This window comes from Microcaecilia unicolor, chromosome 13, assembly GCF_901765095.1.
Source record: "Microcaecilia unicolor chromosome 13, aMicUni1.1, whole genome shotgun sequence".
In the NCBI taxonomy this organism is placed as follows: domain Eukaryota; kingdom Metazoa; phylum Chordata; class Amphibia; order Gymnophiona; family Siphonopidae; genus Microcaecilia; species Microcaecilia unicolor.
Genome location: NC_044043.1, coordinates 25,034,010 through 25,926,818, shown reverse-complemented (window position 1 = coordinate 25,926,818; position 892,809 = coordinate 25,034,010). Strand labels below are relative to the sequence as shown.

Sequence of the window (892,809 nt, the reverse complement as noted above, 5' to 3'; positions counted from 1 at the left end):
TCACAGGTGTCATAGATACCCCTGGACAGGAACTTTCTACACGCCTTCAGCTGCCTGACCACCTCCTGAAAAGGCCTGGACTGCTCCGGCGGGAGCTTATCAACCAGATCCGCCAGTTGCTTCACATTATTCCGCATGTGGATGCTCGTGTAGAGCTGGTAAGACTGGATGCGGGTCAAGAGCATGGAAGATTGGTAGGCCTTCCTCCCAAACGAGTCCAGAGTGCGAGACTCTCGCCCCGGGGGCGCCGAAGCGGTATCCCTCGAACTCTGTGCTCTCTTGAGAGCAGAATCCACGACCGCCGAGTCATGAGGCAGTTGGGGCCGCATTAACTCTGGGTCCGAGTGGATTCTGTATTGGGACTCTGCTTTCTTGGGGATGGTGGGATTAGATAATGGTCTCAACCAGTTCCGAAGCAGTGTCTCTTTGAGGACATTATGCAACGGCACCATGGAGGACTCTCTAGGTGGTGATGGATAATCGAGGACCTCGAGCATCTCAGCCCTCGGCTCATCCACAGAGACCACGGGGAAGGGAATGCATATAGACATGTCCCTGACGAAGGAGGCAAAGGAGAGGCTCTCAGGTGGCGAGAGCTTTCTCTCTGGTGAAGGCGTGGGGTCGGAGGGAAGGCCCACAGACTCCTCTGAGGAGAAATATCTGGGGTCCTCCTCCTCCCCCCACGAGGCCTCTTCCTCGGTGTCAGACATGAGATCTTGCAGCTCAGTCCTCAACCGGGCCCGGCTCGACGTCGAGGCACAGAGGCCTCGGTGGCGTCGTCGAGCGGTGGACTCCCGCACCGGCGGGGATGAAGCTCCCTCCATCAACGTCGACGGGGACTCCACCTACGTGGCGGTCGAGACCGGCGCCGCAAGCAGCGTTGGCGTCGAAGGCCTCGGCACCGGGCTAGAGCACGCTGGCGCCGCCATCAACGGCGCCGAGGGCGCAAGCACCCCCGGCGCCGGCACAGTCTGGCGCATCAGCCCTTCCAGGATCCCCGGAAGGATGGCTCGGAGGCACTCGTCCAGGCCCGCTGTCGGGAAAGGCGAGGGGGCCGGTAGAGGTGTTGGTGCCGGAAGCTGTTCGGGTCCAGGAGACTGCACCGAAGTGCTGGCACCCTGCCGTGGCGGTACCTCTACTACAGAGGGGGACCTCTCCTCTCGACGCTGGCGCTTCCTCGGCGTCGACTCCTCTCTGACGCCGGGAGCCGGGTGCGTCATGGGCGACCGATGACGGTGCTTCTTCGCCTTTTTGCGGTGCCCGTCATCGGCGCTCGGTGGGACTGACGAGGAAGAAGTAGATCCCCCTCTGCCTCGAGGAATCGGGTCCGACAGGGTTCGGTCCCGAGGGTCCTGGGTAGAGGGAGTGACCGGAGCCGATTGCCCGCGCGGCCTCTCACCCCTCCCGTCTCCGGAGGACCGGCGGGCCGACGGGACCTGTGCTCCTGGGGTCGATGCCATCGGTGCCGATTTCGTGGACATCGGTACCGGTACCGAAGATCCGGCCGTCGAAGTCGAGGGGCCGGCGCAAGTTCCAAAAAGCCGGTCCCGAAGAACTTGACTCGCTACTTGTGTCCGTTTCCGGAGACCGAGACACAAGGTACACGACTTGGTATCGTGCTCCGGCCCGAGGCACTGGAGGCACCAAGCGTGAGTGTCGGTCTGCGAGATATGCCGGCCGCACCGACCACACTTTTTAAATCCACTCGGGACCTTCGAGGACATCGACGGAAAAATCGTGTTGGCGAAGTCAAAGTCGTCGATGGTGGCGGTAAAAATCACACCTCGAAAATAAATCGACCAACGCGACGCCCCCGCTAAAAGACGAGGGAAACAAAGTTCAGCGCGTTTTTTTTTTTTTTAAAGAAAAAAGAAAAACGCGAACCAAGAACGAAAAGAAGAAAAAATTAGCGCGAAAACGCGATCCGGTTTCCGGGGCTGACAGAGAGAGAGACGAACGCGGCTCTCTCCAGCGCGGAAAAGAAAGAAGTGAGCGGGAACGGTCATGCACGGGCGGGAAGACGGCCGCGCATGCGCGGTGGGCGTGCCTTGCGTGCGGGACCACCCGCGAAGTTTTGTTCCGGTTGGTGGGGGCTGCCGTGGACGTCAACCCAGGTGTGAGAACAAGCAGCCTGCTTGTCCTCGGAGAAATATATATATACTAGTAAAAAAGGCCCGTTTCCGTAACAAATGAAACGGGCGCTAGCATGTGGTTTGGGGTTTTTTTTTTTTTTCCCCTGTTTGATATTAAGGGATATAAGTGTTTTCAAAAAAGAGCTTTACTATAAAAACATGTTCGTCAGGTTTAGGTAAAAATCCTTACCAGTCACATAGTTTCAAACAACCTTTGGAGAGTGTGTGTTGAGATGGTCTGTGTGAGAGAGAGTGAATGTGCGTTTGTCTGTGTGTCACACAGAGAGACAGAGACTGGTTGCCAGCATGTGTGAGAATGAGAGTATGTGGCAGGGTCCCCCCTCCCTCCCTCCCAGTTCCCTGGTCTTTATGTCAGTTGCAGGGATTTCCCCCTCCCCCTCCCCAGTCAAGGCAGCGGCTGTGTACAGCACGTTCAAGTAATTTGGAGAGGAAGGGTAGATGAGAGATGGGGTGGTAGTTGGAGGGACAGGTGGGGTCAAGTGATGGTTTTTTGAGAAGTGGTGTGACTACAGCGTGCTTGAAGGTGTCAGGGACAGTAGCAGTGGAGAGATAGAGGTTGAGGATGTGACAGATTGAGGGGTTAACTGTAGGAGAGATGTTGGTGAGCAGATTGGTGGGAATGGGATCAGAGGAACAGGTGGTGCACTTAGAGGAAGAAAGAAGGCGAGCAGTTTCCTCTTCGGTGATCTGAGGGAAGGAGGAGAAGGAGGCCAGGTGAGGTTGGTTGAGGGAGTGGGTTAAGAAGCCACAGGGAGGAGAAGGCTTGGAAGTGAATTCAAGGTTTATCTTCTGTACTTTATCGCGGAAGTAGTCAGCTAGTGTTTGAGGAGAGAGTGAGGGGGGGTGGGAGCGGAGGGTACTTTAAGTAGGGAGTTGAGAGTGGCGAAGAGGCGACGAGGGTTGGAGCCAAACATTTGCATAGAAATTTAAGAAAAAAAAGTTGCTCCCATATTTATCATTTCTTGCTTTTTTTGAAGAAATTTTTCCATCGAACCTGTGTCTCCCTCGAGACATTGGGATAAATAGATATCTTTAACCCCTTAAATAGTTTATCACGATTTTTATAAAACATTTTCAATATCCATATCTTATCTGACATCAACGCTACTGTCGCTACCAAAGTAGCTGGTATTATTGAGTCAGTATCTCATGTTTCTAGTATTGCCGTAACATCCAAAGGTTGAGTTTCTTGTATTTGTAAATTCCTAGGTGGTAAATAAAAGACTTGAGCAAAGGGGGGGATATTCTCCTCCCCAATCTGGATAATATCTTTGAAGTAGAGTTTTAGCATCTCTCGTGGAGACACTAAAGAAGAGTAAGGAAAATTTATGAAACGCAGATTATTACTTCTAGAATAGTTTTCCAGGTTCTCAGTCTTTCGTCTTAAATTTGTTAAATCTTTAAGCATTGTATTTTGTATTGTTGTGGAATGAGGCCTGCCAACATTGAGACATTTTCTTCCTCCGTTGCTGTTTCAACCGCCATGGGTAACGCTGCTTCTACTTGTTCTTGTGTCGCCTCTTGCCTTCCGATTCCTAGAACCACTTCAGGATTCAGGTTCGGAAGCACCGTCTTTGGAGAGCTAGCTCCACGTGGCTGGGGAGGGAGGGGCGATGCTCTACTGTCAGGGCTCAGAGAAACTTCCAGCCCAAGACTCTCCTGCAGGCCTTCAACTGCCGCGGAGACCTTCAGCGGGCCGCTCACTGACACACTGGGATCAGGAGTTCTCCGCAAAAAAGTATCTATCGGACCAACTAGAGTAGGAGGATTTAGCCGCTGAGAGGCTGGGGCAGCGGCTTTTCCCCTTCTCTTAGGCATGGCAAAAGATTTCAGGAAAATTTGCGAGAGCTCAAACGCACGTCTGCTTCACTCGGTGGCCATTTTGAACTCCCGTCTGTTGGAGTATATAGTTTAAGTAGGAGGTGAGGTCTGTTAAAAAACGCTGAGGAGCAGATTTTATTAGGTAACTAGGACATGGGTCCAATTTGCAATGGTACTTGGCGAATTTGTTAATCAATTGAGTAACTGTATTCTCCGTCAATAAGTCAAAGTTTGTCCAGATTCGGTCTGCTAGATATTCGTCGGTGGTTGGATCCAAGCAATTAATGAATTTTTCGTAGTCAGTAGGGTTGAGTGGCAAGGTAAAATGTAGTTTAATAATTTTCTCGTTGAAGTATGTAGCCAGATCATCTGCTGATGGGGTGTCTGTTTAAGTTGTGATAACCGGTGAAGTGTCAATCAGTTTTTGTACAAGTTGGAATAATTTACTTGTGTCTTTATAATCTGGTCCTATTTTGGATTTAAAGTATGTCCTTTTGGTTTGTCTGATTGTATATTTATATTTTCTTTGCATTTGTTTCCATGCATTAAATGTGCGTTCATCTTTCGATTTATTTCATGCTCGTTCAAGTCTTGAGTTTTTAGTTTTTTCAGTACTTCATTAAACCATGATAATGAACTATCCAGCTTATTTTCAAAAGAGAAAGATGCCCATATTTTGACCCAAATCGGGAGATGGGCGTTTTTCTCCCGTGGGCACCCAAATCGGTATAATTGAAAGCCGATTCTGGGCGTCCCCAACTGCAATCTGTCGCGGGAATGGACAAAGTTGACGGGGGCATGTCGGAGGCGTGGTGAAGGCGGGACTGGGGCGTGTTTATCAGCTGAGGAGAGATGGGCGCGCTCAGCCGATAATGGAAAAAAGGAAGGGCACCAGAAGCAAGAATTTGGGTCACTTTTTCTGGACTCTTTTTTTTTTTTTTTCACGAACAAGTCCCCCAAAAGTGCCCCAACTGCCCAGATAACCACCGGAGGGAATCAGGGATGACCTCCCATGACTCCCCCAGTGGTCACTAACCCCCTCCCACCCAAAAAAAAAAGAACTTTAAAAACTTTTTTTCCAGCCTGTATACCAGCCTCAAATGTCATACCCGAAAACGAATCCTCAACAACCCCGAAGCAGGAAGAGACGGCGACACCTCTTTTGAAGGACCCACAAGACCCGAGTGCCCAGACCGGCTTCCCACTCGCCGATTACCCTCCGAAGAAAAAACTACAGACTCAGGCGAGAGCTGAGCGACCCAGACTCCTCACGGACCAGCTGCTGACGAGGATCAAGGAAACCCAGGGGACTGAGAACTGGAGAGCTGAGCACGGGGTCTCCTGTGACTTGGACCAGAACAGACTGTGAGTTGGACCACCAGACTACCTTATTAGCATATTTTAGTAGTATTAAATGTAATTATTTATCTACCTTTTAGTCACTATACCATCTTTCAATTGTATGTATGCTGATATATTGTTATGTTTGTCCCACCATACACATCCACCCCCATCCAACCTAAATATTTCACCAGCATGATCACCTTGCTAGTAACATTCACCATCCACTCAATCAATATGTCCCGTTGGTGGCCGTGCCACCCTTCAGACTTACCCTGTTTCTGGGAGTCAGTGTCTGTGCTGGCTCCTGCTTGTCTCTGTGTCTGTGTCTGTCTTAGGTTCTCTCTGGCTCTGTGTGCTGATTGCCCTACTGAACCTCACCTGTGTGGGCTTTGCCTCTTCCAAGATGGCTGCCGCCTCTTCGTCTCTGCCAGTATCCAAGATGGCTCCCGCTGTTACTTTCTATGGGATGCCTGCTCTGAGTGTCAAGCCTCTGTTTGGTTGCAAGGTGATTGCTGCACCTGTGGCTCTGGTGTTGATGGGCTTTATTAGTCACCTGAAGACTAGAGCCTTTGCCTTTGTATCTAACCTCTACTCACCTCATCTAATCTCATGCAAAGGTCCTGGAGTATAGAGTGCTGTACCCGGTGTCAGTGTTTGCTCTGTGTGAGTGTTCTATGTTTGTTTGACTAGCTAGCTTAGGCACCGTGTAGCTTATAGCCTGTGTATAGCTTTGCTAGTGTTCTATGTTTGTTTGACTAGCTAGCTTAGGCACCGTGTAGCTTATAGCCTGTGTATAGCTTTGCTAGTGTTCTATGTTTGTTTGACTAGCTAGCTTAGGCACCGTGTAGCTTATAGCCTGTGTATAGCTTTGCTAGTGTTCTATGTTTGTTTGACTAGCTAGCTTAGGCACCGTGTAGCTTATAGCCTGTGTATAGCTTTGCTAGTGTTTTATGTTTGTTTGACTAGATAGCTTAGGCACCGTCTGGCTTGTTGCCTGTGCCTAGCTCTTCTAGTTCTCTGTGTTTGTTTCCAAGGTATGACTAGTTAGCTAAGGCACCGTCTGGCTTGTTGCCTGTGCATAGCTCTACTAGTTCTCTATGTTTGTTTCCAAGGTAGGACTAGTTAGCTTAGGCACCGTCTGGCTGGTTGCCTGTGCTTAGCTCCACTAGTTCTCTATGTTTGTTTCCAAGGTTTGACTAGTTAGCTTAGGCACCGTCTGGCTTGTTGCCTGTGCATAGCTCTGCTAGTTCCCCGTGATTGTTCCCCATGCCAGCTAGCTGTCCGGTTAGCTATTTCCAAGACTATGTTTGTTCCTCGTGTCAGCTAGCCGTCCTGCTAAGCTATTTCCAAGACCATGTTTGTTCCTCGTGTCAGCTAGCCGTCCTGCTAGCCCTTTCCAAGTCTGTGTTTGTTTCTAGTGTTAGACTAGCCGCCTTGCTAGCCACTATTCCAAGATTGTGTTTGTTCCTAGAGTGAGCCTAGCCGCCCTTGCTAGCCACGATTCCAAGACTGTGTTTGTTCTTAGTGTAGACTAGCCAGCTTAGGCCCCGCTGGCTTGTAGCCTGTGTCAAGCCTTGCTAGTCTTCTGCGTTTGGGTCCAGGGCATGACTTGTTAGCTGGGGCACAGCTTAGCTGTTAGCTGGTGTATAGCCTTCCAAGTCTCCTGAGTTTGCTCTGTGTATGTTCCTGTGTATGACTGGGTTGCCCGGGTACAGGGTCCCTATGAGCCTGGGTCCAGCTTACTAGTCATTGTGTTGATTCCTGCTGACTGCCAGAACCCGGATAGTTCCTGCTTGGCTGCCTTGCCTTCGCCTAGGTGCCCGGGGGCACCCCTGGATCTTCATTCCTGCTGCTCCTGTAAGTCCTACCGGCTGCCAGAACCTGAAGGCCCAACCCGAGGGGGTAGGCAGTCAAGTGTAGGTGAAGACTAGGTCCAGAGGGTTCCAGTTCTGTGTGTTCCGCTCCAGTGTGTGTTCCAGCCCAGCGGGTTTCACTCTTGTATGTTCCAGTCCAGTGGGGCCACTCCAGCGTGTCCAGGCCAGTGGGCCCCACTCCAGTGCGCACCCGTCCGGTGCGTTCCAGTTCCGAGGGTTCCGGTGTACAACTCCAGTCCGGAGTTCCGGTCCAGTCTTTTCTCTTTTCTACCTGGAAGGTGATTTTGCCTTAAGGACTCACAAACCCCGCGCTCCCGGGGAAGAAGCCTGAAGGTATGCCAAGGTCCTCGAGAGCGCGGCGAGCGCGTGAGGCGCGACAGAATACAAAGGCCATGAGTTCGGCGAGATCATCAGTCCAGGTGGGCTTCATGCCCATAAGTTCATGCCCCACGGACAACCCGGGGGGAACTTCTGAAAATTTTTTTGATTCCCAAGACAGTCCAGTTTCTACTTTGGATCCCGATTTAAGCCTGGAGGAATACCGAGAGGAACTTCTGTTGAATCCAGCCCTTACGGATACTCCTGAAGCAGCAGCGGAGAAAAGGCGTATCTACCGGAGTCTGGGCCACTATCACCCAGTTTTTGGCCACTGACCCAGTTTCTGACATGAATTCAGCCATCACGCTCCGTGAGTACCGCCTCAGACTTCGGGAAGACCCTGCTCTGCGGCATACTCCGGAGTCTGAGATCGAAAGAGGACGCCGGGAATGTTCTCCACCCGGGTCTTTTCAACCACCGAGGCCGAGTAGCCGGTGGTACCCTGGTAGAGTAACTCCGGATTCTTACGATGACCTTGACAACCCAGTTTCTAGTTTGGATATGATGATGACTCTCCAGGAATACCGGGTAAAACTGTTGTCTGATCCAGCCCTGGAACATACTCCTGAGGCAGCCCTGGAGAGAGAGCGTGTTTCAGAGCGACGGTCTGTTGAAGACCCAGTTTCTGCTATGGATCCCTCCACCAGGCTCTTCTTTTACCGCTCCCAACTTTGCGGGAGGCCAGCTCTGCGGTATACTCCTGAGGCTAGGGCCGAAAGAAGGCGCCGTGGGATGCCTCCGCCCGAGGCTCTGCAGCAGCCTCACAGGTCAGGCCAAGTGAGGCATCGGACTAAGCCTCTGACTCCAGTTCCAGTAGTGACGCCACCTAGGAGCCTGAGTCCAGTTCAGGGGATGCTTCATACTGAACCTCCCATTCCAGTCCAAGTAACGAGGAAGTTTAAGGCTCCGAGGCCAGTCCAAGGAAGGTATTCGATGGAGCCTCAGGTTCCTGTGCAAGTGGCGCTCCAGGTCGAGCCTCCAGTCCTCCTTCAGATGGCACGCCCTTTGAAGTCTCCGAGTCCAGTCCAAGGAAGGTTTTCGATGGAGCCTCAGGTCCCTGTACAAGTGGCGCTCCAGGTCGAGCCTCCAGTCCTCCGTCAAATGGCACGCCCTTTGAAGTCTCCGAGTCCAGTCCAAGGAAGGTTTTCGATGGAGCCTCAGGTCCCTGTACAAGTGGCGCTCCAGGTCGAGCCTCCAGTCTTCATTCAAGTGGCACGCCCTTGGAAGCTTCCGAGTCCAGTCCGAGGGAAGCCTTCGATGGAGCCTCAGATTCCTGTGCAAGTGGCGCTTCAGGTCAAGTCTCCGGTTCTTGTTCAAGTGACCCGTCCAGTCAAGCCACTGAGTCCAGTTCGAGGGGGGCTTCTAACCAAGCCTCCGGTGCCAGTCCACAGGGTGGTTCAGGTGGCACCACCGCTTCCAGTCTTGAGGGCACCTCCAAGCAAGCTCCGAAGCCCAGTTCGAGGGGCGCTTCGGATCGAGCGACCGATCCCTGTCCTAAGGGTGTGTTCGGCCAAGCCGCAGTTAAAGTTTCGTCCCTGCCAGGAGGCAGAGGGCGCCTCGAGTTGCAAGTCCAGTCAAGATGCTGAGTCTGGATCGAGTTGCAAGTCCAGTCAAGATGCTGAATCTGCACCGAGTGCAGAGGTCAGCCAGGAAATTGAGTCTGCTCTTGAGGACGAGATGACGTTCCAAGAGAACTATGAGAGACCTTGTTTTGATTCAGCCGGGGAGAAGACCTCCGAAGCAATAGCTGAGAGAAGGGGTGTTCAACGGCTTGGGGCCCGGAGAACCCCATTTTCTGCATTTCAGCCTGCTAGCATGCCCTGGGGATACCAGGGCCGTCTCCTCTTGAACCCTGCTCGGCAGACGCCGCCTGAAGCTAAGGTGAGAGAGACGTCCCAGTCCGGCCAGAGAGGGGCGTCCAGCCCTGCAGCTGAATCTCTTCCAAGTTCCAGTTCTAACCATGATGCTAAGCCTGTTCCGAGTTCTAGTTCCAGCCAGGAGGCTGAGTCCATGTCTAGTTCCAAGTCCGACCAAGATGTTGAGGTCGTCCTAAGTTCCAGTGTCCGGCAGGAGGCTGACTTTCTGTTGAGTTCCCGTTCCAGTCAAGCCCCTGAATGCAGTTCCAGTCAAGGGCTTGAGGCCAACCCAGGTGCTAGGTTCAGATTCATTTCTGTTCAGACTTCTAGCTCCTGCCAAGATGGGAATGCCACCTTGAGCCTCAGCCCAGCTTCTGATGTCAGCTGGGGTAGTGACTCCAGTCCTGTTCCTGTCATTTCATGGATTTGCCAAGAGGGTCAGGACATTGTGGGTTCCCTCAGGGGAGGGTTACTTTTGAATTGTGTTCCTTTTGATGTATCCATGTTCCTGAGGTTGCCCCATGGTGACTCGAAGGAGCTTCCTGGTCCCAAGTTCTATTTTTGTTTGCCAGTTTTGATCTTCCTTGTGACTTCCAGCCCAGTGATCTATGTCTGGCTTTTGAGACCTATCAGGAAGTTTCATCATAGTTACCCCTGGATACCCGACCACCTCCGGGAGACCGAGAAGGGGGTCTTGAGGAAGGGATACTGTCCCGTTGGTGGCCGTGCCACCCTTCAGACTTACCCTGTTTCTGGGAGTCAGTGTCTGTGCTGGCTCCTGCTTGTCTCTGTGTCTGTGTCTGTCTTAGGTTCTCTCTGGCTCTGTGTGCTGATTGCCCTACTGAACCTCACCTGTGTGGGCTTTGCCTCTTCCAAGATGGCTGCCGCCTCTTCGTCTCTGCCAGTATCCAAGATGGCTCCCGCTGTTACTTTCTATGGATGCCTGCTCTGAGTGTCAAGCCTCTGTTTGGTTGCAAGGTGATTGCTGCACCTGTGGCTCTGGTGTTGATGGGCTTTATTAGTCACCTGAAGACTAGAGCCTTTGCCTTTGTATCTAACCTCTACTCACCTCATCTAATCTCATGCAAAGGTCCTGGAGTATAGAGTGCTGTACCCGGTGTCAGTGTTTGCTCTGTGTGAGTGTTCTATGTTTGTTTGACTAGCTAGCTTAGGCACCGTGTAGCTTATAGCCTGTGTATAGCTTTGCTAGTGTTCTATGTTTGTTTGACTAGCTAGCTTAGGCACCGTGTAGCTTATAGCCTGTGTATAGCTTTGCTAGTGTTCTATGTTTGTTTGACTAGCTAGCTTAGGCACCGTGTAGCTTATAGCCTGTGTATAGCTTTGCTAGTGTTTTATGTTTGTTTGACTAGATAGCTTAGGCACCGTCTGGCTTGTTGCCTGTGCCTAGCTCTTCTAGTTCTCTGTGTTTGTTTCCAAGGTATGACTAGTTAGCTAAGGCACCGTCTGGCTTGTTGCCTGTGCATAGCTCTACTAGTTCTCTATGTTTGTTTCCAAGGTAGGACTAGTTAGCTTAGGCACCGTCTGGCTGGTTGCCTGTGCTTAGCTCCACTAGTTCTCTATGTTTGTTTCCAAGGTTTGACTAGTTAGCTTAGGCACCGTCTGGCTTGTTGCCTGTGCATAGCTCTGCTAGTTCCCCGTGATTGTTCCCCATGCCAGCTAGCTGTCCGGTTAGCTATTTCCAAGACTATGTTTGTTCCTCGTGTCAGCTAGCCGTCTTGCTAAGCTATTTCCAAGACCATGTTTGTTCCTCGTGTCAGCTAGCCGTCCTGCTAGCCCTTTCCAAGTCTGTGTTTGTTTCTAGTGTTAGACTAGCCGCCTTGCTAGCCACTATTCCAAGATTGTGTTTGTTCCTAGAGTGAGCCTAGCCGCCCTTGCTAGCCACGATTCCAAGACTGTGTTTGTTCTTAGTGTAGACTAGCCAGCTTAGGCCCCGCTGGCTTGTAGCCTGTGTCAAGCCTTGCTAGTCTTCTGCGTTTGGGTCCAGGGCATGACTTGTTAGCTGGGGCACAGCTTAGCTGTTAGCTGGTGTATAGCCTTCCAAGTCTCCTGAGTTTGCTCTGTGTATGTTCCTGTGTATGACTGGGTTGCCCGGGTACAGGGTCCCTATGAGCCTGGGTCCAGCTTACTAGTCATTGTGTTGATTCCTGCTGACTGCCAGAACCCGGATAGTTCCTGCTTGGCTGCCTTGCCTTCGCCTAGGTGCCCGGGGGCACCCCTGGATCTTCATTCCTGCTGCTCCTGTAAGTCCTACCGGCTGCCAGAACCTGAAGGCCCAACCCGAGGGGGTAGGCAGTCAAGTGTAGGTGAAGACTAGGTCCAGAGGGTTCCAGTTCTGTGTGTTCCGCTCCAGTGTGTGTTCCAGCCCAGCGGGTTTCACTCTTGTATGTTCCAGTCCAGTGGGGCCACTCCAGCGTGTCCAGGCCAGTGGGCCCCACTCCAGTGCGCACCCGTCCGGTGCGTTCCAGTTCCGAGGGTTCCGGTGTACAACTCCAGTCCGGAGTTCCGGTCCAGTCTTTTCTCTTTTCTACCTGGAAGGTGATTTTGCCTTAAGGACTCACAAACCCCGCGCTCCCGGGGAAGAAGCCTGAAGGTATGCCAAGGTCCTCGAGAGCGCGGCGAGCGCGTGAGGCGCGACAGAATACAAAGGCCATGAGTTCGGCGAGATCATCAGTCCAGGTGGGCTTCATGCCCATAAGTTCATGCCCCACGGACAACCCGGGGGGAACTTCTGAAAATTTTTTTGATTCCCAAGACAGTCCAGTTTCTACTTTGGATCCCGATTTAAGCCTGGAGGAATACCGAGAGGAACTTCTGTTGAATCCAGCCCTTACGGATACTCCTGAAGCAGCAGCGGAGAAAAGGCGTATCTACCGGAGTCTGGGCCACTATCACCCAGTTTTTGGCCACTCTGACCCAGTTTCTGACATGAATTCAGCCATCACGCTCCGTGAGTACCGCCTCAGACTTCGGGAAGACCCTGCTCTGCGGCATACTCCGGAGTCTGAGATCGAAAGAGGACGCCGGGAATGTTCTCCACCCGGGTCTTTTCAACCACCGAGGCCGAGTAGCCGGTGGTACCCTGGTAGAGTAACTCCGGATTCTTACGATGACCTTGACAACCCAGTTTCTAGTTTGGATATGATGATGACTCTCCAGGAATACCGGGTAAAACTGTTGTCTGATCCAGCCCTGGAACATACTCCTGAGGCAGCCCTGGAGAGAGAGCGTGTTTCAGAGCGACGGTCTGTTGAAGACCCAGTTTCTGCTATGGATCCCTCCACCAGGCTCTTCTTTTACCGCTCCCAACTTTGCGGGAGGCCAGCTCTGCGGTATACTCCTGAGGCTAGGGCCGAAAGAAGGCGCCGTGGGATGCCTCCGCCCGAGGCTCTGCAGCAGCCTCACAGGTCAGGCCAAGTGAGGCATCGGACTAAGCCTCTGACTCCAGTTCCAGTAGTGACGCCACCTAGGAGCCTGAGTCCAGTTCAGGGGATGCTTCATACTGAACCTCCCATTCCAGTCCAAGTAACGAGGAAGTTTAAGGCTCCGAGGCCAGTCCAAGGAAGGTATTCGATGGAGCCTCAGGTTCCTGTGCAAGTGGCGCTCCAGGTCGAGCCTCCAGTCCTCCTTCAGATGGCACGCCCTTTGAAGTCTCCGAGTCCAGTCCAAGGAAGGTTTTCGATGGAGCCTCAGGTCCCTGTACAAGTGGCGCTCCAGGTCGAGCCTCCAGTCCTCCGTCAAATGGCACGCCCTTTGAAGTCTCCGAGTCCAGTCCAAGGAAGGTTTTCGATGGAGCCTCAGGTCCCTGTACAAGTGGCGCTCCAGGTCGAGCCTCCAGTCTTCATTCAAGTGGCACGCCCTTGGAAGCTTCCGAGTCCAGTCCGAGGGAAGCCTTCGATGGAGCCTCAGATTCCTGTGCAAGTGGCGCTTCAGGTCAAGTCTCCGGTTCTTGTTCAAGTGACCCGTCCAGTCAAGCCACTGAGTCCAGTTCGAGGGGGGCTTCTAACCAAGCCTCCGGTGCCAGTCCACAGGGTGGTTTCAGGTGGCACCACCGCTTCCAGTCTTGAGGGCACCTCCAAGCAAGCTCCGAAGCCCAGTTCGAGGGGCGCTTCGGATCGAGCGACCGATCCCTGTCCTAAGGGTGTGTTCGGCCAAGCCGCAGTTAAAGTTTCGTCCCTGCCAGGAGGCAGAGGGCGCCTCGAGTTGCAAGTCCAGTCAAGATGCTGAGTCTGGATCGAGTTGCAAGTCCAGTCAAGATGCTGAATCTGCACCGAGTGCAGAGGTCAGCCAGGAAATTGAGTCTGCTCTTGAGGACGAGATGACGTTCCAAGAGAACTATGAGAGACCTTGTTTTGATTCAGCCGGGGAGAAGACCTCCGAAGCAATAGCTGAGAGAAGGGGTGTTCAACGGCTTGGGGCCCGGAGAACCCCATTTTCTGCATTTCAGCCTGCTAGCATGCCCTGGGGATACCAGGGCCGTCTCCTCTTGAACCCTGCTCGGCAGACGCCGCCTGAAGCTAAGGTGAGAGAGACGTCCCAGTCCGGCCAGAGAGGGGCGTCCAGCCCTGCAGCTGAATCTCTTCCAAGTTCCAGTTCTAACCATGATGCTAAGCCTGTTCTGAGTTCTAGTTCCAGCCAGGAGGCTGAGTCCATGTCTAGTTCCAAGTCCGACCAAGATGTTGAGGTCGTCCTAAGTTCCAGTGTCCGGCAGGAGGCTGACTTTCTGTTGAGTTCCCGTTCCAGTCAAGCCCCTGAATGCAGTTCCAGTCAAGGGCTTGAGGCCAACCCAGGTGCTAGGTTCAGATTCATTTCTGTTCAGACTTCTAGCTCCTGCCAAGATGGGAATGCCACCTTGAGCCTCAGCCCAGCTTCTGATGTCAGCTGGGGTAGTGACTCCAGTCCTGTTCCTGTCATTTCATGGATTTGCCAAGAGGGTCAGGACATTGTGGGTTCCCTCAGGGGAGGGTTACTTTTGAATTGTGTTCCTTTGATGTATCCATGTTCCTGAGGTTGCCCCATGGTGACTCGAAGGAGCTTCCTGGTCCCAAGTTCTATTTTTGTTTGCCAGTTTTGATCTTCCTTGTGACTTCCAGCCCAGTGATCTATGTCTGGCTTTTGAGACCTATCAGGAAGTTTCATCATAGTTACCCCTGGATACCCGACCACCTCCGGGAGACCGAGAAGGGGGTCTTGAGGAAGGGATACTGTCCCGTTGGTGGCCGTGCCACCCTTCAGACTTACCCTGTTTCTGGGAGTCAGTGTCTGTGCTGGCTCCTGCTTGTCTCTGTGTCTGTGTCTGTCTTAGGTTCTCTCTGGCTCTGTGTGCTGATTGCCCTACTGAACCTCACCTGTGTGGGCTTTGCCTCTTCCAAGATGGCTGCCGCCTCTTCGTCTCTGCCAGTATCCAAGATGGCTCCCGCTGTTACTTTCTATGGGATGCCTGCTCTGAGTGTCAAGCCTCTGTTTGGTTGCAAGGTGATTGCTGCACCTGTGGCTCTGGTGTTGATGGGCTTTATTAGTCACCTGAAGACTAGAGCCTTTGCCTTTGTATCTAACCTCTACTCACCTCATCTAATCTCATGCAAAGGTCCTGGAGTATAGAGTGCTGTACCCGGTGTCAGTGTTTGCTCTGTGTGAGTGTTCTATGTTTGTTTGACTAGCTAGCTTAGGCACCGTGTAGCTTATAGCCTGTGTATAGCTTTGCTAGTGTTCTATGTTTGTTTGACTAGCTAGCTTAGGCACCGTGTAGCTTATAGCCTGTGTATAGCTTTGCTAGTGTTCTATGTTTGTTTGACTAGCTAGCTTAGGCACCGTGTAGCTTATAGCCTGTGTATAGCTTTGCTAGTGTTTTATGTTTGTTTGACTAGATAGCTTAGGCACCGTCTGGCTTGTTGCCTGTGCCTAGCTCTTCTAGTTCTCTGTGTTTGTTTCCAAGGTATGACTAGTTAGCTAAGGCACCGTCTGGCTTGTTGCCTGTGCATAGCTCTACTAGTTCTCTATGTTTGTTTCCAAGGTAGGACTAGTTAGCTTAGGCACCGTCTGGCTGGTTGCCTGTGCTTAGCTCCACTAGTTCTCTATGTTTGTTTCCAAGGTTTGACTAGTTAGCTTAGGCACCGTCTGGCTTGTTGCCTGTGCATAGCTCTGCTAGTTCCCCGTGATTGTTCCCCATGCCAGCTAGCTGTCCGGTTAGCTATTTCCAAGACTATGTTTGTTCCTCGTGTCAGCTAGCCGTCCTGCTAAGCTATTTCCAAGACCATGTTTGTTCCTCGTGTCAGCTAGCCGTCCTGCTAGCCCTTTCCAAGTCTGTGTTTGTTTCTAGTGTTAGACTAGCCGCCTTGCTAGCCACTATTCCAAGATTGTGTTTGTTCCTAGAGTGAGCCTAGCCGCCCTTGCTAGCCACGATTCCAAGACTGTGTTTGTTCTTAGTGTAGACTAGCCAGCTTAGGCCCCGCTGGCTTGTAGCCTGTGTCAAGCCTTGCTAGTCTTCTGCGTTTGGGTCCAGGGCATGACTTGTTAGCTGGGGCACAGCTTAGCTGTTAGCTGGTGTATAGCCTTCCAAGTCTCCTGAGTTTGCTCTGTGTATGTTCCTGTGTATGACTGGGTTGCCCGGGTACAGGGTCCCTATGAGCCTGGGTCCAGCTTACTAGTCATTGTGTTGATTCCTGCTGACTGCCAGAACCCGGATAGTTCCTGCTTGGCTGCCTTGCCTTCGCCTAGGTGCCCGGGGGCACCCCTGGATCTTCATTCCTGCTGCTCCTGTAAGTCCTACCGGCTGCCAGAACCTGAAGGCCCAACCCGAGGGGGTAGGCAGTCAAGTGTAGGTGAAGACTAGGTCCAGAGGGTTCCAGTTCTGTGTGTTCCGCTCCAGTGTGTGTTCCAGCCCAGCGGGTTTCACTCTTGTATGTTCCAGTCCAGTGGGGCCACTCCAGCGTGTCCAGGCCAGTGGGCCCCACTCCAGTGCGCACCCGTCCGGTGCGTTCCAGTTCCGAGGGTTCCGGTGTACAACTCCAGTCCGGAGTTCCGGTCCAGTCTTTTCTCTTTTCTACCTGGAAGGTGATTTTGCCTTAAGGACTCACAAACCCCGCGCTCCCGGGGAAGAAGCCTGAAGGTATGCCAAGGTCCTCGAGAGCGCGGCGAGCGCGTGAGGCGCGACACAATACATCGCATACAACCCTCACAAACCCTTCAACTGAATTTACCATGACACCATCCCTCCAATACTACCCAAACATCCACACAACACCCACTCCCTTAGCAACCAACATCCTCAGAAACCTTCCAACGTCTATACCACCCTCAAAAACAGAAAAAAAAACCCCACAACACCAAAACACAAAAAACAAGACAACTTATCAAAATCCGCCCATCCCCCCATACCACCGATCCACTTCACTCTGTCCAAATAGGATATATTAATGCAAGAGCAGTGGTAAATAAAAGCGAAATCATCACAGACTGGATCACATCAGAGAACCTTGATCTACTTTTCATCACAGAAACCTGGATACGTCAACCAGACGACCCTATCATAAACGATATATATCCCCCGGGCTACAAAATATCACACTGGCCTAGGAAAGACAAAAGAGGAGGAGGAATCGCACTCATCTACAGATCTCACTTCTCCACAGAACCTACCTCAGAGTCCATCTCATCTGAACTTGAAATTGTCTCTATAAAACTATACAACCCCATGCTATATGAACATTTAACCTGAGTACTGTTCTACAGACCTCCCAATAACTGGAACCACAACCAAACCATATTCATGGACTTTGCATCAAATGCATGCATCAACAACTCCAATATATTACTACTTGGGGAACTAAATCTCCATTTAGAAGACTCTACCTCTGCCCACACCTGGGATTGTATAGACTTCCTCCAACTATGTGATTTCAACCTTCCTCCAATAGTACCAACCCACAATAAAGGCCACTCACTCGATATCATCACACATAAACGGAAGAGAGTGTGTATGAACAACTTGGAAAGCTAAAGGTGGACAAAGCCATGGGGCCGGATGGGATCCACCCCAGAATACTGAGGGAGCTCAGAGAGGTTCTGGCGGGTCCTCTTAAAGACTTGTTTAATAAATCCTTGGAGACGGGAGAGGTTCCGAGGGATTGGAGAACGGCGGAGGTGGTCCCTCTTCACAAAAGTGGTGATAGGGAAGAAGCTGGAAACTACAGGCCGGTAAGCCTCACTTCGGTCATTGGAAAAGTAATGGAAGCGATGCTGAAGGAAAGGATAGTGAATTTCCTGGAAGCCAATAAGTTGCAAGATCCGAGACAACATGGTTTCACCAAAGGGAAATCGTGCCAAACGAATCTCATTGAATTCTTTGACTGGGTGACAGGAGAATTAAATCAAGGACGTGCTATGGACGTCATCTACTTAGATTTCAGCAAGGCTTTTGACACGGTTCCCCACAGGAGGCTCTTGAATAAACTAGACGGGCTGAAGATAGGACCCGAAGTGGTGAACTGGATTAGGAACTGGTTGACGGGCAGACGCCAGAGGGTGGTGGTAAATGGAGTTCGCTCGGAGGAGGGAAAGGTGAGTAGTGGAGTGCCTCAGGGATCGGTTCTGGGGCCCATTCTGTTCAATATATTTGTGAGTGACATTGCCGAAGGGTTACAAGGTAAAGTTTGCCTTTTTGCGGATGACACCAAGATTTGCAACAGAGTGGACACCCTGGAGAGAGTGGAAAACATGAAAAAAGATCTGAAGAAGCTGGAAGAATGGTCTAACATTTGGCAATTAAAATTCAATGCGAAGAAATGCAAAGTGATGCACTTAGGGAGTAGAAATCCAAGGGAGGCGTATGTGTTAGGCGGGGAGAGCCTGATAGACACGGACGGGGAGAGGGATCTTGGGGTGATAGTATCTGAGGACCGGAAGGCGATGAAACAGTGCGACAAGGCGGTGGCTGTAGCGAGAAGGTTGCTAGGCTGTATAGAGAGAGGTGTGACCAGCAGAAGAAAGGAGGTTTTAATGCCCCTGTATAAGACGTTGGTGAGGCCCCACCTTGAGTATTGTGTTCAGTTTTGGAGGCCGTACCTTGCAAAGGATGTTAAAAAAATGGAAGCGGTGCAAAGAAAAGCTACGAGGATGGTATGGGAGTTGCGTTCCAAGACGTACGAAGAGAGACTTGCTGACCTGAACATGTATACTCTGGAGGAAAGGAGGAACAGGGGTGATATGATACAGACGTTCAAATATTTGAAAGGTATTAATCCGCAAACGAATCTTTTCCGGAGATGGGAAGGCGGTAGAACGAGAGGACATGAAATGAGATTGAAGGGGGGCAGACTCAGGAAAGATGTCAGGAAGTATTTCTTCACAGAGAGGGTGGTGAACGCTTGGAATGCCCTCCCGCGGGAGGTGGTGGAGATGAAAACGGTAACGGAATTCAAACATGCGTGGGATAGGCATAAAGGAATCCTGTGCAGAAGGAATGGATCCACAGAAGCTTAGCTGAAATTGGGTGGCGGGGGGGAAGAGGGGTTGGTGGTTGAGAGGCTAGGATAGGGGAGGGCAGACTTATACGGGGTCTGTGCCAGAGCCGGTGATGGGAGGCGGGACTGGTGGTTGGGAGGCAGGAAATACTGCTGGACAGACTTATATGGTCTGTGCCCTGGAAAAGACAGGTACAAATCAAGGTAAGGTATACACATATGAGTTTATCTTGGGCAGACTAGATGGACCGTGCAGGTCTTTTTCTGCCGTCATCTACTATGTTACTATATAAACACTCTACAGACCAAAACTTCCTATTATCTAACATCCACTGGGCCGCCTCTCCCTGGTCCGACCACTACAAAACAACCCTATCTGTACATTGGCGAAAAAAAGATCAACCCAAACCACCGGAACCGACAATTAAAACCAGAGGACGGGTCAAAAAAGACACCTTCTGGCAACTTATCTACGACAATTGGTCGATAGACCCAAACTCAAACCACTTCCTTACAGATTGGGACCACGGATGCAAACTCATTCTAGATGAAATTGCTCCATTACACCCCAAAACCCTGAACTCAAAGAAAAAAACCCTCGCCGTGGTTCAACGAGGAACTAAAACAAACTAAAGAAAGAAACCAGGAAATTAGAAAGGCTTGGAGCAAATCAAAAGATGACATCACCCTTAATGCGTGGAAACAAATACAAAAGAAATACAAGAATGACATTAAACAAGCCAAAAGAGCATATTACACAAAACAAATCACAGCCACCGTTACAGACATAAAGAAACAATATACAATCATAAAGAATCTTCTCAACACGAACCCAGTAACAACTTCACCCTCAAATTATCCAACTGCCGACCAGATGGCCAAATACTTCAACGATAAAATCACTAATCTATGCAATACAATTCCACACGACGACACCAACATTGACACTTTCCTTGACGAACTGGACCCTGACTCTGAAGAGATTCCAGCAGATCGCTACTGGACAAATTTCGCTCCCCTCAGCACCAAGGAAATCTCCTCAGCACTATCCAAACTCTCCAAGTCTCACTGCCACCTGGATCCATGCCCCAATTACCTGATGAAAAATGCCCCAGAACGATTCATAACAAAACTCACCACCCACCTAAACTTCCTACTTCAACAAGGCTCCTTCCCCTCTGAACACGGCAATATTCTACTCACACCAATTCCGAAACCCCCCAAAAAACCAGCAAATGACATCACCAACTATCGACCTGTGGCCTCCATCCCTCTTCTAACCAAACTGATGGAAAATAGAGTGACCTCCCAACTTAACGAATTAATACAAAAATTCTCCATACTACATGAATCACAATCGGGTTTTCGACCTGCGCATAGCATAGAAACAGTACTACTCACCCTGGTATCCAAGTTCAAACATTAAATTTCAATCGGCAACAAAATACTTCTTCTGCAGTTCGACCTGTCCAGCACATTTGACATGGTAGACCATGACATCCTCACAAAATTACTGGACAAACTAGGGATCGGCGGAAACATCATTAACTGGATAAAAAGCTTTATCACCACCAGATCTTATCAGGTCAAATCAACCTCATCAATATCGCCCGCATGGTCCTCAAAATGCGGAGTCCCCCAAGGTTCACCCCTATCCCTGATCCTCTTCAACCTCATGATGATTTCTCTGGCCAAATCCCTATCCAAATCTGGCCTAAATCCCTTCATCTACGCTGATGACGTCACAATATTCATCCCTTTCAAATCCACTCTTACAGAAATCGCGGAGAAAATAATCACTGCCATGAACACCCTAGCATCCTGGGCCAACGCTTTCAAGATGAAACTGAATAAAGAAAAAACTCAATGCCTAATCCTTTCATCACAACATGCTACTCAGCTCCCAACCACCCTGACCACCCCCGACGTTACATTTTAAATATCTGACAATCTAAAAATCCTAGGAGAAACATTAGACAAATGTCAGGATTCCTGGAAGTCAAAATTATTGCTGGACATACTTATATTAATATTAAACCAGCTTCTGACCTCTGAGAACTCTCCCCCCTCCCTCAGGAATCAGAGGATAGCAAAATGGTTCCCAGGGCCTGCTAGCCCTGTTTTCTTAATTGCTCCTGATTAACATACCTTTTGACCAGAGCTCTGAGAACAAAGGAAGCCAGACAGTGAGGCTCCATGACCAGTAACTTCAAACAGGACAACCTGTGAAAGTTGTCACCTTTCCTGACTTCAGAAAGTATCTAAAGTTCTGTAAAGGAAATAACTGGGAAGGAGAGAAGTTTTTGATCTCTCTCTGCTCCTGTTCCCGCGCTCTGTTCTTAGTAGGTATAAAGCAGAGCACAGGGGGTCACTTCTCGCTTGGTCTCTGAGCCCACAGGGCCCAGGCCTCTGTTGGGCTGCCTTTGTTTCTCCTTCTTCTTTCTCTGCACACCTCCATCTTTAGCCACCAGATCACAGAGCTCTGGTGGCTGGCAGCTTCTCTCTCTTCCTTTCCCTCTACACACATATATACCTCTTGCAGCACAACCCCAAGGCTTCTCCCTTCCTCTGAACGAACACCCTATCCTTTCTTTCTCTCCCTAAACACACACAGATACAGCCCTGTACCAGTTACCTGTACTAAGTGCTGTGAGCCAATACATATATGCAAATATAATATACTTTATATATCCAAAGCCGTGTGGATTGCGTATTCTTTGGCCACGACGAAGAAGATGTTCAACATGATGTGGGTACTGAAAAGAGTGAAGCCATACCTTCCACAAAAAAATTTCCGAAATCTAGTACAATCCACAGTGCTCACCCATGCCGACTACTGCAACAGCATCTTCATTGGATGCCAAGCCCAAATCATGAAAAAACTCCAAACTGCCCAAAACACAGCAGCTAGACTCATTTTTGGCAAATCACAATTCGAAAGCATAACACCACTTCATGAAAAACTTCACTGGCTCCCAATCAAGGAACGTATAAACTTCAAAGCTCACACAATGATCCACAAGATCCTCAATGGCGAATCTCCAAGCTACATGTCCAACTTGATCGATCTTCCAGCCAGGAACTGGACCAGAACATCTAGAACATATCTCAATCTTCATCTTCCTAACTGCAAAGGCCTCAAATACAAAACCTACTACGCATCCAACTTCTCTGTCATAGGCAGCCAACTCTAGAAAGGCATACCTCGATACATCCGAAAAACCACTGAACACCTACCCTTCCGAAAACTGCTAAAGACTTAACGCTTCAAACAAGCCCACCCAAAAGACCCGTCCTAAGTCTCAAACATAATTCCACACCATTAGTATTATCCACACTCCAATCTCTTCCCCACATCTCTTATTATTGTCCTACTCTATGTAATTATGTCATCTCTGCGACACTCTGTTTCATACTTTGTATCATCTCTGTGATACTTTGTACCATACTTTATATCATCTCTGTGATACTTTGTACCATACTTTGTAAGATGAACTGAACCCACTCTATGTAATTATGTTATCTCTGTGATACATTGTTTCCATACCTGTATTATCTCCATACTTTGTAAGCCGCACTGAACCTGCTATCGAGCGAGGTATAAATGCCACAAATAAATAAATAAATAAATAAATAAATAAATACTCAGCTCCATCACAGCAGTATGCAGGTCCCTGGAGTAGCTGTTAGTGGGTGCAGTGGACTTCAGCCAGGTGGACCCAGGCCCATCCCCCCCTACCTGTTACACTTGTGCTGGTAAATGGAAGTGCCCCCCTTCACCCATAAGTGCTATGATAATGGTGTAGAGTTGTGGGCAGTGGGTTTTGGGGGGATTTGGGGGGCTCAGCACTCAAGAGAAGGAAGGGAGCTATGGACTTGGGAGGTATTTTAATTTTTTTGTTACAACTACTACTACTACTTAGCATTTCTATAGCGCTGCCAGGGTTACGCAGCGCTGTACAAGTTTAGACAAGGGGAAGGACAGTCCCTGCTCAAGAGAGCTTACAATCTAAAGGTAATAAGCTATGTAGTCAGTGTAGATATCAGGAATGGGGAAGGTGGTTAGGCTCCAAAAGCAAGGGAGAAGAGATGGGCCTTGAGTAAGGACTTGAAAATGGGCAGGGAGGGTGCACGGCGTATGGGCTCAGGAAGTCTGTTCCAGGCATAAGGTGAAGCGAGGCAGAAGGGGCAGAGTCTGGAGTTAGCGGTGGTGGAGAAGGGTACAGATAGGAGTGATTTGTCCTGAGAGCGGAGGTTACGGGTGGGAACATACGGGGAGAGGAGGGTAGAGAGGTAATGGGGGGCTGCAGATTGAGTGCACTTGAAAGTCAATAGGAGAAGCTTGAATTGTATACGGTAGCGGATCGGGAGCCAGTGAAGCGACTTGAGGAGAGGGGTGATATGAGAGTATCGGTTCACACGGTGGATAAGACGTGCGGCGGAGTTTTGGACAGATTGAAGGGGGGATAGGTGGCTAAGCGGGAGGCCAGCGAGGAGAAGGTTGCAATAGTCAAGACGAGAGGTAACGAGCGAGTGGACAAGGGTTCGGGTGGTCTGTTCAGAAAGGAATGGGCGAATTTTGCTAATATTATAGAGGAAGAAGCGACAGGTCTTAGCTGTCTGCTGGATATGGGCAGAGAAGGAGAGGGAGGAGTCGAAAATGACTCCGAGATTGCGGGCTGAAGAGACGGGGAGGATGAGGGCATTGTCAACAGAGACGGAAAGTGGGGGAAGAGGAGAAGAGGGTTTGGGTGGAAAGACGAGGAGCTCAGTCTTAGCCATGTTCAGTTTCAGATGCCGGTTAGACATCCAGGCAGCGATGTCGGAAAAGCAGGCCGAAACTTTGGCCTGGGTTTCGACTGTGATGTCGGGAGTGGAGAGGTAAAGCTGGGTGTCATCAGCATAGAGATGGTACTGGAATCCATGTGATGAGATCAACGAGCCCAGGGAAGAGGTGTATATCGAGAAAAGAAGCGGTCCAAGGACAGATCCTTGAGGGACCCCGACAGAGAGCGGGACGGGGGTGGAAGAAGATCCATTAGAAAATACTCTGAAGGTGCGTTGGGAAAGATACGAGGAGAACCAGGAAAGGACAGAGCCCTGGAATCCAAATGAGGACAGTGTGTCGAGAAGTAACTTATGATTGACGGTGTCAAAGGCGGCAGATAGGTCGAGGAGGATGAGGATGGAATAGTGACCTTTGGATTTGGCAAGGAACAGGTCATTGCAGACTTTAGAGAGTGCTGTTTCTGTTGAGTGTAGTGGGCGAAAGCCGGATTGAAGCGGGTCGAGGACGGCCTGAGAGGAGAGGAAGTCAAGGCAGCGGCTGTGTACAGCACGTTCAAGTAATTTGGAGAGGAAGGGTAGATGAGAGATGGGGCGGTAGTTGGAGGGACAGGTGGGGTCAAGTGATGGTTTTTTGAGAAGTGGTGTGACTACAGCGTGCTTGAAGGTGTCAGGGACAGTAGCAGTGGAGAGATAGAGGTTGAGGATGTGACAGATTGAGGGGTTAACTGTAGGAGAGATGTTGTTGAGCAGATTGGTGGGAATGGGATCAGAGGAACAGGTGGTGCACTTAGAGGAAGAAAGAAGGCGAGCAGTTTCCTCTTCGGTGATCTGAGGGAAGGAGGAGAAGGAGGCCAGGTGAGGTTGGTTGAGGGAGTGGGTTAAGAAGCCACAGGGAGGAGAAGGCTTGGAAGTGAATTCAAGGTTTATCTTCTGTACTTTATCGCGGAAGTAGTCAGCTAGTGTTTGAGGAGAGAGTGAGGGGGGGTGGGAGCGGAGGGTACTTTAAGTAGGGAGTTGAGAGTGGCGAAGAGGCGACGAGGGTTGGAGCCAAGAGAATTGGTTAATTGAGAATAATATTCCTGTTTGGCAAGGAATAGGGAGGACTGGAAGGAGGATAGCATGAATTTGTAATGGGTGAAATCTGACAGGGTGTGAGATTTTCTCCAGAGTCGTTCAGCAGATCGGGTGCAGGAGCGGAGGTAACGGATGCAAGGGGTTAACCAGGGCTGAGGATTAATGCGCTTGGTGGGGCGAGAGACAGATGGTGCTAGAGTATCCAGAGCAGTGGAGAGAATTTCATTGTAGGTAGAGACAGCCGTGTCGACAGATTCAGAAGACGAGATGGAAGGGAAGAGAGTGGAGGTGTGAGAGGGGTAGGGGGGGGGGGGTCGACAGCTTGGAGATTCCTGAAGGCAGTGGTTATAGTTGGGCGAGGTTGAGGGGGAGGGTGATGAAGTGTGAGGGTGATTAGGTGATGATCTGAGATAGGAAGGACTGAGGTGCAGAAATTGGAAGGTGAGCAGGAAGAGAAGAGAACGAGGTCGAGACAATGGCCATCACGGTGAGTAGGGGTGGTACAGCATAGTCGGAGGTTAAAGGAGGATATCAGAGTAAGGAATTTAAAAGCGTAGGAGTTAGATGGGTTGTCAACGTGAATGTTAAAATCACCAAGAATGAGGGATGGAGATGCGGGATCAAGAAAGACGGTGAGCCAAGCGTCGAAATCAGTAAGGAATGAAGAGATGAGCTTATCAGGGGGGGCGGTAGATGACTGCAACTCTGAGTGGTAATGGGTAGAATAGCCGGATGGAGTGAGCTTCAAAGGACGAGAAGCAGTGAGATTGCGGTAGGAGGAGGGGTTGGAAACTACAGGAGGGCGAGAGAAGTAACCCGACGCCTCCACCGCAGCTATCTGGGCGGGGAGTGTGGGAGAAGAGATAACCTCCATGACAAAGGGCCGCGACTGAGGCAGAGTCGTCAGGGGAGAGCCAGGTTTTGGTTAGGGCGACCAGTTGGAGGGAACGAGAGATGAAGAGATCGTGGGTGAAGGGCAGTTTGTTGCAGATCGAGTGGGCATTCCACAAGGCGCATGAGAAGGGGAGGGAAGAGGGGGGGAGGAGGGTAATAGAGACGAGGTTGGAGACATCACGGAATCGTTTGCATGGATAGGAGGAGGACAGGTGAGGGGGGCCAGGATTAGGATTAATGTCTCCCGCGGAGAGCAGGAGGAGGAGTAAGAGAATGCGGAGGAGGGTGGGGGAGGTCGGGCAACGAAGACGGGGTGCACTTAGGAGGAATGGTAAAGGGTTGATGGCAGGAAGGAGGTGTTGGAGATTAAGGGCTAGGAAGGAGGAGGGGGATAAGAGAGATGGAGAGGTGATGAGGGATGGGGGTAAATAGGGTATTGCCGTAGCAGGCAGGACGGGAGGGAACACAGGTGGGCAATGAGTTCCAGCGGTAGACAGGGGTAAGGGGAGGGGAAAAAGATTAGGAAGGGACAGGGCAAGGAAGAGGATGTGGACAGGGGCCATAAGTAGTGATTGCGATGTGACAGGTGTAAGTGTAGTGACTGAGGTGAGAAGCAGGTAGATAGAGCGAAGAGCCGGAAGCTTGGAATTGGAGGGATTGATGGACTGGAGAGTGGGTAAGTCAGCGGCTGGCAGGTTAGCAGGCAGGCAAGTCAGGCAGTGGCTGCCAAGCTTGCAGGCGGGGTGGAGCAGGCAGGTGCGGATGGACAGGAACGAGCAAGGGAGAGGCAGGGGGGCAGATAAGTCAATGGCTGTCAAGTTGGCAGGTAAATAAACGGGTGACAAACTAGCAGGCGGTTTGGGGCATGATGGAGCTGATGGACAAGAACGAGCAGGGAGATGCTGGAGAGGAGGTAAGTATTGGGCTGACAAGTTAGCAGGCAGGCAAGTAAGTCAATGGCTGACAAGCTAGCAGGTGGGCTGGAACAAGCTGGTGCAGATGAACAGGAACGAGCAGGGAGAAGCTGGAGCAAGCAGGCTGGAGCAGATGGACTGAAACAAGCAGGGAGAAGCAGGTTCAGGTGGATTGGAAATGCTGGAGCAGATGTGCTGGTTCAGGCACACTGGAGCAGGTACTGAAGTAAGCAGGGAGAAGCTGGTTCAGGCACACTGGAGCAGGTGTACTGGAACAAGCAGGGAGGAGCTGGATCAGGCGGACTGGAACATGCTGGAGCAGAAGTACTGGAGTAGGTAGGCTGGAGCAGGTGTGCCGGAGCAAGTAGGCTGGAGCAGATGGGCTGGAACAAGCAGGGAGAAGCTGGAACAGTTGGACTGGAACATTGGAGCAAGCAGGGGAAGCTGGATCGGTGGACTGGAACAAGCTGGGATCGGGCGAACTGGAACAAGATGGGATCATGCAGACTGGAACGAGCTGGAACAGGCGGACTGGAACATACTAGAGCATTTGGACTGGAACAAACAGGCTGGAGCTGATGGACTGGAACCAACAGGCTGGAGCAGATGGACTGGAACAAGCAAGGGGGGGAAGCAGGATCGGCGGACTGGAACAAGATGGGCTCAGGCGGACTGGAACAGACTGGGATCAGGTGGGCTTGAACAAGCTGGGATAGGCGGACCGGATCAAGCTGGGAACAGGCGGACCGGAACAAGCCAAGCTGGGATCAGGCGGACAGGAACACGCTAGGGCAGCTGGACTGGAACAAGCAGGGGGGAACCTGGATCAGCGGGCTGGAACAAGATGGAACCGTCGGACTGTAGCAGGCAAGCAGAGAAGCTGGCACGGGTGGACCAGGGAACGTGGAGCAGCTGGGCTGCAGTGGTGCGGTGGGTCCCCCAGATCGTTGGGCCGGCAGGTCCGAACACCTATTGAAGAGGGGCGCCCACCACCCGCGCACCGCACCGCCCGGACTGGCTCACGCCACGAGGTCGGGTCCGCACTACAGGCTGCAGGCGATCTCCCTCCGACTCACAGCCGACACGGTCCCGGGCAGTTCCTGCCGGGGAGCGCGACGGGCGAGGGTGAGCTCACGGAGGCTTCCCTCATGCTGCCTCTGGTTCTCTGGTTATGCACTTTGGCTGCAGCCCTTTTTGTGTGTAATCCTGCAGGGGATTACAAGTGCCCCCTGGGGTGCCCGGTTGGTGTCCTGGCATGTGAGGGGGACCAGTGCACTACGAATCCTGGCCCCTCCCACGACCAAATGCCTTGGATTTGTTCATTTTTGAGCTGGGCGCCTTCAGTTTCCATTATCGCTGAAAAACGATACCGCCCAGCTCAAATCCGCCCAAATCCGATGCATTTGTCCGGCACAAACCATATTATCAAAACAAAAGATGGACGCCTATCTTTTTTGAAAATACGGTCTGTCCCGCCCCTTCACGTACCCATCCTCCGAGATAGATGCCCATGGAGATGGGCGTTTGCGTTCGATTATGCCCCGCCATGTCTCCGCGAGGTTCTAGTTTGTAGTGGTGCTATTGTATCAAGTGTGTTTTTGCATCTATTGTCCCAAGATGTGCGGTAATGTTTGGAATCCGTTTGTATTGACCAATCGTCCAAGTAGAGCTGTTGCCAGAATAGGGCCGGATCGATCTGGCCTCTTGTAGTATAAGTTGTATGTTCATGTTTTTGGACAGAGTTTTTATTCCTTCATTGAAGGGAAATATTTAATTTATAATGGTCTGACCATGGGATATCTGACCATTCTATATCAGTTAGTATAAGGGTATGATCTGAAGAGAATTTATATGCAAAGAAGTCAAGAGTATGTCCTTTGGCATGAGTTGCTGTATCAGTCCAAGTAAGTTCCCATGACTGAAGAAAATCCATACATTCTCTTTTATGTTTTTTTAACGATGTGAATGCATCTTGAATATCATTGATTAATGACCATTTGAATTTTTCTTTTAGATAACCCATTCATTATATAGCAAACGCTGCATTTTTAATTGTTTTTTTTTTTTTTTTAATTTCTTAATTTGTTTAAATAATATATGGGAGCTCATGCATTCAATCTATTGGTTGATCTTATTTTTGGATAGCCCATTATGGGCATTTAAAAATTCCGTTACCATTTTCATTTCTACCACCTCCCGCGGCAGGGCATTTCAGTTATCTACCACCCTCACCATGAAAAAGTACTTCCTGACATTATTCCTAAGTCAGCCCCCATGTCCTCTAGTTCTACCACCTTCCCATCTCTGCAAAAAGGTTTGCTTGTAGATTAATACCTTTCAAATATTTGAATGTCTGTATCATATCACCCCTATCTCTCCTTTCCTACAGGGTATACATGTTCAGGTCCTCAAGACTCTTCTCATACACCTTGCAATGCAAATCCCATACCATTTTCATTGCGTTTCTCTAAACCGCTTCAAGTCTTTTTATGTCCTTAGCAAAACTGAACACAATAATCCAAGTGGGACCTCACCAATGACTTATACAGGGGCATCACATCTCCTTTTTTTTGACTAGTTATATCCCTCTCTAGGCAGCCTAGCATCCTTCTGGCAGTGGCTACCGCCTTGTCACATTGTTTCATCACCTTGAGATCCTCAGACACCATCACCCCAAGGTCCCTCTCCTGAGCTGTACTTATCAGTCTCTCTCCTCCTATCTGGAACATCTCATTCTCAAAGCCTCATTTGTTAAAGATTCAGCGCATTTGATTCAAATTTTAGAAGAGGTAGAAATAAAGAATATATTAGTTATATTAGCAATGTTAGATGTAGTCTCTCTGTATGCTAAGATTCCACAAAATGAGGCTTTGAGAATGATGGATGCACATTTGGAACAGTTAAATGTATCCAAGGAGAAAGTGAATCTTTTGAATCAGTAAGCAAAAATAGTTATAACACAAATTATTTTCAGTTTGAACATGATTATTATTTGCAAACACATGGAAATTCCACGCATCTGTGGAATGCACTGCCAATTGACCTGAAAACAATTTACGACCTAATCAACTTTTGTAAATCACTGAAGACTTATCTCTTCAACAAGGCATACCACAATGATCCATAATATGAACTGGAACAAATACTGGAACAAAATACTGGAACAAATACTGAAGAAACTTCAAACAGCCCAGAATACAGCAGCCAGACTCATCTTCGGAAAACCAAAATACGAAAGTGCAAAACCCTTACGGGAGAAACTACACTGGCTACCACTCAAGGAACGCATCACTTTTAAAGTATGCACCTTAGTCCACAAAATCATTCACGGTGAAGCCCCTGCATACATGTCCGACCTGATCGACCTGCCACCCAGAAACGCTAAAAGATCGTCCCGAACCTTCCTCAATCTCCATTTCCCTAAATGCAAAGGCATAAAATACAAAGCACTGCATGGATCGACATTTACATACATGAGCACACAATACTGGAATACACTACCCCGCAGCCTGAAAATTACCTACAAACTGACCGACTTCCGCAAACTACTAAAGACTTATCTCTTCGAGAAAATCTACGGCAAGGATCAAAACACATAAAGCCCACACAATCTCATAGACACGCACCAATACACTCTCTGAACCTCTACTCCCGCGCTCTCACCACTCTTAAACCCTACCCACTGACAAAATTGTCAGACCTCCCTGTTCCCTCGATTATGTTTTGCCCCCCTCTCAACTCACCCTGGTATTTCCACTGTCCGATCCCCTAAGAATATCCTGAGCTTACTCTGTCTTATATAATTCTTCACAATGTAATCCATAACTGTACTGCAACCAACTGCACTTCCATCTTTTACAATGTATTGTAAGCCACACTGAGCCCGCAAATAGGTGGGAAAATGTGGGATACAAATGCAAATAAATAAATAACGCATCATTAATTACTTGATATTTTGACTGTTTTCTTTCTATAACTGACTGCTTAATACTATTTCGTCATCCATGTTCTTTATGTTATACCAATTGTAACTTTTATTCTGGAATGGTGAATGCCATGACGGAACATTGTAAGCCACATTGAGCCTGCAAATGGGTGGGACATGTGGGATACAAATGTAACAAATAAATAAATAAATGGAATAGCCATGGGGGCCACGGTAGCACCAACTGTGGTGTGAAGACAGGTATTTATTTAACACACTTATATCCCACATTTTCCCACTTAGAGGCAGGCTCGGTGTGGCTTACACAATACCGGAGAGTCAGGGTCCGGTTCGATAAAATACAAATACACAATATATTAAACAACTTGAAAGAAACATAAGTATAGAGCAACAAAGAAATAAAGAGGGGGTGGTGATAGAAGTACAATATGGTCCATAGTTTTTCTGTGTCACAGGAAGTAGAAAGTTAATTTGGGTCAGGGGGACAGGCCTTCTTAAACAGGTTGGTTTTCAGTAATTTCCTGAAGTTAAGATTATGATGAATAGATCTTAAGGTTTTGGGCAGAGCGTTCCACAGGTGTGTACTTATGTAGGAAAAGCTGGATGCATAACTTGATTTGTATCTAAGACCACTGCAGTCTGGATAATGCAAATTTAAGTAAGTACGGGATAGACTGGTACTGTTTCTGGGTGGTAGATTTATAAGGTTTAACATATATCCAGGAACCTCGCCGTAAATAATCCTGTGTACCAGAATGCAAACTTTGAAGGCAATACGTTCCTTGATGGGAAGCCAGTGCAGTCTTTCACGAAGGGGTTTTGCACTTTCAAATTTTGATTTTCCAAATATTAGTCTAGCTGCTGTATTCTGTGCAGTCTGAAGTTTCTTAGTTACATAAGTATTGCCATACTGGGAAAGACCAAAGGTCCATCGAGCCCAGCATCCTGTTTCCAACAGTGGCCAATCCAGGTCACAAATACCCGGCAAGATCCCAAAAATGTACAAAACATTTTATACTGCTTATCCAAGAAATAGTGGATTTTCCCCAGTCCATTTAATAACTGTCTATGGACTTTTCCTTTAGGAAGCCGTCCAAACCTTTTTAAAACTCTGCTAAGCTAACCGCCTTTACCACATTCTCTGGCAACGAATTCCAGAGTTTAATTACACGCTGAGTGAAGAAAAAGTTTCTCTGATTCGTTTTAAATTTACTACATTGTAGCTTCATTGCATGCCCCCTAGTCCTAGTATTTTTGGAAAGCGTGAACAGACGCTTCACATCCTTACAACCTGCAGTAATCTAAATGGCATAATACAATTGATTGTATTAAGTTGAGAAATACAACACGTGGAAAAAAAGGTTTTATTTATTTAAGTTTCCACAAGGAATGGAACATTTTCTTTGTAATGGAATTTACTTGGTTTTCAAGAGTCAGATTACGGTCAATTATGACGCCAAGTAGTTTTAGGCTATCTGAGATAGGGAAGGAGTGGTTTGGGATGTTAAAGGTTGTAGGATTATATTGTGTTGAGATGAAAGGATAAGACAATGAGTCTTTTCAGTATTTAGTTTCAGTTTGAATGAGTTTGCCCAAGCATCCATTGTGTTTAGACCGATATTGATTGTATTGGTAATTTGTGTCAGATCGTGTCTGAAAGGTATATAAATTGTAACATCATCAGCAATATATAAATGGGTTAAGGCCTAAATTGGATAAGGATTTAGCCAATGGAGTCATCATTATGTTGAAGAGTGTTGGCGATAATGGTGAACCCTAAGGGACTCCACAAACTGCTTTCCATGAGGATGATATGTTTAATTTTGATTTTACTTGGTATGATCTAGAGGATAAGAAACCTTTAATCCATCTGAGTATTTTTCTGCCAATCCCAAAGTAGTTTAGGAGTTGTATGTATATGTTTCACAGTTTAGACCTTATATTCGCCTATGGAAGTAGTTTATTGATGATATTTTGATATGAGGGGAAACTGAGGATTTAGTACAACAATTATTTTAGTTATTTAAATACTTGTTAATATACAGTTTGAAACTAGTATTTTGGGATCTAGAATTATTTAGACATACATATTTATGTCAGGGATGGCAGATTTCACACTACAGTTTTAGTAAACCAGCAGGCACCAATACTTTATTACATTACGAAGTTTCCTCCCCAAATCAAATGGACAATTTCTCAGGCTGAATAAGTTATGTGGTAATCAGGATAGTTTAGAATTCCACTCTAGAGATCTTCAAGATAGATTTTTAAAGGGGATACCCTAGGAAAACAGTGAAGTCAGCATATGAGAGAGCAACCAGTGCATTTTGGCATTAGCTCTAGGACCAGGGAGAATGAAGACTGAATGACCTGTGTTTTACCTTATTCCTCTCAATCAACACACATTAAGATTATTATTAAAAAACATTGGCCCCTTTTTACCATTATATGGGTTTAATATATTGTAAGCAGGTGCCTCTAGGTGCAGCCAAGGATAGAACAATCTCCTTTAGCCACAGGGTCCTGGTACAGTCAAGAAAACAAATGTCCACCAGCAACTTCAATTTTAAGGCTTTTATTCCATGCAGGTTTCTAGTAGACCTGATACACGGTTCCAACAGCAGCATTCACCTTTAATCTTAAGCACATGTAAGCCACCTGAAAGTGTGTGGCAAATAATCCCCTTTAAGCAGTAGGCTACCAGCACACACCAGGATTCAATACAGGCTCAGCTCCAGTCTGGGCTCTTTATCCAGTGCACAATAAACAGTAGTTCAAGTCCAAATAGAAGCAGTTCTTTCAATTCATCATCACAGTTAAATCACAAAGCAGCAGTTTCTACCTTCTACTCTCTTTACCTTCAGGAGATTTCAATACTTTAGGGACTCCTCATGCTCAAGGGATTTCACCCTGCATCAGCTTCACTGGTAAATTCAATACTTTGGGGACCTCGTTTACCCCAGGATTTCCAGCCTGCAAATACTTTTGGGACTTCCTCACACCCAAGGGATTTCAGCCTGCTTCAGTACTTTAGGGACTTCTCTTACCCAAGGGTTGTCAGCCTGCAACTACTTCTCTCTTCTGGGACTCCTTCCCACCTGCATAATCAAACCCTGGCTTCTGCTACCACAACCAATCATTCTCCTCTCATTAGCTTCCCCCCACACCCATACCAGCTGAGTTAAGCATTGGACTAATGATGCTCCTGCACACAGGGTTTCCTATCTCTCTTTCCCCCTAGTGGCAGTCAATCTACACACCCTGCCAGCTTACCCCCATGTCTTCTCCCATTGCAGCTAGGAGTCCAGTCCGGGTTCCTCATCTCACCCCCTGGCTCCTTGCCTGCAATGCCTTCTGGGACTTGTATTTCAGACTGAAACTGCCTTACCCCAACTATCCTAGCTGTGACTTTATCACAATATCCCCTCAGTTTGTGTTTACTAGAACAAGTAATTTGGGAGAGTTGTTTTCGAGAAATAAGGGTAAAGAAGCATGTACAATTAGTAGTGAGAGAGGACATACTTACCTGCTGCAGCTGTGAATACTGTAAGCATGAATGGGTTACAAAGCATCCAATTATAGGGCCCAAGTTCCAGCTAAATTCATACACAGACTGCAATACATCACAGGTAGTATATGGAATAATATGTCCATGTACAAAATGGTATATAGGACATACCAAGGACCACTGCAGCTCCTTGTGACTCTGGCCAAGTCACTTAACCCTCCGTTGCCCCAGGTACAAATAAGTACCTGTATATACTATGTAAACTGTCTTGACTGTAGTTGCAAAAACCACTGAAAGGCAATATCAAGTCCCATTTCCCCTCTTTCCCTGATGCAGAAACCCGATACCTCTGCTCTGCCACTCAAGCCAACTAAACACTACTGAATTTGCAACATCATATTAAACAAACAACAAACACAGTATGATAGCCAAATACTTTAAAACCGTTGGCATACTCACCAAAAGTAAGTTGCCAGAAACAACCCTGCTAATCGACTCCTTAAGGGAAAGAGGGCAGCAAGTGCCCTCTCCAACTGCAACTACATAGGAACATCCGAATCATCCTGATCAGAAAACCAGACAGTGGTGGCAAACCCCCAATTCATAATGCATAGAATGTCCTGAATAAAAGAGTATTCAACTGATTACACAATGAGTTATAATTGTTTTCAGTTTTTATATTTGAAAGTAAGGCGTTCAAAAATTTAGTCATTTGAAAGCGAAAAGATGATGTAAGAGTTGATTTATATTTAAATGTTTAGGATTGACGGAAAGATCAGAGTTATCAATCGAGCAAATTACTTTGTTTGTGGAATAGACTACCCGAGCCTGTACGTCTAGCCCCGTCTTTGGCCGTTTTCAAGTCCAAACTTAAAGCCTATCTCTTTACCACTGCTTTTGACTCCTAACCACTACTCACTTGCCCTGTCCTTTTATCCTCACCTCTTTATTCCCTTACCCTTATTGTTCTGTTTACCTGTCTTATCTAGATTGTAAGCAGGGACTGTCTTTTTGTGTATGGTGTACAGCGCTGCGTATGCCTTGTAGCGCTATAGAAATGATAAGTAGTAGTAGTAGTGAACATCTCAGCAATCTGCGAGTTAATAAACAAGAAAGCTCCCTTGGTTAGCCATTGCCACCAATATCATCATGCAGAACAGGACTTGCTGTTTTAAAATGAGAAGATAATGTTTCAGCGGAAAACAGTGACCCTTAGGGGTCCGAATAAAGAAATTGATTGGCTGATATCAATATAAATTTCCCGCCATCAGCAGCAGGTAGAAGGGATCAGTAAAACACTAGGGTGCTCCATTTATCTCCTGGGAAGTATGGTAGACCAGTCTACTAAAAATGCTCGCCCCTCCTATATCCCAATGGCTTGATTTTCTATATTTTTCACCAGGACGTTTTTCTTTTTTTTTTTTTTTTGAAAATGGACCAAAAAAACAAAACGTCCAAAGCACAAAACATTGTTAGAAACAATATTTTCAAAAACAAAAAAAAGATAGACGTTTTTCTTTTTGGAAAATGAACTTCTTATTCAGATTTTGGACGTTTTTTACAAAACGTCTAAAGTCGGACTTAGACATCGTATCGAAAATGCCCCTCAATATCACGTGGCAGGTTACCACGTGCTGGGCTGAAAGTCCGATGTGCTCTATACAAGATAGTGTCTGGACAGTCAGATAGATGCATCTTTCCGGAGCATCAGGGAGCAGATTTTGCACACAATCTACATTCAATTTTGATCTAGATCCATTTCAGGCACCCCACACAGGTGGACTCTATTTTTCAAATCAAGCTTCTTGCTGAAAGCATCCAACAAAGTAGAATGGTCTTTAATTCGAGTATCTAAATCCTGCCATTTTCCATAATGAGTCTCTGGTTGTTGCTCTGCTTCCTCCACATGGCCCCGCCCCCAGATCTTCTAGGCCCACACAGCAGTGGCGTAGCCAGAAGGCAATTTTTGGGTGGGCCAAAGGGTTGGATGGGTGGGCACTACAACCCCCCACACACACACACACGTCTGCCCAGCACAAGTTATCGGCGCTGCCTCCACTCACCCCCACCGTGGCGCTGCCTCCTCTCCTGCACTTCATGGTCTCCGACTCCCACCCCCGCGGCAGCGCTTGCAATTTGCTATCGGCGTTGCCTGCCTGACAGCTGATAGATGCGGCGCGACGATGTCCTGCTCCAGAACCTTCCCTCTGCCGCATGCATTCCGCCCTGCGTAAACAGGAAGTTGAATCAATGCGGCAGAGGGAAGGACCCCGGTGCAGGAGGACGTCACGCTGCATCTGTAAGCTGTCAGGCAGGAGGCGCCGATAGCAAATTGCAAGCGCTGCCGCGAGGGTGGGAGACAGAGACTGTGAAGTGCAGGAAAGGAGGCAGCGCTATGGCGGGGGTGGGAGAAGGTGAGGATGGGCCTGAGACAAAACTGGGTGGGCCTGGGCCTATCCAGGCCCACCCGTAGCTACGCCACTGCCACATGGAGGTCCTGCATGAGTGTTTTAATCCCTGAAATGTGCTTGTTGGAGATCAAGTTTTAGCTCCTGCAGCAAGACCTGGAGATCCTGTTTTGTCAATGGAGCATGATTATACACAGGCCTCTCAGAACCACAGAATGCTCCAAATCAGGCGAGTCATACAAAGCTGTCACGGTATCTACCGGGCCATGCAGTCCCCCAAGGTTGTCGAAATCACGCACCTGGAAGTACTGCATAATCTCCCCTGGTTTCTTATGGGATATCACTGGCTACAAATAAGCAATTTCCAATGCAATAGGGTTGTAGCGCAAAAAAAAAGTTAAAAGCCAAAATTTTACCTTTGAAGGGATCAGACAGAGCTTCAGACTGAGGCTGCCATCAGAATGATGACATCACCAGAAGACATCACAAAAATATTAAACAGAACTGGCCCCAGTACCGACGCCTGAGGCACTCCACTACTCACCTTCCTTTCCTCCAATCAGATTCCATTTACCACCACCCTCTGTCTCCTTTCGGTCAACCAGCTTCCAATCCCGTTCACCACTTTGGGTCTTAAGTTCAGCCCTCTCAGCTTATTCAAAAGTTTTCTGTGAGGAACCGTATCGAAGGCTTTGCTGAAATCCAAGTAGATTACAGTTAGCGCATGTCCTTTTTCCATTTCTTTGGTCACCCAGTCAAAGAAATCAGATTCGTTGACAGGATTTTCCTTTGGTAAAATCCAATGTCAAAATGGCTGACTTTGCACTACATTTGGAGTGACAGCTGATATCATATCTCCACAGAGAGGTTAAATCCTAAGGAGCTTATCATCCCAAATTTGGACTTAAAATTCAAAGAGTAGCTCCCCCCTGCCTACTATTTTACAATTCCTGGTAGTCTAGTGGTGTAGTCAGGGCAGGAGTGATCTCCGGTTGCTCTTGCCATGTTAGCTCAAAATGGCTGCCGTGACTTCTTATGGCAACCTTGTAAGATTGCTACTAGAGGTTATGGCAGCCATTTTTGAGAGCAGAGCCAGTATGGGCAGGAGTAATTGGGGATCACTCCTGCCCTGACTATACTCCTAGACTGCTAGGGACTGTAAGATAGGCCCGAGGTGGGCATCTGCAAGTGGATGGGTGGGAGGGAAGTGGCAACTCCTGTTCGGAGGGGAGGGAGGGAAACAAATAGGACAAAGCACAACTTTTTGGCTTCTTCCGAAAACACGCAGTTTCAGACGAAGCCAAAGCTGAAACCAGGCAGAAAAAGGATTTTGGGCCAGTTTTGGCACCGAAACTAAAACTGAAATTTGTTTCTGGGGTAGGTTCCCCAATAAAGAGAGATAAAATTTAAGCAGCTCTAAAACATTGGACAATACTAAGCATGAAAAACTGAAGAGAGATTGGTGGGAGAGGTCATTTATGCATCCTCAGGGGAGCTGAGGGCAGTATTGTAGTATTGCTTGGGAAGGCTATGCATTATCAGGTACAGAAAACAAGTTTATCCTGGGATAGATATATTTTACTGCTTTTGAAGTGGCAACATCAGCACCTTAATGTTTATTACTCTAATGTCAAGGATTTTTGCTAGGTATCTTACAACGTTGGCAATTTCCGCATGATTCCAATGGGCTATGGACCCGCACTTAGATAAAACCTCGTCTGCATCTGAGGCTCCTACATCTCAAGCTAGGGGTTTGCAGCACTCTTTTTTTTTTTTAAATTTATACATTTTAATATTACATTCATATAACAAACATAAATGCTTGGTAATGTCTGCATTACAAAAAAAAAAAAGGAAAATAAAATTAACCTAATAGGAAATTATCCATCAACTTTGCCCACAAATATTTAAATCCAGATACAAGGAAAAAAAAAAAAAAAAAAAGGAATACCTCATAATCAATGGAGCAGTGGAGAGCAACCAATTTATACAGCATATTCTTAACTAGTAACTGTCTCGTCTGTCTGTATTATTTAGATTGTAAGCTCTTTTGAGCAGGGACTGTCTCTCTTTATGTCAGGTGTTCAGCGCTGCGTGCGTCTGGTAGCTAGTGGGAGCAATCAAGGAACCATCTCTTTCACCTTGTTTAGAATTAGTAAATTCCTGCAATTTCTTTGGGTCAAAGAAAACATAATTAGTCGAATTTAGAGACACTAAGCATCTACAGGCAAATTTTAATACAAAAGATCCACCTAAGTTGAGAACTTTCGGTTTTAAGGCCAAAATTTCTCGCCTTCTTTTTGCGTGTCCCTGGCTAAATCCGAGAAAACTTGGACCTTAGATCCCCAAAAAACAGCATTTATATGATGAAAATAAGAACAAAATGCATTATTTCTGTCTGGTTCTAAAGCAAAAGTCACCAGAAGGATAGTCCGCTCCATTATAACTTCTAAAGAGCTTTCCAAAAATTCAGTCAGATTTAAATCAGGTTGAGGTTGCACAGATGAAGATCTCGAGAAACCTGTGATATATTGGGCTCTGACTATGGGCGGGTAACCCTCAGTCGGAATTCAGCGAATGCTACATACCTGTAGAAGGTATTCTCCGAGGACAGCAGGCTGATTGTTCTCACTGATGGGTGACGTCCACAGCAGCCCCTCCAATCGGAAACTTTACTAGCAAAGGCCTTTGCTAGTCCTCGCGCGCCCATGCGCACCGCGCATGCGCGGCCGTCTTCCCGCCCGAACCGGCTCGTGTTCGTCAGTCCCGTATGTAGCAAGACAAAGACAAGGGAAGACACAACTCCAAAGGGGAGGCGGGCGGGTTTGTAAGAACAATCAGCCTGCTGTCCTCGGAGAATACCTTCTACAGGTATGTAGCATTCGCTTTCTCCGAGGACAAGCAGGCTGCTTGTTCTCACTGATGGGGTATCCCTAGCCCCCAGGCTCACTCAAAACAACAACCATGGTCAATTGGGCCTCGCAACGGCGAGGACATAACTGAGATTGACCTAAAAAATTTACCAACTAACTGAGAGTGCAGCCTGGAACAGAACAAACAGGGCCCTCGGGAGGTGGAGTTGGATCCTAAAGCCCAAACAGGTTCTGAAGAACTGACTGCCCGAACCGACTGTCGCGTCGGGTATCCTGCTGCAGGCAGTAATGAGATGTGAATGTGTGGATAGATGACCACGTCGCAGCTTTGCAAATTTCTTCAATAGAGGCTGACTTCAAGTGGGCTACCGACGCAGCCATGGCTCTAACATTATGAGCCGTGACATGACCCTCAAGAGCCAGCCCCGCCTGGGCGTAAGTGAAGGAAATGCAATCTGCTAGCCAATTGGAAATGGTGCGTTTCCCCACAGCCACTCCCCTCCTATTGGGATCAAAAGAAACAAACAATTGGGCGGACTGTCTGTTGGGCTGTGTCCGCTCCAGATAGAAGGCCAATGCTCTCTTGCAGTCCAATGTGTGCAGCTGACGTTCAGCAGGGCAGGAATGAGGACGGGGAAAGAATGTTGGCAAGACAATTGACTGGTTCAGATGGAACTCCGACACAACCTTTGGCAAGAACTTAGGGTGAGTGCGGAGGACTACTCTGTTATGATGAAATTTGGTGTAAGGGGCCTGGGCTACCAGGGCCTGAAGCTCACTGACTCTACGAGCTGAAGTAACTGCCACCAAGAAAATGACCTTCCAGGTCAAGTACTTCAGATGGCAGGAATTCAGTGGCTCAAAAGGAGGTTTCATCAGCTGGGTGAGAACGACATTGAGATCCCATGACACTGTAGGAGGCTTGACAGGGGGCTTTGACAAAAGCAAACCTCTCATGAAGCAAACAACTAAAGGCTGTCCTGAGATCGGCTTACCTTCCACACGGTAATGGTATGCACTGATTGCACTAAGGTGAACCCTTACAGAGTTGGTCTTGAGACCAGACTCAGACAAGTGCAGAAGATATTCAAGCAGGGTCTGTGTAGGACAAGAGCGAGGATCTAGGGCCTTGCTGTCACACCAGACGGCAAACCTCCTCCATAGAAAGAAGTAACTCCTCTTAGTGGAATCTTTTCTGGAAGCAAGCAAGACGCGGGAGCCACCATCTGATAAACCCAAAGAGGCAAAGTCTACGCTCTCAACATCCAGGCCATGAGAGCCAGGGACCGGAGGCTGGGATGCAGAAGCGCCCCTTCGTCCTGTGTGATGAGGGTCGGAAAACACTCCAATCTCCACGGTTCTTCGGAGGACAACTCCAGAAGAAGAGGGAACCAGATCTGACGCGGCCAAAAGGAGCAATCAGAATCATGGTGCCTCGGTCTTGCTTGAGTTTCAACAAAGTCTTCCCCACCAGAGGTATGGGAGGATAAGCATACAGCAGACCCTCCCCCCAATCCAGGAGGAAGGCATCCGATGCCAGTCTGCCGTGAGCCTGAAGCCTGGAACAGAACTGAGGGACTTTGTGGTTGGCTCGAGATGCGAAGAGATCCACCAAGGGGGTGCCCCACGCTTGGAAGATCTGGCGCACCACTTGGGAGTTGAGCGACCACTCGTGAGGTTGCATAATCCTGCTCAGTCTGTCGGCCAGACTGTTGTTTACGCCTGCCAGATATGTGGCTTGGAGCACCATGCCGTGATGGCGAGCCCAGAGCCACATGCTGACGGCTTCCTGACACAGGGGGCGAGATACGGTGCCCCCCTGCTTGTTGACGTAATACATGGCAACCTGGTTGTCTGTCTGAATTTGGATAATTTGGTGGGACAGCCGATCTCTGAAAGCCTTCAGAGCGTTCCAGATCGCTCGTAACTCCAGAAGATTGATCTGCAGATCTCGTTCCTGGAGGGACCAGCTTCCTTGGGTGTGAAGCCCATCGACATGAGCTCCACATCCCAGGAGAGACGCATCCGTGGTCAGCACTTTTTGTGGCTGAGGAATTTGGAAAGGACGTCCCAGAGTCAAATTGGACCAAATCGTCCACCAATACAGGGATTCGAGAAAACTCGTGGACAGGTGGATCACGTCGTCTAGATCCCCAGCAGCCTGAAACCACTGGGAAGCTAGGGTCCATTGAGCAGATCTCATGTGAAGGCGGGCCATGGGAGTCACATGAACTGTGGAGGCCATGTGGCCCAGCAATCTCAACATCTGCCGAGCTGTGATCTGCTGTGACGCTCGCACCCGCGAGACGAGGGACAACAAGTTGTTTGCTCTCGCCTCTGGGAGATAGGCGCGAGCCGTCCGGGAATCCAGCAGAGCTCCTATGAACTCGAGTTTCTGCACTGGGAGAAGATGGGACTTTGGATAATTTATCACAAACCCCAGTAGCTCCAGGAGGCGAATAGTCATCTGCATGGACTGCAGGGCTCCTGCCTCGGAAGTGTTCTTCACCAGCCAATCGTCGAGATATGGGAACACGTGCACCCCCAGCCTGCGAAGTGCTGCTGCTACTACAGCCAAGCACTTTGTGAACACCCTGGGCGCAGAGGCGAGCCCAAAGGGTAGCACACAGTACTGGAAGTGACGTGTGCCCAGCTGAAATCGCAGATACTGTCTGTGAGCTGGCAGTATCGGGATGTGTGTGTAGGCATCCTTCAAGTCCAGAGAGCATAGCCAGTCGTTTTCCTGAATCATGGGAAGAAGGGTGCCCAGGGAAAGCATCCTGAACTTTTCTTTGACCAGATATTTGTTCAGGGCCCTTAGGTCTAGGATGGGACGCATCCCCCGTTTTCTTTTCCACAAGGAAGTACCTGGAATAGAATCCCAGCCCTTCCTGCCCGGATGGCACGGGCTCGACCGCATTAGCGCTGAGAAGGGCGGAGAGTTCCTCTGCAAGTACCTGCTTGTGCTGGAAGCTGTAAGACTGAGCTCCCGGTGGACAATTTGGAGGTTTTGAGGCCAAATTGAGGGTGTATCCTTGCCGGACTATTTGAAGAACCCACTGATCGGAGGTTATGAGAGGCCACCTTTGGTGAAAAGCTTTCAACCTCCCTCCGACTGGCAGGTCGCCCGGCACTGACACTTGGATGTCGGCTATGCTCTGCTGGAGCCAGTCAAAAGCTCGTCCCTTGCTTTTGCTGGAGAGCCGAGGGGCCTGGCTGAGGCGCACGCTGCTGACGAGAGCGAGCGCACTGGGGCTTAACCTGGGCCGCAGGCTGTCGAGAAGGAGGATTGTACCTACGCTTACCAGAAGAGTAGGGAACAGTCTTCCTTCCCCCCAAAAATCTTCTACCTGTAGAGGTAGAGGCTGAAGGCTGCCAGCGGGAGAACTTGTCGAATGCGGTGTCCCGCTGGTGGAGCTGCTCTACCACCTGTTCGACTTTCTCTCCAAAAATATTATCCGCACGGCAAGGCGAGTCCGCAATCTGCTGCTGGATTCTATTCTCCAAGTCGGAGGCACGCAGCCATGAGAGTCTGCGCATCACCACACCTTGAGCAGCGGCCCTGGACGCAACATCAAAGGTGTCATACACCCCTCTGGCCAGGAATTTTCTGCACGCCTTCAGCTGCCTGACCACCTCCTGAAAAGGCTTGGCTTGCTCAGGGGGGAGCGCATCAACCAAGCCCGCCAACTGCCGCACATTGTTCCGCATGTGTATGCTCGTGTAGAGCTGGTAGGACTGAATTTTGGCCACGAGCATAGAAGAATGTTAGGCCTTCATCCCAAAGGAGTCTAAGGCTCTAGAGTCCTTGCCCGGGGGCGCCGAAGCATGCTCCCTAGAACTCTTAGCCTTCTTTAGGGCCAGATCCACAACTCCAGAATCATGAGGCAACTGAGTGCGCATCAGTTCTGGGTCCCCATGGATCCGGTACTGGGACTCGATCTTCTTGGGGATGTGGGGATTAGTTAAAGGCTTGGTCCAGTTCGCCAGCAATGTCTTTTTTAGGACATGGTGCATGGGTACAGTGGACGCTTCCTTAGGTGGAGAAGGATAGTCCAGGAGCTCAAACATTTCAGCCCTGGGCTCGTCCTCCACAACCACCGGGAAGGGGATGGCTGTAGACATCTCCCGGACAAAGGAAGCAAAAGACAGACTCTCGGGAGGAGAAAGCTGTCTCTCAGGAGAGGGAGTGGGATCGGACGGAAGACCTTCAGACTCCTCGTCGGAGAAATATCTGGGGTCTTCCTCCTCTTCCCACGAGGTCTCACCCTCGGTGTCAGACACAAGTTCACGGACCTGTGTCTGCAACCGCGCCCGACTCGACTCTGTGGAGCCACATCCACGATGGGGGCGTCGAGAGGTGGACTCCCTCGCCCGCATCGGCGAAGCTCCCTCCGCCGACGTAGTCGGGGAGCCCACCTGGGAGGCGGCGGCAGCCGGTACCGCACGCGGCACCGACGCCGGAGACCTCACCTCGGGCGATGGGCCAGCCGGCGCCACGCTCGACGGTACCGGTGGCGCAAGCACCGCCGGTACCGGAGGGTTAGGGCGCAACAGCTCTCCCAGAATCTCTGGGAGAACGGCCCGGAGGCTCTCGTTCAGAGCGGTTGCAGAGAAAGGCATGGAGGTCAATGCAGGCGTCAACGACAGAACCTGTTCCGGGCGTGGAGGCTGTTCCGGGCTGTCCAGAGTGGAGTGCATCGACACCTCCTGAACAGAGGGTGAGCGGTCCTCTCGGTGCCGATGCCTGCTGGGTGCCGACTCCCTCGGCGACCCAGAGCTCTTGGTGCCGACACGGGAAGGAGACCGATGACGATGCTTCTTCGACTTCTTGGAACGAAGCATGTCACCGGAGCTTCCCGGCACCGACGAGGAGGACGTAGAATCCAGCCGTCGCTTCCTCGGGGCCGAGGCCAAAGGAGGTCGGTCTCGGGGGGGCTGTACCGCAGGAGCCCTCAGGGTAGGGGGAGACCCACCCGAAGGCTCCCCGCCACCAGCAGGGGAATGGACAGCCCTCACCTGCACTCCAGACGAAGCACCACCGTCCGACGACATCAGCCGATGAGGTCCCGGTACCACCGACGTCGATGCAGCTGTCCAATGTCTCAGCGCCGATGCAGAGGGCCGATGCCTCGATGCACTGGCGGCCGAGGATGAAGTTCTGGACGCTGAAGACGTCGATGCACTCGATACCCCCGGTGCCGATGCCGACGAAGAGCCCGAGAACAAAACGTTCCACTGGGCCAATCTCGCTACCTGAGTCCGCTTTTGCAAAAGGGAACACAGACTACAGGCCTGCGGGCGGTGCCCAGCCCCCAAGCACTGAAGACACGACGCGTGCCTGTCAGTGAGCGAGATGACCCGGGCGCACTGGGTGCACTTCTTGAAGCCGCTGGGAGACTTCGATGTCATGGGCGGAAAAATCACGCCGGCGAGATCAAAAGTCGAAATGGCGGAAAGGGCACCCGAAAAACAAGGGGAAGAAAACTTTGACCCGAGGCCTAAAAGCGGCCTACCCCGACGACGAAAGAAAACTTACCAGGGCGAAAAAGCTGAAAATAGCGGGGGGAAAAAAGACCAAAGAGTCTTACCCCACATAGAATGGATTTTTTTTTTTTTTGAAACAACACGACGAACGCGCGAGGTCGACTTTGCGGGGCCCGACACGGCGAAAACACGACCGTACCGAGCGCGGACAAAAGAAGACTGACGAACACGAGCCGGTTCGGGCGGGAAGACGGCCGCGCGAGGACTAGCAAAGGCCTTTGCTAGTAAAGTTTCTGATTGGAGGGGCTGCCGTGGACGTCACCCATCAGTGAGAACAAGCAGCCTGCTTGTCCTCGGAGAACCAATATTTCACAAAAGTATTTTTTCAACATATCCAGGGGTGGAATTAGCGGTCATTTAGGAAAATTTAGAAATCTCAAATTATTCCTTCTTCCGTGATTATCTAAATATTCAAGCTTACCAGCTTGAATATCTCTCTCCCTATTGACTGTTGAGGCAAAGTTCTGTAATTGTTTAATTTCACCTTCTAATGAATCAATTTTATTTGCTTGCAGTTCAGTTTTTCCATACAGAACCTGATAGGATTGTTTTAACTCTATAATCTCTCCCCTAAAGGAGTTAGATACCTGAAGAAGGGAAGAGTTCAAACCTTGAATTGCATCCCACAAGGACTCCATGGTCACCACAGCTGGTTTCTTCAATCCTCCATTCCCTCTGGAAACAGCTCCCTGGTTAAAAGAGGAAGAAGACTAAATAGCATGCATGTTCTCCGATGTTGAAATCCCAGGGGACGAAGTAGCGACGGGTCCTCCTCTTGCAGCAAGGGAAACCAGCTCCACTTCGGGTGTGTCACCAATCTGCTTCTGGGTCGTGGAAGAGCTGCGCTGGAGGGAGGACTAAGTGAGACTCCCTCTATGCTGCGGTCCTTGAAAAGATCTGCGGAACCAATTGAAGCAGGTGTCGCCTCTCCCAATGTTTGAATGCCTAATCTCTCTAGAGTGGCCTGGTGTAAGGTAGGATTTTCTTCTGGGCTCCAGGAGGGAAAAGCCTTGGTTTTCCCTTTTATTTTCCCCGTGTCCAGCACGGAGAAAGACTCCAAATGTCTGGCACGATCACGGAGACTCAGGAGCTCAAAAGACGCCTGCCTGCTCCAAACGCCATCTTGGATTTCCTAGCTCTTGCTTGAATGTGGTGGATGTCTGGTGGGTACTTTATTCAATGGAGCAGGAGTATATACATGTTGCTAGAACCCATGATTCAACTTCCTGAATTGACTATATTTTTGTATTGTGCAGTTGGTTTAGCAGATTAGTAGACACTGAAATTGATCCAATTACAATCTCAGATCATGCACTTGTGTATGTACAGATAGAGAGAGTTAGGATGCCCCATTGGACTTTTCCTAAATACCTTTATGGTGACCCTCATTTTATTCCTTATCTGATTAAATGGTGGGAGGATTATTGTGCTCATAATTAGCAATTTATTGATTCTCTTTTATTTTGGCATGCCATGATAGCAGTGTTCACTGTCTAAATAATACCTGGGAAGTACAGGAAATGTAACTGCTCACAGATTACAGAATATAACTGCTTACAGGGTCTCAGTAAAGAGTCTTTTCCTTCCAAGCTGAGACGGGAGAAAAAGCCAGTACATCCTAGCTGAACTTTGAGCTCCTGGGCCAATCAGAGCCCAGAACAACAAGTTTTAAAAATAGCTGGGCACATTACTGCAGGTTACCTCTTATCTGTGTTAACTAAAGAGGGAATAGTCAGTTCTCTGTAACAGCTTTAAACACAAACATGCACCACCTGCTGGCCAAACTAGAAAAAGACTTCAAGAAATAATACAGTCTACAGGCTTGAAACCCACTGTTTTGTCACACGCAGCCTTTGGCGAAACATGGCCACGTCAGGCATAAGTATTTCTGGTAGAATTAAAAGTTTTTGCTACTACTTTCAATGTGTGTTGGTCTGCTGTTTGTTCAGGGGTCAACAGTACATCTGTATTGGTATGTTCAAAGAGTACTGTGCTAGAATAGTCCATAACTGCAAAAATAAACTTCAAAGTGTGGTACCACACGGGTTAGAGCTATGCGCCAAAACACACCAATACAACTTGGGTCATACAGTTACAATAGATGTAAAGTTGACCCCTGATGCAGGTGAGTAGGCCCAAACATGGTCCGTGTTGGGTCTTGTGGTATTTTAATAATGCTTGATGACTGCACAGCACACCCTTGTGCCTGGACCTGCTTTGGTTCTCCATTTTTCTCTCTAAATTGAAGACTTCAACAACCACCCACATTGACATAATGGTGCAATTTTATGTATACTGTGATGGTTATGAAGCACTATAGAGTTGGACGTGCTCAGCCATGGAGATGGCAGAAATTTCAACAGATCTGGGAATGTGTTTGGACTTCTGTGTCACCTAGAGCACATAGCAGGCTTCTGAATTACTGGGTTGTGTTGAGATTTGGATGTTCTTGGGGTGGTGGATATTGGTTATAGCCTTTTGGGCCCTGAAACTGTAGTGCTATTGATTGAAGACTGGGTGCCTTCTTTCCTGCAGGGGGTGGGGGGTTATGGAGGGGTGTTTTCATATCTAAAACTAAAATTCTAATGCCCAACTAGTTGACACTAGAACTGCAGAAAAGTGCTAGAAATAATCCAGTTGATATTCAGCCCGTGGTGATCAGTGTTTTTTTAAATGCTGATTGCCACAGGCAGAATTAGTTCCAGATATCCAGTACCAGACTATATCCATGGTTAGTTGTTTAGGTGTTGGCCACTGGGTCCCAACCAATATTCAGCCAGGACCCACATAAGATTATCTGCCCATGTCCTGACCCCCCCTTTCTGATCCTCCCTCCCACTCTCACTCTTGAAGAAAATATATGTATTTATTATTTGTTACATTTGTACTCCACATTTTCCCACCTATTTGCAGGCTCAATGTGGCTTACATAGTACCCTAATGACATTCGCCAATTCGGTTGATAACAAATACAGGTTATATTGTGGTCTAATGAGGTAGGTGTGTATCAGGCCCCATGAGGGTCGTATATTGTCCAGTACGATCACTGGTTATGCTGTGTTGCTGGGTGTGAGGATTTACGGTGGATCGGTGGGGTAAGCCTTTTTGAAGAGGTTGGTTTTTAGTGATTTCCTAAGTAGAGGAGTGTGGTAGCCGTGTTAGTCCACTCTTAAGGTTATCAATAGAAATCAAACAAAATAAAACATGGAAAAGAAAATAACATCCAAGAAGAAAAACAATACATTGCTATCTGCAAAAAAGAAATAAAGCTGAATTCTCTCCTGCAAAATCACAGAGAGAGAAACTGCTTATCCTTGAATAGCTACAGCTCTGCAGAACCAACATCCCCAGACACCTTGGAGACACTTGGATACACATCTGAGGCATGTGAAAATCAGAGCCCAAACAAACCAGGGAATACTGATCACACCTTTACAGATGCAAACCAAATGGGGATAATAAACCTCTCGGACCATCAATTATCACAGCATGAGGTCTCTGTGCTCTCCAAAGGGCTCTCATTTTGCCCATCCAGCAAACTAGATGAAATCCAACTATATTCAGACCTAGAAGAATTCTTTAGAAAAATGCGCCTTAAAACACATTTCTATAATAAAGGGACACCAAACAGACCGGAATACAGTCAAACAAAAGAACATTTATTTCACCCCACAGGAGGGACAAAACTACAAGCTGGATAATTACATAGAAAGTTTCAGACATAAGGTGAAATCCCAACTTTCCAACAAACAAAAGAGAATCCTGTACAATCTTACCCTACCAGAAAGAGCGGCCATAAGAACCCTACAAACTAACGCATTATCATCAAACCCGCAGACAAAGGAGGCGCAGTGGTAATTATGGACATACAAAAATACATTGAAGAGGGGCACAGACAGCTCTCAGACAATAAATACTACAGGAAACTAACTGAGGACCCCACACAGGATTACACAAAACAGCTGAAAGACCTTATCAAAACATTTCCTACACAAGCACAACCTCACCTGAAGAAACTCATACCAAACCAGCCTTCTGTGGGCACATTCTACATGCTACCCAAGATCCACAAACCGGGAAACCCTGGCAGACCAATCATATCAGGTATTGGCACACTCACGGAAGAAATATCTGGATTCATAGAGGGAATTCTGAAACCTCTCGTACACAAAACTAACAGCTTCATACAAGACACCACAGACTTTCTGAATAAATTGAAAAATATCAAGCAACTACCACCTAACACCCTTCTGGTCACGATGGATGTAGAATCACTATACAGCAACATTCCACATGCGGATGGCATAGCTGCATGTGGAAGACTCCTAAAAAAAATCCACACTGGACCATCAATACTCACCAGAAACTATTACAAAATTAATCAAATTCATTTTAACTCACAACTACTTCCGCTTTAACAATGATATCTATCTACAAATAATGGGCACTGCGATAGGCACCAGGACAGCACCCCAATATGCCAACCTTTTTATGGCTGAGCTGGAAGAGACATTTCTGAATACACATCAGACCAAACCTCTAAAATACTACTGGTACATCGATGACATTTTTATGATATGGACGGAGGGTGAAGAAACTCTGAAACAATTTTATTCTTCCTTCAATACATACCATCCTACAATCAGATTCAAAATTGACTACTCCCCAGAAAAAGTCAATTTTTTGGACACCACGGTCTCAATCAGTGATGGCTGTATACAAACATCTATATACAAGAAACCCACAGGCAAATGCAGCTACCTCCACAACTCCAGCTTCCATCCTTCACATACAAAAAGATCCATCATTTACAGCCAAGCCACAAGATACCACCGTATCTGCTCTGACCCAGGGGACAGAGACAGACACCTTAAAAGCCTGACTGCATCCTTCAAACAGAAAGGTTACAACCCCAAAATAATCTCCAAGAATATTGCCTCCTCCCTCAAAACACCCAGGGAGAATCTGCTACAGTACAAGGAGAAAAAAGCCACAGACAGAATCCCCCTTGTAGTGACATACAATCCAGAGCTGGAAAAACTGAGGAAAATCATAAGAGATCTACAACCTATACTCCAGGAGGATGAATTACTGAAAGAGATATTCCCATCCCCACCAGTACTGGCCTTCCGACAGCCACCCAACTTAAAACACAAGCTAATCAGAAGTAAACTTCCATCACAGACTGAAAAGGAACAGAAGGGCACACTTCCCTTTAATTTATCCAGTTGCAAACTATGCCAAAACATTTCACAGGACCCCACAGTCATCCACAAAGGAAAGATATTCAACATAAAGGAATCTTTCACTTGCTCATCTTCCAATGTGGTATATATCATTCAGTGTAAAAAATGTAACGAAGGATGCTATATTGGAGAAACAGGCCAGATGCTCAAGACAAGATTCAATTTACATAGACATCACATGAACAATACTGGTGCCAGTAGGGCTCCCACCCCTGTTGGTCAGCATTTTACAGGACCAGGACACTGTACCAGTGATTTCACAGTGAGAATCCTGAAAGGTAACTTTAAAACCATACAAGAACGTAAGACCTTTGAAGTCAGAATGATTGAATATTTTAACACCCAACAGAAAGGACTTAACAAGGATCTGGGGTTCCTAGCCCATTATAAACCATAAAGCTGTATTTCTCTGTTGATCACCCTCCTCTCACCTATCCACACCTATCCTGTTAGAATATCAATGATATGCTTTGATGTCCCCATGCATACCTCCGACCCACCTCCATCCTCCCACCCTGTCAGACTGTCATAGTAATGCTTGAATGTTTTCACTTATATACACTCAGGCATATTTTCAAAGCACTTTGGGAGGCTAAGTTCCATAGGTTTCTATGGAACTTTGGGAGGCTAAGTGCTTTGAAAATATGCCTGACTGTCAGCTAGCACATTTGCTTATTTCCGATCTGACGAAGAAGGGCAACCTTCAAAAGATAATCAAGAAATGTATTAAGTTATGTCCAATAAAAAAGGTATCATCTTATTTTCTTTTCCATGTTCTATTTTGTTTGATTTCTATTGATAACCTAGTGATTTCCTTAAATTTAGATGTCAACACCTACAGAAGGTGATCCCTCCAAAGGAGAAACAAAAGTACACACGAACACACAGTGGATCCAAAAAGAGTCCTCTCACGAGTGGTGTTTTCCTAGACAAGGTCTTTTATTTTGGGTTTAGTTGTTTTTATTGATTCAAAATAAAAGACCTTGTTTAGGAAAACACCACTCATGAGAGGACTCTTTTTGGATTTAGTTCGTGTGTACTTAAATTTAGATGGTCATGGATTGTTTTCACAGCTTTTGGGAGTCCATTCCATAATTGTTCGCTTATGTAGGAGAAGCAGGATGCGTAAGTTGTTTTGTATTTAAATCCTTTACAATTTGGGTAATGTATGGATGCCCAAGTCCTGTGACTCTCATGGTTCTAACTTTGGGGTCCCTGGTGGTCTGGGGGAAAAAGGCAGGAGTGATGCCCACTTGCTCCTGGCCCGGCACGGCCTGCTCTTGAAAATGGCTGTCATGACTTCGCTGGTACTTCAAGTATAGCGGTACCTTGAAGTACTGTGAGGCTGCGGCAGCCATTTTTAAGAGCACGCCATGCCAACCAGGAGCTAGTGGGCATCATTCCTGCCCATTTCTCCCTAGAACATCAGAAACCAGCAAAGGTGGGGAGGGGTGCCTACAGGATTTGTGGGACTCAGGCTCTCAGGGGGGTGGGAGGAAGAAGGGGGACCCGCAGGAACACATATGCCGCTACCTGGAGGTTAACCATGCACCAGCCAATATTAAGACCAGTGCCAACTAAGTTCACCACATAAAGTTAGGGCAGCCTTTTTGCTGTCCTAATATTATGCAGTTACCTGGCCTATTAACGGAGTGGAGGAGTGGCATAGTGGTTAGGGTGGTGGACTTTGAAGATCATCTGGAATATTTTATGTGACTGCATGTGCAATAATGACTCTAGGGGAGTGGTATAATCCCTTGCTCCTGAGAAGCTGTCTGTAGGACATGGTGTGATTCCTTGCCTCCGAGAGACTGTCTGTAGGGAGTGCTGTGATCTCTTGCCCTTGAGAGGCTGTGTATGGGATGCGGTGTGATTCCTTGTCCCTGAAAAGCTATTTATAGAGGGGAGTGTAATTCCTTGCTTCTGAGAGGCTGTGAATTGGCAGTGGTGTCATTCTTTGACGTTGGAGCTCATGGAAGGCATTCAGCATAAGGAAATGGTATCCATCACAGAGAATAACAGAGATTTTTGGCACTCTGAAGAACCCCTGAGCCTGGGAGCTGCAGCCACAGGAGCCACAAAAAGGATATAAAGACCTTTTACATCTGTAGGACAACTAAGGTAATACGATTATGAGAGCTCAGGTCATGTGCTGTCTCTGCATGCATTAACTACGTAATGGGATAATTGGGCATTATTATCATGTAACAGTATAAAGTTTCACCCACCACCTGGTAGTTATGACCGCTTTTGAAACTTTACGCCCAGTTACCATTAGATTTGGCCAGCTGACATTACTGCTTCAGGGCTGTTATGTCATCTAGCTGCTCTCACAGGAGATGCTGGTAGTGTTTGTTGTTTTCCCTCACAGCATTCCCTCATGTCTACTTCATACATCTTGCCTCAGAAGAATCAGTGAATCCAGACTGCCCCAATTTGACTGCCCCTATCGGACCGACCGTTCACTTGTCTATTAGATTGTAAGCTCTTTGAGCAGGGACTGTCTCTCTTTGTTAAATTGTACAGCGCTGCGTAACCCTAGTAGCGCTCTAGAAATGTTAAGTAGTAGTAGTAGTAGTAGTAGAAGAGACAGATTAAACTTCAAGGTCTCTTAAGGGTCCTTTTACCAAGCTGCCGAAAAAGGGCCTTGCACTAGTGGTGAGGGCCATTTTTCCCATGTACCAGGGCTGTTTTTTCCACAACCGGTAAAAGCTCCCCCAAAAATGGCCATGCGGTGATATAACTCTTATCACCTGGCTCTGCTGGTTCCCTGCTCCCTCTGCCCCAGAACAGTTACTTCCTGTTGTGGGGCAGAGGGAGCAGGGAGCCAACGGAGCCGAAAGCTGCGCGGCTGCTCCTAGCAGCCAAGAATGCACCCGGGGGGGGGGGGTTGATGTGCTGGGGGGGGGGGGGGGGGGGGTCTTGGGCAGGCAGCAGACAGTTCACAGCTGTTCACAGCCGCTGCCTTGATTTTCTCTCCTCTCATGCCATCCTCGATCCGCTTCAATCCGGCTTTTGCCCCCTACACTCGACAGAACCGGCACTATCTAAAGTCTGCAATGACCTGTTCCTCGCCAAATCCAAAGGTCACTACTCCATCCTCATCCTCCTCGACCTATCCGCCGCTTTTGACACTGTCAATCACAACCTACTTCTTGACACACTGTCCTCTTTGGGGTTCCAGAGCTCTGTCCTCTCCTGGTTCTCCTCTTATCTCTCCCATCGTACCTTCAGAGTACACTCACATGGTTCGTCCTCCACCCCTATCCCGCTCTCTGTTGGAGTTCCTCAGGGATCTGTCCTTGGACCCCTTCTTTTTTCAATCTACACCTCTCCCCTGGGCTCCCTGATCTCGTCTCATGGTTTCCACTATCATCTTTATGCTGACGACACCCAGCTTTCTCTCTCCACACCAGACATCACTGCGGAAACCCAGGCCAAAGTATCGGCCTGCTTATCCGACATTGCTGCCTGGATGTCCAACCGCCACCTGAAACTGAACATGGCCAAGACTGAACTTATTGTCTTCCCACCCAAGCCCACTTCTCCTCTCCCTTCACTCTCTATCTCAGTTGATAACACCCTCATCGTCCCCGTCTCATCTGCGCACAACCTCGGTGTCATCTTCGACTCCTCCCTCTCCTTCTCTGCCCATATCCAGCAGATAGCCAAGACCTGTCGCTTCGTCCTCTATAACATTAGCAAAATTCACCCCTTCCTCTCTGAGCACACCACCCGAACTCTCATCCACTCTCTCATTACCACTCGCCTTGACTACTGCAACCTACTCCTCACTGGCCTCCCACTTAGCCATCTATCCCCCCTTCAGTCCGTTCAGAACTCTGCTGCACGTCTTATCTTCCACCTTGACCGATATACTCATATCACCCCTCTCCTCAAGTCACTTCACTGGCTTCCGATCAGATACCGCATACAGTTCAAGCTTCTCCTACTAACCTACAAATGCAGAGAAGGAGAGGGAGGAGTCGAAGATGATTCTGAGGTTGCGGGCAGATGAGACGGGGAGGATGAGGGTGTTATCGACCTAAATAGTGGAGGGAGAGGAGAAGTGGGTTTGGGTGAAAAGACAATGAGCTCGGTCTTGGCCATGTTCACATCAATGTGGAATAATGAATTAGACGAGTAATATCTGGGTATAATCAGGTTAATACCACGTTTGTTTTTTCTGTTTACTGTTTAATTGATCTCCTTGTCTTGTTTCACTCTCCCCTATTTAGTGGTCTAAGGAAGAGAATAGAATTACCTGACTGAAATAATTCCTATATATTACTTTCTCTGTATTTCCGGCAAGTTGTTTTATCGCTTGTAAAAATTTAAATGGTTATAAATAATAAAAAATTTAAAAAAAGTAAATATTGGACCATAACTTGCCAGGAACTTACTCTCTGGAGACAAGGATTGATCACTTTAGGTTCACAAGAAAATTTAAAATTATTGGCTTCTTTTTTAGGCAGACAGCTAATATTTTAGATAAATGTCCATAACAAAAAATGATTCAAAGTGGTTACCATCAGGTCCAAGGTATCGTATAATGTATACATTTGAGTGAACTAAACAAAATAGAAAAAAAAAAAAAAAAAAGAGTATTAAAATATATTACACATTGACTAAGAAAGAACAAAGATACACGGGATTTGAGGGCTTTCAACACGATTTAGAATAATAATTTGATCATAAAAAGGCAATTCTGTAAATTGGTGCCTACCGAAAGGTGCCAATTGTGCATGTAAGTTATAGAATTATACATTTGCACGTGTGATTAGCATCACTTATTGACAGTAACCTGCTTAAGTGCTAGGTCATGCGAAAATCACTTAGGGCTCCTTTTACAAAGCTGCGCTACAATGAGTGGCGCACTGAATGTGACGAAGCGCATGGGAATAGAATGAGCTTCTTCGCATTTAGAGGCCTTTACTAAGCTGTGCTAAAAAGGGCCATTTTTTGCTGCATGCTCAGGCCCTTTTATACTGCAGCAGGTAAAAAGGCCAAAAAAAAAAAGAAAAGAAAAAAAAGAAATGGCCATGCGGTAAGACTGCACATACCACGTGGCCAGGCGGAGGGAAGCACTGCCACTCATTGAGGTGGCGGTAATGGCTCCCATGCTAACTGGCGGTAACCAGGCAATGAATGCATGGTGTTGCCCGATTACCACAAGGTACATAAGTACATAAGCATCACCATGCTGGGACAGACCAAGGGTCCATCGAGCCCAGCACCCTGTCTCCGATTGCGGCCAAAAGAACAATTTGTCCCGCCCATCCCAGAAGTAGTGGATTTTTCCCACATCCATTCAATAACATTCTATGGCCTTTTCCTCCAGGAAGCCGTCCAACTCAGGTAACTGCTGCTGTAAAAAAAAAAAAGGAATTATTTTCCCTAGCATCGGAAATGCTGCATACTGGGGGCCAGCAGTAGTTCAGAGTGCCGTGGGGTAATCCCGTGGGTCATGGACATCTCCAGGTTACGCACGTAATTTATAGAATGCTGTAAGTTATGTGTATTTCAAGGAACAATTGATGTAACTGTTGATGCCTAACTTGAGACGTGCCAATGCCAACTTATGCTAGTAATAATGGAATCTTGGCACCAATTTATAGAATTTTATTGTTAATTTGATTGTATTCTCGCCCTTCCTCTTCATTGTCTTCCTGCCACCCTGCCAACTATTCATAAGATACCTAGTTAGATATTTTTCGTTTTTTTTCTTGAACTTTGTATGGTCACCTATCTAGACCTTTGAGACATTCTTTCCATTTGTAAATGTTTGATACCTTCTTATAGAAACATGATGGCAGATAAAGGCCATATGACCCATCCAGTCTGCCCATCCTCTGTAACCCCTAATTCTTGTTTTCATTCAGTGATATCTTAGGTTTCGCTCTGGCCCTGCAGTTCCGATTTCCAGGAAGGTTGAATTTCAGATCAAGTTGGATAAAAGCTTGGGAAAAAAACAACTTTATACAAAAGAAAATATTTGGATCATGAATCTGTTGTTTCCAGAGCAAAACTGGGCGCAGAGTCTCTAAAATGGTTGTGTGGGGTTTTAAACAAAATCTTTTTATACAACATTCAGTCACCACTTTCCGCTGCAATGGTTAATAAAACGAATTGGTCATTAAAAGGGCAATTCTTACCAGGACCTGCATAAGCTCCAGTGGCCAGCATATGACATGGTCCAGCACTGAGGGGTCCTTTTATCAAGAAAGGGTCCTGCGCCAGTAGCAGGGGCTGTTTTTTCCCCATGCGCCAGGGCCCTTTTTAGTGGGTAAAACCCCCCCAGACACATGGTCATGCGGTAAGAGAACATAGCAATGCGGCGGGGAGCCCTTACCGCCACCACTGAGCTGGCAATAAGGGCTCCTGTGCTAACCCAGTGGTAACCGGGTAGTGCGTGGCGATGCCCGATTAGCGCCAGATTATTGCCACGCAAGCCATTTCTAGGAGTTTTCTTTTTCCCCAGAAATGGCGTATGCTCGGGGTGGGTGCCCGCGTTGGGCTTACCTTTGCTCTGTAAAAGGGCCCCTGAATATCCAGTGTTAATTCTGCCCACAGCAGTCAGTATTTAAAAATAAATGAATGGGGGATGGGGTAAATACTGAGACATTTCTTATAAGCCCTTGATAATGTAACCACTGCTTATCATGATCAATGAATCTACCTTAAAGAATTTAAAAGTTAAGGGCTCTCACTAGTTAGTGCTATTTAACAGACATTAACAATTGCAAGCCCATCATTCTCAATGGGTCTTTTTATTAAAGGAGTATTTTAATTTTATTTATTTATTGGGATTTATTAACCGCCTTTTCATTCACCCAAGGCAGTGTACAGCAGGTACAGTTTAACATAAAACTTTTGTTAACAGCATAATAACAGTAAAATAACTAAGAATAAACATAAATACAATAAATGAGGTAAACGTGAAAACAGTAAATTGAAGCCTAATAATAGAACTATCGTGAAACAGTATCAAAAATATACACATTTAACAGCACTGGAATTCAAGTACCAGAGATATAATACAATGTTAGCATAATACAAATGATACACCTAATAAGCATGCTTTAGTACATTCAACTAACATACATATGATGCTAAAGTTTTTGTACAATATGGTTTACCATATAGCTGAGGGACCAAGAGCAGATATATGATGGGAACAAGATGCATGGTACAGAGTCAGTATGTAACTCAAATTAATGTGCATTAATATGTACAATGCATGTTAGTAATAGGGGTGGCCAACCAAAAAAAAAAAAAAGAGATTAATGCACAGGTCCCCATTAGGAAGAAAAATTCCCCAAGACTACAGGACCCAGAAGCCCTGTTGAGACAGGGGTAAGAAAGGTGAGCCCAAAGACCAGAAGTGGTGTCCTAGCAAAGGGATTGGGGAAAGGAGCTCAGGGAAAGGTTTGCCATTTTCCACAGCCCCCACTAGAGGGAGTATAAGGGTCGAAGCTCAGTACCCTTGGCTATCTGATTCCTCCTGGGTGTGGTAAGCAGAGGGAGGAATTCCTGAGGGCTCTTGAGGAAGTGGAAGTTGAGAAAGAAGGTTCTGGAGGAGCAGAATCCATGGAGTATTTGGAGGAGGACGAGGCCCTACCTATGGAATTGGCAGAGGATCCAGCTGTAATTATTACTGCTGAATTGATGAACTTAATAAGATAAACTGTTTGAACTAAGGAACTTAGCAAAATAATCTCTTTGCCTTGATCAGAAAGAGGAAAGGGGTGTAAAATTGGGCAAGGACCCAAAAGATTTTACTACTGGTGGGTGGCCTGTGGGGCTCATAAACTGTTGTGAAGAAGTACTCCCTAAAATTATTAGTTCTTGGAGAAAGCCTTGAAACCAGACCCCAGGGCTGAAATTTAACTCCTGGGGAAGCCGCTACTGGACCATTAGGGATTTTTGAACTGAACGGAACTGTGTGTTTGGCGAGGATACAGACATTCAGAGGGGGGATCAGCTGCTACTGCATCTTAACCAGGGTGGGACCAGGCTGCTGGCATCAGCATTCAAAAAAGAGATAGAGCAGCTTTTAAACTAGATATGGGGGAAAGGCCGACAGTCGCACAACAGCGCATGGTTCGGGATAAGGTATCTTGCAAGGATACCTCACAAACAGGGAAGGTAGGGTTTCTGGATAGTGAGGTTGCACAACAGACCGTGGTAGGCCAGGTGCCTTTAAATACAGCTAAAGATCAGACAAAAGATGGCAAATCTGTAGTGTCCAGTACTAAGCATCATGCAAATAGGAACAACAATCATACTTTGAAATGTCTATATGTAAATGCTAGGAGTCTAAGAAATAAGATGGGAGAGTTGGAATATATTGCATTAAATGAAAAATTGGATATAATAGGCATTACTGAGACCTGGTGGAAGGAGGATAACCAGTGGGACACTGTCATACCAGGGTACAAAGTATATCGTAGTGATAGGGTGGACCGGACTGGTGGAGGGGTAGCATTGTATATTAACGAGAGCCTTGACTCAGATAGATTACAAATTCATCAGGACACAAATCACACCCTTGAATCATTGTGGGTTGAAATTCCATGTATAAAAGGGAAAAGGACGGTGATAGGAGTGTACTACTGTCCGCCTCGCCAGGATAAGCAGGTAGACGCAGAAATGATAAAAGAAATCAGAGACGCAAACAAAATGGGCAATGTGATAATAATGGGTGACTTGAATTATCCAAATATAGACTGGGTAAATGTAACATCGGGACACGCTACAGAGGTACAATTCCTTGATTAAATCAAGGACAGCTTAATGGAGCAGCTGGTGCAGGAGCCGACAAAAGAAGGAAAAAATTCTAGACTTGGTCCTTAGTGCAGCGCATGATCTGGTGGGGAACGTTATGGTACTGGGGCCGCTTGATAACAGTGATCATAATATGATCGTTTTTTATATCAACCTTGAACTAACTATACATAGAAAGTCAAATACGTTAGAGTTTAACTTTAAAAAAAGGAGACTACGATAAAATGAGAACAACGGTTAAGAAAAAACTTAGAGGGGCAACTGAGAGGGTAAAAACTGTACAACAAGCGTGGATGCTATTCAAAAATACCATGCTGGAGGCCCAGGCCAAACATATTCCGCGAATTAGAAAAGAAAGACGGAAGTCAAAAAGACAGCCGGCGTGGTTAAAAAGTGAGGTGAAGGAAGCTATTAGGGCTAAAAGAAATGCCTTCAGAAAATGGAAGAAGGAACCATCTGAAAATAACAAGAAGCAGCATAAAGAGTGTCAAAGCAAATGCAAGGCGCAGATAAAGAAGGCCAAGAGGGATAAGAAAAAAAGATAGCAGTAGATGCAAAAAAAACATAGTAAAACTTTTTTTTGGTATATTAAAAGCAGGAAGCCGGCAAAAGAATCAGTTGGGCCGCTGGATGACCGAGGGGTAAAAGGGGCGATCAAAGAAGAGAAAGAAGTAGCGGAGAGATTAAATGAATTCTTTGCTTCGGTCTTCACCGAAGAAGATTTGGGTGGGATACCGGCAGTGGTGTGCTGAACCAGGCTCTCACAGGCTCGCAAGAGCCGGTTGTTAAGTTTTTAAGAATTTTGGGAGCCGGCTGTTAAAGTACAGCCCTCCATGGCTACTTTAACAACTGGCTCCCAAAATGTGGTCTTGGGCCCCCTGCCAGCCAAGTAAATAGACTACTGCTGCTCCCTGCTCCTTGTTTCCAGCTCTGGGCAGCAGGCTGGGACTTCTTGAACATGTGAGAGACGTTCTAGCATGCTGCTCAGAGCAAGACGTTGGGAGTGGTGGCAGTCCATTTATTGGCTGCCAGCAAAGGTATGCCTAGCGTGCCCGCACGAAGGGAGGGAGGAGAGAGCCCCCCCCCCCCCCGGCCCTTCCAACTGCAGATCTGGCTACGTCCGGAGAAAGAGCCTGTTAAAAATTTACCAGCACACCCCTGGATACCGGTGTCGGAAATGGTATTTCAAGCGGACAAGTCAGAGAAACCTACTGAATTCACGGTAAACTTGGAGGATGTAATGGGGCAGTTCAGCAAACTGAAGAGTAGCAAATCTCCTGGACCGGATGGTATTCATCCTAGAGTACTGATAGAACTGAAAAATGAACTTGCGGAGCTACTGTTAGTGATATGCAATTTATCCTTAAAATCGAGCGTGGTACCGGAAGATTGAAGGGTGGCCAATGTAACTCCGATATTTAAAAAAGGTTCCAGGGGATATCCGGGAAATTATAGACCGGTGAGTCTGATGTCGGTGCTGGGGAAAATGGTAGAGACTATTAACAAAATTACAGAGCACATCCAAGGACACAGATTACCGAGACCAAATCAGCACGGCTTTTGTGTAGGGAAATCTTGCCTGACCAATTTACTTCAATTCCTTGAAGGAGTAAACAAACATGTGGACAAAGGGGAGCCGGTTGATATTGTGTATCTGGATTTTCAAAAGGCGTTTGACAAGGTACCTCATGAAAGGCTACAGAGGAAATTGGAGGGCCATGGGATAGGAGGAAATGTCCTATTGTGGATTAAAAACTGGTTGAAGGACAGGAAACAGAGAGTGGGGTTAATTGGGCAGTATTCACAATGGAGAAGGGTTTGTAAGCTCTTTGAGCAGGAACTGTCTTTCTTCTATGTTTGTGCAGCGCTGCGTATGCCCTGTAGCGCTATAGAAATGCTAAATAGTAGTAGTAGTAGGTAGTGAGTGGGGTTTCTCATGGGTCTGTGCTAGGACAGCTGCTTTTTAATATATTTAAAAATGATTTAGAGATGGGAGTAATTAGCGAGGTAATTAAATTTGCTGATGACACAAAGTTATTTAAAGTCGTAAATTCGCGAGAGGATTGTGAAAAATTACAGAATGACCTTACGAGACTGGGCGGCTAAATGGCACATGACGTTTAATGTGAGCAAGTGTAAGGTGATGCATGTGGGGAAAAAAGAACCCGAATTATAGCTACGTCATGCAAGGTTCCACGTTAGGAGTTACGGACCAAGAAAGGGATCTGGGTGTCGTCGTTGATAATACACTGAAACCTTCTGCTCAGTGTGCTGCTGTGGCTAGGAAAGCGAATAGAATATTGGGTATTATTAGGAAAGGTATAGAAAACAGGTGTGAGGATGTTATAATGCTGTTGTATCGTTCCATGGTGCGACCGCACCTTGAGTATTGTGTCCAATTCTGGTTGCCGCATCTCAAGAAAGATATAGTGGAATTGGAAAAGGTGCAGCGAAGGGTGACGAAAATGATAGCGGGGATGGGACGACTTCCCTATGAAGAAAGGCTAAGGAGGCTAGGGCTTTTCAGCTTGGAGAAGAGACAGCTGAGGGGAGACATGATAGAGGTATATAAAATAATGAGTGTAGTGGAACAGGTGGATGTGAAGCATCTGTTCACGCTTTTCAAAAATAGTAGGACTAGGGGGCACGCGATGAAACTACAGTGTAGTACATTTAAAACAAATAGGAGAAAAAATTTCTTCACCCAACACGTAATTAAACTCTGGAATTCGTTGCCGGAGAATGTGGTGAAGGTGGTTAGCTTGGCAGAGTTTAAAAAGGGTTTGGACGGTTTCCTAAAGGACAAGTCCATAGACCGCTACTAAATGAACTTGGAAAAATCCACAATTTCAGGAATAACATGTATAGAATGTTTGTACATTTGGAAAGCTGCCAGGTGCCCTTGACCTGGATTGGCCACTGTCGGGGACGGGATGCTGGGCTTGATGGGCCTTTGGTCTTTTCCCAGTATGGCATTACTTATGTACTTACTTATGTACTCCTGGAGATAATGGCAGAGGCCTTGAGGGATTACAACCCTCAAAAAGGAAGAAAGGAACATTTATCTTCCTTTTATATTAGAAATATGGAATGGCAGTTTAGAAAGGATGTCCAACTCAGAATAAGCTAAAAATTATGTGAGGAAGAAAATCAAAATCTTCAAACCGAAATCATAAATCAACGGTATTTTCTATAAGGTGCAAAGTGAGTGGTGAATACAATTTACTCAACTCAGAATACATACCTGTAGCAGATTTTCTCCGAAGACAGCAGGCTGAATGTTCTCACAAACCCGCCCTCCTCCCCTTTGCAGTTGTTCCTTCTTTTCATCTTTGCTTTTTGATCTGATGTCCCCGCACAATGGGCCCAGTATCCGATTGTGCTGCTATCTGTCCTCTTAACTCCGTTTCCAGGGCTTCCTTTCCATTTATTTCTTTACTTTCCGCCTTTCATCTTCATTTCTTGCCCTACATCCGTAAGTAAAAGCTGGGTCCTCTGCAGACTTGACTGTCCAGTGAATCCAGCTTCTGCCTATTCTCTTCATCCATGTGCAGTTTTTCTCCTCTCTTCCTTTTCTCTCATCTCATCTCCTTCCTCACTCTTCCCTCCCCTCCATCCATGTCCAGCATTTCGTTTCTACTACTACTACTATTTAGCCCTTGAGTGGAGGAGTGGTCTAGTGGTTAGGGTGGTGGACATTGGTCCTGAGGAACTGAGTTTGATTCCCACTTCAGGCACAGGCAGCTCCTTGTGACTCTGGGCAAATCACTTAACCCTCCATTGCCCCATGTAAGCCGCATTGAGCCTGCCATGAGTGGGAAAGCGCGGGGTACAAAGCGTACGCAGCACTGCACAAACATAGAAGAAAGACTCAAAGAGCTTACAATCTAATAGACAAAAATAAAGCAAACAAATCAATTAATGTGTAGAGGAAAGAGGAGAGGAGGGTAGGTAGAAGTGAGAGGTTACAGGTGGTTACGAGTCCTAGTATTTTTGGAAAGCATGAACAGACGCTTCACAGGATGAAGGTGTTATCGACTGAAATAGAGAGTGGAGGGAGAGGAGAAGTGGGTTTGGGTGGAAAGACAATGAGCTCGGTCTTGGCCATGTTCAGTGTCAGGTGGCGGTTGGACATCCAGGCAGCAATGTCGGATAAGCAGGCCGATACTTTGGCTGCAGGGGCTTGCCTGGGCGCACGCTGTTGACGCGAACGAGCATGCTGGGGCTGAGCCTGAGAAGGCTGTCGGGAAGGTGGAGTGTACCTACACTTATTGTAATAGGGAGCACTCCTCCTTCCCCGGAAAAAAACGTCTACCAGTTGAGATAGATGCTGAAGACGCTCGGTGGGAGAAATTATCGAGGGTGGTTACCCGCTGGTTGAGCTGTTCTACAACCTGCTCGACCTTCTCGCCAAAAATGTTATGCCCCCAGCAAGTAACATCGACAAGCCGCTGCTGGGTCCTACTGTCCAGGTCAGAGGCACGCAGCCATGAGAGTCTGCGCAGCACTATACCTTGAGCAGCGGACCTGGATGCAACATTAAAAGTGTCATAAGCACCCCTGGACAGGAATTTACGACACACCTTCAAGCTGCCTGACCACCTCGTGAAAAGGCCTGGCTTGCTCCACAGGGAGCTTATCTACCAGGTCCGCCAGTTGCTTCACATTGTTATCGGCACCTAACCACCATACCTCTATTGAGGAAATCTAGACTGCCCCAGCTTGACATTTTGCCATTAGATTGTAAGCTCATTTGAGCAGGGACTGTCATTTTTGTTAAACTGTACAGCGCTGCGTAACCCTAGTAGCATTCTAAAAATGTTAAGTAGTAGTAGTTCTGCATATGGATGCTCGTGTAGAGCTGGTACGACTGCATCTTGGACATGAGCATAGAGGACTGGTAGGCCTTCCTCCCAAAAGAATCGAGAGTTCTAGATTCCCGCCCCAGGGGCGCCGAAGCAAAATCTCTAGAACTCTTGGCTCTCTTGAGAGCGGAATCCACAACCATAGTCGTGAGGTAACTGGGTCCTCATCAACTCAGGTTCTCCGTGGACCCGATATTGGGACTCAACCTTCTTAGGGATGGTGGGATTAGTTAAGGGTTTCGTCCAGTTCCTAAGCAATGTCTCCTTCAGGACATTATGCAAAGGAACACTGGACAACTCCTTAGGTGGCGAAGGATAGTCAAAGACCTCGAGCATCTCAGTCCTAGGCTCATCCTCAGTAACCACCGGGAAGGGAATGCCCACAGACATTTCTCGGACAAAGGAAGACCACAAGACTCCTCGGATGAGAAATACCTGGGATCCTCTTACTCCTCCCACGAGTCCTCCTGCTCGGTATCGGACAAAAGCACTCGAACAGCAGTCTGTAACCGGGCCCACCTCGACTGCGAGGAACCATGTCCCCGACGGGGTCGTCGAGAGGCCGACTCCCTTGGCGGCAGCGATGAAGCTCCCTCCAACAATGTCGACGGGGAGTCGACCTGGGTGGCTGCCAAAGCCGATGTCGCAAGCGGTACCGGTGCCGGAGACCTCACCACAGGCAAGGAGCCAGCCAGCGCTTCTGTCAACGGCACCGAGGGCGCAAGCACCCCCGGTACCGGTACAGACTGGCGCCACAGCCCTTCCAGGAAACCTGGGAGAATGGCTCAGAGGCGCTCGTCCAGTTTCTACCGGGAAAGGCAGGGGAGCCGGTACAGGAGACGGAGGCAGAACCTGCAAAGGACGAGGAGGCGGTACCGGGCTGTCCACGGATGGACGCATCAACACCTCCTGGATAGAGGGAGAGCGGTCCTCCCAGCGTCGATGCTTCTCAGGTGCCAATTCTCCGAACCCCCCGGAGCTCCCGGTACCGTGTGTAGAAGGAGACCGATGCCGATGCTTCTTGACCTTCGTCCAAGACACAGTATTGATACTCCTCTGTACCAACGAGGAGGACGTCGAATCCACACGTCTCCTCGGGGTCGGGTCCGAAGAAGGTCGGTCCCGATGGGCCTGCAAAGCAGGAGCCTTCGAGACAGGTGGAGACCCGCTTGATGGCTCACTACTCCCAGCGTGCAGTGGTCTGCGGACAGCCATTACCGAGCCCTTGTGCCCCGACTGAGCACAGCGAAGATGGAGTAACACCGCACTCAGTCAGGCAGCCAGACAACCCTTAGCTTCACCTGGGCAACGAACGCTGTTCCCCGGGAGTTGAGCCCCCAGGTGCAGGCAGCCATGAGGACTTCTGGAACTGACGGGGGTTGAGCAGCCACTGACCAGACAGGTGGAAGAGCAGACACAGTCCAGGAACCCGGGAAACAGCGACTCAGAGAGAAGTCGAGGAAACAGACCAGGGTCGAGGCAGGCAGCAAAACAGCGAGGAGTCAAAGTCCAATCCAAGGGTCGATACACAGGAAACCAGGAGATAGCCATCTATGGACACAGACAAGAACTGGGACCTCTTGACACTAGAAGCCGAAGCAATGAGTGCGGGGAACTACTGGCCTCAAGTAGTCCTTGCATCAGTGGTAACCGGGGCCAGCTGTAGGAACTTCCAGAAAGGTCTACCCGCACCGGAAACCAGCCAGCTTCTGGAACGCTGACCGGCCGTGTGGTCGGCCATCGCTGAATGGCCGGCCAAATCAACAGCTGATCCGCGCCCGCGGCTGGAGCGGCATAGCCGGCCAACGGAGCCAGACTATGCTCGCCTGCTGCCGACAGACCGCATGGTCGGCCATCACCGCCGGACCGAGACTTGATGGCGAATCGGCCGCACGGACCGGGATTCAGGTGAGGGACATAACACCCGCTGAGCTTGTCTCGCCGCTTGTGTCCACTTCTTGAGACTGAGACACAATTTACAGGCGGCTGGGCGATGTTCGGGCCCAAGGCACTGAATGCACCATGCGTGTGGATCAGAACCCGAGATTGCCCGGCTGCACCGATCGCACTTCTTGAAGCCGCTGGAAATCCTCAATGTCATGGACGGAAAAATAGCGGCGGCAAAATCAAAATCGGCAATGGTGCCAAAAAGAAGGCACAAAAGGGGAGAAACCCAAACAGCGGCATAAGTGGGCCGCAATGGCGGCGAAACAAAACTTATGCCAGCCAAAACTAAAAGTCTAAGGGAAAAAAACTTTTTTTTTTTTAAACAACAGCTCAACGGAGCCTAAAGGAAGAAAGAAAAGAGAGAAAAAGACGCGAAAATCACATGAAGAAAACCGAAGGCTTTTCAGGACATGCTGAGAGGGACCAAAACACAGTCTCTCTCAACCGCAGACAAAAAGAAACTGATGTCCCCGCGCGATGGGCGGGAAGATGGCCGTGCATGCGCGGTGCGTATGTCCACACGCGACCGAAGGCTCTAGCAAACTTTTGTTGCTAGGAAGATTTCCGGACCTCAGGGCTGCCGTGGGTGTCACCCATCAGTGAGAACAAGCAGCCTGCTTGTCCTCGGAGAAACAAAGTCACCAGACAACAAAGGTAGAAAAAAATCATTTTATTTTCATTATAGTGTTTGGAATATATCCACTTTGAGAATCAGGTGCTCAACATTAAAAGTTTATATTTATTTACTTATTTATGGCATTTTATCCCACATTAAACATGAATTAGATTGGAACCTGGGATCATTTAATTTTTTTTTCCTGGAGTAATGCATTGCCCCCCCCCCCCCCACAGGCTCTCTCCCCGGCTATAGCCAGCTCTGCAATTTGGGGGGGGGGGGGACACAGAGGTGTACGGGGGGCGCAGAGGTGGACCGGGGAGAGAGCCTGTTAAACAGTTACCAGCACACCACTGCATACACCCCAGGATAATGAAAGAACAAACACGAAATTGCTGATCTGTTATTGATCTGTAACATGTGGATAAAGGTGAGCCAGTTGATATTCTGTATCTTGATTCTCAAAAGGTATTTTACAAGCTACCTCATGAAAGACTCCTGAGGAAGTTAGAGAGTCATGGGATAGGACCTAATGTTCTATTGTGGGTTAAAAACTGGTTAAAAGATAGAAAACAGAGTATGGTTAAATGGTTAGTATTCACAATGGAGAAGGGTAGATAGTGGGGTTCCCCAGAGGTCTGAGCTAGGACCGCTGCTTTTTAAACATATTTATAAATGATCTAGAGTTGGGAGTAACTAGTGAGGTAATTACATTTACAGATGACACAAAATTATTCAAATTTGTTAAATAGCAAGTGGATTGTGAAAAATTTCAATCCCAGAGGAACTAGTAAAACATAGTAAACTGACTCCACTTCACAGTCAATCCGTTTCCTCTGCTACCATAGGGAACACACTATCAATGCTTACAGAATACAGGATAATATTCCTTATGATAAGTGGAAGGAGAACAGAGAAGAATATCATGGCCTACTCTGGGACTGGGTTATGATCAGGGGAGGACCATATTATGGCCCTCTCCAAGACTTCACTATAAACCGGACCTTACAAGACTGGGAGACTGGGCACACAAATAGCAGATGGTGTTTAATGTGAGCAAGTGCAAAGTGATGCATGTGGGAAAGAGGAACCCAAACTATAGCTACGTGATGCAGGGTTCCACATTAGAAGTCACTGACCAGGAAAAAGATCTAGGTGACATTTTGAATCCCTCTGCTCAGTGTGTAGTGGCGGCTAAGAAAGCAAATAAAATGTTAGGTATTATTATGAAAGGAATGGAAAGCAAAAAATGAGACTTGTCATTGTATCGCTCCATGGTGTGACCACACCTCGAATACTGTGTGCAATTCTGGTCATCCTATCTCAAAAAAGATATAGTGCAATTTGAAAAGATACAGAGAAGGGCGATGAAAATTATAAATGGGATTGGATGACATCCCTATGAGGACAGGCTAAAGTGGCTAGGGCTGTTCAGGATGGCTGAGGGGAGATATGATAGAGGTCTATAAAATAATGAGTGGAATGGAATGGGTGGATGTGAATTGTTTGTTCTTTCCAAAAATACTAGGTCTAGGGGCAGGGCTGGTCTTAGGTCGAGGCGACCGAGACGGCCGCATAGGGCCTCGTGCTTAAGGGGGCGGCGCGCCTCAACTCTGCCTCCTCCGCTCCATCCCGCTCCGGCGCTCACAGTCCCATAGGTGCCGCCGCCGTCATCCACCCCCCACTGAGCCCACCCTCAGCTCCCTGACAGCCCTCCGTCCTTTCCGTTCCTGCCGCCGTGCCCGCCCAGTGTTTAAACTTTTTTATTTTAAGTTAGGGCGACGGCTGACCTCCAGCCTTTCACTTCCCGCTCAATGTCCCGAATTCCTCTGATGAGGTATTTCCTGTTTCCGCAAGGGCGGGAGTCACTGAGCGAGAAGGGAAAAGCTGGAGGTGAGCTGTCGCTGCGACTTAAAATAAAAAGGTTTAAACGCTGAGCGGCCACAGCAGAAATGGAGAGGAGGGCTGTTGGGGAGCTGAGGGTGGGCAGGTGGGGGCAGCACCTCAAACTCGGGGGCTGGGTCAAGTCGACATGGATAGCAGGGGTGGACAAGGAGGCAAAGGAGAATCAGACATGGATGGGAGCGGAGGGCAGGGAAGACTACTACTACTACTATTTAACATTTCTAAAGTGCTACCAGAGAAATCGCTGGACATGGAGGGGAGGGCAGGGCAGAGAAGAAATCACTGGACATGGTGGGGAGGGCAGGGCAGGGGAGAGGAGAATTGCTGGATTTGGATGGCTAGAGGGGAGAGATTTGCTAGATATGGATGGAGGAGAGGGCAGGGGAGAGAGGAGTGTTAGGTTTTCAAGGCAGAAACTAGGTTCATGAGCCCTTGGGCCACTGCCGTGGAGCAGCAGTGGCAGGCAAAACCACCCCACACCAGAGACAAGGCAGAACTCTGAAAGAAACAGCTAGACTTCACCTGCACTTGACCGCCGTTCCTCAGGAGTTGAGCCCCTGGGTGCAGGCGGCCGGCAGGACTTACCGGACAGGGCAGGAACTGGATTACCCACTAGGCTGAACAGGGACTGAGGGTCAGAGAGAAAGGGAATATACATGGGCAGCAAGGCAGGAAACTGGGCTAGGACTCGCAGACAGACAATACAACACAAGGCAGGAAATGGACAAGCTAGAGGACAGGAACTGAAAGCTGCCAAGCAGCCACTGAAAAACACTGACAGACAAGAGTCAGGACTGAAAGCTGTAGAGCAGCCACTAAGCAAAAACACAGACAAACAGAAACTAGACAAGGAATACAGACCAGAAACAAGACTAGGGAATTAAGCAATAAACCTAAGCTAACCTACACACAGACTAACTAGAACCGGACAAGAAACTCAAACAAGAAACCAGACTAGGCAGAAGTGCAACAAAGCACCAACAAACCAGGGACCTTAGACGATGCAAAGGCAAACACAGAAGTTTCCAGGTGATTAATAAAGCCCATCAGCTGCTGTTCAGCTGCAGGAATCACAAGGCAGCTACGGGTGCTGTTCAGGACCGGAGTGGGTTGAAATCTGGAACGTGTGATAGTCCATAGCAGCCACCAGTTCTGGCCACCAGAGGGCGAGATGAGCACAGACAAGGAAACAGTCACCTGTGTGACAAGGAGAGTTGCTGGACATGGATGGATGGATGGATGGATGGATGGAGGGGAGGACAGGGGAGAGAGGAGAGTTGCTGGACATGGATGGATGGAGGGGAGGGAAGACTGGAAGGCGATGCACATGGATGGAGGGGAGAGAAGAGAGGAGAAATCTGGACATAGATGGAGTGGAGGGCAGGGAAGAGAGGAGAAATGTTGGGCAGGAATGGAGGGAAGGAAAGACAAAGGAAGGAGATGCACATGGATGGAGGGGAAGGGAGAGAGGAGAAATGCTGGACATGGATGTAGGGGAGTGAGGAGAAATGCTGGATATGGATGGAGGGGAAATTGCTGAATTTAAGGGCTGGATCGGAACACTTTGAAGGCAGATACTGAAACTGGAGAAAGGATAGGGACAGGGCTACAGATGGTAGACAGGACACATATGGACACAGGAGGATGGTGGACATGGCGACAGAAAAAATATCAAATGGAAAGAAGACACTGCATAAAACAGAAGACACTGGGACCAAAGTGAATAGAAAAACTAAATGATCAGACAACAAAAGTAGAAAAAAGTCAGCTTTTGGAAATGTGCATCTGTGATATTTTGCATGTAAGTTTCAATTTTTCTAGTATTTGCAGCCCTTCTTGAGGTAACTTTCCAGTTCAGTATTTTGCCTTCATATCTGTTGTGTCATGTGTTTTTCATGTGTGATCAAGGTGCAGTATTCTGCTAGCGTGTTGTATTTGCAGCCCTTTTTGAATTGAATAATCTTATCAATGGGGTGGAGCTAGGGTGGGAGTGGGGTGGGGCTAGGATGGGGCCCCACCAAATTGGTCTGCACAGGGCCCCACATTTGCTAAGACCGGCCCTGTCTAGGGGGCATGCAGTGAAGTAGTAAATTTAAAACAAATTGGAGAAAATTTAAAAAAAAAAATTAAACAATGGCAAGGAAAACCTGCTAGCCACGGTCACCATCAACAGAAAGAAACGAAAGGACGTAACAAATCTACACATCAAGAAGACAGCTGATAAAAATTAACACCACCGCAAACTCAACTGAACACCACCACCAACAAATATAAATAGGATACATCAATGCCAGATCGGCAGTCAATAAAACCACGATACTAACTGACTGGATCACAACTGACCATCTCGACTTCCTACTTATCAGCGAAACTTGGATCCATGACCCCAAAGATCCAATAATACTAGAGCTCTGCCCTTCAGGATACAAAATTACCCACTGGACAAGAGAAGGAAAAAGAGGAGGAGGAATAGCAATAATCTATAAATCTCAATTCACAGTCACAACAGCAGCAGAATCTATACTTCCCCAACTCGAAATAGCCTCAGTCAGAATCAACCACTCCAACCTACGTGATCACCTAAACCTAATCTTATTCTACAGACCCCCGGGCAATTGGCAAGACTCACAAATGCACTTTCTGGACTTGATATCAAACACCTGTGTTACCACCCAGAACCTCCTCGTAGCAGGAGACATCAATCTTCACCTTGAAGATAATAACTCAAGCAATGTACGCGAATGCAAAGACTTCCTGCAACTATGGGAACTCTACTGGCCAAACACACAACCTACCCGTAACAAAGGACACACACTAGACATCATCACCCACAAATTCTCACCAGAACCAAATATCACACTAATAGACACAAAATGGACAGCCAGGCCATGGTCCGACCACTACAGTGCAAACCTCTCCCTCCACTGGAGAACAAAAAAGACACAACAAAAACAAAAACAACAAACATACTACGAGAGGCAAAACAGACCCACTAACATTCTGGCAACAATTCTACACTGACGAATGGACAATACCTACAGACTCACCCCAATTTCTCCAAGAATGGGGATAACAGATGCAGAATAACACTAGACAACATAGCACCACTTCAAACCAGAACCTCACATAGAAAAAACTCAATACCATGGTTCAACGAAGAATTGAAAGAACTAAAAACACAAGTCAGAAGACTGGAAAGAGCATGGAGCAAAAAAAAAAAAGATGAAAACACACACAAAGACTGGAAACAACTAGAAAGAAAATACAAATACACAATCAGACAAACTAAAAGGACTTACTACAAAAGCAAAATAGGACCAAACTACAAGGATACACACAAACTCTTCTCACTCGTAAACAATCTTCTAAATACTACCAAAGTCACCTCCAACAATGTAGATACCCCATCAGCAACCAACCTTGCGAACTACTTCAATGAAAAAAATCATAAAACTCCGACTCATGATACCCACTAACACAACAAACTACACAAATATCCTTGAATGTCTAGACCCAAATCCCGGAGAATACCCAGCAGATCGATCATGGACCGACTTTGACACGCTCTCATCAAAAGAAATCTCATACTGGCTAGGAAAATATGCCAAATTGAAATGCAAATTAGACATCTGCCCTAACAGTCTAATAAGATCCGCACTCAAACAATTCAAAACAGACCTCACGAACTACATAAATTACAGGCTTCAAAATGGACTCTTTCCCACGGATAAAGGAAACATCCTTCTCACTCCGTTACCGAAAGATGCTAAAAAAAGCACAATGGACCTAACCAACTATCAACCAGTAGCATCTATTCCACTCATGACCAAACTCATGGAAGGCATAGTGACGAAACAACTTACTGAATACCTAAATAAACACTCAATTCTGCACGAGTCCCAATCAGGATTTCGGACGAATCACAGCACCGAAACTGTACTAGTATCAGCAATGAACTCATTCAAACAAGCAATTGCGACTGGTAACAACATCCTCCTCCTGCAATTCGACATGTCCAACCATGATATTCTAATACATATACTAGAATACTTCGGATTAGGAGGCACTGTTCTCAAATGGTTCAAAGGATTCCTGACCACAAGATCATACCAAGTAACAATGAACGCGGACAGATCACCACCATGGATACCTGAGTGTGGAGTCCCCCAGGGATCCCCTGTCTCACCAACATTATTCAACCTAATGATACCTCTAGCCAAGCTACTAGCCAATCAAAACCTCAACCCCTACATTTATGCAGATGACGTCACAATTTACATCCCATTCAAACATGATCTAAATGAAATCACCAACGAGATCAACCGAAGCCTCCAAACAATGCACACCTGGCAGATGCATTCCAACTAAAACTTAATGCAGAAAAAACACAATGTCTTGTACTCACCTCACAACATAACACAAAAAACGTCAACACCATAATCACACCATACTGTTCCCTTCCGGTCTCACAAAACTTGAAAATTCTTGGAGTCACCATTGACCGAAACCTCACTCTTGACACCCACGTGAAAAACACGACGAAAAAGATGTTCTACACCATGTGGAAACTTAAAAGAGTAAAACCTTTCTTCCCGAGATACATCTTCCATACCCTAGTAGAGTCAATGGTAATAAGTCTACTGCAATGCACTGTACACCGGGTGCAAAGAACAGACAATCAAAAAAACTCCAAACCGCCCAGAATACAGCCGCCAGACTCATATTTGGAGAAACTAAATATGAAAGTGCAAAACCACTAAGAGAGAAACTTCGCTGGCTCCCACTTAAGGAGCGCATTGCGTTTAAGATCTGCACGATTGTACACAAAATCATTCATGCAGACGCCCCAATCTACATGCAAAACCTCGTGGACCTACCTCCCAGAAACGCCACAAGATCATCTCGCAAATGTCTCAAACTGCACTACCCCAGCTGCAAAGGACTGAAGTACAAACTGATGCATGCCACTATCTTCTCGTACATGAGCACGCATTTATGGAATGCATTAACCACAGACTTGAAAGCAATCAACGAAACAACTATCTTTCGAAAATCTCTGAAAACATTCTTCTTCAACAAGGCCTATAATGAGAACCTATAACCTCACTAAGTCACCTCACCAACCCACTCAATTATGAAAGCCCACCTTCTATAACTAACCTAATCACTCTTCCTTCTTCCATCTTCCCTTCCTTGATCGCTACACATTACTAACTGTATCTGATATCCTGATATGACAATGTTAACAAATCTATGTAAGCCACATTGAGCCTGCAAATAGTTGGGGGAATGTGGGATACAAATGCAATAAATAATAATAATAATAATAAAATATTTCTTCACTCAAAGTATAATTAAACTTTGAAATTCACTGCCAGATAATGTGGTAAAAGCAGTTAGCTTAACAGGGTTTTAAAAAGGTTTGGATAACTATGTAAAGGAAAGGGTCCAAAAGCCATTTTTAAGATGGACTTGGGGAAAATCCACTGTTTATTTTTAGGACAATCTGTCCTGTTTCTAGTGGTGAGCCCTTAGGTTCCCTAAGGCCCCGCAAGACCTCAGAGGACAGCCATGCACCCCGAATCTTCACCCGCGGCGGCCGCCGTTCACCAAGGGTTGAGCCCCCAGCTGCAGGCGGCCAGCAGGACTGCTGGAACCGCGGGGTGACGGCTGACCTGGCGGGTAGTCAGCAACGCAGTCTCTAAAGGGTAGCTAGCAAGGGCGGCTAGCACTCCGGGAGGACAAGTAGCACAATCTTTGAAAGGTGGCTAGCAAGGGCGGCTAGCCCTCCGAGAGGACAAGTAGCACAGTCTTTGAAAGGTGGCTAGCAAGGGCGGCTAGCACTCCGAGAGGACAAGTAGCACAGTCTTTGAAAGGTGGCTAGCAAGGGCGGCTAGCACTCCGAGAGGACAAGTAGCACAGTCTATGAAAGGTGGCTAGCAAGGGCGGCTAGCACTCCGAGAGGACAAGTAGCACACTCTTTGAAAGGTGGCTAGCAAGGGCGGCTAGCACCCCAACAAACCCACTGTGCCGGCTTCAGCATACACGAAACGGAAGCACTTGAGTCCTCCAGTCCTCCTGTTTAAATCTCGCGCCGCCCCGCCCCCTCCCCGGGAGAGAAACCAACCCGACCCTGAAAGGCGATGGAGCCTCCGGATTGGCCGGCCCGCCCTCCAGGCGGAGTTTTAGCCCCGGGACGCCAATCCAGCGTGAGGTAGGTGGAGCCTCCGCGCTGGTCCGCCCCGGGAGGCATCGGCGCCGCCATCTTGGCCGGCGCAACGCTCCGCTCTCCGAGGCCGGCGCAACGCTCCAGCGGGTCGCCGGTCTCGGCCCGACCCGCGGCAGCGCCGGCCTCTCCGGAGGTCCCTCCTCGCAGCCCCGGACGCCGCGAGGGCCGCCGACCATCGCCCCCAGGAGCGCAGGTAGGAACGTGGAACGGGACAGTATCCTCCCCGGATGCCCCCTCTCCCCCGGGGCCGGGTTTAGAAGGAAACCGGGCGTGGAAGGCTCTGATCAGATCCGGCGCATGTACGTTCGCCGCGGGTTCCCAGGAGTTGTCTTCGGGACCAAAATGCTTCCAGGACAATAAATAATATAGCCTTCCCCGCCGCTTCTTTGAATCTAGCACATCCTCCACTTCATACTCCGGATCAGGGGTGGCTTCGAGAGCTTCATCCTCTTGCTGTTGGGGGTGCCATCGGGACCCACGAAACCTCTTCAACAGGGAAATGTGGAAGGCGTTGTGCACCCGTAGGTTACTCGGTAACCGCAACCGGTACGTCACTGCTCCAATTCGTGATTGGATTGCAAACGGTCCAATGTACCGGGGTCCCAACCTCCGGGAGGGCACCCGGAGTCTTAGGTATCTTGTGCTTAACCATACCTTCTGCCCCGGCTGTAATACTGGAGCGGGTCGCCGGTGGCGATCTGCAAAGACCTTATATTTGGCAGCTGTTTTCTGCAATTGCTTCTGGGCCATTTCCCAGACCCTCTGCAGATCCGCCAGAATTTGATTACTCACGGGGGTTGGAGCTGTAGAAGGGAACGGTGCTGGAAGCCGAGGATGTCGTCCATATACCAAGAAGAACGGAGAGTTTCCTGAGGACGAGTGGTCACTCTGGTTATATGCAAACTCGGCCCATGGAAGCAAAGCGGCCCAGTTATCTTGACGTTTGTTGACAAATGCCCGCAAGAATCCCTTCAATGTTTGATTAATCCTTTCGACCATGCCATTGGTTTGGGGATGGTAGGCTGATGAAAAGTGGGTTTCCACCCCCAAAGCTGTGCACAAGGCTCTCCAGAAACGTGAAGTGAATTGGGGACCTCGGTCACTAATGATCCGAATGGGCAGCCCATGCAACCGAAAAATGTGTTGAATGAAGTACTGGGCTAAGGAGGCTGCCGATGGAAGGCCCGGCAATGGGACAAAATGGGCCATCCTGGAAAAACGGTCCACCACCACCCAAATCACCGTGTGACCCCGGGAGTTGGGGAGGTCAGTGATGAAATCCATGGATAACTCCGTCCAGGGGGCTGTCGGAACGGACAGCGGTTGCAAGTCCCCTACGGGAGGCCCAACTACTGGCTTAGTCCGGGCGCACACAGGGCAGGTGGTGACGAATTGGAGAATGTCACGCCTCATATGAGGCCACTGATACTGTCTTGCAATGAACCGGAGGGTCTTTTGATACCCGAAATGCCCGGCCCATCTGGACGAATGTCCCCATTGCATTACTTTTTCTCGATCGGCGGCCGGCACTAACTCCTTTGTCGGAGCGACTCCCCCTGCGGCCGCACTGACACATGCCGGATCCAACATGGGGTGGATCTCCTTGGACTCCTCTGGGACTTCAAATGCTCGGGAGAGAGAGTCCGCAGGGGTATTCTGAGCAGCCGCCCGAAACACTAGCTGAAAATGAAATCTGGCAAAAAACAATGACCATCGGGCCTGTCGGGGATTTAGCCGTTGGGCCTCTTGAAGATACAGAAGATTCTTGTGGTCAGTGATCACCGTAAATCGGTGTTCGGCTCCCTCCAGCAGATGCCTCCATTCCTGCAGGGCTAATTTTAATGCCAAGAGTTCTCTATCCCCTACCGTATAGTTGCGTTCCGCCGGGGAGAACTTACGAGAGAAGAAAGAGCAAGGTTGTCGCCGGCCTTTGGGGTTGACTTGAGAGAGGACTGCCCCGGCCCCCAAGGCAGATGCGTCCACTTCCACAAAAAAGGGTTTCTCTGGATCTGGAGCCAACAAGATGGACGCTGAGTTGAACGCCTCTTTTACCTGGCGGAAGGCCGCTTGTGCCTCTGGCGGCCAATCCCGGACTTTCGCGTTTTTCTTGGTGAGCGCCGTCAGCGGCGCAGTCTGTTGTGAATACTGAGGAATAAACTGGTGATAGTAGTTCGCGAATCCCAGGAAACGTTGTAGCGCTTTCAATCCCAGCGGTTGAGGCCATTCCCGAATCGCGCGGAGTTTGTCCGGCTCCATCTGCAGCCCCCCGGGTAACAGAATGTGTCCCAAAAAAGGCAGAGACCGCTGATGAAAAGCGCACTTACTGAGCTTAGCGAATAGGCGGGATTGCCGTAAACGTTGCAGCACAGCGCGAACGTGACTTACATGCTCGGCGGGGTCCTTGGAGAAAATCAAGATGTCGTCCAGGTATACAATCACCGTGGAGTTCAACAAATCCTCAAGCACAAAATTAATACGTCGTTGGAACACCGCAGGAGCATTGCATAGGCCAAATGGCATCACCCGATACTCGAAATGTCCCTTGTGCGTGTTAAATGCCGTCTTCCATTCGTCCCCCTGCCGGATTCGAACTAAATTGTAGGCCCCCCGCAAGTCCAGCTTAGTAAACGTTTGGGCTCCTTGCAGCCTGTCAAAGAGTTCCGGAATGAGCGGTAGGGGAAAACGATCCTTTACCGTGATGGCATTTAACCCTCGATAATCAATACAGGGCCTCAAGGAGCCATCCTTCTTGGTAACAAAAAAGAATCCGGCCCCGGCAGGGGACGTAGAGGGCCGGATGAACCCTCTCCGTAGATTCTCCCGGATATACTCTTGCATCACCTTGTATTCTTCCCGGGACAAGGTATACAGTCGGCCCCGGGGCGGCATGGTATCTGCCATCAGGTTAATGGCACAGTCGAAAGACCGATGAGGCGGTAGGACCTCCACCTCCACTGGACTGAACACATCTGCGAAGTCTCTATAGTCCATAGGCAGGGAGCCCAGCTCCGCCCGTGCCCCCCCCGGGCACAATAGCTAATGCGGGGCAACTGCCAGTCCGGCCCTTACAACAGTTCTCCCGACAGGAGCTACCCCAAGACTGGATATTTCCCCCGGTCCAGTCAATAACAGGACTATGACATCGTAGCCATGGCAAGCCTAGGACCACTGGATGAATGGTCCGGGATAGTACCAGGAATTGAACTTCTTCCTGGTGATCCTCCCCCACCTGCAATCCCAAAAAGGGGGTGATCTCCGTGACCGGCTGCGGTAATGTAGTTCCCTGAATGGAGGTTACTTGCAGCGCCGGTCGCCGAGGAAGCGTAGGCCAGCCAATTTGTTGCAGCAGTTCGTGGCCGATGAAGTTGCCCCCCGACCCAGAGTCCACCAGGGCCCGGGTCTGGATCATGGTCTTGTGCCAACGTAGTATTACTGGCAGTGTTACCAAGGAATCCGGTAGGGGAGCGGAGTGCCCCAAGACCCCTCCCCTCAAGGTGCCTTGGGGGAGACGTTTCCCGCCCAAGCGGGACAGGCTCGGATGAAATGCCCGGCCTCCCCACAATAGAGGCACAGTCCGTCCCACAAGCGTTTCTTCCCGTCTGAGGGGGCCAGCCGTTGCCGGCCAATCACCATCGGCTCCTCCCCATTCTCCTTGGAGTCCCGGTTCCCACGGCGAGGGGACGGGCCCTTACCGGTCCGGGACGTTCCCCGCGCCCACTTTTGCCGTTCGGCCCGGGCTCTAGCTCGCTCCTGGAACCGGGTATCTACTCGTATACAGAGCGAAATCAGGGCATCCAATTGGCCTGGGATCTCTCGTCCTGCCAATTCGTCCTTGATCCGCTCTTGCAATCCTTCCATAAAAATTGCCATCAAGGACTCCGGGTTCCAACGCAGCTCCGTGGCTAAAGTCCGAAAACGAATGGCATAATCGGCCACCGTCCCCTCACCCTGTTGAATCCGCAGCAGTTCCGACGCCACGGAGGATGGTCTGCCAGGGAGGTCGAACACCATGCGGAAACGGCGCTGAAATTCACCATAGTCATCCAGGATGGGGTCCTGTTGTTCGTTTAGTGGGGACACCCAGGCCAGGGCCTTCCCTTCGCATAGGCCCATGATATATCCCACTTTACTTTGGTCTGAGGAAAATGCCTCCGGTTGCATCCGGAAGGCCAGGTTGCACTGATTGAGGAACCCCCGGCAACCTCCGGGGGCCCCATCATATCGTGCCGGTTCAGGGAACCGAGGTCCCGTGCGGAACCCTCCCGAACGGGGAGCCGCTGCGGCCCCCTGGACCACAGCGGCCTGGTTCTGTACCTGAAGCGTTGAAAGTTGAGAGCATACGTTCTGGAGCGCCCCTGACAGGGCGTTCAGCTGCTCCTGCTGAAGTACCTTGGCCAGGTCCCGTAAATCAGGCTGCATAGGCGAGCTCATGGCTTCCGTTTCCTGTCCTGTTTCTAGTGGTGAGCCCTTAGGTTCCCTAAGGCCCCGCAAGACCTCAGAGGACAGCCGTGCACCCCGAATCTTCACCCGCGGCGGCCGCCGTTCACCAAGGGTTGAGCCCCCAGCTGCAGGCGGCCAGCAGGACTGCTGGAACCGCGGGGTGACGGCTGACCTGACGGGTAGTCAGCAACGCAGTCTCTAAAGGGTAGCTAGCAAGGGCGGCTAGCACTCCGGGAGGACAAGTAGCACAATCTTTGAAAGGTGGCTAGCAAGGGCGGCTAGCCCTCCGAGAGGACAAGTAGCACAGTCTTTGAAAGGTGGCTAGCAAGGGCGGCTAGCACTCCGAGAGGACAAGTAGCACAGTCTTTGAAAGGTGGCTAGCAAGGGCGGCTAGCACTCCGAGAGGACAAGTAGCACAGTCTTTGAAAGGTGGCTAGCAAGGGCGGCTAGCACTCCAACAAACCCACTGTGCCGGCTTCAGCATACACGAAACGGAAGCACTTGAGTCCTCCAGTCCTCCTGTTTAAATCTCGCACCGCCCCGCCCCCTCCCCGGGAGAGAAACCAACCAACCCAACCCTGGAAGGCGATGGAGCCTCCGGATTGGCCGGCCGGCCCGCCCTCCAGGCGGAGTTTTAGCCCCGGGACGCCAATCCGACGTGAGGTAGGTGGAGCCTCCGCGCTGGTCCGCCCCGGGAGGCGTCGGCGCCGCCATCTTGGCTGGCGCAACGCTCCACTCTCCGAGGCCGGCGCTCGCTCCAGCGGGTCGCCGGTCTCAGCCCGACCCGCGGCAGCGCCGGCCTCTCCGGAGGTCCCTCCTCGCAGCCCCGGACGCCGCGAGGGCCGCCGACCATCGCCCCCAGGAGCGCAGGTAGGAACGTGGAACAGGACACAATCAGCATAAAATCTATTTTACTGTTTTGGGATCTTGCCAGGTATCTGTAAGCTGGATTTGCCACAGTTGGAAACAGGATACTGGGCTTGATTATGTTCTTATATCGTTAAAATTATCCATAGTACTTGAAGATTGGAGGGTAACCAAATAACGCCGATTTTTAAAAAGGGTTCCAGGGGTGATCTGGGAAATTACAGACCGGTAAGCTTGACTTCTGTGCTGGGGAAAATAATGGAAACTATTATAAAGTATAAAGAATAAAATGACAGAACACAGAGAGGGGCATAATCGAACGCGAACGCCCATCTCCATGGGCGTCTATCTCCGAGGACGGGTACGTGAAGGGGCGGGCCAGACCGTATTTTCAAAAAAGATGGGCGTCCATATTTTTTTTCGATAATACGGTTTGTGCCGGGCAAATGCAACGAATTTGGGCGGATTTGAGCTGGACGGTTTCGTTTTTCAGAGATAATGGAAACTGAAGGCGCCCAGCTCAAAACCAAACAAATCCAAGGCATTTGGTCGTGGGAGGGGCCAGGATTCGTAGTGCACTGGTCCCCCTCACATGCCAGGACATCAACCGGGCACTTGTAACAATTAAAAAAAAAAAGTTAAAATACCTCCCAAATCCATAGCTCCCTTCCCTTGTGTGCTGAGCCCCCCAAATCCCCCCCAAAACCCACTCCCCACAACTCTACACCATTAACATAGCACGTATGGGTGAAGGGGGGCACCTGGATGTGGGTACAGTGGGGTTTGGGGGCGGTTTGGAGGGCTCCCATTTACCAGCACAAGTGTAACAGGTAGGGGGGGATGGGCCTGGGTCCACCTGCCTGAAGTCCACTGCACCCACTAAGAACTGCTCCAGGGACCTGCATACTGCTGTGATGGAGCTGGCATACAGGTTGGCAAAAAAAAGTTTTTAAAGTTCTTTTTTTTTTGGTGGGAGGGGGTTAGTGACCACTGGGGGAGTCAGGGGAGGTCATCCCCGATTCCCTCCGGTGGTCGTCTGGGCAGTTGGGGCACTTTTTGGGGACTTGTTCGTGAGAAAAAAAGGTCTAGAAAAAGTGACCCAAATTCTCGCTTCTGGCGCCCTTCTTTTTTCCATTATCAGCCGAGCACGCCCATCTCTCCTCAGGCGATAAACACGCCCCAGTCCCGCCTTCACCACGCCTCCGACACGCCGTCAACTTTGTCCGTTTCCGCGACAGATTGCGGTTGCAGATGCCCATGTACCTATGTTATCCCCATCTCCCATTATTCCCCCTCCCCTTATATTCCCTCCCATCCCATCCCTCCCCTCTTCTCTCCCCTCTGCTCCCTTATAGTTTACATAGACATGGAGTTCAGTATCATGCTACAAGCTCTTCCCGACAGTGATTGGATATAAGGTTTCCATATTGCCCAAAATGTTTTCTTTCGATTAATTGTACAACGGGCATCTCGTGCTTCAACAACCCATGAAATGCATTCCTCCAATTCCAAAAGGAAGGTGCAACCTCTTGTGTCCAATGTTGCAGGATGCACTGCTTCCCTATGATTGTAGCTTTATATATGAGCGAGTATTCTGCCCTTCTGACCCCCGCCATTCCCAATATTATATCTTTGGACGTTAAGCGAAGCTCTTTACTTAATATGTTCCCACAGTATCTCAGTATCTTATTCCAGAAATCTTTTATATATGGGCATGTCCAAAGCATGTGGAGCAGTGACACATCCATATCTTCACATTTATAGCATTTAGACTCCTCCAGGCATCCGGCATAATATGCCTGTTTGGGGGAAAAGTATGCTCTAGTAATAATTCGAATCTTTGCCTTGCGCTATATATGTGTATATCTTTCTCAAATTTTGTATTATGTCTCCCTCCTGAATTTCCACCCCCAACTCTTCCGTCCACCTCCGCCCTATATCTCCATAATTCCTATGTGGATTCATCACACTTATAGCTCTATACAGCATCGAGACTGTGATTTGCGCTTTCTTCGATGGTAAAAAGAACTGCTCCAGCAATTTGTACACTCCCCTAGAGCAATAATCCCTTTTGACTTGGGTTATATATTTATGAACCTGTAAATACGAATACCAATCCACCTTGCCCCTCTCCACTATATTCCCCATATTCTCTCTAGTTCTGATCTCTCCCGATTCCTGCAACATATCTGCTACATACACTATCCCACTCTTCGTCCATTCTACCACTCTCCCCTGTACTAAACCCGGACCAAATTTCAGATCAATGGTAACGTAACGGTATAATTTGGATTTTTCCCCAATATCGATAGTAAATATTGCCAAGTACGTCTCATGGCCTGCAACAGTATATGTTTTTTCCACTAAGGCATGTGTCTATATGACACATGGAGCAGGAAGTGTGGATGCAGAGGTTGGAACAGTTCTCTCTCCAGATCCCAGGGTGTAAACTCCTCCATACCCAATCTGCCAAATGTCTTAACAAGCAAGCCCAGTTGTACCATCTTATATTAGGTAGTCCTAATCCTCCCAATTTCCATCCTCCATAAAGTCTCTCTAATTTAAGCTTAGATTTTTTTTACCCCCCCCCCCCCCCCCCGCAAAATCGTGGACAAACATGCTTTAATGGGACAGAGCATAGGTTCAGCCAAGGGAAATCTTGCCTCGCCAGTTTGCTTAATTTATTTTAAGGTGTGGATAAAGGTAAGCCAGTGATGTAATGTATCTGAATTTTCAGAAAACGTTTGACAAAGTTCCTCATGAGAGACTCCTGAAAAAAATTAAGGGCCCCTTTTACTAAGCCAGTAGGCGCCTATGAATGGCAAATTGCAGTTACTGCCTGGTTGCTGTGTGGCTCTTGCGGTAATTTCAAATTTGGTGCGTGACCGCTACATGCATCTGAAAAATATTTTGTATTTTCTGATGCACAGGTCAATGGATACGCACAGGTCATTACCGTCCAGATTCTTTACTGCTAGGTCTATGGCTGGCGGTAAGGTCTCAGACACAAAATGGACTGTTTTTTTTACAGGTGCACTGAAAAATGGATCAGTTTGCACCCAAAACCCGCGCCTACACTACCGCAAGCCATTTTCCAGCACGACTTTGTAAAAGGACCCCTAAATCATGGGATAGGAGGCAATGTCCTGTGGATTAAGAATTGGTTATTGGAAAGAAAGCAGAGGGTAGGGCTAAATGGCCATTTGTCTCAATGGAGGGGGGATTAATAGTGGAGTGCCACAGGGATTTGTACTAGGACTGGTGCTGTTTAACATATTTATAAATGATATGGAAATTGAAACGACAAGTGACATGATTACATTTGCAGATGACATAAAACTATTCAAAATTGTTAAAACACATGTGGACTGTGAAACATTGCAGGAAGACTGGGCATCCAAATAGCAGATGAAATTTAATGTGGACAGCTACAATACTACTTTATTCTAAAGCAAATAAATAAATTTTTTTTCTACCTTTGTTGTCTCTGGTTTATGCTTTCCTCGTCTTCTCTTCACTCTCTCCCTTCCTTCCATCATCTGCTCTCTTTCTCTCTCCCTTTCATTCAGTGTCTGACTGCTTTATCTGCCCCTTCCATCCACTGCCTGCCTTTTCTTTCCCTTCTGCCTGTGTCTCCCTCTCTTCTTTTTACATATGCATTCCAGTATCTCCCGTCCCCCCCTCCATCTTTATTTCTCCTCTGTTTCCCATCCATATCCATATTCTGCTTACCTCCTATTGACTTTTTTCTCTCCATGTCTACTGTTATTCCCTCTGACTCACTATCTCTCCTATCCATAACCTCCCCTGTCCCCTCTGTGTTCCCATCCCCGTTCCCCCCCCCCATGTTCAGCATTTGCTCTCTGTGTTCCCATCCCTGTTCTCCCCATGTTCAGCATCTGCCCTCTGTGTCCCCCTTCCCATGTTTCTCACCCTTCTTTCTCCCTCTCTCCTGCACTCCCACCAGTCTCTCTCCATCCTCTTCTCTCCACCCCTCTTTCCCTTTGGTCTGGCTGGAATCACTCTCCCTCCGTCCTCCCCCCCCGCCCCGATTAGTGCGGTATTGCGCTCCCCCTCCTCACTCCACGCCTGCTCCACTCCTGCATGCCTCCAAACTTCCAGGCCCACCAGCAGCATCTTAGCAATGAATGTGCTGCCTTCTGCCTGCCCCAGAAGCCTCCTCTATACAACTTCCTGCGTAGACGGGACGCTGTACAGCGAATGCTTCCGGGGCTGGCCAAAGGCAGCGCTCACATTGCTGATGCTGCTGGGAGGCCTCGAAGTTTAAAGACCAGCAGAGTGGGGTGAGCGAGGAGGTGGGAGAGTGATACCGTACTAGTCGGGGGGGAGATGCCGGGACACCGCACACATCACATCGCATCAGTTGGGGGAGAGGGAAAATGTCAATGGATGGCAGCACCCCCTAACGAGTTGCACCTGGGGTGGATTGCCCCCACCGCCTCGCCCTCAGTACGCCACTGTAAAGGGGATAGAATTTAGGGCTGTTCAGCTTGGAAAACAGATGGCTGTGTGTGTGGGGGGGGGGGGGGGGGGGAATATGATTGAGGTCTATAAAATCCTGAGTGGTGTAGAACGAGTAGAAGTGAATCCATATTTCACTCTTTCAAAAAGTACAAATACCAGGGGACACAATGAAATTACGTGGAAATTTTTTAAAAAACAAATAGGAGGAAATATTTTTTCGCTCAAAGAATAGTTAAGCTCTGGAATTCACTGCCAGAGGATGTGGTAACAGTGGTTAGCGTATCTGGGTTTAAAGAAGGTTTTGACAAGTTCCTGGAGGAAAAGACCATAGTCTGTTATTGAAATGGACATGGGGAAGCCACTACTTCCTCTGGGATTGGTAGCATGGAATGTCATTACTAATTGGATTTCTGCCAGGTACTTGTGACCTGGATTGATCACTGTTGGAAGCAGAATACTTGGCTAGATGGACCATTTCTCTGACCTGGTATGGCTATTCTTATGCTCTTCCTGGGTCCGTTTGAAACCATAAAAACACTTGCTGTGACAGCCTGTCTTATAAACTGAGACCATGTAAATATGCATTAATAGTTGTTAAAAAAACAAAATGAGGACAAAAACAAGTTCTGATCCCTGAGAACACACAGGATTGCTATCAGGAGGAAGTGGTGCTCAAGACTAAAGACAGTGGTAAAAATGTTTGCCAATCTATAATGACCAAAATCAATGAAAAAAAGTTGGAAAAAGATCATCGGAACAGCTTAAAACTTTTTAAAATGTTCATCAATGCGTTCCAACCACGGAAGAAGCCTCCGCAACTTAAAACTGCCTTAAAACATAAGAAAACCAGCGGGGAACATCTCAGAATCATAAACTAATGTCAGCACCTCTATAAAATGCCATAAAATGAGTGTAAAAATCTTGATGTAAAAATCAGGCAAGCCATCTCTTAAAACCAAAACAAGGGTTTCCTGTACCAAGCCTCGATTTTTGAGGGTATCTGGTATTGTTAACCACACAGTAAAACCTACGCTAACTGCTTAATTCAGGTAAAGGATCCCCTTAGTTTTCTGGATTGTTGTGAGTTTCCCTTTTAGTATCTCGATGCAGAGGTGTAAGCCCAAACAGTGTTTCCACAAGAAGTTTTGCCCTGCTCTGCTTTCTTGGTGTGACCCCATGTCTGCCGTTTATCCTTGTCTTCATTTCTGGCTGCTTCACCAATCTAGTATCCTTCTCTGCTATTTTCTGCATTGAAGTCAAGTGAGAGCAAGAGAAGGCAAATGGGAGACTTAGCTGGGTCTAACAGTCTTTAGTTGCCATCATGTTCTAGAATAAAATATTTTTTAAAAATACTTTGGAGAACAAAAAAAATGTAATCAAATGTTTTGCTTCATTGCTCAACAGTACCATCTGGCGGGCAGATTTATGGCTATATTTAACAAGTCACTTTTCCCACAGACAACAGAGGAGTTAAATATCATAACAGGACACCTATGTGAAGTGCCAAGAAAAGCTGAATAGGAAAAGGAATGAGAGAACATCCTTTGTTGTTGTGAGAAAGCAAACAAAAGAGAATAAAGGGAACATTGGCAACTGGATCAGACTTTGCTATGCCTTACTGAATTACATGAAGGACATTTTAATAAAGTAGAACCTTCACAGGTATGGATTTATTGAAAATAAGTATACAGATTAAGATCTTCCCTTCAGTGATTTAAAACCGACCTTAAGATGCTTTTGTCTAATCCTGTCCACTTTACTTGTATGAGAGCTTGACCACTGACCTGAACTACACAGTCCCCTCCCAACTATCCTATTAATCAATGCATTTCATTCCCACCTTCCTCACAGTCCGTCACTCTGTTTCTCACCTCTCTCTGATTGCTCTTCATTGTAAGCCACCTAGAAATTGTTTTGATGGGTGGGATATAAACCCTTCATAAACTTACATTAAACAGCTAAAATGGGAGTATAAATATAATTCACATCAAGCAAGAGAGGCTCCTGCCCGGGTAAATTGTGCTGAATGGATCTGAAGAGGCTATTCAGTAACACTTAACAGGACAACGCTGCTCAGTATCACTTACTGGTTAGATGTTTGTGCAGCGCTGCGTATGCTTTGTAGCGCTATATAAATGCTAAATAGTAGTAGTAGTGCTGGGGTAGTCTTGGTACCAGTACTGGCCCACATAGCTAACCAGTCTAACCTGCGCAATTTCTGGGTATCACCAAAGACCTGGATATTCTGTGCTGATGCCTTGCACTAAATCACCAGGTCTAATTATAAAACTACATAGTAAGTGTAGGAAGAAAGACAAAGACATTCTAAATAAATAATATAAAAATATATTAAAACAGTGATTATATAAAGATTGCTGCTAGGTACAAAAATTATTCCAACCCCTCTCCCTACCGCAGTCTCACTGCTTCTCATCCTTTGAAGCCCACTCCATCCGGCTATTCTACCCGCTGCCACTCAGAGTCGCAGTCATCTACCGCCCCCCCTGATAAATCCGTCTCTTCCTTCCTCACCGACTTTGATGCCTGGCTGTCCGTCTTTCTTGAACCCTCATCTCCGTCCCTCATTCTCGGAGACTTTAACATACACGTTGATGACCCATCTGACCTTAATGCTTCTAAGTTCCTCACCCTAACATCCTCCTTCAACCTCCAGCTGTGCTCCACCACCCCCACTCACCATGACGGCCACTGTCTTGACCTAGTCCTCTCCTCCTCCGGCTCACCCTCCAACTTCCACGCTTCTGCTCTCCCTCGCTCCGATCACCACCTGATCACATTCACACTTCTTCACCACCCCCCTCTGCCCCGTCCAACTTTAACCACCTCCTCCAGGAATCTCCACGCTATTGACCCCCCCCCCCCACTTTATCCTCTAGTATCTCTAATCTCCTCCGAGACTGTAGACAAAGCGGTCTCCGCTTACAATGCCGTTCTTTCCTCTGCTTTGGACACCCTCGCTCCATCCACCTCCCGTCCCACAAAGCGTACTAATCCCCAGCCCTGGCTGACCCCTTGCATCCGTTACCTTCGCTCCTGCACCCGATCCGCTGAACACCTCTGGAGGAAATCTCATACCCATTCAGACTTCCTTCACTACAAATTCATGCTATTGTCAGGTTCTCAGGTTCAGAGCCTGCGGGGCCGGGCTCTGGAGCAAACGTGAGCCCTTGGGCTGCTGATGAGGAGCGACAGCAGCAGGCAAAACCCACCAACCAACGCTGGGCAAGCACACCGACACCGGCAGGGACTGCAGGCACCGCCCAGCGAGCCGGAACACACGGACTGGAGGGCACAGGACTGGAACCCCGGACCGGAACACTGGACTGGAATTCCCCGGACTGGAGGACACAGGACTGGAATTCCCCGGACTGGAGGACTGGACTGGAGCACACCGGACTGGTCCACACAGCTTCACCTGCACTTAGCTACTAAGCCCCCCAGGAGTTGAGCTCCTGGGTTCGAGTAGCCGGCAGGACTTACTGGACGACACAAGGACAAGGACTAGAACAAGCTGTAACTGAAGTGCGCCTAACTCCTAAACTGACCAAAAGTGTTCCTAAGCCCGGCCCCAACAGAAAAGCTCCTAAGCCCTCCACTAACAGCAGTGCTCCTAACAGAAACTAACAGGGGTGCCCCTACGCCCTACACTAACAGAAGTGCAGGGAAGCCACAAGGGAAAAGGAAGGGAAGACAAGACAAACGCCAGACCTAACACTGGTGCTTCCTAAGCACCAAGCTGCAGCAGCTAAACACGGGTTCTCACCCCGGTGCTTCCTAAGCACCAAGCTACAGTAGCTAAACACAGGTCACGAGGAAAAGCGGGGAAAGCACAAGGAAACAAGCAGGAAAGCCAAATACCCAAACAACAAAGGGTGCTTCCTAAACAGTTACTAACAAGGGTGCTCCCAGCACCAAACTCCAGCACTGCACTAACAGCAGTGCTACACACCGTAGCAAAAGGGAAAGCAGAGGAGCCAAAGGGAAAAACAGGGAAGTCAAACACACAAGTCACAAGTGCACACTGACTGCACTAAACTAACCTGGACCTAAAGCAAGTAGCCAGAAGCAAACGTTGCGAAGGCCCTGAAGGAAAGAACACCACTTCCTTATCAAGGCCCTCCCTGATGATGTCACACTCCCTAGACCCAGGCAACAGCACACTGACCCAGAGAGCACACTGAAACCCATAGAGGCCCAACCCACACCAATGCAACACCGTGAAGCACTTGAAGCCAGTACACCCAAAGAGAGTTAGAACAACTCAGACTACACCCACAGCTGCAGTGAAGTGAGACAATTAGCCCCATGTTGGCAGCAGCCGGCACAGAGAGAGAGAGAGAGAGCTAGCTCAAACAGGACAGAAAAACAGAACAGAAGCCAGCTAAAAAGCTGACCCCCAGGCAAAAGGTAAGTTTGAGAGGGGTTCTGACCACGATCATAACAGCTATCCTCCTTCCATTCCTCCCTATTCCTTGCAAAACAGGACTATTACACCCAATTGACCAACTCTCTCAGCTCCAACCCTCGTCGTCTCTTCACCACCCTTAACTCCCTCCTCAAAGTGCCCCCCGCTCCCACTCCCCCTTCACTCTCTCCTCAATCGCTGGCTGACTACTTCCGTGACAAGGTACAAAAGATCAACCTTGAGTTCACTACCAAGTTACCACCTCCTCTTCAGCCTGTAGCCCTATCCAATAACCAACCAACCAACCATGGCCTCATTCTCGTCCTTTCCTGAGATCACAGAGGATGAAACCTCCCGCCTTCTTTCCTCCTCGAAATGCACCACCTGTTCCTCCAATCCCATCCCCACCAACCTACTTAACACCATCTCCCATACTGTTACCCCCTCCATCTGTCGCATCCTTAACCTTTCCCTCTCCACTGCAACTGTCCCTGACACCTTCAAGCACGCCGTAGTCACACCTCTCCTAAAAAAAACATCATTTGACCCTACCTGCCCCTCCAACTACCGCCCCATCTATCTCCTCCCCTTCCTCTCCAAAATACTTGAGTGCGCCGTTCACAGTCGCTGCCTTGATTTTCTCTCCTCTCATGCCATCCTAGATCCACTTCAATCTGGTTTTCGCCCTCTACACTCGACAGAAACAGCACTCTCTAAAGTCTGCAACGACCTGCTCCTCGCCAAATCCAGAGGCCACTATTCTATCCTCATCCTCCTCGATCTATCCGCCGCTTTTGACACTGTCAATCATGATTTACTTCTAGCCACACTGTCCTCTTTTGGGTTCCAAGGCTCTGTCCTTTCCTGGTTTTCCTCTTATCTCTCCCACCGCACCTTCAGAGTACACTCTCATGGATCTTCCTCCACTCCCATCCCACTATCTGTTGGAGTTCCCCAGGGATCTGTCCTTGGATCCCTTCTCTTCTCAATCTACACCTCTTCCCTAGGCTCACTGATCTCATCTCAAGGTTTTCAGTATCATCTTTATGCTGATGACACCCAGCTATATCTCTCCACACCAGACATCACCGCGGAGACCCAGGCCAAGGTTTCGGCCTGCTTATCCGACATTGCTGCCTGGATGTCCAACCGCCACCTGAAGCTGAACATGTCCAAAACCGAGCTCCTCGTCTTTCCACCTAAACCCACTTCTCCTCTTCCTCCACTCTATCTCAGTTGATAACACCCTCATCCACCCCGTCCCATCTGCCCGCAACCTTGGAGTCATCTTCGATTCCTCCCTCTCCTTCTCTGCGCATATCCAACAGACTGCCAAGACCTGTCGCTGCTTCCTCTTCAACATCAGCAAAATTCACCCTTTCCTATCTGAGCACACCACACAAACTCTCGTCCAAGCTCTCATTACCGCTCGCCTTAACTACTGCAACTTTCTCCTCACCGGCCTCCCACTTAGCCATCTATCCCCCCTTCAATCTGTTCAGAACGCTGCCGCACGTCTTATATGCCGCCAGAACCGATATACTCATATTACCCCTCTCCTCAAGTCACTTCACTGGCTTCCGATCAGATACCGCATACAATTCAAGATTCTCCTCCTTACCTACAAATGCACCCGGTCTGCGGCTCCTCACTACCTCTCTACCCTCATCTCCCCCTATGTTCCCGCCCGCAACCTCCGCTCACAGGACAAATCCCTCCTTTCAGTTCCCTTCTCCACCACTGCCAACTCCAGGCTCCGCTCATTCTGCCTTGCCTCATCCTATGCTTGGAACAATCTTCCTCAACCCCTACGCCAAGCCCCCTCCCTACCCATCTTCAAATCTCTGCTTAAAACTCACCTCTTCAATGCTGCTTTCGGCACCTAACCTTTCGTGAAATATAGTATGCCCTATCAGACGGACTCTACACTTGTCTTTAGATTTGTCAGGTTCTCAAGTTCAGAGCCCGCGGGGCCGGGCTCTGGAGCAAACGTGAGCCCTTGGGCTGCTGCCGAGGAGCGACAGCAGCAGGCAAAACCCACCAACCAACACTGGGTAAGCACACCGGCAGGGACTGCAGGCACTGCCCAGCGAACCGGAACACCTGGACTGGAATCCCCCAGACTGGAGGACACAGGACTGGAACACTGGACTGCAATCCCCCGGACTGGAACACACACCGAACTGGAGCACACCAGACTGGAACACACTGGACTGGAGCACCCTGGACTGGTCCCCCGGACTGGAGGACACAGGACTGGGACACGGGACTGGAGCACACTGGACTGGTCCACACAGCTTCACCTGCACTTAGCTACTAAGCCCCCCAGAAGTTGAGCTCCTGGGTTCGAGTAGCCGACAGGACTTACTGGATACCGGATGACATAGGGACCAGGACTGGAAACAGAAGTGCTCCTAAACCTAAACTGATCTACTTGCTCCCAAGCCCTAAACCAGCAGGAGTGTTCCTAACAGTAAACTGACAAAAGGACTTCCTAAGCCCTACACTAAACAGGAGCTCCTAATCCCTGCTCAAGAAAGGGACTTCCTAAGCCCTAAACTAACAGAGCAGGGAACTAAACACAAAGCTAACACAGGTGCTACTAAGCACCAAGCTACAAGCAGAGCTTTACACTAATAAGCTAAACACAGAACTAACCAGCTACCTAAGCACTGCTCTAGCAAGCTAGAAACAACTAACAAGGTGCTTCCTAAGCACTACTCTGGCAAGCAACCAGAAGAGCTCCTAGCACTAAAAGGGAAGACAGGGGAGCCACAAGGAAAAAGAAGGGAAGCTAACACATAAGCCAAAAGTGATTCTAAATCACTAAACACCAACAGCAAAGACTGCAATGCTCCCAATAGCACAAACACCAGAAGTACTTCTAACAGCAAACTCTGCAGTGTTCCTAACAACACCAAACCCTGAAGTACTTCTATCAGCAACAGAGCTTCCAAAGCCCTACACATAGCAATGCTTCCAAAACCAAGAGGGAAAAGCAGGGGAACCATAAGGGAAAAGCAGGAAAGCTAAACACACAGTCACCAGTGCACACTGCACTAACACTAACCTGGACCTAAGCAAAAGCAAGCAGGGAAACTAGACACAGAGTCAGAAGTGCACACTGCACCACCCTACCTAAAACAAACACCACTGATGCAAAGGCCCTGAAGGAAACAAGACCACTTCCTTATCAAGGCCCTCCCTGATGATGTCACACTCCCTAGACCTAGGCAAAAGCACACTGACCCAGAGAGGCCCAACCCACACCAATGCAAAACCGTGAAACCCTTGAAGCCAGTACACCCAAAGAGAGTTAGAGCAACTCAGGCAACACACAGCTGTAGTAAAGTAAAACAATTAACCCCATGCTGCTGGAAGCTGCCAGCACAGAGAGACAGAGCCAGCTCAGAAAGGACAGAGAAAAGAAACAGAAGCCAGCTAAGAAGCTGACCCCCAGGAAAGAGGTAAGTTTGAGAGGGGTTCAGACCCCAATCATAACAGCACCTCCCCCTCAAGGCTCCCGTGTCCCCACGGGAGCTCCAGGTCTCAAAAGACAATTTAGGTCTCCATGGGTAGCTGTGATGAAATCTCCCAATGGGTTGCACAACATAAATCTGGGCGGCTGGGCAGGACGTGACAAGTACATCTGGAACTAGGAAACCAGAATGGCTTTGGCCACCACGAGGCTCTTTAGAACGGCTGCTAGGCAGGATCAGAGTCTTGGATGCAACAAGCGGAGTTCTATTCAACAGGAACCATCTCCTGAAGGAGTCCACAACTTCCTTGACTTCCTGGCACTCCACTGTAGCAGCCAGAACTGGGCTAGAGCCCACACCCATCCTGGAATCTGAAGCCAGACAGGAACTCGAACTGGACTTCAGACTAGATATTGCCCCTTGGCTGGAGCTGGCACTCAGGAGTTCAACATCTTGGCTGAAATGGGAACTCGGAGTAGACTCAGCATCTTGCCTGAGACTGCAACCTGGTCCAGCCTCAGCATCTTGGCCGGAACTGCCACTCAACTCGGACTCAGCGTCTTGGCTGGACTTGGTACTCAGCATAGACTCAGCATCTCGGCTGGCACTGGAACTCGCTCCGGACTCAGCATCTTGGCCGGAACTGCAACTTGACCCGGACTCAGCCTCTTGACCGGGACTGCAACTTGACCCAGACTCAGCATCTTGCCTGGGACTGGAACTCCAACTTGACCCAGACTCAGCATCTTGCCTGGGACTGGAAATCCAACTTGACCCGGACTCAGCATCTTGGCTGGGACTGCAACTTGACCCAGACTCAGCATCTTGCCTGGAACTGGAACTCCAACTTTCACCGGACTCAACATCTTGACCGGAGTTGCAACTTGACCCGGACTCAGCATCTTGCCTGGAACTGGAACTCCAACTTGGCCCGGACTCGGCATCTTGCCTGGGACTGGAACTCCAACTTGACCCGGACTCAGCATCTTGGCCGGGACGGCAACTCTCACCGGACTCAGCATCTTGGCCGGGACGGCAACTCTCACCGGACTCAGCATCTTGGCCAGGACTGTACTCAGTGCAGACCCAGCATCTTGACTGGAACCGCAACTCGATCCAGACTGAGCATCTTGACTGGAACCGCAACTCGATCCAGACTCAGCATCTTGACTGGAACCGCAACTCGATCCAGACTCAGCATCTTGACTGGAACCGTAACTCGATCCAGACTCAGCATCTTGACTGGAACCGCAACTCGATCCAGACTCAGCATCTTGACTGGAACCGCAACTCGATCCAGACTCAGCATCTTGACTGGAACTACCACTCGATCCAGACTCCGCATCTTGACTGGAACTGCAACTCGATCCAGACTCAGCATCTTGACTGGAACTGCAACTCGCTCCAGATTCAGCATCTTGCCTGGGACTGGAACTCCAACTTGACCCGGACTCAGCATCTTGGCAGACAAAGCCCTTCAGGCTGGACTCAGAAGTTTGTCGGGAAAAATCAGGAAGCCACCTTCTTTCAGCTTGGGCTTCAGGAGTATCCCGTAGGGTTGGCTCCGAGAGGAATTGGAAGCGGTAAAAGAACAGCTTGGTAGAGGGATCAATAGCAGAAACTGGGTTTTCTTCGAACCCAAGCCAGGAGACACGCCTTCTTTCCGCTGCAGCTTCAGGAGTATTCTTCAGGGCTGGATCAGACAACAGTTTGACACGGTAATCATGGAGCGTCAGAAACGGATCCAGCTCAAAAATGGGGTTGGAACTGTGATCCAAACTGGTACTAGAAGGCTCAGTAGACAGCGCCACTTGAACTGGATGCAGAGACTTGGCTTGAAGCACTGCTTGGACTGGAATCGGAGACTCAGTCAGAAGCATCCCTCGGACTGGACTCAGAGGCTTGAGTGGAAGCGCCACTTGAACTGGAGTCGGCGACTCGGTTAGGAGCGTACCTTGGACTAAGCTCCGAGGCTTGGCTAGACACGCTGCTCGGACTGGATTCAGAGGCGTGGCTGGGCGCACTGCTTGACCTGGATTCAGAGGTTTGGCTGGGCGCGCTGCTGGGACTGGACTGGACTCCAGCTGAGTCCATAGCGTAGAATTTCCCAGACGTCTCCTCTCAGCGACAGCTTCAGGAGTATCCCACAAAGCTGGATTCAAGACAAGGCTGCGGCGATACTCTGAGAGCGTGATAAAAGGGTCCATATCTGAAACTGGGTTTTCAGCGATTCCAAGCCACCGGACACGTTTTCTCTCAGCTGCCGCTTCAGGGGTCTTCTTCAAAACAGGATGAGACAAAAGTTTCCCACGATACTGATGAAGAGTCATAGAAGGATCAAGCACAATGATGGAGCTGGACCCCAGCTGGGTCAGCTGGGCGGGGGTTCTTGCCGGGCTCATGGCCTTTGCAATCTGTCAGGTTCTCAAGTTCAGAGCCCGCGGGGCCGGGCTCTGGAGCAAACGTGAGCCCTTGGGCTGCTGCCGAGGAGCGACAGCAGCAGGCAAAACCCACCAACCAACACTGGGTAAGCACACCGGCAGGGACTGCAGGCACTGCCCAGCGAACCGGAACACCTGGACTGGAATCCCCCAGACTGGAGGACACAGGACTGGAACACTGGACTGCAATCCCCCGGACTGGAACACACACCGGACTGGAGCACACCAGACTGGAACACACTGGACTGGAGCACCCTGGACTGGAGCACCCTGGACTGGAGGACACAGGACTGGGACACGGGACTGGAGCACACTGGACTGGTCCACACAGCTTCACCTGCACTTAGCTACTAAGCCCCCCAGAAGTTGAGCTCCTGGGTTCGAGTAGCCGACAGGACTTACTGGATACCGGATGACATAGGGACCAGGACTGGAAACAGAAGTGCTCCTAAACCTAAACTGATCTACTTGCTCCCAAGCCCTAAACCAGCAGGAGTGTTCCTAACAGTAAACTGACAAAAGGACTTCCTAAGCCCTACACTAAACAGGAGCTCCTAATCCCTGCTCAAGAAAGGGACTTCCTAAGCCCTAAACTAACAGAGCAGGGAACTAACACAAAGCTAACACAGGTGCTACTAAGCACCAAGCTACAAGCAGAGCTTTACACTAATAAGCTAAACACAGAACTAACCAGCTACCTAAGCACTGCTCTAGCAAGCTAGAAACAACTAACAAGGTGCTTCCTAAGCACTACTCTGGCAAGCAACCAGAAGAGCTCCTAGCACTAAAAGGGAAGACAGGGGAGCCACAAGGAAAAAGAAGGGAAGCTAACACATAAGCCAAAAGTGATTCTAAATCACCAAACACCAACAGCAAAGACTGCAATGCTCCCAATAGCACAAACACCAGAAGTACTTCTAACAGCAAACTCTGCAGTGTTCCTAACACCACCAAACCCTGAAGTACTTCTATCAGCAACAGAGCTTCCAAAGCCCTACACATAGCAATGCTTCCAAAACCAAGAGGGAAAAGCAGGGGAACCATAAGGGAAAAGCAGGAAAGCTAAACACACAGTCACCAGTGCACACTGCACTAACACTAACCTGGACCTAAGCAAAAGCAAGCAGGGAAACTAGACACAGAGTCAGAAGTGCACACTGCACCACCCTACCTAAAACAAACACCACTGATGCAAAGGCCCTAAAGGAAACAAGACCACTTCCTTATCAAGGCCCTCCCTGATGATGTCACACTCCCTAGACCTAGGCAAAAGCACACTGACCCAGAGAGGCCCAACCCACACCAATGCAAAACCCTTGAAGCCAGTACACCCAAAGAGAGTTAGAGCAACTCAGGCAACACACAGCTGTAGTAAAGTAAAACAATTAACCCCATGCTGCTGGAAGCTGCCAGCACAGAGAGACAGAGCCAGCTCAGAAAGGACAGAGAAAAGAAACAGAAGCCAGCTAAGAAGCTGACCCCCAGGAAAGAGGTAAGTTTGAGAGGGGTTCAGACCCCAATCATAACAAGATTGTTTAGATTGTCTTTAGATTGTACACCTGTCTTTTAGATTGTAACCTCCTTGAGCAAGGACTGTCCTTCCATGTTAAATTGTACAGCACTGCGTAACCCTAGTGGCGCTTTAGAAATGTTAAGTAGTAGTAGTAGTAGTACTTAAAAAAATGTATAAAATAATAGCCATAAAATCCAAATAATTGATAAATTATCTATATAGAAAAAGCTGTTCTGCAAAGCTTTGATCATGCATAAAGTGAACTATTTATTTATTGGGAATTATTAACTGCCTTTATAAAGACATTCACCCAAGGCAGGTACAGTTTAACATACAATTTTGTTAACAACCAAGAATGAACATAAATACAATAATGGGTCCTTTTACTAAGCCACGGTAAAAAGCGGCCTGCGATAGTGGCAGCGCGTCTTTTGGGTGTACAATGGGCCATTTGTTTTACTGCAACTAAGAAAAAGGGCCTTTTTAAGGGGCAAGAAAATGGACATGTACTAAAATTGAAACCAGTGTGCGTCCATTTTCGGCCTAAGACCTTACTACCACTCATTGACCTAGCAGTAAGGTCTCACGCTACCCATGCGGTAATTTGGAATTACTGCCCAGCTAAAATGGGAGTATAAATATAATTCACATCAAGCAAGAGAGACTCCTGCCCGGGTTTTGTTGGAGAGCATAGCTAACAGGAAAGTAATCCATTCAGGTTCAAAGCAGAAGCACACACAGAGCTCAAGGCTGTGTCCTGAGGCACAGCTAACAAGATGACATCAGAATCAAACACAGTTTCAACTATAACAAGAAAAGGGAAATAGACTTGTTGCAAAGGCAACCCAGGAAAGTTTCCCGGGTCCTTATAAAGGAGATGGCTGATGATGTCACATTGGGCAATGAAGCTTGGAAGCAGAGAGACCAAAGCGAGGCTTGGCTAGCAGGAACATCAACAGCAGGGAAAGAGTCTGGAGAGGTCACAGAGCCAGATACAGAGAATCAGAAGGTCTGGACATAAAGGCATGGCCACAGCCATGACACAGTCTCAAAAGGTCCTCTTCCAATTTTTCACAATCCTCTTGCGATTTAACAACTTTGAATAATTTTGTGTCATCAGCAGATTAAATTACCTCACTAGTTATTCCTATTTCTAGATAATTTATAAATATGTTAAAAAGCAGCAGTCCCAGCACAGACCCCTGGGGAACCCCACTATCTACCCTTCTACTGAGAAGACTGACCATTTAACCCTACTCTCTGTTTTCTATCAATATTGACCGGCTCACCTTTATCCACATGCTTATTCACCCCTTCAAAGAAATATAGTAGATTGTTGAGAATTGTTCTGGAAGCAGGTGAAAGCTTGGCTCTTCAACCAGGCCTTTAATGGAAGAAGGGACAAGGAGTGACACAGGCTGCAGAACCTGCAGCAGGACATGTTTTATCCACTCAACTTTCTTTAAATTAGTCACCTTACTTTCTAAATCTTCTTACTCTTACCTATCTATATGTTCCATCTTTGCATATGCCCTTCACTGTCAATTAAAATGTTCTATTACTTATTGTGTTGACATTGTAAGTAATATACTATGCCATACTTTGTACTGTTAGCTGAATATTTTTACTGCTGTAATTGCCTATTGCTCATGTTTGATCTATTCTTACTATACACCACCTTGAGTGAATTCCTTCAAAAAGGTGGTAAATAAATCCTAATAAATAAATAAGATTTCCCTTCACTAAATCCATGTTGGCTTTGCCTCATTAATCCATTCTTATGTATATGCTCTGTAATTGTGTTCTTTATAATAATCTCTACCATTTTGCTCGGCACCAACATTGGGCTCACTGGTCTATAATTTCCCAGATCTCCTTTTTAAAAATTGGTGTTACATTGGCCACCCTTCAATCTTCCGGTACCATGCTTGATTTTAAAGATAAATTATATATTACTAACAATAGCTCTGTAATTTCATTTTTCAATTATATCAGTAATCTGGGATGTATACCATCTGGTCCAGGTGATTTGCTACTCTTCAATTTGTCAAATTGCTCTATTACATCTTCCATGTTTACAGAGATTTGATTCAGTTTCTCTGACTTGTCAGCTTTGAATACCATTTTTGGCACTGGTATCTCTCCTATATGTGGAGGAGTAGCCTAGTGGTTAGTGCAGTGGACTTTGATCCTGGGGAACTGAGTTCAATTCCCACTGCAGCTCCTTGTGACTCTAGGTAAGTCACTTAACTCTCCATTGCCCCTGGTACAAAATAAGTACCTGAATATATGTAAACTGCTTTGAATGTAGTTGCAAAAACCTCAGAAAGGCGGTATATCAAGTCCCATTTCCCTTTCCCTTATATCACAATATCAGAAGTGAGCCAAGTATCGGGCAATCACGTCATTGTGACATCCCCCTTTCCCATCACAATATCAGAAGTGAGTCAAGTATCAGGCAATCAAGCCATTGTGACATCACTGATGAGGTTGGCTCTTATTGGTGGAATGAGTGGAGGAGTAGCCTAGTGGTTAGTGCAGTAAACTTTGATCTTGGGGAACTGAGTTCAATTCCCACTGCAACTCCTTGTGACTCTGGGTAAGTCACTTAACCCTACATTGCCCCTGGTACAAAAAAGTACCTGAATATATGTAAACCGCTTTGAATGTAGTTGCAAAAACCTCAGAAAGGTGGTATATCAAGTCCCATTTCCCTTTCCCCCTTTCCCTTATGACATCACAATATCAGAAGTGAGCCAAGTATCGGGCAATCAAGCCATTGTGACATCACTGATGAGGTTGGCTCTTATTGGTGGAATGAGTAGCCTAGTGGTTAGTGCAGTGGACTTTGATCCTGGGGAACTGAGTTCAATTCCCACTGCAGCTCCTTGTGACTCTGGGTAAGTCACTTAGAGGCATATTTTCAAAGCACTTAGCCTTCCAAAGTTCCATAGAAACCTAAGGAACTTTGGAAGGCTAAATGCTATGAAAATGAGGCCCTTAACCCTCCATTGCCCCTGGTACAAAATAAGTACCTGAATATATGTAAACCGCTTTGAATGTAGTTGCAAAAAATTCAGGCAGTATATCAAGTCCCATTTCCTTTTTGAAGACCGAAGCAAAGAATTCATTTAATCTCTCTGCTATGGCCTTGTCTTCCCTGTTTGCTCTTTTTATCCCTTGGTGGTCCAACTGATTTCTTTTGCCAGCATCCTGCTTCTAATATACCTAAAAAAGTTATTGTTCTGTGTTTTTGCCTTCAACGCAATCTTCTTTTCAAATCTCTCTTTGCCTTCCTTATCAGCACTCTACATTTGATTTGCCAATCCTCATGTTGTTTCCTATTCATTTTAGTTGGATCCTTTTTCCATTTTCTGAAGGATTTTATTATTATTAGCATTTGTATAGCGCTACCAGACGCACGCAGCGCTGAACAACTGACACAGAGAGATAGTCCCTGCTCAAAAGAGCTTACAATGTAAAAATACAGACAGACAAGACAATTAAGGGTAAGGGAAGTACTGGGTGAGAAGGAACAAGGGGAGGGCAATTGAGTAGTGGATAGGAGCCAAAAGCAGTGGTGAAAAGGTGGGTTTTCAGCATAGATTTGAAAACAGGTAGAGATGGAGCTAGACGTACAGGCTCAGGAAGTCTATTCCAGGCATAAGGTGCCGCGAGGGAAAAGGAACAAAGTCTGGAGTTAGCAGTGGAGAAGGGGGATGACAAGAGAGATTTGTCCAGTGAGCAAGGTTCACAGGGAGGAATGTAGGGAGAGATGAGAGTGGAGAGGTAACAGGGGGCTGCAGAATGGATGCATTTAAAGGTCAGTAAGAGAAATTTGAACTGTATGCGGAAGCGGACAGGGAGACAGTGAAGTGACTTGAGGAGTGGGCTAGTGTGGGTATAACGATTTTGGCGGAAAATAAGTCTTGCTGTAGAATTTTGGACAGACTGGAGAGGAGAGAGATGGCTGAGTGGAAGACCATTGAGAAGCAAATTGAAATAATCCAAGCGAGAGGTGACAAGGGTTTGGATAAGGGTTCTGGTAGCATATTCAGAAAGGAAGGGGCGAACTTTGCTAATGTTGTAGATAAAGAAACGACAGGTTTTGGTGATCTGTTGAATATGTGCAGAGAAGGAGAGAGAGGAATCAAAGATGACTCCAAGGTTATGAGCCAAGGAGACAGGAAGGATGAGAGAGCCATTAACAGAGATAGAGAATGGGGAAAGAGGGGAGGTGGGTTTAGGGGGAAAAATGAGAAGTTCCGTTTTAGTCATGTTTAGCTTCAGATGGCGTTGAGAAATCCAAGCAGCAATGTCAGACAAGCAGGATGAAATTTTGTCCTGGATTATGGTTGAGATTTCAGGGGTGGAGATGTAGATCTGAGAGTCATCCGCATAAAGATGGTATTGAAAACCATGGGATGAAATCAGGGTACCAAGAGAAGAGGTAAAGATGGAGAAAAGGAGAGGTCCAAGGACAGAATCCTGGGGGACACCAACTGAAAGCGGGATGAAGAGGAACCGCCAGAGTGAACACTGAAAGAGCAAAGTGAGAGGTAGGAGGAGAACCAGGAAAGAACAGAGCCCTGGAATCCAATCGAGGATAGTGTATGGTGTGGTCAACAGTGTCGAAAGCAGCAGATAGGTCAAGAAGGATAAGGATAGAACAGAGACCTCTGGATTTAGCCAGCAGCAGGTCATTAGAGACTTTGGTAAGTGCAGTTTCAGTAGAGTGAAGAGGGCGGAAACCAGATTGGAGTGGGTCAAGAATAGGTTGAGAAGAAAGGAAGTCAAGACAACGGCGGTGAACGACGCGTTCAAGTAATTTGGAGAAGAAAAGAAGAAGGGAGATGGGGCGATAGTTGGAGGGACAGGTAGGGTCAAGTGAGGGTTTTTTAAGGAGTGGAGTGACAACAGCATGTTTGAAGGCCGTAGGAACAGTTGCTGTGGAGAGTGAGAGATTAAGGATGTGACAGATGACAGGGATGATAGTAGGAGAGATAGTGTTAAGTGGATAGGTGGGGATGGGATCAGATGAACAGGTAGTACATTTAGAGGAGGAAAGAAGAAGAGCAGGTTCCTCAGTAGAAACTTCAGAGAAGGAGGAAAAAGAAAGAGAGGAAGGAGAGTAGGGAGTGTGGACTAAGGGAGAGAGAGGTGGGGAAGGTTTGGATGAAAATTCAAGGTTAATCTTACGGATTTTATCGTGGAAGTGCTCAGCTAGGGTCTGAGGAGAAAGAGAAGGGGGAATTGGGGATGGAGGCACAAATTCCCTTGGCTCTAACCCTCAACTTCTCTTCGCCACACTGAACTCTCTTCTCAGTTAGAGGCAAGGGAATTTGTCAATTGGGTGAAATAATCCTGTTTGGTCCATGAAAGGGCAGACTGGAAGGAGCTAAGCATGAATTTGAAATGAATTAAATCAGCGAGGGTGCGGGATTACACGTGAAGGATATTAGAATTATTATTATACAGGATTCCTCCAACACTTTAACAAAAATAAACTATTATTTTTCTTACATTGACCACAATAGTTGGGCAAGATAGTAGGAAAATATTTAAAGAAATTAATCATCTTAAATTAAGTTGAGAGGAAAAGACACAAAAACCAACTAGCTGATATTACTAGCATATTATTCTGTGTAGAGATTCAAGTGAGACCAACACCGCCACCCTCCTTTTTGGAAATTACAAATTTCTGCATTTTCTCAGGATCAAGAAATTACCAGCTTTAATCGGTTCTGGGGTTGAGTTAGCAGCAGGGCCTCCTCCAGCCGCACGAGGATTCACCGCTTCGGAAGACTTCTCTTGCAGCGTCTCTGCCAATAGCATGCTGCTTCCGGGTCGAGGGGGAGCTGTAGCTTGAGGTGGGCTTAACGAAGCCGCCTCTGCTTTGGTCCAACTTACCTACATCGGGTCCCATCAGCATTGGCGTTTGCGCTTTCAGCGCCTGAACTCCGAATTGTTCCAGCGTCTTTTGCTGGGAAACCGGTTTCACAGGGTTGGAGGAGGTTGAAGCCCCGGTCTTTCCCTTCCTTTTCCCCATAATTAACAGGGGAAAAGTGCTGCTTTGCAGGTATGTCAGCTGGGTATCGGGCGCTCACAAGCGCATGACCTCTCTAGGCACCATCTTGTCCAGCCCTCGTGTGTGATCCCTTTTTTATTCGAGGGAAGCATGGAACAGACCATACCACTTTTCTAGAATGCATGCAAGGAAGCAGTCATGGCAATCTCTAGCATCATTTATCTGGGGTTATGCAATTTTGAAAAGAATAGTGAAACTTTGGCCAGGGAAAATCCTACAACAATAATCTGTAAACAGTTCAAATAACATTTTAATGTTCTGTGTGCAAAGTACAGTAGCTTTTGTATCAATGAAAATCTTACAAATGATAAAACAGGTCCAAAAAAAATGGGGTGGCTATAAACAATTTAACTGGGCAGGCACAGCTCCAAGTTGGCCAGACTTTGATCAGTGCCAGTGCTGCTGTCGTGACATTATTTAGTTAGTGCTGGGGTAGTCCAACTTCACAGAGCCAGGAGTTACTCAGGTCAGGGCAATATTCAGCAGCAATACCCAGTAACTTTGGATAGAACAAAAATGCTGGGTACCACTGTTTTCCCCCCCCCCCCCCCCCCCCCCCCCCCCAAGGCTCTTTCTGGGGTGGAGAGGAAGTGGAGTTACAATGTCCATGCATCGAGTATACGCAGCACGCTTTGGAGCAGTTCTAAATCTGTGCAAGAGAATGTGTGTGTCACAGGGTGCCAATTTTATAAAAGGCCTTTATGAAACAGGCACCTTTTTCCAGGTTTCACATTTTATAAATCATTTGCACAGCTCATGCCCATGATGTTATTTTGCATACTGGAGCTTCAAAAAATGCAAGTCCTCACTTTGCTGCAATCTGAAATCAATGGAAGAGGGTTAGGATGCTGAAATGCAGAGAAATTAGGACTCCATTTTCTGGGGAGGGGAGAGACCTCCAATCCCAGCTGTGGTTTGGTACCCTAACCTGGGTCCAATCACATCTTGTGACAAGAGCCAGCTTCATATTCCTCAACAGATTTTGTTTCAGTAGGTAAGAAAGAGTGAATGAGATAGCAGCACAGAAAATGGTTATCCGGGAGGAACCTCTGCAAAAGTGAAGCAGATTCTAGCTGGCACATGGGTTCTGTCTCCCTTATGTAAACGTTCCTATTTTTTGTAACAATGTGCTTCTCTGCTCCCCATTACTAACATTCTCAGCAACAGAACGTAAGAAATGCTGCTCATTGGTCCGCCGAAGCAGGTTATTGACAGAAGTGTCTGCCCCGGCTGTTTCTTCATACAATGTAAGAACCTCCAGAGACAGGAAGTAAAGTGGTTCACAGCTGTCATCCGGCATCATTGCAATTATATGAAGCAGGTGGCAGAACACTTGGGTGTAAACAAACAAAGCTTCTTGTATGCAGTCACTCTCTTGCTTTCTATGTTCTTGAACATCCTGATCAGATGTCCTGCTTTTCACCGATTCAAGTATCTCTACAATGCTACTGCAGTACAGTCTTGCAACATGCTTCCATCCTTCCAGTGGCAGCCAGTTGGAACAGCTTGGACTGCAAAGTAGCTGAAAGCCTCGCAATAGGAGCACAGAAAACTGAAGATCGTAAGTGAAAGGCTTAAGGTTAAGCAGAGGCATGAACTGAACATACTCCAAGCTGTAGGGCACGTGCAGAAATTTTTTCTGTAAAAGACTTTTTACCACACCAGCAAGAAATTTCCATTCACCTGGACTGCACCATGGAAGGACTTGGATTAGAGCCACCAGAAACCCTTTACTGAAAAGGTTGATTACCTCAGGACTTCCTGTATCAACAGCAAGGAATGACAGCATTTGATCTTTCATCGACCAAGATATGCAACAGCATTCCAACCATGCCATAAGTCCTGTGCCTTGTCCATATTCTCTAAGCTGAAGAGGCGTCCACTCATCCTCTGAAAGTCTGCTGACTTCAAACAAGGGTGCAGGAACCTCATTTTTAAAGTGATCCCCAAAGAGAGTCTTCAGCCTGAGGCATACAGTCCAATCAAGATGCTCCATCTTTCTGTGAAGCCAAAACAGCGATTTGGTCCATGATTCAGGAAAAGCTTGTGATTCAAGAATTACCACATCACAGAGCTGCATGAGAATGTCAACGAGCAAGTCTTTGGACTCCATAGTAAGATGGGGTGGTGCTTCTGAATGCTGCCAGTACTTTGTATACCCATTGATAAGCTTACAAAGAGAAAGGATGAGAGGGAATGGGGAACAGGACAGGACCCAATGGTTCCCTTTTCCATTTACACATTTCTGTATGTTGAGAGCCCTATGAAGAATCTGCAGGCTTAACTGAATGTTGACAAAGTTATCCACCAAATAAGGAAGAACAAATACCCTAGTTACATCTGCTGGCAGAAGAAGGGGAGCAGATGAATGCTGATGTTCTGATGTTTCAAAGGATTCCATGAAAGAAGTCAGGAAGGCTAGAAACTGTCTCTCTTCCCTAGCAGAGGACAATTTTCCCCAACACACCACCTTCAAACAGTCTATTAGTAAAGTTGTTGTTCCCTCCACATTTTGTGTATCCTTAAAGCTCAGGGCTGGAAGGGAACTCAATATCTGTGCTAGGAATCTGTGTGCACCGATGTTTAATACAGCAAAATGACAAGCTTTCTTTAGCGTTGCCTCTGGGTTCAGCAAAGCAAGTCTAGCCACATTCGATGCAGCCTTAGTCAAGCCTTGATCAGACACGCTTTGTGCGATTTGGTTGAAAGCTGTGTTAAGTTCCTCTTGGAATCCAGCTGTGAACATCTTTAGCCTTTGGGAAAGGCCTTTTCTACCCACAGTAGACAGCACTCCAGAAAGTACTCTGTTCTTATCAGGTAACGAAAGCTCATTGAAACAGTTCAAGATTATTTCTGCAGTTCTCTTTATTTCTGACATATCATCTGGGAAAGTGCTAGACATAATCGTTTCCAGTAATTTAAAAACTAACTCTGGTTCCTGAAAGAGAACTCTGTTTTCATCAAGACAATCAACCCAGTCAGTGGAAAAGGCCCAGCTGCGTTGCGAAGCAAAGAGGGAACACATTTCTTTGTATCTGACCATTCTATCCTTGATAATTATCACAGCAATAGAAGCCACAATGTCATGCCTGCCTTTCAAATTAAGTTTCATGATCTTCTCCAAGATGCTTAGGATGCTGTGTCTTAAATCCTCTACAGTTTCCCTCTCATCCCCACACAAGCTAATAGTCTCCCTGAAACAGTTCAAATGTTGAACTAAGAATGCCAAGCTTTCTCTCATTCGGTAGCTTTCATAGCAGACCTCTTCATCGCTGGTTGTCACAAGCGCACATTTATCACCCCAAAGAAGTAGCAAATCCTTAAGAATTTGAAAGCCCAGGCACCTGGATTCGTGTGAGAGTTTCAAATCTGAGGCGACAGTTGCAGCACATACATTTCTCTCTGCTTCTTTCACTTTAGCAGCTAAACTGTTTTGGTGACACTGGGTTTTCTTATCAGACTGCCAAACAAAAATCACTGTTGCCAGTTTCTCTAAATATATCTCAATGGGTAACAAGTCAGAGTCCTTGTCTAGTAAAGCACATACTGATAGCGATTCTGCCAGGTTAGCCAAAGCAAAACACTTCAGCTTTGATGATGCAATGTTACCTTTCATTCGATTTAAGCCATCAAGCAAAGCCATGACGATACCAGCACCAGGCACAAAGGTTTGCAAACAATCAGGATCATACTTGAATCGTTTTGGTGACAGGCAAAAATCATCAGAAGAGGCAGATATATACTGATTTACAACAACACTAAATATATTTGCTGTTTCATCTTTTTGCTCATTGTGTTTCATGATTGCCCACCACGTGTCCAAAAAAGTGTTTATATCTTCAACAGAGGTCTCACTAGCGACATAGTCAACAAACAATGTAAGTTCCTCACAACAGAGAGTTGCTGGCAATGCCAACAGCAGCTCAACAAATACCTTCGATACCTTCAGTGTTTTGAGTAGTTCAAACAGAACAACATGGTTAATACTTGGAATCATTCTTCCTACTGAAAAGAAAATATCTTCCTTCCATTTTTTCTCAATTTCAGTAGCATCTATTTTGGATCTAGAAATTAGAATTTTTGCCCAAATAATGGCTAATGCTCTCTTAGTCCAGTCCTCACTCTGTGGCCGAGGTGCTTGTGAATCCCAAACTGTGTTAATTTCCTTCAGTGCAACAGTGATAGGCTGTCCAACAAGGGCCCAGTCAGGCTTCTTTATTTCCTTTAAGATTTTAGGATGACACAATTTCTCAGCCAGCAGAAATCCACCCTGCAGGACAGTCATCTGCCCACAGACATTCCAGGGTCCTGCTAAAAGAAAAAAAAAAAACACATTTAAAAACAAGAAGCTCCATGTGGCCTACCTTCTGGAATGCAGCTATGCATGAATCCCAAAACTATATACACCCATCAGGATCCCTTGGACAGAAAATCCACAGCATATTTTGAGTACACATTTCACCAATCAGCCCAAAGCTGCACTCACTGCAACCCTCCCAACCCTCTACAAGGACTCAAGGCCTGGATTGACAGCGTTTCTAAAAGATTGAGTAAAGCGAAGATATTTACCTGTAGCAGGTATTCTCCGAGGATAGCAGGCTTCTCACTAGTGGGTAGATGCTGATCCACGTCGCACAAGTGCCTTCCCACCTGCCGCGTAAATGCAACTACCTCAGTTTAATACTAAAGCAAAAGAAAAATATATGTAAGGTGGGCAGGATTGTGAGAATAAGAAGCCTGCTGTCTTCGGAGAATACCTGCTACATGTAATTATCTTCCCTTTCTCCAAGGACAAGCAGGCTTACTCATTTTCACAAGTGGGGAATCCCTAGCATCCAGGCCCACCCAAAACAACAAACTGTGGTCAATTGAGCCTCGCTACGTCGAGGACATAACACAGATAAACCTGAAACTATATACAATCTAAATGTGAGTGTAGCCTGGAACAGAATAAAATGGGCCTAGGAGGGTGGAGTTGGATTCTAGACCCCAAATAGATTCTGCAACACTGACTGCCCAAACCGACCGTAACGTCGGGTATCCTGCTCAAGACAGTAGTGAGATGTGAATGTGTGGACTGAAGACCACGTCACAGCCTTGCAAACCTCTTCAATGGAGGCTGACTTCAAGTGGGCTACAGACGCAGTCATGGCTCTCACACTATGAGCAGTGATATGACCCCTCCAAGGTCAGCCCAGCCTAGGCATAAGCGAAGGAAATGCAATCTATTAGCCAATTGGATATGGTGCGTTTCCAGATGGCGACCCTCATCCTGTTGGGATGAAAAGAAACAAAAAGCTGGGCAGACTGTCTGTAGGGCTTCATCCACTCCATGTAAAAGGCCAATGCTCTCTTGCAGTCTAAGGTGTGCAAGCTGCATGTATTCCTAATAGGCAACCCAAGAAGGAAAGGGAAACTTCAGCCTGCCTTCCTTCCTTCCAATCAAGTCCTTTGGCACACAGCTTGTTTAAATCCATTTTTTCAGTATAACTGGAAACTTCTCAGTGACTTTAGAAGTTCACTTCCACCACCACACAGCTTAGAGCAGAGTCCAATCTCCAGGGCACACACCACCAGTAGCCACAGCCTTACTATGGCTTATCAAATAAAGTTCATTTCTCAGTTCAATTTTTTTTTTTAAATTACATTTGTACCCCGCGCTTTCCCACTCATGCCAGGCTCAATGCGGCTTACATGGGGCAATGGAGGGTTAAGTGACTTGCCCAGAGTCACAAGGAGCTGCCTGTGCCTGAAGTGGGAATTGAACTCAGTTCCTCAGTTCCCCAGGACCAAAGTCCACCACCCTAACCACTAGGCCACTCCTTCACTCCAATCCTCAATTCACAGTTCAAACCATCTAGCAATAGTTAACAGTTTTCCACACTGCTTTGCTGACAGCCCCAGTGTAGTTTCAGCCAAGGGTTGTCCGCTACCTCCCACTTTACCAGGGAAACTGGCTCCGGTCCTCCGACAGGGACTGTGTGAAGAGAACAAACAACAACTGCAGATTTTGTCCACCACTGAAGCTCCCTGCAGCTGGATTCCTTCACTCCTCCAGTGCTGGTGCTACCTCCATCTGCTCCTCCTCTTCAGGAATTGTTATCTCTGGGGTGGCTTGAGACAGTCCCTGATCAGCCCATTCTATCTCTGTCTCTGCATGTCCTCACAAGATATAACGTCTTAGAGATTTTAACTTGTGTCCACTCTATTGATAACCAATGTAAATCACACAACACTGGGGACACATGATGTCGCAACATGGCCCAAGTCGGGTCTTCAATAAAGCTTTCTTTCAACACCCCTTCTTGTGGCCCTCGATATACAACGAAGATACTTACCTGTAGCAGGTATTCACCGAGGACAGCAGGTATTCACCGAGGACAGCAGATTGATTATTCTCACACATGGGTTGATCCGCATTGGCCCAGGAATTGGCATAAAAACATAGCAAAAAATAAAAATTTGCTACAGCCTTCTGGTGCACTTGCAGCACCATTCTGAGCATGCGCGGACTGACTTCCCACCCGTCGCGTGACCGCGCTACTCAGTTAAGTCACAAAGCGTAAAAAAATAAACAACTGATTGTGAGAATAATCAGCCTGCTGTCCTCGGAGAATACCTACTATAGGTAATTATCATCTCTTTCTCCGAGGACAAGCAGGCTGAACTATTCTCACACATGGGGTATCCCTAGCATCCAGGCTCACCGAAAACAATAAACATTGGTTAATTGGGCCTCGCAACAGCAAGGACAAAACATAGATTAACCTGAAACTATATACAACTAGCTGAGAGTGCAGCCTGGAACAGAATAAAACGGGTCTAGGTGGGTGGAGTAGGATTCTATACCCCAAACAGATTCTGCAGCACTGACTGCCCAAACCGAGTGTCGAGTCGGGTATCCTGCTCAAGGCAGTAGTGTGATGTGAATGTGTGCACTGAAGACCACATTGCAGCCATGGCTCTGACATAATGAGCCGTGACATGGCCCTTCAGAGTCAGCCCAGCTTGGGCATAAGTGAAGGATATGCAATCTGCTAGCCAACTGGAGATTGTGTTTTTTCCAATGGCGACTCCTCTTCTATTGGGATCAAAAGCAACAAACAACTGGGCGGACTGTCTGAAGGGCTTCGTCCGCTCCACGTAAAAAGCCAATGCTCTCTTGCAGTCCAAGGTGTGCAAGCTGCTTTCGCCAGGGTGGGCATGAGAACGGGGAAAAAATGTTGGCAAGATGAAACTCAGACACCACCTTCAGCAGAAACTTAGGGTATGTGCGGAGGACTACTCTGTTGTGATGAAGCTTAGTATAAGGTGCATCCACTACTAAGGCCTGAAGCTCACTGAAGTAACCGCCACCAAGGAAACGACCTTCTAGGTCAAATACTTCAGATGGCAGGAATTCAGTGGCTCAAAAGGAGCTTTCATCAGCTGGGTGAGAATGATGTTGAGATCCCATGACACTGGTGAAGGTCTGACGGGGCTTTGATAAAAGCAAACCTCTCATGAAGATAGGTTTACCTTCTACACGCTGATGATACGCACTAATTGCACTAAGGTGAACCCTTATGGAGTTGGTCTTGAGACTCTGATAAGTGTAGAAGGTATTCAAGCAGGGTCTGTGTAGGACAAGAAAAAGGATCTACGGCCTTGCTGTCACACCAGACGGCAAACCTCCTCCATTTGAAAGAGTAACACCTCTTAGTGGAATCTTTCCTGGAAGCAAGAAAGACTCGGAAGACACCCTCCAAAAGACCTAAGGAAACGAATTCTAGGCTCTCAACATCCAGGCCAGGAATACGGGAATTTTGCGGGATTTCGGCTTAACTTAGACAAATCGGAAGCCTTGCCATCGGCGGCACAGGTGAAGGCTCAGTGGGGTTCGGAATTCCTGCTGCGGTGGGCATCGGGTAATTTTAAGTACCTGGGAATTTACCTGACTATGAAGATTGGGGATTTATATAGATTGAATATAAGGACATTAATGGAAGCAACTAAGAAGCAATTCCACAGTTGGAGGGACCTTCCAATATCATTGTTGGGAAGAGTGGGGTTAAAACAGATGGTAATATTTCCTAGATGGTTATACGCACTCCAGAGTCTGCCGTTGAGATTAACTCAAACAGACCTGAAGAAAGTATACAGATTATTCAGTAAATTCTGTTGGCGGGGAAAAAGACAAAACTTAGAGTGGAAAGGCTGAGATTGTAAGCTCCTTTGAGCAGGGACTGTCCTTCTTTGTTAATTGTACAGCGCTGCGCAACCCTGGTAGCGCTTTAGAAATGTTAAATAGTAGTAGTAGTGGATCGTGGAGTCAAGGGTGGGGGGGGGGGGGGGGGCTGCCAGATTTAAGATCGTACAACTGGACCTGTTTACTGAGACATCTGGGAGATTGGTTTGGGCACACGCAATAGAGTTATAGAGTTGGAAAAGGCATTATATGCTCCACACAACTTTTTTCCATTGTTACATTTAGGGAGGGCAAAAACACCGAAGATATTTAAAGATGGAATAATGCTGCACCCCATGCAGGAAGCATGAAGTTAGGGGGCAATGTAGAAGTGTCAGATTAGCTGACATTGAGGGGAAATATAGCTTTTCCGCCAGGCAACGAAAATCCCATCTTCCGTTCATGGGAACAGAAAGTTATTGTCGAAAGAGGGACAAATGATAAACTTCACGCAGCTTCAGGACCGGGTGGGAGAAACATGGGTCAACAGATTTGCAAATGCACAAATCAGACACTACTTGATGGCCCTGGATCAGCTGAGCCTCCGGCTCGCCTTGGGCTCTAGAGTCCGAGACTTTTTTTTAAAGACATTTCAAATCGAGGATTATCAGCTTCAAATATATATAAGGGTTTGTTGCAGGGAGAGCCAAGGCGGGACTTTTCTTATTTGAAAACTAAATGGGCAGAGGATCTGGGAGTGACATTGGGGACCTGGGATGTGGCTGTCACCATCCGGGGCATCCTGGTGTTGACTAAGGATGCTAGATTAAGGGAATGTGAGCTTCGAGTGGTGCTTAGAGCATATATGGATGGAGCCCAATTGGCGCATGTGGGGGAAAGAGGAGTACACAATTTATTTTAGTTACATTTGTACCCCGCGCTTTCCCACTCATGGTAGGCTCAATGCGGCGGGCAATGGAGGGTTAAGTGACTTGCCCAGAGTCACAAGGAGCTGCCTGTGCCGGGAATCGAACTCAGTTCCTCAGGACCAAAGTCCACCACCCTAACCACTAGGCCACTCCTCCACAATTGCGCTAAATGTGTGCAATCGGTCCATATACTCGCGTTGCTCTGTGGGGATGTCCGCAAGTGCAATCCTTTTGGGGAAAAATAACAAATTTTATGGGTCAGATATTGGCTCGAACTATAAAAGGTTCGGAGGAGCAATTGTTGTTGGATAACCCCCAAACATATAAAAATATGCCTATACCAGCTGCGTTATTATGTCGCAAATTGGCCCTAGTGGGGAGAAAAACTATAATGCAATATTGGACAGCGGTAGGAGCACCAGTTTATTGACATTGGAGAAATCAAGTCCACATATTGGCGGCATGGGAAGCGAGGGATGCTAGAGGGTCACCGAAGAGGTGCAAGGCCTATTTGGAAACGTGGAACCCCTACCACCAAATTTTAAGTCCCCGGGGATGTAGTCTTATCCTCAATAACATGCGGTAAGGAGAAGAAAGCTATCTCCTGTACTAGGCTTGTGGTGCATTGGGGCTCAACAGTTTCTGATAGGGGGGGAGTGGGGTGGTAGGTGGGGGAGGGGGAGTAGGAGGGGAGCGTGGGAGGACTGATGATGGAGGAGGAGGAGGGGAGGGTTAAGGTGGATTTAGGGGGATAGAAGGAATAGCAGGGTTAAGGAGTAGAGGTCTATTGGATATGCAAAATGCAAAGAGAAACCTCTACCATTTGCTAAAGGTAATAAGAAATGTTTTACCCCTGGGAACACAATGTTATTTAAGGTTTCCATAATGATCAACTATAATAAGGGAAACTGGCTGGGCTGTGTCTAGCATATTGTAGAATCTGGAGTATAAATGATAATACTTGGGAGGAGTAGCCTAAGTGAGTAGTAAAATAAGATGTCGTGACATTGGACTTTTGAAGAGGACCTTGAGGTGGGGGGTAAGGGAAGAAGGTCCTTCAACAGGGGTTTATCCATAGTAGGAGTTAGTTCGCCCTCGTAGTTGTTGTAAGAGAGTTAAGGAGGTTGGGGGCTATTAATGGTTGCCCTGTTGGACTAGATACGGTCTGTGCCCTGAAAAAGACAGGTACAAATCAAGGTAAGGTATACACATGAGTTTATCTTGTTGGGCAGACTGGATGGACCCTGCGGGTCTTTTTCTGCCGTCATCTACTATGTTACTATGATACATGATTATAATGCATATATAGATATAGGACAGGGGTGGTTTATGGGAGGTAGGAGTTTGGGGAGGGGGGGGGGAGTGTAGTAGAGTTGAAGGTGGAATGGGCATAATATTTGTGGGTTCTTTTCCGCTCTGTTAGAAATGTTTAGTGTATGTATATTGACCTGCAGATTGTTTGGTATGTTGGTTTTAATATAACACCAATAAAAATTGTTGAAACATAAATGGACTTGGGAAAATCCACTATTTCTGGGATAAGCAGTATAAAATGTTTTCTACATTTTTGGGATCTTGCCAGGTATTTGTGACCTGGGATTGGCCACTGTTGGAAACAGGATGCTGGGCTCGATGGACCTTTGGTCTTTCCCAGTATGGCAATACTTATGTAAGAACCCACCGGTCGGAGGTTATGAGTGGTGAAAAAACACCAACCTCCCCCCAACCGGCAAGTCATCCGACACGGACACTTTTACTTTTGCTTTCCTAGAGCATGAAAAGCCCGTCCCTTGCTTTTGCTGGTGAGCAGCAGGCACCTTAGGCGAACGCTGTTGATGGGAACAAGCGCACTGGGGTTGAGCCTGAGTAGCAGTGGCATAGCTTGGTGGGGTCATGGTGGCCTGGCCCCCCCCCCCCCCCCAAATTTCATCTGGGCCCCTGGTTTTGCTGGCAGGGGTCCCCAAACCTCGCCAGACTAAGCCTTCTTCAGCACCGGTTTCCGGCCCTCTTTCTTCCTCCTGACGTCCTGCATGCTCAGTTTCATGTAAAGGAGCGTGCAGAGCAAGGAGAAAGAGCAGGGCAGCAAATGTTGCTGCACCGGAGACCTGTGTTGAAGAAGGCTTCGGCTGGCAGGGGTTGGGGACTCCCGCCAGCAAAGGTATTTGCTTTTTCGGGGGGAGCGTGAGGCGGTGGGGCAGCAGACTAAAATGTGCCTCCCACCGCAAGGTGTGGCTACGTCCCTGCTGAGTAGGCTGGCAAGACGCAGGAGTGTACCTACTCCTGAAATAGGGAGCACTCTGTGGCCCACCAAAAAACCTCCTAGTTGAGGAGGTTGTAGCAGAAGGTGCCCGGCGGGAGAGAGAAGCCAATCAAAAAGCACACAGATGCTATGGCTTCTCTCTCCCGCCGGGCACCTTCTGCTACAACCTCCTCAACTAGGAGGTTTTTTAGTGTTCCCATGAACGGAAGATGGGATTTTCGTTGCCCGGCGGAAAAGCTATATTTCCCCTCAATGTCAGCTAATCTGACACTTCTACATTGCCCCCTAACTTCTTAAATAACACCCTCCAAGCTTCCTGCATGGGGTGCAGCATTATCCCATCTTTAAATATCTTCGGTGTTTGTGCCCTCCCTAAATGTAACAATGCAAAAAAGTTGTGTGGAGCATATAATGCCTTTTCCAACTCTATTGCGTGTAGATCCTCTACCTTTTCTCCAAAAAGGTTATCCCTCAGCAAGGAACATTCGCAATCCGCTGCTGGACCGAATGGTCTAAGTCAGAGACACGCAGCCATAAGAGTCTGCGCATCGCTATACCTTGAGCAGAGATTCTGGATATTCCCAGCACCATGCATCGAGGGGGAACAGTGTCGGTGCTTCTTAGCTTTCGCTTGAGGCTCCTCGGTGCCGAGGACGTCCAATTCCCACATTGCTTCGGGGTCGGGTCTGACGGTGGACGGTCCCAGGGGGGTCTGTACAGCAGGAGGCCTCGAGGCAGGTGGAGACCCACTCGATGCCTCACTGCTCACAGCGTGATATGGCCTCTCAGCAGCCATATCTATCTCCACTCCCGACGACCTCAATGCCGACATTGGAGGACCAGACCGAGCCCCTAAAAAAAGTTTCTCTCTCTGGGCTTCTCAAGCAAGTTGTAACCTTTTCTTCATACGAAGACAAAGAGCCCAAGGCACTGGATACACCAGGAATGGGTATCTGTACCTGAGATGGTTCGGCTGAACCGAGTACAACGTTTGAAGCCACTGGGAGTCTTCGAAGACATGGAAGGGAAGACCACAGCGGTGAAATCAAATGGCTCGACTGTGCAGAGAAAAAAGGCACAAAAAGGGAGACACCCGACCGTGTGGCCTAAAAAATGGCCACTACGAAAAAGAAAGGAAACTTTAATAGGGAAACCAAACTAAGAAAAAATAAAGGGAAAACTTTTTTTAACAGAATTAAATGAAAACAAAAACCGAATGAGTAATGAGTAAAATTGAAGAAGGCTCTTTCCCGGGAGTGAAGAGAGGAGGCATAGAAAAAGATGATGCTCACTGCACGGAAGAAAAGAAACAGAGTGGATTAAAAACTGGTTGAAGGATAGGAAACAGAGAATGGGGTTAAATGGGCAGTATTCACAATGGAGAAGGGTAGTTAGTGGGGTTCCTCAGGGGTCTGTGCCAGGACCGCTGCTTTTTAACACATTTATAAATGATTTAGAGATGGGAGTAACTAGCGAGGTAATTAAATTTGCTGATGACACAAAGTTATTCAAAGTCGTTAACTCGCGACAGGATTGTGAAAAATTATAGAAGGACCTTACGAGACTGGGAGACTGGGCGGCTAAATGGCAGACGACGTTTAATGTGAGCAAGTGTAAGGTGATGCATGTGGGGAAAAAAGAACCTGAATTATATAGCAAGGTTCCACATTAGGAGTTACGGACCAAGAAAGGGATCTGGGTGTAGTCGTTTATAATACACTGAAACCTTCTGCTCAGTGTGCTGCTGCGGCTAGGAAAGCGAATAGAATGTTGGGTATTATTAGGAAAGGTATGGAAAACAGGTGTGAGGATGTTATAATGCCGTTGTATCGCTCCATGGTGTGACCGCACCTTGAGTATTGTGTTCACTTCTGGTCGCCGCATCTCAAGAAAGATATAGTAGAATTGGAAAAGGTGCAGCGAAGGGCGACTAAAATGATAGTGGGGATGGGACGACTTCCCTACGAAGAAAGACTAAGGAGGCTAGGGCTTTTCAGCTTGGAGAACAGACGGCTGAGGGGAGACACGATAAGAGGTATATAAAATATTGAGTGGAGTGGAACAGGTGGATGTGAAGCATCTGTTCACGCTTTCCAAAAATACTAGGACTAGGGGGCATGCGATGAAACTACAGTGTAGTAAATTTAAAACAAATCGGAGAAAATATTTCTTCACCCAATGCATAATTAAACTCAAAGTCGTTGCCGGAGAACGTGGTGAAGGCGGTTAGCTTAGCAGAGTTTAAAAAGGGGTTAGACGGTTTCCTAAAGGACAAGTCCACTACTAAATGGACTTAGGAAAAATCCACAATTCCAGGAACAACATGTATAGAACGTTTGTACGTTTGGGAAGCTTGCCAGGTGCCCTTGGCCTGGATTGGCCGCTGTCGTGGACAGAATGCTGGGCTCGATGGACCTTTGGTCTTTTCCCAGTGTGGCATTACTTATGTACTTAGGAGTAGCACGGTTGCGCGACAGGTGAGAAGTCAGTCCGCGCAGTGCAGCATTGCACGCACACCAGAAGGCTCTAGCAAATTTTTATTTTTTGCCATTTTTATGATGATTTCCGGGCCGACGTTGTTCATCGACCCATGTGTATGAATAATTCAGTCTGCTTGTCCTTGGAGAATTAAACAGTTCAAAGGAAAACAGAATAACCAAACTCCACACTTCTCAATGCTGCACTGGAAACAGTGGAGATGACTAACTGAAGAACAAACCACCAGTGGTGTAACTTTAATTCAGCTTCTATTGGATTCTTCTAAAGCATGCTGTCTTCTTCCCTGATGGCAATGAAGTCTTCTGGTTCAAAAAATTGCATCTTTCCCTAAATTGCCATGTTCCTCTTTTCTCTTCTAAACTTCTTTCTGAAAAGCTTTCAAAAGCTGCTATGAATATGGTATGATAAGATATCTTCAGTCAGTTCAGGCTAGAAGCTGTGCACGCCATGAAAAATAATAGCAACACAGCCTACAAATCTCATTAAAACCCAGCTTGTTTCAGTTGTCTTTTCCTAATGCACACTCACAGTTGTCAAATCATACTCCCTGATACAATGTGTGATCCAGGAAGTAAATGTGGTCAAACCAGGTGGGCCCTATGATTTTATTTATTTCACTTTTTGCAGTCACAGTTTGTGTTTCCTTGCAGAGAGAAAGGAAGGCACTGTCTCCTCTGTTACAGACATGGGCAAAGGTGAATCAGCTAAGATGAACAGAGAAAAAAATCCAACATACCTAAATCCATTGCTGTGTACTTCCTCTGGCCAACACTGAAGTGCATGGATATTTATCCTGAAAGAAACAAACAGATGCTGTACAGTCATCAGTACAGGAAAAAAAAAAAAAAAAAAGATACATGGATACAGCATTGTACCAATGCATTCTGTTTCTCAGACCTTGGGCATAGGGTTTTAAAGTGAATGCTTAGCCAATTTATTCTGAATATCCCAGCCATAGAAACACCCTTTCACAAACATGGGTGCTACAGTCAACTTAAATCATCTACGCTAGTGGGTCCCAAACTTTTTCAGCTCAAGGCACCCTTATTTTATTTTTTATTTATTGCATTTGTACCCCACATTATCCCACCTTTTTGCAGGCTCAATGTGGCTTACAGAGTGAGGTTATGTTAAAATCAATACATGTTTTAAATACAGTTGATCATAGGCTAATGTAAAAGGTTATGATCAAGTCAATACATGATTTAAATACAGTTGATCCTAAGCTGATGTAAAAGAGGTAGTAGATGGGCGGATGTTGGGTACTTATCAGAGACATTTTTTGCGGCCCTCCCCCCACACATCATATCCAGTATTTCTTCCTCTCTCCCCCGTGCATCATCTCTCCCTTCCCTCCGCTCCCTATGTCAACTCTCCCCTCTCCATGCAGCATCTCACCCTCCCCTCGACCCCCATATACAAGATTTCACCCCTTCCTCCCCCTCCCACTCATGCCCCTCACTCCTCCTGCATATCTCCTTCCCTCCACCACCCCACCCATAATTATCCCTCTGTTTGAACGGGTCCCCCGCAGCAATTTCCATATGGTGCCTGTCGCTAACCCAGAAGCGTGGTTTCGTGATTTTTTAAACTTGCTGTTCTTACAGGGTCAGGATTAATTGTGTTTACCTTTATTTGTTTATTGCACTTGTATCCCACATTTTCCCACCTATTTGCAGTCTCAATGTGGCTTACATAGTATTGTTAACATGGTTATTCCAGTATGTTAGGTACAATTAGTATTGTGTAGGGATTAGTTAAGGGAAGACAGGAGAAGGGAAAATTAGGTTCTTACCCTGATAATTTTCTTTCCTTTAGTCATAGCAGATGAAGCCATTACGTATGGGTTGTGTCCATCAACCAGCATGGGGAGATAGAGAACACTCAACTTTTCACAGTGCCTCATGGCCAGCCAGCTCCACTGCCTCTTCAGTATACTCAAAAAAGGAGGGAATGAACTCATCCTCCTGGAGGGAATAAACTCATCCTCCACTTTGTATAAACGGAGGGAATACTTGCATCCTCCTGGAGGGAATAAACTCATCCTCCCAAAACATGAACTGGAGGGAATGAACTCATCCTCCTATAACTGTAACAAGAATCCTGAAGACTGTTTTCCGACTACCCAAGGAAGGAATATAACTTCAGGAAACAACAGCAGCACCTAAAATCAGAATCACTGCAATACAGACAATCATACAGGGAGGGCTCATGGCTTCATCTGCTATGACTAAAGGAAAGAAAATTATCATGGTAAGAACCTAATTTTCCCTTCCTTGTCATCAAGCAGATGAAGCCATTACGTATGGGATGTAACAAAGCAATCCCTAAATAGGGTGGGAACAAGCCACACCACGCGCTAGCACCTGTGCTCCAAAACGCGCATCCCTCCTGGCAGCCACATCCAGCCTGTAATGCTGGGCGAAAGAGAGCTTAGAAGCCCATGTTGCAGCACTGCAAATCTCATGAAGAGATAGTGCTCCAGTTTCTGCCCAGGAAGAGGAAATCGCTCTTGTGGAATGAGCCTTATAGGCTTCAGGCGGAGCCCGGCCAGACAGCAGATATGCTGAAAAGATAGCTTCTTTGAGCCAACGGGCAATAGTGGCTTCAGACGCTGAAGACCCTCTGCGAGGACCTGCAAACAGCAGGAGTGGCCTAGTGGTTAGGGTGGTGGACTTTGGTCGTGAGGAACTGAGTTCGATTCCCACTTCAGGCACAGGCAGCTCCTTGTGACTCTGGGCAAGTCACTTAACCCTCCATTGCCCCATGTAAGCCGCATTGAGCCTGCCATGAGTGGGAAAGCGCAGGGTACAAATGTAACAAAAAAAAAAAAAAGATGATCAGAGGTCCTGAAAGAATTTGTAATTCGCAGATACTGCAACAGAGTCCTGCGCACATCCAAAAGGTGCAACTGCCCAAATGAACCTGGAAACTCCTCCTCAACAAAGGAGGGAAGAAAAACAGGCTGGTTTAGGTGATGAAGGAAGGCACGGTCCGAACCATGACCCCTGACTCTGAGAATTGCAGAAAAGGGTCTCTACAGGACCTGGACCTGGAGCTCTGACACCCGTCTCGCCGAGGTAATGGCCACTAAAAAGACGGCCTTCAGTGTCAAATCTTTCTCTGAAGCACGCCGAAGCAGTTCAAAGGAAGCACCCTGAAGGGCCTTCAATACTAACCCCAGGTTCCAAGCTGGACAAGGTGCCCACATGGGAGGACGGAGCCGAAGCACCCCTCTAAGAAACCGTGCCACATCTGGATGAGCAGCTAAGGACACGCCTTCAACCTTGCCACGCAGGGAGGCCAATGCTGTCACTTGCACCCGCAGGGAATTATAGGCCAAGCCTTTGTGTACACCATCCTGCAAGAAGTCTAGAATCGGCAAGACAGGAGCCCGCAACGGAGAAAGCGCTCTTGAAACACACCAGACTTCAAACTGGCGCCAAATCCTGGCATAAGCCACGGAAGTGGAGCGCTTACGGGCCTGCAGGAGAGTGGAAATTACCTTATTTGAGTAGCCTTTATCGCTCAATTGCGCCCTCTCAATCGCCATGCCATAAGACCAAAGCGGCAGGCGTCCTCCATGGCTACCGGACCCTGTGACAACAGGTGCGGAACCAGAGGTAACGGAAAGGGAGCCTCCAACAGCATCTGTCAGAGGTCCGCATACCAAGGCCTCCTGGGCCAATTCGGAGCGATGAGCACCACTTCTCCTGGATGCAGCCGAATCCGCAGGAGCACTCGCCCTATCAAGGGCCACGGAAGGAACACATACAGCAAGCCCAGGGGCCAGGGTTGAGCCAAGGCATCCAACCCGGCAGCGCGAGGATCCCTCCCGTCTGCTGAAGAAGCACGGGACTTTGGCATTGGAACTGGTCACCATAAGATCCATCACTGGCTTGCCCCATTTGGCACATATCTGCAGGAATACATTGTCTGCTAGTTCCCACTCCGCTGGATCGATCTGATGCCTGCTTAGATAGTCGGCTTGCACGTTGCTCTGACCTGCAATGTGAGCTGCTGACAGGGACTGTAGATACAGCTCGGCCCAGTGGTAAATTTGTTCGGCCTGCGCGGCTAGAGCTCTGCACTGAGTGCCGCCTTGTCGATTTATGTAGGCCACTGTTGTCGTGTTGTCCGACATCACTCGGACAGCCAATCCTTCCAGGGTCACTTGAAAGGCTAGAAGAGCCAGAAACACCGCTTTCAACTCCAGGCGGTTGATAGACCACTCCGATTCATCGGGCGTCCACAGACCCTGGGCATGCTTCCCCTGGCAATGTGCGCCCCAGCCCTTCAGGCTGGCATCTGTCACCACTAGACACCAATCGGGGAGCGCCAGCGGCATTCCCCGCCGCAACATGTTGTCCGAGAGCCACCACTCCATACTGAGGCGGGCCGCAGGGAGCCAAGAAAATCTGCACTGATAATCCTGAGATACTGGAGACCATCGTTGAAGTAGAGAATACTGTAGAGGTCTCAGGTGCGCTCTCACCCATGGCACCACTTCCAAGGTGGCCGTCATTGATCCCAACAGCTGGACAATGTCCCAAGCTCGCGGGCGGGGCATCCTCAGGAGCAGACGGACCTGATTCTGAAGCTTGCACCGCCTTTGTTTGGGAAGAAACACATAGCCCGAGGCTGTGTCGAACCTGGCCCCCAAATATTCTAGAGATTGTGAGGGGGTCAGGAACTTTTGGCCATATTGACGACCCAGCCCAGAGATTGAAGGACTGAAACCACTCTGGCTGTAGCTAGATGACTCTCTTTTTCTGAGTCTGCTCTGATGAGCCAGTCATCTAGGTATGGGTGAACCCGGATACCCTCTCGCCTGAGAAAGGCAGCTACTACCACCATTACCTTGGAGAAGGTTCGGGGAGCTGTGGCGAGGCCAAAAGGCAAGGCCCGAAACTGGAAATGTTTTCCCAACACCGCAAACTGCAGAAACTTCTGGTGCGGGGGCCAAATTGGAATGTGCAAGTAAGCTTTTTTCAGGTCCAGAGACGTGAGAAACTCTCCTGGCTGTACCGCCGCAATGACGGAGCGCAGAGTTTCCATGTGAAAATGCCGCACTCTTAAGGACTTGTTTAGCTCTTTTAAGTACAGGATCGGGCGAAAAGACCCGCCTTTTCGTGGCACCACAAAGTAAATGGAGTAGCGGCCTAGACCTTGTTCGGCAGGAGGCACTGGGGTCACAGCCCCTATCTGGCACAGTCTCCTCTACCGCCGCCCGTTTGGCGGCAGAACCGCATCGGGACTCCACAAACACGTCTCTCACCGGGGCATTGAATTCCAATCTATAGCCATTTCTGATCAGGTTCAAAACCCACTGATCTGAGGTAATCTTGACCCATTCCTCGAGAAAGAGGGAAAGTCTTCCTCCGATGACAGGAAACGAGGAGAGGGCCGGCACACCATCATTGAGAGGGTCGCCCCTGAACTCAACGCCTTGAACCGGCAGCTGCAGAACGTTTGTCCGAGCGAAAGGAGTTTCTCTGCTGAAAACGGGCACGCAAAGTGAACCCAGCAGCATGCCCCGGGCGGTACCTTCTAGCTTCACGGAAGCGAGGTCTGTAAGAGGAGCGGACCGCCTGACCCTTAGAGGAAGGCTTCGGCCTATCTTCGGGCAAGCGCTGAGGTTTGGAATCCCCCAGGCCTTTAACAATGTTTTCCAGCTCCTCACCAAACAGGAGAAGGCCTTGAAAGGGCAACTTCACCAACCTTTGCTTAGAGGCCATGTCCGCCGCCCAATGTCGTAGCCAAAGAGTGCGGCGAGCTGCCACTGCTACAGCCATTTGCTTAGCCAAAGCTCTGACCATATCATAAAGGGCATCAGCCAAAAAGGACAAGGTCGACTCCATCCGCGGAGCCACTTCAGATAAGGTCTCCGCTCCATCATCGGGCTGTTCCACTGCCTGCTGTAACCAAGCCAGGCAGGCTCTAGCAGCATAACAACTGCATGCAGACGCCCGAACAGTGAGACCTGCCAAATCAAAGGACCGCTTCAGAGCTGAATCAAGCCTGCGGTCTTGAATATCCTTCAGGGCAACACCTCCTTCAAAAGGGAGGGTAGTTCTCTTTGTCACAGCCCTGACCAGGGCATCCACTTTAGGAATTGCAAAGCGAGCCAAATGTTCCTCACTCAGAGAGTATAATTGCCCCATAGCCCTGGCAACCTTCAAAGGTCCCTCGGGGTCAGCCCATTGAGCCGAAATAAGCTCTTGGATGGAGTTAGGATCTTCAATCGAGAGGGCTTATAAGGATTCTGAAATAAGTGCTGGCAGCTCCTCACGGTGGAAAATCCTCACCGCAGACGGATCATCCAGCTCCTGTGGCAATTCTGCACTCGACTCTGGCTCCTCAGCCCAAGAAGTTCTGCCAGACCCCTCAGAATCCTCATAGCCTGACCACGGGGGGGGGGGGGGGGGGGGGGGGGGGGGGAAGGGGGGTGCACCACACTCAGAAGGGGAATTAGCCCTTCTGCGTTTAACAGGAGGATAAGAAACAGGCAAAGCCAACTCCAAAGGCCAGGATCCACCGGGGGGGGGGGGGGGGGGGGGGGGGGCGCAGGCAGAGGTTCTGAAGATCCCTGTGGAAGAGCTCTTTTAAGCATGTATGCCCTATGCAGCATTAAAACAAAATCAGGGGAGAAAACCGCTCCCTGACCGCCCGGATCCTGCCCAGGGCTATCAGCTCTATTATTAGCCTCACTCAGAGGACCCCCCCCCCCCCCCCGACCGGATTCAGGGCTCTCCGTTGCAATGGAGGCTGCGCCGTGTGGAAAATCCAAAATGGCGTCCGCTGCCAGCTCAGAGCGCGAAAGATCGCTGCTCGCCATGCTCGGGCCGGCTCTACCGTCTGTACAGCACGAATTACAGAGCCCCGCTGCTGATTTGCACTTGCCACATTTAGAACAGCGTTTTACAGTCTCCGCAGCCATCGCCGAAAACTACGGTAAAATTTAAAAATGGCGGTTCGCGCCAAAAACGTCCCAATCGCGGCCCCACGCCAGAGGAGTCAGAAAACACACCTCACTGGACCGAGTATCACAGCTCCGGTCCTGCAGAAGAATCTCAAGAAAAAAAACCTCTTTTCCAAGATCGCTGCGCTAAAGCGCGACGCGACCTTTTCTTTTTTTTTAACGCTGTGAGGAAAGCAGAGGTAAATAAAAACACTCCGGAGGCTCAGATGAGTGGGAAAGGACAGGGAAAAGCAAGCTAATATGTCCACATCCATGGGGGCATGGGTAAGGCAGGGAAAGGCCTGACCTATGTGCCTTCAAAGTGAAGCTGCTATAGCCTCTAACACCCCGGCTAACAACTGGCAAGCCAGGAGCCACCCCCAGGCAGATTTTGATGGAGCTCGAAGAAGCTGCAGCCACCCTGCTTGGGGAGATAGAGAATACTGAAGAAGCAGTGCAGCTAGCTGGCCATGAGGCACTGAGAAAAGTTGAGTGCTATCTCCCCCTGCTGGTTGATGGACACAACCCATACGTAATGGCTTCATCTGCTTGATGACAAGGAATGGAACTCGCTGGTCACTTCCAAATAGTATAGGAGTATATGGTGAACATCCAAGAAGCGGGAAGAGAAAAAGGTGGAAAGGGATGAAAGGCAGAAACCACCGTATGCAGAAAAGACAGTACTGTGCGCCCGTCACCAGTAGAAATCCAGAGGATCTCAAACGGATGAAGTCTGGAGTTCCGAGAACCTACCTGGACTGGATTGCTAAAGAAAACTAGGCTGCCCAGGACGATAGCCCTGATGTCATAGAGGTAAGGGTGAGCCTGACCCAACCGAAAAGAACTTGTAGACATGTCCTCAGGAAGACGCTGAGTCTATAAGTCACTCAGGTCTTCCACCAACTTCATGGAGTCCTCGAACAATAGTTGCCCTGAAAAGTGAGCTGAACCAGCCATCATTAGAAGCTGCATTCATCACCCAGCAGCGCACCCACATCAAATAGCAGGTTGTGACTGCCACAAATGTCTGTTTATTTAACACCCGAAACAAATCATAGAAGAAAACTGGCAAATAAGCCTGCCTTGACTACATCTGGCAAGTGAGGAGGCAGTTGACTGTCTGCCTTCTGGAAAGGATCTGAAATCTGTTGCCGCCAGTTACAGCACAGCCTAGCAGCCTACAAGCTGCAGATAGCCACCTTCAGGGAGACAGAACTGAAATATCAGCAGAAAGCTGTGTTGAAATCATCCATTGAGACTAAGTTGGCTTGAAGGGAACCATAGAGATGGGGACCAAAGCAGAGAAGGAACCCCTGAAGTGGTCTGATACGAATCAGGCCCATGGGGGACTGTCCAAAAAAAAAAAAAAAAAAAAAAAAAGAGAACCTTGTGCCCATAACTTGAACCTATTCCCATATCCTGGATTTGGTAGAGAAAGTAAAACCTGACTTGGGTTGGCACCTGTTCCTGAGGAGTAAAAGAAAGAAAGGACTTCCCAAGCCTATATGGAACAGCACTCCCCGATAATCCAAGATTTGTAAGGGAAACAACTGACTCTTGGTGACACTGATTACCAATCCTAAGGACTAAAGACGAGTAGGTATCTTGGATGAAGTTTGCAGAGTCTCTTGATAGAGAGAGCCGCAAATCAGCCAGTCACGAGGTATGGCTGAACCTGCAATCCATCCTCACAAAGGAAAGCTGCCACCATGACCTTGCAAAAATGTCCTCGGCAACATGGAAAGGCTGAATGACATGGTCATAAATCGTTAAGATCCCTTTGCAGCAAGGAGCACTGGGAATATGAAACTAAGTTTCCTTGAGGTCCAGGGAGGCTAGAAACTCTCCCCACCAGACAGAACCATTACACACTGCAAGGTTCCCATTGTGAAAAGCTGAACCGTAAACACCCTAGACTCTTATGGTGTCCAAACTCAGCTGGAAGGAAGCTCCCTGGTTAGAACTACAAAGCAAAGGGAACAACTTCCCATTCCCCATTTGCAACTGGGGACAGACTCGACTGTGCCTACAGGAAGAAATGCTGGTAAGGTGGCAAGAACTGCCTGACAGCATTTGAGCTTGCATGTAGACTCCAAGAAAAATCTGTAGTGAAGTCCAGGTTGCAACTGTGCAATAGACTTTGGTCCTGGGGAACTGAGGAACTGAGTTTGATTCCCGCCACAGGCAGCTCCTTGTGACTCTGGGCAAGTCACTTAACCCTCCATTGCCCACCGCATAGAGCCTGCCATGAGTGGGAAAGTGCGGGGTACAAATGTAACAAACAAGACACATCTGAGCTGAGGTAATCTTGGTCCACTCCTCCTGAAACCAGTACAGTCCTGCCTGAGGAGTGAACTGAGACTCCATCATTGGAAGATGCAGCAGGCATAGGTTGACCTGGAGTTCAAACAGAGCTCATTCTATCAGCAGCGAGGTGGCTTGTCGTAGTGGAAGTGGAAACCCAGAAAGTGGTTTTCTTGGCCCCACAAAACCTACGACAAAAGCAAGCGGATTAAAAATCATCCTTAAACTCGTCCCCTGGCAATCTCCGAGACTTGGAAGTCCCCAACTGCCCTAGATCTTCTCCAGTCCCAAGATTACTTCCAAAAGGCAGGTAGTCAAATGTGACTTGGAACAAGCCACATCAGTGGTCTGATGCCTAAGCCAGCGCTAATTTCTTACAGATAGAGACGAGAATTGGCTGGTGTGACTGTGCACTATAACTGCTGCGCATTGGAGCTAACAAGTGCAGCTGAGAACCAGAGACAGATGGTGTAGCAGAATATGGCTGTTGCACCATTGCGCACTACAGACAGCAAGCTGCAGTGGGTCGTGAAGCAGTACCCCTAGAGCTCTGTGCTTACTCTCAGCTGATTGCAACTACTATTAAGCTACCTCTACACTGAAGTAACTCCTGGATGACTCCTCATGAAATTTAGGTACCCCATACCATGAAAGCAATTAGAGGTACTACTACTACTACTACTATTTAGCATTTCTATAGCGCTACAAGGCATATGCAGCACAGCACAAACATAGAAGAAAGACAGTCCCTGCTCAAAGAGCTTACAATCTAATAGACAAAAAATAAATAAAGTAAGCAAATCAAATCAATTAATGTGAATGGGAAGGAAGAGAGGAGGGTAGGTTGAGGCGAGTGGTTACGAGTCAAAAGCAATGTTAAAGAGGTGGGCTTTCAGTCTAGATTTAAAGGTGGCCAAGGATGGGGCAAGACGTAGGGGCTCAGGAAGTTTATTCCAGGCGTAGGGTGCAGCGAGACAGAAGGCGCGAAGTCTGGAGTTGGCAGTAGTGGAGAAGGGAACAGATAAGAAGGATTTATCCATGGAGCGGAGTGCACGGGAAGGGGTGTAGGGAAGGACGAGTGTGGAGAGATACTGGGGAGCAGCAGAGTGAGTACATTTATAGGTTAGTAGAAGAAGTTTGAACAGGATACGAAAATGGATAGGGAGCCAGTGAAGGGTCTTGAGGAGAGGGGTAGTATGAGTAAAGCGACCCTGGCGGAAGACGAGACGGGCAGCAGAGTTTTGAACCGACTGGAGGGGGGAGAGGTGACTAAGTGGGAGGCCAGCAAGAAGCAGATTGCAGTAGTCTAAACGAGAGGTGACAAAGGTGTGGATGAGGGTTTTGGTAGAGTGCTCGGAAAGAAAGGGGCGGATTTTACAGATGTTGTAAAGAAAGAAACGACAGGTCTTGGCAATCTGCTGGATATGAGCAGAGAAGGAGAGAGAAGAGTCAAAGATGACCCCAAGGTTTCGAGCTGAGGAGACAGGGAGAATGAGAGAGCCATCAGCAGAAAACGGGGGGAGCGGGGAGGTGGGTTTGGGGGGGGAAATGAGAAGCTCGGTTTTGGTCATATTAATTTCAGGTGGCGTTGAGACATCCAGACAGCAATGTCAGACAAGCACGCTGAAACTTTGGTTTGGATGCAAGGTGAGATATCAGGGGTAGAAAGGTAGATTTGGGAGTCATCAGCATAGAGATGGTAGGAAAAGCCATGGGATGAGATTAATGAACCAAGGGAAGAAAAGAGGAGGGGACCGAGAACAGAACCCTGAGGTACGCCGACAGGCAGAGGGATAGAAGTAGAAGAGGATCCACCAGAGTGAACACTAAAGGTGCGGAGGGAGAGGTAGGAAGACAACCAGGAAAGGACAGAGCCCTGGAATCCAAGTGAGGACCAGGGTATCGAGAAGTATGCTGTAATCGACAGTGTCAAAAGCAGCGGAAAGATCAAGAAGAATGAGGATGGAATATGGACCTCTGGATTTAGCCAGTAATAGGTCATTGGAGACTTTAGTAAGCGCAGTTTCGGTTGAGTGGAGAGGGCGAAAACCAGATTGTAGTGGGTCAAGAATAGCATGTGAGGAGAGAAAATCAAGGCAGAGCGGCGGTGAACAGCACGCTCAAGTAATTTGGAGAGAAAAGGAAGGAGGGAGATGGGTCGGTAGGGACAAGTAGGGTCGAGTGAAGGCTCTTAAGGAGAGGTGTGACCACAGCATGTTTAAAGGCGGTAGGGGACAGTTGCAGTGGAAAGTGAGAGGTTGAGAATGTGACAGATAAAGGAATAAGAGCAGGAGAGATGGCATTAAGAAGGTGGGTGGGAATGGGATCAGAGGAACAGGTGGTACATTTTGAGGAGAAAGGAGAAATGTAGTTTTCCTCAATAGTAACTTCAGGAAAGGAGGAAAGGGAATGAGGGGAAGGAGAGAGAGGGGAACGGACTAGTGGAGGGAGAGGTGGTGAGGTAGAGAAAGGTACCGGGTACACTGCAGATACCAGGGTAGCTGAGGCTAGTATGCAAAGGAGCGGCCAGTATCAGTGTGCAGAGAGAGAGAGAGAGAGAGGCAATCTTTAGTACTGTAGAGTTCTAATAACTGTTCCAGTCATGTAAGAAGTCATGTAAGAACTACTTGGCCAGGCAAGCAATAAGAGAATGAAATAAAATATGCCCCACTGGAAATCTAGCCGCGCCCACAGTTTCTAATAGGATGGATAAAACCAGCCTTTAACCTGTAACCTTCAGGCTGAAAGGCCAGCCACTCTCCTGAATAAAACTAGTTTGATATAAACAGTACACACACAGCAAATGCCACCAGAGCAGCACAGAGGGTGCAGGATTACCATGGAAACTCAGAGAAACCCAAGAAGCCTGCACTAGCCTCAGAATGTAACATGTCTCACAGAAACATGGAGTCAACAGCCCTAAGCCTGACTACTAAACAAACTGTACTGCCATGCTCTGAGAAAGGGGAAGAGGGAAAGAGTGAAAAACCTACAGTAGGATCTCTAATCCTGATCCATTTCTCCCTTCCATTAATGATGTACACACACCCTGAACCTCATTAAGGAGGGTCCAGAAATATTCTTAGTGAAAATCACCAAGTGAAGCACAGGCATCTCTACCAGAAGACAATCATAGTCAGTACTTTCCAAGCTGCAGCTTAAGGCTCTCGCTGCCACAGAACAGCTAGAGGACTAATGGGTCTCCGACCTTGCCCCTGGAAAGCTGTGGGAGACCCGAGGACTCCCACAGGAGTCTGCAAACAGCCCCAGGCCTCCTTTCTTAGAAACCCTTAAATAACCAATATGAAGAAACTGGGAGTGATCCACACCAGTTCCCCAGTCACATTTCTGAAAAGCCTACATATAAAACTGCCTGAATCACAAGCAGATCAGGCCCTAGGGGAGAGCTGGGGCTTCAGCATTGCCATGTGGCGTGACAAGAAAGATGGAGCCATTAAGCGCACACACACACCCAAGAAAACAAGTGCCCTGCGCCCACCAAAGTGAGCTGGGATGAAAGGAGCACACTGCTCCACAAAGTTGGGCTGTACAATGGAATTCCAGCACGGGAAACTGCAGCAGCCCAGTGGCTCCCACACTGGGAGCCACTTTTGCTCTGCCCACTGGCACAGATAGGATGACTACTCACCCTTTCAGGAATCACTGTCACATGCCAAGTCGGTGCTCACACCATTCAGCTGGTACTGCAAACCGGCATGAGCTTGCCGTGCTGGACAAATCTCAGACTGAGATTTTTTTTTTTTTTAACAGTGCTCAAACGGCATTTATTTATTTATTTTAAGGCAGGAGAGGACGCCGGAGCAAAAGAAACTCTGACTCCTTTTAAAGTCAGGAGAGTGAGAACCACAAACCCCAGTCAGGCAGAGAAGAGGGGTTGAAGGGGGAGGAAGGGACGGACCTGGCATCACCAGGTGTGCACCCAAGTCCCAGGCCACCTCAGACCCCAGAAGCTCAACCCAGGGAACCATGCCAAGAGCCAATCAATCCAGAGCTGCACAGATATGACCATCCACCTGCTAGATAGAGAGAATACAGAAGTAAAGGTGACTGCACATGACCACATATAGTAAACCTCTGAAGTTCTCTCTATCTCCGCCTGCTGGTAGAGGGACATAACCCACAAGTCTCTGGATTGATCTGTGGGACGCTATGGAAAACTGGCTTGCGAGTAATCAATTGAAATTAAATCCCAAGAAAACTACATTTTTATGGCTGGGTCCAGCAGAATCAGTGGAGCACAGAGATCGTGGATGCCTGTCAAAGTGCTCTGCTCAGACACGTGGTGAGGAAACCCATGAGAGAAGGGTCAACACTGGATCTAATGCTCAGAAATGGAAGTGTTTCAAATGTCCAGGTGGATCATCACACAATATGGTTTGATATAAAAGCGAAAGCAGATGCAAAGAAATCAGAAGTACTGGATTTCAGGTGTGTTGATTTTGGTAAAACTAGGGGAATACCTGAAGAAGGAGCTGACAGCATGGGTAGGCATAGAAGTGGAAGCGCAGTGGTCCAAAACAAAAAAAAAAAAGCAGCTATAAATATGGCAACAGATTTATACAAAAAAGTAAACAAAAACAAGAGAAAACAGGAAGCTACTACTACTACTATAAATCATTTCTATAGCGCTACCAGTCATACGCAGCGCTTCACAACTGTATAGTTCTCTAAACAAGTGGCCAAAAAAAGGGCAAGAGAGGCTGCGTTCACAAAATACAGAAGAATGCAACAGGAGGACCATGGAAAAATTATCAGATTAAACTCAAAGAAGCAGAGAGGGAAATATGGCTAGCGAACTGCAGGAAGAAGAAAAAAAATGCCTAAAGATGTAAAGTGAGGTGGACGAGACCTTTTTCAGATAAATTGAGGAAAGGAGAAAAGTTAGGAATGAAATTGAAAGACTAAAAGATGCTGAGAATAGCTATATGGAGAGTGAGGAAGATACATGCACACAACTACGGAATGAATTGCCGACCACCTTGAGAACAACACATGACCTGTTGATCTTCCGGAAGTTACTAAATACTTACTTGTTCAAAAAGACGTACAAAAAGGATCCCCCATAAGAAACCTAAGCTTCACCAGATACATTTATAAAGTACCTTTCTAATTTGCTTAATTTAACTTACACCCTAATTACTGATTATATCTGTATATCAATCTGTTCAGAACTCTGCTGCACGTCTCATATTCCGCCAGAACCGATATACTCATATCACCCCTCTCCTCAGGTCACTTCACTGGCTTCCGATCAGATACCGCATTCAATTCAAGGTTCTCCTTCTTACCTACAAATGCACTCAGTCTGCTGCCCCTCACTATCTTTCTACCCTCATCTCCCCTTACGTTCCCGCCCGTAAACTCCGTTCACAGGATAAATCCCTCCACTCAGTACCCTTCTCCACCACCGCCAACTCCAGGCTCCGCTCATTCTGCCTCGCCTCACCCTATGCTTGGAACAACTACTACTACTTAGCATTTCTATAGCGCTGCCATGGTTCCTGAGCCCTTACGCCAAGCCCCCTCCCTGCCCGTCTTCAAGTCTTTGCTTAAAGTCCACCTCTTCAATGCTGCGTTCGGCACCTAACCCTTACCGTTCAGTGAATCCAGACTGCCCCAATTTGACTGCCCCTATCGGACCGACCGTTCACTTATCTATTAGATTGTAAGCTCTTTGAGCAGGGACTGTCTCTCTTTGTTAAATTGTACAGCGCTGCGTAACCCTAGTAGCGCTCTAGAAATGTTAAGTAGTAGTAGTATTATATCTTGTCCTGTTATTATTATGTTAGGTTTTTTACTCATTTATCCACTTCTTATTGGAGGAGTGGCCTAGTGGTTAGGGTGGTGGACTTGGTCCTGGGGACTGAGGAACTGAGTTCGATTCCCACTTCAGGCACAGGCAGCTCCTTGTGACTCTGGGCAAGTCACTTAACCCTACATTGCCCCAGGTAAGCCGCATTGAGCCTGCCATGAGTGGGAACACGCGGGGTACAAATGTAACAAAACCAAACAATTTTTTTTATGCACCATATCTGCAACAATGCTGAAATTCATACTCCGTTAATATGGTTGCCATGATATATTTTTGCACCTTATCTGATGTTCTGATCTGATTGTTGTTGTATTATATTGTAAGCCACATTGAGCCTGCAAATGGGTGGGAAAATGTGGGATATAAATGAGGCTAAATAAATAAAGCAAATGTGCTAAACAAATATTTCTCTTCGGTGTTCATGGAAGAAAACCTTGGACAAGGGCCGCGTTCGGCTGAGAATGGAGTGGATACTGCACTATTCACGGAAGAAAGTTTTTAAGAACAGCTTGAAAATCTGAAAGTGGACAAAGTTATGGGGCCAAATGGGATACATCCCAGGATACAGAGGGAGCTCAAAGAAATCCTGGCAGGACCTCTTAAGGATTTAATACATCTTAAGAGACGGGAGAGGTTCTGTGGGACTGGCGTCGAGCGGCTGTGGTCCCTCTTCATAAAAGCAGGAACAGGGAATAAGTGGGAAACGACAGGCCAGTAAGCTTCACAGTGGTAGGAAAAATAATGGAGTTGCTGCTAAGGAAAAGATAATTAACTTCCTAGAATCCAACCGGTTTGCAGGATCCGAAGCAACACAGCTTTACCAAATGAAAAGCCTACCAAACTAATCTGATTGATTTCTTTCACTGGGTGACCAAGGAACTAGATGAAGGGCTTGCGCTAGTTGTAATCTACTTGAATTTCAGCAAAGCCTTTGATACAGTTCCTCACAGACTCCTAAACAAACTGAAAGGGCTGAACCTAGGACCCCCAGTGGTGAATTGGACTGGAAACTGGTTGACTGACAAGCAACAGAGGATGGTGGTAAATGGAACCCACTTGGAGGGTATTGGGGCCAATTCAGTTTAATATATTTGTGGGTGAAGGAGGAAAAAGTTTGCCTTTTTGCAGATGACATGAAAATACCCAATAGAGTTGATAAAGTGGAGGGAATAGAAACCATGAGAAGAGATCTCCAAAAATTAGAAGAATGATCGCTTTGGCAGTTACAAAGTAATTAAAATACAATCATGGGGACTATATAAGAAAATACTGGAGTAAAATATCGTGAAAATATTCACAAGTCAATACTCCAGATAAATGTAGAAGCTATATCAAACTAATTTAGTTAATACACATAATCTCCCTCATAGCACTCAATCATACTACTGACAACCAGGTATAATTGTTGCTAAAAATAAAAGTATAAACATACAACCACAAAGGTCCAAAAAAGATAACACTTTCAAAGAAAGGATCACCGTATCTTCACAGTCATAAAGCAGTATTGTCAATTTTTCATAGTGGTGATGTACACTGAGTTCTCCCTTTCACTTCAGGTTCTTCGGATACATCAAAATGGACAAAGGCAAAAATGTCCCAATAATTCAGAAGCTGTAACAGGAAGGTGGTAGAACTAGGGGACATGAATTGAGGTTGCAGGTGGGCCGACTCAGGCATAATATAAGGAAGTACTTTTTCATGGAGAGTGGTAGATACCTGGTATGCCCTCCCATGGGAGGTGGTAGAGATGAAAACTGTAACGGAATTCAAAAATGCATGGGACAAGCACAAAGGAATCTTATATAGAAGACATGGAACCAAACAAGCTTAGCGGTGATCAGATGGCAACACCAGTGATTGGGAACCAAAGCCAGTGCTGGGCAGACTTCTACGGTCTGTGCCTTGATCGTGGCTGGAGTGGGGCTTTGACAAGTTAAGAAGTTGGGGATTAAGGCCAATGATGTAAACTCTATGGTCTGTGCCCTGAAAATTGCAAGGAGAAATTCTCTGAGTTTATTTTGTTCGACATACTGGATGGACTGCACAGATATTTTATCTACCGTCAACTACTATGTTACTACAAATAAGGTGGGTATAAGAAGAGGAGAAGAAAGAGGGCCTGAGATCCAGCAGGCTACTGTTTTTTTTCTGGGTTTAGGATGAGATTATGATCTAATAGCCATGTTGCTACTGCATGTAGACAATTCTGAAGAGGTAGCAAAAATAGGTCAATATAGAAAATAAGTAGAAAATCAGCAGCATATGAGTAGGGGAAAGGGAAATGGGACTTGATATACCGCCTTTCTGAGGTTTTTTGCAACTACATTCAAAGTGGTTTACATATATTCAGGTACTTATTTTGTACCAGGGTAGGAACTAATCCCATATGACTGAATTAATAAAACCAAAGGACTAACAAACACTAAAGAGTAGTGGAAATAGAACAGAACGTTGTGGCATTCTGCATGACAAAGTGATTGAGGAGGGCATAGGAGACAGTGTATGAATACTGATAAAGAAAAAGAGGTAAATTAATTCAAGACTGTTTCTGAGATGACTGAGGAAGCTAGGCATTGAAGTAGAAAATCATGATTATGTGAAAGGACAAAAGAAACTCAGAGAGATCAGACCTGTTTCCAAATAGCTGTAGAGTTCATTAAGTGCAGCACTAACAATTTCTGTGCTAAAAGCTGCCTGTTGTGGGTGTAAGGCATTCATCGATTCAACACGAGAGATTCTAGGATCTTGGAAAGATAGAGTAAGTTAGAAACTGGACTACAATTTTGTCTGCAAAGGGTCAAGAACCCATCTTTTGAGAACTGGTCTGACAAGGGCTGTTTTAAGTGCCTGAGGTAATATCTCGGTAGTTAAACTGGTGGCCAAGATGGAATGTAAACATGGAACCAATTGGAGAGACAGCAATTTTAAAGGGTCTAGAGGACAAAAAATGTGACGAGGTTTCAGAAAGAGATTTAACAGAAGGAATCTTGAAAGATGGCCAATCGGATAACTGAATCTGTGGTATCGGGAAATCAAGGAACATATTTGCCAATGGTGGAAACGTAGCTTGGAACGCCTTAATCTTAGATTTAAAAAACATAATTTTGACCAAAATATCAGAGATAAGGTGTTTGAATGACAGTTACAAGCTGCTATTCCTCCCCCCTCCCCCCCCCCCAAAAAAGGAACATTGATAGAAAACCTTGAGAAGAGCGCACAGAGAGAAACACAAACAAATCAATCTGCATACAGCAAAGATATTGCAAGTGATAAAACCATGATAGTAACATAGTAGATGACGGCAGAAAAAGACCTGCACGGTCCATCCAGTCTGCCCAACAAGATAACTCATATTTACTACTTTTTGTGTATACCCTACTTTGATTTGTACCTGTCCTCTTCAGGGCACAGACCGTATAAGTCTGCCCAGCACTATCCCCGCCTCCCAACCACCAGCCCTGCTGGATATACTGGATACTGCTTCCTTTAAAGCTATTAAAATATTGTTGTTTTTAATACCAAGTTGCAGAGCTTATTTGAAAAGAAGTCATTAGGCTGCCCCGCCCCCTCTTCTGCTTTCCTTCCTCTACTTATTCCTCCTCCTCCAGTCAAACTCATACCTGAAGTTGCCACCGACAACCCCGCAACGTTCCTTCGCCACTGTCCGTCCCCTATGATAGGACTTTGGTTGTCGGCTCTTCCCGCTTCCAGCAGCCCTGCTTGACCCTTGCCGGAAACAGGAAGTAACGTCATCGCGTCAGGCGGGACTGCAGCGCGTACGAGCCTCTCGCGAACACCTACGTACCCGGGATTCTCTCAGTACGCAGCCGCACTCTCTTCCCGGGACGATACTGCAAATCTTACCCTGGCATGACGTCAAACATTTGAAGCCGGCTCCACCATCCCCGTAGCCGCCATATTGCCCGGAACAAAACAATTGCTATCGCTGTTAAAAACAATAGCAAACGTGTGACCCCCTCGCAGTATTTTCTCAGGGGGGGGGGGGGGGGGGCATTGGAGCCGACTCTGTGAGTGCTTTATTTTCATTTGTTTAGCACCCCCAATAATTTTGAAAAGTTGGCGCCTATTTATTTGTTACATTTTTTTTTTTTATTTATTCATTTCAAAATATATTCAAGCATAATATCTTGATTACAGATAAAGACGATTTAGTATCTTGATAAATTCTTAAAGATACATCTAAAAGAAAGAAAGAAAAAACAAAATTTTTATAACAAGATCATTACTCGTCTATAGTCCACTATATAGGGGAGAATATCACAATTTTCAGGTAAATATTCCAATTTTGAAGACAACTTCAAATTTTAACAAATGGAGGCTGATATAAGATTACCGAGCAATATACAATTTTTATGGAGTTGAAGTTATTATTGTTCCTGATAATGGAGGATGTAAGTCTCTCAACTTTGTCTCAAGAAAAGAGTTTAATTGATTAGCCTCAAAAAATACATATTTAATTGAATTAAGTTTTATCACGCACTTGCAGGGAAAGTTCAGCCAAAATAAGGCTCCAAGTTGTATTGTTGCAGGAATTGATGCATGAATTTATGATACTTCAGGAGTCAGACAGCACACCAGAATGAGAGAGAAATCTTCTTTATTTGCCAGCAAACAAAGTAGAACATCAGCATTAAGTCTCTTCTTCTCTTTCTCAGCTCTCTGTGTCTTTGTGGCTTCTGTCTCAGCTGCTTCTCTTCTTATGCTGTCTTCTCCTTCTTCTGTCTGTTCCTTCTGTCCTTCTCTTTCTTCTGAGCTCCTTCTGACGTAAACTGCTTCTTCTCCCACTTAAATACAATTCTATCTAGCCTAGCCTAGCCCCCTTACTCTCCAATTGGTTAAGGAATAGATTGATTACCTTGCCTCAACCAATCAGCTCTATACAAATATCAGTTACATAGGTTCCAGACATCCTAAACTGACCTATGACCTGGGGGCCCCTCAAGCTAGACATTTGGGCTCCAGAACTCCTACATGTTATTATGATTGATTTCTCATCTATAGCTTAACCTGGGTTCACTTAGAGGATAATGGATATTCTTACATTTATTATTCTCATATTCCTAGTACTAACTGCTAACTAAACTCTGGCATTCATTAAAGGGGTCAAGGGCCAATCTTACTTAATGGCATACATATCAGTTATTACTTTCAAGACCATTTCTACATTTTACCTATAATTAATCAAGGAGAGGAGAGCTGACTAGTCCTGACCTCTTTTCACCTATCAGCTCCATACATTGAACCAGCCAGAACTGCAGAATAACTTAAAACACATGTTGGCCTCTTCACTGCAGTCTAATCTTACTTAGAATGTCAGACAAAGAATGATACAGAATTTAAAAAGGTTTCCTACATATCAACTACACAGAATACATATTCTAAAATAAGCATAATCAAATTCCCTATAAAACAAATCTAAACATCAGGAATATCTACATATTAAGCACTTCTAAATAGTATTTCAGCCTATTCCTTAAACTACAATATGTCATATGTCTGGCTCATGCCTGCTTGCAAAACTATTCAATATGCCTAATAGTATACAAATGTTGAGCTAGCCTTCATCATTCACAAGGGACAGAGTTTCATTTCTCACTGACCTTTCTAACCTTTGGCTTAGCCAAGCTAGACATTGAAAATAATCTGAACCATCTGGCATTCCTTCACTTTAGTTGCAAGGTAAAAAATTGAACTTTTTAAACACCAGACTTTTAATATCATTTCTTTGTCCACTGCCTCAGTATTGCTTTTGGTCTCAGCTTCAGAAATTCCTGTCTTTTCTTCTGAGTGTTTCTAGAAACATCCGGGTAGATTCTTATCTTGCAATTTAGGAAATCAGGTCTCTTATTTAGAAAAAATTGTTTAAGAATCCAGTCTCTATCCGGTTGGAGTATGAAAATCACTTTAAGTGTTGCTGTTGTTAGACCCTCATTGTCTCCTTCAATAATCTGAGTCAAATTTAAATCCAATGATTGGATTTTAACTTCCTCCCTTTGTAAAGAATCTTTGTTGCGAAATGGTTCTATGTAGAAAATCTTTGAGATGGGTGGATGTGATTTTTCTGGAATTTTTAAAGCGTCTGTTAAATATTGCTTGAAGGTTATCAATGGGGAAATAGCAATTTGTTTTGGAAAATTTATCAATCTGAGGGCATTTGAACGCTGGTAGTTCTCTAGTACTTCAATCCTATTTTGAAGATACATATTCTCTTTTATTAAATTTATTTGTATTTGTTGAGAATTTTTAATTGCAGAGGAATTAGTTTCAACTTCCTTGCCCACAGATTTTAACATCATGTCCATTTCAGAAATCTTTTCATTGTCTAACGTGAATTTCTGATTTAACTGAGTAAATTGTTGGGTAAATGAGGCTTCTAAACCTACAAGCGCTTCCCATATATTATCCAAAGTTATTTGTTGGGGCTTTTCAGGTAGAAACGACTTACTTGATAAATCAATTGTTGAAATTGTAGGCAAAGTTGATTGACCTCCTACTGCTCCAAGCTCTTCCACAGGAACAATCTCTCCTCTCTTCACCTCTGTGTTCTCCACAGAAGGAATCCTCGGCTTCTCAGGCGCCGACTCAGGGCCCGTGCCAGGAAGCCCCGTCGCGACTTGCGCACCAAGGGGTCTCTGGTCCAAGTTCGACGTCGTAGCCGGCATAGGAGGAGGAAGCCTCGTCTCGGGGCTAAAAGATATCTCGTGTTCAAGCTGGGGGAACGGGAGACCTCTCCCTAATCCCTCCAGCAGCGAAACAGTCCCCGACGATGTGCCCGGTAGAAGGAAGTGCTCCATCGTTCCAGCTCTAGGTAAGGAGGGAGTAACGGGGCTTGCTCTCGCCCTACCTCTCCTTTTAGGCATATTTTTTTTTAAAGGTTTCAAACTAGACTAGGCAAAAATGTTACAGGAGTAGAGCGGCAAACAGCGGAGCTATCTTCACGACGTCTTACTCAGCCGCCATCTTGGAGTTTCTCCCCCCTTTTATTTGTTACATTTATATTCCACACAGGGCCGGTCTTAGCAAGTGCGGGGTCCTATGCAGACCAATTTGGTGGGGCCCCACCCACCCTAGCTTCACCCCATTGAAAAGATTATTCCATTTTTAGAAATTTTTTTATTTATGAAATTTCAAATAAAGACAAATGAAGCTAAACTTGTACAAAAAAAAAACTGATGGACTGCTCATGCCACAGGGGACCCCAAATTTGCCTGAATTAGCAAGGTAGGTGCCCTGGGTCCAAGAATGTCTAACACCAGCCTGTCCCAAAGAGGGATATAGGGAGAGAGAAGTGAGGAGAGGTAATGAGTCACAGACTTAAAGATGTTGTAGGTGAGTAAGAAAAGTTTGAAGTGTATCCAGAAATGTGAACAAGCCACTGAAGTGACTTGAGAAGGAGAATTATGTTAATATAGGGAGACTAGTGGAAGATGAGTTGCACAACTGAATTTTGAATAGATGGAAGTAGAGAGAGATGGTTCAGTAGGAGAGCTGTGAACAGCATGTTGCAATAGTCTAGTGCTATTGATCCTGGACTGGGAATATTAGTGTTTCCTCCACAAACCTCTTTTATGCACTTTTTCTCTCACTTCTAAGTTGGTTTGTCCATATTTTGGATTATTAAACTGAAAGCAGCGTGCTATATAACTGTATATTAATATCATTAGGTCCCTAGCCCCCCTGACCTCAGAGCCCCCTACTTTTGACCCCTCTATGCTACCTGTTGGTACTCCTGCCACTTTTTAGCAGAACAAGGTGAATACAATTCAGTCCTCCTTAATTAGCTCTTCTCCCCTTTCTCATCCCCCCCACTCAACTTCATTCATCCCCCTCTCTCCCCCTCGAGAGAGCGCTGCCCAACTTCAGTCTTCCTGGTGCTCTTTCAGTGCTATCGTCCTCTTCTCCCTCAAAACTCTACTCCAGGACATGAACCCCTTTGACTCTCCTCTTGATCCCTGGCACACTCACTTATTCAAGCATCTAGCACCTCATGTGTTCCCCTTATTTTTACCCATCCTTCAAATCTCTTTAACCAACAGCAGTGTTCCAAGTGCCTGGAAGCATGCTCTAGTCTTGAAACCCACCCTTGACTCCTCTGACCCCGCAAACCTCTGACCCATCTCAAACCTTCCATTCATTGCCAAAATTGTTCACTACCAACTTTGTGACTTCTTGGACAAGACCTTTGTTTTACACCCCTACCAGACCGGTTTTAGGAAGAATGATAGCCTAGAGCATCTAGAGCACAAACTTGCTCCAGCTCCTCCACTTGACTTTATTTTAAGTCACACAGCACTTGCAATAGCGATGGCTCACCTGCACAAATGAAACACCAGATCATCAAATGGTTGAGTTCCATTTGCAAATCAACAAGAGCACTTTGGTTCCTTTATAAGAAAAGCTATCATCATTCATACCTTGCCTTTGAATGGCACTGGCAGTGGCACAAACTTGCTCCAGGCGCTCCACTTGACTTTATTTTTTAAGTTGCACTGGCACTGGCACCAGCGAATCGATGGCTCACCTCTGACCATGCTCCTACTTCTTTCCCCTTCCCGCTCAATGACTCCCGCCCGCCCTCGTGGAAACAGGAAATACCTCATCAGAAGGAGGCGGGACATTGAGCGGGAAGGCGGAAGGGAAAAGCTGGGGTGAGCCGTCGTGCCTGCAACTGTCTGTCGGGGCTGGGCCGTCGCTGCAACTGTCGTTGTCCTGGGACTGGGAGGCGCCGGGAGCTGACAGCGGGGGCTCAGCGAGGGGGGGACACACCGGTGGCGGGAGCGGAGCGATCATGATGCGGTCCGGAGCGAGCGGGATCATGATGATGATGCAGTCCGAGCGAGTGGGGGTCAGAGGGAGAGGCAGAGTTGAGGCACGCTGCGCGGGGCCCCCTTAAGCGCGGGGCCCTATGCGGCCGCCTTGGTCGCCTCTGCCTAAGACCGGCCCTGATTCCACATTTTCTCACCTATTTGCTGGCTCAACATGGTACAAAACACCCAAATAGGCATTTTCAAAACCTGTTTTGCAGATATCTATTTATATATTTCGCAGAGCTGCCAAGTTACCCATTCCAGGAGGAGGGAGACTTTTTGTCGGTCCTGGTTTTAAACTTATATCCCAAAGCAGTGTGGGAGTTGTAATTCATGATTCTATCCATTGAAATCAGTGCTGCAGGCCCCATAATGCACAAGGATGAGGTTGGCAGAAATCCAGGACTGGCCAAAACGTCTCCCTCCTGGAATGGGTAACTTGACAGCTTTGCATTTCGTCTACAATGCATCCAAATTACAAGGAGGCATATATATATATATATTCCAAATTACAAGGAGGCATATATATATATATATATATATATATATATATGTGGGGGGGGGGGTTCAAAGGCAGGATTGGGGGGGGGGACTCTGTTATTTGCGATGCTGTATTGTGCATTTCAGTGCTGCGCTATATGTCATCATAAGAAAAAAAAAATAAAGCATATAGCGCAGCACTGAAATACACACACACACTTGATTCCCATAACATGATGTCTGTTTTAGAAGCCCATTACCAGGAGAGGAAAAAAACCCCCATCTCTGCACCAATAAAAGGTTTAAATGTCATAACTAAGTAACTAAATAGATAGATAGAAACTCTGAATGTTGAGCACCTGATCCTTATAATATGACATCTGTTTTAATGGCCCTTTACCAGGAGCGAGAAAAAAAAGAACTGTGCACAAATATAATACATGCTGGGGAACTATAACCAGCCCCTCTAAATGACACACTGATTATGATTTATAACAAATTACTACTCTATGAAAAGTTATTCCATTACTGAAGCACTGACCATGTATATCTATTCTGTATGCTGCAAAAGCTGGCATGTTCGAAAACATATGAGCCGACTCTGTGGGTGCTTAAGCACCCCCAATATTGAAAAAAATTCCTTGTATGTGTCCAGGGAGGGGTTATTTCCACTGGGTTTAGCACCCCCGATAATTTAAAAAAGTTGGCTATGTTTGAAAATATGAGTGAGATTGAATTAAAATGCTACCAACAATAAATAACAACAACATGGATGCAGCATTTGATTCTTATAACATGTCTGTTTTAATGACCCTTTACCAAGAGAAAAAAAAATCTCTGCACAAATATAACACGTGCAAGAGGGTGTCCCTATAACCAACCCCTCCAACTGATACACTGAGTACAATTTATAAGAAATTAGTACTACCTCTATGTACATCCATATGCTGCACAAACTGCCATGTTTGAAAATATAAGTGAAAATGCTAGTGATACAGAAAGAAATAATTTATAACATAAATAATAGTAACAGTAAACTTCATTTATAAAGTCAAAGACAGTGCCATGTTCTGTTGGTGGTAGTTATTGTTCCTGCTCAGATTATAGCTCTGGCCTGGTGACAGAATCCAACATATTTTATCGCTGTAGGCGCTGTTCCTCCAGTTTCCTGTAGGATTAAGGATTTAGGACTCCTTTTACAAAGTGGCACTATTGATTAACTGCAAGAAGCCCATTCAATCCTCGTGGGCTTCTTTACATTCAGCGCATGTTACACACTGCTTTGTAAAAGGATCATTTAGTTTTCTGGTACTTCATTCTGGTACCAATGTGCTCTCTTAATTTTTCTTCCATTTTTCTCTTTTTAATTTTCTTTCTTTTTATATGTGATCTGCCTTGCTTGCATGAATATTTCTATATTCATTTATTTGTAGCATTTATACCCCACTCTTTCCCGCTTGATAGCAGGTTCAGTGCGGCTTACAAGGTATGATACAAAGTATCACAGAGATAACCCAGTTATATGGAGTTGGACAGGAGAGACGTGGGGAGAGGATTGGAATATGGGTGGCTCTAGTGGTGTGGATTAGGTTCACGAATTAAGTTGTGTTGTTGTAGTGAAAAATGCAGTCAATTAGAGTGAATACAAACTAAATATGTGGTTCAAAGTAATCCAAAATTATTCGCAGGGAGAATTTGTCATGGTTAAGGAAGGTGAGCCCTTCTACTGAGGCGAGGCTGGTTCTACTGGTCCTCACCAACAGTTGCTGACAGACAGCAACACCTAGCAGAATCCGGGAGGCTGGAGAAGGCAGGACTTGGTTCAGCCTGGCTGGAAGGCAGGAGTTGGGCAGTGCCTAACACTGATTGACGAACACGACTGAAACAGTCCAGTTGTTCTCTCTTAATAGAGCTCTTGGGGTTGGCCCTTGAGAGCCTTTGGGTAGAAGGAGGACAAGATAGGACAAGACAAGGGCAGTTAGTAACATAGTAAATGACAGCAGAAAAAGATCTGCATGGTCCATCCAGTCTGCCCAACAAGATAAACTCATATGTGCTACTTTTTGTGTATACTTTACCTTGATTTGTACCTGTCCTTTTCAAGGCACAGACCTTATAAGTCTGCCCAGCACTATCCCCGCCTCCCGCCCCCCCCCCCCCCCCCGCCACCCAATCTTGGCTAAGCTCCTTAGGATCCATTTCTTCTGAACAGGATTCCTTTATGTTTATCCCACGCGTGCTTGAATTCTGTTACCGTTTTCATTTCCACCACCTCCCGCGGGAGGGCATTCCAAGCATCCACCACTCTCTCCGTGAAAAAATACTTCCTGACATTTTTCTTGAGTCTGCCCCCCTTCAATCTCATTTCATGTCCTCTCGTTCTACCTCCTTTGCATCTCTGGAAAAGGTTCGTTTGCGGATCAATACTTTTCAAATAATTGAACGTCTGTATCATATCACCCCTGTTTCTCCTTTCTTCCAGAGTATACTACTACTACTATTAAACATTTCTATAGCGCTACTAGACTTACGCAGCGCTGTACAAATGAACATGAAAAGACAGTCCCTGCTCAACAGAGCTTACAATCTAAATTGGACAGATGAACAGACAGCTAGGGGTGGGAAATTGCAGTGGTAGGGGTGATAAGTGAGGGTGTTGAGTAAGAGAATCATGGTTAGGAGTTGAAAGCAGTAGCAAAGAGGTGGGCTTTAAGCCTAGACTTGAAGACAGCCAGAGACTGAGCCTGATGTACTGGCTCAGGGAGTCTATTCCAGGCATAGGGAGCAGCGAGATAGAAGGAACGGAGCCGGGAGTTAGCAGTGGGGGAGAAGGAGGACAACAGGAGACATTTACCCAGCGAACGGAGTTCACGGGGAGGAGTGTAGGGAGAGATGAGAACGGAAAGGTACTGAGGAACTGCGGAGTGGATGCACTTGTAGGTCAAAAGGAGAAGTTTGAACCGTATGCGGAAGCGGATAGGGAGCCAGTGAAGCGACTTGAGGAGAGGGCTAATGTGAGTATAGCGACTCTGGCGGAATATAAGACGCGCAGCAGAGTTTTGGACAGATTGAAGAGGAGATAGATGGCTGAGCGGGAGACCAGCGAGAAGCAAATTGCAGTAGTCTAGGCGAGAGGTGATAAGGGTGTGGGTTTTGGTAGCGTCCTCAGAGAGGAAAGGGCGAATTTTATTAATATTATAGAGAAAGAAACGACAGGTTTTGGCAATCTGCTGAATATGAGCAGAGAAGGAGAGAGAGGAGTCAAAGATGACTCCAAGGTTGCGCGCAGACAGGACAGGGAGGATGAGAGTGTTATCTACCGAAATAGAGAACGGGGTGAGAGGAGAGGCAGGTTTAGGGGGAAAGAGGAGAAGCTCGGTTTTGGTCATGTTTAGTTTCAGGTGGCAGCGAGACATCCAGGCAGCGATGTCAGACAGGCAGGCCGATACTTTGGTCTGAATTTCAGCTGAGATATCCGGTGCGGAGAGGTAGATCTGGGTATCATCAGCGTAAAGGTGGTATTGAAAGCCATGGGATGAGATCAGAGCACCAAGGGAAGAGGTATAGATGGAGAAGAGGAGAGGACCTAGGACAGATCCTTGGGGTACACCGACTGTTAGCAGGATAGATGTGGAGGAGGAACCACCAGAGTATATGCTAAGAGTACGTTGGGAGAGATAGGAAGAGAACCAGGAAAGAACAGGGCCCCGGAATCCAAGAGAGGATAATGTATCAAGGAGTAAGGTGTGATCAACAGTATCAAAAGCAGCAGAGAGGTCGAGGAGGATGAGAATAGAGACCTTTAGATTTGGCCAGTAACAGGTCATTGGAGACTTTGGCAAGTGCCGTTTCAGTCGAGTGAAGAGAGCGAAAGCCAGATTGGAGCGGGTCAAGAATAGCTCGAGATGAAAGGAAGTCGAGGCAGCGGCGGTGAACAGCACGTTCAAGTATTTTGGAGAGGAAAGGGAGGAGGGAGATGGGCCGATAGCTAGAGGGGCAGGTAGGGTCCAGTAAAGGTTTTTTAAGGAGCGGTGTGACTACAGCATGTTTGAAGGCCTCAGGAACAATCGCAGTGGAAAGCGAAAGATTGAGGATATGACGGATAATTGAATTGTAACAAAATGTATTTCCATCATTCACTATGTATTGTAAGCCACACTGAGCCTGCAAATAGGTGGGAAAATGTGGGATAGTAACATAGTAAAATAGTAGATGACGGCAGAAAAAGACCTGCACGGTCCATCCAGTCTGCCCAACAAGATAACTCATATGTGCTAATTTTGTGTATACCCTACTTTGATTTGTACCTGTGTTCTTCAGGGCACAGACCGTATAAGTCTGCCCAGCAATATCCCCGCCTCCCAACCACCAGCCCTGCCTCCTAACCACCGGCTCTGGCACAGACCGTATAAGTCTGCCCAGCACTATCCCTGCCTCCCAACCACCAGTCCCACTTCCCACCACTGGCACTGGCACAGACCGTATAAGTCTGCCCAGCACTATCCCCGCCTCCCAACCACCAGCCCCGCCTCCCGATCTTGACTAAGCTCCTGAGGATCCATTCCTTCTGCACAGGATTCCTTTATGCTTATCCCACGCATGTTTGAATTCCGTTACCATTTTCATTTCCACCACCTCCCGCGGGAGAGCATTCCAAGCATCCACTACTCTCTCCGTGAAAAAATACTTCCTAACATTTTTCTTGAGTCTAGGTATTGAGTAGAAGGTATTCAAGCAGAGTCTGTGTAGGACAAGAAAGGGGATCTAGGGCCTTGCTGTTACATCAGAAGGCAAACCTCCTCCATTTAAAAGAATAGGATAAATTAGGCCTTACCTGCTAATTTGCTTTCCTTTAGTCCCTCCGGATCGGCCCAGAACGTGACCGATGGGTTGTGCACGCCCTCCAGCAGGTGGAGACCGAGAAAAGAAAACTGATTCCAGCGAGCCAATACGAGCCCCTGCCAGCCAGAGAATACAAATGCAATAAATAAATAAATAAAATAAAAGGGATGACAGTGGGGGTGATAGCGTTACGTAGGTGAGTGGGAATGGGATCAGAGGGGCAGGTGGTACGTTTGGACGAGGAAAGAAGATGTGCAGTTTCCTCATCAGTGACATCAGAGAAGGTGGAAAAGGAGGAAAGGGTTGGAGGGTTGGGGGAATGGACTAGGGGAGGAGAGGGCGGAGATGGTTTGATTGAGAATTAAAGGTTAATCTTTTGAACCTTGTCATGAAAGTACTCAGCTAGAGTCTGAGGAGAAAGCGAAGGGGGAGTAGGGGGCGAACGCAAATCCCTTACCATTCTCGTAGCTTTTCTTTGCACCGCTTCAATTCTTTTTACATCCTTCGCAAGGTACGGCCTCCAAAACTGAACACAATACTCTAGGTGGGGCCTCACCAACGACTTATACAGGGGCATCAACACCCCCTTTCGTCTGCTGGTTGCTATCAGACTCTCCCCGCATAACACATACGTCTCCCGAGGATTTCTATTCCCTAAGTGCATCACTTTGCATTTCTTGGCATTGAATTTTAATTGCCAAACCTTAGACCATTCTTCTAGCTTCCTCAGATCCTTTTTCATGTTTTCCACTCCCTCCCAGGTGTCCACTCTGTTACAAATCTTAGTATCGTCCGCAAATAGGCAAACTTTACCTTCTAACACTTCGGCAATGTCACTCACAAATATATTGAACAGAATTGGTCCCAGCACCGATCCTTGAGGCACACCACTACTCACCTTTCCCTCCTCCAAGCGAATTCCATTCACCACCACCCTCTGGCTTCTGTCTGTCAACCAGTTCCTAATCCAGTTCACCACTTCGGGTCCTATCTTCAGCCCATCCAGTTTATTTAAGAGCCTCCTGTGGGGAACCGTGTCAAAAGCTTTGCTGAAATCTAAGTAGATTACGTCTATAGCTCGTCCCTGATTGTTTTGTTTTGGTTACATTTGTACCCCGCGCTTTCCCACTCATGGCAGGCTCAATGCGGCTTACATGGGGCAATGGAGGGTTAAGTAACTTGTCCAGAGTCACAAAGAGCTGCCTGTGCCTGAAGTGGGAATCGAACTCAGTTCCTCAGTTCCCCAGGACCAAAGTCTACCAACTTAACCACTAGGCCACTCCTCCACTCTCTCCTTTCACCCAGTCAAAGAATTCAATGAGATTTGTTTGGCACGATTTCCCTTTGGTAAAACCATGTTGTCTCGGATCTTGCAACTTATTGGCTTCCAGGAAATTCACTATCCTTTCCTTCAGCATCGCTTCCATTACTTTCCAATAATCGAAGTGAGGCTTACTGGCCTGTAGTTTCCAGCTTCTTCCCTATCAACACTCTTGTGAAGAGGGACCACCTCCACCGTTCTCCAATCCCTCGGAACCTCTCCCGTCTGCAAGGATATATTAAACAAATCTTTAAGAGGACCCGCCAGAATCTCTCTGAGCTCCCTCAATATCCTGGGGTGGATCCCATCCGGTCCCATGGCTTTGTCCACCTTTAGCTTTTCAAGCTGTTCATACACACTCTCTTCCGTGAACGGTGCTCTATCCACTTCAATCTCATTTGTACTTTTTGCAGTCCATTGCGGTCCTTCTCCAGGATTTTCTTCTGTGAAAACAGAACAAAAGTATCTATTTAGCAAATTTGCTTTTTCTTCATCATTATCCACATAGCGGTTCGCAGTATCTTTTAATCTCACAATTCTCTTTTTAGTCATTTTCCTTTCACTTATATACCTGAAGCAATTTTTGTCACCCCTCCTTACATTTCTAGCCATTTGTTCTTCCGCTTGCGCTTTCACCAGACGTATCTCTCTCTTGGCTTCTTTCAGTTTCATCCGGTATTCCTCCTCGTGTTCCTTTTCTTGAGTTTTTGTGTATTTCTGGAACGCCAACTCTTTAGCCTTTATTTTCTGCAGTAGTGCAGCAGAACACTAACTAACCTGAACTGGCCTAAAGGCATAACACCATGCAAAAGCCCTGAATGCCAGCACAGCACTTCCTTATCAAGGGTCTCCCTGATGATGTCATCCATTGCAGGACAGGAGCAGGGAACACACTGCTACCAGAGAGAGGCTTGGAGCACATAGGAAAGACAGACAGGAGCCATCTTGGAAGCTGGCCAGGCAGGAAAGCATACAGAGATAGAGCTAGAGCTAACTCAGGCAACACCCACAGGTGCAGTGTAGTGAAGCAATTAGAGCTATGCTGGAAGCAGCCAGCATACAGAGGCAGAGCTAGGACAGACAGGAGCCAGTTCAGAAGCTGACCCCCAGAAACAAGGTAAGGCTGAGGGTGGTCACGGCCACAGACGTGACACAAACTCATTCAAGATGGTAGGAAGAACTGAAACAACCCAATTTTCAGCACCAAAGTCATCAGCGTCTTGTTTTTCACCATGCTGTTTCTTGAATTTTTTGCTGTTCCTCTCCTTCCAAGTTTCCAACCATCCAACAGTGGCTTTGAATTAAGTTAATCCAAGACTTTCAGCTAGCTGGTTAGCTTTCTCCATAAGCAGTGGACCACTGACAGGAAACTGTCTGTTCCTGATTTGAGAAAACCACCGAAGAAGAGCATCTTCTACCTCCTCAACTTTTCCCGCCCGTTTTCGTTTCCGTTATGGATTTGTATTGTTTTGCCAGTCTTCCAGAAGCTGGTCTTTCTGCTTCAAGATATGTGAAGTTTGAGTGGGATTGACACCATATTCTTTAGCAATAGATGCTTGACTTTGGTTTCTAATTTTTTAAGAACTTCTATTTGTTCAGCCAGTGTTAGTCTTACAGTTTGACGACGACGACGACTCCAGTGTACACTCTAACAAAATTCTTTCGCTTATTCTGCCTGTGGCAGTTAAAGGGGCAGTAAATTTGAAATCTCGTTGGTTGTCATGCGCCAATCGGCTTCCGTATTCCGTGTATCCTTTATCCTGCTGTCTTCCTTAAACACACCTTGGTTTCAACATTGTTGAAACCTCTCTGAATGTCCTGTTTGCATAGTATCTTTCAAGGTTATTCAACCACTCCTAGGCGACTATCGGCTTGAAGATGCAAGGAAAAAAACACATGACTGTTTTAGCTGACACCACCTACCGCGGAAGGATTTCTGAAGGGAGACATCAAACCATCGCTGGTTCTAGCAGTCCATGTCAATCATGTGTGGCCTTGACAGATGTAAATGGAGGAAAAATGCCTGGGTAGGAGAGAACAATGGCTGATGGTACTCTAATGCCAGCTGAGGGATCCAAAAATGATTTTATACATAATTTTTTAAAATGAATTTTTGAAAGGGGAACAAGTATTGAAAAGTAATCAGAACCTCACAAAAGCACTGACAATATAATTTTTATTAATATGGTACATTTTGAGCAACACAGGAAAAATATTCTAAAAAAAAAAAAGCCTTATACAGTATTCATCAAATACATCTTTCTAGGACATTGCACAGTGAACTCTTTGTATCATTGGCAGCTTTATTAGTATATTCCATAAAAATAGTGCTGAATTTCTTACCTCAGTAAGAATCTTGGAATGCTTTCTTATTGATCTGGTCTTATTTTTCTAGTTTTTCATACATTTTTGGTAATTGACAATGTCAGATGTTTTGAAATGCAACATACAACATAATACTTTCATAAGGCCATATATGTTACCTATACAGAACCCCTGATGCAGTCTTCATAAGTGACTCATGGCCACATTGGGCTTGTTTTACTAATATTTGGTTTTGTTTATTTATATGGATTTTGCTCATACCTTTTTCAGTAGTAGCTCTGGATGTTTCTGTGTCCCCTGGAGGGCTCACAAGGTGTGTTAGCATTTTTAATGTGCCTGTAAATTTAAGGCTCATTAAACGCTAACGCACCGCGTTAGCGTTAAACGAACGTAAATGGTTTACATGTGATTGAAAACACCTCTGCCTTAAAGGCTCTTAAGATAAACTCTGGTGGGATTAAGGAGAATTTTAAACAATTTGTGTTTATCAATAGAAATCAAACAAAATAAAACATGGAAAAGAAAATATGATGATACCTTTTTATTGGACATAACTTAATACATTTCTTGATTAGCTTTCGAAGGTTGCCCTTCTTCTTCAGATCGGAAATAAGCAAATGTGGTAGCAGATAGTATATAAGAGAAAATCAAAGCATTACTTTGACAGTCTGACAGAGTGGGAGGGTGGGGGTATTCATGGGGACATCAAAGCATTTCACTGAAATTCTAATAGGATGGGTGTGAAAAAAAGAAAAAACAATTTGTGAAAATTATTTTTTCTAATATTAGAAATGTGTATTTTAAAGGACAATAAACTAAACTCTGCCATTTCAACTTCTTGAATTCTTCCAGTGGTCCTGTTTCAGACAACCAGCTTAAATGAGATTGTTTCTACTTAGTTATATTGGGTAACACCATAGAAATGGCTCTGAACCTCCTGTATCTTAAACCTAGAGATTCGGAAGAGGTGCCCTCATGGAGGTGGAGGAGAATGGATTGGCACAGGATTACAGACCCTTTTGCTCACAAGTGATGAATCCGAGTGGCCTAGTGGTTAGGGTGGTGTACTTTGGTCCTGAGGAACTGAGTTCGATTCCTGGCACAGGCAGCTCCTTGTGACTCTGGGCAAGTCACTTAACCCTCCATTGCCTGCCGCATAGAGCCTGCCATGAGTGGGAAAGCGCGGGGTACAAATGTAACAAAAATAAAATAAAATCCTGTGTTTAACCCTTCTATTCTTTATGCCAAGGCGTACACCATGATTCAACTGACTGGCAGGGGAGGGGATAAGACATGCTATTCCAAATTTGGTGGCAGTCTTGGGTCTCCACAATCCTAGCAGTTCTGGGTTAAATTGCAGTATTTTTACATTTTTAAAAACTGTTTCTCCTCAAAAACTGTTTAAAAATTGAGAGAATATCCCAGGAGTGTTTTTGACTATTTATTTATTTATTTGTACCCCACATTTTCCCACCTATTTGCAGGCTCAAATATACTATGGTATTTTTTTTCCCATGGGAAGTTGTTCTAGGATTTTTAAGCTTTTAAAGGGGTTAGTTTTAAAAAGATGCTTGAGTAAGCTTTCTCTTACAAGACAGTTGTAATTTTTATTATTTTGACTTATGAAAACCACTTGTCCTGAAACATGCTCTAAACAGACTAATCCATTTGTGAAGATGTGATTCCATGTACCCCAATGAAAGGAGAGTTTAATTGTATTTCCAGTCTTTATAACATCAGGCTTCCCAAGGCAGATTACAAGAACAATTCTTCTGTTCTGAATTTTTTCACCTCCTCCCTGCACCCACCTCCCCTCCAGCTGAGGCGGCTTGAAGTCTTGGCAGCCATTCTAAACAAGCGGTGGCAGGAAAGAGGGGGGATCTTTTCTGCCCCGAAGCAAGCCGCTAGACCACCAGGATGACTTCAGGTATGTGCGGGGAGGGAAAGCACATGTGGGTTCAATTGTGTGGTTCCGCAAGATTCCCACCTGTTTGAGTTACATTTAGGTACAGTTGGTATTTTCTTGTCCCTTACAATCATGGATCAGCAGTGGGATTTGAACCTTGGCTTCCCCGTTTCTCAGCCTCCTGTTCTAACCATTAGGCACAGATGATACATATGCCAAACATATTTAGTAGCTCAACGATAAACTAAAGGCTAGCAGAGCTGCGTTATCTAGGTTTAAAAAAGGTTTGGACAAGGGGAAGCCACTTCTTGCCTTGGGATTGGTAATTGTAGACTAAATGGGGGGGGGGGGAGGGAGGTATTTTTAATTAGCATGTTAAATTGTGTAGGTAGAAAACTGATAGGATTTATTTTTAAGCCTCTCTGATGGAAATTACGAGTCAGACTTGTTTGTGTAGCTCTGGAACAGATGAGCTCATATTTTTTTAGGAATTTGCAGAGAACATGTCAGGTTGACTCTGATAAGGATCTGGTGCATCATCTGTGTTTTCTCCACAGAAGTGAAAAACAATTGTTTTCCTATACTGCACGGGTCAGGTGCCTTGCAGGACAAGGACAGCTGTTGAAGGAGAGCAGGGATGGGTACCCAGATGGAAGCTAAGGCAGTACGTGAGATCTGATCTCTATCTAGAAGTAGGGACCAGGTTTGATTGGTTCCTCTTTGTAGTGTAGCTGGAAAGAATCGGGTAGATCCTACTATTCTGATGCCTAGGAATAGGGAGCAGAGTTGGCAGTTCCCTTGTGCTTTTCCTACAGACTCAATATTGCATGAATCACAGTCAGGTTTCCGCTCCCTCCACAGCACTGAAATAGTTCTAATCACTCTCCTAGCCAAATTCAAACAGGAAATAGCAAAAACATCCTTCTCCTCCAATTCGATATTTCCAGTGCATTCGACATGGTAAACCTTAATATATTACTGAGATTACTAGATAAATTTGGGATTGGTGGAAACATACTTAGCTGAATCAAGGGTTTCCTAACCACAAGAACATACCAAGTAAACTCAAACATACCACCATCGTCTCCACTTTGACTCAGCGGCTTTTGTGTGAAGCAAATATGGAAGAGACAATCTTACCAGTAATTCGAAGGAAATCCAAGGAAAGATAAGTGATTAATATTGTTAAGTGCCTCGTGAGCATAAGAACTATAAAAGAATCATAAACGAGTTAATACAGATGTACTTAGTGAGAGTGAGTGGAACTAGGGGTATGAGATTGACGAGCACAATTGACATTGATTTTGCACTTTAGATAGCACTATAGTGGTTTTCGCGAAGGAAGCACATCAACAAAAAATTTTCAAAAAAACCACGGAGAGGCTCTATGATTGAGAAGCTCAACCACCCCTTGAGATTTACAAATGCATGTGTAATTTCTCGTATTTGGGTGAGTTAAAACTCTGAGAGCCCTCCAATACATATTATATATGATATAGCGAATTACATCAGTAAGGGTCAGATGTGCAGCCAACCTTCTAATTGAACCCCAGTATCCATGTTTTTAGCTTTTGGTTCATTTTGTAGTTAGTAGATTATCACCAGAGCATTTATTTTGGGATTAATTTTGTTTGGTACCCACCTCCATGACAGCAGAATGTGTTCTATCCTGTGACAGCCTTTCCCTGGTTCTGATGTGTCTCTCGGGTGAGTGTGACACCTTTTCTGTTATGCGCACTGCAGAGTCACATCAGCAATGCATTGTGGTGGATGTAGGGTAGTGGGCTCCGTGATTCCACTAGCTTGTGGTAAATGCTCACGATGTTGGTAGTTGGTAGGCTGTACTCCCATGGTGCTTTTCTGGTAGTCCATGAGGTAGTGGCCATTTTTGTAAACCACTTTTAGATCCCTTTCATGTGTTAGCCACGTTAGAGAACTTAGTTATTACCTTGAATGTTGCTGAAAGAGGGCATTGTACAGCATTCTGCCAGCTCTGACTTACTGCTAATCTCAGTACCAGGGAGACTCTTTGCCAGTGGGCCACAACCTCTGATCTGCAGTTAACTGTGAGTAAATGTGCTTATTCCAATAACGGACATTTTCGGAGAGATTAGTCTTCAGGTGTCAACTGGTGTGCCAATGTTATACAGCAGCAACAAGTCCTAGAGGACTGCGTGTATGCAGGTCCCTGGAGCACTTTTAGTGGGTACCGCAGTGCACTTCAGGCAGGTGGACCCAGGCCCACCCCCCCCTACCTGTAACACTTGTGCTGGTAAATGGGAGGCATCCAAAACCCACTGTACCCACATGTAGGTGCCCCCCTTCACCTTTAAGTGCTATGGTAATGGTGTAGAGTTGTGGGCAGTGGGTTTTGGGGGGCTCAGCACCCAAGGGAAGGGAGCTATGCACCTGGGAGGTAATTTAATGTTTATTTCTATTTTTTACAATTGCCCCCTAGGGTGCCCAGTTGCTGTCCTGGCATGTGAGGGGGACCAGTGCACTACGAATCCTGGCCCCTCCCACAACCCAAAGCCTTGGATTTGTTTGTTTTTGAGCTGGGCCGCTTCGGTTTCGATTATCGCAGAAAAACGAAAACGCCCAGCTCAAAAAACGCCCACATCCAATGCATTTGCCGGGCACAAACCGTATTTTCGAAACTAAAGATAGACATCCATCTTTTTTGAAAATACGGTTCAGTCTGCCCCTTCACGGACCCGTTCTCGGAGATAAACGCCCATGGAGATAGGCGTTTGCGTTCGATTATGCCCCTCCACGTGTCCTGTCTGTCTGTCCTGATTTATATTGTAAGCTCTTTTGAGCAGGGACTGTCTTTTCTTCATGTTCAATTGTGAAGCGCTGCGTACAACTGGTAGCGCTGTGGAAATGATTTGCAGTAGTAGTAATCCCTGCAACACAACAAAAGTACGTAATGGACAAAACTCAACTCTTCCGTTGTACGTTTCCCTAATGAGGCTATGCCACATGAACTTTATCTTACCACTACATCATTTTGTATTTGTTCTCACCGGAGTCTGCAAACGCCTCTCCGGTACTATGTAAGCCACATTGAGCGTACAAATAGGTGGGAAAATGTGGGATACAAATGTAACAAATAAATAAATAAAAGACAGAGAAGGAAATCAAATATAGAATGTCAACATTCCTACGTAAAAGGTAATGCTATGTAATACTATAATAAGATTTCACTTACCGCATGGCCATATGGGGAAGAGCACTTACTACCATCCACTGAGGCACTGCCCGATTACTGCTGGTTAACTGCTATTTTCCCTAGCACTGGAAATGCCATGTGCTGGGGCTGGAACTACCGCCATCATCTGTGTTGGGCTGGCGGCAGTTCTGGCTTACTTAAAAGGGCTCCTGGAATGTTGCTACTAATTGGGTTCCTGCCAGTGACCTGGATTGGCCACTGTTGGAAACAGGATACTGGGCTACACCTAAAACACTGATCATTTTATATTTGCCAGGGTTTTTGTTACAGTACAGTTTACATAACCAACAGCAAAAGTACCTGCAAATATTTGCAGAATATTGCAAATATGTTTAATACATTGTATTATTTCAGTGTGCATTACTTTTTGGTACATAATTCCTGGAGTGTATTCAGTATGCAGACCATCAGAAACAGAGGTACTAGGGTCCTTTTGTCCCTTTACCACATAGGAGTCTCCCCCTAAGGATTTTAACTTGACCCAGCCCAACCCAAACCGCCCTAGCCTCCCCAAACATATTTTAAGGATATATCCACAGAGATTTGCACAGCACGTCGCTTGGATGGGAGATGGTTAACAGAAGCCATCTTTGATGGACCAGGGTGGAACCTGAAACCGCCTACAAAATTTGGAAAAGTGTAAATTTCTTTTTTGTCTTGTTTGTTTTCCTAAGTTAATAACAGAGGGAAGCTACAGTTTCAGACTGCCAAGATACTGTGGAATGGCCATGTCATCACTCATCATGAGAGCTGTAGGGGTCCTTTTACTGGTGCTGGCGCTGGTGTAGACACATGTATTAGCAATACAATGCTGATTAGCGTTCCGGGGGCGCATAGTGGGCGCGGGTAGAAAATGAAATTACTGCCTGGGCCAAGCGGTAGCCGGGCTGCAGTTCAAAATTGATGCACCTTAGTAAAGGGCCCCTTAGCTGGAGACTTCTAAGCCAATATTAAAGCAAATAGAACTGGCTGACCTTTCAATGGAGTTTAGAGCACACCTCAACCATGACTGCCAGGCAGAGAGGAAGGACAATTTAACACAAGTCCTTTTCTCTTCTACACTTCCAAGCACACCATACTTCTCACTTCCTGAGATTTGGCTTGGTGAATCTTTTGGTCTGAGTCAGTTTTGCAGATATGAGCCGAGATTGGGTGGCAGAGCCGGGGGGGGGGGGGGGGGGGGGGGGGGGGGAGGCGGGGATGGTGGTTGGGAGGCGGGGCTAGTGCTGGGCAAGACTTCTACGGTCTGTGCCCTGAAAATGGTAAGGTATACACAAAGTAGCACATATGAGTTTATCTTGTTGGGCAGACTGGATGGACTGTGCAGGTCGTTTCCTGCCGTCATCTACTATGTTTCAATGGTGCTCCAGCAAATAAAAGCTTAGGATCTCAAAATCTTGGAACCAAAGAAAAAAAAATCTTGAATTGAAATAAAAGGTTAAAGGATTGTTATTATTCTTCTACCACTTGCCCCACATATTTTAGGATATCTCCAGTCAGCAGGCTGGAGGATCCTAGAATACTGGATGGATAAATTATTAACAAACACTGCCTTGAGACTTATACATTCACAGAGGTACAACATTCAACCACAAAATTAAGGTCCGGCTGGGGCAGCTGGTACAGGAGCGGACAAGAGAAGGAAAAATTCTAGACCTAGTCCTAAGTGGAGCGCATGATCTGGAGCGGGATGTAATAGTGATGGGGCCATTTGATAACAGTGCTACTTGTTTGGCATGGGAACTTTCAGAAAACCCCGGATTTATTCTTTTATTTTAGGAGACTTCCCAGCTCACACCATGCCTTTATAACTTTAAGGATGTTTTGGCAAACCTGGGGCTATAAGTATTCCTTTTTCACAGTGCTTCCCACATTTCCATAACATCAAGAAGCAGCTCTTCCACAGCATATGTTTATTGGGTCTCTTGCACTGGAACAGATATCGCATTGTGTAGTATTTGTATGTAAATTGCTCTGGGGGTAGTACTTTGTGCTCTCATGTGTTTGCAAGCCTGTGATTTTTTCCATTAGAAGAACACCTGCCACCTCCTTAGGTGGATCTTTTACAAAGGCACACTAGTGTTTTCAGTGTACCCTAAGTTAACTAAGATGTCACCTCAAAAGCTCCTGTGCTTGATCAGTTTTCTTACATTCTTTTTTATATCATTTTATATCAAACAGGACCACTGAAATCAAACTTTCTTCCACCTTTACAGTGGCAAAGGAAAGAAAAAAAGGGCAGCAGGGTTTCTGAAATGTTTCTGAACACAGATCAATTTCAGAGCTGGGTTTGGGACATAGCGATGTGTTATACAGGTAGTCAATTATTGGTGGTTTTTGTCTTATATCATTTAATCCTTTTCTCCAATATGTCCTTAGACACTATGCTTTAATGGATATTTTATGTAACCCAGTGCTTGATGCTGTACAGTGGAAGCAAAGAGCACAAGTAGTTGGAAAATTTGACAGAAGATAAATCTTTTGTTACTTCTCAATGCAATTTAATTTTTCTTTGAAATGTTAAATTCTGCCTTACCCTTACCAGCAGGAAGACGTTTTTAGCTCAAGCACTGAAGATGGAAGGAAAGGGGGAAGCGAGTAAAAGGATGATTGCACCCTGTCTATTCAATTCAAGGCCCTCTACCAATTCGATCCACCCTGTCACTACAATATAATTTGTATCCTGGTATGACAGTCTCCCACTCTCCGTCAGCATTTAAAAAGGAACTAGAACAGCTTTTAAACTAGAAGCGGGCGGAAGGCCGACAGTCGCTCAAAAGCGCATGGTTCAGGATGAGGTATCTATTGAGGATATCATCCAGACATGGAAGAATAGCTTCCTTGTAAGTAAGGATGCCAAAGAAACCGTAGTGGATCATCTGGCCTTAAGTAAAATTAATAATAACCAGACAGAAAATAACATATTAACAATGCCATGTATTAAACGTGATATAAAACTGAGCGACAAGCATGCATTGAAATGTCTATACGCAAATGCAAGGAGCCTGAGACATAAGATGGGAGAACTGGAATATATTGCACATAATGAAAAATTGGATATTATAGGCATCTCTGAGACCTGGTGGAAGGAAGATAACCAGAGGGACACAGTCATACTGGGCTACAAATTATATCATACTGATAGGGTAGATAGGATTGGAGGAGGGGTAGCACTGTATATTAATGAGAACCTTGACTCAGATAGGCTGCAAATATTGCAGGATACAAAACCCCTATTGGAATCTTTGTGGTTTGAAATTCCACGTGAAAAGGGGAAAAAATGGTGATAGGACTGTACTACCGTCCGCCTTGCCAGGACGAGCAGACGGACGCAGCAATGTCAAAGGAAATTAGGGAAGCAAATAAAATGGGAAATGTACTAATAATTGGTGATTTCAATTATCCGGATATAGACTGGGTTAATGTAATATCGGTACACGCTAGGGAGATAAAATTTATTGATGAAATCAAGGACAGCTTCATGGAACAGCTGGTTCAGGAGCCGACAAGAGAAGGAAAAATACTAGACTTAGTCATTACTGGAGCTCATGATCTGGTGCGGGGGGTAACGGTGCGAGGGCCGCTTGATAACAGTGATCATAATATGATCAGTTTTGATATTGGCATTGAAGTAAGTGAACTTAGGACATCAAATACACTAGCGTTTAACTTTAGAAAAGGTGATTATGACAAAATGAGAAAAACAGCAATGTCAAAGGAAATTAGGGAAGCGAATAAAATGGGCAATATAATAATGGGTGATTTCAATTACCCGGATATAGACTGGGTTAATGTAACATGAAATCAAGGACAGTTTCATGGAACAGCTGGATCAGGAGCCGACTTTGGAGCCCATGATCTGGTGCGGGGGGTAACGGTGCGAGAGCCGCTTGATAACAGTGATCATAATATGATCAGTTTTGATATTGGCTTTGAAGTAAGTGATCTTAGGAAATCAAATACACTAGCGTTTAACTTTAGAAAAGGTGATTACGACAAAATGAGAAAAACGGTGAAAAAAAAGTCTGAAAGGAGCAGCTCACAGGGTAAAAAATTTGCATCAGGGGTGGATGCTGTTCAACACCATCCTAGAGGTACAGGACAAATATATTCCGCACATTAGAAAAAGAGGAAAAAAGACCAAACGTCAGCCGACGTGGCTAAACAGTAAGGTAAAGGAAGCCATTAGAGCTAAAAAAAACAATCCTTCAGAAAATGGAGAAGAGAACCGACTGAAAATAATAAGATAAAACATAAGGAATGCCAAGCCAAATGCAAAGCGGAGATAAGGAGGGAAAAAAAGGACTTTGAATAAAGTTAGCGTTAGAAGCGAAAACACATAGTAAAAAATTTTTTAGATTCATCAAAAGCAGGAAGCCGGCCTAAGAATCGGTTGGGCCGGTGGACGACGGTGGTGTTAAAGGGGCGATCAGGGAAGACAAAGCCGTAGCGGAGAAGTTAAATGAATTCTTTGCTTCGGTCTTAACTGAGGAGGATTTGGGAGGGACACCGGTGTCGGAATGGGTATTTGAAGTGGGCGAGTCAGAGAAACTAAACAAATTCTCTGTAAACTTGGAGGATGTAATGGGTCAATTCTGCAAACTGAAGAGTAGTAAATCACCAGGACCGGATGGTATTCATCCAAAAGTATTAATAGAAGTGAAAAATGAACTTGTAGAGCCACTGTTTACTATGCAACCTATCCCTAAAATCAGGTGAGGTACCGGAAGACTGGAGGGTGGCCAATGTAACCCCAATTTTTAAAAAAGGTTCCAGAGGAGATCTGGGAAATTATAGATCGGTGAGTCTGACGTCGGTGCTGGGCAAAACGGTAGAGGCTATTATTAAGAATAAGATTACAGAGCACATACAACAACATGGGCTCATGAGATATGGAGGGGCATTTTCGAATGGGGATGCCCATCTCTAAGGGCACCCATCTCCGAGGACAGCGCTGCAAAGGGGCGGGACAGACCGTATTATCAAAAAAGATGGGCGTCCATCTTTTGTTTCAATAGTATGGTTGGTGCCGGCCAAATGCATAGGATTTGTTCGGATTTGAGATGGTCAGCATCGGTTTTCAGCGATAATGGAAACCAAAGCTGGCCATCTCAAAAACGAACAACTCCAAGGCATTTGGTCATGGGAGGGGCCAGGATTTGTAGTACACTGGTCCCCCTCACATACCAGAACACCAATCCTAGGGGGCACTTTTTTTTTTTTTTTTTTTAAAGAAGTTTTTATTAAATAAAGATCAAACATACAAATGTAACTGCAAGTATTCAGTCGGATACTTTCCAGGTTAATAGTGTAACATCGTCAACATAGCTTTAACCAACTGTTTATATCCCCCTTTCCCCCCATCCCCCACCCCTCCCTCCCTCTTATTGAAGTACCAAGGTAGAGTCCGGTTGTGCCAACCACTCCGTGTATGGATCCCAAACTCGATGATAGGGTAGCAGGCGACCCAGTCGCATAGCAGTCAGCTTAGACATCAGCTGAATATTGTACAATTTCCGCAGAATCGTCTTTAGTCCCGGTAGAGTCTGTTGCTTCCATGCCGCTGCCAGCACTAATTTGCTGGCCACCAATATCTGAGTGGCCAATTCATGCGCGTACTTTTTGCTGCCCTGAAGTCTTATATGTAGCAAGCAATGGTCCATTTTCATGGGAAAAGCAATTTTTGTTATACTAGCAATCAGTTTCAGAACCCTCGTCCAATACTGTTGAGCCTGTGGGCAAGCCCACCAGATATGGACCATGTCTCCCTCCATACCACATTGACGCCAGCAGAGAGCAGACCCCCCATCTTAGCTAGTCTCTGTGGTGTGTAATACCAACAATATAGTATTTTATAGCCATTTTCTACTAAAGCATTAGAGACTGATACTTTAAGTAAAGATGTAAAGACCCTTTCCCACATATGATATTCATATGATACCCCCAGTATTTTTTCCCACTTTCGTGTAAAGTGCAGGATGGGCTGTGACTGTAGTAGGAGTGTTTTATATAACCTAGATATCCCGCCTCTTCCTCCTCCTCCAGCCAATGCCCGCTCCAATTGCTAGGGAGCACTTTTAAAATTTAAAAAGAAAAATTAAAATATCTTGGGTGCTAAGCCCCCCAAATCCCCCCCAAACCCACTCCCCACAACTCTACACCATTACCATAGCACTTTTGGGTGAAGGGGGTAACCTAGATGTGGGTGCAGTGGGTTTTTTTTTTTTGGGGGGGGGGGGTTGGAGGGCTCCCATTTACCACCACAAGTGGAACAGGTAGGGGGGGGGGATGGGCCTGGGTCCACCTGCCTGAAGTGCACTGCACCCACTAAAAACTACTCCAGGGACCTGCATACTGCTGTGATGGAGCTGGGTATGACATTTGAGGCTGGCAAAAAAAGTTTTTAAAGTTCTTTTTTTTGGTGGGAGGGGGTTAGTGACCATTGGGGGAGTCAGGGGAGGTCATCCCAGATTCCCTCCGGTGGTCATCTGGGCAGTTGGGGCACTTTTTTGGGACTTGGACCTAAAAAAAAAAGGGTCCAAAAAAAGCGGACTAAATTCTCGCTAGGGCCGCCCTTCTTTTTTTCCATTATGGCCTGAAGCCGGCCATCTGTTAACCCATGCCCGCCCCTGTCCCGCCTTCGCTACTGTGCCGACAACGCCCCCGGGACCTTTCGCCGTCTCCACAACGGAGTGCAGTTGGGGCCGGCCAAAATCGGCTTTCGATTATACCGATTTGGCCAGATTTGAGAGATCGCCGGCCATCTCCCGATTTGTGTCGGAAGATGGGCAGCAATCTCTTTCGAAAATCAGCTGGAAAGTCAGCATGGATTTAGTGATGGGAAATCTTGCCTCACCAATCTACTGCATTTTTTTGAGGGGGTGAACAAATGTGGACAATAGGGAGCCGGTGGATATTGTGTATCTGGATTTACAGAAGGCGTTTGACAAAATGCCTCTTGAAAGACTCCAGAGGAGTCTTGGGATCGGAGGTAGGGTATTATTGTGGATTAAAGAGCTGGTTGAAAGATAGGAAGCAGAGAGTAGGGTTGAATGGTCAGAGAAGAATAGCAGAGAAAGGTAGTTAATGGGGTCCCTCAGGGGTCTGTGCTGGGACAGCTGCTTTTTAATATATTTATAAATGACCTAGAGCAACTAGTGAGGTAATTAAATTTGCAGATGACACAAAGTTATTCAGGGCCGTCAAGTCGCAGGAGGACCTCGCGAGACTAGGAGATTGGGCATCCAAATGGCAGATGAAGTTCAACGTTGACAAGTGCAAAGTGATGCAAAGTGGGAGAGAGGAACCCGAATTACAGCTATGTCATGCAAGGTTCCGCGTTAGGAGTTACAGACCTAGAAAGGGATCTGGGAGTTGAAAATGTCTGCTCAGTGTGCTGTGGTGGCTAAGAAAGCCCACAGAATGTTGAGTATTATTAGGAAAGGGATGGAAAACAAACACGAGAATGTTATAATGCTGTTATGCCATGGTGAGGCCACATCTTGAGTATTGTGTTCAGTTCTGGTCGCTGCACCTCAAAAAAAGATATAAAGGCATTGGAGAAGGTGCAGAGAAGGGCGACGAAAATGGTAAAAGGGATGGGAGGACTTCCCTATGAGGAAAGGCTAAGACAGTTAGGGCTCTTCAGCTTGGAGAAGAGGCGGCTGAGGGGTGATATGATAGAAGTCTACAAGATAATGAGTGGAATGGAGCAGACAGACATGAAGCGTTTGTTTACACTTTCTAACAATAATAGAGCCAGGGGACATAAGATGAAGCTAGAATGTGGTAGATTTAAAACAGATAAGAGAAAGTTTTTCTTTACTCTGGAACTCGTTGCTGGAGAATGTAGTGACAGCAGCTGGCCTTGCTGAGTTTAAAGGGGGTTTGGACAGATTCCTGAAGGAAAAGTCCATTGAACATTATTAATTTAAATTTTTGTTTTGTTTTGGGTTTTTTGCAGGGCTCTTGAGGCCTGGATTGGCCACTGTCGGAGACAGGATGCTGGGCTCGATGGACCCTTGATGGAACATGGCGGTGCTTATGTTCTTATGTACTTCCACCAGGTCTCACAGATGCATATTACATCTAATTTTTCATTTACTACAATATATTCTAACTCTCTCATCTTATTTCTTAGGTTTCTGACCTTTGCATATTGACACTTCAAACTGTTGTTTTGTACATCTTGCTCAGCATTTGACAGTGCTTTCTAAGCATTTCTAAGTGCTTTGAAAATGAGCCCCCTGGTCTACTATGGTCTCTATTGTAAAATCACTATTGGGATACCCTATTTTCATTGTCTTCCTTGTTTAGGTGACTGTCATATTTTGACTGGTTATTATTTAACACTTGCATCTCTCATGGACAACAGCCCACTTCAGCACCTTCTTTTTGAATACCTTGCAACTAAGAGGCAGATTCATAGCTAAAGAAAACCCAGATCTAATAAATACTAAATGGGAGATGTGATCACTTGGAATTTTATTAACAAATCCAAACAGGTGTTGTAACACTCAAGAGAGATGCGTTATGGAGAAAAGATATGAATTCAGCACTTTAATGGGGAGTTAGATTAAGCAACATTTATAAGAAGGGGAGTCAAACAACAGTAGGGTAGTGCTACAGGGCTGATGGATTGGCTGGGGCAATGCACGTGCTGTGCCCCTCTTCAGACGGAGATCATGTTATTCAGCTTTAGGTTTTTGACTCCTAATGGATCAAGCTTGGAAAATTTGGAGAGTTTTCCAGTAAACATTGAAAAATAGGTGGTCTTAAGTTTTTAGGTCCCTCACACATGAAAATGTAACTTCAGGTAAGCCACAGCCTTCTCTATCTCACACAGATATCCACACACAGACAACTGCAAAGAGTAGGTACAGTGCCAGCAAGTCAGAGAACAGAGGAAGGGATCATCCAACACATAACCTCATGCCCTGGTGGAAAATTCAAGGATATTTTTTCTCTCTTAAAAGTCTTACAAATCATGAGAATATTTACTACATTACATGGAAAATGTCTTAAGAAAACATCGCTTCGAAGTGACTGTTCAAGAAAATGTTTCATCCACAGGGTGCAAGCAAGCATACTCCTTTCCAAGCTGACACAGCTGGATCACTTATTGTCAATCAGCATCTGCACTTTGGAGACTAGCTCCCTGGCTATCCGCAGGATGAGCTGGGCATCGTGGTGTTCGGCCATCTCTGGATTTGAACAGAGGAGAGAGAGAGAGAAAAAAAAAAGAATCCAGAGACCATAAGAAATTCTATTGTGCTGAACAGTGGGCTTCATTGATGCACCATGAACAACTGCAGATGTGTGGCATGGCATTCTGCAAAATGCTCATTGCATGACTTTCTCTCCCTCTACCCTATCAGGAATGTGCAGATTCACTGTTGAACTATATGAAAAACTTGCAAGTTCAAAAGTTATGAACCAGTGCTGGGTTTGTCCAGTTGTAACTGTGGATTTGTAATTCTTGCTTTGCTTTAAGAAACTGGATTTACAAGTTCATAGATGCAATGGGGGCAAAACAAAGCCTATTTCTGATGAGCTTGAGCTATCAAAATTAAAGAGCAAGATCTAGATTCCCAGGCTTCCAACACTTGTCCTGGTGCCCCCATAGTCCTATTGACCTACAAGTGAATCCACTCCGCAGCTCCTCAATACCTTTCCGCTCTCATCTCTCCCTACACTCCTCCCCGTGAACTCCGTTCGCTGGGTAAATATCTCCTGTCATCCCCCTTCTCCCCCACTGCTAACTCCAGGCTCCGTTCCTTCTATCTCGCTGCTCCCTATGCCTGGAATAGACTCCCTGAGCCGGTAGGTCAGGCTCAGTCTCTGGCTGTCTTCAAATCCAGGCTTAAAGCCCACCTCTTTGCTACTGCTTTCGACTCCTAACCATGACTCTCTTACTCAATACCCTCACTTATCACCCCCACCACTGCAATTTCCTCACCCCTAGCTGTCTGTTCGTCTGTCCAATTTAGATTGTAAGCTCTGTTGAGCAGGGACTGTCTCTTCGTGCTCATTTGTACAGCGCTGCGTAAATCTAGTAGCGGTATAGGAATGTTTAGTAGTAGTAGTAGTAAATGGTCAGGTGATCAGTGCGCATTTTTATTGTGGGTCTTCTGAAAACCTGATTGGCTATGGGGACAGCAGAACAGGTTTGGGAAGCCCTGGTCTAGAAGGTGTGTGGCACTGGTATTCTCAAGACACTGCTTTGTTGACTTTCTTTTGAGTATATGTCTCTTACCATTAAAGAATTTGATGATGTCCGTGAAGTCCATGTTATTGTCGCGTATAATCTCTCGGTATACTTCCACCAGCGCTAAGGCAATGAAGAGGACAAAGTGCGCTGAGGAGATGTGTCGCGCTGCCCAGATCACCTCCCACACAGCAAATACATCCTCATATAGAAGCTCTGAAAGAAAAAAAAAATTACCAAAACACTGGTGTAACTTCGAAAGATGGTAAGGGATTTGGGGTAAAAAATTTTAAAAACCTAGGACATAATGCCACTTCTGGGTTAGAAATAAAGTACTCAATAAAACAATGATGCTGTACTGGTCTACAAGATTTATTGGCCAACGACGACGACTTGACACAGCTGTGTTTCAGCCCACTGGCATAAAAACTGCTAAAGTAAAAATAATATAGTACATAAAGAAGTAAAAGAGTTAGATAACATTGAGCATATAAATAACAAAATGATATAAAAACATATACCGGATAAAACAATATGTACAATGACACAGTAAAAACTTGATGATTGACTTTTTGAGCAAAGCCATAATTAAATTTGCAATACTGTCGTCATTATAAACAGAACAGCATAATGGTATAATAATGAACAGAATGCCCAGAATTAAAAACATTGATGTACCTTCTTATGTTGTGTGGCTACGTCTATCTGTATCAGTTGTACGTCACAAGTATGTCAAATTTTATCTACAAACAAAAGTACATGGAGTGTAATTTCAATATTGATCGAGTTGAAAAATATATAAATGTTAGTTAAATATCATGTTTTTACTGTATCATTGTACATACTGTTTTATCCAATTTATACATTTTTATATCATGTTATTTATATGGTCAATGTTGTCACAGACCAAGAAAGGGATCTAGGTGTCGTCGTCGTTGATGATACGTTGAAACCTTCTGCTCAGTGTGCTGCTGCGGCTAAGAAAGCAAGTAGAATGTTAGGTATTATTAGGAAAGGAATGGAAAACAAAAATGAGAATGTTATAATGCCTTTGTATCGCTCCATGGTGCGACTGCACCTCGAATATTGTGTTCAATTCTGATCGCCGTATCTCAAAAAAGATATAGTGGAATTAGAAAAGGTGCAGAGAAGGGCAACAAAAATGATAAAGGGGATGGGACGACTTTCCTATGAGGAAAGGTTGAAGCGGCTAGGGCTCTTCAGCTTGGAGAAAAGGCGGCTGAGGTCTATAAAATAATGAGTGGAGTTGAACGGGTAGATGTGAAGTTTCTGTTCACACTTTCTAAAAATAGGGGCATGCGATGAAGCTACAATGTAGTAAATTTAAAACAAATCGGAGAAAATTTTTCTTCACTCAACGTGTAATTAAACTCTGGAATTCGTTGCCAGAGAATGTGGTAAAGGCGGTTAGCTTAGAGGAGTTTAAAAGTTTGGACAGCTTCCTAAAGGAAACGTCCATAGACCGTTATTAAATGGACTTGGGGAAAATCCACTATTTCTGGGATAAGCAGTATAAAATGTTTTGTACTTTTTGGGGATCTTGCCAGGTATTTGTGATCTGGATTGGCTACTGTTGGAAACAGGATGCTGGGCTTGATGGGCTGTGATCTCACCTGAGCTGGTCTTGGTTCATACAAGCCTAATGCATCCTGTTACAAATAAGATGGCTGCTACAACCTCTGACCTGAACATCTCTGTGTCAGCAAGATCCAGTTTTCAGCTTGTGGGATTCTGTGTTACAACCACCCTGTTATCACCCTGAGAAGCAGAGAAAGGGGAGAAAGGCTGAATGCAGACCAGAAAGTTTTGTGTTTTCAAGGTCACAAAACAAAGGACTCTTCTTGCCCATGCAGTGAGCTGGACAAGAAGAAGACTGGGTCCCTGATGTCACCTGATGGTGACTAAGAAAGCGGGAACAGAAGAAAGTCAGTCAGAGACCATCAGAGAGTTTGGACTGACAAGAGAAGGGAGAAGACCTGAAACACCTGTGAACTGCATATCTGGTGAAAACACTCATTGGCTCAGCTTTACCAGCCCTGAAGGATGGCACGGAGTGACTGAGACCTGCTTTCTGCAGAGAGAGACCCTGCACTAAGTCTGAGACTGACTCGCTGTGGAGGCAGCTTGAGTCTAAGAAGAAATCCACCCCCATTCTCATCGAGAGGCTGCCTTGAGAGACAGTGTGGTGAAATACTGTGGTTTACTTTCTATAGTCTTGGATTAGTGATTGGTGTTTATCTAAGAAAGATTGGTTACGTCATAACTTGTGGTCAGGAGATAAAGCTGCTAACAATCGTATTTTGCATAAGAAGTATCAGTTTCAGTAATAAAAATCAGGTTTCTGTAATTACCTAGTACTGTAGTCCAGAAAGAAGCATTCTGTATAATTTCTATTCAGTAGCAATATAGTTCTGTTTTTATGTTTACCAGCAAGTTCTATTTTTGTATTTTGCTAAACCTTGCTACAGAGTGATTCTACATTTGTACATCTTCTTATCTATAATAAATCTAATATATATCAGTTTTGGCTTTGGTTCCACTTCTCTATAACGGCAAATTTGGCTAGGTGCCAAAAGCAAGGTCCTAAGTACCCCTAGACAAGAATCCAGAATATTTGCTTGGGCAGAGTTCTGCATCATCGGACCCTGGCGTAAATAATAATCTGTTGGGAGTTGCTTTTCCTATAGGAATTATTTATGAGTTATTATACCTACAGGATATTTGGTCTTTCCCAGTATGGCAATACTTATAGTACATAAATAAGTACATAAGTATTGCCATACTGGGAAAGACCAAAGATCCTGTAGGTATAATAACTCATAAATTATTATATTATTTTTACTTTAGTAGTTAACTATTTTAAATGTTTTTATGCATAGACTCCTGAGACAGGCCAGTGGGCTGAAACATGGCCGTGCTGAGTCGTCATTGTTGACCAATAAATCTTCGAGACCAGTACAGCATTCATTGTTTTATTGAATCACCTTCATTGTCTCCCTAGTGTTATTATCTCTGTGAGGTTCTTTTGTTCTTCTGTATTTCTGTTAGAAATAAGGTCAGACCAATTATGTAAAAACCTAAAAGTGTGGTTTGGGGAGCCCAGATATCCGTTTGAAAAATTCAGATGTGAACATTAATGTGTCTCAAAGTTCTATCTTCAGTAACACTTTTGAAAAATGCACAGGTTGCTCAACACTGTTTAATGGCAAACCTTATCTTAAGTGCTTAATTTTCCGCTTTGATAACAAGACAGCTCATCCATTCCCTAAGAGATCCCCCGTGCCTGTTCCACACTTTCTTGAATTCAGACACAGTCTGTTTCCATCACCTCCACCGGGAGGCTATTCCATGCACCCTTTCCATAAAAAAGTATTTCTTAAAGATTACTCCAAAGCCTATAACTTCTTAACTTCATGCTACGCCTTCATTTTTCCTTCATTTGAAAAAGGCTCACCTCCTGTACATTGGTGCCACAGAGATATTTTAACATCTCTATCATATCATATGAAAGAAAAACTATACTAGGTCAGAACAAAGGTCCATCTTGGCCAATCCAGGTCACAAATAGTAGCAACATTCCATGCTACTGATCCCAGGGCTATATCCCCTCTCTTCCGCTTTTCTTCCAGAGTATACATTTATTTATTTATTTATTGCATTTGTATCCCACATTTTCCCACCTTTTTGCAGGCTCAATGTGGCTTACAATACATCATGAATAGTGGAAGTATGTAAGAAAATATACATTTAGTATAACAGAAGGGTCTTGGGTATCATATATATATAGTAATGATAAAACATGAACCCACAGACAACACAACCACAGCTCACCAGACCAAAAGAACAACCACCAACCAAAAGGAAAAACAAATACATACGGAAATAACCAACAGAAAGGGAAGAAAAGACACAACAAAACCAGATACCAAGAAAACAGGCAACAAATAAAAATCAACATATCTGTGTTCCGAACCGAACCCTATCATTCAATCCAAATAGGATACGTAAAAGCCAGATCAGTAGTAAATAAAACAGAGACTATCACAGACTGGATCACTACAGATAATCTTGACCTCCTATTCATCACTGAAACTTATGCCCACCAGGATACAAAATTACCCATTGGACAAGAAATGGAAAAAGAGGAGGAGGAATAGCCATAATATACAAATCTGAATTCACTATCACAACCACAGTTGAATCCATTCTGCCGCAACTCGAAATTGCCTCGATAAGAATCAATCACCCAAAACTGCAGGAACACCTTAACGCAGTCATACTTTACAGACCACCAGGCAACTGGCAAGACTCCCAAACACACTTCATGGACTTTATCTCGAACACCTGTGTCTCTGCCTCAAACCTCATCATAATAGGAGATATCAACCTGCACCTTGAAGACCTCACCACAACAAGCACCCAAGAATGCAAAGAGTTCCTACAACTGTGGGAACTTCACGAACCAAACACGCAACCAACTCACATTAAAGGACACACATTAGACATCATCACACACAAATTCGATCATGACTCAAACCTTATATTAACAGATACTAAATTGACACCTACACCATGGTCAGACCACTATAAAGCATACATCTCCCTCCAATGGAGAACGAAAGAATCACCTAACAAACAAACACGAAAAACCTACACCACGAGAGGAAAAATAGACTGGGTTATATTCTGGCAACAGATCTACCACAACGGATGGACAATAAAAGCAGACACAACCCAATTCCTCTTAGAATGGGATAATAGATGCAAATCAATACTAGACAATATTGCCCCAACTCAAACCTCACACAGAAAGAACTCAATACCATGGTTCAACGAAGAACTGAAAAAAATCAAAACACAAGTTAGAAGATTAGAACGGAAGTGGAATAAAAAGAAAGACGATCCAATACTTAACGCTTGGAAACAACTTCGAAGAAAATATAAATATACCATAAGACAAACTAAAAGACTATATTACAAAACTGAAATTGGACCAAACTACAAAGACACACACAAACTCTTCCAACTCGTGAACAAACTACTAGACACCACACCAGTCACAAACAACAGTAAAGACACACCAGGAGCCGACAACCTCGCTAAGTACTTCAAGGAGAAAATCGTACAATTGCGACTTAAAATACCTGTCAGCCCCATCAAATACGCTGTACTAGACTCAGAACCTGGAGCATACCCAGCAGACAGAACTTGGACCGAATTCGAGATACTATCGGAGGATCTCATCTCCCAAACGCTTAAAAGATTCACCAAATCGCATTGCAAACTAGACATATGCCCAAACAACCTTATGAAATCGGCCCCTCGACAATTTATAACAAACCTAACGAACCACGTGAACTTTATGCTACAGAATGGACTCTTCCCAAAGGAGAAAGGAAACATTCTACTCACCCCCATACCCAAAGATGCAAAGAAAAATGCTAATGAACTAACCAACTATAGGCCAGTAGCATTCACTCCCTTAATAACCAAAATAACAGAAGGGATGGTGACCAAACAACTCACAGACTATTTAAATAAGTTCTCTATACTACACGACTCCCAGTCAGGATTTCGTTCTAATCACAGTACTGAAACAGTACTAGTTACGCTCATGACTAAATTCAAACAAATGATTGCAACCGGCAAGAACGTACTACTTCTACAATTCGACATGTCCAGCGCCTTCAACATGGTTGATCATGGAATTCTATTACACATCCTCGAATACTTCGGTATTGGAGGCAACGTTCTCAATTGGTTTAAGGGGTTCCTAACCACACGCTCATATCAAGTGACATCAAATTCGATCACATCAACCACATGGACACCTTAATGCGGAGTTCCACAGGGATCCCCCCTCTCACCGACATTATTCAACCTAATGATGATACCCTTTGCCAAACTACTATCAAACCAAAACCTCAACCCATACATATACGCTGATGATGTAACGATCTACATCCCATTTAAACAAGATCTAAAAGAAATTTCCAACAACATCAACCAAAGTCTACATATCATGCATTCCTGGGCAGATGCATTTCAGCTGAAACTTAATGCAGAAAAAACCCAATGCCTAATACTTACCTCTCAACACAACACGAACAAATTTATCACCATCAACACACCAAAATTAAATTTGCCAATTTCGGACACCCTAAAAATTCTTGAAGTTACCATAGATCGGCACCTAACACTTGAGAGTCACGCGAAAAACACAACCAACAAGATGTTCCACTCAACGTGGAAATTAAAAAAAAAGAGTACGACCATTCTTCCCAAGGACCATCTTCCGCAATCTGGTACAATCATTGGTACTCAGTCATCTAGACTATTGCAACTCACTCTACGCTGGCTGCAAGGAACAAATACTCAAAAAACTCCAGACAGCCCAGAATACTGCAGCCAGACTCATATTCGGAAAATCAAAATATGAAAGTGCAAAACCCCTATGTGAGAAGCTACACTGGCTCCCACTCAAAGAACGCATCACGTTCAAAATATGTACTCTAGTTCACAAAATCATCCATGGCGATGCCCCAGCCTACATGTCAGACCTGATAGACTTACCACCCAGGAATGCTAAAAAATCATCTCGCACATTCCTTAATCTTCATTTCCCCAACTGCAAAGGTCTACAATACAAATTAACGCATGCATCAACCTTTTCCTATATGAGCACACAAATATGGAACGCGCTGCAGCGCAACCTAAAAATTATCTATGAACTAACCAACTTCCGCAAACTACTGAAGACCCATCTCTTTAACAAGACATATCACAAAGATCAACACATGTGAATTCCCCACATGTATCCTGAACTGTCTTATAATGTTTTTCTGTTATATCACAATCATGTTTCTTTCATTGTCATGTAACCCAAAATCCTTCTGTAATACCAAATGTCCTTTCTCTTCTTATTTCCACTTTTCATGATGTATTATAAGCCACATTGAGCCTGCAAAGAGGTGGGAAAATGTGGGATACAAATGCAATAAATAAATAAATAAATAAATAAAATAGTAGTTTAACAAGCAAATATTGTAAGGCAGATAATGATGAAGCATAATAAAGCATGATAATCCATAAACAGTAAGATAAAGGAAATCATTAGAGCCAAAAAACAATCCTTCAGAAAGTGGAGAAGAGAACCAACTGAAAGTAACAGGATAGATCATAAGGAATGCCAAGCCAAATGCAAAGCGGAGATAAGGAGGGCAAAAAAGGACTTTGAGAAGAAATTAGCGTTGGAAGCAAAAATACATAGTAAAAATTTTTTTAGATACATTAAAAGCAGGAAACCGGCCAAAGAGTCGGTTGGGCCGCTGGACGAAAATGGTGTTAAAGGGGCGATCAAGGAGGACAAAGCCGTAGCGGAGAAATTAAATGAATTCTTTGCTTCGGTCTTCACCGAGGAGGATTTGGGGGGGACACCGGTGCCGGAAAGAATATTTGAAGCGGGGGAGTCGGAGAAACTAAACAAATTCTCTGTAACCTTGGAGGATGTAATGGGTCAGTTCAGCAAGCTGAAGAGTAGTAAATCACCGGGACCTGATGGTATTCATCCCAGAGTATTAATAGAACTAAAAAATGAACTTGCGGAGCTACTGTTAGAAATATGCAATCTGTCCCTAAAATCGAGTGTAGTACCGGAAGACTGGAGGGTAGCCAATGTTACTCCGATTTTTAAGAAGGGTTCCAGAGGAGATCCGGGAAATTATAGACCGGTGAGTCTGACGTCGGTGCCGGGCAAGATGGTGGAGGCTATTATTAAGAATAAAATTGCAGAGCATATACAAAAACATGGACTGATGAGACAAAGTCAGCACGGATTTAGTGAAGGGAAGTCTTGCCTCACCAATCTAATGCATTTTTTGAGGGGGTAAGCAAACATGTGGACAATGGGGAGCCGGTTGATATTGTATATCTGGATTTTCAGAAGGCGTTTGACAAAGTGCCGCACGAAAGACTCCTGAAGAAATTGCAGAGTCATGGAATCGGAGGTAGGGTATTATTATGGATTAAGAACTGGTTGAAAGATAGGAAGCAGAGAGTAGGATTGCGTGGCCAGTATTCTCAGTGGAGGAGGGTAGTTAGTGGGGTCCCGCAGGGGTCTGTGCTGGGTCCGTTGCTTTTTAATGTATTTATAAATGACCTAGAGATGGGAATAACTAGTGAGGTAATTAAATTCGCCGATGACACAAAATTATTCAGGGTCGTCAAGTCGCAGGAGGAATGTGAACGATTACAGGAGGACCTTGCGAGACTGGGAGAATGGGCGTGCAAGTGGCAGATGAAGTTCAATGTTGACAAGTGCAAAGTGATGCATGTGGGTAAGAGGAACCCGAATTATAGCTACGTCTTGCAAGGTTCCGCGTTAGGAGTTACGGATCAAGAAAGGGATCTGGGTGTCGTCGTCGATGATACGCTGAAACCTTCTGCTCAGTGTGCTGCTGCGGCTAGGAAAGCGAATAGAATGTTGGGTGTTATTAGGAAGGGTATGGAGTCCAGGTGTGCGGATGTTATAATGCCGTTGTATCGCTCCATGGTGCGACCGCACCTGGAGTATTGTGTTCAGTACTGGTCTCCGTATCTCAAAAAAGATATAGTAGAATTGGAAAAGGTACAGCGAAGGGCGACGAAAATGATAGTGGGGATGGGACGACTTTCCTATGAAGAGAGGCTGAGAAGGCTAGGGCTTTTCAGCTTGGAGAAGAGACGGCTGAGGGGAGATATGATAGAAGTGTATAAAATAATGAGTGGAATGGATCAGGTGGATGTGAAGCGACTGTTCACGCTATCCAAAAATACTAGGACTAGAGGGCATGAGTTGAAGCTACAGTGTGGTAAATTTAAAACGAATCGGAGAAAATTTTTCTTCACCCAACGTGTAATTAGACTCTGGAATTCGTTGCCACAGAACGTGGTACGGGCGGTTAGCTTGACGGAGTTTAAAAAGGGGTTAGATAGATTCCTAAAGGACAAGTCCATAGACCGCTATTAAATGGACTTGGAAAAATTCCGCATTTTTAGGTATAACTTGTCTGGTATGTTTTTACGTTTGGGGAGCGTGCCAGGTGCCCTTGACCTGGATTGGCCACTGTCGGTGACAGGATGCTGGGCTAGATGGACCTTTGGTCTTTCCCAGTATGGCACTACTTATGTACTTATATCGAGGTCTATAGGTCTGTCCCCCTAAGCTTTATGAAAGACACCATTGACCAATTTTGTAGCCACCCTCTGGATTGACTCCATCTTTTTGAAGGTGCAGTCTCTAGAATTGGGGCCTCAGCAGAGACTTATACAAGGGCATTATCACTCTATGCACTCAAGCATCCTTCTGGCTTTGACCACTGCCTTTTCTACCTGTTTGGAGACCTTAAGGTCATCAGACACAATCATTCCCAAGTCCCGCTCGTCTTTTGTGCACAGAAACACTTCACCATCGTTGCCTTGAATTTTTGCAGTGCATTAAATCTTAGTTGTCAATTTCTAGACCATTCTTCAAGCTTCACTAGTCATGCTATCCAGACCAGGCAGTCCTTCCACAATATCCTCAATATCACTCACAAAGATGTTAAAAATTGCTGGCCAGTGTGGCATGAATGTGGTATTTGGTCAGTATCTCAAATCATCTCCAATAATGAGGTTTTATCTATTCAAAATTTGAAACATCTTTTTGGTTTACCTATGCACCAATCTGTATAATGGCTTCAATTTAAAAAAATTGCTTGCTAAATAACCATAAGGTTACTTCAGCCTCTCAAACCCCCTTGGATTTCTCTTTTGTCACATTATGTGCTCTGGCAACAAGAAAGCCTCGTAAGTACATAAGTATTGCCATACTGGGAAAGACCAAAAGCCCATCAAGCCCAGCATCCTGTTTCCAACAGTGGCCAATCTAGATCACAAATACCTGGCAAGATCCCAAAAAAGTACAAAACATTTTATACTGCTTATCCCAGAAATAGTGGATTTTCCCCAAGTCCACTTTTACTTTAGGAAGTCGTCCAAACCTTTTTAAAATTCTGCTAAGCTAACCGCCTTTACCACATTCTCTGGCAACGAATTCCAGAGTTTAATTACACGTTTTAAATTTACTACATTGTAGCTTCATCGCATACTAGTCCTAGTATTTTTGGAAAGCGTAAACAGAGAATTCATTAAGTTTCTCCGACTCGTCAGCTTCGAATACCATTTCTGGCACCGGTAACCCACCCAAATCTTCCTCGGTGAAAACCAAAGCAAAGAATTCATTTAATCTCTCCGCTAAGGCTTTGTCGTCCGATCGCCCCTTTTACTCGGTCATCTAGCGGTCCAACTGATTCTTTTGCCGGCTTCCTGCTTTTAATATACCTAAAAAAATTTTACTATGTGTTTTGGCCTCCAACGCAATCTTTTTTTCAAAGTCCCTTTGCATCTGACTTGACATTCCTCAACAATTTACAAAATATTACATGAATATTTACCTAACCCTTGTACAAAAGTGGAAAAAGACTGGGAAAAAAATTTTGTTTTGTAATCAGAGTTTTAACTGGCAAACATTCTGGGCTAAAGTTAACCGTCCATCACTGTTTGCCGGTATTACGCAAGGATAGGCAAGGTTCTGGTGTGGATTAGGAATTGGTTATTGGATCGAAAACAGAGGGTAGGGTTAAATGGTCATTTCTCTCAATGGAGGAGAGTGCAGCACTTATCAATGATAAGGACATCAGAACGACGAGTGAGGTGATCAAATTTGCAGATGATACACAACTATTCAAGGTTGTTAAAACGTCCGCGGACTGTGAAATATTGCAGGAAGACCTTAGGAAATTGGAAAACTGGGCAACGAAATGGCAGATAAAATTTAATGTGGTCAAATGCAAGGTGATGCACACTGGAGAAAATAATCCAAATCATAGTTACCTGATGTAGATATGCTGAAATCTTCTGCTCAGTGTGTGGTGGTGTCCAAAAAAATAAACAGGCAGCTAGGAATTATTAGTAAAGGGATGGTGAATAAGACCGAAAATAATATAATGCCTTTGTATCTTTCCATAGTGTGTCTGCACCTGGAGTCTTGTGTTCAGTTCTGGTCACCGTATCTCAAAAAAGATATAGTGGAATTAGAAAATGTTCAAAGAAGAGAGACCAGAATGATAAAGGGGATGGAACTCCTCTCGTATGAGGAAAGGCTAAAGAGGTTAGGGTTTTTCAGCTGGGAAAACAGACGAATGAGGGGATTGAGGTCTACAAAATCCTGAGTGATGTAGAAGTAAATTGATTTTTTACTTATTCCAAAATTACAAAGACAAGGGGACACTTTTTGTAATCCGCTTTGAAGCAGCTACATTACCATCATCGTCATCAGATGTTCTGGATGCCAACCAAGACTTGGCAGCTGCTGATTGATAATGTTTTTCTCCACCAGTTTTCCAGAAAGATAGGGGATCGGGGAGGAATGATGCTTGCTTTTAAACAGGACTTAAGCACTTCTCTTGTGATTTATGTTGCTTCCTGCAGTTTTGAGGCACTGGTTCTTAAAGTTCAAGCATTTCTGAACTCCCAGTTTTCAAGTTTTTGAAGAATTTATATTAGATCAGAGAGAGATTTAAATTAACACAATACCTTTTTTATTTTAGTTTTCAGCTTCCTTGGGTTACGATGTCATGTAATCCTAATTCTGTTGAGAATTTCAAATCGTATGTTTCAATAAATGCCCAAATGAACAGAAACTACAAGCTGTAATGCACAATTACTATTTGCAGTTTTTTAAAATCAGATTTGAAAATAATAAAGTTTGGACACCCTTTCAGCTGATTCACTGCTACTTCAATATTTTTTTAAAGTTATTACTAAAGCCTGTGAGGGTCTCTGATGTCGCACAGGGAACATGATTTCTATAATGCCATTATAGAAAACTAGCATAACCCGAGCTTTAAAGTGCATATATGCAAGTGGAAGAGATGCCCATGTGCCTCCCACATGTTCCTACTTTGAATCTGCGCACTTTAGCACTTATACACTAGTGCACATAAGTCCTAGTTTTTGGCACATGTATGTGTGCAAGCGACACCTAGTTAAAGAACTGCCCTTCTTAGGTCTTCAGGCTCTCTCCCCGGTCCACCTCTGCGCCCCCCCCCCCCCAAATTGCAGAGCTGGCTATATCTGGGGAGAGAGCCGGGGGGAGGGGCAATGCATTACTCCAGGAAAAAAAATATTTTATGATCCCAGGTTCCAATCTAATTCATGTTTAATGTGGGATAAAATGCCATAAATAAGTAAATAAATATAAACTTTTAATGTTGAGCACCTGATTCTCAAAGTGAACATATTCCAAACACTATAATGAAAATAAAATGATCTTTTCTACCTTTGTTGTCTGGTGACTGTTTTTCTGATCATGCTGGCCCAGTATCCGATTCTGCTGCTATCTGTCCTCTTAACTCCGTTTCCAGGGCTTCCTTTCCGCCTTTCTTCTTCATTTCTTGCCCTACATCCGTAAGTAAAAGCTGGGTCCTCTACAGACTTGACTGTCCAGTCGATCCAGCTTCTGCCTATTTTCTTCATCCATGTGCAGTTTTTCTCCTCTCATCTCCTTCCTCTCTCTTCCCTCCCCTCCCTCCTCCCATGTCCACCAACCCTCCTCTCCCCCATATCCATGTCCAGCAACCCTCCTCTCCCCCCTGTCCTCTCCCCTCCCTTCCCTCCACCCATGTCCAGCAACCCTCCTCTCCCCCCTGCCCTCCCCTCTATCCACCCATATCCAGCAACCCTCCTCTCCCCCCTGCCCGCCCCTCCATCCACCCATATCCAGCAGCCCTCCTCTCCCCCCTGCCCTCCCCTCCATCCACCCACATCCAGCAACCCTCTTCTCCCCCCTGCCCTCCCCTCCATCCACCCATATCCAGCAACCCTCCTCTCCCCCTGCCCTCCCCACCATCCACCCATATCCAGCAGCCCTCCTCTCCCCCCTGCCCTCCCCGCCATCCACCCATATCCAGCAACCCTCTTCTCCCCCCATGTCCAGCAACCCTCCTCTCCCCCCTGCCCTCCCCTCCATCCACCCATGTCCAGCAACCCTTCTCTCCCCTGCCCTCCCCACCATCCACCCATATCCAGCAACCCTCCTCTCCCCCCTGCCATCCCCTCCCTCCACCCATGTCCAGCAACCCTCCCCTCCCTCCACCCATGTCCAGCAATCCTCCCCTCCCCCCATCCACCCATGCCCAGCAGCAACCCTCCTCTCCCCCTGCCCTCCCCTCTATCCACCCATGTCCAGCAGCAACCCTCCTCTCCCCCTCCCCTCCCCAACCCAGGTTGTCCAGTGGATGCTTCGGGGCAGGCAGGAAAGATCCCCAGTCTTTCCTGCCCGCTGCCAGCGCTGACTCTCCCGTGGCGCTGCCAGATCGCTCTCCAACACTTCAGCAGAAGTCTCAGTGGCCATTTTTAAAGAGCGATCCGGCAGCAGGGGAGGGTCAGCGCCGGCAGTGGGCAGGCAAGACTGGGGATCTTTCCTGCCTGCCCCAAAGCATCCATTGGACAACCAGTTGCCTTCTTCAGGTGTAGGGGACCGTGTAGCGGGCGGGCAAGCGGGAGGGAGGAGAGCCGGCTCGCACTGAATTAACAACCGGATCGCAAAATTGTAAAAAATTTAACAACCGGCTCCAGTAGGGGGGTGGTATGCAATAACAAAGCTAAATACATGTTTCCTTTAAACTAAGTTCACCTCAAGCCTTATGTTGAATATAATCCTTAATTTACCTAACTTGAGGAATTAATCCATAGTCTTCTTGAAAGTCTGTAAAAGGTTTCCCCCTCATCCCAAATCTGTCCCTGGGTATGTAAGCCATTTGTTCATACACCAAATCTCGTAATCCTGGACAAAAAGAGGGAGCATACTGCACATACTGTCTATCTGGAAAAAAATTGACTTCACAACAGATACCAAGATACACACTGCCAAGGACTACCACTAACCACATCCTCTCCAAAAGACATTACACGATGTGATACCCGCAAGCAAGCCCCTCACACTCTGGAATGCACTGCCATGACTATCTCTACTTTCAGGAAGTGAGGGGCTGCTGATTGAGTGCATTTGTAGGTTAGTAGGAGAAGCTTGAACTGTATGCGGTACCTGATCGGAAGCCAGTGAAGTGACTTGAGGAGAGGGGTGATATGAGCATATCGGTCTAGGCGGAAGATAAGACCGGCAGCAGAGTTCTGAACGGACTGAAAGGGGGATAGATGGCTAAGTGGGAGGCCAGTGAGGAGTAGATTGCAGTAGTCAAGGCAAGAGGTAATGAGAGAGTGGATGAGGGTTCGGGTGGTATGCTCAGAGAGGAAAGGGCGAATTTTGCTAATGTTATAGAGAAAGAAGCGACAGGTCTTGGCTATCTGCTGGATATGCGCAGAGAAGGAGAGGGAGGAGTAAAAGATGACTCTGAGGTTGCGGGCAGATGAGACGGGGAGGATGAGGGTGTTATCGACTGGGGAGAACACTGGGATGATGGAGGGAGAAGAAGCAAGAAAGCTCTCAGCCACTGGCTCCCAAGTGTTGGGGCTGGCTCCTAGATTTAATTAAATATTTTGTTGAGGCCTCGTAAGCAAAAGAAAACCTGAATAAGCCTTAAAGTTTCTGGAACAAAGTGCTTTGGACTGATGTGCTAAAAACTGACCTGTGCAGCCACAAGCGCACAATACATTTTGAGAAAAAGGATAAAGAGCAATGACGTAACCACGGGGGGACTTGAGGGCCTGGGCCTCCCCACTTTAGCCCTTTCCAAAACTGCAGCACCTTTGAATGACTGATGGGAATGCCCTAGCTCTGTCAGCTGAAGACATCTGCTGCCTGAACACCATCCCCTCACCTGGTGCTGCCTTAGCTTTCCAGCCACCGCCGGCATTTGTCACATATGGGCAAAACTGAGCATATGCAAGAAACGCTGACATCGACGGCTAGAAAGCATGCTGCCGACTTCCTTGCTGCTGAGGTAGCCCCAAGCGGGGCTTGGGCACTAGATCTCTTTGGTGCCAGCATCCCCACCAGCAAAGGAGAAGAGGAAATGCATGGCCCCCCAGTCTACCTCTGCCTCCCCTCCCCAAAATGGGCTGCTGGCTACAACCCTGGTAAAGAGCACCTGACCAACCATTAAGGACGGGTGAATCTATTATGCTGTTGGGTTGCACATCAAATATTGTACTGGTAGAAGGAAAAGGAATTGGCCTTTTCTGTGGTTACAATCAAAGCGGTTTATATTCAGGTACTTATGATGTGCCCAGAGTTGCAAGGAGCTGCAGTGGGAATTGAACCCAGTTCCCCAGGCTGCTGCACTAACCACTAGGCTAATCCCTTATCTTAGAGGCTAGTCAGTCAGTGACAAGAGGAAAATGAATATTTTTATCAAGAAAACAATCTGAAGCATACATCTAAATCAGCGACGAAGCACCTACAGGAAAAGAAAGATGAAAGTTTAGTCCTATGGGGAGATCTCAAACAGGCAAGGAAACCTAAGAATATTTCTGAATTAAGAGAGTTGATTCCTATTGCGGTTTCATGATTTTATCCTGTGATGTTTTTTAATCCGAACTTGCACACAGACTCCTGATGCAGGCCCTCCGGCCGAAACACAGCGTTGTGTTGAGTCGTTTTTGATTTTATTAATAAACTTAGTTTTAAGCAAGATATTGTGTGCTCCAGTTTCTGGAATCCGTGGTTTCCTGTTCCCACTTTTCTTCTCTTTTTGAGTTACTCCATGGGACCTTTTGAGTTCTCCACATATGTGGATTCTCCTTGGACTTTTCACATTGAACCTGAACTTGTTTGGTATAATGCAGGGTACAAATGCCATAAATAAACAAACAAGCAAGCAAACTGCAAAGAGTAATTATGCATTAAAATTTGTGATCTTTAATTTTGTACCATGTAGAGGTTGTGCTCACCTAGAAATTCATCAAAACACAAAGGGGTCTTTTTATTAAGATGCACTAACGTATTTATCACACACTAAATGCCGTGCAGCCCATTGGCTGCATGCTACTTAACGCACTCTAATCCATTAGCGCACCTAAGTGAAAGGACCCCATGGGTGCCTAAACATTTCTATATAGCTCAAGCAAGAACTGGCTTAGTCCCAAACATAAATAATTTGAAGACATTTCAGCAGAGGTAGGATTCAGGTTAGGGAGGCTCAGGCGCTGTTGGTCTGAGTTTAATATCATCAACGGGTTTTCCAAGGAATTTTCGTACAAATATCATTTTCCTTGTGATCTTTAGTTTTTATGTAGACAGCGGAGATACTATTTACTAGATAAAGTGTTAATTCAGTAATTGCATGTATTTACCCCTTTTAAAATCTAGCAGAAACCAGCGGTAACAGAAGTAGAAGTGTGTGTAGTCTCCATTCTGCTGCATCAACTCAAACAGCTCAGAGTCTAGAATCTGGAAACAAAAAGACAGATGTAAAACACAGTGAATAATCAGAAAGAAATAAGCGGTTGCCCAGAAATTAAACTAAAAAAGTACAAGGAGCTTTCAAATGTGGGGGCATCAACTCAGTATTTTATTAATCAAACCAGACACGGGCTGTGCTTTGGTGAAACCACCTGTGTCAAAGGTTCTAAACATGAAACATTAAAAATATAAATAAACCTGTGTCACAGAATCAAAAATCAAATGTTTAAAAACACATAAAAAGTTAAAATGATATCAATTTGCATAATACAAATGTAAATATCCATGCATAAAAATAGAAAAATAAATATGTAAACTGAATCAACAAAAGACCAACTTCAAAATTATTAAATAATGTACACATGGTGCATGAAAAAATGACAGTGTATTTACTGCAAGACAAATTTGTAAGTGTAACGGAGGAGGAAGAGAGGAAATATTCAAGTGCATCTAAAGATGTGCAGACAGTAAATAATATTGATAGCTATGAAGAAACGAAAGTGCCTAAGATGAGTGAAATAAACATAATCGAAGTGAACTGTGTGTGTCTGATGTCAGTTCCAAAAGCGAGGATGTTTAAAAAAAGGGGCAGATGAAATTAAAGTATTAAGGATATGAGAATGCAGACTCCCTTTTTACAATGTACTGTTCTAAAGCTCTTTTATATAGTGGATTTAATTTGGAGAGCAAATATGAATGAAAACAGAATCAGAAAACTGTAAAAACGCCTTCATTGTGTTTGAACAGAGGAGTGTGGTAGCCGTGTTAGTCCACTCTTAAGGTTATCAATAGAAATCAAACAAAATAAAACATGGAAAAGAAAATAAGATGATACCTTTTTTATTGGACATAACTTAATACATTTCTTGATTAGCTTTCGAAGGTTGCCCTTCTTCGTCAGATCGGAAATAAGCAAATGTGCTAGCTGACAGTGTATATAAGTGAAAACATTCAATCATTACTATGACAGTCTGACAGGGTGGGAGGATGGGGGTGGGTAGGAGGTATGCATAGGGACATCAAAGCATATCATTGATATTCTAACAGGATAGGTGTGGATAGGTGAGGGGAGGGTGATCAACAGAGAAATACAGCTTTATGGTTTATAATGGGCTAGGAACCCCAGATCCTTGTTAAGTCCTTTCTGTTGGGTGTTAAAATATTCAATCATTCTGACTTCAAAGGTCTTAAGTTCTTGTATGGTTTTAAAGTTACCTTTCAGGATTCTCACTGTGAAATCACTGGTACAGTGTCCTGGTCCTGTAAAATGCTGACCAACAGGGGTGGGAGCCCTACTGGCACCAGTATTGTTCATGTGATGTCTATGTAAATTGAATCTTGTCTTAAGCATCTGGCCTGTTTCTCCAATATAGCATCCTTCGTTACATTTTTTACACTGAATGATATATACCAGAGAACAGAGAAACTAATTCATAACAAAAATAATTATAATAAATACATTAAAACATGAAAGCAATAAGTCAGTGCGCCATAAACTACCCCATCCCACCACTTCATAGCAGAGCTTACATCCCACTTAAACTACATGCTTCAACAAGGTCCCTTCCCTAAGGAAAATGGCAACATCCTACTCACCCCAATACCAAAAGATCCCAAGAACAAAATCAAACGAAATCACTAACTACCCCCCAGTAGCATCAATCCCACTGGTGGTCAAATTGGTGGAAAGCATGGTAACCAAACACTTACTGATTATATAAACAAATTTACAATATTACATGAATCACAATCAGGATTTTGCCCCCTCCATAGCACTGAAATAGAACTAATTACCCTCCTAGCCAAATTCAAGCAGGAAATAGCAAAAGGCAAAAAGCATACTTCTCCTCCAATTCGACATGTCCAGTGCATTCGACATGGTAAACCATAAAATACTACTAAGACTCCTAGATTACTTCGGGATTGGCGGACACATACTTAGTTGGATCGAGGGTTTCCTAACCACCAGAACATATCAAGTGAAATCAAGCTCAAACATATCACCACCTCAAGGATCACCACAATCACCGATCCTTTTCAACCTGATGACCTTACTAGCCAAATCCTTATCCAACCAAGGCCTTGACCCTTTCATCTATGCAGACGATGTCACAATATACATTCCTTACAAATGTGATCTGACAGAAATCACCAAGCTCAGCTTGAATATCATGGAATCATGGGCAAACGCATTTCAACTAAAACTCAACACAGAAAAACACACTCTCATCCTCTCATCCCAATACAATACGAACAAACCCACAAACATAAACACCCTCCCTATCTCAGACGGCCTGAAAATTCTTGGTGTTACAATTGACCATAACCTCACACTAGAGAACCAATTGAAACCTACAACAACAAAAAATGTTCCACTCAATGTGAAACCATTCTTCCCGAGGGAAACATTTCGCAACTTGATACAATCAATGGTACTAAGCCATGTAGACTACTGCAACAGAATTTATGTGGGATGCAAAGAACAAATTATAAACTTCAGAACGCTCAAAACACGGCATTCAGGCTTATATTTGGAAAAATGCGATTCAAAAGCGCCAATCCCCTCCGAGAAAAACTGCACTGGCTCCCAATCAAAGAACGTATTGCTTTCAAAATCTGCACTCCAGTTCATAAAATTATCTACGGCGAAGCCCCGGGATACATGACAGATTTCATAGACCTACCAACCAGAAACACAACAGGATCAACGCGAACATACCTAAATCTCCACTACCCAAGCTGCAAAGGACTCAAATACAAATCAACCTATGCATCCAGCTTTTCCTACATAAGCACAGAACTACAGAACGCATTACCACCTTATGATCACCTAAACTTCAGGAAATCATTAAAAACTAACCTGTTCAAAAAGGCATACCCTACCGACCCAACTTAAATGCCTGTTGGCAACACAACGAAACTAAAGCTCGTAATGGACATAACTCTTCCTCTCTATGATTCCCTAATGTGTCTGTACACACGAACCTTATTCTACTACAACATTACTGTATTTGTTCATACTGGAATTGGCGAACGCCACATTGAGCCTGCAAATAGGTGGGAAAATGTGGGATACAAATGTAACAAATAAATAAATAAAATACATAGGAGCCCTGCAGGCTTGGGCTTCTTCCACAAGCAAGAGAAGAGACTATCAGCACTCGCCTCGCAAGTCGAAAGCAGCAAACAGATCACAGCTCGGCAAATGTTGAGATTGAACAATGCAGGTCATGCCCATGGCACGTCTCCACTTGAGAGAAGCCCGGTGGTATGGGCAAAGTAAAACACTTCCCAGTGGTTTCAGGCGGCTGGTGGATACCATTCAGAATTGACTCACCCTTCTCTGGTGGACAATTCAGATGAATTCCACCTCCTCAGAAGATGCTAACAACCTAGGATGGGGACTTGGTCTGCTCAGGAAACAGATCTCCATATCGATCTCCTTGAGCTCAGGGCCATTTGGAATGCTCTAAAGGCTTTCAGAGATCTGCTGCAAAGCCAAATTATTCTTATCCAAATTGACAACCAGGTTACAATGTTTTAGGTAAACAGCAGGGGGTATGGGTCAGGAAGCAGTGGAGAAGTCCTTCATGGGATGGACCTCTGAGCCACATACCTCCCAGGAAAAGACAACTGTCTGGCAGACAGACTGAGCAGGGTTTTGCATGAATGGTCTCTCAACATGGACGTAGCCCCCAAGATCTTCTATGAGTGGGGCACCCAGCAGACTAGTGTCAGATACCTTTCTCCTACATTCTGTATACTGTGAGGAACCCCTGAGGGTCAGGGAAGAAGGGATCTGGGAGAGAAGCAAGATATCCGGGATTCCAACTACAAGTCCCAGGATCCTAGGGGCTGGGAAGCCACACCCCCACGGAGGCATACGTTTCCCAAGAGCCGGAGAAGGGAGGAGGACTACCGTTCCCAAGAACCCCTGCAAAGCCCTGGGGGCAAGCAAAGGGAGCAGCAAGGGAACTACAAGTCCCAGGATCCCGAGGGAGAGGAAGGGGATTGGCAGAGAAGGAATAATCAGGAGGGAGAGGACCAGCTGGGGACCATAAAGGGAGAGGAGCCCTTGGAATGGGAGGTGGAGAAAGAGGTCGGAGAGGAGATCCAAGCCCAGGATGACTGGGGAAGTGAGCCCATGGAGATTGCTGCTCTAGGTACAAGGGAAAAGTTGAAAGACTTCATAAGAAACCTTCTTCAAGGCTGGGGAAAGCTTGGAGGAAAAATTAAGCAGCTGTTCCACTCAAGGGGGAGAGAGGTGCCGTGCTGTAAAGCAGTGAATGATTTCAGCTGTGGCCAGAGGTCAGACCCGGCTGGAAAAACAGGTATTGACTTGAACTGTGAACAAGAACCTGGCCATGCTGGGGAAGCAGTGAGTGATTTGAACTTTGTCCAGAAGACATGCCATGCTGGGGAAGCAGCAGTGGTGTGCTGGAGCTGGCTCGCACCGGCTCGCAAGAGCCAGTTGTTAAATTTTTAAAGCTCTCGCGAGCCAGTTGTTCTGGCAGGCGAGCTGGCTCCCAGGGGCAGCGCAACCCGGCGGTAAGTGAGGTAAGCATGGCAGGAGGGCGCCACAAGCCATGCTTACCTCACCTCCCATCACTCTGGGGAGTTTAAATCTTACCTCCGTCGCAGCAGCAGCCGCAGTGAAATCCCATCTCTAGTCTTCCCTTCATTCCCATCAGTGTCCTGCCTTCTTCTGATGCCATTTCCTCTTTCCGCGAGGGCGGGACACTGACAGAAAACGAAGGGAAGGCTAGAGACAGGCTTTCACTGCGGCTGCTGCGATGGAGGTAAATCAAAGATTTAAACCCCCCCAGGACGGCAGGAGCAAAAAGAGGGATGTTGGGGGGAGAAGAGGGTGGGCAGGTGGACATGGGAGTGGGAGGGCAGGGGAGAGAGGAGCATCAAAGCCATCGATGGATATGGATGGAAAGGCAGGGCCCAGAGAGGAGAAATTGCTGGACATGGAGGGGAGGGGAGGGCAGGGCAGGGGAGAGAGGACAGCTACTGGAAATGAATGGATGGAGGGGGCAGGGGAGAGAGGAGAATTGCTGGACATGGGTGGACGGAGGGGAGAGGAGAGTCTCAGGACATGGAGAGGAGGGCAGGAGAAATTCTGGACATGGATGGAGGGGAGGCAAGACAGGAAGGAGATGCATATGGATGGAGGAGAAGGGAGAGAGAGAAGAAATGCTGGACATGGATGGAGGGGAGGGAAGAGGGAGGAAGTGAGATGAACATGAATGGAGGGGAGAAAGGAGAAATGCTGGGCATGGACAGCGGAGAGGGAAGGGAGAGAGAAGAAATGCTGGACAACGTTAAAAGTTAATATTTATTTACTTATTTATGGCATTTTATCCCACATTAAACATGAATTAGATTGGAACCTGGGAGCATTTAATTTTTTTTTCCTGGCGAGAGTAATGCTTTGCCCCCCCCAGGCTCTCTCCCCGGCTATAGCCAGCTCTGCGATTTTGGGGGGGGTGGGGCGCAGAGGTGGATTGGGGAGAGAGCCTGTTAAACATTTACCAGCACACCACTGGGAAGCAGTGAGTGATTTAAACTGTGTCCAGAAGACATGCCATGCTGGGAAGCAGTGAGTAATTTAAACTGTATCCAGAAGTGGTGTCATGGTGGGGAAACAGTGAGTGACTTGAACTGTGGTCAGAACACTGCTGTGCTGGTGAAACAGTGATTTAAAACTGTGTCCAGGAATCAGGCCATGCTGGGAAAGCAGTGAATGATTTAAACTGTATCCAGAAGCTGTGGCCGTCGGGGGTAGAAGGAACAAGGGGTGATATGTGCTGTAACCTAGGACCGTGTCTGGAAGAGGAAATGTCTTGGCCTTGCTGATGGAATAAAGCGGTTTTAAGCATATTTTTGGAGTCTGCTTCTGGGAGTGCTGTGTCCAAGGAGGGGCCCTTCCAGGGTCAGCCGAGTTCATACCTGCAGGAAGGCCTGAAGGTGGTGGCCTGCTGACATATTTTGGTGGCCTGTTGAACTACCAGGTGCAGGAGACTCGGGGACGGAGGTCAGGAGGCTGCAAGGGTTCCAGCAGCCCATCCAAGGGGCCGATGCAGCTAAAGGCGAAATACTCTCCTGTTTCTGGTAAGCGTGTAAGGAAGCAGTTGAGGATTCTCAGGTGTTTACCTGGGCTTGAAAAAAGAAAAAAGGAAACATTTTTTTATCTGGACGGCCGCACTTGGTGTGTTTCTTGTGTTTCCTTTTCAGGGGCCACTGGAAGGTGGTCATTATGGATCCTAAGGAGCTGTCCGCCTTCATAACTCATCAGTTCCAGAAGCAACAGGAGCTGGCCCAGAGGTTGATGGAAGAGTCCTTGGCAGCCACGCGGGTGCAGCAGCAGCCCTTATTGGACTTATTCCAAGACTTCTTGAGAGGAGGAGGGGCTGCCCAGGCGGCGAGTCTGACCTCAGCCCCGATGAGTTTAGGGAAAGGGAAATGGGACTTGATATACCGCCTTTCTGAGGTTTTTGCAACATGCTCATCTTCCAATATGGTATATATCCAATGTGGTATATATCATTCAGTGTAAAAAATGTAACGAAGGATGTTCTATTGGAAAAACAGGCCAGATGCTTAAGACAAGATTCAATTTACATAGACACAACATGAAGAAAGCTGGTGCCAGTCAGATTCCCACCCCTGTGGGCATAGGCGTAGACTGGGGGGGGCGAGGGGGGGCAATGCCCCCCCAAACGACGCGAGGCGCCGCCGCGCCATTAGTTTAAAAAAAAACAAAACACATGCAGGCACGGCTCCTCTCCATCCGCTTGGCTTCCCTGCCCTCTCTATCTGCGTCCCGCCTTCCTCTGACGTCATTTCCTTTCGGGCGGGACGCAGACAGAGAGGGCAGGGAAGCCAAGCGGACCGAGAGGAGCGTGTCCGTCTACCTCTCTCTCTTCCTCCCTCCCTCCGGCGCAGGCAGCAGTCTTTTCCAGCGTTCCTGGCAGCGGTAGCGTTGTACACGCTGCCTTCGGCTCTGCCCCAAAGCCTTCTCTTCAAGTTCCTGTTCCCGCATAGGTGGGAACAGGAACTTGAAGAGAAGGCTTCCGGGGCAGACCGAAGGCAGCGTGTACATCGCTACTCACTGCCAGGAACGCTGAAAAAGCTGAAGACTGTTGCCTGCACCGGAGGAAGGGAGGGAGGAAGAGAGGGGGTAAACGGAGTCACCATCTTGGACCTCGGGGGGGGGGGGGGGGAGCAGAGGGAAGATGGATGGGACTGGGAGGGGTGGGAAGCAGAGGGAAGGAGCAGGAGATGAATGGGACTGGGAGGGGTGGGAAGCAGAGGGAAGGAGCAAGAGATGGATGGGACTGCGAGGGGTGGGGAGCAGAGGGATGGACCAGGAGATGGATGGGATTGGGAGAGGTCAGGCACAGCAGAGGGAAGGAGCAGAAGATGGATGGGACGGAGGGATGGTGAGCAGAGGGAAGGAACAGAAGATGGATGGAACTGGGAGGGTTGGGGAGCAGAGGGAAGGAGCAAGAGATGGATGGGACTGGGAGGGTGGGGAGCAGAGGGAAGCCTACTGGAAAGAAGACACTGCATAAAACAGAAGACACTGGGATCAAAGCGAATAGAAAAACTAAATGATCAGACAACAAAGGTAAATAAAAGTATTTTATTCATAATTTATTAATTGAAATGTGTCAGCTTTTTGAAATGTGCATCTGTGATATTTTGCCTGTAAATTTCATTTCCTTCCTCCATATTAGCTTATTCATTTGCATATTTATATATGCAAATGATATGCTAATATGCCCCGCCCATTCTTTGCCCCCCCAAATGAAACAGTCAAACTACGCCTATGCCTGTGGGCCAACACTTTACAGGACCATGACACTGCACCAGTGATTTCACAGTAAGAATCTTGAAAGGTAACTTTAAAACAATACAGGAATGTAAGACCTTTGGAGTCAGAATGATTGAATATTTTGACACCCAACAGACAGGACTTAACAAGGATCTGGGTTTTCTAGCCCATTATAAACCATAAAGTTGTATTTCTCTGTTTATCACTCTCCTCTCAACTACCCACACCCATCCTGTTAGACTATCAATGAAATAAAATGCTTTGATGTACCCATGCATACCTCCTACCCACCCCCACCTTGCTAGACTGTCATTGAAATGCTTTGAAGCTTCACTTATATATATATACTATCAACTAACACATTTGCTTATTTCCAATCTGACGAAGAAGGGCAACCTTCGAAAGCTAATCAAGAAATGTATTAAGTTATCTCTCTATATAAAAGGCACCACCAACGTTCTATGAAGCCTCCAGCCGGAAGTGTGAAGGGGGAGAGATATCCGGTTTCCCCATGAGTGTCTGCCCCGCCCTCGCTCTCTCTGTAACACAAACAGTGAAGGAAAACACAGCAAATCGCTCTCTCTGTAACAGTGAAGGACACAGAGGGGGGAGGGGAGAGAGGGCAGAGGGCAGGGACACACACACTCCCACATGCACACAGAAGAAAACCTTGCTAGCCCCCGTTTCATTTGCATCAGAAACGGGGCTTTTTTACTAGTGTCCAATAAAAAGGTATCATCTTATTTTCTTTTCCATGTTTTATTTTGTTTGATTTCTATTGATAACCTGCAACTGCATTCAAAGCGGTTTACATATATTCAGATACTTATTTTGTACCAGGGGCAATGGAGGGTTAAGTGACTTGCCCAGAGTCACAAGGAGCTGCAGTGGGAATTGAACTCAGTTCCCCAGGATCAAAGTCCACTGCACTAACCACTAGGCTACTCCTCCATTCATTCCACCAATAAGAGCCAACCTCATCAGTGATGTCACAATGGCTGATTGCCCGATACTTGGCTGACTTCTGATATTGTGATGTCATAAGGGAAAGGGGGAAATGGGACTTGATATACCGCCTTTCTGAGGTTTTTGCAACTACATTCAAAGCGGTTTACATATGTTCAGGTACTTATTTTTTTACCAGGGGTCACAAGGAGCTGCAGTGGGAATCAAACTCAGTTCCCCAGGATCAAAGTCCACTGCACTAGATTTCCACTGCACTAACCACTAGGCTACTCCTCCACTTAGAGGGACCTTCTGCGGCGGTAGGACCTTTAAATATTAACTGGCTCTCATGGGGCAAGCTTTCGGACAATGATGATATAGAGGACTATTTGGGTGCTTTGAAAGGGTGGCCATGGCTGCAGGGTTGCCCCTGGAGTAGTGGGCCATTCACTTAGCCCCTTCCTTGTCAGGGGAGGCTCTAGCAGCTTTCCAGTGCCTTCCCTCATTAGAGGTAAGGATTATGCTAAGTTAAAAGGGGCAATCCTGGACCGATATGGGCTGAGCAGGCAAACCTATAGGAGGAAATTTAGGGCGGCGGGGAGAAACCTTGGCCTTGGCCCAGAAATTAGGGGATCTGGCAGGGAAGTGGTTAGAGCCAGAGAGGAAAACGATTCCCCAGATAATGTAGGAATTAATCCTGGAACAGTACTTAGAGGCCCTATCTACCGGATTAAGGGTGGATCTGGTGTGGAGGGGCTGTAAAACTTTAGAAGAGACTATAGGAAGTATGGAATGCTATCTGGAATCTCGGCACCATGGGAAGGTGGGGGACTTCAAGGAGCTGAGCGTAGCCGGAGCTCCCAGGCGGTGCCGTTGGGAGGTAGGGGAGAGGGAGAGGGAAAAGCTTTGTTACAGGTGCGGGAAGAAGGGGCATTGGCATAAGGACTGTCATGGGAGGGTGGGCCTCACCTCTCACACCAGTCAGCAGGGTAGAGGTGGAGGGGATCGCCGTGGAGGTTCTGACGATCCAGCCCCCCTAGTGGGCGACCAACCAACCCCCTCCCCCTAGTGACGGGGGGCTGGAATTCCACTGATCCTCTGGTCCCCCCCCCCCCGACAATCCCCCCAGGTTCAGGGAGGGCTGGAGATCCAGTGGGTCTCCAGCCCCCCTAGTGCCCCAGCAAGGGGTCCCTGGTGGTCCAGTCCCCCCTACCTTGTGTGTTGAAGGAGGGAGAGTAGCCTGCCTCCCTCCTCTTCCTGCAACGCCGCAAAATGGTGCTGGGGGGAGGGGTTGGTTGGTCAGGGACCTTTTGCTGGGGGAGTTGGGGGGGGGCTGCAGACCCACCGGATCTCCAGCCCTCCCTGAACCTGGGGGGATTGTCGGGGGGGGGGGGGGGAGTTGGTTGCCCACTAGGGGGGCTGGATCGTCGGGGGGACCGGACAGTGGACCCTCCAGTCCCCCTGTCGCTGGCGGGGGGGAGGATTGGTTGGCCAGGGACCTTTTGCTGGGGGAGTTAGGGGGGGCTGGAGACCCACCGGATCTCCAGCCCCCTGTCGCTGGCAGGTTTGCTGTTGGGGGGAAATACATGCTGGACAGGGCTCACCATTCCTCCCCAATGATCAGAGCTGGCGTAGGGTTTGCCACGGCCAGCGACCCAATCTTTGGCGCACTGGCCGCTGATCATTGGGGATGAATATGTTTAGCCCTGATTAGCATGCATTTGCATGCTAGTTACGTTTGGGGCATTAGCAAACGCCGGCACTAGTATGGCGCTTACAGCCTGCAAGATCCAAAGCAGCAGCAATTGGGGTGTGTCAGTGTGAAAGCAGCACAGTGGTGCTGCCTCAGATTAATTTCCAACCTTTCTGTGTTTCTGTCTGTGGTTATATCTGTGTTGGCTCTGTGTGTGTTTGTGACCAGAAAAGAATAGAGAGAGATAGAAAGGAAGAATTCCCTAACAGCTATATTTCAGCAAATCTCTCTCATGAATAATCATTGTGGATATCCTGAAAACCTGACCGGCTGGGATGCCTCCAGGACTAGGTTTGGGAACCACTGCTCTACCCCAGAGAAATACATTAGGCCGTTTTGGGGGGACTTTATTGCTCTGGAACTCCAGGTTTCATCTGGCCCATTTTCAAACATGATGTATTTTTTTTTCTTTACTGTCATGAAAAATTTGGTCCGTTTCCGTTTTCAGAGAATTATTTTTGTCCTGGCGAGTATGAGTGTGTGTGTGTAGCTGGGTTGTCTCTAAGTGTGTCAGACTTTTTGGACAGAGGGGAGGGGTCAGCAGCTTCAACAATGCATTATCCAAACATTCTGTTGGTTTGGAAAATATAATAAAATTAAAACAGGTATGACAGTCATTGAGCAGATTTCAAAGGATGAATTTTACACTGTGTCCGGAAAAAACGGGATTCCTTACATAGTTGTAAAATACTTTGCAATTGATTAAACATTTAGTATAACCTTTGAAATTACATTAGTATAATGGGTATTTTTCCTTAGTTAATTCTTAATTTGTGTTCAAAATGTCCTCCTTCAACCTTGACACATTCACAAAGTCTTCGACACCACTGAGCTGTTGGCTCAATTAAGTCTGAGGTTTCATTAATTAAGAGCTCAATGTGCTGGAATTTGAATTTCAGACAGAGATTTCTGCTGCAGTAAGATGGATTTGGGTTATTTAGAAAAATGTTGAGGGTCCTGCTTTTTCCGGACAACGTGCACTTTGGGCTGCTACCAGTGGACTTTGATTCTGGGGAACTGAATTCGATTCCCACTGCAGCTCCTTGTGACTCTGGGCAAGTCACTTAACCCTCCATTGCCCCTGGTACAAAATAAGTACCTGAATATATGTAAACCGCTTTGAATGTAGTTGCAAAAACCTCAGAAAGGCCCATTTCCCCTTCCCTTCCCTTTCAATGACCTCTTCCCAACTGAGTCTCATTCATTCTTTCTATATCCTTATTCCCCCAGCATCTGCCCTCACTTCATTATTCCAGACGTAGCATAGGGAAAACGGCTATCCACCATGCAGGGGCGTAGCTACAGGTGGGCCTGGGTGGGCCCAGGCCCACCCAAGTTCAGCTCAGGCCCGCCCACCCAAGCGCACACACACTGTGCAGCAGCCTAGCCTAGCGACCACGGCAGAAACGAGAAACGGCACGTCGGCACCCACTCGCTCGCTCTGGCTCAGCTGAGCTGATCTCTCCATGCTCCCTCAGGCCCGCCCACCCAAGCGCACATACACTGCGAACCACGTCGCGGTCAGGGCCAGCTCAGCTGATCTCTCCTCAGCCCGCCTACCTTCGGCTTGGCGGCGGCACTGAAAAATGCACTTGCAGCAGCAGGTCCCATCCCATCATGGCCGCGCAGTGCGTCGTAGTTCCCTCCATCCGTCCTACGCGGTAGCGGTACCATATGATGATGTGGCTCTGGGTGTCTTCCACCATGCCAGCAGTAGCTGGAGGAGTTACTGGGCCCTCCCAGGCTCGCTTAATCAGCTTTGAGTTGAGCCCCCTCCCCCCAGGCCTCAGCCCTCTCCTGCACAGGTCAAGCATAGGAGCTAGCAGCACACAGAGCACAATCTACAGTGCTCTGAGTCATCTGTCACCATGTGCACACAAGTGTATGGTATGTATAAGAATTTGGAAAACTGAAGCCCAGCTGCCCAGGTAAAATATATATATATATTTATTTATATTATATACAATGTAATGCTTGTAGTGGGCTTCTGGGTGGGGGTGACTCTTCGCTGCCTATGGAAAAAAAGTATAATCATTAAATATACTTTTTTTCCCTCAGTGACGGGCCCACCTTCACCCAGAAACCCACCAACAATAAATTTTAATAAAGGCGAGTTTCTGGTGGGGGTGGGCTCTACAGTGCCCAGGTTAAAATAAGTTTTGTATTTAATGTAGGCAGGTTTCTAGGTGGGGGTGGACTCTACAGTGCAAAGGACATTAAAAAAACCAAAATGTTTTATATTTAATGCTGGTGTGCTTCAGGGTGGGGGAGGGTGAGAATGGGAAGGGCAGGGGATGGGTAGTAGGATAGGGCTGATGCCTAGCTACGGGAAGAATGGTGAGGAAGGGAAAGGCTGATGCTGGGCTATGTGGATGGATGGGGAGAGTAGGGGAGGGCTGATGCTGGGTCACTGGGATGGATGGGAGGGGGGTAGGGAAAGGAAGGACTACAGGACAATTTTAAATTTTTGGTCCTTTATTTTGTAATAGATAAGGTTGGTCTGTGTTCTACCTGTGACCGAGCAGGTGAAAGATTCTGCTGGCATGTGGTTTGTGTGAGGATCTATGACTTGTTTGGCTATTCCAATGGGATGTGTATTGCTGTTGTATTCACTGCCACCTTTTTAAAGGTACTGTTACTGGCAATCCTATTCAGAATTGGTGTTAAGGTTTGCAGCATAGGCTCTAAGAAGCTTCTTTGCAGGATATAGTGTTACTTCACAAAGTACCTGGCAGTGAAGGGATTTTGTGTTGCTATTATTGAAGTGCTATCAGAATTTGAATACATTTTTCCTATGGAAAGCTGTTAGAGGAAACATTCTAGCTATGTTCTGTATGTATCCCAAGAAAGGCTACTCATAACCTATATACATAGTGCCCACCCATGTTAGCTCTGGGCCCACCCAAAATGTCAGGTCTGGCTACGCCACTACCACCATGTCAATCCAGCCACTTACCCCAAGTGCTCTCCTTGTGGGAAGGCGTTTCCATCACTTGGGACTACAATTCTGCTAAGTCACTCAGTGATTATAGCTAACAAGTCAAAATTTCCTGTATAGTTTTCCCATTTTGGAAGAACCTCTCCTTTCTCAGTCATAAGGCCAAGAGCTATATATATATATATATATATATATATATATATTTTTTAACGAAGCCTGCAAATTTGCTATTGATCAGGGTGAGAATCAGTCTTCTCAGAGGATGCATTCCTGAAGAATTAGACTCCCCAGCATATTCACCATGATATCTCTCTCAGCTTTCAAGTTGTATTGCTATTTGTGTGTGTAGTAAAAGGAAAGCATGTCTTACCCCCAAGCAGCTATTCCTAAAAGGAATGTTTCACTGTATTAAAGTTTTTATGCTGCAGAAGCTGGAACTGTTTGTTCCACAGAAACACACTCGGCCATTTTTTTGTGGAGGTTCTCTCTCTGGAACCCCTGGTCTGACCTGGCCCATTTTCAATCTCACTGTGTCTTTTTACCGGTTTCCTCCATGCCAAATTTGGTTCTGTTACATTCTTGACCCTTTATGTACAATTCTTTTCAACACATTTAGTTCGAAAAATAAACAGATTGTATTTTCTAAACAAAATCAGGCAAGAAAAAAGTTGCTCTAAGAAACTCTTCAAGATAGTTCAAAAATTGTAGCTCCTTCCTGTAGCCACTAAGGGTCACAGAGCAAGGTAAATAAGGAATTTAATTTATTAAAACGTAATTGTCTTTCTTCAATATGATAGCAAAGTGATGTACAGTATCAAAATAAGAAAAAAATAGTGCTAAAAGAACACCATTATTCAATAAGATAGAGAAAATAAATAAAATAGAAAATAAATAAAATAAAAATAAAGAAAATAAAGAAAATAGAAAAGAAAATAAAGAAAATAAAAATAAAGAAAATAAAGAAAATAGAAAAGAAGAGATAAGCAGGAAAAGGAAAGAGACCGGGAGACTAGTGGATTCCGCAAGAGCCGCCCGAGACCAGGCAAACGGAAAAAGCCTTTTCATAAAGGTGAGTTTTTAAAAGTGACTTAAACTTGGGTTGGGAGCACTGCAAATGAAGGATGGGTGGGAGAAAGTTCCCTAGCGAAGGGGCAAGGAAGGAGGCGGCATGAGAATGGGTGAATTCGTGACAGGCTTCTGTTAAGACAGAAAAGAACCCCGGGGGAGGGGGCTTAGGGAGTGTGTGTAGGGAATAAAGCAGGGGAACCTGAAATAATGGACCTTGTGGGCGAGAGTAAGACTTCTGTAGTGGATGGGCAAAGACATAGCTAATTGCGGAAAGTATGTACAGCACTAGCCATGGAATTCTTTCCAACCCCTCTTTGTATGTATGCGTGTGTGTGCATGCATGTGTGGGGGGCTCTGCTGTCTTCAAGTTCATGCTATAAATGTCTTGTACAGAACATCTTCCCTGTGATAACTTACCTGGATCAATGATCGCATGTTTGCAAAGTGTATATCCATCGCACCTCCACTGGGGAAGTTCTGGCTCATTCTCTTCATTAGCTGCGTGAAACAGCTGTATGCCAACTGATCTACAGAGAAAGACCATGTGTTAGACTAGTAATTACATGAACTGCTTCATATGTAAGCTCAGGGCAGATATGAAGGTAGGTACTGTATGTGTCCTGGGAAGGGGACACAAACAAGGTATTACAAAAATCAACCCTTTACCACTTTATTGAAATCATCCAAATCATCCATAGAGGTCAGTAGTTTTGGGGAGTGAAAGCAGTTTGTGGGTGTTATTTTTTGGGGGGGGGGTTGATGCGTGTGGCACTTGCCCTTCCACTATCCTCAACTTTTTATTTATTTATTTTAGGGCTGCATTCTAATCACAGTTAACCACGATAACCCCCTCGCCCCCCCCCAGTTGTATTTCAACATCACCCATCCCTGCACCAGTCTACCTTAAAGGTGATCTTCTGTTGATCCTTGCCAGCAGCAACCTTACACATATGTTGCCTGCAATATGGTCCAAAGCTTTCCCTCTGACCCATCCCACCCATGCAGAAAAAAAAGAAATTAAGGAAACAGGACAGACCAGAGGGAAAGCTTTGGGGGAGGCCACAGGCAGCATATGTGCAATGCTGCCACTTCCAGGGACTAACAGAAGACCACCTTCATGATAGACTGGCAGAGGGGATTGAGCAGGGGAGAAGATGAGAACCCGGAGTGGGGGGGGGGGGGGGGGGGGGGGGGAGAAGAGCATGGTGCTGCTCACCACCAAGTTTGTGTCATTGCTCATAGAGGTGGAGGGGAGGGATGGAGGGAGAGTGCGGAAGAGAGAGAGAGAATGAACCCCAGGAAAGAAAACAGGAGAGGGAGGGAAGGAAGAGAAAGAGAGAGATGTTGGATATAGGAGTGGGAGAGAGGGAGCTTATCTGACCTTTAGGGAAGGGAAGGGGGATGGGATTTGATATCCCGCATTTCTGTGATTGCAGTCAAAGCAGTTTACATATTATATACAGGTACTTATTTTGTAACTGGGGCTATTGGGGAGGGGGTTAAGTGACTTGCCCTGAGTCACAAGGAGCTGCAGTGAGAATAAAAGCCCTTTGCGCAATCAATCACGATTAAAATGTTTTTAATCGCGTGATTGTGATTAAAAACTTTCAGGAAATGCCTGCCCTAATTTAGTTAACAAATTTCTAGCCCACATTATCTAAAAAGTCTAAGTAGTTAATAAGGTAACATATAATTTATTTTATTTATTTGGATTTTGCTTACACCTTTTCAGTAGTAGCTCAAGGTGAGTTACATTCAGGTACACTGGGTATTTCCGTGTCTCTGGAGGGCTCACAATCTAATCTTGTATCTGAGGCAATGGAGGATTAAGTGATTTGCCCAACAGCACAAGGACCAACAGTGGGATTTGAACCGGCCACCTCTGGATGTCAAGACCGGTGCTCTAACCAGTGGTTCCAAAACCTGGTCTTTAGGATTTCCACAATGAATATTCATGAAAGAAATTTGCATCCTGTGGAAGCAGTGCATGAAAATCTCTGTCATAAATATTCATTGTGGATATAGTGAAAACCTGACTGACTGGGGTGCCTCCAGAACCAGGTTTGGGAACCACTGCACTAGGTCACATAATTAAAATCATGAATGGAGGAGGAGCCTAACGGCTAGAGCAGTTGGCTGAGAACCAAGGGAGTCTGGTTCAAAAATCTCACTGCAGCTCCTTGTAATCTATATATAAAATTCTCACCTCCAACGTTCTGTCCTGCCTGGGACCGTGGCTCCTGTGGTCTGCTAGGCACCATCATGACGTGTGCCCCTCACGCCCCTCCCACTGAGTTCCAGACTCCACCATCCCTCCGATTTCAACACCCCCCCCTCCACGTTACGGACCCCTGGACCCCCCTGCCGTGACCCCCTCGACCCCCCTTCCAGACGAAAACACTCCCGCCGCCGTCGCATAACTGTGCTGACGGGGGACCCAACCCCCGACAGCCGAAGTTCTCTTCTCGGCTGTGTTGGGGCGTTGCTTCATGAATGATCAGCTGTTCAAGTTTCTGTGCGTGCGTCTAACATCAGACGCACGCACAGAAACTTCAACAGATGATCATTCAGCAAGCAACACGCCGGCACAAACAAAACCAGAACTTCGGTTGTCGAGGGTTCTATTGTGGATTAAAAACTGGTTAAAAGATAGAAAACATGCACGACTCTCCAATTTGATTGTGGGGGTGTGTTGGATGAGGGAGGGGAAGGGGCGGGAGGTGGAGGGGGAAAAAATGTAAAACTATTAGAAGACATTGTTAGCACAGTTAAAAGGTTGTGTGTTCTGTTTGCTTTTATTTGCATAGCTGTACAAGTGATGTTATCACCAATAAAAATGATTTAAAATAACTAAAAAAAAAAAAAAAAGATAGAAAACAGAGAGTAGGGTTCCCCAGGGGTCTGTTCTGGGACTGCTGCTGTTTAACATATTTATAAATGACCTAGAGATGGGAGTAACTAGTGAGGTAATTAAATTTGCTGACAACATAAAGTTATTCAAAGTCAAATTGCGGGAGAATTGTGAAAAATTACAAGAGGACCTTACGAAACTGGGAGTCTAAATGGCAGATGACGTTTAATGTGAGCAAGTGCAAAGTGATGCTTATACGGCCTGTGCCCTGAAAAAGACAGGTACAAATCAAGGTAAGGTATACACATATGAGTTTATCTTGGGCAGACTGGATGGACCGTGTAGGTCTTTTTCTGCCGTCATCTACTATGTACACTATGTACTATGTACATGTAAGGTTCCACGTTAGGAGTCACCGACCAAGAAAGGGATCTAGGTGTCGTCATTGATGATACGTTGAAACCTTTTGCTCAGTGTGCTGTGGCGGCTAAGAAAGCAAATAGAATGTTAGGTATTATTAGGAAAGGAATGGAAAACAAAAATGAAGACGTTATAATGCCTTTGTATTGCTCCATGGTGCGACCGCATCTCGAATATTGTGTTCAATTCTGGTTGCCGCATCTCAAAAAAGTGGAATTAGAAAAGGTGCAGAGAAGGGCAACAAAATGATAAAGGGGATGGGACGACTTCCCTATGAGGAAAGGCTAAAGCGGCTAGGGCTCTTCAGCTTGGAGAAAAGGCGGCTGAGGGGAGATATGATAGAGGTCTATAAAATAATGAGTGGAGCTGAACTGGTAGATGTGAAGCATCTGTTTACGCTTTCCAAAAATACTAGGACTAGGGGGTATGTGATGAAGCTACAATGTAGTAAATTTAAAATGAATCTGAGAAAATGTTTCTTCACTCAACGTGTAATTAAACTCTGGAATTTGTTGCCAGAGAATGTGGTAAAGGCAGTTACCTTAGCGGAGTTTTAAAAAGGTTTGGATGGCTTCCTAAAGGAAAAGTCCATAGACCATTATTAAATTGGACTTGGAGAAAATCCACTAATTCTGGGATAAGCAGTATAAAATGTTTTGTACTTTTTTGGGATCTTGCCAGGTATTTGTGACCTGGATTGGCCACTGTTGGAAACAAGATGCTGGGCTTGATGGACCTTTGGTCTGTCCCAATATGCAATACTTATGTATTTATGACTTATATATATCACCTCCACTACCCAAGCAGCAAAGGACTCAAATACAAATCCACCTATGCAACCAGCTTTTCGTACCTAAGCGCACAACTATGGAACGCATTGCCAAAAGCAGTAAAAACTACGCTCGACTACCTAAATTTTTGGAAAGCACCTGTTCAGAAGAGCATACCCCACCGACCCAACATAAAAATACCTGGTCACTTGCGACACAATGTAACCAAAGACCGTAACGGACATTATCTGACTCTTCTTCCCCCTTTCCCTCTCTAAGTTCCCCCCAATTGTACCTACCATACATGTACCTTATTCTACTACAATATCACTTTGTATTCATTCATACATGGGTATTTGTTCAGATCGTAATCGGCTAACACCGTTAACGGTTATATGTAAGCCACATTGAGCCTGCAAAAGGTGGGAAAATGTGGGATACAAATGTAACAAATAATAAATAATAATAATAATTGTAAATATAACATGTTCCTTAAGATAATTTAATCATTCAATCACACCCATGCATGCATCCCATATTCACATATCTCACACATTTCACTCCATTCATGGTTAAATCACATTCTGCTCCCCGAAGAATTACAAAATTTCTTGTACATTGATTAACACAGAGTGATTTGAGCAATTGAATTTGTCCATTCTTATTTCTATGTACATTCAGTGGTCACTCATACGGTACCATCAGGTACTGAAAAGCATCATCAGGTGCTTACAACGCTAAGCAGATGAACAAATGAAACCCTTAGTTTGATGTCACAGAGCTTAGATGATCCATTGCTCCCGTGATATTTACCATCAATTAGCCCTTTTTCCTTATAACTTGAAGTGGTGAGAGTATTCCACAATCCTTCAGGACTAACACACCCCTGGTCCTTCAAAAAAGACCAAGAGATGAATTTCAACTCCGTTCATCAATTCAAGTAATAACACGATCCAAATTCGATAGGACACAGAGATCGATTTAAACATAGATCACCAGTTGGTCCATATCATTTGAGCTTCTTCTTTAAAATAAGCATTCAAACATCTGAATTGCTCTCCTTGTTCTCCTATATGGGACCGTATTTCGGTATCTTCTTCAGGAACAACAACACATCTTTCTACAAATAACGACACATATTTAACACCACCACCCCACACCCACTATCAAAAACTAACTATACTCAATAATAAGTCGTTGGCTGCTTACCGAAGGGATCACGTCCTGCCCCCTTCAGTTCCGGTATCACGATCCTTTATTACAAATTTTAATTGCTACCTGTTCACCAAATTACCATTCAGTCTCCAAATTTAGTCCATGGGGAGCTATGAGGGTAATTAAATGAGGGCTGATTGACAGTAAATGTCACGGGAGCAATGGATCATCTAAGCTCTTTGACATCAAACTAAGAGTTTCATTTGTTCATCTGCTTAGCGTTGTAAGAATCTTTTCAGTACCTGGTGGTGCCGTATGAGTGACCACTGAACGTACATAGAAATAAGAATGGACAAACTCAATTGCTCAAATCACTCTGCGTTAATCAATGTTGTCACGATAGTGGCTGTTTCCTTGTCTGTGCTCACCTTGCCCTCTGGTGGCCAGAACCGGTGGCTGCTATGGACTGTCACACGTTCCAGACTTCAGCCCAGTCCGGTCCTGATCTTCCGGGCTACCAGACTTGCTTCTCTTGTTTGTGCCTGAATAGCACCCGTAGCTGTCTTGTTATTCCTGCAGCTGAACTTCAGCTGCTGATGGGCCTTATTAACCACCTGGAAACTTCTGTGTTTGCCTTTGCATCGTCTAAGGCAGGGGTAGGCAACTCCGGTCCTTGAGAGCTGCAGGCAGGTCAGGTTTTCAGGATATCCACAATGAATATGCAGGAGATAGATTTGCATACCATGGAGGCAGTGCTTGCAAATCTATCTCCTGCATATTCATTGTGGATAACCTGAAAACCTGACCTGCCTGCGGCTCTCGAGGACCGGAGTTGCCTACCCCTGGTCTAAGGTTCCTGGTATGTGGGTGTGCTCTGTGCACTTCTGCTAGTCCAGTTCTAGTCTGAGTTCCTTGTCTGGTTCTAGTTTGTTTGTGTGTAGTTAGCTTTGGTTTTATTGCTTAGTTCCTAGTCTTGTTTCTGGTCTGCATTTCCTTGTCTTGTGTCTGTGTTTCTTTCTTAGTGGCTGCCTGGCAGCTTTTAGTCTTGACTCTTTTGTGTGTTTCCTGTTGGTATCCAGTTTCTGCCCTGTCCTGTAAGTCCTGCCGGCCGCCTGCATCCAGGCTCAACTCCTGGGGAATGGCGGTCAAGCGCAGGTGAAGTCTAGCTGTTCCTGTTCTGCCTGTTTCAGCTTCTTTGCCTCTGCTGCAACTCCAGTCCGGGGTTCAAGTCCTGTTCTGCCTTGTCTCTGGTTTGGGGGTGGTTTTCTCTGCCACTGCCGCTCCACGGCAGTGGTCCAAGGGCTCACAAACCCAGTGTTTCCGTGAGAAGCCTAACAAATGTATAAGAAAGTCTGTAATTTTTCGGGGAGCAGGATGTGATTTAACCATGAATGGAGTGAAATGTGTGAGATATGTGAATGTTGGATGCATGTATGGGTGTGATTTTTTTTTGTTACATTTGTACCCCGCGCTTTCCCACTCATGGCAGGCTCAATGCGGCTTACATATACAGGTACTTATTTGTACCTGGGGCAATGGAGGGTTAAGTGACTTGCCCAGATTGAATGATTAAAGTATCTTAAGGAACATGTTATATTCACAATGATGTTGAATAAAGTTAAAATAATTGATAAATATAAGTCCTCTGGAGAAGTATTGTTAAGTATTATATTAGAGTAGCTCTTGAGTTAGAAACGGTGTCCCCTATTCACAGCAATTACCATTATAGTAAGCCAACTTTTTTCTTGTTGAATGTGCTGTCCTCTGAATTTCAAAACATAAGTTTATTAAACATGCATTAGAATCATTAATACGTGCGAGAAAAGTGGTGAAAGCATGTGGAGCAGAACTGCTGGAATTATTTTTAACCCCACTATGGGTAAATGGCACTGAAAGAAATGATGAATGCCCATTATAGTGTTGATTTAAAAAGTCTGCTGAAATTCCCAGAGCACATCCCCGATACTCTAACACTGAGTGCAAATGTAAGGAATGCCCCTGATCTGCCTGTGAACCCGCCATGGCCACACCTCCTTTTGAAGTGCAATGTTATGGACTAGCGCATAGCAAGATGTGCACAAATACAAGCTGGTGCCAGTTAGTGCCAATTAGCACCCAATTATTGCCACTAATTGGTTTGTGAGCCAGTTCAGTTGGGCGCACATCTTAGATCGGCGCACAATTTTGGGCACTATATATAAAATCCAGGGTATATGTATGGGTGGGTTTATGTACGGATATGGGTGGGTTTATGTAAGGGTGTGGGTGGGTGTATGTGAGGGTGTGGGTGGGTGCAAGTGAGGGTGTGGGTGGATGTATGTGAGGGTGTGGGTGGGTGTATGTGCAGGTGTAGATTTATGTGCGGATGTACGTGTGTGCGGGCAAGTGAGGGTGTGGGTGAATATGTAGGTGTATGTGGAAGTATGTGTGTATTTGTTTGACTGTACGCATGTGTTGCTTCTGAATTTGGCTTGTTTATGTGTGGAGGGGGGTCATTTTGAGGATAGGGCAGTCTGCAGTTTTGAGGCAGTTGTTGGGGAGTTAGGAATGAAGTTTTGTAAGAACATTTTGGGATAACAGGGGCAATCACAGCCTAACAGTTAAGATGGAAGTCAGGGGAAACGTTTTTCTCTCTAAAATGGCTGACAAGATCTTACAGGCCTGTGTACGATGCAGCATTAGCTGTTTCTCTGCAACTCACCTTTGGATGTTATGTTCAAGTTACAATGTTTAAACTGGACCTAAAATAAGCTCACATGTTCAAGAACCAGGGCATGTCTTGGCGAGCTGACATGTGTCCCAGAGTACACAGTGTAAGGAGGTTGGAGGGTCTAAAGCAGGTCAGGAGGAGGTATGGGGCCAGACTACATTCCCCACAAGGCCCTGAGAGAAGGGATCGGGGTGGTAGGTCCCAAAACCCGGTATGGCCCCCATGTGGAAGGGAGGGGGAAAAGGACTGGAAAGAGCTGCTGCTATGGCAGGCGAGGGCCAGAAGGGGGAGCAGGGATGACAAAGCTCAATTCCCTTGGGTTAGAAATCAGTACAAGATTCCTTCCACCTGGGAGGAGGAGGAGGTCTCCAACCAACAGCCTAGCAGAGAAGCAGAGTTAATGGAGTGCTTGGAGGAAGGAGAGTCTGGAGGGACCAGCACCCCAGGTTTGGAGGAGCCAGTTGACATGGACTGTAATTGTACTTTGGGGCAGAGTTGCAGGGACTGAAGGCAGTGGGTGGTCACAGGAGTCAATTAGCTGTGTTGTGGGCAGTGTACTGCCATTCTGCAACCACCCAAGCGGAAAGACTTTTAAAACTGAAACCCAGGCTGTTGAACTGGGGGGAGAACTTGGATTTAAAGGGAAGTTTTTTTCTTGTTGCTTTGTTTTGGAAACTGAATGGGACTTTAACCCCCTTGAACTGAGATTTGTGGAGGAGGGGAAATAAACTGTTTGGAACTAAAAGCTGTGTTGTCTGGAAGGACTTTGTTTGGGGACTGCTGAAGGGAGCCTACCACCCCCTGAAGGTTTGCTACCGGGATACAGTTATTACAACAGGTAACGGAGGATAAATGGCTCACAGTAATCTAGTCAGGTTAATGAACTGTGATAAGGTAGACCAATGAACTGTACAGAGTACAGCTGTATGATGGAAATGCCAAGGTGCCTATCAGGCTTATTTTTGAAAGAGAAGGGTGCCCATCTTTTGACACAAATTTGGAGATGGGCGTCCTTCTCTCAGAGTCGCCCAAATCGGCATAATCGAAAGCCGATTTTGGGTGCCCTCAACTGCTTTCCATTGCGGGGATGACCAAATTTCACGGGGGTGTGTCGGCAGCGTAGCGAAGGTGGCACTGGGGCATGCTTAACAGATGGGCATCCTCGGCCGATAATGGAAAAAAGAAGGGTGTCCTTGACGAGCATTTGGCCGATTTTACTTGGTCCATTTTTTCTTGCGACCAAGCCTCAAAAAGGTGCCCGAACTGACCAGATGACCACTGGAGGGAATTGGGGATCACCTCCCCTTACTCCCCCAGTGGTCACCAACCCCCTCCCACCAAAAAACTTAATTTTTTTTCCCAGCCTCAAATATCATACCCAGCTTCATGACAGCAGTATGCAGGTCCCTGGAGCAGTTTTAGTGGGTGCAGTGCACTTCAGGTAGGAGGACCCAGGCCCACCCCCCCTACCTGTTACACTTGTGGTGGTAAATGTGAGCCCTTCAAAACCCACCAGAAACCCACTGTACCCACATGTAGGTGCCCCCCTTCATCCCTTAGAGCTATGATAGTGGTGTACAGTTGTGGGGAGTGGGTTTTGGGGGGCTCAGCATACAAGGTAAGGGAGCTATGCACCTGGAAGCAATTGCTGAAGTCCACTGCAGTGCCCCCTAGGGTGCCTGGTTGGTGTCCTGGCATGTGAGGGGGACCAGTGCACTACAAATGCTGGCTCCTCCCACGACCAAATGCATTGGATTTGGTAGTTTTTGAGATGGGCGTCCTCGGTTTCCATTATCGCAGAAAACCGGGGACGACCATGTCTAAGGACGACCATCTTTAAGGTCGACCTAAATGTTGAGATTTGGGCGTCCCCGACCGTATTATCGAAACGAAAGATGGACACCCATCTTGTTTCGATAATACGGGTTTCCCCGCCCCTTCACGGAGCCGTCCTGCGAGGACGGCCCCAGGAAAACTTGGGCGCCCTGTTCGATTACGCCCCTCCACATGTTCTCAACCCCCTGATGCATCCTAGGACACATGGAACAGGGAATGAGCATTTTCCATTTGGGTCCATTATGTGGATTTAATATAAATAAACATGGTTCAGAGATAGATTGAAGGAGAATATTTTTTATTTTTTTATTTAGATTTTGCTCACACCTTTTTCAGTAGTAGCTCAAGGTGAGTTACATTCAGGTACTCTGGATATTTCTCTGTCCCAGGAGGGCTCACAATCTAAGTTTGTACCTGAGGCAATGGAGGGTTAAGTGACTTGCCCAAGATCACAAGGAGCAGCAGTGGGATTTGAACAAGCCACCTCTGGATTGCAAGACTGGTGCTCTAACCACTAGGCCACTCCTAGTTATTCAGTTTACCCTTACATGGTGGACAGCAGAGCAACCTGATTACACAGCCTCAGCCAATTCCATATCATAGAGGAAGAGAAACATTTATTTCTACTGTTGATTTAACTTTAAAAAGTACATAAGCCTGGGGAAGTTGCTGCATCTCTTGGTGACAGAAGGTAAAATTATGTATCATACCTGATACTTTTCTTTCCATTAATCATAGCTGATCAATCCATAGACTGGTGGGTTGTGTCCATCTACCAGCAGGTGGAGATAGAGAGCAATCCTTTTGCCTCCCTATATGTGGTCATGTGCTGCCGGAAACTCCTCGGTATGTCGATATCAAAGCTCCATCCGCAGGACTCAGCACTTAGAGAATTACACCCACAAAGGGACACTCTGCCCAGCTCAACACCGCCGAAACGGGGGAGGGGAATTAACCCAGCTCATCCCCACACAAGTGGGGGAGGGGAATCCGTCCAGCTCATCCCCGCGGAGCGGGGGAGGGACACCACACCCGCCGATGCGGGGGGATCTGGCTTATCCTGCAACCGCGGGAGGAGTTGACTGACCCTAACACCGCTGAAGCGGGAGGGGTACAAAGCTGCCCTACAGCCGCACGAAGCGGGAGGGAGCGCCGGCAGAATTTAGGTCTCAATCCAGCCCCGTAAAACGGAGGGGAGAGGAATGCAGCAGCTCACTGTAACACAAAATCGTCTCAACTCCTGAAGAATCCAATTGAAAAAACTTGAACACGAAGTCCTCCTGAACAGGAACTGAAGACTAAACTTGAACCTGAAATGCAACCAGAATATAAACAGTACAGATATCTGGGAGGGGCTATGGATTGATCAGCTATGATTAATGGAAAGAAAATTATCAGGTATGATACATAATTTTACCTTCCATATCATCATGCTGATCAATCCATAGACTGGTGGGATGTACCGAAGCAGTACTCACCCAGGGCGGGACACAGAAATCCCTGACCGCAACACTGAAGCTCCAAACCAGGCCTCCGCCCGAGCAGCCACAGTCAAGCGGTAATGTCTGGAGAAGGTATGAGCCGATGCCCAAGTTGCTGCCCTACAAATCTCTTCCAAGGAGACGGACTCGGCCTCTGCCATCGCGGCCGCCTGTGCTCTAGAGGAGTGAGCCTTCAGCTGGATAGGCGGCACCTTCCCTGCGGCCACATAAGCCGCTGCAATGGGTTCCTTGACCCATCGTGCCACTGTAGGCTTGGCAGCCTGCAGACCCTTACGAGGACCTGCGAACAGCACAGATGATCCGACTTCCGGAATCATTGGTCACTTCCAAGTATCTGATGATGACTCGTCTCACATCTAAATATTTGAGAGCAGAGTACTCCTCTGGGTAGTCCTCCCTACGAAAGGAGGGTAGACAGAGCTGCTGATTCACATGGAAGCGAGGACCAATCTTGGGCAGGAAGGAAGGCACTGTGCGAATAGACACTCCTGCCTCAGAGAACTGCAGAAAGGGCTCTCGACATGATAGCGCCTGGAGCTCGGAAACTCTTCTGGCTGAATTGATAGCCACCAACAGACTGCTTTCAACGTCAATCCTTTCAGAGATGCCCTCGACAAGGGTTCACAAGGTGGCTTCTGCAAGGCTCTTAGCACCAGTTTGAGAGTCCACGCAGGTACCACTGCGTGCAGAGGGGGGCGCAGGAGAATAACTCTTTTGAGAAAGCACACCACATCTGGCTGAAATGCCAGGGAAACACCCTTCAGGTGACCCCTGAAGCAAGCAAGAGCCGCTACCTGGACCTTAAGGGAACTGAGCGACAGGCCTTTCTCCAGACCTTCTTGCAGGAACGCCAACACTGATGAAATCGGAGCAGTGAAGGGAGAAAGTGAGCCTGCCTCACACCACGATGCAAAGGTACGCCAAACCCTGGCATAATCAGTAGAAGTAGATCGCTTCCTCGCTCTCAGCATAGTGGCGATGACCTTGTCTGAGCAGCTCTGCTTGCTCCGACGCTGCCGCTCAATAGCCAGGCCGTAAGACCAAAGGGGGAGGGATCCTCCATCACCACGGGACCGTAATGCAACAGGCCCCGCTCCGCTGGCATCTGCAGAGGTCCGTCCACTGAGAGCCTGATCAAGTCCGCATACCAGGGACGTCTGGGCCAATCCGGACTCACCAGGATTATCCGGCTCGGATGCTTTGCCATCCGGCCTAGCACCCTGTCTAACATGGGCCAAGGCGGGAACACAAAGAGGAACTCCTGTGTCGGCCACTGTGGGAGAAGAGCATCTACTCCCAGAGATCGAGGGTCCTGTCCTCTGCTGAAAAAGCGCGGCACTTGACAATTGGCTGAAGAAGCCATCAGATCTAGGCTTGGCTGGCCCCAGCGCTTCGTGATGTCCAAGAACGCCTGAGCAATATTCATGACTCCCGCAATGTGGGCCGCCGACAGCTGTTCCAGGTTTGCTTCCGCCCACAGGCATAGCTTCATGGCCTCCTTGGCTAGAGGGGCGCTCCTGGTACCTCCCTGGCGATTGACATAGGCCACAGCCGTGGCATTGTCCGACAGGACCCATACTGGCTTCAGCGCCAGGCCCGGGAGAAACTCCAAAGGCGCCAACCGAATGGCTCTGAGTTCCGGGAGGTTGATAGACCACTCTGCCTCCGCAGGGGACCAAAGCCCCTGCGCTGTCCTTCCCAAGCAGTGGGCTCCCCAGACCCACAAAGAGGCGTCCGCCGTGACGAAAACCTACTCCGGCGTCACAAGAGGCATGCCTGCGGACGGCTTGTCTGACCTCAGCCACCAGCTCAGCGCCTTGCGCACCGCTGGATCCAAGGGAAGGCGCACAGCGTAATCCTCCGAAGCTGGAGTCCATCGCTGCAGCAGAGAGAGCTGTATAGGTCTCATATGGGCCCTGACCCAGGGCACTACTTCCATAGTGGCCGTCAAAGAGCCCAACAGCTGCCCATAGTCCCGAGCCCGAAGAGAAGAGGCTGCTAGGAACTTGTCCACCTGAGCCTGAAGCTTGACAATCTGATGGTCTGGCAGGAACACTCTGCCCACTTGGGGGTCGAATCGAACTCCCAGATACTCCAGGGACTGAGTCGGGCGCAGCTGGCTTTTCTCCCAGTTGATCCACCTCAGGGAGCTCAAAAGAGCAATCACCCGGTCTGAAGCCCTGCCGCACTCTGTATAAGAGGGGCCTCGGATCAACCAGTTGTCCAGATAAGGATGGACTTGTACTCCTTTCTTGCGTAGGAAGGCCGCGATGACCACCATAACTTGGAGAAGGTCCGCGGAGCAGTAGCCAACCCGAAAGGGAGGGCTCTGAACTGGGAGATATGTGACTGTAATATTGACTCGATATTAGCAAGTTATGTTTTTGGCATCTCTGATTCAGCTGTTTTTTTCAAACCAGATCAATTCTTCATACACTGTTTAATAGGACATTTCACATGCACCTTATATTTGGTAGCAAAGGACTCTTATATAGCCCCTGAAGCAGCCCAGTTGGGCGAAACACGGCCTGTGTCGGGCTGTCTATATTTATATAAATACCAGTATATTGTTTGAAATAAACTATATTTATCTTTTTACACGATCTGTTTTTTTTATCTTCCACCTTGGAGTTTGCAGACCGTCTGCCTTTGTGCTAACTTAAAGCAGCCGCCTCGAAGGACGACTTTAAAGCCGTCTCCAAACTCCTGTCTTGGGCGTCCTTTAGGGCCGTGCCACCTTCCACCGGCAACGCCGTTTTCTTAGTCACCGCAGTGAATAAAGAATCCACGGTAGGCCCAAGAAAGGCCTCCCGTTCACCTTCAGGCACAGGATAGAGGCGGGACATAGCCCTAGCCACTTTAAGGCTCGCTTCTGGGAAATCCCATTGAGCCGAAATCAAGGTGTGCATTCATGCACGGAAGGTTCTAGGCAGGCGCTTAGTCCCCCGCATAATGGCAGAGCCAACAGCGGCTGAGGGAGAGACGTCCTCCGGAAAGGAACTCTTCAAAATGCTCATGGCCTGCACTAACAGGTTGGGCAAATCCTCTGAGCGAAAGATCCGTGCTGCAGAGGGGTCATCCGCTCCAACCGAGTGGTAATCCGTCTCCTCCAAGAAATCCCCAAAGGACCGTTGGGAGAACTCAGATACGCTGCCCTCATCTACATCAGAGGAGACCGAGTCCTCTAGGGCCCGGAAGTCCACCCGAGGGCGTTTGCTTCCGGAGGCCTCAGCCCCTTGATCAGAGGGGAGAGCCGGGGCAGCGTTTATCATACGAAAAGCCTGATGCAGCAGCAAAATGAACTCAGGGGAGAAGCCCCCTAGACTGTGCACTTCTGCCGCCTGGGCCAGGGCCCTAGACGCGCCCTCAACCGGCGCTCGCAAGAGCGGGGGAGGAACATGCTACGCATCCAAAATGGCGTCCGGCGCGAAACTCCGAGGAGCCGCGCGGGAAGAAGGGCGACCATAGCATTAACGTCTCCAAGCTCGAGGGCGGCCCAAGAAGAAGCCGTCCGAGCAGAGTGGCCGGTCAACATGGAGTGGGCAAGCAGCGGGGGATGGACACTTATGGCGGGAAAAACCGCCGCACCGGAGGAAGAACCGGGACACTGACCGGACTCCAAACTGATGCCCAACAAAGGCGATTCAGGCTTTGAAAACCCCCGCATCCCCGCTAGACGCACAAACGCGGTCCGGGGAGCGAATCTTCGCGCCCTCGCCCTCCGACGCCATAAGCCACGTGGAGACCGAACGGGGAACCCCCTGCTCGCTATAAAAAGGTAAAATTACCTGCTTCTCCCTCCGAGTTGTAACGAACTGGTGTCCCAGTGAGCAGCTGCAATAAACGCTGATATCAACGTTGAAATAAACGCCCTTAAAGACGTCCAAAAATTTTTTTTTTTTAGCGGAGCCAGCGGGAGGAGGGAGAAAAGGAGGGACCTGGCACCACCAGGTTTGCACTTGCTCAAGAAGAGCCCTCAACCCCAGGTACTCAACAAAACCTAAAAATTAGGCTTGGAGACCTAGCCAGAGCTGCTGCTGTGTGTGACCACCACCTGCTGAGATAGAGAACATACTGAGGAGTTTCCGGCAGCACATGACCACATATAGGGAGGCAAAAGGATTGCTCTCTATCTCCACCTGCTGGTAGATGGACACAACCCACCAGTCTATGGATTGATCAGCATGATGATATGGAATTCAAGTTTGAACTAGGAATCTTATATAATAAAACTCACCGTCAACATTCTGAAGACACTGACGTCACTTCCGTCAAGACGGGTTCAAAGGGTTTGTGGTGGTGAAGCCACCGAAATTGCCAAGTCAAGGGGCCCCGCCCTCGCATCAAACGTGATGACATCGAGGGCGGAGCAATGGCGTCACACACCGAGGGCGGAGCAATGGCGCACGGTGCATTCAGGCGGTGCAGAGCAATGGCGTCAGAATGACGAAGGGGTCGGTAGGTAGGTAGGGAGGGAGGGAGAAGGGGGGGGGGGGTGTTGGGGAGGAAAACCTTGCTAGCGCCCGTTTCATTTGCTCCAGAAACGGGCCTCTTTTACTAGTAGTGTAAGACAATGTGTTCAAACATGGAGCGGATGCCTAGTGGTCTTGACATTCAGAAGTGGCCGGTGAAATCCTGCCGTTGCTCCTTGTGATCTTGGGCAAGTCACTTAACCCTCCATTACCTCAGGTACAAAATTTTATTTTTATTGCATTTGTACCCCACATTCCCCCACCTATTTGAAGGCTCAATGTGGCTTACATAGATTTATTAGATTGTGAGTCTGACAGGAAAATACCTGAACGTTACTCACCTTCAGCTACTACTTAAAAAGGTGTGGCCACAATCCACATAAATAAATTACTTCAAGTCTCTTTTCTCTCTCTTTGTGCATAATTTTCTACAATTAATTATTTTATTATAATTCACTTCAATTTGATGCCTTAAATAAAGTCTTTAATTTTCCAAAGTGAATTTTTCTTTATAATGGCATTGCCTATTGGGTTAAAGCATATTGTAACATATATTACAATTTCCATAACTGGGGTAGTTCTGGGAGGTAGGAGCAGACTGGAAATGATAGGGCAATTGCACAAGGTTAGTTTTAGGGGGTATTTTAAGAGGGTGGTGCAGTTTGGGGGTGTTGGGTACTTGCTGAGGTAGTTTGGGGGGGGGGGTTAGGGCATTATAGAGGGATCAGGGCATTGTTGCAGGCAGTAGTTTTTGGAGGTGGGGACAATTTTAGGGTTGGGGAGAGCTGAAAATAGGGGAGAGGTAATTTGAAAGGAGGAATTCTCTGCTATGTTTCCACTGAATTTACTTTCTGTACAGCAGAAGTTGGAACTGCTTCTCCCATTGAAATGCACTGGGTCATTTTTTCAGGGGGCTTATTTCTCTGAAGCTCCCAATTTGACCTTGAACATTTTCAAACTTGATGCGACTTTTTATAATTTTCCCTTCATACCAAGTTTCATCCATTTAATTCTTGGAGAGTTATTTTACTCCCAGACATCTGGTGGGATGGAAAGCATAAAAAGCTTGAGCATGCTTTCAAGCAAGAGTTTCAAAATTAAGGCAACCTACCATTGTCAAGAACAACCATCAGTGGTGCCAGAAGGTCACACATTCCTTGGACGTAGCCAATGTCCAAATGCTCCCAAACATAGCTGCACAACAGGAAGAAAATAAAGAGGAACATTCAGTGTTTTCATGCCGCACCTTCAGCAGGCAGGATGACCGTCAACACATCTATACACTATCGTATTTAAAAAGCCAGTCTTAGTCTGTGCAAATGTTCTCCTTTCCCTGTTTTCTGATGATGGAGGCAGAGATCTGCTACAGGGACCAGCAGAACATGCTCACCACCTTCCTGCTCTACTGGCTTACCACTTCTCTTTCTGTACTATTTCTGCAGAACTTACATAAGCCATGTTGAGTCACACCAAGGTCAATTGAACCCAGCATCTTTCTGATAGTATCAAGTCCAATTCACAGTTCTCAACAAATCCCCAAAAGACTATCTCGCATAGATCATTTCCAGGGAGCACCAATGACTCTCCCAAGTCTACCTTAATATCAGGTTATGGGCTGTCTCTCCCGGGACAAACTCCACTATGTTAATCATCTTGACCACATCCTCTGGCAACACCATGAAAATATTTCTCTCTACATAATTTGTTTTCAGTCTGTTGGTTGTTAAGTTTCATGGACAGTCCCTCTTGTTTTAGTGTTGTTTTAAAGTTCAACACCTGTTTCCTATTTAACTGTTTTACCTCACTCTATCATACCCCATTTCTAAGCTAAAGAGCCCTTTCCATGAGAGGGAATTGGGGGGAGGGGGTTAGGGAGTCAGAAAAGAGCAGAAAGGAGGATGATAATTAGACCGGGGTAAGAAACAGGAGGATGAGGATGTTTCATCATACTATCTGACCCGCCCTGAGACTGTTAATATAGTGAATACGGGTTTTTAGCAAATGTTTAGACAAAGTTAGTCATGAGAGAGACTTCTAAGGAAATGAAAAAGTCACAGGACAGAAAGCAGTGCTCCATTGTGGACTGGAAATTGGTTAAGCCATAGAAAACAATTTGGGGCTAAATGGTAATTTTTCTTAATGGAGAATGGTAAATGGCAGCGTGCTCCAGGGATCTATACTGGAACGTGTGTGTTTAACACGGTTATAAATTATCTGGAAATGGAAACAATGATTGATGTGGTCAAATTTGCAGATGACACTGTGAGAAACTGTAGGAGAACCTTACAAGATTGAGAGACTGGGCATCTAGATGGAAAATTAAATATAATGCGGACAAGTATATAATAGGGCTGCACGATTAAAACTGTTAACCACATGCGTTACCAAAAGTCTTGAAAACTACGTACGATCACCTAAACTTCCAGAAAACACTAAAAACTAACCTGTTTAAAAAGGCATACTCTACCGATCCAACATAAATGCCTGATCTCTGCAACACAACAAAACTAAAGTACGTAATGGACATAACACAACTCTTCCGTTATATGATGCCCTAATGTGGCTGTGCCACATGAACTTTCTTACCACAACATCACTTTGTATTTGTTCACACCAGAATCTGCAAACACCTCTCCGGTACTATGTAAGCCACATTGAGCCTACAAATAGGTGGGAAAATGTGGGATACAAATGTAACAAAAATGAATAAATAAAATGCGTCCCCCCCCTCAGATTTCCTCACAACCAACATGTTTCAATTACTCACCTGAAAATCTTTTTTCTTACCTTTGTTGTCTGGTGATTTTATTTTCTAATCATCTGCTTCCCTCTCTCTGTGCTCTGAACTCTGTTTCCAGAGCCTCCTGTCTCTTTCTTCTGTCCTATATCTATCATGTTCAACTTTCTTCCATTTTTCTGCCTCCTTCTCAAATCTATCTAGTTTCCATTTCCTTCTGTGCAGTCACATCTCCTCCCTGCCATCTCTTCCTTTCTCCTACCCTCAGTTCATGTCCCTGCACCTGCCTTTTGCTTTCTGCCGCTACAACTGTGGTGAAGAAGAGAGAAGCAGAGGATCAGCACAGGAGCATCAGACCATCTAAAATGAGTAAGCCAGCAGGAGGGGGAGAAGACAGGTAGACAATATGAGGCAAAGCTGGATACAGGGGATGGGGGAAGAGATGGGACAATGCAGGGATATGGGGATGGGGAGAGACAGGGCAACGAAGGATACGGGGGTGAGGAGAGACATAGCAGTGCAGACTATGGGTGGAGGGTGAGGAGAGACAGAGCCATTGAGGACTATGGAGAGGGGAAAAGATGGGGCAATGCAAGATACAGGGAGAGCAGGGCCGTGCCTAGGGTCCCTGGCGCCCCCCTGCAGCCTATCAGTTGGCGCCCCCCCCCCCTGCAGACTATCAGTTGGCGGCGGCGGCGGGACCCCCCCCCCGTGAAAATGATCGCTCACCACTTGCCACACTGACAGGAATTGTCAGCAATATTCTTAGAAAGAAATTGCTATACATTGCAAAATAAGATAGCAGATGTAAATTCTCAAAGTGGACATATTCCAAACACTAAAATGAAAATAAAATGATTTTTTTTCTACCTTTGTTGTCTGGTGACTTTCTTTTTCTGATCATGCTGGCCCAGTATCTGATTCTGCTGCTATCTGTCCTCTTAACTCCGTTTCCAGGGCTTCCTTTCCTTTCCTCCTTTCTTCTTCATTTCTGGTCCTCAGCTTCTGCCTATTTTCTTCATCCATGTGCAGTTTTTCTCCTCTCTTCCTTTTCCCTCATTTCATCTCCTTCATCTCTCTTCCCTCCCCTCTATGTCCAGCAATTTCTCCTCTCTCCCTGAGCCCTGCCCTCCCAATCCATGCCCATCCATGCTCCTCTGTCACCTGCCCCCTCCATTCATCCCTATCCAGCAATTCCCCTCTCTCCCTGAGCCCTGCCCTGCAATCCATATCCATCCATGCCCATCTGTCCCCTCCATTCATCCCTATCCAGCAATTCCCCTCTCTCCCTGAGCCCTGCCCTCCCAATCCATGCCCATCCATGCTCCTCTGTCCCCTGCCCCCTCCATTCATCCCTTTCCAGCAATTCCCCTCTCTCCCTGAGCCCTGCCCTCCCAATCCATGCCCATCCATGCTCCTCTGTCCCCTGCCCCCTCCATTCATCCCTTTCCAGCAATTCCCTCTCTCCCTGAGCCCTGCCCTCCCAATCCATGCCCATCCATGCTCCTCTGTCCCCTGCCCCCTCCATTCATCCTTTTCCAGCAATTCCCCTCTCTCCCTTCCATGACCCCCCCCTCGCATCCATGCTCCTCTCTCTCCCATGTCCCAGCCTGGCCCGCCCTCTTCTCCCCCCCCTTCGCATCCATGGCCCCCCCTTCGCATCCATGCTAAGTAGTAGTAATCGTTTCTCCCCTGCCCTCCCGCTCCCATTGTTCAACTGCGGCTGCCCACCCTCTTCTCTCCCCCCCAACATCCCTTTTCTTTTTTTTTTTCTTTTTAAATTTACCTCCGTGGCGGTTCCGGCAGAACAGCATCAGGGAAGGAGGCGGCGCTCCCGACGTCTAGCCTTCCCTTCGCTGTGTTCCGCCTTCTTCTGACGTCATCCTTGACGTCAGAAGAAGGCGGAACACAGCGAAGGGAAGGCTAGAGACGTTGGGAGCGCCGCCTCCTTCCCTGACGCTGCGCTGCCGGAACCGCCACCACGGAGGTAAATTTAAAAAGAAAAAAAAAGAAAAGTGAGGGCGAGCGAGGTGAGCATGGTGCGGCGGCGCCCCCCCGAGGGAAGCGCCCCCCTGCCATGCTTACCTCTCTTACCGGGTCAGCACGGCCCTGAGGGAGAGACAAGGCAATAATAGATGGTTGGTGAAGACAGAGGTGGGGCAATGAGAGATGATGGTTTTGTTTTTTTGTAGTGGTGGTGGGAAGAGGAGGAGAGATGGAGCGATGGTAGATGGTTAGGGAGCGGGACCGAGAGACAGGGCAATGTTGAATGGTGATGGTGTGTGAGAGGGAAGAGAGGGGCGATACTGAATGTTGGGAGGAGAGACAGACAAAGAGGTGATGCTGGATGGGGAGGGGAAAGAGGGAGAGAAAGGGGTGATGTTGGATGGCAGAAAGAAAAAAGGAAAGAAGGGGCACCCCCCATAGCAAAGGTAGGACTCAACTCTGTTGGGGAGGGGGGAGACCTGAGAAGAAATGTGTAGCCTAAGGACGCCGTGACCCGAGAAAGTTTTGAAACTACTGGACTAGGGAACATGCTATGGAGTAATATATGTTTAAATCATTTTTATTCAAATAAACACACTAAAGAACAGTAGAAACACCTTTACAAAACATCCATTTTCACCAAACAATCTTCCACCACTTCCCGCACCCCCCCCCCCCCTCAACTCTTCTCTTCCCTCCCAAACCCACAGAACCTTGCTTAGAGACCTAAAAGTTCAGCAAGTGGCTCCGGGCTGAAGGCGATAAAGTATTCCAGAAAGGGATCCAACTCCGTTGTAAATTGTCCCCAGCTTTGGAATTGAAATCTGTAATTCCCATTCTTTCAATACGCAGTAAATATAGCATATGTGCGTGCCACTGTTGCAGCGAAGGATATTCATGTGTCAGCCACTCTGCCAAAATGACCTGTTTAGCTACAATAATGTAAATCCACGCGGAGTCAGATGCCCCAATTTAAGCTGTCCAAATAAAAGTGTGGGGTCACAGTGCCAACTTGTCCTCCACAAGCTAGATGTATAAAGCACAATTTCTTTCCAAAACCTTATAACTCCTTTACAGGACCAAAACATATGTCCTAATGTCGCACCACTGGCTCCACACTTCAAGCACGACCTCCAAGGAGAGAGTCCCATGTAAAATGCTCTTCTCGGAGATATATACAAGCGGAGGACAAACTTGTACTGCAGTTCCCAGTGTAGTGCCAATGAGGACATGCATCGAATCGAGAGGATGTATGACTTAAGTTGTGCTACTGTTACTGATATTTGTAAATCCTGTCGCCACAATGACTCCAGTCTAGAGTAGTCCAACTCCGGTATCGAGTCCCTTATGTGCCTATGATGGAAAGAAAGAGGCACCTTCTGTTGCACTTCTAAAGAAAAAGCAGATGAAAGTTCTTCTTTGACGTCTTCCGCCAACGACTTCCAAGGTAATGACGACACATAATGCCGCAATTGAGCATAGTGAAACTCGTCGGTATGCGGCAGTGCAAATTCCACCTGTAAATCTGAGAAATTCTTTATACGCCCTTCTTCAGAGACCACCTGCAATACGTATACAATAACCTTTTTCTTCCATCTGCAAAAAACTGAGTACAATTGTCCTGGTGCAAATGCCACATTATCACAAATTGACAAATATAAGTACATAAGTAATGCCATACTGGGAAAAGACCAAGGGTCCATCGAGCCCAGCATCTTGTCCACGACAGCGGCCAATCCAGGCCAAGGGCACCTGGCAAGCTTCCCAAACGTACAAACATTCTATACATGTTATTCCTGGGATTTTGGATTTTTCCAAGTCCGTTTAGTAGCTGTTTATGGACTTGTCCTTTAGGAAACCGTCCAACCCCTTTTTAAACTCTGCTAAGCTAACCGCCTTCACCACATTTTCCGGCAATGAATTCCAGAGTTTAATTACACGTTGGGTGAAGAAAAATTTTCTCCGATTTGTTTTAAATTTACTACACTGTAGTTTAATCGCATGCCCCCTAGTCCTAGTATTTTTGGAAAGCGTGAACAGACGCTTCACATCCACCTGTTCCACTCCACTCATTATTTTATATACCTCTATCATGTCTCCCCTCAGCCATCTCTTCTCCAAGCTGAATAGCTCTAGCCTCCTTAGTCTTTCTTCATAGGGAAGTCCTCCCATCCCCGCTATCATTTTAGTCGCCCTTCGCTGCACCTTTTCCAATTCTACTATATCTTTCTTGAGATGCGGCAACCAGAATTGAACACAATACTCAAGGTGCGGTCGCACCATGGAGTGATACAACGGCATTATAACATCCTCACACCTTTCCTAATAATACCCAACATTCTATTCGCTTTCTTAGCTGCAGCAGCACACTGAGCAGAAGGTTTCAGTGTGTTATCGACGACGACACCCAGATCCCTTTCTTGGTCCGTAACTCCTAACGTGGATCCTTGCATGATGTAGGTATAATTCGGGTTCTTTTTTCCCACATGCATCACCTTGCACTTGCTCACATTAAACGTCATCTGCCATTTAGCCGCCCAGTCTCCCAGTCTCGTAAGGTCCTCTTGTAATTTTTCACAATCCTGTCGCGAGTTAACGACTTTGAATAACTTTGTGTCATCAGCAAATTTAATTACCTCGCTAGTTACTCCCATCTCTAAATCATTTATAAATATATTAAAAAGCAGCGGTCCTAGCACAGACCCCTGAGGAACCCCACTAACTACCCTTCTCCATTGTGAATACTGCCCATTTAACCCCACTCTCTGTTTCCTATCCTTCAACCAGTTTTTAATCCACAATAGGACATTTCCTCCTATCCCATGACCCTCCAATTTCCTCTGTAGCCTTTCATGAGGTACCTTGTCAAACGCCTTTTGAAAATCCAGATACACAATATCAACCGACTCCCCTTTGTCCACATGTTTGTTCACTCCTTCAAAGAATTGAAGTAAATTGGTCAGGCAAGATTTCCCCACACAAAAGCCGTGCTGACTCAGTCTCAGTAATCCATGTCCTCGGATGTGCTCTGTAATTTTGTTTTTAATAATAGCCTCTACCATTTTCCCCGGCACCAACGTCAGACTCACCGGTCTATAATTTCCCAGATCTCCCCTGGAGCCTTTTTAAAAAATGGGCGTTACATTGGCCACCCTCCAATCTTCCGGTACCACGCTCGATTTTAAGGATAAGTTGCATATCACTAGCAGTAGCTCCGCAAGCTCATTTTTCAGTTCTATCAGTACTCTAGGATGAATACCATCCGGTCCAGGAGATTTGCTACTCTTCAGTTTGCCGAACTGCCCCATTACGTCCTCCAGGTTTACCGTGAAGTCAGTAAGTTTTTCCGACTCGTCCGCTTGAAATACCATTTCCGACACCGGTATCCCACCCAAATCTTCCTCGGTGAAGACCGAAGCAAAGAATTCATTCAATCTCTCCGCTACGTCTTTGTCTTCCTTGATCGCCCCTTTTACCCCTCGGTCATCCAGCGGCCCAACCGATTCTTTTGCCGGCTTCCTGCTTTTAATATACCGAAAAAAATTTTTACTATGTTTTTTTGCCTCTAATGCTATGGTGTTACTTTTGTGGAGAAATGGTGCAAACCATTTCCATACTGCTCTAACAGACTGCATAACCTGAGAGTGCTTTAACACATGTGGTATGGACACACCGGTTGCGTGTAAATAATTACTAAAATGTACCCCCGGAGATAATTGTAACTCCAAAGTAGTATTAGAGTAATCTTGAGTTGCTCTAAACCAGTCGTTAATATGTCTCATCCTGCTGGCAATATTAAGAAAACGTATACTAAGCAACACCAGCCCCCCATATTCTACAGGTATCTATAAAGTTGATATGGGGAGATGTGCTCTTTTCTCTCGTCAAAGAAAACACTGAATCAAAGAGTTCAATTTCTTCTCATCTCCCCATCTCAAGTATAAAGGTAGGGTCTGAAAGACGTTAAGTCATCTAGGGACAATCATCATATTAAATATTGCTATACGACCTAACAATGAAATAGGCTAGGGGCCCCAAGTCTGCAACCTCAATTTTATTTCCTTTCATAACCTCTGAATATTTTGTTCATATAACATATTTAAGTCTGTCGGAATATAGACTCCCAAATATTTAATTTTGCCCTGTGACCAATTAAGGGGGAACTGTCCCTTCCAACTGAATTGCCTACCCGTTAACACAGGAAGGGCAAAGGATTTAGTTAAATTCAATTTGAACCCAGAAACTTGCCCAAACTGTCCCACACTTGTAAGGAGCAACTCCAGTGACTGTGATGGATTTGTCAATATCAGTAACAAATCATCAGCATATGCCAGAACATTAACACATTGACCTGCCATTGTAAGCAAAAGCGTGCGGAGCAAAGGCTCCAAAGAAATTACAAAAAGTAACGGGGAGAGGGGACATCCCTGTCTAGTACCCCTGCCTATAAGAAATTCTTTTTTCTAATACCATTAATGAACACGGATGCTTGTGGATGACAATAAAGAGCCTTAACCGCTTGTAAAAACTGTTGGATTATTTGTAGTAAATAATTAACAGATTTTAGTACACACAGCTTCAGCTTTAGAAATGTTAATTTCTTTCTTCATCTCTCTCTCATTCACCCCTGAATAATTCACTGCTGAGTCACTTTAAAGTTGAAGTAACAAAACATCTGTTTACTCACAGTTTGTAGTTAGATTATAATCAGACAGGCTTATATATACATATTACTATACATTTGTATTATCAGCTCCTTCCATGTGCTTAGATGGTAATGGATGCTCACACCACCATAGATCCTCTCAGGTTAGGAGAGATCATGAGCTCCATGTGCTCCATGTGCTGCATCTGCTGTGTCTAACCCCCACAGGAAGTTGCATAGCTGTGTGACCTCTCTAAGTAATTCACATCAGAGGTCACAGAGTAATCACAGAGAAATAATAGGTGACAGGCAATGCATGTAAAATACAATTACATTCCAACAAACCCCTTCTCATGCATAACTGTCATGCAATTATTTATTCATACAAAGTCCAAGCTTTATACGCAGATTCACAAAATGTTCTCTGGGTAACGGTTTGGTCATGATGTCAGCTGTCATCTCACTGGTGTGACAATAGTGTAGACTGATGACCCCTTCTTTCGCCAACTCTCGCACGTTGTGGTATTTCGTTGCGATGTGCTTGGTGCGTGACTGAACCTTGTCATTCTGTGACAGTCGGATGCAGCTCTGATTATCTTCCATTATCTGGATTGGTCTCTTTTCAGCTATTCCGAAATCCAGCAAAAGTTTTTCAATCCACATCAGTTCTCTGCACGCTTCCGATACGGCCACGTATTCAGCTTCTATGGCTGATCTATATTGGATGTTATCTGGTAAAGGTTCTCTTACTGTTTCATCCTTCAGAAAATCAGTGATCATGGGAGTGCTTACAACTTGGGCATCTTGCATACCTAAACTTTCAATAAGCTCATTTATTTTCTGCTTCTGGCTTAGAAGATAAGAACCATCATTTTGTTTCTCAATTTCTATACCAAGATAGTATGACACATTACCAAGTTCTTTTATCTCAACATTGTGGTTTAAGCACTTTACAATGTCCTTGTACTCTTGCTCACTTTTGCTTGCAATGAGCAGATCATCAACAAAAGCTAAAATGTATGCATATTGTCCATTTGTGCACCTAGTGTACAAGCATTTATCTGCTTCACCTTGCTTAAATCCTAAATTTGTCAATATTTCATGCAATTTTTCATTCCAACATTCTGCACTTTGCTTTAATCCATAAAGACCTTTGTTTAATTTACACACTAGCTGTCTTTGTTTTGTATTTATGAAACCTGTTGGCTGTTCCATGTACAAGTCTTCAGTTATATCTCCGTGAAGAAACGCTGTTTTCACATCAATGTGTTTGACTTGCATGCCTTTTGAGACTGCAATGCTCAGAAGTGTTCTTATTGTCGTGTGTTTCACTACAGGTGCAAACACTTCATCAAAATCTTCTCCATATTTTGAAGATATCCCTTTGCCACTAATCTGGCTTTATACCTTTCCACTTTTCCTTGTGCATTCCTTTTTAACTTGAATACCCATTTGCATCCTATAGCTTTCTTGCCAGGAGGTAATTTTGTAAGAATCCAAGTATTATTTTTATCCAATGCATCAATTTCTTCTTGTGCAGCTTTATGCCATTCAGCAGCTTCTTCTGCTGACATTTTCTCAATCTCATCCCATGTTAAGGGCTCTTGAGCTTCTGCTGACTTTGTTAGGTAAGACAGTCTTGGGGGTGGAACACCTTTGTTTTCCCTGGATGAGCGTCCGACAACAGGTTGGTCTGACCTTTCCGCATCCTCTAAATCTGAGAGTCCTTCTCCAATTGATTCCCCTTCTCCAACTGTACTGTCTTCTTCAATGATCCTTTCTGTGTCTGTTTCCTCTGCCTGTTCCTCGTTAGATACAGATGAGTTGCTTTCAGACATCTGCCTTGGTATGGCATTTATATACACTGGCATGTCTATTATGGTTCTAGTTTCATATTCTGGATGATAAGGCTCATCTGGGATAATCCAGCCTTTATCAACCCTTTTGTTTTCATCAAAATATGTAACATGTCTTATGCCAACAATGCCAGTTTTCAGATTCAAAATTCTATATCCTTTGTGTCCTGGAGCATAGCCAACTAAAATGCCCCTTTCTGTTGTGGAATCCAGCTTATGCCTTCTTTGCTTTGGTACATGAGCATATGCTGTACTTCCAAATGTTCTTATGTGTGACAGGTTTGGCTTCCTACCATGCCATGTCTCATGTGGTGTGCGCTCAGCGCCTTTAGTTGGCATTCTGTTTTGTAGGTACACTGCTGTGAGAATGGCTTCCCCCCATAGTCTTTTAGGGAGATTGCTATCTGACAGCATACATCTGGTCATTTCCACAAGTGACCTAAATTTTCTCTCTGCAACAGAATTTGCTCTGGTGTATAAGCTACTGTTGTGATATGTTGAATGCCTTCTTGTTCTAGAAATGTGCGCATGCTTTGTGAAGTGAACTCACCACCATTGTCGGTCTGAAGAACCTTTGGTTTTCTTTCAAATTTATTGCTCACCATGGCTACGTATTTCTTCAGCATGTCTGTGACTTGACTTTTTTCTTTCAGCAAATAGGCCACACAATATCTAGAGAAATCATCCAAGAATATTATCACAAATCTGTTATTTCCCAATGATGGGATATTAAACGGTCCACATAAGTCACTGTGTATTAAGTCCAGCACTTTATTACTCCTATTTCCTGTGTATGCAGGAAATGAGGGTCTCACACCTTTTTGAGTAACACAGTCTATGCATTTCTCCATTTTACCAGCATCTGCACTTATCTGAATGCCGGTGGCCAGTTGCTTACTGTAAAGATCCTGGATCACCTTAGAATCACGATGTCCCAGGCGGCGATGCCAGATTTCCAGACTACATTTACCATCATTCTTCCTTACTTGCGCCATATGTGAGGCTTCACCTGAAATGTTCAGCTTATAAACATCATTATGCATAAAAGCTTCAGCATACACTTCATCATTTTTAGAGATTGTGCACTTACTGTTTTCAAAATGAATCACAAATCCCTTCTTATCTAATGTAGATACACTAAGCATATTGCAAACTGCTTGGGGAATATACAAAACATCACTTACAGGAATTTCTTTAACTTCATTAGACACTTTGCATTTTAAGAATCCAATACCTTTTGCTTGGATCTTAGCAGTCCCTGCGTTTGCAGTTTTAAGAATACCTTCCTCTGGACACATTTCCTGAAAGAAATCCTTACAATTGGTTAAATGGCATGTGCTCCCCGAATCCAAAATCCAAGTACTTTCATTGAATTATTATTTACCATAGTCAAAGATTTTTCTGCCATTAGAAAACCCTTGTGTTTATCTTTGTCCTTCATACATTTCCTGGTTTGAAAATTCTTTAGTTCCATTGGCTTAGGTGAGCTAGAGGGAGTGTTTGTGTTTCCTTACACCATTTAGATACATGTCCCTCCTTTCCACATGAGTAGCAAATCAGCTTGCCCTTGGGTGGAGTTTTCCCATAGCTCCGCCTTCCTCTGTTCTTTGCCAAGAAATTTGTTTCATTTCTCTCTGACTTGCTTTGAGAACACATCTCCTCAGAATCATTTATTATGCATTCCTGCCTTAGTTTTGATGTTGCCTGTTCAAAAGATTGCCCTTCAATGGCCTCATTTACAGACCTAAAAACATCAAACTTCTTTGATAGTGAGGTAAAAAGAAATGCTCTTTTCAATGCATCACACATGGGAATTCCAGAAAGTTCTAGCTTTTGAAATGAAGACATAAGATGCATAATGTGATCATTACATTTACTTTTATCCCTTAATTTGGTTTCATTCAACTCTGCCAACCAAATTGGTTGCTGCTTTGCATATGTAGTTGCATACATAGTTCTCAGTTTATATAAAATGTCCTTTGGTGTATCTTTTCCCTCCACTAATATGGCTTGTTTTTCAGAGAGAGCTTCCAAAAGCATGCACTTCACATAATAGTTTGCATTGTCCCATTCAGCCATATTTTCAGCTGTTCTGTCTTGGTCTAAGCATATATTTAATCTTTTTGCTCGAAGGAGACATATGAATCTTAATTCCCACTGCTGATAATTAAACTCAGTTAATTTAGGCACCTTGAGAGAATAGAAAAATGGTGAATTTCTTCCCTCAGCCATTTTCTTAGCCTTCTGTCTGCTGTGTGGGGGGGAGAGAGAGACAGACTGAATCTTTCCTTTAAACTTAAGAGAAAAAATGTGGCCTTTTTTTCTGCCTGGTAATATTTCTCTTCTTTTTCAATTCCTGGACCCTGGGCCCGTAACCCTTTTGTTGGATTATTTGTAGTAAATAATTAACAGATTTTAGTACACACAGCTTCAGCTTTAGAAATGTTAATTTCTTTCTTCATCTCTCTCTCATTCACCCCTGAATAATTCACTGCTGAGTCACTTTAAAGTTGAAGTAACAAAACATCTGTTTACTCACAGTTTGTAGTTAGATTATAATCAGACAGGCTTATATATACATATTACTATACATTTGTATTATCAGCTCCTTCCATGTGCTTAGATGGTAATGGATGCTCACACCACCATAGATCCTCTCAGGTTAGGAGAGATCATGAGCTCCATGTGCTCCATGTGCTGCATCTGCTGTGTCTAACCCCCACAGGAAGTTGCATAGCTGTGTGACCTCTCTAAGTAATTCACATCAGAGGTCACAGAGTAATCACAGAGAAATAATAGGTGACAGGCAATGCATGTAAAATACAATTACATTCCAACAAAAACCAACCATGAATTCCCATAATAGCCATAGTCTGGAACAAGTAGTCCCATCTCACCTGGTCAAAAGCCTTTTCTGCATCTGGGCGGGACGGGACATCCCTATCCCTGCAAGGCACCATTGCTAGCAGTAATTGCCTGACATTATGTGTCGCCTGACGGTGACACACAAATCCCACCTGCTCAGGTCCTATCAATTTTGGTAAACATTGCGCCAGCCTTTCAGCCAACACTTTAGCCAGTAACTTTATATCTAAATTTAAAAGTGATATCGGCCTATAAGAGTCTGCCTGCTCCGGCGGTTTACCGGGTTTTGGAATTAAAGTTATTAACGCAGTGTTTGAATAAATGGGAAATCTACCACTTTCTACCACCTTCTCATAGTACTCTAATAAGGAGGCCAAGGCCGCCGGAGGTGCCTTATAATATTCTCCTGTGAATCCATCAGGACCCAGAGCAGAATAAAGCTTTAGTGACTTCACTGCCCTTTGCAACTCGGATAACGTTAGAGGGGCATTTAAGCAATCCAATCTTCCTGGACAGCATGGGCAAACCCGAGCGCTTTAAATAAGCCAACTAATTCTGCTCATGGGGCGCGCGCATCTCTGCTGTATACAGGGAAGAAAAGTATTTCCCCGTGATCAGTTGTAAGCACTCCCTGCTTGTCCCGCAGGGCCGCCACTGTCCTAGACCCTCCCCAATTCTTAACTACTCGCGCAACGAGACGGCTCGGTCTATTACCAAATCTTTGCAGTTTATATTTATAATATAATGATGATTGAGTCTCCTGTTCATGTACTAGGGTATTAAGAGCTACTTGCGTAGCCTTTACATTCTCCAGAGTAGTCGGTGTAGGCCTTTGCACATAAGCTCGTTTAGCCTTCTGTAAATGTTTCTCTAAATGTAGGATACCCGCTGCTCTACGCTTCCTCCTTAAACTGCAAAACGCAATAATATCTCCCCGTATGACCGCCTTAGAGGCGGACCAAAATAATATTGGTTGAGCCTGGGCATGTTCCCCATTATTAGCCGCATAATCCACCCACCTACTATTTATGTATTGCTGAAATTGATGATCTGTATGAAGGTAAGTCGGATATCTCCATCCTCATCCACCCATGCTGTCAACAGACATTCCAAGGTCTCCTTCAATTCTTTGAAGGAGTAAACAAACATGTGGACAAAGGGGAGCTGGTTGATATTGTGTATCTGGATTTTCAAAAGGCGTTTGACAAGGTACCTCATGAAAGGCTACAGAGGAAATCGGAGGGTCATGGGATAGGAGGAAAAGTCCTATTGTGGATTAAAAACTGGTTGAAGGATAGGAAACAGAGAGTGGGGTTAATGGTCAGTATTCACAATGGAGAAGGGTAGTTAGTGGGGTTCCTCAGGGGTCTGTGCTAGGACCACTGCTTTTTTTTTTTTTTTTTACTTTAAAGTTTTTATTGAGAGCTTAACAAGCATAACACCTCAAAATACTGAACACATGTTACATTCCTCGTAGAACAATATACCTCCAAAGTTAAACATTTACATGTATAAGTGCATAGTTCTCTTTTCGACCTACCCACTCTCCATTTTTATCCCCCCCTCCTCCCTTCCTTGAATCTATTTATTCCCCTTCCCCCTCCCTCCCTTTCCCACCCAAACTAACTCCCTTCCCTTCCCCTATACATAGTAACTTAAACTTCACATTTCACCCAGTATATTATCCAAATGTACCCACTCCTCAGCATCTAATTTTAATCGCCCCAGTCTGCGATCTGTTAGTTTCTCCATCTCGGCCACTATTTTAATTTTTGCTGCCCATTGCTGTCCGGTCGGTCCCAATTTCGATTTCCAATGAAAAGCTATAAGGGACTTCGCTGCCGCCAGACTTATGCGTTTTACGCGTCTATGCCATTTCATACCCCTTCTATTCCCTCCCCCCAGAAGGCACCATTTAGGATCACAGGGGAACTCAACCTTCAGTGCTTTAGTGAGAGAGCTTGCAACATCTGACCAAAAAGTTTGCAGAACAGTACATGACCACCATATATGCCAATACGTTCCCACTGCTTTTCCACAACGCCAACACTGATCATCAGCGTCAGGATACATCTTTTTCACACGGTCAGGTGTGTAGTACCATCTGCTTAATACTTTGTATGCATTTTCTTTAATCAATACACATATTGACGCCTTATTCACCTCCCTGCATATAGATTTCCACTCAGTCACATTCAGCTCACTCCCTAAATCTCGCTCCCCACTCCTTCATATATGGAAATTTAATGAATTCCTCCCCCCGGAGATGGCGATAAAACAGAGTTATACCTTTCCCCCTTTTGCTCACAAAACTCCATGTGTCTTCAAAGGTCTCCGCCTTCTCCATTGCAGGACTACCCCATCCCTGCTTACCAACAAAGTGTTTAACTTGCAAGTAGGCAAATATATCTGTCTGTGTCAGTCTGTATGTTTCCTGTAATTCCTCAAAGGGTCTAATTTCCCCTGAATCTAGTAAATCACTAAATTTGACCAATCCCCTGCGTGCCCACCCTACAAATCCCCTACCCTGTCTTCCCGCCGGAAAGCTGGGTTCCTGAGTAATTAATGCATTGGTGGATAATATTCTCGTTCCTCTTAATTTATCCCTTTGTGACCCCCATATCATTAACAAGTGCATGATAAATGGATTCCTCGTTATAAGTTTATAAGTTTTAGTGGATATGGAAGCCCATAATACTCCCTTTAGAGAATATCCCTTCACAAAATGCTGTTCCAACCTTGTTAATGCTGTCTCATCCCCCCTATTCCACTCCGTCATAAATTTTAATTGGGCCGCCCCGTAATACCATTGTAAATTGGGAATACCTCTACCCCCTAGATCCACTGCTCTCCACATAATCTTCCTGGAAAGTCTGGCCCCCTTCCCTCCCCAAATGAACCGGAATATTTCAGATTGTAATCTAGATATCTCTCCCTTAGGGACTGAGATTGGCAAGGTTTGAAAGAAGAATAAAAGCCGAGGGAGCAGATTCATTTTTATTGCTGCTATCCTGCCCCACCATGACAGCCAGCCATGCCTCCATTTACTTAGATCTCTCCTTAATTCTCTAAACAGTGGGATATAATTTAATAAGTATAATTGAGATAAATCCCTCGGAATCTGAATTCCCAAATACCGAAAATGCCCTGCCGCTTTTTTAAATGAGTAGGACTCCAGCAATCTATTTACCTCGCTGTCTGAGAGAGTCACCCCCATCAATTCAGATTTATCGTAATTGACTTTAAAGCCAGACATCCCCCCATATCTATCCAGTTCCCGTTTAATAATAGGCAATGTCAATAGTGGATACCCAACATAAAACAAGACATCGTCTGCAAATAAAGCTATTTTATGCTCTGTGTCCCCTATCCTCGCCCCTTTAATATCTGTTAGGATTCGCACCCGCTGTGCCAGGGGTTCGATGGAGATCGCAAACAATAATGGGGAGAGAGGGCAACCTTGCCGTGTCCCCCTTTGAATCGTGAACTGTCCTGTGTAACCCCCATTCACTTTTATTCTGGCTACCGGTGATTTATATAGGCACTGTAACCATCCCACAAATCTCTCCCCAAATCCCATTTCACTCATCACCTCCCATAAATAGTTCCACTCCACCCTGTCGAATGCCTTCTCGGCATCCGTTGTCAAAAAAGCCAGCGGCTCTTCGCTTTGTTGAGTACCCCATAGGATATGTAATGATCTCCTTATATTATCTACCACCTGTCTCTTGGGCACGAAACCAGATTGATCTTCATTTATCAAATACGGCAGCACTATCCCCAGCCTATTGGCCATTATCTTGGCTAAGATCTTAATATCCACGTTTATCAGGGATATCGGTCTATATGAACCACACACTCCTGGATCACGCCCCGGCTTTAACAGAACCGATATCCCCGCCTCATGCATACTAGGTGGGAAAGATCCGCCTGTCAAACCACTGTTACCCACTCTACATAGGACAGGCACCAGTTCCTTGGAAAAGACCTTATAAAATTTGGCCGTGTACCCATCGAGTCCCGGAGCCTTCCCCCCTTTTAAATTTTTAATTACTTCAAACACTTCTTTATGGTTTATGGGTTGCTTTAACATCTCCCTTTGTGATCCTGATAACTGCTGGAGTCCCAACTCCTGCAAATATTGTTGTATTTCCCCTCTGGAAACCTCCGCCCCTCTCGCATATAAAGTAGTGTAGTATTGCACAAATTGGTCACGTATAGCCCCATCACTGTACAAAGGAATCCCTCCCTGTCCCTTAATCATCGATATTGTACTATTGACCTGACGTTGCTTAAGAAAGCGGGCTAGCATAGTACTCGATTTATTACTAAATTCAAAGAATTTCTGTTGCATGAGATGCCTTTGAAATTCCATTTTTTCCACCTGCAGTTTTTGTAACTCAGCCCTACATTCTAATAAACTTTGCAAGACCTCTAGATTCCTTCCCTCCTGATGTTCCGCCTCTAGTTGTGCTAATCTTTCTCTAATCTCCAATTCCCTAGATTCACGCTCCCGCTTCCGGATCGCTCCATTTTTGATAAGGCGTCCCCTTATAACCACTTTAAGAGCATCCCACAAGCTCCCATCAGACACCTCACCCGTATCATTAAATTCCATATATTCTTTTATGGCCCCCCGGATCTCTGTACAGATCTTATCATCCCCTATTAATGATTCATTCAACCTCCAATAGGTAGATTTCCTTTCTTGCCCTAGATCCGAGAACGTGATCCAAACCGGGGCATGGTCAGAAGCATGAATGCTCTCTACTTCTGTTTCTCCCACCCTTTCCCATAGGGAGCGGCTAACCCAGATCACATCAATTCTTGTGTATGTCTGTTGTGCGTGCGAGTAGAATGAAAATGTTCGTTGCCTAGGATGTTGCAGCCTCCAGACATCAAGGAGATCCAACTCCTTGACTAAAGCCTTTAGTTTACTTCTATGTGGTTTGAGATTACCTCCTTCACCCTTGGAATGATCCAGCCCTGCCCAGGTCATATTAAAATCTCCCCCCATTATTACCCTGCCTGCTGCGAACTGTGCTAATTCTTCTCGAAGAGATTCAAAAAATTGTCCCTGCCCTGTGTTGGGAGCATATAGATTTATAATTGTTACAGTCTGATTATATAGTTTCCCTTTTATCGCAATGCATCTCCCCTGTGCCTCTGTGTACATATCTTCCTTGTGAAATGGAACTCCCTCCCTAATGTATGTAGCCAGGCCCCCCATTTGCCTCCCCGTGGGTCTGCCAGTGCATAATAGTTTCCAAAATTCTTATGTTGCAGCAACCTTTGATCTTTCTTTTGTATGTGTGTTTCCTGGAGCATAATAATGTCCCACTTTAAATGCCTGAGTTCATTAAAAATAATACTTCTTTTCCCTGGGTTGTTTAAGCCATTAACATTCCATGAACCCATCCTAACCCCCTCCCCCCTCCCCCCCTTCCCTGTCTTCAACCGGTCTCCCTCCCTTCCTGCCAGTTAGTTCTTGAAGGAAGTGTGTCAACTACCGGGTGCCACTGTGTACCCTCTTATCCCATTCAATCTCACCCATCCATACATCCACCCTTCATGCGCTCACCCTTTCCACAACATTTCCTATATTTGAGCCCTAACAGTCCCTTAACCACTTCAACAGCTCATTCCCACCACCATTTTGTCCATTACAGTCAAGTTTGATCTCCTTGCGCTGGGCTAGCTGTGCTGGGTAGTGATGTTCATCTCCTGCCTCTTCTAACTGTTGTCCAACCCGATTGCGACCTGATCCCGGAGCCCGAAGTCTCTCCTTTCGGCCTCTGTCCCTCTGCCGGAAGATCTTTACACCCCAGGTCCAGCAATGCTTTCCACGCTCCCTCCGTGGTCTGACATTTTTTGGATTGATTGCCCATTGTGAATTGCAGGCCAAATGGATAAAGCCATTTGTACCTTAAACCCTTCTGCTGCAGATAGGTTGTCACCATTTTGAAGTCTCTTCTTCTTGTCAAAGTCGCCTGCGCCAAATCTTGAAAAACAACACTACAGTTCTTCCATGCTATGTCCCCCATGCTTCTTGCTTTTTTCCAAATCAATTCCTTTGCTTGAAACTCGTGAAAACAGACTATGATGTCTCTGGGTGCATCTCCTCTCCGAGGACCAAGACTCCTGTGCGCCCTATCAAGCTGCACAGTATCCATTCTATGCTCTGATTGGGAGTTCTCCCCCGAAGTTGAGATGAATGCACACAATTCCTGAATTACTTTCACACAGTCCCCAAATTGATCCTCCTCAGGGATCCCTTTGAATCTCAAATTACCTCTCCGCGATCTGTTCTCAAGATCTTCCATCTTCAGTTCCAACTCCATTCTGATTCGTTTTTCCTCTTTAAGGGTGGCTTGCACAGTTTGTAGCTCCTCTCCCATTGCCTCTATATTTTCCTCATTTAGGGCCACTCTGTTTCCTATCTCTTGAATTTCTCCACGCAATTCTGCAACAGCAGCTTGAATTTCTTTTTTTGAAGTTACAACCTCCGTCTTCAATTCCTGAAACCATTTGGCAACATCCCTCTTAGTGAGCTCCATTTCGCTCTCCGAGCGCTCTTCATGCTCCAGCTCCGAGTCCGAGACATCAGCCGCCATTTTGGCTCCGCGCTTCCCCGCTGTCTTCTCTAGCGCCGCTTCCGCCTCTGTTTTGTCCGCTTTGAAGTGGTATTTCTCCAGCTTTTTTCGGGTCGTCATGCTGTCGGACCTTAGCTGGAGCTTCGGTAGCGCGATTTTCCTCAATTTCTCAGGTGAGATCTTATTTTAATATCGAAGCACCTCCGGAGCTTCTCTTTCATGCGACCATCTCCCAGTGATGACGTCACTTCCTCGGACCACTGCTTTTTAATATATTTATAAATGATTTAGAGATGGGAATAACTAGCGAGGTAATTAAATTTGCTGATGACACAAAGTTATTCAAAGTCATTAACTCGCGACAGAATTATGAAAAATTACAGAAGGACCTTACGAGACTGGGAGACTGGGCGGCTAGATGGCAGATGACTTTTAATGTGAGCAAGTGGAAGGTGATGCATGTGGGAAAAAAGAACCCGAATTATAGCTACGTCATGCAAGGTTCCACGTTAGGAGTTACGGACCAAGAAAGGGATCTGGGTGTCGTCGTCGATAATACAATGAAACCTTCTGCTCAGTGTGCTGCTGTGGCTAGGAAAGCGAATAGAATGTTGGGTATTATTAGGAAAGGTATGGAAAACAGGTGTGAGGATGTTATAATGCCGTTGTATCGCTCCATGGTGCGACCGCACCTTGAGTATTGTGTTCAATACTGGTCGCAGCATCTCAAGAAAGATATAGGAGAATTGGAAAAGGTGCAGCGAAGGGCAACTAAAATGATAGCGGGGATGGGAGGACTTCCCTATGAAGAAATAAGGAGGCTAGGGCTTTTCAGCTTGGAGAAGAGATGGCTGAGGGGAGACATGCTAGAGGTATATAAAATAACTAGTAAAAATGGCCCGTTTCTGGCGGCGACGAAACGGCGCTAGCGGGCAGGGGACTCCCTTCCCCTCCCCTTACGCGTGTCTCCCTGGTGGTCTAGAGGTACCTGTTCGGTGGGGGCAGGAAAGAATGAGCCCCCTCTTTCCTGGCCGTAGCGGTGGTGGTAGCTTCCTTGCTGCATCGTGTGGGAGTCCGGCTCTCGGCGTTTCAAAATGGCCGCAGAGAGTTGAAGTCTCGCGATGCAGCTTGAACTCTCGGCGGCCATTTTGAAACGCCAAGAGCCGGACTCCCACACGATGCAGCAAGGAAGCTACCACCACCGCTACAAGCAGGAAAGAGGGGGCTCTTTCTTTCCTGCCCCGACCGAACAGGTAGCTCTAGACCACCAGGGAGACACGAGTAAGGGAAGGGGAGGGGAGCGGGGAGGTGACAGGGGGGGAGGGACGTTGCTGAGGGTGAGTGTGGTACTGTGGGCGGGGCGGTAACTTCTAAGGGGCGGGGCTATGTGGCAAAAGGGGCCGGGTTGATGTGGACGTCGTGGGCGGCTGGGATTTTTTGGAAGGGGAGGAGTAGGGAAACACGCTCCCTACTGCTCCCCGTGCGTTAATTAGCCTTGTTTTCGTGTTCCGCCCTCGACGTCATCACGTGTGACGTAAGGGCGGGGCATGAAGATGTTGTGGTGGCTTCACCTCCAAGAAACCACGAACCGGTGTGTGAGTGACTTCAGTGACGTCAGTGTCCTCAGAACGTTGAGGGTGCGTTTTATTATAATAGATGAGTGGAGTGGAACAGGTGGATGTGAAGCGTCTGTTCACGCTTTCCAAAAATACTAGGACTAGGGGGCATGCGATGAAACTACGGTGTAGTAAATTTAAAACAAATCAGAGAAAATGTTTCTTCACCCAACGCATTATTATACTCTGGAATTCGTTGCCGGAGAACATGGTGAAGGTGGTTAGCTTGGCAGAGTTTAAAAAGGGGTTAGACGGTTTCCTAAAGGACAAGCCCATAAACCACTACTAAATGGACTTGGGAAAAATCCACAATTCCAGGAATAACATGTATAGAATGTTTGTACGTTTGGGAAGCTTGCCAGGTGCCCTTGGCCTGGATTGGCCGCTGTTGTGGACAGGATGCTGGGCTCGATGGACCTTTGGTCTTTTCCCAGTGTGTCATTACTTATGTACTTATGTACCCAAACTAGAGTGTGATCTGAAATTTCTTCAGGCCCAATGGTTGCTGCTTGTACCACAGGGAACAAGGACCGTTCTAACAAAATATAATCCAAACGGGCTTGTGTTCCATGCGCCCTGGATCTGTGAGTATAATCTCGCTCGCCTGGATGTCCTCCAAACAACAACTAAGTTGAGCGATTTTGAAAATATAGCGAACTCTCTGGTCCTTTGCCCAGAATAATGCAAAGAATTCGGGTTGGAACAATCAACGGCCAGGTCTGAAACTAAGTTAAAAGCACCACCAATCTTGAGGTCTTATATTGTAAACAGCATCCGGCCAACGATTTGAAAAAAACTGGGTCATAAACACTGGGGCTGTACAACCCCACTAATAAAAAATCTAAGCCTTGTAACCATACATGTAAAATTATATAAATTCCCCTGTGTCCCTTTAGCCACCAAGGCGACCCTCAGGGGGAGGAATGCTGGCTTCGGCCTAACCCCTGGTAAGCCTTTTCCTCAGCTGAGAGGTGCCCAGCTCTACCACTGGCTGCCTTTCAGGTGCTGTGGAGGACTTGCAGCTCATCTGCACATCATTTACAGCCTTCTCCGGGGTGACTCCCAGGTCCACTCCGATGCACTCAGGGCCTCCGCTCTAGGTGCGGCGCGCGCAGGGCACTTTTCTCTTTACATCTACTTTTCTCTCAGTTACTACTTATGGCTCCAGTACACTTTTTCTTCTTGGCACTGTCCCTTCCTAATTTGCTTCTCCATCTTAAAAAACTGTACACTACAGGAACACATTACATAGTAACATAGTAGATGACGGCAGAAAAAGACCTGCATGGTCCATCCAGTCTGCCCAACAAGATAAACTCATATATGTATACCTTACCTTGATTTGTACCTGCCTTTTTCAGGGCACAGACCGTACAAATCTGCCCAGCAGTATTTCCCACCTCCCAACCACCAGTCCCGCCTCCCATCTCCGGCTCTGGCACAGACCGTATAAGTCTGCCCTCCACTATCCTCGCCTCCCAACTACCAACATCTCTTCCCCCACCTGCTCCGCCACTCAATTTTGGCTAAGCTTCTGAGGATCCATTCCTACTGCACAGGATTCCTTTATGCACATCCCACGCATGTTTGAATTCCGTTACCGTTTTCATCTCCACCACCTCCCGCGGAATTCATTGTCCACCATCTGTATTCATCATCTCACCATCTCTTTTTTCCTCTTCCTTTTTCTCAGCTCTCAACCTTAAACACTTCCTTCCTTCTATTCATCCATCTCCTTTCTATCTGAGTACATCTCGCCTTCGTCGCTGTCGTCGTACCTCTCCTACTCTTCTCCGTACTCTCTTACTCCTTCTCCTGCTCTCCGCTGGGGACATTAATCGCAATCCTGGTCCTCGACATCAGCTCTCGTCCTACCCATGCAAACACCTGTCCTTGTCCTATCCATGCAAACGATTCCGAGATGTCTCCAATCTTATCTCTATTCCCCTCCTCCCCCCTTCTTGTGTGCCCTGTGGAATGCCCGCTCGGTCTGCAACAAACTTCCCTTCACCCATGATCTCTTCATCTCCCGTTCCCTTCAACTGCTCGCCCTAACTGAAACCAGGCTCACCCCCGACGACTCTGCCTCAGTCGCGGCCCCTATGCCATGGAGGTTATCTTTTCTCCCACACTCCCCGCCCAGTTGGCCGTGGAGGAGGCGTCGGGTTTCTACTTTCGCCCTCCTGTAGTTTTCAACCCCTCCTCCTACCGCAGTCTCACTGCTTCTCATCCTTTGAAGTTCACTCCATCCTACCCGCTGCCACTCAGAGTTGCAGTCATTTACCGTCTCCCTGAGAAGTCCCCCTCTTCCTTCCTTACTGACTTCGATGCCTGGCTCTCCGTTTTCTTGAACCCTCATCTCCGTCCCTCATTCTTGGAGACTTTAACATACACGCTGACGACCCATCCGACTCTTACGCTTCTCAGTTCCTCACTCTGACATCCTCCTTCAACCTCCAACTGAGCTCCACCACCCCTACTCACCAAACTGGCCATTGTCTTGACCTCATCCTCTCCTCTACCTGCTCACCCTCCAATTTCTGCGCCTCTGCTCTTCCTCTCTCAGATCATCACCTGATCACCTTCACACTTCATCACCCACCCCCCTCAGTCCCGCCCAACACTAACCACTACTTTCAAGAATCTCCAGGCTGTTGACCCTCCCACCTTTAGCTGAATCAGCTAAAAGAGCCTGTTCAAAAGAGGCCCCTTAGATTCAAAAGTATATAAAGAGGAAAGGTCCCACTGAACTTTCTGAGAAGTTCTGAGAGAAGAGGACATTTCTCTGGTAAGTGAATGCTACTTTGCTTGTGCTTTGGGAACTTAAAGATTGGGGTTTAAAGGAGGAATTGTAGGTTAGTGTTAGGCAAAATTAAAAAGCAATTTTTAACAGCTAATCTCCATAGTCTTTTCCACTTAGTTTTAAAAGCTTTGGACCAGAGTAGCAGACTTGGTGGAGCTGAGGGAGACAGAGAGGTACATAGAGGAGACCTACAGGGATGTTGTAGAGAAGTCCCACCTCCAGTCTAGTAGCCCTTGTGCTACCTTGGAGGAGGGAGGTCTCCTAGAAGGAGAGCATCACCCTGGTGAAGTAGGAAGTACTCCTGTAGCCAGGACCTGCCCACCAGGGGATGTACTATCCTCTTGCACCGAGGATATGTCTCCAAGTGCTGCCCGGGAGGGAAAGGTTAGGACAGCTGTTGTAGTTGGTGATTCGATCATTAGGCATATAGATAGCTGGGTGGCTGGTGGACGTGAGGTGACTTGCCTGCCTGGTGCGAAGGTGGCGGACCTCACGCGTCACCTAGATAGGATTCTAGATAGTGCTGGGGAGGAGTCCGCTGTTTTGGTACGTGTGGGTACCAATGACATAGGAAAATGTGGGAGAGAGGTTCTGGAAGTCAAATTTAGGCTCTTAGGTAGAAAGATCAAATCCAGATCCTCAAGGGTAGCATTTTCTGAAATGCTACCTGTTCCATGCGCAGGGCCCAAGAGACAGGCAGAGCTCCGGAGTCTCAATGCGTGGATGAGACGATGGTGCAGGGAGGACGGTTTTAGATTTGTTAGGAACTGGGCAACATTCTGGGGAAGGGGGAGCCTATTCCGAAAGGATGGGCTCCACCTTAACCAGGGTGGGACCAGGCTGCTGGCGTCGGCATTTAAAAAAGAGATAGAGCAGCTTTTAAACTAGAAATGGGGGGAAGGCCGACAGTTGCTCAAAAGTGCATGGTTCGGGAAAAGGTTTCTTGCAAAGATACCTCACAAACAGGGAAGATAGGGTTTCTGGATAGTGAGGTTGCACAACAGACCGTAGGCCAGGTGCCCTTAAATACAACTAAAGATCAGACAAAAGATGGCAAATCAATAGTGTCAGGTACTAAGCATCATGCAAATAGGAACAACAAACATACTCTGAAATGTCTATATGCAAATGCTAGGAGTCTAAGAAATAAGATGGGAGAGGTTTTTTTTTTTTGTTACATTTGTACCCCGCGCTTTCCCACTCATGGCAGGCTCAATGCGGCTTACATGGGGCAATAGAGGGTTAAGTGACTTGCCCAGAATCACAAGGAGCTGCCAGAATCACGAGTTGGAATATATTGCACTAAATGAAAAACTGAATATAATAGGCATTACTGAGACCTGGTGGAAGGAGGATAACCAGTGGGACACTGTCATACTGGGGTACAAAGTATATCGTAGTGATAGGGTGGACCGGACTGGTGGAGGGGTAGCATTGTATATTAACGAGAGCCTTGACTCAGATAGAGTACAAATTCAGCAGGACACAAATCACACCTTTGAATCATTGTGGGTTGAAAGTCCATGTATAAAAGGGAGTGTACTACCGTCCGCCTCGCCAGGATGAGCAGGTAGACGCAGAAATGATAAAAGAAATCAGAGACGCGAACAAAATGGGCAATGTGATAATAATGGGTGACTTCAATTATCCAAATATAGACTGGGTAAATGTAACATCGGGACACGCTACAGAGGTACAATTCCTTGATGAAATCAAGGACAGCTTTATGGAGCAGCTGGTGCAGGAGCCGAGGAGAGAAGGAAAAATTCTAGACTTGGTCCTTAGTGGAGCGCATGATCTGGTGAGGAACGTTATGGTACTGGGGCCGCTTGATAACAGTGATCATAATATGATCAGTTTTGATATCGACCTTGAAGTAACTGTACACAAAGTCAAATACGTTAGCGTTTAACTTTAAAAAAGGAGAGTATGATAAAATGAGAACGGTAAAAAAAAAAAACTTAGGGGGGCAACTGAGAAAGTAAAAACTGTACAACAGGCGTGGATGCTGTTCAAAAATACCATCCTGGAGGCCCAGGCCATACATATTCCGCGAATTAGAAAAGAAAGACGGAACTCCAAAAGACAGCCGGCCTGGTTGAAAAGTGAGGTGAAGGAAGCTATTAGGACTAAAAGAAACGCCTTCAGAAAATGGAAGAAGGAACCGTCTGAAAATAACAAGCAGCAGCATAAGGAGTGTCAAAGCAAATGCAAGGCGCAGATAAAGAAGACCAAGAGGGATTACGAAAAAAAGATAGCATTAGAGGCAAAAAAACATAGTAAAAATTTTTTTCGGTATATTAAAAGCAGGAAGCCGGCAAACGAATCAGTTGGGCCGCTGGATGACCGAGGGGTAAAAGGGGCGATCAAGGAAGACAAAGACGTAGCGGAGAGACTGAATGAATTCTTTGCTTCGGTCTTCACCGAGGAAGATTTGGGTGGGATACCGGTGTCGGAAATGGTATTTCAAGCAGACGAGTCGGAGAAACTTACTGACTTCACGGTAAACCTGGAGGACGTAATGGGGCAGTTCAGCAAACTGAAGAGTAGCAAATCTCCTGGACCGGATGGTATTCATCCTAGAGTACTGATAGAACTGAAAAATGAGCTTGCGGAGCTACTGCTAGTGATATGCAATTTATCCTTAAAATCGAGCGTGGTGCCGGAGGATTGGAGGGTGGCCACTGATTTTTTAAAAAGGCTCCAGGGGAGATCCGGGAAATTATAGACCGGTGAGTCTGACGTCAGTGCCGGGGAAAATGGTAGAGGCTATTATTAAAAACAAAATTACGGAGGGTCACGTGATGCCTGCTTCCTGAGAGGACATGAACCTGGGCAGCTCCCCTCAGGCCAGCTCAAAATCTGCTAAATTACCACAGATCCCGAATCGTTTGACATAGCAAACCTGATAAAGAAAGGAGAAGAGACTCTTGGGCCACTCAGGGGTCGCGTTTGGAGCAGCTGGACGTTCGCGTTATGCCCACAAGAGCACAGCGAAAAGTGAAAGCTTCGCTGAAAACGGGCCCCGGCAAGATGGCGGACTCCCAGCAGCAACAGAACCCGGGAGAGACTCAGCCTCAGGCCACGACGATCATGCCGACGACGGAGTGGGTGCAGGAGATTACAAGATCGGTCTCGGCGGCATTGGCTGATCGACTAAATAAACTCCAATCGGCAGTAGAAGAGATTCATGAAAAATTTGACTCGCACTCCCAAAGGCTCCAGGACATGGAACAGCGCATTTCGTCGGGGGAGGAAGAAGCGCGGGCTACGGCGACCCTGATTGCTGCTTTGCAAAAAGAGGCAGGTGAACTTAGAGAGAGAGTTGAAGAGCAGGAAAACCGGAGCCGCCAAAACAATGTGAGAATAATAGGCTTACCGGAGAAAGTGCTGGGCGATGATTTGTATCGGTTCTTTGACACGTGGCTGCCTAATGCGTTGGGACTGGAGGAGTCTCGTGGCACAATTTGCTGTGACAGAGCCCATAGGATGGGAGTGAAGGGAGATACCAACTCTAAGCCGCGCACGGCTATTGCCCATTACACTAATTGGTTCTCTAAACAGCGGATCATGAAAGCCTTTCGAGCAAAAGGAAGTGTAGAATATGAAAATCATCGGGTGCTTCTATTTAATGATTACTCTGCTAGAGTTGCAGCGCAGAGGAGAGCGATGGCACCCGTATGCTCTGAGCTCCATCGGAAGGGAGTTCGCTTTGCGCTATTGCATCCCGCAAAGCTGCGTGTCTGGCACGGTGGCCAGGCACTCAGGGCCGTGCCTAGGGTCTCTGGCGCCCCCCTGCAGACTATCAATTGGCGCCCCCCCCCCCGTGAAAATGATCACGCCCCCCCCCCCCCCATGAAAATGATCGCTCACCACTTGCCACACTGAAAGGAATTGTCAGCAATATTCTTAGAAACAAATTGGTATACATTGCAAAATAAGATAGCAGATGTAAATTCTCAAAGTGGACATATTCCAAATGCTAAAATGAAAATAAAATGATTTTTTTTCTACCTTTGTTGTCTGGTGACTTTCTTTTTTCAATCATGCTGGTCCAGTATCTGATTCTGCTGCTATCTGTCCTCTTAACTCCATTTCCAGGGCTTCCTTTCCATTTATTTCTTTACTTTTCTCCTTTCTTCTTCATTTCTTGCTCTATATCCATTTCCAGCAATTTCTCCTCTCTCCCTGGGTCCTGCCCTCCCATCCATGTCCATTCTTGTCCCTCTCTGCCCTTCCCTCCTCCATCCATAGCCAGCAATCCTCCTCTCTCCCCTCCCCTCCATTTCCAGCAATTTGTCCTCTCCCTGGGCCCCCATGTCCATCCTTGTCCCTCTCTGCCCTTCCCTCCTCCATCCATAGCCAGCAATCCTCTCTCCCCTCCCCTTCCAGCAATTTGTCCTCTCCCTGGGCCCTGCCCTCCCATCGATGCCTCTCTGCCCTCCCATCCATGCCTCTCTGCCCTTCCCTCCGCGCCCTGGGGCCTTTAAATCTTTTACTTCTGGTCGCAGCAGCGTCAGTGAAAGCGGAGCGCTGCCGACATCTCCCTTCCCTTTGCGCTCTTGGTTCCCTCAGTGTCCGCCTTCTTCTGACGTCAGAAGAAGGCGGGACACTGAGGGAACCAACGAGTGCAAGGGAAGGGAGACGTCGGCAGCAGTGGCGTAGCTAGGGTAGTTGACACCCGGGGCCGGTCATTTTTTTTAACACCCCCCCCCCCCCAAATCCAGTACTAGGCATACCGAGAATACAAAACACGACCTATAGAGCAATTTTACCATACCATAAGCAGTCGTTTCTATGAGTCACACAAGGAAAAGGAAAGCATCTTAAGCACTACAGTGAGCACTAGAACATCAATTCACCTATTGTAAAACGAAACCAGACAGAATAGTACAGATCGTCGATCCTGCACAGTCAATGCCAACTGAAAGCCATGTCTTTTTCACAAACACAGATATACCCTAATCCACTATAGAGTAAGTAATCATAAACTTTCTATTTAGACAAAAATTAAACTGAACCCCCAATGCCAGACTCTGCATACAATGCAACGCCACAGAAACAGAAAATGTCTCCTAGTACTGTGCAAAATATAAAGACAGCAGATGTAAATTTGAAAAAACTAACAAATACCAATCACCACTTTACAAATTAACAAATAGAAATAAAACAAATACAGAAAATAAAATAATACCATTTTATTGGACTAATACATTTAACTTCCAGAGGCCAAAATCTCCTTCCTCAGGTCAATACAGTATAGTGCTGTTACAGTATCCTATCCTGATCTGAGGAAGGGGGTTTTGTTCTCTGAAAGTTAAGTCAAAATGTATTAAAATTAGTCCAATAAAAAGATTACCTTATTTACATGTTCTATTTATAAACATTTATTAACACAGCTAAAATACTATATCCTAAAGCAAAATAATAAAAATATATATTTACAGTTTGTTGTCTTTGGTTTCTGCTTTCCTCATCTTCTTTTCACCGTCTTCCTTCCATCCAGCATCTGTCTTCGCTCTCTCTCTGCCATCCAGTGTCTGCCCTCTCTAATGTGCCTTCCATCCACATCTGCCCTCTATTTCTGCCCCTTCCATCCACCATCTGCCCCAGTCTGCCATCTCTCTCTCCCCCTTCCATCCACCATCTGCCCTCTCTCTCTCCTTTCCCTCCAGCATTTGCCCTCTATCTCTGCCCCTTCCATCCACTGTCTGCTCTTTCACTCCCTTCTATCCACTGTCTGCCCTTTCTCTCTGCTCCTTCGATTCACCATTTGCCCTCTCTCTTTCCCCCTCCCATCCATTCAGGGTCTGCCCTCCCTCTCACTCCCCATTCCATCCAGGATCTATCCCCCTCTCTCAATGCCCCCTCTTTTCGGCTCCCAGTTCCCACCTGCGGCTGCCCCTAGTTCCAGATCCATTGATTCTCCCATCCACCCCTGCCCCAGGCATGACCCCATTCTCCCTCCTGCTCACTTTTCAGACCCCAGTTCCAGATCCATGCCCCTTCTCCCATCTGTCTCCCACCCAGTCCCTTCTGCTATCCAAGTGCCCCCACCCTCACCCCATCTGTCTCCCACCCAGTCCCTTCTGCCCATCCGAGTCCCCCTCACCCCATCTGTCTCCCACCCAGTCCCTTCTGCCCATCTGAGTCCCCCTCACCCCATCTGTCTCCCACCCAGTCCCTTCTGCTATCCAAGTGCCCCCACCCTCACCCCATTTGTCTCCCACCCAGTCCCTTCTGCTATCCATGTGCCCCCCCACCCTCACCCCATCTGTCTCCCACCCAGTCCCTTCTGCCCATCCGAGTCCCCCTCACCCCATCTGGCTCCCACCCAGTCCCTTCTGCTATCCAAGTGCCCCCCACCCTCACCCTGTCTCCCACCCAGTCCCTTCTGCCCATCCGAGTCCCCCTCACCTCATCTGTCTCCCACCCAGTCCCTTCTGCTATCCAAATGCCCCCCACCCTCACCCCATCTGTCTCCCACCCAGTCCCTTCTGCCCATCCGAGTCCCCCTCACCCCATCTGGCTCCCACCCAGTCCCTTCTGCTATCCAAGTGCCCCCCACCCTCACCCCATCTGTCTCCCACCCAGTCCCTTCTGCCCATCCGAGTCCCCCTCACCCCATCTGTCTCCCACCCAGTCCCTTCTGCTATCCGAGTCCCCCCCACCTTCACCCCATCTGTCCCCCACCCTCACCCTGCCTCGTCTTCTCCCTGCCACCCGGTCTTTAAAAATAAATTGCCGACGCGATAGGGAGCGCAGCACCTCGTGTGCAAGTAAAAGAAGCGGATCCGATCATCTCATTGGGCCTTCCTTCACTGTCCCGCCCTAGAGGAAATAGGAAGTTGCGTCAGAGGAGGGCGGGACAGTGAGGGAAGGCCCAATGAGATGATCGGATCCGCTTCTTTTACTTGCACATGAGGTGCTGCGCTCGCTATTCGCGTTGGCAATTTATTTTTAAAGGGCTGGTGCGGGGGAGGGGCTGCCAGGAAGAAGAGCAGCGGCACCCCCCTTTCTGATGACACTCGGGGCGGACCGCCCCCACCGCCCCGCCCTTGCTGGTCGGCAGCGCTTTCACTGACGCTGCTGCGACCCAGGTAAAATATTTAAAGGCCTTTGCGGCACGGGGCGAGGGTAAGCACCGCGGCGGCGCCCTCCAGAGGTGGGCGCCCCCCTGCGGCGCTTACCTCGCTTACCGCATCGACACGGCCCTGCAGGCACTTATCATGCAGGAGGTGATGGAAGCCCAGGCCTTTTTACATCGAATCGCAGCTAATGATCAAGAGGGATGACGGGGTTGGCTGAGAGAGCCGGTGCGGCAGAAAGGAATGCAGTAGATGAGCCATGAAGACGTCTTTGAAGATGTGGAGCAAAGAGGGACTTGAGTATAAACTGTTGTTGAATTTAAGTGTTCTTCTGTTTGTGGTTAAAAGCATAGTTAAAGGTGGCAGTGGAGGAGGGGGTACTGCAGAGTTCTCACATTTAGTTGGGTGGAGGTATCCTTAAGGTTGATGGTTAAAGGGATTCAGCAATGTAATCTTTGGTTGTGGAAAAAAAAAAAAAAAAAAAAGGGGATTTAAAGATTAATAATCTGAAATGGGCTGGAGGTGGGGGGAGAGGCTGAGGGCTGTCCTTGGGAAGGTGAAGGATGAGGAAGATGAGGGTGGGAAGGGGAAGAAGAGGGGGAGGAGAACTGCAAGAATTGTATACGGGGGGGGCAGAGGGTGGAGGGTGGGAAGGGAGGGGGAAGGTATGTGTCTTGGTGTGTGTGGTGTATGGCTGTGTGTATGCTGGGAGGGGGGGAGGGGGAGCTAAAAGGACCAGGTCAAGGATTTGAGACAAAGGTTTGGAAACGAGGAAGAAAGCGAGGAATGCTGAGGAGGTGGGAACGGTCTTTAGAGTGCCTTGATGTAGGAATTCGCTGGTCCAGCTGGGAGGCCGGCGAATTTGGTGCAGGAGTGGCTGCTGCGGGTACTTTTCACTGTGATTTGAATGGCTAATTTAAAAGTAGTCACTCTCAACGTCGATGGGTTACATTCCCCTGTCAAAAGAGCCAAGATGCTCAACTGGCTTAAAAAAGAGAGGTCCGATATCGCATTCATACAGGAGACACACCTAACCGCAACAGAACACCTAAAACTCCGGAGGGGGTGGGTGGGAGAAGTAGAATATGCCTCCTATAATTCAAGACAAAGGGGGGTGGCTATTTTAATACATAAGCAACTGCCATTTACCACCCATAAAGTGGTACCGGATAAAGAGGGAAGATATGTGCTTGTACTGGGGGACCTGTGGGGACAGAGCATATTATTGTGTAATGTATATGGACCCAACATCTACTCCCAAAAGTTCTTTTCGGAGTTGATAGCTAAAGTGGCTCCTTTTTCAGATTATCATATAGTGATGGGGGGCGATTTTAATTTTGTCGCTGACCAGACGGTTGATTGCAAACCCAGGAGGTTGAGGGGAGGGAATTGGGATGGGAGAGGAGTCAATTTCTTGTCTTCCCAACTGGGGCTGATTGATATCTGGCGTCTATTGCACCCACATGACAGTGAGTTTACCTTCTATTCCCATCCCCATGATTCGTACTCCCGACTGGATTATTTGCTTATTACACCATCTTTGCTGTCTAGATCCTCTCACGTTCACATAGTGGATTGTGCCATTAGTGACCATTCGGCAGTTACCATGATGGTGTCCTTCGCCGCAGGGCAGGGAGAGAGGGTGTGGAAATTTCCACTCTCACTGTACCACGACAAAGAATTCAGGGAATATTTACGAAATCAATGGTTAGATTATCAAATGCATAACCAGACAGCGGATGTGAGCGCGGGTACCTATTGGGAGGCTTCAAAGGCAGTGATGAGGGGCCACATACTAGCTTACACTGCAGGGAGGAGGAAGAGAAGAGAGGCGGATCTCATGCGCTTGTCCAGGGAGTTCCAACATTTGAGGAGGGCATATATGCGGTCCATGGATGCCGGAGATAGATCTCGATTGGCGGAGGTTAGACATCAGATAGACGAAATCTTGACACAGAGGGCACAACAGGATATCTATTTTCAGCGTTTTAAATTATTCAAATGGGGAAACAAAGCTGGGAAACTACTCGCTACGTTGGTTAGGCCCCATCGTAAACGGCAACTTATCACCAGCATCAGGGATGCTGCTGGGAGGGAGTACACATCCGAGCAGCATATTTCTCAACAATTTGTCAAATTTTATAGATCTCTTTATGGGGCTAGGGAATTTGATATTGACGCCTGTGAGGCTTTTTTTCATGATGTTCATCTTCCCCAGCTCACGTTGGAACAATTGCAGGCTCTTAATGGCCCTATTGATGAGCAGGAGATCAGGCAGACTATTAAATCTTTAAAATTGACTAAGGCGCCGGGACCTGATGGATTTGGTCCAGAGTATTATCGAATCCTGGCGGATTTGGTGGCGGCGCCTTTGGGTGAGTGGTTTAATGGGATCATAGATCAGGGGCTGTCCATACAAAATAACATGGCCCACATCGTACTTCTCCCGAAGCCTGGTAAGGACCATAAACAGGTGGATTCTTATCGCCCCATTTCCCTGTTGAATCAGGATGTGAAAATACTGGCTGCTACACTAGCACGGCGTCTAAATGGGGTGATTTCTTGTTTGGTTCATGAAGACCAGGTGGGCTTTGTCCCGGGAAGGCACGCCTCTATGAATATTATGAGAGCTCTTCTTGCTATACACGAACATAGAGGCAAAGGGGGTCTTGCGATAATCGCGGGGCTGGATATGGAAAAAGCTTTTGATAGCATCTCGTGGCAATTCTTGTTTTGGTCCTTGGAGCGTTTTGGTATCACAGGTGCATGCGCATCCTGGATTAAGGCGTTATACACACTCCCAGTGGCTAGATTATTAATCAATGGTAAACTGACGGAGAGCTTCCCTTTACAATGCGGCACTCGGCAAGGTTGCCCCCTATCACCACTGCTTTTTCTGCTGGCCATAGAGCCGTTAGCTGTCAGCATAAGGGAGAGTGGGAACATTAGGGGGGTTCGAGTGGGGAAGCGGGAGTATAGATTAAATCTATTTGCAGACGATATCTTATTATACCTGGAAAATGGACCCAGGGATCTGCCTTGGGTGTTGGCACTGGTGGAAGACTTTGGGGCCCTGTCTGGATTGAGGGTAAACTGTGCTAAGTCGGAACTGCTCCCGTTGTCGGGACGCCCTTCGGATTTGGGCTCAGCGGGATTGTCAATACCACTTGCTAAGGGAGCTATGAGGTACCTGGGAATTTTCCTCAGTGCTAACGCCTTAATATTTTATTTAAAAAATGTGGTGGATCCGTTGGAGAATATTCGAAAGCTCTGCGATAGGTGGAAGCATCTACCACTTTCCCTGATAGGTAGGATAGCTTTGGTTAAAATGATTTTGCTCCCAAAGTTGTTGTACCCATTACAAGCAGCTCCTATATGGTTATTGAGGAGGGATGAACGATTGTTTCGATCCATAATACGAGCTTTTGTTTGGCGGGGGAGGGGGGCGCGGATAGGGCACCAGAAGCTTTCACTAAATCGGGAGGCGGGAGGATTGGCCATGCCTGAACTCCGTCTGTATAATGTAGCGGCGCTATTGCGATTAATCTTTGAGGGGTTGACGGGTCACTACCGATTTCTGCCTAGCGGAGTATTGGACAGTTGGAGTGCTCCTTGGTCTTTTATAAATTTACTTCACATGAAACCCAGTGCTGTATATGACACAGCAGGGAGGCTGACTTTTTTGCAGCCTATGCGGAGGGCCTGGGCTTGGTGGAGGGGGCACCAGAATCGAGCGCCGGAGGTATCCCCTTTCCTATGTATGGTGGGTAATGCGGACTTCCCGGCAGGCCTGGGATACTCTGTGTTCGATAAATGGAGGGAGCAGGGATGTGTGATATTGGGCCACCTATTGGTACAGGGAGAGGAGAATCTGGACTCTTTTGATAATCTGAAGGAACGGTGGAATATTCCAAATAAACATTTACTGCAATATTTACAGGTGAGGCACTACTGCTCTTCCTTGCAAAGGGACTATGGGGAGAGGTGGCACTGGGGACCCTGGGATAAGATCTTATTGCGCACACCATTCATAGCAAATAGTCTCTCCACATGGTATAAAATTTTAAACATGCACATGCCCCTAGAGGGGATGGAACGACTGATGAGCCATTGGAACAGGGAGCTGAATACACACTATACTATTAAGCAGTTCAGTAAGCTTTTTCCCATTATCTATGACATGGTTAAGACAGCAGACCTGCAGGAAACCCAGTACAAGATATTACATCGCACATATATTACAAAAGATAAAGGGGCAGTTATGGGTCTTTGGGGGGATGGCCAATGTATTAAATGTAGGCAGGGACGGGGGACATTTGTTCATTCTTTCTTAGAGTGTCCGTCACTGTCCCTGTGGAATCGGGCATTTCAGGTGCTCACTGAAGTCCTACAGAGACGGATAGAGTGGGATTACGCAACTTTACTCTTGGGGGACCAAACCCTATTAGTTACTCAGGGCCTCTCTAAGCCACAAAGGAGATTTATATATACCTCACTTTTATTGGTAAAGAAATCTATACTGCAATTCTGGACCTCTTCGGAGAGTATCCCGGTTGACGTGTGGTATGCCAAGATGCGAATAGTTGGTGAGAATGAGTGCCGAGTCTACTCTACCTCAGCAAAAATTGTCCACAGGCAATACCGTAGCTTATGGATCAATTGTCTCAAAATGTTACCTGCGCCAGGGAATTGAGGGGGGTGAGGGTTGGAGAATGGAGTGTGAATGTTGAGGAGAGGAATGGGTTAAGTGGGATGAGAGGTGAATGGATGGTGAGGAAGGATATGAGGGGGGGGTAAAAGTATAAAATGCAGTGTACAGTGTGAGCTAGATAAGCAAATATTGTTCAGCTAGTCACACTACTTTCTCTTGTAATGGACCTTATTTAACTTCGTTATCTTAGATGTGTTGGACATTTTGGAGCAAGCATTGTTGTACTGTATTTATAAAAATAAAATTAAAAAAAAAAAAAAAATTACAGAGCACATCCGAGGACATGGATTACTGAGACCGAGTCAGCATGGCTTTTGTGTGGGGAAATCTTGCCTGACCAATTTAGTTCAATTCTTTGAAGGAGTAAACAAACATGTGGACAAAGGGGAGCCGGTTGATATTGTGTATCTGGATTTTCAAAAGGCGTTTGACAAGGTACCTAATGAAAGGCTACAGAGGAAATTGGAGGGTCATGGGATAGGAGGAAATGTCCTATTGTGGATTAAAAACTGGTTGAAGGATAGGAAACAGAGAGTGGGGTTAAATGGGCAGTATTCACAATGGAGAAGGGTAGTTAGTGGGGTTCCTCAGGGGTCTGTGCTAGGACCGCTGCTTTTTAATATATTTATAAATGATTTAGAGATGGGAGTAACTAGCGAGGTAATTAAATTTGCTGATGATACAAAGTTATTCAAAGTTGTTAAATCGCGACAGGATTGTGAAAAATTACAAGAGGACCTTACGAGACTGGGAGACTGGGCGGCTAAATGGCAGATGACGTTTAATGTGAGCAAGTGGAAGGTGATGCATGTGGGGAAAAAAGAACCCGAATTATAGCCACGTCATGCAAGGTTCCACGTTAGGAGTTACGGACCAAGAAAGGGATCTGGGTGTCATCGTCGATAATACGCTGAAACCTTCTGCTCAGTGTGCTGCTGCGACTAGGAAAGCGAATAGAATGTTGGGTATTATTTTATCTATTTATTTATTTATGGCACTTATATCCCACATTATTCCCGCCCATGGACAGGCTCAATGTGGCGAACAATAGTCTATTAAACAACATTAATACAAAATACAGGAATTAGCGTCAGAGAAGGGAAAGAGGAACAACAGGAGGGAGAGGGAGAGAGGGGAAGGTGACAATTTGTTGATGTGGCTGCTGTGGCTCAGAGGGATGTAACACCAGGAGGACCCACAGCATATGCTCTACCGAAAAGGAAGGTCTTGAGCCGCTTCTTAAAGGTCGGGTGATCTGGGGTGAATTTGACCACTTGGGGCAGTCCGTTCCAGGATTGAGTGCTAAGATAAGAAAAAGAGGAAGCATAGACAGTCTTATATTTGAGGCTACTAAGAGCTGGATAGTGGAGATTGAGATATGTGTGAGCTGACTTGCGGAAGTTCCTGGGCGGCAAGTTAATGAGAGTGTCCCTGTAAGCAGGAGCATCTCCATAGATGATTTTGTGCACCAATGCGCAGATCTTGAAAACGATACGGTCTTTCACAGGAAGCCAATGCAACCTCTCACGTAATGGGCTTAAACTTTCAAATCTTGATTTGCCGAAGATGAGTCGAGCTGCTGTGTTCTGAGCAGTTTGCAATTTCTTTAGTAGCATGGATGTGCATCCCCCATAGGTACTGTTGCAGTAATCGAGACGACTTATAACTAGGGACTGAACTAGGTAGCGGAATACCTCTCTAGGGAAATAAGGCTGGATACGCTTAAGTTTCCAAAGAGTGAAGAACACTTGCTGCTCCAATGTCAAAGATCTATCAATTATGACTCCCAAGATTTTTAGGGACTCCGAAATTGGCAGGACGAGCTCAGGAGTGATTAGTGTAGGAGGTCTGAGTTTGTTAAAACAAGAGGTGAGGACCAAACAATGTGTTTTCTCGGCATTGATTTTGAGTCAAAATGAGTTGGCCCAGTCAAGCATGGTGTTAAAGCCTTGTCGGATCTTACTAGTTATTTCATTTAAGTCTTTCTCAAAAGGGATGAAGATAGTGATATCGTCGGCATAGATAAATGGGTTTAGCCTCAGTTTGGAAAGAGCCGCTGCCAAGGGAATCAACATCATGTTGAAGAGGGTTGGCGATAATGGGGAACCCTGCGGCACTCCACAGACTGCTTTCCAATGAGATGATAAGGTAGAGTTAGCTTACACTTGGTAAGTTCTTGATGTAAGAAAGCTTCTCAGCCAGGCCAGCACGTTACCACAGGCACCAAAATAATCTAGAAGCCGTAGCAGGATGCCATGATGCACCATGTCGAAGGTACTAGACATGTCAAACTGTAAGAGCAAAATACTCTTCCCTACTGCTATTTCCCTCTTGAAGTTGGACAGAAGAGTGATAAGCACAGTCTCAGTACTGTGGAGCGGCCGGAAGCCCGATTGCGAGGCATGCAGAATATTGAACTTGTCCAAGTGCTCACTAAGTTGTTTATTCACCATGCTCTCCATAAGCTTCACAAAAAGGGGAATGGAAGCTATTGGTCGGTAGTTGGACAGATCACTACTCTTTTTCTTGGTATCTTTGGGCACTGGGGTTAGTAAGATGTTACCATAATTTACTGGGAACTTGCCATTACCAAGCATATAGTTGAGGTGCAGCATCAGGTCGTCCAGGAAACAGGCAGGGGCGCATTGGAGCAAATAATTGGGACCCACATCCAGCCTGCAGTATTTCCTGACAAATCTTCGAAGCTCCAGTTTGACAGAATCTACAGATAGAGGTGAAAAGCTGGAGAACAGACGATCTACTGGTTGCTCATCAGGCCCCGGATCCAAGCCACTAATAAAATCACTAATGCCGGGTTTGTTCAATGGAAGGGAACTCTGCAGCTTGATGATTTTATCTTGAAAGAATTTGGCTAGATCTGCTGCTGGAGGAATGCCTTCACCAGTTGCGGTAAGCACAGTGGTGTCCATTAATTTGTGCACAAAAAAGAAGAGCTTTTTGGCATCATTGTAGTCCGGGCCAATCTTGGTTTTGAAGTAACGTTTTTTCGCCTGCTTAATTGCATAATTGTACTGTCTGTGAGACTGCTTCCAAGCAGTGAGATGTTGAGTATCCTGCTGCTTTCTCCAGGCCCTTTCGAGTCTTCTGGTTTTGGTTTTGAGAGTTGTAAGGTCATCGTTAAACCACGGGGCAGCGAGTTTCCTTTTTGCTGAGCATACTTTGAGTGGAGCTATGGCGTCTAAGATATTTCTACAACGGTTATCCCAATTGAGGAAGAAGCTGTCTGAGTCGACAGGGTCCAGCCAGTCAGACTCATAAGCAGACCGCCAGAATGCCGCTGGGTCGACATACCCTCTTGTCGCGAACGACGTAATGGGATGCGCGCGCTGTGGTCCTATTATCTGCCACAAAATTGAGCAATTGAGGAAAGGTATGGAAAACAGGTGTGAGGATGTTATAATGCCGTTGTATCGCTCCATGGTGCGACCGCACCTTGAGTATTGTGTTCAATTTTGGTCGCCGCATCTTAAGAAAGATATAGTAGAATTGGAAAAGGTGCAGCAAAGGGCGACTAAAATGATAGCGGGGATGGGACGACTTCCCTATGAAGAAAGATTAAGGAGGCTAGGGCTATTCAGCTTGGAGAAGAGACGGCTGAGGGGAGACATGATAGAGGTATATAAAATAATGAGTGGAGTGGAACAGGTGGATGTGAAGCATCTGTTCACGCTTTCCAAAAATACTAGGACTAGGGGCCATGCGATGAAACTACAGTGTAGTAAATTTAAAACAAATCGTAGAAAATTTTTCTTCACCCAACGTATAATTAAACTCTGGAATTCGTTGCCGGAGAAAGAGGTGAAGGCGGTTAGCTTAGCAGAGTTTAAAAAGGGGTTGGACAGTTTCCTAAAGGACAAGTCCATAAACCACTACTAAATGGACTTGGGAAAAATCCACAATTCCAGGAATAACATGTATAGAATGTTTGTACGTTTGGGAAGCTTGCCAGGTGCCCTTGGCCTGGATTGGCCGCTGTCGTGGACAGGATGCTGGGCTCGATGGACCCTTGGTCTTTTCCCAGTGTGGCATTACTTATGTACTTATCCTCTAATATCTCTAATCTCCTCCTGTCCATCACGTCCTCCGAGTCTGTTTTCAAGGCTGTCTCTACTTACAATGCCACTCTCTCCTCTGCTCTGGACACCCTTGCACCATCCATCTCTCGTCCCACAAGGCGTACTAAACCCCAGCCCTGGCTGACCCCTTGCATCCGATACCTTCACTCCTGCGCCTGATCTGCTGAACGCCTCTGGAGGAAGTCTCGCACCCATAGCGACTTCATTCATTACAAATTCATGCTATCCTCCTTCCAGTCCTCCCTATTCCTTGCCAAACAGGACTATTACACCCAATTGACTAATTCTTTCAGCTCCAACCCTCGTCATCTGTTCGCCACCCTTAACTCCCTCCTCAAAGTGCCCTCCGCTTCCACCATCCCACCTCACTCTCTCCTCAATCACTGGCTGACTACTTCTGCGACAAGGTGCAGAAGATCAACCTTGAATTCACTACCAAGCCACCTCTTCCTCTTCACCCTTTAACCCACTCCCTCAACCAACCAACCCAGGCCTCCTTCTCTTTTCCTGATATCACCGAGGAGGAAACCGCCCACCTTCTTTCCTCCTCGAAATGCACCACCTGTCCCCCTCTGATCCCATCCCCACTAACTAACTAAACACCATCTCTCCTACTGTCACCCCCCCATCTGTCAGAAACGGCACTCACTAAAGTCTGTAATGACCTGTTCCTTGCCAAATCCAAAGGTCACTACTCCATCCTCATCCTGCTTGACCTATCCGCCGCTTTTGACACTGTCAATCATAATTTACTTCTTACTACACTATCCTCATTTGGGTTCCAGGGCTCTGTCCTCTCCTGGTTCTCCTCTTATCTCTCCCACCGTACCTTCAGAGTACATTCTCATGGATCTTCCTCCACCCCCATCCCGCTCTCTGTTGGAGTTACTTAGGGATTGTCCTTGGACCCCTTCTTTTTTCAATCTACACCTCTTCCCTGGGCTCGCTGATCTCATCTCATGGTTTCCAATATCATCTTTATGCTGACGACACCCAGCTTTATCTCTCCACACCAGACATCACTGCGGAAACCCAGGCCAAAGTATCGGCCTGCTTATCCGACATTGCTGACTGGATGTCCAACCGCCACCTGAAACTGAACATGGCCAAGACTGAGCTCATTGTCTTTCCACGCAAACCCACTTCTCCTCTCCCTCCACACTCTATTTCAGTCGATAACACGCTCATCCTCCCCATCTCATCTGCCTGCAACCTTGGAGTCATCTTCGACTCCTCCCTCTCCTTCTCTGCCCATATCCAGCAGACAGCCAAGACCTGTCGCTTCTTTCTCTATAACATCAGCAAAATTCGCCCTTTCCTCTCTGAGCACACCATCCGAACTCTCATCCACTCTCTCATTATCTCTCGCCTTGACTACTGCAACCTACTCCTCACTGGCCTCCCACTTAACCATCTATCCCCCCTTCAATCCGTTCAGAACTCTGCTGCGCGTCTTATCTTCCGCCTAGACCGATATGCTCATATCACCCCTCTCCTCAGTCACTTCACTGGCTTCCGATCAGGTACCGCATACAGTTCAAGCTTCTCCTACTAACCTACAAATGCACTCAATCTGCAGCCCCTCACTACCTCTCTACCCTCAACTCCCCTTATGCTCCTACCCGTAACCTCCGCTCACAGGACAAATCCCTCCTCTCAGTACCCTTCTCCATCACCGCCAACTCCTGACTCCGCCCTTTCTGCCTCGCCTCACCCTATGCGTGGAATAAACTCCCTGAACCCATTCACCAAGCCCCCTCCCTACCCATCTTCAAATCCTTGCTCAAAGCCCACCTCTTCAATGTCGCTTTCAGCACCTAATCATTGTACCTCTATCCAGGAAATCTAGACTGCCTCAATCTTGATTGACTGCACTTTTTGTCCTTTAGATTGTAAGCTCCTTTGAGCAGGGACTGTCCTTCTTTGTTAATTGTACAGCGCTGCACAACCCTGGTAGCGCTTTAGAAATGTTAAATAGTAGTAGTAGTAGTAATACCTTTCAAGTATTTAAACGTCTGTATCATAGCTCCCTATCCCTCCTCTCTACATATTCAGATCTTCCAGTCTCTTCTCATATGTCCTTTGATGCAAGTCCCATATCATTCTTGTTTTCTTCCTCTGAACTGCTTCAAGTCTTCATACATCTTTAGCAAGATACAGCCTCCAAAACTGAACACCAACGACTTGTATAGACGTATCAACATCTCCTTTCTTCTGCTGGTTACACCTCTCCCTATATAGCCTTGCATCCTTCTGGCTACAGCCACCATCCTGTTTTGTCACCTTCAGATCCTCAGATACTATCACCCCAAGAACCCTCTCCCTGTCTGTGCATATCAGCCTCTCACCGCCTAGCATACATGTCTCCCTCAGATTTCTACTCCTTAAGTGCATCACTTTGCACTTCTTAGCACTGAATTTTAATAGCCAAACATTACACCATTCTTCTGCAGATCCTTTTTCACGTTTTCCACTTCCTCCAGAATGTCCACTCTTTTACAAATCTTGGTTTCATCTGCAAAAAGGGAGACACCTTCTAAACCTTCAGCAATGTTGCTCACAAATATATTGAATAGAATTGGCCCCAGCACTGATCCTTGAGGCACTCCACTGCTCACCTTTCCTTCCTCTGAGTGAATTCCATTGATCAACACCCTTTGGTGTCTGTCTGTCAACCAGTTCCTAATCCAGTTCACCACTTTGGGTCCTAACTTCAGCCTGTCGTTTATTCAAGAGCCTCCTATGAGGAACTGTGTCAAAAGCTTTGCTGAAATCTAAGTAGATAACATCTAGCGCACATCCTCAATCCAATTCACTGGTTACCTAGTCAAAGAATTCAATCAGATTAGTTTTGCATGATTTATCTTTGGTAAAACCATGTTGCCTTGGATCTTGTAACTTATTGGATTCCAGGAAATTCACTATCCTTTCCTTCAGCATCGCTTCCATTACTTTTCCAATAACTGAAGTGAGGCTTACCGGCCTGTAGTTTGTATAATTATGGTACAGCCAGAGACCCCCCCCCCCCCCCCCCACTGGAATGGTGGTGGGCCCAGTCATAGAGCTCAGGCCATTACAGACCTTGGCTGAGTCAGAATATATAAGCTTATTTTTAGCTATCCCTCTGAATGTGAATCTTGATATGCTGTCATGATTTAGGGCCCAAATTGTGAAAGCATAGAAAGGATCAGTTTAAAATTTAATATAATTCTTATTTTCCAAAATTGGCTTTGAACTATTACAGAGGACTATAGGTTTTTGTCCTTCTCATTTGACCTATTTAAACCCTGTAAAGGTCACGTGAGGAGGCCTCATAGAAATATATAGTTTTTACATTTCTGATATTGGCTTTTCTCTATCTCTCTACATATCATATTAAAGGCTGTTGTATTTTCCTGAAGCAGACTCTGACCGCAGTGTTTCCTCAGACTCTGCTGACTTCCTGTGCCAGCAAAATTTAACCTACGGGGGAGGGAAAAAAAAAAAAAAATTGTTTTGTACTTGTACTTGTGATTTTATATATTGAGACTATGCTCCACCTATTGGTACCCCAAGGAACTGACAATGCATTCTTTGACTTTTCTTTCTAATGATCCTGTGCTAAGATTTAAATACTAGGCATTACTCGTATGTCATCTCTATTTATTCAGTACTGTAGGTTGACTGAAGACTGCTGATCCAAATCCTGATCTACCGCCTCTATTCCAGTTTGGTACTTCTGCTACAACTGACCTCTGGCATGAAAAAAAGCGCCAACTTCAACAATGAGAATTTTCTTTTGTCCAAATGATGTCATTAATTTAGCCCTTCTTGGTTATGCTCTTAAATATTCTGTTGTATTGAATATTTTTGCTGCCTGCTCATCTTTTTCAGAACCTACATGGCACTTTACGTATGAGCTCTCTATTACAACAGACAGCGACCGTGATTCCAGAAAATACTTCCATCACCTGGACTAGTTATGAGTTTTAAATTTCTGCACACTAGTCTTCTGCTTTGACTATGACTATTTCCTAACCTACCCTTCTTTTTGAATCATCTAACTCGTAAGTCCTGCTGGCCTCCTGCAGCTGCACCAACCCTTGGTGAATGTTAGTCATCGCAGGTGAAGATTCCATACCTACTGGCGATAGATTGCAACGCATTGCCCGTGCCTTTTGACTATTTTTGTGCACCATATTCCTGACCCTCCATACCTCAATAACTTGAACAATCAACATCATTTCTTAATTTTTAATTTTTATTGTTTTTTTGGTACCCTTTTCTTTTGTTCCATGTACTTAACTATTGTTATTTGATCATCTCTTAGTAGTAATTACCAATCTGTCTTGCACATTATGCAAGCCAGAAGTGGGGATACATTCTGCAAATGCCAATTCCTAGTATTAACACTGTCACTTCTACTGATTCCTTGCCCAAGTTGCTGTGAAAATCCAGCCCTGTTAGATCTTCCAGATCTCCGTCCAGATTCTTCAGCGCTTCCACCGCCTCAACCATGATCAAAGAAAGAGAATTCAGAACCAACTGATACTTCATTTGAGATTTACAGTTGCTGTTTATGGACATTACAGACTTATATTTTGTTTTATTTCCAGTTTAACAATAATCCTGATTGAAAAGTTCAATTTTATTTTGTTTTTTTTGTTATTCCCTTTCTAACTAATGACACACTCTCTATTATGAATGGACAGTCAGAATTGGACTATAATTGTCTTTATTTTCTCTTGTTGTATTGGTTTTGAAACTCTTTTCTGCCATTTCTGTTTATGTAATTTAAATTGAAGTTGATATTGCTCAGATACAAGGGTAACATCAAACCCTAATACTGGCTAAGATATCATAGTGTAGGTGTAAACTCTGTTAGTATCAACCAGTTATGCAATTGTTTAACTTTGGTGTAGGCTTACTTAAGCTGCATGTCTTTCTGTAGGTTTGACTAAGCTCCAAGTGGGGTAACAGATATATAAAATGCTTCCCATACTTCCAGGTCATTATGCATATGTCAAAATCCATGCATGTCCTTTGTTAATATAAATTTTCCTAGGATTGACCCTTTTTGCAGTATTAGGCAACCTCATACTTGCTATCCACTTTTTAGTGCTCATGATTGGATGCCAATGATGAGTAATAGTAAGGTCCAAGAATTCTGACCTGTTTAGGGATTCTGAATGCCTACAACCTAAAACAGCCTGCAGACAGAGTACTAACCATATATTTGTTGAGCCACCATAACAATGCTTAATCGAAACCACTGTTCCTTCCCAAGACCACTGAGATACATACATTAGATTATCTCCCCATGCACTATGCAGCAGATACAATAGAAGCCATAGAAAGACCGGAAAGTGTTTATTAGTATGATCCACCTGAAATTGCTATTACCCACATACCGATACTTCATGAGATTTTGTAGATGAACTCATGGATTTGTCCCATTCATAAAACCTCCCTCACTACAGGTTTGAGTAAGTCTCAAGAGAGATGACATCAGGATTAAGGATTAAGGCCCAAGGGATTGGGTAATATAAAGGGAATTCCATATGCCCAAATAATATATCACCTGAGAATGAAGTTTCCTGTCTTGCACCATACCTTCTAGCAATTTGTAAGACCAAGACTCTCCCTCTCGTTTGATAGCTTGCCACCCTCTGGAATGGATGATGACAAGCTTGACGAGCTTTGTGTCACCCCTCTCCAGAGGGGGTGACAAGTGGGGAATGTATAATTATGGTACAGCCAGAGACCCCCCCCCCCCCCCCCCCCCCACTGGAATGGTGGTGGGCCCAGTCATAGAGCTCAGGCCATTACAGACCTTGGCTGAGTCAGAAATCTGATGGCTGACATAACTGGGAGCTTACTGGAAAAGTATGGCCTAGTTTGTAGCCCGGATTGAGGCCTAAAAGTTAAGTTAATAGATATGGAAACAAAGTTAGAAAAACAAGTTGAGCAATGAGTGAGTCATAGCAGGTGCAAAGAAAATAGGGAACTAGCTGTCCAAGAGAGGAGGGAGACTTTCCTGTGAGCAGGATCTTGCTTAAGAAGCGAGCTAAAGATACAACCTTGTTAGCAAGATAGAAGCTACTCATTAGCATGAGCCAATCAGTGACAACCATGACATTAGCATAGATCCAATCAGGTATATCTACTGTCATATTACCCATATCCTGAGGGCACATATAAAAATCAGGGTATTTCCTGGTTTGAGTTAGAGAGAATAGGGTTGCCACTCTCTCTCCAAGGGAAACCAATGTGTCCAGCAGAATTGACAAATTACCTAATTGCTTTCCCTTGTAAAACCTCTAATTGGTAAAATAAATTATAAAAGATTAGCAAATAATTGACACCTGTTTGCAGCTTATCATATTCCTATAATTAATTGATTGTACAATGCCTGTTGTCCATCACTGATTTGACTTATACCTTAGCAAATAAACTCCTCATTCCAAATGATGATTTGTGGGCTTCACTTAATGATGAAAGGCTGTAAGTATAAATGCTTTTGCTACATCAGGCTATCATTCGCTGCATTGTATAACCTGTAGCCTAAATCCAGTTTGTCATAAGGCTGGTATCCTTTCCTTAGACCTAACGTCTCCCTTAGAGGCAATAACTCCTTGATTACCCCGTTACTAGTGTTATTTAGAGATGGAGTCAGATTAAGGTCACTCTAGCCTTCTTGGGGGGGCTCGGGACCCCCCAATTCTCAACAAGTTTCCAGCTTTTTCTCTGTCACCACTTTTGTGAAGAGAGACCAAATCCGTTCTTCTCCAATCCCAAGGAACTTCCCCCGCCTTCATGGATTTATTAAACAAAATTTTTTTTTGTTTAAATCTTTTTTATTCAAAACAAAAGTGACAATTGCAAATACAAGTCACAGGTAAAGTTGACAACTTAACATGTCTGCAATCCAACTCCAATAAACATATAATGTGGAAAAGCATGTTTCAAACTCCCCCCCCTCCCTTCCCTCCCTATTCCCCCCCCCCCCCCCAAGACATTCAGACAGTGCATCAGAAAGGTGTGGCACATTCAACACTATTTTACAGAGGCATTAACTATTAAGGAGACTGCTCCTGGCTGCGGGCTGTAGTGTGTCCCAGAAACGACTCCACACCAACCGCAAACGTCTGCCCTCCGGTGACTCAAAATTCTTGATTCCCCGTCTCTCCAGTTTTAGTCTCTCAATCATTTGCACCCTCCAATGCGCCACCGCTGGGGCGGTCGACTCCCTCCAGTTCAGTAGTAACACTCTCTTTCCCTGCAGCACAGATCTCCTCAGGAAGTCTTTCAAACCCGATACGTGAAGATTTCCTAGTTTAAAGTCCTCAAATAAAAGCAGAGGCTGCATGGGCACTGAGTTGTTCCAATATTTCCGGATAGCTGCTAGTATCTCTGTCCAGAAGTTTGCCACTAATGGGCAAGTCCAAAACATATGGCCCAAAGTAGCTGGGTTCCTGCCACACTTTGGACACGCCCCTGTAGATCCAAAACGCGCCTTGAATGCTCTGTTAGGCGCAATATATAGTCTTAGCGCAAACCTGTATTGCAGCTCCCAGTCTCGGGAAAAGGTGGCCTGTCTCAGGATGCTTCTGAGAAATTCTGTAAACAAACTCTCCGAGACGTCCACCGCTAAGTCCGCTGCCCACTTCGCCGCATAGTCCAGATCTTCTGTTGTGTCCAACAAATTCCGATGGAAAAATCTTAATGGTACTGCATTTTGGGAGCCCAAGGTAAGAGCCGAGCTTAAAATATCTTGAACATCCTCACATAGGTTCTCCCAGCCGAGGGATGCTGCATAATGCCGCACCTGGTAATAAGCATAGAAGTCCTGAGCTGGTAATTTACACTCCTGCTGCAGTTCTGTAAAGTCTTTAATCTTCCCCTCCTCATTCAGCAGCTGATATATATAGTGGATCCCGCACTTCTGCCAGGCGAGGAGAGTCTTTGAAGATGTGCCCGCTGGGAAGTCTGGGTTGTTTCTCAACGGCAAAAATGGTGTTGCTGCAGGCGAAAAGTTGTGGCGCCTGCACAGCCACCTCCAGGCTGCTCTTGCAGAACTAATAAACGGATTTTTCCGAATCTCCAGCTGTGGTTTTCTGCCTGTTGTGTGTATCAGCCATCCCAGATGCTCTTCAGGGGCCAACGATGTTTCTATTGCAGTCGGTGTGAAGTCCTGGGTCCCCGCCAGCCAGTCTCGAACATGCCTCAAAACACAGGAAACTACCAAGTACCTAATATTCAGCAATCCCATTCCCCCATGAGACTTTGGCTTTTGTATCACTGCCATCGGCAGTCTAGGGCGCCGATCCCTCCACAAAAAGCCTTGCACCATGCGATGTAATATCCGCTCTTCTCTGCGCCACAAATACAGCGGCAACATTTGAAATAAGTAGAGCCACTTAGGCGCTATCATCATGTTAAAAAGTGCTATACGGCCAGCAAGGGAAATGGGATAGGCGCCCCAGAGTTGTAGCAATCGACGGGTTTCTGCCAGCAGTGGGAACACATTCACTCTATATAGCTTAGCTAGATCGGTCGGGACCATAACCCCCAGGTATTTTATTTTCTCAATCGCCCATCCTAAAGGGAACCGGTCTCCCCAGCCAACTCTCACCTCCTCTCCTAGGGGCAGGCCCTGTGACTTTAGTAGGTTTAGCTTAAAGCCTGACATCGCCCCGTACCCCTTCAGAACTTCTAACAGGCAATGGAGTGTCGAGTGGGCCGGGTCTAGAATTAGTAAGAGATCATCGGCATATGCAAGTATTTTGGGAACTGCCCCCTGATTTTGTGTGCCCCATATCCGCTCCGCCGCCCGAATCTCACATAAGAGAGGCTCTAAGGAGAGCACAAATAGCAGAGGAGACAGGGGGCATCCCTGTCGTGTCCCACATCGAATCTCCATCTCTTCTGTTCTAATCCCATTTACTATCAGCATAGCTTTTGGGGATGTGTAAAGTGCTCTTATAGCCTGCAAGTGCCATCCCGTGATCCCCACCCATTGTAGCACTTCAAACATAAAGGGCCAAAACACTCTGTCGAAGGCGCGTTTCGCATCTAGGCTAACTATCAACCCCGATGTGCCTCCCACTGTATTATGTATGACTGCTGCTAGTAATTTGCGCACATTGAGGACTGACTGGCGACCTCTCACAAAGCCTACCTGATTCTCCTGAATTAACTGGGGCAACAAAGGGGCCAGTCGGTCTGCCAGGACTCGTGATAGAATCTTCACATCAACGTTTATTAATGAAATCGGCCGATATGAGCCAGGGTCCAATAAATCCCTCCCACTTTTTGGCAGAAGGCTGACTAACGCCATATTTGCCTGAGGAGGAAACGCCTCGTGCTCTATGATTTCTGTATAGTATTCCCATAATGGTCCCAGTAGCTGGGGGCCTAGCATTTTGTAAAACTCGCCCGAAAAGCCGTCAGGCCCCGGCGCCGAATGTAACTTTAGGGCCTTGATGGCTCTCTGAACTTCTTTAGCCGTTAATGGCACATTAAGCCCCTCCACTGCTTCAGCCGGGAGCTGCGGCATGCCTGACTGAGCTAAGTAGTCCCTTACTCCTTTTCGCTCCCCAGGTTCTCCTTGGTATAACCCAGAGAAGTGCCTCCAGAAGGTCTCCGCCACCTCCTCCGCTCTAGACACTCTCTGTCCTGCACTGTTTCTCAGGACCGGTATATAGTGTGACCTGCGCGCTCCTTTCACCAGGCGAGCTAGCTGCCCTCCCGCTTTGTCTCCATACTTGTAAAGTTTAAACTTTCTGTAAATAAGGGAACGGGTCGTTCTCTCGTACAAGAGTTCATTTAACGCAACCCGCGCTGCCCTCAATGAATCATAATTTTCTGCTACTGGGTCTTTAATGTATTGTCTCTTTGCCTGTCTAAACTGGCGCTCTCGAGTTAGGATCCCCTTTGCGATCTGACGATTTCTCTGGCTCACATAGGCTATTATGTCTCCTCTTAGCACAGCTTTGGCAGCTGCCCAGAAAAGAACTGGGTCTTCCGCATGCTGGGCATTAAAGGTGCTATATTCCTCCCATTTTTTAAGAAGATATTTCTGAAATTCCGGGGAGGAATATAGATAGGCCGGGAAGCGCCAGTGTCTCGCTGTTTGATAGAATGGCTGTGCTTCCAGGTCTATCCAGACCATAGCATGATCTGACAGCTCCTCGGGCCCTATCCTTGCTGCCTGGACCTGCGAGAACAATTCTTGGGAAAGTAGTATGTAATCTAGTCTGGATTGTGTACGGTGGACTCTTGATGTATGAGTATAATCGTTCTCGTCCATGTTCAGCAGCCGCCATGGATCAACTAACCCTGCAGCTTGACAAAAGGATTCTAGCAGTGTGGGCCCATCAAGCTCCCCTCTTCTCCTTGGTCCCGTACGATCCAGCCCCCAGTCAAATACCTGGTTCATGTCCCCTGCTATCATTTTGGGCAGATCTGGGTACTGTTGGCATTTGCTTAATAACTGTGAGTAAAACTGTTTGTTCATCCCAGTTGGTGCGTAGACAGCCACCAAAAGTCTATCTCTGCCCTGCAGGTGTATCTTTACTCCAACATATCTCCCCTCACTATCTTTGAATAAGGGCGTTACTTGACAGGCCAAAGCTTTATGTATTAAAATTGCTACCCCTCCTTTTCTGCCTACCGCTGGGGAACAGTACATCTCCCCCACCCACTGTTTTTTTAGCTTTTCATGCTCCTCTTGGGAGAGTCTCGTCTCTTGAACGCAGGCTATCTGGGCCCCATGACGCTTCAAAGCCTCCAATATCTTTGTTCTTTTTATTGGGGTCGTGATCCCACAAACGTTCCAGGAGATCACACAAACCTCACTCCCCCGTGGCTTGCTCAAAACTCTTGTCTGGTGTTGCAGTCATAGTATCCTCTCTGCATTCCCAGGAGAGCCCAGCCTCCCTCCCAGGGAATCTTCCTGTTAAGTTCTTAAGGTCGCTGTCCTTACACTTTCTCTCCTGCCCCCGCCCTTTCTTTATCAAGTGTTCTTTACTACAAGTGCCCCACCTTTCGCTGCCCCAATTGCACACAAAACTGGTTCTGCTACCCCCCCAACTACCCCTTCCCATGCCCTCCCTCTTCTTCTTCTGACCCCTACCTCCCCCCATGGCTCCCCTCTGTCGTCCCACGCCTCCCCCGTTCCTTTTCCTTCCCTTTATTGTCCCTCCCATCTCTGTGGCCCAACCCATCTCTCTCTGGATGGGTAATCGGGGTTTCCGCGCCTCCGGGCCCCAACTCTAGCATAATCATGGCAGCCCCTCCATAACCAATCTTAGGCATCGATCCCTGAATCCCTGTGTGGGTTCTCTACTATATTGTTACTAACACTCCAACATAGCAATAAACATATAATACATTACATTAGGTAAATTATTTCTCTTTCTCTCCTCTGTCAGGCCTGTTTTTCTTGTCTTCCAAGTCCTCCACGTGGTGTTGTGCTGCAGAGACTGTGCTGCAAAACTTCCATTTGCCTTCACTCTTGACTTTAAGTACCGCAGGGTATATTAGCATAAATGGTACTTGCATTTCATGAAGTCGCTGACACCATGGAGTAAATTTTTTCCTCTGCTCCTGCAGTGCTGCCGAATAGTCCTGGTAAATTCGGACTTGGTGTCCATTGTATTTAAGTTCCTGGCGTTTTTGTCTATAGCCTTGCAAGATTTCTACTTTGTGCACGTAGTTGTGCACTTTGACTATAACTGTTCTCGGGTTTTTCTTTCCCTCTTGATATCTTCCCACCCGGTGGGCCCGTTCCAAACAAATCTTGCCCGCGTGGTCAGATAGCGCGAATTCTTCTGCTAGCCACTTTTCCAACACGGACGCTAGCGCTTGGTCTGGGACCGCTTCTGGGAGGCCCACCAGCCGCAAATTTCCCCGTCGCGATCTGTTCTCTAGGTCATCCAGTTGAACCTTCAGCCGCTCCACGTTTGCTGTAAGGTCTGTTACTTGGCGCGCGGTGGGGCCCGACGCATCTTCGACGTCCGAGACTCGCTTTTCAAGCTCCCCCGTTCTCTGCACAGTGTCCGTGAGGAGCGACTCTAAGTTCGCGGTGCGCACACATAGTTGGTCTAGTTTTTGCGCCATCACCTCTTCCATCACGTCTCTGAGCTGTTTTAACTGCTTCTCTGTGAACGCGGCGTTCCCGCTCAGCGCCGGGCCTTCCTCCGCACCACCCGCTACCTTGGGTTTGTCTTTTTCTTTTTTTGTGCTTCTGCTGGTCATCGCTCTTGCTGGAGTGCTCAGAAACTTTTCCATAAAGGTTCTCCGCTATGTTTTAATGTTTTAAGGGCTCTTGCCTTATAATATAATCGTTTAAATTTCAGATTTCAGAGGTCAGGGCCTCGGAGCTCACGAAACCACGTCTGCCTCCTTTCAGAGCATCACGTGACCCCTATTAAACAAATTTTAAGAGTTCCCGCCAGAAACTCTCTGAGCTCCAATATTATCCTGAGATAGATCCTGTCTAGACCCATGCTTTGTCCACCTTCAGTTTTTCAAGTTGTACATAAACATTTTCTTGTGTGAATGGTGCCGTATCCACTCCATTCTCAATTGTACCTTTGCCAGTCAATTGTGGTCCTTCTCTAGGATTTTCTTCCTTGTACACAGAAGTATTTGTTAGCACGTCTGCTTTTAACTCATCATTCTCCACAATCTCACAGCATCTTTCAGTCTCACAATTCAATTTTTAGTCTTACTCCTTTCACTAATATAACTGAAAAATTCTTGCTGCCCCCACCTTACATTTCTAGCCATTTGTTCTTCCATTTGCGCTTTTGCCAGACGTATCACTTTCTTGCATTCTCTCAGTTTTATCCATGTTCCTCTTCTTGAGTTTTTCTGTATTTCATTAGTAGCCATATTTATAGCTCCTTTCAGCCTGGACCACTGCCTTTCCATTTGTCCTCCCAGCCAGTCAGCTCTTTCTTCAGGTATTCCCCCATTTTGCTAAAGTCAGCATGTTTGAAATCCAGGACTGAGTGGCTGCCCTCCACTTTAGATGTTATAGCAAACCAAACTGTTTGATGATCATGTCAGACCTTATAGATTTACCTACTAGGAATGCCAAAAGGTCATCACGCACATTCCTCAATCTACATTATCCTAAATGCAAAGGACTAAAATATAAATCCATATACGTGACCAGCTTCTCATACGTCTGCACGCAGCTATGGAACACACTACCGAAGGCCATAAAAACAACGCAAGACCTAACCATCTTCCGAAGGCTACTGAAAACAGATCTTTTCAAGAAGGCATACCATAAGCATCCATCTTAATACTAAATAACGAAACTATACATGATCTAGACAAAACCGAACTCTTAACACATGACTGATTAACCTCTCTGATATTAATGATCAGCAATACCACTTTAAACCTTATGCTGAATAGGGTCTATCTATAGCCGCTGACCTAATGTATGTTACTATCCAATCAACTACTCAGGAGTCTTCATGCACTATCATAATTTATTCTTCTTTAACATGTATGTATGCACATGTTGTATATATATATATACATATACCATGATCTATTCCATACATGTTATGCTCCATATGTTACCATGTATGTATGCACCTTAACACAATATCATTTGTAATTCTGCTACCCGGAAATGGCAATCGCCATTACAGCAAATGTTAGCCACATTGAGCCTGCAAATTGGTGGGAAAATGTGGGATACAAATACTACAAATAATAATCATTGCTGCCCAAGTGGGAACCCACCTGGACATTAGCCCACTTTCCCCATTTGTAAGCACCAGTTCCAGCGTCACTCCTTCCCTTGTGGTTTCTGTCACCATTTATCTAAGCAGAGCACTTTGTAAGGCATCCGCGATATCTCTACTTTTCTGATTCCACAGATGGAACTTTCCAATCCGCATCCGGCAGGTTGAAATCTACCAGCATCAGAACCTCTCTTTTCTTTCCCAACTTTTGGATATCTGTGACCAGATCTTTATCTAGCTCCTCTGATTGTGTTGGAGGTCTGTGGACAACACCTCTTGTGGACAGATGTCCCATCATTTCTTTTCAAGGTGATCCAAATCTCTTCTTCCTTTACCCAGGCCCCATGCATTTCAGTCGCTGTGATATCATTTCTCACATACAGAGCTGCTACTCCACCTTTTCAACCATCTCTATCCTTCCTAAATAGATTATAGCCTGGTATGTTTGCATCCCATTCATGGGACTCAATGAACCACGTCTCCATGATAGCAACAATGTCTAAGTCTGCCTCTAACATCAGGGCTTGCAGATCATGAACTTTGTTTCTTAGACTACCAGCATCTGTACTCATCACTTTCCAGCTGAATTTCAGTGGGTCTCATTTTCTGTTTATTTTTTCTTCAGTCTCACTTCCTGCTGTGTTGATAAGAAGTGATTTGCTATGGTTGTTGCTTTCACTGGTTTCTTTACTACTGTCACATCTTGTCTTTAGCTGCACTGGAAGTGACCTTCCATATGCCACCCTGGCCTTCTAGTTTAAACGCCTTGCAATGGAAGTGAATTTTGAAGATTGTTTTTCAACCCTGTCTTGAATGACCAGTGTATTGTTGATTAGAAGTAATTCTGTTTAAAAATGATTGTTTAAGTGTTACCTTAAAGGATTGCTTTTCAACCCTGCTTTTGTCCGATAATACACTCTGAAATCTTGTCTTTGACCGAAAGTAACATTTCATGTAAACAAGTTGGAATGCAGAAGATAAGACATAGCTCTAACTAATTTGGTATGCAAAGGGGAGGATGGCACTTATTTCCCAGGCCCAGCTTGGCCACCTGGACTTGGGAAAGCATATGACCATGTTAAGCATTCTGTAATTTTCCATAGAAGCTTTCTGTAACTTTTCTTAGCTCTGAACATGAGGTCAGAGCCTAATAAAAGGGGCCCCCCTTGCAGTGAAGCTCTGTGGGCAGACGTGTCATGCAGAAGGCGTGTTCCTGGTTAATGAGACTCATGAGCTTTCGCCGCAACGGACCTCCCGGCTGATGAGATAAGAGCCTGAGCTTTCTGACCAGTGATGTAAGTGTATATGTATCTGTTTATAGCTTTCTTTTAATTAGATGGTTTAATTAGTGTGCATATCTCTTAATTTGACTCAGTCAGCATGTATATTTCTTAATCATTCTATAGACTGAAGCAATAATGATTTATACACTCTCCATTTGAATAAAGAGTTTCATTTACCCAATACGAATCCAAAAAGAATCTGTAGTATTTTATTTGGTGAACAGTCTGTGGTGATTAAGTGAGTAGGCTGCAATATCAAGGCAAGACACGCCTAGATACATATCATCTGAATTTCTCTCCAAGGATTGTTTTTTTCCTATCACAGTGAGATGCTGCCCATATGTCTTTTGTTTCTCCATGAATTGCCCCATCCTCCTATGTACCTAAAACTTTCTTGATGACACCGGGCTTTGAGCCACCTATTGAAATTCGCGGTATTTTATAAACTTTTCTCTCCCTTTCCAAAAGTAGGTAGTATTTCAGAAAAAGCTACCATTTGTACCAAAGTTTTTAATCTATCCCCCAGCTCCAGAAAAGCTCTCTGTGCTGCAAGTGGGGTATTATCGTCCTGATCATTTGTTTCCAGGAGGATAACATCATCAGTGTTAGACTCCTTAGTTTCTTCTCTGATTATAGTCAGTATTTGCCTCTGATAATAAGAATCCCCTAGCAGCAACAATTTTCTGGTATAAGATTTTTTTTATTAGTGCTTTGGGGATGTATTTTCTCTTGGGACACCTTCCTTACTTTTTGTTTCATCTCAGTTCTATTTTCTGAATCATCATAGAGCTGTAATGGTGAAAAATTGGTATGATTCTGTCCAGTGATAGAAGCTGCTTTAATTCAATCCAATTCCTGCTTTAGTTTGCTGAGCTCCTGTTTTATACTAGCAAGCTGAAGATAGATAGGAGAAACTAAGCCTCCAGATGGTGTGCCTTGGAACTAAAGCACCACAATAATTAAACAGAATAAAAGTCATCTTGATTGGTTAGAATAGGTATGAACAGGTGTACTATGATATGGTTAACAGTCTGTAAGATTGCCTATGTATGACTGAGGAGTAACATTAATTATTTTTGGGTTGTCTATATACGAGTAGAAAATCCAGGGGTGGGTGGATGGAACTGTAAGTAGCAGTGAGTCAGCCAAGTTCCCTATCAAAGTTCTTGGGAAAGTAATGATACACAGCTTGCTAAAATAGTCAAATTCAGCTTGATACAACAGTCAAATCCAGCTAGAAACCAACTTCTCTCCTGTAAATCTAAATATTCCCAATAATTATAGCAGTCTCTGTAATGTAAATGCAAATTAAGCCAGTAGTAAGACTAAAGCTGCTTTTTTTTTTTTTTTTAACCTAGGACAAGCAATGGCAAATAAACCTGGCAGAACTTGTTCACAGTATAGTAGCCAACGTTAGAAAGAGTTTGAAAAGCCTAGGCTCACTACTATCAGAGCTAGGCAGAAAGGGAGAGAAGTTTTTTTGTTTTGTTTTTGTCTTTTTTGGGATCTGGGTTAGTGGAGGAGTGGCCTAGTGGTTAGGGTGGTGGACTTTGGTCCTGTGGAACTGAGGAACTGAGTTCAATTCCCACTTCAGGCACAGGCAGCTCCTTGTGACTCTGGGCAAGTCACTTAACCCTCCATTGCCCCAGGTACTAATAAGTACCTGTATACAATATGTAAGCCGCATTGAGCCTGCCATGAGTGGGAAAGCACGGGGTACAAATGTAACAAAACAAACAAAAAAAAAAAAGTACACCACAATACAGATTCATAGCACAAATTAATTAAGCAACAAGCAATAAAGTCCAGAGAATAGATATATCAGGTAGCTAAACCTGTAGCCAGAAAGTTGAGAAATTAAGACTAAAAATATCAGAACACTTAGCAGTATTATGGTTCAGGTCCAGCACATGGAATGTGCTTCAAATAAGTCTGTGTTTCTCTATGTGAGCCCTTCCCCTCCTGCTATGCAGTAAATATCTCCCAGTGGGTCAGCCTAGTTCTCTATCAAAAAGCAAGCAATGACACACAGTTTGCTAAAATAATCAAATTCAGCTTGATACAACAGATAAGAGACTTCTGGGAAAATTAAAAAGTCATGGCAATGTCCTTCTGTGGAATAGGAATTGGTTATTTGACTGATTAGGGTAGCGTTAAATGGCCCTTTTTCTCAATGGAGCAAGGTGGATAGTGGAGTGCTGCAGGGACCGGTGCTAAATGATCCTCAGGAGCTTAGCCGAGATTGGATAACAGAGCCGGTAGTGGGAGGCGGGGCTGGTGGTTGGGAGGCGGGGATAGTGCCGGGCACACTTATACGGTCTGTGCCAGAGCCAATGATGGGAGGCGGGGATAGTGCTGGGCAGACTTGTACGGTCTGTGCCCTGAAAAAGACAGGTACCAATCAAGGTAAGGTATACACAAAAAAGTGGCACATTACTTGGGCAGACTGGATGGACTGTGCAGGTCTTTTTCTGCCATCATCTACTATGTTACCATCTGCAAATCGGGACGATGAGTGAGGTGCTTAAGTTTGCAGATGACAGAAAACTAATCAAAGTTGTCAGAACACATGCGGATTGTGAAAAATAGCAGGAAGAGCTTAGGAATAATACTCTGAAATCTTCTGCCCAGTATGCAGGAGTGGCCAAAAAAGCAGGATGCTAGGAATTATTAGGAAAGGGATAAAAAAAATAATAAGATTACAATGCCTCTACGGTTCCATGGTGCGACCGCACCTTGAGTATTGCGTTCAATTCTGGTTGCTGTATCTCAAAAAAGATATGGTGGAATTGGAAGAGCAAGATGGAACTCCTCCCATATGAGAAAAGGCTAAAGAAGTTAGGGCTCTTCAGCTTGGAAAAGAGACAGCTGAGGGCAGGGGTGTGCTGGTAAATTTTTAACAACAGGCTCTTTCTCCGAACGTAGCCAGCTCTGCAGTTGGAAGGGCTAGGGGTGGCCGGGGTGGGGGGGGGGGGGAGCAACACTTGCCTCTCTCTCCTCCCTCCCTTCGTGCGGGCACGCTAGGCATACCTTTGCTGGCAGCAAATAAATGGACTGCCACCACTTCCAACGTCTTGCTCTGAGCAGCATGCTGAAACTTCTCACACTTGCTGGAGAAGTCCCAGCCTGCTGCTCAGAGCTGGAAACAAGGAGTGGGGAGCAGCAGCAGTCTATTTACTTGGCTGGCAGGGCTCAGCATCCCCACCAGCAAAGTAAAAGAGAATTCAGCAGGGGGCCCAAGCCCACATTTTGGAAGCCAGTTGTTAAAGTAGCCATGGAGGGCCCTACTTTTAACAACCGGCTCCGAAAATTCTTAAAAACTTAACAACCGGCTCTTGCGAGCCTGTAAGAGCCTGCTCCAGCACACCACTGGCTGAGGGGGGTTATGATTGACGTCTACAAAATCCTATGTGGTGTAAAACAAGTAGAAGTAAATCGATTTTTTACTCTTTCCAAAAGTATAAATACTAGAGGACACACAAGGAAGTTACACGTAAATACTTTTAAAACAAATAGGAGGAGATATTTTTTCACTCACGCTCTGGAACTTGTTGCTGGAGGATGTGGTAACAGCAGTTAGCATATCTGGTTTTAAAAAATGGTTTGGACAAGTTCCTGGAGGAAAAGTCCAAAGTTTGCTATTGAAGCAGACATGGGGAGGCATCTGCTTGCCCCAGGATTGGTAGCATGGAACGTTGTTGCTAACTGAGTGTCTGCTAGGTACTTCAGGCCACAAGTACTTGGATTGGCCACTGTTGGAAGCAGGATGTTAGGCTAGATGGACCTGTGGATGTTAGGCTAGTCATGTTCTTATTTACATTAATCAGTTTGTGTTTATTTCTATAATACACATTTTTTATATGTGTACTTTTAAACTAGTGATTCATTTTTATTATTTGTGGAGTAACGTAGCCATCTATCCCCCCTTCAATCCGTTCAGAACTCTGCTGCACGTCTTATCTTCCGTCAGGACCGATATGCCCATATCACCCCTCTCCTCAAGTCACTTCACTGGCTTCTGATCAGGTACCGCATACAGTTCAAGCTTCTCCTACTAACCTTCAAATGCACTCGATCTGCAGCCCCTCATTACCTCTCTACCCTCATCTCCCCTTACGCTCCTACCCGTAACCTCCGCTCACAGGACAAATCCCTCCTCTCAGTACCAGGGGCATAGCTACGGGTGGGCCCAGGCCCACCCAGTTTTGCCTCAGGCCCGCCCCACCCAGAAGCAGAGTCTGTCAGCTCCCGGACCCCAAACAGTTTGCCACCGCCTATCGCGATTCCGACTCCACCCCTCTCTTCCTCCTTCCCTCGGCGCTGCAGTAATGTACCTGGGATCCCGGCAGCATTAGCGATGTATCCACGCTGCCTTCGTACTGCCCCGGAAGCCTTAAAGCTTCCGGGGCAGTGCGAAGGCAGCGTGGATACATCGCTAATGCTGCCGGGATACCAGGTACATTACTGCAGCGCCAAGGGAGGGAGGAAGAGAGGGGTAGAGTCGGAATCGCGCGATTCTGGACCTCGCGGGCGGGCACCTTTGCACTGCCCCGGAAGCCTTCTCTTAAAGAGAGGGCTTCCGGGGCAGTGCGAAGGCAGCGTGGATACATAGCTAATGCTGCCAGGATCCCAGGTAGAAGCGCCGGAGGGAGGAAGAGAGGGGTAGACGGTCACGAATCGGCGAACCTGGACCTCGCGGGCGGGCGGGGCGTAACTTGATCTGGGAGAAGTGGGGCACAGCAGAGGGAGGGGTGGTGAGCAGAGTGAGGGAAGGAGCAGGAGATGGATGGGACTGGGAGGGGTGGTGAGCAGAGGGAAGGATGGGACTGGGAGGGGTGATGAGTAGAGGGTGGATAGGACTGGGAGAAATGGGGCACAGCAGAGGGAAGGAGCAGGAGATGGATGGGAGGGCAGGGCCCAGGGAGAGAGGAGAAATTGCTGGACATGGAGGGAAGGATAGGGGAGAGAGAATTGCTGGGTATAGATGAATGGAGGGAAGGGCAGGGGAGAGAGGAGAATTGCTGGGTATGGATGAATGGAGGGGGGCAGGGGAGAGAAGAGAATTGCTGGGTATGGATGGATGGAGGGGGCAGGGGAGAGAAGAGAATTGCTGGGTATGGATGGATGGAGGGGACGGGAGGGAAGAGAATTGCTGGGTATGGATGGAGGGAAGAGGAGAGTTGCTGGACATGGGTGGATGGAGCGGAGGGAAGAGGAGAGAGGAAGGTTGCTGGACATGGGTGGATGGTGGGGAGGGCAGGGGAGAAGAGGGTTGCTGGACATGGATGGAGGGAAGGGCAGGAGAGAGGAGGGTTGCTGGACATGGATGGAGGAGAGGGAAGGGAGAGAGAAGAAATGCTGGACATGGATGGAGGGGATGGAAGAGTGAGGAAGGAGATGAGATGAGGGAAAAGGAAGAGAGGAGAAAAACTGCACATGGATGAAGAAAATAGGCAGAAGCTGGATCCACTGGACAGTCAAGTCTGCGGAGGACCCAGCTTTTACTTACGGATATAGAGCAAGAAATGAAGAAGAAAGGCGGAAAGTAAAGAAATAAATGGAAATGAAGCCCTGGAAATGGAGTTAAGAGGACAGATAGCAGCAGAATCGGATAATGGGCCAGCATGATCAGAAAAACAAAGTCACCAGACAACAAAGGTAGAAAAAAATCATTTTATTTTCATTATAGTGTTTGGAATATGTCCACTTTGAGAATCAGGTGCTCAACATAGTAACATAGTAACATAGTAGATGACGGCAGAAAAAGACCTGCATGGTCCATCCAGTCTGCCCATGACAAACTCATATGTGTATACCTTACCTTGAATTTGTACCTGTCCTTTTCAGGGCACAGACCATATAAGTCTGCCCAGCAGTATTTCCCGCCTCCCAACCACCAGTCCCGCCTCCCATCACCGGCTCTGTTACAGACCGTATAAGTCTGCCCTCCCCTATCCTCGCCTCCCAACCACCACCCCCTCTTCCCCCCAACTGCTCCGCCACCCAATTTCAGCTAAGCTTCTGAGGATCCATTCCTTCTGCACAGGATTCCTCTATGCATATCCCACACATGTTTGAACTCCGTTACCGTTTTCATCTCCACCACCTCCCGCGGGAGGGCATTCCAAGCGTCCATCACCCTCTCCGTGAAAAAATACTTCCTGACATCTTTCCTGAGTCTGCCCCCCTTCAATCTCATTTCATGTCCTCTCGTTCTACCGCCTTCCCATCTCCGGAAAAGATTCGTTTGCGGATTAATACCTTTCAAATATTTGAACGTCTGTATCATATCACCCCTGTTCCTCCTTTCCTCCAGGGTGTACATGTTCAGGTCAGCAAGCCTCTTTTCATACGTCTTGGAACGTAAATCCCATACCATCCTCGTAGCTTTTCTTTGCACCGCATCCATTTTTTTTTAACATCCTTCGCAAGATACGGCCTCCAAAATTGAACACAATACTCCAGGTGGGGCCTCACCAACATCTTATACAGGGGCATTAAAACCTCCTTTCTTCTGCTGGTCACTCCTCTCTCTATACAGCCTAGCAATCTTCTAGCTACTGCCACCGCCTTGTCGCACTGTTTCGTCGCCTTCAGGTCCTCAGATACTATCACCCCAAGATCCCTCTCCCCGTCCGTGCCTATCAGACTCTTCCCGCCTAACACATATGTCTCCCTTGGATTTCTACTCCCTAAGTGCATCACTTTGTATTTCTTCGCATTGAATTTTAATTGCCAAACGTTAGACCATTCTTCTAGCTTCTTCAGATCTTTTTTCATGTTTTCCACACCCTCCGGAGTGTCCACTCTGTTGGAAATCTTGGTGTCATCCGCAAAAAGGCAAACTTTACCTTGTAACCCTTCGGCAATGTCACTCACAAATATATTGAACAGAATCGGCCCCAGCACCGATCCCTGAGGCACTCCACTACTCACCTTTCCCTCCTCTGAGCGAACTCCATTCACCACCACCCTCTGGCGTCTGTCCGTCAACCAGTTCCTAATCCAGTTCACCACTTTGGGTCCTATTTTCAGGCCGTCTAGTTTATTTAAGAGCCTCCTGTGGGGAACTGTGTCGAAAGCCTTGCTGAAATCTAAGTAGATGACGTCCATAGCACGTCCTTGATTTAATTCTCCCGTTACCCAGTCAAAGAATTCAATGAGATTCGTTTGGCACGATTTCCCTTTGGTGAAACCATGTTGTCTCGGATCTTGCAACTTATTGGCTTCCAGGAAATTCACTATCCTTTCCTTCAGCATTGCTTCCATTACTTTTCCAATAACCGAAGTGAGGCTTACCGGCCTGTAGTTTCCAGCTTCTTCCCTATCCCCACTTTTGTGTAGAGGGACCACCTCTGCCGTTCTCCAATCCCTCGGAACCTCTCCCGTCTCCAAGGATTTATTAAACAAATCTTTAAGAGGACCCGCCAGAACCTCTCTGAGCTCCCTCAGTATTCTGGGGTGGATCCCGTCCGGCCCCATGGCTTTGTCCACCTTTAGCTTTCCAAGTTGTTGATACACACTCTCTTCCGTGAACGGCGCTCTATCCACCTCATTTTCAGGTGTACTTTTGCCAGTCTGTCTCGGTCCTTCCCCAGGGTTTTCTTCAGTGAAAACAGAACAAAAGTATCTATTTAGCAAATAGATACTTTTGTTCTGTTTTCACTGAAGAAAACCCTGGTGCTCAACATTAAAAGTTTATATTTATTTACTTATTTATTGCATTTTATCCCACATTAAACATGAATTAGATTGGAACCTGGGATCATTTAATGTTTTTTTCCTGGAGAGAGTAATGCATTGCCTCCCCTCCCCCAGGCTCTCTCCCCGGCTATAGCCAGCTCTGCAATTTTGAGGGGGGGGGGGGGGGGGCGCAGAGGTTGGCCGGGGAGAGAGCCTGTTGTTAAACATTTACCAGCACACCACTGTCTAGTGCCCACCCATCCAACCTGTTGGCCCACCCAAAAATTGACTTCTGGCTACGCCACTGCTCAGTACCCTTCTCCACCACTACCAACTCCAGACTCCGCCCTTTCTGCCTCGCCTCACCCTATGCGTGGAATAAACTCCATGAGCCCATACGCCAAGCCCCCTCGCTGTCCATCTTCAAATCCTTACTCAAAGCCCACCTCTTCAATGTCGCCTTCGGCACTTAACCATTATACCTCCATTCAGGATATCTAGATTGCCCCAACTTTACATTTCGTCCTTTAGATTGTAAGCTCCTTTGAGCAGGGACTATCCTTCTTTGTTAAACTGTACAGTGCTGGGTAACCCTAGTAGCGCTTTAGAAATGTTAAGTAGTAGTAGTAGTAACACATGTTTTTTTTTTTTTTTGTTACATTTGTACCCCGCGCTTTCCCACTCATGGCAGGCTCAATGCGGCTTACATGGGGCAATGGAGGGTTAAGTGACTTGCCCAGAGTCACAAGGAGCTGCCTGAGGTGGGAATTGAACTCAGTTTCTCAGTTCCCCAGGACCAAAGTCCACCACCCTAATTATATTTGAGACGTGTATGATTTAAATTTTTTAATATGTTTTCATTATATAGTTTAAATCCCTGACGCAGCCTCTAGAAAGGCAAAACGTGGCCATGTTGGGCATTATACATTTCAGAGTGAATGAAAAAGATTTTTTGACCCACTGCAGGCACAGGCAGCTCCTTGTGACTTTGGGCAGGTCACTTAACACTCCATTGCCCCAGGTACAAATAAGTACCTAATCCGCATTGAGCCTGCCATGAGTGGGAAAGCGCGGGGTAAAAAAAAAACAAAAAAACACACATCAGAAGACATATTCTGCTTTTTATTCTATGTGGGACATTTGAAAATCAGTTACATTTCTTTTTTGTCACTTATAGCCAGATTGAACAATCGCAGAATTGAAATACTGTTCCAAAACTTGTTATACACATTTTTTTCAAAACTCAAATTCATACTGGAAACAGACTGCCTTCATATAGGGCAAGATTCAGTAAATGGCGCTGAAAAATTGATGCATAATGCTACTCAGAGTTGAGGACACGTTATAGAATAGTGCTGAATGCCAAAACATACACGTCCTAAAACCAGGTGTAATTCCCGGCATCAAATTGGGCACATACCCCTGGTATTCTATAACACTGTCTGCACATTTTAGGAATGACCCTGATCCACCTGTGTACCTCCTATGGCCCCATTCTGTTTTGAAAGACGCAATTATAGAACAGCGCATAAGAAGATGTCTGCGCAAATCCAAATTAGTGCCAGTTAGCACCCAATTATTGCCACTAATTGGCTTATGGGCCGATTTAGTTGGGCGCACATCTTAGATTGGTGCCCAAATATAGGCAACCACAGCGAAGGAACCAAATAAATATAGATGGATGATATTGTAATGCCCAATACTCACCATGGTGAGTCAATGGATACAGCAGAAAAGACAAGAGAGAGAGAGAGAGATACTGTGAAAGAGATGGGAAGAAATGGAGAATGGCCCTTGGGAGAGTGGAGTACCATAGTATCCTATGCGTGGGATAAACATAAAGGAATCCTGTTCAGAAGGAATGGATCCTCAGAAGCTTAGCCGAGATTGGGTGGCAGAGCTGGTGGTGGAAGACGGGGCTGGTGGTTGGGAGGTGGAGCTAGTGCTGGGCAGACTTCTATAGTCTGTACCATGAAAATGGCAGATACAAATCAAGGTCAGGTATACACAAAAAGTAGCACATATGAGTTATATTGTTGGGCAGACTGGATGGACCATGCAGGTCTTTTTCTGCCGTCATCTACTATGTTACTATGTTAGTAGCGGTTTCAGTGCTATAAGTGATACTTTAGTGGTTTCAGCATGTCTACTCTGTTCAGTAAACTCCTGATGCAGGCCTTTGGCCAAAACCCAGGCCCATGTTGAGTCAGTGGATGCAATAAAGTATTTGACATCACAGTATTGACTATTTGGTTCCTTCATTGTGATTGTGTACCTGTGCTGTTTACGAGGGTTGTTTCTTCTGTGCTTTTTGTGCCCAAATATAGGCGAAATCTACAAAATCTAGTGGATGTGTGAAATTTGCAACAAGAGGCATTTCTTCATAAGGTGTATATATATTCAGTGAAAACAAATTATTATCTTGACTAGAATTCTTGAACATAAAAAAGTTCACTAATCCACTTAACAGGCTTTGGAATTAAGTTCTTCAATTGCTTCCTCTCTTCTTTCTCGACTATCCGTTTGACTTAGTGTAATGACTGGGCCCTGGTGATACCTGCTCCTGAACTCCTTCCCCATCTTGATCTGACAATATCCACACCTACTTTCCAGCAATGCTCGTACAAGCCTCACCCATCATATTTACCAACATACACACCTGCACATGATGTTTCGAAGTTTTTCCAGGTTGGCCGCAGTAAAATACCAATAATTCCGATCACATCTCTGGACGTCTTTATCAATCCTATGTAAATTTAAGGCAACAGTATCCAGTAATTCTATCTAGAAAAGAAAAGATCATTCAAGGACACAGTTCAGGGTAGAGGAGAGGAGAAGAGGGATAATTCTACAAAGGGTGCTAAAAGTTAGGCATCTGGGCACCCAGTTCTGTTACAGAATAGAACATAAGTCAGTATTTGCACTATCACAGAATATAAAAGGCAGGTGTAAATGTTATTTTAAAACTTTCATGCATGTGTGTCTCATCTGTGCCCCAATTGCTAAAGCACTTACACTAGTGTTTCACAAACCTGGTCCTGGAGGCATTCTAGCCAGTCAGGTTTTCAAGATATCCACAATGAATATTCATGAGAGAGATGTGGCTGCAGTGGATATCCTGAGAACCAGACTGGCTGGAATGCCTCCAGGACCAGGTTTGGAAAGCACTGACTTAGCCACTTCCTTACAGAATAGCACCTAAGTGCAGTTACGTGTCTAAGTGAGGTTTACTCCTGTTTTGCTGCTTAACTTTCATTTTACTGTCAAAAGGTATGTTCCGAATTGGTGCCCAATTTTCAGACACTATGGGGCTCATTTTCAAAGCACTTAGACTTACATACTTCCATATAAGCACATAAGCACCGCCATACTGGGAAAAGACCAAGGGTCCAGCAAGCCCAGCATCCTGTCTCCGACAGTGGCCAATCCAGGCTTCAAGAACCTGGCAAAACCAATTAAAAAAATATATATTAATTTTTAATAATGTTCAATGGACTTTTACCTCAGGAATCTGTCCAAACCCCCTTTAAACTCCGTAAGGCCAGCTGCTGTCACTACATTTTCCGGCACCGAGTTCCAGAGTCCAACTACATGCTGAGTAAAGAAAAACTTTCTCCTATTTATTTTAAATCTACCATATTCTAGCTTCATCTTGTGTCCCCCTGGTTCTATTGTTGTTTGAAAGTGTAAACAAACACGTCACATCTGTCCGCTCTACTCCGCTCATTATCTTGTAGACTTCTATCATATCACCCCTCAGCCGCCTTTTCTCCAAGCTGTAGAGCCCTAACCTTTCTCAGCCTTTCCTCATAGGGAAGTCGTTCCATTCCTTTTATCATTTTTGTCGCCCTTCTCTGCACCTTCTCCAATTCTTTTATATCTTTTTTGAGATGCGGCGACCAGAATTGCACACAATATTCGAGGTGCAGTCGCACCATGGAGCGATATAACAGCATTATAACATCCTTGTGTTTGTTTTCCATCCCTTTCCTAATAATACCCAACATTCTGTGTGCTTTCTTAGCCGCTGCAGCACACTGAGCAGAAGTTTTTAACGTCTTATCAACGATGACTCCCAGATCCCTTTCTAGGTCTGTGACTCCTAACATGGAACCTTGCATGACATAGCTGTAATTCGGGTTCCTCTTACCCACATGCATTTTTTATTTTTATTTATTTATTTGTAGCATTTGTATCCCACATTTTCCCACCTATTTGCAGGCTCAATGTGGCTTACATTTGCCGTAATGGCGATTGCCATTTCCGGTCTACATAGTTGCACATGGTTTTACATTCAGTGCGTACATACATGGTATAAGAATACACTGTGATCTTGCGTAGGTGTCAACATTATGTTGTTGCTCAGGTATTGACATTAGGGTAAAAGTGACAGTGTTTGGCAGTGAGGTTAGTCAGCATTGTGGACGGTTGTTTGTGGTATGCTTTCTTGAATAAATCAGTTTTCACTTTGCACTTGTCAACATTAAACTTCATCTGCCACTTGGACGCCCAATCCCCCAGTCTCACGAGCTCCTCCTGCAATCTTTCACATTCCTCCTGCGACTTGACGACCCTGAATAATTTTGTGTCATCTGCGAATTTAATTACCTCACTAGTTACTCCCATCTCTATATTTATAAATATGTTAAAAAGCAGCGGTCCCAGCACAGACCCCTGAGGGACCCCACTAACTACTACTACTTAACATTTCTAAAGCGCTACCAGGGTTATGCAGCGCTGTACAATTTAAACGAGGAAGGACAGTCCCTGCTCAAAAGAGCTTACAATCTAAAACACAAGTATGCAATCAATCAAATGCGGCAGTGAAGGTAAGTGGTTATGTGCCGAAAGCTACAGTGAAGAGGTGGGCTTTGAGTAAGGATTTGAAGATGGGCAGGGAGGGCGCATGGCGTATGGGCTCGGGAAGTTTATTCCAAGCATAGGGTGAGGCGAGGCAGAAGGGGCGGAGTCTGGAGTTGGCGGTGGCGGAAAAGGGTACTGATAGGAGGGATTTATCCTGTGAGCGGAGGTTACGGGTAGGAACGTACGGGAAAATGAGGGTAGAGAGGTAATGAGGGGCTGCAGAACGAGTGCATTTGTAGGTTAATAGGAGAAGCTTGAACTGTATATAGTATCTGATCGGGAGCCAGTGAAGTGATTTGAGGAGAGGGGTGATGTGAGTATATCGGTTCGTGTGGAAGATAAGATGCGTGGCAGAATTCTGGACGGATTGAAGGGGGGATAGCTGGTTAAGTGGGAGGCCGGTGAGTAGTAGGTTGCAATAGTCAAGGCGAGAGGTAACGAGGTACCCTTCTCCATTGAGAATACTGACCATTCAATCCTACTCTCTGCTTCCTATCTTTCAACCAGTTCTTAATCCATAGTAATACCCTACCTCCGATCACGTGGCTCTCCAGTTTCCTCTGGAGTCTTTCATGAGGCACTTTGTCAAACACTTTTTGAAAATCCAGATACACAATATCCACCGGCTCCCCATTGTCCACATGTTTGTTCACCCCCTCAAAAAAATGCAGTAGATTGGTTAGGCAAGACTTCCCTTCACTAAATCCGTGCTGACTTTGTCTCATCAGCCCATGTTTTTGTATTTGATCTGTAATTTTATTCTTAATAATAGTCTCTACCATTTTGCCCGGTACCGACGTCAGACTCACCAGTCTATAATTTCCTGGATCTCCTTTGGAACCTATTTAAAAAATCGGCATAACAATGGCTATCCTACAGTCTTCCGGTACCACACTTGATTTTAGGGATAAATTGCATATTACTAACAGTAGCTCCACAAGTTCATTTTTTAGTTCTATTAATACTCTGGGATTTACTACTCTTCAGTTTGTAGAACTGACCCATTACATCCTCCGAGTTTAGTGAATTTGTTTAGTTTCTCTGACTCGCCTGTTTCAAATACCCTTTCCGGCACCGGTGTCCCACCCAAATCCTCGGTAAAGACCGAAGCAAAGAATTCATTTAATTTCTCCGCTGTGGCTTTGTCTTCCCTGATCGCCCCTTTGACACCACTTTCGTCCAACGGCCTAACCGATTCTTTAGCTGGCTTCCTGCTTTTAATGTATCTAAAAACCTTTTTACTATGTATTTTCGCTTCTAACGCTAACTTTTTTCAAAGTCCTTTTTAGCCCTCCTTATCTCCGCTTTGCATTTGGCTTGGCATTCCTTATGTTTTATCTTGTTATTTTCAGTTGGTTCTCATCTCCAAGGGAAGATATGATTTCACTCGTTTCAAAGTCCACATTATGTTGAACATCCTTTTATTGATGAATTTAGCACGGTCTAAAGTGGATCTCATCATAAAAAAGCTTAATAAATCTTAAATAAATATGTATCACAGAGGGATCAATATATTTACTCTGCATTAGAGCCATGCAGTAAAGTTCGGTGCAGTTTCTGATGCAAACATTTTGCTACCCAGTGCTGTAAGCAGGGCAAAAAGACAGCAGCAACATGGGTCTGTGCACAAAAATCTGTACTGGTATTCAGACTGCATGCACACGCACCTAGGCATATTATGCACTCCTAAATACCATGATTTAGGCACAGAATAGAATTCTAGCATATGTGCCGCTGTATGCACATGCAGTTTGTGAGTGCTAATATCCATGTGTCAACAGTCATAAGTACATAAGTAATGCCACACTGGGAAAAGACCAAGGGTCCATCGAGCTCAGCATCCTGTCCACGACAGCAGCCAATCCAGGCCAAGGGCACCTGGCAAGCTTCCCAAACGTACAAACATTCTATACATGTTATTCCTGGAATTGTGGATTTTTCCCAAGTCCATTTAGTAGCGGTTTATGGACTTATCCTTTAGGAAACCGTCTAACCACTTTTTAAACTCTGCCAAGCTAACCGCCTTCACCACGTTCTCCGGCAACGAATTCCAGAGTTAAATTACGCGTTGGGTGAAGAAAAAGTTTCTCTGATTTGTTTTAAATGTACTACACTATAGTTTCATCGCATGCCCTCTAGTCCTAGTATTTTTGGAAAGCGTGAACAGACGCTTCACATCCACCCGTTCCACTCCACTCATTATTTTATATACCTCTATCATGTCTCCCCTCAGCCGTCTCTTCTCCAAGCTGAAAAGCCCTAGCCTCCTTAGTCTTTCTTCATAGGGAAATCGTCCCATCCCCGCTATCATTTTAGTCGCCCTTCGCTGCACCTTTTCCAATTCCACTATATCTTTCTTGAGATGCGGCGACCAGAATTGAACACAATACTCAAGGTGCGGTCGCACCATGGAGCGATATAATGGCATTATAACATCCTCACACCTGTTTTCTATACCTTTCCTAATACCCAACATTCTATTCACTTTCCGAGCCGCAGCAGCACACTGAGCAGAAGGTTTCAGTGTATTATCGACAACGACACCCTGATCCCTTTCTTGGTCCGTAACTCCTAACGTGGAACCTTGCATGACGTGGCTATAATTTGGGTTCTTTTTTCCCACATGCATCACCTTGCACCTGCTCACATTAAACGTCATCTGCCATTTAGCCTCCCAGTCTCGTAAGGTCCTTATGTAGTTTTTCACAATCCTCTTGCGAGTTAACGACTTTGAATAACTTTGTGTCATCAGCAAATTTAATTACCTCGCTAGTTACTCCCATCTCTAAATCATTTATAAATATATTAAAAAGCAGTGGTCCTAGCACAGACCCCTGAGGAACCCCACTAACTACCCTTCTCCATTGTGAATACTGCCCATTTAACCCCACTCTCTGTTTCCTATCCTTCAACCAGTTTTTAATCCACAATAGGACATTTCTTCCTATCCCATGACCCTCCAATTTCCTCTGTAGCCTTTCATGAGGTACCTTGTCAAACGCCTTTTGAAAGTCCAACACTTTATTCTTTGTTTGGCACACCTCCCATCAACAATTTATTTTTAACCCATGCTCTTCATGAAAGCAAGAAAAAAAAGATGTAGCTGGCAGTGAAGGAAAAATACTCATGATGACTGCAGAACGAGCTGACCTCAGAGCGGGTGTTGCATTCAGCCTTCTAGTCTTCTGCCTAGAATAGCTAATAGCTTTGCTATTATTGCACTAATGTCTATCTGAGGCCTTATGCACGAAACTCTTTTCTACATAGGGTGCACACAGAACCGTACACCAAAAGCCAAACTGTACTGTGCAGAAAGCCTAACGCACTTTGCTGCATCAGCCCCAGAGTGTGGAAGATATATGGAGGAATGTGTACATTGCTGAGATAGAACTAATGCTGCCCCGAGGGAAATTCTGAAAGGGGCCTTCAAACACTTATTTATCTACAAAGATTCCTTCTGAAAACTGCCCCATACACAGTGGTGTGCTGAAGCCGGCTCGCACCGGCTCGCAAGAGCCGCTTGTTAAATTTTGATAGCTCTTGCGAGCCAGTTGTTGTTCGGGGCGAGCCAGCTCCATTGCACGAGGTAAGCATGGCAGGAGGGCGCCATGCTTACCTCTCCTCCCATCCATGTCTAGCGATGTCCTTCGCCTCCACCCTCCCCTGCCGCTTCCATCCAGCTGCCTTCCCTGCTTGCTTCTGAGGAGTTCACGCCCTTAGTCCCGCCTTCTGACGTCGTGAACTCCTCAGAAGCAAGCAGGGAAGGCAGCTGGAGACGGGCAGCAGGGCCTTAAATAATGCGGCGCTTCGAGGGAGGTAATTGAAACTGACGGATGGGAGCGGGAGGGGAGGGTGGGGCGAAGGACATCGCTAGACATGGATGGGGGAGGGAGGCAGGGGAGAGAATTGCTGGGCATGGATGGGCAGAGGGAGGCGGGGGAGAGAATTGCTGGGCATGGATGGGTAGAGGGGGCAGGGGAGAGAAGAGAATTGCTGGGCATGGATGGGTAGAGGGGGCAGGGGAGAGAAGAGAATTGCTGGGCATGGATGGGTAGAGGAGGGCAGGGGAGAGAAGAGAATTGCTGGGCATGGATGGGTAGAGGCGGGCAGGGGAGAGAAAGTTTCAGGACATGTATGGAGGGGAGGGCAAGAGAAATTCTGGACATGGATGGAGGGGAGGGAATGGAGAGAGAAGAAATGCTGGACATGGAGGGAAGACACAGGAAGGAGATTAGATGTGGGAAAAAGAAGTGAGAAGAGAAACTGCACATGGATGGAGAAAATAGGCAGAAGCTGGATCCACTGTACAGTCAACTCTGCGGAGGACCAGAAATGAAGAAGAAAGGAGGAAAGAAAAGAAATAAATGGAAAGGAAGCCCTGGAAACGGAGTCAAGGGAACAGATAGAGAGCAGCAGAATCAGATACTGGCCAGCATGATCAGAGAAACAAAGTCACCAGACAACAAAGGTAGAAAAAATAATTTTATTTTCATTATAGTGTTTGGAATATGTCCACGTTGAGAATCAGGTGCTGAACGTTAAAAGTTTATGTTTATTTATTTACTTATTTATGGCATTTTATCCCATATTAAACATGAATTAGATTGGAACCTGGGATCATTTAATTTTTTTTTTCTTGGAGAGAGTAATGCATTGCCCCCCCCCCCCCGGCTATAGCCAGCTCTGCAATTTTTTTTGGGGGGGGGCGCAGAGGTGGATGGGGGGGGGGGCACAGTGGTGGATGGGGGGGTGCCTAGGTGGACCGGGGAGAGAGCCTGTTGTTAAAAATTTACCAGCACACCACTGCCCATACACCTCAGCTGGAAATGGAGTAACTAACCCTTGGGCACATCACTGCATCCTCCATTGCCTCAGGTACTAATGGGCATTTAATGCACATTATTGATTTATTTATTAGGATTTATTTACTGCCTTCTTGAAAGAATTCACTCAAGGCGGTGTACAGTAAGAATAGATCAAACATGAGCAATAGGCAATTACAGCAGTAAAATTAAATAATGCAAGGGGCTATACACTAACTACTGGGTCAACATTCAAATGCCATCATCACCATTTATTTTAAATGCTAGTCATGGCACTTAAATTATCTGCAGGAGTAGCACTAAACATATGTATTCAGTATTGACCGGCACTAAACCCTAGATTCCTATACAGCACGCCTAGTGTTCCCTGCAGCTACTTGTGATCTTGGGCAAGTCACTTAACCCTCTCTCTATTGTCTCAGGTACAAACTTAGATTGTGATCCCTACAGGGATAGAGAAATACCCAGTTCAATTCTGGTCGCTGCATCTCAAAAAAGATATAGCGCAGAGAAGGACGACAAAAATGATAAAGGGGATGGGATGACTTCCCTATGAGGAAAGGCTAAAGCGGCTAGGGCTCTTCAGCTTGGAGAAAAGGTGACTGAGGGGAGATATGATAGAGGTCTATAAAATAATGAGTGGTGTTGAATGGGTAGATGTGAAGCATCTGTTTACGCTTTCCAAAAATACTAGGACTAGGGGGCATGCGATGAAGCTACAATGTAGTAAATTTAAAACGAATCGGAGAAACGTTTTCTTCACTCAATGTGTAATTAAACTCTGGAATTCGCTGCCAGAGAATGTGGTATAGGCGGTTAGCTTAGCAGAGTTTAAAAAAGGTTTGGATGGCTATCTAAAGGAAAAGTCCATAGACCATTATTAAATTGGACTTGGGGAAAATCCACTATTTCTGGGATAAGCAGTATAAAATGTTTTGTACTTTTTTGGGACCTTGCCAGGTATTTGTGACCTGGATTGGCCACTGTTGGAAATAGGATGCTGGGCTTGATGGACCTTTGGTCTGTCCCAGTATGGTACAGTGTACCTGAATATAACTCGCCTTGAGCTACTACTGAAAAGGTGTGAGCAAAATCTAAATAAATAAATACACCTCCAACAGATGTCCAGATGATTTGCAATCTTAACTGCAATTTAACCCAGATTACTAACTGGCCACAGCAAAATAAAGCTAATTCTCAATCCAGATACATTGAAATACATTCTCTTTTCTAACTTGCCGAATGGAATCCTTGCACAACCCATCATTCTCAACACTACTACTGTCTCTCAAGCACAAAACACAAAAATACTAGGGGTCATTCTTGATGAAACACTTTCTAGTCACCTTCAGATTTCTAGCGTTATCACGAGCTGTTACTACAAACTTAAGACAAATTTGCTCATTTCTTGATCTCCCGGGACTAAACATTCTCACACACTCTTTCATAATAAGCAAATTAGATTACTGTAACTCACTATACTTGGGCCTGAAATCCACAGACTGCAAGTAGTACAAAACACAGCTATCAAACTTAGCACTGGTAAAAAGAAATTTGATCACTTTACTCCACTGCTAAAAGTAACTCAATGGCTTCCCCCATCCCACCACATCATTTATAAGACATTACTACTGGTCTACAAAACCCATTCATCCCGAGAACCTTTCTATCTATCGCGTTTGTTGATCCCTTATTCCAATCATCGAACCCTTAGATCCTCTTCTCAGAATCTGTTGGTCACACCATCCTTTTGGGAAATTAGGCATGAAGACACTAGGAAAGCAATCTTCTCAGTTCAAGGCCCCGAAAACTGCCACAGTCACTTCGCAATCACATGTTTTTCACATAACTCAAGACCTTCCTTTTCACAGATCCATATTCCTTATTTCTCGTTCTTTCTCCACAGAGGCTAGACTGAATTAGCAGCACAGTTATGAAGCATTCCCTTTCCCTTTTCCCCCCACCCTCCTGTCCTATTTACATTGTAGTTCTCCCTTCTTCCCTTATAGTCGTGTTTTGTCATTGTCCAAATCTACGTTATACTATTACTTGTGTACTTTTAGCATGGAAGTCGCCCAGACACCCATCTGATGGGCGGGATAGAAAGTTCTAAATAAACTTGAAACTATCAGGATAGTTTGGACAGACGTTTTGCTGACTTAGCTTTATCTGCATAGCAGCTGAATATTGCTGATTATCCATAGAGATAGGCAGAACACTCATACCCCCACACCTGCTCCGTCTCTAAGAAAATTCATGGATAGGGGCTGGACAGTGCACCTTAGTGCTTCAGAATACTGGGCTATGTGCTTAACTCAAATTAAGGTGTAAATCTTCTACAGCAGAGAAACACCCGATTGAAACTTGCCTGGAGCTTGGATTGGGAAAAACAAACAAGTCTAAAATCCAAAGCAAACCTACTGTATAAGAGGTGGGACATATGGAAAAGATGTCTTCCTCGGTTCTTAAACAGTCCATCTGACAGCACAGCTGCTCCTCTGTAAATGTGTCCTGAGTCTTAGTCCTGCTCTGAGTTTTACGAGAGAGGCCTATTGAGAGCTCTGTCCTTTCCGATTCTGTGCTGGAACCTAGCTCCACCCCATCATCAAAGCAAACACTCTGCCCCTCGTCAATGCTGGACAGCATGCAGGAGGTCACAGAGTAATTCCTGGAGGAGGGAAGGCCAGAATCTGGGGAGTCAAATTCCACAGACTGCTGCTGCTGTTCCACAGCTGCCACCACCAACGGTGGTGTCCCACCGCCTAGGACAGTCAACACTGGGTCACCTTGACCTTTCATATCTCGATCGCTGGAGTCCATTTCATCTGAAGACATAAAAACCTGCATGAAATAAATGCACAGTTATTGTCAAAGAATAAAAGGGTTATTGCAGCAAACAAGGATTCAACATAAAAATATTGCAAGGATAAAGGGTTACAGTTACTCTAAAAAAAATGCAATAACCTTTAAATGTAAAAACCTGGCAAGGGGAATACCTTCAGGGTTGTTGTTTTTTATGGCTATTCAGGCAATCTGTGATTATGGTAACATTTTATAGCTCTTGGTGGGGTGAGGGGTGTATAATGGAAAAAAAAAATCTGGTGGCTTCAATAGAAGCACTGAAAGTAGTTCTCGCACAACCCGTCTACACTTGACTCTTACATGAAAGCCCGCAGAGGAGAAAACAGCTGGCTACAATGTCATCTTCTCGGCTTGTGAGACAGTTTCTCAGGCTTTATAAATCAATTTTTGGGCTGAAGTAGGAAGTGTTTTAAAGCAGTGTTTCCCAAGTCCAGTCCTAGAGTACCTCTAGACACTCAGGATATCCACAATGAATATGCATTAACTTGATTTGCATATACTATCTCCATTATGACTAAATGTCTATTTTCTTATTCATTTCCACCATTCATGATGTATTGTAAGCCACATTGAGTCTGCAAAGAGGTGGGAAAATGTGGGATACAAATGCAATAAATAAATAAATAAATAAATAAATAAATAAATAAATAAATAAATTATATGCAAATCTCTTTTATGCATATTCATTGTGGATATCCTGAAAACCTGACTGGCAAGGGGAGAGGTGGTGGAGAGGAAAACAGTAATGGAATTCAAACACAAAGGAATCCAGTTTAGAAGGAATGGATCTACGGAATCTTAGCGGAGATTGGGTGGTGACGCCGGTAATTTGGAAGCGAAACCGGTGCTGGGTAGACTTCTATGGTCTACGCCCTGATTGTGACTGAATAGATATGGATGGGCTTGAGTGTAAATTTTAAGGGGCTTCGACGTTAGCTTCAGAACTTTTAGTACAAGAAGAGTGCTGGGCAGACTTCTACGGTCTGTGCCCTGAGAATGGAAAGGACAAATCAAACTCGGGTATAAAGTATCACATACCATGTAAAATTAATTTATCTTGTTGGGCAGAATGGATGGACTGTACAGGTCTTTATCTGTCATCATTTACTATGTTACTTGGACTTGGAAAACAGTGTTTTAAAGAATGGAGGAGCAAGTCACTTCACCCTCTATTGCCTCAGGGACAAAATAGGACAGGGAAATAACTCATGTATCTGAATCTAACTCTCTTTGACCTCCGATTTGGAAATGGCATGAAATAAATCTAAAAATCCAAATCCACTGAGGGCTCTTACATCATTGCTGATTGTGGAGTCCTGGTGGATCAGGTGCTGGACGTGGCTGTCGATGCTGCTGCCTGAGGAGAACTTGACCAAGATGGCAGAGTGTGACGCCTTCTCTCTCCGCTTCACAATGACCTCGCAGGCCTTCCACTCTGCCATCACCCTCTGATACTTGGATGCGATGACTTCATCCACCTACAGACAAGGAAAACAAAAGCTTATTTTTTCTTCCACTAGAATTTAATATGGAAATGGCAATGTTATGAAGCCATTTACCTGGACAAATTGCTATTGAAAATTGCTTACTCCTTACCCAGGTATATGCATAGGCACCGACTCCGTGGGTGCTCGAGCACCCCCAATATTTCCCCCATCGGAAGTTCGTTCCCTCCCCCCCTCCGAGTTCCAGGGTCGTCGTTCCTCCCTCCCTCCCTCTGAGTTCCAGGGTCATCATCCCTCCCTTCGAGTTCCAGGCCCCCTCCCTCCGAATTTTAAAAGTCATCTTGACTTACCTTGTCGGGGTTATGGCGGCTGGCAGCAGCGATAAAAAGCGTGCAGGCGTGGAGGAGTGGCCTAGTGGTTAGGGTGGTGGACTTTGGTCCTGGGGAACTGAGGAACTGAGTTTGATTCCCACTTCAGGCACAGGCAGCTCCTTGTGACTCTGGGCAAGTCACTTAACCCTCCACTGCCCCATGTAAGCCACATTGAGCCTGCCATGAGTGGGAAAGCGCGGGGTACAAATGTAACAAAAACAAAACAAACACTTACTTCAGTTCTCCCTTCTCTTTCTCTCAGCTCTGGTCCCGCCCTTGTGAAACAAGAAATGAGGGCGGGACCAGAGCTGAGAGAGAGAGAGAAGGGAGAACTGAAGTAAATGCCGAGCCTGCATGCTTTTTATCGCTGCTGCCGGCCGCCTTAACCCTGACATGGTAAGTCAAGATGACTTTTAAAATTCGGAGGGAGGGGGCCTGGAACTCGAAGGGAGGGAGGGAGGGACGACGACCCTGGAACTCGGAGGGGACGACGACCCTGGAACTCTGAGGGAGGGAGGGAGGGGGACCCTGTGGAACTCTGAGGGAGGGAGGAAGGGAACTGGGAAGGAGGGAGACGGGGGGGTACCCTGGAAGTCGGAGAGAGGGGGACCCTGGAACTCAGAGGGAGGGAGGGGGGCCTGGAACACGGAGGGAGGTGGAGGGGGGACGAGGGAGAGGGAGAGGGAGAGGGGGGAATGCACCACCTGTAAAAAAAAAAAATTCAGCACCCCCAATCATTTTGAAAAGTTGGCTCCAATGGGTATATGCATGGGTGGGGTTTTGGAGGGGGAGGGAAAAGGGGGAATTTACCTCGATCTTCAAGTTTCCTAGCTGCTTTGGCTCTGGCCTTGGTGGCTTACCCCATTCCACTGCCTACGAGTTTATTTAATTCAGAGGAGTGACGTTAATACATATAGACTGTAGTTTCAAATCTATATTACTGGTTACTGTATATATTATTTTCTACAGAAAACATAGGTGCAAATCTCTGTGGAAACATTTTCAGAGGAAAAAGCATGTTCCCTTTTTCAAAACTGGTGTAAAGCCCACGGATACCTGGGGCTTTTCTGCATCTGTGTGGATAGTTCTCTAAATTGCTTTCTTCTTTACTACTTCTATTGACTATTTAGGCAGATCTGTTGGGTCTCTTGTTACAACTGTCTCAATTTATCAATGCCTACCTTATACTCTTGTGTTAGACATGCTGGGGACCAGGGCACAAACTAGCACAGTAAAGGATGTCAAATAAAAAAAACAGTATGGTCCAGTAAGTCTGCCCAGTAAGGTGGCAAGAATTGTACTTGCCACTCTGTTTGTGCAGACTTTTGTTTAGGGTTGTTATCTGCTGCTCCCCTCTATATCTTTCAATCTGTCCCAGTATGGCAACACTTATGTTCTTATGATGTGTGTCCAGGGGTGACCAAAGATGTAACATAGTAACATAGTAAATGACGGCAGAAAAAGACCTGCACGGTCCATCCAGTCTGCCCAACAAGATAACTCATATGTGCTACTTTTTGTGTATACCCTACTTTGATTTGTACCTGTGCTCTTCAGGGCACAGACCGTATAAGTCTGCCCAGCACTATCCCCGCCTCCCAACCACCAGCCCCGCCTCCCACCACCGGCTCTGGCACAGACCGTATAAGTCTGCCCAGCACTATCCCCGCCTCCCAACTACCAGCCCCGCCTCCCACCACCAGCTCTAGCACAGACCGTATAAGTCTGCCCAGCACTATCCCCGCCTCCCACCACCGGCTCTGGCACAGACCGTTTAAGTCTGCCCAGCACTACCCCTGCCTCCCACCACTGGCTCTGGCACAGACCGTATAAGTCTGCCCAGCACTATCCCCGCCGCCCAACCACCAGCCCCGCCTCCCGATCTCAACTAAGCTCCTGAGGATCCATTCCTTCTGCACAGGATTCCTTTATGCTTATCCCACGCATGTTTGACTTCCGTTACCGTTTTCATTTCCACCAGCTCCTGCGGGAGGGCATTCCAAGCATCCATTACTCTCTCCTTGAAGGTTATCAATAGAAATCAAACAAAATAAAACATGGAAAAGAAAACAAGATGGTGCTAACAGTCAACCTATCGGGCAGGAAGAGAGTGCCGAGAGTGATACGTGAAGAACCAGAGAGAAATAAAGAGTACAGGGGTGCACATGTTGAGTCATAACAATAAAGTATTTTCCTTTTGCTTGCAAACCCTGTGTGTTTGACTGTGTTTGTGACAGATCCAAGCCACACCCTCAATCGAATTACCACAAATGGCAGCAACACTGGGATCTCAGCTGACTACACTTACCTCCAGGGATTGGGGCCTCAGTACAGCTGGGGTGAGGGAAAAGGTTTTGCAAAGGCTAAAGAGATTAGTGCTGCCTTAGAAAGCTTAGGGAAATAAAAGAGATAGGAAGGCTGAACAAGCAGGATTTGGTTTCTCAGGGGTTCTGAAGAGTGGAGGAGTGGCCTAGTGGTTAGAGCACCGGTCTTGCAATCCAGAGGTGGCCGGTTCAAATCCCACTGCTGCTCCTTGTGATCTTGGGCAAGTCACTTAACCCTCCATTGCCTCAGGTACAAACTTAGATTGTGAGCCCTCCTGGGGCAGAGAAATATCTAGTGTACCTGAATTTAACTCAGCTTGAGCTACTACTGTAGTGCAGCAAGTAAAGTCTGGCTTGGAGTGAGCAGGAAGACTGGCCAGGAGAACAAAAGACAAAGGTATGTGTTGTTGCTTCAGACTGAGCTAAACAGCCAAGTTCTGACAAGCCTTCACATACGAAGGGTTTGCAAGCAAAAACGTGCACCATTTTACTGTTTCTCTCTGGTTATTCACCTATCACTGTCAGCTTTCTCTCCCAGCTGAATACAGTGACAGAATACTGTCTTGGGTCCCCTCTGGACATAAGAACATAAGCGTTGTCATACTGAGACAGATTGAAAATCCATAAAGTCCAGTACCCTGTTTTCCAGGTCACAAGTACCTGGCAAGTTTCCAGAACAGTAAAACAGATTTTATGCTGCTTATCCTAGAAGTACGCAGTGGATTTTCCCAAGCCCATCTTAATAATGGCTTATAGACTTTTCGTTTAGGAAATTATCCAAACCTTTTAAAACCCCTGCTAAGCTAACTGCTTTTACCATATGATCTGGCAACAAATTCCAGAGTTTAATTGCACATTGAGTGAAGAAATATTTTCTCCGGTTTTAAGTTTACAGTGTAGTAGCTTCATTGTATGCCCCCTAGTCCTAGCATTTTTGGAAAGTGAGTCAAATCTACCCATTCCACTACACTCAGTATTTTATAGACCTCTATCATATCCAAGCTTAAGAGCCCTAGCCTTTCCTCACAGGGAAGTCATCCCATCCCTTTTATAATTTTCTTTTCACTTCATCAAAAGCAAGTACTTTCTGAATACAATTCATACCTTTATCTCATTCGTATTCACAAAGAGCCTAATGGTTAGTGCAGTGGGTTTGCTCCTGGCAACCTGGGTTTGATTCCCACTGCAGCTCCTTGTGACCTTGAGCACGTCACTTAACCCTCCATTGCCCCAGGTACAAAAACTTAGATTGTGAGCCCCCTAGGGACAGAGAAAGTACCTGTATATGTGTACAGCGCAGCGCTGCGTACGTCAAGTAGCGCTATAGCTCAGCTTAGAAAGGAGTCCTCTTCCTTAGGGATCTCCCTCCAGAAAGCTTTTACACTCGAGTCTCCTCCGCTCTACATTGTCTCAAGGTATTTAATTCAGGCCTGGTCTGAGCCCCACCTCTCTGACTTAGCCTTGGAGAACTACTTCCACCTGCTGTAATGTGGCTTAACTGCACCATCGGTGAGGGAGTGCTCTTCATTATACAACTCACTCCCTCATATCATAGTTGCTCATTGTTATTGTTTTCTATCTGTAATTTATAAACAACAGTTGCATAGCACATTGTTCTTTTTTATAGTTTAATAAAAAGATTTAAATATAAAATCATAAGTGTTTACGGTTTCTGCAGATGAGGACAGAGCTCATGGGGATGGGGCAGGGACGGAGACAGAACCCACAGAGACAGGGAAGGGACAAACTTTGGCCCTGTGTCATTCACTATTCTGTGGCATAAAAAAGTAAAACCTTACGTATTATAATTATGCTCCTGAGTGAGGAATCCTGTGCAGAAGGAAGGGATCCTCAGGAGCTTAGCCTAGAATGGGTGGCAGAGCTGGTGGTTGGGAGGCGGGGCTAGTGCTGGGCAGACTTATACGGTCTGTGCCGGGGCTGGTGGTTGGGCGGCAGGGATAGTGCTGGGCAGACTTATACGGTCTGTGCCGGGGCTGGTGGTTGGGCGGCAGGGATAGTGCTGGGCAGACTTATACGGTCTGTGCCAGAGCCGGTGGTGGGAGGCAGGGATAGTGCTGGGCAGACTTATACGGTCTGTGCCAGAGCTGGTGGTGGGAGGCGGGACTGGTAGTTGGGAGGCGAGGATAGTGCTGGGCAGACTTATACAGTCTGTGCCAGAGCTGGTGTTGGAGGGGGGGTTGGTGGTTGGGAGGCGAGGCTAGTGCTGGGCAGACTTATATGGTCTGTGCCGGGGCTGGTGGTTGGGAGGCAGGCATAGTGCTGGGCAGACTTATACAGTCTGTGCCAGAGCTGGTGGTGGGAGGTGGGGATAGGGCTGGCCAGACTTATACGGTCTGTGCCCTGAAGAGGACAGTACAAATAAAAAAGTAGCACATATGAATTTATCTTCTTGGACAAACAGGACTGGATGGACCGTGCAGGTCTTTTTCTGCCGTCATCTACTATGTTACTATGTTACTATGAGTGGAAAGGGGAAAGTTTGCAGATAGTAATTGTCTTCCTGAAGGAGGCAGTATGGGGAAAACATTAAATGGAAAGCTTTATAGCATGTGTACAGTCTGGTTCTTTGTTAAAGGGGAAGGAGTCCTTAGGAGAGTTGGGGGCTCAGTTTCAAAAGAGAAAAATGTACAAAAAGTGGCATAAATCTGCATTTGGACATTTTTTTCACAAAAACATCCAAATTGGTATTTTCAAAACCAATTTTTAGACATTTTTCTATGAAGTCCATCAGAAGTGTGTTCAAATCACCAGGGGGTGTTCCAGGGGCATGATAAGGGCATTCCTAACACCTGGACACTTTTCTGCCATAACGGAACAAAACAAAAACATCCAGGGTTATAAGTTGGTTATTTTGGTGTCAAGATGGCGCCGTGAGCGGACGTGTTGGAGCGAGCTCCTGCCTTCTACTTGCTTGAATTGAATTATTTACCTGCAATATTTCCAAATGCCGCACACCAAACGTAAGGGAACGACCCGAGGGATTACCCTTCATCCCACGACGTCTACCCCGGCAAGTGGAGGACTAGAACGCTTCTTCCCCGCATTATCCCGTAGAAGCGGAGCGGAATTCTTAGCGGGTGGAACCGGTGAAGCGAGTCCCCGCAGGAAATTGAAATATCTTTATCCCCGCCTTCCTCTACGACGCCTCCATGCCCTGCAACTGCTCTGAGCACGACGGGGTTTCTTTCGGAGCCCGTAAAGGGTTATTCCGAAGAGCCCAGAAGGGAGTCTAACTCAGCAAAGACAACTGCAGCTGCAGAAGAGACGGAGGTGAGCCTGGGCAAGATTTGGTTGAAATTGTTGGAAATAGAGACAACTTTGAGACAGTCCTCGGAAGAGGTAAAGATATTAAATGTAAATGTACAGGAGGTGAAGAGCTCCCTAGATTTGGCAAAACAAGAATTTTCCTCAAAAATTGAAGCCCTAGAGAGAGAGTCAAAGCAAACTGAGGACTTCAAGATGGCTGTGATAAAAGATAATATGGAACTTAGGAAAAAACTGGAACAGGTAGAAAACTTTAATAGGAGATTAAATCTCCGAATATTGAATTTTCCAAGAATATTGGGAGAATCCCCAAGAGATATATTCCAGAGATATTTGAAAGAAAATTTAAATTTTCCCCAAGAAGCTTTCCCACCTATGAATAAGATTTATTATATTCCTAGCACGATGAAAAAAGTTGGAACAGCGAATATTTCAGATCTGCAAAATGTAACAGCCATTTTGGAGCAAACAATTGAGGATTCACCTGAAAGAGGGACGTTGATAATTTCCTTTGTATTTCAGCAGGATTTAAATGCTGTAATGCGCCTTTATTTTAAATCAACCAATCGTATCTTCGCCGGCCAAAAGATCTGGCTGTATCCAGATGTGACTAAATCTACACAAGAAAAACGGAAAAAATTTCTCTCAATGAGGCCGAAAGTATTGGAAATGGGAGGTTCTTTCCTCCTGGCTTACCCCTGTAAATGTGTTATTAAGTTAAACCAAGTTAAATATATTTTTTATATGCCTGATCAGCTTCAGACTCTACTAGACAACAAACAACGATAGAGAGTTGTGATATAATGGGATTCACGGAACCATAAAAATTTTCCTTTATATGTTATCTTAATGTATATCTTCACTATATTCCTACCCCCCCTTTCTAAAATAGGGGTCTAAGGAAGCCAATATTATTTGTATTTTGCTTGTTTAAATTCTTCTAGTTCTTTATTGAACGGCTGTATTACACTTTGCAGTTAGATAAATTTCTGTAATAGTATATAAAACTCAATAAAAATTATTCAAAATAAGTTGGTTATTTTGGTCTAGACCTGTTTTATTAATGAATAATGAAAGTGCCCCAAATGACCAGATGACTACTACAGGAATAAAGGAATGACTCCCTCTTACTCCTTCTGTGGTCACTAACCCCTTCCCACCCTGCAAAGATATTAATGAAACGGTTCTACTACTACTTATCATTTCTGTAGTGCTACTAGACGTACGCAGCGCTGTACACTTGAACATAAAGGGACAGTCCCTGCTCGACAGACTAATTAGGACAAACAGGACAAATAAGAGAGAAGGGAATTACAAAGGTGGGGATGATAAAATAAGGGTACTGAACAACAACACTGGTGGAATATAAGTTGTGCAGCAGAATTTTAAACAGATTGAAGAGGAGAGAGATGGCTAAGTGGGAGACCTGTGAGAAGCAAGTTGCAATAGTCCAAGCGAGAGGTGATAAGAGTGTGGATAAGGGTTCTGGTAGTGTGCTCAGAAAGGAAAGGGCGAATTTTGGTGATATTATAGAGAAAGAAACGATAGGTTTTAGCAGTCTGCTGAATATGTGCAGAGAAGGAGAGAGAAGAGTCAAAGATGACTCCCAAGGTTACGAGCTGATGAGACAGGAAGGATGAGAGTGTTATCCACAGAAATAGAGAATGGGGGACGAGGAGAGGTCGGTTTAGGGGGAAAGATAAGAAGCTCAGTCTTGGTCATGTTTAGTTTGTGAGACATCCAGGCAGCAATGTCAGACAGGCAGGCTGATACTTTGGCCTGGATTCCTGCTGAAATTTCTGGTGTGGAGAGGTAGATCTGGGAGTCATCAGCATAAAGATGATACTGAAAACCATGGCATGAGATCAGAGTACCAAGAGAAGAAGTATAGATGGAGAAAAGAAGAGGTCCCAGGACATATCCCTGAGGAACACTAACTGACAGTGGGATAGAAGTGGAGGAGGATCCACCAGAGTATACACTAAAAGTAAGACGGGAGAGATAAGAAGAAAACCAGGAAAGAACAGAGCCCTGAAATCCAAGTGAGGACAGTGTTATCAAGGAGTAGACTGTGATCAACAGTGTCAAAAGCAGCAGATAGATCGAGAAGTATGAGAATAGAATAGAGACCTTGGGATCTGGCCAGGAATAGGTCATTGGAGACTTCAGCAAGGGCTGTTTCAGTTGAATGAAGGGGGCAAAAGCCAGATTGAAGTGGATCAAGAATAGCTTGAGATGAAAGAAAGTCAAGGCAACGGCGGTGAACAGCACGTTCAAGTATCTTGGATAGGAAAGGGAAGAGGGAGATGGGGCGATAGTTGGAAGGACAGGTAGGGTCCAATTAAGGTTTTTTAAGGAGTGGTGTGACAGGTAGGGTCCAATGAAGGTTTTTTTAAGGAGTGGTGTGACTACGGCACGTTTGAAGGCATCAGGAACAGTTGAAATGGAAAGTGAAAGATTGAGGATATGACAGATAAAAGGGATGATAGTGATAGTGTTAAGTAGATGGGTGGGAATAGGATCAGAGAAACAGGTAGTTAGTTTCGAGGAGGAAAGAAGATGTGCAGTTTCCTCGTCAGTGATTTCAGAAAAGGAAGAAAAGGAGGCAGGGGTTGGGGGTACATACCAGCCTCTATGACAGCTTGAGATGTTATGGCCAGTCCTCTTACAGTAGCCTAGTGGTCAATGCAGTGTACTGTAGAGAAGGTGACCCAGACACAAACTCAACTCTAACTATTACACTTGTGGTGGAAAGTGTCAGACCCCCAAAACCTAGTGTACCCACATATACTGTAGATGACACCTGCTGCCATATGGATTATTGTAGTGGTATATAGTTGGGTACAGTAGATGTTTTGTGGGTTTTGAATGGCTCACCATTGGGAGCCCCACTGTTCTGCTGGGATGCCTGTGTGGCCAGTCTACTAGGAAAGCTGGCTCTTCCTTTGTTCCAATGGTTTGATTTTGTGTTTTTCACTTGGACTTTTTTTTTTAATGGTCCAAAAAAAATAGAGGTACTAAGTATAACAACATCTAGGAAATGGTCATTTTAAAAGAAAAAAGATAGATGTTTTTCTGTTTTGAAAATGGTCATTTTCACTACTTGATTTTTGGATGTTTTCAGCAAAATGTCCAAAGTTGGATTTAGATATCATATTGAAAATGCCCCTCTTGGTGGCTTAAGCATGAAGAAGGGGGAGGGAAGGGGGAAGAGGGCCAGGTAGACAGAGCACCCACTTTTAGAGCCATATTATTTCCAAATTGTGCTAAGTTCCCAGAGGCAAACTCTGGACGGGCGGGTGACTGAGCCTGGGCAGGGGAGTCCAGGGATTGACTGTAGTCATGCTCGCATCCCCCGACAACAGTATAAGCATCCCTAAAAAGGATACTTTTCAATACATTCTTAAAATCTATCAAATCGATCAACATCCTTAAATCGGCAAGCAAAGAATTCCAAAGCCTCGGACTTACATTTGACCAAGCATGATTTCTTATGTATGTTTGTTTGACACATCGTAAGGAAGGGATCGTAAGGACAGCAAATGGAAGTAGCTATGCAAGATGTAGTGTTATGAATATCGAGAACAATATTTTAAATTTCACCTAGGCAACTGCTGGAAAGTAAGGACATTAACCTTGAAGTAAAGTGCTCTTGAAATGGTATCCCCAAGAAGAGCCTTGTAGCAGCATGCTGTACCACCTGAGCTCTGATCATAGTTAAGGTCATCCAAGGTACAGAGCACTGTAATAATAATTATTGTAATGTGATCTATGCACATCTCCCCACAGCACAGATTAAAAGACTTCAACACTACAGAACTGTGTAGCCAAGAGATTTGATCATGTGTCTTCTGTGCTTTCTGATTAAATTTCACATGTCCCTTAAAATCCTTGCAGTCTTAATTAGGGAAAGGGACTTGATATACTGCCTTCTGCTGTGGTTTTTGCAGCTACAATCAAGGTGGTTTACATAGTATATACAGGTACTTATGTATATCTGGGGCAATGGAGGGTTAAGTAACTTGTCCAGAATCAGAAGGAGCTGCAGTGAGAATTGAACCCAGTTCCCCGGGATCAAAGTCTGCTGCACTAACCACTAGGCTTCTCCTCCACTAGCAACATTCCATGTAGAATCTCAAATAAGGAAAGGGAAAGGGGACTCAAATCAGCTCTTTTGCCAAGCCCAGGACTAATGCATTACAAATTCACTTGTCAATCGCCCTTTTTAAAAAAAAAAAAATTGGTCCCTATGCTCTGGAACAACCTATCGAGTCATCTGTGTAATGAAGAATATTTTCCTAAATTTAAAACCCTCCTTAGAACTCACTGTTTTCATCAGGCTTTTGGCTAAACAGATCCATTCCTCTCTTGGCCGGCCCCTGGAGTACAGTAACTATTATTCACTCTACGCCGGCTGTAAAGAGCAAATACTCAAAAACCTCCAGACAGCTCAAAACACGGCAGCCAGACTAATATTCGGCAAATCAAAATACGAAAGTGCAAAACCCTTACGAGAAAAACTACACTGGCTCCCACTCAAAGAACGCATCACGTTTAAACTCTGTACTTTAGTCCATAAAATCATCCATGGTTACGCCCCAGCCTACATGTCAGACCTAATAGAACTTCCACCCAGGAACGCAAAAAAATCTTCTCGCACTTTCCTCAACCTTCACCCACCAAACTGCAAAGGCCTGAAATACAAATTAATGCACGCATCTACCTTCTCCTATATGAGCACGCAGCTCTGGAACGCGTTGCCACGCAACTTGAGAACTGTCTAAGAACCGACAAACTTCAGCAAACAATTGAAAACCTCTCTTTTCGACAAGATATACAACAAAGAGCAACACATGTAACTGTATAACCTCTGACTTATCCAGAAATGTTTTATACTATCTTTTTCTTTATTACTATCATTTAATCCAAAACTCTCTGTTAATAATAAATGTATGTTCCCCTCTATTTCCCACATCCACGCTGAATTGTAAGCCACATTGACTCCGCAAAAAGTTGGAATAATGTGGGATACAAATGCAATAAATAAATAAATTATTTATTTATTTATTGCGTTTGTATCCCACATTTTCCGACCTATTTGCAGGCTCAATGTGGCTTACAGAGTTTGGTTATGACATAATCATTCCATGATATCAGATACAATTAGTAATGTTCAAAGATTAGGTAAGGGAAGAGAGAAGGAAGGACTGTAATAACTGTGTGGATTTATTTTAGTACTCCTGGTATGAATGTACGTATTCTGTTCTGTCAATATTGGCCTTCCTTTTCTGATTTATGTTTTGACTACTCCGCTTAGACCTTTCTGTAATGAAATATGGTATAAAGCGAAAGCTACATACCTGTAGAAGGTATTCTCCGAGGACAGCAGGCTGATTGTTCTCACTGATGGGTGACGTCCACGGCAGCCCCCTCCAATCGGAAAGTTCACTAGCAAAGGCCTTTGCTAGCCCTCGTGCGCCCATGCGCACCGCGCATGCGCGACCGTCTTCCCGCCCGAACCGGCTTGTGTTCGTCAGTCCCGTATGTAGCAAGACAAAGACAAGGGAAGACACAACTCCAAAGGGGAGGCGGGCGGGTTTGTGAGAACAATCAGCCTGCTGTCCTCGGAGAGTACCTTCTACAGGTATGTAGCATTCGCTTTCTCTGAGGACAAGCAGGCTGCTTGTTCTCACTGATGGGGTATCCCTAGCCCCCAGGCTCACTCAAAACAACAAACATGGTTAATTGGGCCTCGCAACGGCGAGGACATAACTGAGATTGACCTAACAACTTATCCAACTAACTGAGAGTGTAGCCTGGAACAGAATAAAAAATGGGCCTAGGGGGGTGGAGTTGGATTCTAAACCCCGAACAGATTCTGAAGCACTGACTGCCCGAACCAACTGTCGCGTCGGGTATCCTGCTGCAGGCAGTAATGAGATGTGAATGTGTGGACAGATGACCACGTCGCAGCTTTGCAAATCTCTTCAATAGTGGCTGACTTCAAGTGGGCCACTGACGCTGCCATGGCTCTAACACTATGAGCCGTGACATGACCTTCAACAGTCAGCCCAGCCTGGGCGTAAGTGAAGGAAATGCAATCTGCTAGCCAATTTGAAATGGTGCGTTTCCCCACAGCCACTCCCCTCCTGTTGGGATCAAAAGAAACAAACAATTGGGCGGACTGTCTGTTGGGCTGTGTCCACTCCAGATAGAAGGCCAATGCTCTTTTGCAGTCCAATGTGTGCAGCTGATGTTCAGCAGGGCAGGAATGCGGACGGGGAAAGAATGTTGGCAAGACAATTGACTGGTTCAGATGGAACTCCGACACTACCTTCGGCAAGAACTTAGGGTGAGTGCGGAGGACTACTCTATTATGATGAAATCTGATGTAAGGGGCCTGGGCTACCAGGGCCTGAAGCTCACTGACTCTATGAGCTGAAGTAACTGCCACCAAGAAAATGACCTTCCAGGTCAAGTACTTCAGATGGCAGGAGTTCAGTGGCTCAAAAGGAGGTTTCATCAGCTGGGTGAGAACGACATTGAAATCCCATGACACTGTAGGAGGTTTGACGGGGGGCTTTGACAAAAGCAAACCTCTCATGAAGCGAACAACTAAAGGCTGTCCTGAGATCGGCTTACCTTCCACACGGTAATGGTATGCACTGATAGCGCTAAGGTGAACCCTTACAGAGTTGGTCTTGAGACCAGACTCAGACAGGTGCAGAAGGTATTCAAGCAGGGTCTGTGTAGGACAGGAGCGAGGATCTAAGGCCTTGCTGTCACACCAGACGGCAAACGTCCTCCACAAAAAGAAGTAACTCCTCTTAGTGGAATCTTTTCTGGAAGCAAGCAAGACACGGGAGACACCCTCCGACAGACCCAAAGAGGCAAAGTCTACGCTCTCAACATCCAGGCCGTGAGAGCCAGAGACTGGAGGTTGGGATGCAGAAGCGCCCCTTCGTCCTGTGTGATGAGGGTCGGAAAACACTCCAATCTCCACGGTTCTTCGAAGGACAACTCCAGAAGGAGAGGGAACCAGATCTGACGCAGCCAAAAAGGAGCAATCAGAATCATGGTGCCTCGGTCTTGCTTGAGTTTCAACAAAGTCTTCCCCACCAGAGGTATGGGAGGATAAGCATACAGTAGGCCTTCCCCCCAATCCAGGAGGAAGGCATCCGATGCCAGTCGGCCGTGGGCCTGAAGTCTGGAACAGAACTGAGGGACCTTGTGGTTGGCTCGAGATGCAAAGAGATCTACCAAGGGGGTGCCCCACACTTGGAAGATCCGGCGCACTACTCTGGAGTTGAGCGACCACTCGTGAGGTTGCATAATCCTGTTCAACCTGTCGGCCAGACTGTTGTTTACGCCTGCCAGATATGTGGCTTGGAGCAACATGCCGTAACAGCGAGCCCACAGCCACATGCTGACGGCTTCCTGACACAGGGGGCGAGATCCGGTGCCCCCCTGCTTGTTGATGTAATACATGGCAACCTGGTTGTCTGTCTGAATTTGGATAATTTGGTGGGACAGCCGATCTCTGAAAGCCTTCAGAGCGTTCCAGACTGCTCGTAACTCCAGGAGATTGATCTGCAGATCGCGTTCCTGGGGGGACCAGCTTCCCTGGGTGTGAAGCCCATCGACATGAGCTCCCCACCCCAGGAGAGACGCATCCGTAGTCAGCACCTTTTGTGGCTGAGGAATTTGGAAAGGGCATCCCAGAGTCAAATTGGACCAAATCGTCCACCAGTACAGGGATTTGAGAAAACTCGTGGACAGGTGGATCACGTCCTCTAGATCCCCAGCAGCCTGAAACCACTGGGAAGCTAGGGTCCATTGAGCAGATCGCATGTGAAGACGAGCCATGGGAGTCACATGAACTGTGGAGGCCATGTGGCCAAGTAATCTCAACACCTGCCGAGCTGTGATCTGCTGGGACGCTCGTACCCTGGAGACGAGGGACAGCAGATTGTTGGCCCTTGTCTCCGGAAGATAGGCACGAGCCATCCGAGAATCCAGCAGAGCTCCTATGAATTCGAGTCTCTGTACCGGGAGAAGATGGGACTTTGGGTAATTTATCACAAACCCCAGTAACTCCAGGAGTCGAATAGTCATCTGCATGGACTGTAGAGCTCCTGCCTCGGAATTGTTCTTCATCAGCCAATCGTCGAGATAAGGGAACACGTGCACTCCCAGCCTGTGAAGCGCTGCTGCTACTACAGCCAGGCACTTCGTGAACACTCTGGGCGCAGAGGCGAGCCCAAAGGGTAGCACACAGTACTGGAAGTGACGTGTGCCCAGACAAAATCGCAGATACTGCCTGTGAGCTGGCAATATCGGGATGTGTGTGTAGGCGTCCTTCAAGTCCAGAGAGCATAGCCAATCGTTTTCCTGAATCATGGGAAGAAGGGTGCCCAGGGAAAGCATCCTGAACTTCTCCTTGACCAGGTATTTGTTCAGGGCCCTTAGGTCTAGGATGGGACGCATCCCCCCTGTTTTCTTTTCCACAAGGAAGTACCTGGAATAGAATCCCAGCCCTTCTTGCCCGGATGGCACGGGCTCGACCGCATTGGCGCTGAGAAGGGCGGAGAGTTCCTCTGCAAGTACCTGCTTGTGCTGGAAGCTGTAGGACTGAGCTCCCGGTGGGCAATTTGGAGGCTTCAAGGCCAAATTGAGGGTGTACCCTTGCCGGACTATTTGATGAACCCAATGGTCGGAGGTTATAAGAGGCCACCTTTGGTGAAAAACTTTCAACCTCCCCCCGACCGGCAGATCGCCCGGCACGGGCACGTTGATGTCGGCTATGCTCTGCTGGAGCCAGTCAAAAGCTCGCCCCCTGCTTTTGCTGGGGAGCCGTGGGGCCTTGCTGAGGCGCACGCTGCTGACGAGAGCGAGCGCGCTGGGGCTTAGCCTGGGCCGCAGGCTGGCGAGAGGGAGGATTGTACCTACGCTTACCAGAAGAGTAGGGAACAGCCCTCCGTCCCCCTTAAAAACGTCTACCTGATGAGGTAGATGCTGAAGGCTGCCGGGGGGGAGAATTTGTCAAAAGCGTTATCCCGCTGGTGGAGCTGTTCTACCACCTGTTCGACCTTTTCTCCAAAAATGTTGTCCGCTCGGCAAGGGGAGTCCGCAATCCACTGCTGGATCCTATTCTCCAGGTCAGAGGCACGCAGCCATGAGAGTCTGCGCATCACCACACCTTGAGCAGCGGCCCTGGACGCAACATCAAAGGTATCATATACCCCTCTGGCCAGGAATTTTCTGCACGCCTTCAGCTGCCTGATCACCTCCTGAAACGGCTTGGCTTGCTCAGAAGGGAGCTTGTCCACCAAGCCCGCCAACTGTTGCACATTATAATGGAGGAGAAGGGCGCAACAGCTCTCCCAGAATCTCTGGAAGAACGGCCCGGAGACTCTCGTGCAGAGCGGCTGTGGAGAAAGACTGAGAAGCCGATGCAGGCGTCGAGGTCAGAGTCTGTTCCGGGCTTGGAGGCGGTTCCGGGCTGTCCAAGGGGGAGCGCATCGACACCTCCTGAATAGAGGGTGAGCGGTCCTCCCAGTGCCGATGCCTACTGGGTGCCGACTCCCTCGGCGACCCAGAGCTCTCAGTACCGAGACGGGAAGGAGACCGGTGTCGATGCTTCTTGGACTTCTTCAAGCGAAGCATGTCACCGGAGCTTCCCGGTACCGACGAGGACGTAGAATCCAACCGTCGATTCCTCGGGGCCGAGGCCGAAGAAGGTCGGTCTCGGGGGGGCTGTACCGCAGGAGCCCTCAAGGCAGGAGGAGACCCACCCGAAGGCTCACCGCCACCAGCAGGGGAATGGACAGCCCTCACCTGCACTCCAGACGAAGCACCACTGTCCGATGACATAAGCAATAGCGGAGGTCCCGGTACCACCGACGTCGACGCAGCCTTTCGATGTCTCGGTACCGACGATGCAGGAGGTAGAAGCCTCGATGCAGTCGATGCCGATGCAGAGGTCGAAGACTTCGATGCTGTCGACGTCGATGCACTCGACGAGTCCTGTGCTGTTGTCGTCGAAGAACCCGAGAACAACGCGTTCCACTGGGCCAATCTCGCTACCTGAGTCCTCTTTTTCAAAAGAGCACAAAGACTGTAGGCCTGCGGGCGGTGCCCAGCCCCCAGACACTGAAGACACGAAGCGTGCCTATCAGTGAGCGAGATTACCCGGGCACACACTGGGTGCACTTCTTGAAGCTGCTGGAAGACTTCGATGACATGGGCAAAAAAATCACGCCGGCGAAATCAAAATTCGCGATGATGACGAAAGGCACCAAAAAGAAGGGAGAAAAAACCTGTACCGAGGCCAAATAGGCCGGTCCCGAAAGCGAAAGAAAACTTACGCGGGGAAAAAGCTGGAAACATGGGAAAGGGGTAAAGACCGGAAAGGTCTTTTTTTTTTTTTTTTTAGCGAAAATCGCGAAGACACGCGAGGTCAACTTGAGGGGCACGAAACGGCGCAAAACACGACCGTCCCAAGCGCGGACAAAAGAAGACTGACGAACACGAGCCGGTTCGGGCGAGAAGACGGTCGCGCATGCGCGGTGTGCATGGGCGCGCGAGGGCTAGCAAAGGCCTTTGCTAGTGAAGTTTCCGATTGGAGGGGGCTGCCGTGGACGTCACCCATCAGTGAGAACAAGCAGCCTGCTTGTCCTCTGAGAATCACTGTTCACCCTGGTTGAAAATTGACAAGCAGGAAAAGCAATAAATGCAATTACAGATGTTCTTAGCATGAAGGAATTGTTACCATCTTGAATGACCTGCTATCGTGGAAAATGAACAGAGCAGATGGTTAAAAGACAAACGTAATTTATTGTTAAGAACCAATTAAAAAAAATATATATACACATAAACAGCCCGACACAGGCCGTGTTTCGCCCAACAGGGCTGCTTCAGGGGCTACAAAAGAGATAATAAAATAATGTAAATAAAATAGACATATATATTGTTTGTCATATAGATATGCATCTGATTTAAAATAATATTATCAAACAATCACATATAAACATGTATGTGTACATATCATGCAGAGATTTCAACATAAAATATGAAATAACATTAATATAAAATCCATGAGAGATAAAATATATTGTAATATAACACCAATATCCCAAACAAAAAGCTATGATATTAAAATAAAATAATAGATATCTGTACTGGACTGAAAACATATAGAAAGCATATAAAATATAATATAATGCAAAAGAGAAACCATAGCAAATATATCATTATTAAAAAAACATTAACATAATATGTACATATACATGTTTATATGTGATTGTTTGATAATATTATTTTAAATCAGATGCATATCTATATGAGAAACAATATATATGTCTATTTTATTTACATTATTTTATTATCTCTTTTGTAGCCCCTGAAGCAGCCCTGTTGGGCGAAACACGGCCTGTGTCGGGCTGTTTATGTGTATATATATATATATTTTTTTAATTGGTTCTTAACAATAAATTACGTTTGTCTTTTAACCATCTGCTCTGTTCATTTTCCATCTTGGAGTTTGCAGACCTTTGTGCTTTCTTGGACATTACCTGTTATCGTTCATTTGGAAAAGATCTGATTCCAAAGGTTTACTCAAGTACCCTCATAGTAAAAAGCCATTAAAATGCAGCTCTACCTTTATTCTCTCTATAGAGTTCACAGAGGGGACCGAGAACATGAAAACAGGAACGGACCACAAGGACTTACCCGATCCATCTCTTTCTTGGTAGATCCAAACTTGTAGTGTCCCAGTAAGAATGGCCAGACTTCTTTTCGGATGTCGTGGCTCACACCACCATAATAAACTAGTCTTAATAACTCCAATTCTTTGTAGTTCTAAGAGGGCAGAAGAATGGAAGCATATGAAGCTTGTTGAATATGCTTGCTGGTACATTCCAATATCACCAGGTGCTGGAGTGTTTCTTAAACTATAATTAGCTATGACGGTAAAAGTTATAATTTACTCATCTGAAAAATCTTTTTTTTTTTTTATTACACCAAAAAAAAAAACGACCAAAGGAATGAAATTGAACTAGATCATGAAGCTTGCCCAGAAATAGAAGAATTCTGCAATTTCTTACTGATTTTTACACAGTCCACTGTTAAACATGTGCAAAGGGATCAAAAACATACAGAATTTTTCCCACAGGGAAAGCAGCTTGGCTTAGAGGCTGGAGGCAAGAGAGCAACAATATGTATAGCCTTGTATTTTCAAAGTTATGGAAGAGGTTTTCCAGGGAAATAAAATGCAGGTGCAAATTTCTACAGGTATCCTTTCCCTAACAATTTTCAAAGAGACGCAGGAGGAACGAAGCTGCAGTCAGGTCACCTTTGGATAACATCAGCGTATCTATTTCAGAGATGTGGTTCCTGAGGTGTCACACCAAAGGAGTGTACCAAAGGAACCCATTCTGCCCCTTTGTGTGCCCCTTCATTAGCGCCTCAGGCGTTAGCTTTGATCATAGTGCTGGATGTAGTGGACCACTGGACGTTAGGATATTATGGTGTTTTCTGATGGTGTTATATTATTTAACAGGGGCTTAACTTGCTTATAGGATTGTTTGGCCTATTGTACTGTCTTATAGATAAGTACATAAGTATTACCATACTGGGAAAGACCAAAGGTCCATCAAGCCTAGCATCCTGTTTCCAATAGTGGCCAAGCCAGGTCACAAATACCTGGCAAGATCCCAAAAAAGTACAAAACATTTTATACTGCTTACCCCAGAAATAGTGGATTTTCCCCAAGTCCAATTTAATAATGGTCTATGGACTTTTCCTTAAGAAAGCCGTCCAAACCTTTTAAAAACTCTGCTAAGCTAACCGCCTTTATCACATTCTCTGGCAACGAATTCCAGAGTTTAATTACACATTGAGTGAAGAAAAATTTTCTCCGATTCATTTTAAATTTACTACATTGTAGCTTCATCACATGCCCCCTAGTCCTAGTAACATAGTAACATAGTAGATGATGGCAGAAAAAGACCTGCATGGTCCATCCAGTCTGCCCAACAAGATAAACTCATATGTGCTACTTTTTGGGTATACCTTACCTTGATTTGTACCTGTCCTTTTCAGGGCACAGACCGTGTAAGTCTGCCCAGCACTATCCCCGCCTCCCACCACCAGCTCTGGCAGAGTATTTTTGGAAAGCGTAAACAGAGGCTTCACATCTATCCGTTCAACTCCACTCATTATTTTATAGATCTCTATCATATCTCCTCTCAGTCGCCTTTTCTTCAGGCCCTAGCCGCTTTAGCCTTTCCTAATAGGGAAGTTGTCCCATCCCCTTTATCATTTTCGTCACCCTTCTCTGTGAGTCATGGTTTGTCCATTTGGTTATAAAAGTATCAAATTGTCAAGGGAAAAGAAGAAAGGAGGAGGTATAGCTCTTCTTTATAAGAATGCGTTTGAAGTAAAATTGTTAGATTATGTTCATTACATATGATTTGGAAATATTTGCTGTACAGCTGAAGGATGAGTTGTTGGTAGATCCTATTACTTGATTCTTGTTCTACTGTCACCCTGATTGTTGGTCATAATTGACGGATAAAGTTTTTTTTACTTTGTATTGAGAAACTTGGTTCATTCTATTAACAATCTAGTCCTAGGGGACGAGCTTCGGCAGTAGATTTGACAGCATTTGCATATGTGGGCCCAGCACCGAGCATGAACGCGTCAGCCCCCGAGGATCGCTCGCCTGACCACCGAGCGCCACACCCATCGCAACTCTCGCCACCTCTATTTACATCAGGAGAGGGGCAGGTGCAAGAGGAGACCCATCTGCATAAAATTCGCTCCTGGCTGCAAGAAATAAAAGCTGATATAAAAGCAGTATGTGCAGACATTACCGCGCTGGGGGCGGATTTGAGAGTAGAAATTGGTGTGCTGGGTGGTCGGGTAGCGGAGGCAGAGGAGTGACTGGACGATCACGCAGAGACAATTCAGGCTTTGGACACGCAGGTCCAGGAGACTAGGCAGGAAACGCAGCAGCTGTGGGACAAGATAGAAGATCTTGAGAACAGGAGTCGGCACTGCAATGTGAGGTTTCGCGGCCTCCCAGATACGCTGACGGTACAAAAAATTGCGAGTGCTCTACTTCTGGAAGTGCAGATTACCAAAGACCCATCAGAAATCCAATTGGTATGGGCTCATCGGGCCCTGGGCATTACAAAAACAAACCGCCCAAAAGATATAATTGCTTGCTTTAGTGACTTTAAGTTGAAGGAGAAGATCATGCAGGCCTCTCGAATAGCGCCAGGTTTCAAGTGGGACTCATACCCCATTGAATGCTACCAAGACCTGGCGGCGGCCACGCTAAAGAGAAGGGCGGAGCTCAGGCCCTTCACGAAATTTCTGCATGATAAGGGCATAAGATATAGATGGGGGTACCCATTTGTGCTGAAATTTTACAAAGAGGAGAAGCTGTGTCAAGTTCGTGATATAGCAGAGGTGACGGAGATCTTCCCAGAAGGAGGTCTGGCCAGGGAACCTAGCTCAGCAGGACATCGCACAGCACCGACAGGGGACAAACCACGATGGCAAAGAGCTACCTCGGGGAAGGGCCGCTTACAACGCCAGCAAATCCGATTCACAGCTGAGGAGACCAGAGGGCACTACTAAGAAGAGGGTGCAGAGACCGCTTGGAAGTGACTTATATTTCAAGAACTTTAATGGTTGAAGCTTACAAAGTGTTTGGTAACTATATGTTAAGTAGTTGTATGTTAATAATGTTATACCGGCTAAAGGCATATTATATGAAGCGGTGATCCAGCCAATAATAGATAATATATAAGGGGTGAGGTCATTTCCTTCTTGGGCAACCTCATGATGTTTGTACAGGGGTGCCACAAGGGAGGGAGGGTAGGGGAGTTAAAGGTTGGGGGGACGAGTTAAAGTCATGAAGCAACGGATGATTGGTGAAATGGATTCACACGAGGTTAAGATACAGAGACAGGAGGTAAATAGGGGGCTGGGGGACTTGGTTTTGAGTACAGGATGAGTACTGTAAAATATATGACCCTCAATGTAAAAGGGCTAAATTCCCCGGTGAAGCGCCAGCTTATGTTTAAAGAGATCCAGCGCCTAAAGGTGGACATATCCTTTATACAAGAGACCCACTTGATCCAGACAGGTGAACGACTATGCCATTCCAATAAGTATTCACAGATCTACTTTGCATCTAGTTATACAGAAAGAAAAAAGAAAGGAGTCATGATTGTTTTATTGCGTAGATATCCTTGGCAGGTATGGCGTGTGGTGCAAGATAGGGGGGGGTCGGTACCTGCTGATGGTATTACAAGTGGGGGTGGAGGTGCTGTCACTCTTAAATATCTATGCACCCAACGACTATCAGGGTGCCTTTCATTTGGAACTATCAGCGCTCCTCTCTAAGCACATTGAGGGTACCCTGTTAATCGTCGGAGATTTTAACCTTACACTGCAACCTGCATTAGATAACACCGCCCAGGGGGTTCGATATTCACAGGCTGATCGGTCCTAACTGTGCAAATTTTATGAACCAATGGCAGTTAAAGATCTGTAGAGACATATAAGCCCACGGACCAGGGGCTACTCATATTATTCGGCTGTTCACAACTCGCAGTACCGTATAGACCTTTGGGTGGGACCCTCGTCCCTATTGAATAGCATAGGAGACATACAAATCCACCCCCGAACGTGGTTGGACCATGCACCGGTCATGATGGAGATAGAGCTTGATGTAATGGCTCCACCGGCGCCCCAATGGAGATTTAATGATGGACTATTGGCCGACTCCTTAGTAGTCTCTCACCTGGAAGCAGATATTAAAGAATATATTAACCTCAATGATAATCGAGAGGTATCCTCAGGGGTACTTTGGGAGGGCTTTAAAGCAGTGATTAGGGGAAAGGTAATATCCCTGCAGGTACATATTAGATGGCAGACAAGAGCACGGGCCCAGCAAACACATACAGAGTTATCGACGCTTAATGAGCAAGCCACCCAATGAGGGGGATCTCATCACATCCAACATCATATGCATGCGCTACAGATGGAGCTTCGGGAGCTCCAATTGGCAGAGATAGCAGAACAGTTACAACGGGTTAGACAGACTCACTTCGAGTTTGGGAATAAGGCCTCAAGACTCATTGCGCATAAGTTGAAAAAATGGTCCACTAGTGCCCATATTCACTCTATTCTAGACACAGAGGGAAATAGCTGTTAAAACTAGAAGACATTAAGTCGGTCTTCTTAAAGTTTTATAAGACTTTATATCGGGCAGAGTATGTAGCGAATCCACAGGAGTCTCAGGATTATCTCGAGCATGCAGCGCTCCCTAAGATCTCTTGAGCAGAAAGCGAAGCGATCTCTACCCCAATCACGTCGGATGAGGTGGCGTGGGCTATAGGAGACCTGCCTAATGCCAAAACCCCAGTACCAGATGGGTTTACAAACAAATTTTATAAATGCTATAGTAAATTATTAGTGCCACTACTGGTCATGACCTTTAATGAGACTGAGTTCGAGGCTGAGCTTCCTTATGCCTGGAGGCTGGCGAATATTGTAGTCTTGTTAAAACCAGGGAAAGATCCGCAACAATGCGGCTCTTATCGACCAATATCGCTTTTGGGGTCAGATTATAAAATATTCACCAAAATCCTAGCTAAGAGGTTACAGAAATTGATGCCGAAATTGGTGCACGTAGACCAAGTGGGCTTTATCACGGGAAGACAAACATTCGATAATATAAGAAGGGCACTCCACTTGATCCGTGAAGCAGAAGACACCCGACAGCCCACGCTACTTCTCTCCCTGGATGCAGAAAAGGCGTTTGATCGGGTGGACTGGGATTTTATGTTTTCAGTCTTGGGCCATATGGGTTTTACAGGCCGGTTTGTGTCGTGGCTCAGACTCTTGTATGCCCAGCCACTGGCTGTTTTGCGGATCAACGGGACTAGCTCAGACCTGATGACATTGGGGAGAGGGACGCATCAGGGATGTGCGCTATCACCGTTACTATTCACGTTGACAATGGAACCGTTGGCCCAGTCTATACGACTGCACCCACACATACAGGGACTTACCCTAGGAGTCACTACCCATAAGATTATGTTATTTGCTGACGATGTCCTTCTTACACTAACTAACCCCCAAGAGTCTTTGCCGCAGGTAGTGCAGGGCCTGCATCAGTATGGGCAGCTTTCCGGGTTCAGGGTGAATATGGACAAATCAGAGGTCTTGGGCCTCGGGTTGTTGAAAGTGGAGGAGACCTCCCTTCGCCAACAGTTTCCTATTAAGTGGGCCATCCGATTCCTCAGATATCTAGGTATTCACCTTACAGCCAAACTAGCCGATCTATATCAGGCTAATTTCCCTTCCAAAATTTGAGAACTTTTCCTAGAGCTGGACAGGTGGAAGGGATTAGAACTCTCATGGTTGGGAAGGGTGGCTGCCATAAAAATTATGCTATTACCAAAGCTCCTGTATTTGTTTTTAGCGTTACCATTGCTACTGCCCAAACAATTTTTCCGCCAGCTTAACCGAAAAGCCTTTTATATGGCAGCACAAGCCTCCAAGGGTATGAGCAGCTATTATGTGTCAATCTAAGAAACAAGGGGGCATGGGAGTTCCGAATTTCATTCTATATCATCAAGTGGCGCAATTATGTGTGCTAACAGAGTGGAGCACTGGTAGTACAAAGCCTTGGCTTCAAATAGAGCAGTACTGGATGGGGACGGCAAGCTTAAACTCTATACTATGGATGCCCAAAGACCGACTTCAAGTATATTATTAGACAAGCCCTGCTGGCAGTGCAATACCCCCTACAAACCTGGTCTGCTATAAGTCGGAGGTTTTTTCCCAAAAGAGAATATTCAGTTGAACTTTGTGTCTGGTTATCAGGGAAGGGAAGGGTGGGGGGAGGTTTGGGAAAGTTTGTTAATTCTTAAACCTCGCAATAATTGTATATTGTACATTGGCTGTTTAAACTCAAAACTTCAATAAACATATTTGGGGAAAAAAAAAAGAAAACACAGTCTATATGTTTGGGAATTATTCTTTTTTTTTATTAGCTTTGAATTATAAGATTTCTAGCTCCTATCCAGCTCATTTTTGAAGGAGATCACCAGCTATTTTCTGACACAAATCGGGAGATGGCCGGCCATCTCCTGAACCCGGCCAAATCGGTATAATGGAAAGCCGATTTTGGCCAGCTTCAACTGCATTCCTTTGCGGGGCCGGCGAAAGTTCAAGGGGACGTGTCGGCAGGGTAGCGAAGGCGGGATGGGGGTGTGGTAAGCAGATGGCCGGCTTCACCCGATAATAGAAAAAAGATGGCCAGCCCTGACGAGCATTTCGCTGGTTTGACTTGGTCCATTTATTTTTAGGACCAAGTCAGAAAAAGGTGTCCCAAATGACCAGATGACCACTGGAGGGAATCGGGGATGACCTCTCCGTACTCCCCCAGTTGTCACCCACCCCCTCCCACACACAAAAAAAAAGTAAAACTTTTTTTGCCAGCCTCAAATGTCATACCCAGCTCCATGACAGCAGTATGCAGGTCCCTGGAGCAGTTTTAGTGGGTGCAGTGCACCTCAGGCAGGTGGACCCAGGCCCATCCCCCCTACCTGTTACACTTGTGGTGGTAAATGTTGAGCTCTCCAACCCACCCCCCAAACCTACTGTACCCACATGTAGGTGCCCCCCTTCATCCCTAAGGGCTATGGTAGTGGTGTTCAGTTGTGGGGAGTGGGTTTTTTTTTTTGGGGGGGGGGGGGGTTGGGGGCTCAGCACACAAGGTAAGGGAGCTATGCACCTGGGATCAATTTGTGAATTTCACTGCAGTGCCCCCTAGGGTGCCCGGTTGGTGTCCTGGCATGTGAGAGGGACCAGTGCACTACAAATGCTGGCCCCTCCCACGACCAAGTGGCTTGGATTTGGCTGGGTCTGATATGGTCGTCTTCGGTTTCCATTATGGGAGAAAACCGAAGCCGGCCATCTCAAACCTGGCGATTTCAATATTTATGTTGAGATTTGGCTGGCCCCAACCGTATTCTCGAAAAAAAAGATGGCCGGCCATCTTTTTCGAAAATGCAGTTGGCTCTGCCCATTTGCGGAGCTGGCCCCGGAGATGGCCGGCGCCGTTCGATTATGCCCCTCCATGTTACTCATGATAAAGGGCATAAATTTATCTACTGATATAATATCAGGAATGGAGTGGTCTCAGTCATTATGGTCTGATCATTTTTACGTAGTCTTAACATAAATTGGAAGCAGTTTATAAAAAAAAGAAGGAGGCATGTAGAATTGAGCATAAGTCTAAAGGAAAGATTCATCAGAATCTATTCTGGAATCAGCTCGATTCAAGATAGGCTGGTGATGATCCATCAACTTTTTTGGATGATTCGTCTAACCTTAGTAAGAAAGTTCGTAATAAATGGTTTACACAAGAATTACTAATGCTAAAGAAAATCTGCAGAAAATTAGAATGTAACTGGCAGAAAGATAATTTTACTCCGAATAAGCTAAATTGGAGGTTGGCTATTCACAAATATAAAAATGTTTTAAGTAGTAGATGGAAAGAATATTATTCAGAGTTTATTTATTTATTTATTTATTATCTCATTTGTACCCCACAGTTTCCCAACAATATCAGGCTCAATGTGGCTTACAATGCACCACAGAGGCAGGCGCCAATGTAGTAAAATGAAACTAATACAGCAAATCTACAAGAGATTATGGGGAAGAATAGGAATGGATGGAGGCCAAACTGGGAGGGAAGAGGGAAGGGGGATATGTCCAAAAGTCTTTAGATCGGTGTGCTTCCTGCAGTTGAGTCACTGGGAGAGCTCGCAGGGTAGGCATTTCTGAATAACATGGTCTTCAGTGATTTCCGGAATGCTAGATGATCTGTAGTGGTTTTGATGGACCTTGGTAAAGAGTTCCAAAACTGAGTCCCAATGAAAGAGAAGGAGGTAGCGTAAGCAGTCTTGTACTTGATTCCAGAGCACTTCGGATAGTGAAGGGTGAGATACGAGCGGGAGAGCCGGGACGCATTCCTTAGCGGTAGGGAGATGAGATCTATCATATATAGCCAGGTACTTCGCCGTGAAGGATTTGGTGGACTATAGAGCAAAGTTTAAAGGTGATAAGTTCTGTGACAGGGAGCCAATGCAACTTCTTTCGAAGGGGCGTGGCAGACTCGAACTTAGAATTACCACAAACCAATCTTGCCACTGCGTTTTGGGCAGTCTGCAGTTTCTTAAGCAGTTGCCATTTACATCCAGCATATACTCCGTTACAGGTGTAATCCAGGTGGCATAGGACGATGGATTGTATGAGGCTTCTGAAGACTTCTCGAGGGAAAAACGGTTTTATTCTTTTTAGTTTCCACAGGGAGAAAAACATCTTCTTTGTGGTGGCGTTAACATGTTGCTCGAGTGACAGTGAGCGGTCAAGGGTGACTCCTAAAATTTTGAGGCTATCCAATATGGGGAGGTATAAGGTGGAGGTAACTAATGTGGGAGGCCTATACTTGCTGTGTTGAGAAAAGAATAGTAGGCAGTGGGTTTTGTCAGTATTCAGTTTGAGTTTGAAAGAAGATGCCCAAAAGTACATTGTAGCTAAACAGTTGATTTATAAAGAGATATTTAACGCCAGATTTTGTTTTTCAAATGGCCAATGATTTAACTTATGTTCAGCAATATTGTTCTACTTTTGCCTTTGAATTAGCAGACTATTTTAAAAATAAAATTGTTAATATATACTCGCAATTTTGGGAGGCTTCTTCTATTGAGGAAATAAGCTACCTGAATTGGATGAGGTAATACCATCAAATAGTTTGGTCTGAGATTTGTCCCCTTAGTTGCCAGAAATGGTATTCAAAGCTGCAAGATGTAATGGCACAATTTGACAAGTTGAAGAGTAGCAAACCACCTGGACCAGATGGTATTCATCCCAGAATACTGATAGAACTGTAAAATGAACATACAGAACTATTGTTAATATGTAATTTATCTTTAAAATCAAGCATGGTACCGGAAGATTGGAAGGTGGCCAATGTAACGCCGATTTTTAAAAAAGGTTCTAGAGGTGATCTGGGAAATTATAGACTGGTGAGCCTGACATCGGTGGTGAGCAAAATGGTAGAGACTATTATAAAGAACAAAATTACAGAGCATATCCAAAAGCATGGATTAATGAGACAAAGCCAACATGGATTTAGTGAAGGGAAATCTTGCCTCACCAATCTATTACATTTCTTTGAAGGGGTGAACAAACATGTGGATAAAGGCAAGCCGGTTAATATTATGTATCTGGATTTTCAAAAGGCATTTGACAAAATACCTCATGAAAAACTCCAGAGGAAATTGGAAGTCATGGGATAGGAGGTACTGCTCTATTGTGGATTAAAAACTGTAAAAGATAGAAAACAGAGTAAGGGAAAGGGAATGGGACTTGATATACCGCCTTTCTATGGTTTTTACAACTATGTTCAAAGTGGTTTACATAGTATATACAGGTACTTATTTCTACCTGGTGCAATGGAGGGTTAAGTGACTTGCCCAGAGTCACAAGGAGCTGCAGTTGGAATCAAACCCAGCTCCCCAGGATAGTAGAGTATGGTTAAATGATAAGTATTCTCAATGGGGAAGGGTAGATAGTGGGGTTCACCAGGGGTCTATGCTGGGACCACTGCTTTTTAACATATTTATAAATGATCTAGAGATGAGAGTAACTAGTGAGGTAATTAAATTTGCTAACACCACAAAGTTATTCAAAGTTAAATCGCAAACGGATTGTGAAAAATTACAAGAGGACCTTACAAGACTGGGCATGGCAGATAGCATTTAATGTGCGCAAGTACAAAGTGATGCATGTGGGAAAGAGGAACCTGAACTATAGCTACGTGATACAAGGTTCCACATTAGGAGTCACTGTTAAGGAAAGGGATCTTGGCGTCGTTGTTGATGATACGTTGAAATACTCTGCTCAGTGTGTGGCGGTGGCCAAGAAAGCAAATAGAATGTTAGGAAACGAAAAGGAAAACAAAAATGAGGATGTTATAATGCCTTTGTATCGCTCCATGGTGCGACCGCACCTTGAATATTGTGTGTAATTCTGGTCACCGCATCTCATAAAAGATATAGTGGAATTAGAAAACGTATAGAGAAGTGTGATGAAAATGATTAAGGGGATGGGACAACTTCCCTATGAGGAAAGGCTAAAGTAGGTAGGGCTCTTCAGTTTGGAGAAAAGATGGCTGAGGGGAGATATGATAGCAATCTATAAAATAATGAGTGGCGTGGAATGGGTAGACGTGAATCTAGGACTGGGGGCCATGTAATGAAGCTACAAAGTAGTAAATTTAAAATGAACAAATATTTCTTCATGGACCAGCAGACAGAACCTGGACCGAATTTGAACTACTGTCAGAAGACCTCATCTCGAAAACTCTCAAAAGATATGCCAAATCCAACTGCAAACTAGACATATGTCCAAATAGCCTCATGGAATCTGCTCCTCAACAATTCATAATAGACCTAACAAACCATATAAACCACATGCTACAAAATGGACTCTTCCCAAAAGAAAAAGGAAAAATCCTACTCACCCCAATTCCTAAAGATACAAAGAAAAACACGAGCGAAATAACCAACTACAGGCCAATAGCATCCATACCACTAATAACCAAGATAACTGAAGGTATGGTAACTAAACAACTCACAAACTATCTAGACAAACATTCAATACTCTATGATGCCCAATCAGGATTCCGTTCGAATCACAGCACAGAAACAGTATTAGTCACCCTTATGACCAAATTCAAACAAATAATTGCAACTGGCAACAATATACTCCTCCTACAATTTGACATGTCAAGCGCCTTCGACATGGTTGACCATGGAATCCTACTACACATACTTGAATACTTTGGCATAGGAGGAAATGTCCTGAACTGGTTCAAGGGGTTCCTAACCCTGCGTTCGTATCAAGTCACATCAAATTCAACCACGTCCAAGGCATGGACACCTGAATGTGGAGTCCCACAAGGATCACCTCTCTCACCAACTACATTCAACCTAATGATGATCCCTTTAGCAAAACTCCTATCAAACCATAACCTCAACCCATATATATACGCCGATGATGTGACAATATACATCCCATTCAAACAAGACACCAAAGAAATCTCCAACGAAATCAAAGTCTACACATCATGAACACATGGGCAGATGCATTCCGCCTGAAATTAAACGCAGAAAAAACCCAATGCCTGATACTCACCTCCCAATACAACACAAATGAATTCAACGCGATAAACACACCAACCCTAAACCTCCCAGTCTCAGAAACGCTAAAAATCCTTGGAGTCACTATCGACCGCCACCTAACACTCGAAACCCACGCAAACAACACAACCAAGAAGATGCTCTACTGCATGTGGAAATTGAAAAGGATAAGACCATTCTTCCCAAGATTCGTCTTCCGCAGCCTAGTGCAATCCCTCGTCCTCAGCCACCTGGATTACTGCAACTCACTATACTGAGGAAACTTCAAACAGCCCAAAACACAGCAGCCAGGCTCATCTTCGGAAAACCAAGATATGAAAGGGCAAAACCACTACGAGAGAAATTACATTGGCTTCCACTTAAGGTACGCGTTACTTTTAAAGTTTGCACACTAGTCCATAAGATCATTTACAGCGAAGCCCCAGCGTACATGTCTGATTTAACAGACCTACCACCCAGAAACGCTAAAAGATCATCCCGAACACACATCAACCTCCACTTCCCCACTTGCAAGGGCCTGAAATACAAGACGCTACACGCGTCAACCTTTTCCCACATGAGCACGCAGGCTTGGAATACACTACCGCGCAACCTAAGAGTGATTAACGAACAAGCCTCCTTCCGTAAACTACTGAAGACTCACCTGTTTGAACAAACTTACGGAAAGAGCCAAAACACATAGATTCCATACTCACTGTTCATCAATGCAATATACACCCACTTCTGATCCCTCATCCCGCAATCCAGTCAATCATACACTTATTCACGGAACTATGTACACCATCCAGCTTATAATTGAAAAAGAAAAACGCCTATATTGCGACCCAAATCGGGAGATAGACGTTTATCTCACAAAAACGATTAAAGCGGTATAATCGAAAGCCGAATTTGGACGTTTTCAACTGCACTCCGTCGTGGATGCGGACAAAGTTGATGGGGGCGTGTCAAAGGCGTGGAGAAGGCGGAACTGGGGCGTGGTTATCGGGCGATCAGAGATGGGCGCCTTTCGCCGATAATGGAAGAAAAATATGCATTTTTAGCGAGAATTAGGGCACTTTTCCTGGACCCTGTTTTTCCACGAATAAGGCCCCAAAAAGTGCCCTAAATGACCAGATGACCACTGGAGGGAATCGGGGATGACCTCCCCTGACTCCCCCAGTGGTCACAAACCCCCTCCCACCACAAAATATGCCGTTTCACAACTTTTTATTTTCACCCTCAAATGTCATACCCACCTCCCTGGCAGCAGTATGCAGGTCACTGGAGCAGTTATTAGAGGGTGCAGTGGACTTCAGGCAAGGTGGACCCAGGCCCATCCCCCCCCCCCACCTGTTACACTTGTGCTGGTAAATGGGAGCCCTCCAAACCGCCCCCCAAACCCACTGTACCCACATGTAGGTGCCCCCCTTCACCCCTTAGGGCTATAGTAATGGTGTAGACTTGTGGGCAGTGGGTTTTGAGGGGGATTTGGGGGGCTCAACACCCAAGGGAAGGGTGCTATGCACCTGGGAGCTCTTTTACCTTTTTTTTTGTTTTTGTAAAAGTGCCCCCTAGGGTGCCCGGTTGGTGTCCTGGCATGTGAGGGGGACCAGTGCACTACGACTCCTGGCCCCTCCCACGAACAAATGCCTTGGATTTATTCGTTTTTGAGCTGGGCGCTTTCATTTTCCATTATCACTGAAAAACAAAAACGCCCAGCTCACAAATTATCGAATAAAACATGGACGTCTATTTTTTTCGAAAATACGGTTCGGTCCGCCCCTTCACTGACCCGTTCTCGGAGATAAACGCCCATGGAGATAGACGTTTTCGTTCAATTATGCCCCTCCATATGTCTTTGTCTAACATTGCCCTTTAGCTTCCCATTGTCTCCTTCCAATGTTTCTATGTTGATGTCCCATTGTCATATTCCTAATTGATATTCGAATGTCTCGCATAACTCTGCACAATGTAATCCATAACCAAGTTGTAACAAATGTATTTCTATTATTCATATCCTATTGTAAGCCACACTGAGCCCGCAAAAAGGTGGGAAAATGTGGGATACAAATGCAATAAATAAATAAATAAACCCAGTATGGCACACCTATGTTATGTTCTTACAATTTCTCATTCTCTTGATGTCTTTTCTAACTGGTTGGCATAAATATGAGCCATCACCTGTGATTAGAATTTTGGGAGTACTCACTGATCAATCTTTAGTTTTTGATTCACAGATAAACAATCTAAGTTATTTTGGTTTGAGAAAAGACATATACAAAAATTCTTTATAGTGGAGCACTTTAGATTGTTATTCCAATCATTATTACTCTCTCAACTTGACTAATGCAATGTGGTTTATCTAGGATGTTGCAATCTATACAAACAAGTGCAGTTCATTTGCTGTTTTCAGTTAAGAAATATGACCAATTTTATATATGTTTACAATGGCTCCCTATTGAGGTCAGATTACAGTTGAATTTTGTCTAAAATTATCTGGCTCTGCCCCACTCTATATGTATAAGCATATTACGTTTACGAGATCTGTCAGAATGCGCAGATTTAGTACCTATAATCCTTTCGGTTATCCTTCAATCCAAGAAAGAAAGGTGGTCTTTTCCTAAAGCTTAGCTCGAGTTATCTACAGCAGGGCCCATTTAACTCGAGCTAAGCTTTAGTAAAAGACCCCCAAAGAGAACGAAGGTCATGGAATCAATTTTGTCCTTTAAAGCAGCAAGGCTGGAAAAGCTTATGGATTTCATCTAACTATATAGAATTTAGGAGAAATGTGTGGTTTATCGTTGGCAAATTCTTTTTTCTTTTCCTTTTTGTTGTATTTCCTTTACAAACTTGTGATATTTCCTTTTTGTCATGATTTTTGTGATTGACATTATGTGAACATTAATAAATATTGAAAGTTTAAAAAAAGTAAGTTCTGTGCTGTCATATTGGGATTGGAATGTCCAGGTTGGTGCTAAGTTTGTGTTTTTTTAAACAAAGATTAGCTTATTTTGTATTTTACTGTATGGTGTCAATTGCTAATGTAACTCCCAGGTTTTGTTTTTCTGATCCACTTAGAACTGAATAGGTACTAGCAGAATATAAACTTTGGAGATATATGATATGTTTTATGATATTTTATGTGTTTTTATTATGTTAACTCCTTATACAGCCCATAGCAGTCAGCAGTGGGTAGCTGTAAGTCTGAATTACTCAATGCTGGGTCAGGTACTAGCCCTGAAGTTATATGGGTGTCGAACAATCATCCGTGCCAGCACCTTCTTACCTAAGCAGGCAAAGATAGGACCTCAGAAAAAGCAGGATCAGCACTGAATACAGCCTGGTGCCTGTATAACTACCAGCTTCTCCTCGACTCCACCCATGGACTACGATGGTCAGATGAGAGATTCCGCAGTACTATGGGTTTTAAGCGACAGCAGCCTCTTTTGTCCACTTAAACTCCATTGAATATCAACCTCTTAATTACCCTTGGAAAACTTGTGTGTCTGTGGGTAAAAGTGTCCACAAAGTCTGGCAAATACCTGCATTGTTTATAAAAAAAACTATCCCACACGCTTTTACTGAAATCTGAACTGCCCTTTCCGACAACAGTCTGGCCTCTTTTCTTGAAAAAGCATTCTTCCTAGTCTCTAGCTATGGTGAAACAGTTTTGGTAATGAAGAATTCATTCACAATGGTGTACAAGACTCGCATTCAATAAAGCCTTGGAGCACCTCTTTGACTCCAAGCTCCAGATCATTATAGACTAAAGTTCATTTCCTCTCGGAGAGAGCACTCAGTATTCCAACTATCTGACTTAACAGTTAAGTGGCAACAAAACATAATTGGAGGCTCTGAGCATTTGTGCCAACTCTGAAAGTCTTTTGTACCTTCATATCCTTTTGATATTTACTCCAAACCTCTTTTGTCAGCCCTCCAGATGCATCCAAGGGTTTGTCTGGAGGGATAATGGAATGATTCACAAGAGCCGACAAGTGCGTTCGTACTGTGGATAAGTGGCGGCAGTAGGCGATCCCTGGATACAACAACAAAGAGGAACATGTCAACTTTTAGCACCATCACCCCGGAGGAAACAGACACATAAAATAACACCCCAGGATCACTTGAGAGTCCTTACTGGAGTGGGGAAACAGTGCTCATCAGATTCTGAGAATATGGAAGGTTTATGGTGAGGGGCACAAAGCAGGGATGGCATTGGGTGGGAGGAGGGCAAACAGGGCAGCTGCCCTGGGCCCCACAACTCCAGGGGGGCCCCATGTGGGCCAGCATGTATTCCCTTCTCTCCATGGTATAGGGGGTCGCTGGTGCAGCTGCAATTCTGAAATGTTGCTTGCGGACACCTTAGTGCTTTCCCTCTGCTGCAGTCCACCCCACCCCCTCCGATGCAACTTTCTGTTTCCACCTGGGCGGACCATGGCAAAGAAAAATGCATTTTAAACGTAGACCAGGATGATGAGGGAGATGTCAGAAGTGGAAGACATGCATGGCCACAGGAGGCCCCTGGAGTAGCTGTTTTAAAAGTAGACTGGGGGTTTAAAGAGAGGGGGAAATGATGGACCAGGGGTGGAGGAGGTGAAGGGGAACAAATGATGGGCCCGGAAACAGAGGAGAGTGAGAGAGAGGATGGATAATGGGATGGAGAGAAGAAAGAGAACGGGAGAGAAGTTGGACTTGGGGATGGTGGAGTGGGGGATGAGAGAGATACTGGGAGGGCAGTTGGGAAGTGAAAAGGGGAGAGATGGTGGACACGGGATGGTGGGGAGCAAGGAAGAGATGGGATGGGAGGGCAGATGGGATGAGAAAAGGAGAGATGATGGATCTGAGGGTGGTGGGGAAAGAGGGGGAGATAGGGGATGGGAGAACAGTTAGAAAGAGAAAAGGAGAGATGGTGGACCTGAAGGTGGTGGGGAGGGAGAGATAGGGGATGGGAGGGCAGTTGGGAAGAGAGAAGGAGAGATGGTGGACCTGAGGGTGGTGGGGAGGGAGGGAGACATATGGAATGGGAGGGCATTTGGAAAGAGAAAAGGAGAGATAGTGGAGCGGAGGGTGGTGGACAGAGGGAGAGATATGGAAGGGAAGAGAAAAGGAGAGATAGTAGTGAGCAGGGAGGGAGAGATGATAGATGGGAGAGCAGTCTGGAAGAAAAAGAGAAGTTGGACTCAGGGATGGAAGGGAAGGAGAAAGGAAAGAGGGAGAAATGTTGGGTCTGGGGGTGGAAAGGAGGGACAGATTTGAACAATGGGATGCATCAAGGTAAGAAGGAAGAACAGAAAAGAGAGGGAGTAATGTTGGACCATGGGGGGTAGGGATAGAGAGGAGGATAGATGGATTCATGGGGTGGGGGGCAGGAGGGAAGAGACATGGAACAGAACTTGGAAAAGCTCAGAGGTGGAGGGAAAGGGATAGGGAGATATCAGGCAATGAGAGTGGGGTGGGCTACAACAAGAGAAAGGGAGAGGAGATTCTGGAAATGGTGGAACCATGTGGGAGAGGTAAAAGGGGGGGGGGGGTGGCAAGAAGATGAGTGAGAGAACAGTGAGTACAGAGGTAGAAATGTGGTAATGGAGGGAAATAGGAGGCTGGGAATGAGATGGGAACATAGCCATACTAGGTCAGACCAATGGTCCATCCAGCCCAGTATCCTGTTTACAACAGTGGTCAATCCAGGTCACAAGTACCTGGCAGAAACCCAGTTAGTAGCAACGTTCCATGCTACCAATCCAGGGGCAAGCAGTTGCTTCTCCCATGTCCATCTCAATAAAAGACAATGGACTTTTCCTCCAGAAACTTGTCCAAACTTTATTTAAACCCAGATATGCTAACTGCTGTTAACACATCCTCTGGCTGTGAGTTCCAGAGCTTTACTTGTAATTCTTCGAGTGAAAAATATATCCTCCTATTTGTTTTAAATGTTTTTCCATGTAATTTCATAGAGTGTCCCCTAGTCTTTGTACTTTTTCAAAGAGTGAAAACTTGATTCACTTTTACCCATTCTACACCACTCAGGATTTTATAGACCTAAATCAAATTCCCCCTCAGCCGTCTCTTTTCCAAGGTGAAGAGCTCAAACCTCTGTAGCCTTTCCTCATACAGGAGGAGTTCCATCCCCACTGTCATTTTTGTCACTCTTCTTTGAACCTTTTCTAATTCCGCTATAACTTTTGTTTGAGATAAGGCGACCAGAGCTGAACGCAATACTCAAGGTGAGGTCACACCATGGAGTGTTACAGAGGCATTATAATATTTTGTATCCCTTTCCTAATTCCTAGCATACTGTTTGCTTTTTTGGCTGCTACACACTGGGCAGCATATTTCAGCATATTTTTTTACAATGACACCTATTATTATTATTATTATTAAAAAACAAAAAAAAACTTACTATACCACCCAAAGTGACTCACAGTGGTTTACAATCTTGCAATTTCCTAAGGTCTTCCTGCAATTTTTCACAATCTGCAAGCATTTTGACATCTTTGAACAGTTTTGTGTCATCTGCAAATGTAATCGCCTCACTCGTCATTCTGATTTCCAGATCATTTATAAATAGCACCTGTCCCAGTACAGATCTCTGTGGCACTCCACTGTTCAGCCTCATCCATTGAGCAGAATGGCTATTTAATCCTACCCCCTGTTTTCTGTCCAATAACCAATTCCTAATCCACAGAAAGATATTGCCTCCTATCCCATGATTTCTACATTTCTCAGAAGTCTCATGAGGAGCTTTCTGAAAATCTAATGCACTACGTCAACCAGCTCACCTTTATCCACACCTTCAAAAAAAATAAAAAACCCCAAAGAAAATTGGTGAGGCAAGACTTCTCTTGGCTGAACCCATGCTGACCGGATGGGATCCACCCCAGGATATTGAGGGAGCTCAGAGAGGTTCTGCCACTTATTTATTTGTTATTTGGATTTATTTCACTTTTTTGGTAGAAACTCAGGTACAGCAGAAAGGCGCGCTGAAAAATGGCTTGCGGTAGTGTAGGTGCGGGTTTGGAGTGCGTGCCGATCCATTTTTTTAGCGTGCCTGTAAAAAAGGACTTTTAAAAATTTTGGAAGAAAATGGATGTGCATCCATTTTGGGTCTGAGACCTTACCACCAGCCATTGGCCTAGAGGTAAAGACTCACGCGGTAATGACCTACGTGCGCCAAATGCCACTTGGTGTGCGTCCGAAAATAAAAAATATTCTTCAGACGAGCGTATCGGACGCCTGACAACAATGAAATTACCGCAAGAGCCACACAGTATTCGGGCGGTAACTCCATTTTGGCGTGTGTTGGATGCGCACGTGGCTTAGTAAAACGGCCCCTCTGTATTTACTTCTTATCATCCTCCTCCATAGTTAAGGGAAGTCCCATTGTCCAAGTAGGGTTGGTTTATGGGGGGGGGGGGGGGGGGGGGTTGAGGGAGAGGGTTTGAGTGAAAAGACTCCTGAGTGATATCACTGATGCAGGGCACTGGCTGAACCCACTCAGACAATTTAGCTTAAGGCAGAAACAACCATCAGCAATGTGCTGAAACAGCTGTCTTAAAAAAAAATATATGACAGTACTATATCAAAAACCCTTATGTGACAAAATGAAGATCTCTAGTGATTAGAGATAGAAATCATAGCAGAAAAGATCTGGTTTTAGCCAGGATATTTCTTGCAGCACAATCACATCATGTCCAAGGCTTGTAACAATACCTAATATCACCATCTAAGAGGTCAATAATTGAGTTTTATCATCAAAAATAAACATGAAAACAAAGCAATAACTTACATCCATAAAAAGCCCGTGAAACAATCTGTCTCTTCATGTTTTCACACAGCATTTTCAGTGGTGTTCTGCAAAACATGGGTTGTTTAATCAGTAATGTCTGTGTATTTTATGCCGTACCCCATAAAAGCTTTAGTAAAGAAAATTGGTAAGAACACATTTATTAACAAGGCTACAATTCTGCAAATACCACCTGTTTAACAAAATGAGTTCCTTATCTAGAATTAATGTGGTGCTTTGAAAAGAGGATCATGCTTTCTAGGGAATGAAGGAGCAGCAAAGCCTCACAGGTGAGCAACAACAGTCACAATAAAATGAAGACTGCAAGATACAAAATAATGTAGCTTATTAAGAGGCTTCAGAAGACTCGACATGGCTGTGTTCCGGCGGTCATGCCTGCATCAGGAGTCTGAATCAGTCCACAAAAATACAATGTGTTAATACACATAAAATAAATTGTTTGAAAAAAGGTTATGCAATTTTAAGAACATATGACCGATACAAACAAACGATTGCAACTGGTAAGAACATATTACTTCTACAATTCAACATGTCAAGTGCCTTCGACATGGTTGATCATGGAATCCTACTACACATCCTTGAATACTTCGGCATTGGAGGCAATGTCCTCAGCTGGTTTAAAGGATTCCTAACTACACGCTCATATCAAGTGACATCAAATTCAACAACATCAGCCACATGGACACCTGAATGTGGAGTTCCACAGGGATCCCCCCTCTCACCGACTATATTCAACCTAATGATGATACCCTTGGCCAAACTATTATCAAAACAAAACCTCAACCCATATATTTATGCTGATGATGTGACGATCTACATCCCATTCAAACAGGACCTAAAAGAAATTTCCAATGAAATCAACCAAAGTCTACATATCATGCACTCATGGGCAGACGCCTTTCAATTAAAACTCAATGCAGAAAAAACCCAATGCCTAGTACTCACCTCTCAGCACAATACGAGCAAATTTACCACTATCTACACCCCAAAACTAAATCTACCAATTTCAGAAACCCTGAAAATCCTAGGAGTCACCATCGACTGACACCTGACACTAGAGAATCATGCGAAAATCATAACCAAAAAGATGTTCCACTCAATGTGGAAATTAAAAAGAATAAAACCATACTTCCCTAGAACCGTTTTCCGGAATTTGGTACAATCACTGGTACTCAGTCACTTAGACTTCTGCAACTCACTCTACGCCGGCTGCAAAGAGCAAATTCTCAAAAAACTCCAGACAGCCCAGAACACAGCAGCTAGACTCATATTTGGAAAACCAAAATACGAAAGCACAAAACCCCTACGAGAGAAGCTACATTGGTTACCACTCAAAGAACGAACCACGTTCAAGATATGCACCCTAGTGCACAAAATCATCCACGGCGAGGCCCCAGCCTACATGGCGGACCTGATCGGCCTACCACCCAGGAATGCTAAAAGATCATCTCGCACATTCCTTAATCTTCATTTCCCTAACTGCAAAGGCCTCAAATATAAACTAATGCACGCACCAACCTTTTCCTATATGAGCACGTAATTCTGGAATGCATTGCCACGGAACCTAAAAGCGACCTATGAACTGACCAACTTCCGCAAACAACTGAAGACACATCTCTTCGACAAGATATACCACAAAAACCAAAACTTGTGAAACCCCACACATATCTAGCAATGTAAGAATGCCTTATGTCATGTTATTATCTTGTTTTCCATTACCATGCTACCCAAACTACTTCTGTAACACCATATGTCAAATCCATGATTTATTGTAAGCCACATTGAGCCTGCAAAGAGGTGGGATACAAATGCAATAAATAAATAAATACAGTAAATACACCAACACGCCTCATTTAAAATAGCTAATATATTATGGTGAACAGAGTAGCAGAGCACAATATGAGACCTGTATAGTTTATATTCTTACTTGAAGATAAGTAGCAGATAAAAGTAAGGGGCAGTTGTGTCTGCTGTGTTAGAAAGTCATACCTGGAAATTAAACCATGAAGTGTAACAGATTCCTCATCTGGATGTATCAGAAAGGTACGTAACAAGCATTCTATAAGTTTGCATAAACAAACAAGAAACACTACAAAATATGTGATCAATCATTAAGCGTAATAGACTGAGCAAAAACGGACATTTAAAATAGCCAATTTATTAAAAGATTATACTGGAAGAACCAGGAAAGAAAAGCGGCTGTGAAGACTGAGTAAAAATCAATTTAAAAAGATCAATAAATAATACACAAAGATACTGCAAATTGTGTGAAAAATCTGGAAATACTCACAAAATGTCAAGTTGTGGCACATGCTCAGGAGTAAATTTAAAGATGATCTTTGTGGCAATTTTGATTGACAGGAGCTGCCATGAATGAAATGTGAAATGTTTAAAAATGTTTTTCTTTGATGATACACCTGAGTGATGAAGATCTGAGCTAATAGACATTGCTTGGTAAAGCTGATATGACTAAAAATTAAAAATAAGGGATAAAGAATAAAAATAATTGCCACATTAACAAAAATACAATGCCAGATAAGAACTGTCAAAAATGTTATAAACCAGGCTAAAAATTAAAACTGTCTGGTTATTATCTGCCCCCCCCCCACCCCCCCCCAAAAAAAAAAGTTAAGAAAACCCTTAAATGGCTGGCTTAATTAAAAATCAAAAGTTAAAATTAGTGTTTGGAAGAATCAATATGGTATGATCGAAGGTATGAGGATGGTATTTACATGACTGTGAACAGGGCACATAATCTATGTCTACGTTGAGTCCATGTGGATGTATTCAGTTGAAAAATATGCCTTTGTTCTGCTCTTGTCAATATGGCATCTACATAGAGCGGCATAATCGAACGCGAACACCCATCTCCATGGCGTCTATCTCCGAGGACGGATAAGTGAAGGGGCGGGACACACCGTATTTTCTGGTGCCGGGCAAATGCATCGGATTTGGGCGGATTTGAGCTGGGCGGAATCGTTTTTCAGCGAAGGCGCCCAGCTCAAAAACGAATAACTCCAAGGCATTTGGTCGTGGGAGGGGCCAGGATTCGTAGTGCACTGGTCCCACTAACTGAATGGAAAAAGCCCTTCCCTTACTAATCTGGAAAGGAACGGGCATGCATGAAGGAAATTGAATGCAAATGAGCTGCTCGCTGCTAGCTCATTTGCACACGATTTCCTTCCTAAGAGGTGCCCGAACTGCCCAGATGACCACCGGAGGGAATCGGGGATGACCTCCCCTGACTTCTCCAGTGGTGATTAACCACCTCGAAAAAAACGTTTCAAACTTTTTTTTTTAGAATATGTCCTTTGCTATGCCTCCGTCCCTGTTACGGCAGTTGACGACGTACTTCCCTGCAACGGCAGTTGGGAACATCCAAAATGCTTCCAACACCCTCTTTATTTATTTGGATTTTGGGTCACAAGTAGCAGCAGTGGGATTTGAACCAGCCACCTCTTGATTGCAAGACCAGTGTTCTAACCACTAGGCCAGTCTGCCACTCCTCCAATCCACTTCCTTGAAATTTGGCTATCCCTGTAGGGGGGCAGTTCAGGATGTCCAAAATGTTTGAACGAAGGACGTCCATGCCTTTGTTATGCCTCTGCTGACACACACATACCTCCCCCCCCCCCCCCACAGTGATGGCCAAATTTCAAGGAAGTGGAGTGGAGGAGTGACAGACTGGCATTTATCCCAGGGCTTCGCCGTAGATGATTTTATGAACCAGGGTGCAGATTTTGAAAGCAATATGTTCTTTGATTGGGAGCCAGTGCAGTTTTTCTTGGAGGGGTTTGATGCTTTCGAATCGCATTTTTCCAAATATGAGCCTAGCTGCCATGTTTTGAGTGGTCTGAAGTTTCTTTATGATTTGTTCTTTACATCCCGCACACATAGATACGTGACAGAGGCATAGCGAAGGATATACTCTTAAAAAAAATGTCTGTAAAGTTGCTTTTTTCGGGGTGGAAGGTGGTTAATCACCACTGGGGAAGTCATCCCCGATTCCCTCCGGTGGTCATCTGGGCAGCTGGGGCACTTTTTGGGGACTTGTTCGTGAGAAAAAAAGGGTCCACAAAAAGCGGCCCAAATTCTCGCTTCTGCCGCCCTTCTTTTTTCCATTATCGGCCGAGGGCGCCCATCTCTCCTCAGCCAATAAACATGCCCCAGTCCCGCCTTCACCATGCCTCCGACATGCCCCCGTCAACTTTGTCCGTTCCCGCGACAGATTGCAGTTGGAGACGCCCAAAATCGGCTTTCGATTATACCGATTTGGGCGCCCACAGGAGAAAGACGCCCATCTCCCGATTAAGCTGGATAGTAACATAGTAGGTGACGGCAGAAAAAAGACCTGTACGGTCCATCCAGTCTGCCCAACAAGATCAACTCATATGCGCTAGTTTATATGTATACCTGACCTTGATTTGTAGCTACCATTTTCAGGGCACAGACCGTAGAAATCTACCCAGTACTAGCTCCACCTCCCAACCACGAGCCCCGCCTCCCAACCACCGGTGCTGACGCATTTTTGAATTCCGTTACTGTTTTCATCTCCACCACCTCCCGCGGGAGGAGGCATCTGTATCGCCTCCTCTCCGTCTTCCCTATTTACAACAGGTTGAATGGACACATTTTGAGGAAAACCTTTTGAAGCATCACCCATTCACTAATGAGATCCTATAAGTGTTATCTTGACAACATTTTTCTACTAGGAAAGGCAGAATAGACTGACTCCAGACATTTTTTGCCTGGCTAAGTACACAGGATAAGAACCTGCAATATGATACAGGCATTATCTCATTTCCGGACATTTTGATTTAAAAGACCAGATATTATTTTGCTACCTTCATTTATAGAAAACCAACTAATAAAAAATGTGTACCTATATTATCACTGTTTTCATCAAAACGTAACTGGAGGAGTGGCCTATTGATTAGTGCAGTGGGTTGAGATGCTGGGGAGCCAGGTTCAATTCCCTCTGCAGCTCCGTGTGACTCTGGACAAGTCACTTAACCCTCTACTGCCCCAGTAATACAATGTACTACTTAGACTGAGCCCACTAGGGACAGACCCAGTACATGTAAAATGAAAAACTGTATACCACTTAGGTGTAAGCAGTATATAAATACTTAAATAAAGGAATGAATGTTTTGAGAATAGAGGTTATCTAGAGATGCCTATCAAGGAAGCGTACATTAAGGCATTGCTACCAAACGGAGAATCGTTACCATCCCGACAAACAAGACAATGCCTAAACCAGGGGCTTAGCCACGGGTGGGCCCAGGCCCACCCATTTCCACCCAAGGCCCACCTAAAAATAGTGGATCGCAATCGGGCATCATGGTGGCTAAGAAGTTTCTTTTCTCTCTCTCACCCCCACCGTGAAGTGTCTTGTTTAAATTAAGGGTGCCAGCTGGCAGCAATTCACAGAGAACCACTCCAGAGCCTTCCCTCTGCAACGATCCGCCCTCTCGGAAACAGAAGTCGCGGCAGAGGGAAAGCCCTGGAGTAGGTCTCCGTCTGTGAATCGCTGTCGGCTGGTGCCCTTAATTTAAACTAGAAGCAGCGCAGTGAGAATGAGGAAGAAAAAAGGACGAAGTAATGCTGACCTGCGGGGCGGGCTGGGAGTGAGTGGCTGTACCTGCAGAGTGGGAGAGGGGCGGGCTGGGAGACAGTGGCTGCACCTGGGGGGGGGGGGGGGGGGGGGTTGGAGGCCGAAGTGAAGGGAGAGAGGTTCAGGACCTGTAAGGGGGGGGGGAGGATAACTGGCTGGAGGGAAGGGGGAGAGGTTTGGAACCTGCAAAGGAGGGGGGGGTGGCTGGCTGGCTGGAGGGAGGGAAGGGATAGGGTTTTGGACCTGCAAAAGTGTGTGTGTGTGTTGGGGGGGGGGGGGTGGCTGGCTGGAGGGAAGGAAGAGATTCTGGACCTGCAAAAAGGGGGGGGGGAGTAGCTGACTGGAGGCAAGGGACAGAGATGCTGGACTTATGGGGGGAGAGATTAGAGAGAAGGGAGAGAGATGATGGGTCAAGGGGATGAAGAAAGAGGGACACAAATTTTAATTCACAGTGGAAGAGCCAAAAGTTGGAAGGAGAGAAGCTGGATAGGTGGGATCGCAGAAGAGAGAGAGACATTGGTGTGGGTGAGGGAGAAAGGGGAAATACAGAAACAGACGTGAGATGCTATATGGGGATGACAATGCCTGATTGGGGGGGGGGGAGGAATTTGGGAATAGAGAGGCTATGCTGGACACTGGGAGGGAGGGGTATATGGACACAGGGGAGAGATACTAGACATAGGGAAAATAAGAATAGGAACTCAGAAGGGAGGTACTGGACATGGGAGGGCATAGGGAACAAGGGATGATGCTGGGCACGGGTAGGGGGAAAATGGTGATGGATGCTGGAATTTGAACATAGTGGAGATACTGAACAAGGAACCATGGGGACACAGAGATGGGAGATGGATGGTGGACATGGAGAAAGAAGACTTGACAAATAGACAGGAGACTCTGGTGAGTGAGTTAAGATAGAGGAAAGAAGAAACCAGAGACAAGGACCAAGCTGATTTGAAAAGTAAAATAGCCACACAACAAAAGGTAGAAAAATAATTGTATTTTCTATTTTCTGATTAGAATATGTCAGATTTGGAATGTACATCTTGCCAGAGCTGGTGTTAGACATGGCTGAAGCCCAGGCCATAAATCTGGGAAGGAACCCCAAAGCCCATCACCAGACAGCACTGCCTTCAGCTTCCATCATGCTTGTGGTTCTCTCTGGCCAGGGGACCACCAGCAATTGCTCCAGTTGCACTCCTCTAATACCATCCCTGTCACGTACTATCTTTATATTTTGCACAGGAGGAAATGCATTTCTTTCTGGTTTTCTGGTATTGTATTGCATGCAAGGTCTGGCTTCCTGGGGTTTTGGTTATTTCTATCATTTGTAGCCAATTATTCTATATTTAGCATTTTTGTTCAATGTGTGTGATCGAAGTATTCTGTTAGCATGAATTTTCTATGTAGACTTCTGTAGTAAGTTTGGTTTGTTCAGTTTTCCCAATAGATGTGTTGATATTTTAGGGCCCCCCTTTTTCATAGGTAGGATCCTTGTTTGGAAGTTAGTACTGGCATCGTAGATTTGCTCTAGGTTAACATATTGTTTTAAAGATTGTCTTATTTACTATACAGTGGCTGTTGAGATTATGGTGAGTTTTATGGGGACATGTCCTAACTCTGCTCTGCACCCATTGGGGGAAAGCCAGGGGGTTCTGTGGATGCAGAATTTAATACTAGACTATACTTTCTGGCATCATTTCTACAGCGTGTAACTGGAGAGATATGCTGAAAAGTGTTTGGTCTTGCTATACAGGCTAAGTATATGTGTGTTAGGGGACCGAGGCTGAAGAGTGCAATCTCTTGTACTTCCCCCTAGCCCTCAATGTGGCCCGCAGTCACTGAAGCCTGCACTGCTACCCTCATTGAAGTTATTGGGAGTGGGATAGAGGTGGAGCATGGGGTGGGGCATCAGGTGGCAAGTTTTTGAACTTCAAAAAGTTGGCAACCCTGGTGCCCACCCATCTGAACTGTTGGCCCACCCAAAAATTGCCTTCTGGCTACGCCACTGGCCTAAACTGATCTGCACACTGAGATATTCGCATTTAGCAAGCCGTATGAAAAGAATCATTAAACACTAGAATATACAGGAAAATCACAACTGTTTCAGACAAAATTGTGACAATAGCTTACACAAGGAATAAAAACCTGAAGGAGATCTTGATATCTTCAGCTTTGTCAGACTATACAATTCCAACAGTGACCGACTCTGAACACAAGGCATGTGGCAGGTGTTCCATATGCACGCACTTGGAAGGAGTTCAGTAACATAGTAGATGATGGCTGATAAAGACCTATATGGTCCATCGAGTCTGCCCAACAAGATAAACTCATATGTGATACTTTGTATGTATACCTAACCTTGATTTCTCCGTGCCATTTTCAGGGCACAGACTATAGAAGTCTGCCCAGCACTGGCTTTGCTTCCCAATTATTGGTGTTGCCACCCAATCTTCGCTAAGCTTCTGTGGATCCATTCCTTCTGAAGAAGAATCCTTTGTGTTTATCCCACGCATTTTTGAATTCTGTTACTGTTTCATCTCCACCACCTACAGCGGGAGGGGATTCCAAGTATCTACTACCCTCTCTGTGAAAAAATACTTTCTGACATTTTCCTGAGCCCCCCTTCAACCTCAATTCACGTCCTCTAGTTCTACCATCTTCCCGTCTCCAGAAAAGGTTTGTTTGCGGATTAATACCTTTCAAATATTTGAACGTCTGTATCACATCACCCTCGTCTCTCCTTTTCTCCAGGGTATACATGCACAAGTCAGTAAGTCTCTCCTCATACGTCTTGTAACACAAATCCCATACCAATTTTGTAGCTTTTCTTTGCATCTCCAAAATTGGACACAATACTCCAGATGGGGCCTCACCAATGACTTGCAAAGGGTGTCACATTTACAAAGCTGGAACTGGGTTTGTGAGCCCTTGGGCCACTGCCGAGGAGCAGCAGTGGCAGGCAAAACCACCCCACACTAGAGACAGGGCAGATCTCTGACAAACAGTTAGGCTTCACCTGCACCTGACCGCTTTTCACCAGAAGTTGAGCTCCTGGCTTCAGGTCGCCGGAAGGACTTACTGGACAGGGCCGGGACTGGATATCAACTAGGCAGCACAGGGACTGAGGGTCAGAGGGAAAAGGAATAAACAGGGACAGCAAGGCAGGGAAAGGATAGGCTAAAGGACAGGACTGAAAGCTGCGAGCAGCCACTGCAACAGGGAACCAACACAGAAAAACCCAGAACTAGGCAAAGGCATATAAACAAGACACTAGACTGGGAAACAAGCAATGCAGTAAACAAGCAATACCCTAAACTAAACATAGACTAACTAGAACAGGCAAGACTTCAGGCAAGAACAAGAGCAAGGAAACAAACTCAGGCTGAAGTGCAAAAGCACCAACATACCAGGGCCTTGGACGCAATGCAAAGGCCAAGCAGAGAGTTTCCAAATGGCTAATAAGCCCACCAGCAGTTGAGATTCAGCTGCAACAATCACCAGGCAGCTACGGGTGCTGATCAGGGACAAACAAGAGTAAGTCTGGCAGTCTGGAAGATCCGGACCAGCCTGACCTGAAGTCTGGATCGGGTAGGAACAGCAAGACAGTCTATAGCAGTTCATAGCAGCCACCGGTTCTGGCCACCAGAGGGCGAGGTGAGCACAGACGTAACACAGGGGGATCTCTATGCAGCCATGGCCACCTCCTTGTCACACAGTTTCAAGGCTGTGATCCCCAAACGGGGAGACGTTTCAGTTTAAAACACTCATCCAAATGCAATATGTCCCAAGTGATCTACATCATCCTCTGCCCATGAATGATTAAAACTCATATAATCGAAAATAGGAGTTGCATTAACTGCAATATTCGGATTGCACCCTTGGTTGAAAATTGGCTGACTGCAGACCATTCCATCGCCGATTGAAAATTTCTTGTGATCAAAACACATTCTTACCAGATGAACAGGAGGCAATATAGATGCCATATTGACAAGAGAAGCACAAAGACTAATTTTTCAACTGAATACAGTACATCCAGAAGAGGTTTGTGAGGACTTCCAGAGCAGGACAAATCTTCATTGCTAAGTTAATGGATAGCTCAGGTTAATAGGCACAAATCAGTCCCATTGTAGAGAAGGGTGAAAGAAAAGTCTCAGGTCCAGAGGACCCAACGGGGTGAAGAGATTGATGCCTAATTCAATAGCCCCTTTCCCTATGTGTCCTTCTGTCTGTCCTACCCTTATCCCTTATTGGTCCTGTCTGTCCTGATTTAGATTGTAAGCTCTTTTGAGCAGGGACTATCTTTTCTTCATGTTCAATTGTGAAGCGCTGATTTATAGTAGTAGTAGTAGTAGTATTAGCTGGGAAATTGCTTTTAAACTTGGGAAAGGCAGACAGAGTTAGTTAAGTTATCTCAGTGTCTTTATTTCTAAGTTACTCTGCTTCTTTAGCAAAGACAGTTTAAAGAATAGGGTTTTCTTTGTTTAGCATTTAAAGTGTATTACAGTTCCACAGGCCAGAAGTTAAGGGACTATTCTAGAGTTTACCATAGCATCAGTGTAGAGCACAGTTAATAATCATAGGAAACTCCAGTATAGAGTTTTAAGTTTAGTTTGCAGCACAGCTTTTTTCCCTCCATACTATCAAATCCTTTTCCCTATAGTTTTAAAACGTAAACTTTCTGCCACAGCCTACAACATTAACAGATAGCCTGTAGAAGGCACAGCAAGGCATAATTCTAAAGGCTCTTTTATATTAGTCTAATATCCTTAGTACTTTATCACGTTATATATTATTAAACTCAATAATACTAAGATGCAGATAGAGGTCCAGCAGCGAGAGGGGTGCTATCCAGTCTTTTGAATTGAGTGTCAAATGTATGATTATCTCCCATTTGGTGAGAGGTTATATGTATATGCCTGATGCAAAGAGCTCCTAGTTCTCAGAGAATGAATTCGTTCTCTTGAGACTAGAGTAGCAGACTTGGAGGAGCTGAGGGAAACAGAGAGCTATTTCTGTTGATGGCTCTCTCATTCTCCCTGTCTCCTCAGCTCGAAACCTTGGGGTCATCTTTGACTCTTCTCTCTCCTTCTCTGCTCATATCCAGCAGATCGCCAAGACCTGTCGTTTCTTTCTTTACAACATCCATAAAATCCGCCCCTTTCTTTCCGAGCACTCTACCAAAACTCTCATCCACACCTCTCGTTTAGACTACTGCAATCTGCTTCTTGCTGGCCTCCCACTTAGTCACCTCTCCCCTCTCCAATCGGTTCAAAACTCTGCTGCCCGTCTCGTCTTCCGCCAGGGTCGCTTTACTCATACTACCCCTCTCCTCAAGTCGCTTCACTGGCTCCCTATCCGTTTTCGCATCCTGTTCAAACTTCTTCTACTAACCTATAAATGTACTCACTCTGCTGCTCCCCAGTATCTCTCCACACTCGTCCTTCCCTACACCCCTTCCCGTGCACTCCGCTCCATGGATAAATCCTTCTTATCTGTTACCTTCTCCACTACTGCCAACTCCAGACTTCGCGCCTTCTGTCTCGCTGCACCCTACACCTGGAATAAACTTCCTGAGCCCCTACGTCTTGTCCCATCCTTGGCCACCTTTAAATCTAGACTGAAAGCCCACCTCTTTAACATTGCTTTTGACTCGTAACCACTCGCCTCCACCTACCCTCCTCTCCTCCTTCCTGTACACATTAATCGATTTGATTACTTTATTTTTTGTCTATTAGATTGTAAGCTCTTTGAGCAGGGACTGTCTTTCTTCTATGTTTGTGCAGCACTGCGTACACCTTGTAGCGCTATAGAAATGCTAAATAGTAGTAGTAGTAGCTACATAGAGGACGCCTACAGGGACTCTGTAGAGAAGTCCCACCTCCAGTCTGGCAGCCCCTGTGCTGCCTTGGAAAAGGGAGGTCTCCTAAAAGAAGAGGATCACCCTGGTGATGTAGGAAGTACTTCTGCAGCCAGGACCTGCACACCAGGGGATGCAAAATCCTCTTCCACTGAGGATATGTCTCCGAGAAATTCCATCCAGGAAGGAAGGGTTAGAAAAGATACTGAAGTTGGTGATTCAATAATTAGGCATGTAGATAGTTGGGTGGCTGGTAGATGTGTGGATCATCTGGTCACTTGCCTGCCTAGTGCAAAAGTGGTGGACCTCACGCTTCACCTAGATAGGATTTTAGATAGTGCTGGGGAGGAGCTGGTTGTTTTTGTACATGTGGGTACCAATGACACAGGAAAATGTGGGAGGAAGGTTCTGAAATCCAAATTTAAGTTCTTAGGTAGAAAGCTGAAATCCAGATCCTAGAGGGTTGCATTTTCAAAAATGCTCCCCAATCCACACGAAGGAGACAGGCGGAGCTCTGAAGTCTCAATGTGTGGTTGAGACAATGGTGCAAGGATGAGTTATTTAGATTTGTTAGGAACTGGAACACATTCTAGGAAACGGGGAGCCTGTTCTGAACGGTTGGACTTCACCTTACCCAGGAAGGAACCAGGCTGCTGGCACTAACATATATAAGACAGAGCAGTTTTTAAACTAAAAAGGTGTTTGGGGGGGGGGGGGGGGGGGTGGAGCTGACAGTCAACCAGGAGCTCATGGTTTCGATGTGGAGTATCCTTGAAGTATACTACTGCAGCAGGTCATTTAGGGAATCCCAAAGGAGAGGTTTCAACAATGGTGAAAAAAAGCGAGTTGTGTTTAAGGAGAGATCAGGGTAAATGATACACATTATCCCCATCAACTTCTAAGCAAATTGTAGATGCAAGGAAAAAAACAAAATTTGAAGAGCCTGTATACAAATGCTAGAAGCCTACAAAATAAGATGGGAGCGTTATGGTATATATAGACATCTCAGAGACTTGGTGGAAGGAGGACTATCAATGGGACACTGTGTTAGAGTACAAATTATATCACAATGATAGAGGGGATCAAATTGAAGGGGTGTGCATATGTTAAAGAGGAAACTGAGTCAAACAAAATAAACATTCTACATGAAACAGCAGCGTAAAATCATTATGGATAGAAATTCCATGTGTGAAAGGTAGCAGTATTCTTGTAGGGCTGTACTACTATCTGCCAGGACAAAGTAACAAAAGGGAGGGTAAAACAGTACACAAAAGCAAGTAATCAAAGAAAAAAGCACAGCTGGGTCTTCAAGACTGAGTCCTTTTATTCTGAAAGACCCGACATGGGCAATGTTTCGGCGTAAAGATACCTGCCTCAGGGGTCCAAGGTCACAATATTCTTAGAGGCACAGAAAAAAAGGAACACTATAAAAAAAACACATTCCTTGCCATAATATTGTCTCTGCACAGGCATCACTGGCGTGTCCTTTTCCAGACCAGGCTGGGTAATAATCCTGTGGCAACCTCCCTCCACTCCCCTGGTATCACCACATTCCCTTCCTCAGCCAACAAGATGATTCTGCAGCAACCTCCCCCTCTGTCAGCTTCCTCCAGAGGCCAGAACAAACAGACAGATGAAGAAATGTTTACAGAAATTAGAAAAGCTAGCATATTGGGCAACAGTATAATAACTGGTGATTTCAATTACATCAATATTAACTGGATAAATGTTACATAAGGGAGCAACTGGTCCAGGAAACCACAATAGGGGGAGCTATTTTAGATCTAGTCCTTGGCGGAATGCAGGTCATAGTACGAGAGATAATGGGTCCCCTGGGAAACAGAGATCATAACATGGTCAAGTTTCAGTTACTATCTGGAATGAAACTACAAAAGTACATAAGTACATAAGCACTGCCACGCTGGGAAAAGACCAAAGGTCCATCAAGCCCAGCACTCCGTCTCCGACAGCGGCCAATCCAGGCCCCAAGAACCTGGCAAAAACTCAAAATTTAATAACGATCGATGGACTTTTCCTTCAGGAATCTGTCCAGACCCCCTTTAAACTCAGCAAGGCCAGCTGCCGTCACTACCTTCTCCGGCAATGAGTTCCAGAGTCTAACCACGCGCTGAGTAAAGAAAAACTTTCTCCAATTTGTTTTAAACCTGCCACATTCTAATTTCATCTTGTGTCCCCTAGTTCTATTATTGTTAGAAAGAAATCTAATGTAGCAGCATTTAAGTTTTGAAAGGTGATTATGATAAAATAAGGAAAATAGTTTAAAAGGAGCTAAAGGATCAGCTGCAAAGGTTAGGACATTAAATCAAACATGGATGTTGTTTAAAAATACCAACTTGGATGTCCAGACCAGATGCATTCCACATATTTACAAAAGGGGAAAGAAGAGAAAACAACAGGAAGCATGGTTAAAAGGTGAAGTGAAAGAGGTTATTAGAGTCAAAAGAACGTCCTTGAAAGAATGGAAAAGGACCCAAATAAAGAAAATAAGAAGCAACATAAGCACTGGCAAGTTATATGGACAGCATTGATAAAGAAGGCTAAAATAGAATATGAAGAGAAACTTGCCGCAGAGGCAAAAATTCACAACAACAGTCTTTTCAGGTACATCAGAAGCAGAAAGTCTTGCAAGGAAATCTGTGGGACCATTAGATCATGAAGGAGCAAAAGGGGCACTCAGCGGAGAGACTGAATGAATTCTTTGCTTCGGTCTTTATGGATGAAAATGTAAGAGATATACCTGCATCAGAAATGGTTTTCAAGGGTGATGATTTGGAGGAACTGAAAAATCTAGGTGAATCTTGAGGATCTACTGAGCCAAATCGGCAAAAGAGTAGTAAATCTCCTGGACCGGATGGCATACATCCAAGGGTACTGAAAGAACTAACAGGAAATTCATGATCTGTTCTGTAACATGTCATTAAAATCATCCATAGTACCTGAAGATTGCCCAACATAACGCCAATGTTTTAAAAAAAAGGTTCCAGGGCTGATCTGGGAAATAACAAAAAGGTAAACCTGACATTGGTGCCGGGTAAAATAGTGGAAACTATTATAAAGAATAAAATTACAGAACACATAAATATCATGCTACCCAAGAACCTCTGTAACACTAAATGTATAGTCTCTTATATATTTTCACTATTCATGACGTATTGTAAGCCACATTGAGCCTGCAAAGAGGTGGGAAAATGTGGGATACAAATGCAATAAAATAAATAAATAAACATGGTTTAAAGGGACAGAGTCAGCATGGTTGCAGCCAAGGGAAGCTCTGCCTCACCAATTTGCTTCATTTCTTTGAAGGCATGAATAAACATGTGGATAAAGGTGAGCTCGTTGATGTAGTATATCTAGATTTTCAGAAATCTTTTGACAAAGTTCCTTAAGAGAGACTCCTAAGAAAATCAAAGAGACATGGGATAGGAGGCATTGTTCTTTTGTGCATTACGAAAAGAGAGTAGGGTTAAATGGCCACTACTCTCAATAGTGGAGTGCCGCAGGGATCTGTACTGGGACTGGTGCTATTTAACTTATTTATAAATAAGGAGGAGTGGCCTAGTGGTTAGGGTGGTGGACTTTGGTCCTGGGGAACTGAGGAACTGGCAGCTCCTTGTGACTCTGGGCAAGTCACTTAACCCTCCATTGCCCCATGTAAGCCGCATTGAGCCTGCCATGAGTGGGAAAGCGCGGGGTACAAATGTAACAAAAAAATAAAAAATAAAATAATCTAGAAATCAGAACGAGAAGTGAGGTGATTAAATTTGCAGATGACACAAAACTATTCAAGGCTGTTAAAGACATATAGACTGTGAAAAATTGCAGGAAGACCTTAGGAAATTGGAAGACTGGGCACCCAAATGGCAGATTAAATTTAATGTGAAGAAACGCAAAGTGATGCACAATGGGAAGAATAATCCAAATCACAGTTACCTGATGCTAGGGTCCACGTTGGGGATCAGCACCCAAGAAAAAAATCCAGGTGTCGTTGTAATCTTCTGCCCTGTGTGTGACGGTAGCTAAAAAAGCAAACAGGATGCTAGGAATATTAGGAAAGGGATAGTAAATAAGACCAAGAATACGATAATGCCTCTGTATGACTCTAGGTATGACCTCAGTTCTGGTTGCAGCATCGCAAAAAAAGATGTAGCGGAATTAGAAAAGGTTCAAAGAAGAGTGAGCAAAATGATAAAAGGGATGGAACTCCTCTCGTATGAGGTAATGCTAAAGAGGTTAGGGCTCTTCAGCTTGGAAAAGATACAGTTGAAGGGCGATATGATTGAGGTCTACGAAATCCTGAGTGGTATAGAACAAGAAGAAGTGAATACATTTTATTTACTCTTTCAAAAAGGGCCAATTAATGAAGTTACATGGAAACACTTTTAAAACAAATAGGAGAAAATATTTTTTCACTCAATGAATAGTTAAGCTCTGAAACTCTTTACTGAAAGATGTAGTAACAGCCGTGATCGTATCTGTGTTTTAAAAAGGTTTGGACAAGGTCCCGGAGGAAAAGTTCATAGTCTACAATTGAGACAGACATAGGGAAGCCACTGCTTGCCCTGGGATTGGTAGCATGGAATGTTGCTACTCTTTGGGTTTCTGTCAGGTACTTGTGACCTGGATTGGAAGCAGGATGCTAGGCTAAATGGACTGAATTTATAGTGCTTTTCTATTAATGCCCTGTTCACGTTCATGTAAGTATTCCTCCCAATCTACACCTCTTACTGCCTATTATACCATACTGATTTACTTATTCATTTAACTTATTTATTTCTAGACACTTGATAAACCACTCAAAAGCCTACACATAGCTAAATGTATATGTGTATTTAAGATTATGTGTAATCTTAAAAAGAAAGCAATAGAGATGAAATATAGGAGAGGATTCTTGCATACACTAATCTTAACTTTTGATTTTTAATTAAACTGGCCATTTGAAGGTTTACTTAACTATTGACATATCATAACTGGACACTTTAATTTTAGCCTGTCTTTTAAAATTTTTGACAGTTCTTATCCATCACTGTATCTCTGGTAATGAGGCAATTTTTATCTTTCATTCCTTATGCCTTATTTTTCATTTTTAAGCAAATTGGCTTTGCCAAGGAATGTCCATTAGGTCATATCGCTATCACTCAGGTGCATCATGAAAGAAAAGCATTTTTAAACATTTTTCACATTTCAATTCTTGGCAGCACCTGTCAATCAAAATTGGTGTAAACGTCACTTTTAAAGTTACTCTTGAGCGTGGGCCATGTTCATTAACTTTGCTGTTCAAAGTATCTTACCTGCCTGGTTTGAACCTACTTGCTAGAACGATATACTGTGAGTATTTCCTACTTTTTCAGGCAATTTGCAGTATCTTTGTGCGTTATTTATTGATTTTTAAAAATTGAGTTTTACTACGGTTCTTCACAGCTGGGTTTTCAGCTAGCCGGTTTTCTTCACCGTTTTTACTTTTTCAGCTCAATATTTTAATTCAAGGTTTGTGAGGTATAAAAGCAGTTAACATGTGAACAGATGTAACACAGTAAAACAAATTCACATGGGAATATGAGGTATAACCCCACATTGCACAAGAAATATACATAAACATCAAGAACTAACATAGTCTAGAAAATATGAAGTAGAAAAAAGTCAAGTAATGTTAAGAGTAATGTGAGAATTCCGCTCAAGGAGCCCCGGACATTTTCATATGATTGTAACACTCATGAGCGTTCCGTCACCATTCTTTCATATTTAGCCGTTAGAAATGACTTCCACCACATAAGTTAATCAATCTTGGACAAACCTTTCCAACAACGGCACACTGTAACGTGGAGGGGCATAATTGAACGGGGCCAGCCATCTATAAGGGCGGCCATCTTTAAGGCCGGCCCCGTAAAGCAGCGTCCCGACTGTATTATCGAAACAAGATAGCCGGCCATCTTTTGTTTCGATAATATGGTTAGAGCCAGCCAAATCTCAACATTTGGGCTGGATTTAGAGATGGCCGGCATGGGTTTTCCGCGATAATGCAAACTCATGGCGGCCATCTCAAACCCGGCCAATCCAAGGCATTTGGTCATGGGAGGAGCCAGCATTTTTAGTGCACTGGTCCCCCTCACATGCCAGGACACCAACCAGGCACCCTAGGGGGCACTGCAGTGGACTTCACAAATTGCTCTCAGGTGCATAGCTCCCTTACCTTGGGTGCTGAGCCCCCCAAATACCACTCCCCACAACTCTACACCACTACCATAGCCCTTAGGGATGAAGGGGGGCACCTACATGTGGGTACAGTGGGTTTTGGGGCGTTTTTGGAGGGCTCCCATTTACCACCACAAGTGTAACAGGTGGGGGGGGGGGATGGGCCTGGGTTCACCTGTCTAAAGTGCACTGCACCCACTAAAAACTGCTCCAGGGACCTGCATACTGCTGTCATGGAGCTGGGTATGACATTTGAGGCTGGCATACAGGCTGGCAAAAAAATGTTTTTGTTTTTTTGGGGGGGTGGGAGGGGGTTGGTGACCACTGGGGGACTAAGGGGAGGTCATCCCCTATTCCCTCCGGTGGTCATCTGGTCAGTTGAGGCTTGGTTGTGAATAAAAAGGGACCAAGTCAGCTAAATGCTCGTCAGGGCCAGCTTTCTTTTTTCCATTATCGGGCGAAGCTGGCCATCTCGTAACCACGCCCCCATCCCGCCTTCAGTACACTGTCAACACGCCCCCTTGAAGTTTGGCCGGCTCCGCGATGGAAAGCAGTTGAAACCAGCCAAAATCGGCTTTCGATTATACCGATTTGGCCGGGTTTAGGAGATGGCTGGCCATCTCCCGATTTGTGTCGGAAGATGGCTGGCCTTCTCCTTCCAAAATAAGCAGGATAGCCACATAGTAGATGACGGCAGAGAAAGACCTGCACGGTCCATCCAGTCTGCCCAACAAGATAACTCATATGTGCTACTTTTTGTGTATACCTGACCTTGATTAGTGTCTTAATAGCAATGTATAAAAGGATCCTAAGCAGTTTGGCTTTGAATCTGTTGATAGGCCGAAACAAGCCATCAGGGCCTAGAATTTAAATTTTAAACGAGAAAGGTTCATGACAATCCACAAGTTGAGATATCGTTTTCCATACAGACATCCAGTGAGGACATAAATAATGTGTTCAAGATACCAATGCTGTTTTTTGCAGGATCAACATTTGTCGTCAGAAACAAAAAAAAGGCAAAGATCTGCCACAGAAATGGCAAATCAAAAGAAAAAAAGCAGATCAAAAAAGACAAAAAAATAGAACAGGAGGGTAACAGAAGAAGTGGTTTATTACAAGTTACCCGACGTGGCAACGTTTCGCCCTCAGGCTGCGTCGGGGTAAAAAAACTAATAGGGGTATAAAAAGCAAAGTGAACCCCTAAAAGTAGTCATACAACCACCTTACATAAGTGCTTCCCAAGCTTACTCAGCAAACTTCACAATGCTATGTTGACTGGCAGCATTCAGATTGAGATATAGCAGCAGAGCGGGTAGCATTAGTTAATGCAATCCAAAAATCCTGCCATTGTGTGGTTGATAGCTTAGTATTCAGATCTTTTTCCCATACTGATTCAGAACCAGTGGCGCTGATGAACTTCCATTGCTGTATAAGTTTATACCATTTAGATGCAGCACCAGGAACATTGGCAAGCAATGAGCATAGCTGCCTGTAACTAGGTGTATCTGAAGTACATTTGCTTCTCCACTACTGCCAACTCCAGACTTCGCGCCTTCTGTCTCGCTGCACCCTACGCCTGGAATAAACTTCCTGAGCCCCTACGTCTTGCCCCATCCTTGGCCACCTTTAAATCTAGACTGAAAGCCCACCTCTTTAACATTGCTTTTGACTCGTAACCACTTGTAACCACTCGCCTCCACCTACCCTCCTCTCCTCCTTCCTGTACACATTAATTGATTTGATTTGCTTACTTTATTTCTTGTCTATTAGATTGTAAGCTCTTTGAGCAGGGACTGTCTTTCTTCTATGTTTGTGCAGCGCTGCGTGCGCCTTGTAGCGCTATAGAAATGCTAAATAGTAGTAGTAGTAGGAAATACGATGCTTGAGCTGTAAGCACTGAAAATAGCAATTGGGATTCACGTTAAACTGTATATACACTCTTAAAAGGAAGCGAGCATTATTCAACAGCTAGTTCAAGCAGCTTGCCATGCCGACCAATTAATACACACATTATTAATGTTAAAGAGAGAATTATTCCATATGTGGATGTTAGTAGAATTTAAGAGTGGATGTTGAGCATACTTATCAATTTCTGCAAAAACTGCCTGAGTGCTCAGAATGATAGGGTTCGATTTTGATTTTTCTATATATGCCCAAGGTAAGAATCGTAACAGAGTATGAGAGAATCTATCTGCTTCAATTTAGGAGATCTAGATAAAACAGCAGCAGTTATCCAGGATGAATGTTGACATAGTAAGAAAGCCATGTGATGCTGGGGAAATTTACCTTCCTCTATTTTTAGTGGATTTCAAACTTTTTCAGGCAAAGTGAGGAGGTTTGTTCGCCCATAGGAATGTAGACAAAATAGTCTCAATGACTTTATATGTGCTATGCTGTAGAAGGAAAGGCAGCATACAGAGTACGTAGTTCACCTTTGGAACGATCGTCAATTTTATTGTGTCCAAGTGCCCCCACCAGGTTAACGCAGAGGAGACCATTTCTGTGTCAGATCTTTAGTGATCTTCAAAATATAAGCAGTGTTCAGTCATATGGGGTCAGATTCTACATAAGGTGCCTAAAAAAATCCACACAAACACTTCCGACTAAGCATATTCTATAAACGGCGCCTCCATTTACTACTACTACTTGGTGGTTGGGAGGCGAGGATAGTGCTGGGTAGACTTATACGGTCTGTGCCAGAGCCGGTGGTTGGGAGGCGGGGCTGGTGGTTGGGAGGCGGGGATAGTGCTGGGCAGACCTATACGGTCTGTGCCAGAGCTGGTGGTGGGAGGCGGGGATAGTGCTGGGCAGACTTATACGGTCTGTGCCAGAGCTGGTGGTGGGAGGCGGGGATAGTGCTGGGTAGACTTATACGGTCTGTGCCGGAGCCAGTGGTTGGGAGGCGGGGATAGTGCTGGGCAGACTTATACAGTCTGCCCTGAAGAGCACAGGTACAAATCAAAGTAGGGTATACACAAAAAGTAGCACATATGAGTTGTCGTGTTGGGCAGACTGGATGGACCGTACAGGTCTTTTTCTGCCGTCATCTACTATGTTACTTATTTCTATAGTGCTTTAGGTGCGGTATATAGAATACACTTAGAGGCATATTTTCAAAGCACTTTGGGAGGCTAAGTTCCATAGGTTTCTATGGAACTTTGGGAGGCTAAGTGCTTTGAAAATGAGCTTGTTAGTTGATATCTCAGTGCCTAAAACTAAAAGTGGAGTAAATCCCTGCATGTAGATTTATGTGCACTGGGCCATATTTTAGCTACGTGTGTAAATTTTCCCCGCCTGTAGCCATGCCCCTTTTGAACTGCGTGCATTAGAATTTAGGTGCAGTCCATTATAGAATATGCTTAGTGAGTTATGCGCGTAAATTCTAATTATTGCCAATTAGTGCTCATTAAGCTCTTATCATTGCTGATTAGCTTGTTAAACCAATTAAGTTACACACATTGTCATATAGTATGTCTGGATTTCAGCACGAATCTCTAGGCACGCTATACAGAACCTGGCAGATGGTGTCTTCAATAGATGGACCAAAGCGTATGCCTAAATACTTCATAGACTCTGAGGCCCAAATGAATTTATAGGGAGTTATCTCATGTTTGCTAGTTGAGAAATTAATGGGCATCAGTTCAGTCTTAGTGGCATTCAATTTATAACCTGATAAAGCACAGTATTTGGAAATTATATCCAAAATTATAGGTATAGGTGAGGGGGTAGTATAAGGGGAAAGGAAAAGGGAAATGGGACTTGATATACAGCCTTTCTGAAGTGGGTTTTTTTTTTTTTTTGCAACTACATTCAAAGCGGTTTACATATATTCAGATACTTATTTTGTACCAGGGGCAATGGAGGGTTAAGTGACTTGCCCAGAGTCACAAGGAGCTGCAGTGGGAATCGAACTCGGTTCCCCAGGATCAAAGTCTACTGCACTAACCACTAGGCTACTCCATATGCTGACCAAAAGGAACACCCTGTACATTTGGGGATTGCCGAATAGCAAGGAAAAAATGTTCCAGAGTCAAATTAAATAATAAAGGCGATAATGGGCAGCCTTGGTGAAAGAAGTCTGAGACAATGTTATTGAATTGGATTCTAGCATATAGTGTTGTGACCACAATTGATACATTCTGGAGAAAAAGCAAACCATTGTAAAACATAAAACATGAAGGCACAGTGGAAAAATCTCAGGTAGTATTTGTAGGCCATAAAATTAGTCAGCGTGGGAGAAGTTTGCTAGTTTGGACAAACTACCTCACTACTGGAGTTGCCACACTCAGTGGATGTAAAATCCCTAACATCTAGGTTGGGAGCATTTGGGTTCATTTGTTCACACATAAATGATTATACAGAGACTAGCCGTTGAGCCCGTTAAAACGGGCTGGTATTGGGGTTTTCGGAGGTCGACGCTGCCCCCCCCCCCGCGTGGTCGCCGACGCTGGCCCCCCCTGTGTGGTCGCCAACACTCCCCCCCCCCCGCGAGGTCGCCGCTATCGTTCCCCCCCATCCACCCCCGGAGTCGCTGCCGCCAGCCCTCCACCCGGCCCAGGCCCTCTCTCTGCTACTGAACTTACATCCATTCGACGGAACGCAGCAGGGCAGATCAGCTGAGCTGCCGTCGGCCTTCCTTCTCTGCCTGTGTCCCGCCCTCGTGTGACGTAACGTCAGCGAGGGCGGGGCACAGGCAGGGAAGGAAGGCGGACGGCAGCTCAGCTGATGTGCGTGCTGCGTTCCGGCAAATGGATGTAAGTTCAGTAGCGGAGAGAGGGCCTGGGCCGGGTGGAAGGCTGGCGGCGGCGACACCGGGTGGGGGGGAGCGGTAGCGATCTCGGAAGCTTTGCGCAGTTTCCCTCTCTGTCCCACCCTCGTCATCACGTATTGACGTGGGGGCGGGACAGAGAGGGAAGTCTCTACTGCGCATTTGCGAGTGAGTCGGTCACTCGCCGTTTATATGTTTGATTGCTAAACCAATGATAGCACTGACTAAGAATGAGTTTGACTGGACAGAGGGATGTCAGGCTGCATTTGACACATGAAGGGAAGCAGTTTTGCGTGCCCCAGTGTTAAAGGCACTTGACCCTACTCAGCCATTCATTTTGAGACCTAGATGTACAATTAATGCTTTTTCATATAGTCTGTGGCAAGAAAAGCCACCAGGAACAAAATTATTGGCATTAGTGGGAATGGGATCAAGATTACAGGATCAGACTAAGTCGGTGGCATCTGTGTGAACAGATAATCACCACATTTTCCCTGTACGATGTTTGCTGACGGGGTACTTAATTCTGCAACTATTTCTGAGTAGAGTGATGTGGTAGCCATGTTAGTCCACTTTTAAAGGTAATCAATAGAAATAAAATAAAACCTAGAAAAGAAAATAACATTTGCTTATTTGTGATCTAATGAAGAAGGGTTATCTTCGAAATATTGTGTAAGTGTACAACAGTTTACAAAACTATTGAAAACTCATTGCTTTGTTAAACCTTTTTCTTAGAAAAGTGAGCTGTTCTTATGAGCTTACTGTTTTTGCTTGTGCCTTTCTGAACAACTGTTTTGGGGTTTTGGGGTGTAATTGTATTAGGTTTGTTATTTGTTTATACTGTTTATGTATGTGTATTTGTAACCCACCTTATTACATTCTGTCCATTCACCAACACAGTATTTTTAGAGTTGGAAAGAGGTGGCAGAGATATTAAGAGTACAATCTAGTGTTATGCATGTGTCAGTCAGCACACATTAACATAAGATCTGTGATACATGACTTAGGGGCCCAACGCAGGCTTACCGCTCGTTAAAGGGAAGTAGCCAGGTGTTCATACCCCCACTGCAAGCTATTTCCGTGTGTACCTGGCAATAATCGGGCAGTGCCCTCCACTGCCTGGTTACTGCCAGGGTAGCGCGGGAGCCCTTACCGTCACCTCAATGGCTGGTGGTAAGTGCTCCCACCCAAAATGGGTGCGGTGAAGTGCTTCACTTGCTGCATGTCCATTTCTTTTTTTAAAAAATGGCTTTTTACCCACTGCGGTAAAAGGGGGCCTCAGAGAATGTCAAAAACAGGCCCCTTTTTGCCATAGCTTAGTAAAAAGAACCCTTAAATAGGAAGGTAGGGAGGCAGGATTCTAATGAACAGACACTTAAGGTAGAGAGTGACTTAATGTTACAGTGGGAATTGATAAGAACATAAGATCATAAGAATAGCCATACTGGGTCAGATAAATGTTCCATCCAGCCCAGTATCCCGTTTCCAACAGTGGCCAATCCAGGACACAAGTGCGTGGCAGAAACCCAAATAGTAGCAACATTCCATTGCTACCAATTCCAGGGCAAACCGTGGCTTCCCCAAGTCTGTCTCAGTAACAGACTATGAACTTTTCCTCCAGGAACTTACCTAAACCTTTTTTAAGCCTAGATACACTAACCACTGTTACCACATCCTTTGGCAATTCATTCTAGAGCTTAACAATTCGCTGAGTGAAAAAATATTTCCTCCTATTTCCATGTAACTTCATTGAGTGTCCCAGTCACAGAGATAACCAGGAATTAAAGGAACATTAGACAACTCACCATTAACCCCTTATATTGTATGGTGAACCCTTCAAAACCCATGAAAACCTACTGTACCCAACTATACTATGACCGATATACTCATATCACCCCTCTCCTCAAGTCACTTCACTGGCTTCCAATCAGATACCGCATACAGTTCAAGCTTCTCCTACTCACCTACAAATGCACTCGATCTGCAGCCCCTCCTTACCTCTCTACCCTCATCTCCCCTTACGTCCCTACCCGTAACCTCTGTTCTCAAGACAAATCCCTCCTTTCAGTACCCTTCTCCACCACCGCCAACTCTAGGCTCCGCCCTTTCTGCCTCGCCTCACCCCATGCTTGGAACAAACTCCCTGAGCCCATACGCCAGGCCCCCTCCCTACCCATCTTCAAATCATTGCTCAAAGCCCACCTCTTCAATGTCGCCTTCAGCACCTAATCACCATACCTCTACTCAGGAAGTCTAGACTACTCCAACTTGACATTTCGTCCTTTAGATTGTAAGCTCTTCTGAGCAGGGACCGTCCTTAGTTATTAATTTGTACAGCGCTGCGTAACCCTAGTAGCGCTCTAGAAATGTTAAGTAGTAGTAGACACCACTACAACAGCCCTTATGGCTGCAGGTCTCACCTATAAGTGCCTACAGTGTGTGTGTGTGTGGGGGGGGGGGGGTGACATATTCCACCACCACTACTACTACTACTTAGCATTTCTATAGCACTACTAGGGTTACGCAGCGCTGTACAAGTTTAACAAGGGGAAGGACAGTCCCTGCTCAAGAGAGCTTACAATCTAAAGGTAACAAACTATGTAGTCAGTGTAGGTATCATGAATGGGAAAGGTAGTTAGGCGCCAAAAGCAAGGGAGAAGAGATGGGCTTTGAGTAAGGACTTGAAAATGGGCAGGGAGGGCGCATGGCGTATGGGCTCGGGAAGTCTGTTCCAGGCATAAAGTGATGCGAGGCAGAACGGGCGGAGTCTGGAGTTAGCGGTGGTGGAGAAGGGTACAGATAGGAGTAATTTGCCCTGAGAGCGGAGGTTACGGGTGGGAACATAGGGGGATAGGAGGGTAGAGAGGTAATGGGGGACTGCAGATTGAGTGCATTTGAAGGTCAATAAGAGAAGCTTGAACTGTATACGATAGCGGATCGGGAGCCAGTGAAGCGACTTGAGGAGAGGGATGATATGAGAGTATCGGTTCACGCGGTAATAGTTACAGTGGATTATGGGCCTGGGTCACCTTCTCTACAGTGCACTGTACCCACCACTAGGCTATTCCAGGAACCTTTTTGCTGCTCTAATAGGACTGGTCATAACATCTGAAGCTGTCGTACAGGCTGGTATGTACTGTTTCATTGTGGGGTGAGAAAGGACACTGAAGGTGTAAGGAGGTGTCATTCCTTTATTCCTGCAGTGGCCATCTTGTCATTTAGGGCACCTTTTTTTGTGTGGCTTATTCGTTATTAAAACTGGTCTAGACCAAAATGTCCACCTTACAGCCCTGAATGTTTTTGTTTTGTTCCATTATAACAGAAAAACATCCAAGTGTTAAGAACGCCCAGATCCCACCCTTAACACACCCCTGATGAGAATTTTGAGATGGCAGCCTGAGAGCGCTGCTCCCCTCTCCCCGAGACCAAATCGCCAAAAATCACAGTCATCCAAATTACAAAGGCATGTCCCCGTGGGGCAAGGGGTCTCTCGGCACTTACAATTTTGATTCTGACGGCGTCTAAGGTAAAAAGCATGGATTTCACCCGTTTCTCTTACTCGGCGGCTTTGCAGGCTCTGCGGGAAGAGCAGGGCAAGATGGCGGATCAGCACCGCTTGGGAGACGCAATTACAACAGAGACTGAGGGAACATCAGTGACCTCGGGGCCGATCCCGGGAGAGGTCTTCTCGGCAGGAGAGATTCGGGAGTGGCTGTTGGAGATTAAAACTGATATTAAAGCACTGCATGAAGCCCTGGCGACTCTGGGGAGTGGCCTCAGGAGTGATATTGCTGAGCTTGGCAAATGAATAGAGGAGTCAGAGCACATTCTGGAAGAACACTCTGAGCCTCCCACTACTCTAGACAACGCATTGAGGATTTAATGACCATTAATAATGATCTGTCTCTGAAATTAGAGGACCTAGAAAATAGGTCTCAAAGATGTAATATAAGAGGACTGCCAAAGACCCCAGAATATCTGAACTGTGAAGCGGTGGTGCAGAGTATAGCCAGTTTCCTGCTCTCAGAAGGTGGAGAAAAAATCCCTGAGGAACGCATTGAAATAGTGTAGGCTCATTGGTGCCTGGGAAAGGCTAGAAACAATCAAGTGAGGGATACTGTGGCCTGTTTACAAAGTTTTAAAGTGAAAGAAGCTGTTTTAAAGGCTGCAAGAAGGATGCCTGTGTGTGGAATACTTATAATTTATCAGTATCAGGATACTGCAACCCTGAGGCGGCGAGGGGAATAGAAAAGCTGCGCTCCGATGGGGTGAGGTACAGATGGCAATTCTCCTTTGTGCTGGTCTTCTCTTGTGATGGGCAACTTCACAGAATTCGATCTAAGGAAGAGGCGCTGCAGCTTTGACCGCAGTTGGTGAAGGAGCCGACACCACGCCGGGAAAAGTTCCAGTCCTGCCCTAAATGGCAAAGAATTACCACCAGTAAAAACTGCTGCTTGCAGTGCTGGAATTTGCACCCTGGACTGCCATATCACACTGAATCATGGTAACCAGAGGTGGTCTGGTTGCTTTAACAGCTGGTTTCGGAGATGATCATCCCAGAGTATGTGTGGGGTGTAAGAAGTGGACTTTTTGATGTACATTTATATTCAGTTCCCCCCAGTACTCAGTATTGGAGAGACAATGGTGATAACCGTGCACTCACCATTATACTTCTATTCAGGAAATCTAGACTGCCCCAATTTGATTGACTGCACTTTTTGTCCTTTAGATTGTAAGCTCCTTTGAGCAGGGACTGTCCTCTGTGTTAAACTGTACAGCGCTGCGTAACCCTGGTAGCGCTTTAGAAGTGTTAAGTAGTAGTAGTAGTGCATTATGGTGCATTGCCCTGTAATGTAGTATAATATCTTGTTATTATATCCTTAGCCTACACACCTAGGCTATTAAGATGGAGCAATGCCAGCAAAGATTGGGAGGGTGTGTGAATTGCACTGTGAAGTTTTGCATGAACTGATTATGTGTGTAGGAAGGGCATGCTTGCATGCTAAGAGTAATGGCAGTTGGGGGGTGGGGGTGTCCTCACTTCCTTTCACAGGTTTTTCAGTATACCAGTTATGAGAGGAGGAAATAGTATGAGGGGAAATGAAGAGGACAAGGGGGAGGTGAGTGGGGAGGATGGGAGGTGGGGGTTTGAAGAGGGGGGAGAGTTGGGGAGGGTAGATTTGGGAAGTTTACAAGGGGAAATGTCTAGGGAATTATGCATGCAGAGAATCTGGGACGGGGATATGAGATACCATGCTTTTGAACACCTGTTGGCTGTATGGGTGAACTAAAAATAGTGTCCCTGAATGTTTGGGGGCTAAACTCACCTTACAATAGGCAATCTATTTTTAAAGAGCTGTCGAGATTATCAGCCTCTGTTGCAAGAGACTCATCTATTGAAGCATCGTCAGCATCTGTTGGGCCATAGGGGGTACCTGCTGCAATTCTCGCCTCCCATCCTTTGTTGAAAAACCGGGAGGTGAGTATTCTAATATCTAGTTCAACCAGTAATACAACAGGTTCAAAGTGACCCTCAGGGCCAATTTTTGGCTGTGCAGATGGCCATTCAGGAAACAACTTATAATTTAGTCTCCATTTATGCTCCAAATGAAACACAATCATCCTTTTATGTGGAGCACACTCTGATGCAATGGACAAATGGGATGTGGATTTTGGGAGGGGATTTTAATGTGACCTTGCGTCCCAAATTAGACTTGTCAGCTCAACTACTGTATAAGTAGTCTGATAGGAAAGCCTTGCAGGCAATGGTGGAGTGCATGGGTCTTGTTGACGCATAGCAGTACTTTCATAAATCTAGCAGAATTTTTACTTATTACTCTGCAACAAACACCACCTTTTCGAGTGTTGACTATTTTTTTTTTTTTTTATAAAACTTTTCTTGCTAAGGTGGAACAAGTGGAAATAGATGCCATAGTGTGGTCGGACCATGCTCCCATTTGGTTCAAGAATAAAGGACCATGTGTAGATCGGACACTATGTTTCTGGAGGTTGAATGAAGTCCTGCTAGATGAGGATTGCGTGGAAATGCCCCTTTTGGAGAAAAAGGCAATATGGAATCAGAAGTATCCTTGCAGAGCTATTGTTAGTAATATGTCATTTATCTTTAAAATCGAGCGTGGTACCGTAAGATTGGAGGGTGGCCAATGTAACACCAATTTTTAAAAAAGGTTCCAGAGGAGATCCAGGAAATTATAGACCGGTGAGAGTCTGACGTCAGAGCCGGGCAAAATGGTAGAGACTATTATTAAGAACAAGATTACAGAGCATATTGAAAAGCATGGATTAATAAGACAAAGAGGGGCATAATCGAACATGAACGCCCATGTGCAAAAACGTCCATCTCCGGAGACGGCTCTGCGAAGAGGAGGAGCGAACCGTAAAATTGAAACGAGATGGCCGTCCATCTTCGGTTTCGATTATACGGTTCGGCCCGCTGAAATCCCATCATTTGTGTCGACTCTAGAGATAGACGACACAAATGGTGAGATCGCTGGACCTAGAGATGGCCGTCCGCGGTTTTCAGCGATAATCAAAACCGCTGCCGGCCATCTCAAAAACGGACCTAATTCAAGCCATTTGGTCGTGGGAGGGGCCAGCATTCATAGTGCACTGGTCCCCCTGAGATGCCTCTATGCCAGCCTCAAATATTATACCTAGCTCCATGACAGCAGTATGCAGGTCCCCGGAGCAATTTTAGTTTAGTTGGTGCTGCGCGGGACCCATGCAGAGAGCAAAAAGCGGAAGAGAAAAAAAACATGCAAGTGCAGTCAGGGACGTCCAAAAAAAAAACAAAACAAAAAACATGCAAGTGCAGTCAGGGACATCCAAATTAAAACAATAGTAATAGTGGGATTTGAACCAGCCACCTTCTGATTACAAGACCTGTGCTCTAACCACTGCACCACTTATTCAGCTGCCTAGACCTCCTTCCCCAGGGCCGTGCTAACCCGGTAAGCGGGGTAAGCACGGCAGGGGGGCGCCGCATGTTCAAGGGCGCCGCCACCGCCTGCCGAGTCAGTGCTGTGTTTAATAAAATTAAAAAACACATTACAAACCTCTCTCGCGTTGGCGCCTATATGCGCATGCGCTGCTGGCTCGCTCTGGCTTCTGCCTTCCCGTGCGCTGCGTCGTTCATCTGTTTAGGCTGTTAGCACCGCCCCAGCGTGACGCACGGCGTGACGTCATCGCGCCTGGAGCCTCGCAGGCAGTCCGACTCCGAAGGACGACGACGACGCGTTGAGTGCACTGACTGCTGAGAGAGGAGAGCCGGCGCCACTGCTGATCACTGGATGATTAGCTGCTGCCTGCTCCTGCAGCGCTCCGCAAGTCTGCCACATCGGCATTCATTTTGTTTTGTTTTTTTAGAGAGAGTGGTGGACAAGGTCAGGACATCATTGGCATTGGTAAGGACGGTTTCGCCTTAACGTTTCATTATGGCGGGCTGGCCTACACTTGTTGTTAATTGTAATATTGATATATTTAAACGATTTTTATTAGATTTGCAACAAATATAATCAAAGCCATACAAGGCTCTGCAGTTAACCTTTAACATATCTCAAACTGATTATACAACCATTTGTCAATAAACTTATGGCATTTATACATGTTATGATACAGCCTTTATTTTATTGCTCTTATCCCATTTATCCTTCCCCTCCCTCTCCCTCCCTTCCTCCCACCCCCCTCACGACCTGGGAGTTATTCATTGTAATCTATGGATTATCCTTCATTTAAGAGCAAACTTCGACCTCTCTGGCTTAGATTTTTCAGATAAGGCCCCCAAACAGCCAAGAACGTGACTCTCTTGTTCTTTGAGAGCCGGGCTTCCCTAGTCTCCCAAGAAGCCATCTGGTGCAATTGATTCCTCCAGTGCCAATATGCTGGAGGATCTTTGCTTGTCCAGGACTGTAAAATACATTTCCTGGCTAGTAAACTCATCTTTCTGAGCAATATTGTTTCAAATTTATTTTGCCCTCTGAAGGCCCCAGGGATGTCCAAAATCAACTGCTCCGCTGTCCCCAAAATCCAAAGCCCCAGTCGCTCCTTCCAAAACCTTCGGACCTGTGCCCAAAATCTTTTTAAGGTGGGGCATCTCCAAAACATATGCAACATTGTGCCAAGGTCTTTTCCACATTTAAGACACATTGGTCTCCGATTCTCTCCCATATGGGCTAATTGGACTGCAGTTATATATCCCCTGTGAATACAACGATAGGCACATTCTCTTAAGCGAGCATCAGCTACTAGCAAAGGTATTCTTGCTATTGATTTAGTAATGTCCCATGAAACTACTCTAGTCCCTAGTTCTTTTTCCCATGCGCTCTTCAAATTGCTATAATCTCTGGGGGGTCGCCATCCTGATATTGTTTTATGGAGCAGGGATATCGTTGGTTCATTTTCACCCAAAGAGTGAAAAAAATTTATTACCCTATCCCCCATCCGAGTTCTCAATGGGTCTCCCGGGAGAGAGGCCACATAATGTCGCACCTGTCTTAAGGCAAATTTATTACCCCAGGAATCCCCCACTTTCTCCAGTATTTCTTCTTCTGTAAGGGGCTGCCCACCTCCATCCGCCAGATGTGCCAGATTGGAAATCCCCTTCTTTGCCCAAGCTACAAAGTATCGGCTCGACAAGCCTGGTAAGAATTCACAGTTTCCACGTATGGTTAATAGATCTGTTACTTTAGGGTCTCCCCCTAGGTGTCGTATAAGTACTTTCCACATCTCCCTGAGCGGTCGCAACAGCACACACTTACTGAGCCCTTCTGGTAAATCCCCTGCTTTGTGATGTAAGAGTGAGAATAATTGATAAGGTTCCCAGAGTGCCGCCTCCAGCACAGTGGGGGTGTATCGTTGTGTGTCCAAGCACCAATCTCCCAGATAGCGCAATTGGCATGCCTGGTTATATAGTTCTAGATCTGGCATACCCACCCCTCCTCGACTCCAAGTACCTACTAAGGTCGCGAAGCGAATTCTTGTTTTTTTGCCCCTCCAGCAAAACTTTGATGCTAATTTATAGAAATTCTGTAAGTCTTTTCTTCTAAGCCACATCGGGATGGTTTGCATTACGTAAAGCCACCTAGGAAATAACACCATTTTAATCAAATTCACTCTACCTAGCATTGATAGTGGTAGATCCAGCCATCCTTGTAACACCTTCTGAGTTTCCTGCAGCAGCCTATTGATGTTAAGGTCATACAGCCTTGCTGGATTTATGGGCATCAGTATTCCTAAATATTTGAAAAAAGTTTGTGCTTTCCTCAAGGGAAACTCGCCTCTCCACTGTTGCCATACTTCCTCCGAAGAGGCCAGAGCCTCTGACTTCTCTAAATTTAAACTAAGGCCCGCATAATCTCCATATTCAGAGAAGATCTCCAGCAAAGCCTCCAGAGAGTTCTGGGGATCTGATAAGTGAACCAAAATATCATCGGCAAATGCTGCCGCCTTAAAGACCTCTCCCCCTATTGATATCCCCGCTACCGCCTGTTGCTCCTCAATGTCTCTCAGCAAAGGGTCCAAAGTTAAGACAAATAATAGAGGCGATAGAGGGCAACCTTGCCTAGTTCCCCGATTTATTTCAAAATCTCTAGTTGTTATTCCATTGACTGATATTCTGGCCTTCGGTTCTGCATATAAAGCTTTTATCCCTGACAAAAATCTATCCGTGATTCCATATTTCTGAAGAACCGCGTATAGAAACTTCCATTTTACTTTGTCAAAGGCTTTTTCAGCATCAAAGCTTATTAACAAAGACTGTTTCTTTCCTCGATTTCTGGCCTCTAATGATGCCAGGACTTTGCGGACATTCCTCGTAATTTTCCGTCCCCTCACAAACCCCACTTGGGAGTCATGTATAAGTTTCGGCAAGAATCTTGCTAATCGGTTTGCTAAAATCTTAGCCATCAATTTCACTTCATAATTCAGGAGCGAAATAGGTCTATATGACTCAGCTAGCTCCGGATCCTTCCCTTTTTTTGGAATTACTATAATACAAGCTGTATTTAGATCCGGAGGCATCCTTTCCTTCTCTATTAGAGTGTTAAACATTGCGGCCAAGGGTTCTGTTATTTCTTCTCCCATGATTTTATAAAATTCCGCTCGGTACCCATCTACTCCCGGCGCTTTAAGTAGTTCACTTGGTTAATCGCCAGATACACCTCATCTGGCGTGATAAGTGTGTTAAGCCATTGCCCTTCTTGGGGAGATAATTTTGGCAATCTGATCTGATCTAGATATGAACCACCCTCTAGGCCATCATCAGGTGGGGCCTCATATAGCCGTTTGTAATATTGGTAGAAATTCTCACTTATTTCCTTATCCGTATGAATTTGTTCTCCCTGTCCCTTCTTCATAGTCAAGATCCTAGCTTTGCCCTGTTTAGCTGAAATCAAGCGCGCCATTAAACGACCGCACTTGTTTCCATGCTTATATAACTGATATTTGTAATATGTTTGCGATTTCGCAGCTTTATAATGAAGTATTTCATTTAATTTCGTCTGTAAAAGCATTAAGTGCTGTCTATTCTCGGTGGAGGCCTGTTGACCATACCTCCTCCGAGCTTTACACACCAGCTTTCCGCTGCTTTTGACACTGTCGATCACAGCATACTTCTCGATACCCTGTCCTCACTTGGATTCCAGGGCTCTGTCCTTTCCTGGTTCTCTTCCTACCTCTCCCTCCGCACCTTTAGTGTTCACTCTGGTGGATCCTCTTCTACTTCTATCCCTCTGCCTGTCGGCGTACCCCAGGGTTCTGTTCTTGGTCCCCTCCTCTTTTCTATCTACACTTCTTCCCTTGGTTCATTAATCTCATCCCATGGCTTTTCCTACCACCTCTATGCTGATGACTCCCAAATCTACCTTTCTACCCCTGATATCTCACCTTGCATCCAAACCAAAGTTTCAGCGTGCTTGTCTGACATTGCTGCCTGGATGTCTCAACGCCACCTGAAATTAAATATGACCAAAACCGAGCTTCTCATTTTCCCCCCCAAACCCACCTCCCCGCTCCCCCCATTTTCTATTTCTGTTGATGGCTCTCTCATTCTCCCTGTCTCCTCAGCTCGAAACCTTGGGGTCATCTTTGACTCTTCTCTCTCCTTCTCTGCTCATATCCAGCAGACCGCCAAGACCTGTCGTTTCTTTCTTTACAACATCCGTAAAATCCGCCCCTTTCTTTCCGAGCACTCTACCAAAACCCTCATCCACACCCTTGTCACCTCTCGTTTAGACTACTGCAATCTGCTTCTTGCTGGCCTCCCACTTAGTCACCTCTCCCCTCTCCAGTCAGTTCAAAACTCTGCTGCCCGTCTCATCTTCCGCCAGGGTCGCTTTACTCATACTACCCCTCTCCTCAAGACCCTTCACTGGCTCCCTATCCGTTTTCGCATCCTGTTCAAACTTCTTCTACTAACCTATAAATGTACTCACTCTGCTGCTCCCCAGTATCTCTCCACACTCGTCCTTCCCTACACCCCTTCCCGTGCACTCCGCTCCATGGATAAATCCTTCTTATCTGTTCCCTTCTCCACTACTGCCAACTCCAGACTTCGCGCCTTCTGTCTCGCTGCACCCTACGCCTGGAATAAACTTCCTGAGCCCCTACGTCTTGCCCCATCCTTGGCCACCTTTAAATCTAGACTGAAAACCCACCTCTTTGACATTGCTTTTGACTCGTAACCACTTGTAACCACTCGCCTCCACCTACCCCCTCCTCTCTTCCTTCCCGTTCACATTAATTGATTTGATTTGCTTACTTCATTTATTTTTTGTCTATTAGATTGTAAGCTCTTTGAGCAGGGACTGTCTTTCTTCTATGTTTGTACAGCGCTGCGTATGCCTTGTAGCGCTATAGAAATGCTAAATAGTAGTAGTAGTAGTAGTAGTAATTGACTTAGTCTCAATATCTCTCTATTCTGAGTTTTGTGTTTATGTGCTGTGTAGCTGATAATCTCTCCTCGAAATACTGCCTTAGCCGCCTCCCAATACAAAACTGGATTTTCCGCATGTATGACATTATGTTGTTTATAGTCTTGCCAACTCTGCTGTATAACAGCCTTAAAACTCTGATCTCGGTATAGCTCTGCAGGAAAAACCCATCTCTTTTCCCCTCCCTTCTCCTCTTTGGGCGCCCAAATCATCTCCACCCAGGCGTGATCAGATATCACAGCTGCTCCTATAACCGACTTCGTCACTGAACTAAACATCTGTTCTGAGATCAACAGATAATCAATTCGTGCCTGTGTGCTGTGCGCCCGCGAAAGGTGTGTGTAGTCTTTCCCCTGTGGATTTAATATCCTCCATACATCTACCAGTCCCACCTGTCGGCAAAGATTAGGCAGCCCTCTGGATGTCTGATTAAGCTCTTGTCTCCTTATTCCCGTACAATCCATCAATGGGTCCATTACCATATTAAAATCCCCCCCTGTTATTATAGGTAACGAATTATTTGTTAATAATTTCGAGGTGATCATCTTGTAGAACTTCCTCTCATATTGGTTCGGGGCATATACATTACCAAACAGCACCATCTGGCGTTGGATATGAGCCTCACATAGTATGAATCTACCCCCAGGATCAGTAAATTGCACTTTAACTTTGTCTGCTATTCCCTTTCGGAACAAGATAGCGACCCCTCCTTTCTTCCCCTGTGCTGCTGCTGATACACATTCCCCCACCCACCAAGTTCGAAGTTTGGCATGTTCCTCTGTCGATAAGTGGGTTTCTTGTAGCATGGCTATATCAACTTTGTGTCTTTGCAAGTGTTGCAGGATTTTAGAGCGTTTTATAGGGGACGAGATCCCTCCCACATTCCATGTAACTACTTTTAGAGGTCCCATAACATATGTGTTCCCTGTTTCTGATATGTATACCACTTATTCAAGGATAAGGGGTGTCCCAGCCCCCACCCCTCCTCCCTTTCCATCCTAAGCCATATGTAATCCTTATTAGGTCTAATTAATCGTCTCTCCCAGGTCTCCCTTCCTCCCCGTCCCCTATTCCCTCCCGCTGCTCCCCTTCTACATTCCTCTACCCCCTTTAATCCCAACTTCCCTTCTACGGAGTCTAGGTCTCGACATAAGACCATCACGTATAACGCCTCCTACCCTCTCCCTCTTACAATCTAGGAGGCATGTATATACTCTTCCTTCCCCCCTCCTCCCTCCAGTATATCTTTCTCATATATGCGCTTAACATATCAACTTAATTCTGTTAACATCAGTAACAACTTCAAATAGAAACGAGAGAAAGAGGAAAGAAAGGAGAAAAGAAAAGAAAACTCTCATTTCAAAGTTTCCAGATGTCCCTCCAAACTAGAAGCTGGCTCCTCTGCGCCTCTCCTTAATGACACTTCTGGGTCTTTCTCCAGCCTTGTTACATTGCGATCATCCAGGGCTTTCTAGCAGATTATCCCAGTTCTACAATATAACTTTGTTGCAGGTCTCTTGTACATTTATCTCAATCCTCAATAGCATTTTGTTCAATTATTCCGGCCTATCTTTCAAAATGCAATCCAACATAAAGTCTGGAGGGTTTGGTTATTCTTCGTGTTCTCCTAAGATTTTTCTCCAGATTTTGCCTCTCTTGCCAATCCAACAATTCTAAATCCTCATTCTGGATTCTGAGATCCTTCAGATTCACTTAAATCTTTATAATCCAACGCCTGTTGTGATTTACCTTCTTCTATCCGTCTTCCATAATATATCTATAGTTCCTGCATATGGCCTCCCAGTTATCGAAGTTCAACAGAGTTCAAAAATGCTTGCGCTTGCTCAACTGTATTATACACATGCGTGGCCGCCTGGTAAGTGACTCTTAATTTGGCTGGATACTGGAGTGCAAATCGAATTTTCTTTTCATAGAGTTTTGAGCATATGGGAGAAAATTTCCTTCTCTGCATCGCCACTGATGCAGAATAGTCTTGAAAGCATAAAATCTTCTTATTCCCATAGTGCAGTTCTTGTTCTTTCCGCAAAGCTTGTAGTATTGCTTCTTTGTGTGCAAAATTTAAGATGCGGCAAATTACCACTCTCGGGCGTGTTGCTTCTGCACTTTTAGGCCCTACTCGATGCGCTCTCTCTACCTGAAGGGCTCCAAGGCCTTCTGGGAGTTGTAGTTGTTCTGACAGCCATTTTTCTAAAAACACTCGCAAATTTGTTGTTTCTAATGCTTCAGGCAGTCCCACAAATCTTAAGTTATTTCTGCGGGAACGGTTCTCAAGATCTTCAAGCTTCTCTTCATAGCCTTCCACCATGGTTCTGAGCTTCGTGTTTTCCTCCTCCATCTTGAGTACCTTGTCTTCCAGGGCCCCATGCCGTTGTTGATATTCCATCAGTTCTTTGGTTAGCTGCCCTAGATTTTCTTGTACTGCCATTATTTTGTTATCTATTGGCCCTAATCGTCGCTCAAGTAAGGGTTCCATAGCGGCTGTCACCTCCGCCGCCACTTCCGCCACCCACACTGAGCTCATGGCAGTCGCAGTCGGGCTCGCCGGAGCCGCCATTTTTTCTTCACCGGCTCGCGTTTTTTCTCTTTCTTTTCTAACGTTCTTCGCCGCCATTGATTCTCTGTATGCTTCGCGCCGATTGTGTACCTTAACTTCTTGTGTGTGGTGGTGAGTTCAGCGATCTGTTTTCAGGTCAATTTCCGCGATTTCGAGGGTTTAACGGGCAGGTTAGTAGGAGCGGAGACTTTTTTCAACCGCTCCTAGTCATGACGTCACGTGATCTCCAATTGTAATATTGATAAAGAAAAAGTTACATTGAGGCTGCAGTTGGGGGAACTGGAACGTGGAACCAACCAGGCCAGCTGAGGAAAAGAAATACAAGGCAAGGAGGAAATTTCTGTGGTGGGGGGGTGGGGGGGGATGGGAAGAGAACAAGCTAGACTCGGAGGAACGAAGGAGGGGAGAGTAAGGAAAGGAAAATAAGAGCTGATGAAACAGAAAGGCAAAGAGGAAGATAGGAAAAACATGGCAAGGAAATTTCTGTGTGTTGGGGGGGGGGGGGGGAATAAAGAAAGTTACATTTGAGGCTGCAGGTTGGGGGAACTGGAACGTGGAACCAACCAGGCCAGCTGGGGAAAAGAAAGAAGGCAAGGAGGACATTTCTGTGGGGGGTGGGGGGGGGATGGGAAGAGAACAAGCTAGACTCGGAGGAACAAAGGAGGAGAGAGTAAGGAAAGGAAAATAAGAGCTGATGAAACAGAAAGGCAAAGAGGAATTTGACCCAGCCTCACTCCTACGTTACTCAGGGAGAGAGGGGAATTGCTGGAAAGGGATGAATGGAGGGGGCAGGGGACAGAGGAGCATGGATGGGCATGGATTGGGAGGGCAGGGCTCAGGGAGAGAGGGGAATTGCTGGATAGGGATGAATGGAGGGGGCAGGGGACAGAGGAGCATGGATTGGGAGGGCAGGGCTCAGGGAGAGAGGGGAATTGCTGGATAGGGATGAATGGAGGGGATGGATGGATATGGATTGCAGGGCAGGGCTCAGGGAGAGAGGGGAATTGCTGGATAGGGATGAATGGATGGGGCAGGGGACAGAGGAGCATGGATGGGCATGGATTGGGAGGGCAGGGATCAGGGAGAGAGGGGAATTGCTGGATAGGAATGAATGGAGGGGATGGATGGATATGGATTGCAGGGCAGGGCTCAGGGAGAGAGGGGAATTGCTGGATAGGGATGAATGGAGGGGGCAGGGGACAGAGGAGCATGGATGGGAGGGCAGGGCTCAGGGAGAGAGGAGAAATTGCTGGACATAGAGGGGAGGGAAGAGAGATGAAGGAGATGAAATGAGGGAAAAGGAAGAGAGGAGAAAAACTGCACATGGATGAAGAAAATAGGCAGAAACTGAGGACCAGAAATGAAGAAGAAAGGAGGAAAGGAAAGAAATAAATGGAAAGGAAGCCCTGGAAACGGAGTTAAGAGGACAGATAGCAGCAGAATCAGATACTGGGCCAGCATGATCAGAAAATGAAAGTCACCAGACAACAAAGGTAGAAAAAAATCATTTTATTTTCATTTTAGTGTTTGGAATATGTCCACTTTGAGAATTTACATCTGCTATCTTATTTTGCAATGTATAGCAATTTGTTTCTAAGAATATTGCTGACAATTCCTGTCAGTGTGGCAAGTGGTGAGCGATCATTTTCACGGGGGGGGGGGGGGGGGGGGGGGGGGGGGGGCGCCGCCGCCAACTGATAGTCTGCAGGGGGGCGCCAGAGACCCTAGGCACGGCCCTGTCCTTCCCTTTCCATTAAGTCCCTCCAAGTTTCTGTCAGCCATTCACAGCTCGTTTAGCTGACACCGATGTCAGGTAATGAGCTGTGATTGGCTGACAGAAACCTGGCGGGACTTAATGGAAAGGGAAGGAATGTCTGAGCAACTGAATAAGTGGTGCAGTGGTTAGAGCACAGGTCTTGTAATCAGAAGGTGGCTGGTTCAAATCCCACTATTACTATTGTTTTAATTTGGAGGTCCCTGACTGCACTTGCATGTTTTTTTTTCTTCTGATTTTTGCTCTCTGCATGGGTCCCACGCAGCACCAACTAAACTAAAATTGCTCGGGGGACCTGCATACTGCTGTCATGGAGCTAGGTATGGTATTTGAGGCTGACATAGAGGCTGGAAAAAATATTTAAACAGTTTGTTTTTTAGGGTGGGAGGGGGGGTTAGTGACCACTGGGGGAGACAGGGGAGATCATCCCCGATTCCCTCCGGTGGTCATCTGGTCAGTTTGGGCACTTTTTGGAAGCTTGGTCGTGAAAAAAACAGGACCAACTTTGTGTGGACTAAATGCTTGTCGGGGACGTCTTGCTTCTTTCCATTATCAGGCGCAGAGGTCCATCTGTTAACCACGCCCCAGAACGCCCCTGTCCCGCCTTCGCTACCGTTCGGCCACGCCCCCGAGAATTTCGCCCGTCCCCGTGACGGAAAGCAGTTGGGGCCGTCCAAATTCAGCTTTCGATTATACCTGTTTTTGAGACGGACGGACGTCCATCTCCCGATTTCTGTCGGAAGATGGGCGTCCGTCTCTTTCGAAAATAAGCTGGAAAGTCAACATATATTTAGTGAAGGGAAATCTTGCCTCACCGATCTACTACATTTCTTTGAAGGGTGTGAACAAACTGTGGATAAAGGTGAGCAGGTTAATATTGTGTATCTGGATTTTCAGAAGGCGTTTTGACCAAAGTACCTCATGAAAGGCTCCAGAGGAAATTGGAGAAGGTAGTGTTAGAGAAGGTAGTGTTCTATTGTGGATTAAAACTGGTTAAAAAATAGAAAACAGAGAGTAAGGTTAACTGGTCAGTATTCTCAATGGAGGGTTCACCAGGGGTCTGTGCTGGGACCACTGCTTTTTAACATATTTATAAATGACCTAGAGATGGGAGTAACTAATGAGGTAATTAAATTTGTGACGACACAAAGTTATTCAAAAGTCGTTAAATTGTGGGAGGATTGTGAAAAATTACAAGAGGACCTTACGAGACTGGGGTCTAAATGGCAGATGACGTTTAATGTGAGCAAGTGCAAAGTGATGCATGTTTCGATTATACGGTTCGGCCCGCTGAAATCCCATCATTTGTGTCTCGAATTATAGCTACGTCATGCAAGGTTCCACGTTAGGAGTCACAGACCAAGAAAGGGATCTAGGTGTCATTGTTGATGATATGTTGAAACCCTCTGCTCGGTGTGCTGCGGCGGCTAAGAAAGCAAAGTAATGTTAGGTATTATTAGGAAAGGAATGGAAAACAAAAATGAGGACAATATAATGCCTTTGCATCGCTCCATGGTGTGACTGCACCTTGAATATTGTGTTCAATTGGTCGCCGCATCTCAAAAAAGATATAGTGGAATTAGAAAAGGTACAGAGAGAATGGTGACAAAAATGATAAAGTTGTTGAGACAACGTTCCTATGAGGAAAGGTTAAAGCGGTTAGGGCTCTTCAGCTTGGAGAAGAGATGGCTGAGGGGAATGGAACAGGTAGATTTGAATCATAAGTGTTTACTCTTTCTAAAAGTACTAGGACCAGGGGCATGAAATGAAGCTACAAAGTAGTAAATTTAAAATGAATCGGAGAAAATATTTCTTCACTCAACGTGTAAATAAACCCTGGAATTTGTTGCCAGAGAATGTAGTAACAACAGTTAGCTTAGCGGGGTTTTAAAAAAGTTTGGATGGCTTCCTAAAGGAAAAGTCCATAGACCATTATTAAAATGAATTTGGGGAAAATCCACTGCTTATTTCTAGGATAAGCAGCATAAAATGCATTGTACTGTTTTGGTATCTTGCCAGGTACTTGTAACCTGGTTTGGCCACTGTTGGAAACAGGATGCTGGTCTTGATGGACCTTCGGTCTGTCCCAGTATGGCAATATTTATGTACTTATGTATGTGGCTAAGAAAAGGCCGAAGGTCTAGGGAATGACAGGCAGCACCTTATCTGAAGTGAATGCAGTTCAGCTTGAATTTCCCAACAGCAACTGAGAAGAATGAGCCACTGATGTTTTTTCCTCCCCTTTTCCCCTCCTCCTCCTCCTGGACTTTGAAAACACACGGTATATGTTTTTCAGCAAAATTTCAGAGGTTGATTTGAATACCACAAGCAGGCTAGAATTTATCATCTAAGAGAACTGGGAGGGGTGTGTACTTAGAAGGTAACTGGAACAGTTAATCAGAGGAAAGGGAAAGGGTTTTTGTTTTCTTCTCAGAGAATACAGTTTGGTGTTCTCTGGCTGTAACAAGGTGGCAGATTGAGAGAATTCATTATATGAGTACAGCTAATAACCTAATGATTTTCCAGTGATATAATTACAGAGTGGATTTATTGTGAGAATAATAAAAAACATTCATTTACTTATTTGTGTTTATCTCTCTAAAGCTGTATACACACTATCTTCCCCAACCCCCACATCTTTGTAACTCAGGAGGAGCAGCTTTACCTGTCGTGTATACAGCTGCAGCAGCTAGGTATATCATATGGGGAGCTGCCGGATGAACAGGAAAGGCACGAGGAACCCTGGCTACAGTATTCGGTCAGCTGCCATGGCAAGAGACTAGTGCTGAGGCCATGTGTGTCTATCCTGTCACCTGTACCTTCCAAAAAGAAAAGAAAAGATGCTTGTGATTACATTACATTACGCAATGCAAGACTTATTCTTGCTCAAGGGAAGACAGAGATGTGTTAGTTTTGTCACTGGGGTAGAGGTAACAGTATAAACTATGATTCTCAGACAGCACTACGACACGCAGTGCACTTTAATCACTTTTCAAATTCAACATTATTTTTGTACATTGAATATACACATACGGGGTAATTTCGTAAAGTACTTCCTATATATAAACAAGTACTAAAATGGCACATATGTACAAATACGTGTGCAGACATGATCATGCATCGTTTAACACATTCCAAGTGTAGGCATTCCTGGGAGTAGTGTGTGGGCAAAGCTATGACATATGCACAAAGAGGGTAATTCTATAAGGGGCACCTAGTGCATGTGGCAGAAAATGTACTTATATTTATGGTACTTTCACTTATACCATCCCTAGAGATGGTGTAAATGTCTGCACCTGGCTGTTAGCCATAATGTGTAGATTATAGAATACCATCATGTGTTATTTGTGGGTTCAATCCAAACTCTGCCCATGCGCACACTCACTGCAAAGTACATACCATCAAAACACAGCACATACTTTTCGCTATTACAGGCCAATTCCATATGCAAATTAATAGAACAGGCATTTCTGCCACCTAAACTAGGCGCACAGCAAGTTTCACCTTTATGCTAGAACATTTGTGCATCACTAGGAATTATTCTGAGAACCGGGTTAGAAACCTCTGTACTAAACCATTCATCAAGCAGACAGACTGTCCAGTTTAAGCTGTGGAATACCGCTGCCCAGCTTAGGCCATCACAGCTGTGATATGTTTCAAGAGAGACACACACAAAAAAAGCACAAAATAGCCATTTAAAAATGTTTACGGAACATAGACACCCTGTTATAAAATCACTCTCTAAAGGCGCTGATTTAATCTAAGTTTTTCTCCCATTCTGTGCCAAGGGAACATTTTGATTATTCAGCTTCACAGTCTCCAGAAGGACAACCTGGACCAACATCACAGAGCTCATAACATTAAGAATTTATTGCCCTGTACTGGCCTAGGTCAGGATCCCAGATCTACAGTACCAGGTGTACTAGGTGTGCATTTGTTTGGAAAAGAAGGGAGGGAAGGTGGCTGCTGCTACAAAAGGTTCACACAAGTCAACCAACAATGCAAAGGTTTCAAGGGGAAAAGCAGAGAGATACAAAACACATCCACTGTCTGTCAAAGAAGTGTCCCCTTTCTGAGGGACTCTGATTTGCTGGTGCAGGGTTACTTTCAAAATTTAAAAAAATGATCTTACCTGATATTTTTATTTCCTTTAGTCCTACCTGACCAGTCCAGAGGATGAAGACAGAGTATCATGAATATCATGCAGCCATGGAATGTTCTGCACTTGGTCAATATTGAAAGCTTATAAAATCATGTCTTATTCAGCCAATAACTTCATCAATAAAGAAAGTATATACTCTACCGACATACAGGTATTTCATTGAGGCAGGAGATGCATGAAATAATGTTCATTAGAGAAGCCAGAATACGGAATCAAAGGAATCTGTCAAAAAAGAACTAAAATCTAAAGGCAAGAAAATTACCAGGTAAAAACATAATTTTTCTTTCCTTAGCATCCATATAAGACCAGTCCAGAAAGAAGCAGTGTCCCAAGAATGGTGGGACAAAATTCTGAAGAGAAAACAGAATAGTTCTGGGAGAACTAAGAACTAATCAGAAACAAAACTATGGAGTACACCACTATCATCGACAGGTATGGAAAGAAAGGTCTCAAGAATTAATGAGGAACAGTACCGCATAGCACCGTGAAGCATGGAGATATGCTTGATGAATTCAGTGGAAAGCACTAGAAGTAAGCTGCAAATGTCTCCTTAGGTTGAAGCAAGAAGAGGTCTAATGCAAAACAGAAAAATAAACAGTTGGATGTAGTGAGAAATGTGCTCTGCTCAGACACTTCGTTTTCCTGCTGGTCATCCCTTTTTATGCACCCAAGCATCCTTCTGGCTTTGATCATTGCTTTTTCTACCTGTTTGGAAGCTTTAAGGTCATCAGACACAATCACCCCCAAATCCTGCTCTTCCTTCGTACACTGAAGCACTTCACTCCCTATATTATTTATTTTGTTACATTTGTACCCCGTGCTTTCCGTTCCCTTGGATTCTTGCGACCCAAATGCATGACCCTGCATTTTTGGGATTAAATCTCAGTTGCCAAATATCGGTCCATTCCTCCAGATTCACTAGGTCCTTCCTCATGTCATTCACACCCTACAGGGTGTCCACCCTATTGCAGAGTTTGATATCATCTGCAAAGAGACAAACCTTACCAGACAGCCCTTCCGCAATATCACTCAAAGACATTACAAAGAGCCGGTCCAAGGACCGATCCCTGTGCTACTCCACTGACAAACATCCTTTTCTTCAGAGCAAGCTCCATTTATCACTACCCTCTGTCTCCTTCCATTCAACCAATTTTTAATCCAATTGGTCCCAATTGTGTGGAGGAGTAGCCTAGTGGTTAGTGCAGTGGACTTTGATCCTGGGGAACTGAGTTCAATTCCCACTGCAGCTCCTTGTGACTCTGGGCAAGTCACTTAACCCTCCATTGCTCCTGGTACAAAATAAGTACCTGAATATATGTAAACCGCTTTGAATGTAGTTGCAAAAAACCTCAGAAAGGCGGTATATCAAGTCCATTTCCCTTTCCCCATACCAAGAGCACTCAATTTATTATCAGTTGCCTGTGCGGAACTGTGTCTAAGGCTTTGCTGAAATCCAAGTATACCACATCAAGCGCCCCTCCCACATCCAACTGTTTAGTCACCCAGTCGAAGAAGTCAGTCAGATTTGTCTGACATGACCTGCCACTAGTGAAGCCATGCTGCCTCAGGTCCTGCATCCCATTCAGTTCGAGAAATCTCACAATCCTCCACTTTAGTAGCGTTCCATTAGCTTTACTCACCACCGAGGTCAGACTGACAGGTCTGTAATTCCCAACTTCCTCCTTACTTCCATTCTTGTGCAAAGGAACCAAATTCGCCCTTCTCCAGTTCTCCAGGACCACTCCAGTTTCTAAGGCCTTCTTTTCCTCTTACTTTTATGTAATTTTCTAACATAGGTTAGTTGACTTTAATATCCTACCTTCCTTGGGGTTAATTATGGCTTTGTGGCCTTCTTTACCCATGCCCAACAATTTTAGTTTAAAGCGCTCTTTAGTACTTTAGCTAGTCTGTTGCTGAAGACACTCTGTCCTTTCCTTGACAGATGGACATCATCACTGCTCAGTAGCTCTTGGAAAATCATTCCATGGTCTAAGAAACCAAAGCACTCTCATCGGCACCAACCACATATTTATCTCCAAGATGTGAGCTGCTCTCATTCGGCCTTTACCTTCGACAGGGAGGATAGATGAGAACACCGCCTGCGTACCTAGATGCTTCACCCTCTGACCCAAAGCCATGAAGTCTCATATGATATGTTCAGTAGGATATTTAGCAGTATCATTTGTGCCAACATGGATGAGTTGCATAGGAGAGTGGTCAGCAGGCTTGATGAGTCTAGGCAATCTTTCCACAATATCATGAATGTTGGCACCATGCAGACAGCACACCTCCCTGGACAACATGTCCGGTCGGCAGATGGGCGCTTCACTACCCTTCAGAAGTGAATCTCCAACCACCACTACCTTACCCTTCTTTTTGGCCACTTGTCCAGCGGTGTTGGCATTTTTGGTCGCTGTTTCCTCCTGTTTTTTAGATGTTTCTAGCTCCAGGGCTGTGAACTGATTTTTTAGTTCAACAGAAGATGGAGTTGGAGGGCTGATCTTGTAGGACCTGGTGACCTGCTTCCAGCTGTGCTCTGTCTGCCCAAGATCTTCTCTCCCCTTTGCTGGAAGTCCCCCAATGTTTTGACTTGTATCTCCGTGACAAATTTCCGGTTGTCCAGATATTTCTTAGTCTTGCCACTTCTTCTCTTAGCTCTTGTACTTCTTTCACGATGGATTCAATGTATCTACATTTATCACACGAAACCAGAATGTTGTCATGGTCCAAGGATTTGGTCTGGACAGAGGCAGAAGCTGTAATGAAAGCAGTAGCTTTCGGGGCTCTTTGTTTCTTTACCCTAGTTCCAAGTGTAGGGGTTGTTGTACTTGTGAAAATAAAATAAATGGCCTGTCAAGCTACCAACCCTATATTTTTCTCCTACACCTATTCTGTGGAATATAGGGAGCAGGTAGTTTTTGTGTAGTTTTAGTGTAAGATCTGAGAACCTGTTCAGATTTACTCTGTGGGTGGAATTCAATGTACTTCCTTACCTATTTGGAATTCAGTGATTTAGCTTTTTCCTTCAGGGTACAGGATTGTTATTCCCTGATGTACTAGTTGGTTGTAGACCTAATTCAATGGATTAATCTTGCAAAGGAGAGACCCAGAATAAAACAGATCATAATCAATGGGTATAACCTGATTGACAATGATTTCTTGATTATCCTTCCAACACTGATACCGTTAACAGTGCCAGAAGCTTGATGAACAAGTTTAAGGGAGAGAGAAGGTAAATTGATATCCTTTGTGAATATAGAGAGTAACAACTAGTGGATATGTTAAAAAAGCAGGAAGGCACCTGATACCAAGCAGAAGGCTGGGGATTTACTGTGATAATGGTTTACTTTACAGAAACAGCTGTAATTTGGATGGAGTTAATTTGTGATAAGTAGAGTATTTAGGAAAGCTCCAAGGCTGCGTGATACTCTTAAGGGGCGAATCACTTGTAACTATTTTGTTTTTCTGTCTCCATCCGCAGGTTCACAGAAAAAACACCCACTTGTTCTGGACTGGTCTAGTATGGACGATAAGGAATAAAGGATTTTAACTGTATTAAAGTGGTAAATAGTCAAAATTAAAATTCTGAGAGAGGGAGAGACTAACACACTGTAAGGATGAAGAAAGGACTCTCTTCAGGCAGCCCCTCCAAGATATGCATTTCCCCTTCTCTCTTTCTTGTTGGAACTGAGTATGGCTGTACAACAGTGTATACACCGGATCTTGTTTTTGCTTCTGTTCACTCCTGCAAGTAATTCTGCATTTGAGTGAGATTGCTTATGAGCCCTGAAGCAGGATCAGAGTGTGCTGAAACACAGCTGTGGCGGGTCTCTTTGTAGATGCTATCCCCCCCCCCCCCCCCGACAGATGGCCAAAATCTCCCCTTCTCCTTCCCTCCCCTTCATTTCCATTATCTCTTTCCTTTTTCTTTTAATTCTGGGTTACCTCTGCCCTACTAGAAACACAAGGCAGCAGCTAAGGGAAGCTCAGCACATTAGCAGGCTTTTCAGTACAGGCCTGCACTTAAGCACTGCTGAGTCCTACTTCCTGTATATAAAATGCTGCGCACTGCTATGATGCTCCAAACACTGCTGCCTTAGGCAGATGTTAAGTCCACCAAGTGGAAGGGTAGACCGCTAGTATCTAGATACTGATTGGTGTTGACCTTTTGCATTAACAGTGACCAGTGCCTCTATCAGGATAAAGTTAGAACAAACTTAGGACTGAATATCACTGTAACTGGATTACTTTTGGCTCTACCTTCAATCCACCCCTTGTACCAGTGGGAACTATCTGAAGAGTGTAGAGGCAGTCTATAATGTACCAGTGAATATCAGGAGATAGGCCTATGACATTTATCTGGCTAACAGCCGCCATTTTACAGATAAATGGCTTTCCGTGTTGGGCCCAATGGTTTTTTTTTTTTTTAATCTAATGAACAGAAGGAAAATGCGTTTTCTTACAAGATTTTTTTTTCTTATTTAAAAGTGAAATTCAAAATAAAAATCACTTCTTTAGGTCACTATAGATTGGAAATTTTGGAGTTATAGCCATATATTGACATAACTTCTTATTTAAAGCATGTCACCCACTGGCCTTTCAGCTCCTCCCATGAAATAAATTAAGGCAGGTGTGAAATTTTGTGGGATTCGTTAACATACAAGTCAAATAAAAAGATAATCACCTCGAGACAGGCTGTCAAAATTTACGCTGGGAGGTAAATTGGAGAGGAGATATTTGAAAATGAGTCATGCAATGCCATGTCAACATATTTAAAAAAATCTCTACCTATTTATTTGCATACAGCCAACACAGATCCAGCCAGTAATGCAGCAAAAGCATTTTCACGGTGGGGCATCTGGAATTATACTACAAAATGAAATCACTCAGTAAAGGTACATGCTTATTCAAAGCCCTTGAAGATCCAGCAAAGGGAAAGCAAATGGAAATGCTCTTCACCTTAATTTCTTCATGTAGGGAGCTGAATGACCGAGTGTACATTATTGCAGTTTCTCTATTGTTTTAAATGACAAAATTAAACCCATTCAGCAGCAAATCTAAAGGGTCATCTTTGCTTAATCATTTTAAATGGACCACCCCAAAGCAGTCTGAGAAACAAAAGGCAGAACCCCACAGGAACCTCAGAATTCAGATGAAAGGCAAAAAAGATTCTTGAAGAATTAGAGTGAACAGCATGTTCATTGGTCTGGTTGTCTCTGATATACATATATGTATGCTCTGTGTGTGCCTATACAAAGAGGAGTACACACTGATACACATGTATGTATATGCACATGTTAACACTTGCAAATTTGGCCACATGCAAAAATGAAGCATGTTAAAAAAAATGGAAAAGCATTGGCAAGCATACCTGAAGACAACAGTGCTGTCATTATCCTGGGAGGGAAAGGGGAGAAGGTGGGACAAAGATGGACAAAGGGGCCAAGCCATGTCTTAAAGACTGGAAGTGAAGGTCAAGATCCTAGTCATTAAGGGACAGGAAGCTAATGAGGGCCACCAACATGACATGTTTTCAGGATACCCCCTATTGAATATAAATGAGAATGGTTTGCATACAATGGAAATAGGCATGCAAATCTGTCATGTGAATATTCATTAGGGAAAATCTGACTCTGGCAGTCCTCAAAGACTGGTAGTAAAGACCAAGGGACTAGGAGTTTGATATTCAGCAGGATGGTCTTCATATAAAGATAAATGAAGGACTTAACCACTTAATTATAAGTAGATTTTCAGCTATATTATATATTTAAGTAGGACCGCTGAATATGCAGTCCTAAACAAATAGATACATTTTGTATCCTACTTAAACCATTAAACCCAGCATCCTGTTTCCAACAGTGCCCAATCCAGATCACAAGTACCCGGCAAGATCCCAGAACAGCAGAACAGATTTCAGGCTGCTTACCTTAGAAATAGGAAGTGGATTTTCCCCAAGTCCAACTTAATAATGGCTTATGGACTTCTCGTTTGGGAAATTATTCAAACATTTTTTAAACCCAGCTAAGCTAACTGCTTTTACCACATTTTCTGTCAACAATTCCAGACTTTAATTATACATTGAGTGAAGAAATATTTTCTCTGATGTGTTTCAAATTTACTACTTAGAAGCTTCAATATGTGCCCCCTAGTCCTACTATGTTTTGGAAAGAGTAAACAAGCAATTCTCGTCTACCCGTTCCACTCCATTCAGTATTTTATAGACCTCTACCATATCTCCTCTCAGCCGTCTTCTCCAAGCTAAATAGCCCTAGCTGCTTTAGCCTTTCCTCTTAGGGAAATTCTACTGACCGGAAATGGCAATCGCCACTATGGCAAATGTAAGCCACATTGAGCCTGCAAATTGGTGGGAAAATGTGGGATACAAATGCTACAAATAAATAAATAAAATAAATCCCATCCCCTTTTCTTCACCCTTCTCGGTACTTTTTCTAAATCCGCTATATCTTTTTTGAGATGCAGTGACCAGAATTGCACACAGTACTTGAGGTGCGGTCACACCATGAAGAGATACAAAGGTAATATAGCGTTCTCATTTTTGTTTTCCATTCCTTTCCTAATAATTCCTAATGTTCTATTTGCTTTCTTAGCCACCACAGCACAATGAGCAAGGGTTTCAACGTATCATCGATGACACCTAGATCCTTTTCCTGGACGGTGACTCCTAATGTGGGACCCTGGACCATGTAGCTATGGTTTGGGCCTCTCTTTCCCACATGCATCACTTTACACTTGTTCACATTTAAACATCATCTGCCATTTGGATGCCCAGTCTCATAAGGTCCTCTTGCCATTTTTCAAATCCACTTGTACTTCAACAACTTTGAATAACTTTGAGTCATCAGCAAATTTAATTACCTCATTAGTTACACCCATCTCTAGATCATTTATAAATACGATAAAAAGCAGCAGTCCCAGCACAGACCCCTGGGGAACCCATTGAGAATATGGACCATTAACCCTACTCTCTGTTTTATATCTTTTAGCCAGTTTTTAATCCACAATAGGACATTACCTCCTATCCCATGATTTTCATGAGGTACTTTGTCAAATACCTTTTGAAAATCCAGATACACAATATCGACTGGCTCACCTTTATCCACATGTCTATTCACCCCTTCCAAGAAATGTAGTAGATTGGTGAGGCAAGACTTCCCTTGACTAAATCCACTGACCATTTTAGTAGCCGGCTTGTGGACCGACTCCATCCTATTATCTCTTTTTGAAAGTGTGGTCTCCAGAACTGTACACAATATTCTAAATGAGGTCTCAGCAGAATCTTATACAGGGGCATTATCACTTCCTTTTTCCTACTGGCCATTCCTCTCCCTATGCAATCAAGTGTCTTTATTTTCTATTTTGTGTTTTATTTGCATTTATTAAACTTTATTAATACAGCTATCACATTACTTTGTCCTAAACTAAAAATAAAATTATTTTCTTTACCTTGTTGTCTGGCCATTTACTTTTTCTAATTAAGTTGCTCCCCATCTCTTGATTCTGCTTTCCTTCATCTTCTCTTCTCTCTTGCCAGGGTTTCCTGTCCATTTGTAATTTTTCTCTCCTTTTTCTTTTTCTTCAATATTTTTCTGCCTCTCTCTCTGTCCAGATTGAATTCATTCTTACTATCCATTCTTTACTTTCCTTCTTTTTACTTCATCTACCTATGGCTTTTCATCTTTTCCTCACCCTTGTTCGCCCCATGCCCTTTCCTCTTATTCTCCAGTCTTTCACATACTCTGTCCTTTCCCCTTGCCATCCAGCAGCTCCCCCTCTTTCTCTCACCCATCATTCCAGTGTCTTCACCTCTTTCTTTCTGCATACCTTTCCATCCAGTGTCTCCTCTCTTGTTCTCCCTACCCTTCCACCCAGCGTCTTTCCCTTTCTCTCCCCATCCACCCTCTCTCCTGATCCTTCCATCTCTCTCTCCCCCTCCTTCTATCCAGTGTCTATCTTTCTCCCCTTTTCTGCTCAGTGTCCCCTCTCTCTCTCCACATACCTTCCAGTCTCATCCCCTTTTCCTCTGCATCCTTGCATACATCTCCCTCTCTCTTCTCTATCCTTCTAGCCAGGCATCTTCCCTCTTTCTCTCCCCATCCTTTCATCTAGCATCTTTCTCTCCCCATCCTTCCATTTGTTTTCACTCTCTCTCTCTCCCTATCCTTCCATCCAGCATCTTTCTCTCCCCATCCTTCCATCTGTCTTCCCTCTTTCTCTCCTTATCCTTCCATCCATCTACCCCCCTCTACCGATCCTTCCATCCATCCAGTGTCTCTCTCTCTATCCCCCTTCTTTCCATCCAGTGTCTATCTTTTCCATTCATCATGTTTCCCCTCTCTCTCCTCATCCTTCAATGTCTCTCCTTTTTTCTCTCCCTACCCTTCCTTCCAGATTCTTCCCTCTTTCTGCTCTCAGCCAGGATCTCCCTCCCCTTTCTCCCCATCCTTATCTTCAGCAGCTTCTCTCTTCTCCAGCCCCTCTCAATGTTCCCTCCTTCTCTCCCCCCATCTTCTGAACTCTCTCCATTCTACCTCCTGCTCCCCCTTCCACCGATATTCGTTTCCTGGCCACTGCTGCTTCTCCTATTGAGCAGCAGCGGCTCTGCGACAAAAAACAACAACAACAAAAAGCTAACAAACAAAAAATAAAAAAAAGCAAGCGTGGGGCCGCCGCAGCCTTCAGAGGCATGGGCTCTCGGCTCTGCAGCCATCCTCTCTCTGTTCCTGGAGCGGAGCAGGAAGTCAATGTCAACTTCCTGCTCCTCCAGGGGCAGAGAGAGGAGCAGCTGCAGACCCGACAAGCCCATGCTTGAAGACTGCTGTGGCCCCGCGCTTGCTTTTTAAAATTTTTTTTTTTGGTCGCAGCCACTGCTGCTGAACAGGAGAAGCAGCAGTGGCCAGGAAATAAATATCAGGTGGAAGGGGGAGCTGCCAACGGTGTCTCAGCGGGAGAATTTACCACTTTGGCGGGAGATGACCCGCTGAATGTGGGAGACTTGGCAGGTCTGAAAATGATTACAAAAAAATGTTTAAAAGAACTGGCCTAAGAAATGAACCTTGTGGCACGACACTCAGGTAGTTCAAGTTGGAACCTTGCTGAAACTAATTTGGAACTCAGGCCAAGCCTGATTGTGCTGAATTTTGAAAGACAGAACTTTTCTTCAGGAACTCCAGGCCAAAGACAAGCTTTTGTGCTGCCTTTCAGAACCAGAGTACTGCACACCACAGCCCTGCACAAGCAGGCCACAAGAGTTATCTTTATAAATACAGGGACTGATTTTTTTGTTTATTTTCTCCTGACCTGTGAAAGGAACAGGTTGTCCATTTCCCTGCACATAAATTGTTTTATTTCACATTTAAACATCTGTGTGGGTTTGTTTATCAAGGCTCTAGGCCTGCCCTTGCTCACACTGCTACAAGTCTGAGAAGGTTTGAGAGAAGAGGACATTTCTCTGGGTAAGTGAATATTATTTTCTATGCTTTGGTGATTTAAAGATTGGGGTTTAAGTAGGTTTATTGATAAAGATAGAATTTTAAAAAAGCAAACTTTAACTAGTCTTTATACCCTTTTCCCCATAGTTTTAAAACTTTAACTTTCTGTCACTGCCTACAACATTAATAGCCTCTAGAAGGCACAGCAGGGCCTATTCAGTCTTCATACCCACCCATGCTCTCCAACATCTGTCCACCCCAGCACATCTTTTCATTTATATTCTTAACTTAAAGTCAATTATTCTAATTAGGGGATAACAAGAGGGGAGGTTTGCAGAGTTTAATTACATTTAATTAATTTCTCAGAAGGAAACACTAAATAAATCATACAATATACCATATAATCTTAAGGCCCAGCGAGAGGGATGTTATCCAGTCTTTTGCATTGAGTGTCACATGTATGATTATCTCCCAGCTGGTGAGAGGTTACAGGTGTGTGCTTGATTCAAAGATCTCCTAGCTCTCAGAGATCGAGTCCAGTCTCTTGAGGCTACAGTAGGAGACTTGGAGGAGCTGAAGAAGACAGAGAGGTACATAGAGGAGGCCTATAGGGATGTTGGAGGAGGAAGGTCTCTTAAAAGGAGAGCATCACTCTGATGAAGGAGGAAGTAATCCTATAACTACAGGTGGGCATACTCTGGATAATATCCTGTCATCATCTCACTCCACCTTACATCTTTCCTCCCCCTCTATCCAGCCCCTTCCCTGGACAGATCATTTCCTGATCACCCTATCATGTTCCAACCTCAGTGGTCCTTCAAGATCAAAATCCCATGTATTCCTTCACCGTGATCGTACTAAACTTACATCCGAAGTGCTCAACTCTTCTCTTAACCTCTTTTTGCAAGATTTTTTTTTACATTTCCCACGCCTGATCAAGTTATCACAATGGACTATAAAGCAGGCATTTGCCCCCCCACCCCCATCTCAAAGACTCACTCTCTCAAACTCAGTGACCCATGGTGCATACCTGCCGTAGCACTTCTGAACCACCAATTATGTCATGCTGAACACACGTGGCAACTAATGTGGCTACGACATCGTACACCCTCATTTCTTTCTGCCTACAAAGATCTGACATATCTCTACAAAGTATCTATCACAAAAGCAAAAAGATTATTACTCCCATTGTATTGCTAGAGTCCCTAACCCTTCAATCCTTTACCCTTAAATAAATTAAAACTCCCCCTTCTTTCACAGACCGTCCACTCCCCCTTCCTCAGCCCAGACCCTGGGTGAGACTCCATTTTGCACCTCACTTTCAACTCCTATCACTGAACCTTCTGCAAGTATGTCCACCTCTACTATCCTCTCCATTTCAGTACTTTGAAGTCCATGAACCAACAGCAGCCCCTCATGATCCAGTTCCTTCGAATATTCTCAAACATCATATTACCATATTTGCTCCCTTTATGCATCATATGGTGATAACCAGTCTCTCCCAAGCCCAGGTCCCTAATACCTGGAAAGCAAACTTTGCTTGACCCCAAGTTAAAAGATCTGCGAGGGCAGCTCTCATCTTGCTCTAACTACCACCCTATATCTAATCTACCTTTTTTGGCTAAAGTTACTGAAAATGTTGTCCTTCACCCAAATCAGACAGATTTCAAACAGAACTACAGCACAGAAACTTCCTTACTAGGTATTACCACTTTCATCCTTTACCATCTAGATCACTCTAGCTGAGTTCTGGGTTTTTTTCCTCATGATCCTTCAGACTCATTTGACCTTGTTGATCACATCACCTTACTTGCCTTCATCAAATTGGTATCACAGATCAGGCCTTAGCCTGGTTTGAGTCATATCTATCACTATCCCTTCCCAATCTGTTTCTCCTTACGAAACCACTTCCCACCGTTGGAGCACATTGTCTTCCCTCTTTATTCACCATCTCTCTATCCCTCTTTTCACCATCTCTTTTTTCCACCCCCTTCTTCACAGCTCTCAACCTTCAGCACTTCCTTCCTTCCATTCACCCCTCGCCTTTTTACCTTTTTACCTTCGTCGCTGTCGTCATACCTCTCCTACTCCTTCTCCTGCTCTCCGCTAGTGACCTTAATCCCAATCCTGGTCCCCCACATCAGCCCTCATCCTATTCGTGTAGGCCTTACCATGATACCTACAATCTTATTTCTATTCCTCTCCACCCCCCTTCTTCTCTACCCTTCTCTTGTGCTCTATGGAACGCCCTTGCTCTGTCTGCAACAAACTCTCCTACATCCATGACCTCTTTATCTCTCATAACCTTCATCTGCTTGCCCTAACTGAAACCTGGCTTCACACTGACTCTGCTTCAATTGCGGCCCTATGTCATGGAGGTTATCTCTTCTACCATACTCCTCGCTCGGTTGGCCGTGGAGGCAGTGTCGAATTACTACTCTCACCCTCCTGTAAATTTCAACCCATTCTTCCACCTCAATCTCACTGCTTTTCTTCCTTTGAAGTCCACTCGATCCGTCTATTTGCTCCTCTACCTCTCCGGGTAAAAGTCATTTATTGACCCCTGCTAAATCCCCATCTTCCTTTCTCTCTGACTGATGCCTGGCTCTCCTTCTTTCTTGAACCTTCATCTCCTTCCCTCATTCTTGGGGATTTTAACTTTCATGCTAATGACCCCTCTGACTCTTATGCTTCTAAATTCCTTGCCTTAACATCCTCCTTCAATCTTCAACTGTGCTCCACCGCCCCTATTCACCAGAATGGCCACTGTCTTGATCTTGTACTCTTCTCCAACTGCTCACCCTCCAATTTCCTTGCCTCAACTCTCCCCCTATCTGACCATCATCTTATAACTTTCACACTTCAACACCCTCCTCCCCAGTCCCGTCCTATTCTAACCAACACATTTAGGAATCTACAGGCTATTAACCCTTCTACCCTGTCCTCCAGTATCTCAAATCTTTTCTCTACTGCTATGTCAACCAAGTCCGTCAATGAGGCCGTCTCTTCCTATAATACTATTCTGTCATCTGCTCTGGACACTCTCGCTCCTCCTATGTCTCGTCCTGTTAAACGTACCGAACCCCAACCTTGGCTGACCCCTACTATCCGCTACCTACGCTCTTGTGCCCGCTCTGCTGAACGCCTTTGGCTTAAATCTCGTGCCCTTGCTGACTTCATTCACTTAAAATTCTTGCTGACCTCCTTCCAATCTGCTCTCCAACTTGCCAAATTACATCCAATTGACTAACTCTATTGATTCAAACCCTAGAAGTCTCTTTGCCACGCTAAACTCTCTCCTCAAAGTGCCTTCTCCTCCTACTCCCCCTTCACTTTCTCTCCAGACTCTGGCTGATTACTTTCATGATAAGGTTCACAAGATTAAACTTGAATTCACAACCAGCTCTCCTCCACCCCTTCTTCCTTAGTCCACTCTCTCAGCCCTCTTACCCCTGCCTCCTTTTCTTCCTTTTCCGAAATCACTGAAGAAGAAACTTTACTTCTTCTGTCATCCTCAAAACTAACCACCTGCTCCACTGACCCTATTCCCACTCATCTACTCAACACTATCTCTCCTGCTGTAACCCCTTTCATCTGTCGTATCCTTTCCACTGCGACTGTCCCTGATGCCTTCAATCATGCCGTAGTCACCCCACTCCTCAAAAAACCTTCTCTGGATCCTACCTCTCCTTCCAACTATCACCTCATTTCCCTCCTCCCTTTCTTATCCAAGATACTAGAACGTGCTGTCCACCGTCGCTACCTCGACTTTCTTTCTTATCAACCTATTCTTGATCCACTCCAATCTGGCTTTCGTCCCCTTCATTTCAACTGAAACAGCACTTGCTAAAGTCTCCAATGATTTATTCCTGGCTAAGTCCAATGGGCTCTATTCTATCCTCCTCCTTCTCGATCTTTCTGCTGCTTTTGATACTGTTGATCACAGCCTACTCCTTGATACGCTGTCCTCACTTGGATTTCAGAATTCTGCTCTCTCATGGGTTTCTTCTTATCTCTCACAGCGTACTTTTAGTGTATATTGTGGTGGATCCTCCTCTTCCTGTATCCTGCTGTCAGTGGGTGTACCTCAAGGATCCGTCCTAGGACCTCTCCTTTTCTCCATCTATACTTCCTCCCTTGGTGCTTTGATCTCTTCTCACGGTTTTCAGTATCACCTTTACGCTGATAACTCCCAGATCTACCTCTCCACACCAGAAATCTCGGCAGAAATCCAGTCCAAGGTATCTGCCTGCCTCTCTGACATTGCTACCTGGATGCCTCACCGCCACCTGAAGCTCAATATGTCCAAAACTGAGCTCCTTATCTTCCCACCTAAACCAACCTCTCCCCTTCCCCCATTCTCTATTTCTGTCAACAACACGCTCATTCTTCCTGTCTCATCTGCTTGTAACCTTGGGGTCATCCTTCAACTCCTCCCTCTCCTTCTCTGCACATATTCAACAGATTGCTAAAACCTGTCGTTTCTTCCTTTATAATATCGCCCTTTCCTTTCTGAACACGCCATCAGAACCCTCATCCACACTCTCATCACCTCTCGCTTAGATTACTTCAACTTGCTTCTCACAGGTCTTCCACTCAGCCACCTCTCTCCTCTTCAATCTGTTCAAAATTCTGCTGCATGACTAATATTTCGCCAAAGTCGTTATGCCCATATCAGCGCTCTCCTGAAGTCACTTCACTGGCTCCCTATCCGTTTCCGTATAACATTTAAGCTCCTCTTATTGACTTATAAGTGCATTCACTCTGCAGCCCCTCACTACCTCTCCACCCTCATCTCTCCCTACACTCCTTCCCAGGAACTCCGTTCACTAGGCAAATCTCTCCTAATTGCACCCTTCTCCTCCATCGCTAACTCCAGACTCCGTTCATTTTATCTCGCCACACCTTATGCCTGGAATAGGCTTCCTGAGCCATTACGTCTAGCTCCATCCCTGGCCGCCTTCAAATCCGGGCTAAAGGCCTACCTGTTTGATGCTGCTTTTGACTCCTAACTTGTCACTTGCTCGTAACCTTTATCTTGTCTTCCTCTTTTCAATACTCCCTTCCCTATGTGTCCTTCTGTCTGTCCTACCCTTATCCTTATTGGTCCTGTCTGTCTGTCCTGATTTAGATTGTAAGCTCTCTTGAGCAGGGACTGTCTTTTCTTCATGTTCAATTGTGAAGTGCTGCATACGACTGGTAGCGCTATAGAAATGATTTATAGTAGTAGTAGTAATATCTCTCCTCCAGAACTTATATAGTGAACTTCCAAGGAACTACCTGTGAACCACTCTCCACAAGTGCTCCTCAGCGATCAATATTGGCACCGACCTTGTTCAACATCTTTAGGCCCCACTGCTAACACTTATTCAATCGATCGACCTCACAGGCTTTATTTATGCCGACAATATCCAAACTCTGACAACTATAGAGCCCACCAATCTGTAAAATATTCAATCTCTCAACAAACTCTCAAATATCACTTCCTGGCTAACGGACTATAAGATAAAGCTGAATCCATAAAAATTAAAGGCCAACCAAATATGTTTCTAAGAGTTCCACTCCTGTTCCACAATGTACAGGTTCCTTTGGTTTCTTCTCTGAAACTTCTAGGCATTATAATTGACAATGATTTCAATTTCTTGACCCAGATTTCAACTTAGATCAGGTGCAGTTTGTAGAAGCAGCACCAAATCAGTTCCATTAAGGCACTTCTATACCACTCTCGTCTTGTCTCACATAGACTACTGTAATTAGTTATATAAAGGCTTATGACAAAGATATACATCGTATTCTACTGATTCAAAACACCTTCATTAAACCGATCGTTGGTGCTAAACATTTGATCATGTCATACCGTTATTGAAAACCACCCACTTGCTCCCTATTACACATAGAATAACCTATAAGATTCTACTTCTGGTATTTAAAATAGCCAACACTGGGTCCCCTCCTTTCCTGGCACGTTTTCTGACACCGTCATGAGCCCTTCACGTATCTCAACATCTTCTAGCCATTTCCTCTTTTAAGCACATGAGATATGATACCACTCATAATTCTATTTTTTCTGATGTGGGACCCACTCTCTGGACCGCCTAGCCTCTCCATGCAGAATTAACCATGTCTATCCTTCTCTTCCCACTCTGCAACATTCAGCATTGCCCCCACCTCTCTTTCTTCCCCCAATTCAGCATTGCCCCATTTGTCTCTCTCCTCATTCCCATCATCTACCATTATGTGTATGTTTCTCTCTCTCCTCTCTACCATCCAGAATATTCTGTCTGTCTCTGTCCTCTGCAATCCTGTATTGCCCCTATCTTTCCATCTCTCTCAGAATGCAACATTGTCCCCGCCTCTCTCTTTTTCCCAATTCAGCATTATCACACCTCTTTCTCCATCTCTCTCCAGCCCACCCCAGAATTGCCTTTGGCTCTCTCCTATCTCCCCCCTCCAGCCAAACATTGCCTCTGGCTCTCATCTCTCTCCCCCGCAGCCCAGCCCATCTCACCATTGCCTGTGGTTCTCTCCTCTCTTCTCCCTCCCTACAGTATTGCCTCTGACTCTCTTCCTCCCCCCATACTGCCTCTAGCTTTCTCCTCTCTTCTTCTCCCCCATTCTGCCTCTAGCTCAATCTCTCCTCTCCCTTACCCTGCCCACCAGTTGTTTACCCTGTTTCTCTATCTCCCTCTCTCTCCTACCCTGCCAGCCCTTGTGCAGTACCAGTTGCCACCTCTGCTACTCAGTAATAAACAGCTACCCAGTAATAAACAGCTACCCAGTAATAAACAGCAGAGATGCATTGGACCAGCTCTCTGTTCATCACTGCTGCTTTGGCTGCAGGATCCACCTCCTCTGATATAAATTCCTCTTTCAGAGGAGACTGGAGGTGGAGCCCATAGGATGTGGGGGGAGAGAGAGAGATTAAGACAGAGAGAGAGAAAGAAAGAGTAAATAACTCTGGAGGGCAGGGTAGGGGACAGAAGGAAAGAGAGAAACAGGGGAAATACTCCGGTGGTCAGGAAAATTGGGAGATGATGTCACTTTCTACAGCCCCAAGATGTGCCGGAATATCGTCCCAACCTGTTCTGGCACACATTAAGCCCTGCATAACACTTGGGCTGTGAGCGCTCATTACAACAGAATGTGGCAGGGATTTAAATAATGCAAATAGATTATCCTGGGAGATAAGAATTCAGCAAAATTACAGCTAAAGTCTGTGAGAATACATATAATGATTGGAAGGAGGAAAGAACTATTCCCCAAATCAACCATATTTGTTCCTATGTACCATTCAGGTGTTTGATAATGTCTTGGAGTTTTCACATCATTGTGGCATCAGGAGGGATCTGCAGGGAAAACATTACCACAACACTGCCACGTTCAGCCTGTATTTCAGCTTTGCTGCTGGAGAACATCTTTCATGCATTAAGAAACTGTACAATCAATACTAGGGCTGGATCCCATGGGCTTTCATCATCGACATCTAGTCAAGCATTTTTCACTGTTTTATATCTCCTCTACTTGCTTTGCCCAGATGTTGCAGCACCAGAGGCCCTAAATTTGACACTGGGGGAGAGGGGGAGTGGAAAATTCTATAACCAAGTACTTCCATTTAGTTGCAGGGTCTGTGCCTGTTCTGTAATAGAAGCTAACTATTGAGCTGTCTTAAGTGGGGCACCTAAATGCAGCAGCCATGCATGCAAGTCACAGTATTCTATAAGGTACATGTATATGTGAGAGCCCTGTCCATGCTCTGCCCATGTGTACACCATCTTGCAGATATGCACTATGTAAGTTAAGTGGGTATCTGCAGAATAATGCTTAGAAGCCTTACTAGCACTTCTGCATTTACAGGCATAAATGTGGGTACCTAGATAACAGAATTGTTCTTTAGGTGCCACAATTATGCAATGACTATTCTTCGGTCCCCCAGCAGAATCCTCAGCCTAATTTATTGTGTCTTCCCTGTACGTTCATTTTTTGTAGCTAGCAATCCAGCTATAAAAAATGCTTGCTATTAAGAAATTCTGCAGTTGCTAATTTTAATTTCCCATCAGTTGGCCAAGGCAGCTTTCCAAAGCTTCAGGAAAGCTTTTCACAGAATAAGGAGTCAAATCTAAAGGCAACCCAGCAGATTAGATGTGATGGGATGGGGTGGGGTGGGGGTGGAGGTAGAGGTGTTAGGGTCAGATAATGCCATCACTGTTGTATTTTATAGGAGGTGGTACCCAGAGGTAGTACAGAAAGGGGGGGGGGGAGGATAAAAACCTTTCATCGGATTAGGAGCTGTGAGGTTCCGTGAGCAAATCATTGAGAGCATTGCGTGCAGCCTGTCCTCCTCTTCCTCATCATCGTCAACGGAGATGGAACGACTGGCCGCTAAGTGGTGGTAGTTAATAGTTACTGCTCAAAGAGAATAATGAGAGGAGCAGAAGGAAAAAAAAAAACAACAAAAGAGGAGATTTCTGTGAGGGTGTTTCTCTTGGGATACAGTTAACGTCAAAACAGTTTGAAACATGCTTTTCTGTACTTGAGTTTGACGTGCCAATAGGATAGAATGTAACAGTGCTCTGCATAAAGAGCTCCCCTTACTATGCCTGGAAACCAGTACAAGATCCTCCAACATAACACTGGACCCATCCTAACCCAACCAGACCAGTCACACTACATTCAGTTCATCTAAAATCTCTTTCGACCTCTCAAGAAAAACTCTAAACAACAACTTCCATAACTGTGGATATTCAAATTTAAAATTTGTAGAGCAAGAAGCCACTGCACTCGTTCCATGTCTATTTTCACACCCACCAAAATGACCAGTTTATACCTGGCCTTTCATTTGCCTCATACAGAATTCAGACTTCTTTATTGCCATTCAGTTAAAGTCCACACTGGAAGCTGCCACAATGATGCATCTCCCATGGGAATGATTTTAGCATTTTAAACATCTTTATTTAAAGTTTGTGGAAAAAGTGGAATGGTACTTGATACAAAGACCTTTTTTTTTTTTTTTTTAATTATTCCTCAGATAGCACCACCAAAAATTGAGATCCTTCATCTGTTTTAAACACTGGCTGTCTTTTCACATACAAAAGTTGTTTTTTAATGGACTAGCGCCACTTTTCCTGCCAGTGATCCAGGTCCTAACCTTTTAAAGCTCACTTTTGCATTCCCAGCTAAATCTCATTTGCAACAGACACACCAATTCTCTTATTCTAATCTAAAGCTCCTTTTCCTTTCTTTCACACCTTTACTTAAACTACACTCATTCTAAATGCACTCATTCTAGCACAAGCATTCTCAACTGACTTCTTGGAACACACCCAGCCATCAGGTCATCAGGATATCCACAACGAATATGCATTGCCTCCGTTATATCCCAACCTATTTCATGCCTATTTCATTGTGGAGATCCTGAAAACCTGACAGGTTAGGCGTACAGCAAGGACTGGGTGGAGAACCCTTGCTCTGGCAAACACACATTTTACATGCAACCCAATTCTTTTAGTAAGAACATTTTGCCCAAGTGAAAGCACCTACAGGGGAGGCTCCACCCATCTGTCCATCAATACACACAGGTAAAGACACACATCCATACAAAAATATGCAAACAAAAAGAAAAAGAAACACACAGATATTAAGCATAATATAGCCCCCCCCCCCCCCATGCACCTCTTTCCAAAACAATCAATGCAACAAACCTCTGTATCTACATCCAAAACCTCTTTCACACCCATAAGCATACATACATATCTCCATCAACACAATCGTCATAGTTTATGCTGTTAACCAACCACTTTGAATGAAGATTGAGAAAGCAATATACAAACTTTAACAGATAATTCATTGTGAAATTTTGTTTATTAGAAAAAAAATTGTTCTACCAGGATAGGGAATCAGGAGCTGCAGAATACTGGCCACAGCTCTCCCCTACCATATACAGTCCACACAGATTTTTATTTCTTTGTAGTTATCACACAAAAGTTTGAACAAATTGCAACACGATCTTGTAGTACTCAATACCTAAAACGCACTGGAACTTACAACAAATTATAACTATTTTTACATATATTTATAATTATATCATAGATATTTTCTTTTGTACTTGGTCTAATTTGTATATTAGACTACTTATTGTATTATTCTGAGATTTTGTGAACCACTTTGGCTTCAACTATGTCTAAAGATATCTTACAAATAGAGCATAACCTACTGTTACTAACTTCCACTATTCCACTCACCATCGGATTCATCCGGAATCATGACATCCTATATTATACCTATAGACCACGTGGCATTTAGTGCAAGCTAATCTCCTCGAGCACATAGTAAGTTTTAGTTAAGAAAGGCCCCAAAGTAGATTATAATGAACTGAACTTTCAAAAGTCATCAGCAGCTTAGGAGCTGAAGCAATAACAACACAAAACATTGGCCAACAAGAGGCAAAAATATATGCAACAAAAGTCCAACAACTCTGTTTAGACTAAATGCCTGTATGCTGTACATTTTTGACAAGTCAGCCAGTGCGATTTGTGAGGTAAGAACCTAGATGCTCCTTAGTGGACATTTTTTTATGTTTAAACTTTTTTATTGACAAAATGCACAATACAATTCAACTTGGAGCCGTCATACAGCAAGGTTCAGTATACAAATCAACGTTGCAACAACATATTTAACTGCGTCAATCACTTATTCCATTTTCTCTTCTCTTTCCCCCCTCCCCTCCTTAGAACTTATATTTCAGCAATTGTAAAAATAAAAGCATAACAGTACAACGGAGCTTTCATAGTTGGTAAGTGTACAATGGTAAATCAACCAATATTCTACTGTGGTGCAGAGTGATCAGCTTGCCACCCCAAGTAAATACAGAGCTCCATATCTAATTACCGACCCTACTCCTCAGTCCCTTCTCTCTCACCCTCCTCCTCCCTCTATTCCCTGCAAACCCCCCACCCCCACCCCTCTTGATTAACTCATGTTAACACATCCCAGTGTTATAATGATACTTGGCCCGTTTATAAAGAAGTAATGACCAAACTTCGGCCTCTCTGTGTCATTTTTTCCAGGTAGCTTCCCCATATTTTAAGAAACCGTATTTTCCTTTTGTAATGTCCTTTTGCTTCTTTCGCCTCCCACACTAGTAACTGGTGTACCCTGTTACGCCAATGCCAATAAGGTGGCGAGGTGGCTACGGTCCAATATTGCATAATACATTTCTTCGCTACCAAACATAATTTTCGATATAATAATGTTTTGTCAGCGTTGAGTCTTAAAGGTGTTTCTTTCAGAGGTCACGTGATGCGCTAGAGGGCTCAGGACGTGTTTTCTGTGCTCTCTGAGGCTCCTCCGTTAATCTTCACCAACTACCTGATTAAAACTTAGAATTTCGGTCTTAAATTGACAGCGGACTAACAAGAACTCCTAATGGATAAATTTGTGGAACCGCAAACCAAAAGCCTACCCGCTAGAGGCGCGAAGAGGGAAAAAGAAAAAACTAAAGCGCTGAACGGCGACGAAGAACACGCCAAGAGCGATAATGCTACTTTTACCCCGAAACAATTAAAGCAACTTACGGATGCAGTGGGGTTAGCACTGGCTCCAAAGTTTGAACAATTGGCGTCCCAGATCGCTACGTTGACGGCCTCACAGGCGGACACCACGGGCCGCACAGGAGAACTCGAGCGCCGGGTCTCGGAGCTAGAAGACACGTGCATATCTAATGCGGCGCAGGTGAAAAAACAAAATGGCACGATCGAGCAACTACTAGCGAAAATTGATGATCTAGAGAATAGGTCGCGCCGAGCAAACCTACGAATCGTAGGGCTCCCAGAATCAATTGGAGACAGATTCCTAGCCACGGAGTTAGAGCAGTGGCTGAAGAGAGAGTTCGCGCTCTCAGACAGCATGGGCCCACTATGCCTCGAACGGGCTCATCGTGTGGGGCGCCTTCAAGATGGCCGCCAGGCCCCACGAGTAGTCCTTGTTAAAATCCATAACTACCTACATAAGGAGGAAATCCTGCGTGGATATCGACAGAAGAGGGACTCAACTAAATATGATGGAAAGCTGATCCGCATATTCCAGGATTACTCCACGGCATTGCAGGAACGAAGGAAGCTATTTAACCCTATATGCCAGAAGCTACATGGGCAGAAAATCAAATTTATGCTTCTTTACCCCGCGGTGTTGAAAATCAAACAAGGCAATGGGTGGAAAGCATTTAATAATGCGGATGAAGCGCACACCTTTGTCCAAAACCTAGATACTGCACCAGATAATGGTTTGGAGGCCGCTACTGAGACCTGAAAGTCATCTCATGAATGCAACTGGAGTCAAGCGAAGGTATTGGCAGAGGGTGAGAGCTGAGACTTTATAAAGACTGAGACATTGTGATTGTTGGTGTGGAGGGACGGGGGGGCCTCTAGCATGGAAGTGACCTGTATTCAACTGCTAGACAGGAGAATATGATTCTTGGATGGATAAAAGAGAAGGGGGAGAAGGGAAGAAGGAGGGAGGGGGGTGGGGAACATGGGAGGGAGGGAGGGGCGGGATTCTTGTCAGGAAGAACACAAAAGATAATAAAAGGGCAGGCTGTAGTCAACATTTCTAACTATTGGAGTACAACATTCCCCGGGGGGAGGGGCTGGGCCTCCTGGGGTTCCCTTACGGTGAAACGCCAACAAAATTCACAGACTAACTTAACCTCATAGGGTCCCAGTGAGGCTGATGTCTTGGAACGTATCTGGGATTTCTTCCCCGATTAAACGGACCAAGATATTAGCCCAGTTGAAGCGTCATAAGGTCTCAATTGCATGTCTCCAAGAGACGAAGTTGAGTGACAAAGAACATGAGAAGTTAAAGCAGCAATGGGTGGGAGAGTGCTTTTACTCATCATCGGGAGCAAAAAGAAGTGGTGTAGCGATCTTGATTAGAAGGGGTGTTCTGTGCCAGCCCAAACTGATATATAAAGATCGGGAGGGTAGAGTGGTCCTGATCCGCTTGACAATGTTCGGTCAGCAGTTGTATTTGTGTGCGGTGTATGGGCCAAATGTATATTCACCCCTGTTTTTTCAATCTCTGGTTTCCCTGGGCCTGCGATACTCTGATGCACCCTGGGTGTGGGCGGGAGATTTCAATCAGGTATTGGACCCAGAGGTGGATAGATCCAGGGGAACCCTGCGAAGTGAGAGAAGGGGAGAGAGGGGGCTTTCGGCTCTGTGCCAGTCCCTAAATTTAGTAGATCCATGGAGACTGTTTCATCCCTCCACAATAGATTTCACTCACCAGTCTCGGGTTCACCACTCGTGGTCTAGGCTGGATTATATCCTGGTGCAACGCTCCTTGTTCTCTCAAATTACTCAGGCTGAGATAGGCCCTATGGAAATCACTGACCACTCCTTGATATGGACAGAATTACAGTTTAATGCTCCCGGGGAACAATCATACCATTGGAGATATCCCGCTTATTTACATAAAGATAAAACATTTAATGAATATATAAAGACTCAGTGGGAACAATACATTCTTAACAATCAAAACTCCTGTGACTCCCCAATAATCCTATGGGAAGCCTCGAAAGCAGTTTTGCGGGGGGCCATCATTGCCTATATGAGTGCTAGAGCAAAAAGACTAGCGGCGGGAATAATTAGACTAGAACGCACCCTACGTTCAGTAAAGGCACAATACTTGCAGAACCCCTCTTCGGAAGCGAGTGATCTACTGTCCTCCACTAGAGTTGCTCTGAACTCCTTAATCCACGAGCAAACTCAAAGGAGACTAACAGTAAGGGGATTTAACTACCGTAGATATGGGAATAGACCCGGAAAACTGTTAGCACAAATGGCGAGGGCACGTAGTCAGAGAAAATTGGTAGCATCAATACTGACTCCCCAGGGAGACAAGATATATTCTACAGAAGGGATTGCTCAGGTGTTCCATGACTATTTTTCTAGATTATACTCAGGCGAGGGAGACTTTACAGATATGGCAGTGGAAGATTACCTAGTAGATGCAGGGTTCCCCCGCCTTTCCCCTCTGGCTCAGAGAGTCCTCATGGAACCGTTGCGGGCACAGGAGGTCCAGAAGGTGCTGAAGTCTCTCCCTCTGGGCTCTGCTCCGGGCCCAGATGGGTTTTCAGCTGAATACTATAAAACTTTGCCCCCTCAGTTTATAAGCACTTTCATTGACTACTTAGAAGAAGTGATAGAACGAGGAGAGTTGCCCATGGGGAGCAATGAAGCTTTAATTACTTTAATCCCAAAGCCGGGCAAACCGAGTGATAGAGTGGAATCATACAGACCCATCTCTCTTATTAATGTGGACCTTAAAATCTTGGCCCGGATCTTAGCAGATCGGTTAGCCCCCTGTATGAATACACTGATTGGGGAACACCAAGTGGGATTTATGAGGGGCAGAAACTCAGTGCTCAATGTACGTAAAGTACTTTTGACAATTGCGCATTGCCATGCCGCAGACATCGACTTGTTGCTAGTCAGCTTGGATGCCGAGAAGGCGTTCGACAGAGTGCGGTGGGAATATTTGTTCCAAGTACTATCATACGTGGGAATAGGAGGCTGGTTTCTAGAAGCAATTAAAGTACTGTATAGAGAGCCTGTAGCCAGACTTCTAATTAATGAAACAAGGTCCCCTCCACTGCAGATCAAAGCTGGTACCAGACAGGGATGCCCCCTCTCTCCTTTATTATTTTTACTATATGTAGAGCCATTGCTACGTACTTTAGAGAAAGACCCAGATATAGGTGGGGTGCCTCTCCCGGGTCAACGGGTAAAGGTCTTATCCTTTGCGGATGATATTCTGTTAACTTTGACCCATCCCCAGCGGTCTCTACCCAGAGTCCTGGCTGCCATTGACGAGTTTGGATTATATTCAGGTCTTAGTTTGAACCTGCAGAAATCCACAGCACTCCCATCCAAAGCAGAGATTCAGTTGAATTGGGAGGGCCCTTTCCCCTTACAGTGGGCACAGGAGGAGGTGATTTACTTGGGGGTAAGGATTCCCATGGATTTGCACTCACTATACTCACGAAATATGGTACACCTGAAGAGGCGGGTGGCCCGGTCCCTTCAGGACTGGCAGGACCTCCCTGTTTCATTGATGGGTAGAGTAGCACTCTATAACATGGTCCTTTTCCCTGTGTGGCTATATGCTTTCCAAACCCTGCCTATGTTTTTGTCCGTTAGGGATGAAAAATGGTTGAAGGCAAAGTTAAACTACTTTTTGTGGCAAGGGAAACGGGCGCGCATGACCATAAACAGAGCCATCCTTCCAAGAATTAAAGGGGGACTGGGATTGCTGGATCTTCGCTTGTTCTCTGTGGCAAGTAACATGCGCCACATATCGGACTGGTTTAGGTCCACTAATCACTTCTCCCTTGCAGCGACAGAGACTAGCTGGTTGGGTTCCCTACACTTTTCAAACTGGCTACACCAGGGTCAGAGACCACCCTCGAGTTTGGGAATGGCGGGGCCCGTGCTGTGTCCACTACGCCAGGCTTGGAGATGGTTATGTAAGTTCTTTAGTCTTAATAAGTCGACCTCTCCCTTACTATCATTACGGGGTAATCCGGAATTCCCAGTGGGAGACACCTCTAGAACATTCGGTGAATGGGAGGCCAAGGGAGTTTCCTTTCTCCATCAGGTGATAACAGATAAGGGTGAGATTAAAAGGCTTCCTGAAATCAACAGAGAGTTCCATTTACACAGAACTGATACATTTGCATTTTTACAACTTCAACACTACGTGCACTCCCTGCCCAAGAAAGACTTATCCAGGGAAGTGTATGAATGTTTTAATTTAATGTTTGGTCTTGATGCATGACTACGGATCCCCTTAAAGTACTTCCATGCACATTTGAGAGACCATCTGCACTCTCCAGATTTTGACCGGGTGGCACAGCAATGGACAGTGGAGTTGTCTACACAAATAACCCCGGAGACCATTAAGACTATCTTGGCTGGAACCTATAAATTGACTGAAAATGTTAGCTGGTGGGAAATTCAGTACAAGTTTGTTTTTCGCCTACACATCTCTCCCAGGAGGGCATTCCGGGCCACTTTGTGTGAATCAGACCGCTGTCGCAGATGTGGGAAGGAAAATGCCCACTTGAGTCACATGTTCTGGTCTTGCCCCGCCATTCAACAATTCTGGATAGCCTTAGCGGCACACATCTCGTCTATGTGGCAGGTGAGATGGCGACATACTCCCACTCAATTATTTGGAATTTATACTATACACGGACAATCTAAGCCAGGCTTACGCTCCTTCTTACATAGATCTTTATTGATGGGAAAAAAAACAATTTTACAACACTGGATGACATCGGACACCCCCACCATAGCCCAATGGCGTTCATTCATGATCTACATGTGCTCATTTGAACGCAGCGGGATTGCAGACCTGGCAGGGACTAAGGGAAACCTTTTTTGTACAGCCTGGGCACCCTTTTGGGACACATTGACTTCAGTAGCCCGCAGCAGAATCTTAAATTCCTGAAGAGAGGGAGGGGGGAGGGTGGGGTAGGAATGGGAGGGGGGGGAGGGGAGAAAATGTTGAAAATGTGAAATCTTGATACTTGTATAAGATAAGACGGGCCAATTTTGTACTTGTTATTTTTCTTTTTTCATGATTTGTGCCCGGCTTTTGAACTTTATGTTAATAAAGATGAGTTTAAAAAAAAAAAAAAAAAAAAGGTGTTTCTTTCAGATCTAGTACCAACTGCAGTGGATTCATGTCTATTCTACTACCCAAAACATGTAGTGGACATTTTTTTTTTATTTCCCTTTTTTTCTCACTGGTGTTAGAAAAGGTTCAAACAGCAGCAACCAAAATGATAAAGGGGATGGAACTCGAATATTGTGTTCAATTCTGGTCACTGCATCTCAAAAAAGATATAGTGGAATTAGAAAAGGTGCAGAGAAGGGTGACAAAAATGATAAAGTGGATGGGATGACTTCCCTATGAGGAAAGGCTGAAGCGGACAGGGCTCTTCAACTTGGAGAAAAAGCGGTTGAGGGGAGATATGATAGAGGTCTATAAAATAATGAGTGGAGTTGAACAGGTAAACGTGAAGCGTCTGTTTACGCTTTCCAAAAATACTAGGACTAGGGGGCATTCAATGAAGCTACAAAGTAGTAAATTTAAAACGAATCGGAGAAAATTTTCCTTCACTTAACGTGTAATTAAACTCGAATTCATTGCCAGAGAATGTGCTAAAGGCGGTTTAGCTTAGTGGGGTTTAAAAAAGGTTTGGACAGCTTCCTAAAAGAAGTCCATAGACCATTATTAAAATGTTTTGTATTTTGGGGGGGGGAATCTTACCATGTATTTGTGACCTGGATTGACCACTGTTGGAAACAGGATGCTGGGCTTGATGGACCTTTGGTCTGTCCCAGTATGGCAATACTTAAGTACTTATCTCCTCTCGTATAAGGAAAGGCTAAAGAGGTTAGGGTTCTTCAGCTTGGAAAAGAGAGAGATCAGGGGAGATATAATTGAGGTCTACAAAATCCTGAGTGGTGTAAAATCGATTTTTTACTCATTCCAAAAGTACAGAGGACACTCAAGGAAGTTACATGGAAATATTTTTAAACCAAATAGGAGGAAATATTTTTTCACTCAATGAACAGTTAAGCTCTGGAACTCGTTGCCAGAGGATGTGGTTTCAGCGGTTAGCGTATCTGGGTTTTAAAAAAGTTTGGACAAGTTCCTGGTCACCGTATCTCAAAAAAGATATAACGAAATTAGAAAAGGTTCAAAGAAGAGCGACCAAAATGATAAAGGGGATGGAACTCCTCTTGTATGAGGAAAGGCTAAAGAGGTTAGGGCTCTTCAGCTAGGAAAAGAGAAGGATGAGGGGAGATATGATTGAGGTCTACAAACTCCTGAGTGGTGTAGAACGAGTAGAAGTAAATCAATTTTTTACTCGTTCCAAAAGTACAAAGCCTAGGGGACACTTGAGGAAGTTACATGGAAAAACTTTTAAAACAAATAGAAGGACATATTTGGTACTCGTTGTCAGAGGATGTGGTATCAGCGGTTAGCGTATCTGAGTTTAAAAAAGGTTTTGCCAAGTTCCTGGATGAAAAGTCCATAGTTTGCTATTGAGGTAGACATGAGGGAAGCCACTGCTTGCCCTGGGATTGGTAGCATGGAATGTTGCTACTAAGTGGGTTTCTGCCAGTACTTGTGACCTAGATTGGCCACTGTTGGAAAAAGATACTGGGCTACATGGACCACTAGTCTGACCCAGTATGACTATTCTTACGTTCTTTATGATTTACGAACCTCTGATGTAGGAATTAGCCAAACCACAACCATATTGGGTTATTGGACTGTGGTAAATTAATTTTACACACACATATTTTTTTGTCTCAAGATAACCTCCTTTTGGTCACCTCCACTGGATCTTCCTGGTACCAGTGTTTGCTCTGCTATCCTTTGACTTAGAACAGGGGTACTCTAGATGTACTTATTTTGGCAGGCGGGGGGGGGGGGGGGGGGGGTGGTAACTCAGCATGAGTTACATTCAGGTAGAGTTGGTATTTTCTCTGTCCTCTGACTTGTTACAATCTCAAAGTCTTATTTAACACACGTTATGTACTGCAAGCCTTATGATTCTCAATGAAGCTTGTTTACTAAATCCATAACTAAATCCATAACTTAACACAGGTTAGTAAATGAGGCCTTAAGTTTTTATCTGAAGCAGTGGAGTTTGTGGGATCTGAATCCTGACTTCTCTGGCTATTCCTCCATTCCACATAGTACCCCAGCTATGTACATGGATATTCATGGGAGATTCTTTATTTTCCTTGAATAGTTAGCTTTGTGGGGGTATTAATCCCCAACTGTTTAAATGCACTGTTTACACTTTCTGGGAACCTACATCTGTAGAAGTTAATAAAATCAATGAATGCTGGCAGCCAACCAACTCTGTTCATAGTTACATTTGGGGTATTTTTGGTTTTCCAAGGGAAATTCCATTGGCTAACACCTTCTCCCCAGGTAGAGGTGCCAGGTGCTAGACATTCAAGGACTGACCAAGTCTGCTTGCAGGGGACTCCCACTAGGTTGGTCCTAGTGGCGTCGTCTTCCCTGACTGCGCCAGTTCAGATCCACATTCCCAAATCCCAGAAGAACATGTAAATCTCTCTGAACATGCTCCAGTGCTCCTTCTCCTGAGTCCTTCTCTAGGCTCAAACAATTTCAACTCTGTGGGGAGCTGGAAGGAATTGCATGGCTGATTTACCGTGCTATCCATGAAGAACATTTGTGACAGTTAACTTTATTTTCTCCTTGGACAAGCAGGATATAATGAAGTACACATGGGTGCTCCAGAGCAAGGGTAGATGGGATACTGAATGTATATAGGGAATCCTTGCAACTCGGTTGCCAGTGCTGTGGTAGGTTGAATTCAAATGTGGTTCATGTTAAAGGTATGTTTAAAGTAGTATAGAAATCAGTTGATCAGATGCTGTGGTAACTAGAGGAATAAGTGAACTCATTGTGGCCAAAAAGATAAAAATCCCCAGCTGAAGAAAACAAAAGGCTTAATCCAGTGATTACAAAACCTGGGGGATCCCCAGCCATCAGGTTTTCAGAATATCTATAATGAACATTCATGAGATCAATTTATAAATCCATCTCATGCATATTAATTGTGGATATCCTAAAACCTGACTGGCAAAGAGTCCCCCAGGACAGGGTTGGGACCCCCTGGCTTAATCCAATGTATTGGGAAAGAATGGAATGTGGTGAGGAAAAGAAAATCTTTTACTTACCTATGAGGGAGGGGCCCCACAAGGCTCTTTTTCATATTTTACTTTATTTGCTATATGACAAATGCAAATTGTGAAATCTAAGTAGTTTCAAGAGCATTTTTCCTCAGAACATACTATGAGGTGTATTTTCAAAGCACTTAGACTTTTTAAGTCTAAATGCTTTGAAAATATGCCTCCAGGTCGGTCCAGTTCTCAAGACATCTGTAATGAATATGCATGAGATAAATTTGCATACACTGTTTCCACTGTATGCAGATCTCTCATATTTCAAAGCTTGATATTTATTTTTTGTTTATTTATTTTTGTTACATTTGTACCCCGAACTTTCCCACTCATGGCAGGCTCAATGTGGCTTACAAGGGGCAATGGAGGGTTAAGTGACTTGCCCAGAGTCACAAGGAGCTGCCTGTGCCTGAAGTGGGAATCAAACTCAGTTCCTCAGTTCCCCAGGACCAAAGTCCACCACCCTAACCACTAGGCCACTCCTCCACTCTACCTTTACTTAAAAAAAGGTCAAAGTGGTTTACAGAAAATCAGTATAAAAGATGGAAAGGATAAAGCATAGTCATAGCCATAAAATTAAGTACTATAAACAAAATTATAAAAATCAAGAAAAGGAGTCAGAGAGAATGTGCTACATTCATATGCACTTCCATTGTGGGCATCCTGAAAACCAGACAGGCTTGCTGAGAACCCCTGGTCTAAAGACTCCCTATTCAATAGGGACATACTGTAACTGCTTTCAAACTGGTTCATAACGCTCCAGACTTTAACAATACATTTATCAAAGATTTATCTGCTTTAGACCCTTCTAGTTTAGGTAATTATAAACAGATTTCTACCTTGATCACTTACAGAACAGCGAAACAGAATTGCAAATAGAGGTGATAGAAATGAAATTTTGTCATTTTTTACTGTTAGTAGATAGTGCCTGCTAATAATTTCTTATAGGTTTCTTTTCCTCTGTTTTACTATGTATCTTCCTGTTTTTCTTTTGGGGAAGGGGAGGAGAAGAGTCAAGCTGTTGAACGAAGCTAGATTCTGGGGTTTTGCACAAAAACATCAATTGCTTAAATGTTATCTGTCTTCATCCTACTGCAGGAGAACAAACAAGGAAAGTTTGCTTGTCTCTCCTTGAGGGAAATATAAAGAAAAAAAAATAGGTTTAGATACGGTTACCATTCGTCCGGATTTCCTCGGACATAGGGTTACCATATGGCTCCAGAAAAAGGAGGACGGATTGAGCCAGCCGGGTTTTACTTCCATTGCTTTCAATGGAAGTAATTGAGCCAGCCGGGTTTTACTTCCATTGCTTTCAATGGAAAGCAATGGAAGTAAAACCCGGCTGGCTCAATCCGTCCTCCTTTTTCTGGAGCCATATGGTAACCCTACTCGGACATGTCCTCTTTTTGAGGACAGGCGCGTGCGTGCGGTGGGCGTGTGGGCGGATGATCGGTGCCGTGGGTCTGGTCTCCCGTCCCCTCCCCTTCCTTACCATGTTCCCTGGTGGTCTAGTGACGTCTTCGGGGCACGAAAGAGCCCCCTCTTTCCTGCCCGGAGCGCTGCCTCCCCTGTCTATCATCCTTCTCGGTCTGGCTGGGGATTCAAAATGGCCGCCGAGAGTTGAACTCTCGCGAGGCCGCTTCAACTCTCGGTGGCCATTTTGAATCCCCAGCCAGACCGAGGAGGATGCAGCAGGCAAGGGCAGGCAGCGCTCCGGGCAGGAAAGAGGGGGCTCTTTCCTGCCCCGAAGAGAAGACGCTACTAGACCACCAGGGCTAGATAGTAAGTGAGGGGGGTATGTGACGGGGGGGAGGGGACTATGTGACGGGGGGGCAGGGAATAGGGGCGGAACGAGGACCCTAAGGGGGCATGGCGGGGGCGGGGCATGAGGTGTGGTGGGGGCGGGGTAGGGGGCGTGCCATGTGTCCTCTTTTTCAGAGAACACAAAATGGTAACCCTAGGTTTAGACCTCTTGCTATTCTGTTTAGCCTACAGGCTACTAAGCCACTCAGAACCATTGCTTGGAAGATCTGGATTTAGTTGTTTGTTTGTTTTTTTAAGAAATAAATTGCTAACCAGTGTATCCTGAATTTTTAATTGATCCCACTTATATTTTCAAACATGCCAGTTTCTGCAACAGGAAGGGCAGAGATCCAGTTCTGTCCCAGGCCCAGCTGTGTCTCTCAGCGGCCCTGGGCCTAACCTCTTTAGCCTTTCCTCATACAGGAGTTCCATCCCCTTTATCATTTTGGTTGCTCTTCTTTGAACCTTTTCTAATTCTGCTATACCTTTTTTGAGATACAGTGATCACAACTGAAATCAAAACTCAAGGTGAAGTCACACCATGGAGCGATACAGAGACATTATAATATTCTTGGTCTTATTTTGCATTCCTTTCCTAACAATTCCTAGCATTCTGTCTACTGGGCACAAGATTTCAGCATATTTCCCATGATATCTAGATCTTTTTTCTTGAGTGCGGACTCCTAATGTGGACCTAACATCAGGTAACTAAGATTCAAATTATTCTTCCCAATGTGTATCACTTTGCATTTGTCCACATTAAATTTCATCTGCCATTTCGATGCCCAGTATTCCAGTTGCCTAATGTCTTCCACCAATTTTTCACAATCCGCACGTGTTTTCTCAACTTAGAATAGTTTGGTGTCATCTGCAAATTTAATTTATTTATTTGTAGCATTTGTATCCCACATTTTCCCACTAATTTGCAGGCCCAATGTGGCTTACATTTGCCGTAATGGCGGTTGCCATTTCTGGGTAACAGAATTACAATTGGTAATGCATACGTGGAACATATAACGGTATACCTACATACATGGTAACATACAAGTAGCATAGCATGCTTGGAACAGAGAGGTAACATGGTAACATACAAGTAACACAGCATATTACATATCACCTCACTCATCCTGATTTCCAGATCATTTATAAATACCACCCATCCCAGTACAGATCCCTGTGGCACTCCACTATTTACCCTCCTCCATTGAGAAAAATGGCCATTTAACCCTACCCTCTGTTTTCTGTCCAATAACTCATTCCTAATCCACAGAAGGACATTGCCTCCTATTCCATGGCTTTTTAATTTTCTCAGGAGTCTCTCAAGGGAACTTTGTCAAAAGATTTCTGAAAATCTAGATACACTACATCAACAGGCTCACCTTTACCCACATGTTTATTACGCCTTCAAAGAAATGAAGCGAAATGGTGAGGCAAGACTTCCCTTGGCTGAACCCATGCATACTCTGTCCCATTAAACCATGTTTGTCTATGTGTTCTATAATTTTATTCTTTATAATAGTTTCTACTATTTTATCCAGCACTGAAGTCAGGCTTACTGGTGTGAAATTTCCAAGATCACCCCTGGAATCCTTTTTAAAAATTGGCATTACACTGGCCATCCTCGTACAATGAACAATTTTAATGACAGGTTACAGATCACTATCAGCAGATTAGCAATTTCATGTTTGAGTTCTTTCATAGTAACATAGTAGATGATGGCAGAAAAAGACCTGCACGGTCCATCCAGTCTGCCCAACAAGATAAACTCATATGTGCTACTTTTTGTGTATACCTTATCTTGATTTGTATCTGCCATTTTCAGGGCACAGACCGTAGAAGTCTTGCCCAGCACTAGCCCCGCCTCCCAACCACCAGCCCAACCTCCCCCCACCGGCTCTGCCACCCAATCTCGGCTAAGCTTCTGAGGATCCATTCCTTCTGAACAGGATTCCTTTATGTTTATCCCACGCATGTTTGAATTCCATTACCATTTTCATCTCCACCACCTCCCGAGGGAGGCCATTCCAAGTATCCACCACTCTCTCTGTGAAAAAATACTTGCTGACATTTTTCTTCAGTCTGCCCCCCTTCAATCTCATTTCATGTCCTCTCGTTCTACCGCCTTCCCATCTCCGGAAAAGGTCCGTTTGCGGATTAATACCTTTCAAATATTTGAACGTCTGTATCATATCACCCCTGTTTCTCCTTTCCTCCAGGGTATACGTGTTCAGGTCAGCAAGTCTCTCCTCATACATCTTGTAACGCAAATCCCATACCATTCTCGTAGCTTTTCTTTGCACCGCTTCAATTCTTTTTTATGTTTTAACTGTTTTATTGATGTCACAGTTTACAACATGCTTCAATTCTTTTTACATCCTTAGCAAGATATGGCCTCCAAAACTGAACACAATACTCCAGGTGGGGCCTCACCAACGACTTATACAGGGGTATTAAAACCTCTTTTCTTCTGCTGGTCACATCTCTCTCTCTATACAGCCTAGCAACCTTCTAGATACAGCCACCGCCTTGTCACACTGTTTTGTCATCTTCAGATCCTCAGATACTATCATCCCAAGATCCCTCTCCCCGTCCATACATATCAGACTCTCACCGCTTATCACATACAGTGGTGGAAATAAGTATTTGATCCCTTGCTGATTTTGTAAGTTTGCCCACTGACAAAGACATGAGCAGCCCATAATTGAAGGGTAGGTTATTGGTAACAGTGAGAGATAGCACATCAACAAATTAAATCCGTAAACTCACATTGTGGAAAGTATATGAATTTATTTGCATTCTGCAGAGGGAAATAAGTATTTGATCCCCCACCAACCAGTAAGAGATCTGGCCCCTACAAACCAGGTAGATGCTCCAAATCAACTCGTTACCTGCATGACAGACAGCTGTCGGCAATGGTCACCTGTATGAAAGACACCTGTCCACAGACTCAGTGAATCAGTCAGACTCTAACCTCTACAAAATGGCCAAGAGCAAGGAGCTGTCTAAGGATGTCAGGGACAAGATCATACACCTGCACAAGGCTGGAATGGGCTACAAAACCATCAGTAAGACGCTGGGCGAGAAGGAGACAACTGTTGGTGCCATAGTAAGAAAATGGAAGAAGTACAAAATGACTGTCAATCGACAAAGATCTGGGGCTCCACGCAAAATCTCACCTCGTGGGGTATCCTTGATCATGAGGAAGGTTAGAAATCAGCCTACAACTACAAGGGGGGAACTTGTCAATGATCTCAAGGCAGCTGGGACCACTGTCACCACGAAAACCATTGGTAACACATTACGACATAACGGATTGCAATCCTGCAGTGCCCGCAAGGTCCCCCTGCTCCGGAAGGCACATGTGACGGCCCGTCTGAAGTTTGCCAGTGAACACCTGGATGATGCCGAGAGTGATTGGGAGAAGGTGCTGTGGTCAGATGAGACAAAAATTGAGCTCTTTGGCATGAACTCAACTCGCCGTGTTTGGAGGAAGAGAAATGCTGCCTATGACCCAAAGAACACCGTCCCCACTGTCAAGCATGGAGGTGGAAATGTTATGTTTTGGGGGTGTTTCTCTGCTAAGGGCACAGGACTACTTCACCACATCAATGGGAGAATGGATGGGGCCATGTACCGTACAATTCTGAGTGACAACCTCCTTCCCTCCGCCAGGGCCTTAAAAATGGGTCGTGGCTGGGTCTTCCAGCACGACAATGACCCAAAACATACAGCCAAGGCAACAAAGGAGTGGCTCAGGAAGAAGCACATTAGGGTCATGGAGTGGCCTAGCCAGTCACCAGACCTTAATCCCATTGAAAACTTATGGAGGGAGCTGAAGCTGCGAGTTGCCAAGCGACAGCCCAGAACTCTTAATGATTTAGAGATGATCTGCAAAGAGGAGTGGACCAAAATTCCTCCTGACATGTGTGCAAACCTCATCATCAACTACAGAAGACGTCTGACCGCTGTGCTTGCCAACAAGGGTTTTGCCACCAAGTATTAGGTCTTGTTTGCCAGAGGGATTAAATACTTATTTCCCTCTGCAGAATGCAAATAAATTCATATACTTTCCACAATGTGATTTTCCGGATTTAATTTGTGATGTGCTATCTCTCACTGTTACCAATAACCTACCCTTCAATTATGGGCTCCTCATGTCTTTGTCAGTGGGCAAACTTACAAAATCAGCAAGGGATCAAATACTTATTTCCACCACTGTACATCTCCCGTGGATTTCTACTCCCTAAGTGCATCACTTTGCATTTCTTCGCATTGAATTTTAATTGCCAAACCTTAGACCATTCTTCTAGCTTCCGCAGATCCTTTTTCATGTTTTCCACTCCCTCCTGGATGTCCACTCTGTTACAAATCTTAGTATGATCCGCAAAAAGGCAAACTTTACCTTCTAACCCTTCGGCAATGTCACTCACAAATATATTGAACAGAATCGGCCCCAGCACCGATCCCTCCACTACTCAACTTTCCCTCATCCGAGCGAATTCCATTTACCACCACCCTCTGGCGTCTGTCCGTCAACCAGTTCCTAATCCAGTTCACCACGTCGGGTCCTATCTTCAGCCCGTCAAGTTTATTCAAGAGCCTCCTGTGGGGAACCGTGTCAAAAGCTTTGCTGAAATCTAAGTAGATTACGTCTATAGCACGTCCATGATTCAATTCTCCAGTCACCCAATCAAAGAATTCAATGAGATTCGTTTGGCACGATTTACCTTTGGTAAAACCATGTTGTCTCGGATCTTGCAACTTATTGGCTTCCAGGAAATTCACTATCCTTTCCATCAGCATCGCTTCCATTACTTTTCCAATAACCGAAGTGAGGCTTACCAGCCTGTAGTTTCCATCTTCTTCCCTATCACCACTTTTGTGAAGAGGGACCACATCCGCTGTTCTCCAATCCCACGGAACCTCTCCCATCTCCAAGGATTAATTAAACAAATCTTTAAGAGGACCCGCCAGAACCTGTCTGAGCTCCTTCAATATCCTGGGGTGCATAGGCTCCGACTCCATGGGTGCTGTGGGTGCTCAAGCACCCCGAATAATTCATCCAGCGGAAGTTCGTTCACCCACTGTAAGTTCGTTCCCTCCCTCCCTCCTCCCTTCCAGTTCCAGGCCCCCCCCCCTCCCTCCGAATTTTAAAAGTCATCTATCCTACCTCATCAGGGTTAGGGCAGCAGCAGTAGCAGTAAAAAGCATGCAGGCTCAGCTCGGTCCTTAGTTGTTTTCCCTTCTCTCTCTCTCAGCTCTGGTCCCGCCCTTGCAGAAACAGGAAATGAGGGCGGGACACGAGCTGGGAGAGAGAGAAGGGAAAACAACTAAGCACCAAACCGAGCCTGCATGCTTTTTACTGCTGCTGCTGCCCTAACTCCAACGAGGTAAGATAGATGACTTTTAAAATTTGGAGGAAGGGGGCCTGGAACTCAAAGGGAGGAAGGGAGGGTGGACCCTGGAACTGGGAGGGAGGGGAGGGAAGGGGGGCCTGGAACTCGAAGGGAGGGAGGGGGGCACAGGGGAGAGGGAGGGGGGAATGCACCACCTGTAAAAAAAAAAAAAAAAATTCAGCACCCCCAATCATTTTGAAAAGTTGGCTTCTATGCTGGGGTGGATCCCGTCCGGTCCCACGGCTTTGTCCACCTTTAGCTTTTCAAGCTGTTCATAACTCACCGTCTTCTGTGAACGGTGCTGTGCTTTCAGTACCCTGGGATGTATATCATCCGTTCCAGGTGATTTATCACTCTAACTTGTCAATATGGCTCACTGAGTTTTCTTTCAGTTCCTCCGCATCTTCACCCTTGAAACCCATTTCTGGCACAGGTATATCTTTTACATCTTCTTCTGTAAATGCAGAAAGCAAAGAATTCACTCATTCTCCCCACTATCGCCTTGCCCTCCCCGAGTGCCCTTTTTGCTCTTTCATGATGTAACAGTCCCACGGATAAGTACATAAGTAATGCCACACTGGGAAAAGACCAAGGGTCCATCGAGCCCAGCATCCTGTCCACGACAGCGGCCAATCCAGGCCAAGGGCACCTGGCAAGCTTCCCAAACGTACAAACATTCTATATATGTTATTCCTGGAATTGTGGATTTTTCCCAAGTCCATTTAGTAGCGGTTTATGGACTTGTCCTTTAGGAAACTGTCTAACCCCTTTTTAAAAACTCTGCTAAGCTAACCGCCTTCACCACATTCTCCGGCAACGAATTCCAGAGTTTAATTACGCGTTGGGTGAAGAAAACTTTTCTCCGATTTGTTTTAAATTTACTACACTGTAGTTTCATCGCATGCCCCCTAGTCCTAGTATTTTTGGAAAGCGTGAACAGATGTTTCACATCTACCTGTCCACTCAACACATTATTTTATATACCTCTATCATGTCTCCCCTCAGCCGTCTCTTCTCCAAGCTGAAAAGCCCTAGCCTCCTTAGTCTTTCTTCATAGGGAAGTCGTCCCATCCCCGCTATCATTTTAGTCGTCCTTCGCTGCAAGAATCCAAATACAGTATAGGGAGTACAGTATAGGGAGTGAAGTGCTTCAGTGTATGAAGGAAGAGCGGGACTTGGGAGTGTGTGTCTGGTGCCCTGGAAAGCTTCCAAACAGGTAGAAAAAGCAATGGTCAAAGTCAGAAGGATGCTTGGGGGCATAAAGAGAGGGATGACCAGCAGGAAAAAAAAAGGAGGTGAGTGTCCTTCTATAAGTCTCTGGTGAGGCCCCATTTGGAGTACTGCATGCAGTTCTGGAGACCGCACCTACAAAAAGATATAAACAGGATGGAGTGGGTCCAGAGGGCGGCTACAAAATTAGTAAGCAGTCTTGAACACAAAAAATATAGGGACAGGCTTATGAACCGCAACATATATACACAGGAAGAGAGAAGGGAGAGAGGAGATATGATAGAGATGTTTAAATATCTCAAGGGCATTAATGTACAGGAAGTGAGCCTTTCTCAACCGAAGGAAAACTCTGGAACGAGGGGGTATACAATGAAGTTAAGAGGGAATAGGCTCAGGAGGAATCTAAGAAAGTCTTTGAGAAGAAAGGGTGGTGGAAGCATGGAATGGCCTCCCGGTGGAGGTTGTAGAGTCGCGGACTGTGTTAGAATTTAAGAAGACGTGGGATAAGCACATGGGATCGCTTAGGAAATGGAAGAGTTAGGGGTTACAGAGGATGGGCAGACTGGATGGGCCATTTGGCCTTGATCTGCTGTCATGTTTCTATGTTTCTGCATCATAAGGAATGGCAAGTCAAATGCAAAGTGCTGATAAGGCAGGCAAAGAAGGAAACTGAAAAAAAAAAAGATTGCTTTGGAGGCAAAAACACATAGTAAAATATTTTTTTAAGTATATTAAAAGTAATAATCTGGCAAAAGAATCAGTTGGACCGCTAGATGACTGATGGGTAAAAGGTGCACTTAGGGAAGACAAAGCCGTAGTGGAGAGATTAAATGAATTCTTTGCTTCAGTCTTCACTGAGGAAAATATGGGAGAGACCAGTGTCAGAAATGGTATTCAAAGCTGACGAGTCAGAGAAACTGAAAGAAAGCTCTATAAACCTGGAAGATGTAACAGTGCAATTTGACACATTTAAGAGTAGCAAATTGCCTGGACCGGAAGGTATTCATCCCAGAGTACTGACAGAATTAAAAAATGAACTTGCAGAATTGTTGTTAGAAATATGTAATTTTTCTGGAGGGGGGGGGGGGCAATGTAACACCAATTTTTTTTTATTTAAAAGGTTCTAGGGGTGATCCGGGAAATTAGAGACCGATGAGCTTGACGTCAGTGCCGGGCAAAATGGTAGAGACTATTATAAAGAACAAATTTACAGAGCATATTCAAAAGCATGGATTGATGAGACAAAGCCAATATTGATTTAGTGAAGGGAAATCTTGCTTCACCAATCTATTACATTTCTTTGAACGGGTGAACAAACATGTGGATAAAGGTGAGCTGGTCGATATTGTGTATCTGGATTTTCAAAATGCATTTGACAAAGCACCTCATAAAAGACACCAGAGGAAACTGGAGAGTCACGGGATAGGAGGTAGTATTCTATTGTGGATTAAAAACTGGTTAAAAGTTAGAAAAAGGAATAGGGTTAAATGGTCAATATTTTCAATGGAGAAGGGTAGCTAGTAGGGTTCTCCAGGCACGTGTGCTGGGACTGCTGCTTTTTAACATATGGGCTACATGAACGCAGTGTCGTAGCGAGGGCGGCTGACACCCGGGGCGGGTCGCCGCTGCGCACCCCCACAGGGTGCAGCACGGCGCCCCCCCCTTTTGGTGCACACCCTCCCCCCTCTGGAACGCACCCTCCCCCCGGAGCGCATTCTTACTTTAATTAGGAAGCGAGGGGCGGGCAAGAGGGCCGATCTGCCCCCGAGTGCACGTCGCTGGGAGCTGCGTCGGCTCCGCTGGTTCCCTGCTTTCTCTGCCCCGGAACAGGAAGTAACCTGTTCCAGGGCAGAGGGAGCAGGGAACTAGCGGAGCCGACACCCCCCCAGCGGCGTGCACCAGGAGCGGACCGCCCTACCGCCCCCCCCTTCCTAAGCCACTGCATCAACGCCAGATACGCAGTAAACAAAACAGCAATACTAACAGACTGGATCATGGTAGAAAACCTTGACCTACTCTTCATCAATGAAACCTGGATCCACGACCAAAAGGAACCCATAATCCTAGACCTGTGCCCTCCAGGATATAAAATCACACACTGGACTAGAAAGGAAAACAGAGGTGGAGGCATAGCAGTAATCTATCGATCCCACTTTACCACCGAAACCACTGCCGAGTTCATGACACCTCAACTTGAAATTGCCTCAATCAGAATCCACAACAAAACCCTACACGATCATTTGAATTGTGTCTTATTTTACAGACCTCCAGGTAATTGGAACGAAGGCCAGACTAACTTTATGGACTTCATTTCAAACACATGTGTAACCAACTCCAATGTACTAGTATTAGGAAACATCAACCTTCACTTAGAAGACCCAAACTCAATCAACCCACGAGAATGTAAGGAATTCCTCCACCTATGGGATCTCAAATGGCCACAAATGCAAGCAACCCACGTCAAAGGGCACACACTTGATCTTATCTCACACAAACTTTCAACAGACCAGAACCTAATAATAACAGATATTAAATGGACAGAAACACCCTGGACGGATCACTACAAATTACATTTATCCCTACACTGGGGGAAGAAGGGATTACACCAAATACAAGAACACACATCCTACAGCACAAGAAGTCAAGTAGACATGAAAACATTCTGGCAACAGATATACAACAATGAATGGACAGCACAAACAGACTCCATATATTACCTAGTGGAATGGGATAAAAGATGCAAATACATACTAGATGAAATAATACCCTTACGAACAAGAACCTCACGTAAGCATAACTCGATACCATGGTTCAATGATGAACTGAAAAAGCTAAAAACACAATCCAGGAAACGCGAACGAGCATGGAGTAAAACAAAAGATGAACACACACTCAATACATGGGAACAATCACAAAGTAAATACAAATACGCAATAAGGCAGACCAAAAGATCATACTATAAAACTAAAACAGGGACAGATTACAAAGACACAAAGAAATTATACCAACTCGTGAACAAATTTCTAGACACCAACTTGGTCACTACATCGAATACATACATCCCATCTGCAGACAAACTTGCTAAGTATTTCAATGAAAAAATTGCAAACCTACGCAACACGCTACCTCAGGACAACACTGACATCAAAATCTTCCTTAATGAGTTGGACCAAACCGCAGGAGAATACCCGGCTGACCGAACCTGGTTAAAATTCGCCCTCCTTACCGTCAGCAAGTTCTCCAACACTCACTGTAAACTAGATACCTGTCCCAACTACCTAATAAAATCTGCCCCTGACCGCTTCAGCAAGGTCTCTTCCCTAAGGAAATTGGGAATATCCTACTCACTCCGATACCAAAAGACATCAAAAACCCCAAATGAAATCACTAACTACTGTCCAGTAGCATCCATTCCGTTGTCAGTCAAATTGATGGAAAGCATGGTAGCCAAACAATTTACAGATTATAAAAACAAACTCTCAATATTACACGAATCACAGTCAGGTTTTCGCCCCCTCCACAGCACAGAAACAGTACTACTCATTCTCCTAGCCAAATTCAAGCAGGAAATAGCAATAGGCAAAAACATCCTCCTCCACCAATTCGACATGTCTAGTGCATTCAACATGGTAAACCACAATATATTAATAAGATTACTATATAAGTTCGGGATTGGTGGAAACATACTTAGCTGGATCAAGGGTTTCCTAACCAAAAGAACATATCAAGTAAAATCAAACTCAAACATATCATATCACCGTGGAAAGCAGACTGCGGAGTACCGCAAGGATCACCGCTATCACCGATCCTCTTCAACCTAATGATGACCCCACCAGCCAAGTCCTTATCCAACCAAGGCCTTAACCCTTTCATCTATGCAGACGATGTCACAATATTCATTCCTTACAAATCTAAACTGACAGAAATCACCAATGAAACCAAGATCAGCTTGAACATCATGGACTCTTAGCAAACGCATTTCAACTAAAACTAAACAAAGAAAAAACACACTGTCTCATCCTCTCATCAGTGGCGTAGCAAGGGCGGGGCGGTGGGGGCGGTCCGCCCCGGGTGTCCGCGGGTGGGGGGTGCTCCGTCGCGTCTCTCTCCTGCCACCGCCTGCCTTTTTCTTTTTTTTAAAAATCCGTGCAGCCACGCAGGCAGCGCTTCGCGTCTGCCCTGCGTGTGCTGTGAAAGAAGTAAATCTCCAGCGCTGGTTTCGGGGCTTCCCTCGATGTCCCGCCCTCGAGGAAATAGGAAGTTACCTCACAAGAGGGCGGGACATCGAGGGAAGGCCCGAAGCCAGTGCTGGCGATTTACTTTTTTCACAGCACACGCAGGGCAGATGCCAAGCGCTGCCTGCATGGCTGCATGGATTTAAAAAAAAAAAGAAAAAGAAAAAGGCAGGCGGTGGCAGGAGAAGAGGGCTCTGTGGCTCTCAATGGAGGGGGGACGGGACTAAGTCAGGGGGGGAGCTCAGAGGGGAGAAGTGGATTGAAGAGGGGGTGGGGGAGTTCAGAGGAGGGGTGCTCAGAGGGGAGAAGGCGATTGGGGAGGGTGGGGGTGCTCAGAGGGGAGAATGGAAATTGGGGAGCGGTGGGGGTGCTCAGAGGGGATAAGGGGACTGGGGAGGGAAGTGCTCATGGGAGAAGGGGTCTGGAACGGGGCAGGGCCTGAAACTGTGGGGACTGGGGCTGAAGCTCGGGACTGGTGAGAGAAAAGAGCTGGGGTTGAAACTAGGGGCTGAAAAGGGGACAGGGAGAAGTGGCTGGGGGCTGAAGCCCAGGACTGATGGGAGAAAAGGGCTGGGGACTGGTGGGATAGTGGGGCTGAAAAGGGTGGCAGGTGGGAGAAGTGGGCTGGAACTGGAACTAGGTGCAGGTGGAAAGAGGGGGCAGAGAGAGGGGACAGACCCTGGATGGAAGAGGGGGGAGCGTGAGGGAGGGCAGACCCTGGATGGATGGGAGAGGGAGGGCAGACGGATCGAAGGGGCAGAGAGAAAGGGCAGATGGTGGGTGGAAGGGGGGGAGAGAAAGAGGGCAGATGGTGGATGGAAGGGGCAGAGAGAGAGAGAGCAGACACTGGATGGAAGGGACATTAAAGAGGGCAGACACTGGATTTCAGAGAAAGAGCGAAGACAGATGCTGGATGGAAGGAAGACAGTGAAAAGATGATGAGGAAAGCAGAAACCAGAGACAACAAACTGTAAATAAAATATATTTTTTTTATTTTTTTGCTTTAGGGTATAGTATTGTATCTGTGTTTATGTGTTAATAAATGTTTATAAATAGAACATATAAATAAGGTAATCATTTTATTGGACTAATTTTTAATACATTTTGACTTAACTTTCAGAGAACAAAACCCCCTTCCTCAGGTCAGGATAGGATAGGATACTATAACAGCACTATACTGTATTGACCTGAGGAAGGAGGTTTTGGCCTCTGAAAGCTAAATGTATTAGTCCAATAAAATGGTATTTTATTTTCTATATTTGTTTTATTTCTATTTGTTAATTTGTAAAGTGGTGATCGGATTTGTTAGTTTTTTTCAAATTTTATATTTTGCACAGTACTAGGGGACATTTTCTGTTTCTGTGGTGTTGCATTGTATGCAGAGTCTGGCATCGGGGGTTCAGTTTAATTTTTGTCTAAATAGAAAGTTTATGATTACTTATTCTATAGTGGATTAGGGTGTACCTGTGTTTGTGAAAAAGACATGGCTTTCGGTTGGCATTGACTGTGCAGGATCGACGATCTGTACTAATCTGTCTGTTTTCGTTTTACAATAGGTGAATTGATGTTGTAGTACTCACTGTAACGTTTAAGATGCTTGTGTGACTTGTAGAAATGACTGCTTATGGTATGGTAGAATTGCGCTATAGGTCCTGAGTGTTTTGTATTCTCGGTATGCCTAGTACTGGATTTGGGGGGGGGGGGGGGGGGGGTGTTCAAAAATGACCGGCCCCGGGTGTCAACTACCCTAGCTACGCCACTGCCTCTCATCCCCACACAGCGCAGATAATCCCACTATTATCAACATCCCAGATTACACCCTCCCTATCTCAGACAGCCTGAAAATCCTCAGCGTTACAATGGACCGCAACTTAACATTGCAGAGCCAAGTGACATCCACAACAAAGAAAATGTTCCACTCAGTGTGGAAACTAAAACGCGTGAAACAATTCTTTCCGAGGGGGAACATTTTGCAACCTGATACAATCAATGGGTACTAAACCATGTAGACTACTGCAATGGAATTTATGCGGGATGCAAAGAACAAACCTTAAAAAAACTCCAGACCGCTCAAAACATGGCAGCTAGGCTTATCTTTTGAAAAACACGATTTGAAAGCGCAAAACCCCTTCGTGAAAAACTACACTGGCTCCCAATCAAAGAACGCATTGCTTTCAAAATCTGCACTCTGGTTCACAAAATTATCTATGGTGAAGCTCCGGGATACATGACAGACTTGATCAACCTACCAACTAGAAACACATCCAAATCAACACGAACGTACCTAAATCTGCACTACCCAAGCTGCAAAGGACTCAAATACAAATCAACTTACGCATCCAGTTTTTCCTACATAAGCACCCAACTGTGGAACGCATTACCAAAAGCATTGAGAACAACGAACGACCACCTAAACTTCCGGAAAACACTAAAAACTAACCTGTTTAAAAAGGCATACCCTACCGATCCAACATAAATGCCTAATCTTTGCAACACAACAAAACTAAAGAAAGTAATGGACATAACACAACTCTTCCGTTGTACGATTCCCTAGTGTGGCTGCGCCACATGAATTTTATCTTACCACAACATCACTTTGTATTTGTTCACACCGGAATCTGCAAACACCTCTCCGGTACTATGTAAGCCACCTTGAGCCTACAAATAGGTGGGAAAATGTGGGATATAAATGTAACAAATAAAATAAATATTTATAAATGATCTAGAGATGAGAATAACTAGTGAAATATTTAAATTTGCTGACAACACAAAGTTATTCAAAGTTGTTAAATCTCAAAAGGATTGTGAAAATGCACAAGAGGACCTTATGAGACTGGGAAACTGGACATCCAAATAGCAGATGCCGTTTAATGTAAGCAAGTACAAACAGATGTATGTGGAAAAGAGGAACCTGAACTATAGCTACGTAATGCAAGATTCCACATTAAGAGTCACCAACCAGGAAAGGGATCTAGGCATCATCATTGACAATATTTTGAAACCCTCTGCTAAGTGTGCAGCGATGGCCAAGAAAGCAAACAGAATGTTAGGTATTATTAGGAAAGGAATGAAAAACAAAAATGAGGACATTATAATGCCTTTGTATCACTCCATGGGATGACCGCACTTTGAATATTGTGTGGAATTCTGGTCACTGCATCTCAAAAAAGATAAAGTGGAATTAGAAAAGGTACAGAGAAGGGCAATGAAATGATAAAGGGGATGGGACCATTTCCCTATGAGGAAAGGCTAAAGCGGATAGGGCTCTTCAGCTTGGAGAAAAGATAGCTGAGGGGCAGGGCCGTGCCTAGGGTCTCTGGTGCCCTCCTGCAGACTATCAGTTGGCACCCCCCCCCCCCCAGTCTAGCATAAAATACCATAAATAAGTAAATAAATATAAACTTTTGTTGAGCACCTGATTATCAAAGTGGACATATTCCAAACACTATAATGAAAATAAAATGATTTTATCTACCTTTGTTGTCTGGTGACTTTGTTTTTCTGATCATGCTGGCCCAGTACCTGATTCTGCTGCTATCTGTCCTTTTAACTCCATTTCCAGGTCTTCCTTTCCATTTATTTCTTTACTTTCCTCCTTTATTCTTCATTTCTTGCCTTACATCCGTAAGTAAAAGCTGGGTCCTCTGCAGACTTGACTGTCCAGTGGATCCAGCTTCTGCCTATTTTCTCCATCCATGTGCAGGTTTTTTAACACCCCCCCTCCAAAATCTAGTACTAGGCATGCCGAGAATACAAAACACTCAGGACCGATACAGCAATTCTACCATACCATAAGCAGTAATTTCTATGAGTCACACAAGGAAAAGGAAAGCATCTTAAACACTACAGTGAGCACTAGAACATCAATTCACCTACTGTAAAACGAAACCAGGCAGAATAATACAGATCGTTGATCCTGCACAGTCAATGCCAACTGAAAGCCATGTCTTTTTTACAAACACAGATACACCCTAATCCACTATAGAATAAGTAATAATAAACTTTCTAGTTAGACAAAAATTAAACTGAACCCCCAAGATGCCAGACTCTGCATACAATGCAACACCACAGAAACAGAAAATGTCCCCTAGTACTGTGTAGGGAAGGACGAGTGTGGAGAGATACTGGGGAGCAGCAGAGTGAGTACATTTATAGGTCAGTAGAAGAAGTTTGAACAGGATGCGAAAACGGATAGTGAGCCAGTGAAGCGACTTGAGGAGAGGGGTAGTATGAGTAAAGCGACCCTGGCCCTAGTATTAAGATGGATGCTTATGGTATGCCTTCTTGAAAAGATCTGTTTTCAGTAGCCTTCGGAAGATGGTTAGGTCTTGCGTTGTTTTTATGGCCTTCGGTAGTGCGTTCCATAGCTGCGTGCAGACGTATGAGAAGCTGGTCGCATATGGAATAGATCCTAAGGAGCTTAGCCAGATTGGGTGGCACAGCCGGTGGCGGGAGGCGGGGATAGTGCTGGGCAGACTTATACGATCAGTGCCAGAGCCGGTGGTTGGAGGCGGGGATAGTGCTGGGCAGACTTATACGGTCTGAGCCCTGAAAAGGACAGGGACAAATCAAGGTAAGGTATACACAAAAGTAGCACATATGAGTTTATCTTGTTGGGCAGACTGGATGGACCATGCAGGTCTTTTTCTGCCGTCATCTACTATGTTACTATGTTTTTTTGATATTGAAAGGCATGACTGGGTGAGAGGCCATATTCCTCTCATAAAATGTGATAAATTCACCCTCCTCCCAAACTTGGCCCAGTGTACACAGTCCCAGTTTTTCCCATAGACGAAAGCATGGATCCACAGCACCCGGGGGCAAATTACGGAGCAAACCTAATATACATTTGCAAACATTTTTTCCGGGTTGCAACCCAAGTCAGTAGGGGCCATCGGAGACGGGGTGGGGCCTTGTCAGCCAATCTTCTCAATACACGATCTGCTAGCCAAGGAATAGCTCTTAATGGTACGGGGCAGTGGCGTAGCCACAGGTGGGCCAGGGCCCACCAACTTAGGGCTCAGGTCCACCAACTTAGGGCTCAGTAGCACACATTTGGTGGTAGCTGGTGGGGATCCCAAGCTCAGCCAGCTGAAGACTTCCCCTTGATGGTAACGAAAACAGTACTCTCCATGATACCGGCACCTGCTCATGCTCTGTTTTCTGCACATGCTTGCTACAGACTGAAAAGGTGGAAAGAAGCGTTTTCACACCTGCTGAGATATTTTTTTTTGTGGGGGGGGGGGAGAACACTTGGTGCCCACCCACTTCTTGCCTAGGCCCACCAAAAATCTGTAGTCTGGCTACGCCCCTGGTACGGGGCAAGCTCCGACCGCTCAATTATCTTCAAAGGCTTGCTCGTGCCACAGCACCACTCTGCTAGAATATGAAGATGGGCTGCTAATCTACAAAAGAGGGAACCCCCATCCCTCCCTGTTCATGCCTCTGGAACATCACTTCTGCACGCACCCTGGGTGGTTTCTTTTTCCAGATATAGGAAAAAAACCTTTCGTCTCAAATTCCTAAAGAACTTGTCTGGCACAGAGATGGGGAGAGCCATAAATAAATATAGCAGTTTAGGAAGTATTATCATTTTAATTGAACTAATACGGCCCATCCATGAGATCGTTAAACCCTTCCAACGATCTAGTTCCGCAAAGGGCTCTTTCAATTTCCCTGGGAAATTTGCCTCATATAGTTTGTGTAAATCAGATGTCAAATTAACTACCAGATAACAAATAGAATTTTTCGACCAGCGGAAGGGGAAGGTGGACTTTAGATGTAGTACTTGGACTTCGGACAAGCTAATATTCATAGCTTCCGATTTTTCCATATTGATTTTAAAGCCCGAAACTTGTTCATATTGCTGGAGCGTAGAGGATAAGGCTTGAAATGAGGTTTCTGGGTTAGTCAGTGTTAGTAAAATATCATCTGCGAACAATATGACTCGCGATTCCAAACCCTGTACACACAATCCCGTAATTCTCGGGAGTGCTCGAATATAACAAGCTAGGGATTCCTCCACCAGCGCAAAAAGCAGTGGCGATAAGGACACCCCTGCCTCGTGCCTCTATACAGAGGGAATGGGGGAGAACTCCTACTGTTAATCTTCACTGAAGCACAGGGATCTGCATATATGAGATGAAGCCAAGAAAGAAATTGTTCTGTGATACCTATCTTTTCTAGCACTGCAAACATAAACGGCCAATGAACTCTATCAAATGCTTTTTCCGCGTCTAATGAGCGTAGGCCCATGGGGATCTTTGTCGACCTAGCGTAATATATGAGATGTAGGGCCCTTCTTATGTTATCAAAGGCTTGACGACCACTGATGAAGCCTGCTTGATCTTCATGTATCAAAGCCGGGAGGCACCTTTGCAAGCGAGTGGCCAGGATCTTAGTAAAGATTTTATAGTCGACCCCTAACAACGAGATGGGCCGATAGGACCCACAGTTCAAAGGGTCTTTACCCGGCTTTAATATTACAGAAATGGCCGCCAAATTCCAAGCTTTTGGTATCGGTTGGCCTACACTAAAGGAGTTGAATAGGCGGACCAGAAGTGGGCTTAAAATTTTTGCAAAAACCTTGTAAAACTTATTGGAAAACCCGTCCGGGCCTGGAGCCTTTCCTAAAGATAGAGAGTGGATCGCCTGAGTCACCTCATCCAGTTCAATAGGACGGGACAGTTGAAGCCGAGCCCCCTCGGAGAGTACTGGTAACTCAATATGGCTTAAATAATCTAATAATTCCTCTCTCGAAGGGTTAACATCAGGGGTATAAAGGTGCTCATAATATTGTTGAAACCAATGTTGTATATGTGATTGGTCTGATGTTATTTTCCCGTCCGCAACTCTAAGGCTAGAGATATGGTTTCGCAAAGCCTGTTTCTTTAGCTTATGAGCTAAAAGTTTGCTCGACTTATTGCCAAATTCAATCTGGCACTGCCTAGTTCGTTGTAATTGCTCAGCAATATCAGCCAGCTGTAACTCATGTAACTCCTGTTGTAGTTTATGTAATTGTTGTAATAACAACGGTGGATGCGGCTTAGCTTTCCCAAAGAGCATTCTCTTTGTCTCTAATAGTTTTTTCCTCAATACGTCCTCTACTTTTCTACGCTCTCATTGTATGTGAGCCTTCAAGGCTATAAAATGGCCACGCAGTACTGCCTTCAGCCCATCCCACAGAACGCCCAAAGATACCTCATTATTAACATTAAATTGAATATATTCTTTGATATGGGATTCTATTTGGAAAATATTCGATATTTTTGATAGAATAGAATCAGCCAGCCATCACTCAGGTCGATCTCTCCGCCAGACCGGGAGACTAAACCTCAGGACTACAGGGTTGTGATCTGACTACATGCGGCTTATAATCTGATGTTCCAGAATCTCATGCCCTAGTTCCACATCCCCCAGCCAAAGGTCAATTCATGAAAAAGACTGATGAACTTGCGAAAAGCATGTATATTCCCGCTCACTTGGGTTAGTTTGTCTCCAAAAATCTGATAGCTGCCATCTCTCCAGGAACGCAAGAAAAAGCTCACAATCTCGTTTTGCATATATCACTCTTTTGGTGGAATTATCCAAATAAGGACTAAGGGTTAGATTAAAATCTCCTCCTATCAGCAATAGACCTGTTCTATGTTTCAATATTACTTGGTCCAGCTGCTGAAAGAAAGTGCCATGATCAGCGTTGAGCCCATAAACATTAAGCTGGGTGTATTTTACATTGCCTAGAGAGATGCACAGTAACAGATATCTACCCTATTTATCTCTAATAACTTTATATCTATTCCAAGGTTGAGAGTCATTAAGAGCAATCAAAACCCCCCTAGATTTAGCACCCTCCTTCTTAGAGGCAAAATATTAATTAGGGTATTTACGGTGTTTGCAGTGTGATTCGTGGGTGGGCTTTAAGTGCGTCTCTTGAATAAAGGCTATATCTGCATTCAAGCGCCCCAATTCCCTAAATAGTAACTGGCGTTTCATGAGGACATTAAGGCCTCTTACATTCAGACTTACCAAATTTATACTAGACATCTGCATATTTATGAAAATACATTACATAAGATATTGCAAGTTTCTCCCCCTCCAAATGCCTCATCTCTATGATCTTTCTCAGTCCCCAACGTCAGCAAGACATTAAACTCGTATGATTTATAATTATACATGTATTCTTTAACATTCTTGTCCCCAAACCCCTCCCTCCCCCACCCCCATTAACATCAAAATCCTCTCCATACCAATTACAGAGAGGTCACAAGTAGGAGGAAGCAAAACATTCTCCCTGTTTCCCCTTCACCTTTTTAGGATAATAAATCCCATCTTATTGAGTTTACTATTCCCAACTGTGCAGCAATTCAGTCAACTGCTGCTCAACCATAACAATCTCGAACCAAACAGTGAGCATAGTGCTGAATAGAGCAGAAAATATATTAATTTCAGTCATGCAGGTTGACCATCAGATTTTTGGTGCTGCAGACGCTTATGTCCCTTCTCCACCCGTTGCCACTGCGGGCGCCCTGCTGAGGAGGATGCTCTAGAGGTATGCAAAGCAGATGAAGACGCCTTCTCAGTTCCATCAGGCAGAACCCATCGAGCTTCGTCTATCAATTTCACCTGATGCACGCGGCCGTCCTTATAAAAGGCTAAGGCAAATGGGTACCTCCAGTGATATTTGATCCCCAGTTCTCGGAGCTTTAGAGTGACAGGTTTCAATGCCGCCCTGCGCTTTAAGGTGGCAGAGGCTAAGTCTTGATAAATTTCAAAGGCATAAGAGTCCCACTTAAAGTTATGAGCTTTGCACGCTGCCTGCACCACTTGTTCCTTAAGCTTAAAGTCCTGGAAACAGGCTATTATGTCTTTTGGAAGATTACCTCTTGCAGGACCTAGTGTTCAATGAGAACGCTCAAGCACAATCATATCCAGATCAATCACCACTCTGGTCTCAGCAAGCAGCGCGGCAAACAGTTGTTTTAGTGTTGCCTCACAATCTTGGTACAGCGGCACCTCAGGCAATCCCCTGAACCTCAGATTTTGTCGATGGCTGTGAATTTTGAGGTCCTCAAGTTTTTCAGTGAGTTGCTGGAGATCTGTTTGTGTTGCAGAAAAACGTTTGTTCAGCGTGCTTATTTCTTCTGCTTGTTCGTCTATGCGGTTCTCTGCATCTTCCATTCATCCTCCCAGCTCTCTAATCTCGCCACGTAAATCCACCCCTAGGGACGCCAGGATGGCGCGGACCGCTTTTAAATCACCTCTAATTTCTTGTAACCATTCTTTAAGTTCATTGAGAGGCATTACCTCCGTTCAATCTATCTCACCATTCGATCCAAACAGATCTTTCGGGGACAAGCTCTCTGATCGCTGAGTTAGCTGTGGGGCCTCTGGCACAGGATTCACCATGTGGTCCGCGGTTGTATTCGAGAATCCAAACTGGGATAGGTCAGGTTACCGATTCATCTTCAATTTTTTTTTGTATATCGATTCTTTTAACCTTCCCAACGCTATTCCTGCTGACGTGCTGCTTATGATGCGATTTGATGGGATATAAACACGCTTAAATCTCAGGGGGAACCGGAGCTCACTTTTCAAGCGACCATTGCTGCCAGTGACGTCACTTCTTCCGCTTAGGATAATTTAAGAAAATACTCTTTCATGGAAAGGTTGGTGGATGCTTGGAATGGCCTCCCAATGGAGGTCATGAAGACAAGGACAATGTCTGTATTTAAGAAAGAGTGAGACATATGCATGGGATCTCTTAGGAAAAGGAGGAGTTAGTGGTTACTGAGGATGGGCAGACTGGATGGGCCATTTAGCCCTTATCTGCCATCATCTTTCTATTGGTCTGACCCAGCATGGCTATTTTATGTTCATGTGGGGATTATGGGTAGGTTTGGGCATGGGGTGGGTGATGGTCACACTGTATGTAGGAATGAGTGAGTGGGTAATGGTTTGAAAAGAGTTAAGTGTTTAAGAAGTTGTGCATTTTGATTTGGTATTTGCCACAATTTCTAAGTGCTATAATCAGTTTCTTTGATGGTGTTTGATTGGTGCAAATCTTAAGGATATATTAGTTACTGCCTCAGAATCCAATTAATTGTACATCTTATTTCTAATGCAATTCACTTATTTTGACATATTCTGCTCTAGATATCAGCAATGTACACTTTCGGTACAAAAAGAGAGATGTTTATAAGTGTTATCTTTGAAACATGTCAATTACACTGCTGATATATAGAGGTCAATGTATAAACATAAGATAGATGAATTGTACTAAAACTTAAACGTACAATTAGTTGGATTCTGAGATGGACAGAAACTAACGAATGAAAGATTCTTTTCCTGCTGTTCTAAGTCAATGATGAAATTTCTGTAACGATTTTAAATCTGTGAAAGTTTTGGATCAAGATGGATTTATCCCACATTTCAAGGTCCATCTTCTATATTATATTTACATTTATTCAGATTTGATACACTGCCCATCAGTTGTAATTGTAGAAAGGAGTGGAGGAGTAACCTAATGGTTAGTGCAGTGGGCTGAGAACCAGGGGAACTGGGTTTGACTCCCACTGTGGCTCCTTGTGACAACTGGCAAGCAGGGCCGCCGAGAGCCGGGCCCAGGACAAGACAACCCCCTGGGGCCCTCCCCACCCGATGTCGCCGCTCACCTGAAGTCGCCGGGCCCCCCCTCCTCCCGTTACCGGGCCCCCCCCCCTCCACCCGCTACCAGGCCCGAAACTAACCTTAAGCCTCCTTCTTTCACTTTGCGCAAGCCGCAGCAGGGCAGACCTCTCCTCCTTCCTTCCATGCCCCGCCCTCGCGGACGTTACGTCAGGTGAGGGTGGGACACGGAAGGAAGGAGTGGCCTGCCCTGCTGCTGCTTGCGCCAAGTGAAAGAAGGAGACTTAAGGTTAGTTCCGGAGCGAGGCGGGCCACACTGCGGCGGCGGGCCCCCCCCCCCCGGAGGCCCGGGACTGTCGCCCCCTCTCGGTGGCCCTGCTGGCAAGTCTAGCCTTTTAGAGACAGAGGACGTACCTGAATGCAATATGTAAACTGCTTTGGTTGTACTACAGAACGGCAGTATATCAAATGCTTTACTCATACCACAGACAAATATAGAATGAGAGTGAAAAAAAAGAAACTCTGTTTTTCAACATACTTCTTTTTTAAATGGCAGTTGCAGTGTCTTTATACATATTTTACAAAAGGCTTATGCTCAGAAAAGCCTTTCAGAAAATACTTGAACAGTGAAGCAGGACATCCTAATAGAGTTTAACTTCTGCAGGCAAATTTATGCACACGGTCCCACTAGGGAGAAAGACCAAAAAAGTGGGTAGACCAATGTATTTCCAACACAGGAAATTTAGTGACATAGGTTTTTGTGAGAAGTTTTACTGATGTGTCCATTTTTGTATACATATTTTTAAGTATATAATTTTAATCGTCTGCTTTTGATACATGTTAAATAAGTGAGTAAATAGGCTGTTGTAATCAATAAAATAAATAATGGTAGGTTAATATAATTTTATTTGCTAATTTGTTTGCATTTTTTAAATCATTTTTAATTGATTCAAGTCATATATATGTTGCATTATATTGCAGAAATTAGTTGACTCCTGAGGCAGGGCGTGTGTGGTGCCAAAACACAGGCTGCGTCCAGTCACTATAGAAACTGCATAAAGTTGATTAACTGTCAATAATATCCTGTGTTGGAACTACATTGGTCTACCCCCTTCTTTTTGTCATTCTCTGTTTTATTTGGTTGACTGGGGGACGCTTTTGCTTTCTTGTTCACAGTCCCCCTAGGAACACGTCTGGGGGAAGTGTCTGGGCACAGCATTTGGAAACATGGACACACTTTTTCAAAGCATGCAATACCCATATAAAAAGAATGTGCAGATGTGTGTTGGTGCTTTTCCCAGAAGTGATTTTGGTGCTAAGTCTGCACTGTAGATATTCTGGCAATTTGAAAACTACTGTTTAAGCTCCGTTCAGTGGATGAACCTGAAGTCATACAGCAATCACTGCAGCTTTCCCCAGGACCAAGACGTTATTGCAAAACAGCACAGATTGGTTTGGAACATTTTTAACGGGCAAGTTGGCTCTCCAGAAGCTATGCAAAAGGAAGAGGCATGGCCTCGTGGTGGCATTTTTCCTACTCATTTCCACATGTACCCACTCGTAATATGCATTAAAGAAAAGATCACTGAAAAACCACTTTATCTGGCGAGGTGAATACCAGCTTCCAAGAACTGGCGGTCACTTGCTTTCCCTCAGAGAACTTCCTTCAATATGATCAATTTATTTTTAAAAGCACTATTAGCCACCAAAACATTATTTTCAGAGAATATAAAATATAAGAATGTAAGCGTTGCTATACTGGGGCAGACCGAAGGTCCATCAAGCCTAGTATCCTGTTTTCTACAGTGGCCAGTCCAGGTTACAAGATCCCAAGAGTAAAACAGATTTTATGCTGCTTATCATGGAAATAATAAGGGGTTTTCCCAAGTCCATCTTAATAATGGCTTATGGGCCTTTCTTTTAGGAAATGATGCAAATCTTTTTTAAACCGTGCTAACTTTGCCTTCTCAGCTCTCAAATCCTCCTTTTGCAGAGAACAACACAGAGATGAAACCGATAAGAAATGCAGAACATACTGTTACCGTGCCTGTGCCCTGCACAGATGATCCTGAAGACGTAGTCTGCTGCCATCTCATCATCAAAGTTCTCCTCCAGATCCACAGATTTATTTGTGCTGTTTCTTTTCCGGAGTCGTGGAAAAACCTTTCCCTAAAACACAGAAACAGTGCAAGATATTCAATTTTGCCAACATCTACAGTCTGGCTGTATGAGATCCAATTCATAGCTGCTTGTTTAATAGAAAACCTCAGTTCATTCTATTTCTATAAGGCGAGTGACAGCATAAAGTGCTAAGTGAGAGGAGCTGGGCATCTCTGGCTAGCTCAGTAGAACTGACAGCACTGAAAGTGGCTTGAAACTCTGGGAACCAAGAGCTTTAATCCAGCTTATCCCACCGATACTCTCCATGAACTTGGGCATGTCACTTCATCCTTCACCATCCAAATTTAGATGATAAAACCTCTATGGACAGAGAAATAACCACTGTTCCCAACTTGAGTTCTGGATTGGAGGCAATTAATTAAATCCAAGTTCAAACCATCAAAACTTACATTTTAGTCTTGGGGTCATTTCAGGCAGGTGTGCCCTGAGCCAGAATCACAGCCTTTGCAACATGCCCCCTACTGCACCGCCCTGCCCACTGCAGATGAGAAGGAATTTTGCATTCCCCCCCCCCCCCAATCTCCCTTGCAACCTCTACAGCCACCCCCCCCCCCCCCCTTGCACAGCCCTCAGGATGGCTTGGTCCTTTTGAAAGGACCTATAACGACAGCAAAATCTTTAAAAATAACAGCAAACAGCTTGAATCTCACAAGGAATGCATCACCTTTGCCTAGTGCCATGATAGAATCAGTGATCTGCTTGTAACACAGCAAAGCATTTCCTGAGGGAGGCGTGAGAAGCTAGGGGTTTAATCTCCAACAGGACAATGACAAAATCAAGGAGTGGATAGTTTGAAGGCATTACCATCTAAATAAAATGACCAAACCTTCAACATTGTATCTGAGGCAGTGGACATTTCCTAATCATGAGCATCACTCCTACCCTAGCACATCTCTCTGACCTCATGTGCAACTTTCTTCAAATCAGCCAACTTACTTTCTAATTCTTCCTATTTTCTTACCCATCTATATGTTACAACTATGCCTTACCCTTCACTACCAGTTATAATGTTCTATTACGTATTGTGTTGTCATTGCAAGTAGTATACCATGCCATACTTTGTATTGTTCGAATATTTTTACTGCTCTAATTGCCTACTGCTCATGTTTGATCTATTCTTACTATACACCGCCTTGAGTGAATTCCTTAAAAAAGGCGGTAAATAAATCCTAATAAATAAATAAATGTGAGTCAGACCTCTATCCAGCATACTGACTACATTTAGGTGGCACTTCCTGATGCCACACCAGGAACGCCTATTCTGTAACAGCATCTGGGTGCCCATGTGCCATTATAGAATAGTATTGTAACCTGGCACTGGAGCACCTTACACTTTGGTGCCCACAGTAACACCAACCTTATTGCTGGCAAGAGCTGCTTCTACTATCTGCGACAGCTACGCTGCCTCTCTCCTTACATCGAGAAGGTAAATCTTATCCCAGTTGTGCATGCCATGGTAACATCAAGACTAGATTACTGCAATGAACTATACAATGGTCTGACTACACAGGGCCTGCACCAGCTCCAGTTGATTCAGAATGCAGCAAAAAGACTCATAGAAGGTTGGAAGCGACGTGACCACATCACACCATTTTTTGCAAAAACTGCATTGGCTACCAATACAATACAGGGCCAAATTTAAAACTCTATGTCTGATCTTCAAGGCCCTGAAAGAAAATGGCCCCGAGTATCTGAAGAATAGGATGATCCTCCACACACCGCCAAGGACACTAAGGTCCTCCCAAGGACTTTCACTAATTACACCCTCTCCAAAAGACATTACACGATGTGATACCCGCAAGCGAGCCTTCTCCGGAGTAGCCCCCACAATCTGGAATGCATTGCCTGAAAGGCTTCACTTAACACAAGACTATCTCTACTTCAGGAAGTAGGTGAAAGCTTGGCTCTTCAACCAGACCTTTACTGGAAGAAATAACTAACTCGTTAGTCTCGCTCACACACACAAGGAGTGACTCGGGCTGCACATACTACAGTGGGACATGTTTTAACCATCTCTCTGACCTCATGTGCAACTTTCTTCAAATCAATCACTGTACTTTGCCTTACCCTTCACTACCAATTATAATGTTCTAGTACATATTATGTTGTCATTACAAGTAGTATACCATGCCATACTTTGTATTGTTGTTCGAATATTTTTACTGCTCTAATTGCCTCCCGCTCATGTTTGATCTATTCTTACTGTACACAGCCTTGAATGAATTCTTTCAAAAAAGGCGGTAAATAAATCCTAATGAAATAAATAAATAAATAAGCATTAGCTTTCGAAGGTACCCCTTTCTTCGTCAGATCAGATTTTTCTGATCTGACGAAGGGCTACCTTCGAAAGCTAATCAAAAAATGTATTAAGTTAGTCCAATAAAAAAGGTATCATCTTATTTTCTTTTCTAGGTTTTATTTTATTCTATTTCTATTGACTGCTTTTAAAGTGGACTAACATGGCTACCACATCTCTCTACTCTATATTGAGACGTGAAATCAGTCTATAAAACTATATAGACGCAAGATGGTGTCTGACTAGTTTGGTCGCTTTATTTTGAGCTCCGGGCATGAATCCCTTACAACCAACTTAGGGTCGTAGTGGATAACACTCTGATTGACAGACTGACCGACTGAAGCGCCTTATCCACCCGCAGTAGCGTCCATACCTACCGTAGTAGTGCTCATCTGACTTGCGTAAGCGGCATTACCACACTACCGCAAGCTCTGGGCCTGAATCCCTTACAACCGACTTAGGGATGCAGCAGGTAATACTTTAACTGACCGATTGACCGACCGTAGCGCCTTATCCTCCCGCAGCAACGTCCACATCTAACCTAGTAGTGATCATCCTACAGCACTGCTCATCTCACCTAAGTGGCGTTTTTTTTTTTTTTTTTACTGAGACCGGTGTTGCGAGTGATGGCCCAAATCGATCACGACGCCAGATTAAAATCATTGCTGGCCGCAACCGGTGAAATGCCATTCTCAATTGTAGGAGCGTGACCGATGTGATTTCCACCCCCGCGCTCCTCGCCTGGGTGACTCTTCTGGAGGATTCCACAATCTTAAATCTCACTACGCGCTTTGGTGCTGGGCCGTCGGTCGGCAATTCCACTCACCGTATCATCTGAAGTGCTGATCTGCTGGCGAAAGGGAGCGTGACCTGTGGCTGACCCGTTGGCTCAGGCGGTAGCGGCGGACGCCCTTTCCAGGCCCAATATCCTGACCACATGGTGACTTTGCCCGGATGCCAGCAGCCTAGAATTATGAGACCAAGGCCGTACTGGTGCATGTCCTGTTAACCACCTCGTCTACCACTTCACTCTTCAGCCTCTTGAGGCCTGAATCATCTGTTCCTACCTGCGTCCTCTACCCAGCTTGAATCATCTGTTCCTGCCTGCGTCCTCTACCCATCCTGAATCACCTGTTCCTGCTTATGTCCTTTGCCCTGGTCTGCATCATTTGTCCCTGCCTGCATCCTCGACCCCGGTCTGCATCATTTGTCCCTGCCTGCATCCTCAACCCCGGCCTTCATTATTCGCTTCTACCTGCGTCCCCTACCCAGCCTGCCTGCGTCCCCTACCCAACCTGAATCATCTGTTCCTGCCTGCGTCCTCTACCCAGCCTGATTCATCTGTTCCTGCCTGCGTCCTCTACCCAACCTGAATCATCTGTTCCTGCCTTTGTCCTTGCCCAGCCTGCATCCTCTACCCATGCTGAATCATCTGTTCCTGCCTGCGTCCTCTACCCTGCCTGAATCATCTGTTCCTGCCTGCGTCCTCTACCCTGCCTGAATCATCTGTTCCTGCCTGCTTCCTCTACCCTACCTGAATCCTCTGTTCATGCCTTTGTCCTTTGCCCCAGTCTACATCACCTGTTCCTGCCTGCATCCTCAACCCCAGCCTTCGGTCCTTCTGCTCCAGTCCTGCTCGTCATCACCCTCATCTGCTCCAGCCTTCGGTCCTTCTGTTCCAGCCTTTGATCCTTCTGCTCCAGCTTATTCCAGTCCTGCTCGTCTTCAGCCTCATCTGCTCCAGCCCTGCTCATCTTCAGCCTCATCTGCTCCAGCCTTCTGTCCTCCTGTTCCAGCCTTCGGTCCTTCTGCTCCAGCCTGTTCCAGTCCTGCTCGTCTTCAGCCTCATCTGCTCCAGCCTTTGGTCCTTCTGCTCCAGCTAGTTCCAGTACTGCTTGTCTTCAGCCTCGACTCCATCCTTCCTTCCATCAGCTATTGTCCTGATGTTTCAATTGCTGTTTCTACTTATCACCTGAAAGTTCAACTACTGTTCCCACCTAGCACCTGAAAGTACCTCAGACTTTATTATGGCCCCTATACACATTCTCTTCCTAGCCCTATCCCTTCCCAATCTTTTCCCTCACCCCCCACCACTGTCCATTACAGGAACTCACTGCCCATCCACTGATTTTATCACCTCACCTTCTCTTATATCCCCACCCCTTCCTCCTTCTCAGCTTTCAATCTTCATCTCTTTCTTCCCTCCATTGTGCCTTCCCCATTCTACCTGTGTACCTCTCGCCTTCGACGCCTTCGTGGCCACACCTCTCCTACTCTCCTCCGCTCTCTTTTATTCCTTCTCTTACTCTCAGCTGGTGACATCAATCCCAATCCTCCTCTTCTGCCTTCTTCCTACTTATGCAGGCCACATCGTGACATCTCTAATCTCATCTCTATTCCTCTTCTTCCCCCTTACTCCTTACCCTTCTCTTGCGCCCTATGGAATGCCCGTTCCATCTGCAATAAACTTCCCTACATTCATGACCTCTTCATTTCTCGTTCCCTCCATCTACTTGCCTTAACTGAAACTTGTCTCTCCCCTGATGACTCTACTTCTGTTGCAGCTCTTTGCCATGGTGGTTATCTTTTTTCTCATACCCCTCGCCCTGCTGGCTGCGGCAGTGGCGTTGGATTGCTACTCACTCCCTCCTGCAAATTCCAACCTCTTCTTCCACCCCAATCTCACTGCTTTTTGTCCTTTGAAGTCCACTCCATCCACCTTTTCACTCCTCTGCCTCTCCGACTGGCAGCCATTTATCAACCCCCTGATAAGTCTCTTTCATCCTTTCTCAATGACTTTGACGCCTGGCTTTCCTTCTTTCTTGAACCTACATCCCCCTCCATCATCCTAGGTGACTTTAACATCCACACTGATGATTCCTCTGACTCTTATGCTTCCCAATTTCTTGCCTTAACGTCCTCATTCAATCTTCAGCTGTGCTCCTCTGCACCTACCCACCAAAATGGTCACTGTCTCGACCTTATCTTCTCCTCTAACTGCTTCCCCTCCAGCTTCTCTTCCTCAGCTCTCCCCCTTTCTGACCATCACCTATTAACCTTCACACTTAAGCACCCTCCTCCCCAGTCCCACCCAATCTCAACCCCCACATCTAGGAATCTTCAAGCTATAGACCCCCTTATTCTGTCCTCTTGTGTCTCTAACCTTTTCTCTTCCACCACTCTATCTAAATCTGTCAGTGAAGCCGTTTCTTCCTATGATACTATTCTCTCCTCTGCGCTGGACACTCTTGCCCCTCCCATGCCCCGTCCCACTAGGTGTACCAAACCCCAGCCTTGGCTGACCTCTAAAATCCGCTACTTTCGTTCTTGTGCCCGCTCTGCTGAACGTTCTTGGCATAAATCCCGCACCCCTGCCGACTTCATTCATTTCAAATTCATGCTTAACTCCTTCCAGTCTGCCCTTTCATGGGCCAAACAGGATTACTTCACCCAATTGACAAATTCCCTTGGCTCTAACCCTCGACTTCTCTTCGCCACACTGAACTCTCTTCTCAAAGTGCCTCCGTCCCCAATTCCCCCTTCTCTTTCTCCTCAGACCTCAGCTGAGCACTTCCATGATAAAATCCGTAAGATTAACCTTGAATTTTCATCCAAACCCTCCCCACCTCTCTCTCCCTTAGTCCACACCCCCTACTCTCCTTCCTCTCCTTCTTTTTCCTCCTTCTCTGAAGTTTCTACTGAGGAAACTGCCCTTCTTCTTTCCTCCTCCAAATGTACTACCTGTTCATTTGATCCCATCCCCACTTATCTACTTAAAACTATCTCTCCTACTATCATCCCTGTCATCTATCACATTCTTAATCTCTCACTCTCCACTGCAACTGTTCCTATGGCCTTCAAACATGCTGTTGTCATTCCACTCCTTAAAAAACCCTCACTTGACCCTACCTATCCCTCCAACTATTGCCCCATCTCCCTTCTTCCTTTCCTCTCCAAATTACTTGAACGCGGTGTGCACCGCCGTTGTCTTGACTTCCTTTCTTCTTAACCTATTCTTGACCCACTCCAATCTGGTTTCCGCCCTCTTCACTCTGCTGAAACTGCACTTACCAAAGTCTCTAATGGCCTGCTGCTGGCTAAATCCAGAGGTCTCTATTCTATCCTTATCCTTCTTGAACTATCTGCTGCTTTCGACACTGTTGACCACACCATACTCCTAGATACGCTATCCTCGATTGGTTTCCAGGGCTCTGTTCTTTCCTGGTTCTCCTCCTACCTCTCACTTCGCACTTTCAGTGTTCAATCTGGCGGCTCCCTCTTCAACTTCCATCCCGCTTTCAGTTGGTGTCCCACAGGGTTCTGTCCTTGGACTCCTCCTTTTCTCCATCTATACCTCTTCTCTTGGTACCCTGATTTCATCCCATGGCTTTCAATACCATCTTTATGCAGATGACTCTCAGATCTACATCTCCACCCCTGAAATCTCAACCGTAATCCAGGACGAAATTTCATCCTGCTTGTCTGACATTGCTGCTTGGATGTCTCAACACCATCTGAAGCTAATCATGACTAAAACTGAACTTCTCATTTTTCCCCCTAAACCACTTCCCCTCTTCCCCCATTCTCTATCTCTGTTAATGGCTCTCACATCCTCCCTGTCTCCTCGGCTCATAACCTTGGAGTCATCTTTGATTCATCGCTCTTCTTTTCTGCGCATATTCAACAGATCGCCAAAACCTGTCGTTTATCTACAACATTAGCAAAATTCGCCCCTTCCTTTCTGAATATGCTACCAGAACCCTTATCCAAACCCTTGTCACCACTCGCTTGGATTATTGCAATTTGCTTCTCACTGGTCTTCCACTCAGTCATCTCTCTCCTCTCCAGTCTGTCCAAAATTCTACAGCACGACTTAATTTCCGCCAAAATCGTTATACCCACACTAGCCCACTCCTCAAGTCACTTCATTGGCTCCCTGTCCGCTTCCGCATACAGTTTAAACTTCTCTTACTGACCTTTAAATGCATCCATTCTGCAGCCCCCCATTACCTCTCCACTCTCATCTCTCCCTACATTCCTCCCCGTGAACTCCGCTCACTGGACAAATCTCTCTTGTCGTCCCCTTTCTCCTCCACTGCTCACTCCAGATTTCGTTCCTTTTCCCTCACAGCACTTTATGCCTGGAATAGACTTCCTGAGCCTGTACGTCTAACTCCATCTCTACCTGCTTTCAAATCTATGCTGAAAATCCACCTTTTCACCACTGCTTTTGGCTCCTAGCCACTACTCAATTGCCCTCCCCTTGTTCCTTCTCACCCAGTACTTCCTACTACTACTACTATTTAGCATTTCTATAGTGCTACAAGGCGTACGCAGCGCTGCACAAACATAGAAGAAAGACAGTCCCTGCTCAAAGAGCTTACAATCTAATAGACAAAAAAAATAAATAAAGTAAGCAAATCAAATCAATTAATGTGAACGGGTAGGAAGAGAGGAGGGTAGGTGGAGGCGAGTGGTTACAAGTGGTTACGAGTCAAAAGCAATGTTAAAGAGGTGGGCTTTCAGTCTAGATTTAAAGGTGGCCAAGGATGGGGCAAGACGTAGGGGCTCAGGAAGTTTATTCCAGGCGTAGGGTGCAGCGAGACAGAAGGCGCAAAGTCTGGAGTTGGCAGTAGTGGAGAAGGGAACAGATAAGAAGGATTTATCCATGGAGCGGAGTGCACGGGAAGGGGTGTAGGGAAGGACGAGTGTGGAGAGATACTGGGGAGCAGCAGAGTGAGCACATTTATAGGTTAGTAGAAGAAGTTTGAACAGGATGCGAAAACGGATAGGGAGCCAGTGAAGGGTCTTGAGGAGAGGGGTAATATGAGTAAAGCGACCCTGGCGGAAGACGAGACGGGCAGCAGAGTTTTGAACCGACTGGAGAGGGGAGAGGTGACTAAGTGGGAGGCCAGCAAGAAGCAGATTGCAGTAGTCTAAACGAGAGGTGACAAGGGTGTGGATGAGGGTTTTGGTAGAGTGCTCGGAAAGAAAGGGGCGGATTTTACGGATGTTGTAAATAAAGAAACGACAGGTCTTGGCAATCTGCTGGATATGAGCAGAGAAGGAGAGAGAAGAGTCAAAGATGACCCCAAGGTTTCGAGCTGAGGAGACAGGGAGAATGAGAGAGCCATCAACAGAAATAGAAAACGGGGGGAGCAGGGAGGTGGGTTTGGGGGGGAAAATGAGAAGCTCGGTTTTGGTCATATTTAATTTCAGGTGGCGTTGAGACATCCAGACAGCAATGTCAGACAAGCACACTGAAACTTTGGTTTGGATGCAAGGTGAGATATCAGGGGTAGAAAGGTAGATTTGGGAGTCATCAGCATAGAGATGGTAGGAAAAGCCATGGGATGAGATTAATGAACCAAGGGAAGAAGTGTTGATAGAAAAGAGGAGGGGACCAAGAACAGAACCCTGAGGTACACCGACAGGCAGAGGGATAGAAGTAGAACATAGGCGGTCGGTGGCCCAACTGTTTGGGGAGGCTAAAGGGGGCGGGGTTAGGGGTGGGGCCAGGGGTGGAGCTTAAATCCATAATTGTCTGATCACACACAGAAAAAAAAAATAAATGTCACAATTAATGCCTTTTATTAAATTTAGATATTAGCTATGTATCATATGTCAAAGAATAAAGTGGTTGCTCAAAGCATATACTAACCACAATCGCTCAACTGCAAAACACTATGCACAACTTTGTGCAAAAACACACTCTGAACCTTACTGTACCATAAATATTACACTGGGCAGAACCTAATACACCAATATACCACCCATACGGAAAATGTAGACCATCAACGATATTGAAATAAGGGATCATAATATCACAATTCTCATGTAGAGCCACAAAACATCCGAATTCATGTTTAATGTGGGATAAAATGTCATAAATAAGTAAATAAACTTTTAATGTTGAACACCTAATTCTCTAAGTGGACATATTCCAAACACTATAATGAAAATAAAATGATCTTTTCTACCTTTGTTGTCTGGTGACTTTGTTTTTCTGATTGTGCTGGCCCAGTATCCGATTCTGCTGCTATCTGTCCTCTTAACTCCGTTTCCAGGGCTTCCTTTCCATTTATTTGTTTACTTTCCGCCTTTCTTCTTCATTTCTTGTCCTACATCCGTAAATAAAAGCTGGGTCCTCCGCAAACTTGACTGTCCAGTGGATCCAGCTTTTGCCTATTTTCTTCATCCATGTGCAGTTTTTCTACTCTCTTCCTTTTCTGTTATCTCATCTCCTTCCTCACTCCTCCCTCCCCCTCCATGTCCAGCAACCCTCCTCTCCCCCCTACCCTCCCCTCCATCCACCCATGTCCAGCAACTCTCCTCTCCCCTGCCCTCTCCCCTTCTTCCACCATGTCCAGCAAACCTCCTCTCCCCTTCCCTCCATCCAGCAACCCTCCTCTCCCCTGCCCTCTCCTCTCCCCTTCTTCCACCATGTCCAGCAACCCTCCTCTCCCCTTCTTCCACCATATCCAGCAACCCTCCTCTCCCCTTCTTCCACCATGTCCAGAAACCCTCCTCTCCCCTTCCCTCCATCCAGCAACCCTCCTCTCCCCTTCTTCCACCATGTCCAGCAACCCTCCTCTCCCCTTCCCTCCATCCAGCAACCCTCCTCTCCCCTGCCCTCTCCTCTCCCCTTCTTCCACCATGTCCAGCAACCCTCCTCTCCCCTTCCCTCCATCCAGCAACCCTCCTCTCCCCTTCTTCCACCATGTGCAGCAAACCTCCTCTCCCGTCTGCCCTGTTTCCTTCCTGCCGTACCTTTAAATATTATAGTTTTGCTGGAGTCGCGGGCAGCCGGCATTGAAGACATCGGCAGGCTTACGCCGGTTCCAGCAGCCTTCCCTTCCCTCGTTGTAAGTCGGATGATGGCTCCACCCTCGTAGATATAGGAAATACGTCAGAAGAGGGCGGAGCCATCATCCGACTTGCAACGAGGGAAGGGAAGGCTGCTGGAACCGGCGTAAGCCTGCCGATGTCTTCAATGCCGGCTGCCCGCGACTCCAGCAAAACTGTAATATTTAAAGGTACGGCGGCGGGGGGGAGGGGCAGTGGCGGGCTGGGGAGGCTTAGCCTCCCCAAGCCTCTTATACGGGGTGCCTATGAAGTAGAAGAGGATCCACCAGAGTGAACACTAAAGGTGCGGAGGGAGAGGTAGGAAGAGAACCAGGAAAGGACAGAGCCCTGGAATCCAAGTGAGGACAGGGTATCGAGAAGTATGCTGTGATCGACAGTGTCAAAAGCAGCGGAAAGATCAAGAAGAATGAGGATGGAATATTGACCTCTGGATTTAGCCAGTAATAGGTCATTGGAGACTTTAGTAAGCGCAGTTTTGGTTGAGTGGAGAGGGTGAAAACCAGATTGTAGTGGGTCAAGAATAGCATGTGAGGAGAGAAAATCAAGGCAGCGGTGGTGAACAGCACGCTCAAGTAATTTGGAGAGAAAAGGAAGGAGGGAGATGGGTTGGTAATTAGAGGGACAAGTAGGGTCGAGTGAAGGCTTCTTAAGGAGAGGTGTGACCACAGCATGTTTAAAGGCAGCAGGGACAGTCGCAGTGGAAAGTGCGCCCTTAACTGTCTTGTTGTTATGATTGGGGTCTGAACCCCTCTCAAACTTACCTCTTTCCTGGGAGTCAGCTTCTTAGCTGGCTTCTGTTTCTTTTGTCTGTTCTGTCTGAGCTGGCTCTGTCTCTCTGTGCTGGCAGCTTCCAGCAGCATAGGGTTAATTGTCTCACTTCACTACAGCTGTGGGTGTGGTCTGAGTTGCTCTAACTCTCTTTGGGTGTACTGGCTTCAAGTGTGTCACGGTGTTGCATTGTTGTGGGTTGGGCCTCTCGGGGTTTGAATGTGTTCTGCCTGGCTCTAGGGAGAGTGACATTATCTGGGAGGGCCTTGATAAGGAAGTGGGTTCTTTCCTTCAGGGCCTTCGCAACGTTTGCTTCTGGCTACTTGCTTTAGGTCCAGGTTAGTTTAGTGCAGTGTGCACTTGAGACTTGTGTGTTTGACTTCCCTGTTTTTCCCTTTTGTTACGGTGTGTAGCACTGCTGTTAGTGCAGTGCTGGAGTTTGGTGCTGGGAGCACCCTTGTTATAAGTGTTTAGGAAGCACCTTTTGTTATTTGGGTATTTGGCTTTCCTGCTTGTTTCCTTGTGCTTGCCCCGCTTTTCCTCATGACCTGTGGTTAGCTGCTGTAGCTGGGTGCTTAGGAAGCACCAGGGTGAGAACCCATGTTTAGCTGCTGCAGCTTGGTGCTTAGGAAGTACCAGTGTTAGGTCTGGCATTTGTCTTCCCTTCCTTTTCCCTTGTGGTTTCCCTGCACTTATGTTAGTGTAGGGCGTAGGGGCACCCCTGTTAGTTTCTGTTGGGAGCACTGCTGTTAGTGGAGGGCTTGGGAGCTTTTCTGTTGGTGCTGGGCTTAGGAACACTTTTGGTCACTTTAGGAGTTAGGTGCACTTCAGTTACAGCTTGTTCTAGTCCTGGTCCCTGTGTCGTCCAGTAAGTCCTGCCGGCTACTCGAACCCATGAGCTCAACTCCTGGGGGGCTTAGTAGCTAAGTGCAGGTGAAGCTGTGTGGACCAGTCCAGTGTGCTCCAGTCCCGTGTTCCAGTCATGTGTCCTCCAGTCCGGGGGACCAGTCCAGTGTGCTCCAGTCCAGTGTGTTCCGGTCCGGTGTGTGTTCCAGTCTGGTGTGCTCCAGTCCAGTGTGTTCCAGTCCGGGGGATTGCAGTCCAGTGTTCCAGTCCTGTGTCCTCCAGTCCGGGGGATTCCAGTCCATGTGTTCCGGTTCGCTGGGCAGTGCCTGCAGTCCCTGCCGGTGTGCTTACCCAGTGTTGGTTGGTGGGTTTTTGCCTGCTGCTGTCGCTCCTCGTCAGCAGCCCGTTTGCTCCAGAGCCCAGCCCCGCGGGCTCTGAACCTGAGAACCTGACACTTGTCTGTCTGTATCTTTAGATTGTAAGCTCTATTGAGCAGGGACTGTCTCTCTGTGTCAGGTGTTCAGCGCTGCGTGCGTCTGGTAGCGCTATACAAATGCTAATAATAATAATAATAATAACTTGTTGGATCCTTCCCTGGTTTCAATAACACTGTAATGCCAGCCTCATGCATACTAGGGGGAAGAAAATTATTCTTGAGCAATCCATTACCCACTCAGACCAAAAAGACCTCCGACCTGTTCCCCAAAAGTCTTATAAAATTTGGTCGAGAACCTGTCTAACCCAGTGCCTTTTCCAAATTCAGGTTACGGATTGCCCAGTTCATCTCTGTAGGTGTTATAGGAGCATCCAAACGGTTCTGATCCTCCTCCAAAAAAGTAGGGAAAATCACTCGGGCTAAATAATTAGCAATAGCCTCATCAGAACCCCCTTCTTGCTTCTGATACAACTTCTGGTAAAAATTCAAAAATCACATTCTAATGTAAACAAACTCATTCCCAGACGATAGATTTTCCTAATCAGCTGAGTCTGCTTTCTATTTAGTAGAAATCTGGCTAAATCCAAACATTCTCTATCTCTTATTCTGACGCATAAATTCTACAGATTCAAACTACCACCTCCCCAACTACGGGCAAACCAAATTCAATTCCCTCCAAACCAACACACTAGGAGACCACTGATGTCACTGTTCTAAAGAGAGCAAGCATTCTCGCAATTGCAAATATCTCTGATCCCTCTCTTTTTTTCACTAAATGACCACGTACCACCACCATAAGGGCATCTGAAAGTGGAGTGGAGGAGTGGCCTAGTGGTTAGGGTGGTGGACTTTGGTCCTGGGGAACTGAGGAACTGAGTTCGATTCCCACTTCAGGCACAGGCAGCTCCTTGTGACTCTGGGCAAGTCACTTAACCCTCCATTGCCCCATATAAGTCGCATTTAGCCTGCCATGAGTGGGAAAGCGCAGGGTACAAATGTAACAAAAAAAAAAAACTGTCCAAAACTTGCCCATCATCATTATTCAGCAAATAAGTATGGACAACTTCTTTGATGTCATCAGAAACCTTTTGATCGCTCAATAAGCATTTATTCAGCCTCCAATACCTTAGTGTACAGTGTACCCCCTCCCATAATAACTCCACCCACACAAGTGAGTGATCTGAAATATGAATGGAATCAATGTGTGTATCCTGAACAGAATCCCACAATCCCACCCCCCCACCCCCCCCCCGGCACCAAATCTAATGAATTCCAGTATATGTTCCAACTGGGTGAGAATAAAATGTGTATGCTTTCTGAGTGGGATGAGAAAGACACCACATATCAATCAAATCCAATCTCTCAATAAGATGCAATAAAGCTTTCCTATGCCGCTTGCTATAATCTCCCCTCCCCCTTGAATTATGCGAAAAACCATCTGGAACCAAGTTAACATCCCCTCCTAAAATAACCTGCCTCTTAAACTCCAATAATGGCTCAACTAAAGATCTAAAAAAGGGGCCCTGACCAGAATTAGGTGCATATAAATGAATCAAATTAAGCTGATGACCCTGCAATTTACCCATCACTGCTAAACACCTGTCCGCCAGATCCTTGTACATATCCTCTGCTAAGAAAGCACAAGTAGCCTTAACCAAAATCACTAAACCCCCTCCCCCCTCCAGTACGGGTACCATAAAGATTAAACTGTTTATGTCCCAGAAGATGAGTCTCTCTAGCTCGCAAATCATGCAAAAACATAATATTCCACTTCAAACTACAAAGTTCATTAAACACAATACTACGCTTCCCCACATCATTCAGCCCATTAACATTCCGTCCCTACCTGGAAATGGCCTTGCAGCTATTGCCCATCCCTCCCCGACCCACTACCCCTCCCCCATTCCCCAACCCCACAAGCCAGGAAAGCCCTGATTACACTAGTCATTCCGCCCTCCCAACAGCCTTCCCCCAGAGAAGAGACTCCACTGTCAAACAGCAGGATGCCCAATCCTTCTAGCACTCATATCCCCTCCGGAAGCATACCCTCCCCCAACTCCACATACAAACCCCACCTGCTGCTACAGCTCCAAAGGCAATGTAAAAAACAAATTGTAGTATTTAACAGTCTCAATCAAAGTCCTCTCTCCCTCAAGTAGGTGGCTCCGTGGTCCAACGGGTAGCTCTGGAATGAGAGCCCGGATCTAGCTGCCACTTAAACTAGACCTTGTTGGCCGACTCCCGGAAGACGTCCCTGGCGATGATGTACCTGTAGGGATATCAGTACAGCTCAGGTCCGCCAATGCCAACTCATCTTAGCCTCCCAGCTATTGTAATCCATAAGCCAAATGGGAACAGCTCAGCAGCACCTGTGACCTGTGTGTTGAAAATACTGAGTCAATGGCATCATGTCTCTCCGTTTTTGTAATGTAGAGAATGCCAATTCCTGATAGACAAACTTTACAGTTCTCCCAGACAAAGTCCTTTTGAGCTCTGGCCTTGCGAAGAATCTCTTCTTTGGTAGTAAAATCGTGGAAACATACAATGTCCCTGGGAGCTGCATCTTTACACTGCCCCAGACTCTGATGCGCTCAATCTTAAGAGCCCACCATCTGCTTCTCAGATTGCACCAGGGAAAGACATATGTCCGTCACAACTTTAGCAAAGTCTTGGTACTTCTTCTACCTCTGGGATTCCTCAAAAGCAAAGATTATTTTGACAGGACCAGTTTTCAAGGTCCTCCACTAAATCAAGCAACTCCTGACATACCTTTGAGGTCCTCCTAAGCTTCCGTGCGCTCTTCTGTGTGTTCCACGCGTGCACCTATCTCGCTCACATCTCTCCTAAATTTGGCCAACAGCTTCTGTAAATCTCTCCGGGCTGCCTACATCTCTGCTTTATTTATTTATTTGCAGGCCTCTCTATAACGCTCTGACTGACTAGAAGAGCAGAGTGGTGTACAGGCTAAAATAAAGGCATGAAAGGAACTCCATTAAAATATAGGAAAGTAACACAATCACACTGAAAGGTTAAAAAAAAATCTCACAAAAGAAAAACTAACCATGAGAGAAAAGGGAGAATTGAGTAAGAAAAGACTGAAGAAAGATAGGGCAGGAAGGATTGTGTAGTAGGTACTTATCAATCTCACCGAATACCTGTTGAAAGAGCTCTAGGAACCAGCCTATCACCTCCTGCTTGGTGACTTCTTCCATCGAGCCACTACTACTTACTACTACTACTTATCATTTCTATAGCGCTACTAGACGTAGAGCCCAACAGAACCACCACCTCCTCATCATCATCATCATCAGTATCGAGGTGCTCTGACTCCATGTTGGAAGTACTGGTCCCTGAGCGCCAGATCTAAGATCTGCACATATTTAAAAAACTTCAACTTTTTCCTGGTCAACATTGATGTTACTATTAGTGGCGATAATCCAATAGACATCAAAAGGGTGTAATGGAGGGAGAATAATGCCTTAATGTCCTCTCCTTCAACAGAGCTTGGAGCCTAAGTGTCCACACTCTATTGGCCTATCTTAACCGCTCAACTTAGCCAGTTTAGCACAAAGTATTCATGCTTAACCAGCTACGTCAAGCAACATATCCGGTTAACAGCTAGTAGCTAAGCACCAATATTCAACAGAGATAACCATCTATCTTGCGCAGAATATTAGCACCTTTTAACTGGTCAGGAGTCATTCCTGGCAGGTTAAATAGCGCTGAATATTGGGCCCTGAATGTTTTACTTGACACCCAATGGAGACTCTGTTTCACCATATGAATGTCTACTAGACACTAGGGCTATTTTGTGCATGTGTGTGGGGTGGGGTGGGGGAGGGGATTGGGAGTCCACTAGACAACAGGACTATTTTTACTATAGGTTGGGGGGGGGGAGAGCATGGACTGGGGAACTGGAAGGAGAGGGATGAGTTTGAGGGGCTATTAGCTTTTCTGTCCTCATACTATCGTTGCAGATAAGGAGCTAATCCTTCTACACCTCCTCAGACCTGGTATTGAGGTTCTTGCTTTGTGCTCACCTTAAAGTCTCTGCAGCAGTTTTCTGATAAATTGCCACTAATGTGTATAAAATAAGTTGAATAGAACATACATCTATTTCATCAATGCCTACCTTTCCCCGTTGAGACCACAATGGTGGCTCTAGCTGTCCTCGTGGTAAAAGTCCATTCTCTAGGCATGAGAGGAAGGCTAGGAGGTGGCCACCCTGAGGAAAATGAAGTGGAGGTCTCTGAATACCATCTTGACTCACTAGGACTAATGTCCCACCAGCGTCTGCTGCAAAATAGGAAAAGAGTAAGGTGTAAGTCAGCTATCTAAGGGGTAATGATGTCAGGCATAGGGTTCGATTCCTGGCTCAGGTCTTTTGTTTCTTGTCTGGTTGGTGAAAAAGATGCTGCCCTAGGGTGGTAGAGGGACAGTGAAAGTCTCTAGTGGTCAGACTTAGGGTTCACCACACGCAACAGTCCTTAGGCCCAAGGTCTATTGCTGCAATGGCTTGGCTAAGCTGGGAGGGAGACATGAAAATAGGGATAAGATCAGAGAACTCCTAGTTAAGTGAGATGATAGCCAAAAAAATCAACTAGAGTCTATGGCACCATTATAAGCCAGCCCAGTTCCCCCTAACCCCCCGACTCCCGGTACATCAGAGACCCTCCCACTGGAATGATATGGCTTCAATTAAGCATCTCCAAAACATCCCACAAATTTCATCTCAATACATCCAAAGAAAGCACCCTGATACATGCGTTCATATGGACAGACAGATGGACTGAATATCAACATTAAGAGCTCTTTTGCACGTGCTGGGGAATGTGCCTAAAAATAAGAGACACTTTAGATTATCTATAACTGTAGGCAGCCAGGCATTAACTGTTAGTATTCTATAACTGTACGTGCAAGTGCTAGGCAAACCCCCAACATGCCCATGCCTCTCCCGTCCATACCTCCCTTGCAGTTGTAACTGATCAATTGAGGCAAGTTCTTTACTTGCACTGAATGTTCAAACTCACATAAAGCTAGAAAAAAGTATTTAATAATCACATCAGAACATGAACAAAGAAGTCAGAGTTCTAAACCTTTGGCCTAAGGGGCATACTTACGTTGCTGGTGGCAATGAATGCAGACAATCTGACTTATGGGCACAATTAAGGCATAGTCCCAGTAAACACTGCAGAGAGTACAAACAGACAATCAGCACCATTTTCCATCATCAGCACGATGAGAACAGACTAAGCCGAAAATCTATATTAACAATTGCTAACTGGCCTGTCAACAGTCCTAAATATTTCTGTGGCCTTTCCTCGTGTAACATTCAGCTGTTATTGCAGTCTGTCTTTCAACCCAGCATGGACTCTCCATCAGGCAGTCGTCCTTAGGTCACTATTCAGAGTTGAGTTACACATTCACATGTCCGGATCAGTGGCGTAGCCAAGGGTGGGCCCAGGTGGGCCCAGGCCCACCCACTTTGAGCTCAGGCCAACTCAGTAGCAGCACACCTGTGATGTGGCTGGCAGGGATCCCAAGCCCCACCAGCCGAAAACTCTCAACAACTGCATACCTTGGAAATAGCAGATCTTCATCTGCAGCGAGCAGCAACACATGCTGTGGGGCCAACATGAGCAGTGTGTACTAGTTGCTGCTCACTGCCAATGAAAATCTACTATTTAAAAGGTATGCGGGGGGGGGTGGATGTTTGAGAAACCATATGGCATGCAGGCGAGAAAGGACAAGACCATATCACTTGTGGGACAAGGCGGAGTTCTTCTGCCCACCCATCTTGGGCCCAGGCCCACCCAAAATTGGGTGTCTGGCTACGCCCCTGGGATAAAATCAAGCCACTGACACAATAAGGGGCTGGTTAAGAAGGATGGAGGCAGTGCCAGATAGCAAATCTAAATCAAATGGATAATGCTGATCTGGTTGTGAATTAACTGCCACTACTTATATGGCAAAGGATGCCTGCAAATAGGTGGGAAAATGTTGGGTACAAATGCAACAAATAAATAAGCAAATATTAAACACTGCTACTGACTGAATATTGGCTGCTTTTCCCCTGATTCTATAACCGTATCATCATTTATTTATTAGTTACATTTGTATCCCATATTTTTCCACTTATTTGCAGGCTCAATGTGGCTTACATAGTACCGTAAAGGCAATCGCCAATCCAGTATGAACAATTATAAAGTGATGTAGTGGTAGAATAAGGTTCATGTGTAACAGACACAATAGGGAATCGTAGAGTGGAAGAGATAAGCTTATACTTCTGATTTTTAAAGTACTGTAATCAGGACCACTTTACTATTATTATTTGTAGCATTTGTATCCCACATTTTCCCAACTACTTGCAGGCTCAATGTGGCTTACATAGTACCGGAGAGGCTTTGAAGTCTCCGGTGAACAAATACAAGGTAATGTTGTGATAGGATAGGGTTCATGTAACTCTGTCACATTAGGGAGTCATACAACGGAAGAGTTGAGTAATGTCCATTACGTACTTGAGTTTCGATGTGTAGCAGAGTTCAGGCATTTAGTTGGGTCGGTAGGGTATGCCTTTTGGAACAGGTTAGTCTTTAGTGATTTCCGGAAGTTTAGGTAGTTGTACGTCGTTTTCAAGGCTTTTGGTAATGCATTCCATAATTGCCTGCTTATGTAGGAGAAACTGGATGCGTACATTGATTTGTATTTAAGACCTTTGCAGTTTGGGTCGTGAAGATTTAGAAATGTTTGTGTTGATTCGAATATGTTTCTGGTTGGTAAGTTGATCAGGTCTGTCATGTATCCCGGGGCTTCACCGTAGATAATTTTGTGAACCAGGGTGTGTACCCTAAACAGCAGCTCCACATCTTCATATCACTTTTTTTGGTTTTTTTGCTGGAAAAGTGAGGGTGGAGGGAAAGGAAGCCACAGGGAAGGGGAAAGAAGAAAGGACAATGCTGGACAAGAGTGCAGAGATGCCTATAGTGGCCCATCCCAAAGAGTGAGAGTGAAGGCCAATGAGCAAGTTTTTCTCATGGTACATTTGGGGTATAAATTTGGCACAGTGGTAAAGGGCTGCTGGCTACTTTTATAGACAAGTAATTCTGTCATGTCAATCTAGAAATGGATTTTTGCGTCTTGGGTGAAATGTTCTGATTTGCCCACGTGATTCCTGATTTAAGTCACTTTTAGTGGGGGTGGCTCAGAGCCTATCGCTTAAACCTCCCGACCTCTCCATTTTAAATGTACAAAATTACCCCTACCTTCTCTCTTTAAAAATGTTCCCCATGGCCATCAGCCCCTCTTCATTTCCTACTACTACTACTTAGCATTTCTATAGCGCTACAAGGGTTACGCAGCACTGTACAAGTTAAAACATGGGGAAGGACAGTCCCTGCTCAAGAGAGCTTACAATCTAAAGGTAACAAGCTATGTAGTCAGTGTAGGTATCATGAATGGGGAAGGTGGTTAGGCGCCAAAAGCAATGGAGAAGAGATGGGCTTTGAGTAAGGACTTGAAGATGGGCAGGGAGAGTGCATGGCGTATGGGCTCGGGGAGTCTGTTCCAGGCATAAGGTGATGCGAGGCAGAAGAGGCAGAGTCTGGAGTTAGCGGTGGTGGAGAAGGGTACAGATAGGAGTGATTTGTCCTGAGAGCGGAGGTTACGGGTGGGGACATAGGGGGAGAGGAGGGAAGAGAGGTAATGGGGGGCTGCAGATTGAGTGCATTTGAAGGTCATTAGGAGAAGCTTGAACTGTGTACGGTAGCGGATCGGGAGCCAGTGAAGCGACTTGAGGAGAGGGGTGATATGAGAGTATCGGTTCACGCGGTAGATAAGACGTGCGGCGGAATTTTGGACAGATTGAAGGGGGGATAGGTGGCTAAGCGGGAGACCAGCGAGGAGAAGGTTGCAATAGTCAAGACGAGAGGTAACGAGTGAGTGGACGAGGGTTCGGGTGGTCTGTACAGAGAGGAATGGGTGGATTTTGCTAATATTATAGAGGAAGAAGCGACAGGTCTTAGCTGTCTGCTGGATATGGGCAGAGAAGGAGAGGGAGGAGTCGAAAATGACTCCGAGATTGCGGGCTGACGAGACGGGGAGGATGAGGGCATTGTCAACAGAGACGGAGAGTGGGGGAAGAGGAGAGGAGGGGAGGGTTTGGGTGGAAAGACAAGGAGCTCAGTCTTTGCCATGTTCCTCCCTTCTTTCATCTTTTTAAATGCATAAAACTCTTACTTAAAAAAAAAAATAAAGTTAACTAGCGAGGTATTCCCTATCCCTCTCTTCCTATTGGCCTATAAAAAGAGTGTGCTTGTTGAGTGACCCGCAACTGTACTTTTTTGAACATGAGGTAGGGGGAATTTCTAGACAAGCAAGGAAATCCCCTATCGGTATTGTTTTTTTGGGTTTTTCTAATGTAAACAGGAGGAGGGGACGTGGATAGTTTTGCGTTACAAGATGTATGAGGAGAGACTTGCTGACCTGAACATGTATACCCTGGAGAAAAGGAGAAACAGGGGTGATATGATAACACATTCAAATATTTGAAAGTTATTAATCCGCAAACGAACCTTTTCTGGAGATGGGAAGGCAGTAAAACTAGAGGACATGAAATGAGATTGAAGGGGGGGCAGACTCAAGAAAAATGTCAGGAAGTAGTTTTTCACAGAGAGAGTGGTGGATGCTTGGAATGCCCTCCCGCGGGAGGTGGTAGAGATGTAAACGGTAACGGAATTCAAAAATGCGTGGGATAAACATAAAGGAATCCTGTTCAGAAGGAATGGATCCTCAGAAGCTTAGCCGAGATTGGGTGGCAGAGCGGGGGGGGGGGGGGGGGGGGGGGGGCTAGTGCTGGGCAGACTTCTACGGTCTGTGCCGTGAAAATGGCAGATACTAATCAAGGTCAGGTAAACACAAAAAGTAGCACGTGAGTTATCTTGTTGGGCAGACTAGATGGACCGTGCAGGTCTTTCTCTGCCGTCATCTACTATGTTACTATCCTGCTTATTTTCGAAGTACATGGCCGGCCATCTTCCGACACAAATTGGGAGATGGCCGGCCATCTCCTAAACCCAGCCAAATCGGTATAATCGAAAGCCGATTTTGGCCGGCTTCAACTGCTGTCCGTTGCAGAGCCGGCCAAAGTTAAAGGGGGAGTGTCGGCAGGGTATAGAAGTCGGGATGGGGGCGTGGTTATTCCAGGCTCCACCCTTTCTGCCTCACCTCACCCTATGCTTGGAATAAACTCCCTGAGCCCATATGCCAAGCCCCCTCCCTGCGCATCTTCAAATCCTTGCTCAAAGCCCACCTCTTCAATGTCGCTTTCGGCACCTAACCATTGTACCTCTATCCAGGAAATCTAGCCTGCCCCCAATTTGATTGACTGCACTTTTTGTCCTTTAGATTGTAAGCTCCATTGAGCAGGGACTGTCCTTTTTTGTTAGATTGTACAGCGCGCTGCATAGCCCTGGTAGCGCTTTAGAAATGCTAAATAGTAATAGTAGTAGTAGTGGTTACGAGATGGCCGGATTCGGCCGATAATGGAAAAAAGAAGGCCGGCTTTGACAAGCACTTGGCCGGCTTCACTTGGTCCATTTATTTTTAGGACCAAGCCTCAAAAGAAGTGCCCCAATTGACCAGATGACCACCGGAGGGAATCAGGGATCACCTCCCCTTACTCCCCCAGTGGTCACCAACCCCCTCTCACCCAAAAAAAAAATTTTAAACATATTTGTGCCAGCCTCTATGCCAGCCTCAAATGTCATACCCAGCTCCATCACAGCAGTATGCAGGTCCCTGGAGCTGTTTTTAGTGGGTACTGCAGTGCACTTCAGGCAGGCGGACCCAGGCCCATCCCCCCCCCCCCCACCTATTACACTTGTGGTGGTAAATAGGAGCCCTCTGTGGTGGTAAATGGGAGCCCTCCAAAACCCTCCACAAACCCAGTGTACCCACATCTAGGTGCCCCCCTTCACCCATAAGGATTATGACAGTGGTGCACAGTTGTGGGTAGTGGGTTTGGGGGGGGGGGGTTGAGGGGCTCAGCACAGAAGGTAAGGGAGCTATGTACCTGGAAGCTTTTTCTGGTCCACTGCAGTGCCCCCTAGGGTGCTCGGTTGGTGTCCTGGCATGTGAGGGGGACCAGTGCACTACAAATGCTGGCTCGTCCCACGACCAAATGCATTGGATTTGGCCGGGTTTGAGATGGCCACCATAGTTTCCATTATCGCCGGAAACCGATGGCGGCCATCTCTAAGGCTGGCCCAAATGTTGAGATCTGGCCAGCCCCAACTGTATTATCGAAACGAAAGATGGCTGGCCATCTTGTTTCAATAATGCGGTCGGGTATGCCGCTTTACGGGGCCGGCCATCTAGATGGCCAGCCCCATTCGATTATGCCCCTCCACGTTACTATGTAAATGTATTAAATTGCAGCAGAAGGAAGGGAAGGGTTCTGATCTTCAAATGGAGTGAACTTTAGTAATATTATGACAGATGTAGACTGGATCTCTGAGATGGGAGATTGGGGGAGGGGCATGACCCTTATTGCCTGGGGGCCCAAATCACTATTCGTCCGTCCCTGCCTCAAACTCACTGCATTCACAAAATTCAGCTAAGGCTGAAGGAGTACCTGGGGCATGTATATTCAGTGCTGATCAGGCAAGTTGTATAAGTCTGGTCCCAGTGAAAAGGCAATCCTAAAATTAGCTGGATAAGTCTACCTGGATAACATTATATAACCATTGATTGAAATCTTACTCTCAAAAGCCACGTGAAGAATACAACTAAGAAGATGTTCCACTCCATGTGGAAACTCAAAAGAGTAAAACCTTTCTTCCCAAGATCCATTTTTCGCAACCTAGTACAGTCAATGGTACTAAGTCACCTGGACTACTGCAACGCACTCTATGCTGGCTGCAGAGAACAGACTGTCAAGAAACTCCAAACAGCCCAGAATACTGCAGCCAGACTCATATTCGGAAAAACAAAATACGAAAGTGCAAAACCCCTACAAAAAAAAACTGCATTGGTTCCCACTTAAGGAACGTATCACGTTCAAGATCTGCACGATCATTCATAGAGTTATCTACGGAGACGCCCCGTCCTACATGCTAGACCTTGTAGACCTCCCTCCCAGAAACGCTAAAAGATCTGCCCGCACTTTTCTTAATCTACACTTCCCCAGCTGCAAAGGAGTAAAATACAAACTAACACATGTTGCCAGCTTCTCCTACGTGAGCACGCAGCTGTGGAATGCACTACCAACTAGCCTGAAAACAATTAACGAAATAACTAACTTTCGCAAAGCTCTGAATACATATCTCTTCAACAAAGCCTATCTCGAGAATCCATAGCTTAACTACAACACTTCATCACATCACCCTCCCCTGAAAGTCTTTTTGTTACCCCTGATCTTTTGTAACACCAATTGTATCTTTTTACCTTGGAATGGCAATGCCATAACAGGCCTGTGTAAGCCACATTGAGCCTGCAAATAGGTGGGAAAATGTGGGATACAAGTGCAATAAATAAACTGCATACAGCAGCAGACATATGTGCTAGTGAAGAGCTGGGTAAAGTTATGGAAGAGCAAGACTTAATAGTTCAGTAAAATATGAACTGATTTTTGTAATGCACAGCTCGTAATCAACCCAAACGCTAAGGCAGGTGTCCGTCTGTGCGTATCTTTCAAAATAATGATGATGGAGACAGTTTGCTGCATTTTTAGAATTCAGATAAACAAAGACCCTGTCCCAGACAGCACGACCATGGCTGACAAGTATTCATGTTCATTGCCCCCTGTTACCTTTTCTCCAGTTCAGAGTCTCCGAGAGTTCCATTCATGAGCTGGTTTGGAGTCCATTTTAACGTCAAGCTCTCTGCAGACTGGTGGAGAGAGAGATAGCCAGGCAGGGGCTCCATGCCTTCTTTCTATAAGGAACAAACACAAGCTGCAATTGCAGTAGGATAATACAATTGTGTTAGACTGGCAATAATAGTGAATTTCAAACACTTGTCCAATAAGTTGCTGGAATGAACCTGTTTCTATTTTAAATATGTATATGCTCCATGCTACTTCCCAAAACGAGGAAGAGAGACTTGTGGCCAACAAGGTTCTATCCCTCAACAGACTTCAATTTATATTGAGAAACAGAGCTTCTAACACCCCCCTGCGAACCTTTAAATTGGTGCCCTCATTAATATTAATTGTAGGACACAAACACCCCTTTTCTCAAAGTACCTTTATTAACTATGTTTTTTTTATTAAATAGTAGCATCGCACAACAAATAGAGGGTTTATACAAGGTTACAACCACTTAACCTTTTGTGCTTCCCATATCTAGATATAAATATCATGAAATAAAAATCGACTATCACTAAAACAACTGGTAGAAAAAGCAGTTATGAACTCTGTATTTTGTGCTCATTTTTCTACACTACAGATGGTCAAATTTCAGTGAGGATATTCTGTTTCATGGTGCATTCATCTTAACTGTTGCTGTAATCTGCCTTGGGAAGCCTGGTGTGATAAAGATGGAATACATTGAAACTAAATGGAGGTAGAATTAAACTCTCCTTTCATTAGGGCACATGGAATTACATCTGTATCTGTTTTGTAGAAGTTTACATTTTACATTCATAAAATTGATTATTCTGTTTAGAACATGCTTCAGGGACAAGTGGTTTTATAAGTCAAAATAAAAATAAATATTTTGTTTCATTCAGTCCCTTTTATTTAAACATAACTAAATGGGCTATAAGCCCCTAATGAGGTCCATTGGTTTTCTTAAATTTTGTTCTTGTGATGACTTATACTGTGCCAAAACTGAAAACTCTTATCTCTATCTGGTTGAGAAGAAAACAGCTCATTATTTATTTTTTATTTATTTTTTTTTTAATGTTTGAATATTTTATTGAGCATCATTACAATACAACAGTGTAAACGTATTCATTTTTCCCCCACATTTCCCCCCCTTCCCCCCTCCCAGCTTTATTTCAACTGTCCTTATTGGGTTAATCGCTTAAATCGAGACCACAGTTCAGAAGATGGGCTGTACCTTCCCATTCTTTTGTCCGTTAGTTGCTCCAATTCCCCGACCAGGGAAAGCTTCAGAGTCCAGTCCAGCTCTGAGGGAGCCATCTGTTTCTTCCAGTGCATTGCAATGACACTCTTAGCCGCTGTTAAACAAATCCTCTTAAGGCGCCTCTGCCATTTAGTTCCTCTTCTGTTACCAAGACCCAAAAGACACCAGTGCGGCGTACATTGAAACGGCTTATTCGTACTTTCTGAAATTTTTGTCGTTACTGTCTTCCAAAATGGTTGTAAAGTCCGGCACGACCACCAAATATGCAAGAAAGTCCCCTCCTCATCTCCACACCTCCAACAAAGTGAGGATGCCGAGGAGAACATAGCATGTAATCGATGCGGGGTATAATACCACCGCGACAATATCTTAAAGGCATTTTCTTTTAACAACACACAATTCGAAGCTTTTTTGACTTCTACTACTATAGCCTTCCACTCATTTACTGTAAACTCCCGTTGCAGATCCTGTTCCCATTTTATCATATAAGCACATTTCTCAAAAGATCTACCTCTAATCAATTTGTACAACATAGATATAACTCTTCTCATTTTCCCCAATGATCCCCACAAATTTTCAAGTTCCTCATATTCTTCTGGGTCCCTCTTCAACCACCCTTGTTGGCTCATATAATGCTTGACTTGTATATAAAAATAAGTATCTCCCGCACCTCCCCCACACTGTTCCCGGATCTCCTCTAAGGGTCTTAACTCCCCATCATCCAGGAGATCCCTGAAACAAATCAACCCCTCCTCTTCCCACCACCCTGCAACCTGGTGACCCATTCCCACTTGGAAAGCCGGTTCCCAACCTATACCTGCCATTGTGGAAGTTTTCCTCTTTAGCCAGAACCTGGTTCTGAAAGAGGCCCACAAGGTCAACAGATGGTTCACAAATGGATTTGTTGTCATTTGACCGTATACCCTCGGTTCTATTGAAGCCCATATAACCGACTTCAACTTATAACCCTGCACCATCTCTTGGTCTAAACTAGCCACCACCGATGGAGCCTCCTGACTCCATGCCACCACAAACTTTACCTGTGCAGCCCAAAAGTACCATTCCAAATTGGGCACCCCCCTTCCCCCCAGGTCTACCGACTTCCACATCAATTTCCTATGTATTCTCGGAGCTTTACCCCCCCATATAAATTTCATAATCTCCCCCTGAAGCTTGTTTATTTCCCTTTTAGGTACCGGCACAGGCAAAGTCTGAAACAGGAACAAAATCCGGGGTAAGATATTCATTCGTACTGTGGCTATTCTCCCCCACCAGGATAGCCATTTACCCTGCCATCCCGCCATGTCTCTATGTACTTGTTGAAACAACGGTCCATAATTTAGTGAATATAGCTGATTCAACTCAGAGGGTATCTGGACCCCTAAGTATCTGATATTGCCCTTCTTTAGTCGAAATGAGAACCCCTGGAGCATTTCTACCAGTCGACCCTGTGGGATAGTCACCCCCAGAACTTCAGACTTGTCATAGTTTATCTTAAACCCTGAAATTCTACCAAATTGATTAAGCTCTTTCACCAAGTTTGGCAAAGTCGTCAGGGGACTCGTGACAAAAAACAGAATATCGTCAGCAAATAATGCCATCTTGTGTTCCCTGCCCGCTACTACCATCCCTTTTATGTCACCCATCTCCCTTATCCTCTGCGCCAGCGGTTCAATCGATATCGCAAACAACAAGGGAGATAGTGGGCAACCTTGCCTCGTACCTCTCCCTATCTTAAATGCATTAGAATACCCCCCGTTTACCTTGATCCTCGCCGAGGGTCCTTCATATAGCCTTTGCAACCATCCTATCAACCCCTCTCCAACACCTAGATGCCTCAAAACCTCCCATAAATAGGGCCACTCCACCCTGTCAAATGCTTTTTCAGCATCTGTGCTTAGCAAGGCCATATGCCGACCCTTCTGTTGAGCCTCCCAAATAATATGCAGTGTACGACGTATATTATCGGCTACTTGTCTCCCCGCTACAAACCCTGATTGATCTGGGTGGATTAATTTGGGCAATATCCCCCCTAATCTGTTCGCAAGGACCTTGGAGAGAATCTTAACATCCAAATTAATTAGGGAAATTGGTCTATAGGACCCACATGCAGAAGGGTCTTTGCCTGGTTTCAGTATGAGCGATATACCAGCTTCATGCATACTAGATGGGAGGGAACTGCCCTGAAAACAAGCATTGCCCACCCCTACCAACAACGGCCCTACCTCCCCAGCAAAGATTTTATAAAACTTTGCAGAGTAGCCATCTACTCCTGGGGCCTTCCCTCCTTTAAATCCTTTTATGACCTGCCTAATTTCCTCCAAATGAAAGGGGGCCTCTAGCTTTTCACAATCCTCACGAGATAACTTGGGCAACTTAAGAGAGCACAATTCCTTTCTAATTTCACTTTCCTCCACCTCAATAGTGCTAGTATATAGTGTACTATAAAATCTCAAAAATTGATCTCTAATATCTCTATCCTTATAAAGGATCTGATCCCCCCTGCCCTTTAATTTTGGTAATCAGCGAGTCCCGTTGACGGTGTCTCAAACAGTTAGCCAGCATCCTCCCTGACTTATTGCCAAATTCAAAAAACTTATGCTGGAGACGTTTCCTCAGGAACTCCACTCGTTCAACCTGTATTTGGTCCAAGGCCGCCCTCCATTTACGTACCTCTCGCAGCTCCTCTCCTAACCCCCCTTCCTGATGCTTACGCTCCCAGTAGGCCAACCTCTCCCTGGCTTCCAGTTCTTTTGCCTCCCGTTCCCGTTTTTTCCTGGCGCCCCATTTAATTAGGTGACCCCGTACCACCGCCTTTAAAGCATCCCAGAGTGTGCCCTCCGATACCACCCCTATGTCATTCATACTACAATAATCTTGAATTACCTTGCGTAAATCCTCGCATACCTGTTTATCACCCAAGATGCCCTCATTAAGCCTCCAAAATCTCTGTTTATCCTCTTCTCCCAACCCCTTCAAGTCAAGTTCTACTGGGGCATGGTCAGAGACTGAGATAGACCCCACATCTGCATCCACAACGTGTTCCCATAAGACCCGGCTACACCAAATCATATCAATACGTGTATATGAGTTCTGAGAGTGAGAAAAAAATGTATATGCCTTCTGGGTCGGATGTTTAAGTCTCCAAACCTCTAGGAGATCTAATCTTGAGGCCAGTGCCCTCAAACTCCGAGTATAAGGCTTGTGTACTGTAATGTGTCCCTTAGAATGATCCATAGATGTATTCCATAAATTAAAATCTCCCCCCATAATCATCCCACCTCTTTGAAATTGAAAAAGCTCCTCCCTTATATGCTCAAAAAACTCTCCCTGACCTGAATTGGGTGCATACATATTCACAATTGTCACTGATTTCCCATATAAGAGCCCTCTGACCGCTAAACAGCGCCCCAATTCATCTCTATAAATGTCATCAGTTACAAATGGAATCCTTTTCCGAATATAAATGGCCAAACCGCCCACCTTTCCCCCTCTTTTATCAAAGTGTGCAATACATTCACTATAGGCCCTCTGATGTAATAAATGTGCCTCTCGGCGTCTAATGTGTGTCTCCTGCAGCAAGACTATATCCCATCTACTCCTCTGTAACTCCCGATATACCATATTTCTCTTCCTCTGCGAATTTAACCCATTCACATTCCAAGTTCCCACCCTCAACCCTTTCCCTCCCTGTACCCCCCTCCCGCCCCCCTGTTGCTGAGCGGTACCATTTGCCGCCAGCCTAATACTGTAAGGAAATAACCCCTCACCAGAGCTGACTCCCCCCTCTCCCCCTCTGTTTTCCCCCCCTCCCCCCAAATTCGTATTCCCTCTCCCTCCGCTCCACCTTTCCCAAACTCATTACATTATAACAGTGTAATAGACATCCATTCTCTGAACTCATAACAGAAGAAAACTATTGCAAACCCTGTCCGGTAACCCTCCCGGGTTACTCAACCACCTATAACTGTGGTGAACTGAAACCAGTAGTGTCTCATACTTTCCATCAGGGTACTCTGTCCATTTCCGGCCTGTGGGAGCCCGGTCCTTTGCGAGAGCCCGCCTTTTGCCACGACGATCCTCTCTTCTCAGTTGCTGCTTTTCCTGGTTTCCCTGTATCTCCTTCAGGAGGCAAATTTTTACAGCCTAACTCCTTCAGCACTTTCCATGCTTCAACCAGCGAGGTCACCCGCCTCGTGTGGCCCTCAACTGTAAGCTGCAATCCAAACGGGAAGACCCATCTGTACCTGTAATTGGCCTGTTGAAGAAACTTGGTCAAATCCCGAAACTCTCGTCTTCGTTGCAGCGTGCCCAGGGCTAGGTCTTGAAATACTAGCACTGTTTGATTGTCCCAGGGAATTTCACCCATCAATCGTGCCTTACGCCAGACCAGATCTTTAGTCTTATAATCCTTAAAGCTGCTTATCTCTTCTGGGTCCCAGGCTTCTGTGGACCCTATCAAATTGTATCTCAGTCCCATCTCCAAGCATGTGTTCGTCTCCTTCAGATGCCAGGATAAAGGCACAAATTGCTTTCACCACCTTAGTGCAGTCCATATTTTGATCTGTTTCTAGGACCCCCTTGAATCTTAAATTATTTCTTCTGGATCTATTTTCTAAGTCCTCCAGATCCAGCTGCATTTTATCTTTCTCTGCACGCAGGGAGCCAATCTCGGTTTTCAACTCCAAGATGTCTCCCTCCACGTGCTCCAGTGCTTCCTCAGCTTGTTCCACCCTGGTGCCAATTTCCCTCACCTCTTTCTGAATGTCCACCACTGCATCCTTGATTGTTTTCCTCACTGCCGCCATTTCCGCTTTAAGCGCTTTAAACCAGCGCGTTACCTCCTGTTTCATGAGTTCAGTATCGCTCTCTTGCTGCTCCATCAGCCCCTCCGTATCTGAGCCCGAGTCCGCGTCCGCCATTTTGTCTCGCGCCTTGCGCGGGGTGCGACTCGTTGTTGCCGCTCCGTCCCGCTGATCAGCGCTATATTTAAATTTCTCCAGGCGCTTTCGGGTCGCCATCGATCTCCGGACTCTGCCCGCCTAAATTCGCGATCGCGATCGCGGTTTCGCTGGGGGGAAAATCGCTGCTTTCACTGCTGCCCCGACGGAGCTCAAACATCAAGCAGCCATCTCTGACGGTGACGTCACTTCCTCCAACAGCTCATTATTTATTTATTACATTTGTATCCCACATTTTCCCACCTATTTGTAGGCTCAATGTCTCGAAAAGGGTCTTTCTCTATCTTCTCTTAAGGTTCAGGTGGCAGCGCTCTCTTGTTTTCGAGGGCGAGTGCAGGGGAAATCGTTGGCGGCGCATGTTGATGTCGCCCATTTTTTACGAGGAGTGGGGTTTGTACGCCCTCCGGTTCGGGCGATTTTTTCCTTTGTGGGACCTTCCTGTTGCGTTTTACATGCGCAGCGGACTCCATATCTACTATATACAGCGACTTTCTTCTTCCCTATGAAGCCTTCTTCCCTGTTCACTCAAAGCACAGCAAGTCATCTTATGTTCTGATTCATCAAATTACTGTGCAAACCAGCCAATGACAATTTAGTCATAGATTCCCTTTCCCAGTGCAGCCGTCATCTTTGATCACGCACAGCAACACCTCTGCACTACCAGTCACATCAGCGGTGTGTCGTCAGCCTCAACTCATCATGTTCTCCTCAATCTTCTCTTACGTTTCTACTCATCCATTCTTATCTACTCCACGTTCACCACTACCGTTCCTGAACTGCACATTATGCCTCTAGTCACCTACAACAGAAGATTATCCGCTAGTCACTCAATTCATCACATTAGTCAGTCGGATCAATCGTTTCCACAGAAACTCCCATATTCGTCTACTATTAGAGCAAGATGTCTAAGAAAAATCGCCTTAGAAAAGATAGGAGTGGACCATTATCAACATTTTCGAATAGGATACATCAACGCCAGATCTGTAGTGAATAAGCCTGAAGTTATTTCGGACTGCATCTTAAACGAGGGCCTTGATCTTCTATTCTTCTCGGAAACATGGATCCATGTGTCCAATTACCCTATACTCTTAGACCTTTGCCCACAGGGCTACAAGATATTACACTGGGACAGAAGAAGAAAGAGGGGAGGTGGGTTAGCGGTAATATATCGCTCCCATCTCATAGTAGAAACATGCACAGATTTTTTTCTCCCCTTTCCTTGAGATTGCTGCAATTAAAATCCATCACCCATCCCTCCATGACTACTTAGCTTGCGTTCTGTTCTGTTCTATAGGCCACCAAATACTACTACTACTATAAATCATTTCTATAGCACTACCAGTCGTACGCAGCGCTTCACAATTGAACATGAAGAAAAGACAGTCCCTGCTCAAAAGAGCTTACAATCTAAATCAGGACAGACAGGACCAATAAGGGATAAGGGTAGGAGAGACAAAAGGACACAAAGGGAAAGGGACTATTGAAGAGAGGAAGACAAGATAAAGGTTACGAGCAACTGATAAGTTAGGAGTCAAAAGCAGCATCAAACAGATAGGCCTTTAGCCCGGATTTGAAGGCGGCCAGGGATGGAGCTAGACGTAACGGCTCAGGAAGCCTATTCTAGGCATAAGGTGTGGCGAGATAAAAGGAACGGAGTCTGGAGTTAGCGATGGAGGAGAAGGGTGCAATTAGGAAACATTTGCCTAGTGAACGGAGTTCCTGGGAAGGAGTGTAGGGAGAGATGAGGGTGGAGAGGTAGTGAGGGGCTGCAGAGTGAATGCACTTATAAGTCAATAAGAGGAGCTTGAATTTTATACGGAAATGGATAGGGTGCCAATGAAGTGGCTTCAGGAGAGGGCTGATATGAGCATAACGACTTTGGCGAAATATTAGTCATGCAGCAGAATTTTGAACAGATTGAAGAGGAGAGAGGTGGCTGAGTGGAAGACCTGTGAGAAGCAAGTTGCAGTAATCTAAGCGAGAGGTGATGAGAGTGTGGATGAGGGTTCTGATAGCGTGTTCAGAAAGGAAAGGGTGAATTTTGGCGATATTATAAAGGAAGAAACGACAGGTTTTAGCAATCTGTTGAATATGTGCAGAGAGGGAGGAGTTGAAGATGACCCCAAGGTTACGAGCAGATGAGACAGGAAGAATGAGCGTGTTGCTGACAGAAATAGAGAATGAGGGAAGGCGAGAGGTTGGTTTAGGTGGGAAGATAAGCTCAGTTTTGGACATATTGAGCTTCAGGTGGCGGTGAGACATCCAGGTAGCAATGTCAGAGAGGCAGGCAGATACCTTGGACTGGATTTCTGCCGAGATTTCTGGTGTGGGAGTCATCAGCATAAAGGTGATACTGAAAACCGTGGGATGAGATCAAAGCACCAAGGGAGGAAGTATAGATGGAGAAAAGGAGAGGTCCTAGGACGGATCCTTGAGGTATACCCACTGACAGCGGGATAGAGGAAGAGGAGGATCCACCAGGGTATATACTAAAAGTACGTTGTGAGAGATAAGAAGAGAACCAGGAGAGAGCAGAATTCTGAAATCCAAGTGAGGACAGCGTGTCAAGGAGTAGGCTGTGATCAACAGTATCAAAAGCACCAGAAAGATCGAGAAGGAGGAGGATAGAATAGAGCCCTTTGGATTTAGCCAGGAATAGATCATTGGAGACTTTATTAAGTGCTGTTTCAGTTGAATGAAGGGGACAAAAGCCAGATTGGAGTGGATCAAGAATAGGTTGAGAACAAAGAAAGTATCTTGGATAGAAAAGGGAGGAGAGAGATGGGGCAATAGTTGGAAGGACAGGTAGAATCCAATGAAGGTTTTTTTTAAGGAGTGGTGTGACTGCGGCATGTTTGAAGGCATCAGGAACAGTCACAGTGCAAAGCGAAAGGTTGAGGATATGGCAGATAAAAGGGATAACAGTAGGAGAGATAGTGCTAAGTAGATGGGTGGGAATAGGATCAGAGGAACAGGTAGCACAAGTCTGATCTACCTTAACTTCCTGAATTGGACATGAGTGCTTGATCCTGAATCAGAGTTTATTCCATTTTTCTCTGCTGGATTATGCTTACATAGATCAGACTGTATTTATTTATTTATACCCCGCATTATCCCAAACTGGCTCCCCGTTGGCATCGCTATGGGGCTGATCCCGTTTTCCACCTGCTGCCTGCATCCGGGAGTCCGGCCCCCAGCAGCAATCAGACAGTACAAGGCCCGGCACCAGTGCTAACTTCAGCCCTGAGGAACCTTTGAGCCTACCCAAAAGTGGAGGCCCTTGTTGGTTCCGCCCCTCTGATGTCACTCGACACATCCATACACATGCAGCCATTTAAGTTTTGTTTTTTGTATACCATCCATTTTCTAATTAGAAATACTCTGTGTCCATCCCATGCCTTTTTGAATTCTATCACTGTTTTTGTCCCTACCACCTCCCTTGGGAGGGCATTCCAGGCATCGACCACCTTCTCCATGAAAAAGTATTTTCCTGACATTACTCTACTACCCCGCAAACTCAATTCATGTCCTCTAGTTTTACCATTTTCCCTTCTCTGGAAAATATGTGTATCTATATTACTTCCTTTCAAGTATTTAAACATCTGTACCCTATCTCCTCTGCCCCTTATTTCCTTCAGGGTCTTCCAGTCTCCTCTCCTAAGTCTTTTGGGGCGAGCCCCATACCATTTTTGTCACCTTCCTCTGGACTGCTTCAAGTCTTTTTACATCCTTAGCAAGATATGGCCTCCAACACTGAAACAATATTCCAGATAGGGCCTCACCAAAGACTTGTACAGGGGTGTCAGCACCTCCTTTCTTCTGCTGGTTACACCTCTCCCTAGATTAATCACAATTAAAAATGTTAATCTTATTTATTTATTGGGGTTTATTAACTGCCTTTATGAAGAGAGTCAACCAAGGCGGTGTATAGTAGGTACAGTTTAACATAAAACTTATAATTTTGTTAACAGCATAACAATAGTAAAATAACCAAGAATAAACATAACTACAATAAATGAGATAAACCTGAATACAGTAAATTGAAACCTAATAATCTTCCTTTAGTCATAATTATGGGCAATAACATTCTGTTGCCTGTCGCCTTCTGATCATTCATCTGCCAACCTTCTTGCTTCAGACTGAGGCAGCCTGGACAGAGAAATCATATTAATTTGTTAATTCTGTTTAACTTTGGTTCAGTCTTGCAAGTGGTAGAATGCCATCTGGGTTTAATTACTCAAATGTCTAGCTTTTGCTAGACTAGAGGTTAGAAAGGTCAGCGAGAAATGAAACTTTCTTTGTCCCTTTTTGAGTGATGGATTGTTAATGCTAGTTCAAAGGCATAATAAACCACATCTGGATGCCATTCTAAGTAAGGCATACTGGACAGTCTCGAGGGGATCAGCAAGCAAGCAGTTTTAAAAGATTAGGCTGAATGCTGTTTAGAAGGAGATAGTTTAGATTTAAATAATTCTAGATAATTTAGATTTTGTCTTATAAGGAATTCTGATTTCTGCTTATTTTAAAATATGTTTTATTCTGTTTAATTAATAAGTTCTATTTCTCTATGTAAAATATCTTTTCAATTCAGTGTTACATCTTTGTCTGACTTTTCAAGTGAGATTTGTCTGCAGTTTAAGAGGTCATCATCTGGTTTGAATTATCCACAGTCCAGGCTAGGTGAAAGAGGTCAGGAAAAGTCAACTCTTCTTGATGGATTATAGCTAAGTGTAGGACTGGTCTCCTGAAAGTAATAACAAACCATGTCTGTGTGCCATTAAGTAAGATTGGCCCCTTAATGAACCCAGCTAGTTATGAAGTTAACCGGGAATCTGAGAATTTAATAATAATAAAATGCAGGAGATAGGTGCCACATTGTCTAGTTTGAGAGGCCCCAGGTCATAGGTCAGTTTAGGAAATATCAAACCTATGTAACTGATATTTTGAGTAAATGTGTAGAGATAATTAGTTCAAGACAGGGTAATCAATCTATTCTTTACCATCTGGTGAGAAAGGGGGGCTAGAGGGGTTTAGGACCATATATAAATGAGAACAGAAGCAGCTTATAGAACAGACAGGAGAGCCAAGACACAGAGAGACGGGAGAATACAGGACACCGAGAGCTAAGACACAGAGACACAAGACACAGAGAGCTGAAGGAGAGAGCTAGCGCTGATGTCCTACTTTGTTTGCTGGCAAATAAAGAAGACTTCTCTCTCATTCTGGTGTGTGGTGTTTGACTCCTGAAGTACCATAGATTCTGCTAACAATAGTGGTAATTCCTGCATCAAGACTATCACTGAGATAGTACGATGTCACCAACCTCGGTACCGATGTCGATACCAACGTCAAAGGACCAGACCGATCTGAAAAAAGTCGCTCGCGCTGAGCCTCTCGAGCCAACTGGGTCCTTTTTTTCATTAACTTATGTACTTATGAGATTTTTTTTTTTTTTTTAAATTTGCATGACGTCTTTATTGAACAATTGAACAAAACAAAGTTGCTTCCTTTACAGAAAGAATGAAGCTCTGATTCTTAACTTATACAGTCACACAGAGAAAACCCAGCACTTCCCCTTTCTATAGCTATGACGTACATATTATAACCTCATTGAACTTCAAAATTTGTAAAGATTTTATATTACTATTAGTCCCGACCCACCCTTCCCGCCAGGACACCTATTAGCATACCATATAAACCTCCCCCATGAGGTTCTCTGGAACTATTCTAATTATAAAATTATGAAAAATGTTTCCAAATCGAATGCCATTTACTCATCTGGTGTTTTCTTTCAGCTAACAGCCTATCCATCTCGCGCACATATCTCGGTTTGTTCTGCCATTTAGGAATTGATGGAACTCCCACCTGTTTCCACTGAGAGGCAATAACCACCCTGGCCACCCCCACCGCAAGTTGCACCAAGACCTGTTGGTGCCTCTGTAGTCCTGGAGGTCTTGCGGAAAAGAGAAAAAACTCTGGTGACCAGGGAATTGGGCCTCCCGCCCATTTCTGTAACCTGCTGTGGACTGATTTCCAAAATGCTTTAACTTTTACACAGCTCCACCACACATGCCCCATGGTACCCCTATGTCCACACCCCCTCCAGCACAGTCCCCCAGAACCTGGAAATATTCTCCTGATACGATCCGGGGTGAGGTACCATCGAAACAGAACTTTCACTGCATTTTCCTTAAACAGGACATGAGTGGACACTCCCACCGCTGTTCGTTCTATTCTCTCCCACTCGGTCTCCCCCAAGGTCACACCAAGCTCTCTCGCCCAACTTTTCCTATGTAGGGTATACCTGGGTGCCTGTGCACTTATTCCTCGATATAACCGACTAATCAAACCTCTGGACGAGGCAAATCTTTGACAGATTTCCTCCAGGCCTAGCCGTGTCCTTGTTATTACTGATCTAACAGCCTCAGTTTTAAGAAAGTGAGTTAATTGGTGATATGCAAATTCATCCCCTTCTCCTCAAGGCCTCAAACGAGAGCAGAGACTCCTCTTCAAACAGTTGACCCCAGCGTCTCGTACCCTCCTTATACCACCTCGTGAATACCCCCACTTCAGTCCCTGGCAGGAACAAAGGATTGAATGCAATGGGTGCCATCCGTGTAAGTGCACACTTTCCCTTTGGAAATAGGCTGCCCCAGTAATGGACAGTGACACAAATGGACAGACACATCCCCTCCTCCAAAACTCGAAATGTTTTAGGAAGCCACATAAGTGCCCCCAACGGCCTTGACCCCACAGAATGTTGTTCCAAATGTACCCACTGCCTATCAGGGTAATCTTGATACCATTCGATAGCAGCTTTCCCTTGTGTGGCCCTATAGTACCACATGAGATTGGGGACACCCAGGACTCCTTGTCTCCTGTCCTGATAGAGACGCTTACGTGCCAAGCGTGGCCACTTACCAGCCCAGACGAAACGCATGATAGAATCCTGCATTGATGCAAGAACTCGCCTGGGCATCACACTTGAAACAGATACAGCAATCATGGTAACACGTTCATCTTGACTATGGCTATCCTACCAAACCAGGAAACCTCTTGATCCCCCCACCTCTCTAAATCTGCCTTAATATTACTAATTAATCCCTTATAATTGACCTCAAATAATTCAGTTAAATTAGAGGTTATATTCACCCCCAGATATTTAATTTATTAGCCCATCTAAACGAATATGATGCCTTCAGGTAGTCAACTGTATCCGCTGAAAGCGTAACATTCAAAGTCTCCGACTTTGCCATATTAACCTTAAACTCCGACAATGCAGAGTATTCATCAATGAGGCGTATAAGATTTGGAAAAGTAGTCAAAGGACGTGTTACATATAACAGAATATTGTCCGCAAAAAGGGCCATTTTGTGGGTTCTGATTGCCACTCGAGCCCCCGAGATTCCCAGATCTAGCCATATGCGTGAGGCAAAGGGTTCCATGACCATAGCAAATAATAAAGGGGATAAAGGGCAGCCCTGTCTAGTTCCCCTATGCAAGGTAAACAACTCTGAGTTGCTCCCATTTATTCTAATGCAAGCTCGAGGGGACACATAAAATGCCTGAATTGTGTTCCAAACCCCATCACCTCCAAAACCTTATACATAAAGGGACAATGAACCCTATTGAAAGCTTTTTCTGCATCTAAGCTAAGGAAGACGTTGGTGAGGCCCCACCTGGAGTATTGTGTTCAGTTTTGGAGGCCGTACCTTGCAAAGGATGTTAAAAAAATGGAAGCAATGCAAAGAAAAGCTACGAGGATGGTATGGGATTTGCATTCCAAGACGTATGAAGAGAGACTTGCTGACCTGAACATGTATACCCTGGAGGAAAGGAGGAACAGGGGTGATATGATACAGACGTTCAAATATTTGAAAGGTATTAATCTGCAAACGAATCTTTTCCGGAGATGGGAAGGCGGTAGAACGAGAGGACATGAAATGAGATTGAAGGGGGGCAGACTCAAAGATGTCAGGAAGTATTTTTTCACAGAGAGGGTGGTGGACGCTTGGAATGCCCTCCCACGGGAGGTGGTGGAGATGAAAATGGTAACGGAATTCAAACATGCGTGGGATGTGCATAAAGGAATCCTGTGCAGAAGGAATGGATCCTCAGAAGCTTAGCTGAAATTGGGTGGCGGAGCAGGTGGGGGGAAGAGGGGTTGGTGGTTGGGAGGCTAGGATAGGGGAGGGCAGACATACGGTCTGTACCAGAGCTGGTGATGGGAGGCGGGACTGGTGGTTGGGAGGAGGGAAATACTGCTGGGCAGACTTATACGGTCTGTGCCCTGAAAAAGACAGGTACAAATTCAAGGTAAGGTATACACATATGAGTTTATCTTGGGCAGACTGGATGGACCATTCAGTTCTTTTTCTGCCGTCATCTACTATGTTACTATGTTACTATGAGACATAAGGGCCTTCGATTTCTCTTTGCTAAGAACATGAGGTCTAAGGTGCGCCTAATATTATCCATGGCCTTGCAATACGACACAAAACTGACTTGGTCGGGGTGTATGAGTGTCGGCATCAGTGGTCTCAGCCTGCTCGTCAGCACCTTCGCTAGGATTTTAACATCAGCATTCAATACCGATATGGGCCTGTACCAGCCACACTCTTCAAGATCTTTGTTTGGTTTGGGCAACACCGCTATCCATGCCTCCATCATGGATGATGGTAAGGTCCCCCCCTCTCCCACCTGATTAAACAGATCTACAAGGAGTGGTGCCAGCTCTGGTGCAAACTTCTTGTAAAACTCATTAGGAAGCCCATCCAATCCAAGAGATTTACATGAGAGCAAACCTTGAATGGCTTCCTGAACCTCCTTTGGGGTAACAGGTTTTTCCAGCATTACCTGATGTTGAGGAGACAAGGCAGAGAGTTCACTATCAGCCAGGTAGGCATCAATGGACTCCAAAGGGAGAGCTATCTCCTGAGAATATAGATTTTGATAGAATTCTCTAAAGCATTTGCGAATATGAGTTGAATTACACAACACTGAGCCCTTGCCGTCACACACTTGATTTACCATACGATCAACTTTTTGTCTCCTCAACTTAATCGCAAGAAGACGCCCCACCTTATTGGCAGCCTCATATGTTCCCACCCTTAACCTCTCTCTTCCCAAGCTTAGCTGTTCCGAATAGATAGTCCAATATCGTCCTCTCACCACATAACTGATGCCAAATCAGGGGAGATCTATTCACCTTGTGCTAACCCTCCAGAATTTGTATTCTCTCCAGGCATCTTGCTCTTTGAGCCTTGCGTACCCATGATCGCTTACTAGCAAGTTGTAAGAAATATCCCCTGGATACAGCCTTCAGAGCATCCCATACTGTGGCCAACGGAGGACCCAAATCCAAATTGAATTCTAAATACTCCTATATCCCTCCTCCACCTCTTTCTCCTGTAGCAAACTAGTGTTTAAGGTCCATCTCTTGTCCTTTATTTCTGGCCTTATATTTGGTAGAGTAACCCATACCGGAGCATGGTCTGAAATTGTCACAGTGCCTATTCCTGCCTGGGGTCCCCTTTCCACCAGCGCAGCATCCACTAATAAATAGTCGATGTGCGAGTAGGAATCATGTACTTGAGAGTGAAATGTATAATCTCTGTCCGCCATATGTGTCAATCTCCATAAATCTATAGTTCCCAGGGAGTGAGCCAGAGCCTCTTCCCCCCCCCCCCCCCTCTGTTTTAGGGGCTCCTGATCTGTCTACTAGGGTTCATGACGGCATTAAAATCACCCCCCACTATTAAGGAGCCCTGTACAAATGATGCTAAGGAATTCTTCACCTTGGCAAAGAACTCTACCTGCCCACTATTTGGGCCATATACAGATGCTATCGTTAAATCTATCTGGTCTATTTGAATATGCAAAAATATGAAACGCCCTCCTGGGTCTTTCTTAACCTTCATTACCTTTGCCCCTACCTTATTATGAATCGTTATCGCCACTCCATTTTTTTTGGACGTCTCAGAGGAAGCATAGTATACCCCTGGGTAACTCGAGCAGGAGAGAAATCGTTCATATTTGCGGCGAAAGTGTGTCTCTTGTAAAAGTACCACATGTGGCCTCAGCTGCTGTAGCTCTTTATATAGCTTCTGCCTCTTTTGAGGCATATTCAATCCCTTGACATTATAGGATATTTTTAACTCTGCACTCATTGCTCTAGGTTTATATAACACATATCTTCAATATTCAGCAGTTTCCACACATTCCAACATATTAGACATCCTGGCCTAAACATCCCAACCACCCCCCGTTCTCTGTCCCCTCTAGCCCCTCCCACCTCCCTCTTCCCACTCTGTGATTGAACCGCCTCCCTCAACCAAGTCCCCTCACCACCCCCCCCTATACTTATTCCACCCCCTGATTACACTGCCCGAGTCCCTACCCTTACAGAACATCCCCCCTTCCCTTTATTCCCACCAGACCATGCCTAAAGCACTGAATGGGATTTCCAGAAGAAACAACCCACTGACCCGATGTACCACCCTTCCCCTCTCCCACATATTTCACACATCCCCATCCTATCATACCTTTAGCACATTATACCATTCACCAGTAATCCCTCTACCACATGCAATAAACAGTAATATCTGAGCACTGCCCAACTGTTAAGCAAATAATTAGTCCCAATGCAATTGCTTTGCGTTTTCAATCAGAGTCAGCATGTGCACAAACCAAGTCAGGTCCCTGGCTTCAGAGCCTTCTGCCCCACTCGATTCCATTTCTAAAGCCTGGCTTTCGTGGAAGGCGCTATCCCCGCTGGCAATACCGCTGTAGGAGTCAGACTCGCTTCATGCAAACTCTGCCAAGATTCAGAGACCCGACGAAACCGGAACTGCTTGCCGTTTAGTTCAAAGCAGACAGCAAAGGGAAAGCTCCAGCGATAAGCAGGCTTCTCCTTAACCAAAATTTCCAGGACAGGTTTCATAGCCCTTCTCTGTGCCAGCGTGTACAATGATAAGTCCGGAAAAACAGCAACCCTCGCATCATTGTATTCCAGAGTTGGTAGCTGGCGAGCCCGCTGCCAGACCCGTTCCTTGAATGAATATGACGTGAAGCGCAATACTATATCTCTGGGTCTACTGGCCAAAGCTTAACCCAGTGCGCGGTGCGCCCGGTCGATCTCCACTGCTTCTGGATCGTAATTTTTGCCCAGTATTTTTCCACATAGTGTGCGCACAATAGTAGACACATCCTCTCCACCACCCGTCTCTGGAACACCTCGAAATCTCAAGTTATGTCTGCGTCCTCTATTTTCGAGGTCGTCTAGTTTATATTGTAGGTCCTCATTTTGCTCAGACAGTTGAGCAATACGCGACTCCAGCGCCTCATTAGCTTCTGCCTGTTCATCGGCCCGCTCCTCCAGTGCCTCCACGAGGCCCCCCCAGTTCACTTAAGTCTAGGCTGATAGCATCCACGTGCTCTAGGATCTCCACCTTGGAGGCCTTGATTTCCTCTCTTATCGCCTCCAAACATTTTGCCAGATCTTCTGGGGCGCTTTTCTTTTTGATGGTCAAGCAGCTCTGATCTGCATGGGAGGATGCCGTGTCGGAGTCAGACGACCGCCTTAACTCCGGGGACGCATGGCGCGGCGGGCCCTTTGCCGCCTGCCGAGTAGAATGGCGCTCTCCCTCTCAATGCTGTGAAGCCGACAGTTTGCTCATTTCAGACAGTTTTTTATTTTATTTTTGTTACATTTGTACCCCGCGCTTTCCCACTCATGGCAGGCTCAATGCGGCTTACATATTATATACAGGTACTTATTTGTACCTGGGGCAATGGAGGGTTAAGTGACTTGCCCAGAGTCACAAGGAGCTGCCTGTGCCTGAAGTGGGAATCGAACTCAGTTCCTCAGTTCCCCAGGACCAAAGTTCACTACCTTAACCACTAGGCCACTCCTCTTACAATCGATGAAACACCAAAATTGTGGCGGATGATTGCGGATAATGGCTCAGGATTGTAAGGAAGTGCAGGAGCTAAGGTTTTAGGCAGCCATCTAACCTCGTGACCTCACTTCCTCCACTGAGATTTTTTTTTAAGATTCACTTTTATTTTCTGGTTACATTATCTTTTCTTATTTCGCTCTAACCTAATAAAGGGAGTATTAGGATCCATAAGCTAGTCAAGCAGTACACTGAGTTAACCTAAAAAAAACCCAAAAAAACATTAGGGGGTCTTTTACTAAAGCTTAGCTCGAGTTATCTGCAGCCAGGCCCATAGCAATAAAATAGGCCCTGCTGCAGATAACTCGAGCTAAGCTTTAGTAAAAGACCCCCTTATACTTGTTTTGTTATGATTCTGCTAGCAGGCAGGGGAATGTTTGGGACTCACTCCTGATTGGCTTGTTAAGTGCTGAGCTGACATCTGATGCAGCAGACTCAGAAGCCTGATCTACTTAAGCCTACCTTTCCCTACAACTCTTGCTTTGGCGTTTGATTGCTTTGTTTGCTCAGCTGAAGTCAGCCTGTGCTTGGGCGCTTGTGTTCAAATTTGGAGTTTAGCCATTCTCCTCAGTGCTTGCTTATTCTGTGTGTGTGTACGCGCTGGGTATTCCCAGCATGAGCTTGATTGCCTCACTCCCCTACAGCTGGTCTGCTTTCTGCTGCTCTAAGGTTGTGCTGTCTGTGGTAAGCTGGTGCCTTGTATTGTTCCAGTTTGTTTATTTAGTTTTCTCTCTCTCTCTGTTCCCTTTGTTGTGCTGAGCTGTTGCTCTGCTCCCTCTGCCTCCATTTGGCAGTTCCCCTGTCCATGTATATTGCTCCTGTTTGTTGGTTTTAGTTCTCTTTGTTTGCTGAATCTGTCTCCTGTTGCCGGTGAGCTGTGCTCCTTTTCTGGTCTGTGTGTGTCAAGGCAGCTTCCTCTGTTTGCTTACTGTTTCCTTTTCCCTTGTGTGTTGTGGGGCCAGCTTTCTATATTCTTATAGGTAGTTTTTCTTTTCCTTTGTGCGCTGTATGGTACAGCCTAGTTCCTTGTAGGTCTTCCTGTATCTTTGTATGCTGTAAGGTACAGTCTAGTGTGCTGTGGGACACAGCCTAGTGTATTCCTATGAGTGGTTTCCCTTTTTTCCTTGAGTGCCTAGTGGCATACCTTAAGAGTATTCCTTTGAGTGGCTTCCCCTCTCCTGGTGTGCTGAATGGTTCAGCTTAGAGTGTATTCCTATACTTGGTTCCCTTTTTCCCTTGAGTGCTGTATAGTACAGCCTAGAGTGTTCCCTTCTGGGGCTTCCTATATTCTTGATCGCACTGTGGCACAGCCTTGTATATACCTTTAGAGGTTCTGTCTCTCACCCTTTTCCTTGTGTTTCTACCCTGCACTGTGTGCGCTGCTTGTGCTCAGTCCCTTGGGGACCCTTCGTTGTTCTTTCTCCCCTCCCGGAGTGTGACTGGGTTCCCAGTCGGCCGTGAAGCCCGCTTGCTTGGACTCTGCACTAGTGGGTTCCCGATCAGCCATGAGGCCCGCCTGAATGCTCTAACTCCCATTTTCTGGTGATGCCTGTTAGCTGTTGTGTGTGTGCGGGGATTGGTGGCTGGGTGGTGCATAGGGCCTGTTCGGTCTACCCTAGGCCAAAATCCTATACTAGGCCTCAGCCTGGGCTCGAGGGCTCACGTCCAGAATAACAGTTTTCTTAGAGAACCTATATTTCTGTGTATGCAACTGGACTAATAAAGCAAGAACACTACTTTTTCCTGAGCTAAAGACTGCTCAGTACTTCCTATGCCTTCTGCCCCAAAGCCAGATTTATTTATTATTAACTATTTATAAGTTGCCTATGTCCAACAAATACAGACATCTAAAAAAACAAACATGAAAACAAATAATAAACTAAAATAATAGAACATGAAAGTCTTTTCTACAAAAGCCTCCTCCATGGGCTAACAAATGGAACATCCATATCATAACTGATGAACGTTCAACATTGCTACTGACGCTACTGTCTAATGATGCCACACCCCCTTCCTTTCATGATGCCAGTGGTCGCATGGCTCTGCCATCTCCTCTTTAGTTGCAAAATCACAGTGTTAATTTTCTACAGTAAAATGGCCCTGAAAATTTCCTCTCTCTACCTGGTTACTTTTAGCTGGGTTAAAAAATTGTTCCTTGAAAGCATTTTTAGGCCAGAGAGTAAAGTGTATGCATTCTATTATACTTGGTCGCTACGCAAACAGTATATGTGAAAGACAGGTGATTTTAGAAGACATGCTAGCTTGCTCTCAAAGAAAAATTAATCAGGTATTTATTCTTTGAAAATCTGCTATCAAATAACAATGGTAGACAAATCTGCATACTCTGCAAAGACGCAAGCTGTTTGAAAATTGCCCTTAAATGCTGTGTGGCACAAGTTGATATTCTCTATCCAGCCTTTAATGGATAGAGGGCACATTTCTTTGGGTTGGCATATAATAATGATTGATAACTTTTGTTTCTATGCACTTTTATTATGTTATTTTATGAGATGTGTTTTGCTGATGCTATAATTTATGTTTTTGCATGTTTTATAATTGAGTGTATTACTGTAAACCACTTAGAAGATTTACAGTAGACTAGTAATAAATGTACTTCAATAAAATGGATTGATGTTGCAAAACTAAACAAAACACTCAGAAATGGCATGGCGCAATCATTCTGGTTTATCACTATCCTCATTCCCAACCACTACCAGAATGTCTACCACAGGTGATACTCACTGGCTGGACCATCACATTATTCTTCCCATACAGTAGATGTGTCCTAGAGTTCTGGTGCAGAGACTCCACGTACTCTCGTGCTGAGGCAGCAAACTTATCCTCTGACGCGCTTCCACTGGAATGACGTTTCTTAATCTGCAAGATAGAGACCAAACATTTTCTAGTGCAGACTACACCTAGAAATAATGTGGAGTGATCCATTTACTTAGTATGTCTCTTATCTGGTTGATGACACCACTCCTTATTTGCCTCACATCATGGTGCTTCCAGTGCTTCCCACTATCAACCTTCCCTTCCCCTTGGAAGCGGAGTGATGCAGTGCTCTCATGTTGTCAAGTAGGTCAGATGTCAATAGGACGGGATTCTAATATAACAAAGAGAGGGAACCAAGTACAAAAAGACCAAACAAAAAGAAAGAGCACAAAGGGCCTTTAAAAACGGGAAGGAATACAGTTTTTTCATTAAAATAATCCTTTAATGGTGAACTTTGATTGAAGAGCGACCCGACACGGGCCGTGTTTCGGTGCTGCCGCACCTGCGTCAGGGGTCTGCATTAAACATATTACAATAAACAATAATTTAAATAAATAAAAACACGTAAATAGGAACCAAAATTATCAATAAAAATAGATGACAAATCTAGATACATACATAAAATAGAATATTATGTGTTTCAGACTAGTACCCATTCATTAGCAAAAAAATAAGGCAAATGTAAAAAAATATAAATACATATAAAAAATATATATAAAAAATAAAAAATATAAACATATATTTTTTATATGTATTTATATTTTTGGCGTAAACTCATCTTTTTGCTCTAAGTCCATTTGCATGCACGTTTTTGTTTTAAATATAATTTTTTTTTTCCATTGGGCAAACTTTTTTCATGTGAAATATTTTTAAACAAATATAATCCACATTTGCCTTATTTTTTTGCTAATGAATGGGTACTAGTCTGAAACACATAATATTCTATTTTATGTATGTATCTAGATTTATCATCTATTTTTATTGATAATTTTGGTTCCTATTTACGTGTTTTTATTTATATAAATTATTGTTTGTTTATTGTAATATGTTTAATGCATACCCCTGACGCAGGTGCGGCAGCACCAAAACACGGCCTGTGTCGGGTCTCTCTTCAATCAAAGTTCACCATTAAAAGATTATTTTAATGAAAAAACTGTGTTCCTTCCCGTTTTTAAAGGCCCTTTGTGCTCTTTCTTTTTGTTTAATAGGACGGGATTCCACATCTACAAATTAGACGTGTAAGATTTTCAAAACTTGCCATGGGGTGTTCTGTCCCCATTTGCTGTTTGTTGTTATGTATATAGGTTAATCATTTTCTGTGGCAGATTACATTGTCTATATATTAAGTAATATTATGTACTAGGACTACAAGTTCCTGTAGGCTCTTTCAGAACACATATTCCAGGTCTCTGTCTTATGGGACTATTTCTATTGACTTGCCTTCTCTCTAAGTAAGCTGGGAAGGGAGCCCCCCTCCCTTTTCAGGTCTGTATCATGCTTCTTTTTTTTTTCTTGGCCAAAGACTTTTATTGATAAGTATGGATCCATAATACAATAAGCAACATTTGCCATCAAGTTCAAATGACACCAAACATCCACATCTCACAGCAGTTTAGACATTTGAAGAAGATTGAGCCACTGGGCAAGTCCACCATATATGCAGGAAAGTCCCCTATCACCACATTTTCACCAGCATTCAGCAGGATCTTGCAGGTATGTTTTATTTAAATGCTCTGAGGTATAGTACCACTAGTAAAATATTTTAAAGCCATTTTCAGGAAGACATTGAGCCACTGCAGGCGTCAATAAATACCTGAATCCCTTCTCCCAAGTATCCAGGCCAAAGACAGTTTGTAGGGCATCCTCCCATCGACATATACAGTGAAGTTGGGTGTTGGTATATAATAATAAAGCTGAGTACAGAAGAAACACACTACCACTTCCTCCCCCACCCCTTATAGCTCATTCTAATGCTGTTTCTGCCAGGCCCAATTCTTCCAGTGCTCTCTGACAAATGAAATCCCTTCCTTCCAACCCATATTCCTCCTGTAATTCATCAAACGTAAGTAACCTCCCATCATCCCAGAATTGTCCTATAGTACTCAAGTCATCGGAGGCCCATCTTCTATAAAGTGGGTCACTAGGTCCACATGGGAATCCAGGGGAGATCTGTCTGCAAATAACATATGTGATCTGCAAAATATTTTTTGCGAATTAAATACCTTGTCTTCAAGGGTGACTAACCCCAACAGAATACTGGGCTAAGTGGACTATTGGCTATTCTTATGTTCTATGTTACTACTACTACTACTATTTAGCATTTCTATAGCGCTACAAGGCGTACGCAGCGCTGCACAAACATAGAAGAAAGACAGTCCCTGCTCAAAGAGCTTACAATCTAATAGACAAAAATAAAGTAATCAAATCAATTAATGTGTACAGGAAGGAGGAGAGGAGGGTAGGTGGAGGCAAGTGATTACAAGTGGTTACGAGTCAAAAGCAATGTTAAAGAGGTGGGCTTTCAGTCTAGATTTAAAGGTGGCCAAGGATGGGGCAAGACGTAGGGGCTCAGGAAGTTTATTCCAGGAGTAGGGTGCAGCGAGACAGAAGGCGCGAAGTCTGGAGTTGGCAGTAGTGGAGAAGGGAACAGATAAGAAGGATTTATCCATGGAGCGGAGTGCACGGGAAGGGGTGTAGGGAAGGACGAGTGTGGAGAGATACTGGGGAGCAGCAGAATGAGTACATTGTTCCCATCTGTTCCAGCACTGTGAACATGAAAAGGTCAGCACATCATGTTGAATGCTTTTTCAGCATCGACTGATAGCAATAATGCAGGTATCTTATCAGCCTGGGCCTATTGAAGCAGATGCATCAAGTATCGTATATGTCATATGTCTGATGTCCCACAATGAATCCCGCTTCATCCTCATGTATTAACCGAGGCAGCACTAACTGAAGTCTTTTAGCTAAATTTTTGTGAATATTTTATAATCAGAATTCATTAAAGAAATCGGCCTATAGGAGCCACATGTATGGGGATTTTTACCTGGCTTTAGCAGCAAAGTGACAGCCGCCAGCCACCAAGAGTGGGGTAGTCTCTGCTCATCATCAAAAGATGCAAACACCCACAGCAGTATAAGTACCAAGAGTTTGGGGAAGATTCTTTTATTGCCCATTGAATTTCCTCTGAATTTATAGATTTAGATAATTAATCTGCTTCTCCCTATGACACCTAAGGGAGATCCACATCATTCAGATATGTCTGGATCTCTGCCTGGGTGGGCTTTCATAAAAGTGATAGAACTCAGCCTTTATCTGCTCCAGTGAGCAGCATGTCTCACCAGACTCAACCATAATAGAAAAAACATAATTACGCTGGACTTGCTTTTTGAGCTTAGTGGCCACCAATCTACTAGCACAGTCACCAAACTCAAAATGCTCTTGTTGTACTTGCTGTAACTGATCAGATAACCCAGCCATCTGAACCTCATTGAGCTCCAGCCAAAACTCATGGAGGTGGTCAACCTTGTCAAATCAGATGGATCGCTCTTATGTTGTCTTTCTAATATCGCTATTTGAATTCTTTTGGGCAGACCTATGTTTGTGAAGATGGGCCTGCAAGGCTATAACATGCACTCATATAACCACCTTTAGACCTTCTCACAGTGTGAGGGGTGCAATATCATTAAATTCTAAATATTCTTTAATATTTTTCTCCAAGGATAACACACTTTGCGGGTCCTGCAGCAGGGCATCATTCATCTGCCAATATATGGGGCCCGAGTTCCTATCCACTGGTTCCTAAGAATCATTACCACTGGTGATTGATCTGACCAGGGAATGGGACGACTTCCCTATGAGGAAAGGCTAAAGCGGCTAGGGCTCTTCAGCTTGGAGAAAAGGCGGCTGAGGGGAGATATGATAGAGGTCTATAAAATAATGTGGAGTTGAACGGGTAGATGTGAAGCGTCTGTTCACGCTTTCCAAAAATACTAGGAGTAGGGGGCATGCAATGAAGCTACAATGTAGTAAATTTAAAACGAATCGCCGAAAATCTTTCTTCACTCAACGTGGAATTAAACTCTGGAATTCGTTGCCAGAGAATGTGGTAAAGGCGGAGCTTAGCAGAGTTGGACGGCTTCCTAAAGGAAAAGTCCATAGACCGTTATTAAATGGACTTGGAGAAAATCCACTATTTCTGGGATAAGCAGTATAAAATGTTTTGTACTTTTTTGGGATCTTGCCAGGTATTTGTGACCTGGATTGGCCACTGTTGGAAACAGGATGCTGGGCTTGATGGACCTTTGTTCTTTCCCAGTACGGCAATACTTATGTACATAAATACAAGTGATAATTTGTGTCTTTTTCCATGCATCAAACATGCTTTACACATCTATTTATTTAGATTTTGCTCACACCTTTTTCAGTAGTAGCTCAAGGTGAGTTACATTCAGGTACTCTGGATATTTCTCTGTCCCAGGAGGGCTCACAATCTAAGTTTGTACCTGAGGCAATGGAGGGTTAAGTGACTTGCCCAAGATCACAAGGAGCAGCAGTGGGGTTTGAACTGGCCACCTCTGGATTGCAAGACCAGTGCTCTAACCACTAGGCCACTCCTCCAACATGGACAGTTGCTCTATAAAACTACCCCCTTGGGTTTATTTTTTTACATAACATGGGCTCGGGTTTAATTTTACACAACACAGGATTGAATTTATAACAAGGTGACTAACTGAAAAATTCAAAAAAAAAAAATTCCAAATCCAGCCCAAAGACTGCTCAGATGTCAACACACAAACTTACACCTGCTCCTAAAAATGTGCAAATCTATACACGGACCAGCATGAATAATAAAATAAACATGTATGTTGCAACTCCACCTCCATTCTGTGGAAACCATAACGCCACAAATTTTCTGTGTCCCCCGTTCCGGGCCCTTACCTGGCGGTCCGCGGACGGGAGCGGGAGCCGGGGCACCCGTGGGACCCGGGAGGGCGGGGATAGTCTGCCGAGGGGATCGGGCACTGCCGCCGACTACCCCGAGGCCGGCGATCCACAGACGCCAACGCCGGCCTCGAAGAAGGAGAACCGCCGGCCAAGATGGCGGCGCCGGCGTCTTCGTTCTCTTCGCTGGAGCGTGGCCGGCGAGGTAGCTCCGCCTACTTGCGCCGGATTGGCGCACCCCCCAGAGAGACTCCGCCCGCTGGGCGGGAGAACCAATCCAGGCCCTAGGTCTGCTTGGGCGAAGGGGATTGGTTCCAGCGGGCACTAGCGAAGGAACGAGCGGGGGATTTAAACGGAGCCACGGAAGGGGTCCAGTGCTTCCGTTTCGTGTTTCAGAAGCCATCTCTTGCGAAGACTGTGTTTGTTCCTCGTGTCAGCTAGCCGTCCTGCTAGCTATTTCCTGTGAAGACTGTATTTGTTCCTCGTGTCAGCTAGCCGTCCTGCTAGCTATTTCCTGTGAAGACTGTGTTTGTTCCTCGTGTCAGCTAGCCGTCCTGCTAGCTATTTCCTGTGAAGACTGTATTTGTTCCTCGTGTCAGCTAGCCGTCCTGCTAGCTATTTCCTGTGAAGACTGTGTTTGTTCCTCGTGTCAGCTAGCCGTCCTGCTAGCTATTTCCTGTGAAGACTGTATTTGTTCCTCGTGTCAGCTAGCCGTCCTGCTAGCTATTTCCTGTGAAGACTGTGTTTGTTCCTCGTGTCAGCTAGCCGTCCTGCTAGCTGTCTCCGGTGAAGACTGTGTTTGTTCCTCGTGTCAGCTAGCCGTCCTGCTAGCTATTTCCTGTGAAGACTGTATTTGTTCCTCGTGTCAGCTAGCCGTCCTGCTAGCTATTTCCCTCAGACTGTGTTTGTTCCCAGTGCTCAGCTAGCCGCCCGGCTAAGCCACCTCCACCAAGGACTGTGTACTCACATCCAGTCAGGCCAGCCGTCACCCCGCGGTTCCAGCAGTCCTGCTGGCCGCCCGCAGCTGAGGGCTCAACCCTCGATGAACGGCGGTCGCTGCGGGTGAAGATTCGGGGTGCTCGGCTGTTTCCTGGGGCCTTGTGGGGCTCGGGGAGACTCGAGAGCTCACCAACACCAGAGCGACATCAGAGCCGCGACAGAAAACGGAAGCCATGAGCTCGCCGACGCAACCTGATCTACGGGACCTGGCCAAGGTTCTCCAGCAGCAACAGGAACAGCTTAATGCCCTGTCTGGGGCGCTCCAGAACGTATGTTCTCAACTTTCCACGCTTCAGGTACAGAACCAGGCCGCTGCGGTCCAGGGGGCCGCAGCGGCTCCCCGTGTGGGAGGGTTCCGCATGGGACCTCGGTTCCCTGAACCAGCACGATATGATGGGACCCCTGGAGGTTGTCGGGGGTTCCTTAACCAGTGTAACCTGGCCTTCCGGATGCAACCGGAGGCATTTGCTTCGGACCAAAGTAAGGTGGGCTACATTATGGGCCTTTGCGAAGGGAAGGCCCAGGACTGGGTGGCCCCCCTGAACGAACAACAGGACCCTATTTTGGATGATTATAGTGAATTTCAGCGCCGGTTCCGGATGGTGTTCGACCTTCCGGGGAGACCCTCCTCCGTGGCGTCGGAACTGCTCCGGATTCATCAGGGAGAAGGCACGGTGGCCGACTATGCCATCCGGTTTCGAACCTTAGCCACGGAGCTGCGTTGGAATCCGGAGTCCTTGATGGCCATTTTTATGGAAGGCCTACAAGAACGAATCAAGGACGAATTGGCGGGACGGGAGATCCCCGGACAATTGGATGCCCTCATCTCGCTCTGTATACGAGTAGACACCCGATTCCAGGAGCGAGCCAGAGCCCGGGCGGAGCGGCAGAAGTGGGCACGAGGGACCCCCCGGACGGGCAAAGGGCCGCCCCCTCGCCAGGGGAACCGGGACTCCACGGAGCCCGGGGAAGAGCCGATGGTGATGGGCCGTCAACGGTTGACTCCCTCCGAAAGACAGCAACGACAGTCGAACGGACTGTGCTTCTATTGTGGGAAGGCTGGACATTTCCTCCGGACTTGTTCCGTCCGGCCGGGAAATGCGCCCCCCAAGGCACCCTGAGGGGAGGGTTCTTGGGGCACTCCGCTCCCCTACCAGATTCCCTGATCATCCTACCAGTAACATTACGGTGGCAGGAGGCCACGATCCAGACCCGGGCCCTGGTGGACTCGGGGTCAGGGGGCAACTTTATTGGACTCGAACTGCTGCAGCAAATGGGCTGGCCCACGCTTCCGCGGAGGCCGGTGCTGCGAATAACCTCCATCCAAGGGACTACCCTTCCCCAGCCGGTCACGGAGATCACCCCCGTGTTGGGATTGCAGGTGGGGGAGGATCATCGGGAGGAGGCCGAATTCTTAGTGTTATCCCGGACCATCCACCCAGTGGTCCTGGGATTGCCGTGGTTACGGTACCACAACCCGGTTATCGACTGGTCCGGGGGAAGAATTCAAGCTTGGGGTAATTCCTGTCAGGAGACCTGTTGTAAGGGCCGGGCTGGCAGCTGTCCGGCCTTAAATACATTGCCCGATGAGGGACGGGTTGAACTGGGCTCGCTGCCTATGGACTATAAAGACTTTGCAGATGTGTTTAATCCCAAGGAAGCGGAGGTGCTACCGCCTCATAGGTCTTTTGACTGTGCCATTAATCTGAAGACGGATACGGTACCCCCACGGGGCCGACTGTACAAGCTGTCCCGAGGAGAGTCCAAGGTAATGCAAGAATACATCCGTGAGAACCTGCGAAAAGGGTTCATTCAGCCTTCTACGTCCCCAGCCGGGGCAGGGTTCTTTTTCGTTACCAAGAAGGATGGGTCCCTGAGACCTTGTATTGACTATCGGGGATTAAATGCCATCACCGTGAAAGATCGTTTTCCTCTACCGCTCATTCCCGAGCTCTTTGACAGGCTGCAAGGAGCTCAGATGTTCACGAAATTGGATTTGCGGGGGGCCTACAATTTAGTGCGAATCCGGTCAGGGGACGAATGGAAAACGGCCTTCAACACCCACGAGGGACATTTCGAATATCGGGTGATGCCGTTCGGCCTCTGCAATGCCCCTGCGGTGTTTCAACGTCTTATCAACTACGTGCTAGAGGATTTGCTAAACTCCACGGTGATTGTATATCTGGATGACATCCTGGTTTACTCTAAGGACCCCATGGAACATCCGGGCCATGTTCGTGCGGTGCTGCACCGCTTACGACAAGCCCATCTATTTGCTAAGCTCAGTAAATGCGCCTTCCATCAGCGGTCCTTACCTTTTTTAGGGTATATCCTGCTTCCAGGGGGGTTACAGATGGAGCCAGACAAACTCCGGGCCATTCGAGAGTGGCCGCAACCGATGGGACTGAAGGCACTACAACGATTCCTGGGCTTCGCCAATTACTATCGCCAGTTTATTCCCCAGTACTCCCGATTGACAGCACCGTTGACAGCGCTCACCCAAAAGAACGCGAGGGTCAGGGACTGGCCGCCCGAGGCGCAAGCGGCCTTTCGTCAGGTAAAAGAGGCCTTTGAGTCAGCGTCAATTCTGCTGGCGCCCGATCCTGAGAAACCTTTTATTGTAGAGGTGGACGCGTCCGCCTTAGGAGCCGGGGCGGTCATTTCTCAAATCAACCCCGAAGGTCGGCGCCAACCGTGCTCCTTCTTTTCACGTAAATTCTCCCCAGCCGAACGGAATTATACGGTAGGGGATAGAGAACTCCTGGCCCTGAAATTAGCACTGCAGGAGTGGAGACACTTGCTGGAGGGAGCGGAACACCGGTTTACGGTCATCACTGATCATAAGAACCTCCTATACCTCCAAGAGGCTCAGCGGCTGAATCCCCGACAGGCTCGGTGGTCATTATTCTTTGCCAGGTTTCATTTTCAATTAGTGTTCCGGGCGGCGTCCCAGAATACTCCGGCAGACTCGCTCTCCCGGGCATTTGAAGTCCCGGAAGAGACCAAGGAGACTCATCCGATGTTAGATCCCGCTTGTCTCGGTGCGGCTACAGGGGAAGTCGCACCGATCCAGAAGTTCGTGGCGGCCGCCGATCGGAGAAAGGTCATGCAATGGGGACACTCGTCTAGATGGGCCGGGCACTTCGGGTATCAAAAGACTCTCCGATTCATCACGAGACATTATCAATGGCCACAGATGAGACGAGATATTCTCCAGTTTGTTACCTCGTGTCCGGTGTGTGCACGGACCAAGCCAGTAGGAGGACCCCCCGTGGGAGACCTGCAACCACTGCCCGTACCGACCAATCCCTGGTCGGAGATATCCATGGATTTCATCACTGATTTACCTCGTTCCCAGGGTCATACCGTGATCTGGGTTGTGGTAGACCGGTTCTCTAGGATGGCTCACTTTGTTCCTTTCTCGAACCTTCCGTCGGCAGCCTCTCTAGCCCAGGCCTTCATTCACCACATTTTTCGACTACATGGGCTGCCCAATCGGATCATCAGTGACCGAGGACCCCAATTTACCTCCCGTTTCTGGAGAACCTTGTGCACGGCCTTGGGAGTAGAGAACCATTTTTCATCCGCCTACCATCCTCAAACCAACGGCATGGTTGAGAGGATTAACCAGACATTGAAAGGATTCTTGCGAGCTTTTGTTAACCAACGACAAGATAACTGGGTTTCTCTACTTCCCTGGGCCGAGTTCGCTTATAACCAAAGTGACCACTCATCCTCAGGGCAGTCCCCGTTCTTCCTGGTATACGGACGACATCCTTGGCTTCCAGGGCCGTTCCCTTCTACCGCAGTGACACCGGCGGGGGACCAAGTCGTGGCAGACCTACAGAAGGTCTGGGAGATGGCTAGGGAACAATTACAGAAGACCGTGACCAAGGATAAGATCTTTGCCGACCGCCATCGGCGGCCCGCCCCAGTGCTCCAACCAGGACAGAAGGTATGGTTAAGCACGAAGCATCTGAGATTCCGAGTGCCTTCCCGAAAACTGGGACCTCGATATGCGGGACCATTTGCGATTCAAGAACGAATTGGGCCAGTAACGTATCGGTTGCGGTTACTCGGTACCCTACGAGTGCACAACGCCTTCCATGTCTCGTTATTGAAGAGGTTCCGGGGGTCCGGGTGGCACCCGCACCCATCCCAAGAGGAAGATCTCCAGGTGGCCCCGGATCCGGAGTATGAGGTAGGAGAGATTCTTGATTCAAAGTGGCGGCGGGGAAGACTGTACTATTTGCTATCATGGAAATCTTTTGGTCCCGAAGACAACTCCTGGGAACCCGTAGCTAATGTACATGCTCCAGAATTGGTTAAAGCCTTCCACGCCCGGTATCCGTCCAAGCCCGGGCCCCGGGAAAAGGGGTCATCCGGGGAGGATACTGTCCCGTTCCAGGCCCTTACCTGGCGGTCCGCGGACGGGAGCGGGAGCCGGGGCACCCGTGGGACCCGGGAGGGCGGGGATAGTCTGCCGAGGGGATCGGGCACTGCCGCCGACTACCCCGAGGCCGGCGATCCACAGACGCCAACGCCGGCCTCGAAGAAGGAGAACCGCCGGCCAAGATGGCGGCGCCGGCGTCTTCGTTCTCTTCGCTGGAGCGGGGCCGGCGAGGTAGCTCCGCCTACTTGCGCCGGATTGGCGCACCCCCCAGAGAGACTCCGCCCGCTGGGCGGGAGAACCAATCCAGGCCCTAGGTCTGCTTGGGCGAAGGGGATTGGTTCCAGCGGGCACTAGCGAAGGAACGAGCGGGGGATTTAAACGGAGCCACGGAAGGGGTCCAGTGCTTCCGTTTCGTGTTTCAGAAGCCATCTCTTGCGAAGACTGTGTTTGTTCCTCGTGTCAGCTAGCCGTCCTGCTAGCTATTTCCTGTGAAGACTGTATTTGTTCCTCGTGTCAGCTAGCCGTCCTGCTAGCTATTTCCTGTGAAGACTGTGTTTGTTCCTCGTGTCAGCTAGCCGTCCTGCTAGCTATTTCCTGTGAAGACTGTATTTGTTCCTCGTGTCAGCTAGCCGTCCTGCTAGCTATTTCCTGTGAAGACTGTGTTTGTTCCTCGTGTCAGCTAGCCGTCCTGCTAGCTGTCTCCGGTGAAGACTGTGTTTGTTCCTCGTGTCAGCTAGCCGTCCTGCTAGTTATTTCCTGTGAAGACTGTATTTGTTCCTCGTGTCAGCTAGCCGTCCTGCTAGCTATTTCCCTCAGACTGTTTGTTCCCAGTGCTCAGCTAGCCGCCCGGCTAAGCCACCTCCACCAAGGACTGTGTACTCACATCCAGTCAGGCCAGCCGTCACCCCGCGGTTCCAGCAGTCCTGCTGGCCGCCCGCAGCTGAGGGCTCAACCCTCGGTGAACGGCGGTCGCCGCGGGTGAAGATTCGGGGTGCTCGGCTGTTTCCTGGGGCCTTGTGGGGCTCGGGGAGACTCGAGAGCTCACCAACACCAGAGCGACATCAGAGCCGCGACACTGTGTGTGTGATTTTTACATACGTATGCAGTCATACAATCTTTTAAAATAGTTTATTAAATTTGATATACCGTTTATCAACCAATGCGATCACAGTAATTTACAATTATTAAAATATATAAAAAGAAACGAACTCAAGATGGCAGCAGGTCTCTGATGCTCTGCATGGGTTGTTCCCTGCTGGTCTCTATCTTCCTGTGGCTTTTTGCTTCTGACTCCAGGCTGCACATTAAGAGGAATGGGGTAGTTAGGACACTGCCCCCACTAGGTCCTAACGTGCCCTCATCCCAGTTCCCCGTCGGCCCTCAAGGACAGATGTGAGGAGTGTGAGTTCCGCATCAGGCAAGGTGGAGGATGCATCTCCCCCACTGGAACATGAAACCTCTCTCTCCCCTGGTTGTGGGCCTTCTGCCGTGTCCAGCAGCGAGAGCAGTGGTCCAGAGTGCACCGAGCACCGGTGACAGGGTAGCATCAGTTGCACGAGGTGGGGTTGGAACCCCAATTGCAGAGCTGCCGGTGGAACAATCAACTAGTGGCCAATTAGAAGCCCCCATGGTGGTAATGTTAGAGTCCATTTGGAGAGCTCTGCAAACTGTGAACTTTATCATTATGAAGACATCAACAATGACTGAGGTAATGGCTTGGTTGGTAAATTTGATTCCCTGAGTAAGCCGGTGGAAACTTTAAAATCTGACTTTTTGGGTCAAGTTGAACAAAACTGTTCGGAGGTTAAAAGTCTGCAAAAATTTTATAAATGCGGTGGTTGGATAGATTGGCTGTACACAGACAGATTGAGTTTTTGAAAAATTATAACAGGCGATTTAATTTACGAATCCTGAACTTTCTAAAGGCTCTTGCTACTCTCCTCTTGGATATCTCTAAGAAGATATCTAGTAGAGATACTGAAGTTTTCTTTTAATGTTTTGTCTCAAGTAAGATTTATCATCTTCCTGTTTCCTTAAAAAATACCCAAGGTGAGGTTGTAGTCCCAGACCCTGAACCATCGATGGATTTAAAAAATATCCCTGCTACATTAGAAATGTCTATCACTGGATCTACAGAATGGACCACATTACTAGTGTCTATGGCCCTTGAGCAAGATGTTAGACACTCAAGATTTTTTTGTGTGAAGTATATTTTATTGAGATTGCAACAGTCACAGAAAAACACGGTAATCCAAAATATAAATTATTATCCCTCATCCTAAACAACCCAGCTCCAACTCCATTTCCCTGTGGCCAAGTCAAAGGAACAATTACACAACTGGGGAAAACAAGCACCGTATATACATAAATTACAGGGTTGGGGTGTTCAAAAGTGCCGACCGGACCCCGGTGGGGGGGCCTAAAGTATTAACATATGGGGACCAGAGGTGAAGGAATCTCTTTTTAATTTTTATACCCCTAATTTCCACTGAAAAGTGCTCCATGTGCAGTAACTCAGAGTTGGTTACGCCACTGAGTAAGGGTTGGTGGCTCCTCATGAATCCATTTCAGAAGAATACATAAAAATAACCCAGAAACCTGAGTGCCCTCCACAGTATCAGTAACATCATCCAATAAACAATGTTCATTGGCTGTGACAAAGTGTTGCAAGGGTGGACCAAATTGCAGACCAATGGGCTTTAACCCATTCATATAGGAAGCTGATGTCACCATTTACAAGGGCTTTTTTTGTGAGGGTACTTGGGGGTACTGAGTACCGGCACCTTTTCCATTGTCTGCTAAAATTGATCCAAGGACCCCAAGTATTAATGAAAGAGCTCAGGCTCTACACACCAATTCTGCATTGTCATAGGTTCTGTGACTGGTTGCAGGGGGCCTGGCTATTGTGGGGTGGGTCCCTCAGTGATCACCCCACCCTTGAAGGGTGGCCTAGCATTTGAGTACCGGCACCTTTTTTGCTAGAAAAGATGCACTGCCATTTACATACCTTTTAACCACAGTGTCACAGAAAGACTGGATACAGTTAAAACAGGTCTGGACCTCATGGAAAACTGAAACTAAATAAAGACAAGACCAAATTCAAAGTTCACTCTCATGGATCTTCCTCCACCCCCATCCCCTTATCTGTTGGTGTTCCCCGGGGATCGGTCCTTGGACCCCTTCTCTTCTCAATCTACACCTCTTCCCTGGGCTCCCTGATCTCATCTCATGGTTTCCAGTATCATCTCTATGCTGATGACACCCAACTGTATCTCTCCACACCAGACATCACCGCGGAGACCCAGGCAAAGGTATCGGCCTGCTTATCCGACATTGCTGCCTGGATGTCCAACCGCCACCTGAAACTGAACATGTCCAAGACCGAGCTTATCGTCTTTCCACCAAAACCCACTTCTCCTCTTCCTCCACTTTCTATCTCAGTTGATAACACCCTCATCCTCCCCGTCTCATCTGCCCGCAATCTCGGAGTCATCTTTGACTCCTCTTTCTCCTTCTCTGCGCATATCCAGCAGATAGCCAAGACCTGTCGCTTCTTCCTCTTTAATATCAGCAAAATTCGCCCTTTCCTCTCTGAACACACCACCCGAACTCTCTTCCACGCTCTCATTACCTCTCGCCTGGACTACTGCAACTTACTCCTCACCGGCCTCCCACTTAGCCATCTACCCCCCCCCCCTTCAGTCTGTTCAGAACTCTGCTGCACGTCTCATATTCCGCCAGAACCGATATACTCATATCACCCCTCTCCTCAGGTCACTTCACTGGCTTCCGATCAGATACCGCATTCAATTCAAGCTTCTCCTTCTTACCTACAAATGCACTCAGTCTGCTGCCCCTCACTATCTTTCTACCCTCATCTCCCCTTACGTTCCCGCCCGTAACCTCCGTTCACAGGATAAATCCCTCCTCTCAGTACCCTTCTCCACCACCGGCAACTCCAGGCTCCGCTCATTCTGCCTCGCCTCACCCTATGCTTGGAACAACCTTCCTGAACCCTTACGCCAAGCCCCCTCCCTGCCCGTCTTCAAGTCTTTGCTTAAAGCCCACCTCTTCAATGCTGCGTTCGGCACCTAACCCTTACCGTTCGGTGAATCCAGACTGCCCCAATTTGACTGCCCCTATCGGACCGACCGTTCACTTGTCTATTAGATTGTAAGCTCTTTGAGCAGGGACTGTCTCTCTTTGTTAAATTGTACAGCGCTGCGTAACCCTAGTAGCGCTCTAGAAATGTTAAGTAGTAGTAGTAGTAGTCTCTCGGGGAAATGTGAGCCCTTGGGCCGCTGTCACGGAGGTGGCAGCAGCAGGCAAAACCACCCAACAGGAGACAGGCAACCCTAAGACGGGCTGAAGTAGACAGGACTGGAGTGGCTGGGCTGGAGCTGAAGAGGCAAGCAACAAGGAATCCAGGAACAACGTCCTACAGCAGGGTTCAGGCTTGAGGAGCAGGATACAGGAGCTACATACAAGCTAAGCTCAAGGGAATGGGAATGACAGATAAGCTTGCCAGAGGAAGGGTTAGACTGGAGCTACAGTAGCTAACAGATAGAAAGGAGAGAAATGGCTGCAGCATCAGCTGCTGACCAACCTCAGACAGGGAGCAGCACCACTGCACAGGGATAACAGAAAGGCTAGAAGCCCACAGAGAATAATAAACACAGAAAGGCTGAAAGCCTGCAGGACAGAGAGATACACCCAGAAAGGCTAGAAGCCCACAGAAAGGCTGGAAACCCCCAGGCCGCAGTAATACCCCCAGAAGGCCTGGAAGCCCACAGGTAAAAGGGATATACGCAGATAGACTGGAGGCCCTCAGAGCAATGGGCACAGAAGGGCTGGAAGCCCACAGCGCAATAGACACAGAAGGGCTGAAAGCCCACAGAGCAATAAACACAGAAGGGCTAAAAGCCCACAGAGCAATAATACCCTGAGCCAGAAGGCAAGGCCCACAGATGATAGTAACTCGCAAAGCAGAAGGGCTGGAAGCCCACAAGAAAAGACAAGGAAAGCTAACTGTGCAAACAGCACACTAACCTCGGGACCTAAGGCACTGCGGAGGCATTGGCAATGCAAAGGCCAAGGCTGCAGTCTCAAAGTGCTTAATAAAGCCCTTCAACACCAAAGGCACAGCTGCAGCAATCTCTAAGCACTACGGAGGCTGTTCAGGCACAAACCACAGAGCAGGCAGAAAGCACAGTGAAACACAGAGAGGCTTCCCACACCCAGGTGTAGTGTAGTGTAGTGAAGCAATTAGAGTCATGCTGGAAGCAGCCAGCACACACAGAGAGAGAGAGCTAACCCAGGCAACACCCACAGGTGCAGTATAGTGAGGCAATTAGTGTCATGCTGCTGGATGCAGCCAGCACAGAGAGCCAGAGCTAGCTCAGAAAGGACAGACAGAAGAAACAGGAGCCAGCTAGGAAGCTGACCCCCAGGAATAAGGTAAGTCTGAGGATGGTCACGGCCACAGACGTGACAATTCCCAGAAACAATGTTTGTACGATGCAGACTGTGCTCCACATTTGAGACAGGTCCCATCTAATGGGACACCCATCTTTCGGGCCCTGAATTTATAATGCAGTTCCTGCAAGGAGATGCTTTCCACTAAGTGGGACACTTGCATCAAACTCTGAAGGAGCTGATCTGAACAGCAGGATCCAAAATTTATTATCTAAAGTTGAACAATCTTTTGTAGCAATTCAGGGGCCACAAGTTTCTGGTAACTTTCATAATAATGTCCCGTCAGACCCTTTCGAACTGCAGAAAGGGGCCAACAATCATCAAAAAGGATCTCTGAGAAGTCTGCAGGATATTTCCTTTCAAGATCTTTTTTATGGTCAGATTTTAAGGATTTACCTGGACGTTGCTAAAGTTACCCAAGAAAGGAAGAAAGCTTTTCTCTCAATGAGGCAAGAGGTTAAGGATATGGGGGGGTATTTTGTTAGCTTTTTCCTGTAAATGCAGGATCAGATGTGCTCAATCTAAGAACATATTCTGTGTTCCAGAGCAGTTGCGCTCCTGTTTGGACTTGAAGAAGTTATAGTGTTTATAATAACTATGCCTGCATGTTAAGAACAGACATAGTTATTATACCCACTATAAAGTATTCAAGCAGGTGTAAATGTGTATGTCTACTTTTCTTGGTGAAATTTTCAAGATGCTTAAATAATCTTTCTAACAGAATCCAAATGAGTATCCGTTGCTCACTGGCCAATAAGTGCGAACTACCTGTTATACAAACCAGGATAATAGTGCCACCAAAACATATATCTATGGTGGATATTTATATGTTAATGTTTGTGTTTTATCTACATTTAAGGAGCACCCTCAGATATTCCCACCATCATAACTCACAGATAAATTACTGTGTTTTTTTTGTGGTACGGCATCTCATTCATCAGGTTGTTCCTTATTTTAATTTATTATATCCCAATTCATATGTGTGTGTCCAATACCTCATAAAGCTACAAACTGTTAATCTCAACTATACCACCATATAGAGACTGTTATGAGAAATAACCAATCACTTATCTGAGTTCTGTATTGGATAAGTGCCCCGACTGCATCAACATAGTCCACTTTGTCCTCCGCCTTCCCCTGAAGACACCCGACACCGCGGGTTTCACTCGTCTTTCTTCAGGGACTAGGGTTAAGGCGAATCAGTTCTCAGCAAATGTTCAATACCCTAAGCACTCAGCATTAGATTGGTCAGACCTGTACTTGTCACCATGGCTTCATGCACTTAATCAACTGGACGTCTCCTCTGTAGTCTGAAACAACTTATGCTAGCCACTCTGACCATGCCTTCCCCCTGAGATCAACACTAGTTACCCATTACATACAGGATAAAATCTAAAGCTCTGGCCTTAACACATGTGGCTTTTTCCATTGGCCTGTCATTGTACCCAAATACTCTGGTTATTCTATACTGTCTCTTTTGAATCCTAAGATCTTCCAAGATCAATCTGGTCATCAGTCCTCCTGCCTCTAGACCCCTTTTCTTTTATTTAGCCCCATAAACCAGGTACCTGCTTTCTTGTTGATATACAAATGGAGAGCTCCTTCCAGATATGTAAAACTGGCATTAAAAGTGGTTGTTTCATCAAGCATTCCTGAAACTGGCTAGCTGATAAATACCATTTAATCCAGGGAATCAAGTTGTTCAATGCTCCATTTTGGTAAACTGCAATGATGTTCAAATTATGACTAAATAGTGGCATTCCAATGACAAACAACGATAACATACGCACCAAATGCACGGTATAAAATTATCCTCCACATTGAAGCTACAGTAGTTACCTACCCCTAGTGCAGGGCGCTTAGAGGGCGAGTCCTGCCCTTGTCGACTGTGTGTTCCATGGATACGGTGTCTTTGAACAAGCTCATCCGCGGAAGGATCAGTCCAGTAATGATCCGCCGTCTTCAGTTTTGTGTATTCTAATGCACAAGGGCCAACTGCGTAACAGATGAAAAAAGTCTCAGAGTTTGTAAGAGACAAGGGGAAAGAGAATAGGAGAGGAACTACAGAATGAGTACAAAATAACTTCCCCGACTTTTGGATCTTCCTTCCTCTTTTGATATTAAAAACTTAGGGCCTCTTTTACTAAATTGTGCTAGTGATTCCTGGCAGTAAAAGAGGCCCTAAGATCTTCCCTCTCTGCCATAATTTACTCCTTTCTCTATAGTTCTGGAATAAAAGGTTCACACCACATCCCTGCTTTTTACAGATTTTTCCTCAGAACCATTCTTGAGTGATTTGTGCTTCCCATTTAACAGTCCACACAGCAGTACTCTGACACAGATTTTCAATGATGCAAGGGGCTAATTAAGGGAGGTTTTTGAATAACATGATATACTTTTCTCCTCTGGAATGGCAGCCAGCAGAATGAAAAACTTTGTCTGGCCATGTGTGTGTGTAAATAGCCTGCTACAAAATTTCTGTAGGTGTAAAATATGTGCATTAGCATGATAGCAAATACTTTGCCTGTAGACAACCACATGGGCAGATTTCACATGTATATATGTTGGGGTCAATATTCAGTGTGGTTTAAGCATGTAGAAGAGGCTGATGCCCACTGAAAACACGCTGAGCTGGCTGGCTGGCTGTTGATATTCAATGTGGAATCTGTTCCAAGGTGGCCTAAGGTCCTACCGCATTAGCTCAGAAGTTTGCTAAATCAGAATGTAAGCGATGCCATGCTGAGCCAGACCAAAGGTTGACTGAGTCCAGCATCCTGTCTTACCTTTAAATACCACTGAACAGGTGCGAGCTAAATCCAAATCTAATCCAGGTTACCAAGAGGTAACCAGCAGATTCCAAAAATAGATCTGTTTCTTGTAGCTGCCTCTCATTCTAAGATCTACTTGACTAATAATTGTTTATGGAATTCTTAACTAGGAATTTGTCCAATCCGCTTTTAAACCTAGCCTTGCTGGATGCTTTGACCACGTCCTTCGGGAATAATTTGTTTAAAATCTGTTACCTGATAGTTTAATGGTGTGTCTCCTGGTCTTTTCCTATTCACCAATTTTGTAGGCCTCTATCACATCCCCTCTCAGTTGGTACCGAGCGCTAATGTATGTATGCTTTTTCATAAGGAAGCTACCCTGTACCCATTATCATTTTTACTGCCCTTCTCTGTAATTTTTCCAGTTCCGCTATATCTTTTTTGAGGTGGAGTTACCACAAATGCATACAGAATTCATTCAGAGGCATTATAATATTCTCTTGGGATTACTGCTAGAGGTTGGGGTGGCCATTTTTACAATGGAGTCACTAGGGGTAGGGGCAGGAGCAGGAACAAGAGCAAGTGGTGTTTGCTCCTGTCCCCATCACCCCACTGAACCACCAGGGACTAAGGTAGGCCTGTTCTGAAAGGGTGCAAGATTGTGTCAGGAAGGTGGGAGGGATCACTGATTGTGACGAGGGGGGGGGGGGGGGGAGTCATTGATTGTGATCATGCTGCGGGGGTTAGGAGGGAGGGAAAAGAGGACACTGCAGGCTGACACCCAGAAGTTATGTTAGGCCTGTTTATACAATCCTTACATACCTGGTTATCTACGTTATCTATGAGGGAACTGTTACTCAATATTGACGGCACCTGCACAACTTCTGGCTCTGCCTCTCAACCTACCCATTCCAACATGTCCAGTTAAGTGCTGTTGAATATCAGCAGCTAGGCAGGCTCTCCTGCCCATTTAAATTACTTGGAATATCAACCCCTAAGGGTTTTGGGTTTTTTTTTAGCTTTATTTCCATAAGAACAGAGGTTTATCTAATTGTCAAGTGTATCTGTGTGTGAGAACACCTACTTGACTGGACAGTGTCGCTGGAGGGCAACATGTGTAGGCACAGATATGGACAATTCGGATTGCTGACATCAGCACTGAGGGCTTCAGGCTCTGGGCTCTATTTCATCTCGCCCCTATTACAGAACTCGCACACGGGCGTGTGCCTGAAAGGGTGTGCTCTAACCCGTTTGGAGCCCCTTCAGAGTCTTTGAGGAACCAGGAACCAAGAACTCTGCTTGTTAGTATTGATGGGGAAAAGGATGATGAAAGGAAGAGCTACTTCTAGCTCTCAGACCGCTGTGGTCAAAGACCCCATGGATCAGCAAGTACAAAAAGTAACTAGTGAGGTAATTAAATTTGCTGATGACACAAAGTTATTCAAAGTTGTTAAATCGCAAGACGATTGTGAAAAATTACAAGAGGACCTTATGAGACTGGGGAAACTGGGCATCCAAATGGCAGATGACGTTTAATGTGAGCAAGTGCAAAGAGATGCATGTGGGAAAGAGGAACCTGAATTATAACTACGTAATGAGAAAGAGGAAGTGATGTCACCAAACAGCATGGTCGCATGAGAGCAGAGCTCCCGATACCCCATAAGGAAAAATAGTGATTCTGACCATTCTGACGCTCAGCTGAACAACTTATTATAAGTGAATGGCTTCCCGATCATTAGGAGCAGCGAAAACGACGAGCCAAGCAACTTCGGAGGTAAATCTCTCCCGCTTCGCTTTTTCAGGCGGAGCAGAGACGCCTCGAGACAAAATGGCCGAGGCCCGGAAACAACAAGCGGCGCCAGAAGCCACCCATGCAGTTTCAACAGGCATCTCATCGGAGCACTTGGATCCGGGCCGTGATGAGGAGGAACTTCCACCGGTGCTCCAAAATTGGCTGCAGAACATTAGCGCAGACCTAAAGGTGCTACGGTCGGAGGTGGCGACACTCGGAACGGACCTAAGAAGCGAGATACGCGAGCTAGGGTCCCGCTTGGAAGAAACGGAGCTACAAGTAGAATCTCACAATGAGATAATAGGATCGCTGGAACAGCAGATCTCAAGCCTACATAAAGAACATCAGCAGATGGGTCTAAAAGTAGAAGACCTTGAAAATAGAGAACGCCGCAACAACTTAAGATTCCGAGGCTTGCCAGAAACCCCCACATACCAAAACAGTGAACGAGTGGTACAGGAGCTGGTTAGAGCATTGCTGGCGGCAAATGATACAAATATTGAGGCAGAAGCTATCCAGATCGAAAGAGCCCATAGAGCGCTGGGCCCGGGGAAAAACAATATTCCAAAAGACATTATAGCATGCTTTACAAGCTTCAAGTTGAAGGAACAGATACTAAAGGCAGCGCGCCAAGTCCAAGATTTCAAATGGGATTCCTATAAGATTGAAATTTATCAGGACCTGGCAGCAGCAACGCTTCAGTGAAGAGGAGAACTAAAGCCATCACCTACTTTATTAACCCAGGCTCAAGCGCTACGATTCCAACTCCAAGAATTAGAGCTAGCAGACTTATCCGAGAAGTTACAAAAGGCACGTCAAACACATTTTGAATTTGGCGATAAATCTAGCAGAATCTTAGCTCATAAACTGAAACACCAAACTACCAGAAATGCAGTGGGAGGTCTATTAGACGAAAAGGGTGTCAAAAACTCAGAGACGGAATTCTTCAAATCAGCTTTTAGATCCTTTTACCAAAATCTATATACACCAGAAACCATGCCTGACCCAGAGGCTATAAACCGCTATACTTGGCGAAAATTGAGATTCTGCAGCTCTCGGATGAGGCGGCTCAGTCTCTATCCAGTCTCATAAAAATAGAAGAAATTGAAAAAACAATCAAAGATTTAGCTATAAACAAAGCACCGGGTCCTGACGGATTCACAAATAAATTCTATAGAATGTTTGGTAAATTGCTGTCCCCATTGCTGGTAAGGGTATTTAATTCACTAGACCAGACAACGGGATTTCCGCCGACCTGGGACCTAGCTACTATAATAGTCATACCTAAAGCAGGTAAGGACCCACAACACAGTAGCTCCTACAGACCTATCTCCCTATTGGGAGCAGACTACAAAATCTTTACTAAGATACTGGCATCTAGGCTGCAGAAATACATCCCACTGCCAGTTCATGAGGATCAGGCGGGTTTTGTGGAGGGCCGTCAGACATTCGACAATATTAGAAGAGCACTACACATGATACAAACCGCGTGCATTAGCAAAACTCCACTCTGCTTACTGTCACTAGATGCCGAAAAGGCATTCGACAGAGTGAGTTGGCCTTTTTTATTCGCGGTAACAGAGCAGATGGGTATCTCGGGACAATTCAGGACCTGGCTGCATTTGATCTATGATACCCCGAAAGCCATGGTGCGGGTGAATAGCCACCTCTCGTGCCCGCTCCAGCTCCAGAGAGGCACTAGACAGGGTTGTGCCCTGTCACCATTGTTATTTGCCCTGGTAATGGAACCGCTAGCTATACAAATTAGAGCTCAGAACGAGATCAGAGGCTTAAGATGGGCAGGCATGGAAACCAAGCTTCTCCTATTTGCAGAAGACATTCTACGTACCCTGAAAGATCCGGCAATCTCCTTCCCACAGATTAAGGAGATAACCCAAAGCTATGGGGCGGTATCGGGATTTAAGATCAATTATGATAAATCTGAGGCATTAGGGGTCATGGTCCCAGGAGAGATAATAGAACAATTAAAGCAACAATTCCCATTCCATTGGGCCACCAATTACATACGCTATCTAGGAGTTAATATACCACGAAACGTAGATGAACTGTTCAAATACAATTTTCCTGACAAAGTACGTGACCTTTTTAAGGAGTTAGAGAGATGGGAGGGACTGACCCTCTCATGGATGGGCAGAATTAGTGCGGTAAAAATGATAATTCTCCCCAAAATACTATATTTATTCATGGCACTCCCCATAGACATGCCAGGGGGATTTTTGAGGAATCTGCAGAGGAAAGTATTTGCTTTCATATGGAAAAAGAAACCCCCCGAGGGTACGCAGCGAAATGCTATATCAACCAAAGGATAGAGGAGGGATGGGGGGTCCCATCCTTTCAGGCATACTACCAAGCTGCTCACCTAAAAATCATAGCATCCTGGGTACAAAAGTCAGATAAAATAGGAACCAAACGAGACCAGTGGTGGTTAGATCCAGTTCCACTACATGCGGTACCCTGGCTACCGAGCACTAAACTCAGGGAAATAACAAAAGAAAGCCCACCCTCTAATACGCTGGCCCCTGTCGACATGGTACAAGGTGCGGGAAAAACTTTTTCCTGAGAGGACATACTTCAAACATATGTTTCTCAGATTTGCTCCCCACTTTGGACCGGGCCAAATGGATGCAGCATATTTGGAATGGGAAAAACTAGGCCTATATGAGCTAGGCCAGATGTATGAACAAGATAATATAGTCTCTTACGCAGACCTGTGTCAGGGACATGGGCTCTCCCATTTACAGGCCTTACAATATCTCCAGGTACGAGACTTTATTAAGAGACGGGCGGAAGAAGAACTAAATCTGTCCGAAACTCTCATGGTGCAGAGTATGCAAAAGGGGGGAGGCAGAGGTGGGTAACTCGTTTGTATAAGGCCCTCCTGGCACCTGACAACCCATTGGAGTATTACACATCCAAATGGAAACTGCAATGGGAGTGACCTACGAGGCCACTAGGTGGTCACAGTCCCTCAGGTCACTGTTGCGAGTATCAATATCAAGTGCACTGGTTGAAAATGGTTACAAGATGTTATATTGTTGGTACTATACTCCTAGCAGATTGGTGAAAATGTACAAATCAGGATCTGATCTATGTTGGCGGCAGTGTGGCTTAAAGGGGAACGTGTATCATACACGCCAGCTCTGGTCAAAGATAGTAGATGTGTTATATAAGATAACAGAGGTGGCTTATCCCCTAAGCATGGACCACTATTACATTTTAAACCGAGGGGAGTTCAGGGTTCGACTCATCACTTTGCCACCTACTTATTTGTGGCATGCAAATTGATCAATGCGACAGCCTGGAAAAAAACATGTCTGCCGGGGCTCCAGTCGGTTATGGAAAAACTACTACTACTTAACATTTCTAAAGCGCTACTAGGGTTACGCAGCGCTGTACAATTTAACATAGAAGGCCAGTCCCTGCTCAAAGAGCTTACAATCTAAAGGACACGTGAACAGTCAGTCTGATAGGGGCAGTCAAATTGGGGCAGTCTGGATTTCCTGAAAGAGTTAGGTGCCGAACGCAGCATTGAAGAGGTGGGCTTTAAGCTAACAGTCAGCAATGCACAAAGGGGATCGCATGCAAATGAGCTGCATGGATCCCCATTTGTAAATCCTTGCTGTTTGCGACTTCGAGCTGTCAAATGGATTTTTTTTTTTAACTTTTATTTATGCATTTTCATTTTATACAAAACCAGCTTTATATAACATAATTCCTCTCAATACAACAGAACTAATACCATAGGCGCCCAGTATAAGAGGCTTGGAGAGGCTAAGCCTCCCCTGCTGCAGCAGGATGGATCAGCTGTGGAGTCCCGCTGCTCTGAGGGGTTTAAATTGTTGATTTACCTCCATCCTCACAGCTGGAGCTGCAGTGAAAGCCATCTACCCTTACCAGTTGTAGAAATTGGTTTATGGTTTAATTTGTTTACTTTACTGCTGGGAGAGCAGGGGGAGTTGGCTGGAGGTGTCCTGGGTTGCCAGGGAGATATTTAACAAGGATGACTTCCTGACCTGCACTGAGGACAGATAGCAGCAGAATCGGATACTGGGCCAGCATGATCAGAAAAAGTCACCAGACAACAAAGGTAGAAAAGATAATTTTATTTTCATTATAGTGTTTGGAATATGTCCACTTTGAGAATCAGGTGCTCAACATTAAAAGTTTATATTTATTTACTTATTTATGGCATTTTATCCTACATTAAACATGAATTCGGGTGTTTTGTGGCTCTACATGAGAATTGTGATGATATGATCCCTTGTTTCATATTGTTGACGGTCTGCATTTTCCGTATGGGTGGTATATTGGTGTATTAGGTTCTGCCCAGTGTAATATTTATGGTACAGTAAGGTTCTGAGTGTGTTTTTGCACAAAGTTGTGCATAGTGTTTTGCAGTTGAGCGATTGTGGTTAGAATATGCTTTGAGCAACCACTTTATTCTTTGACATATGATACATATCTAATATCTAAATTTAATAAAAGGTATTAATTGTGACTTTTATTTTTATTTATTTATTTTTTCTGTGTGTTATCAGACAACTAGTAAAAAAGGCCCGTTTCTGGAGCAAATGAAACGGGCGCTAGCAAGGTTTTCCTCCCCAACACCCCCCTTCCTCCCTCCCTACCCACCCGTTCGTCATTCTGAAGCCACTGACGCCATTGCTCCGCCCTCGATGCGTGACGCCATTGCTCCGCCCTCGACTTCATCACGTTTGACGCGAGGGCGGGGCCCAGAGACTTGGTGCTTTCGGTGGCTTCACCACCACGAACCCTTCATGAAGGAAGTGACGTCAGTGTCCTCAGAACGTTGAGGGTGAGTTTTATTATATAGGATTATGGATTTAAGCTTCACCCTGGCCCCACCCTAACCCCGCCCCCTTTAGCCTCTCCAAACACGTTGGGCCACCGACCGCCTATGACTAATACTATATTCATAATGCAATATGTTAACTCCTCATTAACGATACATTCCTCTGGTATGCCTTCATTATTCCCTAGCCCTCCCCCCCCCCCCCCCCCCCCCCCCCGTTATTCCTTCATATTACTCCTTTAACAGAGCACATGGTATTAGACATTTATAGTTGATGCCAACCAATGTTCGTATGGCTCCCTGATTTTCTGGTGTTGAGTCAGACATCCTTTTCTCATTGCTGTGAACTTAGACATCAGTTGAATGTATTTCAGCTTGTCCAGTACCGCTGAAATGTCTGGCAGACTGGGCTGTTTCCAAGATGCTGCCAAGAACAGTTTACCCGCCACAAACACGTGGGTAGCAAACTTATGTATCTGTAATTTCAGCCCCTGGGGTTTAAAATGTAGCAGGCATTGTTCCATTTTCATCTGATATTGCTGGCCTGTTACTAAGCAGACAAAGTTTACAATTTTTACCCAGTATCTTTGTGCATGTGCACAGGTCCACCACATGTGATGCATACCACCTTCTACTTCACATCCTCGCCAGCACTGTGCAGGTTGTGATCTGAACATCTTAGCTAGACGACTGGGGGTGTAATAACAGCCATAAAGGATCTTATGCCCATTCTCTACCATAGTGCTAGATACCGACACCCGTAGCAGGGATTTGAAAGCCTTTGCCCATTGTGTGGGTGTGATGTGTTCCCCATGACCAACTCCCATTTCTGTGTGTAGTGTTCCACTGGGTTCTCCCGTGCCAATAAGGCTTTGTACAGTCTGGAAATGCTCCCTTTGTCCCCACCCCCCGTCATCCACTTCTCCAGTTGTGTTTCAGCTAGCTCAAGTTCTTCCCCAGCTGTCCGCTTAATGTAATTTTGTACTTTGTAGTAATGAAAGGCCTGCAGTGGTGAAAGCCCATGCTCTTGACAAAGTTCATGATAAGTGGGGAGCACTCCTTCCTGGCACATCTGTCCCAACTCATAGAGACCCATCTCTTCCCAATCCCTGTATATGCTTTCTTCATTACCAGAGCCAAAGTGGGGTGCAAATCAAAGGTAAGTATGTTTAAAGAATGAGCGCTCTGGGAAAAACTTTTCTCTTATCTTGTACCATGTTGCTAAAGGCCATTGTAGCAAGGGTGGACTTTTCTTAATTAAATCCCTAAGCATGTCTCTAGGGAGCCACGGTACCGCTCTAAGGGGATAGGGTGCCATCCAATGTTGCTCTATAACCGCCCATATTTTTTGTGAGCCCTGGGCCCAAATTGCTAATATTCGCAGATGGCCTGCTCGATAATAAACGTAGAATGACGGGACTCCCATACCTCCTCGATTCCGGATCTGGTACAATGTTTCCCGTCTTACTCTGGGTGGCCGTTTCTTCCAGATAAACGAGAATACTTTGCCTTGCAAGCCCCGGAAAAAAGATTCTGGTATTTCAATTGGCAATGCCATGAATAAATATAGCAATTTCGGAAGTATTATCATCTTGATAGCATTAATTCTACCCACCCAGGATAGTGTCAAGCCTTCCCATCTCTCTATTTCTCGAAACAATTCTCGTATCTTACTGGGAAAATTATATTCGTATAAGTCCTCTATCCGTCTAGGTATATTTATTCCCAGGTATCTAATTGATTTCTTGGCCCATTTGTACTACTACTACTACTACTACTTAACATTTCTAGAGCGCTACTAGGGTTACGCAGCACTGTACAATTTAACAAACAGAGACAGTCCCTGCTCAAAGAGCTTACAATCTAATAGACAAGTGAACATGGGTATTGTTGCCGCAGGCTAGCTAAGATTGGGGGAGGTATATTTATGTCGAGTGCTTCTGATTTGTCAAAGTTAATTTTGAAACCCGACAGTGCTCCATATTTTTGTAGTTCCTCGTCTATCGCTGGAAAAGCTCTTACCGGGTCTTTTAAAGTGAACAAGATGTCATCTGCGAAGAGGAGCATCTTGGTCTCTATACCCCCTCCCCTAAGGCCCCCAATCTCCTGATTCGCCCTAATCCTGGCGGCCAGGGGTTCCATCACCATAGCGAATAGCAACGGCGATCGCACAACCCTGTCTAGTGCCTCTGTGTAAGGGGAAGGGTCGAGTCAAAGCTCCATTCACCCGTGCCGAGTTTTATATATAAGGCGTATCCATTCCGCAAATCTCCCTTTTTTTTTTTTTTAAAGTATTTCTATTAAATGAGAGAAATCTCAAATTACATACAAGAATTGCCAACTTTGTTCATTTGCTTCATATAGCATTACAGATTCTTGATTGCTGCTGAATGCTCAACAAACTGGATTATCTATTCTAGTACATTATACCACTACCTCCCCCCTCCCTTCCCTCCCCCCTTCTTGGCTAGGCTGACCTCCATTTATATATTGTTCATATGGCTGCCACATTTTCAAAAAGAAGTCCATTTTACCCCTTCTCAATGCAGTATGTTTTGACATCTGATACAAGTATCCCACTTTGCGGAATACCATGCTCATGTCTGGCAGACTCGGCTGTTTCCAGGCTCTTGCTATTGCTATCTTTGCCGCCACCATATATTGCGTCGCCAACTTATGATAAATTATTTTAATCCCTGTGGGAGGAAAATGCAGTAGGCAGTGCTCTATCTTACATGGATATACCCATTGCAGTACCGTATTGACCTGGGCCATCACTTCTTTCCAAAATTTCTGCACCTTAGGGCATTCCCAGAATATGTGTATGAATGTGCCCTTTGCCCCACAATCCCTCCAACAGGCAGCAGACACTCCCCCATAAATACGTTGCAGCCTATCCGGTGTATAGTACCACCAATAGTATATCTTAAACCCATTCTCCCTCGTGGATTGCGCTAAAGATGGTTTAAATAGTAGTCTATAACATTTCTCCCAGTGTTGTTGTGTGTATGTTGATTGCAGTGTGTCCTCCCACCTGCTGGTATAGACTCTCTGTGGGTTCCCCCTCTGGATTAGGGCCTGGTAAATCCGTGTTACACTGCCTCTTCCCCCTCCTTTTCTTAATGCGCCTTCTAGCTTTGTTCCTTCTAATTCAAGCTCCTCCCTAGCGCACGTCATTATATAATGTCTGACGCTACAATAGAAGACTTGATCTCTAGGGGGTAGCCCATACTCTTCCTGTAGCCTATCAAAGCTAGCCATTTCTCCCTTCTCCCACAGTTGGCCCAGGGTATGCAACCCCGCCCTCGACCATTCCCAATATACTTTCTCAGTACCTCCCAGTTTAAACCCCGGCGCCTTTGATATAGATGTCTGGAGGTAATATTTTCTCTCCGGGAACCACTGTTTCCTGATTTGGTACCACGTAGTCAATATATGTCTGATCCCCATTGGCTGTCTTCATGTCACTTCCAAGAGCTCTCTACCAGGAAGCCACAGTGTATCTCCTAATGCTTGTGTCCCCATCCACGCCCTCTCCCAATGTAACCATTTCTTGCTCGCATACGGGTTCCAATCCGCTAAGATCCTTAATTGCGCTGCCTTATAACATAGTAGAAAATTTGGGACTCCCATTCCCCCCCGGCTATGCGGCTGGAACATGGTTGCCCTTCGCACCCTCGGGGGGCGTTTCCTCTAAATATATAAGAATAATTTACGGTGAAGTCGCTCGAAGAAACTACGTGGGATTGGGATGGGCAGTGCCATAAATAAATATAGCATTTTAGGGAGGAGCATCATTTTTATTGCTTGGATTCTTCCCATCCAAGAGACATTTAGAGGGGCATAATGGAAAGATCGTCCAAGTACGAATTAGGACGTTCTTACGAAAACGTCCAAAAATAGACCTGTATAATGGAAAAATAGTGTGGGCGTTTTCGATAATCGATTATCCCTGTAAGAAAACAATCAAATGACGAGCGCATAAGCGTGACTAAATTGGACGCCCTAACACGGTCGATTATTGCAGGTGCAAACGACCAAATCACGTGGTGTGTAAAATAATGTACATAGGTGTATCGCAAGTACAGTACATGTTGTTCAGGCCATCCAGGTACGGAAATATATGAGGAACGCATATATGTGTCAACTACAGACATATCATGCTGCTCCACCCATACTTTCATCATATGTGCCCATCTGAATGTCCGGATCTGCATGCACTGTACACCTACTGAACATGCAGTAAATGCATATTCTGTATATGTGAAAAGGGTCGGGTGGGGTGCGTCATACTCATCTATATAAGGCACGTTTCACACTCCTGCAGGCATGTGCACGTCAAAGACGTCTATGCTTACGAGGGCGTCCACGTGCTGATAGGGGCCATATATGGAATGGTCATCCATATATGGAGCTGTGCATGAAACGACGTCCCTCACGCAAGGTCGTCTATATAAGGCACTTCTTTTCCAACACGTGGAAAAATGGCACAACGTAGGGAGCCAAATTTTGGAGAGGAGGAGAGCCTGCTGCTGGTGCGGCTGTGCGTAAGGCACCGGCACACGCTGTTTATCCAGCACCACCACCTGCCCCCCAGGCTGCAGGCCATGCGAGCCTGGTCCCGCATCCGGGAAAGGTTAGAAAGGTAAGGTTATGGCCCAACCCCCCTCCCCTCCTGTACCTACACATATAACAGCTCCGTCATCAATGTTACCAGCAGTAACTGGAGTGTCCATGCAAGGATCATGAGTAATATAGGAACATGCACAATCACTAATAATTTGTATGTTATTGAAACGACCACCATTCCCACATCCCTACAAGAATGTATTTCGTTAGGTTAGGTATGTGACAAATGCTATTAGTGTTATGTGACAATTTCGTTAGTTATGTGAAGGCCACATTTTCCAACCCCTCTTTGCAGCCAGTGGGTTACAACGCCTCCGAATAGTGGAAGCATGAGACCAATGAAACCTATACCATACTTTATAACATGGTCATGATAACACATATAAAGTAGTTTAACAAGCATACATTATAATGTATACAAACGGTACTGTCTGGCCTCATGCCCACCTCTCTGGCATCATCTGCATAGGAACCAACTCGGTGGTTGCTGTGGGTGCTTCACCACCCCACCCCCAATATCAAATATGTATGGAGGGAGGGGTCATCTCCACTGGGGGTTCCACCCCCCAAAATGGTAAAAAGGTGGCTCCTATGATTCACTACCAATGGAGGTGCCCCCCCCCCCAACACTGTAGACCCTCTCTCTCTGGTATGTGAATAGCAAATGAATGTGTGCAGAGGACAAAAAGGACCAACATCCCTGACCCCTGCTCTACAAACTTATATCTTACAGACGCTTTGGAGTCCACCGGGACCTGGAGTCCCTGAGGAGGCGGTTCCGGCGGGTGAGGCGGGAGAGGCCCGACCTCATCCGGGCGGTGCAAAGGCACCTCAGGGCTCGCCATAAGTATTCAAAAACAGGACACCTGTACAGATTACTACATACATTTCATGAATAAAGCAAATGTGTTGTACAATATCACTTCCCATGTGCCTAATAGGCACCTAGTAATACCATATCTGTCCCAGATCAAGGATGCAGGTTGCAGGGGTTCTCCCATGAGCGTGCCTGCAACGTCCGACCATCCCCCCGAGATGAATGAGATGATATGCCACACTTTACTATTCCCCTTATTGTGGTGGCTGATTACTGTGTCCTGGTACAGCTGCCTGAGGCCCTACTTGTACTGCATGTTATGGCCTAAATCACATAAAAGAATTGTGCTCAACACCCTTCCCACTGCCCCCCCCCCCCCAATAACTCCTACAACAACTGCCCATCAACCCCTCGTTGCATCTCACAATGCAAACATGCTGGTCAGCAATGAATTTGGTATGGCAACATGTCCTGCGTGGTGTGTGTCAGAGGAGGGTCCAGGGTTCTGTTTCATGTCATCTGATGCAGCTCATTCCCCATGGGCATAGGCTACGCCTTACCACACCCTGCCCCATCCCCTGCCTCACGCCACCCAGCTACTGCACTATGCAAGCCATGGTGTATGCACTGATCTCAATCACACTCCTTTTACATACACAGGGCTCCACCAGCAGGAAGCTGAGCACCAGGATGAGGAGGGCCACCACCTCCAGGAGGAGCAGGAGGAGGAGGAGGAGCAGGAGCAGCTGGATGAGGAGGAGGAGCAGCAGCCAGGCCAGGAGGCAGCCCACCAGGAGGAGGAGGAGGACTCGGAGGAGGGAGTCCTCATCATAGATGAGGAGGATGAGGACAATCATGAGGACCCCTCCCCACCTGCAGCTCCGTATGAGGCCTCTCCCTCCCCTCAGGCAGCGCCATCGCCTGGCCCACCTCCATCCCCTGGGCCAGCTTCAGTGTCCCCTGGCCCACCTCCATCCCCTGGGCCAGCTTCCGTGTCCCCTGGCCCACCTCCATCCCCTGGGCCATCTTCCGTGTCCCCTGGCCCACCTCCAGCCTTTGGCCCTGCCACTGTGGTGCGCCTCCTGCAGCAGCTGGTAGATGGCCAGCAGCAGCTTATAGTTGGCCAGCACCAGCTGCTGCAGGAGGTGAGAGCCCTACGACAGGGCAATGAGCAGCTCCAGGGCCCACTAAGGGTACTGCTGGGGCTGCTCATTGCCCTGCTACAGAGGGCCTTGCTAAGAAGGCGTGGCCGCCCTTAATTTAAATAGGGGGGGCCTGTTGGGGGTGTGGGGAGTGGGGAGTGGGTGGGGGAGGGAATTGTTGGGGTTGTGTGTGTGGGGGGAGGGAAATGTTGGGGGTGCTGTGGGGGGTGGGGGAGGGAATTGTTGGGATTGTGTGTGTGGGGGGAGGGAAATGTTGGGGGTTCTGTGGGGGGTGGGGGAGGGAATTGTTGGGGTTGTGTGTGTGGGGGGAGGAAAATGTTGGGGGTTCTGTGGGGGGTGGGGGAGGGAATTGTTGGGGTGTGTGGGGGGGAAGAGGGCATTGTTGGGGCTTATTTTGTAGGGGTGGGGGTGGGGGGGAAATAAATGTTTCTGTTACAATATAACTATCAGGGTGTGTGTGTGTGTTTGTCTCCCTTGTGCATTACATATCACCAAATGGTGCTGTTGAGTTGAGAGGAAGGAGGCAGCAATATGCATAGCATTAAATGTGCTGTGTGAATGAGAAGGTGATGTATGTCTGAGAATGTTGGCCATACAGAACGCCACCTGTTCATTCCAACCTGCATGGCCATATGTGCAGGGGGGTTGGGCCGGGGAGGCTGGATGGATATTTGTGTCCATTAATAAAAATGGCCAGCCAGCATCTCTCTCTCCCTTCCTCCCTCCCCTTCACCATACTGACCCACAATACAGAGTGCCATCAATAAGAGATTAATAGTGTACCACGTGTGATCTGCCAGGTACACACTTCCACATAACTCCAGGTACCACATACACAGTGTTTGCTGTCTGATGGACACATATCCTTACCCACAAGCCACATTGGTGGGGGGGGGGGGGGGGGGCCAAGAAGGACCTACAAACAGCTGGCTCATATTTTCACATTGAATACATCAGCTATGGTATATAATGCTGAGGAGCAAAAGGGAAACAATGGGAAACCCAATAGATGGATGGTTACTTCATCACAGTTGCAATGTAATACTTGTGTTAGGGAAGGGCACAAATAAAAATGGTGCTCATTATTTGCAGGTGTGATCACACTTTCTCCAGTAGTCGATCAAGGTGTGTTACATTCAAGTATTCTGGGTTTGTGTCAAACTTTGTCCCTGAAGTGACTTGCCTTAGGTGGGATTTGAACCAGCAACCTTATGATTATAAGGCTGGTGCTCTAACCACTAGGCCACAGCAGCCACCAGGCTTTAGCCACCACCAGTTACTTTGGGTTGGTACCTGTACACACACCCCTCTCCCTCACCACCATGTCATAGGCCTCAGTGGCACTACCTGTAGCCACCTCGATCATTTTTTGTCCAGGCTACCGATTAAAAACAATGTAATGTGCATGTTCCCTACCCTACTACCTATGGAGCAATTTAGGAAGGTGTTCCATAATGTGCTATACACATCCATTGCATTAATCATTCTCCCCTCCCCCGCCTATGGACCTTGAGAATGGGTGGCCACTTCATAAATGGGGACTGGGGTACACCACATAAACAAGGAAGATGAAAGCTACCGGGAACCAATACAGCACCTCCAACAGCTGGCCCACACCACTGAGGACCTGCCAACCCCACAGTACAGTGCACAGGAACCTGGTGAAAAGAGAGCTACCTAACATCTGACTCCAGACTACATACATACAGTGAATGCACACTCCTTGACTATGAGCACAAAGAGAAGAGGTGGCAGACAAATGAGAGCTTACCATGAACGTCTGTTTCAAGACTGTGTAGTGCGCCTTTTATCTTCTGGAACATTAGCTGCACATCTCCCTGATTGAAATGACCCTTACCGAGGGGTGCTTGATTTGGGCCGACTGTACTAAATTCTTGGCCCCCACACACTGCCTGCTACAACCAGGCAGAGAGAATGGGAGAAAGGAAGGGAGCATCAGGGGATGTGGAAGACAGGAAACGGAAGGCGTGGTGGCTGAGGGCCAACAATAATTCCCCCCCCCCCCCTAAATACACAGGTGTACCCAAGCATACATTGCTAAACACATACTACTACTACTACTACTACTACTATTTAGCATTTCTATAGCGCTACAAGGCATACGCAGCGCTGCACAAACATAGAAGAAAGACAGTCCCTGCTCAAAGAGCTTACAATCTAATAGACAAAAAATAAATAAAGTAAGCACATCAAATCAATTAATGTGATCGGGAAGGAAGAGAGGAGGGTAGGTGGAGGCGAGTGGTTACGAGTCAAAAGCAATGTTAAAGAGGTGGGCTTTCAGTCTAGATTTAAAGGTGGCCAAGGATGGGGCAAGACGTAGGGGCTCAGGAAGTTTATTCCAGGCGTAGGGTGCAGCGAGACAGAAGGCGCGAAGTCTGGAGTTGGCAGTAGTGGAGAAGGGAACAGATAAGAAGGATTTATCCAAGGAGCGGAGTGCACGGGAAGGGGTGTAGGGAAGGACGAGTGTGGAGAGATACTGGGGAGCAGCAGAGTGAATACATTTATAGGTTAGTAGAAGAAGTTTGAACAGGATGCGAAAACGGATAGGGAGCCAGTGAAGGGTCTTGAGGAGAGGGGTAGTATGAGTAAAGTGAGGGTAAAACCCTGTAAATGATTATTACGAACAACGGGCAAGGTCTAAGTGCAGGAAATGGCAGGTAAAATGGCAATGAAGAAAGGGAAGGCAGGTGGAGACGCCCATACTTATCTACTCATAATCGAAACCATGTGTTCCTAATCGCTATCTGAACTGGGCACGCTTAGCAATTATGTGTATAATTGAAAAAGAAACGCCCATATCAGAAACGCCTATGCCCCTGTCTCAATGGGCGTTCTTGGCGCCTATATAAACGCCCACTCCGTATTTTCGAAAACCCCATTGGTACAATGCCACCACGCATGCCGCCGACCCGGAAGGGTAATTTTGTCGAAGAAGAGGTGGAGCTCCTGGTGCAAGAAATAGTACAGCGGCACCGGAGTCTGTTTGCTCCTACAGGGCAGAGGCTGGCAGCAACATTAAAGCAGCGCGAATGGGAGGCAGTACGGGACAGCCTGAATGCTGTCTTCCATGCTGGGAGAGACGTGGAGGACTGCAAGAGGAAGTGGCGGAAGCTGAGGAGGGATGTTCGGAGGAAGGCGGGGGCCAATCCCCCAGGCAATGACACTGCCAACCTTACACCCATGGAGCTGATGGTGTACTCCCTCCTACCCCAGGAGGGCATCCACGGGATTGGCTCCCTGGACACCTCGGGCCAGGTTGAGGACTCAGGTAGGTGTTTCATTATGCAGTTGGGGTATCTGTTGTGCTGCAGTACACTTGTGTTATAGAAGTTGGGGTCAGGGGGAGGGAGGTGAGGAGTGGGGGGCAGGAGGAGGGAGGTAGGTGGGGGGGGGGGGGGGAGTATCTCTGGCTGTCTTTATGTATATTAACAGGCCACCTTTATGATGCTGTTGTGACCTGGTAACCCCTACTCACTAGCTCTCTACCCTTACTCCCTATCCCTACTGTTGTCATTGGGTTTCCTCTTACTTGTCCTGTGTGCCCATATTTATTGAATTAATTGTAAGCTCTATTTGAGTAGTGGTAGTGGTCATGTGTGTTATAGGAGCAAGCAGACAGGGTGGGTGCTGTGTGTGTGTGTGAGCACCCCCAATATTGAGGAAAGATCATGTAGCTGTGCAGGGAGGAGTGTTGGTCACTGGGCTTAGCACCCCCAATACTACTTTCCAGTTGGCTCCTATGGGTGTGTGTAGGTTACTACTGTGGCAGAACTTTGGGGGCCGTCCTTCCCTACTACTCCCTCCTATTTTCCCATTACCAAACTGTGCCTAGTTCCTCCTGTGACCTCTGTGCTCTACTGAGTGTGGGCCACATGCATTCAACTGAAGGAGCCTGTAATGGGGGTCATAAAGCAGTTCTATGCAGTTTAGCAAGTCAGTAGTAACACAACACATGCTGCAATGTTGTTCATTTTAACAATTATACAACTAACAGCTTGAGCACAACGTTGTGAGTGGTGTCCTTCTCTTGGCTGCTCATCCACCACCTCTACCCAGCTGCCTGCGGGGCTCTCTCTTTCGTACCCGTGTCAATTCCATTCCTCCTCACCATCTCTTTGCTGGGTCATCAGGTTGGGGGACATACCAATGTATATGAATGCTGAAAGACAAAAGTGGGTTATTTGCACCAACACTATTCCTCACTCTTGTGCTATACAGGTGATAACTCAGAGGAGGCTGGCCCTAGTGGCCTGCAAGGCCAACGCCCTACACCAGCAGTCCAGCCTCAGCCTCAACCTCCACAGCCTGCAGCACCAGCAGTCCAGCCTCCACCACCTGCACCAGCTGTGCATCCTCTGCGTCCACCACCACCTGCACCAGCTGTCCAGCCTCTACCACCACCAGCTGTCCAGCCTCTGCCACCACCACCACCACCACCTGCACCAGCTGTCCAGCCTCTGCCACCACCACCACCACCACCTGCACCAGCAGAGGCCGCACCTCCAGCACCGGAGGACTTTGTTGAGGAGGAGGAGGGCCCAGCTCCCCGCCAGAGGCCATCCGGCCAAAGGAGGCAACTCCTGCGGCTGGCCACGGAACTACTCCGCCACAACGTGCGCTTGGAGGAGTACCGGCAGCAGAAACTGGAGCTGCAGCGCCAAGCACTGGAGGCACAGCAGCGAGCACACCAGGAACTCCTCCAGGCGCAACGTGAAGGCCACCAGGAGGTGCTCCAGCAACTGAGACGGCTGGAGCAGAGCATCCAACACCTGCGCCCTCAGGGCACCGCGCCTACTCCAGCCCCCGTGCTGCTGGAGCAGCCCCTGCCATCAACATCCTCCTCCACTGACCACCAGCAACCACCAGCTAAGAGGTGGGCATTGCGATCCTCAGCCTCCGCACCCACTCCTGCAGCACCCACCAAATCTGCTCCCATTCTGGGTCCTGTGGCCAGACCACTAGAACCAAGAAGGTGGCCCGATTTCCACGGTGCAGCCAAAGCCGCAGGCTGCCGTGGGGATAGGGAGGAGGAGGACACTGGGAGCAGCAGCTCAGAACAGGGTGAAGAGACTTCCCGTGCAGCACCAGCTGCAAAGGAAGGGCGTGGGAGGGGTAGGAGGGGACGGGGGAAGGGAAGGGGAAAATGATGGGACATGCTGTAGGGTGAGGGTTGGTGGGAGGGGGGTGGGTGTGGGAGGGGGGTGGTGGTGGTGGTGGTGGTGGTGGTGGGGTTGAACACACACATATGCACTGAATGTAAAAAATAAATGTTCACTTACTTTCACCTAAAACTTGTTTCAATGAGTCTTTGTCTTGCTCTTACGCCAAGCTGGTAGGCATTGAGCTCTGCTCTGTGGGCTGGGGGTGGAGGGGGCTCCTCTTCCAGCTCATCTGGGGCCTCTTCTGGTGGTGGCTGTGGCTCCTCTGGGAGAGGCTGTCCTCTGCGCTGGGCCAAATTGTGTAACATGCAGCACGCCACAAAGATCTTGGCCACCTTTTCTGGACTGTAGAGCAGCTCTCCTCCAGACCGGTCCAGACAGCGGAAGCGGTTTTTCAATAAACCAAAGGTGCGCTCAATGATCCCCCGGGTGCTGCGATGTTTCCTGTTGTAGGTTTCTTCTGGCCCTGGTTGTGGGTGGATCAGGGGGGTCATGAGCCATGTCCTCTGCGGGTAGCCTCGGTCACCTTTGCAGAAAAGCAGAATGAGATAGATGAGTGTGTATCGCTTGGAGCAGGTACAGGGGGGGCGGGGGGATTTGGATAGTGGGTTGTGGTGGAGAAAGCCAGGGCGGAGGGTTGCCCAGTGGAGGAGGTCTAGTATGGGTGGTACATGCATGTTGCACTTACCTAGTAGCCATCCACCAATGAACTCCCCTCGCTCGAACTTGCGGAAGATGCCCGAGTGCTGTAGGATGTAGGCATCGTGGCTGGAGCCGGGGTACCTGGCACACACGTCTAATATCTCCCCCTGGGCATCACATACAACTTGCATGTTCATAGAATGAAATGCCTTCCTATTTCTGTAGGTGGCTTCGTGTGCCCTGGGGGGTCTGAGGGCTACGTGTGTGCAGTCTATCACACCGATGACCGAGGGGAATCTAGCAACAGCATAGAAGGCGGCCATGTTGTTGTGCAGGGCCTGTGGGGTGGTGGGGAAAGTGATGTAGTGTGAGGTGTGAGTTATGAAGGCATCCAGGAACTGGGTGAGACAGTGTGAAATAGAAGCCTGGGTGAGGCCTGTGTTAGCAGCTAATACGGATTGAAAACTGCCAGTGGCCAGGACAGAGAGAGCGGAAGTGATTTTGAGGTGGGCAGGGATGGGGTTATTCCTACGTGTCTGGGGCTGAAGGAGGGGTTTCAGCTGCTCACACAGCTGACGAATGGTGGCCCTATCAAACCTGAACCTTGTTAGACACTGCTGGTCAGTGAGTTGTAGGAAGGTGGTGCGGGGCCTAAACACTCGGGGCCGTGAATACCTCCTGCGGTGGGTGGCCTCTTCGTGTAGCATGCATGCCACAAGTGCATTAAGTGCATCCATATCCCCACCACCAGTGCAAGTATTAGGACTAGTAGTCAAACAAACAGCAACACACACAGATCTTTCACTTCCAGCCACCACGCCCTCTGGCCACTCACTCGCCAAACAGTACAGGAACACAGAGACAAACGGAGGTCAGGGAATAGAGTATACACGTGGGAAGAGTGAATGGGGAGGGATAGGGGGAGGGGAAGGGGGCGATGGAGCAAAGGAGTAGGAGTAAGGAACCGTCAAAGGGTAAGACACAAAAAGAGGCAGGGCACACAGACGACCGTCACAGGTACTCAACACGCTCGGCTTTCTCTCTGCAACCACCACTTCAGCTCTTCCACCAACAATATCGCCACTCTCCAACTACACACAATCGCTAATGGGTCTAAAGACGCTTTCCCCCTTGCTCTGGTCGCTTTTATTTCGGGTCCATCATATTACGCCCATCTTCCCGCTCAACCAGAGCCATTTCGCTATTCGTTATACGTTGTACCCGTCCACGTCGTATCACCGCCCCTAACACGCCCCCGACACGCCTCTTATTTGGACATTTTTACGTCCACGTACGAGCGACACGGACGCACTGAAACATTGCTTTCGATTATATGGATTTACTCGTTTTTGTGAGATTAACGTCCATCTCCCGATTTAGGTCGGAACTTGGGCGTTTGTCTCGTTCGATTATAAGCAGGTTAGTCCTTCCCATCTATCTAGCTCTGCTAGCAATTCCGCCACCTTCTTTGGGAAATTTGCCTGGTACAATTCTTCCACCCTCGGCATCACCTGCACCCCTAAGTATCTAATGGATTTCGTTGCCCACACAAAAGGGAGGTCTGCCTTCATCTTAGCCGACTCCTGTGGCGAGACTGTTAGATTCAATATTTCAGATTTAGTAGTATTGATTTTGAAACCTGATAGTGTTCCAAAGTGTTCCATTACCTCTGTTACCCTCCTAATTGAGATTGCGGGTCTCGTCAGGGTGAGAAGCACATCATCAGCGAATAACATTAGTTTATGTTCTCTCAGCCCTTTCGTCACCCCCCGAATGTTGGAATCTCCCCTCACTGCGCATGCCAAGGGCTCCATAAAAAGGGCAAACAGCAAAGGCGAGACCGCACATCCCTGTCTAGTTCCTCTATGCAGTTCTATAGGCTTAGTGTATGACCCATTAATTTTTAGTGTGGCTAATGGAGCTTGATAGAGTAGTCTAATCCATCTCAGGTAATTTCCCCCTATTCCCACCTCTCGCAACACTGCAAATAAGAAGTCCCATTCCACGCGATCAAACGCTTTCTCTGCGTCTATCGAGAGAAGTAGGGCCGGCTGCTCCTCCTCCCTCACCTGTTGGATTACATGGAGCAAACATCTTATATTATCAAATGCCTGTCACCCTGCAATAAATCCCGTTTGATCGCTATGGATGAGCTTGGGCAGCACTCAACAATGAGTAGCGATATCGGCCTATAAGAGCCGCACTCCTGCGGATCTTTTGCAGGTTTCAAAATCAGGGTTATCGCTGCTAGTCTCCGCGATTGTGGAAGTTTCTGCTCTTGCTCTAATGCTTTAAAAAAATCTCCATAGTAGTGGTGCCAAGTATGCTCTATATTGCTTATAAAATCGAGCCGGGAATCCATCCGGGCTCGGCGCTTTTCCAAGGGGGAGTTACTTAATAGCCCGCTCGACCTCCTCTAATGTGATAGGTTCTGATAGCATCTCCTGCTCTGGCTGTGTCAAGTGGGGTATATCTATTCTCTTGATATATTCCTCTATCTCAGGCCCTGTGGCCTTCTGTTCTTAGTCATAGAGCTTAGAACAGTAATTATAGAATTGCTCCTGAATTTGTTCATTCTGACTAACATTTTGGCCTGCCTGGTTTTTGAGGCTTCCTATATAGGTGCGACTCCTCTGCTGCTTGAGTTTATTTGCTAAAAGTCTACTTGCTTTATCTCCAAACTCATAATGTTTTTGTTGCGTTTGCTCTAACTGACTTGCTATTTCAGCCAACTGTAAGTCGTTGAGTCTTAAGTTGCATCTATGAAGTTGTTCCCCCACCCCAGAGTCAGAGGGATTCGCTTTATGAGACTTTTCCAGCTGTTTTATGCTCTCTCTTATTGATTCCTCCTGTTCCCCCTTTGTCTTTCCCAGGTGTACCCTCAGCGCTATTAATTGACCACGTAGTACCACTTTTAGCCCTTCCCATAAGCTTACCGGGTGTATCTCCCCTATATCATTGAACTCTATATATTCCCTAATATACCTTTCGACTTCTTGCACATTTTGTGGCTCTCGGAGGATAGTTTCGTCCATGCGCCAATATTTCGTCCCAGTATGGTGGCCATCTATCCCTATTTCCATTACCACTGGGGCATGATCTGACCACGTGCGCGGTTCAATATTAATCTTGCGCATTGCCCCTGCTACTATCCCGTCCCCCAGTATCATATCTATCCTAGAATATGAGTTGTGTGAAGCTGAAAAGTAGGTGTAGTCTTTTTCTCGTGCATGTGTTGCTCGCCATAGGTCCACCAACCCCCACCTAGCCATGAATTTTTCTAGGGCCTGCCTATCCTTCTTTGCGTAGCCCGCTCCTCCCGTTGAGTTATCTAATGTAGGATTCACTGTGAGGTTGAAATCCCCCCCAATCACCACTATCCCTTGTACATGTTTCTGTAAAACTCCTTCCAGTTCAGCCATGAAGTTCCCCTGTCCCTCGTTTGGGGCATATATAGTGAGAAAGGTGTATAGCTTATTATATAGGGACGCCACCACCAGTAGGTAGCGGCCATTCTTATCCGCTTCACTTTTCATTATTTTCCACGGATTCGTATCAGAGAAGGCCATTAATACCCCTCTCTTTTTCTGCGAGTTAATGCTAGCAGCATGAAATTGTAAAGGGTATCTCCTGTGGTTAACTAATTTTTCATGTACTTTTCTCAAATGAGTCTCTTGGATCATAATTACATCTGCTTTCAACCGTATCATATCTTTAAACAGTTTCTTACGCTTTATAGGGGTATTTAAACCTTTAACATTTAACGTGACACATTTAAACATTTAAACAACATCCAATTATTCCGCTTCCACTTGGTCAGCCCCCACCATTCTTGTTTCTCTTTCCCCTGCACCCCAAACCCCCCTCATCCCTGATCCTATGTCAACAAGCCCCATTACCACCATGAGGCATGTCTCTTGCAGAGGAAGTGTCGTCTCCATCTCTCCCTCAGCCTTTGCTGCTGAATCGACTCTTATGTTGGCAAGTGTCCTACTGTATTCAGTGGGCTATTCTCCTTGTATTTGTAAATCCAATCGGGTGCTTGTTCGTTCTCATTTTCCATTTCGCTCCACCAGTTGCTTTCCCGATTGCTGTCGTCTCAGGCGGCCTCTCCCCTGTGAGACTCTCTGCCATTTCGGCTTGCTCAGTGGCGATCTAGTTGAGTGATCCTTCTCGTGGGGCATCTCATCTTCCCCCTGCTGATTCAAATATTCCTGGGCTTCTGCTATCGAGGTCACTCGACGCTGTTTTCCTTCTTACATAAATGTGAGGGCAAAGGGATACTGCCACTTATAGGGCACCCCTTCCTCTCTCAGCTTTGCTGTTAGTGGCCGCAGCTCGCTTCTTCTCTTCAAAGTTGCTGGAGATATATCCTGATATATTTCAATGGGGTAGGTCTCCCATGTTATCGGGGCGGCCTCCCTGGCATTCTTCATTACCGCTTCTTTTTGCTGAAATTCTGAGAAGCAGGCAACTATATCCCTTGGCTGATTTGTTTTCCTCATCCCCAACGCCCTGTGTGCTCTCTCCAAACGTATAGATACTGGAGCACATGGTACTGCTGAGGTAGACAACAGTTGGGCCGCTATCCCCTGCGTGACCAGCCCACAGTCGTTATACTCAGGGAGCTCTGGTACGCCTCTGATTCGGATATTTGCGCGACGACTCCTGTTCTCAAGATCTTCGACTTTATCCAGTAGATATCTTGTCTCCGCTTTTTGATCTTTCATTTGCTGCTCCAGTACAGAAACAGACTCAGCACATTCCTCCATTCCTGCCTCCGTTTCTGCTACACGTGCTCCCAGTTCAGCTATTTCCGCCCTGAGTTCCGTTCCCAGCTGTGCAAAGTCCTGGCGCATATCTTTTATGCCAGTTTTAATTTCTTCTATCCAGCCACAGAGTTTGGCCCAAATTTCAGGAGTGGCCGCGCATTCACCATCCATTAGCTCCCGCTGAAGAGGGTCAGTAGGCTTTTGGTTCGCTACTGTTGCATGGGCGCCATTTTCTTCCCCCTGCGTCTCTGTAGCTCTCTGGTGCTGCTGGTACGAAAACGTCGACAGATTTGGTTCTTTCGTCCGATTCGCTGCCATATCCAAGTAGGGCTCTCGCTATGCCCTCCGATTCCCGTTCCGGGTATCGAATTTTGCTGCTATTTGCGGCTAATTATTGCTTTTTACCGGCTGACTCGCGGGAGCTCCGATTTTATTCAGCCATTCACTGACGTGACGTCACTTCCTCCAGCCCAAATCTCCCTTTTAAACCCATTTTCTCAAGTACTGCAAAAAGGAATGGCCAATCGACCCGATCGAAGGCCTTTTCTGCGTCCGGCGAGAGGATGCATAGTGGGGTATTGAGTATGTGCGCCCCCTGTATTACTTGCAATGTTCTGCGAACATTATCAAAAGTCTGACGTGTGTGAATAAAGCCAGCCTGGTCTTCATGTATAAGTTGTGGGAGGTATTGTTGTAGTCTCGTAGCCAGTATCTTTGTAAATATTTTATAATCTACGCCCAGCAGTGAGATAGGTCTGTAGGAGCTGCACAGCTGGGGGTCTTTCCCTGGTTTGAGTATAACCGTAATGGTGGCTAAATTCCATGTGGGTGGCAGGTTCGTGGTGTCAGCGAGTTAAATACCTGATATAACATAGGAGTCAGCAGCTTATTGAATGTTTTATAGAATTTATTCGTAAACCCGTCTGGGCCAGGGGCCTTATCTGGGGGTAGGTCCCGAATCACCTGCTCTATTTCTTCCAATGCAATATGTCCTCCTAAGGTCTCTACAGCCGTCTCCGACAGTTCCGGAAGATTAATGTCTGTCAGGTATGTCCTAATAGCTTCATCTCCCTTGCTCGTTTCATCCCTGTAGAGACGTTCATAATATCCCCTAAACTCCGATTCAAGAAACTTAGGCTCAGAGTGTATCGCTGTCAAATGGATTTGACAGCTCCGATGCACTGGACCTCCACTGTTTTTTTTAAATTTACCCTAGTAGTCCAGTGGACCCTGACCCCCCCCCCCCCCAATCTTTTTTCAGACTTTCCCTGGTGGTCAAGTGGACTGTGACCCCAGGATCTATTTTAAAAAATTTCCTTGCTGGTCCTGTGAACCAAACCCCTTCCCCTGCGCAGTCACAAAATCCTCCCTCTCACACCCGACCCACATCCCCGCCCCTCCCTGTACATAAGTGCATAAGCACTGCCACGCTGGGAAAAGACCAAAGGTCCATCAAGCCCAGCACTCTGTCTCTGGCAGCGGCCAATCCAGGCCCCAAGAACCTGGCAAAACCCCCAAATTTAATAATGATCAATGGACTTTTCCTTCAGGAATCAGTCCAGACCCCCTTTAAACTGTACCTTTATAACAAGGTGGAGGCAGGAGAGGAGGAGCAATGGCTCCTCCCTTCTGCTTTGGGCCCTTCCAAAATAAAATGGTGGCGCCCAGGCCCTGCCCAGTGCATTCTGGGATGCACTGGGCAGGGCTAAACACCATACAAGAAGTTTTTTTCCCCTTACATGGTATTTAGCCCTGCCCAGTGCATCCCAGAATGCACTGGGCAGGGCCTGGGCGCCACCATTTTGTTCCAGGTAGGCCCGAGGCAGGAGCCGTTGCTTCTCCTCTCTTGCCTCCACCTTGTTGTAAAGGTACAGGGAGGGGCGGTGTGTGGGTCGGGTATGGGAGGGAGGATTTTGCGACTGCGCAGGGGAAAGGGTTTGGTTCACTGGATCAGCAAGGAATTTTTTTTTTAAGATTTGGGGGGGGGGGGTCAGGGTCCACTTTACCACCAGGGAAATAAGATGCAGGGGGGGTGTTGTGGTCCAGGGAAATTTAAAAACAAAAAAAATTCAGGTGGGGGGCAACAGGAAGTGAGGTAGGAAACACAAGCAGGCAGCTTTTATAGCTTTTTGCTTGTGCTTCTCTCCTCTCAGACAGCTCCAGAGCAGCCGTAAAATTTGCTTGTTAAATTAGGGCTGCTCTGGAGCTGTGCACCCCCTGGAATACACATTAGATTACGAATGAGCTCATTAGAATACTAATGAGCTTACTGTAACACATTTGCATGAGGTTCTTGGTGGCTGATAACAGAAAACCCCTTTGTGCATTCCTAGCTATGTAAACATTTGCTTTAAACTAGCTAGAACCAGTCTAAAGCAAATGTTAATAACAAGGTAAGATTTGTGCATCTGGCCCTCAAAACAGCTGCAGCACAAAGCAAACAATCCTCACACACAGAGCAGCAGCACAGAGCACAGTGACAAACTGGGACTGGACAAACAGAGGAACACAGAGACGGAGAGAAAGCAGTTAGGGAGGTGTGCGGGTTTGGGGAGGGAAAAGGGTGAGATACAGAGGAAGGGATGGGCTTGGCAGGGGGCTAGCAGGTGTGGGCAAGGACTTGAGGTAAGACACAAAGGAGGCAAGTCAGAACATGTAAGGATCAAAAGGTTCAGACTGAGCCAAACTGACAAATGTAACAAATCAGTCAGCAACTCTCCACTCTCTCATAAACAACAACTTCCACCTCTCCACTCTGCAGCTCAGTAAAATCACAAATGGGTCTAAAAACAGGCTTGTCCTCACCCTAGATGTTTTTAAAGCAGATCTAATGCTTGACGTTTCTCTTCCCGCCTCTAGGAAGTTGTTTTGTTATCCGTTATGGACTGGAGACATTCCATCATGTAAGACCACCCATGTCATGCCCACAAAACACCCCCTCTGGGCAGAAGCGTAGCGAGGTTTTGCCACCAGGGGGAGCAGACTTATTGTAAAACAGGCTCCAGTGCAAGGCTGAAGGGCCAATCCACATAGGCACCATTTCATTCAAAATCCATTGCACCCCACCTGGCTACGCCTCTGCCTCTGGGAACGTTTTCTGGTAAATGACTAGCGATTTGGGCCATTATTTTTTTTCAATTGTTCGATTATACACTTTGGATGTTTTTCTGCTAGAAAAATGTCCATTGCCTGTTATTTCTGTTTCGAAAATGAGCCCCATAATTTTTTAGTTTTAGTCTATTCATAGATCTTCTACATTGCTTGTCATAAATTTTATCAAAGCAGTTTACAACTGATGTTCCATCTTCTCCATCTCTACCCCTGCTGTTTCATTTGTAATCAATAAGCCTTGCTTAATATTGATTATGCACAGTGGAAGTTTGGCCTAATTTCATTGCCTGAAAATGAATAGAAGAAAGAAGGGATTTGTTTTCAGAATGACTGCACTGCAGTGGCATAAGAAGGGGGGGGTGCGGGGGGGGGGGGGTGGCGGTCCGCCCCGGGTGCACGCCGCTGGGGGGTGTCGGCTCCGCGCTGGTGCACTGCCCTCTCTGCCCCGGAACAGGTTACTTCCTGTTCCGGGACAGAGAAAGCAGTGAACCAGCGCGGAGCCGACACACCCCAGCAACGTGCAGTCGGGGCGGATCAGCCCTCCCGCCCGTCCCTCGTCGCAGGTATGCACACCGGGGGGGGGGGGGGTGCTCCAGCGGGAGGAGGGTGCGCCGTGCTGCACCTGGGGGGGGGGGGGTGCGCAGCGGCGACTCGCCCCGGGTGTCAGCTCCCCTCGCTACGGCTCTGCTGCATTGTACTGTATTCTAGAAGCTTCAAATATCTATCTAATATTGAAATTTCTAGTCTGCTTTTACCCAACAAAATTTGGGCCAAAAGTGTTATACAATAATGATGAAACTGATTTAAAAGAACAGTTTTAAGCTAAAAAACAGGATTTAGTTAAGAACCTTTGAAACAAAAAGTTTTTAAATACTTATGAAATATTGAAGCACCCCCTCCCTTTTACCTAAAAATAGGAGGTGGCCGGTTCAAATCCCACTGCTGCTCCCTGTGATCTTCGGCAAGTCACTTAACCTTCTATTGCCTCAGGTACAAAATTAGATTGTGAGCCTGACAGGAAAATGTTACTCACCCCAATACTGCATGGGGAGCATTTGCACATAACAATTCCATTATACAGTTCTAGCATAAACCCGCATTTACACCAGGTCAAAGGCAGGCAGGCATAAATGGGCATTTCTACAAGGGCCACATATCTTGCGTGACTTACAGTATTATATAAGTTGTGCATGTAAATTGGAGACATGAGCACACAGCTCCTATGCTCCAACCATGTACGCCCCCGTGCAATTACATGCATACCTTAGCGTGTACGCCCCCCTTGCTTTTCCATGCAGTTATGTGTACAACGAACACACACAGTTACAGAGTTGCCGTTTTATTTCTTAGCAGTGCTGAAGACCACTTGTGAAAACCATTTATTGGGAAAAAATATTTTCCCAAGTACAATGGCCTATCTGGAAATCTCCCTCATCTGCCTAAGCTGAGAGCATGTGGAAGGGTCCATGACCCTCGTTACTTTTAGCTGGGCTAAAAAGAGGCTTTTTTTTAGGCAGGGAAATGAACGGCATGAGTACTGGGTATTCTGAAATGTAAACATTCTATTTTACTCCACCTCTCTTGCCGACGTGTGCAAAAGACACAGGTGCTTTTAGCAGACATACTTTAAACTAGCTACTTTTCAAAGAAAAGTCACTCAGGTATTTTTTCTGTCAAAGTCAGCTACAATGGTTGAGGTCCCATATACCTTGCAATTAAGCAGGCTATTTGAAAAATGCCTCTTAATGACTTATAGGGCACAAGTTGAAATTCTCTATCCAGCCCTCAGTGGACTGATGGTTGCAAAACTAAACAAGCCTCTCACAACTGGTAGCCTCTTTAATCAGTGGAGAGACCCGTTGGGCAAACATTACTCACACATCCCTTTTGTCTCAGGGCAGTCGATGGGGGAGGCAAGTAACACCAGAGCTCATACTGCATCCTTTTCCTGGGCTTCAAGCACCAGAGCTGTCCAATCACCATTGAAACTTTGCCAGCAAACAGTTTGAGGAACATGATGGAAGGAAGTAATCTATAAATAAAAGGGACCAACAGTTCTACCTGAAGGCTAGAATTATCACTCCAGAAATGAGCAAGAGTGACTATGGCAAACCAGTACTCGGCAGAAGATGACAGATAAGGTTTAAAGGCATGAGCTTCCTTTGGGCTCAATGGGATGGAGCCTGTTGGGCTGTGGTGTCATGAGCTTTCATTCGCAGTTATTCCAGGATGTCCCCCATTTAATATACCTCTCCCAACTCAACCCATCCAATGTAGTAACAGTCCTCGGCTAGTAAGCTTGCATCCCAAGTTTGACCTGGTGGTGTCGCTGCTGCATGATGTGAATACTGCATTCACTGTATCCCCAGACCCAGGGGACCTAGGTGACCCAGTGAGCAGAAACCAAGCTTGCAAAACAAACCTGAGTCTTTTGCACCGCACTGTAACCCAATGGTCAACCCATAAGGAATACTGTATTCTGATGTAATGGAGAAATCTGGAAGGCCAAATTTGTATTCCTTATGGACTGTATTCTTCTTTGCAATGGTATTTAATAGTATAGAAAATCCAACCCAGAACTGACCCATCTTCAGTTCATCACCCTGATGTACCACAGTGAAAAGCATCCTTACCAAGGAGGGCAGCCAAAATGGGACCACACACTGGATCAGCCATTAAAGATTCTCTCTCATAGTATTTGCTGGTAGGGAAGAGAAAGCACATGAAAATTATACACAAAAATGAGAGTGAGGTTACTGAAAAAGCAAAGATACTTACCTGTAAGCAGGTATTCTCCGAGGACAGCAGGCTGACTGTTCTCACATGTGGGTCGGCGTCCATGGCGGCCCAGGAACGGAGATTTTTCCAGTAAAAATCCACAAAGCTTTGCAACAGCCTCCACAGTGCGGGACGGACGCACTGCGCATGCGCAGCCATCTTCCCGCCCAAGCGCGTCCGTTCCCGCCTCAGTTATATCAAAAGCAAATAAAGAATAAAAACAACTCCTCCTCCTCCAAAGGGGAGGTGGGCGGGTAGGTGAGAACAATCAGCCTGCTGTCCTCGGAGAATACATGCTACAGGTAAGTATCTTCGCTTTCTCTGAGGACAAGCAGGCTGCTTGTTCTCACATGTGGGGTATCCCTAGCCCCCAGGCTCACTCAAAATAAGAAAGAGGGTCAACTGGGCCTCGCAATGGCGAGGACATAACAGAGATTGACCTATGAAGAAACAGCTAATAGAGTGCAGCCTGGAACAGAACAAAAATGGGCCTAGGGGGGTGGAGTTGGATTCTAGACCCCGAACAGATTCTGCAGCACCGACTGCCCAAACCGACTGTCGCATTGGGTATCTTGCTGAAGGCAGTAATGAGAGGTGAATGTGTGGACTGATGACCACGTCGCAGCCTTGCAAATCTCTTCTATAGTGGCTGACTTCAAGTGGGCCACTGATGCTGTCATGGCTCGAACACTATGAGCCGTGACATGACCCTCAAGAGTCAGCTCAGCCCAGGCGTAAGTGAAGGAAATGCAATCTGTTAGCCAATTGGAAATGGTGCGTTTCCCGAAAGCAACTCCCCTTCTGTTGGGATCGAAAGAAACAAACATTCGGGCGGACTGTCTGAAGAGGCTTGTCCGCTCCACATAGAAGGCCAATGCTCTCTTGCAGTCCAATGTATGCAACTGACGTTCAGCAGGGCGGGTATGAGGACGGGGAAAGAATGTTGGCAAGACAACTGACTGGTTCAGATGGAACTCCGACACCACCTTCAGCATGAACTTAGGGTGCGTACGGAGGACTACTCTATTATGATGAAATTCAGTATAGGGAGCACGGGCTACCGAGGCTTGAAGCTCACTGACTCTACGAGCTGAAATAACAGCCACCAAGACAATGACCTTCCAAGTCAAATACTTCAGATGGCAGGAATCCAGTGGCTCAAAAGGAGGTTTCATCAGCTGGGTGAGGACGACGTTGAGGTCCCATGACACTGGTGGAGGTTTGACAGGGGGCTTTGACAAAAGCAAACCTCTCATGAAGCGAACAACTAAAGGCTTACCCTCTACACGATAATGAAAAGCACTAATTGCACAAAGATGAACTCTTATAGAGTTAGTCTTGAGACCAGCCTCTGACAAGTGTAGAGGGTATTCAAGCAGGGTCTGTGTAGGACAACAGCAAGGATCTAGGGCCTTGCTGTCACATCAGACGGCAAACCTCCTCCATTTAAAAGAGTAACACCTCTTTGTGGAATCTTTCTTGGAAGCAAGCAAGACTCAGGAAACACCCTCAGAAAGACCTAAGGAGGCAAAGTCTACACTCTCAACATCCAGGCCATGAGAGCCAGAGACTGGAGGTTGGGATGCAGAAGCGCCCCTTCGTTCTGAGTGATGAGAGTTGGAAAACAATCTCCACGGTTCTTTGGAGGACAACTCCAGAAGAAGAAGGAACCAAATCCAACGCGGCCAAAAGGCCACAAATCAGAATCATGGTTCCGTGGTCTTGCTAGAGTTTCAGCAAAGTCTTCCCCACCAGAGGTATGGGAGGATATGCATGGGATATGCATACAGAAGGCCCTTCCACCAATAAAGGAGAAAGGCATCTGACACTAGTCTGTCGTGGGCCTGAAATCTGGAACAGATCTGAGGGACCTTGTGATTGATCTTAGTGGCAAAAAGATCCACCGAGGGGGTGCCCCACTCCCGGAGTTGAGCGACCACTCATGAGGTTGCATAATCCTGCTCAACCTGTCGGCCAGACTGTTTATGCCTGCCAGATACGTGGCTTGGAGAAACATGCCGTGACGGCAAGCCCAAAGCCACATCTGGACGGCTTCCTGATACAGGGGGCGAGATCCGGTGCCCCCCTGCTTGTTGATGTAGTACATGGCAACCTGGTTGTCTGTCTGAATTTGAATAACTTGATTGGACAGCCGATCTCTGAAAGCCTTTAGAGCGTTCCAGATCGCTTGCAACTCCAGGAGATTGACCTGAAGACCTGATTCTTGGAGGGACCAAGCTCCCTGACTGTGGAGCCCATCTACATGCGCTCCCCACCCCAGGAGAGATGCATACGCGGTCAGCACATTTTGAGGCTGAGGAATTTGGAAGGGATGTCCCAAAGTCAAATTGGATCGAAATGTCCACCACTGAAGGGAATTGTGAAAATCAGTGGACATCTGGATCACATCCTCTAGATTCCCCGCAGCTTGATACCGTTGAGAAGCTAGGGTCCACTGAGCAGATCTCATGTGCAGGCGTGCCGTGGGTGTCACATGAGCTGTGGAGGCCATATGCCCTAGCAGTCTCAACATCTGCCGAGCTGTGATCTGCTGAGATGCTCTGGCCATGGAAACGAGAGACAGAAGGTTGCCTGCCCTCATCTCGGGAAGATAGGCCCGAGCTGTCAGAGTCCAGCAGAGCTCTTATGAATTCTAGTTGTTGAACTGGAAGAAGGATAGAACTGAAAAATGAGCTTGTGGATCTACTGCTAGTGATATGCAACTTATCCTTAAATTCGAGCATGGTACCGGAAGATTGGAGGGTGGCCAATGTAACGCCCATTTTTAAAAAAGGCTCCAGGGGAGATCCGGGAAATTATAGACCGGTGAGTCTGACGTCGGTGCCGGGGAAAATGGTAGAGGCTATTATTAAAAACAAAATTACAGAGCACATCCGAGGACATGGATTACTGAGACCAAGTCAGCACAGCTATTGTGTGGGGAAATCTTGCCTGACCAATTTACTTCAATTCTTTGAAGGAGTAAACAAACATGTGGACAAAGGGGAGCCGGTTGATATTGTGTATCTGGATTTTCAAAAGGCATTTGACAAGGTACCTCATGAAAGGCTACAGAGGAAATTGGAGGGTCATGGGATAGGAGGAAATGTCCTATTGTGGATTAAAAACTGGTTGAAGGATAGAAAACAGAGAGTGGGGTTAAATGGGCAGTATTCACAATGGAGAAGGGTAGTTAGTGGGGTTCCTCAAGGGTCTGTGCTAGGACCGCTGCTTTTTAATATATTTATAAATGATTTAGAGATGGGAGTAACTAGCAAGGTAATTAAATTTGCTGATGACACAAAGTTATTCAAAGTCGTTAACTCGCGACAGGATTGTGAAAAATTACAAGAGGACCTTACGAGACTGGGAGACTGGGCGGCTAAATGGCAGATGACGTTTAATGTGAGCAAGTGCAAGGTGATGCATGTGGGAAAAAAGAACCCGAATTATAGCTACGTCATGCAAGGTTCCACGTTAGGAGTTACGGACCAAGAAAGGGATCTGGGTGTCGTCGTCGATAACACACTGAAACCTTCTGCTCAGTGTGCTGCTGCGGCTAGGAAAGCGAAAAGAATGTTGGGTATTATTAGGAAAGGTATGGAAAACAGGTGTGAGGATGTTATAATGCCGTTGTATCGCTCCATGGTGCGACCGCACCTTGAGTATTGTGTTCAATTCTGGTCGCCGCATCTCAAGAAAGATATAGTAGAATTGGAAAAGGTGCAGCGAAGGGCGACTAAAATGATAGCGGGGATGGGAGGACTTCCCTATGAAGAAAGACTAAGGAGGCTACGGCTATTCAGCTTGGAGAAGAGACGGCTGAGGGGAGACATGATAGAGGTATATAAAATAATGAGTGGAGTGGAACAGGTGGATGTGAAGCATCTGTTCACGCTTTCCAAAAATACTAGGACTAGGGGGCATGCGATTAAACTACAGTGTAGTAAATTTAAAACAAATCGGAGAAAATTTTCTTCACCCAACGTGTAATTAAACTCTGGAATTCATTGCCGGAAAATGTGGTGAAGGCGGTTAGCTTAGCAGAGTTTAAAAAGGGGTTGGACGGTTTCCTAAAGGACAAGTCCATAAACCGCTACTAAACGGACTTGGAAAAATCCAAAATCCCAGGAATAACACATATAGAATGTTTGTAAGTTGGGAAGCTTGCCAGGTGCCCTTGGCCTGGATTGGCAGCTGTCGTGGACAAGATGCTGGGCTCGATGGACCCTTGGTCTTTTCCCAGTATGGCATTACTTATGTAAGGTGGGACTTTGGGTAATTGATGACAAACCCTAGCAGCTCCAAGAGTCAAATAGTCATCTGAATGGACTGTAGAGCTCCTGCCTCTGAGGTGTTCTTCACCAGCCAATCATTGAGATAAGGGAACACATGTACTCACAGTCTGCGTAGCGATGCTGCAACTATTGCCAGGCATTTTGTGAAAACTCTGGGCGCAGACGTGAGACCAAAGGGTAGCACACAATACTGGAAGTGCTGTGTTCCCAGACGGAATCGAAGATACTTCCTGTCAGCTGGCAGTATCAGAATGTGAGTGTAAGCTTCGTTTAAGTCCAGAAAGCATAGCCAATCATTTTTCTGAATCATGGGAAGAAGGGTGCCCAGGGAAACCATCCTGAACTTTTCTCGGACCAAATATTTGTTCAGGGCCCTTAGGTCTAGGATGGGACGCTGTTTTCTTTTGCACAAGGAAGTACCTGGAATAGAATCCCAGCCCTTCTTGCCCTGGTGGAACGGGCTCGATCGTATTGGCGCTGAGAAGGGCGGAGAGTTCCTCTGCAAGTACCTGCCTTTGCTGGACGCTGAAGGATTGAGTTCCCAGTGGACAATTTGGAGGTCTGAAGATCAAATTGAGGGAGTACCCTAACCGGATTATTTAAAGAACCCACTGGTCAGAGGTTATGAGAGGCCACATTTGGTGAAAAAATTTTAACCTCCCCCCGACCGTCAGATCATCCGGCACAACTACTTTTATGGCAGCTATGCTCATCTGGAGCCAGTCAAAAGCCCGTCCCTTGCTTTTGCTGGGGAGCTGCAGGGGCCTGTCTGGGCGCACGCTGTTGACGCGAACGAGCACGCTGGGGCTGAGCCTGGGAAGGCTGTCAGGAAGGTGGACTGTACCTACGCTTATTGTAAGCATAGGGAGCATTCCTCCTTCCCGGGAAAAACGTCTACCTGTTGAGGTAGATACTGAAGGTGCCCAGTGGGAGAGTTTGTCGAGGGCGGTTTCCCGCTGGTGGAGCTGCTCTACCATCTGCTCAACCTTCTCGCCAAAAATATTATCCCCCTGGCAAGGGACATCAGCAAGCCGCTGCTGGGTCCGATTGTCCAGGTCAGAGGCACGCAGCCATGAGAGTCTGCGCATCATGATACCTTGAGCAGCGGATCTGGATGCAACATCAAAAGTGTCATAAGCACCCCTGGACGGGAATTTACGACACGCCTTCAGCTGCCTGACCACCTCCTGAAAAGGCCTGGCGTGCTCCGGAGGGAGCTTGTCCACCAAGTCCGCCAGTTGCTTTACATTGTTTTGCATGTGGATGCGCGTGTAGAGCTGGTATGATTGAATCTTGGACACGAGCATAGAGGACTGATAGCCCTTTCTCCCAAACGAGTCAAGAGTTCTAGATTTTCTCCTCGGGGGCGCCGAGGCAAAATCTCTAGTACTCCTGGCCCTCTTGAGAGCGGAATCCACAACCATAGAGTCGTGAGGTAACTGCGACTTCCTCAACTCAGGTTCTCTGTGGATTCGATACTGGGACTCTGCTTTCTTGGGAATGGTGGGATTAGTTAATGGTTTCATCCAGTTCCTCACCAATGTCTCCTTAAGGATATTATGCAGAGGAGCAGTGGAGGACTCCTTAGGTGGTGAAGGATAGTCAAGGACCTCGAGCATCTCAGTCCTGGGCTGATCCTCGGTTACCACCGGGAAGGGAATGCCTACAGACATTTCCCGGACAAATGACGAGAAGGAGAGACTCACCGGCGGAGAAAGCTTCCTCTCAGGTGAAGGAGTGGGATCAGAAGGAAGACCACTAGACTCCTTGGAAGAGAAATATCTGGGATCTTCCCCTTCATCCCAGGAGGCATCCTCCTCGGTATCGGACAAGAGTTCTTGAACTGCAGTCCGAAACCAGGCCTGTCTCGATGCCGAGAAACCATGTCCCTGATGGCGATGCCAAGAAGTGGACTCCCATGCCGGCAGCAATGAAGCTCCCTCCAACAATGTCAATGGGGAGTCAACCTGGGTGGCAGCCGAGGCCGATGCCGCAAGTGGTTCCGGCGTCAGGGACCTCACCACAGGCACGGAGCCAGCTGTTGCTTACATCGACAGTACAGAGGGCGCAAGCACCCCCGGTACCGAGGCAGACTGACGCAGCAGACCTTCCAGAAGGCCTGGAAGAATGGCTCAGATGCTCTCCTCCAGAGTCGCTGTTGAGGAAGGCTATGGGGCGGTACAGAAGTCGATGTCAGAATCTGTGGAGGCCTGGGAGGCGGTACAAGGCTGTCCCAAGATCGACGCACCAACACCTCTTGTATGGAGGGTGAGCGCTCCTCCCGGCGTCAACGCTTTCCGGGTGCCTCTAAGGAGACGGGTGCCGATGCTTCTTCACCTTCGCTCGAAGCACGTCACCGGTACGCCTCCTCGGGGTCGAGTCCGACAGTGGCCGGTCCCAGTGGGCCTCCACAGCAGGAGCCTTCGAGACAGTTGGAGACGCACTCGACGGCTCGCTACTCCTAGCTAGTGGTGATGTCCGGACAGCCATTACCTGCACTCCTGACGTCGACGCCGAGGAATCAGTCGGAACTCCGTAAAGACAGTCCCGAAGAGTTCTTCTCGACGCCTGTGTCCGTTTTTTCAAACTCAGACACAACTTGCAAGCGTCTGGGTGATGGTCGGGCCCAAGGCACTGGATGCAACAGGAGTGCGGGTCAGTGCCCGAGATCGACCGCTGGCACCGAGCACACTTCTTGAAGCCGCTGGGAGGCTTCGATATCATCGGCGGAAAAATTGCGGCGGCGAAATCAAAAGGCTCGATTGTGCCGACCAAGGGCACAAAAAGGAGTACCGTGGACGTGCAGCCCAAGAAGGCCACAACGGAAGCGAAAGGAAACTTAACAGGGGGAAAAAAACTAAGATAAAAGAGGTTTGTTTTGAGGTTTGTTTACAAATGCTAATAATAATAATAATAAAAAAAAAACAAAAGAAAAAGACAACGTAAACCAAAAAGAAAGCGCTAAAGAACAATGCGAAGGACGTCTAAGTCTTTCCTTGGGCCTGAGGGAGAGAGACCGACATGCAGCCACTCTCCACCATGGAAAAAGAAAAACTGAGGCGGGAACAGACGCGTGCGGGCGGAAAGATGGCCGCACATGCGCAGTGCATCCGTCCTGCGCTCAGGAGGCTGTCGCAAAGCTTTGTGGATTCTTACTGGAAAAATCTCCGTTCCTGGGCCGCCATGGACGCTGACCCACATGTAAGAGAACAAGCAGCCTGCCTTGTCTTCGGAGAATGGCAGTTAACTCTTGGAGCATAAAACCATCAAGACAGACACTTTGGTATCTTTTTGTCTCAGAGCTTGGATATGTGTCTGAGGTGAACAAGAAAGCAGATCTCCTGAGAGAACAAACCTTTAAGTTGTTTTTTAAAGGTCTGGAAGATTCTTCATTCTCCAATCTGCCAATGGGGCATCTGACAGGCAGATAGGAAGGCAGAAACTATTACCATGAGTAAGACCAGCCTGATAGCTGGGGATGTTCCATATGAGAAGTGCAAGGCATATTTCAATCTCTAGAAGTCACACTTGCATAAACAATCTTATAACCACTAATTAGGAGAATGACTGTAGACAGTGGTATAACGTGGTAACTCAGCATGTCTCAACCTTCTCCTAGGCAGCCAATCGGGTTTTCAGGATTACCAAAATGACAATGTATGAAATAGAACTGCTTACATGGGAGAGCCATTGTATGCAAAGCTATCTCATTCATATTCATTGTGGTAGTCCCAAAAACTAACTGGCCATTGGGCTCATTTTCGAAAGAGAAGGGTGCTCATCTTTTGACACAAATCGGGAGATGGGCGTCCTTATCCCAGGGTCGCCCAAATCGGCATAATCGAAAGCCGATTTTGGGCGCCCTCAACTGCTTTCCGTTGCGGGGACGATCAAAGTTCACGGGGGCATGTTGGAAGCATAGCGAAGGCGGGACTGGGGCCTGCTTAACACATGGGCGTCCTCGGCAAATAATGGAAAAAAGAAGGGCGTCTCTGATGAACACTTGGCCGACTTTACTTGGTCCATTTCTTTTACAACCAAGCCACAAAAAGGTGCCTTATGTTTTAAATTTTTTATTGACAAACCGATACAGAAATAAAGTTTTCACAAATGAATCTATAAAACAATTGTCATCTGTGTTCATTATCATAATCTAACATTGTTTTCTTTTCACCCTCCTCCCCCCACCTCCCCTCCCCTCTTCTTTCCCGTGATATCATCCGAAGGTTTGACCCTTCATCCAAAAAGGTGCCTTAAATGACCAGATGACCACCGGAGGGAATTGGGGATGACCTCCCCCTACTCCGCCAGTGGTCACTAACCCCCTCCCACCCTCAAAAAAGTTTTTTAAAATATTTTTTCCAGCCTCTATACCAGCCTCAAATATCATACCCAGCTCCATGACAACAGTATGCAGGTCCCTGGAGCAGTTTCAGTGGGTACTGCAGTGCACTCCAGGAAGGTGGACCCAGGCCCATCTTCCCCTACCTCTTAAACTTGTGGTGGTAAATGTGAGCCCTCCAAAACCAACACAAACCCACTGTACCCACATCTAGATGCCCCCCTTCATCCTTAAGGGCTATGGTAGTGGTGTACAGTTGTGGGGAGTGGGTATTGGGGGGCTCAGCACATAAGGTAAGGGAGCTATGCACCTGGGAGCTTTTTCTGAAGTCCACTGCAGTGCCCCCTAGGGTGCCCATTTGGTGTCCTGGCACGTCAGGGGGACCAGTGCACTACGAATGCTGGCTCGTCCCATGACGAAAGGGCTTGGATTTGGTCGTTTCTGAGATGGGCGTCCTCAGTTTCCATTATCGCCGAAAATCGGGGACGACCATCTCTAAGGCGTCCCCGACCGTATTATTGAAACGAAAGATGGCCGCCCATTTTGTTTCGCTAATATGGGTTTCCCCGCCCCTTCGCGGGGACGTCCTGCGAGGATGCCCCGTTCAATTATGCCCCTCCATGTGTGCCTTCAGAAGAGGATTGAGAAAATGCGTTAACTACAGTTGCTTCAGCTGAAACTAGAACTGGGGCAAGGGATGGTGTTGGAGGGGAGTCTTTTGACTTAACATAGTAACTGAACTGAAGGGATGAAACACTCCCCCCTCTGGTCCACACTTTAAGACATGAGCTATAGAAACAGTTTCCAAGCCTCTAACACAAGGGTTCTCAAATCCAGTCTTCAAGGTCCACAACCCAGTCTGATTTTCAGGATTTCCATAATGAATATATATGAGATCTATTTGCATGCAATGGAAGCAGTGAATGCAAATAGATATCATACATATTTGTGGAAATCCTGCAAACCAGGCTAGGTTATGGACCCCTGCTCTAACAATGATATTCCCTCCCAGTCCTCATGTCTGCCAACAGTTAGACTTTGAGAGAGATTTGCATACAATGGAGGTAGTAGGCATGCAACACTATCATGCATATTCATTACAAATATGTTGAAAACCTGATTTGTTAGCAGACATCAAGGACTGGGAGTGAAGACCAAGGCCCAAAGGAGAAAAAAAAGGCATTCTACTACTACTATTTATCATTTCTATAGCGCTGTACACCATACACAAAAAGACAGTCCCTGCTCAAAGAGCTTACAATCTTCCTGGCCTTAACTAGCCAACCCTATTTTCAGTACTGATATTTTTGTGATTTGACAATACACTATTCGATTTGACTTAAGTGCACTGAAGACTACCCAGCTTCATGCCACCTAGCTGCCAGGACCTGCAGTGCTTGGCTGCACCATAGGGGTCATGTTGCCACATCTGCACCCAGAGTTGCCCCAGGTTCCTATATCAAAACAAACCCACTGGATAGCGGTCTTACCTCCAGTTATCAACAATGTACTGCACAATTCTGTCTAGAACTTTCTCAATTAAGGCTGTCCGGACCCAGATATGTTTTAGTGCTTGAGGTGTCAGCTTGGGAGGTCTGCTTGCTGTGGAGCCCTGCCTTTTCAGGGATTCCTGGCCATTGGATGGATTCTTCCTGCAAAACAGAAATCAAAACTTCATCCACCTTGGACAATGAAAGCAGTGTCAGATATTCAAGATACCCACAGGAGCAAGATTTGCACATGATAGAGGCGGTATTCTAGGACAGAGTTGAAAAACATTCCATGCTCAGCACATTCAGTGTGTCTGCAAGGGATTTCCTCTTATCCGCACTATTAAAATGCACAAATCCCAGACTGCTTATCATATGGTCAGTGGCATCATTAACTGTATTATTTAAATATGTGCTGCCTCCTGAGTTCTCCACCTGCTCCAACACTGCCAGCTCCTTTGTACATTGGGAGAGCAGTTTCCAGTGCATAGACAGAACAGGGAGAAAGCGGAATCTCTAAACCAGACACTGCTGTCATCTACCAACAATCACAGCCTGAGGCACGCTGTCGGGTGCTGGTGTTAGCATCCAGTGAACTCAAGGGAAATCAAGCTCCGAAGCTGCAGTTTATGTTGGATTATTTGTAGTAAATAATTAGCAGATTTTTATACACACAGCTTCAGCTTTAGAAATGTTAATTTCTTTTCTTCATCTCTCTCATACACCCCAGAATAATTCACTGCTGAGTCACTTTAAAGTTGAAGTAACAAAACATCTGTTTACTCACAGTTTGTAGTTAGATTATATTCAGACAGGCTTATATATACATAATACTATACATTTGGATTATCAGCTCTTTCCATGTGCTTAGATGGTAATGGATGCTCACACCATGGATTCTCTCAGCTTAGGAGAGATCATGAGCACCATGTGCTGTGTCTAACCCCCACAGGAAGTTGCATAGGTGTGACCTCTCTAAGTAATTCACATCAGAGGTCACAGAGTAATCACAGAGAAAAAATTGGTGACAGGCAATGCATGTAAAATACAATACATTATTCCAACAAACCCCTTCTCATGCATAACTGTCATGCAATTATTAATTCACACAAAGTCCAAGCTTTATACGCAGATTCTCAAAACGTTCTCTGGGTAACGGTTTGGTCATGATGTCAGCTGTCATCTCACTGGTGTGACAATAGTGTAGACTGATGACCCCTTCTTTCGCCAGCTCTCGCACGTTGTGGTATTTCGTTGCGATGTGCTTGGTGCGTGACTGAACCTTGTCATTCTGTGACAGTCGGATGCAGCTCTGATTATCTTCCATTAACTGGATTGGTCTCTGTTCAGCTATTCCAAAATCCAGCAAAAGTTTTTCAATCCACATCAGTTCTCTGCATGCTTCTGATACAGCCACATATTCAGCTTCTGTAGAAGACAGACTCACAATACTTTGTTTATGACTGGCCCAAGAAATTTGTACATTTCCATACATAAACACATATCCACTTGTGGATTTATAATCAGAATGATCCCCTGCCCAATCTGAATCACAGTAACATATTAGTTTTGGATTACTATTGGCTGAAATCTTTAATTTACAATCAATGGTACCTTTTAAATACCTTACCATCCTTTTAACTGCAGTCCAATCTGATTTGGTAGGTGAGCTGACCCTTCTGCTCAAAATTCCTACTGCATTTGCTATATCAGCCCTGTATGTGGTAGTTAGATATAAAAGCTTACCTATGGCTGATCTATATTGGATGTTATCTGGTAAAGGTTCTCTTACTGTTTCATCCTTCAGAAAATCAGTGATCATGGGAGTGCTTACAACTTGGGCATCTTGCATACCTAAACTTTCAATAAGCTCATTTATTTTCTGCTTCTGGCTTAGAAGATAAGAACCATCATTTTGTTTCTCAATTTCTATACCAAGATAGTATGACACATTACCAAGTTCTTTTATCTCAACATTCAGGTTTAAATATTTTACAATGTCCTTGTACTCTTGCTCACTTTCGCTTGCAATGAGCAGATCATCAACAAAAGCTAAAATGTATGCATATTGTCCATTTCTGCACCTAGTGTACAAGCATTTATCTGCTTCACCTTGCTTAAATCCTAAATTTGTCAATATTTCATGCAATTTGTCATTCCAACATTTTGCACTTTGCTTTAATCCATAAAGACCTTTGTTTAATTTACACACTAGCTGTCTTTGTTTTGTATTTATGAAACCTGTTGGCTGTTCCATGTACAAGTCTTCAGTTATATCTCCATGAAGAAATGCTGTTTTCACATCAATGTGGTTGACTTGCATGCCTTTTGAGACTGCAATGCTCAGAAGTGTTCTAATTGTCGTGTGTTTCACTACAGGTGCAAACACTTCATCAAAATCTTCTCCATATTTTTGAAGATATCCCTTTGCGACTAATCTGGCTTTATACCTTTCCACTTTTCCTTGTGCATTCCTTTTTAACTTGAATACCCATTTGCATCCTATAGCTTTCTTGCCAGGAGGTAATTTTGTAAGAATCCAAGTATTATTTTTATGCAATGCATCAATTTCTTCTTGTGCTGCTTTATGCCATTCAGCAGCTTCTTCTGCTGGCATTTTCTCAATCTCATCCCATGTTAAGGACTCTTGAGCTTCTGCTGACTTTGTTAGGTAAGACAGTCTTGGGGGTGGAACACCTTTGTTTTCCCTGGATGAGCGTCTGACAACAGGTTGGTCTGACCTTTCCGCATCCTCTAAATCTGAGAGTCCTTCTCCAATTGATTCCCCTTCTCCAACTGTACTGTCTCCTGCGATGATCCTTTCTGTGTCTGCTTCCTCTGCCTGTTCCTCGTTAGATACAGATGAGTTGCTTTCAGACATCTGCCTTGGTATGGCATTTATATACACTGGCATGTCTATTATGGTTCTAGTTTCATATTCTGGATGATAAGGCTCATCTGGGATAATCCAGCCTTTATCAACCCTTTTGTTTTCATCAAAATATGTAACATGTCTTATGCCAACAATGCCAGTTTTCAGATTCAAAATTCTATATCCTTTGTGTCCTGGAGCATAGCCAACTAAAATGCCCCTTTCTGTTGTGGAATCCAGCTTATGCCTTCTTTGCTTTGGTACATGAGCATATGCTGTACTTCCAAATGTTCTTATGTGTGACAGGTTTGGCTTCCTACCATGCCATGTCTCATGTGGTGTGCGCTCAGCGCCTTTAGTTGGCATTCTGTTTTGTAGGTACACTGCTGTGAGAATGGCTTTCCCCCATAGTCTTTTAGGGAGATTGCTATCTGACAGCATACATCTGGTCATTTCCACAAGTGACCTAAATTTTCTCTCTGCAACAGAATTTTGCTCTGGTGTATAAGCTACTGTTGTGATATGCTGAATGCCTTCTTGTTCTAGAAATGTGCGCATGCTTTGTGAAGTGAACTCACCACCATTGTCGGTCTGAAGAACCTTTGGTTTTCTTTCAAATTTATTGCTCACCATGGCTACGTATTTCTTCAGCATGTCTGTGACTTGATTTTTTTCTTTCAGCAAATAGGCCACACAATATCTAGAGAAATCATCCAAGAATATTAGCACAAATCTGTTATTTCCCAATGATGGGATATTAAACGGTCCACATAAGTCACTGTGTATTAAGTCCAGTACTTTATTACTCCTATTTCCTGTGTATGCAGGAAATGAGGGTCTCACACCTTTTTGAGTAACACAGTCTATGCATTTCTCCATTTTACCAGTACCTGCACTGATTTGAATGCCTGTGGCTAGTTGCCTACTGTAAAGATCCTGGATCACCTTAAAATCACGATGTCCCAGGCGGCGATGCCAGATTTCCAGACTACATTTACCATCATTCTTCCTTACTTGCGCCATATGTGAGGCTTCACCTGAAATGCTCAGTTTATAAATATCATTATGCATAAAAGCTTCAGCATACACTTCATCATTTTTAGAGATTGTGCACTTACTGTTTTCAAAATGAATCACAAATCCCTTCTTATCTAATGTAGATACACTAAGTATATTGCAAACTGCTTGGGGAATATACAAGACATCACTTACAGGAATTTCTTTAACTTCATTAGACACTTTGCATTTTAAGAATCCAATGCCTTTTGCTTGGATCTTAGCAGTCCCTGCGTTTGCAGTATTAAGAATACCTTCTTCTGGACACATTTCCTGAAAGAAATCCTTACAATTGGTTAAATGGCATGTGCTCCCCGAATCCAAAATCCAAGTACTTTCATTTGAATTATTATTTACCATAGTCAAAGATTTTTCTACCATTAGAAAGCTCTTATGTTTATTATTGTCCTTCATACATTTCCTGGTTGGAGAATTCTTTTGTTCCATTGGCTTAGGTGAGCTAGAGGGGGTGTTTTGTGTTTCCTTACACCATTTAGATACATGTCCCTCCTTTCCACATGAATAGCAAATCAGCTTGCCCTTGGGTGGAGTTTTCCCATAGCTCCGCCTTCCTCTGTTCTTTGCCAAGAGATTTGTTTCATTTCTCTCTGACTGACTTTGAGAACACATCTCCTCAGAATCATTTATTATGCATTCCTGCCTCAGTTTTGATGCTGCCTGTTCAAAAGATTGCCCTTCAATGGCTTCATTTACAGACCTAAAAACATCAAACTTCTTTGATAGTGAGGTAAAAAGAAATGCTCTTTTCAATGCATCACACATGGGAATTCCAGAAAGTTCTAGCTTTTGAAATGAAGACATAAGCTGCATAATGTGATCATTACACTTACTTTTATCCCTTAATTTGGTTTCATTCAACTCTGCCAACCAAATTGGTTGCTGTTTTGCATATGTAGTTGCATACATAGTTCTCAGTTTATATAAAATGTCCTTTGGTGTATCTTTTCCCTCCACTAATATGGCTTGTTTCTCTGAGAGAGCTTCCAAAAACATGCACTTCACATAATAGTTTGCATTGTCCCATTCAGCCATATTTTCAGCTGTTCTGTTTTGGTCTAAGCATATATTTAATTTCTTTGCTTGAAGGAGACATCTGAATCTTAGTTCCCACTGCTGATAATTAAATTCAGTTAATTTAGGCACCTTGAGAGAGTAGAAAAATGGTGAATTTCCTCCCTCAGCCATTTCTTACCCTTCTGTCTGCTGTGTGGGGGGAGAGAGAGACAGACTGAATCTTTCTTTTAAAACTTAAGAGAAAAATGTGGCTTTTTTACTGCCTGGTAATATTTCTCTTCTTTTTCAATTCCTGGCCCTGGGCCCATAACCCTTTTGTTGGATTATTTGTAGTAAATAATTAGCAGATTTTTATACACACAGCTTCAGCTTTAGAAATGTTAATTTCTTTTCTTCATCTCTCTCATACACCCCAGAATAATTCACTGCTGAATCACTTTAAAGTTGAAGTAACAAAACATCTGTTTACTCACAGTTTGTAGTTAGATTATATTCAGACAGGCTTATATATACATAATACTATACATTTGGATTATCAGCTCTTTCCATGTGCTTAGATGGTAATGGATGCTCACACCATGGATTCTCTCAGCTTAGGAGAGATCATGAGCACCATGTGCTGTGTCTAACCCCCACAGGAAGTTGCATAGGTGTGACCTCTCTAAGTAATTCACATCAGAGGTCACAGAGTAATCACAGAGAAAAAATTGGTGACAGGCAATGCATGTAAAATACAATACATTATTCCAACAGTTTAAACAACATCTCACTTCAAAGAACTGCTTCCATCAGCAAGCTCTACTGCCTCTCTCAAAGCTGTCATCTATGAACAATCGCACCCTGAGGCATGCTGTTGGGTGCGAACGTCAGCGGGCTCAAAGAAAATCAAGCTCCGAGGCATCGCGCATCAGGCGTCGCGCTGAAGGGGCGTGCCAAAGGGGCACCAGGACACTCCACATCAGAGACATACATCTTTATCAAACATCTGCTTTAAATTCATCATGTGTAGTAAGTCTGCTTCCAGACATTATCTCACACTAATCTCAAAATGTTCTTCCAGTTATTCACAGTTAATTGGCTATGTACTACTATTCTATGTCACATTTTAACTTGTTCTCCCTCTGTCACTTTAGAAACCTACTTTAATATCCCAGTCATTATTTCTAACAGGTTTAAAGTTAAAGAATAGGAAACAGAGAGTGGGGTTAAATGGGCAGTATTCACAATGGAGAAGGGTAGTTAGTGGGGTTCCTCAGGGGTCTGTGCTAGGACCGCTGCTTTTTAACATACTTATAAATGATTTAGAGATGGGAGTAACTAGCGAGGTAATAAAATTTGCTGATGACACAAAGTTATTCAAAGTCGTTAACTCGCGACAGGATTGTGAAAAACTACATAAGGACCTTACGAGACTGGGAGACTGGGCGGCTAAATGGCAGACGACGTTTAATGTGAGCAAGTGCAAGGTGATGCATGTAGGGAAAAAAGAACCCGAATTATATCTACGTCATGCAAGGTTCCACGTTAGGAGTTACAGACCAAGAAAGGGTTCTGGGTGTCATCGTCGATAATACACTGAAACCTTCTGCTTCTGCTAGGAAAGCGAAAAGAATGTTGGGTATTATTAGGAAAAGTATGGAAAACAGGTGTGAGGATGTTATAATGCCGTTGTATCGCTCCATGGTGCGACCGCACCTTGAGTATTGTGTTCAATTCTGGTCGCCGCATCTCAAGAAAGATATAGTAGAATTGGAAAAGGTGCAGCGAAGGGCGACTAAAATGATAGCGGGATGGGACAACTTCCCTATGAAGAAAGACTAAGGAGGCTAGGGCTTTTCAGCTTGGAGAAGAGACGGCTGAGGGGAGACATGATAGAAGTATATAAAATAATGAGTGGAGTAGAACAGGTGGATGTGAAGCGTCTGCTCACGCTTTCCAAAAATACTAGGACTAGGGGGCATGCGATGAAACTACAGTGTAGTAAATTTAAAACAAATCGGAGAAAATGTTTCTTCACCCAACGCATAATTAAACTCTGGAATTCATTGCCTGAGAATGTGGTGAAGGTGGTTAGCTTGGCAGAGTTTAAAAAGGGGTTGGACGGTTTCCTAAAGGACAAGTCCATAAACCACTACTAAATGGACTTGGGAAAAATCCACAATTCCAGGAATAACATGTATAGAATGTTTGTACGTTTGGGAAGCTTCCCAGGTGCCCTTGGCCTGGACTGGCCGTTGTTGGGGACAGGATCCTGGCCTCGATGGACCCTTGGTCTTTTCCCAGTGTGGAAATACTTATGTACTTTCTCTCTTCTATCCCCACTGCGCCCGAAACTCATGAACCTTATTCGACCACATCACCTTGTATTTGTTTCTCTACCAGACTTAGCGAATGCCTTTATGGTACTATGTAAGCCACATTGAGCCTGCAAATAGTGGGAAAATGTGGGATACAAATGTAACAAATAAAATTAAAAAAAATAAAATAAAACAAGAACACAGAGGTGCAATTGTGAAAAAACAAAACAAACTACTTTTAAATTTTATTTGGGAAACACTGGCATAAAAGAAGTGGTGTAGCCAGAGCTCAATTTCTGGTTTGGCTTGGAGCTGGACACAGCCCTTGCATTTCTTCAACGCCTGCTATGCCCCCCCCAACCAAACTGTCTCAAACCCGAGGCAGTCAGTGGCATGCTTCCAGCTGCAGACGCCTACGGCCCCCTGTGCAAACTCAGTAAATTTGCTGGGCTTAAGTGTGGCTGAACTTACGTTATTTAGTTTAAATGGCTTTTAGGAACTAAGAGCCAGATGCACAAAGGTCCCGTTAAAAAATCCGTCTGCATTTCCAAATCGGTAAAAATTTACCGATTTAGAAACACAGAGAGATTCACAAAGAGAATCGCATGCAAATGACCTGCTCGTTGCTTTTGTGACCCAGCTCATTTGCATGCGATATGGAGGAAACCAGTCTGTGAGCTAAGCATGTGCAGAACAGTCAATCGCTATGTGTGACTGCTCTGCGCAAGCTACAGACGGCTCTCATACACGCAGACAAGCTGCATGTATGAAAAGCAGTAGATGTAGCCATTTGTTTTTTGGCAAGCACCTTTTTTTTTTTTTTTTTTTTTGAATGGACAGACCTGTGTTGGGGCTCCCTGCCTCCCCGTTGCAGGAAAAAATTGGAAAAAGGCCTAGAATATGCTAGCTGCTGCTCTGGGCTCTGAGGAATCAGCATCAAGGCTTGGTTCCATTCCAGCTGTTCCTGCTGCTTCCTTCTACTGGCCTGCTACTGATCCCACTTTACCACTGCCAAGTTCATGACACCTCAACTTGAAATTGCCTCAATCAAAATGCACAACAAAACCCTACACGATCATTTGAATTGTGTCTTGTTTTACAGACCTCCAAGTAATTGGAACGAAGGCCAGACTAACTTCATGGACTTCATTTCAAACACATGGGTAACCAACTCCAATGTACTAGTAATAGGAGACATCAACCTTCACTTAGAAGACCCAAACTCAATCAATGCACGAGAATGTAAGGAATTCCTCCAATTATGGGATCTCAAATGGCCACAAATGCAAGCAACCTACGTCAAAGGACACACACTTGATCTCATCTCACACAAACTTTCAACAGACCAGAACTTAATAATAACAGATATTAAATGGACAGAAACACCCTGGACTGATCACTACAAACTAAACGTATCACTACGCTGGCGGAAAAAGGGATCACACCAAATACAAGAACACACATCCTACAGAACAAAAGGTCAAGTAGACACGAAAACATTCTGGCAACAGCTATATAACAATGAATGGACAGCACAAACAGACTCCATGTATAACCTCATGGAATGGGATAAAAGATGCAAATGCATACTAGATGAAATAGCACCCCTAAGAACAAGATATTCACTTAAGCATAACTCGATACCATGGTTCAACGATGAACTGAAAAAGTTAAAAATACAATCCAGAAAACTCGAACGAGCATGGAAGAAAAATCAAAAGATGAACACACACTCAACACATGGAAACAATCAGAAAGAAAGTACAAATACGCTATAAGACAGACCAAAAGATTATACTATAAAATTAAAACAGGGACAGATTACAAAGACCTGAAGAAATTATACCAACTCGTGAACAAACTCCTAGACACCAATCTGGTCACCACATTGAATACAGACATCCCATCTGCAGATAAACTTGCTAAGTATTTCAATGAAAAAATTGTAAACCTACGCAACACGCTACCTCAGGACAACACTGACATCGAAAACTTCCTTAATGAGTTGGACCCAACCACTGGAGAATACCTGGCTGACCGAACCTGGTTAAATTTTGCCCTCCTCACCGTCGATACAGTTGCATGGGCGATCAACAGGTTCTCCAACACTCACTGTACTCTAGATACCTATCCCAACTACCTAATGAAATCCGCCCCTGACCGCTTTATAGTAGACCTAACATCCCACCTAAATTACATGCTTCAGCAAGGTCTCTTCCCTAAGGAAAATGACAACATCCTACTCACCCCGATACCAAAAGACATCAAGAAACAAAACAAATGAAATCACCAACTACCGTCCAGTAGCATCCATCCTGTTGTCAGTCAAACTGATGGAAAGCATGGTAGCCAAACAACTTACAGACTATACAAACAAATCTCTATATATAAAAGGCACCACCAACATTCTAAATGAAGCCTCCAGCCGAAAGTGTGGAGAGATATCCGGTTCCCCCATGAGTGTCTGCCCCGCCCTCGCTCTCTCTAACACAAACAGTGAAGGAAAACACAGCAAAGCACAAAATCAAATCGCTCTCTCTGTAACAGTGAAGGACTCAGAGGGGGGAGGGGAGAGAGGGCAGACGCCCTCACTATCTCTGTAACACAAACAACACAGCACAGCAGGAACCTTAACACTGAAGGACTCGACGCCAAGGGGGGAGGGGACAGAGAGGACATACAGCACAGGGGAAGGGAGAGAGGGCAGGGACACACACACTCCCACATGCACACAGAAGAAAACCTTGCTAGTCCCAGTTTCATTTACATCAGAAATGGGGCTTTTTTTTTACTAGTTATCAATATTACACGAATCATAGTCAGGTTTTCGCCCCCTCCACAGCACAGAAAGAGTATTACTCACTCTCCTAGCCAAATTCAAGCAGGAAACAGCAATAGGCAAACACATCCTCCGCCTCCAATTTGACATGTCTAGTGCATTCGACATGGTAAACCACAATATATTAATAAGATTACTAGATAAGTTTGGGATTGGTGGAAACATACTTAGCTGGATCAAGGGCTTCCTAACCACAAAAACATATCAAGTAAAATCAAACTCAAACATATAATTACCATGGAAAGCAGACTGCGGAGTACCACAAGGATCACCACTATCACCGATCCTCTTCAACCTAATGATGACCCCACTAACCAAGTCTTTATCCAAGCAAGGCCTTAACCCCTTCATCTATGCAGACAATGTCACAATATACATTCCTTACAAATCACCAATGAAATCAAGCTCAGCATGATCATCATGGACTCTTGGGCAAATGCATTTCAACTAAAACTCGACAAAGAAAACACACTGTCTTATCTTCTCATCCCAACACAGCGCGGATAACCCCACAATTACCAACACCCCAGATTACACCCTCCCTATCTCAGACAGCCTGAAAATCCTCGGCGTTACATTGGACCACAACCTAACACTAGAGAGCCAAGTGACATCCACAACAAAGAAAATGTTCCACTCAATGTGGAAACTCAAACGCGTGAAACAATTCTTCCCGAGAGAAACATTTTGCAACCTGATACAATCAATGGTACTAAACCATGTAGACTACTGCAATGGAATTTATGTGGGATGCAAAGAACAAACATTAAAGAAACTTCAGACCACTCAAAACACGGCAGCCAGGCTTACCTTCGGAAAAATGCGATTTGAAAGCACAAAAACCCCTCCGTAAAAAACTACACTGGCTCCCAATCAAAAAACGCACTGCTTTCAAAATCTGCACTCTGGTTCACAAAATTATCTACGGTGAAGCTCCAGGATACATGACAGACTTGATCAACCTACCAACTAAAAACACATCCGAATCAACAAGGACGTACCTAAATCTGCACTACCCAAGCTGCAAAGGCCTCAAATACAAATCAACTTACGCATGCAGCTTCTCCTACATAAGCACACAACTGTGGAACGTATTACCAAAAGCCTTGAGAACTACGTACGGCCACCTAAACTTCCGGAAAAAAACTAAAAACTAACCTGTTTAAAAAGGTATACCCTACCAATCCAACATAAATGCCTGATCTGTGCAACACAACAAAACTAAAGTACATTATGGACGTAACACAACTCTTCCACTGTACGATTCCCTAATGTGGCTGTACCACATGAACTTTATCTTACCACAACATCACTTTGTATTTGTTTACACCAAAATCTGCAAACGCCTCTCCAGTACTATGTAAGCCACATTGAGCCTGCAAATAGGTGGGAAAATGTGGGATACAAATGGAATGAATAAATAAATAAATAAATCCTGGAACGCCCATCTCCCTGAAGATGGACTCTCACTGTCTGGCTGTTGTCCCAACTCCTCCTTCCTGCAGGGCATCCCTGATGACATCACTCTAGAGCTGTGAGTTGATGGGATCTGAACCTCCTGGTGTCCCCCCTCCAGTATTGAGTGGGCGGGACATCTCAGGCTGACACTGTCCAATTGGTTTAGCCCCTCTCTGTTGTGCTTCTAAGTATGGGGGATGCTCTTTGACCCTTGTCTTCCTTGCATTTTTGGTAAGTCATTATTACTTTTATGCTTTACATTTACTGCCCTCTGTAATTAATTTGCGTGTTCCCCCACCTATTCTGACCTCATCCTCCCCCAGACTGCTCTTACATAATCCAGGAATTAACAAACTCCATAATCAGAAGGACTCGCTGAGATATAAGGAGATAGTTTATTTCAATCTTACTAATAGCAATACAGGCAAATCAGGTATTCATATGGTTGAACAGCAGTTCACGACACGTCTGTCACCCTCCTTCTCTTGTAGCCTTCCTTCTGTTCTAATACCCCTCAAACTGCTCCTTATATACCATTTTGGCCCCATTCATTTCAATGGTCCCCAGCTTTGTCACCAGAGCTCTTTTTGGCCCTTATCAATTGATCAGAATGACTTCACATGTTATCAAGCTCTAAGTATAAACAAGACATGATCAGAGCGCATCTTGTGAGATGACTTTACATGTTCTCAAACCTTCCTCTAGATACTTAATTACCCCAACCTTAAATCTGCTCATGACAGGCTTACACCGTCAAGGCAGTATAGACCCTTGTAATTAGAAAGGAACCCAGTATGTAGTAGATATAATAAGATAGTTTATTACAATCTTACCAATGGTAGTACATGCAAGTTAAGCATTCACATAATGGGGCAACATATCATGGCACGTCCTCTCTCTCTAGCCTTCTGGAGTCTTCCTTCTCTGGTCTTCTTCTCCTCTTGTCTGATCTAATACCCCTCAAACTGCTGCTTATATACAATTTTGGCCCTATTCATTTCAATGGACCCCAGCTGTCTCAACAGGGCTCCTATCCCTTATCAGTTGATCAGAATGACTTCATATGTTCCCAAACCTTCCTTCAGCCCCCCCTTTGGATGTTCTCACCCGGGGTGCAGCTGACCCAGTACTATCTCTACTTAACCACAACAATCTTGCTCATGATGTCTTATAGGTGCCAGTCCTAGGATTGCAGACAAGAGCAAATGCCCCCCTCCCTTGCCAGCTCAGCACTTGCTACAGTGAAATATAACTGTGTCAAAGGTGATCTCTGATTCTTAAGCTAGCTCTCTTTTGTATCAGAGATGATTTTGATTTTAAGAAGCCTAGCTCTTATTATGAGCCATTGGCCTGTATTTTACTGAAAGCAAGGGCTAGCAAGGTTAACATATTTCTTCACCCCTCCCCCCCATTTCTTGCCAGTAAAATGTCATTTGAGAAAAGAATCATGGCACAGTTTTCATACATGCAAAGAAGCTGCGTGTAAGCCAATGTACCTTTTTTTTTTGTGCTCCATCTTTACTGCCATGTTTCTCCCCTTCTCCTACTTGCAATAATGAAGAACTGACAGGTCCAGACCTCCCGTTAAAATTTCCACGGTAAAGGTAGGGACTGCTTTTGTGCATGGGGTCGGAAAAGGTTGTGCATCGCATTGCATGCACATCATAATAGTAATTAACTCATTATAATAGCTTTGCATTCTGTTTTCGTTAGCTGCTACCGTGACAGGAAAATGGCTTGGAGAACCTCTTTGTGCATCTGGCCCTGAGAGTTAGCTGATTGAGAACAAGATCGCACTCCCACACATTCACATGTACTCAACAGGGCAAAGAAGCAATTGCTTTTTCTGGATAAATAAGGATGTTCCTTCCAATCAACTGAACATGGGAGAGTTTATAAACTTTGGCATGACTGAAAGGATATGAAATATCCCCCCAAAAAGGGGGCAGAAGTGGCAGGAACCAAGTTTTTGTACACTGCTTGCTGGCTCTCCATAGATGACTCAACACGAGAGAGTTGATGCACAGCCACTCTGGAAGTGCTGGTAGATGGCAAACGGGTGCCTCACCTTCCCTCTGCCTGCTGCTGCAGTTCTTGCACTTTCTTGCATATGTCTCCTGCCGTGGCGCATGTCTTGCCAACTTTTGTGAAAAGTGCAGCAATTTTGTCACTGCGAAGAAAGCCAGCAGCCCTGCGTTTCAGCAGGTGAAGAAGGCATGCTTCCACCACACCTAGAAAGAAAAGAAGAGATTTAGAAGCGAAATTCCAATCAAGTTGAGGTCGTTTCAAATAAAAGGTTATATTGTCAGCTGCCCAGCTCTAAATCTGTTAATACTGTGAAAGAAAAGAGAATTTAAGACAGGAAAGGCCAACATCAATGCAGTCAAGGTATGCAAAAAACTAATCCAAATCGGAGTTCAAGATGATTTACAGTCAAGTCCATAGGTACAGCTTACAATTTAAAAGTTTGCACCTTGAGCAATAGAGTGTGAGGTGACTTTCCCAAGTGTAAAAAAAATAGGAACTTTGGCTTGGAAAGTTCAAATGACTTGCCCAGGATCACAAGAGTTGAAGTGGGGACTGAACCCAGTTCCCCAGGTACTCAGCCCACGGCATTAACCGTTTCCCAGATGTGCTGTCTAGGATGGGAGAGAAAAAAAAAGGGAGCAAAGGAGGGATAAACATTACTCTGTTCCTTTAAAACATATACCTACTAGTAAAAAAGGCCCGTTTCTGACACAAATGAAACGGGCGCTAGCAAGGTTTTCCTCGGAGTGTGTATGTTTGGGAGAGTGTATGTGAGAGTGACTGTGTGAGAGTCAGAGTGAAAGTGTGAGTGTGTGTGTGTGAGAGAGAGAGTGAGTCTGGGTGTAAGTGTGTTTGTGAGAGAGTGTGTGTGTGAGAATGAGAGTGTGTGCAAGTGTGTATGTGAGACACAGTGTGAGAGAGAGTGTGTGTGTGTGTGCGAGAGAGAGAGTGTGTGTGTGTGTGCGAGAGAGAGAGTGTGTGTGAGAGTGAGTGTATGAGACCAAGCGAGTGTGAGAGTGACTGTGTGGCACATAGAGAGTGAATGTGATACAGTGTGAGACAGAGTGTGTGAGAGTGAGAGTCAGAAAGACATTGTATATGAGAGAGAGAGAGTGTGAGCCCTGCCCTCCCAATCCATGCCCATCTGTCCCCTGCCCCCTCCATTCATCCTTTTCCAGCAATTCCCCTCTCTCCCTGAGCCCTGCCCTCCCAATCCATGCCCATCCATGCTCCTCTGTCACCTGCCCCCTCCATTCATCCCTATCCAGCAATTCCCCTCTCTCCCTGAGCCCTGCCCTGCAATCCATATCCATCCATGCTCCTCTGTCCCCTGCCCCCTCCATTCATCCTTTTCCAGCAATTCCCCTCTCTCCCTTCCAAGACCCCCCCTCGCATCCATGCTCCTCTCTCTCCCATGTCCCAGCCTGGCCCACTCTCTTCTCCCCCCCTTCGCATCCATGCCCCCCCCTTCGCATCCATGCTGTCGTTTCTCCCCTGCCCTCCCCCTCCCATTGTTCAACTTTACTGCCCACCCTCTTCTCTCCCCCCAACATCCCTTTTCTTTTTAAATTTACCTCCGTGGCGGTTCCGGCAGCACAGCGTCAGGGAAGGAGGCGGCGCTCCCGACGTCTAGCCTTCCCTTCGCTGTGTTCCGCCTTCTTCTGACGTCATCCTTGATGTCAGAAGAAGGCGGAACACAGCGAAGGGAAGGCTAGAGACGTCGGGAGCGCCGCCTCCTTCCCTGACGCTGCGCTGCCGGAACCGCCACCACGGAGGTAAATCTAATATAATAAAATGCACTGTGCGTGGGTGCGATCCGTTTGTTTTTTTTCCGCCCTCGACGTCATGACGTTTGACGCGAGGGCGGGGCAGAGATGGCTGGCTGGCTTCACACCATGAATCCACGAACCCTACAGGGAGTGTTTGAGTGACTTCAGAACGTTCACGGTGCGTTTTATTATATTAGATTTGTATTCTACTCCTAATGTAGTCCTACCAACATTCTAAAGTAGCTGCCTGTGTCCGTGGCTCCTGGAGGTGCTCAGCTAGGCTCCGTAGCCAGGCTGACGTCACTCACAGCTGATTCCCAGGCAGGGGGAGGAGTAGAGAAACACGCGGAGCAACTTGCTCTGCGTGTTTCCCTACTTCTCCCCCTGCCTGGGAATCAGCTGTGAGTGCGCTACTCAAAAACCCCCGGCACATCACCCAAGCCCCCCCCCCGGCACATCAAATACCCCCCCCCCCCGAAGCACATCAACCCCCTCGCCACCCGCAGCTGCCACTGGTAACGCTGTCCGGCCACTGCTGCTTCTCCTGTTGGAGCAGCAGCGGTTGCTACGAAAAGAAAAAAAAGCAATAAATGTTTTCAAACCTCAAACGCGGCACCGTAGACAGCCATCAGGCATTGGCTGTCGGCTCTGCAGCTGCTCCTCCTCTCGCCTCAACGTCACTGCCCCTGGAGTAAGACCCCAGAGGAGCGCAGCAACGTGAGAGGCGAGAGGAGGGGCGGCTGCAGAGCCGACAGCCAATGCCTGATGGCTGTCTACGGTGCCGCGTTTGAGGTTTGAAAACATTTATTGCTTTTTATCTTTTTGTAGCGGCCGCTGCTGCTCAACAGGAGAAGCAGCACTGGCCGGACAGCATTACCAGTGGCAGCTGCAGGTGGCTAGGGGGTTTGATGCACGGGGGGGAGGGGAGGGTCGCTGGACATGGGTGGCTGCAAGGGGGGCAGGGGGAGAGGAGGGTCGCTGGACATGCATGGCTGGAGGGGGGCAGGGGAGAGAGAGGTGGGGAGGGGGTCCTGAGACCAGAGAGGTGGGGGTGGGGAGGGGGGACCTGCGAGAGGTGGGGTGGGGGCACACACTCACTCACTGTCTCTCACATACACTCTCTCTGACACACTCTCTATCACACTATCTCTCTGTCACACACACACAGTCTCACACACTCTCTCACAATCACACACTCTGTCTCTCTCTCATTCTCTCTCTGACACACACACTCCGAGGAAAACCTTGCTAGCGCCCGTTTCATTTCTGTCAGAAACGGGCCTTTTTTACTAGTTTTACATAAAATGCGTTTTATTTAATAATTTTTATATTCTGCTCATCATTACATTTCTCAGTGGTTTACAAAAAACAAACACACAAGCACACATTTTCATAGGTTCTTAACACACTTGGGCTTTGCTGCCATTGCTCCGAGACTGTCGTGTTCAGAGGCATCCTCCTCTGCAAATGTGTGGACAACCCCTGAAACTATCGGAAGACAACTATTCTGTAGACCTGGAAGGTGCCATAGGAGGTAGAATGGGGTCAAAGTTCAAAGCAATTCAACTAGGCAGGAGAGGCTACTGGCCAGTTAAATCGCTGGTACAGGGCTGTCCACCTGTTGCCTGGACATGACCCAGCTGGCTAAATATTTACCACTAAAAAGAATATAGTTATTCGTACGCTCACCATCTATTCTATAACCTCCCTGCTGCAAATGTCTTCAGAGAGGTACCAACCTATAGTTCAATGAAACATCAGTGTATTTAGATGAATTTAGATATGTAGCCTAAGAATCCTCCTTCGTTTCACATTGGTAGTACTACACAGTGACACATTTTTCAGACTTGAAGAATACGGACAGTCGCTTGGATAGTCATTTTTCTCACTCTGGATTCTATTGTTCAGTCATCCCTTTTCTATGCCTGAAGGTATTATCTCCAATACCAGAATGTGCCAGAGCCTCATTACCAGCCTACAGGAAATACAAGAAAGTGAGGGTCTGTGGTAAGAGTCTGGGATCACTCAAAGTTGCTGGATGGGGATAAAGACATATGTTGAGCTTATAAATACCAGTTGACTAAAAATGCTTGATGGCTATTTTGAGGTGGATGCAGTCCAACAGAAAAAATAAATACTTGCTGAGTTGCTGAACATCTTGAAGTGGCATCATAGATTCCAAGAATTTAGAGTTATGTAAATACTAGGAAAAAAGGCCAGTTTCTGAAACGAATGAAACGGGCGCTAGCAAGGTGTTTCTCTTCCGATGCATGGCCCTCCCCCTGAGTTCTCCTGTCGCCCCTGCCCCCGAGATTGTGGGTGACCGGTTTCCCTCCGTCCCTCTCCGTGTTGTAGCTCCGTTTCAAAGTGCAGGATGCAGCAGGCCAAGCCATCCATGCCCCTCCTCCAGAGCTCTGCAGTCGTCCCAGCCCCTGAGATCGTCGGTCACCGGTTCTCCCCCCCTTCCTCCGTCCCTGTGGACGGTACCCAGCACCCCAGGTCGCTCGCTCGCTCCCGCACCCAGGTCACCGCACCGCCCAGAACTTTGCTGCTCCACCCGCCCCCCCCCCCTTTTCTAACAACGGCCCACGCCCCCTCCATTGAAGTAAAACAGCCAATACCTCACAAACGCAGCAGTACAGCACATCGCTTCCTTTCGGGTCTTCTTCCCTCCTTTTGTCCCGCCCTCGTGTGACGTAAATTCCGGAAGGGCTGGACAGAGGGAGGGAAGAAGAGCCGAAGAGAAGCGATGTGCTGTACTGCTGCGTTTCTGAGGTATTGGCTGTGTTAGTTCAATGGAGGGGGCGTGGGCCGTTCTTAGAAAAGGGGGGGGGGGGGAGGCGGGTGGAGCAGCAAAGTTGTGGGCGGTGCGGTGACCTGGGTGGGGGTGTGAGTGAGCGACCTGGGGTGGTGGGTAGCAGCCAGAGGCTTCAGGGGAGGTTTTGAAGGAAGGCGAAGGGAGGGAGGAGGGAGGGTGTTGAAATTGGAGGGAGGGGTGAAGTCGGTGGGAGGGGCATGAGGGGGGTTGAAGTGGGACGGATGGAGGGAGTGACGTGTGTGGATGAGGAGAGTAGGGGGATGGGCGGGGCCTATGTCGGCGAGGGTAGGGCCGTCCCGCGGATGGAGGCATGTGTGAGACTGAGAGAGGGGGTTGGAGTTTTGGATTTTGGAGGTGGGGGCGACGTGCAGGTAGGTTCTATGGTTTATAGTGTATGGAAATGACTGCTGCGTTAGGGAGTGGGAAAGAGAGATTAAGCAATGGGCTTCCTTGCTTAGTGTAGTTGTGGTCATTAGTACCCGCCCTCGACGTCATAACGTTTTGACGTGAGGGCGGGGCACAGATACCTGATTACTAAAAGTGGTTACAGAGCTTCGAACTTACGAACCCTGAAGCCACAAAGTCAGCTTTAGAACGTTGAGGGTGCGTTTTATGTGCAGATGGGGCGTGGCTGAGGGCGGGTCTATGAGTGAGGGTGAGTGGTCCTCATAGGCCTAGCCTACTGAACAGTATAGGCGTTCAGTGCTTCACTGCCACGGAGTGAGCTTCAGAACGTTTGAGGTGGGTTTTATTTATATAGATCCACATACTATTACATAAATATTGCCACACTGGGACAGACCTAAAGTCAGAGCAAATAATAATGGGGACAATGGGCACACCCCTGTGGCATACCCCTCAAAATGGGAAACTCTGCAGATAACAATCCATTATCCATAACTCTGGCCTTTGGATTTGCATATAATGTCTGAATGGCCTGTGCAAAAAAGCCCTCGATACCATACTTTCGTAACACTGCAAACAAAAAGTTCCAAATAACTCTATCAAAGGTCCAGTACCCTGTTTCCAACAGTAGCCAATCCAGGTCACAAATACCTGGCAAGAGCCCAGAAAAGCTCAATACATTTTATGATGCTTATCCCAGAAATAAGCAGTGGATTTTCCCCAAGTCAATTTTAAAAATGGTCTATGGACCTTTCCTTTAGGAAGCCGTCCAGTCCGTTTTTAAACCTCGCTAAGCTAACCGCCTTTACCACATTCTCTGGCAACAAATTCCAGAGTTCAATTACACATTGAGTGTCCGTTGCGAACCTGGGACGTAAGGTCCGACAGGTTTCTGAGGGATTCTCTTCATACCAAAAAATTTACATTGAACAGCCATAGGGCCACTTTTACAGTGTCATCTGTCTATTCTATATTAGTTTACTATATACAGGACACTGATTATACTGCATATCTTTTTGAGTCTCTATCATATCTCCCCTCAGCCATCTCTTCTCCAAGCTGAAGAGCCGTAGACACTTCAGCCTTTCCTCATATAATTCCACTATATCTTTTTTGAGATGCGGTGACCAGAATTGAACACAATATTTGAGGTGAGGTCGCACCATGGACCGATACAAAGGCATTATAACGTTCTCACTTTTGTTTTCAATTCCTTTCCTAATAATATCTATTCGCTTTCTTAGCCGCCGCAGCACACTGAGCAGAGTATTTCAACGTATCATCAACAACGACGCCGAAATCCCTTTCTTGGTCAGTGACTCCTAACGTGGAACCTTTCATTACGTAGCTATAGTTCGGGTTCCTCTTTCCCACATGCATCACTTTGCACTTGCTCACATTAAACGTCATCTGACATTTCGATGCCCAATCTCCCAGTCTCATAAGGACCTCTTGTAATTTTTCACAATCCTCTCGTGATTTAACAACTTTGAATTAACTTTGTGTCATCAGCAAATTTAGGTATAATCTTTTTTATTGACTTTTGACCAATAACATCACCAAAGTATTGTCAATTACAAATCAGTACATACAGTGGCGTACCTAGGGTAGTTGACACCCGGGGCCGGTCATTTTTTAAAAAGCCCCCCCCCCCCCCCCCCCAAATCCAGTACTAGGCATGCCGAGAATACAAAACACTCAGGACCTATAGAGCAATTCTACCATACCATAAGCAGTCATTTCTACGAGTCACACAAGGAAAAGGAAAGCATCTTAAACACTACAGTGAGCACTAGAACATCAATCTCAAGAAAGATATAGTAGAATTGGAAAAGGTGCAGCGAAGGGCGACTAAAATGATAGCGGGGATGGGACGACTTCCCTATGAAGAAAGACTAAGGAGGCTAGGGCTATACAGCTTGGAGAAGAGACGGCTGAGGGGAGACATGATAGAGGTATATAAAATAATGAGTGGAGTGGAACAGGTGGATGTGAAGCGTCTGTTCACACTTTCCACAAATACTAGGACTAGGGGGCATGCGATGAAACTAGAGTGTAGTAAATTTAAAACAAATCAGAGAAAATTTTTCTTCACCCAACGTGTAATTAAACTCTGGAATTCGTTGCCGGAGAAAGTGGTGAAGGCAGTTAGCTTAGCAGAGTTTAAAAAGGGGTTGGACGGTTTCCTAAAGGACAAGTCCATAAACCGCTACTAAACGGACTTGGAAAACTCCAAAATTCCAGGAATAACATGCATAGAATGTTTGTACGTTTGGGAAGCTTGCCAGGTGCCCTTGGCCTGGATTGGCCGCTGTCGTGGACAGGATGCTGGGCTCGATGGACCCTTGGTCTTTTCCCAGTATGGCATTACTTATGTACTTATGTACTAATTCACCTATTGTAAAACGAAACCAGACAGAATAGTACAGATCGTAGATCCTGCACAGTCAATGCCAACTGAAAGCCATGTCTTTTTCACAAACACAGATACACCCTAATCCACTATAGAATAAGTAATCATAAACTTTCTATTTAGACAAAAATTAAACTGAACCCCCAATGCCAGACTCTGCATACAATGCAACACCACAGAAACTGTCCCCTAGTACTGTGCAAAATATAAAGACAGCAGATGTAAATTTGAAAAAAACTAACAAATACCAATCACCACTTTACAAATTAACAAATAGAAATAAAATATAGAAAGTAAAATAATACCATTTTATTGGACTAATACATTTAGCTTTCAGAGGCCAAAACCTCCGTCCTCGGGTCAGTACAGTATAGTGCTGTTACAGTATCCTATCCTGACCTGAGGAAGGGGGTTTTGTTCTCCGAAAGTTAGTCAAAATGTATTAAAATTAGTCCAATAAAAAGATTACCTTATTTACATGTTCTATTATAAACATTTAACACATCTACAATACTTTATCCTAAAGCAAAAAAAATAAAAAAATATATTTTATTTACAGTTTGTTGTCTCTGGTTTCTGCTTTCCTCATCTTCTTTTCACCGTCTTCCTTCCATCCAGCATCTGTCTTCACTCTCTCTCTCTCTCTCTCTGCCATCCAGTGTCTGCCCTCTCTGCCGTCCCTTCCATCCACTGCCTGCCCTTTCTCTCTGCCCCTTCAATCCACCATTTGCCCTCCCTCTCCCATCCATCCAGGGTCTGCCCTCCCTCTCGCTCCCCCTTCCATCTAGGATCTGTCCCCTCTCTCTCTCTGCCCCTTTTTTCAGCCCCCAGTTCCAACCCCCTTCTCCCCTCTGAACACCCCCACCCCAGTCCCCTTCTCCCCTCCCCTTCTCCTGTCTGAGACCCCCACCACAGTCCCCTTCTCCCCTCCCCTGTCTGAGACCCCCACTCCAGTCCCCTTCTCTCCTCTGAACACCCCCACCCCAGTCCCCTTCTCCCCTCCCCTTCTCCCCTCTGAGATCCCCACCCCAGTCCCCTTCTCCCCTCCCCTGTCTGAGATCCCCACCCCAGTCCCCTTCTCCCCTCCCCTTTTCCCCTCTGAACACCCCCACCCCAGTCCCCTTCTCCCCTCTGAGATCCCCACTCCAGTCCCCTTTCTCCCCTCCCCTGAGATCCCCACCCCAGTCCCCGTCTCCCCTCTGAACACCCCCACCCCAGTCCCCTTCTCCCCTCCCCTTCCCCCATCTGAGACCCCCACCCCAGTCCTCTTCTCCCCACCCCAGTCTCCTTCTCCCCTCCCTTTTCCCCTCTGAACACCCCCACCCCAGTCCCCTTCTCCCCTCCCCTTTTCCCCTCTGAACACCCCCACCCCAGTCCCCTTCTCCCCTCCCCTTCTCCCCTCTGAACACCCCCACCCCAGTCCCCTTCTCCCCTCTGAGATCCCCACCCCAGTCCCTTTCTCCCCTCCCCTGTCTGAGACCCCCACCCCAGTCCCTTTCGCCCCTCTCCTTCCCCACCTCAGTCCCGTTAAAACCGGCGAAGCAGCGTCGCAGGCAGCACCTCGTGCCCTGCTTGTAAAAAAAAAATCAAATCTCCTTCCTTCTCCTCATCTTGACAGCTTGACGTTGACTCGGGCCTTCCAATCAAATTGATTGGAAGGCCCGAGTCGACGTCAAGACGAGGAGGAGAAGGAAGGAGATTTGATTTTTTTTTTTTTTACAAGCAGGGCGCGAGGCGCTGCCTGCGACGCAGCTTCGCCGTTTTATTTAATGTGCGGCGCCACGGGAACGGCCACGGGAGGCGGAGCACCCCCCACCCACTGGCACCCGGGGCGGACCGCCCCCACCTTGGTACGCCACTGAGTACATATAAAAACAGAGACCTAAAAAATTGGTAATTATATAATCAAATGATCTGAACATAGTCTGGTTATCAAAAGGATTCACAAAATTCCAATAATGTATCCTAAAGTGTTAAATATTCCTAACAAATCCTGGCACCTTGCCATTGTGCACTGATATATAAACAACTCTTTATGTTAGAGCATAATTGCCGAGTACCATAACTTCAAGTCTAACCTTTCTTATCAGTAAAATCTCATAGCATACACTAGAAACAAACATCCATACATTTTTGTTAGGTAAGATCTATACCTCGTGTATTCATAATCCCAGGCTCATGTTCTCCATCTTTATCAGATTCACATACAAGTCAGTCCTTGTAGCCACCTCCTTCTCCTCCCCCCTTCCTACCTCTCTCTATAACTTCAACCCTTGATAACTATTAGCCCTAACTACATTGTTAATCAGTAGATCATATAGTTGACGGGAACTTCCCTAGACCCCAGCCCCCAACCTAATCTCCCGTCCCCAACTCTCTAATCCCCCCACCACTCTCCCATTTAGAACCCATCCCTCCCCCCCCCCCCCCCCCCCCCCCCAATACCATTAGAGGATTATATCGCGGTGTGGTTCATTAGAAGTCTGTGAACTCTCGAGGATAAAGACCTTATATATGGTTCCCAAATAGACCAAAATGTTTTCCTTCGTTTTGGGGTTAGATGCGCATCTCTAGCTTCCATAACAGCTAAGTTATGAAGAGCATTCCGCCATGCCCAAAAATCGGGCACCCTGCTCTGAGTCCAACATTCCATGATGCATTTTTCCCCAACACTCCTGCTTTATATATGAAAATATGTTCGTGTGACAACAACAAATCTTCACCACCCACCCAGCCAAATAGAATCCCAATTGGTGAAATATTCACTCATTTATGCAATAAATACTCCCAATATCTAAGACGGAGCCAAAACTGTTGTATGTTTGGGCAATACCACAGCGCGTGTGCCAAAGTAGCATCAAGATTTCCACACTTAGCACAATTCTTTACATCTAGACACCTCGCATAAAACGCCTGTTGGGGGGAAAAGTACGACCTAGTCACTATTCGAAATTGACACTCTCTGTATTGTGTACTATAAAGGCAATGTGGAATCAGCTGAAGAAAATGTAAAATGTCCTCTTCATTCAGGGGGCACCCCAGCTCTGCTTTCCATCGAAGCGTCATCATAGATTAAAATCCTTTCCTGGGATTTGTGAAACTAGTGACCTATATAGTGAACTTTATGTAAACGTCAACCATCACCATGGTTTAATGACCTACTAAAAAACCTAAAATCACAAACCAGAAAACTAGAAAAAGCATGGAGTAGATCAAGAAACAACCTCACCTTTAACGCCTGGAAACAGTCACAGCGAACGTATAAGAACACCATTAAAAAGAGCAAAAAGAACCTACTATACTCAAAAAATCACAACCAATGGCACAGATATAAAGAAACAATATCATAGTAGATAACATAACATAGTAGATGACGGCAGAAAAAAGACCTGCACGGTCCATCCAGTCTGCCCAACAAGATAACTCATATTTGCTACTTTTTGTGTATACCCTGCTTTGATTTGTACCTGTGCTTTTCAGGGCACAGACCGTATAAGTCTGCCCAGCACTATCCCCACCTCCCAACCACCGGCTCTGGCACAGACCGTATAAGTCTGCCCAGCACTACCCCCGCCTCCCAACCACCAGTCCCGCTTCCCACCACCGGCTCTGGCACAGACCGTATAAGTCTGCCCAGCACTATCCCCGCCTCCCAACCACCAGCCCCGCCTCCTGATCTTGACTAAGCTCCTGAGGATCCATTCCTTCGGCACAGGATTCCTTTATGCTTATCCCACGCATGTTTGAATTCCGTTACCGTTTTCATTTCCACCACCTCCCGCGGGAGGGCATTCCAAGCATCCACTACTCTCTCTGTGAAAAAATACTTCCTGACATTTTTCTTGAGTCTGCCCCCCTTCAATCTCATTTCATGTCCTCTCGTTCTACCATCTTCCCATCTCCGGAAAAGGTTAGTTTGCGGATTAATACCTTTCAAATATTTGAACGTCTGTATCATATCACCCCTGTTTCTCCTTTCCTCCAGAGTATACATGTTTAGTTCAGCAAGTCTCTCCTCATACGTCTTGTAACGCAAATCCCATACCATTCTCGTAGCTTTTCTTTGCACCACTTCGATTCTTTTTACATCCTTAACAAGATACTAATAAAGAGCCTCCTCAACACTAATCCAGTTACCTTCTCACCTTCAAATTGCCCATCTGCAGACCAACTGGCTAAACACTTTTATAATAAAATTACTAATCTTCGTAACTCAATTCCCCATGATGATGGTAACTACATAGATACCTTTCTCGACGAATTGGATCCCAACATTAATGAAATTCCGGTTGACCGATCATGGACAAGTTTCACCCTCCTCACCACCGAAGAAGTTTCCAAGGCGATCTCTAAACTCTCCAGATCCCATTGTCATCTTGACTCCTGCCCCAGCCACTTAATGAAAGACACCCCTGAACGCTTCATCACAGATCTCACTGCCCACCTTAACTTCTTGTTACAACAAGGTTCTTTCCCTACAGAACAAGGTAACATATTACTCACACCAATACCCAAAGACTCCAAAAAAACTATGCGTGATGTTACCAACTACCGACCAGTGGCTTCCATCCCCCTACTAATTAAATTAATGGAAAACAGAGTGACCTTTCAAGTCAACAAGTATATACAAAAATTCTCCATCCTTCATGAATCTCAATCGGGTTTCCGTCCTACCCATAGTACAGAAACAGTATTGCTTACTTTAATATCCAGATTCAAGCAAGAAATATCATTCGGAAATAGTGTACTCCTTTTGCAGTTTGATATGTCTGGAGCATTTGACATGGTCGGCCATTGTATTCTTACTAGACTTCTGGGTAAGTTGGGAATTGGTGGCAATGTTATAAAATGGATTGAAGGCTTTATTACCTCTAGATCCTATCGAGTCAAGTCATCTACAGCAATATCATCTCCCTGGTCATCAGATTGCGGTGTGCCTCAGGGTTCTCCCCTATTCCCAATTCTATTCGAACTTATAATGATTCCTTTGGCTAAATCCCTTTCCAAACATGGTCTCAACCCTTTTATCTATGCTGACGACATTACCATATTTATTCCCTTCAAATCTAACCTGGCAGAAATTTCCAATAAAATAACCAATGGTATGAATATCGTAACTTCTTGGGCCAATGCTTTCAAAATGAAATTGAACAAAGACAAAACTCAATGCTTAACCCTAGAACGCATATTGGGGGCCTTTTAGGCCCCCATGCTTACATTTTTGCATGACGTTAATATGTATATTTTTAACGTCATGCGTTCTAGGGTTAATCCTCTCCTCCCAATATTCCACATTCCATCCAAATACTCTCACCACTCCTGATATCACAATTCCTATATCTAAAAATCTGAAAGTCCTTGGAGTTACATTGAATAAATACTTATACCTTGAAGATCACGCAACATCCATCACCAAGAAAATGCTCAACATGATGTGGATGTTGAAACGTGTGAAACCTTATCTCCCCTTGAATACCTTCTGCAATTTGGTACAATCCATGGTACTCACCCACGCTGATTACTATAATGGTATCTTCGTTGGATGTAAGGCCCAAATCATGAAGAAACTTCAAACTGCCCAGAACACGGCAGCTAGACTTATTCATGGGAAGCCTAGATTCGAAAGTGCAACACCTCTCCGTATGAAACTTCATTGGCTCCCTATTAGAGAACGAGTCAACTTTAAGGCCATCACACTAATCCACAAGATCATCCATGGAGTATCACCAAGTTACATGGTCAATCTTTTAAATCTTCCATCCAGAAACAGGTCAACATCTTCATGAACATACCTTAACCTGCACCTTCCCAAATGCAAAGGACTAAAGTATAAAACATATCATACTACTACTACTTATCATTTCTATAGTGCTACTAGACGTACGCAGCGCTGTACACTTGAACATGAAGAGACAGTCCCTGCTCAACAGAGCTTACAATCTAATTAGGACAAAGAGGACAAACAAGAGATAAGGGAATATCTTATAAGGTGAGGATGCATCTAACTTCCCCTACCTGGGATCCCAACTCTGGAATGCTTTACCCAGATACATTCGATCAACTAGTGAGTACCTTCCCTTTAGGAAACTATTGAAAACTCATCTATTACCCGAACGACTTGACCTACCATAAGCAACCCATCCATTTCCCGTTCATCTTATCATTAACAATGACTTAGAAATTACCTCCTACCAATCTTCTTACCCTCCATACTCTTCCCCTACCTCTTCTTTATCGCTCTATGTCCTTACCTATCCCTATCCTTTCTCTCATACCTCTTTTATCCCATTTACCCCTTTGTTCATTTGTCCTACCACATACCTCCTTTGTTGATTCTGATACTACAGATTGTATTCTCTTGTTACTATGTAAGCCGCATTGAGCCTGCGATGAGTGGGAAAGCGCAGGATACAAATGTAATAAATAAATAATAATAAATAAATAAATAAATATAAAGAGGCTACTGAAATGCAGGACTGATTCCCTGGTCTAAAGAACACCTCTAGTTTCGTAAGCAATTCTCTAGTACATTCCGACAGTAGAGGTTTCACATAATGGCATGCCTGTATATAAGCATAAGAATTTAATGGGTGTGACTGAAGATGTTCCATCAAATTGTCCAAAGTTTTCAATGACCCATCCTCCCTCAAAAGATCCGCAATGTAAAATATCCCTTTGGAAGCCCATTTATGAAATATCCCTGTGACCAGTCGTGGGCCGAATTCTAAATTCCTCACTAACAGCAAAAAATCCATACATCGTGGATTTACTTTAAAATATTTCAACAAATAATTCTACGTATATCGTATTGAATACGTATTGAATACCGCGGGAGGTGGTGGAGATGAAAACGGTAACCGAATTCAAACATTCGTGGGATAAGCATAAAGGAATCCTGTTCGGAAGGAATAGATCCTCAGGAGCTTAGCCGAGATTGGGTGGCAGAGCCGGTGGTGGGAGGTGGGGCTGGTGGTTGGGAGGCGGGGATAGTGCTGGACAGACTTATATGGTCTGTGGCCTGAAAAGGACAGGTACAAATCAAGGTAAGGTATACACAAAAAGTAGCACATACGAGTTTATCTTGTTGGGCAGACTGGATGGACCGTGCAGGTCTTTTTCTGCCGTCATCTACTATGTTACTATATGTATGTATGAATGTAGCAAAACATGCTTTTTCAGTGTAGAAGGTAATCTTTGCTGCCTCACATGTAAAAAATAGTGAGGGTGTAGCAGTGAAATCAATTCCCTTTCTAAAGTCCAACAGGTATAATGTTCTGTTCCTAAAATCCAATCCGCCAAATGTCGAATCAAGCATGCCATATTATATACCTTTATATTAGGCAATCCTAATCCTCCTGCCCTCCAGGACCCAAGCAAATATTCCAACGGAATTTTGGGGCTTCCTTACTGCCCAACAAAAGTCCGTAAGTAATCTCCGAATGTGGCGCAAGTCTCTTTTCAACAATGTCTTAACACATATAACCATCGGGGAAATATAATCATACTAAACAAATTTATTTTGCCAGTAAGTGACAATGGTAGCGTATGCCAAATAGCCAGCTGCTGTTTAGTAGTTCTTATCAAATAGTCAACATTTATTCTGTAAAGATCACTAGGTAACCGGACACCCAAATATCGAAAGGACCCCGAAGCCCACTTTAGAGGAAATTCCCCCTCCCACCTTGTGCGAACTTCTGGACTAGTTGGCAATCCTTCCAACTTGTGCATGTTAAGTCGAAATCCCGAGAATGAACCGTACTCTCTAAAGCTCTCCAACAGGGTTGACAGTGAACTCTCTGGCCTGGACAAATGCACTAGCAAATCATCTGCAAAAGCTGAAACTTTAAACTCATAGCTACCTAGCCTAATACCTGTAATGTCAGTATTATGCAGAATTTCTCGTATCAAGGGATCTAAAGTCAGAACAAATAATAATGGAGACAATGGACACCCCTGTCGCGTACCCCTCAAAATGGGAAACTCTGCAGATAACAATCCATTATCCATAACTCTGGCCTTTGGATTTGCATATAATGTCTGAACGGCCTGAGCAAAAAAGCCCTCAATACCATACTTTCGTAACACTGCAAACAAAAAGTTCCAAATAACCCTATCAAAGGCCTTTTCTGCATCAAAGCTAATAATAATCAATGCCATTTGTGATTCTTGGAATTTCTCCATTATGGCCAATAAAGTCCTAATATTCTTAACCACCAGTCTCCCATGTATAAATCCTACCTGCGGCTCCGCAATCACCGAAGGCAACACCCGTGCCAAATGATTTGCCAGAATCCCAGCTAACAGCTTTGCTTCATATCCTATCAATGAGATTGGCCTATAAGACTCAGGACATGCAGGATCTTTTCCAGGTTTGAGAAACACTACAATCTCAGCCATGTTCAATGAATCAGGTAGACGCTGATTCTGTACTACTTCATTGAACAACCAAGCCAGAACAGTTTGAATTTCAGAGAGTAATAATTTATAAAATTCAGCTCTGTTACCATCTGGACCCAGAGCCTTATAAAGCACACTCTGACCCACTGCCCATGTAATTTCATCAATTCCTATCGGTAAATTAAGACCCATAGCTTGACTATTGGAGATTCTAGGTAAGTCTAGACTATGTAAATTTAATTACCTCACTATTTATTTCCATCTCTAGATCATTTATAAATATGTTAAAAAGCAGCTGTCCCAGCACAGACCCCTGAGGAACTCCACTATCTACCCTTCTCCATTGAGAATACTGACCATTTAACCCTACTCTCTGTTTTCTATCTTTCAACCAGTTTTTAATCCACAATAGAACACTACCTCCTATCCCATGACTCTCCAATTTCCTCTGGAGTCTTTCATGAGGTACTTTCTCAAATACCTTTTGAAAATTCAGATACTACTACTACTTATCATTTCTATAGCGCTACTAGATGTACGCAGCGCTGTACACTTGAACATGAAGAGACAGTCCCTGCTCGACAGAGTTTACAATCTAATGAGGACAAACAGGACAAAAAAGAGATATGGGAATATTAAGGTGAGGATGATAAAATAAGGGTTCTGAACAATATCAATATCTGAACAATATCAACTTCTCATTTTATCATACTGTCCTTTTTGAAAGTTAAATGCTAATGTATTGGATTTCCTGAGTGTACTTACTCCAGAGCTGATATCAAATCTCATCATATTATGATCACTGTTATCAAGCGGCCCCAGCACCAATACCTCCCACACCAGATCATGTGCTCCACTAAGGACTAGGTCTACTCTTTTTCCTCCTTTTGTTGGCTCCTGTACCAGCTGCTCCATAAAGCAGTCCTTGATATCATCAAGGAATTTTACCTCCCTACCCAGTCAATATCGGAATAATTGAAATCACCCATTATTCTTGTGTTGCCCAGTTCCTTTAACATTTCTACATCCGTCATTTCATCCTGGCCAGGTGGACCGTAGTACACTCCTTTTCCTCCTTTACACATGGAATTTCAATCCATAGGGATTCCAAGATATGTTTTGTGTCCTGCAGAATTTTCAATCTATTTGATTCTAGGCTCTCCTTAACATACAATGCGTCCCCTCCATCAATTCGATCCACCCTATCACTATGATATAATTTGTACTCTGGTATGACAGTGTCCCACTGGCTATCCTCCTTCCACCAGGTCTCAGAGATGCCTATTATATCTAATTTTTCATTTAGTGCAATATATACCAATGTACCAATGATCGTACTGGACAATATACAACCTTCCCTCCCTTCGACCCTCATGGTGCCTGAAACACACCACAATATAACCTTGTATTTGTTCTCTACCAGACTTGGCGAACGCCTTTACGGTACTATGTAAGCCACATTGAGAATGCAAATAGATGGGAAAATGTGGGTTAGAAATCTAACAAATAAATAAATATTCTAACTCTCCCATCTTATTTTGTAGGCTTTTGGCATTTGTATATAGACATTTCAAACTATGTTTCCTGTTCCTATTTACATCATGCGCGGCAGTTGACAGTGATCATTTGCAATCTTGAATGTGTCTGCTTTTTATTTAGACACCTGGGGGGCTCATTTTTTAAAGAGAAAATCGTCTAAAAAGTGGCATAAAGCAGCATTTGGATGTTTTTCTCACAAAAACATCCAAATCAGTATTTTTGAAACCTATTTTTAGATGTTTTTCTATGAAGTCCGTCAGAAGTGCATTCAAATCACAAGGGGGCATGTGAAACTGCGCAGAAATCTGAAGGAGAGCCAGTAGAGAGCTCATAGGATAATGAAGCAGTAAATTGTGGCGAGAGTGGAGCTCCTTGGCATTAGGAGCATTTGAAATTCCTCCAGATGCTGCAATGCCACTTCATATTGCACTAATAAATAATGGGAAATAAATCCTTTTTTAATTTAATACTATTACATCCATTCCTGAACAATTTTACAATTTTCTAGAAGGCACTATCTATGCATCAAACGACAGAAGGAGAACAGTAGAGGGCTGGATTTTCTACCTGGTTTCCTTTCATCAGCATCTTTAAGTGCAGGCTGGCGGATGTTTAAAAAGTAAACCAGTGTACAGCTCTCTAGATATTCAGTAGGTTCTCTGTGCAACAGTTAGGCTGGATTTGTTTGTGGCAAGGTCTTTGACATGTAGCCAGAACAAAGCTCAGTTCAGGAGCTCTAGGAGTGAAAGTATTCTGGGTGCTTAACCTAAAAAGCTAGAAAACATTGGCTGTACTTAGATTGATAGAGTTACCTAAAGTGTTAACAGCAGCTAAAGCTTTCCTTGCTGTAGCTCAGGGGATGAGCACATCCTTGTTTAGGATTGAAACTGCCTCTTCATGTAGGTACAGGGACAGAGAGTTACAAACCTAACCACCTGACTAGGTAGAACGGACCAGTCCTTTATCTGCTGCCATCTACTCTCTGCTACTATATAAAGACAGAGAGGAAAATTATTTGATTTTTTTTTAAGATGTAGCACATACCTTTGCACTGGCAATTAACCTCTTTCACAATATGCTAATATATCAACCTAAGTGTTTATTGTACTTCTACAAATCTAAATTTTGTAACCGCCTTTTTAGCAATATGTAAGCCACATTGAACCTGCCATACGGTGGGAAAATGTGGGATACAAATGCAATAAATAAATATACATACATACACATATATATACATACATATTATATTTTTTTTTTACCACAACACGTTGGATAATAATAAACTGAGAAGCACCCCCTATGCAAGCCAACTGGAAAAGTACATACCTGCTTGAACTTTTAGGTACAACCAAATGTCATAATAAGCCATTTATGTGCATAAAACAGTGTTTTACACATGAAAATGACTTTAAAAATGACCCTCTATTGGCATAGAAAATCTTTGTATGGATAATACCACCTGTAAGTTGTATAAACACAGGACTGCCCTACCCTGAGGAGGCCGCTCTCCTACAGAAACCATGGAAAATGCCATGATATGGTCCCTAGAGGGAGCTCCAATGGGACATCAGGGTAATGACCTGAAGGGGCCAGTAGAGGGAGCTCCAGCCAAAGCCTGAACATGGGGACCAGGGAGTACCCGTAGCAGAAGATTCCCCTTTAAGAGAAAAGGCACACAGAAGGCTCTGGACTCTTCAAGAAGGAAGGGCCCAGAAAGGGTGTGGTGGGCTATTAGCAGTGTTGCCAGGTGGGCGGTTTTCCGCGACCCGCCGCGGGAAATTTTTGCCCGCGGCGGGTTGCGGTTTTTTGGGCTGTTTTTGGCCTTCAGGGCGGTTTTTTCGGCCACGGGGGGGCGGGGTTAGTGACGTTTTTGGGTGGGGTTAATGACGTTTTGGGCGGGGTTAGTGACGTGGGAGGCGGGGCCGATGACGTGGGAGGCGGGGCCGATGACGTGGAGGCGGGGCCGATGACGTGGGAGGCGGGGGCGATGACGGGGAGGCGGGGCCGGTGACGTGGGAGGCGGGGCCGGTGACGGCGGGGGCGGGGTTGATGACGGCGGGGGCGGGGTTGATGACGCGGGGGTGGGGGTGTCAGGGGCGGGGTTTGTGTTTGGGCGGGTTTTGGGCTGTTTTTTGGGCTCCATCGGGCTGGAAAAAAATTTTCCACCTGGCAACCCTGGCTATTAGCAGCCCTATATAAACAGCACCTCCGGAGGAGCTAGAGAAAGGAGATGGGGACCTGAAGCCAGTTGGAGAAGAGTCCTGGAAGATGGGAGAGAAGGATCCCTCTAAAAGCCCAGAAGGTACTGACCTGGGATACCATTTGGTAGAAATGAAACTGTGTATTATTGGAAGTTGAATGAGATGCTGGAAACTGTGTCCACACCCAGGAACTGGGTGCTAATAATGAGTTATTGTTAATTTGCATCTGGTGTGGAGTGAATTTGCATATGGCTGAAAGCTGAGAAACCCGAGTTATATTCCAAAGAAGGGTGACCAGGGGGCCCATCAGAGGAACTGGTAAGGTGGCCTGTTACCAGGGGATACAGCTGGGAGGCAGGTCCACGAACGGTTGTTAATGAAGAGGTCACCCCAAGTGAAGAGGAGCCCCAAACATAGAGACCAGATTTACAAGAGTCACAGAGGAAACTTGTTTCCAGGTTGTTTCCCAAAGCAAAGTGCTAGGGAACCCTGGCTGAGGACAGGGGAAGCTGGACAGGAGCCACAAGAGGGTCCTCAGCACATGAGAGACCCCTGGGGGGTTTACAAAGTCCACTCTGCTTACCAAGCCTGTTCCACAGCCTGATTAGAGTTACACACTGTTTACAACCGTCTACGATTAAGTCAGAAGCTGAAGGCACTACACTAAATCAAACTAGCATGCATGCACTGTCTGCTCAACTGATGGTAAACTCAAATTCAGCATTAGGCACAGAACACAGAAAATAAAATATTACCCCATAAAAGGCAGCCCTGAAAGAACATCCATGAGCAATAAATAAAAGAGACTGATGCCAGGCTCTGATCTCTCTCAAGTATTCAAGGTATTTTATCAAATATTGACAACCTTTTGCCAACACAGCACTCTCAGACATAATAATTAGGTAAGACTGATGAGGTAACAGGCTCTGGATGTTAACTTTTTTAGTGTCGGAATGAAAAAATTCTGCACTATTAGCATGAACACGACATTTTTTTCTGCTTAAGCTATCAAGTGATCCAGGGTATCTTATCAACTGGGCTAACCAATCAAACTGCCCAGTGGGGTGTATCCTCATGCCAAGAGCTATGTGTGTCACTCATTCTGAGATGTACACATTGCACAGCAAAGTATCATATGATGTCGAGGCACTTTAGAATCACCGCGAACTGGAGATGTCAGCCAGAAACAAGCTTCCATTGTTGGCATTACAAAGCAAGAACTTAGTTGACCCCCAGTATATAATTTACACAATGAAACATAACTGATGTCAGTAAACAAGGACAGATTAAGCATGGAGTTGGATCATAGGTTGTAGACACAGTGAATATGACCAAAGAAGTCAACAGGTGGTTAACCCATCTTTACTAGAGGCAGTTAAGAGTTAACATCTACTGCACCTGATGATAACCCACCTTGAACTACTACTGAAAAGGTATCAGTTCTGCAGCTAGAACACAGTGCAAGCACCACATAGGGCTCTGCTGGCTAACAGTCATGGTCCACAGTACGTAAACTTAAGTCCAGTGCTTTTAAACACTACATAACCATGTCTGCTGTGGATGGTGTGGCCACATAATTCAGGCATCTGAAATGGGAAAGCCACAGGGGAATGAAGAACAAATCTATTACACAAGTGATCATGTCAGATGCAAGAGCGGAAACAGGCACATCTGTGCAGCTGCTGAATCTTGGAACTCTTGAGCAAACAGGCTGCTATCTCATAGTCAAATTAAGAGCCTCCTCCTGCTGATCTTTCCTCCTACCTCTAAAGGGCACTCGGCAAAATCCTTCCCATCAGCAAGTGCTTGAACCCAAGTAAAAAAAGCTTGTGCACTAGTGAAGTGGTTCCTAGGCCTGTCCTATTAACCCCAAAGTCAGTTGAGCATTAAGGATTATGTACAATGAATCTGCATGATGTATTTGCATATACATACGTACAAATTGATTCATGTACATTCCTTGTATCTCCCTGAAAACCCAAGTAGGCTGTAGAGTCAATAGGACACGTTTGGGAAGCTGGTATTCAGTTTAGGTCCTCTGTTCTGCAGGTATTTTGCTAGTTTTTCACAATTATCATAAATCCAATTCTTTTTTCAATGACCGACTTACTACCATTAACCTGTTACCAGTGTACGCCTAAAACCAAATTACCTCAAATTAAATTCTTACTGTTGAAGTCATTCTGTGCACAGCTAATAGCAATTATGTCTAATGTATAATTCCACTGTGCTCAGAGCAAGAACACAGCTTGCATTATATCAAACACTTACTGAGATTTAGGCCTTTCTACTGTTCTGTCAAGGCATAAGAAGAAAACTCATCCCATGTTTTACAAGATGATAACGGAAGAAACACTTCCCTTCTTTTCCACTTATCAAAGCCTCACTACCATTCATCTATGCCAGGGGGACTCAACCCAGTCCTTGGGGACACACCTAGCCAATCTGGTTTTCAGGCTAGCCCGGATGAATATGCATGAAATAGATTTACATATTCATATGCATATCCATCAGGAATAACCTGAAAACCTGACTGGCTCAGTGTGTCCCGAGATCTGGATTGAGAACCTATTATTCTGTACTTAAAAAAGAGCATAAGTCTGTCAGGGTCATAACTTTAACTCTGTGCAACCTACAGGCCTGAAACTTGTCATTCATGCTAAGGGGATCCTATGGATGTGTACCTCAAAACCTTTTTTAGCCTCTGTTTTATAAAAACAGAGATTTTAAGATAAATTATTTATTATTTTATTTATTAGGATTTATTTACCACCTTTTTGAAAGAATAAATCAAACATAAGTAGACAATTACAGCAGTAAAAATATTCAAATAACATTACAAAGTATGGCATAGTATACTACTTACAATGTTAACACAATATGTAATAGAGCATTTTAATAGACAGAGTAGGGTAAAAGCAAAGATGGAACTTTTAGATAGGTAAGAGAGTAAGAGGAGTTAGAAAATAAGGTGACGAAAGAAAGTGGAGGAGTGGCCTAGTGGTTAGGGTGGTGGACTTTGGTCCTGGAGAACTGAGGAACTGAGTTCGATTCCCACTTCAGGCACAGGCAGCTCCTTGTGACTCTGGGCAAGTCACTTAACCCTCCATTGCCCCATGTAAGCCGCATTGACCTGCCATGAGTGGGAAAGCGCAGGGTACAAATGTAACAAAAAAAAAAAAAGTTGCACATGAGGTCAGAGAGATGATTAAATGTTATCTCAGCTAGGATAAGAGTGGATAAACATGTCCTGCTACAGTATGTGCAGCCTGTGTCACTCCTTGTATGTGTGTGAGACTAAGAAGTTAGCTACTGCTTCCTGAAGTAGAAATAGTCATGTGTTAAGTGAAGCCTTTCAGAAAGTAAATTCCAGAGTGTGGGGGTATCACATTGTGCAATGTCTTTTGGAGAGAGTGTGGTTAGGGATACCCATTGGGAGGACCTTAGTGTCCTTGGAGGTGTGTAGAGGGTCATCCTGTTCTTCAAGTACTCGGGGCCATTTCCTTTAAGGGCCTTGAAGAGTTTTAAATTTAGCCCTGTATTGTACTGGTGGCTAGTGAAGTTTTTGCAAAAATGGTGTGATGTGGTCACGTCACTTGCAACATTCTATGAGTCTTGCTGCTGCATTCTGAATCAACTGGAACTGGTGTAGGCCCTTCTTAGTCAGACCATTGTATAGTGCATTGCAGTAATCTAGTCTTGATGTTACCATGGCATGCACAACTGGGATAAGATTTACCTTTTCGATATAACGAGAGAGGCAGCGTAGCTGTCGCATATAGTAGAAGCAGCTCTTGAAGGTTGCTTGGATTTGGGGAATCAGAGTATTTGTTGAATCTAACTGTATTTCAAGGTTTCTGACTTGTGTTCTGAGGGGGAGTTCGTACTTCCCAAAAGATTTTGATGTCAGGTACGTATCCACTTGTGTTAGGGACCCAGAGAAGCTCAGTTGTACTTGGGTTTAGCAAAGTATGTTGTGTTTTATCCCATTCTTGAACTGATGTTAGACAGGTAATCAGTTTATTCAGGGCTCCAGTTTGTGATTTGGGGATGTGTCCCCTACCCCTTCAAACCAAGAGCTCTGGCTCCATCATATTTTGAGGCCAATGTTATAAAATGCTGAAGGCTTTGAACAGAGATTGGCATCTGTTGTGCACTACGTTCTAAGGAGTTATGCACACAGGGTTGCCAAGTAGATCCAGATTCTCCTGACAGGGTTGATCCAGTTCTGGGCTTACACTATTGCATGCAGGAATTTGTGGTTCTGATTTCCCCGTTGGATTCCCTAAGAAAAGCAAGGCTACAAGTCCCTGCATGTATTGGGATGTCCAGGACTGGATCAACCCTGCCTGGATCTAGTTGGCAAACCAATGTGCACAATCATTCCCACTGATATCAGAGCAAAGCATTGCCACGTAACCTAAAAGCGACCTATGAACTGACCAACTTCCGAAAACTGCTGAAGACACATCTTTTCTACAAGACATACCACAATGACTAAAACATATGAAAAACCCACATATATTTAGTAAGCATTGTTAACATGCCCCTTATCATATCTTCATCATACTTTCCATTACCCAATATACTTCTGTAACACTAATATTAACTCTCCTCTCATTTCCACTTTCTACTATATACTGTAAGCCACATTGAGCCTGCAAAGAGGTGGGATAATGTAGGATACAAATGCAATAAATAAATAAAAATAAATAAATCCTATGTAATGAAGGTATTAGCTATTAAACGCAGAAGCAAAAAGGTACACAGGGGACCCAAAGTCTGCTTGCAGTGTTTTGCAAATGCTAGTTTTGAGGAGTAAAATATTTTCTTGCTCTTCTGTGATCAGTATTAGTGAGGATTTCTCTTTGCTAACAGAATGAAAAACCTTCATATTGTTGATGGCTTTATTGAAGGAGGTGTGTTAAAAAATGGCAGGGGAAGAGGATCTGAGAGCAAGATGTGCTAGAACAAATAGCAAACGCTGGGCAGCTGATATTATAAAACAGTACAATAATAAGTATGCACAAATTAACATTCCTACACATGAATACATGCATGTACATTACTCCTATGGGAATTCTACACAACATAGTAACATAGTAGATGACGGCAGAAAAACACCTGCACGGTCCATCCAGTCTGCCCAACAAGATAACTCATATTTGCTACTTTTTGTGTATACAACAATATTAAAAATTCTGCACAGTTTTCCTGCAGCTTATTAAAAAGACCCCTTCATCTTTACTGAAAATTTATAATATAAACAAGCATAAATACTTAAGTACATAAGTATTGCCATACTGGGACAGACCAAAGGTCCATCAAGCCCAGCATCCTGTTTCCAACACTGGCCAATTCCAGGTCACAAATACCAGGCAAGATCCCCCAAAAAGTACAAAACATTTTATACTGCTTATCCCAGAAATAGTGGATTTTCCCCAAGTCCATTTAATTATGGTCTACGGACTTTTCCTTTAGGAAGCCATTCAAACCTTTTTTAAACTCCGCTAAGCTAATCGCCTTCACCACATTCTCTGGCAACGAATTCCAGAGTTTAATTACACGTTGAGTGAAGAAAGTTTTTTCTCCGATTCGTTTTAAATTTCCTACATTGTAGCTTCATCGCATGCCCCCTAGTCCTAGTATTTTTGGAAAGCGTGAACAGATGCTTCACATCTACCCGTTCAACTCCACTCATTATTTTATAGACGTCTATCATATCTCCCCTCAGCCGCCTTTTCTCCAAGCTTAAGAGCACTAGCTGCTTTAGCCTTTCCTCATAGGGAAGTCGTCCCATCCCCTTTTATCATTTTCGTCGCCCGTCTCTGCACCTTTTCTAATTCCACTATATCTTTTTTTGAGATGCGGCGACCAGAATTGAACACAATATTCGAGGTGCAGTCGCACCATGGAGCGATACAAAGGCATTATAACATCCTCATTTTTGTTTTCCATTCCTTTACTAATAATACCCAACATTCTATTTGCTTTCTTAGCCGCAGCAGCACACTGAGCAGAAGGTTTCAACGTATCATCAACGACGACACCTAGATCCCTTTCTTGGTCCGTGACTCCTAACGTGGAACCTTGCATGACATAGCTATAATTTGGGTTCCTCTTTCCCACATGCATCACTTTGCACTTGCTCACATTAAACGCCATCTGCCATTTAGATGCCCAATCTCCCAGTCTCGTAAGGTCTACTTGTAATTTTTCACAATCCTCCCGCAATTTAACGACTTTCAATAACTTTGTGTCATCAGCAAATTTAATTACCTCACTAGTTACTCCCATCTCTAGGTCATTTATAACTATGTTAAAAAGCAGCGGTCCCAGCACAGAGCCCTGGGGAACCCCACTAACTACCCTTCTCCATTGAGAATACTGACCATTTAACCCTACTCTCTGTTTTCTTTCTTTTAACCAGTTTTTAATCCACAATAGAACACTACCTCCTATCCCATGATTCTCCAATTTCCTCTGGAGTCTTTCATGAGGTACTTTGTCAAACACTTCTGAAAATCCAGATACAAAATATCAACCGGCTCACCTTTATCCACGTTTGTTCACCCCTTCAAAGAAATGTAGCAGATTGGTGAGGCAAGATTTCCCTTCACTAAATTCATGTTGACTTTGTCTCATTAATCCATGCTTTTGAAAATGCTCTGTAATTTTGTTCTTAATAATAGTCTCTACCATTTTGCCCGGCACCAACGTCAGACTCACCGGTCTATAATTTCCCGGATCTCCTCTGGAACCTTTTTAAAAAATCGGCGTTACATTGGCCACCCTCCAATCTTCCGGTACCACGCTCAATTTTAAGGATAAATTACATATTTCTAATAGCTCCGCAAGCTCATTTTTCAGTTCTATCAGTACTCTGGGATGAATACCATCCAGTCCAGCAGATTTGTAGAACTGCCCCATTACATCCTCCAGGTTTGCAGAGAATTCATTAAGTTTCTCCGACTCGTCAGCTTCGAATACCATTTCTGGCACCAGTATCCCACCCAAATCTTCCTCGGTGAAGACCGAAGCAAAGAATTTATTTAATCTCTCCGCTACGGCTTTGTCTTCCCTGATCGCCCCTTTTACTCCTCAGTCATCTAGCAGTCCAACTGATTCTTTTGCCAGCTTCCTGCTTTTAATATACCTAAAAAAATTTTTTACTATGTGTTTTTGCCTCCAACGCAATCTTTTTTTTTTTTTTTTTTTAAGTCCCTCTTAACTTTCCTTATCAGCGCTTTGCATTTGACTTGACATTCCTTATGCTGTTTCTTATTATTTTCAGTCGGTTCCTTCTTCCATTTTCTGTAGGATTTTCTTTTAGCTCTAATAGGTTCCTTCGTCTCACGTTTTAACCATGCCGGCTGTCATTTGGTCTTCCATCCTCCTTTTTTAATACGCGGAATATATTTGGCCTGGGCTTCCAGGATGGTGTTTTTGAACAGCATCCACGCCTGATGTAAATTTTTGACCCTCGCATCACTCCTCTAAGTTTTCTTTTCACCATTCTTCTCATTTTATCATAGTCTCCTTTTTTAAAGTTAAACGTAAATTTTGTCCACTTTTCTGGCATATAGTGTGAGTAGAGACTGTCGTATGATCCTGCCACTAGAAAGGTTGTAGAAGTAAAGCACTGGAAGGCAGTTCTAGGGTTTGGGGGAGCTGGAGAGCACCCGTATGTATGTTTGCGTAAGACACAATATATTGTTAATCTGGCCCTGCTGAAAATCCACTCTCTGCAGGGTGGGAGGAGAAGGAATTTTTATACTTCCCCGCTCCAAGGAATCTAGCTAGTCATCTCCTTAATTAACTGGCTGGATCCCACTGAAAATCAGTTCCTTGGAGGGTAAGTTTATATGACTGTTTATTATTTTTATTTATTATTTTATTGCATTTGTATCCCACATTTTCCCACCTATTTGTGGGCTCAGTGTGGCTTACAATACATTGTAAATAATGGAAATGCAATTTGTTACAATCAGTTATGGATTACATTGTGAGAAGTTAAGCGAGACAAAGTCAAGGTGTCGTTAGGGAATAGGACAAGGAAAAGAACAATGGAAAGAGACAACGGGAAATTGGTAGGGTGATAGAACCTTAGCAAAAGAGTGAGGTTTAAGTGTGATCAGATTACGGGGGATGAGAGTTCAAAAAAGAACGTATTGGTGTATTTCTGGAATAGTGAGTGTGGACTTCATGTGTATTGCTCCTTACAGTAAATTTTATCGAAGAGGTGAGTCTTCAGTAATTTGTGGAAGTTGGTTAGTTCGTGGATTGTTTTCAAGTTGCGTGGTAGCATATTCCAGAATTGCGTGCTTAAGTAAGAAAAGGTTGATGCGTGCAGCGCCTTGTATTTTATGTCTTTGCAATTAGGAAAGTGAAGGTTAAGAAAAGTTCGAGATGATCTTTTAGCGTTCCTGGGTGGTAGGTCTATTAAGTCGGACATGTAGGCTGGAGCTTCACTGTGGATAATTTTGTGGACTAATGTGCATATCTTAAAAGTAATGCGTTCCTTAAGTGGGAGTCAGTGCAACTTATCTCGTAAGGGTTTAGCACTTTCGTATTTTGGTTTTCTGAAGATGAGTCTGGCTGCAGTGTTCTGGGCTGTTTGAAGTCTCCTCAGTATTTGCTCTTTACAACCTGCGTATAGTGAATTGCAGTAATCCAGATGGCTGAGGACGAGGGATTGCACTAGGTTGTGGAAGACGGATCTTGGGAAGTATTGTCTTATTCTTTTCAGTTTCCACATGCAATAGAACATCTTTTTGGTTGTGTTGTTTGCATGGGTTTCGAGTGTTAGATGGCGGTCGATAGTGACTCCAAGGATTTTTAAAGTTTCTGAGATTGGAAGGTTTAGTTTTGGTGTGTTTAAGGTGGTATATTCATTCGTGTTGTATTGGGAGGTGAGTATTAGGCATTGAGTTTTTTCCGCGTTTAGTTTCAATCGAAATGCATCTGCCCAGGTGTTCATGATGTGTAAACTTTGGTTGATTTCATTGGATATTTCTTTGATATCTTGTTTGAACGGGATGTATATTGTTACATCGTCGGCGTATATGTATGGGTTGAGGTTATGATTTGATAGGAGTTTTGCCAATGGGATCATCATTATGTTGAAGATGGTTGGTGAGAGGGGTGATCCTTGCGGTACTCCACATTCAGGTGTCCATGAAGCGGACGTAGTTGAGTTTGATGTAACTTGATATGACCGCAGGGTTAGGAACCCCTTGAACCAGTTTAGGACATTTCCTCCGATGCCGAAGTATTCAAGTATGTGCAATAGAATTCCGTGGTCAACCATATCAAAGGCACTTGACATGTCAAATTGTAGGAGAAGTATATTGTTGCCGGTTGCGATCATTTGTTTGAATTTAGTCATTAGGGTGATTAGTACTGTTTCTGTGCTGTGGTTCGATCGGAATCCGGATTGGGCATCATGCAGTATTGAGAACTTGTTTAAATAATTTGTAAGTTGTTTTGTTACCATTCCTTCGGTTATTTTGGTTATCAGTGGTATGGATGCTACTGGTCTGTAGTTGGTTATTTCACTTGCGCTTTTCTTTGTATCTTTGGGTATTGGGGTGAGTAAGATTTTTCCTTTTTCCTTTGGGAAGAGTCCGTTTTGTAGCATGAAGTTTACGTGGTTCGTTAGGTCTGTTACAAATTGTCGAGGAGCTGATTTCATGAGGTTGTTTGGGCATTTGTCTAGTTTGCAGTAGGATTTAGCAAATCGTTTAAGTGTTTCAGAGATGAGGTCTTCTGATAGTAATTCGAATTCGGTCCAGGTTCTGTCTGCTGGGTAAATTCCGTCTTCTGGGTCTAGACAGTCTAGAAGTGTGGTGTATTCAATAGTGCTGGCGGGTATTTTAAGTTGTAGTTGTATAATTTTCTCCTTAAAGTATTTCGCAAGGTTGTCGACATCTGGTATGTCTTTGCTGCTGTTTGTAGCTGGTGCGGTGTCTAGCAATTTATTCACAAGGTAGAACTGAGTTTGTGTGTGTCTTTGTAGTTGGGTCCTATCATTGTCTTGTAATGTAGTCTTTTAGTCTGTTTTATGGTGTATTTGTATTTCCTCCGAAGTAGTTTCCAGGCATTTAGTGTTTGTTCATCTTTCTTTTTGTTCCATGCGCGTTCTAGTTTCCTGACTTGTGTTTTAAGTTTCTTCAGCTCTTCGGTGAACCATGGATTTGATTTTTTCCTATGCGATGTTCTGGTTTGGATTGGGGCGATTTTGTCTAATATTGTTGTGCATATATCGTCCCATTCTTGGAGGAATTGAGTGGTGTCAGCATTTGTTAACCATTCATTCTGGTAGACCTCTTGCCAGAATGTTGTGGGGTCTATCTTTCCTTTCGTGGTGTATGTTGTTCGTTCATGTTTGTTGATTGTGTTTATGTGTGTTTTTCGCCAGTTGAGGGAGACATATGCTTTATGGTGGTCTGACCATAGTGTAGGTGTCCATCTTGTGTCAGTAAGTAGTATGTTTGAGTCTGGGTCAAATTTGTGTGTAATGATGTCTAGTGTATGTCCTTTTGTGTGTGTTGGTTGCGTGTTAGGTGCGTGCAGATCCCAAAGTTTTAAGAATTCTTTGCATTTTCGTGTGCCTGTAGAGGTGTCGTCTTCAAGGTGTAGGTTGATGTCTCCTATGATGAGGATGTTTGAGGCAGAAATACATGTGTTCGAGATGAAGTCCATGAGTTGCATTTGGGAGTCTTGCCATCTTCCTGGTGGTCTGTAAAATAGGATGGCGTTGAGGTATCCTAGTAGATTTGGGTGAGTGATTCTTGTTGAGGCAATTTCAAGTTGTGGAGAAGTGGATTCGCCCAAGGTTGTGATGGTGAATTCGGGTTTGTAAATTATGGCTATTCCGCCTCCTCTTTTTCCATTTCTTGTCCAGTGGGTAATTTTGTATTCTGGTGGGCATGTCTCTAATATGGCGGGGTCTGTAGGGCTGTGGAACCAGGTTTCTGTGATAAAAAGGTCTAAATTATCTGTGGTAATCCAGTCTAGTATATCTACTGAGTTGCTTACTGCTGATCTTGCGTTGATGTATCCTAGTTGGATTAAGCGGTATGGTTCTGTGAAAGGGTTCGATGTGTTTATTTTTATTAGTTGTCTGTTCCTTTAGACAGGGAAGGTGATGTTTAACCCTATGTGAATTTATAAAGTTACCCCAAGTTACACGTGCTCTGAGGCAGATATAAAATAGTGCATCTAAAACAAACACTGACGCACATATGCTCACGAACGATGTCGTCACTCCCAGGAACTCAAACACATCTCACACTAAAGTAGGTGCTGAGTTTTCAGAGTGCTTTATTTTTATGCATTTAGAGCCTATTTAAGCATGTGAAAACCTTTTTAATTGCTCAAAATGACCCCCTTAAAGGAGGTAATTCTATAAGACGCTGCTCACTGGTACCTACTTTTCTTTACAGAAGTATCAGAGAACAGAAGTACATCTAGGCCTGACCACTTATACAAGCCATACAGCTGGGAAAATGACAGTATTCTACAATCTACATGTGCAGAAAGGTGAAAGGGGAGATACTCAGGAGTAACCTGAAAGGGGATAGACTCAAGAGTAACCTAAGGAAATACGTCTTCATGGAATGGCCTCCCCGTGGAGGTGGAGGAGATGAAGTCTATCTGAATTCAAACAAGCTTGGAACAAGCACATAAGGTCTCGAAGAGAGAAGAAGGGATGAGCAGACTAGATAGGCTACATTGTCTCATTTTTCTACGTGAGCTCTATTCAAGCCCCACCCAAACTCTACCTGTGTGTACACCCACTAGCAATGAACATGCCATCAAAGCATGGTAACATAGTAGATAACGGCAGAAAAAGACCTGCACGGTCCATCTAGTCTGCCCAACAAGATAAACTCATATCTGCTACTTTTTGTGTATACCTTACCTTGATTTGTATCTGCCATTTTCAGGGCACAGATCGTAGAAGTCTGCCCAGAACTAGCGCCGCCTCCCAATCACCAGCCCCGCCTCCCCCCACCAGCTCTGCCACCCAATCTCGGCTAAGCTTCTGAGGATCCATTCCTTCTGAACAGGATTCCTTTATGTTTATCCAACACATGTTTGAATTCCATTATCATTTTCATCTCCACCACCTCCCGCAGGAGGGCATTTCAATTATCCACCACTCTCTCCGTGAAAAAATACTTCCTGACATTTTTCATTTCATGTCCTCTCGTTCTACCGCCTTCCCATCTCCGGAAAAGGTTTGTTTGTGGATTAATACCTTTCAAATATTTGAACGTCTGTATCATATCACCCCTGTTTCTCCTTTCCTCCAGGGCATACATGTTCAGGTCAGCAAGTCTCTCCTCATATGTCTTGTAACGCAAATCCCATACCATTCTTGTAGGTTTTCTTTGCACCGCTTCTATTCTTTTTACATCCTTAGCAAGATACGGCCTCCAAAACTGAACACAATACTCCAGGTGGGGCCTCACCAACGACTTGTACAGGGGCATCAACACCTCCTTTCTTCTGCTGGTCACACCTCTGTCTATACAGCCTAGCAACCTTCTAGCTACAGCCACCACCTTGTCACACTGTTTCGTCGCCTTCAGATCCTCAGCTACTATCACCCCTAGATCCCTCTCCCCGTCCGTACATATCAGACTCTCCCCGCCTAACACATACGTCTCCCGTGGTTTTCTACTCCATAAGTGCATCACTTTGCATATCTTCACATTGAATTTTAATTGCCAAACCTTAGACCATTCTTCTAGCTTCCGCAGATCCTTTTTCATGCTTTCCACTCCCTCCTGGATGTCCACTCTGTTACAGATCTTAGTATCATCCGCAAAAAGGCAAACTTTACCTTCTAACCCTTCGGCAATGTCACGCACAAATATATTGAACAGAATCAGCCCCAGCACCGATCCCTGAGGCACTCCACTAATCACCTTTCCCTCATCCGAGCGAATTCCATTAACCACCACCCTCTGGGCGTCTGTCTGTCAACCAGTTCACCACTTTGGGTCCTATCTTCAGCCCTTCTAGTTTATTCAAGAGCCTCCTGGGGGGAACCGTGTCAAAAGCTTTGCTGAAATCTAAGTAGATTACGTCCATAGCACGTCCTTGATTCAATTGTCCAGTCACCCAGTCAAAGAATTCAATGAGATTTGTTTGGCACGATTTCCCTTTGGTAAAACCATGTTGTCTCAGATCTTGCAACTTATTGGTTTCCAGGAAATTCACTATCATTTCCTTCAGCATCGCTTCCATTACTTTTCCAATAACCGAAGTGAGGCTTACCGGCCTGTAGTTTCCAGCTTCTTCCCTATCTCCACTTTTGTGAAGAGGGACCACATCCGCTGTTCTCCAATCCCACGGAACCTCTCCCGTCTCCAAGGATTTATTAAACAAATCTTTAAGAGGACCCACCAGAACCTCTCTGAGCTCCTTCAATATTCTGGGGTGGATCCCGTCCGGTCCCATGGCTTTGTCCACCTTTAGCTTTTCAAGTTGTTCATACACACTCTCTTCCACTCCATTTTCATATGTACTTTTGTCAGTCAATCACGGTCCTTCTCCAGGATTTTCTTCTGTGAAAACAGAACAAAAGTATCTGTTTAGCAAATTTGCTTTTTCTTCATCATTATCCACATAGTGGTTCGCAGCATCTTTCAGTCTCACAATTCCATTTTTAGTCTTTCTCCTTTCACTAATATACCTGAAGAAATTTTTGTCACCTCTGCTTACCTTTCTAGCCATTTGTTCTTCTACTCGCGCTTTTGCCAGACGTATCTCTCTCTCTATGCGTCTTTCAGTTTTATCCGGTATTCCTCTGTGTGTTCCTCTTCTTGAGTTTTTCTGTACTTCAGGAACACCAACTCTTTGGCCTTTATTTTTTCAGCCACTTGCTTGGAGAACCATATTGGTTTCCTTTTTATCTTGCTTTTATTTACTCTCTTTACACAAAGGTTTGTGGCCCTATTTATAGCTTCCTTCAGCCTGGACCACTGTCCTTCCACTTCTCATTCGTCCTCCCAGTCCATCAGCTCCTTTCTCAGGTATTTCCCCCATTTTACTAAAGTCAGCACGCTTGAAATCCAGGACTTTGAGTGGCCGACCTCCACTTCAGCCGTCATATCAAACCAAACCGTTTGATGGTCACTGCTGCCCAGGTAGGCACCCACTCTGTCATTTGCACACTATCCCCATTTGTGAGCACCAGATCCAGCGTCGCTCCCTCCCTTGTGGGTTCTGTGACCATTTGTCTGAGCAGAGCACTTTGGAAAGCATCCACGATCTCTCTACTTCTTTCCGATTCTGCAGACGGAACTTTCCAATCTACAACCGGCAGATTGAAATCTCCCAGTAACAGCACCTCTGTCTTCTTTCCCAACTTGTGGATATCTGTGACCAGATCTTTATCTAGTTCCTGCAATTGTGTTGGAAGTCTGTAGACAACACCCACTTGGACAGAGGTTTTATCATCTCTCTTTAAGGTGATCCATATTGCTTCTTCCTTTCCCCAGGTCCCTATCATTTCAGTTGCCTCGATGTCATTTCTCACATACAGAGCTACTCCTCCACCTTTACGACCCTCTCTATCCTTCCTAAATAGATTATAGCCTGGTATGTTTGCATCCCATTCATGGGAACCATTGAGCCACGTCTCTGTGATTGCAACAACGTCTAAGTCTGCCTCCAACATCAGGGCTTGAAGGTCATGAACTTTATTGCTTAGACTGCGAGCATTTGTGGTCATTGCTTTCCATCTACATTTCCTGGTATGTGTCTCAACATTAGTGATTTGGAGGTGTTTTTTGTCTTTGGGTACATTCCTTTCCGCTAATCAGTATTTATATGCATGAATGACTCCAATACTGACATTTCCACAGGTTCATGCCACCAAAGACTAGGCCGCTGCTTATAGGATTACCTTCACAGGGGGTAATCTTATCACCGTGTGCCTATAATTAGGTACTCAAACCCCAGGAGCCTATGCTTACTAGCAGAACTGGGTATATATGTGTCTTAACTTTTGTAATTCATGGAAGCCACATTGTGCCTGCATTTGTGGGAAAATGTGGGGTAGAAATGAACCATAAATAAATAAATAAATATGTGCTTAGGAACGGTCACTTACATAGAGCTGGTGTAAGCAGGTAGGCCTAGCTGCAGGAGAGATACTCACGTAAATGACTGCATTCTATAAGTTACACATGTAACTATGCACCACGTCCATGCTCTGCACAGTTACCCATATGCATGCCTACCTGCAAACTACACAGTATCAAAGATATGCACATAGTTACAGAATAGCATCTAAGTACATATCTGGCTCTTACATGTATATGTGCACACATATATAATATATGCCAGTATATAATCACAGAATGTTAGTGCATCACAGAATCGCCCCTCAAAGTCCCGCAGCATACATGTTCCGCTGTATTGTGCATAACCTAGGTTTGAAATGTTAGCTTGTTTTTCCCTGATGGAGGGAATGGGCACCCTGTTTAGTCTATATCCATAGGTGATACACATGATACAGAAATAAATTAAGACGGCTCTTTGAAGGATGTCTATGATAAACATGGTTTGCACTGATGCCAACCCTCTAGGGAAGAACAATTTGAGTTTAATACCTCATAACTTTAATTTAAAAGGAGCACATTGCTATGCTGCTCCAAACAGCTTGTATTTCTCAATAGGATTTGCACAATGCCCAGTTTGTTGTCATGGTCACTGAAGATCTCCTGGTTGTATGACTCTTAGCACTCTAGAAATGAATATAATTTATTTTGATTGTGTAATTGATGAATACTTACAATCCCTGACGTGCCTAGCTCTTCCCTTTCATTTTTCTTCACTATAATTAAAAGAAACCCAGGCTTGACAGTTGGATTTGACTTTAAATAATTTAGGGTACTAGGATGAGATCATGCACCTCCTGATTTGTACAAGCCACACATGATAGTTGGTTGACTTTTGGCTATGAGATGTGTCTGTGGCACATAGAAGGTGGAAATTCATGTCTAATGCATGGATACATTTCACCCTCATGAGAGATTTGTTTCTCTCTTTCTAATCAGTTAATGTTTCCTTTCAATTCAAATGAGCTACAGGAAACCCAAGTTATAGGATGAAGATATAACCCTGTAAACACTGATGCGTCATGAACAAATATAACTGGTGAGTCTACGTTGAGTTGTTTTGGTCTTAGGCTCATTTCATAAATAGATCAGTTACCTTCAGCTTTTTGGTTGCACTTTCTGGGCACAGAAAGGAAGGACTTTGCACAAAATTATTTTTAATAATTACAAGAATAAAGCTGACCTACTTTTTAAATAATTTCCTAGCCATAAAATTTAGGAAGTACCATACTGTAAGAACTGGCAACATTAATACCTGGAAACCAAAGCCTTCCATTTAACAAGATACATAACAATATAAGAACACTCATAATGGGTCAACCAATGGTTCATCCAGTCCAGAATCCTGGCAAATCCAGGTCACACGCACCTGACAGACAGGGTTGGTGCTAGGGTTTCTGGTGCCCTCCTGCAGCCTATTAGTAGGTGCCCCTTCCCACTCAGGGGCGGGGTCACTATGGCTCCACCTCTATAGTAGCCACACCCCTTTTACAGGCATCATTGAAAATATTACACCAGTATAGGAGAAGAAAAATAACTTTTTTTTTTCATTATAATTTCTGTAAGCTGTTACAGCTCCATTATACCCAAAATGACACAAACCAAATTACCATACAGACCAGGAATTAGGAGAACAGTCTTGCCAAACCTGAAACAATATGTTAACAACATATCAGAACCTAACAAACAGATCCCTATTCAGACACTTGGCCTTGTAGTCACACATGCAGAACAGAGATAGCCCCTCTTCAAATTTTAACCTGAAATCCTAAGAAGCTAGATTCTGCATGCAGCACAATACTAGAAAAACAGAAAGAAATACATTGCTATACATTGCAAAATAAGACAGCAGATGTAAATTCTCAAACTGGACAGATTCCAAACATTAAAATGAAAACAGGCAGCAGGCAAGAGGGTGATCGAGGTACAGGCAAAGTCAGCAACGCGGGACAAGCAGATAAGAAGCAAACTATTGAGCAAGTAACACCTACCAAAGTAAAAGCCGAAGCATGGAGTCCAGGAAGAGCTCAGCTGATAAAGTGCTGACATCAGCAGGGAGAAGGAGCACAGCCATAGGACAAGAGCAGGGGAAGGAGGAACCGGAAGACCAAGCCAGGCAGAGAGACAGCAGACACGGGTGCATGGAAGCAAAGCAATCAAGGAGCCTGCAACCAGAGAAGAACCACACACAAATGGCTCAGGGCAGTGCCAGTCAAGTGTGCATGTCGACGGGACCCCGCACAACCCGAGGATGCCGCTTGCATTGAGGTAGGGGACATGATAGTAGTTGATATTACTAGACATATGCAGCGCTGTAAAATTTATGTGATGGTACTTTCTCTATCCCTAGTGAGCTCACAATCCAAGGAGTATTTTTGTACCTGGTGAATGGATGGTTCAGTGAGGCCCAGGGTCACAAGGGAAAGGGAAAGGGAAATGGGACTTGATATACCGCTCTTCTGAAGTTTTTGCAACTACATCCAAAGCGGTTTACATATATTAGGGTACTTATTTTTGTACCAAGGGCAATGGAGGGTTAAGTGACTTGCCCAGAGTCACAAGGAGCTGCAGTGGGAATCGAACTCAGTTCCCCGGGATCAAGGTCCACTGCACCAAGCACTAGGCTACGCCTCCACCAATAAGAGCCAACCTCATCAGTGATGTCACAATGGCTTGATTGCCCGATACTTGGCTCACTTCTGATATTGTGATGTCATAAGGGAAAGGGGGAAAGGGAAATGGGACTTGATATACCGCCTTTCTGAGGTTTTTGCAACTACATTCAAAGTGGTTTACATATATTCAGGTACCAGGGGCAATGGAGGGTTAAGTGACTTGCCCAGAGTCGCAAGGAGCTGCAGTGGGAATCAAACTCAGTTCCCCAGGATCAAAGTCCACTGCACTAACCATAAGCTACTCCTCCACTCCAGCATGGGGTAATCTAATTAACACACAGTTAGGGCATCAAAACCAGAGATAGAGTGGCAAGTAGCTTCATAACTACCTCTCTTATAGGCAGATGATCAAAAGCAAACGCCGGCGCTAGAGGCTGTTAGCGCCATACTAGCACTGGCTTTTGCTACCGCCCCATGATCAGAGCACTCGAGCGCATGAAAGAACGCGCTCAAGGGCTCTTTGCGCAACTAGCATGCAAATGCATGCTAAACAGGGCTTAGTGCATTCATCGCCAATGATCAGCAGTCAGCGTGCCAAAATTTGGGTCGATGGCTGTGCCAAAACCTAAGCCAGCTCCGAGCTGGCGTTAGGGTTTGCAGATCATTGGGGAGGAATGGTGAGCCCTGTCCAGCATGCAGTTGCATGCTGGCAGGCCCCTGTTCCCCTCCAAAGCAAACCTGCCAACAGGGGGCCGGAGGTCCCCCCAGACGACCCCCCTCAGGTTCAGGGAGGGCTGGAGATCCGGTGGGTCTCCAGCCCCCCCCCAAACCCCCAGAAAATGCCGCACCCACCTCCAACTAAGGTAGGGGGGCCGAGAGGGGGTTCCTTTTAACAGAAACTTTTTAAACGGCCACTGGACGACTAGGGACCATTTTCTGGAGGTTTTGGGGGGGGGGGGGCTGGAGACCCACCGGATCTCCAGCCCTCCCTGAACCTGGGGGGATGGGATCGTTGGACCTCCAGCCCCGGTTGCTCAGGACAGGGGTAGTCAGGGCCTGGTGGTCCCATGGACCTCCAGCCCCTGTGTTTGACAGGTTTGGGCTTTTGACAGCCCAGACCTGTCATAAGTACATAAGTAATGCCATACTGGGAAAAGACCAAGGGTCCATCGAGCCCAGCATCCTGTCCACGACAGCGGCCAATCCAGGCCAAGGGCACCTGGCAAGCTTCCCAAACGTACAAACATCTATACATGTTATTCCTGGAATTGTGGATTTTTCCCAAGTCCATTTAGTAGCGGTTTATGGACTTGTCCTTTAGGAAACCGTCCAACCCCTTTTTAAACTCTGCTAAGCTAACCGCCTTCACCACTTTCTCCGGCAACGAATTCCAGAGTTTAATTACGCGTTGGGTGAAGAAACATTTTCTCCGATTTGTTTTAAATTTACTACACTGTAGTTTCATCGCATGCCCCCTAGTCCTAGTATTTTTGGAAAGCGTGAACAGACGCTTCACATCCACCTGTTCCACTCCACTCATTATTTTATATACCTCTATCATGTCTCCCCTCAGCCGTCTCTTCTCCAAGCTGAATAGCCCTAGCCTCCTTAATCTTTCTTCATAGGGAAGTCGTCCCATCTCCGCTATCATTTTAGTCGCCCTTCGCTGCACCTTTTCCATTTCTACTATATCCTTCTTGAGATGCGGCGACCAGAATTGAACACAATACTCAAGGTGCGGACGCACCATGGAGCGATACAACGGCATTATAACATCCTCACACCTGTTTTCCATACCTTTCCTAATAATATCCAACATTCTATTCGCTTTCTGAGCCGCAGCAGCACACTGAGCAGAAGGTTTCAGTGTATTATTGACGACACCCAGATCCCTTTCTTGGTCCGTAACTCCTAACGTGGAACCTTGCATGACGTAGCTATAATTTGGGTTCTTTTTTCCCACATGCATCACCTTGCACTTGCTCACATTAAACGTCATCTGCCATTTAGCCGCCCAGTCTCCCAGTCTCGTAAGGTCCTCTTGTAATTTTTCACAATCCTGTCGCGATTTAACAACTTTGAATAACTTTGGGGCTCATTTTCAGAACACTTAGACTTACAAAGTTCCATAGGTTACTATGGAACTTTGTAAGTCTAAGTGCTTTGAAAATATGCCTCCTAGTGTCATCAGCAAATTCAATTACCTCGCTAGTTACTCCCATCTCTAAATCATTTATAAATATATTGTCAAACAAGTGCAGGAGGATTGTGCTGAGCGCATGCTCAGCACAATTCGCCCGCACTTCTACCCCATGATCAGAGATAATTGCGCTGCTTAAATTTGCATGCATTATCTCTAATGATAGGTCTAATAGTGCCCCATGCTGTTCCAGCGCTAGTTTAGAGCGCTGCTTGGAATAGCGCAGGGCTTTTGATCATCTGCCTGTCAGTCCTATTTGTTTCCTGTCTTTCAGCCAATTTACAACAGGATATTGCACCCTATACCATGATTTGTTTTTCCTGAGGAGTCTGAGATTAGCAAATGCCTGTTGAAAATCCAAGTACAACACGGCGATCATTTTCGAAGCAGATGGACGTCTCAAAATGGCCAAAAAAAAGGTCCATCTGCTGAGAACGACCAAATTGAGATTTTTTGAAAAGCAGAATTTTGACGTTTTACACTGCAATTTGTCCAAATAGCAAGGGGGCATGCTGGAGCCATGTTGGAGGGCCCAAAATTAGGACAACTTTCAGCAATAATGGAACAGGAAGAATCATCCAAGGCAAAAAAAAAGGAAGTTTTTATTTAGACCCGTTTCAATCATGTCCAGGGCACAAAAAGGTGCCTCAATGGAGCAGCTGACCACTATAGGGATGAAGTCATAACCCCCTCCCCCCCTAAATCTCCAGCAGTTACTGACCCCCTCCCACTCACCTAACAAGTGAAACTGAATGTGACAGTGGATAGGAGGCTCTATGACAGCTTCAGGTATTATGACCATTCATAGCAAGAGTAGCCTAGTGGTCAGTGGACCCAGGTGAATCTCCCATTTTAATTTTTATTTCAGTTCAAATATGTGAGCCCTCCTGGAACACAGAAATACCTAGTATACCTGAATTTATAAAACACCTGTCAAAAGTGTCAAAAGCAGCAGACAAGAAGGATGAGGATAGGAACCCTTGGATCTGGCCAGGAACAGGTCATTGGAGACTTTAGCAAGGGCCATTCCAACTGAATAAAGAGGCAAAAGCCAGACTGAAATGGATCAAGAATAGCTTGATTTGAAAGAAAGTCAAGATAATGGTGGTGAGCAGCACGTTCCAGTAGCTTGGATAGGAAAGGGAGGCGGGAGATGGGGCGATAGTTGGAAGGGCAGGTAGGATCCAATGAAGGGTTTTTGAGGAGTTGGTGTAACTATGGTATATTTGAAGGGATCAGGAACAGTTGCAGTCCAAAGTGAAAGACTGAGGAGACAGAAGAGATGACAGTAGGAGAGATAGTGCTTTGTAGATTGGTGGGAATAGGATCAGATGAACAGTTTGGAGGAGGGAGGAGAAATAAAAATGTGCAGTTTCCTCTTCAGTGATTTCAGAAAAGGAAGAAAAGGAGGCAGGGGTTGAAGGAGAGTTTACAGAATGGACTGGGGGAAGAAGAGGTGAAGGTGACTTGGTTGAGAATTCAAGTTTAATCTTGTGAACCTTATCATGAAAGTAGTCAAACAGAATCTGGGGAGAAAGTGAAGGGGGGTTAGTAACATAGTAAATGATGACAGATAAAGACCTGAACGGTCCCACCCAGTCCGCCCAACAACAGGATTGTGAAAAATTACAGAAGGACCTTACGAGTCTGGGAGACTGGGCGGCTAAATGGCAGATGACGTTTAATGTGAGCAAGTTCAAGATGATATATGTGGGAAATAAGAACCCAAATTATAGCTACGTCATGCAAGGTTCCACGTTAGGAGTTACGGACCAAGAAAGGGATCTGGGTGTCGTTGTCGATAATACACTGAAACCTTCTGCTTGGTGTGCTGCTGCGGCTAGGAAAGCGAATAGAATGTTGGGTATTATTAGGAAAGGTATGGAAAACAGGTGTGAAGATGTTAGAATGCCGTTTTATCACTCCATGGTGCGACCGCACCTTGAGTATTGTGTCCAATTCTGGTCGCCACATCTCAAGAAAGATATATTAGAATTAGAAAAGATGCAGCGAAAGGTGACTAAAATGATAGCGGGGATGGGACGACTTCCCTATGAAGAAAGACTAAGGAGGCTAGGGCTTTTCAGCTTGGAGAACAGACGGCTGAGGGGAGACATGATAGAGGTATATAAAATAATGAGTGGAGTGGAACAGGTGGATGTGAAGCGTCTGTTCACGCTTTCCAAAAATACTAGGACTAGGGGGCATGCGATGAAACTACAGTGTAGTAAATTTAAAACAAATTGGAGAAAATGTTTCTTCACCCAACGCATAATTAAACTCTGGAATTCGTTGCCAGAGAAAGTGGTGAAGGCGGTTAGCTTGGTAGAGTTTAAAAAGGGGTTAGACGGTGTCCTAAAGGGCAAGTCCATAAACCACTACTAAATGGACTTGGGAAAAATCCACAATTCCAGGAATAACATGTATAGAATGTTTGTACGTTTGGGAAGCTTGCCAGGTGCCCTTGGCCTGGATTGGCCGCTGTCGTGGACAGGATGCTGCGCTCAATGGACCCTTGGTCTTTTCCCAGTGTGGCATTACTTATGTACTTATGTGATACCTTATATGTATACCCGAGTTTGATTTGTCCTTGCCTTTCTCAGGGCACAGACCATAAAAGTCTGCCCAGCACTGTTACTGTACTAAAGTTCTGAAGCCAAAGCAGCCCCTTAAAATTTACACTCCAGCCCATCCATATCTATTTAGCCACGATCAAGGCGCAGACCATAGAAGTCCGCCCATCATTGGTTTTACTCTCCAATTACCGGCATCACCACCCAATCTCAGCTAAGATTCTGTAGATCCATTCCTACTAAACAGGATTCCTTTGTGTTTATCCCATGCATGTTTGAATTCAATTACTGTTTTCATTTCCACCACCTCCCGCGAGAAGGCATTCCACATATCTACCACCCTTTCCGTGAAAAAATACTTCCTGACATTAATCCTGAGTCTGTCCCCCTTCAACCTCAATTCATGTCCTCTAGTTCTACTGCCTTCCCGTCTCTGGAAAAGGTTTGTTTGCGAATTAATACCTTTCAAATATTTGAACGTCTGTATCATGTCACCCCTGTTTCTCCTTTCCTCCAAGGCATACATGTTCAGGTCGGCAAGTCTCTCCTTGTACGGTTTGCAACGCAAATCCCATACCATTTTTTTACCTTTTCTTTGCACTGCTTCCAGTCTTTTTACATCTTTAGCAAGATACGGCCTCCAAAACTGAACACAATACTCCAGGTAGGGTTGGAGGTGAAGGCACTTTGAGGAGAGAGTTCAGTGTGGCAAAGAGACAACAAGGATCTGAGCCAAGATAGTTTGTCAAATGGATTTACTAGTCCTGTTTGGCAAGTGAAAGAGCAAACTGAAAGGAGGTCAGCAAGAATTTGAAACGTATGAAATCAGCATGGGCACAGGACTTCAGCCAAAGGTGTCCGAGCAGATGTAGATAGCGGATTCTAGAGGTAAGTCAAGGCTGGAGTTTGGTATGCCTTAAAAAACAGGGAATGGGAGGAGCAAGAGCATCCAGCGCAGAGGAGAGAATAGTATTATAGGAAAAGACAGCCTCATTGACAGACTTGGATTACATAGTGGTTGAGAAGAGGGTTGAAACACAGTTGGAGAGAGAGTGCAAGAGTCAATAGCCTGAAGATTCCTAAATGGAGATTGGACAGGACTTTGGGAGGGGGGAGGGTGTTAAATGTGAAAGTTACCAATGATGATCAGAGAGGAGAAGAACTGACATGCAGAAACTGGAGAGCGAGCAGTTGGAAAAGATGACAAGATCAAGACAGTCTTGGATTCTCTACAAGAAGAATTGTTCCAGTAGTTGGTAATGGAACCCAAGAGGGATGGAGCTACTCTGGACCTAGTGCTTACAAACAGGGAGAGCGTTTCTGATGTTACAGTGAGTGATCATTTGGCATCTAGTGATCACCAAATGGTGTTGTTCAATATTAAGAGGTCAGTGAAAATCTGTTGAAGGCAGAGGAATGCTGAGATCCCACAAAACACAAATAGGAAAAGGCAAAGGAGTCGGAAATAGACCAAACAATCAAGAGATGGACAAGGAAACTTCAGATATGTTAATAAAGTTTATTGACAGGAGATTTGTTTCAGCCACAGGCCTGCCTCAGGAATCTCTGTAAATGATCTTTCATATGACAATTTCAAAAATATGAGACAAGTATCATTAGAAATTGAAACCACAAATTGGTCTTGAAAAAGATAGTTGGAAGTAAAGATTCGTCTTGTTGAGATTAATGGCATGGCACCAAGTGACAGTATTTTTGAAATCATCATAGGAAAGATCATTTACAGAGTCTCCTGAGGCAGGCCTGTGGTCGAAACACAGTACTGTGTCGAGCCTTCTGTCAATAAACTTTATTTTAGTATCTGAAGTTTCCTCGTCCATCTCAATTGCTTGGTCTATTTCCCACTCCTTGCCTGTTTGTGGATCAATATTAAGACACAGGAGGAGACAGCTAATTCAAGACTGAAGGCTCCAGACCTGCCTGAAAAGAACTAACTTTGTCAAGATAGGGGAATATCTCAAGGCAGGGGCGTAGATACTATGCTGCCATGGGGGCCTGGGCCCCCATAGATTTGGCCCTGGATCCCCCTGCTGACGACCCTCTCAACCCCCCCTCCCGCCGTCAACCTGCCGTCGCCGTCTGCTACCTTTGCTGGCAGGGGACCCCAACCCCCGCCAGCTGGTCTTCTTCCTTCGTTAGGTTTCAGAGTCTGACGTCCTGCACATACAACGTGCAGGACGAGACTCGGAAACCAAATGAAGGAAGAAGACTTCGGCTGGCGGGGGTTGGGGTCCCCCGCCAGCAAAGGTAGCAGATGGTGATGGCGGGGGCAGGCGGGGTGGGGTGTCGTCGGCAAGGGGGGGGGGGGTCAAAGTTGTTCGTGGTGGTGCTGGCAGCCGAGGCGGGAGGGGGCGGCAGCGCCAGGGGGGGCGGCTAAAATGTGCCCCCTCACCTCGGGCTCTGGACCCCCCTCCCGCCGAAGTCTGGCTACGCCCCTGTCAAGGTAGAGTCAGTTGGATGGGAACAGCTGAAGGAAGCAGACCAGCAGTGGGCAAAACTGAAAGGAGCTATTTTAAAGGCAAAAAATCTTTGTTAGAAAAGTACATAAAAGGAAAAGAAAAAAAAGACGCTTTGGTTCCATTGGGTTTCTGCCAGGTACTTGTCACCTAGATTGGCCACTGTTGGAAGCAGGATTCTGGGCTGGATGGACCACTGGTCTGACCCAGTGTGGCTTTTCTTATGTTCTCATGTTCTCAAAATGCAAATCCACACCTAATCTCAAAAAGATTTTTCGTTCATTTAAAGTTATACCTGGTATTTACCCGTTATAACTTACAAATGTATATTATACAGACAGTGCCAGAAATTTTCTACTGATCATTCACCCTTCCCCACCCCAAACTATGACCCCCATTTTTTTTCAACATACTTAGACTCCCAAGTTATACGTGCATTTGGTCAGGATTTTTTTTTTTTTTTTGAAAACTCACGTGGACAGCACCATCTCAGGCCACGTAAGTGCTTTAAATATCAAACAATTCATACCTCATTAGAAGTCATTTTAGAGTGGATGCAAACACATTTTTAGGACAGAGTTAAGCAGGTGGATCTCTTTATATCCTGTTCCCAATTCATGCAGCCTAACCAGTAAGTGCAAAAGCCCTTAAACCATGGCACCCATTGTAATCCGGGTATCTTGAAGCCCAAGTCTGACCTCTAAGTGTGTCTATTGTGTGATGGCAGAGACCTACCCCCCTTGCCCTATGGACTTTGAAACTGCTGAATCTATCTTGACTTTTGGTCTTATGCCTCTAAATACATTCAGGGTGTGCAGGAAAATCCTTTAACACATTAGCCATCTTATTACTTATATATTCATAGTTCTGCTAAGAGTTGAAAAACCTACGTACAGAATGTCCTAGTTATATCTTATGTACAATACACAAGTACAATGTGGGATGAATGAATAAGTAACAGTCCAGTTTGCATAATTCATATTACATGATTAAATGCAGGCTTACAATGTGAATTTTTAAACTGAAATGAAAAGCTGTATATATTTTCATACAGTATCATGTATGTGGCTGCTGATGGCATTAAAAAAAGACAGAGAATGTAAGTGTTTTATTCAGAACCAAACAGTGTAAATAGCAAAGAACACTATACCAACACAGATCCATTTGTAAGGCCTGTCACTGGCCATTAAAGAAAGTGTATATAACAAAAAATAAATCAGGAACAAGGGTAAACAATACCAAATATGAACAAGAGATCCTTAACCTGACAAGCTAAAGCAACTTTCTACTAGTACTACTTATCATTTCTATAGCGCTACTAGATGTACGCAGCGCTGTACACTTGAACATGAAGAGACAGTCCCTGCTTGACAGAGCTTACAATCTAATTAGGACAAGCAGGACAAACAAGAGATAAGGGAATATTAACGTGAGGATGATAAAATAAGGGTTCTGAACAAGTGAATAAGGGATAGGAGTTAAAAGCAGCATCAAAAAGGTGGGCTTTTAGCTTAGATATGAAGATGGCCAGAGATGGAGCTTGACGTACCTGCTCAGGAAGTCTATTCCAAGCATATGGTGCAGCAAGATAAAAGGAACGGAGTCTGGAATTAGCAGTGGAGGAGAAGGGTGCAGATAAAAGAGTTTTACCCAGTGAACAGAGTTCCCGGGGAGGAATGTAGGGAGAGATGAGAGTGGAGAGGTACTGAGGAGCTGCAGAGTGAATGCACTTATAGTTCAATAAGAGGAGTTTGAACTGTATGCGGAAACGGATAGGAAGCCAGTCAAGTGAATTGAGGAGAGGGCTAATATGAGCATAACGACACTGGCGGAATATAAGTCGTGCGGCAGAATTTTGAACAGATTGAAGAGGAGAGAGATGGCTAAGTGGGAGACCTGTGAGAAGCAAGTTGCAATAGTCTAAGCGAGAGGTGATAAGAGTGTGGATGAGGGTTCTGGTAGTGTGCTCAGAAAGGAAACGGCGAATTTTGCTGATATTATAGAGAAAGAAACGACAGGTTTTAGCAGTCTGTTGAATATGTGCAGAGAAGGAGAGGGAGGAGTTGAAGATGGCGCTGATGAGACAGGAAGGATGAGATTGTTATCCACAGAAACAGAGAATGGGGGAGGAGGAGAGGTTGGTTTAGGGGGAAAGATGAGAAGCTCAGTCTTGGTCATGTCTAGTTTCAGATGGCGCTGAGACATCCAGGCAGCAATGTCAGACAGGCAGGCTGATACTTTGGCCTGGATTTCAGCTGAGATTTCTGGTGTGGAGAGGTAGATGTGGGAGTCATCAGCGTAAAGATGATACTGAAAACCATGGGATGAGATCAGAGTACCAAGGGAAGAAGTATAGATGGAGAAAAGAAGAGGTCCCAGGACAGATCCCTGAGGTACTGTCTTATCCAATAAAACCTCCAAGAAACCAACAAACCTTCCCTCCTAATCCTGCCTTTCCCTGCACACTGTGAAGACAAATGCTCCAGATTGACAAGGACATGTTATTCCTACAATGCCACTTGAGGCTACGTTCCTCCCATTCTGCCATATCCTTCATTTTCACTTCCCATTGATGAAAGAGTGGTGGCGACTTCTCCATCCAGTACTGAATACCTTTCTTGGCAAGCAGGTGAGCCACCAATATGAACACTCCGACCAACTTCAAAATACCATTCTCCGCCAGTGGCCCCTCATCCCTCACCAACAATAGTTTATGTCAACTGCCACTGACATTCAGTCAGGGGCAACAGAATGCTTATTTGTTTGAGGGGTGCCCAAGTTCGGCAAGAGCATCTTTCCAGCTGGGCTTTCTGCCCATGACTTTTTTGTCTGTTGACAATCCGGGGCACAGCCCGGGTTCCGCTCCTAGTTCCAGTTTGGATTCCGGTCCCAACCCAGTTTCTAATCTTGATTGTTGGATGACACTCCAGAATTACTGCTATAAACTTTGTTCTGATCTAGCCTTGAAGAATACTCCTGAAGCCCCAACTGAGAGAAAGCGTCTCTGGAGGTTTGGGTTCTTTATAAACCCAGTTTCTGCTCTTGATCCTTCTATCACACTCTTCGAGTATCGCTGCAAACTTCCCTTGGATCCAACCCTTTGGAATACTCCTGAAGCGGATGCTGAAAGAAGGCGTTGTGGAAGCCCCGAGTTCAGAGTTCTGCTTCTAGCCAAGCCTCTGAGTCCACGTCGAGTTCCAGCTCCAGCCAAGCTGCTGAGCCCATGCCGAGTTCCAATTCCAGCCGGGATCCTGAGTCCACACCGCGTTCCAGTTCCAGTCAAGATGCTGAGACCAGGCCAAGTTCCAGTTCCAGCCAAGCTGCTGAGTCCAGGCCGAGTTCCAGCTCCAGCCAAGATGCTGAGTCCAGGCCGAGTTCCAGTTCCAGCCGAGATGCTGCAACTCCAGTCCAGAGTTCCAGACTTGTTCTGCCCTGTCGCTGGTTTGGGAGTGGTCGGCAGTGGTCCAAGGGCTCACAAACTCTGTGCTTCCGTGAGAAGCCTGATAGGCTCCTGTCAATCATTACTGACTCCTTCACCAAGTATACCGGTGAACTAAATCCTACCAAATAGAAAGACAGATAAGAAGTAATAAAGAGAATGAAAGGGATATTTTCTTTTATAGGTTTATTTACTTACCAAATTAAGCAATACAGAGGAGTTGTAAGAATAAAATCTTATTCTTATGGGCAGAAGCGAAGCCAGGTTGACAACGCGAGGGGAGCGAGAGTGGATTTCCGCCGGTGCTGGTGCACATTTTCAATGCAACACATTGAGAAAAAAATAGGCGCCGGCATAGGCAGTCGGTGGCCCAACTGTTTGGGGAGGCTAAAGGGGGCGGGGTTAGGGGTGGGACTTAAATCCATAATTGATAGAGAGAAAAAAAAAATAAAAGTCACAATTAATACCTTTTATTAAATTTAGATATTAGATATGTATCATATGTCAAAGAATAAAGTGGTTGCTCAAAGCATATACTAACCACAATCGCTCAACTGCAAAACACTATGCACAAATTTGTGCAAAAACACACTCAGAACCTGTACCATAAATATTACACTGGGCAGAGCCTAATACACCAATATACCACCCATATGGAAATGCAGACAGTCAACAATATGAAGCAAGGGATCATAATATCACAATTCTCATGTAGAGCCACAAAACACCCTAATTCATGTTTTATTATTATTATTATTATTATTATTATTTATTGCATTTGTATCCCACATTCCCCCATCTATTTGCAGGCTCAATGTGGCTTACATAGATTTGTTAACATTGTGGGATAAAATGCCATAAATAAGTAAATATATAAACTTTTAATGTTGAGCACCTGATTCTCAAAGTGGACATATTCCAAACACTATAATGAAAATAAAATGATCTTTTCTACCTTTGTTTTTCTGTTTACTTTATAAGCTCTAATGAAAAGACAGCATTGCAACACTGTGCAAAATAGATTGTCAAGCTTGATTATTGACTTTCCATATACTGTCACTGCCATGGGGTTTTTATCTTGCAGGACTAAGACAAATAAATAAATAAATAAATAAATAAGGGAAAAAATGAAGGTGAAGATCGGCCATCTGCTAGTCTGATGGGCAAATCACTGCTTTTGGATTATTGAAATGTACCGAGGGTGGCATTGCTCCATAAAGATTAAAACCTCAGGGGTCGAGGTCTGATTTTTGCAAACACTTTCCACTAGATATTTTTTAATTAAAGAACGTGTTTGTTAAAATGAAAGTTGGACAACTGTGAAGCAGAATCTCACAGGTCTCAGATGATATTCTGTTTTGTCCCCTCTAGTTTTTGCTGTCTGCTAGTAATTTCCTAGCAAGGAAACAAAATGTTTGAGCTCTTCTGCTGACCTGTTTTGCCCTCTTGAAATTGTCCTCAAACACTCTAGCCTGAGGCATTCTCCATCCGACGCCGGCGCGGCGATTCACATAGTCAGCCCTAATCTGCCTGCGTCGGAGCCTCTCCTTCAGACGCGTCCCGCCTCCTCTAATGCAACTTCCTGTCTTACGCAGAGGCAGGACGCGTCTGAAGGAGAGGCTCCGACGCAGGCAGATTAAGGCTGGCTATGTGAATCGCCGTGCCGGCGTCGGAGGGAAAACGCCTCAGGCCGGAGAGTGTCCATGACCACGCGGATGGGTGAGAGCGGGGGGAAGTATAAGACTCGTGCGGGAGGGGGGGAGGAGGCAGAGACCGGCCATCTCTTCTAAAGATGTGTTTGGGGAACCAAACCGCTCCCCCTGCGCCCCGGCCAGCAGCCAAGGGAAGTCCACGATTGGGCTGGGGAGGCTTAGCCTCCCCAAGCCTCTTATATGGGGCGCCTATGGGCGCCGGAGCTGGCAGAACTCCATTTGGGGGAGCGGCCGCTCCCCTGGCACCCCCCCCATGGCTACGTCACTGCTTATGGGAGATTCCCAAAGCCAATTAATAGATATAAAATACTTTAAGTTGCCTATGACAAAGCATTTGGGTTGCTTGTCAATCCAGATACAATTTGATTTGGTTTCTCATAGGGAGAGAGCAGCGCTGTGGCTATCTCTCTGGCTTGAAGTAGAAAATACACTTATTTTTATAGGTCCACTCCGGATACGGGTATTATGACAGTAAGCACACCTGATTGGATCTATGCTTCCGTTTACTGTTTACTGGAAAAGCTAGCAAAAGACCACCCCTTACTGAAAGACTTAAGTCATGTTCTTGCAAGACCCCTCATTTCTAAATCTTTAACCATATCTTCCACAAAACACCACCTGGTCGTCTTCCTATGAAGCCATCTTTGTTATGTTTATCAAGAACATCTCCACCATATTGCTACATCATCCTGAGGAGCCATTTTGTACTGTTTTTCACTAACACATCTGTGGCCACCATGTTGCCAAACAATGTTACTCTGTCAGTTAGACCCACACCCTTGCGGTTTTCTGTTTGTTCTGCAGTGTCCCGATAGCTTATATGCCCTTTGAGCAACACTGAAGTTCAAGTCAGAGACACAGGCCTATAAGTTTTTATCTAATTTTAGATCCTGAACCAAGGTCAGGCCTGGGACCCAATAACAATATTATTCAATATTCATTATGGTTATCTCAAAAAATAGACTGGATAGGAACACAGTTTACAGGACAGTGAAGATTTTTTTCACTGAAATAAGCTAGCACCAAGGGAAGTTTGTCTCATGGTGCCCCCACTCACATCCCCAAGGGTAGTGCACACTATCCTTCTCCCCTTCCACAACACCTACTGGGAAAACAGAACAAGTTGGACTGTTACAAATCTAAAGGTGGAAAATATACTCTCGGCAACCCAACCACCAGACCTTCCATCTCCTCACAACAGCACAAAAGAGGATCTGCAGCTCCACTACCCGACCTTCCATCTTCCCACAGCAGTATAAAAGGGGTCAGGGATCCGAGCACTTCTACTCCTCCCACACAGACACACACAAAAGGCAATTCTATAACACAGCACCTATATTTAGGCACCTGATAGGAGATGATTCTATAAAGGAAGGTAGGCATCTACTTTACTTCACAGAATAGGCTCCTAGCAGGTACCTAAATATAAAGTGTCCTATTATAGAATTCCCTTAAAATATCCCTTCCAAATTCGTTCTCCCTTAACATTTTGCACAACAGTTTCCTCATTATCTTGCTCCTCGTGCTGACCTCCACTTTCATCCTCTAATCCATCATAGGCAGTCAACGATTCAACTGTTTGGTGAGGTTCAGATGGGTGGAATTAAAGTGGTGGGCTAAGTTAAAATCCTTAGGGTGGGGGGGGGGGGGGGGGAACTTCTACATCAACAGTAAAGGTACAGTAGGAGCAGTTTTGAACACAGCAAGGAAGGACCCCTTTAAGGTCTCTCAGGTGCAGAGCCAACAGATGCCACCCCCAATTATTTCTCTTATTGATAATAAGAACACTGAACACCACTCCAGAAGTGCCAAAAAAAATCTAAATAATGTACAGCAAAATAATACTGCACTACATCACAGTGGAGGAAGCAAGGACAGCACAACACCACAGTGGGGGAAGCAACATATTAAACAGAATAGAATTTGCAGTATTCTGGTAATACTCACGCCCTGTGATTGGAGCTGGATCTATATTTACATCTAACTCTCCTCCTGGACAACAAAGAAAAAGCCTACAGCAATCTGCATCAATTGGACCATCCAAGGATATTAGAACCAGAAACTATAAACTTCAAACCTACAATCCGTGAGTTAAAAGGGAAAATTAGGTTCTTACCGTGATAATTTTCTTTCCTTTAGTCATAGCAGATGCAGCCATTACAGATGGGTTGTGTCCCTCAACCAGCAGAGGGAGATAGAGAGCACACTTTTTTCAGTGCCTCATACCAGCTTACTCCACTGCCTCTCTTCAGTATTTGAAGCTTCCAAAGCACTATGGCAAACCGCAATGGGAATAACATGAGCTTTCCTCACAGCGAACGATGGCCCTACAACAAAGGGCGTTAACTCAGAATGGAGGGAATGAAACATCCTCCCGGAGGGAATAAACTCATCCTCCAAAACATGAAACTGGAGGGAATTAAGTCATCCTCCTTTAATTGAACAAGAATCCTGAAGACTGTTTTCCGACTTTCTCCCAAGGATGGAATCTCCAGGAAACACGAACAGAACCTGAAATAGATCTACAGCAGATAGCATCAGACAGGGAGGGATCATGGCTATGACTAAAGGAAAGAAAATTATCACGGTAAGAACCTAATTTTCCCTTCCTTGTCATCAAGCAGATGCAGCCATTACAGATGGGATGTATCAAAGCCACACCACGCGCCAGCACATGCGCTCCAAAATGTGCGTCCCTCCTGGCAGCCACATCCAGCCTGTAATGTCGGGCAAAAGAGAACTTAGAAGCCAATGTTCTGCACTACAAATCTCTTGAAGAGAGAGTGCTCCAGTTTCAGCCCAAGAAGAGGAAATTCCTCTAGTGGAATGTGCCTTAAAGGCATCAGGCGGAGGCCGGCCGGCAAGCAAATAAGCTGAAAAGATAGATTCTTTAAGCCAGCGGGCAATAGTGACTTTAGACGCTGGAGACCCTCTGCGAGGACCTGATAGCAAAACAAACAGATGATCAGAGGTCCTGAAAGAGTTAGTAACTCGCAGACACTGCAGCAGAGTCCTGCGCACGTCCAACAGGTGCAATTACCCAAAAGATTCTGGAAACTCCTCCTCGACAAAGGAGGGCAAGAAAATAGGTTGGTTTAGGTGAAACGCTGAAACCACCTTAGGCAAGAAGGAAGGCACGGTCCGAACCGTGACCCCGGACTCTGAAAACTGCAGAAAAGGGTCTCTACAGGACAGCGCCTGGAGCTCTGACACCCGTCTCGCCGAAGTAATGGCCACTAACAAGACGGCCTTCAGTGTCAAATCTTTCTCTGAAGCACGCCGAAGCGGTTCAAAGGGAGCACCTTGAAGGGCCTTCAGCACTAGCCCCAGGTTCCAAGCTGGACAAGGTGCACGCACGGGAGGACGGAGCCGAAGCACCCCTCTAAGAAACCGTGTCACATCCAGATGAGCAGATAAAGACACGCCTTCAACCTTGCCACGCAGGGAGGCCAATGCTGTCACTTGCACCCGCAGGGAATTATAGGCCAAGCCTTTTTGTACACCATCCTGCAAAAAGTCCAGAATCGGCGAGACAGGAGCCCGCAGGGGTGTGATCTCTCTGGAAGCACACCAGACTTCAAACTGGCGCCAAATCCTGGCATAAGCCACAGAAGTGGAACGCTTGCGGGCTTGCAGGAGAGTGGTAATTACTTTATTGGAATAGCCTCTGCCTCTCAATTGCGCCCTCTCAATCGCCAGGCCATAAGACCAAATCGGCCGGCGTCCTCCATGGTCACCGGATCCTGTGACAACAGGTTGGGAACCAGAGGTAACTGAAGGGGATCCTCTACGAGCATCTGTCGGAGGTCCGCATACCAAGGCCTCCTGGGCGACGACAACCACTTCTCCTGGATGCAGCCGAATCCGCAGGAGCACTCGCCCTATCAAGGGCCACGGAGGGAACACATACAGTAGGCCCGGAGGCCAGGGTTGAGCCAAGGCATCCAACCCCGCCGCGCGAGGATCTCTCCGTCTGCTGAAGAAGCACGGGACTTTGGCATTGATGCTTGTTGCCAATAGATCCATCACGGGCTTGCCCCACTTGGCACATATCTGCAGGAACACTTCGTCTGCAAGTTCCCACTCCGCTGGAGCGATCTGATGCCTGCTTAGATAATCGGCTTGCACGTTGCTCTGACCTGCAATGTGAGCTGCCGACAGAAACTGTATATGCAGCTTGGCCCAGTGGCAAATTTGTTCGGCCTGCGCGGCTAGAGCTCTGCACTGAGTGCCGCCTTGTCAATATATGTAGGCCACTGCTGTCGTGTTGTCCGACATCACTCTGACAGCCAATCCTTCCAGGGTCACTTGAAAGGCCAGAAGCGCATGAAACAACGCTTTCAACTCTAGGCGGTTGATGGACCACTCCGACTCCTCGGGTGTCCATAGACCCTGGGCATGCTTCCCCTTGCAATGTGCGCCCCAGCATTTCAGACTGGCATCTGTCACCACTAGGCACCAATCGGGGAGCGCCAGCGGCACTCCTCGCCGCAGCATGCTGTCTGAGAGCCACCACTCCATGCTGAGTCGGGCCGCAGGGAGCCAAGAGAGTCTGCATTGGTAATCCTGAGATACTGGATACCATCTTTGGAGTAGAGCATACTGTAGAGGTCTCAGGTGCGCTCTCGCCCAGGGCACCAGTTCCATGGTGGCCGTCATCGATCCAAGCAGCTGGACAATGTCCCAAGCTCGCAGGCGGGGCATCCTCAGGAGCAGACGGACCTGATTCTGAAGCTTGCACCGCCTTTGCTCGGGTAGGTACACATACCCCGAGGCTGTGTCGAACCTGGCCCCCAAATATTCTAGAGACTGCGAGGGGGTCAGGTGACTTTTGGCCAAATTGACGACCCAGCCCAGGGATTGAAGTACTGAGACCACTCTGGCTGTTACATGCTGACTCTCTGCAGCAGAGGTTCCTCGAATGAGCCAGTCGTCCAGGTACGGGTGAACCCGAATACACTCTCGCCTTAGAAAGGCAGCTACTACCACCATAACCTTCGAAAAGGTGCGGGGAGCTGTGGCGAGGCCAAAAGGCTAGGCCCGGAACTGGAAATGCTTTCCCATTACCACAAACCTCAGAAACTTCTGGTGCGGGGGCCAAATTGGAATTTGCAAGTAAGCTTCTTTCAGGTCCAGAGACGTGAGAAACTCTCCTGGCTGTACCGCCGCAATGACGGAGCGCAGGGTTTCCATGTGAAAATGCCGCACTCTCAGGGACTTGTTTAATTCTTTTAAGTCCAGAATAGGGCGAAAAGACCCTCCTTTTCGCGGCACCACAAAGTAGATGGAGTAGCGGCCGCAGCCGTGTTCGGCGGGAGGTACCGGGGACACGGCCCCTATCTGAATCAGACCTTGTAAAGTCTCCTCTACCGCCGCCCGTTTGAGGGCAGAACCGCATCGGGACTCCACAAACACGTCTCTTACAGGGGCGTCAAATTCTATTCTGTAACCGTCTCTGATCAGGTCCAAGACCCACTGATCTGAGGAAATGTTGGCCCACTCCTCGGCAAAGAGGGAAAGATGTCCTCCGATGACAGGACTCGAGGAGAGGGCCGGCGCACCATCATTGAGAGGGTCGCCCCTGAACTCCAGGCCTTGAGCCACTGGCTGTGGAACGTTTGTCCGAGCGAAAGGAGTTCCTCTGCTGAAAACGGGCACGAGAAGTGAACCCAGCAGAACGCCCCAGGCGGTACCTTCGAGCTTCACGGATGCGAGGTCTGTAAGACGAGTGGACCGCCGCACTCTTAGAGGAAGGCCGAGGCCTATCTTTAGGCAAGCGCTGGGGTTTAGCCTCACCCAGGCCCGTCACAATTTTCTCCAACTTCTCACCAAACAGGAGAAGGCCTTGAAAGGGCAACTTCACCAACCTTTGCTTAGAGGCCATGTCCGCCGCCCAATGCCGTAGCCAAAGAAGACGGCGAGCCGCCACTGCTACTGCCATGAGTTTAGCCGAAGCTCTGACAATATCATAAAGGGCGTCAGCAAGAAAGGACAAGGCTGACTCCATCCGCGGAGCCACATCTGAAAAGGGCTCCGCTCCATCACCGGGCTGTTCCACTGCCTGTTGCAACCAAGCCAGGCAGGCTCTAGCAGCATAACAACTGCATGCAGACGCCCGAATAGTGAGACCTGCAATTTCAAATGACCGTTTAAATGCTGATTCCAGTCTACGGTCTTGAATATCCTTCAGGGCAACACCTCCTTCAACAGGGAGGGTAGTTCTCTTTGTCACAGCTGTGACTAGAGCATCCACTTTAGGCATAGCAAAGCGAGCCATATGCTCCTCACTCAGAGGGTATAATTGCCCCATAGCCCTGGAAACTTTCAAAGGTCCCTCGGGGTCAGCCCATTGAGCCGAAATAAGCTCTTGGATGGAGTCATGCAAAGGAAAGGCTCGAGCAGGCTTTTTGGTACTAGCCATCCTAGGATTCACAGAGGAGGCTGTGCCACTGGCAGGGTCCTCAATAGAGAGAGCCTGCAGGGCATCAGAAATAAGCGCTGGCAGCTCATCACGGTGGAAAATCCTCACCACGGAGGGATCGTCCAGATCCTGAGTCACTTCTGCACCAGACTCTGGCTCCTCAGACCATGAAGGCCTGCCAGAGTCCTCCGAATCCTCACAGCCTGACCACGGGGGGGGGGGGGGGGGGGGGGGGGGGGGGGAATGGAGGTGCAGCACTCTCTGAAGGGGAATGAGCCCTCCTGCGCTTTATATTCTGCCAATTATCAGGGAATAACGCCTCAGAGGGCATACCCAGGCTAGAATCCACCGGGGGGGGGGGGCATTAGAAGAGGCCCATGCCGGGCTTTGTGGGAGAGCTCTTTTAAGCATGTATGCTTTATGCATTAATAAGACAAAATCAGGGGAGAAAAACTCACCCTGGGCACCCGGATCTCTGCCAGGGCTAGTAGCTCCCATATCAGCCTCACTCCGAGGCCTCCCCCCGGGCTCACGACTCTCCGTCTCAGCGGAGGTCGCGTCATGTGGTAAATTCAAAATGGCACCCGCTGCCAGCTCAGAGCGCGAAGAATTGTCGCTCGCCATGCTCGGGCCGGCTCTAACGTCTGTACAGCACGACTTACAGAGCCCCACTGCTGATCTGCGCTTGCCACACTTGGAACAGCGCTTTACTGTCTCCGCAGCCATCGCCGAAAATGGCAGTAAAATTCAAAATGGCGGTTCGCGCCAAAATCGCCCCGATCGCGGGCCCACCCCGGAGGAGTCAGAAAACACTCTTACCTCACTGGACCGAGTATCACAGCTCCGGTCCCACAGAAAAAGGCAAGGAAAAACCTCTGTTCCTTTTTTTTTTGTTTGTTTTAACGCTGTGAAGAAAGCAGAGGTAAATAGAAACTCAGGAGGCTCAGGTGAGTGGGAAAGGCAGGGAAAGGGCGAACCTATGTGCCTGCATCCACTGTTGGTGGGGAAGGAGAGGGAAAGCTAAGCAATGTGTCCACATCCACGGAGGTATGGGTAAGGCAGGGAAAGGGCGAACGTATGTGCCTTTAAAGTGAAGCTGCTATAGCCTCCAACACCCCTGCTAACAACTGGCAAAAGCACAGGAGCAACCTCCAGGCAGATTTTACATGGAGCTCGAAGAAGGTGCAGCCACTCTGCTAGGGGAGATAGAGAATATTGAAGAGAGGCAGTGGAGCAAGCTGGTATGAGGCACTGAAAAAAGTGTGCTCTCTATCTCCCTCTGTTGGTTGATGGACACAACCCATCTGTAATGGCTGCATCTGCTTGATGACAAGGAATTTTATTTTAACTATATAACTATTTCTAAAATTCTATGTTAGAGTCCTTAAAACTAAAGTCAACCAATAACCCCTCTACAATAAGTCTCCAAGAATTTCACACAGAAGTGCTAAGTACAGCCATTTGTTTCTCTATTACTGGAAGCCTTTGATCTCACAGCCCCGGTCTGAATTTACAACTTTAAAAAGGCCTGTTCTTTTAGTTATTTGAAGCCTTAACCTTGCATTGCCAACTAGTAAGATTGCTGTTCCACAGGGTGAACTGTACAGGGTGGACTGCAGTGCCACCCAGTTAAATTTTGCCTAACTAGCTTCTCACACAAAAAATGTGCCTTGGTTACACAGACCACAAGACTTTGAGGATCCCAGTGGTGTGTGGGAAAGGAAACCATAATCCCCACCAACCAAAGAGAAGGCAAAAGTGCAAGACGTCAAACACCTACATTAACTGTACTTAAAAGATCACCTCATTGTCGCACCAAAACTACCCCCAGACTACCCTTAGAAACTACAGGACTGGTGAATGCCAGATGAACTGCAAAGAAATACCCAGTGACCCATGATGCCATACATGAACAGGATCTTGACACCCTAAGAATAAGTGAAAGTGGGGGTTTACCACTGGCTGAACTATGCCCAGCAGGTTTCAACATCCAACATCAACCAAGACCAGGAAGACAGGGTGGAGGCGTAGCAGGCTTGATTCGGGATACAATCAAACTGCACAGAATATCCATCCCCCAGCTACATGAATCAGAATCTCTTTTAATCCAACTTGAAGAGGAGAAACCAATCTGTCTGCTCATGGTATACCGAGCACCTCGTAACAACACATTATCTGTGCAAGAACTCCTAGACCTGATTACTCAAGTGACCCTGAATTACCCTAGGTTGATGATCATGGGAGTTTTCAATCTTTACATCGAAACCCCAGATACCACCACAGCTGCCTTTTTGGACACGATGACAGCACTAGGATTTACACAGGTGATCAATTCTCCAACCCACGAAAAGGGTCACATACTAGACCTGGCATTCTACAAAGGGGTAGATATCCCAGAATTCTGGGATAACAGTATTGAAATAACACCCCTACCATGGTCAGACCATGTTCTAATTAAATTTTCTCTAAGTGATCGCCTGAAACAAATGGAACCTCCCAGAGTTTGGAAGGAGATCAGAGACCAAAAAAAAAAGCTGACTGCTGAGAATTTCCTAGAGGCCTTAGAATATCCACATGTTGAAAAGATAACTACAGTGTCAGAACAGGTTGACATTTGGAATACACATTTAGCCGAGACCTTAGAGAAAATGGCACCACTAAAACAGGTCTTATGCCCCACTCACAAATGCTCACCTTGGTTTTCTCCAGAACTTCAGATCCTTAAACGCAAAGGACGGAAATTGGAAAGGAGATGGCGTGAATCTCGCCTCGATGAAGACAGACTAAACTGCAGGAAGCACACGGCAAAGTACTACCAAGCCTCAACAGTAACTAAAAAACGTTATTTCTCTGAATGCATTGCACAGGCTGCCAATTCAACCAAGCAGTTGTTCAGTTTAATAAACAGCCTACTGCAACCCCCACAACAGAACCAGCCTGCCCAGTCTAAACTGAACTGCAATGATTTTACGGCATACTTTGCCAACAAAATTAAAAGTCTCTGCCAGGATTTACAGCCAATCCCACCCAGTCCCCAACCAGTTAACCAGGAGTGCAAAAACATGCTCCTTCCTGACAGATGGGACACTTTTAACCCAATGACAGAGGAGAGCCTTGACAAAGTCCTAAGAGACTTTCGACCAACTACCTGCTCCCTCGACTCCTGCCCATCAAAGATAGTGCTGCAGGCAATTATGGGCTTCATAGAAGGTGACACAAAAATTGTGAACGCCTCTCTTTCTAATGGCAACTGCTAAAGAAAAACAACCTTGACCAGGACAAACTTGAAAATTACCAGTCAGTATCCAACATCCCACTGCTGCTCCTTGTGATCTTGGGCAATCACTTAACCCTCCATTGTCTCAGGTACAAACTTAGATTGTGAGCCCTCCTTGGACAGAGAAATATCCAGTGTACCTGAATGTAACTCACCTTGGGCTACTATTGAAAAAGGTGTGAGCAAAATCTAAATAATCCATTTCTAGGGAAACTTATAGAACAAACAGTCTGTGTTCAACTTAATGATTGGCTAAAAGAGAGAAACTGGCTAGATCCAAGAATGGGCTAAACACAACAAACTTTGCCTGAACCCAAGTAAAACCGAGCTTCTCTGGGTCCCTAACACAAGTGGATACATACCTGACATCAAAATCTCTTTTGGGAAGTACGAACTCCCCCTCAAATCACAAGTCAGGAACCTTGGAATAGATTCAACACTTACTCCGATTCCCCAAATCCAAGCAACCTTCAAGAGCTGCTGCTTCTATTTGCGACAACTACGCAGCCTCTCTCCTTACATCAAGAAAGTAAATCTTATCCCAGTTGTGCATGCCATGATAACATCAAGACTGGATTACTTCAATGCACTATATAATGGTCTGACTAAGAAGGGCCTGCACCAGCTCCAGCTCATTCAGATTGCAGCAGCAAGACTCATAGAAGGTTGCAAGTGACGTGACCACATCACACCATTTTTGCAAAAACTTCATTGGCTACCAGTACAATACAGGGCTAAATTTAAAACTCTATGTCTGATCTTCAAGTCCCTCAAAGGAAATGGCCCTGAGTACCTGACGATCTTCTACACAATGCCAAGGACAATAAGATCCTCTCAAGGACTTTCACTCCCTCTCCAAAAGACATTGCACGATGTGATACCTGCAAGCGAGCCTTCTCCAGAGTAGCCCCCATACTCTAGAATGCATTGCCTGAAAGGCTCCGCTTAACACAAGACTATCTCTACTTCAGGAAGGAGGTGAAAGCTTGGCTTTTCAACCAGGCCTTTGGAAGAAGTAACTAACTTGTTAGTCTCACTCACATAAGGAGTGACACGGGCTGCACATACTGCAGCAGGACATGTTTACATTTCTTTAAATTAATCTCTCTTTAAATTAATCATCTTACTTTCTAACTTTTCTTACTGTCGTACCTCTCTATATGTTCCATCTTTGCTTTACCCTTCACTATCAATTAAAATGTTCTATTACGTATTGTGTTGACATTGTAAGTAATATACTATCCAGCTGATTTTCGAAAGAGAAAGGCGCCCATCTTCCGACCCAAATCGGGAGATGGCCGCCCTTCTCTCGCGGGCGCCCAAATCGGTATAATCGAAAGCCGATTTTGGGCGCCCCCAACTGCAGTCCGTCACGGAGACGAACAAAGTTCCGGGGGCGTGTCATAAGGGTAGCGAAGGCGGGACAGGGGCGTGTTTAAAAGATGGGCACCGTCGGCCGATAATGGAAAAAAGAAGGGTGTTCTTAGCGAGCATTTAGGCCACTTTTTTGGACCCTTTTTTTTCACGACCAAGTCCCAAAAAAGTGCCCTAAATGACCAGATGACCACCGGAGAGAATCGGGGATGACCACCCCTGACTCCCCCATAAACTGCACAAGTCTTACAAAGGCCATCTTAAATTTAACAAAAACAATTTCAAAACAACCAACGAGCATTACAACTAAAATGAGCCTATGATGGTTGAGGAAAATAACGTAGCTTCATATGTGGCTATTCGCAGCCACCACCACTTGCCATGTGAGTGGAGCAAGGGAGAGAAGACACACCAGGCTTGGGAAGTACTAGGGCAATGGGGTGCTGTGGAGGTTCTGGAGCAAGCTTGGGGGGGGGGGGGGGGGACAGCATGCTTAGGGGTGTATAACAAGCTTGGAGATATGGGGAGTTAGTTGAGATTGAGGGTATGGGTAGACCAAGTTTTGGGATGTGCCATGAGGTTAGGGGCAGAAAAAACTTTATGGTGTGCCATGGAGGTGGGAGAGAGCCTAGCTTGAGGGTGTGCCTTCAGGGGATGACAGACGGTGAGGTGGGGTATGTGCTTGGGAAGAAATGCTGTAAGGAGGAGGTTCTTGTGTGCAGAAGGCAAATGGAAGTAGATACTGGGGAGTGGGGGTATATGTGTTGAAGAGGAAGACCTTGAGAACAGAGAGTTAAGGGTTTTGCTGTTGGAGCAGGAAAGAGCCGGAGAGGGTGGAGGCTAAGGAGGGAAAAGGTGGAGGCAGGAGATTTCTGGCATGGGGAAGGACTCAGACCTTATGATGGGGGACTTCTGCACAAAAAAATTACATAAGTAATGCCATACTGGGAAAAGACCAAGGGTCCATCGAGCTCAGCATCCTGTCCACGACAGCGGCCAATCCAGGCCAAGGGCACCTGGCAAGCTTCCCAAACGTACAAACATTCTATACATGTTATTCCTGGAATTGTGGATTTTTCCCAAGTCCATTTAGTAGCGGTTTATGGACTTGTCCTTTAGGAAACCGTCCAACCCCTTTTTAAACTCTGCTAAGCTAACCGCCTTCACCACTTTCTCCGGCAACGAATTCCAGAGTTTAATTACGCGTTGGGTGAAGAAACTTTTTCTCCGATTTGTTTTAAATTTACTACACTGTAGTTTCATCGCATGCCCCCTAGTCCTAGTATTTTTGGAAAGCATGAACAGACGCGTCACATCCACCTGTTCCACTCCACTCATTATTATTTTATATACCTATATCATGTCTCCCCTCAGCCATCTCTTCTCCAAGCTGAATAGCCCTAGCCTCCTTAATCTTTCTTCATAGGGAAGTCGTCCCATCCCCGCTATCATTTTAGTCGCCCTTCGCTGCACCTTTTCCATTTCTACTATATCTTTCTTGAGATGCGGCGACCAGAATTGAACACAATACTCAAGGTGCGGACGCACCATGGAGCGATACAACGGCATTATAACATCCTCACACCTGTTTTCCATACCTTTCCTAATAATACCCAACATTCTATTCGCTTTCCTAGTCGCAGCAGCACACTGAGCAGAAGGTTTCAGCGTATTATCGACGACACCCAGATCCCTTTCTTGGTCCGTAACTCCTAACGTGGAACCTTGCATGACGTAGCTATAATTCGGGTTCTTTTTTCCCCACATGCATCACCTTGTACTTGCTCACATTAAACGTCATCAGCCATTTAGCCGCCCAGTCTCCCAGTCTCGTAAGGTCCTCTTGTAATTTTTCACAATCCTGTCGCGATTTAACAACTTTGAATAACTTTGTGTCATCAGCAAATTTAATTACCTCGCTAGTTACTCCCATCTCTAAATCATTTATAAATATATTAAAAAGCAGCGGTCCTAGCACAGACCCCTGAGGAACTCCACTAACTACCCTTCTCCATTGTGAATACTGCCCATTTAACCCCACTCTCTGTTTCCTATCCTTCAACCAGTTTTTAATCCACAATAGGACATTTCCTCCTATCCCATGACCCTCCAATTTCCTCTGTAGCCTTTCATGAGGTACCTTGTCAAACGCCTTTTGGAAATCCAGATACACAATATCAACCGGTTCCCCTTTGTCCACATGTTTGTTTACTCCTTTAAAGAATTGAAGTAAATTGGTCAGGCAAGATTTCCCCACACAAAAGCCACGCTGACTCGGTCTCAGTAATCCATGTCCTCGGATGTGCTCTGTAATTTTGTTTTTAATAATAGCCTCTAACATTTTCCCCGGCACTGACGTCCGACTCACCGGTCTATAATTTCACGGATCTCCCCTGGAGCCTTTTTAAAAAATCGGTGTTACATTGGCCACCCTCCAATCTTCCAGTACCACGCTCGATTTTAAGGATAAATTGCATATCACTAGCAATAGCTCCGCAAGCTCTTTTTTCAGTTCTATTAGTATTCTAGGATGAATACCATTCGGTCCAGGAGATTTGCTACTCTTCAGTTTGCTGAACTGCCCCATTACGTCCTCTTGAAATACCATTTCAGACACCGGTATCCCACCCAAATAAACGATGCAGAATTTAAAAATATCATGCACAGAATTTTCAAACTTTTTGCACATTATACTAAAGAAAGCATGAGCAAAGTTTTCTTAACTTATCACTTGCCTCACCCACACGCGGTACATATCTACATCTTTAGCGGGTTAAATAAGAGTTTACTGGCCTTCATCCAGAATGAACAAGATTCTCATGTAAAAGTGCAATAAATCTGCAGATTGGATGCATAAGAACACAAGAATAGCCGTACTGGGTCCATCTAGCCCAGTATCCTGCTTCCAACAGTGCCCAAGCCAGTAACAAGAAACCTATTTAGTAGCAACATTCCAAGCTACCAATCCTAGGGCAAGCAGAAGAGGGTTCACAAATCATGTTTTTTTCCATGTGCTTTACTTAATCCTATCTGAGTCTCTCATTTATTCAGACTTTCTGGATATTTTCATACTACAGTCCATAGTTGCAGTTTACTCCTGATGAAGGCTGGGACAGCCAAAACATGGCCTGTGACTGTATCTACATTTGTACTGGATCAAGACTAAATATACTACAATTAATAAAGACATTGTTTTTATCAATCTGGGTCATCGTGATACTTTTTCCAAACACTTCTTTGAGTTCTTTGAGGTGTTGCTTTTGCGTGGGAGGACTGGTTTTCTTTTTGGACTTCCCCCATGTCCATCTCAAAAACAGATATGGACTTTTCCTCCAGGAACTTGTCCAAACCTTTTTTAAACCCAGGTTTGCTAACCGCCGTTACCGCATCCTCTGACAGCAGTTAATGCAGTGGACTGAGATCATGGGGAACTGGGTTGCATTCCCACTGCAGCTCCTTGTGATCCTGGGCAAGTCACTTAACCCTCCAGTAGCCCAGGTACAAAAACTTGGATTGTGAGCCCACTAGGGACAGAAAAAATACCTGTATATAAAGTGTAAACTGCTTTGGTTGTACCACCGAAAGGCAGTATATCGAATGCATTACTCTCACGAGGGATTTAATGACTTCATAGGTAGTCTCTCCATGTTTCTAGCTGCTATGAGTGCAGTTGCTTATCCTGCTCATTCTGTGGGGTAGCTTGCAACAAACCCCCTTTAAGTCTTCTGCATCTTGTAGTCTGTATCCTGTAAGTATTAACTTAGATGAATGAGCAGTAGACCCAAGTCAATGGGTCAAAGTGATGGCTGCCTATATTAAGAAAATTTTCCACTGAAATCTTGAGAGTGGATGGTGGGGGGGAGAGAGACAGACAGACAGAGAAACTGCAGGGGACAGGCTGGTCCATGGGGGTTATTTTGTTAGTGGCTACTCAAGTTAACCTTGTTCCTGCCAAAAATAAGTTCTGGGTACTTCACTGAATGGATTTCTCAGTCACTGCACAACAGCGACTTCTACTGAACAAATCTATAGTACAAACATACCGAGTTCTCTGCTCAAGCAGGACTGTTTCTTCAACGATTGGCTCGTAGAGGATCATATACTGGGGGATAGGGAGAAGAAGGGTTTAAGGAAGAGATAGCTTTTTTTTTTTTTTAAAGTATTTTTATTACTTTTTTTAACATACAAAAAACAGATGTTAATACCAACACTTGTAACAACCTCTTGCGTGTTCAATCTTCTACCCCCTCCCCCTCCCCCCCCCCTAACACATAATATTGATAATGACCCTTGTGTGTCCATGGTACTGCTTGTCCTGATTCCATATTAAGGAGTTACTATAAGTTTGGGTGCGTCCAAGTCCACGCCAGCTGCCAGTCTCCATGCTGTATACTGGTCCCACTGTTTATAGAATTGTATAATCCGTCCTGCCTTTATTGCAGTCATTTTAGACATTTGATAGAGATAATCCATCTTATGTATCACCTTTATCACTGGTGGCATCGTGGGTTGCTTCCATGCCGACGCCAATGTAATCTTTCCAGCGACCAGCCACACCGAGGCCAGCCGATGTGTTGTCGATGGAATGGCTGCTGGTTGAAAATGCAATAGGCACGTCTCAGCCTTAAAGTCATATGGTTTCCCTATGATTTTACCTAGCGTCTGAATTAGCTCCAACCAATATTCTTGTGCCTTGGGGCATGTCCACCATATGTGAATCATGTCACCCTTCTCCTTGCACCCCCTCCAGCACCACCCGTTTCCTTTCTTATACATTTTCGTTATTTTGTGGGGAGTCATATACCATTGATATAACATTTTATATCCATTTTCCACTAGGGAACTAGAGATAGAAACTCTTAGCATATGCATCAGTGCCTTATCCCACTTTTTGGTATCATAGCTTATCTTTAAAGCTTTTTCCCACCTTTGGGTGTAATATGCTAGTGGGTTATAATATGATCCCAACGCTTTATATAGTCGAGATATGCACCCTCTTTGACATCCTCCTCCCAAAGCCATCTCTAAGGCCGTATCCTCCATGGTCAACTCCCTTTTGGCCCTCCTATTTACATAATCCCAAATTCTAGTATAGTGATAAAGGTGTGACCCTGGTAAATCAAATTCTTCTTGCAATTCTGCAAATGGTATCATATTCCCTTCTGCCCATAGTTGGTTTAAAGCTACCAGCCCCTTTTGTTTCCATATTCGAAACACATTGTCTGCTGCCCCTATAGGACATCCCATTGCTGTCTGTATCTTCATGCGCCTAAAGTGTTTCCTACCTGGAAGGAACTTCTGTCGCAGGGTACTCCAAGTTTGTAGGGGAAAACGTACTGCGGGGGGCGCCCCTCCTATACATGTTAGTAATTGTCTCTGCGGGGCCCATAATATAGCGTCTAAGTTCTCCATACCCAACCAATGCTTCTCAATTTGTATCCAGGGCTTTACACTGTGGGAACCCCATGCCACCAGCAGACGTAATTGTGCAGCTTGATAATATTGGAGGAAGTTGGGCACCCCCATGCCCCCCTTGTCTTTAGGTTGGAACATGATAGCTGCCCTTACTCTAGGTGGTTTGTGTTGCCATATGTAAGCAAATACTTTGCGATGTAAGCGGCGAAAGAATTGTCTGGGAATCGGCAGGGGCAGTGCCAAGAATAAATATAGAATCTTTGGCAGGACCATCATCTTTACCGCTGATATCCGTCCCAGCCATGATAGCTCCAGCCCTTCCCACCTCTCTAATTCCTGGAACAATTCTCGAATTTTGTAAGGAAAATTTGCCTCATAGAGATCTGCTATTTTTGCTGTAAGATTGATCCCCAAATATCGCAGCGATCGAGTAACCCAGCGGAACGAATATCTCTGTCGCAAAGACTGCTCCAATTCCTCGGGTAGGCCCACCCCCATTATCTCTGATTTGTCCATGTTCACCCGGAATCCCGATAGCCTCCCATACTCCTCTAAACTTTTCATTACACCTGGAAGTGATTCCTGAGAGCGGGTTAATGTAAGCAGGATGTCGTCTGCAAACAACATTATCTTATAGGTCTCCGCCCCCAGGGTCAAACCATGTATATCAGGGTGTTGTCTAATGCATTGAGCTAGCGGCTCCATTGTAAGCGCAAACAACAGTGGAGATAGCGCGCAACCCTGGCGGGTTCCCCTCCCTAGATGTATTAGCTCAGAGCTTGATCCGTTAATCCGCAGTGAAGCAATGGGATTTACATACAGCAATGTAAGCCATGAGGTGAACTGTCCCGAAATGCCCATTTGCTCCAATACTAGGAACATGAATGCCCAGCGGACCCGATCAAACGCCTTTTCGGCGTCTAATGATAATAGTAGCGTTGGCTGTTTCGTGTCCCCCGCTTCATGAATGAGATGGATCGCTCTCCGAATATTGTCAAATGTCTGTCTCCCTCCTATAAACCCCGTTTGGTCAGCATGGACCAGTTTCGGCATCACCTGTTGTAAGCGGTGGGCTAAAATTTTAGTGAAGATTTTATAGTCTGAGCCTAGCAAAGAAATTGGGCGGTAAGATCCACATCTTTGGGGCTCTTTTCCAGGCTTCAATAAGAGTGTTATAGTTGCCAGTCGCCACGAGTACGGTAGCTCTGTTTGAGGGTCCATTTCGTTAAATACTCGGACCAGTATCGGGGCCAACAGATTACTGTACTTTTTGTAATATTTATTTGTGTACCCGTCGGGGCCCGGGGCCTTCCCATTCGGAAGGTCCCGGATGGCCCATTGCACCTCCTCCAGCGTAATTGGGTTGGACAATGACTCTGCCTCCCCTGCTGTCAGTTTTGGTAGCCTTGCCTGGTTCAGATAGCTCTGGGCCTCTTGCGGTGTCGCCAATTCCTCAGCCTGGTATAACCCCTGGTAGAATTTATAAAAGACATCCTTAATGTCCTCAAGTTTAGTGCATGTTTTCCCCTCGTCTGTGTTGATTGTATGTATATAGGAGTTTAAAGCACATTTCTTCAATTTATGTGCTAATAATCTCGATGTTCTATTGCCAAATTCGAAATGTGTTTGCCTAACCTGTTGTAGCCGTTCAGCTACGTTTGCTAACTGTAGTTCCCTTAGAGCTAGCTGAATAGCGTGTATGCGATTTTGATCGTATTTTGATAAAGGTTGCTGTTGAGCTTGTAGAGTCAAGCCCAGCAATTCCGCGTGTAAAGCTTGTGTATGAGCGCTCGTTTGCTTCTTGATATGTGCTTGAATCGCTATTATTTTCCCCCTGATTACTGCTTTTAGGCCCTCCCATAATATCTGCGATGTGACCTCCCCATTGTCGTTAATAGCTAAATACTCCTTTATCTCTGCTTCTAAGCGGGTAATCACTGTAGTGTTTGCTAGCAGCTCATCTCTAAGGCGCCACGTTGGGGTCTCCGGGGATCTCACCTCCCACTCTAATTCTAAAGTAACCGGTGCATGGTCCGACCACGTTCTTGGGAGTATTGATATTTCTTCTACTCTGGAGAATATGTTGGGAGGCCCTAACCACATATCTATGCGTGAGTGTGAGTTATGGACCCCTGAGTAATATGTGTACCCCCTGGATTGTGGGTGTCTGTGGCGCCATAGATCTATTAGGCGCCAAGTCTCCAGGAATTTGTGTAGCTGGGCCCTCTCTGATTGAGCATATCTCACTCCCTCTGTTGAATTATCTAGCTTTGGGCACAACGTCAGGTTAAAGTCACCGCCCACTAATAACGTGCCTTCGATATTCTTACTCAGTATCCTGGATACTTCCTTATAAAAGGCACCCTGGCGTTCGTTAGGGGCATATATGTTTAGCAAGGAAAGCGTCTCCTTCCCCAGTCTCACTATCAAAAGTAGGTATCTACCCTCCTTGTCCCTTATTATATTCTGCACTTGCCAAGGGTACTTGTTAGTCAATATGATGAGGACTCCTTTTTTCTTTTTTTCTTTGTGATTTGATGCAAAATATATATGCCGACCTTTGCCCCCTTGACAAAGATGCTCCTTATCTGGTAGCAAGTGCGTCTCTTGTATAAAGGACACATCTGCCTTTAAGCGCTGCGTCTCTTTAAATAGCAGCTGGCGTTTTGTCGGGGAATTTAGTCCCTTAACATTGAGGGTCATACAGGTTATTCTACTCATCCCCAGATCTTGCACAAATCCTATAGTTCATACCCTTTGACTGGTATCTCACCCTTAACTCCCTTATTATGTTGGACATGGTCATTAAATTTTCTCGCTTATCTTTTCTATCTCCCTTCCCCCCGCCCGTCCCATTTTCCCTCTTCCCTCCTAATTGGCACAACTGTACCCCGTACATAGGTGTGCCTTTGGGAAAGAGACCTCACTCCCCTCTTTACACATACTGATATTTAGCATAAACCACCCGCATAACAGTATCAAACCAGTGAGCTGTAAAATATAACAATCCTACCACTCTTCATAAATCAAATGTATCTCTTATAGCATATTAGATTTATCTATTGATACCATATCTGTAAGTCTCATTCTGCAAATAATCTTCCCACTTCAGCTGTTATTCTGTGCTTCTGTTTTAGTTGCTTCTTATGTTCCTGCTTTTCTTCCACTTTCTGTTGCTCATTGTCCACTGGTTTCCAATACAGATCTTAATCGGGGGTCCGAGTATTGTCGCTGAAGGCGTCCCCTGCCCTTTGTCACTCTTTGCCAGCGCGGTCTAGTCGGTTTAGCCGTGGCGGGTGGATGAATTGTACTCCCTTCCCTTGCGCCAGGGCCGTCAGGCAATATCTCTCTTGCTTCCTCCAGGCTTCGTATTTGATGAAGCTTGCCGTCTTTGTAGAAGCGCAAGGCAAAGGGATAGCTCCAACGGTATCGGATCCCTTCAGTTTGTAGCAATTGTGTGAAGGGTTTCAATTCTGCTCGCCTCTTTAAGGTGCAAGCCGCTAAGTCTTGGTAGCAGTGTATCACATGCGAATCCCACTGAAAGTCTGGTGCCGCTCGGGAAGCCTGCATGATCTTTTCTTTTAGCTTAAAGTCCGCAAAACACGCAATGAGGTCTCGCGGCTTGTTTGCTCTTGGTGGTCCCAGCGCTCGATGGGCGCGCACAATCTGAATCTCTGCTGGTTCCTTGTTGCTTTGTATCGTGGCTAGCAATGCACTTGCGATCTTCTGCGCCACCCCCTCACAGTCAGCATATGTTGGAACCTCTGGGAGTCCTCTGAATCTTACATTGTTCCTTCTGCTGCGGTTCTCCAAATCCTCCAACTTGTCCCAAATCTGTTGGGTCTCTTGTTTAGACTCGGCTGTGTGGCGGTTTAAGCTCTGTATTGCTTCAGCCTGCTCCTCCAACCTGTCTTCATTCTCTGCCACGCGGACGCCGAGTGCCCCTATCTCTCCTCTCAGGTCCGCCCCCAGCGCCGCGAGGTCCGAGCGCATGGCCTTCAGGTCTGATTGAATTTCTTTCACCCACGCGCCAATATCCCGCAAGGTGGTCTCCTCCTGTCCCGGGCCGTCCCCCGACTCAAATAGAGGTGGAGAATCATGCTCTTGTTGTTCATTTGGGGAGTCGGGCGGTCGATCTGCCGAGGCGTCGCCATGTTTATGCCCGGTTGCGTTCGCGTACGCGAATGCCGACAAATCAACCACGGAGGCTTGTGATAACATCAGTCCTTGCTTGCCTGTTGTTTATTATTGTTTATCTCTCTCAACTTCTCAAAACCCGCTGTTTTCGCGAGGTGGTTTTATTATTTCTGCTCGGGGCTCGTCGGAGCTCTTGGCTTAGGCTGCCATCTCCGCTAGTGACGTCACTTCCTCAAGGAAGAGATAGCTTTTAACAGAAAATTTGAGAAAAATCATGAGACAATTTTTTGTTTCAAAGTCTGGTGCTTACCACTGCCTCACTCCTCCCCCACAGAGCTACCAATACTTCAAAATGATTGGAGATGCCAAACAATACAAAATTACCCTTTCCTGGATGCAATGAAGAACCTTGCTCAGCACCCAACGGGCTAGCAATAGAGGAGTATTTTCAAAGCACTTAGACTTACAAAGTTTCCTTGTAACCTATGGAACTTTGTAAGTCTAAGTGCTTTGAAAATGAGCCCCTAATAGTATCACCCAAAAAGAATGAAAGGTCCACAGAGAAGGCAAGAACTCAAAAGGAAGGCCAAGGCATTTTCATGCCACACCCCAATGTCATTTTGGCATGTGTCATCCTCTAAGGTTGGAATGCAGACTTCAATGGATGCGTCCCATGTCTCAGACTGAAACGATGAAGTTAACTCAGGTCAGAGGTCAAAGCACCCCAATCCCTCCACACATCCAGGAAGCTTCTTCCATAACTATTTCACTGGACATCTTAGGGACCTTTATTAAGATGTGCCTCAAAAGTTTGAGAGAGGAATTTTTCCACCTCAAAATAACACCTTGTCAATGACAGACAGAAGAAAAGGGAGTATGCAGGTATGACACTCATACATCTCTTCAATGAGCTAATTACGGCATCAAAGAGGAAAAGCAACTTCATTTCCCCTGTGACTGTGCAAAGAATCAAAGAAGCAAGGGGCATACCAAATAAAGAGGGTCAAATGAATCAAACATAAGAAAGGGTATCAGCTATACAGACATCAAAATTAAACACTAAGCAGTCAACACACCCAGAGCACTTAGGCAAAACCAGCAGTAGACATTACAATGAATTACATCAGAAGGGTCTATTTTTAGATTGGTTAATTATGTCCTGCTTCCTTTGGTGGGTTTATATTTTGACAAGATAACCATATCTTGTTAACTTAACCATCCTCCTTCCGCTGACCTAACTCCTGAAGGTAAATACTTATGGTTTATTAAATTTGATATGCTGCATATTTTATTAAGTATCTAAGCAGTTTATAATATAATAATATCATGATGAAACACAGAGTGCTTACTCACCTTCTCTTGTGACATTCAGCTGAAGCTCAACATGCTGTGATACATCAAGAGGCATGGGGGTGGGGGGGGGGGGGGTTGTAGTGGAAACTGAACAGACAAAACGCAGCAGTCAATCCACTCACGTCCCTCAGCTTCTGTTAAACATCTGACGCCAAGCTATTCCGTTAGCCTTTTTTGTGCTGTTCCTATTAGAGATGCTATTCAGTTTCATGCTGCTGATTAAACCAGTGTTCAGTGCTACACTGCAGGTACATAATTTGTCACGCTGCTACACACAAAGCTTTGAGTCACGTTAAAAGTAGGCAGCATTCAAAATGAAATGCAGGGTGATCCGACTGCAAAGGGTTTTAATACGTTGACATCTCATGCTCATTTTTCCTTTTTTAAAAATAGACTCGGGGATTCCAGATGACGCTGATCACCTTCTTTGCAAGATCAAGAAGAGATACATTAGTATATAGATTAGTGTCTCAACCAATTTACAACAACAGTACCATTTACTTTCAAAACCTTAGCCTGCTGATGCTCTCTACGGAGCTGATTCCTGGATCTCCTTTCATTGCTTTGGGTGTTATTGTAGACAATACGTTGACATTTTCTGTCCCGTGTGCGGCGGCGGCCAAAAAAGCAAACAGGATGCTAGGAATTATTAGGAAAGGAATGGTAAATAAAACTGAGAATACTATAATGCCATGGTGCAACCTCAACTTGGTCACCCTATTTCAAAAAAGATAATGCAGAATTGGAAAAGGTTTAAAGAAGAGCGACCAAAATGATGAAGGGGATGGAACTCCTCTCGTATGAGGAAAGGCTAAAGAGGTTAGGGCTCTTCTGCTTAGAAAAGAGACAAATGAGGGGGGATATGACTAAGGTCTACAAAATCCCGAGTTCTGTAGAATGAGTAGAAGTAAATCAATTTTTCACTCGTTCCAAAAGTATAAGTACTAGGGGACACTCAAGGAAGTTACATAAAAATACTTTTAAAACAAATAGGAGACATTTTTTCACTCAAAGAATAGTTAAGCTCTGGAACTTGTTGCCGGAGGATGTGGTAACAGTGGTTAGCATATCTGGGTTTAAAAAAGGTTTGGACAAGTTCTTGAAGGAAAAGCCACTGCTTTCCCTGGGATTGGTTGCATGAATGTTGCTACTGTTTGGGTTTCTGCCAGGTACTTGTGACCTGGATTGGCCACTGCTGGCAACAGGATACTGGGCTAGATGGGCCATTGGTCTGATCCTGTATGGCTCTTCATTTTTTTTAATAACTTTAAATTTTATTGACAGCTTTGAATAGTTTAACAAATCTAAACCATTAGAGAAAAGTTCGAATATAAACAATTTAAAACAGATAACTCACTCCCTAACTAATACAGTTGCTCCCTAGCTAATACCCCTCCCTCCACCCCCCCTAACCTCCCAACTATCAACACTCTCTTCCCCCCCCCCCCCACTATTTGCACCCTTCCCCATCCCCCCCCCCCCCCATTGCAATAACCCTATCAACACTGGTAGGATACCTGTGTCGGAAATGGTATTTCAAGCTGACGAGTCGGAGAAACTTACTGACTTCACGGTAAACCTGGAGGACGTAATGGGGCAGTTCAGCAAACTGAAGAGTAGCAAATCTCCTGGACCAGATGGTATTCATCCTTGAGTACTGACAGAACTGAAAAATGAGCTTGCGGAGCTACTGTTAATGATATGCAACTTATATTTAAAATCGCGCGTGGTACCGGAAGATTGGAGGGTGGCCAATGTAACGCCGATTTTTTAAAAAGGTTCCAGGGGAGATCCGGGAAATTATAGACCGGTGAGTCTGACGTCGGTGCTGAGGAAATTGTAGACTATAATCAAGATCAAAATTACAGAGCACATTCAAAAGAATGGATTACTGAGACCAAGTCAGCACAGCTTTTGTGTGGAGAAATCTTGCCTGACCAATTTACTTCAATTCTTTGAAGGCGTAACAAACATGTGGACAAAGGGGAGCCGGTTGATATTGTGTATCTGGATTTTCAAAAGGCGTTTGACAAGGTACCTCATGAAAGTCTACAGAGGAAATTGGAGGGTCATGGGATAGGAGGAAATGTCCTATTGTGGATTAAAAACTGGCTGAAGGATAGGAAACAGAGAGTGGGGTTAAATGGGCAGTATTCACAATGGAGAAGGGTAGTTAGTGGGGTTCCTCAGGGGTCTGTGCTAGGACCGCTGCTTTTTAATATATTTATAAATTATTTAGGATGGGAGTAACTAGCGAGGTAATTAAATTTGCTGATGACACAAAGTTATTCAAAGTCATTAACTCGCAACAGGATTGTGAAAAATTACAGAAGGACCTTACAAGACTGGGAGACTGGGCGGCTAAATGGCAGATGACGTTTAATGTGAGCAAGTGCAAGGTGATGGATGTGGGAAAAAAGAACCCGAATTATAGCTACGTTATGCAAGGTTCCACGTTAGGAGTTACGGACCAAGAAAGAGATCTGGGTGTCGTCATCGATAATACACTGAAACCTTCTGCTCAGTGTGCTGCTGCGGCTAGGAAAGCGAATAGAATGTTGGGTATTATTAGGAAAGATATGGAAAACAGGTGTGAGGATGTTAAAATGTTGTTGTATCGCACCTTAAGTATTGTGTTCAATTCTGGTCGCTGCATCTCAAGAAAGATATAGTAGAATTGGAAAAGGTTCAGCGAAGGGCGACTAAAATGATAGCGGGGATGGGACGACTTCCCTATGAAGAAAGACTAAGGAGGCTAGGGCTTTTCAGCTTGGAAAAGAGACGGCTGAGGGGAGACAAGATAGAGGTATATAAAATAATGAGTGGAGTGGAACAGGTGGAGGTGAAGCGTCTGTTCACGCTTTCCAAAAATACTAGGACTAGGGGGCATGCGATGAAACTACAGTGTAGTAAATTTAAAACAAATTGGAGAAAATGTTTCTTCACCCAACGCATAATTAAACTCTGGAATTCGTTGCCGGAGAACGTGGTGAAGGCGGTTAGCTTAGCAGAGTTTAAAAAGGGGTTAGAAGTCCATAAACCGCTACTAAATGGACTTGGGGAAAAAACCACAATAGAATGTACGTTTGGGAAGCTTGCCAGGTGCCCTTGGCCTGGATTGACCACTGTCGTGGACAGGATGCTGGGCTTGATGGACCTTTGGTCTTTTCCCAGTGTGGCATTACTTATGTACTTATGAACAACATCTTTCACTCTGCATCTAATATACAGTCCAAATGTGATCATTCTGTCTCTTCCTGATCAAGTCGCCCTGATCTACTTTCTGTCAGTTTCTCCAATTCGGTTACCAGTTTGACTTTTGTTAGCAACTGCTTTTTAGTGGGTCCAGTCTTTGATTTCCAGGGAGAGGCAATGATTGTCTTCGCTCTCAACAAGCAAAGTCGCTTTATACGCCGCTGCCATTTTAGTCCTCTTCTGTTCCCCCAGCCCAGAAGACATCACTTAGGATCATGGAGAAACTCAGAGACCAGGACTATCGCTAGACTACGCACCACCTACGACCAAAATTTTTCCAAAGATGGCAGCTCACCAAACATGAAAGAATGTGCCAACAGCCTTTCCACAACACCAGCATTGATCGCTGGCATCCAGGTACATTATTTTCACCCGATTAGGTGTATAGTACAATCTACTTAATACCTTATATGCATTTTCTTTAATCAGAACACATGCAAATGCTTTTTTCACCTCCAGACATACCGCTATCCATTCAGCCGTGCTTAACTCGCATTCCAAATCTTGTTCCCAGGCACACATATATGATAATTTAACAAAACTATCTCCCCTTATATAACGATACAAGAAAGAAATAGTCCTCCTCAACCTGTCTACAGTGACTCACAGATCCTCCAGATGTTCAGTCTCGCCTGGATCAGCTTTTAACCATCCTTGCTCAATAATGAAATGTTTAATTTGTAAATAAGTGAAGAGGTCTGACGCTGGCAAGTTATGGGACTCCTTTAATTCCCCAAAAGACCTCATGCCCCCTGATTCCATTAGTTCCCAGAATCTAACCAGTCCTCTACGAGCCCAAACTGCAAATACTAGTCCCTGTCGGCCAGCTGGGAAGCTAGGCTCCTGCGTAATCTGCGCATTAGTCGACAGAGTTCTGGTCCCACGCAACTTATATTTTAAGGAGCTCCACAGTATCAACAGGTGCAAAATGAATGGATTTGATATCAATTGTTTATAGGTTTTGGCCAGGATTGAGGCCCAGAGGGCTGCATCTAGAACATATCCCTGGACGAAGCTCTGTTCCAGAATCGTGATCGGTGACTTCTCCCCCTTGCTCCAATCTGCTATCAACCTGTATGGCTATTCTTATGTTCTCAATGCTGTCATTTATTCAATTTACCTGTGTGCCACTGATCCAGTGTTAAAATCCTCTGTGTACATCCCACTCCTGTTTGAACACCATCACCATTTTTGCTTCCATCCAGAAAGGCACAGTTGTTATCCACCAACCTCTTCTGTTAATTCCCCTTCCTTGTAAAAGATTCAGTTTTTACCCTAGCACCTCTTAGATATTACTTAAAAAGTATTATTGAACAACGTCAAACAACAAAGGGGTAAATTCCATAACTAAGGCAATACCAGATTATGGTTAAATCCTTTTTATTAAAGCTTCAACACAGATCATAATCAATAGACAAACTTTGGTTACAACTTATTATCCAACTCTATCCCTCGCCCCTCCCACCAATCGTCAAACTGTAGTTCCAGGCAGGGGCGTAGCCACAGGCAGGCCTGGACGGCCCAGGCCCAGCCACTTTCCCTCCAGGCCCGCCCATCCAACATCCCTCGCTCACTGTTGCTGCCTTTTCTCCCGCAGCTCCAGGTATGGCCATCCGGGAGGCAGCGTTCAGCATTGCCTGCCTGCCCTGAAATTCTTCTTCTCCCCAGGCTCCGCTGCCTCGGTCCCTGTATTCTTTTTTTCATTCGTCGCGCAGCACTGCCATTCACACAAGCAGCTCCACTCCCCCCTGCCGTGTCCATATGGTCCTACGTAAACAGGAAGTGCATCAGAGAGGGCTGGATGGACGCGGCAAAGGGGAGCGGAACTGCCTGTCGTGAATGGCAGTGCTGCACGACGGTTGAAAAAATAAGAATGCAGGGACTGAGGCAGCGGAGCCTGGGGAGAAGAAGAATTTCAGGGCAGACAGGCAACGCTGAACGCTGCCTCCGGGACGGCCGTACCTGGAGCCGCGGGACAAAAGGCAGCAACATTACAGTGAGGGATGTTGGGTTGGGGCTGGGTCAGGAAGGCAGAACTAAAGTAAGTGCTGGACTTTTGGGGGGAGGATAGGGGGGCTGGAGGGAGGGAGAGGAGGAAGGGGCTGGAGAGCTGCCAGACAAGGGAGGGAGGGAGAGGAGGAAGGGGCTGGAGAGCTTCTGGACAAGGGAGGGAGAGGAAGAACCTCTCCCTCAAAAATCAAAACCTTAACCCATACATATACGCAGACGACGTAATGATCTACATTCCATTTAAACAAGATCTAAAGGAAATTTCCAATGACATCAACCAAAGCCTAAACATCATGCACACATGAGCGGACACATTCAAGCTGAAACTCAATGCAGAAAAAACCCAATGCTTAATACTCACCTCACAATATAACACGAGCAAATTCACCACCATTGAAACACCAAAACTGAATCTTCCAATTTCAGACACCCTAAAAATTCTTGGGGTTACCATTGACCGACACCTAACACTTGAGAATCACGTGAAAAACATAACCAAGAAGATGTTCTACTCAATGTGGAAACTAAAAAGAGTAAGACCTTTTTTCCCAAGATCTGACTTCCGCAACCTAGTACAATCAATGGTACTCAGTCATCTAGACTACTGCAATGCACTCTACGCTGGCTGCAAAGAACAAATAATCAAGAAACTTCAGACAGCCCAGAACACGGCAGCTAGACTCATATTCGGTAAAACAAAATACGAAAACGCCAAACCTTTACAAGAAAAATTGCACTGGCTACCACTCAAAGAACGTATCACGTTCAAAATTTGCACCTTAGTTCACAAAATCATTCACGGAGAAGCACCAGCTTACATGTCAGATCTGATAGACTTACTACCCAGGAATGCTAAAAAGTCATCCCACACATTCCTTGATCTTCACTTCCCAAATTGTAAAGGTCTTAAATACAAACTAATGCCTGCATCAACATTTTCCTACCTGAGTACACAATTCTGGAATGCGCTGCCGCAAAACCTAAAAACAACCTATGAACAAGTTAACTTCCAAAGTCTACTGAAGATCCACCTCTTCAACAAGACATACAAAAATGATCAACAAACATGAACGCTATATACACATATCCAGAAATGCCCCAACCTTATTTGGTTGTCAAACTACTACCATCTTTTTTCTCAGCATCATGTTACTATCATCTTTCTTCTCAGTTTCATGTTACCCAAAAATCTTTTGTTATCACTAAATGCACACGCTCCTTAATTCTTATATTTCTCCTATATATCTCTTATTATGTTTGCTTGTTATAATATTACCATGTCATTTCACTATCATGTACCAAAACACTTCTGCTATTACTAAATGTATAATTCCTCATGTATTACCACTATTCATGATGTATTGTAAACCACATTGAACCTGCAAAGAGGTGGGATAATGTGGGATACAAATGCAACAAATAAATAAATAAATAAGAAGAGGCTGGAGAGCTGCTGGACAAGGGGGGGAGAGGAGGAAGAGGCTGGAGAGCTGCTGGACAAGGGAGGGAGAGGAGGAAGGGGCTGGATAGCTGCTGGACAAGGGAGGAAGAAGGGGCTGGAGAGCTGCTAGACAAGGGTGGAAGAAGGGGCTGGAGAGCTGCTGGACAAGGGAGGAAGAAGGGGCTGGAGAGCTGCTGGACAAGGGAGGAAGAAGGGGCTGGAGAGCTCCTGGACAAGGGAGGAAGAGGAGGAGGGGACTGGATGGAAGGGACAGAGCTGCTGGACATAGGAGGGAGAGAAGGGGCTTCTGGACAAGGGAGGAAGAGGAAGAAGGGACTGGAGGGAAGGGAGATAGCTGCTGGACATGGGAGGAAGAGGAGGAGGGGCTCTGGATGGGAGAGAGCTGTTGGAGGAAGAGGAGGAGGGGATCTGGATGGAAAGGAGAGAGAGAGCTGCTGGACGTGGGAGGAAGAGGGGGAAGAGAACTGGAGGGAAGGGAGAGAACTGCTGGTACAGCACAAGGAGAGAGGGAGTGAGAGGGAGAGAAGCTGGATGGGGTAGGGTCAGAGAGGGTAGAGATATATTGGCACTGGGGAAGAAGAGAGGGGAGAAGCTGGACAGAGAAATATAGGGACACGGAGAAAGGGAGATACTAAACATGGAGGAAGATAGAGGTACAGAGATGGAAGGAGGACATGGAGAGAGAGTAGAAATATCAAATGGACATGAGACCTTGGTGAGTGAGTAACAGAAGACAGAAGGATGTAGAAACCAAAGCCTGGGACCAACATGACTTGAAATGTGGCACTTACCACACAGTGCAATGATGTGACTGCTGTCCTCATGTACAAACTTCCGCGTCACTGCTTCCTCCATTATCTGCTTCACCTAAAGTGAGAAAAGACAAATGTAAAATAATTTGAAGAGGTTTCTTGTCTTTTCTGTGTATCACTGCCCTAGGATTGGTAGCATGAAATGGATTTCCCACTGTTGGCAGGAGGATACTGGGCTACAAGGATCACTGGTCTGACCCAGTACAGCTATTCTTATGGAAACAACTTAGAAACCAACATTTCCCTTACCCACAACTTCAAATCCAAGATCTGAGAATGTGCAATAGCCCCAAATAACCAATTTTAAAGCCTAGGACGGAATCTATCTGCTGGTGTTATCTACTAACCGAAGTGTTCAGTAAGGGATAGATTAACATCTCTGCTCACATAGTATAGTCTAAGTTGACAACAGAACCCAAGCAGAAGCCCCAAAGCTTTTATATTTTGTGTTTTTGAAAAGTGGTTCTAGCTTTTTCCTGTGTGCATGGAAGCCTCAAAATTACCACAGTTCACAGTTGCCACGAATGATAATCAAATAAGGCTCATACAGAACTAATTAGAACAGTCATTAACACCCAATGCATCCCAGAGAAACAAACACCAGAGAAAATAAAGGATGGACTCATACCATCTACTTATTTCACCACCAAACAGGGATCTGCATGGCCAAACAAAATGTTCAGATCATTTTAAACTAATTTTTCCAATTCTTTGACTAATTTTTCAGTTTGTTTCACATGTTGATTTTTTTGAACATGGCTAAGACTGAGCTTCTATTCCCCCTAAACCCACCTCTCCTCTTCCCCTATGCCCTATTTCTGCTGATAAACCCTCTCATCCTCCCCGTCTCCAAATTTTCTTTAATGATCAACAATGCTGCCTCCTGAGGTGTGTTTGTATATAGTGCTGTGGATATAACAAAAGAGAGGGAACAAAGTACAAACTAAAGTCCAAACAAAAAAAACAGCACCACGGGCCTTTAAAAATGGAACACAGTTCTTTAATGAATGAGCCTTGACAAAAAGACCCGACACGGGCCGTGTTTCAGTGACTAGCACCTGCGTCAGGGGTCACAGTGATGACGTGGAAAACTTGGGGAATAACTCGAATATATTCCTCTACAATATATTATTCCTTACCCCACGTCTCATGTAGTAAAAGCTACAAAGCACCAAGGCACTTTCACTTTCTGTATCAAAATGGATGAAAAAAAAAAAAAAATACAGAAAGTGAAAGTTATTCCCCAAGTTTTCCACGTCATCACTGTGACCCCTGACGCAGGTGCTAGTCACCGAAACACGGCCCGTGTCGGGTCTTTTTGTCAAGGCTCATTCATTAAAGAAATGTGTTCCATTTTTAAAGGCCCGTGGTGCTGTTTTTTTTTGTTTGTGCTGTAACATCGAGGGTGGTAAACCATGCATCCTTAGGATTAAAAAATCAGGGAGATCAGGGATTGGCCAGCAGGGCATATCCTATATAATAAAACGCACCTCCAACATTCTGAAGCAGACTGCATGGTTGAGGCATTCCTGCTCTCTGTATCCATCTCCTGAATTGACATCACATACTTCGGGTTCGCCACAAGCAGAAGTGACCAACCACACGAGGTTTCTCGGCTTCAGAATGTTGGAGGTGCATTCTATTAAATAGGATTGGTCAGTTCCTTGAAGCACAGCCAGAGCTCAGCGTCCTGCACAGTAACAACGCTCAGACACCAGAGAGAGGGAGGGAGGGAGGGGGGGGGGCATCTCTGTCACACACACACTCTCTCTCTCTCTCTCACAGTCAATGTCTTTCTCTCACTGTCTCTCACACACTCTGTGTCTCACACTGTATCACATTCACTCTCTGTGTCACACAGTCACTCACACACTCTCTTGGTCTCATACACTCAGTCTCACACACACTCTCTCTCTCTCGCACACACTGTATCTGTGTGAAACACAGTCTCTCTCTCTCTCACACTGTGTCTCACATACGCACTTGCACACACTCTCATTCTCACACACACTCTCTCTCACAGACAAACTCGCAACCAGACTCACTCTCTCTCTCTCACACAGTCACTCTCACATACACTCTCTCAAACATACACGCTCCGAGGAAAACCTTGCTAGTGCCCGTTTCATTTGTGTCAGAAACGGGCCTTTTTTACTAGTTAAATCATGATTCTTCAGTAATAAACATCTCAGGTGAGGAATTAACAACTGAACAGCAAAATATTCTTAATTTAGGTTTGGGATTTGTACCGGCTACTGAATATGAGCCCTTTAAAACCAGAGTGGTGATTTACCATTTTGTTAAAACATTACAGATAAAAAAAAAAAAAAAAAAAAAAATTCGGAGCACGCTCCTTCAATTGATATTTCTGTATTTAAACCAAAATCGACTTGGTACCCTCAAATTATGGATCCAGCTATCAATACGTTTTTTAAAACTTGTTTTACATCATCTTGCTCAGATTGAGGCGGATCATACTAAACAAGCTGCTTGCCAGAGCTGGTGGTGGGAGGCGGGGCTGGTGGTTGGGAGGCGGGGATAGTGCTGGGCAGACTTATACGGTCTGTGCCAGAGCCGGTGGTGGGAGGCAGGGATAGTGCTGGGCAGACATACGGTCTGTGCCAGAGCTGGTGGTGGGAGGCGGGACTGGTAGTTGGGAGGCGGGGATAGTGCTGAGCAGACTTATAGGGTCTGTGCCAGAGCTGGTGGTTGTGAGGCGGGGATAGTGCTGGGCAGACTTATACGGTCTGTGCCAGAGCTAGTGGTGGGAGGCGGGACTGGTAGTTGGGAGGCGGGGCTAGTGCTGGGCAGACTTATACGGTCTGTGCCGGGGCTGGTGGTTGGGCGGCGGGGATAGTGCTGGGCAGACTTATACGGTCTGTGCCAGAGCTGGTGGTGGGAGGCGAGGATAGTGCTGGGCAGACTTATACGGTCTGTGCCAGAGCCGGTGGTGGGAGGCAGGGATAGTGCTGGGCAGACTTATACGGTCTGTGCCGGGACTGGTGGTTGGGAGGCGGGACTAGTGTTGGGCAGACTTATACGGTCTGTGCCAGGGCTGGTGGTTGGGCGGCGGGGATAGTGCTGGGCAGACTAATACGGTCTGTGCCAGAGCTGGTGGTGGGAGGCGAGGATAGTGCTGGGCAGACTTATACGGTCTGTGCCAGAGCTAGTGGTGGGAGGCGGGACTGGTAGTTGGGAGGCGGGGCTAGTGCTGGGCAGACTTATACGGTCTGTGCCAGAGCCAGTGGTGGGAGGCGGGACTGGTAGTTGGGAGGCGGGGCTAGTGCTGGGCAGACTTATACGGTCTGTGCCAGAGCTGGTGGTGGGAGGCGAGGATAGTGCTGGGCAGACTTATACGGTCTGTGCCAGAGCTGGTGGTGGGAGGCAGGACTGGTAGTTGGGAGGCGAGGATAGTGCTGGGCAGACTTATATGGTCTGTGCCAGAGCCGGTGGTGGGAGGCAGGGATAGTGCTGAGCAGACTTATACGGTCTGTGCCGGGGCTGGTGGTTGGGAGGCGGGACTAGTGCTGGGCAGACTTATACGGTCTGTGCCAGGGCTGGTGGTTGGGCGGCGGGGATAGTGCTGGGCAGACTTATACGGTCTGTGCCAGAGCTAGTGGTGGGAGGCGGGACTGGTAGTTGGGAGGCGAGGATAGTGCAGGGCAGACTTATACGGTCTGTGCCAGAGCTGGTGGTGGGAGGCGGAGTTGGTGGTTGGGAGGCGGGGATAGGGCTGGCCAGACTTATACAGTCTGTGCCCTGAAGAGGACAGTACAAATAAAAAAGTAGCACATATGAATTTATATTCTTGGGCAGACTGGATGGACCGTGCAGGTCTTTTTCTGCCGTCATCTACTATGTTACTATGTCAACGTTGAACTTCATCTGCCATTTGGACACCCAATCCCCCCAGTCTCATGTACTTCTAGGATGGTGTTTTTGAACAGCATCCACGCCTGATTCAAGTTTTTTACCCTTTCAGCTGCTCCCTTCAGTCTTTTTTTCACCGTTCTTCTCATTTTATCGTAGTCTCCTTTTTTAAAGTTAAACGCTAGTGTATTTGATTTCCTGAGTTCACTTACTTCGTAGCCAATATCAAAACTGTTCCTATTATGATCACTGTTATCAAGCGGCCCTCACACCGTTACCCCCTGCACCAGATCATGAGCTCCACTAATGATTAAGTCTAGTATTTTTCCTTCTCTTGTCGGCTCCTGAACCAGCTGTTCCATGAAGCCGTCCTTGATTTCATCAAGAAATTTCACCTCCCTTGCGTGTACCGATGTTTCATTCACCCAGTCTATATCCGGATAAGTGAAGTCACCCATTAATATTACATTGCCCTTTTTATTCGCTTCCCTAATTTCCCTTGTCATTGCCGCGTCCGTCTGCTCGTCTTGGCCAGGCGGACGGTAGTACATTCCTATCACCGTCCTTTCCCCTTTTCACATGGAATTTCAATCCACAAGGATTCCAATAGATGTTTTGTCTCCTGCAATATTTGCAGCCTATCTGAGTCAAGGTTCTCATTTACATACAATGCTACCCCTCCTCCAATCCTATCCACCCTATCGCTATGATATAATTTGTAGCCCTGTATGACTGTGTCCCATTGGTTATCTTCCTTCAACCAGGTCTCAGAGATGCCTATAATATCCAGTTTTTCATTGTGTGCAATGTACTCCAGCTCTCCCATCTTATGCCTCAGGCTCCTGGCATTTGTGTATAGACATTTCAATGTATGCTTGTTGTTCCGTTTTTTTTATTACGTTTAATACATGGCATTATTAATATGTTGTCTTCTGTCTGGTCAATATTAATTTTATTTAAGTCCATCTGATCCTCTATGATTTATTTGTCATCTTTACTCGCATTACCCCTTTTTTCCCTATCTGGGTGATATCCTCAGAAGATACCTGCTCCTAAATCATGCGCTTTTGAGCGACTGTCGGCCTTCCCCCGTTTCTAGTTTAAAAGGTGCTCTATTTCCTTTTTAAAAGTTGACGCCAGCAGCCTGGTCCCACCCTGGTTAAGGTGAAGCCCATCAGATCGGAATAGGCTCTCCCTTCCCCAGAATGCTGGCCAGTTCCTGACAAATCCAAAACCCTCCTCCCCACACCATTGTCTCAACCACGGTGCAACTCCAGATCTCTGCCTGCCGCTTGGGCCCTGCGCGTGGAACAGGTAGCAATTCAGAAAATGCTACCCTAGAGGATCTGGATTTGAGCTTCCTTCCTAAAAGCCTAAATTTAGCTTCCAGAACCTCTCTCCCACATTTTCCTACGTCGTTGGTACCAGCACTATCTAAAATCTTGTCTAGGTGCCGTGTAAGGTCTGCCACCTTCGCACCAGGCAGGCAAGTCACCAGGCGATCCTCATGTCCACCAGCCACCCAGCTATCTACATACCTAATGATTGAGTTGCCAACTACAACAGCGATCCTATCTTTTCCCCTGTGGGCTGTAATCGGAGACATATCCTCGGTGCGAGAGGATAATACATCCTGTGGTGGGCAGGTCCCAGGAACAGGAGTACCCGGCTGGTGGTGGGACCTCTCTACCACATCCCTGTAGGTGGTAGAGAGGTCCCACCTTACCCAAGATCACAAGGAGCAGTAGTGGGATTTGAACCGGCCACCTCTGGATTGCAAGACCGGTGCTCTAACCACTAGGCCACTCCTCCTCGTCTTGTTTTACAGACTTCCAGGTAATTGGAACGAAGGCCAGACTAACTTCATGAACTTCATTTCAAACACATGTGTAACCAACTCCAATACACTAGTACTAGGAGACATCAACCTTCATTTAGAAGACCCGAACTCTATCAACGCACGAGAATGTAAGGAATTCTTCAGTTTATGCGATCTCAAATGGCCACAAATGCAAGCAACCCACGTCAAAGGGCACACACTTGATCTCATCTCACACAAACTTTCAACAGACCAGAACCTAACAATAACAAATACTAAATGGACAGAGACACCCTGGACCGACCACTACAAACTAAACGTATCCCTACATTGGCGGAAGAAGGGTGTACAACGAATACTAGAACACACATCCTACAGCATAGACACGAAAACATTTTGGCAACTAATATACAATAACAAATGGGCAGCACAAACAGACTCCATACTACCTCATAGAATGGGACAAAAGATGCAAAAGCATACTAGATGAAATTGCGCCCTTACGAACAAGAACCCCACGCAAGCATAACTCGATACCATGGTTCAATGATGAACTGAGGTTCAACGATGAACTGAAAAAGTTAAAAACACAAACCAGGAAACTCGAACAAGCATGGACTAAAACAAAAGATGAACATAAACTCAACACATGGAAACAAATACAAAGAAAATACAAATACGTAATAAGACAGGCCAAAAGATCATACTATAAAACCAAAATAGGGACAAATTACAAAGACATGAAGAAATTATACCAACTTGTGAACAAACTCCTAGACACCAACTTGGTCTACCACGAATACAGACATCCCATCTGCAGATAAACTTGTGAAGTACTTCAATAAAAAAAACTGCAAGCCTACGCAACACGCTACCTCAGAACAACACCAACACTGAAAACTTCCTTAATGACCCAACCATTGGAGAATACCCTGCAGATCGGACCTGGTTAAACTTCACCCTCCTTACCGTCGAAACAGTTACCCAGGCGATTAGTAGGTTTTCCAACACTCACTGTAAACTAGATACCTGTCCCAGCTACCTAATGAAATTCGTCCCTGACCGCTTCATAGCAGACCTTACATCCCACCTAAATTACATGCTTCAGCAAGGTCTCTTCCCTAAGGAAAATGTCAATATCCTACTCACCCCAATACCAAAAGATACCAAGAAAAAAAAAAAAACAAAATCACTAACCAGTGGCGTTCCTAGGGTGGCTGACACCCGGGGCGGATCGGCGATGTGCCCCCCCCCCCCCCCCCAGCGAAACGATACCTTCTCCTCCCCCGGCGAAACAACACCTCCCCCCGGGTGCATTTTTACCTGCTGGGGGGTGCCGCGCGCCTGTCGGCATCACTCGTTCCATGCTCCCTCTGCCCCGGAACAGGAAGTAACCTGTTCCGGGGCCAAGGGAGCATGGAACGAGCGGTGCCGACAGGCGTGTGGCACCCCCCCCCCCAGTGGCGTGCACCCGGGGCGGACCACACCCACCGCCCCCCCCCTAGGAACGCCACTGTCACTAACTACTGTCCAGTAGCATCTATCCCGTTGGTGGTCAAACTGATGGAAAGCATGGTAACAAGACAACTTACAGATTACATAAAGAAATTCTCAATATTACACGAATCACAGGCAGGCTTTCGCCCCCTCCACAGCACAGAAACAGTATTACTCACTCTTCTAGCCAAATTCAAGCAGGAAACAGCAACAGGCAAAACCATCCTTCTCCTCCAATTCGACATGTCTAGTGTATTTGACATGGTAAACCATGATATATTAATAAGATTACTAGATAAGTTCGGGATTGGTGGAAACATACTTAACTGGATCAAGGGCTTCCTAACCACAAAAACATATCAAGTAAAATCAAATTCAAACATATCATCACCGTGGAAAGCAGACTGTGGAGTACCACAAGGATCACCGCTATCATCGATCCTATTCAACTTAATGATGACCTCACTTGCCAAGTCCTTATCCAACCAAGGCCTTAACCCTTTCATATATGCAGATGATGTCACAATATACATTCCTTACAAAACCAAACTGACAGAAATCACCAACGAAATCAAGCTCGGCCTGATCATCATGGATTCATGGGCATATGTATTTCAACTAAAACTCAATAAAGAAAAAACTCATTGTCTCATCCTCTCATCCTAACACAGCACGGACATCCCCACAAGTATCAACACCCCAGATCACACCCTTCCTATCTCAGACAGCTTGAAAATCCTCGGCGTTACAATGGACTGTAACTTAACACTAGAGAGCCAAGTGGCATCCACAATAAAGAAAATGTACCACTCAATGTGGAAACTCAAACGCGTGAAGCAATTCTTCCCGAGGGAAACATTTCGCAACTTGATTTATTCAATGGTATTAAGCCACTTAGATTACTGCAATGGAATTTATGCGGGATGTAAAGAACAAACCTTAAAGAAACTTCAGACCGCTCAAAACACGTCAGCTAGGCTTATATTTGGTAAAATGCGATTTTAAAGCGCAAAACACCTCTGCGAAAAACTACACTGGCTGCCAATCAAAGAACGCATCACCTTCAAAATCTGCACCCTGGTTCACAAAATCATCTACGGAGAAACCCCGAGTTATATGACAGACTTGGTCGACTTACCAATTAGAAATACAACCGAATCAACACGAACTTATCTAAATCTGCACTACCTAAGCTGCAAAGGACTTAAATACAAATCAACTTACGCATCTAGTTTTTCCTACATAAGCACACAACTGTGGAACACATTACCAAAAGCCTTGAAAACGACGTACGATCACCTAAACTTCCGGAAATCTCTAAAAACCAACCTGTTTAAAAAGGCATACCCTACCGATCCAACTTAAATGCCTAATCTCTGCAACACAACCAAACTAAAGCACGTAATGGACATAACACATCTCTTCCGTTCTCCGACTCCCTAATGTGGCTGTGCCACATGAACTTGATCTTACCACAACATCACCCTGTATTTGTTCACACCGAAGCCTGCAAAGGCCTCTCCGGTACTATGTAAGCCACATTGAGCCTACAAATAGGTGGGAAAATGTGGAATACAAATGTAACAAATAAAAAATAAATAAAGATATTTCATTGAAGCCATCTTTCTAATTACTAAACGGTTTTAAACACTTAGCAGAGTTTAAAAAGGGGTTGGACGGTTTCCTAAAAGGGGTTGGACGGTTTCCTAAAGGACAAGTCCATAAACTGCTACTAAATGGACTTGGGAAAAATCCACAATTCCGGGAATAACATGTATAGAATGTTTGTATGTTTGGGAAGCTTGCCAGGTGCCCTTGGCCTGGATTGGCCGCTGTCGTGGACAGGATGCTGGGCTCGATGGACCCTTGGTCTTTTCCCAGTATGGTATGGCATTACTTATGTATTCCATGTCTACACTCACCTTGCCCCCGGGTGACTGGGCCCCGTGGTTGCTGTGGACTGTTTTTTCCTGTTTCTCAGACATCTTCCAGGTTCCATTCCGGTCCTGATGTTCCAGCACTCCAGACCTGCCCCGGTGTTTCTGCTGCCAAGCCTCACCTGTGACCTCATCTGTAATTGCCTTCATTAAGCTCCTGAGAATTGTCAGACTTGCCTTTGCAACAGAGGTCTTCAGATGTGCTTTCGTCTGTGAGTGCTTGTTGCAGTTCTAGCTCTGCTAGTGCTTATCTTGTATGTCTTTAGCTTCAGTTCCTACTGTTTGTAGCTGCAATGTTTGTCTTCAGTTCTAGCTTCCTTAATGTTGTTTCTGCCCTGTTTGTCTTTAGCTTCAGTCCCTTACAATGCATCTGCCCTGCCTAGCTTCAGTTCCTTACTGTGTGCCTCTGCTCTGTCTGTCTTCAGCTTTAGTTCCCTTCCTGGTTGTTTCACCCTCTTTGTCCTTAACTTCTGCCCTACCCTGCTTGTGTCTACCTTGTGTGAATATCCTGAATCTAGTTCCAGCCCAGCCAAGCCAAGTCCATTCCAGCATTTGGTTCCAGTCCAGCCAAGCCAAGTCAGCTCCAGCATTTGGTTCCAGTCCAGCCAAGCCAAGTCCGCTCCAGCATTTGGTTCCAGTCCAGACAAGCCCGTTCCAGCATTTGGTTCCAGTCCAGACAAGCCCGTTCCAGCATTTGGTTCCAGTCCAGCCAAGCCAAGTCCGCTCCAGCATTTGGTTACAGTCCAGCCAAGCCGAGTCTGTTCCAGCATTTGGTTCCAGTCCAGCCAAGCCAAGTCTGCTTCAGCGTTCTGTCCAGCCAAACCAGTTCGAGACTCCTGTACCTGGTACCAGCCTGTTGGTGTTTGTCCTCGCTTCCCGCTTGGGTGGTTCTCCTGCTGTTGCCGGTCTCTGGCCGCAGCTCAAGGGCTCACTACTCCGGATCACCCGTAGCAGCATGACAACGGTCTAACTTATAACTGGAAAAATGTGAAAATATGTCTAGGGAATCTCAGGTAAGCTTTTGGATGATAGTAACATAGTAGATGACGGCAGAAAAAGACCTTCACGGTCCATCCAGTCTGCCCAACAAGATAAACTCATATGTGCTACTTTTTGTGCATGCCCTACCTTGATTTGTACCTGTTCTCTTCAGGGCACAGACCATATAAGTCTGCCCAGCACTATCCCCGCCTCCCAACACCAGCTCTGCCACAGACCATATAAGTCTGCCCAGCACTATCCCTGCCTCCCACCACCGGCTCTGGCACAGACCGTATAAGTCTGCCCAGCACTATCCCCGCCTCCCAACCACCAGTCCCTTCTCCCACCACCGGCTCTGGCACAGACTGTATAAGTCTGCCCAGCACTATCCCCGCCTCCCAACCACCAGCCCCACCTCCCACCACCGGCTCTGACACAGACCGTATAAATCTGTCCAGCAATATCCCCATCTCCCAACCACCAGCCCCGCCTCCCACCACCGGCTCTGCTCTGAGTAATTTAAGACATATTTGGAAATATTTTACCTTAGAGTCATTCCAATTTTTAATTCAAGTTTGGTGCTTACAAAGCTTGATTATCTCGCTATATAAAACGCACCTCCAACGTTCTGAAGCTTCCACGTCCCAACGTTCTAAATGCATGGTGGTGAAACCAGGAATTCGCCCATGAGTGTTGGCCCCGCCCCCCACGTAAAACGTCATGACGTCGAGGGCGGACCAATGACAATCAACCAATCGCATCGCGAACCCGTTACTAAGCGACGGAACGTGACATAAGACACATCGCGGAACAATGAAAACCAGCAGCAACAGTTGCTACGCGACGTCAACAGCAACGCTAAAAGGACCATATAGATCTCTGCTCTCCACACAAACAATGGACATGGAGGGCATATGAGGGAAGGAAAAAAAACAACACATACACACACACTCTCACTCTTAACTGGCTATAATGAGCAACTGACCTGCCACTATCACAGGGACTGCTAGCACCTCTCTCTCTCTCTCTCACACACACATATACACGGGACACAGAGGGGATGGAAGACAAGGAACGAATCGTTGGGTATGGAGGGGGTGGCAGGGGAGATAAGGCAAGAACTGCCTCAAATGTTTGTGCTGTGCTATGTGCAATTATAATGCTGTCTCTTCATTTTGACCCTACCCTTTCACACTCACTTTCACACACATGCACACTTACACTGTCTGTATCTCACACACACACGCACCCACACACATATACACACTCTCTCACACAGACACACAAACACGCCTCAAATGGTTCAGCTGTCCTATGTAAAATTTCACTGCTGTCTCTTCATTTTGATACAGAGAGACACACACACACTTTTCTCTGTGTCATACACACACAGACACACATACATATACACACTCTCACTCTCTCTATAGCCTTGCTAGCGCCCGTTTCATTTGTTTAAAAAACGGGCCTTTTTTACTAGTTATTATATATCTTGGTTATACAAAATGTTTATTGAGAAGACTCAGAACCATTCAAAATACAGCAATCCATCTTATATGTGATCTAGGTATATTTGATAGTTCCCCCAAGTTATGAAAATCTCCACTGGTTGCCAGTGGTGGGGTTATCTAGTTAGCAGTCTGAATACCACCAGTAGCTCCATACCAGTGCTGGTCAGCACTGATTCCTGAATATTCAGTGCCAGTCAGTATCCAGATACTGGTGCTGAATATCCAATTGTTTCTAATCCATGGGGATCTGCTTTTTAAACACTGACTGCTGTGGGCTTAATATCAACCTCTTTGTGGTTAAAGTCTGAGTCATGAGATCAGGAAAGTCACATGTTCATCTTTTCCTAAGACTGAGGACATTTACAATCTGGGATGTTACCACCTTGCCATCCCACCCCACTGGGAATGTGCAAGTATTTGGACCACAACTACTACTACTTATCATTTCTATAGCACTACTAGATGTACACAATGGTGTACACTTGAACATGAAGAGACCGTCCCTGCTCGACAGAGCTTACAATCTAATCAGGACAAATAAGGGAATTACTTAAGGTGGGAATGATAAAACAGATATGGGTACTGAATAAGGGGTAGATGCATCAAGCAAACGTAAAAAAATCAGAAACGTAAAAACCTTTACCGAATCTCAAATAACGAAGCATGCTCCAAAAACACAGCCCCAAAAAGTTTGGTGCGGTATTGGAAAGAACGATGCACTAATCCCCGTCGGTAATCGGCTTGTAAAGCATGCGCAAAGCAGCCAAGCGTTATGCTGGCTGCTCTGCACATGCCAGAAACGTAAGAAAAAAAAGAAAACACAAACACGTGGCTCCCCACTTTCCCCTGCATGTCTCCACAAACATTAAAGGATCGGGAGGGGGCAAAGGCGCTCATCAGCAGTGTCCTGTATGGACGGCCTTGCCTTGCCCCCCCCCCCCCCCGAAGTCCCCGTTGCTCCGTTTGTGAAATAAAAGCTTTTAAAAATGAAACCTTTGCAGTTGCTGGGCTCCCCCTCCCTTCCTGTGTCTCTCTTCTTTAGTCGGCAATGCTCCGCCTCCTGCCCTCCTCCACCTCCGTGCCCCCCCCCCCCCCCCGATTTCGTCCCCGCCGCTCCCCCCCCCCACCGGACCCCCCCTCCACCATAATGGCCGGTGCAGCGCCTCTCACCTATGTTTGAAGGCGCTGCACAGGATGGATCAGCTATTCTTTAGCTCTTCTGTCTCCTCCGATATCTCCTTTTTCTTCCTGTGTCCGCCTTCCTCTGACGTCAGCTATCTACGTAGATAACTGACGTCAGAGGAGGGTGGACACAGGAAGAAAAAGGAGCCATCGGAGGAGACAGAAGAGCTAAAGAATAGCTGATCCATCCTGTGCAGCGCCTTCAAACATAGGTGAGAGGCGCTGCACCGGCCATTATGGTGGAGGGGGGGTCCGGTGGGGGGGGAGCGGCGGGGATGAAATCGGGGGGGTGGGGCACGGAGGTGGAGGAGGGCAGGAGGCGGAGCATTGCCGACTAAAGAAGAGAGACACAGGAAGGGAGGGGGAGCCCAGCAACTGCAAAGGTTTCATTTTTAAAAGCTTTTATTTCACAAACGGAGCAGCGGGGACTTCGGGGGGGGGGGGGGGGGGGCAAGGCAAGGCCATCCATACAGGACGCTGCTGATGAGTGCCTTTGCCCCCTCCCAATCCTTTTTTAATTTAGTTTCCTTTTTTATTTTAGGCACAGGGCAGCAGGGAGCCACTTTTCTTTTAAAACATGCCAGCAATTTGGTTTTTCATCGTGCAGGGGGCAGTGGGGAGATGACAGCTCAGGCTTTAACAACAGGTCTGAGCTGACGTTAAATTTCTGGCGGTAAGTGAATCGTTGCTATCGTCGGTATGGTTAGTGCATTCCGAATTGTCTACATTTCAATGGTAGTTTCTCATTTGCATTCCAGTTTCGTTAGCTGCTACTGCCGTCGAAAAATAGGCTTTAGTGCATGGAAAGGATAGGAAATTCTTCCTTAAGGGCTCATTTAACGATGAAAAACATTTAGTGCATCTGGGCCTAAGTGAATAGGAGTTAGCAGTTAAAAGCAGCCTCAAAAAGGTGGGCTTTTAGCCTAGATTTGAAGACAGCCAGAGATGGAGCTTGACGTACTGCTGTTGGCAGTGGAGAAGGGTACAGATAAGAGAGATTTATCTAATGAACAGATTTCCTGGGGAGGAGTGTAGGAAGAGATAAGAGTGGAGAGGTACTGAGGAGCTGCAGACTAAATGCACTTGTAAGTCAATAAGAGGAGTTTGAACTGTATGCGGAAACGGATAGGGAGCCAATGAAGTGACCTGAGGAGAGGGTTCATTTCAGCACAGCAACACTGGCGGAATATAAGTCGTGCAGTAGAATTTTGAAAGTATCGAAGGAGAAAGAGATGGCTCAGCGGGAGACCTGTGAGAAGCAAGTTGAAAGTCTAAGCGAGGGGTGATGAGTGTGGATAAGGGTTTTGGTAGTGTGCTCAGAAAGGAAGGGACAAGTTTTTGTGATATTATGGAGAAAGAAATGACAGGTTTTAGAAGTCTGTTGGATATGTGCAGAAAAAGAGGAGTCAAAGATGACCCCAAGGATATGAGCTGATGAGACAGGGAGGATGAGATTGTTATCCACAGAGAATGGGGGGGGGGGGGGGGGGGGGAGGGGGAAAGGAGAGATGAGTTTTGAGGGGAAGAAACCGGCAGATTAAATCTCCCATTTAAAAAAAAAAAATCAAAGTTCTTCTAAATGATCCCGTCAGAATACACGGCTTGCTAAATGGGATTCACACATTTAATGATTAATTATGTTAACTGTAATCTTAATTGCAACTTTTTCAGAAATAATTATCAAAATTGCTAGTTTCAGCTGTTTCTGCAGTTTGGGAATATAACTAAATCGCTAATAACACGTTTTAAATAATGTGTCTCCAATTATCCCTGAGAAAAGCGCTCCTGCCACACTGTGAACAATTAATAGAATTTTTAGTGCATGAAAAGAAGAAAGCGGTTATATATAAAAATAATAATAATAAAGTAAGAGAAGCATATCAAAGCAAGTCAGGAAATTCAAGGCTTCTTGTTTAAATGTTTCCCACAGATGTCTAGCATAGATAAATGTGTGATGGGGTGGGCTTGTTAAGTTAGGTGCATTTGGAGGTATTGGTCTCCATGTACATGGCTAATATGTCCAACAGAAAGTGACTGCAGGAAGATGGGTTTCTCCAGTAGGGCAGCAAGAGAGTGAGGAATCAGGGAAATGAGGATTCTTCAGATCTTCTTTGGTCACGGTGTGTTACCATTGCCCCAGGTAGATTGTAAGCTCTTTGGGGAAGGGATGTGAACACACGTGTGCATAAAAGCCAAAAGTCTGCAACAAGAAGCAACAGCAGTAGCTTTTAAACATGAAGGAGGTCTTACAAAGAACACATGTGGTCATGCATGCCTTTCTCCTGTGTGGAACAGCTTCCCATGGAGGTCATGCAGACGGAGACTGTGTTAGAGTTCAAGAAGGCGTGGGACAGATACGTGGGATCTCTTAGGAAAAGCAGTTAGTAGTTACTGAGGATGCACAGACTGAGGATGCCATACAGCCCTTATCTGCCGTCATGTTTCTAAGATATGGTATTAGCCACCCAGGGTTGGTATTAACAGGAATCATATACGGCAGAGTTTGCCAGGCCCCACTCCACCTTCCTGAGGCTTTTCTTACAGAATAGTTAAGCTCTGGAACTTGTTGCCGGAGGATGTGGTACCAGCGGTTAGCGTATCTGGGTTTAAAAAAAGGTTTGGACAAGTTCCTGGAGGAAAAGTCCACAGTCTTATTGAGATGGACATGGGGGAAGTTGCTGCTGTTTAGGATTCTGCCAGGTACTTGTGACCTGGATTGGCCACAGTTGGAAACAGGATACTGGGCTAGATTTATTATTTTTATTTATTTATTTGCATTTGTATCCCACATTTTTCCCACCTATTTGCGGGCTCAGTGTGGCTTACAATACATTATAAATAATGGAAGTACAATCAGTTGCAGTACAATAATGGGTTACAATGTTAAGAGTTATATAAGACAGAGTAAATGCAGGATATTATTAGGGGATGGAACAGTTGAATATAACAGTGGTGAGTTGAAAGGGGGACAGAGCAGTATCGAGGGAACAGGGAGGTCTGACAATTTTATCTGTGGGTAGGGTTTGGGAGTGGTGAGAGCGCGGGGAGAAGAGATTTCAGAGAGTGTATTGGCGCGTGTCTATGAGATTGTATGGGCTTCATGTGTTTTGATCCTTGCCGTAGATTTTCTCGAAGAGATAAGTCTTTAGTAGTTTGCGGAAGTCGGTCAGTTCGTAGGTCGTTTTTCAGGCTGCATGGTAGTGTATTCCAGAATTGTGTGCTCATGTATGTGAAAGTCTATCCGTGCAGTACTTTGTATTTTATGCCTTTGCACTTAGGGAAATGGAGATTGAGGAAGGTTCGAGACGATCTTTTAGCGTTTCTGGGTGGCAGGTCAATTAGGTCGGACATGTATGCAGGGGCTTCACCGTGAATGATTTTGTGGACTAAGGTGCATACTTTGAAAGTGATGCGTTCCTTGAGTGGTAGCCAGTGTAGTTTCTCCCATAAGGGTTTTGCACTTTCATATTTTGGTTTTCCGAAGATGAGTCTGGCTGCTGTATTCTGGGCTGTTTGAAGTTTCTTCAGTATGTGTTCCTTGCATCCTGCGTATAATCAGTTGCAATAGTCCAGGTGACTGAGTACGAGTGATTGCACTAGACTGCGGAAGACAGATCTTGGAAAGAATGGTCTAATACTTTTCAGTTTCCACATGGAGTAGAACATTTTTTTTGTTGTGTTGTTCGCATGAGTCTCGAGAGTTAGGTGGCGGTCGATGGTGACTCCAAGGATTTTTAAAGTTTCTGAGATTGGCAGATTTAGTTTAGGTGTGTTGATGGCGGTAAATTTATTTGTGTTGTATTGGGAGGTAAGTATGAGGCATTTAGTTTTTTCTGTATTCAGTTTCAGCCGGAATGCATCTGCCCAGGTGTTCATGATGTGTAGACTTTGGCTGATTTCGTTAGAGATTTCATTGATGTCTTTTTTGAATGGAATATATATCGTTACATCATCGGCATATATATGTGGATTAAGGTTATGGTTAGATAAAAGTTTTGCCAGGGGGGTCATCATTAGATTGAAAATAGTTGGTGAGAGGGGGGATCCTTGCGGTACTCCACAATCAGGTGTCCATGCAGCTGACGTAGTTGAGTTTGATGTGACTTGATATGAACGTGAGGTTAAGAACCCCTTGAACCAGTTTAGAACATTACCTCCGATGCCAAAGTATTCGAGAATGTGTAATAGGATTTCGTGGTCTACCATATCAAAGGCACTTGACATGTCAAATTGTAGCAGGAGTATATTAGTGCCGGTTGCAATCATTTGTTTGAATTTGGTCATTAGGATAATTAACACTGTTTCTGTGCTATGATTAGACCGGAATCCTGATTGGAAGTCATGTAGTATGGAGAACTTGTTGAGGTAGTTTGTGAGTTGTTTGGTAACCATCCCTTCGGTTATTTTGGTTATTAATGCTATAGATGCTACTAGTCTGTAGTTTGTTATTTCACTTATGTTTTTCTTTGTGTCTTTGGGTATTGGGGTGAGTAGAATGTTTCCTTTTTCTTTTGGGAAAAGTCCGTTTTGTAGCATGAAATTCATGTGGTTAGTTAGGTCTATTATGAATTGTTGAGGGGCTGATTTCATGAGGTTGTTTGGGCAGATATCTAGTTTGCATTGGGATTTGGCGAATCTCTTGAGCGTTTTAGAGATGAGGTCCTCTGATAATAGTTCGAATTCGGTCCAGATCCTGTCTGCTGGGTATATTCCGTCTTCTGGGTCTAGACAATTTAGGAGTGTTGTGTATTCCGTAGGGCTGGTGGGTATTTTGAGCCGTAGTTGTATGATTTTTTCCTTGAAGTATTTCGCGAGGTCATCGACCCCTGGTGTATCTTTGCTGTTAGTTGTTACTGGTGTGGTGTCTAGCAATTTGTTTACGAGGTAGAAGAGTTTGTGTGTGTCTTTGTAGTTTGGTCCAATCATTGTTTTATAGTGTAGTCTTTTAGTCTGTTTAATGGTGTATTTGTATTTCCTCCTGAGTGATTTCCAGGCATTCAGTGTGTGTTCGTCTTTCTTTTTATTCCATGCTCGTTCTAGTTTTCTGACTTGTGTTTTGAGTTTTTTCAGCTCTTCGGTGAACCATGAATTTGTTTTTTTCCTGTGTGATGTTCTAGTTTGGATTGGGGCGATTGTGTCTAATGTTGTCCTACATATGTCGTCCCATTCTTGGAGGAATTGGATGGTGTCTGTATTTGTTGACCATTCGCTTTGGTAGACCTGTTGCCAGAATGTTGTGGGGTCTATTTTTCCTCTCGTGGTGTATGTTGTTCGTTCATGTTTGTTAATTGCGTTTCTGTGTATTTTTCGCCAGTGGAGGGAGACCATCGCTTTATGGTGGTCTGTCCATGGTGTGGGTGTCCATCTTGTATCTGTAAGTAGGAGGGTTAAGTCTGGGTCGAATTTGTGTGTAATGATGTCCAGTGTGTGTCCTTTTTCATGTGTTGGTTGATTATTAGGTGCGTGTAGATCCCAGAGTTTTTTTTTTTTTTAAATAGTTTTTATTGTTGAATGAAGTCAAGAATATCTTGTAATTACAAGGTCAGATCATTACAATTTCAATGCGATAACATCTTTACAAAAGGGCAATGTAAAAACACAAAAAAAAAACACAGGAACAGATATCCATTTCTCTTTCATTCTAGTCTTCATATCTTTTCATCATTTAATCCCTCTCCCCCCACCCTCCCTTCCCCCCTTCCCCAAAGGCTGCTATTACATTATTCCATGCTACTTCCTGTTTGATCACCATTTACTGGGCCCTTCGGCGAAAGCAGATCTAGTGCTCTCCCCCAAATATCTCTGTACTGGCGATTCCTCCATGAAACAGCAAATTTGAGGGTAAGACGCACCCAATTGGCCATCTCAATCATATAGTTTTTCCACATGTCTAGGTGCGGAGGTTCAGCATCCACCCATGTTTTTAACACACATTTCTTAAGCAACATCATTGCTAACAACACAAATTTACCTTGGGCTACTCCCAGCTTCTGCTCTCTAAGTGAATCTCCGCATCCTAGCAGAGTGATCGAGTACTTCCACTCCACTTGGCGTTGTAAAATGTTTTCCACCAGCCCTAGTGCTCCCACCCATAATGCATGTAATGATGGGCATTCCATAAACGAGTGCAAGAATGTTCCTACCCTGCTCTTGCATTTGTTGCACCGGTCATCCTCCCACATACCCAGCTGCTTCCCTTTTACCTTAGTGATATGTACTCTGTTTATAATTCGATATTGTATATCTTGTAAGGCTGCGTTTGGGGTGATTTTTCCCAGGCTGCGATACACCGCACTCAAACGCTCCACTGTAACCTCTTCTACTATGTCCCTACTCCACACCTCCGCTAGTTGTGTTAAGTGGGGTGCTCTCTGATGTTCCCTAATCACCTGGTACCACCCTGCCATTTTGTTATTAAGTGGCGTCATCTGTAGGAATATATGGTCTAATTGTGTAAAGCGAGTAAGGCTTTTACTCTTTCGCTCCATGCTCAAGATGTAATCTCGCACTTGTAAATATGCAAAAAACTGAGAACCAGGGATCTGCAGTTCATGCCTGATCATGTCAAAAGTGGGGAATGCGTCCTCTCCATCTTTCCTAAACTGTCCTATAAATCTACAACCCCTCTCCCGCCAACCCTGGAACACTGACCCTCCCATTCCTGCGGGGAAGGCCATATTCCCTACCAGTGGCAAAAATGGGCTGGTTCCTTTCACTGCCCCTCCTTTCTCTCTCCACCATCTCCAAGCCAGTTGTAAGGTTGCCACGTACGGGTTTTCCACTATTTTTTTTGCTCCCTGCACCTCCCGTGATTCCAGCACTGTGAAAGGGTCATTCAGACCACACCAGCTCTCCCAGAATCCCGGGGGGGCATAGTACTCTTGTCCCGAGATCAGCTCATGGATCCAGCGTAATGAAGCTGCTACATTATACCCTCTCAGGTCTGGCAATCTAAGGCCCCCTTGCCCTTTACCCCGGGTCAGTTTTGCAAACGATATTCTGGGGCGCTTTGCGTTCCAAATGAACGTGCCTATAACACTTTTATACAGCTTGTCCTCCGCGTTTCTCACCCATAACGGGAGCATCTGCAGTGGGTATATTAGCTTGGGGAGCATCACCATCTTAACTAGAGCTATTCTACCTAGAAAATTTAATGGTAGATCTTTCCACCGTTGACATAATCGTTTACCTCTTCCAGTCTGTCTTTCACATTTTTTTTATACACCCATAATTGTTCTGCTCCAAGATAGACCCCCAAATACTTAATGCCATTCTGGGCCCACCTCAGAGGAAAGTTCTGCGATTCTTTAATCTTACATGGGCTACTAACCGGTAGGGCCTCTGATTTTTCAAATTTATGCTCAGGCCCGCAAACTCCCCCAAACGATTGAATGATATCCATCACCACTGGCAATGTGCGGGATGCCTCATCCATCAATAGCAGCATGTCATCTGCGAATAAATTAATTCTATACTCCTCTTCTCCCACTTAATTCCTTTCAGCCTTGTATCTGTCGTATCCTTGCTGCCAGCGGCTCCAACGTCAAAATAACAATAGGGGCGATAGTGGGCATCCCTGCCTTGTTCCTCCCCCCAGAGAGAATCCTTCAGTCAAGGAGTCGTTAATTATAATTTGGGCTGTTGGTCCACTGTACAACGCCTGAACCCATTCCAAGAATTCCCCCCGGATGCCAAACCGTTTCATTATCCAAAACATGTACCTCCACACCACCTTATCAAAAGCTTTTTCGGCATCCAGGCTGGCCACTATAGCATCTCCCTTTATCCCTCTTCTCTCCATCAAAATGCGGCTTACCTTGAGAATATTAGCTGATGCAAAGCGCCCCTGAACAAATCCTACCTGGTCAGGGTGCACCAGGCAGGGGACTACCTTCCCCAAGCGATCTGCCAGAACTGCTGCCAGGATCTTTACATCCTGGTTTAACAGGGAAATAGGTCTGTAGGACCCTACCAGCTCTTCATCCTTTCCTGGTTTGGGGATCATTACAATGTGTGCGTGGTTAAGTACTGTTCCCATAGCCCCCATCTCCCTCACATCCTCACACATAGAAATAAAAGGCGCTACAATAACATCCTGGAGTATTTTATAATATTCCACTCCCAGCCCATCAGGGCCTGGTGCCTTTGCCAGCTTCAATCTCTTAATGACCTGTTGGACCTCCTTCCCCTGTATTGGCATATTTAGCGTTTGCTGCTGCTCTTCCGTCAGGGACGGGAGTTCCACCCCTGCTAGGAAGTCCGCACACTGTTCCTCTGGGAATGGGCCCTCCCTATACAATGACGAGTAGTAGTTCACAAATTCTCTCTGAACGTCACTTAGCGTTGTACTGGTTCTCCCATTCCTTGCTCTGATTTTACTGATAAATTTTCGTGTTGCCTTTTGTCTTACTAGTGTTGCCAGCAGCTTGCCAGTTTTATTACCCCACTGATGTAACTTGTATTTATACAATTTTATGTTGTAGATCGCACTCTCATCCAAAATTCCCTGTATCTCTTTTCTGCACTGCGCATATGCTTTTTTGTTGGACTCAGAGGGGTGCCCAATAAGGGCTCTGCGAGCCTCCCTTAATTTTACTGTAAGGGCATCTATTTTTTGTCCTCGGTTCTTGTTTTGGGAGGCGACATATGCCATGATTTTCCCTTGTAATACTGCCTTAGCGGCCTCCCAGAATATTCTTGGGCTTACTGACTGTGCATCATTATCCATTATATAGTCTGTCCAACTCTTTCTCAGGTAAGTTTGGAATTCCCTACTCTGGTATAACGCCGGATTCATTCGCCAGCGTTTTGATCCCTCTCTGTTCCCCCAACTCAACTCCACCCACACTGGGGCGTGATCAGACACATCCTGTTCTCCGATTCCCGATTGCATTGCCACTGAACTCATCGAGTGGGAGACCAGCAAGTAATCAAGTCGCGAATGAGTTCCGTGGGGATGGGAAAAGAAAGTGTAATCAGTTTCTTCTAAGTGTTGATATCGCCATATGTCTATCAATTCTAACTCCCTCATCATTAGATTCACCCCCTTGTCGTCATGATCTTTTCCTGCTCTTCTGGGGGGCTTGCAATCAATGGAGGGATCACTGATGATATTAAAATCCCCTCCAACAATTAGTTGATAGCTATCAAACGCGACCAATTTAGCTATTAGTGTTGTGAAAAATTTATGAGAGTAAATGTTAGGTGCATAGACATTGCAAAACCCCACCTTTTTACCCTGCAACGTCCCCGCCACTATTAGGTATCTTCCTTCTGGATCTTGGTATAGCTTGTGCATGTCAAAAGCTAATGTTTTCCTTATCAAGATAGCTACTCCTCGCTGCCTTCCATTATAGGAGGCAAAAAATATTTCTCCTACCCAGTCTCTTTTTAATTTGAGGTGTTCTAATCTGCTGAGGTGGGTCTCCTGTATCAAAGGTACATCAGCTTTCTGGCGTTTGAGTGCCTGCAATATTTTCGCCCGTTTCACCGGGGAGTGCACTCCATCAACATTTAACGTCACTATTTTGAGATTAGCCATGCATTATATCAAAACAGTTATCTAAGCAAGAAAATTTTTTATAATGTATCCTAAGTGCCTCCCAGCTGGGCACCCAGGATCCGTCCCTATTCCCTTGTCTCTGTGGCCACCTAGGGTCCTGCTTCTGTCTTTTATCCCATACTTTCATGAAAAGCAATCGCAACCTTTGTGCTCTCCTCCCTCCCTCCCCCTCCCTTCCCCCTCTCCCCCCTCCCCTCTTCCCCTTTCCCCGTTCCCCACACACTCTCCGGTCATGCCAGTTCACAACACTCATATTCCCCTTACACACCACCAACTCCCCCGGTCTCCCCTCTTAGAGCACTGTCCTTTCCTTCCCCTTCGGCAAATCCCCCCCCCCCGGGCCCCTTTTCTAACACCTTGAACCATAATATAACAGAACATTTTGAAACTTTTTGAAAGGAGAGATAAAAAACAAAGCAAACCAACAACTGGTTGGGTTTCCAGTCTCGCAAGGAACACCCTGTTGTCTGATCACCTGGACCCCCAACTTTTTCTCCAACTTGAGGCTGTTCTCTTGCTGTAGCTGGCTGGTTACCTCAGAGCTGATCAGGGTGCCGCACCTTTTCCATAATTCAGAAACCCCTCAGCGATGTAACATTCTCATTATTTGCCGTCCAGTCTTTAGCGTCCTCAAGCGTGCAGAGCAATTGCAAAAAGTGCTCACCTTCCTCTGAGCCTCTCAAAAGGTCAGGTTCTCCGCCATTCTAATATCCAGTCACTTAGGTAAACCAGTTGCTGCCAGCCTTCTTACTCCAGTACCTTACTTCTGCCTCACTGTAATCCACTTGCAAACGCTTCCAGCTCTGCTGCCTCAGTGAAGTATATGGTCTTGTTCTCATGTAGTACTCTTACTTTCGCTGGGTAAAGCAGAGCGAATCGGATCCCCTTGTCACTACTCTACTACTCAACATTTCTAGAGCGCTACTAGGGTTACGCAGCGCTGTACAATTTAACAAAGAGAGACAGTCCCTGCTCAAAGAGCTTACAATCTAATAGACAAGTGAACGGTCGGTCCGATCGGGGCATATAGTCTTTTGCAGTGGCGACCCATTACCTTCCTCTGGTCTGACACAATAGTGGAGTAATCTTGAAAAAGAAATATTTTCCCTCCTTCATAGGTAAGATTCTGTTTACCTCTGTACGCCTGCAGAATTGCCTCTTTATCAGAGTAGTTCAACACCTTTTCCAGCACCTGTCTCGGCCTGTTTTCATTGGCCCGCATTGCTCCCACTCTGTGCACTCTCTCAAGCTGTAAGGCTTTCCCGCCAAAATCTAGGCCTAACTCCCTAGGGAGCCATTGTTCCACGAGCTTTCGGAGGTCTGCTGCCTTTACTGTTTCTGGAACTCCCACAATCCGTAGATTGTTGCGCCGACTGCGATTTTCAAGGTCATCAGCTTTCTGTGTTAACTGTTCACATTTCCGTTCAAGCGCCACTATCCGATCATTTGTGCCTACCGCTGCGTCCTCGCACTGTGACACTCGCTCTTCCACGTGCTGCAAGCGGGCACTCTGACGCTCTAACGTTTCGTGAATTTGATCCACCGACGCCTGGAGTTTTGATCGTTTTTCCTCTAGCATCACGGAGATTTGTTGTACCAATTCCCTCACCAGCTCCGACGGCAGTGGTCCGATCGTCGGGGTCTCCGGGGCCACCTCCGCCATCTTGGACCGCACTGTGCAGGTGTTTTTCTTTCCCCGCGAGGTCTTTGCGGGCATACCCTTCGGGTATTCAGCTGGAACGGTTCCGCCAACGTTTTTCCTATTGCTCCCGCTTTCCCCTTGCTCAGGGACCCGATTTGGGATCGCTTCTTGGGGTTAATCGCTGTTTATTTTGCTGATTTTTGCCTGCCGAGCCGGAGCCGGTTTCAGGGACGTCCGTTCAGCGCTACGTCATCACGTGACCCCCCCGATCCCAGAGTTTTAAGAAGTCTTTGCATTCTTGTGTGCCTGTTGAGGAGTCGTTCTCAAGGTGTAGGTTAATATCTCCTATTATGAGGATGTTAGAGGCAGAGACACATGTATTGGAGATGAAGTCTGTGAGTTGCGTTTGGGAGTCTTTCCATTTTCCTGGTGGCCTGTAGAATAGTATTGTGTTGAGGTGTCCTTGTAGGTTTGTATGAGTGATTCTTGTTGAGGCGATCTCGAGTTGTGGTGAGGTGGATTCGCCAGTGGTAGTTATGGTAAACTCAGATTTGTAGATTATGGCTATTCCGCCGCCTCTTTTTCCATTTCTTGCCCAATGGGTGATTTTGTATTCTGGTGGGCATGTCTCTTTGATGGCGGGGTCTGTAGGGCCATGGAACCATGTTTCGGTGATAAACAGAAAGTCTAAATTCTCTGTGGTAATCCAGTCTAGTATGTCTATTGAATTGCTTACTGCTGATCTTGCGTTGATGTATCCTATTCGGATGTAGCGGTATGGTTCTGTAGGGAGGTTAGATGTATTTATTTTTATTAGTTGTTTGTTTTCTCGGTGGTTGAATTTGTCGTCGTTGTTTTTCTTTTTTTTCTTTCTGTTGGTGAGGTTCATATTTGGAGTTTTTTCCTTTAGGTTGGTTATTATATTTTTGGTCTGGTGGGTTGTTGATTGTTTGTGCATAGAGTTGGTGGATTGTGGTTGGGTTGTTATTGATGTTAGGGTGGTCCATGCGTGGTAGATTATGGGAGTGAGGTAGATTATGATTAGTAGTTTGTTGGTATTCATGTTGGCTTTGTGGATGGTATTCGTAGGAGTGTTGGGTGGTGTTGGTGATGTCAGTTGTTTGAGGACAGTGTTCGTGGATGTGTTGGGCGGTGTCGGTGGTATCTGCAGTGCATCGACTGTCTTAACAATTGGTTCAGGACAGTGATTATGTCCGCAGGTATTGCGGTGCTTAAAACAGGTGGTCCATTGCAGTAATTAATTCAACAAGGCATTAGTGTAATTAGACCTTTGAGCTAGTATTTAAGTAGTAAGGGTAGCATTCAGTTGTAGTGCAGGTGCTTACAGTAATAGGGTAGGCAGATGGAGTTAAAGCTTAGAAGCAGAACAACGCGAGAGGTTTTTGGTGTGTGTTTGTCGGCAGTATTGCAGAATAGCAGAAGCAGAGCAAAAGCTAGCAGGTAAAGGCAATTTTGCTGGATCAAATCAAGGCGATAAAGCAAATCGAAAGTGAGCAGGCAAAGCAGTCAGGTCATATGCGTCCTAGCAACAGTGGTGGCAGTTCTTATCTGGTCTTTTGTCAAATCAAGGTAATTTGCAGAGTCAAGCAAGATAAAGGCAAAATCAAAAGCAAGCAGGCAAGATCAAAGGTATTTTGCAAAATCTGGCAAGGCTATAAAGCAAAATCAGATCAAAGCAAGCCGGCAGGGGCCCTGTATCTCCTTATATTCAGACAATTGGATCGCAGTCTCCAGTGCACAATTTGGATGTCCAGGGCAGTCTGGGTAATTAGCAAAGTCAGGCAGGCTATAAGGCAAAATCAAAATCGAAAGCAAGCAAAATCAAAAGCAAGCAAAATCAAAATCAAAAGCAAGCAAAATCAAAAGCAAGCAGGTAAAATCAAAGGCGAACCCGAATTCAGCCCTGGTCTGCTATCTCCGGCGCACCCCGGGTCGGTCGAGGCACTCACCACTTAGTCCTCTGCCTGGTGGGCCCCCCTGGGATTAGGGCACTGATCTTCCTTCAGCGATGCTGAGCAGTGCGGCGTGTCTGGATTGAGGTGAGCTGATCTCACAATTTCGCCAGTCTGGCGATCCTAACGTTGCTTTGGTCGGTGCTGGGGTCCTTCTCCGAGGCTTGGTCGCTGGTCTCGTTCAGCGATTCGAGTCCTCTCGGTCTGCTCTTCGCTCGGGTGTTGCGCCTTGTGACGGTTGAGTTCCGTGGCTCCGGCGATTCGCTGAGCATTTAGCCTAGGTGTGAGCTCCGATAGAGCGTCCGATCAGTTCGGTCGGGCCACGAGGTCGCGGTTCTTCTGCTCGGCCGGGCCACAAGGCATTCCGCCTCTGGGTTGCTCACTCGGCCGGCCGCCGCCGGATTTCCGCTGGGTCACGGGCTAGATGGGCCGCCCGCTACGATCAGCCGTGGCTCGTCCTCCTGTGTATGGTACCTGTGGGGCTGTCGCGGCCATAGTCCAGTTTTCCCTGGTCTGATCAGTGTTCGTCCCAGTCCGCGGCAGTGTCGGCCTCAGATCGATCACCCGTGCATGGGACCTGAGGGCTAATGTGTTTGCGGTTGCGGTCGCGCCCTCTCCCAATCAGTTTAGAATTATCTCCGGTCCGTTCCAGACCAGTAGGAGGGTCACCCAGATGATTTATGTGGGCTTAATCCCTCGAGATCTTAGGAGCTTGTTTCTGGGCTTCCTACCTGTCGGCCATCTTCAGGTTTATATGGACCACTGGTCTGACCCAATATGGCTAATCTTACGTTCTTATGTTCTATCCCACCTGCTCTGTGAAAGGTGAAGAGCTGCATAATATTTTTATATATATATATTTTTTAAGGTAGATATGCCTTGGGGTTGAAAGATTTGAGAAATGCCTCTTACCATTAAGAACTTACAATCCCTCAATGCTTTTAAACAAGCCTTAAAAATTCACCTATTTCTGTCCTCCATCCCCAGGTCTAACTGATGCTCCCCCCCCCCCCCCCTCCCCACCACTCTATTTTCTTCCTTTAATTGCATTTTACTGTTAACCGCCTAGATGCTTATGTAAAGGCTTTTGATGGTATATCAACCGCCTCATAATCGAAAGTGAAAGGCGCCCACATTTCGACCCAAATCGGGAGATGGGCGTCCTTTTCCCGTGGGCGCCCAAATCGGTATAATCGAAACCCGATTTTTGGCGTACTCAATTGCAGTCCGTCACGGAGACGAACAAAGTTCACGGGGGCGTATCGGAGGCGTGTCGAAGGCGGGACTGGGGCGTGGTTATCGGCCGAGGAGAGATGGGCATCTTTAGCTGATAATCGAAACAAGAAGGGCATTTTTGATGAGAATTTGGCCCGCTTTATTTGGACCCTTTTTTTTTCAGGTCTAAGTCCCAAAAAGTGCCCCAACTAACCAGATGACCACTGGAGGGAATCGGGAATCACCTCCCCTGACTCCCCCAGTGGTCACTAACCCCCTCCCACCAAAAAAAACCCACTTTACAAACTTTTTTCCCAGCCTCTATGCCAGCCTCAAATGCCGTACCCACCTCCGTGACAGCAGAATGTGTTCTATCCTCTGACAGCCTTTCCCTGGTTCTGATGTGGCTCTCAGGTGAGTGTGACACCTTTTCTGTTATGCACACTGCAGAGTCACATCAGCAATGCATTGTGGTGGGTGTAGGGTAGTGGGCTCTACTCCCATGGTGCTTTTCCCCCTGCTTACTGGGTCAGTACCAGGGAGACTCGTTACCAGTGGGGCACAACCTCTGATCTGCAGTTAACTGTGAGTAAACGTGGTTATTCAAATAAAGGACTTTTTCAGAGAGGTTAGTCTTCAGGTGTCAACTGGTGTGCCAAGGTTATACAGCAGCAACAAGTCCTGTCCTTGGAGCACTTTTAGTGGGTACTGCAGTGCACTTCAGGCAGGCAGACCCAGGCCCATTCCCCCCCCTCCCTGTAACACTTGTGGTGGTAAATGGGAGGCCTCTAAACCCACATGTAGTTGCCCCCTTCACCCCTAAGAGCTATGGTACTTTTGTACAGTTGTCCCTCCCACGACCAAATGACTTGGATTAGGACGTTTCTGAGCTGGGCGTTTTTAGTTTCCATAAAAAACGCCCATCTCAGAAAGGACCAAATCCATGGGATTTGGTCCTTACAAACCGTATTTTCAAAACGAAAGATGGACGCCCATCTTTTTCGAAAATACAGTTTGTCCCGCCCACGGAAATAGGCGCCCATGGAGATGGGCGTTCGCGTTCGATTATGCCCCTCCAAGTGTACCAAAATAAATAAATAAAACTTGGCACCTCGATGGCGAATGCTGGGCGTTGTCTCTAAGCTTATAGAACACATAAAGCTGCTTTGGATCACTCACTTTAGGAATGAGCACCTTTGCAGGGTCAATGGCTAGCATAAGTTGGAAAGCCTAAGTGCGTTATGCAGCACATGTAATCAACAGTATAGAAACATAGAAACATGACGGCAGATAAAGGCCACATGACCCATCCAGTCTGCCCATCCTCTGTAACCCCTAATTCTTCCTGTTCCTAAGCATCCCACATGCTTATTCCATGCCTTTTTAAATTCTGGAACAGTCCTCGACTCCACTACCTCCACTGGGAGGCCATTCCATGCCTCCACCACCCTTTCTGTGAAATAATACTTCCTTAGGTTACTCCTAAGCCTATTTATTCCCTCTTAACTTTGTCATATGCCCCCTCATTCCAGAGCTCTCCTTCATTTGAAAAAGGCTCTCTTCCTGTACATAAGTTGCCCTTGAGATATTTAAACGTCTCTATCATGTGTCAGGTTCTCAGGTTCAGAGCCCGCGGGGCCGGGCTCTGGAGCAAACGTGAGCCCTTGGGCTGCTGACGAGGAGCGACAGCAGCAGGCAAAACCCAACCAACCAACCAACACTGGGCAAGCACACCGGCAGGGACTACAGGCACTGCCCAGCGAACTGGAACACATGGACTGGAATCCCCCAGACTGGAGGACACAGGACTGGAACACACACCGGACCGGAACACACTGGACTGGAGCGCACCAGACTGGAACACACCGGACCGGAACACACTGGACTGGGCCGTACAGCTTCACCTGCACTTAGCTACTAAGCCCCCCAGAAGTTGAGCTCCTGGGTTCGAGTAGCCGACAGGACTTACTGGATACCGGATGACATAGGGACCAGGACTGGAAACAGAAGTGCTCCTAACCCTAAACTGATCTACGTGCTCCCAAGCCCTAAACCAGCAGGAGTGTTCCTAACAGTAAACTGACAAAAGGACTTCCTAAGCCCTATACTAAACAGGAGCTCCTAATCCCTGCTCAAGAAAGGGACTTCCTAAGCCCTAAACTAACAGAGCAGGGAACTAAACACAAAGCTAACACAGGTGCTACTAAGCACCAAGCTACAAGCAGAGCTTTACACTAATAAGCTAAACACAGAACTAACCAGCTACCTAAGCACTGCTCTAGCAAGCTAGAAACAACTAACAAGGTGCTTCCTAAGCACTACTCTGGCAAGCAACCAGATGAGCTCCTAGCACTAAAAGGGAAGACAGGGGAGCCACAAGGAAAAAGAAGGGAAGCTAACACATAAGCCAAAAGTGATTCTAAATCACCAAACACCAACAGCAAAGACTGCAATGCTCCCAATAGCACAAACACCAGAAGTACTTCTAACAGCAAACTCTGCAGTGTTTCTAACAACACCAAACCCTGAAGTACTTCTATCAGCAACAGAGCTTCCAAAGTCCTACACACAGCAATGCTTCCAACACCAAGAGGGAAAAGCAGGGGAACCATAAGGGAAAAGCAAGAAAGCTAAACACACAAACACCAGTGCACACTGCACTAACACTAACCTGGACCTTAGCAAAAGCAAGCAGGGAAACTAGACACGAAGTCAGAAGTGCACACTGCACCACTCTACCTAAAGCAAACACCACCGTTGCAAAGGCTCTGAAGGAAACAACACCACTTCCTTATCAAGGCCCACCCTGATGATGTCACACTCCCTAGCCCCAGGCAACAGCACACTGACCCAGAGAGGCCCAACCCACCCCAATGCAAAACCGTGAAACACTTGAAGCCAGTACACCCAAAGAGAGTTAGAACAACTCAGACTACCCACACAGGTGCAGTATAGTGAAACAATTAGAGCCATGCTGCTGGAAGCTGCCAGCACAGAGAGACAAGAGCCAGCTCAGAAAGGCCAGAGAAAAGAAACAGAAGCCAGCTAAGAAGCTGACCCCCAGGAAAGAGGTAAGTTTGAGAGGGGTTCAGACCCCAATCATAACATCACCTCCCCCTCAAGGCTCCCGTGTCCCCACGGGAGCTCCAGGTCTCAAAAGACAATTAAGGTCTCCATGGGTAGCTGTGATGAAATCTCCCAATGGGTTTCACAACATAAATCTGGGCGGCTGGGCAGGACGTGACAAGTACATCTGGAACTAGGAAACCAGAATGGCTTTGGCCGCCACGAGGCTCTTTAGAACGGCTGCTAGGCAGGATCAGAGTCTTGGATGCAACAAGTGGAGTTCTATTCAACAGGAACCATCTCCTGAAGGAGTCCACAACTTCCTTGACTTCCTGGCACTCCACTGTAGCAGCCAGAACTGGGCTAGAGCCCACACCCATCCTGGAATCCGAAGCCAGACAGGAACTCGAACTGGACTTCAGACTAGACCTTGCCCCTTGGCTGGAGCTGGACTCAGAAGGAGTTCAACATCTTGGCTGAACTTGGTACTCAGCATAGACTCAGCATCTCGGCTGGCACTGGAACTCGCTCCGGACTCAGCATCTTGGCCGGAACTGCAACTTGACCCAGACTCAGCCTCTTGACCGGGACTGCAACTTGACCCAGACTCAGCATCTTGCCTGGGACTGGAACTCCAACTTGACCCAGACTCAGTATCTTGCCTGGGACTGGAAATCCAACTTGACCCGGACTCAGCATCTTGGCTGGGACTGGAACTCCAACTCTCACCGGACTCAACATCTTGACCGGAGTTGCAACTTGACCCGGACTCAGCATCTTGCCTGGAACTGGAACTCCAACTTGGCCCGGACTCGGCATCTTGGCCGGGACTGCAACTTGATCCAGACTCAGCATCTTGCCTGGGACTGGAACTCCAACTTGACCCGGACTCAGCATCTTGCCTGGAACTGGAACTCCAACTTGGCCCGGACTCGGCATCTTGGCCGGGACTGCAACTTGACCCAGACTCAGCATCTTGCCTGGGACTGGAACTCCAACTTGACCCGGACTCAGCATCTTGACCGGGACGGCAACTCTCACCGGACTCAGCATCTTGGCCGGGACTGTAACTTTACCCGGACTCAGCATCTTGCCCGGGACTGTAACTCAATTCTGATTCGGCATCTCGGCTGAACTCTGCACTCGGTGTAGACTCAGCACTCATCGTGGACTCATTGTCTCGGCTGGACTCTGTACTCAGTGCAGACTCAGCACTCATTGTGGACTCATTATCTTGGCAGGGCTCTGCACTCGGTGTAAACTCAGCACTCATCGTGGACTCATTGTCTCGGCTGGACTCTGTACTCAGTGCAGACTCAGCACTCATCGTGGACTCAGTATCTCGGCTGGCCTCTGCACTCGGTGCAGACTCAGCACTCATCATGGACTCATCACTCGGTGTAGACTCAGCATCCCGGCTGGGACTGCAACTCGCTCCAGACTCAGCATCTTGACGGGAACTGCAACTCGCTCCAGACTCAGCATCTTGACTGGAACTACCACTCGCTCCAGACTCAGCATCTTGACTGGAACTACCACTCCAGACTCAGCATCTTGACTGGAACTACCACTCGCTCCAGACTCAGCATCTTGACTGGAACTGCCACTCGCTCCAGACTCAGCATCTTGACTGGAACTGCAACTCGATCCAGACTCAGCATCTTGACTGGAACTGCAACTCGATCCAGACTCAGCCTCTTGACTGGAACTACAACTCGATCCAGACTCAGCCTCTTGACTGGAACTACAACTCGATCCAGACTCAGCATCTTGCCTGGAACTGCAACTCGATCCAGACTCAGCATCTTGCCTGGAACTGCAACTCGATCCAGACTCAGCATCTTGACTGGAACTGCAACTCGATCCAGACTCAGCATCTTGACGAACTACAACTCGATCCAGACTCAGCATCTTGACTGGAACTACAACTCGCTCCAGACTCAGCATCTTGACTGGAACTGCAACTCGCTCCAGACTCAGCATCTTGACTGGAACTACCACTCGATCCAGACTCAGCATCTTGACTGGAACTGCAACTCAATCCAGACTCAGCACCTTGACTGGAACGACCACTCGATCCAGACTCAGCATCTTGACTGCCAATGCTGCAACTCACTCCGGACTCAGCATCTTGGCTGCCACTCGCTCCAGACTCAGCATCTCGGCTGGCAAAGCCCTTCAGGCTGGACTCCGAAGTTTGGCGGGAAAAATCAGGAAGCCACCTTCTTTCAGCTTGGGCTTCAGGAGTATCCCGCAGGGTTGGCTCCGAGAGGAGTTGGAAGCGGTAAAAGAACAGCTTGGTAGAGGGATCAATAGCAGAAACTGGGTTTTCTTCGAACCCAAGCCAGGAGACACGCCTTCTTTCCGCTGCAGCTTCAGGAGTATTCTTCAGGACTGGATCAGACAAAAGTGCAACCCGGTAATCCTGGAGTGTCAGAAACGGATCCAGATCAAAAATGGGGTTGGAACTGGGATCCAAACTGGTACTAGGAGGCTTGGTTTGAAGCACCACTTGAACTGGACGCAGAGACTTGGCTTGAAGCGCTGCTTGGACTGGAATCGGAGACTCAGTCAGAAGCATCCCTCCGACTGGACTCAGAGGCTTGAGTGGAAGCGCCACCTGAACTGGGATAGGAGGCTCAGTTCGAAGCACCCTCTGGACTGGACTCAGGCTCGGTCAGAAGCATCCCTCCGACTGGACTCAGAGGCTTGAGTGGAAGCGCCACTTGAACTGGAGTCGGCGACTCGGTTAGGAGCATCCCTTGGACTAGGCTCCGAGGCTTGGCTGGACGTGCTGCTCGGACTGGATTCAGAGGCTTGTCTGGGCGCGCTGCTTGAACGGGACTGGACCCCTGCTGGGCCCAGAGCATGGAATTCCCAAGACGTCTCCTCTCCGCGACAGCTTCAGGAGTATCCCACAAAGCTGGATTCAAGACAAGGCTGCGGCGATACTCTGAGAGCGTGATAAAAGGGTCCATATCTGAAACTGGGTTTTCAGCGATTCCAAGCCACCGGACACGTTTTCTCTCAGCCGCCGCTTCAGGGGTCTTCTTCAAAACAGAATGAGACAAAAGTTTCCCACGATACTGATGAAGAGTCATAGAAGGATCAAGCACAATGACGGAGCTGGACCCCAGCTGGGTCAGCTGGGCGGGGGTTCTTGCCGGGCTCATGGCCTTTGCAATCTGTCAGGTTCTCAGGTTCAGAGCCCGCGGGGCCGGGCTCTGGAGCAAACGTGAGCCCTTGGGCTGCTGACGAGGAGCGACAGCAGCAGGCAAAACCCACCAACCAACCAACCAACACTGGGCAAGCACACCGGCAGGGACTACAGGCACTGCCCAGCGAACCGGAACACATGGACTGGAATCCCCCGGACTGGAGGACACAGGACTGGAACACACACCGGACCGGAACACACTGGACTGGAGCACACTGGACTGGGCCGTACAGCTTCACCTGCACTTAGCTACTAAGCCCCCCAGAAGTTGAGCTCCTGGGTTCGAGTAGCCGACAGGACTTACTGGATACCGGATGACATAGGGACCAGGACTGGAAACAGAAGTGCTCCTAACCCTAAACTGATCTACGTGCTCCCAAGCCCTAAACCAGCAGGAGTGTTCCTAACAGTAAACTGACAAAAGGACTTCCTAAGCCCTATACTAAACAGGAGCTCCTAATCCCTGCTCAAGAAAGGGACTTCCTAAGCCCTAAACTAACAGAGCAGGGAACTAAACACAAAGCTAACACAGGTGCTACTAAGCACCAAGCTACAAGCAGAGCTTTACACTAATAAGCTAAACACAGAACTAACCAGCTACCTAAGCACTGCTCTAGCAAGCTAGAAACAACTAACAAGGTGCTTCCTAAGCACTACTCTGGCAAGCAACCAGATGAGCTCCTAGCACTAAAAGGGAAGACAGGGGAGCCACAAGGAAAAAGAAGGGAAGCTAACACATAAGCCAAAAGTGATTCTAAATCACCAAACACCAACAGCAAAGACTGCAATGCTCCCAATAGCACAAACACCAGAAGTACTTCTAACAGCAAACTCTGCAGTGTTTCTAACAACACCAAACCCTGAAGTACTTCTATCAGCAACAGAGCTTCCAAAGTCCTACACACAGCAATGCTTCCAACACCAAGAGGGAAAAGCAGGGGAACCATAAGGGAAAAGCAAGAAAGCTAAACACACAAACACCAGTGCACACTGCACTAACACTAACCTGGACCTTAGCAAAAGCAAGCAGGGAAACTAGACACGAAGTCAGAAGTGCACACTGCACCACCCTACCTAAAGCAAACACCACCGTTGCAAAGGCTCTGAAGGAAACACCACCACTTCCTTATCAAGGCCCACCCTGATGATGTCACACTCCCTAGCCCCAGGCAACAGCACACTGACCCAGAGAGGCCCAACCCACCCCAATGCAAAACCGTGAAACACTTGAAGCCAGTACACCCAAAGAGAGTTAGAACAACTCAGACTACCCACACAGGTGCAGTATAGTGAAACAATTAGAGCCATGCTGCTGGAAGCTGCCAGCACAGAGAGACAGAGCCAGCTCAGAAAGGCCAGAGAAAAGAAACAGAAGCCAGCTAAGAAGCTGACCCCCAGGAAAGAGGTAAGTTTGAGAGGGGTTCAGACCCCAATCATAACAGCATGTCTCCTCTCTCCCAGCGTATACATGTTGAGGTACATAAGTTGAAGTATAAGTTGCACATGTTGCTTAGTGACAAACCTATAGACTTCTCATGATCCACCCATGCCTATGCTACCTTATAGAATAGCGTATAGCGCATTTGTACACATAAGGCACCGTTTATACACACAAGATGTCCGTAATAGAATTGCCTTCTTGAAACTATGCTTTTTGCATGTATAAGTAGCATGAGTCGGACATCCAAGTAGGTACCTCTCAAACTCAGGGCTGCTCATAAATTACCAAATCTGAATGTAGATTGATGCAAGCAGTAGTGAAAGGTAAAGGCGTGAAGCAAATACCAATTTGCTGCTTTAGAAATAGGATTCAGTGAAATACACTTCAGGAGAGCCACGGTAGCTGCTCATTCTTAAGTCAGAAGAGCACTTTGCTTCCTGAGACACTGAGATCCCATGGCACAAGAGGCTTCTGCGACAGTGATTTGATAGGAACGGAGGAGTAGCCTAGTGGTTAGTGCAGCAGACTTTGATCCTGGGGAACTGAGTTCAATTCCCACTGCAGCTCCCTGTGACTCTGGGAAAGTCACTTAACCCTCCATTGCCCCTGGTACAAAATAAGTACCTGAATATATGTAAACCGCATTGAATGTAGTTGCAAAAACCTCAGAAAGGCGGTATATCAAGTCCCATTTCCCTTTCCCCTATGACATCACAATATCAGAAGTGAGCCAAGTAGCGGGCAATCAAGCCATTGTGACATCACTGATGAGGTTGGCTCTTATTGGTGGAATGAGTTGAGGAGTAGCCTAGTGGTTAGTGCAGTGGACTTTGATCCTGGGGAACTGAGTTCAATTCCTACTGCAGCTCCCTGTGACTCTGGGTAAGTCACTTAACCCTCCATTGCCCCTGGTACAAAATAAGTATCTGAATATATGTAAACCGCTTTGAATGTAGTTGCAAAAACCACAGAAAGGCGGTATATCAAGTCCCATTTCCCTTATTATTATTTATTTATTGCATTTGTATCCCACATTTTCCCACCTCTTTGCAGGCTCAATGTGGCTTATGACATCACAATATCAGAAATGAGCCAAGTATCGGGCAATCAAGCTATTGTGACATCACTAATGAGGTTGGCTCTTATTGGTGGAATGAGTGGAGGAGTAGCCTAGTGGTTAGTGCAGTGGACTTTGATCCGGGGAACTGAGTTCAATTCCCACTGCAGCTCCTTGTGACTCTGGGCAAGTCACTTAACCCTCCATTGCCCCTGGTACAAAATAAGTATCTGAATATATGTAAACCGCTTTGAATGTAGTTGCAGAAACCTCAGAAAGGTGGTATATCAAGTTCCATTTCCCTTTTCATACATCAAGAAATGATAGACTCCCAGCTTCCTGTGGGAGCAAAAGGCCCTACAGAAAGTACTGTATGACCATATGATCTGTTCAGCATCACTAACCTGACATTAAATTACAGACTCTGGCTAAATTAATCTTTCTCTGCTGAGACCTATTGCTAAGGCTTGTGTGTGCCATTAGCAAGGACATTACAAAACATCAAGGACCGCAGACTAGCCAAGAACCACTGGAAATTCCCTTGATAACTGAGCCATAATAATGGAGTACAACATGCTGTTCACTGGGACAAAATAGGGATGAGTAATCCACCTGCGTGGATGAACAGCAAAATCCCACGCAACACAAAAGAAAAGAAAACCAGGGAAATGGACCACTGACTCCATAGACTGGGGCAACTGAGTTGAACAGGAAAACTCTGGAGTCATTGGTCCATTTCCCTCTGTTTCTTCTTTTTTTTTTGTTTACTGGGACAATGCGCTCCATAAAGTGGCTATGCCTTGTCACGCATGTGGTGTAGTGTTTTGGTTCTCCAAATCACAATAATGGAAAGTCCTAAACCTATTGTTCTAGACTGGGAGGCTCACTTCACCCAAGAAACGGGTATAAGAAGCCTCTGCAAGAACAATGTTTTTATCTGGGTGTTATCTGAAGCAGTTACCGTGAAGGCTGTTGTCAGTGAATAGGGCAACAGCCCAGATCAAGCCGGCCACTTCACAAAGACTTCTCAAGCTAGTTGAACCCAGCCCTACTGTTTGCCTGGTCCTGCTGGCTCCTGCCTGACACCATTCAGAGAGAGAGTGAGAGAGAGAGATCACTCGAAGGCTTGCCTGCCTGCTGGTTCCTATCATCCTGATGACCTGCCATCAGCCGGAGTCTCAGCACTAGACTGATCCCTGATCCACTCCATCCCTGGTGTCCAGGAGAGTAGGAGAACCTTCCATCACCAATCAGGTTACATCTGTTTATCTTTGCTTTAGTGCTGGGAAGGTTAGGAGTTAGGGTGTATGGTAGCCATAGGTACATAAATACTCATTGCTTTACCATCATTTTGGGTAATTTAGCATAAGTTTACACTATTTCCTTTGGTGCCAATATAATAAATTAGGTTTTATATTTTTATATATCTGAGCCTTGTGTCCTATTCTTTCCAGTATGTATTTCTGGGCTATAATTAATTTGGATCTGTAGTTGGAGAGACGTTTATTACCCCTAATCTAACCAGTCGTTACCTGTACATCCCCTAATTGCCTGTCCTCTACCTGAGGTGAGGTAATGTAGTTTCAGCCCTACGTCTGAAGTTTAATAAGCCAAGAGAGTGCCGAGACATACTCAGATGGAAGATGTTTCGAGTCGTAAAGGATAGAAATGATGTGAAAAGAGCAAAAGGTGTTAGGAATACAGCAAATGGGAATATGACTATTTGTACAATACCAGAGAGAAAACCGGCTCCATTTAAGGGCTTAGGTACAGATTCTTTTTGTGGGGGGGGGGGCAAGGGTAAGAAGTACTGTGCCTAGAATAGGTGTTGGTATTCCTAGAGTAGAAACTAAACACTGCTCAATATGCACACGTGAAAATAATTTCAGGAGGAAGTGACGTCAGCCCTAGAGATGGCAGCTTAATTTGAGAGCTCTGCTGTCTTCGGAGCAGAATAGAAGCTTCCCCTGCGCTAAATTGAAGAATTTACTCACCAAAACGAAGGACAGAACATCGGAACGATGGCAGCGAAGAAAAAGCTGGCAAAATTTAAATTCGGGGCTGATACGCCCAGTGCGAATAAGGGATCGAGCCTCCGGACACGTGGTGCAAAGACGGCCGCCGAAGAGAGTGACTCAGACCCAGATCCCGAAGAACAAATGGAGAGTGAAACGGAGCTGAGCAAACGGGACTTTGTGCGCTGGTTCAAAGACCTTAAAACTGAACTGGTAGCAACTCGGCGAAGTATCCAAACTGCGGTAACGGAGCTGCATGAAGAAATAAAAGAAATTGGAAATCGAGTGGCTGAGAATGAAGAAAAAACGGAGGCTGCAATGGCGGAAGTGAAAGAACTACAGGGAGCTCTTAAAGCTGAACAACAAGTAAGAGCAGACCTGGAAATAGCGGTGGAGGACCTGGAAAATCGCACAAGACGGTGCAATTTGCGATTTAGGGGCATTCCAGAAGAAGATCAGTATAAAGATCCAGAAAAGGTAGTAAAAGAAATTTGCACCTTTTTACTCCAGCAAGACACTAACGGGGAAGGGCAGCAAGAACAAGAGCCCATAGAACTGGAGAGAGCCCACAGAAGCTTGGGGTCACCAAGAGGGGGCTTGCCCAGAGACATAGTGGCATGTTTCCACAAATTTACTGTTAAAGAGAGAGTATGGAGGCGAGCAAGAGAAATGGGGGAAGTAAACTGGCGGTCGGTTAAAGTTAAAATCTTCCAAGACTTAGCAAGGAAAACATTGCAGAAAAGCAGAGACTTTAAAGAAATTACAGCCTATCTGCAAAAGGCAGGATTGCGGTACCGTTGGCTATTCCCATTTGGATTACAGATCACAGTGGGAAACAATACCAAGCGTCTACACACACATCAAGGAGCGTGGAAACTATTGAGAGAGATGGGATGCACAGATGTCCCCAGAGATGAAGAGGTGAAACGGCATTCTACTAATAACACGAGGAGGATGGAGCAGAATAGCTGGCAGAAGGTTGGGGGAAAGAAAAACCACTTACCCCCAAGGGAGGAAAGAGCGGAAGAACAGACAGTAGCAGTTACCTGAGTGAGAGCTATACTGCTTCTGGATTTATGCTGTCTTTTTGATTGCAGTTGGTGAGAGACTTGGGGGTGGGCATGTTATATGCAGATGTTAAAATGGAAGAGAGTAAATGTTAATGATTAAGTTGGAAACGCAGGGGGTTAAGATTCTATGGACGTATACTGGAGCGGTTAGGCTCTGGGGAAGGCTAGCTTCCTAAAGGGTAAGACTGGCACGAGATATAGCTTGCCAGTTACAGGGGGGATTGGGTTGGGGATGGGGGGAGTACGAATTGGATCATGGAATGTTAATGGATTAAATAACCCGGGTAAGAGCAGCATAATATTCAGGGAACTGCGTAAATTGAATTGGGATATAGTCATGCTGCAAGAGACACACATTAAACAATGTGATGAATCTCTAATCATGAATAAAGGTCTGGGCATGGGGTACGCCCTAGCAGACTCCAGGGGAAATAAGACGGGAGGGCTGGTGATCTATGTGAAGGACCATTTGAAGTTTAATAAAGAAGCAGTTTACAAGGACAGAGAGGGGAGATGCCTGGCAATTAAAGGGCAATTGAATGGTCGAAGTATTACACTTATCAATGTATATGCTCCTAATGTGGGTCAGGGAAAATACTTTGATTCACTTCGGGAAGAATTGCTCCCTTTTGTGGGGGGGGGGGGGGTGGTGATGATGGGGGGGACTTTAACCATTCAGTGGGATCACTGGACCACTCCACTAGGCAGAAGGGAGGGGGTGGATACAATGGGCGACAATTCCACAGATTGATGAGAGAATTACATTTGATTGATATATGGCGTTTGAAACATCCGGGCCAACGACAATTCACACACTATGCACACGTACAGGGGACATATGCGAGAATAGATGCCATTTGGGGAAGCAGGAATGAGTGGGGGGAAGTGCGAGAAGCAGAAATTGAAAATATCCATGCCTCTGATCATGCACCGGTATGGGTGAAGCTAGATGGGTTAGGGGAAGTCAAATTTGGAGATTAAATGAATCCCTCTTAGACAAGGTCGAGGACTGCCAAGAAATACGATCCACCATTAAAGAGTACTTAGAAATAAATGATACAGGGGAAGTGTCAGAGGGGATCCTGTGGGACGCCCTTAAAGCGGTGGTGAGGGGGGTGCTCATACGTAAAGGAGCTTACCTGAAAAAGAAGAGGGCAGCCCATGAGATGGAAGTGCGGCGTAACTTGGCGAGACTGGAAGCACTACATCAGAGGGAGGGTAAACCCAAGCAGCTACTGGAGCTTAAAAAGTGGAGGGGAGAGCTGCAAAATATTCAGCTGAGAGCAATGGAATTCCATAGGCAGTTGCTACAACAGAGATTCTTTGAATTCAGCAATAAAGCGAGTGCAATGCTAGCCAGAGGGCTAAGGGATAGAAGGGTCCGAAACACGATTACTAAAATAAAAGGGCCAAAGGATTTGATGTTTCACCAAGATGGGGAAATTAGAGAGCAATTTGTAAAGTTTTATAAGACATTATATAGCAAGGAATCCACAGCCTCCAAAGGGGAAATCAGAGAATTCCTACAGAGCCTGGGTCTGCGGAGGGTAACGGCCCAACAGAGGGAGAAAACTGAAGCCACTGTGACCTTAAAGGAAGTAGTAAAAGTTATCAAAGGGCTGAAAGGGGGGAAATCCCCTGGGATGGATGGGTTCATGGCCAAATATTATAAGCTCTTTCATCAAGAGCTAGGGCCACTGCTGATAAGATTGGGCAATGCTTGTTTTGTAGAAAAGGGCATACCGCCAAGCATGCATGAAGCCGGGATATCGGTGCTCCTAAAACCTGGGAGAGATCCAACAATATGTGACTCTTATCGCCCGATATCCTTGCTGAATGTAGACGTAAAAATTCTAGCTAAGCTTATGGCAGATAGATTGAGTGAGATATTGCCTTCTCTTATTCATGAAGATCAATCTGGCTTTATACGTCAAAGGCAAGTGGCGAATAACATTAGACGAACTCTTAACCTGATTTGGGGAGCGCAGAGAAGAGGGGACTCCATGACACTTCTCACAATAGACGCAGAAAAGGCGTTCGATAGAGTGGAATGGGATTACCTATGGGAAGTAATGTTAGAAATGGGGCTGGGTAGACCTTTTGTGGGATGGGTGAAAGGGCTATATGAACATCCAGTAGCAAGAATTAAGATAAATGGGGGATGGTCTGGCATATTTAATATACAAAGAGAAACTAGACAGGGGTGCCCCCTATCCCCGTTATTGTTTGCTATCTCTATTGAGCCTTTAGCTCAACAAATCCAGGGGCTTAAAGACGTAAAAGGAGTTCGGATGGGAGGGCAAGAACACAAATTAGACTTATTTGCAGATGATCTATTATTTTATATAGGTTCCCCAGGGAATACCCTGCCAGTGCTTACTAGAGAGTTAAACATGTTTGGAAGTATGTCTGGGTTCAAAGTAAATTTTGATAAATCGGAACTTATGGGGATAATAGCAACAGAGCAGGAGGTGGAACAAATGAAGAGATTCGGGTTCCGTTGGACCGACAGAAGTTTTCGTTACCTAGGTATACATATCCCAAGCGATCTTAATACACTATAAGGCATATTTTCAAAGCACTTTGGGAGGCTAAGTTCCATAGGTTTCTATGGAACTTTGGGAGGCTAAGTGCTTTGAAAATGAGCCTCTATACCAGTTAAATTATGTACCACTTATAGCGGCAATCAGGAGAGATCTAATCCAATGGAAGAAGGGATGGTTATCGTGGTGGGGCCGCATAGCGGCTGTAAAAATGAATATACTACCAAGGTTACTCTTCCTCTTTCAGACTCTCCCAATTGCTGTCCCTAAGAGGGAGTTACAGAAAATACAAACAGAGCTGGGGGAATTTGTATGGGGAGGTCACCCAGCTCAACTATTAAAGAAAATAATGTGGAAGACGATAGAACAGGGAGGAAGAGGCATGCCAAATATTACCTGGTATTATTGGGCGGCGCAACTCAGGCAAATTGGGGTTTGGAGTAGTGTGGACTTATCTCCCGTAACGAGATTTGAACAGATCTTTGTCCAGGAGGGAAATCTAGATGCTTTGTTGTGGGGGTCTGCCCCAGATAACATGTATAGATCCCTGACCCTAAATCCCTTTATTTCCCACTTACTTACAATATGGGGGAAACTTAAGAAGAACTTGAGGGGATCGCAGACCCGTTCCACATATGCTTGGATAACTCAAGAACCAGGATTCCCTGGCGGGCGGGAGAATAACACATTCGCAACATGGTTTGATAAAGGGCTGATAAGATTTTGTGAGCTCATAGAGGAGGGGAATCTTAAGAGCTTTGAAAAGTTACAACAAGAATACAATCTTCCACAGACTGACCTATATGCGTACTTACAAGTAAAGAATTACATGAGCAAAGAAAAGTGGTTCAAAGATAAAGGGTTGGAGAGTGAGAAGTTCGAAAATTTATGGGGAGGAATAGGAGAGGGTGGGAAAGGAATCTCAAAGCTATACGAGCATATAAGGGGCTCTGGGATGGTAAAGCTTTCCTATATGAGGGCTTGGGAGCAAGATCTTAAAATGGAATTTAATGAGGGGCAAAGAGGTGAAAAAGGCATCAGTGTGTGTCCTAATTAAAGAAAATGCCTATAAGGTCCTGAGTCGCTGGTACTATACTCCAGACCGAATAAAGGCTATGTATCCTAATGCCTCGGATACCTGTTGGAGGTGTGAGGAGGGGAAAGGAACATATTTTCATATATGGTGGGAATGCCCGAAGATACCGGAATTTTGGGAGTTAGTTACAGGTTACATATCACTAGCGGTAGGAATTCAATTTTCTTGTGAACCCAAATGGTGTTTACTAGGTTATGGAAAAAAGGGTGGGAAGAAATGGCAAAGTAGAATTACACGAATGGGCCTGGCGGCAGCAAAAACAACCATAGCATTGAAATGGAAGCAGAAGCTGGGCCCAACAGGGCAAGATTGGAAGGGTAAACTTCAGCTAATGATGGGACTGGAAAAAAATTGACGGACAGACGTAGGGGTCACTATAATCTGAACGTGGAAGAGTGGCTACACTTAGCAGAGATTTGGAAAGATGATTAAGGGAGCAATAAACCTGGGGTATAAGATGCGGATGAGGAAGGGTGGGGGGGAGGGGGAGAAGGGAAGATGGAGAGAGGGTGATTGAGAGCTCAGTGAGGGTGGGAGGGGGAGGGGGAAATTTGGATGTGATATTGCTTGAATGTTGCTGTTTTTGAAATTTCCAAGGACTATTTGTCTCCAGATGTTGTTATTCTGATATGTTAATAAAAACTTTTACAAATTAAAAAAAAAAAGAAAATAATTTCAGATTGGGATGAGTGAACAATGATAGAAAATTCTGAAGCTTCAGCAGTGGCAGAACTGTGAGTCTTTTAGCCAAGATAACCAGTTCATTCTAGGCCAATAGGGCACTATGAAAAGCTGATGCCAGATCTCTGTTGAAACTTGTGCAGGGGAAGGAGGCAACTTGGTGGCATTTGGTTATCTGGAGAGCTGAATTTCCTGATCACCATGTGGGAGGAGCATGGAGAGCAGTGGTGGAGTTCCAGTGTCCCTTGCCATCAGGAACCGAGATGAACGACCCCCTACATGATCAGGGACCTTCATACATGCTATTAGAGGCTAGCACCCTTGCAGTGCACAGCCCCAGGCTGTGGCCAAAGAGGCAAACCCTGCACCTCAGAGCACCAAGGTGTAAAGTCTCTAATGACCTATTACTGGCTAAATCCAGAGGTCAATATTCCATCCTCATTCTTCTTGATCTTTCCGCTGCTTTTGACACTGTCGATCACAGCATACTTCTCGATACCCTGTCCTCACTTGGCGTACCTCAGGGTTCTGTTCTTGGTCCCCTCCTCTTTTCTATCTACACTTCTTCCCTTGGTTCATTAATCTCATCCCATGGCTTTTCCTACCATCTCTATGCTGATGACTCCCAAATCTACCTTTCTACCCCTGATATCTCACCTTGCATCCAAACCAAAATTTCAGCGTGCTTGTCTGACATTGCTGTCTGGATGTCTCAACGCCACCTGAAATTAAACATGACCAAAACCGAGCTTCTCATTTTTCCCCCCAAACCCACCTCCCCACTCCCCCCATTTTCTATTTCTGTTGATGGCTCTCTCATTCTCCCTGTCTCCTCAGCTCGAAACCTTGGGGTCATCTTTGACTCTTCTCTCTCCTTCTCTGCTCATATCCAGCAGATCGCCAAGGCCTGTCGTTTCTTTCTTTACAACATCCGTAAAATCCGCCCCTTTCTTTCCGAGCACTCTACCAAAACCCTCATCCACACCCTTGTCACCTCTCGCTTAGACTACTGCAATCTGCTTCTTGCTGGCCTCCCACTTAGTCACCTCTCCCCTCTCCAGTCGGTTCAAAACTCTGCTGCCCATCTCGTCTTCAGCCAGGGTCGCTTTACTCATACTACCCCTCTCAAGTCGCTTCACTGGCTCCCTATCCGTTTTCGCATCCTGTTCAAACTTCTTCTGCTAACCTATAAATGTACTCATTCTGCTGCTCCCCAGTATCTCTCCACACTCGTCCTTCCCTACACCCCTTCCCGTGCACTCCGCTCCATGGATAAATCATTCTTATCTGTTCCCTTCTCCACTACTGCCAACTCCAGACTTCGCGCCTTCTGTCTCGCTGCACCCTACGCCTGGAATAAACTTCCTGAGCCCCTACGTCTTGCCCCATCCTTGGCCACCTTTAAATCTAGACTGAAAGCCCACCTCTTTAACATTGCTTTTGACTCGTAACCACTTGTAATCACTTGCCTCCACCTACCCTCCTCTCCTCCTTCCTGTACACATTAATTGATTTGATTTGCTTACTTTATTTTGTCTATTAGATTGTAAGCTCTTTGAGAGCAGGGACTGTCTTTCTTCTATGTTTGTGCAGCGCTGTGTACGCCTTGTAGCGCTATAGAAATGCTAAATAGTAGTAGTAGTAGTATTATGTGGAAGCATAAAGGCATAGTTAAGCTGAAGGTCTCCACACAGCTGGAACGATGGACAAAAATATGGTTCCTGTTGGGTCTAAGGAAATATCTGGAGTACAGGCATTCTCTCCCATAGAAGTCTCTCTCAGCGCTCCAGAAAGAAATCCTCCCCCTCCACCAGTTCTTCCATTAGCAGGGTTATCCCAAAAAGGTTTCCCCTTCTCCTCTGGAGCTCCAAGAGAAGGTAGCAACTGGAAATCAAATTGTTACTTTTGCTAAAATCCACAAAAGAATTCAGATTCTCAGACACCAGCCCAGCTGTTGGAAACAGCTAAAGAAGTTACTTTAAAAGACATTTGGCTTTTAACCTCTTGTATGTAGGGGATACGTAAAATCAGCCATTACTCAGACAGTATTTTTCTCCGAAGAAGTGCTGGAGAGGTTGGTTAATGGGGATTCTCATTTAGCTATTTAAGATAAACGAGTTTCCGAAATACAAGCCCAGGATGCTACATTACAAGCTGCCTCTGGCTCTTCTATAAAAGATTTGCATGCTTAAAACCACAAATGATGGAAAATGTTCATAGGGTATGCGCTTTCTGAATTTTCTTGAGTAAAGTGGTGTGGTAGCCACGTTAGTCCACTTTTAAAGTAATACATAGAAATAAATCAAAACATAGAAACGAAAATAAAATAATACCTTTTTTATTGGTATAACTTAATACATCTGAATTTTCCTTCAATTTCCTTATTATCTTTTGAGATTATTCTAAGAAACTACCCTCAGGGAAATTTTGGAATTATTCAATTCTGAAACTATAATGTTGAGTAATGTTGACATCTAAGAAAAAGCTCCAGGTTAACCAGCAAGAAGTGGATCAATTACAGTGCACTCCATTTAAGTGCACGTCGGATAAGCGCTCTGTTTAACTGCATGCCGTACTTCGGTCCCATTTTTGGTGCCATCAATTTCTATGGGGACAAACTTCAGTTTAGCGCACCAGTGATAAGTGCAAGATTTGCTTATATGCATGGTTTAAGTCCACCCCTCTTTTTGAAAGACTCTGCATAAGCGCACTCTCAGAATACGGAAGCCCATTGGCATGTGACAAAGGGGCGATAAATTCAAATTCTATCACGTAACTCTCATTGGTTACCTGCCACAGGCAGTAACCAATAAGAGTTCATTTGTTAGAGTGTACAATGGAGTCGTAGTCGTGCAACTGTAAGACTTTAACACTGGCTGAACGGATAGCTAAGGATGTAGAAGATGCTCTTCTTCGGTGGTTTTCTCAAGTCAGGAGCAGACAGTTTCCTGTCAGTGGTCCACTACTTATGGAGAAAGCTAATCAGCAAGCTGAAGGTCTTGGACTAACTGAATTCAAAGCCACCGCTGGATGGTTGGAAAGATGGAAGGAGGGGAACACAGTGATGATGTCAGGCTAACGTCAAGGTGGTCTTCCTGCCATCAAACACTACCTCTCTGATTCAACCTATGGATAGGTCGGGCTCTTGTGCTACGTTGTCTGATGAGCATTATGGATGATCAGACTGGCAAGGATAAACGTGCCGTTGAACTGGCTCGTAATCTGTCACTGTTGGATTCTCTGCATATACAGAAAGACGCCTGGAATTGTGTTACACAGGCAATCATTGTGAACTGCTACAAGCGGGCGAGCTTTAAGGATGTGGAGAGGGACGAAACAGATGCATCAGATGAACAGGCTATTGACATCCCAGCCGATGTTACTGAAGAGGAGTTTCATCACTACGTAGCTGTTGATTACGATCTACAAACAGCTGCCGACAGCACTGATTTCAAGGTATGGTCCTACATGCAGGCAACGGCTTATGATGAAATGAGCAGCGAGGCAAATGCTGACGAAATTCATCAACCTCCTGTCACTTTTGCAAGAGCGCTGGAGAGCCTCAACACTTTAAAGCCTTGAGTGGTAGCACTGGGGGCAACCTTAAGAACATAATAGCCATACTGAGTCAGACCAATGGTCCACGGCCATTCCAGATCACAAGTACTTGGCATAAACCCAAGGAGTAGCAACATTCCTTGCTACCAATCCCAGGAAAAGCAGTGGCCTCTCCACATCTATCTCAACAGCACACTATGGACTTTTCCTCCAGGAAGTTGTCAAAAACTTCAAAACGCAGATATGCTATCCACTGTTACCACATCCTCCGGCAATGAATTCCAGAGTTTAACTATTCTGAGTGAAAAAAAATGTCCTCCTATTTGTTTTAAAAGTGCTTCCATGTGTCATTAAGTGTTGCCTGGTCTTTGTACTTTTTGAAAGGGTGAAAAATCAATTCACTTTTATCCCATTCTACACCACTCAGGATTTTGCAACATCCTCACCAGTTGATTTAAGGATTAGTGGATCAAACAATGGAGCAGGTGGTCTGCATTTCCATTGCAGGCAAAGAGGTTTATTTGTGGGGGAAGCTCAACCCTGGAAGACATTGTGCAAAGTTCTTTTGATACAGAGACTACTCATGGGATTAAAAAACTCTGCTGAACCTGTTGGCTTTTTGATTTTTGTTTGTATTTTATTTTTACACTAGGAAAATACATGGCTTGTATTTGGATGCGACTGCCTCAACTGGGAAGCAGCAACGATTTAGAACTTCCACTGACAGAGAGGCCCTGTCCCTTTCCACTCATTAATTAAAACAACATGGCAAGCTGGTTGTCCATTTAAACTAATATTGGACAGTCTCAAATGGTATAAAAATATGGCTCAAATGTCCATGTGGACTTTCACCGAGTGCCTTCAGTAAAGATGAGAGTCTAAGTGAGATCCTTGTTGGAAGGATAGAATATATCCCCGCCGGGCAAAAAGAACATCTGGCATCCAAGTTAGGTTCAGATATTGACCACGGCAGGTCAGGCAAGGTCATGCTTGGACACTCAGCGGTCCAGTGGTGTTTGTATACAGTGGGCCCCGGGGATTATGAAGTATTTAGGGATTTATCTCTGTGCTGATGTGAAGTACTTATGAAAGCTGAATGATCTTGATCAGTTGGATAAGACCCTCTAAGACCGTTGGAAAGATCCTCTTCCATTCCTTTTAGGTCATAGTGCTTTATTTAAGATTGTGGTGTCGATTAAGCTCCTTTACCCACTTCAGATGGTTCCTTTCTGGCTTATCTGCAAAGATGAGGGTTGATTTAAGAGTATATTGTGACAATTTCTGTGGTATTCAAAGCTGATGAGTCGGAGAAACTGAATGAAATCTCTATAAACCTAGAGGATGTAATGGGGCAATTTGACAAATTGAAGAGTAGCAAATCTCCTGGACCAGATGGTATCCATCCCAGAGTACTGATAGAACTGAAAAAGTAACTTGCAGAACTATTGTTAGTAATATGTAATTTATCTTTAAAATCTAGCGTGGTACTGGAAGATTGGATGGTGGCCAATGTAACACTGATTTTTTAAAAAGGTTCCAGAGGAGATCCGGGAAATTGTAGACTGGCGAGTCTGACGTCAGTGCCAGGCAAAATGGTAGAGACAATCATAAAGAACAAAATTACACAGAATATTCAAAAGCATGGAGTAACGAGACAAAGCCAACATGGATTTAGTGAAAGAAAATCTTGCCTCACCAATCCATTACATTTCTTTGAAGGGGCGAACAAACATGTGGATAAAGGCAAGCCGGTTGATATTGTGTATCTGGATTTTCAAAAGGTGTTTGATAAAGTACCTCATGAAAGACTCCAGAGGAAATTGGAGAGTCATGGGACAGGAGGTAGTGTTCTATTGTGGATTAAAAACTGGTTAAAAGATAGAAAACAGAGAGTAGGGTTAAATGGTCAGTATTCTCAATGGAAAAGGGTAGTTAGTGGGGTTCCCCAGGGGTCTGTGCTCGGACCGCTGCTTTTTAACATATTTATAAATGACCTAGAGATGGGAGTAACTAGTGAGGTAATTAAATTTGCTGATGACACAAAGTTATTCAAAGTGGTTAAATCAAAGGAGGATTGTGAAAAATTACAAGAGGACCGTACGAGACTGGGAGACTGGGCGTCTAAATGGCAGATGACGTTTAATGTGAGCAAGTGCAAAGTGATCCATGTGGGAAAGAGGAACCCGAATTATAGCTACGTCATGCAAGGTTCCATGTTAGGAGTCATGGACCAAGAAAGGGATCTAGGTGTCGTTGATGATACGATGAAACCTTCTGCTCAGTGTGCTGCTGCGGCTAAGAAAGAAAATACAATGTTAGGTATTAGGAAAGGAATGGAAAACAAAAATGAGGATGTTATAATGCCTTTGTATCGCTCCATGGTGCAACCGCATCTCGAATATTGTGTTCAATTCTGGTCACCGTACCTCAAAAAAAATATAGTGGAATTAGAAAAAGTGCAGAGAAGGGCGACGAAAATTATAAAGGTGATGGGACGACTTCCCTATAAGGAAAGGCTAAAGCGGCTAGGGCTCTTCAGCTTGGAGAAAAGACGGCTGAGGGGAGATATGATAGAGATCTATAAAATAATGAGTAGAGTTGAATGGGTAGATGTGAAGCGTCTGTTCACGCTTTCCAAAAATACTAGGACTAGGGGGCATGTGATGAAGCTACAATGTAATAAATTTAAAATGAATCGGAGGAAATATTTGTTCACTCAACGTGTAATTAAACTCTGGAATTCGTTGCCAGAGAATGTGGTAAAGGCGGTTAGCTTAGCGGAGTTTAAAAAAAGGTTTGGACGGCTTCCTAAAGGAAAAGTCCATATACCGTTATTAAATGGACTTGGGGAAAATCCACTATTTCTGGGATAAGCAGTATAAAATGTTTTGTACTTTTTTGGGATCTTGCCAAGTATTTGTGATCTGAATTGGCCACTGTTGGAAACAGGATGCTGGGCTTGATGGACCTTTGGTCTTTCCCAGTATGGCAATACTTATGCACTTATGGATAAGCACATAAGCACTGCCACGCTGGGAAAAGACCAAAGGTCCATCAAACCCAGCACTCTGTCTCCGACAGCGGCCAATCCAGGCCCCAAGAACCTGGCAAAAAACCCAAAATTAATAACGATCAATAGACTTTTCCTTCAGAAATCTGTCCAGACTCCCTTTAAACTCAGCAAGGCCAGCTGCCCTCAGTACCTTCTCCGGCAATGAGTTCCAGAGTCTAACTACGCGCTGAGTAAAGAAAAACTTTCTCCGATTTGTTTTAAACCTACCACATTCTAATTTCATCTTGTGTCCCCTGGTTTTATTATTGTTAGAAAGTGTAAACAAATGCTTCACATCTGTCCGCTCTTTCCCGCTCATTATTTTGTAAACCTCTATCATATCACCCCTCAGCCGCCTTCTCTCCAGGCTAAAGAGTCCTAGCCGTCTTAACCTCTCCTCATAGGGTAGTCGTCCCATCCCTTTTATCATTTTTGTCGCCCTTCTCTGCACCTTCTCCAATTCCTTTATATCTTTTTTGAGATGAGGCGACCAGAACTAAACACAATACTCCAGGTGCGGTCGCACCATGGAGCGAAATAACGGCATTATAACATCCTCATGCTTGTTTTCCATCCCTTTTCTAATAATACTCAACATTCTGTTCGCCTTCTTGGCTGCCGCAGGACACTGAGCTGAAGATTTCAACGTCCTATCCACGATGACTCCCAGATCCCTTTCTTGGTCCATAACTCCTAGAAAGGGATCTGGGAGTCATCGTGGATAGGACGTTGAAATCTTCAGCTCAATGTGTTGCGGTGGCCAAAAAGGCGAACAGAATGTTGAGTATTATTAGAAAAGGGATGGAAAACAAGCATGAGGATGTTATAATGCCGTTATATTGCTCATGGTGCGACCGCACCTGGAGTATTGTGTTCAGTTCTGGTCACCGTTGTCTGCAGTTTAAGGTGGGGAGGGGAACTTGGATCCATACCTTCTTGGAATGCCCTCATCTTTATGAACTTTGGCAGAAGGCTCTTGTTCTTTTGGGGCAATTGGTGGGTGCTCCTATGGACTGGACTTATAATTTATTGCTGCTGGGCAGTTGGGAGTATCACTGACAGGTGCCCACCATCAAAAAACATATGATGTGTGCCATTTTTGCATTGCATAAACTAATTCTGCAGCCATGAACTGCCCCAACTTCTTATGAACACTGGCAGCATCAATTACATCAGGTGGCCCAATTTGAACTCTGGTATCTTTGCCATCATGGTGGGTTGTCTATGGTGTCCAAGCAGAGTTTGTGGAACAAACTATTGTCCCTTACATCATCTGGTGTACAGGATCCTGCTGACAATGACTCCTGAGGTATTTCTAGTCATGGTATATAAGACCCTGTTACTTTGCCCACCCTTTATCTATTTATTTTTCTCCTTTTTGTTCCCTTGGGTTTCACTCACCTGGGAGGAAGGGGTTGGTGTGGGAGGGGGAGGTGTGTGTGTGATGCGTGTGTGGGAGGAGTGTGTGTGTTTGGTTTCTTGGGGATAAAAATGGAAGTAAAATTGAATGGCAAGAGGCCTAGAACTGGTCTCTCTCTCGGATAAGAACCAACCGAGGGGGAGCAGAGTTTTGAGCTTTTATGTTACTTTGAGGGGCATAATCGAACGGGGACAACCATCTCTAAGGGCTCCCATCTCTAAGGATGTCTCGACGAAGGGGCGGGGAAACCGCTATTATCGAAATAAGTTAGGCGTCCATCTTTTGTTTCAATAATATGGTCGGGGACGCCCAAATCTCAACATTTAGGTCGATCTTAGAGATGGTCGACCTAAATGTTGAGATGGGTGACCTTAGAGATGGTCGTCCCCGGTTTTCGGCGATAATGGAAACCGAGGACGCCCATCTCAAAAATGACCAAATCCAAGCTATTTGGTCATGGGAGGAGCCAACATTCGTAGTGCACTGGTCCCCCCTGACATGCCAGGACACCAACTGCCCTAGGGGGCACTGCAGCGGACTTCACAAATTGCTCCCAGGTGCATAGCTCCCTTACCTTGGGTGCTGAGCCCCCAAAACCCACTACCCACAACTGTACACCACTACCATAGCCCTAAGGGGTAAAGGGGGGCACCTACATGTGGGTACAGTAGATTTCGGGTGGGTTTTGAAGGGCTCACATTTACCAGCACAAATGTAACAGGTAGGGGGGATGGGCCTGGGTCCGCTTGCCTGAAGTGCACTGCAATACCCACTAAAACTGCTCCAGGGACCTGCATACTGCTGTCATGGCATTTGAGGCTGGCATAGAGGCTGGCAACAAAAAAATTTTTTTTAGGGTGAGAGGGTTTGGAGACCACTGGGGGAGTAAGGGGAGGTCATCCCCGATTCCCTCCGGTGGTCATCTGGTCAGTTTGGGCACCTTTTTGAGGCTTGGTCGTGAAAAAAAAATGGACCAAATAAAGTCGACCAAATGCTCGTCAGGGACGCCCTTCTTTTTTCCATTATCAGCCGAGGCCGCCCATCTCTTGAGCACACCCCAGTCCCGCCTTTGCTACGCTTCCGACATGCCCCTGTGAACTTTGGTCGTCCCCGTGACGGACTGCAGTTGAGGACGCCCAAAATCAGCTTTCGATTATGCTGATTTGGGCGACCCTGAGAGAAGGATGCCCATCTCCCAATTTGTGTCGGAAGATGGGCGTCCTTCTCTTTCGAAAATGCCCATTTGTGTTCTGGAGTATTGCTGTTTTGCTTGTGCCTGTTACTTCAACCTTTTTTTTCTGTCTATTGTTTGGCCTTTGCTGTAGGTATAAAGTTTTTAATACATGTTGGTCAGCGCCCCCCCCCCCCCCCCCCCCAAAAAAAAAAAAAAAAAGAAATACTTTTAGGGCTACACCATTACTTGTAAAATTATGCAAAGCGGTATTATGACTGATAAGGAGCAGTATCCCACAGTTGGTCAAGTTTATGCAGCTGGGATGTATTAGCATAATAACTATCCAGACTGGATGGACCAATTGACCTTTATCTACCATCACCTCTTGCCAAACTGCTGTTCTAGTACTGAGACCCACACACAAAGCTCTGCAGCACCTCTATTTGTACACTAGTCTGTCAAAACACCTTAATCTTGAGCTGCATCCCCTTTGGCATATGGTGGGTTGTGGCATGCACCCTAATCCTGCACTGCAGCACCACCACTTCCTATTTCAATTCTAACATGGCTACCAGACTTATTGCAAAGCACTAGAGTGGAGCCTGAACCCAGTTATTTATTTATTTATTTATTTATTTATTTCAGTACATTTATACCCCGCCTTTTGCCATAGTGTTACAGCCCCAAAGCGGCTTACAATGAACTAATCAAAATAAATCAAAATAAATACATTACAGTTACAATTTAGAAACTAGAGTGGGAGAACAGGAAAGGAAGAGGAAGGGAAAGGGAAGGGAAAAAAAATAGACAGAGATGACCGACGAAAGTCCTGGTGGGCCAAGAAGAGAGACGAAAAACCAGGCTGACGCAGAGAAGACCAGCAAGATGAAAGTGGAGTCCCCCGCCAGTTTCCTGGTACTGCCACATGGCCCTTTAAGAGAGTCTTCCGCATGCACCCTGAGGAGCCAGTCCTGAGCAGCCACAGGACTCGGTGTGGGTGAGGTCCACACCTCTGACCGGGCACCCTCATCATCAGTCCGGGTGATTTATCACTCTTTAACTTGTCAGTCTGGCTCAGTACGTCTTCCAAGTTCACCAAGATTTCTTTACAGTAAGTTCTTCTGCATTGTCATCCTTAAAAACCATCTCCAGAACAGGTAGATCTCTTACAACTTTGTCACCCCGGAGGGAATAGAAAACATGAAAAAGGACCTACGGAAGCTAGAAGAATGGTCTAAGGTTTGGCAATTAAAATTCAATGCGAACAAATGCAAAGTGATGCACTTAGGAAATAGAAATCCACGGGAGACTTATGTGTTAGGCGGGGAGAGTCTGATAAGTACGGGCGGGGAGAGGGATCTTGGGGTGATAGTATCTGAGGATTTGAAGGCGACGAAACAGTGTGACAAGGCGGTGGCCATAGCTAGAAGGATGTTAGGCTGTATAGAGAGAGGTGTGACCAGCAGAAGAAAGGGGGTGTTGATGTCCCTATATAAATCGTTGGTGAGGCCCCACCTGGAGTATTGTGTTCAGTTTTGGAGGCCGTATCTTGTTAAGGATGTAAAAAGAATTGAAGCGGTGTAAAGAAAAGCTACGAGAATGTTATGGGATTTGCATTACAAGACATATGAGGAGAGACTTGCTGACCTGAACATGTATACCCTGGAGGAAAGGAGAAACAGGGGTGATATGATACAGACGTTCAAATATTTGAAAGGTATTAATCCGCAAACGAACCTTTTCCGGAGATGCGAAGGCGGTAGGACATGAAATGAGATTGAAGGGGGGCAGACTCAAGAAAAATGTCAGGAAGTATTTCTTCACAGAGTAGTGGATGCTTGGAATGCCCTCCCGCGGGAGGTGGTGGAAATGAAAACGGTAACGGAATTCAAACATGCGTGGGATAAACATAAAGGAATCCTGTTCAGAAGGAATGGATCCTAAGGAGCTTAGCCAAGATTGGGTGGCAGAGCCAGTGGCGGGAGGCGGGGATGGTGCTGGGCAGACTTATACGGTCTGTGCCAGAGCTGGTGGTGGGAGGCGGGGCTGGTGGTTGGGAGGCGTGGATAGTGCTGGTCAGACTTATACGGTCTGTGCCCTGAAAAGGACAGGTACAAATCAAGGTAAGGTATACACAAAAAGTAGCACATATGAGTTTATCTTGTTGGGCAGACTGGATGGACCGTGCAGGTCTTTTTCTGCCGTCATCTACTATGTTACTATGTCTATAAAGACCGAAGCAAAAAATTCATTCAGTCTCTCTGCTATGGCATTGTCCTCCCTGAGTGCATCTTTTGCTCCTTTTTGATCTAACGATCCTACAGATTCCCACGAACACTTTCTGCTTCTGATGTACCTGAAATGATGTACTATGAGTTTTTGTCTCTGTGGCAAGTTTTTCTTTATATTCTTTTAGCCTTCTTTATCAGTGCTTATGTTGCTTCTTATTTTCTTCATTCAGATCTTTTTTCCATTCTTTGAAGGATGCTGTTTTGGCTCTAATAGCCTCTTTCATTTCACCTTTTAACCATGCTGGCTGTCGTTTGCTTTTGTTTCCACCTTTGTGGAATACATCTGGTCTGGGCTTCCACAATGGTATTTTTAAACAACGTCCATACCTGATTTAATGTCCTAACCTTTACACCTGACCCTTTTATCTTCTTTTTAACCATTTTCTTCATTTTGTCATAGTCACCCTTTTGAAAATTAAATGGTTCTACAATAGATTTCCTTAGTGACTTCACTCCAGATATCAGCTCAAATTTGATCATGTTATAATCACTGTTTCCCAGAGGATCCAACACTGTTACCTCTCGTACCATGCCCTACGTTCCACTAAGGACTAGATCTAAAATAGCTCCCCCTCTTGTCGGTTCTTGGACCAGTTGGGATAAACATAAAGGAATCCTGTTCAGAAGGAATGGATCCTCAGAAGCTTAGCAGAAATTGGGTGGCAGCACCAGTGGTTAGGAGGCGTGGCTACTGGTTGGGAGGCGGTGCTAGTGCAGGACAGACTTCTACGGTCTGTGCCCTGAAAATGGCAGATACAAATCAAGGTCAGGTATACATATAAAGTAGCACAAATTAGTTTATCTTATTGGGCAGACTGGATGGATCGTACAGGTCCTTTTCTGCCGTCACCTACTATGTTTTGTTGGGGGGTTTTTTGTTACATTTGTACCCCGCGCTTTCCCACTCATGGCAGGCTCAATGCGGTGGGCAATGGAGGGTTAAGTGACTTGCCCAGAGTCACAAGGAGCTGCCTGTGCCAGGAATCGAACTCAGTTCCTCAGTTCCCCAGGACCAAAGTCCACCACCCTAACACCTAGGCCACTCCTCCACTATGTTACATCACTTTACTTCAGTACTAAAACCCACACACAGCTTTACTAATGGCCACTAACCTGTGCTACAGCACCCCCTTGCATCCAGTACTGAGCATGCCCCCTCCCCCCATTCTTGGAACTACTGTTCCTTCTCTTTTAGCATGCAAATGGACCCCATCCTGTTAGACTGTCACTGAAATGCTTTGATGTTTCACTTATATATAATGTCATCTACCAACACTTGCTTATTTCCGATCTGACAAAGAAGGGCAACCTTCGAAAGGTAGTCAAGGAACGTATTACGTTATGTCCAATAAAAAAGGTATCATCTTATTTTCTTTTCCATGTTTTATTTTGTTTTGTTTCTATTGATTACCTTTAAAAGTGGACTAACAGGGCTACCACACCTCTCTACTCAGCATGCAAATGGACTCTGGATAAACAGAATGCTCTTAAAGAATGCTGCTATTGCTGGAACAGTTGATAGGCAGAAAATTGTGTTCTGTAGGGAAGCCTTGGAAATTGAGAAGTTTCTAATTCAGCTTCCAGTCTTTCTCCCTGTGTGTTGTGCTGCTGCTTCAAATCATACGTTCACGATTTCGGAGAGACATACTGTCTTTGCTCCTTAAATAAGATAGTTATGGACAGCAGCCCAGCACTGTCTGTGTAGTGTGGATTTGTGCTAATTAAGCCTTGTAAAAGATTCATTCTGCCTTCTCTGAACACTGCATATCTGTGGAATGTGGGAAGCCAGCCCCCTACAGTTCAATCACAGACTACTTTCCATTTTTTATTTCATCTAACAGGTTGAAATGTTGCTTCAGAATGTATAGCACTAAAAGGATAGTGCTATACAGATGTGTCCGGGTGCTCTCCAGCTCCCACAGAAACGTGCAACAGCTGCCTACATCCTGAGGAAAGGTCTAATTCGCCTGGTGTGACTCAGAATGACTTTCAATTTCAGATTCTTCTTTTTGGCTGTATAAAACTTACGTCCCAATCACCCTCAAGGAGCAGATATTCCTGAAGCTGTAAATTCGACATTCCCCATGAATTCTCTTTCCTCTCTATCCCATTCCTGTCTCTTCACATTAGCTGCGTGCATGTCACTAATTGGATCGATCCTAGGCTGTTCTCTGCACAATAGGAGCCAGCCCTATGGGTGTTGAGCACCTCAAATACTGAGGGAGTTCCTTCACTGTGTCCAGGGAAGTGTTTGGAATTCCAATCACTTTGAAACGTTGGCACCTATGACCTTCAGTGCTTCATAAATTTATTTAAGTGTTTACTTCATACCTTTTTCCAAGGCGACTTTCGTTCGGGTACACTAGGTATTTCCCTGTCCTAGTGGGCTCAATTCTAAGTCTGTGCATGAGGCAATGGAGCCGGAGTGGGATTAGAACTTGGTTCCCCTGGTTCTTACTCTTCTTAAAATCCCTTTTGACAAGGGGACAAATGTTTGTCTATTCAGAGAAGCTCTCTTCGTTGAGTTACAATTCTGCTTCTTTTCTTCCCGTCAAAAAAAAAAAAGTTTTCACATAGCAGTTCTAACAAACCAATTTACACACTGGTTTTCATCTTTTCCAAGACACATTCTTTCCATCGACGTCTTTGACAAATCATACAGACTCCTGAGGCAGGCTAGTGGGCCGAAACACAGCCGTGTCAAGTCTATACAGTGATACACTAAGCATTGTCAAGAGACTTTATTGTCAAGTCACCTTTGCTATTTCCAGTGTGTTAAAAGCCCTCAGGCCACACCTGAAGAGATAGTGAACGTAGAGGCCAACCGAAACGGCTTTTTTCAGTTTCAGCCGAAAGTGAAACGGTTACTGTAACTGTCCAAAACCAAAACTGAAGTAGAAACTGATCACCCGGTTTGGTTGTGTGAATGCGAACCAATGAGGTCCACTGGCTCACAGTCAACAGCCCTCTGTTAAACACACAGGAGATTAACCCCCTCCAGTCCCAGGGACTACAAGCACAGGCAGACACTGACAGAACCATTTTAACAAGGAATTCTCAACAAATGTGGCACATTTAGGTAGGTAAATATCCTCTTAGATAGGAACTTTGTAAGAACATGATTACCGGCTTTTTATGCTTACCCAAACTGTGCACAAATAGCAAGAGAAAGTAGCATTGAGATGTTTCCCGTTTTCTGTTTAGTTAAAAGACAAGCATGATATAGATTCTTACTAAAATAGGGTAAAGGAGTCCAGACACTGACGCACAATCCAGAATGAAAAAGCAAATTGATGTCACTGAATGTGCAGACTATGTGCTCTGGAAAATTACAATCAAGAGCAATACGTTTCTCAAATTATTCTCTAAGCTATAATTCATTTCCCTACTAAACACTATAAGCTGACCAGTACTTGTGCTTGAAAATAATCACTGCAGGTTCCTCTCTCACAGAATCCAGCCACTGCAGGCCACAAGTTTGATTAAAATGCTGCATCTTCATCACACCCAACAGAGCCTGGAAATTCTTTAGAATCGCCCAAATAGTATCCCAGCCAGAATATATATAATTTAGATAATGAAAGACTGTATTTTACAGCCAGACAAAATAGCCTCCGCATACATGGACCCAGTGGCGTAGGAAGGGGGGCGGTGGGGCAGTCCGCCCCGGGTGCCCGCCGTTGGGGGGGGGGGGGGGGTGTCGGCTCGCTGGTTACCTGCTCTTTCTGCCCCGGAACAGGTTACTTCTTGTTCCGGGGCAGAGAAAGCAGTTAAGCAGCAGAGCCGACGCAGCTCCCAGTGATGTGCACTGGGGACGGATCGGCCCTCCCGCCTGCCCTCCGCTACAAGGTAAGGGTGCGTTTCGGGGGGTGTTCAGCGGTGACCTGCCCCGGGTGTCAGGCACCCTCGCTACGGCACTGCATGGACCTCAGCTAATGAAAACTGAAGACTAAAAGCCACAGTACTTTTACAATGGCTGACTTTGTGCCACATTTGGATTGACAGCTGATGCCATATCTCTAGGAGACAGGCTAATTTATCCCAGATTTACAGACAAATTCCTGCTAAACTTCTGTATCAAAACCATATATTTGGAGAACTCTATTTTCCACATGTAAGGTCTAACTGCATTACTTGCAATCGCATTACACAAAACAAAAACAGAATGGAAAGAGAGTAGTCCCACCCACTGACTAACCTCCAATCCCTGGTAGTCTAGTATAGAAATTGACACGGGGACAAAGTTTGGCCCCGTCCCCGCCCCATCCCTGTGGGTTCTCTCCCTGTCCCCGCAAGTTCTGTCTTCGTCCCCGCCCCATCCCCACAGACCCTTTCTCCATCCCCACCCCATCCCCGCAGGTTCTGTCCCTGTCCCCACCCCGTCCCCATGGGCTCTGTCCTCATATGCAGAAGCATCAATTATGATTTTATATTTAAATCTTTTTATTAAAGTATAAAAAGGAACAATATGCTGTGCAACTGTTGTGTATAAATTACAAATAGAAAAAGTTATAAAAGCAAGCAGCTATAATAACCTTCCTCACCACCCTTCCAACCCCAACAATAGCTAATTTTTACTAACCAACCCTGTTAAAAATGTCCAGGGGTACAAAATACAACCCGTTCTATATGCCCTAGAGGGGAGAAATATGCCCTATGAAGCACTGTTACGCTTTTTTAATCTGTGGATTAGGAGTTACAGACCAAGAAAGGGATCTGGGTGTCATCGTCGATAATACACTGAAACCTTCTGCTCAGTGTGCTGCTGCGGCTAGGAAAGCGAATAGAATGTTGGGTATTATTAGGAAAGGTATAGAAAACAGGTGTGAGGATGTTATGTCGTTGTATCGCTCCATGGTGCGACCGCACCTTGAGTATTGTGTTCAATTCTGGTCGCCGCATCTCAAGAAAGATATAGTAGAATTGGAAAAGGTGCAGCGAAGGGCGACGAAAATGATAGCGGGGATGGGACGACTTTCCTATGAAGAAAGACTAAGGAGGCTAGGGCTTTTCAGCTTGGAGAAGAGATGGCGGAGGGGAGACATGATAGAGGTATATAAAATAATGAGTAGAGTGGAACAGGTGGATGTAAAGCGTCTGTTCACACTTTCCAAAAATACTAGGACTAGGGGGGCATGCGATGAAACTACAGTGTAGTAAATTTAAAACAAATCAGAGAAAATGTTTCTTCACCCAACGCATAATTAAACTCTGGAATTCGTTTCCGGAGAACGTGGTGAAGGCGGTTAGCTTAGCAGAGTTTAAAAAGGGGTTGGACGGTTTCCTAAAGGACAAGTCCATAAACCGCTACTAAATGGACTTGGGAAAAATCCACAATTCCAGGAATAACATGTATAGAATGTTTGTATGTTTGGGAAGCTTGCCAGGTCCCCTTGGCCTGGATTGGCCGCTGTTGTGGACAGGATGCTGGGCTCGATGGACCCTTGGTCTTTTCCCAGTGTGGCATTACTTATGTAAGAAGTCATCAACAATCTCAGGATTCAGTCTAACTCTCCTGTCTTCCACAGTCTCTCCTGTAATAGAAGATGTCTTCTTAGAAGATGTGCTGGTTGCAGGATGTACAGGATCCCCTATGCAAATTTTGCTGGTTGTGGCCAGCATGTTTGTTTGTTTTTCCAAAAAAATCAAAATATCATTGTCTGCATCACTAAAATATAAGTAAGACTCCAGTTCATTAACTGGTTTCAAAGTAGAAAATGACACAGGGACAACGTTTATCCCCGTCTCTGTGGGCTCTTTCTCCATCCCCGCCCCATCCCCATGAGACCTGTCCCCGTCCTCACCCCGTCCCCATAGGATCTGTCTCCGTCCCCATCCCCATGTCATTCTCTAGTCTAGTAACATAGTAACATAGTAGATGACGGCAGAAAAAGACCTGCACGGTCCATCCAGTCTGCCCAAGAAGATAAATTCATATGTGCTACTTTTTTATTTGTACTGTCCTCTTCAGTGCACAGACCGTACAAGTCTGGCCAGCCCTATCCCCGCTTCCCAACCACCAACCCCGCCTCCCAACCACCAGTTCTGGCACAGACCGTATAAGTCTGCCCAGCACTATCCCTGCCTCCCACCACCGGCTCTGGCACAGACCGTATAAGTCTGCCCAGAACCGCCTTGTGGCTGAAAACAATAAGCCAGATTCAAATAGGGAGGGATCTAGGCCAGTCCACAGGGACTAAAGGAAAGCAAATTAGCAGGTAGGACTTCATTTCTCCTCCCTTAGCATCCCTCCGGCCCGGCCCAAAATGACTGTTGGGAAGTACCAGAGCAGTAAATCACAGGAGGGACACAAAATAGAACCACTGACAGAGCACCTTGACCAGAACAGAGGCTCAGCGCACCTGGACATCTAGTCAACAATACCAAACAACTAAAGATTCCAAGGACACCCTTGTACAAGAACACCCAAGCTTAGAATAACTCTCGCCAGAGAAAGCAGAGAACACGCCGTCTTCACTGCCAACTGAGAGACAAGAGACCCCAATTGGACCCCCCAACTCTCCGAGGAAATGGCCCCAAAGCCAAAACAAAATACAGTGTGCACTGGAAGGTCCACTAGAGAAAAAGGAGTAAACTAAGGTCTTCTCGATAGACACAAGAAACGAACCTGTACAGAAATCTCACAACCTCAGAAAGACTCGCCAAGAGACACCCAAGGGGTATTCCGAAAGAATCTTAGGCTTGGAAATTAAATCGAAAAAGTGCCTCTCCATCCACAAAAAAAACCCCTCATCTAAGGTGAGGAACGACAAACATACAGGAAGCTCTGTGGCCCACAAGGAAAGCCCACAGCCCTTCAAACAGACGATAGGGATCCATGCCATTGGCAGGCAAGTGATCCTGTTGCTCCAACAGATGAGAATAGAAACACAGCTGCGTCAGTGACCGATCAATGAAACAAAACAAACTGTCGCAGACCAAACACTGGAACCTGAACCATCATCCCAGCTAAGCCAAGAGCAGGTTCCCCAAGCCAATAGACTGGCATCAGAGATACTGTCGACCACAAATTGGGCTGCAGAAGTGCTCACTGGAACTGTGAAGCTGAGCAGGCAAGGTCACAAGCATAGCAGTCTAAGAAAGAAGACAGAGTCGACCACTGTGAGAGGAGAAACTACAAGTGGGCTAGGCGGAAACCCCTCAGTCCCGACAATCCCTATACAGTGAAAGACATGTTGGAAGAAAAGTAGCGGAGTTCCCAAGAGGACTCTTGGGAAAAGAAAAAAAATGCTGGAATTCAACTGGACTCCAGAGACCAAGAAAATAAGAAACGTGCAAATCCAAGTGAGGAAAACATCACGTATAAAATCAGACAAAAAAAAATATTAAAAGGTTAGGCTCATTGCGCAAATAATAGAAGTCAAAACAAACATACCTAACCAGGGACAAAGAAAGACCTTTTAGTCTTTTTTGTTCTGATTTACACGTGATGTTTAAAAACAAAGATTTTTATTGATGCGTTTTTTATATATCCTATAATTGGATTTTATGTAAATGCCGTTTTTTTAAATTATTTTATCATTTAGTGATATACCCCTTTATTTCTTTATTAGCCTTAATTGGCAAAACGGGGCCACGTTGGGTCTGTACGAATAAGAAAAACTGTTTGGACTTCCAGTGTCTGCTGTTGGACGCTCATTGCCTCTTTGCTATTACCTTGAGAAAATTGTTTCCCTATGCATTGCACATCAGCCAGGTTTATGAATTCTCTGCCATTCAAAATAAGGCATATTTTTAAATATACTTTTAAGTAGGGATTGAAAACGTTTTCTAAACATGTAATTAGGAAAATAGTGCAATTATTTTAGCGACTACATTGTTTGTGCAAAGTATATTGTTGACTGCAATATTAATGGCAACCTTGAATTAATACTGTTAGATCCTCGACTTATTGTGATCTAGTATCTTAGTTGTAATCCGCTATGAACTATGAATTCTTAATGTACACCGCCTTGAGTGAATTCATTCAAAAAGGCGGTAAATAAATCCTAATAAACTATGTAAATGGTATTAGAGGGCTATAAATTAACTGTATCTTCCAATGCAGCTCCTCCTGGTGAGTGTCGAGGGAGGCTGGAAAATCTATGGATGGTGTGTGGGTGCAAGGGGGGCTGGAAAAAAGGTGCACAGGGAGGGAGGGGAGCTGTAATATTGTTTAAATTATAAAGACTAAACTTTGCAGAATTCACAAATTTTCTTCTGGCGGGAGTAACACACTGATCAACTGAGTCGCCTCTTGGATTGTCCACCTGTCTTGAGCCCTCCGCAGAGGAAGCCTGGTTTACAAGGGCTGCGACTGCAAAGACCACTGGGAAAGGTGGTCAAACTGTAAGGATCTCACATGCGCCCTGGCCCACCCCACCACCTTCAGCAAGGCAGCAATGGAACAGAGCACCTGCGAGTACTCCTTGGCCTACAAATTCCTTGAGCACAGAAGGGACTGGATTTCACACTGAAGCTTCAGAATCCCGGACACCAGCAGAAAGCTTTGCCCATTCTGGTTTCAAAATGAACCCCCAAATATTCCAAGGTCTGCAGAACATGCACCACTCGCCTCTACCCCAGACACGCTCCTGGTACAACTTCCCCCAAATGAGTCTGTCATCCAGATAAGGGCGTACCAAGCTGCCCTCCTTGCAAAGCGCAGCTGCCACCACCACTACCACCTTGGAGAACATGTGAGGAGCCTTTGCTAAGGAGAAGTGCACAAAACTAATAATTCTGCCCCAAAATTGAGGAGCCGCTGATGAGCTTGACCAACAGGGATATGAAGGTATGCCTCATTCAGATCGAACGACAAACTCTCAGGTTTCCACGGCCAGAATAACCAAGCAAAAGGTATCCATGTGAAATGAGGGCAACCGAAGAGCTCGATTCACCCTCTTCAAATCCAGCATGGAGCAGAAGAACCCTCTTTCTGGGGAACCACAAAATAGATGTAACAAGCTAATCCCTCAAAGGCTGCTCCTGGTCCCCGGTGTCCTCATCCTCAGACCACTCTAGCAAGGCCTCACACACAGGGGAATCATAGGCCATCAGGTCCTCCTCCTGGAGTGCACCCCCCTGCTGCAGTCCAGCTAAAGTTCTAGCCTGCTTTAAACAAAAGGCCTTGTACATTCAGAAGGGAAATCCACCCCGAGGGACCCAGCAGAGCCCCATGGGATGACATGCCAGGTAAGACGGTGGCGGTTCAAACCAAAAATGGTCAGCCCCGATAGTCAGGGCAGGAGTGATCCCCAGTCGCTCTTGCCCATTTCAGTTTTATTCTCAGAATGGCTGCCATGACCTCTTGTGGCAATCTCATGAGATTGCCCCTAGAGGTCATAGTAGACATTTTGAGAGAAGAGCTGGGATGGCCAGGAGCGACTGTGGATCACTCCTGCCCTGACTATATCCTAGACCACCAGGATTGTCAAATTGGCCTGAGAAGGGGGTATGTACAGTTGGGAAGAGAAGGGGAGGGAGGAAGACAAAAAAGGCATAGCAAACATTTTCAGTTTCTACCAAAAACACATGGTCAGTTTTGGCTGAAACCAAAACCATGGCCATAGCCTTCCATCTGAAAATGAAACCAGGCAGAAAAAGGATTTTGGACCAGTTTTGGCACCATAACCAAAACTGAAACTCAGTCAGCACCTGGTGAATTCATGTTCATTTAACGAGTGCCTATCAGTATAGTAAGAGCAGTTATTTGGAGTTTAACTTCATCAAGAGAGAAACACAAACCATCTGGAGTGCTTTTAGCTTTATTGAAAGGGCAGTGTTTAAGCTGTTCAGAGTGATTCAGCTGGTACAGACTGCACAGTCTTTCCATGCTGTTTCCCTGATCCACAGTCCCTAATGTGGAAGGCTCCTGTGAATCACATACATCTGCCTTTTTACTGATGACACTTTCTCTAGAGACTGAAGTCAAAATATTTCAGTTTTATTCTCCTAGGGGTGTCAAAATCCTTGTAACTGTGAGGAGAAGGACCTCCTGATGGCATGGACAGAAAAAAACAGCAGCATGGCATGACTATACCCCACCCCTGCCAAACAGCTAAAAAACAGAACCAGAGGCCTTAAAAATGAGGACACAGTTCTTTAATCGCACACCTTTATAAAACAGTCTCCGAAAAAGACCCCACACGGGCCGTATTTTGGCACACAGCGCCTGCGTCAGGAGTCACGATGCTAGCAAGAAGAATGTGCAGATTAATTCAGCAGAAATATTGAAAGCTACGTGTGGCAACGATATATATTTCTCCACACATGTAGTAAAATAGTAATGCTCTCCTTCGATATTGGAGTCCAAAAAAGTGACCCCTGACGCAGGCGCTGTGCGCCGAAACAAGGCCCGTGTCGGGTCTTTTTCAAAGACTTTTATAAAGGTGTACGACTAAAGAACTGTGTCCCCATTTTTAAGGCCCCTGGTGCTGTTTTTTTTGCTGTTTGGACCTTTGTTTGTACTTTGCTCCCTTTCTCTGCTGTACTAATGAATCAGGAGTGAACATGAAGCATCTATTTTCACTCTGGTCCCAGGAAAACATGACTCCTTTGGAAGTCATGCAATCTTTTATGGGACCGTTAGATCATGAAGGAGCAAAAGGGGCACTCAGAGAGGACAAGGCCATAGCAGAGAGTCTGAATTAATTCTGTGCTTCAGTCTTTACAGAAGATGTAAGAGACCTACCTTTACTGGAAATGGTTTTCAAGGGTAAAGATGCAGAGTAACTGAAAGAAATCTCTGTGAGTCTGGAAGACGTACCGAGCCAAATCAACATGTTAAAGAGTGATAAATCACCTGGACCGGATGGCATCCACCCCAGGGTACTAAAAAAAACTAAAACATGGAATTGCTGATCTGCTGTTAGTAATGTGTAACCTGTCTTTAAAATCTTCCATAGCACCTAAAGATTGGAGGGTGACCAATGTAACGCTGATTTTCAAAAAGGGTTCCAGGAGTGATCCAGGAAATTACAGCCTGATGTCAGTGCCAGGCAAAATAGTGGAAACTATTATAAAGAATAAAATTACGGAAGCCAAACATGGTTTAATGGAACAAAGTCAGCATGGATTCAGCCAAGGGAAGTGTTGCATCACCAATTTGCTTCTTTTCTTTGAAAGTGTGAATAAACATGTGGATAAAGTTCCTCATGAGATACTCCTGAGAAAGCAATGTTCTATTGTGTATTAGAAATTGGTTAAAGGGCCATTTCTCTAGATGAAGGAAGGTGAATACTGGAGTGCCACAGGGTCTGTACTGGGACTGGTGCTATTTAACATTTATATATGATCTGGAAATCAGGATGAGTGAGGTGATTAAATCTGCAGATGACACACAACTATTCAAACTTATCAAAACACATGCGGACTGTGAAAAATTGCAGGAAGACCGTAAGAAACTGGAAGACTGGGCATCCAAATAGAAGATGAAATTTAATGTGGACAAATACAAATTGATGCACATTGGGAAGAATCTGAATCATAGTTGCCTGATGCTAGGGTTCACCTTAGGAAAGAAAAAGATCTAGGTGTCATTGTAGACAAAATGCTGAATTCTTCTGCCCAGTGTACAGCATCAGCCATAAATGCTAACAGGATGCTAAGAATTATTAGGAAAGGGATGCAAAATAAGGCCAACTATATTATAATGCCTCTGTCACACCACGGTGCACCTTGCGCCTTGAATGTCAACAGAGCAATTTTGTAAGTCATTTGAAGCCAGTGATGTTATTTAAGTAAGGGGGATGTATCATCGAAGCAGGGGTGGACTGAGAGTACTCTGCCCCTCCCACAGAAACACTACTGCTGCCCCCAAAGCCCCACACATACTATTGCCGCCCCCCCCCCCCCCCCCCCAGAAGGGCCCTGGTAGTCTAGTGGCTTCTTCGAGGCAGGAAAGAACCCCATTCTTTCCTACCCGTTTGTTTGGCAGATGGTGAAAACTTTTCCAGCCCTATTTGTGGCCAAAAGTAGCTCAAAACAGCCCAACAATTTTGATAATTTATTGTTTATTTATTTACTAGACCGTCACTTATTACAAAAAGTAAATCGGAACGGTTTACAATATAATATAACAATAAAATCAATGTTCGAATACTATAGAAACACACTTTGAAATCCATTTCTGATAGAAAAGCACAGCAAAACCAGAGAGCCAATTAAGAACATTCATACAAATTACTCAGATTATAATGACCATCATAAAACATAATAAAAACAAAGAAATATTAAGAATTCCGTCACCCCCCCCTTGTTCTCCTCTTCTCTCTCTTTCCTTCCATCTCTCTTCACTTCTCCTATCCCTTTCTCTTATTATATATTTAATTTAATATTAGACATTGTCTTCAAATATGTGTTGAAAAAATTTAGTTTTTAAGATTTTGCGGAAATGGGCATAGGAGTTTTCAAGCTTAAGTTCTTTAGGAAGGCAGTTCCAGAGGGTAGGGGCTAAGAAGAAGAATGCAGATGTTTGCGTTGATTCCCATCTGGCTTTAAATGGTGATGGAATTATAGTCTGTTGTCTGTCAATGACCGCAGTGTCCGCACTGGTGTATAGGGAATAATAAGATTGGACAGATACGATGGAATCAACAAATAAAATGCCTTATGTGCCAATCATTTATCCTAGCTTCTATTGGAAGCCAGTGTAGTTGATATAACAGTGGGGTAATTCTGTCATATTTTGAAGCTCTGCAGATAATATGCGCAGCAGTATTTTGAATCGTCTGTAGTCGTTTTACATTAAGTTTTGAAATACCTGCGTAGACGATATTACAGTAGTCTAATCGTGATAAAATATAAGCATAGGTTAGAGTACATAGTGAGGATTTGTTTATGGAATTCCGAATTGAAAGATTTCTTTGCCAAATCAGATATTTGCTCACTAAAAGATAGAGACGAATCAATAATAATACCTAGGTATCTAAATGACTGCACCGTAGGTATTTGTTTCTCAGACAAAGTCAATATTAAGGATGGAATAGGCCCAAGGCCCGTTATCCATGCAGTTATAGTTTTGTCTGGATTTAATACTAGTTTATGCTTTATCAGCCAATCAAGCAAACACCCACAGAAGGTGAGCTCTCCACAGGAAAACCAATGGTAGGCAAAACAAACAGTGGATCCAATAAAAGTCCTCTCACAATGAGTGTCTTCCGGGTCAATTGTGCTATTGTTAATAAAGACCTTGTTCAGGAAGACACTCATTGTGAGAGGACTTTTATTGGATCCACTGTTTGTTTTGCTTATCAGCCAATCAGCCACCTTCTCAAGACAATTTTGAATCGGTACTAAGTCAATGTTACTGCTTTAACATAATGAATTAGAAGGAAGTCATCGGCATATGAATAGGAGCTAATACCTAAAGATTGAATGAGTAGTGAAAGTAAGCTAACATATAAATTAAACAGCATAGGAGATAACACCGATCCTTGGGGTACCCCACAGCTGCTGAAATATGAATTAGAAGTTGATTGATTTTGGATAACGTTAACGGAACGGTTCTCTAGATAAGAGGTAAACCAGTTGTAGATGGTACCTGAAATCCCAATTTCCTTTAACTGTTGTAGTAATAAAGTATGATCCATTAGATCGAATGCTGCGGACTGATCAAGTGAAACAACTAAAGCGACATAACCTTGTTCTAATCTAGAATGAATTTCGCTTAAAAATGATGCTAAAACCGTTTCTGTACTGTAGCCTTTTCTAAAACCAGATTGTCTAGTATGTAGTATATTCTTCTTCTCAACATAGGATTGTAGTTGCTTAAACACAACCGTTTCCAGTATTTTAGATACCAAAAATAGCATCATAATCATAATAATCCTTAAAATTGGACTTGGTACCGGAAGATTGGAGGGTGGCCAATGTAACGCCGATTTTTAAAAAAGGTTCCAGAGACATCCGGGAAATAATAGACCGGTGAGTCTGATGTCGGTGCCAGGGAATATGGTAGAGGCTATTATTAAAAACAAAATTACAGAGCACATCCAAGGACATGGATTACTGAGACCAAGTCAGCACGGCTTTTGTGTGGGGAAATCTTGCCCGACCAATTTATTTGGAATAAACAAACATGTGGACAAAGGGGAGCCGGTTGATACTGTGTATCTGGATTTTCAAAAGGCGTTTGATAAGGTACCTCATGAAAGACTCCAGAGGAAATTGGAGAGTCATGGGATAGGAGTGTTCTATTGTGGATTATCAATAGAAATCAAACAAAATCAAACATGGAAAAGAAAATATGATGATACCTTTTTTATTGGACATAACTTAATACATTTCTTGATTAGCTTTCGAAGGTTGCCCTTTCTTCGTCAGATCGGAAATAAGCAAATGTGCTAGCTGACAGTGTATATAAGTGAAAACATTCAAGCATTACTATGACAGTCTGACAGGGTGAGAGGATGGGGGTGGGTAGGAGGTATGCATGGGGACATCAAAGCATATCATTGATATTCTAACAGGATGGGTGTGGATAGGTGAGGGGTGGGGTGATCAACAGAGACATACAGCTTTATGGTTTATAATGGGCTAGGAACCCCAGATCCTTGTTAAGTCCTTTCTATTGTGGATTAAAAACTGGTTAAAAGATAGAAAACAGAGAGTAGGGTTAAATGGTCAGTATTCTCAATGGAGAAGGGTAGTTAGTGGGGTTCCTCAGGGGTCAGTGCTAGGACTGCTGCTTTTTAATATATTTATAAATGATTTTGAGAGGGAGTAACTAGCAAGGTAATTAAATTTGCTGATGACACAAAGTTATTCAAAGTCGTTAACTCGCGAGAGGATTGTGAAAACTTACAGAAGGACCTTACGAGACTGGGAGACTGGGCGACTAAATGCAGATGATGTTTAATGTGAGTAAGTGCAAAGTGATGCATGTAGGAAAGAGGAACCCAAATTATAGCTACGTCATGCAAGGCTCCACGTTAGGAGTTACGGACCAAGAAAGGGATCTGGGTGTCATCGTTGATAATACACTGAAACCTTCTGCTCAGTGTGCTGCTGCGGATAGGAAAGCGAATAGAATGTTGGGTATTATTAGGAAAGGTATGGAGAACAGATGTGAGGATGTTGTAATGCCGTTGTATCGCTCCATGGTACGACCGTACCTTGAGTATTGTGTTCAATTTTGGTCGCCGCATCTCAAGAAAGATATAGTAGAATTGGAAAAGGTGCAGCGAAGGGCGAATAAAATGATAGCGGGGATGGGACGACTTCCCTATGAAGAAAGACTAAGGAGGCTAGGGCTATTCAGCTTGGAGAAGAGACGGCTGATGGGAGACATGATAGAGGTATATAAAATAATGAGTGGAATGGAACAGGTGGATGTGAAGCGTCTGTTCACGCTTTCCAAAAATACTAGGACTAGGGGGCATGCGATGAAACTACAGCGTAGTAAATTTAAAACAAATAGGAGAAACTTTTCTTCACCCAACACATAATTAAACTATGGAATTCGTTGCCGGAGAATGTAGTGAAGGCAGTTAGCTTGGCAGAGTTTAAAAAGGGGTTGAACGGTTTCCTAAAGGACAAGTACATAGACCGCTACTAAATGGACTTGGGAAAAATCCACAATTTCGGGAATAATGTATGTTTGGGCAGCTTGCCAGGTGCCCTTGACCTGGATTGGCTGCTGTCAGGGACAGGATGCTGGGCTTGATGGACCTTTGGTCTTTTCCCAGTATGGAATTACTTATGTACTTATAATCACATTATTAATAATAAATTTAAAACAATCTTCATTTTTCTTTTTCGTAAAAAGTAGACTTTAAATTAATTTCTGTAAGCACTTCGCAGTCCAAAACAAGGAATGTCAGAAACAACACAGTTGTGCAACCACCTTTAGGATTCACCTTTCGGATATTAAAACGCAAAACCATGTGCATATAAAGACTGGATAAACTAATTAAAACAAAGTTCAACGCAAATGCCCTTAATATGTAATAGAATAATGACACAGTGATGGAATATTCACATAGCAAGAAGCCTGACCCACAAGATTTTTTTCCACTGAAGGAAGCTCTTCCCTCATTAAACTGTAATTTAAAATGCCTTTTAAATGTCTGCTAGGTTTTCTATAGCATTATACTGAAGTAAGATCGGTAATGCTGTCTAACTGCTTATTAGGCACCTCATCACATAATATTGCATCTAAAGCTGTAATTTAAATATCAATCAAAGGTTTGGTACACATCTCATAGCACCATACTGAAGCATGACCTATAACCTGTTAAATACCTTCTAAATGCTTACTAGGCATCTCATAGCTCTATACTGCATCTTGAACTGTAATTTGCTAAACGCTTCCTAAATAACTATCACTGATATGAGCCTCAGCAAATTATTGAGTGGAGGAGTGGCCTAGTGGTTAGAGTGATGGACTTTGGTCCTGGGGAACTGGGTTCGATTCCCACTGCAGGTACAGGCAGCTCCTTGTGACTCTGGGCAAGTCACTTAACCCTCCATTGCCCCAGGTACAAATAAGTACCTAAGCCGCATTGAGCCTGCCATGAGTGGGAAAGCGCGGGGTACTGTCTCTCCCTAACCACCATGCACCTACAAACTTTAATATAGACAACACTACACCCACAACTCACAAACCACCCTCACAACCTATGCATAACATGCCTATCCAAAAAATCAATCAAAGGCACGAAAAAACTACTAGCCACGTTCACCATCAACAAAAAGGAACGAAAGGACATAAACTTACACATCAGGAAGACAGACAGCTGATAAAAATTACCACCACTGCAAACTCAACTGAACACCACCACCAACAAATACAAATAGGATACATCAATGCCAGATCGGCAGTCAATAAAACCACGATACTAACCGAATGGATCACAACTGACCATCTCAACCTCCTACTTATCAGTGATCCATGACCCCAAAGATCCAATAATACTAGAGCTCTGCCCTCCAGGATACAAAATTACCCACTGGACAAGAGGAGGAATAGCAATAATCTATAAATCTCAATTCACAGTCACAACAACAGCAGAGTCCATTCTTCCCCAACTCGAAATAGCCTCAGTCAGAATCAACCACTCCAACCTACGTGACCACCTAAACCTAATCTTATTCTACAGACCCCCGGGCAATTGGCAAGACTCACAAACGCACTTTCTGGACTTTATATCGAACACTTGTGTTTCCACCCAGAACCTTCTCATAGCAGGAGACATCAATCTTCACCTTGAAGATACTAACTCAAACAATGTACGCGAATGCAAAGACTTCCTGCAACTATGGGAGCTCCACTGGCCAAATATACAACCCACCCATAACAAAGGACACACACTAGACATCATCACCCACAAATTCTCACCAGAACCAAATATCACACTAATAGACACAAAATGGACAGCCAGGCCATGGTCCGACCACTACAGTGCAAACCTTTCCCTCCACTGGAGAACAAAAAAAGACACAACAAAAACAAAAACAACAAACATATACTATGAGAGGCAAAACAGACCCACTAGCATTCTGGCAACAATTCTACACTGACGAATGGACAATACCTACAGACTCACCCCAATTTCTCCAAGAATGGGATAACAGATGCAGAACAATACTAGACACACAGGCGCCCGGTATAAAAGGCTTGGAGAGGCTAAGCCTCCCCTCTGCTGCAGCAGAATGGATCAGCTGTGGAGTCCAGCTGCTCTGAGGGGATTAAATTGTTGATTTACCTCCATCCTCACAGCAGGAGCTGCAGTGAAAGCCCTCTAGCAGTTGTAGAAATTGGTTTATGGTTTGTTTACCTTACTGCTGGGAAAGCAGGGGGGGTTGGCTGGAGGTGTCCTGGGTTGCCAGGGAGATATTTAAGGAGGATGACTTCCTGACCTGCACTGAGGACAGATAGCAGCAGAACGGATACTGGGCCAGCATGATCAGAAAAAGTCACCAGACAACAAAGGTAGAAAAGATCATTTTATTTTCATTATAGTGTTTGAAATATGTCCACTTTGAGAATCAGGTGCTCAACATTAAAAGTTTATATTTATTTACTTATTTATGGCATTTTATCCCACATTAAACATGAATTAGGGTGTTTTGTGGCTCTACAAGAGAATTGTGATGATATGATCCCTTGTTTCATATTGTTGACGGTCTGCATTTTCCGTATGGGTGGTATATTGGTGTATTAGGTCTGCCCAGTGTAATATTTATGGTACAGTAAGGTTCTGAGTGTGTTTTTGGACAAAGTTGTGCATAGTGTTTTGCAGTTGAGCAATTGTGGTTAGAATATGCTTTGAGCAACCACTTTATTCTTTGACATATGATACATATCTAATATCTAAATTTAATAAAAGGTATTAATTGTGACTTTTATTTTTATTTATTTATTTTTTTCTGCGTGTTATCAGACAATTATGGATGTAAGCTCCACCCTGGCCCCACCCCTAACCCCGTCCCCTTTAGTCTCCCCAAACAGTTGGGCCACCAACCGCCTATGACTAGACAATATAGCACCACAGTTCAAACCAGAACCTCACATAGAAAAAACTCAATACCATGGTTTAACGAAGAACTAAAAACACAGGTCAGAAGATTAGAAAGAGCATGGAGCAAGAAAAAAGACGAAAACACACACAAAGACTGGAAACAACTACAAAGAAAATACAAATACACTATCAGACAAACTAAAAGGACCTATTACAAAACCAAAATAGGACCAAACTACAAGGATACACACAAACTCTTCTCACTCGTAAACAATCTCCTAAATACTACCAAGGTCACCTCCAACAACTCAGATACCCCATCAGCAACTAACCTTGCAAACTACTTCAGTGAAAAAATTATAAAGCTCCGACTCATGATACCCACCAACACAACGGACTACACAAATATCCTTGAATGTCTAGACCCAAAAACCGGAGAATGCCCAGCAGATCGATCATGGACCGACTTTGACACACTCTCATCAAATGAAATCTCATATTGGCTAGGAAAATATGCCAAATCGCAATGCAAATTAGACATCTGCCCTAACAGTCTAATAAGATCCTCACCCAAATAATTCAAAATAGCCCTCACGAACCACGTAAATCACAGGCTTCAAAATGGACTCTTTCCCACGGATTAAGGAAACATCCTACTCACTCCGCTACCGAAAGATGCTAAAAAAAGCACAATGAACCTAACCAACTATTGACCAGTAGCATCTATTCCACTCATGACCAAACTCATGGAAGGCATAGTGACAAAACAACTTACTGAATACTTAAATAAACACTCAATTCTACACGAATCTCAATCAGGATTTCGGTCGAATCACAGCACCAAAACTGTACTAGTGTCCGCAATGAACTCATTCAAACAGGCAATTGCGACTGGTAACAACATCTTCCTCTTACAATTCGACATGTCCAGTGCCTTTGACATGGTTAATCATGATATACTAATACATATACTAGAATACTTCGGAGTAGGAGGCACAGTTCTCAAATGGTTCAAAGGATTCCTGACCACAAGATCATACCAAGTAACAACGAACGTGGACAGATCACCCCCTTGGATACCTGAATGTGGAGTCCCCCAGGGATCCCCGCTCTCACCAACATTATTCAACCTAATGATGATACCTCTAGCCAAACTACTAGCCAATCAAAACCTCAACCCCTACATATATGCAGATGACGTCACAATTTACATCCCGTTCAAACACGATCTAAATAAAATCACCAACGAGATCAACCAAAGCCTCCAAATAATGCACAACTGGGCAGATACATTCCAACTAAAACTTAACACAGAAAAAAACAGGTCTTGTACTCACCTCACAACATAACACAAAAAACTTCAACACCATAATTACACCATACTGTTCCCTTCCTGTCTCACAAAACTTGAAAATTCTTGGCGTCACCATTGATCGAAACCTCACTCTTGATACCCACGTGAAAAACACGACAAAAAAGATGTTCTACACCATGTGGAAACTCAAAAGAGTAAAACCTTTCTTCCCGAAATACATCTTCCGTACCCTGGTACAGTCAATGGTAATAAGTCATCTGTACTACTGCAATGCACTGTACGCCGGATGCAAAGAACAGACAATGAAAAAACTCCAAACTGCCCAGAATACGGCCGCCAGACTCATATTTGGAAAAACTAAATATGAGAGTGCAAAACTCCTAAGAGAGAAACTTCACTGGCTCCCACTCAAGGAACGAATTGCATTCAAGATCTGCAAGATTGTACACAAAATCATTCACGCAGACGCCCCAATCTACATGCTAAACCTCGTGGACCTACCTCCCAGAAACGCCACAAGATCATCTCGCAAATTTCTCAACCTGCACTACCCCAGCTGCAAAGGTCTTAAATACAAGCTGATGCATGCCACTACCTTCTCTTACATGAGCACGCAGCTATGGAATGCACCTACAGACTTGAAAGCAATCAACGAAACAAATATCTTTCGAAAATCTCTGAAGACATTCTTCTTCAACAAGGCCTACAATGAAAACCTATAGCCTCACTAAGTCACCTCACCAACCCACTCAATTATGAAGGCCTACCTCCTATATCTACCCTAATCACTCCCTTCCTTCTTCTTTATTCCCTTCCTTAATCGCTACACATTACTAACTGTATCTGATATCCTGAAATGACAATGTTAACAAAACTATGTAAGCCACATTGAGCCTGCAAACAGGTGGGATAATGCAGGATACAAATGCAATAAATAAATAAAAATAAATAGATATTCAATATCTCTGCAAAATAATAATAAAAAAGACAAGTGCATTTTTATAATATACAAGTGCATTCCACAAAACAAAAGGAGCAGGTTCCCACACGCCATCTTTTTTCTTTTGGTGTAGGCACAGGAAAAAAAAAGAGGTTAAATGCTCCCAGGTTTCAACCTAATTAATGTTTTTTTTTTAATTGTACTTACAAATAGCAAGTCTGATGGTTAACCAACTGATGTCTGTTTTGGTGGCCCTTTAGTAGGTGAAAACATCTCTGCACTAGTGAGGTGAGAGTTGCTCTGAATGTGAAACTGAAGTAAACTGAACTCTGCTTTGCGGCCCGGGGCCGGAGCTAGCGCACGGCTGAGAGCCGGGTTACACCTGCTGCATACAGCACTGGGTGCAGCTCTAGCAACCTTGATGGGCAGACTGGCTGGATTGCACTGGTCTATCTGCCATCATTTACTATGTTATTAAAAAAGCAACTTGGAGAAGTGTACAGCTCCAAAAAAAGGTACATTTACTAAAGGCATTTTAAAACTCCAGTTGCCCTATTCTTCCACATTTATCTGCTTTAGCTAACATTTGGCAAAAGCACAGGTACCTCAGTAAGAGGATCTCCTTTCAAATCTCTGCCAATCTGTGGAAAAGTCCTCACCATGCAATCATGGCCTGATAAAAACATGCTTGAAAAAAAATATTCTACATCTGATGTGGCCCTAGATGGGCAAGTCACTTTCTTTCCACATACCTCAGGTGCCCAGTAGAGCCATATTTGTCTATCCCATACCTTATAATCCATCTGAACCAAAAGAGGTTGATGAGGGTCCATCCGTAGGATCTGTTTTACTGACCCCAGTTGACAAGCGTCCAAGAGAACATTATGCCAGCCTATGGTGCAGCCACTGCACCGCCACCTTGTCACTCTGTCTCCCTGGGTCTACCTCACTTAAGACCAGATTTAAACGTCAAGCAATCATAAGAACATAAGAGTAGCCATACTGAGTCAGACAAATGGTCCATCTAGCCCAGTATCCTGTTTTCCAAACAATGGCCAAGCCAGGTCACAAGTACCTGACAGAAACCCAAATCGTGGCAACATTCCACGTAGAACCTGTCACGTCTGTGGCCGTGACCACCCTCAGCTTTACCTTCTTTCTGGGGGTCAGCAGCTCTGCTGGCTTCTGTCTGTCTTTGTGTTAGTCTTGTCTCTGGCTCTGTGTGCTGATTGCTTCACTAGACCTCACCTGTGTGTGCTATGTCTCTCTGGGGAGCCAGCATCTAAGATGGCTGCCACCAGCTCTATGCCAGCTTCCAAGATGACTCCTGCTTGTCTTTCCTGTGGGCTCACTTCCTATGTGTGTCAAGCCTCTACTTCCTGCTTCTGTCCTGCTGCTGGTGACCTCATCAGTGAGAGCCTTCATAAGGAAGTGCTGTGCTGGCATTCTGGGCCTTTGCATTGCCATTGCCTCCGCAGTGCCTTAGGTCCCGAGGTTAGTGTGCTGTTTGCACAGTTAGCTTTCCTTGTCTTTTCTTGTGGGCTTCCAGCCCTTCTGCTTTGCGAGTTACTATCACCTGTGGGCCTTGCCTTCTGGCCCTTCTGTGTTTATTGCTCTGTGGGCTTTCAGCCTTTCTGTGTTTATTATTTTCTGTGGGCTTCTAGCCTTTCTGGGTGTATCTCTCTGACCTGTAGGCTTTCAGCCTTTCTGTGTATATTATTCTCTGCCAGCCACCTGTCTCTGCCTATTGCCTGTACTCAGATCTTCTCTGCCAGCCACCTGTCTCGAACTATTGCCAGAACCCGGACATTCCCTGCCTGCCTGTCTCACGTTAGCCTAGGTACCTGGGAGCACTGCTGGATCCTGACTCCGGTTGTTCCTGTTGCTGGTTCCAGTTCTGGTTTCCCTGTAAGCCCTACCGGCTGCTCGAACCTGAGGGCTCAACCCTCGGGGAAAGGCAGCTAAGCGTAGGTGAAGCCTACTCCAGTGGGTTCCGGTCCGGTGCATTCCAGTTCCGAGTGTTCCAGTGCAGGACTCCAGTCCGGGGTTCCAGTCCAGCCTTGTCTCTTCTCTGCTCCGAAGGTGATCTTGCCTGCCACTGCCGCTCCTCGGCCGTGGTCCAAGGACTCACATACCCAGGGTTCCCGGGGAAGAAGCCTGACAGAATGCCAAGGTCCTCGAGAACACGACAGAACCCCAAAGAATAGCAAGATTCTGGAATCCTAAAGAGTGACAAGATTCCATGCTACAAATCCCGGGGGAAGGAATTCTTCCCATGTGTGTCTTATACTGCCAACAATTTAAACTTCTACAATTTTTGAAAGGGGTAAAAACTACAGAAACAAAAGTATGTAAATAACAATAAAGGGCAGTATAGCACTGTTCCTCAAAAGGTACATTTAGGAATCACGAATAAGCTCTTCAGTAGTTGTTTGTTTTCCTTCAAACTTTTCGTTTATATACTTTTTTCTTTCCAAAAATTTCACAAATGCAAACCTTTGCACAAAGTATACTTGTAAATAAATAAATAAATAAATAATAACAAAATTGAACTTAGATCATTGTTCCATTTGTATCCAACCTTAAGCCTGATACATGCACAGAAAATCATTCACACAAACGTTAACATAAAATAAACAAAAGGGACAGCCATACTTCTGTCTCCCAACTGTTGGCAACCAAGTACTCTGAGCTACAGCCAGGTCGCAGCCCATGATGGAGGCAAACTCTGCACACAGCGGTATACCTGGAGCAACTTCCATCCCTCTGCCAGTCGACCAGCCAACCAGCCACGCTTCCACAGAGTGCTACAACCAGCAGAAGAAAGGAGGTATTGATGCCCCCTGTACAAGTCGTTGATGAGGCCCCACCTGGAGTATTGTGTTCAGTTTTGGAGGCCTCGTTCTGTTTCTGTGAGTCTGACGTCCAGAAACAGAACGAAGCCACACAGATCAGCCAGCAATGCGGCCGCGCCAGAGAAGAGGACTTCAGCTGGCAGGGGTTGGGGTCCCCCTCCAGCAAAGGTACCCGATGGTGACGGCGGCGGGGGAGGGTTGGTGGCGGCGGGAAGGGGGAGGTTGAAAGGGTTGGTGCCCGGGGGGGGGTCAAAGTTGATGGTGGCAGCGGGGGGGGGGGGGGGGGTCAAAAATGGCAGGGGGTGTCGGCAGCGTCAGGGGGGCTAAAATGTGCCCCCTCACCTCAGGTTCAGGACCCCTCTCCCGCCAAAGTCTGGCTACGCCCCTGTTTGAAAGGTATTAATCCGCAAACGAACCTGTTCCAGAGACAGGAAGGCGGTACAACTAGAGGACATGAAATGAGGTTGAAGGGGGGCAGACTCAAGAAAAATGTCAGGAAGTATTTTTTCAAGGAGAAAGTGGTGGATACTTGGAATGCCCTCCCGCGGGAGGAGGTGTACATGAAAACAGTAACAGAATTCAAAAATGCATGGGATAAACATAAAGGAATCCTGTTCAGAAGGAAGGGAGCCTCAGAAGCTTAGCAGAGATTGGGTGGCAGCACCGGTGGTTGGAAGGCGGGGCTAGTACTGGACAGACTTCTACGGTCTGTGCCCTGAAAATGGTAGATACAAATCAAAGTCAGGTATCTAATATAATAAAACGCACCGTGAACGTTCTGAAGACAACGTTCTGTGAAGCCGGAAGCTTGAAGCCGGAAGCCTAAGTTCTCAGGACAACGTTCTGTGAAGCCGGAAGCTTGAAGCCGGAAGTCTGAAGCCTTGAAGCCTGAAGCCTGAAGCCTTGAAGCCATCTGACGTCACTCCCAGGCTGAGGCTGAAGGGTTCGGGGATTCGTGGTGTGAAGCCTCCCTTCAAGCCAGCCAGCCAGCCGTCTCTGCCCCGCCCTCGCGACAAAACAAACAAATCCGGAAGCGAAACGTCAGGGAAGGAGGCGGCGCTCCCGACGTCTAGCCTTCCCTTCGCTGTGTTCCGCCTCCTTCCCTGACGCTTCGCTGCACGAACCGCCACGGAGGTAAAGTTAAAAAGAATTAAAAAAAAAAAAAAGGGAGGCATGGATGCGAGGCATGGATGCGAAGGAGGGGGCATGGATGCAAAGGGGTGGGGGGGCATGGATGCGAGGGGGGGGGCATGGATGCGAGGCATGGATGCGAAGGGGTGGGGGGGCATGGATGCGAGGGGGGGGGCATGGATGCGAGGCATGGATGCGAAGGGGGGGGGGGAAAGAAGAGGGCGGGCCAGGCTGGGACATGGGAGAGAGCGTAGCATGGATGCGAGGGGGGGGGGTCATGGAAGGGCGAGAGGGGACTTGCTGGAAAAGGATGAATGGAGGCGGCAGGGGACAGAGGAGCATGGATTACAGAGCAGGCCTCAGGCAGAGAGGGGAAATGCTGGATAGGGAAAAATGGAGGGGCCAGGTGACAGATGAGCATGGATGGGCATGGATTGGAAGGGCAGGACTCAGGGAGAGGGGAATTGCTGGATAGGGATGAATGGAGGGGACAGATGGGCATGGATGGATATGGATTACAGAGCAGGCCTCAGGCAGAGAGGGGAAATGCTGGATAGGGAAACATGGAGGGGCCAGGTGACAGAGGAGCATGGATGGGCATGGATTGGAAGGGCAGGACTCAGGGAGAGGGGAATTGCTGGATAGGGATGAATGGAGGGGACAGATGGGCATGGATGGATATGGATTACAGAGCAGGCCTCAGGCAGAGAGGGGAAATGCTGGATAGGGAAAAATGGAGGGGCCAGGTGACAGAGGAGCATGGATGGGCATGGATTGGAAGGGCAGGACTCAGGGAGAGGGGAATTGCTGGATAGGGATGAATGGAGGGGACAGATGGGCATGGATGGATATGGATTACAGAGCAGGCCTCAGGCAGAGAGGGGAAATGCTGGATAGGGAAACATGGAGGGGCCAGGTGACAGAGGAGCATGGATGGGCATGGATTGGAAGGGCAGGACTCAGGGAGAGGGGAATTGCTGGATAGGGATGAATGGAGGGGACAGATGGGCATGGATGGATATGGATTACAGAGCAGGCCTCAGGCAGAGAGGGGAAATGCTGGATAGGGAAAAATGGAGGGGCCAGGTGACAGAGGAGCATGGATGGGCATGGATTGGAAGGGCAGGACTCAGGGAGAGGGGAATTGCTGCATAGGGATGAATGGAGGGGACAGATGGGCATGGATGGATATGGATTGCAGGGCAGGCCTCAAGCAGAGAGGGGAAATGCTGGATAGGGATGAATGGAGGGGGCAGGTGACAGACAAACATGGATGGCCATGGATTGGGAGGGCAGGGCTCAGGGACAGAGGGGAATTGCTGGAAAAGGATGAATGGAGGGGGCAGGGGACAGATGGCCATGGATTGGGAGGGCACGGCTCACACTCTCTCTCATATACAATGTCTTTCTCACTCTCACACACTCTGTCTCACACTGTATCACATTCACTCTCTATGTGCCACACAGTCACTCACACACTCGCTTGGTCTCATACACTCACTCAAACAGAGAATCTGTGTCTCACACACACTCTCTCTCTCGCCCACACACACACACTCTCACTCACACTGTGTCTCACATACACACTTGCACACACTCTCATTCTCACACACACACTCTCTCACAAACACACTCACACCCAGACTCACGCTCTCTCTCACACAATCACACTTTCACTCCGACTCTCAAACAGTCACTCTCACATACACTCTCCCAAACATACACACTCCGAGGAAAACCTTGCTAGCGCCCGTTTCATTTGTGTCAGAAACGGGCCTTTTTTACTAGTATATATATATAAAGTAGCGCATACGAGTTTATCTTGGGCAGACTGGATAAGTACATAAGTAATGCCATACTGGGAAAAGACCAAGGGTCCATCGAGCCCAGCATCCTGTCCCCGACAGCGGCCAATCAAGGTCAAGGGCACCTGGCAAGCTGCCCAAACATACAAAAGATTTTATACATGTTATTTGCAAAAATTGTGGATGGACCGTACAGGTCTTTTTCTGCCGTCACCTACTATGTTACTATGTAACCATGGCTACCTGCACCTCCCCGGCGCCGTGTTTTCAAAATGGCTGCAGAGACTTCTCATAAGACTGCTGAAGGGAGTTTTGGCAGCCATTTTTAAAACACAGTGGCACCGGGGACTCAAAGAATAGCAGCAGGCAGCAGCATCCATTAGACCACCAGGCCCGGAGAGTGGGGGGGCGTAGTGTGTGCCAGTGGTGGGCAAGGACAACCAGGCAGAGCCTATGGGCCCGAATGGTCAGTCCGCCCCGGATCAAAGCGACCAACGTGACAGAGTAATCTGATAGCTGTGTTCTGTAATGTTTGAAGTTTCTTAAGAGCAAAACAAGGTAAATCTGAATAGACGATGTAGCAATAATCAAGACGCGAGGTAAAGAATGCAAGAACAAGTGTGAAATGTGTTGTGAAAAAGAGAGAGGAGTCAAGAATTAGTGAAAGCAGGAGACCGGAGTGATTGCTATCCCATAAAGAGAAATAGGTGCAGTGGGAGGAGTCACTTAACTAGAAAACCAACAAGCCTCTTGTCTGCATCAAAAAGCCAATTGGAAACAGAGTCTAGGCAGGACTGAAGAAGAGAGATGGAAAAAGAAGATGTATCAGTTGGATAAAGTAGTAAAATATCATCCACATAAAAGCAGATACCCCAAACATTTGAATATGAGCAGTTGGTGGACTCAGATATAGGTTGAAGAGGAGTGGTGAAAGGATGGACCCTTGAGGAACCCCATAATGGACATCCTGAGGTAACAACTTGGAAGGACCGGTTAGACAGAAAAGAAAGCTGTAAAGGACTAAAATACAAGCTGATGCACGCCCACGCCACCACCTTCTCTTACATGAGCACGCAGTTATGGAATGCATTACCCACAGACCTGAAAACAATCGATGAAACAACTACCTTTCGCAAATCTCTGAAGACATATTTCTTCAACAAGGCCTACAATGAGAACCTACAGCCCACTTCACCAACCCATTCAGTTATGAAAGCCCACCTTCTATAAATACCCTGATAAATTCCTTCCTTCTTCCCTTAATTAACCTCTACACAACACTAACTATACTTGATATACTGCAATAAATAAATAAATAAATAAAAATAGGAGCTCAACCGAGATACCCAGCGAAGGTAGACAACAGATTTATTGATTTATTTATTTATTGCATTTGTATCCCACAGTATGGCAGGTTCAATGTGGCTTACATACTGCTAAAATCAGGAGAGAGTGGTTAACCGGGTCGAAGGCAGCAGATAGACCCAGAGAGACTACCAAAACAAGTTTATGTTTACCGAAATGAGAATGAATTTCACTTAACAGAGCCTCAAAACAGTTTTTGTGCTGTAATTAGTCCTAAAGCCAGATTGCTAAGAATGTAATGCGAGAGTCTTTAAACCTTGGAGCAAGGACCCGTTCTACCAGGCATGACCCCACCTGTACTCTTTCAATAACTCTTTGCACACAATTGTGGGATAACCATAGGCCGCAGCTTGATTTATTAACATTTAAACTTCCAATTAACATCCATATAGGATAACCCCCACCCCCGAGCTACAGTTGTCATAACAAAAACTCCAACAGTTGCCCCCTCCGCCGCTCGCCATGATAGCAAAGCAGCAACTTCCTCTTCGGGCTGTCACCGCAACTCTTCGCCTTTGCGACTCCACCTTCACAGCAAGAGCCCCGGCCCGTGTGGACCTCCACACATTATTCCGGGTCACCCGACCCATCTTAATGACCTGGCTCAGCCCCCCCCATGAGCCATTGCTCCTGTAGCTCGGGCTTTTGCCGCTGCGACAAACTCCAACGCCATTCCTGAAAAACAACATCTAAAACACCACACATATAAGCCTCCTCACATCTCGTACATGCGAGGGTGGGGAGGGAGGACAAAAATGCCTCTGAGGATCAGACGACGCTCTAAGCCTCGGAGAAAGCAGAGCCCTTATTCCCTTCCCATGGCCCCGCCCCCCCCGGCAACCTATTCTCCAATTGGCTGCCTGTATCGTGTCTGGGCTGTAAGCTTCTATTGAGCTGACCAATCCCAGTTGCCCTCGTGCTCTCCATCCAAACACGACCCTTCACCCCCCCCCCCCCATAAAATCACGCTCTTCTCCCCCCCCCCCCCCCCCCCCCCCCGCCCACAGAACCTTCCCGAACGGGCCCAGCCCGTGTTTAACTGGGCCCTTCGAGACAAGCTCTCGGGCCTTTTATTCAGCAAAATCAGAGAACTGTAAGAAGACAACTTTTGCGAGAACTTTGACACTGGACGGTAACGATTAAAAATTGCAGGGTCAAGCGTAGCTTTCTTTAAAATGGGATGCACTATGGTAGAAAGGCTTAGAAAAATCAACGATAGGAAGGTAGGGAGCAAACCTAATACAGGGTTCTTCAACCAGGATACAGGAATAGTATCAGTTAAGCAGAAGGTAGTCTTCACAGAGGACATTATGACTATCAGAGACTGTAAAACTTGTGATTGGAAAGTAGACCAAACAGTGAAGCCAAACTGACACGGAGGGGGAACAGTTTCAGATGAAGGACACCCCAGAGAAGGAGGCATAAGAGGGGGAGAAAGGGCCTTGAGTAAAGAGTTGATCTTCCTAACAAAGAATAAACAAAGATCCTTTGCTGAAGGGGGCAGGGCAAGATAAGGTAGGAATGATCTCAGAAGGTATCGCCAGAGCAACATAGTAAATTATGGCAGAGAAAGACCTGAATGGTCCAGCCAATCTGCCAACAAGATGAACTCATTTTACATGGTGTGTGATACTTTATATGTATATCCGAGTTTGATTTGTCCTTGCCATTCTCAGGGCACAGACCACAGAAGTCTGCCCAGCACTGGTTTTGCTTCCCAATTACCGGCATTGCCACTCAATCTCTGCTAAGATTCTGTAGTACTTAAGTAAGGTGCATTAAAAGCACTAGGGGGCATGCAATGAAGGCACTAAGTAATAAATTTAAAACAAATTGGAGAAAACATTTCTTCACTTAACTTGTAATTAAACTCTTTAATTCACAGCCAGAGAATGTGATAAAAGCAGTTAGCTTAGCAGGGTTTAGAAAAGGCTTGGGAAAATCTACTGCTTATTTCTTGGATAAGCAGCATAAAATCGGTTTTACTCTACTTGAGACCTGGATTGGCCACTTTTACAAACAGGATACTGGGCTTAATGGGCCTTCGCTCTGCCCCAGTATGGCAACGCTTATGTTCCTAAACAATGGGAGGGAAGCTCTGGAATGAGCCATCATAGGGTGAAAGGGGGTAGGATCAGGAGCAATTTAAGGAAATATTTCTTTACAGGAAGGGTGATGGAAGGTGTGGAACAGCCTCACAGGGAGGTGGTGGAGAAGGACAGTATCTGAATTTAAAAAAACATGGGAGATCATCAATGGGCTTGTAACAGATGAGCCTGCAAAACTGTGGGAAAAACGTGGGGTATAAATGTGCAAAATAAATGAGCAGTTGATTTGGGTGGGCAGACTGGAAAGGTCATGTGGAGGGGCATAATCGAACGTGGGTGCCCATCTTCATGGGCGCCCATCTCCGTAGACGGGCACGCAAAGGGGCGGGACAAACCGTATTTTCGAAAAAAGATGGATGTCCATCTTTTTTTCCATAATACGGTTTGTGCCGGGCAAACGCATCAGATTTGGACGGATTTGAGCTGGGCGGTATTGGTTTTCAGCGATAATGGAAAACGAAGGCGCCCAGCTCAAATCCGCCCAAATCCGATGCATTGGGTCATGGGAGGGGCCAGGATTCATAGCGCACTGGTCCCCCTCACATGCCAGGACACCAACCAGGCATCCTAGGGGACACTTTTAAAATGTAAAAAAAAAAACATTGAAAGACCTGCCAAATCCATAGCTCCCTTCCCATGTGTGCTGAACCCACCAAATCCCCCCCAAAACCCACTGCCCACAAGTCTACACCATTACCATAGCCCTAAGGGGTGAAGGGGGGCACCTACATGTGGGTACAGTGGGTTTTGGGGGGGTTTTGGAGGGCTCAACATTAAGCACCACAAGTGTAACAGGTAGGGGGGGATGGGCCTGGGTCCATCTGCCTTAAGTCCACTGCACCCACTAACAACTGCTCCAGGGACCTGCATACTGCTGTCAGGGAGCTGGGTATGACATTGAGGCTGGAAAAAAAAAAGGTTTTCAAGTTCTTTTTTTTTGGTGGGAGGGGGTTAGTGACCACTGGGGGAGTCAGGGGAGGTCATCCCCGATTCCCTCCGGTGGTCATCTGGCCAGTTTTTTTGGGACATATTCGTTAAAAAAAAGGGTCCAACAAAAGCGACCCAAATTCTCACTACTGCTGCCCATTTTTTTTCGATTATCAGCCGAAGGCGCCCATCTCTCCTCGGCCGATAAACAAGCCCCAGTCCCTCCTTCACCACGCCTCCAACACGCCCCCGTCAACTTTGGTCATTCCTGCAACAGAGTGCAGTTGGAGGCGCCCAAAATCGGCTTTCGATTATACCGATTTGGGCGCCCTTGAGAGAAAGGCGCCCATCTCCCGATTTGGGTTGGAATATGGGCACCTTTCTCTTTCGAACATGAGCTGGATGGTCTATCTGCTATTTTTTTTTCTTGTTCAAAGGTTTATTTAAAAGGGCATAATTTTTTTACTCTAGAAAACTGTAATATACATTAGGACTAAATAAAAGGACAGCTGGGAATAAGTGTAAAGACTGCAGTAATAGAATTAACAAGGTTGTCAATATTTCGCAATACTGAGCTAGCAAATTTACTTCAGGAAATACTTTTGCATGGGCAATTAGATGGGTAGTTTTCTCTTGGGTAGGGGGAGGCTGAATCATAGGAGCCAACTTTTCAAAATTACTGGGGGTGCTAAGCCCAATGGAAATGACCCCTCCCTGGACACATACAAGGAATTTTGTCAATACTGGGGGTACTCAAGCGCCCACAGCACCCACAGAGTCGGCTCCAATGGGCTGAATAAATCCAGAAGCAAGAACGATCAGCTGCTGCTCTGTATGGAAACACTTCAATGGTAGTTAGCCAGTCAATGGCAAGATTCAATCTCAACTTAAGCACAAGCAAGAGCCAGAGCAGAGGGCTAGGGGAGCAACCCAAGGACTTGGGCTGGGGCATGCAATGGAGAGCATGCTCACAACTTCTGGACCAAGACAAATCCTGGTCCTCATACGATGACAATATCTAGAGGCAGGATATTAGGAGGACTGTCACTACAACGGCTGACTGAAGTACGTTGGCAAGGAGGAATAACACCAGAGAGCTGTAGACGTAGACTGTTGCAGGATCCTAGCCCCGAGCTGGAAACACAAAGGAGCAGAAGATACTGGAGGGTGAAAATAATTTAAATAAAAGAATTCTGCCAACCAATCAGAACATTACTGTAATTACCAAGAATTCCCTTGGAGGTAGCATTATGGAGTTAATCTAATTGTTGTAAAGCGCACTGAGCCCTAAGAAGGGGATTTTAGCGGTATATAAGTCCTAATTTCAAATTAATTGAATTAAGGTGCTAATCCAGCCTGGGTATTGAAGTACAGTCAACAGCCAAGGGGGGATCTGGGTCCATTTACAAAATAAACTGTTATAGGAAGAGGGTTAATGGTTCAAAAATTAAAAAAGAATCAAGTTGTACAAGCCTTCTAGCAGAAATGTCAAGACAGTTTGAAATCAAGATGAATGGGTCTATTTAGCTGCCTAGTGATCTTCTACTTTTAAAACTCATCTCACTTAAATTTTCATCCAACAATAAATTCAAATGGAACAGCAGCCGAACAGCCCTAGAAACACAGAGTGCAACTCAAGTTTATGACTGCAGACAGAGGCTGCTTCAAACTGTCACCTAACAGAAAAACATTACATTTAAAGGAAGATGTGAACAAGGGTATTTACAATGGAAAATTCTGCCCCATTTTTTTGGTGGGGGGAGGGAGGGAGCAGCAGATTCTTTATTAACCAGTGGATATGAAAATTGAACAGTGGCCACCAGAAACTTCAAGTGAAAAGCATACCCACTGCTCTATGACCTTTTACTACGGTTAGAGTCCTTTCATAAAACTATTTCTGCCAGCTGAAAGCTAATCACAATTAAAGTTGCAATGGTTCTCACATTTGGCTCCCCCCGACCAACCTGAGCCCCTGAAGTCAATGTTACCTCATAACACAAATGGACCAATAACACCCCCAGAGCCAGGGCCGCCGAGACACTGAGCCAGAGCCCAAAGCGCGAGGGGCACATTTTGCCCCACCTCCCTGCCCCCCCCCAATGCGGCGAGGGGCTTGAGGACCCCCGCCAGCCAAACTAGAGGCCCTAAAGTTCTATCTCTGCTCCTCCCCAGCCTCTAAGGAGGAGGGGGTCTTGCGCTCGAGTTCCCTCTCCTGCTCCTGTCGGGACGCGATCACCTGGGTCCTGTCAGGAACAGGAAAGTGACAGACCCCAGCACCAGGCCCCCCCTTATAGGCCGAACCCCAGGGAATCTTGCCCTCCTCTCTGTGGCCCTGCCCAGAGGCAGTGTAACCACTGACGCAGGGACGAAAATCTGCCTTTATACTGGGGTTTTCCCAAAACAGCAGCTCCCAGCTTACATAAGTACATAAGTATTGCCATACTAGGAAAGACCAAAGGTCCATCCAGCCCAGCATCCTGTTTCCAACAGTGGCCAATCCAGGTCCCAAATACCTGGCAAGATCCCAAAAAAGTACAAAACATTCTATTTATGCGGGATGTAAAGAACCAACCTTAAAGAAACTTCAGACTGCTCAAAACATGGCACCTAGGCTCATATTTGGTAAAACACGATTTGAAAGCTTAAAACCCCTCCGCGAAAAACTACACTGGCTCCCAATCAAAGAACGAATTGCCTTCAAAATCTGCACCCTGGTTCACAACATCGTCTACGGGGAAGCCCCGAGTTACATGACAGACTTCATCGACTTACCAATTAGAAATACATCCGAATCAACACGATCTTATCTAAATCTGCACTACCCAAGCTGCAAAGGACTTAAATACAAAACAACTTACGCATCTAATTTTTCCTGCATAAGCACACAACTGTGGAACGCATTACCAAAAGCCTTGAAAACGACGTACGATCACCTAAACTTCCGGAAATCACTAAAAACCAACCTGTTTAAAAAGGTATACCCTACTGATCCAACTTAAATGCCTAATCTTTGCAACACAACCAAACTAAAGCACGTAATGGACATAACACATCTCTTCCGTTCTCCAATTCCCTAATGTGGCTGTGCCACATGAATTTGATCTTACCACAACACCACCCTGTATTTGTTCACACCGGAGCCTGCAAAGGCCTCTTCAGTACTATGTAAGCCTACAAATAGGTGGGAAAATGTGGGATACAAATGTAACAAATAACTAAATAAAATAAATAAATACTGCTAATCCCAGAAATAGTGGGTTCTCCCCGTCCATTTAATAATGGTCTATGGACTTTTTCTTTAGGAACCCATTCAACCCTTTTTTTAAACTCCGCTAAGCTAACCGCCTTTACCGCATTCTCTGGCAATGAATTCCAGAGTTTAATTACACGTTGAATTAACAAATATTTCCTCCGATTCATTTTAAATTTACTACATTGCAGCTTCATCGCATGCCCCCTAGTCCTAGTATTTTTGGAAAGCGTAAACAGATGCTTCACATCTACCCGCTCAACTCCACTCATTATTTTATAGACCTCTATCATATATCTCCTCTCAGCCGCCTTTTCTCCAAGCTGAAGAGCCCTAGCCTCTTAGCCTTTCCTCATAGGGAAGTCGTCTCATCCCCTTTATCATTTTTGTCGCCCTTCTCTGCACCTTTTCTAATTCCACTATATCTTTTTTGAGATGTGGCGACCAGAATTGAACACAATATTCGAGGTGCAGTCGCACCATGGAGCGATACAAAGGCATTATAATGTCCTCACTTTTCTTTTCCATTGCCTTCCTAATAATACCTAACATTGTATTTTCTTTCTTAGCCGCAGCAGCACACTGAGCAGAAGGTTTCAACGTATCATCAACGACATTGATTTAACACCTATCCAAAATTGTCTTGATGAAGTAGTAATTGGCTTTAAAAAACAATTGGTATTAAATCCAGATAAAACAATAACATCCTGGATAACAGGTCGTGGACCAATACCTACATTAATACCTACTCTATTTGGCAAACAATTACCTACGGTATCATCATTTAAATATTTAGGAGTTATTCTTGACTCTGCTTTATCCTTTGATCAGCAAATATCAGATGTAATAAAGATATCCTTTTACCATTTACGGAGATTACGTTCCATCAGAAATTCATTGGATAAAGATTCTTTACATACGCTAATGCATGCTTATATTATTTCACGCCTAGATTACTGTAATGTTATTTACGCAGGTGTCACAAAGCTAAATTTAAGACGGCTACAATTAATACAAAATACTGCAGCACGTGGAATTTGTCGAGCATCAAAATATGATAGAATTACACCATTCTTATATAAGCTTTGAAGCAAGAATAAAATTTAAGATCTATATTTTGACATACAAAACATTACACTTACTAATTCCATCATATTTAGCTAATCTTATTATACCTTATGCACCGATACATACCCTTAGATCGCTTACAGATAATAGAGTAGTAATTCCAACATTAATAAGGGCTAGATGGGAATCTACACGAAAGTCGGCTTTCTTTCTTTCTTTTAGGGCCATCACTTTGGAACGGTCTCCCGAAATTATTAAGATTAGAAGATACATTTACCGGTTTTCACAAAAGGTTAAAGACATATCTCTTTCAATGATGCAGGATAAAGCAAAGTAAAAATAAATAAATAAATGACATAAACCGGATGCTAAACTACATTTTATTATATATATTAAGATTGTTTGTAATTGTTATTATTAATTAGTCGTTGTCGATAATACACTGAAGCCTTCTGCTCAGTGTGCTGCTGCGGCTAGGAAAGCGAATAGAATGTTGGGTATTATTTTATTTTATTTATTTGTGGCATTTATACCCTGCTCTTTCCCGCTCAATAGCAGGTTCAGCGGCTTACAAAGTATGGTACAAAGTATCACAGAGATAATACAGGGATGGAAACAATGTATCAAAGAGATGACATAATTACTTTGTTTAGGTTCAGTATGGTACGATGTATCACAGAAATGATACAGAGTATGGAACAAAATGTCACAGGGACGGCATAATTTCATAGAGTGGGATAATTACATTCAGTGGGACAGTGGTAAGAGATGTGTTGAAGGGATTGGAGTGTGGGTGATATAGTGGAGTGCAATTGTGTTTGAGAGTTAGGACGGGTCGTAGGCTTGTTTGAAAAGGTAAGTCTTCAGCAGTTTTCAGAAGGGTAGATGCTCAGTGGTTTTTCGGATGTGTCGAGGTATGGCGTTCCAGAGTTGGCTGCCTATTACAGAGAAGTTGGAAGCTTCTCCTACTAACCTACAAATGCACTCGATCTGCAGCGCCTCCTTACCTCTCTACCCTCATCTCCCCTTACGTTCCTACCCGTAACCTCCGCTCTCAAGACAAATCCCTCCTTTCAGTACCCTTCTCCACCACCGCCAACTCCAGGCTCCGCCCTTTCTGCCTCGCCTCACCCCATGCTTGGAACAAACTCCCTGAGCCCATACGCCAGGCCCCCTCCCTGCCCATCTTCAAATCATTGCTCAAAGCCCACCTCTTCAATGTCGCCTTCGGCACCTAACCACTACACCTCTACTAAGGAAATCTAGACTGCCCCAACTTGACATTTCATCCTTTAGATTGTAAGCTCCTTTGAGCAGGGACCGTCCTTCTTTGTTAATTTGTACAGCGCTGCGTAACCCTAGTAGCGCTCTAGAAATGTTAAGTAGTAGTATGAGTAGGTTTTGTATTTAAGGCCTTTGCAGTTAGGGAGATGAAGATTGAGATATGTTCTAGAAGTACTGGTCCAGTTTCTGGCTGGAAGATCGATCAGGTTGGACACGTAGCTTGGGGATTGACCATTGAGGATCTTATCGATCATTGTGTGGGCTTTGAAGTGTATTCGTTCCTTGATTGGGAGCCAGTGAAGTTTTTCACGAAGTGGTGTTGCGCTTTCGAATCTTGATTTGCCAAAAATGAGTCTAGCTGCTGTGTTTTGGGCTGTTTGGAGTTTTTTCATGATTTGGGCTTGGCATCCGATGAAGATGCTGTTACAGTAATCGGCATGGGTGAGCACTGTGGATTGTACTAGATTGCGGAAAGTTTTCTGTGGAAGGTATGGCTTCACTCTTTTCAGTATCCACATCATGTTGAACATCTTTTTCGTCATGGCTTTTGCATGAGTTTCTAAAGTTAGGTGTTTGTCTAATGTTACTCCTAGGATTTTTAGATTATCAGATATTGGGATTGTAACGTCGGGGGTGTTCAGGGTGGTTGGGAGCTGAGTAGTGTGTTGTGATGAAAGGATGAGGCACTGAGTTTTTTCCTTATTCAGTTTCATCTTGAAAGCGTTGGCCCAGGATGCTAGAGTATTCATGGCAGTGAATATTTTCTCCGAGATTTCTGTAAGAGTGGATTTGAAAGGGATGAATATTGTGACATCATCAGCGCAGATGAAAGGATTTAGGCCTGATTTGGATAGGGATTTGGCGAGAGGGATCATCATGAGGTTGAAGAGGATCGGGGATATCCTTGGGGGACTCCGCATTTTGAGGACCATGTGGGCGATATTGATTAGGTTGATTTGACCTGATAGGATCTGGTGGTGATAAAGCTTTTTATCCATTTAATGATGTTTCCGCCGATCCCTAGTTTGTCCAGTAATTTTTTAAAGGATGTCATGGTCTACCATGTCAAATGCGCTGGACAGGTCGAACTGCAGAAGAAGTATTTTGTTGCCGATTGAGATTTCATGTTTGAACTTGGATACCAGAGTGAGTAGCACTGTTTCTGTGCTGTGCGCAGGTCGAAAACCTGATTGTGTTTCATGTAGTATAGAGAATTTTTCTATTAATTCGTTGAGTTGGGAGGTCACTCTGTTTTCCATCAGTTTGGTTAGAAGAGGGATGGAAGCCACAGGTCGGTAGTTGTTGATGTCATTCGCTGGTTTTGGGGGGGTTTTCGGAATTGGTGTGAGTAGAATATTGCCATGTTCAGATGGGAAGGAACCTTGTTGAAGTAGGAAGTTTAGGTGGGTGTTGAGTTCTGTTATGAATCGTTCTGGGAAAGGTATGGAAAACAGGTGTGAGGATGTTATAATGCCGTTGTATCGCTCCATGGTGCGACCGCACCTTGAGTATTCTGTTCAATTCTGGTCGCCACATCTCAAGAAAGATATAGTAGAATTGGAAAAGGTGCAGTGAAGGGCGACTAAAATGATAGTGGGGATGGGATGACTTCCCTATGAAGAAAGATTAAGGAGGCTAGGGCTATTCAGCTTGGAGAAGAGACGGCTGAGGGGAGACATGATAGAGGTATATAAAATAATGAGTGGAGTGGAACAGGTGGAGGTGAAGCGTCTGTTCACGCTTTCCAAAAATACTAGGACTAGGGGGCATGCGATGAAACTACAGTGTAGTAAATTTAAAACAAATCGGAGAAAATGTTTCTTCACCCAACGCGTAATTAAACTCTGGAATTCGTTGCCGGAGAACGTGGTGAAGGCAGTTAGCTTGGCAGAGTTTAAAAGGGGGTTAGACGGATTCCTAAAGGACAAGTTCATAAACCACTACTAAATGGACTTGGGAAAAATCCACAAATCCAGGAATTACATGCATAGAATGTTTGTACGTTTGGGAAGCTTGCCAGGTGCCCTTGGCCTGGATTGGCCGCTGTCGTGGACAGGATGCTGGGCTCGATGGACCCTTGGTCTTTTCCCAGTGTGGTATTTACTTATGTACTTATCTTTTACGGTTGGTTGGTTTGCTGTGCTTTCCTATCAAGTACTGGATTATTATATGTGTTTTATATGTTTTATTTCTTTTATGTAAACCGTTCTGTTTTGCTATATCAATAAGTAACGGTATAGTAAATAAATAAATGATGATGATGATTTAACGACTTTTAAATAGCTTTGAGAATGAACGCCCATAGTGTTGCCACTATTTGAGGTTTTGCCAGGTACTTTTGACCTGGACTGGTCACTGCTCAGCTAGTCTGACCCAGTTTGGTTATTCTTACTCATTCATTTAAGTATTTATATACCGCTTGGTTTACAGTTTTCCTTTTACAGATACTCGGTCTGTCCCTAGTGGGTTCACAGTCTAAGTAGTACATTGTACGTCGCACCTAGGGCAATGGAGGGTTAAGTGACTTGGCCAGAGCTGCAGAGGGAATTGAACCTGGTTCCCCAGCATCTCAACCCACTGCAGACTATCAGGCATGTTCTTATGGGGACTAAAAATTGCTGAGATGCTAATATTAAGGAGCAGCCTAGTGGTTAGTGCAGCGGACTTTGATCCTGGGGAACTGGGTTCGATTCCCACTGCAGCTTCTTGTGACTCTGGGCAAATCACTTAACCCCTCCATTGCCCCTGGTACAAAATAAGTACCTGAATATCGCTTTGAATGTACTTCCAAAATACCACAGAATTTTCCCATTCCCCTCCGTTCCAGCACAACTCTTTCCCTAGCACACTCCTCAGCTAGGGGATCTGTCCAACTATACCTGGCACAGGGCAAAAATCACAGCACAAGCAAAACATATGTAGGAGGAAAACGCCTGATGTACAACAGTAGAAGATTATCTTCCCATTAGCCCGACCTAAGCAGCAAAAGAAAACCTTGCCAATGCACACGTTGTTCTATCGCTATTGTGCGACACATTATATCAGGGAAGAGGTTTTGCACTGCATTAATCATCTTGTGCTCCAAGTATTCCGAAGTGTCCCCCTTGTCACAGCAGAAACGCATTTCCCCCATCTTCATATTGCGCGCCCATCCCCTCCCGCTCACCTCCTTCTTCACGTTCCAGAGCAGCTTCTCTTTCGCGCTGTCATCGGAGCAGCTCATGACGGCGCCCAGCTCGACCCCGCTCCCTCCGAATGTCCGACCGCCGGCGCCCGGCCACTGCCCTCTTCAGGGCTCGGCGGTGACGTCACCGCCCTCGCCACGCCCCCACCTGCCTTAAAGGGGAAGCGCAGAGAAACAAATTGCAGTAGTGGCGCAGCCGAAGATGACGTTTGGGGTGGGAACATAGTAGATGACGGCAGAGAAAGAGCTGCACGGTCCATCCAGTCTGCCCAACAAGATAAACTCATATGTGCTACTTTATATGTACATTACTAACTGTATCTGATATCCTGATATGACAATGTCAATAAATCTATGTAAGCCACATTGAGCCTGCAAATAGGTGGGGGAATGTGGGATACAAATGCAATAAATAATAATACCCATAGGAGCACCCCTAATATTGAAAGAATTCATTGTATGTATCCAGGGAGGTTTTATTTATTTATTACATTTGTATCCCGTGCTTTCCCGCTCATCGCAGGCTCAATACAGCTTACATAGTAACAAGAAAATACAATCTGTAGTATCAGAATCAACAAAGGAGGTATGTGATAGGACAAATGAACAAGGAGTCAGTGGCGTTCCTAGGGGAGGGGGCGGTGGATGCGGGCCACCCCCGGGTGCACGCCGTTGGGGGGGGGGGGGTGCCGCGCGCGCCTGTCCGTCGTTCGTTCCATGCTCCCTCTGCATCGAAGGAACGACGGACAGGCACGCACAGCACCCCCGCAGCGGCGTGTACCCTGGCGGGGGGTTCTTTCGCAGGGGGGGGGGTATCGCGCTGCATCCAGGTGGGGGCGCTGTACCCGGGGGCGGGGCACATCGGCGATCCATCCCGGGTGTCAGCTCCCCTAGGAACACCACTGCAAGGAGTAAGTGGGATAAAAGAGGTGAGAGAGAAAGGTTAGGGATAGGTAAGGAGGTGGGGCGATAAGGGAGAAGTTGGGACGAGCATGGAGGGTAAGAAGGTTGATAGGAGATATTTTCTGAGTTATTGTTAAAGTTTAGTTGGACTGGTAAATAGATGTATTGTTTATGGTATGTCAAGTGGTAATTATAAAACTACACAATTATATACATAAAGCAGAGATTATGCAAGGATACAAAATGAAACGTGACTCGCTTCACTATGAAGGGGAATTGATAAGAATCTTCCCAGATTACTCGGCGAGTGTACAAGAGAAGAGAAGTCGTTTTCACCCAGTAGGCACAACACTGGCAAATAAGAAAATCCACTTCATGCTACTCTACCCTGCAACATTAAAGATACAACTGCAAGGCAAATGGAATTCCTTTGACTCGGAGACAGCAGTAGCAGACTTTGTTAACAAAGAGGTTGAGAAATAAGAACTAACAACCAGGACTTGAGTGGTGCGGATAAGGAGGAATGTGAACCAGACTCAAGAGATATGGTTGGTGATATAGCTGTCAATGGACAATGTGACTTTTTTACTTTAACGTTTACCGTTTGGGGGGGTATTTTTCATTGGGCTTAGCACCCCCAATAATTCTGAAAAGTTGGCTCCTATGTACCTGTCGCGTTCTCGAGGGCCTTGGCATTCTGTCAGGCTTCTTCCCCGGAAGCACTGGGTTTGTGAGTCCTTGGACTACTACCGTGGAGCGGCAGTGGCAGGCAAGGTCACCTTCAAGGCAGAGACGAGGCAAGGCTGGACTGGAACCCCGGACTGGAGTTCTGCACAGGAATACACAGGACTGGAACGCACCGGACGGGTGCGCACTGGACTGGTACACACTGGAGTGGAGCCCACTGGACTGGAACCCACGGGACCAGAACACACTGGATCTAGGCTTCACCTACGCTTAGCCACCGTTTCCTGAGGGTTGAGCCCTCAGGTTCGGGCAGCCAGCAGGGCTTACAGGAAAACCGGAACTGGAACTAGCAAGCAGGAACAACAGGAATCAGGATACAGAAGTGCCCCCAGGCACCTAGGTGAAAGCAAGGCAGACTGGCAGGGAATGTCCGGGTTCCGGCAATAGTCAGGTCTGGCCACAGGCAGAGAATATCCGGGTTCAGGCAGTAGTCGGGTCAGGCAGCAGGCCACAAGTATCAGGGTTCAGGCAATGGTCAGGTCAAGCAGCAAGCAGAGAATATCTGGGTACAGGCAGTAGTCAGGTCAGACAGCGGGCAGAACTAGGGCTGAAGCTCCAGAAGCAAGGAGTACTGGCAGCAGACAGGACTAGGGCTGAAGCTCCAGAAGCAAGGAGTACTGGCAGCGGACAGGACTAGGGCTGAAGCTCCAGAAGCAAAGGAAAACACACACGGGAAAACCAGCAATCTAAACACAAGAAGACTAGTAAAGCTGTACACAAGCTAACAAGAAAGCTATGCCCAAGCTAACTAGTCCCACGCTAGGAACTCACACAACACACAGGAGAACTAGTAAAGCTGTACACAAGCCATCAAGAAAGGCTATGCCCAAGCCACTTGTAACAAGGTAGAAACTCACACTGGACAAGGTAGCACAGAGCACTCTAACATACCAGGGACCTTAGACGATGGAAAGGCAAAGGCTGCAGTCTCTAAGTGCTTAATAAAGCCCTTCAACACCAGAGGCGCAGCTGCAGCAATCTCTAAGTAACTATGGAGGCTGTTCAGGCACAAACCAAGGAGCAGGCAGAAAGCACAGTGAAACTCAGAGAGGCTTCCCACACCCAGGTGCAGTGTAGTGAAGCAATTAGAGTCAAGCTGGAAGCAGCCAGCACACAGAGAGCCAGAGCTAGCTCAGAAAGGACAGACAGAAGAAACAGGAGCCAGCTAGGAAGCTGACCCCCAGGAACAAGGTAAGTCTGAGGGTGGTCACAACCACAGACGTGACAGTACCTGACCTTGATTTGTATCTGCCATTGTCAGAGCACAGACCGTATAAGTCTGCCCAGCCTCCCCCCACCAGCTCTGCCACCCAATCTCGGCTAAGCTTCTGAGGATCCATTCCTTCTGCACAGGATTCCTTTATGTTTATCCCACGCATGTTTGAATTCCGCTACCGTTTTCATCTCCACCACCTCCCGCGGGAGGGCATTCCAAGCATCCACTACTCTCTTCGTGAAAAAATACTTCCTGACATTTTTCTTGAGTCTGCCCTCCTTCAATCTCATTTCATGTCCTCTCGTTCTACCGCCTTCCGAGATTGGGTGGCAGAGCCGGTGGCGGGAGGCGGGGATAGTGCTGGGCAGACTTATACGGTCTGTGCCAGAGCCGGTGGTGGGAGGCGGGGCTGGTGGTTGGGAGGCGGGGATAGTGCTGGGCAGACTTACACGGTCTGTGCCCTGAAAAGGACAGGTACAAATCAAGGTCAGGTATACACAAAAAGTAGCACATATGAGTTTAACTTGTTGGGCAGACTGGATGGACTGTGCAGGTTTTTTCTGCCGTCATCTACTATGTTACTATGTTTTAAGCCTCCCCACCCAACCGTGACCTTCCCCTGGCTGCCTGGCAGGAAGTACATAAGTACATAAGTAATGCCACACTGGGAAAAGACCAAAGGCCCATCGAGCCTAGCATCCTGTCCACGACAGCGGTCAATACAGGCCAAGGGCACCTAAGTTTCCCAAACGTACAAACATTCTATACATGTTATTCCTGGAATGGTGGATTTTTCCCAAGTCCATTTAGTAGTGGTTTATGGACTTGTTCTTTAGGAAACCATCTAACCTCTTTTTAAACTCTGCCAAGCTAACCACCTTCACCACGTTCTCCGGCAACAAATTCCAGAGTTTAATTATGTGTTGGGTGAAGAAACATTTTCTCCGATTTCTTTTAAATTTTACTACACTGTAGTTTCATCGCATGCCCCCTAGTCCTAGTATTTTTGGAAAGCGTGAACAGACGCTTCACATCCACCTGTTCCACTCCACTCATTATTTTATATACAGTGGTGGAAATAAGTATTTGATCCCTTGCTGATTTTGTAAGTTTGCCCACTGACAAAGACATGAGCAGCCCATAATTGAAGGGTAGGTTATTGGTAACAGTGAGAGATAGCACATCACAAATTAAATCCGGAAAATCACATTGTGGAAAGTATATGAATTTATTTGCATTCTGCAGAGGGAAATAAGTATTTAATCCCTCTGGCAAACAAGACCTAATACTTGGTGGCAAAACCCTTGTTGGCAAGCACAGCGGTCAGACGTCTTCTGTAGTTGATGATGAGGTTTGCACACATGTCAGGAGGAATTTTGGTCCACTCCTCTTTGCAGATCATCTCTAAATCATTAAGAGTTCTGGGCTGTCGCTTGGCAACTCGCAGCTTCAGCTCCCTCCATATGTTTTCAATGGGATTAAGGTCTGGTGACTGGCTAGGCCACTCCATGACCCTAATGTGCTTCTTCCTGAGCCACTCCTTTGTTGCCTTGGCTGTATGTTTTGGGTCATTGTCGTGCTGGAAGACCCAGCCACGACCCATTTTTAAGGCCCTGGCGGAGGGAAGGAGGTTGTCACTCAGAATTGTATGGTACATGGCCCCATCCATTCTCCCATTGATGCGGTGAAGTAGTCCTGTGCCCTTAGCAGAGAAACACCCCCAAAACATAACATTTCCACCTCCATGCTTGACAGTGGGGACGGTGTTCTTTGGGTCATAGGCAGCATTTCTCTTCCTCCAAACACGGCGAGTTGAGTTCATGCCAAAGAGCTCAATTTTTGTCTCATCTGACCACAGCACCTTCTCCCAATCACTCTTGGCATCATCCAGGTGTTCACTGGCAAACTTCAGACGGGCCGTCACATGTGCCTTCCGGAGCAGGGGGACCTTGCGGGCACTGCAGGATTGCAATCCGTTATGTCGTAATGTGTTACCAATGGTTTTCGTGGTGACAGTGGTCCCAGCTGCCTTGAGATCATTGACAAGTTCCCCCCTTGTAGTTGTAGGCTGATTTCTTTTTTTTTTAAAGTATTTTTATTACTTTTTTTAACATACAAAAAACAGATGTTAATACCAACACTTGTAACAACCTCTTGCGTGTTCAATCTTCTACCCCCTCCCCCCTCCCCCCCCCCCTAACACATAATATTGATAATGACCCTTGTGTGTCCATGGTACTGCTTGTCCTGATTCCATATTAAGGAGTTACTATAAGTTTGGGTGCGTCCAAGTCCACGCCAGCTGCCAGTCTCCATGCTGTATACTGGTCCCACTGTTTATAGAATTGTATAATCCGTCCTGCCTTTATTGCAGTCATTTTAGACATTTGATAGAGATAATCCATCTTATGTATCACCTTTATCACTGGTGGCATCGTGGGTTGCTTCCATGCCGACGCCAATGTAATCTTTCCAGCGACCAGCCACACCGAGGCCAGCCGATGTGTTGTCGATGGAATGGCTGCTGGTTGAAAATGCAATAGGCACGTCTCAGCCTTAAAGTCATATGGTTTCCCTATGATTTTACCTAGCGTCTGAATTAGCTCCAACCAATATTCTTGTGCCTTGGGGCATGTCCACCATATGTGAATCATGTCACCCTTCTCCTTGCACCCCCTCCAGCACCACCCGTTTCCTTTCTTATACATTTTCGTTATTTTGTGGGGAGTCATATACCATTGATATAACATTTTATATCCATTTTCCACTAGGGAACTAGAGATAGAAACTCTTAGCATATGCATCAGTGCCTTATCCCACTTTTTGGTATCATAGCTTATCTTTAAAGCTTTTTCCCACCTTTGGGTGTAATATGCTAGTGGGTTATAATATGATCCCAACGCTTTATATAGTCGAGATATGCACCCTCTTTGACATTCTCCTCCCAAAGCCATCTCTAAGGCCGTATCCTCCATGGTCAACTCCCTTTTGGCCCTCCTATTTACATAATCCCAAATTCTAGTATAGTGATAAAGGTGTGACCCTGGTAAATCAAATTCTTCTTGCAATTCTGCAAATGGTATCATATTCCCTTCTGCCCATAGTTGGTTTAAAGCTACCAGCCCCTTTTGTTTCCATATTCGAAACACATTGTCTGCTGCCCCTATAGGACATCCCATTGCTGTCTGTATCTTCATGCGCCTAAAGTGTTTCCTACCTGGAAGGAACTTCTGTCGCAGGGTACTCCAAGTTTGTAGGGGAAAACGTACTGCGGGGGGCGCCCCTCCTATACATGTTAGTAATTGTCTCTGCGGGGCCCATAATATAGCGTCTAAGTTCTCCATACCCAACCAATGCTTCTCAATTTGTATCCAGGGCTTTACACTGTGGGAACCCCATGCTACCAGCAGACGTAATTGTGCAGCTTGATAATATTGGAGGAAGTTGGGCACCCCCATGCCCCCCTTGTCTTTAGGTTGGAACATGATAGCTGCCCTTACTCTAGGTGGTTTGTGTTGCCATATGTAAGCAAATACTTTGCGATGTAAGCGGCGAAAGAATTGTCTGGGAATCGGCAGGGGCAGTGCCAAGAATAAATATAGAATCTTTGGCAGGACCATCATCTTTACCGCTGATATCCGTCCCAGCCATGATAGCTCCAGCCCTTCCCACCTCTCTAATTCCTGGAACAATTCTCGAATTTTGTAAGGAAAATTTGCCTCATAGAGATCTGCTATTTTTGCTGTAAGATTGATCCCCAAATATCGCAGCGATCGAGTAACCCAGCGGAACGAATATCTCTGTCGCAAAGACTGCTCCAATTCCTCGGGTAGGCCCACCCCCATTATCTCTGATTTGTCCATGTTCACCCGGAATCCCGATAGCCTCCCATACTCCTCTAAACTTTTCATTACACCTGGAAGTGATTCCTGAGAGCGGGTTAATGTAAGCAGGATGTCGTCTGCAAACAACATTATCTTATAGGTCTCCGCCCCCAGGGTCAAACCATGTATATCAGGGTGTTGTCTAATGCATTGAGCTAGCGGCTCCATTGTAAGCGCAAACAACAGTGGAGATAGCGCGCAACCCTGGCGGGTTCCCCTCCCTAGATGTATTAGCTCAGAGCTTGATCCGTTAATCCGCAGTGAAGCAATGGGATTTACATACAGCAATGTAAGCCATGAGGTGAACTGTCCCGAAATGCCCATTTGCTCCAATACTAGGAACATGAATGCCCAGCGGACCCGATCAAACGCCTTTTCGGCGTCTAATGATAATAGTAGCGTTGGCTGTTTCGTGTCCCCCGCTTCATGAATGAGATGGATCGCTCTCCGAATATTGTCAAATGTCTGTCTCCCTCCTATAAACCCCGTTTGGTCAGCATGGACCAGTTTCGGCATCACCTGTTGTAAGCGGTGGGCTAAAATTTTAGTGAAGATTTTATAGTCTGAGCCTAGCAAAGAAATTGGGCGGTAAGATCCACATCTTTGGGGCTCTTTTCCAGGCTTCAATAAGAGTGTTATAGTTGCCAGTCGCCACGAGTACGGTAGCTCTGTTTGAGGGTCCATTTCGTTAAATACTCGGACCAGTATCGGGGCCAACAGATTACTGTACTTTTTGTAATATTTATTTGTGTACCCGTCGGGGCCCGGGGCCTTCCCATTCGGAAGGTCCCGGATGGCCCATTGCACCTCCTCCAGCGTAATTGGGTTGGACAATGACTCTGCCTCCCCTGCTGTCAGTTTTGGTAGCCTTGCCTGGTTCAGATAGCTCTGGGCCTCTTGCGGTGTCGCCAATTCCTCAGCCTGGTATAACCCCTGGTAGAATTTATAAAAGACATCCTTAATGTCCTCAAGTTTAGTGCATGTTTTCCCCTCGTCTGTGTTGATTGTATGTATATAGGAGTTTAAAGCACATTTCTTCAATTTATGTGCTAATAATCTCGATGTTCTATTGCCAAATTCGAAATGTGTTTGCCTAACCTGTTGTAGCCGTTCAGCTACGTTTGCTAACTGTAGTTCCCTTAGAGCTAGCTGAATAGCGTGTATGCGATTTTGATCGTATTTTGATAAAGGTTGCTGTTGAGCTTGTAGAGTCAAGCCCAGCAATTCCGCGTGTAAAGCTTGTGTATGAGCGCTCGTTTGCTTCTTGATATGTGCTTGAATCGCTATTATTTTCCCCCTGATTACTGCTTTTAGGCCCTCCCATAATATCTGCGATGTGACCTCCCCATTGTCGTTAATAGCTAAATACTCCTTTATCTCTGCTTCTAAGCGGGTAATCACTGTAGTGTTTGCTAGCAGCTCATCTCTAAGGCGCCACGTTGGGGTCTCCGGGGATCTCACCTCCCACTCTAATTCTAAAGTAACCGGTGCATGGTCCGACCACGTTCTTGGGAGTATTGATATTTCTTCTACTCTGGAGAATATGTTGGGAGGCCCTAACCACATATCTATGCGTGAGTGTGAGTTATGGACCCCTGAGTAATATGTGTACCCCCTGGATTGTGGGTGTCTGTGGCGCCATAGATCTATTAGGCGCCAAGTCTCCAGGAATTTGTGTAGCTGGGCCCTCTCTGATTGAGCATATCTCACTCCCTCTGTTGAATTATCTAGCTTTGGGCACAACGTCAGGTTAAAGTCACCGCCCACTAATAACGTGCCTTCGATATTCTTACTCAGTATCCTGGATACTTCCTTATAAAAGGCACCCTGGCGTTCGTTAGGGGCATATATGTTTAGCAAGGAAAGCGTCTCCTTCCCCAGTCTCACTATCAAAAGTAGGTATCTACCCTCCTTGTCCCTTATTATATTCTGCACTTGCCAAGGGTACTTGTTAGTCAATATGATGAGGACTCCTTTTTTCTTTTTTTCTTTGTGATTTGATGCAAAATATATATGCCGACCTTTGCCCCCTTGACAAAGATGCTCCTTATCTGGTAGCAAGTGCGTCTCTTGTATAAAGGACACATCTGCCTTTAAGCGCTGCGTCTCTTTAAATAGCAGCTGGCGTTTTGTCGGGGAATTTAGTCCCTTAACATTGAGGGTCATACAGGTTATTCTACTCATCCCCAGATCTTGCACAAATCCTATAGTTCATACCCTTTGACTGGTATCTCACCCTTAACTCCCTTATTATGTTGGACATGGTCATTAAATTTTCTCGCTTATCTTTTCTATCTCCCTTCCCCCCGCCCGTCCCATTTTCCCTCTTCCCTCCTAATTGGCACAACTGTACCCCGTACATAGGTGTGCCTTTGGGAAAGAGACCTCACTCCCCTCTTTACACATACTGATATTTAGCATAAACCACCCGCATAACAGTATCAAACCAGTGAGCTGTAAAATATAACAATCCTACCACTCTTCATAAATCAAATGTATCTCTTATAGCATATTAGATTTATCTATTGATACCATATCTGTAAGTCTCATTCTGCAAATAATCTTCCCACTTCAGCTGTTATTCTGTGCTTCTGTTTTAGTTGCTTCTTATGTTCCTGCTTTTCTTCCACTTTCTGTTGCTCAATGTCCACTGGTTTCCAATACAGATCTTAATCGGGGGTCCGAGTATTGTCGCTGAAGGCGTCCCCTGCCCTTTGTCACTCTTTGCCAGCGCGGTCTAGTCGGTTTAGCCGTGGCGGGTGGATGAATTGTACTCCCTTCCCTTGCGCCAGGGCCGTCAGGCAATATCTCTCTTGCTTCCTCCAGGCTTCGTATTTGATGAAGCTTGCCGTCTTTGTAGAAGCGCAAGGCAAAGGGATAGCTCCAACGGTATCGGATCCCTTCAGTTTGTAGCAATTGTGTGAAGGGTTTCAATTCTGCTCGCCTCTTTAAGGTGCAAGCCGCTAAGTCTTGGTAGCAGTGTATCACATGCGAATCCCACTGAAAGTCTGGTGCCGCTCGGGAAGCCTGCATGATCTTTTCTTTTAGCTTAAAGTCCGCAAAACACGCAATGAGGTCTCGCGGCTTGTTTGCTCTTGGTGGTCCCAGCGCTCGATGGGCGCGCACAATCTGAATCTCTGCTGGTTCCTTGTTGCTTTGTATCGTGGCTAGCAATGCACTTGCGATCTTCTGCGCCACCCCCTCACAGTCAGCATATGTTGGAACCTCTGGGAGTCCTCTGAATCTTACATTGTTCCTTCTGCTGCGGTTCTCCAAATCCTCCAACTTGTCCCAAATCTGTTGGGTCTCTTGTTTAGACTCGGCTGTGTGGCGGTTTAAGCTCTGTATTGCTTCAGCCTGCTCCTCCAACCTGTCTTCATTCTCTGCCACGCGGACGCCGAGTGCCCCTATCTCTCCTCTCAGGTCCGCCCCCAGCGCCGCGAGGTCCGAGCGCATGGCCTTCAGGTCTGATTGAATTTCTTTCACCCACGCGCCAATATCCCGCAAGGTGGTCTCCTCCTGTCCCGGGCCGTCCCCCGACTCAAATAGAGGTGGAGAATCATGCTCTTGTTGTTCATTTGGGGAGTCGGGCGGTCGATCTGCCGAGGCGTCGCCATGTTTATGCCCGGTTGCGTTCGCGTACGCGAATGCCGACAAATCAACCACGGAGGCTTGTGATAACATCAGTCCTTGCTTGCCTGTTGTTTATTATTGTTTATCTCTCTCAACTTCTCAAAACCCGCTGTTTTCGCGAGGTGGTTTTATTATTTCTGCTCGGGGCTCGTCGGAGCTCTTGGCTTAGGCTGCCATCTCCGCTAGTGACCGTAGGCTGATTTCTAACCTTCCTCATGATCAAGGATACCCCACGAGGTGAGATTTTACGTGGAGCCCCAGATCTTTGTCGATTGACAGTCATTTTGTACTTCTTCTATTTTCTTACTATGGCACCAACAGTTGTCTCCTTCTCGCCCAGCGTCTTACTGATGGTTTTGTAGCCCATTCCAGCCTTGTGCAGGTGTATGATCTTGTCCCTGACATCCTTAGACAGCTCCTTGCTCTTGGCCATTTTGTAGAGGTTAGAGTCTGACTGATTCACTGAGTCTGTGGACAGGTGTCTTTCATACAGGTGACCATTGCCGACAGCTGTCTGTCATGCAGGTAACGAGTTGATTTGGAGCATCTACCTGGTCTGTAGGGGCCAGATCTCTTACTGGTTGGTGGGGGATCAAATACTTATTTCCCTCTGCAGAATGCAAATAAAGTCATATACTTTCCACAATGTGATTTTCCGGATTTAATTTGTGATGTACTATCTCTCACTGTTACCAATAACCTACCCTTCAATTATGGGCTGCTCGTGTCTTTGTCAGTGGGCAAACTTACAAAATCAGCAAGGGATCAAATACTTATTTCCACCACTGTACCTCTATCATGTCTCCCCTCAGCCGTGTCTTCTCAAAGCTGAATAGCCCTAGCTTCCTTAGTCTTTCTTCATAGGGAAGACGTCCCATCCCCGCTATCATTTTAGTCGCCCTTCGCTGCACCTTTTGCAATTCTACTATATCTTTCTTGAGATGCGGCGACCAGTATTGAACACAGTACTCAAGGTGTGGTCGCACCATGGAGCGATACAACGGCATTATAACATCCTCACACTGGTCGTTGGTGAGGCCCCAACTGGAGTACTGTGTTCTCTTTTGGAGGCCAGATCTTGCTAAGATGTAAGAAGACTTGAAGCGGTCCAGGGGAAGGCGACAAAAATGATATGGGGCTTGTGCCAAAAGTCGTATACCCTAGAAGGACAGGAGAGATATGATACAGACATTGAAATACTTGAAATATATTAATATAGAAACAAATATCTTCCAGAGAAGGGGAAATGGTAAATCTGGAGGACATGATTTGAGGTTACAGGGTGGTAATGCCAGAAAATTATTTTCCACGGAGAAGGTGGTTGATACATGGAATGCCCTCCCGAGGGAGGTGGTGGAGAAAAAGACTGTGGCGAAATTGAAAAAAGGTGTGGGATGAACACAGAGGATTTCTAATTAGAAAATGAATGGTATAATAAACAAAACTGAAAGGGTTGCATACGTGTTTACATGTGAAGTGGTGCTTAGATGGCTGTATCGACTAAGGTCGTTGCTGGGCTGGCTTGTACGGTCTAAGTCCCGCATGTAGCAATCCGGTTGTAGGATGGGCTGGAGAGAGCTTTGACGGAAAGTACGCTAATGTGGAATATGAGAACAGTGCTGGGCACAATTTTACGGTCTGTGTTCCGCAAATGACAAGACGGATTTGGATAGTCTGGAGTGAGCTTTGACGGCAACTCTAGTCGTTGGAACAAAAGAACAGAACCGGGTGGACTTCTACAGTCTATGTTCCAGAAACAGCAAAGAAAGTCCATGATCACATATATAATCTTAAGTTCATTGTTGATTTAATCTTGAATGTGACTGTTGGGCAGAGTGGACGGACCATTCAGGTCTTTATCTGCTGTCATTTACCATGTTACTGTCTAAAATGTAAACTTATACAAAGCAGATGTGATTCCATGTGCCCCAATGAAAGGAGAGTTTAATTCTACTTCCATGTAATTTCAATATATTTCATCATCTTTATAACACCAGGCTTCCCAAGGCAGATTACAACAACATTTAAGATGAACCCATCAGGAAACAGGGTATCCTCACTGAAATTTGGCCATCTGTAGAAAAACGAGCACAAAATACACACTTTATTAGTAATGTTTCTAAGTGTAACATGGTAGATGACGGCAGAAAAATACCTGCACGGTCCATCTAGTCTGCCCAACAAGATAAACTCATATGTGCTACTTCTTGTGTATACCTTACCTTGATTTGTATCTGCCATTTTCAGGACACAGACCGTAGAAGTCTTGCCCAGAACTAGCCCCATTTTCAGGACACAGACTGTAGAAGTCTTGCCCAGAACTAGCCCCACCATCCAAACACCAGCCCTGCCTCCCAATCTCGGCTAAGCTTCTGAGGATCCATTCCTTCTGCACAGGATTCCTTTATATTTATCCCACGCATGCTTGAATTCTGCTACCGTTTTCATCTCCACCACCTCCCGCGGGAGGGCATTCCAAGTATCTACCTCTCTCTCCGTGAAAAAATACTTCCTGACATTTTTCTTGAGTCTGCCCCCTTCACTCTCATATCATGTCCTCTCGTTCTACTGCCCTCCCATCTCCGGAAAAGGTTCTTTTGCGGATTTATTTATTTATTTATTTTATTGCATTTGTATCCCACATTTTCCCACCTATTTGCGGGCTCAGTGTGGCTTACAATACATTGTGAATGATGGAAATACAATGTGTTACAGTACGATTATGGGTTACATTATGAGGAGTTATGGGAAGACAAAGTCAAGTCAAAACATCAATTTGGAGCGTAGAAACAATGGAATGTTACAATGGGGAAAAGATAGGATGATAGCACAAAAACCTTATAGTATAACAATTTTATATGTGGGTGGAGTATTAATTGTGGAGAAAATACGGGGTAAGAGAATTCAGAAGAGGGTGTATTGATGCATTTCTGTTAGTGTGTGTGGACTTCATGTGTTTTGATCCTTGCAGTAAATTTTCTCAAAGAGATAAGTCTTCAATCGTTTGCGGAAGTCGGTTAATTCGTAGATCGTTTTCAGGTTGCGTGGTAGTGTGTTCCAGAGTTGCGTGCTCATATAAGAGAAGGTTGATGCATGCAGTACTTTGTATTTTATGCCTTTGCAGTTAGGGAAGTGGAGATTGAGGAAAGTTCGGGATGATCTTTTAGCGTTTCTGGGTGGCAGGCAGTGGCGTAGCCAGACAGCCAATTTTGGGTGGGCCTGAGCACAATGTGGGTGGGCACAAAATTTTCTCTCTCCCCCCCCTCCCAGCCAAGCATCTGTTCCCTCTTTCTACCCTCCTCGCCCTCATAGCCTATTTCCCTATACCTTTTACCTCCCACCACCAGCATCTTCCTGTTCCCTCTCCCTTCCCCCATTGTCCAGCATTTTCCCTTTCTCTTCCCTACCATCCATTGTCTATCTTCTCTTCCTGGATCCATCTTCCCTCTTTCTCCCCTCCCCCGCTTGTGCATCTCTCCTTTCCTCTCCTCTTCTCCACCTTCTTCATGTCCAACTTTTCTCCCGCTCCCTGCCTTGAGCCCCTGGTTTAACATCTCTCTCCCCCTCCCATCATCTCTCCATCCTTCCTTTCTCTCACCTCAATGCCATGTTCAACATTTCCCCTCTCATCTCTCCCTCCCTTCCACTTTCATGTCCAACACGTTTTTTTCTCTCATGCCCTTTCCCTCCCTCTCCCCATCCCACCCATATCCAACCATTCTCCCTCTCTTTTCCCTTGCAGCATCTCTCCGTCCATCCCCCTATCTGTCCCTCATCCCAACAGTGCTCCTGTCTCTCCCTGACCCCCCCCCCAGCACACACACACACACACACACACAAACACACACACACACACACACACACACACACACACACACACACACACAACAAACCTACCACCCGCCAGCATGCTGCAGGTTTTTTTTTTCCCTCCCTTTCCCCAGACACCACTCACTGACATGCATGCTGCAGGCCTTCTTTCCCTCGGGCCCTCCCTCCCCTTCGGGCAGCGCCGCAGTCTACCTGTACAGGAAAGCTGCACGGCACCGGGTCGTCCTGCCGCTACGCTGCTGCCCTCCGCTCCAGTCATCATCTTTCTGGCACAGAGTTCTTCTGCTGCTTATCTGCAGCGGATCCGCATGCTGCCAGGGCTGTATGCTGCTGCGACTGCTTCCTCTGCGCTGGCCCCGCCTTCTTGAAGAGGCAGAAGGCGGGGCCAGCGCAGAGGAAGCAGTCGCAGCAGCATACAGCCCTGGCAGCGCGCGGATCCGCTGCAGATAAGCAGCAGAAGAACTCTGTGCCAGAAAGATGATGACTGGAGCGGAGGGCAGCAGCGTAGCGGCAGGACGACCCGGTGCCGTGCAGCTTTCCTGTACAGGTAGACTGCGGCGCTGCCCGAAGGGGAGGGAGGGCCCGAGGGAAAGAAGGCCTGCAGCATGCACCGTTGCTGGGTGGGCCTGAGGCCAAAGTGGGTGGGCCCCGGCCCACCCGTGGCTACGCCCCTGGTGGCAGGTCTATTAAATCAGACATGTATGCCGGGGCTTCACCGTGGATGATTTTGTGGACTAAGGTGCATACTTTAAAGGTGATACGTTCCTTGAGTGGGAGCCAGTGCAGTTTCTCACATAAGGGTTTTGCACTTTCGTATTTTGGTTTTCCGAAGATGAGTCTGGCTGCTGTATTCTGTGCTGTTTGAAGTTTCCTCAGTATTTGTTCTTTGCAACCTGCATATAATGAGTTACAATAGTCCAGATGACTGAGTACGAGTGATTGCACTAGGCTGCGGAAGACGGATCTCTGAAAGAATGGTCTTATTCTTTTCAGTTTCCACATGGAGTAGAACATCTTTTTGGTTGTGTTGTTTGCGTGAGTCTCAAGTGTTAGGTGGCGGTCGATAGTGACTCCAAGGATTTTTAAAGTTTCGGAAATTGGCAGTTGTAGTTTAGGTGTGTTAATAGCGGTAAATTTATTTGTGTTGTATTGGGAGGTAAGTATGAGGCATTGAGTTTTTTTTCTGCATTCAGTTTAAATCGGAATGCATCTGCCCAGGTGTTCATGATGTGTAGACTTTGGTTGATTTCAAATATTTGAACGTCTGTATCTTATCACCCCTGTTTCTCCTTTCCTCCAGGTTACACATGTTCAGGTCTGCAAGTCTCTCCACGTGGCATAGCTAAGTGGGGCCACAGGGGCCTGAGCCCCCCCAAATTACCTCTGGGCCCCTGTTTTTGATGGCAGGGGTCCCCAACCCATGCCAGCTGAAGCCTTGTCTAGCGCAGGTCTCCGGCACCGCTGAGTTGCCTGCCCTGCTCTCTCTTCCCCATGTCCTTCACGCTCCTTTTAGTGAAATTCCGTTTCACTTAAAGGAGTGTGCAGGATACGAGGAGGAAGAGAGAGAGCAGGGCAGGCAATGCGGCAGCGCCAGAGACCGGTGCTGGAGAAGGCAGGGCTTGGGGGCCCCTGCCACCAAGGTACTTTACTACTGCAGTGGGTGGGGAGGCGGCAGCAGACTTAAATGTGCCCCCCACTTTGGGCTCTGACCCCCTCCCACTGCGAGGACTGGCTAGCCTACGCCCCTACCAGCTACAATAATTTTTAAAGCTGTTTTAGTGATATTCAATTGCTATTTCATGATATTTATATCTAGATATAAAAAAGCTGCCAAATAAGGAAACAAAGAAAAAAGTCTTTTGTCCTCCACCTTCAGAGGACGAGGCATGATCGTCAGTGCCTTATTTCTAATAGTCTTTTTACCGTTGTTTTGGGGTGAATCCACCTGAACGGCGTGTGGGCAAGTTCCGCCTACTGCTAACAAGCTCCGCCCACTGGATTCAGCCGTCTCACGAGTTCCGCCGCTGCTCTTTTATTTAACCCCCCTCCCCCCGGCCTTGGTTGTTTGGATATTTATCGGAGGATGGCAGGTAAGTGCAGCCCACAGTCCGTCTCGGTTTTGGGCTTAATTAAACACGTCTCTACATTGTTGTGGTCTGGATGTGCTTTCGCTTTCTGTTCCCTCGGTCGCGAGGTTTTTCCTGGCCTCTCGCGGAGGGTTGATTGATTTCCTTATTGTGTGTGTGTGTGTGTGTGTGTGTGTGGGGGGGGGGGGGGAGTCTGCTTTGGGGGGTTCAGTTATCGTTAAAGCTTCAACTTTTTCAGTTTTCCACCTCGTATCAGACTCCCGCAGTATGTTATCAACTTCCCCCTAATTTGAACAGCTCTAGGCTCAGACTAAAATTAGGATTAAAGCTGAAAAGTGACGGCTTCAGATGCACCAGGCAGGGTGGACAGGATTTAGGAGCAGGGCACTCACAACTCCCCGCCCCCCAAGGTCACATCTAAACAATATTACAGAGCTGCCAAGTTACCCAGTTGCAGGGGGAAGACTCTTTGGCAAGTCCTGGATTTAAACTTAAAGCCTAAAGTAATGTGGTATTGTAGTCCACGATTGTACACTTTGAAATAAGGGCTGTAGGTAGAGAATGGCACTGGGATGGGATGGGTGTCATTCTCGTCTTTGAAGCTGTTAATGAATTGGACAGTTATTTATGTTCTACTGATGCAGGTGATGATGTTTAAATTTTGTGGAAAAACAAGCAAAAGTACTGGCTCCAGCCAGCAAAATTTCTATGGGGGATCCTGCACATTTTTGCTACAAGCACATTTTTTTTTTTTAAATTTTTGTACCTGGCACTTTCCCACTCATAGCAGGCTCAATGCGGCTTACATGAGGCAATGGAGGGTTAAGTGACTTGCCCAGAGTCACAAGGAGCTGCCTGTACCTGAAGTGGGAATTGAACTCAGTTCCACAGTTTCCCAGGACCAAAGTCCACCACCCTAACCACTAGGCCACTCCTCCACTCTTCTGAGAATACAACTTCTATTGCAGGAAGGACTGTGGAAGGAAGACAGGAGAGCTGGACGGAATCCTGACATAACAACGGATGACATTATCCATCCTTAGATTTAAAAAATCATAACAGTGCTTCATAGGGCATATTTCTCCCTTCCAGGGCATACAGAATGGGTTGTGTGTTTGTACCCCTGGACATTTTAACAGGGTGGATTAGGATAGAAGTCAGCTATTCAGGGCCATAGTGAGGTCGGCTGACACCCAGGGCGGGTCGCCGCTGCGCACCCCCCCCCCCCGGGTGCAGCATGGCGCGCACCCTCCCCCCCGGAACAAATTCTTACTTGCGGGGGACGGGCAGGAGGGCCGATCCGCCCATAGTGCACGTCGCTCGAAGCTGCGTCGGCTCTGCTGGTTCACTGCTCTCTCTGCCCCGGAACAGGAAGTAACCTATTCCGGGGCAGAGGGAGCAGGGAACCAGCGGGGCCGACAACCCCCCCCCCCCAGCACGTGCACCCGGGGCGGACCGCCCCTCCCCCCTTCCTACGCCACTGCAGCTATTGTTGGGGTTGGAAGGGTAGAGTTCTTATTGTTTTCGGTTTGTCATTTATAAACAACAGTTACATAGCATATTCCTTTTTATACTTTATTAAAAAGATTGAAATATAAAATCATAAGTGTTTGAGGCTTCTTTAGATGGGGACAGAACCCGCGGGGATGGAGAGGGGACGGAGACAAAACCCGTGGGGACGGGGACAAACTGTTTCCCTGTGTTTTCTAGTTGTAGGTCCCATAATGCATTTGATCAGTTTGTCAAAAATGTAAGGCAGTGTAGTCAGGATGGTTCACAATTGGTGCAGTGAGAATATGCCTTCTATGTTCCAGAGCTGCCAAGTTATCCATTCCAGGCATGAGACCTTTTGTCTAGTTGTGGTTTTAAACACACATCCTAAAGCAGTATAGTATTTGTAGATGGGAAGATGGGAAGGCGGTAGAACGAGAGGACATGAAATGAGATTGAAGGGGGGCAGACTCAAAAAAGATGTCAGGAAGTATTTTTTCACAGAGAGGGTGGTGGATGCTTGGAATGCCCTCCCGCGGGAGGTGGTGGAGATGAAAATGGTAACGGAATTCAAACATGCGTGGGATATGCATAAAGGAATCCCCCTGTGCAGTAGGAATGGATCCTCAGAAGCTTAGCCAAAATTGGGTGGCGGAGCAGGTGGGGGAAGAGAGGTTGGTGGTTGGGAGGCGAGGATAGTGGAGGGCAGACTTATACGGTCTGTGCCAGAGCCGGTGATGGGAGGCGGGAAATACTGCTGGGCAGACTTGTACGGTCTGTGCCCTGAAAAAGGCAGGTACAAATCAAGGTAAGGTATACACATATGAGTTTATCTTGTTGGGCAGACTGGATGGACCCGTGCAGGTCTTTTTCTGCCATCATCTACTATGTTACTATGTTTAGTCCATGATTCTATCCATTGAAATCAGTGCTACAGGTCCATAATGCACGTGAGGTTGAAAGAAATCCAGGACTGGCTTAAAAGGTTCTCTGCTGGAATGGGTAACTTGGCAGCTCTGATGTTCAATGATGTGGGACGATCATACTTTTGATTTTGCTTGCATAAATCAAAGGACAAGGGCATTGGATGGCCTGTGCTGTGTTGCAATTTGAAGAGTGTTGTTCAAAAAATCTGTTTAGTCTGTGGATCTATAAGTCCCCAGTGTAATTGGTACAGACAGTGCAGTGTCCTTATTGAGAGTGCCCTAGTGGTTTGCTGAAGGAACCAATCTCTCTTTTAGATTTCTACTGCTGGAATGAGCAACCGTTAATTTTTTTATCCTTGAAACGATCATGGCCATCCAAGATGTTCCCATGTTTCCTAAAGAATTTTTGAATGTTCCCAGCCAGGTTGTTTTTGCTTTGACTATCTGTGACAGAATAGTGTGTTTTAAACCTGTAAAACTTCCTTTATTAAACCTTGAAGTGCGCTTCAATCCGGCTTTCGCCCCCTACACTCGACAGAAACGGCACTATCTAAAGTCTGCAATGACCTATTCCTCGCCAAATCCAAAGGTCACTACTCCATCCTCATCCTCCTCGACCTATCCGCCACTTTTGACACTGTCAATCACAACCTACTTCTTGACACACTGTCCTCCTTTGGGTTCCAGGGCTCTGTCCTCTCCTGGTTCTCCTCTTATCTCTCCCATTGTACCTTCAGAGTACACTGTCATGGTTCGTCCTCCTCCCCTATCCCGCTCTCTGTTGGAGTTCCTCAGGGATCTGTCCTTGGGCCCCTCCTTTTCTCAATCTACACCTCTTCCTTAGGCTCCCTGATCTCATCTCATGGTTTCCACTATCATCTTTATGCCGATGACACCCAGCTGTATCTCTGCACACCAGACATCACTGCGGAAACCCAGGCCAAAGTATCGGCCTGCTTATCCGACATTGCTGCCTGGATGTCCAACCGCCACCTGAAACTGAACATGGCCAAGACTGAACTTATTGTTTTCCCACCCAAACCCACGTCTCCTCTCCCTTCACTCTCTATCTCAGTTGATAACACCCTCATCATCCGCGTCTCATCTGCCCGCAACCTCGGCATCATCTTCGACTCCTCCCTCTCCTTCTCTGCGCATATCCAGCAGATAGCCAAGACCTGTCGCTTCTTCCTCTACAACATTAGCAAAATTTGCCCCTTCCTCTCTGAGCACACCACCCGAACTCTCATCCACTCTCTCATTACCTCTCGCCTTGACTACTGCAACCTACTCCTCACCGGCCTCCCACTTAGCCACCTATCCCCGCTTCAGTCCATCCAGAACTCTGCCGCACGTCTCATCTTCCGCCTTGACCGATATACTCATATCACCCCTCTCCTCAAGTCACTTCACTGGCTTCCAATCAGATACCGCATACAGTTCAAGCTTCTCCTACTAACCTACAAATGCACTCGATCTGCAGCCCCTCCTTACCTCTCTACCCTCATCTCCCCTTACGTCCCTACCTGTAATCTCTGCTCTCAAGACAAATCCCTCCTTTCAGTACCCTTCTCCACCACCGCCAACTCTAGGCTCCGCCCTTTCTGCCTCGCCTCACCCCATGCTTGGAACAAACTCCCTGAGCCCTTACGCCAGGCCCCCTCCCTACCCATCTTCAAATCATTGCTCAAAACCCCCCTCTTCAATGTCGCTTTCGGCACCTAATCACAACACCTCTACTCGGGAAATCTAGACTACCCAACTTGACATTTCGTCCTTTTATATTGTAAGCTCTTCTGAGCAGGGACCGTCCTTATTTATTAATTTGTACAGCGCTGCATAACCCTAGTAGCGCTCTAGAAATGTTAAGTAGTAGTAGTGAAGTGCATTTCTCTAGTTAAAGCTGTTATAGAAAAGTGAATGCCCTCTTTTAGTTTCACTCAGTAAAGAAGTGAATCTGCAGTACTGTGAGCACTATATTTTTAAAACTTGTTGACTAGGTTTATTGGCCTGGAGTTTGAAATTACCCAGCAGTTGCTAGCTGTTTCTTCAGTTTTAGCCAGGGAGAAAAGAGAGACAGATAGATCTATCTTCCCAGGTAGTGTTTAGACAGTATACAAATGTTTAGTTAGTGTTATAATTTATCTATATTCCAGTTACCTGTTAGTGTTTGCGGATTGCACTATTTTGTTCCACTGTATTTAGTTTATTGCCTCTCTCTCTCTGGACTGATAAAGAATCCTGGTGGGTTGTGTGTTGGGTCTGTGAGTGCTTTCTGGGAACTGTAGGACCACTGGGAGTGTAGCTCCAGTAACCTAGAAATCACTGGGGATAATTTGAGAGTGGGAGGCTCTCCCAGAGGTGGTTGTGACCCAGTCTGTGGGAGGAGGTTGATAGTGTAGAACACAAGCAGCCAGGTGCAGGTGGACCTAAGCTGTGCTGGGGATAGATCCTTTCACCCTCTTGTAGATTTACTACTACTATTACTACTATTTAACATTTCTAAAGCGCTACTAGGGTTACGCAGCGCTGTACAATTAACAAAGAAGGACAGTCCCTGCTCAAAGGAGCTTACAATCTAATGGACAACATGTGAAGTCAGCTTGCAATCTAATGGACAGTATGTGTGGACAGTCAAATTGGGGCAGTCTAGATTCCTGGGTAGAGGTGAAATGGTTAGGTGCCGAAGGTGACATTGGGCGTTGAGCAAGGATTTGAAGATGGGCAGGGAGGGGGCTTGGCGTATGGGCTCAGGAAGTTTATTCCAAGCATAGGGGGAGGCAAGGCAGAAAGGGCGGAGCCTGGAGTTGGCGATGGTGGAGATGGTAACAGAGAGGAGGGATTTGTCCTGTGAGTGGAGGTTTCAGGTAGGAGCATATGGGGAGATAAGGGTAGAGAGGTAGTGAGGGGCTGCAGATTGAGTACATTTGTAGGTTAGTAGGAGAAGCTTGAACTGTATGCGGTACCTGATTGGAAGCCAGTGAAGTGACTTTCGGTCTAGGCGGAAGATAAGACGCGCAGTAGAGTTCTGAACGGATTGAAGGGGGGATAGATGGCTAAGTGGGAGGCCAGTGAGGAGTAGGTTGCAGTAGTCAAGGCAAGAGGTAACGAGAGTGTGGACGAGAGTTCGGGTGGTGTGCTCAGAGAGGAAAGGGCGAATTTTGTTGATGTTATAGAGAAAGAAGTGACAGGTCTTGGCTATCTGCTGGATATGCGCGGAGAAGGAGAGGGAGGAGTCGAAGATGACTCCGAGGTTGCGGGCAGATGAGACTGGGAGGATGAGGGTGTCATCTACTGAGATAGAGAGTGGAGGGAGGGGAGAGTTGGGTTTGGGTGGAAAGACAATAAGCTCTGTCTTGGACATGTTCAGTTTCAGGTGGCGGTTGGACATCCATGCAGCAATGTCGGATAAGCAGGCCGATACTTTGGCTTGGGTTTCTGCAGTGATGTCTGGTGTGGAGAGATAAAGCTGGGTGTTGTCGGCGTAGAGATGATATTGGAAGCCATGGGATAAAATCAGCAAGCCCAGGGAAGAGTTATAGATCGAAAAGAGAAGGGGTCCAAGGACAGATCCCTGAGGAACTCCAACAGAGAGCGGGATGGGGGTGGAGGAAGATCCATGAGAGTGTACTCTGAAGGTACGGTGGGAGAGATAAGAGAAGAACCAGGAGAGGACAGAGCCCTGGAACCCAAATGAAGACAGTGTGGCAAGAAGTAAGTTATGATTGACAGTGTCAAAAGTGGCGGATAGGTTGAGGAGGATGAGGATGGAGTAGTGACTTTGGATCTGGCAAGGAACAGGTTATTACAGACTTTAGTGAGTGCCATTTCTGTCGAGTGTAGAGGGCGAAAACCAGATTGAAGCGGATCGAGGATGGCATGAGGAGAGAAAATCGAGGCAGTGGCTGTGAACGGTGCATTCAAGTATCTTGGAGAGGAAAGGTAGGAGGGAGATGGGGCGATAGTTGGAGGGATAGGTAGGGTCAAGTGATGTTTTTTTGAGGAGTGGTGTGACTACAGCATGTTTGAAGGTGTCAGGGACGGTTGCAGTGGAGAGAGAGAGGTTGAGGATATGGCAGATGGAGGGGGTGACGGTAGGAGAGATGATGTTAAGTAAGTTGGTGGGGATGGGGTCAGAGGAACAGGTGGTGTATTTCGAGTAGGAAAGAAGGCTGGTGGTTTCCTCTTCGGTGATATTAGGAAAAGAAGAGAAGGAGGCCTGGGTTGGTTGGTTGAGGGGATGGGTTAGAGGAGAAGGTGGTTTGTTAGTAAATTTGAGGTTGATCTTCTGTACCTTATCGTGGAAGTAGTCCGCCAGTGATTGAGGAGAGAGTGAGGGGGGGAGCGGAGGGCACTTTGAGGAGGGAGTTAAGGGTGGCGAAGAGACGACGAGGGTTGGAGCTGAGGGAATTAGTTAGTTGGGTGTAATAGTCCTGTTTGGCAAGGAATAGGGAGGACTGGAAGGAGGATAGCATGAATTTGTAATGAATGAAGTCTGAATGGGTGCGAGATTTCCTCCAGAGGCGTTCAGCAGATCGGGCGCAGGAGCGAAGGTATCGGATGCAGGGGCTTAGCCAGGGCTGGGGATTAGTTCGCCTTGTGGGACGGGAGATGGATGGTGTAAGGGTATCCAGAGCAGATGAGAGAGTAGCATTGTAAGCGGAGACAGCTTTATTGACAGACTCGGAGGACATGATGGAGGGGAGGAGAGATTAGAGATACTAGAGGATAAGGTGGGAGGGTTAACGGCCTGGAGATTTCTGAAAGTAGTGGTTAGTGTAGGGCGGGGCTGAGGGGGAGGGTGATGAAGTGTGAAGGTGATCAGGTGATGATCTGAGAGAGGAAGATCTGAGGCACAGAAATTGGAGGGTGAGCAGGTAGCGGAGAGGATGAGGTCAAGACAATGGCCAGTTCGGTGAGTGGGGGTGATGGAGCTCAACCTCTTCTTCCACTTCAGTCTCACTGTTTTTCTTCCTTCGAAGTCCACTCCATCCGTCTATTTGCTCCTCTGCCTCTCCGAGTAGCAGTCATTTATCGACCCCCAAATAAGTCCCTTTCTTCCTTTCTCACTGACTTTGATGGCTGGCTTTCCTTCTTTCTTGAACCTTCATCTCCTTCCCTCATTCTTGGGGATTTTAACATTCATGCTAATGATCCCTCTGACTCTTATGCGTCTCGGTTTCTTACTTTAACTTCCTCTTTCAATCTTCAACTGTGCTCCATTGCCCCCACTCACCATAATGGCCACTGTCTTGATCTTATCCTCTTCTCAAACTGCTCACTCTCCAGTTTCTGTGCCTCAACTCTTCCCCTCTCTGACCATCATCTGATAACTTTCACACTTAAACACCCTCCCTCCCCAGTCCCGTCCAATCTTAACCAATACATTTAGAAATCTTCAGGCTATTGACCTTTCTACTCTGTCCTCCAGTGTTTCAAATCTCTTCTCTACCACTATGCTATCCAAGTCTGTCAATGAGGCTGTCTCTTCCTATAATACTATTCTCTCCTCTGCTCTGGATACTCTCACTCCTTTCATTCCCCGTTCTGTAAAATGTACCAAACCTCAGCCTTAGCTGACCTCTAGAATCCACTACCTACATTCCTGTGCCTGCTCTGCCGAATGCCTTTGGCTGAAATCCCGTGCCCATGCTGACTTCATACACTTCAAATTCTTGCTGACCTCCTTCCAGTCTGCTCTTTTACTTGCCAAACAGGACTATTACATCCAGTTGACAAATTCTCTTGGCTCAAACCCTCGACGTCTGTTTGCCACACTGAACTCTCTCCTCAAAGTGCCTTCACCTCCAACTCCCCCTTCACTTTCCCCCTAGACTCTGGCCGAGTACTTTCATGATAAGGTTCACAAGATTAAACTTGAATTCTCAACCAGGTCACCTTCACCTCTCCTTTCCTTAGTCCATTCTCTCAACCCTCCAACCCCTGCCTCCTTTTCTTCCTTTTCTGAAATCACTGAAGAGGAAACTACACATCTTCTTTCCTACTCGAAACTAACTACTTGTTCCTCTGATCCTATTCCCACCCATCTACTTAACACTATCTCTCCTACTGTCATCCCTTTTATCTGTCATATCCTCAAAACTAATGTCACGCTTTCAAGGCCGAAACTAGGTTCGTGAGCCCTTGGGCCACTGCTGAGGAGCAGCAGTGGCAGGTAAAACCACCCCCAAATCAGAGACAAGGCAGAACACTGACAGAAACAGATAGATTTCACCTGCGCTTGACCGCCCTTCTCCAGGAGTTGAGCCCCTGGGTGCAGGTGGCCGGCAGGACTTACCGGACAGAGCAGGCACTGGATACCAACTAGGCTTAACAGGGACTCAGGGTCAGAGGGGAAAGGAATATACATGGGCAGCAAGGCAGGAAACTAGGATTCACAGGCAGACAATACTACACAAAGCAGGAAATGGACAAGCTAAAGGACAGGAACTGAAAGCCGCCCAGCAGCCACTGAAAAACACTAACAGACGAGACAGGACTGAAAGCTGCAGAGCAGCCACTAAGCAAGAGACACAGACAAACAGAAACTAGACCAGGAATACAGACCAAAAACAAGACTAGGAAACAGGGCCACCAAGAGGGGGGGGACAGGGGGAACAAAAGGCCCAGGCCTCCAGGGGGTCCCGGTGCCGCCGCCGCCTGGCCCGCCCTCCATCACTCCCAGAACTAACCTTAAGCCTCCTTTCACTTCGCAGCAAGCAGCAGCAGGTCAGGCCACTCCTTCCTTCTATGTCCCGCCCTCGCCTGATGTAACGTCCGCGAGGGCGGGGCAAGGAAGGAAGGAGGAGAGGTCTGTGCTGCCGCTGCTTGCTGTGAAGTGAAAGGAGGCTTAAGGTTAGTTCCGAGGGCCCGGCCCGATAGCGGGTGGAGGGGGGCCCGGTGACCTCGGGTGGGTGGGCGGCGGGGGGGCCCGGTGATCTCAGGTGGGCAGCGACCTCGAGTGGGCGGGGCCCGGTGATCTCGGGTGGGCGGCGACCTCGGGTGGGGGGGGGGGGGCCCGGGGGTGGCCTTGTCCCAGGCCCGGCTCCAGCTCTCGGCGGCCCTGCTAGGAAATAAGCAACAAACCTAAGCTAAACTACACACAGACTAACTAGAACCAGACAAGGCAGAAGCGCAACAAAGCACCAACAAACCAGGGACCTTAGACGATGCAAAGGCAAACACAGAAATTTCCAGGTGGTTAATAAAGCTCATCAGCAGCTGACGTTTAAGCTGCAGGAATCACAAGGCAGCTACGGGTGCTGTATGTCTCTGTTGATCACCCCACCCCTCACCTATCCACACCCATCCTGTTAGAATATCAATGATATGCTTTGATGTCCCCAATACATACCTCCGACCACCCCCATCATCACTGCAGAAACTCCTAAACATTCCAAAGTACTAGCAACTGATGAATATAAACCATCTTCAACTTTATCATTCCCCCCTCCCCCCCTTATTGATTCATCTTCCATCACTGTGTTACTTTTGATCTTTGAAGCCCCCACTCCCCCTCTTCCACCCCCCCACCCCGCACTCCCATTCCTCCCTTCCCCCCCAGCCCTCCCACACAGGTGTATTCATTAATCTTATCCCACCTCTACCAGCACCAATCTATCGCGTAAGAGAATTAACCAGTAAGCTACGAGCTCTACCTGAGAGTGCCTGCACGTACGGTTCCCAAACCTCCCAGAAACGTCGTCTACTTCTAGGACTACTGTGCACACTATGTGCCTCCATCGTCACCAGGGAATGCAGCATATTTCTCCATATCCAGTATGAGGGCCCCACATCCTGGGTCCAATATTGCAAAATACATTGTTTCCCAATCATGATAGCCTTATAGATGAATAATCTCTCCATGTGTTGCAAATCCCTCCCATTCCCACCCAGTCCTAACACTATGCTTTTGGGCGGTAAACTTATCTTCTTATGTATCAGTGTCTCACAGAATCCCATAATTTTACCCCCAAACCTCCTGATTCCTGGGCACTCCCACAACATGTGATATAAGGAAGCTCTCTGAAAATTACATTTGGTACACTTTGGCTCTTGTATACTGCCAGTATAGTATGCCTGTATGGGGGAAAAATAGCCTCTCAAGATTATTCTAAATTGTATCTCCCGATGTCGAGCACTAGTCACTTTATATGCAATCTCCTTCAGAAACTGGACTATGTCACCACTGCTAACCTCCACCCTCATATCTGTAGACCACCTCCGAGCCACCGCTCCATAATCTCGCTGCACGGATATCATACCTAACTGTTTATAAAGTATAGACACCGAGGTCTGTTCTCTGCCCTGAGGCAAAAATAAGTTCGACAATAAAGCATATATTCCTCTATCACACCTGCCTCTATGTAATTGTGATATATAGCTATGTAGCTGGAAATAGTCATACCAAGTCACATTCTCTGTTCCCACCATATCCACTAAGGCCTCCCGAGTAATAATGTTCCCCGATTCCTGCATCACATCCGCCACCAACACTACTCCTTCCTGTGCCCAATTAATAAACCTCTTTTGCTTCCCCCCCCCTGCCCAAATTCTGCATTCCGTACTATGTGGATTCTTATTCAAACGTTTTAATATATACTGCCACATACGTCTCATAGATTGTAATAATATATGTTGACCCCATCCCTTAGGTATATCTAATACAATTCAGCAGCCATACCAGACTTTATCTGTCTGTCTCCCTCTCTGAAGACAGGAGACAATCTCCGGATCATAGTTCTGTACATAACACCAACTAGGTAAAACAAAAACTTAAAACTCAGAAACTTGTATGGTCCAATATGCTCTTTCAGACTCAGGCCGCCATCTGACGATCAGTCATAACGTCCGCTATACAATCAAAGGGTTCCAATAAGTGCATAGAGTCTACTATCAGGCCCGTGTTCACTCCGGAAGGTAAACTCAGAACGTATCTTATCAGCCAAGCATCTCCATCAATCTTTGGGTCTCTCTGTCCAATTCACATTACTATATGCGCATCTAAAATATCTCAGCTACTATACCAGCCTTTATCTGTCTCCCCCTCGGAGGACAAGAGGAATCCTCTGGAGCAAAGTTCTGTAAATATCACCAACTGTATAAATCAAAAAAACTTTATAACTCAGAAAGTTGCATTGTCCCATGTTTGTTTGTTTTGCTACATTTGTACCCCGCGCTTTTCCCACTCATGGCAGGCTCAATGCGGCAGGCAATGGAGGGTTAAGTGACTTGCCTAGAATCACAAGGAGCTGCCTGTGCCTGAAGTGGGAAACGAACTCAGTTCCTCAGTTCCCCAGGACCAAAGTCCACCACCCTAACCACTAGGCCACTCCTCCACTCTTTCAGTCGCAGGCCTCCATCCGGAGATCAGTCAGAACGTCCGCAAAACTAACAGCGGATTCCAATATGCGCGTAGAGCCTACTATCTGGCCCATGTTCACTCTGGTATGCCACTCAGCATGTATCTTATCAGTCCATATCAGCTCTATCAGCTGGTCTTTCAAACTTTAGGTCTCTCTTTCCAGCTCTCAATAATAGACATTCAGCTCAAATACCAATCCCGTAATTGCCAATAGTTTTAGTCCTCTCACCGCTGGAACCTGTGATCTTCTTCTCTTTCATGAAGTATCCGGCACAATCCCTTGGTGCTGCACATATTCTTTGGCTGCCTCCACTCCGTTAATGGAAATGCGTAGCTTTGCAGGGTATAAGAGCGCAAACTTTATCTTCTTCTGGAAAATGTCCGAGCACAATGGCATGAATGTTTTCCTCAGCGCTTGCACCTGTTGAGAATAATCCTGAAAACATAGGATTTTCTTACTTTGATAGGTAAGAGTGCCTCCGCCGCGAATCGCATCTAATATGGCTTGTTTATGTCGAAAATTGAGGCTTTTGAATATCACCACTCACGGTCTGGTCTCTGATTGACGCGGAGGCCCTACTCTGTGGGCCCTCTCCACACAAAAATGATGTAATTTATCCTCTATTTGCAGGGACCGTGGCAGCCACCTCTCTAAAAATGTAGGTAAGTCTTTGTCAATCAGCGACTCTGGTAGGCCTACTAACCTCAAATTATTTCGCCTACTGCGATTCTCCAACTCGTCAAGCTTGGCCTCCAGATTCTGCACACGCCTCTCCATTTTCGCATTAATCGCCTTCTGTGCCTCTGCTGTCTCCTCGATCTCCAATACTCGCTGCAACCCTTCATCCTGCTCCAAACTCATACTATCAATACGCTCATGAGCTTCCTCCGTCCGATCATAGAGTTGCTGGAGTGTCTTATCTAATGCCGCCTCAACTGCTGCAGTAACCTCGGCTGTGATCTCCGTCATCCATGCGGATCCTACTGTCAGTTCTCCGAGATCACGCTGGTCGGCCATTTTGTTGTCAGCCTGTTTAGGTTTATCTCGCTCCCTCCTGACTGATTTTGCCACCATTCTGCTTCCTCTATCGTACTCTCCCGATCGCGGGTCAGTTCCCCCAGCTTATATGATCGAGGCAGTGCCTTTCCTCTCCGTGGACTCGCCAAATTAGCCGATTTTTGGGTAAGTGTGCACAGAGCTGAGCTTACCAGCATCTGCCCTGCACCATGGCATCACGGGACCTCATCATCCTCACTTTAATATTCCCTTATCTCTTGTTTGTCTGTCCTAATTAGATTGTAAGCTCTGTCGAGCAGGGACTGTCTCTTCATGTTCAAGTGTACTACTACTACTACTATTTAGCATTTCTATAGCGCTACAAGGCATATGCAGCGCTGCACAAACATAGAAGAAAGACAGTCCCTGCTCAAAGAGCTTACAATCTAATAGACAGAAAATAAATAAAGTAAGCAAATCAAGTCAATTAATGTGAACGGGAAGGAAGAGAGGAGGGTAGGTGGAGGCGAGTGGTTACAAGTGGTTACGAGTCAAAAGCAATGTTAAAGAGGTGGGCTTTCACTCTAGATTTAAAGGTGGCCAAGGATGGGGCAAGACGTAGGGGCTCAGGAAGTTTATTCCAGGCGTAGGGTGCAGCGAGACAGAAGGCGCGAAGTCTGGAGTTGGCAGTAGTGGAGAAGGGAACAGATAAGAAGGATTTATCCATGGAGCGGAGTGCACAGGAAGGGGTGTAGGGAAGGACGAGTGTGGAGAGATACTGGGGAGCAGCAGAGTGAGTACATTTATAGGTTAGTAGAAGAAGTTTGAACAGGATGCGAAAACGGATAGGGAGCCAGTGAAGGGTCTTGAGGAGAGGGGTAGTATGAGTAAGCGACCCTGGCGGAAGACGAGACGGGCAGCAGAGTTTTGAACCAACTGGAGAGGGGAGAGGTGACTAAGTGGGAGGCCAGCAAGAAGCAGATTGCAGTAGTCTAAACGAGAGGTGACAAGGGTGTGGATGAGGGTTTTGGTAGAGTGCTCGGAAAGAAAGGGGCGGATTTTACGGATGTTGTAAAGAAAGAAACGACAGGTCTTGGCAATCTGCTGGATATGAGCAGAGAAGGAGAGAGAAGAGTCAAAGATGACCCCAAGGTTTCGAGCTGAGGAGACAGGGAGAATGAGAGAGCCATCAACAGAAATAGAAAACGGGGGGAGCGGGGAGGTGGGGTCAGGGGGGAAATTGAGAAGCTCTGTTTTGGTCATATTTAATTTCAGGTGGCATTGAGACATCCAGACAGCAATGTCAGACAAGCACGCTGAAACTTTGGTTTGGATGCAAGGTGAGATATCAGGGGTAGAAAGGTAGATTTGGGAGTCATCAGCATAGAGATGGTAGGAAAAGCCATGGGATGAGATTAATGAACCAAGGGAAGAAGTGTAGATAGAAAAGAGGAGGGGACCAAGAACAGAACCCTGAGGTACGCCGACAGGCAGAGGGATAGCAGTAGAAGAGGATCCACCAGAGTGAACACTAAAGGTGCGGAGGGAGAGGTAGGAAGAGAACCAGGAAAGGACAGAGCCCTGGAATCCAAGTGAGGACAGGGTATCGAGAAGTATGCTGTGATCGACAGTGTCAAAAGCAGTGGAAAGGTCAAGAAGAATGAGGGTGGAATATTGACCTCTGGATTTAGCCAGTAATAGGTCATTGGAGACTTTAGTAAGCGCAGTTTCGGTTGAGTGGAGAGGGCGAAAACCAGATTGTAGTGGGTCAAGAATAGCATGTGAGGAGAGAAAATCAAGGCAGCGGCGGTGAACAGCACGCTCAAGTAATTTGGAGAGAAAAGGAAGGAGGGAGATGGGTCGGTAATTAGAGGGACAAGTAGGGTCGAGTGAAGGCTTCTTAAGGAGAGGTGTGACCACAGCATGTTTAAAGGCAGCAGGGACAGTCGCAGTGGAAAGTGAGAGGTTGAGAATGTGACAGATAAAAGGAATAAGAGCAGGAGAGATGGCATTAAGAAGGTGGGTGGGAATGGGATCAGAGGAACAGGTGGTACATTTTGAGGAAGAAAGGAGAAGTGTAGTTTCCTCAATAGTAACTTCAGGAAAGGAGGAAAGGGAATGAGGGGAAGGAGAGAGAGGGGAACGGACTAGTGGAGGGAGAGGTGGTGAGGTAGAGAAAGCAAGGTTTATCTTTTGAACCTTGTGAAAGAATTCAGCAAGGGTCTGAGGAGATAATGAAGGGGGAGTTGGGGGAGGGGACACCTTGAGGAGAGAGTTCAATGTGGTGAAGAGAAGTCGAGGATTAGAGCCAAGAGAGTTGGTCAGTTGGATATAATAATCCTGTTTGGCACGTAAAAGAGCAGATTGGAAGGAGGTCAGTATGAACAAAGTGTAAGAAATCAGCAAGAGCCTGAGATTTCCGCCAGAGGCGTTCGGCGGAGCGGGTACAGGAACGTAGGTAGCGGATATTAGAAGTCAGCCAAGGTTGGGGTTTTGTATGCCTTACAGGGCGGGTCATCAAAGGTGCAAGAGTGTCTAAGGCAGAGGATAGAGTATTGTTGTAAGAAGAAACAGCCTTGTTGACAGACGTGGATGGTGCCACAGTAGAGAGGAGGTTTGAAACATGGGAGGATAGAGATGAAGGGTCAATATCATGAAGATTCCTAGATAAATTAGATAAGATAGGACGGGACTGGGAGGGAGGAGATTTAAGTGTGAAAGTTATAAGATGGTGATCAGAGGAGGGAAGATCAGAGGCAAGGAAACTAGAGGGTGAACAGTTGGAGGAAAAGACGAGATCAAGACAGTGACCATTTGATGAGTGGGGGAGATGGAGCATAGTTGGAGATTAAAGGAGGACGTTAAAGCGAGTAACTTGGAAATATAAGAGTTGGAAGGATCATTAGCAGGAATATTAAAGTCACCAAGGATGAGAGAGGGGGAGGAAGGATCATGGAAGAAGGCAAGCCAGGCGTCAAAGTCACTGAGAAAGGATGAAAGGTACTTATCAGGGGGACGATAAATGACCGCTATTCAAAGAGGCAGAGGAGAGAAAAGGCGGATAGAGTGGACTTCAAAGGAGGAAAAACAGTGAGATTGAGGTGGAAGAAGGGGTTGAAATCTGGAGGAGGGAGAGAGTCCAACACCGCCCCCACGGCCAGCAGGGCGAGGAGTATGTGAAAATAGATAACCGCCATGGCACAGGGCTGCGACTGAAGCAGAGTCATCAGAGCAGAACCAGGTTTCTGTTATGGCGAGCAGATGGAGGTGACGCGAGATAAAGAGGTCCTGGATATAGGCGAGTTTGTTACAGATAGAGCGGGCATTCCATAGGGCGCAAGAGAAGGGCAGAGAAGAGGAGGGGAGTAGAGAAATAGAGATGAGGTTAGAGAGGTCGCGGTGAGATCTGTAGAGTTGGGATAATAGTTGGTGAGGGGGGCCAGGATTGGGATTGATGTCACCGGCTGAGAGTAAGAGAAGGAGTAAAAGAGAGCAGAGGAGAGTAGGAGAGGTGTGGCCACGAAGGCGTCGAAGGCGAGAGGTATTTAGGTGGAATGGGGAAGGCAAAATGGACGGAAGAAAGAGGCGGAGATTAAAAGCCAAGAGATAGGAAGAGGGTAGGAGAGAAGGTGAGGTGATGAAGTCGATGGATGGGCAGTGAGTTCCTGTAGCAGAGAGAGGTAGGGGGTGAGGGAAAAGATTAGGAAGGGACAGGGCTAGGAAGAGAATGTGAATAGGGGCCATAAATGACTGAGGTAGTTTAGCAACTGGGAAGAAGATTAGATGTAAAGAGAAAAATGCCCTGGCGCGCGGCACCTACAGAGGAGGCCCTGAGTGGATCGGAGTGGACCTGGGTGTCACCCCGGAGAAGGCTGTAAGGATATGCAGATGAGCTGCAAGTCCTCCACAGCACCTGAAAGGCAGCCGGTGGTAGAGCTGGGCACCTCTCAGCTGAGGAAAGGCTTACCAGGGGTTAGGCCGAAGCCAGCATTCCTCCCCCCGAGGGTCGCCTGATCCTACAGTGTACAGCGCTGCGTACGTCTAGTAGCGCTATAGAAATGATAAGTAGTAGTAGTAGATCCTCTAAGTGGCCACGGGGTAACCCAGGTGGGTGGCTAGGTGTTTCGTGACACTGTCCAAATGTGAATCCCTACTAGTCAATTTAGACTTAGCATATCCTTCTTGTATACATCTATCAGAATAGCCTCTGCTTTCAAATTTTTTAAACATTCTGTGCTTTAGACTTGAACTCTGAGCATAGCCTCCCAAACCTAAAAAATTGACAATATGGTAGATTTTCTCTTTAAACCTTTTGTTGTGACAGCTAGTAAAATGCTGGCGATAATAATCAGGTTTTCTTAATCAAAATATCCCAAAATATGGAATCTAAGAATCATCCCACTGCATCTTGAACTTGAAATTTCAGTCTCTAGTATTGAGCCATAAATAGAAATCTCCTCTCCAATTAAAAAAAAATAAAATCAGTATACTTTTTCAATAATCTGATCACATTAAATGGCTGATCTTTTAAAAAAGGCCTCAAAATGAGTTACATATGTTTAACAGAATTAAAGTTTTGGTAAGTGGCTAATCTCATCCCCTCCACTTCCAGGCCCAACTCTTTAGGCAGCTATGACTCTACAAGCTCCCACAAATCTTTTTCCTTCACACTCTCAGGCACTGCTACCAGGCGAATATTATTCCTCCTGCGCCAATTTTCTTAGTCTTCAACTTTGTCCTCCAGGAGTTTACATTTCTTTTCTAGCGCTAATACTTGAGAGTTCATACCGGATACCAGATCTTCCTGGCTCGAAAGCCGTTCCTCCGCATGCTGGATCCGAGTGCCATGTGCTGCCAAACTTTCTTTCATTTCATCCATAAAGGCATGCAGGGTCGATAGCTTATTGTCAAGCACCACCGCCATGTGTTTCATGATTTCTTTGATCGCCACCTCCTGCAACGCAAACACTGGCGGATTCGGTGCCTGGCTTCCTCCTGCTGATTCTTTCTCAGTCGCCATCTTAGGCTCTTGATGTTTTCCGCGGCTCTTCTGCACCTGCGGGGTCTTTGTCGGCATGCCTGGTCACCGCCACCTGGATCGTCTCCACCGTCTGCTCAAACGCCTCCACGGAGCTTCCCCGTATTTCCAAACAGTCTTTTGGGGTCTGAAACGAGGCAAGTAGCCGATTTAAAGATGATTTACTGGGGAATAGTGGGGAGAGCAGCTAAGAGACATCCGTTCAGGAACCAGCCATCACGTGACCATTGGTCTGTGATTCCTAACATGGAACCTTGTATTACGTAGCTATACTTCGGGTTCCTCTTTCCCACATCCATTAGTTTACACTTTCTCACATTAAATGTCATCTGCCATTTAGACGCCCAGTCTCCCAGTCTTGTAAGGTCCTTCTGTAATTTTTCACAATCCTCTCGTGATTTAACAACTTTGAATAACTTTGTGTCGTCAGCAAATGTAATTACCTCACTAGTTACTCCCATCTCTAGGTCATTTATAAATATGCTAAAAAGCAGCGGTCCGAGCACAGACCCCTGGGAAACCCCACTAACTACCCTTCTCCATTGAGAATACTGACCATTTAACCCTACTCTCTGTTTTCTATCCTTTAACCAGTTTTTAATCCACAATAGGACACTACCTCTTATCCCGTGACTCTTCAATTTCCTCTGGAGTCTTTCGTGAGGTACTTTGTCAAATGCGTTTTGAAAATCCAGATACACAATATCAACCGGCTCCCCTTTATCCACATGTTTGTTCACCCCTTCAAAGAAATGTAATAGATTGGTGAGGCAAGATTTTCCTTCACTAAATCCATGCTGGCTTTGTCTCATTAATCCATGCTTTTGAATATGCTGTGCAATTTTGTTCTTTATAACAGTCTCTACCATTTTTCCCGGCACCAACGTCAGGCTTACTGGTCTATAATTTCCAGGATCCCCTCTGGAAACTTTTTAAAATACCGGCGTTACATGGGCTACCCTCCAATCTTCCGGTACCATGCTCGATTTTAAAGATAATTTACATATTACTAACAATAGTTCCGCCAGTTAGTTTTTCAATTCTATCAGTACTCTGGGATGAATACCATCCGGTCCAGGAGATTTACTACTCTTCAATTTGTAACATTGCCCCATTACATCCTATAGGTTTATAGAGATTTCATTCAGTTTCTCCGACTCGTCAGCTTCGAATACCATTTCTGGCACCAGTATCACTCCCAAATCTTCCTCGGTGAAAACCGAAGCAAAGAATTAATTTAATCTCTCCACCCCTTTTACCCCTTTGACAGCCATTGTTAGCCCTTGAGCAGAGGCTTGCATACTGTGACAGGCCTCTAGGACAATGTGGAGACATCAAGTCTAACAGAAGCAAATCAACTGTTTACAACAACTTTTGTTTGCTGTACTTAGGACAGAACAAGAACTTACAGGATGGCAAGAGTCTGGTTCTTAGGCCCAAGGACACAACACAACACTGGAAACTATCATGACATCTTTGTTCTGGACAGCTTGGCACGAGGACCTGAGGAGAGGGTATAAGACTCCTTTTCCTTGAGCTTGTGTCACAGTCTCAGGCTCTCGGACACTGGCACCACGTGAGCCCTTGGACCGCTGCCAACAAGCAGCAGAAGTAGGCAAGACCCTCAACCAGGACTGGGTAAGCAAGCAAGGGAGGAGAAGCTGTAGACAGGAGAAGCTGGAACAACTGAACTGGAACCACAGGACTGGAACTACAGCAGTAGGCAGGCGGGGAATAAGCAGGACAGTGCAATTGGTCTTCACCTGCGCTTGACCACCATTCCCCAGGGGTTGAGCCCCCAGGTGCAGGCAGCCAGCAGGACTTGCTGGACAGACTTGCAGACAGACTAGACCAACAGGATACTAAACAAGCTTGACTAACACAGGGTTCAGGACTACTGAGGATACGGGATTCTCAGGCAGGGAATAGGAAACAGAACAAGCTTGACTGAAACAGGGTTAGGGTTCAAACCAGGAGTGCCCACAGGCACCCAGACAAGAACAAGGCATACAGGTAAGACACAAGACAAGGCAGAAGTGCTCCTCCAGCACAGCAAGACAGAAGTGCTCCTCTCAGCACCAGGAGGGTAAAGCAGGAAAGCCAAAAGGGTAAAGCAGAGAAGCTTAAAGAAGCAAGGCAGAAGTGCTCCTAAGCACAGCAAGACAGAAGTGCTCCTATCAGCACCAAACACTAACCTGGACCTTTGGCGTTTGCAAAGGCAAAGCAGAAAGTTTCCAGGTGGCTAATAAGCCCATCAGCAGCTGAGCTGAAGCTGCAGCAATCTCAAGGCAGCTAAGGGTGAGGCTAGCTGCCAAACTTCCAAGCAAGACTGGAGGGCTAAAATATTTGGACTGGACTGAAAAGAGAGTCTGGAAAGTCTATGGCAGCCACCGGTTCTGGCCACTAGAGGGCGAGAGGAGCACAAACCAAGAAAAAAAATCACAAACGTGACAGCTTGCTGTGATCTGGTGCAGTCCGAGATAGCTGCTATCAGCTGGCTCTCACCCTGCCATAGGGCTCGTTTATCTGTGGCATCACTTTCCTGCTTACTCTTGCCTGGCTGGGAAGAGTTTACCTGATGCTTGAGTTCCATATCTTGGACCATTACCCAGAGGTCATGAGTGTTATCTTGTCAGGTTCAGTTGTTCCAAAGTGCCCGGTAGTGCTTGAGGGTTAGGTATCCTAATAACTTCAGGATTAAGTAATAGTCTGTGTTACCTTTAACTTCCTTGACCCATCATATTGGGTGATTTGTATAACCTACTGTCTTTGAATACATATGCTATTGCTGCTGGTATTTTCTAATTAATGGCTTTTCTATTTTTATAATCAACATCTGAGCCTTGTGTTCTTTCCTCTTACTATTTATAATTTAGGACTGTTTTAAACTAGATTGTGAGTGGGAAGTTGTCCGATTTAATATCCCAGAGTGCTTATTTTTCCATTATTTGTTTCTTTATACTTCTCAGGCATTGCTGTTCTTTTCACGGGGTTTGGCTAATGTGATTTGTCCCCACATATCTGCCATGAATATAAGATTGTGTGGATTATAAATAATTAAATAACTGGCTAAGTACTGGCTTCGCCTTTGGACCACCCCTAACCTAGCTGGTTAGTGGAGACTTTCAGTGACTCTTTCTCAGTTAAACCCTTTTGAATATCGACCCTGTGGCAAAAACCTGGGTGAATCTTAACATTTTCTTTTTGTTTTTTTCTTTTTTAAATTTCATTTTGTAATTATTATTGTAACTGTTTTCTTATTGTAAACCACCCTTAGCAATGGGTTCAGGTGATTGTTTAAATATTAATTGTTAATTCATGTTCATTTGAAACGTTTTCTCTCTCCATATCCATCTTCTTCAGGGTCCTTCTCCCCAGTCTAGCATCATCCCTGTCTGAGTTCTTGTTCTCTGCCCTTTTCCTTCTTCCCCCCCCTCCCATTTTGATTGCAAAGAAGATATGGGCAGGAGCAACTGGGGATGGATGATAGGCCTGTGGGGGGGGGGGGGGGAGGCTATGGGTGGGTTCAGTGCCCGTGGGCAAATTTTAGCAAGATTCAGTTTGTCCAAAACCAAAGCTGTTTAGTGGCTCCTAGTCCTATCTTTGCCCACTTACCTATCTGGCATAGAGGGGCATTTTCAATATAACGTTTAAATCAGAATTTGGAGGTAATTTTCGAAAAAGATAGATGTCTATCTTTTGTTTTCAAAAACACTGTGGACGTTTTGTGATTTGGTAAGCTTTTTTTTTTTGGGGGGGGGGGGGGGGCATTTTCCCAGCTTTATCTCTCCACACCAGACATCACGGTGGAAACCCAGGCCAAAGTTTCGGCCTGCCTATCAGACATCGCTGCCTGGATGTCCAACCGTCATCTGAAACTGGTCATGGCAAAGACCGAGCTCATTGTCTTTCCACCCAAACCCTCTTCTCCTCTTCCTCCACTCTCCATTTCTGTTGACAACACCCTCATCCTCCCCGTTTCATCTGCCCGCAACCTCGGAGTCATCTTCGACTCCTCCCTCTCCTTCTCTGCCCATATCCAGCAGACAGCTAAGACCTGTCGCTTCTTTCTCTATAATATTAGCAAAATTTGCCCGTTTCTCTCTGAACAGACCACCCGAGCCCTCATTCACTCGCTCGTTACCTCTCGCCTTGACTATTGCAACCTACTACTACTTAACATTTCTAGAGCGCTACTAGGGTTATGCAGCGCTGTACAATTTAACAAAGAGAGACAGTCCCTGCTCAAAGAGCTTACAATCTAATAGACTACTCACTGGCCTCCCACTTAACAATCTATCCCCCCTTCAATCCGTCCAGAATTCCGCCGCGCGTCCTATCTTCCGCATGGACCGATATACTCACATCACCCCTCTCCTCAAGTCACTTCACTGGCTCCCAATCAGGTACCATATACAGTTCAAGCTTCTCCTACTAACCTACAAATGCACTCAATCTGCAGCCCCTCATTACCTCTCTACCCTCATCTCCCCGTACGTTCCTACCCGTAACCTCCGCTCACAGGACAAATCCCTCCTATCAGTACCCTTCTCCACCACCGCCAACTCCAGACTCCGCCCCTTCTGCCTCGCCTCACCCTATGCTTGGAATAAACTTCCCGAACCCATACGCCACGCGCCCTCCCTGCCCATCTTCAAATCCTCTTCACTGTAGCTTTCGGCACTTAACCACTTACCTCTGTTCAGAAAACCTACACTCCCCCATTTGATTGACTGCTTACCTGTCCTTTAGACTGACTGCTTACCTGTCCTTTAGATTGTAAGCTCTTTTGAGCAGGGACTGTCCTTCCTCGTTTAAATTGTACAGCGCTGCGTAACCCTAGTAGCGCTTTAGAAATGTTAAGTAGTAGTAGTAATGGACCTGAGTATGACATCTGACGCTGGCATAGAGGATGGCAAATAATGTTCTTCATTACAATTTTTGGGGGTGGGAAGGGGGTTAGTGACAACTGGGGGAGTAAGGGGAAGTTATCCCTGATTTCTTCCAGTGGTCATCTGGTCATTTGGGGCACCTTTTTGTTCCTTATTCGTAATAAAAACAGGTCTAGCTCAAAACGTCTAAGTTTTAGTCGTGGACGTTTTTGTTTTGTTCCATTATGGCTGAAAGACATCTAAGTCTTAGGAACGCTCAAGTCCCGTCTTGAACATGCCCCTGGCACACCCCCTTGAGATTTAGACGTCCTTCTGACGGACTTCAAAGAAAAACGTCTAAAAGAGGTTTCGAAAATACTGATTTGGGTGCGCGCCATCAGTTGACATGCTTCTCGGCCGTTCATAACACGGCCTTCTGCACTGCTCTTTCTTCGCTTGATAGGAGAAGTTGGAAGACGGCTCCCTGCCATGACGGGATTATCTATATCATGTGGCCTTCTCGGCTCAGCTGCTGGTCTGGGGTGGTCGTCGACGACGATGCTAGCTGCTGGTCTCCTCCTATGTGGCTGCTTCGCGCCTGGAGAGTGTTGCTTGCTGACGGGGCCCTGATTTCTCTTGGTCGCAAGTACTGATTTCTTGTGATTCGGCGAGTCAAGATCTGATTCAACTCTGGACTTCTTCCTCCTTCCCTTCTCCTCTTTTTGCTTCCTTTCCCCTAACTGCAGTCTATCTGCTTAAGTATTGTATTTCTATTCCCTTCCCTTATGCCCTCTTCTGTCAATGTAATTGTTTTTCTTTAGTTCATTGTAAGCCGCTTTGGGGCTGCTTTACGTGGCAAAAGGTGGGGTATAAATGTTCTAAAATAAATAAATAAATAAAATAAATGCAGACTTATGTCACTCTTTGGACATTTTTCTCTTTTGAAAATGAGCCTGATAGTCACTGAATATTGACCAGCACCTGCAGAATATCTAGGCCAGTGGCTGATTGGATGCTCGGTGTTGGTTCTAGACATTGCTCTGGCATTGAACTTCTGGGTTAGATTCAGCCTGTGGTAGTCAGTGGCTTTAAAACCGCTGACCACCATAGGCTGAATATTCAGGGGATGGGGTTGGAGGAGTCTTTTTACTGGTGTTTTTTTTTCCCCTTCATCCACAATTTCTTCCCATTCTGTTAAATTTTTGGAGTATTATTTTGAAAATGGTGTCATCAGAATGGCAGCTTTCTCCCGTCTCTGCTTGGATCTGAGCAAAGTGTCTCCATGGCCAGGGGTAGAATGATGAGCCTGTCAGCAAGGTAGTGGTTGAGGGTTCACAGCAAGTAGGAGACTCGCTCTCCCCTAATAAGTAGTAGTAATACACATTGGTTGGGTGATTAGGGACCCATGTGCTTTATTGTCCAGAGATCCAAATTACTGTCAGTCCGCCCCTGCCCATGGCATACACAGGCTCATCCTGCCCTGGATGGGAACTCTGGAGCCACTGAGAGGTTTAACGATTAATCTGTCTACAAGAGCTTACAATCTAAATATGTTGGAATAGGCTGAACTGATCTTGGTTTTCCCCCATGACGTGATTGGACCAGTAGACCTGTTTTTGTTAACAGAAAATGTAAGCCTATGTCCAGTAATCTAGTAATTCTGCCAAAAGTTGTAACAGAGCATCTGTCTGTGTCTTTTTTTCTTACAGCCAAGGAGTTGAGAGCGGTGTTCGCAGATTTTGTGAGCAAGTGTAATCCTGTAGTAATGAAGTTGATACTGAGTGATCTGCAGACATATGGAGTGCTGGGTCCTGCTGAAGCAAGACATATCAGTGAGGAAATTATGACCACTAATGACAAAGCCCGCACCCTGATAGATTTTGTGATAAGAAAAGGAGACCATGCAAGCTCTGTCTTCATTCGCTGCCTCCAAGAAAGAGACCAGCACCTGAGCAGAGAATTGAAGATCTGCATCCCATCAGGTACACCTTGGGGAAAACTTGGCCAGGGAAATGTGGGGTAGCACCAGCCACCAAACAGAAATCTAGGGTAATAGCCATCCACCAAACAAGCAGGGGTTTTTGAGGTACTGGGTATGGGAAGGAAAAGCACAGGAAATGGGAGAAGGTGAGCAGAACAGCAGAAGGGTAAGAATAGTACCAGAAACTGAATGGGGGAGAAGTGCTATATGTGGGCACAGCTGCCTTCCATAGAAAGTGAGCTTTCTGCCATTGTTTCTGTTTTGTGCCCGTAGTGAGGGAATGTTAGCATCTGGAAGTCTGAGCAAGGTACAATTATGGCAGCCAGAGATCTGGGCAATAAGGAGTTGGAGCACTGGGTGGTCTAGTTTGTGACCCACTTGTAGCTATTTCACTGTGGTTTGGGATGCAAACATATCCCCAGAAAATAGCAATCGTACCTCTATTAGCCTCCAGTCTCTTCCCTCGTTCCCTCATTGGTTTTTCCTGTCCTCTACCTGGCATAGCTCTCCAGGATGACTGGGCCAGCTGCTTTTGCAGAGTAGTAAAGTGACCTGTCGCTAAGTACAGGGTCTGTGATCCAGCCTGTGCTTGCCATCCCTGTCACTGCTTCTCCTCCCACGAGGCAGCTGAATCCCCTTACCTTGGATGTCCATGCTTTGATACACTGGAAATACAGTATCTGAAATATGTCATTTTCAGAAGTGGTGGCTCCTACAAGTTTCTTTACTTAGGGACCCAGGGACTACCTCTTTCCACACAGGAAGATGACCGTACCCATCCTCCATCCATTCCCGGCACGTACCAGGACAGACTGTAGCTGCATCCCACAGAGCATATATATAGTACATATGAACAGGGCCGGTCTTAGCAAGTGCGGGGCCCTATGCAGACCAATTTGGTGGGGCCCCATCATAGCCCCGCCTACACTAGCCCCGCCCTAGCTCCGCCCCCACCCTAGCTCCACCCCATTGATAAGATTATTCCATTTTTAGAACATTTTTTTATTTACGAAATTTCAAATAAAGACAAATGAAGCTAAACTTGTACAAAAAAAACTGATTGAAATAATAAGCACAATGCTATCATGAAACCTCCCCTCCCCAGAAATTATTCAGTTCAAGTCCACTACAATTAGTAGCGGGCCCAAGCCGGGGGTGGATGCTGCACCGGTGGTGGCGGGAGCGGAGTGGCCGAGCCGCGGGAATGGGGATCATCTCAGGCGACTAAGGCGAGCAGCGGTGGAGGTCAGAGTGGAGGCACGAGCAAGGCAGAGTTGAGGCGCTGCGCGGGGCCCCCTTAGGCGCGGGGCCCTATGCGGTCGCCTTGGTCGCCTCTGCCTAAGACCAGCCCTGCATATGAATGTATTACATGGATTACAAAGGGTGATTATCAAAGACTGGTATCCGGGTGAGCAGTTATTTATATGGATAACATTTGTGCTTGGGTAAGGTGAGTAAAAATCTCACGTACAGGATGTGCACAGAGATAGCAGATGCAGTGGTTACTTTCAAAGTTCTTCACAGCCGGCTTGCCATCTAAGTGCCATTCAACATGAAATACACATGCAACTATTTTAAGTTTTGTTTTTAATACCATTTATTTTCTAATTAGAGATCTATTTTTATGTTTCAACATTTTTATTGGTGGTACAACAGGCTTAACAGTCAGCAATCTCAATATACAGCCAGTGAAAATCAAACAGACTGGGTGATGACAAGATAATAACTGCACCATCATAAATTTTAAAATTTCTCCCCCCCCCCCCCCCCCCCCACCCAACTCCTCTTAATCAAATCAAATTCTAGGTCCAAATACGGAACATTCCTCATCCCCCCACATAACAAACAACCCTACAAAATTGGACCACCCTCCCCCAAAGTAAACAACATCTTTGCCTTGCAGGGTCCTGGGTCTTGTGACCCTCTCGAGGTACAACATAAACAGATAAATAAAACCATCTCCTCCCCACCCCTCCCACCTTCTAAGTAGGCACCCAGGTCTTATGAGTCACTGAGTCTTATTTAAGTAGTATGTAAGAGCAAACTACGACCCCAGGGGTGCAAAATTTGTAAATAAGAATCCCAGATCGACAAAAATCTCCTCTTACATTTAGGTGAGCCTTTAACCTCTCTGGCCTCCCAGGTTGCCACCAAATGAACCTTATTCCTCCAATGCCAGTAGGAGAGGTCCAGTACTGTAATATACATTTACGTGCAATCAGACACAACTTATGAAGCAACATAGCCCCATGCTTTCTTCCTTGAAAAGCACCTGGCATGTCTAGTAAGAATTTCTCTGGAGTGCCAAATCAAATTCCATATATCTCCGGATTCTATTCCAAAAGCACTGTACCCTCGGGCAAGTCCAAACTGCATGGTAGAAGGAACAGGGAGTTCCCCCACACTTCAGACATGCTGAATCTGGCACCCCCCCCCCCCCCCCTCATATGATGTAATTGGGATTTGGGGATATACACTCGGCAAGTGAACCGATAACGACATTCCCTCAGATGAGTATCTGTGGTAAGAGTGGGAATGTTCTTCAGTGTAGCTAATATGTTCCATTGTAATAGAAGGGTACCAACATCCAATTCCCACCGCCCCCTCAAAACAGTGTAATCTTTATGTGGTCCCCATTGGACAAGGGTCTTATAAAGCTGTGAAATCGATGCCCCTTCCTCATGGAGGGCATAGTGATGAAACAACTCACTAAATACCTAAATAAACACTCAATTTTGCATGAGTCTCAATCAGGATTTCGGTCAAATCACAGCACCGAAACTGTACTAGTATCCGCAATGAACTCATTCAAACAAGCAATTGCAACTGGTAACAACATACTCCTCCTACAATTCGACATGTCCAGTGCCTTCGACATGGTGAATCATGGAATACTATTACATATACTAGAATACTTCGGAGTAGGAAGCACAGTTCTCAAATGGTTCAAAGGATTCCTGACCACAAGATCCTATCAAGTAACAATGAACGAGGACATATCACCCCCATGGATACCCGAATGTGGAGTTCCCCAAGGATCCCCCCTCTCACCAACTCTCTTCAACCTAATGATGATACCTTTAGCCAAACTTCTAGCCAATCAAAACCTCAATCCCTACATATATGCAGACGATGTCACGATCTACATCCCGTTCAAACACGATCTTCACGAAATCACCAATGAGATCAACCAGAGCCTCCAAATCATGCACTCCTGGGCAGATGCATTTCAGCTAAAACTGAACAGAGAAAAAACGCAATGTCTTGTACTCACCTCACAACACAACAAAAATAAATACTCCACCATAACTACACCATACTTCTCTCTCCCCGTTGCACAAAATCTGAAAATTCTTGGAGTTACCATTGATCGAAACCTAACACTTGATGATCATGTGAAGAACACAACGAAAAAAATGTTCCACTCCATGTGGAAACTCAAAAGAGTAAAACCTTTCTTCCCGAGATATGTCTTCCGTACCCTGGTACAGTCAATGGTAATAAGTCTATCTGGACTACTGCAACGCACTATACGCTGGCTGCAAAGAACAGACTATCAAAAAACTCCAAACAGCCCAGAATACCGCCATCAGACTCATATTTGGAACAACTAAATATGAAACTCCACTGGCTCCCACTTAAGGAACGCATTGCGTTCAAGATCTGCACAATTGTACACAAAATCATTAATGCAGACGCCCCAATCTACATGCTAAACCTCGTGGACTTGCCTCCCAGAAACACCATAAGATCATCCCGCAAATTTCTCAATCTGCACTTCCCCAGCTGCAAAGGACTAAAATACAAGCTGATACATGCCACCACCTTCTCGTACATGAGCACACAGCTGTGGAATGCATTACCCACATCCCTGAAAGCTATTGCCGAAATAACTAACTTCCACAAGTCATTGAAGACACACCTCTTCAACAAGGCTTACAAAGAGAACCCATAGCCTCACAACACCACCTCACCAATCCACCCAGTTACTAAAGTCCACCTTCTATACCATCCTCCATAACACCTTCCTTCTCTCTTCCCTTACTCATTCTTTGTACATTACTAATTGTATCTGATATCTAACAAAACTCTGTAAGCCACATTGAGCCTGCAAATAGGTGGGAAAATGTGGGATACAAATGCAATAAGTAAATAAATAAATACAGAAAGAGGCAAAGCATTCCACAATTGAAGTCCGACAATGGAAAAAGTCTGCACACGAACAGCCTGTGGACAGAGGGAACAGTCAGCAATTCTTGATCCTGCAATTGCAAGGCTCTTGTAGGATTTTACTTATGCAACTTTTGAACCACATTATGCAGTGCGTAAAAACCAATACCAGCAGTTTAAATTGATCCTCTGGGTTCATCCCATGCCTTTTTGAATTCCAACACCATTTTTTCCTCCACTACCTCCCTCGGGAGGGCATTCCAGGCATCAACCACCCTGTCTGCGAAAAAGAATTTCCTGACATTACTCCTAATTTTACCACCCTGCAACCTGTCACTGTTGTAGTCGTGCCCTTATGTTCAGACCTATTGGTTATCTGTATCTAGCTTTGTGACCTCTCCAGTCTGCCTTTTTCCCTATTGTTGTTCTTCCTGTAAGCCAAGCCTCGCATTGGTCTCCCTGCTTCTTCATTTCCTGTTCTTCCTGTAGGCCAAACCTCGCTTTGGTCTCCCTGCTTCTGCTTCATTTCCTACTTGTGACATCATCAGCCTACTCCTTTATAAGGACCCAGGGAGCTTTCCTACGTAGCCTTTGCAAGAGGTCTCTTAATCTTGTGTTACCTGTTTAGATCTTATCCATGCTTGGCTTTGTTCTTGCGTGTTTTACTCCTGAAGGTCTGTGCTATGTTTATCTGAGTCTTGTGTTTCAATGCTTTCCTTTGTTTCTGTGAGTTTGCTTTTGAATCTTGTTTCCTGAAAGCCTGGCTGTAGAGCCACACCCTGCCCTTGGTGTCTGTATCTGTTTGATTCTACCCTTGGCTCCTGCTTTTAGTCTAGCCTTCTTTTGACTCTTGCTATAGTTAAGTTCTGTGTTTAAGCCAAGCTCTGTTTCCTGTGTGTGTGGTTCTTGTCTGTTTATTCTGAGTCTGTAGAAGCCAGCATCATACCTGATTATTTCACTGCTATCCAGCTGTGGATGCTGGTAAGTATTTATTTATTAATTGCATTTGTATCCCACATTTTCCTACCTCTTTGCAGGCTCAATGTGGCTTACAATATATCGTGGATAGTGGAAGTGTGAGGAGAGTAGACATTTGGTGTTACAGAGGATTAGGTTTCATGGTAATGTAATACATAATAATGAGAGAAAAAGAAAAGAAAAAACAAAACAGAACAGAGGGCATTAGTTTACATTCAGGGTATATGTGGGAAATTCAGGTGACTCAGTCTTTGTGGTAGGTCTTGTCGAAGAGATGGGTCTTTAGCAGTTTCCGGAAGTTGGTCAGTTCATAGACCGCTTTCAGGTTACATGGCAGTTCGTTCCAGAGTTGTGCACTCATATAAGAAAAGGTTGATGCGTGCATTAGTTTGTACTTTAGTCCTTTGCAGTTGGGGAAATGAAGATTGAGGAATGTGCGAGAGGAGTTTTTAGCATTCCTAGGTGGTAGGTCTATCAGGTCTGACATATAGGCTGGAGCATCGCCATGGATGATCTTATGTACTCGGGTGCATTCTTTGAACGTGATGTGTTCTTTGAGTGGTAGCCAGTGTAGTTTCTCTCGTAGGGGTTTTGCACTCTCGTATTTTGGTTTTCCAAATACGAGTCTGGCTGCCGTGTTCTGGGCTGTTTGGAGTTTTTTGAGTATTTGCTCTTTGCAGCCAGCGTAAAGTGAGTTGCAGTAATCTAGATGACTGAGTACTAATGATTGTACCAGATTACGGAAGACTGTCCTCGGGAAGAATGGTCATACTCTTTTTAATTTCCACATTGATTGGAACATCTTTTTGGTTGTGTTTTTCGCGTGATTCTCAAGTGTTAGGTGCCGGTCAATGGTAACACCAAGGATTTTCAAGGTTTCCGAGACGGGTAGGTTTAATTTTGGTGTGTTGATGGTGGTAAATTTGTTCGTATTGTGTTGAAAGGTAAGTACTAGGCATTGGGTTTTTTTCTGCGTTGAGTTTTAACTGAAAGGCATCTGCCCAGGAGTGCATGATGTGGAGGCTTTGGTTGATGTCATTGGAAATTTCTTTTAGGTCTTGATTGAATGGAATGTAGATCGTTACATCATCGGCATAAATGTAAGGATTGAGGTTTTGGTTAGATAGTAGTTTGGCCAGAGGTGTCATCATTAGGTTGAATATGGTCGGTGAAAGTACATTGCTTCTTTGCTTGTTTGTCTTCCCTTAGTCTGCTTAATCCTTTGCCTGCCATGTTTGCTTCCTGGCTCTTGAGCTCTGTTCCTGTGTTTGTTTGAGCCAGGTTCTGCTCCTGCTCTATGAGCTAGTTCTGTCCCAGTTCCCTGCTAAGCCTTTCAGTATCCTGCTCCAGCCAAGCCAAGTCCCTTTCAGTATCCGGTTCCAGCCAAGCCCATTCCAGAATCCGGTTCCAGCCAAGCCTGTTTGAGAATCCTGAATCATAAGTACATAAGTATTGCCATACTGGGAAAGACCAAAGGTCCATCAAGCCCAGCATCCTGTTTCCAACAGTGGCCAATCCAGGTCACAAATACCCGGCAAGATCCTAAAAATGTACAAAACATTTTATACTGCTTATCCCAGAAATAGTGGATTCTCCCCAAGTCCATTTAATCACGGTCTATGGACTTTTTCTTTAGGAAGCCGTCCAAACCTTTTTTTAAACTCAGCTAAGCTAACCACCTTTACCACATTCCCTGGCACCGAATTCCAGAGTTTAATTACACTTTAAGTGAAGAAATATTTTCTCCGATTCGTTTTAAATGTACTACTTTGTAGCTTCATCGCATGCTCCCTAGTCCTAGTATTTTTGGAAAGCGTAAACAGACGCTTCACATCTACCCGTTCCACTCCACTCATTATTTTATAGACCTCTAGAGGACGTGACGTCATGAACAGGAGCGGTTGCTGAATCTCCCGCTCCTGTCAGCTTACCCGATAAGCCCTCAAAACCTGGCGATTTAAGCAGCAGCGACCCCCCCAACCTTATAAATCTGGAATCGGAAACCAAGAGGTACACTATTGCCTGATCAAACGTGACATTATGGCAGCGAAAAGCGCTCGGAACGCTAAAGATAAAACACGTGTTGGAGAAGACAAAATGGCGGCCCCGCCAAGCCCACCGGCGCACACAGTGAGTTCGGCTTGGGTAGCGGAGGTGGTGGCGGAGGTAACGAATGCCATGGAGCCGCTGCTAGACAGGCGATTAGCTCCTATTGATAGTAAACTAGATTTAGTCCAGGAGAACTTAGGACAATTAAATAAAGACCTAGCAGAGTTTCAACAACGCCAGGGGGCCTTGGAAGATACAGTACTGAAAATGGAGGCAGAAAATGTAAAACTCAGAACCCAACTAGAAGCATATGAAGAAAAGCTGGAAGATCTCGAAAACAGATCGCGCAGAAATAATTTGAGATTTGTTGGTCTGCCCGAGGAACTAGGAACAACTAATCTGAGAGCCTTTATAGAAAACTGGCTAATTGAACAAATACAAATACCTGCAGATATGGGAACCCTCCGAGTGGAGAGGGCACACCGGGTGGGACCCAGACGCTCAGAAAGCGGGGGGTCGCGTGTGGTGATCTGCCGGCTATTAAATTCTGCACATAAAGAAGCTATACTGCAGGCTCTAAGGAAAGATCAAGACCTGCACTATGAAAACAAAAAAATTTTGTGCTTCCAGGATTATTCGGCGGCTGTGGCGTTGCAAAGGAGGAAGTTTTCCCCGATTTGTACACAACTATTTGAAAAGAAAATTCGTTTCGCCTTGCAATATCCAGCAAAACTACGGGTCACCTACCAGGCGGAGACAAAAATTTTCACTTCAGTGGATAAAGCACAGGCCTTTTTGAGTTCCATTGAGAATCGTTGACTATAAGAGAGCCAAAAGGCTTGAGAATATGATGGACACAGAGTGGACAGCTATAAGGTTGGAGTGAACATGGATTACAAAATGTTACGTTAAGCATGGGTTATTACTGTTTATTGCAATGACAGCACTTTGCCTATTAACCACTGATTTTGATATTAAGAGGAAACAGATAAGCAGCGGTGAAGCAACTGAACCATTAAAATAAAAACTACTATGGGCTGCTGTTGATAAGAACTTGCAAAGTAGCAGGAAGACTGGGGATATACAGACTGGACCAGAAGCTGAGAGACAGGACACACTTAATAGAGATACCAGGTCTCTAAAGATTCTGAAGAAATAGATACAGCTTAACAAGCAGACAAGACAAGTGAAAGGTTGCAAAATAGAGATGTTGATGTATATAAGCTGAACATATACAGAGTTTTAATTTTCGATACCACTGCTAATAACTTTATGTTGTTGATATAAGGATGAGGGGGGTTTGATTTACATGAGGGAGGGGGTAAGGGACGTTATACGTCATGGTCCTGTTTTGGGGCTGGGGGAAGTCACAAGAGGGATTAGGGTTAGCTAAGGGGGGCAGGGGTAGTAGGGTGGAGGGAGGGGGGGTTCGGGGGGGGGGAAATGTAAAGGTCTGGAAGACACAAAGTATGAAGATCTGGAAGGGAAGTAAATGGCACATTTTGGAACTGGGAGGGGGGTGGTGGCTGGGACACCCCTCTTTCAAACAAAGAAGATATAGATCACAAAGAAAGGAGTCCAACAGGAAGAGGGCCCACTGAAAGTTGTTACATGGAATGTGGGAGGAATCTCCTCCCCCATTAAACGTTCTAAAATCTTGCAGCATCTACAGCGACACAAAGTAGATATAGCTTTATTGCAAGAAACCCACTTATCAGATGTGGAACATGCGAAGTTGCGCACTTGGTGGGTGGGAGATTGCATCTCAGCAGCAGCCAAGGGAAAGAAAGGAGGGGTTGCCATCTTGTTCAGAAAAGGGATTGTAGATAAATTGGAGACCCGATATACAGACCCGGGGGGGAGATTTCTGATCTGTGCAGCTACTATAAATCGACAGATAGTGCTGTTTGGGAATATATATGCCCCGAACCACTATGACAGGAGGTTTTATAAGATGATAACGCTGAAATTACTACAACAGAGCCCTCTACCCATAATACTTGGTGGAGATTTTAACACAGTAATGGACCCACAGATAGATTGTACTGGGCCACGGAGACAGATACCTAGACAGGAAAATCGTGGGCTGCCCAATCTCTGTCGACAGATGGGGCTGGTAGATGTTTGGCGGACTCTCGAACCACAAGGGAGGGACTACACACATCTTTCACGAGCACACGATACGCAAGCACGAATCGACTATCTATTAGTGTCGGAACAGCTTTTTGGTTCAGTGCCAAGTGCAGCTATAGGAGCCACAGTAATTTCAGACCATGCATGGGTGGAAATGTGCTGGTTACCCAAAGAGGAGAGGGCAAGAGGGAATAGATGGACATTTCCTGTGGAACTCTATCGAGACCCAGTGTTTAAGGCATCTATGATTCGTAGTTGGAACGAATATAAGCTACATAATGAGCCATATGTGAATCGCCCGATCCTCTATTGGGAAGCGGCTAAAGCGGTGTTTAGAGGGGAAATCATCAGCTATATGGCCCATAAGCGTAAGGCCAGGATACAAGAAATATTGAGATTGAGCCAATTAGTATGTAAGGCGAGGAGAAGTTATGGTCGACAACCCTCTCTGGAGAGTAAACAACATTTATTATCCTTACAGATGGCATTAAATGAACTTCTTCATCAAAAAACCGTGAAAACGCAAAATTATTATAAATATCAGTTATATAAATATGGCAATAAAGGAGGGAGATTAATGGCGCGTTTAATTGCGAATAAACAGGGGAAAACTAGGATACTGACCATGAAAAATGAGCTAAATAAGCGAATCTCCACAGACCAAGGCATTAGCGAGGTTTTTTATGACTATTATAGGAAGCTGTATGAGAACCCAATGGACAAAGGCCTATCGGGAGACTCTTACTTAGAACAGATGGAGTTACCGAGTCTCACCTCGCAAGATGAACAGAGGCTTAATAGCCTAATTACGACAGACGAGGTATCATGGGCCATTAAACAAAGTCAGTTGATGAAAACCCCTGGAATAGATGGTTATAGGGCGGAATTTTACAAACTAATGGGAGAGGAGATAATAGAGCCTTTAACCTTAATGTTTAATGCGTTGGTGGAGCGAGAGCAGGTGCCCCCAAAACTGAACACCGCATGTATTGTTGTAATTCCTAAGAAAGGGAAAGATCCGGAATTGGCGACATCATACCGGCCGATCTCACTCTTAAATTTTGAGATTAAATTACTAGCTAAGATCATGGCAAATAGACTAGCAAACATACTACCCAAATTAATTCAGGATACCCAAGTAGGATTTGTAAAGGACAGAACAATTGCTAAAAATGTCCGTAAAATCCTGACATCTTTGGAAGCCAGCAATAGAGAGAACAAAAAATCACTTTTAATAAGCTTTGACGCGGAAAAAGCTTTTGATCGGGTCCATTGGGAATTCTTGTATGCGGTCCTTCGGAAATACGGATTTTCAGGTAGATTTGTGTCAGGGATAAAAGCTTTGTATTTGAATCCGAGAGCCCGAATCTCGGTGAATGGGCTTGACACATCAGATTTTGACATAGCTAGAGGAACACGGCAGGGCTGCCCCCTATCACCTCTTTTGTTTGTACTCACGTTAGATCCTTTACTGAGAGACATAATGGAGCAGCCGGATATAGCTGGCATGCAGATAGGAGGAGAGGTGTTTAAAGTAGCAGCATTTGCCGATGATATTTTAGTTCATTTGACGAACCCGCAGGAATCTTTGGATGCATTGTTGGAGGTCTTCTCAGAGTATGGAGACTATGCGGGTTTTCGGTTGAATCGTGAGAAATCAGAAGCCTTGGCCTCTTCGGGGGAGATATGGAGAGAATGGAGAGGGGAGTTCCCTCTGAGGCAGGCGCAAGATTCTTTTAAGTATTTGGGAATTCTGCTGCCCATGGACACCTCTCGTTTATATGCTCTTAATACTACTTGGTTGTTGCAGGAGACACGAAACGTTCTACAAGGCTGGATGGATTTACCGTTATCGCTATTGGGAAGAATCAATCTGATTAAAATGGTACTGTTTCCTAGATGGCTTTATGTTTTGCAGACACTGCCAATTTGGTTGTGTAAGAAGGATTTGCAAAAATTTTATTCACTGGCTTCTAAGTTTTGCTGGAAGGGAAAGAAACCAAGAGTCCGATTTTCCTGCTTGGTCGGTAACTGGAGGTTAGGTGGAGTGGGAATGCCGAATTTAGCATTATATAATCAGGCATGTCAGCTACGCCATTTAAGAGATTGGTTTCTAGGAGCACAACGCTATACTCCTATAGCGATGGAGAAGGCATACTTGGGATCTTATAGACTTTTTTCATTGCTACACCACAAAATAAGTAATCTGCCGGAGGGATTGCGTAGAAGTGTGTTGGTGCGCCCGCTAAGGGAGGCATGGAGGAAACTGGTGCGGCAGCTTGGGGGAGACCCAACAGTATCAGATCAACTTACAATCTGTGGGAATTGCGAATTTATACCCGGGATGTCGAGTCGGTATTTTGTAGATTGGGAGAAACAAGGAATTATATGCTTGGGAGATCTGCTAGATGGAGATGGGCGGCCCCTGCTAGCTGAAGAAATATTACGTAGAGTGGGAGATTCCTGGGGTAACAGGTTTGCCATAAGACAAATACAACATTATATGGCATCATTACCGGAGTCTTCCTTGACCAGACAGGTGGGGGGTAAGTTACGAGAGTTTTTTCATTCAATGGGCGAGGGAGAAGTTACGGTCTCCTTACTCTGTAAAGCATTACAAAGATGGCAACCCCCTAGGGAGTATGGACCACTGAAAAATGCATGGGAAAAAGAATTGGGCTTTGAACTGGGGGCATGGGACGTGCCGAGAATAGTAGCGCGCATTCCTGCTTTAGTCACGGATGCTCGTTTGAGAGAATGTGCATACCGATGCATCCATAGAGGGTATGTAGCAATGACACAATTAACACACATGGGAGGAGGTCGTGGCTCAAATTGTACTAAATGTGGAACGAGCCCAGATACATTTTTACATATGTTTTGGAGTTGCCCTAGAGTGAAAAGATTTTGGACTCAGGTTAGAGGCTTTTGGGAAAGGAGATTGGGCGTCAGGACCCAGGGAACAGTTGAACAATTAATTTTAGATCTGCCAGAGTCCTTTAGAGGACAGAATCGCTTTGAAGTATTGTTAATTCGCAAGATGTGTTTGTTGGCAAGGAAATGCATACTACAATACTGGACGGTCAAAGACCCTCCGGCTTACTGGCACTGGAGGAATCAGTTGCATCAGCTGATTTCCTGGGAGGCTAATGAGATTAGATTCTCACAGAAAAAGAGGATCGCATTTTTGGCTCTTTGGGGCCCTTACTTACGTATTCTAAGCCCAAGAGGCCGGAGCCTGCTTCTTAATGCAAAGTGAACTTCCTATTATGATTCGATAAGATCTTCCAGGCTGAGTAGGGGAAGAGGGGAGGGGGGGTGGCTGGGGGGATGAGGGGGGGGGAAGGGAGGGCTAGGGTGGGGAGGGAGGGGGGAAGTTACAGTCGGGGAGGGGGTTTGGGGAGGGAAGGAGGATTATGTAGTAGGTACCTTATTGTTGTTTATCTACGGCATCGTGTTTCTAGAAAGTATAGATTGTGTTTGTAGACATTATGCGATTCCTCTACAAGGGGAGTATTAAGACAGGAAGTCATTGAATCTGTTATAAGAACATATCGATATCTGTGATGGGAGAGTGAGAGATAATGTGGAATACTTGTTCAATTGTTATATTGTTTGTCATTAATAACAATAAAATTGTTTAAACATATTTTATAGACCTCTATCATATCTCCCCTCAGCTGCCTTTTCTTCAGGCTGAAGAGCCCTAGCCACTTTAGCCTTTCCTCATAGGGAAATCGTCCCATCCCCTTTATCATTTTCGTCGCCCTTGTCTGTACCTTTTCTAATTCCACTATATCTTTTTTGAGATGCAGCGACCAGAATTGAACACAATATTCGAGGTGCGGTCGCACTGAACATAAGCAACTTTGTATGAACCTGGCTGCTAATAGTGTGCTGAACTGGACAACGTTGGCACATTTAGACTGACTCTGGACAGGTCTGCACGAAGGAAACCCTTCCCTCATTAATCAATACCTTATATGTGAAACAGTAATAATTAAAAAAAAAATAGACAAATGCATTTTTATAATATACCACTGCATTCCACAAAGCAAAAGGAGCAAGTTCCCACATGACATTTTTTTCTTTTGATGTAGGCACAGGAAAAAATAGATTTTAAATGCTCCAGGTGTCAATCTAATTCATATTTAATGTGGGATAAAATGCCATAAATAAGTAAATAAATAGATAGCTAGAAACTCTGAATGTTGAGCACCTAATTCTCATAACATGATGTCTGTTTAGTGGCCCTTTACCGGGAGAAAAAAAAAATCTCTGCATGAATATAATAGCACTAAGGTGTCCCTTTAACCAGCCCCTCCAAATGACACATATTACCTTGATTTTTGTTTTTTTTACAGTATCCTCCCCTCCCCGTACCTTTAACCAGCCCCTCCAAACAGATATTACCTTGATTTTTGTTTTAACAGTATGCTCCCCTCCCCACCCACCTATTCCAGACCTCCTCCCCTCTCTCCTCTGAGCCGTAGGGTGCCCTCCCAGCACCTACCTGAAGCCACCCTGATGGTTTAGTGGAGTCTTTGGGGCAGGAAAGATCCCCAGTCTTTCCTGCCCGCTGCTGCCGCTGACCCTCTAGCTACCACATCTTTTTTAAAACGGCTGAAGAGACTTCCAGTGGCGGCCTTTGCAAGGCCACTGCTGGAAGTCTCGGCAGCCATTTTTAAAGAGCAATGCGGCAACGGAGGGGTCAGTGCCGGCGGCAGGCAGGAAAGACTGGGGGATCTTTCCTGCCCCGAAGACTCCACTAGACCACCAGGGTGGCTTTGGGTAGGTGCCAGGAGGGCACTCTGCAGCTCGGGGGAGGGAAGGAGTCAAAACGCGGCAATGGCGGGGAGCAGGAGGGAACGCCACGGAGCCCTGTGGGACCGCTCCTGTCGCCCCTGCCTAAGACCGGCACTGTTCATGGGTTTTAGAGAAGTGGGCCAAAATCACGATGGATTAGTGGGTCTTAGATGTTCTCAAGGAAGGTTAGAAGCTTGAGTTTTCCCATCCTGTTGCCCCTTTCTTCTTGCAGTCTCCCTGTTGAAGGACTGCCAAAGAAGCAGCAGTACAGGCCACTATAGATTCTTTTCTCTCTCTAGAGGCCATCGTTCCTGTCCCTTACAATGAGCAACTGCAGAGGAGGTACTCGATTTACTGTGTTCCCACCTTTTGACTGGTTTTGGGCCGAACTTGTTGCCTGTGGGTTTTGCACTTTTGCATGGAGACCTTGCGTTCAGTCATAGCCTCAGTGCAAACAGAGTATCATCTTACTACTTTAGACCTAAAAGAGGTGTATTTTCGTATTCCCGTTTGGCGACCTCATTGGCAGTTTTTGAGGTTCACACTATTCCTGAAGCCTGTCCATAGTTTCCAGTGTTACTTGGTAGTAAGAGTTGGAAATATTTGCTGCTGAACTTGCAGTTTTTGCTTCTTCTAGCTGTTCTACTCTCTTTACAGGTCTTACTGGGAGTAAAACATTTTTTTACGGTTCTCTATCAGTTTTAATTCCTTTAAGGTTGGTGTGTTTGAGTCTTAGCTTTTCCACATTGCTTGCCTACATAAATACTGAAGGTCCACAGTGCCTACCAGAGTTAGGGGACACAGAACTCCACCTGCTGGTCGATGGACATAACTCTTCCCACAAGTTCTGGAATAGTGTAAAGAACTAATGTAAAGAATATTTATCCAGTAAGACCTAATTTCTCCTTGTGTATATATATATATATATATATATATATATATATTTTTTTTTTTTTTTTTTACTAGTTTTTATGATTTGAAGAGTATTTTTAATTTACTGGAGAAAGGTATTTCAGAAGAAACACATTGGCTAACCTCTAATCTCTTTTTTTAAACTTAAGACTCAGATACTGGCATACCACATCTGCAAAAGGATGCCCCACATGGGCTTTCTCTTTTTAGAAGTGAGCTTGCATGCTCTGGGTACAGTGTAAGCCCTATATGGGGTTTCAAAGTATTCCTTCTCCCCCCCCCCCCAGTCCAACAAATTTTCTATTCCATGTGCATGTCTCTACTAATTCAATCTGGTTCATTATCATGAATATGTAATAAATGTGCACTAGATGGAGTGTTTTTTTTTTTTTTTTTAACTCTTTCAGCCCTTTCTACGCCTGAAGCCAGTGTTTCAGCACCAACCGAGCCTGCCTGGATCACTCCATGCTCCCTGGGGGATTACCAGCAGATTCAGAACGAAGCTGCAGATGTAAGATTTTTGTGGTATTGAATTTTACTCTTTCAGATCCCGGGTCACATCAAATCCTTTCTATAAGAGTGGAGTGTGTGAGTAAGAGAAGCCTATGTGAAGGGCTTAGGCTTTGATCTAGACCTGGATTGGCCGCTGTTGGGGACAGGATGCTGGGTTGGTCTTTTCCCAGTATGGCATTACTTATGTACTTATGGTTACTGTCTTAAGATGCTTTGTGTGCTGAAGTCTCTTAGATCAGTGCATGTTTCCCTTCTCTCTTTGCTGTAAGACGTATCAGTCCAAAACTGCTGATGACTGACTCATTTTGTTTGGGAAGGGGGACCCTGCCTCGTCCGAGAATAAGCCTGGAGTTCCAAATCTGAGAAGAAAAAACCTACCACATGCACGTTCTCTTAATCCCAGTTTACCACTGTCCTATCTGTGATTTTATTATGTATTTGTAGGACTAGAAATCACCATTTTATATTAACATGGAATTCAGATGTACCTTTATGAACTTTCTTTGTACTAAACTATATAACGTGTACAAGGACACTTTCACAGGTAGGTGGGAACTGCACTTTAGATGTAGAATGTGGGGAAGGGCAAGATGTTTCTTCCCAGAGTGAACCTGTGAGGCCCTAGCTCTGTAGGATGATATTCTCCAAGCACTCGTATTCTTCGCCCTTATGTAATGAGTTTATGCGCTGAAGATCAGCTGTCTAACGCATTCATACAAAAAACTGTGTTGGCTCCCAATTCTATTACACAAATTGTGTGCAGGGCTTGCAGAAACAATATTTTATGCACAATTATATCAACACTGCCCACAGCATGGAGAGGAGAGGGGAGGGCAGGGGAGGGAGGCGACATGCTGGACATGGAGGGGAGGGCAGGGGAGAGGAGAGAGAATTGCTGGACATGGAGGGGAGGGCAGGGGAGAGAGGAGAATCGCGACTTTAGGTAAAAGATTTTGGAGCGTGAAAGCAGGAACAGAAGGGAGCGGGCAAGCGAGCCGGACCTCAGGAAAAAGGTGCCAGTACGCTGTACCGGTGCGTACCGGCAGAAAAAAAGCACTGTATGTATCCCTCATTGATAAGTCTCTGACTCTAAAGTTTAGCAATTTCATTAAAGCAAAATGTATTTTCACATATCTAGGGTTACCATACGTCCGGGTTTCCCCGGACATGTCCTCTTTTTGAGGGCAACATCGGGAGTCCGGGCAGGTTTCCCAGTTTTCATTCTTTGTCCGGCTTTCTCTCTCAGTTTGGTCACATGACCTATGATGGGCCAACAGGCAGCTGCACTGTGCCTGATCAGGCTGATCTACTCGTGCTGGCCTGAAAATACTGTTTTGTGAACTGCTGCGCCTGCACCATGCACGCAAGGTCCTCGTGCAGTGCACGCGTCGTTGGTTGGCAGGCAAAGGAGTTTGGAGTTGACTAAGAGGACGGCAACGGCCGGCAGTTCTGTTGCTGAAACTGAAGCCAGCTGCTCTGCCTGCCTGCCTACCGGCACCCCACATTGATTGACACTTGTTTGACCACTGATCACGGAGGACATCTCCTGAGCCTCAGAGCCTGCCCTGCTACTGTGCCGCAGCCAGGGTTGAAACTTAACTCCTAAACTTTCTGGACTAGTTGCCGGCTGCAGCTCTCTTCTCTTGACTCTTCTGAGACCGATCTTACATTTCTGTGGCAATCTTCTGCAGACTGCCCACACTCCACGATTGTAATTCCTCTGTCCTGTCTCCAGGAATTTTTTTGTTTTCTTTTCAGCAGTACTGTTTGTCTTAAAGTGTTCATTCCCCTCACACAAGGAAAGCTCCTCAATTGACCCCCCCCCCCACAGGGAACTAACATTTTTTTCCGTGTGCAGTGAGGTTTGCATTTGTTTAGTTGCACCAGAGCTCACTGCTGCCTAATCTTTCATGCTGTGCAATATCACAAACTCTTCCTATCCAAGCAGAATGTTTGTTTATTTATTTATTTATTGCATTTGTATCCCACATTTTCCCACCTCTTTGCAGGCTCAATGTGGCTTACAATACATCATGAACGGTGGAGATATATAAGAAATAAACATTTAGTAATTACACACAAAACATTTAGTAATTACACACAAAAAAAGCAATCAGATTTTCACTTACCAGCTCTTCACAGCTAAACTTCCTCTTTGATCCCACTGTTTGAACCATCAGCCAATGAAATGGCTTTTAGCTGTAGAGATATCTCAGGTTACCTGATAAGATAATTATGCACACATCATTGCAGTCATGCCCTCCTCTCAGAAAAATAAACAAAAACTTTGAACCACTTACAGATTTTAACAAACAATTACACTATTTATTTTTTATTTCTCCCCAGTCTCACTTGCACACCTCCCTCCAAACCTGTTCTCTTTAATTTGAATGTTCACTTCAAGCTCACCCCGAATGAGAAGTTGTTCCCACACCAAAGACATATATAGCACTGGTTGTATTCTTTTAAGCAACTTCAGCAGAGGTGTCTGCCTCAGTTAGCACTGCTGGGCTGCCTTCACTTTCTGACGAGGAGAGGAGAATCACAACTTCAGGTAAAAGATGTCAGCGCCCCCCTGCGGTGCTTACCCCGCTTACCGTGTTGGCATGGCCCTGGCTCTATGGACCCTTGGTCTGTCCCAGCATGGCGATACTTATGTATATGCTAACTGCTGTTTCTACATCCTCTGGCAAAGAGTTCTAGAGCTTTACTATTCGTTACTACTACTTATTTCTATAGCGCTACAAGATGTACACAGCGCTGTACACTTGAACATGAAGAGTCAATCACTGCTTGACAGAGCTTACAATCTAATTAGGACAAATAAGGGATAAGGGAATTACTAAGGTGGGAATGATAAAATACAGGTACTGAACAAGTGAGTAAGGGTTAGGAGTTAAAAGCAGCATAAGAAAGGTGGGCTTTTATCCTAGATTTGAAGACGGCCAAAGATGGAGCTTGACGTACTGGCGCCGGGAGTCTATTCCAGGCATATGGTGCAGCAAGATAAAAAGTACGGAGTCTGGAGTTAGTGGTGGAGGAGAAGGGTGTAGATAAAATAGATTTACCCAGTGAACAGAGTTCCTGGGGAGGAGTGTAGGGAGAGGTAAGAGTAGAGAGGTACTGAGGAGCTGCAGAGTGAATGCACTTGTAAGTCAGTAAGAGGAGTTTGAACTGTATGTGGAAACGGATAGGGAGCCAGTGAAGTGACTTGAGGAGAGGGCTAATGTGAGCATTGTGACACTGGCGGAATATAAGTCGTGCAGCAGAACTTTGAACAAATTGAAGAGGAGAGAGATGGTTAAGTGGGAGACCTGTGAGAAGCAAGGTGCAATAGTCTAAGTAAGAGGTGATAAGAGTGTGGATAAGGGTTCTGGTAGTGTGCTGAGAAAGGAAAGGGTGAATTTTGGTGATATTATAGAGAAATAAACGACAGGTTTTAGCAGTCTGCTGAATATATGCAGAGAAGGAGAGAGAGGATGGACCCCAATGTTACGAGCTGATGAGACAGGGAGGATGAGAGTGTTATCCACAGAAACAGAGAATGGGGGAAGGTTGGTTTAGGAGGAAAGATAAGAAGCTCAGTCTTGGTCATGTTTAGTTTCAGATGGCGCTGAGACATCCAGGCAGCAATGTCAGACAGGCAGGCTGATACTTTGGCCTGGATTCCTGCTGAGATTCCTGGTGTGGAGAGGTAGATCAGGGAGTCATCGGTGTAGAGGTGATACTGAAAACCATGGGATGAGATCAGAGTACTAAGGGAAGATGTATGGATGGAGGAAAGAAGAGTTCCCAGGACAGATCCCAAGTGTTGCATCCCCTACCTGTGACGCACTCCCTGCGGCGATGCCTCACTCTGGGTCTGCAGGAGGAGGCGCGGGCTGGAATTATCGGGCCATCACGGGCTGTTTGCGGCACATCAGAGGGGTCTTGCCGGCTGCCTGGACTGCACCGGCTTGCCGCTACTGGTCGGTGGCGGTGGGAGAGTGCCGGCCATCTCGGCAGCGCCTGCGTCCACGAGGGAGAGAGTCTCTTCCGGGCGTGGGGCCCAGGAGCATCGAGGACACTCCTCCAGCGTCCTGATTGGTTGTTCACAGCTGGACTCCGCCTCCTCTCTGTAGGTCGGCCTATCCTGAGTCCTTGGGCTGGCTGGAAGCTCTGCCCCCGGACAGCTGTTTCTTGTCTCTCTGATGGAGGGGGCTATTTAGGAGCAGCTTCTGGCAGCACTCTTTGCTTCGGCTTCTACTCGTGTGGATCCCTGATTGCTGTGATTCTTTTTGATCTGATTCCTGTTTCAGAACCTTTGCCTGGACCTTGCTTTGCTTGCCGCCTGCATCAGAACCTTTGCCTGGACCTGGACTTTGCTTAGCTTGCCGCCTACATCAGAACCTTTGCCTGGACCTGGACTTTGCTTTGCTTGCCGCCTGCCTCAGAACCTTTGCCTGGACCTGGACTTTGCTTGCCGCCTGCCTCGGAACTTTTGCCTGGACCTGGACTTTGCTTTGCTTGCTGCCTGTCTCAGAACCTTTGCCCGGATCTGGACTTTGTTTGGCTTGCCGCCTGCCTTTGCACCCCTGCCTGGACCTGGACTGTGTTTTCTTGTGGCCTGCCTGAACCTTGATCTGGAACTGGACTGCGTCGGTGCCTGCTGCCTATCCTGAGTTCTACTCGGACCTCTGCTGGGGTTCCAGTCCTGTTTCCTCAGGTAAGACCGGGATTGTTCGGCTGCCAAACGCTGTTTGGCACAGGGGCTCACACCTTATTATTGCAGGGCTTGACACCGAGGTACATCAACTGATAGTGGGGTAGAAGTGTAGGAGGATCCACCAGAGTATATACTAAAAGTATGATGGGAGAGATAAGAAGAAAGCCAGGAAAGAACAGAGCCCTGAAATCCAAGTGAGGACAGCGTATCATAGACTAGGCTGTGATCAACAGTGTCAAAAGCAGTAGATCGAGAAGGATGAAGTTAGCTTAGAGACCTTTGGATCCGGCCAGGAATAGGTCATTGGAGACCTTAGCAAGCGCTGTTTCAGTTGAATGAAGAGGGCGAAAGCCAGATTGAAGTGGATCAAGAATAGCTTGAGATGAAAAAAGTCAAGACAACGGCGGTGAACAGCACGTTCAAGTATCTTGGATAGGAGAGGGAGGAGGGAGATGGGCGATAGTTGGAAGGACAGGTAGGGTCCAATGAAGGTTTTTTTTAAGGAGTGGTGTGACTACGGCATGTTTGAAGGCATTAGGAACAGTCACAGTGCATAATGAAAGGTTGAGGATATGGCAGATAAAAGGGATGCCAATAGGAGAGATAGTGCTAAGTAGATGGGTGGGAATAGGATCAGAGGACCAGGTAGCTAGTTTTAAGGAGGAAAGAAGATGTGCTTCAGTGATTTCAGAAAAGAAAGAAAAGGAGGCAGGGGTTGGAGGGTTGAGAGAATGGACTAAGGGAAGGAGAGGTGGAGGCAGTGGCGTAGCCAGACTGCCAATTTTGGATAGGCCTGAACCCAAAGTGGGTGGGCACAAAGTTTTCTCTCTACCCCCCTCCCCCAGCAAAATTTAGTCACGCCAGGGGCGTAGCCACGGGTGGGCCTGGACGGGCCCAGGCCCAGCCACTTTTCCTTCAGGCCCGCCCAGCGCCCACCCTAACAAGCCCCAACCCAAGCCATCTTTTCCTGCCTCTTCTGCTGGCTCTGCCCATCCGCGTGGTCTGTTTAATTTTAGTCCTTGAAGCGCCGTTCTCCCTCCAGGACCGCACCGGCGATTCTGATAGCCTTCTGCCAGCGTGCATCGTCGGGGGCGGGGCTTCTCCTTAGGCGCATCCCACCTCAGGACGCGCCTGAGAGGCCCCGTCCCCGACGACGCACGCTGGCAAAAGGCTATCGGAATCGCCGGTGCAGTCCTGGAGGGAGAACGGCGCTTCAAGGACTAAAATTAAACAGACCACGCGGACGGGGAGAGCCGTCAGAAGAGAGGGAGGGGATGGCGAAGGGAGAAAGCGCTGCCAAGGTAGGCCGAGGGAGACAGAAGAAAATGCCGGGGGGGGGGGAGGGAATATTTTAAAATTACTGTGTAGGGGTGGGGTTGGGAACAGCCCACCCAGGTTAATGCGGGGCCCGCCCAAAATGGCAGGTCTGGCTACGCTGCTGAGTCACGCTAATCAGATGCATTTGTCACACAGGGTAAAGTGCTGCTTTTCAGTGCATCAGATTTCAGAAAATTTATTTAATAGCCTAACACCCTTTTCAGTGAGCTTTCAGAGGCCAAAACCTCCTGCCTAAGGTCAGTATAATGCTGTTACGGTATCCTCGCCTGACCTAAGGAAGGAAGTATTGGTCTCTGAAACTTCATTAACACAGGTACCATATTACTTTATCCTAAATTAAAAATAAAATTATTTTCTTTACCTTTCTTGTATGGCCATTTACTTTTTCTCATTGTGTCGCTCCCAGTCTCTAGATTTTGCTTTTCTTCATTTTCACTTAACTCTTCTGCCACGGTTTCCTGGCCATTTCTCATTTTTCTCTCCTTTTTCTTTGCTTTCTTCAATATTTTTCTGCCTCTCTCTGTCCTGATTTAATTCATTCTTACTATCCATTCTTTAATTTCCTTCATCTACTTATGGCTTTTCATCTTTTTCTCACCCTTATTCTCCCCATGCCCCTTCCTCTTATTCTCCAGTCTTTCACTACTCTCCTTTTCCATCCAGCAGCTCTCTTCTTTCTCTCCCCATCCTTCCAGTAGTCTCCCCTCTTTCTTTCTGCATCCTTCCGTCCAGTGTCACCTCTTTCTCCCTACCCTTCCATCCAGCGTCTTCCCTCTTTCTCTCCCCATCCTTCCATCCATCTACCCTCTCTCCTGATCCTTCCATCTAATGTCTCTCTCTCCCTCTTTCTAACCAGTGTCTCTGTATCACTCTACCCTTTTCTGTTCAGTGTCCCTTCTCTCTCCACATCCTTCCAGTCTCTCCCCTTTCTCTCTGCATCCTTCCAGTCTCTCCCCTTTCTCTCCCCATCCTTCCATCCAGAGTCTCTCTCCCCATCCATCCGTTTTCCCTCTCTCTCCCCATCCTTCCATCTTTTTTCCCTCTTTCTCTGCCATCCTTCCATCTGTTTTCTATCTTTTCTCCCCATCCTTCCATCTATTTTCCCTCTTTCTCTGCCATCCTTCCATGTTTTCCCTCATTCTCTGCCATCCTTCCATCTGTTTTCCCTCTTTTCTCCCCATCCTTCCATGTTTTCCCTCATTCTCTGCCATCCTTCCATCTGTTTTCCCTCATTCTCTGCCATCCTTCCATCTGTTTTCCCTCATTCTCTGCCATCCTTCCATCTGTTTTCCCTCTTTCTCCCCATCCTTCCATCTGTTTTCCCTCTTTTTCTCCCCATCCTTCCATCTGTTTTCCCTCTTTTCTTCGACGAGGCCCGCCCTGCATGCCAGCCAGCCCCAGCTCCCATTGCCGGCCACTGCTGCTTTTCCTGTTGAGCAGCAGGGCCGGCGCTACAAAAAGAAGAAGCGCTAACGGCGCTAAGGACGAAAAATGTTTAAAAAAAAAAAAAAAAGTGCGGCACCGGCAGACACTGTCTAGGCAGCCTTGAGGCATTGGCTGCTGGCTCGCAGGCTCCTCCCGTCTCCTACGTCACTGTAGTGACGTAGGAGACGGGAGGAGCCTGCGAGCCAGCAGCCAATGCCTCAAGGCTGCCTAGACAGTGTCTGCCGGTGCTGCGCTTTTTTTTTATTTTTTTTAAACATTTTTCGTCCTTAGCGCCGTTAGCGCTTCTTCCTTTTGTAGCGCCAGCCCTGCTGCTCAACAGGAAAAGCAGCAGTGGCCGGCAATGGGTGCTGGGGCTGGCGCTGGGCGGGCCTGGGCTGAAATTGGGTGGGCCTGGGCCCAGTCAGGCCCACCCATAGCTACGCCCCTGGGTGAAGGTGACTTTGTTGAGAATTCAAGTTTAATCTTGTTAACCTTATCATGAAAGTACTCAGCCAGAGTCTGGGGAGAAAGTGAAGGGGGAGTTGGAGGTGAAGGCACTTTGAGGAGACAGTTCAGTTGGCAAACAGACGTGTGTTTGAGCCAAGAGAACTTGGCAACTGGACGTAGTAGTCCTGTTTGGCAAGTAAAAGAGCAGATTGGAAGGAGGTCAGCAAGAATTTGAAATGTATGAAGTCAGCATGGGCACGGGATTTCAGCCAAAGGCATTCGGCAGAGTGGGCACAGGAATGTAGGTAGTGGATTCTAGAGGTCAGCCAAGGTTGGGGTTTGGTACGCCTTACAGAACAGAGAATGGGAAGAGCGAGAGTATCCATAGCAAAGGCGAGAATAGTATTATACTATTTTTACTGCTCTAATTGCCTCCTGCTCATGTTTGATCTATTCTTACTGTACACCGCCTTGAGTGAATTCCTTCAAAAAGGCGGTAAATAAATCCTAATAAGTAAAATAAATAAATATTATAGGAAGAGGCAGCCTCATTGACAGACTTGGATAACGTGGAGGGGCATAATTGAACGAGGCAGGACATCCCCGCGAAGGGGCAGGGAAACCCATATTATTGAAATGTCGCATTCCTGAGGGCCTTGGCATTCTGTCAGGCTTTTCCCCGGAAGCACTGGGTTTGTGAGTCCTTGGACCACTACCGTGGAGCGGCAGTGGCAGGCAAGGTCACCTTCAAGGCAGAGACGAGGCAAGGCTGGACTGGAACCCCGGACGGGAACCCACGGGACCGGAATCCGCTGGACAGGAACACACTGGATCTAGGCTTCACCTACGCTTAGCCACCGTTCCCCGAGGGTTGAGCCCTCAGGTTCGGGCAGCCGGCAGGGCTTACAGGAAAACCGGAACTGGAACTAGCAAGCAGGAACAACAGGAATCAGGATACAGAAGTGCCCCCAGGCACCTAGGCGAAAGCAAGGCAGACAGGCAGGGAATGTTCGGGTTCCGGCAGTAGTCAGGTCTGACCGCAGGCAGAGAATATCCGGGTTCAGGCAGTAGTCGGGTCAGGCAGCAGGCAACAAGTATCGGGGTTCACGCAATGGTCAGGTCCAGCAGCAAGCAGAAAATATCTGGGTACAGGCAGTAGTCAGGTCAGACAACGGGCAGAGAGTAGTCAGATTCAGGCAATGGTCAGGTCAAGGAGCAGGCAGAGAATATCTGGGTTCAGGCAGTAGTCGGATCAGGCAGCAGGCAACAAGTATCGGGGTTCAGGCAATGGTCAGGTCAAGGAGCAAGCAGAGAATATCTGGGTACAGGCAGAAGTCAGGTCAGACAGCGGGCAGCGAGTAGTCAGATTCAGGCAATGGTCAGGTCAAGGAGCAAGACTATGGCTGGAGCTCCAGTAGCAAGGAGTACTGGCAGTGGACAGGACTAGGGCTGAAGCTCCAGAAGCAAAGGAAAATACACACGAGAAAACCAGAAAGCTAAACACAAGAAGACTAGGAAAGCTGTACACAAGCTAACAGGAAAGCTATGCCCAAGCTAGCTAGTCACAAGCTAGAAACTCACACTAAGCAAAACACAGGAGAACTAGTAAAGCTGTACACAAGCTAACAAGTAAAGCTATGCCCAAGCTAACTAGTCACACGCTAGGAACTCACACAACACAACACAACACACAGGAGAACTAGTAAAGCTGTACACAAGCCAACAAGAAAAGCTATGCCCAAGCTACTAGTAACAAGCTAGAAACTCACACTGAACTGGACAAGGTAGCAGTGCACAGAGCACTGTAACATACCTTAGACGATGCAAAGGCCAAGGCTGCAGTCTCTTAAGTGCTTAATAAAGCCCTTCAACACCAGAGGCGCAAGCTGCAGCAAACTCTAAGTAACTACGGAGGCTGTTCAGGCACAAACCATGGAGCAGGCAGAAAGCACAGTGAAACACAGAGAGGCTTCCCACACCCAGGTGCAGTGTAGTGAAGCAATTAGAGTCATACTGGAAGCAGCCAGCACACAGAGAGAGAGCTAACCCAGGCAACCCCACAGGTGCAGTATAGTGAAGCAATTAGTGTCATGCTGCTGGATGCAGCCAGCACAGGGAGCCAGAGCTAGCTCAGAAAGGACAGACAGAAGAAACAGGAGCCAGCTAGGAAGCTGACCCCCAGGAACAAGGTAAGTCTGAGGGTGGTCACGGCCACAGACGTGACATGAAACAAGATGGGCGGCCATTTTTCATTTCGATAATACTGTTGGGGATGCCCAAATCTCAACATTTAAGTCGACCTTAGAAATGGTCGTCCCCGATTTTTGGCGATAATGGAAACTGAGGGCGCCCATCTCAGAAACGACTAAATCCAAGCCATTTGGTCATGGGAGGAGCCAGCATTCACAGTGCACTGGCCCCCCTCACATGCCAGGACACCAACCGGGCACCCTAGGGGGCACTGCAGTGGACCAGAAAAAGCTCCCAGGTGCATAGCTCCCTTACCTTGTGTGCTGAGCCCCCCCCCAAACCCACTCCCCGTAACTGTACACTACTACCATAGCCCTTAGGGATGAAGGGGGGCACCTAGATGTGGGTACAGTGGGTTTGTGGTGGGTTTTGAAGGGCTCACATTTACCACCACAAGTGTAAGAGGTAGGGGGGGGTGGGCCTGGGTCCACCTGCCTGAAGTACACTGCAGTACCCACTAAAACTGCTCCTGGGACCTGCATACTGGTGTTATGGAGCTGGGTATAATATTTGAGGGTGGCATAGAGGCTGGGAAAAATATTTTAAAATTTGTGTTTTTAGGGTGGGAGGGGGTTAGTGACCACTGGGGGAGTAAGGGGAGGTCATCCCTGATTCCCTCCGGTGGTCATCTGATCATTTAGGGCACATTTTTGTGGCTTGGTCGTAATGAAAATAAGGACCAAGTAAAGTCGTCCAAGTGTTCGTCAGGGATGCCCTTCTTTTTTCCATTATCGGCCGAGGACGCCCATGTGTTAAGCACGCCCCAGTCCCGCCTTCACTATGCTTCCGACACACTCCTGTGAACTTTGGTCGTCCCCGCGACGGAATGCAGTTGAGGATGCCCAAAATCAGCTTTCAATTATGCCGATTTAGGCGACCCTGTGAGAAGGATGCCCATCTTGCGATTTGTGTCGCCCTTCTCTTTCGAAAATAAGCCTGATAGTGGTTGAAAAGAGATTAGAAACACTGGAGGACAAAGTAGAAGGGTCAATAGCCTGAAGATTCCTAAATGTGTTGGTTGAGATTGGATGGGACTGGGGAGGAGGGTGTTTAAGTGTGAAAATTATCAGATGATGGTCAGAGAGGGGAAGAGCGGAGGCACAGAAACTGGAGAGTGAGCAGTTTGAGAAGTGGTCGTTCTGTTGAGTGGGGATAGAGCTCAGTTGAAGATTGAAAGAGGATGTTAAAGTGATAAACTGAGAAGCAAAGAGTCAGAGGGATCATAAGTACGAAGGGAAAGGGAAATGGGATTTGATATATCGCTCATCGTTCGGATTTCCAGATCATTTACAATTATGTTAAATAGCACCTAACAAGATTGTGCACTGCTTTTGTCAGACAAAATACTGAACATCTGTGCCTGCATGACGCCTTTAAAGGATGAATCACATAGAACTATTTGACTTCTTTCGCTGTATCCGCTGATTGATGGGCACAACACCCACAGGTTCTGAATTAGTCTGATAGGACTAAAGGAAAGAAAATTAGCAGATAAGATATAATTTTTCTTTTGTAGTTTGCTTTGTTGTAGTAAATGTTTCTAGATGTCAGAGGGCAGCTGTCTGTCCACATAATCCCAGCTGTGTGATACTTTGAGATTCTCTTTCTTCACTCAGTGGAAAGTAGAAATTTTCTGCAGGGTAAAAAGTCAAAACTACCCATGGTAAAGCAAATGCTATAATTTATTGATGATGCTTGCTGCTATAATCAACATTTTGCTTTCATTACAGCCAAGAGGAGAGGAGCTATGTGAAAATGCCTCTTCTTTTTTTCTGGGGTTAATTTTTTTTATGGAAAAATACATATTTCATCCCTTCTCTGCCTTAACCCTCCCCTGGGAACAGCTCCTAACTTTAGAGGTGCAAGTTGCTAGGTACAGGGTGGCCAATAATCAAAGCTAATTTCTCCCTGTACACTATTGCCCTCAGAGTTCCTGGATTGGATGGAATGGGATGGTTCAGCAGACCAGCACTGCTCCTGAGTTGCTGATTATATATACCTCTCTCTTCATCTCAGATTTATAAAATTAAAGACAAGGGCAGCAGAAAGCGGTTGGCTATCATCATATGTAACAAGGACTTCAAGCAACTTCCTAACCGAAAAGGGGCTGAGGTGGATGTGTGTAACATGAGGAAGCTTCTTGAGGGTCTAGGATACGACGTGGAACTCCAGCAGAACTTATCATCTGAGGTACTGCACTGACAAATGGACCAGATTCAAAGCCAGCAAACTCCAAGTGATTGCAGGGGCTTGGTCACATTGTGTGTGTGTGTGTGTCCCTTGGTCACAGAGGCTGTAGGTGTAATTGCCAAATGCCAGCAGGCTGGCAGATGGAATAAGTTCAGACGACTGCTCCGTTGGCTTGTGTTGCTCTGAGGAGGTGGTACATCGCTCTAGCAGCAAAGCTGATGTAAAGAAGATGGAGGGAATATATAAGTTGGTTGGGCAGGGCTGAATTTGGGGGAGACTTGCTAGGCTCAGACAGTGGTGCTGGGAGGCATTCTTTGAGAAACTTCACCAAGTTTTAGGTAGAAGTAACACAAACACTATAAATGACAGATAACGACTAATTTAGCCCATCTGGTGCCCAGTAGTCTTCATATCTGGTTTTGCACAGATTTGGGTAGATGAGCATATAAATTCACAATGCTCCCCCCTCCTGCTCCTCCATGTGCATTTTTACCTGAGCTCTCAACCCTGTTCCTACCACCCCCCTCTCCTCATTCCCTTTATTGATCTTGCTTGCACACTATTCTTTAGGTCGTCCAATTTCCGATCAGCTCTTGGTACCTGATAATCTAGGGGGGTGGGGGTAGGGGGTTCAGGAGAAACCAATAAAACCACTCCTTTGCCTAGGGATCACTTTCAAATGCTAGAATAGCATTTTTCTGTGAAGGCTGACCACATTTAGACCCACAAATCATTATCCCCCAGTTTTCTTTTAGAAAGGGGGGAAGGGAAATGGGGCTTGATATACCACCTTTCTGAGTTTTTTTTGCAACTACATTCAAAGTGGTTTACATATATTCAGGTTCTTATTTTGTACCAGGGGCAATGGAGGATTAAGTGACTTGCCCAGAGTCCGAAGGAGCTGCAGTGGGAATTGAACTCAGTTTCCCAGGATCAAAGTCCACTGTACTAACCACTAGGCTAGAAACCCAGATAAGCATCCCACCAGCAGGTGGAGACTGAGAATTCTGAACTCTGAGAAGTCCTATATCCCTGCTGTGCAGTCCCTTCAATCTCCAGCAGGTAGTGGATGTTTGGCTGTGCAGTCCCAAAAGTCTGCTAGGCCTAGGGCTTCCTAGGTGTAGATAGGGCAGTATTTCTTACATAAGAACATAAGTATTGCCATACTGGGAGAGACCAAAGGTTGCAGAAGTCCCCATTGTTTAGCATGAGTGTCCTTGTTGCATGTACAGGTAGTGACGAAGTGCCGATGTCTTGAGGAAAAAATGAGTATATTGTCCAGGTACACAATAATGGAAGAGTACAGGTCGCAAAAAATGTGGTTGATAAAATTTTGAAAGACTGTGAGTGGTTGAAAGATAGGAAGCAGAGAGTAGGATTGCGTGGCCAGTATTCTCAGTGGAGGAGGGTAGTTAGTGGGGTCCCGCAGGGGTCTGTGCTGGGTCCGTTGCTTTTTAATGTATTTATAAATGACCTAGAGATGGGAATAACTAGTGAGGTAATTAAATTCGCCGATGACACAAAATTATTCAGGGTCGTCAAGTCGCAGGAGGAATGTGAACGATTACAGGAGGACCTTGCGAGACTGGGAGAATGGGCGTGCAAGTGGCAGATGAAGTTCAATGTTGACAAGTGCAAAGTGATGCATGTGGGTAAGAGGAACCCGAATTATAGCTACGTCTTGCAAGGTTCCGCGTTAGGAGTTACGGATCAAGAAAGGGATCTGGGTGTCGTCGTCGATGATACGCTGAAACCTTCTGCTCAGTGTGCTGCTGCGGCTAGGAAAGCGAATAGAATGTTGGGTGTTATTAGGAAGGGGTATGGAGTCCAGGTGTGCGGATGTTATAATGCCGTTGTATCGCTCCATGGTGCGACCGCACCTGGAGTATTGTGTTCAGTACTGGTCTCCGTATCTCAAAAAAGATATAGTAGAATTGGAAAAGGTACAGCGAAGGGCGACGAAAATGATAGTGGGGATGGGACGACTTTCCTATGAAGAGAGGCTGAGAAGGCTAGGGCTTTTCAGCTTGGAGAAGAGACGGCTGAGGGGAGATATGATAGAAGTGTATAAAATAATGAGTGGAATGGATCGGGTGGATGTGAAGCGACTGTTCACGCTATCCAAAAATACTAGGACTAGAGGGCATGAGTTGAAGCTACAGTGTGGTAAATTTAAAACGAATCGGAGAAAATTTTTCTTCACCCAACGTGTAATTAGACTCTGGAATTCATTGCCGGAGAACGTGGTACGGGCGGTTAGCTTGACGGAGTTTAAAAAGGGGTTAGATAGATTCCTAAAGGACAAGTCCATAGACCGCTATTAAATGGACTTGGAAAAATTCCGCATTTTTAGGTATAACTTGTCTGGAATGTTTTTACGTTTGGGGAGCGTGCCAGGTGCCCTTGACCTGGATTGGCCACTGTCGGTGACAGGATGCTGGGCTGGATGGACCTTTGGTCTTTCCCAGTATGGCACTACTTATGTACTTATGTACTTATGTACTTACCCAATACTCATAGTTCCTGTAGTGTGTATTAAAGGCCGTGTTCCATTCATCGCCGCTGTGTATTCGAATTAAATTGTAGGCACCACATAGATCCAGTTTGGTGAAGATGACGTCACCTTGCAGGCGATCAAACAATTCTGGTATGAGGGGCAGCGGGTAGTGATTCTTTACTGTGATGTCATTCAATCCCCGATAATCTATGCAGGGTCAGAGGGTGCCGTCATTTTTGACGACAAAGAAGAAGCCTGCCCCCGCTGGTGAAGAAGATGGTCTGATAAATCCCTTTTTCAGGTTTTCCTGAATGTAATCATTCATAACCTGGGTCTCATCGCGAAAAAGGTTATAGCGTCATTCACGAGGTGGCATCTTCCCAGGAAGTAAATCGATCGTACAATCGAATTCCCTGTGGGGAGGAAGCTGGCCTCCTTCTTACTGAAGACATCAGAAAAGTTAGTGTATTCTGGAGGTAACTGAAATCCTTGGACGGCACAGGGAAGAGTAACAGGAGTCTTGAGCCTAGGTAAGGGCTGGACAGTGTCCAGGCAAGTAGAGAAGCATTGTGAACCCTATTTGACAATGTCACAGGTTCCCCAGTCAAAGCTAGGCGAATTCAGGCAGCGCCAAGGATACCCCAGCACTACTGGATGAATGGCTTGGGGCAAGACCAGAAGCTTGTATGGTCTTGTGGTGGGTCCACCAGTTGTATAGGAAGGTCATAGTGTCGCAGAAGTTCTGCACTGATAAAATTCCCTGCAGCCCCCGAGTCAATGAGGGTGACAGTTTCAATCGTAATCCCAGTTCACTGAAGGGTGACTGGGAAGGTCAGCAATGAGTTGGGGAGGTTTATTTATTTATTTATAATTTTTCATTTTACAAGGGTCACTTGCAAACAGTAATACAGAGATGACTGCACATTAATACAATATAAGAAGAAAACAATCCCAACTAGATATATGGATTATATACAATCTTTCTCTTTCTTAGACCACAAAATGAAGAAAAATAGGGAGAGTGAAATAAGACAAGATCATCAATTAAACAGTAAACAGAAAAAAGAAAACATGGTATTAACCTGATTATCCTCAGATATTACTCATCTAATTCATTATTCCACATTGATCATCTGGTTGGCTTCTTCAAGACCAAATACGGTGTATAGTCAATTAATTTCATTGAGAACATACTTATTGTCCAGGTTTTAGTTAGAAATAATACATCTGATTGCATTCTCTCTCTTTTAAAAACCAGAAGTTATTTAACGATACATATACTTAAGTCTCTAATTCAAATCCCACTGATTAAAGCAATCCCAGTTTTCACAGGCTTCACTCCTTTCGAAGTAATAATTAAGGAAATATTGAGTTGGGGAGGTCTGATGATTGGCCCAGGAGTACCTTCCCCGAAGATCCCAGGCCTAGTCATTTTCCCGACTTCTGTGGGCAATTGTTAAGAAAATGACCAGCTTGCTCGCAGTTCATTTGTCTCTCCCTGCACAAAGGGTGGCCTTGAGTTGGTTGAGGCCTGATCGGCTTTTCTCTTTTGCTTCTGGGCTCGGGCGGGCGCAAGGTCGGATCCAGCTCGCGACATTTTATTTGGAGAAGATTTGGATAAGTTGATCAGGAGTCTGGGTGAAACTAAAGTTCCTCAGATGATGAAGGATAAGCCGTTCTGTAGGTAGAGAACATACATAAGAACATGAGCAGCCGTAGCGGGTCAGACCAATGGTCTGTCTGGCCCAGAATCCTAAATCGTGGGAACATTCCATGCTACAAATCCCAGGGCAAGCAGTTGCTTCACCATGCCTGTCCAAACCTTTTTTAAACCCACATCCTCCAGAAAAGAGTTCCTGAGCTTAACTATTCGTTGAGTGAAAAAATATTTCCTCCTATTTGTTTTAATAGTAATTTCCCGGATCGATCCAGAACCCTTTTTAAAAATCGGCGTTGAACTGGCCACCCTCCAATCTTCAGGTACTAAGGATGACTTTAACGACAGGTTACATATTACTAACAGCAGATCAGCAATTTTATGCTTGAGTTCTTTGAGTACCCTTGGATGTATGCCATCCGGTCCAGGTGATTTACTGTTTGTCAGTTTGGCTCAGTACATCTTCCAGGTTCACCAAGATTTCTTTCAGTTCCTTCGCATCATCACCCTTGAAAACCATATCTGGTACAGGCAGATCTCTTACATTCATTCAGTTTCTCTGCTTTGGCCTCCCTGAGTGCCCCTTTGGCTCTTTTGTGATCTAATGGTTCCACGAATTCCCTCGCAGGCTTTCTACTTCTGATGTACCTGAAAAAGTTGCTACTGTGAGTTTTAGTCTCTGTGGCAAGTTTCTCTTCATATTCTTTTTTAGTCTTCTTTATTAATGCTTTGCATCTGACTTCCCAGTGCTTATGTTGCTTCTTATTTTCTTCAGTTGGGTCCTTTATCCATTCTTTGAAGGACAATCTTTTGGCTGTAATAGCCTCTTTTACTTCACCTTTTAACCACGCTGGCTGTTATTTTCTTTTCACATTTGCAAATACATGGAATGCATCTGGTCTGGGCTTCCAAGATGATATTTTTGAATAACATCCACGCCTGATTTAGTGTCCTAACCTTAGCAACTGATCCTTTTAGTTTCTTTTTAACCATTTTCCTCATTTTATTGTAGTCGCCCTTTTGAAAACTAAATGCAGCTACAGTAGATTTCCTCTACAGGTTCATCCCAGATAGTAGCTCAAACTTGATCATGTTATGATCACTGTTTCCCAGAGGACCCAACACTGTTACCTCTCGTACTATGCCCTGCACGCCACCAAGAAGTAGATCTAAAATGGTACCCCCTCTTTTCAGTTCCTGGACCAGTTGCTCCAAGAAGCAATCGTCCACAACTTTTATCTCCCTGACACTTCCTGATGTAACATTTAATCAGTCAATATTGGGGTAATTGAAATCGCCCATTATTATATTGTTGCCCAATGTTCCGGCTTTCCTAGTCTCTATAAACATATCTTCTATTCGTTTCTTCTGTCCCGGTGGACGGTAGTATAGCCCTAAAAGAATACTCCTTCTCTTCACACATGGAATTTCTATTTTATTTGACTCAATTTCCTATTTAACATATAGCGCAACCCCCCTCAAATTTGATCCTCTCCTTCATTGCAATACAATTTGTACTCTGTTAACATAGACAGCCATAATCAAACGGGGCCGGCCATCTATAAGGGTGGCCATCTCTAACACCGGCCCCGTCAAGCGGCATACCCGACTTTGTCAGAGGACAAGCAGGCTGCTTGTTCTCACAAATGGGTGACGTCCGCATCAGCCCCCACCAACTGGAAGAAAACTTTGCGGGACGTCCCGTGCACGGGGACCACCCACCGCGCATGCGCGGCCGTCTTCCCACCCATGCACGACCGTTCCCACTCAGTTCTTTCCGCGCCTGAAGACTGTGTTTGTCCCTCTCTGTTAGCCTCGGAAACCGGGATTTTCGGCGATTTCCGCCGTCGTTTTGTTTTATTTTATTGTTAGCGCCTTCGCGCCAAAGTTTCCCTCTTTTTCTAAAAAAAAAAAAAAGCCCTCACGTTTATTTCTTGCTTTGGGCCCTTTTCTTTTTGCTCCCGCCGCAGCCTTGTGGCTGCACGATCGTGTGTTCCCTTTGTTGTGGCCTTTTTTACCGCCACCATCGCCAATTTTGAACTCACCGCCGCGATTTTTCAGTCGATGACATCGAGGATCCCCAGCGGCTTTAAAAAGTGTGGTTGGTGCGGCCGGCAGATCTCACTTTCCGACACCCACGATTGATGCCTTCAGTGCCTTGGGCCTGAACATAACCCCAAGGTGTGTCCCGGCTTGAAAAAACGAACACAAGTAGCGAGGCAAGCTCAACAGGACCGTATTTTTGGAGCTTGCACCGGCCCTTCGGCGTCGATGGCTTCAACACCGGTGGCATCAACTTCGACGGCATCGGCACCGACGTTGTCGTCTTCAGCACCGAGTATGGCATCGACCTCAGGAGTACAGGTACCAGCTCGACGACCATCTTCCGCAGGGAGCAGGGAGCAGCCGGGTGGGCCTCTGCCTGTCTCGGCTGCTTCTGCTGGGCAGGGCCATCGGGACCGACCCCTTTTGGACCCGACCCCGAGGAGGCGTGTGGATTCCACGTCCTCATCGGTACCGCAGAGCGCCAATGACGTGCATCGGAAGATGAAGAAGCACCGTCATCGGTCGCCTTCTGCGCATGGTACTGGGAGCTCCGGGGAGTCAAGAGAGTCGGCACCTGGGAAGCGTCGACTCTGGGAGGTCCGCTCCCCCTCCATCCAAGAGGTGTTGATGCGGAGGTCGTCGAGCAGTCCGGTACCGTCTCCTGGCCCCGTGCAGCTTCAAGCACCGACTCTTCCACCGGCCCCACAGCCTTTCCCAACAGAGACTTTGGACGAGCGCCTCGAAGCCATTCTTCCAGGTCTCCTGGAACGGCTGCTACGCCAGTCTCGCCCGGCGCCAGGGGTGCTTGCGCCCTCGGTGCCGTTGACGGAGGCGCCAGTAGGCTCCAGCCCCGTTATGCGGTCGTCGACGCCGGTACCGCTTGCGGCGCCGACCGCTACTCAGGTGGAATCCCCGTCGGCGTCGATGGAGGGAGCTTCGTCCCCACCGGCGCAGGAGTCCACCTCTCGGCACCATCCTCGAGGACTTGGTTCCTCGGAGTCGAGACGGGCCCAGTTCCGGACAGAGGTCAGAGAGGTCATGTCCAACACCGAGGAGGAGGCCTCGTGGGGGGAGGAGGAAGACCCTAGGTACTTCTCCTCAGAGGAGTCCTGTGGTCTTCCCTCCGACCCCACTCCTTCACCGGAAAAGAAGCTCTCGCCACCTGAGAGTCTTTTCTTTGCCTCTTTTGTGCGGGATATGTCTGTGGCTATCTTTTTTCCCGTGGTTACTGTGGATGAGCCGAGGGCTGAAATGCTCAAGGTCCTCGACTATCCATCGCCACCTAGAGAGTCTTCCACGGTGCCGTTGCACAATGTCCTAAAGGAGACACTGCTGCGGAACTGCCACATTGCGCCTGCAAATAGGTGGGAAAATGTGGGATACAAATGCAATAAATAAATAAACAAACTGGCTGAAGCCTTTAACTAATCCCTACATTCCTAAGAAAGTGGAGTCCCAGTATAGGGTCCACACTGACCCGGAGTTGATGAGGACCCAGTTGCCCCATGACTCCGTGGTCATGGATTCTGCTCTTAAGAGATCCAAGAGTTTGAGGGACACTGCCTCGGCGCCCCCGGGGCGTGAGTCTCGCACTCTGGACTCTTTTGGGAGGAAGGCCTACCAGTCCTCCATGCACGTGACCAAAATCCAGTCTTACCAGCTCTACACGTGCGGCAACTGGCGGACCTGGTCAATAAGCTCCCGCCGGAGCAGGCCAGGCCTTTTCAGGAGGTGGTCAGGCAGCTGAAAGCGTCGCAAATTCCTGTCCAGGGGTATTTATGACACTTGTGATGTTGCATCCAGAGCCGCTAGGACTAGGGGGCATGCAATGAAGCTACAAAGTAGTAAATTTAAAATGAATCAGAGAAAATATTTCTTCACTCAGTGTTTAAACTCTGGAATTTGTTGCCAGAGAATGTGGTAAAGGCGGTTAGCTTAGCGGGATTTAAAAAAGGTTTGGATGGCTTCCTAAAGGAAAGGTCCATAGACCATTATTAAAATGGACTTCAGAGCTGCTTCTGTGTCTTCCAGAGGCCCTGAACAGCTCCATGTAATGCAGACACACAGGAGCAGCAATATTTCTTGTAGAGAAAATTAATCATTCTTTTTTTTGCATTTTTTATACCGCTACTGACCTAGAGAACTAAGCAGTTTACAAACTAAAAAGGTAAACAAAAATAATAAAAGCTACAATATCAAGTAGGATTTGTGGGGGGAGGAAGAGAGCAACCCAAGTGTACAACAAAGGGAAAGAGCAGTAAGGAAATAGAGCAAAAGGCGAGAGTAAAAACGGTGGTCACAAATCTCATTAAAAAGGAAGTGAAAAGCAGAAGAACGAGCATGAGAAAATCCAGAATATTAAACACTGCATCACAGTTGCCCTGATTCTATAAACTTGCACAGGCAAATTAATGCTTAGCGTGCAAATTTGTGTTCACAAGTTATTAAGAACAGTTAATGTATGTAATTTAATTGGATGCTAACTGGTCTTAACCTATAATAGGCTGTTATTGGTGTTAATTGATGCTAATTGGCTCCAATTATTTATGCACATAACTGTCGTTAGTCGGTATTCTATAAACTACACATGAAACCCTTATAGCACACAACTTCAAAGGCAGGAATAGCGTATGCAAGTTATAGAATACTATTAGTTACACACACACACTTATGCCAAGTATTGAGCTGGTACTCAAGCGTAAAATGACATGTGTAAGTAAGCAATTGCTGTTATGGGCATTTAGGTACCAGGACAGTGCAAGCTAAGCTTAGACTTCCTTTTAAGAATTACCCCCATAGTGTGGTGCCACAAGCTGCCATTCCCAAATCTGAACAGCTTTCGCACTGCCTTTTTTGTTTTCTTCTTACAGGACATGAAGAAGGCCTTGAAAGATTTTTCCTGCCGTGAGGAACACGAGCACTCTGACAGCACCTTCATTGTTCTTATGTCCCACGGTGTCAGGAAAGGTATTTGTGGAGTTAACTGCACTGAAGAGGACACAGATATCTTGTCTCTTGATACTGTGTTTGAAATATTCAACAATGAGAACTGCAGAGCATTGGTGGAAAAGCCCAAAATCATCCTGATCCAGGCCTGTCGTGGGGGTGAGTGTTGGGATAGAGCTGGTGGAGTGTTGGAGTATTCCAAGAGCTGGGCACTGGGCTTACAAAACCTTCAGGCATAGGAAGTGCACTCGGTAGACAGAGGCCGGGATCTGGAACTTGTAGGTAGTGGGACCAGCAGTGCATAAGTACATAAGTAATGCCACACTGGGAAAAGACCAAAGGTCCATTGAGCCCAGCATCCTGTCCACGACAGCGGCCAATCCAGGCCAAGGGCACCTGGCAAGCTTCCCAAACGTACAAAAATTCTATACATGTTATTCCTGGAATTGTGGGTTTTTCCCAAGGCCATTTAGTAGTGGTTTATGGACTTGTTCTTTAGGAAACCGTCTAACCCCTTTTTAAACTCTGCTAAGCTAACCGCCTAATCTCTAATTCATCAGATTCCATATCCAGGTCACCAGGCAGCAGCCTAGGGCAGAAATTTGGGAGGAGGAATCCAAGTCCATCCGCAGACTGTGCCTCCTTTGGTTTCTGGCATGGAATTTTTACTTTATTTATAAAAAGTTCTATATGCTCTCTTTGGAAAATTCCATTGGAGATGGCACACAGTATAAGAAAACCACATTGCAAAAATTAAAATAGAACTAAAGCTGTACGAACCCTGTCAGGTAACCTATTCTACACTGGCTGTATCCTCCCTCCCCCCCCCCCCCCCCCTCTCAACTCTCACACTGCAGTGAGCAGGTCAAAAGGCTAAGTAGGAACTAGTAGCAAACTTGAACTGGAGCTCCTCACTAGTTGCTTCAACCAGTTTCCTGCTTCTCAGAAGCCCCTTTTTAAGTAACCCCCAGCCTAGAGGTGTGGTCTTAGGTCCTTCTCTGACACAGTTTTTCCTCTAGAGAGTAGAGATTTTGATGGGGGTGGGAGCAGAGCCATCCTTGTCGATGTCAATACATACGTATGTACTCCCTCCCTCCCCAAATGGATTCAGGGAGGTTTACAATTATCTAGAATCGAAACAATTCATAATACAATACAAAGCAAAAATATGTAAGATGGGAGAGTTAGAATATATTGCACTAAATGGAAAATTAGATATAATAGGCATCTCTGAGACCTGGTGGAAGGAGGAAAACCAGTGGGACACTGTCATATCGGGGTACAAATTATATCGTAGTGATAGGGTGGATTGAATTGGTGGAGGGGTAGCATTGTATATTAAGGAGAGCCTTGAATTGAAAATTCTGCAGGAAACAAAACACTTCTGGGTATTACTACTACTACTAAACATTTCTAAAGCGCTACTAGGGTTACGCAGCACTGTACAATTTAACATGGAAGGACAGTCCCTGCTCAAGGAGCTTACAATCTAAAAGACAGGTGTACAATCTAGAGACAAGTGTACAATCTAAAAGACAAGTGTAGAGTCGATCTGATAGGGCATACTATATTTCTCGAAAGGTTAGGTGCCGAAAGCAGCATTGAAGAGGTGAGTTTTAAGCAGAGATTTGAAGATGGGTAGGGAGGGGGCTTGGCGTAGGGGTTGAGGAAGATTGTTCCAGGCATAGGGTGAGGCAAGACAGAATGAGCGGAGCCTGGAGTTGGCAGTGGTGGAGAAGGGTACTGAAAGGAGGGATTTGTCCTGTGAGCGGAGGTTACGGGCGGGAACATAGGGGGAGATGAGGGTAGAGAGGTAGTGAGGAGCCGCAGACCGGGTGCATTTGTACGTAAGGAGGAGAAGCTTGAATTGTATGCGGTATCTGATTGGAAGCCAGTGAAGTGACTTGAGGAGAGGGGTGATATGAGTATATCGGTTCTGGCGGAATATAAGACGTGCGGCAGCGTTCTGAACGGATTGAAGGGGGGATAGATGGCTAAGTGGGAGGCCGGTGAGGAGTAAGTTGCAGTAGTCAAGGTGAGAGGTAATGAGAGCGTGGACGAGAGTTCGTGTGGTGTGCTCAGAGAGGAAAGGGTGAATTTTGCTGATGTTGAAGACGAAGAAGCGACAGGTCTTGGCAGTCTGTTGGATATGCGCAGAGCAGGAGAGGGAGGAGTCGAAGATGACTCCGAGGTTGCGGGCAGATGGGACAGGGAGGATGAGGGTGTTATCAACTGAGATAGAGAGTGGAGGAAGAGGAGAAGTGGGTTTAGGTGGAAAGACGAGGAGCTCGGTTTTGGACATGTTCAGCTTCAGGTGACGGTTGGACATCCAGGCAGCAATGTCGGATAAGCAGGCAGATACCTTGGCCTGGGTCTCCGCGGTGATGTCTAGTGTGGAGAGATATAGCTGGGTGTCATAGTAACATAGTAGATGACGGCATAAAAAGACCTGCACGGTCCATCCAGTCTACCCAACAAGATAACTCATATTTGCTGTTTTTTGTGTATACCCTACTTTGATTTGTACCTGTGCTCTTCAGGGCACAGACCGTATAAGTCTGCCCAGCACTATCCCCGCCTCCCAACCACCTGCCCCTCCTCCCAACCACCGGCTCTGGCACAGACCGTATAAGTCTGCCCAGCACTATCCTCACCTCCCAACCATTAGCCCTGCCTCCCAACCACCGGCTCTGGCATAGACCATACAAGTCTGTCCAGCACTATCCCCGCCTCCCAACCACCAGTCCCGCTGCCCACCACCGGCTCTGGCACAGACCGTACAAGTCTGTCCAGCACTATCCCTGCCTCCCAACCACCAGCCCCGCCTCCCGATCCTGACTAAGCTCCTGAGGATCCATTCCTTCGGCACAGGATTCCTTTATGCTTATCCCACGCATGTTTGAATTCCGTTACCGTTTTCATTTCCACCACCTCCCGTGGGAGGGCATTCCAAGCATCCACTACTCTCTCCGTGAAAAAATACTTCCTGACATTTTTCTTGAGTCTGCCCCCCTTCAATCTCATTTCATGTCCTCTCGTTCATGATGGTCATCAGCATAAAGATGATACTGAAAACCATGAGATGAGATCAATGAGCCTAGGGAAGAGGTGTAGATTGAGAAGAGAAAGGGTCCAAGGACAGATCCCTGGGGAACTCCAACAGATAGTATCACTGTAGATTGAAATTCCATGTGTAAAGGGGAAAAGGATAGTGATATAGGAGTGTACTATCATCCGCCTGGCCAGGATGAACAGACGGATGCAGAAATGTTAAAGGAAATTAGGGATGCAAACAAACTGGGCAACACAATAATAATGGGTGATTTCAATTACCCCGATATTGACTGGGTAAATGTAACATCGGGGCACTCTAGGGAGGTAAAATTCCTTGATGAAATCAAGGACAGCTTTATGGAGCAGCTGGTACAGGAGCCGACAAGAGAAGGAAAAATTCTAGACCTAGTCCTTAGTGGTGCTGGGGCCGCTTGATAACAGTGATCATAATATGATCGGATTTGATATTAGCTTTGAAGTATACATAGGAAATCAAATATGTCGGCATTTAACTTAAAAAAAGGAGACTATGATAAAATGAGAAGAACGGTGAAAAGAAAACTTAGAGGAGCAACTGCGAGGGTCAAAACTTTACATCAGATGTGGATGCTGTTCAAAAACACCATCCTGGAAGGCCAGGGCAAATATATTCCGCGTATTAAAAAAGGAGGACGGAAGACCAAACGACAGCTGGCATGGTTAAAAAGCGAGGTGAAGGAAGCTATCAGAGCTAAAAGAAAATCCTTCAGAAAATGGAAGAAGAAACTGACTAAAAATAATAAGAAACAGCATAAGGAATGTGAAGTCAAATGCAAACCGCTGATAAGGGAGGCTAAGAGGGACTTCGAAAAAAAAAATTGCGTTGGAGGCAAAAACACATAGTAAATTTTTTTTAGGTATATTAAAAGCAGGAATCCGGCAAAAGAATCAGTTGGACTGCTAGATGACCGAGGAGTAAAAGGGGCGATCATTGACGACAAAGCTGTAGCAGAGACATTAAATGAATTCTTTGCTTTGGTCTTCACCGAGGAAGATTTGGGTGGGATACCGGTGCCGGAAATGGTATTCGAAGCTGATGAGTCAGAGAAATTTAATGAATTCTCTGTAAACCTGGAGGATGTAATGGGGCAGTTCTACAAACTGAAGAGTAGCAAATCTCCTGGACCGGAGGGTATTCATCCCAGAGTACTGACAGAACTGAAAAATGAGCTTGCGGAGCTATTGTTAGTAATATGTAATTTATCCTTAAAATAGAGCGTGGTACCGGAAGATTGGAGGGTGGCCAATGTAACACCGATTTTTAAAAAAGGTTCCAGAGGAGATCCGGGAAATTATAGAGCGGTGAGTCCGACGTCGGTGCTGGGCAAAATGGTAGAGACTATTATAAAGAACAAAATTACAGAGCATATTCAAAAGCATAGATTAATGAGACAAAGTCAACATGGATTTAGTGAAGGGAAATCTTGCCTCACCAATCTACTACATTTCTTTGAAGGGGTGAACAAACGTGGATAATGGTGAGCCAGTTGATATTGTGTATCTGGATTTTCAGAAGGCGTTTGACAAAGTACCCCATGAAAGACTCCAGAGGAAATTGGAGAGTCATGGGATAGGAGGTAGTGTTCTATTGTGGATTAAAAACTGAGAATGGTAGTTAGTGGGGTTCCCCAGGGGTCTGTGCTGGGACCGCTGCTTTTTAACATATTTATAAATGACCTAGAGATGGGAGTAACCAGTGAGGTAATTAAATTTGCTGATGACACAAAGTTATTCAAAGTCGTTAAATTGCGGGAGGATTGTGAAAAATTACAAGAGGACCTCACGAGACTGGGCGTCTAAATGGCAGATGACGTTTAATGTGAGCAAGTGCAAAGTGATGCATGTGGGAAAGAGGAACCCGAATTATAGCTACGTCATGCAAGGTTCCACGTTAGGAGTCATGGACCAAGAAAGGGATCTAGGTGTCGTCGTTGATGATACGTTGAAACCGTCTGCTCAGTGTGCTGCTGCGGCTAAGAAAGCAAATAGAATGTATTAGGAAAGGAATGGAAAACAAAAATGAGGATGTTATAATGCCATTGTATCACTCCATGGTGCGACCGCATCTCAAATATTGTGTTCAATTCTGGTCGCCGCATCTCAAAAAAAACATATTATAGAATTAGAAAAGGTGCAGAGAAGGGAGACGAAAATGATAAATTGATTGGGACGACTTCCCTATGAGGAAAGGCTAAAGTGGCTAGGGCTCTTCAGCTTGGAGAAAAGGCGGCTGAAGGGAGATATGATAGAGGTCTATAAAATAATGAGCGGCGTTGAACGGGTAGATGTGAAGCATCTGTTCACACTTTCCAAAAATATTAGGAGTAGGGGGCATGCGATGAAGCTGCAATGTAGTACATTTAAAATGAAGCTGAGAAAAAATGTTTCTTCACTCAGTGTGTAATTAAACTCTGGAATTCGTTGCCAGAGAATGTGGTAAATGCGGTTAGCTTAGCAGAGTTTAAAAAAGGTTTGGACGGCTTCCTAAAGGAAAAGTCCTTAGACCATTATTAAATGGGCTTGGGGAAAATCCACTATTTCTAGGTTAAGCAGTATAAAATGTTTTGTACTTTTTTTGGATCTTGCCAGGTATTTGTGATCTGGATTGGCCACTGTTGGAAACAGGATGCTGGGCTTGATGGACCTTTGGTTTTTCCCAGTATGGCAATACTTATGTAATTACACTTTGTCATAAACAGGATAAGGTTAAGAAAACAAATAGGTCTTCATTTTCTTCAGAAAGGAAAGATAATCAGTTTCTGTTCTAATGCTAGTAGGAAGCACATTCCAGAAAGGGATCATAAAATCTTCCAAAAGCACTTCCATTACCAAAGTAGGCAGTTGTCTGGAGCACCAACATTTGGGAAGGTTAGGAAAGCTGGCAAAAACCCAGATTCCTGCAGGCGCTACCTACGCAACCACTCACAAGCAAAGTATCCCTGAGTGCTCGCACTTTGTTAACAATTTCTATTGGGTTTTTCCTGATTGCCGATCCAGTGTATTACAAAATCAGCAGCTGAAGAGGGGGGGGGGGGGTGGAATTTCCATCCTGCTAGCAGCCATAACTGCAGGAGGAAGCCTGGAGCTCCAGCAGTTAGGAGGGAAGATGAGGATAGGTGGAAGGAAAGAGGTTGCCAGATGATTTTGGGGTAAGTATCAAGAGAGACGAGTGCGTGGCAGGGTACAGTGCAGATACAATGCTGGTTACTGAGGAGAGAAGGCAAAGAAATCTGATGTGATTCTGGACAGGGAGGTGATATTTACAGGGAAAGATAAAAATATGTGGCCAAGTAGAGGAAGGAGATGCTGGATACTAGAATGCAAAGAGTTCCTACAATTATGGGATCTTCACATACCAAATGCACAACCAACACACACCAAAGGACACACACTAGACATTATCGCATATAAATTCGATCCAGACCTAAACCTTATACTAGCAGATACAAAATGGACACCCATACCGTGGTCAGACCACTACAGAGCATACATCTCCCTCCAATGGCGAATGAAAACTACACTCAAAAAACAACAACGAAAAACCTACACCACGAGAGGAAAAATAGACCCAGCAATATTCTGGCAACAGATCTACTATAACGGATGGCCAACAAAGGCAGACACAACTAAATTCCTTCTAGATTGGGACAATAGATGCAGAACAATATTAGACAACATCGCCCCAATTCAAACTAGAACCTCGCACAGAAAGAACTCAATACCGTGGTTCAACGAAGAACTGAAAAAACTCAAAACACAAGTTAGGAAATTAGAACGTGCATGGAGGAAAAAGAAAGACAATCCCACACTTAATGCTTGGAAACAACTCCGTAGAAAATATAAATACACCATAAGACAAACCAAAAGACTATACTACAAAACTGAAATCGGACCAAATTACAAGGACACACACAAACTCTTCCAACTCAAGAATAAAATACTAGACACCACAACAGTCATGAACAACAACAAAGACACACCAGGAGCTGAAAACCTTGCAAAGTACTTCAAAGAGAAAATAATACAACTGCGACTTAAAATACCTGCCAGCCCCATCGAATACGCTGCACTCCTAGACTGCCTAGACCCAGATCCTGGAGTATACCCAGCAGATAGGATCTGGACTGAATTCGAGGTAAACTAGATATATGCCCAAATAACCTTATGAAATCAGCCCCCCAAAACTTTATAACAGATCTAACGAAACACGTGAATTTTATGCTACAAAATGGACTCTTCCCAAAGGAGAAAGGAAACATTCTACTCACCCCCATACCCAAAGATGCAAAGAAAAACGTGAGTGAATTAACCAACTATAGACCAGTAGCATCCATTCCCTTAATAACCAAAATAACAGAAGGGATGGTAACCAAACAACTCACAGACTATCTAAACAAGTTCTCAATACTACACAACTCCCAATCAGGATTTCGTTCTAATCACAGTACTGAAACAGTACTAGTTACGCTCATGACTAAATTCAAACAAACGATTGCAACCGGCAAGAATATACTACTACTACAATTCGACATGTCAAGCGCCTTCGACATGGTTGATCATGGAATACTACTACACATCCTTGAATACTTCGGTATCGGAGGAAACGTTCTTAATTGGTTTAAGGGATTCCTAACCACACACTCATATCAAGTGACATCAAATTCAATTACATCAGCCACATGGACACCTGAATGTGGAGTTCCACAGGGATCTCCCCTCTCACCGACTATATTCAACCTAATGATGACACCCTTGGCCAAACTACTATCAAACCAAAACCTCAACCCATACATCTATGCTGATGATGTAACAATCTACATCCCATTCAAACAAGACCTAAATGAAATTTCCAATGATATAAACCAAAGCCTACATATCATGCACTCCTGGGCAGATGCCTTTCAATTAAAAGTCAACGCAGAAAAAACCCAATGCCTAATACTTACCTCTCAACACAACACGAGCAAATTCACCACCATCAAAACACCAAAACTAAATCTACCAATCTCGGAAACCCTGAAAATTCTTGGAGTTACCATTGATCGGCACCTAACACTTGAGAATCACGCGAAAATCACAACCAAAAAGATGTTCCACTCAATGTGGAAATTAAAAAGAGTAAGACCATTCTTCCCAAGAACCGTCTTCCGTAATCTGGTACAATCTTTAGTACTCAGTCATCTAGACTACTGCAACTCACTCTATGCTGGCTGCAAGGAACAAATATTCAAAAAACTCCAAACAGCCCAGAACAAGGCGGCCAGACTCATATTTGGAAAATCAAAATACGAAAGTGCAAAACCCCTACGAGAGAAGCTACACTGGCTCCCACTCAAAGAACGTATCACATTCAAAATATGTACCCTAGTAGATAAAATCATCCATGGCGATGCCCCAGCCTACATGTCAGACTTGATAGACCTACCACCCAGGAATGCTAAAAAATCATCTCGCACATTCCTTAATCTTCATTTCCCTAACTGTAAAGGTCTAAAATACAAATTATTGCACGCATCAACCTTTTCCTATATGAGCATGCAATTCTGGAACGCATTGCCACGCAACCTAAAAGCGATCGATGAACTGACCAACTTCCGTAAACTACTAAAGACTCATCTCTTCGATAAGATATACCACAAAGATCAAATCATGTGAAACTCTTACATATTTCCAGAAATGTTAATAATGCCTTCTATTATATTACTATCATGTATTCCATTACCATGCAATCCAACATCCTTCTGTAACACCAAATGCCTATTCTCTTTTAATTTCCATTGCCCATGATGTTTTGTAAGCCACATTGCGCCTGCAAAGAGGTGGGAAAATGTGGGATACAAGTGCAATAAATAAATACATACATAAAAATAATACTATGAAGAGAATGAAAGGGATATTGTACTACCAGTGAAACAGAGGGTGGTGTTGTACTGGATGCAGCTGCTACCATCAGCAGAAGGGGTGTGTGTGTTAGAATTGTCCCCTGTGGTGAGAGCAGTGAGGGGTAGGTCTGACTTCAAAGGTGAAAATAGTTCTGAGTTTTGGAGGTGTCAGATCAGAGGTACATGTTAAAAAAAATAAAAAAGCCCCAAAAACATTCACTTTCATTATTTTCAGAGAAGAAGGGCAAAACACTGGTCAGTGATTCCGTGTCTAATACTGATGGAACACCTACTGGAGAGTGGGAGGATGACGCATTGCGTGAGATTCACAGAGAAAGTGACTTTGCTTGTCTCTGTTCTACAACTCCAGGTGAGTTCTAGAAACTGCAGTCTGGCAGCTTACAGAAGTAACGCAAGTAATTCAAGCGGTGATTAATAGACATTACTGATCTGATCACTGATCAGAAGCCAGGCTTTGTGGGACATAAATCACTAGTACCAAAAAAGCACAACAGGAAAGGATGTTTTCCCTATGAAAAGTCACACAAAAAAACAAACACGTAGGGAACGGACTGTCTGCTGTTTTATTTAATTTGAATCACCAGCCCTTATATACCTTACTATAATCTTTTTGAGTTTCTTACAGGATTTATGCAGTTGATGTCCAATTTTTTCTACCTGTATCGATGATTGATACTAATGTTATGTCCCGGGACAGATTGAAGGGCCATCAAGGCCAGTATACTGTTTCCAACAGTGGCCAATCAAGGTTACAAGTACTTGTCAAGATCCCAAAACAGTAAAATAGATTTTTATGCTGTTTATCCTAGAAATAAGCAATTTATTTTCCCCAAGTCCATCTTAATAATGGCTTATGTACTTTTCTTTTAGGAAGCTAGCCAAACCTTTTTAAACCCCTCTTAGCTAACTGCTTTTACCACATTCTCTGGCAACAAATTCCAGAATTTAATTATATATTGAGTAAAGAGATATTTTCTCTGATTTATTTTAAACTTACTACTTAATAGCTTCATTGCATGCTCCCTAGTCCTAGTATTTTTGGAAAGAGTAAACAAGCAATTCATGTCTACCGATTCCATTCCACTCGTTTTATACACCTCTATCATATCTTACCTCAGCCATCTCTTCTCTGAGGTGAAGAGCTGTTAGCCGCTTTAGCCTTTGCTCAGGGAGATCATCCTTCTCTGTGCCTTTTCTAATTCTACTATTAGGCTTATTTTCGAAAGAGAAGGGCGCCCATCTTTCGACACAAATCGGGAGATGGGCGTCCTTTACCCAGGGTCGCCCAAATCAACATAATTGAAAGCTGATTTTGGGCGTCCTCAACTGCTTTCCGTCACGGGCACGACCAAAGTTCCCGGGGGCATGTCGGAAGCATAGCGAAGGCAGGACTGGGGCGTGCTTAACACATGGGCGTCCTCGGGATATAATGGGCCGATAATGGGAAAAAGAAGGGAGTCCCTGACGAGCACTTGACTGACTTGGTCCTTTTTTTTCTTGCGACCAAGCCTCAAAAAGGTGCCCGAACTGACCAGATGACCACCGGATGGAATCAGGGATGACCTCCCCTTACTCCCCCAGTGGTCACTAACCCCTGCCCACCCTAAAAAAAAACTTTTACAAATATTTTTTGCTAGCCTCTATGCCAGCCTGAAATGTCATGCCCAGCTCCCTGACAGCAGTATGCAGGTCCCTGGAGCAGTTTTAGTGGGTGCAGTGCACTTCAGGTAGGTGGACCCAGGCCCATCCCTCCCCACTACCTGTTACACTTGTGGTGGTAAATGTGAGCCCTTCAAAACCCACTGTCCTCACATGTGGGTGCCCCCCTTCACCCCTTAGGGCTATGGTAGTCTTGTACAGTTGTGGGGAGTGGGTTTTGAGTGGCTCAGCACCCAAGGTAAGGGAGCTATGCACCTGGGAGCAATTTATGAAGTCCACTGCAGTGCCCCCTAGGGTGCCCGGTTGGTGTCCTAGCATGTGAGGGGGACCAGTGCACTGCGAATGCTGGCTCCTCCCACGATCAAATGGGTTGGATTTGGTCGTTTCTCTGATGGGTGTCCTCGATTTCCATTATTGCTGAAAACCGGGGACGACCATCTCTAAATGTTGAGATTTGGCCGTCCCTGACCGTATTATCGAAACGAAAGATGGACGCCCTCAGGAAAACTTGAGCACCCCGTTCGATTATGCCCCTCTATGTCTTTTTTGAGATGCTGTGACCAGAAATGCACAGAGTTCTTGAGTTGCAGTTGTACCATGGAGCAATACAAAGGCATTGTAACATTCTCATTTTTACTTTCCATTCCTTTCCTAATAATACCTATCGTTCTATTTGCTTTCTTAGCTGCCACTGCACACTGAGCAGAGGATTTCAAAGTATCATCAACGATGACACCTAGATGCTTTTTCTGGTCAGTGACTCCTTATGTGGAACCTTGCATCACATAGCTGTAGTTTGGGTTCCTCTTTCCCACATGCATCCCTTCGCACTTGCTCACATTAAACGTCATCTGCCATTTGGATGTCCAGTCTCCCAGTCTCATACGATCCTCTTGCAATTTTTCACAATCAGCAAATTTAATTACCTCACTAGTTACTCCCATCTCTAGGTCATTTATAAATATGTTAAAAAGCAGCGGTCCTAGCACAGACCCCTGAGGAACCCCACTAACTACCCTTCTCCTTTGAGAATACTGACCATTTAACCCTGTTCTCTGTTTTCTATCCTTTAACCAGTTTTTAATCCACAATAGGACACTCCCTCCTATCCCATGACTCTCCAATTTCCTCTGGAGTCTTTCATGAGGTACTTTGTCTAATGCCTTTTGAAAATCCAGATACACAATATCAACCGGCTCCCCTTTATCCACATGTTTGTTCACCCCTTCAAAGAAATGTAGTAGATTGGTGAGGCAAGATTTCCCTTCACTAAATCCATGATGACTTTTGTCTCATTAATCCATGCTTATGTATGTAATTTTGTTCTTTAATAGTCTCGCCACCATTTTGCCCGGCACCAATGTCAGGCTCACCTCTCGAACCCATTTTAATTGGTGAGTGGCCTAATGGTTAGTGCAACAGTCTTTGATCTTGTCAACCTGGGTTCAATTCCCACTGCAGCTCCCACTGCTGTAGTAGTAGTTGTGGATGTTTATTTTTCAATTCTACCAGTACGCTGGGATGTATACCATCTGGTCCAGGCAATTTGTTACTCTTCAGTTTGTCAACTTGCCCCATTACATCTTGCAGGTTTACAGAGATTTGATTTAAGTTTCTGTGACTCATCAGCTTTGAATACCACTTCTAGCATTGGTATATCTCCCACGTCTTCCTCGGTGAAGATCAAAGCAAAGCATTCATTTAATCTTCCAGCACTGCCTCTTTGCATTCCAGAGCCCCTATCCTCTCCCTCTCCACCATCAACATTGTGCACCCCTGTTTCTCCCTGCCCAGGACTTTCTTTTTTTTTAAATTTTTTTTAATTTATAAGAATTTAAATTTACAAGCAATAAAATAACTTGCCAGAAATACAGAGAAAGTAATACACAAGAATTATTTCAATCAGGTAATTCTATACTCTTCCTTAGTCCACAAAATAGGGAGAGTGAAACAAGACAAGGAGATCAATTAGTGAGTGGGCATCATGGCACTAAGCGCAATGCGCAGTAACTGATTAGTGCATGATTACGCAGATGACATAACCATCTCCATCTCCTTCCACTCCTCATTAGACGAAATCACAGATTTGATCAAAGCAAGTTTTTCCATCTTGGAACGTTGAGCTGAGGTATTTCGGTTTAAGTTAAAGAGACAAAACTCAGTGTCTTGTGCTCTCGTCCGTCCATGCCAGATTTTCCTCAAGCTCCCTTGTCATTAAAGACCAGACTCTCCCTATTTCACAGAGCCTCAGACTTCTGGGTGTTGAGCTGGACCCTCACCTGCACCTGGATCTACAAGTGCGAGCGGTCACCAAGCGGATGTTCTATGCAATGTGCAATGTGGAGGCTGCGGCGTTTAAGGTTTTGTCTCACCAGAGAGCTCTTCCGCACTCTCGTTCTGGCTAGTTCTGTCTCATCTTGACTACTGCAGTGGGATTTATGCAGGCTGCCAGGAGCATCTGCTGAAGAAATTCCAGACTGCCCAGAATACTGCTGCGAGACTCATCTTGGGCAAATCACACATGGTTCCTCCACACTAGCTACCTGTAAGAGAATGAATTGCATTCAAGATCTGCACATTGACACATAAAATAATCTACAGATTAGCTCCGGAATACATGATTCCTTTAATAAATCTTCCACCTAGAAATGCCATCACAACAGCACGCACCTTTCTACAACTACACTACCCATCTTGCAGGGGTGTCAAATACAAGCTTCTTTTTGCCTCTACATTCCACTACTCCAGCCTGAAGACTTGGAATGCTGTTCCTCTGTACCTAAAATCGCAATCTGACCACCATCTTTCCAAGAAGCTGCTGAAAACGTACCTTTTTGAAAAAGTGTATTCTATCAGTAATTACTGCTAGCGTTTTATCCTTATTCTACTGTACAATTCATATGTTGTATCTCTGTACTTTTGTAATTCATGGAAGCCACATTGTGCCTGCATTTGTGGGAAAATGTGGGGTAGAAATTAACCTTAAATAAATAAACCCTAAACGCCTACAAAATAGGTGTCACTAAATGGTCATGCGCTAATTTCTTTTAATGGCAACGTTAGCGCATGGCCATTATTTATTTTATTTTTTTGTTACATTTGTACCCCACGCTTTCCCAGTCATGGCAGGCTCAATGCGGCTTACAGGGGGCAATGGAGGGTTAAGTGACTTGCCCAGAGTCACAAGGAGCTGCCTGTGCCTGAAGTGGGAATCGAACTCAGTTCCCCAGGACCAAAGTCCACCACCCTAACCACTAGGCCACTCCTCCACTGAGGAGAAGTCAGCCATTTTACTGCTGCAATGGAAAGTAGCCTTAGCATGCGACACACTTTTTCCCCACACCTTTCTAAAAGGACCCCTCCCTTCATCTCAGGGGCTGTGAACTTCTGCAACTACAACATCCTTAGCCTGGTTGACCAGGGAACTAGAAGACCTGAGCTAGAAATGCAAGTGTGTAGCACTGCCCCTGAAACCCTGGACCCATCCAGGAAAGGAGTTTTTAAAAATGGATGGCATGGCCATATAAACGTGGACAATTTTTATTCTAAAAATATAAAGGAAAAAAAACCCATCAAATATCTGGGATGGGAGGAAAGAAAAAGGTGAAGATACCTTACCCCTTTCCCCCCAACTTATACTATCCTATTCTGTCTACCCTATTTAATCCTAATCATACATTATCAAACTCAACTTATCATACATTATTCAAGCTCAACTTCATAATGTTTTACTACTGTTTTGAAATTTCTATTATAAGACTTTGTATTTCGAATTACTATGTAGGCCGCATTGAGCCTGCATTGTGTGGGAAAGCGCGGGGTACAAATGTAATAAATAAATATAAATAAACAACAGTAAACAGAAAAAACGTGGTATTAACCTAATTATCCCCAGTTATTATTTATCTGAATCATTATTCCACATTGATCGTCTGGTTGGCTTCTTCAAACCCAAACGGTGTATATTCAATTTAATTCATTGGAAACATACTTATTGCCCAATATTAGTAGAAATAATACACCTAATTTCATTTTTTCTCTTTTAAAACCAGAAATTATTTAAAAATGCGAACACTTAAGTCTCTAATCCAATTCCCACTGATTAAGGTAATCCCAGTTTCACAGGCTTCACTCTTTTTGAATTAATATTACTAAGTAATAATTTATATTACTAAGAGGAATCATTACAAAGTTAAATAACAAAATTTTCAGGAAATATTTCTGAGGAAATCTTTAGGAGTCATACCCAGAACTCTGGGAAAACAACAATCTCAATATGAATCATCTGTAATAATATTCATTTTGTTCACATTTCTGGTCTATTATCATTTTCAGAATCTTAACCATTTCCTACTCCTGTAGAACTTCATTTGCTGTATCAATTTTTCTCTCTCAAAGGTTATCCATGTAGCTCACTAATAAGATTACATCTGAAGCAAAGTTATTTACTACCACCGTTAGGTCCTGGAGCGCCTTCCAGATGATATTCAATGTAACCTCCAAGGGAGCCAAAAACTCCAAGCTGATAGCTCTTACGGGTTTAGGAGTGGCACCTCAGACTCGGGTTCAGCTTCTCCTTGCTTGTTTCAGTCCATCTGCTCCAGCCTGCTTACTCCAGCTTCTCCCTGCTCGTTCCTGTTCATCTGCACCAGCTTGTTCCAGCCCACCTGCTAGCTTGTCAGCCATTGACTTACTTGCCTGCCTACTAGCTTACTAACTCATCAGCCATTGACTTACCTGCTCTCCAGTTTCTCCCTGCTCGTTCCTGTCCTTCTGCATCAGTATGCTCCAGCCCGCCTGCTAGCTTGTCAGCCATTGACTTGCTTGCTTGCCTGCTAACTTGTCAGCCCTGGACTTACCTGCTCTCCAGCGTCTCCCTGCTCGTTCCTGTCCATCAGCCCCATCATGCCCCAACCCACCTGCTAGCTTGTCACCATTTATTTACCTGCCAACCTGCTAACTTGACAGCCATTGACTTACCTGCCCCCCTGCCTCTCCCTGCTCGTTCCTGTCCATCCGCACCAGCTTGCTAGCCACTGCCTCACTTGCCTGCCTGCTAACTTGCCAGCCACCGACTTACCCACTCTCCAGTCCATCAATCCCTCCAATTCCAAGCCTCCGGCTCTTCGCTCTATCTGCTTCTCACCTCAGTCACTACACTTACACCTGTCACACCGCAATCACTACTTATGGCCCCTGTCCACATCCTCTTCCTTGCCCTGTCCCTTCCTAATCTTTTTCCCCTCCCCTTACCGCTGTCCACTGCTGGAACTCATTGCCCACCTGTGTTCCCTCCCGTCCTGCCCGCTACGGCAATACCCTATTCACCCCCATCCCTCACCACCTCACCATCTCTCTTATCCCCCCCCCCCTCCTCCTTCCTAGCCCTTAATCTCCAACACCTCCTTTCTACCATTAACCCTTCACCATTCCTCCTAAGTGCACCCCGGCTTCGTCGCCCGACCTCCCCCACCCTCCTCCGCACTCTCTTGTTCCTCCTCCTGCTATCCGCGGGAGACATTAATCCTAATCCAGGCCCCCCTCACCTGTCCTCCTCCTATCCACGCAAACGATTCCGTGATGTCTCCAACCTCGTCTCTATTCCCCTCCTCCCCCCTTTTCCCTCCCCTTCTCATGAGCCTTGTGGAATGCCCACTCGATCTGCAACAAACTGCCCTTCACCCACGATCTCTTCATCTCTCGTTCCCTCCAACTGCTCGCCCTAACTGAAACCTGGCTCTCCCCTGACGACTCTGCCTCAGTCGCGGCCCTTTGTCATGGAGGTTCTCTCTTCTCCCACACTCCCCGCCCAGATGGCTGCGGTGGAGGCGTCTGGCTACTTCTCTTGCCCTCCTGTAGTTTCCAACCCCTCCTCCTACCGCAGTCTCACTGCTTCTCGTCCTTTGAAGCTCACTCCATCCGGCTATTCTACCCATTACCACTCAGAGTTGCAGTCATCTACCGCCCCCCTGATAAGCCCCTCTCTTCATTCCTTACTGACTTCGACGCTTGGCTCACCGTCTTTCTTGATCCCGCATCTCCATCCCTCATTCTTGGTGATTTTAACATTCACGTTGACAACCCATCCAACTCCTACGCTTCTAAATTCCTCACTCTGATATCCTCCTTTAACCTCCGACTATGCTGTACCACCCCTACTCACCGTGATGGCCATTATCTCGACCTCGTTCTCTTCTCTTCCTGCTCACCTTCCAATTTCTGCACCTCAGTCCTTCCTATCTCAGATCATCACCTAATCACCCTCACTCTTCATCACCCTCCCCCTCAACCTCGCCCAACTATAACCACTGCCTTCAGGAATCTCCAAGCTGTCGACCCCCCTACCCTATCCTCTCACATCTCCACTCTCTTCCCTTCCATCTCGTCTTCTGAATCTGTCGACACGGCTGTCTCTACCTACAATGAAATTCTCTCCACTGCTCTGGATACCCTAGCACCATCTGTCTCTCGCCCCACTAAGCGCATTAATCCTCAGCCCTGGTTAACCCCTTGCATCCATTACCTTCGCTCCTGCACCCGCTCTGATGAACGACTCTGGAGGAAATCTCGCACCCTGTCAGACTTCACCCATTACAAATTCATGCTATCCTCCTTCCAGTCCTCCCTATTCCTTGCCAAACAGGAATATTATTCTCAATTAACCAATTCTCTTGGCTCCAACCCTCGTCGCCTCTTCGCCACCCTCAACTCCCTACTTAAAAGTACCCTCCGCTCCCACCCCCCCTCACTCTCTCCTCAAACACTAGCTGACTACTTCCGCGATAAAGTGCAGAAGATAAACCTTGAATTCACTTCCAAGCCTTCTCCTTCCTGTGACTTCTTAACCCACTCCCTCAACCAACCTAACCTGGCCTCCTTCTCCTCCTTCCCTGAGATCATCGAAGAGGAAACTGCTCGCCTTCTTTCTTCCTCTAAGTGCACCACCTGTTCCTCTGATCCCATTCCCACCAATCTGCTCACCAACATCTCTCCTACAGTTAACCCCTCAATCTGTCACATCCTCAACCTCTCTCTCTCCACTGCCACTGTCCCTGACACCTTCAAGCACGCTGTAGTCACACCACTTCTCAAAAAACCATCACTTGACCCCACCTGTCCCTCCAACTACCGCCCCATCTCTCTTCTACCCTTCCTCTCCAAATTACTTGAACGTGCTGTCCACAGCCGCTGCCTTGACTTCCTCTCCTCTCAGGCCGTCCTCGACCCGCTTCAATCCGGCTTTTGCCCACTACACTCAACAGAAACAGCACTCTCTAAAGTCTGCAATGACCTGTTTCTTGCCAAATCCAAAGGTCACTATTCCATCCTCATCCTCCTCGACCTATCTGCCGCCTTTGACACCGTCAATCATAATTTACTTCTTGACACACTGTCCTCTCATTTGGGTTCCAGGGCTCCGTCCTCTCCTGGTTCTCCTCGTATCTTTCCCAACGCACCTTCAGAGTATTTTCTAATGGCTCTTCTTCCACCCCCGTCCCACTCTCTGTTGGGGTCCCTCAGGGATCTGTCCTTGGACCGATTCTTTTCTCGATATACACCTCTCCCTGGGCTCGTTGATCTCATCACATGGTTTCCAGTACCATCTCTATGCTGATGACACCCAGCTTTACCTCTCCACTCCCGACATGACAGTTGAAACCCAGGCCAAAGTTTCGGCCTGCCTTTCAGACATCGCTGCCTGGATGTCCAACCGGCATCTGAAACTGAACATGGCAAAGACTGAGCTCCTTGTCTTTCCCTGTTCTCCTCTTCACCCACTTTCTGTCTTTGTTGACAACACCCTCATCCTCCCCATCTCTTCAGCCCGCAATCTCTGAGTCATTTTTGACTCCTCCCTCTCCTTCTCTGCCCATATCCAGCAGACAGCTAAGACCTGTCGCTTCTTCCTCTATAATATTAGCAAAATTCGCCCATTCCTCTCTGAACAGACCACCCGAACCCTCGTTCACTCGCTCGTTACCTCTCGTCTTGACTATTGCAACCATCTCCTCGCTGGCCTCCCCCGCTTAGCCACCTATCCCCCCTTCAATCTGTCCAAAATTCCGCCGCACGTCTTATATACAGCGTGAACCGATACTCTCATATCACCCCTCTCCTCAAGTCGCTTCACTGGCTCCCGATCCGCTACTGTATACAGTTCAAGCTTCTCCTATTGACCTTCAAGTGCACTCAATCTGCAGCCCCCCATTACCTCTCTACCCTCCTCTCCCCGTATGTTCCCACCCATAACCTCCGCTCTCAGAACAAATCACTCCTTTCTGTACCCTTCTCCACCACCGCTAACTCCAGACTCCGCCCCTTCTGCCTCGCGTCACCTTATGCCTGGAACAGACTTCCTGAGCCCATACGCCACGCGCCCTCCCTGCCCATTTTCAAGTCCTTACTCAAGGCCCATCTCTTCTCCCTTGCTTTTGGCGCCTAACCACCTTCCCATTCCTGATACCTACACTGACTACATAGTTTTTACCTTTAGATTGTAAGCTCTCTTGAGCAGGGACTGTCCTTCCCCATGTTTAAACTTGTACAGCGCTGCGTAACCCTGGCAGCGCTATAGAAATGCTAAGTAGTAGTAGTAAACGACTTCCTTTTCAGCATGGACTCCTAACTCACTCCTCCACTCTTTTGCACATGGTGGTTAAATGATTCGAGAGCGATGAAGTTGTTTCCAGATCCAAGAGCATCGACGCTCCTTCGCCGGCGCTAATCAAAGGACTCACCAACCCAGTCATCTGTGGGCAGCTCATCGCGCAGTGGTCCCACACTTGCTGCACAGGGGACAAAACTCTGGCCATCGGCGGCTGACCTCCGATTGTCCCCTTCCTCTCAGTTAAGGTAACTGCAGTTGCAGAGAGGAAATTTCAAGTAAACAAAGACAAAACTTCAGAGGGCAGGCTGGGCCATTGAGCGTACGAGCTTCAGGTCGCCATCTTTCCACTCTCCTCAGAGGCCTGTCTGATATGTGTAACCCTTCAGCATAGCCCTCTGAGTCATTGAAACTCAGAAGCCCCTCCACCACTGCAAGGTGGTGTCTTTCTTAGGGGAGGATTTTCTTTTCTATTTTTTCCCATGTTTATCTTCTCCCCTGTCTCTTTCTGCGTTCCCACTTCACCTCAGGGCCACATATCTGTGTGGTCTGCTCCCACAGCTCTTCTTTTTTCATTCCCTCCTCCAGTCCAGTCCAGTCCCCCCCCCACCCCGCATGAATCCTGCATCTCTTCCTCTCTCTCCTGAACCCTGGATCCTCCAAACTACTTCTCTGGCATCGGTGATTGTCAGTCAGCCTTGTTCTAGTGTTGGGGCCTCTCTTCAGGCGCGTTCTGCCTACGCAGAAAACAGGAAATTACATCAGAGTAAGTGGGATACGCCTGAAGAGACCCCGACACTGGAAGAAGGCTGACTGATTTAATTGCTGGTGCTGGAGGAGTACTTCAGAGAATCCTAGGGATGGGAGAGGGAGAGATGCAGGATGGAAAGATTGATACCACATTCGAAGATGAATTTACCAATGGACAACAGGGTGGCTGGCTGGACCCCCTATATGCAGGGGTCTGGGCAGCTGCCTCCTTTTGCCCATTGGGAAAACCGGCCCTGGTTATGTGTAAAGACATACATCCCATATTATATTATCAAAATGGGGTAGAAAATATAACATGCCTTTAGATCAGTGGTGATCTGGTTTCTTCTGGAATCCTCTGGTTTGTTCCACTTGTGCTGTGGATTCTCACTTCTTGCTTGCATACACTAGGGTTGGAATGTGCTAGGATTACTTGTTAGAGGTGGACACACAGTTGTAAATTAGTTGCATTCTGGCTCTTGGATCATCCTTCATATCCCTGGGAGGCAAAAAGTTACAGATTGAGCGCTCCAGAGCACTAACAGACTACTGTCTTCTCTCCAGATACCCTGTCATGGAGACATCCTACAAAAGGCTCTGTGTTCATCGAGCGGCTGATAAAGTGCTTGAGGGAGAAGGCCTGCAGATATCCATTGGAGGAGCTGTTCCGGCAGGTAGGACTGAATGTCTTGCTGTCTGCTTAAAAGTGGAGTGTTTCTGTGAGCAGTATTCTCATTCCGCTTGCTGCAGTGGAACTTAATTCCTAAAAAATGGGATAGATGAACCAAACTGAAATCAAAGCCTGTCTGTCAGCCAGGCTTTTAATTAATATTGTTGGTTGATTTGTTGTTAGTCATAGCTGAATCTGACCCAGTGCAACTTCAAATTTATTTCCAGGATGGCCCCCTCTCAGTGCTATGTGATCTGGGTTTGGTTTCCAAGTCTGGCTTCTGATCCTCAGATTGCCGATGGCTGGGCGTGCTGTGAAGGCAGTGTTCACAAGTCTCAGGGGAGGAGGAAGTCCCGCTGTCAGGCCATTTAACCATTAGACCAGGTTAGGCACTGGCTCAAGACGCCAACTGTTTTGAACTGTTATATGGCTGTTTTTCGCCCAAATCCCCAGCCTCTGACATCACTGCCAGTGCCCCCCGATCTAATGGTTAAGCCTTCTCTTCCCCCCCCCCCCACCCCATGGCTCTGGCATCTCTCACCCCCAACTCCCTACGGTCTTGTAAACTTTACATAGCTTGCCAGCAGCAAGCTGCTCTTGGCCAGCCCCTAGTTCTTCTGCCCACAGGAAATTGCATCAGACTACAACACTGATTTTTAAAAAAGGTTCCAGGGGTGATTGGGGAAATTACAGATCAGTAAGCCTGACATCCATGCCGGGTAAAATAGTGGCAACTATTATAAAGAATAAAATTATGGAAAATGTAGATAAATATGGTTTAATCAGAGTCAGCATGGATTCAGCCAAGGGAAGTCTTGCTTCACCAATTTACATCATTTTTTGAAGGCATGAATAAACACGTGGATAAAAGTAAGCTGGTTGATATATGTGTATCTAGATTTTCAGAAAACTTTTATCAAAGTTCCTCATAAGAGACTCCTAAGAAAATTAAAAAGTCATGGGATAGGAGATAATCTGGTGTGGATTAGGAATTGGTTATTGGACAGAAAACAAAGGGTAGGGTTAAATGGTAATTTCTCTATAGTGAATATTGGAGTGCTGCAGGGATCAGTGCTGGGACTGGTGCCATTTAACATATTTATAAATGATATGGAAATCAGAACGACGAGTGAGGTGATCAGATTTGCAGATGATACAAAACTATTCAAGGTTGTAAAAACACTTGCGAATTGTGAAATATTGCAGGAAGACCTTAGGAGATTGGAAGACTGGGCATCCAAATGGCAGATGAAATTTGAAATTTAATATGGACAAATGTAAGGTGATGCACATTGGAATGAATAATCTGAATCATAGTTACCTGATGCTAAGGTCCACCTTGGGGGTCAGCACTCAAGAAAAAGATCTAGGTGGTGGTGTAGATCATAGCCTGAAATCTTGTGCTCAGTGTGCGGCCTGTATGGCTTCTCTTGTGTTCTTATGTTGTTAGCTGCCAGCGGTTTTCAGCACTTTGACTGATGAAACCAAACTGTTTTAGGTAACAATACACATTCTTCGTGTATACAGTGTCTAGGGCCTGATCATCTCCTCTCTGCCTGTGATCTTTGTCTTCATATGAAGAAAAGAACTCAACTGGCCCAAGCCACACAGGGACAAAAACCTTTTGGAGTGCAGTTCGCACTGTTTTCAATTCCAACATTGACCTTTTCAGTGGCGAAATCGCAGTTCGGTGTTGTACCGGTATCAAGTGTCCATATGGCTACTTCCTCTGGTGTAGATGTGTGTCCTTAACTATCTCAATGTAGCCTGCTTTGCAGGACCTGCAGCAATCAATCAGTTTTGGACCCGGCCCTGAGGACATGTGTCTATTCCACATAATCCTAGTCTGCACTGAGTCTCCCTTGATGCATGGTGTTGAGAGTGCAGGGGTACCACAGGATTACTTGGTCCCCAGCAAACATTGGCGCCAGGAGGTCAGCTCCTTCTCCGTTTCAATGGCGCCAACGCATGGGTCTATATACAGCCAGGACCAGCTGTCTGTATTGACCCCGGCAGTTAAGCAGCCTGTCTCTGACCCAGTTCCCAAGCCCTTCCCAATGGCTTCTCTTGAGTTGCACATCCAGTCCTTGCTCCCTGATCTCCTGGCAGGGATGTTATGCTGGTGTCCATCGGCTTCTAAGGTGCTTGCGCCTGCTGTGACAGTGCCTGCAGCCCTGCATAACTCCCAGTCATCAGTTAGGCCTCCAACACTGATGCCATTTGTGGCCCAGGAGTCCACTGATGCGTTTTCTGCCACTCCCTTGACGTCAGTTGAGAGAGAATGTCACTGCATTCAGGGGTGCAACATTCTCCTGGATGCTGCCAGCATCAGCTTCGGCCTTCCCATGAGGATCTTTTTGCCGACTCTGATGAGGAGATTTTATGGGAGTCTGATCAGGATCCTCAATACATCTCAGATGAGGAGTTCTCAAATGTTCCCTCTCAATCCTTCCTGCCTATGGAGAAGCAACAGCCTGCAAGAGAGTGTTTCTTTTGTGCGGACCATGGTTCGTGCCATCCCAGTTCATCTGGAGATGGAGGATGCGTCTAAAGCTAAAATATATGAAGTCCTTGACGATGAGATACCTCCTTGACAGTATAAGTAGTGCCATACTAGGACAGACCAAAGGTCCATCAAGCCCAGCATCCTGTTTCCAACAGTGGCCAATCCAGGTCACAAATACCTGGCAAGATCCCCAAAAAGTACAAAACATTTTATGCTGCTTATCCCATAAGTAAGCAGTGGATTTTCCCCAAGTCCATTTTAATAATGGTCTATGGACTTTTCCTATAGGAAGCCGACCAAACCTTTTTTAAACCCCGCTAAGCTAACCGCCTTTACCACATTCTCTGGCAACGAATTCCAGAGTTTAATTACATGTTGAATGAAGAAAGATTTTCTCCGATTCGTTTTAAATTTACTACTTTGTAGCTTCATTGCATGCCCCCCTACTCCTAGTATTTTTGGAAAGAGTAAACAGACGCTTCTCGTCTACCCGTTCCACCCCACTCATTATTTTAGACCTCTATTATATCTCCCCTCAGCCGTCTTTTCTCCAAGCTGAAGAGCCCCAGCCACTTTAGCCTTTCCCCATGGGGAAGTCGTCCCATCCCCTTTATCATTTACGTCGCCCTTCTTCACCTTTTCTAATTCCACTATATCTTTTTTGAGATGCGGCGACCAGAACTGAACACAATATTTGAGGTGCGGTCGCACCATGGAGAGGTACAAAGGCATTATAACGTCCTCATTTTTGTTTTCCATTCCTTTCCTAGATACCTTTCTTGGTCGGTAACTCCTGACGTGGAACCTTGCATGACGTAGCTATAATTTGGGTTCTTTTTTCCCCACATGCATCACTTTGCACTTGTTCACATTAAACATCATCTGCCATTTAGACGCCCAGTCTCCCAGCCTTGTAAGGTCCTCTTGTAATTTTTCACAATCCTCCCGCGATTTAACGACTTTGAATAACTTTGTGTCGTCAGCAAATTTAATTACCTTACTAGTTACTCCCATCTCTAGGTCATTTATAAATATGTTAAAAAGCAGCGGTCCCAGCACAGACCCCTGGGGAACCCCACTAACTATCCTTCTCCTTTGAGAATACTGACCATTTACCCCTACTTTCCATTTTCTATCTTTTAGCCAGCTTTTAATCCACAATAGAACACTACCCCCTGGGGAACCTCACTAACTACCCTTCTCTATTGAAAATACTGACCATTTAACCTTACTCTGTTTTATTTTTATTATTTATTTATTGCATTTGTATGCCACATTTTCCCACCTATGGCTCAATGTGGCTTACATAGTACCGTGGTGGCGATCGCCAGTTCCTGTATAACAGATACAAAGTGATATAGTAGAAGGTTCATGTGTGATAAACACATTAGGGAATAGGGAGGAAGGGTTAAGCTTTGTCCAGGTCGGGTAGTAGTTTCCTTGTGTTGCAGGATTGAGGCATTTAGGTTGGATCATTGGGGTATGCCTTTTTGAATAGATTAGTTTTTAGTGATTTCCGAAATTTTGGTAGATAAAGAGGCTCATTTTCAAAGCACTTAGCCTTCCAAAGTTTCATAGGTGGCAGGAGTTGCCACTCTCCTTGCTCGGCAGAGTGGCGCTAGTCAAGATGGTTATGTTGCCAAAGTTGTTGTACCTCTTGCAGATGCTGCCTTTGTGGATTATGAGGCGGGATGAATTATATTATAAAGGATTTATTGGGTCTTTTCTTTGGGCGGGACCCAGGGCTAGAATTGGAATGGTCAAACTTACACAGCCCAGAACCAGAGGAGGGCTGAATTTACCGGATCTCAGGTTGTATAACGTGGCCACCCTACTCCATTGGATTCATGAGCTGCATACAGGAGCAGTGAGATTTGCACCAAAATATATCTGAGAGGGGGGGTCTCCATTGCATTCAGCCTTTAATTTCTTGCAGCTGCCGGCGGGGAGGGGGTCTGGGGCCCCTGCTTCGACCGTTGAGGCGTGCATGGGTGTGGTGGAGAGAAGTGCTGGGGGGGGGGGGGCGGGCGTCAGGCCCCTCCCCTTTCTTAGCAGCGTTTGATAACCCGATGTTTTCGGCAGGACAGAGAGCGACTTGCTTTCAGGTTTGGGAGCGTAAAGGATGCAGATATGTGGGCCAATTTAAGGGGCCGGGGGGGGGGGGGGGGGGAGACTCTCTTCCTTTCAGCAGGTGCAGGAGACATGGAGTTTGGTGCAAGCAGACTTTATGCCTTTTTGCAATGGCGGCACTATTGTGCAACGTTGACTCCCAGGGGAGCGTGTGGCCCAACGTTCTCTCAGCTGGATAAGATTTTTTGTCAGGTCCCGCGGGAGGCTAATAAGCTTGCTGTGTGGTATGCCCTGGGTAGGGAACAGAGGAAAGCACTTTTTTTTTAAGGGTTAGCTGTTGCAACCAGTAACAACAAGATGTGAGCCCCTGAACAATCCTGGTCTTACCTGAGGAAGTAGGGCAAGGAACTTCGGTGGAGGTCTGTTCTGGACTCAGAATAGATACCAAGCTCCCCGACGGTCAATCCAAGCCAGATCACAGCGAGCAGAACTCGGTCTGGGTCCAGGCTGGAGAACCCAGGCGAGCGACAAGCAGAACTCAGTTCAGGCCCCAAGCAGAGGATCAAAGGCAAGCGGCCAGCAAAACTCAGTCCAGGTCCAGGCAATGGTTCAAAGGCCGGCGGCAAGCAAACCTCAGTCCAGGTCCAAAGCAAAGGTTCCAAGGCAGGTGGCAAGCAAAAGGCAGAGTCCAAGTCCAAAGCAAAGGTTCAAAGGCAGGCGGCCAGCAAAACTCAGTCTAGGTCCAAAGCAAAGGTTCCAAGGCAAGCGGCAAGCAAAACTCAGTCCAGGTCCAAAGCAAAGGTTCCAAGGCAGGCGGCAAGCAAAACTCAGTCCAGGTCCAAAGCAAAGGTTCCAAGGCAGGCGGCAAGCAAAAGGCAGAGTCCAGGTCCAAAGCAAAGGTTCAAAGGCAGGCGGCCAGCAAAACTCAGTCCAGGTCCAAAGCAAAGGTTCCAAGGCAGGCGGCAAGCAAAACCAGTCCAGGTCCAAAGCAAAGTTCAAAAGTAGTCCAAACAATGAGAGAAACAGGTACCCAGGAATCCACACGAGTAGAAGCTGAAGCAGAGAGTGCCACAAAGTGCTGCTCCTAAATAGCCCTCCCCATCAGGAGGGCAGGGAACAGCTGGTAGGAGGCGGAGCAACATCGATGGCCAAGCAGCCCTGGATTGGCTGGCCAGTAGGGGGAGGCGGCGTCAGCCGCGAACGGCCATTCCGGGCGTCAAGAGGAATGTCTTCCCTGTTCTTGGGCTTCACGCCCAGCAAGGATCCCTTTCTTCGGGGACGCCGGCACTCCCAACATAGCCGACGTTCCCCAGCCGCAACCGCAGCACAACGGAGTGCCGGAGCCATCCAAACGGCCGACAGCATGCATCTGGAGCGCTGGGGACGCCCAGCGTCGGTCTGATTCTCCTGCCCCGTGCCCCCTCCAGCCGAGTCGCAGGTGAGGAACGCGACATTAGCAAAATGGTGAGGGGAACAGCTAGGAGAAGAGGTTACAGTGGACATGCTTTCAGCCTGCTTTGTAGGAGCATTTAAGGTAACGCCCAGTGTTCTTCTACAAGAAATGCAGTATAAAGTGTTACATGGTGCATTTATTACCAGGGAAAAGGGGAAGAAAACGGGGCTGTGGGAGGATAATATGTGCGTGCGCTGTAAACAAAGAGTAGGTAATCTTGTGCATACTTTCTTGGAGTGCACGAAACTGCATACATTTTGGGAGGGTGTGTTGAGGGCCTAGAGCAAATGTTCCAGTGGAGTGGAACTATAAAGCGTTGCTCTTTGGAGATGAAACAAATTTAAAGGAACGGGGGCTATCTCCTTCTCAAGTGCGTTTTGTGTGTGTGGCACTCATGTTGGCAAGAAAAATCATATTAGTCAATTCGGTAACAGAAGAACCACCAACAGTGCATCATTGGATGGTAAAGATGACACAAATGGCCAGTTGGGAGAGAGAGAGAGCTCAATCCTCTGGGCACAGAAGTGGCCAGGCCTATAGCTCTCTGTGTATCAGTATTGCATGCTGGGTCTGTCTGCTCCAGGAGTGGGGGGGTGGGGGGAGGAGGATAAAGAATAAATTTGGTGGCTTGGGAGGAATAAACAAAATAAGGTGGTTAGGAAACCTGCACTGTTAAATGATTATATTCGGATGTTACCAACAGAGTGTGTATGGTTTTCAGAGTTTGTTATTTGCAGCACAGATTGTTTTGTGTTATGAAGCACAGATTACGTTGTTCATTTGCAGTTCTAATCTGGAAAGGTCATGTATTTGCATGTATTGTGTTAAATGTGGATGTCCTGTACCTTAATAAAAAAATATTAAAAAAAAAAAAGATTTAAGACAAGACAGAGAGGCATATTTTCAAAGCACTTTGGGAGGCTATGTGCTTTGAAAATATGCCTCAAAGTGTGCCTTGAAGGGACAGTCTTTTGGACAAGCAGTGCTCCAAGGCTTTTTCAGTTGAGAATCAACTTCCCTATTGATTTGTCCGGATTACACGCAAAAGTTCAGAAATCAAAGGTAAATAATAATTTAAAAAAAACATCTGTAGGATACCACACTTGATTTCATGCTGCTTGTTGTAGGTGAAAGCAGTTTCCTAACCTGTATTTAACTCTCACAGAGATACAGCTCTACCCACCTTCCTGGTAAGTTGAATGTTATGTTCTGTATTAGACTGAGATAACTTGAGTAGGACCACCTGTATGCTTAGAAGAAAAATAGTTTTTCTGAACTCTAGGACACCTAGTCTTGGTCATTGTCAGATATCACCCATTTGTGGGGGTAATTTTACAGAGAGAACCCCATTACAGACTAGGAACTCTGCTTTATTACCTGGTTCTTACCAGTTATTTAAGAGTGTGGACATGCCATCCCTATGTGTAGCTGCCATTTCTGCAGGGCGGCCGAGAGACTGAGCCGGGTCCAGAGCAAGGCCACCCCTGAGGCCCTGCCACCACTGCTCCCCACCCCCACCGATCGCTAAGGCCGCCGGCGCCACAGTCCCCAGTATCACCTGCCTGCCCTCGGCTCTGTCGACAGCCCCTCTCCGTCCGCCACCGGGCCCCCTGCATTCAAATCGATTCGGCAGCGTCACCTCCGTGTGAAAGAGCAGCGGCAGATCGCCTCCCTTCCCTCCCTGTGTCCCGCCCTCGCCGAAACAAGAAGTTACATCAAACAAGGGTGGGACACAGGGAGGGAAGGCCCGAAGGGAGGTGATCTGCCGCTGCACTTTCACACGGAGGTGATGCTGCCAAATCGATCTGAATGCAGGGGGCCCGGTGGCGGACAGAGAGGGGCTGTCGACGGAGTCGAGGGCGGGCGGGTGAGACCGGGGAGTGCGGCGCCAGGCCCCCCTTGGAGACCCGGGCCCAGGGAATTTTGTCCCCCCTGTCCCCCCCCCCTCTCGGCAGCCCTGCATTTCTGTGAGCTGCAGGTATCTGAATTAAGGCTGAATTTCCTTTCTATTGCTTTCACCTCAGGTCCAGTTCTCCTTCTCCAAGGACTTTCCAAATCAGATGCCTACAAAAGAGAGAACTACACTGACAAAAAAATTCTATCTGTTGCCCGGGTTTTAATGCCTCTTGTGCTGGTAAGACTTGCTTTTTTGTTCATTGCTGGACATTATCAGTAGGGCTGATAAATGAGAATCTGAGATGGTCTTGGAATCCAGGTCAATGCATTGCATTTTCTAGATCTGATCAGTAGTGCTAGTAGCAGGGGACATCTCTTCCCTCCCTCTCTGATCTTCCTCCTGCCTTCTCCCTGTCTTCATAACTGCCTCTTGAAGTCTCTGCCACTGTTCAGACCACAAAACTAAGAACATCATGGTAGAGGTGGCAGCAGGTAGGACTAGTATGAAGCTCTGTTCTATTGCTAGTTAGGAGTGAGGAAGGACCAGAAAAGGGACAGCCAAAGGAACTTGAGGAGGGGGAGGAAAAGGGCTTCCAAAGAGTCAACTGACTAAATTGGAAAAAAGGGAGGAAGGAAAGATATGGAGAGAGCGGCATCAGGGACCCCCAAAGAAATCTGCAACTGTGGAGAACTCAAAGATCCCATGGAGAAGTCCAGGGACCCCCACTCATATACCTCAAGCCTTGGACACTCAATTTCTATAAAGGCTCTGGTGCCCTTGGATCTGATGTGTTGTACCTGGTGGTACAGTCTTAATGTAGTACCAGCACTCAAAGATCATGAATCCTGTATGGAAAAAATGGAACCAAACAAACTTAGAGGTAATTAGATGGAAAGTCCAGTAATTATTATTAGCATTTGTATAGTGCTACCAGACGCACACAGCGCTGAACACCTGACACAGAGAGAGCCAGTCCCTGCTCAATAGAACTTACAATCTAAGATAATACAGACAAACAAGACAATAAGGGCGAGGGAAGTACTGGGTGAGAAGGAACAAGGGGGAGGCAAATGAGTAGTGGCTAGGAGCCAAAAGCAGAAGTGAAAAGGTGGGTTTTCAGCATAGATTTGAAAACAGATAGAGAAGGAGCTACACGTACAGGCTCAGGAAGTCTATTCCAGGTATAAGGTGCCGCTAGAGAAAAAGCCAGTTCTGGGCAGAGTTCAATGGTCTGTGCCCTGATTGTGGCCAGATAGATTTGGATTGGCTAGCTTGGGGCTTTGATGACAGCTTTAGTAGTTGGAGAACAAGACCAGTACCGGGAAACTTCTATGGCCTGTGCCCTGAAAATGGCAAGGAGAAATCAAGATCAAGTTTGCATATGTAATATCGCATTACACCTTTATCTTGTTGGGCAGACTGGATGGACTGTACAGGCCTGTGTTGGAGTATAATCAGTGGTGTGCTGGAGGTGGCTCGCACCAGCTCGCAAGAGCCGCTTGTTAAATTTTGACAGCTCTTGCGAGCCGGTTGTTGTTGGGGGCGAGCCGGCTCCATTGCGGGAGGTAAGCATGGCAGGAGGGCGCCATCACTGGCCATGCTTACCTCCCCTGCCGCTCCGAAGCATGCACAACCATGTCCTTCGCCCCCCTCCGTCTTTTTTGAATTACCTCCGTCGAAGTGCCGCCATTTAAAGCCCTGCTGCGTGCTGGCTGGCCGTCTCCAGGCTTCCCCTGCTTGATTCGGATGATGTTCGTGCCTTAGTCCCGCCTTCGCGAAAAAGGAAATGACGTCAGAATGAAGGCGGGACTAAGGCACGAACATCATCCGAATCAAGCAGGGGAAGCCTGGAGACGGCCAGCCAGCACGCAGCAGGGCTTTAAATGGCGGCGCTTTGACGGAGGTAATTCAAAAAAGACGGAGGGGAGGGTGGGAGCGAAGGAGCGGCAGGGGAGGGAGGATAATCGCTGGATGGGTAGAGGGGGGCAGGGGAGAGACCTGCTGGGCATGGGTGGGTAGAGGGGGGCAGGGAAGAGACTTGCTGGGCATGGATGGGCAGAGGGAGGCAGGGGAGAGATTTGCTAGCCATGGATGGGCAGAGGGGGGCAGGGGAGAGAACTGCTGGGCATGGATGGGCAGAAGGAGGCAAGGGAGGAGAACAGCTGGCCATGGATGGGCAGAGGGAGGCAGGGGAGAGAATTGCTGGGCATGGATGGGCAGAGGGAGGCAGGGGAGAGATTTGCTGGCCATGGATGGGCAGGGGAGAGAATTGCTGGGCATGGATGGGCAGAGGGAGGCAGGGGAGAAAACTGCTGGGCATGGATGGGCAGAGGGAGGCAGGGGAGAGAATTGCTGGGCACGGATGGGCAGGGGAGAGAATTGCTGGGCATGGATGGGCAGAGGGAGGCAAGGGAGAGAATTGCTGGCCATGGATGGGCAGAGGGAGGCAGGGGAGAGATTTGCTGGCCATGGATGGGCAGAGGGAAGCAGGGGAGAGAATTGCTGGGCATGAATGGGCAGAGGAGAGAATTGCTGGGCAGAGGGGGCAGGGGAGAGAAGAGAATTGCTGGGTATGGATGGATAGAGAGGGGCAGGGGAGAGAGGAGAGTTTCAGGACATGGATGGCAGGGAGAGCAAGAGAAATTCTGGACATGGATGGAGGGGAGGGAAGGGAGAGAGAAGAAATGCTGGACATGGAGGGAAGATAGAGGAAGGAGATTAGATGAGGGAAAAGGAAGTGAGGAGAGAAACTGCACATGGATGGAGAAAATAGGCAGAAGCTGGATCCACTGTACAGTCAAGTATGCGGAGGACCAGAAATGAAGAAGAAAGGAGGAAAGAAAAGAAATAAATGGAAAGGAAGCCCTGGAAACGGAGTCAAGGGAACAGATAGAGAGCCGCAGAATCAGATACTGGACCAGCATGATCAGAGAAACAAAGTCACCAGACAACAAAGGTAGAAAAAAAATAATTTTATTTTCATTATAGTGTTTGGAATATGGCCACTTTGAGAATCAGGTGCTGAACGTTAAAAGTTTATGTTTATTTACTTATTTATGGCATTTTATCCCATATTAAACATGAATTAGATTGGAACCTGGGATCATATAATTTTTTTTTTCTGGAGAGAGTAATGTGTTGGCCGCTGCCCCCCGCCCCCGGGTATAGCCAGCTCTGCAATTGTTTTTTTTGGGGGGCGCAGGGGTGGACGGGGGGCGCAGGGGTGGACGGAGGGGCGCAGCCGAGGTGGACGGGGGGGGGGGGGGGGCGCCGAGGTGGACCGGGGAGAGAGCCTGTTGTTAAAAATTTACCAGCACACCACTGAGTATAATATGATACTTATGCTGACCCAGAATATTTGTTTTCTGACATGCAGAATGTTTGTTTTGACCTGTTGCTACCAGAATATTTGTTTGACAGGTTGCTACCACAACGCTCCATTGCGGTGGGTAACTCACTACAGGACTGTGCTGAGAAACAAGTCCAAAGGCTGGTGTTTTCATCAGAGGGGGCCTGGGAGAGAGGAATGCAGATTGGCCACTCATTGTTCTGTTCCAGGCACACTTGTTTGTGAGCTGTTATAAAAAGAGGGGAAAGCTCTGGCTAAAACAGAAGCTCTGAACCTGGTTTGAGGGACGCCTCTATCCAGTGTGGAATTGTCCCGCAGAATCTCTGGGCAGTCATCGGTGCTTCCCCGATTGATGTTACAGCTCAGATGAAGGCTACAATCCTGTGGTGATGTATGTATACTGCATAAGAGTGTTATGTAATATGTGTGTGCCTATTGATGTGTGAACAATCTTTAAAGCAATATCCGAACCCTTGATTTGTTACAAGGCCTTTATCTGCTGACATCTACTATGTTACTGTGAAAGGGGAGCGCACGATCTGGTGAGGGACGTTATGGTACTGGGGCCGCTTGATAACAGTGATCATAATATGATCAGTTTTGATATCAACCTTGAAGTAACTATACACAGGAAGTCAAAACTTTAGCGTTTAACTTTAAAAAAAGGAGACTATGATAAAATGAGAAGAACGGTTAAAAAAAAAAAAACTTAGGGGGCAACTAAGAGGGTAAAAACTGTACAACAGGCATGGACGCTGTTCAAAAATACCATCCTGGAGGCCCAGGCCAAACATATTCCGCGAATTAGAAAAGAAAGACGGAAGTCCAAAAGACAGCCGGCGTGATTGAAAAGTGAGGTGAAGGAAGCTATTAGGGCTAAAAGAAACGCCTTCAGAAAATGGAAGAAGGAACCGTCTGAAAATAACAAGCAGCATAAGGAGTGTCAAAGCAAATGCAAGGTACAGATAAAGAAGGCCAAGAGGGATTACGAAAAAAAAGATAGCATTAGAGGCAAAAAAACATAGCACAATTTTTTTCGGTATATTAAAAGCAGGAAGCCGGCAAAAGAATCAGTTGGGCTGCTGGATGACCGAGGGGTAAAAGGGACGATCAAGGAAGATAAAGACGTAGCGGAGAGATTGAATGAATTCTTTGCTTTGGTCTTCACCAAAGAAGATTTCGGTGGGATACCGGTGTCGGAAATGGTATTTTCAAGCGGATGAGTCGGAGAAACCTACTGACTTCATGGTAGGAGGACGTAATGGGGCAGTTCACCAAACTGAAGAGTAGCAAATCTCCTGGACCGGATGGTATTCATCCTAGAGTACTGATAGAACTGAAAAATGAGCTTGTGGAGCTACTGTTAGTGATATGCAATTTATCCTTAAAATCGAGCGTGGTACCGGAAGATTGGAGGGTGGCCAATGTAACGCCGATATTTAAAAAAGGTTCCAGGGGATATCCGGGAAATTATAGACCGGTGAGTCTGACGTCGGTGCTGGGGAAAATGGTAGAGGCTATTATTAAAAACAAAATTACAGAGCACATCCAAGGACACAGATTACTGAGACCAAGTCAGCACGGCTTTTGTGTGGGGAAATCTTGCCTGACCAATTTACTTCAAGTCTTTGACGGAGTAAACAAACATGTGGACAAAGGGGAGCCGGTTGATATTGTGTATCTGGATTTTCAAAAGGCGTTTGACAAGGTACCTCATGAAAGGCTACAGAGGAAATTGGAGGGTCATGGGATAGGAGGAAATGTCCTATTGTGGATTAAAAACTGGTTGAAGGACAGGAAACAGAGAGTGGGGTTAATTGGGCAGTATTCACAATGGAGAAGGGTAGTTAGTGGGGTTCCTCAGGGGTCTCTGCTAGGGCCGCTGCTTTTTAATATATTTATAAATGATTTAGAGATGGGAGTAACTAGCGAGGTAATTAAATTTGCTGATGACACAAAATTATTCAAAGTCGTTAACTCGTGAGAGGATTGTGAAAAATTACAGAAGGACCTTACGAGACTAGGAGACTGGGCGGCTAAATGGCAGATGACGTTTAATGTGAGCAAGTGCAAGGTGATGCATGTGTGTAAAAAGAACCCGAATTATAGGTACGTCATGCAAGGTTCCACGTTAGGAGTTACGGACCAAGAAAGGGATCTGGGTATCGTCATCGATAATACACTGAAACCTTCTGCTCAGTGTGCTGCTGCGGCTAGGAAAGCGATCATCGATAATACACTGAAACCTTCTGCTCAGTGTGCTGCTGCGGCTAGGAAAGAGAATAGAATGTTGGGTATTATTAGGACAGGTATGGAAAACAGGTGTGAGGATGTTATAATGCTGTTGTATCGCTCCATGGTGCGACCGCACCTTGAGTATTGTGTTCAATTCTGGTTGCCGCATCTCAAGAAAGATATAGTAGAATTGAAAAGGTGCAGTGAAGGGCGACTAAAATGATAGCGGGGATGGGACAACTTCCCTATGAAGATAGACTAAGGAGGTTAGAGCTTTTCAGCTTGGAGAAGAGACGGCTGAGGGGAGACATGATAGAGGTATATAAAATAATGAATGGAATGGAACAGGTGGATGTGAAGCATCTGTTCACGCTTACCAAAATTACTAGAACCAGGGGGCATGCGATGAAACTACAGTGTAGTAAATTTAAAACAAATCGGAGAAAAGCTTTCTTCACCTAACCAATAATTAATCTCTGGAATTCGTTGCCGGAGAATGTGGTGAAGGCAGTTAGCTTAGCAGAGTTTAAAGAGGGGTTAGATGGTTTCCTAAAGGACAAGTCCATAAACCACTACTAAATGGACTTGGGAAAAAAACACAATTCCAGGAATAACATGTATAGAATGTTTGTACGCTTGGGAAACTTGCCAGGTGCCCTTGGCCTGGATTGGCCGCTGTCGTGGACAAGATGCTGGGCTCGATGGACCTTTGGTCTTTTCCCAGTGTGGCATTACTTATGTACTTTCCTATGTCCAAGTGGGTTTTAGTTGCATGCACACCCTGCTGATACACTGTACATCACTAAAACTCTTTCCACTTGATATCAAGCCCACAAGGTTCAGTGTTATTGGAGGGGGGGGGGGGGGGGCTGTTTTGTTTTTTTAACACCAGCCACTTGTAGGTAAAAAATCAAGATTTTTAGTGATTGTATCTGAATAGTGGCTGTAGATGAATATCCAGATAGAGCAGTAAGCTAGCAGTTACATAAGTACATAAGCATCACCATAATGGGACAGACTAAGGGTCCATCGAGCCCAGCACCCTGTCACTGACAGTGGCCAAAAGAACAAGCAATTTGTCCCACCCATCCTAGAAATACTGTATTCCCTCGTCCATTCAATAACATTCTATGGCCTTTTCCTCCAGGAAGCCGTCCAACCTTTTTTTGAAGTCCGCTAAGTTAACTGCCTTAACCACCTTTTCCGGCAGCGAATTCCAGAGTTCAACTACCTGTTGAGTTCTCTCTAGATAGCAGTAATATTTAGCCGCTGTTCAGAGAGCACTTAGGATAGGACACTTTTTTTGCTGTGCTAAGTTATCTAGATAATTATCTCAGTAGCAGTGCTGCTGATTGGATAACCTCCAACTAATCCAGATAGTGCCGAGATGGTCAGAGTAAATGTTCATATCCAATTAATGACACTTAATGGGGTTGGAGCCACTGCTGCCTGGATAAGTGCCTTTGCATATCGACAATATGTGACAATACGTATATAAGTACAGATGTCCCCACTGTGTAGAACTGTGAATTTATTTTTCTAGTTAAACATGTGTATATATTATTCCATGTTAGTTTTTTTAAACTCACCATTATTATTATTATTTTTTAAAATTTGGATTTTGCTCACATCTATTTTTCAGTAGTAGCTCAAGGTGAGTTTTGTACCTGAGGCAATGGAGGGTTAAGTGACTTGCCCAAGATCACAAGGAGTAGCAGTGGGATTTGAACTGGGCACCTCTGGATGTCAAGGCAACTACTACTACTACTACACCAACATGAGACAGTCCCTGCTCAACAGAGCTTACAATCTAATTAGGACAGACAGACAAATAGGACAAATAAGAGATAAGGAAATGATAAAATACGGGTACTGAACGAGTAAGGGTTAGGAGTTAAAAGCAGCATCAAAAAGGTGGGCTTGAAGATGGCCAGAGATGGAGCTTGACGTACCGGCTCAGGAAGTCTATTCCAGGCATATGGTGCAGCAAGATAAAAGGAATGAAGTGTGGAGTTAACAGTGGAGTAGAAGGGTGCAGATAAATGAGATTTGCCCAGTGAACGGGCAAATCCAAGGTTTGGTTCTGCAAAACGTCGAAAGTCAGATTTAGATATCATATCGAAAATGCTTCTCCACAGCTGTTTGTGAAACCTGGCGAATCAAGAAGCAAAATTTAGCATGGAGATAGCCTATTTTTAACTGTTTCATTGATCTATAAAATGTTAGACAGCACCATAAAATATGTATTGGGTAACAAAAACGAATAACAATGGATTACCATAGAATAGTTATTTTAGTATTAGTTTTATGATTGTACTGTTTTTGTATTTCCTGATAATGTCCTGCTTCTTGTGATTGTACTCTGCTAAGAAATGAAAGGTATGGCGGGCTATAAATCCAAAGCTATGTTATGTATTTCGGCTTCTGGGGAAGTCATTCTTGAGAACTAGTGGCGTTCCTAGGGTGGGCGGTGGGTGCGGTCCGCCCCGGGTGCACGCCGCTGAGGGGGTGCCACGCGCCTTTCGGCGCCGCTCGTTCCGTGCTCCCTCTGCCCCGGAACAGGTTACTTCATGATCCGGGGCAGAGGGAGCATGGAACGAGCGAAGCTGACAGGCGCGCGGCACCCCCCCCCCCCCCCAGCAGGTAAAAATGCACCGGGGGGGGGTGTCGTTTCGCTGGGGGGGGGGGGGCGCTGCACTGGCGATCCGCCCTAGGTGTCAGCTGCCCTAGGAACGTCACTGTTGGGCTCATTGCAGTGACTGGGCTAGATCAGGGGAGTAGCTTAAGAAGGAGAAAATTAGGGTAATTGTAAAAGGAAGTGTGAGGAGGTCTAATTTGAAACTCCCCTTGGACCTGCAAGACAGCAACAGGACGGTACCATGGGGAGCCTTAAAGCAAAGTTCAAATGGTTAAAACAATCATGGTAATTAAAAAATGAAATTCATTTACATACTTCCAGTCCTGCTTCTGCTGTCGCTCCTTTTTCTCCCAAGAAAGGGGACAGTTTTTCAGAAGGGACTTACATTATTATTATTATTTATTGCATTTGTACCCCACATTTTCCCACCTATTTGCAGGCTCAATGTGGCTTACAGAGTGTTATGACAAAGTCATGACAGGATATTGGATACAATCAAAAGTAAGCAGAAGATGGATGAGGAATTAGAGAAGATGATGTTAGATAGGATAGTTTAGGAGGTGATTTGTGTCTTTAAGGGTTCTTTTTGTAGGCTGTATTGAAGAGATGTGTCTTCAGAGATTTGCGAAAGTTGCTTAGATTGTCCATAGTTTTTAGATAAGCACTTGTTTAACCATAGAAAACCCTTCAGAAATTACCTCCATAGTAATGTACCAAAGATGCCAGTTTTCATTGAGCTGGAAGCCCATAGAAGCTGGAGGAAACACAGGCCACCCAAAATCTGCATTAAATGGTGAACTTCCTTATTTAAGGAAGAGCTGATGCCAAACCTGGCTCATAAGCCCAAGAAACCCATCTGAATCCTTTTCTAGTGTCATGTCCCCTACCTCAACGCAAGCGGCGTCCTTGGCCTGCGCGGGATCCTTCGGCATGCACACTTGACTGGCACAGCCCTGAGCCATGTGTGTGTTGTTCTTCTCTGGCTGCAGGCTCCTTGATTGCTTTGCTTCCATGCACCTGGCTCTGCTCTCTCTCTGCCTGGCTTCCTTTGCTTCTCTCCTATTGGTCTTCCAGTTCCTCCTTCCCCTGCTCTTGTCCTATGGCTGTGCTGCTTCTCCCTGCTGGTCCCTGCTGATGTCAGACGCCAGCACTTTATCAGCTGAGCTCTTCCTGGACTCCATGCTTCGGCTTCTACTTTGGTAGGTGTTACTTGCTCAGTAGTGTGCTTCTTCTCTACTTTGTCCCTCGTTGCTGACTTTGCCTGTGCCTGGATTACTCTCTTGCCTGCTGCTGCCTGCCTACTGATTTTGCCTGTGCCTGGCTTACTCTCTTGCCTGCTGCCTGCCTACTAAATTTGCCCGTACCTGGATTACTCTCTTGCCTGCTGCTGCCTGCCTACTGATTTTGCCTGTGCCTGGCTTACTCTCTTGCCTGCTGCCTGCCTACTAAATTTGCCCGTACCTGGATTACTCTCTTGCCTGCTGCCTGCCTACTGACTTTGCCTGTACCTGGATTATTTTCTTGACCTGCTGCCTGCCTACTGACTTCGCCCGTACCTGGATTACTCTCTTGACCTGCTGCCTGCCTATTGATTTTACCTGTGCCAGGATTACTCTCTTGCCTGTTGACATTGCCTGTTCCTGAATGACTCCCTTGCCCGCTGCCTGCCTATTGACTTTGCCTGTACCTGGATCACTCTCTTGCCTGCTGCCTGTCTGGCCATTACGTTCACCACCCCGCTTCCTGCTCCGTCTCGTAAGTCCTGCAGGCTCAACCTCTGGGGAACTGCGGTCGGCGCAGGTGAAACCCGTTGTCTGACCGCCAAGCAGAACCTGGTCCGAGTACCAGGCTCAGCAGCGCTCTAGTTGGTACAAGAACTCACAAGTCTGACATCTAGTTACTGGGCCATTCTTTGTTCAGTCAGTTCTCCATTGATACTAACAGAAGGTATCCCAGAAGTAGCCCCAGAATATTGTAGGGACACAGGATCTTGTACTGAAAAACATGTTCACATTCAACTACAAAGTATATACTTGTCTTGCTATTCCTCAGCTCCCCTATATGATTTTCTGGTAATATTGCTGGAAAGTAGTCAGCAGTCTGAGGCAAAACCTTTTTTTTTTTAAGTGGTCAAGATGTAGAACCAAAGGAGATGTAGAACAAGGCAGAGAACCAGCACACCACCGTTATTGAGTAATCCCTTTCTGTTTCATCTAATCTCTAGGTGTCTGGATGCGGTTTTATTACTCCATCAGCTGTGAGTCATTGGCCAGATGTACAGTCTTCTGAACTTGCTTCCAACTAGACCTACTTTGAATGCAGTTGCTCTCAGCTGGTGCCTACAAGTTGCCACTCTAGGTGACTGCCTAATTTGCCTGATGGTTAAACTGGTCATGGCTTGGCTGCTTCTGGTTTTTCAGCTACATGAGGCTCTAACAATCTTACAGAAGAGAGGGGAGTGCCAAAATATCTGCATTTGCAAAAGTAAAATTGATGGGATGACTCCTTGGAGTGAACTCTTCCTTCTCCTGTGAATCCAGGACACTGTTGGTATGAAGGCATTTTCTTGCATATATCATTCCTCTTTTTGAGTAGTGAAATAATTTCACTTCTTCACCTTTACAGCTAAAGTGAAGAAACATGAGAAGAATCCACAAGACTCATTTCCTGGGTCTGTCATTAGCCTATTCCTGCATCTGTCTCTATGTTTAGATCTTCTGTATATTTCCTTTCTCTTCTCCTTCAGTGGCCTATTCACTAAAGGTTTTGTCTCATTTTCGATAGAATGTAGAAACTGGAATGTCCAGGCCAAGATGTGTACGGTCTGGTAGTGTTTTAAAAATGGATCTCCCGACCACAGTCTTTTCTAAAATAAATGCAGACGTGCATGCATGTTTACCTACACATGCAGTGGGAGTAGCCAATTTACAAAGATACATCTGAAAACCTGAATGGAGAATGTGGCAATTTTACACTTGCAAGAATGTATTTCATAACTTGTACATGTAAGTTGCGAAGAGCAACTCATGCATGTAAATTACATATGCAACACCAACGTGTGAAAAATCTACTTGCATGTGCATGCCTGCCATTTTGCAAACCTACACATGTACATTCTGAAGCTTCTGACACCATGGACCACAATATTGTACTAGCACGGCTGGCAGAAGCATGTATCAGTGGTTGGTTCTGATCCTATTTGTCAGACAGTGGCGTACCTAGGGTAGTTGGCATCCGGGGCTGGTCATTTTTTAACCCCCCCCCCCCTCCAAAATCCAGTACTAGGCATACTGAGAATACAAAACACTCAGGACCTATAGAGCAATTCTAGCATACCATAAGCAGTAATTTGTACGAGTCACACAAGGAAAAGGAAAGCATCTTAAACACTACAGTGAGCACTAGATCATCAATTCACCTATTGTAAAACAAAACAGACAGAATAGTACAGATCGTCAATCCTGCACAGTCAATGCCAGCTGAAAGCCGTGTCTTTTTTCACAGACACAGATACACCCTAATCCACTATAGAATAAGTAATCATAAACTTTCTATGTAGACAAAAATTAAACTGAACCCCCAAGAGGCCAGACTGAGCATACAATGCAACACCACAGAAACAGAAAATATAAAGACAGCAGATGTAAATTTGAAAAGAAAACTAACAAATACCAATCACCACTTTACAAATTAACAAATAGAAATAAAACAAATCATATCATTTTATTGGACTAATACATTTAGCTTTCAGAGGCCAAAACATCCTTCCTCAGGTCAATACAGTATAGTGCTGTCACAGTATCCTATCCTGACCTGAGGAAGGGGGTTTTGTTCTCCGAAAGTTAACCAAAATGTATTAAAATTAGTCCAATAAAAAGATTACCTTATTTACATGTTCTATTTATAACCATTTATTAACACATCTACAATACTACTTTATCCTAAAGCAAAAAAAAAAAAAAAAGATATTTTTAGTTTGTTGTCTCTGGTTTCTGCTTTCCTTGTTTTCACTATCTTCCTTCCATCCAGCATCTGTCTTCGCTTTATCTCTGCTATCCAGTGTCTGCCCTCTCTGCTGTCCCCTCCATCCAATATCTGCCCTTTCTATCCACTGTCTGCCCTCACTCTCCCTTCCATCCACACCTGCCCTCTCTCTCCCTTCCATCCACCATCTGCCCTCTGTCTCTGCCCCTTCCATCCACTGTCTGCCCTCTCTCTATCTCCCCCTTCCATCCACTGTCTGCCCTTTCTATCCCTTCCATCCACAGTCTGTCCTTTCACTCTGCCCCTTCAATCTACCATTTGTCCTCCCTCTCCCATCCATCCAGGGTCTGCCCCTCCCTCTCGCTCCCCCCCCTTCCATCCAAGATCTGCCCCCTCTCTCTCTGCCCCCTCTTTTCAGCCCCCAGTTCTAGCCCCATTATCCCACCTGCCCCTAGTTCCAGCCCCCAGTTTCAGCCCCACTATCCCACCAGTGCCGAGCTTCAGCCCCAGCCACTTCTCCCTGTCCCCTTTTTCAGCCCCCAGTCCCCACAGTTTTGGCCCCTGCCCCTTTTCAGCCCTCAGTTCCAGTACTGGCCCCCTTATCCCACCTACCCTCCTTTTCAACCCCCCGTTCCAGTCCCCTTCATCCACATGCTTTGCATTCCCCCTTTTCAGCCCCAAAACCATTCTCCAACCTCTCTCAAGCGGCGGCGCCTCGCATCTGCTCTGCATGTAAAGGAAAAAAATTGCCTAGTGTATAATTATGGTACAGCCAGAGACCCCCCCACTGGAATGGTGGAGGGCCCAGTCATAGAGCTCAGGCCATTACAGACCTTGCCTGAGTCAGAAATCTGATGGCTGACATAACTGGGAGCTTCCTGGAAAAGTATGGCCTAGTTTGTAGCCCAGATTGAGGCCTAAAAGTTAAGTCAATAGATATGGAAACAAAATGGAGGATTTCAACACAAAATGGAAGCCCATATCTGTTACAAAGTGGAATTTTCTCTAATGTAAGTTAGGAAAACAAGTTGAGAAATAAGTGAGTCATAGCAGGTGCAAAGAAAATAGGGAACTAGCTGTTCCAGAGAGGAGGGAGACTTCCTGTGAGCAGGATTGTGGTCAGCTGGTGTGAGAAAGGAAAGGCGTAGCAAGATAGAAGCTACTCATTAGCATGAGCCAATCAGTGACAACCATGACATTAGCATACATCCAATCAGGTATATCTACTGTCATATTATCCATATCCTGAGGGCATCTATAAAAATCAGGGTATTTCCTGGTTTAAGTTAGAGAGACAAGGGTTGCCACTCTCTCTCCAAGGGAAACCGATGTGTCCAGCAGAATTAACAAATTACCTAATTGCTTTCCCTTGTAAAACCTCTAATTGGTAAAATAAATTATAAAAGATTAGCAAATAATTAACACCTGTTTGCAACTTATTATATTCCTATAATTAATTGATTGTACATCACTGATTTGACTTGTACCTTGGCAAATAAACTCCTCATTCCAAATGATGATTCGTGGGCTTCACTTAATAAATCAAAGGCTGTAAGTATAAATGCATTGTATAACCTGTAGCCTAAATCCAGTTTGTCATAAGGCTGGTATCTTTTCCTTAGACCTAACGTCTCCCTTAGAGGCAATAACTCCTTGATTACCCCAGTACTAGTGTTATTTAGAGATGGAGTCAGATTAAGGTCACTCTAGCCTTCTTGGGGGGGGCTCGGGACCCCCCAATTCTCAACATTGGTGACCCTCCGTTCGATTTGAACACGCCACCAGAATTTTTGTCAAAGTGGGGTTACTTATAGTTCTTGACTAAAATTCTGTTGTTTTATCTTCCAATTGATTGCTGTCCCTCATAAAGATCCAGAATTTCCTCCCCGGTGTTTCATACCCCTTATTACAGCATTCTGCTTTCTCTCTCTAAGCTTTCACTCCTTCCTGTGGTTAAGCCACTGTCAATTTCCCTTCCGTTATACTTTCCTATCGCAGTCAGTGAATTCTGTCCGTCCTTTCGTATACTCAGTTCTTTTCTCCCTGTTCTCCTGTCCCTCTTCCTCTTATGTTCATTCTCGTTATGTTCTTCTCCATCCCTGGCCGTTTTGATTGTGGTCCTACTCTGGTCTGTGATACTCAAGGTAGTTCTCTATAATCTTCTATCTCTCCCTTCCAATCATTCTGGTTTGTGTGGTATCTGTCTTATGCTTCAACACTGACAGGCTTGCCCCCACCTCTGTTCCTGCTCCCTCAGATGCTCACTCTCGCCTATTCTGTTTCTGGCCACTGTTGATTTCTCCCCATCCCTGTTAGAAACTGTCCTGATGTGTTGTTGTGCACGATTTATTGTTTAAATCTTCTTTCTAGTTGTGCGTTGGCTTCACATTTAAAACTGCGTAGTAAGTCTTGCTTCCTTATCTTTCTGTTACTGCCAGACTTTATGGGCACTCTTTCTCCGCCCCCCCTTCCTTCCTGTCATACAGCTTTCATAGCATAATTTTTGGCTGAATTTATAAACTGCTGTTTTATTTTTGCTTTCTAAAACTGTTTCTGAGACTTTCAGAATTAAGATGCTTTATTTGGCAATCTAATCTGTTGCCCGGTTTCGTTAAAACTCAGAGACAGGGTTTTTTTTTGTTTGTTTTATGCTGCAAGAGACAGTTTGGTAGATCTTATCGTGTTCCACAATGTGGTTATGAAGTTTCAAAGGTTTGATTAATACAGGAGTTCACGATACTAAATCTTATCTCTATTTCTCCTGCGTAGTCCCTTTCCTTTTTTTTACTGCGACATTTTTTTCACTTCCCCTTTTCTCGCTTGGGCGTAAACTTTTTTCCTGTTGTACTCCTGTACAGACTGTTTCTAAGATGCTCATTATTGCTTGGCAACAGTTTCCGGTGCTTATTTCCTGTTTCACTGAATCTATTGCCAGTCTGTCAGCCTGATTTCAATTTCTCCCTTACATTCTATTTTTCAAGTGGGTAGAGCCCCTGCTATTGCTGCACGTATTTTATGGTTTCTGCATTTATCCCTTAGCTGGTGATTGTTTTAGCAGTTTTTTCAGCAGGTGCCTAGCCGTCCTTCATATTAACACTTTCTTCTCTTACTTACTCTCCTCCAGCACTGCCCCTCCCTTTCTTGATGGTTGCTCTGTCTCAGTCTCTAGTGGTTTTACACTTTTTTTCCCCTTGCTATCCTTTATTTTAGCTTAAATAAGACTCATCATGCTGTTACAGGGCTTTCAAAATTTATTTTGTGTATATTTCATGGACTGCTTATTGATTGATATGTTAAATCCATTTCTCTGAGCTATCTGCCAGCGTTAAGTTTAGCTCAGCCTTATACAACTGCTTACTTATTGGTTCGCTACGGTTGTCTGTCAATATTTTTAATCCCACCCACTTCCCTTTTTAGGCATGATACTTTTCTTTCAGACTTTCGTGCTTGAATTGCAGTGCTCATTTTGATTTGTGGCTGAAACTGCGCAACTTTTTACTTATTTATTTCTAATTAAATTGTCTTTTTCACTCCTGACATAACTGAACGAATGAATTTGTACTGTTTGCTTTTGCATTATAGGTTCCCTTACTGTCAGCTGTTCCGCTCTATTGCTTTATAGTCTCCCTTTCATGGTTTGTTGTGTGGCAAGTGGATTATCTAGTGTATAGTGAATGTACCTTACCCGAAGAGCGTACATGTGTTTTTTTTATTTTTTTTTTACTTGCTATCTTTGGAATAGGTTTCAGGGATTCTTTCTAGGAACATACCATATATCTTTTTATTTTATTTCTCTCTTTTTCCTTTTCTAATTTTTTATTATTATTTCTTTTACCAGTGTCACGCTATAACCATTGACGATACTGATGCCTGGGGCTTACACCTATTGGAGGGTCACAAATCCTTCAATGGATGACAGTATCTTAATTAGTAGATTTTGAGCAGACTTCCATTCCATTTTCGGAGTGGCCTGCGGATTCGGCGTTATTGCCCACCTAGGGGTTACTTGTATAGATGACCGCGGGGTTAATAAAGAGACGTCTAACGACTTTCGTTGCGATTGTGTACAGGTGGACTCGGGCACTCCATATTCTTGAATGGTTAGTTTAAAATGAGAGGTTTCCTAACCTTTCAATGTTCTAGGATGGTTAGTTGTATATGAGAGGTTCCCTAACCACAAATTATTGAATGGGTTGTTGTATATGAGAGGTTCTCAACTCACTGCAGGTCCCTTGGGGAGATTAGTCGCATATGAGAGGTTCCCTAATCTGCGAAAACCCTTTGGACCGCTGCTCCTCCACTCATGAGACCTTATTCGCTGGTCTTGTGAGTTCTTTATGGGAGTGTTTGCAATGTCCCTTTTTGGGGGCTCTATCATGGGCTGGAACTCATGGCCACTTATCTGGGAGAGGTTTTGGCAGGCAGAGGAATTCAGTTTCTTTATGTCTTTAGAAGCACACTCTGGGGAGTAGTTTTCATTAATTAGGGGTAGAGTAGTATAGATATATAATAGCTGACACCAATCACTTTTTGTACTATTTTCTTAAACTCTCCTTTCACCTTTGTGACTTTCAATTGTCTGTTTATTTAACCTGCGGCAAAAGCATTGAGCTTTCCGCCAATTCGTAATTTTTATTTTGGGTCCCTTTGTTGGAGCACATTAGCAGATGTGTGAGTATGATTGTGTTATGTCTCTGCATGTTTTACTATCAGAATAATTATTGCATGTTTTTGTAACCTGTTAGCACACTATCATTTCTAGGTCTCCCTGCTATCCCTGAAGCTGCCTTTTCAACCACTGATCTTGTACCCGGTTGTAGGACTGATCAATATATATATTATTACTCTAGTTCATTTTCTATAGCATATTACAGGTCTAAAGCTTATTTGTAGACCACTTGCTCACTAGGTCCCGTTGTTATACATATTGGGTGATGTTGTTCACTACCCATTATATCATATCTTCCTCTCCGCACCCAACACCAGATACTGGTGATCTGACATCTATTCAGATCTCTGGTAAAGACTTTCCGTCCGAAACAAACCTTTCTATTTTGCGGTTGATCTCCCTATACCACCGAGAGTTCGGAAGGGCATAGTGATCCCGCCAACTGTTCTCTTTCTCAATTGATTTTCTGCGCTGGAGATTACATTGCACGAATCGTGAGTACATTTTCATTTATTGTATGTGCTACTATTAAGCTTGCCGTTGTATACTTTCATGGGCTATTGGATTAGCTCTAATTTAAATGTTTTATTTTACCAAATTTAGGATTAAGATTTTGTCCTCAATACACAAGGACACCTCTGTATGTGGGACAATAACTGTGTCTGTGTATGAGTGTGGTTTTCCTTTTCTGTCTGTGTGCTGTGACTTGTGATTGGTCTCAAATTACTGGAATATTTATTTTCATATTTTTTGTTTTGAAACCCTAAACAACTCCTTAACCGTGCAAAATTCCAATGCTAGGTTTTGAACTACATTTAGAAATATCTTGCTTCCTCTTCTGAACTTTAAGTTTTCTACGTATCAGGTTACTGTTTTAATTTTACGTCTATATGTTCCTGTGTGTCCTGTGATAAATGGCATATATTAAACCAGCCAGTTCTTAAGGAATCATTTCTTTAGTTTTAAATTAGTGCTTTAAGGTTACCCCGCGAGATTGCCTATCAACTGCAGTGGTAGTAAATCTCAAAGGAGTGTTTATTTTCCAGGATTGTATATTATTTCATTTAAGCAATGTTTGTTTGATTTGTGACGTGATGTTCAACACCTGATTGTTTTTGACTTCTGGTAAATTGCTTTCACTAGAAATGCAAGCACTTTTTAGTTTTAATTTGTATGTGTATGTGTTCTTTGAAAATTGCATAATTATCCCAGATATTTACTATGAAAGGTTCTATATTATATGCCATCTAAAACACTGTTTATTTGTAATGTTGTTTAAAATAACTAATGCTGATGTTCACTTCCTAGCTCTTTATTGGGGATGTGTTACGTAAGAATTAATTAACTGTTTTAATTTTCCTTTTCACGTCTTATCTACTACTTACAAACTTCCTTTCCTGCCTCTTAAGGATTTATAGTTTTAAGATATATTATTGTATAGAGTTTCAGAATTTTTGGTTCTCAGACCTCAAATGGCACAGTTAAATTTCATGTCCGGATTCCATAATACTACAGAGCCTGCTTTATAATCTATGCAATAGGGTTTAGAGATTAACCCTTGCATAACATAACTAACTGGTAAATCGGAACTAAAAGAAATTCAGGTTGCTATCATTTCAGAGCTATGTTCAGATAAGACTAGCTACAATTGCCAATTTCCTTTTTATTGAGACCCGTGCCTATGGAAGGCAGATAAAGTAATAACCTTCTTTTTCTCCTTTTCCCCTCCTGACGTATTAATTCTATGAAGACCAATTACACCAGCAAGAAGTATTAATATAAAAATTTCAACTTACAGTTTTTGTCTGATGTATAGACCTATTTTCAGTCACCATTATATCCAATGCTTGCAGTGAGCAGTAAGCTCAAATTAGACACAGGAAACACCGTTATTTCGTGATTTCCTTAAGACCGAATAACAGAGATTAACCCTTGTAGTTCTTATTTTCTCTAAAGTTCATCTTTACAAATGCTTTGAACTCAGTATATGATACAAGAATTCATTACGTGTTTCAGATTTTTAATAACTAGATGGGTTTTTCTATGATTCTGTGTTATCCTTCCTACTCTTTGTTTAGAATTCAATTTACAATGTAAGCTTACAAGCTGTTCCAATATCATATGAACATATCCTACTGGTCAATTTATGCATTTATTGCATTAATAAAAATTGTTATTATATCCTTGCATTTTTGAATTTCACTAAAATGTTTTAAGAAATGCTCCTACGTATCTCCTGCTTATAAATTGGCTCCTCCTCTGTATTTAAAATATACTTTAAATTGTAAATTGATTCCTGGGAATATATAAGCTTATTTTTAGCTATCCCTCTGAATGTGAATCTTGATATGCTGTCACGATTTAGGGCCCAAATTGTGAAAGCATAGAAAGGATCATTTTCGAATTTGATATAATTTTCATTTTCCAAATTGGCTCTGAACTATTACAGAGGACTATAGGTAATTGTCCTTCTCATTTGATCTATTTAAACCTTGTAAAGGTCACGTGAGGAGGCCTCATAGAAATATATAGTTTTTACATCTTTCTTTTCTGATATTGGCTTTTCTCTATCTCTCTAAATATCATATTAAAGGCTGTTGTATTTTCCTAGAGCAGACTCTGACCACAGTGTTTCCTCAGACTCTGCTGACTTCCTGTGCCAGCACCATCAACTCTTCAGAGAAAACTTGTTTTCTACTTGTAATTTGTGATATTATATATTGAGTCTATACTCCACATACTGGTGCACCAAGGAACTAACAATGCATTCTTTGATTTTTTCTTTCTAATGATCCTGTACTAAGATTTAAATACTAGGCATTACTCGTATGTCATCTCTATTTAATCAGTACTGTAGGTTGACTGAAGACTGCAAATCCAATTCCTGATCTACCGCCTCTATTCCAGTTTAGTACTTCTGCTGCAACTGACCTCTGACAAGAAGAAGGAGCACCAACTTCTCCAATGAGAATTTTCTTTTGTCCAAATGATGTCCTTAATTTAGACCTTCTCGGTTATGCTCTTAAATATTCTATTGTATTAAATATTTTTGCAGGCTCCTCTTTTTCAGAACCTACATGGCACTTTACGTATGAGCTCTCTGTTACAACAGACAGCGACCGTGATTCCAGAAGATACTTCCATCACCTGGACTAATTATGAGTTTTAAATTTCTGCACATTAGTCTTCTGCTTTGACTATGACTGTTTCCTACGCTACCCTTCTTTTTGAATCATCTAACTCGTAAGTCCTGCTGGCCTCCTGCAGCTGAGGGCCCAACCCTTGGTGAATGTTAGTCATCGCAGGTGAAGATTCCATACCTACTGGCGATAGATTGCAACGCATTGCCTGTGCCTTTTGACTATTTTTGTGCACCATAATCCTGACCCTCCATACATCCATAACTTGAACAATCAACATCATCTCTATATCTTAATTTTTGTTGTTTTTTGTACTCTTTTCTTTTGTTCCATATACTTAACCATTATTATTTGATCATGTCTTCGTAATAATTACCAATCTGTCTTGCACACTATGCAAGCCAGAAGTGGGGATACATTCTGCAAATCCCAATTCCTTCTACTGATTCCTTGCCCAAGTTGCTGTGAAAACCCAGCCCTGTTAGATCTTTCAGATCCCCGTCCAGATTCTTCAGCGCTTCCACCGCCTCAACCATGATCGATGAAAGAGACTTTAGAACTGATACTTAATTTGAGAATTACTGTTGCTGTTTATGGACATTATAGATTCATATTTTGTTTTATTTTTAGTTTAGCAGTAATCCTGTCTAGATATTGAAAAGGTTTTATTTTTATTTTCCTATTATTTCCTTTATTGTTCTAGTTGTTTTTTTAAGAGTTTTCCCGTTATTTCTGTTTATGTAATTTAAATTGAAGTTGATATTGCTCAAATACAAGGGTAACATCAAACCCTAATACTGGCTATGATATCATAATGTAGGTGTAAACCCTGTTAGTATCAACCAGTTATGCAATTGTTTAACTTTGGTGTAGGCTTACTTAAGCTTACTTAAGCTGCATGTCTTTCTGTAGGTTTGACTAAGCTCCAAGTGGGGTAACGGATATATGAAATGCTTCCCATACTTCCAGGTTATTATGCATATGTCAAGATCCATGCATGACCTTTGTTAATATAAATTTTTCTATGATTGACCCTTTTTACTGTATGAGGCAACCTCATACTTGCTATCCACTTTTTCGTGCTCATGATTGGATGCTAATGATGAGTACTGGTAAGGTTTAAGGATTCTGAATACCTACAACCTTAAACAGCCTACAATCTGAATACTAACCGTATATTTGTTGAGCCACCATAACAATGCTTAATCAAAACCACTATTCCTTCCCAAGACCACTGAGATAGATACATTAGATTATCTCCCCATGCACTATGCAACAGATACAATAGAAGCAATAGAAAGACCTGAAAGTATTTATTAGCATGATCCACCTGAAATTGCTATTACCCATATACCTATACTTCATGAGATTTTGTAGATGAACTCATGGATTTGTCCCATTCATAAAACCTCAAGAGAGATGACATCAGGATTGAGGCCCAAGGGGTGGGGTAATATAAGGGGAATTCCATATGCCCAAAAATATACCACCTAAGAATGAAGTTTCCTGTCTTGCATAATATCAGCTAGCAATCCATAAGAGCAAAACTCGTCCTTTCGTTTGATAGTTTGGCACCTTCTGGAATAGATTGTGACAAACTAGTTTTGTGTCACCCCTCTCCAGAGGGGGTGACAAGTGGGGAATGTATAATTATGGTACAGCCAGAGACCCCCCCACTGGAATGGTGGAGGGCCCAGTCATAGAGCTCAGGCCATTACAGACCTTGCCTGAGTCAGAAATCTGATGGCTGACATAACTGGGAGCTTCCTGGAAAAGTATGGCCTAGTTTGTAGCCCAGATTGAGGCCTAAAAGTTAAGTCAATAGATATGGAAACAAAATGGAGGATTTCAACACAAAATGGAAGCCCATATCTGTTACAAAGTGGAATTTTCTCTAATGTAAGTTAGGAAAACAAGTTGAGAAATAAGTGAGTCATAGCAGGTGCAAAGAAAATAGGGAACTAGCTGTTCCAGAGAGGAGGGAGACTTCCTGTGAGCAGGATTGTGGTCAGCTGGTGTGAGAAAGGAAAGGCGTAGCAAGATAGAAGCTACTCATTAGCATGAGCCAATCAGTGACAACCATGACATTAGCATACATCCAATCAGGTATATCTACTGTCATATTATCCATATCCTGAGGGCATCTATAAAAATCAGGGTATTTCCTGGTTTAAGTTAGAGAGACAAGGGTTGCCACTCTCTCTCCAAGGGAAACCGATGTGTCCAGCAGAATTAACAAATTACCTAATTGCTTTCCCTTGTAAAACCTCTAATTGGTAAAATAAATTATAAAAGATTAGCAAATAATTAACACCTGTTTGCAACTTATTATATTCCTATAATTAATTGATTGTACATCACTGATTTGACTTGTACCTTGGCAAATAAACTCCTCATTCCAAATGATGATTCGTGGGCTTCACTTAATAAATCAAAGGCTGTAAGTATAAATGCATTGTATAACCTGTAGCCTAAATCCAGTTTGTCATAAGGCTGGTATCTTTTCCTTAGACCTAACGTCTCCCTTAGAGGCAATAACTCCTTGATTACCCCAGTACTAGTGTTATTTAGAGATGGAGTCAGATTAAGGTCACTCTAGCCTTCTTGGGGGGGGCTCGGGACCCCCCAATTCTCAACACTAGTCAGCCGGCCTTCCCTCACTGTGTCCCGCCCTCTCATGTAACTTCCTATTTCCGCGAGGGTGGAAGGCCGGCCGTCGAGGCGATTTTTCTTCCTTTACACGCAGAGCACACTCGAGGCGCCGCAGCGCTGCTTCAGAGATTTCTTTTTAAAGGCTGGGTCAGGTGCCGGGTGGCAGAAGAGGGTCGTCTGGCGACATGGAGCTGGTAGGCAGGTAGGGACTGGGGCACCAGCGGAGCACCCCTCCACCCGCTGACACCCGGGGTGGACCGCCCCCACCACCCCGCCCTTGGTACGCCACTGTTGTCAGATAATCAACAGTCCATACTGTTAAGCAGCACCTCATTGCTACCTGGGAAGTGACTTTCGCCCATTCTGTTTAATATGTACCTCAAGCCACTAGTTGAGCTGATGCGATCAAATGACACACACTTCTACATAGATATGAGAATTCCATACAGCTATTCATATCTATTGAATCAGACTTACCTACTCCTCATTGGCCTCACACTTAGCCATCTATCCCCCTTCAATCCGTTCAGAACTCGGCTGCGCGTCTTATCTTCCGCCAAGACCGATATGCTCGTATCACCCCTCTCCTCAAGTCACTTCACTGGCTTCCGATCAGGTACCGCATACAATTCAAGCTTCTCCTACTAACCTACAAATGCACTCAATCTGCAGCCCTTCACTACCTCTCTACCCTCATCTCCCCTTACGCCCCTACCCATAACCTCCGATCACAGGACAAATCCCTCCTCTCAGTACCCTTCTCCACAACCGCCAACTCCAGGCTCCGCCCTTTCTGCCTCGCCTCACCCTATGCCTGGAATAAACTCCATGAGCCCATACACCAAGCCCCCTCCCTATCCATCTTCAAATCCCTACTCAAAGCCCACCTCTTCAATGTTGCTTTCGGCACCTAACCATTGTACCTCTACCCAAGAAATCTAGACTGTCCCAATTTTTGATTGTCTGCACTCTTTGTCCTTTTTGCCCTTCTTGTCCTTTAGATTGTAAGCTCCTTTGAGCAGGGACTGTCCTTCTTTGTTTTTTGTACAGCGCTGCATAACCCTGGTAGCGCTCTAGAAATGTTAAATAGTAGTAGTAGTACAGTTCCAAATAAACTGATTACCCGTTTAACAGCAATTCAAGAATGGGTTAAAAAACTACTACTACTTAACATTTCTAGAGTGCTACTAGGGTTACGCAGCGCTGTACAAAATAAACAAAGAAGGACGGTCCCTGCTCAAAGGAGCTTACAATCTAAAGAACGAAATGTCAAGTTGGGGCAGTCTAGATTTCCTGGGTAGAGGTGTAGAGGTTAGGTGCCGAAGGCAACATTCAAGAGGTGGGCTTTAAGCAGAGATTTGAAGATGGGCAGGGAGGGGACCTGGCTCACTCGGGGAGTTTGTTCCACGCGTGGGGTGAGGCGAGGCAGAAAGGGCGGAGCCTGGAGTTGGCGGTGGTGAAGGATACTGAAAGGAGGGATTTGTCTTGAGAGTGGAGGTAACGGGTAGGAACGTAAGGGGAGATGAGGGTTGAGAGGTAAGGAGGGGCTGCAGATCGAGTACATTTGTAGGTTAGTAGCAGAAGCTTGAATTGAATGTGGTACCTGATCGGAAGCCAATGAAGTGACTTGAGGAGAGGGGTGATATGAGTGTATCGGTTCAGGTGGAAGATAAGACGTGCAGCAGAGTTCTGAACGGATTGAAGGGGGGATAGGTGGCTAAGTGGGAGACCAGTGAGGAATAGGTTGCAGTAGTCAAGGCGAGAGGTAACGAGAGAGTGGATGAGAGTTCGGGTGGTGTGCTCAGAGAGGAAAGGGCGGATTTTGCTAATGTTATAGAGGAAGAAGCGACAGAGAAGCGACAGGTCTTGGCTATCTGCTGGATATGCGCAGAGAACGAGAGGGAGGAGTCGAAGATGACACCGAGGCTGCGGGCAGATGAGACGGGGACGATGAGGGTGTTATCAACCGAGATAGAGAGTGGAGGTAGAGGAGAAGTGGGTTTGGGTGGGAAGACAAGAAGTTCGGTCTTGGCCATGTTCAGTTTCAGGTGGCGGTTGGACATCCAGGCAGCAATGTCGGATAAGCAGGCCGATACTTTGGCCTGGGTTTCCGCAGTGATGTCAGGTGTGGAGAGATAAAGCTGGGTGTCGTCAGCATAAAGATGATAGTGGAAGCCATGAGACGAGATCAGGGAGCCCAGGGAAGAGGTGTAGATAGAGAAAAGAAGGGGTCCAAGGACAGAACACTGAGGGACTCCAACAGAGAGCGGGATAGGGGTGGAGGAAGAACCATGAGAGTGTACTCTGAAGGTACGATGGGAGAGATAAGAGGAGAACCAGGAGAGGACCCGAGCCCTGGAACCCAAAAGAGGACAGTGTGTCAAGAAGTAAGTTGTGATTGACAGTGTCAAAAGCGGCGAATAGGTCGAGGAGAATGAGGATGGAGTAATGACCTTTGGATCTGGCGAGGAACAGGTCATTACAGACTTTGGATAATGCCGTTTCTGTCGAGTGAAGTGGGCAAAAGCCAGATTGAAGCGGATCGAGGATGGCATGAGAGACGAGAAAATCAATGCAACGGCTGTGAATGGCACGTTCAAGTATTTTGGAGAGGAAGGGTAGGAGGGAGATGGGGCGGTAGTTGGAGGGACAGGTAGGGTCAAGTGAAGGTTTTTTGAGGAGAGGTGTGACAACAGCATGCTTGAAGGTGTCAGGGACAGTTGCGGTGGAGAGAGAGAGGTTGAGGATATGACAGATGGGGGGGTGATAGTAGGAGAGATGGTGATAAGTAAGTTGGTGGGGATGGGGTCTGAGGAACAGGTGGTGCATTTCGAGGAGGAGAGAAGATGGGGGGTTTCCTCTTCGGTGATATCAGGAAAAGAGGAGAAGGAGGCCTGGGTTGATTGGTTGAGGGAGTGGGTGATAGGATGAAGAGGAGGAGAAGGTTTAGTGGTGAATTTGAGGTTGATCTTCTGGACCTTGTCGCGGAAGTAGTCAGCCAGTGATTGAGGAGAGAGTGGGGGGTGGGAGCGGAGGGCACTTTGAGGAGGGGTTCAGGCACAACAAACTGTGCCTGAACCCCAGAAAAACTGAGATCCTGTGGGTCCCTAACGTACCTAACATTAAAATCTCTTTTGGGAGGTACAAACCAAACCTTAAATCACAAGTAAGGAACCTTTGGGTACAGCTAGACTGAACACTTATATTGATTCCTCAAATCCAAGACAACTATGCAGCCTATTTCCATACATTGAGAAGACAAAACTTGTCACAGTTGTTCATGCCATGATAACATCAAGACTGGATTACTATAATGTACTCTGGATTGGTTTGACTATAAAGGGTTTGCATTAGCTCCAGATGAGCTAATCTGGAAGTTACTAAAGACCAACCTGTTCGAGAAGACATATATTGAGCCATCACAAATAACCTAACATCAAAACTCTATTAGAATCAGATGATACTGTACTCTCTTCACCTGACTGCATCAATCAATTCACCACTAATGAACATTAACGCATTACCCCCTTATCTCTTACACCTGCAATTATGCTTATTCAATCTACTTTACTTTTTACATTTATGAATTTTTATTGTAACATTACTTTGTATTTCTCACTCCGGAAATGGTGATCGCCATTATGGAATGATGTAAGCCACATTGAGCCTGCAAAAAGGTGGGATAATGTGGGATACAAATGTAACAAACAAACAAATAAATAATTCAGAATGCTGCATTAAGACTGATAGAAGGTTGCAAGCGACATGATCACATCGCAGTATTTCTTCAAAAAACTTCATTGGCTGCTTGTACAGCACATAACTAAATTTAAAGCTCTGTCTGATCTTCAAGGCCCTTAAAGGAAATAGGCCAGAGTACTTGATTTCCTTCTACACATCTCCAAGGTTGCCAAGGTTCTCTCAAGGAGTATCCTTAACCACACCCTCCAAATGACATCACATAACGTGACCTCCGCCGGTGAAGCCTGCCCTGAAGTGGCTCTCACACTTTGAAATGCAAGTATCTCTACTTCAGGAAGCAGGTGAAAACTTGGCTCATCCCAATGAAACCTGCTAGTCACACAGGCTGCACATACAGTAGCAGGACTTGCTTATCCACACTCCTACCCTAGCTGAGATTATATTCATTCACTTTCTGATTTCACATGTAACTTTTTAAAACTAGACCCCTTATTTTCTAACTCCAGTTATTCTATCTGTTCCACCTATTCTGTTTCCTAAAATGTCTTACTGTGTATTGTGTTGACATTGTAAACAGTTGTCATGTCCCCTACCTCAACAGATGCAGCGTCCTCAGGCTGCGCAGGGTCCTGTCAACACGCACACTTGACTGGCACAGCCCTGAGCCATGTGTGTGTGGTTCTTCTCTGGCTGCAGACTCCTTGATTGCTTTGCTTCCATGCACCTGGCTCTGCTCTCTCTCTACATGGCTTCCAGGCTCCTTGATTGCTTTGCTTCCACCCACCTGGGTCTGCTCTTCCTCTGCCTGGCTTCCCTTGCTTCTCTCCTATTGGTCTTCCGGTTCCTCCTTCCCCTGCTCTTGTCCTATGGCTGTGCCCCTTCTCCCTGCTGATGTCAGACGCCAGCACTTTATCAGCTGAGCTCTCCCTAGACTCCTTGCTTCGGCTTCTACTTTGGTAGGTGTTACTTGTTCAGTAGTGTGCTTCTCCTCTACTTTGTTCTGCCAGTACCTGGATTACTCTCATGTCTGCTGTCTGCCTACTGACCTTGCCTGTACCTAGATTACTCTTGTGTCTACTGTCTGCTTCCTGACCTTACCTGTACCTGGATTACTCTCGTGTCTGCAGCCTGCCTACTGACTCTGCCTGTACCTGGATTACTCTTGTGTCTGCTGCCTGCCTCCTGACCTTGCCTGTACCTGGATTACTCTCGTGTCTGCAGCCTGCCTACTGACTCTGCCTGTACCTGGATTACTCTTGTGTCTGCTGCCTGCCTCCTGACCTTGCCTGTACCTGGATTACTCTTGTGTCTGCAGCCTGCCTACTGACTCTGCCTGTACCTGGATTACTCTTGTGTCTACTGTCTGCCTCCTGACCTTGCCTGTACCTGAATTACTCTCGTGTCTGCAGCCTGCCTACTGACTCTGCCTGTACCTGGATTACTCTAGTGTCTGCTGCCTGCCTACTGACTCTGCCTGTACCTGGATTACTCTTGTGTCTGTTGCCTGCCTACTGACTCTGCCTGTACCTGGATTACTCTTGTGTCTGTTGCCTGCCTACTGACTTTGCCTGCACCTGGATTACTCTTGTGTCTGCTGCCTGCCTACTGACTCTGCCTGTACTTGGATTACTCTTGTGTCTGCTGCCTGCCATCTGACTCTGCCTGTACCTGGATTACTCTCTTGACCTGCTGCCTGCCTACTGACTGCCTGTACCTGGATCACTCTCTTGCCTGCTGCCTGTCTGGCCGTCACGTTCATCACCCCGCTTCCTGCTCCATCTCGTAAGCCCTGCAGGTCGCCCGCACCTAGGGGCTCAACCTCTGGGGAATGGCGGTCAGCGCAGGTGAAACCTGGGGTTGTCTGGCCACCAAGCGGAACCTGGTCCGAGTACCGGGCTCAGCAGCGCTCTACTTGATACAAGAACTCTCAGGTCTGGCAATAGCGTACTGTGCCATACTGTTTACTGCTTTTTCTATTGTTTATGTTCGATTTGTTTTTGCTGTATACCTTGGGTGAATTTCTTCAAAAAGATGGTAAGTAAATCCTAATAATTAACAGGCTGCAATCCTTATTTATCTTCATTTTGGAGGGAAAAATAAATAAATGGAGTTGTTAGGAACTGGGCAACATTCTGGGGAAGGGGGAGCCTATTCCGAAAGGATGGGCTCCACCTTAACCAGGGTGGGACCAGGCTGCTGGCATCGGCATTTAAAAAGGAGATAGAGCAGCTTTTAAACTAGAAATGGGGGGAAGGCAGACAGTCGCTCAAAAGCGCATGGTTCGGGAAAAGGTATCTTGCAAAGATACCTCACAAACAGGGAAGATAGGGTTTCTGGATAGTGAGGTTGCACAACAGACCGTGGTAGGCCAGGTGCCCTTAAATACAACTAAAGATCAGACAAAGATGTCAAATCAATAGTGTCAGGTACTAAGCATCATGCAAATAAGAACAACAAACATACTCTGAAATGTATATAGGCAAATGCTAGGAGTCTAAGAAATAAGATGGGAGAGTTGGAATATATTGCACTAAATGAAAAATTGAATATAATAGGCATTACTGAGACCTGGTGGAAGGAGGATAACCAGTGGGACACTGTCATACCGGGGTACAAAGTATATCGTAATGATAGGGTAGACCGGACTGGTGGAGGGGTAAGCATTGTATATTAAAGAGAGCCTTCACTCAGATAGATTACAAATTCAGCAGGACACAAATCACACCTTTGAATCACTGTGGGTTGAAATTCCATGTATAAAAGGGAAAAAAATGGTGATAGGAGTGTACTACCGTCCACCTCGCCAGGATGAGCAGGTAGACACAGAAATGATAAAAGAAATCAGAGACGTGAACAAAATGGGCAATGTGATAATAATGGGTGACTTCAATTATCCAAATATAGACTGGGTAAATGTAACATCGGGACACGCTACAGAGATACAATTCCTTGATGAAATCAAGGACAGCGTTATGGAGCAACTGGTGCAGGAGCCGATGAGAGAAGGAAAAATTCTAGACTTGGTCCTTAGTGGAGCGCATGATCTGGTGAGGGATGTTATGGTACTGGGGCCGCTTGATAACAGTGACCATAATATGATCAGTTTTGATATCAACCTTGAAGTAACTGTACACAGAAAGTAAAATACGTTAGCGTTTAACTTTAAAAAAGGAGACTATGATAAAATGAGAAGAACTGTAAAAAAAAAAAACTTAGGGGGGCAACTGAGAGAGTAAAAACTGTACAACAGGCGTAGACGCTGTTCAAAAATACCATCCTGGAGGCCCAGGCCATACATATTCCGCGAATTAGAAAAGAAAGACGGAAGTCCAAAAGACACCCGGCCTGGTTGAAAAGTGAGGTGAAGGAAGCTATTAGGGCTAAAAGAAACGCCTTCAGAAAATGGAAGAAGGAACAGTCTGAAAATAACAAGAAACAGCATAAGGAGTGTCAAAGCAAATGCAAGGCGCAGATTAAGAAGGCCAAGAGGGAGTATGAAAAAAAGATAGCATTAGAGGCAAAAAAACATAGTAAAAAATTTTTTCGGTATATTAAAAGCAGGAAGCCGGCAAAAGAATCGGTTGGGCCGCTGGATGACCGAGGGGTAAAAGGGGCGATCAAGGAAGACAAAGACGTAGCGGAGAGACTGAATGAATTCTTTGCTTCGGTCTTCACCGAGGAAGATTTGGGTGGGATACCGGTGTCAGAAATGGTATTTCAAGCGGACGAGTCGGAGAAACTTACTGACTTCACGGTAAACCTGGAGGACGTAATGGAGCAGTTCGGCAAACTGAAGAGTAGCAAATCTCCTGGACCGGATGGTATTCATCCTAGAGTACTGATAGAACTGAAAAACGAGCTTGCGGAGCTACTGCTAGTGATATGCAACTTATCCTTAAAATCGAGCGTGGTACCGGAAGATTGGAGGGTGGCCAATGTAACGCCCATTTTTAAAAAAGGCTCCAGAGGAGATCCGGGAAATTATAGACCGGTGAGTCTGACGTCGGTGCCGGGGAAAATGGTAGAGGCTATTATCAAAAACAAAATTACAGAGCACATCCGAGGACATGGATTACTGAGACCAAGTCAGCATGGCTTTTGTGTGGGGAAATCTTGCCTGACCAATTTACTTCAATTCTTTGAAGGAGTGAACAAACATGTGGACAAAGGGGAGTCAGTTGATATTGTGTATCTGGATTTTCAAAAGGCGTTTGACAAGGTACCTCATGAAAGACTACAGAGGAAATTGGAGGGTCATGGGATAGGAGGAAATGTCCTATTGTGGATTAAAAACTGGTTGAAGGATAGGAAACAGAGAGTGGGGTTAAATGGGCAGTATTCACAATGGAGAAGGGTAGTTAGTGGGGTTCCTCAGGGGTCCGTGCTAGGACCGCTGCTTTTTAATATATTTATAAATGATTTAGAGATGGGAGTAACTAGCGAGGTAATTAAATTTGCTGATGACACAAAGTTATTCAAAGTCGTTAAATCGCGACAGGATTATGAAAAATTACAAGAGGACCTTACGAGACTGGGAGACTGGGCGGCTAAATGGCAGATGATGTTTAATGTGAGCAAGTGCAAGGTGATGCATGTGGGAAAAAAGAACCCGAATTATAGCTACGTCATGCAAGGTTCCACGTTAGGAGTTACGGACCAAGAAAGGGATCTGGGTGTCGTCGTCGATAACACACTAAAACCTTCTGCTCAGTGTGCTGCTGCGGCTAAGAAAGCGAATAGAATGTTGGGTATTATCAGGAAAGGTATGGAAAACAGGTGTGAGGATGTTATAATGCCATTGTATCGCTCCATGGTGCGACCACACCTTGAGTATTGTGTTCAATTCTGGTCGCCACATCTCAAGAAAGATATAGTAGAATTGGAAAAGGTGCAGCGAAGGGCGACTAAAATGATAGCGGGGATGGGACGACTTCCCTATGAAGAAAGACTAAGGAGGCTAGGGCTATACAGCTTGGAGAAGAGACGGCTGAGGGGAGACATGATAGAGGTATATAAAATAATGAGTGGAGTGGAACAGGTGGATGTGAAGCGTCTGTTCACGCTTTCCAAAAATACTAGGACTAGGGGGCATGCGATGAAACTACAGTGTAGTAAATTTAAAACAAATCGGAGAAAATTTTTCTTCACCCAACGTGTAATTAAACTCTGGAATTCGTTGCCGGAGAAAGTGGTGAAGGCGGTTAGCTTAGCAGAGTTTAAAAAGGGGTTGGACGGTTTCCTAAAGGACAAGTCCATAAACTGCTACTAAATGGACTTGGAAAACTCCAAAATTCCAGGAATAACATGTTTAGAATGTTTGTACGTTCGGGAAGCTTGCCAGGTGCCCTTGGCCTGGATTGGCCGCTGTCGTGAACAGGATGCTGGGCTCGATGGACCCTTGGTCTTTTCCCAGTATGGCATTACTTATGTACTTATGTAAGGGTAAGAGCTCCCTTCCTCAGTTGCTGGATCACATGAATGGAATAAATTGCTATTGGAACTCAGAATGCAGAAAAATGTGAGTTCTTATAAGTGTTTATTGAAGCAACATTTATTTTGCTTGGCTTATATTTTATGTCTTTATTTTGAACTTGTTTAATTTTGTCTTGGTTGCTGTTTAGTGTTTTTATTTGTCCTATTGTGTATTTGTTTTCTGCCTTGGGTAGGTGGATTATAAATCTAAAGGGCCGGTCCAGGTGAGCACTTTAAGCAAATCTACATGTTGTGAGAAGGCTGTAGCGAAGGCTTCTCACGAGAATGTGGAAAAGCACTACTACAGGTCCCAAAAGGCATTGGGGAGCACCAGCTCTAAACTTGGCATGGTACTGCCTTAGTGGAACAGGGTGGTTTCCCTCAAAATCTGTAAAGTACTACTACTACTATTTAGCATTTCTATAGCGCTACAAGGCGTACGCAGCGCTGCACAAACATAGAAGAAAGACAGTCCCTGCTCAAAGAGCTTACAATCTAATAGACAAAAAATAAAGTAAGCAAATCAAATCAATTAATGTGTACAGGAAGGAGGAGAGGAGGGTAGGTGGAGGCGAGTGGTTACAAGTGGTTACGAGTCAAAAGCAATGTTAAAGAGGTGGGCTTTCAGTCTAGATTTAAAGGTGGCCAAGGATGGGGCAAGACGGAGGGGCTCAGGAACTTTATTCCAGGCATAGGGTGTAGCAAGACAGAAGGCGCGAAGTCTGGAGTTGGCAGTAGTGGAGAAGGGAACAGATAAGAAGGATTTATCCATGGAGCGGAGTGCACGGGAAGGGGTGTAGGGAAGGACAAGTGTGGAGAGATACTGGGGAGCAGCACTAAGTAGGAGGGGAAGCATAAGGATACAGTCAGCAAACAGGCTGTTGCCTGGAAATGATCTTTTCCACCTGTTATGGGTTTTAGATATGATAGTTCATTCAGGGTCTTTTTGTTATTCTGCGGGTGAACTTTGGAATCTGTTGTCCTTATATGTTCGTCAAAGTCCATCGTATAGTACTTTTAGGAAGAGATTGAAAACAAGGTTTTTTTTAGAGTGTTTGTTTTGTGAGTTTTTAGTATGTAAAATGCTGTGTTTGCTGTTAATGTAATTTTGTGTCTAATTGTAATGCGCTCCAAACCTGTATTTTTAAGGGATTTTGCAGGATATAAGACTCTAATAGCATAGCATAGTTAAAAATGACTAGCCCTCTCACACCTGGAACATCCCAAATTGCCTATATAGATGCCCATGTTGGTATTTTCGAACATCCCAAAGTTGATATGGCTATCCAAAAGGACATTCTGAGCAGGAAGGGCAACTTCACTGCTCAAAAGTGCAATTCCTGGTAAAGGCAGTGGTCTTTCACAATGCCAACCTCTGTGCCCCTAAAGGGCAGCGCATAGGCTCATACACAACTCAAAGGGAGTGGGTGGCCATATGCTGCAAGCTCAGTGCAGACTTTCATAACCGTAGAGATGTTGAAGATTGCAAGAGAAAGTGGATGCAACTCCGCCGTTATGAAAGGTCAAGGCAGATGATCCCCAGGAGGCTGACATTGTCAACGTCACTCCCATGGAGCAAATGGTGTACGAAACTCTAAAATCCAAGAAGGCACAAGGAGCCTTCAAATATGGTAGTGCCTCAGCTGCACTTTATTAATCAGACCCGACACAGTCCGCGTTTAGCAACAAATGCCTGTGTCAGGGGTCTAAGGGGGTCTTTTACTAAAAGTTAGATTGATTTATCTGCAGCAGGGCCCATTTTATTCCTATGTGTCCTGCTGCAGATAACAAGTTAATCTTTAGTAAAAGACCTCCTAAATAAATATCAACAAATAAGTCAAATAATAAAACGTACCAAAACACAAGAAATCATATAAAAACAAATAAATTGTAATTATCCAAAATAATCACTACTATATATAAATAATACAATGAAATCTGAAATAATACAAAAAAGTAATGTCAAAAAGGTGAAACATCATCTTTAAACTGTAACAAATACAAAGTACAAACAATAAACGGGAGCTGCATATGTCACATACCAAGAAACAGATAATCCAATGGTCAAAAAACAAACTTGTCTTCAAAAAGACAGGTCTGCTTAAAACTAAAAAATGATAAACAGTATTAGCTGAGATGAATAAAGCCATTCCTTAATACTATGATAAATCACAAATGGTGTGATAAAATCTGAATGCATGTGAAAAACAAACCATTGTGATAAAAATCCAGTAATCATCTTGTATTTTAACTTCCTTCAGTAAACAATGCAAGAGTGTTCATCTTTGAGCCTATGTACTGATAAAAACATAGGGGTGAAAAGTGATCCTTGGTGAATAATAGTAAGTGTGCTTAATGTCAAAATAGTGAAGAGATAAATGCACTTGCTACTTATAGAAGTGCTTTATAGAAAGCAATGGAATACTACTCAACACAATGGATGTTGAATGAAGAAACAAACTGATTAAGTGTGCTATATGTAGTAGAGACATGAAAAATAAAATGGGGAACAAAATGAACATTCCTGTGGTGAAACTACTAACTTGAAATTGAAAAATATATTATAAAGAAAGTGTAATACTGTGGCTACAATCATGTGAGAGATGAATCAAGATCAAACAAGAAATACCTTCATAACGAGATGCCTAGAAAGCTCGGGAACTGAAAATGAAATACTACCCTGTTTCCCCGAAAATAAGACCTAGTAGAGGTTTTGCTGAATTGCTAAATATAAGGCCTCCCCTGAAAGTAAGACCTAGCAAAGTTTTTGCTTGGCCCCGATGGGACATGGACACAGAAACCTTAATTTTTTTCGCTGCAACCCAAAGACGAAATAACATAAAAGAAATGCAAGAAACAAGACTGAGGTGGAAAATCTATCGTCCAGCAGACTCCTACCATCTTCCTTCACGCTTTTCTGAAGATCAACTACCGGTAAGTGAGCCCGGAAAGAAAAGAAACATCCCCCTTGCAGAAATAATAAAAGAAAAGAAAATGAGTAACCGAGCCCTTTTGGCGCTGCTCCATCACCCAAGGGCTAAGTCAGACTAGAAGGATGGAAAGTGTTGCGAATGTACAGGAGGAGCGCATAAAGCGCCACCAACGGGGAACGGAGCTACCGTAGAATTTTTTTTAATGTTTGTAATATGGTAGGGATGATCCTGCGCCCTAAGCCCTCTCACAACCTCCCGAGACCCCCAGCCAGAGCAGCCCGGCCCCACATTCCATTACCTTCCCTAGTGCATACCCCTCCTCCATTCCCAGCCCAGCCAGGGCGGCTCTGCTCCGCTCGAGTCCTGCGGTCACTGTGGGCAGATAGGCGAGCCACGGCCTACTCCTGCAGGATACCACCCCCCACTTCAATACTGTTCCCGACCGTCACAGTCCCCCTACTACTCCCGAATAAGACATCCCCTGAAAATAAGACCTAGCGCATCTTTGGGAGCAAATATTAATATAAGACACTGTCTTATTTTCGGGGAAACGCGGTACAAACTCATTAATTCTGCCTCTAAGGCATAGCTGATTAAACATGCAAACACCAATGAGCTGTTAAACATCAATTCCACAAGGACTTACCAAGTTATACATCTAGTCGAAAGTTCAGCTGTATGAAAATGACCAAACATGAAACTCTAAATCATAGTGTGGGCAGAGGAAACAGGCAAGATTATGCTCTGTTTACAAGTTTCAGGTTTATTAAGTAATTTGCTAATCCGCCAATCTACAGTGTGTCAAGCTTACAGTTTAAAGGGGAAAGAAAGGAAATGACACGCAATAAAGAAGAAAAAAAACGACGGGCAGACAAATACAGAAAGAAAAAGGGGAGAACTACAAAGTAGATATAAAAGAGGAGTAAGAGGGTTAACACAAGAGGAGGGGTTCCACTACTAGTATTCCAAGGAAACCAGCCATCAAAAGCTTCCAGGAAGAGATGTGTCTTCAAGTCGATTTTGAATCTAATTACAATGGGGAGTGTTTTTCAGGTGTAATGACAGTTGGTTCCAGAGCTGAGGGGCCCTAACTGAGAAATTGGAGCGACACATGGAGGTCCTGGGAACTGCAAAGAATGGGGGACCTACGAGAAGATCTTGATCAGAAGATCGTAGGGATAAAGGTGGACAATAAGGAATAAGTTAGGGTAAAAGAAAAGAAGGCTCCTGAGATTCTCTAATTTTGTAAGTTAAAAGGAGCAGTTTGTAGACACTACGAGAAGAGACAGGCAGCCAAGGAGCATCTTTCAGGAGTGGGGTGACGTGGTTGAATTTCGTATGACCTGTAATGAGTTTGATAGCAGTGTTTTGGTTGAATTGTAGTTGCTTAAGCTCATGTTGGGTGAAATAGAGCATTACAATAGTCAAGGGATGATATAATGAAGGAATGAATAAGTATGTTCAGTGCTGCTGGGAGAAGAAATGGCCAAATTGTTCTAATGTGCTGCAGTTGAAAGACAATTCGCTTCACTACTACAGAGACCTGTAGGGCAAAAGATAGAGCGTTGTCAAGGGTTGCACCTAAAATTTCGATCTGATTAGCTATGGTGAAGGGACAGCATTCATTAAGATAGGGGAGGCTAGGGGAGGAATCTGTCTACTGGAGACGAGAACAGCACAGGATTTATCGGGGTTTGGGATTGGTTGATACTGTTTAAACCAAGTACAGATAGTATCCAACTTACGACAAAGGTCAGTACTTGTATATCGTCTGCATAGACAAAAGACGTAAAATCCAATGAGTATAAAATGGACAGTAATGGGGCTAAGAAAATATTGAATAGCAATGGAGACAGAATCGAGCCCTGAAGTACCTCAGAAGTCAGGGAGAAAAGTTCTGAGATATACTGTATATGTACAGTTAGTAAGGTATGAGGCAAACCATGAAAGAGCAGTGTCAGTCAAACCAATTTGGGAGAGCTTTCTGAGAAGGAGCTTGTGATCCATGGTGTCAAATCAGTGGCAATAAGGAGTACAGACTGGGATTGGCTGAGGTGAATCCGGATATAGGTGACTTGAGGACCGCTGCTAGAAAAGAGGTGAGTTCTCAGTCCAACCCCAGAAGGGTCTGAACTACCAACAAACCCCGGTACTCTTCACCACAACCAGCCGCCGTTTCCCAGGGGTTGAGCCCCCAGTGCAGGTGGCCAGCAGGACTTAACTACACCAGGGGAAAGAACTAGTCTCAAGCAGGAACTCACTTCAGGGATGCACAAGTCTCAAGCAGCACATGAGTCTCAAGCAGGAAATCTCAGTGGAGGTAAACCAGTCTTAAATAGGGCTTTGGCCTCGGGCTAGGACTAATGGAAGAAATATTCAGGTCTCAAGCGGAACTCACAGTAGAAGATAACTACATAAGTATTGCCACACTGGGACAGACCAAAGGTCCATCAAGCCCAGCATTTTTTTCCCAGCAGTAGCCTACCCAGGTCACAAATACCTCGCAAGATCCTGAAAAACTTCAATACATTTTATGCTGCTTATCCCAGAAATAGCAGTGGATTTTCCCCAAATCAATTTAATAATGGTCTGTGGACTAGGAAGCCGTCCAGACCTTTTTAAAACCTTGCTAAGCTATCCGCCTTTACCACATTCTCTGGCAACGAATTCCACAGTTTAATTGCACGTTGAGTGAAGAAACCTTTTCTCTGATTCGTATTAAATTTACTACTTTGTAGCTTCATCGCATGCCCCCTAGTCCTAGTATTTTTGGAAAGAGTAAACAAACGATTCATGTCTACCCGTTCAACTACACTCATTATGTTATAGACCTGTATCATATCTCAACTCAACTGTATTTTCTCCAGGCTGAAGAGCCCTGGTTGCTTCAGCCTTTCCTCATAGGGAAATCGTCCCATCCCCTTTATCATTTTTGTCGCCCTTCTCTGTACCATTTCTAATTCCACTATACCTGTTTTTGAGATGCAGTGACCAAAACTGAACACAATATTCGAGGTGCAGTCGCACCGTGGACCGATGCAAAGGCATTATAAAGTCCTCACTTTTGTTCTCCATTCCTTTCCTAATAATACCTAACGTTCTATTTGCTTTCTTAGTCGCCGCCACAGCACACTTATCAGAGAGTTTCAATGTATCATCAGCAACAATGCTGAGATCCCCTTCTTGATCAGTGACTCCTAACGTGGAACCTTGCGTTACGTAGTTCCTTTTTCCCACATGCATCACTTTTCACTTGCTCACATTAAAGATCATCTGCCATTTAGATGCCCAGTCCCGTAAAGTCCTCTTGTAATTTTTTACAATCCTCTTGGGCAGGGTGATCTTGCCGAGCTCATGGCCTTTGCATTCTGTTAAGCTTTCACGGAGAACTGGATTCGTGAGCCCTTGGACCACTGCCGAGGAGCGGCAGTGGCAGGCAAAACCACCCCCCCCAAACCAAAGCCAAGGCAGTACTCTGACGGGTTGGTAGAAACAGGACTGGAACCCCGGACTGGAGTTGCAGCTGAGGCAAACAAGCTGGAACAGGCAGTGCAGGAACAGCTAGACTTCACCTGCGCTTGACCACTGTTCCCCAGGGGTTGAGCCCCTGGGTGCAGGCGGTTGGCAGGACTTATAGGACAGGGCAGGAACTGGATACCAACAGGATACACACAGGGTCTAGAATACACAAGGGCGGCTAAGCAGAATACTAGACTAGGACTCTCAGACAAACAATACCACACTAGGTAGAAAGCAGACAGGCTCAAGAACAAGGACTGAAAGCTGCCAAGCAGCCACTAGGCAAAATACACAGACAGACTAAAGAGCAAGGACTGAAAGCTGCAAAGCAGCCACTAAGAAAGAAACACAGACAACCAGGAACTAGACAAGGAATACAGACCAGAAACAAGACTAGGAAATAAGCAATAAAACCAAAGCTAAACTACACACAGACTAACTAGAACCAGACAAGGAACTCAGACAAGAAACTGGACTAGGCAGAAGTGCACAGAGCACACCAACATACCAGGGACCGTAGGCGATGCAAAGGCCCTGCTGAAAGGGCCAGGTGCCTAATAAAGGCAATCAGCAGCTGAGGCTCAAGCTGCAGAAATCTCAAGGCAGCTAGGGGTGAGGCTAGCTGCCAAACTTCCAACCAAGTCTGGCGGGCTAGAATATCTGGACCAGACTGGAATGAAAGTCTGGAATGTGTAGGGAGACAGCAAGACAGTCTATGGCAGCCACCGGTTCTGGCCGCCAGAGGGCGAGGTGAGCACAGCCAAGGAAAGCAGTCACCTTGAAGAAAGACTAAGGAGGCTAGGGCTTTTCAGCTTGGAGAAGAGACAGCTGAGGGGAGACATGATAGAGGTATATAAAATAATGAGTGGAGTAGAACAGGTGGATGTGAAGCATCTGTTCACGCTTTCCAAAAATACTAGAACTAGGGGCATGCGATGAAACTACAGTGTAGTAAATTTAAAACAACTCAGAGAAAATTTTTTTTCACCCAACGCATAATTAAACTCTGGAATTCATTGCTGGAGAACGTGGTGAAGGTGGTTAGCTTGGCAGAGTTTTAAAAGGGGTTAGACGGCTTCCTAAAGGACAAATCCATAAACCACTACTAAATAGACTTGGGAAAAATCCACAGTTCCAGGAATAACATGTATAGAATGTTTCTACTTTTGGGAATTTGCCAGGTGCCCTTGGCCTGGATTGGCCGCTGTCATGGACAGGATGCTGGGCTCGATGGACCCTTGGTCTTTTCCCAGTGTGGCATTACTTATGTACTTAGTTTTGGAGGCCGTATCTTGCCAAAGATGTAAAAAGACTGGAAGCTGTGCAAAGAGAAGCTACAAAAATGGTATGGGATTTGCATTGTAAACCGTACAAGGAGAGACTTCTAGACCTGAACATGTATACCTTGGAGGAAAGGAGAAACAGGGGTGAGATGATACAGACATTCAGATATTTCAAAGGTGTTAATCACCAAACGAACCTTTTCTGGAGACGGGAAGTTGGTAGAACTAGAGGACATGAATTGAGGTTGAAGGGGGGCAGACTCAGGAATAATGTCAGGAAGTATTTTTTTCATGGAGAGGGTGGTGGATATTTGGAATGCCCTCCCACGGGAGGTGGTGGAGATGAAAACGGTAATGGAATTCAAACATGCATGGGATAAACACTAAGGAATCCTGTTTAGAAGGAATGGATCCGCGGAATCTTAGCGGAGATTGGGTGGCGACGCCGGTAATTGGGATGCGAAACCGGTGCTGGGCAAACTTCTGTGGTCTACACCCTGATTGTAACTGAATAGATATGGAAGGGCTGGAGTGTAAATTTTAAGGGGTGTTGACATTAGCTTCAGAATTTAGTACAAGAAGAGTGCAGGGCAGACTTCTATGGTCTGTGCCCTGAGAATGGGAAGGAGTAACCAAACACTGGTATGAAGTATCATATACCATGTAAAATGAGTTCATCTTGTTGGGCAGACTGGATGGACCGTATAGGTTTTTATCTGCCGTCATTTACTATGTTACTATGGATTGAATCGGTGGAGGGGTAGCACTGTATGTTAAGGAGAGCCTTGAATCAAATAAATTGAAATTTCTGCAGGAAACAAAACACACCTTGGAATCCATATGGATTGAAATTCCATGTGTAAAGGGGAATAGGATAGAGATAAGAGTGTACTACCGTCCACCTGGCCAGGATAAACAGATGGATGTAGAAATGTTAAAGGAAATTAGGGAAGCAAACAGACTGGGCAACATGATAATAATGGGTGATTTCAATTACCCCGATATTGACTGGGTAAATGTAACCAGGGCAAGCTAAGGAGGTAAAATTCCTTGACGAAATCAAGGACTGCTTTATGGAGCAGCTGGTACAGGAGCCAACGAGAGAAGGAAAAATTCAAACCTAGTCCTTAGTGGAGCGCATGAAATGGTGTGGGAGGTAAAGGTGCAGGGGCCGCTTGATAACAGTGATCATAATATGATCAAATTTGAAATTAGCTTTGAAGTAAGTATACGCAGGAAATCCAATACGTTAGCGTTTAACTTTAAAAAAGGAGACTATGATAAAATGAGAAGAACTGTGAAAGAAAATCCTTCAGAAAATGGAAGAAGGAACCGACTGAAAATATTAAGAAACAGCATAAGGAATGTCAAATCAAATGCAAAGCGCTGATAAGGAAGGCAAAGAGACACTTTGAAAAAAAGATTGCGTTGGAGGCAAAAAACACATAGTAAAATTTTTTTTAGGTATATTAAAGCAGGAAGCCGGCAAAAGAATCGGTTGGACTGCTAGATGACTGAGGAGTAAAAGGGACAATCAGGGAAGACAAAGTCGTAGCGGAGAGATTAAATGAATTCTTTGCTTCGGTCTTCACCAAGGAAGATTTGGGTGAGATACCGGTGCCAGAAATGGTATTCGAAGCTGACGAGTCGGAGAAACTTAATGAATTCTCTGTAAACCTGGAGGATGTAATGGGGCAGTTCTACAAACTGAAGAGTAGCAATTCTCCTGGACCGGATGGTATTCATCCTAGAGTACTGATAGAACTGAAAAATGAGCTTGCGGACAACTGTTATGGCCTTCACTGCTGACAACGGATCTGCCCTTAACTGCTGACAATGGATCTGCCCTTAACTGCTGACAACTGATTTGTCCTCCACTGCTGACTTCCGATTTGTCCTCCACTGCTGACTTCCGATTTGTCCTCCACTGCTGATAACTGATTTGCCTTCCAATTTAACAAACTATCCTCCCTACCTTGACACCCTCTCTTTCCCATACACTCCCCAGCCATTCTCCTAACCGACTCTTCTTACACTCGCCAATAATCCTGATACATTTGCCAACATGATCTTCATAAAAATACTCATTATCATACACGCAACAGTCAACATCCCCCCTTTAGAATTTAACATTCTTCCAGTTCTTCAACATCATATAAGAACTCCCAAATCATTATCATCTCCACGGACCAACAACAATCACAGAAACCCAACTACAACCAGACAATCATCCTCTAAATCAATAACTTTTTCATCTAATGCTAAATCACCTAATACGAGACAACTTATCGAAATCTGCCCCTCATTTTCAACTAATGAACCGCATCTGCCCATACGAGTAGGATACATCAATGCTAGATCTGTAGTTAATAAATCCAAAACCATCACAGACTGGATTACATCTGACAAACTCAACATACTGTTCATCACAGAAACCTGGGTTCGTGATCCAAAAGATCCTATTATACTTGACTTATGCCCTCCAGGCTATAATATATCACATTGGCCTAGAAAAGATAAAAGAGGTGGAGGCATAGCGCTTAGCCATAGATCTAACTTCCTTGCAGAACCTATCTCAGAGTCCATCTCACCGCAAATTGAAATTGCTTCAATTAAACTTTATAACTCTATATTATGTGACCACCTAACCTGCATATTGTTTTACAGGCCTCTAAACAACTGGAACAATAGGCAAGCTTTATTTATGGACTTTATATCAAATGCATGTGTTAACAGTTCCAATATATTTTTAGTTGGAGATTTGAATCTGCATTTAGAAGACTCCAATTCTGTCCATACTCGAGAGTGTATTGACTTCCTTCAATTATGCAATTTTAACCTACCTCCAATGCAAACTACTCACATCAAAAGCCTCTCACTTGATATCATTTCCTACAAACATTCTTCAGACCAAAAATTCTTCTTTTCAGATATCTACTGCTCTGACCATTATAAAGCAACCTTATCTTTATACTGGCGTAAAATTAACCAAACTATAGTACGTGAACCCTTAACTTTCATCACCAGAGGACAGATTGATAAGGAAACTTTTTGGTGCCAAATCTATAACAATGACTGGTCAACAAATCCCTATTCAGATCACTTCCTTACAGAATGGGACAATAGATGCAAGATCATTCTGGATAAAATAGCCCCTTTTCACTCCAAAACGTTACGTAGAAGCAACCCTTCTCCATGGTTTAATAACATATTAAAAAACCTTAAGTCACAAACCAGGAAACTTGAAAAACTTTGGAGTAAATCAAGGAACATCAACACCTTCAATACTTGGGAAACAGTCACAAAGAAACTATAAGAAGGCCATCAAGCAAGGCAAAAGATCTTATTACACAAGGAAGATTATAACTACTGGAACTGACTTAAGGAAACAATATCAACTTATAAAAAATCTTCTCAACACTGATCCAGTCACAACATCACCCTCAAACTGTCCATCTGCCGACCAACTAGCCAAATATTTTAAAGGTAAAATCATCAACCTGTGCAACACAATCCCCCAAGACAATTCCAGCATTGATAGCTTTCTTGATGAATTGGACCCAGATATGGGCGTAATTCCAGCTGACCGCTCCTGGACAAACTTCAACCCTCTTACCACTGAAGAAATTTCCACAACAATATCCAAACTCTCTAAAGCACAGTGCCAACTTGACCCCTGCCCCAACTATCTAATGGAGAACACACTTTCACGCTTCATTACAGACCTCACCACTTACTTAAATTCCTCCTTCAACAGGGATCCTTCCCCCACCGAACATGGTAACATATTACTTACACCCATACCAAAAGACACCAAGAAACCAGCAGATGATATCACCAATTATCGCCCTGTGGCCTCTATCCCTCTATTGACCAAACTACTGGAAAACAGAGTAACCTCCCAACTCAACGAATTCACACAAAAGTTCTCCATCCTTCATGAGTCACAGTCAGGCTTTTGACCTGCTCACAGCATAGAAACGGTTTTACTCACCTTAATATCCAAATTCAAAAATGAAATTTCATCTGGTTACAACATCCTCCTTCTGCAATTTGACTTGAAACCTTTTATCCATTTGATTATGTTTCCGCCAATTCCAAGTTTGTCAGGTAACTTTGTAAGGATATAATGATTCACCATGTCAAATGCACTAGACAAGTCAAATTGGATCACCTCAAGATCCTATCGAGTCAAATCAACCACATCTATCTCGTCTCCCTGGTCATCAAAATGTGGGGTACCCCAAGGTTTACCTCTTTCCCTGATCCTCTTTAACCTTATGATTGATCCCTCTAGCCAAATCCCAATCTAAATTTGGCCTTAATCCCTTCATTTATGCAGATGGTGTTACTATTTTATCCCCTTCAATCCAACATAGCAGAAATTTACGATAAAATAATCAATGCCATGAACATCTTAGCCTCCTGGGCCAACGCTTTTAAGATGAAATTGAATAAGAAGAAAACACAATGTTTAATCCTTATATCCCAGTACTCTACACTCAACTCTGACTACACTCAATACACCTGATGTAACCATCCCCATTTCTGACAACCTAAAAATACTAGGATTATTATTAGACAAACATCTATGGAAAATTACGCAAAAGCTACGACAAAGAAAATGTTAACATGATGTGGATGTTGAAGTGTGTGAAACCCTATCTTCCCCTAAAAACTGTCCGCAATTTAGTCCAATCCACTGTACTTACCCACGTGATTACTGCAATAGGCATTTTATCGGAATGTAAGGCCCAAATCCTGAAAAAAACTCCAAGACTGCCCAAAACACGGCAGCCAGACTTATTTTTGGTAAGTCGCGGTTTGAGAGTGCAGCACCTCTCCTTATAAAGCTGCATGGCTCCCTATTATTGGAATGAATCAATTCAAAGTTCACACGATGATCATAAGATATCCACGGAGAATCCCCAGATTACATGTGCAATCTGATTGACCTTCCAAACAGGAATTGTTCTAGATCTTCTCAAACTTATCTAAACTTAAATCTTCCCAACTGTAAAGGAATCAAGTACAAAACATTTTATGCATCCAATTTCTCCGTTATGGGCGGCCGACTCTGGAGCGCCTTACCAAGATCTATTCGTACAGTCAATGACCATTTATCCTTCCGGAAGCTGCTAAAAACTTACCTCTTCAAGCAAGCCTATACAAATGTCTTAAATGGGAGTCCTTATACACTACCTGGCTTTGACTATTTGACAGAACCTGAAATATGCTTCCCCATTTATCCTCTTCCAACCATCATTATACATTCTTCCTTAATTAACAATTCCCAATATACACCCCCTTCCCACTCTATACCTCTACCACCTTCCTCCCTTACCCATTTTACTTATCCAATTTTATTGTCCACCTATTTATTCACTATATTACAGTTATCCATTTTGTGTTATCTGGTAAAACTGTTATATTATGTAAGCCGCATTGAACCTGCTAATAAGTGGGAAAGCGCGGGATATAAGTGTTACAAATAAATAAATATTGTTAGTAATATGTCATTTATCCTTAAAATCAAGCGTGGTACCGGAAGATTGGAGGGTGGCCAATGTAACGCCGATTTTTTAAAAAGGTTCCAGAGGAGATCTGGGAAATTATAGAACGGTGAGTCTGACATTGGTGCCGGGCAAAATGGTAGAGACTATTATTAAGATAAAAATTACAGAGCATATGGGCCGCTTTACTCATACTACCCCCCTCTCCTCAAGTTGCCTCACTGGCTCCCTATCCGTTTTCGCATCCTGTTCAAACTTCTACTAACCTATAAATGTACTCATTCTGCTGCTCCCCAGTATCTCTCCACACTCGTCCTTCCCTACACCCCTTCCCGTGCACTCCGCTCCATGGATAAATCCTTCTTATCTGTTCCCTTCTCCACTACTGCCAACTCCCAGACTTCGCGCCTTCTGTCTCGCTGCACCCTACGCCTGGAATAAACTTCCTGAGCCCCTCCGTCTTGCCCCATCCTTGGCCACCTTTAAATCTAGACTGAAAGCCCACCTCTTTAACATTGCTTTTGACTCATAACCACTTGTAACCACTCGCATCCACCTACCCTCCTCTCTTCCTTCCTGTACACATTAGTTGATTTGCTTACTTTTTTTTCTATTAGATTGTAAGCTCTTTGAGCAGGGACTGTCTTTCTTCTATGTTTGTGCAGTGCTGCGTAAGCCTTGAAACGCTATAGAAATGCTAAATAGTAGTAGTAGTAATATTCAAAAGCATGGATTAATGAGTCAAAGTCAACATGGATTTAGTGACGGGAAATCTTGCCTCACCAATCTACTACATTTCTTTGAAAGGGGTGAACAAACATGTGGATAAAGGTGAGCCGGTTGATATTGTGTATCTAGATTTTCAGACGGCGTTTTACAAAGTACCTCATGAAAGACTCCAGAGGAAATTGGAAAGTCATGGGATAGGAGGTAGTGTTCTATTGTGGATTAAAAACTGGTTAAAAGAATGAAAACAGACAGTAGGGTTAAATGGTCCGTATTCTCAATGGAGAAGGGTAGTTAGTGGGGTTCCCCAGGGCTCTGTGCTGGGGACCGCTGCTTTTAACATATTTATAAATGACCTAGAGATGGGAGTAACTAGTGAGGTAATTAAATTTGCTGACGTTTAATGTGAGCAAGTGCAAAGTGATGCATGTTTTTTTATTATCATTATTATTACATTTGTACCCCACGCTTTCCCACATAATGCAGGCTCAATGCAGCTTACATAGTAATTTGAAATACAAAGTTAATAGAATTTTAATAAAACAGTAGAAAACAATGTAAAGTTGGGCTTAGTGGTGTATGATAAGTTGAGCTATAAAATTTATGACTAGGATAAAAGAGGGTAGAGGATAGTGTAATTTCGGAGAAAGGGTAAGGAGGGATAAAATTAAGGAGAGATGGAAAGAGAAGGATGGGAGGTTGGAATTTAAGTCAGAACAGAATTGGGGGTGGAAGTTGGCGAGATTAGGTTGGGGCATTTGGGTAGGCATGCTTAAAGAGATGAGCTTTCAGCATTTTTCTAAAGGACAGGAAGTCATTTATTAATCAGATTGGTCTGGGTATAGCGTTCCAAAGCTGGCTGCCCAAAAGGGAGAAACTGGATGCGTAGTAGGTCTTGTATTTAATTCATCTACAATTGGGAAGGTGTAGGTTAAGATAAGTTCGTGAAGAAATAGATCTGTTTCTAGCAGGGAGGTTAATCAATTCATTCATGTAGCCAGGGGATTCGCCGTGGATGATCTTGTGGATCATTGTGTTGATCTTAAAATGTATTTTTTCTTTGATGGGGAGCCAGTGAAGCTTTGCTTGAAGAGGTGATGCACTTTCGAATTTTGATTTGCCAAAAATAAGTCTGGCAGCCGTGTTCTGGGCAGTTTGGAGTCTCTTCAGTATTTGGGTTTTGCATCCTAAGAAAACACTGTTGCAGTAGTCGGCGTGGGTAATAACAGTAGACTGTATCAGATTCCGGAAAGTATTGAGTGGGAGATAAGGCTTCATTCGTTTCAATATCCACATCATATTAAACATTTTCTTTGTGGTGAGCTTAGCGTGGTTATCAAAAGATAAATGGCTGTCTATCGTTACTCCCAGTATCTTTAAGTTGTCAGATATGGGGAGTTTGACATCAGGGGTGTTGAGAGTAGTCGGGAGATAAGGGGAGTATTGGGAAGAGAGAACCAGACACTGCGTTTTTTCTTTATTTAATTTCATTTTAAAAGCATTAGCCCAGGAGGTTAGAGTGGTAATGGCAGTATTGATTTTGTCGTGGATTTCAGATAGATTGAATTTAAAGGGGATATATATGGTGACGTCATTGGCGTAAATGAAAGGATTTAGACCATGTTTGGTTAGTATTCTGGCCAAGGGGATCATCATAAGGTTGAAAAGTATCGGGGAGAGTGGAGATCCCTGTGGTACTCCACATTCTGATGACCATGGGGATGATAGATTTGTAGCTCCTTTGACTTGATAGGATCTGGTAGTATGTTGGAAAGAGGAATCCGAATTATACGTCATGCAAGGTTCCACGTTAGTACATAGTAACATAATAGATGATGGCAGAGAAAGATCTGTACGATCCATCCAGTCTGCCCAACAATTTATCTGCCATTTTCAGGGCACAGACTGTAGAAGTCTGCCCAGCACTAGCCCCACCTTCTAACCACTAGCCCCGCCTCCCAACCACCGGTGCTGCCACCCAATCTCTGCTAAGCTTCTGAGGATTGAATAATATTGTTATTGGGTCCCAGGCCTGACTTTGGTTCAGGATTTAAAATGAGATAAAAACTTATAGGCCTGTGTCTCTGACTTGAACTCCAGTGTTGAAACACTACAGAGCAAACAGAAAACCGCAAGGGTGGGGGTCTAACTGACAGAGTGGCATAGATGTGGCAATATGTTGGTAACAGATGTTCTTGAGAAGCAGAACAAAGATGGTTTCTCAGGAAGATGACCAGGTGTCACAGAAAGTGTTTTGAGGAAGATGTGGTCAAAAATGTAGAAATGAGGGGTCTTGCAAGAACATGGCTTGGTATTCCAGTAAGGGGCGGTCTTTTGCTAGCTTTTCCAATAAAATACTAACCACTTCATTACCATAGCCAATCAGTGTTAACTATGACATTAACACAGATCCAATCAGGTGTGCTTACTGTCATATTACCCATATCCTGAATGGACATATAAAAGTGAGTGTACTTCCTACTTTAAGCCAGAGAGGCGGCCACGGCTCTTTCCATGGGAAACCAATCTAGTGCATCTGAATTGGCAAATAACCCAATTGCTTTCTCATGAATAATTTTGAGTGGTAAAATATAACATAAAAGACTCAGGCCCAGAAAACACCTATATGTAGCTGGGGTAATATATTCCCATAACCAATTGATTGTACATGTTACTTGTATATTCTTTGGAGTCCCAGATATAAAAGTAATTTCATGTAGAAATATTCTGTAATAAACTTGAAAGCTAATTTCTCATATTCACTATTTCCTCTTGATTATTGTCTTCTCAATTACCTTGAGTGAGTGCACATCTCTGGTGATTTAGGAGTCTAGATATACGAGGGAAATATATAGAAGCACCCTAGGGTGATTTGTTCATCTCTGGCTAGTGGTATGACCACTGTCCAGGGGAGGATAAATACACCCTAAAAATATACAGGATCCATTCCTTCTGAACAGAATTCCTTTGTTTATCCCAAGCATTTTAGAATTCTGTTTCCATTTTCATCTCCACCACCTCCCGCGGGAGGGTATTCCAAGTATCTACCACTCTCTCTGTGAAAAAATACTTTCTGACATTTTTCTTGAGTCTGCCACCCTTCAACCTCATTTCATGTCCTTTAGTTCTACCGCCTTCCCATCTCCGAAAAAGGTCCGTTTGCGGATTAATACCTTTCAAATATTTGAACGTCTGTATCATTTCACCCCTGTTTCTCCTTTCCTCAAGGGTATACATGTTCAGGTCAGCAAGTCTCTCCTCATATGTCTTGTAACGCAAATCTCGTACCATTTTTGTAGCTTTTCTTTGCAAGCTTCAATTCTTTTTACATTCTTAGCAAGATACGGCCTCCAAAACTGAACACAATACTCCAGGTGGGACCTCACCAACGACTTATACAGGGGCATCAACACCTCCTTTCTTCTGCTGGTCACACCTCTCTCTATATATCCTAGCAACCTTCTAGCTACAGCCGCCGCCTTGTCACACTGTTTCGTCGCCTTCAAATCCTCAGATACTATCACCCCAAGATCCCTCTCCCCGTCAGAGCCGCCGAGAGGGGGGGCAAAATTCCCGGGCCCGGCGCAGGGGTCAAGCCACCGGCGCTGCAGTCCCCGGTCTCACCTGCCTGCCTCCTCGGCTCCGGGCCCCCTTCATTCAAAGCGGCAGTCGCAGATCGCGTCTCTTCTGGCCTTCCCTCCCTGTGTCCCGCCCTCGCGGAAACCAGAAGTTACATCAGACGAGTCGCTGGACATGGGTGGCTGGAGGGGAGGCAGGGGAGAGAGGAGGGTTGCTGGACATGGGAGGAGGGGGGTGCCTGGCACACATTCTCATTCTCACACACACACACACACACACACACACACTCTCTCTCTCTCACACATACACACTCATACCCAGTCTCACTCTCTCTCTCTGTCACACACACACACTCGCACATTCACTCTCTCTCTCTCTCACACTCACTCTCACACACACTCTTCTCAAGCATACACACTCCGAGGAAAACCTTGCTAGCGCCCGTTTCATTTCTGTCAGAAATGGGCCTGATTTACTAGTTATTCAATAATTATTATTAGTCCATATAGTATTTATATAATTTTTACTGTAATAAGTTTCATATTAAATTTTAACTTTTGGAGAGCCCTTCTAATTGTTTCTACTCCCTCAAGGGTATCCACTCTATTGGCTATCTTCGTGTCATCCACAAAAAGGCAAACCTTTCCTTCCAACCCTTCAGCAATATCTCTCACAAATATATTAAACAGAATAGGCCCCAGCACCGACCTCTGAGGAACTCCACTGCTCACCTTCCTTTCCAACGAGCGGATTCCATTTACCACCACCCTCTGCCACCTGTCGGTCAACCAGTTTCTTATCCAGTTCACCACTTTCGGTCCTAAGTTCAACCCTTTCAGCTTATTCACGAGTCTTCTGTGGGGGACCGTATCAAAGGCTTTGCTGAAGTCCAAGTAGATTACATCTAGCGCATGTCCCTCATCCAGTTCTTTGGTTACCCAGTCAAAAAAGTCAATAAGATTCGTTTGGCAGGATTTTCCTTTGGTAAAGCCATGTTGCCTCGGGTCCTGTAATCCGTTGGCTTCTAGAGAGTTAACTCTTCTTTTTTTCAGCAGTGACTTTGTTATTTTTCCTATCACCGATGTGAGACTTACCGGTCTGTAGTTTCCCACTGCTTCCCTGTCTCCACTTTTGTGAAGAGGGACCGCATCCATTTGTCTCCAATCTCGTAGAACCTCTGCCGTCTCAAAAGATCTATTAAATAAATTTTTAAGAGGTCCCTCCAGGACCTCTCTGAGCTCCCTTAGTATCCTGGGATGTATCCCATCCGGCCCTATAGCTTTGTCTACTTTCAGATTCTCCAGCTGTTTATAAACTCTTTCTTCCGTAAATGGCACAGTTTCCACTCCATTCCCAGATATTCCTCGGCAGCCAACCACGGTCCTTCACCAGGATTTTCCTCTGTGAACACTAAGGAGAAGTAATTGTTTAGCACATTCACTTTATCCTCCTCACTCTCCACATAGCCATTCTCATTATCTTTCAGTCTTGTAATTCCATTCCTATCTTTTCTCTTCAATATATCTGGAAAAGGTCGTCACCTCTTTTTACATCTTTAGCCATTTTTGCTTCTGCTTGTGCTTTCTCTAGGCATATTTCCCTCTTCACTTCTTTGAGTTTAATCCAATAATCTTTTCTGTGATCCTCTTGTTGTGTTCTTTTGTATTTCTTTAACAAAGCCTCTTTTGCTCCTATTTTTTCAGCTACTTGTTTGGAGAACCATATAGGCTTTATCTTTATAAAGCCATACTTATAGCAGCCTTTAGCTTTGACCACTGATTTTCTACTTCTCCTACGCCTTCCCACGCCACCAGCTACTTCTTCAGGTATTGCCTCATTTTATCAAAATCATTATGTCTGAAATCCAGTTTTATGCGTCCACACACCGCCTTTGCCCTTGTATCAAACCATATTGTATGATGATCAGTATTACATAGGTGGGCATCTACCCGGATATTGGAAACACTTCTTCCTTTCGTGAGCACAAGATCCAACATCGTCCCCTTCCGTGGCTTCTGTCACCATTTTTCTGAGTAAGGCACTTTGACATGCGACCACAATCTCCCTACTTCTATCCGATTCTGCAGACAGGATGTTCCAATCCACATCAGACAAGTTGAAATCTCCCAACAGTAGCACCTCTCCTTTCATACAAATCTTCTTAATATCTTCTATTGGATCCTTGTCTAGCTTCTCCGTTTGTGTCGGAGGTCTGTAGATAACCCCCGTGTCGATACAGGTTCCATATTCTCTTTCCACAACGATCCATACATCTTCTTCCTTTCCCTAGGTTCCCTGCATTTACTACTACTACTTAACATTTCTAGAGCACTACTAGGGTTACACAGCGCTGTACAGTTTAACAAAGAAGGACAGTCCCTGCTCGAAGGAGCTTACAATCTAAAGGACGAAATGTCAAGTTGGGGCAGTCAAGATTTTCTGAATAGAGGTGTAGTGGTTAGGTGCCAAAGGCGACATTGAAGAGGTGGGCTTTGAGCAAGGATTTGAAGATGGGCAGGGAGGGGGACTGGCGTATTTCAGCCTCTCTGATGTCTCTCACATACAGTGCAACGCCTCCACTTCTTCGGTCCTCTCTATTCTTCCTAAAAAGGTTATAGCCCGGTATCCCATTCATGGGAATCATTGAACCATTGAGTAGAGTTAGATTCAACACTTACTCTGAATCCCCAAATCCAAGCAACCTTCAAGAGCTGCTTCTACTATTTGCTACAGCTACGCTGCCTCTCTCCTTACATCGAGAAGGTAGATCTTATCCCAGTTGTGCATGCCATGATACCATCAAGACTGGATTACTGCAATGCACTATACAATGGTCTGACTGCAAAGTGCCTGCACCAGCTCCAGTTGATTCAGAATGCAGCAGCAAGACTCAGAGAAGGTTGCAAGTGACGTGACCACATCACACCATTTTTGCAAAAATCTTCATTGGCTACCAGTACAGTACAGGGCTAAATTTAAAACTCTATGTCTGATCTTCAAGACCCTTAAAAGAAATGGCCCTGAGTATGTGAAAAATAGGATGGTCCTCTACACACCGCCAAGGACACTAAGGTCCTCTCAAGGACTGTCAGTAGCCACATCCTCTCCAAAAGACATTATTCGATGTGATGCCCGCAAGCAAACCTTCTCTGGAGTAGTCCCCACACTAGAATGCACTGCTGAAAGGCTCTGCTTAACACAAGACTATCTCTACTCAGGAAGCAGGTGAAAGCTTGGCTCTTCAACCAGGCCTTTAACGGAAGAATTAACTAACTTGCTAGTCTCTCTGACATACACAACGAGTGACACAGGCTGCACATACTGCAGCAGGACATGTTTATTCACTCCTACCCTAGCTGAGATAATATTTAACCATCTCTATGAGCATATGTGCAACTTTCTTTAAATTAGACCCTTTACTTTCTAACTCTTACTGTCTTACCTCTCTAGATGTTCCATCTTTCCTTTACCCTTCACTATCAATTAAATTGTTCTATTATGTATTGTGTTGACATTGTTATTGTTATTTGAATACTAGTAAATCAGACCCGTTTCTGACAGAAATGAAATGGGCGCTAGCAAGGTTTTCCTCGGAGTGTGTATGCTTGAGAGAGTGTGAGAGAGTGAGTGTGCGAGAGTGAATGTGTGAGTGTGTGTGTGAGAGAGAGAGAGTGAGACTGGGTGTGAGTGTGTGAGAGAGAGAGAGAGAGTGTGCCAGGGCCCCCCCTCCCTCGTCCAGCAACTCTCCTCTCTCCTCTGCCCCTTCTCCAGCCACCCATGTCCAACGACTCTCCTCTCTCCCCTGCCCTCCTCCAGCCACCCATGTCCAGCGACCCTCCTCTCCCCCTGCCCCCCCTCCAGCCACCCATGTCCAGCGACTCTCCTCTCCCCTGCCCCCCTCCAGCTACCCATGTCCAGCGACCCTCCTCTCTCCCCTGCCCCCCTCCAGCCACCCAAGTCCAGCGACTCTCCTTTTTCCCTTGCCCCCCTTCCAGCCACCCATGTCCAGCGACTCTCCTCTCTCCCCTGCCCCCCCTCCAGCCACCCATGTCCAGCGACTCTCCTTTTTTCCCTTGCCCCCCCCCAGCCACCCATGTCCAGCGACTCTCCTCTCTCCCCTGCCCCCCTGGATATGGGTGGCTGGAGGGGGTGGGGGCAGGGGAGAGAGGAATTGTAAAAATCATCTTTATTTACGAAGTCGGTTTTACGGCGGCCGACAGCAGTAGCGGTAACAGGCTTGCAGGCTCGGCCCTTCTCTCTCTCTCAGCTCTGGTCCCGCCCTCATTTTGTGTTTCTGCAAGGGCGGGACCAGAGCTGTGAGAGAAGGGTCGAGGGTGCATGCCTGTTACAGCTGCTGCTGTCGGCCGCCGTAAACCCAACTTCGTAAGTGAAGTTGATTTTTAAAATGTGGCGGTAGGGGGCCTTGAACTGGGAGGGAGGAAGGGAGGGACGACGACACCCTCATGTGTGTGCCATCGCGTTCCGTTGCTTGGCAACTCTGCAGCGTTCCCTTCCAGTGATTGGTCTTTACGAACACGGAAGTATGTGATGTCATTTCAGGAGATGGATACAGCAGGAGCATGAATGCTTCAAGGCTTCACTTTCTCGGCTTCAGAACATTTTATTATATTGGATTTTTACTGCTGTAATTGCCTATTGCTCATGTTTGATCTATTTTTACTGTATACCACCTTCAGTGAATTCCTTCAAGAAGGCGGTAAATAAATCCTAATAAATAAAAAATAGTATTTCATTTTTATTGTTATACTTAGTTCAATAGTTTGTTTTAGTTGAGTGTAACTTTTCTTTCCTATCAATTAATGGCGTTCCTTTAATTTAATTTTATTTCTACTCTATTTTCTTGTATTTTATTTGCCTATTATAGTATTGTAAACCATTTTGACCTTGCCTGAAGTAAAAGCAGTATATCAAGCTTTAATAAACATAAACATAATATTATTTTCAATCTGAAGAACCTCTCTAGTATCAAGATAGAAAGATTTCCATGGAAGAGAATCAAAATTGCCAAACCAAACTATTTTTGTTTTTTGTTAAGCTTCATAAAGTTTGTTTGGCTCAAAGATTTCTTTTTAATAATTCTATAGTTTTATCAAACGTCATGTGTAGGACATAAAAGGAAGATATCTGCATAAGATAAAACTAAAAGTACAAAATTTGTCAACGAAACTCCTAAAGATTTTGTATAAATGTTAAACAAGGATGAGAGTGGTAAGCCTTGTGACACACCACATCGAGGCCGCTAAGAAGATGAAATGACCTGACCCCCACCCCTCTTCCCCAGACCTTAAAACACCTGTCCTAAAACCATCTCACTAAGGGCCAAATGCACAAAGCTTAATGTGCTTGGAATGTTTGCTTTAGACCATGTCTTAAGGAAACATTATTTAGTGTATAATTCACAAAGGGGTTCTGTAGCAGCTACCAACAACGCTATGCAAATACATTACAACAAGCTCATTAGTATTAAAATGAAAAATGCAAAATTTTACAGCAGGTCTGAACCTGTCCTTATGGGAAGCAGACTGCTCCCCACGATAGGTGCTCAGTCAGTGCCTGACCTGACCTGACCCGACCCACCCCAAGACCATTAAAAACATCTCTGGGATATCATGTGGTATAGGGAGTCAGGAGGTCCACTGGGCATTAGGAGGTGGTGGGGGAGGGGGGATGAGCGGTCCTCCAGATCACTCCCAAGCAAAAAAAAACCCTGGTGGTCCAGTAGACCCCCTTCTCGAGTCCCTCAGCTACCAAATGTCCATGTTTGTCTAGTGATCCCCTCTCCTCCACATACCTCTAGAGTCAGTGGCAGGAGCAATGCCTCCTCCCACTGCACTGGGCAAGGGCTGGGCTCTGCCAGAAGGGAGGGTTCAGAGGCAGGAAGCATTGCTCTTGCCTCCAAATCTAGAGGGGAGGGTGTCACAAGACCACTATGGAGGTTCTTGGTAGTGGAGGGGCTCGAGCCGGGGGTCCACTGAAAGGAGAGGGGGTCTGCTAGACTCCAGTGGACCCCTTGTCGAGCCCCCTCCCCACGAAACTTCGTGGTGGTCTAATGTCAGTTGTATTTATAGCAGTGTCAATTGCATTTGACAGCTTCCTAAAAGAAAAGTCCATAAGCGTGGTCTTGGGGGTAAATCCATTGCTTATTTCTAGGATAACCACCATAAAATGTATTCTACTGTTTTGGGATCTTGCCAGGTACTTCTAACCTAGGTTGGCCACTGTTGGAAACAGGATGCTGGGCTTGATGGAACTTTGGTCTATTCCATTGATCGATGCACAAAGGGCGCATCTCATTTGTACGCCATCCCCTTTGTTCATCGGTCGCTATTTGTAATTCTTTACGTTTTCTCACAGCAGTCATATATTAATGGCTACCTTTGTGCATCTGGCCCTAAGTCTATAAGTGAATGATCTATTGCAAAATTTCAGCCGAAATATCAAATGGCAAAAAAATGGTCTGCATTTCCTTACTCAGGGCTAGATGCACAAAGTTTACCCTGCCTGCAGTATTTGCTTGAGAAAGGTTATAGCCTGTCTAAAGCAAACATTATTTAGCGTGTAATGCACAAAGTTCTGCGTTCCTTTTACCATTCTCTGTAGCAGCTACCGACAACTCTATACAATGCATTACAGCAAGCTCATTAGTATTAAAATGAGCATTCCAAGCAATGTACAGACATTTCTGTGCACGGAGCGCTTACCTTTAAAGTGCAAAATTTTACTGTAGGTCTGGAGCTATCCTTATGGAGAGTGGTCTACTTGCACTGTATAGTGGCAGCAGACTACTCCCGATAAGGTAGGCACTCAGTGCACAGACCCCCCAACCCGCCCCCCCATGACCTTAAAAAAACCCCGACTCCGTCCTTGGTGGTCTGGTGCCCCCCCCCCCCCCAAAAAAAAAGATCTCAGGGCTGGGCTAGATTCCCTGGTGGCCACTAATAGCCCTGGTGATCTAGTGGGATTCCACCCCTCCCACCTTGATGCACCGGGCAGGGGCTGGGCTCCAGAAGGGTCTGGAGGGGTGGAATCCCACTAGATCATTAAGGCTATTAGTGGCCACCAGGGGCTGCTGGGTTGGGAGGGGGTTCCACCACAGAGATGTCTTTTTAAGGGGGTGTCCACTGAACCACCAGGGGATCGGGAGGGCCACTGGGTCAGGTGAGGGTGTTGGGAGGTCCTCCAGATCTCTTGACCACCAGGAATGGACAGTTCTTCTGTTTATGCACTGGCTGATGCACAAAGCAACAAGTCCAGCAGCAAGTGCTAGGTACCTGAGTTGCAAATAGTGACCAATGTACAAAGGGATTTCTGTGCATCTCATTTGCACATCATCCCCTCTGTGCATTAGCTGCTGTTTGCGACTCGGTAAGTTCTCCTGCGGCTGCCATATTTAACGGCAACCTCTGTACACCGGCCCCCTCAGTGCCCTCTTAATTTCTAGGGACAGGATCAATAACAAAGATTCTGTGCTAATCTATGTTGCAAAAAAATGCAAAATATAAAGTCAGAGAGCAGTTGATAAACCACAAACTCCAATAAGTAGGCAAGCCAGGGAATTCCTGCTACTGAGATAACACCCCTATACCAAAATCAGCAATCATATCAGGGAATAAACTTTCCTGTAAAGATTTCTTCGAGAGGTTTTTCAGCACTGACTAAAAAGAGTCTGCACTAGCTCCAATTTATTCTGAACGCTACAGCAAGACTAATAGAAGGTTGTAAGTGATATGACTGCATCACACCATTTTTTCAAAACTTTCACTGGCTACCAGTCCAATATAGGGCTACATTTCAAAGTCTTCAAGGCCCTTAGAGGAAATGGCAGGAGTACTTGAAGAATAGGATCTCTCTCTACACACCACACCTCGAAGGTCACTACATAGTAACATAGTAGATGACGGCAGAAAAAGACCATCCCAGTCCATCCAGTCTGCCCAACAAGATAAGGCCTGCACACTAAGGTCCTCCTAAGAAGTATCCTTAAACACACAATCTCCAAAGGACATCACACGATGTGAAACCTACCAGTCAGCCTTCTCCAGAGTAGACCCCATACTCTGGAATGCACTCCCTGAAAGGCTTTACTCAACACAAGACTATTTCTACTTCAGGAAAGCTTGGCTCTTCAGCCAGGCCTTTAATGGAAGAAAGAGTGACAGGAGTGCAGGACATAAGAACAAAGAACATAAAAACATAAGCTTGCCATACTTGAAGCCCAGAATTCTATTTCCGATGGTGGCCAATCCAGGTCACAAGTACCTGGCAAAATCCCAAAACAGTAGAATACATTTTATGGTGCTTATCCTAGAAATAAGTACTGGATTTTCCCAAGTCCATCTTAATAATGACTTATAGACTTTTCTTTTAGGAAATTATCCAAACCTTTTTTAAACCCTACTAAGCTAATTGCTTTTACCACATTCTCTGGCAATGCATTCCAGAATTTAATCTCTGAGGCAAAGAATTAATTTAATCTCTCCACTATGTCTTTGTCTTCCCAGAGTGCCTCTTTAACAACCCCTCGGTCATCTAGCAGTTCAACTGATTCTTTTCTGGGTTTTTAATTTACTTTAAAAAGTTTTTACTATGTGTTTTTGCCTCCAATGCATTCTTTTTTTCAAAGTCCCTCTTTGCCTTCCTTATCAGCGCTTTACATTTGACTTGCTATTCCTTATGTTGTTTCTTACTGTTTTCAGTCAGATCCTTCTTTCATTTTCTGAAGGATTTTCTTTTAGCTCTAATAGCTTCCTTCACGTCACTTTTTAACCCCAATCCCCTTCTCCTCTCTGAGCTCCCTAATCCCCTTCTCCCTTCACAGCACGCAGGGCAGACGCGAAGCGCTGCCTGCATGGATTTGAAAAAAAAAAAGGCAGGGTGGTAGCAGAAGACGGAGCACCCCCCCCCCCACCCGCTGGCACCCGGGGCGGACCGCCCCGCTCTTGCTACGCCACTGATTTGTGCATCTGCTGTCTAGCATTTTGGAAGATGGAAATGAGAAAATAATTAAATTTTGTTGTTTATTTATTTATTTATTGCATTTGTATCCCACATTTTCCCACCTATTTGCAGGCTCAATGTGGCTTACATAGTACCGTGGTGGCGAGAGCCAATTCCGGTATGAGAAATACAGAGTGGTAGTTGTTTTAAAGTACACGAGTTAAGAATGAATTAAGTGGTTAAAAGGAGAAATTAAGTGTCCTAGTTTGGTAGAAGTTTCGTTGTGTTGCATATTTCGGGTATTTAGGTTGGATCGTTATAGTATGCCTTCTTGAATAAATTGGCCTTTAATGATTTCCGAAAGATTGTTGTGTCATGCATTGATTTCAAGACGTTTGGTAATGCATTCCATAGTTGTGTGCTTATATAGGAGAAGCTGGTTGCGTATGTTGATTTGTATTTTAGACCTTTGCAGCTTGGGTAGTGGAGATTTAGCTACTTGCATGCTGAACTTTTTGAGTTTCTGGTTGGTAGATCTGCTAGGTCTGCCATGTAGGTTGGAGTCTCGCCGTGGATAATTTTGTGGACCAGGGTGCAGATTTTGAATGCAATTCATTCTTTGATTGGGAGCCAATGCAGTTTTTCATGTAGGGGTTTAGATGCTTTCATATTTCGTTTTTCCAAATATGAGTCTGGCTGCGGTGTTTTGGGCAGTTTGAAGTTTCCTCTTAATTTGTTCTTTGCATCCGTCGTAGATTGCGTTGCAGTAATCTAGTTGACTTAACACCAGTGATTGTTCCAATCTGCGGAATATTTCCCTTGGGAAGAATGGTTTTATTCGTTTAAGTTTCCACATTGAGTGGAACATTTTCTTTGCTGTATTTTTCGCCTGGCTTTCTAGTGTTTCTAGTGTTTCGGTCGATGGTGACACCGAGTATTTTCAGGCTGTCTGAGACAGGTAGAGTGTAGTCTGGGGTGTTTATACAAGTTGGTTTGTTCGTATTGTATTGTGATGAGAGTATGAGACAGTGTGTTTTTTCTGCGTTGAGTTTTAGTTGAAATGCATCCGCCCATGAGTTCATGATTTGAAGGCTGAGTTTGATTTTGTTTGTGATTTCTGTTGGATCGTTTTTAAATGGGATGTAAATCGTAACATCGTCTGTGTAGATGTATGGGTTGAGGCCTTGGTTGGACAGGGATTTGGCTAGTGGGGTCATCATTAGATTAAAGAGGGTTGGCGATAGCCTTCCAAAGTTCCATAGGTTTCTATGGAACTTTGGAAGGCTAAGTGCTTTGAAAATATGCTTCCTTGGGGTACTCCGCATTCTGATTTCCATGGTACTACTACTACTTATTTCTATAGCGCTACAAGGCATATGCAGCGCTGTACACCATACACGAAAGACAGTCCCTGCTCAGGGCCAGATGGTTACACAACCGAATACTACCAGCTGATGTTGCTGCAGATTTGTGGCCCACTATCTTCATTTTTTTAAGTTTCGATTTCTGTGGGCTCTTTTCCTAGAGATTCCAATGAGGCGTTGATTACACTAATATCTAAGCCGGGCAGGCCTCTGGATCGTCCGGAATCATATAGGCCGATTTCACTTATTAATGTGGACTTAAAGATCTTATCTAGGGTCCTAGCAGGTCGACTGGCTCCACACATTTCTGCTTTAATTGGAGAAGGCCAGGTGGGGTTTCTACGAGGCTGCCATTCATCCATTGATGTGCGCAAGGTTTGTTTGGCAATCGCACACAGCTACAGCACCAAGGAGCCTTTGCTACTGGTTAGCTTAGATGCGGAAAAGGCCTTTGATAAGATGCGCTGGGACTACCTCTTTGTGGTATTGGAATATGTGGGAATGGCGGGCTGATTTTCACGGGCAATCACAGCACTTTATGGCCAAAGCATCTGTTGTGGTAAATGGACTGCGTTCCCCTTCGTTTTCTATAGCTAGTGGAACGCGGCAGGGATGCCTGTTATCCCCACTGCTATTTCTTCATTATTTGGAGCCCCTGTTGTGTACCATCCAAATAGACCCTGAAATTTCAGGTATTACTCTTCCGGTCAAGATGTTGGCATTTGCGGATGATATTTTGGTGACCTGACAAACCCCCATTAATCATTAGGTAACTTATTTAATGCAATAGAAGAATTTAGTTATTTCTCGGGTTTTACCCTCAATTTACAGAAATCAATCACCTTCCTATTCAAGCTCAGATTAGGGAGACTTGGAAGGGAGAATGTCCCCTTTTATGGTCTTCTGGACCTTTGAAATATTTGGGGTTTTTATTCCTTCTGATCTGTCGCATCTTTACGAGGTAAATATAGAGCCCTTACGAACATATACTAGACGAACACTGCAGAGTTGGCATTCGTTTCCTTTGTCTATTTTGGGCAGAATAGCTCTTTACAATATGATGTTGGTACCTAGGTGGACTTACGTATTACAGATGTTACACATATCTCTTTAACATAGTTCTGATATTGACTGTCCTGTTTCTGTTATAGGTGAGCCCTTAGGTTCCCTGAGGCCCCGCAAGACCTCAGAGGACAGCCGCGCACCCCGAATCTTCACCCGCGGCGACCGCCGTTCACCAAGGGTTGAGCCCCCAGCTGCAGGCGGCCAGCAGGACTGCTGGAACCGCGGGGTGACGGCCGGCCTGGCTGATAGTCAGCAACACAGTCTCTGAAGGGCAGCTAGCAAGGACGGCTAGCACTGAAGAGGAACACAGTCTCTGAGGGTGGCTAGCAAGGGCGGCTAGCGCTGAAGAGGAACACAGTCTCTGAAGGTGGCTAGCAAGGACGGCTAGCACTGAAGAGGAACACAGTCTCTGAGGGTGGCTAGCAAGGGCGGCTAGCGCTGAAGAGGAACACAGTCTCTGAAGGTGGCTAGCAAGGACGGCTAGCACTGAAGAGGAACACAGTCTCTGAGGGTGGCTAGCAAGGGCGGCTAGCGCTGAAGAGGAACACAGTCTCTGAAGGTGGCTAGCAAGGACGGCTAGCCCTGAAGAGGGAACCAGTCTCTGAAGGTGGCTAGCAAGGACGGCTAGCCTGAAGATGGAACCAGTCTCTGAAGGTGGCTAGCAAGGACGGCTAACCTGAAGATGGAACCAGTCTCTGAAGGTGGCTAGCAAGGACGGCTAGCCTGAAGATGGAACCAGTCTCTGAAGGGGGCTAGCAAGGACGGCTAGCCTGAAGATGGAACCAGTCTCTGTAGGTGGCTAGCAAGGACGGCTAGCCTGCAGATGAACACAGTCTCTGAAGAGCAACACTCCGAGATCCACTGTGTCGGCTTCTGACATCTGAAACGGAAGCACTGGACCCTTCCCGTTCCGCAGTTTAAATCTCCCGCCAGTCCATCCCCTCCCTGGAAGAGCAGCCAATCCCCCTGGCCCTGGCAGGCAAGGAGCGCCTGGATTGGCCAGCCTGCCTAGCAGGCGGAGTCTCTCATTCAATGCGCCAATCCGGCGCGAGGAGGCGGAGCTTGCTCGCTGGTCCGCTCTGGGCCAGGGAGACGACGACGCCGGCGCCGGCATCTTGGCCGGCATGTTCCCCTCCTCGAGGCCGGCGTTCGCTCCAGCGGGTCACCGGCCTCGGGCCGACCCGCGGCAGCGCCGGCCCCGTCGGCGGCGCGTCTCCGCCGCCCTGGACCCCGCGAGCCCCGCCGACCATCGCTCCCCCCCGCGGGAGCACGGGTAAGGACCCGGGACGGGACATTGACACACAAAGCTTTTTATTCATTTAGTCCATCATAGTTGTCTAACCTTACTATCCCCTATACACCAACTGGGACACTGCGGCCATTGACAGATAATAGACTTGTAATTCCATCTCCACCCAAAGCTAGATGGGAATCAACGCTAACATCGGCATTCTTTTTTCTAGCTCCGTCTCTTTGGAACTGTCTTCCTAAAGAACTTAGACTTGAGGACTCGTATACTCATTTTCGTAAAGCTTTAAAAACACATCTCTTTCAAGAGTCACTAGAAATAATCATCTAAACCCAAAATATAGGAAAAGTAAAACAAAACTGAAAGGGGGGGGGGGGGGGGGGGGGAAAGCCCACAGTTTGTGAAATCTGTACATATGTTGACTTTTTGTAGTGCTTTCCTATCACAAATGGATTTCAGAGTATGTTTATCTACTGCTTTTAGTGTTATTTTATGTTATTTTATATTGTAAACCGTTCTGATAAACGATGAATGGCTAGTAACTCATCTAGTCACACGCTTTTATGGCAGGGCAGGAGACCTAGGTTATCTGCGTCCCAACTCTTTCTCCCTCGCCTACAGGGGGGAATGGGGCTACTAAGTGTTAAGTTATATTTGCTGGCAAGTAATATACGCCATATTACTGATTGGTTTCAGGATTCCTCTTATTTGTCGTGCACCACAACGGAAAGGGATTTGTTTGCCCCTCCTCATTTCAGTTCCGGGTTACATGCATCGCCGGGGCATCTGCATACGCCTGCGGCATTTGCACCACTTCTGCTACCCCTGAGGAAAATGTGGCATTGGATCTGTCGCTTTTACGGTCTTTCAGCGGAGTCCTCTCCACTGTTGCCTTTACAGGGCAATGTAGAGCACACACCAGGATCTACCTCAGTGAATTTTGCTACTTGGGCGCCTAGGGGAATAATATACCTGCATCAGTTATACACAGAGGAAGCGGAGTCTGGTGATGCTTTTAACCTTATCCAGCAGAGGCCTACCCTCCCCAGGTATTTAACTTCTTTCTGTGCAAAGTGGCATTTTTGCGGGTTCAAGGTCAGCCCTGCTTTCCTGAAAGCACTTAGAATTGTTTCCACTTGTGCCACATGAGTCTCCCAGTCGGGACTGTGGATTTATCACGTCATCCATATAGGCTGCCATGTATTCTTGATGTGGCTGCAACACCCTATATCCAGGAGGCGCTAACAGCTAGCCGCCACCGAGTTTAACCCAAAGGGCAGGTGGGTGAACTGATATAACCCTAAGGGTGTCACCTCAGGGGTGAGGGGAAGTTGTCAATACCCCTTGGTCAGGTCTAAGATAGTGAGATATTGCGCTGACCCTAATCTATCCAGCAATTTGCCAATCCTTGGCATAGGATAGGTATCTGAGGAGGAGATCGCATTCAGCTGCCTGAAATCTATGCAGAATTGCCAGGTGTTTTAAAAATTGGTTCATGAAATTTGAAGATACAATAAAGTTCTTTCCAGATGTCTGGCCAAAACAAAGTTAAGATTTGGGTATTCAAAGAAGAGATGAGTTAAGGTTCCAATTGATGATTTACAGGACCAACATAAATCTGAAGAGGTAAATCCAGAAAGCTTAGCTTTTCTTGGTGTCCACAAGGAGCAATGAAGCTGGAAAAAAGTGAATGATACATACCTGTAGCAGGTGTTCTCCGAGGACAGCAGGCTGATTGTTCTCACGACTGGATGACGTCCGCGGCAGCCCCCACCAACCGGAAGAAGTTTCGCGGGCGGTCCGCACGCAGGGCACGCCCACCGCGCATGCGCGGCCGTCCTCCCGCCCGTGCGCGACCGTTCCCGCCAGTTGAATGACAAGCAAAATGATGAAAAACGCAACTCCAAAGGGGAGGAGGGAGGGTAGGTGAGAACAATCAGCCTGCTGTCCTCGGAGAACACCTGCTACAGGTATGTATCATTCACTTTCTCCGAGGACAAGCAGGCTGCTTGTTCTCACGACTGGGGTATCCCTAGCTCTCAGGCTCACTCAAAACAAGAACCCAGGTCAATTGAGCCTCGCAACAGCGAGGGTACAACAGAAAATTGACCTACGAAGAACAACTAACTGAGAGTGCAGCCTGACCAGAATAAATTCGGGTCCTGGAGGGTGGAGTTGGATTTACACCCCAAACAGATTCTGCAGCACCGACTGCCCGAACCGACTGTCGCGTCGGGTATCCTGCTGGAGGCAGTAATGTGATGTGAATGTGTGGACAGATGACCACGTCGCAGCTTTGCAAATCTCTTCAATAGTGGCTGACTTCAAGTGGGCCACCGACGCTGCCATGGCTCTGACACTATGGGCGTAAGTGAAGGAAATGCAATCTCCTAGCCAATTGGAGATGGTGCGTTTCCCGACAGCGACCCCTAGCCTGTTAGGGTTGAAAAAAATAAACAATTGGGCGGACTGTCTGTGGGGCTGTGTCCGCTCCAAGTAGAAGGCCAATGCTCTCTTGCAGTCCAATGTGTGCAACTGACGTTCAGCAGGGCGGGTATGCGGCCTGGGGAAGAATGTTGGCAAGACAATTGACTGGTTAAGATGGAACTCCGACACCACCTTCGGCAGGAACTTTGGGTGGGTGCGGAGCACTACTCTGTTGTGCTGAAATTTGGTATATGGAGCGTGAGCTACTAGGGCTTGAAGCTCACTGACTCTACGAGCTGAAGTAACTGCCACCAAGAAAATGACCTTCCAGGTCAAGTACTTCAGATGGCAGGTATTCAGTGGCTCAAAAGGAGGTTTCATCAGCTGGGTGAGGACGACGTTGAGATCCCATGACACTGTAGGAGGCTTGATAGGGGGCTTTGACAAAAGCAAGCCTCTCATGAATCGGACGACTAAAGGCTCTCCAGAGATGGCTTTACCTTCCACACGATAATGGTAAGCACTAATCGCACTAAGGTGATTCCTGACTGAGTTGGTCTTGAGGCCAGACTCTGATAAGTGCAGAAGGTATTCAAGCAGGTTCTGTGCAGGGCAAGAACGAGGTTCTAGGGCCTTGCTCTCACACCAAACGACAAACCTCCTCCACTTGAAAAAGTAACTCTTTTTAGTGGAATCCTTCCTAGAGGCAAGCAAGACACGGGAGACACCCTCAGACAGACCCAGCACAGTGAAGTCTACGCCCTCAACATCCAGGCCGTGAGAGCCAGGGACTGAAGGTTGGGGTGCAGCAACGCTCCGTCGTTCTGCGAGATGAGAGTCGGAAAACACTCCAATCTCCATGGTTCTTCTGAGGACAACTCCAGAAGAAGAGGGAACCAGATCTGACGGGGCCAAAAGGGCGCTATCAGAATCATGGTGCCGTGGTCTTGCTTGAGCTTCAGTAAGGTCTTCCCCACCAAAGGTATGGGAGGATAAGCATACAGGAGGCCGGTCCCCCAATGGAGGAGAAAGGCATCCGACGCTAGTCTGCCATGTGCCTGTAGTCTGGAACAGAACAGAGGCAGCTTGTGGTTGGTCTGAGAGGCGAAAAGGTCCACCGAGGGGGTGCCCCACTCTCGTAAGATCTTGCGTACCACTCTGGAATGAAGCGACCACTCGTGCGGTTGCATGACTCTGCTCAGTCTGTCGGCCAGACTGTTGTTTACACCTGCCAGGTATGTGGCTTGGAGGAGCATGCCGAACTGGCAAGCCCAACGCCACATGCCGACGGCTTCCTGACACAAGGGGCGAGATCCGGTGCCCCCCTGCTTGTTGGTGTAATACATTGCAACCTGATTGTCTGTCTGAATTTGAATAATTTGGCAGGACAGCCGATCTCTGAAAGCCTTCAGTGCGTTCCAGATCGCTCGGAGCTCCAGGAGGTTGATCTGCAGATCCTTTTCCTGGAGGGACCACAGACCCTGGGTGTGAAGCCCATCGACATGAGCTCCCCACCCCAGGCGAGATGCATCCGTCGTCAGCACTTTCATGGGCTGCGGAATTTGGAATGGACGTCCCAGGGTCAAATTGGTCCGGATGGTCCACCAGAGCAGTGAAGTGCGGCAGCTGGTGGAGAGGCGGATGACATCTTCTAGATTCCCGGTGGCCTGAAACCACTGGGAAGCTAGGGTCCATTGAGCAGATCTCATGTGAAGACGAGCCATGGGAGTCACATGAACTGTGGAGGCCATATGACCCAGAAGTCTCAACATCTGCCGAGCTGTGACCTGCTGAGACGCTCTGGTCTGCGAAGCCAGGGACAGGAGGTTGTTGGCCCTCGCTTCGGGAAGGAAGGCCCGAGCCGTCTGGGTATTCAGCAGAGCTCCTATGAATTCCAGAGACTGTGTTGGCTGGAGATGGGACTTTGGGTAATTTATCACAAACCCCAGCAGCTCCAGAAGTAGAATAGTGCACTGCATAGACCGGAGGGCTCCTGCCTCCGAGGTGCTCTTGACCAGCCAATGTCGACATATGGGAACACGTGCACTCCCAGCTTGCGTAGGTACGCCGCTACCACCATGAGACACTTTGTAAACATTCGTGGGGCAGAGGCGAGCCCAAAGGGCAGCACACAATACTGAAAGTGCCGTGCGCCCAGGCGGAATCTGAGATACTGTCTGTGAGCTGGCAGTATCGGGATGTGAGTGTATGCATCCTTTAAATCCAGGGAACATAGCCAATCGTTTTTCTGAATCATTGGCAGAAGGGTGCCCAAGGAAAGCATCCTGAACTTTTCTTTGACCAGGAATTTGTTCAGGCCTCTCAGGTCTAGGATGGGACGCATCCCCCCTGTTTTCTTTTCCACAAGGAAGTACCTGGAATAGAATCCCTGCCCTTCTTGCCCGGGTGGTACGGGCTCGACCGCATTGGCGCTGAGAAGGGCGGAGAGTTCCTCTGCAAGTACCTGCTTGTGATGGGAGCTGAAGGATTGAGCTCCCGGAGGACAATTTGGTGGCAGGGAGGCCAAATTCAGGGCGTATCCGCACCGCACTATTTGGAGAACCCACTGGTCGGAGGTTATGAGAGGCCACCTTTGGTGAAAAAATTTTAACCTCCCTCCGACCGGCAGATCGTCCGGTACGGACACTTTGAGGGCGGCTATGTTCCCGTGGATCCAGTCAAAAGCCCGTCCCCGGCTTTTGCTGTGGAGGCGCAGGGGGCTGCTTAGGCGCACGCTGTTGACGAGAATGAGCGCGCTGGGGCTGTCCCTGTGCCTGACGAGGCCTTCGGGCCGGCTGGGTGTACCTACGCTTTGCAAAAGAATAGGGCACAGCCTGCCGGGCCCGGGAAAAACGTCCACCTGCTGAGGTGGATGCTGAAGGCGCCCGGTGGGAGAGCTTGTCGAGGGCGGTTTCCCGCTGATGCAGTTGGTCCACCAGCTGCTCGACCTTCTCACCAAAAATATTATCCCCCCGGCAAGGGACGTCGGCCAGTCTCTGCTGGGTGCGGTTGTCCAGGTCAGAGGCACGCAGCCATGAGAGCCTGCGCATCACTATACCTTGGGCCGCAGCACGAGATGCCACGTCACATGTGTCATAGATACCCCTGGACAGGAACTTTCTGCACGCCTTCAGCTGCCTGACCACCTCCTGATAAGGCCTGGACTGCTCCGGCGGGAGCTTATCGACCAGGTCCGCCAGTTGCTTCACATTGTTCCGCATGTGGATGCTCGTATAGAGCTGGTACGACTGGATGCGGGTCACGAGCATGGAGGATTGGTAGGCCTTCCTCCCAAACGAGTCCAGAGTGCGAGACTCCCGCCCCGGGGGCGCCGAGGCGGTATCCCTCGAACTCCGTGCCCTCTTGAGAGCAGAATCCACGACCGCCGAGTCATGGGGCAATTGGGGCCGCATTAACTCTGGGTCCGAGTGGATTCTGTACTGGGACTCTGCTTTCTTGGGGATGATGGGATTAGATAGTGGTCTCATCCAGTTCCGAAGCAGTGTCTCTTTGAGGACATTGTGCAACGGCACCGTGGAGGACTCTCTAGGTGGTGATGGATAGTCGAGGACCTCGAGCATCTCAGCCCTCGGCTCATCCACAGATACCACGGGGAAGGGAATGCAAATAGACATATCCCTTACAAAGGAGGCAAAGGAGAGGCTCTCAGGAGGCGAGAGCTTCCTCTCTGGTGAAGGCGTGGGGTCCGAGGGAAGACCCGCAGACTCCTCTGAGAAGAAATATCTGGGGTCTTCCTCTTCCCCCCACGAGGCCTCTTCCTCAGTATCGGACATAAGCTCATATAGCTGAGTCCTTAACCGGTGTCGTCGAGCGGTGGACTCCCGCGCCGGCGGGGACGAAGCTCCCTCCATCGACGTCGACGGGGACTCCACCTGCGTGGCGGTCGAGACCGGCGCCGCAAGCGGCGGCGGTGTCGATGGCCTCGGCACCGGGCTAGAGCTCGCCAGCGCCACAGTCAACGGCGCCGAGGGCACAAGCACCCCCGGCGCCGGCACAGCCTAGCGCATCAGCCCTTCCAGGATCCCCGGAAGGATCTCTCCTCTCGACGCGGACGCTTCGGCGTCGACTCCTCGCCGGTACCGAGCGCCGGATGCATCGAAGGCGACCGATGACGGTGTTTGTTAGACTTCTTGCGGTGCCCGTCATCGGTGCCGGGTGGAATGGAGGAGGAGGAGGTCGATCCCCCTCGGTCTCGAGGAACCGGGTCAGACAGGGTTTGGTCCCGAGGGCCATGGGCCGAGGAAGTGACCGGGGCCGATTGCCCACGCGGCCTCTCACCCCTACCCTCACCGGAGGACGGGCGGGCCGACGGGACCTGTGCTCCTGGGGTCGATGCCATCGGTGCCGATTTCTCGGGCATCGATACCGGTACCGAAGAACCGGACGTCGATACCGATGCCGTCGAGGTCGACGTCGAGGGGCCGGCGCAAGTTCCAAAAAGACGGTCCCGCAGAACTTGCCTCGCAACCTGAGTCCGTTTCCGGAGACCAAGACACAAAGAACACGACTTGATATTGTGCTCCGGCCCGAGGCACTGGAGGCACCAAGCGTGGGTGTCGGTCTGCGAGATCGGCTGGCCGCACCGACCACACTTCTTAAATCCACTCGGGACCTTCGAGGACATCGACGGAAAAATCGCGTCGGCGAAGTTAAAGTCGTCGATGGTGGCAGTAAATCACACCTCGAAAAATAATCGACCGCGCGGCCACAAGGCCGCAACGCGACGCCCTCGCTAGAAAACGAGGGAAAATAAAGCGCGTGCTCTTTTTTTTTTTTAACGAAAAAAGGATAACTGGAGCGCGCGGCAACAGAAACAAAAAATAAACGAATTCGCAAAGAACGCGACGGTTTTCCGGGGCTGACTAAGAGAGAGCGGCAGTAGCACGACTCTCTCCAGGCGCGGAAAAGAAAGGACTGGCGGGAACGGTCGCGCACGGGCGGGAGGACGACCGCGCATGCGCGGTGGGCGTGCCCTGCGTGCGGACCGCCCGCGAAGCTTCTTCCGGTTGGTGGGGGCTGCCGCGGACGTCACCCAGTCGTGAACAAGCAGCCTGCTTGTCCTCGGTAAACAAGTATTGAGAAATCAATGACAACATGGCCCGTGGGTCTTTTTTGACCAAACCAATTTCCAAAGATGATCAGATAAATTATCTTGAATGTCAAGTTCCATACATTTTGCATAAGGATTTATTCAATAAAAATGCATTATGTGCAACAGTATTGGAAAAATTACAGCAATGGAATATTTCATCACCAACCTTGTTTCATTTGGTGGAATTAAGAGCATGTGACAATTGAGCCCATTGTAGAAATTGAGAATTAGAAAGATGAAAATTGTTCTGTAGCTGAATAAAAGTTTTAAGAACATCATTATGAATGAACAGGCTTAAAGACCAAATACCACAATGCTGCCATTTCAGCCAGTTTATTATTATTATTATTATTATTTTTTTTACTCTAGTTGAATGGCAACATTATTCCAAAGCATTACATCAGATGATTCCAGCAAATGCTTATGAATAGTGCTACGAAGTTTGTTGAAAGAAGAAATTGTGGCTGAGATAACAGGGGATAAATGATCCCAATACTTTATTATTGATATTGTATAAGATAACTCTTCCTCTCTACGATTCCCTAATGTGTCTGTACACACAAACCTTATTCTAACACCACATTACTTTATTTGTTCATACCGGAATTGGCGAACGCCTTTACGGTACTATGTAAGCCACACTGAGCCTGCAAATAGGTGGGAAAATGTGGGATACAAATGTAACAAATAAACAAATAAAATAAATAAACCTGGAGGATGTAATGAGGCAGTTCTACAAACTGAAGAGTAGCAAATCTCCTGGACTGGATGGTATTCATCCCAGAGTACTGATGGAACTGAAAAATGAGCATGCGGAGCTATTGTTAGAAATATGTAATTTATCCTTAAAATCAAGCGTGGTACCGGAAGATTGGAGGATGGCCAATGTAACGCCGATTTTTAAAAAAGGTTCCAGAGGAGATCCAGGAAATTATAGACCAGTGAGTCTGACGTCGGTGCCGGGCAAAATGGTAGAAACTATTATTAAGAATAAAATTACAGAGCATATTCAAAAGCATGGATTAATGAGACAAAGTCAACATGGATTTAGTGAAGGGAAATCTTGCCTCACCAATCTACTACATTTCTTTGAAGGGGTGAACAAACATGTGGATAAAGGGGTGCAGGTCGATATTGTGTATCTGGATTTTCAGACGGTGTTTTACAAAGTACCTCATGAAAGACTCCAGAGGAAATTGGAGAGTCATGGGATAGGAGGTAGTGTTCTATTGTGGATTAAAAACTGGTTAAAAGATATAAAACAAAGAGTAGGGTTAAATGGTCAGCATTCTCAATGGAGAAGGGTAGTTAGTGGGGTTCCCCAGGGCTCTGTGCTGGGACCGCTGCTTTTTACATATTTATAAATGACCTAGAGATGGGAGTAACTAGTGAGGTAATTAAATTTGCTGATGACACAAAGTTATTCAAAGTCGTTAATTCGCGGGAGGATTGTGAAAAATTACATGAGGATCTTACAAGACTGGGCGTCTAAATGGCAGATGATGTTTAATGTGAGCAAGTGCAAAGTGATGCATATGGGAAAGAGGAACCCGAAATATAGCTACGTCATGTAAGGTTCCACATTAGGAGTCACAGACCAAGAAAGGGATCTAGGTGTCGTCGTTGATACGTTGAAACCTTCTGCTCAGTGTGCTGCTGCAGCTAAGAAAACAAATGGAATGTTAGGTATTATTAGGAAAGGAATGGAAAACAAAAATGAGGATGTTATAACGCCTTTGTATCGCTCCATGGTGCGACCGCACCTCAAATATTGTGTTCAATTCTGGCCGCTGCATCTCAAAAAAGATATAGTGGAATTAGAAAAAGTGCAGAGAAGGGCGATGAAAATGATAAAGGGATGACTTCCCTATGAGGAAAGGTTAAAGCGGCTAGGGCTCTTCAGCTTGGAGAAATCCTATCTCCATTTCCGATAAATTTTGAAAACCTTTTTCTTTATAAGCTATGTAGAACAGAACTTAGATTAATGAGACAAGGTCGAAAAGAAAAAGAAAAAAAAAGGGGTAGCTTAACTGTATATTAGATTTTTAATTTGTACTGATTTTATTATGTAGTTTATTCTGGTTTGCTGTGCTTTCCTGTCATGAATGGAATTCCTATGTTTGTTTATTTGTATACACTAATTGTTTTTATACATATGTAAACCTATTTTGCAGTTGCAATAAGACACGGTATATAAATTAACATAAATAAAAAAAAAAAAAAGGCGGCTGAGGGGAGATATGATAGAGGTCTATAAAATAATGAGTGGAGTTGAACAGGTAGATGTGAAGCGTCTGTAGAGCGAATGCTACATACCTGTAGAAGGTATTCTCCGAGGACAGCAGGCTGATTGTTTTCACTGATGGGTGACGTCCACGGCAGCCCCTCCAATCGGAAAACTTTACTAGCAAAGGCCTTTGCT

At 45.7% G+C, this 892,809-nt stretch overlaps 3 protein-coding genes across 7 annotated transcripts; 1 reads left to right on the top strand and 2 right to left on the bottom strand.

Annotated features, from left to right (window-relative positions):
* Positions 1-102,302: 102,302 nt before the first annotated feature.
* On the bottom strand, positions 102,303-134,870 carry GEMIN4 (gem nuclear organelle associated protein 4). 2 transcript variants are annotated; one of them, XM_030185860.1, is made up of 3 exons: positions 134,765-134,870; positions 116,783-116,839; positions 102,303-106,502 (listed from the first exon to the last, which is right to left on the bottom strand). In XM_030185860.1, the coding sequence occupies exons 2-3, from the start codon at positions 116,826-116,828 to the stop codon at positions 103,288-103,290; spliced, it is 3,261 nt and encodes a 1,086-aa protein (XP_030041720.1). In that variant the 5' UTR covers positions 116,829-116,839; positions 134,765-134,870; the 3' UTR covers positions 102,303-103,287. The 2 variants fall into 2 exon arrangements, with proteins under 2 accessions (XP_030041720.1, XP_030041721.1); XM_030185861.1 differs by having other exon boundaries at positions 102,303-106,499.
* Positions 134,871-162,304: 27,434 nt separating this feature from the next.
* Positions 162,305-714,283, bottom strand: SGSM2 (small G protein signaling modulator 2). Of its 4 annotated transcripts, none has more exons than XM_030185728.1 (24): positions 714,163-714,283; positions 619,594-619,669; positions 540,444-540,606; positions 526,819-526,980; positions 516,544-516,611; positions 486,043-486,194; positions 468,356-468,490; positions 447,417-447,541; positions 440,731-440,798; positions 439,743-439,903; positions 423,254-423,386; positions 386,403-386,537; positions 367,189-367,342; positions 325,760-325,824; positions 321,864-322,009; positions 306,428-306,556; positions 288,568-288,750; positions 286,832-287,251; positions 277,384-277,508; positions 212,122-212,204; positions 195,712-195,821; positions 180,639-180,735; positions 164,334-164,501; positions 162,305-163,281 (listed from the first exon to the last, which is right to left on the bottom strand). In XM_030185728.1, the coding sequence occupies exons 1-24, from the start codon at positions 714,217-714,219 to the stop codon at positions 163,193-163,195; spliced, it is 3,204 nt and encodes a 1,067-aa protein (XP_030041588.1). In that variant the 5' UTR covers positions 714,220-714,283; the 3' UTR covers positions 162,305-163,192. The 4 variants fall into 4 exon arrangements, with proteins under 4 accessions (XP_030041588.1, XP_030041587.1, XP_030041590.1 ...); XM_030185727.1 differs by having other exon boundaries at positions 162,306-163,281; positions 439,743-439,906; XM_030185730.1 differs by lacking the exon at positions 386,403-386,537 and having other exon boundaries at positions 162,306-163,281.
* Positions 714,284-730,427: 16,144 nt separating this feature from the next.
* LOC115482582 (caspase-1-A-like) lies at positions 730,428-832,239 on the top strand. The gene is made up of 9 exons (XM_030222486.1): positions 730,428-730,484; positions 754,878-755,150; positions 770,605-770,708; positions 782,892-783,065; positions 792,136-792,370; positions 801,422-801,556; positions 812,786-812,895; positions 820,945-821,054; positions 831,264-832,239. The coding sequence occupies exons 1-8, from the start codon at positions 730,478-730,480 to the stop codon at positions 821,038-821,040; spliced, it is 1,134 nt and encodes a 377-aa protein (XP_030078346.1). The 5' UTR covers positions 730,428-730,477; the 3' UTR covers positions 821,041-821,054; positions 831,264-832,239.
* Positions 832,240-892,809: the final 60,570 nt, after the last annotated feature.

What these genes read in the sequence shown, in the direction of transcription:
- GEMIN4 (XM_030185860.1), bottom strand. Translation starts at nt 116,828, where the DNA reads ATGCACTTCAGTGTTGGCCAGAGGAAGTACACAGCAATGGATTTAG. An exon ending in GTACACAGCAATGGATTTAG is followed by an intron (nt 106,503 to 116,782) that starts GTATGTTGGATT and finishes TTTTTCTTTTAG; the next exon opens with CAGGACCCTGGAATGTCTGT.
- SGSM2 (XM_030185727.1), bottom strand. Translation starts at nt 714,219, where the DNA reads ATGAGCTGCTCCGATGACAGCGCGAAAGAGAAGCTGCTCTGGAACGTG. An exon ending in TACATTGTTGATAACTGGAG is followed by an intron (nt 516,612 to 526,818) that starts GTAAGACCGCTA and finishes CTTCCCTACCAG; the next exon opens with CAAATACTATGAGAGAGAAT. An exon ending in TGTGGTCTCAACGGGGAAAG is followed by an intron (nt 423,387 to 439,742) that starts GTAGGCATTGAT and finishes TCTGTGTTTTAG; the next exon opens with GGAAAGGTTTTTCCACGACT.
- LOC115482582 (XM_030222486.1), top strand. An exon ending in GAAGATCTGCATCCCATCAG is followed by an intron (nt 755,151 to 770,604) that starts GTACACCTTGGG and finishes TAACTCTTTCAG; the next exon opens with CCCTTTCTACGCCTGAAGCC. An exon ending in AGCAGAACTTATCATCTGAG is followed by an intron (nt 783,066 to 792,135) that starts GTACTGCACTGA and finishes TTCTTCTTACAG; the next exon opens with GACATGAAGAAGGCCTTGAA.